We start from the raw sequence: 881,519 nt of genomic DNA on the forward strand, positions 1-881,519 counted from the left end.
TCTTCTTCTAAACAAACAAACAAACGAGCCGAGCCTTTTTTTTTTTTTTTTTTTTTTCGGGTAGAGGGCCGAACCTCCTACGAGGTCCCCGCGCAAATGGGGCGCGCGGGGTATGTGAGACTCAACGATCTGCATGGTGTTGTGAGCAGACCGCGGGCCCAAGGATTTTAGAGCCCACCCACTAAACGACTCCCCTGCACTCTTACACCCGACGTCCGATCCCCTCCGAGGTCAGAACCCGGATGAGGTAGGGGGGCTACCGCGGTCAACACTACAACCAGACGGCGCGGCTCACCCCAAGGACGCCCAGCCGACGGAGCCTTCGAGGCGAATCGAAGGCTCTGAAACGTCGGCCGTCTCGGTACGGCAGCCCGTCGGGCCGCCCAGACGGTGCCGCTGGTGTCCCGGAATACCCCGCTGGACCAGAACCAGCCTGCCGGGTCGGGACGCGATACACCGTCGACCGGTCGCTCTATTCACTCCACGGCAGCGCGCTAGAGTGCTGGTAGCGCGCCGCGCGGCCTCACCCCCTCAGGTCGCCCCTTGACCTTCACCGGGGGGAGACCGCCACCTACAGGGGCCGGGACGTACGGGCGTATTCCCGCCTCCGGCCCCCGGCTCGACGGCGACGGATCGGTGCGGAAAGGGAAGAGCTCTCCCTCTCTCGCTCCGCCGCCTCCTTCTGCGAGATGGTGGACTCGCAGAAGTCGAGCATCGCCTTCCAGGACGCATCGCTGCCGAGCATCGTAGCCACGACGCGCGACAGCGAGAGGTCCTCTCCAATGACCGCGACGAGGGCAGCGCGTTGCTCGTCGAATCCAGAGCAACGCGCCAGCGTGTGTTCCGCTGTGTCATCCTCGTCGCGGTCCGCGCAGTGATGGCACTGCGCCGTCGGTTCCCTTCCGGCTATCTTGTGCAAGTACCGGCCAAAACAACCATGGCCGGTCAACATTTGCGTCAGCCGGAAGGTGAGGCATCCGCGGTCGCGGCCCACCCAGTCCGCGAGGACCGGACGGACCGCCTCGACGGTACGGAGGCCGGCCGACGGGTCCGCCAAGCGGCGAGACCACGCCTCCAGCACGGACCGCCGAGATTGGAGCCTCCGCGCTCGAACTACTCCTTCGCCGGGGCGCCCTTCCCCCCTAGAGCGGAGGTCGCTACGCCACCGGTAATCGGCAGCGAGCGCCTCCGCCTCCAGGTCCCAGGGTGGCGCCCCGGCGAGCAAGCACGCCGCCTCGAAGGAGACGGTGCGGTATCCTCGGATCGCCCTGACCGCGATCGCGCGCTGCGGACGTCGCAGCGCCGCGACGTTCTCGCGGGTCAGGGCGTGGCACCATACGGGAGCACCGTATAGTGCCATCGACCGCACCACCCCCATGTAGAGGCGGCGCGCCACCTGATCGGGACCCCCGACGTTTGGAAGGAGCCGGCTCAGAGAGCCGGCTGTCGCCATCAGCCGAGGGCCCAATTTTTCGAAGTGAGCGCGGAAGCTCCACCGACCGTCCAGTTCGAGGCCGAGGTACCGAAGACCGGTCACCCCGACCCCGACGCGGACGCCTCCGATCACGAGGTGGGCACCCAGAGGCGGCGCTCGTCCCGGCCCGTGAAACAACAGGGCCTGGGTTTTGTCGAGCGCCACCTCGAGTCCCAGCCGTCGGATCCTTGTGACGACGTGTGCCACGCCTGCGCACGCCAGACGGGCAGACTCCCGGTAGTCCCTCCCCGGAGCCACGACCAACGTGTCGTCGGCGTAACATATTACGCTCAGCCCGGGGAGGGGACCCCGAATGACGCCCCGCAGGACCCAGTCGTAGCCGATGTTCCACAGCAGGGGGCCCAGGACAGACCCCTGCGGAACACCGCGCTCGACGGGGAAGCGGAACATCGCCCCACCGTGTCCGATGCACTGGATCGACCTGCCCTCGAGGTAGGAGCCGATCAGTCGGCGGAGGTATGCGGGGACGCCGTGATACTCCAGCGCCCCCGCGATCACCGACCAGGGCAGGGTGTTGAAGGCGTTCCTTACATCTAAGGATAACGCCATCGCCACCCCGCCCCGGGATACGGCTTCGTCGGAGAGGGCACGCACGCGCAGAATTGCGTCTATCGTCGAGCGGCCCTCTCTGAAGCCGTATTGTTCCGCCGAAAGATCGGGACCCGTCTCGGTCAGGTGCCGGACGATGCGGGCCGCGACGATCCTCTCGAGCATCTTGCCCGCTTCGTCCAGCAACACGATGGGGCGATAGCCCGCGGGTGAGTCCGCGGGGCGCCCGTCCTTCCGCAGAAGGACCAGTCTGCCCGTCTTCCATTTCGACGGGAACCGTCCCGACTCGAGGCACGCTTCGAAAAGCCCCCCGAGCCGGTCCCCTAGGGCCTCGAAGGCCAAGCTCCAGACCCGGCCGTGAACGCCGTCAGGGCCGGGGGCCGCGTCCTTCGCTCTCATTCTGGACACGGCCGCATGGATCTCCGCCCCCGTGATAGGGGGAGGGGGCTCCTCGGCAGCGGGAACGCTGGGGCGACGCGGAGGCGTGCCCCACGTGGCGTCCATCTGGGGGGGCTCAAAGTCCCCCCCTGCTGCCGGCGGGAAGAGTGCCGCAACAATTTCCCGCAGCTGCCGAGGCTGGAGCCGCTCGGTCACCGGGAGCGCCCACGGCTGCAGTTTCCTGCGAACCATCTTGTATGGGCGCCCCCAGGGATCTTCGTCGAGCGACTCCAGGAGAGTCTTCATGCTCTGCTTCTTGGCCTCGCCGATGGCCAGCTGCAGCGCCGTCTGCTTTTGACGACAGTCAGCGTGCAGCTGGGCCGCCGTCTCCGCGAACGCAGCGTCGCGACGACGGCGGCGGCGGTGGCGTGCGCTCCGGCGGCGCGCCCTCACGCACTCCTCGCGGAGTCTTGCGATCTCGGGCGACCACCAGAACGCACCCCCACGTGGTGCTCGGGGGCCGACCCGGGGCATGGCGGCATCACAAATGTTTGCCATGGTGCCCCGGAACCAGTCGACCTCCGCATCCACGTCCGCGAGAAACGGCAGCCTTTTTTTTTTTTTTTTTTTTTTTTCGGGTAGAGGGCCGAACCTCCTACGAGGTCCCCGCGCAAAAGGGGCGCGCGGGGTATGTGAGACTCAACGATCTGCATGGTGTTGTGAGCAGACCGCGGGCCCAAGGATTTTAGAGCCCACCCACTAAACGACTCCCCTGCACTCTTACACCCGACGTCCGATCCCCTCCGAGGTCAGAACCCGGATGAGGTAGGGGGGCTACCGCGGTCAACACTACAACCAGACGGCGCGGCTCACCCCAAGGACGCCCAGCCGACGGAGCCTTCGAGGCGAATCGAAGGCTCTGAAACGTCGGACGTCTCGGTACGGCAGCCCGTCGGGCCGCCCAGACGGTGCCGCTGGTGTCCCGGAATACCCCGCTGGACCAGAACCAGCCTGCCGGGTCGGGACGCGATACACCGTCGACCGGTCGCTCTATTCACTCCACGGCAGCGCGCTAGAGTGCTGGTAGCGCGCCGCGCGGCCTCACCCCCTCAGGTCGCCCCTTGACCTTCACCGGGGGGAGGCCGCCACCTACAGGGGCCGGGACGTACGGGCGTATTCCCGCCTCCGGCCCCCGGCTCGACGGCGACGGATCGGTGCGGAAAGGGAAGAGCTCTCCCTCTCTCGCTCCGCCGCCTCCTTCTGCGATATGGTGGACTCGCAGAAGTCGAGCATCGCCTTCCAGGACGCGTCGCTGCCGAGCATCGTAGCCACGACGCGCGGCAGCGAGAGGTCCTCTCCAATGACCGCGACGAGGGCGGCGCGTTGCTCGTCGAATCCAGAGCAACGCGCCAGCGTGTGTTCCGCTGTGTCTTCCTCGTCGCGGTCCGCGCAGTGGTGGCACTGCGCCGTCGGTTCCCTTCCGGCTATCTTAAAGAGGTACCGGCCAAAACACCCATGGCCGGTCAACATCTGCGTCAGCCGGAAGGTGAGGCATCCGCGGTCGCGGCCCACCCAGTCCGCGAGGACCGGACGGACCGCCTCGACGGTACGGAGGCCGGCCGACGGGTCCGCCAAGCGGCGAGACCACGCCTCCAGCACGGACCGCCGAGATTGGAGCCTCCGCGCTCGAACTACTCCTTCGCCGGGGCGCCTTTCCCCCCTAGAGCGGAGGTCGCTACGCCACCGGTAATCGGCAGCGAGCGCCTCCGCCTCCAGGTCCCAGGGTGGCGCCCCGGCGAGCAAGCACGCCGCCTCGAAGGAGACGGTGCGGTATCCTCGGATCGCCCTGACCGCGATCGCGCGCTGCGGACGTCGCAGCGCCGCGACGTTCTGGCGGGTCAGGGCGTGGCACCATACGGGCGCGCCGTATAGTGCCATCGACCGCACCACCCCCATGTAGAGGCGGCGCGCCACCTGATCGGGACCCCCGACGTTTGGAAGGAGCCGGCTCAAAGAGCCGGCCGTTGCCATCAGCCGAGGGCCCAACTTCTCAAAGTGAGCGCGGAAGTTCCACCGACCGTCCAGTTCGAGGCCGAGGTACCGAAGACCGGTCACCCCGACCCCGACGCGGACGCCTCCGATCACGAGGTGGGCACCCACAGGCGGCGCTCGTCCCGGCCCGTGAAAGAGCAGGGCCTGGGTTTTGTCGAGCGCCACCTCGAGCCCCAACCGTCGGATCCTGGTGACGACGTGTGCCACGCCTGCGCACGCCAGACGGGCAGACTCCCGGTAGTCCCTCCCCGGAGCTACGACCAACGTGTCGTCAGCGTAACAAATTACGCTGAGCCCGGGGAGGGGTCCCCGAATGACGCCCCGCAGGACCCAGTCGTAGCCGATGTTCCACAGCAGGGGGCCCAGGACGGACCCCTGCGGAACACCGCGCTCGACGGGGAAGCGGTACATCGCCCCACCGTGTCCGATGCACTGGATCGACCTGCCCTCGAGGTAAGAGCCGATCAGTCGGCGGAGGTATGCGGGGACGCCGTGATACTCCAGCGCCCCCGCGATCACCGACCAGGGCAGGGTGTTGAAGGCGTTCCTTACATCTAAGGATAACGCCATCGCCACCCCGCCCCGGGATACGGCTTCATCGGAGAGGGCCCGCACGCGCAGAATTGCGTCGATAGTCGAGCGGCCCTCTCTGAAGCCGTATTGCTCCGCCGAAAGATCGGGACCCGTCTCGGTCAGGTGCCGGACGATGCGGGCCGCGACGATTCTCTCGAGCATCTTGCCCGCTTCGTCCAGCAACACGATGGGGCGATAGCCCGCGGGTGAGTCCGCAGGGCGCCCGTCCTTCCGCAGAAGGACCAGTCTGCCCGTCTTCCATTTCGACGGGAACCGTCCCGACTCGAGGCACGCTTCGAAAAGCCCCCCGAGCCGGTCCCCTAGGGCCTCGAAGGCCAAGCTCCAGACCCGGCCGTGAACGCCGTCAGGGCCGGGGGCCGCGTCCTTCGCTCTCATTCTGGACACGGCCGCATGGATCTCCGCCCCCGTGATAGGGGGAGGGGGCTCCTCGGCAGCGGGAACGCTGGGGCGACGCGGAGGCGTGCCCCACGTGGCGTCCATCTGGGGAGGCTCAAAGTCCCCCCCCGCTGCCGGCGGGAAGAGTGCCGCAACAATTTCCCGCAGCTGCCGAGGCTGGAGCCGCTCGGTCACCGGGAGCGCCCACGGTTGCAGTTTCCTGCGAACCATCTTGTATGGGCGCCCCCAGGGATCTTCGTCGAGCGACTCCAGGAGAGTCTTCATGCTCTGCTTCTTGGCCTCGCCGATGGCCAGCTGCAGCGCCGTCTGCTTTTGACGACAGTCAGCGTGCAGCCGGGCCGCCGTCTCCGCGAACGTAGCGTCGCGACGACGGCGGCGGCAGTGGCGTGCGCTCCGGCGGCGCGCCCTCACGCACTCCTCACGGAGTCTCGCGATCTCGGGCGACCACCAGAACGCACCCCCACGTGGTGCTCGGGGGCCGACCCGGGGCATGGCGGCATCACAAATGTTTGCCATGGTGCCCCGGAACCAGTCGACCTCCGCATCCACGTCCGCGAGCCGCGCGGGTTTTGGCGCCCACGCAGCAACAGCGGCCGCCTCCATCAGCAACTCCTTGTTCATTCGTTTCAAGGCCCACCTGGGGAACGAACGGGGCGCACCTTGCGGGAGCTCCTCCTCACCGCGGGCGCCCGCGGCTGACGACGACGACAAGGAGGAGGCGGAGAGCTCGAATCGGACGTATCTGTGGTCCGAGAGCGTCTCCGCCCCCTCGAGTACGCGCCAGCCGCGGGTGCGGCGCACGGCGGACGGGGACGCGAACGTCACGTCCACGTGAGATTGCCCGTTCCACCGCACGCAAGTCGCGACCGTGCCTCTGTTTAGGAGACAGAGGCCGGTCGCGATCGCCCACTCCGAAAGGGCCTCGCCTCTCGCATCCGTGCGGGGGGAACCCCAAGCCGTGCACTTGGCATTGAAGTCCCCCGCGACGATGACAGGGCGGGACCCGAGGCGGTGTAAAAGCGCCTCGAGCCCGCCCAGAAACCGCTCGAACTCGGCGAGGCTCCTGTTCGGAGAGAAGTACGCCCCGATCACGACGGTCCCGTCGATCCTAGCCGCGACGTACCCGGGTCCCCTGGCCACCATTTCCAAGGGGGGTAACGCCGCGGACTGTCTCAACACAATGGCCACGGAGCCGTCGACGTCCCCCATCCAGCAGTCCTGGTCGGTGGGGACGAAGTACGGCTCCGCGGCGACAGCGACGTCGATTGACCACTCCGCCATGGTGTGGACGAGGAGATCCTGTGCCCTGGCGGAGTGGTTCAAATTACTTTGGAGGAAGCGATGGACGCAACCCATTACGGGGCTACATCCATCGCTCCCTCGTCTGTCCCGCCTTGCGGCTGCTCTGGTGCCGCGGCGGGAGCTGACTCACCGGCTGCTCTTTTTGCAGCCGGCTTCTTTTTCTTTCCGCCCCTCCTCGTTTTTGTAGAGGAGGGGGCGGATTTACACGCCGGGCCCCCGGCCCGGTGGTCGGCCTTCCTTTTGGCCGCGTCGCACAAGACGCAGTGCGGCGCGGCTGTGGTGCAGGAGGCTGCCTTGTGCCCCGGTTGGCCGCAGCGGAAACACAAGCCGCTGCGGTCCACGGTCGAGGGGCACTTGGCGAGACCGTGGCCGGTGCCGAAGCACCGAAGACAGCGCCACGGCCTGGCATCCTGCAGCTGCACGTGAGCCACTACCCAGCCCACGCGCAGCCTTCCTGGGCTGTCGGAAGGCCGCCCCTGTGGAGGGGTGGCCAGGAGGGTCGCCGTTGCAATCGGGCAACGCGCCCACGCCGTCCGGGTTCCGGAATATGTCACCCGGAGCTCTCCGACTTTGACGTCGGCGAGGGCGCAGTTGCCCTGCGACGCGATGGCCGCGGCGACCTCCTCCTTAGTTGCGCACTCGTCGAGGCCCGTGATTTTGACTTCTCCCATCTTCACGGGCCGCGCGATGCGCACCACCTCGGGGTCCGGCAGAATCTCCCTCAGCCGGGCCGCCAATTTTTCGGCCGCGGCGTTGGTGTTCGGGCCGGGGCACTCTATGAGACGGGCCCCGTTGGCCGTCTGCCGGACCTTGATGCCCCCCTCCACGCCGAGGGCGTCCACATTCACGCCGCCGCGCGCCTGGGTCATCACCTCGTGGTAGGTGATGCCCTTTTCTTTGCCGGCCGGCAGCAGCTCCACTACCACTGCAGCCGACCGCGGGGCGCGCGGCCTCCTTCGTCCATTTCGGCCCCTCGGCTCCGCTCGACCCTCTTGGCGGGGAGCGGTGGCCGCAGGGGCGGGCTTGGGACGCGGCGCAGGAGGCACCGCTACTTTCTTAGGCCCACGCCGCACTACCGTCGTCCAGGCCTCATCCATATTTGCTGGGGCCGGGGGCAGAGGGCGGGGCTGGGGAGTCGGTGCCGGTTTGGCGGCGTTGACGCCCCCCTTCTTTTTATTCCGGCTCCTGCCGGGCCCCACCTTCGCAGGCTGGGACGGGGCAGGAGCGGCCTTCTGGGTCTTGGGCTGGCCGGTGATAGGTGCCCTTGAGGGGGCGGGTTTTGGTGCCCCCGTATCCTTTGCCGATGATCCGGGTTTGGCCGGAGCAGCAGCTGAAGCGGCCGAACGTGCCGCTGGTGTCGCATCCTTTTTGGGACCGCCATATGTTTTTGCGGCCATTTTCTTTCGGGGTGCCGGTGTGGGGGCAGCGCCTTTCGCCTCGTGAGCGAGGGGCGGTCTCGCACGCTCCACCTTGGAGCTGCGTGCCTCCGAGATTAAGAGTTGCCGCCTCAGCTCTTCGGCCTCGCTTTCATCTTCCACTTCGGGCGGAGGGGGAACGGGGGCCGAGCTGCGCTGCTTCTCTACCAGGTCGTTGACCACCGTGCGCAGCTCTGCCATATCGACCTTGATTTGGCCGTTTTCAGCTCGCAGGTGGCCGTTCTCTTCGCTAACCTGCGCAAAGCGGGCGTGCATCAGGTCCAGCTCTCGCCGCAGGTCCGCGTTCTCCTTATCAGCCGTGCGCTCCACCACCTCCACCAATATCTCCTCCATCGAGGCGGCTGAGGATTTGAGGGCCCGTAGGTAATCACCCTTTAAGCCCGCGCTCGACTTCGTCGCCACCGCAGACACAAGTTTCTGGATAATGTTCAATCTACGGAGGGGGTCATAGGGACCCACCTCCGTCAGGGAGCGCTCCAGACGCTCGACCTCTCCTACCTCTGTCCCGTTCTTTGCCTTGCGGCAGGCGGCCCTAGACTGCGCCGAGGAGGCAGCGTCCAGTACGCGGGAAGAAATGTCACAATTGGTGGCAGGCGGCGCCGCAGCAGCCGCCGGCCCTTCCGCCATCGCCATATATTTGGCGCTGGCGGGCTCACCCTCCGAGGAGTCGGACGGAGCGGAGGACGCCGGCCGACGAGCCGACTTCCGCTTCCGCCGAGTCCGCTGCCGAACGCAATCGGCAAACAGCGCTGGCGTCTCCCGCCCACTAGACGCATCGCCCCTTGCGGAGCTCCGCGCCGAGTACAGCGAGATCAGGCTCTCGCAGCGCTCAAGGCGCACGGTGGGGACTCTGTCCCTTACGCGACCCGTGCTGTCGCCCCCTTCCTCGTGGCAGTGTTTGCCCCCCCCAGAAACGGTGGGGCAGCGTGCGGCCGATCGCTCGACCGCACGGAGGGATTCTCCCCCCGCGGAGCGGGAGGTACCCTCCTGGGGTAGTACATTTTTAACAGTTGCCATTGTATCCATGTTTCCTTTTTGATTAACCAGGGGTCGGTCCCCTGGGGTCTGGTTGGTACCCTTGGGACTGGACTCCCTCCAGCCATTCATCCCATCGCCGGGCACCAGAGCTTAGGATTGGGGCATTTTTTAAAGAGGTTTACGTCCTCGCGGCCCCGTGCCTCGCGGCAGCGGCCCCCGTCCCCCACGCGGTGAGGATTACGGGTTGGCCGGCGGCCCGCCGAGTGCAACGAGCAACACGGCAGACCACCGCCCGACGCTCAAAAGAGCAGCAACGACGAAGCCACGCCGGTATACCGGTACCCCCCTCTGGAGGGCGTGCCCCTGTAGCCGAAGCCGGGGACATGGCGACCAGCGGCCGGAAGATGCGTAAGCAACGCCGGCTCACTTCTCCATCGAAGGGCAGGCCAAAAGTGGCCCACCACCACCCATGGGTTACGTCCGAAACGGGTCGGACGTCACCCGAAAAACAAAAAGGAGGAAGAAGGGGGAAGAGAGAGGGAGCCCGAGCGTCTCCAGGAGGAACACCCTTCGGCGAGTGAAGGGCGTGGAGAGCCCGCAACTCCCCCTGCTGGTTTTGGTCCGCGTCATCCGATCTCTTTCGTTGCAAAGCCTAACTAGGCTATCCTACACCTACAGCTAACCTACCTCCCTAACACATAAGAATCCTTGCAACGAAAAAGATCGGACGATACCCCTGGGAGTGGGACTGTTCCCAGAGGATCCCGTTATCCGCCACCTACGGACGCGCCCGGTGGAAGTCCAGCAAAACTCCCCCACAGACGGAGCCCCCGGCCACGCAGAGTACGCGCCGGGGGGCCCGCCCAGGTCCCTCGGGGAGCCTAGCCTAGCCTAGCCGAGCCGAGCCGAGCCGAGCCGAGAAACGGCAGCCTAGCCTTTTTTTTTTTTTTTTTTTTTTTTTTTTCGGGTAGAGGGCCGAACCTCCTACGAGGTCCCCGCGCAAAAGGGGCGCGCGGGGTATGTGAGACTCAACGATCTGCATGGTGTTGTGAGCAGACCGCGGGCCCAAGGATTTTAGAGCCCACCCACTAAACGACTCCTCTGCACTCTTACACCCGACGTCCGATCCCCTCCGAGGTCAGAACCCGGATGAGGTAGGGGGGCTACCGCGGTCAACACTACAACCAGACGGCGCGGCTCACCCCAAGGACGCCCAGCCGACGGAGCCTTCGAGGCGAATCGAAGGCTCTGAAACGTCGGCCGTCTCGGTACAGCAGCCCGTCGGGCCGCCCAGACGGTGCCGCTGGTGTCCCGGAATACCCCGCTGGACCAGAACCAGCCTGCCGGGTCGGGACGCGATACACCGTCGACCGGTCGCTCTATTCACTCCACGGCAGCGCGCTAGAGTGCTGGTAGCGCGCCGCGCGGCCTCACCCCCTCAGGTCGCCCCTTGACCTTCACCGGGGGAGGCCGCCACCTACAGGGGCCGGGACGTACGGGCGTATTCCCGCCTCCGGCCCCCGGCTCGACGGCGACGGATCGGTGCGGAAAGGGAAGAGCTCTCCCTCTCTCGCTCCGCCGCCTCCTTCTGCGAGATGGTGGACTCGCAGAAGTCGAGCATCGCCTTCCAGGACGCGTCGCTGCCGAGCATCGTAGCCACGACGCGCGGCAGCGAGAGGTCCTCTCCTATGACCGCGACGAGGGCGGCGCGTTGCTCGTCAAATCCAGAGCAACGCGCCAATGTGTGTTCCGCTGTGTCTTCCTCGTCGCGGTCCGCGCAGTGGTGGCACTGCGCCGTCGGTTCCCTTCCGGCTATCTTGTGCAAGTACCGGCCGAAACAACCATGGCCGGTAAGCATCTGCGTTAGCCGGAAGGTGAGGCATCCGCGGTCGCGGCCCACCCAGTCCGCGAGAACCGGGCGGACCGCCTCGACGGTTCGGAGGCCGGCCGACGGATCCGCCAAGCGGCGAGACCACGCCTCCAGCACGGACCGCCGAGAGTGGAGCCTCCGCGCTCGAACTACACCTTCGCTGGGGCGCCCTTCCCCCCTAGAGCGGAGGTCGCTACGCCACCGGTAATCGGCAGCGAGCGCCTCCGCCTCCAGGTCCCAGGGTGGCGCCCCGGCGAGCAAGCACGCCGCCTCGAAGGAGACGGTGCGGTATCCTCGGATCGCCCTGACCGCGATCGCGCGCTGCGGACGTCGCAACGCGGCGACGTTCTGGCGGGTCAGGGCGTGGCACCATACGGGCGCGCCGTATAGTGCCATCGACCGCACCACCCCCATGTAGAGGCGGCGCGCCACCTGATCGGGACCCCCGACGTTTGGAAGCAGCCGGCTCAAAGAGCCGGCCGTCGCCATCAGTCGAGGGCCCAACTTCGCAAAGTGAGCGCGGAAGTTCCACCGACCATCCAGTTCAAGGCCGAGGTACCGAAGACCGGTCACCCCGACCCCGACGCGGACGCCTCCGATCACGAGGTGGGCACCCAGAGGCGGCGCTCGTCCCGGCCCGTGAAACAACAGGGCCTGGGTTTTGTCGAGCGCCACCTCGAGTCCCAGCCGTCGGATCCTTGTGACGACGTGTGCCACGCCTGCGCACGCCAGACGGGCAGACTCCCGGTAGTCCCTCCCCGGAGCCACGACCAACGTGTCGTCGGCGTAACATATTACGCTCAGCCCGGGGAGGGGACCCCGAATGACGCCCCGCAGGACCCAGTCGTAGCCGATGTTCCACAGCAGGGGGCCCAGGACAGACCCCTGCGGAACACCGCGCTCGACGGGGAAGCGGTACATCGCCCCACCGTGTCCGATGCACTGGATCGACCTGCCCTCGAGGTAGGAGCCGATCAGTCGGCGGAGGTATGCGGGGACGCCGTGATACTCCAGCGCCCCCGCGATCACCGACCAGGGCAGGGTGTTGAAGGCGTTCCTTACATCTAAGGATAACGCCATCGCCACCCCGCCCCGGGATACGGCTTCGTCGGAGAGGGCACGCACGCGCAGAATTGCGTCTATCGTCGAGCGGCCCTCTCTGAAGCCGTATTGTTCCGCCGAAAGATCGGGACCCGTCTCGGTCAGGTGCCGGACGATGCGGGCCGCGACGATCCTCTCGAGCATCTTGCCCGCTTCGTCCAGCAACACGATGGGGCGATAGCCCGCGGGTGAGTCCGCGGGGCGCCCGTCCTTCCGCAGAAGGACCAGTCTGCCCGTCTTCCATTTCGACGGGAACCGTCCCGACTCGAGGCACGCTTCGAAAAGCCCCCCGAGCCGGTCCCCTAGGGCCTCGAAGGCCAAGCTCCAGACCCGGCCGTGAACGCCGTCAGGGCCGGGGGCCGCGTCCTTCGCTCTCATTCTGGACACGGCCGCATGGATCTCCGCCCCCGTGATAGGGGGAGGGGGCTCCTCGGCAGCGGGAACGCTGGGGCGACGCGGAGGCGTGCCCCACGTGGCGTCCATCTGGGGGGGCTCAAAGTCCCCCCCTGCTGCCGGCGGGAAGAGTGCCGCAACAATTTCCCGCAGCTGCCGAGGCTGGAGCCGCTCGGTCACCGGGAGCGCCCACGGCTGCAGTTTCCTGCGAACCATCTTGTATGGGCGCCCCCAGGGATCTTCGTCGAGCGACTCCAGGAGAGTCTTCATGCTCTGCTTCTTGGCCTCGCCGATGGCCAGCTGCAGCGCCGTCTGCTTTTGACGACAGTCAGCGTGCAGCTGGGCCGCCGTCTCCGCGAACGCAGCGTCGCGACGACGGCGGCGGCGGTGGCGTGCGCTCCGGCGGCGCGCCCTCACGCACTCCTCGCGGAGTCTTGCGATCTCGGGCGACCACCAGAACGCACCCCCACGTGGTGCTCGGGGGCCGACCCGGGGCATGGCGGCATCACAAATGTTTGCCATGGTGCCCCGGAACCAGTCGACCTCCGCATCCACGTCCGCGAGTCGCGCGGGTTTTGGCGCCCACGCAGCAACAGCGGCCGCCTCCATCAGCAACTCCTTGTTCATCCGTTTCAAGGCCCACCTGGGGAACGAACGGGGCGCACCTTGCGGGAGCTCCTCCTCGCCGCGGGCGCCCACGGCTGACGACGACGACAAGGAGGAGGCGGAGAGCTCGAATCGGACGTATCTGTGGTCCGAGAGCGTCTCCGCCCCCTCGAGTACGCGCCAGCCGCGGGTGCGGCGCACGGCGGACGGGGACGCGAACGTCACGTCCACGTGAGATTCCCCGTTCCACCGCACGCAAGTCGCGACCGTGCCTCTGTTTAGGAGACAGAGGCCGGTCGCGATCGCCCACTCCGAAAGGGCCCCGCCTCGCGAATCCGTGCGGGGGGAACCCCAAGCCGTACACTTGGCATTGAGGTCCCCCGCGACGATGACAGGGCGGGACCCGAGGCGGTGTAAAAGCGCCTCGAGCCCGCCCAGAAACCGCTCGAACTCGGCGAGGCTCCTATTCGGAGAAAAGTACGCCCCGATCACGACGGTCCCGTCGATCCTAGCCGCGACGTACCCGGGTCCCCTGGCCACCATATCCAAGGGGGGTAACGCCGCGGACTGTCGTAATATAATGGCCACTGAGCCGTCGACGTCCCCGATCCAGCAGTCCTGGTCGGTGGGGACGAAATACGGCTCCGCGGCGACAGCAACATCGATTGACCACTCCACCATGGTGTGGACGAGGAGATCCTGTGCCCTGGCGGAGTGGTTCAAATTACATTGGAGGAAGCGATGGACGCAACCCATTACGGGGCTACGTCCATCGCTCCCTCGTCTGTCCCGCCCTGCGGCTCTTCTCGTGCCGCGGCGGGAGCTGACTCACCGGCTGCCCTTTTTGCAGCCGGCTTCTTTTTCTTTCCGCCCCTCCTCGTTTTTGTAGAGGAGGGGGCGGACTTGCACGCCGGGCCCCCGGCCCGGTGGTCGGCCTTCCTTTTAGCCGCGTCGCACAAGACACAGTGCGGCGCGGCTGCGGTGCAGGAGGCTGCCTTGTGCCCCGGTTGGCCGCAGCGGAAGCACAGGTCGCTGCGGTCCACTGTCGAGGGGCACTTGGCGAGGCCGTGGCCGGTGCCGAAGCACCGAAGACAACGCCACGGCCTGCTCTCCTGCAGTTGCACGTGGGCCACTACCCAGCCCACGCGCAGCCATCCTGGGCTGTCCGAAGGCCGACCCTGTGGAGGGGTGGCCAGGAGGTTCGCCGTTGCTACCGGGCAACGCGCCCACGCCGTCCGGGTTCCGGAGTACGTCGCCCGGAGCTCCCCGACTTTGACGTCGGCGAGGGCGCAGTTGCCCTGCGACGCGATGGCCGCGGCGACCTCCTCCTTCGTGGCGCACTCGTCGAGGCCCGTAATCTTCACCTCCGCCATTTTTACGGGCCGCGCGATGCGCACCACCTCGGGGTCCGGCAAGATTTCCCGCAGACGGACCGCCAGTTTTTCTGCCGCGGCGCTGGAATTCGCGCCGGGGCATTCTACCAGGCGGGCCCCGTTGGCCGTCTGCCGGACCTTCAGGCCACCCTCCACGCCGAGGGCGTCCACATTTACGCCGCCGCGCGCCTGAGTCATCACGTCGTGGTACGTGATGCCCCGTTCTTTGGCGGCCGGCAGCAGCTCCACGACTACTGCAGCCGACCGCGGGGCGCGCGGCCTCCTTCGTCCAGTTCGGCCCCTAGGCTCCGCTCGACCCTCTTGGCGGGGAGCGGCGGCCGTAGGGGCGGGCTTGGGGCGCGGCGCGACAGGCACCGCAACCTTTTTGGGCCCTCGCCGCACCACCGTCGTCCAGGCCTCGTCCATGTTGGCCGGGGCTGGGGGCAGTGGGCGGGGCTGGGGGGTCGGTGCCGGTTTGGCGGCGTTGGTCCGCCCCTTCTTTTTGATTCGGCTCCTGCCAGGCCCCGCCTTCGCAGGCTGGGACGGGGCAGGAGCGGACACCGGTTTTGATGCAGGGGCCGTGGGTGCCGGCGCCCCTGCAGCCGCGGGTTTAGGTGCAGCCGCAGCGGGAGCTCGCGCGGGTGTAGCCTTCTTCTTCCCGCTGTATGCTTTTACAGCGGGCTGCACACTCCTGCGGGGTGCCGGCACAGGCGTACTTCCGTTAGCCTCGTGAGCGAGGGGCGGTCTCGCGCGCTCCACCTTGGAGCTGCGCGCCTCCTGTATGAGGAGCTGCCGCCTCAACTCGTCCACCTCACTGAGGCCTTCCGCTTCGGGCGGAGGAGGGGCAGGGGCCGAGCTGCGTTGCCGCTCGATGAGGTCGGCAACCATGGTCCTCAACTCGGCCATGTCCACTCGCAGCTGCCCATTCTCCGCCCGAAGTTTGCCATTCTCGTTCGAGAGTTGCTCGAGGCGGGCGTGCTGCAGGGCCACTTCCTGCCGCAAGCCCGCCGTCTCCGTCGTTGTGGTGCGGTCTACCACTTCCCTCAGACGTTCTTCTAGGGTGGCCGCTCCGGATTTTAAGGCCCGCACGCAGTCACCCTTGAGTCCACCGCCGGATGTTGCCACGACTGCGGAAACCAATTTCCCAACCACCTCGAATGCTCGGAAGGGGTCAGAGGGACCCACCCCGGCCAGGCAGCGCTCCAAACGCGCGACCTCTCCGGTTTCCGCTTTTCCTCTTGCCTCACAGCAGGCGGCCCTGGACTGCGCCGAGGAGGCAGCAGCCAGTCCGCGAGAAGAGACTGCGTCACAATCTGTGGCGGGCGGCGCCGCAGCAGCCGCCGGCCCTTCCGCCAACGCCATATATTTGGCGCTGGCAGGCTCACCCTCGGACGAGTCAGACGGAGCGGAGGACGCCGGCCGTCGGGCCGACTTCCGCTTCCGCCGAGTCCGCTGTCGAGTGTCGGTGAACAGCGCCGGTGTCTCCCGCCCACTGGACGCGTCGCCCCTCGCGGAGCTCCGCGCCGAGTAGAGCGAGATAAGGCTCTCGCAGCGCTCGAGGCGCACGGTGGGGACCCTGTCCCTTACGCGACCCGTGCTGTCGCCCCCTTCTGCGTGACAGTGTGTGCCCCCCCCAGAAACGGTGGGGCAGCGTGCGGCCGATCGCTCGACCGCACGGAGGGATTCTCCCCCCGCGGAGCGGGAGGTACCCTCCTGGGGTATTACTTTTCTCACAGATGCCATTTCATGTTTTGTTTCCTTTTTTATTAACCAGGGGTCGGTCCCCTGGGGTCTGGTTGGTACCCTCGGGACTGGACTCCCTCCAGCCATTCATCCCATCGCCGGGCACCAGAGCTTAGGATTGGGGCATTTTTTAAAGAGGTTTACGTCCTCGCGGCCCCGTGCCTCGCGGCAGCGGCCCCCGTCCCCCACGCGGTGAGGATTACGGGTTGGCCGGCGGCCCGCCGAGTGCAACGAGCAACACGACAGACCACCGCCCGACGCTCATTAGAGCAACAACCACGAAGCCACGCCGGTATACCGGTACCCCCCTCTGGAGGGCGTGCCCCTGTAGCCGAAGCCGGGGACATGGCGACCAGCGGCCGGAAGATGCGTAAGCAACGCCGGCTCACTTCTCCATCAAAGGGCAGGCCAAAAGTGGCCCACCACCACCCGTGGGTTACGTCCGAAACGGGTCGGACGTGACCCGAAGAAAAAAGAAAAAGGGGGAAGAAAGGGGAAAAGAGAGGGAGCCCGAGCGTCTCCAGGAGGAGCTCCCTTCAGCGAGTGAAGGGCGTGGAGAGCCCGCAACTCCCCCTGCTGGTTTTGGTCCGCGTCATCCGATCTCTTTCGTTGCAAAGCCTAACTAGGCTACCCTACTCCTACACCTAGCCTACCTACCTAACACCTAGAAATCCTTGCAACGAAAAAGACCGGACGATACCCCTGGGAGTGGGACTGTTCCCAGAGGATCCCGTTATCCGCCACCTACGGACGCGCCCGGTGGAAGTCCAGCAAAACTCCCCCACAGACGGAGCCCCCGGCCACGCAGAGTACGCGCCGGGGGGCCCGCCCAGGTCCCTCGGGGAGCCTAGCCTAGCCTAGCCGAGCCGAGCCGAGCCGAGCCAAGCCGAGCCGAGCCGAGCCGAGCCGAGCCGAGCCGAGCCGAGCCGAGCCGAGCCGAGCCGAGCCGAGCCGAGCCGAGCCGAGCCGAGCCGAGCCGAGCCGAGCCAATTCAAACAAAAAAACCAACCAAACCAAACCAAACTAAACTAAACTAAACCAACCTAAACTAAACCAAAAAAAATTACATACACTACCAAGTATTTGACACACACCCACACACACCTACATAATATAACCCTTTGTTTATTGTCAGACTTTTCTTATTGCTTTAAGTCGTAGTCAAATTGAGAATAGGATAGTATTGTTTATCTTTATATTTATTTGTCTATAGGTGTAGACGAAATTTGTGACTATAGAAGTAATAGTCTTTGACAATAGAACCTTAATAATGTTCAAACTTATAATTTCAATTAATTATAGTTGAATTTCGACTACTGCAGGACCACTAGTTTCAATAATTTTTGTTAATTGTCATACTTTAAGCTCACATAACATCACTTTTAAGGGCCTGGCCACAGCTACTGGCGGTGCGTTTTGCGGTGCGTTGCGAGGGGCGGCGAGCGGTGTGACTTGCGGGGGTATGCCACAGCTAGACTAGTTGCGACGGCGGCGGCGGCAGAGGTGCACGTATTTAGAAAGCCCTATCAAATTTCCCTTTCAAAAGTGGCACGATATTACCTTGAAATAAGTGCGTTCTTAGCTGAAGATATTATTCAATTAAGAATAGGCACCCAGTTAGAAAAAGAGAGGACTTGGCGAATTTCACCCTATTTATTAGGTATTCTATTAGGAATATTAGGAATATAAGAACTATCCCGATAAATAGATTATTAATAGATTCAACCTTCAAATCTCAATTTACCATACGTGTTAATTGTTGATAAAGCCTATCCTCTTAAAAATTATTTGATGCGGCCATATCCACCGGGTAGTTTAAATGCGGAACAAATAATTTTCGACAAAATATTATCCCGGGCAAGTTTCACAATTCAGTACTCGTTTGGTATTCTAACTAATAAATTTCGTATTTTTACGAAAAGTGTAAAGGCAAACAAAAAGCACGCGATATTGATTATAAAGGTTTCGTGCCTTAAAAGAAAGAGATGGAGACAGAGATGCAGATTTTCAGCAGTTTGTTTCCCAGTTTGGAGACTCCAATATTCACAATAGCGTACGCAGATCAAGACGGAAAATCGAGCAACGGTTCAAGCATCTAGAAAACGAAATCAATTCAAATTTCAAATTTTATTTCAATAATCCTATCCAAGAGTATCTAGGAAACCATTAGTACCAGAAAATTGTTGTTTTATTTCGTCCCACATTTTTTTATAACATGCCTATATTTATGATGTGGATGTATTAACATCCATATTTCTGGTCTACTCAGTATTTCACTAATGAATTGTTCCACATCCATTATATTTTATTAGCTCAACGCGCGGTAAAAACAAAATGATTTGTTTCGGTCGCGCGATGCCTCAATGCGTCCACCGACACCGCCGCGCGCGCCGCTCTGAACTGTGGCCGCCTCCATATTGTCTAGTACATTTGTTTCACTCGCACATCGTGCAGCTCGTCGCCGCCAGATGTCACGCGCCTCTCACCGCGCCTCGCAACGCACCGCAAAACGCACCGCCAGTAGCTGTGGCATACTTCATAGGTTGTCTACCATTTGTTTTCGCCGCTCCCGCTTGCCGCACCTCACGACGCACCGCAATTCGCACCGCTCTCGGCTGTGGCCAAGGGGTAAGCAATCCATGAAATTCAGTTTAATTTTTGTATCTGAAGTAAAACTGTTGTATTCTTTGTACCAGGAGCACTGCTGCTTGAGATATAGCTTTTACACGTATCCAAGCACAGATGCAAATTATGATTGTGTTTCTTCTTCTAAACAAACAAACAAACAAACGAGCCAAGCCTAGCCGAGCCGAGCCGAGCCGAGCCGAGCCGAGCCGAGCCGAGCCGAGCCGAGCCGAGCCGAGCCGAGCCGAGCCGAGCCGAGCCGAGCCGAGCCGAGCCGAGCCGAGCCGAGCCGAGCCGAGCCGAGCCGAGCCGAGCCGAGCCGAGCCGAGCCGAGCCGAGCCGAGCCGAGCTGAGCCGAGCCGAGCCGAGCCGAGCCAAACCAACCAAAAAAACCAACCAACCTAAACTAAACTAAACTAAAGTAATGATAAATGAATGACTTATGTTATTTCAGACGACAAGTGTACATAAAATTATGAATTAAAAATAAATTAAATCAAAAAAAATATTACATACACTACCAAGTATTTGACACACACCCACACACACCTACATAATATAACCCTTTGTTTATTGTCAGACTTTTCTTATTGCTTTAAGTCGTAGTCAAATTGAGAATAGGATAGTATTGTTTATCTTTATATTTATTTGTCTATAGGTGTAGACGAAATTTGTGACTATAGAAGTAATAGTCTTTGACAATAGAACCTTAATAATGTTCAAACTTATAATTTCAATTAATTATAGTTGAATTTCGACTACTGCAGGACCACTAGTTTCAATAATTTTTGTTAATTGTCATACTTTAAGCTCACATAACATCACTTTTAAGCAATCCATGAAATTCAGTTTAATTTTTGTATCTGAAGTAAAACTGTTGTATTCTTTGTACCAGGAGCACTGCTGCTTGAGATATAGCTTTTACACGTATCCAAGCACAGATGCAAATTATGAGTGTGTTTCTTCTTCTAAACAAACAAACAAACGAGCCGAGCCTAGCCTAGCCTAGCCGAGCCGAGCCGAGCCGAGCCGAGCCGAGCCGAGCCGAGCCGAGCCGAGCCGAGCCGAGCCGAGCCGAGCCGAGCCGAGCCGAGCCGAGCCGAGCCGAGCCGAGCCGAGTCGAGCCGAGCCGAGCCGAGCCGAGCTGAGCCAAGCCGAGCCAAACCAACCAAAAAAACCAACCAAACCAAACTAAACTAAACTAAACCAACCTAAACTAAACTAAACTAAACTAAAGTAATGATAAATGAATGACTTATTTTATTTCAGACGACAAGTGTACATAAAATTATGAATTAATAATAAATAAAATCAAAAAAAAATACATACACTACCAAGTATTTGACACACACCCACACACACCTACATAATATAACCCTTTGTTTATAGTCAGACTTTTCTTATTGCTTTAAGTCGTAGTCAAATTGAGAATAGGATAGTATTGTTTATCTTTATATTTATTTGTCTATAGGTGTAGACGAAATTTGTGACTATAGAAGTAATAGTCTTTGACAATAGAACCTTAATAATGTTCAAACTTATAATTTCAATTAATTATAGTTGAATTTCGACTACTGCAGGACCACTAGTTTCAATAATTTTTGTTAATTGTCATACTTTAAGCTCACATAACAGCACTTTTAAGCAATCCATGAAATTCAGTTTAATTTTTGTATCTGAAGTAAAACTGTTGTATTCTTTGTACCAGGAGCACTGCTGCTTGAGATGTAGCTTTTACACGTATCCAAGCACAGATGCAAATTATGATTGTGTTTCTTCTTCTAAACAAACAAACAAACGAGCCGAGCCTAGCCTAGCCTAGCCGAGCCGAGCCAAGCCGAGCCGAGCCGAGCCTAGCCTAGCCGAGCCGAGCCGAGCCGAGCCGAGCCGAGCCGAGCCGAGCCGAGCCGAGCCGAGCCAAGTCGAGCCGAGCCGAGCCGAGCCGAGCCGAGCCGAACCGAACCGAGCCGAGCCGAGCCGAGCCGAGCCGAGCCGAGCCGAGCCGAGCCGAGCCGAGCCGAGCCGAGCCGAGCCGAGCCGAGCCGAGCCGAGCCGAGCCGAGCCGAGCCGAGCCGAGCCGAGCCAAACCAACCAAAAAAACCAACCAAACCAAACTAAACTAAACTAAACCAACCTAAACTAAACTAAACTAAAGTAATGATAAATGAATGACTTATTTTATTTCAGACGACAAGTGTACATAAAATTATGAATTAATAATAAATAAAATCAAAAAAAAATTACATACACTACCAAGTATTTGACACACACCCACACACACCTACATAATATAACCCTTTGTTTATTGTCAGACTTTTCTTATTGCTTTAAGTCGTAGTCAAATTGAGAATAGGATAGTATTGTTTACCTTTATATTTATTTGTCTATAGGTGTAGTCGAAATTTCTGACAATAGAAGTAATAGTCTTTGACAATAGAACCTTAATAATGTTCAAACTTATAATTTCAATTAATTATAGTTGAATTTCGACTACTGCAGGACCACTAGTTTCAATAATTTTTGTTAATTGTCATACTTTAAGCTCACATAACATCACTTTTAAGCAATCCATGAAATTCAGTTTAATTTTTGTATCTGAAGTAAAACTGTTGTATTCTTTGTACCAGGAGCACTGCCTCTTGAGATATAGGTTTTACACGTATCCAAGCACAGATGCAAATTATGATTGTGTTTCTTCTTCTAAACAAACAAACAAACGAGCCGAGCCGAGCCGAGCCGAGCCGAGCCGAGCCGAGCCGAGCTGAGCCGAGCCGAGCCAAACCAACCAAAAAAACCAACCAAACCAAACTAAACTAAACTAAACCAACCTAAACTAAACCAAACAAACCAAACCAAACCAAACCAAACCAAACCAAACTAAACTAAACTTAACTAAACCAACCTAAACTAAACTAAACTAAACGAATGATAAATGAATGATTTATTTTATTTCAAACGACAAGTGTACATAAAAATATGAATTAATAATAAATTAAATAAAAAAATTATTACATACACTACCATGTATTTGACACAGACCTACATAATATAACCCTTTGTTTATGGTCAAACTATTCTTATTATTTTAAGTCGTAGTCAAATTGAGAATAGGTTAATATTGTTTATCTTTATATTTATTTGTCTATAGGTGTAGTCGAAATTTCTGACAATAGAAGTAATAGTCTTTGACAATAGAACCTTAATAATGTTCAAACTTATAATTTCAATTAATTATAGTTGAATTTCGACTACTGCAGGACCACTAGTTTCAATAATTTTTGTTAATTGTCATACTTTAAGCTCACATAACATCACTTTTAAGCAATCCATGAAATTCAGTTTAATTTTTGTATCTGAAGTAAAACTGTTGTATTCTTTGTACCAGGAGCACTGCTGCTTGAGATATAGGTTTTACACGTATCCAAGCACAGATGCAAATTATGATTGTGTTTCTTCTTCTAAACAAACAAACAAACGAGCCGAGCCGAGCCGAACGGAGCCGAGCCGAGCCGAGCTGTGCCGAGCCGAGCCGAGCCGAGCCGAGCCAAACCAACCAAAAAAACCAACCAAACCAAACCAAACCAAACCAAACCAAACCAAACAAACCAACCAAACCAAACCAAACCAAACCAAACCAAACAAACCAAACCAAACTAAACTAAACTAAACTAAACTAAACTAAACCAAACCAACCTAAACTAAACTAAACTAAAGTAATGAGAAATGAATGACTTATTTTATTTCAAACGACAAGTGTACATAAAATTATGAATTAAAAATAAATTAAATAAAAAAAAAATTACATACACTACCAAGTATTTGACACACACCCACACACACCTACATAATATAACCCTTTGTTTATTGTCAGACTTTTCTTATTGCTTTAAGTCGTAGTCAAATTGAGAATAGGTTAATATTGTTTATCTTTATATTTATTTGTCTATAGGTGTAGTCAAAATTTGTGACTATAGAAGTAATAGTCTTTGACAATAGAACCTTAATAATGTTCAAACTTATAATTTCAATTAATTATAGTTGAATTTCGACTACTGCAGGACCACTAGTTTCAATAATTTTTGTTAATTGTCATACTTTAAGCTCACATAACAGCACTTTTAAGCAATCCATGAAATTCAGTTTAATTTTTGTATCTGAAGTAAAACTGTTGTATTCTTTGTACCAAGAGCACTGCTGCTTGAGATATAGCTTTTACACGTATCCAATCACAGATGCAAATTATGATTGTGTTTCTTCTTCTAAACAAACAAACAAACGAGCCTAGCCGAGCCGAGCCGAGCCGAGCCGAGCCGAGCCGAGCCGAGCCGAGCCGAGCCGAGCCGAGCCGAGCCGAGCCGAGCCAAATCAAACAAAAAAAAACAACCAAACCAAACTAAACTAAACTAAACCAACCTAAACTAAACCAAACAAACCAAACCAAACCAAACCAAACCAAACCAAACAAACCAAACCAAACCAAACCAAACCAAACTAAACTAAACTTAACTAAACCAACCTAAACTAAACTAAACTAAACGAATGATAAATGATTGATTTATTTTATTTCAAACGACAAGTGTACATAAAACTATGAATTAATAATAAATTTAATCAAAAAAAAATTACATACACTACCAAGTATTTGACACACACCCACACACACCTACATAATATAACCCTTTGTTTATTGTCAGACTTTTCTTATTGCTTTAAGTCGTAGTCAAATTGAGAATAGGATAGTATTGTTTATCTTTATATTTATTTGTCTATAGGTGTAGACGAAATTTGTGACTATAGAAGTAATAGTCTTTGACAATAGAACCTTAATAATGTTCAAACTTATAATTTCAATTAATTATAGTTGAATTTCGACTACTGCAGGACCACTAGTTTCAATAATTTTTGTTAATTGTCATACTTTAAGCTCACATAACAGCACTTTTAAGCAATCCATGAAATTCAGTTTAATTTTTGTATCTGAAGTAAAACTGTTGTATTCTTTGTACCAAGAGCACTGCTGCTTGAGATAAAGGTTTTATCACGTATCCAATCACAGATGCAAATTATGATTGTGTTTCTTCTTCTAAACAAACAAACAAACGAGCCTAGCCTAGCCTAGCCTAGCCTAGCCTAGCCTAGCCGAGCCGAGCCGAGCCGAGCCGAGCCGAGCCGAGCCGAGCCGAGCCGAGCCGAGCCGAGCCGAGCCGAGCCGAGCCGAGCCGAGCCGAGCCGAGCCGAGCCGAGCCGAGCTGAGCCGAGCCGAGCCAAATCAAACAAAAAAAAACAACCAAACCAAACTAAACTAAACTAAACCAACCTAAACTAAACCAAACAAACCAAACCAAACCAAACCAAACCAAACAAACCAAACCAAACCAAACTAAACTAAACTTAACTAAACCAACCTAAACTAAACTAAACTAAACGAATGATAAATGATTGATTTATTTTATTTCAAACGACAAGTGTACATAAAACTATGAATTAATAATAAATTTAATCAAAAAAAAATTACATACACTACCAAGTATTTGACACACACCCACACACACCTACATAATATAACCCTTTGTTTATTGTCAGACTTTTCTTATTGCTTTAAGTCGTAGTCAAATTGAGAATAGGATAGTATTGTTTATCTTTATATTTATTTGTCTATAGGTGTAGACGAAATTTGTGACTATAGAAGTAATAGTCTTTGACAATAGAACCTTAATAATGTTCAAACTTATAATTTCAATTAATTATAGTTGAATTTCGACTACTGCAGGACCACTAGTTTCAATAATTTTTGTTAATTGTCATACTTTAAGCTCACATAACAGCACTTTTAAGCAATCCATGAAATTCAGTTTAATTTTTGTATCTGAAGTAAAACTGTTGTATTCTTTGTACCAGGAGCACTGCTGCTTGAGATATGGCTTTTACACGTATCCAAGCACAGATGCAAATTATGATTGTGTTTCTTCTTCTAAACAAACAAACAAACAAACGAGCCAAGCCTAGCCGAGCCGAGCCGAGCCGAGCCGAGCCGAGCCGAGCCGAGCCGAGCCGAGCCGAGCCGAGCCGAGCCGAGCCGAGCCGAGCCGAGCCGAGCCGAGCCGAGCTGAGCCGAGCCGAGCCGAGCCAAACCAACCAAAAAAACCAACCAACCTAAACTAAACTAAAGTAATGATAAATGAATGACCCTAAACTAAACTAAAGTAATGATAAATGAATGACTTATGTTATTTCAGACGAAAAGTGTACATAAAATTATGAATTAAAAATAAATTAAATCAAAAAAAATATTACATACACTACCAAGTATTTGACACACACCCACACACACCTACATAATATAACCCTTTGTTTATTGTCAGACTTTTCTTATTGCTTTAAGTCGTAGTCAAATTGAGAATAGGATAGTATTGTTTATCTTTATATTTATTTGTCTATAGGTGTAGACGAAATTTGTGACTATAGAAGTAATATTCTTTGACAATAGAACCTTAATAATGTTCAAACTTATAATTTCAATTAATTATAGTTGAATTTCGACTACTGCAGGACCACTAGTTTCAATAATTTTTGTTAATTGTCATACTTTAAGCTCACATAACAGCACTTTTAAGCAATCCATGAAATTCAGTTTAATTTTTGTATCTGAAGTAAAACTGTTGTATTCTTTGTACCAAGAGCACTGCTGCTTGAGATAAAGGTTTTATCACGTATCCAATCACAGATGCAAATTATGATTGTGTTTCTTCTTCTAAACAAACAAACAAACGAGCCTAGCCTAGCCTAGCCCTAGCCGAGCCGAGCCGAGCCGAGCCGAGCCGAGCCGAGCCGAGCCGAGCCGAGCCGAGCCGAGCCGAGCCGAGCCGAGCCGAGCCGAGCCGAGCCGAGCCGAGCCGAGCCGAGCCGAGCCGAGCCGAGCCGAGCCGAGCCGAGCCGAGCCGAGCCGAGCCGAGCCGAGCCGAGCCGAGCCGAGCCGAGCCGAGCCGAGCCGAGCCGAGCCGAGCCGAGCCGAGCCGAGCCGAGCTGAGCCGAGCCGAGCCGAGCCGAGCCGAGCCAATTCAACCAAAAAAAACCAACCAAACCAAACTAAACTAAACTCAACCAAACTAAACCAAACCAAACCAAACCAAACTAAACTAAACTTAACGAGTCTGCCGTGGTCCTCCGCAGCGAACACGCGTGTCCCAAGTCGCTCCGCACGTGATTTACGTTCGAAAATCATTAAAAAATTCGGGAAAGTGGCAAAAGTGCATCGATTTTAATGTCCGATACGTCAAACGACGCGTAATAAAGAGTCGCATACGCCCTCAGTTTGAGTTTTTGGATTGCAGTGATTGCTGGACACTTTTCCGGAGGAAAACCTGAAAAACAAAATTTTAAAAAACTTTGACGTCGAACGCTGCGCGATTAGTCGCTGTGACCTAGTGTTTTTATTTTACCAGTTTGTGCGCCCTAGTGCATTCTACAAGACGGTACCTTTTTTGGATTTTTTCGGCCAAGGACGGCCGAGAAAAACGCAAAAAAAAACAAGAAACCACGTGGCACGTGGTCAGCGATCCAGGACACTGCGGCTATCTTCGATTATCTATTCTGATGGAAAACAACAAATAGAAGATTTAAACGTTTGCGGAGGGGAAAAAAGTTAAGTTTTCATAGAGTTATCGCCGATTAGAATTTTCTAAAACTTTAAATAAATATATCTCGAGAAAGCGATCGACGACACATAGTTTTTATTACTCATTTGAAAAGAACTAGAGTAGTTCAAGCTCTCTACAAAAATTCAGATTTTTCGATCTACAAAATACAGAGATATAGATATTTGAAAAATTCACCCCCGGCGTAACAACCCCCTGGAAGACTTTTTTAAGAAAATTAAATATAATTAAGTAGAGTAAGAAAGCCTTAATATTGTTAGTCTTTATTTAAAATTTTTTTGCCCTTTTTGGTATTTTTGTGCCTAATTTAAGAAATTATTTTTTGTTTTTTACAATTTAAAAATCGAGGAGTTCTTTACTGACTGTTTTGTGGAAAGAATCTTACTCTATGTAAAAATCCCTATCCATAGAGCCCAAACACGACGTATTTTGGCCTACATTTGACGATTTTAGGAAATTAGCGGCCATTTTGGCCGCCATTTTGGAAACCTAAAACAGGTTATAACTTTGTAACCCGTGGCCCGATTGAGACGGGGCTTTCGGTATATTATTGTACCTAATTATCTCTACCTATCTACATCCTTATATTGACTCATTTTGACTATTGAGTAGAGTTTAGGGTTACCGCACACTTTGTGACTGTTATCTACAACCAAGCCTCCGATTGACGCAGCTTCTGTTGGCAGCTGGCATTTCTGCCAATATTTTGAGACGGACTCTCGGTAGAGTCCCTATTGTGTTAAACTGAGTCATAACGTTAGCTCCAACTTGGATGCGGATTTTATATGTTAATAATAAGAAACTTAGTATTATGGTTTATTGACCAAGTTCGACTCTACATAGAGAATTTCTTTTATTGTGTTCTGTATATTCTCGTAACTTTCTCTACCAAAGCTCAGTCTGACGTGGTTTTCTACTAGCAGCTAGCACTCTGACACTAGACTGAGACGTCCTCTAGGTAGAGTCATTAACGATTTCTCTTTTTCACACTTACCTGAGTTAACGGTGAAGTAAATTCTAAACGTGCTGTTAAAACACCACCTGAAAAAGGGAAAGAACAAATCATCAGTACAATTAAGACAAATTATTTAAAACTTATACAAACCTTTTACAAATATTTTTAGATTTATTTTATACCACTCACTACATCTTATTCGTCGTCTCCTCAAAAACTAAAAAATGCAGCGAACACCTATCAGAACGCTCAACGTCACCGTAGATCTTGATCGAAGGTCCCCTTCCAAGACGCAAGGGGCTGGATCTTCAGAGACAGTAACCTCTGCAGAAAAAACAACATCGAAAGTTAGGCGAAGCATAGGAGAGTGGGAGACCGGAAAACCTGGAGTTGTCCCGGTATCCCAATCTCCTGAAGCAAGCGGAAAAGGGTTGAGCTCACCTAGAAAGAACACAGCGTCCACGACAGGCAAGCCAAAGCCAAAGGCGGGGCTCTCCTATGACTTAAAAGAGGGAGGTCAAAAAGGCTCATTGGAAGTCGTAGAGAGCTCACAGTCGGGGAGAGCCAAATATGCAGATAGGCTGGCGGAGGCAAAGGCGTGCGTCACGAAGGCAAAAATTAATCTTGGGAATGCTAGGAACCTCAAGACAGAAATAAAAACCGAGGTTACTATTGCGATCGACAGACTCTTCCAGCTTGTGAAGGAGGCTGAAGGTGTAAAAGGAAAAGGAAAGAAGGAAGTGATTAGAGAATCAGAGGAGGAGAAAGAAAAGGAGGACAGAGGAAGAAAGGAATCCATGCTATTGGATAAGATGGAAAAACATGCCCAACTCATAGAGGAAAACAATGAGAAAATGGAGAGACTAAAAGAAGTGATAGAAAGGAGCAAAGAGACTCAAGAGCGATTAACCTACGCTGGCGTTGCGGCGACGGCTGCTAAGAGACAGCCTTTGGAGCGGACGGCGCTGCACTCGGTAGTGGTTACCGCAAAGAATGAGACAGAAACTGGTGAAGAAGTGCTAAACAGAATAAGAAAAGTGATAAACGCAAAGGAAGGAGGAGTTGAAATAGAGAGGATAAGAAAGGCAAAAGACAGGAAGATCATAGTCGGATGTAAAACAGAGAAAGAAAGGGAAATAATAATGCAAAAGCTCAAGAGGGCAGAAGACCACCTGAACGTTCAAGAGGTCAAGAACAAGGACCCGCTGATAATTCTCAGGAACGTCTTCCAGTTTAATACTGATGAGGATATTCTTAATGCCCTGAGAAACCAGAACAAAAACATCCTTAAAGACCTTGGCGAGAAAGATCACAGAATGCAGATTCTCTACAAGAGGCGGACCAGAAACCCGCATACGCACCATATCGTTGTGAGGGTCTCTCCCAAAATCTGGCGGCGATTGATCGATGCAGAAACGGTGCAGATAGATCTCCAGAGGGTGAGGGCGGAGGATCAATCACCATTGGTCCAGTGCTCTCTCTGCCTGGGGTATGGACACGGCAAACGTTTCTGCAGCGAACAAATTGAGAAGTGCAGTCACTGTGGGGGACCTCACATGCGGACAGAGTGCGCGGACTGGCTCGCGGGCGAGAGCCCCTCCTGTTGTAATTGTGTGCACGCCAAAATGGAAAAAACTGACCATAGTGCTTTTAGCCAGGACTGCCCAGTCCGACGGAGGTGGGAGACACTAGCCCGGGCCACGGTGGCCTATTGCTAAAGTGGTCCAGGGCGTCCAATCTCCAGCTGGGCAAACATCGACGACAAGCACGAAGCAACTCCTAGTGGCCCAAGCAAACTTGCAGCGCAAGGCACTCGCTACCCATGAGATAATGTTTGAGGCAGCAGAAAAGAAGATAGCTCTCGCGCTGCTTCAGGAACCCTATGTGGGAGGGATTGGTAGAGTGAGGGACTACAAGGGGGTGAGGATTTTCCAGTGCACGAGCCCCGGTGACGCTGTCATCAAGTCAGCCATTGCTGTATTTGATGACGAAATTGATGTGATTCAGCGCCCGGACCTGACCACTGCGAATATTGTAGTGGTCAAACTGAGAACCAGGGCCTGGGAAATTGTAGTCGCCTCGTTCTACTTTGAACCTGACCAAGCAATCGAGCCGTATCTGGAGCAGCTAAAAGAGATCAAGCTAAAAGCAGGGAACAATAAAATTATAATAGGGGGGGACTCGAATGCAAAAAGCACTTGGTGGGGCAGCTTGAAGGTTGATAGTAGAGGTGAGGAGTTGGCGGGAGTGCTTGAAGAGATGGACATGCAGGTACTGAATGTGGGAGATACCCCTACATTTGACACAATACGGGGGAATAAGACATACTCCAGCTTTATCGACATCACGGCCTGCTCAGCGGATGCGCTGTCTCTGGTGGAAGACTGGAAGGTAGACGACAGCATGACGAGTTCAGACCACAACACGGTAATGTTTAAAGTGAGGCTATTAAAATCAAAGGGAACTAATATAAGTAGAACTACAAGAAGGTATAACAGCAAGAAAGCAAACTGGAGTCAATTTCATGAGAAACTGGCCCAGTTTCTAGCGGAAAATAACATAAATACAACAAATATTGAAAACATAGATGCTAAAGATAAATTAGAATACATAGTAGAAACATATATAAATATAATAACAAAAACATGCAATAGTACTATACCGAAAAAGAAAACAGAAAAAAAACTTACCCTGCCATGGATGTCGGATGAACTCGCCATGCTGAAGAAGGATGTCATCACCAGGAAACGCAGGATCCGATGCGCAGCGCCAGTCCGAAGATCAACGGTCGTGGAAGAGTACCTGAAAGCGAAAGAGAAGTATGAGTTGGAAGCAAAAAACGCACAAACATCAAGCTGGAAGGAGTTCTGTGGTAAACAGGATAGGGAGGGATTATGGGAATCTATTTATAGGGTCATAGGCAGGACAACAAAGAGGCACGAAGACCTGCCACTCGTCAGGGAGGGAGTATTGTTGGGGCCCAGGGAGTCTGCAGAACTACTGGCAGACACTTTTTATCCAGAAGATAAGAAGGGTGAAGATAATAAGGAACACAAGCGAATCAGGAAAGAAGCTGAAAAGGTAAATGGCTCGGGTGATGATAGTTATCATGACCCACCATTTACCCCCGAAGAGCTCAAATTCGCAGTGAGCACGTTCAACCCTAAGAAGGCTCCAGGAATCGATGGACTGACGTCGGATATCTGTAGGCAGGCAATAAGTACAAACCCTAGAGTTTTCCTGTCACTGGCAAATAAATGTCTGGAGCTCGGATATTTTCCGAAGATATGGAAGGAGGCAATCGTAGTGGTATTAAGGAAACCGGACAAAGAAAACTACACGGAAGCCAAGTCCTATCGACCAATAGGTTTGCTGCCTGTGATGGGGAAGATCTTAGAGAAAATGATGGTGAACCGGATCAAGTGGCATGTTCTTCCACGGATGAGTACTCGCCAGTATGGCTTTATGCCCCAAAGGAGCACTGAGGACTCTCTCTATGATCTGATACAATACATACGCGAAAAGCTGAAGCAGAAAAAACTCATCACCATGGTATCGTTAGACATAGAGGGAGCCTTTGATAGCGCTTGGTGGCCCGCGGTCAGAACCAGACTGGCAGAGGAAAGGTGCCCGATAAACATCAGAAGAGTGATGGACAGTTACCTCAGCGACCGATCGGTAAGAGTGCGTTACGCAGGTGAAGAGGTAACGAAGTCTACAACAAAAGGATGTGTGCAGGGCTCGATAGGAGGGCCAATCCTTTGGAACCTGCTACTTGATCCGCTTCTCAAGGAGTTGGAAAAAAGGGGCGACTATTGCCAAGCATTCGCGGATGATGTGGTCCTGGTTTTTGACGCGGACTCTGCACTGGAGATTCAAAGACAGGCGAATGCCGCCCTCGCCTATGTTCGGGATTGGGGAATCAGAAATAAGCTGACTTTCGCACCACACAAGACGTACGCAATGGTTCTTACGCGTAAGCTTAAGTACGATACCCCAGTCCTGAGCATGGGCGGGGTCGGCGTACGCATGTCAAAAGAAATCAAAGTGCTGGGGTTAATCATAGACAGCAAGCTGACATTCAACAGCCACGTAGCGAACATTTGTAAAAAGGCTTTGAATCTTTATAAGCAGCTGTCTAGGGCCGCCAAAATAACTTGGGGCTTACATCCAGACGTCATTAGGACGATCTACGTTGCTGTGGTTGAGCCAGTCATCATGTACGCCTCTAGTGCTTGGGCTTCGTCAGCTAACAAACTGGGAGTGCAAAAGCTGCTGAATGCGGTTCAAAGAGGATTTGCCCAAAAATTGTGCAAGTCCTACCGCACCACCTCCCTGAACTCGGCACTGGTGCTGGCAGGACTACTCCCCCTGGACCTCAGAATACATGAGGCAGCAGCCCTGTATGAGGCAAAGAGGGGAGTGGGCCAGCTGGCGACAGGAGACGGGGAGATGGAGCGCATGACCAAATTCGCAGATATTCCCCACCCAGCAAAACACATAGATCTGCAGTTCATATGCTTGGAGGACCGTGAACAGGTAGACACCCATAGTACGCAAACAGTACGCATATACACTGATGGCAACAAAATTGATGGCAAGGTCGGGGCCTCATTGTCTTTCTGGAGCAATGAGGTCGAGACCAAGTGCAAGAAATTGAAGCTGTCGTCGTGCTGTACGGTCTTCCAGGCGGAACTGTTAGCTATATGTAGGAGCACTAGGGAGATCATAAAGCACCCAAAAGACAGCTTCGGAATCTACAGTGACTCAAGGTCGTCACTAGAAGCCGTTACAAATAATCGCTCTCTCCATCCCTTAGTGGTCGAAATCCGTCGTAATCTAGAGGAGTGCAAGCGCAGGAATAAACGCGTTGCACTCTTCTGGATTAAAGCTCACGCGGGCCTAGAGGGGAATGAGAGAGCTGACCAGCTCGCAAAAGAGGCCGCTCTGAAGCTGAAGACCAAGCCAGATTATGACCTGTGCCCTGTCTCATGCGTCAGGCGACAGATCCGTTTGGGGTCGCTTGAGGTATGGAACAAAAGGTACAGTGATGGTGAAACCGCAGCAACTACAAAGCTTTTCTTCCCAGACGTGATAAAGGCCTACAGTATAGTCCGGCACGTAAAGCCAAGCGGTATTTTAACTCAGGTAATGACAGGGCACGGTGGGTTTTCCGCATATTTGAACCGCTTCAAGTGTAAGGAGAACCCATCGTGTATCTGCGAGCCGGAAAAACCGGAAACTGTAGAGCACATAATAATAGAATGTCCTGTCTTTGGTAGAGAAAGGTATGATACAGAAAATCTCATAGATTATGAAATTAAAGTAGAAAATATTTGTAAAATAGTAGAAAATAAGTACATTAGAGATAAGTTTTTAGAATTTTGTAAAAATGTGGCAAAGAAGGTGATAAATAGAAATAGATAAATAAGGTAAGTTAAGATATATATGGTGAACATATATGTTAGTAACTTAGTTTTAAAATAGATAAATAATAGGAAAATAAGTATTGTGAATATAGAAATAAGTATTAGAGATGTAAATAAAAGAAAACCTTTCCCAACTCCTGATATGGAGAAAAAGAGATAGAATGAAAGACGATGAATGAATGAATGAGGATGATAGTGAGTGTGAAAAGAAAACAGGGTGAATTGATATGAAAGGAGAAATGTAAAAACAGACTCCGACATGACGTCGGAGGTAAGACGAAAAAAAAAAAAAAAAAAAAAAAAAAAAAAACTTAACTAAACCAACCTAAACTAAACTAAACTAAACTAAACGAATGATAAATGAATGACTTATTTTACTTCAGACGACAAGTTTACATAAAATTATGAATTAATAATAAATTCAATATAAAAAAATTACATACACTACCATTTATTTGACACACACCTACATAATAATATAACCCTTTGTTTATGGTCAGACTTTTCTTATTGCTTTAAGTCGTAGTCAAATTGAGAATAGGATAGTATTGTTTATCTTTATATTTATTTGTCTATAGGTCTAGTCGAAATTTCTGACAATAGAAGTAATAGTCTTTGACAATAAAACCTTAATAATGTTCAAACTTATAATTTCAATTCATTGTAGTTGAATTTCGACTACTGCAGGACCACTAGTTTCAATATTTTTTGTTAATTGTCATACTTTAAGCTCACATAACAGCACTTTTAAGCAATCCATGAAATTCAGTTTAATTTTTGTATCTGAAGTAAAACTGTTGTATTCTTTGTACCAGGAGCACTGCTGCTTGAGATATAGCTTTTACACGTATCCAAGCACAGATGCAAATTATGATTGTGTTTCTTCTTCTAAACAAACAAACAAACGAGCCGAGCCTAGCCTAGCCTAGCCGAGCCGAGCCAAGCCGAGCCGAGCCGAGCCTAGCCTAGCCGAGCCGAGCCGAGCCGAGCCGAGCCGAGCCGAGCCGAGCCGAGCCGAGCCGAGCCGAGCCGAGCCGAGCCGAGCCGAGCCGAGCCGAGCCGAGCCGAGCCGAGCCGAGCCGAGCCGAGCCGAGCCGAGCCGAGCCGAGCCGAGCCGAGCTGAGCCGAGCCGAGCCAAACCAACCAAAAAAAACAAACTAAACTAAACTAAATCAACCTAAACTAAACCAAACAAACCAAACCAAACCAAACCAAACAAACCAAACCAAACTAAACTAAACTTAACTAAACCAACCTAAACTAAACTAAACTAAACGAATGATAAATGATTGATTTATTTTATTTCAAACGACAAGTGTACATAAAACTATGAATTAATAATAAATTAAATCAAAAAAAAATTACATACACTACCAAGTATTTGACACACACCCACACACACCTACATAATATAACCCTTTGTTTATTGTCAGACTTTTCTTATTTCTTTAAGTCGTAGTCAAATTGAGAATAGGATAGTATTGTTTATCTTTATATTTATTTGTCTATAGGTGTAGACGAAATTTGTGACTATAGAAGTAATAGTCTTTGACAATAAAACCTTAATAATGTTCAAACTTATAATTTCAATTCATTGTAGTTGAATTTCGACTACTGCAGGACCACTAGTTTCAATATTTTTTGTTAATTGTCATACTTTAAGCTCACATAACAGCACTTTTAAGCAATCCATGAAATTCAGTTTAATTTTTGTATCTGAAGTAAAACTGTTGTATTCTTTGTACCAGGAGCACTGCTGCTTGAGATATAGCTTTTACACGTATCCAAGCACAGATGCAAATTATGATTGTGTTTCTTCTTCTAAACAAACAAACAAACGAGCCGAGCCTAGCCTAGCCTAGCCGAGCCGAGCCAAGCCGAGCCGAGCCGAGCCTAGCCTAGCCGAGCCGAGCCGAGCCGAGCCGAGCCGAGCCGAGCCGAGCCGAGCCGAGCCGAGCCGAGCCGAGCCGAGCCGAGCCGAGCCGAGCCGAGCCGAGCCGAGCCGAGCCGAGCCGAGCCGAGCCGAGCCGAGCCGAGCCGAGCCGAGCCGAGCTGAGCCGAGCCGAGCCAAACCAACCAAAAAAAACAAACTAAACTAAACTAAATCAACCTAAACTAAACCAAACAAACCAAACCAAACCAAACAAACCAAACCAAACTAAACTAAACTTAACTAAACCAACCTAAACTAAACTAAACTAAACGAATGATAAATGATTGATTTATTTTATTTCAAACGACAAGTGTACATAAAACTATGAATTAATAATAAATTAAATCAAAAAAAAATTACATACACTACCAAGTATTTGACACACACCCACACACACCTACATAATATAACCCTTTGTTTATTGTCAGACTTTTCTTATTTCTTTAAGTCGTAGTCAAATTGAGAATAGGATAGTATTGTTTATCTTTATATTTATTTGTCTATAGGTGTAGACGAAATTTGTGACTATAGAAGTAATATTCTTTGACAATAGAACCTTAATAATGTTCAAACTTATAATTTCAATTAATTATAGTTGAATTTCGACTACTGCAGGACCACTAGTTTCAATAATTTTTGTTAATTGTCATACTTTAAGCTCACATAACAGCACTTTTAAGCAATCCATGAAATTCAGTTTAATTTTTGTATCTGAAGTAAAACTGTTGTATTCTTTGTACCAGGAGCACTGCTGCTTGAGATATAGCTTTTACACGTATCCAAGCACAGATGCAAATTATGATTGTGTTTCTTCTTCTAAACAAACAAACAAACGAGCCGAGCCTAGCCTAGCCTAGCCGAGCCGAGCCAAGCCGAGCCGAGCCGAGCCTAGCCTAGCCGAGCCGAGCCGAGCCGAGCCGAGCCGAGCCGAGCCGAGTCGAGCCGAGCCGAGCCGAGCCGAACCGAACCGAGCCGAGCCGAGCCGAGCCGAGCCGAGCCGAGCCGAGCCGAGCCGAGCCGAGCCGAGCCGAGCCGAGCCGAGCCGAGCCGAGCCGAGCCGAGCCGAGCTGAGCCGAGCCGAGCCAAACCAACCAAAAAAACCAACCAAACCAAACTAAACTAAACTAAACCAACCTAAACTAAACTAAACTAAACTAAAGTAATGATAAATGAATGACTTATTTTATTTCAGACGACAAGTGTACATAAAATTATGAATTAATAATAAATAAAATCAAAAAAAAATTACATACACTACCAAGTATTTGACACACACCCACACACACCTACATAATATAACCCTTTGTTTATTGTCAGACTTTTCTTATTGCTTTAAGTCGTAGTCAAATTGAGAATAGGATAGTATTGTTTACCTTTATATTTGTTTGTCTATAGGTGTAGACGAAATTTGTGACTATAGAAGTAATAGTCTTTGACAATAGAACCTTAATAATGTTCAAACTTATAATTTCAATTAATTATAGTTGAATTTCGACTACTGCAGGACCACTAGTTTCAATAATTTTTGTTAATTGTCATACTTTAAGCTCACATAACATCACTTTTAAGCAATCCATGAAATTCAGTTTAATTTTTGTATCTGAAGTAAAACTGTTGTATTCTTTGTACCAGGAGCACTGCCTCTTGAGATATAGGTTTTACACGTATCCAAGCACAGATGCAAATTATGATTGTGTTTCTTCTTCTAAACAAACAAACAAACGAGCCGAGCCGAGCCGAGCCGAGCCGAGCCGAGCCGAGCCGAGCCGAGCCGAGCCGAGCTGAGCCGAGCCGAGCCAAACCAACCAAAAAAACCAACCAAACCAAACTAAACTAAACCAACCTAAACTAAACCAAACAAACCAAACCAAACCAAACCAAACCAAACAAACCAAACCAAACCAAACTAAACTAAACTTTACTAAACCAACCTAAACTAAACTAAACTAAACGAATGATAAATGAATGATTTATTTTATTTCAAACGACAAGTGTACATAAAAATATGAATTAATAATAAATTAAATAAAAAAATTATTACATACACTACCATGTATTTGACACAGACCTACATAATATAACCCTTTGTTTATGGTCAAACTATTCTTATTATTTTAAGTCGTAGTCAAATTGAGAATAGGTTAATATTGTTTATCTTTATATTTAGTTGTCTATAGGTGTAGTCGAAATTTCTGACAATAGAAGTAATAGTCTTTGACAATAGAACCTTAATAATGTTCAAACTTATAATTTCAATTAATTATAGTTGAATTTCGACTACTGCAGGACCACTAGTTTCAATAATTTTTGTTAATTGTCATACTTTAAGCTCACATAACATCACTTTTAAGCAATCCATGAAATTCAGTTTAATTTTTGTATCTGAAGTAAAACTGTTGTATTCTTTGTACCAGGAGCACTGCTGCTTGAGATATAGGTTTTACACGTATCCAAGCACAGATGCAAATTATGATTGTGTTTCTTCTTCTAAACAAACAAACAAACGAGCCGAGCCGAGCCGAACGGAGCCGAGCCGAGCCGAGCTGTGCCGAGCCGAGCCGAGCCGAGCCGAGCCAAACCAACCAAAAAAACCAACCAAACCAAACCAAACCAAACCAAACCAAACAAACCAACCAAACCAAACCAAACCAAACCAAACAAACCAAACCAAACTAAACTAAACTAAACTAAACTAAACTAAACTAAACTAAACCAAACCAACCTAAACTAAACTAAACTAAAGTAATGAGAAATGAATGACTTATTTTATTTCAAACGACAAGTGTACATAAAATTATGAATTAAAAATAAATTAAATCAAAAAAAAATTACATACACTACCAAGTATTTGACACACACCCACACACACCTACATAATATAACCCTTTGTTTATTGTCAGACTTTTCTTATTGCTTTAAGTCGTAGTCAAATTGAGAATAGGTTAATATTGTTTATCTTTATATTTATTTGTCTATAGGTGTAGTCAAAATTTGTGACTATAGAAGTAATAGTCTTTGACAATAGAACCTTAATAATGTTCAAACTTATAATTTCAATTAATTATAGTTGAATTTCGACTACTGCAGGACCACTAGTTTCAATAATTTTTGTTAATTGTCATACTTTAAGCTCACATAACAGCACTTTTAAGCAATCCATGAAATTCAGTTTAATTTTTGTATCTGAAGTAAAACTGTTGTATTCTTTGTACCAGGAGCACTGCTGCTTGAGATATAGGTTTTACACGTATCCAAGCACAGATGCAAATTATGATTGTGTTTCTTCTTCTAAACATACAAACAAACGAGCCGAGCCTAGCCTAGCCTAGCCGAGCCGAGCCAAACGGAGCCGAGCCGAGCCGAGCCGAGCCGAGCCGAGCCGAGCCGAGCCAAACGGGGCCGAGCCGAGCCGAGCCGAGCCGAGCCGAGCCGAGCCGAGCCAAGCCGAGCCGAGCTGTGCCGAGCCGAGCCGAGCCGAGCCGAGCCGAGCCGAGCTGTGCCGAGCCGAGCCGAGCCGAGCCAAACCAACCAAAAAAACCAACCAAACCAAACCAAACCAAACAAACAAACAAACCAACCAAACCAAACCAAACAAACCAAACCAAACTAAACTAAACTAAACTAAACTAAACTAAACTAAACCAAACCAACCTAAACTAAACTAAAAATGAATGACTTATTTTATTTCAGACGACAAGTGTACATAAAATTATGAATTAAAAATAAATTAAATCAAAAAAAAATTACATACACTACCAAGTATTTGACACACACCCACACACACCTACATAATATAACCCTTTGTTTATTGTCAGACTTTTCTTATTGCTTTAAGTCGTAGTCAAATTGAGAATAGGTTAATATTGTTTATCTTTATATTTATTTGTCTATAGGTGTAGTCGAAATTTCTGACAATAGAAGTAATAGTCTTTGACAATAAAACCTTAATAATGTTCAAACTTATAATTTCAATTAATTGTAGTTGAATTTCGACTACTGCAGGACCACTAGTTTCAATAATTTTTGTTAATTGTCATACTTTAAGCTCACATAACAGCACTTTTAAGCAATCCATGAAATTCAGTTTAATTTTTGTATCTGAAGTAAAACTGTTGTATTCTTTGTACCAGGAGCACTGCTGCTTGAGATAAAGGTTTTATCACGTATCCAATCACAGATGCAAATTATGATTGTGTTTCTTCTTCTAAACAAACAAACAAACGAGCCTAGCCTAGCCTAGCCTAGCCTAGCCTAGCCGAGCCGAGCCGAGCCGAGCCGAGCCGAGCCGAGCCGAGCCGAGCCAAGCCGAGCCGAGCCAATTCAACCAAAAAAAACCAACCAAACCAAACTAAACTAAACTCAACCAAACTAAACCAAACCAAACCAAACTAAACTAAACTTAACTAAACCAACCTAAACTAAACTAAACGAATGATAAATGAATGACTTATTTTACTTCAGACGACAAGTTTACATAAAATTATGAATTAATAATAATTTAAATATAAAAAAATTACATACACTACCATGTATTTGACACACACCTACATAATATAACCCTTTGTTTATGGTCAGACTTTTCTTATTGCTTTAAGTCGTAGTCAAATTGAGAATAGGATAGTATTGTTTATCTTTATATTTATTTGTCTATAGGTGTAGTCGAAATTTCTGACAATAGAAGTAATAGTCTTTGACAATAAAACCTTAATAATGTTCAAACTTATAATTTCAATTAATTGTAGTTGAATTTCGACTACTGCAGGACCACTAGTTTCAATAATTTTTGTTAATTGTCATACTTTAAGCTCACATAACAGCACTTTTAAGCAATCCATGAAATTCAGTTTAATTTTTGTATCTGAAGTAAAACTGTTGTATTCTTTGTACCAGGAGCACTGCTGCTTGAGATATAGCTTTTTACGTACGTCAACGATACGTCAACATCTTGTCAAATTTGCTCCTCATTTAATTTGATATCTTCGAGTGTTGAGTAAAGTGCCGACTCTTAGTCATTGTGGTAATCAATAATTAGTGTATTTCCGTCATTTTGATGCTTCGATAAGGACGTTTGGGATATCGTAAATACATTTTCGACGCAAAAACATCTGGATTGCCGCATTAAACTACCTTCATTACATCTTCGACGCGACGGTCGGTTGAAATAACGACACAGGACCGTACTCGGCGTACTGTACTTCAGAGGTGAATTCAGCAATATTTTTATTTCATTAAATATATTTTTCTCTTCCGATCATCAAAATGGCAACCCTTATCCAATGTGCGGGATGCCTCGATAAAATAAAGGACACGCCGTTCTTGCGCTGTTCCCGTTGTGATGCCGTATTTCACCACTCCTGCTTGAATATTTCCTTGAAGGATTATGCTGCCATGACCAATGAAATCAAAGCTGTCTGGTTGTGCGTGTTATGTTGTAGCAGGGACCGAAAGGGGGGCGACAATTCTGACACACCAGTTCGAGTGGCGTCCACTCCGCAACACGATTATGTCACCCACCGTACCAAAACTCGCGTGGTCGACCATAGCTCTTCTTGTATGTCAGCTGAGGGGATCCGTGACATTATTCGAGAGGAGCTACAGAACTTGTTTAAGATGAGTTTCCTGCCCAAGCTAATGGAAGTTCAGAACGCTGTGTCAACCTTGGAATCTTCGCTATCATTCTTTAACGAAGAATTGGAAAGGATCAGATCTGTGCAGGGTGTTCAATCTGCAACAATGAAACAATTGGAGCGAGAATGTGAAGATCTCCGTGTGAACAATCGCGGTCTTATGGCCAAAGTTGCTTTTCTGGATCAACAGTCGCGGTCCTCCAATATCGAGATCCAGTGTGTTCCTGAGCACAAGCAGGAGAACTTAATGAACATCGTGCAACAGTTGGGAAGAACAATAAAGTGTGCTATCGGCGAGAATAGTATCCAACACTGTTCGAGAATGGCTAAATTAAACAGCACTAGTCCCCGTCCCCGGTCTATACTCGTAAGATTCAATAGCCAACGCCTTCGTGACGAGTTCCTGGCATGTACAACCAAGTTCAACAAAAGCAACCAGAATGACAAACTGAATACTAGTCACCTAGGTATCGGTGGAAATAAGAAATCCGCAATCTACGTTGCTGAGCACCTAAGTCCTGAAAATAAGGCACTTCATGCCGCAGCCCGCACCAAGGCAAAAGAACTGAACTACAGGTACGTGTGGGTGCGAGATGGACGCATCTACATGCGCAAAAATGACGAAAGTAAATATCTCTACGTTAAGAATATCGATTTGTTGAATAATTTGTCATAAGCTGGCTACACTTGCCATACCATTACTATAGGGCGCTCTTCATAATCTTAACGTGTATTACCAAAACGTTAGAGGCTTAAGAACAAAGACAGTTGAGTTTTTTGGGAATGTGGTCTGTTGTGGTTTCGATGTGGTAATATTGACGGAGACCTGGCTGAACAGTGGTATTATGGATAACGAACTCTTTGACGATCGCTATATACTGTACAGGAGAGATCGAGAAAGTCGGGGGTTCCACAGCACCAAGGAGGGAGGGGGCACGTTAATTGCAGTGTCTACGCGTTTCAGATCGTTTCGCTTGTTCGATCGCGAATCGGATTGTGAGGATCTCTGGGTCAAGCTTGAGTTGCGTGATACTAAGAACAGATTGAAATACTTATACATCTGCGCTGTTTACCTACCTCCACCTGCTCAATTTCATATACTAGAATGTTTCATTAATAACTCCAATCGTACATTGGATGATCACAGCGGCGAGGCCCTTATAGTGGGGGACTTTAATATGAGCGGCATAAATTGGATAAAAATGCATACGTCTAGCCTTTCATGTGAAACTACAAATAGTTTACTGTACAATGAGCTCATTGATTTCATGTCACTCAACAACTTGGGTCAGTACAATTCCTGCTTGAATTCTCGAGGTAAAATATTAGATCTTATACTAAGTACCATAACTATTTCAGAGCTTGAAGCGTGCCCAGATCCACTCTCGGTTATTGATCCTCTTCATCCTCCACTACAGTTCTGTGTTACTCTTGAGTGCTCTGAGTCCTTACTGCCAATATGCTCTTCTAAATTACACTTTTACAAAGCAGACTATAACAAAATTGTTAGTGACTTAAGTGCTATCCCATGGGAGGATGAATTGACGGCCTGTGCTACGGTTGATGATATGGTCGCAGTATTTTATTCCTACCTAAGAGTGTTAGTAAAGCGGCACGTTCCTAAATTTGTACCACGCAACAATCATAGCCCCATCTGGTTTTCAAGCATACTAATTAGAACGCTTAAAGAAAAACTTAAGTACAGGTCGAGATTTCGCAAATTCGGTAATCCCCGCGACGAATTAACCTTTGTGTTGCTCAGGAAACGCTGTTCTAAGTTATTACATCTAAATTATACCAGATACTTGGAGAATCTGGAGTCGTCTTTAGCATCTAACCCTAAGTTAATTTGGTCCTTTGTAAAGCATAAAAGAAGTGGAAAAATTACATTGCCCGGCGAAATGTCTCTTGACGACACTACAGCAACGAATGGATCTAGTATCTGTAATCTTTTTGCTGCCCATTTCTCCTCAGTCTATAATACGACCAGCATACACAGCTTTATTGAGTCTGTTGAGTCTTCAAATATGAATTTCTTGACATGCATTTCTGTCACCAAGTCTCAGATTTACAGGGTTTTAAAAAGACTTGATGTAAACAAGGGAGCGGGCTCAGATGGTTTACCGTCTATATTTGTTTCCAGGTGTGCTTACGCATTAAGCTCACCACTTTCAATTATTTTTAATAAATCTCTGAGCTCTGGTGTATTTCCTTTGGCTTGGAAACAATCACTGATTTTGCCGCTATTTAAGAGTGGAGACACCGGCATGGTGAAGAACTATAGGCCTATCTCCATTCTAACGGTTTTTGCTAAAGTTTTCGAAATGGTGTTGTATCCCGTTTTGTCTTGGCATTTTAGACAGATTTTTGCTACGGAGCAGCATGGGTTCATTAAGGCAAGATCCACAACTACGAACTTGATGTCCTTTGTCGAGGACTTGACTCAAGGTGTTGACCATGGAGATTCATTAGACACTATATACACAGATTTTAGTAAGGCCTTCGACAGAGTTAACCACAATTTACTGCTGTCGAAGCTGTCATCGTACGGGATTGCTGGTACACTTTTGCATTGGCTTCAATCATATTTAACGAACAGATCGTCCACGGTTGTTGCGGGGGGTCACTCGTCGATGTCCTTCCCAGTTTTGTCTGGGGTTCCCCAAGGCTCTCATTTGGGTCCTCTACTTTTTAATGCATTCATCAACGACATTGGCTCGTGTTTTCGTAGCACAAAGTTCTATATGTTCGCCGACGACTTAAAATTCTTCAGGAAAGTAAACTCATCTCTTGACTCTGAATTATTGCAGAGGGATTTGGACAGTTTGTTTGGCTGGTGCAGTGCGAATGGCATGAGTCTGAATATCAGTAAATGCTATGTAATTCGTTTTACTAGAAAAAGACGCTCATTTTCCCGAACGTATCATATTAATGGTGCACCACTATCTGAGGTAGACTCTATTAGGGATCTGGGTGTGACCATTGATAGTAAGCTGCAATTCAGCACACATATTCAGAATATTACCAGAAAGAGCTTTAAAACATTGGGATTTATATTTCGCAATTGCAAAGATTTCAAAAAACCAAACACTAAGATCACAATTTATAATGCTCTCGTACGCAGTACCTTGGAATATTGCTGCATTGTGTGGAATCCTTACTATGAAATATACAAGAAACGATTGGAAAGTGTCCAGAAACGGTTTTTATGGTACTTATCTTACAACTACAATCTGGGTAGGAAGTTACCCAGCTATGAAGATAGACTTTGCCACTTTAATTTAGACTCTCTTCTAAACCGGAGAAAACTAATGGGGGGTATATTTCTGTACAAACTAATTCATGGAATAACCGACACACCTAATCTATTAGCCCAGATAAAAATATCAGCCCCTAAGTACCAACCAAGAACGAAGAAATATAAACCGTTTATAAGAAAGCCCGCTCGTTCGAATTTAGGTGCTTACTCTCCCTTAAACAGAATCCTTTGGGACTACAATAATGTCCACGGTAGCGCGGTCTCCGTCAATGTTCCTTCGGAGTTGTCCGATTGCGCTGAACTTATTTTAAGTGAAATAGATGTTTTTTCAAATTGTCTCACTACTTACAGGAAAAATCTGTCGCGGATCATCTCCCAATTAAATTAATCTTAAGCAATGAATGAAATGTATCCAATTCTTAGCTGTATATTTTATTTTTATTTTTGATGTTAATGCAATGTCGATTGCACCTATAATTGAGGTGACATCTGCCATGAACTTTTGTCAATTTGTCAATGTTTTGTATTGATGATCACTTTGTTGGTGCAACTTATTAAATAAATAAATAAATAAATAAATAAATAAACTAAAGTAATGATAAATGAATGACTTATTTTATTTCAGACGACAAGTGTACATAAAATTATGAATTAATAATAAATAAAATCAAAAAAAAATTACATACACTACCAAGTATTTGACACACACCCACACACACCTACATAATATAACCCTTTGTTTATTGTCAGACTTTTCTTATTGCTTTAAGTCGTAGTCAAATTGAGAATAGGATAGTATTGTTTACCTTTATATTTGTTTGTCTATAGGTGTAGACGAAATTTGTGACTATAGAAGTAATAGTCTTTGACAATAGAACCTTAATAATGTTCAAACTTATAATTTCAATTAATTATAGTTGAATTTCGACTACTGCAGGACCACTAGTTTCAATAATTTTTGTTAATTGTCATACTTTAAGCTCACATAACATCACTTTTAAGCAATCCATGAAATTCAGTTTAATTTTTGTATCTGAAGTAAAACTGTTGTATTCTTTGTACCAGGAGCACTGCCTCTTGAGATATAGGTTTTACACGTATCCAAGCACAGATGCAAATTATGATTGTGTTTCTTCTTCTAAACAAACAAACAAACGAGCCGAGCCGAGCCGAGCCGAGCCGAGCCGAGCCGAGCCGAGCCGAGCCGAGCTGAGCCGAGCCGAGCCAAACCAACCAAAAAAACCAACCAAACCAAACTAAACTAAACCAACCTAAACTAAACCAAACAAACCAAACCAAACCAAACCAAACCAAACAAACCAAACCAAACTAAACTAAACTTTACTAAACCAACCTAAACTAAACTAAACTAAACGAATGATAAATGAATGATTTATTTTATTTCAAACGACAAGTGTACATAAAAATATGAATTAATAATAAATTAAATAAAAAAATTATTACATACACTACCATGTATTTGACACAGACCTACATAATATAACCCTTTGTTTATGGTCAAACTATTCTTATTATTTTAAGTCGTAGTCAAATTGAGAATAGGTTAATATTGTTTATCTTTATATTTATTTGTCTATAGGTGTAGTCGAAATTTCTGACAATAGAAGTAATAGTCTTTGACAATAGAACCTTAATAATGTTCAAACTTATAATTTCAATTAATTATAGTTGAATTTCGACTACTGCAGGACCACTAGTTTCAATAATTTTTGTTAATTGTCATACTTTAAGCTCACATAACATCACTTTTAAGCAATCCATGAAATTCAGTTTAATTTTTGTATCTGAAGTAAAACTGTTGTATTCTTTGTACCAGGAGCACTGCTGCTTGAGATATAGGTTTTACACGTATCCAAGCACAGATGCAAATTATGATTGTGTTTCTTCTTCTAAACAAACAAACAAACGAGCCGAGCCGAGCCGAACGGAGCCGAGCCGAGCCGAGCTGTGCCGAGCCGAGCCGAGCCGAGCCGAGCCAAACCAACCAAAAAAACCAACCAAACCAAACCAAACCAAACCAAACCAAACCAAACAAACCAACCAAACCAAACCAAACCAAACCAAACAAACCAAACCAAACTAAACTAAACTAAACTAAACTAAACTAAACCAAACCAACCTAAACTAAACTAAACTAAAGTAATGAGAAATGAATGACTTATTTTATTTCAAACGACAAGTGTACATAAAATTATGAATTAAAAATAAATTAAATCAAAAAAAAATTACATACACTACCAAGTATTTGACACACACCTACACACACCTACATAATATAACCCTTTGTTTATTGTCAGACTTTTCTTATTGCTTTAAGTCGTAGTCAAATTGAGAATAGGTTAATATTGTTTATCTTTATATTTATTTGTCTATAGGTGTAGTCAAAATTTGTGACTATAGAAGTAATAGTCTTTGACAATAGAACCTTAATAATGTTCAAACTTATAATTTCAATTAATTATAGTTGAATTTCGACTACTGCAGGACCACTAGTTTCAATAATTTTTGTTAATTGTCATACTTTAAGCTCACATAACAGCACTTTTAAGCAATCCATGAAATTCAGTTTAATTTTTGTATCTGAAGTAAAACTGTTGTATTCTTTGTACCAGGAGCACTGCTGCTTGAGATATAGGTTTTACACGTATCCAAGCACAGATGCAAATTATGATTGTGTTTCTTCTTCTAAACATACAAACAAACGAGCCGAGCCTAGCCTAGCCTAGCCGAGCCGAGCCAAACGGAGCCGAGCCGAGCCGAGCCGAGCCGAGCCGAGCCAAACGGGGCCGAGCCGAGCCGAGCCGAGCCGAGCCGAGCCAAGCCGAGCCGAGCCGAGCCGAGCCGAGCCGAGCCAAGCCGAGCCGAGCCGAGCCGAGCTGTGCCGAGCCGAGCCGAGCCGAGCCGAGCCGAGCCGAGCTGTGCCGAGCCGAGCCGAGCCGAGCCAAACCAACCAAAAAAACCAACCAAACCAAACCAAACCAAACCAAACCAAACAAACAAACAAACAAACAAACCAACCAAACCAAACCAAACAAACCAAACCAAACTAAACTAAACTAAACTAAACCAAACCAACCTAAACTAAACTAAAAATGAATGACTTATTTTATTTCAGACGACAAGTGTACATAAAATTATGAATTAAAAATAAATTAAATCAAAAAAAAATTACATACACTACCAAGTATTTGACCCACACCCACACACACCTACATAATATAACCCTTTGTTTATTGTCAGACTTTTCTTATTGCTTTAAGTCGTAGTCAAATTGAGAATAGGTTAATATTGTTTATCTTTATATTTATTTGTCTATAGGTGTAGTCAAAATTTGTGACTATAGAAGTAATAGTCTTTGACAATAGAACCTTAATAATGTTCAAACTTATAATTTCAATTAATTATAGTTGAATTTCGACTACTGCAGGACCACTAGTTTCAATAATTTTTGTTAATTGTCATACTTTAAGCTCACATAACAGCACTTTTAAGCAATCCATGAAATTCAGTTTAATTTTTGTATCTGAAGTAAAACTGTTGTATTCTTTGTACCAGGAGCACTGCTGCTTGAGATATAGGTTTTACACGTATCCAAGCACAGATGCAAATTATGATTGTGTTTCTTCTTCTAAACATACGAACAAACGAGCCGAGCCTAGCCTAGCCGAGCCGAGCCGAGCCGAGCCGAGCCGAGCCGAGCCGAGCCGAGCCGAGCCGAGCCGAGCCGAGCCGAGCCGAGCCGAGCCGAGCCGAGCCGAGCCGAGCCGAGCCGAGCCAAACCAACCAAAAAAACCAACCAAACCAAACCAAACCAAACAAACCAAACCAAACTAAACCAAACCAAACTAAACCAAACCAAACCAAACCAAACCAAACTAAACTTAATTTAACTAAACCAACCTAAACTAAACTAAACTAAACGAATGATAAATGTCATACTTTAAGCTCACATAACAGCACTTTTAAGCAATCCATGAAATTCAGTTTAATTTTTGTATCTGAAGTAAAACTGTTGTATTCTTTGTACCAGGAGCACTGCTGCTTGAGATATAGGTTTTACACGTATCCAAGCACAGATGCAAATTATGATTGTGTTTCTTCTTCTAAACATACAAACAAACGAGCCGAGCCTAGCCTAGCCGAGCCGAGCCGAGCCGAGCCGAGCCAAACGGGGCCGAGCCGAGCCGAGCCAAACGGGGCCGAGCCGAGCCGAGCCGAGCCGAGCCGAGCCGAGCCGAGCCGAGCCGAGCCGAGCCAAACCAACCAAACAAACCAACCAAACCAAACTAAACTAGATCAAATCAAATCAATTTATTTCAGATATGTCATTATTTCAGAATTCGGTGGTCCTGGGTCCGTCCGTCAGCGTGCCCCTTATGTTTCTAGCAGTGTACGGGATAGGCAGTGGCGACGACCCCCTGCCTATAGTGTGGAGGCTCGCGAGGGCTTGCTCCTTCCTGAGATATGGAATAGAGGGTTTGATGGCCTCAATTTACGGACCTCCGCGGGACGACCTTATATTCTCCAGCCATGTCGATATATGCGAGTATTTAATAAGAACGTTAGGTGGGTCTTTTGTTTTTTTTTTTTAAATTTAAAATTTTCTTATTTACGCTTGACTCTAATGATAAATGAATGATTTATTTTATTTCAAACGACAAGTGTACATAAAATTATGAATTAATAATAAATTAAATCAAAAAAAAATTACATACACTACCATGTATTTGACACACACCCACACACACCTACATAATATAACCCTTTGTTTATTGTCAGACTTTTCTTATTGCTTTAAGTGGTAGTGAAATTGAGAATAGGTTAATATTGTTTATCTTTATATTTATTTGTCTATAGGTGTAGTCGAAATTTGTGACTATAGAAGTAATAGTCTTTGACAATAGAACCTTAATAACTAACTAAGAAACTACGGCGGGACCACCCGTTTCAATAATTTTTGTTAATTGTCATACTTTAAGCTCACATAACATCACTTTGAATTTTTACTATTAATTTATACAAGAAGATCGCCAGCTGAGCGACCATGACGGAAACCGTACTGCCGGTCACTGATCAGCTGGCGATCCTCAAGATACTTAAGAAGTTGGATGTTTATGATTCGCTCCATTACCTTGGAAAGCAAGGAAGTTATCGTGATAGGTCTGTAATTCGAGGGGTCCGACCGGTCGCCCTTTGTGGGGATAGGGTGGACATGAGCAGTCTTCCATGAAGACGGAACCCTGTTGGTATTGTACGAGAGGCGATATAGACGCGTTAGCGCGGGTGTCAATTCAGGGGCGCATGTTTTTAGAACCACTGCGGGGATGCAATCCGGCCCACTCGACTTATGGACATCAAGAAGCCGAAGCTCCTGCCTGACCGCACGCTGTGTGATGCGAATCTCAGACAAGGAGCTGTCGCACCGGGAGATGTTGGGCGGCGTGGCTCCTCTGTCATCCAAAGTCGAGTATGAGGCAAAGAGTTTGACCAGAAGGTTAGCCTTCTCCTTCGCACTATGAGCTAGACTGTCATTGGACTTACGCAGTGGTGGAAGACTAGACCTGCAGAAGTTTTCTCTGCAGCCTTAGCCAGCGACCAGAAAGCTCGGCTCCCAGAGGGATAGCTATTCAGTCGCTCGCCAATTCTGGCAACGTGCTCCGACTTAAAGTAAAGTAAAGTAATCTGAAGTAAAGCTGTTGTATTCTTTGTACCAGGAGCACTGCTACTTGAGATAAAGGTTTTACACGTATCCAAGCACAGATGCAAATTATGATTGTGTTTCTACTTCTAAGTTAACAACAAACAAACAAACAAACAAACAACAGACAGACAAACAGACAGACAGACAGACAGACAGATAGACGGACGGACAGACGGATAGACAGCCGAGCCGAGCCGAGCCAAACCAAACCAAAATAAACTTATTTCAGAATTCGGTGTAGTGCAATAGGGAATGCTGTGTATAAGAGATGCGACATCTTCAACATTTATATTATATATATTTGAAATAATAGATAGAAAAATAAATATATATATTTTTTTAAAAACTTCTTTAACATATTGGACCTTTCTCGTTGCTGACGCTCGCGCTGGCCTGTAACAGGTATACTACGCGCATGCGTTCGAGAGCCACGCCACGCATTTACTCTCGCTCTGTCTCTTTCTAGTTTAACGCAACCTTATTGGAAGTCGCATTAGAAGTTTCACTTCAATAGATTTAGTAAGAATTTCGTATCATTTGAAAAAGTTTGGGAAGTTTAAGATATGTAGTATTAGTGGGGATTAGGAAAGACACGTCTGTCTCTTTACCGCATATTGTTAGCGCACTCGGACATTGACGTCATTATGGTATTCTGAATATTTTATATTTATTTCGCTTTAAGCGGCTGTGTTTAATAGCTATTAGTGTTTTATGAAGGAAGCAAAATATTACGCCGCAAATCGAAAGAAAAACTGTTTTCTTTCTTGTTGATCTTAGTCATTATATTAGGTTTTGTTTGGATAAGGTTAAATTTAAGACTGATGTTTTTATTATATTCACATAATATAATAACATATTGGAAGGTAAAACTAATATTGTGATTTGAGAATGTAATATAATAATAAATTGAGTGTGAAATTTTAGAAGCTTTTTTTCCTGTACTGATATTTTAAGTAGTAAATAATATTTTCCCGAAAAACATAGATATAATAGAAATGAATGGGCAAAGATATTAGTATGTACATACAATACAGAGTTTGACCTCTTTTTTCAATAAAAGTGACGGAATTCACGTTGTAATGTTTACGGGTTTGATATACCCCCTTAACACCAGATAAGCCGTGAGCTTGTTGGCCGGTCCAAGTAATAAATAGTTTCTACCGAACATATTTCTGTCTACTCTATTACTTTTCTTCTTTTTTCCTTTTTATTCCTTCTTCTTTACTCTCTATTGGGGATAGTACAGAATAAAATGCGATCAATAATAATAAAAACGTCTTTTATTTAGGTATGCAGTATTCGTTATCGCTTATTCAAATAAGATCACACAATTTTCTTATAAAAGAAACAAAAAAAAATTTGACTAGGAAGTCAATACGCCACTTAATGTAAAGAAATGTATTATCGAATAACACCAGACATAAAACTTTGATAAAAAAAATTTAATACAATAGTCAACTATAGTAGAATTATTTTGTCCGTGCAGTTTGGGTCATAAAACATAGCCCGGCTAGGGCGGTGAGCATGTTGCGCGGGCGCAACGCCATTATCGATAAAAACAAATGAGTCATCGAAAGCAGATACACGGCGGCGGGGTGGTATACGAAGGGTGGTGAGACATTGATAAGTTAAGAGTCATTTGTACTTACCTGCAAATTATAGTACATTATGTCGAAGAGAAATGTGTTTTTATGCATTCGTTTTCTGAATTTTTTTAGTAACACAATGGCTACTCCTTTGTTTTGTATCAAAACGGCAGAATTTATTCAAAATAATATTTAAACGTGTTGTTATCAACAATGTGTTAAAAATTTTCACTGAAATAAGAATAGATCCCGAAAAGTTACAAAGTGTTAATTTCTGCCGTTCTCGTTAACTTGCTGCGGCGATATGTGGTTTAAGTGTTCGATTAGTGATATTTTCTTTCATTTTTATCACTAACCCACAAAATGAAAAAACTAAATACGCTATCGATAACGCTTATCGACAAAACAATAATGCGCATCACTATGCCCGTCCATAAGGCTCGTGAGTGGAAGAGAGAGCGAAATATTAGCTTCACCGCTCCGATTTTTTATGATCCAAACTGCACGGACAAAATAATTCTACTATAATCATCTACATGATCTGTTCGTCTATAATTTCGATAAGTTATAATTTTACGATATTTTTTTTCCGGAAAACTTTAAATTGCATCATCCCCTAAAACACTTCTAAGATATGAATTATACAACTACTAAATTTACAAAATGTTAAATTCAACAGTTTAGTTTACTATTATATACTTAATATTTGCTAAGTGCGAGTCTAAGTGTGTTTTATGGAAAGATCCAGAGAGAATTTTAACTTCTTCAATTAGGCTGGGGCCGAAATTAACTCTTCTTTCCCATAGCTGTGATAGTCCTTGCTCAAACGTGGTTTGAAAGGAGTCACAGCGTGATAGTAGGATCTGGCATTGCCGATATGCGTTAACCTCGGTGACCGGTTACAAGATAAGCCCTGAACTCTTTTGCGTCTATAGGCAATGAAAGATAGAAACCGACAATTGTACCAGAGTTATTTTTTTTTTATGAAGCGCGCATTATAGTTAATAATATGCTAGAACACTACGATAAGCATTTGGCTTTGCCGGTGGCGTTGCTGATGTCCTTGAGCGATGGTGATCCCTCATCATCCGTATGCTCGTTTGCCCACAAGGGCAATAAATATTTAGAACTTGATCTTATATAATGTTCACCTAGAACAAGTCACGTACGTAAATCTCATTAGGCTTAATAAGATAAAAATTAAAATCTACCCACTTGTTTTATGAAGTGCACAAAACTCAGGATAAAGTTTAAAAGTTAAGTCCTTATTAACAACATAAAAAAGCAGTCTCTTATTTTAGTTCATTACAAAACAATTAAGAAGGAATGTATTAGCTTAAAAAAATAGTACCTTAGGTTTTCATTAGAAATTACATTCACTCCACAAAAGAGTTTAGTAAAATATCTGTATTACAAATAAATACGTGTATTTTATTAAGCAAATTGTGTAGTAAAAGGTGCGCTAATGCGCATTTTCGTAAAAGTAAGGCTACTTTTTGGCCTAAGATAATTTGAGGGACTGGCAAGATTCTAAATTGGAACTCAATTACATTATTTTTGTCTAGTTTGGGCATAAGATATTAGAAAAGATGAACAGATATTTTTGAAATGTTTGCAGTAATCTGAAGTAATAATAATATGTATATACTTGATACATGTTCACGAACAGAAAAAAAGCAGTTTCTAGTTTGAGTCTGATGTGGTGAAGAAATTTGAAAAACCAGGTAACTATTCTAATAACGTTTTTGATGTAAAAGCAACAATAAAACAAGAAATAAACATAAATATAAAAATAAAAATAAAAACTTAAGAACGTAAACATTTGTATAAAAATAAAATATTGCTACAAAATAACGAGTATTAAAATAATATCTATACATTACTAAAAGTATACACGAACTGAGATTTACATAACATTTTCCGCTAAAATCTAATTACGTTATAATTTTGTGATGCATCAGTTTGTACTCTAAGGTAAATGAGGATTCTAATGTCTACCACTGGTTTGTGTAAGCTAAGTACGTATATAAAGTAACACTCGTAGCTAAAGACGTTGCCTCGAACCCTTTTGGATTTACAAAAACGTAGAAATAATATTGTAGACAGTCGATACTTTTTGAAGTGAAACTTCTTTAGGTGCGTTGAGGGTAAAATTTAACTCGCGTTCAGAGTAAAATTTAACGGCTTGAGAGAAGAGATACAATTTAGGAAGAGCGAGAGTGAGAAAATAGACAGAGCGTCTCGCGAACCACTCGACCATGGAGAGAGGGAAAGGACAAAGCGAGCTAGGTCGTTTCTCTTATACACAACATTCGCTATTACTAGAGAAAATTGATTTAAGGATGAAAAATGAAGAAAACCACACATAGCGCTAAAGAAGTTTCACTTCTTTCACGCACGTTCGCCATTTTTTTTACAAACAGCGTTTTATTTTGTAAGAGGTATCCACGTCGCCTTCAAATTGCACAACCAAAATCAGCATCCAGTAATAATTTTTCTTATAGTGCAGTTTGAGTTTTTCAAATACATAATATATTTTAATATATTTCTATTTTCAGTATATTTCATCTCTGAGAACCACTCAATCTCACTACAGGATTTTAGTCAAAATTTCTAATTTGACAATTAATTGAGATTATTTTTAAAGTATCCTCGACGGAGACGAGGGTCGAGGAAATTTCGAGGTAACGCCTTAAGATGTAGTTTATAAACTGACATACACCATATGTATATTCGTAAGCTGTACCGAGTGCTTATATCATATTTATTGTAGCTTAATGTACTACTTACAGTTCAGCCACAAAAAATGGAAGATTTAGGAACAATACAAAATATTTGACAAATTTATTTGATTGAATGCGTCCGTCTTTTTTTTTTACTATATTTTTTAAAGGCGTCGGCCGTGAGGCGTCGTCCTAGGATAACACCACTCCTTTCTTCTGAGTGTCGTAAAGGCGACTCAAGGATCGACAGGAGGGTGGGAAAGCCGTTACCTAAATAATAAAATTGAGAAATTCGATATCACGTGTCGAGGTGTGTGACGACAGTATTCACATTGTGATACCCACGGGCTTCGGTAATAGCTTAACACCAGATGAGACTTGAGCTCGATCACATATCTACACAGTAAACAAAAAACTTTACGCTTGTTTTGTTTACACTACTAAAATTTTGCCAAAGACCAAAGTAAAAAATATTTACGTGCATTCTTTCTAACAATATTTGCAATAAGAGTCTTTAAAAAAGTCGAATGGATATCTCAAGCTTGCAAGCAGCGGCTTGGCTCTGCCCCTGGCATTGCTGACGTCCATGAGCGACGGTGACCACTTACCATCAGGTGGGCCGTATGCTCGTCTGCCTATAAAGGCAATAAAAAAAAAAACTAAACACTCGACAAACAACAAATAAGAGCTTTAGTTTGTTCTGAATTGATTAGTAAAAAGCACACGTAAAAACTTATTGTAAAATATGTATATAGAGCTACATAGGTACTATTACATTTATACATATTTGTATTTACATAAAATCCGCATTCCACTATCCCGGCACTTATCAATACTTAGGTTAATGGTAACAATAATTTCTCTAAGTGTCATCTAACGTATCGTCTTCTCGCATTAAAACGGTATAATCTCAAAACTTACTAATTTTACAGGAGAGTGTTTTAAAAGTTTAACATGTGATATTTTTAATGTTAATCATCTTTGCACATTGATACATTATCTGTCTTTTAAAGTAAGATAAATGATGTATTAATTTTGTTAATAGTAGTCTAAATATAGGTAAACTAATAAAAAAACTAAACGACGCTCTTTTGACAGTATTTATGAGAAAAATACTGGTGATACTAAATGATTCCGCATATTAACTTAATTTTGAATGTTTTTGGAAATTGTACACTGGTCGTCACGCAGTCCTTACGTGACCAGCAAAACTGTAAAAACGCCTTGAAAATGTTGAAAATTTACCAAAACTAAAACACGAGCTAAAACCGTAAAAGTGGTTCTCAATCACGTTTACGTCTTGTGAAAATTCTAGAACATCTTAAATTAGATTAGTTATTTCGATATGAAATTATTTTGTTTATAGTCAATAGAAATTTCTGAAGATTACATTCTAATGCAGACTAAAAATAGTTTTAAAATTTGTTTATCTCACAACTAAAATGGAATGTACAATTCTTAACGCTAAAAGTGTCTACTTAGTACGGTTTGTTCAAATCATAATTACTAGCAGTCTTTAACTGTCGCTTATGTTCAAGCCCCGTTCACGAATAGAATTGTAGCTATGTCATGCATCACATTACGATATTGTGATGTTATAAATGATTTATTCATATTTACTACCAGTTGAAAAAGAGCATATTATCATGAAATAAAAAATTCCATGAAAAATTAATTAATCGACACAAAAACCACGCTTGCGATTTCAATATGTTGTTGACTTTAAGAATGTTTTAAACTGATTTTGAATTCGAGACAAAAATATGTTTCACGTAATTATGATTCTCACAAACAAGAAATCAAAGGGCGCCTTCAAATTGTTTTAGATACGGCGCCTATTTATATTATACGATCTAAGAGCACCTATACAATAATTTTAAGTACGCGATATAAAAGTGTAAACACATAAATAGCAATTCATGTAGACAGTAGTTTTACAATAGAAATCCTTCCGTGAATTAATTGTTTTTAATATATATATTTGTTAATAATTACTTGTGGTACTACATCTCGATTAACCGGATTAATATGTTTTATAGATTTATTTTTTAATAGCCGAAATATTTAAAATTTCCCAACTATCACGTTAATGTTTTACGTTTTATTATTTCAAGATCACTAAGTACTTTTGTATGTGCTTAGACAATCATAGCTCTATCTTTTTTAAATATATTTATTGCTTATAACTCGATTTAACATTGTCCTATCTCATGTATTAACTGAAGCCTAAAACTAATTTGTAATAAATCATTCACGTCTATCCGAAAATCTGATTCCTAAATCTAATCTCCTACAAGTAACGTCATTCATTACACGTCAAATATAAAACCAATTAAATACTTGGATCAGTTGAGTTTAAAAGGTGAATTGCTGACTCGGTTTGTCTTCGTCGCATTGTTCTAGATGTAGATCAGTGCGTTCCGTGTCTAAGCACGCGTCCAGTTTCTCGTGTCTTATGAGTTGACCCTTCCGTGTCCAGAGCTGGGCGTCGTCCGAAGGGTCGCAGGGTGCTAATACTGCCGTGACACGATCCTCGTTGGACAAGGAGACGCAGAGACTGTGATGCCGGATGAGGCCGTTTTCGAAGAGCCACCCCTGATTGCCTCCCGTGTAATGGCAAGGATACATTCCTGTCGAACACAAATGAGGATTTTTTTAAATTTTTTATTGCTTAAATGGGTGGACGAGCTCACAGCCCATCTGGTCTTAAGTGGTTACTGGAGCCCATAGACGTCTACAACGTAAATGCGCCATCCACCTTGACATATAAGTTCTAAGCTGTCAGTATAGTTATAACGGCTGCCCCGCCCTTCAAACCGAAATGCACTACTGCTTCACGGCAGAAATAGACAGGGCGGTGGTACCTACCCGCGCGGACTCACCAGAGGTCCTCCCACCAGTAAAACACTCAGACTTTTGGCGACGGACCGTGAAGAGTGAGATGAGGACTGCTGACCTGGAGTGATGTCTAGGAGCAAGCGCAAGACAAGGTCAAGTGGAGACAACTTGTGAGGGCCCTATGTACCAGCGGGATACCCAAGGACTAAAACAACAACAACTGTTTGAACGTCGAATGTGACTAGTTGAATGTGAATCTCATTATTGCTTAGTATAAAGTTTATTGGAGTAAATTGGTCACCAGAGAGCATAGGCATTAACAAAGTAATTTCCGTCATTCACTTAGAGACATGAGTTCTAAGGTCTCAGTTTTAACAGTAAAACGGTTGCCCCACCCTTCAAACTGAAACACGTATTAACTTATTCATGGTAGAAACAGGCACGGTGGTGGTATCTACCTATGTGGGCCAACAAAACGCCCTACCACCAGTAATTACGCAAATAATTTTTTTTGCGGGTTCGATTTTTATTACACGATGTTATTATTCCTTCACCGTGGAAGTCATTCGTGGACATTAGTTAAGCACGTATTTCCTAAAAAAATTGGTGCCTGTTAGCGAGATTCGAACACCGGCACATCGCATTGCTCGATACGAATGCACCGTCTTATCCTTTAGGTCACGATTACGTCAAACGAATCTAAAATAATAGTTTTGAAAGTTGTTAGTAGAGTACATTACCTATTGTCCCGTCGACCAGATGTCCCATGGTGTCTAGGCATCTTATTCCTTGTTTTATAGGATGGGGTCCCCCTAATTGGGCTGGTATTTTGAGTTCAGGGTACACGTGTTGTAAGTACCAACGAAACGGCTTGCAGTGTAGTTTGTCGCGTAAAGTGACGCGCTCGGATATGCTACGACAATTGATTGAGATTATGAATATATAGGGTTTTATTTGGCAAGTTAAAAAATATTTAAATTTAAAAAAATAAAAGTGTTTTTTTTAAATCAATTTTTAAGTGTGAAACTTTTGAGTATTGTTTTAATAAAAGGGACAAGAACAATTCAAATAGTTTGCTCGACTTAGGGGTTCCATTTTCATTTTCTTGTTTATTCATTATAATCACAATGTTTACTATAGCAATGAGCCAAGGTACTTACAGTCTACCTAAGTTAAGCAATTGTCTGGGTTTATTTATTTATTTGCTTAGTAACAAAGTGATCATCAATACAAAACATTGACAAATTTACAATAAGCACCTGACAGATGTCACCTCAATTATAGATGAAATCGACAGTGCAATACTTGACAACATCTTGAAATTAGAAAAGTAAGAATAATTGAATAAAAATAAAATGAATAATTTTAATAAATATGAAATCCAGAATAATACTTTTTAACTAAGTAACAGTTCGAAAATAACACATCAGGTGCCATTGTGCTATTATGTACCTTGAGACATGAGGTCGAAGTCTCAATTGTATTGTATAACGGTTGTCCCACCCTTCAAACTAGTACGAATTACTGCTTCGCGATAGGAATCGGTAGGACTGTGAAGTCTACCCGTGCGGCCTTACAATATGCACTAGATTACACACTTTTATAAATGTTGTGTGTTTGATTCTCATTATACGATATTATACTTTTTTATTTATTGTTTAGATGGGTAGACGAGCTCACAGCGCACCTGTTGTTAAGTGGTTACCGGAGCCCATAGACATCTACAACGTAAATGCGCCACCCACCTTGAGATATAAGTTCCAAGATCTCAGTATAGTTACAACGGCTGCCCCACCCTTCAAAACGAAATGCATTACTGCTTTACGGCAGAAATAGGCGGGGTGCTGGTACCTACCCGTGCGGACTCACAAGAAGTCCTACTACCACTAAATCCTTCATTGTTGCAGGCATTCATGAACTTGCTTTTGCATAAAGTATTTACACAGCTACAGTAATCGTCGTATCGCACGATACGAGTAAAAATGGTACCTTATATTTTAGGAGACGTTGAGGGATTAAAGACTTACTCTCCAAAGTCGACTTGCTTCGCGAGTGGTTGAGATCTATAGTATAGTTCTTTGTAATCGTCCATCCAGACTTCGGCCGCCCTTCTGGTATTCCTCGCGAATACCGCCCCGGAGCCGCCGGGGAATGTATACGGATGGCGTTTCCTGAAGACATGACCCACACGGGAACAAGGCACGATTTCGAGGGAGCCTCCGCATTGCCAAACTCTGTAATGAAAATATAAAAAAACTTGAACGCGCTATTATTTGAGCGTAGACGTGCAGATGACAGTAGACTTGATATTATAAGCTTTTATCAGTGACATGAGTTTTAAAGTCTTAGTTTTTAAGTATAACAATTGCCCCATATCATTTTTGCTTTATTATAGAAATAGCTTCCCGACCATGCGGACCGAATGGAAACCAGTCGACGTCGCCCAAAATACGTAATTTCGGATCCCGATCCACTAACGGTGCTTTTAGGTACCTCAAGCACCGGTTATCGTTCTCGTCGAACCTATCGCTTCTGACGAAGGGCTCGACGAGTAAATGAACCCACAGAGCACAGCCCACTGAGTTTCTCGCCGGATTTTCTCAGTGGGTCGCGTTTCCGATCCGGTGGTAGATTCTGCGAAGCACGGCTCTTGCTAAGGTTCGTGTTAGCAACGTCGTCAGGTTTGAGCCTTGTGAGCTCACCTACTAATTCGGCGAATTTAGAATAACCCCTGGAGCTTACTAGAATAGGCAGGAAAAAAAACAGATATAGACCGGGTGATGTTACTTAATCGTGCGAGCTCAAAAGATGTTCTACCACCAGGAATTATGCAAATAATCATTTTTATGGGTTTGATTTTTATTACACCATTTTATTTCTTCACTGTGGAAGTGGTCGTGAACATATGTTAAGTACGTATTTCCTTAGAAAATGCGGTGCCTGCTCACAGGATTTGAACACATTTGAGCACATCCGCAACTCGTGATTCGAATGCATCAGGCGTTTTATCCTTTAGGCCACGATTACTTTGTCACTTACTAAGTTTTCGCGCAATCCCTATTTGGGACGGTTCTAGAAGGAATCTGTTTCTATCAATAACAAGATTACCTGAATGAAATTTCCAAGTTCTCTCCTCCCCACACGTCCATTTTCATATCGTATTTCCCGAGTTTGTTGAAGTAAAGTCGGTCCATGCTGAATAGTCCACCAGCTATCATAGGGGTCCTGATTACTTGAGTGGGATCAGTGAGACGGGCGCTACGTTCCGTATGCGATAAGTATTCCCACTGCAAGAAATTTCCATCATGTTAAACAATCAATCAGGTGACTATGAAGAAAAATAAAAAGTGGATTTTGAATTGAATAAAAAAAAAACATGTGTGCAATTCACATGTGGTAGAAGAAGAAGTGAAGACTTTCGTATATATTACATAGATTTATTCAGAATGTATTATGTACGAATCTTAGGTACGAAGCAGAGCACAAAGAGAGCCAAGAATATAAGAAACACTGCATAATGCTTCCTATCTCATTTTCTCTCACGTTAAATCTTATCAATTTATGTGTCTGTCTCTTTTTACTGTCGCTTTTTAGTTTCATCGACTTTCGAATTACAACGATGATGTTAAAGAAGTTTTTACTTAAAAAATTTAGAGACACTAAAAGGGCCAAATGTAGTCTAGCTCCTGTTAGAGGCTACTAGAGTCAATAGACAACACAATGCGAGTGTCGCCGCCATCTTAAGACACGAATTGGAAGTTCCTATTGGGACCTCACTCTCCAGATTGGAACGTAACTGTGATTTGCGGTAGATTATGGTAATCTTCCAACCTTGCTAAAAATACTTCTAAGCTCTAGGAAAATTTGGTAGATGTTGTTAATAAGGGCAAAACTCTTTTTCCCCTAGCGAAAGAGTACTTCTTTTAGGAGGCTATAGTAGCAATAGCTAAAAGTAGCCCGATCGTGTTTTCTGATCCATATTATCCGTGTACGATCCCCTGATAAAGCGTAATGAAGACGTTCGAAGTGAGATGGAAATTCGACTTTATTGGCTGAAGCAAATAGCCTTCTGATGATTGTAATCAAATTTACAAACACATTAACGACGCACACTGGAAATAGGCACAATAAACTTATTGTGTTTAGCTGGTATTAGTTCAGTGCATGCTTAGCTTTTCAAAATTATTTGTGGCTTTAATTCTGCTAATACGCTTGGGATCAAATATGTATCTAAATATACGATCAAATGCCAAAAGTATCTATAATTTACGACAATTCAGATTAGTATCTACAGCTCGTGAAAGAAAAATAAATTACATTTAAAACGGAAAAACAATTCCGTTGTTTCAAGCCCTCGATAAAGAAAAACAAATATGTAATACAAGGTTTACAAAATTTAGTACAAAAAAATGCGTGGCTGTTCGCCTTGATCACTGTTGTTAATTGTACGGATCTGTTGACAAATGGTTGCATAATCTCATCTTAAACCATAACGAATCGACTATAAATTATCATATTAATATTTACGATCCATTGAGGTTAATGTTCATCGTTGAATTACTGTATACGTCTTTGGATTCGACGTATTATTTCAGATTTACCATTCTAATCATATCTTTAAGGAGAATACAGGAGGACATGTTTAATAAATTGCGTCACTAACCGATTTAAAATTAATACTGCCATTATTATAAAAGTTTTATAGCCACTCTAGTTATTTTTAATATTGTTTCCAAGGAGGAGGCACTATAAGCCCACTCGTCATTGCAACATGAATCTATTGCGATTTCCCAGGGGTGTTAGAGGTTTAAGCCCATATCCAGGTAATAATAACATGCCTGTTTTCTTTGGAAATATTTTCTGCACCTCATGGAATGTGCTCTTCCAGAATTGAGAAATATTTGCTTATATACAGTGGGATGTCTAGAGCTCAGTTTGTATGTGCGCCTTCGCAATCTATATGCGACCCGCGCTGGGTGATTGTCGGGTTAGTCCTGTATCCTTTGTATGGCTTTGACATGATTTTCCGGTTGTCTTTCCCTAGATCAATTTACTTTCAGTAAATCGCCAGAAACACAAATGACCTACATCAAATATTTATCACAAAATGACTCCTACAGAAGAATCTGGTCAGATCGAATCCGGATTCAGGGATATTAAAGTCCAAGTCACCTACTTAATTACAATTTTGGATACAGTTGTAGGCTTAGATATGTTGCCATTTTGGAACGTCGCTTGAGCTTAAATTTGCTCATTCAAACATTAATGAAATCAATATAGCACCGCAAGTAAAAGTTATCTGGTTCACCTTGAAGACTAAGTTCCAGTCAAAACCGCCTCGCAGGTCCGCCGACGCTCCGATGTATTGGAAGGTGTCCATGCTGATCACGTCTATAACTGGACACACGACGCGGGTTGGGTCCTGGAATATGAAACCGGTATTTTAGACCTGGCACTTGGTAGTCTATTATATTTTAGTAATATCATTTGCTAAGCACAGTTTTAGATACCATATTCACACTTTCATATATTCAGTACGGAGTCGCACACTTATAAAATAAGTATTTTTAAGGAATTTAAATAAAGAAGTTTTTTCCATCGCACAGATTGTTGAAGAGATCACGTAGCCTACTTGCACGAAATGATACATACTGGCCATTAATAAACGTTTGTTTTAAAAAACATGTCTGTCATTAATATTCTATTGTATTGATTTTAATATGAACGTAATGTCTTATAAAATTATAATGGTTGAATGTAAATAAAACAACAATATTATCTTACAGACCATTTTAATTATTATCACAGATTGACGTGTAGTTCTTAATCAAAAAAGGTATATTCACAATAAAATGAGGCTTATAAATTTATTATTTATTATTATTATTAATTATTATTCTTATATAAAATAAACGTAATTTTTAGTTTTGATCACTTAATTCGTGTTTCGAATATACAGTATTTATTAAAAGATCGTTGCCTAATATCGTGTTGGAGCATAACGAATCGACAATAAATTATCATAATAATATTTACGATCCATCATGTTTGAAGATCAAAAGATATTAAATCCACGGTGGGTGCTTCTCTATGGCTTGTAATCGCTGGGTGTTGCGATATTTTATGTCCAGACGAGAACTGCTTTGGGCATGAACCTACAGATAACGTGCCGCTCACCTTAAAATGTATGGATAAAGTTTCAACTGGGCATCGTAGATAGGAATGATTGATTCCCGATTCGCAAAATGCCTTGTCACTTGTATTTAAAATTGGAATTTGGAGGTATTAGATAAAACGCCAGGAGGCTGGATACGAATAATTTTACTACCCACATAGCAGTATATTGAAGTACCAATGTATTCTGGATTTGATAGCCCGCAAATCTGACCTATGTGCTTTTTTTTTGCTTTTGATGGGTGGACGAGCTAACATCCCACCTGGTGTTAAGTGGTTATTGGAGCCCATAGACATCTATGACGTAAATGAGCCATCCACCTTGAGATATAAGTTCTAAGGTCTCAAGTATAGTTACAAGGCTGCCCCACCCTTCAAGCCGAAACGCATTACTGCTTCACGGCAGAAATAGGTAGGGTGGTGGTACCTACCCGTGCGGCCTCACAAGACGTCCTACTACTAGTGCGAGTGCAAGCTGTCCATACCAATTTGAATTAACGTTTACGCGATCAAGAAATTAAAAAACTCTCTTTTTTTCCCTACCTATGCTGATAGCCTTGAGAGGCTATTTCAGCTTCACCCTAACGTGTAGGTGAGCTCACGGGGCTCAAACCGGAGTGTTGCTAACACTGGCTCTAGCAAGAACAGTGCTTCACAGAATCTACCACCGGATCTGAAACGCGACTCACTGAGAAGATCCGGCGAGAAACTCAGTGGGCAGTGTCTGTGGGTTAATTCGCTCTGTTATATATTTTTAATGTACCTAAAAATGCAATGTAAGGTGCACGACATAATGCAGCATAGTTAGGTTGCCGATAGATCACGCAGTTCAATTCTAACCGCGCTCCCGGTGACACTTGCCCCAATTAATTCCAATTGTTAATTTCAAATGTTTTAATTATTAGAATTAAATAAAGTTATTTTTTTTAAAAGCTTTTCTAATAAATCCTCGTAACAGCTCGTCGAGCTCTTTGTCGCAAGCGACGGGTTCGACGAGGACGATGACCGGATTACTCTCACCAAGCATACAATACATACATACGTTTGTAGTTCCATTAAGATGTTTAAAACAACGTACGCAGCTCTACAAGGATTGCCTTCACTAGTAAAAGTTTTAAGTGGAACATTGCGGAAACCTTATCGCCGACCGAACGAAATGTCAAGGCCGTTTAAAGAACTCGCTATTCGTGACCTGAATATGAGACTTTCAATAAAGAGAAGTCATTCTCAGTGGGTCGCGTTTCCGATCCGGTGCTAGATTCTGCGAAGCACTGCTCTTGCTAAGGCCAGTGTTAGCAACACTCCGGTTTGAGCCCCGTGAGCTCACCTACATGTTAGGGCGAAGCTGAAATAGCCTTAGTCCGCGCGGGTAGGTACCAGCACCCTGCCTATTTCTGCCGTGAAGCAGTAATGCGTTTCGGCTTGAAGGGTGGGGCAGCCGTTGTGACTATACTTGAGACCATAGAACTTATATCTCAAGATGGGTGGCGCATTTACGTGGGCTCCAGTAACACATAACACCAGGTGGACTGTAAGCTCGTCCGTCCACCCATCTAAGCAATAAAAAAGCCTCTCAAAGCTATCAGCATAGGTAAGAAAAAAAAATTGTTTTGAATGTTTCAGTGCATTTCAGAAGTGCATTGAAAAGGTTTGTTTGTCAATCGACACATTACTTAATTACACCCATGTATAATCACTTGACAGGTTAACTGGGCGATTCATTAGCGAAGAGCTTAAGTCGGTGTAAAATTTAAAATTTTGGCACATCATGCCTTTTATGTCGCAAGCATCCATTAAAGATGGAATACAAATTTTTCCCTTAAGGCGCTGAAATAACGATTGTATGCAAATCCTTCATTGATAAGGTATGAGGACGACATTTTATATCAGAAGCTACTACTAAGAGTATATATATAGGTATATAATATATATATTTTTTACCCCTCAGAGCGTAATAATCCGCATGAGCCAAGTTGGGCGCGGAAAGTTAGTACTTGTATAAGTCTATTTTTAAGCTATTGCATAGATTTTATCACGGGCCTTAAGCGCGGCTTGAGAGCGGAATCGTGAAATTCCGTAACGAAAAAAACCTTCCACCCCTCACTACGCCTACTACATAGCTCGCATTCAACACATTCACACGTTGCGATTGTTTAGTGTTTAAAGTAAGAAGTCTAAACACCGATTTATGTACTATCAAAATATGTGATATAATTTCGTGGGTAACACAACGATAGCGCGATTCAGCTTTTGCGTCTAGCGCCATCTATCGGCGACAAACGGAGTTGTAAAATAGAAAATTATGTCACATTACAATGGGTTGGGCGTGCCATGTTCTATCGCTTAGTCGAAGAATTTTATTACTACTCCTACTACTCATTCAGTGATTGGAGTGGAATTAAAAATAAACTAGCTAAATCGTTGATTCTGGACGAATGAGAGTTAGAACTAGCATCCAAAGGCGTGTCTCTATCCCATGTAGCGCCCTCTAGTGAGTGCGCGGTCAAAATGGAATACTCACAATGTAGCAGATTCATCGAAAGTTAGCCCACTGGGTTTCTCGCCGGATGTTATTTTATTGTTGTTTTAATATTAAATTATTATTGTCGATTTATAATTGTATAACTTGATAAAAAATGCTATGCAATAGCTTTACCGCGGCAGTCTCCGAGTGCCACACGTCTTTTTTTTTATTGCTTAGATTGGTGGACGAGCTCACAGCCCACCTGGTTTTAAGTGATTACTGGAGCCCATAGACATCTACGACGTAAATGCGCCGCCCACCTTGAGATATAAGTTTTAAGGTCTCAAGTATAGTTCAACGGCTGTCCCGTCCCACCTTTCAAACCGAAACGCATTACTTATAGGCGCGGTGGTGGTACCTACGCGGGCGGATTCACAAGAGGTCCTACCACCAGTAAAAAGTCTATATTTTTGTGTTCTCTAATGAGTGGGAATTACCGCTGTTCTCATGATTATGCTATATAAATAAAACATGTTTTATTTTGATCGATTACAACATAATATGGTCAGTTAATTGCTTCATAATTAATCGTAAAAAGGCTTGTGAATTTCGATACCAGTCATTTTAGTCGAATGAAGGTCAGACGTGTAACTCATTACTGCTAGATTAGCTCGGGTTGGGTCGTGCCCAAAGAAATGATCGGATCATCTCCATGTTAACTTAATTTGTCGTCTATTACATACTGTAAGTAAAAGTGGTATGTTAGTAAATAAAAAACGTGTTGTAATTTTCTTGTTACCAATAAATAGATTATATGCTACGTAAGATTTTTAAACAATTCCAAGGTTCATTTAAATTTTAAAATCATCTATATATTAATTCGTGAAGCAAAAACGTTGTATCCCTTTTTACGAAAATTGCACGGACGGAGGAGAATGAAATTTCCCACACTTATAGAGATTATAGAGAAGAAGTGCACAATGCTAATATTTTTTTAAAATAATGCGTAAAAGATACATTAAATCAATAAAGAAAACATTATACACACTACATACCGTGTATTTGACGCACACACGCATGCATACTATTTATTGTCAAACTTTGGTTCTTGATGTCTGTTGTCAAATTGAGATTAAATATTGTTTGTCTTTGTTAATATTTTTTATAGTGTAGTCTTGGCGAAATTTGTTGTTATAGAAGTATAAAATACAATCATAATAGTGTACAAACTGACAATTCCAATTAATTATAGTCGAATTTCGACTACTGCGGGACCTCTAGTATTATTAAATCTATGAAAATGAATCGCAGAAAGACGAACTCAAATTCAACGGTTTAAATATAAACGATGTCAAAGGGAATTGAAAGCGATTTGCTATAAATTCCGCTCGAAGCAATTTCAAGCGTAATTTAACGTGTTTATTAGTTTGCGCCATCGTTTCGGACATTAGGGCCGTCTTATACTTAACGCTATAGCTACTTTATAGCTAGACTCGTGTACGTGCATTACCGAGGATTGTATAACGGACGCTGAATAATAATCCAAATGTTGCTGCTGATCGTTTCAAAAACAAAATGCGAGTAACAATTATATCGAACATAAATTTAAGGTGATTGTAAAGTGTAGCTTTAATTATAATTCAGTATTTAATTGTTAAATTATGATTGTGTTTTCTATGCAGCAAAGAGTGTATAAAGAGTTTATAAATATCTTTTCATTATTGCCTTATCATACTCTTCTGAAAGATGAAATTCTTCAATATGTTGAATTAGCAGATCACAAGATGATTTTGCTTCAACAACGAAGTACTGCTCTTGCTAGGGCAGATTTTAGCAGTCTAATGGGCTGACCGTGATATCACCTAGACGTTCGATGAAGCTAGCATAGCCCCACGAGATTACTAGCAATAGTTAAGCAAGTGGTTCTATTATAAGCTCTGGGATGATGTTCCTTGTATGGTGTTTCCTGAGTGACATATCTTCAAAATAGGTTTGGTTTCTCTGCCCCTGGCATTGCTCTATCATGAGCAAAGGTGATTTATCATCGCCCGGTGTGAAAAAAATACTATTAATTTTCTTTTTGTTTCAATAATACATGTACTTCACGTCTCTGATCATATTAAATTTAGAAATAATGTTTTAGATTAATTATTTTGAATTATCATACGTTTTAGTGCATATATAAACAATATGTGTAAGTAATATTTGTACGACCAGTCATTGAAACTGTAGCTGTTTTTGGCGATCAGAGAATATACTAGAAGGTAAGATCGGTGGAACGAACTATATGTTTTTGTTTGTATGATTAACAAAACTGAAATATAGCTTTTCTTTAGTATAGCGTTGATAGTGGTATACAAGGTCAATGACCTTGAACGTGTTCATATTTTTAGGTGGTAAAAATTTCATCTATACTAATATTATAAAGAGGAAAGATTTGTTTGTTTGTTTGTTTCGAATAGGCTCCGAAACTACTGGACCGATTTGAAAAATTCTTTTTCCATTAGAAGCCGACATTGTCCCTGATGAACATAGGCTACTTTTTAAAAAAAAAAAAATATTTTATTTTTTTGGTTTCATGTGTGTTTTAATGTTTCCGAAGCGAAGCGAGGGCGGGTCGCTGTATTAAATATACAATGGTTTTCTGTAGTACCTTAATTAAAAAACGGAATTATTTTAAGGATATTATTTTTGTATGTCCGCCTGTATTTCAACTCTATTAAGGCGCTGTGTACATATACATATCGTCTTTTTGCATTAAAAGTGTACAATTTCCAAAAATATTCGAAATTGAGTTAATATGCGGAATCATTTGGTATCACCAGTATTTTTCTCATAAATACTGTCAAAAGAGCGTAGTTACGTTTTAGTTTATTTTTAACCTAACAGCTCAAGAGCAGCTGCTTCGCGAATGAATCTACTACCGGATCGGAATCGCGACCCGCTGAGAAGATCCGGCGAGAAACTCAGCGAGCTGATTCATGGGTTAGGTTGCACGGCGAACTCTTTGTCGAGTTCGACGAGTACGGTTACCGGGGTCCCTAAGCCTGCTCCTAGTGTTAGAGCTAAAGGCGTCTAATGCAAAGGTTATTGGATCTGATGGATCCGTAAGGACGTGTCTAGGGCGTCGACGGTGAATGGCTCCTGCGTGATCAGGATTCGGGGAGTAGTCAACGGCAGCAACGATAAGGCGATTATCATGACGCATAGCCTTATCGAAGTACCGTTCCGACGCTGACTTCATGTATTTCTGGATAGATTCGAGGCCCAGGTCGTCGTGTAGGTCAACGCTCCTCACGAACCACGGAGCTCCGACGGCTAACCTGCAAAAGCGGGATTGTAGGGATTGGAGGGTGTCTATGTGTGTGCGGGCCGCGTGAGCGAACACCACACTCGCGTAAGTCATGACGGGCCTTATGCAAGTTTTGTAAAGTGTCACCTTGTTCCGAAGGGACATTTTACTCCGCTTACAGATCATGGGTTTAATTTACCTATGTCTTGACTACTACTTATATAACTTTATAATACATAATTTTACTACACAAATAATACATAATACATAATTTTATCTCACTTTAAAAGACAGATAATGTAACAGGCAAAAAATAAAAAATAAATGTTGCAAAGATTATTAATATTAAAAATATCACATGTTAATAAACCTTTAAAACGCTCTCCCGTAAAATTAGTAAGTTTTGAGATTAGACAGTTTTAATGCGAGAAGACGATATGTATGTACGAGTATATGAAATAAATAGTTTATCTTATAGACCGCATTATAATGTTGAAATGTATTAATGTACATAACTGAACCGCTTCGATTACGACGAAGAGTTCGACGAGCGAACTAATCCATAGACACAGCCCGCAGAGTTTCTCGCCGGATCTTCTCAGTAGGTCGCGATTCCGATCCGGTGGTAGATTTCGAATCACTGCTCTTGCTAGGGCTAGTGTTCGCAAATTCTTTCAGGTCGAGCCAGTGAACTCACCTACCCGTCCGGTCGTAGCTGGAATGGCCTCTTAGGCTGCTAGCGTATAGGTAGGATTAAAAAAAAACAACTATTACTGGTGGTAGGACATCTCGTGAGTCCAAATCAAATCAAATCAAATAAAAAAAAAATTCAACATAAATGAAAGTACATACTTGTTGAACGTACTACCGCCAATTCACAAAAACTAGCCTCCGTCTTGAGAAGAATTGGCAAGAAACTCAGCAGGCATGTCTTTTTTTTTTTAATATTGGATATTTTTTTAGATATTAGATAGTCCGCATGGGTAGGTACGCATGGGTAGGTACCGCCCTGCCTATTTCTGCCGTGAAGCAGTAATGCATTTCGGTTTGAAGGGTGGGGCAGCCGTTGTACTATACTGAGACATTAGATCTCATATTTCAAGATAAGTGGCGGCATTTACGTTGTAGATGTCTATGGGCTTCAGTAACCACTTAACATCAGGTGGGCCGTGAGCTCGTCCACATACCTATGCAATAAAAAATATATATAAATAGTATACCATTTAATAGTAATATACCTAATAATACTAATCAAATTGTATTACGAAATATAATATTCTGCTCGTTTATCATTTAGGTAAAATAAAAAGAATTTTCGATTTTATTTTTATTGCAAAATATTTTGGAATAGCTATTTTCGATAACTTGTGTGTGAAATCGAATACCGATTGGATCATCGTTGACATTGAACTGTTACATACTAGAATTAATGTCGCATCATATTAACATAGTCTAACAGGTTTTCCAGAGCGTCAGATTTTATTTCAGAATTATTATAATAATATTAGTTAAACGAACCATTGCTGTCTTTAGTGAGTAGAGATCTGCTTTTTTTTTTTAAAGTCGATTGAAAAATATACCGTTCGCATTGATAACTTCTGGAAAGTATTACAGAATTTTTTTATTGCTTAGATGGGTAGACGAGCTCACAGCCGATCTGGTGTTAAGTGGTTACTGGAGCCCATAGACATTAGACATGTGTAAGTAATGCGAGTGATATTACTCGGGTAATATTACTCTACGATGTAATGCAACATCACACATTACGCGAAGGAAACAAACATCACACTATCACCCAACATGTTTCTTTCTTTGTCGTGTAATACACGAACGGAACCGAGCGAGCGAGACAGACCGATCGACGCAAAATAAATGAGCAAGCGACACGGAATTATTCCTAGTGATTTTGAACCATATGTCCTGGCCGCTAGGTACATTTTTATACCTATGGTACGTCTGAATTTTAATATAGGTATTTGTGTTTATATTTTTCATGCGGCCAGCCGGTAGCTCCCCGCAAGTACTTACTTAATTTTTTATTCGCAACTTTTGTAAAATCGCTAGTCGCTCGTAATTGTTTAGTAATATTTCATATTAATTTTTGTGTTTGATTTGAATTACTTAAGCACTTGTTTGAAGATAGTTTTATTATTTGTTTTAATGCGTGTTTAATAAGTGAAAGAAATAACGGCGTCTAAATGAAAGTACAGTCCTCCTTGGATGCACTTTGAGGATATCGCGCCGAAACAATGCATCTACTGCTCTCGTATATTAACATTATTGTCGAGCTCAATTTGCAGTCTAAGTCGCCATATGAAATCCGTTCATCCCACAATAAATTATATTAAGTAAAAAATAAAATTATTATATTATTAAGTAAGTCAATCTGTCAAGTAATATAACAGTGTATTACAATTGTAATGACACACCCGAATCATTACCTAAGTGATGTGTTTATACACATCACTTAGGTAATGATTGATGAAAACATTACACATCACTCTTAACATTACTCGGTGCGTTCAATAGATACTGTGACGACGAATACATTGTATCTATACACCCGAATCATTACCTAAGTGATGTGTTTATACACATCACTTTGAACGCACCGAGTAATGTTAAGAGTGATGTGTAATGTTTTCGAGTAATATCACCTATCTGTAAAAGTGATGTCATATCACATTACATTGGGAAGTGATGTTTTGCGCAAGTCTAATAGACATCTACAATGTAAATGCGCCACCCACCTTGAGATATAAGTTCTAAGGTCTCAAGTATATTTACAACGGCTTCCCCACCCTTCAAACCGAAACGCATTTAGAACCTATGGCCTTAACTTATTTATTTCATCATTAGTGATGCTCTATCCTTAACATCGTTTTCCTTCACAAACTCTCGAAGCTCTCACTCCTATGGCATATTCTGGGGTAGGGCGCATTCTATTTCATTATCGGTAAATGTCGCCCAAAATCCATTATACAAACTTACATACGTTTTATTACTTCACATGTCTGGCTGGTGGGTCACAGCCCACTGAGTTTCTCGCCGGATCTTCTCAGTGGGTTGCGATTCCGATATAATGGTAATTGTGCAAAGCACTGCTCTCATACCCGATCCTGTAGACCGAATGGTAAACACGTCATTACGAATCCTCCTGATCCATTAACGGTGCTTTTAGGTATCACAAGCACCGGTAGCCGTCCTCGTCGAGCCCGTCGCTTGCGACGAAGGGCGCAACGAGTGAATTAGCCCACAGACACAGCCCACTGAATTTCTCGCCGGATCTTCTCAGTGGGTCGCGTTTCCGATCCGGTGCTAGATTTTGCGAAGGACTGCTCTTGTTAGGGCCATTGTTAGCAGCACTCCCGGTTTCACTCACGGGAACTCCCGGTTTCGCTCACCTACACGTCAAGGAGAAGCTGAAATAGCCTCTCAAGGCTATCAGCATAGGCAGGAAAAAAAGCACTGCTCTTGCTAGGGCCAGTGTTAGCACGCTCTCTCAGGTTGAGCTCCGTTAGTTCACCTACTAGACATAGCGTAGCTGCAATAGCCCTTAGGCTATCACCAAATAGGTAGAAAAAGAACAAACATTCGCAGCCTTTCAGACGCGAATATGGATGAATTAAAAACATCTGAGCGTATCTGAAGCTACTTCGTATTACGAAAGGAGATTGTAAAATGATGATCTTGTATAACGAACCGTATTGCATTATTTTTGTACTAAGGTTTTTTGTTACATTCATACATGCAATTTTACAATAACATACCGTTCTAATATCACCTATGACAAAACGGAGACTTTTATATTGTTAAAATAATGTTTATTAAATTAGAATAAAATACGTATGTTTATTAGCAATAAATGAGTTCGTTCTATTTTGATTAGAATCATTAATAGATTGAGATGAAACTTTATTGACACTTGAGTCAATGTCATAAGTCTAAAATATTAAGTGTATCATTTATGGTCATAAACATCATCCAAATAAAAAGGGTTTTTTTTTTGTTTTTTTTCATTGCTCAGATGTGTGGATGAGCTCACAGCCCACCTGGTGTTAAGGGGTTACTATCTACGTTATGCGCCACCCACTTACCCACCTTGAGATATAAGTTCTAAGGTCTCAGTATAGTTACGTACTACAAATAATGCAACAACAAATATACCATACAATAACATACACTAGTAAGGGGTCTAAAGTAGCCTTAAAATAATTGTTCATAAGCTGATCGCCCAGGATAAGCCTCTCATAACTACCCGTAAGTAAAAGTTGTTAAATGCCTTCATCAGAAAATGAGCAGCAGTGTTGTTTGAGATCTATACCAAAGTAATGTGATCGCATTTCCTGGTATTGTGAGCCTCAATGAAAACGTCCCGCTATTTTGTATATTTCTGCCGCGAAGCAATCGCGCATTGAAACGACTTAGTTGAGGCTTGTATGTATGTATATGTTACGGTAAATGTACACTCTTGGGAAATGTACACTTTTACCGGTAAATATGCAAACTTTTTTTATTATTTTTTTATTGCTTAGATGTGTGGACGAGCTCACAGCCCACCTGGTGTTAAGTGGTTACTGGAGCCCATAGACATCTACAACGTAAATGCGCCACACACCTTGAGATATAAGTTATAAGGTCTCACTATAGTTACATTTGCCAAAAAGTTAGGTATATGTGAACTGAATATAATGTATATGTACATTTCCCGGGAAATGTGTACTCTTACCTTCATGCTTTAAGAAAAGTTACAGTAAATACAAATAAATGAATAATGTTGTTGCAGTAAAAAAATATATATTTAAATAAACATAATACAAAAGGCTTTAATAACGAAAATTATTTTAATTAAAAAATGTAAATGACAAACAAAACATACTTTTCTTTGCATATTATATAATATGTTGCAGGTTAGGTTAGGTTGCAGTGGTGCGCATGCGCATGCGCACCTCATTAATAGCAATTGCGATTTCGTATTTTGTATACCATACTCACATTTACCAAAACGACATGGTCATTGTGAATTCAATGTACGTTTCCCTTCTTTGAAATTGTAAATGTTAGTTGAATGCACATTACCCAAACGAGGAGGCAAATGTGCACATTTACCGGAAAATGTGTACATTTGCCGCAATATCTACTTTTACCGTAACATATAATATATACTAAGGTGGACGGCGACATTGTACTGTGACCTCTGATGAACCCTTAATACGGTGAGCTAAGCTTTTAGTGCAATAAAAACTCTGTAAGAGTGTAACCTCGGTAGCCCGTAATTATCAGTTATCACGTGATCTGCAACACGACTGTCGGAGTACCTGTGTGCTTAGTGCGAGTTTTTTAAAGTTCTCGATAGCGTAAAAGTTAGCTCATATTTGTATGGATTTGGATCGTTTGCCTACGTTTGCCGCTAGGGGCGCTGTTTTAACTGCATACAAAATTGGGCTAACTTTTACGCTATCGAGAACGTTAAAAAACTCGCACTAAGCACACGAGAGCATAGAAGTTGTCTAAGTCGATGCCACCGAATGGCGTGTGCAATGCGACGTGAACGGACCCATAGTCCTTGCACAACGTGAAGCGTCTTCCGTTCACTTTGATTGAGCAATTTTTCTATAGTACAAGTCACAAGAATTGTGAAATTCGATTTTTTTCATTTACAATTAGAGCATGTAAAGTCTATAGATTTAGTCGGGCATCGGACCTACTGTATAGTTAGTAAGCAGTGTTTTATTGCTTACGTCCATGACGGTTCGTCTGTTGAGGCAATAAAAAAATAGAAAAAAAAATTGTTATTGAGTTATTATCAATAACAAATTTGAACATAGACATGAGTATGAATAGCCCCTTTGATTGCCTTACTTTACCGCCTTCCGTCTCGGGGTCTCAATTGTAGAAATGTTATTCTGGCACACATGATCACTTCGTCATACTTTAAGAAAATAGCATATTATACGAATCTATACTTCTATACTACTATTATAAAGAGGAAAGATTTGTTTGTTTGTTTGTTTCGAATAGGCTCCGAAACTACTGGACCGATTTGAAAAATTATTTTTCCATTAGAAGCCGACATTGTCCCTGATGAACATAGGCTACTTTTTTTTAAATTTTTTTTATTTTATTTTTTTGGTTTCATGTGTGTTTTAATGTTTCCGAAGCGAAGCGAGAGCGGGTCACTAGTAAAAAAATAAAGAAGGATGGCAACAGTCGTGTGACGCCCCTGACACGAGAATCAGTATTATGCTAATGGTGGTATCGCGTATTTGTGATGTCACACCTGAAACTACCATGGATTTCACATCGGTCACAGTTATGCTACGATAGCTTCCACGTATCCCGTCCGAGCGTAGCTGGAATAGTCTCTTAGGTGACTAGCGAATAGGTCGGAAAAATAATAATTACGTGCTAACAAAAAATACCGTTATTAGAAGCAACATTTTCGATAATCACTATGAAAATTCTGAACTATTTTAAAATCGGAAACTGAAAAAGTCATTGAGTGTCTGTCACCTTTAAATATTTTTCAGAGGCGAAGTGTGAATTTTTTAATTGAAAAAAAAACCGTTTTAATGTGTCAAATGAAAAGAAAAGAAAACCAGTACGTAAGTATTTCATGAATTTAAAACAAGAAGGTTGTGGTTTCGAGAATCGCTCGTCGCGCTTGTCTTGCACCAGCCCCCAATATGTAGTGCACTTCAAGTTGAGTCAAGTGGGGCTCGGGTTGCAATAATGCAAAGTATTTTTATTGCGATGCCGTAACAGTTTCCGGTCGAGCGATTCTGTAAGCAGCCTTGAAATAATGCGATTTCCTACTGACCGAACTGAATGAAGTAGACAAGTTGACACGTTTTTTCTAACATTAAACATATATATTTCGGATTTTATCAGCTGATGTATTCATTAATCTAAATTGAATTGATGAATTGCTGTTCATTAGACTCACTAAACTCGAGAACGGCTGGACCGATTTGGCTAATTTTGGTCTTGAATTATTTGTGGAAGTCCAGAGAAGGTTTAAAAGGTAAATAAATATGAAAATGCTCTCCCCCCTCCCGTCGGACGGATTCCTTTTGTTTGTTTTACACAAAAGTTTAGGTCTTTTATTTATCGATTGAGGCACTACGAAGTCTGCCGGGTCAGCTATAATTAATTAAATGTTTGTGATCGTTTTGCAAACTAATGAACCCTTCACATCTGTAGGTTAAAATAAACATATATTTTCGAACCATTGCCCATCGAGAGATTAATTTAATGGCGCCGAATGAGCGAAATGCTCACAGTCCAACTGTTTCTATTTTGTAAATATGTACAATCAAATTGCTTAGCGATTTGAAGAGTTGGACGCGTGTTTGATCAAACTAATTGAGCCTTTAATCGTGTCTTAAGATGTATGCGTTACATTCACATTCTATTTGCTTACGAACAGCTATCAATGCTTATAATCCTACAACTTAATGTAATCTTAAAAGCAATTAAAAATATGCTAAATTAGAATAGAGGTTTTCATGATGTGCTGTTATTATTATATTTTTATTTGAAATGGTTTAAGATATTTAATGACTTTTTTTGCACTGCCAAATACGATAATTGGAAAAGAGTTATTCCCGACTTATGTTACGATTGTTTCCCGAATTCTAAGACAGCAATCCGAATCGGTGATAAAGTCATGACGAATAAAAACGCGCCTGTAAAAAGTTATTTGAAAAAATATATATACATATTTACAATTGATTGTTGTCGTTCGAATTGATAAATCTCATTTTATTTTGAAAATTACCAGTTTTATTGTTGACATTTATTTTTATTCAAACGGATATTGTCAGTTAAGATCGCAAAAATAGTTCGAATAAATTTCACTTTCAACAATTATAATAATTAGATTTCGCATCGAATTGTTTTGCATCGAAATATGGCCATTAAGTAATATTCATTATTATGAAATGTTATTACATTATTTCAATCAAATTTAATATTATCTTTTTCGAAAGTATTTAGTATAGAAATCAAATCAAATCAAATCAAAAAACTTTTATTTAACATAAATGAAAGTACATACTTGTTGAACGTCAAAAGAACTACCGCCAATTCACAAGAATTAGCCTCCGTCCTGAGAAGAATTGGCAAGAAACTCAGCGGGCAAGTATTTTTTTTTTTTTTTTGAAATATTAGATAAAAAAAATTTAATATTAGATTTTTTTAAATATTCATTTTTACGATAAGTAATTATAACATAACAATTATTACAATATTGAAATGAAAAATAATGAATAATACGTTTATCCAACAACTTTAACAATAACGTTGAATATAGTTCTGAAGAATGCTTATTATATAATACTTACAATATAAATGCAATGAAATGATGGAAAGTCAGTCTTCAAATGAATGTTCTTACAAAAATTCTTTTTTGCTTTGGCTTTGGATTGTTTTATACTTTTCATAGAGTTTGAATCGATTTTTGAACTATCAAACTCGATGGGTGGTTAACTCTTGGGCCATGAAGTAAAATGTCATTACAACATGAATGCCGCCACCTAACCACCTTGAACGGTAAGGTCAAAGTCTTAATTATATAACCGCATTATTGCGGAGACAGGGACGATGGCGGTACCTACGTCTGCGTGGCATAATATCACGTATTTTTTTTTATTTTTTTTATTGCATTTTCGACGAGCTCACAGCCTGCCTGATGTTAAGTGGTTACCGGAGCCCATAGACATCTATAACATAAATGCCGCCACTCACCTTGAGATATGAGTTCTAAGGTCTCAGTATAGTTACAACGGCTGCGTCACCCTTCAAAACCGAAACGCATTACCGCTTCACGGCAGAAATAGACAGGGTGGTGGTACCTACCCATGCGGACTCACAAGAGGTCCTACCACCAGTAATGTATGTATTCATTTACAAATTGTATTATATCCATTTGTTGTTTCCAAAGGGCTCATAAAAAACCTAAGATCTAAAACTACCTTTATATATGTGAACAATCCGGATTAGATACAATCGCCAATTGGTCAAGGACGTTTATTTGTTGCTCAGACATTTCTAGTAGTGTTCTGAGGCCATGACATTATACACAGAGCGCGTCTGTCACCGTTCGACTGGTCTAGTACACTTGTGGAATCATATATCTTGAAGGTCGAGCTATTGACGCCTTGTTGGTCGAGTGATTAGTAGACTAATGGTCACGGTGTCCGGATTGGATTCTTAGCCAAAGTCAGTATCTCTAACTTCACAGGCTTCATGATAAAAGACGAGTCGGTCGGACGGTGAAGCCATGACCACTAAAACTGGAAAGTATTAGAAGGAACGGAAATATAATTAGGACAATAGAAACACGAGATTAAACCGTAAAAGTATTTTTAATTATGTTTACGATTCGATAGATCCGAAGGAAATACTATTTTGAACTTTTTGGATAAACGCCTAAACATAATTTTTTTGTTGCATACATAAGTGGACGAGCTCACGGCCCACCTGATGTTGACTGGTTACCGGAGTCCATAGACATCTACGAGGTAAATGCCGCCACCCACCTTGAGATATGAGTTCTAAGGTCTCAGTATAGTTACAACGGTTGCCCCACCCTTCGAACTGAAATGCTTTACTGCTTGACGGTAGAATTAGGTAAGGTGGTGGTACCTACCCGTGCGGACTCACAAGAGGCTCTATCACCAGTAAGTAAGATAGATTTCCATTTTACTGGTAGCCATCATACAACACAATATATTTGACAGATGCCTAAATCTCGCTTACGACAATTTGAAGATAAATTTGTAATTTAATGTTCCAAACAACATTTGGACCGTCGGTCTACCAAAGCAATATCACACATTCGGTAGATGATTTTCTCTTTGTCATCATTCCCGAACCCACCGAAATTGTTCTAAATTATGAAACGCCCTAAACTAGTAATTCTTCTTCTTTTTAGTCGTAGGGCTCTTGGGGGAGTGGCCGTGGTTATGTATGTCTTATTGCGGCTTTTGAGAGACTTCTCCATCTCTCTCTATTTATGGCGGTACGTGTACATTCAGTACAAATACATACATACAGTACATACAAACTAGTAATAAATAAATTCATACAGTATCTTATTATTATTATTATTATTATTAATATTATAGCCTTTATTCAGACAGTACTTCATTTACATATCTTAATTTTCTTTTTGGTAACAATTTTATTTTTATATACTCTATAATATATTTAAGTCTCTATCCTTAGTTATTTAGCATCGATAACTAAAATAAATAATATATTAAATACTAGTATCACATCTTCTAAACCCTGTCCCAAGTTATAGCGCTGAAATAAATGTGAACGTATTTATATTCTTAGCATTTCACCAGCGTTGTTATAATGCCATCAATCTATTGCGTAAAGTAGATTACCGGGTGTTTCACAACTTGGCATTTCGTGCGTTAACTTGTGGGAGCACGAAGCGCTATTTAATGTTCAAAATAATCGTTGTCGAATTTCTGACAGTGCTTAGATGTATTTTATGTTGATTACGATAAACGCTTAATTATACCATTAAACCGAACGTCATTTATTACGTGCAATCGTATTTAATACACCCGTTTCGTATGTTATGTGCGCTTCGGCTCAGTAGAGTGTCTTCATAAGAAAAAAAAACGGTTGTCTGTAAAGTCGGTTTACTGACGATAGTTGAACGTGACAAACATCGTAAGAAAATACTGATGGAATGGTTTCGTTTTTCAAAAGAAAATTTTAATTTTATTTGTTCGATAGATATTTTGTATGGACAATTGACACCACATTCACTTTTCACTGAACTTCATACTTGACGAAAACATGTAAATGTATTATTGTATAGCAGCTGTCCACGCGGATGTATCGCTCACTCAAGTAGGAGAGAGACAGATGTCGAACGCTGCCGAACGCGGAGGCCGATTGTGCCTCTTTGACGCTCGTTGCGCGCTCTCGTTTGCACTTCAAGCCTTAAATAGAACGCCTCAGAGCGAGGTAACGCCGCATGAGTCATGTTTTTCGTTTGTGCAGCCGGCTCCATAGAATTATAAGACGTTGTCACGTCAAAATACGGTCAGAAATCAATTTTTCAAATTTACCAATTTTCAAAATACGGCTGACGACACCTTCATTGTATGTCATTTTGACTTAAAATACACAACGCGCTAACCGTAAATAATAACGATTAACCACATTTGACATCACTCGTAGAGATTGATGTTTGGATGATTTGAAATATTAAATGTTAGAATTAAAATTATTTATAAATAGAAAAAATTTATACTTTCATGATAATTCGAGAGCTGTACGATAATCCGAAGGTTGTTACTAAAATTAAAAAATTTGAGAAACCGTATTCAGAATGATCTCAATGATAATTTACTTTAAATAAGACAAGGTAATTACGTTCTTTGATTTGAGCTTGCGTGCATTATTAAGATACAAAATTGTAATGTATCATGTTTTAAATTAATTCCTTTCGAAAAACAAAAGTGGATATTTCAATTTAGTCTCCGAATTTCAGGAATCAAAGATTGATTGTAAGGTGTCATCTGATAAATTTAATAAATATCCTTACACGAGTTCAGAACAGAATTCGTTTGACTTCAGACGATTCTCTGACGATTACATTTCGATTAGTACCTAAGTGGCCAAGGCAATAGCTTTGCGGGCATCTTCATATTTCTCAGATTGAATATTTGAGTATTCTACACCTGTAGATCCAATATAGATTTTGTTATTTGAAACGACAGTTGAATACTACTACTATGTTATCTAAGCACATAAAGCAATGTACTCCTTGTAAATTAGATATAACAATATCTATTACAATCGTGAAAATAAGTGGTGGACTTTTGTACGTAAATTCCTTCTTTTTTTTATTGCTGAGATGTGTGGACGAGCTCACAGCTCACCGGTTACTGGAGCCCATAAACATTTACAACGTAAATGCGCCATCCATCTTGAGATATAAGTTCTAAGGTCTCAATATAGTTACAACGGCTGCCCCACCCTTCAAGCCGAAACGCATTACTGCTTCACGGTAGAAATAGGCGGGGTGGTGGTACCTATCCGTGTGGACTCATATGAGATCTTACCACCAGTAATTACGCAAATTACAATTTTGCGGGTTTACTTTTTATTACACGATGTTACTCCTAAACCGTAGAAGTCAATCGTGAACATTTGTTAAGTACGTATTTCATTAGAAAAATTGGTACCCGCCTGTGAGATTCGAACTTTTTTTTTTTTTGTTTTTTTTTCCTACCTAAGCTGATAGCCCTAGCGGCTATGTCAGCGTAACCCTAACGTTAGTAGGTGAGCTCACGGGGCTCAAACCTGGTGACGTTGCTAACACGAACCCTAGCAAGAGCCGTGCTTCGCAGAATCTACCACCGGATCGGAAACGCGACCCACTGAGAAGATCCGGCGAGAAACTCAGTGGGCTGTGTCTGAGAGTAAAGATTCGAACGTCGGTGCATCGCTAGATACGAATGCACCGGACGTCTTATCCTTTAGGCCACGACGACTTCAAATTTGAAGAAGAAATACTTCTTTGGTGAATAATATTTGGAATTATGATTAACTATGATTTGATTAAAATCTGATGCTTAATCTGCTAATGTACAATTATAATCAATTATGTACTTAATTCTATAATTTCCGAAATTATTCATTTTAAAAAAACATACAATATTCAATAAAATTACATGTTATAAATTCGTGTACCAGTATGTATCCACTCTTATAAATGTTGTAAACAAGTTAAAACGACTTAATTCAACTCTCTAGTGTGGAACATAATAGATAATCAGTCGATTAGTCACCGATTGCGTTCATTGAATGACAGCTGTCGGTATATTACCGCCATCGATGATGATGGCGGTAATATGCAAAGTTATGACTTGATGTTTTGTAATTTAGGTGTAATTTTTCCTTTTTATAAGTCAATCGCGCATCAAATATATGAAAAAGATGAAAGTTGCGTAATTCGAGGACTTTCGTGATAAAATTTACATGTGAACAAAATCACTTTCACACAGATTTGAAAAAAAAAGAAACTTGAAAAAAAGTCAACTACGTTTTTTATTATTCTACGCACATCTATCGCTGGACATAGGCCTTCCCCAAGGTTCGCAATAATAATCGATCCAGCGCAGTCTGCATCCGGCGGATAACTCAGGTTGTTTCTCCATCTCGTGGAAGAGATTAATTAGGCAATTCATTCTCCATTAACTAAAATATGTGCTATAAAATTATTACTGCTTTTTTTAGGACAGTTAATGCATAACAACGACCAATTTTCTATGAGTAATACCTTGATATAAAGTGAAAGAAATGAAGATTCGTAGTGCATATTTCATAGCGCGTTTCCAATGTTCACCGCAAATGAAGGTAGGCCAAAACTTTTAACCGTCTTATGTGGAGCAAAACAAGAACTAACTGGATCGTTGTGATACTTATGGGGCACCAGACGGACTTCGGGACGAGCCTCTCTGTTCGGATATGATAAGTGGAGCAAAAAAAAAACCAAAAAAAAGAATAACTCTCTTTACTTACGTCTTTAATCCTTTGCAGCAAAGGTTCCAGCCAATGTACGTTGCATTCTACATGAGAGTCCAAGAAGGTGAGGACCGGAGCAGTTGCGGCGTCAGCTCCTCGAACCCTGGACCTCATCAGACCCTCTCGTTTTGTGTTGCGGATTACGCGGACCTTTCTTATCGATCGTAATGCTGCTCCGTCTTCCGCTGTGACAAAGAAATGTAGGTTTTTACCAAAGTAAGTAAGGAAGACGCAAGCAATGAAGACAGGAGATTTGGTTAATTTACTCCCAAGTTTAAGAACGAGGGCTTTACTCTAAGCCCGAAAGGGTCTCAACACAATAGTAACTGGTGGTAGGAAGTCTTGTGAGACCACACGGGTAGGTACCACCACCCTATTTCTGCCGTCACGCAGTAATGCCTTTCAGTTTGAAGGGTGGGGCAGCCGTTGTACTGTAAAAACTGCGTCACCTTAGAACTTTTGTCTCAAAGTGGGTGTTGGAATTTACGTTGTAGATGTCTATGGGCTCCGGTGACAACTTAACTTTAGGTAGGCCGTGAGCTCGTCCACCCGACTAAGCAATAAATAAAAAAATGTCACACCGCTATGGTTTTATGTACTGCTAAGAATGCCGATTCCATTTTGATTTTAAGTGAACTGTGAGTACCTACATATGTAATCCGAGTTATGTGTAATCAATTTTAATTGCCACTTATGTTGCCGGTATAGTTACTTAGGCAATTTGCTGTTGCACATTGAACAAAATTCACTCTTCTTAGTAGAATAATAGAGGTAGTCTTCTACGACGTTAGAGGATTTTACAAGATAAAGTCTGACTGATAATTTTATAAGATTTAGAGAAAGGCACCTTTACAAAAAATATTGGCATCGATGATTATCTCATGCTCTTCTTGTCTAGTTCACATCTATTAATCTAGTGGTGACGGTGAGCACTATAGAGAGATGTATGTCTATTGTGTGCTTGCATGGGTAGTTCCAGTTTGAAGAGTGGGGCAGTCATTATTCAGTACAATAGAGGTTTCCACTTCATGCTTAGACGTGGCCTCACTTTATCACTGATCTTTCGCTGTGAAGAAGTATTTTAGTTATTTCAATGCTGTAATAATTCGAGCTTACAGAATGCAGCGGCACACAGGGTACGTTAACTTAATCAAGTAAGTGATGAGTTTGCCAGCCGATCTATTGTAGAATTGACAGATCTACTGTAGAATTAACATCCTATGAATACATATCTCTATATAATAAAAGAAAGTCGTGTTAGTTACACTACTTATAACTCAGGAACGGCTGAACTGATTTGGCTGAAAATTGGTGAGGAGGTAGCTTAAAACCAGGAGAAGGATATTTTTTTTTTGGTCCGGAGGAAATCGCCGGACTTCCGCCCTTGTCTGGGGATACTGGGCGGGGTATGTCAGAGTCGAACTGACTAAAACCTCCTGTCGCTCAATAACCAACGTCCAAACCTCGCATGAGACAGAACTCATGACAAGGCAAAGGGGGAAAAGTGAAGCGTTTAGTGCGGAGCACATCTCTCCCATCACCCTCCCCCTCGGGACGCCGAACTGGCGGTCGTCGGCGCCACGACCACCAGCCCTCTCGGTCGGCAGACTGTCCGAAGCCCGCCTAGATGGCGCCGGTTAGAGTGGGTTACCCTACGGAATACCCCGCTGGGCCAGAACCAGCGTGGGTCGAGGATAGCCGGCCTTCCATCACCCGGATGCTCTTGCGTAAAACGCGTGCAGAGCAGCTTGCACGTCGTCTTCTTAGGCCCCCCTCGCCGGTCCCTAGACCGACATGTGAGGGGGACCCGAAACACTTAGAGGGCCAGGGCTTGGGCGAGATCCGCCTCCCTGGCCCCCGCTCGACAGCGGCGGGATTGTGCGTCTCTCACGCGCCCCGCTGCCTCCTTCTGCGAGATGGTGCACTCGCAGAAGTCGAGCATCGCCTTCCACGACTCGTCGTCGCCGAGCATCGATGCCACAACACTCGGCAACGACAAGTCGGTTTCTATTTTTGCGACGAGGACACGGCGCCACCCCTCCCATACGGGGCAGGCGACGAGCGTATGCTCTGCCGTGTCCAGGTCGCAACCACAATGGTGGCACTCTGCCGTCGGCTCGGCTGTGATCCGGTGCAGGAACTCACCGAAACAACCATGCCCAGTGAGCACCTGCGTGAGCCGGAAAGTGAGGTGTCCTCTGTCACGATTCACCCAATCCACAAGGACCGGGCGAATCGCCTCGACGGTCCTACGACCAGCCGAAGGATCAGCCAGCCGTCTGGACCATGACTCCAGCAGGAGAAGGATATAGGATACTTTTTATAACGTTCCCGTGGGACGCGACATAAAAGTGGTATAACAAAACGCAACTGATATGGAATAACAAAACGCAACTGACAGCTAAACGTAATTTAATCTATGGTTAATTATAGTAGAATTTTGAAGTTGACCGGTTGATGTGTTTGAAACAAACCGTGTGGCGGAACAAAGTTCGCCGGGTCCACTAGTATTGATTAAAAAAAAAACATTCCTCATTTATTCAGTCAAATGTATGTTGATAATGGAACAAGACAAACGACTTTCGGAATTTGCGTGCGCTGTTGCGAGTTAAATTATTCACATTTTACATCCTTACGAATCTTTCTCACGAGCTTTTAAACTCGAAAGCTAAAGTCGGCGCTCCGGTGAATTGTACTTGAATTGATTTTGCACGTTTCGGAGATTTAGTTTTAGGAAAATATCACCAATCGTTTCCCACAATCATTACTTACGGGAGGACAAAGTATTCTAGAAATAATTATCTGTATATTAATACGCGAAGAAAAAAAATGTACTCCTTTTTACGAAAATTGCGCGGACGGAGGAGTATGAAATTTCCCACACTTTAGAGAATATAGAGAAGGAGTGCAGAATGTTAATTTTTTTTTAAAATAATGCATAAAAGATACATTAAATCAATAAAGAAAACATTACACACACTATATACCATATATTTGACGCACACACGCATGCATACTATTTATTGTCCAACTTTTGTTCTTGACGTCTGTTGTCAAATTGAGATTAAATATTGTTTGTTTTTGTTAATATTTTTTATAGTGTAGTCTTGGCGAAATTTGTGATTATAGAAGTATAAAATACAATCATAATAGTGTACAAACTTACAATTCCAATTAATTATAGTCGAATTTCGACTACTGCGGGACCTCTAGTATGTATAAAGATTAATAACAAAAAAAGTAGTCATTAAAGATTAGAGATTAATACAAATTCACAGCTGACATTTTCTTAAGACAATAAATACTATGAAAATGTGAAGTGTGGAAAATTTCATACTCCTCCGTCCGCGCAATTTTCGTAAAAAGGGATACAAAGTTTTTGCTTCACGTATTAATATATAGATTCCGTATCTCTGGACACCGGAGCTAGAGAGTTTCAGGCCTTCCTCAAAACATACATATGATATTAGTGAGATAAAATGTCTGGGCAAATCTGATCTGAGATTCTTATGAAATGTTTTACAACTATGGACTCAGAACAGTTCTCATATAATACAATCACGAAATGAACAATAGACACTGTAAACAATTCATTTCACATCGCACAAAATTAGTTTTCGTTGTGAAATTTGTAACAATGTTTTTGTTTTTAGAGGTTCTGTTCGTAATTGCGATGTTAATTTTGATCATTGAACGCTGATGCTACCTAGAAGACACTATTTAATGACAAAAATAAAATTAAGTAGGCATTCTGTTTGTTGTAAAACGCCAGGCTAGTTTTTTTTTTTTTAATTGCTTAGATGGATGGACGGGATCGCGGCCCACCTGGCGTTCAGTGGTTACCGGAGCCCATAGATATCTACAACGTAAATGTTGCCACCCACCTCGAGACATAAGTTGTGACGTCCCAGGTTTTAACAGTACAACGGCTGATCCACCCTTCAAACCAAAACGCATTACTGTTTCACGGCAGAAATAGGCCGGGTGGTGGTACCTACCCATGCGGATTCACAAGACCTCCTACCACCAGTAGAGGGCAGTCCCGTAAGATGGTCGGCCCGAATTCGATCTTGTCTGGACATCAAGCTCCCTGATGCCCTCTACGAGGCCATGGATCGCCGGATAACAATTGTACATGAGAGAATGATGCAGCTGAGAAGTCATGACCCTCAGTAATGAGAGAGCGACATAAGGAGTAGGTAAAACGAATGGAAATTTTTTTTTTGCTAGATGTGTGGACGAGCTCGCAGCCCACCTGGTGTTAAGTGGTTACTGGAGCCCATAGACATTTACGACGTAAATGCGCCACCCACATCGAGATATAAGTTCTAAGGTCTCAAGTATAGTTACAACGGCTGCCCCACCCTTCAAACCGAAACGCATTACTGCTTCACGGCAGAAATAGGCAGGGTGGTGGCACCCACCCGCGCGAACTCACAAGAGGTCCTACCACCAGTAAAATAAAAACAAAGTTAGGGTGTTTTCAAACCTGCGATTGGTGAAAGAAACAATCTTAGTATCGTTTGATTTGATTTGCTTTGAATTTATTGTGTGTATAAAGATTTACAGATTTGTTTTAATTTCATACTTTTCTGTTACCAATTATGCTGTCTCATTGATTATGTGGTGCAGTATTTAGTGAATTCAGGGCTTTTGGTTTCGATTTCAACAGTTCAACAGCCTTTAGTGTGCACGAATAGATTTGATCCTATATAAATACTAGGGACCCGCCCTCGCTTCGCTTCGGAAACATTAAATGTTATTATTGATAGCTAAGTCCCGCGATGTTACACGCGGTTATTGTCGTACCGCGGGTGACGCCGCGGTGCGAAGCTAGTCTAAAAAAGTAGCCTGAGTTACTCCTTATACCTATCAGCTACCTATCAGTGAAAGTCTCGTCAAAATCGGTTCAGCCGTTCCAGAGATTAGCCGGAACAAACAGACAGACAAACAGACCGACAAAAATTGTAAAAAATGTTGTTTTCGTGTTTGTATCGTAAATATATTTATATACGTGTAGTAAAAAGCGGATATTTCAATATTACAAACAGACACTCCAATTTTATTTATATGTACAGATGTTTGTCAGTTCTGGGAAAAACCTGATTTGAGGCCAGATAAACGTGTGAGATATCTATCAAATTATTTATTTATAGATATATATTTTATTTTATTTTTTCAGTTACTTGTTTAATGTAGAACGAACAAATACTAATTCCCATTTTTTTTTAATAAATAATGCACACTTACGGTTATCACTGAAGTCGTCAACCAGTATAATTTCTTTGATGAGCCGTTCGGGACTTCTGTTCAGAACGCTGTAATGTGCATAAAACTCATTATCATGACGTCATATGTGGTCATAAGGTCAAAATCGTCGCTTAGCTAACAGTAGCGCGCTGGTCAAATTTGCTTATCATTAACTTTTCTTCTACATCGTTCTCTCACTACTGAGGAGTGCCGTTATTCCACTGTGTTCGATTATGGGCGGCATGGACCGCATGCTACAGACTACAACCAAGTGCTTCTCTTAGTAGACCTGACCATCTGGCTGGTGTTCTAATTTATCATTAACAAAAACAACTAAATATTTAATTAAGGATATGTATCTAATATTTATATGTGCGGATCTGGTCAGTTCAACGTGTCGGGTTTCTACCTCGTGATCTTCTTCCGTCTACTTTTCTAGTGTTCATAGGAGCAAATGGCGTAGAATGATCCAGAATAAACTCACACACGACCCTCAGTATTGAGGAAAACGAAGCGAGAAGAAGTGTGATGTCTCCATAAATAGCTAATAGGTATATCGTATCGATTACCTAGTGCGTTTATTTAGTTCCACGCAAATAAAATATTAAATAAAAAAACAAAATGTGTGCAATTCACACGTGGTAGAAGTGAAACCTTCCAAAATTAAAATACAATTATCCTAAACGTCTTAAGTATATGTAAAATTTTGTCATTAGTAAATAATTGTAAGGTAGCGCCCTCTGTGAATTGATATTTTAATTTCACGTATAATCCTAAATTAAAATTCACTACAAGAGCTTTCATACACACGTTAGTATTAAAAAATCTCACAGATGGCGCTGTATTAAATAGTATGTATATTTCTGTCTCATTCTTTGTATTTGTGTCTCTTACCTGTCGTTTTTTCCGTTGCATCCGGTTTGAAATCAAAGCAACGATTCTAAAGAAGTTTTCACTTCAATATGTAAATAAACAAAGTTTTCACAAAATCCAATTCTAATATTAATATCAGATAACACATAGCAAAGCTAGGTCGGAGTTAGCTAGTTAATACAATAATACATTAGAAACGATTACCGTAACTTCGTTCATTACTTATCGAGGTGTGAAAAGCCACTTGATTTAAGCGTCATTTCTATTAATACGCATTAATCTTTTTTTACTGGTGATAGGAGGACCTCTTGTGAGTCCGCGCGGTTAGGTACCACCGCCTTGGCTATTTCTGCCGTGAAGCAGTAATGTGTTTCGATTTGAAAGGTGAGGCAGCCGTTGTAACTATACTGAGATCTTAGAACTTATATCTCAAGGTGGGTGGCGCATTTACGTTGTAGATGTCTATGGGCTCTAGTGATCACTTAACACCAGGTGGGCTGTGAGCTCGTCCACCCATCTAAGCAACTGTAATTAAAGGTGCGTTTTATTTGGTATTAGCATGAACAGTTCGATGTTTTTAATTTTTACTTTAATTAAGATTACCACATCCAACTAACTGAAAAAGTTTTTTAAGATAATTTTTTCAAATTTTTTACTTTAATTGGCTCTCCTGTAAATTGCCAAAATGTCGCTTAAACCAAATAGCTTTTTGCCTCTTGTTTTAATAATAAACTTATTTATATTAACACATTTATTTACCTGACGATGGTTCTGAGTAATGTAGACCTTGCTTCGTTGTGGAAGGTGATAATGACGCTGGTCTCCGGAAGATCTTCATCGTATTTCTTGAGACGGCACCTACAAACAGAAAGCACATTATTATAAATTTTGTTATGATCGCTTTTAGAATATTAATTAATAGCGGCCCGCCCCGGCTTCGCTTGGGAAGTAGCGCTCGCGATGTAAAGAATTTTAGGTAATTTTTTTACACATTGGGTTACATTATTGAAGTTTCAGTAAGAATCCCTAATCTTTTTGAAAATATAATAAATATAGCCTATGTCACCCGGGGATAGCGTGGCTTTCCAACAGTGAAAGAATTTTTTAAATCGGTTCAGTAGTTTCGGAGCCTATTCAATACAAACAAACAAACAAATCTTTCCGCTTTATAATATTAGTATAGATTTCAATGAAATATTGTAAGATTAATTTATAGGTTTTCTAACTGCAAATTCAATTTTATAAATTTCAAACTCAATAACTTTAAGACATTTGATTGATATGTGTATCTTTTGCGTTTTCTCCTTTTTTCTTGTTTTTAGTTTTGTTAATTTTACAAGATTAATAAATAAAAATGTTGAGCTTGGAATAGAAATTGGTGTTTATTGATGATTTGATATTTACAAAATTGAATTTGACGTTTATAAAATTGAATTTGAAGTATATAAATTTAATATATATCTATATATAAAAATGAATTGCTGTTCGTTAGTCTCGCTAAAACTCGAGAACGGCTGAACCGATTTGGCTAATTTTGGTCTTGAATTATTTGTGAAGTCCAGAGAAGGTTTAAAAGGTGAAAAATTATGAAAGTGCTCGGAATTATATAAAAACAAACAATTTTGTTTTTCCTTTGATGTGTCCCCTGTCGGACGGATTCCTTTTGCTTTTTTTAAGTTTATTTTATACAAAAGTTTAGGTCTTTTATTTGTCGATTGAGGCACTACGAAGTCTGCCGGGTCGGCTAGTAACCTATATAAATATGACACGGTTCGCTTAAAATATATACACATGCTTGTCATCAATGTAATGATTTCCGTAATACATTCTCATGTTTTGGCCGGTGACAGGTCGTCTCGTGAGCCCGCACTAGTGGGTGCGACCATCCTACATATTTCTATCGTGAAGCAGTCGTTGTACTGTAAAAACTGTGAATTAGAACTCATGTCTTAATATAGGCGACGGCATTGTCGTGGTTAATTTTTATGGGCTCCGCTGACCACTTAACACCAGGTGGGACGTGATTTCGTCTACTCATATTAGAAATAAAAAAGAAAGTGAATTAGTTAATGTAGCCTCATTAATTCTTAAGAGATTTGCAAAGTTTCCAACTTGCAATGATGTGTCAGAGTGAGATCGGGGTCCAAGTTATAGTCGCTGTTCACATAAGAATAGATTACAATTTACAACGCGAATACCAATTGCATTAGGTTTGGTAGTTGAAAGAACCGTAATTACTTCGAGAGAGAAATATAATGTTTTATGTACCTGTACATACTTTATATAAGTACTTCGGACACGTGGCCCGACAAAATCCTGAGAACTTGGAAAAATTAATAGTTGTAGGTCACGTGGAAGGAAAGAGAAGTCGAGGAAGATTGCCAACCAGATGGATGTACATTATCAAGGAGGCCACAAACACCATCGTCCCGGGCGCCATTAAGCAAGCCGAATGCAGGCAACATTGGAGGAAGCTAGTGCAAGAACTGGACCAAGGTGGTCACGACCCTCAGTAATGAGGAAACGACAAAGAAGAAAAGAAGAAGACATACAGATTGACAATATGGTACATACTTGAAATTCGGTTTGTTGATAATCGCATCATAGAAGGAAACTCTGACCTTGGCTATTCTTAAAATATGTGTAATCATCCAATATTTACCTTAAAATATTTGTAATTATCCAAATGAGGTTCTTATGGACTGCCCATATCATAACATATCATTACAACATCGTCGGATCTAGTGTTAAAAGCAAAAAAAAAAACTATCTATATTTGTTTTGCAAATCTAACTCAACGTGGAATTTCTTGGCAAGAAACTGATCACAAAAGACAGCAAACTCTTTTTTGCATTTTCCACTGGTCATTCACACGTTTCAGAAAATAAATACATATTGCTTTTAAAACGACATCGAAGGTGAATGTATAATCGTAAAGATTAATGTTAGTACTAACGTTTGAGATAACAATTAAAGCTACATTCATGAAGCAATTTAGAAATCATTGTTTTGAAGTTACATACAAAAACCTTGAGTTTGGCAGAAGAGTAATTGGTTTAATAAAACATTAGAATGTTCGTTTTTGTTTTATTTATGTTTTAGGTGCAACTTTGTAGTTTTGACAAAAAACCGACGGCAAATCTGATGAGGAAGATTGATCTGCTGAGATTATTATTGGAGCTATAAATAACATGGCAGATCTCGTTCTAAATGAATGTTCCTTAGAGCCTGGAGTACCAATTTTTTTATCGTTCCCTCTTTTGCGTGGGAAGTCTCAATCCCTACTGCTCCTGTTGTTTTAGTTAGCTGATACCAGACAAATTAGTTTAACATTTTTAATTCTTTCTCTCTTTAATCTCTACTCTAGTCGCTAGCTTCTAGTACCTGGCTTTAGGCAGGATTCAGAGGAGCTGCAGGATTCAGAGGACTATCTATAAATAGAACTGTAGAGGTGGGATTTTTGGCGACTTCATGGTATTTTCAGGAAATGCTACAAGCAACTGCTCCTCATCATATGACCGCGGTCGAAGTAAGTATTCTAACGCTTGATCCAATTCAAACACCCACTAATTCCTTGAACGATCCTGATTTTATAATGTATTCTCTTCTATAATGAATTCTCTTAACGCCGATGCTAAACTAAAATCTGCTATATGCACTTTTGGAGATTCGACAGTTTGAATCATATCATGAATTGTTTAACCAAATTTTCATATATGAAAAAGAAAGATTTCCAAATAGATATTGGGTTGACGAAGCAAATTATTAATCCTACATTAAGCAAATGTACCGTCAGTAAATTTGCCCGTGGATCGAGCCAACATTACCTATGTAGTCATACGCGTAACTGTGTTATGAAATGTCACGTTTGTGTGGCGACCTCTGCATCTTGTTGACCTTACGCTGATAATGGAGGTCAGTTCACTGCCTTAAAAGTAGCTTTCATTATATTTTGGATCACTTTGGAAAAATAACCAAATATATTGGTAGTTATTAATATAGGTATATTTTAATATCTCACTACTACTAAGTTAAATATTTTATTAAATTTTCAATTTTTATTGCCTAGATGGGTGGACGAGCTCACTAGCTCACGGGTACATCTGGTTTTAAGTGGTTACCGGAGCCCATAGACATCTAAAACGTAAATGCCGCCACCCACCTCGAGACATGAGTCCTCCTCCTCCTTCAGTAGATCGCTCATTGCTGAGCATCGTAATGCGCCACATGTGACCTTTTTTGTAATTTGTAGCCACTTAGACACGTAGACATGAGTTTTAAGGTCTCTGTATTTAGAGTACAACGGTTGCTCTACCCTTCAAACCGAAACGCATTACTGCTTCACGGCAAAAATAGGCTACCCGTGCAGACTCACAAAACGTCCAACCACCAGTAAATTATAGTTATCCATTAAAGATTAAAGGATCTAATCCCTTTTCTAATTATACTAGCTAATATTTTTTCAAATAATACGTCCTTAAATTAATCATAAATGATAATACTTTACGAGTATTAACACTTCACAAAGAAATTCTCGACAAATGCTTCCTCAAATGCGGCGTCAGTTAAAACATTTAAAACTATTTAGGTCAATTTATGACATTAATTAGCACATGCAAGTGAGCAGCTACACTTAAGGAACATCAGTGTCAGAAAAGTCAATAGATATTATGAGGCTGCGGACTTGTTCTGAAGGTCAAATACCAGTATTCAAACTAAAGCTACAGTCTACAGTTTTACGAGTATTGATAACACGTCACCATGAGAACTATGTGAAATCGATCAAACATGAGTGAGAAAATATATAAGTAATAGACTTTGCCCGCGACTCAGTCCGCGTGGAATAGTTATATTACTTGGGCATAACGCTAAATTTTACCCCCCACTTCATTTACGTAGAAAGTGAAAATATTTTTGAATTATAGTATGTTAAGGGGCTATTTAACCCTCTATTTTGAAACATTCTCTATTGGTTCTCCACTTTTATTGGTCTTTTCCGTGACTATAGCCTTCCTCGATAAATGGGCTATCTAACACTGAAAGAATTTTCAAATCGGACTAGTAGTTTCTGAGATTAGCGCGTTCAAACATACAAGCAAACTCTTCAGCTTTATAATATTAGTATAGATAGTATAGTAGATAGTATAGATAGATCGATAGATAGTATAGTAGATAGTATAGATAGATAGTATAGATTAGTATAGATAACTTTTACCAAAATCCTATAGATCTATTTAACTGAGTTGGTGATGCTGTAGTTAGTGGCCCTGACTGTTGCACTCAGGGCTGTGGGTTCGATTCCCATATCGAGAAATCATTGTGTGACGAACAGGTTCATTTGATCTTTGTCTGGGTGCTTATTATCTATTCATGTATATATAAAAACATATATAAGCATGTTTATCAGTCTCTGATACCCATAAGACAGGGAATCTTAAATAGAGGCCGAATAACCGTGTCTGATTTGTACTAAATTATTATTATTGTCTATTCTCAATATACGAGAGGTTTGGATTATTTTTTTATATAACACAACACAAACATTTAAGTTTGAATGTTTTTATTGATGGTTTAGTTTGAAGGTTATTGTGATTCGTTTAATGGAAATGAGCTATTTTGCACCAGTTAGCGAGTGGAACTCAAAGCCCATTGAGACAAGATATGGTGGGCGAAAGGAATATCTAAGGCAGTCTTTCTCAAAGTGGGCGATAACGCCCCCTGGGGGGCGTTTGAAACCTAGAGGGGGGCGTTAAGGGGCCCAGGAAAAAATGGGGGGCGTTGATGTGGGTTAGGGGGGCGCTGTAAAATTTGTAATTTCATTTACTTTATAGTATTTTAAATTTTACTAAAATTAAAACTCACCTACTACACAATAACGAATAATTAGTTTATATTTCTACCCTGTATGATGTTATAAAAACTTAAAATAATTAACATAGATTTCGTAGGATAGCCCACACACCGTACGCAATCAAGTTGTAACAAGTTTCTGCGGAACATGATCAATGATGGTAAAAAAATTAGAGAAATTTTACCTTAATTACATTGCACCAGAAATTATTTTAAACATTAGAAAAAAAAACTACCATGCAGAGTATTAAAATATAACACATACGTAAACTAACACAAATTGAGGTTTTCTTTACTTTCTTTCTTGTTTTTAACATAAGGGCATTTTAAAGCATTTTCCTAGCATTTTATAAAAAATTACTGATGTAAGAATCATAATTTTTATATAAAATGGAAATGCGTATATAATTATTGTTCAAAAACTTGTCTTAGATTATTATTTACCCATTACCGTCCAATGTTAAATAGTATAGTATAGTATAGTAAGCCTAAACAGCTCACTTATTGTAAACATTGCTTACTATTTTATTTCCATATAATAATAGGTTGGGGAAAAAGTTTCTTCGCATTTTTTAAGAAAATTCACAACATTTTTTAGTATAGTTTATTCACATTTAACTAAAGTATGTCGGTACCATTTTGTTCGATAACTTTTTGCCATCTTGTAGGTAGGGACATGATCCCATTGCTATAGAAATTTTGGGGCTTCTGATCAAAATACCGCGACAATTGGTTTTGGCAGTCCTCTCGTGATGTTAACCTGACACTGCCTAAAGAATTCTGAAGAGACCGAAACAGGTAGAAATCTGAAGGTGCAAGGTCAGAACTATACGGCGGATGCATTAACACCTCCCAGCCAAGCTCTCTTAATTTTTGCTGAGTGGCTAAAGATGTGTGAGGTCTAGCGTTATCGTGATGAAAACCACACCCCTTCTGTTGATTAATTCCGGCCGCTTTCTCTCAACTTCTTGCTTTAATCTCATCAGTTGTTCGCAGTAGAGTTCAGAATTGATGGTCCTGCCTGGTGGTAACAGCTCATAATGTATAATGCCCTTCCAATCCCATCACACACACAGCATCACCTTGTTGCGAGTTAACCCGGGTTTCGCCAGAGTCTGTGAAGCCTGACCGGCCTTTGACCACAACCTTTCTCGTACGTTCTTGTCGTACGTGATATACTTTTCATCACCAGTTATCAGCTTCTTCAAAAATGGTTCGGTTTCATTACGTCGTAATAAAGAATCACAAATGAGTACACGGTTCATTAGGTTTCTTTCAGTGAGCTTTTTTGTGTACCTAGTTTTTTTCAAATGCGCTATAACTATTTTGTGGTCAATTCCCAGTTCTTCAGTTACGTTGTAACTACTGATATGCCGATCTTGCCCCACTTTTTCAAAAATGGCATCGATTTTATCCGTAATAAGGCGACCAGAGCGACGTGCATTCTTGACATTAAAATTTCCGGATTGAAAACGCTTAAACCAAATTTGTGCTACTCTCACAGACACACCACTAGGTCCATAAGCATCGCAAATTTTTTTCACGGCTTGCGTTGCATTTTTACCTTTTTTGTAGTAAAATTTTAAAATGTATCGAATATCTTCATTAGATTCACTCATCTTGACAGTACGAAAAATAAATAAAAATCACACATCTTCCTAATTTTAATTTGGAAATGTCTTCTTTCGAATTTAAACTTTTAATGATACCAAAACCAGCCAGATACAAATAGTATAGCCAAAGAGACTTTATTACAAGTTTATACATTTTTAAGCTATTGCATAGCTTTTATCGCGGGCCTTGAGTGCGGCGACCGAATCATGAAATTCCGTAACGAAAAAAACCTAACACCCCTCACTCCGCCTACCATGTAGCTCGCGTTCAACACATTCACACGTTGCGCTTGTGTAGTGTTTGTGAATAAGCGCGTGGCGTGATGTCACACTGCATGCGAATCATGAAAAGTCTGCCCATCTCTCTCTCGCGCGGTTTAGCTTATGTGTCTGAAGGGGACAGTTAAGGTTTTGCCTTTATTAAGGTTTAATATAGCGTGGTCTTGTTTTATTGTTTAATATTATTATTGTTTTAATATTAAATTATCATTGTCTAATTATAATGTCATAAGTTGATAAAAAATGCTATGCAATAGCTTTACCGCCGCAGTTCCCGAGTGCCACACGTTTTTTTTTTGTCAGGTGGAAGTCGCCGGACTTCTGCCCTTCACTGGGGATGGAGGGCGGGGCATGTCGGAATAGAACCGACTAAAACCTCCTGTCGCTCAACCACCAGCATCCAAACCTCGCATGAGACAGAGCTCATGAAAAGGCAAAGGGGGGAAAGTGAAGTGTTTAGTGCGGAGCACATCTCTCCCATCACCCTCCCCCTCGGGATGCCGGACTGGCGGTCGTCGGCGCCACGACCACCAGCCCTCTCGGTCGGCAGGCTGTCCGAAGCCCGCCTAGATAGCGCCGGTTAGAATGATCTATCCTACGGAATACCCCGCTGGGTCAGAACCAGGGTGGGTTGGGGGATAGCCGGCCTTCCATCACCCGGATGCTCATACGTAAAACGTATGCAGAGCAGTTTGCACGTCGTCTTCTTAGGCCCCCTTCACCGGTCCCCAGGCCGACATGTGAGGGAGACCCGAAACACTTAGAGGGCCAGGGCTTAGGCGAGATCCGCCTCCCTGGACCCCGCTCGACGGGGGCGGGCCTGTGCATCTCTTACGCGCCCCGCCACCTCCTTTTGCGAGATGGTGCACTCGCAGAAGTCGAGCATCGCCTTCCACGATTCGTCGTCACCGAGCATCGATGCCAGAACACTCGGCAACGACAAGTCGTTTCCTATTTTTGCGACGAGGACACGCCGCCACCCCTCCCATGCGGGGCAGGCAACGAGCGTATGCTCTGCCGTGTCCAAGTCGCAACCACGATGGTGGCACTCTGCCGTCGGCTCGACTCCGATCCGGTGTAGGAACTCACCGAAGCAACCATGCCCAGTGTGTACCTGCGTGAGCCGGAAAGTGAGGCGTCTTCTGTTACGATTTACCCAATTCACAAGAACCGGGCGAATCGCCTCGACGGTCCTACGACCAGCCGAAGGATCGGCCAGCCGCCTGGACCATGACTCCAGCACGGACCGCCGAGATTGGGCCCTCCGCGTTCTGACCACACTGGGGCTGGGACGCGCCACGCCCCGGGCACGAAGGTTAGCCCGCCACTGATAGTCAGCGGCGAGCGCCTCCGCCTCCACGACCCAAGGCGGCGTCCCAGCCAGTACACACGCCGCCTTGAAAGAGATGGTGCCATAAACACGGATGATCCTTACGGCGATGGTGTATTGCGGCCGTTGCAGCAACTTTGCTACCCCCACGGCCAGTGACTGGGCCCACACGGGCGCCTCGTATAAGTCCATTGACCGCACCACCCCCGTATAGAGACGGCGCGTCACCTGATCAGGCCCCCCCAAGTTTGGAAGAAGCCGGCTTAACGCGCCGGCCACCCCCAACAAACGAGGGACCAGGTTCTGAAAGTGAAGGGGCCTGTGGAATCTCCTCATTTTGCCGACGACATGCGCCACCCCAACGGTGGCAAGACGAGCAAACTCAGCAAACCCCCCCCCCCCCCCCCGGGACACGCACGAGGGAGCCTGTGCACGATCCCACCGTGTCCAGTACACGTGACCGATCTGTCCTCCAAGTAGGAAGCCACCAGTCGGTGAAGGTAGGGGGGCACTCCGTGTCTTACCAGGGGCATTTTTTTAAATAAAAGAACACTTATTGCGGCATAACTATAATAGTTAGACATATGCTGTCGCGACACTTTTTGTAAATAATAATGTTTTCTACAAAGCCGTAGTACATTATTTTATTCTATCATCAATAGTTTTCGTAGGTACGCGACGTAAAGAATATTTTAGGAAATTTTTTTTACACCTTGGGTTAAATTATTGGAGTTTTAGTAAGGATACCTAATTTTTTTCAAAAAAGATTATATCCTCTGTTACTCGGGAATAGTGAAGCTTCCAAACAGTGAAATAATTTTTCAAATCGGCTTAGTAGTTTCGGAGCCTATTGAATACAAACACTAAGCCCGGTAAACCAAAAAATCATCCGACGAGCTACCGCCCGATTAGCCTCCTCATGTCTCTAGGCAAACTGTATGAGCGTCTGATCTACAAACGCCTCAGAGACTTCGTCTCATCCAAGGGCATTCTCATCGATGAACAATTCGGATTCCGTACAAATCACTCATGCGTTCAACAGGTGCACCGCCTCACGGAGCACATTCTTGTGGGGCTTAATCGACCAAAACCGTTATACACGGGAGCTCTCTTCTTCGACGTCGCAAAAGCGTTCGACAAAGTCTGGCACAATGGTTTGATTTTCAAACTATTCAACATGGGCGTGCCGGATAGTCTCGTGCTCATCATACGGGACTTCTTGTCGAACCGCTCTTTTCGATATCGAGTCGAGGGAACCCGCTCCTCCCCACGACCTCTTACAGCTGGAGTCCCACAAGGCTCTGTCCTCTCACCCCTCCTATTTAGCTTATTCGTCAACGATATTCCCCGGTCGCCGCCGACCCATTTAGCTTCATTCGCCGACGACACGACTGTTTACTATTCTAGTAGAAATAAGTCCCTAATCGCGAAGAAGCTTCAGAGCGCAGCCCTAGCCCTAGGACAGTGGTTCCGAAAATGGCGCATAGACATCAACCCAGCGAAAAGTACTGCGGTGCTATTTCAGAGGGGAAGCTCCTCACGGATTTCCTCCCGGATTAGGAGGAGGAATCTCACACCCCCGATTACTCTCTTTAGACAACCCATACCCTGGGCCAGGAAGGTCAAGTACCTGAGCGTTACCCTGGATGCATCGATGACATTCCGCCCGCATATAAAATCAGTCCGTGACCGTGCCGCGTTTATTCTCGGTAGACTCTACCCCATGATCTGTAAGCGGAGTAAAATGTCCCTTCGGAACAAGGTGACACTTTACAAAACTTGCATAAGGCCCGTCATGACTTACGCGAGTGTGGTGTTCGCTCACGCGGCCCGCACACACATAGACACCCTCCAATCCCTACAATCCCGCTTTTGTAGGTTAGCTGTCGGGGCTCCGTGGTTCGTGAGGAACGTTGACCTACACGACGACCTGGGCCTCGAATCAATTCGGAAATACATGAAGTCAGCGTCGGAACGATACTTCGATAAGGCTATGCGTCATGATAATCGCCTTATCGTTGCCGCCGCTGACTACTCCCCGAATCCTGATAATGCAGGAGCCAGTCACCGTCGACGCCCTAGACACGTCCTTACGGATCCATCAGATCCAATAACCTTTGCATTAGATGCCTTCAGCTCTAATACTAGGAGCAGGCTTAGGGACCCCGGTAACCGTACTCGTCGAACTCGACAAAGAGGTCGACGTGCAACCTAACCCATGCATCAGCCCGCTGAGTTTCTCGCCGGATCTTCTCAGTGGGTCGCGATTCCGATCCGGTAGTAGATTCATTCGCGAAGCAGTTACTCTTGAGTTGTTAGGTCTCCTTCGGAGGCGCTCGGGTAGCTGTTAGCAAATCCCACCCCTCCTGGCTGAGCCTTTGCTCGCCCACCTGTCCTGGTGAAATTCATTATTACAAATAATAAAAACGCTGACTTAAGCGGCGGTTTTTATTTGAATCAGTTCTAAATTATAAACTAAAATTCTATGAAAAATTATCCATATTTATCTTTAATACGAAATGATATTAATTTATTTTTCGTAGTTTCCTTCCTTTCCTTGTGTCGATAATCCGAAGTGCTGAGGGTCGTGGCCTCCTCTAATAACTTTCTCCTGCATCATCTTGCGCCATTCCTGCCTGTCCTCGGCTGTGTGAATAGCAACGTGGACTGAGATATTGAGAGTGGAGCGTATTTGGTCCGACCAGCGCATTGGATTTCTGCCTCTGTGCCTTCTCCCGCATACCTTGCCTGTTACCAGCAGCTTTTCCAGATTGTCACCTCTCTTTCTGGCGATATGTCCAAAGATCTCGAAACTTCTCCGCGCACATGTAGTGCTGAGGCGCATTGGAATCTTAGGCTCGGTAAGAATGGATTCGTTGGTTCTGTGTTCTGTCCAACGAATCCCGAGCATTTTCCTCCAGCACCACATCTCAAACGCGTCGATGCGTTGGCGATCGGCTTTCTTGAGGGTCCAAGTCTCTGCGCCGTAGAGAAAAATGGAAAAGACGAGGGAGGTGACGAGCTGCTTTTTGGTATTCCTCGAGATGTTTCTGTTCGCCCAAACACGGTCAATTTGGGACATAGCTCTCTTTGCCATACTGATTCGCCTTCTGAGGTCCTTTTCAGAGGATCCATTACTAGCTATGACGGAGCCCAGATAATTGAAATCCTCTACGACTTCCAGGTTTAGATTATTCGTAGTTTAATAAGTTTGTAGGAATATACGACAAAGGGAAGATCTTCCACCGAGCGGGTGATATTTGCTCGGTAGACCGACGGTCCGAATGTTGTTGTTCGGAACTTGTATATATGCGCTTTATCTTGAAAATGTCGTAAGCGAGATTCAGGCATCTGTCAATTATCTTGCGTTGTGTGATGGCTACCGCCACAAATTATTATTGTTAGTAGTATTATTTAGTAATCGAAATATAAATTTTTAATTATCTTATGATGACAATCTTAAATTAATGAGAAAGATATTCATCAAAAATAGTTTCGTTCTAATAAATTAGCATAGTAATAGTACAGTGAACTAGCAATTTATTTTGGTGATTCTGAATTTAAACAAACATATTGATGAGAAGAATTCATTTTTACTTTGCAAATTGTAAATACACGCTCTGTAGCAATGTACGGACATATAATAATATGAAGAAACAATAATAGCATCTACAAATACATAATTATGTACTACGTGGTACTACATTTACTAAAATTAATACAAAATTTATTAATTAAATTAATGAAATTGTGGTTTTAAAGTGTTAGAGGCGTATAAAAAATGGGGGGCGCTGAAAAATAATTGATTTTCAAAGGGGGCGGTAAAAGAAATAAGTTTGATAATCACTGATCTAAGGTATCATCCGCTACTAGGACTCATTACGCAAATTTAGCACAAATTAAATATTTTACTTTGCTAACGTCATTGCGCAAAATCCGTAGGGAGATTTTGCTTTATTGGTCAACTAGCTATACCCATCCGCTTCGATGGGAATTTAAAATTAACATTATTATTTCTCACCCCCACAAAGATTCTCATCATTAAAGCCCCCGTAACTGGTGTAGGGATAACACACTCTTATAAATATTAGCCTATCCATTAAGTACATGTATGTTCTACATGTATACCAAGTTTCAAGTCAATGTGATGCATGGTCCAGTAGTTATAACGGAAAATCCGTAAAAACCACTGTAGATTTATATATTAGTATACATAGCACTAAAAATATTTACGTACATAGGATTTCTCGTGTCCGGTATAACTCGATTACTGGGCAGATTATCGGATGCGGCCTGATTGAATCTGTTCTTGATGTAGGGATCAGAGTCTTTCGATCCTCCGGCAACATAGCCCAGCTCATCGAAATAAGCTTTCCTAGTGCTCCCGGGTTCGTACGTTATCTCCGGCGATGCTGGACTACTTTCAGGTTCGTCCACGTCAGAGTGCTGTTTTATTAGTCTTAATGCTATGTTTTCTTCCTGTAACAAAGAAAATTTCCGGTGAGTAAATCTACTGGTGGTAGGACCTCTTGTGAGTCCGCATGGGTAGGTACCACCGCCCTGTATATTTCTGCCGTGAAGCAGTAATGCGTTTCGGCTTGAAGGGTGGGGTAGCCGTTATAACTATACTGAGACTTTAGAACTTATATCTCAAGGTGGTTATAGATGTCTGTGGGCTCCAGTAACCACCTAACAAGCAGGTGGACCATGACTGTGATCATCCATATAAGCAAAAAAGTAATCAAATTGTTTATTCCAGCGTAAAATGAAATTAAACTGAAGATTGTTTTAGAAATTCTTTAATAGAGCTTAAAATGATTTAATACGAAAGTACTGTAAAATTTAATATTCGTGTTACCACGCACCATATCTGGTAAGAACATAATGATTGCATTCTTTACTACTAAGCTGGATGGACAAGTATAGATATAGTAGCACATCCGGTCACTATTACTGATATGGATAATAATCAATAAAACCTTAATATTCCTGTTTGTCTCCCTAAATAAACAACACTCTATTTCTTCTAGTAATAAGTAATGGTAAAGGCTTGAAATGAGACGAACTTTTGAAATTAAAACGATTACTTAACATGTAAAATTAAACTGAGATTAATGAAGACACTCAACAAGTTATAAATTAATTATTAAAATTCGCAATAACATTAAAAATTCAATGTCGCCCAAAAATTAATAGTCGATCAATATTCGAAATTACAAAATTTCCATATACCTCTGAGCTCTGAAACCAGTTTTTTTTTTTGTTTACAACACGATATTTTAGTTTTATTCATGTTATAGTGTGATGATGATAGTGAGACGATATGTCAAGGTCAGAGAAACGGCCGGTGTGAAGATCGCGCGAGGTCTTTAACAAAACCACGTATGTTAAAATGTATTTGGCTTTGATTTTGGTATCAACGTGATTTTAACGCCTGCGTGTACCGAACAGAGATTGTTTGATCCATAGACAAAGCACACTGAGTTTCTTGCCGGATCTTTTCAGTGGGTCCCGATTCCGATCCGGTCGTAGATTCTGCGAAGCTCTTGCTAGGGCTAGTGTTAGCAAATTCTCTCAGGTTGAGCCCGTGAGCTCACCTACCCGTCGGCGTAGTTTGAATAGCTTCCTAACCTACCAGCAAATAGGAATAGGGATTTTATTTGTTTCTCCTTCTACCCCCAAATCCTCTAATGTCAGTTGAGGCGATAGAATCTGGTTGAAATATCGCGTTCACCAATAGACCACTATCTATCCGTCCTTCCGTAAGTTCGAAATAATTCGCCATATTCCCATTTCCGGTTAGGGTTTTGCATAACTCCTCACGGGCAATTTATCTTAGTCAAGTTACTCCTTTTCTTTGTTCTTGTTCTGTTGTTGTTATAGTTTAGTTATACGTTCTTTACTTTTTGTACGTGTTCCGTTCTACTAGGGTATTCAAGTTATGTTGTTTATAGGTTCCTTTGCTGCTTAAATTATTCTGGATGGACCGAAGTATATTGGCCTGTGTACTTACGTTAAAAAACGTAACTGATTTTTAATATATACGGATTAGCTTTCGGAAATGCCTACATCGGGCAAACCTTTGTATGATTAACAGGTTTGTTATTCCTTTGTCTGGGTGCTTATTATCTACATATATGTATATATTTAAGTGAATATAAGTATGTATATCAGCCTTTAGTACCCATAACACGGGGAATTTTAATTTAGGGTCAGACGACCATGCGTAATTTTTCCATATTATTTATTATATATATTTTTTTTATTTGATTTTTATATTCTAATATTTTTTTCAATGGAATTGCTATTTTAGAGAAATAGTTGATACACGAACATGAGATGTAATTGTAACGAAAAAATTATAATAGCATGTATATAATAAAAGGTGCCTGATAGTGTCCAATTGATAAATCATGCAAATTTTTCTCAAAAATCTCCTTTTCGTATTTTTGCAGGTGCTATTAATTGAATATCCTCTGGGCTTACAAAGTCCGATACACACAGTTCGCTAGTTTACCTAAAGGCTCAACTGATAAAAGAATAAAGAAAGAGAATTGTAGAATATATTAATGTGTTTTTATTGTTCAACAAGCCACTTATGCTCAATGTAGTCAAATCCCAAAGCATTCTCGACCCGAACGCCAGTCCGTCTTGGATGTCAGCCAGACATTATGAATGTATGAAGATATCTATTGTTTATTCACAAAGGAAATATCTGTACTATTACTATGAATAAGTGATATAATGTTAAGCTTGCTGTGAGAATATGCTTTGATGTATAATATAACTTTTGGATATGATGAAACTTGGTGTTGAATGGTACGGATTGGGTGGTGATTGAGGGGGCGGTTCGGTTCCCTGCCACTCCAACACCTCCCAAAAGGAAGGGAAAGGGGAAAAGGAAATACGGAAGTGATTTCTGGTACCAAAAAAAAACGTTACAAAGAGTTTTCGTGTAGGTTGCTTAGAATTGTACCGGCATCCACCAGTATATACTCATATCAAAAAAATAATTATGAATCTTATTTTGTATGTAATATTAATTCCGATTCATCAAAATTACAAATAGAAACAATACGATCTTACCACTACAATCCGAATTTAAATGATTTAGAAAAAAGTCATAGTAGGGCAAAAAAAAAATCCTGCCTATGCTGATAGCTTTGAGAGGGTATTTCAGCTTCGCCCTAACATGTAAGTGAGCTCACGGGGCTCAAACCGGATTATTGCTAATACTGGCTCTAGCAAGAGCAGTGCTTCGCAGAATCTACCACAGGATTTAAAAATGTGGAACCCTTCACAATTTTGCGTGTCATCCTTGCGCAGGGACCATGCTTATCTTCTCTGTATCGTTCCAATTTTAGTATATGTACTGCCGAAGCAAGTACATATGACAATCTATACTAATATATAAATCTACATTGGTTTTTACGGATGTTCCGTTATAGCTACTGAAGCATGGATCCGATTGACTTGAAACTTGGTATACATGTAGAAAATACATGTACTTAATGGATAGGCTAATACTTATATGAGTGTTGGACTCTCTACACCAGTTGCGGGGGCGTTAATGATGAGAATTTTGGGGGGGGGGGGGTGAGAAATAATAATGTTAATTTTAAATGCCCAGCGAAGCGGACGGGTACAGCTAGTAACATATATAAGTATGTATGTATCGCCTTCCGTACGAAATACCACGAATTAAATTATAACTATTCTAATGATACGCACATTTTTACCTAATACGACAGTGGTTCGTGATGGTTCGTTGATTCTACTTATAGCTTTGAGGAGTCCCTTACCATTTGTTTTTTTAGGTATTACACAAGAGAATAACGTTTTTTTTCTTGTTATCGAGTAATTTATTTTCTCTGGTTTTTTATCTGGCGTCCAGGAGTTTCCTTAATGAACATTTATTAAAAATGAAAAAAAAAAAATTATAATGAATTTCCTAACTTGTGCTAGTGGACTACAGCGTAGCTTGGGTCGTTTGCATTGTCCATTATAAGTGCTTTTTTGTTATTTATTATATTTATTATTATTATAAGCCTCGTCTTCGATGTTAATAGAGAACCTAGTTTGTAGTAGTGTAGTAGTATGTAGTAGCGATTCGTCCTGCGTTTATTTCTAATTATACATTAATAAAATGTAATTGTTTAGATGTAAAAGTATATTTTTAAAGCTAGCGGTAATACATTATCTAAAAAATTAGACATCCGTGAGCTCAATTTCAAATTTCCATACTATATCAACTGGTAAAGACGATCTCTGATGCTATTCTCTAAAATATCGTTTACAGTTTTTGAACAAGCGCTCATAATTTAATATTGAATTATTTTGTTAATATTTTTGGACATACGATGTAAAACGGAAACTATTTTTGTAACAATTTTTTCATTAAGCTACTATTTCAAAGTTGGATTCATGAAGACAATAATGACATACCCATAATATTTTATGCAAACATTTCTTAAGCACAGAAAGTAAAAAGAAAACAGTAGTAGTGGTTCTATACAGCGTGAAGACAATTGGGTGATGCTCTCTTTGATCTAATGTATGTTGAATTGGTGTTATTTCACTGCGCGGCAAAGCATGTGTGAATTAGTCTTAATTATTTACAATTTCGTTTCTATTCTGAATCCGAATGTTACTTTAAGCTTGACAATTTGGAAACAACTTTCCATTTTGTTATTTCATTTTTTTATTGGAATGGTAGGTGGGATGGGACGATATCACGGCCCACCCAGTGTTAAGCGAATATAGGAAGCCATAGACATCTAGAACGTAAATACTGCCCACCATGAGGCAAGAGTTATAAGCTATCAGTTTTATTAGTACAACTGCCCCACCCTTCAAACCGAAAGGCATTATTGCTTCACGGCAGAATAGGATGGATCACCAGTAATTACGCAAATTATTATTTTGCGGGTCGATGCCACATTAGCCTGCCCTTTTTGATGCTGATGCAGCTGATACTGATATTGTTGACCACCCTTGCTGGCTGATATTGATACTGATACTATTCATCAGTTTGTATATATTGGACGCCGTCAAGTTCTGCTTTCGGCTATCTACTTCCACCTCAAGATGGGTAGTGCGATTAATTATTGAACGTATACCGTAGCTTGGCCCTGAGCTGAGAAAAAAAAAACGTGTGGCACTCGGGGACTGCCGCGGTAAAGCATTAGCACTTTTTATCAACTTATGCAATTGTAATTAGACAATAATAATTTAATATTATAACAATAATAAAATAAGACCACGTAAAATTAACTGTTCCCTTCACACTCATAAGCTAGACCGCGCGAGAGAGAGATGGGCAGACTTTTTATGATGCGCATGCAACGCGACGTCACGCCGCACGCTTATTCACAAGCGCAACGTGTGAATGTGTTGAACGCGAGCTACATGGTAGGCGGAGTGGGGGTGTTAGGTTTTATTTTCGTTACGGAATTTCTTGATTGGGTCGCCAGGATAAAAGCTATGCAATAGCTTATAAACAGTGTCTTAATATAATTTTTATTGCATCGCTTATTTAAGCAAGATTTTTTTTTATGAATTACTGAATTCGAATGGGATACCGTTATCAGAATTGCTTGAAAAATATCTAATTGTTTATTATTAATGCTAAGAAAATCATAACTTATTTTGATCGAGCGTATTCTTGCGTGGGTAGCATCATTTTGCAAATATCCACGAATACAAATCATCTATAAATTTGGAACAAGCGAGATTTTTCTTACATTCTTTGAATTAAACATTAGTTTGGAATGCACTTTCTATAATTTTTTTGTTGTGCAACATTTATTTCTGTTTTTGATAACATAGATTTTCGGACTATTTGTATATTTGCTCATGATTTAAAAACTTCGTCGGTGATGTAATTTCTATTCATCCGTTCGATGTTTTTTTTTTTTTTTTTTTTTTTAATTTATTGCTAAGATTGATGAAAGAGCTCATCTACTACTTTGCGGGTTTGATTTTTGTGTACAATATTATTCCTTCGCCGTTGAAGTTAATCGTGCATATTTCAAAAAAACGTATTTCATTAAAAAAAATATACTTCATTGCAGGATTCGAACACCGGCACTGTTGCGTCGCTCGAGATTGAATGCACCGGGCGTCTTATCTTTAAGGCTACGATGATTCCAAAACTTTGTAAGTATTACCTGCATCTGTTTACATATTGAGGAATGAAAAGCTATTTGGTTTAAGCGACATTTCGTCTAATACGCGACATTTATCTTTGTAATTAAAGGTGCATTTTATTTGCGATCAGCATCAACAGTTCATAATGTTCATAACATAATGATGGGCAAAGTGGACGGAAAGAGACGTGCTGGGCGAAGAAAGAAGTCATGGCTCCGGAATATCCGGGAGTGGACCGGTATTGCCTCCGTCCAACAGCTGTTCTGGCTGGCTGCTGACAGAAATGAATACAGGAAGCTAACGGCCAACCTTCAGGATTGAAGAGGCACTGGAAGAAGAAGAAGAAGAAGAATCAACAGTTCGATGTTTTTAATTGAACTTCAATTAAGTGTACTCCATTTAAATAGCTGAAGAAGTTTTATTTTTGTAATGATATGTAGGTATTCTAAATTTTATTCCACATTTCCAAACTTTAACGGCTCTCCTGTAAAGTAGCAAAAGTGTCGCTTAAGGAAAATAACATTTAACTTCTCGATATAAGAAACCTAAAATTCATCTCTACATATAAATTGTAGTTGCTGTGTGTAGGGTCATTATTTCGAATACACCACGCCGATGCAGACCGGGTTTTAAATTCAATTAAGCATGGTAATACCGACCGAGCGTTACCAGGAACCTGTACTAACAAGTTTGTTGCATAGTGAAAGTCTTCTAAGCACCAATTAACTTGTACAAAATTGACGTTATCCTTAGCGTCATTACTTTGATGCGGACTTATAGAAATTAACGTAATTTCTAATCTATAAAATAAATTAGAGAAAAATTTGAGAAACGTTTTCTACTATGCTTGTCAAATTTTTTTTTTTTTGTTATTCCCATTTAGTCACTATTCTAGTTATCAAATATATACGTTATGAGTATATGACGACGTTTGATCGACTGGAATGAGTGTCCGGCCTACGTATCTCTGTGACGTACTCAAATTTTCAATGCGAAATCCACACTCATTATTTTTATTGAAATTAAAATTCGAATATCAAAATCGTTCGAACTGGTAATGAATTATACAAATATAATGTTTTGGGTAAATTTCAGAACAAATTTACGTACCTAGTCACTGTTTCTCAGTGTTCTCGAATTTATAGTCAACCACAACTCTTAAGCATAGTTATTTTAAAGTACACATTTGCATATCAAATTGTGACATATTTTTTTTCGCGGAAAATTCTAGAGCAATTCCAAATTCAAAATAAAATAGCCGGCGGCTGTCCAAAAAATAATGTTTTACAAAATTTAAAAAAGAAATTCAGGAGGGAACACACGTCTTCTATTCACGTTTTGGAACGCGCGTTACAGTTTAACTTTTCTGTTACACTATCCATACGTGCTAACTTTGTGTACATTACGTGATTCTGTGTCTTTATTGCAAAGCTTCGAGTGTTTCACTTTTTGGAGATAAGCCAAGTAGTACGTGGTTAACTTACATAAATAAAAATGAAGTGAAACGTTGAGCTGTTTGTAAAAAAAAACACGGCTAAGGCTAACGATTTTTAAGTGAACGATCAAAATTTATCTCTGGGTACTTCCGGTAATAGCGTGCTTGTATGAATTACTAAATGATCTTCTTTACCCTTACCGAATTATAATAACACTTCTGTTATGTTGTTTCAGTTACATTTCGTGTTAGTTGAGAAAATTGAAAAAGCGATTTATTTTTCCGTCATCTTTGCGAAAGAAACTGCAGCAAGTGATTCATTGAAATTCAACCTCGACATTTTAGATCGGCATGTATGTATGTGAAGCCAATACAAATTTTACTTTAACAAAGTGCCTTAATAAAATCTCAAAGCGCATTTTAAGATGAAAAGAAATTGTGAGTTTTTTTTTCTTTTCTAATTGGTTTTACGGCGTTAGTTAGATTCATCTGAAAGCTTATTGCGGTTGTTGTTGGCGTTATCGGATAATATTTTACCAAAGATAAGGTACGCGAAGGTAAGAATACGAAGATGCGTTGATAAGTAGCGTACGAGCCGTCTTATCAATTTGAATTCATTAATTTACAGCGATATTTGTTATAAAAAAAAACCAACCGTCACTAACGAAACAATAAAACGTATTTTTATCAAAAGAACACTAATTTCAAAATTCGAATCGAATTCATAAGTGTACAGTGTAGTGCAATTGAAAGTACAAGTATACGTACGTACAGTGCAGTGAATAAGCGTATAATGTCGTGCACCACGACGCGTGACCGACTCGCTAGGTTATCGTTCGCGTTTAACTTCCCATCAAGTGTGCGAGGGCGGAGATAATACATGGTCTCTGAGACGGCATTTATTTTCAATGGCAACCGCTTTGAACGCACTCGGAATCATTGCTCCAACTATTATACATTTATGTAACAGCGAAAAAAGATGTTGTTAAAACAACAGAGGCGTGTTAATGAGTTTCACACCGGATGTTTCTCGTCGGATCTTCTCAGTGGGTCGCGATTCCGATCCCATGGTAGATTCTGCGAAGCACTACGCTTGCTAGGGCTAATATTACTGGTGGTAGGACCTCTTGTGAGTCCGCACAGGTAGGTACCTCGCCTATTTCTGCCGTGAAGCAGTAATGCGTTTCGGTTTGAAGAGTGGGGCAGCCGTTGTAACTAAACTGAGACCATAGAACTAATATCTCAAGGTGGGTGCTGCATTTACGTTGTAGATGTTTATGGGCTCCATTAACTACTTAACACCAGGTGGGCTGTGAGCTCGTCCACCGACCTAAACAATATATTTTTTTTATCAAATTCTCTCAGGTTGAGCCCGTGAGCTCACCTACTCTTCCGCGCGTAGCTGTAATAGCCCCTTAGGATACCAGCGAATAGGTAGAGATAAAGCGTGTTAATATGTATCATTGTGTGAATACGTTGCTTAGCTTTTTTTTTTTTTTTTTATTGCCCTTGTAGGCAGACGAGCATACGGCCCACCTGATGGTGAGTGGTTACCGTCGCCCATGGACTTCAGCAATGCCAGGGGCAGAGCCAAGCCGCTGCCTACCGTTTAATACTCTCCACAAGCCTCGTTTGAAGAAGGACATGTCGTAGCGCTCGGGAAACACCGTGGAGGGGAGCTCATTCCATAGCTGCAAATGTCGTTAGGCAAATGAGTGTTATAAAAGAATATCGATATTACTTGTAAGAAATCGTGAGCTGGAACGAATAGTAAGCTGAAACGAAATATTTTTTTATTATTTTATTTATTATTTATACTTATTGTACACAAAAGAAAATACAATAAAAAACAGATTTAAAGAATTCTAAATACTATGTACAAAGGCGAGCTTAACTCATTCATGAGTTTTCTTCCAGCAAACCATTATCAGAGAGAAATACGATGTATAAGAGGGGAATAGTGTACAATATAAGAGCTATTAAAGCATGATTTTTAACTAAGCATTAAAAAAATAATCTAACATTAAATGAAAAATACATATAAATAAAAATACATAAAACAATAACTTAAATACGATTAAAGTGACAGGAAATGTTTCTTCATTTGACTCTTAAAAACTTCTAGAGAGGAACTAGCACGAATAGGTTGAGGGAGAGAATTCCATAATCGCACTGCTGAAATATTAATACAATTCTGCCTATTTGTAATGCGAAAACTTACTATGCTTATTTTTTTATTTGAAGGGCATTATTCGGTTGTCCGTGAGCCGCTATACAATACAAATGATTGCTTAAATCAGGTGGGCTGTGACTATCCGTGGCCATCTAGTTCAATATTAAAATGGATACAAAAAAAAGTACAGTTACTGATTTCTTAGCGCTACCAAAAAGGATTGAGGCGCCAACGCGTTCGTTTTTTAAAATCAGTTGACGTATGCGCCTGATCCGATCTACTGACCTACTAAAGCGACACAAAGCTACCTGACTATTGGTGAGTATTCGTTCACGTCACACTGTAGTGACCGAACGTTAGCAGGGACCGGATTCGGTGCGGTAACCTAGTGCCAAGGACGCAACTTTCACTATCACTGTAATTGGATTAGATCTCGGCAGCTCGCGTTCGTTACGCAATAATGAAATTAAAAAATTACGTACATAGCACACGTATAATCTTTTGGTTTGGTGGTTGGTAAAAAAAAAGACTGTATTATAAGCTGTAGTAGGTCTGACCGGCTCTATGAACTAACGTTCGCCTTTCTAGTTCACTATGACTTTATTATCGGGTACACTACTTTCGCACCAGATATGATATTATGTTTCTGTTGCTTCTTTTGTTTATTTTTTATTGCTTAGGTGCGTGGACGAGCCCACACCCCCTGGTGTTAAGTGGTTACTGAAGTCCATAGACATCCACAACATAAAAGCGCCACTCACCCCGAGACAAGTTCCAAGGTCTCAAGTATAGTTACAACGGCTGCCTCACCTTTCATACTGAAACGCATTACTGCTTCACGGCAGAAATAGGCAGGGTGGTGGTACCCACCCGCGCGGACTCACAAGAGGTCCTACCACCAGTGTTTTGAAGTTCGAACAACAGCTGACATTTGTTTGGACACATCAACTCTGCCCCTGGCATTGTATCGTCACGGCCAATTAGGTGTCAAAGTCAACATTAAATACTTTACGTAATCTAACGCTTCACTGTTAACTTAAGATATTATCCTAAGCTTTTAGGACTCTTGATTTAGTTTTTGTATTCATATATTTTACAGAGTGTGTCTTAGTTCAGTGTGCCTATTGCTTGGACATCTTCTAACCATTGATGTCTATCTGTAATCTTTAGCAACCCTCTTTCAGTTAGGACCGGCTGTGAGCTTTATCTGATCCTCCGTCTCATCTCTTGCCTTCTTCTGGTGCCTTTACCGTCTCTAGGGTAGCATTCAGTGATAATCATACTCCAAAATTTTTAGGTTCTTCGGAATATCATTCATGCCAACTTCATTTTAGTTGATCCACTTTTACAAGGTTTCTTCAATCTTTACAAGGTACAACTTAAAGTATTTGCCTATATTTAAATATCATTTGCATATTCAAAAGTTTTAGTAAAATACATATCTATGTATAAAATTTGAAAATGCTATGACAGTAGAATGGATTTTGGGAATTCTATTTGTATAAATATTAGTTAAGTAATCGTAGTCTCAACATAGGATTTTGCGTGTTCTAGGTACTAAACGAACATACAAGATAAAGGCGAATAATTCACGTGGTCTTTGTATGCCACGTGGTATACAAAATATCTTGAACAAAAATACTGCGTCCGTGTTCGTGCTTGCGTCCGGAAACCCTGACATAATAGACAAGGTCACCAGTTTAGATCAACAAGACGACAGACAGACAAACAAACGAAAAATAGAATTTTCAGCCATATAAATAAATTAGAGAGAGAGAGAGTTGTCGCGGTGTACAACAATTTACATACACAAATGTATGTATGTAAATTGTTGTGCAAATACATTATTATAGAAAATATATACATAAAATAAACAGATATATACCGTTTACATATAATATGAACTATATAGTTAACTGATTTATATAGCAATATACATAATTACATACAATACATACAAATATACTTACATACACATAATAAATCAACAGTATGGAAATTATAAATGACAATGATGCAAACTTACAACAATTTATATACAGTGTAAAAAACGATATTATTATTTCTTGAGTAACAATCCTGTACAGGATAAATTAAGCAAGCAATTTTTGTTATAGGCAAATTTTTTTCAAGAAAATCTATGTAGGCAGTTTATTTTATTGGACTCTTTTTTAATGAAATCAATCTAAGCGTAGTACAATTTGGAGACGAAGAAATTCATTAGGTTTAAAAAATAATAACATTGAATCTAACAAGAGTAACAAACACAGCGATTTTACAAACCATTCGACATGCTGTTACGAATCAATTTTGAACTGTTATTTTTCTCACGCTATCGATTACTTTGGGAAAATTGCTCAAATGATTCGTGCAAGGTCGAAATAAATTTTTGTTTTATGTTAAGCATATTTTTGAGGCGTTGTTTGGGTTTTGTTTCTTTTTACTGTTGTGAACATTAAACAAAATTCTAGAATAAATGGAAAATAAATTTATGATGGGTTACGTAACAAACAAACAAACAAAAACAGAGCTGCCTTGTTGGATGTTCTCGTATCGCGTCGGTCAAGTTTGACTTTTGACATGGCAACGTTAATACAGACAAATTGATGCCACGGCCGGATGAGCACTTAAAGCAGCATTCCGATTACCACTTTCGCGTTCTTGTACATCAAAATCAATAACTTCCAGGTAATCATTTAGAAAAAAAAAAAAATTTATCATCCAAGTAAAAGTACATAGGTAGTCCAAATTTTAGTCCAAGTTCGTCAATTGTGAAACATTTAATAATATTTTCTATTGTTGCTGATCATTATTGAGCATTGACGAGCCGTAAGTTAAGGTTTATTCGTGAAATCTGTAAAGTATCATAATACTGGAAATCGAAAATAAAAAAACATTTAAAGATTCTAAAATTATGAAACATTTATTATTATTTTGTACTGTTGCTGATCATTATTAAGCATTGACAAGTCGTAGACATGGTTGAGGTTTATTCGTGAAATCTGTAAAGTATCACAATGCTGGAACTCGAGACTAAAGCCATCTGTTACTCAGCTGTTTAGTGCAAAAATGATAAATGAACAAACAACTTTCGTATCTCTAATATTGTTGTTATGTAAGTGTGATTTCACCTTCAAAACAAAAAATAAAATAGTAGTCTAAAACGTGTCAAGCGAGCCGGCATCTTAAGTATTTCGAAAGTTAAACGTTATTTTTAAAATAATTTTGCATATAAATAGCGTTTTAATTATGATCGATCCATGCATGTACACTAATTGTTTTCACACACCCAAAAAAACATTTGTAGAGAGTGATCATGGAAAAAAGTGTGTGTTCCTACAAACATAGTCCAATGTATGCATCTATTTATTTATTTGGGTATTTTCTTTAACAATGCAACATACCTACTGTATCTTTCTTTATTATTTTTATTGCTTATATGAATGGACGAGCTCACAGCCCACCTAGTGTTAAATGATTACTGGAGCCCATAAACATCTATAACCTCAATGTACCACACACCTTGAGATATAAGTTCAAAAGTCTCAAGTATAGTTACAACGGCTGCCCCACCTACCCACGGCAGAAATAGGCGGGGTGGTGGTACCCGCCCGTGCGGTCACAAGACGTCCTACCAGTAATTACGCAAATGTATCATTCTTTATCTTTTCAGAATGACTGTAAATAAATCGGTTGTCTGAAAGAGATCGCTTTTGGCGATAAGACCGCCTATTTTACAACTATAAGTGTTTGTTGACTGTTTTTTTGTTAATGTTAATTGTGTTTTGGTGTCCAACAAAGTATATTCACTCTATCTCTGTATACATCAAAAATCATTTTTTAATCCAAAAATGTCCTTAGCTATATCGGGGCACGGTCGGAAGGCACAAACCATTCCCACCGGGTATAATATATTACCATAGCCACAATTGCATTGTCCAAATACTATACAAAAGTTGAACACATTGTTTTAGGCCGTATTAATTACTAAATGGTATAACTACTGGTGGTAGGATCTCTTGTGAGTCCGCACGGGTAGGTACCACCGCCTCGCCTATTTCTGCCGTGAAGCAGTAATGCGTTTCGGTTTGAAGGGTGGGGTAGCCGTTGTGACTATACTGAGACCTTAGAACTATATCTCAAGGTGTGTGGCGCATTTACGTGGTAGATGTCTATGGGCTCCAGTAACCACTTAACACCAGGTGGGCTGTGAGATCGTCCACACATCTAAGCAAAAAAAAAACTAACGTCAATGATGAAATTGGGATAAAAGCCACGTTATTTAAACGAGAATGCTTGGTGAAAAGAGCAGCCAAAGCCTTATTACTAACAACACAACCCACTGATAGGTATTAGGGATAATTCCTATGAGGGAATTCGGGATAAAAATTAGATTACAATAGAATTTATATTGAGAAATCGAATTCAAAATATAGATAGCTTTTCTTGGAAATAAAAAAGACGTAGTAACGTAGATACGAAATCGGAAAATAGCCTCAAGAGGTTAAGGATCCGTTTTCATTTAAGGCGTGGCGTTGAATTTTGTCTGATCTATAAATATACCCGAGATCCGATTTCAAAGGTCGTTAAATGTCGCGACTGAAGAGTATATCCTTTTCACTTTTTGTCGGACATTTTATAGCTGAAATATAACGTTAGAGGCGTACATACATATGTAAGTGGCAGTCGCGTGCTAGAAAATGCAGGGTGGGTAGGTCTCTCACGAGATGGACGAACCGACCGATCTGCTAAAGGTTGCGAGGATCGACTGGATGTGAGCTGCGTAGGACAAACATGGCGAACTCGAGGGAGGCCTATCCAGCAGTGGACTAATGACGATGATGACGATGATGATGGTATTAATATAAAGTGTAACGCAGGACATTTGATTTTTTATATATATCAAAGTAATTTGAAAACTGTCGATAAATTACACATTACAACCTCATTAATGTATGTCAGATGTAGAGTTAATACGGACGTTTGTCTTATGTATATCGGATAAGAGAATCGAATTCACGATCCTCGCCATGCCAACCATGCTAACCACGCTTTTTGCATACATGGATGAACGAGCTCATAGCGCACCTGGTGTTAAGTGTTTACCAGAGCCCATAGACATATTCAAGGCATATGCCGCCCCCCACCTTGAGGTATGAGTTTTAAGGTTTCAGTATAGTTACAACGGCTGGCCCGCCCTTCAAACCGAAACGCATTACTGTTACACGGCAGACATAGACGCAGGGTGGTAGTACCTATCCGTGCGGACTCACAAGAGGTCCTACCACCAGTATATAACTCCAAGGACGGCCGGCATGAGCCGTGGAGGTGAGAGCATCTTATCCTAGAATGGTCGAAAGCTAAAGCTTATATTGAGTTAATTATCGCAACTAAACCAACTATTATTAAAGTGGAACTCAATAAACAAGGCCTATCAATTATTTTTGTAGAGGCGTTAAACACGCACGCTATAAAAGTGTTTTTCCCAAGATATCTCTCAAAGCAGAGGTTTCTCTGCTAATGTTTCTGTACTTGTTTAGAAAGCGGCTTGTCCGTAGAAGTCACGACTTCCTTTGCTCGCGATATATTCAAGTACGTAGTTCGTGCTTTGGATTCGAAGGGTCGAAAACTTGTCGCTGCTGTCAGCTTTTCTTACAGGGTTTCTTTTGATCGTTGTAAATGAAATGGCTAAAAGACAATGACGTCATCAGATGAAAGTTTCATATACATTGCTTTCACATACATTGCTTGCTGTGTTTGGCTGCCACATTAAATCGAAACAGACATAAATTCATAAGGAAAATAAATATCTAATTTGAAATTTATATATTTTTTATTGCCCTTGTAGGCAGAGGAGCATACGGCCCACCTGATGGTGAGTGGTTACCGTCGCCCATGGACTTCAGCAATGCCAGGGTCAGAGCCAAGCCGCTGCCTACCGCTTAATACTCTCCACAAGCCTCTTTTAAAGAAGGACATGTCATAGCGCTCGGGAAACACCGTGGACGGGAGCTCATTCCATAGCCGAATGGTACGTGGCATATATTTTAATTACGATACTATTCTTTCCAAAAACATGTTCCACGTAGAAAACTTTGAAACTGGCCACAAGATTACGAGTAGAAGTCGGTATAATTGCATACTCGATATTTATATACCTGGCGTCTTAACGCGTAGGCAACGGACAACTTTTGCCAATTTTGCATACAAGTTATTCTAATGCACACTGAGATTTCTACCTTACACTCGGAATCACTCACGAAGCGGGCTCAGAGTTAATTTATTTATCAAGAATAGCAACGATTACATTTTCGCTTGTTCGCTAAACATAAAAGCTAAACATAAATACGTAATAAATTTATTAAGGTCGGTCAAATCTCACATTTTGATTTAACAATAGCAACTATCAAACTAAATAATGTCATCAAGAGTTTCAAGGATGTGAATCTTGAAAGAAGTTTTTTTTGGTACATCATGGCGAGTCTTCTTCTTTTTCTCCATCTTATCCCACTAGGTGAGGTCGGCACAGCTAATTTTTCTCTTCCATTCTCTTCTATTAGCCGTCATCTCAACACTCACTTCTCTCTCTCTCATATCATTCACACACTCCATCCATGTTTTCTTTGGTCGACCTCTTCCCTTTCCCCTTCGTCTACCTTGCACTACAATTTCCATACATCTCCTAGTCACATGCATCTTCTCTCTACGCATCACAATATGTCCATACCACGCGAGTCATGGCGAGTCGTCTGAACAATTGTTTGAGATGAACCCATCATCTTGTATTATTATCGCACCGTCTGCCAAGAGAACCACAGCGTTCATACACAGGGCGTTTTCCGATATCTTTGTACCACATACCGCCAACACGAGCGCTATAACATTTCATTCTTCAAACGAGGTTCGTGGCTTTGGCAATGAAATCCGTGAGCAACTGTGACACTCACCATAAGTTGGACCGTAACATCGTTGGCCTTAATCATCATCATCATCAACCTACAGCAGTACACTGCTGGACAAATGCCTGTCCAATTTTACTGGTGGTAGGTCCTCTTGTGAGTCCGCACGGGTAAGTACCACCGTCCTGCCTATTTCTGCCGTGAAGCAGTAATGCGTTTCGGTTTCAAGGGTGGGGCAAACTTTGCAACTTGAGACCTTAGAACTTATATCTCAAGGTGGGTGGCGCATTTACGTCGTAGATGTCTATGGGCTCCAGTAACAACCGTAAGCAATAAAAAAAAAAAAGTTTAAATACTGGTATTCGACCTTCAGAACAAGTCCGCAACCTCATAATATCTATTGACTTTTCTGACACTGATGCTCCTTAAGTGTAGCTGTTCACTTGCATGTGCTAATTAATCTCATAAATTGACCTAAATAGTTTTAAATGTTTTAACTGACGCCGCATTTGTGGAAGCATTTGTCGCGAATTTCTTGGTGAAGTCTTAATACTCGTAAAGTATCATCATATATCATCATATTTTTACTGGTGGTAGGACGTCTTGTGAGTCCGCGCGGGTGGGTACCACCACCCTGCCTATTTCTGCCGTGAAGCAGTAATGCGTTTCGGTTTGAAGGGTGGGGCAGCCGTTGTAACTTTACTTGAGACCTTAGAACTTATATCTCAAGGTGGGTGGCGCATTTACGTTGTGGATGTCTATGGGCTCCAGTAACCACTTAACACCAGGTGGGCTGTGAGCTCGTCCACCCATCTAAGCAATAAAAAAAAAAAAAAAAATGGTTAATTTAAGGACGTATTATTTGAAAATTTTTAACTAGTATATAGAAAAGGGATTGGATCCTATAATTGATTACTATAATTTACTGGTGGTAGGACGTCTTGTGAGTCCGTTTGTCGAGAATTTCTTGGTGAAGTCTTAATACTCGTACAGTATTATCATATGATCACGACACTGAGCACGATCCTTGTCTTCTCTCGTCCAGCTTTTGCCAGCTATCCTGCATAGATTGTCACTATCGATCGTTTGACAATAAAGGGAAAAATAAATTCCATCCTCATCATCATTCTTTCCTATTACCCTCTGCTGGGGTGTAGAGCTCGAATCAAATCCATTTACATCGGTCTTGGGCAGTCTGTTCTAGCTTCTCCCACGTCATGCCCAAGACACCTATCTCCTACTCCACCGAGCGACGCCAAGTTGTTCTGGGGTGGCCTCTCTTCTATATGCCAGACATTTTCCAGGTCAGTGCTCTCTTTGATAGGTGGGTATCGGGCTTCCTCAATATGTGACCAATCCAATGCCACTTCCGCGTACGGATCTCCTTCTCCATTGGTGTCTGCTTGGTGATCCTCCACAGCTCATTGTTAGTGATCTTCTTAGGCCAAAAGATTATCAAAATCTGACGCAGGCGCTTATTCACAAACACTTGATTTTTTTTTATCAAGTCCTTGTGAACAAACCAAGTTTAAATTGAATTCAAATGAAATTACGTATAATTATTAATTACACATAATAATAATAATAACTAGAGGTCCCGCAGTAGTTGAAATTCGACTATAATTAATTGGAATTGTTAGTTTGTACACTATTATGATTGTATTTTATATTTCTATAATCACAAATTTCGCCAAGACCACACTATAAAAAAATTAACAAAGACAAACAATATTTAATCTCAATTTGACAACAGACGTCAAGAACAAAAGTTTGACAATAAATAGTATGCATGCGAGTGTGCGTCAAATACACGGTATGTAGTCCGAGATGCCAGATGGTCTAATTTCTTAGAAGGACTCGCGCCCTCTCAAAGGTCTTACTACCGCTTAGCTCGTACTCTCAAATCGGATACGGTAGTAACTATGCCCCCTCTCGTAGGCCCCTCAGGCCGACTCGCGGCGTTCGATGATGACGAAAAAGCAGAGCTGCTGGCCGGTACATTGCAAGCCCAGTGCATGCCCAGCATTCAATCCGCGGACCCTGTTCATGTAGAATTAGTAGACAGTGAGGTAGAACGCAGAGCCTCCTTGCCACCCTTGGACGCGTTACTGCCCGTCACCTCAATGGAAGTTAAAGACCTGATCAAAGACCTACGTCCTCGCAAGGCTCCCGGTTCCGACGGTATATCTAACCGCGTTATTAAACTTTTACCCGTCCAACTCATCGTGATGTTGGCATCTATTTTCAATGCCGCTATGGCTAACTGTATCTTTCCCACGGTGTGGAAAGAAGCGGACGTTATCGGCATACACAAACCCGGTAAACCAAAAAATCATCCGACGAGTTACCGCCCGATTAGCCTCCTCATGTCTCTAGGCAAACTGTATGAGCGTCTGCTCTACAAACGCCTCAGAGACTTCGTCTCATCCAAGGGCATTCTCATCGATGAACAATTCGGATTCCGTTCAAATCACTCATGCGTACAACAGGTGCACCGCCTCACGGAGCACATTCTTGTGGGACTTAATCGACCAAAACCGTTATACACGGGAGCTCTCTTCTTCGACGTCGCAAAAGCGTTCGACAAAGTCTGGCACAACGGTTTGATTTTCAAACTATTCAACATGGGCGTGCCGGATAGTCTCGTGCTCATCATACGGGACTTCTTGTCGAACCGCTCTTTTCGATATCGAGTAGAGGGAACCCGCTCCTCCCCGCGACCACTCACGGCTGGAGTGCCGCAAGGCTCCGTTCTCTCACCGCTCCTATTTAGTTTATTTATTAATGATATTCCCCGGTCGCCGCCGACCCAGCTAGCCTTATTCGCTGACGACACAACCGTTTACTACTCAAGTAGAAACAAGTCCCTAATCGCGAGTAAACTCCAGAGCGCAGCGTTAGCCCTCGGACAGTGGTTCCGAAAATGGCGCATAGACATCAACCCGGCGAAAAGCACAGCAGTGTTATTTCAAAGGGGAAACTCACCGCTTATTTCCTCCCGCATTAGGAGGAGAAATATCACTCCCCCGATCACCCTCTTCGGCCAACCTATACCCTGGGTCAGGAAGGTTAAGTACCTGGGAGTCACCCTGGATGCATCCATGACATTCCGCCCACACATAAAAACAGTCCGCGACCGTGCCGCATTCATTCTCGGCAGACTCTATCCCATGATCTGTAAGCGGAGTAAAATGTCCCTTCGGAACAAGGTGACACTTTACAAAACTTGCATAAGGCCCATCATGACTTACGCGAGTGTGGTGTTCGCTCACGCGGCCCGCACACACATAGACACCCTCCAATCCCTACAATCCCGCTTTTGCAGGTTAGCCGTCGGGGCTCCGTGGTTCGTGAGGAACGTTGACCTACACGACGACCTGGGCCTTGAATCAATCCAGAAGTACATGAAGTCAGTGTCGGAACGGTACTTCGATAAGGCTATGCGTCATGATAATCGCCTTATCGTTGCCGCCGCTGACTACTCACCGAATCCTGATCATGCAGGAGCCAGTCACCGTCGACGCCCTAGACACGTCCTTACGGATCCATCAGATCCAATAACCTTTGCATTAGATGCCTTCAGCTCTAATACTAGGAGCAGGCTTAGGGACCCCAGTAACCGTACTCGTCGAACTCGACAAAGAGGTCGACGTGCAACCTAGCCCATGCATCAGCCCGCTGAGTTTCTCGCCGGATCTTCTCAGCGGGTCGCGATTCCGATCCGGTAGTAGATTCATTCGCGAAGCAATTGCTCTTGAGTTGTTAGGTCTCCTTCGGAGGCGCTCGGGCAGCTGTTAGCAAATCCCACCCCTCCTGGCTGAGCCTTTGCTCGCCCACCTGTCCTGGTGAAGCTGGAAAGGCCCTCGGGCCACCAGTAATCTCTCAATCATAAAAAAAAAAAAACACGGTATGTAGTGTGTGTAATGTTTTCTTTATTGATTTAATGTATCTGTTATGAATTATTTTAAAAGAATATTAGCATTGTGCACTTCTTCTCTATATTCTCTATAAGTTTGGAAAATTTCATACTCCTCCGTCCGCGCAATTTTCGTAAAAAGGGATACAAAGTTTTTGCTTCACGTATTAATATATAGATTGTAGATTGTAGTACATGTAACACGCGATCGTGTATCCTTAATTATTACGCTTCACTTTCATGTCGCCTGCAACTCCGCATCCGGAACGTGCGTGCAAGTTTTATCCGCGCCTACATTAATTTACTATGGAAATTTATTTGTTCTGTTCTACATATCGCTATCCATTCTTTATGTAATGCTGCATCCCACGCTTTTTTTACAATACAATCATTTTTCTTACACTATTTTTAATTCAAATTTATTAAAATTTATTTTCTATTTTTCAGTTGAATTTTCTATAAAAGCGTATTTTGTTAGTTTTTATTTAAACTATCATTAATTTTTAATTTTTAGTTGAATTTCAATTTTTTCAAATTTTTTTAATTTGTTTTTTTTTCAATATTTAAACGTCATCGGTCCTTAATAAGTATACCAAACTTCGAGTTAATCCGACGTTTTGAAAGGGGTAAAAATAATGTTCAAAGATTCCGTTACATACAAACATAGATACGTTTTTTTTTTTTTTTTTTTTTTTTTTTATGATTAAAATATTACTGGTGGCCCGGAGGCCTTTCCAGCTTCACCAGGACAGGTGGGCGAGCAAAGGCTCAGCCAGGAGAGGTGGGATTTGCTAACAACTGCCCGAGCGCCTCCGAAGGAGAAGCGCCTCCGAAGGAGAACATACATACGTCTGAAGCTAATAGAAGCGTATTAAAAAACTTCAGTTTGTCTTTGTCTAAACTAAAGTTTGTTGAAAAAACTGAATTATAGTATGATACGACATGGATCGGGTTATCAGCTCATAAACCAGTTCTGTTCGTTGTCCTAGGGATATTTTTAAGAGCTCATAGTGCAGCAGTCGCTTATAAGTAAGGTTTTTTTTTTCGTTCAGCCTAATCCTCAAATTTGCAGAAGCCAATTAGTGACGGTATTTATGCGATTGTCTCATTAGGGTCTGGAATTCCAATGAAATTCTTCCCGAAAACAGTGTGAGAAATAGCTGAAACTCCAACTGAAAGTAGCTTTGTAAATATATAGATAAATGTTTCCCAATAATAGTTGTCTCTGAAGCTGATTACCTCAAGCACGGGTCACCGTCCTCGCCGAACCCGTCGCTTGCGACAAGGGCTCGACGAGTAAATTAACCCATAGACACAGCCCACTGAGGTTCTCGCCGGATCTTCTGAGTAGGTCGCGTTTCCGATCCGATGGTAGATTCTGCGAAGCACTGCTCTTGCTAGGGCCAGTGTTAGCAACACTCCCGGTTTGAACCCCGTGAGCTCACCTACACGTCAAGGAGAAGTTGAAATAGTCTCTCAAGGCTATCAGCAAAGGTAGGATTTTTTATGACGTGACAACGTCTTATAATTCGATGGAGCACGCACGAAAAAACATGACTCATACGGCGTTACCTCGCTCTGAGGCGTTCCATCTAAGGCTTGAAGTGCAAGCGAGAGCGCGCAACGAGCGACAAAGAGGCACAATCTGCCTCCGCGTTCGGCAGCGTTTGACATAATAATATGTCTCTGTCCTACTTGAGTGAGCGATGCATCCGCATGGACAGCTGCTATACAATAATACATTTATATGTTTTCGTCCAATATTTATTTATTAATAATTTCCATTTACCTCCTTCTCTATATTCATACAAAATATCTATGAAACAAATAAAATTTAAATTTTCTTTTGAAAAATGAAACCATTGCATCAGTATTTTCTTATGACGTTGTCACGTTCAACCGATTTTTTTTATCTGAAACTGAACTCTAGCAAGTGGCGATGACCACAATTCAATGGTATTATAGCCGACGAATGCCATAAAATAAGCGATAATTAAACACACAGTTGGAATAATATTAGGTTTGCTTAACTGCGGGCTGGATTTAATTGGCTCGCCGCCATCAATCTCAACTTTCACTCTCATTGCTTTAGTATTAGTTTAATCGCTCGAAGGAATGCTCAAAACACGCATTTATGTAACGTAACGTTTTTAATATCATTTCTTCTGTGTGCTTAAGGTTTTGTTAGAGGGAGACGGAAAGAGTGATCCGTCCTTTACCATAAGACATTATTTAGAAATATTATACAAAGGGTTTTTGCACCCATAAATGTCACACTAATATAATAATATGTCCAACAATTCACATTGAAATGCAGGACCTCTCGCGGTAAAATGTTCAGGTAAAACATGTTCCTGTTATTTTATTTATTTTTATTTACTTCAGATATTACGTCCATATTACATTAAAAATAATACTTCACATAAAAAAAAACAACAATTTCAGATTAAAATTAAAACAAAACCATCTTAACCTATACGCTAGTTTGGATCCAGAGTGCTCAACATGCACATGAAGTCGTCGTGGCCTAAAGGATAAGACGTCTGGTGCATTCGTATCGAGCGATGCACCGGTGTTCGAATCCCGCTGGCGGGTACCAATTTTTCTAATGAAATACGTACTCAACAAATGTTCACGATTGACTTCCACGGTGAAGGAATAACATCGTGCAATAAAAATCAAACCTGCAAAATTATAATTTGCGTAATTACTGGTGGTAGGACCTCTTGTGAGTCCGCACGGGTAGGTACTACCGCCCCGCCTATTTCTGCCGTGAAGCAGTAATGCGTTTCGGTTTGAAGGGTGGGGCAGCCGTTGTGACTATACTGAGACCTTAGAACTATATCTCAAGGTGTGTGGCGCATTTACGTTGTAGATGTCTATGGGCTCCAGTAACCACTTAAAACCAGGTGGGCTGTGAGCTCGTGCACACATCTAAGCAATAAAAAAAAAAAAACTTGTCCAGTGTTACATTATTGGCCAATCCAGATCCATCCGTGAGACGAACAGCCGCAGGTAGCTGTATATGAGTAGGTATATACATATGAGAATATACATATATTTTTATCATCATAACATCGAATTAACGGCTCTACACAACTCTAAGACCGTATTACGTAATCATAACTATCAAAATACGAAACAAATAAATGGAACTTTAATTGCATCGGTGTTGCGAACAGCAATTAAGCTGTGTACGTAGTTTAGAAATATTACTCGGATTATGGGCGTTTCTTATGAAAACGTTGTTGTTAGTAAAAAAAGGTAGGGAAGTTAAGTAATGGATGATATGGAACGATGAAGTATGGATGGACTCATTATCATTTACCCTTCCGGGCGTAGCTGGTATAGGAGCTTAGGTTACCGGTGAAAAGGTAGGAAAAAGTAAAAAAGGACTCACTACACAGCAGACTCACTGCTTTGCATAGTTCGTAGAAATCACGACGCGAATGAACCACCATGAGGTCTTAGTCTCAATTGTCTCAATTGTAACAGGCTTACAAGACGATCTAGCACCAGTATTTGAAAAAAAACCCGGTCATCGTTCTCGTCGAACCCGTCGCTTGCGACGAAGGGCTCGACGAGTAAATTAACCCTCGGACACAGCCCACTGAGTTTCTCGCCGGATCTTCTCAGTGGGTCGCGTTTCCGATCCGGTGGTAAATTCTGCGAAGTACGGCTCTTCCTAGGGTTCTTGTTAGGTTCGTGTTCGTCATCAGGTTTGAGCTCACCTACTAGTTAAAGCAACACTGATATATCCTCTCAAGGCTATCAGCTTTGGTAGAAAAAAAAAAAAAAGAAAAAAACCCTGAATAACATTCGTAAAGGGTCTATTACCAAACCTATAATGTTTTATTTAGTTAGCTTATTACATCATAATAAGTTTATATGTGTGAGCCAGTAGTGTACAGCAAAGCGCGTGCCGGACACACTATTCGTTCCCTAAAGATTGTGGGTTTCGCGTCTCAGTTGACTTTTCATTCGCCTTACATCGCGTAAGCGACGCCTTCAGCTCTAACACTAGGAGCAGGCTTAGGGACCCCGGTAACCGTACTCGTCGAACTCGACAAAGAGGTCGACGTGCAACCTAACCCACGCATCAGCCCGCTGAGTTTCTCGCCGGATCTTCTCAGCGGGTCGCGATTTGTAGTATTCGTAGATTCATTCGCGAAGCAGCTGCTCTAGAGTTGTTAGGTCTCCTCGCTAGGCGCTCGGGCAGCTGTTAGCAAATCCCACCCCTCCTGGCTGAGCTTTTGGTCGCCTACCCGCCCTGGTGAAACTGGAATGGCCTCCGGGCTACCAGTAATCTTTCAATCATAAAAAAAGAAAAAAAACATTGCGTAAGCCGCATTCATTGCGTGAAATTCAAAAGAGTATTTTTTTTGTTTGTCATATCAAGTGTAAATAATATTAGTATAAAGTTTAGTAACAACCATAAGTGACATATGTAGCTAAAATGTTTCGTCGTGACCTACACTGCCACTAAGGCGAACCTCATTTTAGCCTAGACTGTATTAGGTAATACAGCGGCCTGGTGTAGTGAATTCAGATTCTGCAAGATAGTGTCATTTCGAAACAATAGTTCGAATACAATTTATATTACCACATAAGTTCTTAAATGGTGTTTGGAACGCATCTATAGTCCTGATTGCGTTTAATATTTTAAGCAATACAAATTTAGAATGTTAAACATTTGGTTGAATTTACTTGTTATAGACAATGTAACAAATACAATAGAAGCCCGTATTTTATTATATTAAATATTCTGTATATTTTGTATGTATTTTTTTCGACCTCTTTATATTACTGTTGCAAGCATTGGATGTACTTGATCTACTATAGTTTACAGAGCTTATAGCATGTATTTATCAAAGTTCATTAATATCTTAATAGTACTAAGCGGTAGTCAGTGGCTTGTCTTTACCCGTGGCTTTGCTAACGTCTAAAAGCAACGGTAGCCATTCACCATCAGGTAGACTGTGTTAATTATTAATAATAATAATAAAAATATATCCTAAAATCAAGATAACGACTATAGATTAATTTCTCGCGCAATTTTAGATAAAATCTTCTCTTATACAATATTGTAAGCGATAATGAAATATGCTCTAACACGTTCGGTCATTCGCGATATACTATAAATGTGTAGTTATGGATGCTAATAAAATAATAACTTTATAATCGGATTAAATTCGAGTTTTGATGTTAGCTTTAATCATTTTTGGAGCTTTAATGTCACTTCTTGTAGCAACAGACTTGTCTATTTTTATAAAAATACTAGCGGGCCCAATAGACGTTGTCTTATACACACGCCTTAAGTCCTAAAAATCCCAATTTTTACTATGAAGTATTATTATTTTTTTAAAGAAGAAATACAAATTCGGTATTAATTCAGTAGGCAGCGGCTTGGCTCTGCCCCTGGCATTGCTGAAGTCCATGGGCGACGGTAACCACTCACCATCAGGTGGGCCGTATGCCCGTCTGCCTACAAAGGCAATAAAAAAAAAAACACAAATTCATCAAAATCGGTCCAGCCATTTAGTCACTCACATACAAACCGACAGAAGAATTAAATATATTAAGATTCAACGTCCAAAATTAAAACTAGCCTAATATTCATAAACAAAAACCGAGGTAGCCTCATTATCTTTTTTTTTTTGTTACAAGTGATCTAATTCAGTCTATGGTTACATCGCGTTCGTGTTTACATAAGACAAGTAAAAGTGGCATCCGGGTTTGATTGACCCGCAGCTATTTATTTACTTGCCGCCCCACAACATGAATAAGGTTTAATGGATGCTGTAAGTGAGACGGAGATACAATTTAGCGGTAGGCAGCGGCTTGGCTCTGCCCCTGGCATTGCTGAAGTCCATGGGCAACGGTAACCACTCACCATCAAGTGGGCCGTGTGCTCGTCTGCCTACAAGGGCAATAAAATAAAATAAAAAAGTATTTTCGAAAATTTTCAATCGACCGAAGGCGTTATTAAACTATATAGCTATTTTTAAGCTTCATTTGGAAGCGAGACCCAAAGAGCTAATCTTCGCTTATAGTAAATGGCTATGAAAGGAATAAAGCGGCTTTTTGTTTGTTATGATTGTATTAAGAAAAAGAAAAAAAGGGCGCGTTGAGTATGGACATGACGTGATGAAACGAAATGACAATCAGATTGGTAAGAGAGTTTTAACTATTGGAAGGCTTTAGAAGAAGAGGTAGACTTAAGAAAAATGGATGGATTGCGTGAAAGACGATATGGGTAAGAGGGGGAGTGAGCCAAGAAATGGTATATGACAGAGGAGTATGGAAGGAGAAAACATGTTGCGCCGACCTCAGGTGACTGGGAGAATGACAGGAGAATGATGACTACATGTGTACAAAAAAAAAGAAAAAAGTTTTGTTTAATGTCTAAATGAAATAGCTTTAATTTTTTCACTTGCGCATAAATTGAAAAATTTCGTTCTAACAATATATTTTCTATTTTTATATTTTGGCGCACTTTCCGTGGACTACCGTGTCTAAAGTCATTGCTCTTCTCGCTGCGACCCTGTGATTCAGCGAAGTCTCAGCCAAATGACAGCAAACGACATTAGATAAAATCTAATATTTTACTCGTAAAGATAATACCCGTTTGGACGCAACTAAATATACTTGCGGCTTAAGATTATGTTGTTTGTTGCTTGGATGTGTGGACGAGCTCACACCTCGCCTGGTGTTAAGTGGTTACTGGAGCCCTTAGACATCTAAAACGTAAATGCACCCACTTTGAGATTCTTCGAGAGTTTTAAGGTCTCGGTATAGTTACAACGGCTGCCTCACTCTTCAAAGCGAAACGCATTACTGCTTCACGGTAGAAATAGGCGGGGTGGTGGTACCTACCCGTGCGGACTCACAAGAGGTACTACCACCAGATGCTTCGAAGATGCTATTTATTTTATTACATTCATGAGCGAACTCACGGTTCACCTGGGTATCAATGATTGCCGAAGCTATAGACACCACGACGTGAATATTGCCACTCATCTAGAAACCTAAAGTCTATATCGCATTATGGCAGTCGATCGTTGTGGCCAGTCTTGGGGGAGGCCCATGTCCAGTGGATGTCTATGGGCTGAAAGATAGATGGCTGTCTCTCCCTTTAAGCCTGAACTCGTGACTTCTTTGAGGCTTAAGTGGCCAGGATGGTAGTATCTACGCCCCCTACCACCAATTTTCGGATGTTCCTATCTATCTATACTAATATATAAATCTACAGTGGTTTTTACGGATGTTCCGTTATAACTACTGAACCGTGCATCCGATTGACTGGAAACTTGGTATCCATGTAGAAAATAAATGTACTTAATGGATAGGCTAACATTTATTTGAGTTTTGGATTTCCTACACCAGTTGCAGGGGCGTTAATGATGAGAATATTTGTGGGAGTGAGAAATAATAATGTTAATTTTAAATGCCCAGCGAAGCGGACGGGTACAGCTAGTATCCTATATTATCTCTAAAACAAAGCCATTTTCAGTCTATATCCTACATCATCAAGTCATACATTTAAACCTCAAATAGGAAACATTACGAGTACAAACAGCATTAGGTAACTGCGTACCGTCATAGAAGACGTAAAAACAAAAATAACTGTAACACGATATTTTTATGAGTTAAACACAATACAAGCAAATATTGCATAATCTGTTTTGCTTTGTTGCTCATTAGCTAACTAAATGTTCTAACAGTAGAAAGTATGGTTATCGTCAGCGTTGTGGAATTCGCCAATACTGGACGAGATAATAGCTCATCTAAGTTTCAAGTCTAATATCTACAAAGAAACTGAGGCTGTCGGAAAGACCAACGCGGTGGTCCCAATAATAAATCATTGTCTTCACATTGATTAATGATGGTAAAGGAGATGGTATTTCGTACTGTCGAAAAAGACTGATTACACCATCCTATTTTCGGTACACGGGATAGTTGTTTTTAGGTAGCACTTATCCGTGCTCAAAAACCCTTCCCATAGACACAGTCCACTGAGTTTCTCGCCGGATCTTCTCAGTGGGTCGCGTTGCCGATCCGGTGGTAGATTCTGCGAAGCACTGCTCTTGCTAGGTCAGTGTTAGCAATTCTCCGGTTTGAGCCCCGTGAGGTCACCTACAAACGTTAGGGTGAAACTGAAATTGCCTGTCAAGACTATCAGTATAGGTAGGAAAAAAAAACCCTACTATACCATTAATATCGATCGCAGTATGCTAGTATTATACTCGAAGAATGTTGCTATGCCTTCTCCGGTGACTCCCTAAGCTGGCATTTATGGCACCCACGGGAATAAGCGGGGTGGTGGTATTATAGGCACCGCAATTTCAAGGTGGGGCTACCTAAGGCATCTTCAACTTTCCCCGTCCACGCGTGTTACTTATTCAACTATACAAATGTAGAGCTTGAACGATTTTATGCAAGAAGTTATAAATAAAAAGTGTTACAACTATATTCTATAAAATTTTGAAACGTAACAAAGTGAATTATATTAAGATAATTGTGTTCTTTTACCTGAATCTTACGTTTATTTACGAATAAAACACTTGTTAATTATTTACGGTCTACTTTTGATAATATAAATTCGGATTTCATTTTGCATGCGATCTAATTTGCGTAGGTACCTGAAACAAAGAAGAAATAAGATTATAGACAGACACAAACAGACATAACAGTCGTATTATCTGCGCGGCGACTACTTCTATCTATCTATCTATCAGCCCACAGACGTCCACTGCTGGACTACCTACCCCAAGCCTAGCCAGAACGATTGGTCTGCTGCTTGTATCCAGTGGATCCCCGCGAGCCTCAATAGGTCGTCGATCAATCTTGTGGGAAACCTACCCACGTTACGTCTTCCGGAACGCGGTTGCCACTCGATAAGTTTAAGGCCCCAGCAGCCATCCGTTCCTCGAGCAATGTCCCTGCCCACTGCCACTTCAACATCTACTATTGGGTCGTCGCGTCTCCTTACCGGGGGACCCCTCGAGGAAACCCCTCTGCCCGGGCTAAATCTCCTTGTCTATTGAGGCAGGGGTGATGCACTGCGGGTTGGTATGTAGCAGGCTTGAATTAAAATGGGTAGGACTGTGTCTCTTCTTTGTTCTCTTTTCACTTTAACGTCGCAATCTTGACTACTTAATATAACGATAAGAATTATAATAACCAAAAACACAAAAACCAGAAAAACGAGTCGCCAACGTTAACAAGAATGGAATCAGTTCGGAAATGGCTTTTATGTAGACGGATGCTAAACTCATACCACAATTTGAACGATGACGTCAATGTTCACGACCGTTCCTAATTCATTCCTAAGTTCCTTTTGCAGGACCGAGATAGAGCATTCCCTATTTATTATTCAGAAATTAATGAGTTAATACCTTCAATATGGGACATTCTGTGGTATTAAATCCCGATCCCACATTTTTCTGTGTCATCAACATATATTTTTTAGATTAATCAATGTGTATGAATAATGAATATTTCAAATGCTTTTACCGTTTAATCTGGTAAAACTGTAAATTATTAGAATCGTCGCGAATAATATAACATAAAAGACAATATGAATCGTCTGTTTGTGGTTTGCGAAAAGAGAAGAAAATTCTATATAATTATATTATTTATATTATTAGTAGGTATGCACGACGCGTTTATACGTTTCATAAAATAGAAAGCGAGTTGAAAAATGTTCCTAACAGTGAAAGTCGGGAATTCAGTAGTGTTTTATTTTGCTACTTGAGATTTCAGCATGATCTCGTATCGGCCATACCTACTGAGCTGCAATACGAAGACAGGTACAAGTTTATCGACCCTTGAAAGTGCAACACTAAAATTTCCAATTGATTATAAATTATTTTAACTTACGTACTTTTTTTAGTACAATAAAGAGTACTCTCTCTCTCTCTCTCTCTCTCTCTCGCTCTCGCTCTCTCTCTCTCTTAGTATTTTTTTGCTGCGCTCAATGTAAAGCAAATAAATATTAGCTGAGCCGGATGGTCAGTGGTAACGAATGACGCGGATAAGCGTTCGTCAGTTACCGTCGCATTGGCTTCATTAGTATTTAATAATTTAATTACGCATTAATTGCTTGCTATCTCGACACCTTCGTGGTGTAGTGTTTCGTTTCTATACTGTCATATGAAGCTCAGCAATGCTATTGATCAGATTAATATTATTAATTGCTTTATTTATTACTCAAATTTTCGAGTTCGCAATTATGATATTTAATATTATGTATGTTATATATACACATATGTCTATGTAATATCACTATCACACTACACCTACCAAGGTTCATCTCTGCACCCCCTTCGAGAAGGCCTTCGACCGTGTCTGGCATGCGGGACTGATCTACAAGCTGTTGCAGAACACGGACCTCCAGCACGCCTATGTGCGACTGCTGGGGTCGTACCTGGAGGGAAGATCCTTCCTTGTCGCGGTCGAGGGCGCAAAGTCGTCGGTGCGCCCAGTCACGGCCGGAGTTCCCCAGGGAAGCGTCCTGGCACCAGTCCTCTACGCTCTCTACACCAACGACATTCCCACGCTTGAGGGCAACCTCCAAGCGTGGGAAGCCGACGTGAAGTTGGCGCTGTTTGCCGACGACAGCGCCTACTTCTCGTCCTCTAATTTCCCCTCTGCGGCCATTTCGAGGATGCAGAGGCTGTTGGACCTACTGCCCCAGTGGCTGGACCGATGGAGGGTCGCGGTCAACGTGGGGAAGACCGCGGCTATCCTCTTCGGTCCGGTCCGCACAAGAGCCGTCCCAGGACAGCTCAGTCTCCGTGGAGTCAATGTCGAGTTTAGGCCCAGTGTCCGATACCTGGGAGTCAATATCGACCGGAGTTTGAGGATGACCGCCCACGCCAAGTCGGCGTTGGCGGCCGCCCGCTATGCGAGGTTTCTCCTCCGGCCGGTGTTGGCCTCCAGGTTGCCGACCAGGACTAGACTCGGCATTTACAAGACGTATGTTCGTTCCCGTATCACGTACGCAGCTGCGGCCTGGTATCACCTCATCCCGCAGATCATGCGGGTGAAGTTACAGGCCCAGCAGAATCTGGCTCTTCGCACGATAGTCGGAGCAGGGCGTTACGTCAGAAATGACGTAATCGCCCGGGATCTAGATGTGGAGTCGCTCGAGGAGTTCATTCGGAGGCTAGCTCGTAATATGTACGAGCGGGCTGACGGTGGACCCCACGAGCATCTCCACAATATAGCTCCCTTGCACGCCAGACCACCTGATGGTCAGGCGCTACCAAGGGAGCTACTGGAACCCCCGGCTATGGTAAGATAGTCGGCTTAACCGGAGTGATATGGGAGTGCTCATAATGAGTGCCCCCATGGGACTGAGCTGTCCACACTCTTCATCTCCCCCCACACTGTTGGGGTGCCCCCCTATGGGGACCCATTTCTACCGCCCGTTTGGGTGGACCACTCCCCCTTAAGGGGAGTGATTTACGTCGGTCCCTCCCCGCGACGGTCTTCCCCTTCTGGGGAGCCCTTAGCGGGTGAGCGCTAAACTAGTCTCCCCCTCTGACTTGTAGAGGTGGGGCCGCGGCATGGGGCCGGTGGCGGGCCCCACGGTGCTGACTGTTGTCCCGCTTTGTATATATTGTAAATAGTAGTAGTTAAAAGTTAGTATAGTAGTTTAGTTTTAGTTACTTATAGTTAGTAGTTAGGAAAAAAAAAAAAAAAAAAAAAAAAAAAAAAAAAAAAAAAAAAAAAAAAAAAAAAAAAAAAAAAAAAAAAAAAATCAAGCAGAGGACAGCAGCAGGCGCCGGGGGTACTCCTCCGCGGGCATCAAGCCGTCGCTTAAGATCAAGCCCATCGTATTATGTTTATGTATATATTTTTGTCGATGTGGAGTGCGCCGAACGCGCATACGAACAGCCCCCCTAATCCCGTCTTGCAACATTTCACCCCTGCCCTGTGTGGCAGGGAGCTTCGTTCCGGGCAGTGGGGTTTGCCCCGAGGCCCGTTCCGTGCCCCCGAAAGGGGGTACGACGACCCTTCTTCTCTTCTCTCTGCACCCCCTAAGGTAGACTGTCAGAGAATGCCTATGGCCTGAAGTCCGCCTTTATACAGTATTTAAACATTTATGTTTGTACAAATAAGTGTCAAAATCGGCTGAACTAAATGACCCTAACATGTGAAAAACGTTAATAATAACAGAACCTGGGAGAGCGCACACTCCGTTTGTTCATGAATTATAAAACGGACGTCCGAATGAAAATATGTTAAGGATTGTTCACATTGCAACCTAACGATACGATATTTCAATTTAGTCTCACTACATAGTATAAAACAAAGTTTCTTTCTCTGTCCCTATATTCCTAAATCTTATGCTTAAATCTTTAAAACTACGCAACGGATTTTGATGCGTTTTTTTTTAATAGATAGTGATTGAAGAGAAACGTTTATATGTATAATAACATCCATTAAATAGTAGAGAAATCAATAATAAATTACAGTTTCCGAAGCGAAGCGAGGGCGGGTCGCTAGTGAATTACAAAACGGACATCCGAATGAAAATATGTTAAGGATTGTTCACATTGCAACCTAACGATACGATATTTCAGGTTATTCATATTCTTTGTCAAGTTACAGAGGTTTTATGTTCAAAAATTAACTGATACTACATAATAAATATCATTTTTAATACACAAATATGCTTGAATTTAGTTACGGAAGCCTATAGGTTGAAGAATCATATAGGGATATTGATGCATGAAATTTTATTCCGAGGATCCCGAATTATACCAGCATCTGGCCTATTTCTGCAGTGAAGCAGTAATGCGTTTCGATTTGAATTGTGGGGTAGCCGGTGTAGACTTAGAACTCATATCTCAAGGTGGGTGGCAGCATTAACGTGGCCCCGATGACCACACCAGATGAGCTGGGGGCTCGTCCACCCGTCTTGATAATAAAACAAAGGCTTAACACAATAAATAAAACTTCCAAACCGTATCAGATCCGTGACATATGAACGAACCACCGTTCAATATCTGCGCGTGCTGGACTCACCTTATGATTTATTCACGCGATTTACCCTTCCTCTTTAAAATGTAACTAGTACTCAAAAACAATTTTGTTGTTAAATTCTTAAACACATTAAACAAGGCTGTGTCTTTAGGTCAGAATTGCCTAAGGAAATCTGAGGTTTTTCTCAACTTTCCTGGATGTAGCCGGAGCTCCTACAATATTTAATTTTGTTCTTGAGTGATTGAGATTGTTCTTTTTTTATATGTCTTTAAGTAACCAGCAATGCAAAGCGTACAAAAGTTAGGGTTGGCGGTCGTCTTGAACAGAATATCAACGATGTGAACAGCGAGCGCTCGTGAGTACATTTACCTGGCGCGTCAGATTGTTTTTAATTGGATTGCATTACGTAATTTTAAACTCCCCAGATTTTGAAGGGGGTAGTCCCCTTAACTAACTATCACAATGTGTTCCAAAATTATATATAGCCCTCGTGTCATTGGAGATTTTTAATCGATTTATTCCTTTAGATTTTATTTAAAGAACACTCGAATATTTAAATGCAGCCTTTTCTTTCCATCCATTAGTCAACCAAGCGTAGCTTCCGAGCCCAATTTACCTACCTACTATTTAGGAACTAGAAAATCCCACCCACGTTTAGTTACACGATGTAAGTAAGAAGTCACGCACCAACTCTCCTATTTCTTTTATTTATTTTTTATTGCTTAGATGGGTGGACGAGTTCACAGCCCACCTGGTGTTAAGTGGTTACTGGAGCCCATAGACATCCACAACGTAAATGCGCCACCCACCTTGAGAATAAGTTCTAAGGTCTCAAGTATAGTTACAACGGCTGCCCCACCCTTCAAACCGAAACGCATTACTGTGCGGACTCACAAGAGGTACCAGTACCACTGTCCTATATCGAGAGTGGTATGACGGAAATCTTCCTGAAAGTGGCAAAAACAATCATGTAAATTTTCAACTGAATCAAACAAGCAATACTTTTTTTAATAAAAGATTATTGGTGTGTCGTGGAAAGTCCTCCCTTTCCGAAACAGGTGGGCGAGCAAAGGCTCAAACCATTAGGTGAAATAAAGCCAGGACACAGCAACAAGCAATCAACTTCATATTAACATTTCGATTAAGTAGAAGAATTATTTTGTTTCTAAAACACAAAGAAATCTTCCCACGGACTAGACAATTTATTAATTTCACTGAATGCAGCCAAGAAAGTGGAAGACGCTACGAACAGCGAAAGTGTGGTAAACAATAATCATTGTTACCGTGAATTACAGTTTCACTGGTTCGCTCCCCATGAAGTTATGGTTCTGTTATGTCTTATTGTCGACTAATTAATAGACCAAAGTTAAATGGCTACGGGTAGTGGCCACGGGATTTTGATGTAGCTTAATTAGGATTAGATAGGATAAGGACTTGATGATTGGTTTTTCCAACCAATTGGGCACAAATTGGAGTGTACCTAAACAGAGGGCTATAAGCTTTCTGGACGACTTTTAACCGACGAAGACTCTCAGTTATTGAGGATACAACTTAATCAGATGCTTATTGTTAAATTTGATCTTCAAGATATATATATTTATTTATTGCTTTGATGGTTGGACAAGCTCACAGCCCACCTGGTGTTAAGTGGTTACTGGACCCCTAGATATCTACAACGTAAATGCGCCACCCACCTCGAGATATAAGGTCTAAGGTCTCAGTATAGTTACAACGGCTACCCCACCCTTCGAACCGAAACACATTGATGCTTCACGGCGGAAATAGGCAGGGTGGTGGTACCTACCCGTGCGGACTCCCAAGAGGTCCTACCACCAGTGAAAATGAAGATGAAGATAAATAAAAAATTAATTATATGTGAGGTGGTAGTAGCCTTAGGCCATAGACGTAGTGAAGTGAGAGACAATTAGACTGATATCGACTTTTTTTTTCGTGAAGATTGGAAGAAAATTAATAAACATATTTTCAAACTTCAATAACAAAAACATTGCAATGCACTAATGCAACGCGTAGTCAAATCAGATATCGATTGACTAGCAAAAAGTATGACAATTCAAATGAATTTCCACGGGTACGACATTGAACGAAAGCATAATAATAAGTGGCTGGGAAAAATGTCGCAAAGTCGAGGGAATCGGGCCAAAGGCGAATCGAAACAAGACAAGAACAATGTGATAGAAAATGTTGCGCTATTGAAATAATGATCGTTTTTCCATTGTAATTACAATGGCATACCTATGCTGACAAAATCTGCTACCCACCTTAAGGTTTTAAGTTGGCCGTATACATTTTTGAGGTACCATACCGAAATGGCAAAAAATAGAACGCCTTAATTTATTTCCGCTATTCCATGTGTCGCAGCCAATTTACTTGGACTACACTGGATGTGTACACGAAAATTTTACCATATACCATCAATACGTACATCTTCTTGGATTTTTGCGAGTCATCGAGCCAATTAAAACAATTTTTATTGTTAAATCTCATTTATTTTATAGTCATCCGGCTCCAATTTAGGATTATATAGGCATATAAGTATGTTTATTATAGAATAATAAACATCCTTATATGTTATATAAGGATATAAGGGTGTTTATTATAGAATAATAAACATCCTTATATGCGTTTAAATGTATACATATGTAGATAATAAACAGTCAAATAAAGAGCAAGCAAACCTTTTCATCATACAATGTTCCCCCATGTGGGAATCGAACCCTCGACCCTCAGTGCGACAGTCAGAGCCGCTAACTACTAAAACTCCGACTCGTTCATAAATAAAGCGACAGTTTCTAAAAACGCTGGTCATCGGACCTAGTTTACTTAAAAAATTTGATATAAATAAGTGCTAACTGGCTGTGAGTGCCAGTGAGCTTTTTTTTTATAAGTGAAGGAATTCAGGTTACTTTTACTTTCCATTTACAGGCTGGCGTCTTGAGGCATGAGGCCTAAGTGTCAAACATTAAAACAGTTATATCAGTAAATGTTTTAAATACTGCGAATCGCGTTTGATAGTACGATGTTAATCCTAAATCGATAATACTTAGCATGTGTTATGTATTGGATGACAATTATGAATTCGCGAATAAATCTATGATTCGAATAAGAAAGAAATATGTTGCATCACTGTTCTATAAACTATATACTAGTCGATTTGTAAATAACTTCGTACGTAAAAGCGCGAACTAGCGAACACATTGTTCTATTTATTGCAGCACACACACCCGGCTTTGTCCATGTCATGTCATTCGTATGTGTTAATCCAGATTATAGTCTTTCTTTTTTACCAAATTTCATCCACAACCAATTTCCTCGCTTCGTTGTTGAAAGGTTAATGATCATGGGAACTATTGGACTACTGGGTTCTAGTCCGATTCTAAGTCAGATTCAGTTCCTTTGTAAATATTATTTAGGGGCATACGAATAAAATGTGATATTATTAATCTTTTTGTGTTTTGAAGTCCAGATTTTAGTGCAAAAACGTTTAAAATAATAATATGCAAAGTATAGAATCAAAAACGGAAGTAATCAAAGACATATCAAAAGAATTGGTGGTAGGACTTCATGTGAGTCCGCACGGGTAGGTACCACCGCCCTGCCTATTTCTGCCGTGAAGGAGTAAGTAATACGTTTCGGTTTGAAGGGTGGAGCAGCCGTTGAAACTACTTGAGACCTTAGAACTTATATCTCAAGGTGGGTGGCGCACTTACGTCGTAGATGTCTATGGGCTCCAGTAACCACTTAACACCTGGTGGGCTGTGAGCTCGTCCATCCATAAAAGCAATAAAGAAAAAAGAACAGGAAAAGAAAAAAGATAGGAACAGTAAAGTACCTACTTAGGGCAAAGCAAAAGGCAAAGGCAAAAAAGTAGGTACTACTTACGTTGCAAAGCTGCAAGATATAATCCAAGATATAAGGAGGAAGCAAGAAGGAAGTGAGGAGCTAGGAGGGCTAACGTAGGGAGACGGGCGGTCGTAAAACTCATTCCACATCCCTCTACAGCTTGATAAGGGGACATGCCGCACTGACTCCATTTAATGCGGGAAAAGGGCAAGAAGAGGAGTGGATCTAGTCGTATACTTCTTCTCTTGTATTTCCAGCACTAATGAAAAACAGTAGATCCTATCTTATGACTGTCGGATATTTAATACAAAAAGCCAAACATTCCTAAACAGTGAGTTCTTTGATCTCAAACGTTAGGATTATGATTTATAGGAGTCCTTTCATGAATATAAGGGATATTTATGAAATAACTGGTGTTATGTGATCAACAGAAAACATCTTTACGACATAAATTATAAGAATTAAGTGTATGTGTTCGACTTGTCAATTGTCAAGTTGATAGCTTTTCACTATTCAATGGTCTGATGGAAAAGCTCACCGGGTGAAGTGGCATCTTTGAATCTAAATTGAGATAAGGAAATTACTTTCCTATTCATCAAAACGAAATGCAAAATGACATGCGCGTTTAATTATGAGTCACAATAATTCAATTCTGTACTCAATCGCATGCCTGTTGTTTTTTTATTATTTTACTAGCTGACCAGGCAGACTTCGTAGTAACTCAATCAATAAATAAAAGACCTAAACTTTTGTATAAAATAAACTTAAAACAAACAAAAGGAATCCGTCCGACGGGGTACACATCAAAGGAAAAACAAAATTGTTATTTTTATTTAATTCCGAGCATTTTCATAATTATCTACCATTTAAACCTTCTCTGGACTTCCACAAATAATTCAAAACCAAAATTAGCCAAATTGGTCCAGCCGTTCTCGCTTAGCGAGACTAACGAATAGCAATTCATTTTTATATATTATATAAATAGATTTTATTTTATAGACGAGTGAAGGCCTGGAGTTCGGTTAGTCATCACAACGTGTTTGAAGCCAACCAGGATTGCTGATTGAAGGGTTTCTTTCAACCTGGAACGCATTACTGGTTCACGGTAGAAACAGGCAGGATGGTGCTACCTATCCTTACGAGGTCAGAAGACGTCCAATGCCACCATCAATTAGGCAAATTGTAATTTTTGGTGTTTGTAATGTTGCCTTGTTGTTCAGGGTAGGGTCAATGATAATAGATCTCGTGGACGAAGCCCCATGGGCTTTACTGATCAGGTGAAAGACCTTACTGAAACCCCACTTAACGAGTGTGTGCGCCGGGCCTCGGTTCGAAAACATCTGTCAAGGCTTTCATAAGCAAGAATTCCACATGACCACGACTACTCTGCCAAGAGCAACCGATTATGATGATGAATGTTGCCTGCGACATTCGAGCATCGCCATAGTCGCATCACTTGGTAAGAGTACACAGGGAATTTTATCCGTCAGGCCATGCCGACTCCATATGCCCTTAACGCTGCAGATCTTCGTGGTAACCTTACACCAGATTGGCTTTGCGTTTCGAAGCCAATAAAAAGAAGGTAGGTGTAGAAGATCAGTGTTACAAAATATGACAGCCAAGTAAGTATTCAGGTCGGAACTTTCTAAATAAATGGAGATCGAATTACGTAACTCGTAATGACGTTTTAATTACAAGTAATTCGGAATGTTCAATATAAATAACTAATTATCGGTAATTATTAATAGATGTTAAAGGTTGAATATAATCTAAAGCTGATTTTATTAGACTAATTAACCGGATCTCTGGAAAATAGGTGGAAAATTTTCGGAAAAATCATGTTTATGTTTTATATCTCACGATTATGTTCTGTTATTTTGTATATAAAACTGTTCAGTAGAAGGCACTAAAATTATCTCGCTGAGCCTTTGCTCTCCCACCTGCCCTGATGAAATTGGAAAGGCCTTCGGGCCACCACTAATCCTTCATTCATAAAAGAAAAACAAAAATATGTAAAATGATTAGCGGAATGACTTCCGTAAGCACATTTGAATGGCGAGCTCCCGCAGGGTCCGGCTTACGGATAATTAAGTAAACTTGCATTACTGTTGCAGCTAAAGTCGCCTTGATAAAAATTGGAAATATTTCAAATTGAAATAAAATAAATTATATGTGAAAGCACCGTGCACGATTTAAAAGAGTTTAATGTTTTTATTGCTTAGATGAGTGGACGAGCTCACAGCCCACCTGTTATTAAGTGGTTACTGGAGCCCATAGACATCTATAATTTAAATGCGCCACCCACCTTGAGATATAAGTTCTAAGGTCTCAAGTAGCTATTCATGAATACTATCACTATATAATTAGTTCGAATTATTGATGATATTAGATAATTATGTGTATTTTTGATAATACAGTAATATCGTTGCATCGAGCCGATCTGATGACGACCCTGAAGAAAAGGTAATTGAACCCTTGAAATTCCTCCTTAAATTATTTATTTTTATTTTATTTATTTATTTATACTTTATTCACAAAACAAAACTTGTACACAGGCGGACTTAATGCCATGGGCATTCTCTTCCAGTCGACCATAGGGTGGTGCAGAGATAATGCATGGTAGGTGTATTAACAAAAGAATAACAAACAACAACAACAAAACAAAAAAAGAACAAAATCAAAACAAAAATCATCCTTAAAATAACATCTCAGTATTATAGAATACACATAATGTTAAATATAGGTTATATAGATTACATATGAATTTGTATGCATAAATATTTAATATACCTATGTATAAAATAGAAAATACATACATACACATAATTACACACAATATAATATACATGTAAAGTAATAATATATAAATACACATGAAAATACATAATTTAGTATTATAGTTAAGAATGGCTAAAAGTAAAATTATAATAATAATAATTGAAAAATAAAATAAATTAGTTTAGAGATGATTCTTCCAGTTTTTTGTGGATGTATTCGCGAACTTTGAGCTTAAAAGTAAAACTGTTTGTAATTTCCTAAAGAGGCGGACAAACCGCGTTATCGTGTTAATGTATTATTAACACGTCCGTCCACCTTTGTTGTTTGAATGTTTTAAAGTACTGCAATCTGTAATTTATTTTTAAGATGCTTAAGTAAACAATAATTATTCTTAAATAACAGCCATTTCGAATCGTTGTTACGCTATTTAATCCGCTTCCGCTCTGCTGACTTCATCGATTCAGCTTAGAATAGAATCTGAACGAACGACACGATATATCGTAACGATTAAGTGAAAGTGAATTAAGCACATTGAAGTCGGTGTCATTAAATATCCGATATAATTGAAAATTATATTTGGAAGTATAATGTAAATTTAAAATTATCGCAGTTTGTAAAAAGAATGATACTTAATGTAATATGTTTGGATTAAGAAGATTTCATGTTTTGCACTGATGTGCGTTTTCTTTTCTTTCCGATTTGGTAGGCAGCAGCTTGGCTCTGCCTCTGGCATTGCTGAAGTCCATGGGTGACGGTAATCACTCACCATCAGGTGGGTTGTATGCTCGTCTGCCTAAAAGGGCAATAAAAGTACATAGGTCGAACCATGACATTAAAATGACAATTTGAAATATTTAACGTTTTAGTGTCTTAAAATTATCAGATTACCGAAATCGTAAAAGTGGATAGAATAAATTCAGCAAGTACAAAAAAGTATTTTATTTGAATTATGAATAAAAAAATATATTCGCGATTTTATGATACATATTGAAAGTGAAAGAATCGTGTGTATTAAACATTACTTAATCTAACTCCGTTATACGCTATGGAGCGACACAGTCGCCTAATATTATTGATTATATTCAAAGCGGACGGTTACGAGAGGAAATTTGCTTTTAATTACCACGCTCTGTTTCATGTCAGACAGATGGACGTTTAGTTTTACTTCAAGTTTTTTTCTTTTTATGTAATTATAAAAGATTTCATTTATTTTTTGTTGTGCTGATTGTTTTGTTTTGTTTGTTTACGGAATATTGGAAAAGTTTGTGTTCCGGGTGGAAGAATTCTTATTCTGCGTGGAATTAGAGAATTAAAAATGGAATTACGGTCGAATTTGCAGTGATTTTAATTTGAATATTTGTAATCACTAGCGTTTATAGTGACGCTCAGATCTGGGATAAGCCTTCTTTAAATTATATTTAAAGCTCTAAAAATTATGGCAGAATATTGAGCTATCGATACAATATGTAAATGAATTACTCTTACCCATACATTTATGGGATCATACTTTTGAAGCATAATTTTCTTTTTAGTTGGCAATTAGGGCTGATGAAGTTATTATCAATTTTGTAGTAAGCGACTATGGAAGCTCATGAACATAATTGCTGTTTTCAATGAATAAATATCAAGGTACACAAAATGGTGTTTTTTTCTATTTGTATTTGTTTAAATCAGCCTTTCCCAAAGTGGGCAATAACGCCCCCCTGTGGGCAATAACGCCCCCCTGTGGGCGCTGCAGGTCTAAAGGGGGGTGGTAAGAGACCCAGAAAAAAAATAGGGGCTTTGTGCAGAGGCTTGGGAAATGATTTGTAATTTCATCTAGGAAGACTCTCTCGCTATAGTGGTTTTTAAGTAGGTGAAAAAATGGGGGCGCTATAAAATAATTTATTCTCAAAGTGGGCAGTAGACAAATTAAGTTTGGGAGCCCCTGGTTTAAATTATAACCCATCTCGCGGTCATAGCTTCCCACAATACAGATGACGATCGTCATGATAGCCGCCGTCTCATTGCTGCTACTCCCAGAATCTCGATAATGCAGGAAGCAGTCAACGTCGACGCCCTAGACATGTCCTTCTGGACCCATCAAACCCGATAACCCTTGCATTGGACGCCTTCAGCTCTAACACTATAGGCTTAGGAACCCCGGTGACCGTACTCGTCGAACTCGACAAAGAGTTCGACGTGCAACCTAACCCATACATCAGCCCGCTGAGTTTCTCGCCGGATCTTCTCAGCGGGTCGCGATTTCGATCCGGTAGTCTCGTAGATACATTCGCGAAGCAACTGCTCTAGAGTTGTTAGGTCTCCATCGGAGGCGCTCGGGTGGCTGTTAGCAAATCCCACCTCTCCTAGCTGAGACTTTGCTCGCCCATCTGTCCTGGTGAAATTGGCAAGGCCTCAGGGCCACCAGTAATACTTCAAGCATAAAAAAAAACAAATGACGATGCTAACTCTAAAACAACATTGTTACATTTTTTTATTGCTTAGATTGGTGAACGGGCTCACAGCCCACTTGGTGTTAAGTGGTTACTGGAGCCCATAGACATCTACAACGTAAATGCGCCACCCACCTTGAGATATAAGTTCTAAGGTCTCAGTATAGTTACAATCGATATCGATTGCTTTGTGATAATAATAACAAAATAATCTGACATATAAATGTGCATATTAAATTAATTACAATGATAATTCCTTGATTGTTTCTTTTAAATATTAATAAATTGGAATTTCGACGTAATGTCTCAAGCGGCTTCACGTTGTGATATATATGAGCTCCGACTCGTTTATCAAACTAGGCAATAAAAAAGCAAAAAATCTGAATACGTCACTGTAAAAACCACGTTTATATTCAAGCATCGACGAGATTAGCGGACACGTGGATCTGAAAACACGTCATACGTGTGCATATGTAATATACATAAACAGAATTCTTTTCAATATTGTATACGGAAAGATAATAAATGTGTAAATTGCTACTAAAATAGATAAGGTGACTTAAGATTACTTTTGTATTATGTTTTTTTTACGCAAAATCAAGAATTTCACTAAAATTTAATTCCGTTGCACGTAATGTTTAGTGTCCTCGCCATAAATTGCGGATTATTTTTTTTTATTAAAACTACTTACTACATGCATTTTGTAGGTCCGACTTTCTTACTGAGTATTCTAGGTGGTGCAACTACATTCTGAATCGGTGATAAACTCATGACTATTGGCCGTTCATCTGTTTATTTCTGCCGTGAAGCAGTAATGCGTTTCGGTTTGAAGGGTGGGGTAGCCGTTGTAACTATACTGAGACCTTAGAACTTATATCTCAAGGTGGGTAGCGCATTTACGTTGTAGATGTCTATGGGCTCCAGTAACCACTAGCACCAGGTGGGCTGTGAGCTCGTCCATCCATCTAAGCAATAATAAAAAAGAAACAAAAAAATCGCCACTAAAGGTCTGCTTAAATTTTAAACATATTTTTTTTATATGATTTTCCTTTAGTCCTATGTTGTCAAATGTTCTCTGTCTGTTGTTACTTCTGCTCTTCTGCTCTCACTAGCCTAAAAGGCTCCAATGTGGCTAATAAGGCATAAGATAAGGCTCCAATTTGGCTAGCGCTTCCAAAGGTGAAGATATTTTGTCTGGAATACCGCAACGAATGTAATCCAATGAGTGACTCGGTGGTGCAGAGGTTAGCGCTCCTGACTGTTACGCCGGGGGTCGTGGATTCGATTCCCAGGTCGATAAACATTTATATGTCATTACTATCTATATATGTATATATAAGTATGTATGTCAATCTCTGGTACCCATAACACAGGGAATACTAATTTGAGGCCGGATGATCGTGGTTGATTTGTTCCCAGTTATTATTTATTGCATTGGCCGCAGGAATTTAGATTTCGGCTTGACCACGTAATACGGAAGACAATACAATCTTAAGTGAACGAACTTTAGCAGAGTAAGAGATTGTGTAGTTACTGAGTATTAGTTTACTTTTCATTCACATTATGAGAACATTATTTACGGGATTTTTTTAAGGATCACCAGAAGCTCCTGGTCCATCAGCGTCTAAGCCAAGTTCTTTATAAATCTATAAATTATGCACTGAAATTGAGCTTAAGCTGATATCTGCATTACGCAATTTAAGACTCTGTTATTATTAGAAATGGAGTTTATAGTCAAATGCGGTGCTAGCATTAGGTTAGTGGGCGCACGAGAAAACGTCGCCGGAATTTTAATTAGCGGAATAAATTTGTAAACAAGCAACGTTCTTTGATTACGCAGAAGGTTTTGTTGCCAAATACCTTGTGCAGATTTTGATTGGGAGACCGACTGTGTACTGATGTTGGAGTGGTGGTGGAGTCTATTGTGTACATGTAGTAGTTATGTACCAGGTAAATAGGACTTATACCTTAGCCCACTGAGATTCTCACTGGATCTTCTCAGTAGGTCCCGATCCCGATCTGATGGTAGATTCTGGGAAGCACTGATCTTGCTAGGGCTAGTGTTAGCAAATTCTTACAGGCTTAGCCTATGTGCTCACCTACCCATCCGTGAGAAACTGGAATAGCTCGTAAGACTACCGGCGAATAGGTGTTGGACCGTATCCGATATATTTTTTACTACAAAGTAGCGATGCGTCTCTGTTTCAACCGAAACAATTACCTAATCAGGGGATATCGTGTTTATTAAACAGGCTTAGTGAGGAATGCAGTGAATGTATTGTAGGCTTTTCTTAATATTGCACTGTTACTGAGGTATCATCATCATCATAATTATCCTGCCCTTCTCACAGTCACCTGGGGTCAGCGCAACATGTTTTGTCATTCCGTACTCCTCTATCATATACCATTTCTTCGTTCACTCTCCTTTTACCCATATCGTCTTTCACGCAATCCATCCATTTCTTCTTAGGTCTACCTCTTCCCCTATATCCTGCCATATTTATAGTTAACATTCTCTTACCAACCTCATTTTCATTTCGTCTCATCACATGTCCATACCATCCCAAACGCGCACTTCTCAGCTTCTTTGTCACAGGTGCCACTTTCAGACTTCCTCTAACATATTCATTCCGTATTCTATCCATTCTGGTTACTCCACATATCCATCGCAACATTTGCATCTCTGCTGCATGCAATCGCCTTTCATTCGCCACTTTACTGTTACTGAGGTCTGTTGACATCAAAACGTTGATACCATCAAACTTTCGTTTGACATGAGGTTTCACTCTCAATTATATTTAGTAAAGGTCTCCTAGCCATTTGACTGAACGCATTGCTTCGCGTAAGATATAGATGGGATTTCTGTACCTATCGACGTAGATTAGCTCTGACCGAGAATCGAATTGAGACCTCGTGAGAGCTGAGTCCTTAATAATGAGGAAAAGAAATTATAGTAGCAAACTACGCTTTTACATTTTCAAAATCCATCTGTGACGAAATTGGTTAAGTTCGCATTATAAGTAAGCAGCTTCATTCAGTTTTTGAAATAAATTTGCGGTCATTGGTCTTCTTTTTGTAGTGTTAAATGAATTTTTCAATACACTTTTATAGTTGCTTTAGATCAACTGTTCATTGCATCTTTTTGCTAGTAAGTTAGTTGCTAGTTTTTTATAGGTTTTTTAATGCTTCGACTGACGAACTCGACAACGAGGCTCACTTGATTATTGGTCACTGAAGCTAGGAAACTGCAAACCATATTAAGCCCTGACTTCAAACCGGAATATATCACCACTTCACAAATAGGTACAATCGTGGTTTCTATTCATTCTATTCATTCTCACATGCTGCTGTGTTTTTGAGCTATGAGCAATATTGAATACCTTATCCAGGGGTGGCTTAAGCGACATTTTTGCACTTTACAGGAGAGCCATTTAAATTAGTGGTGGTAGGACCTCTTGTCCTCCCACCAGTAATTTAAATCCCACAAAACGTTCAACTACTACCTGTTCATAGATTTAAGAAAACTGTCAAGGAACGTTTGTTCAACGAGGCATATTATAAAGTTAAGGATTTTTTACTAGATGGCACTACGTGGGAATGAGGCGCTCGCTCCTGGCCTTTTCATTTTTCATTATTATTATTATTTATTTGAATTGTATTTTTTTTTGACTTGTTTTTTCGTATACTGTAAATATGTTTTCTTGTTTAAAAAAAAAAAGAAAATAGTTGAGAAAATAGAAAAAAAAAAAAAAACCCGCTGAGTTTGTTTCGCCGGTTCTTCTCAGGACTGTGGCTTTTTTTGGAACCGGTGGTAGAGTTAACATTTTCTTTTACATTTTGACATTCAACAAGTGTGTTTTTGATGACATCCAAGTTGAAATAAATGATTTTGAATTTGAATTTGAATTTGTGAGTCCGCGCGGGTAGGTATCACCACCTCGCCTATTTCTGCCGTGAAGCAGTAATGCGTTTCGGGTTTGAAGGGTGGGGCAACCGTTGTAACTATACTGAGACCTTAGAACTTATCTCAAGGTGGGTGGCGCATACGTTTATAGATGTAGTTTGTAGATGTGTAACATTACGTTGTAGTTGTCTATGGCCTCCAGTAACCCCTAAACACCAGATGGGTTGTGAGCTCGTCCATCCATCTAAGCAATAAATAAAAAAAAGTTTAAAATTTGGAAAAAATATAACAAGCAAAAAATGCTTTTTCAGCAATATGAATGGGGCAAACTTAATTGAAGTTCAATTAAGGGCATCAAATTGTTGATACTAATACATACCAAATAAAACGGACCTTTAATTACAAAGATAAATGTCGCGTATTAAGCGAATGTCGCAATAACCTTTCATCCCTCGACATTAACTCTTTCAATTGCAGTAAAAACTCTTTATTCGCGGGGTATAGGTTCCGTAATTTTTGCCACGAATACAGGAACCGTGAATATGGAAAAGCCCATTTAAAAAGGATATTCGGGTGGATACCTACATATTAGAATCCTTTTTATCAATGCGTGTGTACCGATGTACCAATTGGATTCGCGAATAAAGAGATCTTTAGCCGCGAACATAGGAATTGGGTTGTGTTTTTTAATCCGCGAATAGTGAAAACTCTGGTCCGACCAAATAAGCACCACTCTGGATACCAACGTCTACGATGCCATACACACAGAACAGAGGGAGAGGGAAACATCATTCAGAAAAGGATAATGGGAGGAAATAGCCACGACCCTCAGACATGAGGAATGCGACTCAGGGAGTGGAGTGAAAACGCGAACGAAGGAAGCGCAAATAAGCGGCCTTTACTGTATAGCAACTTAAAGAAGAGGCACTTCGTATTAAACTTTAAAGTAATTCTTCTCTTCTCTATCAGTAACAGGCAGACTGTGAGCTCTATGTCCTTAATAAAAAAAAAAGACGTGTGGCACTCGGAGACTGCCGCTGTAAAGCTATTGCATAGCATTTTTTATCAACTTATGCAATTATAATTAGACAATAATAATTTAATACTAAAACAATAATAAAATAAGACCACGCTATATTTATAAACATTAACAAAAGCAAAACATTAACTGTCCCCTTCAAACTCATAAGCTAGACCGCGCGAGAGAGAGAGATGGGCAGACTTTTCATGATGCGAATGAAGTGCGACGTCACGCCGCGCGCTTATTCACAAACACTACGTAAGCGCAACGTATGAATGTGTTGAACGCGAGCTACATGGTAAGCGGAGTGGGTGGTGTTTGGCTTTATTTTCGTTACGGAATTTCTTGATTCGGTCACCGCGCTCAAAGCCCGCGATAAAAGCTATGCAATAGCTTAAAAACTTCCAAAGATCATTCAAGATACATTTACACATTACATTTAACTTGAAGGCACTGATGTTCGATGCCAAAAAAATTTGTGTGACCCAATTCATGGCCACAAACATCCTGCCTAAACCAATATGTCATTCTGGATTATTTACTGACGGCATTTTTAGACGTTCCGTGTTTCGAATTAATTTAATTGTGAGGTCGCTATCGGCATGCCTAATCAGAGTTTTACTAATGTAACCTATATTACTATTTTTTTTAAATATACTAGCTGACTCGGCAGACTTCGTAGTGCCTCAATCGATAAATAAAAGAGCTAAACTTCTGTATAAAATTAACTTAAAACAAACAAAAGTAATCCGGCCGACGGGGACACATCAATGGAAAAACAAAATTGTTTCTTTTTATATAATTCCGAGCATTTTCATATTTATTCCTTCATATTCATATTTATTCCTTTTAAACCTTCTCTGAACTTCCACGAATAATTCAAGACCAAAATTAGCCAAATCGGTCCAGCCGTTCTCGAGTTTTAGCGAGACTAACGAACAGCAATTCATTTTTATACCTATATAGAGAAGATAGATTTGTGATTTATAGCATACAGGACGTTTGATATGAAAATACGTTTATTCCAGCTGTGCATGAAGTCGCAACCAGTACGGAGATGAATATTTTCAACATGCATGATTTTAATTTTTCGAAGTCGTCGTGGCCTAAAGTATTTTTTTTATTGCCCTTGTAGGCAGACGAGCATACGGCCCACCTGATGGTGAGTGGGTACCGTCGCCCATGGGCCTCAGCAATGCTAGGGCCAGAGCCAGGCCGCTGCCTACCGCCTAATACTATCCACAAGCCTCGTTTAAAGATGGAATGTCATAGCGCTCGGGAAACGCCGTGGAGGGGAACTCATTCCATAGCCGGATGGTACGTGGCAAAAAATACCTCTGGAAACGCACTGTCGATGAACGCAGCGGTTCCAGATAATACGGATGAACCCTGCTCCGATGGCGTGAGGTGCGATGATAAAAAGGAGATGAGGGGATCATCTCAAATAATTCCTCAGAGCACTCCTCGTGGAACAAACGGTACAAAATATAGAGGGAACCGAAGACCCAGAGACCCGTAGACCCAGAGGTTCCAAAGGATCCGATCATTTTACTTTATTAGTATTATATTACTTATATCTTTATTCTTTGTGCCTTAATAGAGTAAAGATGAATACTAACCAATTTTTAAAACATAACATTTTTTTTAAGTTTAATTGTTAATATATACTTGACAAAATATATCTCAGGATATGACATATTACGATTACTAGTGGGCCCGCAGTAATCGAAATTCGACTGTAATTAATTGAAATTATAAGTTTGAACATTATTATGGTTCTATTGTCAAAGACTATTATACTTTTATAGTCACAGATTCACCAAGACTACACTATAGACAAATACTCGTAATATTAAAGATAAACAATATTAATCTATTCTCAATTTGACCATAGACTATTTGCAATAACAAAATTTTGACAATAAACAAAAGTATATTATTTATGTATGTGTGTCAAATACATGGTAGTATGTGTAATGTTTTTTATTGATTTAATGTATAATTAATGCATTTTTTTTTAAATATTAGCATGCTGCACTCCTTCTCTATATTTTCTGTAAGTGTGGGATATTTCATACTCCTCCGTCCACGCAATTTTCGTAAAAAGGGGTACAAAGTTTTTACTTCACGTTTTTTTTTTAAAGGGATTTTATGACCTGGTAACTGAGACCTTTAAGTCATGTCTTATTTTAATGTATATTCATATTTTTATGAAAAATGATATTATGGAGTGAAATGAAATGAAGATGATTAATTTGAGACATTAATCAACTGGGATGAAATAAATGAGATGATATGAGATGAAATATAATCTCAGTAAAATGGTGGTCATTTACTAAGATTTTTTCAGTGGACTTTTTGGAGGATCCCGAGAAGTTACGTCCAGCGGCTTTGTTGCATTTTCTCAGATTTGTGCACTTTCACAGATATTAAACAGTTAATAAAACACCGTTATTACACATTTAAACCCGAAGAAACACTAAATAGACAAAATAAAACAAATCACACAACTTCACTCCTCGCGTTCCCGCCAAAAAGTCCTTTACTTCACGTATTAATATAATATATTATAGATACGATGTGAATAATAATATTGTCTATGTTCAAATCTATGTTCAAATTAAATGATCGCCAAAGGTAACTTCAATTTTACGGTTGGGTAAGCAATGATAATGAAATGGATACATGCACTTTATATCGATTGCATCGTGATGGATCGGCGCATCGGCGCAGTTTTGGCAATAACGTGGATCCGGGTTCGATCGTCAGATGGTTGCGTCAGTTCAAGAATTTCATTTATTTTCATGTTAATTTTATTGTGCTGTGCGACCTTGGTTTCGCGAAAGTGGTATTTGCATTTTATTTTAATGTGCTATTGCATTGTTTTTGTTTTGCTGCTCGTTAATACTGTTGGAAGGTTTAAAATGCGATTGTTTTTATGCGACTTATGATCTTTTGAATCAGATAATGAGGGCATTACCTATCTTTGAAATTTTTCAAGCTAGCAACTGCGTAGGTATTATTACAAGATAGATATAACGAACTCTTATTTGAGAATCTATGTTTACGTACACAATGACAAAGGTTATGTTTTTTTTTATTGCTTAGATGTGTGGAAGAGCTCACAGCCCACCTGGTGTTAAGTGGTTACTGGAGCCCATAGACATCTACGACGTAAATGCGCCACCCACCTTGAGATATAAGTTCTAAGGTCTCAAGTATAGTTACAACGGCTGCCTCACCCTTCAAACCGAATCGCATTACTGCTTCAAAGCAGAAACATGCAGGATGGTGGTACCTACCCGCGCGGACTCAAAAGAGGTCCTACCATTTGAAAGTTCTATTTGAATAAAGATCATTTTTCCAAAACGTAATCTCGCCTGGTAAATGCTAAAAAGGAAACCTAATTACCTATAAAGTTACAAATAAAATATACTATATAGTATTTTCATATAATGACTAAAACCACACCCTGTGTGCGTATTAACATTAAATACCGATAAATGTCGTCAGAACGATTAAAAACTGTATAAAGCGCCTTTTAGTAACGACAAACTCAATTAGCTTTCTTCGTATAACGTAGCTACGCTACGTGCGTATCTTGCCACCTCTAAATACTGCTAGGACTACAGAAAACTAGATATCACCACAATATATTGGATCGAGGGTTGAAAGACTATTTTGTATTAAGCGATATACCGCTTCATACGCGACTTTGTTGTTTTTAAATAAAGGTGCATTTTATTTGGTATTAGTATCAACAATTCGATTTTTTTTAAATTGAGCTTCAATTAAGTGTACTTTATTTAACTAGCTGAAGAAGTTTTTTTGTTATCATAATCTATACTTATAAAAATGAATTGCTGTTCGTTAGTCTCGCTAAAACTCGAGAAAGGCTGGACCGATTTGGCTAATTTTGGTCTTGAATTATTTGTGGAAGTCAAGAGATGGTTTAAAACGTAGATAAATAAGAAAATGCTCGGAATTAAATAAAAATAACAATTTTGTTTTTCATTTGATGTGTCCCCCGGCGGACGGATTCCTTTTGTTTGTTTTAAGTTTATTTGATACAAAAGTTCAGGTCTTTTATTTATCGATTTAGGTACTACGAAGTCTGCCGGGTCAGCTAGTAATAATATAATTTCCAAATTTTAAACTTTAAATGGGTCTCCTGTAAAGTTGTAAAAATGCCGCGTAAACCAAATAGATTTTCACTCCTTGGTATATTCCTATGTTCCCGCGAGTTGTAGCCAAAATTAAAACTACATTTACATATTTTTAACCGACTTCAAAAAAAGAGAAGCTTCTCAATTCGACAGCATGTTTTTTTATGTTTGTTGTTACCTCATAACTTTTGACTGGGTGAATCGATTTTGATGATTCTTTTTTTATTAGAAAGCTGACGCTTCCCGTGTGATCCCATTTCAATTTAGACCAATACTGATAATGGTTTACATGAGAAAACCATATGAGTCTTAAATTTGCATTAAGTACGTGCGTGACAAATAGATGAGAACAACTCAATATCACGCCAACCGATTTCGATGATTATTGGTTTTTAGTGTATATTAATGTGTTCCGGAATATCTTTTTTTTCTATTTGAAGTCGGTTTCTGTAAAGCATGTCTGTTTACAATTATTTTATAACCGTACTTATTGTTTTCATTTTATTATTACTGATTATTATTACTATATCATTTTCGTGGTCACGGACGCTTAAGGCATTATTCGTGTGCACCTGAATAGCCAGCAGCGCAATATTTCCGTTGGAAAAGTCGGAAATAATACAACGACAACCAGTGACATTAACCATGAAAATACTTTTCGTTTTTACAAAAAAAAAAGGTATTTTTAGGACGATAAGAAAATACGAACACAAGTATTAGTTATACTGTGATGCATTTTAGTCGTTTGTTATCTAAATTTGGTTATAATAACGGTGAAATAACGTCGAGGAGTACAATTAGGTTGCTCAGGCCATGTGATGTGATAATTAAGATAACAGATTGTTATGTGAATTGTTCTCTGTTTCATGATAATATGACGTCGTTGTAACTGGCATAGGTGGGCCGAGCCGTAAATAGATTTATTAGAGATAACGGTGTAAATGACACAGTACAAAGAAAGACTTTTTAATAGGAGTAACTGGTGGTTAGGACCTCTTGTGAGTCCGCACGGGTGGTATCACCGCCCCGCCTATTTCTGCCGTGAAGCAGTAATGCGTTTCGGTTTGAAGGGTGGGGCAGCCGTTGTAACTATACTGAGATCTTAGAATTTATATCTCAAAGTGGGTGGCGCATTTACGTTGTAGATGTCCATGGGCTCCAGTAACCACTTAACACCAGGTGGGCTGTGAACTCGTCCACCCATCTAAGCAATAAAAAAAAACGGTGTGAAAAGTTTAAATTTTGATTTAATTTCACGGCGCCATATTGAATCCCAAGCCTTCTAATCATTATTCGACATTTGTTTTTAAAGTATTTTTTTCTTTCATCAGTATTTTTTATTCGAATCACGTTTTTAAAGTAATGTCGCAAAAAAACTCGTACAATCAACCCGAGTCACGGATGCTTAATCAATCCACACGAAATGGGGATATGTCGATTTAGAACTCATCTACATCTCTTTACCAACCCATAAGCATTTTGTTGTTTGCTTAACCTTATACTCTTATGGTTGACTTCTTTGATGTCATTTTCCTTCACAAAAGGACGCTCCTTGGTTCGGGGTTCATAAAGAGTCGCAAAATGAGTTAGATTATAGATTTAGAATAATGAATTATTCGGCTATTTATCATATTGCGAACTTAATTTCATCAAGCTGCTACTGCTATTTCCTCATCATCCATCCAAACCCAGTTTCATATCTTTCAGTCTAAAATCAAAAAAAAAAAAAAAAAATACTGGAGCCCATCTACAGTGTAAATGCGCCACCCACCTTGAGATATAAGTTCTAAGATCTCAAGTATAGTTACAACGGCTGCCCCACCCTTCAAACCGAGACGCATTACTGCTTCACGGCAGAAATAGGCAGAGTGGTGGTACCCACCTGCGGGGACTCACAAGAGGTCCTACCACCAGTAGAGGTCCTACTACCAGTGTATGTATACATTCTCCCTTGCTCTATTCGGGATTAGTGTGGGAGCAGACAGCATTTTAGGTATTTAGTTTTAAAGTTTTCTAGCACCCGCTTTTCCAGTCAACATAATACTTTAGACAATATCACGCAAGACGCGCTCTCGTTTCATTGTTTGCCACTAGTGTACTGAGGAGATAAGCAGTGTCTATTTGCCGGCGAATCTCGCAACTGTTTAAACATAACTTACCACGTATTTTGTACACTGGACTTCAGTAGAGTAACGCATTTTACACGGCTTCAATAATACCAGTTGATCAAATATTCACGACATAATTATAGAGCTTTCTAATGAAATACGTACTCAACAAATGTTGACGATTGACTTCCACGGTGAAGGAATAAAACGTCGTGTAATAAAAATCAAACCTGCAAAATTATAATTTGCGTAATTACTGGTGGCAGGACCTCTGTTGAGTCCGCACCATCACCCCGCCTATTTCTGCCGTGAAACAGTGATGCGTTTCGGTTTGAAGGGTGGGGCAGCCGTTGTAACTACACTGAGACTTTAGAACTCATATCTCAAGGTGGGTGGCGGCAATTACGTTGTAGATGTCTATGGGCTCCAGTAACCACTTAACACCAGCGGTATGCGGTAGATATTGCACATCCTTCTAAGCATCTTTGAGTTTATAAGTTTTTTCGTATCGAGTGATGTTACCATTTTGGGGACTTAAAATTCTTTGGCTAAAATTGTTTCTTTCAAATATAACACGTATCTAAAACGTGTTCAAGGATGTTTTTTCTTTGAAGCAATTATACCCGCTGTCTTATCCCCTAGGATGCAGACGCTTCTTGAACTCGACTTTGCTTTAGTAGAACAGTTGTATGGCAATGTTCGTTCTATCTTACTTACCCTTTAAAGAAATGTTTGAGTAGGTTTTTTTTTAGGATTGAAGGATTACTGTTGGCCCGGAGGTCTTTCCAGTTTCACCAGGACAAGTGCAAAGGCTCAGCCAGGTAGAGTGCGATTAGCTAACAGCTACCCGAGCGCGTCCGAAGGAGACCTAACAACTCAAGAGCAGCTGCTTCGCGAATGAGTCTAGTATCGGATCGGAATCGCGACCAGCTGCGAAGATCCAGCGAGAAACTCAGCGAGCTGATTCATGGCTTAGGTTGCACGTCGAACTCTTTGTCGAGTTCAACGACTACGGTTACCGGGGTCCCTAAGCCTGCTCCTAGTGTTAGAGCTGAAGGCGTCTAATGCATAGGTTATTGGATCTGATGGATCCGTAAGGACGTGTCTAGGGCGTCAACGGTGACTGGTTTCTGCGTGATCAGGATTCGGGGGTTTGAATAGGTACATTTGCCTGCATTATTAAGAGTTGAATGCTTAAAATAAAAAATAAAGCAAAATGCCCCAGTTGCGGATATTCGCGTGATATGATTATGAACAAAAAACTATGATTGACTTGAATATTAAATGTACTTCTGCGTATTTAAGGTCTATGACTGTTTATGAATGAATTGCATGCACAATCCTCGGGCGGTTCACCCCATATCGATCCGGCCTCCCTCTGAATAGCTGGGGTAAGCCGTCTCACTCTTATTAAGTGGTGCCGTCTCCTTCTAACTCCCATTAAATTATTACATTTGAAGTATACTTGGAAAATTTGTGTAGAGGAAATTTATCGGCGCGTATGAAAATGGTGTCTTTTAGGTTTCGATCAGAGTCTGGGTAGAAGGGAAGAGTTATTATGTTTGAGCAAGTACTTGTCGAACTGACCTCATTAAGGGATTTGTTATCCAAGCGACTGCAAACCTCAAATAGTGAAGATAGATTGCAAGCGATGAAAATTTTAAAGGAAAAAAGGGAATTCGCCAAATTTTCGTATATCATTAATAGCATTCATTAGAACAACATTAGTACTAAATAATACCTAAGTAAATTACATAATTATCAATTATTATTATTAGAGCTACTTTTCTTAATCGACAATTGCTAAAAAGGGTGACTCTGATTATTCTTTAGTTATAGTTCATTAAACTCTACGGAACAACCATAAATGGCAATAAGTGTAGCTCCTCCCTTTCTCCCTACGTTTGCCGCTAAGGGCGCTGTTCCAACTCCATTTAAATATTTGAGTTAACTTTTACGCGATTGAGAAGTTAAAAAACCCGCACTAAGCACACCGATGATATATCCTTAGCTTTTTTTACCCCACCTAATCGTTCATAGTCGTTGGGCTTATACCAAGTACACGCGGACCGGATACACTGACTCTAGCAAGAGGAGTAATTCGCAGAATCTATCACCAGAATCGCGACCCACTGAGAAGATCCGGCGAGAAACTTAGTGGGTTGTGTCTATGGGTTAGTTCGCGCGTCGACGACTTGGACGAGGACGGTGACTATTCTTAATCTTTTTTTTTTAATTGCTTATGTGGGTGGACGAGCTCACAGCTCATCAGGTGTTAAGCGGTTACCGAAGGTCGAAGTCGTCGTGGCCTAAAGGATAAGTCGTCCGGTGCATTCGTATGAAGCGATGCACCGGCGTTCGAATCCCGCAGGCGGGTACCAATTTTTCTAATGAAATACGCACTCAACAAATGTTCACGATTGACTTTCACGGTGAAGGAATAACATCGTGTAATAAAAATCAAACCCGCAAAATTATAATTTGCGTAATCACTGGTGGTAGGACCTCTTGGGAGTCCGCACGGGTAGGTACCACCACCCCGCTTATTTTTCCGCCGTGAAGCAGTAATGCGTTTCGGTTCGAAGGGTGGGGTAGCCGTTGTAACTATACTGAGACCTTAGAACTTATATCTCGAGGTGGATGGCGCATTTACGTTGTAGATGTCTATGGGCTCCAGTAACCACTTAACATCAGGTGGGCTGTGAGCTCGTCCATCCATCTAAGCAATAAATAAAAAAAAGCCCATAGACATCTACAACGTAAATGCCGCCATCTACTTTGAGATATGAGTTCTAAGGTCTCAGTATAGTTACAACGGCTGCTCCACCCTTCGAACCGAAAGGCATGCTTCACGACGAAATAGGTAGGGTGGTACCTACCCGTGCGGACTCACAAGAGGTTCTACCACCATAATATAATTTAATACGTTCTGGTTTGAAACGCGGGGCCATGATTATAAAATGTAATTGACCCTCGGACCAAAGTTTCAGATTAACGAAACACGCCAGAGATTACTTCCAGCTAGTGCTAAGGTATTTCTAATATATATTTAGTATACACACATTTTCCGTGGATTCATTAAACGTTCTAAGCTAGTCTGTATCTGCAAACGAAAACTCCTTGTACAAAATCACTGTTCAACAACTAGCAGCTATCGCAGTCAATAGACTTCAGAGAGTACACTATAGAGAAATATATACCTATAATATTAAATATATATTTTTTATTAAATTAATTAAACACTTTTTAGGGTTATCGGAATATATGCGATTCCTAAATACATAGCCGGCTATAAACCCTACAATTTGTGTATAGCCTAATCTATATATTAATACGTGAAGCGAAAACTTGGTACCCCTTTTTACGAAAATTGCGCGGACGGAGGAGTATGAAATGTGTCACACTTAAGTATAGAGAATATAGAGATCCTGCACTCCTGTGCAGAATGTGTTTTTTTTTAATTAAGCATAAAGAATACATTAAATCAATAAAAACACATTACACACACTATCATGTATTTGACACACACACACATGAATACTATTTGTTTATTGTCAAACTTTTCTTATTGCTTATAGTCTGTGGTCCAATTGAGAATAGATTAAATATTGTTTGTCTTTATTAATATTTGTCTAAAGTGTATGTAGTCTTGGCGAAATTTGTGATTATAGAAGCTTATTAGTCTTTGACAATAGAATCATAATTGTGTACAAACTTATAATTTTAATTAATTATTTGAACGAAGTTTTTTATGGGACGATGCGGAGGGGTACCCTAACCGGGAATAAACGTCCGTAACGTAAGATTTTTATTATTTATGTATAGTCTTAGTATGATAGCTATACAGTGTCTAATATATAGTCTACGTGATGACGGCTATTATTATTATTCATATAAATAGCTGTTTCTTTGTATATTATTATTATATATTGTTTATAAATCATTGTGAATAAAATAAAGTTGATAACTTTGTAAGGTAGCTTTTTTTGTTTGTTTTACCAATAAAAAAATTACAATAAAAATGTATACCCGAATAATTACTTTCTATATACCTCGAATAGAACTTAAAATTAATATTTTTATAATAAGGAACTTCGTTCCTATCCGGTGTCCCACGACACCATACATCTTTTTATTATAGTCGAATTTCGACTACCAGGGGACTATTAGTATTAATTATATCACGAGGTATAACCACAGCGAAGTCCATATTTAACCGCTTGCCCTCATAATATGGTTATGACCGTTTAAAAATCGCAAGTGAACGTGAGATTACGTGAATCCATCGCGCTTAGTAACGGCGATCGAACCCAAGCTTTGCGGTTAGGGCTGTCAGTTCCATTCCCATTGTTACACTTATATCGCGTTCATGCAGACACTATCGTTCTGCGGTTATGGTTTTAAATTTGATTTCGAGGAATTTATTTGGATATGGATTATGGATTTTAATAGAATTGTAATAAGTACTGTAGCTGTACTTTTGGACAATAAAAACAAAAAAAATCTCACACATAAGAGTTCGAAAGATTGGCATATCTCTTTCATTCCATCACGTCAAGGACGATTTAACGCCAGCATTTATGACGTCACGAAAAGCGACGATATAATTTGTTTTGAGATTACATCGAAGGGTAAATGGTAATTTACTGATGGTAGGGTTACGCAGTAGGGTAATTAAAAGCGCGCGCAGCAGTTTCAAGGGTGGGGGAGCCACAATACAAACAGTACAGTTGAGACTTCGATTTCATGTGACGAATGACTGGGCTGACCTTAACCACTCAAGTAGGCAGTGATGATGCCCATTTAGGTAATTTTCGTTTGGTCCAGATCAGCCTTTCCGAAAGTGGGCGATAACGCCCTCTTGTGGGCACTGCAAGCCTAAAGAGGAGCGGTAAGAGACCCAGAAAAAAATGGGGGCGTTGTGTAGAAGCTTGGGAGGCGATTGGTAATTTCATCTAGGACTCTTAGACACCGACTGAGCTCTCGCTCTAGTGGTTTTTAAATAGGTGAAAAAATGAGGGTGTTAAAAGTTATTTATTCTCAAAGTAGACCAAATAAGTCTGGGAGTCCCTGGTCTAGATAATCGGACTAGCTCACGAAGACTCGACATTGCACGAGGAGCGAGTAGAAACTAACCTTACAGCATAGATACTCTACCTAGCACAAATAAAATGTTAACTGGAAATAGATGATAGATAGCCGTTCGACTTCCCTGCTATTGTTTGATAGCTCAGTGTTTTGTAACAAATACGCCAGTAAGATGCGTACACGGCGCGGCGTCAGGGATCGTATCGTTAGCAATATTGATATATGAGATTCAATTACGCTTTCAGAGTTTTTTTATTGCCTCAATAAGTAAATGGGCTGGTGGAAATAATGGCGATCCGACGCTATATTGCAAAAGCGACAGTGGGGTTATTTGATTGGCTAAATTCTCTTCCACGTACCCCCAAACAACCAGATGCTCCGGCGATTTAATCACGCAAAAAAAAAATTAACAGTAAGCAGATACATGGAATAATTACTTTTTTATTATCAGTAGCAGCCCTATTCGTTTCTAAAATAATGACACAATAACAGGGTTAACAATGACATAAAAAAAAATCACGGAAGTGGCGTCAAGACACAATTGGCTTTTGCTTTTATTTGAAAAGGAGCGCGATATTAAAGCACGATGCTTCGAGTGGAACTTTAGTATTCGAAAATGAGGAAGAATATAATCAGACCTTTATTACGAAAAAAAAAATGGTTGGCTGTAAAGGCGTTTTACGGACGATAGGCTACGCTCAAGAAGAGGCGGAACGTGACACATTTTAAAATTTTGATTTTTATTTCTGTAGACGACGCATCATTTCATTTTCATTTTTAATACGCTTTTATTAGCTTCAGACGATATAATATATTATGTTTGTAACGGAATCTTTGAACATGATTTTGACCCTCTTTAAAACGTCGGATTAACTCGAAATTTGGTATACTTATTAAGGACCAATGACGATTCAATATTTAAAAAAAAATTGAAAAAATTTATATTCAACTAATAAATGAAAAATAAATAATATTTTGAAAAAACAAACAAAAAATTATTTTCTGTTTATTAGTTGGATTTTCTATAAAAGCGTATTTTGTTAGTTTTTTTTTAAACTATTATTTATTTAAGTCAAATCTTGGTACGCGATTCTCGAACGAATAAACACGAGGATAAAGTACTAAATTAATTTGTAATCACCTGACACGTTAAAAACACTATAATTATCGTATTTTTTTTTTAACCCGTCTCCGATATACACGTTGCGACGACATGACTGCTTCATTGGAGAAGTCGCTCGTAGACAGGTATTCGCAAAGAAAAACATGTATAGACAGTTAATCGTGATTATAGTTTATAGTTCAGTATACATGGAGATCTAACCCAGAGAGAGTTGACTTCAGGCAGGCGTTCGATCGTAAACTCAAGCCAAATTCATATGCAGCATGATAAGAGAACATATACATATGTTTTTTTCCTAACTATTCGCTAATAGTCTAATAGCCTAATAGCTATTCCAGCTTCTCTTCAAAGCCATCGTATGCGACGAAGGCCGCCGTGAAAGTTGACCCACACAACCCGCTGAGTTTCTCGTCGGATCTTCTCAATAGGTCGCAATTCCAATCCGGTGGTGGATTCAGCGAACCACTGCTCTTGCTAGTGTTAGCAAATTCGCTCAGGTTGAGCCCGTGAGCACATCGACCCGTCCGGGCCTAGCTGGAATCGCCTCTTAGGCTACCAGTCAATAGGTAGAGAAAAAAAAACCGCTTTTGTTAGGGCAGATGTTAGCAAATTCTCTCAGGTTGAGCCCGTGATCTCACCTACACGTTCGGTTAATCTAGCATAGCCGTCGAGCTTGCTAGCAATAGGTAAGGTAATCAATCGTCTTCTTCTATCTTCTATCTACATATATGAAAATGAATTGCTGTTCGTTAGTCTCGCTAAAACTCGAGAACGGCTGGACTGATTTGGCTAATTTCGGTCTTGAATTATTTGTGGAAGCCCAGAGAAGGATAGATAAATATGAATTAAATAAAAATAACATATTTGTTTTTCCTTTGATGTGTCCCCCGTCGGACGGATTCCATTTGTTTGTGTTATGCTTATTTTATACAAAAGCTGAGGTCTTTTATTTATCGATTGAGGGACTACGAAGTCTGCCGGGTCAGCTAGTATTAAATAAATATTTCACAGCAAAACGACAATTTGTTCTCAAAGCACCAGAAAACATTATTATTTAATCGATTTTACAATGATATTCACATTTTACTAAACCGTTGTAAAAACCCGTTAAATAATAGTGTTTATGTAACAATATAGATAACCGCGGAAGGTAAAAAAAAACATATCATAGAAAACATTATGTTTCTTAACGTAGCTACGTAACAATATGGCGAAATAAATAAAAAAAATTATTAATTAATCGGACCTTGACACGGCTCGATAGTTTATTCCAAATTCCAATTTATTTAATTAATATTAATGAAAGTAGGTTCAAGATTCGAATCACAAATACAAATTCTAATATATTGTATTTTTTTTTTAATTGTATGATATGTAAAATAATATCTGTATAAATAATTATATCCAATATAAAAACAAAAAAAAAAAATACACCGAAATAGCAAAATCGACCTAGCAATTAATTTCAATATTTTTTTGTTATTTTATGTTGATACTGATGAGGATATGTTATAAAATTATTGTATTATCATCGATCCTTGATACGTGCGTAAATCTTCTAGTTAATTGGACGTCTTGAAGTCAACAGAAGCAAAGTCAGTAGGTTCAAAGTTTATGTTACATAAAAACAAACAAATAAGTAAGTTCGTTTTATTTTTATTTTTATTGCTTAGGTGGGTGGACGAGCTTACATCCCATCTGGTGTTAAGTGGTTACTGGAGTCCATAGACATCTACAACGTAAATTATATCTCAAGGTGGGTCCTTGAGATATAATTTCTAAGGTCTTAAGTATAGTTCCAACTGCTGCCCCACCCTTCAAACCGAAACGCATTACCGCTTCACGGCAGAAATAGGCGGAGTGGTTGTACCTGCCCGCGCGGACTCACAAGAGGTCCTACCACCAGTAAACATCCGGGCTCCGATGACCGTTTAAAGCCAGATGAGACCAGAAAGCATCCGCCCAGCAACGAGATAAAAATACAGAGTGAAATGGGCAGGGAGCAACTGAATAACACAAGTTCCTGATAAAAATTACCGTCATCTGGTTTATTTTCCTGTTCGGGACAGTTGAAGTCAGATTTATCGATAAAAGTGCGTGTGTTTATGTGTTTTCATTATTCCCTTCATACTAATACTAGCTGTACCCGTCCGCTTCGCTTGGCATTTAAAATTTACATTATTATTTCGCACCCCCACAAAGATTCTCATCATTAACGCTCCCGCAACTGGTGTAGAGAGTTAGACTCATAAAAATATTAGCCTATCCATTAAGTACATGTATTTTCTACATGGATACCAAGTTTCAAGTCAATCGGATGCATGGTTCAGTAGTTATAACGGAACATCCGTAAAAACCACTGTAGATTTATATATTAGTATAGATATAGATGACGCTTCCTATTTAATAACATAATCTAATATATAAAATTCTCGTGTCGCGGTGTTTGTTGCCAAACTTCTCCGAAATGGCTCAACCGATTCTCATGAAATTTTGCGTGCACATCGGGTAGCTCTGAGAATCAGTCAAAATTTATTTTTCAGCTCAGCTAGTAATCTATGAACACAATGATTTAATAACTGGATCTTTACAGTGTGTCGCGATTTCCATCCAGTGGTAGATTCAGCGAAGAACTGCTCTAGCTAGAGCCAGTGTTAGCAAACTCTCTCAGGTTAAGCTTGTAAACTCATCTACCAATTAGTGCAAAGCTGGAGTATTCGCTTTTAGCCAATAGGTAGGGAAAACAAATAGAACAATTTGACAGCATTTCATGTGACTAGGAGATGTATGGAAATGGTAGTGCAAGGTAGAGGGGAAGAGATCGACCGAAGAAGACATGGATGGAGTGTGTGAACGATATGAAAGAGAGAGTGGTGAGTGTTGAGATGACGGCTGATAGAAGAGAATGGAAGAGAAAAATTAACTGTGCCGACCCCACCTAGTAGGATAAGGTGGAGAAAAAGAAGAAGAAGATAGCTAGATAACCAGTCGATCGCTCGATACCAAAACAAGCTTTATCGAGAGCTCCTAAATACATTTCTGGTAGGTATATTACACATGTAAAGGGGATGGCCCATTTTAGGCCCAAAGCGGACAATAGATTATAGAAAAAATACTTAGTGCATTAATTTTGTCATAAATAAATATGCATTTACTTTCTTGCAAATAGGCGCCACTATAGTTTACAATAAGTAGTTTAAAAAAAGTAACTCTATTGAAAAAACAAGGATTTTTATTTTTGCGGGAAAAATATTGCCAGCTTCAAAACCTTTTACGTATGAAGTAAATATTTTGAGTATATAAATAAAACATATAAATAAATCATTTTAAGTATTATCATTAATCAATCGATTTTAATGGATTTTATGCACATAAAATAACATCGAAGACATACCCATTGGACTTTAACTTGTAACTATACTTGAGACCTTAGAACTTATATCTCAAGGTGGGTGGCGCATTTACGTTGTAGATGTATGTGGGCTCGAGTAACCACTTAGCAACACCAGGATGGCTGTGAGCTCGTCCACCCATCTAAGCAATAAAAAAAACTTTACTAGTATTGTTATTTAAATATGTACAACAAAAATAAAAACATAAAAATAATGTGTACTCGTAAAAAAAAGATTAAGATATAAATCAATTATCGGTTATTTAAAAAAATAATCGATATATGAATTTCATGTAATTATTTTTCTTTATACTGACAACACTGAATTTAATCTGACTGACTGACACTTCGCTTGCTGCTTGTGGTGTTGTGCTTGCGTACAAAATGGATGTGTTTTGATTTTTCTTCGATTTATTTTACTTTTATCAATAACGTTTGATACTACGACTAAAAAACATTGTGTGAATTGTGGTTTTACCCTGACTGAGATTTAAAACCGTGTATATGCTCTCCTTTGCTATTTTTAGATGATACTAATTGTGCATGAAGATGAAGAAAATATAGATATTTAAAGAATTAAGTGTGTTTTTATACCCTATTGGATAAAAATACATTAGGAACATCTTAAACATTAAGAAAAGAAAAGTTCTTGAAGTATCTCACAATCCGACACTTATTTATATAGAAAATTAACCTCAAAACGAGTTTTTATTTTTATTATATTTTTTATAATAGTGGCGTCAATTTCAATATATTTTTTAGATATCCAATACATTTAAGAATTTGAATCAGTACATTTTTATAGTAATATTTGATGTCCATCTTGGGCCTAGCACACTATGGAGAATGGGCAATCCCCTTTCACAATAAAATTATCTAATTTGAATGTTTTCAATACAACGAATTCATTCAAGAATTCAGAATTCAAGAATTCACGTGACATTTAACTCAATAAAATTGTTGTTCTTTTTTTTTTGGTGTAGAATAAAGAATACTCTCTCTCTCTCTCTCTCTCTCTAAAAATCTACAAAAGAGTTCTGCAGTTTTATTTTATATATCCCCTACAAATAGTTATTTTTGAAAAGCGTATTACATACTTTTTACAAGAAACAAAATTGGACGCGCGATTGTTTTTATACGTATGTGAGTAAAACAATCGTTATCAGTAAAAGCGCGGACGCGTTGGTAGACCCGGGTCATGCGCTGTGTGCCCGATTGCACCGACATCGTCAACTAACAGCTGATTAATGTTAACCAAACGAAATATTAACAATCGATCAGCATTCAATTTACAATTTTAATGTACATAATTCTCAAGCTTAAAAAAACGGTATCCCTGATTTCGAGTTCACAGAGCGTTTTAAAATGTTAGTTGTGATGTCTTAAATTAAACTGCATATCTGCGACCATTTTAACGGTGAGATATCCATAATTTATCGAACAGTACACTCTAAGAGGTCGCGACTTAATAAAATAACAAGAAAATTAACTACACAGAAATATAAGGGATTTACACAAAATTGTAGCAACGTAATGTCAAGATATAGACAACAAATAACACCCAAATAAAAATCGTATTAATGTATAGAAGAAATAAACGTATGTAACATAAATTATATCTATTAATTTATATAATACGAAATACCTTTACTTGTGGCGTGTCAGGTTGCATGTAGTAAAATAAGAAAAACATCCAAACAGCTCCAACGAGCACCAATATCTTAATGTTGCGTCTCATTTTAGATTTATTTCTTTCTTAATTAAATAATTATATGAAAAAAAAAACGTCACTATTCCCGTAAACACGATCGCCGATCGAATGTTTGTCCGCGTTCGTAATGAATGTACCTAATTTAAATATGGCGGCGCGCGGCCGCGCTCCGGGCTGCGTTAGGCCGACTGAACTCGCGGAATCACAGAAACGATACGGAGCGAGCGAGTGGCCATGCGCGTATCGGTCGCAACACAGTATATACTACGGCATGCGGCAAAAATAGATACATCCGCGCTAATGTAAGCATTAAGATATAAACCTCTCACTTGAATTTTCTAAGGCAGTTCGCAATTCGAAGCTTCTGTTGCTAAATAGGTGTTTTTGGAACGAAGTTCCTTATGGGACGATGCGGAGGGGTACCCTAACCCGAAAAAACATCCGTAACGTAAGATTTATATTATTTATGTATAGTCTTAGTATGATGGCTATACAGTGTCTAATGTATAGTCTACGTGGTGACGGTTATTGTTATTCATATAAATAGCTGTTTCTTTGTATATTATTATTATATATTTTTTATAAATCACTGTGAATAAAATAAAGTTGATAACTTTGTAAAGTAGTTTTTATTATTTTTATCAATAAAAAATCACGATAAAAAATGTATACCCGAATAATTATTTATACTACCTCGTAATTATAATACCTCGGATAGAACTTAAAATTAATATTTTTATAATAAGGAACTTTGTTCATAACCGGTGTCCCACAACACCACATATCTTTTTTTTCGTCATTTCATGATGAAGCTAAAACTAAAATAAAGGTATCTGGAACATTCGTTGGAAGATTTCAACTTAAACTTATTAATGTTTGAGGGATTCAACGGCCAATTCGCGTTATTGAGTCAAGTTAAATATTTACACTTAAATCTAGCTATATCTACTGTAACATATTTTCACTATGCCAATAATGATGCCAGTTTTAGGTCTACAAATAAAGTCTATGGCTTAGCCCTTTTTAACAGCATTCTCTGTAGTCGTATCCTCAAATCTGGCAATTCTTATCAGGGCAATAAAATACATATTCTGACTAGTTACATGTTTTTATCAACTTCTTCTTCTTTCTGGTCGTTCCCTCAATGCGGAGGATCGTGACTGTATGTCAATCTTCTCCACTCGGTCCGTTTCTGCGCCATATGTACCGCTCCCCGTATCTGGCCTCCAGTCACCTCCTTGAGTTAGTCCACACTTCTAGCTGGCGCTCTTCTTCTAGCGCGCTTCCCCTCCATTTGTCCGAGAATTATGAGTTTCTCTAGGCTGTGCAATGAGGATCGCATTATGTGCCCAAAGAAACTTCGGATCCTTTCCTGGCACGTAGTCAGCAGGCGCTTGGTGACCTTCAGCTCTTCGAGGATATAGACATTGGTTCTCATAGCTGTCCAAGGAATGCGTAGCAGCTTTCTCCAGCAATACATTTCAAAGGCCTCGATCTTTTTGCATTCCTTTTTCCAGAGACGCCAAGTCTCACACAAAAAATGAATTGCTCGAACACATAAATTCTCGAATTAAATCCCCTTCACAACGTTTTCTGAGCTGAAAACAGACATAAAAATTTACATATTTCGTGGCCATTGCTCACATGGTACTACAAAATGTAACCACCTTACATTTACGGCACAGAACAGTTAAGCCTGTCTCTTGGAATAGTAGCTATGATCGCAGTATTACATTTAAGGTTTCGACCTCATACTGGAATCTCGTAATGTATTCCATCGCATTGGCATGTCTATTGCGCTTAAGCAACGTGAGCTAATCCGCTCAATGACGAAGGTAATCTGCCCAAAAAACTTCATCGAATTCACTCAAAAAAGAACTCCAAATTTAACGGCTACATCAAAATAAGGTCAATATAAAAAATGAAAGTTAAATAAAAAGCAAAATGCAAATTACATAAACCGAATGGATAAATAAAATGTACCTAATTAAATATGCGGATTATAAAACAGTTTGTGGTAATTACGAGACAATAAAATGATATTGGCATAACATTCGATTAGTAATCAGACGGTCTTATGTGCACTTGTGAATGCATAATTATTTCTCGTGTCAAAGGTCAGAAATGCTATCAGAATTATCCCATTGGTTACTGCAGTATAACAAACAATGGCAAATAATAATAATAAAAAACACCTAAATAAAACATATGCGTACTGAATTTGGTGTTTTATTTTTTTTGTATTTAAATACCTAGTTCTTATTTTTTTGTGTAATTAGTGTTTCTTACTTTTCATTTTGGTGGCGTAGAGGTTTGAAGCGGTTTTCGGGCCCATACATACCCGATCCTGCGGAACGAATGGTAAACGGTCGAGGTCGCCTTAAACACGTCATTACGGATCCTTCCGATCCATTAACGGCGCTTTTAGGTACCTCAAGCACCAGTCACCGTCCTCGCCGAACTCGCGACGAAGGGTTCGACGAGTAAATTAACCCATAGACACAGCCCACTGAGTTTCTCGCTGGATCTTGTCAGTGGCTCGCGTTTCCAATCCGGTGGTATATTCTGCGAAGAACTGCTCTTGCTAGGGACAGTGTTAGCAACACTCCCGGTTTGAGTCCCGTGAACTCACCTGCTAGCTCGGTGAATCTAGAATATCCTCTCGAGGCTACTAGAATACGTAGGAAAAAAGTCCCATCTTTTTTTCCGTGGCTATGCTGATAGCCTTGAGAGTGTATATCACCGTTAGCCTAGCGTATAAGTGAGCTCACGGGGTTCAAACCAGGAGGTGTCGCTAACACTGGCCCTAGCAAGAGCAGTGCTTCGCAGAATCTACCACCGCATTGTAAGCGCGACCCACTGAGAAGGTCCTGCGAGAAACTCTGTGGGTTAATTTACTCGCCGAGCCCTTCGTTCCCCAATACTAGAGAAGGCTACTAGTCCAGTCTCACATTGCTTCTCGCTAGAATTAGCACATGTACTTAGATATTTTCTTTGAAAAGTCAGTCGCAGAGGTCATCATTAATTTCATACAAAAATAAGAACTACGTACTCCAATAAAGTGCAGGGATGCCTCAAATAAAATGATAAATCGTCAAAATAAGTTTTACGACTCTATAAAGTTTTATGGAATTTTAATAATCTAAGCTGTTTCCACTTATGGCTGCCGCTTACCGGGCTCACCCTTGTAAGGAAATCTTCAACTGGGACATGGTGATGGAAAATCAGTTTGTCAGAGTTTTTGTTTGGAGCTGTTGCAAAAGCTCAAAAATAATGTGAATGCCGCTTTGAGATGTGACGCGCAAGTCCTATTTGTATTGTATTAATACAATTCTATCCTTTAGAGCAGAACACAGGCATGCCTTGTTATAGATACACGGATAAAATGAACTTATCTTCTTATGCGGGCTCTCAATATGCTATGAGTAGTAATTTAGAGGAAAATAACCAGAAGGATTTGAGACGGAGAAGGTATTTTGGTCAACTACTTAATAAACCATTATGGTTTCGTATAAAGAAATGTATAGAATAGCATTAATACTTAAGAAATCTATATTCGCCCACAAGCTTGTAAAATGCTCTACCATCTAATTATTAAGATTTTTATTGATTGTAACTCACATCACGTGACTTTTTTAAGCAGTTTTTTCCACTTTTTTTGTTTTCGCAAATCATTCTTGAAACGCATAGAGGATATTTGAATTAATTCAATTTTCAAATTCTAATAGGCCTTTGCTTAGATTAGTCAGAAGACTTTAAAATAATATTGCAGGATTATTGATAATTGATCATCATTAAAAATTATGATAGGTATTTAATTATCATTATATTTAAATAAACCATTAAATCATAATAATATCATTAAAATTATTGTTTGTGAAAATTTGTTGCTGAAATCTAGCGCCATCTATGGATCATTGAAGGGAAATTTTTTTAGAAGAAAACTATTTTGCGAATTAGTGTATCCATGTTATACTAGATGGCGTTAAAATAAATATTCAATGGTGAGCTTAGGCTCTTTATTATAATAATGTAGAGTTGTTTTCAATTTCGATGATCATGTATGTTTAATAAAACAATATTAAGGGTGTGTATTGGGAGAGGCCCAAGATCAGCAGTGGACGACCGTAGGCTGATGATGATGATGATGGAAATAAAACAATAATGTTTAAAAAAAACTCTACCAATAAATATGTCAAAAAAAATATTCCTGTACGTTTGTATACATATAGGTAGTGGATAAAAATATTAATAAGTTTATACACTAGGATTTTTAATTACAATGATAAGCTCACGGCCCAGCTGCAGTTAAGGGGTTACCGGAATATATATTGGCAATGAAATTACCACCACTTTGGGTTGAAGTCTCAATTGTATAGTATATAATGTCTGTTCTATCTTTCAAATCTGATCGAAGACTGTTTGGCGGTATTAAGTAGACAGGATAGTGAAAGTAACTACTTAACTAACACTAAAGTCATTAAAAACAGCTATAAAAATTTAATGTAGGCGGCGACCCCATTATTGCTGGCGCCCGTGAGAGACGGTAACCACTTACCATCAGGTGGGCCGTATGCTCGTTTGCCTATAAAGGAAATTAAAAAAAATACATAATTAAATTTGTTTATAGAAAATTTGGAAGATCTTCGAAATTTTTAAGACCTTCCATTAGTAAACACGGAAACCCACTGATTTTCTCGCCGGATCTTCTCAGTGGGTCGCCTTCCGATCCGTTGGTAGATTCTGCGAAGCGCGGCTCTTGCTAGGGTTAGTGTTTTTTTTTTATTGCCTTTGTAGGCAGACGAGCATATGGCCCACCTGATGGTAAGTGGTTACGGTCGTCCATGGACTTCAACAATGCCAGGAGTAGAGCCAAGCCGCTGCCTACTGCTTAATACTCTCCACAAGCCTCGTTTGAAGAAGGACATGTCAATTAGCACCGTCATCAGGTTTGAGCCCCGTGGGCTCAACTAGTTGTTAGGGTTACGCTGGAATGGTCTCTCAAGACCTTCAGTTTAGGTAGGAAAAAACAAAAAAAAAGCTAGTGATTTCAAGGCGGATATTCAATTTAATTTTCAAATAGCTTGTCACATTTACAAGGCAAAAACTGTCAAAATAGCAAAACTCGTTTGATGAGAGTTTTTTTCAAATAGTCGCTTTCAGACTACGCTATAATATAATAGCATATAGTACATAGCCCATAGCACAACAATATCGCGTATTATACATTGTTAACACGTTCACACTGTACTGTACTATATATTATTGGTTAAGTACAGGTTAAACTATATGGCAGTATAGTATAGCATAGTCTGAAAGCAGCTAACTCATGTTGCTCTAGTGTTATCAAAGAGTTCCCTATCCCGGTATCCCCGAGTCGGTCATTCCGGCAGAGTCCTCGCGTTGGCCGTAGGGAGCGCTCGTCCCTTATATCGAAGGAGCTTAAACGCGCGTTCGACTTTCGAACTTTTTTTTTTACAGAATAAGGATGTTTTAGTTTTCGAATTTATTTTTTTCGTTCGGAATTTTTTGTGTTTATTGTTTAAATTTCAAATTGTGTTCTTAATTATTTTTTTTTTGTTTTTTTTGTTTTTTTGTTTTTGTGTGTTATGTGTTCGTGTCGTTTCTGCCGGTTGGACGTAAAGTTTTAGGTGAGTAATAATAATATTAAATTTATTTTAATATTTTGTTTTATTAAAAATAGTATTAGTCTTATTCGTGTCCTAAATAATATTTATTAGTTTAAAATTTTTAGAAAAACAATGTACTTTATTATGCTATAAGCCAGCTATTTATTTGAATTGTGATTATGAAGTCATATTAAAATTTCACGTTGACTGAAATATATCTGAGACAGTGATAGTAATGTGAAACATGTAATACTTGGCTGTGCTTCAAGCATTGCTAATGATCATGAGCCATAGTAAACACTCATCATCAGGTGAGCCGTATGCTAGCTAGGTTACTTAGAAAGGCCATAACATAAAACCTATAATATTCTTAAGAATTTTGTGTAATTTCCCACATAAGATAAGTTTTAAAAATTTTTGCAAACTGAATTGCGCTAATGAAATTTTCAAACATCAATTTGAAGTCTTTTAAAGTTCTAGAAGAATCTAGAACTACAAATGCTTTGATTGTGGTAGCTTAAAGAAAAACAAACTGATCACGGCTCACCAAGCTTTAAGTGGTGAGCTACGAGCCCATTGACCTCAGCGTTCTTCGCGTAGAAACAGGCAAGGCGGTGGTATCAGATAGTAAGACAGATTTCTATCTAAAAATCATTTATACCGATGTTGCTAAGCTACGTGAGCATTCATGAACATTAAAACGTTCGAGGCCTAACCAAAAACCATGTGTATACGCATCATGCAGTTATACTGGTGGTAGGACCTCTTGTGAGTCCGCGCGGGTGGGTATCACTATTTCTGCCGTGAAGCAGTAATGCGTTTCGGTTTGAAGGGCGAGGCGGCCGTTGTAACTGAGACCTTAGAACTCATATCTCAAGCTGGGTGGCGGCGTTTACGTTGTAGATGTCTATGGGCTCCGGTAACCAATTAACACCAGGTGGGCTATAAGCTCGCCCACCTCTATGCAATAAATAAATAAAAGTTATACCACCGTTCGATTCTGGAGGAATATTATCTGATAATTATTGATGTCGTAGGAAAATCGTGGGTTATATAATAGTACTACAAATGTTCGTATTTATCTCACAAAACAATCCCACGGTTTATACATTATAATGAAATAAAAAAAAATGTTTTAATATAAATAAAATTGATTTAAACTAACAGTTCTTTATTTAAGCGGTTGTAAAGTTTTTTTTTGTTGTTTTATTAAAAAATAAACTCTACCGTACTGAATTTAGGGTTACAAACACATAAAATACATTACGTAACGTAAGCACACATTGTAGGTACGTTTCCTACAAATCTCCCAAGTCCACATAATGTAAGTACGAATTGACTTGTTACGAACATTTTTTAGATTACGAATCACGGACTTATAATTAACTAGCGACCCGCCCTCGCTTCGCTTCGGAAACATTAAAACACACATGAAACCAAAAAATAAAATAAAAAAAAGTAGCCTATGTTCATCAGGGACAATGTCGGCTTCTAATGGAAAAATAATTTTTCAAATCGGTCCAGTAGTTTCGGAGCCTATTCGAAACAAACAAACAAACAAATCTTTCCTCTTTATAATATTAGTATAGATTGTAAAGAAGATATTTGATGGAGTGTTTTTGTTCGTTAGTAGCGTGCTCCTCAGCCCGTTGTAATGTTAATAAAAGTTTTTTTTTTAATTTTATTGCTTATATGGGTGAACGAGCTCACGGCCCAACTGGTGTTAAGTGGTTACCGGAACCCATAGACATCTACAACGTAAATGCCGCCACCTACCTGGAGATATTAGTTCTAAGGTCTCAGTGTAGTTACAACGGCTGCCCCACCCTTCAAACCGTAACGCATTACTGTTTCACGGCATAAATAGGCAGGGTGGTGGTACCTACCCGTGCGGATTCACAAGATGTCCTACCACCAGTAATTTTTATATAAGCAAACCTTTGCAGGCACTTTCAAATCGCTATGACTTCACAGCGGAATCCAGTCTCGTCACTGGCAAGAATCGCCAAGAAATTCAGGGTTTTCTATTAATCAAATCAAGTATGTACCCGTGCGTAAACAGTTAATATATTTATCAAATAAACACGACTGAACTAGAACGCGGCTACATTATTGAGTACTGACCAAAGATTAGCTTAGTACTGTTCTCTGTGAACCACACCATAAAAACAGCTAGATTATATTTGACCACACAAGTACTAGAGAAACCGTTCCCAATCTCGAACTATATACGGAAAGTAGTGCCTTCACTGTGCCCCAGGTATGGCTGACGTCCATGGGCGACGGTAACCACTCACCATCAGGTGGGCCATACATTTACTATTTTTGTGTGTTGCCTTTGTAGGCAGACGAGCATACGACGCACCTGATGGTAAGTGGTTACCGTTGCTCATGGACGTCAGCAATGCCAGGGAGCACTGTCAAGTCCTACTATTGAACACTCTCCGCAAGCTTCGTTTGAAGAAGGGCATGACATAGCGCTCGGGAAATACCGTGGAGGGGAGCTCATTCCAAAGCCGGATAGTATGATATGGTATGTGGCAAATAAGATATTTGGAAACGCAATGTCGATAAACTTTTATACTATTTCAAGGATTAATCTTTTTACTCATACTATCTGCTATGAACTAAACTTTAATTATCATTATGAATTTTTTAAAAGTTTTTGCCTGTAAACAGCTGCTCTATTCTACGTCTAGTATTCCCGATATCCGTGATAATTCCCTTAAAGTAACATCCGAATTATTACCAATTGATCGATCATCAGTGTAATGGTAATTAATGGTTACTGGTAATTTTTAAACATTCGTCGTCAGTCAATCGTTTTATCGGAGTCAGTCCGTCAGATCAGCGGGTTAGGGTGTGTGCACATGACGTCGCTAGTGCAGGGGAGAGGGCAGTGCAAATTCAGAACCGCATTATTATTAGCACAACTCTGTTGGTTCACAGACGAAATTATTTTTACTAGTGGTCCCTGAGTAGTCGAAATTCGACCATAATTATTTGAAATTATAAGTTTGAACATTATTATGGCAACTTCTATAATCACAGATTTCGCCAAGACCACACTTTAGACAAATATTAATAAAGACAAACAACATCTAATCTCTTCTCAATTTGACCGCAGACTATAAGCAATAAGAAAAGTTTGAGAATAAACAAATAGTATGCACTATGCATGCGCGTGTGTGTCAATAACACGGTGGTGTAATGTTTTTTTTAATTGATTTAATGTATTTTTTTATGCACAATAAAAAATATTAACATTCTGCACTCCTTCTCTATAATATTCTCTATAAGTGTGGGAAATTTCATACTACTTCGTCGGCGCAATTTTCGTAAAAAGGGGTACAAAGTTTAATTGCTTCAAGTTTTATTAAATAGATGAGCGATGATAAGACAATATTTGATGATTGATGATAAGACAATATTTGAATATTATTTTACATTTTTTAATTTATTTTTAAATACCAATTTTGCATATTTAACGAGACGTCGTAAGATCAACGCGAACAAACAATGTATAATAAAAATTCTCGAAATCAGGACCGCGTTGCCCGATTTATCGCTTGACGAGTATGCAAAGATCAAATGTATCGTCTGAATAATAAAGTTCATATTGCATTGAAATGAAAATGAGCTCCAAAGACTGATTACCAGAATTATTATTCAGTATTTATTTACAGCCATTGAGACTATCGTAATGTTTCAAGATGGCGATCACATACATACATATCAGAGTCTCTATTGATTCCAGTCGTGAGCACGTCTACCCATATATACCTGTTAAAACTGTAGGATCGCATTACTTAGTCAAGAAGTACTGGTGGTAGGACGTCTTGTGAGTTTGCACGGGTCGATATCACCATCGTGCCTACTTCTTTTTTTTTATGATTGAAAGATTACTGGTGGCCCGGAAGCCTTTCCAGCTTCACCAGGACAGGTGGGCGAGCAAAGGCTCAGCCAGGAGGGGTGGGATTTGTTAACAACTGCCCGAGCGCCTCCGAAGGAGACCTAACAACTCAAGAATAATTGCTTCGCGAATGAATCTACTACCGGATCGGAATCGCGACCCACTGAGAAGATCCGGCGAGAAACTCAGCGGGATGATGCATGGGTTAGGCTGCACGTCGATCTCTTTGTCGAGTTCGACGAGTACGGTTACCGGGGTTCCTCAGCCTGCTCCTAGTGTTAGAGCTGAAGGTATCTAATGCAAGAGTTATTGGATCTGATGGATCCGTAAGGACGTGTCTAGGGCGACGACGGTGACTTGCTCCTGCGTGATCAGGATTCGGGGAGTAGTCAGCGGCGGCAACGATAAGGCGATTATCATGACGCATAGCCTTATCGAAGTAACGTTCCGACGCTGACTTCACGTGTTTGCGGATCGATTCGAGGCCCAGGTCGTCGTGTAGGTCGACGTTCCTCACGAACCACGGAGCCCCGACGGCTAACCTGCAAAAGCGGGATTGTAGGGATTGGAGGGTGTCTATGTGTGTGCGGGCCGCGTGAGCGAGCACCACACTCGCGTAAGTCATGACAGGCCTTATGCAAGTTTTGTAAAGTGTCACCTTGTTCCGAAGGGACATTTTACTCCGCTTACAGATCATGGGATAGAGTCTGCCGAGAATAAATGCGGCACGATCGCGGACTGTTTTTATATGCGGGCGGAATGTCATGGATGCATCCAGGGTGACTCCCAGGTAATTGACCTTCCTAGCTCAGGGTATAGGTTGGCCGAAGAGGGTGATCGGGGGGGTGATATTTCTCCTCTTAATGCGGGAGGAAATAAGCGGTGAGTTTCCCCTTTGAAATAACACTGCTGTGCTTTTCGCTGGGTTGATGTCTATGCGCCATTTTCGGAACCACTATCCGAGGGTTAACGCTGCACTCTGGAGTTTATTCGCGATTAGGGACTTGTTTCTACTTGAGTAGTAAACGGTTGTGTCGTCAGTGAATAAGGCTAGCTGGGTCGGCGGCGACCGGGGAATATCGTTAATAAATAAACTAAATAGGAGCGGAGAGAGAACGGAGCCTGGCGGGACTCCAGCCGTGAGTGGTCGCGGGGAGGAGCGGGTTCCCTCAACTTGATATCGAAAAGGTGCCTACTTCTGCCATGAAGCAGTAATGCGTTTCGGTTTGAGGGGTGGGGTAGCCGTTGTACTGTACTGAGACCTTAGAACTCATATTTCAAGGTAGATGGCGGCATTTACGTTGTAGATGATGTCTGTAGGCTCCGGTAACCACTTAACACCAGCTGGGCCGTGAGCTCGTCCATCCATCTTAACAATAAATAAAGAAAGAACAACCCTCACATATAAAATTCAAACTTCATACCATGACTGTGTGACTGAAATTCTATTTAGTAGGTATACAATATAAAAGTCGACGTGTACATGTACATATATATGGATGTATGACTCCAAACCGGTTGGATCGATTGTAATGAAACTTTCAGGAAATTTTCGAATTGGCCCAGCATGTGATCCTGTGCAGTTTGGTAGCAATCGGATCTAAGATAAATCACAGAGAGGCCAGCCGATTGAGACAGGTTGGATTGGCTATTTCTTAAGGTGGTGTTCAGTTTTATTTTAATTTCTCTGATACTTTAGCTCACAATAGCCATTGCCATAGCCACACGTCAAGTCATTCTATTCTCTTGGTGACAGCGGTTGCATGAGGTGGCCGTTCCCAAACCAAGTAACTCTACATTTTTTTTTGCTTGATGTGTGGACGGGCTCACAGCCCACTTGGTGTTAAGAGGTTACCGGAGCGCATAGAAATCTACAACGTAAATGCTGCCACCCACCTTGAGATATGAGTTCTAAGGTCTCAAGTATAGTTACAACGGCTGCCCCACCCTTCAAACCGAAACACATTACTGCTTCACGACACGGCACAAGAGGTCCTACCACCAGTAATTAGGCAAATTATAATTTTGCGGGTTTGATTTTTATTACACGACGCTATTTTTTCACCGTTGAAGTCAATCGGGAACATTTGTTAAGTACGTATTTGATCAGAAAAATTGGTACCCGCCTGCGGCATTCGAACATCGGTGCATCGCAAGATACGAATGCACCGGACGTGTTATCCTTTAGGCCACGACGACGACAATAATACAAGATAGTCAATAGTACAATTATATAATAATATAATTAGATATAAGACTATTAACCGTTATTATAATAACAAAATACCAATTTTTAAACGATTATAAATTTAAAATAAATTGTAGATCTTAAAATTAACCTATATGCATTATAAAAAAATTTCATCCGCCATTATACTATATAGTTTACGATTCACCGGAATCACGCAAATATAAATTGACCAATTCGGCTCATGTCTTGAACGTTAATTAGTCGAAACCCACTAAAGGACATCGTTAGATATAAATTTATGGGATTATAATTACGGTTCTTGGTATATTCGTGTGATATTCTTGACCCTGGCAGTAGCAAGGGTCATCGTCCAGACGATAAAACTTTAGTTGTCCATTGCCCATCAAGATTTCGGAAAAGAGTTTCCTGAAAAATGTTGATACCGTAAGAGTTAATTTTCTTGTAACTATACTTGAGACCTTCGAACTTATATCTCAAGGTGGGTGGCGCATTTACGTTGTAGATGTCTATGAGCTCCAGTAACCACTTAACACCAGGTGGGCTGTGAGCTCGTCCACCTATCTAAGCAATAAAAATAAAAAAACGAGAGTAGACAGATCGGTCTTAAGTCTCCCTGCGAGAATTAGAATAGAGCTAAAACTTGATTAAATTAAAAATCTTAGTTTTTTTACCTATTCGTTGGTGGCCTAAGCCGCTATTCCAGCAACATCCAGACGAGTAGGTGAGCTCACGGGCTTAACCTGAGGCAATTTGCTAACACCAGCCCTGGCAAGAGCCGTGCTTCGCTGAATCTTCCAACGGATCGGAATCGGGACCCACTGAGAAGGTCCGTCGAGAAACTCAGTGGGCTGAGTCTAAGGATTCGTTCATCGAACTCGTCGAGTTCGACGAGGACGCTGGCAAAATCGTAGTAAGATCCGCTTAAACAAAAGATATACTAGTGTCGCGGTAGCTACTATAGAAGTTATTTGACAATGTCTGAATTGCGCTAGCGTCATTTTCGATATAAGTTTGTATAAATACAAGTTCCGAATAGAAACATTCGGACCCTCGGTATATCGAGTAATTTCACCAGGTCGGTGAAAGATCTTCCCTTTATCGATACTTCCTAATGATTTGTCGGTACATTTAATTGTACTAGTGGTCCCCTAGTAGTCAAAATTCGACTATAATGAATTGAAATTATAACTTTAAACATTATTATGGTTCTATTGTCGAAGACTATACTTCTATTATAATCAAAGCGTTGCCAACACTACACTATAGACAAATAATAATACCTATTTAAAAAAAAGCGTGTAAAAAAACAATATTAATCTATTCTCAATTTGACCACAGACTTTAACAATAAACAAAAGAGTATATGCCTGCGTGTATCAAATTTAAGGTAGTGTGTGTAATGTTTTTTATTTATTGATTTAATGTATTTTCAGGCTTAATTATAAAAATATTAACATTCTGCGCTCCTTCTCTATATTCTCTATAAGTGTGGGAAATTTCATACTCCTCCGTTCGCCCAATTTTCGTAAAAAGGGGTACAAAGTTTTTGCTTCACGTATTAATATATAGATAACGATCTGCCTGCATTTAAATATTCATGTTAAACATAAACGTTGTACTTAACATCGAAGAATATACAGCTTTACTAAGAAAAAACGTGCAACGCGTACTGTAACGAATTAACTTAACAACCCTCTAAATCTATTTTTGTCAAACTTTCACTAAATTTTCACGGATAATCTAATAGTGCACCATGAAACGTGCTTGCTTTATATATTTAAGTGTATTCCAAAAATAAATGGTGATGCGTATATTTAAAAAGCATATACGCATATTATAATACCCAATTTATGCATATAGATTAGGCATTATAATAATCTTGGTCCTTTTTATCCATCTATTCCATCTATTCTATCTATTCTATCTATCTTCTATCTTTCGATAAAAAGTATTCAAAGAAGTTATCAAATTGGTCCAGCGGGTGATCTTGTAGAGCAGAAAGCAGTCATTCTGGGTAAGGCGATGACGTTTCTCACCCTGGAGCCCTAAGCATTGGCATCGTAGGCTTTTTTATACATATTCAGTAAGCAATATTTTCCGTAGGCACAAAAAACTGTATATCGTTTTGACTGCGGGATAATTTTGTACTATTGATTCATTACCACCAACGGCTATCGAATTATTGAAACTGTCACTTATGATTGCCTCACGCACAGAATATAATGCAGGTTGAACAACTGATACAACGGATACCGGGTAACTCCTATTAACCCTGGAAATCTATGACAGACAGTTTAGCAATATTTATCAAGATGTCGCCAAAATCTTGGTAAAGTTTGTTATTTGCTTCGTATTTCACCAGTATTTAATGTAACTAAAACAACTTTTAAGATTCAATATAGGTTGAATAGTCGTGGTATCTAAAACTTTATATAACTAGTCAGGTCATAAGTATTGTCACACAGTAAAAACTTTTCTTTTAGAATGCTGGCCACAAAAAAGTTTATTGAATTCGAATTTCGAATTGTTCATGAAAATAAAAATGTATAACTTTTAGAATTTTACTCATTTTCAAATATGGAGTGGACGCTTAAAGAAGACCGTGTTGCAGTTATTGCGTTACATCGTTGCGGTTACGCGCCAATTCAAATTTTTAACTTGAATATAACCAAAAGATTCGTTTATCGTACCATCAAACGATACAATGAAGACTGTAGTGTAGATGACAGGTCAAGAAGTGGTCGCCCTCGGTCTGTTAGGACTCCAGCAGTGATATAAGCTGTGAAAGCGCGAATTCAAAGAAATCCCAAACGTAAGCAGAAACTGTTGGCCCTTCAGATGGGGTTAAGCAGAACCACGGTGAAAAGGGTGTTAAATGAAGACTAAGGGCTTTGGGCATATCGAAGAAAAACAGGACATCGTTTGAATGCTCGTCTAATGGACCTGAGACTGAAGAGATGCCGCGCTTTGTTGAAGCGGTACGCGGGAAAAAAATATCGGGAATTTCTTTTTTCGGATGAAAAAATTTTTACCGTAGAAGAGAGCTACAACAAACAAAATGATAAGGTGTACGCACACAGTAGTGAAGAAGCGAGCAACCGTATTCCGCGTGTCCAACGAGGTCATTTCCCATCCTCGCTCATGGTATGGTTGGGAGTTTCTTATTGGGGCTAACAGAGGTACATTTTTGTGAGAAAGGTGTAAAAACGAATGCAGTTGTGTATCAAAATACAGTCCTGACGAACCTTGTGGAACCTGTTTCTCATACTATGTTCAATAACAGGCACTGGGTATTCCAACAAGATTCGGTGCCAGCTCATAGAGCGAAGAGCACACAAGACTGGCTGGCGGCGCGTGAAATCGACTTCATCCGGCACGAAGACTGGCCCTCCTCCAGTCCAGATTTGAATCCGTTAGATTACAAGATATGACAACACTTGGAGGAAAAGGCGTGCTCAAAGCCTCATCCCAATTTGGAGTCACTCAAGACATCCTTGATTAAGGCAGCCGCCGATATTGACATGGACCTCGTTCGTGCTGCGATAGACGACTGGCCGCGCAGATTGAAGGCCTGTATTCAAAATCACGGAGGTCATTTTGAATAAACTTTAGTGTCATATGAATCTATGTTTTGTTAAGTTCATTTTGGTATATGAATGGTTACATAATGAATAAACATGTTTCAATTATTTTACATTAAACATGTGACAGAATTTATGACCTGACTAGGTATATTGGAAACGTCTGAAGTAATGTTTATATTGTAACGATAAAAAATGGTGCGCGTGCAACTTGGTGCACGTGAAAGAAGTGAAACTTCTTTTGCGGTGTGTAGCATTGTGGTTTACTTCATTATTCATCCTTAAATGAAATTTAATTATGATAATAATAAATAAATGCTGTATAAGACAAACGTTCTAGCTTGCTTTGTCCTTTCCCGCTCTCTACGGTCGAGTGGTTCGCGAGACGCTCTGTTTATTTTCTCACTCTCGCTCTTCGTAAATTGTATCTTTTCTCTCTAGCCGTAACGAGTTTTTCGCGAGTTAAAATTTTCTCCCAACGCGCCTAAAGAAGTTTCACTTCAAAAAGAAACGTGAGATTAAAACCGTAAAAGTGTTATTGATTGGTAAACGTTAGTTCTGAATGCCGGTTGATTGGTTCATAGTGAGTTAGATTGGGATAATTCGTAATAAAATATCTAAAGTATTACATTTAATTGGCGTGACAATAGCGGAGTATGGCGTGTACCGCGCCATCACATCGGCTCCACGGCGCGGGTCTCACAATGGGAAACTATTGAAATCCCCGAACAATAGTTAGGCCGTGTTTACATACGTTTTGGCAAGCGCGACAGATTGCGCTCGGGACACAAAGCGTTTTTATCCTTGTGTACATAGCTTTTGAAATGCAAGAGTCTACTTTTTTTAAAAAGCATAGGTAGTCAGTTCAAATCTCTTTAGGTTTGTGTATTGATATATATTTTTATATGTATTATTTATGACACTCACCCATCACTAATACTTGAGTTTATATATTTTTTCGAAATGACTTGACCAATTTGATAAAGACTGTCCGACCAACCGCTAAAGACGGTAAATTCGTATTATTTAATACTAATTAAATGCGAGCACAACCGCGTGATAGCTTATGTGTATAAATACAATGAAAGAGGTCTGCCATTACGCGCATACCACGCAAAGCTACTGATAAGATTTCCAGATATATTTTTATGTAATTATCATAACTGTATCGTAATAATACGATTACTAACACGTTGAGTGCCGCGTAGGTCACCGGTGCCCTACGCGACTCACTGAAGTAATTATGTCGATTTCTGTTACTAAGCGCATCTGTATTACCTAACTTTGTCTTCTTTTGTTGATAAATGTATATAATATATCGTATTTTTTTATTTCTTGGATGGGTGGACGAACTCACAGCCCACCTGGTGTTAAGTGGATACTGGAGCCCATAGACATCTACAAAGTAAATGCGCCACCCACCTTGAGGTATAAGTTCTAAGGTCTTAATGAATAGAATAGAAAATTAATAAAGTCATCTACCAAGTATTGAGCGCGCGTTATTTCTTACAACTTTAACACGGCGCGCTGATGTAATTATGTCGATTTCTCTCCTCGAATATCTAGTAGACTCTGTGAAAGACGAATGTGAAGATACTGAGAATGAATCTATTTCTAAGAGACCTAAAATACTAAACTTTACTGGTGGTAGGACGTCTTGTAAGTCCGCACGGGTAAGTACCACCTTGCCTATTTCTGCCGTGAAGCAGTAATGCGTTTCGGTTTGAAGGGTGGGGCAGCCGTTGTAACTATACTGATATCTTAGAACTCTCTCTCTCTCAATTTGGGTGGCGGCATTTGCGTTGTAGATGTCTATGGGCTCCAGTAACCACTTAAAACCAGGTGGGCTGTGAGCTCGTCCACCCATGTAAGTAAAAAAAAAAAAAACATCGATGGAGTGTGTGAAAGACGATATGAGAGAGAGGGAAGTGAGTGTTGAGATGACGGCTGATAGAAGAGAACGGAAGAAAAAAAATAGCCGTACCGACCCCACTTAGTGGGATAAGGTGGAGAAAAAGAAGAAAAATCAGCTTACAGCGGTCGTTTGCATTACAACGCTGCTTAACGTTTATTGAACACGTGCGGGTGCTTGGACTTAAATACTGTTAACAGTATATATCGGGTTGTTCGGTATCGTATTTCTGTACAAGAAAATCGAATTAAAATTTTCATGTAAGGCCAATACAATGAGCACGCCCGTCAACAATCGACTTCACGCAGCTGTGAAGTGGGAACACTCAACGACCCTCTTGCCATCCCGTGTATATTAGATGCAAAGTTTGTTTTTACTAAGCAACAGCAAATGCAATAGACAATTAAAACCCTAAAAATCCAATTAGATTTTGGATTATTGTTCTTCCAAAGGCTTCATTTGTTTTATTATTACATATTATTGAATAACCATAGCACCCATTGAGTTTCTCGGCGGATCTTCTCAGTGGGCCGCGATTCTGATCATTGGTACGTTGGTCTGTCTTTGTCACTGGTCTTGCTAGAGTTAGTGTTAGCATGTTCTCTCCGGTTATGGTAGAGAAAAAAGCTAATAAAATAGGACTAAAGTATATCTATTTCATGATAAGCAATCGATCTTTTAGTTTGCGTGATAATATGTCAATCGATAGATTTTAGGTGCAGTTCCCGGGTCCATTTTTGTTCTCTCGTTTGAGCCTTAAACGTCCTTTTTGAAGGAATTTGTAAGGTCTGAAAAGATACATTAGCTATTGCTATATCCGTGATGTAGACCAAAGGCTCGTGCACTTAAGTGACATTAAAATCAGAGAAAAGTAATAAACTATAATCGGTTCACAACCAGAATTAAAAAATAAAGTTAGTGTCACACCTATCTATTTTAGAACTAAACATAACTAAGCATAAGGTCTAGTCTCGACTGCTTATATTCACTCTAAAATATCTTACTATCACCTATCTTACTACACAACCGGTTTTTTATTTTATATAAAATCCGGATACATTTTTACATCTTAAACTTTTTCCATTACACACATGTAAGCCGAACTTACAATCCCGTCAGTCAAAGCTCTAGCGTCTATAAAAGTATCGCGCCCCCTTTACAACAAACAAAAAGTTTAAATTGGATCGAGCTTATTGTAGTAAATACAAGTTTGAATTATTTATCGAAGCTTTTTTTATTGACGAAGGGATGATTTATTGAATTTCCAAGTCGTGTTTACATTCTTAGTAATTAATGAAAGGATGTACCTACATAAATCAAGTTACAAAAAAATATCTGATAGGCTTTAGACCAGTACCTCGGCTAACCTAACCGAAGCTATTAGTCACAGTGGAGTTTTTTTCTCCAGGCTTCCCAGGAGGAAAATCATTATAGGAACAACCAGTTGGCGGTGTGTCCCAACCCGGCAGGCAGGTGCTGATCCAACGGAATATCCCGGGATCCCAGCGGAACCGCATGGGTGGCCTGATGGAATGCTATATGAGATGGTCAACAGAACCTTAGATTCGCCTCGAAGGCACCACCAGCCTGACGTTCTTAGAGTGAGCCGTGCGTCTATTTACTGTGTTGACGGTGGTAAACCCCTTACCCCGCCAGAGTTCTTACCTCGGAGAGGGCGCTTCTGACGCTTGGACGAGAGTACAGGGGAGTTGTTTAGTGTGTAGGGCTCTAAATATCCTGGGGTCCACGGTTTGTTCTCAAAATCTGCTGATCGTCCAGTCCTACAAACCCCGTACGCCCTCTAAGCGTGGGGATTTCGTAGGAGGTTCGGTCCCGTGACTAAATAAATAATAGTTTAAAAAACTAACAAAATACGCTTTTATAGAAAATCAAACTAAAGAATAGAAAACAAATTTTAATAAATTTGATTTAAAAATAGTGTAAGAAAAAAATATTTTATTGTAAAAAAAGCGTGGGGGCTTTCCATTATCAAAATAACTCTTTTACTCATATCTGTTCATAAAATATTTATAACTACTGATACCATGATGCACCCCACGCTTTTTTAACAATAAAATCATTTTTTCTTACACTATTTTTATTTATTAAATTTTTTTTTTCAATTTTTTGTTGAATTTCTATTTTTTCAAATACATTTTTTTCCATATTTTTTTTTAAATATTGTATTGCCATCGGTCCTTAATAAGTATACCAAATTTCGAGTTAATTCGACGTTTTGAAGGGAGTCAAAATCATGTTCAAAGATTCCGTTACAAACATACAAACGTCTGAAGCTAATATAAAAGCGTATAAAAAAAAGGATATACTTTTATTGAAACGCAAAAAAAATAGGACATGGATCGAGCGTGCGTGAATTTTAAATGCCTCAATGTGTGACATTTTTGGGATTTGAATAGTTAACATCTTTAAACGCTAAATTCAGTTATTCTAAAAAAATGTTGAAATATGACTGTATGGTGCCGGCTTAGAATAGCGCCACCGTATCTCTTCCCGTGGGTAAAATGACTACAGGATTCACCAAGGAAGGGTCACTGGTTTTCTTTGTGTATTATACCAGTGCCTTAAAGCGCCAGCTGACGTTCACTGGTGGCAGGGAGGTGCTTTGTGTCAGATAAGTGCTCTGAGGAATTGTTCGAGATGATACCATCATCGCACCGCCCGCCATCGGTGTAGAGTTCATCCATACTACCTGGAGCCACTGCGGTCATCTACAGTGCGTTTCCAAAGGTCTTTCTTGCCACGTACCATCTGGCTATGGAATGAACTCCCCTCCACGGTGTTTCCCGAGCGCTATGATATATCCTTCTTCAAACGAGGCTGGTGGAGAGTATTAAGGGGTAAAAACCGGCTTGGCTCTGCCCCTGGCATTGCTGAAGTCTATGGGCGACGGTAACCACTCACCATCAGGTTGGCCATGTGCTTGTCTGCCCACAAAGGCAGCTATAAGTCTATGACGTCATGTGTTTAGGTGGACAGCTGCGTTCACGGTGCGTTGACTATAGCTTAAAGTGTAGCTCTGTGCTAACTGATGTGGTTTTCATGTATTTCCGATTTCGAGGTTTTTTTAACTATTGTAGCTATTTCTATTATCGTTTCGCAGTACGGGACCAAACGAGATAATCTAATCATCGCTTCAACAAAAGAGACAGCAGAAACTTTGTCCGTTGTTTAGACCGCTAGGGAGCCAATAACTTTTATTAAAATATCCAAATATCTATATATATATAAATGAATTACTGTTCGTTAGTCTCGCTAAAACTCGAGAATGGCTGGACCAATTTGACTAATTTTGGTCTTGAATTACTTGTGGAAGTCCAGAGAAGGTTTAAAAGGTAGATAAATATAAAAATGCTCGGAAATAAATAAAAATAATAATTGTGTTTTTCCTTTGATGTGTCCCCGTCGGACGAATTCCTTTTGTTTGTTTTAAGTTTATTTTATACAAAAGTTTAGGTCTTTTATTTATCGATTGAGGCACTACGAAGTCTGCCGGGTCAGCTAGTTTTTAATAAAATATCCATACAATACCAATATAAATTTTTTTCACAAGATCTAACTAGGTATTATTGTTAGGAAAACGGTTCGCAAGGAAAGGATCAGAGAGTACCCAGATACGTTACAGGAATTCCTTTGATGTTTCGCGCGACTTTGCTTGATTTACATAGAACCTTAGGTATCTACGTTGAAATGGCGAGGGAAGAGCCTTTATACGATATGTGGATTTTCTTCAGGGTGATTTCCTTCCAGTTCGCTACGAAATTAAATGGGATTATTGGGATTTACAATGGGGCTCCGAGTTGCTTTTCTGTTGCATTTTTACACTGTATACTGTAAGCATATCTGTGTATTTTCAAGCTATTGCATAGCTTTTATCGCGGGCTTTGAGCGCGGCGACCGAATCAAGAAATTCCGTAACGAAAATAAAACTTAACACCCCCCACTCCACCTACCATATAGCTTGCGGTCAACACATTCAACCGCAGTGCTTGTGTAGTGTTTGTGAACAAGCGCGCGGCGTGACAGCGCACTGCATGCGCATCATGAAAAGTCTGCCCATCTCTCTCTCGCGCGGTCTAGCTTATGAGTGTGATGGCAACAGTTAATGTTTTTCTTTTGTTATTTTTTATAAATATAGCGTGATCTTATTTTATTATTGTTTTAATATTAAATTATGATTGTCTAATTATAATTGCATAAGTTGATAAAAAATGTTATGCAATAGCTTTACCGCGGCAGTCCCCAAGTGCCACGCGTGTTATGTGGCTACAGGACCCCAAAAGCATTAATAACATAAATGCCGCCACTCATCTTGAAATATGAATTCTATGTTCTATAGTACAATGGCTGTGTGTTGGGTTGATCCAATCTGATGTATGATGCTCTGCAAGTCCGAATTCTCCAAATGACATATATTTGACAAAAGTGTGCTGGATTGACCCAATCTGATTTATGATTCTCTGCAAGTCCGAATCCTCCAAATGACATATATTTGACAAAAAAGATTACATTTCAACAAGCAAAACCATATTCACTATTGGTTGATTCGTTTTTACTTATTTCAACTCGTCAACTCTAGTAGCTTAGAGTGGTATGGGATCATCAATTACTATATATACATACATAATAACCTATGCCTTGATAATTTTTGAGAAGAGATAAAGCATTTTTTATCTTTGATGATTCTTACTCTTTAAAAATCAAAAGTAGATAACCGATACTTCTAACCCTATTATTACCTATTATCACTATAAACGATCACACTATATACACTATATCGTCTACTAATTTTTCGATCTTTCAATTACATACCATTAACAGATCATTAGTGGACTACATATTCGAATATCAGTAAAGCCAGGAACATCAGAGAATGGCCAAGACGTGGTGTGGCATCGTTATTATCATTATCGTATGCATCAGATTCCTTTGAAACCAGGGCTTGGAGAATACGTGCCATAGTCCTGAGAAACAACAATTCTAGCTCTCGGCTTCATACGATTCCAAATTCCAAAGCTACGAATATAAGTAAGATAAATTTTATAAAAACGGTTAGCATTCAAGCATACATACAGTCACGGCTTCAAGTATCTCGAAATTTAGTTATCTACAGCACAGAATAATTGGGAAAGGATTTAATAAATTAAATTGAAAATTCATTTGAGCCTTAAAAGGGTTCGGGGCTCAGATATCAATGTCGGACCGACCATTTTGTTTCAATCACAAAAACCTTTAGGGATTCCCTGGTGATATTGAACTTGAGTTGTCTAGATATATTACCTATTTGAATTACCTTTAGCGAATCGAAGGTTTCTAGGGTCTAATTGACTAAAAGACATGAATTAAGTATTTTTCTTTCATTAAGATTTTTTTTATTGCTTAAATGGGTGGACGAACTCACAGTCCATCTGGTTTAATGTGGTTACTGGAGCCCATAGACATCTACAACGTAAATGCGCCACCCACCTTGAGATATAAGTTCTAAGGTCTCAAGTATAGTTACAACGGCTATCCTACCCTTCAAACCGAAACGCATTACTGCTTGACGGCAGAATTAGACAGGGTGGTGGTATCTACGCGTGCGAACTCACAAGAGGTCCTGCCACCAGTAAAAAGAAATGAAAAGAATAACTACTGAAGGTATGGTACCGGAAAACGGAAGTCTTATAACGTAGAAGACTAAACTACACTGGTACTTCCTAAAGATATCGGTCTTATATCGTAGAGACAAATGTACTTGTGCAAGGTACCGAATCCAATGATTGGTGTCTCGATACAGTGGGATAATGCATCAGCCATCGGCAGCGGATCAATCGCCATGCAACACAATGTTTACATGAACCGACTATCAAGGTGCAAGAATAACATCTAAGTCAATGAACCGCAAGTAACTTTGTGGGAGCCGCTTGTTTGTTCATTGAAATTGTTTGTATCTTCTTCTCTGTGTTTATAAAAAACGTGGTTCGGATCCATGCGCGCATGTTTTGTCTTATATGTAGGCGTAGTTGGTTCGACAAATCCGTCTTTCATTAAGCTAATTAAAAATACACTTTTACTGATGGTAGGACCTGTTGTGAGTCCGCGCGGGTAGGTACCACCGCCCTGCCTATTTCTGCCGTGAAGCAGTAATGCGTTTCGGTCTGAAGGGTAGGGCAGCCGTTGTAACTATACTGAGATCTTAGTACTTATATCTCAAGGTGGGTGGCATATTTACGTTATAGATGTCTATAGGCTCCGGTAACCACTTCACACCAGGTGGGTTGTGAGCTCGTCCACCCATCTAAGCAATAAAAAAAAAACTTATAACATTACTTACTACTAGATATTATCGAAAAGATTTCAATAAAAAATGGGTATTATTTTTTATACTAACTAACAGGGACCAAATAACTAAACAAATGCTGTTTTAATGAAATTTGATTACGTAATTGACACTTTATTAGGATGAGCAAAAATGCTTTTTAAAAAAATATTGGAGGTAAGCCCGCAGTAGTCTATTAGTATATAAACGCCGAAAGATAAACCGTAATTATTATGGTTTTTCTTCCCTTTGTGAGTCCGACTTGCGTTTGAAATAGAAATCTGTTTTATGTTTACGTTCAACTGTATTTAAAAACAGAATGTTTAAACTAACTAGAAAGAAAAAAAAATACAAAGTTGAACTATGTCAAAACGATTTTTGATATAAAGTTTTCTGATATCCGGTTAGTGGCATTTTAGGTATCTTTGTAGGAAGTATCCATACTTCTATGTCCTAACATTAGTAAATTGAAATTTTAAATTCAGAATGCAAAAGTGCAAAAAAATTAATAAACCAACTATCCAAGTCCGAACCTCGCGTGAGACAGAACTCATGAAAAGGCAAAGGGGAGAAAGTGAAGTGTTTAGTGCGGAGCACATCTCTCCCATCACCCTGGCCCTCGGGACGCCGGACCGGCGGTCGTCGGCGTCACGATCTCCAGCCCTCTCGGTCGGCAGGCTATCCAAAGCCCGCCAAGATGGCACCGGTTAGAATGGGTTATCCCACGGAATATCTCGCTGAGTCAGAATCAGAGTGGGTCGAGAATAGCCGATCTTTCATCACCCGGATGCTCTTGCGTAAAACGCGTGCAGAGCAGCTTGCACGTCGTATCCTTAGGTCCCCCTCGCCGGTCCCCAGACCGACATGTAAGGGGGACCCGAAATATTTAGAGGGCTTGAGCGAGATCCGTCTTCCTAACCCCCGCTCGACAGTGGAGGGCTTGTACATTTCTCGCGCGCCCCGCCACCTCCTTCTGCGAGATAGTGCACTCGCAGAAGTCGAGCATCGCCTTCTAAGACTCCTTGCCGCCGACCATCGTTGCCACAACGACGGCAACGACAAGCGTTTCCTATTTTTGCGACGAGGTCACAGCGCCACCCCTCCCATACAGGACAGACGACAAGCATGTGCTCCGCCTTGTCCAAGTCACAACCACAATGGTGGCACGCTCATGAGATACAAGATGGAACGCCCGATAGCATCTGAATAAATTCATAACACAGGTCTGTTTGTCTATAAAAGTACCTAATATACAACCGTGGATATTTGAAATGCTCTCCTTGTTGATTTTTCGACAAACAAAAACGGCGGTACTTATGTATCGTAATGAAAATAATACAGAATAACAATATTCGTTTGTATTACTGCTAGTAGGATGTACTGTGAAAGCGCATGAGTGGTGAAAGTGCCATATTTCTGCATAATTTCTAGCGTAAAACGAACATTCGTTCTAGTTTCAAGGGCGAAACAGTGCTTATATTTAAAAAAAGTTTTTGAAGTCGTCGTGGCCTAAAGGATAAGACGCCCTGTGCATTCAGACGATACATCTGTGCCGGTGTTCGAATCCCGCAGGCTGGTACCATATTTTCCAATGAAATTCGTACTTAACAAATGTTTACGATAACTTCCACGGTGAAGGAATAACATCGTGTAATAATATAATAATAATAATAAAAAAGTAAAATAAATAATAAAGTAATAATAAAAAATAAAAAAAAATAAAAAAACCCGCTAAAATTGAGTAATTACCAGGACGTCTTGTGAGATGCCACTGATAGGTACCACCACCAGTAATGGGTTTCGGTTTGAATGGTGGCGTAGCCATTGTACTGCAAAAATTGACACCTAAGAGCTCATGTCTCATAGTGGGTGGCGGCATTTACTTTGTTGTTGTATATGAGCTCGTCCACTCATTCAAACAATATAAAAAGAAAGAAACTGAGTGATGACATTCAAGTTCCAATATCTATGGGCTCTGGCAGAAACTTAACAACCCGTTGGATCGTAAAATATTTCAAGCAACTTCTGCAATAAATATATTAATATTCGAATTTATTTTATTGTTAACGATATTGCACACCTCGTCTTTTGATATTGTCTATAATACGAAACGGTACTTAATATTAGAAGCCCTAACGCCCCAAGCGCGTGTTGTCCTAAGTATTAGAAAAGTCTGAAATTAAATAGAATTACATATAAATTTAACTTTTTAACATAGACGTAACAAATAAAATCTTTTAAATGAAATTCAAATAATCATAATTAAATATTGAAATAGCTCTCTGTACGCTTTCAAACTCATCGCTCTAAGCAAATAGAGGGGGATTTATTTGCAATAATGTACATACTCAAATACACAGGGAAACAGTATTACAAATTAAACGAGCCATCACCTATTCTTGGGCCTTTCGATATTAGTTTAAAATACAAACGCTCGACCCACTAGATGAAAATCTCTATCACATTTAAATTGTAGGATTCGGACGCGCAATTGCTTCGTTTCGTATAGGGGACTGGACGTGGTTATAAAACGCACTAACATGATTAATAAAGAAATAATAAATAAGTATCCTAAATTTTTTTTATTGCCTAGATGGGTAGACGAGCTCACAGCTCACCATGTGTCAAGTGGTTACTGGAGCCCATAGACATTTACGACGTAAATGCGCCATCCACCTTGAGATATAAGTTCTGAGGTCTCAAGTATAGTTATAACGGCTGCTTCACCCTTGAAACCGAAACGCATTACTGCTTCACGGCAGAAATAGGCAAGGTGGTGGTACCTACACGCGCACTCTCACAAGAGGTCCTAGCACCAGTAAAAATATTTTGTATAGAATGTGCGTATCTCCTGATCAGAGTGATGTTACATTGTTTAAGATACAGCTAGCGGGAATTAAAGAAAACAAACTTAGAAAATTATGAAAATTATAGCCCAGCAGTAAGTTTCGTCAGTTTTGTAAGTGCTCTTGCACCTTGTTTTTTATGAAGTCTGAAAACTGTGATGGAAAAGCGATAAAGCCTCGTCTAGTCTTTGCATACCCATCCCACAGTTGACGATATTTAAGCATCTGGAGCCAAAAGTTGGATAATGAGGATGCGAATGAAATAATACCCCAATATTTTTACAAAATAGTTACTTTTGATTTTAAATGTCTTCCAACAATTGTTTACTGCAAACGACAAAAGGCCAGAAAAATAAAAGGTAATTTTCCGGAGCCAAAATCTCATTCCCGCTTCGTGCTATCAACTAAATCGTCATTTACCTTTGCTATACAAACTTTATTTGACAATTTTTTAAACTAATGTTACAAATAGGCAACGAGAAAGCGTTTAGTGAGGATTATACGTTCGCTACGGCTACCTACGAGTATCTAGTTGCCTACGAATGCAACTTGTCCCCAAATTTATTTGTTTTTAATGATATGTGCGTCAAATATAACAAAACTGTCTGTCACAGTCAGTTTCTTGCTAATTTAGTTCTAAAAAGCTACGATAAAGTGATATTCGGTAGCTAAAAAAAATGTCGAGTGACTCAGTAATTCCTCCCGTAAACGGATGTTTGGACTCTCTTTGTATGCACGTTGGGAATTTCAACCAAAGTGCAACTATGTTCTGTTTCCTGTAAAGATTAGGTGTAGTGCAAAAACGTTTCGGTAATCTCAACGGTACTAGTTTAGAATACGCTTCATTTGCACCAGAAATAGATTGATATAGATTGATTGTTTACACTTTTTATCTTGGTGATGTTTCGAATACGCCACAATCGCGATCTGCCATCTCGTAAGCACGAAGTCAAAACTTAGGAAGATTTTATATTATTTGAGCGCCTAATAAAAGACGGAAGTGAAGAATTTATATTGAAATTCTTAATTTTTACTCATTTTCTTTCATTATTATTAATAATTCCTTTATTTATTTATTTCCTTATTCGTTTATTTCCATTTCAACTATATTATTAGGTACAGAGTTTTTTGACTGCAACATGAATGCGCTGTGGTCAAGGTGTATTATTACATCGTTACGTTGCACCATCAAACGCGTTGTTTTAAATACAGGATACATGAATATAATGAAATTGCTCTTAAAATAACAAAATTTAGTTACTAAGTTTCATTGAATATGCTATATTTTGTTTTCTGTTTAAATTTACTATTTTACTGGTAGTACAAAGACTGTGTGACATAAGGAAAAAGGTGACATTGTAAAAATTAGAAACCGCAGAAAAGTATTAAATTTACGTAATTATTGATTTTTTTTTATTGCTTAGATGGGTGGACGAGCTCACAGCCCACCTGGTGTTAAGTGGTTACTAGAGCCCATGGACATCTACAACGTAAATGCGCCACCCACCTTGAGATATAAGTTCTAAAGATCTCAGTATAGTTACAACAACTGCGGCACCCTTTAAACCGAAACGCATTACTGCTTCACGGCAGAAATAGGTAGGGCGGTGGTACCTACCCGCGCGGAATCACAAGAGGTCCTACCACCAATAAAAAGTACAGATACGTACAGCAGTCTCGTTAATTTCCACAACGAAACAATCATACAATCCAGTCAATGTCTAAATGACTATTTTTTTTTAATTAATAGAGCCGATGAATATAAAAATCGAAATAAAAAAAATATTTTCTGAGGGTTTACAGAGATCGATTAAAGATTCGAATCGCGACCGCAGTTGATAACGCCAGAATTTATTTCGATACAGAATTGTTTCACTGCTGAATGCTATACTGTGGTCAAGGTGTGTATGTAGCATCTTCGAACAGTCAGCCGTTGTTTCAAATACAGGAAACGCGCAGCACAAAGACCCGCCTTATCGCTTTTCGTCTTGTGCCTCCAAGCATTTTCGACATGTATGTGATTTGTAATCAGCAGTAAGCTCGGTACGGAAGTAATCAGCCCTCTGACTGCTGAGGTTGTTGGTTCGATTTTAACCTCGGACAAACATTCGCATGACGACACGACACGTTTTGTTTGTATTTTGGTATGTAAGTTTTATAACAAATGTTTTTATTTAGGCATACCACCTACTACTTAGCGCGGTAGGCAGCGGCTTGGCTCTGCCCCTGGCATTGCTGAAGTCCATGGGCGACGGTAACAGCTCACCATCAGGTGGGCCGTATGCTCGTCTGCCTACAAGGGCAATAAAAAAAAAACTTACTCTGGTTCCTACATTGCGGGGAATCCTAGTTTGGGTCCAGGCGACCCTGTGTGATTTATCCCAGGCTACCTATTTATTATTAACCTATCCATGTCAAGTGGCTAAAATTATTCGTAAGAGTAAAATGGCTCTAAATATCATCGTTTTAGATAAGTAAATATTTCGGGCTCTGATATTTTGGCCTTCGCCATAAACAAACAGCAATACGTGTCTTTGAGACGAGATGCAAGCCTTATTTGGTTAGACACAATAGATTTTCTACCTTGCCAGATATTTGTCCTTCGGCCAAATTGTTGTTCATTTCCTTTTACCAAAAACATTTTGATCGAATGAAAAGAAATTTATTTCAATTGAACTTTTAATTCCCATTAATAAATTTTTATTAATGGGAATTAAAATTAATAAAATTTAATTCCCAATAATAAATCCATTACATTTGATTTCATTCCAATTGATTAAAATCAATTTTTGATTTTAATCAATTGGAATGAAATCAAATGTAATGGATTGAAAAGAGTTGAGAGGTGAGTTGAAAATAATTTATTGACAGTTCAGCGGACTTTCTCAAAGAGCCTGAGAAGCCACGTCCAGCGACTTTGTTACAATTTCTCTCGTGTACTTTCACAGTTGCTTAATGGTTACCCAGTAACAATTATTACACGCTTAACCCGGAAGAGACACTAAATTAACAAATAAACAATTAAAAAAAATTAAACAAATTCAAACAACTACACAACTCATTGCCACAAAAAAGATCGCCTTAAAATTCTGATCGCCCATGTCAATGACTCGTTTATGATGTAGTAGTACTTACTGCCTTAGCTTTGATACTAATATGTATATCTTTTTTTTATTGCTTATATGGGTGGACGAGCTCACGGCCCACCTGATGTTAAGTGGTTACTAGAGCCCATAGACATCTACGACGTAAATGCGCTACTCACCTTGAGATATAAGTTCTAAGGTCTCAGTATAGTTACTACGGCTGCCCCACCCTTCAAACCGAAACGCATTATTGCTTCACGGCAGAAAGAGGCAGGGTGGTGTTACCTACCCGCGCGGACTCACAAGAGGTTCTACCCCCAGTAACGAGCTGTTGTAACTATACTGATATCTTAGAACTCATATCTCAAGGTGGGTGGCGGCATTTACGTTGTAGATGTCTGTGGGCTCCGGTAACCACTTAGCACCAGGTGGGCCGTGAGCTCGTCCACATAAGCAATAAAAAATAAATAAAAAAAGATTTCCATTTTTCAATAACGTTTTTCAATATATTCATTATTCAGTATTGGCCTTATTATCCGTCCTTTACCATTGTTCCCGTAACAAAGGAGACGCAAGATTGGATCCGAACTACCTACCGGCATTTCCGTTCAGTCGAAGATGAGAAATTTCCAAGTCAAGACTCCGCTTAAATGGCGTATTGAAATTTATAGACGAGTAACTTATTACGTTTCTTTTCCCTTTGAAGCCTTTGTTCGACTTATTTGATTGGACGGAGTCCTATGGATTTTCCATTGGAATCTAGATTAGTATTTCAGGTGTGGACAATACATTTTAATATACATAGTTCAATAAACAAAATTGGGTTCGTAGTAAATAAAAGATTTTTGATATCACCTTGATATGAAATCGTCGGTGCTTATGAGAAGATTATATGTACTAAAGGTTAGAAATAATAAAAATAAGGTTTTAAATTATGGTTTTTATTTTTTTATTTACATCAAAAGGCCTCGTGTCTCGGATAAAATAGTGCTTATTGTGAGCTCGCGCTGGTTAGCAGTCTCGCTTCTAAAACCTTATACCCCAAGGAGTCTGGAAAGCAGAGCTAAAAAAATATAGAAATATCTTCTTTCGTATTAACGTTGAGGACTCACTCCGGAAAATCCCGAGCTATCCAAATTAGCAGTGCCGCATATTGGTCTGCATTAACTTAAGTTTTCGTTGTAAATTGATGCTTTTTAATACGCTTTTATTAGCTTCTGACGTATGTATTTTAGTATGTAACGGAATCTTTGAACATGATTTTGACCCCCTTCAAAACGTCGGATTAACTCGAAATTTGGTATACTTATTAAGGACCGATGACAATTCAAATTTAATTTTTTTTATGAAAAATTGAAATTCAACTAAAAAATTAAAAATAAATAATATGTAGTTTAAAAAAATTTAAAAAATACGCTTCTATAGAAAATCCAACTAAAAAATAGAAAATAAATTTGAATTATAAAAAGTGTAAGAAAAAATGATTTTATTGTAAAAAAAGCGTGGGGTGCATCATGGTATCAGTAGTTATAAATATTATATGAACAGATATGAGTAGAAGGGTTATTTTGATAATATCCTGAAAAGCAACCCACGCTTTTTTACAATAAAATCATTTTTTCTTACACTATTTTTAATTCAAATTTATTAAAATTTATTTTCTATTTATTAGTTGGATTTTCTATAAATGCGTATTTTATGGTTAGTTTTTTAAACTATTATTTATTTAATGTTTAGATGGACGAGCTTACGGACCACCTGGTGTACAGTTGTTACCGGAGTCCATAGACATCGACAACGCAAATACCACTAACCTCCTTGTTGACACGAACCACACGAATTCTAAGTTGCTCATTGTTATAGTGTCGGTTACGAAACGCCTATCATCGTATTTGTCTCTTTCATTTCTATTTTGTGAGAACGAATCAAAAGATTTGCAAATATATTACACACGGCATTGCTTACATTAAATTTAGTCAGAAGTGACTGGATATAATGGAAGAAGAACACGACATAATCTTATACCATTTCAAACAAAAAACCAGCCAACCCGGATCCCTTATTAGTCATGAACTCGGGGATTCAGTACGTGATAGTGCATGATTTGAGGTTATTTCATAACGGATTCATGACTTAATGACTGATTTGAATAATTGGAGGGAGAACCAGTGGCTCTTTATTGTTCAGCAAATTGTTCAAAACTAACTCATTATCTCGTGAAAAAAACAATAACGTATCTAAAGATCGTCTGAATGTTATAAAAGCAAAAAATCCTTTGGTTCTAGCCTAATACCTGCCTTCAGCATCGTACCTACTGAATATGAAAAATGTAACTCGGTCACTCAGCCAGCCCTAGATGCGCCCGCAGATAAGATTTACGTTTAGGGTTGGCATCATTATCATTATAATTTTGCTATTGCCCTATTGCGGGCTTATTTTACAGCTTCTCGCGTAAATTCACTCAGATCAGTTGATGATATTGGAAATGGTCTTTAATATGTGCCAAAGTCGGATACGCGAATCTGAATACAGACAATTTGTTAATGACAAACAACCCAGAATCGAATGTCTGTAAATGTTGGTCGGACGATAAATAAGTTCACAAAGAAGCGTGTGAATGCATGTACTTCAAAATTAGAAGCTCACGTAAGCAATGTCACGATCCTTGACGGATAGATTCCTTTGAATGTAGAATACATGCCATAGTCCTGAGAAAAATCACTTTTAGCTCTCGGCTTCATACGATTCTAGATTCTTTTTTTTTATTTTATTGCTTAGATGGGTGGACGAGCTCATAGCCCACCTGGTGTTAAGTGGTTACTGGAGCCCATAGACATCCACAACGTAAATGCGCCACCCACCTTGAGGTATAAGTTCTAAGGTCTCAAGTATAGTTACAACGGCTACCCCACCCTTCAAACCGAAACGCATTACTGCTTCACGACAGAAATAGGCAAGGCGGTGGTACCGACCCGCGCGGACTCACAAGAGGTCCTACCACTAGTAATTACGCAAATTATAATTTTGCGGGTTTCATTTTTATTACACGATGTTATTCCTTCACCATGAAAATCAATCGTGAACATTTGTTGAGTACGTATTTCATTAGAAATATTGGTACCCGCCTGAGATTCGAACACCGGTGCATCGCTCAACACGAATGCACCCGACGTCTTATCTGTTAGGCCACGACGACTTCACTTCCAAAGATACGAAGGAATATCTAACAATATCAATATGAAAATGACTGGAAATAAATCACGCACGGTCGCCCGGTCCTAAATTAGGATTCCCTGTGTTATAGATACCAGAGACATACGTATATACGTTTAATTATTTAGATAATAAAACCCTGACAAAGGGCAAACCAAGCTCTTCATCACACACGAATGTTTGCCCGATGTGGGATTCGAACCCACGACCCTCAGCGCAACAGTCAGTGCGCGAATTACTGTGCTACCGAGTCATTCTAAGCACGTTATGTTGTTTAGGAACTTGGGTAATAATAACAGTTAATAATATTTATTATAAAATTAGTAACATAAAGCCCGTGAACTAATCAAGTCATCTAGTGAAAAAAAATTTATTATTATAATTTTATGGTAAATGTTTTATTAAAAATTGTGATTGGATCAACCCTAGCATTCATCTTTTCATATTTCCTCTGAATGCCGACAGCGCAACGTTTTCATTCAAATTGGCTTTTCCTCGAAAGAAAAAAGTATCTCGTTTCTCGGGAAAAAAATAATAATTAAAATTCCACACAAATCTCTTAAGGAGATTTTAGTGTTGTAGTATTTATAATTTAAATTCTGGTCTTTTGTTACAATTAAAGAATAAAATTGAGGTAAAGTAAGTGGACTTGGTCATTAGTCACAGTTGCGGTTGCGGTTCTATGCACGAGCCAAACCAAAATCTATATATGTTTCTTTAATTGAGTCATTTCCTGACTCGAATGTACTCTTTCGATATTACAATTCAAGAATTCAGTACTAAGCAGATAAACACACAGAAGAACCAATGTGAATTTCTATTTTTATGTTTCGTAAGTAGTAAGGCCAAGAACGAAAGTAGTCATTAAAGTAACCACATGTCAAAATTTAGGGCAGGTAATAATAAACTATTCTTGCTTAAAAGAAAGAAGGAAAAATATCTCTGCGAGATTTTTCTCGCGGGCGTTATTTCCGCAACAATCCTTCGAGGCACAGCATTGGTGCTTTGCGGATCGTCACAATGGCGCGAACGGTAGGTGCCTACTCTTTGACGAGTGGGCCCGGAGAGGCAGGGACGGATGAAGGTGACTTCCAAGGAATAGGATTCATCCGTAACGAATTGGAACGGTTAATGCGTTTCGATTTGAAGGGGGGGGGGGGCAGCCGTTGTACCTATTCTGAGACTCATATCTCAAGGTAAGTGGTGGCATTTACGTCGTAGATGGGCTCCAGTAACCACTTAACACCAGGTGGGCACGGCAGAAATAGGCAGGCCGGTGGTACCTACCCGTGCGGACTTACAAAACGTCCTACCACCAGTAAAAATAATCTAAAGCTAGCTAAGCTAAAAAATCTGTTTAAATAAATAAATGTCACTACTTGAAGTCGTCGTGGCCTAAAGAATAAGACGCCCGGTGCATTCGTGTTGAGCGATGCACCGCTGTTCGAAGGCGGGTACCAATTTTTCTAATGAAATACGTACTCAACAAATTTTCACGATTGACTTCCACAGTGAAGGAATAACATCGTGTAATGTATCTATGGGCTCCAGTAACTACTTAACACCAGGTGGGCTGTGAGCTCGTCCAACAATCTAAGCAATAAAAAAAAAAAAAAACTATTTCACAAGTCCGACCCTGTCTGCAGCACATTCGAATTCTGAAAAAAACCTCAGACAAATTTAGCCTCTATATAACAGAGCATGAGTATCACTATGCCGTGCAGCTACCCCATCATTTTGGTATTCACCCGGCACTCCACAATTACTAGTCGTGAGGAGATACGAAAATAGGCTTTTCGGGCTTTTGCGATATGAATTCATTAGCGAAAGATAGAGATTACGGGAATAACATTAATATTGATGTTACAAATACAAGCGTTGATTACGGGATTGTATTCAAACGTGTAAATTTGGTGAATTATACTCGTGTGAGATTAGCTTGCGTTATGTAGGTCGGAGCAGTGAGATTTGTATTTGATGACTGAAGAATTGTCGGGTCGCTTGCTGCTTCTGGAATCTGTAGACATCATAATCTGAATAGCATCATGCGCTCTGAAGGGCAAAATGGTGTTTTTTGATCGCATTGATAGTAGAAACATTCGGGATAGTGGTATCGGCGCGTTCGGACTTACAATATGCTGTACCGCTAAAATCTGATGGTATTTATTATAAGAATTTTGTTCCTTCGTCGTGAGTCTATATGGATAGTTTGGTGTTGAATGCGAACATTTATTTCTTTAGCCTCGTCAACAAAGTTTTTGTTTATTGCTTAGTTCAGTGGACGAGCTCACAGCCCACCTGGTGTTAAGTGGTTACTGGAGAACGTAAATGCCGCCACCCACCTAGAGATATGGGTTCTAAGGTCTCAGTATAGTAACGACGGCTGCCCCACCCTTCAAGCCGAAACGCATTACTGCTTCACGGCAGAAATAGGCAGGGTGGTGGTGCCTACCCGTGCGGACTCACAAGAGGTTTTACCACCAGTAGTTACGCAAATTATAATTTTGTGGGTTTGTTATTTTATTACACGATGTTATTCCTTGACAGTGGAAGTCAATCGTGAACATTACTTAAGTACGTATTTCATTAGAAAAATTGCAATATTATCCATCATACACTTTGTCCATGAAATGCTGATAATTGCCTTTGGTCAATTTATTTAAAAAAGATAATAAAGTGATTCTAAATTAAATTGCCGTTATTATCGAGATTAGTTAATATTTTTTTCTTCAGTACAAAATAAGTTCGAAAATTCAACAAAAATACAACATAACAAAACATAACTCATTCTTTGGAGTGTTTTAACATTGTGTATTCTTTTTTTTGCAGTTCCACTTCGAAGACAATTGTCACGATGAGTGTCGCCGGCGGGAAGGGGGGCCGGAGGATCCCCACTCCGATGCCCCCTCCGAAGGAGAGCGTTCACTACCCCAGGTAGGTATTTAAGGTTTATACTCATCTAATATTGGCCGCTAGATTTTAATTGGAATCATATGGTTTTTTTGTAAACAAAATCAATCCCGCAAAAGCGTCTCGTAAGTTCGCACGTGTAGGTACCACCACCCTGCCTATTTCTATTTAATAAACAACTGGGAACAATAATAGGATGTTGGGTATTCCCTGGACCGCACGCCGCACCAATGTATCCATCCTAGCTCAGTTGAAGATCCGGACTAGACTCTCCACCATTTGCATGCGAAGGATACTTGAATACTTTGGCCACATCGCAAGGAAAGACAGCAGCCCTGGATACCACAGTGCACGATGCTCTGCACTCAGCTGCAGATAGGAACAGATGGCGGTGCACTATAAAAAACAAACTGTTTCAAGGCCATGACCACGACCCTCAGTAATGAGGAAACCGATGCAAGGAGGAGGGAGCAATACACGCTCAGTCACCCGGCCCCAAATTAGGATTCCCTGTGTTGTGGGCACTATATACATATATGGGGAAACCACTGCACTATTTTCCCCAGAAAACCACATGAATAATTTATTTTAAAAAGAAGACCTAGGTGTCTTCTCGACTGTCTTGGGCTGGGTCGTTTGTCGGGCTAGAATGTTCTTGTAGGGTTTAGACGGTATCTGTTCTGTGAGACAGTTGTAGCTGCTTACGCTGTCCCAAGCACCTTTCTTATGGCGAATTTAAGATTTCACCTTAAGAAGCTAAGTTCTTAGGTTAAGAGTAGCAGGCACCGGAACCCGACATAGCCCGGTCGGACTACCCCATCGACCGGGTATCCGTAAATGTATTCTCTATTGTTTAAAAAAATCCCAAAAAGGTGCAAATGTACGCAATGATTTCAAATGAATGACGAATTTTTCGAAAAAACTCATTTGTGTCCAAAAAAATGTAACTCCGTCTCGAAATTAACTGAGGTACTTGCATTATTGCTATTGCTATTAGATTTCAGCGTACTGGTACCTCAAAACTTTTGGATAAAAGTCTTCGGCATAATCATATTTAGCCAATCAAATATCATTTTGAATCGGTAGAGCAGAACGAGAGATCCCGTTTAAAGCAATGCACTTTTTTGGGATTGGAATTCCTCACCCTCTTATTAATGGTAAGTAAGAAGCTTAGTGGTAAGTCCACTCACTAAGCACACCGTTTTAAAACTCACGCTTCTAATGTCAGTGCTGAGACAAATTTAAAACAGCAGAGGGAAGGCAGACCTATCGATGCTCATACTAAGCTTGCGTAGGTCAAACTCTATTTTCAACTAAACAAGGCGCCTTTATCTAACCCGACGGAATTAGATGGATGTCTATTTGCGTTCGTACACGCTGCTAATGTGTGCGTAGTAAACGTCCTTTGATTTACTATCTTAACTCGTTAAAGATGTGTTAACAGGAAAACGGCCATTCAAAATGTAGTTTTAGTAACCGATACTGTTATATTTTATTGTTAAATCTTTTCAGCGTTTATTTCCACTAATTAGTTCGGGCTTTTATATAAAAGTGGTTTTTAACAAAACTTCCTCATCGATTCTTGAAGCTTGGACTTTTTTATTGGACTGTCGGAAAAATATCGTGCTGTTTAAATATGAAAGTTGGGCGACGAAAATAAGGCATGAAAGAGGCATGCGACAGAGATGCAAATGTTGAGATGGATGTGTGGAGGGATAAGAATGGTCAAGATAAGTAATGAGTATATCAGAGGAAGTATGAAAGTAGCCCCAGTGATTGATGAATTAAAGAGCGGATGGTTAGCGTGGTATGAACATGTGATGCGTAGGCAGGAGATGCCCGTGACTAAGAGATGTATGGAAATGGTAGTGCAAATGGTAGAGGAAGAGGTCGATCGAAGAAGACATGGATGGAATGTGTGAATGACGATATGTAAGAAAGAGGAGTGAGTGTTGAGATGACGGCTGATAGAGGAGAATGGAATAGAAGAATTTGCCGTGCCAACCCCACCTAGTGGGATAAGGTGGAAACAAAGAAGATAGGGTCAAGAGAATTCAGAAAGTTCATAACAATTAAATAGGTAAATTTATAGAGAATTAGATGAATTCAATTAATAAAAAAAAAGTGTGTGTGTCCGCTCCGACGCACGACTGGAGTTTACTGGATATAAAAAATTAAACGAAACAATACGAGAAATAGTTCTATATTACGACAACACGATACACTACAGATTATTAACAAATTAACGATACACAAAACAAACGACTAACAAATATATGAAAATACAATAATGAGAGAAACGCGCGATCAGTACGAGGCTTTGTGGCGGACTGCCGGCGCAGCAGCCCGGCGTCACCTGCGATAACGCGGCCGCGCGTTGGCTCCTGATTGGCGCGCGCACGCATCACGCAATCAGGAGCCAATCAGGCGCATAACGCATTTCGTGTGACATGCTAGTACGATTTTGGTCCCCATAATTTTCATACCCCGGGCCTATATATGTAAATCGATTCTAAAGGAGTAAACTCCAATAAACTCCAAAAATCTATAAAATGGTATTGTGTTTGATGTGTTGAGTTCGTAAACATGAAAAAAAGAATGCCCCCGCTTTTCTCAAGACGTGTGGTCGAAGCGTCAATTTTAATTGGTCGTACCTCTCGTGGTAGATCGTGGTAGGACCTCTTGTGAGTCCGCACGGGTAAGTACCACCACCCTGCCTATTTCTGCCGTGAAGCAGTAATGCGTTTCGGTTTGAAGGGTAGGGCAGCCGTTGTAACTATACTTGAGACCTTAGAACTTATATTTCAAGGTGGGTGGCGCATTTACGTTGTAGATGTCTATGGGCTCCAGTAACCACTTGACATCAGGTGGGCTGTGAGCTCGTCCACCCATGTAAGCAATAAAAAAAAATATATTGTGTATTGGCTGACTCACCGTTCAAGTCGGTAGGTTCTTATGACAGCTTTGCGCTAGAAATCGTCAAATGGCAATCATCCTTGTAAGCTTTCAATATACCCTATGAGTTAACTAAATGTTTGAAAAATTCCATTAAATTTGACGGATAGTATAAGGATTAAAACCGAAAAGTTAAATTGTTAATAATTAATAGGATATTCACTTTCAGAGAACAAGTTTACTTTATCGTTCAAGTATTTAATGCTGTTTTAATGGAACAGTGAATATTGCATGGTAGTTAATTCATACGGTGAAATATTTACGCTGACAACATCCTGACCGTCAATGGTTTGACGCACAAATACCGTTCGGGTGCGGTCCAAGCGATGAACCGATGGCGATTTACTTACGTGAGTCGCTGCCAGGCTATTTATACGCCTTATAGATGTATCAATTAAAAATGTTGAAAGATTATTTTTATCATATTCCATAATACTAGATGCTAATTGTTACTCAAAATTATATGCAAATCCGCTATCGTAAGTTTAACGGGTTTTTTTCTTAACTCCGTTTTTTTCAACTATGCAAATTAAATAACAAGTGAAAAAAAAAACATAAAAACCATGACACACAGTTTGCACAAATGCAAATGTCGAATCACACTTAGACTTTTCTGAGAGCAATAACTGTAAACCCTTTAAAATATCGAAAATAATAATAAACGCACAATTATACCAAGCGTAAAACTATTTTTAGTTAAATTGGTAAAATAGAATTTAAATAATTTTACGGAAAATTTACTTTCATAAGGAACGCGTGACGCTTCGTTTCCTTCATTCTTTGTGCTAAATCAGGTTTTTTCATAATATTACATTTTTTGTTACAAAGATGAAAGTGTCATCCCTGCTGAATTTATTTATATCTTTGTGTTAGTACAGTTACAGAAATATTCTACTTATAACAATATTTTGTTAATATATGTTATATTGGAACTGTCACTAAAAACAAAAGTAGTCAGTGAGGATGACGACAAAGACGGAGTATATATAAGAAATTTTTATACTACATATTTATATCATATATTTTTAGAATACTTTCTTTTGGTAAATAAATACGAAGCTCTACGAAACCTTATCTGAATAAAAAGCGAGATTATATCCACAAAGGGTTTCAGTTGTATTTATTACTATAATACCCAATTTTTGTGAACGCTCACATCTCTCAACTCAGACCAAACAACAGGCACAGCACGTGGGCTTGTTTGAGTTTCGCTGTCATCGAAAATACCGGGCTCTGTATGAGGAGCATTATTTTTTATCAACACGACCGCCGCGCCGTGCACACATGTAATTTATTTTTAAACAGTTTTTAAAAGGGTAAGCTACCCTATTTAGTGTTTCTCACCATCTGCTGCGGAGAATCATGACAAGGCACATCGACTTTATTAATCAGAACAAATTTTATCTCTTTCAAACATATCTGAAACTGATCGTCAATAATAAGGACAGAACGTGTCTCTAATAGGTTCATCAAGCGACCTCTTGAGATTAAATTTCATTTAGTTTAAATTACTAAATGATTTGTTGTTGTATTTGACTTATTGTTTCGTTAATGTGTGTTTATTGATCAGCATATCGTGAGCCCACACGCGTAGGTACTATCAACCGACCTAGTTCTGCCGCAAAGTAGTCATTAATCCGACTATACCATATTGAAATTCCAGCCTTAGGTTTGAGACTGGATAGTAGTATTTACATTGATTATATGCTTTAGAAACCGCTTAGAAGTAGATTAACCGTGAGTTGTTCCATCCATTTAGGGAAAAAGGTGAAGAGTTGATGAAGAAGTGTTCTTGCTTAAATTAAGCTTTTAGCCATCTCAAATTTCTAGTATTCAATAGTTTTTACTGATCAAAGGTTCCAGCTTTATTATAAATGGAATTTCAATGTATAATGTATGAGATATGTGTGTATTGCTGCCAAACTCTTTCTTTCTTCTAGCTAGAGCTTTCAATATTTTGACTATTGCCATTAGACCAAACGAATTTCATTCTTTTATGTATTCTTTTACAAGTTAACGTTTTCCTGACGTTTGTAATTTTATAGGCAAAGACTATCATGGTAGCAAGCATGAGATAAAGCCTTCGAAAAGTGTCCGAATCGCAAATTTCTGCTAGGGTAGTGAACGGTCGAATGACTACTTGAACGGTCGAAGGTCACTTGAACATCTTATATAAGAACGGTCATTTATTATTCGTTCTGTTTCGTCTCTTTGTATGTCTGTCTTTTCAGAAGTCAAAAAATGTACTGCCTCGCTGCTGGTCACGTACGCCCTCGTTCCATTTATTTTTGAATTATTTTCAAATGTCTGTCTTAGTCTGTCTATGTCTAGTCATTATAGGTTTTATGTCTTGTCAATGAGGTTGCACGCCACGACATCCCCACCTCCAGTACCAGAAGGCTGGTACTCAAGATGAGGAGTGTACGTCCAACCTGCACAGTTTCGTCGCCGGTCTTGTGTAGAGTCCATGTCTGGTCCGAACTTTAGCAACGCGAACCATGTCGTCCTTACCAGGGAAGACCTGCTCGATCTTGCCAAGCGGCCACTGGTTGCGGGGTAGCTGGGAGTCAACAACAACTACGACGTCACCAATCGCCAGTGGTCTGTCAGAATCTCTGTACCATTTGTCTCGTCGTGTCAAAGTGGGCAAGTACTCCTTGACCCAGCGTTTCCAAATCAAGTCTGCAAGTCGTTGAGATTCTCTCCAAGTCCGTTTCAGTAAATCATGGTCCGTAAACATTCCGAAAGGATAGTCAATAAAGTCTGTTTTTGGTAGTAAAAAATCATTCGGAGTCAAGGGCAAGTCGTCGTCAAAATCAAGAGGTACGTATGTCAGTGGTCTTGAATTCACCATGAATTCAGCCTCAGCCAGGAGTGTCATTAAAGTCTGATCGTTAGGTGTTCTGGTCTTGAGCGTTACTCGCAAGCTTGTTTTGACGGATCTCACGAGCCGCTCCCAGCATCCACCCATATGAGGTGCGTCAGGGGCTATGAATCGCCACTCCAAGTGTCGGAGGCTACCGAAGGTGATGAGTTCGTCTTTGTCGATAGCTTGTACAGCTCGCTTCAGTTCACGGTCAGCCCCACGAAAGGTAGTCGCGTTGTCGCTGAAAATAATACTTGGACAGCCTCGTCTCGCTATCAGCCGTCTGAGGCTCATCAGCACGGAGCTGGTTGTCAAATCATGAACCAACTCCAGATGGATAGAGCGAACTGTCAGACATGTAAATAGTGCTACCCATCTTTTCTCGTGTCTACGTCCAACCTTCACTATGATTGGACCGAAATAATCTAACCCGGTGTAAGTGAAAGGTCGACTGACCTCCTTCAATCTAACATCTGGTAAATCAGCCATGAGTGGTGGCGAGGGCTTTGCACGACTGTTCTTGCAGAACTGACAGTCATTCCATGTCATCTTTACTGCATTACGTCCATTTATTATCCAGAATCGTCGTCTCACTTCATGCAGCACACGTTCGCGTCCATTATGTGCTGAGTCCACGTGATACTGCATAAGTTGTAATTTGACATATCTGTCTTTTGGATTCAAAATTATAGGGTGCCTGAAATCGTTATCACCATCTGCTCTGCAGATCCTCCCACGAACACGGAGGATGCCGTCCTTGTCTAAAAATGGTGTAAGCTGACGGAGCGGCGAATCTCGCTTCACTTGTCCGGTTTTCTTGACACTTTCTATATCGTCTGAGAACATTCGTCTTTGGCTTTCTCTGATCCAGATTAGCTCCGCTGCTTTAACTTCGTCGGCTGTCAACTCATATTTATATTTATAAATAATATAAATAATAATACATACGAGTGACCTACTGGTCTGACTCAAAGACCGTGTTAAGTTGGCTTAGGTCTGACAGTGGCCGTTTCAAGCCTTTCGTAGCCCATCGCGTCAGTGAGATTTCTGAGCTGACTGAGGTCAGTCACTGGAGGTGGGTACCTTCAGGACTGAATGCTGCAGATGACGCCACAAGGGAGACTGTTGCCGAGGACAACACACGATGGATGAATGGACCGTCATTTCTACGTGAGCCCAAAGAGACCTGGCCACAAGATGATTCTGTCATAAGTCTGGACCCTGACGACGTTGAGATTAAGGTTTGCACCATTACTTTAATGACTATAGAGCTACCCGATGACAGTCGATTTTCCCGATACTGGAGACTTATCAGGAGCACCGCTTGGTTTATGCGTGCAGTACACAACTGGATGCACAAGAGTAGCAAGCGACACGGTGAGTTGACAGCCGACGAAGTTAAAGCAGCGGAGCTAATCTGGATCAGAGAAAGCCAAAGACGAATGTTCTCAGACGATATAGAAAGTGTCAAGAAAACCGGACAAGTGAAGCGAGATTCGCCGCTCCGTCAGCTTACACCATTTTTAGACAAGGACGGCATCCTCCGTGTTCGTGGGAGGATCTGCAGAGCAGATGGTGATAACGATTTCAGGCACCCTATAATTTTGAATCCAAAAGACAGATATGTCAAATTACAACTTATGCAGTATCACGTGGACTCAGCACATAATGGACGCGAACGTGTGCTGCATGAAGTGAGACGACGATTCTGGATAATAAATGGACGTAATGCAGTAAAGATGACATGGAATGACTGTCAGTTCTGCAAGAACAGTCGTGCAAAGCCCTCGCCACCACTCATGGCTGATTTACCAGATGTTAGATTGAAGGAGGTCAGTCGACCTTTCACTTACACCGGGTTAGATTATTTACAGAACGTGCACTATTTACATTATATACATTTGATACATTTACTCCGCGAATATTAAAAGAAACTAGTCTAGAGTTCGGTTCGATGGTTGTCATGCCGGACGCGCCGCGGATGCGAAGGCTCGACGTCGGTCCAGTGATGCCAGCTCTCTCCAGAAGTGACGAGTTCACGAGTGTCACTGCTGCTCCCTCGTCTAAAAGTGCATAGGTTAGCACGTCACCTTTCACTCCGGATACTACAACTGGAACCACTTTTAAAAATACATGCCGCTCCGCACTGTTGAGAGTATTAACGGTCTTGTCCGTGTGGTTGACAGCATTATCAATCTTCATGATGCGTCGCACAGCGTGGAGCAAAGTGTGATGAACCCTCATACAGTCGCGAACAGCACACTTCGTCTTTTTTTCACAAGCCCTTAATTGATGTCGGCTGGACAAACATGAAAAACACAACTTCTTCTCAGTTACGAATTTCCAACGATCGTCTGTCGTCATCTGTATGAACCTCTCACAGCTTTGTATGTCATGCGCATCGCCGCAAAGAGTACAGGATAAATTCACTGCCGTTGGAGTCGTCGCCATCACTGCTGGTCTCCAAGGTCTAGGATCCGGTCTGGTCGGTGGTTTCACATCACTAGACGTCTTGGTGGTCAGAGGACTGATGAATGAAGCAGCGTTGGCCATTGTCATAAGCCACTCCGATATATGTGACAGCGTGACGGTCTTCACGCCTAAGCTCGCTGCATGTATCGCCCATTGATATCGTAACGTCGATGGCAGCTTACTCACAATTTCTCGTATTAACGTTGGATTCATTAAATGTCCTATTTCTTCGGTTGATTTCATAGTCGCCGTGACATTCTGCACAGCCGTCGCGAACTCTATTAGACGGTCTATGTCGTCGTGACGTATGTCACGTATTGCATGAATTTTATTCAATAAAATTTCGATGATATTTTCTGGTCGGCCGAAACGTAATTTTAATGTGCTGATAATGCGATCGAGATTGCTAGCGCTAACAAGAAGCGCGTACACTGCGTCACGTGCTCGTCCCTTCAAACATCGCGCGAGTCGGGCTATATTCTCGTCATCGCTATAGCCGCATAATTTTGTTGTCGATGTAAATTGACTATAAAAAAGAGACCATTCCTCGGGCTCACCAGAGAACGTAGGCAATTCTCGAGTACTTGACTGTCTTGCGAGGAGCTTAGTTACGCAGTTTGTTAGCTCATTCTCTTCTGAATTTTGCTGACAGCAAGCCGGTAATCTTACGTCATATGCGTTTGGTAATGTTTGAGAGTTACCTGGTGGATTACATGTCAGTTGCGGATCTTCTTCCTCTTCTAGGGCCTGACTTTCGATGGCTAGTTTTTCCTCCAGAAGCTGCAGGTGTAGTCGTGCGCGTTGTTCGGCAGCGTCCAACTTTAGTTGTATTAGTTTTTGTCGTCGAATCTGAGTCATTGCACTGGAGACGGAGGACCGGACAGACGGGGTCGGTGACGGTGCGCGACTGCTGTGGACGGACTGTCGGTCTCGCCCGGTCTGGTCAGCAGCGCCGGTCGTACCATTTGTCGAAGACGTCGCCATGTCGGTGTCTGTTCCTAGTCTCGTCTTCACCATAGGACTTGTCTTTTTGCTCGAAGGACCACTTGAACGGTCGAATGACTACTTGAACGGTCGAAGGTCACTTGAACATCTTATATAAGAACGGTCATTTATTATTCGTTCTGTTTCGTCTCTTTGTATGTCTGTCTTTTCAGAAGTCAAAAAATGTACTGCCTCGCTGCTGGTCACGTACGCCCTCGTTCCATTTATTTTTGAATTATTTTCAAATGTCTGTCTTAGTCTGTCTATGTCTAGTCATTATAGGTTTTATGTCTTGTCAATGAGGTTGCACGCCACGACAGGTAGCTACAAACATCCTACTTATTGTTGCCGAATTCTTAAATATCTTCTGGTTTCAGGGGTAGGATAGTTGCATCTCGGCCTAATGGAAGACGATATTTACTTATGTCCATTGACCACAGTTGGCTCTCAACAGCAGATAGGTCGTAAATTGGTTTCACAAAATTGTTTGAAATCTGTCATAGGTTTTATCTACAAATGGACTACAAATTATGACTTCAATCTTGATTATAAATTAGGAATTCACCTTTTTGAACTCCAGTAGTCCTCCATGTTTTATGGGCGATTTGTTTATTTATATCTGTAAAAAAATCTTCAAAATTTTGAGCATCAATCGCTGCGGCATCGTGCGCGCGGTAAGAATGTAGAACCATCTCATTATGTAGGAAAAACTACTTATAAAACATTTTATAGGGAGCGAAGACTTTGAATGGGGTTGAGTCTCTCGACAGGAAGGTATTGTCCAGGCATAGTCTGGATAACTGCGCTTCAATAGTTAATGCAAGATGACGAACATGAACTGAACAATTGTGGATATGGCATTTTTTTTTGCAATTAATGTTATGGTTTATACTTTATTCCACTCGTTGGTAGGAACGCCTCATCCACCATGTACATACGTTAGAATGATAACTGTGTGATACAAGCAGCAATTTTATTTTCTACCTAATCATTGATAGCCTGTTATTCCAAATACGCGTGGACAGGTAAGTAAGTTCACGGGGATCAACCTAAGAGAACTTGCTAAAACTAGCAATGCTTAGCTGAATTTATCACCGAGCCGAAATCGCGAAGCACTGAAAAGATCCGGCGAGAAATTTAATTGGCTGTGACCATGGGAAGTGCCCACAGCAACTGCACAGAACACCTAATGTTTAAATGTATAGAATATTAACTAGTGCACATAAAAAAATATATATTTTATAATAACACATTTTACATTAAAAACATTCTACAGTAGGCCCTTTTTTCCCCTACCTATGCTGATAGCCTTGAGAGGCTATTTCAGCTTCACCCTAACATGTAGGTGAGTTTACGGGGCTCAAACCGGAAGTGTTGCTAATACTGGCCCTACCAAGAGTAGTGCTTCGCAGAATTTACCACCGGATCGGAAACGCGACCCACTGAGAACATCCGGCGAGAAACTCAGCGGGTTGTGCTTATGGGAGTAGGCTCTATCGATTATCGTTAATGACTTTGTTTGTAGATCTGCTTGTTCAAATATGATCTTATATGGTATCATGAGATGTGAAGTACTGAAGTCTCCATTTTAATATTATCTGTTCCACTCATGTTGATTGTCAACACATGCTACCACCTGTTATAATAATACCATATCTTGTCTTAGCGAATCCGCATTTTCACCGTACAACAGAAGGCGGAGGACCCTCGAACGGGAACGGTCGGTGCATTAACCAGCTACAATGCAACCACTCTTCAATACTTACACCTCAACGATTCGCATTGAGTCACGTTTCCTGACATTTTGGTTATTCATTTGCCACTTTTGCAATATCCGACCGACATTTCGAATACGCTATAGTTTTCTTCGTGGAAAGTAGATTATCGAATACTATTTTAATATCTATGGCAGTACCTATACTAGGCCGTTGTAACTATACTAGAGACCTTAGAACTTATATCTCAAGGGGGGTGGCACATTTACGTTGTGGATGTCTATGGGCTCCAGTAACCACTTAACACCAGGTGGGCTGTGAGCTCGTCCACCCATCTAAGCAATAAAAAAAAAGGTGCGTGTACTTATGTACGCGCGCAAGAAGTTATACTTTATTTTTAGTAAATTTATTTCTTTTTTTTTTAAACTAAAACTTTAAACGCACTAAACTCTTCACTTTCCCCCCTTTGCCTTTTCATGAGTTCTGTCTCATGCGAGGTTTGTTTGTTGAGCGATAGGAGGTTTTAGTCGGTTCGAATTCCTCCTGACCTAAAAAAGAAGAAAAAATCCTTAGTTTATATAACATCTCTTATTTAATTTAAACCTTAATTCAAATGTACCTTATGGACACCTTTAGTTCTTTAGTTTAATACTTAAAAGAAAAGAAAAAACACATTATAACGCATTGAAATGTTACTGGCCACAACTAGCATGTAATCGGTCTTGTAAAACGATACTAGTTATTAAATGCATTCCTACAAGTGCAGTTCTCAATTACAAAGGTTTTGGGTCTGAGCATTCTCCCCTTTTATTTATTTAAAAATACGAAACGAAAGCGTCTCGTAACACTGACTTTATCTGTATTGTTTTTGACATGGTCTTATCGATTCGAGAACATTCTTGTACCGTAAATTATCTGTTCATTTGACAATCGAGAATCAAATTTACATGCATTGTCATCATCATCATAGTCAGTTACTCTTGGCGGTGCAGTCATGGTCATGTGGAATTCTTGTTTATTAAAGTCTTGACAGATGTTTTCCATAGTTTGCGAACTGAGGCTTGGCGCACGCACTCGTTAAGTGGGGTTTTAGTAAGGTATTTTACCTGATCAGTCCAGCTTCGTCCACGAGATATTTTACCATTGAACCTACCCCGAACAACAAGTTTCTCGATAGACTCTGCTAGCTATCGCGATACGTGTCCAAAATATCGAAGAATCCTGAATTGCACTGTTGACGACAACGTTTGAGTGATATTTAGTTCTTTTAGGATCGAAGCGTTGGTGCGATGCTCAGTCCAAGATATACGGAGCATCCTTCTCTAGCACCATGCATCGTCACAAGACCTAATATTCCTGCCAACATTTTGAATTGCAAGGCTCCAACTGGGTGGCCGCATTGATGTTTTGAAGACTACGGGATTCTGTAAACACCAAATGTGTAGTATTTGTGGACTAGAGGTTCGAATAACAAGCGTCATTATACGACGGAGATTACGATCTGGGTGGTGTGTACAGGCTTGGGTAGTGATTCTACGTGGACTACGTTCGGTAGCCAATATGACCATGTTCAAGAGACCACTATAGCATGCTCTAAGAACGAATGATAGATAGATACCCTTTGACCCAGCCATACAATGTTTCATTCATAACACATCTTTAAAACAAAAACAGCATTGAAGACTTACTAATTACGAGCATGTCTTATCTGTTGAGAATGTGTGGCGTTATTCTTAGAATGAATGTAGACAGAGATATGGGTGATATCATTTATCTTCAGATGCCGAGAATTCGTTGAATTCTGATGTTAAGAAACGGAGTTTGTTGTACTGGTTACTGGTTACTGGATGGCCAGATCAACTTACAGCCCACCTGGTGCTAAGTATGTCCCTATTGAATCATATTTGTCAAAGCGTGAATATCGCCATTCACCTTTTTTTTATTGCTTATGTGGGTGGACGAGCTTAGGGCCCACCTGGTGTTAAGCGGTTACTGGAGCCCATAGACATCTACAACGTACATGCCGCCACCTATCTTGAGATATAAGTTCTAAGTTGTCAGTATAGTTACAACGGCTGCACCACCCTTCAAACCGAAACGCATTACTGCTTCACGGCAGAAATAGGCGGGGTGGTGGTAACTACCCGTGCGAACTCACAAGAGGTCTCTACCACCAGTACCGAAACGCGACGGATGGTAAACTGAATTTAAATATACATTTGGTTGTGTATTTAATTTTTAATACACCTTAATTATGGCGGTCGTTCGTGATCAAGAGAAAGAAAAAATTTTTTTCGACTTTAAAAAAAGAGGACGTTATCAATTCAACTATCTTTTATGAGTGCTGCGTTTGATCTCTTTTCTAGGTGAACCGTTTTAAATTATTCTTTTTCATTTAAACGCTGATCTTAATAATATGGTCTCATTTGAATTATTTTTTTGTGATTAATTGTTTACTGTTGTCCCGGAGGCCTTTCCAGTTTCACAAGGACAGGTGGGCGAGCAAGGGCTCAGCCAGAAGGGGCGGGATTTGCTAACAGCTACCCGAGCGCCTCCAAGGGAGACCTAACAACTCAAGAGTAGCTGTTTCGAGAATGAATCTACTACCGGATCGGATTCGCGACCCGTTGAGAAGATCCAGCAAGAAACTCAACGGGCTGATGCTTAAGTTAGGTTGCACGTCGAACTCTTTGTCGAGTTCGACGAGTACGGTTACCGGGGTCTCTACTCCTAGTATTAGAGTGGAAATCGTCTAATACAAGGGTTATTGGATCTGATGGATTCGTAAAACGTGTCTAGGGCGACGACAGTAATTGAATCCTACCTGTAATCTGACCAGTAGATTTTGGGTTATCCTTAATAATACTATACATACTGGCATGAATGACATTTCATTTTGTTGAATTCTGTTTCCTTTTTTGTTCAATTTTGTTTTATGTTAGGATAGTTATGCTAACTATGCTATGCTAGGAAAAGTGTCTGTGTTTGTTTTTCAAAATGGTTTTATGCGAGGAGCTTTTCAGACAAAGACCACTTCATTACGAAATGTTTTCTCGAAACTTCACAAAGAAAATCGTAACTCACAAAAAAAAAAACAATAACACTGAAAACGACAAAGCAACAGCCAAAAAAGCTTCAACGCAAAAGCTGCAAGTCGTCGCACTTATGTTTTTGTTTACCAAGCCTTCCGAGCAAACGGGTTAATATTGCAGTACTTAAGCTTTCGGCCCTTTGATGACTGAATCGGGTTGCCTACTTGTGCCGATTCACTTACATCCGGCGACGTCCGTTTGATCTGCGAACGCGCTTAGGGTTGGCACAAACTATAATCCTTTTTTTTCTAACATTTATAACAAAATACCTTAAACGTATCATTCTCATCTCCACATCAGATTCGAAAGTTCTATCTTATGACTGTAAAATATGCAAAAAGTGGGATAATACAACTTTTTTTTTTTTTAAATACCTGATGGACCTGATGGATTTTGAGATCATACATCTTTGTCATATATATTGAAGAACGGAAGAAGCAAGGAAGGAAACAAAGGAAGTGGTAGGTTATTCATTTAGCCAGAAACTCCATTTGAATAAATATTATGTAAGATGATAGTTAATTGCTTTCGATGGCTGACACGTATACAGTGCAACAAGTTTTTGGTCCATCGCTCCATCAAGAGACCCCTTAAACCCACAGACACAGCCCGCTGACTTTCTCGCCGGATCTTCTCAGTTTGCGGTAGGCAGCGGCTTGGATCTGCCCCTTACATTGCTGAAGTCTATGGGCGACGGTAACCACTTACCGTCAGGTGGGCCGTGCGCTCGTCTAACTACAAGGGCAATAAAAAAAAAGTTGTTCGCGTTTCCAATCCGGTGGTAGATTCAACGAAGCACTGCTCTTGGTAGGGCCAGTGTTAGCAACACTCCCGGTTTGAGCCCCGTGAGCTCATCTACACGTCAAGGAGAAGCTACGTCGTCAGCTTTGAGCTTCGTGAGCTTACACACTTGTTAAGGTTACGCTGAAATAGTCTCTTAGGACCATCAGCTTAGGTAGGAATAAAAAACAAAAAATACCTCCTACCTGAGTGAGAGACCTGGTACTTCCCAATGGGAACTTTTAATGCGTTCTACCATTAACAAACCAGTTTGTTTCTCCTAAGATTACGCATCAATTATAAAATGGATTTCTATTAAATTTAAAATTTATTTTCGGGACATTTATCTTTGTAATTAAATGTCCGTTTTATTTGGTATTAGTATCAACGGTCGGCAGCGGCTTGACTCTGCTCCTGCCATTGCTGAAGTCCATGGGCGACGGTAACCACTCACCATCAGGTGGGCCGTATGCTCGTCTGCCTACAAGGGCAATAAAAAAATTTGATGCTTTAATTTTTTTTATTGCTTAGATGGGTGGACGAACTTCAAATAGCTGATGAAATTATTTGTCATGATATTTTTTCTATATTTTAAACTTTAAATGGCTCTTCAGTAAAGTTGTAAGAATGTCAGTTATACCAAATACCCTCTCATCTGTCAATATCTATATACATATATGAAGATTTTACATAATATATGCATAACATTAGGGTAGATGAAAATTGTTGGCAGCCCTATAAAGTTAAGAGCGAAGACACGTGCTGACCGACGATGTCCGTTAGGAAACAGGTGTAGGAATTCATGTGTCCTGCTGCTGTACTCACATCCTCACATGTGCACCGATTTACCATACAAAACTGCGCGATCGTCCGTACGTGCAATGATTCATTCGAATTACAAATACATTTCTACATGCGATAAATTTTTATTGCCGTGTATGGTGACGATCATACAACCCACCTGATGGTGAGCGGTTACCGTCACTCACGGACGTCAGCAATGGCAATGCCAGGGGCAGAGCCAAGTCGATGCCTACCGTTAAGTACTCTCCACGAGCCTCGTTTGAAAAGGGCATGTCATAGCGCTCGGGAAGCACCGTGAAGGGGAGCTCATTCCATAGCCGGATGGGACGTGGCAAAAAAGACCTCTGGAAACGCACTGTCGATGAACGCAGTGGCTCCAGGTAGTATAGATGAGCTCTGCTCTAGTGGCGGGCGGCGCGATGGTAAAAAGGAGATGATGGAATCCCCTAAAACAATTCCTCAGATTCAGGAAGCGTGTTTATAATTAAAATTCTGGTATAGTTTAATTCAACGAATGTTATTTGAATTATACAAGTGTTCGTCTAGTAATCAAAGTCGACCATGAACACTGTCAGACCAACATGCTTTTTATGTATAAATTTTTTTCCTGTGTCTTATTGTTAATTTCTTGTCAATAAAAAAATCTTTTTACAAAAACATGGGCGAAAATGGCGCTTAATCGCGTTGCCTTTTTGTAGATGTTTTACATCGCTTTTTTTATTGCTTTGATGGTTGCGAGTTCACAACCTCCCTGGTGATAAGTGGGCACCGGAGCCCATAGGTTTCAAGAATCTAAGTGCCGCCACCTATTTTTAAGAAATGGGCTCTAAGTTTTAGTTTTTACAGTTCAATGGTTGTCTTTCACCACCCTGCTATGCGAAACGTAACTGATTGACGGCAAAAATGGGCAGACAGACGCTTATAGTTTTCAGTCAGCCATTAAAGTTACTTAAATTTGAATTTCGAATATGGCGCCCAAAAAGCGCGCCAAAACAATCATCGACGGCCATAGCTATTTACGACCAGTGACGTAACTCTTAAGTTTCGTTAAAAGCAACAAGTATGTTTGTTTAATTTTAATTAACATAAATAATGGTAGAACAGACAAACGTAATGCTAAAAGAATTATACAACGGAAGTCCTTGTTAGTAAACGGCGATACATTCAAGTCTAATTCTCATTATTCTAAGCGCTTATCGCCGTATTTTTTTAGATATTCTCTTGGCAAAAAAGGTTGTTTAGAAGAGATTGCTCTTAGCGACAAGGCCGCTTATTCTACGAGTACAATTGATTCCTGTTTTTTATCTCCTGCCTAATCGTTATTGGCTTAGGCCTATTTATACTTCGCGCGGACCGGTAGGTAAGTTCAGGGGCTCAACCTGAAAGATTTGCTAACACTAGCCCTTGCAAGAGCAGTGCTTCGCTGAATCTACTGTCGGGCCGGAGTCGCGACCCACTGAGAAAATTCGGCGAGAAACTCAGTGGGCTCAAATCAATATTATTAATGTTTTGGTGTGCAATAACTTATACTTACTTACTCTCTCTCTCTCTCTCTCTCTCTCCCTTTCTCTGTCTCTATTGATAAAATGACTAGGCGTTTTTTTTTTCTTTTTCAAATCCTGTGACGTCACTAATCCGACTTTACCTCATCTCTTAAAAGAACACGTGTTAGAAATATGTAACTACTAAACTACGTAGTTTTTCATTGCGCGTCCCGCCCCGTTCTCTCGTTGCCTTTGACAAAAGCTTTTCAAGTGTTCGGCGCGTGTGGTCAGAACTTTATCGGTAGTCTGGACGCGGCGGTAATCGCGTGACAGAGTACGTGCCGCGACTACATTGCGGACGGCACAACCCTAAAATATGTTTAGGGTTGAACCGAAAAAATTCGCAGTCATTGAAACAATTACAAAAAAATTGGTTGTTTCTAAAGTCGGTTTACGGACAATAGTGTTACGTGATAACGTCAGTAGCAGTGTGCTTGTTCCGAGTTTTTTAACGTTCTCGATAGCGTAAAAGTTAGCTCGTATTTCGTGCGTGCAGCCGGTGTTCATCTATACTTCTATACTAATATTATAAAGCTACAGAGTTTGTTTGTTTGAACGCGCTAATCTCAGGAACTACTGGTCCGATTTGAAAAATTCTTTCAGTGTTAGATAGCCCATTTATTGAGGAAGGCTATATAACATCACGTTAAGACTAATACAAGCGGAGCACCAATAAAGAATGTTTTAAAATCGGGATTTTTTTCCCTTTTAAGAGCTTCCGCTGCGTGCGCTGCAGAAACGATTAAAGTTTCGCTAAAATAATGTATGACAGAATTGTTCCCCTTTAATAGATGTAAAAAAAAGTCCGTGACAGCATATGTAGCCATATATTAAGGTTGGCTTTATGCTAACTAAATTTGTTCTAAAATAAAGCATTCTTTGTGAACTATTCCACGCGGACAAAGTCGCGGGCAAAAGCTAGTCGATTTATAAGGCGTTATCACGTCAAAAAAAGAATGTGTCCAACTTAAGATGCTATTTCGAAGTTTATTATTTGTTTTTAGTTTTAGGCGACTATTCTTGTGGCAGCTCGGGTACGCTCGTCGAGAATCTTTTGTGTGTTGTATTTATTTATTGGTTTAAATATGACTGCCGTATACGAGACTCGTCATCTGGTATTAGGCTGTTACCGAAATCTCTCCTAAGCCTCTAAGTGAGTCGTCTATTATCAAAGGTGGCAATCTGTGCATTTGGACAAATTTTTTTTATTGATATGTCAATACAGATTGATTTGAATATAATCGTCTCGTTCAAAGAATACGGTTCAAAACCTGCATTAAATAAAGGTTAATAGTTAACCTGTTGTTTATCTAAGATGTCGTTCAGAAGAGTTTTGTGACTGCCAATGGAATACAAAGTCAATAATTCGTTTTTCTGATTTACTAATCATTGTACAAAAGTCAGATTGCCGGCTTTGATAATAGTCGACTCAAGTATAAAGTGAATTCTTGATCCAGTCGTAAAACTCTCTACCGATAAATCGTTAGCATTATAAATGGTACAAATATTTTAAATAAGTATACAAGATGACTTTAAATAGAATGATATAAAGAACTAACAAAAAATAAAACCGGTTGCGACTAAAATAAAATAATAATCATCATTAATGAAGTGGAAGTATTCCACATGTGTGTACTATTGAAGACGCTGGTCAGATCTCGATAAAATGGAACCAAGTGAGAAAAACCAGCTATCAAAATTAAATAAAGCATTATCAAAATCGGTTCATCTAAAAAAAGGTCACATTGAGAACTTTTTATGGAATCCGTTAAAAAATTAAAAATAAATCATCCGAAATACGCATACTAATTATTTTGTTCAACGTTCCATGGAATTCTAGAAAGCATTGACAACCCTGTACATTCATAACCGAATCACATTTAACTTTGCAACTCTGTGTTGAGCTCACAGTGGCTTACACGTGCAGGCCCTACAGAACCGCAAGTTCACCGATAGAGGTTGTTAAAAGCAAATAAAAAAAGGACTAGTGCGTAGCCGACAATGTATCGAGAGCATTACATTAGTATATATTAATACGTGAAGCAAAAACGTTGTACCCCGTTTTACAAAAATTGCGCAAACGGAGGTAAATGAAATTTCCCACACTTATAGAGAGTTCGACGAGTAAATTAACCCACAGACACAGCCCACTGAGTTTCTCGCCGGATCTTCTCAATGGGTCGCGTTTCCGATCCAGTGGTAAATTCTGTGAAGCACGGCTCTTGCTAGGGTTCGTGTCGGCAACATCGTCAAGTTTGAGCCCTGTGAGCTCACCTACTAGTTAAGGTTACTCTGATATGGTCTCTCTAGACCATCAGCTTAGGTAGGAAAACAATTAGAGAATATAGAGGAGTGTAGATGCTAATTTTTTTTAAATTGTGCATAAAAATACTTTAAATAGTTTAAATCAATAAAAAAACACATTACACACACTACCATGGATTTGATACACACACGCATATGTACCCTTTTGTTATTTGTCTCTTTTGTCTTTTGTCAAAGTCTGTGGTCAAATTGAGAATAGATTAATATTGTTTGTCCTCAATTTTATTATTTATTTATAGCGTAAGCCTTGGCGAAATTTGTTATATAAAGGTATAATATTATGATGGTTTTTGACAATATACCCTTAATAATGTTCAAACTTATGATTTTAATTATAGTCGAATTTCGACTACCGAGCAACAACTAGATTAAATTTAAATTAGTTTTCGACCATAGTATCGACCATACTTCGATACATATCAGCCTAATAATATCCACACATATATTTCAAATTTTATTTTATAATTGTGCTAATAGTCCGCTAATAACTTATTGCTGTGATATTATATCCATAGAAATCTAAGTAATATCACATCTTATAACTTATTTGAGATTAATATGTTATTAACACGCAAGCTACAACGCCCAAGGTCTAAATACTCTGGCCAAAAGTTTGCAAGTACGTACCTACACAGAAATGTGCACAAGCTTGATCTTATTATTTTCAAAGGCTTTATGCGGTAATTATTACTATGCTATGTATTAGTATTTGTGACTAGTGTATTTTGATACATTCCTTTCTGTTTGCAAGTATTAACATGTGTGAGTGGGTGCGAAGCATATGAAGATTTTTTTTATATTTTGGCTAAGCGCCATCTGTTGATAGCAGTAAGAACTATGCAATCCTTTGTTTGGTCGGGATTTTATCACTTCAACACAGTTTCTTTGGTTAGTAATAGGTGGCTCTGTACGATATTTTTATGATATTTTTGGAATTGATTCAAAGAATGGGGGTACTAATATTAATAATTATTTTATTCGTATTTGGTACATAAGGGTTGTTTTTTTTAATAATTATCTACAACTATAGCATGCCATTGCTTGAAAATATCAATTTCATTCAGTCTACACAAAACCAAAATGCTTAACTATGATTTAAAAAATTATGTATTTATTCCTAATAGAAATTTGTACTTCACGAACCTAAAATGTACATCAGAAAGCTTCACACATTAACGAGCTTTCCTCTACAAAACCAGAAAAGGAGCACAGACATGAATGAGGATAATAAGTTTATGGGATGTTTTTCTTTTTTTCTTTATTGGTCTTGTAGGCAGACGAGCTTACGGCCCACCTGATGGTGAGTGGTTACCGTCGCCCATGGATGTCAGTAATGCCTGAGGCAGAGCCAAGCTACTGCCTCCGTTAGCACTCTCTGCAAGCCTCGTTTGAAGAAGGACATGTCATAGCGCTCGGGAAACATTGTGGAGGGGAGCTCATTACAAAGCCGCATGGTACATGGCAAATAAGATCTCTGGAAGCGCACTGTGGATGAACGCAGTGGTTCTAGATTGTGTGGATGAGCTCAGACGTTGTGGCGGGCGGTGTTGTAATAAAAACGAGATGATGGGATCATCTCAAACAATTTAGGTATCAAAAACAATGCTGTAATGATATTTATTGGTGGTAGGACCTTTTGTGAGTCCGCACGGGTAGGTACCAACGACCACCCTGCTTATTTCTGGCGTGAAGCAATAATGCGTTTCAGTTTGAAGGGTGGGGCAGCCGTTGTAACTATACTTGAGACTTTAGAACTTATATCTCAAGGTGGGTGACGCATTTATGTTGTAGATGTCTATGGGCTCCAGTAACCACTTAACACCAGGTGGGCTGTGAGTTCGTCTATCCACCTAAGCAATAAAAACAAGTTATACTGACTTTTACTGCCGTTTTCTGCCGTACCATTCGATTTTAGAATTGGCCATTAAGCGCTATGACGTGGTTTTCTTCAAACGGTTTCAATTCCAACGACATCGTTCAGAACCAGGCTCTCACTCTATGTGTCACAACAGAGCCATATACATATATAACATATCTTATTATTAACAGTGCAAATGAGAACAAAACATTTCTCGTCACGACAATGCTAACGAGCAGTCGACGCAGTTAACTGATGGCGCACGGTCGGACAATACTTCCAAATTTAGCTCGTTCTCAAATGTCACTTCGAGAGTTATTATATTAAGATCATTACAAAGTATGTGGGCGCGATGTAGGAGGATAGAAAAAAATACGCACAATTTTCCGCCCTTTTTATTTTTTTCGAAAAATAGAGCGTTCGAAATTGAGATACGATAACCACTCTCCATCAGATGGGCCGCATGCTCGTCTGCTTATAAAGGCAAAAATAAATGTTCCGGTGATGTGCGCGAACAAACAGACAGAAACTTATTCAAAAAATCGCTGGTTTACCTTACTAGAGATGACCGAGCTTTGGTCGGTATTTTCTTTTTTTTTTTTGATAAATTGTGTTTTGTAGATATTATATTTAAATACGAATAACATATTGATATTATGTTGTATTTGCGTTTTTTTTTTCAATAAAAAAAAAGTTTATATTTAACTTGATTATCGATAAAGTTGATTATTGAAAACACGAATAAAACAACATTTTCTGAAAATATATTAAATCGTAGCTAGATCATTTTATCACCCCGAAATCCCCTGTATACTAAATTTTATGAAAATCGTTAGAGCGGTTTCCGAGATTCAGATTATAAATATACCTATATATTTATATACAAGAATTGCTCGTTTAAAGATATAAGATTAGTCGTGTTTAGTCAACTACATTCCGTTTTTATTATTTCAATGTTTTATTTTGTAAGGAGGAAGGATTACTCACAACACGTCCTACCAACAGAAAAGTATCTTATCAGCGGGTCGCGATTCCAAGCCTTCACAAAGCAACTGCCCTTAAGCTGTTAGGTCTCCTTCGGAGGCGCTCGAGCAGCTGTTAGCAAATCTCATCCCTCCTGGCTAAGCATTTGCTCGCCCACCTGTCCTGGTAAAACTGGAAAGGCCTCCGGGCCATCAGTAATCTTCCAATCATAAAAAAAGTTTCTACTTCAAACAGTTCTTATTGTCCCATGCGGGTGCTTAGAACTCTTACTGGTTGTAGGACCTCTTGGGAGTCCACACGGATAGGTACCACCACCCTACCTATTTCTGCCGTGAAGCAGTAATGCGTTTCGGTTCGAAGGGTGGGGTAGCCGTTGTAACTATACTGAGACCTTAGAACTTATATCTCAAGGTGGGTGGCGCATTTACGTTGTAGATGTCTATGGAATCTAGTAACCACTTAACATCAGGTGGGCTGTGAGCTCGTCCACCCATCTAAGCAATAAAAAAAAAAAAAGAAAATCCATCGAGTCGATAAGGATTGAAACATTTATCTTCTAATGTTTTCTCACGAATCAAAACACTACTTATCTACTGACGAAACATGATATTATCTAAAAATAAATGTCTAAGAATAGTTTACCCCAAAATCAGCCGAAGGAGACTGTCACCACCGGCAGCGATCTTTATAATCCTACAAGCGGCCCGCTCCGGCTCCGCTCGGTTCTTTAACAAAAATTTCAACGATATTTGACGTTGTTTTATTTTTTTAATCAAAAGAACACTTATTGCGGCATAACTATAATAGTTAGACTTATGCTGTCGCGACACTTTTTGTAAATAATAATGTATTCTACAAAGTCGTAGCATCGTTATTTTATTCTATCATCAATGGTTTTCGGAGGGCACGCGATGTAAAGAATATTTTAGGTAATTGTTATACACCTAGGGTTACATTATTGGAGTTTTTTTTTATTGCATAGATGGGTGGAAGACCTCACAGCCCACCTGGTGTTAAGTGGTTACTGGAGCCCATAGACATCCACAACGTAAATGCGCCACCCACCTTGAGCTTGTGTAGCTTCCAAACAGTGAAAGAATTTTTCAAATCGGCTCAGTAGTTTCGGAGCCTATTCAATACAAACAAACAAACAAACAAATCTTTCCTCTTTATAATATTAGTATAGACAAGGTCGGATCATAGGTGAAACTGATACAAAAACTGCGTTTTCCAACTCCGAAGCACAGTGTCATAACGCTTTCGTATGTTTTTTTCAAAGCGAGCTCAACTCAAACTGGTTTATTAAGATTCCCTTTGAAACGCGCCGTAATTGGAGCTTCAAGAATTTCATCTAGCTGAGTGCCGTAGTAAGTACGTTTCCTTGTAAAATTCCAGTGGAATTTACTGTGGAAACGTCCTCGGTCTATTGTTGTTTATTCCTGAATAATAAATGCGGTTGAGTGATTAGATTTTTAGGAGGTATAAGAAAATTTACTGAAAAATTTCAAAAGCACAATTGAATTGTAAATTTACTTGAATTGAAGTCTATATTAAACACTGGGTACTAAAAATGTATAGAGGTCAACGTTTTTTGGGACATACACATTTCACTTATTTCAAATCAAAAGATCTTAATAACAGGGAACAAATCTGTGGCTACCAAAATGGTGTTATGGCTACCAGAGACTTACATACATACTTATATACATTTAAATATCACTACATAGTATAAAACAAAGTCGCTTTCTCTGTCCCTATATCCCTATGTATGCTTAAATCTTTAAAACTACGCAACGGATTTTGATGCAGTTTTTTTTAATAGATATAGTGATTGAAGAGAAAGTTTTATATGTGTAATAACATCCATTAAATAGTGGAGAAATCAATAATACATTACAGTTTCCGAAGCGAAGCGAAGGCGGGTCGCTAGTACATAATAATATATAGATAATAAACACCTAGCCAAAGACCAAGCAAACCTGCTTATTGCATCACACGAATGTTTTCCCGATGTCGAAACCACGACCCTTGGCGCAACAGTCAGAGGCGCTATTACTGCACCACCGAGACAGTAAGTTATATAATTAAAAAGGACTTAGAATAATATACTTGTACTATCATTTAGGACGGTCGATATGGAAACAGTAGTTGCTTAAGGTGACCAGGGTAACATGTGATTGAAAGCCGAATAGCCGAAATTCCTTTAACTGAATAATATGATAGTTAAAAAAATCAGCACAAAATTAATCCTTTTGCCTTAATTTTTACGATGGCTTTCAATCATTCTGTGATTATTATCTGTACCTAGTCTTCCTAGCGGCCTGCCCTCGAAGAATACTAGAACAGTGATGCCTTACCATGAGAACTCTACAAGTACTCTAAACTACAGAATGGGAATAAAAAACGCAAAATTAAATACTAAAAGTAGTCCTAATTAAAATGCTCGAACAATGATTAAGCTGTAGCGATCTTTCCGGCTCGGAAATGTTGAATTTGGCAAAACAAGACAAAGATTACGCTAAAATTTGAAGTAATTCAATAATTTAGTTAGTAGACGCGCACATCCACCTTTATTTATCACAATATTTAGTTTCAATTTGAGCGCTGCAAGATATGACTTTAGAATTCTCTGTGGCTTATAATATCACGAATTCTGGAAACTTTTAATTCAGTTAACAGTCACTACTAGTGGTCCCGGAGTAGACGAAATTCAATATAATTAATTGTAATTATAAGTTTGTACATTATTAAGGTTCTACTGTCAAAGACTTATACTTCTTTATTCACAGATATCGCCAGGACCACACTATAAACAAATAATATTAAAGATAAACAATATTAACCGATTCTTAATTTGAAAGCAGACTTTAAGCAATAACAAAAGTTTGATTGTTGATTGAAGTTGACAATAAACATATGTATGTGTGTCAAATACATGGTAGTGTGTGTAATGTTTTTTTTATTGGTTTAATGTACTATTAATGCGTAATTTAAAAAAATCTTAGCATTCTACACTCCTTCTCTATATTCTCTATAAGTGTGGGAAATTTCATACTCCTCCATTCACGCAATTTTCGTAAAAAGGTGTACAAAGTTTTTCTTCACGTTTTAATATAAAGATTGATTGTGTTCTTAAATTTAGTGTAGCCGCAAGCTTTTAGATAGGTAACAAAAATGTAGCATCAACGAAGCAAAGGATGTTAGGCGGTTTGTGTCAAGGAATGTATGCATTTCGTGCGCAATATATCGCGAGGGTCAGAAAGAGATAGAATTTCACTAGGTTGTTATAAAAGGGTATCTATATATTAATACGTGAAGCAAAAACTTTGTATCCCTTTTTACGAAAATTGCGCGGACGGAGGAGTATGAAATTTTCCACACTTATAGAGAATATAGAGAAGAAGTGCACAATGCTAATATTTTTTTCAAATAATGCATAAAAGATACATTAAATCAATAAAGAAAACACTACACACACTATATACAATGTACTTGACGCACACACGCATGCGTACTATTTATTGTCAAACTTTTGTTCTTGACGTCTGTGGTCAAATTGAGAATAGATTAAATATTGTTTGTCTTTATATATATTTTTTTAAAGAGTAGCCTTGGCGAAATTTGTGATTATAAAAGTATAAAATACAATCATAATAGTGTACAAACTTACAATTCCAATTAATTATAGTCGAATTTCGACTACTGTGGGACCTCTAGTACATATATAAATAGAACGAGAGTAACATTTTACGAAAAGAGACGCAATGTCTCACAGTTTATCATCTGTGGCGCGCTTTGCCTGTGTTTTGACAGATGCTTGCCGAAAATTGTTATTCCTGCGCTCGGGATCCGACTGTTTGTTTATTTTAATACGGAACGACAATTAGTGGGTGATTAACGTATTCCGTGACGTAATAACTTAAGATAACAAACCGGGCTGGGGCTGCGAAGGACTTTCGGATTAACATTAAGATTTTTGATAGCAAATATTGTATTTTTGTAATATATAGTTTTATATCGTTTTTTTTTTTTTTTTCATAATGGAAGCGCATCAGTTAGGTATGTTTGAATGTACCGGAATCTTTTAACATCATTTACACTGACTCGAAGACGTCCAATTGACTTGAAAATTCGCACACGCATTAAGGACCGATGATGACATTCTAATATTTTTGGAACGAAGTTCCTTATGGGACGATGCGGGGGGTACCCTAACCGGGAAAAAACGTCCGTAACGTAAGATTTTTATTATTTATGTATAGTCTTAGTATGATGGCTATACAGTGTCTAATGTATAGTCTACGTGATGACGGTTATTATTATAATTCATATATATAACTGTTTCTTTGTATATTATTATAATATATTTTTTATAAATCATTGTGAATAAAATAAAGTTGATAACATTGTAAAGTAGTTTTTTTTATTTTTTTTTATCAATAAAAAAATAAAAAAATAAATGTATACCCGAATAATAATAATTATTTTCTTTATACCTCGAATAGAACTTAAAATTAATATTTTTATGATAAGGAACTTCATTCCTATCCAGTGTCCTACGATACCACACATATTTTTTTAACTTCGCTTCTTTGTCTTCAATAGTATCAACAGGATAAAAAGAAAGTTGTAGCTAATTCTTAGTAGGTTTGATATGTATTTCATCCTGTTTTTTAAGTATTCAAACTCATAAAATTCAGGAATTATTTCAGATAATCTTCTATCCACGATCGCACTTTAAAAACAATACTTTACTATATATATTTTTTGTCAACAAACACCGTTACTATAATCAAACAGCCCAAAGGTAATTTTGTATAATATTTAGTTAAGGAAACGTAATTGGCAAAGGTAACGCGTGAGAGGTCAGGCTACTGCGATGGCATATTAATGAGAAAGGGTACCGGTACCCTGAGGCAGCAGACGTCTGGACTTAAAGATGTTTTGGGGGGGGGGACGATATTATAGACATTTATACACTGAAGAATAGGGTTATTTTAAGGTTACGAGTTCGATATATATGAAGCAGAATGTCGGGCTCCTAAAGCAGGTTACGATACGTAGATTACGTATTGAGTCCGAGGAGTTGCAAAAGTTAATATAGATCTGTGGAGTTAGACGAATATGGTGAAGAATGATTAAGAGAAGATCTCAAAATAGCCTCCATCGTTGTTAAAATTAGAAGCTAGGGATGTGAGAATGTTGGACAAGGAAGGAATGTTGCTAAAAGGCTGATGAATTTACTTATGGATGATTTTGAGCATAATGACAGGATTTGACGGTTGATTAGCTCAATATTCAAATATCAAGGAACTCAGTGGCCAGTAGGAATACTGTTAAGTATACGAACGCCAGAAAAAGTATAATGAAAATAATAAAAGCAAGATTAAACCGTAAAATTAGTTTTATTTGGGTGATATCTAGTTTTCTGCAGTCCTAGCAATATTTGGAGGCGGTAAAATGCGGCCATGGCTTAGCGAGTTTGTCGTTAATAAGAAACGCAATATAATATTATAATCGCTATGACGTCATTTCTTATATCACGATTATTTATGCAACAACAGGTTTATTCCTGATTCCTTGGTCCTATATGAGAGGAAGATTGATTCATCGCAGCGAACTGAAGAAGATACTGTTCTTCTTCGTGTTCTTATCAGCCCACAGATGTCCACTGCTGGACTTAGGCCTCCCCCAAGCCTCGCCACAATAAAGGGTCCTGCGCTGCCTGATATTGTTTATCTAGTTTTATCTCTAACACGTACACATCAATACACAAAAGTTAGGAAGCTTCAGAAATTTTCGCATACTATTTCCTTACTATAAAACCTTCAAGTAAACAAACAGGAATTGAAAAGATTGTCAAACGAATTTCGTATTTATTACAATTCACGAAAACATAAAACTGCATTCGCCTTTATGAAACTCTGTATGATATTGAAACTAGTATGAATATGAATGTGTGTTTAGTTTTGTTTGGTTTGTTGCAAAAGTTGCAAGTTGCTATAAAATCGGGATGGCCGAAGTCAAATGTGACAATTTTTATTTTATTGGTTACAGAGGTAGATCTTGTAGATAAAAATATTATATGGAGGTGTATCCTTTTATTAAAATGTCTAAGAATAAAAATACTATTTTCTATCTAGTAAACATTGGGGTCAATTGAATAATATTAAATTGCAACGCAGTATTTGAACGTCAATCGGTCGATGTGAAATGGGAAAGAAATTTTTCTAGAGATGAGGTAACTTTTTGAAGTCCCACATTCTCATTAGTGGCGTGAAAATCTATGGTAATATCTGCATGAACAAAATCTTTTAAATTGCTATACCGTATTGATACAACAACTTCCCTACTATACCTAGTATTTTTATTCGGCTTTTGAAAATCATGTACATAATTTAAACTACTTTTTCTGTTATTTTCATTAAAACGACTCGGTCCGCCCTCCGCCCGAAAAGTGTGAAGTACATATTAAACTATACGTAAAATTTGTTTTAATTATGACATCTCTACTATTCTAATGACGGACCAAACAAAAAAAACGGGAAAATAAAATCGCTGAGTTTCTCGCCGGATCTTCTCAGTGGGTCGCCATTCCGATCCGGCGGTAGATTCTGCGAAGCACTACTTTAGCTTTTTAATTTTTTTATTGCTTAGATAGGTGGACGAGCTCACGGCCCAACTGGTGTTAAGTGGTTACGTAAATGCCACCACCTACCTCGAGTCATAAGGTGTCAGTTTTCTCAGTACAACGGCTGCTCCGCTCTTCAAACCGAAACGCATTATTGCTTCACGGTAAAAATAGACAGAGCGGTGGTACCTACCGATGTTTAGATGGCGTAGAGCACGACCTCAAAGTTATTAGTGTCAGGAACTGGAAAGAGAAAGTCCTGAACAGAGCGGTCTGGAGAGACATACTGGACCAGGTTAAGGCCCACCCTGGGCTGTAAGGCCTAAGATGATGATGATGATGGTAGTACCTACCCGTCCGGACTCACAAGAGGTCCTGCCACCAGTAAAAGAGCTAGAGCTAGTGTTAACAAACTCTTTCAGTTTGAGCCCGTGAGCTCACCTACCCGTCGCTGGAATAACCCTTTTAAGCTACCAGTGAATAGGTAGGGAAAAAATTAAGACCTAAGGATATCGGGTGACCTTCCCAAATCCAACGTATAGTTGTTTCGCGGCAGTAATGCTATACCGTATTAATGTATTTCTGTAGAATTCCGTTATCACTAAACTCCTCATGCAAAGTCAGATCCTGAACCCATCCGTTTACTTGAAAAACTTAAATTCCTTAAAGCTCACGCGTAATAAATAAGAGGAGCCGGTAAAGTTTCAGTCATTTGGCTCTTGAGGCCGCACGGAGTTATTCTATTTAAATTTTATGAATTCCATCTATATTTTATTCGTTGAGAAACAAACAGCATATGGGACGATAAAATTATGTGAAAAAAAGCGATAATAAAATTAATAGTTATTAGTTGAAAGGCAAGCGCTTTCATAGTTTTATCAATTTAGTAACTATGCTGAAACCTTAGAACTCATATCTCAAGGTGGGTAGCGGCATTTGCGTTGTAGATGTCTGTGGGCTCCAGTAACCATTTGACATCAAGTGGACTGTGAGCTCGTCTACCTATCTATGCAATAAAAAAATAAAAAAGAGAATTTATTTGTTATTGAAATATATTGAAGAAGTGGCAAATGACAGGATGCGAACAGAATAAGGCACGTCGGCACAATTTGTCGGCGCACGGACGTTCGGGCGCGGTCTCCGCAGGAAATGAGCGTATTTGTCTTACCTGGGTCGGGTATGGCCCGACTTCGAGCGGGAATAAACATGCGTTTTCCTGTAGATAGTTTTGGTACTTAAGCTGTTTTTCTTATGCGTTACCCCGCTGCTAACAAAAACAAATCAATGCAAGATTCAATTGTAAAAGTTTTACGTATTGTAAATAGTTGGGAAACAAATCACAAACTGTCATCCTGCCTCAAATTAGGATTCCCTGTTATGGGTACCAGAGACTGATCTACATACGTTTAAATATATCCATATATATATTTAATAAACACCCAGACTGCTGTGGCGTGCAACCTCTTTGACAGGATATAAGACCTACGACGACTAGATAGAGACTTGACAAGAATTCGAAAAGAAACAAAAGAAAGAAATGGAACGAGGGTGGACGTGACTAGCGGCATGCAGTACTTTTAATGCCTTCCTAAAAGATGGACACGAATCATATGACAACGAACGAATTGACCGTTCTATATTTATATATTTTTATTTATTTTTTTACTGGATCCTATAGACATCCACAGCGTAAATGCGCCACCCACCTTGAGATATAAGTTCTAAGGTCTCAAGTATAGTTACAACGGCTGCCCCACCCTTCAAACCGAAACGCTTTACCGCTTCACGCGCAGAAATAGGCAGGGCGGTGGTACCTACCCGGGCAGTCTCACAAGAGGTCCTACCACCAGTACCATATCTACATAAAATAGACGACAAGCGAACGAACCGACCGTTCACAGACAAAGGGCAAACAAACATGTTCGTCACATGAATGTTTGCCCGATGTGGGAATCGAACTCACAACCCTCGGCTCAACTAACTACTGCACCGTCAACTCAGACAAAATTGATGTATTTGTTTAAATAGTGTTTTTAATTTTCCTGATTAGTATGCGAGATATGAATTCTGATGTATATGATTGCTCTGTGATGATTAAGGTAACGTTTCATTGACTTTTATCATCTCATAGTTTCAAACTTTTCGCTATCTAGATTTCCTATTCAAATTAAAATCCATAGTAAGAGTTTTCTTGATCATGGCACAACTAAAACACTACATCGACTGCATTATTTAGCTATTTATTGAGTCAAAGGACAAAATGTTGCTTATCAAATAATATTCGTAAACCATACACAAAATTATAATTAAATTTGGGTGGGCAGCGGATTGACTGGCATTACCTATGCCCAAGAGCATCGGTAATTTCAAATAATCATTAAAATATACATTTTTTTATTCTTTATTAGAGCCATACACTATTAGGTTAAGTTAGCTAAAAAAATATTTTGAAATTCACAATTATTATTAAGCCACGCTCATAGTGGTACCGTACCTTTAGCCGAGAGCCACACATTCATAAATTCACTCAGCAACGTATATGAATGTTAATAATTAAAGGAACTATAGCCGGTGAATGTGGATCTCCATAAAATAATTCCGAATTCACTATCCACAGTAATATTCAGTTTATTAATTTGCATGGTTAAATATTTTGATTTATTTGTGAAAATGTGGGGACGAGCTCAAAGTCATCCTGACAATAACGGATTACCCGAGTCCAATATCAATATCTACTATGTGATATTACTTCAATTTAAGACAAAGAAAGTAATGTTTTATTTAATGTTTAAAAAAAGGAAACTCGTATGTGTGTAGTTCAACAATTTTTTTTATTGCTTACGTGTGTGGACTAGCTTACAGCTCACGTGGTGTTAAGTGATTACTGGAGCCCATAGACATCCACAACGTAAATGCCACCATACACCTTGAGATATAAGTTCTAAGGTCTCAGTATAGTTACAACGGCTGCTCCACCCTTCAAACCGAAACGCATTACTGCTTCGCGGCAGAAATAGGCGGGGCGGTGGTACCTACCCGTGTGGACTTACAAGAGAGGTCCTACCACCAGTAAATGTGTATTTTCGATTTTTAAAGTATGTCATTACAATAACTGTTCTTTCCTTACAGGTGTACACCTCAACTCGTGTGTCCTGACGCCTCGTATAAGTTGAGCCCACACGAAATGGAAGCTTTAAATGCGGTGAGGATATAAGTATTAAAATCTAGTCTAGATGTATTTGAAGAAAGAGACCTTAAAATATATGTTTACGAATAATTTCTACGAGGAAGGATTAACTGTAAAAATAACTTCAAAAAAAATGCGCATATTCTTGTTTTAGGGCGTATCATAAACTTTCTTTTTCTTTGTCTCCACTTTATCCCAGTAGGTGGGGTCAGCACAGCAATTTTTTTTTATTCCATTCTCTTCTATCAGCCGTCACCTCAACACTCACTCCTCTCTCTCTCATATCGTTATTCACACACTCCATACATGTCTTTTTCGGTCGAACTCTTCCCCGTCTATCTTGCACTACCATTTCCATACATCTCCTAATTACATCCATCTCCTCTCTACGCATCATATGTCCATACCACGCTAACCGATGTGGGATATGCATTATATTATTTTATATTAAAAAAGTTTTTAATCGCAGCTTTATTTCCGCGGACTAGTTAAATTTTATTTCGCGTTCGTCCGTGCTCAGCAATGAGATCAAAGGTGACCTTTATATAAACTCTTTGCCTGGGCTCAAACTATTTTCATATTGAATTCCGTTAAAATCCGGTCATGTATTCAGTTGTGAAAACTTAATTCGGATCATGAGATAAACAGTTACTTTCGTATGTACGTTATCACTACATAGTATAAAACAAAGTCGCTTTCTCTGTCCTTAAATCTGTCCATATGTATGCTTAAATCTTTAAAACTACGCAACGGATTTCGATGCGGTTTTTTTTAATAGATAGAGTGATTGAAAAGGAACGTTTATTTGTATAATAACATCCATTAAATAGTGGAGAAATCATTAATAAATTAAAGTTTCCGAAGCGAAGCGAAGCGAGGGCGGGTCGTTAGTATACTAATATAATAGTACGGATTGAAATTTCGATTTCCGTCCTTAGATTTCCGCCACGCCGCAGCCGGCTCTTTAATCGCCAGTACCTCCAAAAACTCGTCTTTTAATAACCATTTCCAATCCTTCTAAGCCAGTGTTTTGGTACGTATTTTACTAGCGCACGTTATAGGCACGTGTCGATTCAACGAGCAACTTCGGGTATTAAGGATTAAATCCCTCTCTGGGCTACAGACATCGTTAACACTGAGTTATAGAGTAGATAAAACGCATGTAAGGTTATCATAATTTACACATATTTATAAATCCACGTGCCTCGTTGATGGGAATAACGCTGATAGATTTGGTATAGACAGAATATATATATATGTTTTGAATTTAGATATGTTTGGGACTGGGAAAAGGATAAGTTTTAAGACTCACTCTGTAATTCGTTGATGCACTATTCAATTTTCTCACTGGCAAGAGTTATATGTGCTGATTGATCAATAAATCACAATTTTATCGTTTTTGCAACGGCACCATGTTTTTTTTTACACACTCTACGCGCCTTTTTCACACGCGTAGTTTTTCTTGTAGTGTCAATAGATGGCGTGGATAGGGGATTGAAGAAGGAATAAGAAAGAGGAAGTCCCAAAAATATATATTATACAGTATATGAGTCGACTATTATCAAAGCCGGCAATGTGACTTTTGGACAATTATTGGTAAATCAGAAAAACGAATTATTGACTTTGTATTCCATTGGCACTCACAAAACTCTTCTGAACGACATCTTAGATAAATAACAGGTTAAGTATTAACCTTTATTTAATGCAGGTTTTGAACCGTATTCTTTGAAGGAGACGATTATATTCAAATCAATCTGTATTGACATATCAATAACATTTTTTTGTTCAAATGCACAGATTGCCACCTTTGATAATAGACGACTCATATTGTCCATGAAAAATGTTGAAGAAAGTTTTCTTCAAACTAGCCAAGATTCGGAAGAGGACTGTTTGTGTGACATTTAAAATCTGAAGGCACCTAGAGGAATTAGAAATTGAAAACTAAACACACTATCACATAAACGAATTGATTTTTACATGATTTGGAGAGTATTAAGCGGTAGGCAGCGGCTTGGCTCTGCCCCTGGCATTGCTGAAGTCCATGGGCGACGGTAACCACTCACCATCAGGTGGGCCGTATGCCCGTCTGCCTACAAAGGCAATAAAAAAAAAATAAAAAAAAAAAAAGTGTGTGTGTCCGCTCCGACGCACGACTGGAGTTTACTGGATATAAAAAATTAAACGAAACAATACGAGAAATAGTTCTATATTACGACAACACGATACACTACAGATTATTAACAAATTAACGAGACACAAAACAAACGACTAACAAATATATGAAAATACAATAATGAGAGAAACGCGCGATCAGTACGAGGCTTTGTGGCGGACTGCCGGCGCAGCAGCCCGGCGTCACCTGCGATAACGCATTTCGTGTGACATGCGCAATCAGGCGCATAACGCATTTCGTGTGACATGCTAGTACGATTTTGGTCCCCATAATTTTCATACCCCGGGCCTATATATGTAAATCGATTCTAAAGGAGTAAACTCCAAAAAAACATTATTTATATCGTTTTGTGATTAATCAAGATTTAATATAATTGAGAAGATAAACACATTTTTGGAGTTTACTCCTTTAGAATCGATTTACATATATAGGCCCGGGGTATGAAAATTATGGGGACCAAAATCGTACTAGCATGTCACACGAAATGCGTTATGCGCATTTCGTGTGACATGCTAGTACATGCGCCGGCAGTCCGCCACAAAGCCTCGTACTGATCGCGCGTTTCTCTCATTATTGTATTTTCATATATTTGTTAGTCGTTTGTTTTGTGTCTCGTTAATTTGTTAATAATCTGTAGTGTATCGTGTTGTCGTAATATAGAACTATTTCTCGTATTGTTTCGTTTAATTTTTTATATCCAGTAAACTCCAGTCGTGCGTCGGAGCGGACACACACACTTTTTTTTCACTAGATTTGTAAGCCGATTACGACAAAATAGGCTGAGTTCATTTTAAAAGCTAACACATTTAATTTGCATTTGTATAAGTGAAACTTTATTTATTTCAAAAACCGTTGTCATAATAAATTAACATGACAAAACTAACGGACGGTTAGGTACCACGAATAATAAAATGAAAATAACAAATGAAAACTGATACTGTGATTAAAGATAAAAGTTGTTTTAATAATTGCTTATAACTTACCATTGCATAAACTGCTCTAGATTGGTTAAGCCCTAAGGCTAATCTTACAAACCTCCGAAGTATGCAGATATTACAACAATTTGAATATAGCTTGTTATCTTGAGATGGAAATGTCAATAGCATTTTGAAACATACATAATTATATGCGTTACGCCGTTAAGAGTAACGCCATCTTTCGTCGAATAGCAGTAACGAATATCAAGACAACTAGTAAAATCGAGAACGCTCGAGAAGTGCAACGCCATCTATTATAAAATAGCGGAAACACATATCGAAACTACTCGACTTGCCGGGAATGTTCTCGAAATTGTAGAAATGTCGTATCGACTATAAAAGCGTTGCAGAGATGACACGAAGCAGTTAGTAATCGGATCTACACGAAACGGAACAGCGAACGAATCACCTGAAGCGAAGCGGAAGAAGTGAATTACATATTGTAAAGCATTCTGTAAGTGCTCTAAGTGTTAAATACAGTTTTAAATTATACTTCGGTGGAAGTTTTATTTATCCCAAACCCCAGCGTGTAACAATACATATATGTATGCCAGTATGTAGACCAATGATAAACATCATTAGTTTACTCATAATGCTACTAAATTATGGCATCATAATGTAAAATACCAAAGTTTTCAACAAGTAACATTTACAGCCGACTTCCATCTAATGTTAACCACAGCATAATAAGTTTAACATAACGTGCAACATCCCCATGGCGCCAGCTACCCTCTTAAGCCCATTTGCTGAATCACCGTCCCTTAATAGAGTGTAAATTTGGTAGCCATTGATGGATCCTTGTGAGAGGAGCCTGTATATTGGTATGCGTACCGAATTTAAGTTGGGTTTCAGTTCTTTATTTGTTTGGTTGGCTCAGATAATGAACATACTTGGCGTGTTTTTTTGGTATTTAAAAAGATTTTTCTTTAAATGAGAACTTTGTTTTTCATGTAGAAGTCCTGGTTTGGATTAAGAATCTGGTGCTGAAAGAATCAGTCATTCTTGACTGGTTGCGATTCGTGGGGATATTTCTCGCTCTAGAGCCCTAAACGCAGGTGGCTTATATCGCAAACAAAGCCACTTATTTAGTTATTTATTTTATTTATACTTATTCCACTTTCCCCTCCCCTCACCATCACCACCACTAATACCACCATTCACCATCAGGTGAGCCGTATGCTCGTCTGCCTACAAAATTATATTTTTTTTTCTTCTTAATATTGTAAAATGAATCCGATTTTTAGTAACTAACTAGCTGACCCAGCAGACTTCGTAGTGCCTCAATCGATAAATAAAAGACTAAAACTTTTGTATAAAATAAACTTAAAACAAACAAAAGGAATCCGTCACATCAAAGGAAAAACAAAATTGTTATTATATTTTTGTTTAATTCCGAGCATTTTCATATTTATCTACCTTTTAAACCTTCTCTGGACTTCCACAAATAATTCAAGACTAAAATTAGCCAAATCGGTCCAGCCGTTTTCGAGTTTTAGCGAGACTAACGAACAGCAATTCATTTTTATATATAGATTATGGTCTCTCTATCTCTCTTTCTCTCTCTTACCAATACGAATCATGAGATATTTTGAGCACATGTCAAAATGAGAGCTCCATGGAGGAGCCTTATCGACCAGGGCCGGACAGAATATTTAGATAGAAGGAGGAGAGATCTAGGAGGTACAACTCCTCGTTGGCTGGACGTCATCACGAGAGCTGCTTGATATCCATTATCATCCGATTCTCTCCTAAGGTATTGAGGCAGTTGAACATCAGAGAGATGATCCGTTATGTGCCATATTAATGCAATCACGCGTCATGACTTTTAATTTAATTATTGACAGATTCTGATGAATTATTTTGAGATTGTTTTTAAATTCATTTGACACAAATAATTTAATAGAAAGTCATTTTAGTTTGCGTCAACTGAAAAACAGAGTTTTTTTTTTTAGTTTATTATAAAATATAAGTCTTAAGGTCTCAGTATAGTTACAACGGCTGCCCCGTCCTTCAAACCGAAACGCATTACTACTTCATGGCAGAAATAGGCAGGTTGGTGGTATCTACCCGTGCGGACTCACAAGAGGTCCTACAGTTAAAAGTGAGTTTGGAGTTTGTCTTAAATTGTTGTCTGTAATCCAGGCTAACATTCATCAGTGCTTCCTCGAGGAGGGAGCTCATAATCACACAATCAAAGACAATCGTTACCGACCGTAACGAATTATCTTTTATGAATTCTGTTACTTTAATAAAGCACCCAATTTATTATTAAATTAAGTTTATTATTAATAACAAAGCCAAACAAAAGATAGAAATTGTAAGACACTAGAGTCTCGACTAACGGGCCACGCGATTTCACGTTCATTGTATCCCAAAAACGTGGGCTCAATTATATTAAGCGGAATGCGCGGAGTATAATTCAGTTAAGTCGAAGTCTTTATGCAGGTAATGTGAGTGATTTAACAGAATGTTGATGGATGGACGATTCATTCGCACTCGGATGGCCTAAAAATTTTATTCGCCTCTACATTGATGCCTACTTTTTCACTTTGATCACAATACTATTTAGATTTATTGTAAGAGCATTTATAATAAAATAACAAATAATTTGGCTGTTGAAAACCTTATTAATTAAATAGTATTCAAATAAAATACAAATAATTAGTACAATATTTTAAAAACAAAAAAATAAAACTAGTGCCTTTGCTTACGAAATCCGCGTTTTGGACTCAAGAGAAACCTCCTCACACGCACCATTTCAAGAATTACTGTTTTAAGCACAAGCCCCGTAATTCAATTATTAGTGTAAATATTCTTAAAAATATTGATATTATAACTTATTTTATAATACCATGATTTAGGCTAGATTGCATAACAGTATACTATGACATTAGTTTGCTTCCTGTGTGCTTAGTGCGAGCTTTTTAACGTTCTCGATAGCGTAAAAGTTAACTCAAATTTGTATGGAGTTGGAACGTTTGCCTACATTTGCCGCTAGGGCCGCTATTCCAGCGGCATACAAATTTGAGTTATATGTGTATGTTTCACGATACTATTGAGATTTCAAATTCATGTCTCAAGAAATCTATATTCACGTTATTGTAATGTATTTTAAAGAGCTTCGTTACCAATTTGAGCATTTATTCAAAGTATTACGACTCTTGCGTTTTTTCTTTCATCTAATACTCTGTACGCTATGGTCCATATCGCCTCGATAGTGTGAAGTTTTTGTTCTGTAAATTGGAGTAGTTGTTATTTTGGCGTAACTGATACTTTGGAACTTATGTCTAACATCATCTGATGTAAAATGGATATCGGAATCCATAGGAATGACAACGTAAATATCGCTTTAGGAGGTTAACTATAAGACTCGATTATATAGTACAGCCGTGGTTGCTCCGTTCAAACTAGAATGCGTAATGCCTTGCGAAAGAAATAGGCAGAGTTGCGGTATCTATACGGGCTTACAAGACAACTTTTTACTGATGGTAGGACCTCTTGTGAGTCCGCGCGGGTGGGTACCACCACCCTGCACCCTGCACCCTGGTTTGAAGGGTGGGGCTGCCGTTGTAACTATACGTGAGACCTTAGAACTTATATCTTAAGGTGGGTGGCGCATTTACGTTGTGGGTGTCTATGGGCTCCAGTAACCCCTTAACACCAGGTGGGCTGTGAGCTCGTCTAACCATCTAAGCAATAAATAAAAAAACTTACCACCGATAAATTCATATAAAAAAATCCCACTCCAAAATTTTGTCTTTATTGCAACAAACACTAATAAACCGGCCGCATTTCACAGCTTTCTTAATATTTATACACGATTATTCAAATAAGGTAAAAATGATTTTTTTTTTCCCCTACTAATTGCCCCAACATTAAACAATTCATTACACCTCAGAACGCAAACTCAAATAGCATTAAGTTAAAGTTCCATTTACCTTTAAGAATGCGAGTCGGTAATGCGTTCCGAGGCAGTCTAAAAATCGAGGGGTGCATAATTTATCACAGGAGCGTTCATATCTAACGCTATTTTTATTACATCACACGTTCGTTGAAGAATGAATTTCAAATGGCGTCGGTAGCTTGTGCAGGGGGAATAAATCCTAGCTGTTTTGTGGAACTACAGATTTTAGGTTACGATTTATTCAAGGATCGAGTTGCGAGTGAGTTCGGTTTGGCTTGGTCATTACATTTCTGGAGAACTCTGTTTGGGTCCACCCAATAGTGTAAAACATCGAAAATACTGATATAACGTTGGATATTACTTGGTATTTAATTTTAGAAAAGTACTAATGATAATAGACATGAAACATGAAGTTATAGTGCAACGTCTATACGAAAGCCGGTATTTTTTTTATAACACATCTTGGTCGTACCTTTCGCCGATCGTACGAATCAATTTATGAGGTCTACCTACGGTTAGCACCGGTTCGAGCGGATGGGAGGCGCGTGCCGTCGTATCCAATGGGACCAAAAATTTTATGGGAAACGTGATTTTAACGACTACCCGACAAATTGTTCGACAAACCATTATTAGTTACGTTTGAATGTCGCAGTTGTATTCTGTGCAACTTTGAAAGAATTATTAAATGATTTTTTTAGCCGATCATCGCCTGGTTTATTCTTTTGCCTACCTAGTTGTCAATAACTTTGAGGGACTATTCTGGATTCGCCTTGAGTGGTGGGTCTAGCAAGAGTAGAGCTTCGCCGAATCTACCACCGGATCGGAAACGCGACCCAATGAGACGGTTCGGCGACTATCTCAGTGGGTTGTGTATCTGGCTGTTCATTATGATTAAGCTCATGACATTGCTTTTTACTGAATCTTATAGAATATAAACTAAACACCGGCACCCGTTGAGCATGAAGGTTCAATTTTATTGATGTAGCATCATTATAGCTCCTAGGATTTTTTAAAATGTTTTAGAGTTAAGTAGCATCTTCGATTAATTAAATCTACTTTTACGGTTTAATCTTGCGTTTTTTAATGTTTTCGTGGTCACAGGTGACTGACAGTCGTAGATTAGTTTTAATTATGTTTAAAATTAGCAAAAACCGAAGATAGCACTAAATTGTCAATTTAATTTTTAATTTTTTTGAGTTCGGAATAAGACCGTTAGCTTTACAGCTGAACTTCTGAAGTATTGACAAGTTGGAATCTGCACTCACATCTGGCTTCAATGTTGCGTTTCACGGGGATATAGGGAGTCATCGATTTTTGAAGTGTAAATTAATTATGGAAAAATCATAAAAAGAAGGCGATGTGCTGTGAAATTTGTTTTTATAATAGTTTTTTTTGCAGCTCAGTTAGTACAGATGTTGGCTTTCGTTGGTGGTTCGATTGACATGTTATTTTGAGGGTAAACTTTTTTTTAAGTACATATAAAAGGACAATTTGGATCTTCTTCAATTTACCCAGGATGTGGAGAATAAAGCTTTTTATTTTATTGTAATAATAACAATAAATCCTTTTATTTCCCATCACCTAAGTATTATATATATGTAAATATTCTTAAATATATATTATGATTTTTACATTCTGATGTACATATTTACAATTTTACACTTTTTACATTAGTTTTTTTTTCTTTATTGTTGTTTGTTTAATTAGTTTTTATCAAACTTTTTCTTCTATAGGAGCCCCTATTTGGGTATAGGTATCCTCTAGTTCAATCCTTGGCTCGTTCCATCCATTCTTTTCCAGCGGTGACTATGTATCATCACTCCATCGTTTCATAGGTCGTCCTTTGATTTTATTAATAAGTGAAAATCTATGGTCAACTGATTTTGCTAATAAAATATAGTTATCATAAATTACATAAAAGTACCTATAATGTTTTTATATTGTACATTGAATTAGATTTCGATTAATATATTAAAAATAACAACACAAAATTAACGTGTATTAAATGATACATAAGGTGGCTTTATTCGTATCTTTGTTTGAAATAGTAAATGTTTGTGTTTAATACCTGCATTGTTTACTATCGATTTCAAACTCTTTTATTGTTGTTAGAGCTTCAGAGAGCTTTTCTGGAGTAATTATAAAAAATAAGCTAAGTTCAGGTATATAGTAAGAGTTACAGTGTCACGTGCTTCGGATAAGCCTGTTACTTTTTTTTTTCCTACCTATGCTGATAGCCTTGAGAGGCTATTTCAGCTTCGTCCTAACGTTTGTGGGTGAGCTCACTGGACTCAAACCGGAGAGTTGCTAACACTGACCCTAGCAAGAGCAGTGCTTCGCAGAATCTACCACCGGATCGGAAACGCGACCCACTGAGAAGATCCGGCGAGAAACTAAGTGGGCAGACGGTTACAGTATGAAAACAAAAGATAATTAACCGAATTGTAAATTATAATAAAACGGAGTCTGAATGAAAAATTCGTCGAATTTTCAACACGTTAATGCATTTAAGCGGATGCAAGTTTGCGTCTCGTTTCGTTTTGTTTTGATGAACTTATTTGCATTTAAAATCTTCGGCTTTTTTATTTTTTTTTTATTTTTGTACGTAAGCCGTTTCTTTTTTTCCGTAGTGTCAATACCGCGAACGGTTTCGACTTAAGACTTTGAATTTTATTGTTGGTTACTACCACCTATACTTACATACTTTTACATGCACCAATTTTTTGTATTATTCCTTAGAGTATAACTGTCGAATCAATCTTTTAACTGCAATGGATCTACTGCTCATAGGAACAAGTACCACGACGGTACCAGCCCGTGCGGGTCGGATTAGATTATGCGCTATCAGCAGCATGAATAAATTTTCTATCTATAACATTGAAAACTGTCAGCTCAATATCATATCATAGTATCAATTTTTCAAGGTATTTCGTTAGGTAATATTTTTGTGTTCATAAACAGTGTTACGGTAATGGCACACATCACATAGTGGAAATCAATTAATGTGTCTTACAAGTGATTTATGTAGGGCAAAATATGGATTATTGCCACCATTCATCTTAATCCAGAAAATCAGAACATTCCTAATTAGGAATAGGAGTTTTTAAAAAAATTGATGTTTCAACCTCCTATTTAAAGAAACATACACTCATCTGCTTTTCTAAGTCAGTCAATAAACTCATCATAATGTACATGGTCGTTAGGGATTATCGTAGTTTTACTGGTGGTAGAACCTCTTGTGAGTCCGCACGGGTAGGTACATATAGGCATCATAATGTACATGGTCGTTAGGGATTATCGTAGTTTTACTGGTGGTAGAACCTCTTGTGAGTCCGCACGGGTAGGTACCATAACCTCGCCTGTTTATACCGTAAAACAGTAATGCGTTTCGGTTTGAAGGGCGGGACAGCCGTTGTACTGTAAAAACTGAGACCTTACAACTCATGTCTCAAGGTGGGTGGCGGCATTTACGTTGTAGATGTCTATGGGCTCCGATAATCACTTAACATCTAAGTAATAAATAAAAATACAATATCGAACACTCAGCTCTTTCGGACATACCATCATAGTCTGGAAAAGATTCTCAATCTTGGTCAGGTAGACCAAGTCAAGTAGATCAGGTTGGACGCTGTAAGGAGGACAGTTGGAGACAGCATCCAACAGCCGGTCCACTTCACAGCGAACCGATATTCATGGAAATATTTGCATACATGTGGTCACGATCCTCAGTAATGTCACTGACAATGTCCGAGAATCGAATCCTGATACTGTCACACTGTAACCGCGTTTATCGACCTCTAGATCAACAAGGCGATCAAAATGAAGCCCGTGTTCGCAAAATAACTATTTTTATTTTAGTTTTCCGCTCTGGGAATCGATGTTGAGACTCTTCGATAGGAAGCTTTCGGTCGTTGAGCGCCAAGCTGCATCATATAGAGTTCTCTTTGAGTCTTAATGACGAATGCGGTGTCGTCTCCCGCAGCACTTATTAGAGTATGTTGCGGATATAGCTTGACTGGATTCGACATGTAAATAATAATTGCGTTGTTGTCTTTCATTTAGAAGTTTGACCAAATTAGAATTTAACTAAAATATCTGTTGTTATTTTTTTTTTTTTATAAGTGGACGAAATCACTGTTCACGTAGTGCTAAGTAAAGCCTATAGACATCTACAACGTAAATTCCGACACTGACTTTGAGACAAAAGTTCTAAGGTCCCGCAGTTTTTACACTATAACAGCTTCAAGCCAAAACACATTATTTCTTCACGGCAGAAATAGATTGGGTGCCGGTACCTACCCGTGCGGACTTAAAATACATCCTACCACCAGTATATAGTACAAACAGAGATATCGACGCTGTTCGAAACATAGCAACCCTATTTTCCTCACCGCGGCGGAAGCGGGGGAGAGGCGTGATGTGACAGAACAAAAACGACGTGCATCGACGAAAAAGAACAATCATTGTCGGTCCCGTAAAATTGTACCAGCTTTCATCCGATTAATAAACCAGCTTTAAAATACAGTCCACTTTTAGTCGAATAAGCCTTGCACCCAACATCTCATCGCAACGGCGCCAACAGACGCCATATTAGGTAGGCAGCGGCTGGGCTCTGCCCCTGGCATTGCTGATGTCCATGGGCGACGGTAACCACTCACCATCGGCTAGACCACCCCGCAAACTCCAATTTAAGACTTCTTCGCTTTGCATAGCAGTAATAGACAACATAATGATGCCCGCTTCTGTCTGCTTACAAATACTCAGAAAATGCAACTGCCTGTTCCCCAGGTAAGCTATTAATCGTCTTTTGCGACATATGAGAGAAGAGTTGGGATCAATGGACCGCTAGTTGACGTTTTGTCGCAGATATAATGAAAATGATGGAGGTTTTTGCAACTATGAGTTGCTAGTTCTAGTCAAATTAGTCAGCTTCGTAGATTTATAGATATTTAAAACATATTAGTAACAAAATTTGTTTACAACAACTACCAAATACAATTACCGGAAAAGCACTTCTTCATACTCGTAATACAAAACTTATATTCTGTATATTACAAATAAATTTTAATAAATTTGAATTAAAAATAGTATAAGAAAGAATGTTTTTATTGTAAAAAAGCGTGGGGTGCTTTTCAGGGTATTATCAAAATAACCCTTCTACTCATATCTGTTCATAAAATATTTATAACTACTAATACCATGCACCCCACGCTTTTTTTTTACAATAAAATCATTTTTTCTTACACTATTTTTAATTAAAATTTTTAAAATTTATTTTCTATTTTTTAGTTGGATTTTCTATAAAAGCGTATTTTGTTAGTTTTTTTTAAACTATTATTCATTTTTCATTTCATAGTTGAATTTCAATTTTTTCAATTTTTTTTTCATATTGTCCATAATAAGTATACAAAATTTCGAGTTAATCCAACGTTTTGAAGGGGGTCAAAATCATGTTCAAAGATTCCGTTACAAACATACATACGTCTGAAGCTAATAAAAGCGTATTAAAAACGAAAAATGGTTTAAAAAAGTTTGACTGCAACGATGTTGCTCATTCAATTAGTTCTAATCCATTGACCGGTGTCACCTAGACAAATTCACCCTCAACGCATTGTAGCTTTGATCTCAAACGTCGTGTTTTGGTTTCCACTCGACGGTGGGGGAGTTCCATCGATGCCGGTTTCAATTTGAACCGCCCCGCGACCGGATTAATTCATAAACAGACGTTCGTATGCATATTCGATGTTGCAGTTATGTGTCTTCGGCGATCAGATAACATATGACATATGCGTATGATACGGATCGACTTCAGAGTTTCCTAATACGCAGTTTAAATTATAAATTGTACGAAAAAGCATGTGAGATATTTATTTACTGGTGGCAGGACCTCTTGTGAGCCCGCGCGGGTGGGTACCACCACCCTGCCTATTTCTGCCGTGAAGGAGTAATGCGTTTCGGTTCGAAGGGTGGGGTAGCCGTTGTAACTATACTGAGATCTTAGAACTTATATCTCGAGGTGGGTGCCGCATTTACGTTGTAGACGTCTATGGGCTCCAGTAACCACTTAACACCAGGTGGGCTGTGAGCTCGTCCACCCGTCTAAACAATAAAAAAAAAGTTTCGGTTCGTCAATGTTTGTTTCTTCTTTCATCCGCTTTATTGCGACTAGACGAAGTCAGCATCGTGAAAATTATACACAAAATTCACAAAAAAAGCTTCTAAAATAAACTCAACAGTATACACTGAAAGTAATCATAGAAATAGTAAAGCATTTTTGCAAACATAACGTACCTGAATGCGATTATGCAATAATGCACCATCGATAATTAATAAAATATTAAAAAATGCCTTTAACGTCTTTAGCAATAAAGTTTATCGTGTAAAGACTTAGTAAAGAATAGTTAAGCTTTAAGATACTACAGATAACTTATCTATATATCTATTAATACGTGAAGGAAAAACTTTGTACCCCTTTTTACGAAAATTGCGTGGACGGAGGAGAATGAAATTCCCCACACTTATAGAGAATATAGAGAAAGAGTGCAGAATGATTTTTTTTAATTATGCAAATAAATTTATTAAATCAATAAAAAAGAAACATTACACACACTACGATGTATTTGAGACACACACGCATACATACTCTTTGCTTGTGGTCAAACTCTTGTCTCTTTAAATATTCAATTCTTCAAAGAGATTTTATTTCATTGAAGAGTGAAATTATTTGATTTTCTCGTACTGTTAATATGCTACTTTCTATCATTCGTCTGTGGTCGGGACAAAACCAGTAACATTGCTCGTGGTGAGGCGTATTTGAAGACTGCCCTGGTAAAAAACACTTATGCCTATTTTTGGCGGGAATTATGCGTTACGATTTGAAAGGTGAAACAGGCTTTATGTAATCCAGTTGATGTTCGAGCTCATGTTTCAAGGTGGATGTGGTATTTTCGTTTTGATGTCTATAAGCTCCATTAATCAATCATCCAAAATTAGGCGGGCTATATCGTCGATTCACTATGTAAGCTACAAGGAAATGTATCCATAATCATTTTTGTTTTTCTCCTACCTATGCTGATAGACTTGAGAGGCTATTTCAGCTTCACCCTAACGTGTGTAGGTGAGCTCACGGGGCCCCTGTCCTGGTGAAGTTATTTCCTGTCCTGGTGAAGCTGGAAAGGCCTCCGGGCCACCAGTAATCTTTCAAACATAAAAAAAAAAAAGCTCACGGGGCTCAAACCGGAGTATTGCAAACACTGACCCTAGCCTCGCAGAATCTACCACCGGATCGGAAACGCGACCCACTGAGAAGATCCGGCGAGAAACTCAGTGGGCTGTGTCTATGGGTTAATTCACTCGTCGAGCCCTTCGTCGCAAGCGACGGGTTCGACGAGGACGGTGACCGGTGCTTGTGGTGCCTAAAAGCACCGTTAATGGATCAGGAACCATAATCATTTACCACTTCAAAATCATCAAACAAACCACAAGAACGCAATTGTTATGTGCTCACCTTAGCATCTTGAATGAAGACGGAAAAAAGAAACCCAAATAATTATAATTTGCGTAATTACTGGTTGAAGGGTAAGGCAGCCGTTGTAACTATACTAAGACCTTAGAGCTTATATCTCAAGGTGGGTGGCGCATTTACGTCGTATATGTCTATGGGCTCCAGTAAGCACTTTAACATCAGGTGGGCTGTCAGCTCGTGCATCGATCTCAGCAAGAAAATAATAATAAAAGAATGATTTTCAAGAGACTTTGAAATTGATACCAAATAAATTATTTATACATAGTACACTCTTTTATTAGTTGGCATAGTTTTGCTGAACTACATCCAACATACGGAGACATATTGTAGAGTGTCTCTCCCCCAAACCCGGTGAATCTGAACGTTTTTTATTTAATTTCGCATTCAATTTACGCCCTCGCCGGCGTTACCAGTGAATCCGTATAAAACATCGTTTAAGGAATGACTACCCTCGGTGACTATTTTGATTTGTGCATTATTTGTTATTTTGTCCAATAAAAAAAAATAAAAAAAATTATAATTGTTTCGGTATTAATGTTTTTGCTACCATTATTTTTTAATATTGCAATCTGCATTCCGTTTTGAAATAATAGCAATTATAATACAATACAATTAAAAAAATTAACCACGTATTTTTATGTTGGAATTTAAGCTAAATTTATTCCAATTTAAAAAGCGTTGTAACTATACTTGAGACCTTAGAACTTATATCTCAAGGTGGGTTTTTTTTTTTTTTTTCCACAGGAGAAAATCGCCGGATCCCCACCCGCACAGCAGGTGGGGTATGTGGGAGTCGAACCTCACTAAAAACTCCTGCCGCTCACAGCCGGCGCCCTACCCCGGACCGGGTGGGAACCCAGTCGGAGCTATTGAGACGGCGGGACAGGGTTTACGCAGTGCACATTACATGGGTGGCGCATTTACGTTCTAGATGTCTATGGGCTCCAGTAACCACTTAACACCAGGTGGGCTATGAGCTCGTCCAACCATCTAAGCAATAAATAAAAAAAAAGATAGGATATTTTAGTAGACAAGTTGAAAACTTATTAATAGTATAATATACCTATCGAAATTTCGCAAAAAGAAAAATTAATAATTCAATCTCGAAGTATGTTCTTGTAACATTGCGTGAATATCATAACGAGATGTCTGTTATTTTGACAGTCGTGTGAATATTTGAACAGCAGTGAATCAGGGTAGGCAGAAAGTAGCGGGAAGTAATGAATAATGATGATTCAAACTATTTTGAGATTGTAATTTCAAAATTTAGGTGTTTTCACGTAATTTTAAAGGTAAATTTGAGGCGTTTGTGATAATTGTGAGTGTTTATGTCTAGTTCTTCCCTGTCACATTTATTATATTATCTAAAGTTCTCGTCCATAGGTAAAATTTAATTTAACGGCTTAGTATTAAAAATTTCGAATAATAGTTTTCATGGTTTCTATTCGTACACTCTTGACAGAGTGGTCGTGGTCATGCATCAGTCGGATCCTGCGATACCGATGCTCTCGCGATGCGACGCCATGTGGCACGATGTTTCGCAGAGTGAGAGCAAACATTTATGTTGGAGTGAGTAACAGATTTTATGAGGTCGGTCCATCGTGTTGGAGATCATCCGCGAGATCTTTTGCCCTCGACTCGTTTTCATGGTGGGATGACTGAAATGTACCAATTGCAAAGAATTAACTAACAGTGTTTTGAGAAGATGACCTCACATTCCACATAGTGTTAGAATTAAAAACCCACACGTTTTTATAAGTTCACGTCCTTACGAACCCATCAGACCCAATAATTCTTGCATTAGACGTCTTCAGCTCTAAGGGCACTAGGAGCAGGCTTAGCGATCCCAGTAACCGTACTCGTCGAACTCGGCAAAGAGTTCCAGGTGCAACCTAGCGTTCTGGCGAAGCTGATCTTCCCAGCGGGTCGCGATTCCGATCCGGTAGTAGATTGATTCGCGAAGCAGCTGCTCTTGAGTTGTTAGGTCTCCTTCGGAGGCGCTCGGGCAGCTGTTAGCAAATGCCCCCCCTCCGAGCTGAGCCTTTGCTCGCCTACCTGTCCTGGTGAAACTGGAAAGGCCTCCGGGCCACTAGTAAGAAAAGCTTTTACAAGTTTCAATCATAAGAAAAGCTTTTACAAGTTTTTTTTTATTGCTTATATGAATGGACGAGCTCACAGCCCACCTGGTGTGAAGTGATTACTGGAGCCCATAGACGTCTACAACGTAAATGCGTCACTCACCTTGAGATATAAGTTCTAAGATCTCAGTATAATTACAACGGCTGCCCCACCCTTCAAACCGAAACGCATTACTGCTTCACGTCAGAAATAGGCAGGGTGGTGGTACCCACCCGCGCGGACTCACAAGAGGTCATACCACCAGTAATAAGTGTTTTGACTCTTCATATCAGTACACATTACTACTTTGCCAAGGCCATGGTCTCACACTGAGCCTCCTATTCATCAAGTAAAAACATTTCACATATTCTAAATTGAATTGCGTGAGCTGTTCATCAAAATATTCCAATTAAGTTGTTGCTCTAGACTTTTGATAGATTCTGTTTAAAAAAGGCTATTTTACGGTTTTCCATATGTTTCAAAAATTGACCACAGTTGTGATCTTCTGCTTAAAATTGACGAGTAGATCCAAAGAATACATACATACACATCGACAATGGTTAATTGCGACCTCAGGTGCGTTCGTATAGCAATAAGAGGCTGAGAATTACACACTAGATGCTCGGGAGCGCATGTGTCGATGGTAATGCTTGCCATTCATTGTGCGACTCTAGGAGATAAAATATGAGGGTAATTTCGTCGCGCGATTATTTACATAAAGTTTTTTTAAAAGAGTTTTTTATTGTCTTAACACTATTTATCTCATTAGGTATATTTTTATTTATTGCTTAGATGGGTGGATGAGCTTACAGCCCACCTGGTGTTAAGTGGTTACCGGAGCCCATAGACATCTACGACGTAAATGCCGCCACCCATCTTGAGATACGAGTTCTAAGGTCTCACAACGGCTGTCTCACCCTTCAAACCGAAACGCATTACTGCTTCACGGCAGAAATGGGCATGATAATTTTATTATCTATAGTAATTTCAGTCACATCTGCGACTCGTGAAACCCGAATTATATATTGAACATTTTAATATTAGAATTATAATATGTACTGTTTGTATTACCATCTATGATTTTATGTTGGTATTGCGATCATATTGAAAGGAAGCAGAATGATAGCCCCGATATGCTGTAAGTCACAACCAATGTTGAGGGAAAGAAGGGTTGAATTGCTGAAATACGTTCAGCAGTAGCCATTTTCCGATGGCGTACGAAAACAGCGTAGGTCACAACCCTCAGCAATTTAGAAATGATGCTAAAAGAAGAAACCAGTGGCGAGATTTAAAAAAAAAAGGATATTAAATTTGACAACAAGTTAGTTGAATTAGCGACGTATAGACTTGACCTGTTTCATTTTATTATTTTACTAGCGACCCGCCCTCGCTTCGCTACGGAAACTGTAATTTATTATTGATTTCTCCACTATTTAATGGATGTTATTATACATATAAATCTTCCTCTTCAATCACTCTATCTATTAAAAAAATCGCATCAAAATCCGTTGCGTAGTTTTAAAGATTTAAGAATACATAGGGATATAGGAGAGAAAGCGATTTTATTTTATACTATGTAGTGATAATTCTGAATTCTATAAATACTGACATTGCTTAAAAAAATGAATAAGAAAATAATAAAAAATGCCGCGGAAATAAAGGGATATCGTCGGTAAAATAGGATAATTTTATTTAATCTACGCCTTTTAGTCGTACCGTGCACAGCAACCTTTACAACAAGGGATTAAAATATTGCGACTCTGGGGAGGATCGGCAGCGTGGGGGATGTGATGATTATTATTATTATTTTCTCTTCCTAACGTTTCTCCTATTTGTGTTCTATTGCAATGCTTTGTTCTATTCATCTATCAATTATAGTCTAGTATTCTTATGTACATGCGACTATACTGAGACCTTAGAACTTATATCTCAAGGTGGGTGGCGGCATTTACGTTGTAGATGTCTATAGGCTCCGGTAACCACTTAACACCTGATCTGTGAGCTAAAACGAGGTTTGACGAGAGTACTCAATACTAGGTAGCGCTTGTCTGTGATTTTGGCATTGCTAACGTTTGAGTCTATTAGTAAGTATCTAAAGCAAGCGTCAGAACGCTACTTTAATAAAACTACGCGACACGATAACCCTCTTGCCCTGGCTGCCGCTAAATACAAATCCGACTCAGGCGACGGGGCAACGCAAAGCCCACGTCGCCCAAAACATTTATTTTCGGATCCTCCGGATTGGCAATACTCTCAGGTTGAAAAGGTGATCTAGACTTACCAGTCCATGTCAATCTGGAATAGCCCCTTAGGCTACCAACAATTAGGTTGCTAAAGCAAGACAATATATTTGAGATTTCGACCTCTGTTCGAGAATATTCCAGAACAGTGTTAAGTTGTTAATGAAGTCGGTTCAGTTTGAAAACAATATGGGTTTTGAGTTGCGTTCCGAATCTAATTAAAATACTGACCGTGTCTTCACTACTTGAAAATTAATAGTCGACCATGCCTTTGAATCGCCCCCGATAATTTTATCTAAAGCCCTAAAGTGTTCACTGACATTCGGCGATAATATTATTAAGAAAATACATTACAACGACACAAAATTTAACTTTGAATTTTTGTTTTTATCGCGACCAATCGATCAAGTCATTAAGATACCGATATGAGCTTTCGAGTACTTGTAAAGAGCGCTTGTTAAGCTTGTTAAGACCGCTTTTTTCGCGAACCGGTTACCCGATCCATTGCTTTCGAGTACACAAGATATTAATTACCACCAAAATATCAATCGTTTTATTTGGTGAGCTTTTATTGAGAGTTGCCATCAGATTCATAGGCGTAAAGGGAAATCTACCTTCAAATTGTATGATTGCAGATATAGTTAAGCGCCCTGATTGAGCTGTTTTTTTTTTATCTAAGATGTGAGCCTTGAGAGGCTATTTCAGCGTAACCTTAACTAGTAGGTGAGCTCGCGGGGCTCAAACCTGACGACGTTGCTAACACGAACCCTAGCAAGAGTCGTGCTTCGCAGAATCTACCACCGGTTTGGAAACATGACCCACTGAGAAGATCCGGCTAGAAACTCAGTGGGCTATGTCTGACGGTAAGAGCTGCTAATATGCTCTACCACTAATGCATTTTACTGGAGGTACAGTGTCTTCTAAGCCCGCACGGGTAGAGACCACCACCCTGCCTATTTCTGCCGCGGAACAATAACGGGTTTCAGTTTGTAAGGCGGGGCAGCCGTTGTACTGTTAAAAGTGAGGTCTTACAACTCATGTCTCAAGGTGGATAGCGGCATCTATGTTGTAGATGTCTATGGGCTCTGGTAACCACTTAACACCAGGTGGGCTGTGAGTTCGTCCACCCTTCTAAGCAATAAAAAAACTACTGTTAATTGGCATTGACGGTGAAGAAGTAGTAGTAAGCGATAGTAGATGGTATAGTTTAGTTGATAATTTATTATGACTAGAGGTCCCGCATTAGTCGAAATTCGACTATAATTAATTGGAATTGTAAGTTTGTACACTATTATGATTGTATTTTATACTTCTATAATCACAAATTTCGCCAAGACTACACTATAAAAAATATTAACAAAGACAAACAATATTTAATCTTAATTTGACAACAGACGTCAAGAACAAAAGTTTGACAATAAATAGTATGCATGCGTGTGTGCGTCAGATACATGGTATGTAGTGTGTGTAATGTTTTCTTTATTGATTTAAATTATCTTTTATGTATTATTTTTAAAAAATATTAGCATTGTGCACTTCTTCTCTATATTCTCTGTAAGTGTGGAAAATTTCATACTCCTCCGTCCGCGCAATTTTCATAAAAAGGGATACAAAGTTTTTGCTTCACGTATTATAATATATAGATGTATCGGGTTTAATGTATGCAAGTATATGGAATTTCATAAACACATACGTACGTTGGATACACTCCGTAAACACGGAGAAAATCCACAAACAGGCCAATTAAGTGGAAACGATTTAAATCGCGTCTTCACAAAGAGTAAATCACCCCGCAATCGTATATTCCGCATATAACGTAGGGTACTTATCACTGTTTCGAACCAGGAGGGCGTCACAAAAGAGACACGCGGCTTATTGACAAATTGGAAACATCGCAGACATTATCACGTTTGCTGCAATTAATTAGCCCTGACTCGCGGATTTATTTCGCTGCTTTCAATTTGGATTTTAATTGCCAACGGTGTCGGATGATAAGCTCGTCAGTCTCACCTGTGTGCTTAGTGCGAGTTTTTTAACATTCCCGATAGCGTAAAAGTTAACTCAAATCTGTATGGAGTTGGAACGTTTGCCTACGTTTGCCGCTAAGGGCGCTGTTTTAACTGCACACATATTTGAGTTAACTTTAACGCTATCGAGGACGTTAAAAAATTCATAATAAGCACCCCCATAGAAGATCACAGTCGCCTGGAGGACACAGGACACCATATCGCAAATCTTGTAACCGTAACTCGTCTTAAGCCTCGTTTTAAGAATGAATTATTTTAGCAGCCGGATTATAATGAAGGAAGGTTCCAGAGTTATATTGACATAAATTAGTAGGCAGTAGGAAATAGTGGAATACGTAATGAATTAATTAATAACCTTTTATTCAGATCCATATTACAATTGTATTATTAAAATACATAGAAAACGTAAATTTAATGAAAAACTTAACCTAATCTATAATGTATTTGAATTTTACTTATTTAGAGCCTACCAAAAAGTACTCTCCGCAAGCCTCGTTTGAAGAAGGACATGTCATAGCGCTCGGAAAACACCGTGGAGGGGAGTTCATTCCAAAGCCGGATGGTACGTGGTAAAAAAGATCTTTCGAAACGCACTGTCGATGAACGCAGCGGTTCCAGATAATATGGATGAACTCTGCTCCGATGGCGGGAGGTGCGATGATAAAAAGGAGATGAAGGAATCATCTCGAATAATTCCTCAGAGCATTCCCCATGGACCATACGGTATAAAAAACAGAGAGAACCGAAGTCCCTCCGTAGACCCAGAGGTTCCAAGCGATCCGCGAGAGCAGGACTATCGACCATCCGAACAGCCCGTTTCTGTATGGAGTCAAACGGAAGTAGCTGGTATTTGGGAGCCCCGGCCCAGAGGTGAGAGCAGTACTCCACGCGAGGTCGAAACTGCACTTTATAAAGCGCAAGTCTCTGTCCAGGCGTGAAATACCGCTTCGCTCTGTTGAGAGCTCCCAACATTTTAGAGGCTAATTTGGCTTTACCTTCCAAATGACTCCGAAACTGGACATCGCTCGAAATATCGACCTCCAGAATCCCGATACTCGCGGAAAGCTGCAGGGATACTCCTTGGAATTCCGGCGCCATGACATATATGTATGTCTTATATCGTAGTAGTAGATGACTTTAAAGTATTTTGACTTTGAAAATAATTTGTAAAGAGCACGACATTGTCGTAATTTATTTCCCTGTTTAAAAAAATATGACTATAACGAGATTAAACTGCAATGGGAGCTCCCCAGTGAAGTTTTTTGTTTGTGCGTGCGTTATCATGTCGCACCGACGGACTGGCGTTTGGACAGGTGCAATCGATTATGGCGGAAATAAAAAATACTGCTCAAATCCATTGACGTAAATAATACATCTATACTAAAATATAAATCTACAGTGGTTTTTACGGATGTTCCGTTATAACTACTGAACCGTGCATCAGATCGACTTTATACTTGGTATCCATCTAGAAAATACATGTACTTAATGGATAGACTAATATTTATATGAGTGTTGGACTCCCTAATAAGAACGACAATAAATAATATTAGCGAGCTAGTATTATTTTAAAACGCGCTCAATTTCAATCGATAGACACGTTTTGTGGTAATATTACCGGTAATGTCTTTATTTTTTGATTGAACGATTACTGGTGGCCCTGAGACCTTTCCAGTTTCACCAGGACAGGCGGGCGAGCAAATGCTCAGCCAGAAGGGACGCGATTTGCTAACAGCTGCCCGAGTGCCTCCAAAGGAGACCTAACAACTCAAGAGTAACTGCTTCGCGAATGAATCTACTGCCGGATCGGAATCGCGACCCGCTGAGAAAATCTGGCGAGAAACTCAGCGAGCTGATGCATGGATTAGGTTGCACGTCGACCTCTTTGTTGAGTTCGACGAGTACGGCTACCGGGTTTCCTAAGCCTGTCCTTAGTGTTAGAGCTAAGTGAATAATTGGAATGTATGAATATCAAACATAAAGTCCCTATTAAAAGTCATTTTTAATACAAACTCTTGTATACTGTATTTTTTTATTTATATAAGATATATTATATATATTATTATAAGATTCATGTCACTAGATGTAAATTAACGTCATTTCTATTTAAGTAGTGTATTTTCAAGGATTTTATAATCTTCGGGCCTTTTTCGTCATATTTTTTCAACTTTTACAGAAAAACAGTTGTGAGCAATTGGTACTAGAGTTATTTGCTTTTATATGATAGTTTACGTGACGCTTCATGGCACAGTGACGGCGAATGTATAAACAGCAGGTGCTACCGATTATGACTGTATTCGGGAGAAAAATATACATAAAATAACTGCAGCACTGGAGTTAATGTGGATATCTCTAAATATTTAAAATTTATCGGGTGAGAATTTAAAGTATAAAAAAAACGGACGATTGTTCGAGCATAGAAAATAATACCATAATTTTAAAAACTGTAGGATTTTTTTTAAATAAGAGCGTATCATGTGGACAGTGATGTGCCTATTCCGCCCCACGCTTAAGTTTTAGTTTCAGAAAAAATCAACTTTCGCTATATTTAATTAATCTTTTCGGCATCTGAAATAAATTACAAACCTTTCTACCAATACTTTTGTATTCCTACAAAAAAAAAAAACACGTGTGGCACTCGGAGACTGCCGCGGTAAAGCTATTGCATAGCATTTTTTATTTATTTATTTATTTATTTATTTATTTATTTATTTATACTTTATGCACAAAACAAAACTTGTACACAGGCGGACTTAATGCAATTATAATTAGACAATAATAATTTAATATTAAAACAATAATAAAAAAAACACGTGTGGCACTCGGAGACTGCCGCGGTAAAGCTATTGCGTAGCATTTTTTATCAACTTATGCAATTATAAATCGACAATAATAATTTAATATTAAAACAACAATAAAATAATACCACGCTATATTTATAAACATTAACAAAAGCAAAACATTAACTGTCCCCTTCACACTCATAACCTAGACCGCGCGAGGGAGAGATGGGCAGACTTTTCATGATAATATTATTATGCATGCGGCAGTGCGACTTCACGCCGCGCGCTTATTCACAAACACTACACAAGCGCAACATGTGAATATGTGTTAAGTTGTTATCGTTACGGAATTTCTTGATTCAGTCGCCGCGCTCAAATCCCGCGATAAAATCTATGCTCCTCCTCCTTGCGTCGGTTTCCTCATTACTGAGGGTCGTGGTCATGGCCTTGAAACAGATTGTTTTTTATAGTGCACCGCCATCTGTTCCTATCTGCAGCTGAGTGCAGAGCATCGTGCACTGTGGTATCCAGGGCTGCACGAATCTGGTCCGTCCAACGGAATATCCAAAATCTATGCAATAGCTTAAAAAGTCCTAATTGCAAGTCCTACGCAAAAATATCGACTTTCGGATTTAGTTTTTTATTTAATTTTTCGTAATCACACTGTAAAAAATATGACGATGTACAGTACTATTTTATTAACCGGTGAGACCAGTATCAGCAAAATTCCGACTTCAGGACGTAGAACATTTTATTCATAAATTGAAAAATAAAAACCATTATCTTACCCGACATATCCACACTAAGTACATTAATGAAAAACAAAAAACATGCTATATATAATATATAAACAACGTTATATTTTTATAACGGGCCGTTTCGTAGGGAAGCTTAAGCTTTTATTACCCTCATGTCAACCGTGAACCGATCACACGTGACACGTCCGACACGGAAGCCGGACGAGACACTGATGTACATCGGTAAGCCAGTATGGCGTTATGAATATCAAATTTACAAAATAAAACAATTTTATTCTTCAATACTTAGACGAGGTGGGTATTCGAAAAAAAAAAGAATAACAATTCAAACATGCTTTCGTATGAACAGATTGATGAGCCAAAATCGATTCCGCGTTCGCGTTATTGAATCGATTATAATTGATCAATTAATTTTGGTTTTATAACAGTCGTGGTCGCTTGCACGGGGTTCGATTTGATTTATACAGTTGGCGTCCACTAATCCTACATACAACATACAGGTATGCACCGTGAATCTTTTTCGGAATTTCGTGTTATAATTACGAATACAGTTTTTAGTAGCGCATGAACTGTAGAACGAACTGTAACAGAGTTAAAATGAATTTTATAAATACGACTTTGTTAACCGCACGTGTGACGGTTGAGAGATTAAATCTGCAATTGCCGCATGGAACAATTTTCATGCTGAAGTAACAACAACGATATAAAAATCTCGAATATCATATTAAAATGACGAACAAAATTAATAGCCTCATAGAGTATGTATATGTTTATAATTTGCTTATGTGAGGTGTGTTTGATAATCGGATCATAGTTTTAATTCTTAGGCAAAGGGAATTATAATGTTATTCATTAAACGCATCTCCAGGGAACGTGAGATTTCATTTCTTAAATTTCATTTCTTATCGCTTAATAAAAATTAAACTTGGTTTTTCGATCAGTAATTTACAAGTCTTCCAGCTTATACAAATAAGTTAACAAAAAGTTAAAGAAATAGAGTTATTGAACAAAAGTGATCGTTTCTGTGGGCGTTAAGCCTAATCTTTTTTTTTTGGCAATGAATCGAAACGTCCACCTGTCACGTGTCATCAGTTCTCGGAATCGTCGCGATTTCGACGGATTTAATTGTGTTTTTGAGCAAATGTAAAAAGATAAATAAGCGGTGATCATTGTTTAAGTTAATGACTAAATAAATCACTTTGATGTATTCTTAACCGTAAAAATAATAATCGGTTGGTAAGCCGTGAGCACTCATGAACACGTTTACGTTAGGTAGATATAGATTTGTGTGATCAAAGACAACTCTATTATCAGTTTTTAATTGACTGTCACTGCAATTGAAATTGGTACAGATCTTAATTATAAGTATTACATACATTGTTGAGCTAAAAGAGATTTAATTAAAATATTTGCATAACTAATCATGTTAATACAGTGCCATGTAAAATATGATAATTTAAGAAACACGAAAAAATAATTAATGTTTTTATCAATGTTAATATAACAAATTATAATGTAAATTTATATTTTTTTTAATGTCATTAATTTTATAACAATATGGTGTCTACAAAACAGATTGTCATTTAACTAGTGTATTACCGTCGCAACTGAATCAACTTTGATAGGGTCGGACGCCCTCGGCAGATATCCGTCAAAGTTCCCTTGGTCCGGTAATAAACACGGAATCGAATGTTGCCAGAGCGAAAAAAAAAACTATCGGAAACCTACAGTTGGCACTAGGCAATCGTTACTTTACAAATACTACCTACAATTGACACTACCGGTTCTCGACTCAAGGAGAAGTCAGGTTTTTATGTATGGATATCCTATGGCAATTTGATAAATAAATCAAAAAGGAACGGCTTCAATCACGCACTTCACGGCTAGTATTAGTATGTGTATAAAACATATATTTACAATAGTATCACGAAACAAATCCATGAATTAAAACAAATTACAGCATAGAATATTATGTAATATACTAGCGAGGGCCCGCGGTTATTGTTGTACCGCGGGTGACGCCGCGGGGCGAAGCTAGTCTAAAAAAAGTAGCCCAAGTTACTACTTATATCATCAGCTACCTACTAGTATAAGTCCCGTCAAAATCGGTTCAGCCGTTAGCCAGGGATTAGCCGGAACAAACAGATAGACAGACAGACAAAAATTGTAAAAAAAAATAGTTTGGTGTATGTACCGCATATATATTCATATGCATGTAGTAAAATGCGGTTATTTCAATATTACAAACAGACACTTCAATTTTATTTATATGTATAGATGTATAGATTAGTAGTCTACTGAATCCTTTTTCAAACAGTCCATCCAAAACTTTTTAGGGCGCTGCCTCCTCATATAAAAAATACGTATGCATTAAAGATCTAACTTGAAAAATTCCATCATTACATTTCTGTTATCTCGATCAATATTTTTCCTCTAGCAACCCTGACCGCATAACAATGAATACAAAATGTGACGTAGAATGGTCATCACAGCGCCAATTATTCCTATAATCCCCGTACCCTTGTTTAAAACCAATTAATATTCTATCGGAACCCCATCATTTGTCGGTGCTCGTTTCATATGAATGAGTACAACTTGTCCCTCTGTTGAGAGTCGGCAGACTGGCTGGCAGGGTATGCTTTTGTCTATATATTAAAAATATCCTTGGGCCCTCGGTCTGCTCCCGACCGTAGACCGTCAAGTCCAACATATCTCCCGTTAAAAGGTTCCCCCCTGCCCGAAAAAAGGTCCTTTGATCATTATAGACACCGTATTGGAGGAAGCTGGTGCAAAAACTGGACCAAGGTGGTCACGACCCTCAGTAATGAGGAAACGACAAAGAAGAAGAAGAAGAACTTGAAAACTGTCTACCTCAAACGCGGTGTTACTATGAAAAACACTCAGATATTTTTGAGTAAAATCAATTTTTTTTTTTTTTTTTTTTTTTTTTTATTAGGCTCACAATACACATCACAAGCTAAAGATACATAAAAAACGCAAATAAAAAGTAACAAAATCTGGCTTGCAACATAGGTTATGTGCGCACGACAAAACAAGACATATAGTGCTGAATTTGTATAACAATGTTCCTTACAATTATGAAAAAACAACACAATAACAAAAACTAATCTAACGAATAATGTAAGGAAAAAATTTTTATTCACAATATAATACATTAAACAATTACATTAACCTACCTATTAATAAAGTGGAGGATGCCCTTGAACATTTTTCTAAACGTAACTAACCTACAAGTAAAAATATCTAACTCAGGTGACGACCTTGCCAGTTCGTTATAGGTACGACACATTCGGGTAATGGGATACTACAATAATTGTATTGATAAAAAATTATCTGTCAAAAACTTTTTTTTTTTCTATCAGTTCACATTAAAGTGAACAATATTGACACCATTAATACTAACAGCTTTTTCTCTTGAATCTCACATTTATTTTACAAAGCAATCTAAAGGCAGATTGCATGATCATTAATTACCTTAATTAAATTACCTTATATTAAATTACCTATACTTAATTACCTTAAATAAATAAAATCGAATTACTCTAATTATTTTTAATTTATTCACAATTAAAGACGTCATATGTGGCTAATCTGTGTACATTATTACCACATTTTGAATACTCGATAGTTTTAGTTCGATATCGGGAAACCGACAAATCTAAACGAGTCACTAACACAGTAGCACGAAAGCAACGCGACTACGGCATCTTCAATCAAATGGACCACACGGTCTTCGACTTGATGAGCCAAAAAAAACTAGGCAGATGGTATCAAATTAAAATGAAAATAGATCAAAGACAATCAACTCTTAGATATTACATTAATATCACATGTGAATATACGGTATCAATATCCTTATCATATGGACGAAAGTGAACAAAGACGTATTGTTTAGTCCTCGGTAAACAGCAGACGAGTGCATTGTATACAGCTTGAAATCAATCTAACCGTTGAAGAATATCGCAACATCACTACATAGTATAAAACAAAGTCGCTTTCTCTGTCCCCATATATTCTTAAATCTTTAAATCTACGCAACGGATTTTGATGTGTTTTTTTTAATAGATAGATTGATTGAAGAGGAAGGTTTATTATGTATAATAACATCCATTAAATAGTGGAGAAATCAATAATAAATTACAGTTTCCGAAGCAAAGCGAGGGCGGGTCGCTAGTATCTATATATTAATACGTGAAGCAAAAACTTTGTATCCCTTTTTACGAAAATTGCGCGGACGGAGGAGTGTGATTTTGGGATTTTCCACACTTATAGAGAATATAGAGAAGAAGTGCACAATGCTAATATTTTTTTAAAATAATGCATAAAAGATATATTAAATCAATAAAGAAAACATTACACACACTACATACCATGTATGTGACGCACACACGCATGCATACTATTTATTGTCAAACTTTTGTTCTTGACGTCTGTTGTCAAATTGAGAAAACATTAAATATTGTTTGTCTTTGTTAAAATTTTATTATAGTGTGGTCTTGGCGAAATTTGTGATTATAGAAGAAAAAATACAATCATAATAGTGTACAAACTTACAATTCCAATTAATTATAGTCGAATTTCGACTACTGCGGGACCTCTAGTTATTATAATAGTCTGTACTATGCAATCCATACATCAGCCCGCTGAGTTTCTCGCCGGATCTTCTCAGCGGGTCGCGATTGCGATCCGGTAGTAGATTCATTCGCGAAGCAGAGCTGCCCTTGAGCTGTTAGGTCTTGTTCGGAGGCATTCGGGAAACTGTTAGCAAATCCCACCCCTCCTGGCTGAGCCTTTGCTCACCCACCTGTCCTAGTGAAACTGGAAAGGCCTCAGGGACACCAGTAATCTTTCAATCATAAAAAAAAGTTTCTACTTCAAACCGTTCTTATTGTCCCATGCGAGAGCTTAGAAGAAAATCCATCGAGTCGTTAAGGACGAAACATTTATCTTTTATAGCTTTCTTACGAATCAAAACACTACTTACCTATTGACGAAACATGATATTATCTAAAAAAAAGTGTCTAAGAATAGTTTACCCCAAACATAGGTCTCCGGGACAACAGTAATCCTACTATCGAAAAAAATATAATTATGGTATATGTAGTCCCTTGACGAACTCTGTGTCGTACTTTTAAGAGAGTTAATGTTGGCATCGCTTAATTTTTAGACCGTCGTTTCTTGTTTGCTTGTAAACCGAACCATAACGGCAAAGTTAAAACCGCTTTTGCGATTTAATTTTGCGTTTACTGTCTTAATTAAATTGTTTGAGAGTATTTTAATAAATGCTCACGAACCATCAGAATAAAAATGTATTAGTTTTAATTACATACATTTTTATTCAAACCAATTAATGCTTTTCACTAGCTTTTTATTGGCTGTTATCATTTTTTAAATCTTTGAATTAAATATTTTTTATCTCTTTATCCTTTTTTTGTTTCCAAGATAATTAAATACTATTTCCTATTTCCGATGTCTAATTAAATACTATTTCTTTCGGCACCATCCAACGCAAGCTTAGTTAGTCATTGGCAAACCGTTTTGAAATTTCCCATGAAACTCACGTGACATTAAAGTAAAATTCATGCACGTTTTATAAAAACTCGATAAACGCCTCGGATCGCATTTCCCGGTTTCGAGGGGTGAACCGAAGGAATGCTAACTCGATAATCCACCCCCGAACGCGGGACCCTGGGAGATTTATTCATCAATCTAGTGAACGTTCTAACTGGGCAAATTGAAAAATTATGTGTCTACTGCGTCTTTGCCCCTCTGCTATCGTGACGTGATTGTTAGTACAGTATAAAACTTTTGTATAGTGCAGTTTTGGAGGTTTTTATGTACAAGATTCCATTTAGACTCTTTTCTTGCCCTAAACACGTCATTTCCGATTCTCTCGATCCACTAACGGTGCTTTTAGGTATCTCAAGCATCGGCCATCGTTCTCGTCGAATATGTCGCTTGCGACGAAGGGTTCTGAGTTTTTCGTGGTAGATTCTTTTTTTTTTATGATTGAGTGATTACTGGTGGCCCGAAGGCCTTTCCACTTTCACCAGGACAGGTGGACAAGCAAAGGCTCAGCCAGGAGGGGTGGGATTTGCTAACAGCTGCCCGAGCGCCTCCAAAGGAGACCTAAAAACTCAAGGGCAATTGCTTCGCGAATGAATCTACTACCGGATCGGAATCGCGACCCGCTAAGAAGATCCGGCGAGAAACTCAGCGGGCTGATGCATGGGTTAGGTTGCACGTCGACCTCTTTGTCGAGTTCGACGAGTAAGGTTACTGGGGTCCCTAAGCCCGCTCCTAGTATTAGAGCTGAAGGCATCTAATGCAAAGGTTATTGGATCTGATGGATCCGTAAGGACGTGTCTAGGGCGTCGACGGTGACTGGCTCCTGCATGATCAGGATTCGGTGAGTAGTCAGCGGCGGCAACGATAAGGCGATTATCATGAATGTGGTAGATTCTACGAAGCACTGCTCTTGCTAGGGCTAGTGTTAGCAACGCCCCATGATTAGACTATATTCTTTATGTCATAGATGCGTGAACGAAGTCACTGCCCATTGGGTATCAAGTGGGTGTCATAAAGCACGATGTCAAAATTGTTTCTTAGAGCGCATAAATTCAAGTCCGTACAAGGAACATTCGCCACTCGAAGACAAAGTTCTCCTGCAGTCACCTTAAGCTATTATACATAGAGCTTTCGCAAACTGAAAATTCAAAGATCTTGGGGACAAAAGACGGACCTTGAGAAACACATATTCATCAAGCGTCTTCCAATACGTCGAAAAATACGTCTCAATAGCTTCTTCTCGATAAACAGTCCCTGCTCTCAGTTGAAAACAAGCAGTTGCTGTATAAAATTATTATTAAGCCCATTTGGAATCGCGGCATCCAATTGTAGGGTACCGCTCCTAATTATTTTATCGATTGATTGATAAGGTCATTGATAGTCAGGATGACAGTAAATGCGCTATAATATGACATTAATGAAAGAATTCCACGATCTTTTCGTAAGAAAAGTTAAAGACGAAGTAATCGCGTAGAACTAAAACCTAGCTTGAAAGATTAGAATCCCACACAAACAGCCGCAGTCGACCGTTTAAATTAGTCTAATGAGATTACATTACTTTTTTTTATTTTTTTATTGATTAGGTGGGTGGACGTGCTCACAGCCCACCTGGTGTTAAGTGGTTACTGAAGCCCATAGACATCTACAACGTAAATGCGCCACCCACCTTGAGATATAAGTTCTAAGGTCTCAGTATAGTTACAGTAAATGTATATTTGTTGCAGTAAAGTTTACAAAGATTATTCATCCATCCCTCGCCCCGGCTTCACTCGGCCCCCATTCTTCTGTTTAATTTGCGACACCGTTTAATTAATCCAAGTTTGTCTTGCTGATTGCTTTCACGTTAATTATAAGTGCGTGTGTTTCTGACGTTGATTTGTTCGTTGACAACTTTCCGATGTGCCCGGAGACAGCTGCGATTCCGTTTTAAACATTTCCACGGCGAAATTTCTAGAGTGTAACTCGGATTTAGAAGCATCGTAATAGTTGTATCTTGGCATTAAGAGTTAGCTTCTAAAGCGATCGAAACAGACGAAGCGCGGTGTATGCTTCGGTTATTTACTCTGCGTGTCTACTGAGTTTCTCGCCGGATCTTCGCAATTCCGATCCGGTGGTAGATTCTGCGAAGCACTGCTCTTGCTAAGGCTAGTGTTAGAAGTCGTCGTGGCCTAAAGGATAAGACGTCCGGTGCATTCGTATGTTGCGATGCACCGGTGTTCAAATCCCGCAGGCGGGTACCAATTTTTCTAATGAAATACGTACTAAACATAGTTCACGATTGACTTCCACGGTGAAGGAATAACATCGTGTAATAAAAATCAAACCCGCAAAAATTGTAATTTGCGTAATCACTGGTGGTAGGACCTCTTGGGAGTCCGCTCGGGTAGGTACCACCACTCCGCCTATTTCCGCCGTGAAGCAGTAATGCGTTTCGGTTCGAAGGGTGGGGGTAGTCGTTGTAACTATACTGAGACCTTAGAACTTATATCTCTAGGTGGGTGGCGCATTTACGTTGTAGATGTCTATGGGCTCCAGTAACCACTTAACACCAGGTGGGCTGTGAGCTCGTCCATCCATCAATACAATAAAAAAAAATAGCAAAGTCTCTCAGGTTGAGCCGGTGAGCCCTACCCGTCCGCGCGTAGCTGGAATAGGTCCTTAAGCTACCAACGACAAGGTAAGACAATATATCTTAAGCTGCGGACTTAATCTAATAAACTTGTATAGATACATATGCATAATTAAATTACCAAAAAATTACGGCTTAATGTGAGTCTGTATCTTTGTGAAAGTAACAACTGAGCAGCAAGTGGCCGTGAGTTCGTCCAACTTTTTTTTAGTTTTTATCACACGATGTTTTTCCCAAATCTTGGAGTTCGTTCGTGATCACGTGTTGAGTGCGTATTTTCATCGACTCATTTACCAGTCACTTTAATGCGAAGTAAAGTTTGTTAAAGCTATAACTTGTTCTTGCAATACACTAAAAAGGGAAATTGCAAAAAAATAATATCTTCAGAAAAAAAAGGTCGGCCACCGGGTTTTTGGTGCCGTATATAATTAATTATGTTGTATGTCGCTTGTAAATTAGCTAATACACAACAGTTGTCTCGATCTCCTAGGTAATTCTTTATTGGAACTGAATTTACTTAGTCCAAACGTGGTAGGTTTATGATCCGTATACACCGTTAAATTTCTGTCTTCAACTAAATCTCTAAAGTAAACAATTCCTGAATAAATTGCCAAAAGTTCCTTGTTACATTGAGTATTTCTTGCGTTTCTGATAATCATTTTGAAAAGTAACCCAAAAGTAAAAAAAGGTACTTCACTAAAAGAACAAATAGTAAACTTCAAACTTATATAGTACATCGTATATAATAGTGTCAGGGATAAGTTTACAGAAACCTAGAAACTTCGAAAACATTTTACCGAATATCGTTGAAGTGAATGTGCCGAAAGAACAGAAATGGAGCCGAAATCACACTATCAGGGCGATAATATTTTTTCTTATAACGCGAGAAATTACGTAGAACAAACATCGAGGGGATGAAAGTTTACTGAGAAACTTCTTTGTGGACACAGAGTATAGTTGGATTTATAGAATTAGATCTTCTAGATAGTTTTTTTCTTTGGGAATTGAATAAAGTTATCTCTAAAGTATTTCGGTTTATCTATTTGTTCGTTATTACGTTAACCAAACGTTAATAATGGCGTGATATACTCAGGGCTCGACGAGTAAATTAACTTTCAGACACAGCCCACTGAGTTTCTCGCCGGATCTTCTGAGTGGGTCGCGATTCCGATCCGGTGGTAGATTCTGCAAAGCACGACTCTTGCTAGGGTTCGTGTTAGCATCGTCGTCAGGTTTGAGCCCCGTCAGCTCACCTACTAGTTACGGTTACGCTGGAATAGCCGCTCCAGGCTACCAGCTTAGGTAGAAAAAAAAAAAGATTATTTTGAAAAAAAATATTGAATATCCCATATTGTCTTGTGACCTGTGCAAAATAATAAAATAACGAAGTGGAATTGTAATTTTACAAATATGATTTTATTTTGCTTCAGATATCAGACTAGCTTAGTTAGCCCAGCCCAGACTAGCTCAGCTTAGCCCATCTGCTCCTCTTAGCCCATCTAGCTGATCTAACTCATTTAGCTCATCTTATGTTCAACGATAGAAGTAAAGGCAGAAAAAATCAAAGGACAGGACCTTGTGGAAAACATTAGAGGAGGCCTATGTCGAGAAACAAGCTGTTTTCTAGCATTAAAAAATATATTATATATAATATTTAGATATAAGTATTGTACATTTTTTAACAGCAATAAAGGCTTATTATTATGTTCAACGATATAATACACGATCAAAAGTAGAAAAAAAAGAGGTGCAGACTCGCCGTAGACTCAAGGACAGTTATAAAGACATCGACAATGACATTACACATAAATGTACATTGGTATTTCTATCTAAGACGTTTCTGATTCTTATCATCGGCTAAACTGTGAGTTTTGTTTCTTAGAATAAATGAAACATTAACTCCTTTTTGAAGTTATACTTCTTTAGGCGCGTTATGAAAAATTTATGAGAGTGAAATTTTACGATGTGCGCGCACCGTGACACAAAATTAACAGAATGAAGTTGCCCACTAAATCGCTCATTACGACCGACGTAACTTGGCGAGTCTGAATATAGCCGCAGGTGAACTTTCGCGCATTTACACTCGTAAAAAAAAGTGTTACTAGCATTCATTTTTTAGTAATATAAATGACAAAATTATTATTTAATATAATTCATAATAAATATTATTAAATTATTAACGTTAAATATTTATTATTAATTATTTAATTTTCTATTGAAAAACGCTGTAGCGAGGTTACAAGGTGGAAAATGTACCAAAAGAATTACTTCGTGGAGTAGCCCAGTGGGAAAGAGACACGTAGGTAGACCTTAGACAAGATGGCAGGATGACATGACAAGGACAGCGGGCCCAAGCTGAATACATGTGGTCCAGAATAGGAAACATTGGTTTCCTTGAGGCGAGGTTCTTGTAAAGAAGTTTTACTGGTGGTAGGACCTCTTGTGAGTCCGCACGGGTAGGTACCACCGTTCGCTTATTTCTGCAGTGAAGCAGTAATGCGTTTCGGTTTGAAGGGTAGGGCAGCCGTTGTAACTATACTGAGACTTTAGAATTTATATCTTAAGGTGAGTGGCGGCATTTACGTTGTAGATTTCTAGGGGCTCTAGTAACCACTTAAAACCAGGTGGGCTGTGAGCTCGTCCACACATCTAAGCAATAAAAAAAAAGATATAGATATGGGTTGTATATACACATATGTATTATAAGAATTGTTATTATTGGTTGCAAGAAATGTAAAAAAAGGCTTTAATTAATTATAATTAAATAATGGAAAAACGAAGTTAAAGGTAAAAGACAAAATAACTGGTTTGTCTTCTCTGTTGAACGCAATCTTTGTATGTGAGACGTCTTGTGCAGAGCAAAAACTATGCTCCCTAATTGATTGACGACCAAAATTAGTTGGTTATGGGAGATGCAGCGGGAACTCTGATGGATTTATCACGAACTTTTCTACCCTTCGTTTAATTCTCACTAATGTTGCTTGTTGGATGGAGTAATTTTTTTGTTTTTGTTTCGGGCACAAGATAATATGTAAGCTATATCTTATACGTGTTTAAAAATTGCAATCTTTCCTAAGGCGTTTACATATCTATATATTAATATGTGAAGCAAAAACTTTGTATCCCTTTTTACGAAAATTGCGCGCGGACGGAGGAGTAGGAAATTTCCCACACTTATAGAGAATATAGAGAAGGAGTGCAGAATGTTAATATTTTCTTAAATTATGCATAAAAAACACATTAAATCAATAAAAAAAAAACATTACACATACTACTTTTGACACACACACACACGCATGCATTATATTTGTTTATTGTCAAACTTTTCTTATTTGTTTAAAGTCTGTGGTCAAATTGACAATAGATTAATATTGTTTGTTTTTATTAATATTTGTCTACAGTGTAGTCTTGGTGAAATCTGTGATTATATAGTAAAATAGTATTTGACAATAGAATCATACTAATGTAAAAATTTATAATTTCAATTAATTATAGTCGAATTTCGATTACCGAGCGACCACTAGTATTTATAGAGACCAGAATAGTATGAGTGCATGCTAACAACGAATCCTTGATGGTTATAATTACTTTTAAAGTTTAATCTCACCGCTATTATTGTCCTTATATTATATCCGATGTTTCAAATGCTTTACAATTATTGTGAGCAGTTCATGACCACGATAACTGTAAAGGCAGTTTTGATTGTGTCAACGACGTGTGAAAACCAACCAAAATCCTTGATAAATAAATTATCTATCCACACAAGCGAATAAGCGTGGAGACTCTTGAGCATTGCAACAATGACAACGCAGAAATTGATGCAATCAATCAAAAGAATGACGCTCAAACTGATGGCTCATGTATGATACATCATTATCTTGTTACCGCTCCGTAATTATTTATCATCTTACGAAAGTTTTAGAGGCTATGAGTCTATTGAGGTTTATTTAGTTGCATAAGCTATACTTAGCTTTATTTTAATATTTTTTTAACGTGGTTTAAATAAAACATTATGCAGAGTGCTCTTGTATATATTTTTAGATTTAACACTGTCGCAGCTTTGAACTCCTAGATAGGTGAGTTGATTGAAGTCGTATACCTTCAAATAGGAGACACGCTTGGAGACAAGTAAACGAGTACTGAACGCAGGGCTTTTAAATATATTTTAAAGGTAGAAACTGATCTGTCTAATTCTGACGTTAAAGTAAATGCTCTTAAAGATACACCTCACAGTAATGCAATTAAAACATTTGTAGTGGCGGTAGTCATCATAGTATACAAGATATTTGACAGATGCCTGAATTTCGCTAAGGACATTTTCAAGATAAGCTTGCATATAAATAAGTTCCAAGCAACAACATTCAGAACGCCGGTCTACTGAGCAATTTCAGACGAAAATCGAAAATCGCTTTGTCTTTATCCCCAACTATCTATACTAGAGGTCCCGCAGTAGTCGAAATTCAACTATAATTAATTGGAATTGTAAGTTTGTACACTATTAAATTTGTATTTTATACTTCTATAATCACAAATTTCACCAAGGCAAACAAAAATTTCGACAAACAATATTTAATATATTCTCAATTTGACCACAGACGTCAAGAACAAAAGTTTGACAATAAATAGTATGCATGCGTGTGCGCGTCAAATACATGGTGTGTAGTGTGTGTAATGTTTTCTTTATTGATTTAATGTATCTTTTCAGAATTATTTAAAAAAAAATTTGCATTGTGCACTTCTTCTCTATGTTCTCTATAAGTGTAGAAAATTTCATACTCCTCCGTCCGCGCAATTTTCGTAAAAAGGGATACAAAGTTTTTGCTTCACGTATTAATATATAGATTTCGGTGAGTGATATAACTGACGACGCTGCCTTTATTTGCATTCGAGTTATCTTCATCTACGTATTCAAAGAAATCATAAAGAATCTTAGTATCAACTGAACACTTAGGTCTAATTGAATCAAGTACACACGCAGTGCTATATTTCAAAATTTCATCTGATCTTTTTTTTATTGCTTAAATGGGTGGACGAGTTCACAGCCTGCCTGGTGTTAAGTGGTTACTGGAGTCCATAGACATCTACAACATACATGCATCACCCACCTTGAGATATAAGTTTTAAGGTCTCAGGTATAGTTACAACAGCTGCCCTACCCTTCAAACCGAAACGCATTACTGCTTCACGGCAGAAATAGGCAGGTTGGTGGTACCTACCCGTGCGGACTCACCAGCAGTAATTACGCTAATTATAATTTTGCGAGTTTTATTTTTATTACACGATGTTATTCCTTCACCGTGGAAGTCAATCGTGAACATTTGTTGAGTACATATTTTATTAGAAAAATTGGTACCCGCCTGGGATTCGAACACTGTTGCATCGCTCAACACGAATGCACCGGACGTCTTATACTTTAGGCCACGACTTAAATCGTCAACATAAAAAGAAAAAAAAACACACACACACACACGCACACACACAAATTCTCATTTTCGATTTAATACCGGCAATATCCAAAGTATACATATTCCTTTTCATAACCTATAAAATGAGCTGTAATAAGTAAGTGAGAATTTCTCGATTTTCGCATCAAGTGGCCCCATGGCATCGATGCGCGAAAAACCATTAAATAAATACGATGAGATTGCGGGAGCCTCTTATGGTTGTCGCGTGTCCCGTCGGTTGTAAAACGCCTCTCGAAGTATACGGGTTCTCAACTTGGCACAGAATAATCGCGGATAGGATAGTCCTTTGAGGAACTATTATCGTGCCGTCTTAAAACGTTTGAACAATTTATTAGATGTGACATGTGTGATAAAAAATGTGGACATAATTTTTGAAGTGAAACTTCCTTATCGGCGTTGGAAAAAAATTTACCGTCACATTTTTCGGTTACGCGTCACATTTTTCCGTTACGCGCCATCTTTTTTGTATTCATGTCTATGATAATAAAATCCTTTTGTTTAAACTTTATCTAATTTAACTTTTTTGTATTCATGTCTATGATAATAAAATCCTTTTGTTTAAACTTTATCTAATTTAACTTTATTTAACCAATTTCTAGAAAGTTGCATGTAGATCATTTTTCGAAAAATAAGGCCATAAAGAAGTTTCACTTCTTACGTGTGTACACTAGTACACGCACACATTTTTGAAGTGAAACTTCTTTATCGGCGTTGGAAAAAAATTTACCGTCACATTTTTCGGTTACGCGTCACATTTTTCCGTTACGCGCCATCTTTTTTGTATTCATGTCTATGATAATAAAATCCTTTTGTTTAAACTTTATCTAATTTAACTTTTTTGTATTCATGTCTATGATAATAAAATCCTTTTGTTTAAACTTTATCTAATTTAACTTTATTTAACCAATTTCTAGAAAGTTGCATGTAGATCATTTTTCGAAAAATAAGGCCATAAAGAAGTTTCACTTCTTACGTGTGTACACTAGTACACGCACACATTTTTTTTTATCATCATTCTAGTAAGACTGTGTTTTATTTAATAAAAAAACCTAGAATTTAGTATAGCCTAAATTACTTCGTGTCTGAAACGTTAGTGGCTCCCAACCGTGATTCCTATTAGCAAATTTTTAGAATAGATATTACCATACCTTACTATCTTCCAGATACAAAAGTGAGTCCTACTAGACTTCAAGACTTTTTGGAATGATTAACTGAATAATAAATAATAGTTTAAAAAAACTAACAAAATACGTGCGTGGGGTGCTTTTCAGGATATGTATCATTATCAAAATAACCCTTCCACTCATATCTGTTCATAAAATATTTATAACTACTGATACCATGCACCCCACGCTTTTTTTACAATAAAATCATTTTTTCTTACACTATTTTTAATTCAAATTTATTTTATATTTTTTAGTTGTTTTTTCTATAAAAGCGTATTTTGTTAGTTTTTTTTAACTATTATTTTTATGGCAACTTTTTTTAAATATTGAATTGTCAAAATTTCGAGTTAATCCGATGTTTTGAAGGGGGTCAAAATCATGTTCAAAGATTCCGTTACATACTAACATACATACGTCTGAAGCTAATAAAAGCAAATTAAAAAAACGGTTCTTTCTTTGTCCGGTCTTACGTATTTTCTTGCTCTCTACCAACGTGACCAACAGAAGCATTAATTTAATCATCGCCTTTTTCATTACACCATAAAACTTGGATCGTAAATGCCTTTTCACTGGATATAGATTTTTCATATTCGGGTTTTTTTTTGTGTCCGTGCTCGGTAATAAACGAAATCACTTAAAGAATGCATTCTTTAGAGAAGAAGAGGGACTTTCTTGGGTAAGACACACAGCTAAAAATATTATTGATAGCAATATTCATATTTTTCTGTAGATAATTAAAAACAAAAATTAGCGTTTTTTGTTGTTGTTGTGAATAGATATGTGAATGAGCTCACGGTTCACCTAGTGTTAAGTGGTTACCGGCGCTCATAGATCCACGGACTTCCACGGTGAAGAAATAAAAAAGTGTAATAAAAATGAAACCAACAAAAAAATATTTGCGTAATTACTGGTGATAGTCTTGTGCGTCCGCAAGGGTAGGGATCACCGCCCTGCCTATTTCTGCCGTAAAGCAGTAATGCGTTTTGGTTTGAAGGGTGGAGCAGCCGTTGCACTATAAAAACTGAGACTTAGCATTCATGTCTCAAGGAGGCGACATTTGCGTTGTCGATGTCTATGCGCTCTGGTAACCACTTAACTACAGGTGGGCTGTGAGCCCGTCCACCCATCGAAGCAATAAAACAATTAGGTCACATCTCACACCACACAGCTCGTGTTGAAGAAAATGTGATAGGTGCTGAGGAGCACGACCTATTTTTAAAACAAATTTACATTTTTATTAACATTGCGAACTATTTTAGCTGCATGTTCTTTTGCCAATCTAATCTATTTATTTTAATCCCGATTTATTGCTTTGTTCTTGTTTTAAATGTTGTTTATCCTTTACGTCCGTATGTAATTTGAGGGGTGAGAGAACAGGGTATGAAGGGAACTGAATCATGCTGCAACGCCAGGGGTCCCCGGTGTCTGTGATGTATTGGGCAATTGCGAAACGCGTTTGCAACCGCGATCGTCTTTAAAAAGACGTCTGTGATTAATTTAAATAAAATACTCAAAATGCTAATTAAACTAGTAGTCTTAGGGTTGTAACTAGGTAACAGTTGTCCCTCACAAGTTGTCTCCACTTCACCTCGTTTTGGGCTTGCTCCTTATCATCACTCCAGGTCAGCAGTTGGCAGCAGTTTGGCAGTCCTTATCTCTCTCCACGATGCGTCGCCAAGAGTGTGCAGGGCGACCAGGTTTTCTCTTACCACGCGACTGTCACTGAAAAGCGATGATGCTGCGTTGACTTGCTTGTCTTGTTGCTTTCAGCGTGTACTATCCAACGCCATTTCCGATGGGAAATGTCTTGCGCGATGTGGATTTGATTACATTCAGTCCAGAGGTCCTTACTAGAGATAGTAAAGTAAATAAACTCACTAAGTCAAGTTTTTTTTTTTTTTTTTTTTTTTTTTTTTTTTTTTTTTTTTTTATTGCTTAGATGAGTGGACGAGCTCACAGCCCACCTGGTGTTAAGTGGTCACTGGAGCCCATAGACATCTAACGTAAATGCGCCACCCACCTTGAGATATAAGTTCTAAGGTCTCAATTATAGTTACAACGGCTGGCCCACCCTTCAAGCCAAAACGCATTACTGCTTCACGGCAGAAATAGGCAGGGCGGTGGTACCTACCCGTGCGGACTCACAAGAGGTCCTACCACCAGTAATTACGCAAATTATAATTTTGCGGGTTTCATTTTTATTACACGATGTTATTCCTTCACCGTGGGAAGTAGTTTTTTTAATATTATTATAGTTAGGTCGTTCCATTTAAAAGTGGGGGATGTTGTCCATCAAAAGTTACAAGCTATTCAAAACCTTATAATTTGTAAAATACAAAAACTTAATTTTCATAAAGTCAATGTTCGGTTATAGAAATTATTTTAGATTAACATATTGAGGTCCTTAAGCTCTTTTTGACTGGGTGCGATCGAGTTTCGAACGTTATTATTTTAAGCCCGTTTCACAATAAGCCTCTTGAATCTCCCAGATTGTAGGGCAATACAAGATTAATACTTGCCATCTTTTGTGTTCATACGTCGCGAAGTATTGCTCGGTTCCAGTGTTGTCATTTTGAAAAATTACAGTCATTATTCTAGTTACTTAATGTGTGTTTTCATTTTGTTGTTTTAATATAGTTATATTTTGTGGATATTCAATGCGATTTGAGGCTTTGTTTTTAGGTTCAAAAAGTTTTTTTCAAGTTCATTGCTACCATGCAGAACTTAACTTGGGAAGCGTTCGTAAGTATGAAACCTCTCTGAGACTCTATGAGACTCTATTGTATTCGTATCGCGTGGGGTGACTGTAACGAGGCTTAAAAACTGGAACATTTATCAACATAATACTGAAATATATTCATGAATAGCTCCATCTATAATAAATTTTTTTCTTATATAGGTGGACGAGCTTAGTCATCTACAGCGTAAATGCCGCCACACACCTTTGAGATATGAGTTCTAAGGTCTCAAGAATAGTTACAACGGCTGCCCCACCCTTCAAGCCAAACCGCTTCACGGCAGAAATAGGCAGGGTGGTGGTACCTACCCGTGTGGACTCATAAGAGGTCCTACCACCAGTAATTGCGTAAATTATAATTTTGCCGGTTTGATTTTTATTACACGATGCTATTCCTTCACCGTGGAAGTCAATCGTGAACGTATTTCATTAGAAAAATTGGTACCCGCCTGGGATTTGAACACCGGTGCATCGATCAACACGAATGCACCGGACGTCTTATCCTTCAGGCCACGACGATTTCAAACAGGCAAATTTTTGAAACAGGCAAAATTAATACATTTAAGTTATTGCTGATGGCAGTAGTATCCCCAGCGCGTTTGGTTGCAGTGCTGAGTGTGGTCGCTCCTCGTACCACTCCTGGCTTCTATCCTGGGCATGGCGCAGACGCTCCGACGAAAAGTGAGGAGGATTACTTTTGGGAGTCACCTAAACCACCACTGTCCTTCGATCTTCTACCCCTCAGCGGAGGCTAGCTCCAATTTCTGACCAATCTCCTTCTATACACCATAGCAGGAAGAGCTCACGGCTCTCCGGTTGATTGCAAAAATCACTTTGTTCATTGACAATGCCAAAACTACCAGGTCTCAGCTTGAGACTCTTTTCAAGCCTCGTTTTGAAGAAGAATCTGTTACTATCGAACTATGACCTTATCCTAAAGAAGGATGATGCGTTAAAATTTTCTGAAAATGAATTTTGTTTTTTTATGTATTACCATCGATTTAACATTGTTAATGTCTCAGTTTACCTACACCATATGTGGAACTAAAAAAAGTAGCTTGCTTGTTTGTCAGTAAATTGTTGTATTGCCTTTGTAGGCATTCGAGCACACAGCCGACCTGATGGTTAGTGATCGTCGCTCATGGACATCAGCAACATCAGGGCACAAAAAAGCCGCTTTCAATTTACTTATAAATTGCGGTATCATGATATAATTAAACCTACTCGCGTACTAAAGGTAGTGTCGCATAAATTAAGATTGCATTAGCGAAGTTAAGTGCCTCCCCGTGAAACCGCGTTCTCGACCGAGTTACTTAACTCATTAACTTCACTTAATCCTGATTAAAGCCGATAAAATCACTTAACTCCACTCGATCGAACGCGTCGTAGCGATGTGTACATTATTTTTGGAGTGACGATTTATTGATTTTGTTTGTTTTTTAATTAAAATATTTTTTTAAATAATTATAATTAAAACTATTTTTACGATTTAATCTCGGGTTTTCTTATTTCCGACCTTTATGGAACGAAGTTCCTTATGGGACGATGCGGAGGGGTACCCTAACCGGGAAAAAATGTCCGTAACGTAAGATTTTTATTAGTAATGCACACAGTGTACGACTTAACTTTGTAATAGCGTACAAATTAGTAATGCACACAGTGTACGACTTAACTTTGTAATAACGTACAAAAAAAAACATATTTTTTTATCATTCATTGTCCACGATCTCAGAGCGTTCGTTTGCGCAATACACTAACTCTTATACAAACAACCGTGAATGAAGTGTACCACAATAAGTTCGCACGTTACCGAATGACCGTTTAATTTTCTTTATACCTCGAATAGAACTTAAAATTAATATTCTTATAATAAGGAGCTTCGTTCCTATCCAGTGTGTCCCACGACACCACACATCTTTTTCTATTTTTATTACTTAGACAGGTGGACGAGCTCACGTTCTATCTGATTTTAAGTGGTTAACGCAATTTTAACTTCCGTTGCCAAAATTTACCGTTATCCTACCATTGAAATCGATATTATTTATTCGGAGAATTTTCGTGGACACGAACCAAAACATGGTTTACACAACAACCCGCTAAATCGGATGCAATGTGTACATACATTTCTATCTTCAAACAAGTCGGAATCGAGCGTGATGTATGATGCAGCATCGTTGTTATGACGCGTGAAAATTTCGTAACGCGATTCTCTCGGCCGTCTGAATCAATCAATTTGTTGTGACTTACCCTTCCCGGGGCCCGTAGCCTGATTGGTTCGTAACGAAGTTGCGGTATGTTTTATATGAAAATAATATCCCTAGATTGTTTCGGTTATGTGTTCGGTGTGTATAATATATTTTTAATGCTTTTTATTAAGCTATTGCCTAGCTTTTATAGCGGGCTTTGAACGTGGCGATCGAATCGAGAAATTCCGTAACGAAAATAAAACCTGACACCCTCCACTCCATCTAGCTCGCGTTCAACACGCGTGAGTGTGAAGGGGGCAGTTAATGTTTTGCTTTTGTTAATGTTTATAAATATAGCGTGGTCATATTTTATTATTGTTTTAATATTAAATTATTATTGTCTAATTATAATTGCATAAGTTGTTAAAAAAAAAAAAAAATTCTATGCAATAGCTTTACCGCGGCAGTCCCCGAGTTCCACACGTGATTTTTTTTTTTTTTTTATAGTGGTGTTAAGACATAGATAACGAAACGTGAATCTCGATAACGACCTTCGAACATGAGGTTTAAGTCTCAACTCTATAGTATCACGGCTGTTCCAAGCCTTCCAAATGCTTCCAGCTAACTACTCTGTCGCAAAAATGGGGAGGTCGGTGGTAGTTCTCGTCTCATGAGCCCTTATAAGCTGGTCACCAGACAGCTCTGCGTTTCGGTTTAGGTAGGACTTACCTTAAATATTTATTTTTATATTTTTTTTATTGCTGGATGGGTGGACGAGCGCCCAGCCCACCTGGTGTTAAGTGGTTACTGGAGCCCATAGACATCTACGACGTAAATGCGCCACCCACCTTGAGATATAAGTTCTAAGGTCTCAAGTATAGTTACAACGGCTGCCCCGCCCCTCAAACTGAAACGCATTACTGCTTCACGGCAGAAATAGGCAGGGCAGTGGTACCTACCCGCGCGGACTCACAAGAGGTCCTACCACCAGTAATAAATAAATATTTATTATTATTATAAATATTTAATTTAAATATTTCATCATTCTCCTGACCTTCTCCCACCTGGGGTCGGCGCTGTTTTCTCCTTCCATATACCTCTAATATATATCATTTCTTCGTCAAATCTTACACATAACGTCTTTCACGCAATCCATCCATTTTTTCTTAGGTCTTCCTCTAAAACCTTCCACGTATGCATGTGGTGGGCGCCTAAGAATACTCCCAATCCAAATTTAGCTCATGGGCGTAAAAAGCGACTAAGAGCTAAAGCCAATACAACCTAGGCCCAAGGTCAACAAAAGCATTCCCAAGGAGGATCGACATCAGGCAGTCGGCCGGTCATAATTTTTTTTCCAAAATTTAGAGCAACATAATGACTTTCATTAAATAGTATAATTGAAACTTTGGCTTCCATGTTTGCGGATTTCAGTAGCAATAGTTTGATGAAAAAAAGCCCTAAGCATTTAATCATCGGCCCGTCTGAACTGTTTTAGTAAATATATTATATCAATTTGTGGTTTCATGGAACAGAGCGCAGCTCTGTGAACAATTTCTGCGATACACCGCGTTCTTGCTAAATTGGAGAGCTTTGGCGCAGCCTTATTAAAAAGAAAAAAAAGTTTAATTCCTTTGTCGGCGCGAAGTTTCAAAGAGCTTTTAAGATGGGTATTCCTTTGTAACTTAAAGGCTTAGGTTTGCTTTTTGGAAGTCATATAAAATTAAATTCTAAGTCTGATATGAATTGAAGCCGTTTTGAAGTCATCATCTTTCTCTAAAAACCTACCGAAATATCATTATGAGATTCGATCTTACCGGCACCCGATTTTTGTCTTTCTAAACAGAAGTTCTAACGGCTTACCTGATTGTAAGGTTTTACCGTGGGCCATGGATATCAGCTGTAACGGAGGCACAGCCAATGTTCCTTATTATAGGCTCGAGTTTCCACTTAATACCGGGTGGACTTTCGTCTCATTCATCAATTTATGCAAGAAATAAGGTAATATTTTTAATATTATAGTGGTCAATGTGGTGAAACCTTATTGTTGAAACCTTATTGTCATACCGATTTCAGACCGAAGCGCATTACTGCATCTGCTTCAATAGACGGGGTGGTGCTATCTATTTACCCGTGCAGACTCACAAGAGGTCCTACCACCAATAATTACTTTGAGAAAATCTAAAACATTGCTCGTAGAACGGATGGCTGTTGGGGCCAGAAAGTTCTTGAGTGGCGACCGCGTACCGGAAGACGTAGCGTGGGTAGGCCTCCCACAAGATGGACCAACGATCTATTGAGGTTCGCGGGGATCCGCTGGATGCAGGCAGCGCAGGACCGGTCTTTGTGGCGAGGCTTGGGGGAGGCCTATGTTTTTTTTTTTGTTGCTTAGATGGGTGGACACGCTCACAGCCCACCTGATGTTAAGTGGTTACTGGAGCCCATGGACATCTACGACGTAAATGCGCCACCCACCTTGTCCAGCAGTGGACGTCTGTGGGCTGATAAGAAGAAGAAGAGAAAAATATTTAAACATTTCTCGTAGTAATCCGGTACCTACTGTACGGTACTAACCAACATAATAAGATACATGATTTGCCTGTGTGCTACTCATAATATGTTACACGTTATATATTATTAGGTAGTTTAACTGTAAACCTGTAATCAACATTAAACATCATAATGACAAAGAACTTGCAACATATTATAAATCCGCGGAAAATTCACCGAGAGCGCATTGAATCGGTCCTTAACAACATTTAACCGGACATTTTACATAATCACCGTTTTGATTTATCGCCTGCAACGCTCACAGAATAATCGGAGAAATCTGAAGGCTCATTGTCTGACAGGGTTGTGCAGAAATATATTAATAACTAGCGACCCGCCCTTGCTTCGCTTCGGACTCATTATTATTATTAATTTTTTTAATATAACTAGCTGACCCGGCAGACTTCGTAGTGGCTCAATCGATAAATAAAAGACCTTAACATTTGTACGAAATAAACTTAAAACAAACAAAAGAAATCCGTCCGACGGGGGACACATCAAAGGAAAAATTAAATTGTTATTTTTATTTAATTCCGAGTATTCTCATATTTATCTAACCTTTTGAACCTTCTTTGGACTTCCACAAATAACTCAAGACCAAAATTAGCCAAATCGGTCCAGCCGTTCTCGAGTTTTAGCGAGACTAACGAACAGCAATTCATTTTTATATATATAGATTACTGAAACTTGATGCATGTGAAAAAATTCTAGTCAATACGACGTCTTGAAGTCCAATGTAAATGACATTCAATGATTCCATTACGAACATACCTACATTCCAAAGCCGCATGGTACGTTGCAAAAAAGATATCATAAGGATGAAGCAGTGATTCTGGGTAGTATCTATGAACTCTACTCCAGTGGCGGTCGGTGCGATAGTAAAATGAGATAACGGAATCATCTCAAGCAATTCCTCAGTGCACATGGGATACATATCAAACTAATAAAAATAGGCTAGTCTATTCGTAAATACGCTAAATTATTGTATTTAATATTTTTCATGTCTGACAACCCTGTTCTGATGAGGCCTATCACGCAATAGATGCATTAACATATCCCCCGTGCTTAGCGGGTGCATTCGTTCGACTCAAGATTCACGTCTCACTTAATTACGCCTCATTTCCTTTTAGAAATTATGTCAGAAATGAACGGCGCTTAAGTTAATTTTACAAAATCATAGGCAGTATCAGCATCGTTGATTCTACGTGCCTTATAAGCGAAATACGAACGCCCCTATGTCTTATCAAAAACGAAATTCATACATTCACATTTCACATTCAGTACAAACAAACTTTAAATCTCAAACATCCCATAAGGAATATCAACAGTTAGTTCTTTAGACTGGGCACGACGAATGTCGGTGTAAACATATGTAACTTAAAACTGCCAACGCAACAAGACCCATCTGCGGCTTAGATAACTCGTGCTGTGGAGCTCTTCGCGATGTGGCTACGAAGTACACGAACAAACAAATTCAAGACAAAGAGAAGCTTTGAAAACGCACGGTAATTGGCAAGCAGCTGTCTTTGATAGTGGTTCGGTAGTGAACTCGAATAGGATTAGCGATTTGTTCTATTTCTACGTAGTTAGTTTCCAATCGTTAATCTGTGTGTGTGTGTTTTTTTTTTATTGCTTAGATGGGTGGACGAGCTTACAGCCCACCTGCTGTTAAGTGGTTACTGGAGCCCATATACATCTACAATGTAAATGCGCCACCCACCTTGAGATATAAGTTCTGAGGTCTCAAGTATAGTTACATCGGCTGCCCCACCCTTCAAACCGAAACGCATCACTGCTTCACGGCAGAAATAGGCAGGGCGGTGGTACCTACCCGCGCGGACTCACAAGAGGTCCTACCACCAGTAATGTGTAAATAAAAACTACTTTTTGTGAGTTGCCGGTGATAGGGGATGTTTTATCATCAAATCACTTATCAAGTAGTCATTGGAGCTCATACATATCCCGTGAAAGCTGCCACTCATATTGAGACATGAAGTGGTCTCTATTGTTTGAAGACTGTGCTAGTGGTAGGAGGTCTTCACCTGGAAGCGATTTAAAGTCAATTGGTTTATGAATGGCCACCGCGATCGCTGTCAATAGGAGAATAGAATGACTTGACGTTCGGCCGCCATGACAGACGCAACTTCATTCGGTGTTACCCGCTCTTGATCAAAAATTTACCATTTAGTCGAATACAAGTCGTATGAAAAATATTTCAAAATAACAGAATTACTTTGCCAAAGATTATAAAAATATTAAAATAATGGTGTGACGCTGACATCATGAGCCGCAAGTAGATAATTTAATTAAAAAGCTTCCTAACCCGCTTTTCCATTTTAATTTTTATTAAAATTATTTTACATCTTAGGATGCAAATAGCTTAAATAGGTACCTACAATAAATTAAGATACATAACTAAAATCAATTTCAGCGTTTTAAAATGTCTTCATATTGCATCGTACATTTCCCCTCGATATTCCGTCTGCATCAAACAGTTGACCGCGAACAAACACCCCCCTTCCGCCTGCGAATGTCCACTGGTCGCTGTTTACAATAGGGATTATACGGAGCACTGCAAATATGCGAGAGTATCAGTTAGAACAAAGCTTGGTAAGTGTAAGAGATAAATTTACCAGGAATCTATGTAGTTATTGTCACGATTTCTAACAAATTCGTTGGTGAAATGCTTAGAGTATCCATACATTACTATTACTGGTGGTAAATTAGGCATGAAAGTTTTATTGAAAATTCGTCATTCAAGTCGTCGTGGCCTAAAGGATAAGACGTCCGATGCATTCGTGTTGAGCGATGCACCGGTGTTCGAATCTCAGGCGGGTACCAATTTTTTTAACGAAATACGTACTCAACAAATGTTCACGATTGACTTCCATAGTGAAGAAATAACATCGTGTAATAAAAATCAAACCCGCAAAATTATAATTTGCGTAATTACTGGTGGTAGGACCTCTTGTGAGTCCGCACGGGTAGATACCACCACCCTGCTTATTTTTGCCGTGAGGCAGTAATGCGTTTCGGTGGAGCAGCCGTTGTAACTATACTGAGACCTTAGAACTTATATCTCAAGGTGGGCGGCAGCATTTACGTTGTGGATGTCTATGGGCTCCGGTAACCACTTAGCACCAGGTGGGCTGTGAGCTAGTCCACCAACATAAGCAATAAAAAATATGGTTTTTAATTGGGTTTCGGGATAATGTTTTCTTTTAATCTTTTCTTGAGTTGATTGAACATGGGACGACAAGAATCATCTGTCCTCAATCCTTTGTCCTGTCAAGACTGCGTCTATAATTCATTAGCAAGTAGCTATAATCTTATCTATACTAATATATAAATCTATAGTGGTTTTTACGGATGTTCCGTTATAGCTACAGGACCATGCATCCGATTGACTTGAAACTTGGTATCCACGTAGAAAATACATGTACTTAATGGATAGGCTAACATTTATATGAGTTTGGGACTCCCTAATAAAAATGACAATAAATAATAATGTTAATTTTAAATGCCCAGCGAAGCGGGCGAGTGCGGCTAGTCATATATATAAATAAATAAATATTTACTAACAATCACGCCAAGTTAAATGGTCTCGTGCTAAGTTCGTAAGGAACTTGTGTTACAGGTACCAGGTAACGGAAATAAATGTAAGATTTTTATTATACACATACATAGGTATATTTAATATACATCCATAACCCTGGAAATACATTTTATATTTATCATAAAAATATCTTCCCTTGGTGGGTTTCGAACCCGCGACCCCCTTGTGTAGTGACCATGTCACTTACCACTACACCAGACGGCCGTTAATTATGTTAACAATACTAATAGTGAAATTTCTAAATACATCCACTACTTTGATTGTCCGCGACCACGTAAGACGGGCTTGTTTAAAAACTTGAAACGCATTCTAGTCATCTCAATTATCAACATACAAAAACGGTTCTCTGTGAGCATGGCTGCAATCTAAATCGTAGAGAAAAACACCTGGAGGCTGTCCTCAGTACCGGGAATCAAAGTAGATGCGGCACACAGATGCGCGAGATACATCCTTTGCTAGCTGTGAGCGGGCAGTTAGCATTCAGAAAGACGCCGCGGGCGAAGCCGCGATAATATCATCGTGTTGTGACAGTTGCTAACACACAGACGTTAAGAACGATTAATCTTTTAATTTCGTGATTTTAGATATAAAAGTATACCTCGAGGGACTTAGCTCACTGAGTTTCTCGCCAGATCTTCTCAGTGGGTCGCGGTGATAGATTCTGCGAAGCACTGCTCTTGCTAGGGACAGTGTTAGCATCGCTGCGGTTTGAGCCCCATGAGCTCACCTACTAGTTAAGTTTACGCTGAAATAGCCTCTCAAGGCTATCAGTTTAGGTAGGAAAAAAAAACGAGGAACTATTCCGACTCCACCTAACTGGTACGCGAGCTAATGGTGGTAGGTGATTCCGCACGGGTAGGTACCACCGCCCCGCCTATTTCTGCCGTGAAGCAGTAATGCGTTTCGGCTTGAAGGGTGGGGCAGCCGTTGTAACTATACTGAGACCTTAGAACTTATATCTCAAGGTGTGTGGCGCATTTACGTTGTAGATGTCTATGGGCTCCAGTAACCACTTAACAACAGGTGTGCTGTGAGCTCGTCCACTCACATAAGCAATAAAAAAGGTGCTCAGCCTGATCGGAATCGCGACGCAGTGAGAAGATCCAGTGGGAAATTCAGCAGATTTTGTCTGCGGGTTATGTTACACGCCGAAGTCTTTATCGCATTTGAAGAGAACGGTGCAAGGTGCTTGGTAATTCGGAATACATCGAGAGTGGATGGGGCAGATCCAAAATGACGTGCTTAGTGCGACCGTGGCTCTATGGTAAGTCGTCTGGGTCGGGTTCAAATGAGAAAGTGAGCAAATCAGGGGCTAGACGTTTTTTCTCAGCACTAAAATAACTAACAGCCCATCAACAGTAACATACTGATTATCCCTAACGTCTACTTAAGCCTTTTTCGATGTATGATAGAAATGCAGTCCCGCTAATATTGATGTAAAATTATTAAGGGTTCAAAAATTCTTTTTAACTGTATGAATAAAATTTATTGAAAAAATTTTTTTTTCTTGAATATTTGAATAAAAACTAAATATTTGATTAAATAAGCAAACATGTTTTTCAATATAATTATATTTTTTATATTATTATTATTCACAACTTGTACACGCTGTTGTTAGTTCTTCGCAGCGGTGTGTTAATATATCGTATCCATTCAGTCTCTCTCTCCACAAAGGTGAATTGGCAAGCACAAAATGTCTGTTACATTGTTACACAAAGTAAATGTATTTATTGTTGAAACGCTAATTTACTACACATTATTTTTATGTCGCTGTCACCAAAACAAGGTAATGATTATTCGGTGAATTAAAAAAATTAAAAATCAGTTTGAATTCCGATACATACTTTTTAGAAGACGACAGAAATTACCAGTTACGAATTGCGCGGTTGGATATGAAAGATTTAAATCGTCATGTAACATTTATTCGCATATCTCTTGATTCAAGCTTACAAACGTGACCTACATATAAATACAAACGTGTGTAAGCTAAAGTCCGATGCACTATTGACTGTCTAATTAAATGTACTAGAGGTCCCGCAGTAGTCGAAATTCGACTATAATTAATTGGAATTGTAAGTTTGTACACTATTATGATTGTATTGTATACTTCTATAATCACAAATTTCGCGAAGACTACACTATAAAAAATATCAACAAAGACAAACAATATTTAATCTATTCTCAATTTGACAACAGACGTCAAGAACAAAAGTTTGACAATAAATAGTAGGTATGCATGCGTGTGTGCGTCAAATCCATGGTATGTAGTGTGTGTAATGTTTTCTTTATTGATTTAATGTATCTTTTATGCATTATTTAAAAAAAATATTAGCATTGTGCACTTCTTCTCTATATTCTCTATAAGTGTGGAAAATTTCATACTCCTCCGTCCGCGCAATTTTCGTAAAAAGGGATACAAAGTTTTTGCTTCACGTATTAATATAGATTATAGATTACTATCTTGTATTAGTAGCTTTAAACGTCTTTTCTACGTCTCAACGTGTTTTGTGTTGATTTAAATTAGTAAGGGCAAGGTCAGGTTTTATTAGGTTTATTGTGATTTTTTTTTGCACAATATCCGATAAATCTAATCTTAATAAATCTTATCTGATCTTACGTATTACGATATGACCAGATGTGAATACAAAAGGATATCCGACCTTAATGTCATTTCAAAATTTGATTTGAAATTTTGTTCAAGTTCATGTTAATATTTTTCGTTAGGAATGTATCAAAAATTAAAAATAATGTATTTAGTTGTATTTAAAACTCGTCAACCGCCAATAAAAACTTTTTATTTTATTTTATTGCTTAGATGGGCGAACGAGCTCACAGCCCACCTGGTGTTAAGTGGTTACTGGAGCCCATAGACATCTACAACGTAAATGCGTCACCCACCTTGAGATATAAGTTCTATGATCTCAGTATAGTTACAACGGCTGCCCTACCCTTCAGACCGAAACGCATTACTGCTTCACGGCAGAAATAGGCGGGGCAGTGGTACCTACCCGCGCGGACTCACAAGAGGTCCTACCACCAGTAATTACGCAAATTATAATTTTGCGGGTTTGATTTTTATTACACGATGTTATTCCTTCACCGTGGAAGTCAATCGTGAACATTTGTCGAGTACGTATTTCATTAGAAAAATTGGTACCCGCCTGCGGGACTTAATAAACGAAGAATGATAGGGAACATTCTGATACCATACCACAGAACTTTATGTTCCAATCAAAACTGAGAGTCGTCAAGTCGTCTTCAGAACGAACTCAATAAAGTTTACGAGTGGAAATTTTAATGTTCGATTTATTGAGCTTAAAAGTTTTCGTATCAAAAAGGTTTCATATTTTGATCTTCGCACATCTGTCTTCGCGATTGATATGTCATGATCAATTCAAGGCTATTTATTTTTACTATATATTTTTACTGGTGGTACTACCTTTTGTGAGTCCGCACGGCTAGGTACCACCAGCAATGCAACGGTGTTCGAATCCCGCAGGCGGGTACCAATTTTTTCTAATGAAATACGTACTTAACAAATGTTCACGATTGACTTCCACGGTGAAGGAATAACATCGTGTAATAAAAATCAAAACCCGCAAAATTATAATTTGCTTAATTACTGTCCGCACAGGTAGGTACCACTACCCTGCCTATTTCTGCCGTGAAGCAGTAATGCGTTTCGGTTTGAAGGGTGGGGCAGCCGTTGTAACTATACTGAGACCTTAGAACTTATATCTCAAGGTAGGTGGCGCATTTACGTTGTAGATGTCTATGGGCTACAGTAACCACTTAACATCAGGTGGGCTGTGAGCTCATCCACCCATCTAAGCAATAAAAAAAAAGACTACTGGCTTCTTTGTTTAACAACGTCGAGTGGTTCGAACAACGGAAGGTGGTGACTTGGCTGTGCCCCTGGCATTCCTGATGTCCATGAGCGACGGTAACAACTCACCGTCAGGTGGGCCGTATGCTCGTCTGCCTATAAGAGCAATAAAAAACGTTTCCAGGTCTTATATTGGCTACGTGTTGATCAATAAGGAACAAACTTTATGTGAATTATAATTTTCGAAATACTCAATTGTATTGCACTGAATTAAACACTTGTGCTTAATACAATAAAATACAATGAATTCACATCAAAATAGACAACTACTTTTGTCATTTAATCTGACGTTTTTTATTGACATTATCAGTGGGACAACGAAAAGCTATAATATAGGTCTATGACGAAAACCATATTGTATTCGAAAAGTTGTTAATAATAATATAATGACATAAAAAGACGTGAGGCTACACCATAGTCATTGTTTAATAAATGATCACTTGTACACATTTAACGCCCTGTATATAATTTAATACAATGTAAAAAAAAAACTCACTAACCTGACTGTTACCTGACCTCAGATTTTTATTTTCATTTTCACTTAGAATCTAATATGTAATTCTGTAGAAATGTTCGCATCGTAGGAAATTCGTAGGCAGCGGCTTGGCTCTGCCGTTAGTATTGCTGACATCCATTAGCGACGGTAGCCACTCACCATCAGGTGGGCAGTTTGCTACTTTGCCTAAAACGGTTTTTTTTTTAAATAAGAAAATGCGAAATTAAATCGTAAATGTGTTCTAAATTGAGATCTTTTTTTTTTATTGCTTAGATGGGTGGACGAGATCACAGCCCACCTGGTGTTAAGTGGTTACTGGAGCCCATAGACATCTACGACGTAAATGCGCCACCCGCCTTGAGATATCAGTTCTAAGGTGGCTCTAGGCAGGGTGGTGGTATCTACCCGCGCGGACTCACAAGAGGTCCTACCACCAGTAAAATCAAAACTTAATCTTATCTAATAATATTATAACTCAATCTAATCAAAGCTTTAAACTTTAAACTTAATCTAATCAAAACTTAATTACCGTTTTACCCGCCTTGCCGAAATAATCGATATGCGTTTTTTAAATTTACTTTACAGGTGAAAGCGACAGCTCCGAAAATGGACCGCAACGGTTACTTCTTCTACGTGGCTTCGACCGCGAAAAAAAAGAAAATCAGCCTAATGCAACCGAAGCCGCCGCGAGTGGCCTTCATGGAGGATAAACGTCGGCCGGGCGCGGCAGAAAGGCTGGCATCCATCAGTGCGGCTGAGAACGTCGCCCCGTACGGTACAGGGGGCTCTATGACGCAACGGGGCCCTTCGCCGGCGCCACGCGCGCGTTTATACACGCAACTTGAAAGTTATCAACCGAAATATCATACGATACGTGACAGTGGCGTGAGGGATGAGTGCCGGAGGCGAAGGAAGGATAGGATTACTGGATACCCCCAGCCCGGAAACAGGTGAGTTATTAACTTACATTATTCATTTTTGTTTCCCGACGCGTTTTTCGCGGTAATTCACTAACGATTAGTGAATTTTTAGGACGCATATATTGCAATATGTTCAGTGAACAATGACAAGAATCCAAGAGATCTTTAGTTTTATTAAAGCCTAATATTTATAAGTAGTGTAATGAAGAATTATACACCAATTTAATGTGAAACATTTTATGTACAGAGCCGTGAATACTCGTAGTAACTTTATTTTAAAGTTATAAAATAATGATATTTATTGTATACTAGCTGACCCGGCAGACTTAGTAGTGCCTCAGTCGATAAATAAAAGACCTAAGCTTTTGTATAAAATAAACTTAAAACAAAACAAAAGGAACCCGTCCGACGGGGGACACATCAAAGGAAAAACAAAATTGTTATTTTTATTTAATTCCGAGCATTTTCATATTTATCTACCTTTTAAACCTTCTCTGGACTAACACAAATAATTCAGGACCAAAATTAGCCACATCGGTCCAGCCGTTCTCGAGTTTTGGTGAGACTAACGAACAGCAATTCATTTTTATATATTATATAGATTTGCAAATAAATATAGTGCGGAGTGCAAACATAATCATAAAAATTACCTAAAAACACAATTTAAAGATTTTATTTTTATCGTTAAATCATTTATAATATGCTACGAGTATTTTAAATTTATTTTTTAATATAACATAATATATTATAATTACCTAAAGAATAATTTAAAGTATAATTTTATTATTGTTTAAGCGACTTTGTTTACGGGTATCACGTTTAGAAAATGTTTCTTACTAACTTACACTTTAATGAAGTTACTAGTACGAACTGAACTTAAATTAACCTCTTAGATATCCATAAAATCTTCATTCACATATGCTTTCCATTATCTTGCCGTTATTTTAGGCAATTGAGATAAATCAATTAGAATAAAAACCTCATTAGCTGTTGAAAGGTGTGATAGCCCTAAATAATATTTACAAAGATCTTTTTCGTCTGTAAACAAAATTATATTCTGCTTTCTGATATATGATCACACAAATTTTCTCATTTTTTCATAATTTTTATGAATGAATTATTTAAATATTAAAACTCAACATCATTAAAATAATTAAAATTATATTCGTTATTTCTTTATCATTGAACGTAAAGTTATTTTCCCGCGAACATTCAGCTAAAATACGAAACGATCCAAAGTGACTGTATCAACGATCTGCTTCAAAACTTTATCTATTGTTTCAAAGGAGCTTTTTGTTCCACTAACACAAAACATTTCGAAAGCTTTTTGTATTATGTGGAATTTTTCGTCCGGATTTTCATAATGTTATCGTTAAATGAATAATATTATATCTATTTAGGTAAGAAAAATGAGCCATCGCGGGAAGGCTGGCAGATGTGAAGAAACATTGTTATAATTTTAAGGGATAGTTTACGACAGGAAATTCGTGTGGCATAATGAAAAATAAAATATTGATATTAGGAAACAGTCGCTTACGCATGGCGACGCGTCGCCACGACATGCGTCGCCACGCCAGCAATCGGTTTTACACGCGACGATCATAAAAAAAAGATGTGTGGTGTCGTGGGACACCGGATAGGAACAAAGTTCCTTATTATAAAAATATTAATTTTAAGTTCTATTTGAGGTATAAAGAAAATAAAACTGGAGGTTTCGCAACAACCAGCGGGCATTCGGTAACGTGCGAACTTATTGTGGTACACTTCATTCACGGTTGTTTGCATAAGAGTTAGTGTGTGCATTACTAATAAAAATCTTACGTTACGGACGTTTTTTCCCGGTTAGGGTACCCCTCCGCATCGTCCCATTAGGGAACTTCGTTCCAAAAACTTTTGTTAGGCTATGTACTGAGCCACGACGGGTAACATAATTCTGCCTATTAGCCTGTGCTACATATTTGATCCGATTAGGAGGGTAGGACGCTCGTACATCATACAATAGTTCGGCTTCATGTCCCATGATGGGCGCTACATTGACATTGTCGTGTCCATAGCCTACGCCATTCAATATTTGGAAGGCAGCGGCTTGGCTCTGCCCCTGGCATTGCTGACGTCCATGGGCGACGGTAATCACTCACCATTAGGTGGGCCAAATTTTCGTTTGCTTAAAAGGGCAAATAAATAAATAAAAATACCAGGTGGCAATAGGTTTGTTAATTATATATAGGTAACTAATATTTTTGTATGATAAATCCCTTTCTACACATTCGCATTTCGCAGTTCGCTTAACTTTTGTCTTACAATTACATTTTTGTTCTTTACTCCTTCATAAAACTCCTTCTGACATAGTAGAATACAAATAAATAAATAAACCTACAATAGTGTTTAAATGAAAGATTTTTTTTGAAAACATTTACTGTTAGTCTTATAATGAAGCACTAATGTGTATCGGTCTGAAGGGTGGGGTAGCCGTTGTAACTATACTGAGATCTTAGAACTTACATCTCAAGGTGGGTGGCGCATTTACGTTGTAGATGTCTATGGGCTCCAGTAACCACTTAACACCAGGTGGGCTGTGAGCTTGTCCACCCAACTAAGCAGTAAAAAAAAATAAAAAATATACTGTTCCAAAAGTTAAGTCAAATGCAAAAAAACAATCGATAGAAACCGAGTTTGAACATACAACGGTAACTAATTAGCGTACGAGAGCTAAAACTGCTGTCAGCTAATCAATACATTAGCAATATGCAAATGCAATTAACATTTAAACAATAGTCGGTCCTCTCGCAATGAAATAAGCCGGGATATAGTCGCCCGGATTTTCAGCACTTTATATGAATATTAATGTGATGAACTGAATCTATGATATGAAGAGTAACATTTCGATTGTACTAACTCCGTTACTACGACTTTTGAGTTGAAAGTTTATTCTTTATTATGATCCTATTTTTGTTCACGATTGAATTCCACGGTGAAGGAATAGCATCGTGTAATAAAAATCAAACCCGCAAAATTATAATTTGCGTAATTACTGGTGGTAGGATATCTTGTGAGTCCGCGCGGGTGGGTACCACCGCCTAGCCTATTTTCTGCCGTGAAGCAGTAATGCGTTTAGGTTTGACGGGTGGGTCAGTCGTTGTTACTATACTTGAGACCTTAGAACTTATATCTCAAGGTGGGTGGCGCATTTAGGTTGTAGATGTTTATGGGCTCCAGTGACAACTTAACACCAGGTGAGCTGTGAGCTCGTCCACCCATCTAAGCAATAAAAAAGAAATCTGTTTCTTATCCGAAGCAGTCTTGTATTCCAGAAGTGAAAAGGCTTATAGGTGCTTAAATCTGTTGCAATATTTGGAAATTCATCAATCATTTTCGTTATTAATAAAACTCGCATAATTATACACAATGACGTCAGCGTTTGAGAGCGCAGCACAAGTTTTTTGTCAGCACTAAATTTTCGGGAAAGAGACAGAGCATCACCTCCCTATTTCGAATTCTAACTGTTAAGTATTTTAAGGAATAAAATTTAAAATTCCATAACACATTATTGACGTGACAACGTCTTATAATTCGATGGAGCCGGCTGCACGCACGAAAAAACATGACTCATGCGGCGTTACCTCGCTCTGAGGCGTTCCATTTAAGGCTTGAAGTGCAAGCGTGAGCGCGCAACGAGCGACAAATAGGCACAATCGGCCTCCGCGTTCGGCAGCGTTCGACATCTGTCTCTTTCCTACTTGAGTGAGCGATGCATCCGCGTGGACAGCTGCTATACAATAATACATTTACATGTTTTCGTCAAGTATGAAATTCAGTGAAAAGTGAATGTGGAGTCAATTGTCCATACAAAATATCTTCAATCAATAAATATCAAAATTCTTATGACGTTGTCACGTTCAACTATCGTCAGTAAACCGACTTTACAGACAACCGAATTTTTTTTTATATAGTAAACTCACCTGTTAAAAATAATTCATAAATATATTAACGTTTTAATCTGGTGTTTTTGATCACATCTACGACTCGCAAAAATCGAAGAAAAAATACCCACCTGTTAAAATGTGATAAGCTTTAAGAAGATCGGATTCTCACTTTTCAAACTTCTCCGAACCAGTCGAGTCTAACAGGTGTTTGGTATAAAATATATTCAAAGAAACACGAGTTAACGAGCGCATTGTTTTAAAATTTTCTCTTTGTTTGTACGTCAAGTTAAGCTTATAAACTTTTTTAGATATTTTTTTTCTGGAATTTAATTTTGTAAATAGCTTAGAGGCTTTATAAAAGGCTCTGAAAATGTGTTTGTGTTTATTACATTACCGTCCCTGGGTTATGACTGCTACTTCCAATCCTTCGCTCATGATACTTGGTAAGCTAGTTTTACTCATGGTATTACCAAGTGGTTCTCAGGTATAAAACGGGATTAACATTCGCCTTGTGATGTGAGGTCGATATTCCAATTGCTTTTTACCATGGGCTTTCCCGTTTTCGAAAAGTGTGTTACGTAGTATATCGTGATTTAATATTGTCCGATTTTTTGGCATAAAGTTGAATGATTTTTTTTTTTATTGCTATGATGGGTGGACGAGCTCACGGCCCGCATGGTGTTTAGTGGTTACCGGAGCCCACAGACATCTACAACGTAAATACCGCCACCCAACCCACAACCCACCTTGAGATATGAGTTCTAAGGTCTGAGTATAGTACAACGGCTACCCCACCCTTCAAACCGAAAGACATTACTGCTTCACGGCAGAAATAGACAGGGCAGTGGTGCCTACCTGTGTGGACTCACAAGAGGTCCTACCACCAAAAAAATTATTTTTATGCGTCTTAAGACTTGACCTTTCATATTTTATTCACACTTTATTTTTAGTAATAGTACACCTCAACATACGCGTATCTACCGTAGGCTTTTCAGATTTTCAGTAAATAAAAACTTTTGGCTGCGAGAGATCGCTTTTAGCGATAAAACCGCCGATATTCAAATTATACTTATTTTCAATGTTAGTTATGTTTTTAGTGTGCAATCAAACACAACTGTACCAAATATATGATCGAATTAATAAATAACTTTGGAAAGCGCAGAGAACAAGTAGACAGACAGACGAACAAAGATAATTATTATTTATTTGTTCCTAAATAAGTAGAAGATAAATAATCTCAGCCAATTATAATCCGTGATATTCAAATGGAAAAGCCTTTAATGTCGTGAAACACACTTCCAAAATACGTGTAGTGGTAGGCCGACTCCCAAAACGGCCTAACTTAATCCTCTTAGCCATAGCCGAGCGCATCAATTATGCAAAATACAAGTTACATGGCCATCACACGAGTGAATGTACCATCATATTAATAGGCTGCTTTTATTGTGCCGTGATATTGTCGACAGATAATTTAATGCTTAATTTTATTAAACAAAAGGAGAGACAGATTCGCGCTATAAAAAAAAAAAACCGTTTAGTGGCTGAAGTAGGTTTTTTTAATGTGTAGACCCGTGAATGAGGTCATTACCCGCCTGGTAGAAAGTGGTTACAAGGGCCCGTAGATATCAGTAACGTAATTGCCGCCACCCACCTTGAAACATGAGTTCTAAGGTCTCTGTTTTTAGAGTACAATGGCTGTCCTACCCTTCAAACCGAAACGAATTACTGCTTCACGGCAGTAATGGGCAGGGTAGTGATACATATCCGTGCGGACTCACAAGACGTCCTACCATCAGTAATTACGCAATTTATAATTTTGCGTGTTTGATTTTTATTACACGATGTTATTCCTTGAAAATGGAAGATGTATGGAAATGGTAGTGCAAGATAGAGGGGGAAGAGGTCGGCCAGAGAAGACATGGATGGAGTGTGTGAATGACGATATGAGGGAGAGGAGTGAGTGTTGAGATGACGTCTGATAGAAGAGAATGGAAGAGAAAAATTAGCTGTGCCGACCCCACCTAGTGGGTTAAGGTGGAGAAAAAGAAGAAGATTCCTTTAAAATGGAAATCGTGAAAAATTGTTAGGTACGTATTTCGTTCGTTACGAGATCTCAATTTTTTGAGTTAGTGACGAAGAGATACCTGACGATAGATAAAACATTATTTTTCTTTCGCCTACCTATCTGCCAATAGCCTCTATTCTGACTTCTTCGTCACTGATGGCGAACTCAATGGGTTTAGTCTTAGAGAGTTTGCTAATAACTGCTCTAGCAAGAATAATGCTTAGCTGAACCAACCACCGCATCAGAATCGCGACCCGCTGAGAAGATCCAGCGAATACCTCAGTGGGTTATTTTAGTTTTAAATCTACTCCATGTCTTATTAGGGCAACTGGAAACGAGATGAATAATCAGGATAAAAGTATTGTAATATTAATGTATGCAGGCGTATCTGCTTGCCACGGACCCCAGCAATCCACAACCACAGCAGTTGCTATTTGTAAAATGATTGTGTAACGGATGTATATTTTGTTTGTGATGAGTAAAATAAACGTTTATCTATATATTAATATGTGAAGCAAAAACTTTGTATCCCTTTTTACGAAAATTGCGCGGACGGAGGAGTATGAAATTTCTCGCACTTATCGAGAATACAGAGAAGAAGTGCACAATGCTCATATTTTTTTTAATAATGCATAAAAGATACATTAAATCAATAAAGAAAACATTACACACACTACATACCATGTATTTGACGCACACACGCATGCATACTATTTATTGTCAAACTTTGGTTCTTGACGTCTGTGGTCAAATTGAGAATAGATTAAATATTGTTTGTCTTTATTAATATTTTTTTATAGAAGTATAAAATACAATCATAATAGTAAATGGAATTGTAAGTATGTACACTTACAATTCCAATTATAGTCGAATTTCGACTACTGCGGGACCTCTAGTTATTATTAAAACCATGGTAACCGACATAGCCCAAAGGATTGCGACACTGAAGTGGCAGTGGGCAGGACACATTGCTCGCGGAACGGATGGCCGTTGGGCCCAGAAGGATCTTGAGTGGCGACCGCGTACTGGAAGACGTAGCGTAGGTAAGCCTCCCACAAGGTGGGCCTACGACCTATTGAGGTTCACGGGGATCCGCTGGATGCAGGCAACGCAGGACCAGTCTTTGTGGTGAAGCTTGGGGGAGGCCAATGTCCAGCAGTGGACGTCCATTGGCTGATAGAATAGAATAGAATAGAATAGAAATTTTTAACGTATTAGATAATTTGTAGAATTTACTGTGTCAATCAACAAATTTCATCGAAGTTTACAAACACGCAAATCTCCGGGCAAAATTGTTTTAAAATAGACCAGTGTTAAAACTTCAACAAAAATAGAATGTATGGAATAGAAATCGGGTTCTGTTACGGCCGACAAAACGCCAGCTAGACGATTGTTTTGATTTGTTTTTTTTTTTTGATGGAAAAATCAGAAACTGAATTGGGTTAGAGTCGATTCAGGTTATTTATATACTATATTTTTTCAACTTAGATTTTCAAGTTACATTGCTTGTTCTTCGAAGTGTAGCTAAGCTAAAAAAAACTTAATTATATCTAATCTTACAGTTTAGATAACGAAGGTGAAAATGGGAGATCGTATTTATAGACCAATCAGGTTTAAAGGTTACATTTTTTTAATTTATCAACACATTGTGGATGTGATAAGTATCTACGTGCTAGTTACGTACATGTATCCTGAGTAAAATTGGGAGCTGTATACGGGACTTGACTAACAGGATATTTGCTGTAGGCCAGAGACTCAGTTTTTTTTATTGCTTAGACGAGTGGACGAGCTCACAGCCCACCTGGTGTTAAGTGGTTACTGGAGCTCACAGACATTTACAACGTAAATGCGCCACCAACCTTGAGATATAAGTTCTAAGGTCTCAGTATAGTTACAACGGCTGCCCCACGCCTCAAGTAGAAATAGGCGGGGTGGTGGTATCTACCCGTGCGGACTCACAAGAGGTCCTACCACCAGTATCCAGTTGCCAATCTTCATTTAATTACTAATACTGTAGATCACAGGGGATCGTGGCCAGTCGTAATAAAAGTAAGTAAATATCCCACTTACAAATATTATACTTCTCGTTAATCGGACACATCAGACGTGGTCCGAGCTGGTTGCTAATTAATTACAATCGGTCGGAAAGACTGACGTCTCCACACGGGAGGCCCGCGGTCACGAACGCTTTGAAAACCTGTTACTGAATACACGATGCCGTAAAAAGTGCAATAAAATCGAGTGCAAAGCTACTACACGTCGGTTTTTTTTTCCCGTTCATGTTTCGAAATGTTTTATTAACATTCTTCCAATAACCATGAAGGAGGAGGTTCCCGGTTCAAGGAGTATTTATTTCAGTTCTTTATCCGTTCGTTAATTAGTAAATAGTTATTATATGTAATCAATAATTATATACTCTATCTATATATTAATACGTGAAGCAAAAACTTTTTACCTTTTTACGAAAATTGTAAACAACAGACGGAGGAGTATGAAATTTCCCTCACGTATAGAGAATATAGAGAAGGAGTGCAGAACGGGTAGGTACCACCACCCCGCCTATTTCCGCCGTGAAGCAGTAATGCGTTTCGGTTCGAAGGGTGGGGTAGCCGTTGTAACTATACTGAGATCTTAGAACTTATATCTCGAGGTGGGTGGCGCATCTACGTGGTAGATGTCTATGGGCTCCAGTAACCACTTAACACCAAGTGGCCTGTGAGCTCGTCCATCCATCTAAGAAATAAATAATTTTTTTTTTTTTTTTTTAATTATAATTATAAAAATATATTACATCAATAAAAAAAAACATTACATACACTACGATGTATTTGACACACACACGCACGCATCTATTTGTTTATTGTCAAACTTTTCTTATTACTTATAGCCTGTGGTCAAATTGAGAATAGATTAATATTGTTTGTCTTTATTAGTATTAGTCTAGGTAGTTTTGTAAAAAATAATAAAAAAAATACCTTTTTTTTTCTGTTACAATCTAATTGTTGTGTCATCAACCAGGAAACTTGGAAAACGTACTCTTAAAATCAATGCTATAAATGAGATACCATAGAAATAGCATAATTAATTAGCTTTAATCAAAATGTTACAGGAAACTCATGTAAGCTGACTTAATTACTATGCTTAAAACATTACTTTTAACAATTAATTTTGTCAACACCGATTTGCAGTGAATTTTTTTTAAGGCCTTAAGAAGAAGAGAAAATTGTCGGGACTACCTTGAAAAGTGTTATAGAGCAGTTCAGTCTCCACAAATGTATTAAATTTCGACATTATCAGTTGATTTTTTTGAAACAAAGTTCCTTATGGGACGATGCGGAGGGGTACCCTAACCGGGAAAAAACGTCCGTAACGTAAGATTTTTTAAATACTCTGTTGTCTCATAAACCAATACGAAAAATGATATTTAGTTCCCTATTAGTACTCTTCGGTTATTTCTCCTCTATTTTCCATACTTCTTGTTAAATGCGGGTCAAGGTATTGGGAGCTTTATATGCAAGTCTTGGGAGGTGAGATCGATATACCCGGCGAGCTTTATATGTTAAATATCCTGCATATTTTAAATTGTTACGTCGTTTATGTTATGTATTAACATCAAGTATTGTTCAGAAATACCTTATTTCTTAGTGTACTTACTATTATAGTTTTATTTGGGTACTAGCGACCCGCCCTCGTTTCGCTTCGGAAACATTAAAACACACATGAAACCAAAAAATAAATAAAATTTTTTTTAAAAAAAGTAGCCTATGTTCATCAGGGACAATGTCGGCTTCTAATGGAAAAATAATTTTTCAAATCGGTCCAGTAGTTTCGGAGCCTATTCGAAACAAACAAACAAACAAATCTTTCCTCTTTATAATATTAGTATAGATATAGATTTTATAATAATATTATTATTTTCTAAAGTTATCGTTACCAAATTTCGATTTCATTAAAGACACCTAGAAACTTCGATAGATCTTTATAATCTCGACACACACAGTCAACCTGACCAACAACCATCAGCTTCTAATTTTTTTGGCTATTTAATCCAAAATAATAATAAAGTAACGCTTAAAAATTAGCCCGCTTTGTTATTGCATTCAAAAACGTATTTTGACTGGAAATTTCCAAAGGGAATTCGCTTTAGGAAAACTTTCATTCAAAAATCTTTTCTCGCATTCAATGCGAAGCAGAGTTCAGTATCAGATCATTAAGTCCTCGAAAACTCTCTCATTGTGAAGAGCCCCCACCGAAGTATCACAAAAGTATTCATTGTCAAGTATTCCTTTGAATCGAGGTCATTATGAGACGCTCGGATGTGACATGAAGATTATGAATAGCTGGGTAGTAAGTTTCGAAAATTATAGAGCGTCTACTTATCGGTTTTCATCGAAAAATCCAAACAATTTAGTTACAGTCCTTAATTAATATAATTTTACAAAGGCTTCCCTTCATTTCGAGTATATAAATATGCTCAGACACTACACCTTGAGAGAACGCCCTATTTCTATCCTCACTCGATCAGTAATGCCCGTGTTTGCGTGAGTATCTAAGCGTTTTTGCCACATGCCACACGTTTTTGATAAAAACTTTATGAAAGTCGTGAAGTCTAGTTTGACTGGTTTTGTAATAATATTCACATAAACCACGGACCCGAGAATTGTCTATAAATAAATATATTTAATCATACTTCGATAACGTTTGTTTTTATTTTTTTTAAATGTTAATGTTACGCCATCTATCGTCGAATAGCAGAAACAAATATCAAAGAACTGGTAAAATCGAGAACGCTCGAGAAGTACAACGCTATCTATTATCAAGTAGCGGAAACACATCGAAACTACTCGACTTGCCGGGAATGTTCTCGATGATTGCAGAGATGTCGTATCGACTATAAAAGCGTTACAGAGATGCCACGAAGGCAGTTAGTAATCGGATCTACTCGAAGCGAAACAGCGAACGGATCACCTGAAGCGAAGCGGAAGAAGCGAATTACGAATTGTAAAGTGCTCTGTAAGTGCTTTAAGTGTTAATTAGAGTTTTAATTTGTACTTCTGTGGAAGTTTTATTTATCCCGAACCACAGCGCGTAACAATATGTATATATATTCAGTGGAGGTCAGCGGATGAGGCTAATACATAGAGATAGATTAGCATCAACTATCGTGAAAATTAATAATAATAAAATAAATATACCAGTACATTTTCTACTATCGTAACATCACATAGGGATGAACTAGTCTTAGCAGATAATTTATCTATGTAGTCTCTCAATCTTGGGACCGGTACCAATTTCACTCTATAATTCTATATGTTGGCGATACGCCAGGGTTTTCACACGTAAGATCGATTTCTACAGAGGGATGAGGCGTTCGCTCCTGGCCTTTTCATTATTCATTATTATTATTATTTTGTAATTGTATTTTTTGACTTGTTTTTTCGTTTATAGCAAATATTGTTACTTATTTAAAAAAAAAAGAAAATATTTGAGAAAAAACAAAAAAAAAGCCCTTGTAACTTAATACTCAAAATATTAGTGAATTTGACATGACTCCCAAGTATGTAATTTATTTTATATAAATTACTTTCAACAAACATTGTCAACATCAAAACAGTATCCACTTAATAGTAAATATGGACCCCTTTTGAGTCCGCACGGGTAGGTACCACGACCCTGCCTATTTCTGCCGTGAAGCAGTAATACGTTTCGGTTTGAAGGGTGGGGCAGCCGTTGTAACTATACTGAGACCTTAGAACTCATATCTCAAGATGGGTGGCGGCATTTACCTTGTAGATGTCTATGGGCTCCAGTAACCACTTCACACCAGGAGGGCTGTGAGCTCGTCCACCCATCTAAGCAATAAAAAAAATTTCGTGTTAGTAATTTATATAGGTATATATAAAAATGAATTGCTGTTCGTTAGCTGGCTAAAACTCCAAAACGGCTAGACCGATTTGGCTAATTTTGGTCTTGAATTATTGGTGGAAGTCCAGAGAAGGTTTAAAAGGTGAATAAATATGAAAATGCTCGGAATTATGTAAAAACAAAAACAAAAATGTTTTTCCTTTGATGTGTCCCCAGTCGGACGGATTCGTTTTGTTTTATTTTATACAAAAGTTTAAGTCTTTTATCTATCGATTGAAGCACTACTAACGGCCGTTTTCAATAACCTATCTATCCCTAGTTTCGGTTACTAAAGATAGACAAATCTATTCTTTTGTCCTTACTTACGTTCCAATAACCTATCGACGAACAGCAGTTCCTATCGTATTTATCTATCCATCGTCGGGAGGACGGATAGCCTACTAAAGATAGAACGCTCATACAAATCGTGCTTACTTCCGTTTCAATATTAGTTTTAAGTAACTCTCCGGTAGGCGACGCTATCTCTAGTAAGGGCATTCGCATAACTGTCAAAATCGGCCGGTTACATGTTTATCTTTCGAAAGTAAATCGCTATAATTTAATAAATGTTTCTCTTTATAATGGCATATTGTAGAAGTGATGATAGTGATATGGAATTATTTCAAATGATAATGGATTGTGATGCAGATAGTGATAGTGAGGCCGATATCATATGGTTAGGAAAATAAAGACCGTCTGAATTACATAGCTAAGATCAATAATTACGAATTTGACTATAGATTTCCGAGCAAAGGTGTTGTGAATGAATTGACTAATTTAATGAGATCATATTTGAGTGTAACGTCAAAAAGGTAAGATAAATTTTAACCATAAAAGTACTCGTTATTACAACTTATATTTGTTTATAGCAATAACAAAATTATACCCAATTTTTGTTGTGTTACAAAATCACACTCAACAGGAATTTTATAATACTGCTGGATTCTCATGGTGCCTTAAATTACATTCATATACTAATACAATAACCTGGTAGGTTATTTACCTTCATTCTTATTATATACACACTGATACCTTTACATTTTATATTTGTGTTACAGATTCAAATATAGGAGAGGAATTTAGAAATAGAAAAAGAGTATTTTGAATGTGCAATTTGTGTGCAATGCATCATTGATGTTTCAAAATGTTGTTGCTTGGTGGCCTGGGTCTACTCATGATGCAACTATAATTAACCATTCCGATTGAAAAGGTATTTCTTATTTAGGTGTTTATATGAATTTATGATTATGTTAATATGACACTACTATAATAAATTATCTACATATCAAGAGAACATTGATAACAAGATGGACTTGGAAATTGCTATTTGCTTGCCGATAGAGGCTATCCCCACAACCCTATCTTTTAACATGATTAATTAACCCACATACTCAATCGGAACGATTTAAAATGAATCACATAATAAAACAAGAGATACTATAGAGAGGTAATCTTTTTTTTAGTTAAGAGTTTGTTATTATGTATTGTAAAATAAAGTAAGCGAATAATGTATAATTTTCAGATGCATTGGTGTTTGTAAAAGAAGACTCCCTGTATTATCATTGAAAAGTAGATTAAAACTAGAAGATATGCAAGCTGTTATTATAGCTGCCATGCTGCATAATATCGTCAGGAGTATGAATTTAGAAGAATTAGAATCAGAAATTTCAGTCGCAGATACATTACAGGAAAATAATATAATTGTTCGTAACAATTTTCCAGTACATCTGAAATACAACTACTTATAAATAATTGCTTCCAAAGATAATTTATAAAATAAACTCCAATGATAATTTGACTATTTTTTATTTTCCAAAATGATAATTACATAGTGGTTAGTACATGCAAGATATTTAATTTAGAATTTGTACATATACTTAAAAAACTATCTAACATAAAATTATTATTGTCTACTTAATTTATGAAATCCTTTTAAGTAATTTTTAATTTTTAATCTAGCATTATCTAAATCTAACTTAAGTTTTGCTACAACAATCTCCTTTTCTTCATTTTCTAAATCAAGCCTCTTTTTTGCTATTAGATATTCTGCTAATGCATTGCATTTCTTTTCTTCCATCTTATTTCCGCTTGGCTGTAAAAGTGTTAAAAATATATGTGACCTACAACAATGTGCATGCTTTATCCAAAATTTTATCTGCAATCCTTGCCACCTCCAGCCTGTAACAAAGAGCATAATTATTTCAAATACTATGTACGGCAACCTAAAGAAAAAATCATGTTTGTCAATGTGTTATTAGAGACAAACTATCAACTAATTATACAAACCTTACTAAGGTTGTTTCTTATGTTGCCGTAGCGTTTTTTAAGTTTTCCCATTTTTGTCGAATTAAAATCATTTACAAGGGTTTGCCAAGCCTGCTGCTTCAATTTATTGTTTGTGGCATTTGTTGCCTTATTATTGATGTGTTTTTTCGCCGCCACAAGCTCTGCTAGAATCATCGTCTCATCTTTTGTCATGGGTGCTGCCTTTCTTGACTGAAAAAGATATATTTTCTAAACTTGAACTCAAAGTCTTCAAAGTAAAATTATTATTATCAATGTAGTTCATAGATACTTACAGAATTCATTTTATTTCACTGTAGCTCTTTAATTATAAACACACTTAGAATTATAAACGAAAGTTTTAAAGCGTTTTGGAGGCAAGTCATCATCTAATATAGTAGGTAAACAAGAGAAAAACAAACAAAAGAAACTGATCACTGCTTATTGGCAAACGGACTGTCAAAACGTTTCGTTTCATAATTTCGACTAGGATAAAAATAGCAATACGTCCAATTTAAAAAAAACTACATATTTTTTTATTACTTTTTGTTATAAACAAATGTGTTTATGATAGTCTACGATATGCTGGTTAAATTATAGTTATAATTTAGAATAAAATAAAATAAGTCTTGATCCTGATGTTGTTTCGTATTTGTAGTAGAACGAAACGTATCAAGAGGTTCGGATAAATCGGAGGGAAGAAGCTATCTACTGTTGGTTAAAGAGAGATAGCACTTATCCGTGATTGTGAAACGCAAAATAAGGATAGATACGCTCGTGCTGATATTCGGCGATAGCTATCTATCCGTAAACTCAGATACGTTATTGAAAACGGCCGTAAGTCTACCGGGTCGGCTAGTAACAAATAAATATCATCATATTATAAACTAGCGACCCGCCCTCGCTTCGCTTCGGAAAAATTAAAACACACATGAAATCAAAAAAAGAAAAAATCAAAAAAAAAAATTAAAAAAGTAGCCTATGTTCATCAGGGACAATGTCGGCTTCTAATGGAAAAAGAATTTTTCAAATCGGTCCAGTAGTTTCGGAGCCTATTCGAAACAAACAAACAAACAAATCTTTCCTCTTTATAATATTAGTATAGATAATATTAGTATAGATTGTAAATCATGATTAATTATTGCCGATAATGACGGTTAGCGTCCATATACAAAATAATATGTACATTCGCATCTAATTACGTTCAGGTTTTGTTTTAGCAAACCCTGTTGTACGCTCGCCGTGGAATTTAATCGTGAATATGAATTACATAATAAAAGCATTTACGAGAAAACAGCTTAAGGATTCCTTCAATAATTCACTGGAATTACGGTAATTTACTTCATGTAAAGAGGCGTCGGCAATCATAAATAGCATGCAGTAATGCAATGCAATTTATGAAACCGCCCGCGGAGGTCAATATACGTCACGAATTGTGTACGTTCTGACACGATATATTTATTATTTAAAAAATAATGTATTTAGAGTAGTTTTCTGGAATTATTTGCGGCCGAATAAATATCGAGCGGAATGACAATCTCGAAAACACATTTCGCTTTATGACATCACTAGCTGTTACCCGCGACTTCGCCTGCGTGCTCAAGGAAAATGTCTCATATTTTTTAAAGATAATAAAACAACAACAAATTAAGGAGCGGACGGTTAGCGTGGTATGGACATGTGATGCGTAGAGAGAAGATGCATGTGACTAGGAGATGTATGGAAATGGTAGTGCAAGGTAGAGGGGGGGAAGAGGTCGACCGAAGAAGACATGGATGGAGTGTGTGAATGACGATCTGAGAGAGAGAGGAGTGAGTGTTGAGATGACGGCTGATAGAAGAGAATGTAAGAGAAAAAATAGCTGTGCCGCCCTCACCTAGTGGGATAAGGTGGAGAAAAAGAAGAAGAAGAAAACAATGTCCCGTAGGAATAAGAATATTTTTTTCGGTATCAAACGTGACCTGTGTCACTCTCCTGACCTAAAACTATAACTTAAAATAATTCAAGTCCATCCATTTGCTTGGTTTCAACGTGAAGGAAGAATAAACAAACACACAACAAACAAAAAAACACTTTCACACTTATGACATTAATATGGATTACTTTTTTGTTTGTTTGGAGGATACATGAACTATTTATCAAACTACCCGGGGTATATCTTTAAAGTGCTGCGTCTATATTAGGTTTCAAACCCTCTGGTTTGTACTAATCTTTCTAAGTAGCCGCACATTGAACAAAATCATTCACGAATGACTTCCACGACGAATGAACAGCATCAGATAATTCATTACGGATTCCCCCGATCCATTAATGGTGCTTTTAGGTACCACAAGCATCGGTCACCGTCCTCGTCGAGCCCGTTACTTGTCTCGACGAGCGAATTAACCCATAGACACAGCACACTGAGTTTCTCACCGGATCTTCTCAGTGGGTCGCGTTGCCGATCCGGTGGTAGATTCTGCGAAGCACTGCTCTTGCTAGAGTCAGTGTTAGCATCACTCCGGTTTGAGCCCCGTGAGCTTACCTACTAGTAGATAATAAAAGTCAAACTCGCCATTCGTAGGGTAGTTCCCTACTATCATACTCATTTCTCCAGTCCATAGGTACAGCCCACCGAGTTTCTCGCCAGATCTTCTCAGTAGATCGCTATTCCGATATGGTAGTAGATTTAGTGAAGCACTACTCTTGCTAGGGCCAGTATTAGTAAATTTTCTCATTTAGAGCACAGTACAGTTAGAGCTTAACTGGAATAGCACCTTAGACTACCCGCAATTATGTAGGAAAACTCATTTCTGTAGAAAAACCGTAACGCAGTTTCAGTTTTTCTGACATCTCCGAAAACCAAATGTACTTAACAAAGAACGGTAAGTGGCAGCTTGACTGTGCCATTGGCATTGCTGAGATACACGAGCGACAGTAGTCACTTACCCTCTCGTCTCCCTATTATGGTAATAGTAAATAAAACAAAGATATTGACCCCGATCGAGAATCGAAACAGTGGTACAGTAGTTTGGATCACTCAACGACCGAGGCGATCAACAATGACACATCACTTGTTAAGTTAGTATCGGTGTGAGCCAAGTCCCCCCAAACATTCAATTTAAACTTTTAATTAATTTAAATGCTTCGATTCAATGGTTGTGGTGATCTTTGATTAAAAACTTGATTTTTTGGTAGTAGATTCATTCGCTATGCAGCTGTGATTCAGTTGTCAGGTCTCTTTCGGAGACGATCGGCCGGCTGTTGAAGAGAAGCAATCTGTCTATCTTAGACCAACTGCAGATCAAGACTAGACTGTCCACACTCTGCCTTCGCCGCGCACTCGAGTACTTCGGTCATATTATTCGGAAAACACCGGATAGCTTAGAGAGACTATTCGTGACAGGGAAGATCGAGAGAAAGAGTCCGCGCGGGCGCAGTCCGACAAGATGGTTCGACCAAATCCGCACCACAATAGATATCCCATTCCACAACGCCCTTCATGCGGCCAATGACTGGAGGCGCTGGCGGGACATTACAATGAACAAAATCCTGTCGACATATAATGGTCACGACCCTCAGCAGTGAGAAAACGACACGAGGAGGACGGCCGGCTGTTAGCAAGCCCCTTCCCTCCCTGCTGAGCCGCCTTTGCTCGCCCATACATCCTAGTAAGACTGGAAAGGCATATGGGCCACCAGCAATCCTTTTTTTTTAAACTTGATTTTTCGAACTAAAGGATGATCCCACCACCTAAATGGCTATGGAACACGTGATCACTGCATCACCCACTTATACAATATTATAATTTAGTGTTGATAATCTGTGGCGTTCCTTTACTCTGGCTGGCCGGTTTGACTAGAGGCTGGCGTCGCGTCGCGCACGTCGAGCTGGTCGTCACCGGTAACAGTGCAGAAGTAACATCCTCGTTTCTCCTTAGCGGTCACTGCGTTGACTACTTTGGTGGTAAATAGCTCCGCTGCAGATTGTCCAGCATTCTTCATAGTAAAAAATAAAGTCTCTAGGTTACTCGCGACTCGCCGGTAGGTAGCGATATTATATATCATACGGTATTTATATATCATACGAAGTTTCGTAGTGGAATATGTGTTTCATAAGCCGCACTTTTCTGTAAAGTATGTTCATGGTTTTTCGTGAATCGCAGACCAAATGAGCACTTAAAATGCGTTTAATTACATTAGGCCTGTTGCATCGTTTTTTTTCGCAAAGAGTTTTTTTATTGCTTAGATGGACGGACAAGCTTACGCCTCACCTGGCGTTAAGAGTTTACCGGAGTTCATAGACATCAATAACATAAATGTCGCCGTCCAAATTTAGACATGATTTCTAAAACTCAGTTTTATAGTACTACAACGGCCGCCCTGCTCTTCAAACCGAAAAGCATTACTGTTTTAAGGCAGAAGTAGGCAGGGTGGTGGTAACTACCCGCGCGAGCTCACAAGACGCTTTCCCACCAGTAAAGCTACCACCTAAAACCTAGCGATAACACCTCTCTGCACGTGCTCACATCATGGCCCAAAATACGTTATATGACTAGGTTTCCCAGCTGAACTTCGCTTGCGTGAATTAAACTTTTTATCCCGTGACTGGATACCCCACTTGCGCGATAAAAGGTAACCTACATTCAGTTCTAGAGCTCAAACTATTTCAATACCGACTTTCGTCGAAATCTGTTCAGCCCTTTCATAGCTTATAGAGAACACTAGATGATGACCGAGCTTTGCTCGTTGTTTTTTTATAACGCCATCTTTTTGTTCTTCAAAGCAGTAAAAATAGTATTATTATTCGCCAATAGATGTCTGGAAGAGTCATAAAGTTGATTATCGATAAAGTTGATTATTGAAAACACGAATAAAACAATATTTTCTGAAAATAAATCGTAGCTAGATCGATTTATCGCCCCCGCAATCCCCTGTATACTAAATTTTATGAAAATCGTTGGAGCCGTTTCCCAGATTCAGATTATATATATATACAAGAATTGCTCGTTTAAAGGCATAAGATATTATGTACATACAAACACACTATTGACATCGCATCGACCTTTATACGTATATGTAAAGGCATTTATTTATTGTATAGTTTGTTGGACGAACTCACAGCCCACCTGGTGTTAAGTGGTTACCGGAGCCCACGGACATCTACAATGTCGCCGCCAGCCACATTGAGATATGATTTCTAAGGTCTCAGTATACTTATAGTTACAACGGCTGCCCCACCCTTCAAACCGAAACGCATTACTGCTTCACGGCAGAAATAGGCAGGGTGGTGGTACCTACCCGTACGGAATCACAAGAAGACCTATCACCAGTAATCTTGTTACTTGTTACTTATACTGTAAACTTGTTACTATAAAAAAATTGCAATATATTACTTATTCAATCGTGCACAAAATGACAGGTCACGAGAAAACGGCACAATTCCAGTCCCATCGATTTATTAACTTGATTATGATTTGACAGTCATTGTAATAAATTATTAAAGTCTTTTTATAAGGAATCACAATTTTTTTTAGTGATCGCCCGGAGACGTTCGCCTCCACCGGTAATTATGGAACATCGCAGAAAGGTAATTGCCTTTTAAGTAGCGAATTTAGGGTTCGGTAATTTAATATATTTTTTTTTTTTTATATAAATTTAATTTCTCATAATTTTCTTAAATGTCCTAAACAATTGTAAGAATGTCTTAGATGATTCGATGAGTTTACAAGTCATGTCCTTACGGATCCATCAGATCCAATAACCTTTGCATTAGACACTAGGAGCAGGCTTAGGGACCCCGGTAACCGTAGGTACTCGTCGAACTCGACAAAGAGTTCGACGTGCAACGCGTGCGACGTGCGACGTGGGTTAGCCATGAATCAGCTCGCTGAGTTTCTCGCGATTCCGATCCGGTAGTAGATTCATTCGCGAAGCAGCTGCTCTTGAGTTGTTAGGTCTCCTTAGGTGGCGCTCGGGCAGCTGTTAGCAAATCCCACCCCTCCTGGCTGAGCCTTTGTTCGCCCACCTGTCCTGGTGAAACTGGAAAGGCCTCCGGGCCAACAGTAATCCTTCAATCATACAAAAAAAGAGTTTACAAGAACAGAATGTTACTGTGAGTGCTTCCAATGGAAATATCTCTCTTTGCCGGGTAGACTGGTGATATAGGATTACTAAAAGTTACCCTTAACGTGGTTGAAATTGCCCATGGCTAATATTACAAACATTTTCATAGTGTCGAGCAATGTTTGAGACATTTAATTGACCGAAAAGGAAAAGCTAGGCGGTCCACGGTACAGAATTACAATCGATTTATCTCGAATTCATTTCAAAATAATTTAGGTCAACATGGATGTTGTATCACATATCATGTAAGTATGCATATCACACGACAAACTAAATAAAAGGCGTCAAAGTCGTGATGTAAAACTGACGAAAGAAGTGTAAAAAGGGCTTTCTTTATTTAAATAATTATCTTCCACTTACATACATAACGACGCTTGAAAGACAAACGTGACTAAGCGAGAATAACTGCTTTGTACATAAATGACAGGCAATATCCATATCCAATGCGCAAAAAAAATATATTTCTAGGTCTATGAAAATCATTTCAATCCTACAGCTAGATTCATTAAAATAGATTTTTTTTCAGGTGTTTCAACTTTAAATTAGTCTATTGTAAAGTTCACGCATTGTCGCTTAGTCACGTTTGTCTTTCAAGCGTCGATATGTATTTAAAGAGAATTGAAAAGACTCCAAGCGAATATCTCATTCTACCGAAGCATCATTTGGTAAGCCATTGTTAATCACATAATATGACTTCTTGTACAAACTTTCCGGGACTGAAGATTTTTTTTCTCCTAGATAATCGTTGGTAGCCTAAGGGGGCTATTCCAACTTTACCCGGACCGGTAGGTGAGCTCACGGGTTCAACCTGAGAGAATTGCTAACACTAGCTCCAGCAAGAGCAGTGCTTCGCTGAATCTACTAACGGATCGGAATCGCGACTCACTAAGAAGATCTGGCGAGAAACTCAGTGGGCTATGGGCTAATTCGCATGTCGAACGAGGAGACTGATGTCTTGAATCTATGAACAAGAAGTAATTGAATGCTCAGCGCGATCTTACTTAAAAGGGCACGCGTTTTAAGGCTCCGGAATTATTAAAGAAGTTGCAATCTGATTCTTAACCGATTCGACTTAAGTCGACTGAGAGGCAAAATATCGGGAACCCTCGTGGTTTCTATGGGTAAAATAATCGAGCTTACCAATCGTAGGGCGTGTTTTAAGCCTGCACTGGTAGTTACCACTGTCCTACACGATTCAGCCGCAAAGTTACGCGATCTGGTTTTGAATGTTTTTTTATTGCTTAGATGGGTGGACGAGCTCAACAGCCAACCTGTTGTTAAGCGGTTACTGGAGCCCATAGACATCTACAACGTAGATGCGCCGCCCACCTTTAGATGTATGTTCTAAGGTCTCAGTATGGTTACAACGGCTGCCCTATCCTTCAACCGAAACGCATTACTGTCTCACGGCAAAAATAGGAGTGGTGATGGTACCTACCCGTGCGGACTCACAAGAGGTCCTACCACCAGTAATACCAGTATTCCGACTCTTCTATTATTTCATGCTATTATATCTACTGGGAGTTTAATGCGACCTGGCACCTTTCTATTGCATAAAATTTATCTAAAGCAAGATAAAAACTAATACGTCTCCTAAGGGATGTCTGAAAAACATGCGTCATTATCTTCAAAGAGCAACCTTTCGTAATTTCGACCATTTCCAATGTTGAAGTTGCCTTGGTGTTCACATTATCTTCAGAACACCAAATAAGAGTTCATTGACCCCTAAACGTCATTTATTACGTCGACAATTGCATTGATTTCCGTTCACCGGGGCCGGTCCATAGTCTCGATGCTCCTCGATCGAACTAATATAGCTGGTATTGAATGGGCCGCGTTAATTAATTAGGCGGCCATTCACGTATCAGTGTCGGCTGGTCGAAGTCATAGTGCACCTGCTGCGGGCTAGTGATGTTTAGCGGTAATGTTGAATACGATTTTCGAAATATCGTGTTACAAAGATATAAAAAATTAATTGGAATTGTGGCCATTAGAATCATAAGATTGTACTGTTTTATTTCACAGACAAATACGTGTTTTTGAGTTTTGAGTTTTTAATTGCGTTGTAATATAGATAGACATGATCCGCTTGGATGTGGAATAGAATATCATGATTTTGATGACCCTTTATCAAATTTTGGAAGATGACTTAGTCTAGAAGCTGCTGTCTCGCCTATTTTGATACGAAGAAATTTATTTGAAGAGTAAGACAGCTGTTGGGATCCAAATAATGGCATTATATGTTTAACAAGATAAGCGTTATTCACATTGTCACGTGTATCAGCTCCGAATAGTTAAAAATATACTACATATTTCAAGTAATTGTTTTCGAATATAGTAGTTGTAACTCGTTAATTATTTAGACTACAAGATTATATTAGTATCGATGTTAATCGAATATAAAGAAAATTAATAGGTACCTCTCTAGAATTGCGGTGGACCATCATTATTGAGTTGTTTGCAGCTTGACTGACAGCCAGTTTCAAACTCTCGATTTAATATTGGCTTACACTATGTTTACCTACATTTGTATGTGCGTTAACTTGATTTAAATAGCTAATAAAATAAAGCAATTTATGCTATTTTATTACGTGATTTTGGGATGCTTAACGACGGAGGGAAGATCTTCCACCGAGCGGGTGATATTGCTCGGTAGACCGACGGTCCGAATGTTGTTATTCGGAACTTGTATATATGCGCTTTATCTTGAAAATGTCGTAAGCGAGATTCAGGCATCTGTCAATTATCTTGCGTTGTATGATGGCTACCCGCCACAGTGATCTATATATTAATACGTGAAGCAAAAACTTTGTATCCCTTTTTACGAAAATTGCGCGGACGGAGGAGTATGAAATTTTCCACACTTATAGAGAATATAGAGAAGAAGTGCACAATGCTAATTTTTTTTTTTAATTATGAATAAAATATACATTAAATCAATAAAGAAAACATTACACACACTACATACCATGTATTTGACGCACACACGCATGCATACTATTTATTGTCAAACTTTTGTTCTTGACGTCTGTTGTCAAATTGAGAATAGATTAAATATTGATTGTCTTTGTTAATATTTTATATAGTGTAGTCTTGGTGAAATTTGTGATTATAGAAGTATAAAATACAATCATAATAGTGTACAAACTTACAATTCCAATTAATTATAGTCGAATTTCGACTACTGCGAGACCTCTAGTACATATTAATACCTTAAACTAGAACCACATATTCTAAAGTAAGACCACAGCTAATCTATGAATAGTGAGTTGATTCTTGTTTATTCAGCTCGCGTCTGAGATTACACACAAGAGCAAGTTTTATTGGCAAACGCTGAGTTACCGAAGCTACTTATCAACTTGGACGCAGTGTAATTACTGCGCGGTGCGGAAACTGTTGAATTTAGATTTAGTTTTGAAAAAGTTTTAATAAATACACATGAGGTTCAAGAAGTTATCTTTTACTGGTGGTAGGACCTCTTGTGAGTCCGCGCGGGTAGGTACCATCACCCTGCCTATTTCTGCCGTGAAGCAGTAATGCGTTTCGGTTTGAAGGGTGGGGCAGCCGTTGTAACTATACTTGAGACCTTAGAACTTGTATCTCAAGGTGGGTGGCGCATTTACGTTGTGGATGTCTATGGGCTCCAGTAACCACTTAACACCAGGTGGGCTGTGAGCTCGTCCACCCATTTAAGCAATAAAAAAATAAAAATAAAACTATTCAGGAAATTTGCAATAGACGACTTAGAGGTGTAAGAAGAGTCCTTTAATTGTATTATTAAGATTTGTAGCAGTCATTTTCCAACACGATAAAGCGAAACGCGGAAAGGGGTGGGTGAGGAAAACCGAAGACTGGGATTACTGGTGTGGATTAGGAGAGGCCTATATCCAGCAGTGGACAACTTGATCTGATAGCAATGATAATAATAATGATGATTGCGAAACGTGACTCAGTTTTTTTTTTGCTTAGATGGGTGGATGAGCTCACAGCCCACCTGGTGTTAAGTGGTTCCTGTAGCCCATAGACATCTACAACGTAAATGCGCCACCCACCTTGAGATATAAGTTCTAAGGTCTCAGTATAGTTACAATGGCTGCCCCACCCTTCAAACCGAAACGCATTACGATGAACTATTAAGATGAACTATCGTCACAAAAACACTGTTATTTTCGAGTATTTTCGGATAAAGTTATGGGCATGCATATGCTACGTAATAAATTAAACAAAAGTTCAAATGCACTTTACTTACTGACGTCACGTACACTGTGACCATTTCAAAATCCACCCCGTGACACAGATACGCGGCTCCCATACATTTTTAATATGGTTAATACCTTTACGGTAATGCTTTCGTGTAATAAAGGTTTAATTCGGTGGGATATGACAACATATGTCGCCGCATGATTATAACTATCCTAGACTGTCTCCTACCTGCAATTTATCATATTATTAACTTCTCTCTTGACTCTGGAGAGTTTCCTTTCCTATGGCGCAGAGCTTATGTTCGTGCCCTACCTAAAATTCCTGACCCTTCTGTTCCTAATCACTTTCGCCCAATTTCAATCTTGCCCTTCCTATCCAAAGTGCTCGAGATCTGTGTCCATAAGCAGCTTTCTCGATTTATATTTAATAATTCCCTAATTAGCCCTTTTCAATCTGGGTTTAGACCAGGCCACAGCACCATTTCCGCGCTTCTGAAAGTGACAGGTGATATCAGGGTGGGCTTGGAAGAATCCAAAATCACTATACTAGTTTTGGTTGATTTCTCAAACGCGTTTAACACCGTTTGTCACGATATCCTTCTTTCCATCCTCTCTTATCTCAACGTCTCAAAAGGGGCGTTGGATTGGTTCTCTTCCTATCTTCAGGGACGTCAGCAATCTGTTCGTAATGACGAACTCTCATCAAACTGGTGTAATCTTGAATCTGGCGTCCCACAAGGCGGTGTCCTCTCTCCTCTCTTGTTTTCAATTTTTATAAATTTTCTCACCCCTGAGCTACGGTGTGCATTTCATCTTTACGCCGATGATCTACAACTGTACGCACAAACCGATGTTGATCACATATCGGATGCTATTACCAAACTAAACAATGATTTAAAATCAATCAGAAATTGGTCCGATAGGTTTGGTCTGGCGGTGAATCCTACCAAATGCCAGGCGTTAATTGTTGGTAGCCATCGAAATATGAGTAAGATCAGTAATTTTAAGCTGCCGCCTGTTGTTTTCAATAACATAATCATCCCCTTTAGCCGAAACGTGAAAAATCTTGGATTACACATTGACACTACACTTGGTTGGAGAGCGCAAATAACATCCATTAGTCAAAAAGTCATCAGGACCTTGCGATCTCTCTATCGGCTAAAAAATATGCTACCATCAAATGTAAAGGCCATGCTTGTGCAGACTTTAATTTTCCCTATGGTAGACTACGGTGATGTGTGCTACTATGACCTGAATGCAGATCTCCTCAACAAACTAGACCGCCTTCTCAATAATTGCATTCGATTCGTTTTCAATCTTAGAAAATATGACCATGTGTCCGCGCATCGAACTCGTCTGAAATGGTTACCGATCCGTCAGCGTAGAGAGGAGAGAGCGCTTACTACCTTGTTTTCTCTTTTGGACTCTGCCTCTTCACCCTCTTACTTAAAATCGCATTTTAAATACTTGAACGCAAGCCATGACAAAATTCTACGTTCTTCACATAATCGTCTCTTACAATGTCCTATCCATCGCTCAGATTTTTTACATTCTTCTTTCTTTGTACAGTCCATAATATTATGGAATTCGCTTCCCAAAGAAATCAGGATGATCAGCAATCGCTTTATTTTTAAACTCAAAGTTCGCGAACACATCCACAAAAAACTGAAAGAATCATCTCCAAACTAGTTTATTTCATTTTTCAATTATTATTATTATATTATATATATATATATATATATATATATATATATATATATATATATATATATATATATATATTACTTTTAGCCATTCTTAACTATAATACTAAATTGTGTATTTTCATGTGTATATTATTGTGTGTAATTATGTGTATGTATGTATTTTACTATTTTATACATAGGTATATTGAATTGTAGTAGGTATGTGTATTCTATAATACTGAGATATTATTTTAAGGAAGATTTTTGTTTTGAGTTTGTTCTTTTTTTTTGTTTTGTTGTTGTTGTTTGTTATTGTTTTGTCAATGCACCTACCATGCATTATCTCTGCACCACCCTATGGTCGACTGGAAGAGAATGCCCATGGCATTAAGTCCGCCTGTGTACAAGTTTTGTTTTGTGCATAAAGTATAAATAAATAAATAAATAAATAAAATAATTCAACTTGCAAAGTAATAAGGACGCTGATCTCAAAATTGAATTTCCCGCGATTATTCTGACTTTATCAGGTGATGAGTTTTTTCTGCCTGGAGCTTGCTGCGAACTAATCAAGCGCTCCAGTTTGTAAGTGGGAATATCGTACTACAGTACAATGAAGACTTCGACCTGATGTTCGAAGACGCCCCGATGCTTATGGTCTTGGTATCCACTTCAAACTGTGAGCGATCGCCCATAATTGGAACAAAAAAAATGTGTGGTGTCGTCGGACACCGGACGAACGACGAAGGAACGAAGTTCCTTATTACAAAAATATTAATTTTAAGTTCTATTCGAGGTATAGAGAAAATAAAACTGGAGGTTTCGCAACAGCCCACGGTCATTCGCTAACGTGCGAACTTATTGTGGTACACTTCATTCACAGCTGTTAGCATAAGAGTTAGTGTATTGCGCAAACAAACGCCCTAAGATCGTGGTCAATGAATGATAAAAAAATATGTTATGTTTTGTACGTTATTACAAACTGAAGTCGTACACTGTGTGCATTACTAATTTGTACGTTATTACAAAGTTAAGTCGTACACTGTGTGCATTAATAATAAAAATCTTACGTTACGGACGTTTTTTCCCGGTTAGGGTACCCCTCCGCATCGTCCCATAAGGAACTTCGTTCCAAAAACTTTGGTTGTATAGGATCTGATGATTGTCTAACAATAATTGAGCCAATATATGTTATGAATAATAAATTCGTTGGTATAGAAAATGGAAGAAGTTACTTAACCATCCCAATAACAGAACATAGGGTCTAACCTTTTTCTTAAGAAAAGTGCTTGAAACTGCAGTATCGCGCGTTCTTAATAGGGCTTTCTTGCCGCCCTAACTGGGACATAAAGTTATTTCTATAGTATAACTGCAAACCCGTTCTACGAAGGAGATAGCTTGACTGGTCCCGCCCGAAATAGGAAGGATGGTGGTCAATAATGTTCACGCCCTATCAATTTGTAAAAAGCGATCGCTAATGTGCTGAATTATAATTCGAAAGGATATAAGGATATTTGTTTTTTTTATTGCCTAGATGTGTGAACGAGCTCACAGCCCACCTGGTGTTAAGCGGTTACTGGAACCCATAGACATCTACAACGTAAATGCGCCACACACCTTGAGATATAAGTTCTAAGGTCTCAGTATAGTTACAACGGCTGCTCCACCCTTCAAACCGAAACGCATTACTGCTTCACGGCAGAAATAGGCGAAGCGGTGGTACCTACCCGTGTGGACTCACAAGAGGTCCTACCACCAGTAAATTGTCAAATATCTGCCCCATAATTCAAACCAAATTGATTGCATTGCGCCGAGATGTTGGAACTTAACTCATTATACTGCGCCGTATCATCATGATCATCATTACGCAAAATCTTAGGGTCTTTGGGTTTAATTTCATTTGCTCCAAGGACAAGTTGTTCGTAAACACGTGAATTATTTTTTATGCCCAAAAACATCAGAGGTACTAACGTTATACACACTTACGAGCATGTTAGGGTTGGGGTTTGAATTTTTTTTTTAATTGCTTGGATGGGTGGATGAGCTTACAGCCCACCTGGTGTTAAGTGGTTACTAGTTAAAACCCATAGACATCTACAACTTAAATGCGCCACCCACCTTCTGATATCAGTTCTAAGGTCTCAGTATAATTACAACGGCTGCCCCGTCCTTCAAACCGAAACGCATTACTGCTTAAGGGCAGAAATAGGCGGGGTGGTGGTATCTACCCGCGCGGACTCACAAGAGGTTACTACCACCAGTAATTGAATTATGCGATTAAATTGCTGAGGAATCTGTGTAGTGTTATGATGAAAACTAGCAAAGGGAAGACAGTAGCTGGAGATCAACGCTTTTGCGGAACTTTCAAAAATAGGCTGTAAAACTCAAATCAAACAAAATTATCTTGATCAACGACTTCATGATTGGCGAAACCGCGTGAATTTTTAATTTTAGGCTCGACACATCAACAATGCGAACGGATTCTTGGTCAGTGCTCTGTATAGCTCTATTTTAGTTATGCTTATGAATTGTAAAAAAATTGAAAAAGTAGTAAATCTTGTATGTTTTCATTCGAAAAAGAAAGCCCCGAATTTCATGCCAAATCTTCAAGGTGGAGAAAACTGACATTTCGAATTGTTTTCTAAGAGGCTTTCTAACAATAGCCCTAGCAGAAGCAGTGCTTCGCTGAATCTGTATCGATGGCAAGTCATAACGATGAAAAGCACCTCAACGCATACTTGAACATTATGTCATTGTCTATATTGCTATAGAAAGTTTGTACATAAACGCATAAGTAATCTGTACGTCCCTTTACTAAGCCAAGAACCGAGAACTCGCAAGGCTCACAGTTCGCAAACGAAACGGTATTACCAAGTTTTATTGGGAAACGACGAAATATCCTTACTTTACTACGTTGAATTAAAATGGGCTGGAAGTGTTCTGTTAAGAGTTACCAGTGTTTTGAAATTGTATTTATTTATTTCTTTTTATGACACTGTAGTGTGAACGGCCACAGCCCGACTGCTTTATGTGTCGTCATCCATCTAAAACATTAGGCCTAAGCTTTAGTTGTGTAATAATAATTTACTAGAGGTCCTGCAGTAGTCGAAATTCGACTATAATTAATTGGAATTGTAAGTTTGTACACTATTATGATTGTATTTTATACTTCTATAATCACAAATTTCGCCAAGACTACACTATAAAAAATATTAACAAAGACAAACAATGTTTAATCTATTCTCAATTTGACAACAGACGTCAAGAACAAAAGTTTGACAATAAATAGTATACATGCGTGTGTGCGTCAAATACATGGTATGTAGTGTGTGTAACGTTTTCTTTATTGACATAATGTATCTTTTATGCATTATTTTAAAAAAAAATATTAGCATTGTGCACTTCTTCTCTATATTCTCTATAAGTGTGGAAAATTTCATACTCCTTCGTCCGTGCAATTTTTGTAAAAAGGGATACAAAGTTTTTGCTTCACGTATTAATATATAGATATGTAATGCATATGTTATTAAAAAACTTGTACCTCTCTGCAGGATTTGAGCACAGCATAATCCCATCGAAACGTGCACCAGACATTTTAACCTTTAGGTCACGTAGACTTGTAAAACAAGAGGATTGTTATTTGTTTCTTGAAGATGGCTGTATTTGAATCTCTGCGTATCTATCTCTTTTGTTGTGTCTATTTTAACTATTCCAGGACACAAATCCTGTGACAGTTTTTTTTATAGCCTAAATGGGGGGACGAGCTCATGACCCCCCTAGCTTAGTGGTAACCGAAGCCCATAGACATTTATAACGTAAATGCCACCACCCACCTCTAGACATAAGTTCAAAGGTCTCACTTTTGACAATACAACGGCTGCCCCGCCCTTCAAACCGAAACGCATTACTGCTTCACGGCAGAAATTGGCATGGTGGTGGTACCTACCCGTGTGGACTCATAAGACGTCCTACCACCACTAAAAACTTATATATTCTCTTTTTAGAAATTAAGTCTTTTTTGTAGGACCTTATGTCTCAAAGTTTATAGGCTTCAGTGACTATTACTATAAATACCATTCTGGTCATTTAGTTGATACCTTGTCCATCTTAAGAAATAATTGCGAAATACAAATGAATCGTCAACTGTAACTAGTTTGCAATACTGCCGTGTCGGTTCCAGTACAGTTTGTATGTCAACGCGATTCGCACGTGTAACGTACTTAACCGTTTTATTTGCTTTTTGGGATCAAGTTTATAAAGTTAAATAAAATCGGTTTTAACTTCGGCAATAATCGTTTCGTTCAACTGTAAATAAAGTTGAGTTGTTGTTTGATTTTAATAACTTCTCCGACACGCGCCTCCGCTAGTATGTTTACTTGCTGGATTAATATATGAAGAGGTAGGTCGTTGTTTGTTATTATTATCTATGATAAAATTAATTTTTGTAACACGTTCATGTCTTTGAACGCGGTCTTTGAGCGCGGCGACCGAATCAAGAAATTCCGTAACGAAAATGAAACTTAACACCCGTCACTTCACCTACCATGTAGCTCGGGTTCAACACATTCACACCTTGCGCTTGTGTAGTGTTTATGAATAAGCGCGCGGCGTGACGTCACACTGGATGCGCATTATGAAAAGTCTGCCCATCTCTCTCTCGCGCGGTCTAGCTTATGAGTGTGAAGTAATTACTTGCTCTGACTGACCTATTCGCCAATGCAAATCCTAACTTTAAATTATGGTAGTTGATGCATTTTGTTCCAAAAATCCACCTAGGAGTGATTCTTCTATACTTACAAACATTTTTATAAAAATATATATTTTGTAATTAATGAACTATTGTATAAAAGTCCCTCAATTTCAAAGTAAGAAGCTTAAAATTAAATATACCTACTTCTGTTCATTAATAAATCTAAAGGAAAATCGGCGTCTTTCAAAATGGTCCCTTAACTACTCATTAAAGTTTTATTGAAAACTCGTCAAATGTTAGCGAAGAAGGATCTCTCTCTCTTTCTAGTTGTGCATCCCACATGGTAGTGGCTTCAGTTTTTAATACGCTTTTATTAGCTTCAGACGTATGTATGTTTGGAACGGAATCTTTTAACGTGATTTTGACCCCCTTCAAAACGTCCGATTAACTCAAAATTTGGTATACTTATTAAGGAACGATGACAATTCAACATTAAAAAAAATTTAAAAAAATTAAATTCAACTAATAAATGAAATATAAATAATAGTTTAAAAAAACTAACAAAATACGCTTTTATAGAAAATTCAACTAAAAAATAGAAAATAAATTTTAATAAATTTGAATTCAAAATAGTGTAAGAAAATATGATTTTATTGTAAAAAATGCATTCCCTTTAACCTGTTCATTAAGCTAAGAATCATATATGTAACTGTGAAGATACAATACGCAGATTTCTTAAATAAACTTAAAACGCGAAAGGTCCATAGCACCTCACTATTTTCTACCAGCGAGTAATAAAACTTATGAAAGACTCCCTCCACCGACTTAACGGGAAACTCACCGATAAATCAAGCAAAGGTCGAATATTCCCCATCCGGGTATTGGTCGAACCTTAGAAAGTGTATTTTCGTGATTTCTGCTTACCCTAAGAAAGGACCCTCGCGATTTATGTATGCGTAAAACAATATCTATTTTTACGAAAGCGAAAATCGGCCCTTCAATGATTTCGCTGAAATAATAACAACGGGGTTTCAGCCGATACAGCACTATGCGTGCCTATTGATCCTCATCGCGGGATTAAAAGTTGGACCTCAAAACCGTGTTTTTTTTTATTACTTGGATGAGTGGACGAGCTCACAGCCCACCTGGTATTAAGTGGTTACCGGAGCCCATAGACATCTACGACGTAAATGCGCCACCCACCTTGAGATATCAGTTCTAAGGTCTCAAGTATAGTTACAACGGCTGCCCCACCCTTCAAACCGAAACGCATTGCTGCTTCACGGCAGAAATAGACGGGATGGTGGTACCTACACGCGCGGCCTCACAAGAGGTCCTACCACCAGTAATTACGCAAATTATAATTTTGCGGATTTTATTTTTATTACACGATGTTATTCCTTCACCGTGGAAGTCAATCGAGAACATTTGTTGAGTACGTATTTCATTAGAAAAATTGGTACCCGCCTGAGATTCGAACACCGGTGCATCGCTCAACACACGAATGCATCGGACGTCTTATCCTTTAGGCCACGACGACCTTACTTTAAGGGCGATCAAGTAAGCTGGTATAATAGTGCCAGAGCATTGCTGTATATTCCTTCGGTGGCCTTCTACGACATCCATGAGAAGAGATAGTGTAGACCACAACGCCTATTCGAATATCTTCAGTAGAACGTATTTTAAGCCAAATAAATTTGACACAATTTAAACAGCCTTAAAATCGTTTGACTAACTAAAGGTTCGCTGCATTAGCTCGAAAAAACCGCTAAAGCTCAGTGTTGCCACTCGTGAAATGTGGAATTTTTTTTTGTCAAATATACATATAATTAAAGCTCACGAAATCGCTCTCCACAATCGGGCGAGGGGTGGCTGCATCCACATCAAAGCTCGTCGCCGTTAATGAAAGCTCTCGTGTGCCGCGTTCGGGTAAATTAAAAATATTTTCAAATCGCAAGATCGGGATAACATTGTTTTAAATATTAAAATAAAAAAAAAGTACAAAGGGTTTTTAGTATATGCCGTATGTAGTGAACGCAAAATTCACAAGTTGAAGTTTTGTTTTAATTTGAGCTGGGTTTTTTTTCAAATACTTTGTTTTATTGCTTAAATTGGTGGACAGCTCACCTGGTGTTAAGTGGTTACTGAAGCCCATAGACATCTACAACGTAAATGCGCCACCCACCTTGAGATATAAGTTCTAAGATCTCAGTATAGTTACAACGGCTGCCCCACCCTTCAAAAAGAAACACATTACTGCTTCACGGCAGAAATAGGCAGGGTGGTGGTACCCACCCGCGCGGACTTACGAGAGGTCCTACCACCAGTAAGAACTTCAGAACTTCATACTTTCAGAATATTGGTCAAAGAGATTGACTGTGTCAGTCTAGAGCAGCACTGCTAGCACCATCCAATATATTTCGGTGAGCATCATAAAATGCGACTAAAAGATTCACAAGAGAATAGTCTGAAGTGAACGTGATTGAATTGCGGCGCCCCTAAATGTATGTACCACTACCGAAGCAACCATTACCACTTCGAAAGGCATGACATATGTCACACAAGCAATCAAGGCTTCGACCTGTCCCACAATGGACTTCGTTTTGATAAATGAGCTCCCGTGATTAATTAATTCGATACATAAATCTATTACTACTATTTGATTATGTTCAGTACTATAATTGTTGTTATTAGATTTTATTGGCGATGGTAGAACGTTTTGTTGATCCGCCGCACGGGTAGGTACGACCATCCTGCCTATTTTTGCCACAAAACAGCAATGCGATGCGGTTTGTAAAGGCGAACAACTGTTTTACTATAGAACTGAGGCTTAGAACTCGTGTCTCGTTTTTAGATTGTTGACGTCTATCGGATCCAGTAACAAGTGGAAGATCTCAAAAATGTAACAGAAGAAGCTATAGATTATTTCACAAACTGTAAATTTAAATTATAACCACGCAGTGTAAACGAATGCCATACGATAAATAAATAAATAACCACTTAAAGGCAGCTGGATTTTAATTATGTATTCAATAAACAAACATAATAGCTTAAAAAAACTAAAAATCTACGCTTTTATAGAAAAAATAGTTGGATTTTCTATAAAAGCGTATTTTGTTAGTTTTTTTATTTATTTTTCATTTTTTAGTTGAATTTCAATTTTTTCAATTGTTTTTTTTTTAAATATAGAATTGTCATCGGTCCTCAATAAGTATACCAAATTTCGAGTTAATCCGACGTTTTGAAGGGGGTCAAAATCATGTCCAAAGATTCCGTTACAAATATACATACATACGTCTGAAGCTAATAAAACCGTATTAAAAACATAATTTGAATCACAGAAGATCCTCTGACCCTCAAAACGTTTGTTCTCAACTAAGCGCTTTCAAAATCTAACTGCCGAAGCGTACGCGACCAACCAAACCGCGCAGCGAGGAAAAAAACCGTGATCCAAAATTTAACGTTCAAAAGACAAGTCAATAACCACAAAAGTCGGCCCGGTGTAATTAACAGGCCGTGTCGGAGCCGGGCCGGGCTGAGTTTCGGCCCGCGACAGATGTTTGTGAGTTTTAGCGGGACTATAAATCTAGAAATCGCCCGAACTGCCGCCGTCGCCTATATTTTTTTTTTTCGTTCATAATTTACGCACATTTAGTTTACGACTCGTTCTGATTAATACGTCTGCGGCCCGTGATTGTTTTTACAATCGCCATTCGCGAGTTCAATTATCAAGCGCTATCAAGTTAGCGTGTTCGAATTTGCTTTATTGCTGAGTGCACTGCGGAACTGGTTGAAATTGCGCAGTGTCATATGGCGATGGAGAAAAAAGTGGTTTTAAACTCACGCAAGAGGAAAAGTTGGACGTAATATTGATCAATAAAGCGTTTGGTTATAATAGCGTTGGTTTAAAAAAGTCGTCGTGGCATAAAGGATCAAATTCCCGGTGTATTTGTATTAAGCGAACCAAATGCATTGCTAATGAAATACGTACTTAACAAATGTTCGCGATTGACTTCCACGGTGAAGGAATAGCATCGTGTAATAAAAATTAAACCCGCAAAATTATAATATGCGTAATTACTGGTGGTAGAACGTCTTGTGAGTCTGCACGGGTAGGTACCAGCAGTAATGCGTTTCTATTTGAAGGGTGAAGCATCATTGTAGTGCAAAAACTAAAACTTTAGAACTCATGGTTTGGTGGCGGCACTTACGTTGTAGATGTCTATGGGCTCCGATAACCACTTAAAACCATGTGGGTAGTGAGCTTGACCATCCAAATAAGTAATAAATAAATAAAACAGCACTACCCCATCTCTTCCGTGGATGTCAGACAAAACGACTAAGAGACTCACCAGTGAATGGGTAGCAGTCTTTCTGGGTATTGGGTTAGTGTACTTTGATCGCCAATCATCATTATCATCAGATACTATGTATTGTAAGCTCGCACGTGTAGGTTACACCGTCTCACCTATTTCCATTTAACACGTGACAATCGCCCGCTTACGCAATAAAGTAAATTAAAATAATAATTGAAGCCGTGTTAATCATGACCATACTGGTCACTACTAATCTTACTGGTGGTAGGACCTCTTGTGAGTCCGCGCGGGTGGGTACCACCACCCTGCCTATTTCTGCAGTGAAGCAGTAATGCGTTTCGGTTTGAAGGGTTGGGCAGCCGTTGTAACTATACTTGAGACCTTAGAACTTATATCTCAAGGTGGGTGGCGCATTTACGTTGTGGATGTCTATGGGCTCCAGTAACCACTTAACACCAGGTGGGCTGTGAGATCGTCCACCCATCTAAGCAATAAAAAATAAAAAAATAAAAATGACCCGGTTGAATATAAAAATGTTACAACTGAAATAATTTTAATTCAATCTCCATTATTTCTTCTCTAATCCTTTATAATTGTAATTCTTATAAATTTATTTCAACACATATGGAACACATATGGAACTGAAGTAATGTATAATCACGATTGTTTTTTTTTTGTAACCGTTATTATTTTGTACACGTGCGATTTATCTTGCTTGACGTTTGATTGAAATATGTTTCCAGTTCTTAAAGTAATTTAATGGAAATTAGGTTAAAACGATTATAATAATTGAACCGGGGCTTTAAAAAAAAACTCTAAAATAAAGTTTCTTGTTTAAAATTACCGATCTAATTCTCACTTAATACGATGGTGAAGTTGAAAAGTCAACTTTTTTTTTTCCTACCTAAGCTGATAGCCTTGAGAGGCTATTTCAGCGGAACCTTAACTAGTAGGTGAGCTTACGGGGCTCAAACCTGACGACGTTGCTAACACGAACTCTAGCAAGAGCCGTGCTTCGCAAAATCTACCATCGGATCGGAAACGCCACCAACTGTGAAAATCCGGCGAAAACTCAGTGGGCTGTGTCTGAGGGTTAATTTACTCGTAGAGCCCTTCGTCGCAAGCGACGGATTCGACGAGAACGGTGACCGGTGCTTGAGGTACCTAAAAGCACCGTTAGTGGATCGGGAGGATCCGAAATGACGTGTTTGAGGCGACGTCGACTGCTTTCCATTCTTTCCGCAGGATCGGGAATGTAGTTACTGGCGGCCACGATGAGAGGGTTCTCGTGTCTTGCCGCTTTATCGAAGTGGAGCTAAAAGTCCACTTTTGAGTTTGTTCTTTTTTTTTTGTTTTGTTGTTTCTTGTTATTCTTTTGTCAATGCACCTACCATGCATTATCTCTGCATCACCCTATGGTCGAGTGGAAGAGAATGCCCATGGCATTAAGTCCGCCTGTGTACAAGTTTTGTTTTGTGCATAAAGTATAAATAAATAAATAAATAAAAATAAATAAAAGTCAACGACGAACGCGCATTGCACATGAAATCGCGCAACGTTGGTACCGCAAGCTTATTCTCTCTCTGAGATGAGCATTAGAAAACAAACGGACTACCTAACTGTCACGGAACGTAACTTTTGTGATCTGAGTCTGGCAACACGGTCTTAAGAAAAAGAGACTTGTCAAAAATATGTGAAACGAACAGGTCGTAGCTTTTTAGTTTTACTTAAGTTAATATTGCAAATGTGCTAAATACACGGTCATACGGAAGAAAATGTCGTATCCATCGAAAAAAAGTATTTTCCCTCAAGATCCGTCACACTATCCTACAAGATTTTAACACTCACCGGGCTTGTGCAAACAATTCAGAATATCAGCGAACGTAAAGAATCAAAATGGGATGAGACTCCATTGCCTAGCCATACGAATATGTCGTGGTACGATACTTTCATGAGAGATTTCACAACGACACAACAAGGCCGTACAGTGAAATTTACTGGTCGTAAGACCTCTTGTAAGTCCGTAGGGGTAGGTACCACCACTCTGCCTATTTCTTCCTTGAAGGAGAAAAACCGGAACGCATTACTCCAGTCGTTGTACTGTTAAAACTGAGACCTTAGAAATCATATCTCAAGATGGGTGGCGGCATTTACGTTGTAGATTTCTATGGGCTCCCGTAACCACCTAAAATCAGGTGGGCCGTGATCTCATCAAACCATGTCTGCAATAAAAAAAAAAGACCGAATTTCTAAATACATAACAGAGTAGGAAATTCTTTGTTGTACACCGATATAAAAAGCACAAAAATTTTACACCAAATCTCTTATCGTTAAGAGGGATCTCTTCCGGACAACCATCAGGTGGACAAAAACTATCCAGGGAAAGAAATCGATCATTCACATGTAGTATAATTATAGGCCTGTCATGAAGCCTTAATATTAAAGTAACCCAAGGTCGTAATGTAGGAGTACATACATGAGACTATACATACATAATCCAGTCTGAGCGAATAAATTAATGAAATGAGTTAATTTAATGTTTACCTAGAACATATCAACGTGGTCCACTAGACGTGGCTGTGTCCGGATCCAGACGCGCCGCATATATTATTCTACTAGGGTAATTTGTCTGAGAACAATGAGAGAGAGATTTTACGCTAGAAGCTAAGGCCAGTCTCGAGTTTTGTCAAGATTCTATTTGTTGTTTGGTGCAAGTTATAAGAGAAGGGATAAACATTGTTTTCATTACTCATGTAGGTAGACGACCATTTTTTATTTTTTTTATTGCTTAGACTAGCTTACAGCCCACCTGGTGTTAAGTGGTTACTTGAGCCCATAGACATTTACAACGTAAATACGCCACCCACCTTGAAATATAAGTTCTAAGGTCTCAAGTATAGTTACAACGGCTTCCCCACCCTTCAAACCGAAACGCATTACTACTTCACGGCAGAAATAGGCAGGGTGGTGGTATCTTTCCGCGCGTACCCATAAGAGGTCCTACCACCAGTAATACCATTCGGCCCACCTGATAGTGAATGATTACTGTCGCCCATGGACGTTAGTAATGCCAGGTGTACAGCCAAACCGCTGCCTACCGAATATTTGAATTATATACACAAGCATTAAATACCCTGTAATTTCGGGATGTTACTGGAATTAAATAAATGCTGCCTACTTTATCACATTACTAATTGGTACTTTAGCATATTGGGTAATCTAGTTCACGATTCGCAAACTCGATTCTGACTTATTTCATTAATGACTCATGACTTAGTTTGGACAACTTGCAACATTGTCAGAAATTCTCGTATAAATTAGCTCTTATTAGTTTTCACTACGTCTAAATCTAGCGAAAACCGAAGAAAACATTATTTTAATTTAAAACATTATCTGATATCTGAAGGCGTTAAATAATTTTTACTGGTGGTAGGACCTCTTGTGAGTCCGCGCGGGTAGGTACCACCGCCCTGCCTATTTCTGCCGTGAAGCAGTAATGCGTTTCGGTTTGAAGGGTGGGGTAACTATACTGAGACCTTAGAACTTATATCTCAAGGTGGGTGGCGCATTTACGTTGTAGATGTCCATGGGCTCCAGTAACCACTTAACACCAGGTAGGCTGTGAGCTCGTCCACCCACCTAAGCAAGAATTTTTTTTTATCTAAAGGCGTTGAAGCACAATGTTTCGAAATAAAATAAATTTTCGTAAGATTCTAAAACACGGATCTGACAATAGATGGCAACACATGTACTATTGATGTAACATGTATTATATTTTTATCGAATTAATGCAAATAAATATCGATTTAAACATATACACGCTTTCAGTATTGTAAAGCATATAATTATTTAGTCTCTTAGTCTACTTTGTATCCAATAACAGTTGCACTTAAAGAGTAAAACTCCAGTGGCGTGTCAGAGCTGATACACAAAACGCTTTAACTTCCAACTTGTACCAATTACGTAGGGAAGAGCTTACACAGACGTGTAGCGATACCATCGGATCGCGTGCTATCGCCCCTAATCGCCCATTGTGTGATAGCGATCACTCCTCACAATAGGCTCCCTGGTTCCCGTGTGAGGCGGATCAGAACCGACTTTCCATTGACATCCGTCAAAGGTGACTGACGTAAATGTCAAATTAGAACGCTGTCTTATCGCGATCACTAGCCTCGATGGTAAGGTTCAAAATTGCATATCATATTATATAGCTTGAGGTGCAGCTTCGCTAAAGCTCTATTGAATCTATATATTACTACTTAAAACTTTGTATACCTTTTTACGAAAATTGCGCGGGCGAAGGAGTATGAAATTTTCCACACTTATAGAAGAAGTGCACAATGCTAATATTTTTTTTAAATAATGCATAAAAGATACATTAAATCAATAAAGAAAACATTATACACACTGCATACCATGTGTTTGACGCACACACGCATGCATACTATTTATTGTCAAACTTTTGTTCTTGACGTCTGTTGTCAAATTGAGAATAGATTAAATATTGTTTGTCTTTGTTAATATTTTTTATAGTGTAGTCTTGGCGAAATTTGTGATTATAGAAGTATAAAATACAATCATAATAGTGTACAATCTTACAATTCCAATTAATTATAGTCGAATTTCGACTACTGCGGGACCTCTAGTTAATATAAGTCTGCAAATAATAAGCGGTTAAATCTACAAAAAGCTTATGATATAATTAAAATTACTTTTACGCCTTAATAACGCATGACTAGGGTGCTGTTCGTCGATATTGGAATATTGTTAAAACCATCGTCTACTTTTTTGAAAACAAATAATGAAAAAAAAAAGACGATTTTAAGTGTAAAATAACCACGTTACGTCATCGATACTAATATATAAATCTAAAGTGGTTTTTAGGGATGTTCCGTTATAACTACTGAACCATGCATGCGATTGAATTGAAACTTGGTACCCATGTAGAAAATACATGTACTTAATGGATAGGCTGACATTTATATGAGTGTTGGATCCCTAATAATAATGACAATAAATAATAATGTTAATTTTAAATGCCCAGCGAAGCGAGCGAGTACGGCTAGTAAACAATAAAATTAAATTACCCTTATAGGAAAGTCAGTATACGGCTCACCGTATGATGAGTGGTTACCGTCGCTCACGGACATCACCCATGCCAGGGACAGAGCTAAGCCGTTGCCTACCTCGTGGGTTTTCCGGTACGACCCATCACCAATAAATACCAATTGGCGATCATAGAACGCTAGAGATACTATAGTTTTGGCGACATACGCAACGTCCACATGAAATACTTCTTTCTACCAGCGTATCTATTAAAATACCAAATAGCGCAAATTCAAATAGAGCTGTTTGGCGTAGTGCCGACCAGGTCGTATGCACAAAAACAATCAGAAATGCCTTAAAGATATCTTAATGCGAACATTCGCTCATTGATCGAATTTGACCCCAATCACTAACATTTTGTTTTGATTCCTTTTGTGTTGAATTTTCTCTCTTGTTTCTCAAAATTTTGGAATTGTGCCATTACATGTTTGTTTTTCTTCAATTAATCTGTTAGCAAGCTTATGATGTTAAGTAAATAAATACTGTGGAGTGTGCTTTTTTTTATTTATTTTTTTATCGCTTAGATGGGTGGACGAGCTCACAGCCCACCTGGTGTTAAGTGGTTACTGGAGCCCATAGACATCTACAACGTAAATACGCCACCCACCTTGAGATATAAGTTCTAAGGTCTCAGTATAGTTACCCCCACCCTTCAAACCGAAACGCGTTACTGTTTCACGGTAGAAATAGCCAGGGTGGTGGTACCTATCACAAGACGTTCGTACCACCAGTAATTACGGAAATTATAATTTTGCGGGCTTGATTTTTATTACACGATGTTATTCCTTCACCGTGGAGGTCAATCGAGATCATTTGCTAAGTACGTATTTCATTAGAAAAATTGGTACCTTTTACGTATCTTTTAGGCCACGATGTTCATTCCAAGTGATAAAATTTCTTTCCAAATTTTTGTACTTACCCTTATGTAGCTGTCAAATTCGGTCCAGTCAATACAAAGATTAAGATAAACAGCAGAACGAACAGAAAACAAACAATATTAAGAAATTGCGTCTCGGTTTTGTGACTAGAGTGAATACCGATATTAGTTATTGTCAAGACATGATGGGTGGTTCTCGAAAGTTTTCATCTTTGTCAAAAGTTGGATCCTTTATAAGTAGACAACAAACTTATTTTAGCAATTGAACTGTTCTGATGAAAATAAACTTTAATTTTATAGTTATAAGACACAGTTTTTATGTGTTATTCTAATCTGGAAACAGCTTGTGTTTTCCGAGGATTGTGAGTTACCCTTCTTCAAATTAGGTTTAAAATGAGTCTTCAACAGCAACGGCTGTGCTCATCACTCACTATGAGCGAAGGTGAACACTCACGAATGGATAGAAGATGGCAGTCGTTTTTTTTTTTTTTTAAATTATTTCAGCGCTAAGTTTGGAATACATTTTGTAAACTGTAGTCATAGTATTTTAGAATGTCAGGCTCTAAGAGAGCTTGCAACATTAATAGTTAAACAGAGTAGAGTGACGCCTCAGGGTGATACAACGATTAGCCACGTGTATAGAGCACGGCATAGGCTCTACTATACAGGGCGTACAAAAAAAAACCAACGCTACAAGAAAAATGAGTACATAGCTCCAACGCTAAGGGAAACTGAGTGAACTAAGCAGAAATAATAGGCGTTGTAGTTTATATTTAGTGAGCCTTTATTGTAACACAGAAATAGCTGTCATCCAGGTGTCCCGTGTTTCCTAAACATTCCTGAAATAATCTAAAACCGACATTAGTATAATTTACCGAAATACAAAACGTTAAATGACCTAAAAAAAAACAAAAAATCGAATGCATTTTTTTTGTGTCATAGAAATATCGTGTCTTCATTTTCGCAAACGATTTTAAGAGCATCCTGTATATAACGTGTCACGTTGGATTGCTGCAAGCTAGGATTTTCTTCTGTGTTACAGTACCAGCATTATACGTATGAGATCAGAACATGTACACTCAGACCTCAGACAAGACTTTTAGCAAAGAAACTGACTGAATCTAAAACAGAATCAGCTTAAAATTAAAATTACTTTTTTCGATTTAAGTGTCACAACACACAACTTTGTTGATTTCAATTCGACGCTTGAAAGGCAAACGTGACTAAGCGAGAATGCGTGAACTTTACAGTAGACTAATTGAAAGTTGAAATACCTGAAAAAAAATCTATTTTAACGAATCTAGCTGTAGGATTGAAATGATTTTAATAGACCTAGAAATATATATTTTTTGCGCATCGTATATAGTTATTGCCTATCATTTATATACAAAGCAGTTATTGTCGCTTAGTCACGTTTGCCTTTCAAGCGTCGAATTAATATTATTATGCACTCTAAAACGTAACCGAGAATTCAGTGCAAATCAATCATAGCGGTGAAAATTGAGAACAATTTAACACTAGGTAGTCCGTAAGTTTATTTCATTGTTATCACTCAATCATGCAAACGGGCCCGTCTTAAAACGTGACGTCACAACTGTGCAAATACACTTAAACTTATGTACTCCGTATTAGTATTTGAGCGAATTATCCGAGCTGTAGTGCGCCGTTGCATTGCTTACCGAAACTAAGCATCCAGATGCACTAGTTTATGTATAAACCAAGATTGACTTGCGACGAATACTTACGTAGAAATTCAGAGATCCGTACTCAAATGCCTATCAATTACTATGCTTATTTAGGTCTTGCTGGTAGGAATAAAATTCTAACATAAAAACAAAAAATGCCCAATCCATATTAGTGTTAGCAACGTCCTCAGGCTAAAGCCTCTTGAGCTCACCTACTTGCTCAGTTACGCTAGGATAACGCTCTAAGCGCGGCGGAAGTTCGAGCGCGGAAACTTCAATCTCGGCGTGCCGTGCTCGAGGCGTGGTCTCGCCGCCTGGCGGACCCCACCTACGGGCGACGGACTGTCGAGGCGATCCGCCCGGTCCTCTCGGACTGGGTGAATCGCGACCGAGGACGTCTCACCTTCCGAGCGACGCAGGTGCTCACGGGACACGGCTGTTTCGGTCGCTACCTGCACCTCGTCGCCCGGAGGGAGCCGACGCCGAAGTGCCACCACTGCAGTGGCTGCAACGAGGACACGGCGGAGCACACGCTCGCGTACTGCACCGCTTTCGCGGAGCAGCGCCGCGTCCTCGTTGCAAAAATAGGACCGGACTTGTCGCTTCCGACCGTCGTGGCTACGATGCTCGGCAGCGACGAGTCCTGGCAGGCGATGCTCGACTTCTGCGAGTCCACCATCTCGCAGAAGGAGGCGGCGGAACGGGAGAGGGAGAGCTCTTCTTCCCTCTCGGCGCCGTGCCGCCGCCGTCGAGCCGGGGTTCGGAGGAGGGCGTTTGTCCAGCTCCAGCCCCTATGAGGAGGCAGTCCCGGTGATGGTCACGGGGCGACCTAAGGGGGTTGAGGCTGCGCCGCACGCTACCGTCACTCTAGCGCGCTGGCACCAGGAGGACGGGACGGCGCGTCGGCGGCTGCGGACTGCGATGCGGTCCGCATTTTCGTCGTCGCTGTCGTCGCCGAACATACTGTTGAAGAGCAACCCGGTCGGCGGTGTATCGCGTTCCGACCCGGCAGGCTGGTTCTGGCCCAGCGGGGTATCCCGGAACACCAGCGGCACCGCCCGGGCGGCCTGGTAGGGCCGCCGTACCGCGGAGACCGACGTCGTTGGTCGTCGACTATCGCCTTGACGACCCGTCGGTCGGGCGTCCTCGGGGTGGCGCCGCGTGTCTGGTTGTAGTGTTGACCGCGGGAACCCCCCTACTCTGAACGGGTTCTGACCCCGGACGGAGATCGGACGTCGGGTGTAAGAGTGCAGGGGAGTCGTTTAGTGGGTGGGCCCTAAAATCCTTGGGCCCGCGATCTGCTCTCAACACCTGCAGATCGTTGAGTCTCACATACCCCGCGCGCCCCCTAGGCGCGGGGACCTCGTAGGAGGTTCGGCCCCCGGCCCGAAAAAAAAAAAAAAAAAAGGATAACGCTCTAAGGCTACCAGCTTAGGATATTTTTTTTCATACCTAGGCTGATGGCTTAGAGAGATCATATCAGCGTAACCTTAGCTAGTAGGTGAGATAACGGGGCTCAAACCTGACGATGTTGCTAACACGAACCCTAGCAAGAGCCGTGCTTCGCAGAATCTACCACCGGATCGGAAACGCGACCCGCTGAGAAGATCCGGAGAGAAACTCAGTGGGCTGTGTCGGTGTGCTAATTTACTCGCCGAGCCCTTCATCGCAAGCGACGGGTTCGACGAGAACGATGACTGATGCTTGGGGCACCTAAAAGCACCGTTAGTGGATCGGGAGGATCCGAAATTACGTGTTTTGGGTACATGTAGTTTTCAGCGGCCACAACGAGAGGATTCTCATGTCGTGCCGCCTTATTGAAGTGGCCAGTTTAGGTAAGAAAAAGTGCTGTAAGTATTAAGTGGCACAGGTATAAGCAAGCAAATATAAGATCTTTTTTTCTTTTAAAAAAAGTGTTAAATAGTTCTATTTTAATGAACCAAGGCCCAATGAATAATACAGGGACAAATAGAACTATGAATACTCATTAATGTATTAGAAAGAGATAAAGATATTATTACGAATTTTAAAATTGACAACAGAACCTCTTGTTCGCTTGTAATTTTATTCAAATTACGTTTCTTTATTCAATTAAGACTTCACTGCGGCTGCCGTGAATAGCAATTAGTAAGATTTCTTTCTTAGAAGAAAGCATTAATTCTAAGAACGTCGAATATTATGTCGTACGTTTTATGAACATTTTTGGCTTTTGACTGTTTGGGGCTTAGCTTCAACTTTACACATAAATAACTTTGGATTTATAAACAAAAAAAAAAGTACTAAGTGCTTTTTGTCGTTAAATTTGTCAACTTCGGTGGGTAGTTACGATTTAAAACATTTGAATCGTAGCAAGGCCTAAATTTATTCATTGCTGAAGACCGAATCACATGTAAGCTTTGTCTTAAGCTTGCACAAGCAATTTCCTTGCAAATTGGCATAGAAAATGTTTAAAACTGCTACTGCATTTTTGATTGCCTTTGTTGGCAGACTACCATACGGCCCACATGAAGGTGGGTAGTCATCGTCGTTCAAGCACGTTAGCAACGGCATGGGCACAGCCTAACCACTCCCTAATGCTAATGGGAAACTGATCCAATTATTTAGTAGTCATAAATCTAGCCTAGTAAATTACAACCTCGAGCTATGCTTTTCCTATTACCGAGCTCCGAATAACAACTGAAAAGGCGTGCCGCTAATATGTAGGTTCAGTCATACATTACAAATTAACATAACCCAAAAAATATGACAAAACTAAAGGCAGCTTAAATATTGCTAAGAAAAATTCAACTTCAACATTTATTATTTGTTTAATGATAATAATAAAAGTCTTTGATGATTACTGTATTCAATTGAAAAGAAAACAAGCGATGATTTTTTTTTTTGTTATCACTGACTCTAAATCAAACAAGCATTGGTCCCGGTCACCGTCCTCGTCGAACCCGTCGCTTGCGACGAAGGGCTCGACGAGCGAATTAACCCATAGACACAGCCCACTGAGTTTCTCGCCGGATTTTCTTAGTGAGTCGCGTTTCCGATCCGGTGGTAGATTCTGCGTAGCACTGATCTTGCTAGGGTCAGTGTTAGCAACTCTCCGATTTGAGACCCGTGAGCTTACCTATAAACGTTAGGGTGAAGCTATCAGCATAGGTAGGATAAAAAAAACCAAGCATTACTTCGATATCTACTGATATAAAATAAACAATCTAACATGCCCAAACGACACGACCTTGACAAAATAACCCTTCGAATTTATCAATATTGATTTACGTTTGAAACAACGAATCGCATCGCGTGCTCGTCGCAAGTCAATCGATGCTTTCAACGAGAACAAATTATTCACTCGATGTACTTATGGGAGCATGAGCTCATACAAATATCGGTTTGAGTATCTAAATATTCTACCGAATTACATTTGTATTGACTTAAGCCGTCGGTTGAGCACATGTTTGTGTGTTATGTGCTTAATGTTGTTGGGACTGAGAAAATGATAAACTTGCACTTTTGAATTTTCACACGATCGCGAAATTTGTGTATCGTTGTTGCAAATTTAAAACCTCCTATGTGACATTTTGGGCCAAAATGCGGTATTCATATATTATGAAAATTATTTCAAATACCTAAGTATACTCAGCACAAGCTCCCATGTGCATATCTCAATATTTCATTTTATTACACGTCAATCTTAAAAAATCCTAAGTGTCGGCTTGCATTTTATTGTAGAACAAAGTATTCTATGTGCTAAAGAAATATTTGCATTTTTTTTCAGGAGGTAGATTTATTGGATTTTCTCGAAAACAAAATTTATACACATGGGAGATTTCAAATTTGCAAAGACGAGCAAATTAGCAAATTCGAGATTTTGTCTTTTAGAGAAACTCCAAGCATGGCTCTTTTCATGGCTCACTGAGCGACCTTTAGTTGACAGACTTGCCGCACTGCGAGTGACCACGTCTCGGTTCCGTAAGTCATAACTGGCAGGAGGCACTTGTTAAAAACTTTAGTTTTCAGGCACTGTGTGGTGAGTGACGAAAAGTATCTACTTAGTTTGCCGAAAGCTTCCTAGTCCAGCTGGATCCTCGTACTAGCGTTCATCTCCGAATTGTTTTTACCAATCTGCAACGTCTGCCCGAAGTATAAATATTGTTGAAGAACTTTAAGCGGACAGCCTTTCACGATGACCTGACCTGGGCTTATTTAAACATCGAACATATCTTTAGTTTTACCAATCCCATTGAGTTTCTCGCCGGATCTTCTCAGTGGGTCGCGTTTCCGATCCGGTGGTAGATTCTGCGAAGCACTGCTCTTGCTAGGGTCAGTGTTAGCAACTCTCCGGTTTGAGCCCCGTGAGCTTACCTACAAACGTTAGGGTGAAGCTGAAATAGCTTCTCAAGGCTATCAGCATAGGTAGGGAAAAAAAAATAGTTTTATCCATGTTCACCCGAAGTCCAATTCACCCTCAAGAGTCGGTTAAGTAGTTCAACAGGATTAATATACTTGCCGCACAAAATACAGGGTGTATACCATCAGTTGTTACGCAAATTTTTAATTTAATTTCACTAATTTCATTTAAACGAAGTGTAAATTATTCATGAACATGTTTTATGTGCGTATTATCTTAAACAATAGTATCTGTCACGTCATTTGAGCACTGGTATATCTAGTTTCATTGCTCAATCCGCATACATAAGGCGTCTTATCTTCTAGGCGACGACAACTTGCTATAATACGCCACTTCGATAAGGCGGCACGACACGAGAACCCACTCATCGTGGCCGCCGGTGACTACATTTCCGATCCTGCAGACAGAATGGAAAGCAGTCGACGTCGCCCCAAACACGTCATCCTCCCGATCAACTAACGGTGCTTTTAGGTACCTCAAGCACTGGTCATCGTTCTCGTCGAACCCGTCGCTCGCGACGAAGGGCTCGACGAGTAAATTAACCCTCAGACACAGCCCACTGAGTTTCTCGCCGGATCTTCTCAGTGGGTCGCGTTTCCGATCCGGTGGTAGATTCTGCGAAGCACGGTTCTTGCTAGGGTTCATGTTAGCAACGTCGTCAGGTTTGAACCCCGTGACCTCACCTACTAATTAAGGTTACGCTGAAATAACCTCTATAGGCTCTCAGCTTTGGTAGGAATTAAAAAAAAGCTATAATATGTGAACGGGGTGTAGTTGTAACAACAACATATTTATTGCCTTATAAAGAACAACACAAAGAATTATCATTGTATTTTCCTCTATCCATAGAAACCTTGAACTCAATCTACCCAGTCACAACAAGAGCTATAATTATTTTCACGTAATTTTTACGCAAAGATACAATTTAATATGATGTTTGTAATACATTTTCGTATATTTGAATTTCTATCAATGTATTTGTGTAAGGACTCTGCGTCAGAATCAGATGGTTTGTAAGTTCCCTTGCCGGTCAATGTAATAAATAATTATAAATGAAAACTGAATGTCCTTTATATCTCGTATGTGTTTTCAGGTATAGCACAGTAGGAAACCCCAAGCTTAGGGCTTTTGTGTGTGCAAAGCTTATTTCAAACGAAAATCGCGCTTACGACAATACCCGTAACGGAGCTTCTGAATGATGTTACACTGTTCACCACATTACCGAGAGAAATATGTTTTAATTTTCCACAACGCGTCCGGCGTAGGGCAAATATTAGTTTTTATTAAGGTCCGCCTTCCTAGCTACACGAAATTAAACTATACGTTTCGGTGAAATAATGTTAGTAATAATAAAAGGAAATTCTAAGTCCGGTGTGTGCTGTGACTTAGGTATTATTATTTTGAAAGTTCGTGTACTTTGTAAGGAATTTGATGTAAACCGATGTAAGTATCAAATTTTTGATGTTAATTCATGATGTGGTTTTTAAGGCAGTGGGCTATGTGAAAAAACATTAAGGCACACACAGTGCGGGTATTGAAGAAATAAACTATATTGATGAGAAAGTTTTAGCACATAGCCACTTAATATTGAATGTTGTCACTAGGGATGTGACTTGAAGGGAAATTATCGACTACTAAATAATCGAGTTTTCTCTCTTTGAAATAAATCGATTTGTAAACAAAATCGATTAAATAATAATAATAATCGATTTTTGTGTTACTATTCGAAAAGTTACATTTTGGAACGTAAGAATGAAATTACCAAGGCGATATAACTCGAAGCTTATCGAAGCTTATCATCGTAGACGAGATTGACAAAGTCCCTGCTGAACTTGTGATAATTTGGCATTGCCAATTTTGTATTCTAAAATTCACTTACAATTTTATGAGAAGTGTATTAATTACAAAGTCCCTCCTATTTAGACAAACTATAATATGTATTTGCTATCTTTTGAAAGCTGTGCAGTATTCGAAATTTCGGATATTATAATATTTAAAGTACATAAGGCACATTCAACCATAAAATTAGTTTGAAACTAGTCTGCAACTAATAAAATTCTAGGGAAATAAAAAACTTAAAATTTATAATATAAATATGTTTACAAACAATACTATAATCAGAATATTAAAATCCTATTAATGTTTAAGCTCTTTAAAATAAAGAAAAAAACTAAATGCCATATTTTTTTTATTTTTTTTATTGCCCTTGTAGGCAGACGAGCATACGTCCCACCTGATGGTGAGTGGTTAGCGTCGCCCATGGACTTCAGCAATGCCAGGGGCAGAGCCAAGCCGCTGCCTACCGCTTAATACTCTCCACAAGCCTCGTTTGATGAAGGAATGATTGAATTTATGATTACTCCAAGAATCATCGGACGAAGGAATGCTGAGTTTTATTTTGTCCATACAAAGGCATTCCCCTGTTGCCTCCCTGAATAAATAGTACACTAGAACAAACACATTTATACCACACGATATTTATATATTGCCATCTCATTTGATCATCTGGTTGTTGCTTTAATTATGAAACTTCTAAAATTGTAATGGTTTCTAGTTTTTCTGGTTTTCAGAAACCAACATATTTTAACAATTTATACTAAATAAAAGCATAAAAACATAGCTAAAGCACTACAAGCCGTTGTAACTATACTGAGACCTTAGAACTTATATCTCAAGGTGGGTGGCGCATTTACGTTGTAGATGTCTATGGGCTCCAGTAACCACTTAACACCAGGTGGGCTGTGAGCTCGTCCACGAATCTAAGCAATAAAAAAAAACAATACTTTTTTAATAACAAAACCGGTTCAATTTTGAAGGTGAATCTGCAGTTTGACTGCAGTTTGACGAAACATCGATTGAGACTTTACTAAGATATTTCCAGTACTGGTAAAACTTGTAACTATATCTTTCTTACTCCCTTTCTTTCAATTTATTTAAACGAGAAGATGCAACGGCCAGCAATGGAGATGAGGAAACGTATTTTTCAACATGACTATGTCTCCTGTTAAGATCTATACAATGACTCGACAAATGTTGTGAATAGGATGTTTTAGCCCATAATTGTAGAACAGTATACGTTATACTAACATCTTCGCAGAAAGATAATGTCAGTTCTTCGAGTGCATCATTATCTATATTTCATGACCATTCTTGCTTACTATCCTTACAAGAAAAAACAAAGATTCCACTCACTGAACCAAAAGTTATCACTCATACACATCGGCAGTTCCAGCTCAAACTCAACCCAAAATTCGACATTGAGAACGTATCGTTACTTATTATAAATAGAAATGGTGGATAACTAACCGTCAGTCGAAACGTAAAGTTGGTAAACAATAAAACGATTTATTACAGACACACGCGACGAAAACATTAACAATTCAATTTTCTTTGTGACACACTTCGCTGCAGTTATTCCTTCGAGTTTTACAACGTTGGCGATTAAAGCCCTTTAATATGGCGCTTAAATACGATACTAAAATCTAACGAATTGCTTTATGAAAGATGTTTAGAGTTAACGAAAAAAAAACGACATTTTTTTATATATTTAATGTACTATTGAGTGTGTCAATTACATTTCTAATAAAGACGAAAATAACTAAATTTATTTATAAAAATATTTAGTACTACAAATGTTTAATTATTTCTTCATTTAGCCCTCTTTTTAGCACCATTTTTAGTTTGTTTTATTACTCTGTTTGATTGGTGTGAATGCAACCAACGTCAAACATATTCACTCATTATCAACCGATATTTATTAATTAATTGAAGTTTGTATGGACGAGATTGAAGTAGACTTCGGCACTATCAGAAGCACATATTTATCCATCAACCTCGTATTATTAACAAAAACTATCCGATTAGAATACGACACGACATTAGCTCGTGTCGTACATTATAAAGTAGATACGTACAATCAACTACTGCTTCGACTGACTAATAACTTTTTATTGTAAACGCCAAAAAAATAAAAGTTTTTAGTTTACAATCGCCGTGAATAACAAAAATGACACCTATTAATTACTTTGAAAATAAGGCAACATTCTAAATACTATCTTTAAAAATTGAAAACTCGGTTGCAGTTTGTTTGAAGCTAAAGTAATAAATTCGAATACCTGTGTCTAGAAGTTCTCATTCCTCCCCCTCCAGTCTTCAGTATGAATTAGTCAAATGCGGCTCAAGTTTACCTATGTGTAGCTGCGATACTACAAGTCTCAGAACTCGAAGGTAACTCGACTGAATAACAGCCTTGACAGTGTTTGCTGACAAATGTATTTCCATAATTTAAAATTTGTGAGTCGATGATGAGAAACGGTATCGTGGTTTAGTCTCGTGATTATTTAAATCAGATACTTCTGATGTAGTTTGGAATTGGTTTTGGAATTGTTTCCAATATTTTGGTCTGTTTCGGGCCATTTACGGTATCAAAGTGGAGACTGGACTTTTGAATGATCTGAACGCAACTATTTTTTTATTGCTTAGATAGATCGACGAGCTCACGGCCCCGTGGTGTTAAGTGGTTACCGGAGCCCATAGAGATTAATCACGTCAATGCTGCCACCCATCTTGAGTTATGATTTCTAAATCTCAGTTTTTACAGTAAAACGTCTGCCTCTTCAAACTGAAACGCATTATTGCTTCACCGTAGAAATAGGCAGAGTGCCCACCTGCACGGGCTCACTAGAATCCCTACCACCAGCACAAAATACCACACCACCAGTAGCAGTAACTAGAGCGGTCCTCCTCCTTGCGTCGATAATCCTTAATGCTGAGGGTGGTGTGGATAGCAACGTGGACTGAAGTATTGAGAGTGGAGCGTATCTGGTCCGACCAGTGCATTGGACTTGTGCCTCTGGGCCTTCTGTCACATAACTTGCCTGTTATCATCGACGTCACTTGATTTAGAGTCTGTATATTAAATGAGGTGGTAGCTGTCATAAAATATATGTATTCATGTTAGTTTGTGAAGTGTGCAGATATAGAAGTTCCGAACAACAACATTCTAACAACATGTCGGTCTACCAAGGTATCTCACGCGTCCATTGGAAGATCTTTTCAGTGTCGATACCTCGCTACTGAGGTATTACGATATTGCTTAGTTGGGTGGACGAGCTCACAGCCCACCTGGTATTATGTGGTTAATGCATGTAAATGCGGTTAGTGGTGGTAAATGCGCCACCCACCTTGAGATATAAGTTCTAAGGTCTCAAGTACAGTTACAACGGCTACCCGATCCTTCAAACCGAAGCGCATTACAGCTTCACGGCAGAAATAGGCAGGGTGGTGGTACCTACCCGCGCGGTCTCACAAGAGGTCATACCACCAGTAAAGTGTCTACAACACTGGTATCACAGTAAAGCTCATATTCGAAAATAAGTCGATTGAACAGAATGAAAATCAATTCAATTGTTTTTATGTATTCCTCTTACCCTTAGTAATGTTATTAATCTGTATTACGGCCGTTTTCAATAACCTATCTATCCCTAGTTTCGGTTACTAAAGATAGACAAATCTATATTTTTGTCCTTACTTACGTTCCAATAACCTATCGACGGGCAGCAGTTCCTATCGGATTTATCTATCCATCGTCGGGAGGACGGATAGCCTGCTAAAGATAGAACGCTCATACAAATCGTGCTTACTTCCGTTTCAATATGAGTTTTAAGTAACTCTCCGGTAGGCGGCGCTATCTCTAGTATGGGCATTCGCTTATCTGTCAAAATCGGCCGGTTACATGTTTATCTTTCAAAAGTAAATCGCTATAATTTAATAATTGTTTCTCTTCATATTGGCATATTGTAGCAGTGATGATAGTGATATGGAATTATTTCAAATGATAATGGATTGTGATGCAGATAGTGATAGTGAGGCCGATATCATATGGTTAGGAAAATAAAGATCGTCTGAATTACATGGCGAAGATCAATAATTACGAATTTGACTATAGATTTCTGAGCAAAGGTGTTGTGAATGAATTGATTAATTTAATGATTCATATTTGAGTGTAACGTCAAAAAGGTAAGATAAATTTTAACCATAAAAGTACTCGTTATTACAACTTATATTTGTTTATAGCAATAGCAAAATTATACCTAATTTTTGTTGTGTTACAAAATCACACTCAACAGGAATTCTATAATACTGCTGGATTCCCATGGTGCCCTAAATGACATTCATATACTAATACAATAACCTGGTAGGCTATTTACCTTCATTCTTATTACACACTGATACCTCTACATTTTATATTTGTGTTACAGATTCAAATATAGGAGAGGAATTTAGAAATAGAAAAAGAGTATTTTGAATGTGTAATTTGTGTGCAATGCATCATTGATGTTCCAAAATGTTGTTGCTTGATAGCCTGGGTCTACTCATGATACAACTATAATTACCCATTCCGATTGAAAAGGTATTTCTTATTTATATTACCTTATTTATATTATTATTATCATATATTATTATTATATTTTTATTTATTTATATTATATATTTAGGTGTTTATATGAATTTAATATGACACTATTATAATAAATTATCTACATATCAAGAGAACATTGATAACAAGGTGGACTTGGAAATTGCTATTTGCTTGCCGATAGAGGCTATCCCCACAACCCTATCTTTTAACATGATTAATTAACCCACATACTCAATCGGAACGATTTAAAATGAATCACATATTAAAACAAGAGATACTATAGAGAGGTAATCTTTTTTTAAGTTAAGAGTTTGTTATTCTGTATTGTAAAATAAAGTAAGCGAATAATGTATATTTTTCAGATGCATTGGTGTTTGTAAAAGAAGACTCCCTGTATTATCATTGAAAAGTAGATTAAAACTAGAAAATATGCAAGCTGTTATTATAGCTGCCATGCTGCATAATATCATCAGGAGTATGAATTTAGAAGAATTAGAATCAGAAATTTCAGTCGCAGATACATTACAGGAAAATAATATAATTGTTCGTAACAATTTTCCAGAATGTACATCTGAAATACAACTATTTATAAATAATTGCTTCCAAAGATAATTTATAAAATAAACTTCAATGATAATTTGACTATTTTTTATTTTCCAAAATGATAATTACATAGTGGTTAGTACATGCAAGATATTTAATTTAGAATTTGTACATATACTTAAAAAACTATCTAACATAAAATTATTATTGCCTACTTAATTTATGAAATCCTTTTAAGTAATTTTTATTTTTTTAATCTAGCATTATCTAAATCTAACTTAAGTTTTGCTACAACAATCTCCTTTTCTTCATTTTCCAAATCAAGCCTCTTTTTTGCTATTAGATATTCTGCTAATACATTGCATTTCTTTTCTTCCATCTTGTTTCCGCTTGGCTGTAAAAGTGTTAAAAATATATGTGACCTACAACAATGTGCATGCTTTATCCAAAATTTCATCTGCAATCCTTACCACCTCCAGCCTGTAACAAAGAGCATAATTATTTCAAATACTATGTACGTCAACCTAAAGAAAAAATCATGTTTGTCAATGTGTTATTAGAGACAAACTATCAAATAATTATTCTAACCTTACTAAGGTTGTTTCTTATGTTGCCGTAGCGTTTTTTAAGTTTTCCCATTTTAGTCGAAGCTGCGATGGAGTTCATGGGAAACGACGAATCGACGAATTAAAATCATTTACAAGGGTTGGCCAAGCCTGCTGCTTCAATTTATTGTTTGTGGCATTTGTTGCCTTATTATTGATGTGTTTTTTCACCGCCACAAGTTCTGCTAGAATCATCGTCTCATCTTTTGTCATGGGTGCTGCCTTTCTTGACTGAAAAAGATATATTTTCTAAACTTGAACTCAAAGTTTTCAAAGTAAAATTATTATTATCAATGTAGTTCATAGATACTTACAGAATTCATTTTATTTCACTGTAGCTCTTTAATTATAAACACACTTAGAATTATAAACGAAAGTTTTAAAGCGTTTTGGAGGTAAGTCATCATTGAATATAGTAGGTAAACAATAGAAAAACAAACAAAAGAAACTGATCACTGCTTATTGGCAAACGGACTGTCAAAACGTTTCGTTTCATAATTTCGACTAGGATAAAAATAGCAATACGTCCAATTTAAAAAAATCTACATATGTTTTTATTACTTTTTGTTATAAACAAATGTGTTTATGATAGTCTACAATATGCTGGTTAAATTATAGTTATAATTTAGAATAAAATAAAATAAGTCTTGATCCTGATGTTGTTTCGTATTTGTAGTAGAACGAAACGTATCAAGAGGCTCGGATAAATCGGAGGGAAGAAGCTATCTACTGTTGGTTAAAGAGAGATAGCACTTATCCGTGATTGTGAAACGCAAACTAAGGATAGATACGCTCTTGCTGATATTCGGAGATAGCTATCTATCCGAAAACTCAGATACGTTATTGAAAACGGCCGTTAGTCAAGCACGGCGCTCTAGTTTGTCGTAGCGCTATGCGACTTGCAGACTACGAGAAAGATGGATGTGACGAATTTGAATTGATGTGTATCTGCAATTCAAAATGGAGTATTTTATGGTTTGCTTTTGGAGCTCATTTAAATCGTCACGTAGCTCTGTCCATTAATTATTGAAATAATACTAAATTTTTGAAGTGTATAATATGTTTATAGTCTATTTGGTATTGACATGAGATTGAAAACACGACTTTTTTATTTTATTGATTAGATTAGGGTGGACGAGCTCACAGCAAACCTGATGTTAAGTGGTTACCGGAGCCCATAGACATCTACAACGTAAATGCGCCACCCACCTTGAGATATAAGTTCCAAGGTCTCAGTATAGTTACAACGGCTGCCCTGCCCTTCAAACCGAAACGCATTACTGCTTCACGGCAGAAATAGTCAGGGTGGTGGTGCCTACCCGCGCGTACTCACAAGAGGTCATTATCTAGTATACTATTATCCAATTACGCATGTCGGTGACGCGAACTACTAAAAAGTTCTAAATAACGCTAAAGAGTTTTCACTTTAATAAAGCTACTAATGTATTATACGTTTCTCGCAACTATTTATCCAAAATCATACGTATTATATTATTCAGAAATGGAAAACTTAATGAATAGTAAATGTCACAGATCGAACGGAGTTTTTCACTTTAACGTGAATGGAACTGTCTGGAAAATGAATAAATTACTTATCTCGGACGACAGACGACTCCTTTTATTATATTCCTAATTAAATACGCTTCTAGGGTCGACTTGGTTAGCCGGGGTGTCTATCATCTGTGTCTGGCTTTAACTCAATTATAGTGAGATGTTTTTTTTTATTGTCTGTGTGAATGAAGCCACAACAAAATAAAGAGCGGACGGTTGGCGTGGTATGGACATGTGATGCGTAGAGAGGAGAGGCATGTGACTAGGAGATGTATGGAAATGGTAGTGCAAGGTAGAGGGGAAAGAGGTCCACCGAAGAAGACATGGATGGAGTGTGTGAATAACGATATGAGAGAGAGAGGAATGAGTGTTGAGATGACGGCTGATAGAAGAGAATGGAAGAGAAAAAATAGTTGTGCTGACCCCACCTAGTGGTTTACTTATTTTACTTAAGTTTAACTTATTTTTTAAGTTAAGAAATACACACATAGCGCAGCGGTTTGGCTGTACTCATACCATTTCTTTTGTCCAGGAACAACAGTGACATTTACCATCAGGTGGGCCATAGATTCGTCTGCCTAAAAAGATAATAAAAAAAGTGTGTGTGTCCGCTCCGACGCACGACTGGAGTTTACTGGATATAAAAAATTAAACGAAACAATACGAGAAATAGTTCTATATTACGACAACACGATACACTACAGATTATTAACAAATTAACGAGACACAAAACAAACGACTAACAAATATATGAAAATACAATAATGAGAGAAACGCGCGATCAGTACGAGGCTTTGTGGCGGACTGCCGGCGCAGCAGCCCGGCGTCACCTGCGATAACGCGGCCGCGCGTTGGCTCCTGATTGGCGCGCGCACGCATCACGCAATCAGGAGCCAATCAGGCGCATAACGCATTTCGTGTGACATGCTAGTACGATTTTGATTGGCGCGCGCACGCATCACGCAATCAGGAGCCAATCAGGCGCATAACGCATTTCGTGTGACATGCTAGTACGATTTTGGTCCCCATAATTTTCATACCCCGGGCCTATATATGTAAATCGATTCTAAAGGAGTAAACTCCAAAAAAGATGTGTGGTGTCGTGGGACACCGGATAGGAACGAAGTTCCTTATTATAAAAATATTAATTTTAAGTTCTATTCGATGTATTAACGAAATAAAACTGGAGGTTTCGCAACAACCCACGGTCATTCGGTAACGTGCGAACTTATTGTGGTACACTTCATTCACGGTTGCTTGCATAAGAATTAGTGTATTGCGCAAACGGACACTCTGAGATCGTGGTCAATGAATGATAAAAAAATATGTTATTTTTTATACGTTATTACAAAGTTAAGTAGTACACTGTGTGCTTTATTAATTTGTACGTTATTACAAAGTTACGTCGTACACTGTGCGCATTACTAATAAAAATCTTACGTTACGGACGTTTTTTCCCGGTTAGGGTACCCCTCTGCATCGTCCCATAAGGAACTTCGTTCCAAAATCAAAACATGACGTACATAGAAGACTATTATAATATTAAGCAGCTTATGCCGATTATAAAGATCTTCAAACGAATTTTCACAAAAAATACCAACAAAAATGGATACTTAATTCTTTTATAGTATCATCGAAGAATTTTACATGGAGGGTTCCAATAACGCTGGCTAACTGGAGGGTAGGCGGCAAAGATAACTGCAGCCCTCTAGTTATGTAAATGTTGTTAAATATTTACGCAGGCCTGTTGTTGCCTACTGATAATTTAGTGCCGTCTCATGTTAAAACATGTTCTTGTTGAAATAGTTCAATGGTTTTGACAGCTATTTGTTAGTAGCTGTATAAATTGAAGCTCTACTGATCCCCGACAAGCATTTTTTTAAGCTTGTAGACTTTAAGCGGTAGGTATATATGTGAATAAACTAAAACCTTAATTTGAATCGTAAGCAGTTTTCATGTGGGAATAAAATGCGAAAAAAAATGTCTATATTTTTACAAAAAAAAAAAGTGATTAATAACAAAAATAAAACATTTTATCGTAAAAAAGCAAGGTGTAATTTGAGCTCTTTAAACCGTTATTTATTCTTAGTTAAATTTGTAGTTTACATGTAACAAACAGTACATGTAGTTATTACGTGTACATGTAGTTTACATGTTACATGGAACAGGTTTACCTGTGCTTTATATTGTTTTTTGTTATTTTGTTTCGGTTCTAAAAACGGTGTTAATAAAACTTGTGTTATGGAAAAATGAACCTAATCACATAAACACCTCAGTCTGAACGTCACCTTGAGACATTGGATTAATGTGTCAAATTGGATGCATGGTTTTCCACATCGCCGAAAAATCTGTCATGACCACAGCAGCCTGTCATACTGCCCATCTGCCCTACTTCAGAACAGAGGATCTTATGTTTTACTACGATCCACAAATCTTTTGTTATATCCCAATATTCGTGGCTTCATGGGCGGTACTCGTTTGCCCGCACGGAAATTAAAAAATCCTCCAATAACATATATCTAGATGATATACAGCATGACATTCAACAAAAGCTTTATCCCCCAAAGGGTTTTATATTTTGATAAGAAATTCTAAAAATAAATTTCCCTTCCGCCCAAACAGCGATTCTTGGGAAAAAAACTTCCCGAAATATAAATTTAATTGAGAAAACGATCTCTTAATTCTATTTCGGGAATTCAATTAATTTTTGCTCGGAGCATATTTGTTATTTATTTATTTGTGAAAACTCTCAAACGAAATTGTAAAGGGACAATTATCTAACTACTGTTAGGCCTTTGGGTGCCTTAAATAAATAATGTCGGTGCCTGAGGCCAACTCGAGTCGTATTCCATTTCTATTACCCTTACCACTGTCCACGTAAATGTTCTTTTTTTATTATTATTATATTTATTATTTTTATATAACGGCCGTCTGGTGTAGTGGTAAGTGACATCAGGTGGGCCGTATGCTCGTCTGTCTATACGGTAATAAAAAAAATAAAAAAAGCTTCTATCGCGGGTCTGGAGCGCTGCGACTAAATCAAGAAATTCCGTAACGAAAATAACCTGACACCCGCATTACGCCTACTATGTAGCTCGCGTTCAACACATTCACACGTTGCGCTTGTGTAGTGTTTGTGAATAAGCCCGCGGCGTGACGTCGCACTGCCGCATACACATCATGAAAAGTCTGCTCATCCCTCCCTCGCGCGGTCCAGGTTATGAGTATGTAGGGGACAGTTAATGTTTTGCTTTTGTTAATGTTTATAAATATAGCGTGGTCTAATTTTATTGTTGTTTTAATATTACATTATTATTGTCGATTTATAATTGCATAAGTTGATAAAAAATGCCATGCAATAGCTTTACCACGGCAGTCTCCGAGTGCCACACGTGTTTTTTTTATTGCTTAGATGTTTGGATGAGCTCACAGCCCACCTGGTGTTAAGTGGTTACCGGAACACGTAGACATCTACAACGTTAATGCGCCACCCACGTTATATAGATATAAGTTCTAAGTTCTCAGTATAGTTACAACGCCTGCCCCACCCTTCAAACCGAAACGCATTACTCCTTCACGGCAGAAATAGGCAGGGTGGTGGTACCTACCCGTGCGGACTCGGTCCTACCACCAGTAAATCATCCATGTCTTCTTCGGTCGACCTCTGCCCCCTCTACGTTATAACATTATTTTGTAAAAATTACTTACAAATCGGCATACATGTATGTTAATATGTATTATAATGTATTTAATGTGAAATACATTAATATTTATTATTATAATTTCTGAGAAAGCCATCGTATAGTTTTTGGATCGAGAATGGAACTAATAGTACATCTTCGGTTTATTTAGGCTCCTATCTAACTCGCATTTCTTTGTCAGCCTCTTTACCTTCGTGAATAAAATATCCGGGATATCTTCGGTGCCTCGCCCTTGCAATATTAAGGGCGTTCGTTGCCGGGTTATTGATAAAGAGAAGGTATAAGGGCCCGTTATCAGCTGTCGATTCACTTATTAATAGTTCAGGTTTGTAGGGCACGCTCTTTGGGTTGAAAATTTCATGATGCCGCACCGTTGTTTCGTTTGGAAATTGCGATTGCATTTTTATTTTTATTGAGATAAATTCGAACGTTAGAGGAGGAATATTAGAATACCAATACCGAATAAAAAAAAGATGTGTTGTGTCGTGGGACACCGGATAGGAACGAAGTTCCTTTTTATAAAAATATCAATTTTAAGTTCTATTCGAGGTATAAAGAAAATAAAACCGGAGGTTTCGCAACAACCCACGGTCATTCGATAACGTGCGAACTTATTGTGGTACACTTCATTCACGGTTTTTTGCATAAGAGTCAGTGTATTGCGCAAACGAACGCTCTGAGATCGTGGTCAATGAATGATAAAAAAACATGTTACTTTTTGTCCGTTATTACAAAGCTAAGTCGTACACTGTGTGCATTACTAATTTGTACGTTATTACAAAGTTAAGTCGTACAATGTGTCCATTACTAATAAAAATCTTACGTGACGGACGTTTTTACCGGTTAGGGTACCCCTCAGCATCGTTCTATAAGGAACTTCGTTCCAAAACCTAAAGTATTGGATCTGAATAGTATTTTAGACTAATAAATAGAGCCTTACGGGTAATGGATACGCCCGAACCACGAATATTGGATAGGTAATGAAGATTTTGATTGAAAAACACAAGCGAAAAAAAAGCAGTGAAAAGTTTCCGCAAATATTAAGTGATTTATAAGGCACTTTTTTTAAACATTTGCATCTGAAGATTAAAAAAACATATAAATAGCTCTTCACATTTTCGCCAAAAAGTCTCAAAGACTTCAACTTTAAGCGTAAACTAAAACCAAAATCTTCTAAAACACTTTCTACGCAACGCCAATATCAAAGAGTGTGTAAGGTTTAATACGTCAATTTGAGGCTTATAAAATATTTTACGGTATTGACCTATTTACTTTGTTAATGTTTGCCCACACCACCTGCCAGAAAGGAAACTAATTTTATTAATTTTAATCATAAAGGCTTGCGTGCGTACATACATTAACTCTCGTCCGATGAAGCATGGGACACGATAAATGTCCAAAAACGTGTCAGGTAAGAGTCGTGTGGTGGGGATATTCATTTTAGTGTTCTTTCTTACATTTTTTCTTTTCTTTTTGCATTTCGCATGAAGTTTTTTATTTTTATTGCTTATATTGGTGGACGAGCTCACAGCCCACCTGTTGTTCAGTGGTTATTGCAGCCCATAGACATCTACAACGTAAATGCGCCATCCACCTTGAGATATAAGTTCTAAGGTCTCATAGTTACAACGGCTGCCCCACCCTTCAAACCGAAACGCATTACTGCTTCACGGCAGAAATAGGCAGGGTGGTGTTACCTACCCGCGCGGACTAACAAGAGGTCCTTTACTACCTGTAAAAACTTTTCAATGTCATTTTATCGTTGAAGAAATCTCATCTACTGTCCGGATAATTGATAATAGGTAGTCCAGGATAACGAATCTGTGATAGGAAATTAAATATTAAAATAGAACTACACAGATGCAATGTCTGCCCTTTTTATCTACAAAGAGCATTATGGGAAAAATATGGAAAGAGATCTGAGGAGTTGAGTAAGTGTCATCTCAACTGAGTTCTCAACTTATATCTTAAAATAGGAATTTTAGTTGTGATATCTACGGCTTTCTATGACATAAATCATATGAAAAACAAACTGTTCCCATTTGTATTATAGACCTAAAAAAAATAGCTTGACCAACTGAGTTTAATGAAGATTACCGCAATTTTTTCGAGAATCGAATCATTTTCATTCCAACTGAGTTCTCAGCTTATGTCTTAAAATAGGAATTGTAGTTGTGATACCTGTGGCTTTTTATAATTTCAAACAAGTGGTGCATTTAATAAAATGGACTTTAAAAAACCGTTACTGTAATATGGACAAAAAAGTTAGCAACTACATTTTTTTTATTTTTTTACATAAATATTTAGTAACAATCACGCCACGTTAACTGGTCCCGTGATAAGTTCGTAAAGAACTTGTGTTACAGGTACCAGATAACGGATATAAATGTAAGATTTTTTATTATACACATACATATATTTAATAGATATCCATAACCCTGGAAAAGACATTTATATTTATCTTACAAATATCTTCCCTTGGCGGGATTCGAACCCGCGACCCCCTTGTGTAGTGACCATGTCACTTACCACTACACCGTTACATTTACTGAAGATTAATTCAAAACTTTTTCTCCATACGCTGAACCCTAAAAGCTCGCACAGGTAGCCGCAATATAAGTTATGACACCCTCCTTTTAAGGTATCATTAACCGTTGTACAAAGCGATAAGGATTTTTTTTTTGTAAATGACTCCACTTGTGAGTCCGGAACTGTATCATTGAAGGTTTTTGTATGCGCATAAAATGTTTCGAATGATATTTAGTGCTTAGGGAGGTGGCCTTCGTGTATTCCTATCGAGTAATGCTTAGGTATAATAATAAATCCGTGTAATAAAAATCAAACCCGCAAAAATTATTGCGTAATTACTGGTGGCAGGATCTCTTGTGAGTCCGCACGGGTAAGTACCACCACCTGCTATTTCTGCCGTGAAGCAGTAATGCGTTTGGGTTTGAAAGGTGGGGCAGCCGTTGTAACTATACAGAGACCTTGAAGCTGATATCTCAGGGTGGGTGGCGCATTTACGTTGTAGATGTCTATGGGTTCCAGTAACCACTAAACATCAGGTGGGCTGTGGGCTCGTCCACCCATGTAAGCAACAAAAATAAATGTATCTTCTTCTTTTGAGTCAGTCTCTTCATTGCTGAACGTCGTGTCTAATTCTCTCTTCTCTCTGTTATTGGCAGGTCAGTGAACGTCTTTACTAGATCAGATCAGCGGGTAGGTGAGCGTCCGCGTGATCTTCTCCCGTTAACTTGACCAAGGTATAGGTTTAGGTATAATATTATATTAATACTACTTAGGTGTACTAGTAATAAATAGAGGTTGAAGTCTTGTGAAATTGTCAAACTTTGGAGAGAGAGAGCGATCATAAAATATACTTTATTGCCAAACTAAAACGCAATTACACTAAAAACAGTCAACAGGCGGTCTTATCGCCAAAAGCAATTTCTTTCAGACAACTGTTTTATCAAAAGAAATTGTGAAAGGGTTATGTTGTGATGTATGTACTATTAAAAATATATGGAGTGTTATATTAAGACAGAGCAAACCATTAGGCGCTTAAAGAAAAGACATATGCAATATAAATATACATATGTGGCGGTAGCCATCAGAGAACACAAGATATTTGACAGATGCCTGAATCTCGCTTACGACATTTTCAAGATAAGCTTGATATATACAAGTTCTGAACAACAACATTCCGACCATCGCTGCATCGGTCTACCGAGTAATATCATCCGCTCGGTAGAAGATCTTACCTTTGTCGTATATATCTTTTTTTTTCTTTTTTTTTTATTGCCCTTGTAGGCAGACGAGCATACGGCCCACCTGATGGTGAGTGGTTACCGTCGCCCATGGACTTCAGCAATGCCAGGAGCAGAGCCAAGCCACTGCCTACCGCTTAATACTCTCCACAAGCCTCGTTTGAAGAAGGACATGTCATAGCGCTCGGGAAACACCGTGGAGGGGAGCTCATTCCATAGCCGGATGGTACGTGGCAAAAAAGATCTCTGGAAACGCACTGTGGATGACCGCAGTGGCTCCAGGTAGTATGGATGAACTCTACTCCGGTGGCGGGCGGTGCGATGGTAAAAACTAGATGCCAGTATCATCTCGAACAATTCCTCAGAGCACTCCCCATGGAACATACGGTACAGAATACAGAGGGAACCGAAATCCCTCCGCAGACCCAGAGGCTCCAAACGATCCGTGAGAATGGGATTATCGACAATCCGAACGGCCCTCCTCTGTATGGAGTCAAATGGAAGAAGCTGGTATTTGGGAGCCCCGGCCCAGAGATGGGAGCAGTACTCCACGCGAGGCCGGACTTGTGCTTTATAAAGCAAAAGTCTTCTACAACTGGTCACCCCGACGTGATTTTGAATTTCAATTTTCTTGTGCATGTTAGAGCAGACACTGGTAATACCAAAAAAGTGGATAAGGAAGAGGATAGACAGATTTGCTCTGCTCCTAACATCCTACCCTCTTTTCTACTTTTAATGGCTCTTCAGCTTACCCGTGATCACGGCGCTGACAACACGTCGAAATATCGGCAACGCATTAAATATTAAAATCAATATAATATAAATAATTTAATAATAATGTGTGTAATGCAAATAGATGACCGCAACAGTTTAAAATAATGCATAAATAGCATGATTTTTTTTAGCGGTAACAAGGTGGCCTAAGTTATGTAAATTGTTTTATTTAGTAAATTAGTAATTTTTCGGACATAAACGTGTGTTTTATTGACCTTTTAGCGTCCGCGATAAAGATATGAGAAAATGAAATAAAATCGCTGGACATGGCTGCGCCTAATCCTCCAAAAAGCCCACGGAAGTCTTAGTAGCTTCCCGCCATTGTTAATATGACGTTATTACACTTCATCTCATCTAGTTTCATTCCTTTTTGTTCCCATGTAACACAATACAAATTTCGTATAAATTAACTTCATATCATTGGTACCAGGAGCGCGGGGCGTCCTTCAACCAGGTGGACCGAAGACTTAGTGCGCACGGCGGGAAGTCGTTGGATGCGGAAGGCGGAGGACCGCATTCTGTGGGAGGTATTGGGGAAGGCCTATGTCCAGCAGTGGGCAGATAAAGGCTGATGATGATGATGATATCATTGTACATCATTTTAATTCAAAAAAGTATTTTTGCAAAACTTGTCAATTTTTTAAAACACGAAATGGGCATAATGGCATCGCAATGAACCAATTGCCGTACAGAAAAATAGAATAAGAAATAGCATACTTATAACGTAGGTCCTATTCTATATTTATAAATTTTCTTTTTTTTTCTTTCTTCTTTCCAGGTTAAGAATCAATTCACATTGAATTTTCTCCGACTCTGCGAGAGGGAAGTCGGAATTCCTCAGCCTTTTATTATTTTCTGCTCGTTCCTACAGTTTCTCGCTATTTTGAATTTACAGTGGCGTGGATCAATGGCGGGCAATATTACACGCTCCTAATTATACCGCCTTTTAAATTAAATGATTTACATTGGACCAAATTTGTTTATCGCGTGATTATCCATTTCGAGAGTACAATCCAGGTAACGAAACCTAAAGTGATTCATCACTCGACTGTCAACACTCCAAGATACATTGAATTAATCGCGATAACAAAAACAAAGATAGAAATATACTGGATTATTTACAAAAATTATAAATGGACTACGTTAATTAGTATTCACCCTCGTCGCGTGGTGTTTACGAAATAAATCATTAATGAGTTATTTTTTTTTTATTATTTAGGCACCAGTATTCACGTTGTAGGTGGTGACTTTATTAACCATTTAAAATTTAAAACAAAACGAATCGGGGATTGTCCGCCATCTTTGAATCGTTTTCAGATGAATTTGGTTGGGCCATTAAGCATTGGAGTTTTCTTTTATCTTACCTAAGATGATGGTCTTAAGAGACTATTTCAGCGTAGACTTAACAAGTAGGTGAGCTCACGGGGCTCAAACCTGACGTCGTTGCTAACACTAGCCCTAGCAAGAGCAGTGCTTCGCAGAATTTACCAGCGGATCGGAAACGCGACCCACTGAGAAAATCCGGCGAGAAACTCAGTGGGCTGTGTTTGTGGGTTAATTTACTCGCCGAGCCCTTCGTCGCAACCGACGGGTTCGACGAGAACGATGACCGGGGCATTTACAGGTGGTCGATACCTTTCATGCTTTAATGGCTGAGGGGTAATAATTACCAAGAAAGCAGTCATCTCGTCTGTCCATTTACACAAACGAATAAAAAAGTAATAATTTAATGGACTATAAAACAACGAACGTTTGAACGGGGCTTAATTTAATATTTTCATTGTCTTTGACATTTCAAAGGGAATTCGTAAATGCAGCAAAATAATTAGGTGCGCAGTGGGCTTACTAGACGTCCAATACTTGTTGATAGTTCGACGAGCGTGTTGGCTCACATATTGACCGACATAGGATACTTTGGATCATAAAATAATGGAAACGTAGCTATTTAAGTATCAAATCAAATCAAATCAAAAAAGTTTTATTCAACATAAATGAAAGTACATACTTGTTGAACGTCAAAAGAACTACCGCCAATTCACAAGAACTAGCCTCCGTCCTGAGAAGAATTGGCAAGAAACTCAGCGGGCATGTTTTTTTTTTTTTTTTTTTTAAATATTATATTTTTATTTTTATTTTAAATTTTTTTTTTTTTTAATATTCATATTACAATAAGTAATTATAACATGACAATTTTACAATATTGAAATTCCCGGAGCGAGCAACTCATTCCCACTTGACCGTAAGTAAGCTCGTTACATTGTCGAACCACTAAAATTCCAGGAATAAAGCCACGCAATCATTCCGGGCATCTAATAGATATTCGGAAATAATTTTCGCAATTTTGTAAAACTAAATAAAAAAATCGAAATTGTTTATTACTGCGTTATGAATATCATCAGAGTAGAGTGAAATGGACATGAGTTGAGCTTTCAGCTTTCCGTGTGTTTCTTGCCATGAAACCTCTTCAAATGCCAAAAAAGTTCCAAAATTACCTTTCTATATTTTTTATCACTTACAAAATATACTAACAGTCACCGTAGCTCAAAAGATAACGCGTCCGGTGCATTTGTATGGAGTGATCTTACTATACCGGTGTTCGAATCCCACAGGCCCTTACCAATTTTCGTAATGACTTACTAAACGTACTTAACTAATGTTCACGAACGGCTTCCACGATGAAGGAATTATAATTTGCCTAATTACTGGTGCTAGGGCGTTTTGTAAGCCCGCACGGGCAGATACCACCTTGCCTATTTCTGCAAGGAAGCAGTAATGCGTTTCGGTTTGAAAGGTGGGGCAGCTGTTGTACTGTAAAAACTGAGACTTATAACTCATATCTCAAGGTAGGTCCGGTATTAAAATTATTAATGTCTACGGGCCCTAGTGATCATTTAAAATCAGATAGGCCGTGAGCTTATCCACCTATTCTAGCAATAAAAACAAATTATAATTCAACGGAAAAAAACTTATAATACAATTTCATGGCTATTGTTGGCGGTCCTTTGCGTCAGTGATTAAGATCCGTGAGGGATGCATTAATAATGCAGTGACGCGACTCCGGCAGAGTTGGGGTGGATGTTGCCCGTGCCAATCACATTAAAATGAGACCTGCCTCATTCAGTTACCGTTGTTGTGCGAACGTTGCGCCCGTGTGTACGTATTATTAGTTCTTTAATACTTTAATTTTCTTAATGCATTACATAAGGCATTGAATGTCAAAGAAAATAACTTTGAGAAAAGTCCTAGCGCTCTCATCTTTTGTTGGCCCTTAGATTTGTTTGGACATTCCGTCAAAATTATGTTTTTGCGACAAAATTTAAAAATTAAACATCGATTTCATATTTAATGCTTATTACTGTCAAATTCTAAATAATTATGGAGTTTGGTAGTCACTTGTAATGCTTAGCACTTACAAAAGCAATAAAAAAGTCGTATTAACATTATTATTCGCGTTGACGAAACATGAGTTTATGTCAATTTCTTTTATCTAACGTGATTGATAAAAAATTGATGAAACCCGTCAGTTTGTATTTTATGGCGAATGTAATTATGTTCGTTTGGCTTAACATAGCTCACTCATTTTCTCGCCGGATCTGCTCAGTGGATCGCGTTTCCGATCCGGTGGTAGATTCTGCGAAGCACTGCTCTTAATAGGGCTAGTGTTATCAACGTCACCAGGTTAGAGCTCCGTGAGCTCACCAACTCATTCGGTGACGCTGGCATTGCCCTCTAAGGCTACCGGCTAACTAGGAAGGAAATATAAAAAAAAAATAGTTTAAAAAAACTAAAAAAAATACGCTTTTATAGAAAAACCAAAAAAAAAATATATAGTACATTTTAATAAATTTGAATTAAAAATAGTGTAAGAAAAAATGATTTTATTGTAAAAAAGGCGTGGGGTGCTTTTCAGGATATTATCGAAATAACCCTTCTACCCATATCTGTTCATAAAATAATTATAACTATTGGTACCATTGCGTTTCTCGCCGGATTTTCTCAGTGGGTCGCGTTTCCGATCCTGTGGTAGATTCGAAGCTTTTTTTTAATGATTAAGTAATTACTGGTGGCCCGGGTGGCCTTTCCAGTATCACCAGGACAGGCGGGCGAGCAAAGCTCAGTTAACAGCAAAGCTCTTGCTTGGGCAGATATTACCAATCTCTCTCAGTCTAAGACCTCGTAGCACCTCTATCATCCAGCATAAGTTGGAATAGCCCCTCAAAGCGACCAGCATACGTATCAATGACAATGTCTCCTGAATTCTAAGACCCAAGTTACCTATCTACTTTAATAAACAAAACTAAACGTATTTTGTTAATCCGCACGACTTCCAAAACACATTACCATTGTAATTCGAAGCACACTCGAAATGATCTCGTTATACGAATCATAGTCGTCGGTCGTGACGCGGCTTCACTTTGTACCTCGTTGACTTGACACGAGCCTCGCCGCGTGAATTCCAATCGAGCTTAGAATTCAGGTAGCGTTTTCACTCGGCGACAGACAACCGAATATCTCTACGTTTCGTTTTCGAGTTTATGTTGTTCCTTTGTGCCGTTTTTTCATAAATTGAAGTCGTCGTGGCCTAAAGGATAAGACGTCCGGTGCATTCGTGTTGAGCGCTGTACCGGTGTTCGAATCCCGCAAGCGGGTACCAATTTTTCCAATGAAATACGTACTCAACAAATGTTCACGATTGACTTTCACGATGAAGGAATGCCATCTATACTTGTATATAAGCGCGCGTTGTATTTCGTGAAATTGATTGATCAAACCAGGGGCGTGGTAATACGTCTTACTATCATCAGTGCAGTTGACGCTAACGGGTTACGGTTTGAAAAGTATAGTATTAATTATACCACCCTGCCTATTTCTGTCGTGAAGCAGTAATGCGTTTCGGTTTGAAGGGTGGGGCAGTCGTTATAACTATACTTGAGACCTTAGAACTTAAATATCAAAGTGGGTGGCGCATTTACGTTGTAGATGTCTATGGGCTCCAGTAACCACTTAACACCAGGTGGACTGTGAGGTCGTCCAACCAACTAAGCAATAATAAAAAAATTATTGTGAATTCGACCTCATATCTCAAAGTGAACGTATTTCCCTTGTGAAGTTATTAGTTCGAAGAAAGATCAACTGTGATGACTTACAGTGGAAGCTTAAAGTACGCACTGATTTGAACACGCCTCATTACAAGTTTAAGTGGATGGCGAGCTCAGTATGCTGGTTTAATACTCCAAGAACGCTACTGCTCATTCGCAGCTGAATCCCTTAGTCGCGTTTTACGACACGGAAGGACATTGAGCTAGACTAGGTCAACACGACACAGCCAAAATGACGTAAGCGTTCGGGTGACTCTTTTATTATTTCGTCCAGAGTGTAGTTTATTTTCTTCAAGAATTATGTTGTAATGAAAGTATAATGAGAACTAAATCCACTGGATTAGGTGGAATGCAAGTTTTGTGGCCTCAAAGACGGCGCTGAAATTTAACCATTATTAAAAACTATAATATATTAATACGTGAAGCAAAAGCTTTGTACCTGCCGTGCGGGTGGGAATCCGGCGATTTTCACCTGTGGAAAAAAAAAAACCCCTTTTTACGAAAATTGCGCGGACGGAGGAGCATGAGATTTCCAACACTTATAGAGAATATAGAGAATTTGCATGCATTGTGCATTGTGCACTCCTTCTAATATATTTTTAAAATAATGCATAAAAAATACATTAAACCAATAAATAAAACTTTACACACACTAACATGTGTTTGACACAACACGCGTATATACTGTTTTGTTTATTGTTAAAGTCTGTGGTCAAGTTGAGAATAGATTCGATATTGTTTGTCTTTATTAATATTTGTCTAAAGTGCAACCTTGGCGAAATCTGTGATTATAGAAGTATAAAAGTCTTTGACAATAGAACCATAATATAGTGTACAAACTTATAATTTCAATTAATTATAGTCGAATTTCGACTACCGGGGGACCACTAGTTTATTTAAATGTATCATGTGTGTTAGTTAACGCTAAATATATTTTATCACGTATTCTTAGGTCAGTTGTAAACTTTTCAGTACATGACATGTTGATGTTTGTAATATTAAGGAACATCACAAGTTTTTAATAATATTCCATTGAAAAACAGAAAATAAATCTGCTAACGCCATCTAGCGCTACAGAACGGAAAATAGAAAGTCCCTTCTCATTAAACATTTATGGGGATGTCAGGAAACATAATTTGACATCGTAACCACAGAGGGCGCTGATAAAAATATTTTTAAATGGGCGTGTATTTATGTATATTTTTTACCATTTCCAATTTTCTATATACTGACAATTAGAACGTTCAATATAAATATAATAACAAGATCAAAACATTTATATTTTACACTTCACATAAAGTTTGACATACATTAATCATTACTACTTTCAACAAATATTCAAAATTCTAACATTTTTCGAAGTCCCTTTGTGTTGAAAGATTCGAAATTAAGCAATTTCACAACTTCATCCACACCTTAATGAGGCAGATATTGATTTCCTTCAAAATTAAAATATCTTAGTGCTCAAATCCCGTACAGAGATTCCTAAATTCTAATTCTAAGGAAACACACACGTGGCTTATTAAATCTGAATAAGAACATTTATTGGATACTAGTGGTCCCGCAGTAGTCTAAAATTAATTGAAATTGGGAGCTTGTACATTATTATGATTTTATTTTCAAAGACTATTTCATAAATTACAAATTTCGCCAAGAGTAACTACACTATAGAAAAGTATTAATAAAGACAAACAATATTTAATCTATTCTCAATTTGACAACAGACGTCAAGAACAAAAGTTTAACAATAAATAGTATGCATTCGTGTGTGCGTCAAATACATTGTCATGGTAGTGTGTGTAATGTTTTTTTTGTTGATTTAATGTATTTTTTAGGCATAATTTAAAACAAATATTAGCATTGTGCACTCCTTCTCTATATTCTCTATAAGTCAGGGAAATTTCATACTCCTCCGTCAGCGCAATTTTCGTAAAAAGGGATACAAAGTTTTTCCTTCACGTATTCAAATATAGATACAGTTAGTACTCGCTGATAAGGTACTAAAGTAAAATATTATATTTGCGTCAGAAGTAGTTGCTTTTCGACCCCTCATTTATTATATAACCTTTTCTCTCTCTGACGCTGTGCAACTTCAATTTCACGATGGTCGATTGAGAAGCTATGACGTCAAAGCCTAGCAAAGTCACTTACGTTTTCGCTTTTGTAATCAAACCCGACCCGCTTTGCTTGCCACTCTTCGATTTCACTTGAATCCGATCGCTATCGCCACAGGATCACACGTTAGGCCAATCTTAAGATTTCCTGAAAATTATGTCGAAATTGATCTAAAAACTTGGAAATTTATAGAGACGATACATACCTACATCGAAATTACTTTTTTTATTGCTTAGGTGGGTGGACGAGATCACGGCCCACCTGATGTTAAGTGGTTACCGGAGCCAACGCAAATGCCGCCACCTACCTTGAAATATGAGTTCTAAGGTCTCAGTATAGTTACAACGGCTGCCCCGCCCTTCAAACCGAAACACATTACTGCTTCACGGCAGAAATATGCACATAGGTGGTGGTACATACCTGTGCAAGACAAGAGACAAGAGAGTTAGTCGTCGTGGCCTAAAGGATAAGACGTCCGGTGCATTCGTATGAAACGATGCACCGGTCGGCGTTCGAATCCCGCAGGCGGGTACCAATTTTTCTAATGAAATACGTACTTGACAAATGTTCACGATTGACTTCCACGGTGAAGGAATAACATCGTGCAATAAAAATCAAACCTGCAAAATTATAATTTGCGTAATCACTGGTCTTATCCTAGACTACCTATTATCAATTATCCGGAGAGTAGATTAGATTTCTTCGACGATAAAATGACATTGAAAAGTTTTTACAGGTGGTAAAGGACCTCTTGTGAGTCCGCACGGGTAGGTACCACCACCCCGCCTATTTCCGCCGTGAAGCAGTAATGCGTTTTGGTTCGAAAGGTGGGGTTGCCGTTGTAACTATACTGAGACCTTAGAACTTATATCTCGAGGTGGGTGGCGCATTTACGTTGTAGATTTCTATGGGCTCCAGTAACCACTTAACGTCAGGTGGGCTGTGAGCTCGTCCATCCATCTAAGTAATTTAAAAAAAAAGAGACAAGAGACAAGACGTCCTACCACCAGTAAATTATATCCAGCCTAGTGTGGGTACAGTATTGTGTCGCAAATACGTGCTCTGGATGCAATTAAACGTCAAAATTGACTTGAACAAACACACAAGTCGAGCTGTGAATGTTATTAAATTGGATCGCGACGAACTCTCGCGCGCTGTCAGAGTGCAGCGAATTAAACGCTTCGTAGGAATTTTCAATTATGATAAAACGTGTGATGAACTCACGCCCGTCGCTCCCCGAGTAGACCAGGGACCGAGGTACGAATCAAGGAATTCACAAAACTCTGCCCGATTTCAGGATTGTTTAGGCAAACAAATTTTGTTGTTCGTTATGTTTTCTTATTTGATCGCATTGGTATTGTCTTTTTTTAATACGCTTTTATTAGCTTCAGACGTATGTATGATTGTAACGGAATCTTTGAACATGATTTTGACCCCCTTCAAAACGTCGGATTAACTCGAAATTTGGTATAATTATTAAAGACCGATGACAATTTAATATTTAAAAAAATATTGAAAAAAATTATTGAAAAAATTCAACTAAAAAATTAAAAATAAATAATAGTTTAAAAAAACTAACAAAATATGCTTTAATAGAAAATCCAACTAAAAAATAGAAAATAAATTTTAATAAATTTGAATTAAAAATAGTGTAAGAAAAAATTATTTTATTGTAAAAAAGCGTGGGATGCTTTTCAGGATATTATCAAAATAACCCTTCTACTCATATCTGTTCATAAAATATTTATAACTACAGATACCATGCACCCCACGCTTTTGGATTGTCTATTAAAGCGTATTTTGTTAATTTTTTTAAACTATTGTTTATTAATAGATTAAGTTTTAAAAGCTCGTCTTATTAGTTCTAACTTAATATACATTCGATACCCATAGTGCTGTACAGAGCAAAGCTTTAACTTATTATTTAACTTATTAAGCTTTTTATAAATACAGATTATCAAACTTTGATACTATATTTGATTTAATCATTTTTTATAGCGTATTAAAATTACTATCATACTTTTTTTTACTCTTTTTTATTGCCTTTATAGGCAGACGAGCATACGGCCCACCTGATGGTGAGTGATTACCGTCGCCCATGGACTGCAGCTATGCCAGGGGCAGAGCCAAGCCGCTGCCTACCATTAAATTATGTCATACTACATCATGCATGTCATATCCCATATTTGTGGGTCCGCAGAAAATATTTGAAAACATTAACACTACAGAAAATTAAAGTCATATAAAATTTTATCTTTGATCTATTTCTAGCGTTATTTATTAGGTCAATTAATCTGATTTTATTTCGTACAATTACACATAGAAAACGAAAGTGAATTCAAGAATTTTATACAATTATAAAAATTGGAATTACCTCCTGCAAAACCCTGTTCTGGTGAAACTGGAAAGGCCTCTGGGCCACCAGTAATACGTTAATCATAAAATAAAAAAAATAGGAAATTGGAACAGCGTTTGTAGAACACATTATTATTTACAAAAAGTGTCGCGACAGCATATGTCTAACTATTGTAGTTATGCCGCAATAAGTGTTCTTTTAATTAAAAAAACAACGTCAAATATCGTTGAAATTTTTGTTAAAGATCCGAGCGGAGCCAGAGCCGGCCGCTAGTCTTTAATAATGTTATTTTTGGCCCATGGGCTTTAAATTACTTTATTTTTCTTCAAATTTGTCGAACATCATCGGAGATCGAACAGCTAGAAACCAAGTATTATCAGACGTAGATAATGTAAATGAAGTAAGGTATGCTTAAAATCAAAATTGTATCGTACTGCCTCTACATACCCTTGTCCTATGTTTAGCTCATGAATATGTCCTTAGAGAGCGATTTGCTACTCTAACTAAAATGTCAGCGTGCGTGGCCGTGTGTGTACGCCGAAAGCTCCCCTGTGCGTCATCTACGTATGTACGATGCTTCGAAGTTGCCGGTACACAATACAAGGTGCTGTTATTAGCGGAAGATGAAATATAGCGTGTTGATTTTCTGATAATTTTTATATAGATAGTTTATATATTATATAGGCGCAACACTGCTATTTACTAAACTGAAAATATCTTATAAGTCTAACGAACGTAACTAATTGTGTAAGACGGTATTCAAGAACGTTCTCCTTCTTTTTAAGGTGGAGACCTTATCCCACTAGTTGGGATCAGCACAGCTAATTTTTCTCTTCCGTTCTCTTCTATCAGCCGCCATCTGAACACTCACTCCTCCCTCTCTCAAATCGTCGTTCACACACTCCATCCATGTCTTCTTCGGTCGACCTCTTCCCCCTCTACCTAGCACTACCATTTCCATACATCTCCTAGTCACATGCATCTTCAATCAGGCACAAGAACGTTCATGAATGAATAAACTACCCACACTTTCTACTATAAATCCGTGTGACTATTGTCGCACAATACATTCCAGCTCGAGCAGCCGAACCGGGCGGAGCTTTCTGTTATTATTACCTATACTATTATTATTGAAGGTATTATTTTTATTATTATTATTATGAATATTTATTATTATGGAATTCATTCGAAAAGTGAGTCTTTATTACTGTCACGATAGAAGGCAATGGTAACAATGAAACAAGTCGCGTATATTTTAATCACCATATATTTTACGCTACTTATCTTTAAGTAATTTTTGCTCTTTGTCCGTCATTTTTCGTAGTTTACGGATCAGTTTTCCTCACGTTTTGGCGTCAAATCAACTTGCCTTTAGTTGTCTATTCAGCCACATGGGCTTGCTTGATGTTTCTCTTTTAAATTTAACCTTCAAATCGAAGGTGAGCGGACACTATCTTCTTTTCTGGATAGATTCAGTGCAACCACATTAGTTTCGGTATATTATTTATACGCCCGTACCAACACGGGGAGTAACTCACGGATCTTCTATTTATAGAAGAGTTTTTTAAATAAGCCAAACACGTTTCTGCGCTACCGCTTATCATTGAAAGCGCGACCTTACTATAGTTTCAAGTATCGTAATAATTATTCTTGAATAAGTTTGTTTTAATACAGTTCGCTATGTATGTAACTACACTAAATTATCTTATACTACATAGTCTAACGTTACACAAGTGTACACTCTGAAAGAGATGAATAATTAAAAAAATATAAACATATAAAGTTTTAAGGGTTGATTTATTACAATAAACATTTCGTAAATTTGAAAGATTAAAATAATACATAATAAAACAAAATCGCGAATTGAGAGTTACATGTGCAATTTCTTCAATAGTGGAACGCGGGCTCAACTTTAAGTATCGCTTATTATAAAAAAATATTATCGCGTCAAAGTGATGCTTCATAATACGTGTTTATTTAATTACTATAATAGAAACAAGTAATTTTTAACTTTTCTTATTACGTTATTATCAAGTACTAATTTAATTTAATAATAAATTCTATCTTAACTTACTTAACAGCTTCCTTGCATTAACTTACCTCAAAAGTTATCTCAAGTAATGGAATTTCACGGGTCGAGTGTTCTCTACACTAATTAAGCGCAAAAGGGTTACAAGTAGCTTTGACCACGGCCACCTACTTGCCGCAAGTATTACGAGTTACAAGAGCTAAACTACCATAGTAATATTGATTGCAGACTAAAGGTTGCCCACTGAGTTTCTCGCCGGATCTTCTCAGTGGGTCGAGTTTCCGATCCGGTGGTAGATTCTGCGAAGCACTGCTCTTGCTAGGGTCAGAGTTAGCAACACTCCGGTTTGAGCCCCGTGAGCTCACCTACACACGTTAGGGCGAAGCTGAAATAGCTTCTCAAGGCTATCAGCATAGGTAGAAAAAAAAAAAAGGTTCACCGCGATATTGCCTATTTTAAATTTGGAATTTAAAAAAATTGAATCACTGTAATATATTTTGCCGAAACCAGAGCTGCCTGCCTGTGTCTCTGGTCAGTAGTTTTTTTTCCTGCCTATTCGCTGGGAACCAAAGAGGCCATTCGCGCGAACGGATAAGCTACCTCATCAACCTGAGAGAATTTGCTAACATCAGCCCTAGCAAGAGCAGTGTTGTGCAGAATCTACCGGATGGGAAACGCGACTCACTAAGGAGATCCGGCGAAAAACTCAGCCTCCTACGCAACGATCAGAAATAGTAATCTATATATATAAAAATGAATTGCTGTTCATTAGTCTCGCTAAAACTCGAGAACGGTTGGACCAATTTGGCTAATTTTGGTCTTGAATTATTTGTGGAAGTCCAGAAAAGGTTTAAAAGGTAGATAAATATGAAAATTCTCGGAATTAAATAAAGTTTAGGTCTTTTATTTATCGATTGAGACACTACGAAGTCTGCCGGGACAGCTAGTTACTACTACAATAGTAGTTATTATTGTTGATCGAAGCTCCTAGGCTACCACCGAATAGGTAGATTGAAAAAAAATTGTCTGTAAAGACGGTTTACGGACGATAGTTTTACGTGATAACGTCAGTAGCAGAACTAATCGAACTGCTAGCTCTGACGTCACGCCAGAAGAGAGATAAATGTGTCACAAGCTAACACTTGAGCCGATTGTGCCTCTCTATCGCTTGTTCCGAGCTCTCGCTTGCACGTTTACGCTCAGGCGGAACGTGACACTATTTCACACATTTAAAATTAACATTATTATTTATTGTCATTATTATTAGGGAGTCCAACACTCATATAAATATTAGTCTATCCATTAAGTGCATGTATTTTCTACATGGATACCAAGTTTCAAGTCACCATAAAAACCACTGTAGATTTATATATTAGTATAGATATCACGACAAAAACTGATAAATAATATTTAAAACACACAGATAACAACACTCTCCGAGCGTTAATTTGACAGTATTCGTTGAAAATAGCTTTGACCGATTCAAGCACGTACGTATTTCAGAACAATATCACAGTGAATGCTGTCCGGCTTACTGGCGCTATTCATATTTTTAATTATATTGCACGTGTATTTTCACTAGACCCCCCGTCTAGACAGACAGTCAAATGTCGGAATTGTCAAGTCTAACATTTTTGATTATATAATATACTAGCCGTACTCGCCCGCTTCGCTGAGCATTTAAAATTAACATTATTATTTATTGTCATTATTATTAGGGAGTCCAAAACTCATATAAATATTAGCCTATCCATTAAGTACATGCATTTTCTACATGGATACCAAGTTTCAAGTCAGTCGGATGCATGGTTCAGTAGTTATTTTTTATTATTTTTTATTGCTTAGATGTGTGGACGAGCTCACAGCCCACCTGATGTTAAGTGGTTACTGGAGCCCATAGACATCTACAACGTAAATGCGCCACACACCTTGAGATATAGTTCTAAGGTCTCAGTATAGTCACAACGGCTGCCCCACCCTTCAAACCGAAACGCATTACTGCTTCACGGCAGAAATAGGCGGGGCGGTGGTACCTACCCGTGCGGACTCACAAGAGATCCTACCACCAGTAATTATGCAGATTATAATTTTGCGGGTTTCATTTTTATTACACGATGTTATTCCTTCAACGTGGAAGTCAATCGTGAACATTTGTTGAGTACGTATTTCATTAGAAAAATTGGTACCCGCCTGCGGGATTCGAACACCGGTGCATCGCTTCAACACGAATGCACCGGACGTCTTATCCGTTAGGCCACGACGACTTCAAAAACGGTTAAACGGTTAACGGTTAACGGTAAAACGGTCAAAGTTAAAACGGAACATCCGTAAAAACCACTGTAGATTTATATATTAGTATAGATTCCGGCAATTGTCTTCTAAGACTTACTCTCTTACACCAAATTAGCGACCGTAAAAACGTCTAATTCGTCCCACTACGATGAATAAGTATCCTTCCTGGTTGAGCCCATCTGTCCGGGTGAAAGGACAAAGAGCAATCATCGCTCTCCCCTTAAAAACATTGTATGTATCACATGACTTGCCTCTTGCATGGCGTCAATGATGAGGTCATAGTAGTAATGTATCTCAAAGCTGTTCATAAAACGATGAACCGATAATATAACTTTTTTACTGGTCGTAGGACCTCTTGTGAGTCCGGACGGGTAGATACCACTGCCTTGCCTATTTCTGCCGTGAAGCAGTAATGCGTTTCGGTTTGAAGGGTGGGGCAGCCGATGTAACTATACTGAGACCTTAGAACTTGTATCTCAGGGTGGGTGGTGCATTTACCACCAGTAACCATTTAACATCAGGTGGGCTGTGAGATCGTCCGCCCATCTAAGTAATAAAAAAATAAAATAACTTCCTCGTGACTTGAATTGAATGCAATTTACAGTTCACTCTCTTTCGTTCGAGTGAAATTAAGTTAAATTTTCCTATTTACATTCAAAAAGATTCTAAGCATTAAAACCTCATAAAAAATCCAATAAATGGAAAGTTTGGATGCGTCCAAAATTCATTAAATTGATTAATGCTCTTTTTCTACAAATACCCTTACCGCATGAATGCGAACGAAACTCGACTGCACAGATCTATTTATTTTTAGATTTTTAGTAGGGTTCTCCGTATGTATCATATTTGCCGTTTCGTCGGACGTTAGTAGAATAAGTTTATTTCTAGTGATACTTTTGATACTTCAGTTGACTGACGACACTTAACTTTTCTAATCTTTGAATATAAATTTAATTTGATATTTTACTGGCGGTAAGACCTCTTGAGAGTCCGCACAGGCAGGTACCACCACCTTGCCTATTTCTGTCGTGAAGCAGCAATGCTTTTCGGTTTGAAGGGTGCGGCAGCTGTTGTAACTATACTGAGAACTTAGAACTTATATCTCAAGGTCGGTGACGCATTTACGTTGTAGATGTCTATGGGCTCCTTTGACCACTTAACTCCAGGTGGGCTGTGAGCTCGTCCACACATCCAAGCAATAAAAAACAAATTAATAACCTATATAAAGTGATCAACGCTATCCATGGATATCTGCATTGCCACAATTATAACTACGCCTTATAGTTTACTACTTAACTCTAGACTTTTCTACTCCTTAGGCATCATTTGACTAAAAACAAATCGTATGGCTCAGGAAACATCGAAAACAGGAGTTAATTTCAAGGCTACAACCTAAGTAGAAGAGTAAAACTATGAGCACTGAGCTTACCTTAAGTGATACCATGGATAACTTCGATTGATTTTCTCAAGGCAGGACTTATGCTGTGATCAGTATTGTCTCCATTGTCTCCAAGGCATAAACTTATTTCCCTGTAATAGTCATCATCATTGTCATCATTCTCCTGCCCTTCTCCCAGTCACCTAGGGTCAGCGCAACATGTTTTTTCCTTCCTTACTCCTCTATCATATACTATATTTTCGCTCACTCCTCTCTTACACATATCGTATTTCACGCAATCCATGTATTTTTTCTTAAGTCTACCTCTTCCTTCTCTTTCCTTGTCCATAAATATAAAAAAACACATTTTTTTGCGGCAACCCTACATACGATACGCCTATTAGGGTGTCTTGATAGCTGTCTGTCGACTTCTTTCAACATCTATTTAAAAGCTACCATACATTTACATCAGCGACGTCCTATCAAATTATGTATTCGAATATGAACCTTAACCGCTTGTGATAAAGTACAATAAATCTGTGTTTTGAAATACCCTTACACTTTGCTACGTGCTATTTATGGTGGGTCATGTCCACTTTAAGAAGATCTATCTTCTTATCATGTTTCTTAACCTTTTTGGGATGATATTTTAAGAGTGTAATGAAAGTTGAACATTAAGCTCTACTGGGTTTACATACATATTATTTATACTAATAATATTGACTGGAATTCACGATAATTTTAAGTGATCAATGCAGTCAATGGACTTCTTCATGAATGCTTTCCTCGAGACTCAAGCTAAATACCCGTTACGCCCTTTGAAAATTACTTTCCATTAACGAACACACGTGATTTTAAGATAACAATCTAATAACTTTTCCCTTCATAACCTTCTGCTAAGTACCATTAAGAAAACCAATATTAGGATTTTCACCTTCTAGAAGAATCAATTAAGGACGCAGTTGCTATTTGAAAATTTCGTTTAATATTTAAATGATAAAAAGAAACCATCAATCAATTCAATATCAGGCCAGTTAAACGTTTTTTTTTTTATAAATGTACATTATATTTGTAAATGAATAAAAACTTTGCCTGAAATTTATTTAGACTTAATATAAAAGTGAATCGTATAGTTTTCCTGTGATGTTTATTCTGACCATATCATCAAATCGAATTTAATCATACCATAAATAAATTAGCATTAAGATTTTTTTCACAAATTTTACTAATTAAGTGATTCACCATTTGAATAAAATCAAATCTCACGGTTCGGCATGAAGTTCTAATATATAGCCATTTTTACGTTTTTTACAAACAACTCATTTATTACGAATTTATTTAAAGTGAAACTCATTCGAGTTGTGAACGAAAAGCAATGGTTCGATGAAATAAAATAAAAAAAGACTATGAATACTTTATTTGGGCGTTTTTTCGTGAAATATGGTATTAATATGATTTTTAGCGTTTTTTTTAGAGACTCTTTTTATTTTTTGTACATTTAGTTAGATCATGTGCGCGATAAAGCGACGAGTTATATGATGCGAAGCGAGACGATATCATTTTCGGCTCTACAGCCGAAAAGTATAAAACAAAATAAAAGTAAGTATCTCAAGTACCCTTCAAACCGAAACGCATTACTGCTTCAAATTATTCCCACGGACTGCGCGTTGCTGAAATTACTCATTGAATCATAATTAAAAGTTTTTGACCCGTTTCTACGTGGTTAAAATCGAATGAAATTTCAAGTTTATTTTCACAAACAAACTCTAGCGGTTATAAATATACCGTCGAAGGATTTACATTATAACATGTCTCGTATTAATCTGTACAAAAACAAAAAGACCAATCGTCTCTCCGTACGGCAGTAATGAAAAATCTATTTATAAATTTAACGCCGCAAGTGCTGTTTTGTTTAGTTCGTTTTTGAAATTATTAGTTTCTAGTGTATTATCGAAGATTAAGATGTTAGGATTATACATTGTTTCAGTAATGCGGTAGCTTTGGATCGGATTTGAAACTTTTTTCTCTTGTTCTAAATTAAATGTATTTATTGTCATTTTTGGTAAGTGTATAGCGTATATTTGTATTTGTTTGGGTATTTAATTTGTGTTTCAATGCACGTACCATCGTTTTCTCTGCATTACCTTTGATTGAGTCTTTGAGAATACGAACACATAGGGTGCAATAAATAAATGAGTATGTGCCTTCTCTTGATAGGGTTTTCGGCAGGTTTCTGGGCTGAATTCCTACTACACATGACAATGACTTAGTTCACGATAATTTGTTACCTCTTTTCAAATTAAAACTACACCGCGTTAAATTTATTTATCGTTTATATATCTAATCGTTTTGAGCGATAAGACAGCGTACTTTAGTGTTGGTTTGCTTTGCATTTTTACTTAGGGTAAATACCATAAGTAAAAATGCATTACGGTGCTTTATAGATGATTTCATCTATAAATCAATAATGATATGAGCATGATCGTGGTCAGAACGCTACCCAATAGTATAGTGAGCCAAGTAGCCGGAACCGTGGGAGCGATCACGCCACCAATAACGCTGTGGACACATTGAAAGCAATGCGTAGACGAGTGTGAAAAAAAACACAACGATCCCGGGAAAGTTTTATTTCGTTCGAGATGTCGAGTGCACTTCAGTACCGTTCCACCGACGGTTCACGGTTTTAAATCGGCAGCACAAAGTTCTGAAAGCCTGTGTGAAACCGGCCTTACTTTGTTTTGTTGAAATACTTAATATAAAGGAGAGTTTGGTGCGAAATTGTGATTACTAGAACGGCTCACGTCATTTCGGATCCTCCCGATCCACTAACGGTGCTTTTAGGTACTTCAAGCACCGGTCATCGTTCGGCCCTTCGTCGCAAGCGACGGGTTCGACGAGTAATTTAGCCTCAGACACAGCCCACTGAGTTTCTTGCCGGGTCTTCTCAGTGGGTCACGTTTCCGATCCGGTGGTAGATTCTGCGAAGCACGGCTCTTGCTAGGGTTCGTGTTAGCAACGTCGTCAGGTTTGAGCCCCGTGAGCTCACATACTAGTTAAGGTTACGCTCAAATAGCCTGTCATGGCTGTCAGCTTAGGTAGGAAAAAAAACAAAACGAGCCTTTATGGGTAGTAGGTTGCAAAACAGCATCAGCTTTAAACTACCCATTTCAGTTTAAAGATACAGTCGATATACAAATGAGACCTCGACCTCAAAGTGAGCGATGCCATTTAAGCTGTGACATGTGAAAGCTCCGGAACACTAAGCACTAGATAGACCGTGCACTGAAAATTAAAAGAAAACTTTTACTGGTGGTAGGATCTCTTGTGATTCCGCACGGGTGGGTACCACTGCCTTTCCTATTTCGGCCGTGAATCAGTAACGCGTTTCGGTTTTAAGGGTGAGGCAGCCGTTGTGACTAAACTGAGTCCTTAAAACTTATATCTCAAGGTGTGTGGCGCATTTACGTTGTAGATGTCTATGGGCACCAGTAACCACTTAACACCAGGTGGCCTGTGAGCTCGTCCATCCATCTAAGCAATAAATAAATAAAGCTTATGATATTAAACTATGCTACACTAGTGTAGACACGGGATATTCGCGTTAATCTCGCGGCGTCGGTGCCTGAGATTGTTCTAACACAATAGACGAAAACCTCTCACTGCTTTATCGAGATTTCTAACTTTTAAAAGAAAAGTTTTAAGCGATGTTTTCCACTTCTATTTTTATTTCATTCCCATTGTTCGTTTTTTTTTTATAGATTAGATGGGTGGACGAGCTCACAGCCCACCTGATGTTAAGTGGTTACTGGAGCCCATGGACATCTACAATGTAAATGCGCCAACCATCTTGAGATATAAGTTCTAAGATCTCAGTATAGTTATATGTCTTGTTAATATGTGTTATAACGTACGATTGTAATTGATAATTGTGAGCACACGGCCTAGTGCTCAGTGACTATCGGAGTCCATGGACATCACAACGTTAACTTCGACGGCGGTCTTGAAGCTTGAGGTCATAGTTTTGTTTTACTGCTTCTCAGCGGAAGTAGGTAAGATTGTGGAACCTACCTATGTGAGTTTACGATATGCCTTACCCAATACATCCAGTCTAGTACTAGAAAACTACTTTCGAACAGACAAAGTATAGCAGCATTATTCTTAAAATTTAACGCACAAAAAATCCGCATCAATATAACTTAAGGTTCGTCAAAACGTCATTTGTGATTCGAATCAAAATTGAAAGGGAAGTGAATCACCACCTTTCGACTGTCTTTAATATAGTCTACGACACTATTGTGACATACGGGAACTTAGTATAGCAAATTTGCTTGCCAACTTGTTTGTTGTGCTCGTAGCCCCGTGATATTTTACACTACGTTCAATAAAAAGTTAAAATGAATTCTCATGGATGTATTTTAGTAATTTTCTTACTTTTTTTTTTATTGGAATAGATTGGTGAGCGAGCCCTATAATCAAAGCTCATAGACATTACAGAATGAATGCCTCCAGCCGCCTTGATAGATGAAGGCGAATTTGCAATTTTATTTTAATAAAACGACTCTTATGCCAGGATGTGAGATTGCTTCGCTGCAAAAATAGACAAAATGTAGGTCGATAATCACACAGACAAACTTTGTTATTGCTGATTTATCTCATAGGTTCTGATCAGGTGATCTGATAGATTTGACTCTCAGTGTCCTTGTATTATATAACGTCATATATCGTAAAAAAAAATTAGCTTAAGATTCTTACAGATTAAAAAAAGTCTACATAAGTGCGTACCCAATAGTTGTTCCCGATAGTATTTCAGAATGAGGAAATATTATTTATATTCTGTTTATGTATTCTATTTTTATATCTATTCTATTATATTTTAAGAAGTATTGCATATAAATTTTATGTTACAAACATAAAATACTGTACTTTAGGTATGAAATGATAGCACTAGTTTTACTATTGATCACCAACTCATCTGTATCTTTCGCGCAGTATTTGTGCGTGTCGGTTTGAAGAATACAATAACCGTCATTACATTTTATTTAAGAACTAGCTGACACGGCAGACTTCGTAGTGCCTCAATCGATAAATAAAAGACCTAAGCTTTTGTATAAAATAAACTTTAAAAAACAAAAGGAATCCGTCCGACACATCAAAGGAATAACAAAATTGATATTTTTATTTAATTCCGAGCATTTTCATATTTATTTACCTTTTAAACCTTTTCTGGACTTCCACAAATATTTCAAGATCAAAATTAACCAAATCGGTCCAGCCGTTCTCGAGTTTTAGCGAGACTAACGAACAGCAATTCATTTTTATATATATATAGAGTTTAACCTCTAACTCGGAGTGGGTAATACGACACATGAGGTCCATGGGCTTCACACAATGTGTGTGCCTCTCGATAGTAAAATTTAAATACATTTAAAATATATAGTATTTAAAATAAAGTTCACAATTCCAAACTAATAAATTGGCAAAACCCAAACGCGAGGCATTATCGAATTATGTATAATCGAGACAATTCGTTATACATTCGAGTACAAATTAAAGCACGTTCTACGGAATTTTATAATTGAATCCGTCAACCCGGGGGCACTTGTGTGTCGTTCCACCCCGAGCTGACGATTTGCATATGAAAGCCATAACTCTGCGACATGGAAAATTTAATCTTTTACGATATTAAATGAGAGCGCCCTACGCACCGCTGACCTAATTAAAGGGATTACGCAAAAGTTTTAACTGTATCGTTTTTTTTTTCAGGTACGCTCGCCGTTTTTGTAGCACGTGTGTCCGGTTTTTTTTTTTTGTCAAAACTGGAAGGTGATTATATGAAAATTTTTGACTTTGGAATTGCACGGAAATGGAACAAATATCACATTGGCCTTTAGGATTAGAATTGGACACGTAGGTATTTGGTATGGTCTGTATTGAGTACTTAAGTAAGTAAGTTATTAATTCATTGTCCTCGTTCATACTAGATTTAAGTGTTGTCGATTTTTTTATGGAAAATCGCTAGCTACAGGGTGTGTTCTGAACTTTACTACACGAATTAGTACAACTTAGTACCTAAAATACCTTAGTACCTAAAGTATCTTAAAATGAAGTGAATTTAGTAATTTGGTAGGCAGCGGCTTGGTTTTGCCCCTGACGTTGCTGACGTCCATGAGCGACGGCGACCACTTACCATCAGGTGGGCCGTATGCTCGTCTGCCTACATAGGCAATAAAAAAAAACAATATATTGAGACGACAGACATTTAGAAATGTTTATTTATACATTTATAACACTAATGTACACCATCCCACATCCTCGAACTTTATAAGCTCGAGCTACAAATAGAAAGGCATTTTACTTAGAAACGCTAAGGAGCTTTCAACCATCTTCCTAAAGACGAAGAGCTTCCGAAGACATCCGATGTACCCTGTAACGCCATACATATATTATTTTGTGAATAGCACCGACCAAACTGTACCCAGCTTATTTGATATTCAACCTTACGGCTTAGGTCATAAAGGCGTTTTAAAAGTTGAACACTAAAAATTCTGCGGCCTTCAAACCAACGAGTGTCGGCGACGTGTCAGATGAAAAAATTTTAAGAATTTTCCACTTGCTTATTACCTAAACATTTTAAAATTGTTCTAGAAATACTTTAGTGTATGTCTATGCGTACAAAAACTACCAAAAAAAAGAAATCGGTCAACGAGCACTACTGCAACCGCACCGACACTTCTCTCGCAGCAACCTTACGCACAACACCTGTATATTGTCACGGCCGTTATTTCAAATATAATTTAGAAGGAAAAATAAAATATTCATTTCGTTTATACACCACTGCTTGCCTCCTTTTCCTCGCAACGGTGTATCCATATTTAAATACATTATTTTAAGGAGATTTAAATTAATGAAACTTTGCTTGCGAACTTGAACCATTACACTATAAGCATTGGAGCATTTTAAGGCGATATTGCTACCTCCTAAAGTAGTATTTTGTAAACTATATAGTATATAAATATATAACTATATCTTTAATTCTATAAAACGCGAAGTTTGCGATCGATTTTCAGAATTGTCTCTTGAATTATGTTTTTTTTAAATGTTCGAAACTATTCTAAAGCGAAGTTCAATATTTTAAATAAAAACTATCTTGCGACTAGGGTAATACGGGACATTAAATTATAGAAATTAACAAAGCATTGGTATTCATTTCTGAGAGCTCTGAAATGTTCTTACTACCAATCTGTACGATATTCGAATACTAGATAAGATATGAATTGTGATACCTAAGAATTTTATAAGTTTAATCTCGTATTTATTACTTAGCCTTAATAATTTTCAACACTTCGAAGTCACTCACGGACGACAGAGATATTATTCCTCGATTTTATTTTATTTAATTACGCTAATGATCGTGAAATTTATATATATTTTTTAAATTATTTATTGACTTTATGTTAAAGAAAATATTGAACTCTATATGAAACCGTAAATTAAATTTTGAATTATTTTTTATTATATTATTATTAAATTAAATTACATCTACGGCTATAGAAACCAAAATAATTAGAAAACTACATTATTATATAATTAAACAACACAAAAAAAAAAAACATGTAAAAAAAATATAATATATAAAAGCAAAATCGTATTCTCAATTCCGAAATCAACTTCAGACTTCAGGACTTCACGAACCAATTTAAAAAATAAACTGAACCGAAGATCCAATTTATCGGTACGGTACGACCGCAACAAAAGCCGTATCTTAGAGACCAAGGAACGAGTGCTCCTCGATATCGAATCCTATTACTAATGTGTGCCATTGTTTCTGAGTCGCTGAACCATAAGGAATGAAAAGATAAGATCCCCAAGCTTAAGTCCGCTAAAGAATAAGACGCGGCTCTCCGAGTCGTGGTTCTTAAGATATAAAAAAAAAGATGTGTTGTGTCGTAGGACACCGGATAGGCACGAAGTTCCTTATTATAAAAATATTAATTTAAAGTTCTACTCGAGGATTAAAGAAAATAAAACTGGAGGTTTCGCAACAACCCACGGTCATTCGGTAACGTGCGAACTTATTGTGGTACACTTCATTCACGGTTGTTTGCATAAGAGTTAGTGTATTGCGCAAACGAACCCTTTGAGATCGTGGGTGAATGAATGATAAAAAAATATGTTATTTTTTGTACGTTATTACAAAGTTAAGTCGTACACTGTGTGCATTACTAATAAAAATCTTACGTTACGGACGTTTTTTTCCGGTTAGGGTACCCCTCCGCATCGTCCTATAAGGAACTTCGTTCCAAAACTATACATACATATAATACAATGTGAATTAAATCTATTTTGTAAATAACAAATTGTTGTGTGTATAATTTTATCATCATTATCCTGCCCTTCTCCCAATCACCTGGGGTCGGCGCAATATGTTTTCTCCTTCCATACTCCTCTATCATATACTAATTTCTTCGCTCACTCCTCATTTACAGATATCGTCTTTCACGTAATGCATCCATTTTTCTTAGGCTTAGGTTAGTTCTTGGGTTCTTATACCTAAACTCTTAATTAGATCACTTTGGGAATCATCGTTGTAAATGGACTTAGGTGATTTGTGATGACAAAAACAAAATTTGCTGATATATCTATCCCACGTACGTATGCAAGATAATTATTTGCTTCAAGATATAGAAATCGGGTTAATTTGTTTCGTTTTCTGAGCGTAACTACGATAACCACAAACGTCGTGCCATTTTAATTTAAGATTTCTAAACACTAAAAATAAAAATATGATAAAACTAGCGACCCGCCCTCGCTTCGCTTCGGAAACATTAAAACACATATGAAACCAAAAAATAAAAAATAAAAAATAAATTACAAAAAGTAGCCTATGTTCATCAGGGACAATGTCGGCTTCTAATGGAAAAATAATTTTTCAAATCGGTCCAGTCGTTTCGGAGCCTATTCGAAACAAACAAACAAACAAATATTTCCTCTTTATAATATTATTACTAGCGACCCGCCCTCGCTTCGCTTCGGAAACATTAAAACACACATGAAACCAAAAAAATAAAATAAAAAAAATGAAAAAAAAGTAGCCTATGTTCATCAGGGACAATGTCGGCTTCTAATGGAAAAAGAATTTTTCAAATCGGTCCAGTAGTTTCGGAGCCTATTCGAAACAAACAAACAAACAAATCTTTCCTCTTTATAATATTAGTATAGAAGTATAATAGATAATATAAAATATATTATGACAAATTATCTAAATATAGCTATCCCAATTAAACTGCTCCATTCCAATTAATCAAATATTCTATGTCTATGAGAATCCAGTTTTACTGACTGCAATAGGCAGTCGAGTTTGCTGCTCACCTAACGTCTTGCGGTAATAAAGGACCATAAACACAACAAAATAATTCCCAAAGTAAGGTCCTTTTCCTCTTTAAGTCGAAAAGTATGACAGCTTCTCGGCTAAAATACTAAAGAGGACGTAGTATCTACTGCAAAGCTTTAAGTTACTAAAGATTTTCTAAAATCCGTCACAACAAAGGCCCTATCCAAGCTAAAGGTTCTCGAGACTAGCTATTATTACTAATGCTCGAAACCATTGTTTCTAAGTCGGCGATCCTAGAGTCTACCGAATAAAAATAGAAAGCTGATAAGCTTGCGAAGACTGCGAGCCTAGAGGACGTAATCAGGGTTATGGGAATCAAAATGAGACCATTAATCTTACAATTTAAAATCAATCACCAAATTTCTTAAGCGACCCACCCTATTATTATTATTATTTCATTTACTTCAGATATATATATCCACATTGCATGAAAAATAACATTTCACATACAAAACTAAAAAAAACAACAACAACAATTTCTGAATAAAAGTAAAACAAAACTTCCTTAACTTATAGGCTGGTTTGTATCCAGAGTGCACAACATGCACACTTGTCCAGTGTTGCACTATTGGGCAGTCCAGATTCATCCTTGAGCCGAACAGCCGCTAATGATATGAATATTTCCTTAACTCATATCTTAAGTGCTAACAAAACAAGCCCCTATAAGTGATTAGCACCGCCCTGCGAATTGTTGTCGCGATCCTGTGATACCAGTGTAGCTAATAATTTATATTCAAATCCAAAGCTATTGATCCTTAGGCTTAGAACAGCACCTATCTTCTGGTTATCCAGCATATAATAATTGGGGATTTTAGATTATTGGCTGCATTGTGAGCATACCCTGGAGAATGATACAATACTTTTTGTTTCTGCCAAGAAGCAATTACGGATTTTGGGTTGCAGCGTTGGACAGCCGTCTTACAATACGATAGACAATTCGACCCGTTGACTCAAGATGCATTGCGGTATCCAAGTTGCGATTTCCAATGGGCTCCGGTAACTACAATCTGTAAAATTATCTGCCCAGTTGCAAATAAAATTATAAAAAATGTTCCCAAATTTTAGATCTCTTGCCCCCCACTCTGTTACTTCTAAATACAGCTCTGTTTCAGTCTCTAAATGTAATATGGGTGAAATAAAGGGTATTGTTTCTTTGGCGTCGTTGATATTGCTTGCTAAAAATAGAAAAGATCGTTTATTTTACATTTATTTACTCTTAATGGTGAATCTTGAACACATTGATAAGTGAGACTATGATTTTAAGCTGACTTGATATTAAAAATCATTATTTTCAGTTGAACCAGCTAGCTGGATTTCAGGTTTTTTCAGTATCAAAAGGTAGAAATATAAAATGAACATCAAAATTATTATGAAGGACAACGTAACAGACATTGTAGTAAAAATTTTACATTTACCGTTCATCTTACTTTAAGGCATTGGCCGGAGCTAATTGACAGACTAAAAGTCATCATGCATCTATTGGCTTTATACCTTTTTAATTTTTATCTTAAAATCAGAATCTTGAAAATATCAACAAACTAGAATTTTTGTGCGTAGAGACAAAAATAGTACCAACGAATCCTCATTCGAACATAAACACTCTCTATCAGTATAAATTTGTATTAAAATGATAATATTTTTATTGTTTATTTCGTGAATGTAATCTCCTATACATTACATTAACTAGTACCAAGAGTTCTCGTTAGTAATCGAGATTGTCACGCGATAGTTCCGGAAATGAAGTAACAGTTGTCGTGAGTTCAACCAAAAGTATTCGGGACCGATTTCATTCGTAGAAACTTCTGTTCTGTTTTTCGTGTTGTTTTCTAAATTTGCACGAGCTGCAGATATGTTTAGTTTTGAAACGATCGTAACGGTCGTATTCAAAATGCAGAAATGAAATTTTGTAGAGTTTGTAGAGAGTTTTGTAGAGTTGTTTGGTGAGGGCTAAAACAAAATAATTCAATACCTTAAACATCCGTTACTACGAAAAGTATAAAGTGTTTGAAATACCGATAATAATCGTAAGCAACGACTTCACTATTGTCTTGTCATTGACGACGTCAATAAGTGACGACAAATACTCGCCATCAGATGAGCCTTTCCTGATGAGCAATTCGATAAGGCGTCCTGTGACTTCCTTCGCATGAACATGTCGCATGAACTAATTACAATTTAAAATCTTTGAGATTCTCACAAAAAATATATTGCTTTGTTTCACGCTTGCTTCGTGCACGATGGTAGGGGCCAGCTATCTTTTTATTTTAACCGGACTTTATTTATGCACCATTTCCGCTGTAAGGACTTTGACAAATGCCCGCAATTTTTGTTCCCTCCGCTCACCTTTAGACTGTCTATATTTATTCCTTTTCATGTTTACAAGCTGACTCTTTGGATGTTAATAAATTTGAACGGCGTTGTTTCTTTGGTAATCTAATGATTTTGTTTATTTCTTTAGACACCTAACAATAAAGAAATATCGTGAATTATCTAATACTGAACTCGAAAAATCTTTTGAGTGTTTAATTAATCACGCAAATTAATTGTAGTTGATTAACTTCGCGTCAAACCTCGTGTCAACCGACCTCACTTTTTAGCAGCCGAGGGAGCGTTAGTATCGTCTAGGTGGGCTTCGTGTGGTCCCAATAGTTGTGGTAATGATCTGGCGATGTTGGTCTCGGCCAAAAGATAACATTAACCTGCTTTTTGACGTTATATGCTATGAATAAGTATATCAGAGGAAGTGTGAAAGTAGCCTCGGTAATTAACAAATTAAAGAGCGGACGGTTAGCGTGGTATGGACATGTGATGCGTAGAGAGAAGATGGATGTGACTAGCAGATGTATGGAAATGGTGGTGCAAGGTAGAGGGGGAAGAGGTCGACCGAAGAAGACATGGATGGAGTGTATGAATGACGATATGAGAGAGAGAGGAGTGAGTGTTGAGATGACGGCTGATAGAAGAGAATGAGATAGACCCTACCTAGTGGGATGAGGTGAAGAAAATGAAGATACTCCGAGGCAAAGATGCGTTCCGGCATGTAAGCTAAGTAAAGGTACGCAGATGTAAAGGTTAATATTAAATTTTAAGTAAGTTTTAAGTTTAGTTAAGATGTAAATTACGTACATACACAATTTAAGTAATCTAACATGCAAATCACAATTTATCAGTGATTTTCTGCTTAAATCTGATGCAGAATTAACGAATTTCTCAACTTACTGTATTTATGGTAGACAGTGGCTTACTTTAGGCAGTGGCTTGGCTCTGCCCCTGACACTGCTGAAGTACATGGGCGACGGTGACCACTCACCTTCAGGTGGGTCGTATGCTTGTCTGCCTACAAGGGTAATAAAAAAACCTTCTGGATATTCGTGCTAACGCTATGAAACCATCTATGGGTAAACTTTGATACCGCTTAGCTAGGTGAATGAAATGATTGTTTATCTGGTGTTAAATGCTTACTAGAGCCCGTAGAAGTCACAGCGTGAATGCCATCAGATACATATCGACACTCCCAACGTATGTTATCGTAACCAACAAATTTACGAAAATGATATTTTTGGATTTTCAAATACTACTTTATAACATAGATTATTATTTCATCTAACCAAAAGAAACATTATTTACAATAGAACCAAAGATAATAAGAGTGCATGTTAAAATATGTTCATCTTTAGCGTAGTAATTTATCGTAAAATTCAAAAAAACAAATTTGGAAGTAATATTCCATTTCTAAAAATATGCCAATTTTGATTCTTAAATGAGCTGATTTGACTTCACTGTCATCAATAATCTGCTTGCATACCTTTGAATTGGGATACTGTAAATTTGATAAAATATAGTTGCGATATTATAAGTAGGAGGTGGTGTCGATATGTCGAGGAATTAACGAAATCTTAATTCTGTTTTATAATAATAATTTTGAAGTAGTCGTGGCCTAAAGGATAAGACGTCCGGCGCATTCGTATGAAGCGATGCACCGGTGTTCGAATCCCGCAGGCGGGGTACCAATTTTTCTAATGAAATACGTACTCAACAAATGTTCACAATTGACTTCCACGGTGAAGGAGTAGCATTGTGTAATAAAAATCAAACCCGCAAAATTATAAATTGCGTAATCACTGGTGGTAGGACCTCTTGGGAGTCCGCACGGGTAGGTACCACCACCCCGCCTATTTCCGCCGTGAAGCAGTAATGCGTTTCGGTTCGATGGGTGGGGTAGCCGTTGTAACTATACTGAGATGAGTACCTTAGAACTTATATCTCGAGGTGGGTGGCGCATTTACGTTGTAGATGTCTATGGGCTCCAGTAATCAGGTGGGCTGTGAGCTCGTCCACCCATCTAAGAAATAAAAAAAAAGTATAGTGGTGCGTGATTAAAATACGCCGTGCCACTAGTAATATCAATTTAATAAGTAAAATTAAATTCGTAGCTGTCCGTTTTTACATTGTCAATGACCAATTATTGTCATGAGAACTCATAAAAACGTCATCATAAACTCTAGCAAAACAATCGGCTTATTAAATACGTAATTCTTGTTACTCGCACAGTGCAGCGTGAAGCAGTACCTACAGAAATCAGATGTGTAAATTGACACAGTGCATAACAGACCAGCGGTTTTTCTTCTGTTTTTTTTCTTTTCTTAAAAAGCATAATATAACTTTTCTATTTTTACTTTAGAATTTTCAAAATATTTATTTTGGAAGCGAATGTGTTTTTCACGAAATTTAAACTACTTTTACTGTTTATTCTCGCTTTTTTAAGTTTCAAATTCTTTACAGTTTTCTTGGTAATCGTAAAAGTAATTATGTACCTATCGCGCTACCCGAAAAGAAAACTAAACTAACTCTGCTTTTGTCTTAAAAAATTAAAAATAAAAGAAAACGAAACGAGCCCATAGACATCTACAACGTAAATACGCCACCCACCTTGAGATATACGCTCTAAGGTCTCCAGTATAGTTACAACGGCTGCCCCGCCCTTCAAACCGAAACGCATAACTGCTTCACGGCAGAAATAGGCGGGGTGGTGTTACCTACCCACGCGGACTCACAAGAGGTCCTACCACCAGAACAGTAACATAATTTCACCTAAGCATTCACGAATACGAAAACTGAACTTACTGTTATTTTAATTTCACTGTGAACCCATAACAAAAGATTACATTGTCGCGGCACCACAAAAACTTTTACGATCTCATAAATCATACCCAATGAGTACTCAAAGAGAGAGACATTCAGAAATTTACTGCATTTTAATTTGAAACAGACGGTGGCCTGATGAAAAACGTTATGGGTATCGTTTTTTGGGTATTATAAAGTTGGAATGTTTGATTAGCGATTGGAATAGCATTGCGTAGTGGAAATCCATTATTTGAATACAGCTCAGAGCATAGTCATCTTTCTAGTTTACTTAAAGAAATATACAATTTGTATTTTGTATTTAACCGCTTCAAAATGACGATAGAGGTGTACGTTAAACCCGCGACAGTAGTTACAGCCATTATGCCTCCTTCTGCCGCAGCCCAAAAGTAGTTTCCGTGAGTAATACATCATATAATGATATAGAATAGTCTAAAAATTGTCGAACAATAATAAAATACTTAATTGCGCTTTTCTCTACAATCATAAGAAAATAACATTTAAGTTCTTTCCACAAGTTATTATATTACACAGTATTATTGAATTAAGTAAGACTGAACTCCTCTTTTTTCTCAATGACAGAGAGTTCAGTCAATCTGTTTAAGGAAAGCCTTTTTTTTTTTAAAACTACAATCTTTCATAGGTTTTATATAAAAAATATATAAAAAAGATTTTTCTTTATATACATATAATTAAATCGTCCGCGACCACGAACTGTAAAGTATTCTAAGCGAGGGAAATAATACAGATAATGATATTAAAACATAAAATTATATCGTAAAAGGAGTTATGATAGGGAAATGTATGATTACATCACTGGCTTATCATTATTAATTAACGCTGTAGATTCAAAGACCAGTCGTCTCATTCGGTCACCGGAATCCTCTTGTGATATCTTCTAGTTCAAGTGTAATTATTATGACTACATGCTTTTTTACTGAAGATAGAACCTCTTGTCAGTCCGCACGGGTGGTCCGTCCCGTCATGACTTACGCGAGTGTGGTGTTCGCTCACGCGGCCCGCACACACATAGACACCCTCCAATCTCTACAATCCCGCTTTTGCAGGTTAGCTGTCGGGGCTCCGTGGTTCGTGAGGAACGTTGACCTACACGACGACCTGGGCCTCGAATCAATTCGGAAATACATGAAGTCAGCGTCGGAACGATACTTCGATAAGGCTATGCGTCATGATAATCGCCTTATCGTTGCCGCCGCTGACTACTCCCCGAATCCTGATCATGCAGGAGCCAGTCACCGTCGACGCCCTAGACACGTCCTTACGGATCCATCAGATCCAATAACCTTTGCATTAGATGCCTTCAGCTCTAATACTAGGAGCAGGCTTAGGGACCCCGGTAACCGTATTCGTCGAACTCGACAAAGAGGTCGACGTGCAACCTAACCCATGCATCAGCCCGCTGAGTTTCTCGCCGGATCTTCTCAGCGGGTCGCGATTCCGATCCGGTAGTAGATTCATTCGCGAAACAATTGCTCTTGAGTTGTTAGGTCTCCTTCGGAGGCGCTCGGGCAGTTGTTAGCAAATCCCGCCCCTCTTGGCTGAGCCTTTGCTCGCCCACCTGTCCTGGTGGAACTGGTGGGTGGCGCATTTACGTTGTAGATGCCTATGGGCTCCAGTAACAACTTAACACCAGGTGGGCTGTGAGCTCGTCCATCCATCTAAGCAACAAAAAAAAGCCTCTCAAGGCTATCAGCTTAGGTAGGAAAAAAAGACCTCGATTATTGTACTAAGGGTAATTGGAAATCAGAATCTTTTTTTTTATTGTATTCAGGGTCTAATATACCGCAGGCTATTATTTATGTATTTCATGAGCACACCCGTTGAATTTCGTACTCGATGTATCGTCTATTTTAGAGTTTTCGAAAAACTTTTCGAAAGGAAAAATTACCGATTCATTTCGATGTAGTTAGTATTTTATTTTTCAAAGCTCGACTCCCATTAATGCTTCAGGCTTATTTGAATATTTATCGAGTTTTCCTGTTCCGTTTCTCGCCCTGTCCCTACATCCGACAACGTTTCAAAATGTATTAGGGTTAGCTCAATTTTACCAATACGCGAGTATGGATATTGAGCTGTAGGTCATAACAACAATCGGTTGCTAGTTTATGAACTGTTTCGGGTTGAACTGTTAAAAGAACGCATGGTTGCAGGATTGCTAGGGCGTATTAAAATGGTTCAATTTCCCTACAGCGTATTCTTAAAACACGAAATATCCATCTCATATCTTTAAATGTGCTAGTGTACCCACATCTACGCGCTTCTCATTGGTGAATCGTGATCATCAACTAGAGCAATTAAAGTAGAGTTATTTCATCGAAACAGCGAAATTCAATTTTAACAGCGGGAAAATTCGAAAATAAACGCCTAAGTTGATACAGTGCTGCAGTGCGGAGTTGACAGTCCATTACCCTCCCCTCGGCCAGACATACAAATAAAGATTTTTCCAGAACAATGTCGGTTAATTGAACGCTGCGTCAGGTATGGAATGTCATTTAAATTGAGCCTTTGTGAAATGTGTGAATACACGCTGGCCTCCCGTATTTTTTGGTGAATTTTTTTATAGTATTGCGTACGTTGCAGTTTTTATTGATTCAGATCATAAACTTTAACTGAACTAGTGGTCGCCCGGTAGTCGAAATTCGACTATAATTAACTTAAATTATGTATATATATAATATAATATGTATATATGTGTAAGAAATTAGTTAAGTTTGAATGTTGTTATGGTTCTATTGTCAAATACTTTTCTTCTATAATCACAAATTTCGTCAAGGCTACATACACTATAGACAAATAATATACAAATGCAAGCAATATTAATCCATTATCATTTGACCGCAGACTTATGACAATAACAAAAGTTTGACAATAAACAAAGAGTATATAACTAAAGAGTAGATAATATTAATTAAGTGATTTTGTATAGTAATTTATCTTTCGTAGTTTTAAAATTACTTGGCATTTAGAAGTAATTACAACAACATCTATCAATTGCAAGTATTTTGGGAACTTAACTTTTGTTCTAGAATTATCTTGATACAGATCCACGTCAGATCATCATGCTACCAACTAAGTTGTTATACGATAAGTAACCAAGAATAAATTTAATAAATTACATTAAGACCCAAGTGTTAGTCTGTGAATCGATATCAATAGCGAAACTTGCATAAACCCATCCAAACAGTCGTATAAGTTTGTCTCCAATTTGCACGGAGCCGTCAGGTCTAGCGCCCGGCTCGTTAGGTAATCAAATTTGTTTCCAGTAAGCTAACGAGACTTGGGACGACCGGTTCAAGCGACCATACACACTGTTTGCTTTCAGGGTCGAATTAGATTTTATGTATCACATCCTTCTCGTAGCCAGCAATGTACAACATTTTTGTTGTAAGAGACATCCAACTAACATATGAGTCGACTATTATCAAAGCCGGCAATCTGACTTTTGGACAATGATTGGTAAATCAGAAAAACGAATTATTGACTTTGTATTCCATTGGCAGTCACAAAACTCTTCGGAACGACATCTTAGATAAATAACAGGTTAACTATTAACCTTTATTTAATGCAGGTTTTGAACCGTATTCTTTGAAGGAGACGATTATATTCAAATCAATCTGTATTGACATATCAATAAAATTTTTTAGTCCTAATGCACAGATTGCCACCTTTGATAATAGACGACTCATATATCCTTTTTAGTCCTATCTTAATTGCTTTGTGAGTCACACTAAAACTATCATGGTACGCTAAGACTACATTTTAATACATCGTCATTTTCAATCTTCTTTGTAGAACTTATATCTAATAGGCTGAAGGGCGGGGCAGCCGTTGTAACTATACTGAGATCTTAGAGCTTATATCACAAGGTGGGTGACGCATTTGCGTTGTAGATGTATATGGGTTCCAGTAACCAGTTAACACCAGATGGGCTGTGAGCTCGTCCACCCGTCTTTGCAATAAATAAAAAAGAAAAAAAAAGTAATACAAATTATACCTAACTGTTGACCGATTTGTAATCTCTGCTTCCATCAGACAGGAAATAAAACAGAGACTGCAACAGCTTACATAATACCGTAATGCATTCTTTGTAATTCACTTTTTTTTAAATATTGGTAGGTACTCACTACAAAACAACCACTGTTACTACTCATTTTTCTCCCCTGACTTCGTTCTCCACCTCCTCTTACCCACTGTGCCCATTTTCTCCGCTTTCCCCGAGGGGCTTTATCCCGACTACAGTGATTGGTCAAACCATGTGAATTGCCACAGGGCAATCCAAAAATGGCATTAATTTTGACATAAGAAATATTATATAGTACTTGGTATAGTATTGTACTTGGATTTGGATTTGTCTTGGATAAGTGAATGAATTACTTCAAAACGTAAAGCTGAAAACTTCATTACCTAATATTTATACAAAAAATATTTCTCTATATCATCTCATCTTTACTTTCGCACCTAAAAGAAGCACCTAATTTCCCTAATCCTCTGACAAAATTAGTTTCCATCCAAAAATAAAAGTGTGAAAAAAGTCTATTCAAATCATATTAAGTTTTCAATTCAATATGAACCGGAACAGAACATAAACAGCTTTGTATTCAACACACATCCGTCGTCACGCGTGAAAATTAATAACAGACAAATTAACGGCAGGGAAAGAAACAAAACGAGAACACAAAAGTCAATGACACAATGACAAGCCATTGTCGACTACTTGTGCCTCATTAGGAATTAAAAAAAAAAACAATTAAAAAAAACACGTCAACTCAAGCTATGTTGCCACGTTTGAAAATTACAATCTTATTTTTAGGCAGTTAAAGATGTTTTTGAAATATTGTTGGGGTAAATAAAATTAATATTGTTAGTCATACACGTAGAGCACTGCAGGCTATTCCTTTATGAGCATTGTGAGCGGTTAGTCGCCGTGAATGGCATTGTTTAAATCACCTATGGCCCAAAGGAACCAGCTTTATTGTTCGAGATTGTGCGATAGGATGTATACTGAGGGTAATGGAGGAATATTCTGGATGTATTACTCAATTAATTTATAGAAGCAAATTAAATTAAATGTAGTCCAAAATGATTATTTTTCTCTTCGCCTAGAACGAACTCACGTTCCACCTTGAGACATGAGGTCGAAAAGAAGTCGAGTTGAACTGTATAATTGTCCCACTCTTCAAATAAGAATGCGAACAGAAGCAGAATAATCGTATTAAGTTACATTTTACACTTTTTTATATTAAAATACACCCCCTACCATCCTATTTAAGAATAAAAATATTTTGGAACGAAGTTCCGGGACAGTGCGGAGGGGTACGTACCCTAACCGGGAAAAAACGTCCGTAACGTAAGATTTTTATTAGTAATGCACACCGTGTACGAGTTAACTTTGTAATAACGTACAAAAAATATTTTTTTTTATCATTCATTGACCTAAGCATTGACCACGATCTCAGAGCGTTCGTTTGGGCAATACAGTAGCTCATATGCAAACAAACGTGAATAAAGTGTACCACAATAAGTTCGCACGTTACCAAATGACCGCGGGTTGTTGCGAAACCTCCAGTTTTATTTTCTTTATTCCTCGAATAGAACTTAATTAAAATTAATATTTTTCTGATAAGGAACTTCGTTCCTATCCGTTGTCCCACGACACCACACATTTTTTTTTATAATCCAAAAGCTACTCACGTGATGCCACTCAGAACCCGAGTAATTCGAATTCGAATATCAATCACGGAATAAATCCAAGCATCCCGTTTATATTTTAGCCGCGGTGCTCAGAAACGATCATAAATATCGGTGAGCGTTCTTTTTTTCTCTCTCTAAAATCTAATGTAGTGCGCCTTTGCGATCGTAAATCTCAGAATAAGGCGCCGGAACTAGAAGCGACGCGCATGTGTCGTATAATCGCATTTGATTACGTCTACCGAGGCAGTTTGAAATGTTTGAAATGTACATTGAATTTTAATTCCGAATCCCGATTAGAGAAATAGAAAAAAAAAACAATTTGAACGCATTCTTTGTGAATGTTACAATTATTAGTGAACGCATTTTTTACAGCCATAACTGATGTTTTTTTTTTATTTTTTATTTTTTATTTTTTTATTGCTTAGATGTGTGGACGAGCTCACAGCCCACCTGGTGTTAAGTGGTTACTGGAGCGCATATACATCTATAACGTAAATGAGCCACACACCTTGAGATATAGTTCTAAGGTCTCAGTATAGTCACAACGGCTGCCCCACCCTTCAAACCGAAACGCATTACTGCTTCACGGCAGAAACAGGTGGGGCGGTGGTACCTACCCGTGCGGACTCGCAAGAGGTCCTACCACCAGTAAAAAAGAATTTTTGAATGTGATCGCTTCATTTTTAAAACGTTATGCAACAACGCGTAGTAGGTGTGTATTCAATAAAATTGGTGGCTAATTGCGGGATTTAAGGACGGGAATAGTTGCATCACTTGCTATGCCTACACAAACGCTTCAAATAATGTTACCTAGTGCAAAAAAGACCCTAAAGTTAAGGTAGTTTTTTTTTTAAAGTGATGATAAACACATAAGCCGCTGTTGTCCAGGTTACTTCGGAAATAGATACCTCAACCTATACGTATCAGGTTCAAGAAACGCTGGTTGGATATGATAAAGGCAGACCTCAACCAAAAGAATGAGAAAAGAACTATAAATTGTTATTTAATCTGTGCCCGATTTCCATATCGATAAAAGATACGAGGATATTAAGCATAATGCCCAAACAGTAAAATTGAATATTTATGTACTGCTCTAAATTATATCGTAATTTCATGAAAGACATATGTACTTACCTATTTATGTACATAAATTTTTAGTAGGTCGCATGTATAATGAACGTCATTCGGAGGTTTCATGCTAATTGCGGGGGGCGAAGGGTCGCCATCCATTGATGGTGTGACGAGGTAATGGCTTTTAAGAAATGCAATAAATTATTCGCTGCCAGGTGACGCCCGGGCTCTGTGTAGCGTGGGCTATATTCTAGGATATAGCGATTAAATGGCCTGCTTTAGTTGTATTTTAGAAAACAGAAGTGGGATATCCAATTTACTGTATAAGTGAGATTTAGACCTCCCTTATCACAGTAGGTGGCGACATTCACGTTGTACATACGACAATTGCTACCGGTAATCACTTAGCACCATGTCCACGGAATGAATAAAAAAAATACGTTTTCATCGCATTAACTTTCGTTGTAGTAAAAAAAAACAGTTAAAATAATTAGGTATTGGAGGGCATTGTCATATATGTATTTAAGGTTTATCTTTAACGCTACTGTTCTCACAGATTACTGTGGCACAAGAATAATATCACTCCTCGATAAATCCCCATAGACACAGCCCACTAAGCTTCTCGCCGGATCTTCTGAATGAATGGCGATTCCGATCTGGTGGTAGATTCTACGAAGCACTACTCTTGCTAGGGCTAGTATTAGAAAATTCTCTCAGGTCGAGCTTGTGAACTCGCCTACCCGTCCGCGCGTTACTGGAATAGCCTCTTAGGCTATCAGCGGATAGGTAAAAAAGAAAGTTTAAAATCTCGACCGCTCATGACTCAGCCCAAATCCCAAAAGTCAGACGCACAGTGTGCTTGCTCTCTTATCTTTCTGGGAATTCGTCTTTAGTAAGTAATTTACAAAAAAAGATATCTGTTTCGTAGGGAGCCCCTGTTTGCTTTAATCATTGTGAGCGATGTGACGTCATGTCCGTTTTGAGTCAAGTTGAGACTGATCATTTTGTGGATATTATATTATTAAACTTCATTCTTACCTTTTCCTATTACACTGTAATCATGTAAAGAGTTTATTAATGAGTTTATTTTTCATGTGACCTTTTTTATTGGAGGTATTTGTATCCGATTTTATTAGAGCTTATTGAGATTTTAGTTTTTTTGTTGATGTATTAAATTTATTTTCAGAACTCATTTGGTGTCATAATTGTACAATTATGAATGCTGTGTTTCCTTGTAATTGAGATAATTAAATATGCTGAGAAAATTAATTGCTGCTTCGCGGTATAAATAAGCAGAGTGGTGGTACTTAACCCACTGAGTTTCTCGTCGGATCTTCTTAGTGAGTCGCGAAACCGATCCGGTGGTAGATGCTGCGAAGCATTGCTGTCACTAGGGCTAGTGTTAGCAAATTCTCTCAGGTTGAGTCCGTGAGCTCACTCGTCTAGCTGGAATAGCCTATTTTTTATTTATTTTTTATTTCCCTTGTAGACAGACGAGCTTACGGCCTGAGTGGTTACCGTCACCCATGGACTTCAGCAATGCCAGGAGCAGAGCCAAGCCACTGCCGACCGAACTCTTAGGCTACCAGTGAATAGGTAGGGAAAAATGTGGTACCTTGCCAGCAGAGTACTGAGATTAATGCTGAATTAATCTGAGTTTCGAATACAGACGCGTTAAACAGTATACACATATAATTTACCCTGGTTTCCTTACACCTACGGGACCGCATCAATCCCCATTAATAATTAAAGCGGACGCACTGCGTGTGTCACCTTCGCGGCAGATAATATTAGAGTTTGCGCTCACCTATCCCCCCCGGTACGTATACGAAAACAGATAGACAGCGAAAATTGTGTTTTTAGGTACCACAAGCACCGGTCACCGTCCTCATCGAACCCGTCGCTTGCGACGAAGGGCTCAACGAGCGAATTAACCCACAGACACAGCCCACTGAGTTTCTCGCCGGATCTTCTCAGTGGGTCGCGTTTCCGATCCGGTGGTAGATTCTGCGAAGCACTGCTCTTGCTAGGGCCAGTGTTAGCAAAACTTCCTACATGCTAGGGCGAAGCTGAAATAGCCTCTCAAAGCTATCAGTATAGGTAGGATAATAAAAATAAATAGCGAAAATGGAACCGTGTTTTAAATTGATCTGAGAATTGAAATTACTTTACGAAATTCATTTCGTAACATTCAGACGAGCACAAGTGTCAAGGTGGGAAACGCTCGTACTGTTTCACATATGGGCTTTGATAATGCCATAATGTTTATCTATGATTTTTATTACCTTGGAAGGTAGATGAGCACGTGGTGAACCTGATGAAGAGTAATTGCCGTCGCTCTAAGACCTCTACAATCCAGGAGCGGGATAAAGCAAGAGGAGTCTTCTGACTTAGTAGGCAGCAGCCTGACTCTGCCCTTGGCATTGCTGAGGTCCATGGGCGACGGTTATCACTCACCATCAAGTGGGCCGTATGCTCGTCTGCCTACAAGGGCAATAAAATAATAAATAGAAAAAATACCGCTTTGAAGACATGTGCATGGCGCTCAGGAAACGTAGAGAACTGCTATTCATTTCAGAGCTGCTTCGTGGTATAAACAAGCAGGCACTGCACGCAGTGGTTCTATCTAGTAGACATGGACTCTACATTATGCATTTCAAAAGTAGTTATTTGTTTAGTCTTGCTTATCCCAAGGCCCTTATCGATTCCATTACATCCCATTATATTATTGTTATTTTGCCATATGCACGGTGATCCTAACGACCTCTGTCACTGTGTTAATTACTTAAACTTCACAGGGTATTTCGCGTTTCTAGTCAGCTTTTTGTTTTCCTCGTCGACGGAGTTAATTGTCTGTGTGAAATAAGCTATTCTTTTACTAAACGTGTTATTTATTTATGGATTCCATTGTCTCGTTTAAAACATTTGTTTATTTTCATCAAGTGAATTATAAGAGACCACAGCTTTGCAAGTCTAGAAATGGCTCTAATAAGAGCCATTATCTTTTCTTCGAGTGAATGATAAGGAAACATGACTTTCCAAGTCTAGAAGCGGTTCCAATAAAGGCAAGGTCTAGTTATTTTGAGTAGTTAAATAAATAATTGACATTTTTTTATTTTTTTTATTGTTATTGGCTATAGTATCAATAATTAAATTAATTATATTGTACTCATCTACCCACTCATGTAAAGCTTTCCTTCTTTGAGAACGGTTAGCTGGTAGATAACTCAATTGTTGAGTTAAGCTCGCCATTATTTATATCTTATCGCAATTACTGTATTATATTAACAGTGTGTACAAATAAAGAATAAATAATAATTCTACTAAAACCCATGAATACTGTACCGTGGAACCCGGATTCTTCGCTGGGATTGACCTTTTTTTTTAAGAATAAGGTCAACGTTTGCTCGTACGCGATACGTAAGATAGGTTTACGTTAATAATATGTACTACATATAATTGAAACCTCTCCTGAAGTATCCAGAACAATTGTGTCCATTTTCATCACAATGCATGCAATGGGATGAATCGTAATCATCGCTTAAAGTACTCATACAAATATACGAATAATTAAGATTCAATGGTTTAAAAGAAATGAATTAAGTACAATGATTTTAGAGCTAAGTTAGGTTCATATTTAATTTCTTTTTTTGGTTCTATTTCGTACCTACTTCGCTTTTTCCAGCATTTTTAGATTTTGACACATTTTAGTCTTGTAGGTATGTTACTAACTAACTATAAGAGATACGCTAATCAGGAATATTAATGACTAAATACAAGAATTGTCCAGGTATTATTTGTGTAATTGTGTTACTAATTATTACAAGTTATTATGGCAATCTAAATATATTAAATAAATATATATCTATAAATTCATTACTTTTTCTAAATTGAGATCTCTAAACACAAAATAAAACCACTTAAATATTTTTTTTTATTTTATGATAAATCAACTCAGCAACGTGTAACCTCAAAAAAAGAGACCTTAGAGTATAACATTTAAAAAAAGCAATACGTCATCACCCTTCTGGGGACTTCGATTCGCCGAAATGGCCGGGACGCCTATTAAATGTCGATTTTTCTTTTCGACTTCTCTCGCCCTAGCAAGAGGGAGAGGCTTTTAAGCTCGACGGCCAGATTTCAAAGGTTTCATTTATAAATTTATCTATATTTTTTTTTAAATAAATTGTGAGTAGGCAGCGGCTTGGCTCTGCCCCTGGCATTGCTGAAGTCCATGGGCGACGGTAACCACTCACCATCAGGTGGGCCGTATGCTCGTCTGCCTACAAGGGCAATAAAAAAAAAAGAGTAATTTCCATGTTCTCTAAATAAGTATTAGCTATCGATCTTCTCTTGCGAACTAGGGTAGTTACTAGGTACTACTATACCAACTGTATTGTTAGTAAAATATTTTGTTGTATCGATACTCGAAATGTAATTTGGATAGATTTAAGCCGCTTTTCACAGGTGTTCGTGATTTCAAAGAGAGTTATTTTAAAAAATCGGCGGTTTTCAATATTTTAAATGCCAATATTTATCGTGTCATTACGTACAGTCTTTCACGGGTAGTCCAGCCGTGATCATAGCGCTTTTAATGTCACTGAATTATCAGAAACTGATGAAATCTAAATAGCGTGATAAGAATTCGTTAAATAATGACATTAATAATCTTGAAAATGAATGTAATAAATGCGAGGACAAACTGTCAAAGTAAAAATAATCATGTCTGCGATTCGCAGAATTCCAAGACTGCATACCAATTTTGGTATCTTATTACAGTTTATCACTAATATTTTAATATGGTATATAAAAAATGTGTGCGTGTACTAGTGTACACACGTAAGAAGTGAAACTTGTTTATGGCCTTATTTTTCGAAAAATGATCTACATGCAACTTTCTAGAAATTGGTTAAATAAAGTTAAATTAGATAAAGTTTAAACAAAAGGATTTTATTATCATAGACATGAATACAAAAAAGTTAAATTAGATAAAGTTTAAACAAAAGGATTTTATTATCATAGACATGAATACAAAACAGATGGCGCGTAACGGAAAAAAGTGACGCGTAACCGAAAAATGTGACGGTAAATTTTTTTCCAACGCCGATAAGGAAGTTTCACTTCAAAAAAGTCTAGGATGAACCCAGAGTAGCTGAAGCCAGGACGAGATGGTACAACATTGTGAGGACGAAACTCATGGATGAAGGTGGACACGATCCTTAGATATGAGGAGGAATCCTTAGATATGGAAATGAAGGAGGAGACAGATCAAAGACGAGCCCACTGAGGTTCTCGCCGGATCTTCTCAGTGGGTCGCGTTTCCGATCCGGTGGTAAATTCTGCGAAGCACTGCTCTTGCTAGGGCCAGTGTTAGCAACACTCTGGTTTGAGCCCCGTGAGCTCACCTACACGTTAGGGCGAAGCTGAAATAGCCTCACGAGGCTATAAGCATAGGTATATAAAAAAATCAAAGACGCAATATTTATTAAAAAAATATTTTGTGGTATATAAAAAAAATACAGATATAATCAGTATCTTTTTTCCCTTTTTTACATATTACTATATTCTATTTATCGTATCGTATTTACTTCGGATTTGGTGACTTGTATAATTAAAACACTTTAAATTGTGAAATTGGACATAATATAATGAGAATAATAAACGCAATAAACCTTAAATCGTTAATAGCAGTTTTAACTGCTGTGACTGTATTCCAGCTATAGGTCATTACGCGTTTCCGATCCGGTGGTAGATTCTGCGAAGCACGGCGCTTGTTAGGGTTTGTGTTAGCAACGTCGTCAGGTCTGAGCCCCGTGAGCTCACCTACTAGTTAAGGTTACGCTGATACAGTCTCTCTTGACCATCAGATTAGGTAGAAAAAAAAAGTCATTATTGCGTTGTAGCATCGGAAAGATTATGTCACGAAAAATCTTTTAAATACACTAAAACCACCACCATCCAACCGATGATGTCACAATGTTGATGACAAAGTCAATCGCGAACTTGAGGGTGATTCATTACATTTTTTGGTTAATAATTAGTGGATTTTGAAACCACGATGTCCGAATACGTACACCGGTTCGATTCCATGTAAGATTTGTAACTCTCGATGTGTTCCCAAAATCTATAATGAAAAAGATTTCCCAAGCCGAACAATTCAGTCTGACAAGTTTATTTCTTTTATGGCATTTGCTAGGACCGGCCGCAGCGTAAAAACGAATTTTAGTAAAAGTTAAAAAAAAGATATACACTTAAAAAGATATTATAATATTATTTCTTACTGAACTACAATATATCTAGAATATTCAGGAGTCACTAAAGTTTTTAAAGAAACGAGAGAATCAAACGAAATTGCATCGTAAACGTTAAGCGTTAAGAACAAATTTTCTAGAAGCACTTGTAGATCTTTAAGCGAGGACTGTGACGTCTCCAGGAAGTGGCACACAGGAAGGTACGGGAAGCACGTTGTCACAGGCTCTGGTGTAAACAACGAGAGATGACGGAATTCAAACTAAACTAATAACTATTTCTACACATCGACACTAATTTCACCTCAATTTTACTGGTGGTAGGACCTCTTGTGAGTCCGCATGGGTAGGTACCACCACCCTGCGTATTTCTGCCGTGAAGCAGTAATGCGTTTCGGTTTGAAGGGTGGGGCAGCCGTTGTAACTAAACTGGTGTTTAGTTACAACGGCTGCCCGGCCTGCGGTGGGTGGCGCATTTACGTTGTAGATGTCTATGGGCTCCAGTACCCACTTAACACTAGGTGGGCTGTGAGCTCGTCCACCCATCTAAGCAACAAAAAAAAACTGTTGGTCAGTGGTATCGTCCAAACGTTAGCCTAGTATCCTGTAGTATCTGCCGTGAAGCAGTCATGCAGTTTAATTTTGTGAGTGGAAAAGGCGATACTTGAGGTTTAGCCTCAAGATGGGTGGTGGCATACTTCAACATCATCATCATCATTCTGCTGCTCTTCTCCCGGTCACCTTTTTTTTTTTTTTTTTTTTTCGGGTAGAGGGCCGAACCTCCTACGAGGTCCCCGCACAAAAGGGGCGCGCGGGGTATGAGAGACTCTACGGTCTGCATGGTGTTGTGAGCAGACCGCGGGCCCAAGGATTTTAGGGCCCACCCACTAAACGACTCCCCTGCACTCTTACACCCGACGTCCGATCCCCTCCGAGATCAGAACCCGGATGAGGTAGGGGGGTTACCGCGGTCAACACTACAACCAGACGGCGCGGCTCACCCCAAGGACGCCCAGCCGACGGAGCCTTCGAGGCGAATCGAAGGCTCTGAAACGTCGGCCGTCTCGGTACGGCAGCCCGTCGGGCCACCCAGACGGTGCCGCTGGTGTCCCGGAATACCCCGCTGGACCAGAACCAGCCTGCCGGGTCGTTCTCCCGGTCGCCTGGGGTCGGCGCAACATGTTTTCTCCTTCCACACTCCTCTATCACACACCATTTCTTCGCTCATTCCCCTCTTACACATATCGTCTTTCACGAATTCTTTAACATGTTTGTTAATTATTGTAACCACTCAAACATTAGCGTAAGATTATCTATTTACAGTTACAAATGCATCCTTAAGTTGTTGTTATTTTAAATGACGCTAGAAAGCATTTATAGAAATGCTAATATAAATATGGCTAATATATTAGCATTATATTAGCATTTCTATAAATGCTAATTGCTAAAAGCATTTATAGAAATGCTAATATAAATTAATAATCAAATGTTACAAAAAGCGGGACTTCTTAAAATATCAAAGGAGAGTTGGAGCCATTTCAATGACACACAAATATTATGCCATATTTCTGCGCTCGTTCAAGATTCTAATACCTTTACCAACACCATTAAAATTACGAAGAAAATAATAACAACATCCAAGGTATTTTTTGTAATGTCTGTTATTATTTATTGATTTGCAGTGAGGTTTTTTGTTTTAATATTCCTATTCCTAGTATCAGCCCACATACGTCCACTGCTGGAGATAGATCTCCCACAAGGAGCGGTTCTGCGCTGCCTACATCGAATTGGTTTTTTTTAAGCAAGAAAGAAAGTAAGAAAGAAATCATTTATTCGCTAAGCATAGTGAAAATGAGTCATTACATAAGTTAAAAGCAGCGTGTATGCTTTGTCATTATTTGAAATGCGAATTTTAGTGCAGTGCAAGATATTATAATATTATATAATTTACCATTCAATTATCCATAGTACAACTAATAATTAAAAATTCCATTTATTTTCAATGTCGTCCCTAATAAAATCATTTATGTGATAATAATTTCCACTAATAAGATTATCTTTTAGTCAGCAACTATGTTGAAATCATGCACCCTAAGACGAATCTAACGAAATCTCATATGTTGCAATCCATTAAAAGATTTAGGCTATGGAGCTAATAGTACCTATAATATTAGCCCAAAAAATATTACTGCTATTAAAAGTCGGGTAAAATATCTACAAAACGCTATCCGCTCGGATCTTGTAGTATTTTTTTTCCAAAGAATAGAATATGTTGCCCTCTACTTTGGATTACCGACTGAATACAACGTAATTTATGTTTGACTTGTTAATGCCTTTTTTGTATTTAACGAGAATCAGGAAGCGGGGGCTTGTAGTTAATGTTTTATTAAGAGTAAACATTCCTTACTTTACGGCTCAGTATATGTATAGTTTATTACGTAGCACAAGAACATGAGAGCTCCCAAATTATTGAATGTTATTGATCGGATTAAAATACCGCTATACATTCCAAAACATATGAAACATTCAAACAAGGAAAGAGTCATGACAGAATCGGTGGTCCAATTTTTAGTGTTCCTAAATATTGCGCTGAGGGTTTGAATCCCACATCGGACCAACATTCGTCTGTGAAACGGGTTTGTATGCTCTTTATCTGGGATGTTTATGATCTATATGTATTTAAGTACACATATCAGTCTCTGTTATACCCATAGTTTTAGTGTTATACCCATAGGGGCTTGGAGGCCTTTCCAGTTTCACCAGGATGGGTGGACGAGCAAAGGCTCAGACAGGAGAGGTGGGATTTGCTAATAGCTGCACGGGTGAAGGAGACCTAACAACTTAAGAGTAGCTGCATCGCGAATGAATCTACTACCGGATCGGAATCGCGACCCGCTGAAAAGATTCGGCGAGAAACTCAGCGGGCTGATGCTTAGATTAGGTATACCTATAGTACGAGAATCCTAGTTTGGTGCTAGATGACCATATGTGAATCGTCCTTGGTTATTATTATTCTCAAATGCTTTAGTATAGCCTTACAATTCAACCTACGGCCGCTAAAAAGGCGGCGAAGGTTAAGGGTAGGTAATATTGTAATGACTTGTATCAGTGTAGGATCCTCTTTCTTAAAAACTTTAAAAATATATTGCACAATGATAAAAGATAAACCCGTATTTGTGTTAATAGAACTAAGGCGATGATGTCTTAACCTATTTCATCAATATTTAGGAAATTAAAACAGTATTCGAAGCAAACACAAAATTCTGAGAATTTCTTTGAAATTTTAATGTTCTTGGGACGGAAGACTAACAACCATTGAGCGATGAAGCCGTATTTACCAATACCCTAATTACTATCTATTGACTGCTTGTAAACGGGAATTCTTGAGACACACTGTCGTAATGAATGACCAACTTTACTTAGAATAAAAACACATTAATAACATTTTTTTAAGTCGTCGTGGCCTAACGGATAAGACGTCCGGTGCATTCGTGTTGAAGCGATGCACCGGTGTTCGAATCCCGCAGGCGGGTACCAATTTTTCTAATGAAATACGTACTCAACAGATGTTCACGATTGATTTCCACGGTGAAGGAATAACATCGTGTAATAAAAATGAAACCCGCAAAATTATAATTTGCGTAATTACTGGTGGTAAAACCTCTTGTGAGTCCGCACGGGTAGGTACCACCACCCTGCCTATTTCTGCCGTAAAGCAGTAATGCATTTCGGTTTGAAAGGCACCCGTTGGACTATTAAAACTTAGAACTCAGAAATTAGCTATAAAAATTATAATTTTTTAAAACTTGAGCTGGCCGCATGTACGGTCCCAGTGTTCCATTACTCCGAAATGTAATTGGGCCGTAGAAAATTGATCGTCCCAATGACATCGTTATACGGGCTCGCCTGTTGATACCTATAAGAGATCAGCGTTATCAATGTCAGTTGAATGAAGACTAACTGCATTCGACTTTTTTACGTATTTATATTGGGAATAGACTCTTGATGACCATGACGAGTTTCGTTAAAACTCATATTATCAACCTAAATTGATCTATTAAAATTAATTAGTACATTTAATCTAATTCAATACACATAAATTAGCTAGTTTTTATTTATTTATTGCATAGATGGGTGGACGAGCTCATAGCACAACTGGTATTAAGTTGTTACCGGAACCCATAGACATCCACAACGTAAATGCCGCCACCCACCTTGAGATATGAGTTCTAAGGTCTCAGTATAGTTACAACGGCTGCCCCACCTTTCAAACCGAAACGCATTACTGCTTCAGGGCAGAAATAGGCAATGTGGTGGTACCTACCCGTGCGGACTCATTAGAGCTCCTACCACCAGTTTGTTTCTTGATCGTAAGTAAAATTTTATCGTTTATTTCCGTGGTCACGGACGCTAAAATTTCTTATAAAGTATTCGGTAATAATGGAGTCCAGATAATATCGTAAGAATAGTTTTAATTATTTCTACGACTGTCAAGAACTAAAAAAAGTACTATTATTTGATTTACAAAAGTAGATATAAAAAAACATACTACCCACAGATTACAGCTGGGAGGGCCCAGTTTACTTAGTGCGAGATTTTTAACGTTGTCGATGGCGTAAAAGTTAACTCAAATGTTAGTTTGCCGCTAGGGACGCTGTTCCAACTGCATACAAATTTGAGTTAACTTTTACGCGATCGAGAACGTTAAAAAACTCGCACCAAGCACACAGTTCTATCTAAGCGGTGAACTTAGTCACGGTGGCGCTAACCGTACCGAATGAAATGCATATGTAATCCTACACTCGTGATCTCAGCGCTCCATCCTTTTTTTTTAAGAGATTTTATGACCTGGTAACTAAGACCTTTAAGTCATGTCTTATTTTACTTTATATTCTTAATTTTATGAAAAATGATAATATGGAGTGAAATGAAATGAAGATGATTAATTTGAGACATTAATCAACTGGGATGAAATTTAATGAAATGAGATGATATGGGATGAAATATAATCGCAGTAAAATGGTGGTTATTTACTGAGATTTTTTCAGTGGACTTTTTGGAGGAACCCGAGAAGTTACGTCCAGCAGCTTTGTTTCATTTTCCCACATTTGTGCACTTTCACAGATATTAAACAGTTAATAAACCACCGTTATTACACATTTAAACCTGAAGAAACACTAAATAGACAAAATAAAACAAATCACACAACCTCACTCCTTGCGTTCCCGCCAAAAAGTCCGCGCTCCATCCCTATCTCTATTCTAAATTTAAAATAGAAACACACTAACGCAACGCAATGTCATAATATATCAGATATAAAACATGTTAATGGCATTATGGCGTGGTCGAACACCGATTATGAAAGAAATAACAAAAAAATTAAAAATATATTCAAACAAAACGTAACAAGTTACGGTTTTTGTTAATTACTGTATTTGCATACGAAACCGACTTCACGATATGCGTTTCGATGATAAGCTTAATGGATTACTTCGTATTTAGATTTGGAGATAAAAATATTTAAAAATAAAGAGCTGTTGATTTTTCGGTCGTCTTTTCAATATTGACCTATAATGGTGTTGCTGTCGTCAAACCAAAAAGCGGCACTGAAAAGAGACAAACATAATATATATCAGTAGGTTTAAAGCCTGCGCAAAAATGAGATAGAATGTTTTTGAAGGTTTTTCTTCTACAGTTTCAATTGCATATGTGTTCTTTTACGGTCATAAAATTAAATGTCAACCACTATTATTTCCTACAAATTCGAACGCATGACTGCCTTGCGACAGAAATATGCATGACCCTCCAAGTTTATTCTAATAATATAAGCAAACTAGCTGTACTCGTCCACTTCGCTGGGCATTTAAAATTAACATTATTATTTATTGTCATTATTATTAGGGAGTCCAACACTCATATAAATATTAGCCTATCCATTAAATATGTGTATTTTCTACATGGATACCAAGTTTCAAGTCAATCGGATGCATGGTTCAGTAAGTATAACGGAACATCCGTAAAAACCACTGTAGATTTATATATTAGTTATTATGTATAGATAAACATTTTGTGAGCTGTAAAATGCTTTTGACATCAAACCCAAGTTAATATTGCTTTTAGCGTAAAGGCCGCTGGATACACGGAGAGGCGATGCAGCTATTATTCCATAACGACTTCCAGCGCTTTCACAATCTTATTTTTGTTGCACCATTTAACTACTTTCTTCAATACGTACGTGCTCCGAAGAATTGTTTGAGATGATCCCCTCATCTCTTTTTTATCATCGCACCTCCCGCCATCGGAGCAGAGTTCATCCATATTATATGGAATCGCTGCGTTCATCGACAGTGCGTTTCCAGAGGTCTTTTAGCCACGTACCATCCGGCTATGGAATGAGCTTCCCTCCACAGTGTTTCCCGAGCGCTATGACATGTCCTTCTTCAAACGAAGCTTGTGGAGAGTATTAAGCGGTAGGCAGCGGCTTGGCTCTGCTCTTGGCATTGCTGAAGTCCATGGGCGACGGTAACCACTCACCATCAGGTGGCCCGTATGCTCGCTGCCTACAAGGGCAATAAAAAAAATACGTACATGTCGTATCCGGGTCATGAAATAGCACAACGAGATACAAACGTAGCAAATGTATGCACAGTCTAGGTGGGGTTGGATATAATAGAAGTGGCAAGCGGATTGTGATTTGCCTCCTCTTATTCTATCATCGCTGAATCTACTATGGGATCGGAGCTGCAGCCAACTTAGAAGATCCGTCGAGAAACCCAGTGGGTTGTATTTATGGGCTAGGTTTGTGAGTTCTACGTGAATGGTGATCGGTCCAAGGAGTGCTTTTTTTTTCCTACCTATGCTGATAGCCTTGATAGGCTATTTCAGCTTCTCCTTGACGTGTAGGTGAGCTTACGGGGCTCAAACCGGGTGTGTTGCTAACACTGGCCTTAACAAGAGTGCTTCACAGAATATACCACCGGATCGGAAACGCGACCCACTGAGAAGATCTGGCGAGAAAATCTGTAGGCTCGTGGAGTGCCTGAAAGCACCGAGAGTGAATTGGGATCGGATCCGATAGGACGTGCTTAGGGCAATATTTAGAGTTGCTCTAGTTTTAGCGTTGATCTTTAAAAAAAAAACGGATATTTAAAAAAACTCCAAATCCTGGAACGAAACTGCTACATCATATTACATTAATAATTACAAAATAAAAGAACTTATTAAAAGAAGAAAAGCTTAAAAATCATACAATTAATATCAGTTTTTTAACGTTTAGACATATTATGTATAATCTCTGCAATCAAGTCAACGTAAATAGCGATTCTCTCTCTCTCTTACACATAATAAACTAACCAGAGTGAGGGTGATAGCAAATTTTGTTGGCCAACGAATAAAAGCTGATGAAACATTTATAGCTTCATGTTCGAACGTCGAATTTAATTAAAAAGTTACGGTTAATTCAATCCCAAGCATGACCATAAACGTTTTGACCATAAAAATATCGTGTAAAAATCTTAAAACCCTAACCAAAAGTAATAAAATATGACACAATAGCTTATTTTAAGGCCACAAACTCGGTCAGACCGAGCACCTGTTAATGATACATTTTATTAATCGTAAATTTTCCATCTCGTCACATAAAATCTACCGCCGATTACTAAATAAGGAAGGCGTAGTGTTTAGTGTGTTAATAGTGAAGCTTAAGAAAGCCCCTCAAAGTCTTATGGTTACTGTAATGATTACCGTACAGAAGAGAATTAATATTGTTTATTTATGTATTTTAAACATTGTAAGCTTACGTCCAATAATTTTCATGCCTTCTATGAAACTGACGGTTAAAAAAGTATCGGAAGTAAAAAACAGCATTATTTTAAAATGTACAAAAATATTGATGTGAAAAATCTCCTTCTCAAAAATATTTTGATATAAAATATCGTAATGTATGTATGTAATTCAATGTACTTATCCAATGGAAGTTTATACGTCATGTCTTTGAAGTTAAAAAGACAAAACAAAATGAAATCGTAAGCGACACACTTTTCTTTTTCAGATGTTCCTTTCATTATTCGCATAAAGCTCGTCTTTATAATGTTTGGGGACCTGTTAAGAGATTTAGTATCGTTTAAAAAAAACAACATATTTTGAGGTAAAACTCCGCGATAAAGACCTCAAAGCGAAATGGGTCGTTAAAGATTGCGATTAAACCTGGAAAGGTTAATGAAAGGAAAGATAGATGTCTTTATGAAAATATGCTTTTAAGAGTCCGCCGTAAAAATGTTAACGTTTTTGATGTGAGGCAGTTCTCGCTTTGTATCGCGATAAAATACTATTAAATACAAACTTCAGCACGAAGATGTAATGGTGTGAATTAGGAGGGACCTACGTCCAACAGTGGACCGCTTTGGGCTGATGATGATCATGATTTAGCGCAAAAATGGCTTAGATTCGAAAGAATGCACTTATTTGCCAGCTGTTTTGCCAAATTCTTGATTTCTTTTTTTCTCCCATAAATTTTCCACTAGTGTTAAGTGGACGATATAGGAAAATAAACGCGGCAGCTTATCCTGAGAAACGAGGAGATTCTTAGTAGGATTGTGATATGAGTATCCTAATATTCAGACGGGCAGAAATGATCTTGTGGCATTTATTATATTGAAGGATTGCGGACTAATGAAACGGGGAGCTAACACTAGAATATCACTGGAATGGATGAGCTAAGAGAACAAAGATGTATTAGCACAAGAGAGAGAGAGAACACCGGGTACTCGCATCCTCTGATGAAAATCTAAGCGGCTTATCATTAGTCAAACAAATCATTTTTGAATAATTACCTAAGATACCATAGATGTATGGAATAACTGGTATTCAGCCATTCGATCTAAGCACATGTTAGCATTGACGGTTTTAAGATGATTGGCAGTATTTACATGAGTAAAGACGATGGTAGAAATAAGACATAGAACATCAAATCATTTTTAATAGCATATGCCTTTACAAGTGCTACTACACTTTGCTATAGTTTTCGAATTCGGCTTCGAAAAAAACGATAATTAAATTCATTGTTTTTATTTTCAAATGCAATAATGTGTTGGAAATATTTTAAATCGGTACATAAAATCAAAATGACCAAAAAACAAAGTATGCAGTGTCAAAAGATAAGTTCATTTCAGTTGCTGTGTGGGACACAATTTGCAAGAAGCAGTTGATTTGTGATTGTTGTAAAAAGCTCTAAACTATATCACAACAATTAGGATTTCCATCGTTCCTCATATATTATAACCAGATCATGGTTCCTTGACAACCGTTAAAATATACAAACATAAGTAATCCCATTGTTTGACGCATTCGAGAATCCTTTTAAGACGGCTTCGGTTAAGACAGCCGTCACACATCAACGACTCTTTGTTGCTTGAACATGGCGCCGTTTGAACTCAAACAATAGCCAGTGTGTAAATGTAAATATTTCGCTGTTTTTAAGTACCGAACAAGGGAACAAAGGGCTTTGGAGTGTTGATGGATTTCTGCTGGAAAACGTGTCTTGAAAGGTGTGTTGACCTAATGAAGCTTTGGAGAGATATAAGACAAAGGGAAGATCTTCCACCGAGCGGGTGTTATTCTACAATTATTTTATCTATCTATACTATTAGCTTATCTTGAAAATGTCGTAAGCGAGATTCAGGCATCTTTTTTTATTTTTTTTTATTGCTTAGATGGGTGGACGAGCTCACAACCCACCTGGTGTTAAGTGGTCACTGGAGCCCATAGACATCCACAACGTAAATGCGCCACCCACCTTAAGACAATCGTGAACATTTGTTGAGTACGTATTTCATTACAAAAATTGGTACCCGCCTGAGATTCGAACACCGGTGCATCGCTCGACACGAATGGACTGGACGTCTTATCCGTTAGGCCACGACGACTTCTGTCAATTATCTTGCGTTGTATGATGGCTACCCGCCACAAAGCTAGCCATGCGAGTTAGATCCCTCGATCAGCTAGCTCTCCGCCTTATTCTGTCAACTTACATATTATTATGATGAATCGAAATACAATAATTCGATCGATTTAACTCTTTATGTATTGTGTATGTATGTGTATAAGATATATTTTACATATATATCACGTATTATTATAACTTTAATATAATAGGAATGTGATTTATCTATTGGAATTCTATTAACAAACTGTTTATTATGAATGTTTAACTCAATAATATAAATTGTCTAAATTATATTATGACAGGAAATAGCTTAGGAACGAAAGTTTGAAAAATATTTTAATAACTAACTTGATAACGTACCTTAATTAATTATTTCATTAAAGCACGTTTTATTAGTAATGTTCTGATAGATCTAAGGTTCGGTTCTTTAAGCTGTTAATACCGCGTTAATTAAGTTTATATATCTCCTTCCATGATTCTTGCCTATCTGACAAATGCATTAATGAGATTTAATATTTCATGAGGTATCTTGTATTTTTGCAATATTTTTTTGTGTAAGTACAACAAAGCACACCTTAACTTTCCAAATACCAATTGATATCGTTTCATTCGACTAAACGTAATTATTGTCCAATTTTGAAACGTTATTAAATCGGAAAACAATGTCGAAACGACCGGAAATCGAGATTTAATATCACCATCTATCCGAGACTGTTTCGCTCTCTGCTCTGCACTGACGCCCCTCGTCTTGTGACGCTCCACCGAAATTTATTTCCAAACATACACGCGTACTCATTGTTGAAGAATCCTTACAAACACTGCTAAAGGAATAACTTCGTATAACAAAAATCAAACCTCTGATATTGCGTAATGAATGGTGGGTAGGTTTTTCTTGATTGGAGCGGGTAGGCAATAACTATTCCTGCCGAAGCAGTCATGCGTTCCGGTTTGAAAAATATGAGAGCGATTGTACTTACAATATAAATGACACTGCAACCTCATGTCTCAACGCTGTGGACTCTGTGGACTTCACTGAATTTTAAGTACCAGGTGAGCCACAACCCCATACATCCAAACAGTATTTTTGTTTGATCTGTTTTATCGAATTTCAAAAATTGTGCTGCTAATTTATTTTATATATTTTAATAAAGTAAAAAAGTGATAGAATTTTAATGGGACCATGTGCAAAACACAAAATTCAAATAGAAAAAGTTCTGAGGTAACAACATAAAAAATACACGAATTTCAATTTATTTGGTTTTCATAGAACTTAAATCACAAAATATGTCAATTGGGGCAATGAAGATTAAAATGAAAACAAAAAAATACTCAATAACATAATATGGTGTGTAATCAGCTGTGGCACCAACACATAATATCTCGGCATCCTGTTTAATTTCAATTGAATGGGAGCAATCATCGTTTATGAACACTTGTCCAATGATAACTTGATTGTGTTGAATTAATTTAAATTTTATAAATCACTTTATTGAATTAACTTTATGAATTATAATTCAGATTTTAAAAGAAAGCGTAATACGATGAAAAAATAGAAAGAGTACAGCATCGGGTCCCGAGACGAACTCTGGAATTCAATATTGAATTTATGTCAGGTAATTTATGAATTAGTTCCCCGGTCTGTTGCAAAAAAAGTAAACTAAACCTAATTCACGTGAGAGAAGTCGTCGTGGCCTAAAGAATAAGACGTCTGGTGCATTCGTGTTGAGCGATGCACCGGTGTTCGAATCCCGCAGGCGGGTACCATTTTTTCTAATGAAATACGTACTCAACAAATGTTCATGATCGACTTCCACGGTGAAGGAATAGTATCGTGTAATAAAAATCAAACCCGCAAAATTATAATTTGCATAATTACTGGTGGTAAGACCTCTTGTGAGTCCGTATGGAGTCCTTACCACCACCCTGCCTATTTCTGCCGTGAAGCAGTAATGCTTTGCGGTTTGAAGGGTGGGGCAGCCGTTGTAACTATACTTGAGACCTTAGAACTTATATCTCAAGGTGGGTGGCGCATTTACGTTACAGATGCCTATGGGCTCCAGTACCCACTCAAAACCAGGTGGGCTGTGAGCTCGTCCACCCATCAAAGTAATAAAAATATTAAAAGGATGTTTGGAAAAACTTTATTTCTATTTATGCCGCACCAAAATATGAATGGATTAGAATCAAAAATGTTGTCCCTGAAATTGAATGAACGTATTACTTCAAAGCAAATGCAGCAGATATACAATGGTAATATAATTTGATGCCACATTTGAATTCGCCAAATAAGACTTCAAAGATTGCATTTGAATCGTTCTTTTAAATTATACCATTAAAACAGACTACGGAACTATATATGACTAAATAAAGTTAGGAATTTTATAGGAAAAATGTCTTATACTCGTGAAATACATTGGGACTGTCTCATTTGCATCGTAAAAGGTTTTAGTGTCCCTAAGATAAAAAAATGGCTTTTATTTTGAACGAATCTGAACTTGAAATAAATTGGTATATAAAATCACATGTATAATAATTTATAAACCGTTATGCTGACTTTGGCAGAGCAACGTACATATTTAAAGGATTTAAATCAGATTATTCTTAATTGAACGTGGCAAAAGACATATAGAAGTGGGCTGTGGATGAAGGCAACAGTAGCTATTGACTTACATACCAATCTCTAGGCCTAGGCTTCCCAACAACAGCTACTTTCATTTGAGTCTTTAAAGAATACGGCACTTTGGGTATTTTGGTCAATAATCGTAATCTCTCAGGACGCTTGGAACCAATGGCTTCATTGTATCTGGTCAGTGTGTTTCATGAATAGAGTCACAAAAATAATTTTAGATGATCCGTCATCTACTTTTAAGATTATACAATGTACTACCGGAGCAAGTTTTAAGCTTTGTTTTAAACTTTCACTGGTGTATTGCACACGCTATTATTTAATGGGATCTTACCACGATTTTCACATTTAATTTAGGGTAGACTAACTGTAGAATGTATAATTTATATGACTCGTGTTTAGTTTATTTAGTGAGTATGTGCAATGTCATCGGTAGTGAACTTTCAAAGACAATAGAATGTCTAATTATTTTCTGTAATGTTTGTATCATAAGCATATATGTAGACATTATAATCGTTCGTTGACAATTATAGTCAAGCGTGACGAAAAGACCAACAGTGTCTGGAGTGGTTTTTAACGGCGAGCAAATTAACCCACATACACAGCCCATTGAGTTTCTCGCCGGATCTTCTCAGTGGGTCGCGTTTCCGATCCGGTGGTAGATTCTGCGAAGCACTGCTCTTGCTAGGGTTAGTGTTGGCACCGTCGTCAGGTTTGAGCCCCGTGAGGTCACCTACTCGCTAGCCTAGTATAAGTATAAGGAAAAACACACACACACACACGCACGAAACAAAGGTAATATAATAAAGGCGGCCCCGAAAAGTAGCTGAAGTAATCAAATAGTTATAGAAGCATAAAGACACGTATGTAATAATATATCATTTAAGCCCTCTTGACTTCCAAATGGAATAAGCAGATCTAAGCATTTTAGTATGTAATTAAGATAAAAGATATTTGATAAGACGTACAAATCACAACGTGCGAAACCGTCTGAGCACTCCTTTCAGATGCAAATAGCTGTTTTAAATTTGCAATTTAGACCTCGATAGCATTAATAGTGTGTGGTCGAAGTTATGAATTTAAGGCGTTTTTAAACGGTTTTATTTAGCTCGACCTGTACGGAATTTGTTTTTTATTTATTTGGGTCAAAAATAGAAATTGAAATTTAAGCACCTTCCCGTTGTCAGATTGATTTGAAATTTGGTACACACATTTAAGTTAGATGACAATACAATATAATAAAATCAATGACATTATAAATCTAAGATGGCCGCCGATACAAAATGGCGGATTACATATTTTTCCTTAAACCCCTCAATATGGGTATCAAATGAAAGGGCTACACTAGTAAAACACGATGATTATGTCAAAATTTAAAATTCAAGATGGACGCCGTTCCAATATGGCGGACTAGGTACATATTTTTCCACAACCACCACAATATGGGTATCAAATAATAGGACTACACTAGCAGAATACTGTCATTATGTCAAAATTTCGTATTAGGTGTTACAAGCACTGAAGTAGGAAACCTATGGAAATGAAACGTCAACAAAAAATTCGTGCCACTGTGACGTCATCTGGCCACAAAACATGGCGGCTTTAGTGCTGCCCAGAAGATTTTAATGTTAGTAGGTTTTATCGATAAACGTTCTTGGCTTATTTTATTTTAAATATTGTTGAGTATGAATGTATTTGTAGAATTTATACTTTAATAGGAATTAAGTATATTGTTATGTGCAAAGATGATGTGATTTAGATATTATGTGAAATCTAAGACGAGTTCGTGCTTCAAATTTTCCAAGTAAACAATATGACGATTTTTAAAATTTGCTACACTGATTTTATAAAGTTGTCGTTTGCCGCAAAACATAAAGATATGGCATAGTACAGTGCCATCAGCCCATTTCTAGCATGCTGAATGTTATCGTATTTTGAGTACGTGTTTTTCTTAGACTATTACAATCTATTTTAATTGTTTTGCTGACTCTAAAGTCCGTAACAGACTACCGCAGTGCACCTCAAGGAAGGTGCACTGCACCATTTGAATCACTCTCACTTGAGAGTGATTCAAATTTTAAACTTATCAAGGGACCACCTGATAAAAAAAAAACACCTACAGAACATTTATTCGTTAATGAAATTACAAACGTCATTCCTTGTGACTTCCTCTCTAAAATCACTTAATTAATAAATATTTAACGAATTTACAATAGTGTTTTACTCACTGCGGAATAAAACTATTTTATTTAAATAGTTCCGAAGAGATTTTGTCGGTAGCCTTTTTCCCGAAATATCTAAACAGAATGTCTAAATATGTTTTGATGACATAATATTTTAAAGAGGTATTTATGATTAGTGTCATGATGAATAGATTCGACCGAAAAATGGTGTCCGATATTTCGGATTCAAATATATTATTAAGTGTATAATCCAAGTTTCGGATGAGGGCTCCATAATGAATTTAAATATATATAGATAATAGTTTTGGGGCATCGACCTTCTTGAGATCCTATAAAATATGTTTTAATTATTATTTTTGTACGTTTTAAGCATGATATAAAAATCGGTAAAAAAACTTTTAATTTAAACGGTTTTATTTTATGTGCACTGAAAACTACAAAATAAATAAATAGTTACTTACCTATCAACCTACGTAGGTTGTCATAACATGAACCATGTCAGCGGCCGAAAGGCAGTTCATGAAAGAACACTAACACCAGAGTTTGCTTGGTAGGTAAACTAAGCACACAATATAACAAGTAGGTATTTTGACCTTCTAGTTCAGAAATATTTTAGTACTAGGCAGAATAGCTTTTAGGCATATTAGACTAAAATAAAAACGTGGGGCCCATTATTATTTCTGTATTACTTTCCACTATACTAAGTGTGGATTGTATCGGCTTATTATAATCGTCATCATCATCATCCTAGCGGCTTATATTTATTATTTATATTTATATATTTTATATATTTCGGCCGCTGACATGGTTCATGTTATGACAACCTACGTAGGTTGATAGGTAAGTAACTATTTATTTATTTTGTAGTTTTCAGTGCACATAAAATAAAACCGTTTAAATTAAAAGTTTTTTTACCGATTTTTATATCATGCTTAAAACGTACAAAAATAATAATTAAAACATATTTTATAGGATCTCAAGAAGGTCGATGCCCCAAAACTATTATCTATATATATTTAAATTCATTATGGAGCCCTCATCCGAAACTTGGATTATACACTTAATAATATATTTGAATCCGAAATATCGGACACCATTTTTCGGTCGAATCTATTCATCATGACACTAATCATAAATACCTCTTTAAAATATTATGTCATCAAAACATATTTAGACATTCTGTTTAGATATTTCGGGAAAAAGGCTACCGACAAAATCTCTTCGGAACTATTTAAATAAAATAGTTTTATTCCGCAGTGAGTAAAACACTATTGTAAATTCGTTAAATATTTATTAATTAAGTGATTTTAGAGAGGAAGTCACAAGGAATGACGTTTGTAATTTCATTAACGAATAAATGTTCTGTAGGTGTTTTTTTTTTATCAGGTGGTCCCTTGATAAGTTTAAAATTTGAATCACTCTCAAGTGAGAGTGATTCAAATGGTGCAGTGCACCTTCCTTGAGGTGCACTGCGGTAGTCTGTTACGGACTTTAGAGTCAGCAAAACAATTAAAATAGATTGTAATAGTCTAAGAAAAACACGTACTCAAAATACGATAACATTCAGCATGCTAGAAATGGGCTGATGGCACTGTACTATGCCATATCTTTATGTTTTGCGGCAAACGACAACTTTATAAAATCAGTGTAGCAAATTTTAAAAATCGTCATATTGTTTACTTGGAAAATTTGAAGCACGAACTCGTCTTAGATTTCACATAATATCTAAATCACATCATCTTTGCACATAACAATATACTTAATTCCTATTAAAGTATAAATTCTACAAATACATTCATACTCAACAATATTTAAAATAAAATAAGCCAAGAACGTTTATCGATAAAACCTACTAACATTAAAATCTTCTGGGCAGCACTAAAGCCGCCATGTTTTGTGGCCAGATGACGTCACAGTGGCACGAATTTTTTGTTGACGTTTCATTTCCATAGGTTTCCTACTTCAGTGCTTGTAACACCTAATACGAAATTTTGACATAATGACAGTATTCTGCTAGTGTAGTCCTATTATTTGATACCCATATTGTGGTGGTTGTGGAAAAATATGTACCTAGTCCGCCATATTGGAACGGCGTCCATCTTGAATTTTAAATTTTGACATAATCATCGTGTTTTACTAGTGTAGCCCTTTCATTTGATACCCATATTGAGGGGTTTAAGGAAAAATATGTAATCCGCCATTTTGTATCGGCGGCCATCTTAGATTTATAATGTCATTGATTTTATTATATTGTATTGTCATCTAACTTAAATGTGTGTACCAAATTTCAAATCAATCTGACAACGGGAAGGTGCTTAAATTTCAATTTCTAATTTTGACCCAAATAAATAAAAAACAAATTCCGTACAGGTCGAGCTAAATAAAACCGTTTAAAAATCAGAAATTTTATATAAGCAATCATATTAAATCGATATGAAAGTCAATAAATAATGTACAACCCAAAACAGACGGCCGAACTGACGTGACAATGACATTTGGCGCGCAAAACATGGCGGATTTTCGGCCTCATTAGACGGAGACGGAGACATTTACGTATATTCATGTTTCATTTCATGTACGCACTGAAATACTGTTATATTGTTTTCTTGCGAGTTAAAGTGCTGAGTAAGAGTACGAAGTAAGTGTGTGCCTTCAAAATGGGTGCTATTTATATAAGCAATTGTACGTATAGAACAATATGTCGTGTCCCTACTATATAGGTCTATGGTTACAAGTTACAAAATGGCGTATTAGGTGGGGGCATGATTAGTCGTGTCGAGAACAGTTGCGTCCAAGATTGTGTGACGTTAGAGGGGCAGATAAAAAAAAAAAAGGTAATCAGATACCTCGTTAGTAAGCAGTAGCTATACCACCCAAGTTAAGGTAATAGGTTAAAACGTGCCGAGGACTGTATGGCATTAGGGTGGGTAAAAATGTAATGTCGTCAGCGCTTCCCCCTCAAGATTGGGCGCATCTTGTTGTATATTAGGCCTTGCCCCTTTGCTGGACTTCTGGCGGGGTCGACCGTCAAAATGCCCCTTAATCGTGGGAACAACATGGTAACAATAATTAAAAAAGCAAACAAAAATAAAAACGAAACTGCTACACAACGAAAAAAAAAGAAGGCTCGAAAAGGCAAAAGAAAAGTATAGAACGAAACGTGCAAAGGAGAGTGAAAATGAAACCCACAGTTGACTACAGAAACGAAGAGAACGGTTAGCAACAGAAACACCTGAGCAACATGATACCAGGTTAATAGCACAACGTGAGAGACAAAGGCAGCTGGTAGAGTCAGAAACACCTGAGCGTCATGAGTGCAGGCTAGCATCACAACGTGACAGACGAAGAGAGCTAATAGCGTCAGAAACACCCGAGCGTCTTTTTTTTTTTTTCCCTACCTAAGCTGATAGCCCTAGCGGCTATTTCAGCGTAGCCTTAACTTTAGTAGGTGAGCTCACGGGGCTCAAACCTGACGATGTTGCTAACACGAACCCTAGCAAGAGTCGTGCTTCGCAGAATCTACCACCGGATCGGAAACGCGACCCACTGAGAAGATCCGGCGAGAAACTCAGTGGGCTGTGTCTGAGAGTTAATTTACTCGTCGAGCCCTTCGTCGCAAGCGACGGGTTCGACGAGAACGGTGACCGGTGCTTGAAGTACCTAAAAGCACCGTTAGTGGATCAGGAGGATCCGAGATGACGTGTTTAGGGCGACGTCGACTGCTTTCCATTCTGTCCGCAGGATCGGGAATGTAGTTACCGGCGGCCACGATGAGAGGGTTCTCGTGTCGTGCCGCTTTATCGAAGTGGCGCATGGACGCCGACTGCAGATACTTACTGATGGACTCTAAGTCCAGGTCGTCATGGAGGTCGACGTTCCTGACGAACCACGGGGCTCCGACGGCTATCCTGCAAAAACGGGATTGAATAATTTGAAAGGATTTTAAGTGTATGCGGGCCGCGTGAGCGAACACTACACTTGCATAGGTCATGACGGGGCGTATGCAAGTTTTGTAGAGTGTCACCTTATTTCTAAGGGACATTTTACTTCGCCTACATATCATCGGGTAGAGACGTCCTAGAATGAAGGCGGCACGGTCGCGTACCGTCTTGATGTGGGGGCGGAATGTCATCCTACTGTCGAGGGTGACGCCTAAATATTTGACCTTCGGGGCCCACGGTATGGGCTGGTCGAACATCGTGATTGGGCGAACGGCGGGGGCGGGGTTATTGACGCGCCTAGTCGGGAGGGGGATGCTCAGCGTGGTGTTCGGAGGGCGACCCCTTTTGAAGAGCACCGCTGTGCTTTTCGTGGGGTTGATGTCGATGCGCCACTTCCGGAACCACTGTCCCATGGTGGTAGCCGCGGTCTGAAGTCGTCGATGAAGCAACGCCTTCTTCCTATACGAGTAGTAGATGGCGGTGTCATCGGCGAAGAGCGCCAGATGGGTCTCCGGAGACCGGGGTATATCATTGATATACAAACTGAATAGTAACGGGGAGAGGGCGGAGCCTTGCGGGACTCCGGCTGTGACGTGACGGGGCCGGGAACGCGTTCCCTCGACTCGATATCGGAACGAACGGTTCGACAAGTAGTCTCGTATGATGAGCACGAGTCTGTCTGGCACTCCCATGTTATACAGTTTGTATATCAAACCGCCCGAGCGTCATGAGTCCAGGCTAGCATCACAACGTGACAGACAAAGAGAGTTGTTAGCATCAGAAACATCTGAGCGTCATGAGTCTAGGCTAGCATCACAACGTGACAGACGAAGAGAGCTAATAGCGTCAGAAACACTTGAGCGTCATGAGTCCAGGCTAAGATTACAACGTAACAGACAAATAGAGCTATTAGCGTCAGAAACACCTGAGCAACATGAGGCCAGGTTAACAGGACGGCGTGAGAGACGAAAGGAGTTAGAAGCTTCAGAAACACCTGAGCAACGCCACGACAGGTTAAATAACCAACGTGAGCGTGCACAGCAACGCAGAGCTGAAAATCATGTACAAGCGTTCGAAAATGCCATTAACACATCGTGTATACACGTTTGTGACATTTGCACGAAGCATTGATATCCTAACCAAATTCATACTGTACGTTACAACACAGCTGTATTAGGATATCTACCTGCAGAACTGTCTTCAAAAACAACATTACTTTTATGTTCGCGCTGCCAAACACATGTGACCAGTAATAAAACAATAGCACCATCAAAGGCGTACTGGAATAATCTGGATCCAGGTTCAATACCAGATGAGATTCAAGCGCTGACGCAAGCAGAGCAGCGATTGCTGTGTAGAATCATCCCGCTTGTTAAAATCGTAAAATTTACTGAGCTATACGGGCAGTACGGTTTCCGCGGACAAGCAGTGTTGTTTGCCCAAGATATCTTTGAGGTCAGTGAAAGATTACCTAATATGCTTCCAAGATCTCCCAGCCAGGTGGGTATCGTTGTAGTTACAGAACGTTTGGAGAATTTGAACATCACAAGAGAGTTCACAATATCTCGCGAAAAATTCTACAGCGCTTTAAGATGGTTAACTAGAAATAACCCACTTTATAGAGATGTACGCATTGACGAAAATGTCCAGATTAGTGAACAAGACTTAATACGACTTAGTGTGCCAGATATACCTGAAAACGGTGAACCTGAAAGAATTGAAATTCCAAATGTATTCATTAGTATTAATGACGTTGCTAGAATTATTCGGGCTTCATGGCATCAAGGTGACCACAGCGTTTTCACTTCGGGATTTGCCGGCGTGCAATGTTACGGCATGCACGTTATTAACCCTAAAGCCATACAGTTTCCAGCAAAATTCAATTATGGTACGGCTGAAAGAAGGATGTTGCCCTTAGTTTTGTCATGGGCATCCACCGTCCATAAAATGCAGGGCAACACCGTCGACCATGTAGTAGTATATTTAGGCTCAAAATTGTTTGAGGAAGGACAAGCATACGTGGCTCTAAGTCGAGTCAAGTCTCTGGAAGGGCTATCTATGTATTGAGGAATTAGATTGTACTAAATTATCAGGTAAGAAACCATGTAATAATGATGCACTGAATGAATTAAATAGAATGAGGAATATTCGGTAGACAATTTCACTAAATACTAAAAACAAGAAAATAAAAATCGGTAAAAAAACTTTTAATTTAAACGGTTTTATTTTATGTGCACTGAAAACTACAAAATAAATAAATAGTTACTTACCTATCAACCTACGTAGGTCATCTCGGTCATTAATATCTCTGATGGTAGTGGTTGTCATAACATGAACCATGTCAGCGGCCGAAAGGCAGTTCATGAAAGAACACTAACACCAGGGTTTGCTTGGTAGGTAAACTAAGCACACACTATAACAAGTAGGTATTTTGACCTTCTAGTTCAGAAATATTTTAGTACTAGGCAGAATAGCTTTTAGGCATATTAGACTAAAATAAAAACGTGGGGCCCCTCTGAAATCATATCTATGGCAGAGCATATCTTATACTTTGGTAGATCATGAGCTCGGCGTTCGCTGGTGAAGCCGCCACGGCTGGTTATTGATGGTCAAAACCTCCAGTTACGATTATAGTAAGTCGATTCAGCGGACCCTGGACTCCGGAGCTATGAGGTTTTAGATGCGACCGGGATAAGCCGCTAGGATGATGATGATGACGATTATAATAAGCCGATACAATCCACACTTAGTATAGTGGAAAGTAATACAGAAATAATAATGGGCCCCACGTTTTTATTTTAGTCTAATATGCCTAAAAGCTATTCTGCCTAGTACTAAAATATTTCTGAACTAGAAGGTCAAAATACCTACTTGTTATATTGTGTGCTTAGTTTACCTACCAAGCAAACTCTGGTGTTAGTGTTCTTTCATGAACTGCCTTTCGGCCGCTGACATGGTTCATGTTATGACAACCACTACCATCAGAGATATTAATGACCGAGATGACCTACGTAGGTTGATAGGTAAGTAACTATTTACTTATTTTGTAGTTTTCAGTGCACATAAAATAAAACCGTTTAAATTAAAAGTTTTTTTACCGATTTTTATTATTTTTAAAGTTGATTGTTGTAGACAGAAGCTAGTTTGAATTGATTTTAAATTGGAATTCTGAATTAGAAATATAAGGGTTAATCATACCGTAGAAGGTAATTTTGATTTTACAAATAAAATATGGGTCGGATAGGTTGGATTGAAAATATTTAAATATGGTCACTAAGTTGGTTCAAAATAAAACTATTAAGAATTTATATTAAGATTTTTTTTTTCTTAACCAACCGCTTAAATGTTGTTAATGTATATGTACATTTTTGAATTAATTCAATTTTTATTTAATTTCAGTTTTGTAAATTTGCTTAATTATTATGGATCCGCATACCCCTCACCACTCTACCATTCCGCAACAGACAAAAATTAACTTATTCATAATTAAAAAGCTAATACTAAACTTACTATAGTAATGGACACAATTCATAAACCGTCATATAATCGAATGTCTTTCCTCGTATAACTTGTACCAAGTCGATCTGTTGGCAACGCGTTGAGACCTCTGACTTCAGACAATGAAGACGCAGCCATTGTTGTGTCCAGATAGGTTTTATGCCGCTAAATAAACCCCGCACTGGACGGTATCGATTAGAGGTAGTTAGCTGCTATCATCGACTGATGATCAGCTCAGATATTTCTTGGTTATGTGATGCCGGATCAATTTAGCACCATTACGTCCCGTTGTCAGATAGAATTTAAAATGATTAAGTCACGGACATTCGATTTTGCTCATAAAATTTCTAAGTAACTGCCTTAGCGCCGCTACCCAACCATGTTATCCTCTGATACCAAGAGACGGTATTCCTTGCCGTCGTGCGCTGTTTCCTGCCACTACGTAGATTGAAGCTTCAGTAAGCATTCCTACACCTGGTCTTCCCAACGGTATTTGGGACGCTCGACCAACTTTCGACCGTTTTCTTGTCTCAGTACACCCATTTTACCCCACAATCCGGTTTCACGTGTGGTGGCACGAGTAGGTACCACCACCCCACCTATTTCTGCCGTGAAGCAGTAATGCGTTTCGGTTTGAAGGGTGGGGCAGCCGTTGTAACTATACTGAGGCCTTAGAACTTATATCTCAAGGTGGGTGGCACATTTACGTTGTAGATGTCTATGGGCTCCAGTTACCACTTAACACCAGGTGGGCTGTGAGCTCATCCACACCTCTAAGCAACAAAAAAAAATCATTCTTCCCGTGGCTGTTTTTTCCTTTAATTTCGAAAAATTAAAATCTCCATTATTGTTTGTTAGAAAAAGGCAGATATGAAACCGACACTAATTAGAAAACTCTACAAAAAAAAATTCGTTCTTTGTCCTAACGTTTATACTAGGTTTTTCCGGTTAATTATTCAGAAAAACGAAAATAAAATACCTTTTTTTTTGTATAAAGTTTGCTTTTGTGATAGTTATAGTAATAATACTCATTTTTTTATAAATTTTAATTAATTTTAATACTTTAAAAAACCGCGCTATGAGAGTGGGGTGTTTACGTTAACACAGTGCCGCTAGATGGCACTCGAGTCATAAACAACGATCAGGTGTTTTGTACAAGCCCAGAAAAACTTATAATGTCACGAAAGTGTAAATACGATGCTGATGCATTTTGTTTCATATGTGGTCAATTTATTAAAGTTCAAAAGCAAACTGTTTCATGCCATCTATTTTTTTTCCGTCTAATTACGATCTAAAATATTGAAATTTTATGCTTTGCAATCAAAGTCAAATTTGATGTTGACCTGTGTTATCTTTTAACGTTTTTATAATACAATAAGATTCTGCTTGCCATAGCGGATATAATGTTGGTTTTATACTAACATTATGTTTTTAGCACTCGACTTATGATTGGCTCATTGCTGTCCATTTAATGCTACAGCTTAAAATATAAGCCTTCAAATAACTTTCTCACTAGTTCATACAACATCTTCTATTAGGATTCTGAAATTGTTTGTAACGTTGTATATACACTTCAGTTCCCTCGGTAATATCTATATTTACAACTATATTTCACTGTAATACTTAAGTTCAATCACTTAAGTCGGTAAGCAGATAGCGGCGAGAGGAAACAATACATTAACAAACCGAAAATAAATCTAACACATACGACATGTAACGTTTAGAAAACATTTATATACACAGGAAATGGAAGAAAAACTGAGCAATAAGGATAAACGGAGTTAGATAATTTCCACTCAAGCGTTCAATGTCCTCACTTAGGTCGGTGAGTAACGCCGCGGGGCGCGCTAACTGATGGGGACTTAGCAGGAATCTCTTAATTTATAGCCCAGGAGTAACGCATGGCAAAGATACAAGCTTTAAGCGGGAATATCATAAGCGAAAGCGGGAAAGCAAATTGTGATATAATTTTGAATTTTCAAAGGTACATTTCGTTATTAGTTTCTGATGACTTGTTTCGGCTAGATGTAAAACTTCAGAGGTAGGTAAGCTGTTAAATTGCATGGATGATTCAAAAAAAAAAACGGATGAATATATAAAAAACACCGTATGTTGTTAATATGGTGTTACTAAATAAGGGTAGTATTTTATTTACTGCTAGGAAGTTTAATTGAATTGAATGATGATGGTATAGATCAGACATGTAGTTTACATCAGAAATATGGTTATTAAAGAATCACTGAAAAAATTGCCAACGCTTCCTAAATTATTTTTAATTGCTTGGATTCAAATATACACAATAGCGCTCAAGGTATTGCTACGATTCTGCCATTTAAATTGTTTGTGTTTTCGTTATAGTACTAATAATTTTGTAATATTGATCGCCTACAAATTGGCTTGGCGTCTGTACACGTAGTAGTACATCAAATAGACCAGTTTAATAGTACATGTCGGCGTTAAGCCGGGGTTTTCACACATAAGTTCTTTTACAATGAAAATACAATAACATTCTATAAAACTTTAACATTACTTGTTTACAACGTAAAACTATGTCTTGTTTCTTACACAATTAGCCATTTTGTGATTGATGGTTATAGCAACTACAACTTCTTTTATACAAACAAATGTAATTACTGCGAAACAATTCACAAAATATGGCTTAATATTCACAATACATATTTTAGTGATTTTTACATGACTGACATTTAATTTATTTTAAATGAATTACTTTTAAGTAATATTAACTAACATTGTTATTATCCAGCCTAATAATAGATGGCGCCAACAACATCATTGCATAACAATTACAATACTTAATTATTACTGTTAATTATAATATAAATTATTATCAATATTTATGCTTCATTCATATTTAATTATTTATACAGTCATTTGTGTTTTTAAACAATAATATAAACATTAAACATATTCTGAACATTTTCACATCAAAACAGTGTCAGCTAATTATTAAATATGGTAGAATAAGAGTTTTGTTGCTAATAATTAATAAATATTAACATAGAATAAACTAAACTATATATTATTATGTTAATTATTGCCAATAGTGGCGTTTGCGCCCATATACACTTAGATGGCTAATCGAAACTGACCTCTATCACCAATCCTGTTCGAACCCCAGAAGGGAATCGTTACGTCTAAGGATTGGAGACTCACGTCGCAACTTGTACAGCGATATATCTATGATCTCCTGTAGTCGCACATCGTCATCATCACTGCCCTTCTCCCAGTCAGCTGGGGTCGGCGCAACATGTTTTCTCCTTCCACACTCTTCGATCATAAACGATTTCTTCGCTCACTCTCCTCTTACACATATTGTCTTTCATGCAATCCATTCATTTCTTCGTAGGTCTACCTCTTCCTCTATATCCTTCCACATTCATAGTTAACACTCTCTTACCAACCTCATTTTCATTTCGTCTCATCACATGTCCATACCATCCCAAACGCGCAATCCCAGCTTCTCTGTCATAGGTGCGACTTTCAGACTTCCTCTAAATCCTCCTCTAAGTCCTCCTGTAGTCGAACATAAAAATCGTTATTCATATCTTTTGTTCTTCCTTCCTTCCTAGTCGGATACCCTTAGCAGAGCAGTCGTGACATCTTTGAGTCTCGTCTCGTCCATGGGAGTCGCGCGTCGAGCGATGTTCCTCCATTGGAGGCGGCTCTTAGCCCTATTCCAAAATTCTTATTCATATCTTTTGTTCTTTCTTCCTTCCTAGTCGGATACTCTTAGCAGAGTAGTCGCGACATCGTTGAGTCTCGTCTCGTCCAACGTCGAGCTAAGTTCGTCCATTGGAGGCGGCTCTTAGCACTATTCCAAAATTCTTATTCATATCTTTTGTTCTTCTTTCCTTCCTAGTCGGATACTCTTAGCAGAGTAGTCGTGACATCGTTGAGTCTCGTCTCGTCCATGGCAGTCGCACGTCGAGCGATGTTCCTCGATTGGAGACGAATCTTAGCATTATTCCAAAATTCTTATTCATATCTTTTGTTCTTCCTTCCTTCGTAGTCGGATACTCTTGGTAGAGCAGTCGTGGCAGGGTTGAGTCTCGTCTCCCATGGCAGAAGCACGTCGAGCGATGTTCCTCCATTGGAGGCGACTGTTAGCATTCTTCAAAAATCGTTAAACATACTTTTTGTTCATATTTGTTTATATTAAAATTATCACTTGTACTTATATCGCTTCAGCTCGACGCTGTTTTCTGTTGTTTGAATCCAAATGCAACGTTATCTACAGACTCATAGTGGGTGAAATAATCTGATTTGTCCATTTGCCGGTCGCGGACTGTAACAAACGGCCCTAGGTTCGATTAACAGGATTGCTTTTTGTACTTATATTGTTAATATTGTTCTATTTAATTTGTCGAGTAATTTTACGTGATATTTCTTCGTCACTAACGAATATTAATAGTAGATTCTTTTGGAATGTATGTGTTTATTACTGTTATATATTTATTGTTGTTGTATTTTTGTGTTGTCGTTACATGTTGGCATATTTACGGTCTACATGATGGTAGGTGGTCAGCGCCGCTATTGGAAATCGGCAATGACCAGGGCATAGCAAAGGCGATGCTTGAAATTAATGCCTCTGAAAAGTAAATAATAAAATAGTAATATTTGTTTGACAAATACGTTTATGTATTCATTATCTCTTTAATACGACATGGTTTTAAACACGTAGCTGCGGATTGCGTGAAGCAGTCGCGCATTGGTTAGGGTGCGTCTAACGTAAAGCATAGTATGCGTTCCTATGGATTATATTATATGTCATATTGGGATACGGGGTTAAACTATAGATAGTTCCGTATAGGTCGCCCTTATGAAGCTATGGATAGCTTCATAAGAACGGCCGTTCAACCCTCAAAACTCTAAACTGTTTTACAGCAGAAACAACTGGTAGCTTTTAATACTCTGTGTTATTATAGCCTTTGACCTACACAGCAATATCGTCATATTGTAGTGTAGTGGTGTGACCAGTAATCAAATACCATTTTTCTTTGAATATCAAAAATGCGAAAGTATCTATATATTAATACGTAAAGCAAAAACTTTGTACCACTTTTTACGAAAATTGTGCGGACGGAGGAGTATGGAATTTTCCACACTTATAGAGAATGTCGAGAAGGAGTGCACAATGCTAATTTTTTTTTTAAATTATGCATAAAAAATACTTTAAATCAATAAAAAAACATTACACAGACTACAATGTATTTGACACATACGCATATATACTCTTTTATTTATTGTTGAAGTCTGTGGTCAAATTGAGATTAGATTAATATGGTTTGTCTTTAATATTATTTGTCTATAGTGTAGTTTTGGCGAAAACGGTGATTATAGAAGTATACTATTCATTGACAATAGAACCATAATAATGTTTAAACTTATAATTTCAATAATTTTAGTGGAATTTCGACTACTGCGAGACCACTAGTTAATATTAGTTAATACAAAAAAATTAGAGGTCATATACGATTTACACTATAAACTTTCAAACCCTTGCCCTGTGTGTGACCTTTTGTTCGATACTCACTAGTATCGCATCAAAACAATCCTCAAACCGTTTCCTTTATTATCTAATCTCGAAAGTACAATTAAACAGCATTTTATCGCGTCATCCCCGGGTGCTACACAAATCCGGTCGCATTTGTACCCGGGTTGGATTATCGGCCCGCCCCGGGCAAAAACGGTAGAGCCGTCCCAGCAGCCATCCCGACTGCCGTCCTCTGTTCAACCTAAATTATCAGTAATGATTCATGGTCACAGCTGACAAAGTGCGTAGACTTAGGTTTATTGTTTACAGTTTGAAACTTATGTTTTTGCTTACCTAAAATCCTTTTTACGTATAGTGTTTTTTTTTCTTCTTTTTTTTTTCTTACCTAAGCTGATGGTATTGAGAGACCATATCAGCGTAACCGGGCGTGTAGGTCAGCTCACAAGGCTCAAACCTGACGTTGTTGCTAACACGAACCCTCACAAGAGCCGTGCTTCGCCGAATCTACCACTGGATCGGAAACGCCACTGAGAAGATCCGGCGAGAAACTCAGTGGGCTGTGTCTGTGGGCTAATTCACTCGCCGAGCCCTTCGTCGCAAGTGATGGGTTCGACGAGAACCTTGACCGGATTTTAGAGTGGGCTTGTAGCTATTAGCGAATATAACAAGTGCATGGCCCTAATTATAACTTCGAATAAATTGTATAATTAGAAATATGAATTTTGGAACAATGTTCGAAACCGGAAAAAAACCTCAAAACAAAAGATCGCACGTTTATATTAACGAAATGAGAGAAAAAAAAGTTTTCTCAACTATTCCACCTAGTGCCTGGCTTATTTTACATATTTGTAAATGTACTTGTACTTTCTACAAATTTACATACAACAAGTTTCATGTTCAAACATAGTACATGGAAGGATAGGATATTTAATATAAATGTCTGTAATAAATGTTTTTAGGTAGCATAAAATACAACACAATCTGAAATCGGCTGATGTCTGGCATCAACGAATTAAAAAACGCGCGGGAACTGTCACCTGTCACATGACATTACTCGCATTTTTTTCTCGTTTGTATCGCAAAAGGCGACGGTATCCAAATTCAACCGCCACTTATTGGTGTTAGAGCTTGTTACAAGCTCACACGAGTAGATCATACTGGATTATTAAGCTGTTATCCATTCCGAATTGAAAGGTAGGATGGTACAATTGAGACAGTGACCTCATGTCTTTCATTCACGTTTCCGTTTCGGCTTTGACAACAGCCTTTTTCATCATATTAGACGAATCAACTTTTTTTTCTGTGGGATAAGAATGATTTTAAAAAAAATACAATCTCAAACAAGGAAAGTATTACAGAACACAATCAAATAAGCTCGAATGAAAACTTGTGATCGTTCGTATTACCCCTAAATAAAAGGTCCGATCTGTGACAAAGAAAAAAAAAGAGAGGAAAAAAAACTTCAAACAAACTGTAACTCGATACGTTAAATGAATTCTCGCCTCCGAAGAGTTAGGGCGGGCGGATCCTCTCAGTTAACAATGTTTTTTTACTGCTGCAGATAAATAAACGATCTCACAGCTAGCCTTGCGATAAGATGCTACTGAACCAGTCCCAAGACATCCTAATTGCCACTGTCTAACTTGAGGCTCCAATTACTCGTCCCACTCAAACATTATTAGCTTTTAATCAGTAAAACAAAAGTCCAATAAAAAATTAACCCAATCACTCACCACCCTGCCTCCTGCAATTGAAGGTCTTCAATCAATCTTTCCTCATGCTAAAACACAAAAACTCACCCCGACTAATAAAAACGACTCGTGCCCGCCAACCCTTAGAACTAACGCAATAAGAATCGACTGGGTCAATTGAATCAGAACTATCGGAAGGTACACTTGGCTTAAAACGTTCCGAGTTTCAAAAGAGAACTCAATATTGCATGGAGTCGTACAAGAGTAATAGCTGGCTTTGATTGTGTGTGCGTGTGTGTATTAGAGGCAAGTGTTTGAAAGTTTAATACGGCAAAAAAAAGCTGTTTTCTTCTTACAGGACCGTCTCCTATTGTAGGTTGACAACCATTAAGATTGATACAGCTTTCGACCCTGCCGTGAAACAGTTTTGTTTTTGTGTCAATGACATAGATTTTCGAGCCAGTGTAAATGACATCTACAGACCCTTAAACTGTGCCCGCATAGCATATCACATACCGTCATGAATCTTATATCTTTAAACGAGCAATTCTTGTATATTAATATATATGTATATAATCTAAATCACGGAAACGGCTCCAACGATTTTCATAAAATTTAATATACAGGGGATTTCGGGGGCGATAAATCGATCTAGCTACGATTTATTTTAGAAATGTTGTGTTTTATTCGTGTTTTCAATAATCAACTCTTCCCGACATTTATTGCCGAATAATAATACTATTTTTCTTAATTGAGGGCAACTAACCGCTTTAAAGACACAACAAGATGGCGTTATCATGTCATCATGTAGTACTATTTAACATAAAAAACAAAGCATTAAAATCTAGACATATAAAAAAGGTCTTCAGTTTTATCATTGTCTTTCGAAGAAACACTCTGCTGTTTTGACATCCGTGACAACGAAACTATAAGCTGAGTTCGAAAATGAACATTTTATCCTCACTATGAGCACCTAGAACCGCTGCGTTCATCCACAGTGCGTTTTCAGAGATCTTTTTTGCCACGTACCATCCGGCTTTGGAATGAGCTCCCCTCCACGGTGTTTCCCGAGCGCTATGACATGTCCTTCTTCAAACGAGGCTTGTGAAGAGTATTAAGCGGTAGGCAGCGGACTGGCTTTTCCCCTGGCATTGCTGAGAGTCCATGAGCGACGATAACCACTCACCATCCGGTGAGCCGTATGCTCGTCTGCCTATACGGCAATAATAAAAAGTAAACCTCACTATGAGTACACCATAAGAGGGATGAAGATTTGAATCAAGCTCATCATATAGCAGGGTGTATTTTGATATTAGGCCGCGAGGTTATTTGCACTTGAGATGTGGACAAAAGGCTACAGTCTCGTGCGTGGCTCGGAGAGGCCTCGGGCGTCGCATTTCACGCCGCCAGCCATTCAAACTTAGGTAAACTCGAGTGAAGATATACAGACAAATAGCAAAAAGCCTTACTTTTATTTAGAGTTCGAAGAGTTTTTAACATTAAACATACCATAACGGGTTAAATGACCCATTTGGAACCTGTGCATTCAAAATGCACGTATCATCTTTTTTTTCTTTTTTTTATTGCTTAGATGGGTGGACGAGCTCACAAACCACCTGGTGTTAAGTGGTTACTGGAGCCCATAGACATCCACAACGTAAATGCGCCACCCACCTTGAGATACAAGTTCTAAGGTTTCAAGTATAGTTACAACGGCTGCCCCACCTTTCAAACCGAAACGTATTACTGCTTCACGGCAGAAATAGGCAGGGTGGTGGTACCCACCCGCGCGGACTCACAAGAGGTCCTACCACCAGTAAATTATTGCTTTTGCATATTTGACTTCATGGCTTCTTCTTACTAATTAATCTACAGTTAACATACTATTTTGTTTTGTTTATTTTGAGTAAAATAATTGTCGTGTACCGTTATCTAGCTGCTATGGTAGAAACAGGTACCACCAGTAAGTGTTGGTATAAATAGTGTTAAGAACCGGTTGAAGAAAAATACTCTATTTTATTTTCAAAAACTCTATGGAAATTGTGATACGTATCTAGTGGTCGCCTTTAAGAATTCATCAATCTTAGAGGACATTGTGATATAAAGGATGCAGGTATGCACGGAGTGATGCAAAACTTCGAACCCCAAAAACAGGTACTGAAAATTCTAATGAATTACATTTATTCTTTTATACATTCTAGAGGTCCCGCAGTAGTCGAAATTCGACTATAATTAATTGGAATTGTAAGTTTCTACACTATTATGATTGTATTTTATACTTCTATAATCACAAATTTCGCCAAAGCTACACTATAAAAAAATATTAATAAAGACAAAAAATATTTAATCTATTCTCAATTTGACCACAGACGTCAGGAACAAAAGTTTGACAATAAATAGTATGCATGCGTGTGTGCGTCAAATACATGGTATGTAGTGTGTGTAGTGTTCTCTTTATTGATTAAATGTACCTTTCATGCATTATTTAAAAAAAATTAGCGTTGTGCACTTCTTCTCTATATTCTCTATAAGTGTGGAAAATTTCATACTCCTCCGTCCGCGCAATTTTCGTAAAAAGGGATACAAAGTTTTTGCTTCACGTATTAATATATAGATTGCATATATAAAATGTTTATAAGCTAAATTTTGTAAGTTCCGTAATCACAAGTCGTGGAACGTACTCGTATTGAAAACCTGCATTATTGTACCATATTGCCTATTTGAGCCGCGATCACAGCCTTACGTTCTGGTAAGTGAAAAAATCAACACAATAGATATTACTGGGAATTGAGAGTATTAGAAACACGGTAATATACCACCTGCTGTGAATTCGTATCGCTTCGCTGCTGCGACAAGATAAAAAGTGCCGTGGCATCTACCAATGTGAGTTCACAATCCAGGGCGGACAGTAAATAAAATAAAAGTAATTAAAAAATTGCAAGGTCCGTTATAATAATCAAGTAATCAACGAATTTGCTTCATGAACCTCTTACGCATAACATAAGCACTAATAAATAAATACTAAATTAAAACAAAATCGTAAAAGCGGTTTTAATCCTATCTGATCAAACGGTAAACCACGTTATATTAAAAATATAATCGAAGCGCCGCTTAAATCCATTCGATAGCTATGTTCAAAAGGTATGACCAGAAGTCACACATTCTGTCCTCATTTGGTATTCAGATATAGAGCGGCAGTAAAAGCCAGTGGGCCACTAAAGCACTTGAATCAATCGAGCTTGCCATCAATTTTTATGTTCCTGTCTATCTGTCGCTCACAGAGGCAATTTTATATTAAACTGAGTGCCAAAACACCGGGAACACAGCGCGTGCTACAGAGATGCACTTAGTACGCGCCACGGGGGGTTAAATTAAAAATATATATGTATACGTAACCTAGTATTTCTTCGGATTTTCGCGAACCGTAAACATAATTAAAGTCACTTTTACGGTTTAATATCGCGTTTTTATTGACGTTTTAAACACTTTACAGTTTTCGTGGTCACGGACGATTAAGATGCTATTCGTCGACATTCAATTTCGCTACATATAGAAATATTTACTAGACTTTTATGTTTCATTTCAATGAAATATAAAATTTGTTTTAATAATGTGTAAAATGTAATCATTTGTCCAATTTAGTACTTTCTTCTACCGACTAATTCTCGGATTATTTTCTTCTATTTTGAATTGTGTTAAAAGGGTTTTTAGCTTTCCTGTAAATATTGTCTATGAAATCTAAATTTTTATTAGCACACTTCTTAATCTTACTTAATAAAGTCTAAATAACTTTTAACTATGACATAATTTAAATAAGTAAAATAATTGTAAAGATAATCCACAACGAGAATTTCAATCTTCTATTAGAAAAATAGCAGTTGATATTTTGGAAAACCGGATATATTCTTACTGGTGGTAGGACCTCTTATGAGTCCACGCGGGTAGGTACCACCACCCTGCCTATTTCTGCCGTGAATCAGTGATGCGCTTAGGTTTGAAGGGTGGGGCAGCCGTATTATCTATACTTGAGACCTTAGAACTTATATCTCAAGGTGGGTGGCGCATTTACGTCGTAGATGTCTATGGGCTCCGGTGCACCATGTGCTGTGAGTTCGTCCACCCATAAAAGCAATAAAAATAAAAATTGATTACAATAAATACGTTAAAAAAACAATATTCTATTATCACTTTATTTGACACCCCGTTCTTATCTCTCAGTCCGTCGCTGGCTGAATACAGGAAGGTAATTTCAAATTACATCCGCTTCAGTTGCCACTACCCTCGCCAGAGTCCTGACACGAGATTTAGCTGCCATTATGACTCGTTGGAATTTTTCTCTTTGTCTCTCAGATGTACAGGCGAAAAGTGGACTCTGCCTTTTAGATGGATTAATGCTTTCCTTATGTAGCTTTCAGTATAATATTGTATTCATATTCGATATTATTTAAGTTTTAGCTAGCTTAACAATTTTTTATTATTTGGACATGCATACGGCCCACCTGATGGTGAGTGGTTACCGTCGCCCATGGACTTCAGCAATGCCAGGGGCAGAGCCAAGCCGCTGCCTACCTAACTAACAACTAACTACCTAACTAACTTTACTGGTGGTAGGACCTCTTGTGAGTCCGCACAGGTAGGTATCACCACCCTGCTTATTTCTGCCGTGATGCAATAATGCGTTTCGGCTTGAAGGGTGGGGCAGCCGTTGTAACTATACTGAGACCTTAGAACTTATCTCAAGGTGGATAGCGCATTTACGTTGTAGATGTATATGGGCTCCAGTAACCACTTAACACCAGGTGGCCTGTGAGCTCGTCCACCCATCTAAGCAATAAATAAAAAAAAAAATATATGTATAGATCAATTTCACTACTTTTACGGTTTTTATTGAATTTATTATATAAGTTCGAACATCTTCGAATACCTACATTTCAGTTTTTGTGATTAGACGACTCAGACGTCCATAAAGTTTATCTTAATTAATAATCTAAACATTATTACAAAACGTTTGAGTTTTAATTAATTTTAAAGGAGCTCGTTGCCCCGACAAATTAAAAATATGTTTTATGTAAATACTCTTTACCTACTTTATAAAATACAACTATTAAAAAAAGGTGACTTAACTGAACGCAGTTGTGGGCAGCAGCTTTTTTATGCCCTTAGCTTTGCTGGCTTACAAAGACAATTAAAAAAGAAAGAAACAATGACGATGGGTATCCAAATAAAAATGGGGGTTAGCAAAGCTTTCGAGCAGAAAAGCCTAGAATTAAGACAATAGAATTGAGTGATGTCAACCTTGGTTAGCGTCGCATCATCTCTTATCATGGTCGTAAAAACGACTAAGGAACTCAATGGAGAGTGCACAACAGCATTTTCTGAGTACTATAGCACTATATTTCAACATTCACTAGTGTTAGGGAGTAATGTAAACCCTCAGCACTAAATCCAATCGTTCTGCCTACTCCTTGCACTTCTCTCCTGAGCTAAGGGTCTACCTGGTGTTAATTAGTCACCACTGCCTATAGACATCGCAAGTGACATACTGAAACTCAAATTAAGACAAAATCTAAGTCTCAATGACATTGTATAACGGCTGTTTCACTCTTTAAATCAGAACGCATGACTGCTTCACGATTGAATAGTGGTACCTTTACCGTGCGGGCTTTTTGCTATGAATGACTTAGTAGATTTTATAGCACTCCCACGATTTAATGGAGTGGTGATATTTTTGACCACGACGCACGATAAATCGGTGGGACATTTCTGAGATCTAAGTAAACCGGTGCTGCAGTGAAGCATAGCTTGCACGTGGACAGATTAAATAAGAAAATAAAAAACAAATATTCAATGAAAAATCCGACCCCTCTACAAATATAAATATCAATGACGCATTCAAGTGAGTTGAATTTGTGTTTGTAATAATATTTACCTGCCAACTGACCCGTTTAATTCTTCCCTCGACCCTCAAAGACGTGATGGCAAGTACTACCAACTGCACAACGTTTCAACCTTCAAACTTATTGCCTTGATTCATACCACTGTGGTCTTTAAATGTTAAAGAGTAGAATTGAAAGTCGTGTAAATATCAGGAGTTGATTTTAAAAATGAGGGGTTGAATGAATATTATGATGCCTAAGTCATTCGATACTGTTTTAAAAGATTTATGATTGGAGTAGTGGTTGTAAAATTGGGATTATTACTAAGTTTTGATTGTTTAAAGAGTAAATTGTGATAAATATAAACTTAAAAAAAATCAATATTGTTTTTATTTTTTTTATTGCCTAGATGTGTGGACGAGCTCACAGCCCACCTGCTGTTAAGTGGTTACTGGAACCCATAGACATTTACAACGTAAATGCGCCACACACCTTGAGATATAAGTTCTAAGGTCTCAGTATAGTTACAACGGCTGCCCCACCCTTCAAGCCGAAACGCATTACTGCTTCACGACAGAAATAGGCGGGGCGGTGGTACCTACCCGTGCGGACTCACAAGAGGTCCTACCACCAGTATAAGTTTGTTTGTTCTAAAACATTTTTTTAAGTATATTCGTGTCGTGGAACAGAATAAGGATACATTAAATCTCTTAAATTCTTTTCTGTGGCGAAATAGGCATATGTTCCTATTTGAAGAGTGGGATTGACGTTGTTCAATACATTAATGAATTCAATCTCATGTATCGTGCTCAATCACCTATAAAAACAAAATTAATTGAAGCCGTGTAATCAATACTGCGGCTTCTAAAAAGTCTATAAGAGAAATTATCGTATCATAGATCACAAGCATAATGCAAAAAATAAGCGTATTCTCTTTCAATCGACCCATATCAACCGCGGCTCTCGTAAAGGCAACTAAGGGACTTCTTTCTTGTACCGTCTTATGCTAACGATAACATTCCCAAAGAGGGTCAACGTTAGGCAGCCGGCTGCTCGTAAAACTCATACTAAACCCTATCCTAACCCTAAGAGGGTAGGCCGCGACTAGAGACCAGATAATGAGGGATAAGGCCAAGAAAAAGTAGATGAAGAAGTAAATTAATTTTCAGGACCTCGTAACGCGGTTAATATTCACTACTAATAATTAAAAGAGAAACCCTTTGAAAACTTCAAAAAGTCTTAAATATACGTAAGTACAGGTTTCCTTTTAATTACACGGGAAACTGGTTTTGTCCGAATTCTTGGCGTTCCGTAGTAATTACGCGGAGGGACTTCGCGAAATCTCGGATCGAATTACACGGAACGGTTTTTTGCTAATTACAAAACAGTAATCGTTGACTTCCTCACCATTAATTTTTGTTTTTTTTTTCCTTCCTCCGTGAAACAAAATGCGTTTTGTTTGCAGGAGCCCTTTTCAACGGTAGCGTCTTCCGCAATGAGGTTCAATTTAAAATTACGGAAATTGTTTAAACCTATGTTTTTTTGTGAGCGGGCAATGTATCGCGTAGGTAGTTCACGATACTAAATTTTGCACTTCAATTGTGTTTCATTGCAAATTAGGTAAGAAACACTGTATGTAAGTAAGTACCACCTACATTTGATAGTTTTTTAGTACTGTAATGCTAGGAATAGGACCATAAGAACATTCCCAGCTCACTAAAATTAGGGACTTTTGTAAATTCAGCATTACAATGAATGCTTAAAAATAAATCAATATTTAAAAAAAATTCTGATAATTAATAAACAAACAGGTTTCACTATATTAAATGCGCGATTAAAATAAATCAATAATGAACCTGATGCCACATTTTCCGCGAAAACACGAAAATTTTCACCAAAACCAGCATCCGAAGTACTAGGCGCCCATAAAAACGTGGATGTTTCGTAGAGACACGAGATGCAATGCCTCCGTGAAACTGAAGTTCAGCAGTATCGCGCCGGCTGCAGAGGGCGGCGCACGTGTTTTGAAAGGGAATTTTATTCTCTTATTTCGTTTATACATTTATGTCGCGTGTGTAGTTGTGAACGACAATGTAAATTGAATATGTTTAGTGGTTTTAATGTGAATCTTTGGTGAGATTTAATACAAATTCGATAAATTGGTTTCTTCAAAAAAATTTTTTTAATTCGTTATTTTTATTAAGATTCTCTCTCTCTGGTTCGAAGAGTCTGTCTCGTATCGATGGGTGATTAAATTATAAATCATAGTAAAAAGTTAGAAATTTAAACTACAATATAGAATATACCCCAAAAAAAAAGTTTACATGTATATTATGTATATCTTATTATATTGTCATTTTATAATAATAAAAATGGTCGATAATTTCTCGAAAGCAATTATATTTATTTTCAATACAAACGTAAATTGACAAATATTAAAATCAGAAACAGTAACTGTACTAAATTCAACATTTTATCCATTAGTAACGATAAAATATTACCTTAACACATCGTTAATATGATTCAAGTATATCAATAATCGATTAGTGTTATGAAAATCACAATAAACTATAGGGTTGTCAAACCATTCGTTAATGTGTGTGACATATCTAATATTTTTATGTAATTACTAGCCGTACTCGGCCGCTTCGCTGGGCATTTAAAATTAACATTATTAGTTATTGTCATTATTATTAGGGAGTCCAACGCTCATATAAATATTAGCCTATCCATTAAGTACATGTATTTTCTACATGGATACCAAGTGTCAAGACCATCGGAGGCATGGTTCAGTAGTTATAAAGGAACATCCGTAAAAACCACTGTAGATTTATATATTAGTATAGATGAATCAAATGCACGAGTGACTTAAACTGTAACTTATGTCATAATAGTGTCATAATTGTTTTACCGTGACCAATTAGTTCACGGCCCACCTGGTGATAAATGGTCAACGGAGCCTATAAATTTCAAAACGTAAATGTCGCCACTCGCCTTGAGATAGAAGTCGATTCGGTTCGGTAAGCTATTTTGCGGGTTTCATTTTAATACGCAGTGCTATTTCTCGCTCGATGATTTAGCCCACAGACACAGCTCACTGAGTTTCTCGCCGGATCTTCTCAGTGGGTCGCGTTTCCGATCCGGTGGTAGATTCTGCGAAGCGCTTCTCTTGCTAGAGTTAGTGTTAGCAACGTCGCCAGGTTTGAGCCCCGTGAGCTCACCTACTTGTTAGGGTTACGCTGATATGATCTCTCAGACCATCAGCTTAGGTAGGAAAAAAAAGCTTGATACTATCGAGTAGTAGGCTGCCTACTAGGCACATACATACTTAAATTTTGATGAATTTAAATCTCAACATATTGGCATCATTCAATATGATTACAACAAATATCGCATACATTACGCCTACCCTTAAAGTGACGTTTTAAACAAGGGTTCATTGGGTCTTATTGCCAAATATAATGTCCGTATTGAATGTACATATATTATCTCGGGTTTTCCGATTTACTCTTAATAAAACTATTCTAAAATCCTTCTCGTAATACAACTTCGATATAATGTTGTCTCTAATCCTTTCGACGATTTCAAATGCCAACCAATTATTCATTATATTCTTAAACCTTCCTAAATTTCTTAATGTAAGAGTGTTATCCGATGCAATTGAAACTCAACCGTTATAAAATAGCTAGTAATAACTAATTGTGACGTTAATATTAAGTCTCCCGTGAGGCTGCCCATAAGATATAGTCACCGAATCAAACAAAAGCTTCAAGCGGAACATACGCTGAGCTAAGTAGTGCCAGTTTGCCTATAGAGTTGCGTAACAAAAACATAATTTAAAAACTAAACATCATTATGCAATTCACTTAACACGGCCGAACAGATCAAAGCGTTCCAACGAATGTCGACGAACGCTAAATTCACTTTAGTTCCATCAACGAAAACGTTTAATCAAACTAAAAAGGTTACGTAGTGCCTACGTAAAACAAACATTACGTAGAAACACGAATTACGTATCAATCATTTTAGTACGCGAGCCAGAGTAGCGTTTTGTAACATCACTCTTTAGTAGGATAATACTCTCACTCTTTAGTAGGATAATACCATCACTCTTTAGTAGGATAACACGGGCATGTATTCTTCATCAGGGTAATTGTAGTAATTAATTGAGTTCCCGTATTTAGTACCAACGATAGAAAAACGAACATGACCTAACTGTTATTACCTATTTGCCTAAAACCGCCTTGGAACATGAGGATGAGATTGCGTTGCAATTGCAATTGTGTTGATAGATAGATAGCAGTGAAACCCGTGAGGGTTTCCTACAGATCATATCACCAATACTCATGCTGGTAACCCAGGGTTTCGGAGTCAGCGATAAACAGTAGTAGCAGTAGTTCAAAGCCGGTCCCATATGTACTTCCCCAGCCAGACAAACAGATTAGTATCTTTAGAATAGTATCTTTATCCAGATTTATCGGACCTAGTTTTAATACGTTCACAGCCATGATGCCCTACGTGGCGCACTAAAGTAATTATGTCGATTTCTCTCTTCGACTTCTTACTAAGGCGCCGAAATATCTAATCGACTCTGGGAGAGACGAATCCGAAGATACTGACAATGAATCTATTTCCAAGAGACCTAAAAGACTAAAGCGTACATTAACAAACAAAAGAAGGCAACGTTAGGCAATCCAGGCGCTTAGTAACAGAAATTGACATAATTACTTTAGTGCGCCGCGTAGGTCACCGGTGACCTACGATTACATGGTAGTCAGTGTTTAACTCCATCTCGTTGCTAATACGCCCTAAGGAACAATAACAATAGTAAGGTACATCGAATCACAAACACGTTAAAAACAACAAAACAATATTGATAAAATTTTAATTAAAAACGAGATTTCGGATTTCCAATATCAAAAAAAATAAAAGAGTCAACACAACAACTTCTGTGCTACTGTAAAACGGTAGAACGGAAGTAAATATAGCTACGAGCTTTTCAACATGTTCCGGGTAACAAAGCAGAAACAACCGTACTAATTAATTATTATTCTCGCAGGCTAACTATGTAAATACTAGTAATAAACCGCTGCCTGTATATCAGAGTTCGTGATACACACGGTGGATTCGTTTGGTTAATGTTTCCAAAGTTATGTCTCAAGATCGGTGGCGGCACATAAGTTGTTGATGCTAATGGGCTCCGATAACATAACACCAAGTGAGCTGTGAGATTGTTGACATATCTAAGCAAAAAAAAACTTTTTTTTTATACTTTATTTTTAAATTGGTATTGTTAGCATAGTTATACTTCTATGAATGCGGTATTTTCTTGTAAGGGAGTGTACATGCTAAATATCATTTAGTAGTATCTTAAAGATACTTCTATTGTATTCCTTTGTTGGAAAACCTAAATAAATAAAGCGGTTTCAGGGCAACGTGCATACCGTGCCCTAATTAGATAGATTGTAATTAGTGCTCACAGCCTATCAACTGTGTATTACTATTCGCGATGTACAGTGATAGTCTGAGTTCGAGACTATCTTTTTACTGACTTGTACCGGTAATTTCAATGCAGTAGGTGTTAAGCAATGCCATTCGCAAAAATTTCATCAATCTATTTTGGTGCACGCGCGTTCTGTTTTTATATTTTATTTGATTTAGTTAAAACTTTGTAACTTTACTTTTGATAATTCAGTGTCACCAATGACGCGCCTATTGTTACAACCAATGCGTATATTGCAGATAAAATTTCGTCACAACAAACTGTAACTTATAAGAGACGATATAGTTTCACACATAAAAATTGCTAGTCAATCCATCGGGCCGTGAGTCTCGGAAGCAATAAACGCGATCGCCCGACAACATACACTAATGAAATTTATAATCCATAAACCGGGCCGCGCTCACGTTGTTTTATAAAGTGTAATAATCATAAAACCACCATCGGCCGCGCGCAAATTCGAACGAAGAGTAAAATTCCTTCGTACGTTACACGTTAATCGAAAATTGTGAATGCCTTGAGTGAGAAAATAAAAGTGAAAAGCCATTATTAATGAGTGACTTTTGTCGTAATCTGCATTTTGTCGGGCCTGGTCAAACCTGTTACTTTTTGGACATGTATTTTTCATAGAGCTTCAATATTTCTTAGAAGAATTTCGATTGTCAATCGATTTGGTACAATTATATCAAATTAAAGACAGTGAAATGTTTAAGAGATATCAAAAATACCATTTTTACATCGTTTTTCGAATGATTGTTCAAGAACAAAACCTTGCTCGCCCACAAATGACGTTATCACATCTTTTCTTCAGAAATAAGGTCAAAGTAAGCTTTGATTTTTTTTTTCGAGTGTCCTAGTGAAGTGAGTTTGAGAATAGCTTAGATTCATAATTTGGTACACTGAAAAATGACTTTTAATAAAAAAAAATGTTAACAAAAGCTTGGAAATTTTAGATTTCGGAAAATTCCGATCATCTGTCGGATCCGCTAGTATTGTATATAAGTAAGAGTTTTTTTAGCCTTTTGTCTCTCTATCACCAGGCATATAATTCGTAATCCATACAATGTTTATTTTTTTCATGCTAAGCATCCGTTGGGGGTTATAGATTTTATAACGTAAATATCATCACCAACCTTAAAACATGAGGCTAGATAAACCTTTATTAATATTATAAAAGCGATAGATCGTATGTTTGGACATTTAATACACAAACAGGAGAACCCGGATTTGGATAAAACACAGAAATATAACTTACAATCCGGACTAAGACCAAGCATTTTTTCGTTGTAAATCACAAGACCTAATCAACGCTGGGTATCTTTGCTGTAGTAAATAAGACAGTGTGTTCGGTGGTTCATGATATTAAGTACCAACACATACACAAAATGATTCGATAGCTTACAAACTAGATAAATGATACACAAAACTCTTTGTCCTGAGAAAATACAACGGGATACATTCTTTCTGAATCACGCAAAGTGTGTAACCTTAGTAGGATGTTTTTTTTTTTTTTTTAAGTTTTAAACCTATATAATATTATTATGATTATTCGTAATAAATCTCACCGAATATATCAAAATCATCCGTCGCGCTTACACGTGACGCGTGATCCGGGAAGGACTGACCTAATAAATGTGTGCGTAATTAGCCGGGACATCGGAGACAAATCTACGGTTACCTCATTATATCCGGGCCGGACCGGGTCTAATGACCGGCTTATCAACAGCGCGTTTGTTGTGTGTCAGTTCCTTAAATAGTATTTTTGTGGTCGAATATTTAATTTTAATTGTTCTACGAATGTAACGGCAAGTGCAGTGTGGGAAGACAATCGACCAGATTTTTCTTTTTATTGCTTTGATGGGTGGACGAGTTCACAGCCAACCTGGTGTTAAGTGGTTACTGGAGCCCGTAGACGTCTACAATATAAATGCGCCACCCACCTTGAGATATAAGTTCTAAGGTCTCAGTATAGTTACAACGGCTGCCCCGCCCTTCAAACCGAAACGCATTACTGCTTCATGGCAGAAATAAGCAGGGTGGCTGTACCTACCCGCGCGGACTCACAAGACTCACAAGACTTAATGAGAATGGCTGGGTCACGTTAGATACAGGTGGCAACGGATCGATTGGATCGATTGGATCGATTGGAAAGGCCTATTTTCAGCAGTGAACAGATATATGCTGAGATGATGATGATGATGATAACTTTGAAATTTTTATTCGAGCACACGAAGACAAATGAAAGAAGTCGCATTTTTTGTTTTAGGATTCTTCGTAATGTTGTCAAATCCGTGATACTAAATCGAAACGTTGTTAAAATACAGTCCGGGTCACGCTTCCGTGTAACTGCTCTATCATTCTGAACGAAGACTTAGTTTGCTAAGGGTCGCGTTTAATTAATTTTAAAGACGGACCATCCGACTGGCTCGTCTATCGATTCGCATTCGCGTTTCGACCCTTGGCCTATATAGAATTTAGTTTGATGATTAACCGAGTCAATGTTGAGTTACCAAAACGTGTGACAGTAATTTTTACTACGATGTATTTGTAAATGGTATCCTTAATCTACCAAAACATTCATTCATACGTATTAATATCGTATTGTCGTAAACTATTTTTTTTTATTGCTTAGATGGTTGGACGAGCTCACAGCCCGCCTGGTGTTAGTGGTTACTGGAGCCCATAGACATCTACAACGTAAATGCGCCACCCACCTTGAGATATAAGTTCTAAGGTCTCAGTATAGTTACAACGGCTGCCCCGCCCTTCAAACCGAAACGCATTACTGCTTCACGGCAGAAATAGGCAAGGCGGTGGTACCTGCCCGTGATGACTCACTAAAGGTCCTACCACCAGTAAATTTATTTAATATTGTTGTACAATTATTGTAGGTTTGAAAACATCTCAAACACTAAAACGATAAATTCTCTCATTTGTTATCGAGTGTTGATTGAATTACGGAAGTGAATGTGATAGTGCATTTGAACACTACTTCATCGAGACATAATGTGTGACGTCATAGATAGCTTATCTCTTCCATTTTTCGATGACCACCCAGACGTTTGTCTGTCATTTAAAATCAGAATAAGATAAAATATACTATCCATAATCACAAAGATAACATTGTAACTTCCATTACCACTGAGGTTTTTAATTTCGTATGAGTAACCAGTAACTCCAATGCATCAGTCATAATAATGCGTTTCCTGGTGTAGGTATTTTAATTTATGTCTCTATTTCTGTAATCATTTTTTTTTATTGCTTAGATGGGTAGACGAGCTCACAACCCGCCTGGTGTTAAGTGGTTACTGGAGCCCATAGATATCTACAACGTAAATCCGCCACACACCTTGAGATAAAAGATGCAAGGTCTCAGTATAGTTACAACGGCTGCCCCACCCTTCAAACCGAAACGCATTTGATTCTATTCTTCAGTAATGTTTAATTTTATAATCGTACCTGAACTCCTTTTTTTGTATTGTAATACGGACAAGAGAGAATACACTTTATTGGACACCAAAACACAATTTACATTTAAAAACATTCAACAAGTAGATACATTTGTACAATATGCGGTATTATCGCTAAAAGCGATCTCTTCCAGACAACCGTTTAATTTACAGAAATATACAGATAAGAAGAAAAAACACTTGGCTTAAAGGTGTCGTTAACAGGAGACACAATCTTAAAAAAAAAAAAAGTGTTGTAATAATTTTTCATATCAATAACGTAATGCCAATCTAATGTTGAGTAACAACAAGAATCTATTGTCTTAGTAATCTATTATAGCAAAGCAACGGTCGTCTGGTGTAGTGGTAAGTGACATGGTCACTACACAAGGGGGGTCGCGGGTTCGAATCCCGCCAAGGGAAGATATTTGTATGATAAATATAAATGTCTTTTCCAGGGTTATGGATGTATATTAAATATATGTACGTGTATAATAAAAATCTTACATTTATATCCGTTATCTGGTACCTGTAGCACAAGTTCTTTACGAACTTATCACGGGACCAGTTAACGTGGCGTGATTGTTAGTAAATATAAAAAAAATATAAAGCCACAAAATTATTCAAAATAATATCGCCTGAAGATCAAAACTGATTACATTAGACGCCATTTAATAATCACAGTCGTCTGCCTTCGACGCAGTAAAGCGCAAATGAGCCTATAAATTTTTAATGTCTTCACAAAACACTGTTCATTTAGTCCCTTTGTGAATGAGCTAGCGTAGCGGGTTACGCCGTAGCGTAGTTACGTAGCGATCTGTAGCAATATTGAAGTATAATAAATTTGATACTTTATGACGTTTTGGAGTTAATTGAGGTATTTCTCTTCAGAATTAATAAATGGACAGGCTTTGGTGTTCATTGAATATAGTTTCGAATCTAATTACTCGAGTTATGCGAATTTCAATTGTATCATCTTTGGCTTAATTGGTAAGAAGCCCGATATACTCTTAGTAAAATAACCGTCTTCATTGTTTTTTCAAAGAGCCATCACGGCTTCCATCAATAAGATATAACCTGTGTAGTAAAATGTATTTAGCATTTTCTTCGGTCATCATGAGTCGTAAATAAAATTAAAAGGACTTTTACTTTTTTTTCTGGAAAAAATTGTAGACTGTACCCACAATATCCAAATATCGACAAGTAAAACCTTACTCCTCCGTTACCACGAAAACCGTAATGCATTCGAAACATCAGAAATAATGAGTAATACAGAAATAATGATAATTAAGACGTGAGGTTAAACCGTAAAATTAGTTTTAATTGTAAAATGTATTTAATAGCAAAATCAAACCTGTAAATTTTGTAAATTTACATAATCTCTTTTCGGTATGATCGGTGAGTGCGTCAGCCGTAATATAACTTGATGGCTTAAAATACTAATTGTTTCGGGTTCAACGGCATTACTTGATAAATATTCGATGCATTTGAACTCAAATCTGAAAGGAGGTGTCGGCATTAACTCTGCGTACTCTTAATGATCTCTCGCACCAGTAACGAAGTTTTATTCATTAATCTATATATATAAAAAAATTGTGAGCCCACATAGGTTAGTTTCAACGCTCTTCTAATTATAATCGAGAAGCTAATACGTAATTTCTGAATAATAACAGTACAAAAACCTTGACCTTATATCTTCAGGGAGACTATGACATTTGTCTTTGAAGTTCGGTAATTCGTGCGTATCTACGGAAATAAAATAAATCTAAAAAAAAAAATTTGTGGTATCGTGGGACTCCGTATAGGAACGAAGTTCCTTATTATATATACATACATACATTACCATGATTTGTTTATTGATAAATAAAAAAAAACTACAAAGTTATCAACTTTATTTTATTTTCACAATGATTTATAAAAAATATATAATAATAATAATATACAAAGAAACAGCTATTTATATGAATAATAATAACTGTTATCACGTAGACTATACATTAGACACTGTACAGCCATCATACTAAGACATACTTTATACATATCTATCTATAAATAAGACTATCTATAGACTTTATACATAAATAATAAAAATCTTACGTTACGGATGCTTTTTTCCTGTTAGGGTACCGCATCGTCCCATAAGGAACTTCGTTCCAAAAAAAAATTTAAGGTACTTTCCTAAAACGTCGCGCAATAAACAGAGCGACATCATTTCCATGGACCGTATACAATTATAAACCTACGCAAAATAGCTTTATAAATTACGCAGCAGAGACTCCTAACGCTCGAATCGTTAAAGCTAAGTCGCGGAGCAGTAAAACCTTCGAAATTCCGCGTTTCATAGCTCAATACAAACTTTGTATGTACCTACCCGTTGAGTCGTGTAATAAATCAGTGAAACAATCGACGCTGTAACGATTCTCGCCGCTCGTTTTATAGCCCAACAAAACTGTTGCAGTGCATAGCTTTAATGATTATTGCTCTATATTTAAGAACTGGAATTAGATAATCGTCCCATTATCATTTATCACATCATCGACATGATTCTCATGTGAATTCATTTTGTAGTATGTTAAAGATTGTTTTCGTAAAATATGTTTAATAAAAAGGATAAGCACGTTACAATTATTAAATGAAATTAAAAATTATTTGTTCATTGCGTGTCGAATGAAAGACAAATAAATATCACACGCCGCACGATGTTCGCAGCCTTTTACTATAAAGAACAAGAACATACAAGATAAGCGTAAAATGAACGGTATAACCCAGAATAAAATAAAAACAGACTTATTAGTTCCTAATATGAAAAAATAAATAATCCATTTTCTAATTAAATGAAACCCATTCCATTAAAAATGGTAGAATTTATTATCTCATTTTGAAATTAATTGTACGGTATAGCAGTATTTAGTAATTTCTTAAAAATTAGTCACTGACATCGCCGAAGCTTACGAGCATGTGTAAGATTATGAAATCGAATATATGATTCTGGGTCTAAACCTTTGAGCATAAATGGATGCTTATTTTATAAAGCATTTAAAAATTATACATTGTATATTTTCCGTTATAGGATTTGATTTGATATCGCCATATCCATAAGTACATATAACTGAACACCAAAAATATTAGATCTTCATTGTTGAAACACATAATTTTAATATTATAATATACTCCTAAATTTTGTTATCGTGCCAATAACAATTTTTTATTTTAGTAGCACGTGTTTGTTTTACAATCAATCTCGGTTTTCTTACGTGATCCATAAATTACGGTAATACCCTAATCTCAACGCATTCAGTAAACTGTACGTAATATAAATCGTAATTAATTATGAATAATTGAATAACAGTACTATTAGAGTAATGACCTTTTTATGTGTTCAGAGATTTTCAAACTAGGATTAAGTAACAGTTATGTGGTTTCATTTACGAAATATTTACAATGTTTTATATTATTCGCGGTTTTCGTGGTGGCTGATGATACATAACTAGTACATGACTAACTATGATAAAATACATTAAAGGATATTTATAAGAAGAATAATATTATTATAGGTAATATTATAATAGTGATAGGTAGGTAGGTACTCTGCCTATTTCTGCTGTAAAGCAGTAATGCATTTCGTTCTGAAGGGTGGGGCAACCGTAGTACAATAAAATCGCGACTTAGAACTCATGTCGAAAGTCTGGTGGCGGTATTTATGTTGCTGATGTCTATGGGCTCCGGTAACCAGTTGACACCGGTGGGCCGTGTGCCGCTATCCATGTAAGCAATAAAACAATCCAAGAATAAATACACCACAAAGTATTTTTAAGGAATTAAAATAATTTTACAAATTTTCTTCTAGTTGTTTTAACATTGAATTGGAATAGGCTCAAGACGTATGTAAATAACCTTACTCAACTTCAGCTGTCTACCACATTGACATCAACTCTTGGAAACAGATAATGCTGCAAAACTTCCTTTAGTTTGTATTAACTTTCAAACGATTTCTATGATTCTTGAATAACTCAATAAGATATTCTGTTTTGACATTTTATTTGAATTGTTCCCTTTAGCTTTGATTCAAAATTATTATCGTTTTAGTAACAAGTCCAATAAAGACAAAGTTTCTATACGAAGTGTATTTGAGTTTCACCAAAGGTCTTTTGAACAATCATTAAATTCTAAGTATAATATTGATTCTCCAGAACATTGAGATTTCTCGAAGAATAGTTCGTTGAGTTTGATATGAAATCAATAGTGATACTAACTTTAAAACGGCTTCAAGATAAATGAGCAATGTGTAAAAATTATTTGTAACGTTGCACAAAATGGCGACTTTCAACAATCAAGAGACGCAGTCCAGTCCTGCGAAGGAGATTCCCAGGTGAGTTGGCATATAATTTTTTTCTTGCACCGGTAGCAAATTAGTGTCGTAATTACAAATGCATTAAATAAAAATTCACAGAAACAATATACTTAAAAGAGGTTCTTATGGTTTTATCTAATCTTCATACGAGAGGATCTCACATTTTATTTTCCTACTCGATGGACTCCAAAAGCTACTAAAAGCACTCTAAGTATGACCGTTGGATATCTTCTGAACTTAATTTAAAACTTATTTGAAATTCTCTCTCAAAATGTTTCCAATATCAACTATACAAAAGCTATCCCAAGACAATTGAGTACCTTCATTTTGTCAATAACAATAGCTAAAAGCAAGATATTCTCTATTCCTACGAAATGCAATATTAATTCTTCTAGCAGGCGAATAAAATATTTAAATTCATCTGCTACTCATGTCACGACAAAATAAGTTCCTGATTATAATTACATGCACATCACCTTCTGACTTTAGTGGAAGCGTGATTCTTTGTCACCAATATCATATTATCAACCTCATCATATCAATCATATTATTGTCACATTACGAAAAAGCAGTTTTATTTTTTATTTTTTATCAATACTAACATCTCGATATATGTACTAAGCAGCGTGTTTGCTAATTGAAGTTGATATTTTCTTCGAGTTTTAGCAATGAAACTACTTGGACAGTTTCATTGTGTGTAGATAATTTTGATTATATAATTTCCAAAGGAAAATATTGGAAAATGACCGTATTATTAAGTTTAAATACCTAGTTACTTAGGAAAACAAGTTAATTCCACAGGTCGTACGATAGGGCAATGAAAAAAAATTTCAATTCTATTAAAGAAATTGAAGACGAAAATCCAAAATCAAACAAACTGATAGACCTGAAAATTCTGTTACTAATTTCTAAGTGCAAGGAAACGCAAATCGCCATAAAGGTTTTATTTAAAAAAAAACTGTTAAAGTTATTTAACTCATAACATAACACTTCTTATCGTTATTGTTTAGCTCATGTCAATCGGAGTGTTATCTTGCGTTAGATGACACAAGCACTTCTTGTATTGATAAATCTGTAACTTTCTATTGACTACTTCCACTAATTTGTCAAGTGTCAATCTGTCAAGTGATTGTCTGTATTGTGTGAAGTGAAAAGATTGTGTGAAGTGATTGTAATCCTTGTCTATTATTTTAATGTTATTCTATATATTCAACAATATAGCACATTTACATCGCTTTGTAATTGTAAAATTACCCACGTTGTTACGTGTTACGGTGTTTTGTTACTATTGTGTTCTCTCTATTGTCAAATTTAGCGGGTAATGGGAAATAAAACAATTAGGTTACGGATTTGTTTGAACAAAAAAAAAATTGAGTCAGTCTGTTAGGCAGCGGCTTGGTTCTGCTCCCCTGGCATTGCTGAAGTCCATGGGCGACGGTAACCACTCACCATCAGGTGGGCCGTATGCTCGTTTGCCTACAAGGGCAACAAAAAAAGAATCGTTTGTGTATTTAATTTGTTATCATGGCAATAAAGACATGACGACTGTTGTTAATGATCAATTATAAATTTTCTGTTTGTCAATATCTTTAAAATATTCTTAAATCATTTGTGGTGAGAGGCTCCGTATAGAGTCCCAGTTGCTTTTTAATGTTGAAAATAAAATATTGTATGTAAAATATTGTATAACATTGTATGTCTTCTATAACATTTAATGTGTGAAATCCGAAACACCATAATAAACACTATTGATAGGTATTGTACCTGATCCTTACTGCGCAAGAGTGTAGGATTAAAATCACTGAATACATAAACTCTAATGAGATTATAGTAGTATTTTTTATCGGCAGTTTAAGATAATTTCTTTTTTTTAAGGAGATTTTATGACCTGGTAACTAAGACCTTTAGGTCAAGTCTTATTTTCATTTTAATGATAGCCTTTAGCTTTTTTATATGAAAAATGTTATTATGAAATGAAATGAAGTTGATTATTATGAAACATGGCATGAAATGAAATGAACACGAAATGAAATGAAATGAAATGAAATGAGATGAGATTATATGGAATGAAGTATAATCACAGTAAAATGGTGGTCATTATGAAATGAAATGAAGTTGATTATTATGAAACATGGCATGAAATGAAATGAACACGAAATGAAATGAAATGAGATGAGATTATATGGAATGAAGTATAATCACAGTAAAATGGTGGTCATTATGAAATGAAATGAAGTTGATTATTATGAAACATGGCATGAAATGAAATGAACACGAAATGAAATGAAATGAGATGAGATTATATGGAATGAAGTATAATCACAGTAAAATGGTGGTCATTTACTGAGCATTTTTCAGTGGACTTTTTGGAGGATCCCGAGAAGTTACGTCCAGCGGCTTTGTTTCATTTTCCCACATTTGTGCACTTTCATAGATACTAAACAGTTATTAAACTACCACTATTACACATTTAAGCCTGAAGAAAAACTAAATAGACAAAATAAAACTTTTTCAACTTCACTCCTCGCGTTCCCGCCAAAAAGTCCTCAAGGTAATTTTTTTAGAGATTTTATGACCTGGTAACTAAGACCTTTAAGTCATGTCTTATTTTAATTTATATTCTTATTTTTATGATAATATGAAGTGAAATGAGGTGAGTGAAATGATGATATGCGATGAAATATAATCTCAGTAAAATGGTCGTGATTTTCAAGGTAATTTGCAAAACTGCATATTGCCACAGACTATCTCTCTACCAACATGTCCGCATGTTTTCCAGATCACACATCATAAAAAGGTGCGTTCTTAAGCGCTACAGTAAATAAAATTATTATTTTTCAATTGCTACTTAATCCTAAAATGTTAAGTCACACTTCGAAATCACTGTGATCACACCAATATGCATCATATCAAACAACCGCTAACAAATGTTACCAGTTCACACTCCGACAGCGCTGTTCCAAACAAAAACTACTATTACATATTAAAAGAGCCGCTTCACGGAACCGATGCGTTAAATTCTGTACAAAAATAAACGCAACGATTGAAATACAAAACATACAGGGTCGAATAAATAATAAACTTCGGCTTTCGACGTGTGGACGGAATGTCTGTGATCTCTTCGTGCAGTCATTGTATTGATTTTTTACATCCGGTGAGACGAAAACGGATAAATCTCGCTATGATTATTTTAAAATTCTAATTAAAATTAATTTTACGGAAATAATATAATGGCAGTAAAAAACACGAAACCGTAAAAATGCATTTAATTATTTTTTTAGTTTAATGAAAAATTAAAAGTAAATGTGTGGATTTTTTTTATAAAAACAGACGGTAGTTACAAAAATATTCAAATATCGACTTAGCAGTGAAGAACCACGAATACTGTAAATTTTTCGAAACGACGGAAATATAATAATAAGAAAAAATGCGAGATTAAATCGTAAAAATGATTTTAATTATATCTACGATTATCGAGAGAAGAAGTTAATAATAATTTCAAAACTTTAATAAATTTTCTTCATTACTTATTTATAAGCTGTTGAATAGCTTCATTCGTAATACTTTAAGAGGCGACTGATAAGTGTTGCCTCTGTAGCATTTAATTTATGATTTTAGATTGGCAATAGAAATACAGATATTATAATTATAACTAGTGGTACCGCAGTAGTCGAAATTCTACTATAATTGATTGGAATTATAACTTTGAACATTATTATGGTTATATTGTCAAAGACTATTTATTATACATATTTCTATAATCACAGATTTCGCCAAATAGACAAATAATTTAAAGACAAACAATATTAATCTATTCTCAATCTGACCACAGACTTTTTTTATTGCTTAGGTGTGTGGACGATCTCACAGCCCACCTGGTGTTAAGTGGTTACTGGAGCCCATAGACATCTACAACGTAAATGCACCACACACCTTGAGATATAGTTCTAAGGTCTCAGTATAGTCACAACGGCTGTCCCACCCTTCAAATCGAAACGCATTACTGCTTCACGGCAGAAATAGGCGGGGCGGTGGTACCTACCCGTGCGGACTCACAAGAGGTCCTACCACCAGTAAGAGACTTTAAGCAATGACAGAACTTTGACAATAAACAAAAGAGCATTTATGCGAGTGTGTGTATCAAATACACGGTAGTGTGTGTAATGTTTTTTTATTTATTGATTTAATGTATTATTAATGCATAATTAAAAAAATAATTAGCATTATGCACTCCTTCTTTGTATTATCTATGAGTGTGGAAAATTTCAGACTACTCCGTCCGCGCAATTTACATAAAAAGGGGTACAAAGTTTTGGCTTCACGTATTAATTCACGTAAACTTCGCGATTTCGTCAGATTAAAAAACAGTAAATTATAAAATGAGATATACATAATAGAGTAAATTATGAAAAACGTAAAGTATAATATTCCTCCTCCGCTCCTGGCCTTTTCATTTTTCATTATTATTATATTTTTTTTAATTGTATATTTGACTTGTTTTTTCCTTTATTGTAAATATTTTTATTTATTTAAAAAATAAAGAAAATATTTGAGAAAAAAAAAAGCCCGCTGAGTTTGTTTCGCCGATTCTTCTCAGGACTGTGACTTTTTTGGAACCGGTGGTAGAGTTAACATTGTTATTTATATTATGTCATTCAATAAGTGTGTCATACTGACATCTTAAGTTTTCGATCAACAACTATTGATGATCGAAGTCTTAAGTTGAAATAAATGATTTTGAATTTGAATTTGAATTAGAAACTAAAATAAAGAATCAGAGATTGTGAAGCGGACGTGTGATTAAATCGTCGACTTCCATATCGTTTGATACTAAATATAGTTATTCCATCTCTAAAATGATTTCTTTTTTTATAACTCACGTCCCGAGCTCTTCTGTATCTAGAGGAATAAAGACTTAAAAGAGATTGGTATCAGCAGTAAGACACCAAAATCTACTATTATGTTGGTTTATATTTTGCGTGGTAATATACTGGGTGTCCCAAAAAATAGTGTCAAGCCGAAGTCCAGAGGTAGAGCATCACTAGGACTATTTGAATTACCCCTATGTATGTTCCGCGATTGTTGATAGTTTTTTAGATTATTTTTTTCTGTGATAAGTCACTTTTTAGTCACTGTAGCGCGAATAGTTAAGGTACATACCTGTTTTTTTTTCGTTATTAGTTGAATACTAGGCCTAGCTGATTCCGAAGTACTACATCCATAACACTTACGTAACCCGTTAAAAAAATTATTGAAACTAAAAAAGTTATTAAGCCTGTATTTTTTCTAAACTTTGAAACCCGCTTAAAAAATAGAGTTACATAAAGCCCGTCCAGCTCACGGCCCACCTGGTGTTAAGTGGTAACCGGAGCCCATAGACATCTGCAACGTAAATGCCGCCACCCACCTCGAAACATGAGTTGTAAGGTCTCAGTTATTACAGTACAACGGTTGCCCCAACCTTCAAGCCGAAACGCATCACGGCAGAGTTGTGGTACCTACCCGTGCGGAGTCACTATAAAGACGTCCTGCCACCAGTAAATGGCTTTAGTGTATAGTAGCATAAACTGTACTCTTGATATTCCAATTGTAAAAACAGCTAAATTGACGGAGAACTCATATTCGACCGATACAGGTACAAAAAATGCATGATTTTACACAGAAAATCGACGGTCCACTTTTGTTTTTTCGCCTCGAACCAATTCGGACTTCAATTGAAATTTTACATGCATTGTTGAATTTGAAAATGATATCCTCAGAAGGTATGGATTGATTTTGTATTTCGTATGTTTTGGATTTTGCATCTACGGTTTTGGAATGAAGAGTAATCCCATGTTTTTTTAACGAAAGAAAGAAATCATTTATTCATCAAGCATAGTGAAAATGAGTTATTACATAATTAAGTTAAAAGCAGCGTATATGCTTTGTCATTATTTGAGATGCGAATTTTAGTGCCGTGCAAGATATTATAATATTATACCAGTGGTCCCCCGGTTGTCGAAATTCGACTATAATTAATTGAAACTATAAGTTTGTACACTATTATGATTCTATCAAAGACTATTATCCTTCTATAATCAAAGATTCCATCAAGACTACATACGCTTTGGGAAAATAATAATAAAGACAAACAATATTTAATCTATTCTCAATTTGACCACAGACTATAATCAATAAGAAAGTGTGTGTGTCAAATACATGGTAGTGTGTGTTTAATTCTTTCATTATCGTTTACAAATTGTTCAATTACCGGTAACTATTGCCCTAAGGAAATAAATAATGAACTTGAGAATCAATCCATGATGTTTGAAAATATTATGAATATAATATTAGTCTTCGTCTTCCTAGCGTTCTCCCGGTCTGCTTTCCTAATTAAACTCCTCCACTTTGCCCGATCTTGAGCATCCTTTTGGGTAAGGTCCTTCATATCTGCCTTGACCACATCCAACCACCGTTTCTTAGGCCTACCGTGGGATCTTAGTCCTGGTACAGAAAGGTTGTGGCACTATTTCTGAGGTATCAATGATTTTATTTTACTACTAAGCATTAATATGCATAATCATCTTCATTGGACAGTTATTAAGCATAGTTATAGCCTTTTTTGTAATTTCATATTTTTATGAGCCACAGGGGCTAATCTTTTCTTATTGCAAATGATTAGCACTATTTAAGTACCACCTAGTGAGAACACGTACACTTTCCACCTCAAAGTTTGCTTATAAGCACGAAAAAAAAGCGTCGGTGTAAAATATTGAAATACTTAAGAATATAGTCACATAAAATCCTGAATTACTTTATAAAATAGGAAAATAAATATCGCTCAACGATAACGCAGCGGCTGCGCTACGGTACTCTGTATAACAAAACGTATTATGCGACCATTCCCTCGGGTACCCTGTCTGCTTGAACTTCCAACGGAAGATTGTCTTTTTCATATTGCTTCCTTTTAAATTATATCCAGAGCTCGAAGTAGTTATCATTTGGGATGTTTGAATTTTTCAAATAATGTTAGTTAAATTAGTTTTGTGGGTTATTCAATGCGACTCAAGCGGAGTCATTTCACTTCTCTTCTATCATATGTGTGTGTAAGTTGTTTATTGCACTAAAACATTAATCGATACGACATATCGGGTGTGATGTCTATATACCATAAACTAAACAAAAAAAAGCCTTATGTGTTTTTTCTTGAGTCTTGAAGTCACAAATTCTCGCGTGAGTGACGTGTCTTTCCACTGAGTCACCTTGTTCTATTGGCACTTATGGCAATGTCTTAGCAAAGATGGCTGCCCATCTGTAACAGTTGATTACAATGCATTAATTATGATATATGTAGACAATTCACAATTGTGTTGGTCTTTGAATGACTTGACCACGAAAAGTATAAAGTTCAAACGTCGTAAGATTATATAATAAATAATACAATAAAAAAGCGAAATTAAACCTTAAAGGCTGTTTTTATTAACGAAACGCGAAAACCGAATAAAATATCCAATTATTCACAATTATTATAAAACATTTTCAACTGTTAAGATTTTAACCCCCAAACTATGACTGAAAGATACCAACAAGATAAGTTTATAGATCCCAATGTGTCGATTTCATAGCAAATGTTCGCTTAATATTTAAAATCGTCTGCCCTATATAAGTATTATATAAATTTGAATAACCCTAAAATGTAACTATCAAAATATTAATTTAAAAACCGGTGTAGCATTGGACTACAGCAGTATTGCGGTCTGGATCGACTCAGTTATAAATTCTGCCCTCAATAATGCAATCTGGACGTGCCGCGCCCGCGTAGACCCGGATGCGAATACTAAATGCGGATATTGTGGTCCAGCGGACCGAACGAGACGGTCTAAACGAAAATATCCCTTCTTAGACGCTGCAAGGACAATGCTTTAATCACACGAAAGCAAACGCGTGGTACGATTCTTGAGTTTTATCGTTAGCGGCTGCTGGTTTTTAATGTGGAATCTATGATGTTGCCAGGTAACAGATTGTTTAATGTGGTGTGATTTTGATTTATTACAACATAGATTTTTGAAGTGAAACTTCTTTAGAATCGTTGTGATTACGGATATTCATGAAGTGATGGGAGTGATAAATGGCTTGAGAGGGGATTGTGCGGTGGGTTGGGATGATATACCAGCTGCTTTAATAAAGGCGGCTGGTCTCATTCTCGCTCCAGTGCTTTGTCATGTTTTCAACACTTGTATTGATTCCGGTATCTTTCCAACAGTTTTTAAAAAAGCATTAGTGCACCCCATACACAAGAATGGTGATAAGATGAATATTACAAATTACAGGCCCATATCAGTTTTATCAACCTTATCTAAGAATTTTGAGAAATTATTAAATAAGAGACTGCTAAATTACCTGAAAAAGTATAACATAATTGCCCAAAACCAATACGGTTTTAGATCTGGTAGAGGCACTGAAGACGCAGCACTGGAACTAACCTCCACTATATTAGAACACCTAAACAACAAAGCTAAAACGCTCGCCATTTTCCTCGATCTATCAAAGGCGTTTGACACTGTATCTGTACCTATATTGCTAAATAAACTGGAAGTCATTGGTATCAGGGGACACTCACTCAAAATATTTCAAAGCTATCTGTCTAACTGCTCACAAATAGTCACCATTGATAATACCACCAGTGAAGAAGCGTCTGTCACTTACGGTGTCCCACAAGGCAGTGTCCTTGGGCCTACCCTATTTCTTCTGTATATAAACGAGCTTTGCTTGTTAAAAATTAAAAATACAAATATCGTTACATACGCTGATGACACAGCTGTAGTTGTTCATGGTGATAACTGGATAGAGACGCGTTTATGTGCAGAGGAAGCGCTGGAGACAGTATCTGATTGGCTTAAAACTAACTTGTTGACCCTTAATATGGAAAAAACTAGATTTGTTACCTTCTCCCCGAGGAATGTATCGCAGCCACCGCTTTCCTTTTCCTTGACTGTTCATCAATGCCATTCAGAAACGAACACACATGATCTTTGTCCAAAAATTTCACGAACTAATGCTGTAAAATATCTTGGTCTAAAAATTGACGGCACCCTATCTTGGCAAGAGCATATAAATGATTTGGTTGGAAAAGTACGAAAGCTTATCTTTGTCTTTCGGAAGCTAAGAACATCAAGCGATCTCCACATACTGAAAATGGTTTATTATGCTTTGGCACACTCTGTCATAACCTATTGCATTGTCGTTTGGGGAGGCTGTAGGAAAGGATTATTACTTAGATTGGAAAGAGCACAGAGAGCCGTGCTTAAAGTAATATCTAAAAAACCAATAAGGTTTCCAACGGAGGAATTGTATGATATCTGCAAAGTGCCTCGAGTTAGACAATCTTTTATTAGGAGCACATTGTTACGTAAACATTTGGAACTCGTTTTTGACCCTAATATCTGTTCGCAAACTCGTCGTCAGGGCAGAGTGTGCAAAATCTATGTAGCAAATTATAATGTAGTCAGGTCTCACTATAGGTATTTAAGCTCTATTCTGTACAACAAGATAAATAAATTACTAAATATTTACCCACTTATTTCTAAAGAAGTTAAAATTATCATTGATAGATGGCTTTTCTCCCTTACATACGAAGATATAGAAGAATTACTGGAGTAGATTACACATTTTGGTAATGAGCAATTTATATATTAGGTATTAACACGCATCTACACATCGACGCTTGAAAGGCAATCCTGACTAAGCGACAAAAGTAGGTAAAATGAGTTATATACACCATTGGAATCGTCTGATTTTTCTGCGTCGTTTGGTATAGGTTTCATCACTCTGTGACATGTTTTATGTCGCTTAGATATGGTGTGATTTTCATAAAAATGCTGAGTTTTTTCCTACCAAACGACAAAAAAAAAGTTATTTTAGAGACATCCTGCAGTTAGGACATTTTAATAATATGGTATTAGTCACTTAGTCAGTTATTCATGTTTTTAAATTTTGATTTGTTTGTATTTATTTATTTTTACTTGTTAAGAAATTATTCTTTGAAACCACTTAGTAGATTGTACCTATACAAAGTAGTCGTAATTGGTACAGCTATACAATTTAACCTGAAACAAAATGGAATAATATTGAATCTTAGATAGTTTTACTTGTTTAACATAATATCCCTTTCCATCCGTAAATATTTTTACATGACAACATTTCTAATAACTACGTCGCCTAGATAATTTTACTTGATTGATTTCAATGCTTACTTTTGGCGCTTAGTTATGTTTATCCAAAAACAAAATATATTTTTTTGTCGCTAAGGAACTGCGCGATTAAATACGTCGCGTGGGGGGTATGCGCAACTAGTCGCGTACCACGTTTTGGCGGGCTGGTAAAATGTGACAATCGTAAGCTGGGCGTCGCTTAGTAAAGTCGTTTGTCATATTATTTTGCATTTTGTTCCCATGAGGGAGATGTGAACCACCAAATAAGACCAAAGAAACGACTATAGATTCCGTAAAAAGATTTATCAAAAGTTTACAGAGTCGTCGTGGCCTAAAGGATAAGGCGTCCGGTGCATTCGTATGTAGCGATGCAACGGTGTTCGGCGAGTAAATTAACCCACAGACACAGACCACTGAGTTTCTCGCCGGATCTTCTCAGTGGGTCGCGTTTCCGATCCGGTGGTACGTTCTGCGAAGCACTGCTCTTGCTAGGGCCAGTGTTAGCAGCATCGTCAGGTTTGAGTCCCGTGAGCTCACCTACTAGTTAAAGTTACGCTGATACATCTTGTGACTCTGCACGGGTAGGTACCATCACCCTACCTATTTCTGCCGTGAAGCAGTAATGGGTTTCGGTTTGAAGGGGCAGCCGTTGTAACTATACTGAAAACTTAAAACTCATATCTCAAGGTGGGTGGTGGCATTTACGTTGTAGATGTCTATGGGCTCCAGTAACTACTTAACACCAGCTAGGCTGTGAGCTCGTCCACCCTGAGCTGAGCACTAAAATAAAAAAATACCAGCGGTACCTTCGCATTACTATCGTCAAAATTCGAGCAAAGTTTACCTTTCTGAAGAAATTAGAAATATCTCCAACTTATACAAACTATACAAAAAACACAACACAATATTGTAAGCGAGAGAATTTTTCGTAAAATATTCTTAGATAATTTCAACATCGGATTTCATGTACTTAAAAAAGTCAAGTGTCTAAAGCGTCTTTCTTCACTACGAAAAAAATGAAAAATTTCGAAAAACAAAGAGAAAAGCAATAACATGAAACAGAAAAAGAAGAAAGCTATACCCGTTTTAGAGCCCACAAAAATATACACCGAGATGATCCGTCATCTCATATGCTAGTTTCGGAAAAGTACTCAACACGCCTTTTGCACAATCTTTGCTTTTGTATTATGCTCGTAGTAGGAAACTAGCCGTATATAATTTTTGTGTTTATGAAACGGAACTCGTAATGTTTTTTGTTACTACTGGGATGAGAGTAATGGCAAGCGTGGCGCAAATGAGATTGCAACTATTTTACATAAATATATTCAGTCCATTGATGCTAGAAGAAACGTTACGCGATTACTTCTCTATTGCGACTGTTGTCCAGGCCAAAACCGTAACCATACGGTATTAGCAATGTTGCATTCATCATTACAGGAGTGCAAATATATCGACATTATTCATATAAACTTTCTATTGACGAGACACACTTACATGTCGATACCATGCCATTGTAGAGAATCGATCAAAACATACCACTGTTTACGCATCATCACAATGTTTTACAATATTTTCAACAGCTAGGCAAGATTCATCGCCTTTTCAGGTGGAAAGACTGAGCTATGAAGATTTTTATAAATGGGATAGTATTAGTGATAAGTACTTCAAAGGCAACCAAACCGGGAAAATAAGCAAGATCCGTGTTATGACTTTCAAAAAATACAAGCAAAGCGTTAAATACAAAACATCTATGAATGCTTCTGCATCATCTTTTGATGTCGAAGTTCAGCCTAAAATCAAGTTATCACTGACATCTTGTTATAGGTCTCAGTTACCCATATCAAAAGCCAAATATGATGATTTGCTCAAATTTTGCACTGACAAAGTCATTCCTAATTGTCTTAAACAAGAGTTTCTGAGCATTCCACGTGCACGACATTGCACGATTGTGATTGATTAACAAAAAATAACAAGATCTCATGTCGCATATCTATCGTATGCCTTTGGAGACTGATTATATTAGGTACAATAGTGTTGTTAAGTTTGGTTATGTTCAATAGCAGAATACAATTTATTATTGTTTTTGTTGTTGATTTACTCTGAAAACTAGAGCTTTTATGAGTTTTAATAATTCTCTATTGTTTTTAAGACTGATGAGGCAATAACTAGATTCTGGTATTATATTGGAATACACTACAATGTGTTATGGTTTATTTATTTAATATTGGCAAAATATTGTATAAAATATAATAGTAATAGCGTGATTTTGTTACAAAAAAATATATCCCTATTGTCTCTTACAATAAATGTTTATTCATAAACGTCTCGCTCTTTTGGATTCGCTCTTTTGCATGATTTACCATAGTAATTTATTACATTTTAGTTCAATTCTTTACACTTTCTACATGCATAAAAAAATGGAATAGTATTTAGATACATTTACTCGATTTGTTGTGAACTATGGGATCACTTTAGTCCAATATACCCAAAACGAAACTGTAAGCTGTGCGAATTTGTCTAACTTTACATGTTACTGAAAATCTTTCAACGATAGCTCATATTGTTTTACATGTTACTCCAAATCTTTCAATGCTGACTTAGATAATTTTACTTGTGACCAGAAACCTTTTATATAAAATTCAGATAATTTTACCTGTTTATCAAATTATGGACATTATATATAAGCGACAATAACTGCTATATACACAAATGATAGGCAATAGCCTTTAAGTATATTCGATGCGCAAAAAAAAACTATTTCTAGGTCTGTTAAGATAATTTCAATCCTACAGTTAGATTCGTTAAAATAATTTTTTTTTCAGATATTTCAACTTTAAATTGCTCTACTGTAAAGTTCACGCAATGTCGCTTAGTCATGTTTGCCTTTCAAGCGTCGACATACACTCAGACATACACCCACACCCACACCCACACCCACACCCACACCCACACCCACACCCACACACACACACACACACACACACACACACACACACACACACACACACACACACACACACACACACACATACACACACACACACACACACATACACTAATTGTACTTCTAGATTTTGAAATAATATTGTATTGATTTGATAATTGTATTTAAAATTAATTATTATAATGTGTTTATGAAATATTTAAATTTATATGTTATTGTTCGTTGTGTGTAGGGGCTGGCGTTGTTATCTGCAACACAGTCTATGACTACAGCAGATAACATCGTTTCAATATTTGTTATTATGATTAAAATTGTATGTTTTTGTAATAAATAAATAAAATAAATAAATGATTGATTAAAAATGATTTCAAACTCGATGAAACGAAAACATAAGTCCATAGAGACACAAACACATAAATGTATAGGATTCAGCCGGCGAGAGAACGAGATAGAACACATTAGACGTTCTCGGTCTCCTCTTGACTCTTCGTAGCATCCTCACTATTGTCTTCTAAACATTGTCCATATGTATGCTTATTTATAAGATTCACTTCTACCGTGTGTGACTTGCACACACACAATTTTTTTTTTATGACCTTTGTTTAACTAGTTAAACAAGTGTCATTGATAACGCGTTTTCGTTACGTTACGATTTCTATTCGCCCCTTTTTTGGCCCGAGACCAAAATTAGTCAACCGTTACCGCAATCCACTTTATGGAGTTCCGTGCTACTAATAATATACAGATCAATTGCGTTTCAATCGCTTTTGAGTGGCAATCACTTGGCAGGAGAAGACCTGGTCGCTCTGTACATACGGTAGGTAGCGGTAGGCAGCGGCTTGAAACGGTAGGCAGCGGCTTGCAACGGTAGGCAGCGGCTTGGCGCTGCCCCTGGCATTGCTGAAGTCCATGGGCGACGGTAACCACTCACTATCAGGTGGGCCGTATGCTCGTCTACATACAAGGGCAACAAAAAAAAAGTTGGTGACGCACTGTGGAGAGTGAGATGATGACTGCCGACGTGATCTGCCGATGTCAAGGAGCAATCGCAAGACAGGGTCAAGTGGAGACACCTTGTGAGGATCCTATGTACCAGTGGGCTACCCTAGGCCTACAACAACAATAATATACAGAAATTTGACGCCTGCGGCTCCAACCACACCGCCGACGGCTAACTGCATCAAGCTACAATAGCTTAGTATATGGCTATTATTTTTTGGACCTGTTGGCGAACCTTACGAGGCCTACGAGATGCACGGGTACAGGTTGACCGAAGATGTTAAAGGGCCATGCACTAAACCACTCCCCTGCCCTCTCACCCGACGCGCCGTCCCCGCCTGACACTTTATTCTGCAAGATGGTGGACTCGCAGAAGTCAAACATCGTCTTCCATTTGAAGGCAGCCCTGGCAAAACTTTTTTTTATTTATTGCTTAGTTGAGTGGACAAGCTCACAGCCCACCTGGTGTTAAGTGGTTATTGGAGCCCATAGACATCTACGACGTAAATGTGCCACCCACCTTGAGATATCAGTTCTAAGGTCTCAGCATAGTTAGAACGGCTGCCCCGCCCTTCAATCCGAAACCCATTGCTGCACGGCAGAAATAGGCAGGGTGGTGGTACCTACCCGCGCGGACTCACAAAAGGTCCTACCACCAGTAATTACGCAACTTATAATTTTGCGGGTTTGATTTTTATTACACGATGTTATTCCTTCACCGTGGAAGTCAATCGTGAACATTTGAACGCTTGTATGCTTAAACGAACACGCTCTACGATTCTCACACATCCAAACCTTTAAACCACTCCACGCAATCAGCGGTTTCATAAAATTGACAAATTATATCATAGCCGGCACGCGGTGCCAATTTAATCAGATTTAAAACCAGGGTAATTAACAGATAATAGTCGAGCTTGGTCCGTTGTATGCCGCTAATAATACGAATGTTATTTATTGTGTCCGTATATATTTTCGTTATTATTGTTACGTGCTGGGGTTCGGGATAAATAAAATTTCACCAAAGTACAACTTAAAAACTGTATTCAACAATTAAAACACTTAAACACGTCACAAACACTTCAAAACACTCAACAAGCACTTTAAAACACTCAACAAACACTTTAAAACTTTCAATTCGCTTGTTCCGCTTCGCTTCAGGTGATCCGTTCGCTGTTTCGCTTCGAGTAGTTCCGATTACTGACTGACTGCGTGCCATCCCTACAACGCTTTTATGGTCGAGACGAAATCCCTAAAATCGACGAGAATATTCCACACATCTCTAGTAGTAGTTTCCGCTATCTGTCAATAGATGGCGTTGTACTTTTCGAGCGTACTAGGTGCTTCTAGATCCTTCGATATTCGTTCGACTATTCGGTGATCGATGGCGTTACTCTTACCGGCGTAACACTATGTTTATTACACACTCATCGGTCATAGGTACTCAGCACACACCCTCTTACGAATCTCTTAATAATTTAACCTACTTCTAAAAATACATATATTAAACTAGGTTGTACCGAATTTTCAAAGTTCGTACAAGCCCGAAATTTATTATTCCTTCATCTGGAATTCACAATAAAACTCTTCGATAAAAAATTCAAGAAGATAACACAAAAACACGTGTGTCCCGTAAGACGGGAAGGATTTTTCCTCAAAGTCCCGAAAATTTTCATATATTTGACACGCACGCCTCAAGTCGCGGACTGAATGAGAATTAGCTGGAAATTTCGCATGGAAAACGCTGAAGGGTTTACGTAGTCAACCTGCATTATGTCTGAATTTGACAGGGTACAGAACATCGGATTTCATTACAATATTCACAAGTTAACGCCGAATTTCAGACGGGTAAGCATGTGGCTTTTGAAATTCGCAAATCATAAGAATATATAAATTTATCACTCGCCTGTTTTTGCCTACTACTGTTATGCTGGTAGCCTCGAGAGACTATATCAGCTTCACCAAGCGTGTAGGTAAACTCCCGAAGGTCAACTTGGCCAATTTGCCTACACTAGCCCTAATAAGGGCAGTGATTCTCTCAATTTACCACCGGATCAGAATCGCGACCCATTGAGAAGATCCGGCGAGAAACTCAGTGGTCTATATTTTTGTCGCAAAGCAATAAAGACTTTTAACTTGAAGAATGAGACAGCCGATCGTTGTTTCATTAAGCTATCGCTGCCGAAATATAGTTGTGCAGGATCAAGATAGCCTTTTTTTTTTTCATTACACTTTCACCTCATGTATTAGGGTGTTAATGCTGAAGTTAAACAAATAATTTCACTCGATTCAGACCTGATGAAACATTACTACAAATGAAAAACTCTAAAAGTGCATTAAATCAAATAACATGAAAGTTTTCTCATCTGAAACTCGGATAGTGTTATTCATTGGACGATAATCGACTATAACTCACATCGTTGCACTTCGCTTTGTGCAACGCTGTTGCGAATCGGGGCTGGCCAACATTTTAAAACGCGGTATACTTTGCAGCATATAGTTATCTATATCCCATTGTTATTACTAAATTAATCTAATAACTAAATTCTCACTTCTATTATTATTATTTTTTATTGCTTAGATGTGTGAACGAGCTCACAGCCCACCTGGTTTTACTGGAGCCCATAGACATCTACAACGTAAATGCCGCTACCCACTTTGAGATATAAGTTCTAAGGTCTCAGTATACTCGTAGTTACAACGGCTGCCCCACCCTTCAAACCGAAACGCATTACTGCTACACGGCAGAAATAGGCGGGGTGGTGGTACCTAACCGTGCGGACGGTAATTACGCAAATTATGATTTTTCGAGTTTGGTTTTTAATACTAGATGCTATTCCTTAACCGTGGAAGTCAATCGCAACAATTTCTTAAGAACGTTTTTCATTAGAAAAATTGATACCCGCCAAATTTTTCTAGTTTAATGTCGAATATATTACATTAAAATTAGGTCTTATCTATAAAGGTGTAATGAAGAAATATTTACTCATACATGACCTTGTTTGAATTATAAAAACTATAATAAAAAATTTGATTTTATTTCTGGGTTAATCTTACTTTGGCCAACCACAAAATAGTTTCTGGGCGCATACTTGAAATATACAAAATTCTAGGATAACTTACATACAGCGCGTTCAATAAAAACAATCTAACAACCACAAATAGTTTTAAATTTTAATTACATTCCAAATACTGGTCGGTTTCGTAAAAACATTTTCAATTTTATTGAGCTTCAAATATTTCAGCGCCGTTGGAATAACTAAAATATTTAATTGAAAATTTTTAAAAACTAGGATCGTGTTAGCTATTTTAGTTTTGAATACAGACAGCTAAGACAATCTGAAACTGAAAATTTTACTTTTTTTTTTTATTGCTTAGCTGGATGGACGAGCTCACAGCCCACCTGGTGTTAAGTGGTTACTGGAGCCCATAGACATCTACTACGTAAATGCGCCACCCACCTCGAGATATAAGTTCTAAGATCTCAGTATAGTTACAACGGCTACCCCATCCTTCGAACCGAAACGCATTACTGCTTCACGGCGGAAATAGGCGGGGTGGTGGTACCTACCCGTGCGGACTCCCAAGAGTTCCTACCACCAGTGATTACGCAAATTATAATTTTGCGGGTTTGATTTTTATTACACGATGTTATTCCTTCACCGTAGAAGTCAATCGTGAACATTTATTGAGTACGTATTTCATTAGAAAAATTGGTACCCGCCTGCGGGATTCGAACACCGGTACATCGCTACATACGAATGCACCGGACGTCTTATCCTTTAGGCCACAACGACTTCAAACGACTTAATTTCGATACTCTAAAAATAGTGCACAAAAAATAAAAACATATACCTACATGAAGCGTTGACAATCCCTACAGCAGTCGGGTAATGTAGTGATCAATTTTAAAATTCAGATTTATATCCACACGAGCGGTTAGATTTATGCTGATGGGGTGTGGAGTTTTATGGCATAAGTCGGGGCATTTTCGTCATATAATGGAAGGCTGAATCACTTTAATGCGTTAATCGTTGGCTACGAAGATAATCTTGAATTATGTGTGAGAATTTTGGAGGAGCATCTAGAATATTCTCTCTGAGCTTTTCATTGTAAAGATAATTGAAATTTATCGTATACTAGCTGACCCGGCAGACTTCGTAGAGCCTCAATCGATAAATAAAAGACCTAAGCTTTTGTATAAAATAAACTTAAAACAAACAAAAGGGATCCGTCCGACGGGGGACACATCAAAGGAAAAACAAAATTATTATTTTTATTTGATTCCCAGTATTTTCATATTTATTTACCGTTTAAACCTTCTCTGGACTTCTACAAATAATTCAAGGCCAAAATTTGCCAAATCGGTCCAGCCGTTCTCGAGTTTTAGCGAGACTAACGAACAGGAATTCATTTTTATATATACCTATATATAGATTGAGTAGGTATGATGATCTCTTGAAAGAGAGTACGAATCTGCTGCATAGGGGCTGCACAGGACTGGTCATTACAGCGAACCTAGGGGACAGGTATATCCAGTCAGTGGGAGTCTGTGGAGTTGCTATGATGATGGTGCGAACACAAATTATACCAGTACTTAAAAATAATACTGTGAAACTAAAGCTTAATACAGAATTCAAACGAATTCTTAAATTTAGATTGGCTCATTTCCGTAAGTATGTTTACCTAATATTACTTTTCGATTCAGTATCTTATACGTTTTAACTGATGGTAGGACCTCTTGTGAGTCCGCGCGAGTAGGCTCCACCACCCTGCCTATTTCTGCCGTGAAGCAGTAATGCGTTTCGGCTTGAAGGGTGGGGCAGCCGTTGTAACTATACTCGAGACCTTAGAACTTATATCTCAAGGTGGTGGCGCATTTACGTTGTAGATGTCTATGGGCTCCAGTAACCACCTAACACCAGGTGGGCTGTGAGATCGTTTATCCATGTTAGCAATTAAAAAAAAAAGTTCGACTCGATGTTCTTTATTAGTTGAGTTATAGTTCTCTTTTTTACCTTTGACCAAACTCCAGATGGATTCAGTTTTTGCCGCATAGAATATGGATATTTGAAATTTTTTCTCTTGTGAAGTCTTCTTTGCATCCAAATTATTTTGGACGAACAAAACAATGGCATTCTCCTAAGGTTCGTTCCATGTTAGAATCGCCGAAGCATAGTTCTATTGTTTACGAAGAACGCATATAAACTGGTTGTGTATTTAGGCCATCACCGCTCATTCCGGTCACGTTCCATCATTTGTTCCGATCTGTTGCTTTGGAAAGAGCACCTGACTCCAAAATACGACATCCTTATCGCTCTTATTGTGACACCAACATGTGTGAGAAGTATAGATGTATGGCCATTAGTTTCGTTGAGGAATTTGTTTTTATATTGAATTTCCGTAGTAATAATGTTTGGTATGAATCCTCCGGGATGTCCTTTTGTGTGCGGTTTAGGGCTTTCTGCGAAATATATATCAAAGTGGAGATTTACTGATATCAACGAAGCGACGAAACCAATTGGATTTCGATGATACACGTCTCAAAATAACGAAAAATAATGTGTAAACTTGAGAATTGTTTTGGTGAGTTTCCACAAAATTATCAAAACTAGTGGTCCCACGGTAGACGAAATTCGACTGTAAGTAATTGAAATTATAAACTTGCACACTATTATGATTCTGTTATCAAAGACTGTTATACTTCTATTATCACAGATTTCACTAAGACTACAGTATAGACAAATGTGAATAAAGACAAACAATATTTACTTAATCTATCCTCAATTTGACCACAGACGATAATTAATAAGAAATGTTTGACAATAAACAAATAGTATGCATGAGTGTGTGTGTCAAATACATAGTAGTGTGTGTAATGTTTTTTTAATCATTTAATGTAGTTAAGCATAATTTAAAAAAAGATCAACATTCTGCACTCCTTCTCTATATTCTCTTTATGTGATGGAAATTTTATACTCCTCCGTCCGCGCAATTTTCATGAAAAGAGGTCCAAAGTTTTTGTTTCACATATTAATAATATAGATATCGCAACTCTTGTGAATACCATATTCATCATTTTAAGTAAATCGATGAAGTCCAAACCAAATTGGTGTACTACAGACAAATTTAAAATAACCACCCCCCTAGATTTACCATAAGAGCAAATACACATAGTACTCTTTATATTGAATTATTCGATATTGTCGTATATAGCTAATAACTGTTCTTTATTGTTTTTTTTTTTTTTGAATAAATTAATAATAAATACGATTTCTACGCGAGGATACATCTACTAGAACAAGCTTCAATTGAAAGATCAATATACATTCATATACGTATATCTGTATCAGATCTGTATGTAGCTTGTGATTCGGAATTAAAAAAATTATCTCCTTCTTCTTGTCGAAATATTATGTTGTGAAGTACTCAAGAATATGGAATCATCTTTATTCCTATAAATTTTGTAAAACTATGCTCGTCGCAAATAAATATAAGCGAAATCTGCCTTTGGTTTCCATTTCTGAAACACATTCTCGAAATTCGTGATCAGATGATATCGGTCTGAGGCAAACGTGATCCAATCTTGTAGCATGATTGATACATCACACTCCGCCGGCGGACAGACGCGCGACAGAAGCTATTTTTCACTTGCACGTTTTGGCCGGCTTTTCCACTTGACATGGAATTTGGTTGCATTTCTTTCCTTTTTTTACCGTCGAAAATAACAGAACGTGTTTATTTCGAAGTGATTGAGTAAAACATCGGATAGGTTAAATCGGATGCTCGAAAATAATCGATTTCCTCGCTTCTAAGTTAGTCTACATTTATCGTCTTCTCGCATTAAAACTGTATAATCTCAAAACTTACAAATTTTACAGGAGAGTGTTTTAAAGGTTTAACATGTCATTGTGATTTTTTAAATCTTATCTTATACCTTTAAACGAGCTATTCTTGTATATTTTAATATAATATAATCTGAATCTCGGAAACGGCTCCAACAATTTTCATAAAATTTAGTATACAGGGGATTTCAGGAGCGATAAATCGATCTAGCTACAATATATTTTCAGAAAATGTTGTTTTATTCGTGTTTTCAATAATCAACTTTATCGATAATCAACTTTATGACTCTTCCCGACATCTATTGGCAAATAATAATACTATTTTTCTTAATTGAGAGCAACTAACTGCTTTATAGACACAACAAGATGGCGTTATAAAAAAAAAACCATCATCTAGTTATATGAATTATCTTTGCAACATTCATTTTTTATTTTTTACCAGTTACATTATCTGTCTATGAAAGTAAGATAAAATTGTGAATTAATTTTGTTAAGAGTAGTCAAAACATAGGTAAACAGCTTAAAAAGAAAAACTAAAACTAAACTACGCTCTTTTGACAGTATTTATGAGAAAAATACTGGTGATACCAAATGATACCGTATATGAGCTCAATTTTGAATATTTTAGGAAATTATACACTTTTAATGCGAAAAGACGATATGTAATACTAAAATATGCATTGGAAGAACGAAGACAGACAATGAAATCAGCCGCGGAGCGCTCAAAAACAATCAACGAAATCTCTGCCAATTTGGGCAATGTGACATTTTGAAAATTGTTTTTTTTATTACACAACACACATTTTTTTTTATTGCTTAGATGGTTGGACGAGCTCATAGTCCACCTGGTGTTACTGGAGCCCATAGACATCTACAACGTAGAGGCGCCACCCACCTTGAGATACAAGTTCTAAAGTCTCAGTATAGTTACAACGGCTGCCCCACCTTTCAAACCGAAACGCATTACTGCTTCACGGCAGAAATAGGCGGGGTGGTGGTACCCATCCGTGCGGACTCATAAGAGGTCCTACCACCAGTAAAAACCATTTATTCGTAAACATTTGTGAAGTACGTATTTCATTAGAAAAATCAGTACCTGCCCGCGGGATTCTAAAATCGACACAGTCGGAGCACTCGATACGAATGCACTGGACGTCTTATCCTGTAGGCCAAGACGACTTCAATAGTGTTTGTTTTTCTGTACTTTTCTAGTTTGGTGTGAGCATTGCACCTTTAGAGCATTACCTTCGAACAAGTCGAGATAATGGGGATTAACAAGGAAATACCTGACTTCACTTTGCATATTACGTATCCACAACTAAAAGCCTATTTAGATACGAATCCTTCTGGGCTTCTCGGTTGGGAAGATCAGCTGACGATCTACCAAATATTGGAACAATATTGGGTATCCGATTTTAGATCAATTCATATATCGCTCTCATTTCACGTTCTAGCGATGTCTTAATACGAGCTGTGGTCACTTAATACTAAATAACTGTGATATTTCTGCTGATTCACTATTCATAAACAAGAAGGTATACATATTTTGTTAGAATATTGTTAGGCCATTGATTGACTGGATTGTCCAATTCACACAATATCGCTCATTAATAATTCATATCAGGTGCCTAAGCATTACATATGCATGCGGCCAAGACAAGGCACCGACTAAACAAACTTCTCAATGGCACAATATGACAAATACATTAGGTACTGATTAAGTTCAATCTTCGTGGTATTATGGAAACAGTGACAAACCACGTTCAGTGTTTTGATAGGTCGCAACTTACCAATAAGTAACTTCATTTCGTGTTTATATATAGTACTAGCTGTACCCATCCACGTCGCTGGGCATTTCAAATTAACATTATTATTTCTCACCCCCCCCCCCCCCCCTCGGTAGACAGCGGCTTGGCTCAGCCCCTGGCATTACTGAAGTCCATGGGCGACGATAACCACTCACCATCGGGTGGGTCGTATGCTCGTCTGCCTAGAAGGGCATGAAAAAAAAAACCACAAAGATTCTCATCATTAACGCCCCCGCAACTGGTGTAAGGACTCATATAAATATTAGCCTATCCATTAAGTACATGTATTTTCTACGTGGGTACCAAGTTTCAAATCAATCGGATGCACGGTTCGGTAGTTATAACGGAACATCCTTAAAAACCACGGTAGATTTATATATTAGTTTAGATTTTGCAAAGCCTAGATGGGAATCAACTCATGGCCTATCTGTATCGGTAATTGGGACCTATAGACTTAATGACGTGAATTGCACCGCCCTACCATTTCTGCCGCGTGCAGAGGGCGTGACAGCCGTACTGGTGGTAGGACCTCTTGTAAGTCCGCAAGGGTAGGTACCAGATATTCCGTGCCTGAACTAAGCATTTCGCGGAAGAGCTGTAGTTGAGGAATCAAGGAGCCACGAGTTGTCGACCACTAGATGATATCAAGCGTCAGTATACGAAGGAGCCTCCAAGTTCGGGGGACACGTCGTTATTAACATTCATGAACGACATCCAATACCGCGACGTCACGTACCGACCTAGGAAATGAGATTGATTAACAACGAACTTTGTATTCGATTTGAACGCGAACATGTTACATCATTCAAATTTTATTCGACAAATGGATTTTTTTTCTATCTTTTGTTGTCACTCCTATTCTAGTGACCTCGAGGGGTCATACTAGATTCACCGGACGAGTAGGTGAGCTCACGGGGCTCTAACCTGTGGACGTTGCTAACACAAGACCTAGCAAGAGCAGTGATTCGCAGAATCTACCACTGGATTGGAAACGCGACCCACTGAGAATTAAACTGTGTAGCCATCATACAACGCAAGATATTTGACAGATGCCTGAATCTCGCTTACGATATTTTCAAGACAAGCTTGCATATATGCAAGTTCCGAATAACAACATTCGGACCGTCGGTCTACCGAGCAATTACACCCGCTCGGTGGAAGTTCTTTCCTTTGCCGTATATCTCTACAAACTGCAAACTTTTTTGGTGGTAGGACCTCTTGTGAGTCCGCACGGGTAGGTACCACCACTCTGCCTATTTCTGCCGTAAAGCAGTAATGCGTTTCGGTTTGAAGCGTGGGGCAGCCGTTGTAACTATACTGAGGCCTTCGAATTCATATTTTAAGGTGGGTGGTGGCTTTTACGTTGTAGATGTCTATGGGCTCCGGTAACCACTTAACACCAGGTGGGCTGTGAGCTTGTCCACCCATCTATGCAATTACAAAAACAGAAAAAAACAATAAGTTGAATATAGTATGGTTTATACTATACTATTATTAGTAGTTATGAAGTTGCCATTTTACATTACTGGCAATTTGAAACGTTAATTATGTGAAGCTGTCAATAAATCTCAAATTGACATATGATTTTCAGTTTAGAATTAAATGATTTTCATTTTAAAAATTCAGTTACTTGTCTATTGATTATTGTTTTGTTTTCACTAAATTTGTGTCTTTTTCATTAATATGGGCACTATAAAAATACTAGTTAATTGCAGTATGCGAGTTCCATCGCGGTAACAATGTCGGACAAATACCCCACAGCATTAATGGCGTCTACGTAATAAAAAAAGGAAAGAAATAAGAAATATTTATAATAAAACGACTTTAGCTTTCTGTAAACTATACTGTATATCTAATATCTTGTTTTGATAGCTATGATAGAACAGAAAACAACCGTATTTATTTAAATCACGCTAACAACTTTTTCAAAACAAGCTTGCTCATATGCCAGTTACGAACAACAACATTCGAAGCGTTGGTCTATCGACTAAAATACCCGCTCCATGAAAGATCTGTCCTTCGTCGATCTCTGGCATATATTGCAATTGTCTACCTATATCAGTTCAGTTTTGATTTTTTATTTATTGGTTTGATGGGCTGTCAAGCTCACAGCTCACCTAGTGTTAAGTCGTTACTTGAGCCCATAGACATCTACAACGTAAATACGCCACCCACGTTGAGATATAAGTTCTAAGGTCTCCGTATAGTTAGTTACAACGGCTACTCCACCCTTCGAACGGAAACGCATTACTGCTTCACGGCAGAAATAGGCGGGGTGGTGGTACCTACCCGTGTGTTCTCACAAGAGGTCCTATCACCAGTAGAAAGTCCACCAGTTTCCTAGTCCCAACTCACTAGACAAATGACACGGTAAATTAAATAGAAGACTGATTTTTTTTATTTTTGTTATCACAGCTTAAATAAATGCCTGATGATTCCAAATAAAATACCATTATACGCATTACAAACAATACTTTCGATTTAAAAAAGTAACATTGCAATATTGGAATAAAATAATTTTGCAATTCAATAACATCGCTAATCACAAATATAAGTCGTTTTCACAAAATTCAGCAACAGGACTTCAATTAAATTCTACATTACCGAATGCAGTCGAATCTAGTCGCGTTTTTACCACGAAATTACGATCAAACGCTACAAGCGCCCAATGTTTGTACGTAACATGCCAACATCCTACTAACGAGCTTGTTACATTCCGATCATTCTATTGTATCCGGAGAGAGCTTTCGCCTGACTTGCCTAGTCAGATTGATCGTGTCAAAATTAATGTATGGTTTAAGCTAATAATAAAATAACGGTATCTATATCTATACTTTGAGAAGCGTGGCCTATTTAATTCATAATATACAAAAAAAAGATGTGTGGTGTCGTGGAACACCAGATTGGAACGAAGTTCTTTAATTATGTAATAAAAATATAAATTTTAAGTTTTATTCGAGGTATAAAGAAAATAAAACTGGAGGTTTCGCAACAACCCTTATTGTGTTGCATTTCATTCACGTTGGTTTGCATAAGAGTTAGTGTATTGCGCAAACGAACGCTCTGAGATCGTGGTCAATGAATGATAAAAAAATATGTTATTTTTTGTACGTTATTACAAAGTTAAATCGTACACTGTATGCATTACTAATTTGTACGTTATTACAGAGTTAAGTCGTACGCTGTGGACATTACTAATAAAAATCTTACGTTACGGACGTTTTTTTCCGATTAGGGTACCCCTCCGCATCGTCCCATAAGGAACTTCGTTCCAAAAATTATTTCACTTCGCACAGAATCACAATTTAGTTAGAACGTTCAAAGTGAATGAATCGTATTGCAATCAATGTTAATATTCTCGGTTTTGTTAGAAAATTCTCAGAAACTATTGTAGTTTGAAGTATCGTCGATTTAAAAAAAATGAAGTTACCTAATTAATTAGAGAAATAGTTTGAAAAAAAACGAGCAAACTACAGATGTCATAGAACACGAGTTAAGAATTCGGAAAGTAAAATGTATAATACCCGCAAAATTGTAATTCGCGTAATTACTGGTGGTAGGACCTCTTGTGAGTCCGCGCAGGTAGGTACCACCATCCTGCCTATTTCTGCCGTGAAGCAGTAATGCGTTTCGGTTTGAAGGGTGGGGGCAGCCGTTGTAGCTATACTTGAGAGTTGAGACCTTAGAACTTATATCTCAAGATGGGTGGCGCATTTACGTTGTAGATGTCTATGGACCACAGTAACCATATAAGCAATAAATAAATAAAAACTTAATGTTCTTTCTGAGAAATAGATTAATCTTTTCTTGTGTGTTTTTTTTACTCGTTTAACATTCGCATTCAATCAATCGTCTTGAGGCTGGTTCGTTAAAACGCGCCCGAGGCGAGGCTCCAAGTTCGACGTTTCTGGGCACTTTTTAACAAATTCCCAAAACTTTCACGACGAAAATGAATGTTGATTTCTTGCGGGTTCCCTTTTTATGAATTCCCCGTTTTGCGAAATAAGGTGGGAATCTAATAAGGATCGGGAAACGAGATCGCCCGATCTCGCTGCGTATTTTAAATATCGTTATTAAATTCTGTCCGCCCTCGTATTTAATGAGATTTTCGCGTTTAATTAATTAGTCGAATTAATCACGATTATTGTGGATGGGTTTATGAATAACTATTAACAAACAGAGCGATGCAGTCCTTGAAACTAAATATTGAAAATCAGAACACATTAGAGACAAACATGATTGTTCCTAACTTGAGGTCATACGGGGTAGAAATTGCACGCCACTTCAACTCTTTTTAATTCAATTACATAATTATTTTTTTTTCTTTTCTTAGAAAAACTAGGGTTCGATAATGATAGTCTAAAGCCCCCCAGATCAGTTGTGGTCGGTCTTAAGTCATTTGGGCTTTTGCTTTTTATTGTATATTTTAGTAAGATTCCATAAATAATTTAAATTCAAAATCGACTTTTCTTTTTTCAGGTACTTACATCGTTTTGTCTTATCAACGTGCTTAAAATGACTTCCCTTCAACGGTATGTGACTTTATTATTATATTTGATAAACATCCCTTAAGCCAACCAGATTTTTCAGGCTATACGGAGCAGGTGGAACTACGGGTCGACATACATTTTTGAATTTACATTCACCAGGAACTTATGGCGGAAAAGGCTTCGTCATTAATTATTCTAGAGTGATTATATACGGTGGCAAACCACATACGGATGTCTAGTTCTAAATGGAATTCCCTGTATATGGGAACCAGAGTAGTATGAGATGTATATAGACATTAAACACGCAGATAAACACGCAAAGCAAAGCGCCCTAAGTGGGAATAATCGAAAGCAAAATCTTCGGACCACCAGCCTTAACTACTGAACGATAAAGCCAGCCTGAAAAAAACAGGCTATTGTTTGTTTTGTCAAAATCTCTTGAAAATGTGTAAAGCTATACGTAGTGTGTAATGACGTGTACTTATAAATGTTAAGCTTCAGTGTAGGGGCTTCTTTATATTGTCCAATTTCCATTTTTTTTACTTTAAAATTTATTCAAACTGCATACGTCAAATTTAAGATTGTATTAATTTAATACTACTACGGGTATTGGAGTGACTCATTTTTAAAATGTTGAAAATGTTAAATATGTTCACCAAATATCTTCACAAAATGAATTATATTAGAATATTAAAAACTGATAAAGCTTATATCACTCACTTATTGGTTTCACGAGATCTTTTGAGGACTGTGGTATCTTTTTTGGAATCGTTAATAAACTTAGCACATCATGACATTCAACAACAGAACTGATATCTCATTATGACGTTTAAGTAGGAACATTTCGATTTAAATATGGCGTTCAGTGACTATTTTAGTCATGAATACATTTATTTTCTTTGCGATTCAATGCAAATAAAAAAAAGCGATCTACGGTTTGTCTTCGCTGTTCGGAGTCGTTGCTCGATTCTGAATGGATGTTATCAGCTGTCAAACGCAGCTGCGGTACCGGATTTAAAAAGAAAATTGCTCTTTTCCATAAATAAAAATGTAGATATGACCATAATTTTATTTGGCTTTCTGTTAGTTATTCAAATTGGCCTATGATGTGTTTATATTAGATGCATAACTAAGACGTTATCTGGTCTCCGTTTTTATACTCAAATTGTTTTTTATTTTTATTGCTTAGATGAATGGTTACTGGAGCCCATAGACATCTACTACGTAAATGCGCCATCCACCTTGAAATATAAGTTCTAAGATCTCAATATAGTTACAACGGCTGCCCCACCCTTCAAACCGAAACGCATTACTGCTTCGCGGCAGAAATAGGCAAGTTGGTGGTACCTACCCGCGCGGACTCCCAAGAGGTCCTACCATCAGTAATTACGCAAATTATAATTTTGCGGGTTTCGTTTTTATTACACGATGTTATTCCTTCACCGTGGAAGTCAATCGTGAACATTTGAACGTGTGTATTATGGTCGCTGGTACATTATGGGCATCGAAACATCCTTTAAATGGTTAGTTGCTATGTCGTGCTATGAAAGAGCAATAAATTATGGGAAATAAGTATCCACTCACAAAGTAAGCGTTCTGGTCGTAAACATATAAGTTGCTAATGCAGTTGATGAAAATATTTTTGTTCCCTACAAAACAGACCATAACTCAACTAGTCTGAACAAATTAAGACAACTTTAAGGCCATAATCCCGCATTCGTTATTAACGCAATTGGTTCACGAAGTATCACTATTAGAGGTGCAATATTAAAATCGTTTAATAATAATTGATATTCATCAAACGATCGAAATTCGATCATAATCAACAAAACTCGAGAAACTAAAAAGCGACACTAGAAAGAGACAAGTATATGTAAGATTTATCATACGAAAGAACGAGATGTAATTTTTCTTAGAGCTTTATTTTAACTCGTGTGAATAATAATATATAATCATATAATTGATAATATTTTTTTATATTATATGTATATATTTATGACATGTATATTATGTATCTATAAATATTATGTATGTTGCATATACACATATTATTATGTTTAAGTAATATCACCTTCACACTACACCTACTAAGGTTCATCTCTGCACTTCCCTAAGGTAGACTGTTAGAGAATGCCTATGGCACTAAGTCCGCCTTTATACTTTCTAGTATATGAAGTTATAAATAAATAAATATGCTTTTTCTGTTAATTTAGGACCAGTATCGGTCGCGTCTAGGACAATGAACATAGAGGTAGACTTCTTTCGAAGCGTCAATTAACCGTCTCCTCATAAATGCAGCACTGGTTGAGAAAATAGGCGTTTTTAAATAAAAACGTACTCTTCACGGCAAAGTGAATTTATGGGGCAGGGGAGTACAATGTCTCCAAAAACATCTTAAAGAGGGGAAAAGAGATGTATAGTTCACGGAAGTGACCCATTTAATGTTATAATTTCACTAATCTCTCGGGACGTACGGGGAAAACTTTTTTCCTGTTTATTATGTATTGGATATAGAAACAGAGCTACTCATGTAGAAAATTCGTAACAGTAGCTAAGCTAATATATCTACTTTTTATGATAGTCATACACACACACTTAAAACTCCTTTAAGGTTCAATTTATCATTGATTATATTTTATTATTATTTTTATTATTATATACTCTATATTAATCGAAGCGCTTAAGACCCAGCCGATGTTAAGATTTTATCGAAGTCCGTAGCGAACGCCTCAATCATATTGCATAACCAATATGTCTTCTATCCTTTTCTAATACTGCTACCACCACCACCCTGCCTATTTCTGCCGTGGAGCAGTAATGGGTTTCCGTTAGAAGGTTGGAGCATCCGTTGTAAAAATACTGAGACCTTAGAACTCATACCTCAAGGTGGGTGGTGGCATTTATGTTGTAGATGTCCATGGGCTCCAGTAACCGGTGGGCCGTGAGCTCGTCCACCCATCTAAGCAATAAAATAATAATAATACTGTCGAATCTAGTGCGCAAGGTTTATGTCGGCGTAAAGTATAGATGTCAAGAGAGAGGGGTGCGGCAGTAATTTGCATAATATAATCAGGACAGGAGCTGATGATTCGTTGCGACCCAGTTCAGGGTCCTGGACTATAAGTGACGAGCAAGTTAAATTATGCTAACCGAACGAGCGTCGTCTTGTTTGAGATCCTTTGATTGGAAATAATTTAATAAACGGGAACTTTGATCAAAACAACGAGCTAGCACGTAAAAATTGAATCTCTAAGACAGCTCTTGTGGTCTGTGGCGTGATATTAATAATAAATAATAAATAATAAAACATTTATTTCAGAAAAAATCCATAAAATAATAATAATACAATAGTCAGCACACAAACAGTTCAACAATACAAATAGAAAATGAACAATATACTAATTCAATTAATTAAATATACAAATATTAAATGGAACAGAAAACTTTTGTCGCTGGTACGAGATAGTGCCATAGATCATATTTAAAAATGAAAAGTCTAGTCTACTATTTAAACTGTAAAATCAAATCCGCAAAATTATAATTTACGTAATTACTGGTGGTAGGACCTCTTGTGAGTCCACGCGGGTTGAGGTCAGTCCACCCCCACCCTATCTATTTCTGAGGTGAAGCAGTAATGCGTTTCGTTGTAGATGTCTATGGGCTCTAGTAACCACTTAACACCAGGTGGGCTGTGAACTCGTCCAACCATTTAGGCAATGCAAAAAATAAATGAAAAAAGTAGTTTTAGCTAGGTTTTCGTTTCTTTTAATTGGCATTATTTTCACCATTTGGAATATTTTACAGTATTCCACTCGAAACTTGATGAGACGAGATGTCTGTGAATCTCGAAGACTGAAGAAAATTCTACAATGGAAAGCGAGATGCTTAATGTGTACATGGTTTTTTGATAAAAATAAAATAAAGACCATTTTAATGTCCACCAATTTGATTGGCGTATAGAAAAGTACTACAATAAATGATTAATTGCCAATTTAATTTCGCGGTGTTTTCTGATAGTGAAGGGCTATTTTGATAATATCCTGAAAAGCACACCACGCATTTTTACAACAAAAAAAAAAAATCTTACACTCTTTTCAATTCAAATTTATTAATATTTATTTCCTATTTTTTAGTTGGATTTACTATAAAAGCGCATTTTGTTAGTTTTTTTAAACTATTATTTATTTTTCATTTTTAGTTGAACTTCAATTTCTGTTTTTTTTTTTTTTTAAATATTGAATTGTCATCGGTCCTTAATAAGTACCAAATTTCGAGTTAATCCGACGTTTTGAAAGGGGTCATCATGTTCAAAGATTCCGTTACATACTTACATACAATACGTCTGAAACTAATAAAAGCGTATTAAAAAAAAGCGCATTGGATCTGACGCCTTAACAAAACCATCCCGACAGACTCATAATTTAAGAAGCAGTTTTCAGTTCGGATCGCATCCACACTCATTGCTCACTAAGTCTATATGCGTACTGTTATACGGAATTGAGAAAATATATTTAAAAAAAATATTTTATTGATGAAATAAACATATTATTATAAAGATTTACGACGACAATGACGGCAACCGTGCCGTGTGGAATTAGGAATAGTACTGACTGGATAGGGAGGGTATTGTTCTCTAATAAAGGATCTTAAGTGCTGATGCTATTCAGGAAAGGTGATGATGGAAGCAAAGCTAGGAACCAGAGGGTATCTTAACAGTACAGTACAATTACGATTTTAATTTACGGGTTATAATCTAATCTTATACCTTTAAACGAGCAATTCTTGTATATTAATATATATATAATAATATATATATAATCTGAATCTCGGAAACGGCTCCAAAGATTTTCATAAAATTTAGTATACAGGGGATTTCGGGGGCGATAAATCGATCTAGCTACGATTTTTTTTCTGAAATTGTTGTTTTATTCATGTTTTCAATGATCAACTCTTCCCGACATCTATTGGCGAATAATAATACTATTTTTCTTAATTGAGGGCAACTAACCGCTTTAAAGATACAACAAGATGGCGTTATCAAAAAAAAAACAGAGCAAAGCTCGGTCATCGTCTAGTAAATAATTATATAAGTGCCAAAAGGAGCTTATAAAGCTACGTGCATTAGCATTCAGCCGTTACGAGCACGAAAATCCTGGAATACCCCGACGGGCCATCGACCTCAACACTTTCGATTTCACGCGCCATAAAAAAGCACAACCGGAAGCGTTTACGCGATTTCCAAACGACGATAAACCGGATATAAAACTAATCCGGTTCTAACCGCCCTGTTTTGTATTCATGGCCTGATAGGAAGTTATCTCAGGTGCGCGTCTAAGAGGAGGGGAGCAAGGGGAGGTTTGTGCTGGTTGAGACTTTTCGAAAAATTCTTCAGTCGGTTTTTAAATTACTGCTTTTCTTTTCGTTTGGCCACGAAATCTGTGGATGTGGTTATCAAATATTATCTATATATATAAAAACGAATTGCTGTTCGTTAGTCTCGCTAAAACTCGAGAACGGCTGGACCGGTTTGGCTAATTTTGGTCTTGAATTATTTGTGAAGGTCCAAAGAAGGTTTAAAAGGTAGATAAATATAAAAATGCCCGTAATTAAATAAAAATAGCAATTTTGTTTTTCCTTTGATGTGTCCCCCGTCTGACGGATTCATTTTGTTTGTTTTTAAGTTTATTTTATACAAAAGCTTAGGTCTTTTACTTATCGATTGAGGCACTACGAAGTCTGCCGGATCAACTAGTATAGTATAAATATTCGAATACATTATATTATCGTTGCTGTATCGTTAAAACTGTATTTAACGGCCGTCTAGTGTAGTGGTAAGTGACATGGTCACTACACAAGGTGATCGCGGGTTCGAATCCCGCCAAGGAAAGATATTTGTAAGATAAATATAAATGTCTTTTCCAGGGTTATGGATGTATATTAAATATATGTATGTGTATAATAAAAATCTTACATTTATATCCGTTATCTGGTACCTGTAACACAAGTTCTTTACGAACTTATCACGGGACCAGTTAACGTGGCGTGACTGTTAGTAAATATTGATTATTTATTTCTTATTATTATTTCATTATAGGGTTTCAATCCGATTTATATATTTCAGTTTTATATCATCTATGATTCTACCGGAATGTAGGTTATAAGTAAAAATGATTTGGAACCATAAGAAACTTGATATTAGATATAAACACTGTTAATTATTAAATAATTTAATTCAATCAGCTGTATACATTTTATTCTATCAATTTCTTTCCCCGTTGTATTTTGTATGTATTTTTATATAAATCTCAAAGAAAAATTCATTCATATCAATTTAGATTTAGTTATACTACGTAACACGCTTATTGTCAAAATGTATCCTACCGCTAGTTTCACGAATATACTCGTACAATACAAAAGGAACGACGAAACAACTGGTGGTAGGACCTCTTGTGAGTCTGCACGGGTAGGTACCACCACCACCCTTCCTATTTCTGCCGTGAAGCAGTAAATGCGTTTCGGTTTGAAGGGCGGGGCAGCCGTTTTACTGTTAAAAGTGAGACCTTACGACTCGTGTCTTAAGGTTCGTGGCGGCATTTACATTGTAGATGTCCATGGGCTCCAGTAACCACTCAACACCAGGTGGGCTGTAAGCTCGTCCACCCATGTAAGCAATAAAAAAAATCTTTCTCCTTCAAGCTTTTGAAATAAGATTTCTTTGTTTTTTTAACGTCATATGTAAAATAATCAAAGAAGAAAACAATAAGTGGGTGTTTTGTGCATTTAATTAATAACCAAAATTGGGGTTTTTGGTTGAAAAAAAAATATTATGGTTTTAACAATATTTATTTGCAGCGTATTTAAGAGCCTCTCGACAATTCCTCATTCATTCTATCTCCAGTTGTGCTTTCCTGAAAAAGGTTTAATGTCTCCATCTCTCTGCAGCTTTCGTTATTAATCTTTGGAAGCGTCCCGACAATAAGGTACCGGCAGAGTTCTACTAAATAAGGACTCAGGGAAATTTCCAAATTAAATTTTTCTCTTGGCTCGTTCATTAGAACGGATTTTTGGGATTGTCCTTGTTGCTTCGGAATTTGATGATGTTTTTTTTTTGTATGTCTAAAAGGGTTATTGTTATTTCGATTATTTTTTTATTAGAAAAAAAAAAGCTGATTATCACCATTTCTGTAGCACACTTTTTTACGTGATTTTTAAAAAAGTTTTGGTTTAAATTTACCACAATTGTAGTAATTCGCGTGCCATTAAATAACTATACTGAAAGCATATATTCAAAATTCACATTCTATAATCAAGACCCACAAAGTAATTAATTGCATCATCGAGTTTTCGAAAATGGATTTTAACCTTATTTCTTTTGAAGTGAAACTTCTAATGCGACTTCCAATAAGGTTGTGTTAAATTTTTAACGCTACCATGGAATAGAAAGAGACAGAGCGAGAGTGAATGCGTGGCGCTCGAACGCACGCGCGTAGTATGCCTGTCACAGGCCAGCGCGAGCGTTAGCAACGAGATGACTGCCACGGTGAAGGAATAACATCGTGTAATAAAAATCAAACCCGCAAAAATTATAATTTGCGTAATCACTGGTGGTAGGATCTCTTGGGAGTCCGCACGGGTAGGCACCACCACCCCGCCTATTTCCGCCGTGAAGCAGGAATGCGTTTCGGTTCGAAGGGTGGGGTAGCTGTTGTAACTATACTGAGACCTTAGAACTTATATCTCGAGTCGGGTAGCGCATTTACGTTGTAGATGTCTATGGGCTCCAGTAAGCACTTAACACCAGGTGGGCTGTGAGCTCGTCCGTCCATCTAAGCAATAAAAAAAAAAGAGTAGCGTCCCATATTTTAATGAAGTATTAAAAAATATATATAATTATTTTTCTATCTATAATTTAAATATATATAATATGAATGTTGAAGATGTCGCATCTCTTATACACAGCATTCCCTATTACAAGAGCAATCTAATTTAAGTATGAAAAATGAAGAAAACCACGATACTACACATCGAAGAAGAAGTTGCACTTCATTCACGTGCACCAAGTTGAATGCGCACCGTTTTTTTTACGCCATTTACACGTGATGCCGGTGATATACCGCGAACCATAAAGTACCTATAAAAACTATAGAGAACTTCATCTCAAAAATATAATAATGACAAGGCTGTGAGCACGACGCATTAATCAAATTAACTACGACTAGAAAATTATACCCGACATTACACATGAACTAAATGGCAATACATTAAATGAAACAGTAAAGACGCGAAGCACAACTTTCGAACAATATACAAAGTAATAAATCGTAAATTTCAAAATTAGGGTTGTTAATTTTTGTTTCATTGTCGCAGCGAAACAGCCATGTGTGCGAGAGGCAATCCTGTTCGTTGGACTGTTAAAAATGAGTAAAATAAACAAACATATTTTTTAATGAACTGTATTTCAATTCTGTCAACGGAGACTAATCGGTTTGGCATATCTATATATTAATACGTGAAGCAAAAACTTTGTAACCCTTTTTTACCAAAATTACGCGGACGGAGGAGTATGTAATTTCCCACACTTATAGAGATTATAGAGAAGGAGTGCACAGTGTTAATATTTTTTTTCAATAATGCACAAAAATACATTAACCAATAAAGAAAACATTACACACGCTAAACATGTATTTGACACACACGCTCATATAGACTATTATATTTTGTTTATTGTTAAAGTCTGTGGTCAAGTTGAGAATAGATTAATATTGATTTTTTTAATATTACTTGTTTAAAGTGTAGCCTTAGCGAAATTTGTGATTAAAGAAGTTAAATTCTTTGGCAATAGAACCATAATAATGTTCAAATTTATAATTTAAATTAATAATTATAGTGGAATTTCGATTACCGGGCGATCACTAGTATATAGAAAAATACATTTTAAGAAGTAAATGTTACGGTACTAATTTATTTTTTTAATTCTAAAGATAATAAAAATGGAAAATTTTCATTGATAAAATTAAATTAAATTTAATATGACTGATGATATTGAATATTGAAATAAAAAAATTAACAGTAGTGCACCCACATAATGTCTAGAAGAGTTTTGCCAAAAATCGCCGTAACGCCAATATCTGTTTTATAATATTTAGAGGTTCAGAACAAAATTTGATCGTCAGTATGCGTTTTTCAATGTGCCTGTTGGATAGGTCTTTCCATATAAATAAAATGTTTAATTTGATGAAACTATACCTGCAATAATACTACTTCGAGAAGGCATTATGCATTGATTTTCAAAATTTAAAATTTCATTGGCTTAATAAAAAACAATGGATTCCACAAAAGTTTTTTTAAAATAAAAACAATACCTTCCCAGCCTTGCAGTACGCCAAGAAACCTTAGCACAAACCACATAACTGTCGCATAAGTAATGAAATAAAATAGTGTCTGCCATAATATTAATTACTCCATAACACGACACGGCGGAGGGGGAATTGGGTCGCCTCTAATGGGATGGGATTAACTTTGTTTGGTTAATATATTGGATGAGATTAGTGGGATGTGAAGGAATTGGATGGGAGTTATAAGTAATATTGATATTATTGGTTTCGTTCTTTGTTTTTGACGAAAAATATTAGGCCAAGGATCGAAAACAAAAACTCTAAGTATTTTTACTAGCTACGAGAACTGTTTTTTTTTTGTTGCTTAGATGGATGGATGAGCTCACAGCCTACCTGGTGTTAAGTGGTTACTGGAGCCTATAGACATCTACAACGTAAATGCGCCGCCCACCTTGAGATATTAGTTCATCATTGTATTGTTACAACGGCTGCCCCACCCTTTAAACCGAAACACATACAGCTTCACGGCAGAAATAGGCAGCCGTACGGACACAAGAGGTCCTACCACCAGTAATTACGCAAATTATAATTTTGCGAGTTTGATTTTTATTACACGATGTTATTCCTTCACCGTGGATGTCAATCGTGCACATTTGTTGAGTACGTATTACATTAGAAAAATTGGTACCCGCCTGAGATTCGAACACCGATGCGTCGCTCAACACGAATGCACCGGACGTGTTATCCTTTAGGCCACGACGACTTCAAACATTATTTATTTACGAAATTATTCTTTATCTGGTGTTAAGTTATTATTGTAGCTCATATAAATCACAATGTGAATATTGAAGTTCATATTGAGATATCGTACTATGGTATTGTATTGTCATGTCAACAACGGTCATGATTGCGCCTAACCGTAGAGTCCGGGATCAGACTTCGAACTACTATTTCTTTCTTTTTTATGATTGAAGGATTACTGGTGGCCCTGAAGCCTTTCTAGTTTCACTAAGACAGATGGGCGAGCAAAGGCTCAGCCAGGAGGAGTGGGATTTGCTAACAGCTGCCCGAACGCCTCCGAAGGAGACCTAACAACTCAAGAGCAGTTGCTTCGCGAATGAATCTACTACCGGATCGAAATCGCGACCCGCTGAGAAGATCCGGCGAGAAACTCAGCGGACTGATGTATGTGCTAAGTTGCACGTCGAACTCTTTGTCGAGTTGCATGAGTACGGTTACCGGGATCCCTAAGCCGGCTCCTAGTGTTAGAGCTGTCTCTACTATTTCTACTACTGTGCAAGGCAAACGAGTTGCCCCAGATTAAACCTAAGATTAAAGCTACGTTTGGATAGATTAACCTGGTAACATATTTTTTCATCAACATACACCTGACTATCGAAAGAACCAAAAAAAGGCCAACCTTAAAATAATAACTAACAAAGTGTTTCAATTGCAGTAAGCATAGCAGTCTTTTGACGGTAGGCAGCGGCTCGGCTCTGCCCCTGGCATTGTTGACGTCCATGGGCGACGGTTACCACTCACCATCAGCTGGGCCGTATGCTCGTCTACCAACAAGGGCAATAAAAAGAAGTAATGGACTAAATTAAAAATTGATTTATCTACTAAATTTCTCCATTTTACTTCAGAACTATTTTGCACGTGTGCTAAGAAAAAATCGTACATAGCACATATAAAATATATATATATGTGTGTGTGTGTGTGTGTGTGTGTGTGTGTGTGTGTGTGTGTGTATGTGTGTGTGTGTGTGTATATAAATGAAACTCTCTTGGCCCTTCATTACATTTAAATTTCCCGCCCATTAGCTTCGACTATAATAATAATATGGTGCCAATTAGAAATACTGCTCTCTGGCATTCTACATTCAAAAAGAAAACGAGCTTTCTTAAAAATAAAAATAAAATCAGATTTAAAAAACGATCACCTAATTATTGAAGCTATAGCTCTCAATGTTGTTTCTCTTTGCAGATTTGTATAAATAATATATATAATAATATGTAATAATCGTAATAATTATAAGTGTAGAAGTAAATTAATAAAACACTAATAAATTAAACCCACTTTTTGCAGAGCGACAATAGAGTAACCATACTAAGACCTTAGAACTTATATCTCAAGATGGGTGGTGCATTTACGTCATAGATGTCTATGGGCTCTAGTAACCGCATAACACCAGGTGAGCTGTAAGCTCGTCCATCCATCTAAGCAATAAAAAATAAATAAATAAAAACTACTTTTTTTTTGTTTGTTTCAATAAACAGCATAATAATATGTACGTGCATACGTGATCAGAATCATATCTGTGACCTTTGAGGTGCAGTGGAACGTCAACATAATATCTAAATATAGCCGTAGCTAAGAACAAAGCGTCCCCATATTTTTCCTCGAGTCACGCAACATTTCGTTGTCGCCGTATTTTGTCGTCGTCAGCGTAACTGTTAATGCACCGTAGGAGACGTGACGCGAGATGTAAATGATATATTTGATTTTTAAAAAAATTGCTTGTCTGTAAAGTCGTTTTACTGACGATAGTTGAACGTGACAACGTCATAAGAAAATACTGATGGAATGGTTTCATTTTTCAATTATCGCAATTATCGTTGCTATAAACACTTGACACCACATTCACTTTTCACTAAACTTCATACTTGACGAAAACATGTAAATGTATTATTGTATAGCAGCTGTCCACGCGGATGCATCGCTTACTCAAGTAGGAGAGAGACAGATGTCGAACGCTGCCGAACGCGGAGGCCGATTGTGCCTCTTTGTCGCTCGTTGCGCGCTCTCGCTTGCACTTCAAGCCTTAAACGGAACGCCTCAGAGCGAGGTAACGCCGCATGAGTCATGTTTTTTCGTGCATGCAGCCGGCTCCATCGAATTATAAGACGTTGTCACGTCAAAAAAACTATTCGAAATTGTAGTGTACTACCCGTACTTTTACCCGTACTTACCCGGCATTTAAAATTAGCATTATTATTTATTGTCATTATTATTGGGGAGTCCAACAATCATGTGAATATTAGCCTATCCATTAAGTACATGTATTTTCTACATGGATACCAAGTTTCAAGTCAATCGGATGCATGGTTCAGTAGTTATAACGAAACATCCGTAAAAACCACTGTAGATTTATATATTTAGTATAGATATTTAATTTTAATTTTAATGAGGACTGTATTATTATATGTAGATAGATGTGTTTTATGAAAAACATATTTTTATCATGTTTTCATTAAATTTCGGTATTGTAGAATAAAATACATAATAAATGACTCTTGTAAATTTGAAATACATTTGCATTAAAGCACCACCCTGCCTATTTCTGCCGGTTTGAAGGGCGGGGCAGCTGTTGTACTGCACTGTTAAAAGTGAGACATTACAACTCATGTCTCAAGGTGGGTGGCAGCATTTACGTTGTTGATGTCTATGGGCTTTGGCAACCACTTATCATCAGGAAGGCCGTGAGCTTGTCCATCTAAACAATAAAAAAGTACCTAATTTCCAGCTGTTTTCGCGTTATCTACAGCACTATCGTCCCAATTTTCGCTATATTTTGAAATCTAAAATTAATTAATTTTTTTCTCCTTCACCATATCCAAATTATCAGAGCAATCGTGAACAGACAAATCGAGATTTTAATTAACAATATTTTGCCATTAATGAGAATATATAAATGTATAATGGATTAAAAACAGGATGTGGTTCATTGTCTTGGGTTATGTATTTTTTAAAGTGCAGTTTTTCGAATTTATATATTTACACTAGCGGACTCGACAGACGTTGTCCTGTGAATGCATACACAAAAATTCGTTCAAGTCGATTCAGCCGCTTAGTTGCAGTATAGATAAATAACCTAGATACTGACTGCTGCGCCATGGGCCGTGCTGATTTGTGAATCAAATTCATCCAGAGCACCACCCAAACGCATACAAAAATATTCATTCAAATCGATCCAGCCGCTTAGGAGGAGCTCAGTGACTAACACATGCACAGAAGAAATATACATATAAGTATATAAAGATTTAAAGTCTAATCCAAATGCACGGTGACTTCCACGGTGAAGGAATAACATCGTGTAATAAAAACCAAACCCGCAAAATTATAATTTGCGTAATCACTGGTGGTAGGACCTCTTGGGAGTCCGCACGGGTAGGTATCACCACCCCGCCTATTTCCGCCGTGAAGCAGTAATGCGTTTCGGTTCGAAGGGTGGGGTAGCCGTTATAACTGTACTGAGACCTTAGAAGTTATATCTCGAGGTGGGTGGAGCATTTACGTTGTAGATGTCTATGGGCTCCAGTAACCACTTAACACCAGGTGGGCTGTGAGCTCGTCCATCCATCTAAGCAATAAAAAAAAACCCTGTATTTAATTTATGTCTCGGTCTAGTTCGACTATTCAAAAAAAAAAAAAAAACACATTCCAAGACAATGTAGAGATTCCATTAAAACATTTCACACACAGCCTACATCGAGTAAATGAACGAAACATTAAAACCTGCACACACTCTCAAACCCTCATTATAATAAACCCACGGAGTCCCACAGATAATGTTCACGGTGAAATTGGTGCCTCTGAAGCGAATATTTTATGCTTTCAAAAATAGTCACTTTAATGACTCCACGTGAAACAACGGGAGATGTGTGAGCACATGTTTGTTATTTATACCGAGCTGAATCGCTTCATTGCGTGTCGGCTTTGTTATTGATGGGATACGATGGATATAAGGCGGACGTGTTTAAGGACGCCATTTTTTTTTAATGTCTATGCAAACAGCTTATTATATTGAGGACTTTTTGGCGGGAACGCGAGGAGTGACGGTGTGTTATTTGTTTTATTTTGTCTATTTAGTGTTTTTTCAGGTTTAAATGTGTAATAACGGTGGCTTATTAACTGTTTAATATCTGTGAAAGTGCACAAATGTGGGAAAATGACACAAAGCCGCTGGACGTAACGCTCGGGATCCTCCAAAAAGTCCATTGAAAAAATCCCAGTAAATGACCACCATTTTACTGAGATTATATTTCATCCCATATCATCTCATTTCATTTAAATTCATCCCAGTTGATTGGTGTATCAAATTAGTCATCTCCATTTCGCTACATATTATTATTTTTCATGAGGATGGGAATGTAAGTTGAAATAAGACATGACTTAGAGGTCTTAGTTACCAGGTCATAAAATCCCTTAAAAATAATAATTTATGATATTGATGAAGTGGCCATGTCACTCTTGGGTGTTAACAGTTTTGACACAGCCGAATCGCCGCCTACTACAGAGTACTTTATGTAAACCTCGTTTGAAAAAGAACATAATATCATACCGCTCGGGAAATACCGTGGAGCTATTTATTTCCAAGGCCGAATGGAACTTGGAAAGAACTCCCTCAAAAATATCTCTCGGAACTGTGGATGAACGCCCCCGTCACAGTTAGTAGAACTTCGTTACCATCTGATCTTAAACAGGAGTCTATACCCTACATTAATTCTACTGTGCGTCTTAATATGAAGCTTGTGTGTTGAGTTTGTAAAGAGACGTGTGAAAATTCGTGTTTCACACTTCTTAGTTTTTATTTATTTATTGCTTAGATGGGTGGACGAGCTCACAGCCCACCTAGTGTTAAGTGGTTACTGGAGCCCATAGACATCTACAACGTAAATGCGCCACCCACCCTGAGATATAAGTTCTAAGGTCTCAAATATAGTTACAACGGCTGCCCCACCCTTCAAGCCGAAACGCATTACTGCTTCACGGCAGAAATAGGCAGGGTGGTGGTACGTACCCACGCAGACTCTCAAGAGGTCCTACCACCAGTTTTATTATTTAATAGTGCCATTCGATACCAGTACACCGAGCATCTTATTCTTATAAAGATTTCAGTAAAGCATACTTTCACTCGTAAAATATTAGGTTAGCGTATTTTCACGCTCCTTTATACAAACCACACGATCCGTTTTCGCTGAAACTTTGGTCGCCAGAATTACGCAAATCTATAAACTTTGAAAATAAATTATTAGGCAGCATTGTTCCTTCATTATGAAAGCCGTTATGGAGCACATATCAGATATATATAAACATTCAGATAGATTGATACTAGTCCCTGGAATCAAATAATTACGAGTACTCTAAGGCAAAAATGTTTCTTAGTAAACAACACTATAGCTAAACAAAAAAAATATATATTTATTTATTTATTGCTTGAATGGGTGGACGAGCTCATGGCTCGCTTGATATTAAATGGTTACCGGAGCCCATAGACATCTACAATGTAAATGCCGCCACCTACCTTGAGACATGAGTTGTAAGGTCTCACTTTTAACAGTACAACGGCTGCCCCGCCTTACAAATTGAAACGCATTGCTGCTTCACGGCAGAAATAGGCAGGGCGGTGGTACCTCACAAGACCACCAGTAAAGATAAATCTGTTTGTGAGTTTAATTGATACAGTTATTGTTGTGGGAGTTCACTTTTTTTTTTTTATTGCCATTGTAGGCAGACGAGCATACGGCCCACCTGATGGTGAGTGGTTACCGTTGCCCATGGACTTCAGCAATGCCAGGGGCAGAGCCAAGCCGCTGCCTACCGCTTAATACTCTCCACAAGCCTCGTTTGAAGAAGGACATGTCATAGCGCTCGGGAAACACCGTGGAGGGGAGGGAGCTCATTCCATAGCCGGATGGTACGTGGCAAAAAAGATCTCTGGAAACGCACTGTGGACCTATTAACGCATTTACCTATATATATAGATGAGTTAACCGAACTCATTCTGCTCCTAGTATTATGTAATGTAGAGATCACCAGATATCACAACGTGATCCACCACCATCCACCTTCAGGCATGACGTTAAAGTCTTGATTTTATTATATAACGGCTGTGCCATCGTATACAAATGGGAAAGATGACTGTTCCTTGGCAAAAATAGGCAAGACAGTGTAACCTACACTTGCGTCTTTGTAAAAGCCGAAAACAACGGTTACCCCACCCTTCCAAATACCCCCAAAAGCGTTTTGATTAGATGAACAGACGAAGAGGAATTCTATAGACTAATAAAACTCTCAGCGGTAGTCAAGATAGAATCGGTGCGACCAATAACATAAAAACGTTCCGCGTGGCTTAGATGACAGGGCGGAAGAAAACATTAACCATTAAAATAATTATTTAGGTACTGTTACATAATTGATTATTGAAATGCTATGTTTCAAATATGTCATTAGGTCGAATGTGCAGCGTGGGAACCATCATGAAATGCACAGTTTGGTCTTGTGCCTATCTTTATAAACATGTGAGGTGCTAGGGCGAAATCTAGTGGATTTTAACTTTAAAATCTTAATTTAAAAAAAAACCACTTGTGATATCGTAATCTCACTCGATTACTGACACTGACATTCTTCTTTTAATTTTTTAGATTTTCTTTTAAAATAAATCTAGTGTGCCAGTGTGAACTAACGAATCAAAGCCGATCTTCCCACATATAAAATCTCGTTTTACGTTTTTTTGTCCGTGATGAACTTCTGAACTAAAGTACTTATTTTAATGAAACTTCGCACACTGTGTCTAATTTGGTCCAAATTGAAACATAGGGTATAAATAAGTTCCATTAATACTATAATTGTTATGACAAAAATTATTCTTGTAAACAAACAATCGAAATAGTTAAAATTCTCTTTACGTATTTAATAATAACTTGATTGCATCAAAACAGCATCGGAAAATATTATATTTCACGCATAAAATAGCAAGCAATTTAACTGTCAATACGCACATGAAGTATGACGTCACAATACAAGTGGGCACACACAATACGGCAAAAACGTACGACTCAATTATGTGCGATCTTCCGTTACTAATGTGCACTGAAAGTAGAATGGTTGGGAGGGAAACTTTTTGAAAAACAACGCAGTTTATTGTATTGTTCTTATTGTTTTTACTTGTGTTTTAATCAGATAATTGTTTTTGATTTACATTGTAAATGATCGTATATTTTCGTTGATTTAAGAATTTTAATCAAAGTTACTCGTTTCGAAAAATGTGAGAAAGTAATCTATCCAATTAAGTCATTAAAATCAGCTGAAAATTGAGGACGTTTAAACAAAGCACTTAAAATTCCAGCGAAAATATTAATTGTAAGTATAATACATGGTGATTTTTTTAAGCCTTTAGCGAAGTATTTGCTAATTACTATCTTATACCTTTAAACGAGCAATTCTTGTATATTAATATATATATGTAATATACAGTCAAAACCGTTTACTGCGACATCGTTTAGAACAACATGCCGGTTATAACAACCTAGAACGAGGTCCCGGCTGAATGCTATATGACCGCCTTATTAAAAACATTGCTTTATACGACATTGCTTATAACGACATACCTCATAAAACGACCACATTTAACTAATATTTCGGAGAATTAGATCTGTTAGAACGACCGGCTAAGCTGTATTGTAAACAATTTGAATAGGTATCCACATTTGTCTTCAATGGCTATTAAAATCAGGAAAGATAACAATAGGTTTTAGTTTAGTGTAGGGTATTTTCTAATTCTTAGAAAAAAAACACGTGCACGCAGTACAGTCAAAGACCGCTTCTTCATGTCTCTTCAGTTATTTTATTACTTATCTATACACAAAACGCACCAAAACTTTTTGGAGTTATTCGTGAAACTTTCAAAATGTCGCAAAGAAAAAGAAAACTAATTAATATTGAAGAAAAATCGCGTATTTTGTAAACATATTTTTCCATTAATTCCCTATCGATTTGTTTGTACTTGCACGATACACATTAAACATTACCGGTTGTTACGACTATCGGTTTTTACGACTGAATATGAGCAGTCCCTTCGATGTCGTTATAACAGATTTTGACTGTAATCTGAATCTCGGAAACGGCTCCAACGATTTTCATAAAATTTAGTATACAGGGGATTTCGGGGGCGGTAAATCGATCTATCCACGATTTATTTTCAGAAAATGTTGTTTTGTTCCCGACATCTATTGGCGAATAATAATACTATTTTTCTTAATTGAGGGCAACTAACCGCTTTAAAGACACAACAAGATGATGGTATCACAAAAAAACCGAGCAAAGCTCGGTCATCATTTAGTACTACTAATACCGCTAACCGCAATTCAAGCAACGATACCAATCCCATTAATGTAAGGTACATAGTAAAACCATTAACAGATGTCCAGTCGAAGAGTTCGATGTCGAATTTCGCTTTCAAAATCCCGAATTTTCGGTACAACACTGCCACGAGATTCAAGTAAACATTTGTAGCGTTAGTAAACTCTTATCTGTGGCTCCACAAATACCGGTGGTCGTGCGTTGTCGCCGCGCGTCCTAATGGGAATGCAAATTCAGCGTTTATTGCGAACGTTTGTTTGCGATCGTGGAACATAGGCTTTACACGCTAAACGTGTCGCCTTGTTTAGCGTTAGCGGCGTGTCGTCCAATTCAATGTCGGACTGTGGCTTAGGAAATATGTGTGATGAATTTGATACGATTGTTTCGGTCAGTGTACTGTATTTTGTGTTGGATTTTTATTCCTACCTATTCTAGTAACTTTGCAGGGCTATACCAGATTCACAGAACGAAGAATTGAGCTCATGGGGCTCTAACCTGACGACGTTACTAATACTAGCCCTAGCAAGACCAGTGCCTTGTAGAATCTACCACCGGATTGGAAACGCGACCCACTGAGAAGATCCGGCGAGAAACAATGGGCTGTGTGGGTTAATATGTGTTGGGTCGCTGGCCAGCTTCAATAAAATTTGATGTAGAGACTTTTTATTACTCTTTATACACAACTAGCGACCCGCCCTCGCTTCGCTTCGGAAACTGTAATTTATTATTGATTTTTCCACTATTTAATGGTTATTATACATATAAACCTTCCTCTTCAACCACTGTATCTATTAAAAAAAACCGCATCAAAATCCGTTGCGTAGTTTTAAAGATTTAAGCATACATAGCGATATAGGGACAGAGAAAGCGACTTTGTTTTATACTATGTAGTGATACAACACACATGATAAGTACGACTAGAAACTTTGTAATACAACTAATGTTGCAACACGTTAATGTGTTGCCACACTATAAGCAATTATACATAAAAAGTTATGTTTATGATTGCTCTAAACTACGATAACTACTAATGACCATTTTGTTTGATGTGACATTTTTTTTATCGTGCAGCATTTTATTTGATTGCATTTATTTTATAGACCGCTTAGCGTAAAACGGTTATAAAAGCCCATAGGAATCACAATGTGAATGCCGCTATCCGCTTTATGACATTAAGTCTAAGTTTCAATGGCACGAGTTCTAAGTTCAGTATTGAAACGGCTGCCCCACCCATCAAACTGGAACGCATGGCTGCTTCGTTAAAGAAATACGCAGGATACTTACCCGTACTCATAATGCGCCAGTAAAACTAATTTTCAATGAAATGACGCTTCAAATAATTTTTGAAGCGCCCATGTAATAAATGGGTAAAACATCCGATGTCACGCGTGATGTTATAATTTGCGTAATTAGTGGTGGTAGGACCTCTTGTGAGACCGCGCGGGTAGGTACCACCACCCGGGCTATTTCTGCCGTGAAGTAATAATGCGTTTCGGTTTGAAGGGCGGGGCAGCCGTTGTAACTATACTTGAGACTTTAGAACTTATATCTCAAAGTGGGTGGCGCATTTACGTTGTAGATGTCTATGGGATACAGTAACCACTTAGGACCAGGTAGGCTGTGAGCTCGTCCACCCATATAAGCAATAAAAAAAGGTGATTTTGCCTAAATTGTAATCCTGAAAGCAGACCCACATTTCAATTAAATCCGTAGCTAATACATGTCCTCGATCGAAATAAAATAAAATAACTTATTAAAAACGAAACTTGTACAATTTATATTAACTGAGATCAAGATATTTAGGACCTGGGGGGATTGCACTTGTCTCGTGTGTGTGTGTGTATAACTGCCACCCAGAAATAAAAAAAACCCCAGCTTGGCACCTTCAATAATGATGCTTTTTTGTACTTAATCCACGGTCTCCATCGTGGCAACCAGATTCAATCATAATACCGGCTTTTAATCACGTCACGTGAACCTTACGATGTGCCTTCATCGTCATCATCATTTCAGCCTATCGCCGTCCACTGCTGAACATAGGCCTCTCCAATAGATTTCCAGTGCGACCGGTTCATTGCCACCTGCATCCAACGAGACCCAGCGCTTTTTACTAGGTCGTCGGTCCATCTAGTAGGTGGCCGTCCCACACTGCGCTTGCCAGTACGTGGTCGCCACTCCAGGATCTTTCTGCCCCATCGACCGTCCTCTCTTCGTGCTATGTGGCCGGCCCATTGCCCCTTCAGTTCACTAATTTTACGGGCTATGTCAGCAACCTTCGTTCTTCTACGGATCTCATTACGATGTGCCTTATTCCACAGAAATAATATCAAGATCTTCATTTATTTCTGTGCCTTATTCTATTGGTACCTTACCGTACCTTCGTACTATTGATCCTAGCACGCGGACAGTAAACATGTCGCGAAACCATCGGCGGCGGCTCGCACGCTACCAACAAACAGACAACGAATTAGCATTCCTATTAGTGCGACATGTCGCCCGCGGCACGCGACACATCCACAAGTACCAACTTTACTATGAAGTATACATTATATAGTTTACGTGAATCTCTAGGTACTAGAGGTCCCGCGGTAGTCGAAATTCGACTATAATTAACTGGAATTGTAAGTTTGTACACTATTATGATTGTATTTTATACTTCTATAATCACGAATTTCGCCAAGACTACACTATAAAAAATATTAACAAATGCAAACAACATTTAATCTATTCTCAATTTGGCAACAGACGTCAAGAACAAAAGTTTGACAATAAATAGTATGCATGCGTGTGTGCGTCAAGTACATGGTATGTAGTGTGTGTAATGTTTTCTTTATTGATTTAATGTACCTTTGATGCATTATTTTTAAAAAATATTAGCATTGTGCACTTCTTCTTTATATTCTCTATAAGTGTGGAAAATTTCATACTCCTCCGTCCGCGCAATTTTCGTAAAAAGGGATACAAAGTTTTTGCTTCACGTATTAATATATAGATAATAAAACAGTACAGTCAGATGTATTTGTAAATTGAAGAAAAGTAACGCTGCCAAAAAGGACACGTAATTAAAAAGTCTAATGTACACAGTATAAATATATGTTTATGTATGTATATGAATTTATATACAGATATATGTGTCAATTCTTTTGATATTTTGTACGTTGTTGTATGTTACGATATATATAAGTATTTTTTATTTATTTATTGCTTAAATGGGTGGACGAGATCACAACCCACCCGGTGTTAAGTGGTTACTGGAGCCCATAGTCATCTACAACGTAAATGCGCCACCCACCTTGAGATATAAGTTCTAAGGTCTCAAGTATAGTTACAACGGCTGCCCCACCCTTCAAACCCAAACGCATTACTGCTTCACGGCAGAACTAGGCAGGGTGGGGGTACCTACCCGCGCGGAATCACAAGAGAGAGGTCCTGCCACCAGTAATTACGCAAATTATAATTCTCTCTAAATATAATAAAACAGTACAGTCAGCTGTATCTGTAAATTGAAGAATAGTAACGCAGACAAAAAAAGGTAATGAAAGAAGAGTAATAATATAAGTACTAGATTTTTTCTTTTTTTGATAACGCCATTTTTTTGTGTCTTTAAAGCGGTTAGTTGCTCTCAATCAAGAAAAATAGTATTATTATTTGCCAATATCTGTTGGGTAAAGGTGATTATTGAAAACACGAATAAAACAACATTCTCTGAAAATAAATCGTAGCTAGATCGATTTATCGCCCCCGAAATCCCCTGTATACTAAATTTTATGAAAATCGTTGGAGCCGTTTCCGAGATTCAAATTATATATATTATACAAGAATTGCTCGTTTAAAGGTATAAGATAAGAAAAAGCGATTTTAGGGATTATTTTTTCTGTCTGTCCATTTCCTAAAACTACCAACTTGAAAAAACTAAACTTACAAGTTATAAAAACACATTTTTACGCTCGACAATTTCGGTATACTCAATCAACGGGGAAGATCTAAATTTAGGTATAAATCAATACCAGCTAACTCGCAGTCTAGACGATACGTTAAATAAACCGTTCTTCGTAACATACACTGCAGTGCAGTGCAGTTGGAGTGAACGCATGAATATTTCATTGTTTTATCTATTTTTGGAGAATCGCTCTAATGGGAATTTCTGTTTTTGGTTAGTTTTGGTCATAATTTTTTTTCTTTTTTTTTATTGCTTAGATAGGTGGACGAGCTCACAGCTCAACTGGTGTTTAGTGGTACTGGAGCTCATAGACATCTATAAATTAAATGCGCCACCCATCTTGAGATATAAGTTCTAAGATCTCAGTATAGTTACAACGGCTACTCCACCCTTCAAACCGAAACACATTATTGCTTCACAGCAGAAATAGGCGGGGTAGTGGTACTTACCCATGCGGATTCACAAGAAGTCCTACCACCAGTAAAGGCTAGGCTTCCAGAACTATTATAAGATCTATTTGAATATCAATTTGTTAAACATATAAGATAAATGTAGTTAGTGTAGTAGTAGTAACGGTACGCAGCAGTTTGGCTCTGCCCCTGGCATTGCTGAAGTCCATGGGCGACGGTAACCACTCACCATCAGGTGCATCGTATGCTCGTCAGCTTATAAGGGCATTAAACATTTTTTTTTTTCGTCGAAGGTAGATTGATGATCTTAGTGAATCATAATTGGTTACTTAGTGGCTATTTTAACTGTAGCGGTAGACCGTATTAGGACTACGATTATGAGGATATTTTTCCCCTATCTAAATTTGGTAGCCTAAGGGGCAATTCCAGAATGCACGGGGTTGAGTGACCTTTTTTTTTTTTTATTGCCCTTGTAGGCAGACTAGCATACGGCCCACCTGATGGTGAGTGGTTACCGTCGCCCATGGACTTCAGCAATGCCAGGGGCAGAGCCAAGCCGCTGCCTATCGCTTAATACTCTCCACAAGCCTCGTTTGAAAAAGGACATGTCATAGAGCTCGGGAAACACCGTGGAGGGGAGCTCATTCCATAGCCGGATGGTACGTGGCAAAAAAGATCTCTGGAAACGCACTGTGGATGACCGCAGTGGCTCCAGGTAGTATGGATGAACTCTACTCCGGTGGCGGGCGGTACGATGGTAAAAACGAGATGCCGGTATCATCTCGAACAATTCCTCAGAGCACTCCCCATGGAACATACGGTACAGAATACAGAGGGAACCGAAGTCCCTCCGCAGACCGAGAGGCTCCAAACGATCCGTGAGAATGGGATTATATCCTCATGGGGACCTCAAGGTTCAACCTGAGAGAATTTTCTAATAATAGCCCTAACAAGTGCAGCAGTGCCTCGCAGGATCTACCAGCGGATCGGAATCGCAGCCCACTCACGGACGCACAAGAGGTCCTACCACAAGTCACAAGAGTAATTTACGTCGTAAACTTACAAATATTCGGTCAATATATCGATTAGTGACTTTAATCACTGACCCCTCTCGATTTAGATTCGTTTTTTTGTTTTAGACTTTCTCTTTGGTTTCGTTAAAAATAACTAATTTATTTTTATAAGTTATATTTTTTATAACTAAAAATAACTAATTAAACCAATTTGTTTATATCGATACAACTAAAACGTCAATAGCTATTTAACAAAACAAAAAAATTGTAATGATTCACCGACACAAAATAAAATTGTACTAAGCTCTCTTGTATCAAAAATATTTAAATATGTATCCGAAAATAATGTCTGCATTTGTACGTGTCATAACATCGTACACTGCTTTTAATCACTGCCGCGTAAAAATGTTTTTACAGTTCATTCCATGCGTGTTACTCTGCGCTGCCGTGAACGGATTTTGTATCTACTTTCACACTATACTCTCGAATATTTTTTTTTATTGCTTACGTGACTGGATGTGCTCATAGCCCACCTGGTGTTAAGTAGTTACGGGAGCCCATAGACATCTACAACGTAAATGCGCCACCCACCTTAGGATATAAGTTCTAAGGTATCAAGTATCTCAACGGCTGCCCCACACTTCAAACCGAGACGTATTACTGATTCGCGGCAGAAACAGGCGGGGTGGTGGTACCTACCCGTGCGGGCTCACAAGAGGTCCTACCACCAGTAAAATGTTTCAGATTCTACATAATTTATTATAGATAGCGTTGGAAGCGATAAATTCAGTATTTACTGGTTAATGTTACATCAACTTGAATCCCACCGCTAAGCTTGAGACGTCAAGTCTCGAAGTCTCAATGCTCTAAGATAATGTCTGAATCGTTGATGTCTGTCGCTGCTGTCTGCGGTGTGACGAACCCTGCGGAATTACACTTTAAAAGTGCAAAGAACATCGAAATGCCAACCACATCAATACATGTAACCTCCATATGATTTATGACACAAAGAGGTTAATATGTTATACAGGTGACATGAATGTTAATTTGAATATTAAAACATCAGAAGAAGGAACTTAAGAAATATAAAAACATTTTTGAATTGTAAAATATAAAAAACATAAAAACTGGTGAAGCAATAGCTTTTAATGTTGTTTCTCTTTATAGAGCAACTCAGTTTGTGCTATAGTTGTACTAGGCTAAACTTTATTTTTATGTGAATAAAATAATACATTATATACAAAGTTTCGTCAGTCGAATAAATGACCCAGGAAGGAAAGTAGAATGGAGAAGCATATAAACAAACATTGTTTTATCTAATATATAAAATTCTCGTGTCACAATGTTCGTTCCCATACTCCTCCGAAACCGCTTGACCGATTCTCATGATTTTTTTTATGCATATTCAGTAAGCCTGAGAATCGGCTACTATTCATTTTTCATACCCCTAAGTGATTAGGGTTGTCCACCCCTAACAATTTTTTTTTTATTTGGACTTTTTTTTTGGTTATAATGAGGTATTATGTGGTTGAATGAGGTTTTGTTATTTTTATTATATATTCCCTCATCGTTCACAGCACTACATACCTCTTTCACTCATTTACCACATCCTTACACACTTACAATAAGTTAGTTGTTTTTTCTACACTAGAAATTCCCTAGAAATCTTATATATGGCAATACAATGTTTGCCGGGTCAGCTAGTTTTTATATATTACTAGCTGACCCGGCAAACGTTGTGTTGCCTTAAATAAGATTTCTAGGGAAATTCTACTGTAGAAAAAAAAACCTCATTTAACCACATAATACCTCATTATAAAAAAAAAACCAAAATATTAAAATAAAAAATGTTTGGGGCGGACAACCCTTTTCACTTAGGGGTATGAAAAATAGATAGTAGCCGATTCTCAGACCTACTGAACATACTATTGATACACAAATAAAACCAAAAAAACATGGCTGAAAAATGTATAGTACTGTATAGATCTCAAATATATTAAGTGTATATATAATCTATGATGTATAGTGAGTAAGTAAGACAGGAGACAGGAGACCGGCTTCGTCCTCATCCCTACTACGTGATGTTTGCTGGATGAGTGGTGACACTTGGCGGGGATAGCTGATCGATTGATAGTTGATCAGTAGTCGACCGGCGAGGGCGGGAGATCAAATTCAATTTAAAAAAATCATAATTAAAGGAACTTGAAATTATAAACTCTGAATAAGAATTTATCGTACTACAATTATAATATTTGATTGCCATGTTGCAACCTTATTGCGGATCTGTGCATAGAATAAAAAATATATTAATCGGGATGGAAAAATAGGGGTTGATCATATAAGAGTGAAAATCGAGAGTAATATGATTTTTTTTATTTTAAGTCATGACAAAACAAAATAAAAAACTTGCCAAAAAAATTAAAGTTTATAATTAACAAATAAAAAATAGGGGTTGATCATAGAGGGATGAAAAATTGAGAGTATCATCAGATTTTTTATTTTAATTCATGACAAAATAAAAATAAATATGAAAATATTGCCAAAAAAATTAAAGCTTATAATGAACAAATAAAAAATAGGGGTTGATCGTAGAGGGGTGAAAATTTCAGAGTAATATGATTTTTTTTATTCTACGTCATGACAAAATAAAAACAAAATTCTCGCAAAAAAAAATTAAGTTTTTAATTAGCAAATAAAAAATAAGGGTTAATCGTAGAGGGGTGAAAATTTAGGGTTGTATGTATTTTTGTATGCTGTATCATAAAAAAATAAAAACAAAAAAATTTGTCTAAAAAATAACAAATAAAATTTAGAGGTGGACCACCCTTAACATTTAGGGGGATGAAAAATAGATGTTGTTCGATTTTAAACCCTGACCGATATGCACGCTAAGATTCACGAAAATCGGTCTAGCCGTTTCGGAGGAGTATGGGAACGAACATTGTGACACAAGAATTTTATATATTAGATAAACTTAAAACAAACAAAAGGAATCCGTCCGACGGGGAACTCATCAAAGGAAAAACAAAATTGTTATTTTTATTTAATTCGGGGCATTTTCATATTTATCTACCTTTTAAACCTTCCCTGAACTTCCACAAAAAATTCAAGACCAAAATTAGCCAAATCGGTCCGGCCGTTCTCGAGTTTTAGTGAGACTAACGAACAGCAATTCATTTTTATATATATAGATATAGATAATAGATATACATAATGCATTGTAGTACAAGCTCGTCCTGTCGTTGTCGTCCCGATCCACTAACGGTGCTTCTAGGTACTTCAAGCACCGGTCACCGCTCTCGTCGAACCCGTCGCTTGCGACGAAGGGCTCGACGAGTAAATTAACTCTCAGACACAGCCCACTGAGTTTCTCGCCGGATCTTCTCAGTGGGTCGCGTTTCCGATCCGGTGGTAGATTCTGCGAAGCACGGCTCTTGCTAGGGTTCGTGTTAGCATCGTCGTCAGGTTTGAGCCCCGTGAGCTCACCTACTAGTTACGGTTACGCTGGAATAGCCGCTCTAGGCTACCAGCTAGGTAGGAAAAAAAAAAAAACCTGTCGTTGAAGTCTGCGTTAATACGGAACTTACTCCCGAATAAATTACGCAACTTAATTAGCTATTTTTTTGGTAAACGCAGAGCATTCGGAACGTTACAAACACAATGCTAATTGAAATAACGTGTTATTGTTTTCACATCACTAGGTGCTTTTGCCAATTACACGAATTACTCGTAGTTCGGATATTCCATTTGTATTCATGTATTTTCAAAATTGATTTCGTTGTATAACAAAAAATAATTTTGCATGGATTTTATTTTGGAAACACTATTGTGTGTTTTCCCTATCAATAAAATACAAAACAAAAAGGCATATACGTTGTATAATTATCGATTTCTTACCACATACACTAAAACGTGGATGCTATTTTCCACCCAATTTAAAATTATTATTTCTGATGAGTGGTCACCTTCGCACATCACTAATGCATGTCGCCAGACATACAGTCTGCCTGCCGCCGAGGACTCAAAGCTCTTTTGTCTCAAAAATAAAACAATAATAACACCGGGCACTTCTCAAATATTTTAACCGTACATCTCCGAACAAGACAGTCCAGAGAACTTTTGATTGGTTCCGAAGATTGCCTCAGCGATATACAATTTAAAGTTAGATAGAAAAGTTGCGTTATCGATTCGGAAGATGCAGTTTGTTTTGAATTTTAAATTCGCGGGTCGGTTGGAAATTTTTAAAATTTACTTTATGTAATGCTTTTAGTTCCAGTAATTATTTTTGAAGTGCAAATTTAAAAAACAAACCTGTTTTTTTTTTAGATTTTGTGTCATATCTATTTTGTGACTTTGAACCTTTGATCGTTACATTTCATTGCGTTGATAGTTGAAAATAGAAAATCTGTTGTGTTTGTTAAGCACCAATGTACCGTTAATACGATTCAAATAAAAAAAAATGATTGTATGGTTTTATGAAACCACGGTAAAAGTGAAACTTTTTTTTACATTATATACATTTAACTCTGACAAACATTTACATTAAACACTGACAAAAATTAATAAAATAGCATGGAGCACTTTATTCCTACTCCGCGGCCGACCGTCACGCGACATGCAACACACAGACGAAAAAGTTTGAGACGATGTAATAAAAAATTCACTTTAACTAAATATCACTTTATTACTTGCCTTTACTACTTTCCATTAGCCGACCTAACGATACAAAACACAGCATTAACAAAATCAGTCAGCATGACGAAAAACTACGAACTAGTTTTTTTTCCACAAAAAAATCACCCTATTCTTCTCGCGATCTCAAGAGAACCGCTCCGATATTCAAGATACTTACTTCCACTAAATCTAACCGAAAAACTCCGGCGACGAAAATATCATTATGTAAATGTTCCCGGGAAATAAATACGGCTTGCCACCGCATCGGCAGCGAGGCGAGGAAGACTAGTATTTTGCGCTACGAATTTATTTAAGCTCAAGGTGCCTTTGTATTGTCGAATAGACGAGCAAAATATTTCGCAGCCCGACTGACCGTAAGTGAGTATTGAGCCGCAGATGCAAGCATGACGGAAAATATTTATTGTACTCGGAAATCAAGTATTGCGCCCACGTAATGTATCATTGATTCGCAATAAAAGTTAAACTATTTGTTGTAATATTTTCATAATCATTTTATTTGGTTGCCGTATATTTGTTTGTAGAACTTTTAGAACGAATACTTCGATCGTATCGACAGGAGGAGGAAGAGGATATTTAAAATTAAATTATTTCATATTAATCTTAGCAGGGTTTGTGAAAGGTGTTTAATATTCGAGGTCTGGATATAGTGGTCGTATTTTACGTGTTTATCTATTTGCAGCACTTATAGAACACATGGCTATTTAATTTAACACATCAATTTATTATAATATGACGATTGTGTCACACTTTAAAACCGAATGCGTTACTGCTACACGACAATATAGATAGGCCGATGCGGGCTGACGTCCTATAACCTCACTGCGGTGTTTAAACACCGGCATGGTCACACTGCTCGATGGGGCTATACCAAGTGTACATGATACCACCTTTCCCGGGTGTAGAATCCTTAACATTTGTTAAAACTCCTTTCAATTCAGGTAGTGTAAAGGGAGCATTAAGGACGTCGGAGGTATAATTGCAATTATAGCCTGTGGAATTAGTCACCGATGTCATTGACATTATTGATAATATGTGTTCTCATGGGCTCTATGTAAAGAAGAAATCGGGCTATAAATTAGTTCTGGTTAAGGAACAAAGGGAGGAGCCAAATTATCCAAAAATTTATCAAACATAGTAGACGGTAAACTGGGGGTGAATTCTTGAAAGCCGATCTGAAACGTCAAATATTTTGCTAAACTAAATATTATGGTTTAACTTCAGGTGAGATGGCTTCACAGAAACTTTTCCATCCTTCCTATTTCTTTTAAGCAACGACGACTTTCAAATCAGTATATAATCAAACAATACGTTAATTAAGCTAAAAAATAAAAACTGTGCTAATGAATACGAATTATTAATACGTGTTTAATTTGTATACCAATCACTCCCTTCATTCTAAATCTCGAGCAGAAGTTAACAATTATAGTAAGACATTTTTGTCAGATAATAAACCCAATCTCTGCTTAAGCGGTCGGAGCGGCTTGTCTTGGGAGATGCTGACTAATTACATACACCCAAACGAATTTTGAACGCTATTCCTCCTATTATTGCTTTAAATTCCTATTAAATTTAAAATTTTGAATCGTGATCAACCAAAAGCCATGATTCGGTAGCTTTATCTCTATTTCCAGGAATGTATCGATCATATTCAACCCATTTTTTACTGGTGATAGGACCTCTTGTGAGTCCGCAAGGGTAGGTACCACCTCCCCGCCTATTTCTGCCGTGAAGCAGTAATGCGTTTCGGTTTGAAGGGTGGGGCAGCCGTTGTAACAATACTGAGAGATTAGAACTTATATCTCAAGGCGGGTGGCCCATTTACGCTGTAGATGTCTATGGGCTCTGGTAACCACTTAACACCAGGTGGGCTGTGAGCTCGTCCACCCATCTAAGCAATAAAAAAAAAACTCAATCAGTCGTCTGCTAGGCGACAGCATCGATCACATGTGTATGTTACATGTGTATGTTACATGTGTATGTTACATGTGCGTGTGTGGTAGCAAACAAATACTTTTCTTTGATAGTTGAAATACACTTCCAGATAATTTCGGCACTAAAGATCCCACTTTTGGCAATCTAGCGATTTTTTGTTTAGTGTTATCTGGTCATCGGATCATGTGAAACAATTACCGCGAATGCCACGGTGGTCTATACCATGCACTACCAATATACAGATTTACAATTTAGCAAGTTGGATGTGACAGCTTAGAAAAATTATCAAGCGGTAACCAATTCAAGCTAAAGTCTTAAGTATGATTATATGTTCTGTTCTTTTTTTTAATCGAGATATACTGTTCAATATACTTACATAATCGATATAATTGAGCGATTTAGGACATGGCTACGCCACTAAATAAATAATCGGCTACAAAACATAAATGGTTCTTTAACCCCAAGCCAGGTTTTCCCGTACTAAGAAAACTAGAAACTGAAATATGATAAATATAGTACAGACGGATTAAGCACACAGACACAGAGGGAACAAATCTGTTCATCGTAAAAACTATTTTTTGTTGTGATCCAAATTTTTATTTATTGCTTAGATGGTTGGACGAGCTCACAGCCCACCTGGTGTTCAGTGGTTACTAGAGCCCATAGACATCTACAACGTAAATGCACCACCCACCTTGAGATATAAGTTGTAAGGTCTCAATATAGTTACAACGGCTGCCCCACCCTTCAATCGGAAACGCATGAGAAAACAAACAAAAGTACATCTTGAGAGTATCAGAAACGAAGATCGCTATCGCATATATCGACGCGTAATTGTTCGGTAACATAAAACAGAGAGGCACAGTTAATCCGGGCGCAGTCAACGCCACAATCTGACAGAAGGCAGACCTCGAAGCGGCTCGCTCGTTCCTACCAATTGTAGCAAAACTCGAACGAGAAAAATAAATTGAGTACCTACATTTTTTGGAACGAAGTTCCTTATGGGACGATGCGGAGGGGTACGCTAACCGAGAAAAAACGTCCGTAACGTAAGATTTTTATTAGTAATGCACACAGTGTACGACTTAACTTTGTAATAACGTTCAAAAAACAACATTTTTTTATCATTCATTGCCACGATCTCAGAGCGTTCGTTTGCGCAATACACTAACTCTTTAAGCAAAGTGTACCACAGTAAGTTCGCACGCTACCGAATGACCGTGGGTGCGAAAACTCCAGTTTCATTTTCTTTATACCTCGAAGAATAAAATTAATATTTTTATAATAAGGAACTTCGTTCCTATCCGGTGTCCCACGACACCACACATCTTTTTTTTAAATATAATGGCCTGATAACGAGAAAATTGCTTGGCCAGCAAGAAGTGTTCTTAATTTGACTCTATTCACATGAAAATTTAAAGAAAAGCTTAAAGAGTGTGACGTCATAAAACGTCCTAAATCCGTAATTAGTTTATGTACGGCAAAAGTGATTTATTCTGAAAATTATGTTTTTTTTATTTTTATTATTTGTCGCTAAGGCGGATGGACAAATTCACGGAGTCCATGCACACCATCAACATAAATATCGTCAACCACCTTCGGCTCCTGAGTTCCTCAGTTCTATAGTACGGCTGCTCCATCCTTCAAACCGGAACGCGTTACTGCTTCACAGCAGAAATAGGCAGGATCGTTATACCTACCCAGCTGGGGTCACAAGGCGTCCTACCACCAGTAACTACGCTAATTTAAATTTTTATTACACGATGTTATTCCTTTACCGCCTAAATCATTAACGAAGATTTGTTAATATAATAACGTACATTTCATTACAAAAATTGGTACCTGCTCGCGGGATTCGAACACCGACACATCCGCATCGCTCGATTCGAATGCACCGGGCGTCTTATCATTTAGACCACGACCACTTCAAGGACTTCATTAACATTATATCATAAATTTACGGACAAATAGTAGTGAGTACTGTGAAATAAATGTACGCAACCCCATCCCTCGGATAGGGGTTGAGCAGGAATATGGTATTTCTCATTTCCTCGCGTCCCCGAATGCCTTCTGCATTTATTTTTATCCCGTATTTTTGGATTCGTTTGCCGTAACGCAATTTTTTTTTCACACTTATTTATTTGGGATTCTGAGCGCGCGTGAATTCAGAAAATGGATTATTTCGAAGTTTGTCGTTTCAAAGTCGGAAAGTTCTATTAAAATAATAACCAATAATTAAATATAAGGTGTTCTAAGCACATATTCTTTATAAATGTCTTCAATATTATATTTAGCTCATAGTTCCATGATTGATATATGTAGTTATTTTTGTTAATAATGCGTATACGATATTCAAACTGACTTTTTATTATGACATTTTATACTAGTATATTTGAGGTCGATTTAGCTTTACCTGATGATTCATTGCACCAGATAAAACGAGTTCACGACCATTGAATTAAATTAGGAGAACCCATAAACATGACAATCATGCTTGAGGCTAATCAAGCCCAGCAGTTTTGAGGCATGAGGTCAAACTCTCCGCTCTATTGTTGTTGTTGTTGAACCCACCAAGAACCGGGTAGGATGGCGACCTACCCATCTAAGCTCGCAACCCGTCCTACCAGTCAATAACCACAGAGAAAGCAACAATAAATACTCTTAACAACTTCCACAAAATGCAAATGTCGCCGACATATTTAGAAAACTATATTGCGTCGTTATTCATCATAACAAACGCTCGCGTTTAATACGTAGGCCATTATTCTTCTACGAAAATCACAATTTCGAATCACACACACGTGTTTCGCGCTGAAAATCTGCAGTAAATAAAAAAATTGGGGTTCGCAGCCCGGGCTCACTAGCAGTAAAACACGTGGGAGTCTACTTTACGGGGTACACGACCATCTGGGGGTTAAGATTACGGCATATTTCAGTAGTCGCCTTCCATTGAGATTATGGTAATATTTCAAGCGATAAAAGCTATGGTTTATGATTCGAAAACTAATTTACAAACAGGGATGTTGCTACATTATGTACTGTCCACTCCAATTTGAAGGAGTACGATAAAAACCTTAACCTTATCTATGGACTTTACAAAATAATGACGGTAATTATGTACATACCGGCAACAAGTTTGCGAAAACGTCTTTCATACAAAAAGTTTTTGGTGAGGTAATGCCGATTATAAATATAGGCCGTGAGCTCACCTACCCGTTCTCGCGTAACTAGAATAAACCCTTAGGCTATCAGCAAATCAGTAGGTAGACAGGGAAACAAAAAAATATCTAAAACTATAAATTTTGATTGAAATTACTCCCTTTTTTTATTGCTTAGTTGGGCTGGCGAGCTCCCAGCCCACCTGGTGTTAAATGGAGCCCATATACATCTACAACGTAAGTAGATGCCGCCACCCACCTTGAAATATGCGTTCTAAGGTCTCAGTATAATTACAACGGCTGCCCCACCCTTCAAACCGAAACGCATTACTGCCTCACGGCAGAAATAGGCAGGGTGGTGGTACCTACCCGTGCGGACTCACAAGAGGTCCTACCACCAATAAGTTTGATAAATTTGCATAAACGTGCATTTGATAAAAAAACAAAACAATATTATCTGTCGTCGTCCGCGTCACAAACCACTACGAATCTCAAGATTAGCCGGCTGCACAAGTAAGCAGTATATGAAAATACACTAAATAGTCATCTTATAAGATTTTACAAATTCTAAAAACTCCGTAAGAATAACCAAGCTAATTCCATATAATCTACCCATGATTTGGTTATAAAAGATCCTAATTTTAATACAGAAAAATGAGTAGTCCTTTTATAAGACATAGAATCTATCTCTTATCGTGAAGATGAAACCCAAATATACTGCCAGTCGTCAAGGTATAGTTAGTTATTTGTGTAAAGATAACCGTGAATCGGCACAATTAAATTTAATAGAGAAATTAACTATAATTAGCATAATATTCCAATTTTAACGAATATCACTTTAGTCGCCTGTGACCACGGTATCCATTTAATAATCAAATGAGAATAATAAACGTGAGATTCAACTGTAAATTTAGATTTAAAACTATCTAGAATTCGTGAATGTAGACTAAATCCTATAATATCTCTGCGGAAACAAACAAAAAAAGGTAGGTTCTGGCTCATCTTTTCATTAACTCGATCTCTGTGTAGTTTCTTTTTAGTTACAGCACACAATTAGCTAACAGCAAATTTACAGCATTATTCCATTCAAAAATTCTTAAATCGTACCACGAACAATCACAGAAAAGCTATACAGAAGCTATATTTCAATGGTTAACTTGCATTACGACAAACGTAAAGTTGAGAGGGAAAATATTGTACCCAATAAATTATCGCCGTGACGGTCGCAGAGGGTTAAAAGTTTATATGACGGCAAAGTTTATGCTTTTCGTTTAATTCATCCCGGGGAAATTAAAATAGGCTGACATTTAATCTGGAGCTTTATGTTTATTTAATGTTCTGTAAAAAAAAATGAATTTAAACCATGATATCTTCGACTTTGTTGGGACTTTTGAGCGGGTATATTCACAAAAACTGCTCAGTAACTTCGAAAGAAAATGACCTTCTTCTAAATTCTCATTGGACATGAGTATTATTTCTGCGATCTCATAATTCAACATCTTCATTATCATTGCACCTCATGATTCAACATCTTCATTATCATTACTGGTGGTAGGACCTCTTATGAGTCTGCGCGGTTAGGTAACACCACCCTGCCTATTTCTACTGTGAAGCAGCAATGTGTTTCGATTTGAAGGGTGGGTTAGCCGTTGTAACTATACTGAGACCTTAGAACTATATCTCATACTGGGTGGCGCATTTACGTTGTAGACGTCTATGGGCTCCAGTGACCAGTTAATGCCAGGTCGGCTGTGAGCTCGTTCACCCATCTAAGCAATTAAAAAAAAAACAAGTTTCAGGAACTGCTTTTCTCACGCCAGTATTACGAGAAATAGATCGCTTATTTTTTGATGCCCGATTTCTAAAAACAAAAAATGAATCGAGCCAAAGGCTTTAATAGAATGCTGACAACAATATACTTTACACTAATACGGACGATACAATCGGAACCCTTACAGAAAGTTTAACGTCAGAGAGACAATACAAACATCATGCGTGTACACCACTTAGGGAGAAATCTCTTCAGCCGTGATCACGGGACAGGGTATAAAGTAAATACTTGAAACCTTTTTTGTGGACTATATTTTGTGTGGTGCCAATTTGTAGGGTACGTACCTATTCAAAATTAAGAACTTTTCTCCTGAAACACACAATACTATGAGGTACATGAAGTATGGTCCTGTGTGTTTTTTACAGATAGGCAGACCTCAGAACACGGGTGGTTGAGATAAGTCTTGTACTTGTAAACAAAATGGAAGACTTTGATGAGTAATTGTTGGGAAATGAATTAGACATGACATATTTGAACTTGAAACTAGATTCTTGTTCTTCTTCCTAGCGTTTAGTACTAAGGTCCGGTTTTTTACTAGATTAGATTAGAATCGTAAAATATGTCTTATACCTTACACCATACACGTAAAGTTGAAAAAACCACGCGATTCGCGAACAAAAGGAGCAACGATCCCTCGCGGACGGTACGATCTCTAATGAAGAGTTTTGTACACAAAGGGCCGACCCAACTCTTTTATTAATACCACGTGTTATGGACTCGACGTACCCGACTCTGTCCATGATAATGTGGGGATTATCCCTGTGGATTACCTTGAAAAATGTACCTTGTCAGGACTTGATGTTTGACGTAAGAGAAAAGGAATTATTTGGTAACAGCCGCACTTGAATAGGCTTATTCGGGACGAAAATATAATGAGTGAAATGTTTTGAGTGGCCCAATTCTGTAAGTCTTTTTATATTAGACGAAACACGTCATATTAGGCTCTTTAAAATCAACAATTGCCAATTTTCATAGCACAGCCTAAAGATATATTAACAAGAGTTGCACCTAATTTAACATTACTGGCTCATGCTGCCAAAAAACTACAACTGTCTCGGCGCTTATTCTGTTTGATTGTGCACAGTATTTCAATTGTGATGCAATATATTATATGGAATAGTGATTGACTCGTGAAAGTGAAAATAGTGAATCTATAGAAACACTGAAAATAATTTAAATTTTGTCAAATACAATATTTACACTAATTCGATAGGTGAGCGACAATTTATTAAAATTGTCACTACTAAACGCATTTTTTCATTTTATATAACACTTGATATTCTTGTTCTTTTTTTCTTCCTTATTATATTTCAAATGTACCAATGGACTTGTAGCTCCAAAATTACTGACAAGCCAAGCTACCTCGAACACACTAACACACATCACGTTATTAACATTTTTTTAAAACTAAAACTAGAACATCCAAGCATATTATGAACGCTCTCAGACGACCAACCTTACTTAGGAAGTAATGAATGACCTGGAGTGATGTCAAGGAGCAGGCGCAAGATAGGGTAGTAAGATAGGATAAGTGGAGACAACCTGTGAGGGCCCTATGTACCAACGGGGTACCCTAGGACTACAACAACAACATAAATTGACTTCTTTCATATTTACGTCTACTATTTATTCACACAAGCTTATTATGGTGGGTAAAATCGACGAGCAAAGATCCCGTGATCTATCGCAAACCCAATAATACTCTTCACAAACCTGCCTTTGCTTGTGGCATCAAAGAAAACGAGAGCTTCTCGCCAGATCTTCTGAATAGGTCGCAATTCCCATGTGGTAGATTCAGCGAAGCACTGCTCCTGCAAGGGTTAATGTTAGCACTTCTCTATTCGAATAGGTAGGATTAAAAAAAAATACTGAGCCATTACTTGTGGTAGGACGTTTTGTGAGTCCGCACAGGTATGTACCACCACCCTGCCTATTTCTGCCGTGAAGCAGTAATTCGTTTCGGTTTGAAGGGTGGGGTAGCCGTTGTAACTATACTGAGACCTTAGAACATATATCTCAAGGTGGGTGGCGCATTTACGTTGTAGATGTCTAAGGGCTCCAGTAACCACTTAACACCAGGTGGGCTGTGAGCTCGTCGACCCGTCTCAGCAATAAAAAAAAATACACTAGTGTTCGTATTAGCAAAGCAAACACCCAAACAGAACTCGGCAAGATGCCACATAACAGAACTACAACAAATATAAACAAACTACATCGGTACGAACACGCGAACTGACGCATTCCAACACGCAACATCCGATGTTGGTCTTCTGAATGTGTATTTTATGAAAAATTGCGCGTTTCCGGTGAACGAACGTTATTTTAAAAACTTTTTTTATTTATTTGGGCGACATTACAAAGCGCTGGATCTGGCTCGCGGCATTACACTGACTATCATTGAAGCGAAATGTTTTATGGATTGTGATTTTAGGTCAAATAAATAAATAAATATGATGTACAAACTAAAAACTATACACTTAGACAGCATAACGATGTAAACAATAAATAATTGTGCTTTTTATTGATGATGTCGGTTCAAATTTTACGCCAAAGTGATAAAACTCTTGAATTTGTGATCGATCTTTGATACTTCTGTCCAAATTTATGGGATGTTTTGAAGTTGGTGAAAATTAGGTTGGAATTTTTCGATATACGGTATCCACTAGTCAAACAAGTAAAACAGCGTATTAAAATCAATAATATCCATTAGTACATTTTATGTATTTTATGGATGAACAAAGAAGGGATCTTAGAGAAAATTGTCATGTAATGAATGCGCTCTGCAATCTTTAAATCATGAACACATCGCTTGAGACTTTACAGAAAAATAAGTTTGAACAGAAGCAGAAACTTTTCGACAATTTTGAACTTCTTTAAAATTAAACCTCTGTTTTCTAGATCCACTTAAACTCTAGGAACACGAGCGAAGCCCTCGATAACTGCACTATCCGTGACCATACGAGGGGGAGCAAAGTTTAGTTCGGAACAGCTCGAAAAGCTGTCTGAAACGCTATTGGATAGTCCCGAAGCCTTTCTTTATATTTATTGCCATCATTTTACCAAACAATACAAGTTTCACCGACTTATAAATACAAACGAAACAAAAGTTCAAGGGACCTAAGTCGTTGGCGTAAAGATGATGTTTCAATGTTCTGTATTTTTTGAATGGTAACGTGAAAGTTTGTGTTCGCTTGGCAGCCTTCCACACAGTTGGATAGTAAAAAATTTCGTCTGCCTACAATAAAAGGTGTAAAAGTTGAAATGTTTCACTTGTAATAACTTTGTAATGTTTTCGTTCACGGATTATAGTGTGGTTTAGATTTTGCGATTGTGACGTTTTTTTTGGGGAATCTTATAATCGATTCGTTGTAAATATTGATGACGTCAAGGATCATCATAATGATGGCATATTAAGTGTTTTTTTTATGTCAAATTGGACGGATCTTCTCAGTGGGTGGCGATTCCGATCCGGTAGTAGATTCTGCGAAGTACAGCTCTGGCTGGGACTAGAAAGAAATCATTTTTTTTTTTTTTTTTGAAGAAAGAAATCATTTATTCGCCAAGCATAGTGAAAATGAGTTATTACATAAATTAAAAGCAGCGTGTATGCTTTGTCATTATTTGACATGCGAATTTTAGTGCAGTGCATAGTTACAATATTATATAATTTACCATTCATTCATCCATAATTCAACTAATAATTAAAAATCCATTTATTTTCAATGTCATCCCCAAGAAAATCATTCACGTGATAATAATTTTCACTAATAAGATTACCTTTTAGGTTTTTTTTAAAATTAAAATCATCTAAGTCTCTTAATTTCTTCGGTAGTTTATTAAATATCCTAACGCTCATACATAGTATACTATTATTCTTTAATGTAGTTTTGGTTTTTGGAAAACATAGCTTATCGTCGCGTCGATTTCTGTTTGCCACATTAGACATCTTAGTGAATCTATTGGGACAAGTTTTAACAAAAGATGCAACTTCGTATATATATAGACAAGGAAGGGTAAAAAGTTTATGCTTTGCAAAATATGGCTTGCAGCTGTCGGCTATTGCCAATCCAAACATAGACCTTAAACACCTTTTTTGTGCCTTAAAAACTTGATCTTTCTGCGTTGAGTTTCCCCAGAAAATTATTCCATATCTAAGACAGGATTCAACTACACCACGATATGCAGTTAGTAAGGCGTCTGTGTTTAAAATAGAGGATAATTTAAAGAGTGCATAGGCCGAGGAGCTGACACGTTTACACAGTCCGTCTGTATGAGATTTCCAATCTAATTTGTTGTCAATTTTTACACCGAGGAAATCTACATTTTCTGTTTCATATATATGATTGTTATTATTATAAATGGTCAAATTTATATATTTATTTCTTTGATAAAATTGCATAAATTTTGTTTTTTCTAAATTAATTATTAAATTATTTTTATCAAGCCAAGATATTATTGAATGAAGAGTACTATTAATATCGTGTTCATATAAAATGTCATTTCTACACCTAATAGTTATGGTGCTGTCGTCTGCAAAAAGGGTCATAGGGTGGTCAATTGAATTTGGAAAATCATTAATGTAAATTATAAATAAGAGAGGCCCAAGTACGCTTCCTTGCGGAACACCGTATGTGATCTTACGTTTGTTAGACTTAAATTTAAGTTCTGTTTTTTTTACAAAATCTATGTTACTAATTTCAGTGTATTGTATTCGATCTTTTAAATAAGACTCCAGTAAGTTTAATATATTTCCTCGCATCCCGCAGTATTCCAATTTACTTAACAGTATGTTAAAATCGACATGATCGAAAGCTTGATTCATATCGCAGAAAAGAGCAGTGATGTAGTTACCCTTGTCCATATCACATGTAATAACGTTCAAAAAGTCGAAAATTGCCATATTTATATTTTTATTTTGACGAAATCCTTTTTGGTTTTCAAGCAGAACGTTATATTTTTCAAGAAAATCATATATTTCTCTGTACAAAAACTTTTCAACTATCTTAGAGAAAACAGGTAGCAAAGCCACTGGTCTATAAAACTCCATTAGCTCTCTATTCTCTTTTTTAAAAAGTGGTTTCACGACAGCCGTTTTAAGTTTTGTGGGAAATATGCCTGTACTGATACATAGGTTAGTTATATAACAGATGTGGGGACTTATCAGTTCAGCCACTGATTTTATAACTTTTGTGCTTATTTCATCATAACCAACACTACTAGAATTTTTTAAATTTTTGATTATTATTTTAATATCTAATGGCGTACTAGGTGATATAAATATTGAGTTATTTAACTTTGGAACAAACTGTAACACATTATTTCCTAAATTCGTAGATGGTACTACTTTATCAACAAAATAATTGTTAAAATAGTTTGCTATGGCTTGTGGATTCGTCACAAGTTTGTTATTTACTTTAATCGTGCTGATAAAGTTTTTTGGCTTATAATTTTTAGACTGGTTTATTATTTGCCAAGTGGTTTTTGATTTATTAAAAGAGTTATTTATATTAAATGAATTTTGTGCTTTTTGTGTAAGTTTTATGATTTTCTTTAATCTTTTAGAGTATTGCTTTAGATATTTTTTATTTATTAAAGAAGGGTTATGCCTATACAACCAAACAAGTTTTCTTTTCTTTTTTACACATTGTTTTATACCACGTGATATCCACTTAGCCTTTTTGTGTAATCGAATAAATATTTGTTTTTCCGGAAAACAAAGGTCATAAAAGAGTTTGAAAATCTCAAGAAAATTATCATAGGCCTTATTTGGATCATCAGTACTATACATTTCAGTAAAAGAGTAGTTGATTAAGCAATCACGGAATTTTCCTAAATTTTCTTTACAGTAGTCTCTTCGTTTTATTTTCCAGCCGTTAATAATAGAAAATTGTTTAGTTGGAAACTTAATCAACTGTGCCGTGTGATCAGACATTGCGAATTCAATTATATCTGTAGTACATGAGGAAGTTGAATTATGAATGAAATTGTCAATACAAGTTAAACTACGAAGTCTAGTTGGTTGTCTTACTGCTAAGGTCATGTTAAAATTTAATAGCATACATTCAAAATTTATAGTATCGTTATTCAATTCCAAAATGTTAATATTGAAGTCACCGGCTATCAGAATACGCTTTTTTGATTTCTTTGTAATCATACAAATCAAACCTTCAAATTTATTAAAAAATACATGTATATTTTGTGGATTAGGTACTCGATATACACATATAATTATTGTATCACAATGTGTCAAGTATACCCCGCAACACTCAAAAAGGCCTGGTATTGACATCTCAGCTATGCCTGGCATATCTTTCCATTGGTGACAACTTTTTATAAGTATGCAAACTCCCCCTCGTTTAATATTATTTCTACTAAAACAAGAAGCTAAATTGTAATTAGGTAGAACAAGATGTTTTTCATATCCACTCATCATAAAGTGTTCCGTGATGCATAGTACGTCTACGGATACGTGTTTTTCATTCAGTTCATTTAGACACACTGAAAGAATATCGGTCTTGCTAAGAAGGCTCGCTATGTTTTGGTGCATGACGTATATGTGTCTGTTATAAAAAACTCTTTATTTTGGATTTCGCAACTATCTTCTAAAGTGCTGTCTGAGGTATTAGAAGAGTTAATATACATTACCAAAGAGCAAATATCTCTCAAAATAACTTTGAAGCCAAAATTATTAACGGAACCCATTTTCCTATAAAACATACGATAGTCATAACTTAAGTTTAAATTGGAATCCACCAAATATGCATATTCGTTAGCTAGGATGTCAATGTACAATAAATGATTAAATAATTCAATTCTTCTATTAAATACATTATAGAGATATCCAATTTTAAAAGTTGGTAAACATACAATAATATTAGTGTGTTGTATTGCCATTAATTTTACTCTTAAAAAAGAAATCAAAATAGAATAATCTTGCGTATATTTAAAATCATCATCCCCAACTTGAATTACACAGTAGTCATTTAACGTGTAGGAACTTAGTTTTGCCTCAATTCCATGAAGCAGTTGAATAACACCGCGAGATGGCATTAAGTAGTGAATTACGTTGTAGTATTTTTTATCAAATACATTTTCTGAGATAGAAGATACTTTGTTGGTTTTGTTGCTACTTATTATGCAAATATTGTGCTTTGACGAAACAATGCTATCATTATTTTGTACCGTGAATACACGAGTATGTGCACTGTGATTAGAGAGTTGCATTTGTTGAGAGGTGAGGGTGGGTGTGAAATTTTTTTCCTTGCGTAGTTGACCACTGCTGTTATTCACTTTAATTTGAGGGCAGTTGCTCTCGGTCTGCACTGAGCTGTTTTTAAATGTTTTTTCAGAAGACAAGTTAAAATCTGTCTGTGTTTCTTTGTTATTTGTAGCTGTTAAAATATTGGTTTGAGTTGTTTTACGTTTATGTTTACTTCTGAGTGTTACGTTTAGTTGCGATGTGGATTTTATAGGAGACTTCTTAGCTACCGGGCTCAATGATATTGTTTTTAACAGCTCATTTTTCTTCATAATTTCGTCATTAATACGTTTAAGTGTGGAATTTTCTTGTAATAACGCCTCTATTTCACAATTTGCACTGCTTAATTCTGTAGTAAGCCTTTGAATCTGGTCATTGGTTGTTAACGATTGATTTTCGTCATCAGAAAGTTCCGGCATACTTGAGCTTGTTAAATCTAATGTTCGATTCATAGTAGACGAATCATTTCTGTTAGTGTCTGAGTGAGTGGGGTTTCGTCGAAATGTGATGTTATCTAGGAAGTTCATTGTAACTCAGTATAAATCCGCAGTGAGATTCCCGTATCGAATTCACTTTAAACAAAATGTTGCACTTTGTTTGAATTTCACTTTGAAAACACTACTGCAGCATATTTACACAATGATAAAGCACAAATTGAAGAATTTAAGACACTCAACGTAATAAGATTATTTTAACTAAATAAATTTTGTAAGATGCCAACGTACAATGCCCATGCAAGAAAGTAAAAATACGTAGTTGTTAGTGTTAGCAAACTCTGTCAGGATGAGCCAGTGAACTCACCTATCGTCTGCGCGTAGCTGGAATAGTCCCCTAGGCTACCAGCGAATATGTAGGGAAAAGAGTAAAATAATAGTTACTGGTGGCAGGAACTCTTGTGAGTCCGCGCGGGTAGGCACCAACACCCTGCCTATTTCTGCCGTGAAGCAGTAATGCGTTTCGGTTTGAAGGGTGGGGCAGCCGCTGTGACTATACTGAGACCTTAGAACTTATATCTCAAGGTGGATGGCCCATTTACGTTGCAGATGTCTATGGACTCCAGTAACCACTTAACACCAGGTGGGCTGTGAGCTCGTCCACACATCGCACCAGAAAAAAAATAGAAGGAGTAACAAGATATTTTAGGAATAAGTATTTAAAAATATTTATGTTGATGTGTCGATCCCACTTCTCAAAGAGACTATGAAAGTTACCCAAACTCAAAATATCCATCTGAAAAGTCAAAATTGATTTGTTGTTTTTTCTACGAAAACGAGAAAGAATTCCTCTTGTTCTTAATAAATTTTTTGGACTCTAGACAGAAAACACAGGAGAAACAGGCTATTAACGGTTATATATAGAATCTACCTACTAATACATAGGATTTGTCTATTAATATTACACATACATAAATAAACACGCTGTAATATGAAACTATGTAATAGTTATAAGTCAACTCACATTCGAACTAATATTGAAATGTAATGTTAACTATAACCCATAAAATGGTATATTTTCGTGGACAAGCCCCGTGTTTTAGCGAAACTAGACATAATAAAACGAGTGAAGACGAAAATTTATAACTTTGAATTTACTACACGTTCTTATCGGCTGTTTTTTTTTTCTAATCTAAGCACTTGGAACACAGGGCACAATTTCGCCTTAATAAAGTGTGGCGCACACTGATTTTATCGCTCGTAAAATATGTTGTGTCCTCGCCTACATAGGCTGTATTTATAGGACGAGCTCTTAGAGAAAAAGTAATGATCTTTCATTAAATAAAACTAACAAGCCAGCGTCAACCGCTTTCATATAATTATAACTACAACAAATTTGAGTTAACTTTTACGCTATCGCGAACGTTAAAAACTCACACTAATCACACTGGACATGATGAAAAATTTTTTTTATTTATTGCTGAGATGTGTGGACGAGCTCACAGCCCACCTGGTGTTAAGTGGTTACTGGAGCCCATAGACATCTACAACGTAAATGCGCCACCCACCTTGAGATATAAGTTCTAAGGTCTCAGTATAGTTACAACGGCTACCCCGCCCTTTAAACCGAAACGCATTACTGCTTCACGGCAGAAATAGGCGGGGCGGGAAACTGTGAAATTCCAAATTAATACTTTCAAATGTATTGCAATGTAAATTATTTTTTTGCTACCTAAAAAGGTTAGTTCGCTGATGATCAGATGTTAAGCTGTCACCAATAAATATGATAACAAGAAAGCCTCTACTAACTCACTGACCCTAGCAAGAGCAGTGCTTCGCAGAATCTGCCTCCGGATCGAAAACGCGACCCATTAAGAAGATCCGGCGAGAAACTCAGTGGGCTGAAACGCGCGTGACAGCGATTCCACACAGTATACACGTCTCACATTTTGAGGTCGTCGTTGCGTAAAGGACAAGACGCCTGCCTGGCCTGGTACATTCGTATCTAGCGATGCGGCTGTGCCGGTGTTCGAATTCCGTAGACAGGCAGCGATTTTTTAAATACATATAATTGACAAATGCTCACGCAAGACTGCCACGGTGAAAGAAAAACATCATGTAATAAAATAAAAAAAACAAACACTCGCAAAGCAGATATATTTGAGCTGTTAGACCTTGGCGGTTAACAAACATCGACTGTTAAAACTAATCGTAGTAGAAACGAAAAACTCTGAGGTACATATTGTTACGCCGGTAAGAGTAACGCCATCTATCATTGAACAGAACGAATATCAAAAGACCTAGTAGCACCTAGAACGCTCGAGAAGTACAACGCCATCTATTGTCAGATAGCGGTAACTACTACTAGAGATGTGTGGAATATTTTCGATAATTCTAGGGATGTGGTATCGACTATAAAACCGTTGCAGGGATGGCACGCAGTTAGTGAGTAATCGGCAATACTCGAAGCGAAACAGCGAACGGATCACCTAAAGCGAAGTGAAAGAAGCGAATTGAGGATTTTAAAGTGTTTGCGAAGTGTTCAAGTGTTCTAAGTGTTGAATACAGTTTTTAGTTGTACTTTGGTGGAATTTCATTTATCCCGAATCCCAAAAGCTATGCTCGACTTCTGCGAGTGCACCATCTCGCAGAAGGAGGCGCCGGGGCGAGTGAGGCAAAGCCCTCCTCGCTACGCAAAAACCCTCCGCCGTCGAGCAGGGGGTTGGGACCGGGGTCATATCCGTGACCTGGCCCCCTCAGAGCTTGGTGTCCCACCCGTTTTGTGCGGGGAGGGACCCAGACGTGGGGCGGCGTGCTTTGCACACTGACTCGCAGTAGGAAGCCGGGCGATGGTAGACCGCGTTCCCCCGACCGCTCCGGGGGAAGGTGTAACACGGCGCCATCAAGGCGGGCTCTCGGCCCGCTGACTGAGGGAACCGGTGATCGTGTCGCCAGCGACCGCCGGTCCGGCGTCTGTGGGACGGTGGGATGGATGTAATGTGCTCTGCGTCAGCCCTGTCCCGCCGTCTCAATAGCCCCGACTGGGCTCCGGCCTGGTCCGAGGTAGGGCGCCGGTTGTGAGCGGCAGGAGTTTTTAGTGAGTTTAGTTTAGTTTTTAGTTCAACTCCCACATACCTGCGGCGCGGGTGAAGATCCAGCGATTTTCTCCTGTGGAAAAAAAAATCTCGAACCCCAGCGGCTAACAATATCATAAGAATACCTTTTTCAATCGAAATTATCACATTGCTACCGACGACAAATTTTAATCACCTTACGGCCCATTTGGATCGAAAGAACCCTTATCACACTCCAATGGCTCATCGCTGAAGATTATTGTCGAAGCTCAGTCGAAATACTAAATATCTCCCCAAAAATGGTACCCGATAAGATTTGACCTTAAATTCTGATCACGTTCGCATCTATCTGCTGGATAACAGTCTAAAGTTATAGAAGTTCTTTCGGTGTGCTATAAAAAATGAAAACACATTTCAAACTAAGACCGTGTCTATTTTAAAACTATATGAAAAAACAAGCCTTTAAAATAGATATAAAACTAATCACATATAAGTGGTATAGTGTTAATAACCTCTATATAATGCAGAGTAATAAATTAAAAAACGTCACAATAAAATTCTAAATTGTTTTATGAGGATTAATTTGTGAATGCATGTGACGGCACGCGATGTTTTTCGAACTAAGTATTGTAATTCTTGTCCGGCTATGGCTAAGCTAAAGAAGGGTTATAGATTTAGAAACGTTAGACTTTAAAAATACCTAGAATTATTTCCTGTATTGATGACCAGCTTTGATGCGATAGTTGTTAAAAACTCGTAACCTATAGACATAGCCCACTGAGTTTCTCGCCGGATCTTTTTAGTAGGTCGCGATTCGGATCGGGTGGTAGAGGTAGCACTGCTAGTAGTGTTTACAAAGTCTCTCAGGTTGGGCCAGTGAGCTTAGCAGTCTGTGTGTAAAAAACTCAGAAAAAAACTCAATAGATCGACTCAATAGAAGTCGTCGTGGCCTAAAGGATAAGACGTCCGGTGCATTCGTATGTAGCGATGCACCGGTGTTCGAATCCCGCAGGCGGGTACCAATTTTTCTAATGAAATACGCACTTAACAAATGTTCACGATTGACTTCCACGGTGAAGGAATAACATCGTGTAATAAAAATCAAACCCGCAAAATTATAATTTGCGTAATCACTGGTGGTAGGACCTCTTGGGAGTCCGCACGGGTAGGTACCACCACCCCGCCTATTTCCGCCGTGAAGCAGTAATGCGTTTCGGTTCGAAGGGTAGGGCAGCCGTTGTAACTATACTGAGACCTTAGAACTTATATCTCGAGGTGGGTGGCGCATTTACGTTGTAGATGTCTATGGGCTCCAGTAACCACTTAACACCAGGTGGGCTGTGAGCTCGTCCACCCATCTAAGCAATAAAAAAAAAAAATAAAGAAGATGCTATATTTTGTAAAGCAACATAGCTCGATTCGGATATAAGCTGACACACGGGGTCCATGGTCTCATGCCACACGGGGATCGGCTAACTTCTCTTTCGATCGATTTTTCAGATTATCTTTTCCCTAATTTAAGTATCTGTATATTAATACGTGAAGCAAAAACTTTGTACCCGTTTTTACGAAAATTGCGCAGACGGAGCATTATGAAATTTCCCACACTTAGAGAAAATATAGAGAAGAAGTGCAGAATATTCATTTCTTTTTTTAAATTATGGATAAAAAATACAATAAATCAATAAAAAAGCATTACACACTACCCTGTCTTTGACACACACACGCATGCATACTGTTTGTTTGTTGCCAAACTTTTCTTATTGCATAAAGTCTGTGGTCAAATTGAGAATTGATTAAATATTGTTTGTCTTCATTAATATTTGCCTAAAGTGTAGTCTTGGCGAAATCTGTGATTATAGAATTCGACAATAGAATCGTAATAATGTTCAAACTTATAATTTCAATTAATTATAGTTGAATTTCAACTACTGCGGGACCACTAGTTATTAGTTAATGCGTGACAACCCAACAAAAATATGCACAGCAAATTTTAATAATGCCATATGCTAAGTTTCAATTTATTTTTTCTTCTCTAGCCACTAGATATTGTGAGAAAATATTAAATTGAAAGTTATTTCCAAGTTCTTTTAGTGGCTGTCAATTCGCTTCACATTAAATTTACGGGTCATAATTCAATTGCAACAATAGAAAATAGCCCCGAAAAGATTCCTTCGACCCCCGCACGAAGATATGACGGCAAAAATAATAAATAGAAAACAGCAAAGACCGGGATTATTCATGGACGAAGGAGCATTCTATCAAATGTCAGGATGACCTTTCCTAGTTGTTTTCAACGTCGCCAGCGTCCCGTGAAATCAGATACGAGTTTACGTGTTTTCAAGAAACAGAAGCAAGGGGTTGATGTAGGTTCCAAATTGAATGAATTTGATATTATGTTTTGAGTATAATCGTTTTTTTTTCCACATCTAACTTTCCGAGGTTAAGATTTGTGACATATGCACATACGAAACAAGGTTTATTTTCTATAATTTTTTTTTTAAACTCTTTTACTTTCTTTTAAATTATATTCGATATAATGTCGAAATATTCGAAAGGATGTTAATGATAAAATAAAAATAGTATACGTGAGATTGAAACCTAAAAGTAATTTGATTGTCGCGTAAAACCGAAGAGAATTACTAAAATAGATATCTATATATGTAAAAATGAATTGCTGTTCGTTAGTCTCGCTAAAACTCGAGAACGGCCGGACCGATTTGGGTAATTTTGGTCTTGAATTACTCGTGGAAGTCCAGAGAAGGTTTAAAAGATATATTAAATATGAAAATGCTGGAAATTAAATAACAATAATAATTTTGTTTTTCCTTTGATGTGTCCCCCGTAGGTCGGATTCCTTGTGTTTGTTTTAAGTTTATTTTATACAAAAGTTTAAGTCTTTTATTTATCGATTGAGGCACTACGAAGTCTGCCAGGTTAGCTAGTTTACTAATAAATATTTCACGGCCTAATGTAATGCGTGGTTATCAGAAAGATCAAAACACATAACTCACTTAGAGACAAGAATTTGAAGCCTCAAATGTATTTTAACGTCGCCCCACCCTTTAAATACAAGCGTGTCATTGCCTCACGGCATAGATCTCTAGGATTCTAGAATAATACGAGGGAAAAAAGTGCGTGCGTACAAAGTACACATGTCAGAAGTGAAACTTTTTTGGCGAACTAATTTATAAGTCTTGCTTATATTTATACAAATCTAAAACTTTAGATTTCCGAGACTTAGAGGAAGGGAAAAAGGAAGATATGTTCCCGCCAAAAGTCTGTCAAATGTCAATCTCAAACCTCAGTGTTGACAGTCACATTATGTTTAGATTTCTAAATTGTAAATGACTAATATTTTGCCAATTGAATTGACTAATTTAATTTCATGCTATTTGATTAATGTTCCAAATTCTTTTCATTTCATTTAAATTCCTATTAACATTTTCCACAAAAAAAATATAAAATATTAGGCTGTATGGTATGATACATTTGCCTTTCCAGTTGGAAAAATACAATAACTACTACTACTGACATTTGACAAGTACTTAATTTCAATAGTAGTTTGATGTCACTTCCGTAGCATTCCTGCGTGTCGTTCTGTAAAAAGTTTACCCTTTCATGCGCATAGATTATACACTTAATATATTTGAGACTCATGCGCCTAAAGAAGTTTCACTTCAAAAGAAGACATTCACGTAAACGTTTCTATCAAATGAAACGTAACATACGGCTCCGTATACGAAGGGTCCAAGTGCTGTCAATTCTCAATCTCAAAGCAATGCGTCATTGCCCTAATACAACCTTATCTTTAAGTCAAATTTCATATGACCCTAAATCGGTAGGGACTTTTGTAGTGTCTATGGGTCTCGTGAAAATGGTAATCGGAAAGTTAGGGTTACTAATGCTTGCCGTTTGGTAAGTGAGAGTGCAGTTGCTCTCTTTATAAATTACTAAATCTGGTGTAAATGTAAAATTTTACAAAAAAAAGTATGTATAACCGATAATTTTAGTAACAATGAATTTTGTTAAAATATTAAAAAACTGTCTTTTGTTTTCAGTTACAATTTAATTTTTGGGGGTCTTTTTTAAATTCGCTGTTTCGCAAGCCGTAAACATTAATAAAACTAAATTTACGGAGTAAAGAGCGTCGCAAACATATGGTTAACATAATATATATTTGATAGTTCATACAAAATGTATAGGGAGCGATGTTGTATGTTAAGATAAAATATTATAATATCTTCGCTGTGTGTGACGCCCTTTAGGATGGTGGACAGAGACGCGCTCTTTACCAAAAGAATATACATCTAATTCCCTACAACATTTTTAGTACCGCGCTCAACGTGTCTAAGCCTAGATTTCCTGTTGGCCAAAATAAATGTCATGTATTCTTTTAATTAGTTTTTCCTTTTGACGTGACACGTCTTATTATTCGTGGAGCCGGCTGCACGCATGAAAAAACATGACTCATGCGGCGTTACCTCGCTCTGATGCGTTCCATTTAAGGCTTGAAATGCAAGCGAGAGCGCGCAACGAGCGACAAAGAGGCATAATCGGCCTCCGCGTTCGGCAGCGTTCGACATCTGACTCTCTCGTAATTGAGTGAGCGATGCATCCGCGTGGACAGCTGCTATACAATAATACATTTACATGTTTTCGTCAAGTATGAAGTTCAGTGAAAAGTGAATGTGGTGTCAATTGTTTATAGCAACGATTCACACTACACCTACCAAGCTTCATCTCTGCACTCCCCTAAGGTAGACTGTTAGAGAATGCCTATGGCATTAAGTCCGCCTTTATACTTTCTAGTATAAGAAGTTATAAATAAATAAATAAATAATTGCAATAATTGAAAAATGAAACCATTCCATCAGTATTTTCTTATGACGTTGTCACGTTCAACTATCGTCAGTAAACCGACTTTACAGACAACCGATTTTTTTTTTATAAATCGGTCGACTATTAACAGGGCAATCCCTCTTTTTGCCAAATCGGATTAATATAAACACAAATTCGAATACAATTAAGTTTGACCGTTAATTAAAATGCAGCTTAATCGTCCGTTCAACCCTAATCAAAACCCCATAACTAAAGCTTAGATATCTAAACAATCCCATAGAGGAATGTTAATAGCTCTTAAAGCATGGGGTCGGACACGCGACCGTCTCACGCTACACGTCGTTAACGTTTTCAATGGTAAATCTATATAAATAAGGAATAATATATTATCACTTTAAATATAATAGTCTGTTTTACAATGAAAAGTTAAGGCAAAAATTATCTCAGCATAGGACTGATAGGACTTATTTTTAGCCCGTACAAAGGGTTACGGCCCTTTCTACCTTGAAGTATGAGTTTTCATTACTTCCACTGCAATTAGACCTCACATCTCAAAGTGAGCGTCATAACTTTGTCACCATACAATCTTACTGGTGGTAAGACCTCTTGTAAGTCCACACGGGTAGGTACCACCGCCCCGCCTATTTCTGCCGTGAAGCAGTAATGCATTTCAGTTTGAAGGGTGGGGTAGCCGTTGTAACCATACAGAGATCTTAGAAATATGTATTTATTATACATATTTCGATGCTACATTTTTGTCAAAAGTATTATCTCAGCAATTTAATTTCCAAATAAAAAATGTTAATGAGATGTCGTAAATTGGAAACGTGATCGTAATAAAGGCATCTTGGTACGGTACACACGTCGCTCTGTAAATGAGAGATGTCATTTTTCCGATAGCTAAACTGAGAGAATTTTCAATTTTAAGCCTCTCCAGAGGCCGGGAGTAACGCCGATGGCATTAAAATAAAATACGGGCGGTGTCGTCAGTCGACACGTAAACGCCATCCATCACCCGACCGTGTGCAACCCCCTTTACGTGAAGTGCAGACGAGCTAAAAAAGAATGGTATAAAATTTTGATTAAAATAAAATTTTTAAACAGCCCATTTTGTCGGGCCAATACAGATAGTTCTTGTCATAAGATTCCCAAACGTATTTACTACATTGCTATTTATTGTACTAAAGTTTTAATAGTGACTTATTTTCATGAATATCGGTTCAAGCTAAAACTAAGCGAATAAAGATGAGCAAGATGCCTTGCAAAGTTTTCATAACCTATTTTCAATAAAATCATTTTGAAATAAAGCTTTGCTCAAGTCTTTCTCCGTAGAAATAATCACATTCCAATCAATTAGTTCATCTGCTACGCAGCCCAGACGAATAAAGATATAGGTGAGCAGTTTTTTTTAGAAGACAGTCGATTGCGCGACTTAATTTAGTAGAAATAGGTAGGGTGTACCTATTTATCCATATGGATACTACTAAAAATTTGTATACAAATTGTATTTATGATATTAGAAGCACATTAACTGCTAGACTAGTCTCCACGCCTTAATATTACCCACATTACTTTTGTACTAATAATTCACCACAAAATAAGGCGATTCCAAATTCTAAATATTTAATTTACCATATCAAAACTTGTGAAAATCGCATTTCCAGTTGTGATACCCCCAATCATACCTACTAAAAGTTTGATTTTATGGAGAAAACACAACACGTAAAAATTAGAAAATAACTAGGATGTAATTAGGTATCCAAAATTTTTAAATCTATACTTCTATACTAATAATATTATAAAGCTAAAGAGTTTGTTTGTTTGATTTGAAAAATTGTTTCATTGTCAGCTAACTCATTTATTGAGGAAGGCTATAAGGCTATATAACATCACGCTAAGACCAATAGGACCAAGCAGAGCACCAATAAAGTATGTTTCAAAGTCGGGTATTTTTCCTTTTTGAGAGCTTACGCTATATGTAGATATACGCCAAAGTGACTATTCCACGCGGTCGAAGTCGCGGGCAAAAGCTAGTTTTTTTATATATATTTTTTATTGCGTAGATTGGTGGAGGAGCTCACAGCCCACCTGATGTTAAATGGTTACTGGAGCCCATAAACATCTACAACGTAAAGGCGCCAACCAACTTGAGATATAAGTTCTATGGTCTCAGTATAGTTACAACGGCTGCCCCACCCTTCAAACCGAAACGCATTAAGGCTTCACGGCAGAAATAGGCGGGGTGGTGGTACCTACCCGTGCGGACTCACAAGAGGTCCTACCACCAGTAACTAGTTGCTAATAAATAAGTTCATACTAAAAACTGCCTCCGCAATTTCTTTCCCATCGCCCGTCTGCACGTCCGTATGCGTTGCGTGAACATTGATGCGAGGAGAATTTTTGAAAAATGTAAAAAGGTCACTGGAGGCGTCACGTACCGCTCATTTATTTCATGTTCGATTTCTTACTGTTTAGACATTTCCTCGGGAAACACTCGGCTGGAAAACAAATGATTTTTTTTCGCCTCGTCGTCAAATTGAAAACGGACCTGTGCATCATTTATTTTAATGCTACTGCTTGTATTAAGTCTACTCTTTTCGAAACACAATATTTCTTTCCGGCTAAAATAGGCGGGAGGCTGGAACTAGCCATGTAGGCGCGCAAATATTCTGAAAGATTGACCAGTTTGAGATTCTACACACACAGATATATCTCAAACTTCTGTGACATTCACTATTCGACGAACTGTTTTATTTTTATTTTTGGAATGAGTGATACTTGCAATCTCAATTCTTGAACGTCTAAAACGCAGACTTATATGAAAGACTAGAATACCACACTGTTGTCGTAGGGACAACAATCTTCGTAACTCTACAGTTAGTGAAAGCGCGGTACTGTGAATGGGAACTACAATTTGAGTTGCAAAATACGTGAAATATAACAACTCTAACTAGGCAGTTGTTGATTAAAAACAAGCGGAATACCGTCTTAAACAATTGTTTTTCATGCGCTCATTGACTTATAGTTAACCAACAATTTTAACAATTACTTTTCCATTCATTACCCAATTAGTCGAGTCTTTCGTCTTTGTATTTATCTGTCTCCACTTTGCACACTCATATAAACATTGTCTTTCATTACAGGTCATCATCAACCAAGTGCAGCAGTGGTGGTTCTCCTCATAGAGAAAGACGCAGGCGTGATGAAGATTCTTCCAATGGCTTTAGCGCAGCACTGCATCGCGCCGCACCACCACCTCCTCCCGGCTTGCTACGGAGGCTCGGAGTGAAGGAAACAACTGGAGTTGGAAAGGTAAGTCAGTCAATAGTATTTTTTTTATTGCCCTTGTAGGCAGACGAGCATACGGCCCACCTGATGATGAGTGGTTACCGTCACCCATGGACTTCAGCAATGCCAGGGGCAGAGCCAAGCCACTGCCTACCGCTTAATACTCTCCACAAGCCTCGTTTGAAGAAGGATATGTCATAGCGCTCGGAAAACACCGTGGAGGGGAGCTCATTCCATAGCCGGATGGAACGTGGCAAAAAAGATCTCTGGAAACGCACTGTGGACGACCGCAGTGGCTCCAGGTAGTATGGATGAACTCTACTCCGGTGGCGGGCGGTGCGATGGTAAAAACGAGATGCCGGTATCATCTGGAACAATTCCTTAGAGTACTCCCTAAAATAAAATATGCCTGAAAATTGGGTTATAAGAACTTCAATGAAAACGTTATTTAATAATTCCCGTGAACGATTTTATTGCTTTCTTTAAGATTTTATCGTATAATGATTATATCTTCACCATTGTTGGCCTTCTATATTAATTATCTGATTACCTATTCACTGATTAGTACATGTAAAATAACGTTTTTTTTTCCTACTTAAGCTGAGAGCCTTGAGAGGCTAGGTCAGCGTAACCTTAACTAGTAGGTGAGCTGACGAGGCTCAAACCTGAGTTATAACGGGCATTCCTATTGAAACTATCAAATTATATGTACACTGCGTACATAACATTTATGTATTGAATGGATGTATCTATTTTTGATTCCCACACCAATAGCTGAACCAATTTCGATTCACGTTTTCGGTATAAACTTCGATTAGTTTCGGCTATAATATTTTTTTATATACAATGAACTAGTTCCATCCATTATCAATTCAATATTCTATTGAAGTTTATAACTATGACACAGGCAATAATAACCAAAGAACAACAAAGGTGTTTTTATTTTCTTGTAATAAATATAGGCTTAACATTAAGTAGTACAACATAATAACAGGCATTCATTATGAAAAAATTGCGTTGCAAACTTAGGAAATACTGTGATCTCCCTAGACACTAGTTAAATTCTGTAATACGGGAATCTCATACAGTTGTCATAAATTTAAGTCTATAATAAACAAATAAAAGTTCAAAAAAGAATGACACTAAATACCAAGTAAGTAAACAATATATCCGACAAAATTTTAAATTAAAACAATCCGACAAAACAGTTCCCTACAAAAGCTATCTACAACTATCTAGAACTGCAGAATATTTTCAATAAACTTGAGACAGTGCCTCGTCAAGTGAAAGCTTAAAAATAAAGTGCGCGAACGTTAATGCGAATACTTAATGGCGTCTTGTCATGGTCCGAGTACTGAGCAGCGATTCAGCGATGCCAAACAATGAAGATTTACAGAAGGCTCACAACAAATATTTTAAATACGCTACACGCGACACTACAGGAGCGCGATTCGCTTATATAATACTTAACTAGCAGATGATTTTTTGTTGTTGATAAATTGTGTTTTTTTAGAAATTATATTTAAATACAAATTACATATTAATGAAATATGATATTTTTCGATCTTACCGATAGAATAAATAAAAATGAACTGGTCATTTAAAGAAATAATCATAATTATCGATAAAGTTGATTATTGAAAACACGAATAAAACAACATTTTCTGAAAATAAATCATAGCTAGATCGATTTATCGCCCCCGAAATCCCCTGTATACTAAATTTTATGAAAATCGTTAGATCCGTTTCAGATTATATATATTTATGTACAAGAATTGCTCGTTTAAAGATATAAGATATAGTATTTATATAGTATTTCAGTTGAATCCATTATTTGTATTAACAAACACACAGACCAGCACACGAACGTTAATATGCTATGTGCTAGTTAATAGATAGTTTTTTGAGAGACACTGAAAAACATAGTCACTTCGACCGCATTGAAACAACAGATACCAAATTGGAGCATATGATTGGCTTGCGACAGAAAAAAACAGTAGCAATCAAATATTACAATTTCGATGATGTAGGTGAGACTGTATACAGAACAGAACGTTGTTATATTCGTTTATTTGCAATACACATTATCATAATTGATCATACTTGGGTCCATCGCGAGACACTAAAAAGCAACCGCTATTGTTTAAAACTATTGTCCAGATATCTGAAGGTAATTGTAAATAATTTTTTACTCAAAACGGATCCGGTTCAAATGTCTTAAACGATAGCTTAAAGATTATTCTCGTAGCCACAATAAATGAAGGCATCAGCAGCTTACAGAGAAAAGGCAGAATTCTCATCAATGTGTTCTTGAGGGAAAACTTTTGATGATTATTGGGGAATAATCTCAATATTACTGATGATTTATAAACGATATTTTATGACACATGAGCTTCAAATACCTTCACCTACCTTCAAGCAAATGTTTATAATTGTTATTTAGTTATTGAATTGGAATTAATTTTAAAACGGTTTTCGCTTATATCAAAATTCAGCAAATTAGTTCTAGAAAATCTACAAGTTGTTTTTGAATTTTTATGTACCTTCTTTTGCCAACGTTTTTTGTGCGAAGGCGTGAAGCCGGACTTCGCTAATTGGTAGCGCGTCTAATGAGACAAGTGATGATATTTCGTTAATGAGCTGCCTTTAACGATGCGAACAGCTTTAAAGCGATTGCAGCTTTAAGCTCTCTTATTTTTCAAAAGTAAAGTCAATGAACTGGATAATTAAACATTATTTTTTCAGCACCTATAACGGAAGGATGTCGAAGAAGGTTTTACTTTAAATTTAAGTCTTATAGTCGATACTCATATTTCACATGTTTTTTGTTTGCCCCGAAAAAATATTTATTATTAAAACACATAGAAATTTCTAAACATTTCGCACACAGATACTATGGATTAACAAAAAAAACAAGTCATTTTGAATCCTCCCGATCCACTAACGTTGCTTTTAGGTACCTCAAACACCGGTCATCGTTCTCGTCGAACCCATCGCTTGCGACGAAGGGCGCCATCAGTAAACTAACCCTCAGACACAGACAGCCCACTGAGTTTCTCGCCGGATCTTCTCAGTGGGTCGCGTTTCTGATCCGATGGTAGATTTTGCGAAACACTGCTCTTGCTAGGATCAGTGCTAGCAACATCGCCAGGCTTGAAGCCCGTGAGCACACCTACTCTTTCGGTAACGCTGATATAGCCTCTCAAGGCTATCTGTTTAGGTAGGAAAAAAGACATAAATGATACCTTTTATCATTTTAAATTACATGACCTGAGCAGAACTAAGTATAAAACGGTAGTCTGTTCGCTAGTTCATAACTTTCTCTACCAACGGATCAACAAATCAACTGCTAGTTTACGAATCAACGTGTGAAACGAAAATCTAATCACTATCTCGAGAAAATGCAACATGTTTCATTTTTATGAATACCAAATCTAACGCAGGTCGAATCGTGACATACTTCTAGTCTCAAGGCTAAATAAATAAACCAAGAAACCAATTTGAAAAAAAACCCAATAAATATATGTATGTACAAGCGTGAAAAAGGCCTAATTAATTTAAAAATATATGTTGTACAATATTTACCTTTTTTGTATTCGTTCGCTTATCCTTTTTATAAGCGCTTTAAAATATTTAATGTTGTTTATTTAAACGTGCGGACAAGTTTATGACGTAGGGCCATCAACTATATGCTGGTAGGTTTTTAGGTAGCCATTTTAACTATTTATATGTACTAGTAGTCCCGTAGTAGGTATTCGAATTTCGACTATAATTAATTGAAATTATAAGTTTGAACATTATTATGCTTCTATTGTTAAAGACTAATAAGCTTCTATAATCACAAATTTCGCCAAGACTACACCATAGACAAATAATATTAAAGACGAACAGTTTAATCTATTCTCAATTTGACCACAGACTTTAAACAATAAACGAAAGAGTATACCTGGTGGTAGGACCTCTTATGAGTCCGCACGGGTAGGTACCGCCACCCCGCCTATTTCTGCCGTGAAACAGTAATGCGTTTCGGCTTGAAGGGTGGGGCAGCCGTTGTAACTATACTGAGACCTTAGAACTTATATCTCAAGGTGGGTGGCGCATTTATGTTGTAGATGTCTATGGGCTCCTGTAACCACTTAACACCAGGGGGGCTGTGAGCTCGTCCACCCAGCTAAGCAATAAAAAAAAATGTGTGTGTGTGTGTATCAAAAACATAGTAGTGTGTGTAATGTTTTTTTATTAATTGAATGTATTTTTTATATACTTTTTAAAAAAAATTAGCAATCTGCACACTTTCTCTACATTCTCTATACCTAAGCGTGGGAAATTTCATACTCCTCCGTCCGCGCAATTTTCAAAAAAAGGGGGTACAGAGTTTTTGCTTCACGTATTAATATATAGATTTACGTCTGGATTCGGCGGAACATCACTGAACTTCGCCAATAGCAAAAATTTTAAAGTGCCTACCTATAATGACAGTTTCATTTAAAAATATAAGAAAATTTATGTTTCGCTTAGAAATCTCTCGCTAGATTAGAAAAAAAAACGAACCACAATTACTCCGACAAACATTTCCCTGAACACGTACATCAAAAGGCGTTTTCAAATCTTAAACTGCTAATTCTAAAAACGCGTTTCAGGCTATTTACGAACTTTTAAAAAGTTTAACGTCCGATAAGCACTGTACAAAGCAATGCGAAAATTTAATTCCACGTACTACTAAGAGCCCGTTCACACATGGTCCCCGTTTTGCTGGTCCGTTTTGTCGGACACGTTTTGAAATGAAACTTCTTTAAGCGCATGAGGGTAAATTTTTTACAGAACGTCACGCAGGTATGCAACGGAAGTGACATCAAACTACTATTGAAATTAAGTACTTGTCAAATGTCAGTAGTAGTAGTTGTTGTATTTTTCCAACTGGAAAGGCAAATGTATCATGCCATACAGCATAATATTTTATATATTTTTTTGTGAAAAATTCTAATAGGAATTGAAATGAAATGAAAAGAATTTGGAACATTAATCAGATAGCATGAAATTAAATTAGTCAATTCAATTGGCAAAATATTAGTCATTTACAATTTAGAAATCTAAACATAATGTGACTGTCAACACTGAGGTTTGAGATTGACATTTGACAGACTTTTGGCGGGAACATATCTTCCTTTTTCCGTTCCTCTAAGTCTCGGAAATCTACAGTTTTAGATTTGTATAAATATAAGCAAGACTTATAAATTAGTTCGTCAAAAAAGTTTCACTTCTGACATGTGTACTTTGTACGCACGCACTTTTTTTTTCATCGATAGAACATGAAGTTGTATGCGCATACAACTTCATGCTTCACATATGGTACAGTATTCAGTGTTTAAAAACGGTCCGGTAAATTATGACATTCCGTTTTGTCATCGATGAACTGGATGAACGGAATACGTATCCGTCATGTTTCCGTGCAATTTTACCGGATAGAGACTGTGCGGGGGTGAGGGGGCCGTCGGGCGGTGCAGCTAGACAAACAAGTTTCATCCTGGTAGAACAGCGGCAGTATACTACGAATTTGCTTGTGAACATCGTATCCAGTAATGACGGATAGGTTGAACGTTATACGGTGCCAGTGTGCGAACAAAGCATAATTTTTTGTCGTATTCGCTAAAACGGGTACCGTATACACACACGGAGATTCAAATTCAAATTCAAAATCATTTATTTCAACTTAGATAACACATAAGTATAACACACTTGTTGAATGTCAAAATATAAATATACAATGTTAACTCTACCACCGGTTCCAAAAAAAAGCCACAGTCCTGAGAAGAGCCGGCGAAACAAACTCAGCGGGTTTTTTTTTTCTCAAATATTTTCTTTTTTTTTTTAAATAAGTAAGTGTGAACTGTGTGTAACTATGTGTGAACTTAGCCTAACTTGTCGGTCGACTCTAGAAGCGGCTCCGGCTAGAACGTGACCGGCGACCGGACCGCTAATGTCATAAGACAGACGGCTAACGAGACACGACCAGGGAATCGAAAACGGAGTCCGGTATACGCCAGACGCTTCTCAAATACCTAGTTCGATAAATCGATACGGATCGGTTTCGGGTTGCCTGATGACGTACCGTGTATACGAAGCCTTAATTAATATCAAGCAATCAAGCATTTACGTTTGCTATAATTTACGCGCTTTGAAATTCACACGACATGATTTGACAGCTGATTTTTAGCGTAAAACCGGTTTGAACTAGTTTTGAAGCGTCCGCGTCAGGTAGCCGACATTACCATAGAAACTGCAACCGATGCATTTAGCGACTTCTTAAGGTCTAGCCGATTGTTTTGTTATCGAGTTTTTATTATAATGCTTTTATTACAATACTCCTCGGGTTATACTCTTTTCTTATTAGTATTTCGAGACCGTTTCCTATTTTTACAGCTTAATATCGGGTTTATTGTTCTCATTTTATAAGTCCTCATTAGCTGAACATAAACAATTATTGAAATTTTGTTAAATAAATAGACTAAACATAAGAAATTAGGCAAACAGATTTTCTTTTCACTCTTGTGATTTTGATCGAGATATCAGATTAGGTGGTAAATAAGTTCTATTATCATTTATTCTTGATACATGTCCAAATATTCAAGTTATTCGGACTTCACAAAATCCGTGATAATTATGTTGGAAGACTCCATTACATGGATCGAACTCAATACAGTTGAAACTAGCAAAAGCACATTAAAGTTGCCACGTTTTCATTCTTGTCCACGTATCGGGAAAACCTAATACTAAAATAAACGAAATCAAATCAAATCAAATCAAATCAAATCGAAACAAACATTTTAATAAACACGCTTTTTTCTGCGTATCTAGCTACCAGTAGCCTCAAGGGAATATTCTGGCTTCACGTGGACGAACCCATGAGGCTCAGCCTGATAGAATTTGCTAACATCTATCTGCTTTAGCAAATGAATCTTACATATTAATACATGAAGCAAAAAAATTTGTACCCATTTATACGATAATTGCGCGGACAGAAGAGTTGAAATTTCTCACCTTTAAAATAAAATTTTTCACACTCCAACCAATATCCAACCAATACCAAAAAATTATACATTAATAATACATTAAATCATACATTACACACCTATCATGTATTTGACACACACCCATATGTACTCTTTGTTTATTGTCAAACTTTTGATATTGCATATAGTCTGTGGTCAAATTGAGAATAGGTTTATATTGACTTTTGGCGGGAACGCGAGGAGTGAAGTTGTGTGATTTGTTTTATTTTGTCTATTTAGTGTTTCTTCAGGTTTAAATGTGTAATAACGGTGGTTTATTAACTGTTTAATAACTGTGAAAGTGCACAAATGTGGGAAAATGAAACAAAGCCGCTGGACGCAACTTCTCGGGATCCTCCAAAAAGTCCACTGAAAAAATCTTAGTAAATGACCATCATTTTACTAAGATTATATTTCATACCATATCATCTCATTTCATTTAATTTCATCCCAGTTGATTAATGTCTCAAATTAATTATTTTCATTTCATTTCACTCCATATTATCATTTTTCATAAAAATAAGAATATAAATTAAAATAAGACATGACTTAAAGGTCTTAGTTACCAGGTCATAAAATCACTTTAAAAAAAATTGGTTTATATTGTTTATCTTTAATATTATTTGCCTATAGTGTAGTGTTGGCGCCATCTGTGATTATAGAAGTATAATAATCTTTGACAATAGAACCTTAATAATTTTTAAACTTATAATTTCAATTAATTATAGTCGAATTTCGACTACTCCGGGACCACTAGTATATGATAAATATGTATTCTCCTTCAAAGCACTCAGTCCGCGACTGATCTTTCGTTCATATTATTTATTTCAAAGAGCCACCCCTGATGGGTGAAATGACATCGCGACGATTAAAAGCTAAATACATATGTAAATATGAAAACTACAAACGAAATCGATCCTTACATCATTAATTAACTAAACGCAATAAGATTGGATTAGATTGCTTCATAAGCTCTTTTGAAAATTAAAACAACCATTTTTTTTCAAGCTAATGTCACAATACTGCCATCATGGAAATATTAAGTTTACATCAGTTCAGCCGACAATAATGCTCATCCATCTTGAGACACGAATTCATCTCCCCAATCAGTTTCAGAAATAGGCATTGTCGTGATACGTATGAAGACGATAACATATCACAAAAATAAAAAATTCGATAAATCTTCAAAAAGACACAAAGCCAGAATTCTTGTATCAACATAATTTTGTGAACACACATCGACCTACCTGATAAGAAAGTAAAATGTCTCCCAAAGAACAACATTAGCAATTCAACAAGCAAGAAGGCGAATAGGGCTCAGTAGAAAAAAACGACAGTGCAGTCGGAACTGGCTGTCTCGCATTCCATGATTTGATTTAGGAATCCTTTGACATACGTGCATTAAATAAATCATCTAATCTCTACGTATATATAAATAAATATTCGTGGTTCTTTTTTGTTTATTTGTTGGCAACCCATACTAAAACCGTGTACAACTACCGTCACCAACACAGGGACATTTTTTTTTATTGCTTATATGGGTGGACGAGCTCACAGCCCACCTGGTGTTAAGTGGTTACTGAAGCCCATAGATATCTACGACGTAAATGCGCCACCCACCTTGAGATTTCAGTTCTAAGGTCTCAAGTATAGTTACAACGGCTGCCCCACCTTTCAAACCGAAATGCATTTCTGCTTCACAGCAGAAAATAGGCTAGGTAGTGGTACCCACCCACGCGGGCTCACAAGAGGTCCTATCACCAGTAAAGGTCAATCTTTAAAAGATTATTAACGCTGCCTAAATAAAAAGAGTTTGGTTTATTCATCGTCGAATTGCGAAATGTTCTAGAACAGTGTGACGTCATTTATGCTATTGTATGACCATTCAGTTGTCTAAACTTTATTCTACTAGATAAAAGGACGCTGGAGTCATGGTCCAGACGGCTGGCCGATCCTTCGGCTGGTCGTAGGACTGTCGAGGCGATTCGCCCGGTTCTTGTGAACTGGGTGAATCGTGACAGAGGACGCCTCACTTTCCGGCTCACGCAGGTGCTCACTGGGCATGGTTGCTTCGGTGAGTTCCTGCACCGGATCGGAGCCGAGCCGACGGCAGAGTGCCACCATTGTGGTTGCGACTTGGACACGGCGGAGCACACGCTCGTCGCCTGCCCCGCATGGGAGGGGTGGCGCCGTGTCCTCGTCGCAAAAATAGGAAACGACTTGTCGTTGCCGAGTGTTGTGGCATCGATGCTCGGTGACGACGAGTCGTGGAAGGCGATGCTCGACTTCTGCGAGTGCACCATCTCGCAGAAGGAGGCGGCGGGGCGCGTGAGAGACGCACAGGCCCGCCGCCGTCGAGCGGGGGCCAGGGAGGCGGATATCGCCCAAGCCCTGGCCCTCTAAGTGTTTCGGGTCCCCTCACATGTCGGCCTGGGGACCGGCGAAGGGGGCCTAAGAAGACGACGTGCAAGCTGCTCTGCACGCGTTTTATGCATGAGCATCCGGGTGATGGAAGGCCGGCTATCCTCAACCCACGCTGGTTCTGACCCAGCGGGGTATTCCGTAGGATAGACCATTCTAACCGGCGCCATCTAGGCGGGCTTCGGATAGCCTGCCGACCGAGAGGGCTGGTGGTCGTGGCGCCGACGACCGCCAGTCCGGCGTCCCGAGGGGGAGGGTGATGGGAGAGATGTGCTCCGCACTAAACGCTTCACTTTCCCCCCTTTGCCTTTTCATGAGTTTTGTCTCATGCGAGGTTTGGACGTTGGTTGTTGAGAGACAGGAGGTTTTAGTCGGTTCGACTCCGACATGCCCCGCCCTCCATCCCCAGTGAAGGGCGGAAGTCCGGCGATTTCCTCCTGACAAAAAAATAGATAAAAGGACAATCTAGAAATATCCATAAACCTGATTGGTAGATATTACATTAATAATCAATAAACCGGCCAATGAACGTCAAGCAATATCGCATTACACGTCAAAACAATATTTCGCTTTATTAGGCAGTAATGTGATTGGGTCGGTCCCTCGTGGCGTTCGAAGATATCCATGTTTCCTTGTAAATACACTATTATGTACACTCTGTTTCAGCTTGTTAAGAATCAATCTTTTTTTCTATTATTAAAATAGATGTAGCATTGATAAGAACGGAACGTGGTATAAGAGTGTGGATCATACCCGATCCTGTAGACTGAATGGTAAACAGTCGACGTCGCCCAAAGCACGTTATTACGGATCCTCCCGATTCATTAACGGTGCTTTAAGGTATCACAAGCACCGGTCACCGTCCTCGTCGAACCCGTCGCTTGCGACGAAGGGCTCGACGAGCGAATCAACCCATAGACACAGCCCACTGAGTTTCTGGCCGGATCTTCACAGTAGGTCGCGTTTCCGATCCGGAAGTAGATTCTGCGAAGCACTGCTCTTGCTAGGGCCAGTCTTAGGAACACTCCGAGAGCTCACTTACACGTTAGCGCAAAGCTGAAATAGCCTCTCAAGGCTATCAGCGTAGGTAGGAAAAAAAGTGTAGAACGAAGTGTTAAAATGTGAGTGAGAGAAAACGATGAGAAAGGGAGAATGGACGAAAAAGAAGATGGCGAGGACGATTGCTTAAGCAATGCGTACAAAAGTTGTCAGTATTTTTTTTTATTATGCTCATATTGATAGAGAAGATTTTGGAAGAGCACAATAAAACTCAACAGTTCACCCATAAACACTAAATAGGCCATGAATTCGTCTTGTAGAACTTGAAGGCTGCTAAGCGAATTTAAATAACGCTTAATACCATTAGGGTTGGATTTGGAAAGGAATTTTCGTATTTGTTTGTGACATTAATCACTCAATAGGTGACTCGTATTCTCGTATGCCATCGAAGGGAATAAAAACAAAGTATGGTACAGCAAACAGCAGTACAAAACAGATAAATTGAAAACCAGTGCAATGATAATAAACAAAAAACAGATAAGTTTGAGTGCAACGACCCTAAACAATTACCGATACGATTTCTATATCCGAAAATCACTAAAAAAATATACACTAAAGAAACACGGCAGATAAAGAACGAATCGTTAAATTGATATGTTTCGTTCAACATCAAAGAGAATTGGGTCTGCGGTCCGCAACTTGCCCACTCTATAAATCATTCTTGCTAACAGACGCCAGGTGCAATTTATGAACTTTTCCCGATTTAATGTGGTTAGGCTATATTCAAAACTGAGGTATATTTGTTGAAATGCCTTGAAATACGCGATTTAAATCATAACAGAAAATAGACTCCACCAGTGTATATGTATAACGAAAATTATTATAATACCTTAAGTGAATTAAAAGTTTTTCACGAATTACAGATATAGGCTAATTAAATTTTGTTGTTTATAAACAGTTTGATTTAGCTGGATCTCCTAATTGTAACAATTTACGGAAACGCAAAAGTTCGCAATATGTCAAATTTATGCAAACTACGAATAAATATTCGTAGCATGCAAAACACTTATTGCTTAAAAAGAAATATATATTACTAAACGAAAAAAAAATTTAAAAAAAAATTGATGGTAGTACCAGCATTTACTGATAGTAGAGCGCATTGTAATATTGTCGATTAGATACCACATTTGTTCCTAATTTCTCCCACGAAGCACTTACGCGTTCAGTTTGAAGGGTAGAACAGTCTTCATAAAATCACAAAAAAATACACAATTCAGTCCTCATACCTTAAGGCGGGTGTGGTCACATGTACATATTGTTACGCCGGTAAGAGTAACGCCATCTATCGCCAAGTAGCCGAACGAATATCAAACGATCTAGTAGCACCTAGAACACACGAGAATTACAACGCCATCTATTGTCAGATAGCGGAAACAAAATACTCGAAATGTGTGGAATATTCTCGAAAATTTTAGGGATGTAGTACCGGCTATAAAAGCGTTGCAGAGATGGCACGCATTCAGCTAGTAATCGGAACTACTCGAAGCGAAACAGCGAACAGATCACCTGAAGCGAAGCGGAAGAAGTCAACAGAGAGTTTTAAAGTTTTCTAAGTGCTAATACAATGTTAACTTGTAATTCGGTAGAATTTTTTGTTTATTCAGAACCCCAGCGCGTAACAATATGTACCTATTTTCTTCGGTAACCACCTCGTACCAATGTACGCAATAAAAACGCAAACTCTCCTCACTTGTACCAAAATCTCATAAAAAGGGGTCCGATAATCAATAAGGACTTTAATCCCACGGGCTGCGGTGCTGCTGCCATCCGATCCGTCTGAATGCAGTGCAACCAATATAGTGACGTCGGTAGTGTACACTACAAAAGGCGAAATTAGTTTTGTGGCGGTAGCCATCACAGAACACAAGGTATTAGACAAATGCCTGAAACTCGCTTACGACATTTTCAAGATAAGCTTGCTTAAATACAAGCTCCGGACAACAACATTCGGTTTCCTGTGGTAGATTCTGCGAAGCACGGCTCTTGCTAGGGTTCGTTTCATCAACGTCGTCAGGTTTGAGCTCCGTAAGCTCACCTACTAGTTAAGGTTACGCTGAAATAGCCTGTCAAGGCTATCAGCTTAGGCAGGGAAAAAAAAAGAACAACATTCGGACCGTCAGTCTACCGAGCAATATCACCCCCTTTGTGGAAAATCTTTCCTTGGTCATATATATACCTACAAACTGGTGATCTCGACGTGGTAACTGCAGCCTTCACATTTCATCACGCATCAAGAACTTTGAGTACCACAGTTTCCGCAGTTTGTTTACTATGGATTTTATTATCTATTATTATGATGGGAGAATCGTGAACAGGCACGACTAGATACGAGTAACTTGCCTATTCGTACTTCTGATTTTCACTACCTATTCGCTGGTAGCCTAGGGGGTTATTCCAGCTACCCCAGGACGGGTAGGTAAAATGCAATTCTAACAAAAAAAGGCCGCATGAAAACGTAAAAGTAGCTTTATTTACAAACTTTTGGATAATAATACTTAACTGGTAAAAAATTACACATGGTCATCCGGCCCCAATTTATGATTCCCTGTGTTGTGGGCACCAGAGATTTATATACTTTGTTTAAATATGTACATATAAAGATAATAAATGCCAAGACAAAGAGCAAACAATCTGTTCATCACACAATGTTTGCCCGATGTGGGAATCGAACCCACGACCCTCGGCGCAAAAGTCAAGGCCACTACTGCACCACCGAGTCAGCTAGATGTAATTGTCAAGGTCTTAAAGTCTAACCGCACAAAATAAGATGAACAATACTGAGACTAACTGAACTAACTTAAAAATTACCTATTCAAAAACACATAAGCAACATAATACTCGGGCAGCAATCTAATTACCTGCACATAAGGCAAGCCACAAACTGCGAATCGAATTAAACAATTACCCAATTAAGACCCGCCACAAACGGTACACACGTGAACGCTATAATGAACAAATGCTCGCTTATAGCTTTGAACCCATATGAAGCTTACGTGCTCTGAGCTTCTCAAATTGGAGCTTTTTGAAAATGTTCAATCGGCGTACTATCGATTGTGTATGTTTTTAATGAGATGGGGAGTACTTTGGTGTTATAAAGTCTTTTATCCGGTTTATGGCTATAGAAAGCTTGGCGCAGATTAATGTTTTTTGCCGTAGTTTTTTTTTTTTTTTTTTGTTATATGGGCGGAGGAGCTCACAGCCCACCTGGTTAAGTGGTTACTGGAGCCCATAGACATTTATAACAGAAATGCGCCACCCACCTTGAGATATAAGTTCTAAGGTCTCAGTATAGTTACAACGGCTGCGCCACCCTTCAAACCGAAACGCATTACTGCTTCACGGCAGAAATAGGGGGGATGGTGTTACCTACCCGTGCGGACTCACAAGAGGACCTACCATCAGTAGTAGTAGTTCTGTAGACTTACTTTTGACAACTAATATTACGCCTTCACTAAATCCATAGATACCACATAAAAAATTTCCACACTCACATTGAAAGATGTACTCGAAGTCTGAATTTTAAACAACTACTGTCATCGAAGCTTTTTGCCGGTGAAAGCTCCGTCAAAATCGATCCTCTCCCCGTCCGGTCAATAAACAGCTAGTAAGAAAAAAATAATTTTAAAATTGTTTTTGTCACAGGCACCGCATATACAAATACTCTCATATTATTATCCATTTAGTAAAAAACTATTATTTCGGCATTATAAAAACATACTTCAATGTATCAATTTAAACATCTAAAATAAATGATGCTGTGCCAACCGCATTTTGATTATTTGATAGATATCAGAACAATTGCTATAAAGAGAATATTTTCATAATCTTGGACAGCAGAAGAGCATATCGCCTTTTGGCGAACGGTACCACGGCGTTGCCTACGGCTGAGGATTCTCGTCACTCCTCGTTTAAAGAATTGTGTATGGAAAGCTGATATTGTATATGCCTTTTATTGTTAATCCACTCAGTGATCTACTTCTTCTTCCTTGCTACAAGTTTGGCAGAGTGGTCATGGTCCTCATGTGCTTAGTGACCAGCTTTACACCTCAACGATATTCCCTTCTGTTGGCTACGTTTCGGATAGTTACGTTAGGGACAATTTGTAATGGCCCTATTCTGATCAACCCACTAGAGGGAACCAGCCGCTCGTCCTGATACCCTGAAAAGTGATCTCTTATTAGAGCTAATATTTTAGGCACGCGATTGAAAGGTCTGTCTTGACCAAAAAAGGTCACGATACGAGACTGCACGCGCAAGACAGCTCTATGCGAGTACGTACAATTTTATTTCGTAATAAGACCGCATAGTAGGCACTTCGATCACCAAAAGCACATAAAACGTAGCTAATAGAGTTCACTTAAGTTCGGAAACGGGGGGAGTCGGTTTTTATCAAATTATCTCCGTAGCTTGGATTCGCGCCAACAACGTGTACCGTCGCGCGCTTAACCGTTCTATCAGGTGGGCTCCGTAATATCCTTAGTGGTTTCGCGAGTTTGGATAACGCGCGGCTTTGCGTAGTTTCATCGGAATTTTTGTTCCTATGTAGTGTTTCTTTCTGTTTTTTCGTATCTAAATTTTTGTAATGATTTTGTTATAGTGATTTGGAAGCGGCCTTAGTCGAGATATGTCTGTCTGATGCTTCTAGGGTTTAACGCGATTACTGGGTTATGCGGTTTGAAAAACGCTATGCGCGACTGTCCGCTGAAGTGACAGTCAAAACTGCAACCTTCCCTCGACGCGCGAAGTAACTATTCCTATATTTCTATGGGTATGGGTATATTCAAATACGGGTTTTAGTGAGGCCTAATAGGGCTGCTGTAAAGAAGTCTAATATTGCCACGAAAAGACCTGATACACCCTTGCTGAAAATCCCTCATAAACGGTCCCACAGTTAACGCTCGCAAATATGTAATTTGTGCATATTATTGGTATTTTCACCGTCCTACTTACTACCTAGTACCAGAGCTGATATTACAAAACCATTCAGACGTCATCACATCTCACACGGGTGACGGGATCTTAGTTTAATTTATGGCAACACTATAAATGACGGATGTTCTGGCGCTTAGTCGCGGGCACCTCGACACGTTTTGCAGTGGTCGCCTCAATGGTCTAGTATTTATGACAATTATATCCCAGGCTAGTTCTGATCCCATTTGGAGCCAGGAACGTTGTTAAAGGCATTCAGGATCGGGATTACCCTTTATGGAACGTTAAGCATTAGGTTCAATATCAAATTTAAAATTAACAATGGGTCCAACTTGAATATTCCTCTTGAGGTGGGTCAGTATCATGTTTTTTTTCTACCTATGCTGTTTAACCTCGAGGGGTATACTAGCTTTACTGAGAGAGTAGGCGAGCTCATGGGGATCAGCCTGGCGAATTTGCTAACACTAGCTCTAGCAAGAGCAGATTTTGCAGAATCTACCATCAGAGCGAAACTACGACTAACCGAGAAAACTTATGAACGCAAAAGGCCAATAGCTTTGAATCACATTTAAAAATGAAACATTTCAAATTCAAATGCACATTCTGTTCAACATTGAAAGCATTGTTTGTCCCGACAGTACTGAGTTGCAGTCGACCAATTAACGTAAGTTATTACACGGCCCGTTTTAGCCGCTTTCGTTTTAAATGGAAATAAAGGCGACGATATATTGTTGCGCGCGACTGTACAATGTTTTAGTTTCCATTGTTATTATACCTAATTACTGTATTATCTTGTCACTTGATTATTTATTACCGATTTAATATCGTATTCTAAAAACTAGTGATCGCTCGATGGTCGAAATCTGACCATAATTAATTTAAATTATAAGTTTGAACATTATTAGAGTTCTATTGTCAAATAGTTTACTTCTCTATTCACAGATTTCGCGAAGACTACACTATAAACCAATAATAGTAAAGACTTACGAATTAATAATAAGGTAAAGACAAACAATATTAATCTATTCTCAATTAGACCACAGACTTTAAGCAATAAACAAAAGAGTATAAATGCCTGTGTGTGTCAAATATATGGTAATGTTATTTATTGATATAATGTATTGTTTAAGCATAATTAAAAAAATATTAGCATCCTGCACTTCTTCTCTATATTCTCTATAAGTGTGGGAAATTTCATACTCCTACGTCTGCGCAATTTTCGTAAAAAGAGTACAAAGTTTTTGCTTCACGTATTAATATAAAGATTCCTAATATTAATTTAATTTGTATTTACATGTTGGTCACTAGACCAGCTGTTGAGCTAGTACAGTAGGGTAAGTCCCGTGGTATTAGAGTTCAAGTCATCATCATCAACCACGGTTTCTGGCTTGAAGGAAAACACAGCCGTCTCGACAATGACAGTGCGCAATCATCCATCGCAAGCGGAGCCGACACCGCTTAGACTAGATTCTAAAAACACGCGAGTGAAATCGCGCACAAAAACCAGTCCTCTCGAATCGATTGCTCGAACAATGGCCGACCTCGGAGTCGTTTGTCACTCGGGTACATTTTGTTGTTTGTCTACATTTATTTTTACACGCCTTTAACGATTCAACATGCGTTGTTCTCGAATACTTTTTAATCGAATTGTTACAAAGGTCATGTTACAATATGATTGGTGTGAATACGAAATCAGTGTTTTAAGAAAGTAGTATAATACTTATGATATATGCATATATTGACTGACTTGGTGGTGCGGTAGTTAGCGGCCCTGACTGTTGCGCCCAGGGTCCTGGGTTCGATTCCCACGCCGGTCAAACATTCGTGTGATGAACAGGTTTGTTTGCTCTTTGTCTGGATGTTTATTATCTATTTATGTATATATATTTAAACTATATAAGTATGTATGTGAAAGGATTTGATTGGAGCCCTACACCCCAGCAGAAAAAGGTTGTAACAGAAGGTAATAGAAAAGAAAGAATAAGAAAATATAAATATGTATATCAGTCTTTAGTACCTATAACACAGGGAATCCTAATTCAAGGCCGGGACGATCGTGAGTGATATGTTTCCAGTTAGTTATTAGTCATTATCACTTGAGGATATTGGCTACCCTTTATCTGAATGTAGAAAGATACCAACCAGCAAGACAACCAGCATCAGAATTTGGTGTTCTCGATTAATGAATAGAAGAAATTATCTATCGCGAAACACCAGAGGATCACATCAAAGCAGTTTTTATTCAATCAAAGTGTTAAGTTAAAAATCAGTGCTAACCGAGAGATTGAGAAAAGTATTGTGGTTTATGAAAAATCTGTCAATATTACTGCATCACTACCACTTGATCGATGAATAGCTCATGGTTGGTGTTATTTTGCTACAGAACCAAATATACAATATAACACCGTGAACTCACTTTGAGGAATAAGGTATTGCAATTGTATTGAACTACTTAGTTGAGATTTACAGACTAAAAAATGTACTAATATTCTTACCAGCATAATAATGGTGAACCCTAACGTACCTATGTTCTGTTTACAGTTTTTTATTCAGTACTAGCTGACCCGGCAGACTTCGTAGTGCCTCAATCGATAAACAAAAGACCTAAACTTTTGTATAAAATAAAATTAAAACAAACAAAAGGAATCCGACGGACGGGGGACACAAACAAAAACAAAATTGTTATTTTTATTTAATTCCGAGCATTTTCAAATTTATCTACCTTTTAAACCTTCTCTGCACTTCCACGAATAATTCAAGATCAAAATTAGCCAAATCGGTCCAGCCGTTCTCGAGTTTTAGCGAGACTAACGAACAGCAATTCATTTTTATATATATACTAGAGGTCCCGCAGTAGTCGAAATTCGACTATAATTAATTGGAATTGTAAGTTTGTACACTATTAAGATTGTATTTTATACTTCTATAATCACAAATTTCGCCAAGACTACACTATAAAAAATATTAACAAATACAAACAATATTTAATCTATTCTCAATTTGACAACAGACGTCAAGAACAAAAGTTTGACAATATGCGTGTGTGCGTCAAATACACGGTATGTAGTGTGTGTAATGTTTTCTTTATTGATTTAATGTATCTTTTATGCATTACTTTAAAAAAATATTATCATTGTGCACTTCTTCTCTATATTCTCTATAAGTGTGGAAAATTTCATACTCCTCCGTCCACGCAATTTTCGTAAAAAGGGATACAAAGTTTTTGCTTCACGTATTAATATATAGATAGATTTCTATGTCTAATAATAATGGTCATTCATCCATTACCAAACCAAACGCGATCGAATCACAAACAAAACTATCTATAATCAAGACAATATTAACATTCACAAACTGTAGAATGTTAACAAAGGCATTTATTACCTGGATCTAAATTAATTTGCGGCGAGCCCGGAGGCCAGAACGGTTCGAAACGAAAATACACCACCCAATGAAACAATCCTATATATCCTGCTAATGTATATCGTATGTATGTGCAAACCTCACTAATGTTGTGGATTTTAGAATGTTGTTCATTTGATATTTCCACGTTGTATTTTAAGCTAGACGTTTCAATAGCGGTTTCTCTTGCGAGTTTCTTGTTTATTACCCTAGTCCTGGTGGTAGGTAGGACCTCTCGTGAGTCCGCACGGGTAGGTACCACCGCCCCGCCTATTTCTGTAGTGAAGCAGTAATGCGTTTCGGTTTGAAGGGTGGGGCAGGTGGTGGTAAATCAATAAACTATTTATAGATTGCTACATAAAATTACGAATGAAACTATTGACCTATTGATTATTGCAGGTATACTCGGTATTGCCCGAATCATGTTTGACCGGGCTTATCATGATAAAAGTGTATCTATATCTTAATCTAGGTTATATACTATCTATACGCGAAACGTTGTTTAAATCTTTTTTGCCATTTTTGCGTGATAGCATAACAAAGATACAAACAGTCAAACATAAAGTTGGTTTGGATTTTAATCATTACTAGAGGTCCCACAGTAGTCGAAATCCGACTATAATTAATTGGAATTGCAAGTTTGTACACTATTATCATTGTATTTTATACTTCTATAATCACAAATTTCGCCAAGGCTACACTATAAAAAAATATTAATAAAGACAAACAATATTTAATCGTTTTCTCAATTTGACCACAGACGTCAAGAACAAAAGTTTGACAATAAGTAGTATGCATGCGCGTGTGCGTCAAATACATGGTATGTAGTGTGTGTAATATTTTCTTTATTGATTTAATGTATCTTTTATGCATTATTTTAAAAAAATATTAGCATTATGCACTTCTTCTCTATATTCTCTATAAGTGTGTAAAATTTCATACTTCTCCGTCCGCGGAATTTTCGTAAAAAGGGATACAAGTTTTTGCTTCACGTAATAATATATAGATTAAACTTGTATATTGTATATATATGTATGTGTGTATATATATATGTATGTATACTGGTGGTAGGACCTCTTGGGAGTCCGCACGGGTAGGTACCACCACCCCGCCTATTTCCGCCGTGAAGCAGTAATGCGTTTCGGTTCGAAAGGTGGGGTAGCCGTTGTAACTATACTGAGATCTTTGAACTTATATCTCGAGGTGGGTGGCGCATTTACGTTGTAGATGTCTATGGGCTCCAGTAACCACTTAACACCAGGTGGGCTGTGAGCTCGTCCCTCCATCTAAGCAATAAAAAAAATAAAAAATATGTATATGTGATCTTGTATATATGTATATATACTTTTTTTGTATGAAACTTAATATAAATTTCGTATGTTTTTTGTATGTAACTTAATATAAATTTCATTGCACCTACCACTATTTACTCTGCACTACCTTTGGTTCACTGGTAGAGAATGCCTTAGGCATTAAGTCCGCCAATGTAAATTTTACATGAAGTGTAATAAATAAATAAATAAATATAGTTAGCTACCGACCTTTCTAACTATTCTATGTTGAGGTAATTCAATAAGTCCCTTATATTCAAATCGTAGAAATTCTTCCCCTATTTTCTACATCGGCTATGAGAAAACAATTTAAACTATACAATCTACATGTACAATACCATTGTTAGCGGTAATTCTGTGACTAGGTTAAACGAGCTCAAAGCATTTCTGGTGTTAAGTGACCAGTCACAGACATCACAGCATGGATGCTGTGTCGATAGAGGAATTATGTCGAAATCTCAATGGTCGTTTATTTTTTTTATTACCATTTCGAGGTATAGGTTAGCTGATTAAAGTAAATCAATTTTTTTTAATGAAAAAATCTTCTTTTCATGGATAAATCTTTAATTAACAATATTTTTAATCAAATATATTTGACATTTGCTTGTTTTAAATAGCGTCACAATTGGCTTTATTGAAACAGATACTTTAGCCCATATTTTTATTTACTCTGTGTACAACTCAAATGTCAGTTCTGTTATGATTCTCAATATAGCCTCAAAATACTTCTATTTTCATCGCAAAGTATGATCGTATTCATGACTTGACCACTTAGACTTTGACTACAAGATTATTTAAGAAATGTTTAAATAAGCTTCTGAAATTTGTCTATATTTTATTTTTAAAAATATATTTAAATCAAAACCTACTTTAATCAAACCTCATTTTATTGTTTTAATGTCTTGCCTATTCTTTGAACCGAAACGCGTGACCATAGAGATAGGTAGAACTAGTAATAATAAATTAAGTATTTTTTTGATCTGCTGATCCGGCGTTAAATGACATAGGCATCATAACGTCGCGACTACCTTGAGAAATGAGGTCAGAATCTCGATTGTTTTGTAGAATAGCTATCTAACCCTTCAGAACGCATGACTGCTTTACGGCTGGTCGCTGGTACCTACCCGCTCGGGCTTATTTATATGTGTCGTGCGTGAACATCAAACCATCCAATAATCACGGGACTATGAATACCCCACATCAGATTTACACATTCACCTTGGATACCCCGACACTACACATAAGGCTAGTTGATTATAGTAAATTATTTTTTCCAATATTCTTATAAATTTAATCCCCGTAACCTAACAATAAATACAGTCTGATTTATTTTACTACTAGTTTTACTGCTCCTATTTTATTTTGTAACAATATTAACGCATTAAATTCTAATTATCTTAAATTGAAAATCAAGACCGCGAAGTGATCGTATTCGCCAAAAATAACTTAAAAAACAAGGAAATCTCCGAACAATCCTTGGACCCGTAAAATCGTCAATCATGGGTCGTATTAAAAGCAAATTGTTCAGTTAGGGAATAAAGGAGCGGACAAGGTCACAAGCGAGCGCGGTTAATCAATTACCCCGCTTGTTTTCACTCCAATTATCACTCGCTCCGTCCATTTTACAGACGGGCTATGAGCTCAGCGATTGTAAATTCTATTTGCGATTCTATTTTGTTCTGTCTAATCTTGACTTTGGTGTAAGTATTAGTGCTCGTAAACTATCTGCAAAATATTTATACTTAAAAATAAAAAAAGAATAGTTCTTTGAAATTATTCTAACAGTTTTTTAGACAGCCAATACAGACAAAATACGTCTTCTCTGAAAATGATTCCCCCACCTCGCTTGACCTTTGACAAAAAAATATCCTTAAAAGATTTAAAATAAAAAAATCGCTCGTTTTATAGCCCGAGGCTTCGTTGGCGGCAATGTTCCGGATCAAAGACTCTTGATTGGACAGACCACACTGGCTTTTTTCAGTCAACAAACCAATTATTAATTCTCTCGCAAAACCATTTAATAAATTGTTTTCAAAGAATTCAGATTTTGGTGTCATTGTTCTCGTTATTTCAAAAATATATTTACTGATCATGACCGTCATAGCAGCATCATATGAGCCCACACGCGTAGGTGCTACCGCCTTACCTATTTTTGCAACGAAATAGCTGTAACATGTTTCATTTTGAAGGAACTTAGAACTTATGTCTTAAGTACCGAGCGGTAAACTATGTCGGTAAAATATGTCTCAGCTCCGCTAACCACTTAAATCCAGATGGGTCGTGAGTTCTTTCACCCGTATATGTAATACCAAATATATTGTTCAATATTTTTTTGTTTACGCATCTGCCTTGAGGGCTTATGCTGGCTTCAGCATGATCCTTGAGCGCGATCACGGGCCTCAACCTAACAGTTGAATACGCCACCGGATCGGCATCGCAACCCCTGAAAAGATCCAGCAAGAATGGGTCAATGGTCAAGTAAACTGGTCATTTCTTAAAATAGGCAGGATATATTAATCGTCCGAACCTGGGTCCACCATCTTGGATTTTTCGGGCGGCAAGAAATTCAGCTATTTAAAAACAACTTTGACTTGCTCTTTATAGGCGTCGACAAAGCGGAGATCTTTCGATATTGCTCGATCGACCGAGGGTTCTTCTTAGAGGGATCTTCTTATTCGGAGCTTGTAAGCAAGATTTCCTTGAAATGCAAATCTTAGCGGTGGTTCGAGTGTAATCACAAAGCAATAAAAGTTGAAAAATACGAATTACATGCTTACAGTTGATATAAATACGATTATTTCAGTAAATCCTTTGATATTTTGTTACTGCGAAATCACCATAAGATTTCTACTTCTGTTGCCTTATTATATGTAACTGTTCAATAAATAATCGGTATTAATAAAAAAATTTCTAAAAATTATTTATTTAGGGTGTTCACTAAATCGTGACAGTTACAGTACGTTACAGTACTTTTTATTTATTTATTGCCCTTGTAGGCAAACGAGCATACGGTCCACCTGATGGTGAGTGCTTACCGTCGCCCATGGACTTCAGCAATGCTAGGAGCAGAGCCAAGCCGCTGCCTACTGCTGCTTAATACTCTCCACAAGCCTCGTTTGAATAAGGACATGTCATATTTTTTTAATATATTTGCGTTTTATATCAAAAGTCACGAAATGAAATCTAATTACATGTAATACAAAGTTTTGTATAGGTTATAAACTACCATTACAATAAAATTACCTACGAAATGATACAAAAGTTGATACAATGACGCAATTTTATACCAACGCCCAACTGTTGATATCTTGACAATTAAAAACTGCTTCGCGCACGATAAAGAAAAGCTTTGTACTATAGGAAGGCTTAAGAAAAAACATATTTATTTCACCGCAATGACTATCATCGTAAAACCATTACCATAAGATTATTATTATGTTTGTATAACGTTTCAGACTACTTCACAATGGTAAAAAAAGTACGGTTATAAGCACGAGTACCTACCTTAAAGGCCTTTTGGAACTGTAGTACCGCCATATCACATCAAGAAATACCTAGGAAAGTACGGTTATGTCCTACAACATTGACTTACCAAATTGTCAAATGTCAAAGTCAAAATTGAACCCAAAAACGCAAAGAGACCAACCCCTACACATCGTTAAAACTAACGGCCGCAAATAAACGATATATAATTACACGAAACCGCTTCCTCGCAAAGCTTTTGTTATCAGGATCGCATTGTCCATACAAATCCGGGAATGATAAGGTTATTACTGCCACAAATATTTCGTGAAATTAATTAGTGACGGGTCACGGCGACCCGCACCGACCTACTGAAGGTTAAAGGGTGCGATGCAAGTGTGAAGCGATACGCGTATAAGGAACTGTAGACCAAACTGTAAATTACCACGTACTAGCGATAGAATTTAATAGATCCACAATGCAACGCTTTTGGTGGAAACCCGCTCTCACATTACCCATCAAGCTTCCTCTAGCATTTGTTGAAACAATATGTCGATAGCTCAGTTCTAAAAGGTAACAATTAAAAATATATGCCCATAGCATAGTATAGTACAAAGTATTTAAGCTACTACATAGTTATAACCTTCTTTTTTTTTAACAATCGTGAACTAATTCATAATGTTTTACAATCATAATAATAATCTTACAAATGGCTTCATTGCAAGTTAACACCCGCCACAATAAAGCTATACTGAGACTTGGAACTCATGTCTCAAGGTGGATAGCGGCATTTACGCTGTTAATATCTATGCGATCAGGTAACTATTTAACACTAGGTAGGTCATAAGTTCGTCGATCTATCTAAAAAATAAAAAACATTGGGATATTGGTATCATTAGATGGTTTGATCTATATCGCCACAGGCAAAGCGGAGGCGGATGAATATAAATCAGCGCAGTGTTATATCTGTTAGCATTAGTTGAAGCATTTCCCTGAGCCTACTCTACCTGGGTTCTGACTGGATCGGGCGTCGGATGAGTTATCACAAGGGGTGTCACATGGCGAATAAAGCCCTAAAAACATCCCTGAGCCCTGGGTCTACTGCCAACATCAAGTCCCACCCCGCGTGCCTCCTAGACGCGAACACAACGTATGAGGTTCGGTCACCTGTCCAAAAATAAAAATAAAATCTATCTGAGATTATTCGTCTATTAATCGCAACTCTCTAACTATTACACCACACCGAAATTCACTTAGTGGTTAATTTGCGCGCAGCTATGATATTTCTTTTTAAATCAATGCTGTGCCGATAAAGAAACCTTTTTAGCTCTTTACTGTTTTCACTCACGTAATATTGCGATAAGCAATTTTTCAAACAAAAACAAAAATACATAGTAAAATATTTAGTGTACACTAACTACTCTGGGGTTTTGTTTGTTCTTGTTTTGCCATTTTGAGAGTTCTGGCCATTATGATACGCATTTATATCCGCATAGTAGACGTATATGAGCTGATCACATATCGGTAAGCAACGGCTTGGTTCTGCCCCTGGCATTGCTTAGGTCTATGAGCGCGGGTAACCACTCACCATCAGGTGGACCGGATGCTCGTCAGCCTACACGGGTAATAAAAAAAGAACTCGCAAGAGAAACCGCTAGTGAAAGCTCTAGTTTAAAATAAAACGAAGAAATATCAAATGAACAACACTAAAATCCACAATATTAGTGAGATTCGCTTTTTGGACATATCTCTCGGTGAGGTAATGACTCTATAGAGCGCCTTGTCGTTCAAGGCAAAGTATAAGGCACCAGACTGCGTGGAAGATTATCCATGCGGTAGACCGACCAAGTCAAGTTGGCAGTTGGCGGTTTTTTGCATGAGTGCAGAAGGGGCGATTGCACGTGAGGCGCATAACATCTGCCCACAGCAATGATACTGAATGACGACCACGACCGCTCTGACAAGAGTGATACGACAGAGAAAGAAATCGTAGGCCTAGTATCGATATAAGAAGTTGTAAGATTTTATAAATTGTGTTGAAATGAGGGTTTATTCATCAGGGCTTCTTGCTGAATCTCATCAGCATCATCATCATTCTTTCCTATTACCTTCTGCTGGGGTGTAAGGCTCGATTCAAATTTTTCCATTTACATCAGTCTTGGGCAGTCTGTTCTAGCTCCTCCCACGTCATGCCCAAGACCCCTAGCTCCTCCTCCACCGAGCGACGCCAAGTTGTTCTGTGGCGGCCTCTCTTCCTTTTGCCAGACACTTTCCAGGTCAGTGCTCTCTTTGATAGGTGGGTATCGGACTTTCTCAAAATGTGACCAATCCAATGCCACCTCCGCGTGAGGATCTCCTCCTCCATTGGTGTCTGCTTAGTGATCCTCCACAGCTCTTTGTTAGTGATCTTCTCAGGCCAAAATATTTTCAAAATCTGACGCAGGCACTGATTCACACATAACATCACATATTCTTGCTGAAACTACTCAGTTAAAATCAGTTTGGAAACGGTAGTAGCCCTAATTTGAAGATCTCTAAACGCCACGAAGACGGTGAGATTTATAAATATATTCGACATTTAATTCCGAAGCTCCTTACCATGACCAAAGTGATGAAACACACCACAACAACCCATAAGCCATCAGACACCGCATTTATAACCCATTTACATTATTACGTAAAGTGGAGGGTGCATTTCCGTGACTGCCCCCTATTAATTCAATTAACCCTATAAATATCTTGAAGTCACCATTACGTATACAATAACCGTATATAATTTGATATATATTATGTTTTTTAACGCGAAAATATCGTAGCTTTACGCTATCTTAGTATGTGGAGGCACGCTCCGCTTGCCACAAAGGTGGTAGGGAAAGTGCCTTTTTAAGTTTTCTTGTGCTATGCGACTATTGCTCGAGTTAATTATCCTTAAAGGACTCCGTGTTGCTAACGGCCTACGAACCGTGAGCACCTGTGAACACGACCGCTGAAGCGTTAAAATCTTAAACACGTTCACAAAAGAAAAAGGAAGGGAAGCTTATTTCATTTTGTAATCGACCAATAAGTAAAGACACCTAAAGATTACCAAAAATATATAAAAAGTACCTATTTAAAAGTACGTATTTATTATATTAATACGCTCTTATTAGAAGCTAGAGACGTATGTATGTTACGGAATCTTTGAACATGATTTTTACCCCCTTCAAAACGTCGGATTAACTCGAAATTGGTATACTTATTAAGGACCGATGACAATTAAATAATAATAAAAATGACAAAAAAAAAATTACAAAATTGAAATACAAATAAAAAATATTAAAAATATATTTGAATTAAAAATAGTGGATTTTCTATAAAAGCGTATTTTGTTAGTTTTTTTAAACTATTATTTATTTTTAATTTCGAAACCGTCCTACGTAACCTCTTTTAATACACAAGGATCGGGTTGTTTCTGCTGATTTAATAGATATTTTTTGCATTCACGACACATCTGAAATAATAGATGGAACGTGAATATCGCCCCACATTACCCCACATTAAGACTTATGGCCAAAGTTCCGTTGTATAACATAATAGTATCCCACCGATCATACTGGCCAGCGCATGACAGCTTCGCGACAGAAATATTTGCCGGATTGTAAGACTGACACATCAGTAATAATATATTTTAGATTTTAATGACAAAAAATCTATACTAACATATAAATCTACAATGGTTTTTACGGATGTTCCGTTATAACTACTGAACCATGCATCCGATTGACTTGAAACTTGGTATCCATGTAGAAAATACATGTACTTAATAATGGATAGGCTATATTCATATGAGTGTTGGACTCCCTAATAATAATGACAATAAATAATAATGTTAATTTTAAATGTCCAATGAAGCGGCTAGTAGTGTTATAAACGTTGTTGGGATAGTAGCTGGACTATTGACTCACTCCAAAGCTTCTTGATAGACTTTTGAATTTTCACATTCTCTAGAGTTTTATGCGCACCATTGTTCTAGAACATTCGGAAAGATTCGCTTTAAGGATCGGTAGCGTGTTTTAGTTTTTACCGCTATTTTTCTATGCACTTGGACCGTGAACAAATAGCGCAGATAGTGGATTAAGGCAAGAATCAGGAAAAGGAAGTCCCAACAAATAGTTCCTGCCTCTAAATTATTACGTCTATTCCTGCTATTGCCTTTCGGGCAGATAAGATTTAGAGTTGTCTTTACCTAAAGGATAAGACTTCCGGTGCATTCGTATCAAACTATGCAGCTGTATTCGAATCCCGCCGGCAGGTGACAATTATTGTAATGAAATACATACTTAACAAATGTTCACGATTCACTTCCACGGTGAAGGAATAACATCGTATAATAAAAATGAAACCCGCAAAATTATAATTTTCGTAATTATTGGTGGTAGAACGTCTTGTGAGCCCGCACGAGTAGGTACCACCATTCTGCCTATTTCTACCGTGAGGCAGTGACGCGTTTCTGTTTGAAGGGAGAGGCATCCGTTGTACTGTTATAATTGATACCTTAGAACTCTTGTCTCAAGGTGGGTTCCGACATTTACGTTGTAATTACCTATGGGCTCCGGTAACCACTTAGCACCAGGTGGACCATGATCTCGTCCACCCACCTAAGCAATAACAAAAAGGAACGTTGCGTCTTCAAAACACACGCACACACATAATTAAATTTGCATGACCTCGATTCCTCTCCGCGAACCCTGCATCTCTAATACCAACGTTTTTCGTAGCTCCAACTCAGCACAGGCCGGGTATCGATCTCGCGACCCTGTCGTAATTGCCCGCCCTTTCTTATTATTGACATCAGTCGAGCAGAACCGCCCGCGGATGCCTTAGATGGAAATTATGGCTCTTATCTCAAGCGAACGTACGTATAACTGCTTACAGATATTTCTGGAACGTATTTTGGTTTTGTGATTTGTTATTTGTTCGTTATCCGGTCGTAAATAAAAACATATACGCTTTGAATAAAACAATGTAATTAGGTTCATAAAAACATGTGATCAACCTAATTTACAATATAAACAGAAGTATTTGCTTAGTCTTCACAATGACGCGCTAACAAAACATAAAAAACAGCCAGTATTATTTTAATCGTTAAAGAAGATAATGCATAGAATCGATCCCTCTATATTTATTTTTAATATATTTGATTAATTTCTAATTTTTGACTTTTTAGCGGAAACGCGAGGAGTGAAGTTGTGTGATTTGTTTTATTTTGTCTATTTACTGTTTCTTCAGGTTTAAATGTGTAATAATGGTGGTTTATTAACTGTTTAATATCTGTGAAAGTGCACAAATGTCAGAAAATGAAACAAAGCCACGGGACGTTACTACTCGGGATCCTCCAAAAAGTCCACTGAAAAAATCTCAGTAATTGACCACCATTTTACTGACATTATATTTCATCCCATATCATCTCATCTCATTTCATTTAATTTCATCCTAGTTGTTTAATGTCTCAAAGTAATTATCTTCATTTCATTTGACTCCACATTATCATTTTTCATAAAAATAAGAATATAAATTAAAATAAGACATGACTTAAAGGTCTTAGTTACCAAGTCATAAAATCCATTTAAAAAAAACATATCTAATTGAGAGAGAGAGAGACAGAGAGTACACTTTAGTATACACCTAAATACAATTTACTTTCAAAAACAATGAACAAGCAGATACATTTGTACAATATGCGGTCTTATCGCTAAAAACGATCTTTTCCAGACCAACCGCTAATTTACAGAAATTCTGGAAAAGATAAAGACATGGCAGGTATGTTGCAGTGCACTACTAAATTAAATTAATATTGAATATTATCTTGAGATATTAGTGGAACAAAGTTACATTATTTCATTAAAGTTTAAGTTAAGTTTCACCATAACCACAATAGAGACGATTGTTATTTCTCATTATAAAGCCCGCTATGTGTGGAAGTTTCCGACTACACACGTTTTCGTCCTTAAATTAATTTACGTTCAGTTAATAAAGCTCATTACAATTCACACCACCGAAACCAACTGTGAATTCTTAGAATGAGCATAACGTTAATCACAATAAAATAATTTTACTCGAAGTTAAAAGCGAATGAAGAATCTTCATAAATGCCGCGAGCACGGACCATTTACACCACGTGCCACGAGAATCGTCCGCGCAAGAATACAAAACAGCACATACAGAGTAGTTCGCAACATTTATTAGTTTCTAGAGGCAGCGAACTCCACCCCTTAGCTATCCTCCTGTGGCTGTACTGCCCCAGGCTTTATTAAAGTGCGGAACGATAAATTTGAATAAAGGATAGTTATGCAGTTTTCGTGTCCGCCATTGTATTAATTCGGATGTGTATGCAGCGGATTAAAAGGGTTTCTCGGTTTCGCTTCTGCGTTTCCATTGGGGTTTGAAGTCATGATATTCTTAATTTTGTTAATAGTTTTTATTATGATCTATTCAATTTTAATGCTAAAGATAAAAACACTAATAATTTCTAACATTTTTAACATATTTTTATTAGCTTAGTATGCAGATGTAATGGAAACTTTGAATGTCAATTTTACTGATTCAAACATCCGATTAACTTGAAAATTTACTCACGCATCAAGAACCGATACCAATACAATAATTTTATAACTTCGACTAACTTCCAATTTCCAAACCAGTATCAACACGATAAAAAAATAACAAGATTAATTGTTAATTAATAAGTGTGTTATTTTAATATTTAAGCAACCTATTATTTATTATTGACAACAGTAAGACGTCTAAAAATTCTATCTACTAAACAACAAATTATAAAATATATTGTCTTTTTTTTCTCTGGAATTATTTTTCGTTTCGATGCAACTTTGAAAAAACTTATTTGTACATTGTAAATGTATTTAGAAAGATTCTTAATTTCTATTTCAACGCCGACAAGACTACGATTGAACACAAGCTTCAACTGTCGACTGTGTAACAACGAACAGTAATGACAGTGCGTTCCTTAATCTTCGTAAAACTAACAATTACACAAGTTCAGCAGTTAACAGTGCGTCGATAAACCAAGTTTATGCTGTATCTTGCGAGAGCAATAAAAACTTGCGGAATTCGTCTGAAGTGCGACGCAAGTTACGTCATTAGGTCTCAACGGTCATCAGTCAACCATGCGTACGCCGATATCGGATGACATGTTACACAGAATGTGGAAAATAAAACTTTTAGTTCAATTGGAATAAACAAAAAGTCTGTCAAAGTTTTTGAAATACTTTTGTTTTACGTCACGAGAAAGCTGTAGGCGTCTAATGCAATAATTATTAGGTCTGATGGATCCGTAAGGACGTGTCTAGAGCGTGGACTGTGACTGGCTCTTACCTGACCTGGAGTTGGGGAGCGGTCAGCGGAGACAACAATGAAGCGATTATTATGACGTCTTATCGAAGTACCGTTCCGACGCTTACTTCATGTGCTTCCTGGTGGATTTGAAGCTTAGAAGCATCGTCAAGATCGACGTTCCTCGTGAGCCACGGCCTTGAATTATAGTACTTCCGTTGTGATGTCCATATTCACCAATAACTCAAAAAATAATATTTATTTTGTTTCCATATCACATACGCTATGGTTCGGTTTTTAATGGCGTGTACAGACTTTGGGCTGTCCTAGAAATTTTAATTTAATTGTTTCATTTAACTTTATACACAATAGTGCAGTGGCCGACTTAATGTCTGAGGAATTCACTACTAGTCAACCAATAGCGGTGTAAGAATCGTTATAGTAGATGCTTCGCTTTACTGCTATATAATACAGCGTCAAATTGCCTTTAAACATAGCCACCCGTTAAATTTAATTAACCCGTTTTTACAACCACCGAGAGAGAAGCAAAACTAATAATGAACCTTCGACCCGCGAGGTGTTGAACTTGCTTAATTTGTCTCGTAAAGGTAAAGAAGTGTTCCGGTAAAATCATCGCGCTTAGTCACGCGCCAGCACTCTCAACTCTTGGAGTGCATTCTCATCGGTTTCAATTTGACGTTCAGTGCTTTGCTAAACTTTTAATGATATGTTTTAACGTATTTTTTGTTAGTTTAAATGCTATTGTCGTTTATTTTCTGTTTGTTCGTTTGTTTGAACGATTCATTAATTTGACTGACTCGATGGTGCGGTAGTTATTGGCCCTGACTATTGAGGCGAGGGTCCTGGGTTCGATTCTCACATCGGGCAAACATTCGTGTGATGAATAGGCTTGTCTGCTCTTTGTTTGGATATTTATTATCTATATATGTATTTAAACATGTATATAAGTATGTATGTACATACATGTACATAAACACAGGGAATCCTAATTTGGAGCCGAATGACTGTGCGTTATCGGTTCTCAATTATTATTTATTAATATTTAATAAGTAAAAGTAATTTTAATAGGAACTACGATTTTTTAATAACCGAACTATTAACAATCGAAGCAATGTCCCTTTGAACCAATAACCGATACTTTATAGCAGTGTACGGTGAGCCGAGTCAAAGGCGCGCCTGGTATTAAATGCTTTAATAGAACATAAGCATTATGATGTAATTACCGCCGATGAGCTTGAAACATCAAGTGGAAGTTGACGAATACTTAATTACAAAAAAATCAGAATGATGACGCAAAAAATTCGTCTTGTTTTTCAATATAGGCCCTATTAACAATAAAGATAGAGATCAATTTGGGACAGAGAAATTATAACTTTGAGACGAAAAAAGTATAGAAAATAATGTTAATACTACGAGTGAAACAATAGAATGTAGCTGCAATACTCTTGCCTACTGATAGATAATAAGCCAGAATATTTTAGTAGAGTAAAAGCTCCTTATTCGGGCTTCCTTCGTTTGCGTGTTCACTGTTCGTAGATTAAAAAAATGCGACCCAATTTCTATATTCGCGGCTAAATATTTCTGTATCCCAGATCTAATCGGTACATACACGTTATTGATTTGAGAATACGAGCTAAGCGGCAGTAAGACCGTTGGGAGAGCGCGAGTCCTTCTAAGAAATTAGACCATTAAAGATTCCAATATGTAGGTATCCTTTGTAAGCGCGGTTTTCCATATTCATAGTTTATGTATTTGCGGCATATTTACTCAACTTATACCCCCCGAATAAAGAGTTTTTACTGTACCAGATTATCAAGTCTTAGAGATCGTATTTCGCAGTATAGTACACGTTGTGCTTTGTAGTATTATCTATCTATATATCTATCTATCTAAAAATCATAACAAACACTTCGCACCTTCTAGTACCATCATCCATAATGAACCCAGCCCACACCACTCAGCTACGAAGAATTTGAAATTTAATTTTTCTGAATAAAACGGCCGCTTTTTTGTCGACGTTGTGTCTTGAGACCGGCGATAAGGGCTTAACCCTTCGTTTTAATTTAAAAAGTTGTCTTATTTAACTGTTAATTTCTGGTGAGGATGTTTCTCCTTAGAATTCTATTAACATAAACAATATTTTTTTGTTGACTTTAAAATATGCATATTGTTATTTTTACGAAATTCTCTTGCTTATTCGTTTGGAGTTACGTCTCTCGATGGGTGAACGAGCTCCTTTTGTAGTTATTGGTAGCGTATACATATAATTTTTTTTTTTTTTTTTATGATTGAGATATTACTGTTGGCCCGGAGGCCTTTCCAGCTTCACCAGGACAGGTGGGCGAGCAAAGGCTCAGCCAAGAGGGGTGGGATTTGCTAACAACTGCCCGAGCGCCTCCGAAGGAGACCTAACAACTCAAGAGCAGTTGCTTCGCGAATGAATCTACTACCGGATCGGAATCGCGACCCACTGAGAAGATCCGGCGAGAAACTCAGCGGGCTGATGCATGGGTTAGGCTGCACGTCGACCTCTTTGTCAAGTTCGACAAGTACGGTTACCGGGGCTCCTCAGCCTGCTCCTAGTGTTAGAGCTGAAGGTATCTAATGCAAGAGTTATTGGATCTGATGGATCCGTAAGGACGTGTACATATAAATTACGGCAGCAAAGCCTCCATATTATTGTATAACGACAATCCCATTTTTCAAGTACCCTCAATTAACAATTTTTCTACATGTGCATAACCATTCACCAATACACACAGTTTTTTTTTATTGCCCTTGTAGACAGACGAGCATACGGTCCACCTGATGGTGAGTGGTTACTGTCGCCCATGGACTTCAGCAATACCAGGGGCAGAGCCAAGCCGCTGCCTACAAAGCTCCATGTTCCATGTGTAATCCAATTTGCCAAAGCAAGTGTAAAGTTCGCCTGAGTTTCTCGTGCTTAGTGATTTAAATTCTCAAGTTGGACCGTCTCGGGGACACATTCGCAGCATTAAAGTTCGTCCGACGAAAACTTTCAATCGGACGCTACTTTTAGAACTTTGCTAAAATTATTATTATTTTTAAATACTAGCAGCTTTAATAAGCCGATGCTGATGTTTTTGAGTATCGGTCGAGCCTGTTGAGAAAGCAGTTTAATTTGTTGTTGAAACAACATCTGAACTGTACCATGTTTGAAATGTTTGGAAATTTAAATTTTTTTAATCAGCATCACCATAGGAATACGGATTCGTTTTAATTCTGTAGAATTTTTATGGCACTGAGTCATAGTATCGTTTTCATTAGGTTTTTTTCTAGTCTATTTTAAAATTTAATTTTAATGTATGTCCTTCAGAATACTTTTCGTGGTCACTGGGGATAGTGATAAAAAAAAACAATTAAAATAATTAACGCGAGCCTAAACCCTAAAAATAACAATTCTAAAAGTAATATTGATGGACTTTTTGACGGGAACGCGAGGAGTGAAGTTGTGTGATTAGTTTTATTTTGTATATTTTAGTGTTTCTTCAGGTTTAAATGTGTAACGTAGGTTTATTAACTGTTTAGTATCTGTGAAAGTGCACAAATGTGGGAAAATAAAACTAAGCCGCTGGACGTAACTTCTCGAGATCCCCCAAAAAGTCCACTTAAAAACGTCTCCGTAAATTACCACCATTTTACTGAGATTATATTTCATCCCACAAAATCTCATCTCATTTGATTTCATTTTATGCCCTGCCATGTTTCATATTACACAACTTCATTTCATTTTACTTCATATTATCATTTTTCATAAAAAAGCGATAGTGCAGTTTTCATTAAAATTAAAATAAGACTTGACCTAAAGGTCTTAGTTACCAGTTCATAAAATCCCTTTAAAAAAAGTAATATTGATGATTTAATAGCATTCAATTATAATTTAACTGCTCGTAAATTATTGTAAATATGATTTGTTTTGTTTTTAGTTTTTGGTCTGATTGTCGACTGCGGATATTTAATGAAATACACTACACAATATAAACTAGGTAGTTAAACTATTTTCGAATATATTCTGTTCGCTGTTCAAACCATATACAATTTCGCACCTGATCCCCGCTTTTAAGTAGTCGCCTGTTAAATTAAGCTCCCAAAACGGCTACAACTGAAGACATTCAGAGCATTGTATTTCACATTGATTCATTATTATTGCACTACGCATTTTGCGTTGAGCCTATCTCGATAAGTTTGCTTGAGTTTTTTGGATAAAAAGCAGAACTTTCTTTCCCTTTGTCAGGATTGAAAGTTTTGTAAGGGTTTTTTTTTGTTTTCAAATTATGTTGGTTTCTTTTTTTGTAAAGGCTTATCATATTTTAGGGAAAACAAACATCAGAAAAACGCCAACCGCCTACCAATATCCATAATCGCATTTGGCCATTATGTGTTAAATGTCTTAAATCTAAGAATTATTTGATGTGAATTTCATTTGTAAAGATTTTAGCGTCTGACACTAAATGACACTGCAGAAAACCCCCACAAAGATTCTCATCATTAACGCCCCCGCAACTGGTGTAGGGAGTCCAACATTCATATAAATATTAGCCTATCCTTCAAGTAAATGTATTTTCTACATGGATACCAAGTTTCAAGTCAATCGGATGCATCGTTCAGTAGTTATAACGGTACATCCGTAAAAACCACTTTAGATTTATATATTAGTATAGATTGTTAAAAAAATAGAGAGTGCACAATGTAGAATCAGTGCAATAAATAAACAAGCATGCGCCATTTCCAAAGTTCCACTTTCATATCATTGTTTGTACTATAACAGGGAACCCCTTATGATAATTTTCACCTGAGCGAAGAGCCCAGGGGCTCCCCGTGGCGCCCCGCTCCGATTTATGTTCGTTCCGATATCAACTTGCTCGTAAGAATTTTGCGCGTTATTTTAAAACATAGATGTGTGTGAACTGGAATAGACACTTTGGTTTTTTTTAAATATACTATATATATATCGTTTTTTTTTTTATTATAGTCCATTTTGGCAGACTAGTATACGGCCCACCTGATGGTGAGTGGTTACCGTCGCTTATGGACGTCAGCAATGCCACGGGCAGAGCCAAAAGCCGTACACCGTTTTAGTTTTTCTTAACGATTACTTCAGAGGGCCTTATTTATTCTGTGCATGTAAAAAAATGATGTTACGAATAATTTTCAGCTGTAGCCTTATATGAATTTACAATTTCGAATTCTTAAAAATTGTGTTCAAAATAATAATGAACACTGAAAAGCTTGAAATATGAACAAGCCTTGTTCTCGGCGAATTAAAATTACTCAAATCCATTCTAGTACACTTAATCTCTATATCTCGTACCCCCTGTATAAGGGTGGGCCGAGTGTCGTTTACAATATTACGATGTTAACCACCGAAGGAGATTTGCATAATTCATTGATGGGGGACATATGCCCAGATTTAATATTGGCCTGAACTTTAATTGGACTTATGAACTGGCTGTAAGATTTACGATTCCCTGTGCCCGTTACGATTTACGTAAAAGTTGTTTTAAAATTTGTTTGGCATTTGTTTGTATGTACTAGAAGTTGGTTGGCATTTGTTTATAAATATTATGTATGTAGAATCAATAATTATTACGTACAAATAAAACAATAAATCCACACTCAACGTAGTGTAACTATATTCCTTCCTGTATTATTAGCACTGGATTCGAATCACGTATCATTGAATTGTAAAACAAAGGTAGTAAAACATAAACAAAGTTTAATATCCAACGAATACCTGGATAATAAAACTATGACACATTTACAGTATATAATAACAAATTATCTTACGTTTTTCATATTATTTCCTGCCCTTATTTATTCAAAAACAAAATACATTACTCTCCGTGGCATCACGACATTCGCAGCGAAAAAAACAAACAAAAAAAAAGGGCAAGACATTCTCGGTCGCGAACTGACAACTAGTTAACTCGCGTCACAGATGATCATCAAAAGTAATGCAATGCATTATTCATGCGCGGCGAACTCTTAATGCTGCCCTCCCATGGCGCCTAACACGTTGCCCATAAAACCAAGGCTTATAACAAGCTGTTCTGTTTATGTCTTGCGGGAATCGTTACGATGTCGCTTTGTTGCTTTGTTATTATTATTCTGTGTTTTCGCACATCGGCTTCTGATGTCGGATTGTGAAGAATAAATCTTTTTAAAACAACTTTTACAGTTTAATTATTATAATACTAGCGGCCCGCTCCGGCTCCGCTCGGGTTTTTAACAATAATTTCACCGATATTTGACGTTGTGTTATTTCTTCAAATAAAATAACACTTACTGCGGAATAACTATAATAGTTAGAAATATGCTGTCGCGACACTTTTCCTAAATAATAATGTGTTCTACAAAGTCGTAGTACATTATTTTATTCTATCATCAATCGTTTTCGCAGGGCACGCGATGTAAAGAATATTTTAGGTAATTTTTTTACACCAATCATATAAAAATGACAGATTCCAAATTCAAATGTAATATTTTGTTTATTTTTAATTGTAACAGTATTTATGGCCAGACTATATAAGTAGATATTAGTATAGATTATTTCAAACATTTCGATTACTTAGCAGTGTTTCTTCATGAACGACTTAAAGTGTTATTCGTCGACATTTGAATATTATACTAATAGATACCAACTTAATCATCGAAAAATAATATTCAAATTCCAATGGCAAGAAATAATTATAAGGACAATTAAAAACGCAAGATTAAACCGTAAAATTACTTTTAATTCATTTTACGATTCGCAAAAATCGAAGCATTTAAATCTTTAAATCTTTACTAAAGTTTTTTTTTTTTATAGACATTTAATCGGATACCAAGTTCAGTGTAAATAGTGTCGCTTATGCTTAAATTATTAATCGGGACAAAATAATTAATAAACACCACGTCTTTTAGAAGTATCACTCCAAGCACCGGTCACTGTTCTTGTCGAACACTTCGGTCACGAATTCGATGAAGAGTTCGTCGTGCAACCTGGGCCACCCACTGAGTTTCTCGGCGGGTCTTCTCATTGGGTCGGAGATTCAGCGAAGCACTGTTTCTGCTATAGCTAATGTTAGCAAGTTTTTTCAAGTTGAACGCGGCAGCTAACCACCCCTGTCGTGCGTAGTTGGAATAGTCCCTTAGGCTACCAAAGATTACATAGGGGGAAAATATTAGAAGTATCATGACTGTACATCCCGCAGATACTGACTGCATTTTCGGCATCTCTTATTATGAAACCTATATTTTACAAGACCTCAATGCATTTTATAGCTGTCAGATATAGTAGTAGAAGTAGTTTTATTTTTCCAACTGGAAAGACAAAGGCGTCATACCGTAGAGCCTAATATTTTATAGATATATAAAGGTATATATATTTTTATATGAAAAATGGTAATATGAAGTGAAATGAAATGAAGTTGATTAATACGAAACATGGTATGAAATGAAATGAAATGATATGGGATGAAATATAATCTCAGTAAAACGGTGGTCATTTACTGAGTCTTTTTCAGTGGACTTTTGGAGAATCTCGAGAAGTTACGTCCAGCGGCTTTGTTTTATTTTCCTACATTTGTGCACTTTCACAGATACTAAACAGTTAATAAACCGCCGTTATTACGCATTTAAACCTAAAGAAACTCTGTTGTCAGTTATAAATCGATAAATCCTTTTCTTCAATTTGTTTTTTAAGTTCATACGAAGTTATTTCCGCCCTAAGGGACAATACACGGACGGCTACCAACTTTTTCATAGGCAATACGCACAAAACCCATATTCACAGAAGCCTTCCATGATGATTCATCTTTTATATTTTTATCTACATCACGATTTCACGAATTCCTAGAATGGTTGGTGAAGAGACTTGCTGTAATACCACAGAGTTCAGTACCACCACCCTGTCTATTTCTGCGACGAATCATGAGACAGCGAATATATCACCACAATTGATATTTCGACCTGATATTTCTAGGACCCACATTCCGCTCTACGGTTTTCTGTTGTGAGATCCATGAGCGCCAGTAATCAATTCACACTATAGTGACCCTATGTGGCACACTGAAGTGATTATATCGATTTCTCTCTTCGACTTCTTATTAAGGCGCCGGAATATCTAGTAGACTCTGGGAAAGACGAATCCAAAGATACTGAGAATGAATCTGTTTCTAAGAGACCTAAAAGACTAAAACGTGCATTATCAAACAAAAGAAGGCAACGTTAGGCAATCCAGGTACGCTTAGTAACATAAATCGACATAATTACTTTAGTGCGCCGCGTAGGGCACCGGTGACCTACAAGGCAGTCAACGTGTTAAGTCCCTCCGAGTTTCTTTCGGTATTTATGCATAAGTTTGTTTTTTTTTAATATTGAAATTGACTATTACCTACAATAAACTCGTATCTATATATTAATACGTCAAGCAAAAACTTTGTACCCCTTTTTACTAAAATTGCGCGGACGGAGGAGTATGAAATTACCCACACTTATAAAGAATATAGAGATGGAGCGCAGAATGTAAATATTCTCTTAAATTATGCATAAAAAATACATTAAATCAATAAAGAAAACATTACCCACACTATTGTGTATTTGACACACACACACACATACTCTTTGTTTATTGTCAAACTTTTGTTATTGCTTATCTTTGACAATAGAACCAAAATAATGTTCAAACTTATAATGTAAATTAATTATAGTCGAATTTCGACTACTGCGGGTCCACTAGTATAAAATAATTCGTAATTTCAGATTTATTAACGAAAACCGGAAAAGAAATATTTTAAAATCCTTACGTTAATATAAAGGACGCAAATTACTTTCCGTTATATCCCGTTGTCATGCTTACCGCCAGAAAAAAAAATGTCCGCCTGACGTGTCTTATTAGCTTGGTGACAGAAAGATTCATTTTTCCTCTCCGCGTTGTTTGTCATTTTGAAACGTAAAATATATAACAAGGTGTAATGGAATTTTACACGGTCGCCATTAGCCGCAGAAGCATAGTTGGGGCTTTATGTTGGATAAATATTACTTTGAGTGTAAAGAGCCTTTGTCGTGTGGTTGCTAGAAGAAAAAAACATTCTTTGTATAAATACTTTTTTGTGTATTTTTATACAAAGAATGTTTTTTCGTAACGTCGTTGAAAAGTTTTTTTTTTTTTTTTTTTTGTTTGGGTGTTGCATTAATTTTTAATATGAATCTTATTCATTAATTAAAATTAATAAAATGCTCTTAAACTGAAATTAAATAATCCTGAAAATTTAATAAAGGCCTTTAGCGGTTTTATTTTCATTTTAAATAAAATTTAATTTTATTAGCTATAAAAACATATTTTATGGCGATGAATCTGTATGAATCAGAAAGAAGATAGGCCACGGAATACTTTGACGAATCTAGGTTCGTGTCAATCAGGAAATTGCACGACGCTTCACATGGGGTTACCAGGTTTTGGTACACAACTAATATTTAGTAGAAAATAATCCGCATAGTGATAATAGTGCGGAATGTTTGAAGTTTTATAGCTTAAAGATTTTGCACAAATTTTCAAAAATAATTGTTATAATTGATGAGACTCAGCATTAAACAAAATATTGAAATGTGATAATTTACCAGCATTTTACTATTTCGACCAAACATTACATTTAATGGAAAGTTAACGAATGGCAGATGAGACTTGCGCATGTCTTTACCAGATAAACAAGAAATTCTTAGAAAATATTAACTAAAAATTATGTGGTTGTAGAGCGGAATGCATCTGCTTAAAAACGTCTTTGATTTAAACAAAGAACGGGATGGCAGACACATATTCAAACGCAGTGTTATTAATCGCTTATGGCCCACCTGATGTTGAGTGATTAGCTGAGCCGATAGATATAAACAACGTAAATGCTGGCTCAAGGAGGGTACCTTGAGTCATCCTAAGTCTTAGTTTTATAGTAAAACGGCTTCCCCACCCTTGAAACCGGAACGGATTACTGTTACTAGCAAAAACGTGCGTACCCACTCAAGCAGGCTCACAATACGCGCTACCACCAGTAATTACGTAAATTATAATTTTTGCTTCTAGGCGGGAGACATTCTTCACTTTGTGGTACCTCAAAGGCTATTCAACAGAAAAATGACGCACAGTCTGTGGTCCGTGCAAATAAACAAAAAAAAAACTTTTAAAGCCGGTAACCCTAAAATACCTATTTGTCGCCGAAAAAAAAATGTTAGTTTATCGTTTACAAGCATAGGCTTAAACAGATTTATAGAAAACGTTGGCCCGATCCGTATTGATGCTGTTTACTTTTGCGTAAATCCTGAGTGAAATTCTCCGGGCAACATAAAATCGAATATTTTATGTGCTTTCTTAAATGAGAGGGTGACAAGTGCGCGACATTTTGGGGATGTCACTGGTAGATTATGGCTTTGAAGGTAGAATAGATATTTTTTTTATTGCATAGATAGGTGGCCGAGCTCACAGCCCACCTGGTGTTAAGGGGTAACCGGAGCCCATAGACATCTACAACGTAAAAGACAAATACTACAATACATAGTCAGGTCATAAATTCTGTCACATGTTTAATGTAAAATAATTGAAACAAGTTTATTCATTATGTAGCCATTCATATACCAAAATAAACTTAACAAAACATAGATTCTTATGACACTAAAGTTTATTCAAAATGACCTCCGTGATTTTGAATACAGGCCTTCAATCTGCGCGGCCAGTCGTCTATCGCAGCACGAACGAGGTCCATGTCAATATCGGCGGCTGCCTTAATCAAGGATGTCTTGAGTGACTCCAAATTGGGATGAGGCTTTGAGCACGCCTTTTCCTCCAAGTGTTGCCATATCTTGTAATCTAACGGATTCAAATCTGGACTGGAGGAGGGCCAGTCTTCGTGCCGGATGAAGTCGATTTCACGCGCCGCCAGCCAGTCTTGTGTGCTCTTCGCTCTATGAGCTGGCGCCGAATCTTGTTGGAATACCCAGTGCCTGTTATTGAACATGGTATGAGAAACAGGTTCCACAAGGTTCGTCAGGACTGTATTTTGATACACAACTGCATTCGTTTTTACACCTTTCTCACAAAAATGTACCTCTGTTAAGCCCCAATAAGAAACTCCCAACCATAGCATGAGCGAGGATGGAAAATGACCTCGTTGGACACGCGGAATACGGTTGCTCGCTTCTTCACTACTGTGTGAGTACACCTTATCATTTTGTTTGTTGTAGCTCTCTTCTACGGTAAAAATTTTTTCATCCGAAAAAAGAATTTCCCGATATTTTTTTCCCGCGTACCGCTTCAACAAAGCGCGGCATCTCTTCAGTCTCAGGTCCATTAGACGAGCATTCAAACGATGTTCTGTTTTTCTTCGATATGCCCGAAGCCCTAAGTCTTCATTTAACACCCTTTTCACCGTGGTTCTGCTTAACCCCATCTGAAGGGCCAACAGTTTCTGCTTACGTTTGGGATTTCTTTGAATTCGCGCCTTCACAGCTTTTATCACTGCTGGAGTCCTAAGAGACCGAGGGCGACCACTTCTTGACCTGTCATCTACACTAGAGTCTTCATTGTATCGTTTGATGGTACGATAAACGAATCTTTTGGTTATATTAAAATTTTTCAGTATGTTAAAAATTTGAATTGGCGCGTAACCGCAACGATGCAACGCAATAACTGCAACACGGTCTTCTTTAAGCGTCCACTCCATATTTAAAAATGAGTAAAATTCTAAATGTATACTATTTTTATTTTCATGAACAATTCGAAATTCGAGTTCAATAAACTTTTTTGTGGCCAGCATTCTAAAAGAAAAGTTTTTACTGTTTGACAATACTTATGACCTGACTAGGTATAAAACGGATGCCCCACCTTTCAAGCCGAAAGGCATTACTGCTTCACGACAGAAATAGGCAGGGTGGTGGTATCTACCCATGCGGACTCACAAGAGGTCCTGCCACCAGTAATTTAATTTCGACGTTTTTATACTGATAGTCCTTACGTGAAATAAAGCATAGCCCGGAAGTTTTGCTAGTTTGACAGCTAATTTCAAATATAAACATATTAGTACTCACGGTTCTGATTAGTGATTAGAAAATAGAGTAAAGCAGCCTCTATTTTCTAATCACCAATCAGAGGTCTGTGAGTCCGCACGGGTAGGGACCACCGCCCTGCCTATTTCTGCCGTGAAGCAGTAATGCGTTTCGGTTTGAAGGGTAGGGCAGCCGTTGTAACTATACTTGAGACCTTAGAACTTATATCTCAGGGTGGGTGGCGCATTTACGTTGTACATGTCTATGGGCTCCAGTAACCACTTAACACCAGGTGGGATGTGAGCTCGTCCACACATCTAAAAAAAAAACTTCTTAATTAAACTATTTATATTGCATAAAATATTCCCGGTAAGACAAACTACCAACTCTATATTACCTTCCTACAATAATTAATCCAAAATACATTAACACAAATTTTACTTGCAAAAAATTCCCATTGTTTCGACTCAGTTGTAACTCGAAGGCAGGTAGATATAAGACTACTGTAAAATTCAGGAAGGGGGAAGATTTGTGAGTTTACCGGCTCAATCATTACTTGCGGTTTCGCTGCGAGGGTTCGCGATAGACGCGATTCGCCGGTTACACCCAAAGTTTTAAAATCACAGTATGACTCTGAACTATTTGAGAATCGGTGCTCGGGAATTTTAATTTAGTGAGGTGACTAGAAGTTTGTGTTTTGGCGTTGCTATAGCGATTCGGTTTTTGCCGTGGTCTTAATATTTTCATTGTAATATATGGATAAAGTGAATCAAAGCGTCTTTAGCATCCACGTCATTAATGATCGGTATCTAGTTTGAATGTACTCATGATAAATGTAGCGGGTTTAGTTTAGTCTGTGTCGAGTCATCTATACTAATATTATAAAGAGGAAAGATTTGTTTGTTTGTTTGTTTCGAATAGGCTCCGAAACTACTGGACCGATTTGAAAAATTATTTTTCCATTAGAAGCCGACATTGTCCCTGATGAACATAGGCTACTTTTTTAATTTTTATTTTTTTATTTTTATTACTTTTTTTTAATTTAATTTTTTTGGTTTCATGTGCGTTTTAATGTTTCCGAAGCGAAGCGAGGGCGGGTCGCTAGTCATACAATAAACAGGTTACAAACTTTCGAGACTTTTTATCATTATCACCCTTCATAATACACCCGCTCTATTTTTTTAATTGCCGTTGTAGGTAGACGAGCATACGGCCCACCTGATGGAAAGTTGTCACCGTCGCTCATGGACGTCAACAATGTCAGGGGCAAAGCCAAGCCGCTGCCTATATATACTTAAGCACAGACTCAATAGTAAATACCACAGAATACTTTTTTAGTTTCGGAGTAAGATGTATAGGAATTTGAGTTTTTACGTAATTTTCCAGTTTGTGTTACTTGCTTTGGTAGCGAAGTAATTAGTTTTAAGATACACCTTATAAGTAGGCGTGTCCAGGGCGCGCCTGACTTTAGGTCCGGAGTCCATAGATATATCACATCGTGAATATCACCATCCATGTCGAGACATCCATCGACTATGATCGATCTTGAAGTCGTCATGGCCAATAAGAACCGGTGTACACATAAGGAGCGATGCGGTTATGGCGATGTTAAGATCTAACAGGTCAGATAGGTGCTAATTTTTCGAATGAAAGGCGTACCTTCTATCACTTTCCAATCAAGACAGACCTCAAGTCACAAGGTAGGTGATGGCATTCACGTCGAGATGTCTGTGGACTTCAATAACCACTTCAAAAGAGGTCCGCCATAAGCTCGTTCGACCGGCTACTCAAGAAAGATCTGACCATTAACTTCTTTTTTTTATTATTGCTTAAATGGGTGAACGAGCTCACAGCCCACCTGGTGTTAAGCGGTTACCGGAGCCCATGGACATCTACAACGTAAATGCCGCCACCCACCTTGAGATATCAGTTCTAAGGTCTCAGCATAGTATACGTATACAATAACTTCTAAACACATATGCTAGCATTCGCGGACATTTTGCAATATACCCTATTTTAAAGCAACACACTTTATACAATTTTTTTATTTATGACTATAGAAATGTATTTGACATTTTTTATACCGGATTAAGATAGCTAATTATATCGAATTCGTAACAAATTAATTAGCCAAAAAAAAACTCATGAAAAAACATCACGAATACATATTATCATATTTTATAAGTAACGGAATTCTTCCTCCCCTAAAACTCGAAATATGACAATGACGAAGTTTCCTCGACGAAAATATTTCAACACGATATTCCTTAGGAGTTATTACGCAAATCTCTTGACTTAACACACGCAGAGGGCGCCGGAGAGCACGCTTCATTATCCCAGTTCAATTTTACGCATCGGTGGCCGCGTGTCTACGCGATGACGCCTCTCACTTATTCGCTGTTTAAATTCTCGCTTTGGATCCCGATGAAATAGACGAAGAGACACGTGAACAGATACCTGATTACCGGTCATTATTATTAATAATAACATCTTTCTGTAAACAACACAAATGCTGTGAAATAAACTGCCCGAAGTTTGTCAGCGTTGTCAGTATTGTTTAATATTCTTTACTGGTGATAGGACGTCTTGTGAGTCCGCACGGGTAGGTACCACCGCCGAAGGGTTGGACAACCGCTCTACTGTACTGAGACCTTAGAACTTATATCCCAAGGTGGGTGACGGCATTTACGTTGTAGTTGTCTATAAAAGTAATAAATGTGAAATTGAATAGTAAAAGCGATTTAAATTTTATAATATCAACAGTTAAAAAGTTTTTTTTTTCTTACTTAAGCTAATAGCCTTGAGATGCTATTTCAGCGTAACCTTAACTAGTAGGGGAGCTCACGGGGCTCAAACCGGAGAGTTGCTAACACTGGCTCTAGCAAGAGCAGTGCATCACACAATCTACCACCGGATCGGAAACGCGATCCACTGAGAAGATCCGGCGAGAAACTCAGTGGGCTTTGTCTATGGGTTAATTCGCTCGTCGAGCCTTCCTCGCAAGCGACGGGTTCGACGAGGACGGTGACCGGTGCTTTTAGTAAATAAATTAAGCAAACAAAGCTTTGTTCTGGCTTCCAGCTTCTGCAGCACACCAACTCTGTGACACCATATTTCTTGATCACTGTTAAATTCACTCGGTTGATCACTGTTAAATAACGGATTTTGGCTCGATCAAGACACACCAGCTTAGGTTAACTTAGTATACTTTTAAATTGTAATTCTTTTAATTAAATTTAGTTTAAATAAACGTTGGTTTTTTTTGCAACCTCCGGCTGTAGCAACCGTAATTACCTTCCAAACAAATCGATCATAAATAATTACCTTATAGCTACTGTTCCGTGCTTAGTTAATTAATGATTGGCAAATTCCATTACACAATTAGCTTGTGTCTGATTTAGCGACGCCCGATTGATTCAATTATTCAAAGGCAATGTGCGGAATACATGATTTCAGTAGATCATCTTTAATGCTATAGTTAGGTATGTCTTCAACTAACTTGAATAGTAAATAGAATATTAATTTTTGAATTAACATTAAAATGAATATTGAATCTGCTATAGTTATTATTTTTAGGCCAGTAAAAGCATACACAGTGACGATCAATTTGATGTTAAGCATTGGCATTGTCTATATCCATGAGAAACGGTAACTGTTCGCCATAAGGTAAGCCTGTAAGGTTTGTCTATTAACCCTTTGAGGTCCAGATTCCACAAGTATTGGACATACAGCTTAATCTTACATTAGTCTTCGTATCGCAAAGGTTTAAAGTAACAAATAATGAAACCTATAAGCTGTTTTAGCACTTATTGGACACTAACGGTAGCGACCCGCTCTCGCTTCGCTTCGGAAACATTAAATTTTATTATTGATAGGCGAGTCCCGCCATGTTGCGCGCGGTACGATAATAACTGCGGGTGACGCCGCGGGGCGAAGCTAGTCTAAAAAAAGTAGCCTAAGTTACTCCTTATATTATCAACTACCTATTAGTGAAAGTCTCATCAAAATCGGTCCTGCCGTTCCAGAGATTAGCCGGAACAAATAGACAGACAGACAGAGCGACAAAAATCGTAAAAAATGTTATTTTGGTATATGTACCGTATATATTATTCATATGCATGTAGTAAAAAGTGGTTATTTCAATATTACAAACAGACACTATAATTTTATTTATATCTATAGATGGTCAATAACTGACTTTATATTATTGCCTACTACAAAAATCCTTATACTGTAATCTGCCTAATTTAGAACAGAAACATACAAACACTTTCCAAGTAGGTTAATAATAAGTGGATTATCTCAGAGGCGAGGTCAACTGATGAATTAAAGTTAATCTCATCCTGTGTACTGTAAATAGTAGGATTACCGTGATTAATACAATGGCGTAATCAAATAACCAGTGTTTACACTAACTATATCAATCAATGGCCGCGAAATTTTAAAAATAGCTTAAATTAACTGCTAGTCCAATAGCCTCAAGCTTCAAAATCGAGCTGTAGAGCTTGGTCTACTATACCTCAGAAGATCGTATTTTTTTATTGTTAAGAAGGAGCTCACGGCTTACCTGGTATTAAGTGGTCACCGAAGCCCATAGACATCTGCAAAGTAAATGCCGTCACTCACCTTGAGACATGAGTTCTAAATCTCAAATTTTTAGTACAACGGCTGCTTCACCTTTCAAACCGCATTACTGCTTCAAGACAGATACAGACAGGGTGGTGGTATCAACCCGTGCGGGCTCACAAAACGCCCTACTACCAGTAATTACGCAAATCATAATTTTTAGCGGTTTTATTTTTACTAGTGTTCCCCCCGAAGTTTGAACATTATTATGATCCTATTTTTACATTTCTTTATTCATTGTTCTTTAATCAGAGATTTCACCAAGACTACATACACTATAGACATATAATATTAAAGACAAACAATATTAATTTACTCTCAATTTGACCACAGACTTTAAGCAACAAAGAATAGAGTATATATGAGTGCGCTGTGTCAAATACATGGTAGTGTATATAATGTTTTTATTCATTGATATAAAGTATTTTTATGAATAAATTTAAAAATATATTAGCATTCTGCACTCCTTCTCTATATTCTCTATAAGTGCGGGAAATTTCATGCTCCTCCGTCCGCGTAATTTTCGTAAAAAGGAGTACAAAGTTTTTGCTTCTCGTATTAATATATAGATTACATAATGTTACTCCTTCATCGTGGTAGTCAATCGTGAACATTTGTGAAGTACGTATTTCATTAAAATAATTAGTAACTGCGTGCGGGATTTGAGACTTGAACATCGGCACGGTCGCATCGCTCGATACTGCAATGCACTTGATCAGCTGAAGATGAAAAGGTCTGCTGTCCATGACATACATCTGTTAATTGTGTATTTCTATTTTATATCTTTAATACTCTAGTAAAACGTTAACATTTCAGTAGACAAAATAACACTAAAAACTGTTTATCCTCGCGGTATTCATTCTGTAATATACTCAAAAATACGTCTACTAACTTTATTCTGAAAAAAAAAAGATAAAAAAATACGCGCCAAATTCCAGGCTCGGAGCTGTCAAAACGCTTTTAAATTTCAATTAGTGCTTGGATTTGCGATGGCGGCGCGTTCACAGACGACTGCCTCCGAGTGCGGACGGACCGACGGACTAAATCCTGTGAGCTTAGCGAGTGACGGACTAGCGCGTTATCTGTCGCTGTGACAGTGTTATGAGAACTTTGATTTGTTGTTCAAGGAAATTCAGTGGTTACGAGAATTAAAAAACCTTATTGCGGCATAACTATAATAAAATGACGCCATCATTACGGTCAATGTTTCTTACATTTTAGACAAAAGTCAGCGGAACCAAGATGTATCTCCTAACATTATTGCTAAATTCAAACAAGCAAAATTTGAATATGAAGTCTAAAATGGATGAATAAAATGAAGACTAAAGAGAATGGCACAAATAATCCTGTAGGGTTAAAGTGTACTGCCATTATTTTTATCACAACATGCTACTGTCCTTATATGTAAATTTTATATTATAATCCAAAGATTCTAAGGCTCAACCACCACCACCAGCTTAGCTCCTCAAAAATAAAAAATACCAGATCAAATAGGATAAAGAACGAGACGTTAAATATCATCTAATACGCTAAGCAACTCAACTATTTCACCAGAACCATAATAATATTGCCTTAAAGGAGTAATATCATAAGTTGAGTCGGGTACACATCGCGGATGTAATTAATTCCGAACTAATTACACGAATCGTGATCCACTGAAGTGTGTTAAGCGTGCCTCGTTTACTGTTTGCAATTCTAATAGAAGTTTTCCTCAGTAATTATAACACATTTAAAGTAACACTTGCTTTCATTCATGCTTTGATGACGTTATTAAAAGGACTATTTCAGATTGTTATCAGGTTTATACTGTTGGCGCTTATTAAAGAAATGAATAGAACTGTTTATTTGTTTATACTTAAAAATAGATCTTTTCGCAGCTTCACCTCTCGGGTCAGATTAAGTCCGGTAAATTAAAATTATCCAGAAACAAAAACGTCATCAAAAATCGGTTTAGTTTTACATTTTGAAAACGATGACGTAATTTAACATTATAAATTATTTTCATATAAATTAGTGTTCTAAATTTTAGCTAATGCTGCGTTATCCAAATAAAATCTTTGATAATCTACCTGTTTCTAACCTTTACAATAATAATTAGGAACACAACGGAAACTAAATCTGTCGAGCCTTACCCAGGTAATGATCCGTTAGACATGTGCAAATTGATTTTTATTTTTATAGACGTATGTAATTTATTTATGTAGGTAATTATACAAAATTAACAATTCTAATACTGTTGTATTTAAATACTGTCATCAACTTTCAAAGCATCATTGACCTAAACAGTGACGTGTCGGTGTAATCCAATCGAGTCATACGATAAGGTTTGAGTTCAAATGCAATTAGTAAGATTTTTCTTAGGAAATACGTGCCGAACGACTCATTTACAATGTTCATGATAAAGATATTAATTAAGCAGGTTCCAGTGCTCTGCCTATTTCTATGGTGAATTAGTTATCAATTCGAATGGTACAATATCATACGTAATAAGGGTAATATTGAGAATTGCTATAGTGGCCATTAGCGTTGAGCTATTCATAGGGCCTGTAGTAACGTAGTAACCAGGCCGGCCTTCACATAATAGACATAAAAATGATGTGTGGGGTCGTAGGACAACGGATAGGAACGAAGTTCCTTATTATAAAAATATTAATTTTAATTTCTATTCGAAGTATAAAGAAAATAAAACTGTAGGTTTCGCAACAACCCACGGTCATTCGGTAAAGTCGTACGCTGTGTGCTATACTAATAAAAATCTTACGTTACGGACATTTTTTCCCGGTTAGGGTACCCCTCCGCATCGTCCCTTAAGGAACTTCGTTCCAAAAATTCTCGAATCGAATCGAATGAATTCTTCCCGCGAAAACTGCTCACTCCTTACAAATGCCTCACCAATTATTAAATACTGGTACAAGTTACCTATCAAACTATACAAATAGCGGCCACTCATGTTCCAACTTAAAGTCGACGGTGACTATACTCGTAAAACGCAAGCGGTGTCGAACTTTCAAACTAATAAGACATAAATGTGATTAAATTTTAATTCAAATTTCTATAGAAACTATAGTTTAAAGTTCAGTGGTAGTTTACGACCTGGTTAAAATGACAATTAAGATTCAAACTTGCGGCTTAAGTCACTTCGCGAATTACTTAAGCGATACTATACTTCGACTACTATAAGTTCACGTGTCGTGTGTAAGCTTATGTATACACACAATTGTGATGTCAGCGGCTCATACAATATCACTCAAGTTTATTGACGGATTCGTAAAAGAGTTAAGGTAACGCGGTCTATTTGTTATGAACTAAAGAGGCATCCAGCAGAGTTCTGAAGATCTCGCCGTAAAATTTTAAAGAAATAAATAATAGTTTAAAAATACTAAAAAAATATGGTTTTATAGAAAATCCAACTAAAAAATAGAAAATAAATTTGAAATAAAAATAGTGTAAGAAAAAATTATTTCATTGTAAAAAAAAGCGTGGGGTGCATGGTATCATGGTATGGTGCGACGTTTTGAAGGGGGTCAAAATCATGTTCAAAGATTCCGTTACATACTAAGATACATACGTCTGAAGCTAATAAAAGCGTGTCCCATTCTCTGTTTCAAGACGCCTTATAGCAGATTACTTCTTCAGAACAAAGCTAACTGACAAATTTGAATATTTTCAGAACGTACCTTTGCAAATCAAAATCTTTGGAAAGCCCATTTTCCAGACGTGTTAAGTTTCCTTGCAACACACGTTAAGGAAACTATTTGACAGTGTTCGTTCATGTAGCAGGAACGGGTTGTTGCATTGTTAGGCGGTTGAGTTTACATTAAGACAGGGCCGTATTAGTAATAGAATAAAGTAAGCATAAACTAATTAGTTTATTTCATATTCATCTTACTGTTTACACCAGAAAATTTTAAATCATTTGAGAATCCTCTAGTGCGGCTTCTCTAAAATTAACTTCAGATGCGGATTTGTTCTCCCATTATTTAAAAAAATAGCACTTACTAACTAAATTACGTTCATTAATTAGTCTTTTGAACTTAAAATGTCAACTGCGACACAAAGGAGCAATTAATTACGTTATGTTTTTTTTTATTATCAGCTAATAAAATTGTGTCCTACAAGAAATCTAGAAAAACTGTAATTTTTATAGCTTCATTGAATGGTAATTTTTTGTCATTTCTTGGATCACCAAGTTTAGAATAGATAAACGAATTTTTTTTTTAAAATTACTTGATCGTTTCTCAGTCGATAATATGATAACGAGTATTTTTTTTAATTTATCCTTTTTTGACGTTTAACGTTTTAAAAATATATCATGAGTTTTGAGTCAGTAAATGAATCAATTATGCCGACCAAGTTACAACTTTGTAAGCCTCTTAAGCGCACACAAGTTTCTTTAGTGAATCCTTAAATAAATTATTTCTCAACTCAAGTCCGTACATGCCTTTTACAGCCAAAATAAAGTTTCTATTACCGAATTAAGCTTTGCTTGTCCAAATTCGGTACTGTGTCCGAAATAGCAGGTTGGCTTGAGTTGTTGTTTGGTCACGGATCGTTTATTCCATATTTAGTGAGAGCTAACACGTCCGCCGGCGGTTGGGCGCCGCAAAATTTATAATGTTACAAAATTTTCACAAACGCTTTTGTATGTGGTGTGTGAAAATCGATAATTTACATGGAGGCGTCCTGTCCTTTATAGGCGGGCTTATCCATTTTAAATTACAAGAATAAAGTAATTTTAATAATAGACTTTGATCTCTTACTTTGGATTTCGGCTAATTTTGGTTAATTCATATATCTTCTGTGTCAACTAGTGTATGGTTTGTTTCTTTCCTTATTTTAATTTTTGTTTGTCTAATATCTAATTAGTTAATCTTAAGATTCATTGCATATGTATATATCGCATATATTACCAGTGTACTGTTGTTTTGGTCTCTTTCCACCACCTCTGACTTCGGGTCTGGTTTTCACATCGTGAATTTCGACCACCTTAAAACATAAGATTTTTACTGATGGTAGGACCTCTTGTGAATCCGCACGGGTAGGTACCACCGCCCTGCCTATTTCTGTCGTGAAACAGTAATGCGTTTCGGTTTGAAGGGTGGGACGCCCGTAGTAATTATACTGAGACCTTAGAACTTATATCTCAAGGTGGGCGGTGCATTTACGTTGTAGATATCTATGGGCTCAAGTAACTACTTAGCACCAGGTGGGCTATGAGCTTGTCCACCTATCTAAACAATAAAAAAGATGTGTCGTGGGACACCGGATAGGAACGAAGTTCCTTATTATAATAATATTAATTTTAAGTTCTATTCGAATATAAAGAATATAATTATTCGGATGTACATTTTTTATTACGATTTTTTTATTGATAAAAAAAAAAGTACTTTACAAAGTTATCAACCTTATTTTATTCACAATGATTTTTAAAAAATATATAATAAAAATATGTTATTTTTCGTACGCTATTTATTACAAAATTAAGTCGTACACTGTGTGCATTACTAATAAAAATCTTACGTTACGGACGTTTTTTCCCGGTTAGGGTACCCCTCCGCATCGTACCATAAAGAACTTCGTTCCAAAAAAAAAAGATAGAAGTTAACTGCTATATAGAACGAATCTTCTACTCCTTCGGGCGGGAATAGACGATGAGAAAATGGAAATAGATGTTTAGACACTATTTTGTTCCTTGTTACAGGTAAAAGTGATGCTGCGGGTTGGAGCGTCAGGAGATGGTCCTTTCACGAGCGGCAACCAGACCTTCGCCATGGACAAGCGGAAGAAACAAGTCAGCCTATGCGAAGCAACGTCGGCCGCTTCGGCTCCTGAAGACAGAAAAGTCGGAGTGACAGCTCCTAAGATGTTCGCCTTCGACGCTATTTTCTCGCAAGACGATCCACAGGTACCTTTTTTTTTATTGCCCTTGTAGGCAGACGAGCGCACGGCCCACCTGATGGTGAGTGGTTACCGTCACCCATGGATTTCAACAATGCCAGGGGCAGAGCTAAGCCGCTGCCTACCGCTTAATACTCTCCACAAGCCTCGTTTGAAGAAGGACATGTCATAGCGCTCGGGAAACACCGTGGCAGATAGCTCATTCTATAGCCGAATGGTACGTGGCAAAAAAGACCTCTGGAAACGCACTTAATGATGAGAAATTAATACTTTATCTGAGTAGATATTGTAAGGAAAAAGAAGTTAATCATTTTGTCTGACTCGGTGTTGCAATAGTTACCCTCAGTGTAGCGCTGGAGGTTGTGAGTTCGATTGCCACGTCAGGCAAACATCTCTTCATGAACAGGTTTATTTGCTCTTTGTCTCTGTGTTTATAATCTATCTATGTATATATTTAAACGTATACAGGTCAATCTCTGGTACCCATCAGAAAGGAAATCCTAATTTGGGACCGAATGACCGTGCGTGATTCGTTCCCAGTTATTATTATTCTTATTTAACACTTAATGGCCCATAAACCAGAATTTTCTGTGAGGATGCCAGAATCCTACAAAAACAAGACAAGAATAAATTTGCCACAGAGGATAGTTAGGTTTGATGTTACATTATGTAAGTTAAAAATTACGTTTGTAATTTATAAATACGAATTTGTAAAGTTGAAGTGTCTGTTTGTAATGTAAAAATGTAATATTTTGCTCATATACACCATTTTCTGCTGCAAAAAACTAGTATTTTGATATGATATGATATGAATGGCATTTATAACAACAACAAAAACATTTGTTAATCTCAGTTTTTTTGTCGCTTTTTTTTTTACTGGGCGTTAACAGATAATTTGCTAATGCTATGAATATGAAGAGAAACTTAAGTTACTTTTATTTTATAAAGACAAAAAAGTTCCGCGCATGAAAAAATAAAAAAAAAATTTGGTCGAGTGAAACTAGTCGTAATGAAAATTTAAATTTATTCCGTTATCCAGCACGGTAGCCTGTCTTCATTTTCGGGAACTCCAACAGACCTTGTTTATGATATCTTTATACAACATCTCCAATACACTGCAGACCTGCATTCACGCTGCATAATGCATACGTAAGGCACATTGTACAATACAATACCGCATAACATTAATGTTGTGGGTTCGGCTGCCAAATGGCTGGAGCTTTACTGAGCTGCTTAATGTGCAACTATCTAGTTCATATACAGTATCTAACGCGGCTCAAGATTAAGGAGATATCTAAACAGGAACAGTCACGTTCAAGAAATGCCGTAATGCATTTCAAGCAATACATTCGTTCGCCTCGTTGGGGTCCATCATCTGTATTGAAGATATTTGTATTCGGATCTAGTGTCGTTCTCATCTTCTATTATATCCGGTTCAAGCAGGAGAATATACTGACTTGGTAAATTTGAAATGCTTGAAATGAAACAATATTTTAATTTTTTAAAGCAATCACAAGATGTAGACCTCACTGTGTATAAAGTATTCTAACAATAGGAATTTGTGTAGTATAGATACATAAATATGTAATCAGCCTCTACATACAGTAGAAATTGAAGAAGAAACCCTAAATTATGCCGTATGAATGTTTTTCACATCACTAACATTCTAATTAGTTCGAATTCAAAATATTTTTCTTCATAATTTAAATAAAAATAAACATTACATTTTAAGACACTTTAAGAATTTTAAATTGTATGCACTGCTAAAAAATAATATTTGGATTCGTGTCTAATATTGTTGGGTCTCCTCCTCCTTGCGTCGGTTTCCTCATTACTGAGGGTCGTGGTCATGGCCTTGAAACAGATTGTTTTTTATAGTGCACCGCCATCTGTTCCTATCTGCAGCTGAGTGCATCGTGCACTGTGGTATCCAGGGCTGCACGAATCTGGTCCGTCCAACGGGTCGGGTTCCTGCCTCTTGGTCGCTTGCCCTCGACTTTTCCAGTGACCATCAATTTCTCTAAGTTGTCACTGTCTTTCCTTGCGATGTGGCCAAAGTATTCAAGAATTGTTGAGTATAATTGGCGAAATGCCCGAAAACTTTCTGTTAACCAAAACTTTGGAACCTCATAGGCGTACTTGAATATAAATAATCTCTTGTACAATAAATACTGTAACGTCATGTTTGTTGCTTAACGCTGCATAGAGTCGTCCCAGAGGCGTCCTTCGGTAAATACAAGGGAATGCTCGGCTACTATTACATAAAACTTTCCTATTTAATAGTAGGTCTATATGAGAGGCGAATAGCGATTTTTTTATTACATACAATTTGAATTCTTCTTCTTCTTTTTCTCCACCTTATCCCACTAGGTGGGGTCGGCACAGCTAATTTTTCTCTTCCATTCTCTTCTATCAGCCGTCATCTCAACACTCACTCCTCTCTCTCTCATATCCCCATTCACACACTCCATCAACGTCTTCTTCGGTCGACCTATTCCCCCTCTATCTTGCACTACCATTTCCATACATCTCCTAGTCACATGCATCTTCTCTCTACGCATCTCATGTCCATACCACGCTAAGCGTTTGAATTCCTGGGTGATGCCGGAAATCGAACGAAATGGAAGATGATTTTACAAAGAGCCACGAAGGCCTTTCAAGAACGCGATTTTCAGCATTCGGCAGATTTGTGCAACAATATCGACTTACTTTCCGCTGTGGGTGGTAGGACGGTCAATAATACGCAATAATTGAGATATCGACTGATTTTTCGGACATGATTAATTTCTTTTTTTAAAGCCTTACGTAGATTTTGTACATTTTTCATAATTACCCTTTATTTGTAGAAATATAAAAAAATGTGAGCCGTCACGGAACGCCTGGCAGATGTGAAACATCGACATTATTTTGTAAAAGTAATATGCAGAAAAGAACAGATTGTGATAGGAATTAAATGTCATAATGATAAAATAAAATATTACGAAAAAATAATTTGTTTTCAAGTAAAACACAGGTTATGTGTACTGTAGTAAACAACACTGTATACACTACGGAGTATACACTATAGATATCCGAGCTCAGTGTAGCGAGAGAGATGGCTAACGCCGGATCGAGTGGGAGAGAATCGCACAGTCGATTGCGCATGGCGACGCGTCGCCACGGCATGCGTCGCCACGGCAGAAATCGGTTTTACGTGCGGCTATAGATGTTTCACATCAATAGTCAAACTATTCCTCCGTTGTTGATCCCATCATTTCTAAGGCATCATTTACTTCAGCCATCCAATGTTTGTCTTCTTTGGAACTAATCGACTTATTATTAAATCGCTTCAGCTTTTAGCTTGTATGAAACTAGAACAACGGCTGTCGCACTTTTCCGCTGGCGTAGTTTCATGCGCCGAAACGTCTCAACGCGGCGAGTATTCATGTTTAAATTGTTAAAATGCCTCTCTCTGTCTGTGCAACGTCGTTCATTTTACTTTAAATTTTACACATTTTTGAACAAGAGATCGTTCGGCGGTGCAGTTTTTCGAAATATTCCAACGAATATTACGTGGAAATTCCAGTTTAGCGTTACGTTTATGAGGTTCATGTATGCAATGTTTGTGATTCGCAGAATGTCTCATCTATCTATCTATCTATATATATAAAAATGAATTGCTGTTCGTTAGTCTCGCTAAAACTCGAGAACGGCTGGACCGATTTGGCTAATTTTGGTCTTGAATTGTGGAAGTCCAGAGAAGGCTTAAAAGGTAGATAAATATGAAAATGCTCGGAATTAAATAAAACAAACAATTTTGTTTTTCCTTTGATGTGTCCCCCTTCCGGGCGGATTCCTTTTGTTTGTTTTAAATTTATTTTATACAAAAATTTAGGTATTTTATTTATCGATTGAGGCACTACAAAATCTGCCGGGTCAGCTAGTTTTAAATAATAATATGATAAACTGGAAAACAAAACCTTTCTTTGTAAATTAACGCCACGTTGCCATGCGCTTGATCTTTAATATTTTATAATATTATATATTAGCTCAATTTTGGAAATGTGATGGAGGTTTTTAGTCGTCAAAAACAGTTCATTGCTAGCAGTGAACTATTCACATGTTTAATCGCTTCATTTAACCAATTTTTCTATTAACCGTATAAGTACTAATGGTAGATTACTTGTATGTCAAAATTAATACCATTTTCAAAAGTCGATTGAAAAATCGTGAAATCCTCAACATAATAATATGATTTAAAAAAAATTATTAAAGATTAAAACAGTAATTATTCTAGCCTAAAAAACAGAGCTGCTACGGGCCGTAAAGAATTTAATTATCCCAAAAAATATTCTATACGTCTTAAAGAAAATGACTAATTTTTCGCGTAAATTACTCATAGGTAACAAAAACATTCAACTCTATTAATAGCCTATCTCTAATTTAGCTAATCTGTGCCAAAATCGAAGTACTCCAGCGCCATCTAACCATAATTTACATTTCGCAAAGCATAATTTACAATAGGCCGTATTGTAGTGAGCATCACACAATCCCATTAATACAGTGTAATCCGCTTTATCTAGTGCCACGAAGCATTAATGTGCTGCAGCGCAATTTGAGCATATTCTCAACGTACTTTGACTTTGTTCTATGTTTCATGGTATTAAGGATTAAGGCCTGATGCATATTGTACATCTTTGCCTTTCTAAGACCATTCCAATTTTTCAAATCACATTCTTGATTTCTGCATTGAATCTCAGTCTGCTGTTGACTCGGAATAATCAAATGCTACACTAATCATAGTTTATTATATTGTAATTTTTTATGGCCCATGTATTGAAAAGTAGTAGTAGTAGTAGACGAAGACAAAAAGATCTGGCGATTCTTAGTATGAGCCCGCAATGGAATCAAACAGAACTCGCAGTTAAGATCAATTCCCCCCTGCGCTCCCTCGAGGTCATTGATTCCGAGCATCAATTTAAATATATTACAATGAGAGCAATAAAATATCAGTAATATATTTATATGTACTAGAGGTCCCGCAGTAGTCGAAATTCGACTATAATTAATTAGAATTATAAGTTTGTACACTATTATGATTGTATTTGATACTTCTATAATCACAAATTTCGCCAAGACTACACTAAAAAAATATAAACAAAGACAAACAATATTTAATCTATTCTCAATTTGACAACAGACGTCAAGAACAAAAGTTTGACGATAAATAGTATGCATGCGTGTGTGCGTCAAATACATGGTATGTAGTGTGTGTAATGTTTTCTTTATTGATTTAATGTATCTTTTATGCATTATTTTAAAAAAATATTAGCATTGTGCACTTCTTCTCTATATTATCTATAAGTGTGGAAAATTTCATACTCCTCCGTCCGCGCAATTTTCGTAAAAAGGGATACAAAGTTTTTGCTTCACGTATTAATATATAGATTTTTCAATGTAGTCGTGACAATTATTATGGCGTACATTACAATTTTTGTTTACGATATTATTGCAGCCACTGCACCCTTTAAAATAAACACATTTATTTGTTATTTTGTAGAATATTTTAACTATTAGTAATTTTTCATTGTCTATTATAATATTATGATTTTCTGACATTTACCGAAATCAAACAGACGATTTTTATATCATGACATTCGTTATAATTTCAATCGTATCGAATTCCTTTTTTGGAACGAAGTTCCTTAAGGGACGATGCGGACGGGTACCCTAACCTGGAAAACGTCCGTAACGTAAGATTTTTATTAGTAATGCACACAGTGTAAGACTTAACTTTGTAATAACGTACAAAAATTTTTTTTATATTTTTTATAAATCATTGTGAATAAAATAAAGTTGATAACTTTGTAAAGTAGTTTTTTTATCAATAAAAAATCATAATGCAAAATGTATACCCGAATAATTATTTTCTTTATACCTCGAATAGAACTTAAAATTAATATTGTTATAATAAGGAACTTCGTTCCTATCCGGTGTCCCACGACACCACACATCTTTTTTTTTTGAATAAATTTCCTAATAATTATTTAGGTAATATATGTATGAACCGTTTATAGTATTATACGGTTTTAGTTCAACTATAGGAATATCCGTATAATAATTTACCGTCCGGTCACCACGGACCGGGGTATTAAAGAGGCATTAGCCGCGTCAACCTGCGAGCACAGACAGACAACGTTATTACTATCTAATCTTGTGATGTCAAACTAGATTTGGTCTACGTCAGAGCTATTTATATTAAAACCCTGAAGCGATTTTTAATTATTAGTATGACACTGAATTTATACACAAGATGCAATATGAAGAAATTAATACCCGATCCTGTAGACCGAATGGTAAACAGTCGACGTCGCCCAAAACACGACATCATTACGGAACCTCCCGATCCATTAACGGTGCTTTTAGGTACCACAAGCACCGGTCACCGTCCTCGTCGAACCCGTCGCTTGCGACGAAGGGCTCGACGAGCGAATTAACCCATAGACACAGCCCACTGAGTTTCTCGCCGGATCTTCTCAGTGGGTCGCGTTTCCGATCCGGTGGTAGATTCTGCGAAGCACTGCTCTTGCTAGGGTCAGTGTTAGCATCACTCTGGTTTGAGCCCCGTGAGCTCACCTACCACTTAAGGTTACGCTGAGATAGCCTCTCAAGGCTATCAGCTTAGGCAAAAAAAGAAATTCGAAGTTGTAATTGTGTATGAATGAAATAATTCGCTTATTCCATTATTTGCTAGAACTATACTTATGTGAAAAAATCAGACCTCAAACGCTTGACAGCTTAATCTCTTAATTTTCTACAATCGCCTAATTTTCACGGTTTAAAAATAGAAAAAATCAAAAAAAAACCTACCTGAGCTGATGATAGCGTAGAGAGGCCATGTCAGCGTAAGCTAACAAGTAGGTGAGCTCTCGGGGCTCGAACCTGATGACGTTGCTAACACTAACCCTAGCAAGAGCAATTACCTCACAGAATCTACTACCGGATTTGAAACATGTCCCACTGAGAAGATCCGGCGAGAAACTCACTGGGCAGTGTCTTAGTGTTAAGCTACTTCCCGAGCCCTTCATCGCAAGCGACGGGATCGACAAGAACGATGACCGGTGCTTGAGATACCTAAAAGAACCGTTAGTGGATCGGGAGGATCCGAAATGACGTGTTTTGGGCGACGTTGACTGTTTACCACTCGGTCTACAGGATCGGGAATGTAGTTTCCGGCGAACACAATAAGAGGGTTCTCGTATCGTGCCGCTTTCGCGAAATGGCGTACTGATGCCGACTGTAAATACTTACTGCTTATCCACGTTTCTTACGTACCACAGTGCTCCGACGGCTATCCTGCAAATTATTAGTGTTAAGGGTTAAACGGTTTTTGTATTTTTAATACATAGTTGCTATGTTCTTCCCCTGGCATTTATTACATATTATATCCATGTGGAACAAAATAATTCAAAATCATCAAAAACGTAATCAAGCAATTAAGCTACTACTCTCTACACTGAAATTCGCTAAAGAAGTATTTTAAAAAAAACTCAAAATCGATTGAACTCCAAACTCTTTGAAAGCACTAAGGTAACCATAATTCCGTGAATAATTTACCTGAATCCTGGCACTTAGCCGTGTTTACTGTACAAAGGCGCTCGGCGTGTTTTCTTTCCTACCCTCGCAGATAATTAAAAGGACTTAAGTTGTAGAGCCCAGATTAGACTGCGGCAAGGGAAAACATGAGTTTGTTGCTTTTGTGGATTTTCTCAGGAAAACTGACTAGGTAATTTTGAATCGACGTTAATTTTTGAAGGGAGTAATTTTAGAATCAGTAGTTCGATTAAGTTTAAAAAAAAGTAAAATGTATAATAATAGCATCGTTCAAAGAAATTGTTACTTTTTTATAGCTCCATAGAGCTAAGGGTTATTTTCAAATAAATTTAAATTGATGGCATGCGAAGATTTTGAATAAATAGGGGGCTGTTTAACACACTAATCAAAAACATACTTAAAACTTCAAAACTTACTGCTAATATGGTCTAATTTTCTATTAAAAAAAAAGTGCGAAGTTTTTTTATGTCTACAGTTCGCGGCAATCGAAGAAAAGAATGATAGAAATGTACTTCTAATCGCCAAAAAATAGATGAGTAGTCTCGTAGAAGTAGGTACTAACGCTAAGTATCTCGTAATCTCTCGTATCTCTCATCTTTAAGTATGACGTTTTCCCGTCATACTTAAAGATCTCTTTACTTAAAGATCATCTTGAGCCGAAACGCAAAATATTACTTAAAATGTTGCCGAAAATTGTGGTCACATTATTTAGGGATACGCAGTTTATGGAGTGCGGAAATACTGAAATAATTGTTTTCGAGGAAAATTTTAATGATGCCCCGTTCGAACTCTAATTGAAAACGTTTAGATCCGGAGCAATAATGGAATCCCGATTGTTGAGATTTGTTCATTTATTTATAAATTCATCTTATCATTTATTTTCTGACAATATTATTATCGGTATCAATGGTTAAAGGAATAAGGTCTAATTTATTGAAATTCGAATATTAAAAGCCGCAAATGGTTCTAATGATCACTGTGATTATTTTTGAAGTGAAACTTCTTTAGAATCGTTGTGATTTCAAACTCGATGAAACGAAATGAAACGAAACGAAAAAATAAGTTTGCGGCGATTGGCTTGCCGAAGCGGCTTCGAGCGGCGCTGACAAATCACGAAGCGCTCCACACGGTCTCGCGTCCCCAACTAGTTCAGTGTGTTTTTGACGTCCGTGCACGCTGTCGTGGCTCTCGGAGCGCCCTGAGATACTTTTATTTCTATTTAGCTTGTTATCAACAGATGTCGCTGCACGTAAATTCAACAATTCCTGAATCACGGTGACGAGATGTTACACAGCTGACAGACGTTCTCGTATTTCTCTTGCTAAATCTTACTTACCTGGCGTAGGGATACCGTGATCATGCAGGCGGTTCCCCCAGGCTGCTCCATTGTACTGCGGAGTGGTTGACCCTTGCGATTATCTTTATTTTTTAAAAGTTTCACTTCTACCCTGTGTGACTTGGACACACACACATTTTTTTATTAAGATAATAATATAACAGCATTTATGACTGTAATAGGTTAATATTATCAACCAAAACAAAACACAACCAAAAATTGCCTATATCGTCTATTGAATCTGTAGTTCAGCTATTTTCTCAGATTTAGGCTTGACCTAGTGTTGATCGTATAAATAATTGGCACTATCCATATTTTCCAATTCTATTAATTGCAACCCTGATATTTTTACCGGTTGTAAGCGATATCTTAGGCATCACGGATAAGAAGCATCGCTTTACCTACGCGGGTCTGAAGCAGTGATGCATTTCAGATTGAAGAGTGGGACAACCATGATACGATTGAAATTATGACTACAAATATCAAGAACCCCGAAGGCATTTTTACTGGTGGTCTGGCGTCTTGTGAACTCGCCCAAGTAAGCACCGCACACGGCCCGTTTCTGCCGTAAAGCAGTAATGCGTTTCGGTTTGAAGGGGGGAGGGGGTCGTTGTAGCATAAAACCGAGATTTAAAACTCATTAACTTTCATTGGCTCCGATAACCAGTTTACCGTGAGCTTGTCCAACGATAGAACAAGAAAAAAGGCATTAACATTTCGTTCAAATTTGGTTTCAGTAACCTCAGACCGAAGTACAAAAACTTTATTTTTTTTATGGCCCTTGTAGGCAGACGAGCATACGGTCCACCTGATGGTGAGTGGTTAGCGTCGCCCATAGACTTCAGCAATGCCAGGGGCAGAGCCAAACCGTTGCCTACCGAAAATAATTCCCTCTATCTGATTGATACAATAGTGCAACCTATATGATACGATTTGTTTTTAATTTCCACCTTCTTTTATGACAGACGGAGATATGCTCGAGCGCCCTGACGGACGTGATTCACGCAGTCATCAACGGCACCGACGGATGCCTCTTTTGTTTCGGACACGCGGGGCTTGGTAAGTTACAACCTTAAATATATTCCCTTAGGTATCATTATTTTTTGTACCAGACCAGCGCTGGCCCTTGATATTAAAAGGGATATCGAAGGTTCACCCTGATGCGTCCAAACGAAGACTCTAAGGCATTGGAATAAGATAATCCCATTCACAAAACGATACGCAACGGTACATGTGAGTGTAATAGTTCAGTGAACTAGCGAACTCTGAACCTATTTATTTTCTTTAAAAAATCTCTACAAAGCTAATCTTAATAATATGGTAATTTGCTGCCTTTTCTATAGCTGAATTTGGACAGACTGGTTAATGACCCACCTTCCGTTCAATAGTTTTCGAAGCCAATACTCATTAAACGGAGAAAGTCACCTTCTTACATGAGGTTTAAGCCTCGCTTGCATGGCTCGTGGCTGCCCAATCATTCAAGGATAAATTAGCCATCCCGTATGCCTTGGGCTCCGCCACATAAGCGACCCTTACAGCAAGCTTTGACCTCAGACTTACAAACTAGTTATATGCGCCCATAGATCCATCGGGTTTTGCTATAACTATGTAAAATTTATGGCTAATTTGTCTTGAAACTACTACAAAGCCATTCATCATAATACGTTCAGGAGTTTTTGCGTAACAAACTTCCAGAGTAACAGTAGTAGTATTGTAGTAGCGCGATAGTGAGAATAGTAATCAGGTAGCAAGCTCAATGTTAATAACCTACAATCGATTAAATAACACAAATTTATGGATTTGTTCATCTAATTTAATTACTAGATGATGACTGAGCTTTGCTCGTTTTTTTTTTTTTGATACCGCCAACTTGCTGTATCTTTAAAGCGGATAGTATAGTATTATTATTCGCCAATAGATGTCGGGACGAGTTGATTATTGAAAACACAAATAAAACAACATTTTCTGAAAATAAATCGTAGATAGATCGATTTATCACCCCCGAAATCCCCTGTATACTAAATTTTATGAAAATCGTTGGAGCCGTTTCCGAGATTCAGATTATATATATATATGTCTATTAATATACAAGAATTACTCGTTTAAAGGTATAAGATATTATTTTTATTTGTAGACCGCATTTCCTTGAAAAACCGATACCTGTCTCATAATTTGAGCCCCAGTATCACTCGATACGTCTTCATCATTACTCATCTGAATACGAGTGGCTTCAACCTTGAAAATAATGTTCAAATCTTGAGCGTGTTCGAAGCTGCACTGTTCTAGCCACCAAATTGAAACGTTAAAATACGCTGTTTCTTTGATAAATATTTATCTTATTTCTGTTTGAGTATTCAAACATTCTGTAAAAGTTTTTGGCAGACACCATACACACTTATTTACAGAGAACGCGCGATTACTTTCAAGAAATCAGTCAATTTATTCAACGATAGTCTTTTTTTTATTGCTTAGATGGTTGGACGAGCTCACAGCCCACCTGGTGTTAAGTGGTTACTGGAGCCCATAGACATCTACAACGTAAATGCGCCACCCACCTTGAGATATAAGTTCTAAGGTCTCAGTATAGTTACAACGGCTGCCCTACTCTTCAAACCGAAACGCATTACTGCTTCACGGCAGAAATAGACAGGGCGGTGGTACCTACCCGCGAAGACTCACAAGAGGTCCTACCACCAGTAATTAAGCAAATTATAATTTTGCGGGTTTGATTTTTATTACACGATGTTATTCCTTCACCGTGGAGGTCAATCGTGAGAGCATTTGTTGATTACGTATTTCATTAGAAAAATTGGTACCCACCTGGGATTTGAACACCGGTGCATCGCTCAACACGAATGCACCGGACGTCTTATCCTTTAGGCCACGACGACTTCAAATTATTATTGGGTATTAAATACTAATTAGTTTTTAGTTTAAAGTTAGAAAGAACGTTTAAAATAAGAAGCACTGTTGATTAAAACCACGGTTAATTTAGTTGTGAGAGCCCCGGGAAGCTCGAGTCGACTTATAGACCAACGCAGGTTACTAGGGCTATCGATAACTAGACTTAAATCTGAATTATTGATTTTATTAAAACTTATATGCGACTTATACTGGGAACGCGAGGAGTGAAGTTGTGCGATTTGTTTTATTTTGTCTATTTAGTGTTTCTTCAGGTTTGAATGTGTAATAACGGTGGTTTAATAACTGTTTAGTATCTGTGAAAGTGCACAAATGTGGCAAAATGAAACAAAGCCACTGAACGTAACTTCTCGGGATCTTCCAAAAAGTTCATTGAAAAAGTCTCAGTAAATGACCACCATTTTACTGAGATTACACTTTATCCCATATCATCTCATCTCATTTCGTTTTCATTTCACTTCATGCCATGTTTCATAATAATCAACTTCATTTCATTTCATAATATCATTTTCATATAAAAAAGTTAGGTATCATTAAAATTAAAATAAGACGACCTAAAGGTATTAGTTACCAGGTCATAAAATCCCTTAAAAAAAATTATATGTCGGCCGATCATTGACAAATCTCCGCTCACAGATTGAGATAAGTCATTAAAAAAGAAGTTCGAAGAAACTTCTTTCATAATTAAAACTATTCATTGTATTATTAATTTTTTATTTTATTTTTTTATATTATTTTTTATAAATTTATATTAAATGGATATAACGATACTCCAGACAATGAAAGATTTAATTACGTTTTCTGTAATATAAATACGATAACAACATTCAAAGTCCTCAATTTCTCTATTTAAATTAATATTTTAAACAATATTATTGTGTTGAGTAAGACTGAATTATTTCTCTCCATTGAATTTCTTAGAGAGGTCTGTGAACTTGTCTAAGAAAAATCTTTTTAAAACCAAAGAGGTTTCTTTTTCCATGCATATTATGATACATTTATAATTATTATTTTACAATTACTTTAAATTTGCAGTTACAGTTTCGAATATTTTAGGGTTTACGGACCGCCTAAACGTGTATACATAATATATACAATGAATATGAAAATACACGAGTCTGAACAAAAAAAGTAATTTTAATCAATTTATTTTCCGTTTATTATTTCTGTAAGGACTGCCAGACTTCAGGTTGTTAGTTCTCTCTGTGTGAAAACAAATTTTGCAAATGCCAAGTTTTTTTTTACGTTTTTAAACACCTTAGTCGTCCGCGAGTTCTAAAGCTAAAATTAAAAAAAAACTCACGGGAAACCGTAGCTTACACCATGTTTTCGTTATTTGTTTGACAACCCTACACTTCATTCAAACGATTATAACTATGAACTCAATAGGAAGTTTGATAAAATTTTCAGATTCTCACGTTCCGAGCTCTCGGTCCTTCGTTTCTAACTTTACCCATTAGTGTACTTAAAGCATTACTTATGCAAATCCACAGACGTAACTAATGCTTTAGAACTCTGTGTATATTTTTAAAATTAAATTAAACTAACAATTCTCTACGGTTTTTTTCTTCTTCAAATTAACATACTTGCGCTTTTTTTTTCAATTTCATTTTTGTTCCCATGTATTTATGTGTCTATGATCCTAAAAATACAAGATTGCCTATCATAAATATAATATTTTTTATTTTATAAACTAGCTGACCCGGCAGACTTCGTAGTGCCTCAATCGATAAATAAAAGACCTAAGCTTTTGTATAAAATAAACTTAAGACAAACAAAAGGAATCCGTTCGGAAAATTGTTATTTTTATTTAATTCCGAGCATTTTCATGTTTATCTACCTTTTGAACCTTCTCTGGACTCCCACAAATAATTCAAGACCAAAATTAGCCAAATCGGTCCAGCCGTTCTCGAGTTTTAGCGAGACTAACGAACAGCAATTCATTTTTATATATAGAGATTATGTTTAAAGTAGAACTTAATAAGAACGATAAAACTTTACAAAACCTTAACAGTTTAAAATAAAATGTTTGAACTGTGTTAAGTCTAGATTAGGCTCAAAGACCTGCATTACAAATCTCTAAGATTTCTCATTCTTAGGTGACGCCTTTAATCATGAGCTGAATCACGAGCTTGAGTTGAGAGATCTTGGGGTTTATGCTAATATTATTAATGTTACAGACATTTGAGCAATCAAGCAAATTGGGCTATTAATTCTTATTACAATTTCTAATTATTTAAAACTCTACGAAGATAGAATATTATCTTGCTAATGAACGTGTCTATTGTTTTTGTTATTTTGGAAAACAGTATAGTGTACCTACTAAATAACGAACGTTTCAAAAGTAATCACCTTGCAGTCTACTTCCTGATCCTTTATTATCTCGTTGAACGTAATTTAATTAAGATCAAGCCTGTATTAGCGTTGATCTCGGAATAATTAAAACGAGGTTAAAATTATTCTACCTCAATAACGTCGGGAGCAGTAAGGTCTTGGGGTTGAGAACCGGCTTATATGGATCAAGTCACGAACGTTGACGCTTTTGTCCATATTAAATTCGAAAGCGTGTTTTAAATTGTTTTGAGGAATAATTATGAGGGGACGGTAGAGAGAGAGAGAATACACTTTTTTGGCACCAAAACACAATTGATATTAAGAAAAACAGCCAAAAAGCAGATACATTTGTACAATAGGCCTAAGATCTATTCCAGACAACCGTTTAATTTACAGAAATTCTGGAAAATATAAAAATATAGCAGGTATATTTCGGTGTACTATAGACAATACATTATTATTCACAACCCCGAATGGCAGGCGGCTTGACGCGTTAGTCGATGATCTCGCCTTCGATATCGTCGCTCCGCTAACCCCGACTCACTACCCGCTAAATATCGCGCATCGCCCGGATATACTCGACATAGCGTTATTAAAAAACGTAACTCTGCGCTTACACTCGATCGAAGTAGTTTCAGAGTTAGATTCAGACCACCGTCCCGTCGTTATGAAGCTCGGTCGCGCTCCCGATTCCGTTCCCGTCACGAGGACTGTGGTGGATTGGCACACGCTGGGCATCAGCCTGGCTGAATCTGATCCACCATCGCTCCCGTTTAACCCGGACTCTATCCCGTCTCCTCAGGATACCGCTGAAGCCATAGACATCTTAACGTCACACATCACCTCGACATTAGATAGGTCATCGAAACAAGTTGTAGCGGAGGACTTCCTTCACCGCTTCAAATTGTCCGACGATATTAGGGAACTCCTTAGAGCTAAGAACGCCTCGATACGCGCCTACGACAGGTATCCTACCGCGGAAAATCGTATTCGAATGCGTGCCCTACAACGCGACGTAAAGTCTCGCATCGCCGAAGTCCGAGATGCCAGATGGTCTGATTTCTTAGAAGGACTCGCGCCCTCCCAAAGGTCTTACTACCGCTTAGCTCGTACTCTCAAATCGGATACGGTAGTAACTATGCCCCCCCTCGTAGGCCCCTCAGGCCGACTCGCGGCGTTCGATGATGACGAAAAAGCAGAGCTGCTGGCCGATACATTGCAAACCCAGTGCACGCCCAGCACTCAATCCGTGGACCCTGTTCATGTAGAATTAGTAGACAGTGAGGTAGAACGCAGAGCCTCCTTGCCACCATCGGATGCGTTACCACCCGTCACCCCGATGGAAGTTAAAGACTTGATCAAAGACCTACGTCCCCGCAAGGCTCCCGGTTCCGACTGTATATCTAACCGCGTTATTAAACTTCTACCCGTCCAACTCATCGTGATGTTGGCATCTATTTTCAATGCCGCTATGGCGAACTGTATCTTTCCCGCGGTGTGGAAAGAAGCGGACGTTATCGGCATACATAAACCCGGTAAACCAAAAAATCATCCGACGAGCTACCGCCCGATTAGCCTCCTCATGTCTCTAGGCAAACTGTATGAGCGTCTGCTCTACAAACGCCTCAGAGACTTCGTCTCATCCAAGGGCATTCTTATCGATGAACAATTCGGATTCCGTACAAATCACTCATGCGTTCAACAGGTGCACCGCCTCACGGAGCACATTCTTGTGGGGCTTAATCGACCAAAACCGTTATACACGGGAGCTCTCTTCTTCGACGTCGCAAAAGCGTTCGACAAAGTCTGGCACAATGGTTTGATTTTCAAACTATTCAACATGGGCGTGCCGGATAGTCTCGTGCTCATCATACGGGACTTCTTGTCGAACCGCTCTTTTCGATATCGAGTCGAGGGAACCCGCTCCTCCCCACGACCTCTCACAGCTGGAGTCCCGCAAGGCTCTGTCCTCTCACCCCTCCTATTTAGCTTATTCGTCAACGATATTCCCCGGTCGCCGCCGACCCATTTAGCTTTATTCGCCGACGACACGACTGTTTACTATTCTAGTAGAAATAAGTCCCTAATCGCGAAGAAGCTTCAGAGCGCAGCCCTAGCCCTAGGACAGTGGTTCCGAAAATGGCGCATAGACATCAACCCAGCGAAAAGTACTGCGGTGCTATTTCAGAGGGGAAGCTCCACACGGATTTCCTCCCGGATTAGGAGGAGGAATCTCACACCCCCGATTACTCTCTTTAGACAACCCATACCCTGGGCCAGGAAGGTCAAGTACCTGGGCGTTACCCTGGATGCATCGATGACATTCCGCCCGCATATAAAATCAGTCCGTGACCGTGCCGCGTTTATTCTCGGTAGACTCTACCCCATGATCTGTAAGCGGAGTAAAATGTCCCTTCGGAACAAGGTGACACTTTACAAAACTTGCATAAGGCCCGTCATGACTTACGCGAGTGTGGTGTTCGCTCACGCGGCCCGCACACACATAGACACCCTCCAATCCCTACAATCCCGCTTTTGCAGGTTAGCCGTCGGAGCTCCGTGGTTCGTGAGGAACGTTGACCTACACGACGACCTGGGCCTCGAATCAATTCGGAAATACATGAAGTCAGCGTCGGAACGATACTTCGATAAGGCTATGCGTCATGATAATCGCCTTATCGTTGCCGCCGCTGACTACTCCCCGAATCCTGATCATGCAGGAGCCAGTCACCGTCGACGCCCTAGACACGTCCTTACGGATCCATCAGATCCAATAACCTTTGCATTAGATGCCTTCAGCTCTAATACTAGGGGCAGGCTTAGGGACCCCGGTAACCGTACTCGTCGAACTCGACAAAGAGGTCGACGTGCAACCTAACCCATGCATCAGCCCGCTGAGTTTCTCGCCGGATCTTCTCAGCGGGTCGCGATTCCGATCCGGTAGTAGATTCATTCGCGAAACAATTGCTCTTGAGTTGTTAGGTCTCCTTCGGAGGCGCTCGGGCAGTTGTTAGCAAATCCCACCCCTCTTGGCTGAGCCTTTGCTCGCCCACCTGTCCTGGTGAAACTGGAAAGGCCTTCGGGCCACCAGTAAACTTTCAATCATAAAAAAAAAAAAAAAAAAAAAAAAAACATTATTATTATAGAAAATATATACATACAATACACAGATATATACCGTTTACATAAAATATGAAATATATAACTAATTGATTTATATACCAATATACATATTTACATACACATAATAAATCAACAGTATGAAAATGATAATGATACAAACAAACAACACTGAACAAACAGCAGATGAATAGTGTTCCTCCTCCATTATTTTAAAGCAATTTAAAGTTGCAGAACTTCTCACTGCATCTGGTAGGTAGACGGTAGCTTTTTTCTATTTTTCATTTAACTAGACTCCGAGGAGTATGAGTGTTCTTTTTTATGATTGAGGAATTACTGGTGGCCCGGAGGCCTTTCCAGTTTCACAAGAAAATGTGGGCGAGCAAGGGCTCAGCCAAGAGTGGTGGGATTTGCTAACAGCTACCCGAGCGCCTCCCAGGGAGACCTAACAACTCAAGAGCATCTGCTTTGCGAATGAATCTACAACCGGATGGAAACCGCGACTCGCTGAGAAAATCAGGCGAGAAACTCAACGGGCTGATGCTTAGGTTAGGGGTATGAGTGCTCTGATAGCTCGAGACAAGCTCATTATTTTATCATCATGTTGAATATCACTGGAGCAGAATTAATATACTTTACGTTTCAAGATATCTGCTTTGCCACGTGCTATTCGGGTTAAAAATTACTTAACACCAGGTGGGCTGTGAGCTCGTCCACCAATATAAGAAGAAAAAAAAATGTACCACCAGAGTATTTTCCGAGCACTATTGCTCATGTACTACATATACTACCTGTTCTTTTTTGAAGAGGATTTCAGGAATGCATTTGGGTTTCTCAGCTGTAGTCAGTGGCTGACTGACCATACGCTCAATAATTACTTAAAGCTAATTATGATTTGAAATACGGCACTAACAAATCTTCATTGTTTTCCCTTGCTAATGTCAATGCTAATGACATTGGTGATATATGTGATTTAGCCTTGATTAACATAAAAAAAATCAAAAATTCCATGTTCCTTTGAAGTCGTCGTGGCCTAACGGATAAGACGTCCGGCTCATTCGTGTTGAGCGATGCACCGGTGTTCAAATCTCAGGCGGGTGCCAATTTTTCGAATGAAATACGTACTCAATAAATGTTCACGATTGACTTCCACGGTGAAAGAATAACATCGTGTAATAAAAATGAAACCCGCAAAATTATAATTTGCGTAATTACTGGTGGTAGGACCTCTTGTGAGTCCGCGCGGGTGGGTACCACCACCCTGCTTATTTCTGCCGTGAAACAGTAATGCGTTTCGGTTTGAAGGGTGGGGCAGCCGTTGTAAATATACTTGAGACCTTAGAACTTATATCGCAAGGTGGGTGGCGCATTTACGTTGTGGATGTCTATGGGCTCCAGTAACTACTTAACACCAGGTGGGCTGTGAGCTCGTCCACCCAACTAAGCAATAAATAAAAATAAAAAATGTTCATCATGACCATGCCTTCGATTTTATATTCAGTTTCAAAACTTCTTCAGCTGAACAATGAATCAGAACAGAACCGCTATAACGTATTAGTCTGCGAGCTAAATAATTCAGCTCGCCTTATCTCCCATCAAGATATAATTCCGCTTAATACCGGGACAGTTGCTAATTGATTTTCTATCTTGAACAAACTCGTTTACCCCCGGAAATAGCTTTCGATATTCGATGAGATATCTTGCTTATTTGATAAATACAGTCTTATAAGATACGAAGTGATAATTGTGTCTATTTATAAATTATAGTATTCCTATATAGTATAATAAGATTATTATAAATTATATTTTCGAGATTATATCCGATTGCAATTTTTTTAATTGAAAAGTGATCCGGCTATGGATGATAGATAAACATAATTATCTTATTCATACTAGTATCCTGAATGATAGGTCTAATCTGCATCTAACTGGTCTTGGAACTAGTTGGAACCTTAATCTATTCATCTAGTTATTACTCGCAACATCATCATTATCTAGGCAAAGGGAATCCCAATCGATTCGTTCTAGGAACTCCTTTAACTACAGACTTACGCATCATTATTCCACAGCCATATTTCAACTTATCTTCAGTTCTAAGTGAAATGGCCACGTCTCCTGGTTTCTAATAATTGACTCCCTGTCTCAGTCTCTGGGTTGGGTGACCATCCCAAGTCTTACTGCCAACCCTAACGGCGCATTGTGAGTTGACACAGATCGATCACCATCTTACCTATTACTGCTGTTACGGAGCAATATGTTTCAGTTTAAAATATGATACATGCTCTATATAACATTACTCCGTTTTTAACCTTATGTCCTTATGTCCTATTGTGGCTGGTGACATTTTTTAATTTATTCTTTTATTGGTTTATGATCGTTCAGTCCACGATGCCATCCGCGCAGCTGAGGATAGGCAAGGCTAGTACAGGGTAATCCAGGGGAAAGTCATTAAAGGAAGCCACGAACCTCAGCAAGGTGGAGCAGATCATCATTACTTTCATGGATATTATGATGACAAATAATGATTAATTCTAGTTGCCATGTCTAAAAACTACTCCTAATAATCTATATATTAATACGTGAAGCTATAACTTTGTATCCCTTTTTACGAAAATTGCACAGACGGAGGAGTATGAAATTTCCCACACTTATAAAGAATATAGAGAAGGAGTGCAGAATGCTAATATTTTTTTAAATTATAAATTAATAATACATTAAATCAATGAAAAAAAGCATTACACACACTACCATGTATTTGACACATACGCGCATGCATACTATTCGTTTATTGTCAAACTTTTTTCAAATTGAGAATTTAGATTAAATATTTTATTTATTATTCATATTTGTCTAAAGTGTAGTCTTGGTAAAATCTTTAATTATATAAATTTATACGTCTTCGACAATAGAATAATAATAGTGTACAAACTTATAATTTCAACTAATTACAGTCTAATTTCGTCTACCGGGAGACCACTAGTACATATAATGACGTAGCACAAAAAGCAATGTCACGTCTCGAATCGAAAACAATAAAAAAATGTGTATGGGCAAAATTATGGTCAACATTAAATTTAACTTAACCTTTTAATTCCCAGGTAAATCCTACACGATGCTGGGTCGGCCGGACTCGACACCGAATCTCGGCGCGATACCGTGCGCGATCACATGGCTGTTCCGAGGCATCGCAGAGCAGAGGCACAAGTGCGGCACAAGATTTTCCGTGCGAGTTTCGTGCGTGGAACTCTGCACAAATACAAATCAAATACGAGATCTGTTGGCGCCATATCAAAATGGTACTGGTTATTTCACTACTCATTCAATATAAGTAACAAACTTTTAATATCATTAAGCTTCTTAGTTTTTCATTACAATTAAATTCAATGGTATCACAAGAAATATCTAGTTTATCTAAGAATTCCTACATTCTTAGTAATTGTAGCAATAGTCAAGGAAATTACTATTCCCCTATTTGACACAATGAAGGAAAGCTTTGGTCATCAATAATATTTTTGTAATAAAACCTCAACCTACTTTCGAATAGCTTTATTTGCTTTTATCGTAGTATTTGTTTTAATTTAGGAACATCACATATAAGTTTTTTGTTTTTCGGTTTAGATACGGAGCAATCTCCAGGAGTCTACCTTCGAGACGATCCTCTTTTCGGTACCCACCTCCAGAACCAGTCAGAGCTTCGAGTTCACAGCGCAGAAAAGGCTGCATTTTATCTGGATGCGGCTCTAGCTACAAGGGGGATTAAAGAAGAGGGAAAAGATAGCCATTTGCTGTACACTCTACACGTTTACCAATACAGCGTTGGAGGGAAAGGAGCAGGTTATTATGAATTTAACACCATACATGCAACCAGTTTATGTGCAAATACAAGCTATGACCTTAGTAATGCAAATACGAAATACACTTCTAATAAAAGCACTCAGAAAAATTACTTTTACACGTAATGAACGAGCTTATTGAGGCTATTTACACATAATATCGAAAACAATCACATAATACTTTCTTCTAACAAATAATTTCTTTCACAGTGGCTGGGGGTCGAAGCCGTCTTCACCTCATTGACCTTGGAAACTCTGAACGTGGAAAAACGAACGGCGGCATTCCCCTTTCGGGATTAGGAAACATTCTGCTTGCTATTTTTAACGGTCAACGACATCTCCCTTATCGGGACCACAATCTAACTCACGTACTAAAAGAATGTTTAGGTTCTCTGACATGTCATACTGCCATGATAGTCCACGTGTCTCCTAACGTCCAAAACTACTCCGATACATTAACTACTCTACAATTAGCTTCAAGAATACACAGATTAAGGCGTAGAAAGCTCAAATACTCTTCGAATAACAATGCTGGTTCTGGTGGAAGCTCAGGCGAAGACGCTTCAAAACCGAGCAGCAGCGAACCTGATCCATCGAGTAGTGATTTATCAGCTGACACAGTAATATACGTGGGTCCTATGGACGATGCTACCGATGGTGAACATCCTCCTGTTTATATTCCTCATATTAACTCTGGAGACAACAGATGTATCCTTAGCAAAGCTTTAAGAGGCTCTGCAGCAGAGCAAAAGCATAAGTCTTCATTATCGAAGGTGGTTGAAGAGAAAAGTCCCATTCATAAATTACACTCGTCTCCTAAAGCATCTCCTTTGAAAACTATACAGCCCGGTCATACACCGAAACCATCTCCCGTTCATTCAGTTGCTTCAAAATCGACTCCTTTAAAAAAAGCTGCTCCAAAACAATACGTAGAAGACACTAAAAGTACTAGCGATGAACAGTGGATAGACGGGCCAAGGATATCGAAATCAAAATTGGTTGAGGCGAGACATATTATCAAGGAGACCCAAAATAAGAAACGTGAAACTTGGATTGATGGACCGATGCAAGAACCCAAACTCCCGCCACCATTTGACCCCTTAGCAATTCAACCCAATACGATACCCCTTCAAGTTGGAGTGCTAGGAGTTCACGGCAGTGAAAACATGGGTTATGGATATATGGATAGCCACAAAAAAAATATGATTCGAAAATGGGTCGAAAATCAAACATCACAAATCCACAAGTCCAGAAATAGCTCGCCAAGTCACAAGAATCATAAAGATAGCATTAAGACCGGAGATGAATCTGAAACTAACAGAATGGAAATAAAAGAAAGTGTCAGACGAGCTCATGTCGAAGAATCTACGATTAGAACCGGCTTGAAGGCTGGATCAAAAGGAAATATGATTGAAGAAGAAAATTTAGTATCATCGGAACAAAATGTAGTAGTGAAAAAATCTAACAGTAATAGTTCCAAAACAGGAAGAAATGATGTTGACGAAGACGATGATAGTGAAGAATTAGCAGAAATACCCCCAGCTTTGCCATTGATTCAGCCCAGCAGTCTGAATAGTCGAGAAGTGTCCATGGAGAGCTTAAATAGTAAATACAAGGAAAGATTAAGAATGGACGACGAAATGTTGTCTAATCACAGTAGAGAAATTGAGATTCACGGCATGAGTAGAGGCCATGAAGATGATGATGAAGATGAATTTTTAGAGATCATAGAAGTAGAAGAGCCTCTGGAGCCGGTTCCGATGCAGGACTGCTGCCTCCAAGTCACTGAGGAAGATATCGCTTTGTGTATGGGATTTGATAACACTTTACCCGGCGACCAAGACGATGATGATCACCCTCTCAGGATACTCAGTCAAGAGAATCTAACAGTTGCTTCAACATTTACGGACACTTTTTCCTTATACAGCGAAGTAGAAAGACAGATCAGAAAAGAAGCATATTTACGGCAAACCATGGAATTTTATACTGAAAACTTTACAAGCGATCAGCACCTCGGCGATCTGAATCCACATGAAAGTTTACATTCGTCGCGATCTAGAATAGACGACTACATAAACGATATTTACGAATCTCGACGAATGATAGAACACGATGAAATGATAAATACTAGAATCGCACCTCAATTCCAATCCATATCACTGTGTAATGTACGTGATACTGATGATTATCACGGCGATGGTTCTGTATATAGTGAACCAGCATATCGTCCTAGTGATAAGATTTGTGATAGTTGCAAACGAACCATGTCCAGGCCAGGGAGTGCTGTAGGTGGGGCTTATCACGAACCAGATGGATCTCACAACGACTGCTACGGGCCATTCGAAAGGTACAGAGGCAACGACATAACTGATGCAAGAATCGCATCTCTAAGACACCCAGATGGTGCATCCGACCCTAACTTGCGAGAAGAAAAACGAATACCCGGAAACGGGGCGTGTACTTTTAAAGAACTAAAATCTAATTTGCATTTGGAGGTGTCCCCTCCAGTTGTGACAACCGAACCTCGATCCGAGAAACATGAAAAGGGCGATAAATGCGTAGCCAGAATAGTTGCCGGATCGAAACCGGACGGATACGATAGCGGGCATGAATCAACTCCGAGAACCGGAAAACACAGTCCGGCCGCCACCTCGAGACGAGCCGAATCCGGCTACGACTCTGTTCCAAGAGACTCAGACGCGTCATCCTTGGACTCATACCCGACTAGACGAGCCGCAGTCGCACGGGCGCACGCTAAAAAACACACCACAGCGAAATACAAACAGCACAACGATCGTTCATTCTGCTCGTGGCTAAGGAATCCGTTCACGTGCAAATACGCTGACACCGATCCAGAAATCAGCGATTTTTAATTCCCTATTTACATAATATCAATAATCTGAATTAGTCATTACGTATCATTAAGCTACATTACCGAATTTAATCTGGAGACTGCTTTTGTACTCGTGTTTAATGTGGATAGCTTGGCGCTGTACTCATGAGGTTACCACTGTATTTTTCTATAACAATATCTGCTTCTGTGCTACAACGAGGAATTTTAATGGCTTCGTTCATTGTAAATATAGACGCAACGGATTTTAAACTCGTTGCTCTCCGAGTTCCGGCTCATTTTGTACTTTTATATACTCTCTTTTGATAATCTCAGTTTGAATTCAATTTTTACATTCGATTCTTAACTGTTTATAAGTTTTTTACATCTCATAGTCTTCCTCTGTCTTCCCTTTCGTTTATTCGCGAAATGAATACTTGAAGTTCTTAAGTATATCCTTAATAATATCTTTCCAATCTGTCTGCAAAGCTGTATTTTCTATCAAAATGAGCAACAAACACGATAGCTATTCGTCAATAATAAAAATGTATTCGTAACATCATAATTCGATCATTGAATGATTTTCATTGTAAGAATCAACGTTATCATTGTAGTGTAAAAATAAATGCTAAAATGATTTTCGTAACTCTTATTTTTACTGCATGCGTAGTAGTGAAGTTCCTTTATGTAATATTTAATGTTGATTTGTTACGAAAACCTGTAAAAAGACACTTGCAAGGGCCATAGCTTTACGGGGAACGTTGTAAAAGTAGTGAATTGACGTAATATCGCTTGTTACGTCAATGTTTTTGTTATAGTACTATTAATATTGAATATATGTATATCCTAAATTTTATTCTACTATGCGTTCGTATTAGTTTACAATAAACTGTTCGATTTCTTATTGGCGTGTTTTATTAATCTTCTCGCATACCAAAATCCTCATCCTTGTGGTTCCCTAACATTTCCACTCCCGTCCTATCAAGCATCAGTTACGAACAAAACGTGGCACAGGTTTAGTTCAGCGCACCGTATTCGTTATATTGTGAGGTTTGTTGTAAAATAATTAAATAAATAAAATGTATCATGTTGAAAGCTAGGCAATTATCTGATTGCCAAATAGCAGCACTGTTGGCGGGAGCAATGCAGCAGTGGGGACGTGACTTATTAGAAAAGGTGGTAGTCTGTAAAAACGAGACAGAAAGCAGTATATTCAGTAGTGAGCAGATATCTAAAGAATGTACAAGTGGATTTACAAATAAAGCAATATTAAGTGAACTATTGCAATCTGTGTATTTATTTACTGGCTTTGTGATGTGAAGACTAAACTAAAATGGCGATTAATGTAAATCCGTTTTTTATTGTTAAATCAAATCAAATCAAAAATTTTTATTCAACATAAATGAAAGTACATACTTGTTTAACGTCAAAAGAACTACCGCCAATTCACAAGAACTAGCCTCCGTCCTGATAAGAATTGGCAAGAAACTCAGCGGGCATGTCTCTTTTTTTTAAATATTAGATTATTTTTTTAATATTAGAATTTTTTTAAATATTCCTTTTTACATGAGTATAATACATGAGTATAACAATTATTACAATATTGAAATGCCCGGAGCGAGCAACTCATTCCCACTTTGTGCAATCTTCTAGATAATCATTGACTTTATAGTAAGCTTTATTGCACAGATGTTCTTTAATAGTTTTCTTAAACCTATGTATATGTAGGTTCTGAACATCTTGTGGGATTTTGTTGTACAGGCGCACAGACAAACACCCGAATGAATTTCGTATCTTATGTAACCTACTCCTCGGCGCAACAAGCTTGTGTTTGTTCCTAGTATTTCTATTATGTATGTCCGACATTTTAGGAAACTCCTCTTTTTTTTTTTTTATTGCTTAGATGAGTGTACGAGCTCACAGCCCACCTGGTGTTAAGTGGTTACTGGAGCCCATAGACATCTACAACGTAAATGCGCCACCCACCTTGAGATATAAGTTCTAAGGTCTCAATTATAGTTACAACGGCTGCCCCACCCTTCAAACCGAAACGCATTACTGTTTCACGGCAGAAATAGGCAGGGTGGTGGTACCTACCCGTGTGGACTCACAAGAGGTCCTACCACCAGTAATTACGCAAATTAGAATTTTGCGGGTTTGATTTTTATTACACGATGTTATTCCTTCACCGTGGAAATCAATCGTGAACATTTGTTGAGTACGTATTTCATTAGAAAAATTGGTACCCGCCTGCGGGATTCGAACACCGGTGCATCGCTCAACACGAATGCACCGGACGTCTTATCCGTTAGGCCACGACGACTTCATATAACTTCACTCCTCAATAATATATAATATTATTTACGATTTTTCGCATAATACTTACAGCTTTCGTAGTCAGAGACGATTGTGGTTATGCATATGTGCTTTAATGTTAATAAATTTCTTAAAGCAAGTCTCATACAGCAATATAGTGATAAATTATTGAGAATATTCCGACCGCTATTATTTCAATTAAAAACAAAACATAAAAAAAATAAACCGGCCGAATTAAAGAATGACTTTAGTATCTGAGTGTCACAAACAAGAAAAAGTATTCTTGATTAAATCGAACAAATTCAATAAGGGCACATGAAATGCACCCAAATAATTCCGTTCCATTTAATATCTTAGGCTCGTACCGTTCGCAGAGGCATAAGGAATTTAACAGAAACCATTTCGCGTCGCCCTAAGCAGCCCTTCGTTAATCGTTCAAGTCGTAATAACAGCAACGTCGAAATAGAAACGAATACAGAAGCCCAACGAAAACCCATGAATAAATAATACGTTACAGCCTCCTCTCTAGGGGTTGGAAATTTCAAAATCTTTCGGGAGACCAAAGTTTTTTTTACCCCCAACGCCAAGTTTTCCCGTTAAGGAGCCCCCTATTATCTTTCATTTCGCCAGTAATTTAACATTCCGAATACGCCTCGACAGAATCAAGCTATCAAATAAGGCGTTTACCCTCTTCTCTGGGGTGACAACTTTTTTACCCTGGAAATCTTCCAATAATTTGTTAAAGTGGCAGCCGGTTAGCCCATAACGCTTATCGTGTTTCTAAAAAGATTTTAGCGTTTTTACATTAGACGGGGATCGCGACATATTTTCAGAGGGTAGTCGTAAATTTCTGCGAGTACCCTCGCCACTTAAGTTATCGAACGAAAATATTATAAATTCCTTCGTTTACAGCAATTTAATTCGATTGGATATTGGATTCGTAATAGGAAACATCTATATTTGAAGTCGTCATGGCCTAAGCCCTAAAGGATAAGACGTCCGGTGCATTCGTATATGGCGATGCAACGGTGTTCGAATCCCGCAGCCGAGTACCAATTTTTCTAATGTAATATGTACTTAACAGTTGTTCACGATTGACTTCCACGGTGAAGGAATAACATCGTGTAATAAAAATCAAACCCGCAAAATTATAATTTGCGTAATTACTTGTGGTAAGACCTCTTGTGAGTCCGCATGGATAGGTACCACCGCCCCGCCTATTTCTGCCGTGAAGCAGTAATGCGTTTCGGTTTGAAGGGTGGGGCAGCCGTTGTAACTATACTGAGACCTTAGAACTTATATCTCAAGATGTGTGGCGCATTTACGTTGTAGATGTCTATGGGTTCCAGTAACCACTTAACACCAGGTGGGCTGTGAGCTCGTCCACACATCTAGGCAATAAAAAAAAAATTGTTATTTAGTTACAATATCTTTTTTTTATTTTACACAACTGCCACTTATGTTTAAGATACAGGAATCATTTTAACTCAAAATTCGTTGAAAATCATTTCAATTTCTGATGCACGTGTTTGTAGTTTGCGGTTAGATTAAATAATAACTTGGAGTGGAGATACAAAAGTACCGTCACAAGAAGGTATGTATACGATGTGCTAATGAAGGTATATTTTGTTATTGAATTTAGCTTTTAGGTGGGGTAGCCGTCGTAACTATACTGAGACCTTAGAACTTATATCTCGAGGTGGGTGGCGCATTTACGTTGTAGATGTGTATGGGCTCCTGTAACCACTTAACATCAGGTGGGCTGTGAGCTCGTCCATCCATCTAAGCAATAAAAAAAAATTGCTATTTGAAAAAAAAAACAAGCCTTTTATTAATAAATAGCTAATGATGATTAAGCAGTTTTGTATGTTTTATTCTGGCGTGTATTACTTTTATTTCATTATCTTTGACATTTCGTATACTTTACCGTTTTATTGGTCACCACGGACGGCTAAGATCTTGTTTGTCGACTTTTATAACGAAATTTAATTACTGTTCGATCGAACCGTAAAAATAGTTTTAATAAATTTTTAAGGTGTGTGGCGCATTTACGTTGTAGATGCCTATGGGCTCCAGTAACCACTTAACACTAGGTGGGCTGTGAGCTCGTCCACACATCTAAGCAATAAAATAAAAATTAAATAAATAATTGGCAACATCCGAAGAAAATACTTGATATAATTGATCAATTCCAGGAATTTATAACAATCATGATCTTCTAAAGCGACATAAAGTAAAATTTATGTTTTTTTCACAATTTCCATTGAGATTATTTAAAGTTTGACCTCGTAAAACTAACAATCACTTACCAATACGGGAACTCGTCTACAAAAAAAGCTATTTTGCAACTCATTTTAAAATCACTCAATTTCAATTTTATCGAATTAAATTTTATTCAATACGACAATTAAGGAATGCGCTATCACAAAATAATTAACAATCAATGCAATAATTTTTTGTAAAAAATTTTGAAGTCGTCGTGGCCTAAAGCATAAGACGTCCGGTGCATTCATGTTGAGTGATGCACCGGTGTTCGAATCCCAGGCGGGTACCAATTTTTCTAATGAAATACGTACTCAACAAATGCTCACGGATAACTTCCACAGTTTGGGTTTGAAAGGTGGGGTAGCCACCTATACTTGAGATCTTAGAACTTATATCTCAAAGTGGGTGGCGCATTTACGTTGTAAATGTCTATGCGCTCCAGTAACCACTTAACACCAGCTCGGCTGTGAGCTCCTTCAACTAGCTAAGCCATTAAAAAAAAATACGAACAAAAAACGTTGGCACTTTTCCGGCCAAATATAAAGGTTTTCCCCGCAATCTATTTGTCTATCCACAAGCACTCTAAAGGTGAGCATCAAATATATTCATTTTCCCTCGAACCAGCCCAACGCTTTGCACACTGTTTATACACAGACTACGGAGACCCATTGAAGGGACAGATTTAGTAACGACAAAGAAAACAGGAAAACGATTCTCTCATGACTCAGGACTGATATATCGATACAAGCCCACATCCACCTTACCTATCGTTCTGTTATTATTTTCCGCAGCGTAAAACTAGACAAAAACAACGTTTCGCGGTCCTTGTGTCTAAAGAATTAAGGTTCAAAGTTCATTTTCGGGATTGTTTTCGTGTTCTGATCACGTATGGGGCTCGTCTCCGCGGCACGTGTCCCGACTTTTGTTCTTAGTATTATTTTTATCCTCGTTTTGTTCATATTGGCCTGCGTATTATGTGACATAGTTTTCTGTATTAAATCTTTGTGGACGTAATGTTAAAGGAAAGATGACCACGTGGTTTGACATAAATTTCTCTAATGATACACAATAAACGTTGTTGAGAAACAATTTTTTTTTTATACATATGTATTTGCTTTCTACAGAAAATATATACAAGAGTTTAGTTTACTTATTTTTAATAACATTTTTTTTGCGTGCATATGTCAGTCATAAACTCGGGCTGTTACGAGATTTTTTGTCATCAAAGACGAATTAAATTCTTGTGTCGCAGAGTAAGATCCTTTTTGGGTCGTCCAACCATTGTATTAAATGAGTAGACAACAAACAAAGATGACTTTACCTCATTAGTGATGTTTTTCCAGCTAACCGTAGACAGCGCGACGAGTAATATCAAAGCTTGCTACATCAGAAATGTAAACAACGTTGATAAAAGATTTTTTTAGTTTTAAGCCTCACAGGCAATGGATATTTTATATGTAAAAAGAAGCAGATATGTTTCAAGCGCATGTCAAGTGAAGACTCGAAAACAGGCCAATTGGGACGTTTCGTCTTTAGTCGCGTCTAAACAAATGCAATAATAATATAACAAGTGCAATCGTTCTAATTATAGCTATCTTTTTTACTCACGCGCTTATCCCATCTTTTGTAATTTTCATTAATGCTACTTGTCAACATGTGTGTGCACTATATCGGTAGGTATGTAGATATATATGGCGCGATCAGATTCGAAGAGTCAGTTACTATGAAGATAACATATCTGTTGTATAAAAAATCATTGCTCACAGGCAGAAGACAATAAAGAGAACTCGTAAGATGTACTCTTCTCAGCTTTATAACTTAATCGATTTAGTATACGCTTACACTCGTGTGACGACTTAATACTTTTGTGGCTATTTTAATAAAGAAAGAAAGAAAAAAGAACTCGTTTATTCGCTAAGCATAGTGAAAATGAGTTATTACATAAGTTCAAAGCTGCGTGTATGCTTTGACATGCTAATTTTAGTGCAGTGTAAGTTATTATGATATTATATAATTTACCATTCATTCATCCATAATTCAACTAATAATTAAGAAATCCATTTATTTTCAATGTCGTCCCTAAGAAAATAATTTATGTGATAATAATTTTCACTAATAAGATTATCTTTTAGTTTATTCTTAAAATTAAAATCGTCTAGGTCTCTTAATTTCTTTGGTAGTTTATTAAATATCCTAAGGCTCATACCTAGTATACTATTAGTCTGTAATGTAGTTTAGATTATTTTAATTACTCGATAATACTGTGTGTTAATTTTTTTTTTCTATTGTTCAAAAGTCAATCGAAAGTCAAATTCAAATTCAAAATCATTTATTTCAACTTAGATGTCAGTATAACACACTTGTTGAATGTCAAAATATAAATAACAATCTACCACCGGTTCCAAAAAAAGCCACAGTCCTGAGAAGAACCGGCGAAACAAACTCAGCGGGATTTTTTTTTGTTTTTTCTCAAATATATATATATATTTTAATAAGTAACAATATTTGGAATAAACGAAAAAAACAAGTCAAAAAATAAACCAAGCTTAACATGAAATCCAGAGAGATCATCCAACAGCTGCGACGCCAAAGTTAAACCGACGATATTAGAAAAACTTCTCCGAAATACAAAAGCTATCAGGCCACAATTGGCCCGAGTAATGCGCTATGAAAGAAAATTGCGCAAAACCGGTTCGAGAAGTTTCGAAACGCAATTGTCATTACCCTTTCAATTGAAACGTAACACAAGGAGTACCGGTAATGACATTGTAGGAAGAAGTTCAACTGCGGAGAAGTTTTTAGGGTTGGTTTTTGAAGTTGACTTAAACTAGTTGGAATGTTTGTGGGATATAATTACGGGTATTAAAAACGGGTGTTAAATATTACTAGTGGTCCCCCAGTAGTCAAAATTCGACTATAATTGTCAATTCAAGTTATAAGTTTGAACATTATTATGGTTCTATTGTCAAAGACTTTACTTCTTAATCACAGATTTCGCCAAGACTACACTATAAACAAACAATATTATTCTCTTATCAATTTGACCAGAGACTTTAAAAATAACCAAAAGAGTATATACGTGTGTATCAAATACATGTTAGTGTGTTCAATGTATTTTTTATGCATAATTAAAATAAAATATTAACATTCTGCACTCCTTCTCTATATTATCTTTACTGATGTTTAAGTGTGAGAAATTTCATACTCCTCCGTCCGCGCAATTTTCGGAAAAAGGGTACAAGGTTTTTGCTTCACGTATTAATTTAAGGATTAACACAAGTGCCCTTCGTGGTAATAACAAACGAAAGACATGTTCTGTTTAAACTACAGCATTTGCTGAACCTTTACATAGGGCTGAACAATCTGTCTACATATCAGCCCACAGACATAGGCCTCCCCCAAGCCTGGCCACAATGCTTGCATCCAGCAGATCCCCGCGAAACTCAATAAGTTCAATATATGTTAAACAGTACTAACATATATCGAACTAACTATACAGTATTATATACTATATATACATACATACTATATTATATATTATACATTGTAACTTATCTGCGATCGTAAAGGAGCGGCCATCTAAATCCGTGATTGTCGTTACACAAATAGTATTTGTTCTTACATCTTTACTGACTTTAACCATGAACTCGAATTTTAATTTATCAATTTTTCATTGTAACTAGCTGTAGAAATGCTGTTTTATCATGTATTATTTTATTCACATAAAAATAAAGTTTACTAGAGTAAAACTATAGCACAAATTGAGTTGCTCTATAAAGAGAAACAACATTTAAAGCTATTGCTTCACCAGTTTTTATGTTTTTTTTTATATTTTACAATTCAAAAATGTTTTTATATTTCTTGTGTTCCTTCTTCTAATGTTTCAATATTCAAATTAACATTTATGTCACCTGTATACATCCTGTATTACATATTAACCTCTTTTTGTCATAAATCATATGGAGGTTACAAATATTAAATACTATATAAACTATACAGTAGTATATTGTTTATAACCATGAAATATTGAAAAATTGCATGGTTTGTTTATAACAGACTGACTTAAGTCCTCATCTAAAAAAAATCGGATCATCCCTTAGGAATTGGCTACAAAGACGATTCCCATCACCGTTTCTGTTTTCGTTTGGTTTGCAATAATGAAATCGTTTGTCTGGCAACCCTGTCCTAGTTTTGTTTTCGAGAAGAGGCCATCCGGCGCACGTCACGATGCTTTCGCACGTGCCTCGTTTACAAACGAACATCACATGCTGGCCTACGCCTTAGGCTCAGCTCGCTAAACGGTATCGCATTTCGTGTATGCATTTTCCGGTGGCTTAGAACTTTGAATATGGTTTTTTTTATTGCTTAGTCAGAGCTCATGACCCATCTGGTATTAGGTGGTTACCGGAGCCCATAGACATCTACAAAGTAAATGCCGCCACCCACCTTGAGACATAAGTGGACTCAATTTTGACAGTACGACGGTTGCCCCGCCCTTCAAACCGAAACGCATTATGCTTCACTGCTGAAATAGGCAGGCTAGTGATACCTACTCATGCGGACTCAGAAGACTTCCCACCAACAGTAATTACGCAAATTATAATTTTGAGTTATTCCTTCAACTTATAAGTCATTTGTAAAATATGTACGTGTTTCATTAGAAAGATTGGTACCTGCTTGCGGGATTCGAACACAGTGGAATCGCTCGATACGAATGCACCGGACGTCTTATCCTTTAGGCCAAGGCGACTTCAAATACTTTCAATTTGACAGAATACAAATAATTCTTATTATTTATTGTACCTACTAACTGAAGTCATCGAGAACAATCATGCCGTTAACTACAAAACTTTGGAGTTTTATCGAGTGTTTCTTTTGTTTTCAAATTCTCTAGGACTATTGGGGCTGCAACCCACATGTGCAATATACATATTTCAATTAGGTTGGAATAATGTCTATGTGAATTCTACCCGTTCTAGTATATTTTATTGATTTGCTAAAGGAATAGACAAGATGATGATATCAAAGACTCCGTGGGACAGTATGAGCCAGATGACGACATGTGATTGGCCGCTGATTCTTATTATTATTACGATTATATACGAATAGCTAACATCACCAGTACCTACACTAGTTTAATAGCATAAATCGTTATTATTAAATCTCCTAACAAACCAATCAGGATTATCTAGGAATCTCTCTCCGTTCCCGTGGTTAACGAATTCGCAAAATTTACATTCATTACCCATACCGTATCGCATGAAAGATGACGAATCAGAAAACGCTGAAAACAAATAATGTCGGATGTTTCGTTGATATCCGCGACAGGTCGCATTACGTAGCCGTCGCAAATCGAATCTGTCTTATTGAACTTGAGGCGATCAATCTGCATTATCCGACTCGAGCGGTGCCGCAATTCACAAGCTGAAGCGGGTGATACTGGATATGTATTAAGGATACATACAGATCTTTTATTTATTTTAGATAGCGATAATTTCGCTGTTATTATTGCGAAATACCGGACATCTCATGTCGTACGTTGTTAGTACCCATCAGAAACCTTCGTTTCTGCATCACTAGCAACTGTGAAGTTCTAACTCATTTGAAGAAACGAAGCTTGTGCGTGTAAATCCCTAAAACTATTATAGATTACATATTGTTATGCAATTATTTTAATGTTAGATAATACAACAATAAGACTAGAATAGATAATAAAACAGATTATACAAAGCCTTATCTAAGATGAAGAAAGTAAATCTTATAAGTTACCAAACTTAATAAATACCTATTAAGAAATTTATTCGGTTTTTGCGAGTTTTAGATATAATTAAATCTGCTTATAAAATTTAATCCCGGTTTTCATTATTTTCCTTATATTGTTTACGCTTTTTCAAATACTTTACAGTTTTAATCGTCACGGACGATATAAATAATATATTTATTCCTTCACCGATTTTATTTAATTCCAACTCAGTATAATGCTTCTTGCAATTAAACTACCAGTACACAAAGTGAAAAGGAAACACCCCGGAGCGAAATACTTGTTTTTTGTCACAAATGAATAGACTAAGATATACCTACTATAGTACCCAAGAGTAATGTGCACCCAAAGAGGTCTATAATCAACATTGAACAATTACGGATTAGAGTAATTACAAATTGCAATTTTATTAAAAATATTCGATGCCCAACTAACCGACATTTTACATTAAGGTACTTCTTTAATTTTTACCCAGTAATAAACATCACGATTTAACAAAAATGATCAATAAAACAAGGTGTGAAACGATATGAAAATTGCCGTATTAAATGTCACAAACATTATCTAATCAACCAATGCAATATACATCATCAGCCAGACTTCATTCATTGTCCTCTACACGTAAGCAAACGACGCGCATTCTGAAGGTTTGATGAGGCACCGGGTTATAAAACTTGCCACTCAAATGGCGGCCACGACCACTCCGCCAAGAATGTAGCTACGCGGAAGAAGAAGTCAGACTTCAATTATATTTCTCAATTCGTGTCAAAAGTACATATAATCAACCAACAGCTCTAGAATTGTACCACAACAAGAATCGTGTTGAAAGACGTCGCAAGCCGCAGCGATTTCTCAGGATTTCGTGAGCATGTCCCCAAGTCGAGGCGCACGCATTTTACAATGTTTACACTGCGGCTCTGGGACTTAAGGGGTTCTGAGACCTGACGAAATTCTGATAGAAACGTAGCGGTATGATTTGTTATAAAGCTTACCGAACATATACTATAGAAACAGAACTATAGATATGATCGACTTTCGATAAGAAGATTTTGTCTCACGATATTTATCTTTAAAATTACGTAACACGAAAATAACGTGCCTACGAAGGAACCGTTTGTCTCTATAAGATTCTCTAATAACAGTCTATTACTGTATAATTAAGACCTTAAACTCATGTCCAGGCCCTCGTAGCAATACTTTAACAATAGGAAGGCCCCCCTAACCGTGCTGTAACAATACTGATGGCCCTCGTAACAATACTGTAACAATACTGAAGGCCGCTGTAACAGCTCTAAATCCCCAAATCAAATAGGCAGCATCACCTTCTACAGTTAAAAAAAACATATAAAAAGCATGTAAAACCTTCAAGCAAGTCATGAGGTACTTTACTCATAGTTACAATAGTGATTGTGAACTTTATGGGTCGATATCATCGCCCAACCCATATCTACCACGAAGCAGTGAAGTGGTCAATTATTAGCTTTGAAAGATAAAATAATCGTTAGCAATATTCAATGTAATTGCTCCAATCTTTAAATTAGGCTAATGCAATTCACTATTCCCACAATATTTCTTAATAAAAAACGTTAGATTAACATTAACTGTGTTTTCTTATTACACTCTTAACTTAATGAACTCACGGCCCACCTAGTATTTAGTGATTACCGCAGCCAAGAGACATTTATACGAAAAGGTCACCACCCAAATTTAGACATGAGGACTAAGTCTGGATTGTACAGAATAGCGACTCTCACACCCTTCAAACTGGGACGCACGGCTGCTTCACAGCCTTGGTTAGGTACCAACTCAGAAGACCCGCGCGATCTCAGAAGACATTCTACCACCAGTAATGTGTAACGTCATGTCACCTCTAAATCTACAAAATATGTAGGATGTTTTCGCAATCGGAAACTCTATGTTACGGACTCAAATCAATATTGTTATTTTCTAAAAAAAAAGACGTGTGGCACTCGGGGACTGCCGCGGTAAAGCTATTGCAAAGCATTTTTTTATCAACTTATGCAATTACAATTAGACAATAACAATTTAATATTAAAACAATAATAAAAATAAGACCACGCTATATTTATAAACATTAACAAAAGCAAAACATTAACTGTCCCCTTCACACTCATAAGCTAGACCGCGTGAGAGAGAGATGGGCAGACTTTTCATGATGCTCATGCAGTGCGACGTCACGCCGCGCGCTTATTCACAAACACTATACCAGCGCAACGTGTGAATGTGTTGAACGCGAGCTACATAGTAAGCGTAATGGAGGTGTCGGGTTATTTTCGTTACGGAATTTCTTGATTCAATTGCCGCGCCCATGGCCCGCGATAGAAGCTATAGCTTAAAAACCTTGTCGAACGTGAAACGAACATTATCGCGCAGAAGATTAAATCCACGATGCTATTTTGCAATCGCATTATCATTATTATCGAACATTACTTATAAGAACGATTTCATTCAACAATACTCGTCTAATGACTACAGAGCGCTTTAACGAATAAGATTAAATTCACTGAGCAGTTTAAGCGTTTTACAAATAATACAAATCAATTATATTGCCTCGATAAATACGAATGATCCAATAAAATATTGATTTTAACGAAAAACACAATAACAGATAATGTTGTTCCGACCCCGTACTATCTGTGCGAATCTCGATATACGAGTTATTTTTTAAATTGAATTTGTTATTCAAACATTTTTATGTTTCTACCATTATTTTCTTAAGTATAATAAATAATTGCATTAGTAAATCATACCATTAACATTTTTGGCAAAAGATATAATGGAAAATGCTATAAATAAAAAATGTGTCGTGTCGTGGGACACCGGATAGGAACGAAGTTCCTTATTATAAAAATATTAATATTAAGTTCTATTCGAAGTATAAAGAAAATAAAACTGGCGGTTTCGCAACAACCCACGGTCATTCGGTAACGTGCGAACTTATTGTACACTTCATTTAATTGTTCATTGACGGTTGTTTGCATAGCAGTTAGTTTATTGCGCAAACGAACGCTTTGAGATCGTGGTCAATGAATGATAAAAAAATATGTAATTTTTTGTACGCTATTACAAAGTTAGGTCGTACACTGTGTGTATTACTAATTTGTACGTTATTACAAAGTTAAGTCGTACACTGTGTGCATTACTAATAAAAATCTTACGTTACGGACGTTTTTTCCCGGTTAGGGTACCCCTCCGCATAGTCTCATAAGGAACTTCGTTCCAAAAAGTATATTTCATTCCACGTCTGATGTCTCATTAAGGGTAGGTCAAATAAAATCAAATTATAAATACCATATAAACCTCTCCTGTTAGGTGAACTGTAAGTTTTGCTTGTTGGTACCACATCACAAAAAAGAATGATAGAAAAATAAAATTGCAGACGTTTCGGCGGGAACGCGAGGAATGAAGTTGTGTGATTTTTTTTATTTTTTTTGTCTATTTAGTGTTTCTTCAGGTTTAAATACGTAATAACGGTGGTTTATGATCTGTTAAAGTGCACAAATGTGGGAAAATGAAACAAACCCGCTGGACGTAGCTTATCGGGATCCTCCAAAAAGTCCACTGAAAAAATCTCAGTAAATGACCACCATTTTACTGAGATTATATTTCATCCCATATCATCTCATTTCATTTCATTTATTTCCATATTATAATTTTTCATAAAAATAAGAATATAAATTAAAATAAGACATGACTTAAAAATCTTAGTTACCAGGTCATAACATCCCGTAAAAAAACTAACAAACAACTGACTATCAATTAATATTAAGAACAGCCGTATTTTTCACCGGTGGTAAGATACAAAACACAGGTAATTCTTACTTACGACGCCACGTTTCTCGCTAATTCTCTGAAATACTTTGAGCCGGATAAATTGGTGACACTTGTCTTCAACGCACAACGCCTGACGCTCGGAATAGCACGGCTTAAATTTGTTGCTATTTAAATTTGAGTAGGCGCTTTGGTTTAAAGAAGCGTTGGATTAGTCGAGTTCTAGGGTAAAAATAACTTAATTTGAAATGTTTTTTTCTTCTTTTCTAAATTAAAATACCTAGCTTAATATTTTGTTAGTTCTACGAGATGTGGACATATGTTTACTGGTGGTAGGACCTCTTGTGAGTCCGCGCGGGAAGGTACCATCAACCTGCCTATTTCTGTCGTGAAGCAGTAATGCGTTTCGGTTTGAAGAGTGGGGCAGCCGTTGTAACTATACTTGAGACCTTAGAACTGATATCTCAAGGTGAATTACGTTGTAGATGTCTATGGGTTCCGGTAACCACTTAACACCAGGTGGGCTGTGAGCTCGTCCACCCATCTACGCAATAAAAAAACTTAGTTTGGTGAACGATCTCCCCAAATCATCTGCCAGTAAGTGGTCCCTGCTAAATTACATCCAGTAACAACATGTACCCTTCAAAACTCCGGTTGGTAGGCACAGCGACTCTTGAAACACCCGAAAGAATAAATTAGTTACTAATTCCCTAATTCGACAATCATAAAGTACATCTTGAAAAGGCCTTTTTACTGGTGGTAGGACCTCTTGAGAGTTCGCACGGGTGGGTACCACCACCCTGCCTATTTCTGCCGTGAAGCAGTAATACGTTTCGGTTTGAAGGGTGGAGCAGCCGTTGTAACTATACTTGAGACCTTAGAACTTATATCTCAAGGTGGGTGGCGCATTTACGTTGTAGATGCCTATGGGCTCCAGTAACCACTTAACACCAGGTGGGCTGTGAGCTCGTCCACCTATCTAAGCAATAAAAAAAATAAAAAAAACTTCCGTCAAATTCCGTCAAACTTGATCGACTGACTCAGTGGTGCAATAGTTAGCGGCTTTGACTGTGGAGTCGAGGATCGTGGGTTCGATTCCCGCTTCGAGAAAACATTCGTGTGATGCACGGATTTGTTTGCTCTTTGTCGGGGTGTTTATTACCTATATACTAGCTTTTGCCCGCGACTTCGTCCGCGTGGAATAGTTCACAAATAATTCTTTATTTTAGAACAAATTTGGTTAACATAAAAAACGTTATAGTGAGTCAACCTTAACATATAGACATATGCTGTAGTGGACTTCTTTTTAGATCTTTTAAAGGGGAACAATTCTGTCATACATTATTTTAGCGAAACTTTAACCGTTTCTACAGCGCACGCAGCGAAAGCTCTCAAAACCCAATTTTGAAACATTCTTTATAGGTGCTCCGCTTGTATTGGTCTTAGCCTGATGTTATATACCCTATAGCCTTTCTCAATAAATGGGCTATCTAACACTGAAGAATTTTCCAAATCGGAGCAGTAGTTCCTGAGGTTAGCGCATTCAAACAAACAAACTCTTCAGCTTTATAATATTAGTATAGATTTGTTCAACCATATATAACTATCTTTATCACTCTTTAGTACCCTAAACACAGGGAATCCTAATTTGGGGCCGGATGACAATGCTTTATTTGCTCCCAGTTCTTTATTCATTATTTGGTTATTTATTTAAACTTTAAATGCATATACAATGCTTTAGGATTCTAGGATACTTTAATACGGACATATTTAAACAACAAAGTTACGAGACGAATAGAGCACGGTTGTTACTCAAGCTATTATCATTTACTGTCTCTAGCTTATTGTTTCCAATAAAACGCTGGACGATCACCCATAAAGCTGGAATCGTTCGAGCTGTTAAATCATAATGGGCACAAACGGAAGATAAAATTAAGATCATTGTATTATATATTCTTTTTATTCCGATGCAATTGTGTCTTGTAGTATCTACTTAGTCTGGCCATAAATACTGTTACAAAATAAAACAAAAAAAATTTAAAGCAAATAACATTTATTACTTTTACAGTGTGTTAGTTTAATACATAAATATAAAACAATTTAAAGTATAAAAAGCTTATTCGAAGTGGTCTCCATTGGCTGCAATACAGTCCTTTAAACGTTGAGGCCAGTTATCAATAGAAAGAAGCACGCACTCTTTCCATGGAAAAATTTTTCACTGCCAATCGTACGGATTGTTTTAGGGATTCCAAATTATCATGGCATTTAGAGCAAGCCGTGCTCTCTAAAACTGACCATAAATCATAATCCAGCGGATTAAGATCGGGACTAGACGACGGCCAGTCTTCAGCTCTGATGAAGTCCGAAACGTTCGTTTCCAACCAAGACTGCGTAGACCGATCTTTATGAAGTGTCGACTAATTGGGAAGCTTCCTTAGAGCTTTGAGCATAAAATTCAAATGTAATATTTTGTTTATTTTTAATTGTAACAGTATTTATGGCCAGACTAAGTATATATTAATACGTGAAGCAAAAACATTGTAGCCCTTTTTACGAAAATCGCGCGCACCAATGGATTATGAAATTTCCCACACTTATAGAGAATATAGAGAAGTAGTTTTTAGTTAGTAGTATTTATACTGGTGGTAGGACCTCTTGTGAGTCCGCACGGGTAGGTACCACCACCCTGCCTATTTCTGCCGTGAAGCAGTAATGCGTTTCGGTTTGAAGGGTGGGGCAACCGTTGTAACTATACTGAGACCTTAGAACTTATATCTCAAGGTGTGTGGCGGCAATTACGTTGTAGATCTCTATGGGCTCCAATAACCACTTAACTGTAAGCTCGTTCACCCACCTAAGTAATAATTTTTTTTTTATCTTTAATTGAACGTTATTTTTGAAGCTCCCTTAGGGATAAGACCTCCGTTGTACTTATATTAAGCGACGCGACACGCGACCTTACCGATGACCTTACATCAACCTATCTCTCTAAGTCGTCTAAGTAAATGACTGTGTTCGCGTTCTCTACTTGGTTTGTGACCATTAAGCACAAGACGGTTCTTAGGCATGTCTGTCGCAAGCAGAACTCCCATGAATGATTATTTTTATCATATTTTTTATTTTTTATTGCTTAGATGGGTGGACGAGCTCACAGCCCACCTGATGTTAAGTGGTTACTGGCGCCCATAGACATCCACAACGTAAATGCGCCACCCACCTTGAGATATAAGTTCTAAGGTCTCAGTATAATTACCATATTATCATATTATATAATATACATCTCTGTTCTCGGAAAAGGGGGAGCGAAACCGAAAAACATAAGTTTCCGGGCGCTCGATTTAAAATTCAACGTACGTGTGTCTATAAAAAATGACAGTAGCCGATTCACAATAAAATATGTACGTTTCCGTTTATATTTATATATATACGAAATCCGAGTTTACGGTTTTTTGTAGTCGAGAATACGCACGGAGAAACGATAAAATTTATTGTCACCCGTACGACATCTGGTGCCTCCTGTGTGCTTCCGTCCAAGTTTATAAGACGCAGCGTTTTCCTGCTATCCTAAACCGAATGATGCGATCGAACCTTACATTTCGCGGTAGGCAGCGGCTTGGCTCTGCTCCTGGTATTGCTGAAGTCCATGGGCGACGGTAACCACTTACCATCAGGTGGGCCGTACGCTCGTCTGCCTACAAAGTTAATAAAAAAAATAAAAATAAAAAAAAAACCTTAACACGATTCACTTTAAAACTCATTTTTCAATAATCAGTTCATTGGTAGCCTTAATCTTGTTAAAATTCTTGATAAATACTGTTTAAAATTAACTTAATTGTTTATTCAACGACACACGTCATAGTAAAATATGTTTCATTCAGTCAGCTAAAATATAACATTAGGACCTTTAATCTATTATTCAGATGTGAAGCAATCTTTCTTCTCTGTGTGAAAAGTGGAATAGAAAGTATTACATTGAAATTTAATTCTTAATCCCTTATCTTAAGGTAGGTTGTGGAATTCAATCACTACGATCCAATAGCTTCAGTTAGTTCGTGTCATTAATTAAGCTGTGCCGACGCTTTCGCCACAATTCTAAACCACAAATATTTTTTTTACAAAATAATTCATTAAAAAAGATACAATTTTCTACAGTAAGTCACTCTACTAAATTCAAATCTAAAAAATACAAAATAACTCCACCGCTATCGCTTGTGACTTCTCGACCGGAAGGGGAAGACGAACGCAAACTGTTTCCCGTACCCACTCGACACGCTGAAGAATACAACCCTCGCATTGTGTGCGTGTAGCTTTTAAACTTTTTAAAAGCTGACTCACTTTTTTGTTTTTTACTTTTAACCGATTTTAAATAAAACTAGGCCGGCTTAGCACAGCACTACTCGATCTCTTCTCATCGTTCTCATAAAAGCGGCTAAGAGCTTTACCGAAAAAGGGTCATCATCAGAGATCTTCAAGCTTACCGGCGTACTATGATCACCGACTAATATTTACTTGTGGCACGGCATAATTGTATGTTGGTAGGGGTGGGTTCCGTCACCACCAACTTTGATGGTTGAAACAGAAAGATGTTTTTTTCATTTAAATTGCGTTAAAGATGATTAGAAGATCAGCTTATGATGCCTAAATGATGAGACGATAGGTGAAACTTAGTGGACTGTGTCTATGGGTTGTGTCTTTTGGTAGCCGGCGCCAAGTCGCTGCCCCTGGCATTGCTGAAGTCCATGGGCGATGGTAACCACTCACCATCAGGTGGGCCGTACGCTCGTCTGCCTACAAAGTTAATAAAAAAAATAAAAATAAAAATAAACCTTAAAACTATTCACTTTAAAACTCATTTTTCAATAATCAGTTCATTGGTAGCCTTAATCTTGTTAGAATCCGTGATACATACTGTTTAAAATTAACTTAATCGTTTATCCAACGACACACGTCATAGTAAAATATGTTTCATTCAGTCAGCTAAAATATAACATTAGGAACTTTAACCTATTATTCATATGTGAAGCAATATTTCTTCTCTGTGTGAATAGTAGAATAGAAAGTATTACATTGAAATTCAATTCTTAATTCCATGTCTTAAGGTAGGTTGTGGAATTCAATCACTACGATCCAATAGCTTCAGTTAGTTCGTGTCATTAATTAAGCTATACCGACACTACTGCCACAATTCCGACCCATAAATATTTTTTTTTACAAAATAGTTCAATAAAGAAGATACATTTTCTACAGTAAGTCACTCTGCTAAATTCAAATCTAAAAACTACAAAATAACTCCACCGCTACCGCTTGTGACTTCTCCACCGGAAGGGGAAGACGAACGCAAACTGTTTCCCGTACCCACTCGACACGCTGAAGAATACAACCCTCGCATTGTGTGCGTGTAGCTTTTAAACTTTTTAAAAGCTGACTCACTTTTTGTTTTTTACTTTTAACCGATTTTAAATAAAACTAGGCCGGCTTAGCACAGTACTACTCGATCTCTTCTCATCGTTCTCATAAAAGCGGCTAAGAGCTTTACCGAAAAAGGGTCATCATCAGAGATCTTCAAGCTTACCGGCGTACTATGATCACCGACTAATATTTACTTGTGGCACGGCATAATTGTATGTTGGTAGGGGTGGGTTCCGTCACCACCAACTTTGATGGTTGAAATAGAAAGATGTTTTTTTCATTTAAATTGCGTTAAAGATGATTAGAAGATCAGCTTATGATGCCTAAATGATGAGACGATAGGTGAAACTTAGTGGACTGTGTCTATGGGTTGTGTCTTTTGGTAGCCGGCGCCAAGCTGCTGCCCCTGGCGTTGCTGAAGTCCATGGGCGACGGTAACCACTCACCATCAGGTGGGCCGTATGCTCGTCTGCCTATAAGGGCAATAAAAATAAAAAAGAGTGCGTGTACTTATGTACGTGCGTAAGAAGTTATACTTTATTTTTATTAAATTTATTTCTTTTTTTTTTAAATATTAAATAATTAATAATTAGCGTTAATAAACGTAAAATATTTAACGTTAATAATTTAATAATATTTAATATGAATTATATTAAATAATAATTTTGTCATTTATATTACTAAAAAATGAATGCTAATAACACTTTTTTTACGAGTGTACATGCGCGAAAGTTCACCTGCGGCTATATTCAGACTCGCAAAGTTACGTCGGTCGTATTGTAATGAGCGATTTAGTGGGCAGCTTCATTTCTGTTAATTTTGTGTCACGGTGCACGCGCATCGTAATTCACTCTCATCAATTTTTCATAACGCGCCTAAAGAAGTACAACTTCAAAAAGGTTTATTAAGGACAGCGGTAGTAGCCCAACGAGCAAGGTCAAATTAATTGTAACGATAACAAGCATAGTCCAAAAACAAAAAAACACGCATACATAAATAATTGAATACAAAATAAAACATTATTTTTTATCATGCCGTTCAGGTAATTAAGTAATTATTGCGTTGTCATCGGTTCTTAGTACAAACGTAAATTTTCAAGTAAATCGGACGTTTTGAAGCTGATACAAATTACATTCAAAGATTCCGTTACAGAGATAAGATAGACTAACAAAAGCGTCTTTAATATTAGATTCATTGTGTATTTAATAATTAACTAAATAACTAGAAATGCTTAACTTTCACCATGGTTGCATCGAGAAAGCGAGAGAGTGCAGATATACAAAGCACCGTCAGCTCTTAGGGGTGGCATAAAGAAGATTTTTGTTCACTTTTAATTGCACCCCGGCGACCAGGGGACGGGCCGAAGTTAAAAAGTTAATTAGCTTTAATTTTAATTGTTTGGGGGAACGGTTATGTCTGATTCAGAACCAATTCTTAGTACATAAGAGTACGAAGTACATAAGAGAACCAATTTTATTTATCGAACTTGGGGCCAGACCTCGTACGATGTGTCTGCGCCTAGAGGACACGCGGGGTATGTGGGACTTGACGGTCTTGACTTGGTAGCATAGCGCGGACCCAAGGATTTTAGGACCCTAGTATATAAGAGCACTGACCTGGAAAAAGTCTGGGAAAAAGAAAAGAGAGGCTGAGAGGAGAGAGGCTAGAACAGACTTCAAATGGAAGAATTTGACCCACCCCCACACCCCATCAGAGGGTACTAAGAAATAAAAAACAGAACAAGAAGTACCTAAGAGAACCATGCCTGAAGCCGGTAGGCTTTTCAATAAATAAATAACCTAAGATAGCTTAGAAGTTTTAAGCAAAGCAAGGATAATGATCTATCGCAAAGCAAAAATAGCAAGCCATGATATTCTAGAATCTTCTCAGTGATGATATTGCATTCCGAATCTGTGCTCACGACTTCCAGTAAACGCCTGTAAAGGCCTTCACGAATACGAACATATATTGATTTTGATATAACAAAGATCAAACTAGGAACCAGTTATCAATCAAAAGAAAAGGTGGTCGGCGAAATGCCACATTCAGAGGTCATTAACTACGGTTGTGTACCAAACTGAAAATACCTACTTTCTGTTTGAGGACCCCTACGAGATACCACCGTCTTCCTATATCTGCGAACCTGTCATTTGTCCGGTCTGAACGTACAGGGCAGCTGTTATACAGTTCAATTGATAATTCGACCTAAAGTCCAGTGAACTGGTTTGCCTAACTATCATACATACTCACTTTACTTACTATGAAATCTTCGGTACTAATGAAAGCCCGACGTATTTTTGCATTTGGACATTTATGACAAAAAAAAAACGTACACTGTCGTGCATAAAAATATGTATTTAATTAAAAGTCTTCCCTTAAACACTTAAGAGGTCTTAACTGCTTTATCTATATAAGAAAAGTTCTGCATCATAATTATCTCGACTCAAAAGGGGCAGATCTGGAGGAGAATCGTCATAAAACTTCGCTCGTGAAAAACCTATAAAACAAAAATGCAATTCTTAAAGTATCAATTCATTTGTTTTTTCTTTAAACTAATTAGGATGCGAATCGCACTAGTCATCCGTAGACTGACTTAAAGGAATGTATCGTAAATATATACCTACCACAAGCTAATATGACATCAAAATCTTAATCGGTTTAAATTATCACGATTTTTTTTAAAAAATTACCCTAATTTTATCACGCACACATCAACACAACACATAGCTTATTGACAACACGACTAGAATGCTGTCACCTGTTTATGTACATTGATCGTCCATATATGTAGCTTAATTTACCCATAATTGTGTCTCATAGTGAATTGCATCACTGCTTCGTGGTAGAAATTTAGTAATTTCTTATTACTGGGAGCCATTACCAATAAGTAGTCAGTAAATGAAACAAATAATCATTTGTATCTCTTTTATCCTATCACGGTGCGTTTACAGAGATATTTAGTGTAAAGACGGACAGAAAATTACAAAACCATTCCGATAGCAAAGCAACTGTTACCAAACCCGTAACCAAAGTACGCACATCTTCAGGGGTTTTATCTTTAAAATTACCTCGTACGTGCTCTGAACGGGAATCGTCAGGCTATTATTTTAATAGTTTCTGCTTACCCCAATATAAAGGTAAGCAGCGGAATAATGGGGAAATTGATGGAGCTTCGGATGCGTTTCTATTGTAAATGTTCCGTGGTTACTTGGGAGGGAGGTACTGATTTCGTTTTGTGGGTTCGCGCAGTATTCTCTGGCTTTCAAAACGTATATTACATATAAACCATTTTTTTACTTTTCATAAAAGGTCGAAATGCATTGTATTTTTAACTAAATTGAACATTTAGTTCAACCATCAGCAATCAACAATCCCAATCCTATGAAAATCCTATGTATACCGCTGTTATAGGTACTAAAAACACTAAAAGACCAAGACTCTGAATGTTTAATATGCGTTTCTGCCTATTAGTTATTCTGACTATTACTACCACAAAGCTGCTGTAGGACAATGACCCAGTGGCTTCTTGTCTTGACTGGTAACTGTTCTTATCTATGGGCTCTGAAAACTTGACACCAGGACCACTGCGATCCCGCATATTCGTTCGTCTATATTGTTAATGAAGAAATAAACAATAGTGATAATATTTCGATTTTAAATAGTTTGCAATAATGTTGCTCTGTACGATAATCTACTCTAATAATATTAATATGACGGAAATCTAATCCCAGTTGTATTTTTATAAAGTGCGACGTCAAGTACGAGTATAGTGATTTTACTTTGAGAGATTGTGTTACTTTGTGATTTGAAGATGAGTGATAATCTTTGATCTTCAAAAAATGACGACGCTTGCAGCTGAAAGTAAGTATTGTACTTTTTGACGAAGCATGTTGATGATAATTTTATTTCTGTAATCTGACGAAGCATGTTGCGGATAATAACATATACTTTTAGGTTAGGAATATTGTGTTCTTTTTTTTATAATAAATAAATTAATTTGAATTGTATCTTCAAAATAAGATTTTGTTAGTAAGTTTTGACATAATTATATTTCTATAAATTCTGCGGTTCCTCATAATGATTGGATGGCGTTTGCCAAGAATTAATTTCTGTGTAAGGTACATTGTACCCTTGCTGGGAATATTTTCGTCTTCTTCTTCAGATGTAATAAGAACAGTCTCGACGCATCTCACGAAGTCCCGCCATCTCTGCCCACTCAAGGCCATCTTGCTACACCAATTTAGGGTTTTTTCCACTGCTGGAAAATAAAATAAAAATTAAGTATAGAACGATTCTAATGACGTAGATAGATACTCTAGAACGCGATTGTCGCTTTTAGTTCGTATATTCGTTTCATAACAGTCGATAGTGTGGGACACAATGACCCAGGGCGCTTTCGATAATATTATTAGGAGAATATTTGTGATTTTGCACAATTTGTCTTTCAGGGTTGATAAAACGTGAACCTTTTTTGGATGATTTCTTTGCTACGCTGCTATTTGGCTATCGGAACCCAAATATGCGAACATTACAATGCCAATGCCACCGCCCTCCTTGAAACTCTCCCGTTTTGCGGCAAAAATAGACAAAGGGAGCTACCAGTTACCTACCACCTATTTCTGAAGGTTTCGTAAAATGAAATTTTCCTCCTTCTCTATCTCAGTTCATCTGGAGTTAAGTATCTATTCATCTACTTTAAAACCTGATGATGGAATTTTTATTGCAGTTACTATTCCAGTGCAAGGTATATATATTTTTTGCAAATTCTCCAACTTTTGGTACCCGAACGACCGGCTCACAAAACTCCATCTATCTAACTATATGTCCATAATCGTTAATTTGAAATCTGCCATTGAATACTTAAAAAATATTGCCACAATAATATGATACTAAACAAGATGATTGTATGCTGAATAGCCTGGAAACCCTTAAGCCAAGCTCCGCTACAACCTTATTAAACCGTACTTGAGATAGCTACGTAACAACGCTCAGCTCGTTCCGAGATAGCGTACATTGCATCGTTTTCATAGCTATTTTATCTAAGATCTTTGTTAATGAAACAAGATAATTCTCTTTGTACTAGTGTTTTCCTGAAGATCGAAATTCGAACATAACCATTAATGCTTCAACATTTAGATTCATTTTATGTATTTCTACAAACTGTTTTTAGTATTGTTGAACTCAAATGCTTCTAAAAAAATCGATCAACAAACATATTAGATAGGCAGCGGCTTGGCTCTGCTCCTGGCATTGCTGAAGTCCATGGGCGACGATAACCACTTACCATCAGGTGGGCCGTATGCTTGTCTGCTTACAAGGACAATAAAAAAGAAAGATTAGAAAGTGATCCTATCTTGTTTCTTCTTTACCGATTTATACGTAGGTAGTTTAATTGAAATGTAACTTTAATTAAAATGCCTAATTTAGGGCAGTTAATTTACGAATTTTTTTGTTTTCGTAATCTCCTCTTTCTGTGGCTACTTTTGATTGCAATTTGCATTTATTATCATAAGTCGGCATACGACCTCACAAAATACCTGGTATAAAGTACTTAATGGATCCCATAAGCAGCACAATATAAATGTCACCACCCACCCTCATGCATAAGTTCAAGTCCTTAATTGTTTTTCATAGCGCTGGCGCATTCTTCAAACCACAATACATGATTGCTTCGTTTGCAGAAAGATCGACAGGGTCACCATGCAGCCTTACGGGGCCACTGAGCGGACCTAGGTTCCAACCCCTCTGCCTGGGCATTTGGGAAGACAGATATGGTGGAGCTCACCTGTGCTCATATTACATCACCAGTAACGATGGTCAGACAATACATGACCAACTTTCGCCGGATCTTCTCAGTGGGTCGCGATTCCGATCCGGTAGTAGATTCATTCGCGAAGCAGAGCTGCCCTTGAACTGTTAGGTCTCCTTCGGAGGTGCTCGGGCAGCTGTTAGCAAATACCACCCCTGCTTGCTGAGCCTTTGCTCACCCACTTGTCCTGGTGAAACTGGAAAGGCCTCCGGGCCATCAATAATCCTTCAATCATAAAAAAATAAAAACATAACCAATCTGATGTTAAATTTCGATGCTTAAAAACTTTCAGATGCAGAACAGTCCTGAAAGGTGCTCACGTTGTGTGCAACGTTGCTTATTTTTTTTAACGGCACACAAACTCACAAACCATCAAGCCAAATGATGACCGGAGACCAAAGACACCAGAATCTTGCACCACTACTCTTTCTTACGGACACGCTTGCATGTGAATCATTTTGGCTGTGTGGCTTCGGCCTAGAACAGTGAGCCATTGATGGCGGCATCCGCGACGTGATTCGTTTGGATTCCACGATGCGATTTTTACTGGTGGTAGAACCTCTTGTTAGTCCGCTTCTTCGATGTTAGGTATAATGATAATGAGTACAGGTCTGTACATTTTCTTTGCATTAATAATAGATACAAGCTCTTCGTTAATTCATTTATGTATGAGTGTTACGAATGAAATTAAGAATTTTAACGACGTTTCGGTAAGCAGGTTCAATGTCAATTAATGAAAACTAGAGGTCCCGCAGTAGTCGAAATTCTACTATAATTAATTGGAATTGTAAGTTTGTACACTATTATGATTGTATTTTATACTTCTATAATCATAAATTTCACAAGATTACACTATAAAAAATATTAATAAAGACAAACAATATTTAGTCTATTCTCAATTTGACCACAGACGTCAAGAACAAAAGTTTGACAATAAATAAATAGTATACATGAGTGTGTATGTCAAATACATGGTAGTGTGTGTAATGTTTTCTTTATTGATTTAATGTATCTTTTATGCATTATTTAAAAAAAATATTAGCATTGTGCACTTCTTCTCTATATTCTCTATAAGTGTGGAAAATTTCATACTCCTCCGTCCGCGCAATTTTAAAGGGAAGTAAAAAGGGATACAAAGTTTTTGCTTCACGTCTTAATATATAGATATATTCTTGTGGTTATTAACTGTTGACTTATTTTCCTTTGATATTTCATTTTGTTGTTGACATACCTGCACCGTATGCAATGATTTTTTTCAAAAGTAGTCCGAAATTGAATCACAACAAACTCTTTTGCAAAGAAATTATCTCAATAATTAATATTGTCCAGTTAAAGATACATTAGATTTAATTTAATTAGATAATAACTTACATATGTCTGCGTGTGTGTGTGTATGAGTGTATGTGCGTGCGTGCGTGCGTGCGTGTATGTGTGTGTGTGTGTTGTATATGTGTTGTATATATATATACATGTTTATATACAGACAAGGTATTTAGGTATCTCTTCAGTTGTTATAAATTTTTCGGTATGCACCTGTTTTGAATTGCAATCCAGATTGTTAAATTAAATATTTAAACTTATAATTTCTATGGTTGTAATTTGTTTTGTGCATCAATAAAGGGACAAAAAAATATTGTTTCAACTCCATCAAGAACAAATGACAACAAAAAAAAAATATATATATACGAAGAATCTCATAGAACTGTAGGCGATTGAGTACCATCCCTCGCCGATAATAGAGTCGGCCAAATGATTTGTCGGATCGATCCCTATTTTAGGAAATTGGATTTGTAGATCGTTCCCGATAACGCCGAGGCCGAAGGGGGAGCTCACGGCGAGCTTACAAGACCCCGTTATCACTGATTTGCGTATATCGACTTAGAGATTCGAGAAAAGTTACGGGTGTCCGTCTCAAAAGGCTTCTTCTGAGTCTCGTTGAAGTGTCGGGATTTATGGCGGCTGTTGCGTATGGATGGACGGTGTAGTCGGAATTCCTTGCTGTGCACGAGCTGAAGACCTGTACGAGGTTGCCAGAATCTTTTTTTTATTTTTTTTATTGCTTAGTTGGGTGGACATCTACAACGTAAATGCGCCACCCACCTGGAGATATAAGTTCTAAGGTCTCAGTACAGTTACAACGGCTACCCCACCCTTCAAACCGAAACGCATTACTGCTTCACGGTAGAAATAGGCGGGGTGGTGGTACCTACCCGGGCGGACTCATAAGAGGTCCTACCACCAGTATATAAATATTGACACAAAAATAAGTACTCCTTTGAGAATGATATATTCCAGATTTAATAATTTTTTTGTACTTTACCAGTATTAATGGCCTGGCTGTGTGATACTGCTATACTAGTGAAATGCAACGTATAAAATCGACTCTTGGTTGTTTTTTTTTTACCTATTCACTGGTAGCCTAAGGGGCTACTCCAGGGCTCAATCTGATAAAATTTTGTAGCACTAGCCCTAGCAAATCTACCACCGGATCGGAATGACCCATTTAGAAGTTCCGGCGAGAAACTCAGTGGGCTGTGTCTGTGGATGCGGGCTTAAAATACGCCCTAAAGGTAAAAGATTAGCGGATTTAACTTTTTTACTACACACGATGCTATTCCTTCATCGTGGAAATAATTTGTGAACATGCGCTATAAGTTGAATGAATGAATTGTATGTATTTCCTCGTTATTTTGAAAAATCTAATCTACAGGATTTCAGTTCACTAAGCTCATCTTTAGTACGACTCTTCTAGTTTTATTCAGCATATAACATCCTTAACAATCCTTAAACAATCCTTGATCACCTGTCATTAAGTTAAATAACTTAATGCACTATATGTGCTATCGTTCCTATTTGAGTCATTTCAATGGCCGATGCGTCCCCTACTTTTTAAATACGAACGCAACACGATCTTATAACAATCAAAAACTATTTCCTTTTTTCTATTTATTTCTGTAGCACTTTTCGCAAACAGAGATGCGTGTAGTATTTATCTAGCAATTGCATTACATTGTCTCGAGAATCACTAATTCAAGCTCACGGCAAATTAAATTTAAAAAAAAAACCGCGCATATTTTTTATGTCCTTAATCAACTTTTACAACAAATATAATTAAAGTATTTTCAGTGCCGGCTCTTGTTCGAGAGTCCGTTATAACATGGAAATTCTTAAGACCTTCACTTCTTCTTTTTTTTCCATCCTAAGCTGAGAGCCTTGGAAGGCTATTTCAGCGTAACCTTAACTAGTAGATACGGGACTCAAACTTGACGACGTTGCTAACATGAACCCTAGCAAGAGCCATGCTTCGCAGAATCTACCACCGGATCGGAAACGCGACCCACTGAGAAGATCCAGCGAGAAACCAGTGGGCTGTCTCTATGGGTTAATTTACTCGCTGAGCCCTTCGTCGTAAGCGACGGGTGCGATGAAAACGATGACCGGGGCTTGAGGTACCTAAAAGCACCATTAGTGCATCGGGAGGAACCGAAATGACGTGTCTTGGGCGACGTCGACTGCTTTCCATTCTGTCCGCAGGATCGGGAATGTAGTTACCGGCGGCCACGATGAGAGGGTTCTCGTGTCGTGCCGCTTTATCGAAGTGGAGACCCTCACAGTACGCAACCTTCGCTATTGGGGTGACGTGCGCATATGTCATGGCAGAAAACAAAAACAAACTCCATAGACGACGTGTTTCTTGACCGTAATATATATACACAAATGGTTCAACAAAACTACTCGTTCTTATTTACACGCCTCAATGTCCGAAAGTCGAAATAGTCGTAATGATCATCAGCCGAATATAACAGGACTCTAAAAATAAATAAATAAAGATAAAATTTCAATAGTAGGGTAGTTCATCGATTGGCGAACGTTGGACGAGTGAATAATCCACACCGCGACCGATGGTCGGCCGATGGTCAATTAGTCCCAAGCCGGATCAGGCTCGCGCTTACATCTACATAACATGTATAAGTATAATATAACTATAACACAACTGGGAACAAATCACGCAATTATCTGGCCCTAATTTAGGATACCCTGCGTTATGGGCACCAGAGAGTGATAAACATACTTTTACATGTCTAAATATATACATGTATATAATAGATAAGAAGCACTCAGACAAAGAGCAAACAAATCTGTTGATCACTCGAACGTTTGGCCGATATGAAAATCGAGCATACGGCTCTCGGCGCAACAGTCAGGGCCGCTAACTACTGCACCATCGCTTCTTTTTTTTCCGACCTATGCTGATAGCCTTGAGAGGCTAATAAAGCTTCGCCCTAACGTGTAAATGAGCTCACGGGGCTCAAGCCGGAAGTGTTGCTAGCACTAGCCCTAGCAAGAGCACTGATTCGCAGAATTTACTGCGCTATAGGAATCGTGACCAATGAGAAGATCAGACGAGAAACTCAGTGGGCTGTGTCTATGAGTTAATTTACTCGTCGAGCCCTTCGTCGCAAGTGACGGGTTCGGCGAGGACGGTGACAGGATCAGGTATGATCCAGCGCATCAGTCACCTAACTTAATATCAGTTAAACTTTTAAAACAAAATGCTTTACAATTTCCTCTGTTCGAAGCATGGAAACCTTAATCAAAGTCGAAACAGATATAGTATGCACGTTTTATTCATTTATTTATTGTAAACAAAAACCAATAAATATTAACTAATTAATTTTGTTCCAAAAAACTAAAGGCAGATAGATATATTTAACTAAAAATAACGAACACTAGATGTAAGATATAATATTAAAGATAAAGATATAATATTAAATTATTATAATTATAATATTAATTATAAGTTATAATATTAAAGTATAATATAAAATCAAATCAAACCTAAGAAAATGTGGAGGGACATTAACATAAAACAAAATTCTACATACTATGTAAATACAAATGGATAACATATATTGAAATTTATAAGGTGTAAGATACGCGTCACGTGAGCTCTTTGCTCTTTTATTCGTAGATTCCGTATTACAATAGTTTCTTAGACGCCTAATTCCAATAATCTCGACCAAATTTATATATTAATACGTGAAGCAAAAACTTTGCACCCCTTTTTACGAAAATTGCGCGGACGGAGAAGTATGAAATTTCTCACACTTATAGAGAATACAGAGAAGGAGTGCACAATGCTAATATTTTTTTTAAATAATGCATAAAAGATACTTTAAATCAATAAAGAAAACATTACACACACTACCATGTATTTGACACAACACATATATAAAAGTATACTCTTTGCTTACTGTCAATTGGGAAACTTTTGTTATTGTTTAAAGTCTGTGGTCGAATTGAAAATAGATTAATATTTTTTGTCTTTAATATTATTGATCTATAGTGTAGTTTTGGCGAATACTGTCATTATATTATCGAATTATAATAGTTTTTGACATTAGAACCATATTAATGCTTAAACTTATAATTTCATTTAATTATAGTCGAATTTCGACTATTGCGGGGCCACTAGTACATATAATACTACTAATACTACTATTTGAAGACGTCGTGGCCTAACGGATAAGACGTCCGGTGCATTCGTGTTGAGCGATGCACCGGTGTTCGAATCCCGCAGGCGGGTACCAATTTTTCTAATGAAATACGTACTCAACAAATGTTTACGATTGATTTCCACGGTGAAGGAATAACATCGTGTAATAAAAATCAAACCCGCAAAATTATAATTTGCGTAATTACTGGTGGTAGGACCTCTTGTGAGTCCGCGCGGGTGGGTACTACCACCCTGCCTATTTCTGCCGTGAAGCAGTAATGCGTTTCGGTTTGAAGGGTGGGGCAGCCGTTGTACTTGAGGCCTTAGAACTTGAATCTCAAGGTGGGTGGCGCATTTACGTCGTGGATGTCTATGGGCTCCAGTAACCACTTAACACCAGATGGGCTGTGAGCTCGTTCAACCATCCAAGCAATAAAAAAAAAAAAACAATACGCGTCACGTGAGCTCTTTGCTCTTATATTGGTAGATTCCGTATTACAATAGTTTCTTAGACGCCTAATTCCAATAATCTCGACCAAATACATATAATTGAACAAAAATCGAAAACTCTACTACAATCGTAAATTGAATACTAAGGGAAGAAGTACGTAAAAACGCTAACATTTTCAATGGCCCAGGCCGGGATGGTACTCAACACCCTCGTTTGCAAGGTCGGAACGTGCCGCCTGACGCACAAATTAGATTAGTTAGTGCACTGTCCGCTACAACCGTTCGTCTATAGACAACAAGCGAAAACCTATTTTTATATATACATATATATTTTAACGAACAATATATAATATATCTATATATTAATGCGTGAAGCAAAAACTTTGTATCCCTTTTTACGAAAATTGCGCGGACGGAGGAGTATGAAATTTTCCACACGTATAGAGAATATAGAGAAGAAGTGCATAATGCTAATATTTTTTGAAAATAATGCATAAAAGATACATTAAATCAATAAAGAAAACATTACACACACTACATACCATGTATTTGACGCACACACGCATGCATCTTATTTATTGTCAAACTTTTGTTCTTGACGTCTGTGGTCAAATTGAGAATAGATTAAATATTGTTTGTCTTTATTAATATTTTTTTATAGTGTAGCCTTGGTGAGATTTGTGATTATAGAAGTATAAAATACAATCATAATAGTGTACAAACTTACAATTCCAATTAATTATAGTCGAATTTCGAGTACTGCGGGACCTCTAGTATTTATTATTTATTCTATTGAATAGAACTAAAATTTCAAATTCGTATCTCAAGTGAAGTAAAGGCATGGCTATTATCTTATGAATGACGGCCAATAGTCATCGTGAACTCATTGCCACACCTAGTATGGACAAGAATATTATATCTTTGTGACAGAAATCGATAAAGCAGACTAAGGACACTGATTTTTCATAAAATTTTCTACTAAATTAAAACTCTTGGTTGAACCTGAGTCATCTTTTCAAAACTTCTACGTAGCAACAAAACAAAAGTTTCAACGGCATCTAAAACTACCTTGACTGGGAAATTTTAATCAACGCAGCTTTCAAAAGCTCGATATCTGACAGAGTATGAGACGAGGCTGATGAAAGCTCCGACGCAAATTAGTTTACGAACCGAACTTGAGGGTGCTTCGAGTTTTATATGAAACTTCCTAGTTTGGATGAGAAATTAATTTTCAGGACATATAGTTTAAGAGACTAAGAGAACAGAATAGGAGATACAGTATATTTGGTGATATCAGTTCAGAAAGGCGTGATGATTTTAATGCCAATAGTTTATGTATTTGGAAAAGCAACAGTACAAAACAGACATACAATATTTAAAGAAAAATAGCTAAAACAGTCACCAAACAAGTTTCTACCATCAAAATCACATATAAGTAGAAATTGAGCAAAAGAAATTTAGAAACTTAAGTTTACACACAAAAAAAAACAAAAGCAAAACAATACGCACATATGTACATCAACTTACACTTTAATACTGAATAATACTCATCGGATTAAATCACCTTATAAATGTTCCAAAATAGCATTTCTATATTCTACCAGAGACAAACAAAGTATGCCAACATTAGAGAACTTAGTAGCATACTACCTACAAGATCGATCATTTATCGAGCTATTTATCAGAAGCCGAGATTGAGCCTATTTCTTAGTCGCTCTAACTAAACAGCCTCTCAACCCATCATGGGTCTAGTGCGTTTGAGACATGAGGTCGATGTATTATATTGAAGGTCTGTCCTAAATACAAAACGAAATATTGAATGCTTCGACTTAAATAAGATTGTATGAACCGATGCAATTTCTTCAACGCCGATTTACCTAATTCGTGAGATATCTAACTGCGTAAATTGATTATTGAAGTAAAAATCTTATTTTCCAAATTGAATAATGGAATAACCTTATCAAATTAGTGTATTGTCATCGGTCCTCGATAACTCTACAAAGTTTGAATGAAATCTGGCCGTTTAAAGTAGGTCAAAATCGCGTCTAAAGGAGTCAGTTGCAAACATACATACAAGTGAAGCTAATATAAAGCGTGTAATAATATCTTAAAAAGCACCCCACGCTTTTTTTTAAATAAAATATATATTTTTTGCACTATTTTTCAATTTTTAATTTGTTAAAATTTAGTTTCTATTTTTTAGTTGAATTTTATATGAAGCGTGTTTTTTAGTTTTTTTAAACTATTATTTATTTTTCATTTTTTAGTTAAATTTTCTATAAAAGCGAATTTTTAAAACTATTAAGTACTTTAAAATCAATTCCTGCCTTATCGACTATAGATAAAAATTATATAAATTGGCAAAAAGTGACCACTGAAAGACAAATATTGTACTCGACTATTTTAATACGCCATTAGGAAAGTTACGTCATTGCTCACGTCATATTACGTCACATACGTACATAACTGACGTTTTAATGGAGTCCAAGGAATTTATTCAGGAGCTCTCCTCTTTACTGCGGCCAGTGCCTTCTTGACTTCACTCTTATATTCTTTTGGAACAGCGAATGCTGTAAAGTCGCAATGTACTTTTTTTATTAATTTGATTTTTGTATTCAGTCATTGTATTTTTTACTGGTGGTAGGACCACTTGTGAGTCCGCACGGGTAGATATCACCACCCCGCCTATTTCTGCCGTGGAGCAGTAATGCGTTTGGGCTTGAAGGTTGGGGCAGCCGTTGTAAAAATACTTGAGACCTTAGAACTTATATCTCAAGGTGGGTGGTGCATTTACGTTGTAGATGTCTATGGGCTCCAGTAACCACTTAACACCAGGTTGGCTGAGAGCTCGTCCAGCCATCTAAGCAAAAAAAAATTAAAAAAAAAATCCGTCATTATGGAACTGGTGTCTTATCTTAGTCTGTGATCTGCCCTATTGACCAATAGTCTGATTCAGTTGAAACTTTGGGCTGTTGCTATAAGCACCCCAATGACGATTTTTGCCATGGCATCGTCAACAGAGAGCACCGACTTATTTCAACAAATGGCTTTTTTTCCTATATTTAGCCACAGTAGCTCAACAGGCATTACATACTAAGAAATTATAAATTATAAACAGCAAGTATACCTACTCGTAATAGATAAGTCTATTAGTTATGTCATACGGCTATTTGAATACTAATAAAAATGTATCGACAATGACGTGTGCATTATAATTCTAATTTAGAAATATCGTTAAGCTTATAGCTACTGTACTCGAATCTAAAAATAAAACTAAATCTTACTAAATGAATCGTGACTCAAAATAAACTTTAATTTTAATTTTCTTGTCCTCGTCATCTGGATCTTATTTATGATGTAATATAGACTGAGTTAAGATCATCAAATCAAGAACGATATTAGTGAGAATATCAAAAATTTAATAAGGATACACTATTTTGACTTGCCCCTTACATATTTATTTAAAAAAAAAAACAAGAAAATAAAACCACTCCATGCATTTCCTTGTTACAAAGAATGCATACTTTCCACATAGAGCTTTCTGATAAAGTTGAAACGTGGCTTGAGTAGGGTTCAAGGGGCTCCGTCTATTGGCGTCTACCTGACAAATGTAACAGGATTTTTTATCTTTTAACTTCTATATCTAAATGTACCATACCTTTTTACCTACGTACACTGGTAAAGTGGTCAATGATTTGTACTTTATATTAGAAGGTGGCTAATAAGTACATTGTTATTTTTTTTAAAATTAGATTACACGAAACAAATATCCTTTCTGAAACATAACCAAAAACATTCATACGTCTACTGCTTTCAAAACACCCCTTGTGAGCCCGCATGGGTAGGCGCCACCACTCTGCCTATTTCTGCGAAGTTAAGTTACAACAAGATTGTTATCAGCATTGTTTTCAAACTATAAAGCATTTTATTTTAATTTTTTATTAGTTAGATGGGTTGACGAACTCACGACTCTGATGTTAAGTGGTCACTGGAGTCCATAGACATCAACACCATAAAGGCCGCCATGAGGTCTAAATCTCAGTTTTTACACTACAACGGATTCAACCATCCAAACCGAAACGCATTACTGTTTCATTGTAAAAAGAGACAGGGTGGTGGTACCTACCCGTGCGGACTCATACGAGGTTCTATTACCAGCAAATATAAGGCACAAATCAATTATTTAAAATTTTATATAACTAAGTATACATAAGTCTTAAGAATACAGGAAGCATTTATGAGTTAAAATGTAAGGATCACAAAAAAAACATAATTATGATCAAGCATTACAGTTATGTAAGTAAATTATGTAACCTCGTAAAATTCGCAAAAGTTGACAATGATAAAGATACATTTATTAATTCTAAGGTAGTGATCTAAATAAACAAATTATAATAATAAAACTATGACTACTATCTATCGATTTTATTAGCTATTTATTTTAACTATACACTTTCATAATTGATATTTTGATATTAAAACATTTTTAAGAGATATCCTGTAACATTAACAGTCGTGGTTAATTTAATAATCAAATATATTATAACTATTATTATTATTAGGAAAACCGCTATTTTAAAAGCTCAAACAGAAGTGCACTTTCAAACACTGACCACTTATAGCTACAGTAAATCGATTCCAATCGTTTAAATGAAAATCTTTTTAGGAATAGGTTCGAACAGACTGTCTCGCTCCGGGCTCAGCGTTTGATTTAGATAACGTACCCCCTTATAGCTAAGATCGTGGTCCGCCCTCCGCGGGGCTTATTCGAGTCAGCATTCTAAGAATGGGACCACGTTCAGAATTGAATTGTTCGATTTAAATAAAAACGAATCGAATACTTCACAATACGAAAGCGGATAATGTTTTTCTGTTAGTCGACGCGTTTTTTGTTTTGCGTGAAAGATGATTATATCTACATATGATAGGGACGTGATAGGGAGAGAGAGAGAGAGAGAGAGAGAGAGAGAGAGAGAATACACTTTATTGCACACCAAAACACAATTTACATTCAAAAAACAGTCAAAAAGCAGATACAATAGGCGGTCTTATCGCTAAAAGCGATATCTTCCAGATAACCGTTTAATTTACAGAAATTCTGGAAAATATAAAAATACAGCAGGTATGTTGCAGTGTACTATAGACAATACATTATTATAGAAAATATATACATACAATAAACAGATGTATACCGTTTACATATAATATGAATTAAATAGCTAACTGATTTATATACCAATATACATACTTTCATACAATACATACTTACATACTCATAATAAATCAACAGTATGGAAATGATAAATGATAATGATGCAAACAAACAGCACTAAGTAGATAAGTAGTGTTCCTTCACCATTCTTTTAAAACAGTTTAAAGTTGGAGCACTTCTCACTGCATCCGGCAGAGCATTCCATTATCGTACCGCCTGGACGGTGAATGAATTATCAAAGAATGATGATGAATGATAGATAGATAGTTATAACGAAATCCGTCACAAACATCAGATATTATGAATAAATTTCGGTATCAGATATCATGTGTTCTACCGTATTCTTTTATTCAGAAACAAATATCTTCCATGAAATGCAAGCAACGAAATACGTTGTTTTAGAAGATAGATTACATCAAAAAAAAATCTTCGAAAATGCTCACAGCAGAAGTGGGAATTAAAAATGGCTGTAACCTGACAAAAAAAATGCGGTGTGCGGCCGATTTGAGTTCTGAAATTTTATATTTATAATTTTTTATTTAATTTTTGCATCAACATTATTGACACTTTTTTATGTTTTATTTTTACGTAATTCTGTCCGAAAGCATGCAAAGAGCGCCAAAATAGCTGCTGTAAGAACAATTTATATTCAATAAACCTACACAAAAGCTACGTAATAACTCTCACAGACTATATATACTTTTCGACTTTCTTTTTTCCACTGATCAAAACATTCCATTCCATACTGTAAAACATGTTTTTTTTATTTGTAGATGCACAAAACAAATTACAATCTTTATCTTAAGTACATATTAGCTAAATCGTACAAGTAGTATCTAGATCTAATCTGGATTGCAATCTAAATAGTATGTGCACTGAGCAAAACCATATTAATGTGCATAGCTTTGGTTATTGAAAACACAATTGAAATTACAAATATTGATAACTAGCCATTGTTAAATAGGACATCCTTCACACATTTGACAAATCCCCTGAGTCTAGTTTCAAAGATATCAAGGTTACCGTGACGTTTAGCCAAATCATTATTATTAAAAAAAGCGGTTTTAAAACAATATTAAATACTTAAAAAAAGAAAATAATATCCAAACACGACAGATGGAATCTTACTTACCCTTGAGGGCGCTAGGAACACGAAATGTCGGCGCATCGTAACTATACTCGGAAAGGCCCTTAAAACTCCGTGTGAGGCACCAGATGTGACCTGCCCTCAAGGGCTTGCAACCTTTTATGTACCTCAAAAGTAAAAGGTGGATCCTTTTGAGGTAAATTATATACGGACATCCTCTAATGGTAACAAAAATTGAACAAACATTCGGTAAATCTGTGAAACCATTCTTTTTTAGAGTTACAATTATTAAAAAAATAACAACCTAGCACAAAAGTCATAGGCGCAAATTTTCTAAATTAGAGGAGTGTTGTGAGTCCACACGGGTAGCTTACACCCGTGCTGCGTGTTTTTACCGCGAAGCAGTAATATCTACTGGCTTAATTTTCCTTCTTTTTCTCTCCCTACCTACTCGCTGGTAGCTTAAGAGGCTATTCCAGCTACGCCCGGAATGGTAGGTGAGCTCACGGGCTCAACCTGAGAGAATTTGCTAACACTAGCCCTAGCAAGAGCAGTGCTTCACAGAATTTAAAATTGAAAAAAGGAAAAAACAGTGAAAAAAACACAATCATTCATCATAAACTTTTTGTTTACTCACAAATTCGAAGCTGACCGGTACACAGATATTTATTTGTATCCAAAAAAAGAGGGAATCTTAAATCAACACTCAAGTTCTCGGAGAGCGTATCACACACTGAGGCACTTAAACCGCGTAATGGTAAACGAAATCCAAGACGCAACGTTGCACGCGACACAGTGGATGTAGCCGGCGACACTTTGCTATGTCGCTGTCTGTATTAAACAAATGGACAAGTTCTGTAATTCCTAACAGAAAACCTAAAAGATTTTAACTACTTTTACGGATTAATCCCACCTTTTTAGGCATTACACGTCACAAAAGTCTTTGACCACTGAAACAGTAAACATTCGAACCGTCAAGTTAACTATAACATAATAAAAAAAGGCTAGAGAACACCAAAGAAAAAGTAAGAAAACTAGTAATCAAAAATTGCATTGCATCAAAAATTGAAAGGACAATGCCCATTTTCTATGGGCGTTTGGGCCCCTAAAAAAAGTTGTTCTGTCATGATCGTTTTAACTTAATTTGATAGACAAAGAAATATCGTTTCATATTCAGAAAACGATTTTTATATTCTCACCCAGGTTTAAGAGAAATCTGTTTTTTTCTGCAGCTAAAATGAAGTTGTTAATTGTTTTCTTCGAAATCAATAATCGCTCTCATAATTATTTACAGTATTAAATAAGTTAATTGTGGTTAATGTTCCTATAAATAAGCCCTTACGTACATTTTATTATTATTATATCCTCATAATAATAATAAAATGAAATGAAAATCTGGAAGCCGGCAACGATATTGTTGTTGTTGTTTTTAAATTCACCAATAAGCAGGCAAAGAGCGTAAGCCTATAAAGCCTAGTCTGTCTGTAGTAGAAAGTTATATATTTTTTATGTCAATAAAAAGCCGGTGTATCTCTTTTTATTGCTTTTTGGGAGTTTTGACGTCAACTCGACGAATACCACATTGACTGAGCATGAGTTTACGCAGACCTTTTATACACAATATTACAAATACAAACAATACAAATTACACAATAAACTATTAAAAAAACATTATAATAAAAACTCAAGTGACGCTTCACTCGGGTTGCTGCCAAAACTCTGATCATATATAATAAGAATAGAGTAATGGTAGGCCACGGAGCGATGATATACGCCTAACCCTAGGACCATACTGGACCAGAGTTGCAGAGGACCGAGCCCAATGGAGAGAGCTGGAGGAGGCCTATGCCACGAGGCACGCCGAACTCCGAGATATACTATAAGAAATAAAATGTAAAAAAAAAAAAAAAATAACACAAAAATGTTAAATTTCATGGTTGTAGTTCGGAAACAAAGGGCTTTATTATTATTATTATTATTAATGGTAGGCCATTGATATTTTTACTAATGGAATCATTAATATCTAAAAATATTGAATAATTCATGGTTTTAAGTAATAATTATTATTACAATACATAAATATTGAATTGAACAAAAATAAACTAAGAAGCCTGTGAATTATAAGCATTAGCTATTTTTTTTTATTTGTTGTTCAAATCACAAACAACTCTTTCGTTTGACAGCATATAGGTTTGCTATAAGACTGTATGGGCTAAGCCCTTTGCCTATTGACGAATTTAAAAACTATGGCATGGATAGTTTTGGGATGTTATCAAATAAGTAATTAATTTTTTTGGAAAACAATGCCAGGTTGAAAGAAATGTTGATACATAAACTAAACAACGTGAAAATATAAGGCATAGTTTTTCAAGTACAAATAGTTTTGACATAAAGTTGGCCCACTTTTGGGCATTGTCCTTTGCGCACACAATATTTTTAAACTGTAGGTTACCGTTGACAAACAGAAAAAAGGAATCCATAAAATTTTATCCTATAAGTCAGTTGGTATATATTCTCATCTGTCTTTAATGACAGACTTTTTACTGGTAGTAGGACCTCTTGTGAGTCCGCCCAGGTAGGTACCACCGCCCTGCCTATTTCTACCGTGAAGCAGTAATGCGTTTCGGTTTGAAGGATGGGGCAGAAGGAAGGTGGGTGGCGCATTTACGTTCTAGATGTCTATGGGCTCCAGTAACCACTTAACACCAGGTGTGCTGTGAGCTCGTCCACCCATCTAAGCAATAAAAAATTTAAAAGCCGTTCTTGTCAAGTACTAATTTGACTGTACAAGTCAAATTCCGTTTGTAGGTATGCTGTATCAAAGTAACTATGCAAAATTCAGGGCTAAAGCATTTTTTTTTAATTTATTCGCAAGTTTCCATTTTAACTAAATCTGACGATGAACTTCAACTTGCATTGTAAGCTTATTATTATAAAAAATGTCCAAATATGTATCTCATTTGTAAACGTGTATACACTGACATAAAACCGGTTAAAAAAATCGCAAAATTGCGCTTCCAGCTTCATCCGTGTTGGGTTATTTTCAGGAGTAATCTATGTGCAAACTATAACGCAACATCGGTGTCAGATAAGCGTCACTCCAGATGCACATTACAATGTTGACATTGCGCTGAGTGCGTTCTGTGATTCGGGAGACTCAAGGAAGAAGCTGAAGTGTTATTGAAAAAAAAAAGCACAAATAAACATAGGGTAAATAACATATTTATTGACCCTAAATGATTACAAGACAATAGATTAAATGACTCTCAGACACAGCCCACTGAGTTTCTCGCCGGATCTTCCCCGGAGCCCCGTGAGCTCACCTACTAAAGTTAGGGTTACGCTGACATAGCCGCTAGGGCTACCAGCTTAGGTAGGAAAAAAAAAAAAAAAAAAAAAACATTAAGTGAAATGTATTTTAGGGCAAATGCATTGAACATGTCTGGCTGCATTTGTATTTTTCTTTCCTTTCCTATTGGAAAAGTAAGACTTTTCCAACCCTTATTGTTTTTCCTCGAGAAAACGCCGCGGTGTGTGGCTCCCGAAATATGAAACATCAAGAACTTATTAAAGCATTCATATTAAACTTAGTTAAACACAATGAATTTTGTTATTCATATTAACTTTTGTCTAATAGTTTATTACTGTTTCGGGAATGGTTCTCAGACGTAATTCATTTGGAAATAAAAGAAAACTGCGCATCCGCCATTAGCATGATCAAAAATCTAAACCACCATATCAGTCGACTATTATCAAAGGCGGCAATCTGACTTTTGGACAATGATTGGTAAATCAGAAAAACGAATTATTGACTTTGTATTCCATTGGCAGTCACAAAACTCTTCGGAACGACATCTTAGATAAATAACAGGTTAACTATTAACCTTTATTTAATGCAGGTTTTGAACCGTATTCTTTGAAGGAGACGATTATATTCAAATCAATCTGTATTGACATATCAATAATTTTTTTTTTGTCCAAATGCACAGATTGCCACCTTTGATAATAGACGACTCATATACAGGTACATTAAATGATAAACGAAGCTTCACTTTGATACAATTAAGATATTCATATCATTCGAAAACATAACCCCTGAAGTATGGCTTTGGGGAAATTCACGGCGGCGAAGCCTTATCTTCAATATTAAAGATTTCATTAAATCATTCCGGGAGGGCAATAAAACAGTTTGATACCGCATTTGTGTCGCTGCCGTCTCGTGTGACTAGCTTAATGATGTGAGCGTTTTGACCCTAAGCGTGTGGTCGGAGATGTGAGCGTGAGCGATTATTATAAGCGGCAGGCAGCGGCTTGGCTCTGCCCCTGGCATTGCTGAAGTCCATGGGCGACGGTAACCACTCACCAGCAGGTGGGCCGTATGCTCGTCTGTCTACAAGGGCAATAAAAAAATAATAATAATAAGTAACTTTCAATTAGATAGTTTTGTTTTTTCGATTCTACAGTTGAACACATTTTTGTCCCTAACTAGTGAAAAGTCAAAAACAGAATTCCACCTAGAAACTCACTTACCACATAACTGTTTGACATGTTATTCCTATTTGGTGAGATTTGTAACCCACTGAAATTCTGGCTTGATCTTCTCGGTGGGTCGCGATTCCGGTCCGGTTGTAGATTCTATGAAGCACTGCTCTTGCTAGTGCCAGTGTTAGCACATTCTTTCTGGTTAAGCCCCGTGAGCTCACTTACCAGTCAGAGTGTAACTGGAATAGCCCTTTAGGCTACCAGTGAGAAATTTCTTATCCTTTCATCTTATCAGTTTTCATGTTGCCACAGAGACCTATGTTAAAGTAAGATCTGTTAGTACATGAAGGCATTCTATATCATGTTCCAAGTGTTTCTCCGAGCTTTTTCTAGAATTCATAAAGCCTATCTTTGTGCTCAGATAAAAATGATGAAAATTTTCATTCCGCCTCAGGAGTTCCTAACTTGAGACAACCAATCAAATATTTACAACTTGGGATTGACCAACTCGATTTACGTCTTTCGTCGACCACTTCCTGATTCGGTTCACCTTATTTCGCTGCGAATAAGAACTATTTTCCTATATTCGTTTCGTTTCGTAGATCAAAAATGAACAAGGTTTGCTACGAAAACGATGCTCACATTTCGAGTGGGCAGTTCTGTGTAGACGTATAAGTTTGCTTTAGATTTATGTACAGTGGATGTTAATGCATATAATTTAGTTCTTGTGTATAGAGTAGGCACATTTGATAATTGCACACCCTATCAAGGATTACGCTACCATTTTTATCAACAGCGTATTTCCCCATATACCGTCTGGCTCTAATGAAGTACCCTCCACGAGATTTGTCGAACTCTATGGTATATCCTTTACCAAACGTAGTCGGAAAAAGTTACTTAGCCATAGACAGCTTCACACGACCTTACAGTTCTGAAAGTCTACGTACGATACTAACACGATAAAAATCAATCGCAATTCGAACTCTCTTATATCATTGTTACGCCGGTAAGAGTGACGCCATCTATCGCCGAATAACCGAACGAATATCTAAGGATCTAGTGGCATCTATAACGCTCGAGAAGTACAACGCCATCTATTGTCAGATAGCAGAAACACACAATACTCGATTTTTGTGGAATATTCTCGATAATTCTAGGGATGTCGTATCGACTATAAAATCGTTGCAGAGATGGCACGCAGTCAGTCAGTAATCTGAACTACTCGAAGCGAACGGATCACCTGAAGCGAAGGGGAAGAAGCGAATTGAGAGTTTTAACGTGTTCTGTGTGTGTTCTAAGTGATAAATACAGTTTTAAGTTGTACTTTGGTGGAACATTTATTTATACCGAACCCCAGCGCGTAACATTATTGTACCATGGTTCACTTGTGGACTAACAAAAATAATGATAACCTCTTAAGTATAGAATTTGTATGTAATACTTAGAAGTAACATCCTAATCTTAGCTGAGAAGGCCTACTTGTCTGTTATTATTCTTTGTTTATTTTATTTTCTTTTCATTCATGGGTCATTATATTATTATCTGATAAATTAATGAATTATTATTATTATTCTGTACAAAGTTTTAACTCTCGAATTTTTATGAATTTCGGTAAATACTGAAAACCACGGGCCTAAGCTAAGTGGAGTAGGTAACATTTTCAGTTTTAATTTCGTCTGATGTTTCGTCCTGCAAAAGCTTCCGAACAATCAGGCACGTTTTTAAAATTATTATTATTATGTCCTCTCACCTCACAGTCGTTTTTAATTTTATACCGGTTTTCTATATATTGGAAAATGGAAAAGTCTGGAGGAGGCCTTCACCCACACATAAGAGGGGTTCTTGCATGCCTGCACGCTAAATTAATATAACCTTTTTTATATCTTTTATGTTGATCCGACTAATATTATACACATTATATTAAGAAATCTATCATAATTAGTATCTATTATTGTTAATGTATTATCAACAATTTTTATAAATATTGAAATGTCACTTTTTTATTAAAATGCAATAAATAAAAGGCTTTTTATTTTATTTTATTATTTTATTTTTATATATTATTAAAATTAGTACATTAATTTTAAAAGGAAAATTGAACCGAGATTACAAGTCAGGCAACGTTTTATTATTTAATATTGAAAGTAAGGCAGCTCTCGGGACGCGGGTCGTATAACCCTGAGACATCAGCACTACCCATCAGCTAGTGGCGACCTCATTAATACTCGATCTACATATCATGCATAATTCGTGAAATCACGACCCTGACGAGGGACCCAGCCCGTGACAGGGGTTACGCCTTAAAACCGAAATCCCTGTTTATTTGTCAATCTTTATTATGATTGATTACCTTTGAGGTTCATCAAGAAGACATTTATTTTTAAACTAGCAGACCCGATAGACGTTGTCCTGCAAAAAAATCATTCAAGTCGATCCAGCCGTTTAGTTGAAAAATAAATAAATAACCTAGATACCATTGCAGCGCAATCTGCCTGCCTGCTCTAAACGCCATGATAATTTGGAGTCCCTAAAACAATCCGTACGATTGACAGTGAAAAAGATTCGCATGGAAAGAGCGCATGCTTCTATTGATAACTGGCCTCAACGTTTAAAGGACTGTATTGCAGCCAATGAAGACCACTTCGAATAAGCTTTTTATACTTTAAATTGTTTTATATTTATGTATTAAACTAACACACTGTAAAAGTAATAAATGTTATTTACAATAGATTTTTTTTTTCCTTTGTCTCAGTATTTATGGCCAGACTAAGTATAAATTAGTTATACCTAGTCTTGCCATAAATACTGTTACAATTAAAAATAGCAAGTTCACCTACATGTTAGGGCGAAGCTGAAATAGCCTCTCAAGGCTATCAGCATAAGTAGGAAAAAAAAAGTAGTGCGCGAATCGATATACATATCACACATTCACCTCCGGCACAGTGAGAATAATTCCCGAGACCAATTACGCCAGAAATATTATAAGCATCCGAAATACAAATAGTTGCGGATACTTTTCAATTTTCATATGAACGGTGGCAGGCGTTCGGCAAAGGGAAATTAACTCTCAATACCTATACGGCGGAACCTATATTCGTCCCGCTCACGCAGCGAACGAATTAAGCGTACCTAAAAAGGGACGGAATTAATAAAATTCCCCGAGACGGAGAAAATGGTAGGATTGGAGAGTAATTGAAAATACCTTTGCATTGAGCGGGTTGAGGTTACCCAAGATACAGATCGTTCGTGTACAAGTCTTTTGTGCGGATTTAATCAGATTCAATCGACATTTCGAATTTCTTAATTGGATTTTACGCGTATTGAGAATTTAAAAATTAATTCATGTTTCTTGTGGGAACTTCAGACAAATGTCACAAACTCAAAATACGTTAACCTCAAAACGTTGTTTTCTGTTGTAGGTAAGGAAATAAAAATAAAAATATAGCTATAGTATTCTTCTTTTTTTTTATTGCTTAGATAGGTGGACGAGCTCACAGCCCACCTGGTGTTAAGTGGTTACTGGAGCCCATAGACATCCACAACGTAAATGCGCCACCCACCTTGAGATATAAGTTCTAAGGTCTCAGTATAGTTACAACGGCTACCCCACCCTTCAAACCGAAACGCATTACTGCTTCACGGCAGAAATAGGCGGGGTGGTGGTACCTACCCGTGCGGATTCACAAGAGGTCCTACCACCAGTGAAAACATTTTTAACACTATCCCACTAGGTGGGGTCGGCACAGCAAATTTTTCTCTTCCATTCTCTTCTATCAGCCGTCATTTCAACACTCACTCCTCTCTCTCATATCGTCATTCACACATTCCATCCGTGTCTTCTTCGGTCGACCTCTTCCCCCTCTACCTTGGACTACTATTTCCACACGTCCACAGATATAAGTTCTAAGGTCTCACTATAGTTACAACGGCTGCCCCACCCTTCAAACTGAAACGCATTACTGCTTCACGGCAGAAATAGGCAGGGTGGTGGTACCTACCCGTGCGGACTGACCAGAGGTCCTACCACCAGTAAATAAAATAATCTTGTTCATTCTTGTCAGTATTAGTATTATCAGTGCTAATTAGATTACCATCTTACCATCTTTGTGAAAGATATTTAATATAAGTGATTATTTTTCTAAAACAAACTCTAAAGTTAATACTTTTAACATTAGCTATACCTACCAACATCAGTGTACTTAGTGCGAGTTTTTTAACGTTTTCGATAGTGTAAAAGCTCAAATTTGTATGCAGTTGGAACAGCGCCCCTAGCGGCAAACGTAGGTAAATGTTTCAACTCCATACAAAGTTGAGTTAACTTAAACATTAAAAAACTCGAACTAAGCACACAATAGAATTTCCGTAAATCGGTCCAACCCTTTCGGAAACTAACCAAAATAGATTGATAAACAAATATGATTTTTTGGAACGAAGTTCCTTATGAGACGATGCGGAGGGGTACCCTAACCGGGAAAAAACGTCCGTAACGTAAGATTTTTATTAGTAATGGACACAGTGTACGACTTAACTTTGTAATAACGTACAAAAAATAACATATTTTTTTATCATTCATTGACCACGATCTCAGAGCGTTCGTTTGCGCAATACACTAACTCTTATGCAAACAACCGTGTGTAAGCAAATGAAGTGTACAATAAGTGCGCACGCTACCGAATGACCGTGGCTTGTTGCGAAACCTCCAGTTTTATTTTCTTTATACCTCGAATAGAACTTAAAATTAATATTTTTATAATAAGGAACCACGTTCCTATCCGGTGTCCCACGACACCACACATCTTTTTTTTTAAACTCATTTATACTCTCCAATGCGTTTAGTAAAAAAGCTATTATCTTACATTAGCCGACACATCAATTTTATTGTATCGACAGGCATCAGAACAATTCATTAACGAAGAGAAATGCTACAGTTTGTGCGGCAGGCAGGTTATGCCTCTAGGGTCCATCGCTAATTATTACCGAGCCCCGTCCCAAGCTAAGGGCTCCGCTGGGAAAGGGATTATACTTCGTATTAATTAACGCCAAAAGTATCTTTGACGTGACTATACTCGCTCAGTTGTACGGGAAGTGACCCGAATTTAGCCAACGTCAAATTCTTAGAAGGTTCTTATGGGTTCTAATTCTCGAAACGCCCTAAAATCATTGAAGTCTTCTCCCGGCTGTTTTGGTTCTGAAGTCGTCGTGGACTATAGGATAAGAAGCTTGTTGTACTCATGTCGAGCAATGCGATTATGTCAGCGTTCGAAACCCGCAGTTACGAAAGCATGAAGGATCAAGGTGGGTGACGGCATCCGCAATCTCAGTGGTATTGCTGACGTCCTTGAGCGAAACCACTCACCATCAGGTGGGCCGTAGGTTCGTCTGCATTTAATGGCATTGAAAAGAATCGAACTATAGTTTTAAGGGGGTAAACGCTTTACGAAAAAATCAAAGGCTTAACTTTGGCGAACAGTAAACGTCTCTGACCGGACTGGTTTCTAATCTTAAAAAAATGAAAAACATTCCGACAAAGTCTTCTTCGTCGCTTCCTCATTACTGTGGGTCGTGATCACCTTGGTCTAATTTTTGCGCCAGCTTCCTCCAATGTTGCCTGCATTCGGCCTGCTTAATGGCGCCCGGGACGCTGGTGTTTGTGGCCTCCTTGACAATGTCCGTCCACCTGGTTGGCGATCTTCCTCGACTCCTCTTTCCTTCCACGTGACCCACAACTATTAGTTTTTCCAAGTTGTCAGGATTTCGTCGGGCCACGTGTCCGAAGTACTTGTACTCCGACAAAGTAAGCTTTCCTAAATTTATTCACATACCAGACAGTCGTTCCGTTACTTTAAGTACTTAAAACATGTGAACTCGCAGCAAGATCTGTTCGAGACGTTGCGAGTACTTGCGAGGAGCTGTGAGCCCTTCACGTTCCGAGGGTACTTGGGTAATTAATCGACTCCTGTGCTGACTGGATTGCCGGGGAATGAAGATTTGTCAACATTACTTGTAATTAAAATGTTTGTTACGTCTGTCATATAAACACCAATACGCTATAGGATTAAATAATACGCTAGGTATATGATTAAATAATATTTGGTACGTCTGTCATGTAAACACCAGTACGCTATAGGATTAAATAATTTATTTATTTATTTATTTGGGAAACAAACAGTACAATACAAAACATACAATATTTAAAAAATATAGCTAAAACAATAACCAAATATGTTTCCACAATCAAAATCACATATAAGTAGATAGTGAACAAGAAGAGAAATTTAGAAATTTAAATTACAAAAAAAAAAACAAAAGCAACACAATACGCACATATCATTTTATACATTAACTCACACTATAAAACTACAACACTTATCGGGCCAAATCACCCTATAAACACTCCAAAATAGCTTTTCTATATGCTACAAGTGACAAGCAAAAGATATCAGCATTAGAGAACTTAGCATCATACAACCTACAAGATCTACGGACAAAAGAGTTAGAAGCATATTTCGTTCGAGCCGTGGACATGTGGAAGGTCTGTTTAGAACGCGCGGAAATACGACTACATTTAAATGAAATTTTGGAAAGTAGATAGCTAGAATCAATCTCGTTATTTATTATTTTATATAAAAACATTTGATCCCTCAGTAGCCTGCGATCGACTAGAGAGACAAATTCTGTCGGTTCTGGAGAGTTAAAGCGACGACAATGGTATAAAAGATGCTTAAAAAACTTTTTTTGGACTCTTTCTAGTCGCTGAATATAAATATTATATTGGGGGTTCCATGTGACGGAGCCATATTCCAATATAGACCGTACAAAACTGTTGTACAACAGAATCAAAGTAGATGGTCTTTTAAAGTCTTTACCAACTCTAAGTATGAAGCCTAACATTCGAAAAGCCTTATTTACTATTTCATTAACATGAAAATCAAAAATCAAACTGGAATCCAAATAAATACCCAAATCACGAACAACTGTGGTGCGTACCAAAGTTTGACCATTAATAGAATAGTCATACAAGATATTCGATCTTCCACGTGAGAATGTTATAATAGTACACTTATTAGTATTCACTGTGAGTAAGTTATTTTGACAGTAAACAAATAAGTTGTTCAAATCATCCTGTAATTCCAAACAGTCGTTTAAGGACTTTATAACTTTATATACTTTTTTGTCATCAGCGTACATAATGAATTTGGATTTCCTGAAAACATTCGAAACGTCATTGACATATATATTAAATAACATAGGACCGAGATGAGAGCCCTGAGGAACTCCCGAGGGAACAGGTGCAAATGATGAACAAAAACCATTGAAAGTCACAGCCTGACTGCGATCTCTAACATAAGACTCAAGCCATCGCAGCAAATCACCGTGGACCCCAAGTCCATGCAATTTCTCAATCAAGATGTCAAAATTTATTCGATCGAACGCTTTGGAATAATCCGTGTACACCACATCAACCTGATGACCATCCTCCATGGAGCTCAATACATAATCCAAAAACTCACAGAGGTTTGTCTCAGTAGATCTATGGCTTATAAAACCATGCTGTTGCTCTATAATATGAGGCCTAATCAATGGAAATAAAAAATCATAAACTATACGTTCAAACATCTTAGGGATGGCACAAATTTTAGAAATTGGTCTGTAGTTAGCTATGTTATGTTTATCACCGCTCTTAAAGACTGGCACCACGAACGACCGCTTCCAAATACGGGGCATAACACCAGTTGATAATGAGTGATTAAAAAGAAGATGCAAAGGGTAACACAGCTGAGCGTAACATTGTCGCAAAAAAACAGGCGGAATACCATCCGGACCAGCACCCTTGGAAATATCAAGATTTTTTAAATATTGCTTGACTTTACCCACCGAAATAAAAAATGAAGAAATATCTACACAGTTAAGGTCGTAAGAAGCAGGGGTATAACTTAACGATGATGCTGACTGTGTATTGTTAGTTAAAAAGGCAGAACCAAAATGAACATTAAATAAATTACATATTTCAGAACCATCAGATGAGCACCTATCATTTAAGAACAATTCGTTAGGAAAATCCCCAGCACTCCTCTTGGATTTAACAAATCTCCAAAATTGCTTACTGCACTTCAAGATATCATCCTCACACTTTGTTATGTGTGCATTGTAACAGCAAATTTTTAAGGCTTTTTGTCTTTCACGAAGAACAGAAAAACTTGAATAGTACGCTAGGTATATGATTAAATAATATTTGTTACGTCTGTTATTTAAGTCCAGTATGCTATAGGATTAAAAAATACGCTAGGTGTATGATTAAATATCGTTACGTCTGTCATGTAAACACCAGTATGCTATAGCATTAAAAAGGGTTAGAGAGGAATCTAATTTGTAGGCAGTGGTTTAGCTGTGCTCCTAAAGAAACGCTACACTTCCACGAACGCTCACTCACTCACCATCGGCTAGGCCGTATGCTGGTCTGCCTATTAGGGCAATAAAAAACCCAATTATGAGTTCGAACCCATGTCACGTGGTAGGCTGTGGAGTACATTGTGAAGTAGTGTGCTCTCAGCGCTTAATGCCGGGTAGATATACTCACTCAACTATACTAACTCAGTAGGAAATCAAATGTAAAATCTAATATTCTTGATATTGATATTAATCTATATATTTATGTATATGTATTTATTTAAGTACGAGTATTTGTATCTATAAATATTATGTATGTTATATACACACATATGCTTAAGTAATATCACCTTCACACTACACCTACCAAGTTTCAGCTCTACACTCCCCAAAGGTAGACTGTTAGAGAATGCCTATGGCATTAAGTCCGCCTTTATACTTTCTAGTATAAGAAGTTATAAATAAATAAATAAATATTACGAAGGTACTAATAAACGTGGACTAGGACATGTAGTTCGAATGGAGGAGGAGGTGGCAGACCCAAACTCCGATGGTTGGATGGCGTAGAGCACGGCCTCAAAGTTATCGGTGTCAGGAACTGGAAGGAGAAAGCCCTAAACAGAGCAGTCTGGAGAGACATACTGGACCAGGCTAAGGCCCACCCTGAGCTGTAAGGCCTAAGATGATGATAAATAAACGAGGACTGATTATCCGAGTGGTCGATGATCAGACAGAGGTGGATAACTGTTGGCTTCAACCGCTGCGTCACTCAACTGTCTATCGAAGTCAGTGTGCTTAGTGCGAGTTTTTTAACGTTCTCGATAGCGTAAAAGTTAGCTCAGATTTGTATGGAATTCGAACGTTTGCCTACGTTTACCTACGTTTCAATTGCATACAAACTTTAACTTTTACGTTATCGAGAACGTTAAAAAACTCGCACTAAGCACACAGTTATCCGAGAGTGCAAAGCTTCGTTATAAAAGCATGATGTATTATAAAGTAATATCTATATCTATACTAATATTATAAAGAGGAAAGATTTGTTTGTTTGTTTGTATTGAATAGGCTCCCAAACTACTGAACCGATTTAAAAAAATCTTTCACTGTTGGAAAGCTACGCTATCCCCGGGTGACATAGGCTATATTTATTATATTTAAAAAAAAAATAGGGATCCTCACTGAAACTCCAAAAATTTAACCCAATGTGTAAAAAAAATACCTAAAATTCTTTACATCGCGTGCCCTACTTCCCAAGCGGAGCCGGGGCGGGCCGCTAGTTCTACAATAAGTATAAAGCCATGACTGGCGTACTCTAAGCTTAGTGTTAGAAACTATGCTATTAAAATGTCCTTTAAAAAAATTGTTATTCCTGCCCTACACTATTACCTTTAGTTCTAAAATCTACGCCCACGTTTTAGTACGGGGCACATAATTGCCTCAATAAACAAGATGAAATACAGTTTCTTAGCGTAACTTCGTCGGGGCCATCGGCATTATCATTACGACTGGCCCTAAAGGAGGGCCCAGAGAATGTAAAACAGACTGACCGCCAATAAAACTTTATGTTACTGCTGCTAAGGGCTTTTTCAATTAACTTCGCTTTAGTATTTTAATCCTGCTATTTGAATACGGCGTCTTACGTGCAATGAGGGCTCTTCAGACTGTAGTAGATCCATAAAATATATAAGCCTCGTATATATATGCTCGTTCTTTTTGCTTCGGAGACATCACAGTGAAGATTACTTGGTAATATTGTATTGACTAATAATAAATTGGATTTATTATTTATTGCTTAGAAGGTTGGACGAGCTCATAGCCCATCTGGTGTTGAGTGGTTACCGGAAAAAGAAGAAGAAAGGTCGGCGTACCCCCTTTCGGGGGCACGGAACGAAGCTCCTTGTCACACAGGGCAGGGGTGATGTGGGTGCAGGACGAGAATAAGGGGGGAGTGCTGTCCGCAGCGTGCACGGCTGCACAACATCGACTAAAAATATATACTTATATATAGTACGATGGGCTTGGTTGTTGGGCGGAGTAATGCCCGTGGAGTAGTCACCCCGGCTCCGGCTGCTGTCTTCTACTTCGGTTTTTTTCTTTTTTTTTCCCTTAACTACTAACTACAAGCTAACTACAACTAACTAAAACTAACTATATACAATATGTACAGAAGCCGGGACAACAGTCAGCAATTGATCCGGGGCCCGCCACCGGCCCCATGCCACGGCACAACCTCTAGAAACCAGAGGGGGGGCCGCGGCACTAGTTAGGCGCTCACCCGCTCAGGGCTCCCCAGAGGGGGAAGAACGTCGCGGGAAGGGACCGACGTTATAACACTCCCCAGAAGGGGGAGTGGTCCACCCCCGGGGTTGGTAGAAAGGGTCCCCAAAGGGGAGCACCCCAACAGTGTGGGGGGAAATTTAGAGTCCCCGGAGTCCCTGGTGTTAAGTAATTATCTACAACGTAAATGCCGCCACACAACTTGAGATATAGGTTTTAAGGTCTCAGTATAGTTACAACGGCTGACCCATTCTTCAAACGAAACGCATTACTGCTTCACGGCAGAAAATAGACCGAGTGGTGATTGATACCTACCCGTGCGGACTCACAAGAGGTCCTACAACCAGTAATTGCGCAAGTTATAATTTTGCGGGTTTGATTTTTATTACACGATGTTATTCCTTCACCGTGGAAGACAATCGTGAACATTTGTTAAGCACGTATATCTATAGAAAAATTGGTACCCGCTTGCGAGATTCTAGTAGGTACCGGTGCAACGCTAGATACGAATGCACCGAATACTTATATATCCTTCCTACGTCTTCGACGATTTGTTGTTTATATGCAAATAGCGCCACCTATTGATCATCGTTTGACGCATACAATTTAAATTAGAGAAATAAAATAATAGTACCTTTAATAGCCGCTAGATGGCAGTTAATTATTTCAAAGGTAACACCAAATTTTGAACGACACACCCACGAACTGAATTTGGTCATGAAGTTTTATACTACACTACACATTACAAGATACAGGCTGCTCATCAACATGTCTCTTTCGGAACAGTTAAAAGTTCTGACTAGCAGTGGACATTAACAGAATATATAAGCCGGGGACTCCCAAACTATATTGGGCAAGAGACCCCTATTCCAAAATTAATTAATACACAATATACCCTCCCAGATAGACCACCAAGGCCGAACTACTTCAAAGATCTCTTGTTTTGTACTATTGACACAAAATATTTACCAATTTAAAAACTTTGCGGTTGGTTAAGTGAAGTAACTTGACATAAGTTTTCCATCAAATTTAACATAGAGATATGGATGCAAAAGAAATAGACATTAAATTCAGTAAATCAAAGTAAAAGTACAAAAATGATGCTAGCTCCTAAAATATTAGACATTCTTATGGCAAACATATTACAAGTAGACGTAACACAACTTATACAGTAGGTATATTGAGAGGTTCAAACAGGAACTTGTGTTTATAATTGATTAATAGGTGTCGAATTCTAGGCCTGGTCGACCACCAAAGTCAGTGTTGGATTACGTCGATTCCTGAAAACCTAAAGCGACTAAACCATAAGATTCACTATGGACGCATCTTACTCTCAATGTGACAAATCACTGAAAAACCAGATATAACTGTATATAATAAGTAAAGTCGCCCAAAACACGTCATTTCGGATCTTCCCGATCCACTAACGGTGCTTTTAGGTACCTCAAGCATCGGTCTTCGTTCTCGTCGAATCCATTGCTTGCGACGAAGGGCTCGACGAGTAAATTAACCCACAGATACAGCCCGCTGAGTTTCTCGCCGGATCTTCTCAGTGGGTCACGTTTCCAATCCGGTGGTAGATTCTGCGAAGCACAGCTCTTGCTAGGATTCGTGTTAACAACGTCGTCAAGTTTGTGCCCCGTGAGCTCACCTACTAGTTAAGGTTACGCTGAAATAGCCTCTCAAGGCTGTCAGCTTAGGTAGGAAGAAAAAAAAAATGGCACGAGACGTCATCTTCAGGTATTGCCTGCAGCAGTCTACTGTGAACAGCGATCTAGAAAACACGTTAACAAAATAATAATTTCGCTAGATATGTAGTTTTCCTGTAAACAAATCAAAGAATACACAATCCATCGTTAAATTAACTCGGCCGGATATCATTGTAATGTCATTCTTCTTACGTCCTGGCAAAGTTTAAAATCGATACAACAATGAATAGTTCAAGATGTGTATCCAGTATTTATTTACATAAACCACACATTCGGGCCCCAAGCGAAAGATTCTCATCTATGTCATTGCGTATTGGAAATATGTAGACATGAGACAAGAACGAAATTTGGATGTGACCCGTTTTTTTTTCCTACTTAAGCTGATAGCCTTGAGAGGCTATATCAGCGTAACCTTAACTAGTAGGTGAGCCCACGGGGCTCAAACCGGAGTATTGCTAACACTGACCCTAGCAAGAGCAGTGCTTCGCAGAATCTGCCACCGGATCGGAAACGCGACCCACTGAGAAGATCCGGCGAGAAACTCAGTGGGCTGTGTCTATGGGTGTGACCCGTAGAAAAACCGTGTGCTTAAAGCGAGTTTTTAACGATCTCGATAGCGTAAAAGTTAACTGAAGTATGGAGTTGGAACAGCGCCCCTAGCGACAAACGTAAGTAGGTTTCAGCAACCCCTTAACAGCAGGTGCGCTGTGAGCTCGTACGTATTATCATCGATCAATTAGTATGAATATAATGTTGGTGAACTGTAAAAGTGAACTGAGAATTAAAATACTTGAGTCGGATTCAGAATAAGAATTCAAATTCATCCACCCATTCATTCAGACATAAAAATAACCAGTAAAAATTAAAATTTAAAGCCCTATTCTATCTAGAAATGCTATTAATATTAATAACTATGTCCGTATTTAACAATTACATTGTGTAGTGCAACGTAGATTTTTATGCAAATGAAAATTAGACGTGCTTTTAAATCTCCAGTCTGGGTATTTGTTCTCACAGAAATCTAAATTTTCTTTTTCTTCATAATCAAAGGGAATAAAGCCATTTTTTTAGTCCTTAGATGGGTGGATGAGCTCACAGCCCACCTGGTTTTAAGCGGTTACTGGAGCCCATAAACATCTACAACGTCAATGCGCCACCCATCTTGAGATATAATTTCTAAGGTCTCAGTATAGTTACAACGGCTGCCCCACCCTTCAAACCGAAACGCATTACTGCTTCACGGCATAAATAGGCAGGGTGGTGGTACCTACCCGTGCGGACTAACAAGAGGTCCTACCACCATTTCCATATTTCCCGTTTAGTTCCAATTAAGGGTTGAGCAAAGGAGTGAATTTTAACAGCATAGTTGATTTATATGTGGTTACAAACTATTATTTTGTCCTATGCTGATATCCTTGAAAGACTATATCAGCTTCTCCTTGACGTTTAGTTGAGCTCACGGGGCTCCAACCGGGAGTGTTGCTAACACTGGCCCTAGCAACAGCAGTGCTTCGCAGAATCTACCACCGGATCGGAAACGCGACCCACTGAGAAGATCCGGCGAGAAACTCAGTGGGCTGTGTCTATGGATTAACTCACACTGCCTCATACGAAACAAATTTTTGTTTACATACACATCAGCGGTCGTGCGAAGAAGGCACCTACCTACTATACCAAAAATATTACCTACTATTTTACGACCAGTGTGCTTAGTTCGAGTTTTTTAACTTTATGATCGCGTAAAAGTTAACTCGAATTTGTATGGAGTCGAAACAACGCCCCTAGCGGAAAACGTAAGCACGCGCGAATGGGCAGACAAAAAATTGATATTACATTTTCATAAATTATACAAATATCCATTCCCGGACTCACGGACTGTTCTGCTCGCGTTAAACCGCCAATCAACTACACGTGTACTTCACTTCACGAGCGAGCTACTAAATTATTGATAGCAAAAAAAAAACGTATTTTTCCTTTACGTACCCGGTACGTTTTGTTTATACGGGCGCGCCGGCATCGCGAAATTGATGAACTTCAGTCCTAAACAAACAAACAAAAGCGAGATGTGGATGGATGAAACGGATGAAACGCTCATTCTGTTGTGTGTTGCCAGCTCGATAAAAAAGTTTTTCCTATTAAGATTTTTGTCATGACAAGGCGACGGTTATACTAACAGATTTCGTTTTTGTTGTCGTTATTTTTGTTATCAATTACCCTAGCAGGACGAGAAGGCGCTTCAAGGCAAGTCAGGCAAAAATAAAAATACGTACATACATAGTGTAGAAAAACGTCACAATACGAACACAATAGGGCTTTTATTAAACATAAGGCAACGGCGTTTTGGTAGATTTCACGCGGAGAATTAAATAAAACTTGTGTATAGGGGTACTTGTGGTAGGACCTCCCGAAGACCTTAACTATACCACATAACCAGTTGGCAGGGGCCTTATCTTTTCTATTGCGCGGCTTTAATTTGCTAAAGTTTTTTCCTCGATTTCAGTTATTGAGGAATATTTTGACATTGCTCTGGCAACCCAACGAATAAACGGAACTTCACCTGACCCAGTACATGGAGTTAGCGTTCGAAAGGCTTTGTATTTTCACTGTTTGCTCAACGAATACTTTTATATACGAACAATTCGAATATAAATACTTTTACGGTAAGTTTTTGGTACATTGTTATGAGTGTTTGTTGCTCTAGATCAGGGACTCACAAACTTATTTTGTCTACTGCCCACTTTGAGAATAAATTATTTTTTAGCGCCCCCTTTTTTTAATCTACTTAAAAATAACTATACCTCATTCGGTGTCTAAGAGTCCTCCTTGATGAAATCACAAATCGCCTCCCAAGCCTCTACACAGAACGCCCCTTTTTTTTTTTCTGGGCTGTCTTGCCGCCCCCCTTTAAGCCTGAAGCGCCAAACAAGGGGGCGTTATCGCCCACTTTGGGAAAGACTGCTCTAGACGTATAGACTCGCGGCCAACCTCATTCTAAATGATTTCCGAATCCTACAAACATCACACTATTAATTTCACTTACCTGATTTTGTGAGGTGGAAATCTTCGACGGCTACCACCACAATCCTTGAAAATGGGCAAGTAGGTGATACTTTCAAGCGAAAGCTCACGGAAGACCGTAAGCGTACTAGCGTACAGAGATATTGTGCTTTTTTTATTTCTATGAAACAAGTTCTCATGCTAGAGCGTCAGCTATTTTTTTTTTTGCTTAGATGGGTGGACGACCTCACAGCCCACCTGGTGTTAAGTGTTTGCTGGAGCCCATAGACATCTGCAACGTAAATGCTCCACCCACCTTGAGATATAAGTTCTAAGGTCTCAAGTATAGTTATAACGGCTGCCCCATCCTTCAAACCGAAACGCATTACTGCTTCACGGCAGAAATAGGCAGGGCGGTGGTCCCTACCTGTGCGGACTCACAAGAGGTCCTACCACCAGTAAAAAGCTAAACATACTATAAAGAATACAACGTTGCCGTAAATTTAACTTAATTATCTGGGCATTAAAACTAAGCAGTGGTTATTATCAGGAAACAAAACGTTATCAACCTGACCTTGGGCGGTGTCACACGAAAATGATGTTACGATGAGGCAATCGAACTCTTATCGTAATCGGGGTTCGTTGACCTTGGGCCGGGGGATAAATATAAGGAAAGAACTGACTATGGACGTTATTGTGTGAATATATTTTTAACTTCACATCGCAAAGTTTACGACATAAAACTGTAAAACTACTTCGAATGACATTTCTGTGTAAAATAATCATTTTGACGAATATTGCCAATCTATACTAATATATAAATCTACAGGGTTTTTACGGATGTTCCGTTGTAACTACTGAACCATGCATCCGATTGACTTGAAACTTGGTATCCATGTAGAAAATACATGTAGTTAATGGATAGGCTAATATTTATATGAGTGTTGGACTCCCTACACCAGTTGCGGGGGTGTTAATGAGAGAATCTTTGTGGAGGTGAGAAATAATAATGTTAATTTTAAATGCCCAGCGAAACGGAGGGGTACAGCTGGCCACATATAAGATCCAAGTATCAAGTGGTTTTTATTTATTTAAGTGGATCTGTAAACGTGCTCACGGTAAACTAGACGTTATAGTGATTACCAGAGACAGCTGCTCGATTGGAGAAATAAACTAAAATTGTCAGTTTTATTGAAATGCTTCCTACCCACACTTTACCCACTACCCACACTAACTAGACATAACATAATAATGCCTGTACAAATAAAACAAAAGAGCCATAAAGTCTTGGGCTTAATTCGAACATCTTAAGAGTAGATAAAACATAGCACAGCCAGCGAACTTTACAATAATCTCAGCCCGAAGAAAATGATTATTTAGATTTCAATCCCTACACACAAAAAAACGGAAACTAAAAATCCTGTCCCGACCAAACCGCAGTTTATGCACACAATAACGACATCTCCCATCGGAATGGATGAAATCACCCAATTTACATGCGAAATTTACTACGCCGCAGGTTTTAAAAATTCATGAGAAAAAATAACGGAAGTAAACAAAACAAAATATTTTTTTTTCGGCGGCACGCGGCAGCCACTCGCTTAGCGTAACTCGCGGCAATTCCGGAATAATGACAAATAAAATGAATGCATGATTTTAATCTGGACCGCTCCGACGGCGCGTCGTAAACTGTTTACGGGCGACCACTTTATGTCGGCGTCGAGGCAAAAGCGGCAGCGGAAACAACCCTTTATAACCTCAAACATTCAACCAACACTCGCTGTCTAACTTGTGATGACGTCGAAGTTCGAGTGTTGAAATTACACATACCAAGCATCGTATTTCAGGGTAATTGTCTGCTCACCTGCTCAACAGTAAAGCCTTCGTCAAACAGAACGCGTAATTAGCGCGCGTCAGAGCGCTAAACTGACGCCGCGCTATGACGCCGAGATGTGTTGTAATACTATGGTAACATACCGTCAAACAGAGCCCCAGCGCTATAAGTACGCAGCGCACTGTCGCGGCGTTAGGACGCTTTGACGTCAGGCGTTGTAGTTTTTTACAAATATTATTTTAGCGTCCGAGTTAATGTGTATTAAAATACCAGATAATGCCCGAAAAAATGATATAAATAGTTAGAAAATACCCATGCTTATACAATGCCACATCTGAATCACTCGATTTCTTAATACTTTTAAATTTTCACACTGCTATCGAAAGGTACTATGATTTGGCGAATGCGTTGCGTCAAGGAGCATTAGACTCATCTAGTCAATTTGAAGAGCGCGACGTTAAGTACGCGGCGCTAAGTACGCGTTCTGTTTGACGAAGGCTTAAGTTCTACTATAGTGTCTTAATATGTTCGTTCATAAGCCTTTTTTGTCTCTTTCAAATGTGTATGTACCTTTTACGACTTCATGGCGGGAAAGCGAGGGTTGAAGTTGCGAGAATTGGTTTATTTTCCTAATTTAATGTTTCTTCAGATTTAAATAGGTATGTAATAACACTAGTTTATTTAGTGTTTAGTATCAGCTGGGTGTAACTTCTTGGGATCTTCCAAAAAGTCCATTGAAAATAACCACAACTTTAATAAGACTTCTTCGTTTAATTTAATTTCAATTGACTAATCTAAATCCTATAAAACGGAATATACAAAAGACTAGGCCGTATGGTTTCATATCTGCCCCTCTCCAATGGAAAAAAAGAAACTAACACTACATAATTTGGGCAGGAGGAAATCGCTGGACTTCCGCCCTCCACTGGGGATAAAGGGCGGAGCATGTCAGAGTCGAACTGACTAAAACCTCCTGTCGCTCAACAACCAACGTCCAAACCTCGCATGAGACAGAACTCATGAAGAGGCAAAGGGGGGAAAGTGAAGCGTTTAGTGCGGAGCACATCATTCTCTCCCATCACCCTCCCCCTCGGGACGTCAGAAGACTGGCGGTCGTCGGCGCCACGACCACCAGCCCTCTCGGTCGACAGACTGTCCGAAGCCCGCCTAGATGGCGCCGGTTAGAGTGGGTTACCCTACGGAATACTCCGCTGGGCCAGAACCAGCGTCGGTCGAGGATAGCCGGCCTTCCATCACCCGGATGCTCTTGCGTAAAACGCGTGCAGAGCAGCTTGCACGTCGTCTTCTTAGGCCCCCCTCGCCGGTCCCCAGACCGACATGTGAGGGGGGACCCGAAACACTTAGAGGGCCAGGGCTTGGGCGAGATCCGCCTCCCTGGCCCCCGCTCGACGGCGGCGGGATTGTGCGTCTCTCACGCGCCCCGCCACCTCCTTCTGCAAGATGGTGCACTCGCAGAAGTCGAGCATCGCCTTCCACGACTCGTCGTCGCCGAGCATCGATGCCACAACACTCGGCAACGACAAGTCGTTTCCTACTTTTGCGACGAGGACACGGCGCCACCCCTCCCATGCGGGGCAGGCGACGAGCGTATGCTCTGCCGTGTCCAAGTCGCAATCACAATGGTGGCACTCTGCCGTCGGCTCGGCTCTGATCCGGTGCAGGAACTCACCGAAGCAACCATGCCCAGTGAGCACCTGCGTGAGCCGGAAAGTGAGGCGTCCTCTGTCACGATTCACCCAATCCACAAGGACCGGGCGAATCGCCTCGACGGTCCTACGACCAGCCAAAGGATCAGCCAGCCGTCTGGACCATGACTCCAGCACGGACCGCCGAGATTGGGCCCTCCGCGCTTTGTCCACACTGTGGCTGGGACGCGCCACGCCCCGGGCGCGAAGGTCAGCCCGCCACTTATAGTCAGCGGCGAGCGCCTCCGCTTCCAGAGCCCAAGGCGGCGTCCCAGCCAGTACACACGCCGCCTCAAAGGAGATGGTGCGATAACCACGGATGACCCTGACCGCGATGGTGCGTTGCGGCCGTTGCAGCAGCTTCGCCACCCCCGCGGCCAGGGACTGGCCCCACACAGGCGCCCCGTATAGGGCCATTGATCGCACCACCCCCGTATAGAGACGGCGCGTCACCCGGTCAGGCCCCCCGACGTTGGGCAGAAGCCGGCTTAACGCACCGGCCACCCCCAACAAACGAGGGACCAGGTGCTGAAAGTGAGCACGGAAGGTCCAACGACTGTCCAGAATGAGGCCGAGGTACTTCAACTGCACCCCGACCCCAATCCGGACGCCTCCAACCACGATATGGGCATCGACAGGTGGCACTCTCCGGGGCCTGTGGAACCACATGGCCTCGGATTTACTGAGCGCCACGTCGAGGCCCAATCTCCTGATTTTGCCGACGACATGCGCCACCCCAGCGGTAGCAAGACGGGCAGACTCAGCAAAACTCCCCCCCCGGGCCACGACCAACGTGTCGTCTGCGTAACAGATTACGCTTAGGCCCGGGAGGAGGGCACCCCTCAGTACCCAGTCATACCCGATATTCCACAAAAGGGGGCCGAGCACCGACCCCTGTGGAACACCGCGCACGACCGGGAACCGGTGCACGATCCCACCGTGTCCGGTACACGTGACCGATCTGTCCTCCAAGTAGGAACCCACCAGCCGGCGAAGGTAGGGGGGCACTCCGTGTCGTTCCAGCGCCCCCCTATGACGGACCAGGGCAGGGTGTTAAACGCATTGGCGATGTCGAGAGACACCGCCAAAGCCACCCCACCCCTTGAGACGGCCTCCTCCGAGAGGGCCCGCACGCGAAGGATCGCGTCTACCGTTGAGCGGCCCTCTCGGAAGCCATACTGCTCCGCCGACAGATCGGGTCCCACCCTGACCAGATGCTGGATGATGCGGGCCGCCAGAATGCGTTCCAGCAGCTTGCCCACCTCATCCAGCAACACGATGGGAACCACTACTTTACTTACCTATTATTGTCATGAGATAGTCAAGAACAGTCCAATATTAGACGTGACGCATTATAGAAAATAAATAACATTATTTCTGTAAAACTTGAGGTTTTTTTTTTATTGCGTATATGGGTAGACGAGCTCACAGCCCACCTGGTGTTAAGTGGTTACTGAAGCCCATAGACATCCACAACGTAAATGCACCACCCACCTTGAGATATAAGTTCTAAGGTCTCAAGTATAGTTACAACGGCTGCCCCACCCTTCAAACCGAAACGCATTACTGCTTTACGGCGGAAATAGGCGGGGTGGTGGCACCTACCCGTGCGGACTCACAAGAGGTCCTACCACCAGTGATTACGCAAATTATAATTTTGCGGGTTTGGTTTTTATTACACGATGTTATTCCTTCACCGTGAAAGTCAATCGTAAACATTTGTTAAGTACGTATTTCATTAGAAAAATTGGTACCCGCCTGCGGGATTCGAACACCGGTGCATCGCTACATACGAATGCACCGGACGTCTTATCCTTTAGGCCACGATGACTTATTGCTTTATTATACTACGCAATCCCACATAGTGTCTAAATCACCATGCCTATTAGCTACTAATATCACTACAGCAACAGTTTCTCAATCACTACTTGGATTTTTAGTCATGTCCAGATACCTCAACACTGTTGCTAGCGCTATGATCTCATGTTTTTTTTTTTTTTTTTATTGATCGGATAGGTGGACGAGCTCACAGCCCACCTGGTGTTAAGTGGTTACTGGAGCCCATAGACATCTACAGCGTAAATGCGCCACCCACCTTTGAGATATCAGTTCTAAGGTCTCAAGTATAGTTACAACGGCTGCCCCACCCTTCAAACCGAAACGAATTACTGCTTCACGGCAGAAATAGGCAGGGTGGCGGTACCCACCCGCGCGGACTCACAAGAGGTCCTACCACCAGAACACAAGAGGTCCTACCACCAGTCACAAGAGGTCCTACCACCAGACCTTAAAGACTACGTTTAGGATTTCAAAGTAGACAAACATATTTAACCTCTTTCTATTTTGTTTTATTTTTGCTAATTGTGCTCAATATCTTTTCCATCGTTTATTTAATCGTCGATCGTGACCTCTCTTGAGTGTCCCTGGAAAGTATCTCTTTTTTCCTTCTTCATTTTTTCTTTTTTTTAATGTCTAAAGTTTGCAACTTTATTACCTAATACATGTTTGTTGCCAGTCATACCGCACCGAAATACACGTAAACTGTACTTATACTTTCGTAATAAAACTTTCATCTATACATCATTTCATCGGTTCATTTTCAGACCCCGAAAACGTGGCCGAGCAACTGAAAATAACTTACAGAGCTTTATGAATGAATGATGAATGAATGAATGATTTATTTTATTTCAGACAACAATAAGTCCATATGTGTACATAGTATCATTGAAACATACTTAAAATTAACAAAGACAATCAAAAAAAAAGAAACATTTATTAAAAGTATCAGTTGAATACATTTCAAAAATTCCATTCCATTGATACCTACTTCGAAACAACCATTATTATTATTATTATTGTTTAATCCGCAAGTGAACCATGGTACAATGGTTCAAGTACCGACAGTCATAACGGTCTGTTAATGCCTTCAGGATGCTGTTAGGGCTGACCCGGACCCGGCCAATCAGGGATGTGCACCTTTTCCGCATGGTCGTAAAGAAACAGTCGACTCGTGCCTCGGCGAACATTCCCGACGCGCTACAGAACCGAGGCAGACTAATACTACAGACTAATTTTAGTCTCACAATCAAATTTTTAGTCGCCTGAAATTTGGTAACATGTTTTACAAATCGCCATCTCTCGTGCCTTGGGCCTAAGGGAAGCGAACGCGACAATACTGCGCAACAACTGCGCAGTAACACAGCCTAACCCTTTGTTAATGTGAATCCCGTTTTACGATCCGCGGCCGCTTCTGGGAATGTTATCGTTGATTACGCCGCATATCTCCAACAGATGACTGATACGCTGTAAAAATATGAAGTTTAAATTGTTTCATTAGCATTTTTTTTGTGTTTGATATATTGTTTCTTACTCTTCCTTCCTTCTATTGACCTCGAGGGGTCATACTAGATTCAGTGAGCGAGTAGGTGAGCTTACGGGGGTCTAACATGACGTTTGCTAACATTAGCTCTAGCAAGAGCAGTGTTTCACAGAATCTACCACCCGCTCGGAAACACGACGCGAAACTCAGTGGGCTGTGTCTGAGGGTTTCTGATTAGCGTCGATTGCTTCAAGGTATGAAACGTTCACGCTAAAGTTTCCAATCCGATGGTAGATTCTGCGAAGCACTGCTCTTGCTAGGGCCAGTGCTAGCAACACTCCGGTTTGAGCTCCGTGGGCTCACCTTACAGGCTATGGCGAAGCTGATATAGCCTCTCAAGGCTATCAGCATAGGTAGGAAAAAAAAACACGCCAAAGTAAAGAATGAGTACATATTATGTTGATATTGAAATTTCGGCTTAGAATAGCTCCACCATTGTATCTTTTAGTGGGTGTCGAAAAGGATTCCCCGCAGAGTTTGTGGCATCGCTCTCTGAGTTTTATTAGTCATACTGATGGTGGTAGGACGTAATATGTGACCACATGTATAAGTACAAGTTTTGAGGGGTGGGACAACCGTTGTGCTATACAATTGAGACATTGACGGCATGTGTCAAGAGTGGCAGAAATCATGTTTTAATGAAATTGTTGGTCGCGGGATAGTCATGGTTTCAGCAAAAAAGCGTGGGGTGCTTTTCAGGATATTATCAAAATAACCCTTCTACTCATTCCTGTTCATAAAATATTTATAACTACTGACACCGTGCACACACTTTTTTTACAATAAAATAATTTATTCTTATACTATTTTTAATTCAAATTTATTAAAATTTATATTCAATTTTTTAGTTAGATTTTCTATAAAAGCGTATTTTGTTGGTTTCTTAAACTATTATTTATTTTTCATTTTTTAGTTGAATTTCAAAATTTTTTTTATTGTTGGATTTTTATCGGTCTTTAATAAGTATACCAAATTTCGAGTTAATCTGACGTTTTCATGGGGGTCAAAATCATTTAGAACAGATTCCGTTACAAACATACATACGTCTGAAGCTAATAAAAGCGTATTAAAAATGCGGTATCGCATCGCTGTCTACCCGTAACTCGCGCCGTGCCCTATTAAATCCTTTACGCGATTTGTTTTATAGTCGTCGCGTTGCGGGCGGCCTGCTCCAGAATGTGGATGACTAGGACCGCTTGCGCAATAATCAGCTTGGGCGGTATTTTCGTTGTTTCCAGGAGACGTTTGAGTATTCTGGGAAATTGAGCTTTCGCTGCGTGACGCGAAAGCTCTCCAATAATGAACTAAAAGCTCGTTGAATTAAAAAATAATAATAATAATAACCGTTTTTTACTCTTTGTTTTGAATAGGTATACATTTAAACTTTTCATACATTACTTTTTTTCCTACCTATCCTAGTAACCTCGAGGGGTTATAATAGATTTTTTTTTTCCTACCTAAGCTCATAGCCTTAGAGGCTATTTCAGCGTAATCGTGGTTAGTAGGTGAGCTCACGGGACTCAAACCTGATGACGTTGCTAACACGAACCCTAGCAAGAGCAGTGCTTCGCTGAGTCTACCCCGGATCGGACACGCGACCTGCTGAGAAAATCCGGCGAGAAACTCAATGGTTTGTGTCTGTGGGCTAATTTACTCGGCGAACCCTTCGTCGCAAGTGACGGGTTCGACGAGAACGGTGACCTTGAGGTACCTAAACGCATCGATAGTGGATCGGGAGGATCCGAACTGACGTGTTTAAGTACATGGGTGATTGATAGAACTGGGTATTTTTGAAAACTCCGACATTTGTACTTTAGTTTATGAGCTGTATGTTTGCCTTTCGTGTCAAACCAAATTAAGTAAAAGTTTAAGAAATAACAAGTTGACTTTGAATGTAAATAATAGGTTGGGGAAAAAGTTTTTTCGCATTATCTCTTTGGCTTATACTATTTGTATCTGGCTGGTTTTGGTATCATTAAAAGTTTAAGATAAGATAATTCCAAATTCAATTTACTACAAAAAAGGAAAAATGCAACGCAAGCCGCGAAAAAAAATTGCGATGTTTATGGACCTAGTGCAGTGTCTGTGAGAGTAGCACAAATTTGGTTTAAGCGTTTTCAATTCGGAAATTTTTATGTCAAAGATGCACGTCGCTCTGGTCGCCCTACTACGGATAAAATGGATGCCATTTTTAAAAAAGTGGAGCAAGATCGGAATATCAGTAGTTACGACGTAGCTGAAGAACTGGGAATTGACCACAAAACAGTTTTGGTGCATTTGAAAAAACTGGGTACACAAAAAAGTTCGATATTTGTGTACCTCACGAGTACACTGAAAGAAACTTAAGAGAAAGAACCGTGTACTCATTTGTTATTCTTTATAACGACGTAATGAAACCGAACCATTTTTGAAGAAACTTATAACTTGTGATGAAAAGTGGATCACGTAGAACTTGCGAAAAAAGTCGTGGTCAAAGGCCGGTCATGCTTCACAGACTGTGGCGAAACACGGGTTAATTCACAACAAGGTGATGATGCTGTGTGTGTGGTGGGATTGGCATTATTCATTATGAGCTGCCACCACCAGGCAGGACCATCGATTCTGAAATCTACTGCGAACAACTGATGAGAATAAAGCAAGAAGCTGAGAGAAAGCGGCCGGAATTAATCAACAGAAGGGGTGTGGTTTTTTAACATGATAATGCTAGACCTCACACATCTTTAGCCACTCAGCAAAAATTAAGAGAGCTTGGCTGGGAGGTGTTAACACGTTTGCTGCGGCAAGTAAAATCTTAAACCTTTGTCTGGTGCGGCGGCGGGCCAAATTGTGCCCCCAATGATTTTTCCGCCAGTGCGTGGTAGGTCTTTTTCGACACGTCAGCACAAGGTTAGATTAAATTGCTATAACTTTGCGAAAACATAATGTAGGTGAACAGTTTTTGGACTGTTGGAAAAACCTTGAACCCAACTTCTTTAGATTTGATTCGCCCCGGGATCTGCCGAACAGAAAATGAGAAATAAACCAGGGAAAGTGGCGGGTCGATATCGACCAGAACCGCACTAGAAAATATTTTTAGTAGTGATGGGAAAGACAAAAATAAGGGGATATCGAAAATAAAACAGAATTAAAGTAAAGAAATAAAAATTGTTTATTTAATTATTTATTAATGGCTGTCTTTAAAACATTTCGCACAAAGATTTTGCTTGCACATTCTGCAGTATGTTTTAATTTTTTTTACTTTCCTTTTCACCTCGGAACTCTTCATGGTTTCCCGCAGTTTTTCATTTTCTTGAAGGAAAATATCTTCTGACTGCTGTCACTATCACTATCTGCACCGCAAATCAATTTATTTTCCAAAATATTTATCTTTCTTTTGTTGCCTGACATCGTGCCTTTAATTTTAAGGAATAAAAAAAACGTGACGTACGTCAGTTCCGATAGCTTGCCCAACACTAACTGGCGAGGCGGGCGCTCTGTGCGGTATCGGGCCGCCAACAGCCTGTTGGGACGGCGGGCCACAATAGGCCTCCTCCCGCACCGAGTCGATATTTTTTACCGTCAGTGCGTGATAGGCCGATAAAGGCCTGCCGTGATGTTTTTATAGGGAACACCTATACTTTTGACCACAATCTCAAATATATATTTGTCTTTGTCGTATCTTTACAAACACCTGAGATAATCGTTCCGCACCAGCGAGAGGGACATAGTTTTCTTCGTCCGCACCAGGTGAAATTCCGCGGCAGGCTGATTTGGGCCTGTTCCGCAGTGAACGTGTTAATGCATCCGCCGTATAGTCCTGACCTTGCACCTTCAGATTTCCACCTGTTTCGGTCTCTTCAGAATTCTTTAGGCAGTGTCAGGTTAACATCACGAGAGGACTGTCAAAACCAATTGTCGCGGTATTTTGATCAGAAGCCCCAAAATTTCTATAGCAATGGGATCATGGTGATCATGATCACCCTACCTTTAGATGGTAAAAAGTTATCGAACAAAATGGTACCTACATACTTTAGTTAAATGTAAATAAACTATATTAAAAAAAGGGTGCGTGTACTTATATGTACGCGCGTAAGAAGTTATACTTTATTTTTATATATTTTTTTTTAACTCTAATTAAATTGAAAAAAAATCGGTTAAACAACATCCTCAAACACGCATATTGGACATCTCTTTTCTTGACATCGTATAAATTCGGTAATTCTCGGTACGGTTCGGAAAGTTCACCTGCGGCTATATTCAGACTCGCCAAGTTACGTCGGTCGTATTGTAATGAGCGATTTAGTGGACAACTTCATTCTGTTAATTTTGTGTCACGGTGCGCGCGCATCGTAAAATTTCACTCTCATCAATTTTTCATAACGCGCCTAAAGAAGTATAACTTCAAAAGTGTTGTGAATTTATTACATAAATAATATCTATTTTGGTTAAAATTTCTTTAGCGCGGAAAACAAAACAGATACTTGTGATTGCCTTAGTAAATAAGGAATGTTATTTCGTTCAAATTCGTTTCCATAATATGATATTTAGTATCCTGTTGCATTCGGGTAGGTGCGTGTCTACGATCTTGTGCTCGTATTAGAAGATTGGCATCAATAACTTAAGACATATTTCTACATACTAGAGGTCCCGCAGTAGTCGAAATTCTCATTCCGATAGAGGCACCCGTCACGTGCGGACGTGCTCATCGTCCACTCGATCGCCCGGTCTTTGTTCGCCCGGCTTTTGTTAGCCCGGCCATTGTTCGCGCGGCCTGTGTTTGTGGTACATCTGCCGACTAAGTGCTCTTTCTGGAAGTTTTTATTTGTTTTGTTTCCTTTTGTTGTTTCTGTGTTCGTGGTACATCTGCCGACAAAGTGGTTTCCTGCAAGTATTTATTTGTTTTGTTTCTTTTCGTAATTTCTGTTTTGTTGTGCTTTTTCTTTGTCCTGTAGTAATCGCGCCGCATTGCCACCTGTGTTCAATAGAACCGCTCAGGTCCGAGAAGTTGGGGCCTCGCCGCAAGGCGAGTGTTTTCAAGACCCGGGGCCGCCCCACCTGGGTACTCAGCGATCATGGACGCTGTATTCGCGGAATTCCTCCGACTTCGCCACCCACAGCTCGCCTCGGAGTTTTTGGCCTTCAAGGCCAATCACACTGCGAGCCCTCTCGAGGACTCCGCCGCGCTCGCTGCTCCTGCGTCGCCTGTACCTGCGTGCAGAGCTTCTGCATTGAGCACCGCAGCCTCTGTCGTGCCTGCCGCTCCCGTGTCGCCTATACTGGCGAGAAAAACTGCTGCGTCGTCCGCCGTGACCATCGTTTCAGCTGAGCGATCATCCGCGGCCTCCGTCGCGCCCTCTAAAACACCTACACTTGCTCGTAGGTCGCCTGCACCCGCCTCCTCGTGCTCCGACTCTGACTCGGACATGGAGGTCGACCTCGCCCCCGCCTCATCGACGGATGGATTCACCCTGGTACAGAAGGGTAAGAAGCGTGCCGCGGAGTCTCGAGCTCCCGCGGCCGCTAAAATTAGCAAAGCCGTGAACGCGTCGCGCCCCCGCCCTCAGACTCCCGTTGCGCCCCCAGCCCGTGCCACTCCGTCGCCGCGTCCGGTGGCACAAAATAAAACCGAGACCCCTCCCCCGGTTATCCTTCAGGAGAAGGCAGCTTGGGATCGAGTTTGCCTGGCCCTTAAGGCCAAAAATATAAATTTCACGAATGCCCGTAACCTCGCGAACGGCATTCAAATTAAGGTTCAAACACCCGACGACCATAGGGCCCTCTCTTCTTACCTCCGTAAGGAGCGTATAAGTTTCCATACGTATACGCTCCAGGAGGAGCGCGAACTCCGCGTTGTAATACGCGGAATCCCTAAAGAGTTAGATGTAGAGCTCGTAAAAGCCGACCTGTTAGAACAAGGCCTACCAGTGAATTCTGTGCACCGTATGCACACCGGTCGCGGTAGGGAGCCATATAATATGGTTCTAGTCGCTCTCCAGCCTACCCCCGAGGGTAAGAAAATCTTTAACACACAGACCGTCTGTAGGCTCTCTGGTATCGCTGTCGAAGCCCCCCATAAAAAAGGCACTCCTAGCCAGTGCCATAACTGTCAATTGTACGGGCACTCTTCCCGTAACTGTCACGCGCGCCCCCGATGTGTTAAGTGTTTGGGCGATCACGCCACAGCCCTCTGCGCTCGCGACCAAAAAACCGCGACGGAACCGCCTAGCTGCGTCCTGTGTCGAACACAGGGTCACCCCGCGAATTACCGTGGTTGCCCCCGAGCCCCTAAAATAAATCGCCGCGTCGCCCGCCAAAACCGCCTCCGAGCTTCCGGCCCAGACATCAAAGCCTCGGCACCCTCTGCGTCGCAGGCTAAGCCAGCGTTCGTTCCGGCGGCGGTGCCCAGTGTCTCGGCCTGGGCAAAACCGCTGCCGTACACGAACACGGCTACAACTCCCTCCTCCGCGATTCGTCCCGCCCCCGCGACTCGTCCCTCTCCCGCGACTTGCCCTCCGACCGCGTCCGACAATCTCGCTTTAGCGATCGACTTCTTTCAGTCGATCAACTTTGAGCGCGTTAACGCTTTGGGCGACGCCATTCGCGCTGCCTCCACTGCACAACACTTTATCGCCGTTGTGCAGGAATACGCCGACGTATACGCGTCATTAAATACGTACGTCCTCCCCTCACTCCGCCGGTAATCAATGGCGTATATAAGTAGAATAAAGCCCCTATCCGTAACGATAGGATTTTTTAACGCTTACGGTCTCGCAAATCAACGTGATCAGGTTTCTGACTTTTTGCGTGACCACCAAATTGATATCTTTTTAGTGCAGGAGACCCTACTTAAGCCCGCGCGCCGTGACCCTAAAATCGCGAACTATAACATGGTCAGGAACGACAGGCTCTCTGCCCGTGGTGGTGGTACCGTCACTTACTATAGAAGAGCCCTGCATTGCGTCCCGCTCGATCCTCCCGCGCTCGCTAATATCGAAGCATCAGTGTGCCGAATCTCACTGACGGGACACGCGCCGATCGTTATCGCGTCCGTTTATCTTCCACCGGATAAGATCGTTCTAAGCAGTGATATCGAGGCGCTGCTCGGTATGGGGAGCTCTGTCATTCTGGCGGGCGACCTAAATTGTAAACACATCAGGTGGAACTCACACACCACAACCCCGAATGGCAGGCGGCTTGACGCGTTAGTCGATGATCTCGCCTTCGATATCGTCGCTCCGCTAACCCCGACTCACTACCCGCTAAATATCGCGCATCGCCCGGATATACTCGACATAGCGTTATTAAAAAACGTAACTCTGCGCTTACACTCGATCGAAGTAGTTTCAGAGTTAGATTCAGACCACCGTCCCGTCGTTATGAAGCTCGGTCGCGCTCCCGATTCCGTTCCCGTCACGAGGACTGTCGTGGATTGGCACACGCTGGGCATCAGCCTGGCTGAATCTGATCCACCATCGCTCCCGTTTAACCCGGACTCTATCCCGTCTCCTCAGGATACCGCTGAAGCCATAGACATCTTAACGTCACACATCACCTCGACATTAGATAGGTCATCGAAACAAGTTGTAGCGGAGGACTTCCTTCACCGCTTCAAATTGTCCGACGATATTAGGGAACTCCTTAGAGCTAAGAACGCCTCGATACGCGCCTACGACAGGTATCCTACCGCGGAAAATCGTATTCGAATGCGTGCCCTACAACGCGACGTAAAGTCTCGCATCGCCGAAGTCCGAGATGCCAGATGGTCTGATTTCTTAGAAGGACTCGCGCCCTCCCAAAGGTCTTACTACCGCTTAGCTCGTACTCTCAAATCGGATACGGTAGTAACTATGCCCCCCCTCGTAGGCCCCTCAGGCCGACTCGCGGCGTTCAATGATGACGAAAAAGCAGAGCTGCTGGCCGATACATTGCAAACCCAGTGCACGCCCAGCACTCAATCCGTGGACCCTGTTCATGTAGAATTAGTAGACAGTGAGGTAGAACGCAGAGCCTCCTTGCCACCCTCTGATGCGTTACCACCCGTCACCCCGATGGAAGTTAAAGACTTGATCAAAGACCTACGTCCTCGCAAGGCTCCCGGTTCCGACGGTATATCCAACCGCGTTATTAAACTTCTACCCGTCCAACTCATCGTGATGTTGGCATCTATTTTCAATGCCGCTATGGCGAACTGTATCTTTCCCGCGGTGTGGAAAGAAGCGGACGTTATCGGCATACATAAACCCGGTAAACCAAAAAATCATCCGACGAGCTACCGCCCGATTAGCCTCCTCATGTCTCTAGGCAAACTGTATGAGCGTCTGCTCTACAAACGCCTCAGAGACTTCGTCTCATCCAAGGGCATTCTTATCGATGAACAATTCGGATTCCGTACAAATCACTCATGCGTTCAACAGGTGCACCGCCTCACGGAGCACATTCTTGTGGGGCTTAATCGACCAAAACCGTTATACACGGGAGCTCTCTTCTTCGACGTCGCAAAAGCGTTCGACAAAGTCTGGCACAATGGTTTGATTTTCAAACTATTCAACATGGGCGTGCCGGATAGTCTCGTGCTCATCATACGGGACTTCTTGTCGAACCGCTCTTTTCGATATCGAGTCGAGGGAACCCGCTCCTCCCCACGACCTCTCACAGCTGGAGTCCCGCAAGGCTCTGTCCTCTCACCCCTCCTATTTAGCTTATTCGTCAACGATATTCCCCGGTCGCCGCCGACCCATTTAGCTTTATTCGCCGACGACACGACTGTTTACTATTCTAGTAGAAATAAGTCCCTAATCGCGAAGAAGCTTCAGAGCGCAGCCCTAGCCCTAGGACAGTGGTTCCGAAAATGGCGCATAGACATCAACCCAGCGAAAAGTACTGCGGTGCTATTTCAGAGGGGAAGCTCCACACGGATTTCCTCCCGGATTAGGAGGAGGAATCTCACACCCCCGATTACTCTCTTTAGACAACCCATACCCTGGGCCAGGAAGGTCAAGTACCTGGGCGTTACCCTGGATGCATCGATGACATTCCGCCCGCATATAAAATCAGTCCGTGACCGTGCCGCGTTTATTCTCGGTAGACTCTACCCCATGATCTGTAAGCGGAGTAAAATGTCCCTTCGGAACAAGGTGACACTTTACAAAACTTGCATAAGGCCCGTCATGACTTACGCGAGTGTGGTGTTCGCTCACGCGGCCCGCACACACATAGACACCCTCCAATCCCTACAATCCCGCTTTTGCAGGTTAGCTGTCGGGGCTCCGTGGTTCGTGAGGAACGTTGACCTACACGACGACCTGGGCCTCGAATCAATTCGGAAATACATGAAGTCAGCGTCGGAACGATACTTCGATAAGGCTATGCGTCATGATAATCGCCTTATCGTTGCCGCCGCTGACTACTCCCCGAATCCTGATCATGCAGGAGCCAGTCACCGTCGACGCCCTAGACACGTCCTTACGGATCCATCAGATCCAATAACCTTTGCATTAGATGCCTTCAGCTCTAATACTAGGGGCAGGCTTAGGGACCCCGGTAACCGTACTCGTCGAACTCGACAAAGAGGTCGACGTGCAACCTAACCCATGCATCAGCCCGCTGAGTTTCTCGCCGGATCTTCTCAGCGGGTCGCGATTCCGATCCGGTAGTAGATTCATTCGCGAAACAATTGCTCTTGAGTTGTTAGGTCTCCTTCGGAGGCGCTCGGGCAGTTGTTAGCAAATCCCACCCCTCTTGGCTGAGCCTTTGCTCGCCCACCTGTCCTGGTGAAACTGGAAAGGCCTTCGGGCCACCAGTAAACTTTCAATCATAAAAAAAAAAAAAAGTCGAAATTCGACTATAATTAATTTGAATTGTAAGTTTGTACACTATTATGATTGTATTTTATACTTCTATAATCACGAATTTCGCCAAGACTACACTATAAAAAATATTAACAAAGACAAAAAATATTTAATCTCAATTTAACAACAGACGTCAAGAACAAAAGTTTGACAATAAATAGTATGCATGCGTGTGTGCGTCAAATACATGGTCTGTAGTGTGTGTAATATTTTCTTTATTGATTTAATGTATCTTTTATGCATTATTTTAAAAAAATATTAGCATTGTGCACTTCTTCTCTATATTCTCTATAAGTGTGGAAAATTTCATGCTCCTCCGTCCGCGGAATTTTCGTAAAAAGGGATACAAAGTTTTTGCTTCACGTATTAATATATAGATTTTCACTTATAATCCATATAATAAAAAAATAATTCGTTTTTATTTTGTACACTATTTAAAACGTGTTTTATAAGATATTTTACGGGGTACAAAAATAATTTCTGCATTCCTCTGTACCACAATGAAATTATAGCAAACCGCACGCTCAATTCTTCGCAGACGCAATAAATAAGGCTCCCCGTACACTAACGACAAAAATATCAAGAACGAAAAGCGTATTGCTGAATCGTCCGCTCCGAGCCGGATGTCAGGAAATCACTCGCCGTCGACCGGAAACGGCGCGGAGACGCCGCGGTACCGCCGTCATCCAATTAATCTCTTGATGGCGGAAATATGAAAGTGAATTTTTTTCGGGTTTATTGTTTTCCAGTAAATACGGTCTGAGTCATTACGTTTATCGTGAAACTTTGAAAGAATTTTTTATGATTTGTTATATCAACTAAATAAATTACTTTTAGTGTTTTTATCCTTTTATAATTTTATTAGCGACCCGCCCTCGCTTCGCTTAGGGAACGTTAATTTATTATTGATACTAATATTTCTATAATCTAACTATTTAATGCATGTTATTATGCATATAAACCTTCCTCTTCAATCACTCTATCTATTAAAAAAAATCGCATCAAAATCCGTTGCGTAGTTTTAAAGATTTAAGTATACATAGGGATATAGGGACAGAGAAAGCGACTTTGTTTTATACTATGTAGTGATTCTCACGATCGTAATATAGTGATTTAAGTATAGATTCTGAGCTAGTACTTAAGCTATTCTGAAAAGATATGTGACTGATTTTAAACATCATTTTCACTTTATTAGCATAGATGGCCTCACGGTCCGTCTGATGTTAAGTGATTACCAAAGACCACGAACACCCCCACCTCCTCCATTCCTTTCAGACCGGAGAGTGTCGTTTTGCGACAGAAATGGGCAGTACCAATCATAGTCATAGTAGCTATTGAGTAGCTAGTTTTAGTACTACGATAAATAATAATTAGGAAATGTTTTTCTTCCAATTCTACAAGATAAAATATCAGTCAGTCAATGTTTGCTTACGTTTGCCGCTAGAGGCGCTGTTCTGACTGCGTACAAATTTGAGTTAACTTTTACGCTATCGAGAACGTTAAAAAACTCGCACTAAACCGACTGAGCAGGCAAAGTACCGTCTCAAAAGCTCTACGACTTTGAGAGGAACGGAATGGACTGGAATGTGTTCATGCTAGAATGACGATCACCAACCAATAACATTAGTCACGATGGATACGTCTAAGAAGAGGACACAATATTATAGAAGCACTCACACTTATTACTATTTGGTAGGACCTCTTGTGAGTTCGCACGGGTAGGTACCACCGCCCTGTCTATTTCTGCCGTGAAGCAGTAATGCGTTTCGGTTTGAAGGGTGAGACAGCCGTTGTAACTGTACTGAGATCTTAGAACTTATATCTCAAGGTAGATGCCGCATTTACGTTGCAGATGTCTATAGGGCTCCAGTAACCGCTTAAACCAGGTGGGCTGTGAGCTCGTCTAACCAGCTAACAAATAAAATAAAAAACAACAAACAAAAAAACCCCCCTCTGTTTTCCGCTGTGCAGTGTCCAAAACAGATATAACCTTAATGATTCCCAGCCTGTGATAATAACAGCATTATTAGAAGAAGATACCTCCCGTTGGCACTTCAAGGAACATCTCTGGTAGACTGGCAGGGTATGAGACCACCGTGGTGCTACTTCAACAAACATTTCTTGATCAGAGCGAAGCGTGTCCCGAATTCACTAGCACATAGCTAATTAATAACATAACTCAACGTAACATTTATTGCGATACGTAATTCGGTAACGCAATAAGGGTAGAACAGACATGATGAAGAGTTCCAAGGGTGACCAAATAATCTACTTTGTCCTGTACGTGACCGTGTGCCAAATACAATTAATATTACTAAGGGAATGTCCCTTGTGATATTGCGTGTGAATTATGGACTAGCGGTTGACCTAAAACTGTTGTGATCACAGAGTATTTTTAGGTTTTCACAATTGAAGATTATGTGACCGCACAAAATGGGTGAGCTGCGATAACCACTTAACAAAAGTTAGGCCGCGTGCTCGTTCAAGCGTGTATGTGGTTAAGAAAGGACATGGCCACCAGAAGCAAGTCGTCACGTATAGCTCACGATGGTTTAAATACAGCAACATTTAGAGTCCAAGCCTTAACATTTCGGGGCGTGAACATATGTTTAATATACTAACAAATAAATAAACATTCGTTTCAAATTCGTTTGGTGTTGGTGGTAGGGTGTATCCTGAATCCGCCCAGGCGGATACCACCCTGCCTCTTTCTGCCGCAAAGAAATCATGAGCTCTCAAGAAATCATGAGCGTCAAGGATGTAACAGCCGTTGTAAAACACAACTGAGATTTCCACCTATCTCTCAAATAGTAGTAAATGAACAAATTACATAATACATAGTAACTAAATATTTGTTGTCTATTAACAACTGACGACACCAGATTGATTGTTCGTTCAGGCGACAAATTAAAAAAAAAAAGATGTGTGGTGTCGTGGGACACCGGATAGGAACGAAGTTCTTTATTATAACAATATTAATTTAAAGTTCTATTCGAGGTATAAAGAAAATAATACTGAAGGTTTCGCAACAACTCACGGACATTCGGTAACGTGCAAACTTATTGTGGTACACTTCATTCACGGTTGTTTGTATAAGAGTTAGTGTATTGCGCAAACGAACGCTCTGAGATCGTGGTCAATGAATGATAAAAAAATATGTCATTTTTTGTACGTTATTACAAAGTTAAGTCGTACACTGTGTGCATTACTAATTTGTACGTTATTACAAAGTTAAGTCGTACACTGTGTGCATTACTAATAAAAATCTTACGTTACGGACGTTTTTGCCCGCTTAGGGTACCCCTCCACATCGTCTCATAAGGAACTTCGTTCCAAAAACAACCTAGAATTTCCACGGTACTACAGATACAATTACAAGAGCGCTAAAAAGTTTCTACAGATACGCATTTACAATATCACGCCATCATGGAGTGAGCGTGATTGACTCCCTGAACGCCATATTAATGCGCTACCTAATATCGCTGTGGTTCAAATAAAATGTTCACCGGCTCCTGTCAAGTTTAGTTCGTGTTCAGACGATCTGAGCCGGTATCAAGAGAAAGCATTAATTTCTACGTGAATTACCACTACTATTTGTTTGATTATTTCTTTTATATATATTTTTTTTAGTTATAATATTTTCTTGTGGAGGTTATTGGCAGATGATTCGCAGTCCACCTAGAGGTTATTGAAATCCTTCGATAGAGCAATGTGAATATCGTTGTATGTTTAACTTTAAACATCGAGGTGAAAAAGGCTATTTGCTTAAAGCGACATTTCGCACAATACGCGATATTTATCTTTGTAATTAAAGGTGCGCTTTTTTCGGTACTAGTATCAACAGTTGGATGTTTTTAATTGAACTTCAATTAAGTTTACTCCATTAAAAAAGCTATAGAAGTTTTTTTGTTATAATATTATTTCTAAATTTTAAACTTTAAATGGCTTTAAACTTTACAGGAGTGTAAAGTTTCAAAAACGTCGCCGTGAAGAAAAAAACCGTGAACGCACTCACACTTACGATACAAAAAACTACTGTAAGTTTCTTACCAAATCTGCTCTTAATTATTTATATTACAATCATAAAAAATAAGGCAAAAGTAGGTTTTCATTATCGTTTTAAGGCAGGGCTGTTACGCCATTGAGACATCGACCTCATCAGGCGGGGTGGAGTCGTTTATGATACCCATAAACTCTCTCCATAAGCTCGCTAAAATCGTCATGACCAAAGAATAAAAGTTCGGTGTGCTTATGTCACGCGATACGACTGTGCTGATGTTCAAATCTCACAGAGGTTTCTTAGGAATTCATTCCGGTGTACTTATGTCACGCGATACGACTGTGCTGATGTTCAAATCTCACAGAGGTTTCTTAGGAATTCATTGTTAACAATGGTCAAAAACGGATGAATGAATTATGTAATGTAAGTAAATATTTATTGTCTATTAACACAATCTGATAACAACTCATTCATTTCCCTACCTATGCTGATAGCCTTGAGAGGCTGTTTCAGCTTCGCTCTAACATGTAGGTGAGCTTACGGAGCTCAAACCGGAGTGTTGCTTACACTGGCCCTAGCAAGAGCCGTGCTTCGCAGAATCTACCATCGGATCGGAAACGCGACCCACTGAGAATATCCGGCGAGAAACTCAGTGGGCTGTGTCTGTGGGTTAATTCACTCGTCGAGCCCTTCGTCACAAGCGACGGGTTCGACGAGGACGGTGACTGGTGCTTGTGGTACCTAAAAGCACCGTTAATGGATCGGGAGGATCCGTAATGACGTGATAACAACAATTTGTTGACACGTGTTGATGGAAAAATAATTCAGAGCGGGGAACGAGTCGAGTTACATTCGTAAACAAAGAGTAGTGAATTTCATCTCGCCCGTGGAACATTTTTCATCATTTACTCTCGCAATAAGCGGTTTAGTTTTTAATGTTCCCTCAGACGGACAATATATTTAGTTTCAGAGTTTATTGGACACTCGACTTATGAACGTTTTAATTGAAAGAAAAACTGAACTTAGTTGCAAAAGTTCAATTGAATTATGTTTACTAAGTAAGGGATGTAGAACAAACCGTCTTTACAAGAGAACCCACGATGCTTCTCACAGTGCATCTCTCATGACGTTTTATGGTTAATCTACACTAATATATATAGGTAATATAAATATACAGTGATTTTTACGGATGATCCGTATTAACTACTGAACCATGCATCCGATTGACTTGAAAATTAGTATCCATTTAGAAAATACATGTACTTAATGGATAGGCTAATATTTATATGAGTGTTGGACTCCCTAATAATAATGACAATAAATAATAATATTAATTTTAAATGCCCAGCGAAGCGGGCGAGTACGGCTAATAATAAATAATAATAAATAACTAGGAACAAATCACGTACGATCATCCGACATCAATTTAAGATTCCCTGCGTTATCGGTACCAGAGACTGACATAGATACTTATAAATTATGTTTTTTTTTTAAATAATTCACTACATAGTATAAAACAAAGTCGCTTTCTCTGTCCCTATATCTGTCCCTACGTATGCTTAAATCTTTAAAACTACGCAACGGATTTTGATGCTGTTTTTTTTTAATAGATAGAGCGATTGAAGAGGAAGGTTTATGTGTATAATAACATCCATTAAATAGTGGTGAAATCAATAATAAATTACAGTTTCCGAAGCGAAGCGAGGGCGGGTCGGTAATATTTAATATAATAATAATTTGAGATATCAATACAATTTAGATATCAACCCCAGTCTCAAATCGATGGAGAAATATACGTTGGGACATCCTTGGGCTTTGGTAAGAGCTTCAGACAACCCTGTTTAAGTTTATTTACCTAACAAACGTACTTTTTAATTATTATAGTTTTATCCAGTGATCGAAATTCGAACTTTTTCACATCACGTTATGTCGTCTCAACATTTAAAATATTTATTAAAATGTAATTGGGCCAAATGAGGCAGTAGTATTCTAGGCTACCGCACATACAAAATAAACATCCTCATAATCATAAGCCCCTGGTCTACTGCTGGAGAGTGTCTCAATTTGCGCTCGGTACTCAGGTCTCTTCATCAATTTTCTGAGAAAGAGTTTTCGCAAATTGTCACTGCTTCTGGTCAAGTGACCCTCTGCGCTTACAATCGACCATCTTCAATCAAAGACCCATATTACGGCATTAACAAAACATAAAAATGTTATTGATTAGGAGAAGCTCAACCTTAATTTGGTGTTTTATTTATTTATTGCCCTAGTACGCAGATGAGCGTAAGGCCCACCTAATAGTGAGTGGTTACCATCACCCATGGATATCAGCAATGCCAGGGGCAGCGCCAAACCACTGCCTACCACAAAGACGTTTGAAAATACAAAGTCAATTTAAAATCACGGAAGTATTGCACCAGGTTTTTTGTATCAGATAGGTAGGTGGCTTGCTAAAAAAAACGCAGAGTGGGTGGATCTCCCACGAGGTACCTCACCCTTATCCAGCTAAAGGTTGCGGGAATCTGCTAGCTGCGGGCTACGGAGGAGCAGTCATTATGGTGAACCTTGTCGGAGTTCCGTGGATGTCTGTGGGCTGAAAATGATGATGAAACGGTCTGGCTAACGGAACGATGGTAACTAGCGCTACCTACCTTGCAACAGGTGATGGGAGTTAGATCGTACCAAAGACCCAACCTTCAGACCAGAAGCTCGCAAAGACTTCGTGCTAGAAAGAGATAGCTGCAGTACCCATAACATCTCAATTATTTTAAAGGAGGATTCAAATACTCCTGTAAACTCTATTTATGTCAGTCTTCATTTCTCGCTACACTTAAAAAGAGCGCGATAAATATCTCTCGTATGACAGTATTCACGTGATATTTATAAAAAGATTCGTTTTTATTTCGGATAAGTTTATTTGTGATCATTCGTAAGAGCATGCAACGCATCAAATAGTCGTCTTGCGAGCCACAGTATATTCATAAAGCAGTGGTCTAACCACATAGCTCATATAATCTTTACGAAATGCTTCTTTTAATAGGTGTGTGTACGGCACACTTCGCTGTGACTATTTGCTATATGTGTAGATTTCGCCCTTTAATTTTAACTAGATGATGATTGATAAGGCCATCTTGTTGTGTCTTTAAAGCGGTTAGTTGCCCTCAATTCAGAAAAATACTATTATTATTCGCCAATAGATGTCGGGAAGAGTTGATTATTGAAAACACGAATAAAACAACATTTTCTGAAAATAAATCGTAGCTAGATCGATTTATCGCCCCCGAAATCCCCTGTATACTAAATTTTATGAAAATCGTTGGAGCCGTTTCCGAGATTCAAATTATATATATATACAAGAATTTGCTCGTTTAAAGGTATAAGATTACAGCTACCTGTCATACGTTGATGTGTTCAGCCAAATAAATTGTTTAAAAAAAAAAAATTATGTAGATTTTTTTGTTTTAGATGGATGGACGAGTTCACAGACCACCTGGTTTTAAGTGGTTACTGGAACCCATAGAAATGCACAACATAAATGCGCCACCCACCTTGAGATATAAGTTCTAAAGTCTCAGTATAGTCACAACGGCTGCCCCACCCTTTAAACCGAAACGCATTACTGCTTCACGGCAGAAATAGGCAGGACTCACAAGAGGTCCTACCACCAGTAACTTTTTTTTTTGTATTAAATAAGTATTACGTAAGTATTTTTTGTGTCTAATTTTTATCTATAGAACGTGTTATGAAAACTCCCTCTTGTGAGTCCGCGTGGGTAGGTACCACCGCCCTGCCTATTTCTGCCGTGAAGCAGTAATGCGTCTCGGTTTTAAGGGTAGGGCAATCGTTGTAACTATACTGAGATCTTAGAACTTATATCTCAAGATGGGTGGCGCATTTTCGTTATAAATGTCTATGCGCTCCAGTAACCACTTAACACCAGGTGAGCTGCGAGCTCGTCCTCTCATCTAAGCAATAAAAGGAAAAAGATAAAAAAGAAGTATTTTTAGATTCCAACCTGACTAACGAGGATGTTTTTATTCAACATTTCAATTATTTAAACTATGTATGCAAACCAATTTTAAGAACGTTTTTATGTTGACACGACCAGGCACGTTGCCAGGGAAAAGATGCATTCCCGACTCCCGAGCACTCCGCGAACTGTTATATTGTATCAAATTAGTTTTCGAGTTATTTCTGTACGGAATCAAAAACGGTCGGGTCAACGTACACTATGTGTGTTCGTTTTAATATTAAAAACACGAAAATCGCTCGCAATGAGGAAAATCTAATTATTTGTAAGCTCTCAAACATGTCTATTGAACAAAACAACTTGATTTTATTTCGGTATTGTTTTAATATTTGTATGTTATAAATGACTAAGGAAAATGTAGTTAATCCTGTTGCAATGTGCGTGGAATTGGCCTCCTGTAATCTTAAAACTTCTTAAAAAATCGCTTGTCTTTAAAGTCGGTTTACTGACGATAGTTGAACGTGACAACGTCATAAGAAAATACTGATGGAATGGTTTCATTTTTCAATTATCGCAATTATCGTTGCTATAAACAATTGACACCACATAAACTTTTTGAACTTCATACTTGACGAAAACATGTAAATGTATTGGATGCATCGCTCACTCAAGTAGGAAAGAGACAGATGTCGAATGCTGTCGAACGCGAAGGATTGTGCCTCTTTGTCGCTCGTTGCCCGCTCTCGCTTGCACTTCAAGCCTTAAATGGAACGCAGGTAACGCCGCATGACTCGTTTTTTCGTGCGTGCAGCCGGCTCCATCGAATTATAAGACGTTGTCACATCAAAAAACTTAAAAACAGAGGGCCACAGAAGTCGCGGCAGGCCCAAACTCCGATGGTCAGATGGCGTAGAGCACGACCTCAAAGTTATCCGTGACTGGAAGGAGAAAGTCCTGAACAGAGTAGTCTGGAGAGACATACTGGACCAGGCTAAGGCCCACCCTGGGCTATAAGGCCTAAGATGATGATGAATCTCAAAACTTCCAAGCTACTTATCATATTATTTTGGCAATAAGCTATAATTTAATACATACAACCTTTCTGTGAACCAAATACTAATGAAATATGAAGGTTCACAACCGTTTGATTTGAATCATCTTATTTTTATTTGAAGTGTGAGAAAATATTTGAGATGTTCCATTAATATATGAATTTAACCGTGGCTTAAGCATCGTCGCTGTCAAACCAAAATCTGCTATGTGCAAAAACTCTATTTTGAATCAACGAGTAAAAACATTTTCGTATAAAAATTTACATGAAAGTAAACTTTTAAGTTAAGAACTATATCAAATGAAAGCTATAGATAAATATTAAAGCTATAGACACATAACTGTTTTTTTTTTATACGGTAGATAGGGCTGTGAACTACACGAAAAGGTCAAAAAGTAAAAATCTCAAAAAGCGCACATAGCAGATTTTGGTTTGACAACGACGATATTTCATTTCTAATTAGAACCACTCAACGTATGCGAACGAACTGCGAATTCCAATTTCATTAAGAACAAAGATATCAAAATGGAGCATACAAAAAATTCCATACAATAATGTTTTTAAATATGTAAAGTTAGATTATTCTAATTTAATGAATTAGTCGAATTGTATCTGAGCAAGCAAGCGAGTGACGAACTATGCATGATAGCTGACAAGAGCTGGATGAGAGAAGTCGAGGATTGTGCTCAGTGGCGTGAATTGGAGAAACCTATGTCCAGCTGATTATAAAAGCAATCGAATAACAATCCGTTTATTTATTTGTTGTAGAACGAGTACTAAAATATTCGGAAACGTCATGTAGATTTACGACGAAAGGAAGGATCTTCCACCGAGCGGGTGTAATTGCTCGGTAGACCAAGACGGCCCGGATGTTCGTAGCTTGTATATAATATGCAAGCTTATCTTGAAAATTTCGTAAGCGAGATTCAGGCACCTATCAAATATCTTGCGTTGTATGATGACAAGAATCTAATACCGGTCACCGTCCTCGTCGAACCCGTCGCTTGCGACGAAGGGCGCGACGAGTGAATTAAACCATAGACACAGCCCACTGAGTTTCTCGCCGGATCTTCTTAGTCGATCGCGTTTCCGACCCGGTGATAGATTCTGCGAAGCATTAGGTACTCTTGCTAAGGCAACACCCCCGGGTAGAGCCCCGTGAGCTCACCGTACACGTCAAGGAGAAGCTGAAATAGCCTCCCAAGGCTATCAGCATAGGTAAAAAAAAAGGAAGATTCATATCGATAACTTGAGGCCCGCAATCGAAAGCAAAAAAAATCTACCCGTAAATGAATGTAATCTACGTTCTGTTATTAAGGGCATCAATATGAGGACGAACAAACAAACTACACAAACTTGGCATAGATAACGCTCTTGTGACATTGTTTATATTCGGGATACGGTTTGGATTTGGGTTAAAAATGTAAAATAGTTCGTGCTTGATAGTTGGTATAAAGATTTTTTCAAATCTTTTAAATAGCTTCTCTATGACTGAGCAATATTTTAGATCTCACGCCTTGTATCTAAAAATGTTGTATGTAACTAAAAAGACGAAGACCATTAAGTTATGAGCATTTCACGGAAAGAATATCCTAGATTTTTAAACCATTTAACTACATGCAACAACATCTAAATACGTTCTTGTCGTAAGAAATCGCAGACTCCAGACAGGGCGCAAACTGGAGCCGATCTTTCTTGTCTCCTTAATGGATCGTAGCTCATGTTCGGGCACCAGCAAATACTCTCAACAAAGTTAATCCTCTGTACAGACAGAATCACAGAGACGCACGTGCCACTGCCCAAACTCTGAATACCACAACCTTCAGCGCTGTCAGAAGTTGAAACCTAGTCAACGTTTTTTTTTTTTTTCTTCGCGCCGGGGGCCATACCTCCTACGATGTCCCCGCGCTTAGGGGGTATGTAAGACTCAACGATCTGCAGGTGTTGAGAGCAGATCGCGGGCCCAAGGATTTTAGGGCCATAGTCTCAGCTGCCCCATCTCTGAATGCATTACACCTGCTTCAAGGCAATAGAGAGGGTAGTCGTGATCAGCGTGACCTGTGTCGACTTAAGCCATCTTACTACCAGTACTCAGAGTACAATTATGTTTCAAAACAGGATACAGATACAGAACGGATCATATTATGGTAGCAGGAGGTGGCAGCTCATGAAAGCCGAGGTCACACAGCCATAGTTTCTTTAGTAAATACTGGTTTTGTGAGCCCGCACGGGCTGGTACCACCACTGTGCTTATTTCTGCCATGAAGCAGTTGAGTGTTCTGGACAGCCGATGTAGAGCTGAGACTTAGAACTAATGTCGCAAGGTGGGTGATAGCATTTACGTTCTCGATGTCAATGTACTTCGGTAAACAATCAACACCAGGCATTCAGGTAGGCAACATTGAAGCAAGCATTCAAGCAGGCAACATTCAGGGCAGTGGGCACATTCTCCCATCGAAATATAGGCCTCGAATACACATGCTGCCAGAAAAGCATGCTTGCTTGCAGCTAGGTAGCATGCGTATTCCAGGCTTTAGGGTCGCGTGCGTAATAATAAAAACTGTAGCATTAAGATACTGCAAGATCTTTTGGCCATATACGAACGTATATTGCTCACGATTATCAGTTTTTAACATTTCATTTTTACATTCATGATTTAACTCCGGAACTCACATTTGATAACTAAGATTAAACAAACAGGCTCCATTTAATTGCTTTTCGAACTAAATTCTAATAACTTTATACTATTAGTTCCTACTCAGAGTGTAATTACCATTTAATGGGCGTTATTAACGAAAACCCTCGAGTTCCAAATAAACAATTAACAAATGAAAATAACAGTAGAGCGTCTTAAAATATTATGTCCATATTATTATTCTAGTTTCGTATTTACGATTCCTGCTCCAGTTTTGGTCAGAGAGTCGAGTCATGTGGACGTGCGCTGGTTTGCTCGCGTTGGCCACGTGCGCCGTCGCGATTACCCGGGACCAGTTCTACCCTTATGGGCCGGAGTTGGACCAGAGGTTGCCCAGGGGATCGGAAGTCCCATCGCCGGAAGTCACTCTGAACGTCCCTATCGTATTCTACGATGAAACCTACGAGACAGTTTTTGTGAGTTTTTTTTTTTTTTCATTGTTCATTCTGATTAACAATTCGTTATTAATGGGTTTTGATGAATTAATTGTAGCGTTGTCTTACCGAAATTTTTGAGTAACCTTTTTTTTATTGTTAAACATGTAAAGGGATCTTACTAAAAACACAGTCATTAAATGTACGAATTCGTATAATTATTATAGTTTCACAATAAGCAAAAATGAATTCAATTATTAAATAATTATACATAAATTTCATTACTTTAGCTATTATAATAAATTAAAACGTTTTTATTTATTGATTAACATTAAAATTTAAATAAACTATCAAAATTATTGATTAATATCATTTTGGAATATACTATCAAAGGACTTAGTAAAACTTTTTACAAAAAGTTTTTTGAATGTTGTTTTACTCAACTATATTAAGAGTCATTTCTATTTATGGAGACTAGAAATCGAGACTAGCACTGAAGAAGTTCTTTATTCGATCATACACCTCATAATCATCTGCTAGTGACGTAAATGGAACCCCCCATGGAACCCCCATGTCATTAACAATGTAAATATAACTGGTACAGTACAGTGAGGCCACACCACACAAATAGAAATTTCTGCAGCAATTCTCTCGGTGCTTTTAAGCTCTCCAAGCACCGGTCACCGTCCTCGTCGAACTCGGTAATTATGACGAAGAGCTCGACGAGCGAACTAACCCATAGACAAAACCCACTGTGTTTCTCTCCGGGTGTTCTCAGTGGGTCGCGATTCCGATCCGGTGGTAGATTCAGCGAAGCACTGCTCTTGCTAGGCCCAGTGTTAGCAAATTTTTTTTATTGCTTAGATGGGCGAGCTCACAGCCCACCTGGTGTTAAATAGTTACTGGAGCACATAGACACCTACAACGTAAACGCGCCACCCACCTTGAGATATAAGTTCTAAGGTCTCAAGTATAGTTACAATCAAATCAAATAGGTAGTATGCAAATTACAATTATGGCTCTTAATGTACAGTCATTTATTTAGGTTGCCTGGAAGAGATAAATCAAAGTGAAAGTGATTAATTAATATTAAAATTTTTTTTATCTAATATTAAAAAAAAAAAAAAAGACAATATGCCCGCTGAGTTTCTTGCCAGTTCTTCTCAGGAGGGAGGCTAGTTTTTGTGAATTGACGGTAGTTCTTTTTGACGTTCAACAAGTATGTACTTTCAGTTATGTAGAATAATTTTTTTTTGATTTGATTTGATTTGGTTTGATAAGCTGTTAATTCTTGGACTTAAAATTATTTGAAGTGGATTCATTATTTAAGTATTAGAAAACGTTGCCGATTTTAATCATGCAACTTCTCAAATGTGAGGCACGCGTAATATCACTGACCATATTTGAACTTATCCTCATTTAGTCCACTACTCTATTCGATTTTTTTTTTAAATATATAGCGTATTAGTTACGTTTACTATATCATATATTATAATATCATATAATTCTTAACTAGGTCCGTTGACCCCGTCAATAATTATCGCTTTGTTCATTACCATTAACTGATTACAATGTAAAGATCTTTACGAACAACACGTTTTGCTAATTATTTGACAAATAACGTCCGGACGTTTGAATTAAGATTGTTTTTTTGTTGAACAGTTTTACTGGTGGTGGGATCTCTTGTGAGTCCGCGCGGGTAGGTATCACCACCCTGCCTATTTTCTGCCGTGAAGCAGTAATGCGTTTCGGTTTGGAGGGTGGGGCAGCCGCTATAACTATACTTAAAACCTTAAAACTTAAATCTCAAGATGGGTGGTGGCATTTACGTTGTATATGTCTATGGGCTCCAGTAACCACTTAACACCAGGTGGGCTGTGAGCCCGTCCACCCAACTAAGCAATAAAAAAGAGATGGTTTTTTATTACTTAAACGATGTAGCTCCTCTTTTATTATTATTTATCTTTCCTTTATTTCTGTCGCATGACTGCACCAACACATACGAATGTACATCACGCCTTTTTACAACTAAAAATATTAGGTACCTATAGCTAAATATTCAGAAAAAAATGTGTTTGTGTTAGAAATTAGATGAAGATCTTACAACTTGCGAAGGATCGCACCATCGAGAAAGTAATGGTATCTATTACCTGACCCTGAAAATAAAATAAAAGACAATATTAACAACTAAAACTGTCTTCAAAAAATTAAAATAATAGCATCACAATGTCTCAAACAGTTAATGAAAGTATCAACTTTAAAATAGAAAGATTACATCAAAATCGGTTCGCGTAAAAAAAAGTTCTAATGTAGCGCACAAAAAAAAGTCGAAATGAATAACTATCTCCTAATTTTTTTAAACTCGGTTAATGTAATGGTAATGTTTAAATATAAAAGATGTCAATTAACTTAAAACGACATCACTCTAGATCTGTAAAAAAGATTATAATCTATATATTAATACGTGAAGCAAAAACTTTGTATCCCTTTTTACGAAAATTGCGCGGACGGAGGAGTATGAAATTTTCCACACTTATAGAGAATATAGAGAAGAAGTGCATAATGCTATTTTTTTTTTAATAATGCATAAAATATACATTAATTCAATAAAGAAAACATTACACACACTACAGACCATGTATTTGACGCACACATGCATGCATACTATTTATTGTCAAACTTTTGTTCTTGACGTCTGTTGTCAAATTGAGAATAGAAAATGGTTTGTCTTTGTTAATATTTTATATAGTGTTGTCTTGGCGAAATTTGTGATTACAGAAGTATAAAATACAATCATAATATTGTACAAACTTACAATTCCAATTAATTATAGTCGAATTTCGACTACTGCGGGACCTCTAGTAATATTTAAAATCACCTATCAAAATCTTGTAGTCTTGTTACACATTCAACAGTGATTAAAACGCAGGATGCTTATGTTTCGTTAATCGATGTGTTTTATTAGCGCTTTAGCTAACCTCTCCCACTCTTTGCTTTGGCTTTATCTGTATTCGATGTGTCCCGCGATTTCATTCGCATTTAATTTGCAATTGCAACCTGATTATTTTGGTGAAACAAACGTTGATTTAGTTACTCCTTAAAACCTGAGCTATCGAGCAGTGAAAGTCCCTTCAAAATCGGTTCAGGCGTTTCAAAGATCAGCCGGAACAAACAAATAGACAATATTATTTTGAGGTCGTCGTGGCCTAAAGGATAAGACGTCCGGTGCATTTGTATGTAGGGATGCACCGGTGTTCGAATCCCGCAGGCGGATACCAATTTTTCTAATGAAATATGTACGTGCTTAACACTTCCACGGTGAAGGAATAATATCGTGTAACTAATAAACATCAAGCCCGCAAAATTATAATTTGCGTAATCACTGGTGGTAGGACCTCTTGGAAGTCCGCGCGGGTAGGTACCACCACCCCGCCTATTTCCGCCGTGAAACAGTAATGCGTTTCGGTTCGAAGGGTGGGGTAGCCGCTGTAACTGTACTGAGACCTTAGAACTTATATCTCGAGGTGGGTGGCGCATTTACGTTGTAACGTAAGCATTTAGCAAAAAGCTGTTATTTACAAACGAATACGTGTTTTATTTTGATCCCAAATAATGGCGCACGTACAGAATCTTCACGATTGGCGCGCAAACTTCGCAATTTACATTTCTTTAAATCAGATAAGCACATAATATTTTATTATCACGTAAGATACACTGGCAAAAGCAAAATTGATTATTTGAACACTAATTTAAATAGCATGGGTAAATACAAGTTCAAAAATTCCTTATCTTTTTCGGGAAATAAAAAAAAAATAAATGACAGTGTGGAAAAAATGTCAGTAACAAAACAATATCTGCGAAATGTTATCAGTTAGGGCATGCATGTTGCATATTAGTACGAACTGATACGCGGGTGCATATCGACCACGAGGTTCATTGACCGCTCTGTATTTGTTATTTAAATCCTATTTTAATGAGAGCTCATTCGAATTGTATATTCGTGATTGAATATATTGTTTTTGTCGGGATTTCGCGAGTCCGTAACAGATTCCAAAAAGATCACGAGAAAAAAGATTGTAATTAAAGTAACTTCTAATTTAAACTTAAAGGATTAATGTGGGTGCAAAATATGTTATTTTTTAATACTGTACGGTTTCTGAAGTCCTTGGACACACTCACTTACTAGTTAACTTAGCTCTTACGGGTATTATAAGTCCGCACGGGTAAGCACCGCAATCATGACTATTTTTGCAACAAAGCTGCTGTTATACTCTACATTTGAGACATCGACCTCATGTCTCAAGATGAGGGACTGCTTTCACGACCCACCCGGTTATTATTGGGCCCCAGTAACATCAAAACACTTTTGGCACTCAATTGCAAATAATTATCCGATGTTAAACATGGTTGACAATAACTACGATTTGAACGATTTTAGGAATGTTATCGTGTTTTAGACGTGTGTCAGAGACCTTTAGAAACAATACCTAATCGCTCTAAAGGTTTATCAAACGTGGGGTCAAACTTTTATATAACGCAACCGAGACAAGAAGCGCTAACAAAATAAGCAATTTATGAACAAATTCGTTATCTCGTGCTATGACCTTCATATCTATGAAGATAATAATAGACAAATTTAAATTAAAACATTGTATTTTTTGCAAATTTAGAATTCTGATAGCGATAAATTCGATTGACTAATTATTGAATTTATAATGAAATTCCATAATACGATAACGTAAGTAAAATATTGTAAAGCAAAACAATTCCTCATTTACAACCACTGGATGATACAATAGGGTTAAGTCTTCTTTGTTGGAACAGTCCGAGATTTGTGAATTTGGGGCCGGCACATAAAATTGATAACGGTATCCCTCTCTCCGGGATTCCGGGTCTCCGATTTGAAATAAATTATTACATAAAAAACATTTTCTTACAAGTCAACGGTCAGCCAACCACACTAACGTATGCAAGGCGGTTTGTGGATAAAAAATTTTATGATTAATAACATATTATATTATGATATTGGCTATACGAGCTGTCTTGGCATCGTACAGAAGATACAAATAGACCCCATCTTATCGAAACGTGCAACACCGATGCCCATAAATATTGTTTTGATCGCTTAAATTACCTCATAGACACAGCCCACTGAGTTTCTCGCCGGATCTTCTCAGTGGGTCGCGTTTCCAATCCGGTGGGAGATTCTGCGAAGTACTGCTCTTGCTAGGGCCAGTGTTAGCAACACTCCGGTTTGAGCCCCGTGAGCTCACCTACTAGCAACGGGTTTGACGAGAACGATGACCAGTGCTTGAGATATCTAAAAGCACCGTTAGTGGATCGGGAGGAAAGAGGCTCACCTACTATCTCGGTGAATCTAGAATAACCGCTCGAGGTTAGGTACTAGTTACCAGAGTAGGTAGGAAAAATGCATCCGATGGGCCCAATGAATCTAAGTCACAATGTTTCATACCTCATTATGGCAGTTTGATTGAAATAATCTTAACTTACAGGTGAACAACCACGGCGTGCTAACGTTCCGCGCCGATCTCCCTCAATTTATCAACACGGAATTCCCACTGCCATACCCAGCAATAGCGGCGTTCTACTCCAACGTCGACACCACCGACGAAGGAGCAATCTACTACAGAGAGACCAACGAATCTCACATCCTATCAAAGGCTGAAGAAAGCGTGCAGAACAACTTTCACGATTACTATGACTTCCGACCAACGAGTGTCTTCATAACAACTTGGCTGGACGTCACTTACACAAGCACTTTACACGACAGAAAGAACAGTTACCAAGTCGCTGTGATCAGTAATGGAACGGAAAGTTTTGTTGAGCTACTATATCCGGAGAGAGAGATCCAGTGGATTCAGAAAGAGACGGATGCACTGTCGCTGCCGGACGCTAAAGCCCAAGCTGGTTTCGTGGCGGAGGACGGCCGCGTCTTCACCCTTCGTGGCTCGGGCAGTCATCAAATCAGAAATATTATATCGTAAGTAAATTTTAATGATACGTGCAAATGCGTGCTCTTACAGCGAAGGGTGTGTAAGAGCAGGCATCGATAAAATTCCTGTTAAATCTAAAAAAAATCTTTAGGTACTACTATATTTACCATGTGTTTGTTCAACATAAGCTGTCTGTTTGACCAAAGTAGTGAATAGAAGGCGTATTTATCGCGTGAAAATGGAATAAGAAATAGCGCTGAAAGGAAATACAAGACGGATTTTGATAAAACTAAAAATATTCGGTTTTTCGAGAATCGCTCTAGTCGGTACCAACTGTTTGTTTTATCCACGAAGCAGCTAACTTATTTATTACTTATAACTTAACATGTACCATATAATTACCTTGGACATTATAGTTTTTAGTTTAATGAATTTACTTTACTGTAATTGTTTTGGCAACTCGATGCCGGTTACGTGGACCCGACAAAGTAGGTAGTAATTGAGTGTAAAATTACTGCTGACGCTTGAGCATTACAATTTTTTCTCGTACTTTCCAGATGGACAAACACACACGAGCCTGGAAAATACGTCTTCCGTGTTGGCACTATACCTCGCGACTCAAACATCGCTGTTCCTGATGAATACAATGAGACCGAAATTGAAATTGCGGAAGAGTCCAAAACGTGCGCCCAGAGCGGTCCCAGCGTATGCCACATGCAAGCGAGATGCGTAGACTACCAGGCCGGCATCTGCTGTCAATGCAGCGAAGGATTCTACGGGAACGGAAAATCATGCATTAAAAACGACGTACCTCTGAGAGTACACGGAAAACTGAATGGAGTTCTGAATGACGTGCACCTAAATGATGTGGATATCCAGTCTTACGTTGTAGTTGCTGACGGGAGAGCTTACACGGCACTGTCTCTTACTCCACCAGTCCTCGGAAGCAGTTTGCAGTTGCTAAACATCATGGGCAGCGTAGTTGGCTGGCTGTTTGCGAAGCCATCTTCCACGGCCAAAAACGGATACCAATTAACAGGCTCGCTTTTCAACCACAGCGTTGACATTTGGTTCCCGAAAACCGGTGACAGGGTTACCGTAAACCAAGAATACTTAGGTCACGATGTTTTCGACCAAATAACTTTAGACGCTGATGTACGTGGCTCTGTGCCGGTTATTTTATCCGGAATCAAACTAGACATTGGAGACTTTGAAGAGCAATATACCATTGTCGAACCGGGACTTATTCGTTCCGATTCTAGTCGAACGTTCACAAATAAGATCACAGGAGAAACGTACGAACAAAGAGTGTCCCAGACCATCACCTATAGGGCGTGTCGATACGCGCCTCCCTCAGCCGATGACACAATTCCATCCACTCTTAAAGTCACCAAAAACTATTTAGGTTATGAAACGAAGAACAATATAGTAAGATACGGAACGAGCAACAAGATTGTACCGCTAGGCCAAGAAGATCCCTGTATCGAAGGTCGTAACACTTGCGGTTCGTACAGCACGTGTGTCGTCCAAGGTGATTCCTTTAGCTGCGTTTGTAATAAAGGATTTAACAAGATTTATGTTGACGATGTGCTGACCTGTGTCGACATTGATGAATGCGCAGCCGGAACACATAACTGCGATCCAAACGCTGACTGCAACAACGGGGAAGGAGACTTTCAATGTCGATGCAAAACTGGATTCATTGGCAACGGAATCGAATGTTCACCGTTGTCTATATCTCGATGCCAAAGTCTGAGTTGCGATGTGAACGCGGACTGTTTAGAGAACAATGGAGAAGAACCGATATGCGTGTGCAGACCCGGTTACACTGGTAACGGGCAACAGTGCTATGAAGTCGATGAGCGCGGATGTTACGAAGGCTCCGGCTGCACTGAAAGACCTCCAGAGACAACCACGGCGCCTAACTACGAATCGGAATATAACGAAACATTCGTGTTGCCTAACTGCGACTATTACGGCTGCACGTGCCCCCAAGGCTACTACAGTTTCAAAGATGAGAGAAACAACGATCTGTGTCGTGTTGATACAGGCGACGTGCCGACCCCTATCACCGATAACAATGACACTTCAAGTAAGTTTTTTTTATAGGATGATAAGTTTTTTTTAACAAAGATATTATTATGTGTTAGGTTAGGAATATATATTTGTTCATTATTTCAAGTCTACTTATGCTACGTATGTATAAAAATAATGATATTATCTTATTCTAGTCAGGTGCGATAGCGACAGTGACTGCCCACCAAACGCTGCTTGTATAGCGGACCCACATCAATACTCAACGGATGCTGAGAGCGATCAGTTCCTCGGACACTGCGTTTGCCCTGAAGGCTACGTGGGCGATGGATACGAATGCATCGAGCAAACCGGAACCAGCTGCAATTGTGCAGCCAACGCTCATTGTACGGAAACGCCAACTGCGGAACTTCTATGCGTCTGCAATACCGGTTACCACGGAGACGGCTACGTCTGCCGTCCGAATTTCAGTTGTACAAACAACTCGGACTGTGAATACAACGCTGAATGCCGTCCCGATACTGCCACAAACGAATACACTTGTCAGTGCATCGAAGGATTTAAAAAGGACCAAAATGAAGCTTGCATCCCTGACGGTCAATTGTGTAATGGCGCGCTGTGTGCTGAGCACGCCTCGTGCTTGTACGATGCCACCATTGAAATCAGTTACTGCCATTGCGACGAGGGCTTTAACGGCGAAGGCATATCCCAATGCGTCCAGACCCCACTCTCGTGTGACCTAGTCAACGACTGCAGTCCGTACGCGAGCTGCGTGCCAGCTGATAATACTTACCAGTGCGTGTGCCAAGAGGGCTATCTGGGCGACGGCTACAACTGCAGTCAGGAAATCAACTGCAGAACTGATCCTTACATGTGCAGTCCTCACGCTTCGTGCATAAAGAACATTGAAGGTTACGAATGTGAATGCAATAATGCATACGAGGGTAACGGCACTTTCTGCGTTGCGAAACCTCAGCCGCCGGGTAACTTTTTAGTGACAAGTGATGGAACTTCAATCTACCGCGTCCCGTTCAAGTATTCACCGAGGGAGTTTGCAACTCCGATTAACAGCGGCATTTCCCAAGTGGCAGTTTCCGTGAGCGTCGATTGTTTCTCTGGAAAAATCTACTGGGGCGATGTTGTCAGCAATAACATCAAACGAGCTGGATACGACGGATCAGAATTTGAACAATTCCTGAACACTGGTAAATTTCATTACATTAATACATTTGAACGACAAAATGAAGTAATGAAATGGCATATTTAACAGATACTTATAATTGTTTTCAGGCATCATATCTCCGGAAGGTTTGGCAATAGACTGGTCGGCTAGAAACATATTTTGGACAGATTCTAAGAAGCTCACTATTGAAGTTGCCAATTTAGACACAAAAGTTAGAAAAGTCTTGTTCTCGGTACAGAACATTTCTAATCCGAGGGGCATCGCCGTACATCCTCAAAGAGGGTAAGTATCTAAAATTTAAAAATCTAGAAACTTTTTTTTATTGCCTAGATGGGTGGACGAGCTCACAGCCCACCTGGTGTTAAGTGGTTACTGAAGCCCATAGACATCTACGACGTAAATGCGCCACCCACCTTGAGATATAAGTTCGCATTACTGCTTCACGGCAGAAATAGGCAAGGTGGCGGCGGTACCCACCCGCGCGGACTCACAAGAGGTCCTACCACCAGTAAAAATTTGAATTTAAATTTATTTCTATGCAGACCCTACCTTACGGAAATTCATTATATGCTGAAAGTAACATATTCTAATACGTTGGTAATTCGTAAATACAGGGAGATCGCCGGGGGTCAACTGACTTTTAATGGTTTTATTGCGTGCATTATTAAATACATAATTTTCAGGTAGCCTTAGGCTTTTAAAAAACATTTTTTTTATTGGCCTAGTAGGCAGACGAGCATACGGCCTACCGGAACGTGTGTGGTTACCGTCGCCCATGGACTTCAGCAATGCCAAGGGCAGAGCCAAGCCGCTACTTACCTTAAAAACATTTAGAATACCAATTGTAAACTATTTTTTAAAGGAAAATCTTCTGGACTGACTGGAATCGAAGCAATCCTAAGATCGAGTGGGCGAACATGGACGGCACGGAAAGATCAGTCCTCCTCGGTAGCCCAGATGTGAAGCTTCCAAACTCTGTGGCCATCGACTGGTCGAGAGATCGAGTTTGCTTCGCGGACGCGGGCCTCCAGGTCATTAAGTGCATTGACCTACACAGTCGGCAAATCGAGACTATTGCGGAGAACTGCAGGTACCCCTTCGGCCTCGCCATCAACGGAGACAAATTGTACTGGAGCGATTGGAGAACGTGAGTCGAAAGCTATATTTTTCTAATTAATTTTTTTTTGCACATAAAAAGATATAAATTTACGGTTTATAGAGCGGGATTGCATTTTTTTTTAAAGTACCAATAAAATTACGTCTTGAATTACGAATATTGTTACAAATATCTATTAATACAAAGGATTCAATTGAAGAAATGAGTGGATGAAGGGGATGATACAATTTGTAAATTTTGAGAAAACGGGCAACAAGCTTTTGTTATTTGTACCTAATTTTTCTTCGTACATAACTCCTTAATCACATGCAATTTCTAAATATAGCCTTTAAACTTTTAATATCTAATATGGTTTATAGGCACATAACACCTTCATTCAATGTAAAAATCTTAAAAATTGTACTTAACCCCTTCATCCACTCATGTCTTCAATTATCAGTCTTACTTTGCAGTAACGTATAGTTTAGTTACCTAAGCACCGTTAAGGTTAACCTAAAGCCATTTGAATTAATTTTCAGATTGAAAATCGAAATCATAGACACAATAACCCAGGCGAGAGGGCAAATAGACATTCCAAGATCGACGATACGGTTATACGGTGTTGCCAACGCGCCGAGCGAGTGTCCCGGGGCTGCCAACGTTTGCTCGCAGAGAAACGGTAACTGCAACGCCGGACAGCTGTGCCTACCCAATGGAAGTGGGGGAAGGAGTTGTCTGAACGGTGACGCCAACTATTTACCTTAGCTGATAAAGAATAATTGTCAGCTTAAATTTTAGATATACTATGCGATTCAAAACACTAAGTTGTTTTCACTATGAATTAATGTAAACTTAAAAATCACCAAACAAGCGAGTTTCGGATAACCCTCAGCAATGTAATCCACGTTGATTGACCATTATTCAAAATTAACTACTGCTTTTCGATTTCTAAGCTACAAATCAAATTCGAAACACTGCTTATAGAATACATTTACGTTCGATTTTTTAATCGGTATAGTATTAATATTCAAGTTTAGCTGTAACAAATGGACAGACTTAAATAATTTGAAAATTACGTTTTTTTACCACGTCACTACGAAAACATTTAACCTTTTTTAAAAGGTTTAATATTTGAGACGCATAGTAATTAAAAAGTTGTCATACAAACTTTACAACTTTTAAGAATTGTAGTTTCTAATGTTAATTAAGTGCTTTATAAAGTAAATTGACTTTATCAGCGAGACAATAATTATTTTTTAGGTACTTAATGAAATATGGCGCTAAAAATTAACCTGTTTTAGATTATTTTTAATATAAAAAAAAATACGACCCATAATTAAATGTGTTGCAAACATGCAAATTTATTAACAGAAATATACATTGCACAATTAAAATTAAAACTAATCATTGTTAATACGAATATACATTATCGTTTAAGACATGTAATCGAATTATTAACCAAAATTTTTATCTTATTAGTAAAACAGTTGTACATTTTTAATAAGGCAACACCGACTATGATAATGCAAACTTGAAATAAAATTTTATTTATCTAGTTTTACTTTATACCAAAAAGCTTAAACCAAAGTTATTTTAAAATATATAGCACGCCATAATATTTGTAATTTATTAAATAATAAACGATTACAATAATTTATTTTCACAATTTCTTTCCACATTGCAACACCTTGCTACTTCGGAATTTCATACTCCTTAAAACTGCAGTATAATATTATGCTGAATATATTTATTTATGGATAAAACAGAAATATTATTTTCTTATCCTTAACTCATCAAAAATGTAACGAAATTTTTTCATTCTTTTATTAAGGTAAGTGTTCACTGCCTAAGATTTGCGATTTGCTGTTATATAGCCATACTCTGTCTATATCTGTTCACCAGTCATTCTGAGCAACGGATGGGACAGGCGTCATAGTACATTTAGGACTTCAACCTAATCTCTTAATTTATGCAGCCCTGTGTCTATTGTTAGTAGATCTACCAATAAACCTAAAATTTGGAACCTATTTGATTCTCTTGTGATTGTTAAAAAAAGTTATTATTTATATGAAAACCCAATCCAAAATTCAATAAATAATGAATTTAAGTAAATATATATATAAAAGGAGGAATACATCACATTCGTGATACATGGTCAGCGATAACTGAAAACAAATTTACTACAACACATAATGGAATCATATAGTTTATTATAGAAAATTTAATTACAAACTAATAAAAACAAAGTCACCTCATTTTATTATTAGGAAGCGATTAATAATAACAGATACAAGTTGGGAGTATTTTTTAATTAAATAATATTACTTTTACTATGTAGATTTTAAGCTTAAGACCAAAGATCCTCAGTGCGTCCGAACTTAAACACGAGAGATCCAGCGAAAATGAAGGCATTTTGCATGAACAAACCCACTCCAGGCCAGGCGTGTTTGGAGGAACCTAAAAATTAACACAATGATAATAACCACATACCTGCCATTCAAGTCACTATAATTTCAAAATAAAAATACAGTCAAAATCTGTTATAACGACATCGAAGGGACTGCTCATATTCAGTCGTAAAAACCGATAGTCGTAACAACCGGTGATGTTTAATGTGTATCGTGCAAGTACAAACAAATCGATAGGGAATTATTGGAAAAATATATTTACATAATACGCGATTTTTCTTCAATATTAATTTGTTTTCTTTTTCTTTGCGAGATTTTGAAAGTTTCACGAATAACTCCACAAAGTTTTGGTGCGTCTTGTGTATAGATAAGTAACAAACTAACTGAAGAGATATGAAGTGGGCTTTGACTACCGCATGCACGTGTTTTGTTTCTAAGAATTAGAAAAGACCCTACACTAAACTAAATCCTATTGTTTTCTTTCCTGATTTTAAAAGCCATTGAAGACAAATGTGGATACCTATTCAAATTGTTTACAATACAGCTTAGCCGGTCGTTCTAACAGATCTAATTCTCCAAAATATTAGTTAAATGTGGTCGTTTTATGAGGTATGTCGTTATTACCAATGTCGTAGAAAGCAATATTTTTAATAAGGTGGTCATATGGCATTCAGCCGGGACCTTTGTTCTTGGTTATTATAACCGGCATGTTGTATTAAACGATGTCGCAGTAAACGGTTTTGACTGTATTGTTATCTTAGAATTGTACTACTTCATCGCGTCCTCTATGTAAAGGTGACTAAATATTCAATAAGCAATGGGCAGTATATGCATGTGGCAATAGTCATGTTTTACTGGTGGTTTAGGACCTCTTGTGAGTCCGCGCGGGTAGGTACCACCGCCCTGCCTGTTTCTGCCGTGAAGCAGTAATGCGTTTTGGTCTGAAGGGTAGGGCAGCCGTTGTAACTACACTGAGATCTTAGAACTTATATCTCAAGGTAGGTGGCGCATTTATGTTGTAGATGTCTATGGGCTCCGGTAACCACTCAACACCAGGTGGGCTGTGAGCTCGTCCACCCATCTAAGCAATAATAAAAAATTATAAAAATGGCTATCTCAGACACTTGCATTGTGATATTTAGATGTTCGAGTAACCATATAAGGTGAACTGTAAAATTGTGCATAAGGTTGCATCGATATATTTATAGAAAACTTACTAGCATTAACATAGTTCGCAAAGAGTATCCAGCAGGCAGCAATGAGGGACGCAAAACCAACAACGAATCCAAGGAAGAGCCAAAGTCTGGCACCACGCGGTCCCATGCAACCACCTGTGTATGTTTCTCCACGAACCTGAAATAGTTATGGTGGCTTTCTCAGAAACTGTTTCATTCATATTTACATCCATATATAGATTTTGGCCTTAGATTTTTTTATTGTTGAGATATTAATGATGACCCGCTGCAATGATGCGGCGAGAAACTCAGCTGGCTGATGCAAGGGTTACGTTGCACGTCAAACTCTTTGCCGAGTTTTGACGAGTACGGAACTAAAGGTGTCTAATGCAAGGATTATTGGATCTGATGGATCCATAAGGACGTGAGACCATAGATAATAATATGTAATGTACAGATGTCTCATTGACAGATCACAGCAATATTTTTAGATCAAATACTAAAATAATGTCAAAAAGATATTGTGTGTCTCTGTCTGTTGTGCACACTGAAAGTTACAAGGGCCATTATTAGTATATAGAGTGGTGTGATGACCTGAACATTCCTAAAATGATTGTCACCTTATCAGGTTTCGTGGAATTCATTTAGAGAAGAAGTAGCTGGCCTTCCATGAATGTTTTATAGATCTTTTTCAGGCCTATTTTTTTTTTTAATCTAATGATAAAACCTAAAGTAATCTTAAGTCAATAACCTAAATAATAATAGTAATAATAGCAGAGGACAAGTAGCAAAGGCTCCAAACTAACATTCCCTGTCTTTGGGACCCATAGACATAACCATATACATGCTTTTATATCACATAATATTTTTTTACAATGAGACAAGAACGAACAATATTGTATATTATGAAACAAATGTTTGCTCAATGAATTAATCAAACCTGCAACCTTCAACACTGCATTCAGGGACACTAATCACTAAATAATAATAATAGGATGACATAATAATAATAGGACAACACTTAATATTAAGATTTAGGTATTTAATTCACCAATACAAGCAATTATCTTATACGCTGATTAAACATTGGTTTACCTGTGCATTTGACACCGAATTGACCATTATCATTGACAGGGTGGCCATCACTCCACATACATGAGCTGCATTAGGCAGATCCCCTGGGTATACAGAAGCCGCATCAATTATAAACCACCATCCTGCGAAAAACTGAAACAAAAATAGTTAATAACATTATGCTCCATCTAAGAACAACATTGTTTAGCAAGATGAAGTCTGCAATATTTCAAAATATCCCTAAATAAATACTGTTGATGGACCATTGCATACCTGACATTAGCATTTTACCTATTCATGTTACTTATGCTTATCCCACTTTCCAAGTTCAATAGTAGAATGTCTCTTTTAGTGGAATTCAAATTTTTTTTTTTTTTTTTTGCTCCGTGCATCCGTGCAGTACAGACGTGTTAGCGATCTTTCCAAAAACATTCATTTCACTGACAAACCATTTTAAACTCAAGCAACATATGCTGTTGATTACAATTTACCGTGAAGTGCAGTGCGAGAAAAATAAAATTTATTTAACTTCTTTTAAAACCACTACTATTACAATTTCGACCATAACAGTTTAAGCAGTGACTACAAATTCGCCTGACCTCTTCGTGCACCTTACAACAAAGTCACTAATTGAGCCACGGATCTACAATGACCGTACTACGCTCACCGAATGGAGGCGGCGTGTCTCAAACGTATGGAGAATCTCAACCAAACCCATCGGTAACTCCCGATTTTGATACTCCAAAAATTACATTTAGAAACAAACGAAGGTCATCTAATAGCAACGATTGTGTCATGAAAGAAATCTTAGATGTGAAGAAACAGATGGCAGAAATGATGTCTTTTACGGCGTCAAGTAGTGTTGCCCAAACTGAGAATATAAACAAGTTGTACCAAGATGTCAGTGCTATGAAAGGGCAAGTTGATAAAATATGTAACAATATTGAATCCATCATCATCGAACAGGAAAAATTGAAGGTGGATGTGTCAAACGTGATGACGTCTACCAGTATATTGGGAAATAAAATTATTGAACTTCTTGAAAAAGAAGTGGAAGGACTTAAGTTTAAATCGTTGCATACACAAGAATCTGCGTCCATGAATCGCGTGAACTATAACAAGATGATTGCCGAATGTCAAGAACGTAGTCAGCGAGCAAAAAATATAATCGTATGCGGTATCATAGAAGCCACCTCTGAAAATGCTATGGAAAGATTGGAATATGACAGAAAAGAAATAATAAAACTTACTAAAATGGCCTCAAGTAAGTGTCCTGAACCTGAAAACATACACCGTCTAGGAAAATATCAACATGACAAAATCCGCCCCATTAAAGCTATTTTTAAATCAGAGGACACTGTTAAAGTTATACTTAGAAACCGAAATAACATGGCAGCTGCTAACGTCAAGATATACAGTGATCAAACTCCATATCAGAGAGAAACCTTACAAATCCTGAAACAAGAACTTGAAAATCGAATTTCGAATGGCGAAACTAATATTTCTATTAAATATGTAAAAGGAGAACCAGCAATAGTAGAATCCTTACCAAAAAACTCTGCGCCGGCAACAAACAATCTAGCACCAGAATAGGAATCTTACAAATTGAGAACATATCATACCAGATTACAAACGACTACTCACAAATTGAAACGTTCTACCCATCTCTCAACTTTCTCTACGCCAATGTACGCAGCATTGTTAAGCTGGGAAAGTTTGATGAGCTCAAGTGCGTCCTGAAGTCTATCGATAAGGGTGTACACATTGTTCTCACAAGTTAAAAAATACCTTACAATAAACCTAAGAAAACTATTGTAAACATACTACATAATATTATTTGTTAATCTTAATTCTACATACTTACACAAAACTCAATCATGCAATACACATAAAATCATACAATGTATCAAAACAAATAATAAACAAATAATAATTAAACCATGAAATGAAAAAACAACGAAACTAACAACCTGCAAATATTTTACCAATGCCACATCCATGCGAACTAGCTCCTTGTGGCGTCAATATCTACCCGCCACCGAGCGGCCGGCGGCTGGTCGAGGCGATCGTTGTACTTACCTTGCTTCTGTGGTAATCTACCCTCTTTATACATTTTAAGAAAATAATAATCTTTATAGTTTTTGTTAAATATATTGTCATAGCACCGCATGTTGTTACCATAAATTATTGTCATGTACTGCACGATCTAAATTAATTATAACTATTTTATTGTTCTCATTTAAGTGAATTTATGTAATTCTTTTGAGAATAAAAAATATCTTTAACCCGAAAAGTTGTTTGTTTGTAGGGACCAGTAACTTCCAGATACCAATTGGATGGTGATGTAGCCAAGGCCTACCCAAAAATGCTTTGATTAAAACGCTTTAATTAACTGTTTTTGTATTCTAAAAGTGATTTCTTCAACAATCTGATATTTAAAAAAAATTAAGTCTAGTAAAAACCAATAATGGCAATTTAGATATGATTCTGTCCATAGATTTCTCCAAAAAAATTGATTAATTGTATATTTATTGTACCGATTTGCTATGTATAAATTCCAGGCAGACCAGAGGTCAATAGAAGAAAACATTTTTTTGTTCTAGAGATCAGAATCTAACGTATTTAGAATTATTGTTATCTATTTTATATGACATTAGAATTTCAGACAACAGTCATGTTATCAGCGAAGCCTTATGAGAGATACAAGTAAATTACGTGAAAAAAGCAAAGTATTTACAGAAATCACATGGCATTATTATAAATCAGGTATTCCATACGTTTAAAAAACAAAACTACCTACGTGCATTTACCAAATATTTTGTTGTTGAATTATATTGAGAGTATACAATGACAAAATAATAATGAATCATCTAACTTACCAGCAGTCCCGCTAATATTGATGCCATAATGTTTCGTTTCTCACCGCTTTCGAACCAAACACAGCTCGGCATGCTTATGTTTTCGAAACAACTCATGGTGATTAATATTATATTTAAACGAAGGTACTAAAAGTCTTTATTAGATCTATTTTGAAATGCTCTAGATGTAATTTTAATCCTTTCTGTAGCTTTGTAAATAGTTTTATCAAATTAACAAATAAAAGTGCTTGACAGCGTTAATGTCATGTAAAGTTGAAGCTCTATTTTTCCAACTGGAAAGGTAACGGTATATTAAGATTCATACCATACAGCCTAATGTTTAATTTTTTATTTTATGAAAAATCTTAATACAAAGTGAAATGAAATTGAGTTGTTTAATTTGAAACATTAATCAATTGGCATGAAATTAAATAAAATGAAATGCAATAAGATGATATGAGATGAAACGGTGTGAATGAAATGAGGTAGGAATTATCTCAGTAAAATGGTGATTTCGGTAGACTTTTTAGTGGTTCTCGAGAAACTACGCCCAGTGGCTTTGTTTCATTTACTCACATTTGGACACTTTCACAGATACTAAACAGTCAATAAACCACCGCTATTACATAATTAATCCTGAAAAAACACTAAATAGACAAAATAAAACAATTCACACAACTTCGCTTCTCGCGCTCCCAACAAAAAGTCTGTCATGTAAATGTCACATATTATTTTGATTAACCAAGTTAGGACGGCAAATAAAATTTAACGAATACACCCCAAGCTATTTGAAATTGCCTATTGTAATGAGACATTCAAACCAATTTTCCCATAAGAAAAGCTTACTGCAACGAACACTAACAAAATTGACTCAAAAGACTATTATTATAATTCTTATATATATTATTATCAGGTTCTATATTAATTTAAAAACTTAATAATTACATAATATTTTTCAAAAAAGGTATTTTAGATACAATTTTTAAAAAACGTTATATAAAAATCACGGAATAGATAAATAAGGTTGGAATGGTAATGTAGGCGGGGCAAGCGTGCCACAGTTATGATTGTACAAACATAACTCGACCGATTCTTTCATTCACCGCGTTTAGTGCGCTTCGGACTACTTTGGCGAACAGATCTCCGCTTTATAGTGCCGTGTTGTGCAATTATAACTTGTAAAACAAAAAGTCAGACCTCAAGTATAGAGCGAGGAGGTATATCTTTCGATCGGTAAGTCGAAATTACCATTTAATTACAATATTATTTGTCTAAAACATAAAAATATACTGAGCATTATGAAATTCCAAACATTAACAATATTATTGCAGCAAGTTATAAATAGCATACATTGCGCGATGTGTATTCGCCCAATGAACGCAATGACCAAGTCAGCTTCCAATGTACTACATGCATTGCGTTCTCTACACTTCAATCTTTGAAATTTCGGCCTTTGCCCTGATTGGCCGTGGTGCACGGCGCTAGTTTGTCGATAGTGAGGTGACCATGTGGTGAAATAAAATCATCGACAGAATTCTCGACTATACATATTTACATTTGACATGGATAATTTTTGCATTATTTTATATTTAATTAATGATACCTAGTATATTCTTAGTGAGACGTATTTTGAGTAAAATAAATATGTATTATTATTATTGAATTATTATCACTGAATTAATATGAAGGTATAATATAAAGGGACATGTAGATCTCTCATTTACGGATATTTACTATATTGTCTAAGACGTATTAAAATCTAAGTAAAATGCTATTTGACTTATGCAGTAAATTAAAAATTTTAGGTTTCCTAAAGAACCTAACGCCATGGAACAATGGATTGACGTGACAGGTAGAGGAAACTGGAGACAAAGACGAGTACTATTTGCTCAAAACATTTTATTGAAAATGATTTTACCATAAAAAAAATCAGAATACACTTAGTTTTGAAAAATTCATTCGCAATTAATAGCAAGCGCCAACTGCTTAACAAATACGTTTTATTCCAGGGACAGTGACTATTTGTAATTAATAAAAGTAAAATAGTTTTCTTTTTCAATATTTATTTCATGTTTCATTTTCTCCATTCATTCATCAGATAATTTATCGATAAAGAATATCGATTTTATCAAGCACTAGCGTGTATGAACATTTTTATTGCCTTTTGCGTGTGTTAGTGTGTATGCCTACGGGAGTTTTGTGCTAGTTTGTGAACGAATATCTGCCCTGAGATTTATGTGTGGGTGTTTTTGTTGTGTGCGAAGTACTTGTAATCACAGTATGTGTATGTGTAGAAATTAAAATAGTGGGGATGAAGCGGCGACACTGGTTCTAATACAAAATTAGAGCAAAGGCCTTTCCAACCTTATTTATCTATTCCGTGATAAAAATAGATTGCCGCGGTGTCTACGACACTAGCAATCAGTAGCTAGGACTTCAGTGAGGAACCTCCTCACGATACGCACAGTATCAAGGATAGCTGCCCTCTGTATCAGGTCCCTAACCCAGCTGGATAACGAAAGTTTCTTAAGGTGTTGATCGAAACTTTTCGCTATCAAACCGTGTACCGACACAACTATTGGAACAATGATGGTTGAATCAACATGCCAGATGGCGGTAGTCTCGTGGGCAGAGTCTAAATATTTTATTAATATGTCCTTATTATCATTATTATTATTATTGAATTAAACTATATAAGATGAAGTAGAATAAATTTCTAGGTACGTTAGAAATACGAAGATGCTTAGCTGTTTTTTGTCATCTAAAAATTCTGCGTTTATGTATTGTAATAATTTTATATTGTCTCACTTTCTCATTTTTTTGTAATACGCAACCTAATGTCAAAGGAAATAATATTATAATAACAATAATTTATTTGTGTAGAATACAGGTACAAGTATGGTCTTAGTATAAAATATATTCAACCCCAGTACATTCTGCCTCTTGGCATACAAAATTGAAAGAGAAACTTACAGCTAACTTAAACTAGGCATTAAGATAAATTTAAGAATGAGATTTAATTTAAAAAAGTGATGACGTGCTACCAAAACTTAGCTCTCGTTATCCACAGACTAACTGAATTACAAATAGTAACTAATGTAACTTTCAAAAAACTAAAAAGCTATGATGACCTATGTGGAACCTCGCATGAGATCAAAGAACGTCAATCGCAATGTCCTGTCCTTTCATTCCCTTCCCTTCTGATGGCAATTTACAACCTATATTTAGATATCACACGCGCAGCTTCGCCCACGTCGTCAAGATAAGTATAAATTAATTTGTCAAAATGTGTCACGTAATTTTTTTAAAGATAGTAATACTGTTTCCCGTGAGAACGAAATGTTGTTTCGGTATAAGAGGTAGCCCATGTCTTGATTCCGACCTCAAAGTATCACTTTTCAATCATTAATCCATTGTTTCGTTTCGGCGTGAAGGAAGGATATACAAACAGACAAATGCATCATCACATCTGGAACGAAGTTCCTGATCGCGCGTTGTGAAAGGGGGCTAGACGGAAAAAATTCTTACGAAAAGTTGTCACGACACTTTTTAGATCCGTCATTCTGACCAATCAACGTGTAGGCGCTTATCGCGTGACATTGCTCGTATCCGATTGGTCCGCGTAATGAGTACAGTTTCTCGAGATAGCGTTTCAACAATAGTAATTTAGTTCATAGTATTGTTTTTTTCTTCTTCATAATGCCGTAATTTATTATTATAACTTAAAAAAAAAAATACAATTCCTTCACTAATTAATCGAAAGGAACTTCGTTCCATCCGGGTGTCCCTTGACACCTCTGAAGTTTTTTATAATATTAAAGACGAATAAATAATTATCGCCGAGTTGACAAAATTTGCTCATAATCACCAAGAACTCACCGAGCAATACCCACTCATTGTCACGAAGACATTTAGTTCTTTTTTTAGGAAAAAAGAAATCATTTTATCTACATACATACAATTGTACATACATACAACTTTTTTACATACAATTTTACTTACCTATGACATTTTCCCTTTTGTTTTGACATAGTCATTTTTTTATGTAGACAGAAAAAAACCTGTATCAAAAAAAATTATTAATAACACTAGAGCTCATCAGTATTTTCAAAACAAAAAAATCTATTCTCAAATGGAAGGAAGAGTATTATCCTTCTAAACTATCGAACTAGGCTTACGTATGAACTATCGTTCTAAGGTTTTGTCATTCTCGATTTTAAAGCACTGTTTAATCATTCTTAATTTTTAGACAAATATTTACAAAAAATTGTTTTACTCATATTTAATTTTATCACATTGCACGCACCCAATACTTTACAGTTACTAGGAATTAGGTTCAGCAGAGATACGCGCGGCTTCCATATTTAATTAAACTGAAATAAATAAAATATTGTTGAATTAAATAAGTTAAATATTGTTGTAATCTTTCAGGTTCATTATTATTTCGAGAATAACTTTGAAGTCGTCGTGGCCTAAAGGATAGACGTCCGGTGCATTCGTACCCACCGATGCAACGGTGTTTGAATCCCGCAGGCGGGTACCAATTTTTCTAATGGAATACATATTTAACAAATGTTCCCGATTTACTTCCACGGTGAAGGAATAACATCGTGTAATAAAAATCAAAGCCGCAAAATTATAATTTGCGTAATTACTGGTGGTTGAGTCCGCACGGGTAGGTACCACCACCCTGCCTATTTCTACTGTGAAGCAATAATGCGTTTCAGTGTGAGTGGAGGGACAGCCGTTGTAACTATACTCAGACCTTACAACATATATCTCAATGTGGGTAGCGCATTTACGTTGTAGATGTCTATGGGCTCCTGTAACCACATAACACCAGGTGGGCTGTGAGCTCATCCAACCATCTAAGCAATAAATCATTAAAATAAAAAAAGACCATTATATATCCTGCAAACACTCAACTATCTCTTAAGTAAGGGAGAGCGCAGCTTAAATAATTTAAAACACTTTTTACCCTTGCGAGCCCTACCAACACATTATGACAGTCCGTAACCTTAGAAAAAATCCAATTATAATAACTCTATAAATTTATCAATGATTACATATTGAATCAATACAAAATTCTTCAACTTTACTATTGATCAACGCGATAACGCAAATAGTTATCTCAAGAATAAGAAACCTATGCTTATTTCTGTATTTCTTTCCTAATTCAATTACAAAATTCTACGAGCTATCGAGTTATTGTGAAAATATAATGTTTAATCAGGGTTTCCTTACATAACATCACACAATCAAGATAGAAGATAAAAATCATTACTATAAATGATTTGCATAGACCCTTTTTCATTCAGTTTGTGAATACTACCTATATACAGTCTTACTAATATTTATTTGAAATTGATATCAGTGTGCATTAACATTGTGAGCGATGACTTTTAAATTAAAGCTGTTAATACTTATCGTAACTCTATTGCGGGTAAGAATTTAACTTTATTATTTAGCTGTGTACCGATGCAAAACTATATCGTTTCCCAGTTGTTCAATATTTTTTTTGTCACGTATGTGTATCTTCCTGTTTCAGATAAATTTAGCACAGTCTATTGGCAATGGTTTAAGCACCGGAGATGTGGCCATCAGCAATGGTGATACAACTGGTTTTTTGTTAAATTCAAATCAAATTGGTGGAAATGTACCTACGATTAATAACATGGACAACCAGGGACTCGGCAGCGGACTTCTATCATTTCAGAACAACGCTCCGGAACCATTGACCGATCCAAATAATATTAGCAATTTGAATAGATCTTCTAGAGGAACGCTTTTCGGTGGAATCGGCAACCAATTTCCATTTCAGTCCAGTTTCATGAACAGTCCGGCAAATCAAATTTCTAACAGTCTATCAGGCTTCAAAGGATTCCCTAACAGCTTTGGTACTGGTACGGCGGTATCAGGATTCTCGAATTGCTTAAGTAACGGCCTGACTAATAGAGCAGCTATTGATGGAAACGTCAGATCAGTGAGAGGTGCGGGCATCGATAATTTGATTAATCAAGCAGGATTAATCGGAAATCCATTTGCAGGAACTGCTGGAACTTTTGGAAATACTGTAACGAATCCAGCTTTTTTAACGAACCCATTACCGTCTACTCCCACTGGTAATTCGAATATTATACTTAACAATCCCGGGTTCTCGACGAATTCATTAGACTTGTCGAATCAGAATGCTTTTAATGGAATAGCGAATAGTGTAACAGCCGCGTCTTTAAACAACATGATAAACCCGGTAAACAGCTTAACGGTTGGTCCACTAACAAATTCCAACTCAGTAAGCAACGCTTTCGCTGGAACAAACTTACCTAATTATAGCAACCTTGACTTAGCTAATCATAAGAAGACGCTAGCTACTTTGACTGGCCTAAATCCGTCTAACCTGGGTACCGTTTCAAAATTAGCTGTAACTAGTAGCACAGCTCTATCGCCGACTGGACTGTCGATATTAGCTGAGAACTTAATGATGGATGGCAGTGTTTCGGTAACTGGAAAGATGCCGTTCGTTGGAACCGTGAATGTTGAGGGTACCATACCTGACAACGGCATTGGCACTGTCTTGTACGAGTGTGGCACCGGTAATGTTGGCATAATTAGCGATGACCGCGGTCTGATCGGGCAAAATAACGTTGGCGCGGGCAGACCATTCAACAATGGTGTCGGTGGCAATCTACTCGGCTTCAATAACAGAGGATTTGCGAGAAATAATTAATTTATGTTTTAGTTTAAGTATTTATTTGAATAAATTGTTTGTTTTGCGCAATACCTCTTTTGTCTGTCAACGAACTGGCGAAAATAATGAAAATACCGTTTTTTATTATGCAGAATTTTATTAAAAATACCAATAAGTGTACATTAATAAGTCACAAGAACATGAAAACACACACGTGCTCATGAAGTATATAGTATAATAATATCTAATTTAATGTGTAAATAGTAAATGCTGTATAAGTATTACAATTTAGTAATAATATGTGACGATAGAAATACGTTAAAATATATACGTAGTAAAACGATTTAAAAATATTTGATATGAGTATTAATCTTATTTATATCTTCTCGTGAAGATATTCCAAAAATGTTTCCACACTTATAAACGCACTTATTGCTTATGTCAGGTTTCTTAACAATAATTGTTTAAAACTATAAAGTGTAAGAAGCAATCACGAATCGAAATAACTTTTGTCGAAATATATACATTGTCGAGATCTTGTACAAATATAGCATTTTCTCTGGAGCAACGTAAAATTTATGAAATGAATAATATCTCGAGACTGAATTGTTATCAACTTAAATAATTTGTGACAAAAAATCCGATCGTAACTCTGTTTTGGACGTATGTATTTTTTATTGAAAAATTTTACCATTTATACTTAAAACATTTTACTGTTTTAATCTCTCGTTCGTTTTATTTTTTATTTTCGTTTCATTAATTGATGGAACAAAATTGTATTCATCTTATTATCATGTCAACATCGTTTTCAAATGTAGAATAAACAGTAATTAAATTGTACAAAATAAACGCTAGGTTCTCAAACCCTTTGTCATATAACTAACCACAATGACAGGAATTTGAAATTTTGCGGATACCCGCTGACATGACATATTAATATGTCAACAGTGTAGATGATTTATTTTTTACTGTAGAAATGCATGTGCACTGAAAGATTTAAAAAGACTTGGCTTAAAAAATACAATATATGCTATAAAGTACACAATTATACAACGCGAATACACGTTTTGATCACGATTAATTTACAAACTTTTAAATCTTTAATTTAATATATTTTATAAACTTAATTATTATTATAATGTCATGTAATCTCAAAATACTCTTATTATTATGCAAATAATGGCAGTAACTGGTGTATTTTAATGCTCTACGGAAATAGAACATCTCGGGGAAATGGTATTTTTTTTAATTATTTTATACACAAAATAAAACTAAATTATGATAATATTTGTTAACTGAATAAAAAAAATCCTATTTTAACATTATACATTTTGTTTTCATTTTCTAACATTATTATTTCGCTTATATTTTTTTAAGCTGGCAAAGTAAGTGCTTACTTTTTATTTCAAATTGTATTTTCGCCCAAAAAATCTTGTTGTTAAAAAACACCATTTTTTCATGTAACAAAATAAAGCAAAGGAATTCCTCTTTATTTTGGTTATTCGAAAAAAGTTGCGATGAGTTTTAGGATAGTATTGTCTGTCTTTGTTATTTATTATTCATAAGGCTGGCAGCACATCCTCTTCGCGTTGTCTATGAACTCTAACCATAGCAAAGTCCTTGATTCTGATAGCACCACTCCGGCTCAAGCGATTCAGCTTGAATTCCCATTCTTACCAAACGTTCTCTGTTGAAAAAATTAAATAAACAAAATGTATTAAATAGATATATTTCGTTTCTTATACATTAGTGGAGGCACGAGTTCGCGGTATATCTAGTTACACGTTAATCGGTTACGCAAGTCAGATAATACAACTGTATATACAGTCGTCTTACCATCAGAGATAAGTCGCCTGTTATGCCAATTGTATATATATATATATATTTTTATTGCCCTTGTAGGCAGACGAGCATACGGCCCACCACGATGGTGAGTGGTTACCGTCACCTATGAACTTCAGCAATGCTAGGGGCAGAGCCAAGCCGCTGCCTACCGCTTAATACTCTCCACAAGCCTCGTTTGAAGAAGGACATGTCATAGCGCTCGGGAAACACCGTGGAGGGTAGCACATTCCAAAGCCAGATAGTATATGGCAGAAATTGAAGTAAAAAAAGTAGAATAATTTATATGGGGTAGAAAAGGATATAAGGGATACAATAAGGCTTAAAGGGTTTAATAAGGTACAATGCAATTGAGATCCAGGCCTAATGTTTCGCGTGTCTGTCACTACAATCCAATCAGTTGACCTTAATTCAAAGATGCTTTATCCTGAGACAAACACACAGATTGAATTTTCAATCAGGCCAGGACTTATTGGGACAGTAACAAATAAGGAGGTAAGGAGGTATATTTTTAATTTTTAATAATAATTATTATATTACATTGTGTATTAATTGTATGTATATTTACGGATATATGTATGTACCTATGTTTATGTATGTATGTATGTGTGTATGTATGTGTATATGTAAGTGTACATATATAACTAGTCAGGTCATAAATATTGTCACACAGTAAAAACTTTTCTTTTAGAATGCTGGAAACAAAAAAGTTTATTGAATTCGAATTTCGAATTGTTCATGAAAATAAAAATGTATACTTTTAGAATTTTACTCATTTTTAAATATGGAGTGGACGCTTAAAGAAGGCCATGTTGCAGTTATTGCGTTGCATCGTTGCGGTTACGCGCCAATTCAATTTTTTAACATACTGAAAAATTTGAATATAACCAAAAGATTCGTTTATCGTACCATCAAACGATACAATGAAGACTCTAGTGTAGATGACAGGTCAAGAAGTGGTCGCCCTCGGTCTGTTAGGACTCCAGCAGTGATAAAAGCTGTGAAGGCGCGAATTCAAAGAAATCCCAAACGTAAGCAGAAACTGTTGGCCCTTCAGATGGGGTTAAGCAGAACCACGGTGAAAAGGGTTTTAAATGAAGACTTAGGGCTTCGGGCATATCGAAGAAAAACAGGACATCGTTTGAATGCTCGTCTAATGGACCTGAGACTGAAGAGATGCCGCGCTTTGTTGAAGCGGTACGCGGGAAAAAAATATCGGGAAATTCTTTTTTCGGATGAAAAAAATTTTACCGTAGAAGAGAGCTACAACAAACAAAATGATAAGGTGTACGCACACAGTAGTGAAGAAGCGAGCAACCGTATTCCGCGTGTCCAACGAGGTCATTTTCCATCCTCGCTCATGGTATGGTTGAGAGTTTCTTATTGGGGCTTAACAGAGGTACATTTTTGTGAGAAAGGTGTAAAAACGAATGCAGTTGTGTATCAAAATACAGTCCTGGCGAACGTTGTGGAACCTGTTTCTCATACCATGTTCAATAACAGGCACTGGGTATTCCAACAAGATTCGGCGCCAGCTCATAGAGCGAAGAGCACACAAGACTGGCTGGCGGCGCGTGAAATCGACTTCATCCGGCACGAAGACTGGCCCTCCTCCAGTCCAGATTTGAATCCGTTAGATTACAAGATATGGCAACACTTGGAGGAAAAGGCGTGCTCAAAGCCTCATCCCAATTTGGAGTCACTCAAGACATCCTTGATTAAGGCAGCCGCCGATATTGACACGGACCTCGTTCGTGCTGCCATAGACGACTGGCCGCGCAGATTGAAGGTCTGTATTCAAAATCACGGAGGTCATTTTGAATAAACTTTAGTGTCATAAGAATCTATGTTTTGTTAAGTTCATTTTGGTATATGAATGGTTACATAATGAATAAACTTGTTTCAATTATTTTACATTAAACATGTGACAGAATTTATGACCTGACTAGGTATATTTCACTAGATTGGTACACCGCGCGTAATTCATGATGATGACAAATGATTCTTGTCCACCTGATGGTTGTCTGAAAGAGATCGCTCTTAGCGATAAGACCGCCAATTGTACTTTTTTGTATTTAATGTATCGCAATGTGTATTTGTTTTTTGGTGTACAATAAAGAATACTCTCTCTCTCTCTCTCTCTCTCTCTCTACCAGTAGGTGCGGATATTTGGCCCATTAACATCCCTTAATAAATAGGCTTGAGTGGGCAGATCCTTACCTGACATGGAGCATCCGGTGCTCGGCGTCCTGCCACGCGGTGGAAGGTTCGGCCCACATGCGCTCGGCGAAGGCAGCCGCTCTGGGCCACAGTCGGCCGTCCAGCGTGGCAGGGTCCGACTGCTCGGACCACAGCGCTACTTCACCACCTTGCCAATTATAGAACAAACAAATGAAATAAGTTCCGATAGCTCCGAGCGATTTTTTTAGAACGAATTTCCTTATGGGACGATGCGGAGGGATACCCTAACCGGGAAAAAACGTCCGTAACGTAAGATTTTTAATAGTACCGCACACAGTGTACGAATTAACTTTGTAATAACGTACAAAAAATAATATATTTTTATTATATATTATATTTTTTATAAATCATTGTGGATAAAATGAAGTTGATAACTTTGTAAAGTAGTTTTTTATTTTATTTTTATCAATAAAAAAATCATAATAAAAAATGTATACCCGAATAATGATTTCTTTATACCTCGAATAGAACTTAAAATTAATATTTTTATAATAAGGAACTTCCGGTGTCCCACGACATTGCACATCTTTTTTTTATTGCCTAGATGGGTGGACGAGCTCACAGCCCACCTGGTGTTAAGTGGTTACTGGAACTCATAGACATCTACGACGTAAATGCGCCACCCACCTTAAGATATAAGTTCTAAGGTCTCAAGTATAGTTACAACGGCTGCCCCATCATTCAAACCGAAACACATTACTGCTACACGGCAGAAATTGGCAGGGCGGTGGTACTTACCCGCGCGGACTCACAAGAGGTCCTACCACCAGTAAAGCTGCTAAAGTTGCTAAAAGACTTTCTGCAACTTTACGAAACATACGGGAAAGATCATGTCATTGTACACGCTGGTAGGACGTATTGTAAGCACGACAGGTAGGTACCACTGACCCGTCAATTTCCGCCACTGAGCTATCATGGGTTCCAGTTGCATGACAGCCAGGACACTATACAATTGAAGTCAGATTTCATGTCTCAAGGGCCGTGGGGTTGACCTTGTGGTGTTTGTTGCGCTGATGAGGAGTATCAATTGGTTCACACACGCAGTAAACACATCAATACTATTTACAAATAAATTGATAAAATCGTAACTATGTATCTTTCTTAGAATACTTTTTTATATTTCTCTGTGATTCATATATCCTATTCCATTAGTCTACCATTAACTGCAATCATAAAACGGAATGACCGCAAAGATAATTAAAGTAAATAAAAATCTTACGTTACGGACGGTTTTTTCCCGGTTAGGGTATCCCTCCGCAACGTCTCATAAGGAACTTGGTTCCAAAAAAAAACCGGACCGGATCGAGATTCTCCATTACAAAAACCGATTAAAAATTATGGGTTTCAAAAATATTTACCTAAGATCTGATCTCGGTACGAGAGCGCCATCACCGCTGGACTGTTACCGTACACTTTCTGCCACCCGATGTACGGTGAACACCAATTATTACCTGAAAATATATATATTCTACATACAGCACTAAAATTTAACATCAAATATCCTCATTCAGCCGGACATCATGTGACGTCATAGATTTTTTTTAATTTTTTTTATTGCCTAGATGGGATCATTAGTAAAATGAAACTGTTATTCTACCTTAATTAATAGATACTGTTTTGATGTGAAAATATTCAGAATATGTTTAATGTTTATTTTATTGTTTAAAAACAGAAATTACTGTCAAAATAATTAAATATTAATAATGCATAACTATTAATATAATATTTATTATTATTTTTATTGGTTAGATGGTTGGACGAGCTCACAGCCCATCTGGTGTTAAGCGGGTACCGGAGCCCACAGACATCTACAACGTAAATGCCCACCCACCTTGAGACATAAGTTCTAAGGTCTCAGTATAGTTGCAACGCCTGCCCCACCCTTCAAACCGAATTACTGCTTCACGGCAGAAATAGGTAGGGTGGTGGTACCTACCCGTGCGGATTCACAAGAGGTCCTACCAGCAGTAAAACACCCGACGATTCGTCGACGACGAACAAACATTCCCGGCGCGCTACAGAACCGAGGCAGCCCCAACTACGCCCTGAACGCATTGTTCCGCAATAAATTAGTTATTTTAATTTTGAAAAATAAAATATACAAACCATAAGCTTAGGTAAAGTTCCAGTATTGGGGCGGATTTTTTTATGGTGCCCAGGAGTCGCATTAAGTTTAAATCCGGCCCTGGTCGTATGGGACGCGTAAAGCGCTGTACTGCTTTTGAGTATAGATTAAAGAGCTTACCAGACCCAACCCATGCCCCGAATCCACAGTCAAAGTATAGAGCGTCATAATTTGACATGATCAGGCGATATCCTTTCTGGAGTAAACCTTGAATTTGTGGGTCGGCTCCAGTGGTCCAGACCTGAAGTGAAAAGTATTCGAATTATAGACTCTCCTCCTTCAGTCGATTGCTCATTGCTGAGCATCGTGATGCGCCCACCTGTGACCTTCTTTTGGAATTTAGAGCCACTGACTATATATATGAGGCCGTCAGCGCAATAGTGGCCTGACCCACAATCATGCTTATATGTATAGGTATATTTCAATTTATTTACAATATATTCAATTATGATGCAAAACCGGCCTATCCATAGTTTCACCCATAGATAGCAGATGGCTTTGTAAACATTATTTTTGCGCGTATTGTTTTTTTTAATTCAAATTCATGAAAACTTAAACCTCACTGCTTCATAATAACTATGATAAGCTTAGGCCGCTTTTGCGCTGACGGCCTCATATACGAAGTTGCATCTTTTGTTAAAACTTGTCCCAATAGATTCACCAAGATGTCTAATGTGGTAAATAGAAATCGACGCGACGATAAACTATGTTTTCCAAAATCCAAAACCACATTAAAGATTTATAGTATACTAGGTATGAGCGTTAGGATATTTAATAAACTACCAAAGAAATCAAGAGACCTAGACGATTTTCATTTTATGAAAAATCTAAAAGATAATTTTATTAGTGAAAATGATTATCACATAAATGATTTTCTTAGGGACGATATTGAAAATAATTGGATTTTTTTATTATTATTTGAATTATGGATGAATGAATGTTAAATTATACAATATCTTGCACTGCACTCAAATTCGCATGTCAAATAATGACAAAGCATACACGCTGCTTTTAACTTAATAACTCATTTTCAATATGCTTTCTTTCTTTCTTCAGCATGATTGGCGCTGTTCCAATATCATAAAACTTCCACTTCCTTAGAGTAGCGCTAACGTGGTGATGTCCATGAGCATCAACACATAAGTATCTTACCTGTATGATGTATTCGTCTTTGTCCAAGAATTTCTCTACGTGAGTGTAGTCGGTCAATGTGCTGGTCCATAGAATCAGAGGCAGTCGTTTACCGAAGGCCTGAAATAATTAGAATATAAAAGAACAATTAAATCTGTGGAGTAGATGTAGATAGTGGTTTTTTTTTGAAGTTATACTTCTTTAGGCGCGTTATTAAAAATTGATGAGAGTGAAATTTTACAATGCGCGCGATTTACCGTCAGAAATGAAGTTGCCCACTATTTCGCTCATTACAATATGACCGACGTAACTTGGCGAGTCTGAATATAGCCGCAGGTGAACTTTCGCGCATTTACACTCGTAAAAAAAAGTGTTATTAGCATTCATTTTTTAGTAATATAAATGACAAAATTATTATTTAATATAATTCACACTAAATATTATTAAATTATTAACGTTAAATATTTATTATTAATTATTCAATATTTAAAAAAAAAATTAAAATTATAAAAATAAAGTATAACTTCTTACGCGCGTACATAAGTACACGCACCCTTTTGTTCGATTGCGACTGGTCACATCTGCTACAGAAAAAAACGCACACAACAAACACACACACAAAATCAGTTAGCGACTAGGGATATGTATACTGTGGTGTCACAAAGCGCTATTTGTGCGTCCTTGTACTGAACAATTACCCGATAGACTTCGAACCTAATTACTGGACACCATTTTCAACTAGAGGAGCATTTTTTCATGAAATGATAGAAAAAAAACTGGCCACATTGCTTTTTTTTTCTTCAGCAATATATCTGGTAAATTAGCAACGCTGCACTTAAAATCTGTCGTGACATGTGAACACAAGTATCAAATTTATTATTTGACACATAAATCCATAATTTATTTGGTAAAGTACTTTAATAGTTCAGTGATCGGCCGGACAGTAGTTTACTGGTGGTATTGACCTCTTGTGAGTCCGGGTAGGTACCACCACCCTACCTATTTCGGCAGTGAAGCAGTAATGCGTTTCAGTTTGAAGGGTGGGGCAGCCGTTGTAACTATACTTGAGACCTTAGAACTAATATCTCAAGGTGGGTGGCGCATTTACGTTGTAGATGTCTATAGCTCCAGTTACCACTTAACACCAGGTGGGCCGTGAGCTCGTCCACACATCTAAAAAATAAAAATAAAAAACAGTATCTCAATGCATTGTCTCTCGTGAATAAGATACAAAAAATTTTGAAAATTAATTTTATTAACAACTTAAATGGAAGTACCTTATACGCTCTGTCTTGAGCGTTCTTCTGGAAGTAGTTCCAAAGCTTCAGGAAACTGCTCTTGTCCAAATTCCATCGGTTCTGAATCATAAAGTTCTGGATCTCCTCTGAGGAGTTCCAACAGCGTTCGCTGACCTCGTCTCCTCCCATGTGGAACATGTCGGTGCTCTCAAACGCCTCTGTCGTTGATAGGAAAAAGTCAAAACAAAATTACAATAAGCTATACTATTAAGCTCTTTCGTAAAATGAAGTTCGTACCAAACATGTCTGCAAGTTGGTATAATAGAAATATTTACTATATGTACCCAACTTAAAGTGGATGGTTTGTTGCGATCAGGATCCAAAAAGACGCGGTTACCGAGGAATCTTTTGTTACAATCGCTGTCTTCTTAAACCTTTCCCGAACATACAGAAAACGGGATTCTAAAATAATAAAGTCTTTTCTTGCCAAATTATTTTCTTCGAACACCCATTAATAAGGGAGTAAACAAGATTATGTGTATGTAGGGTCAAAACGCAATCCGCGCTATCTCTTAAACTCAGGGACGTATCCGTATACGTCCATCCATACCGCTGGAATTCAACAGATCGTCCATCCTGCTCTGATAGTTCACGTTTGAGCGGGATAAATAAACAAGCCGAGAGAAGACAGTTCAAAAACTGTTATACGACAAAATAACCGAGATCTTACAATAGCAAAATTTCCTACGCCGGAAGCCTATTAGATCCATCGTACACATCCAATAGCTTCATCGGTACCTCCATTATCATCATCATCATCATCACTCACCAGCCATTTCAACGTAAATATCTTCCAAGTAGTCGTAAAGTTCCTCTTTAGTCGGGTTCAGTTGACCACAAGGCGGCTCCACGCAGAATTTCGTCCACGGCTCCGCCTAGTTCAAATAACAATCCCGGTCACATAAAGATGGTTCGTTAAAATTTCTTTCTCGAAGCTTGTATTAGCATGAGTGTGGGAAAATGGTTCTTACTGGTGATAGAACCTCTTGTGAGTCCAAACGGGTGGGTACCACCACCCTGCCTATAACTACCGTGAAGCAGTAATGCGTTTCGGTTTGGAGGGTGGGGCAGCCGTTGTAACTAAACTAAGACTTTAGAAGTCATATCTCAAGGTAGGTGGCGGCGTTAACGTTGTAGATGTCTATTGGCTCCGGTAACCACTTTACAACAGGTGGGCCATGAGCTCGTCCAACCATATAAGCAATAAAAAAAATATATTCTCGGGCATTGAAACCGATTTGAACCTCTGGAGTGGCATTTATATTCAAATTCGTGTAGAACCAGGTCGATTACTTACATCCGCTTGAGTTTTCAAGATTATAACGAACGTGAAACTTATTTTTTGATTTCGAAACCCTTCATTAAAAAATCTAAGAAGATAAAAATAGAAATTTCTTCACAATTCGCCTCGACAATTCTTTCACTGTATTATGGAGCCTTTTATTACCCTCATATCTTAAATATGCCTTTAGCTATAACCACAATTTTCAGATCAACCTGGTCATTTTGTAAGCTTACCTTAAAGCACACGGTGAGTCCGGTGTCCTGCCATCCCTCTCCCACATGAGCGGGCGCATCAAATTCCGGTAAAACACGAACTCCCCTCTCTAGGCCATATTCGACAACTTCACGAATATCTTGCTTTGTATACACCTATCGATAAATGTTCAATTTAGTTACCTCCATTTTTGAGATTGGTAAAAACGATTATTAACAATCCCACTATTAACTAGGTACACCAAAGACGATTTCGAACACTTCCGACAGCAGTCATATATCCACACACTAACAAATTACTTTTCTTTGTTTAAAGCAGTGTTTCTCAAACTTTTTTTATCGTAACACACTTTAAAAAAAAATCACAATTTGAAAGGAAAGAGGTAAGTTTAAAATCGTTTACATCAATATATAATAATGCGGTAAGTAAAATAGTTTATGATAAATTGTAAAATAAGATGGTATGAACTATAAAAATAACTGTACATTTATCAAGGAATTAATTACAAATTGATAATAATACTTTTAATGAGAAGTATAAACATATCTAAAATTTAACGGCAATCGTACCATGCATCCATTTGACTTGAAACTTGGTATCAATGTAGAAAATACATGTACTTAGGTTAATATTTATATGAGTGTTGGACTCCCTACACCAGTTGCGGGGGCGTTAAGGATGAGAATCTTTGTGGGAGTGAAAAATATTTTTTTTTCCCTACCTATGTTGATAGCCTTGAGAGGCTATTTAAGCTTCGCCCTAACGTTTGTAGGTGAGCTCGCGGGGCTCAACCGGAGAGTTGCTAACACTGACCCTAGCAAGAGCAGTGCTTCGCAGAATCTACCACCGGATCGGAAACGCGACCCACTGAGAAGATCCGCCGAGAAACTCAGTGGGCAAATAATAATGTTAATTTTAAGTGCCCAGCGAAGCGGACGGCTACAGCTAGTACGATTATGAATTGAACGTAGTGAAATAAACAATTCGCGTACCTTGGTGGGACTGTATGCCCCGAGCTTACTCAAGTTCGGTCTTTTCTGTAAGACCAACGGGAAACTCTGGCTGTCCGTAATGTGCCAGTGGAATGTGTTCAATTTCACTGCGGCCATTGCGTCTGAAAATTACATATGTATGTAGGTATATTGAATTTATGCAAATGGCCGGTTATAATTTTCGGGAGGCTTAGACGACAACGGGAAGATCTTCCACCGAGCGGGTCATATTTGCTCGGTAGACCGACGGTCCGAATGTTGTTGTTCGGAACTTGTATATATGCAAGCTTGTCTTGAAAATGTCGTAAGCGAGATTCAGGCATCTGTTAAATATCTTGCGTTGTATGATAGCTACCGCCACAATGATCATACTTCATGTGGCGTTATCACCATTTCAGCTAATGTAGGGTGAGCAAATAGACCATGTGATGGGTTTTTTTATTGCTAAAATAGGTAGGACGGCCCACCAGGTGTTAAGTGGTCACTAGAGCACATAGACATAAATCACCTCAATGCCGCCGCCCATCTTGAGACATGAGTTCTAAGATCTCAGTTTTTACAGTACAACAGCTGCCCCACCCTTCAAATTTAAATGCATTACTGCTTCACAGCAGAATTAGGTAGAGTGGTGGTACCTATCCCTGTGAGCTCACGTATAAGTAATTACACAGATTATAATTTTTGCGGGTTTGATTTGTTACACAATATTATTCCTTAACCATGGCAAAATCGTGAACATTAAAACATCACATTTACAATTCGAATTGTTCATATGGATATAGATATGAATATAATTTTGAGAAATTTATAAATGATTGGAAACCACTTTTAATCTATGGTTAGGAATACCCACCTATAGTTCTTTTGATTGAATCTATGGAGTAGAAGTTCCTCGCGGTGTCCAGCAAAATACCTCGGTAAGGATAGACAGGCCTGTCCTTAATTGTGACGTCACGGACAATCTGAAACACAATTTAATGGATTGTTTACGTCAAAGTCCAAAGATACATTTTAAGTCTAAAATAGGCACGCTCAGAATTACGTTAAAAATCTCTTTGGAGGGTAGTTGTTGTAGTAAATGACAATAGGTTCTGACGTCACTGCCATTGAAGTGCGGACGTGCAAGAGAGATAGCGAAATGTTTCGACTATCACCAATTTCATTTTAGGATTTCATTGGCGTTTTGCATTCTTGTCTTTTACCCGTGTGGACAAAATTATATACACAAATATACACAACGAAACGAAAGCGCGCCATCTAGTGGATGTGAGCGGCAACTACTCGTGAAACATCGGCTCACTTCGGGTGGAGTGCTTCGGCAGAGTCGAGATGTCATCGCTCGAGTGGAATCGAGACACATTCGATCATAGATTATACACTTAATATATTCATTCGATGCCTGACTTGAGAAGAGTAAAGACGTCTTGGAACTGTCATCGTTTTGTGCTGCGCAAGCTCGTTGCACGATTACCCACCGTGCGCCCACGATGACAAGAAATAATACAGTAATCGGTCCATTCTGCGACATACATATCTATTTGCTTTTTTTTTAATCTGATCCGTTTTAATGTCGTTTTTTCGTGTCATCGACTTTCAAATCATAAAGTCGCCAAAGGTAATAACTACCGTCACATAACGCCCGTTCGTCATTCGGTGAGTTGTTAACTCATAGATAATACACTTAAATTAGTTATAGATAAGCAACTCGAGCACTCAACAAAAATGTTTACGGGCATCAACCAGTAGATGGCTACGCTTCAATTAGTTTCTCATTGCTGCTGTAGATGGCAGTAACATATTACTTGTCCTATATTTTATGTTTAATGAAGGATTTTGTAAATTTTCATGAACTACAAATTGATAAAATTTCATCAATCTGTCTATAACAAATAAATACTTGTATGATTTATTGTTTCTTTTTTATATTCTATAAATTTTAGGGGCATTCGCTACAAGATGTCGCTAGTTTCCATACAAACAAATATTTGTCTTAATGTATCGCCGTTTTAGAGCCCTGTGTAAACTCACCAACAGATTATTCCTGATGTCGTCGTACACTATTAGCTGAGAGAGCGTCTCCAGACCGTGACGGACCCCGAAGAACGAGTTTCCACGTATGGTAGCGTTCACTTTGTCGCTCGACGTTGATGAAATGTAGAGCACGTAGCTCTCATCCATGTCCAGGGAGAATTCTGTGCCAACGTAAGTGTTTTATACACCTATAATAAGGTTTCATTAAGCCAAATCCTACAGTCACGTGGTAACAGACGCAAGGCACCCGTGGCCGCGTGTCACAGTTATCTATCACATTTGTTTCAATTATTTTACATATCGAGGGATGAAATTTTTGGGGCTATTTTTCTCTTACCTACGCCGAAAGTTCGGTTTTCGTCCCGCTGTACAGGGAAGAAAGTGTAACTTTTCCTCCCTGGGTACTGACAAGTGCGCATGCGCCTTAGTGTCTACGTCTGCTCTCACGCACCTAAAATTCTCCGCCATTGTTGTGCTCGGGTAATTTGCAATATTGTGTTTAGTGTAAACGTGAAATAAACAAAAAGCAATAAAATTTAATAGTGAAGTATTAAACAAAGATGAGTTCATCAAATATTTCTTATTCAATTAGTAGTAGTTTATTTAAAAATAAAAAAAACAGTTTTTTTTTTATGAGTGGGCGGGCTCTCCTTCGACTCGAGTAACAATTTTACACGCGGGAGGAAATGTACAACTTCTCTCCCTTGGTGCACAATGTACTATTAATATATGGGGTGGTGGTACCTACCCGTGCGTACTCACAAGATGTCCTACCACCAGTAATATATATAGTAAGAAAAAACGTAGTGTATGGCGTAAAAAAATAATCCAGTAGGTATACGGTACAAAGACCACACTCCAGAAATTCAACAAAAACAATTCAAAGCATATAAAAGAATAGTGAATAATTATTGGTTTCTCGAAACCGCCTTACCTCGGATATAAGGATTGTCATTGACTAAATAAACTGTGACTGATTTTCCTGCAGCCTTCGCCGAGAAGCCTTTTGGCACGGAACTGGAAACCAGTGTCTTAAATCTCTGTCAACAAAGTTTTATATTGAGTAAGTATATTTGACGTATGTATATTTATAAGTCGTTTATTTTATATATAATTGATTACATAAGTGTTTTTATTTCTTTATTACATATGAGTCGACTATTATCAAATCCGGCAATCTGATTTTGGACAATGATTGGTAAATCAGAAAAACGAATTATTGACTTTGTATTCCATTGGCAGTCACAAAACTCTTCGGAACGACATCTTAGATAAATAACAGGTTAACTATTAACCTTTATTTAATGCAGGTTTTGAACCGTATTCTTTGAAGGAGACGATTATATTCAAATCAATCTGTATTGACATATCAATAAAAAAAAATTGTCCAAATGCACAGATTGCCACCTTTGATAATAGACGACTCATATATGGATGAAGCAGCTCACGGTTTATCTGGTGGTGAGTGGTTATCGCAGACCATTGACGTCACCCACCTTGAGACATGACAACATCGAATTCTCATTCTCAACAAAAGGTTGTCCGTTTGTTTTTTTTTTTATTGCTTATATGCTGCTGATATATATTTCTGACACGACTGAGACCTTCACCAGTATGTGAATTATATTCTCGCTCGCAGTCAATTAAAAAAAACTATATCTAGGTCTTTTTAATCGTTTTCTGTTACAACTTTTATTAGAGAGAAAGTCTAGTTTATTGCGCACCAATACTCGATCAACAGGCGGGTGCAATTTAAGCAATATCGGCGATCTTATCGCTAAAATCTCTTCCAGACTATCGTTTTCATCTAGAGAAAATCTGAAAATAACACGGCAGGTTCATTGTTGCAGCGTACCATTCTCAAAACTATACAGAGTGATCTATCAAAATAGAGCAAACCCTTAAGCACATCGTTATATTTTTACTAGCTGAGTTCCGCGATTTTACCCGCGGTTATTGTCGTACCGCGGGTGACACCGCGGGGCGAAGTTAGTCTAAAAAAAGTTACTCATTATATCATCAGCTACCTGTCAGTGAAAGTCCCGTCAAAATCGGTCCAGTCATTCCAGAGATTAGCCGAAACAAACAGATAGACAGACAAAAATTGTAAAAAATCTTATTTTGGTGTATGTACCGTATATATTATATTCATATGTATGTAGTAAAAAGCGGTTACTTTAATATTACAAACAGACATTCCTATTTTATTTATATGTATAGATGTAATGTTTACGACACATTTGATACATATATATAGAAAGAGAGTAAACAAAATCTTTAAGGCACTTACGTCGGCAGCCGCTGTGAGGAGGTCGTCGCTCTTTCCCTGCTTGGTGATCTGAATGTCGATGGTGTTCATATTAATCTTGGAGAGGAAGTTACCCAGATTTGTCTCGATCGTTGGTTTCGGCCAGAGGAGACCTGTGAAGATATACATATACGAAATAACTGTCAACTGTCTATACGTCATTGAAAATTACAACCTATCTTGAGACGAAAGATCGACATCCATTAAAGTTTATAATAGTTCTCCCAAACGTTTGAACTCATCATGGCCTAAAAGATAAGACGTCCGGTGCACTCGAGTCAAATCCTGCTGATCTTGTGTATTAAGGTGGATGGTACATTGTAATGCCCGAACTCATGCATCAGCCCACTGAGTTTCTCGCCGGATCTCCTCAGCGGGTCGCGATTCCGATCCGGTTGTAGATTCATTCGCGAACCAGCTGTTTTTGAGTTATTAGGTCTCTGTCGGAGGCGCTCGGACAGCTGTTAGCAAACCTAACCCCACCTGGCTGAGTCTTTGCTCGCCCACCTGTCATGGTGAGACTAGAAAGGCCTCTGGGCCACCAGTATTCCTTCAATCATAAAAAAAACATTATAATACCTTTGGGATCCGGTAACCATTTAACAATAGGTGGGTTCGTTTACCCGACGATGTAAAATAAAGTAACCCTCAAAGTAGGAAGCGTGAGTACTGGGTGGAATAGTCCAACACGGGTCCACAATAAGTCCTAATTAAAATGATTACGGAAATTTATAAACTTTTCTTATTTTATTTTTAATTTAAAAATCCATTCCAGAGCGGTAGGTACTACAAAATAATGGCTGGATGCGAACACGCCAGGTATCTTTTCACAAACGCCATTATTAATTAACTAATTGGATGAGCAAGCTCATGAGCCACTTCGTTGTAAGTATTGAGCACAAAGTAACAAGTATTGTTGAAAAAAAAAAAACAAAAAAAAGGGAATCGTCCTGTGGGACTTGAACACTGGCATAGTCGCATCGCTTGATACACAAAACGTCTTATCCTTTAGACCACGACGACCCCGTATATTTATTTCAAAACGAATCGACCGACTTTTATTACGTCACGTAAAAGTCGTACAGACAAGTAACAGTACTGACCAATAGAAATTTTAAATCGACAGAATACATTTCAACTCCTTTGAAACAAAGATTTGAAAGTCATCAAGAACTTTCAAAATCCATTCACATTCGTCGTGGATTCGCCTATTAATAACTTTTTTTATGAATTTGACTGCCATATTCAAAATAAATTGGGGCCGGTAGGTATTTCAAAGATAACAATTACATACAAGACTTGTTTAATGGACAATGCAAACTATAGTGTCTCGGTCAATGCACCAATGGCATTGTTGATTTAGTATTATATCTTTGCTTTCGCATGTTAGTTTTAATTATGTAAAGCAAGCTGTATAGTATTCGAAACTTTCAAAATAAACGCGATATTAAACCGCAAATATAGTTTTAATCACTTAATTTATTTAATACAAAAACTAACGGACATTATGTACAGATAAATAAATTTTAATTTTTAATTTTAATTTGTGTAGCATTCGAGTTAATGTATGTATATTTAAATAAATAGCTATTTTGAGAGCACTAAATAAATTAAAACCGATTTATTATAACTTTAGCTCTTTCAATTATTAGCAAAATGTTCAATGGATCGATTTAGAAATTATTTTCGTCTCAGTTAATAGCTGAATTTACTGAAATTCCATTGAAAAGTTCAAATCGTATTGTAATAAGAATATTATTTTTTTGTTTTATCAATAATTGGAGATTGAAATGTGTTTCAAATTTGTTTAAGAACAAAAAACCTCTACCACGAAACTTCGACCTTTTAATATTTTCAGAGGTAAATAACATAATGCACCATTAACTCCCTCGCATTTATTAAGATCCCCATTTTGAATACCAACATTTATTTTATTCGGTAAACCGCTTATGAACCCAAAAAAAATATGCGAAGACTTTGTTTAAAACCTTTACGGGCATAAAATTTATTTTCGATCCGAAACACCGACCCGTAATTTTTCAACTTTATCACATAAAAAACAAGCTTGTTTTTTTAAGATTCTCTTGAAAACTTTAGTGACTTTTCGGTTCAATGACTCGAAAACGTAGGTCAGTCAACAACTATAGATTTTTACTGAATACAATTAATTCGCATACTATTATGCCGAGTTTACATTACGAAATTAGTGTCATGCATGTTGAGCTCAGTTTCACGAAAGTAGTTTCGATATATGCGAAAGTAATTTCGTTAAAAAATTAGTGTCGCGAAATCAACAGTATCGCAGTAACCATGGCGCCTTCAGCATCAAAGCTATAATTTGCTATATTCAATGTAGCTAAAGAAATGCTTATATACCAATAAACTTAAAAAAATACTATCAAGAAAAAGAAAAAAAGTTGGTAGATTCGAGGATGGTCAACAAGAAGGCACTTAGGTGCAATGAAGTTAGTCTCTGAATTAGCAGATGAAGATCCTGAGAGTTATAAAAACTATTTTCGAATGAGTGAAGATAATTTTGATTTTTTACTATAGGTGTTTCGGGACTCTTGTCATTGATATTCATTAATAAGATCTATATTTTTTTCTGTACTCCATCATTGGTTTGCCATTTTCAACGCTTGAAGCGCGTCCGAACTAACAATACACACGTCCGCACAGCGCAGGCCCTTTCGCGACATTAGTTTCACGTCGCGTCTACACTATGAAATTAGTTGCATGACACTAATTTCACCAAAAAATCGCGCAGGGCACGAAACTAATTTACATGCATGAAATTAATGCATGCATTACGAAAGTATTAAATTACACGTGAAACTGTTGGTAAAACTAATGTCACGAAATTAATTTCACGCCACTAATTTCGTAATGTAAATTCGGCTTTAATAATTTAAATTCCGTTTGAAATGTGATTGGATTGCCTGACACGAAACATGTTACGTGTTTTCATCTCTCATTAAATTCACATAATTTATCGATACGGTCAAGAACCTTACTGGTTCATTACCTACCTGTTCCATAAAATATGCAGATAAACGAAAAAGAGACCAGGTAAATATAGCGTGTCAGGTTAAGGCACCGCCGACCAGTGTTGCCAGTACACGATAAGACGATATAGGCTGCGAAACTATACATATAAATAAAATTGGAGTGTCTGTTTGTAATATTGAAATAACCGCTTTTTACTACATGCACATGAATATATACACCAAAATAATTTTTTTTACAATTTTTGTCTGTCTATATGTTTGTTCCGGCTAATCTCTGGAACGGTTGGACCAATTTTGACGAGACTTTCACTGATAGGTAGCTGATGATATAAGGAGTAACTTAAGCTAATTTTTTAGACTAACTTCAACAATAATAACACAATAAACGCGAGTAACATCGTGGGACTCAGCTATCAATAATAAAATTTAATGTTTCCGAAGTGAAGCGAGGGCCGATCGCTAGTTACAAATAAAAACTGCATGCGAGCATGATCTAGGTAATCTCACCGTTGGAAGATCTGGTAAATAGTTCTAGTAAAATACGTAAAAGCAACCCCGCCTCCTTAGAGCTGCCGATTTACTACTTTACTACTTTCACATCATCATTTTGATTTTCGTGTACGGTGGTAGAGCGAATTATTAGCCCATACAATTTGGTGTCAACGATTCGCTTACTTCTGCAGGAAAATGATTGTTATTTTTTTGTTGCTTAAATAGCTAAATCAGCTCACGGCCCGTCTTTTGTTAAGTGGCTATCGGAACCTAAAGACATCGACAAATTCTTTTTTTTTCCCTTATCTATGCTGATAGCCTTGAGAGGCTATTTCAGCTTCGCTTTGACGTGTAGGTGAGCTCACGGGACTCAAACCGGGAGTGTTGCTAACACTGGCCCTAGCAGTAGAGCCCAAGAGTAGTGCTTCGCAGAATCTACCACCGGATCGGAAACGCAACCCACTGAGGAGATCCGACGAGAAACGCAGTAGGCTGTGTCTATGGGTTAATTCACTCGTCGGACACTTCGTCGCAAGCGCCGGGTTCGACGAGGACGGTGACCGGTGCTTGAGGTACCTAAAAGCACCATTAATGGATTGGGAGGACTGCTTATCATTCGGTCCACAGGATCGTGTATGATATAGACGGGCGAATTAACCTTGTGTTCAGTGATTTCCGAAGCATATAGATGTGACTAGGTGAATGTGGTGAATAATTGAGAATAGATTAATATTATTTGTCTATAGTCTTGGCGACATCTGTGATTATAGATGTATAGTAAATAGTCTTTGACAATAGAACCACAATAATGTTCAAACTTATAATTTCAATTAATTAAAGTCGAATTTCGACTACTACGGGACCACTAGTTAATAAAAAACCACTAAACCCCGTAACTACAAATTTTCTACAAATTAAATAATAATATTATAATAATTGAATTAAAAAAGCGCATTCACATTCAGTGAAAGTACATTTGATTTTCCATACCATAGTTCACGGCTGATACTGTAAACTAGTTTTCAATTCATACGCTTTCAATTTGGTACAGATACATAAGGTTATATGTGCTTTCACTCAAACAACAATTATCAACTTTACGTCTATACGAGGAAAAGGTTTTATCTTATTTCTAAACAGTGTAACAAGTTTGCTCACGTAACTATTTGATAATGTAAACTATAATCAAACTTAAAGGTATCTACATAAATACGTGAAGCAAAAACTTCGTATCCCTTGTAAATGGCGCGGACGAAGGAGTATGAAATTTCCCACACTTAAAGAGAATATAGAGAAGGAGTGCAGAATGTTAATATATTTCTTTAATTAAGGAAAAAACACATTAAATCAATAAATAAAAATATTACACACACTACCGGCTACCATGTATTTGACACACCCACGCAACATAGGTATCTACTATTTGTTTAATGTCAAACTTTTCCTCTTGTTTATCTGTATTAGTCTGTGGTCAAATTGAGAATAGAATAAATATTGTTTGTCTTTATTAATATTTGTCTAAAGTGTAGTCTTGGCAAAATCTGTGATTATAGAAGTATAATAAATGGTCTTTGACAATAGAATCATAGTAGTGTACAAACTTATAATTTCAATTAATTATAGTCGAGTTTCAACTACCGGGGGACCACTACCTAGTCGTTATAATCTATCGTTATTTGTGAATTTTCATTTTGCTACCACAACTTACATATTTAGAATACGCTGTAAGTAGGGTAGTATTAAGTCGTGCGAGTTAACATCACGCTCCATCATCACGTTACAAAAAAAATCGATAAGTCTTAACGATTTAGTATGGCTTCGCGACCTAGCCTGTTAACAGACAAAACGAAATTGTGTATTTAATCATATGTAGTTTAAAAACTAACAAAATATGCTCAAATAGCAAACGTAATTAACGATTAATGTTATCTCTTTTATCATTCTGATACTAGTCGGGGTATTGGAACAGGCGACGGGGCAACGCTAAGCCGCCTTCCCCCAAAACATGTCTTGCCGGATCCCCTCTCAATGCTTTTAGGCACTTCAAGCAACGGTTATCGTCCTCGTCAAACTCGTCGATTATGACGAAGAGTTCGACATGCCAATTGACCTATAGATATAGCCCACTGAGTTCCACGCCGAATCTTCTAAGTCGCGATTCTGATCAGGTGGTAGATTCTGCGAAACACTGCTCAAACTGGCTCAAACACTCTCAGGTTGAGCCTATAAACTCAGCCACCAGCCCGTGAATAACTGGAATAGCCCCTTAGGCTACTAGTGATTAGGGAAAAAATTAGAGCAGAGTTATAAAATTATTGTTTTGACCCACTGAGTTTCTCGCCGGATCTTCTCAGTGGGTGGCGTTTCCGATCCGGTGGTAGTTTCTGCGAAGGCTCTTGCCAGGGTTCGTGTTAGCAACATCGTCAGAAGCCTACCTACTAGCCCGGTGACGCTAACATGGTCTCTCTACAGCTCTACACCATCAGCTTAGGTAGGTTTAAAAAAAAAAGAATTGTCATCGGGGCATAAATGCATATGCAAATTTTCAAGTTAATCGAACGTTTTTCACTTGTAAGTCATGTCAAAAAAATTGTATTTGCAATATACATTTTAACAATTTTGGTTTTAGAAATATATATCATTTCACAAAAAAAAAAAACAGAAATACGGTAGCCAAAGATATTAATTATCTTAACTGTTTTGACTTGGTCTTTTAATTATTATAGACTATTATATTCTTGATTAAATTTTATTAAGAAGAAAATCTATACAAATCATTTCAGTATAAACTCCCTGAATAATTACACTAGAGCAAATATACATAGGATGTAGCATTCCAAACTTCGAGGATACTAAAATTCGACCATTAAATTGCCCGGGGCTTTAACAAAGGTTGCTTCCAATATATTTGTCCGCAGATCGAGTAGAGACAGAGAGAGAATACACTTTATAGTACACCAAAACAAAAAGTATTGTAAAGTGATTAAGGCCCGATTTACAGTAGTAGCATCAAACACATACAGCAGTAGCTATATCAGTCTTATTTTCTTACCTTTCTATAAATTAAGTTTTTTTTATTTATTGCTTAGGTTGGTGGACGAGCTCACAGCCCACTTGGTGTTAAGTAGTTACTGGAGCGCATAGATATCTACAACGTAAATGCCGCCACTCACCTTGAGATGTAAGTTCTAAGGTCTCAGATAGTTCCAACGTGTGTCCCACCCTTCAAGCCGAAACGCATTACTGCTTCACGGTACTCACTAGAGGACTCACTAGAGGTCCTATCACTAGTAATACTACTGTTAGGTACCCATCAGACTATATGACTACCTAATAACATGAAATTTTGCATACGCAATTTTTTTGCATACGAAATTTTGCAGGTCTGATGACAATCCAATATTTTTTTAACTTCGCTCTAATATCTTGACCAATATCAACGGGATAAAAAATAATTCAGAGATTAACAATTAGTTTGGTGTTTTTTTTTATTTTTATGCTACCTAAATTATTTACTTGGGGGATGATTTTCAGACAAAGTAAGAAAGTTCTAAGAAGTCTGGGGAAGGACGATGCCTATGGTAAAATGTCATATTATCGCTTAGTATTGTATCAGTTAGTAGTACACATTACGGCAGAAATAGGCGAGGTGGTGCTACCTAGAACGGCGGTGCATTACGCCTGTTTCATCTATCACCTATCTCCGTACTCACCGTAATCGTCACAGAACATCTTGCATGCTTCCAGACTGAGGACAGGCTCTTTATTCTCCGGCTCGTTCCTGATCTTCGTGCATCTATTGTTTTCGCACGTCCATCTCCACAATGAGTGCTCTTCGGCTGCCGTCGGACTATAAGGGAAAAAAGATTGTGTAAAATCTAGGAAGTTATTATTGTGATCGGCCTCTGGGTCGTTTTCAAATTTGAGACCAAAAGCGAGTTATTTGATTTAATCCTCATAACCTTAATGTTACCGTAATTATAAGTACAGTAAATTTGATGTCATTTGTTGTCCTATAACTATATATTCGTTAACACTGTTAAATTACGAGCTATACATTAATAAATAATAGTTTAAAAAAAACAAAAAAACACGTTTTATATAAAATTGAACTAAAAAATAGAATTTTAATAAATTTAAATTGAAAATAGTGTAAAAAAATATATTTTATTGTAAAAAAAGCGTGGGGTGCATGGTGTTATTAGTTATGAATATTTTTCTGACAGATACGAGTAGAAGATTTTTATTTCAATAATATCTTAAAAAGCACTTAAATCGTTACTTTTTTGGCCGCAAAATTGAAAAGGACCCTACTAATAAATTCACCTTAACAAGACATCATTGCCACTGTCAATCGTAGACCCATACTGTTACATTACTAACATGATACCATCAAGCACTGAATGTAGTTAATGTTAAGTGACCACAGCGAACACACAAACGCTATATAAAACTAAATATTATGACGAAATATCCTGCCAGTACTGGTCAAACGCTGTTTCGCAATCTAAGTCACTTCTAGAGCATTCTAAAGTCCGCTATTTCATACTAGTTACCTATTTATACCACACTAGCTGACCCAGCAGACTTCGTAGTACCTCAATCGATAAATAAAAGACCTAAACTTTTGTATAAAATAAACATAAAACAAACAAAAAGAATCCGTCCGACGGGGGACACATCAAAGGAAAAACAAAATTGTTATTTTTATTTAATTCCGTGTATTTTCATATTTATCTACCTTTTAAACTTTCTCTGGACTTCCAAAAATAATTCAAGACCAAAATTAGCCAAATCGGTCCAGCCGTTCTCGAGTTTTAGCGAGACTAACGAACAGCAATTTATTTTTATATACTTGGTCTGGCCATAAATACTGTTACAATTAAAAATAAACAAAATATTACATTTGAATTTGGAATCTGTCATTTTTATATGATTGCTCATTGAGTTTTCTCATTTTGGCGCCAATACATTGTACAATATTTTGCGATATTAAAATGGAATGGGTGACAAAGAGAACCGAATCGCTGTGATTGCATTACACAAAGTAGGTATGGAGCCAAATGCAATTTTTAAAACTCTCCATACGCTTGGTATTAGTAAAATGTTTGTGTACCGGGCTATTAATAGGTGCAATGATCCGTGTGGCCGTGCGCAAAATGTGCGCGAAGGACACTGCACCCGGCCCGGACGGCGTCCATGGCCGGGTTTGGGCCTTGGCTCTTGGTACCCTAGGGGACCGACTCTTGAGGCTTTACAACTCTTGCCTCGAGTCGGGACGGTTTCCTTCATCGTGGAGGACGGGCAGACTCGTGCTGTTGAGAAAGGAGGGGCGCCCGGCGGATACTGCCGCCGGGTACCGTCCCATCGTGTTGCTGGATGAGGTGGGCAAGCTGCTGGAACGTATTCTGGCGGCCCGCATCATCCAGCATCTGGTCGGGGTGGGACCCGATCTGTCGGCGGAACAGTATGGCTTCCGAGAGGGCCGCTCAACGGTGGACGCGATCCTTCGCGTGCGGGCCCTCTCGGAGGAGGCCATCTCCAGGGGCGGGGTGGCTTTGGCGGTGTCACTCGATATCGCCAATGCATTTAACACCCTGCCCTGGTCCGTGATAGGGGCGGCGCTAGAAAGACACGGAGTGCCCCCCTACCTTCGCCGGCTGGTGGGTTCCTACTTGGAAGACAGATCGGTCACATGTACCGGACACGGTGGGATCGTGCACCGGTTCCCGGCCGTGCGCGGTGTTCCACAGGGGTCGGTGCTCGGCCCTCTTTTGTGGAATATCGGGTATGACTGGGTGCTGAGGGGTGCCCTCCTCCCGGGCCTGAGCGTAATCTGTTACGCAGACGACACGTTGGTCGTGGCCCGGGGAGGGAGTTTTGCTGAGTCTGCCCGTCTTGCCACCGCTGGGGTGGCGCATGTCGTCGGCAAAATCAGGAGATTGGGCCTCGACGTGGCGCTCAGTAAATCCGAGGCCATGTGGTTTCACAGGCCCCGGAGAGTGCCACCTGTCGATGCCCATATCGTGGTTGGAGGCGTCCGGATTGGGGTCGGGGTGCAGCTGAAGTATCTCGGCCTCATTCTGGACAGTCGTTGGACCTTCCGTGCTCACTTTCAGAACCTGGTCCCTCGTTTGTTGGGGGCGGCCGGCGCGTTAAGCCGGCTTCTGCCCAACATCGGGGGGCCTGACCAGGTGACGCGCCGTCTCTATACAGGAGTGGTGCGATCAATGGCCCTATACGGGGCGCCCGTGTGGGGCCAGTCCCTGGCCGTGGGGGTGGCGAAGCTGCTGCAAAAGCCGCAACGCACCATCGCTGTCAGGGTCATTCGTGGTTATCGCACCATCTCCTTCGAGGCGGCGTGTGTACTGGCTGGGACGCCGCCTTGGGTTCTGGAAGCGGAGGCGCTCGCCGCTGACTATCAGTGGCGGGCTGACCTTCGTGCCCGGGGCGTGGCGCGTCCCAGCCCCGGTGTGGTCAGAGCGCGGAGGGCCCAATCTCGGCGGTCCGTGCTGGAATCATGGTCCAGGCGGCTGGCCGATCCTTCGGCTGGTCGTAGGACCGTCGAGGCGATTCGCCCAGTCCTTGTGGATTGGGTGAATCGTGACAGAGGACGCCTCACTTTCCGGCTCACGCAGGTTCTCACTGGGCATGGTTGCTTCGGTGAGTTCCTGCACCGGATCAGAGCCGAGCCGACGGCAGAGTGCCACCATTGTGATTGCGACTTGGACACGGCAGAGCATACGCTCGTCGCCTGCCCCGCATGGGAGGGGTGGCGCCGTGTCCTCGTCGCAAAAATAGGAAACGACTTGTCGTTGCCGAGTGTTGTGGCATCGATGCTCGGCGACGACGAGTCGTGGAAGGCGATGCTCGACTTCTGCGAGTGCACCATCTCGCAGAAGGAGGCGGCGGGGCGCGTTAGAGACGCGCAAGCCCGCCGCCGTCGAGCGGGGGCCAGGGAGGCGGATTTCGGCCAAGCCCTGGCCCTCTAAGTGTTTCGGGTCCCCCTCATATGTCGGTCTGGGGACCGGCGAGGGGGACCTAAGAAGACGTCGTGCAAGCTGCTCTGCACGCGTTTTACGCAAGAGCATCCGGGTGATGGAAGGCCGGCTATCCTCGACCCACGCTGGTTCTGACCTAGCGGGGTATTCCGTAGGATAGCTCACTCTAACCGGCGCCATCTAGGCGGGCTCCGGATAGCCTGCCGACCGAGAGGGCTGGTGGTCGTGGCGCCGACGACCGTCAGTCCGGCGTCCCGAGGGGGAGGGTGATGGGCGAGATGTGCTCCGCACTAAACACTTCACTTTCCCCCCTTTGCCTTTTCATGAGTTCTGTCTCATGTGAGGTTTGGACGTTGGTTGTTGAGCGACAGGAGGTTTTAGTCGGTTCGACTCCGACATGCTCCGCCCGCCGTCCCCAGTGGAGGGCGGAAGTCCGGCGATTTCCTCCTGACCAAAAAAAAAGGTGCAATGAGACCTCCTCTGTTTGTCACAGAAAAAGATCTGGCCGTCCACGTAGTGTTCGTACGAAAAGGGTGGTCAAAGCAGTAAGGGAAAGAATTCGAAGAAATCCTGTCCGAAAGCAAAAGATTTTATCTCGGCAGATGAAGATAGCACCTACAACCATGTCGCGTATTTTAAAAGATGACTTAGGACTTGCAGCCTATAAGAGACGTACTGGTAATTTCTTAACTGATAATTAATTAAAAATCGAAACAACTACTGAAGCGGTACGCAAAGGGAGGTCATAGAAAAATTTTGTTTACAGATGAGATTTTTTTTACAATTTAGCAACATTTTAACAAACAGAATGACCGTATTTATGCTCTAAGCTCTAAGGAAGCTTCCCAATTAGTCGACAGAGTGCAACGTGGGCACTATCCGAATTCAGTGATGGTTTGGTGGGGTATTAGCTATGAAGGAGTGACTGAGCCATACTTTTGTGAAAAAGGTATCAAAACATCGGCACAAGTGTATCTAGATACCATTCTTGAGAAGGTAGTGAAGCCCCTTAACAACACCATGTTCAATAATCAAGAATGGTCCTTCCAGCAAGACTCGGCGCCAGGTCACAAAGCTCGGTCTACGCAGTCTTGGTTGGAAACGAACGTTTCGGACTTCATCAGAGCTGAAGACTGTCCATCGTCTAGTCCCGATCTTCTTAATCCGCTGGATTATGATTTATGGTCAGTTTTAGAGAGTACGGCTTGCTCTAAACGCCATGATAATTTGGAGTCCCTAAAACAATCCGTACGATTGGCAGTGAAAAAATTTTCCATGGAAAGAGTGCGTGCTTCTCTGTATTGCAGCCGATGGAGACCACTTCGAATAAGCTTTTTATACTTTAAATTGTTTTATATTTATGTATTAAACTAACACACTGTAAAAGTAATAAATGTTATTTGCAATAGAATTTTTTTTTCCTTTGTCTCAGTATTTATGGCAAGACTAGGTATATAGATAGAAGATAGAAGAAGAAGATTAACGGAAATTATAACGGCTTTTATCGGTCCATATCGCTCTTCAATACGTATTTCGTTTTGTTAAAATTTGTAAATCATTCAAGGATTAGTCGTGTTGTATGAGTATCAATCATTATCCTAGCCTATAGCTGCCCATTGCTAAACATAGGCCTCTCAAATCCATCTCCAGTGCGACCGGTCCTTCACTACCTGCATCCAGACAAGTATGAATACCGCAGTACAAATGGGAACACCAAAGATGCGGCGCATTGCCATTTGCCACTATTGATATATCTAGATCAGATAAGGTAAAGAACGCTTCTTCATGATACTTAGAGGGTACTGCACAAAAAATGGAAAAAAAACCAAATTAGACTACTCGTAGAATTAGAATAATGACATTTGAAAGTTGCACCTGTGAAATTGTTTAAAAAAGCTTTGGCATATATAAATGAGGGATTACAAAGTTGTTACGAACTGTATGTTAGTTTTGGAAAGTACTAAATAGGAACGCTTAAAATGAACCGCAATATGGATGAACGCAGTGGTTCTTGGTAGCACGGATAACCGCGCTGATAGTTTTCACAAATGAATGTCAATGGATTTTGTTTGTATTGCTTATGCGGTTAAATAAGCTCACGGCCCACCTGATATTAAATGGTTATCGAAGCCTATAGACATCAACAACGTATGCCGCTACCTATCTCGAAAGATGAATTCTAAGTTTTATAGTACACAGCTGCCGGACCCTTCAAGTCGAAACGCATTAATGCGTCGCGGTAGAACCAGACAAGGTGTTTTTTTTTTTTTTTTTTTCCACAGGTGAAAATCGCCGGATCCCCACCCGCACAGCAGGTGGGGTATGTGGGAGTCGAACCTCACTAAAAACTCCTGCCGCTCACAGCCGGCGCCCTACCCCGGACCGGGTGGGAACCCAGTCGGAGCTATTGAGACGGCGGGACAGGGTTTACGCAGTGCACATTACATCCATCCCGCCGTCCCCCAGACGCCGGACCGGCGGCCGCCAGTAACACGACCGCCGGTTCCCTCGGTCGACGGGCCAAGAGCCCGATTGATAGCGCCGCGCTACACCTTCCCCCGGGGCGGTCGGGGGAACGCGACCTACCACGCCGCCCCACGCCTAGGTTGCTCCCCGCACAAAGCGGGTGGAGCTCGAAGCCCTTAGGGGGCCGGGTCACGGACGGGACCCCGGTCCCGACCCCCTGCTCGGCGGCGGCGGGTTTCTGCGTAGTGAGGAGAGCTTTGCCTCACTCGCCCCGCCGCCTCCTTCTGCGAGATGGTGCACTCGCAGAAGTCGACCATAGCCTTCCAAGACTCGTCGCCGCCAAGCATCGACGCCACGACGCCAGGCAGCGACAAGTCTGGTCCTATCTTTGCGACAAGGACACGGCGCTGCACCTCCCATGCGGGGCAGACAGCGAGCGTATGCTCCGCCGTGTCCAGGTCGTGTCCACAATGGTGGCACCTCGTTGTCGGCTCAGCTCCTATCCGGTGCAGGTACTTTCCGAAGCATCCGTGCCCAGTCAGCACCTGCACCAGACGGAAGGTGAGGCGTCCTCGGCCACGATTCACCCAGTCATAAAAGACTGGGTAAACCGCCTCGACGGTCCGTAGACCCCACGTGGGGTTGGCCAACCGCCTCGACCACGATTCGAGCACGGACCGCCGAGAATGGGCCTTCCGCGCCCGCAGCTCACTTTTGGAGGGACGCGCCACGCCCAGAGCACGAAGCTCACTGCGCCACCGATAGTCGGCAGCGAGCGACTCCGCCTCCAGCTCCCATGGCGGCGTCCCCGCCAACACACACGCCGCCTCGAATGAGACGGTGCGATATCCACGGATGACCCTGATAGCAACGGTGCGCTGCGGCCGGCGCAGGAACCGAGCCATAGTAGCCCGATTGCGCGGCTCAGCCCATACAGGCGCACCGTACAGGGCCATCGATCGCACCACCCCAGCGTAGAGGCGGCGTAAGACAAGGTGTTGGTACATACTCGTTGCGCGCGCACAGAACACCGTACCACCAGTAAAATAAATGGTAGGTATAAGTTAAACATAGGTAGTGTGGAAGTAGTTTTAACTTTTTTTCCTACCTAACCAGGTAACCGAGAGCATTACCATATAGGATAGCCAGCGTAACAGAATGAGTAGGTGAGCTCACGGGGTTCTAGCCTGCGGACGTTGCAAACACTAGAAAGAGCAGTGTTTCGCAAAACAGTATTACGTTTCGGTTTCAAGGATGGGGTAGCCGTTGTAACTATACTGAGACTTTAGAACTTATATCACAAGGTGGGTGGCGCATTTAAGTTGTAGATGTCTATGGGCTCCAGTAACCACTTAACACCAGGTGGGCTTTGAACTTGTCCAACTATCTAAGCAATAAAAATAAAAACTACCACTGGATCGGAAACGCGACCCACTGAGAAGATCCGGCGAGAAACACCGTGAGCTGTGCTTATGGATTAATTTACTCGCCGAGCCCTTCGTCGCAATCGACGAGTACGGTGACCGGTGCTTGAGGCACCGATAGTGAATCGGGAAGATCTAAAATTACGTATTTTGAGTGACGTCGACTGTTTACCATGTTTTACCAAGTGAGCATTGCTAGATGAATTGAAGCGACACTCAAAAGGGCAGAACGTAGCCTGGCTTTCACTAGCGTACAATTTTATATGGTATAAACTGTATTTATTACGCACAAGTACAAATCGAATTCAATCAATACACGGACTACTTTAAATTCTGAATGTATTTTTTTAACAGAAGTGAACGGTTTAGTATCAATCAATATTGTATATAAGCGCAAGGTTATTTGTTCATATCTAGTAATAACAGTTTAAATACGAGTGTTTTACAAAATTTTACTTTAAACAGTATAGTATCAGAGGTAATGTATATCAAACTGTCATAAAGCATTAAGTTCGTCCGTGTATCTACCTATTTTTGTGTGCAATAAAGCGACAAATTGTGGTGCATGAATCTAAATGTCAGGTTATCAAAACAACAGAAGTAATATTGCATGTAATAGAAATGGAGTCCATATAATTTTTTTTTTTTTTTTTAACAATCACGCCACTTTAACTGATCCCGTGATAAGTTCGTAAAGAACTTGTATTACAGGTACCAGATAACGGATATAAATGTAAGATTTTTATTATACACATACATATATTTAATATACATCCATAACCCTGGAAAAGACATTTATATTTATCATACAAATATCTTCCCTTGGCGAGATTCGAACCCGCGACCCCCTTGTGTAGTGACCATGTCACTTACCACTACACCAGACGGCCGTTAAAATTAATGATTTGTTGTGAATATAATGTGTATCAAATATCAGAATGTACTTATTACAACAGAGAGAGTTTAGCATCGCCATATATGTTTTGCAAAATATGAAGTCTTCGGCCACGAGGTTATGGGGGCGTTAGTGGATCGCGGTCAGTCAAAAAGGTATGCAACTCATGGAGTTACTCGTGGCTCTCACAAATTCATTTCCACTATTCCAGTGTTTTCCCAATGTTTTTCTCCCCCACTTTTGGCGCCAAAAATAGAAATTACAATTATTTTTTTTTAAATATTAATCGGCGTCAACTAATTAAGTCAAAGTCATAAAAAAAATTGTATAGTCATCGGTTCTTGATGCATATGCAAATATTCAAGTTCATAATCTAAAATTTTCTAGAAAATTACATTCAGAAGTTTCCTTAAATACAAACAAACCATGCTACTAACAGCGTGTCAACAAAATTTTATAAAAATACTCACATCCCGCATCCTATAATTATGAAGACGGTGTAAATACAAATTGCTTGAAGCCACATCTTTTACCTGTTAACAAAAAAAAACACATTTGAAAATCAAGTTCTGCTAAGTCCATTTCATTTATTTTTCCTACCTGTGCTGATAGCTTTGAGAGTTTATTTCAGCTTTATCCTAGCGTGTATATGAGCTCTCGAGACTCAAAGCGGAATTGTTGCTAACACTGGCCCTAGCAAGAGCAGTGAAGTCGTCGTGGCCTAAAGGTTAAGGTGCATTCGTGTTGAGCGATGCACCGGTGTTCGAATCCCAGGCGGGTACCAATTTTTCTTATGAAATATGTCCTTAACCAATGTTCGCGATTGACTTCCACGATGAAGGAATAGCATCGTAATTACTGGTTGTAGGAACTTTTGTGAGTCCGCACGGGTCGGTACCACCACACTGCCTATTTCTCCCGTGAAGCAGTAATGCGTTTCGATGTGAAGGGCGGGGCAGCCGTTGTAACTATATTGAGACCTTAGAACTTATACCTCAAGGTGGGTGGCGCATTTACGTTGTAGATGTCTATGGGCTCCAGTAACCATTTAAATCCAGGTGGGCTGTGACCTCGTCCACCTATCTAAGCAATAAAAAAATAACAAAAAAAATCTACCACCCGATCGGAAACGCGACCCACTGAGAAGATCCGGCGAGAAACTCAGTGGTCATTTACCAAGTTACTCTTGATTTTCTCCAGTATTGACTGTAATCATCCACCACTGCTCTTTGCATTTTTAACTAATAATTTATTGTAACTAATAACATTCATTAGTCATGATTCTAATAACTTAAAAAAGAGCCAATAAACGTTATTAAATATTATATTAATGCTTCAAAGCAGATACGGTTACGTCTCGGGCCTCAGTGTTATCTTTCCACACGATGCACCAAAATTAGCTTAGTTTAATATTAATAACATTTACAATGCTGCTAAATGCTCTGTTTTATAAATCTATTATGTAGTATTAGGTCTGAATATATAACAGTACATCTAAACAAGTTTGCGAACAATCAATATGCAAATATCATTATGTCATTCAACTTGAACGCGAACTGGTTTTAGGAAGAACATTTAAGTTCAAAAGACGAATCCTTTTTATTATATTTTATGCGGTAAGATTGTGTGTGTGTGTGTCACAGATGGAGACAGTGTGCTTAGTGTGAGTTTTTTAACGTTCTCGATGGCGTAAAAGTTAACTCATGTATGCAGTTGGAACTCTTCGATTACGACGAAGAGTTTGACGAGCGAACTAACCCATAGGCACGGACTACAGAGTTTCTCGCCGTATCTTCTCAGTGGGTCGCGATTCCAAGCCGGTGGTAGATTCTGCGAAGCATTGCTCTTGCTAGAGCTAGTCCTAGGATATTCAAGTTGAACCCGTGAACTCACGTACTCACGTACCCGTCCAAGCGTAGCAGGAATAGCCCCTTAGGCTACCAGAAAATAGGTGAGGTAAAAAAAAGACAAAACTAATTCACGAAAAAGTATTCTCTTGTTATTATTCAATAAAGGAACAAGAAAATGTCAAATGTATGAAGGATATCCTATTTAACAATGGCTAGTTATCAATATTTGTAATTTCAATTGTATTTTCAATAGCCAAAGCTATGCACATTAATATGGTTTTGCTGAGTGCACATACTATTTAGATTGCAATCCAGATTAGATCTAGGTACTACTTGTACGATTTAGCTAATATGTACTGTAATGATTGTAATTTGTTTTGTGCATCAATAAATAAAAAAAATAAAAAATATATAAAATACCATGTTTGTTATTAAATGTGTTATTAATCACAATCTATACTTTTCGTTTCCGAAGCTTCAACCTACTTTTAAGGATATCAACTACATCATATTACCATTATTGAATCTAATTAAAATAAATACTGTTTTATTCATGTATGCTCTAATTGTTTTGTTTATTGTTTATAGACGTGGTTGTCATACAATCGTGACAGTATTATAACACGGAAGTTGACTATTTACTATTTAGTCAACCTAAGTTCAGAAATAAACTCTCCAAGAGACAGGCGGTGCCTAGTGTGGAGAGTTTTTAGCAAGCTGTTATGTGTAAACGTTTTCAAGGTTAATAAATACATTATTAATAAATAAATAAAAAATAGGCTATAAAACATTTAAATATGTATTATAATAGTATGTATTGTAAGTATATTGGTATATAAATCAATTAGTTATACATTTCATATTATATGTAAACGGTATATATCTGTTTATTGTATGTATATATTTTCTATAACAATGTTATTGTCTATAGTACACCACAACATGCCTGATATATTTTATATTTTCCAGAATTTCTGTAAATTAAACGGTTGTCTGGAAGAGATCGCTTTTAGCGATAAAATAGATGAACGCGCCTAACGCGCGACTTCTATGCTATTATCACCGGAAACAAAGTGGTTTTTTTTTTATTGCTTAGATGGGAAGACGAGCTCACAGCCCACCTGGTGTTAAGTGGTTACTGGAGCCCATAGACATCTACAACGTAAATGCGCCACCCATCTTGAGATATAAGTTCTAAGGTCTCAAGTATGGTTACAAAGTCCAGTATAGTTTTTTTTTGATAATTTATTTAAAAAGACGATCATGTGAAATAAATAAACCTATTGAACAAGTTGTGTTCTTCACACGATTTCACCGCGATTGAATCCTTTAATGGAAATCTGCTCAAACCTGCGTCCCTGGTCAATCTTAATGGCCACGCAATCAATTAAATTATCACTTAAGATACCTACATAAAATTTTGGTTTTTTATTGCTTGGACGGGTGGACGAGCTCACAGCCCACCTGGTGTTAAGTGGTTACTAGAGCCCCTAGACATCCGCAACGTAAATGCGCCACCCACCTTGAGATATAAGTTCTAAGGTCTCAAGTATAGTTACATATTATTTATTTTTATTTGGCATAAGATGCTTCGAATTTTAATAAATAAGAATTGCATTTCAGAATGTAATATTTTGATTAGAACAAGCCTTACAAATAGGGCCCGTCATTGCCCGCCAAAATAAGTATGATTTTTTTTGGGCCGACGGTTGAAAAAAATTACAAGTCTTTCTTTAATCATTGAGGGTACACAATCGATGGAGACTATGAGCTATCTTCGATAATTCATTATTTCCAAATATCTGACATCGAGTGCTTAATAAAGCTTTAAATAAATCGAGTTGCCGCCGGATAATTATAATTTATCAGAAAAAAACGATCTGATTTTATTATTATTTATTCGAATAATTATAGAGTTGAATACACTACAATGCATTTACATATTAATATATTTTTACATATACACTACATTATTGTTCAATTAAAAGTTTTATATATACCCGTGGCCTAAATATTATTAACTACATTATCAGGATTCATTCGATTCGCATTGTCGTTAATATTGTGGCAGTGTACCACACCTATGTCAAAACGCAAATTCTTAAATGAACCCGAATATCTATCGTAACCCTACGGACAAACTTCCTACGTTCAAAGAGTAATGTTGCTACTTTCGCCGATACACTTTGTAACTTTAAGCTTTGCATGAGTGTGCACGCGCGCGCGCCATAGTTTAAATTTAGGACTAATTCATGAAATTTTAGAAAGAAAACCCGATATTATTATTAGTAGCCGTCCACTGTCTCTTTGTTTTATATTTTAGTTTCATTGATACAGATTATATGTCATCATTATCATTATCTTACTTTATTTAAGGTAGCGTTCGCATGACCACCAGTGGGATGTTTTAATCTGAGAATGCGACCTCATGGGTCACCGAATGCTAACCGTAACTGAAATGCTCAGAAAGTTAACTTCAATTGCATTAATAGAAGATACTGAAGCTACAGACGAATTATAGGAAAGTAGCAGGTAGTAGCAGTAATAACCACGCAGACTTTTTTATTGTCCTTGTAGGCAGACGAACATACGGCCCACTTGATGGTGAGCGATTACCGCTGCCCATGGACTTCAGCAATGCCAGGGGCAGAGCCAACCCGCTGCCTGCGTGAAAATTGTAGATATTTTAAAATTGTTGCCCTCAAAAATCAAAGTCTTGAAACATACATTGCTATGTATGTACATATATTGTTTATAGATTATATGAATGATTTTACCCTGTTTTATAACACAAGGTTCGCGAGGCAATGTAACCGCGCTACCATCAGTACTAGCATTCTAGTTATAAATACGACCTAATGTGTCCAGATGAATACCGGTGTACTGTCGTGAACGCCTATTGGATCCATCTCCGGATATAAAAAATATTTTAAAATCTTTGAAAGACAGTATTAGTTAAGAATAAAATAAAATAAAATTGGAAAAACGAAGAGCAATAGACGATAAAATTCAAATGACAATCTAGATAAGATTAAGAAGAGATTATCTGTAGAACAAAAAATATGTCAAAACTTTTTGAATTTGGAAAGAAAATTAAATATGTATTAACAAACAAAAAAATCGTTTTTTTTTTAAACAAGAAAAAAATGCTTTGTAAAGTTTCACGTATACAACACAATGTTAAATTATTTATTTATTACGCACAATGAAGTGTTTGAAATTACTCACAGGAGCCTTAAACGCGTCCGTGCCGAGCTGCGAAGGCCGATACAGTGTCGGCCCGATACGAACCAACCATACAGGACAGAATTAATGCTATTTGCCAACAACGAGAGAAACTTGTTTTTGTCAACCACAAACCATACTAACAGCACACCTACTGAGCTAAAAAAAAAAAAATTTAACAAAAGTCTGCGCATATTGAATCTTAAACGCCAGATTGGGCGTTTTGAATCAAACTTTCTGCGAATGTTATTAAAGGATTAACGGGAAACACGCTACAACTGATAATGCGGAAATATTAAAGCACATTTTAAAATTACGTACTTATTGTACAACTCTAATAACGTTTAATATTCTTTAATAACATTTCACAGATTTAATAACAATTGTACCAGCCTGATTTAGCTATAACCGTTTATTGCAGCGCTTTTTTTGTATCCAATCTCCTTTGTAGTGATGAAAACAATAATTATTTTCGTATTGACTGTAACAGCGCAATAATGTACCTGTATGCAGGATTTAAGTCGTTCACCCCTTCCTCTAAATAACGAAAAAAAAAAGAAACAAAGTTTTCTTAACATTAGTACGAGTCTGAGCTTCATTTTTACGAGCTGCAGAGCCAAAATCGAACAATAACTTAATTCTTTTTTTTTTCATTAACAAAAAGGTCATTTACTCTTATTTTGAATTAAAAGGAAAAAGGGCAAAACTGCTAGGTACTAAAGTTTTGCGGGTGCGATTCAGACACTGGTCTGATGTCAAGCGGAAAGTTAATGGAATGTCAAGAAGGTATATGATAATTAATATATCATTAATCGGTACAAACGACAGCGCAATAGTTGACAACATCTTGAAATTAAAAATAACTAGAATTTAAAACTAATACAATGAAAAATTTAAGTATTTTTTTCATACCTAATCGTTGGTAGCCTAAGGGGCTATTTCAACTTACGCAACTTTTTTTACTGATGGTAGGACCTCTTGTGAGTCCGCACGGGTAGGTACCACCACCCCGCCTACCACCACCACGACGAATGATTACAACTCTTGATTGTGGGAGTACCGGATACATTAACTAATCAGTAAAGAGGTTACTTAGATTATATAAGTATCATCACTGTGTACCTACAGCGAATGAACCAAAAAGCTGGTTGTGGTCTAGTTTTAAATAATGAAATTTAATTTTAATGAAATAATGAAAGTTTGACGACTTTATATCATACATTATACGTTTTTTAAGTATTTTAAATTAATAAGATAAAGGTGAAATTCATCAAGCTTTCTTGTAGTTGGATTGTTAGTACGAAATTCACAAAAAAAAATCGTAGCTGCCTACGGGATTTGAATACAGACACAGTGGCAGCACTGAATACGCGCACACTAGGCGTCTAGACCACGACGATCTCAACACGGATTTCCTCCCGGATTAGGAGGAGAAATCTCACACCCCCGATCACCCTCTTCGGCCAACTCATACCCTGGGCCAGGAAGGTCAAGTACCTGGGTGTCACCTTGGATGCATCCATGACATACCGCCCACATTTAAAATCAGTCCGCGACCGTGCCGCGTTTATTCTCGGCAGACTCTACCCCATGATTTGTAAGCGGAGTAAAATGTCCCTTCGGAACAAGGTGACACTTTGCAAAACTTGCATAAGGAAAGAACTTTACCCAAGTGTTTTTTATAAATATCATAACTGCACGAAACCTAGCAATGAACTTTTCATTAATTATATTAGCAGCCTTATCTTCATTACCTATAATATATTATTATATCAAATATCGCCTCTTTGATTAAGAATTCCAAATTAAAGGGGAATGCCCATTTTAGGCCCAAAGCGGACAATAGATTAGAGAAAAAATACTTAGTGCATTAATTTTGTCATAAATAAATATGCATTTACTTTCTTCCAAATAAGCGCCACTACAGTTTACAATAAGTAGTTTAAAAAAAGTAACTCTATTGAAAAAACAAGATTTTAATTTTTGCGGGGAAAATATTGCCAGCATCAAAACCTTTTACGTATTAATAAACATTTTAAGTATATAAAAAAACATATAAATAAATCATTTTAAGTATTATCATTAATCAATCGATTTTAATCGATTATAAGCACTTATATAACATCAAAGACATACCCATTGGACTTTAACTTGTTACTATACTTGAAACCTTAGAATTTATATCTCAAGGTGGGTGGCGCATTTACGTTGTAGATGTTTCTGGGCTCCAGTAACCACTTAACACCAGGGTGGCTGTGAGATCGTCCACCCACCTAAGTAATAAAAAAAAAAAAAGTGTGTGTGTCCGCTCCGACGCACGACTGGAGTTTACTGGATATAAAAAATTAAACGAAACAATACGAGAAATAGTTCTATATTACGACAACACGATACACTACAGATTATTAACAAATTAACGAGACACAAAACAAACGACTAACAAATATATGAAAATACAATAATGAGAGAAACGCGCGATCAGTACGAGGCTTTGTGGCGGACTGCCGGCGCAGCAGCCCGGCGTCACCTGCGATAGCGCATTTCGTGTGACATGCGCAATCAGGCGCATAACGCATTTCGTGTGACATGCTAGTACGATTTTGGTCCCCATAATTTTCATACCCCGGGCCTATATATGTAAATCGATTCTAAAGGAGTAAACTCCAAAAAAGTGTGTGTGTCCGCTCCGACGCACGACTGGAGTTTACTGGATATAAAAAATTAAACGAAACAATACGAGAAATAGTTCTATATTACGACAACACGATACACTACAGATTATTAACAAATTAACGAGACACAAAACAAACGACTAACAAATATATGAAAATACAATAATGAGAGAAACGCGCGATCAGTACGAGGCTTTGTGGCGGACTGCCGGCGCAGCAGCCCGGCGTCACCTGCGATAACGCATTTCGTGTGACATGCGCAATCAGGCGCATAACGCATTTCGTGTGACATGCTAGTACGATTTTGGTCCCCATAATTTTCATACCCCGGGCCTATATATGTAAATCGATTCTAAAGGAGTAAACTCCAAATATTACTTGTATTGTTATTTAAATATGTACAACTAAAACAAAAACATAAAAAATAAAAAATAATGTGTACTCGTAAAAAAAATATTAAGAAATAAATCAATTATCGGTTATTTAAAAAAATGATCGATATATGAATTTCATGTAATTATTTTTCTTTATACTGACAACACTGATTTTAATCCGACCAAATCTGACTGACTGACACTTCGCTTGCTGCTTGTATATAGTGTATAATCTATGCTACTTGTGCTTGCGTTCAAAATGGATGTGTTTTGATTTTTCTTCGATTTATTTTGCTTTTATCAATAACGTTTCATACTACGACTGAAAAACATCGTGTGAATTGTGGTTTTAACCTGACCGAGATTTAAAACCGTGTATATGCTCTCCTATGCTATTTTTAGATGATTTACTAATTGTGTATGAAGATGAAGAAAATATAGATATTTAAAGAAGTATGTGTGATTTTTATACCCTAATAACTACAATTGGATAAAAATATATTAGGAACATCTTAAACATTCGAAAAAGAAAAGTTCTTAAAGTATAGTAATCGGCAAACTTCTTGAGCAAATGACCTTGACTGCGCAGAACCGAATTTTAGATCACTTTGGTGGTGAGGGTGAGGCGCGACGGCAGGGGAAATCGTATCGAGCGCGTTATTGGTAGATCAGTCGAGCCTTGCGTCCCGCACCGCGCCCTCATTCCGCTTGCTCCCAAAAGTACGCTTGCGTACAGTGGAAAGTCTATCGTTATTAATCGTTAAGTTATTTGTTATAATTGCTTGTGGACTTTGTTGCCATTGCTATTTGTTGAGTGTTTGTTGATTTTTTATAAAACATACACTATGCCGTGACAAACTGGTGTAGTACTTAAAAGAAAGGGTAGAAAATTTGTGTACGATGTATATTGCTTCATTATAAAACAGGGGAAGAATGATATGGAAAAATTAAAACAGACTTCGGAAGCAACAAAAACATCAGCGAGTACTGTTAGGTGCATTATTAACGAAGCTAAAGGCTCTGGCTTGCTCGCCGTGTTTCGGACTCCGGGTAAGAAAAGATCAGGGAAGAAGAAAGTTACCGGAATGGATAGTTTCGTTCAATCTGTAATAAAAAGATGTAATCATAATAACTACATAACAAGCAGCGAAACTCCGTACCGTAGAAAGGCTTCGAAAAATTTAAAGAAGATATAAATTGTAATGGCTCGGAATGAAGCTTAGGACGAATTATGAAAGAGCTAGGCTTCAGATGGAAGAAAAGAACAGAAAATAATCGGAAGCTGGTAAATGAAAAAAGTAACATTCGATTACTACGAATCGAATATCTTCAAAAAATAATTAATTATAGACAAAAAAGAAGACCGAATCGACCGAGTTGTAAACTACGCCGATGAGCCCTATGTCGACTCATCACGATGGTAGCGACTCGGGTGATGAAAACAGTGATGATGATGATGGTCAAGAAGAAAAAAAAATTGCAAATACCAGCTTCGCTTCAACTGAACCAAGACCTGGCAACAGCTCTAGTTTTGACTTAATAGAAGGAATATCTATTTTACCCCAAGATTAAATTATTACAATTATTAACCTATATGTTTTGTTGATGTTCTAATAAATATATAAATAAATACATATGTTGATTTTAATAATTTAATAGCATTATGACGCAGAATAAGTAATGTTTTTGCACGTGAGTGTACCATGCGCAAACTTACCCCCACTACGTCAATAAATGCTCAAGAAGTTTGCCGGTTATTATATTTATATAGAAAATTAACCTCAAAACGAGTTTTTATTTTTAATTTTTTATAATAGTGGCGTCAATTTCAATATATTTTTTAGATATCTAATACATTTAAGAATTTGAATCAGTCCATTTTTATAGTAATATTTGATGTCCACCTTGGGCCTAGCACACTATGGAGAGTGGGCATTCCCCTTTATAAATTCATTTAGCTGGTACATTTCAGTTTTGAAAACCGTCATTCATTTATTTTTTCCTCGTTATTTTTTCTTTGGCGTCGCTTATTACCGCACAATGGAAAACATGAAATATCGGTTTTTTTATTTTTATTTTTTTTATTGCCTGGATGTGTGGACGAGCTCGCAGCCCACCTGGTTTTAAGTGATTACTGGAACCCATAGACATCTACAACGTAAATGCGCCACACACCTTGAGATATAAGTTCTAAGGTCTCAGTATAGTTACAACGGCTGGCCCACCCTTCAAACCGAAACGCATTACTGCTTCACGGCAGAAATAGGCGGGGCGGTGGTACCCACCCGTGCGGACTCACAAGAGGTCCTACCAGCAGTAAGATATTTACGAGTACGAGTTCTACCGTGGCACCAGTGCTGAAGAAACAGCTCGAAGGATTAATGATGTGTACGGCGCTGACGTCGCAAAAGAGACCACGGTACGTTTTTGGTTTCACCGTTTTCGTTCTGGAAATTTCGACCTTCAGAACCAACTCCGGCCAGAGACCAAGGTGGAAAATGAAAAATTAAAGTCTATTGTGGAAGCGGACCCATCACAATGCCCTTCAGAGATAGCTGCATGCTTCGGTGTAAGTGATGAAACTGTATTTAATCCACCTGAAGCAAATCGGGAAAGTAAAAAAAATTGAACGATGGGTAAACACCTCATGAATTGAGTGAAGTTGCAAACACGCGTCGACTGCTGTGTTACTTTGCTCAACCGACACAATAATGAAAGGATCTTAACTCGAATCATTACTTGTGATGAAAAGTGGATACTGTACGATAATCGGAAGCGCTCGTCGCAATGGCTGAACCCTGGAGACCCAGCCAAATCCTGCCCTAAACGAAAAATTGACTCATAAAAAGTTACTTGTAAGTATTTGGTGGACTAGGGCCAGTGTCGTTCACTACAGCATTCTAAAATCTGGCCAAACGATTACGGCAGATATCTATTGTCAGCAAATGCAAACCATGAAGGAAGAACTAGCTGCTAAGCAACCGAGATTGGTCAATCGCTCTAGGCCACTGCTGCTTCACGACAACGCAAGACCACACACTGCACAACAAACAACCACTAAGTTAGATGAGCTACAATTGAAATGTCTGCGACATCCACCGTAATCCCCGGATCTTGCTCCAACTGATTACCATTTTGTTCCGGAATTTGGACAACTTCTTACAAGGAAAAAAATTCAACTCCGATGCGGCAGTTTAAACTGCCTTTAAATAATTTATTGATTCGCGCCCCCATGGTTTTTTTAGTAAATGGATCAATGAACCACTTACGAGATGGCAAAAGCGCATAGATAACAACGGTGCATACTTTGATTAATTAAAACAATTTTACAAAAAAAAATTGATTTTATATCCCTCCCGTACAAAACGCCAATTTCATATCTCATATCTCTTAGTCATCTTTAATGAAATAAAATAATAAGGATATCTGAACCTTTACATTGGAGCATTTTCGCGTTATTCACTATTTTTTAGAGCTGAAAAGCTCGACCCAAACATAACCTAAGAATGTTTCCCATCTCAAGGAAAGTGGGTACATATTGTCGTTTATAAAAATCGGCACAGTCGTTAGTATTATACTTCAGTCTCATTTGTAAAAGATTTAACATACGTAACTGAAGACAAGACAATACTTCTTCTAGGTATGAATCAAGGGAATATAGTACCATTAGTTAATAAGCTAAGAACAATTTACATATCATTCAAGTAAACACTTTTTGGACACTCAAGTGTTCTATTTTAATATTAATATTATTTAAACTATAACGTTAAGTCGTTGACCAAACAAGAAATCTAAAATTTTATGTTGAACTCCGCTATTGAAGCCAATGATATTTAATATGTATGTATAAAAGATCATTAATTGAAGCCAAAATTTTTGGAAAACGTACAATTTTGACAGCACGTAAGGTTCCTTTGACTTGCAAAAGTTTGAAATACGTCTGTGGCGTTTTATTATGCGTAAGCCGGAACGCACGAGATGTGGGAAAAAGAATATAGTCTGTGACAATACCTTTTTACCGCCAAAATATGAAAAACAAAAATAATTTATAATGTGATAATAACCAATTTAATGTAATTACTTTATGCCGCTACAACAATAAAATTTATATTGTTCCAACTGTGGTGTTAATTACATAAAACACAACCAGGCGAAATAAAGAAGGGACTCTATATGAACTCCCTCATTGGTGACCCCGACGTGCTCGATCGTTACAAATAAAGATCGAGTAGAAACCATATACACTTGGCGCAGCATCCAGACAAGGTCGAGTACAAACTATATACACCTGGCACAGCATTCAGGCAAGATCGTCTACAAACCATATACACTTGGCGCAGCATCGCCGCGCACAGCAGAGTGATCAAGTACAAGCGGTTAAACACCTGGTGCGGCATTCCACAACATGGAACTTATCTTCTTTTTTTTGTGTTTTCTGATTAACTCAGTGAAGTGTTTTATATATTTTTATTTTTTTTTATTTTAATCTTAATACTTCTTCATATTCTCCGCCTATACTGTAACTTTAATTTTGTTACATAATTGCATATATAACAGCTTTGTCTTTGTCGACATAAAAAAAACAAGAAAAACAAAATTTTAATTTAATTTAAAGGTTCCTTTTGTAACAATAGTTAATCATATTTTGTTAACGGGCCTTCATTGCTCCGCCAATTCATTGTATAACATTGTAGTTAATAATAATATTAAGGTATTATTGTACGATTAGTAGTAAGGAAATATTTGTTTTTACGAGGCAAAATAAGTACAGTTTTAGGTTTTATCTACATGAATGCTTTAGAGTAAATAGTCACGAAATGTAAGTCGGTGCTAACATCACATCTGTATTTAACTAATTTATATTTTCTTGTTTACTATAATTTTATTTCATTGTTTTACTGTGTCTCTTATAGTCAGTATTTTGCCATCTTTTACCATTATCATTAATTTTCAATTTCCTCTTTACTTATTATTATTATTATTATTTTTTAAGTTGTTACATTGTATAAATGCTTATTTTTAATTTTTTTACAATTGTAAACGTAGTGTTCAATAATGGAGGCAAACGAACAATTAGTAAGAGAAGAAAATACACTGTTACTACAACAAAATGCCATCCTAAAGGCTGAGTTACAAAAACTTAAAATGCAAGGCATTGATAAAACGGACCCACCCCCCACAGACCCATTATTTCCTCAACCTACCTCAGTATGCAGAGTAGCCATAAAACTTCCTCCCTTCTGGCCTGATCGGCCTGCAATTTGGTTTGCTCAGGTAGAGGCACAATTCTCGATTTCAGGCATCTCCGCTGACCTGACTAAATTTAACTACGTGATTGCTCAGTTAGATACCCGAGTTATTGGGGAGGTAGAAGACATTATTCTCCAACCACCACCAGAGGACAAATATGGTCGCCTCAAATCCGAGTTGATCCGTAGGTTGTCCACGTCTGAGGAGCAACGTGTCAGGCAACTTGTCAGTGATGTTGAGTTGGGTGACCGCCGTCCTTCGCAGTTTTTACGTCATCTTAGATCATTGGCAGGAAACACCCTCACTGATGAAAATTTGCTTCGCCAGCTATGGATGCGTCGCCTCCCACAACATCTCCAAGCAATTTTGGCCGCCCAATCAGAACTCTCGCTGGACAAAGTCGCTGAGCTAGCGGACAAAATTTTGGAAGTTTCGCCTGGTATGGTCGCACCTCATTCATCTGCTGTTTTCTCAGCAAGCACGTCTGCCGTCTCACCCCCTTCGTTAGAAGATATCACACGGCGTCTGGATGAGGTCACGCGTCAGCTTGCTGTGCTTACTGCAGAGCGCGGTAGAAATAGGACCCGGGATTTCTCAAACCAGCGACGACGCTCACAAACGCCTGGTAAGCTTCAAATGTGCTTTTACCATAGGAAATTTAATACTAAAGCTGTTAAGTGTATTCAACCATGTACCTGGACGCCGCCGCCACCTTCGGAAAACGACAAAAGCAGTCAATGATGGCGACGTCTGACTGCTTAAAGGAGAGTCGCCGATTATTTGTCACCGAAAGTGCAACCAAGCGCCGTTTTTTAATAGACACAGGCTCTGACCTCTCCTGTTACCCATACCAGTGGTTAGCAAATAAGCCGGCACGTTCAAACTATACGTTAGCGGCTGCCAATGGTAGTGAGATACGCACTTTTGGTCACATAGAAATGGCGCTTAATTTGGGGCTACGCCGCACATTTCAATGGCGATTTATTATCGCTGACGTCAACACCGCCATCATCGACTCCGATTTTCTGGCGCACTATCGGTTGTTGCCAGATTGTGCCAGCAAGAGACTCGTCGATAGCATTACCGGGTTGTCATGCGTTGCGGCCGTCGCTGTTTTAGACCAGACCAGCGTCAAAGTTGTCTGCGCTCCGTCATCCCAATTTAGTGCACTTCTTGCGGAATTTCCGTCCATTACGAAGCCACCAGGACTTATTCGTGAGCCGAAGCATAACACAGTTCATTATATTTTAACCACTGAGGGCGCCCCAGTCTCTTGTCGTCCTAGACGTCTGGCACCTCAAAAACTTCAAGAGGCCAAAAAGGTTTTTGATGATATGGTACAGTGCGGGACAGCCAGACCTTCGAAAAGTTCGTGGTCTTCTCCACTTCATATGGTCCCTAAGCGCGACGGCACCTGGCGACCCTGCGGCGATTATCGTGCGTTGAATTCACGTACCATACCTGACAGGTACCCAGTTCGCCATATCGGTGACGTTGGCCATAACATATCTGGGTGTAGTATATTTAGTACCATCGACCTCGTTAAGGCATATCAGCAAATTCCTGTTGCGCCTGAGGATATCTGTAAAACCGCCATCATAACACCCTTCGGACTCTACGAATTTAATTACATGACTTTTGGTCTGCGCAACGCAGGCCAAACGTTTCAAAGATTTATAGACGAAGTTGTCCAAGGTCTCGATTTTTGCTCAGCTACATAATCTTAGCCATCCTGGTACTAGATCAACCATTCGATTGATCTCAGACCGTTTCGTGTGGCCTGGCATTGCCAAAGATTGCCGTTATTGGTGCCAAACCTGCGTTGCTTGCCAGCGAAGTAAGGTGACGCGGCATATAAAATCTCCACTTGGACACTTCTCCAGTCCTACGTCTCGACTGAAGCATGTCCATATTGACATCATAGGCCCTCTTCCATCTTGTTCTGACTTCCAATACTGCCTGACTGCTGTGGATCGCTACACTCGATGGCCCGAAGTTTGGCCTATGCACGGAATAACAGCAGAAGAAGTGGCGAGCACCTTTGTAGCCGGTTGGATTGCTCGATTCGGAGTACCTGCTGTCATCACTACCGACCAGGGACGACAGTTCGAGTCGGACCTTTTCAGACGCCTTACTAATTTATGTGGTACTAAACGTATACGCACTACTAGTTACCACCCTTGTGCCAATGGGCTCGTGGAGCGCATGCATAGACAATTAAAGGCCTCTCTGATGTGTTATGATGATTCGTGGTTGAATGCATTACCTTTGGTCTTATTAGGAATGCGTTCGGCTTTTAAAGAAGATCTACAAGCAACAGTAGCGGAATTGCTTTACGGAGAAACATTAACGCTTCCAGGGGAACTGTTAGTACCTCCCGGTCCTTCTGGCTTCGAGGACCCGACGGATTTTGTCGTAAAGTTAAGACAGCGTATGTCTAAATTGCGTCCCACTCCATGTTCCTCACACACTAAACCATCACCTTTCATATTTAAAAATCTTTCCACCGCCTCTCATGTAATGCTCAGGGAGGATTCGGTTAGACGTTCAATGCAACCACCTTACTCTGGTCCTCATAGAGTTATATCTAGAGCCGAGGACGGAAAAACGTGGTCGATTGATGTAAAAGGGAAACAGGTGACGGTCAGTGTCGACAGAATTAAGCCAGCTTTCGTCGAGCATTCTTTAGTAGATCTCGTTCCAGCACCAGCACCGCGGGTTTCTGTGCCTCAACCAGCGCAACCGGATGCTACTAATGTCCCTTCATGTCCACTCGTGCCTTCGGCACCTCTAACTGCTACTCCTACGCATACACCTCAATATACCACCCGATCAGGTCGCAGAGTCCACTTCTCCAAACCTTTCGACCTATGATATTTTTTTCTCTTTTTCTGCGGATTCTCCTTCTCCGTAGGGGGGTGGTGTGGCGTTTTATTATGCGTAAGCCGGAACGCACGAGATGTGGGAAAAAGAATATAGTCTGTGACAATACCTTTTTACCGCCAAAATATGAAAAACAAAAATAATTTATAATGTGATAATAACCAATTTAATGTAATTACTTTATGCCGCTACAACAATAAAATTTATATTGTTCCAACTGTGGTGTTAATTACATAAAACACAACCAGGCGAAATAAAGAAGGGACTCTATATGAACTCCCTCACGTCATTTGTCAAAGATGGTCATATGTCACATGTCAAATTGCTCAAACCGGATTTTAAAGAAACAGGATTTGGAAGTGGAAAATAGACTACATTACAACAGCAATTAAACAAAATACTAATACAATTGATACGTACTTTTAGTGATTGTGTTTAAAAGACGAAAATATGGACCCGGCGCTCTTACGGGAACGGGAAGCGTTTAAAAAGAAGGCACTTGCGACCCCGAGGTCTGTTACATTATTTTTAACTAAACTATTCGCTAGTCCACAACAATGATTGGAGACATACTGGCATCCATCGCACACTTTCTCTGTCACTCACGTAGCCCATACAATTACTATCAATTCACTTCCTTGTGGCAATATTCATTACTGAGTCATTATATAAAGTTATGAATGGAAATATGTGTTTCGAAATACTAAATGAGTAGAAATGTGAACAAATCACTTGTGCAGAGAAAAGTAGAAGATTTAAATGTTAATAAGATATAATATCTTTCCTAATTTAATAGCAGCCAATATTCTAGATAAATATGATCAAGGCACAGGCCCTATTTTTTTAAAGATTATATTGACTGGCATGCCCTAGGTAAATTAGAATACAATGGAAAATGTTTCATTTAATTTAAAGTAATGAATTTTTTCAAAGAATCTGATCAAGCTGACAGCCCACATTATGTTAAGTGATTACCTGAGCCCCTAGATATAATGTGAATGTCACCAATTGTTTTGAAACATGATTTTTATCTAAAATGCTACTTCATCTTATAATCCATTTATGAAAACGTGTTAGAAATGTTTTGCCGTGGAAAAAATTATACAGGTCTATGGTATTTGAATACCAGCATAGTCACACTTGATAAAAGTACACTTTACATGAGCTATAGTTCAACCCATCGAAAGGTTACTGTCAAATTAGAACGAAACAAAATTAATAAAGTATTATTCTTTTCTCTTCAGCATTGAAAAAAAGAAAAGGGATGACTCTGAATTCAAAGATGACAGCAAAAAGAAATCGAAATCATCCAGCTCAGTCAGCTCCGGACCAAAGCTTGATGCTAGTAAGTAAGTAAAGGCTAGGGCAACATAATTAATAATTTAAAATATTCTGTTATCAAAATAACTATTGAATTTACATAGTTACTGTGTTCCGCATAAACAAATATGTGCATCATTTACTAATGCTATTTTCATTAATAAACTAGAAATCACATTTAGTTTTATCTTTTGACTAGGTCAAATTACTATATCAGCAATATCTATTCATGACATCAGTACCATTGCTTCCCATAATTTATTATGCTTTATAGGTAATTTTAATCGCCAATTCTATTAAATAATACTAATAAACTTTTTATAGCAATATCAACTTTTGAATAAAAAAAATTAGAAAAAGCCTTTGGAAAAAAAATTATGAAAAATAAAAAACACAGGATTTATTTGGAATTCGAAAATTTATATTATGATAGCCTTGATACAGGCTATATGTAGCGAGCTTTTTATTGTTAAAAAAATAATTTATCATTTAGTGTATTTGCTAAAATCTTATAAAATATATAAAAAAGAATTGATCATATTTAGTGCTACAATGGATAAAATATTGAGATAGAGCATATAGATACCAGTTCTTTCTCTGTTTGACAACTCTCCCTTTTATTTAATTTAGTAGCTATTAAAGAGCTTTTGTGTTATCAGAAAACAGTTCTAGATTTTTTTTTATATCACTAAGTAACGAAACAAAAGGGAAAATTTAATACTAAATTGAATCTAAACCTTGAGGTGTCAATGATTATGGTCGAATTTAGATCAATAAGCAAACACTAATAATATTATTTTTTGTTATATTATAATTATTGGTTAAATCTGTGATTGATCATCATCCTTTTCAGTTACAAGACTATGACTGGCAGCTCGTCCTATCGCTTTGGTGTGCTAGCGCGTATTGTACGGCATATGAGAGCAAGGCATCAAGATGGAGATGACCATCCACTGTCTTTAGATGAGATTTTAGATGAGACAAATCAATTGGATGTCGGAAATAAAATAAAACAGGTATCTTTTAATAAGTATTGAAATAATAAATAAATTACCTCAATAATAATTACAACAACACACACATTTTCTTATAGCTGATGATAAATGCAATTTTTATTTTATTACTAAGTCTAATGTGCTCACGAACCACCTGGTGTTAAGCAGTTACTGGAGTATATAGACATGAGTTCTAAATCTCACTTTTATATTGCTTATGCTTCAGTAAAGAAATAGGCAGTGTGGTTATATCTACCCCTGCATGCTCACAAGACACCCTATTAACACTAACTGTATCTACATAATGTATAAAAATAATCATGAGTAATTACTTTAGGAAAATGATGGCATTAATTACAGTATTATTATACCCCAGCACACAAGTACCACAACACCCAAATTGATTAAAATGCTTTTTATAAATAATATTCTATTTTAATTGATTTCTCTTTTATAACCTGCTGTAAACATTTTCAAGTGGCTACAAACAGAAGCCCTACAGAGCAATCCTAAAATCGAATGCTCTCCGGATGGAAAGTTTAACTTCAAACCGGTTTATAAAATAAAAGATAAAAAATCTTTACTGAGGTACGTATAATATTTTCATTATTTACATAATTCAAATGTAGTAACTAGAAAACGATTTAAAGATCATCACCTGACAAAAATCATATAAATAAAAAGTACTTGTTCAATTTGCATTTCATTTATTGTAGGCAGCGGTTTGGCTCTGCCCCTGGCATTGCTGAAGTCCATGGGCGACGGTAACTACTCACCATCAGGTGGGCCGTATGCCCGTCTGCCCACAAAGGCAATAAAAAAAAAATTGTCTTACTCTTATACACTTTTATTTTAAGCGTGTTGTGTATGTTTGTTTATATGTAATAAATAGAATCTATGAAAGTCATTTTGCCCCCGACTTCAAAATGTCCAATCAACTTAAAAATTTACAAACTCATCAGGACCAACCTCTCTAATATCGATGACCAGTATCAACAATAATTTAATTTTATAGGTTACTTAAGCAACAAGACCTCAAAGGCTTGGGAGGTATATTATTGGAAGATGTTCAAGAGTCGCTGCCTCACTGCGAGAGAGCACTGAAACATTTGGCACAAGAGATTTTGTATATAACAAGGCACACTGATAAAAAGAAAATATTATTCTACAATGATAAGACTGCTACATTAGACGTAAGTAGACGTTGTGGTCTAATTATTTGTAGGGAGCACACTGTGAGCCCGCATAATATATACTATCTCATATTCATAAAATATATTAGAGATTGTTCAGATATAGTATTATCTATGAGCTCCTGCCATTTTCTTGGTTTTAAGCCAAAAATTAATTTTAAGTTCAAAAGATAGATAGAAAGATTGTGAAGTCGTTGTGGCCTTAAGGATAAGACGTCCGGTGCATTCGTATGTAGCGATCGATGCACCGGTGTTGGAATCCCGCAGGCGGGTACCAATTTTTCTAATGAAATACGTACTCAACAAATGTTCACGATTGACTTCCACGGTGAAGGAATAACATCGTGTAATAAAAATCAAACCCGAAAAATTATAATTTGCGTAATTACTGGTGGTAGGACCTCTTGTGAGTCCGCACGGGTAGGTACCACCGCCCCGCCTATTTCTGCCCGTGAAGCAGTAATGCGTTTCGGTTCGAAGGGTGGGGTAGCCGTTGTAACTATACTGAGATCTTAGAACTTATATCTCGAGGTGGGTGGCGCATTTACGTTGTAGATGTCTATGGGCTCCAGTAACCACTTAACACCAGGTGGGCTGTGAGCTCGTCCACTCAATAAAATCAAACCATTAATCTCTTGCAAAATTCAGGTAGATGACGAATTCGTGAAATTATGGCGTGCAACAGCGGTGGACGCGATGGACGACGCGAAGATCGAGGAGTACCTCGAGAAGCAAGGGATCAAATCCATGCAGGATCACGGGCCAAAGAAGATGCTTGCTCCCAAACGGAAGAAGGCCAAGCAGAAGCGTAGACAGTTCAAGAAACCAAGAGACAATGAACATTTGGCCCACGTACTGGAGACGTACGAGGATAACACGCTGACTCAGCAAGGAGTTTCCATTAAATAAACTGTGATTAATTTGTATATTTTCTCATTAGTTGTAAGGCAAACGATGGTGATTAAAAAAAAAGTGGAATATTTGAGTTTTTAAGATTTTCCTTTATGCAAATACCTTAGCTCTTGTCACAAACGAAAATTTAATTAACAATAGACAATAAAATTGAAAACATACATTTCTTTCAGCGAACTCTCCAATTCCAATTTTAAATTCAAAACGGATTGACGACAAGCTTCCCACGCAAAACTGACTCAAATATTTATAAATGTAACACTTTTGTACGTGATTATCACTAGTGGACGGTCTGACGGATGAGCTCTCATCTGATGTTAATTGGTCGCAGGAGCCCATAGACATCAACAACGTAAATTCCGCAGCCCATCTTGAGATATGGGTTCCAAGTCTTAGTTTTTACAGTACACCAGCTGTCCCACCCTTCAATGCAGGATGACAAGACACCCTACTAGGTTTCTAGATTTTTATTTTTTTTCAGGGCGCGAAGACACTACTGGTGGTAGGGCCCCTTGTGAGTCCGCACGAGTAGGTACCACCAGCTTGCTTATTTCTTGAAACAGTAACGCATTTCGGTTTGAAGGGTGGCGCATCCGTTGTACTGTAAAAACAGATTTAGACCACATATGTCGAGGTGGCGGCGTTTACACTTTTGATGTCTATGGGCTCCGGTAACCACTTAACACCAGGTTCACTGTGAGCTCGTCCAACCAGCTATGCATTAAACAAAGTTTCCTTTGCTAATTCATAGGTTGCAGTATCTTAATCCTTGTCATGGCACACGTCGCGACCTTATCACTCATTTAGAATCTGTATTATCAGCGCTTATGAAGCAGAGGCGTGGGAGAGACAATCTAGAGACTATATCTTGACATGAAGCGTATAAATTAGATTTACTTTAAAGATGCTCATATGGACTCTTGGGTTTTATCATCGTTGAATATTATTTGTTCTTGGGATCCCGACCACCATTAACAATACTATTATGAAACCCATCCTAAATTGAACCTTAAAGCCAATAACCATAAAGCTGAGATCTTCGATATCTGAAGTCTCTAATGTTGGACCATTATTATGGTACACAATTATAGGTAAGACACGTTACAGAGATGAGATTCCCTCCATCTGGTATCGCTGTCGCGAATGAAAATTACACTCTGTTTTGACCTCTGCGTTTTATTGAGGGTGGTCATAAAAAATGCAAGTTTTAGTTACATCTATACCTGTAAATAAAATTGGAGTGTTTGTTTATAATATTGAAATAACCGCTTTTTACTACATGCATATATAAATATATATACGGTACGTACAACAACATTTTTTACAATTTTTGTCTCTCTGTCTGTCTGTTTGTTCCGGATAATCTCTGGAACGGCTGGACCGATTTTGGCGGGACTTTCATTAATAGGTAGCTGATGATATAAGGAGTAACTTAGACTACTTTTTTAGACTAGCTTTGCCCCGCGGCGTCACCCGCGTTACGACAATAACCGCGTGTAACATCGCGGGACTCAGCTAGTTAACAATACAAAAAAAAAGCCAGTATTAAGAAAAGAATGAAGCAGATTTATTTTAAGTTATCCATTGGCTTATTCTTTGTTTGGTGCCGTCGTAATTGCACTTCCGTTTGAGCAGCTTTCAAAGTTGTAAAAGTTCCGCCGCGTTGTATCTTCTTAATGATTTTCTTGTCATGAAACGGATGATTGTGTAAACCGGTTCTGTGAGAATAAATGAATTCATTGCAAATTTTCTATTGCACGCTTTTTATATATAACTAGCTGACTCGGCAGACTTCGTAGTGCCTCAATCGATAAATAAAAGACCTACCTAACCTTTTGTATAAAATAAACTTAAAACAAACAAAAGGAATCCGTCCGACGAGGGACACATCAAAGGGAAAACAAAAATTGTTATTTTTATTTAATTCCGAGCATTTTCATATTTATCTACCTTTTAAACTTTCTCTGGCCTTCCACAAATAATTCAAGACCAAAATTAGCCAAATCGGTCCAGCCGTTCTCGAGTTTTAGCGAGACAAACGAACACCAATTCATTTTTAAATACATATATAGATTTTAATGATGATGATGATGATTGTGAAAGAATTTCTAAGAGTAATGAAGAAACTAGGGCAGGGTGAGCAATATCTATCAGGTTAATATTAAATATTATTTTATTATAACAAATTAAACTAATATTAAAAGTACAGCTCATGGTTGCATGTTTCTGACTAAGTTGAGGTGTAATAATATGTCTATGAAATCCATTCTCAACACCAGGTAGCTTGTAAGATCGTTAGCGAATAAAGTAAAAGTACCTTCTGACAACCCTAGAACTGTTGGTGAGTACTGAGGCACGACAGCGTGGTTCCTTCCCCGAACCGTCGACGCATTTCCAACTTCGATTACCAGATTTGCGGCTATAGTATTTCATGTTGTAAACATATCTATTCAGTACCAGTTGTAAGTTACCGTGGTTCGACAGACTATACTGAAGTGTTGGCTCCTTTGTTCCTTGAACGAAAAAAAAATATATATTGAAGAAAATTTAAATTCCTACACCGTCCATATTAACTTCTGATTAAATCGGTTATAGGAAACCAGCCTAAGTGGCTTTCCCCTTATTATCGTCGTTAATCCCGCTGCGATCTTGGCAACACAGGTTAGTTACAATCTTACTCCCCCGTAAGACATATATATATATATATATTATAAGTCGTCGTGGCCTAAAGGATAAGACGTCCGGTGCATTCGTGTTGAAGCGATGCACCGGTGTTCGAATTCGAGGCGGGTACCAATTTTTCTAATGAAATACGTACTCAACTAATGTTCACGATTGGCTTCCACGGTGAAGGAATAACATCGTGTAATAAAAATCAAACCCGCAAAATTATAATTTGCGTTAGAAGAAATTACTAGTGGTAGGACCTCTTGTGAGTCCGCGCGGGTAGGTACCACCAACCTACCTATTTCTGCCGTGAAACAGTAATGCGTTTCGGCTTGAAGGGTGGGGCAGCCGTTGTAACTATACTGAAACCTTAGAACTTATATCTCAAGGTGGGTGGCGCATTTTCCGTTGTAGATGTCTATTGGCTCCAGTTACCACTTAACACCAGGTGGGCTGTGAGCTCGTCCACCCATCTAAGCAATAAAAAAAAACATCCATCCATTCTTGAAGCCGGAATTAATCTTTTACCTTTTTTTTTTACCTTGATGCAAAATTACTACTGATAGTGGTGCAAAGTTCGCACGGTTGGGTAAGGCCATCCTATCTATTTCTGCACCCATGCAGAGATACATTCAGCTCTAAAGACAGAATGTGATCTAAATTTCAACTTTATAATTTCCCCGTTGGACAAGTGACTGCATCGTGACAGAAATAACAGTCTGGATGCTGGTGTAACTATCTATACAAGACAAACTAGGCACAATAAACTGCTTGCTCTGGTTCCCGTTTATAATTCAAATGACAACCCTCATGCTTCACTAAATAGATGGAAATATGAAACCAACCACTTTGTTAAAAAACTATTACTAACAACAAAACAAAAATAATTAATTTTATTCATTAATAATTCTATATAATATTTTACCATCATTAGCTTCTGGTTCATGCATTCCCTCATCAGTATTAATCAACATATCATCCATAGATTCTGTGCCTGTAGATTCTTTTACTCTGTTAAAATACAAGATAATATTATTATTATACTTCTAATTAGATTGACTATAATTACTCATCTGTTGAGTTTGCAATTGTACTGGCAAAATACCTGTTACAAAACCTTTTAAGCCAGAATGCAGGATAGAATAGATAGAATGATGATACCTATCTGTGTTAGTTCACAATATTCCCCACCACTTTTTGGCTTTGTAGGTAGACGAGCAAATAACCTAACTGAAGGTAAAAAGGTCACTTTCGATAGCAAAGTATCAAATATGGTATTGTAATTTTTTATTGAAACAAAAAATAACAATGTTTTTTTCTTCTTTTTCTTTTTCCTTTTCCTGCCTATGCTGATAGCCTTGAGAGGCTATTTCAGCTTCACCCTAACGTGTGTAGGTGAGCTCACGGGGCTCAAATCGGAGTGATGCTAACACTGACCCTGGGCAGAGCAGTGCTTAGCAGAATCTACCACCGGATCGGAAACGCGACCCACTGAGAAGATCCGGCGAGAAACTCAGTGGGCTGTGTCTATGGGTTAATTCGCACGTCGAGCCCTTCGTCGTAAGCGACGGGTTCGACGAAGGCAGTGACCGGTGCCTGTGGTGCCTAAAAGCACCGTTAATGGAATAACAATGTAATAACTTTCAATTGTATGAGACCTATAGGTGAATTTATAAGGAGCGACACTTAAACCTTAAAGGTTTTAGGGCAATGTTCGAAACTTTAAACTTGTTTGCGATTATAATTAAAAATTCAATTAAAATGTAATTATAATATTAAGTCAGGTGATAAAGAAGGCAATAAATATAATAGGGTAATTTGGAAAGTTTACTTGATGGTTCGTCATCCTTTATGATAGCAGCAGGCAATGTTTTGACATGGTATTTGCAATTTGACTTAGATACTTTATTAAACAGTTAGCAACATAAGCTAGGTACTATGTTTCACTCACATATTTAATCCACAAAACAAAATAAAGCATTGGAAATGAGATAATTATAAAATAGATAGAAATATATACAGAACATACATACACATTCAGGTTTTCACTGACTTCATTATTGTATTCGTTCATATTGATTTGGTCTCCTTTTACTGTATCTTCATTTACAGGCTAATGTAGGAAGAATAGTCAAGTAAATAAGTAATCAATCGTTATATAAATAACCTAAGGTTTTTTATAATCCATTTAATTATTCAGGTTCAACACCCACTGTGAAGCAGTTACTGGAACACATAGACAATGAGAATATAATTGAAATCTCTATTCCATTGGAATAATCACTATCCTGATCTTCAAACCGATTATACAATTGCTTCACGGTACTGTTACCATTAATAAACAATTCAAACATATTTGTACATTACAGGAGATGTAATTATGTAGTTTAAGAATACCATCCTCTACTTTATCTATACTAATATTATAAAGAGGAAAGATTTGTTTGTTTGTTTGTTTCGAATAGGCTCCGAAACTACTGGACCGATTTGAAAAATTCTTTTTCCATTAGAAGCCGACATTGTCCCTGATGAACATAGGCTACTTTTTTTTATTTATTTTTTATTTTTTATTTTTGGTTTCATGTGTATTTTAATGTTTCCGAAGCGAAGCGAGGGCTGGTCGCTAGTAGAGAATATTTACAAACCATATCGTCCAAGCCTCTGATGCAGAGTGCTCTCCCAGCTGTCATGAATGACTTAAAGTTCTCCTTGCTGACTATCACCTCTCCAGTGTAAATATACTGTAAGATTGCTTGTAAAACCTCATATGATATATCCTGTGTAGTTCAAGTTTTCATTTCAGTCTTTATTTGCCTTTTACCTTTATTTTATGAAGTGAGATCTCAGTTACTGATATGTTTTTTTTTATTGCTAGTATGGGTGGACGGGCTCACAGCCCACCTGGTGTTAAGTAGCCACTAGAGCCCATAGATATCTACAAAGTAAATGCGCCACCCACCTTGAGATATAAGTTCCAAGGTCTCAGTATAGTTTCAGTGGCTACCCCACCCTTCAAAACGAAACTCATTACTTCTTCACTGCAGAAATAGGCAGGGTAGTGGTACCTAACCATGCGGACTCACAAAAGGTCCTACCACCAGTAATTATGCAAATTATAATTTTGCAGGTTTGCTTTTTATTACACGATTTGATCCCTTCAGCATGGAAGTCAATCATAAACATTTGTTAAGTACGTATTTCATTAGAAAATTGGTACCCGCCTGGGGGATTCAAATACGTCTTATCTTTTAAGCCACGATGACTTCAAATCTTTAGTAAGTCTATTGATTTTGTTTGATTATTTATTGATCAAAGGCTGTAAAAATTACAAAAGCCCGTCACTGCATTAATAGGTGTTTAATAATAATAACTAATGTTCTATTGGAACAGGTTAGTTCCAGGCAGACATTTGGCAATGGGTGCCTAGGTGGTGGAAATATTGTTATTATGATTTTTTTAAAGGAATAAAACATCAATCAACATTATACCTTACATTAAGGAATATAACTGGGTGTGGACAATCTACAGAGGCTATAAGGGTCTTGATGTATGGACTAACGAGGCATAGCACCATGCGATGTACTTTCACCAAATGTCCATCAGCTGCAAGGGTCATATCCACAAACTCGCCACGCTGAAAACAATATTATTTGTATAAAAACTTATACGCTTAATATCAAATTAATGAAAAGCATGGAAATTATTTAAAACTTATAACTTCAGTGCGGTTTTCCGCTTGAAGTTCAAATAAACAAACTTTTTTGTTTATAAACAAACCTGCTGGAGTGTGGTCAATCCGTTGCATATACTACTTCGATACGATTCCCACGACACAGCTAGGTGTGGACATTCCATGTTTATCAGTTAGCAGTAACTTACAATATTTAAATGTTGAAATAGAAATTAATTTCCCTTTTTTAAATAATGTTGGAGGTAGGTAGGTACGGTACAGTGTTGACAATTAAAACGAAATTGTAATTGACATTAATGACGTTTTCTTTCTTTGAAAAGCAAAAGAAACATAGCCCATAAGTACAATAACATTTTTTGTTCTTAAAACAAAAACTATTTGTTTTTTTATTAATAGATTTTTTATTTAATTTTTACCTAACCTGATAGCCTTGAGAGGCTATTTCAGCGTAACCTTAGCTAGTAGGTGAGCTCACGGGGCTCAAACCAGAGTGATGCTAACACTGACCCCCTTTTTTAAATAATGTTGGAGGTAGGTAGGTACGGTCAATGAAGTAGGAAACCTAGGTACGGTACAGTGTTGACAATTAAAACTAAATTGTAATTGACATTAATGACGTTTTCTTTCTTTGAAAAGCAAAAGAAACATAGCCCATAAGTACAATAACATTTTTTGTTCTTAAAACAAAAACTATTTATTTTTTTATTAATAGATTTTTTATTTAATTTTTACCTAACCTGATAGCCTTGAGAGGATATTTCAGCGTAACCTTAGCTAGTAGGTGAGCTCACGGGGCTCAAACCAGAGTGATGCTAACACTGACCATAGCAAGAGCAGTGCTTCACAGAATCTACCACCGGATCGGGAACGCGACCCATTGAGAAGATCCGGCGAGAAACTCAGTGGGCTGTGTCTATGAGCTAATTCGCTCGTCGAGCCCTTCGTCGCAAGCGACGGGTTCGACGAGGACAGTGACCGGTGCTTGTGGTACCTAAACGCACCGTTAATGGATCGGGAGGATCCGTAATGACGTGTTTTGGGCGACGTCGACTGTTTACCATTCGGTCTACAGGATCGGGTGTATAGTTTCCAGCGGCCACGAAAAGAGGGTTCTCATGTCGTGCCGCCTTCTCAAAGTCAAAATAGAATGAAATAGAGTGTAATCAAGTGATACTTATGCTTAGTAAGTTCTACCAAGTCAACAGAGTAAGTTGGTGATCAGTGGTATACCACTTTATGGTATAGCTTATTGGTATACCACTTAGTGGTATACCAATAAACTATATACTGTTTATTGGTATACCACTTAGTGGTATACCAATTTATAAATTGAGATTGTGGCTTAAGCCATATTTTACATAAATCAAATAAGATAATCCCGCGAAAATAATTACACAGAAACTAATGAAAGAATTCAGTCTCGGTAACATCACTGCTCCAAAATGAAAGCCTAAAGTCAGAAACTGCTATAAATAGTGTTCTATGGTGTGGAAACGTGGACATAGCAGATACTATGAGATTTACCTGCAGTTATCGATACCAGTTTCCAAGTCCGGGTAAATTAAGGTATCAGTACGAAAATCAGATTTTAAAATATTTGAAAGGAATTTGATAGTTGTGAGCTAGTTTAATTCACTCGACCGTGATGGAGTGGTTTTAATTTCGTAAGCATAATTGATTTCCTGTATTTTCAAATGAGGTCTATTCCAGCTCTGTACATTAGGCTAGTACGTTGCGACCCGTACCAGGGGCTACGTACTACGTTTTATGCTTTTAAAGCATTTCTAATAAATCATGTACTACATAATTATTATTATGTCCACTCCCATACGTCCATCTTTTAAAGGATAATGAAAAGATGACCAAAATTAAATTATGTGGGTTTTTAAATAAATTATCTAGACAGTCAATAGTAACAGCATTTAATCTAAAATTTATTTAGCTTCCGAATCATCTTGACTTCCGGCGCCAGAGCGTCCTCGTTCTTCTACCATCATTTTACCCATATCTTCAGCTTGTTGTATGCCAGAGAACACTGTGCCGTTTTGCACTTTCCTTAGAATCTTAGCGTCGTGGAACGAATGATTGTGAGCCGATATCCTGCAATTAATAAAATATATGGTAAGATTTATATAATAAATTTGGTTTTACAGCACCAGATGGGTTGGGGAAAATGCGGTTTCAATAGAAATCAATAAATGTGATTATCTATTATTTCCTTTGTCTCAACTACATTGATACAGATCAGTATCTGCGAATATTAAATATTGTTTTTAGTCTTCCAAAATTCTCTAAGGTACCACGAAAATATAATACAAAATGGTTAGGCAACTTTTTCAATGTGTAAACCCCAGTTTTGGTTTAATATTTTATTATAGTTAATTATTATTTATTAAACTGACTATGGGATATTCTGGAAAATGAATAAAAGTAAAGAAAATAATCTTGCAAACTAATAAAGAAACCATTCAATTAATAAAATTTTTACATAAACATATGAGTTATATAGGAGCAATTATATATGAAATTTATTTTTATTATAAAAAGGTTGCCTTAACCTTTAGAGCGCGAACCGTCGGTAGATCGACTCTTATAATGCGTATGTATAAAGTGAGGAGCGTCGGAATACCGACTATTGCAGTTTGATTATATTTCGATCTGTACATACGGACGTGTCTTAGCGGCCTTAGCGCGCGCACGTATTACATTTTAATCGGTTATTAACATTTATAAATAACCTTTTAAAATTATTTAGCTGTGAATTTCGAATTTATTTTTGTAATTGTTTTTTTACGTAAAGTTTTTTCTAAGGTGCATTGTTTTAAAAATCCTTTAGCAATTTTTTGCAAAATATGTGTTTTTTGCAAAGTAAGCTCGGCACTAAAAGAGTTAATATGTCTGATAACTAAAAAAGTTAATAATCAGGAGAAATAAATACGCGACTTGATCCCAGTTTGCTAAAGTCACATTAGTGAAAATTGTAACAAATTCTGTTGAATCATTTAGTAGAACCAAGCATAGAACTAAAAAGAGGCAGACAGTAATGTTATTTCATACTATTTATGTCGTAATTATTTTCAACTTTCGCCTGACTAAATCGTTAAGCACAAACCCCTTGGTACGTATTAAAAAAAAACTATCTTACCTTTGTACAATAACATTATTTTTGGTAACAACAGCAGCTTGACATTTAGTTCTCTTCGAATGATTATCGATACATTGCCACCTCCGATGTCCTGAATTTCGTCCCGTATACACCAAGTAATATAGATAACGATTTAAAACCATTTGTAAGTTGCCCTGGTTTGATACTGAATACTGCATGCTCGGTGGTTGATCTGCAATAATTTTATTAAAAGGTGATTATTTTAAAATCTACCTGTTATTTAATGGTGGCAGAGTGTTGTCAGCTCGCACCTCAGAGTACCACAGTCCAACACATTTCTGACCAGTACGGGCCCAGGTTTCAAAAGACACCCATTATGGAGATATAGAAAGCATTTTTTTTTTCAATCGAATAGTTTTGATAAATAAAATAATAACTGGCAAGCACTCAACAAAGGGTGCTATCAATGAAATAGATTTCAGAAATCCTTGATCAAAACATATTAAATATTGTTGTTTACAATGCCATCAGAAATAATGCATCTTTCGTATACCGTTGTACCGATGGTCACTTTGAACAATATGCATGTTTTTATGATATATTTAAACAAATATACTGTGTGCATAATACCTACTATACTCACACTCAAAATAATGTATAGATATGAGTACAAGTGAAATTTCTAAAGATCCTAGTAACATTTTTACACTTGTTATAGAGTATAAATAAAAAGCATGTAATTTTTTTTCAAAAATAACATTAGGTACTCATTCATTTCTTGTTTATTTAGAAAAAACGCAATGACTAAATTACATTTAATTCATGGCCTTTGATCTAACCTTTTTTGTTTGTACTTTCTTTTGCCTTTGCAGTCTTAGAATATTTCGTTTTACTGTAATCTTGATCCAGCACGTCGTCATAATTCGATGCATCCATATCATCGTCAAGGGAGCTCTCGTTAACGAATACTCTGGAAATTCTAAAAAAAACAATACAAAAAACGATTTGAATTTTTGTGTTGCCAGAGTTAGGAGTAAAATAATGGACAGCACATGTTGATCGTATGCAATCTTTAGCTTTGCATTATCTGCATTTAAAACATTGATGTATGAACTCTCTTATGTAGGGGGGATAAGTTGACCATGTATGCATCTAGCTGTAAAATACAACTCTGCTTACTAAAATTGATAGCACAGCAAGTGGTGTGATATAAATGCAGCATACCATTTTGTCCGATTGTCGCGAGCTTTAGACATAATTATAGGTAAAGTAAGACCCTGCTTAACGCTTTTTTGTTTAGCTAACAGTTATATATCACTTTTTATTTCATTAAAAGTCACATATCCACACATGCTCAAAATCCTCTACCTGCGCCTCTTAATCAATAACATTGTAATTGGTTGGTAATATGAGTAGATGACACGTATTCAAGTGCTAATCTGCCAGTGTAAACAATTAAGAAACTTACTCTGGTGCTGAAGATTCTTTTTTCGGTGAATTACTGGACTCGGTTTTCTCTCTATTTTCTTTTGCTGCTGTGCTAGAATTTGATACAGAGTTTTGAATCTGAACAACCGAACGAGCATTCAGCATGGGTAATGTATGATCAATATTCTGAAAAAATCATATTTATATCTTTTAATTGTTTTAAATTATAATATCAATAGCAATGATTTGAAACTGAAGCAATTCTAAACACTAGTTATCTAAATTTAACTATAATCACCGACCCTTGAGATCTTTTGTTTTGGTACTGACATAGGAGAAACCTGAGGAATACTTCAAATCTTTGAAGTTCTATGGCATAAGTTCATATAGACCTTACTATGCATTTGTAATGAGTTGTTTATTTTTCTTGCAAGCGGTAACTATTGCTTATTAACACTTACTGGTGGTAGAACCTCATGTGAGTCCGCACGGGTAGGTACCACCACCCTGCCTATTTCTGCCGTGAAGCAGTAATGCGTTTCGGCTTGAAGGGTGGGGCAGCCGTTGTAACTATACTGAGATCTTACAACTAATATCTCAAGATGGATGGCGTATTTACGTTGTAAATGTCTATGGGCTCCAGTAACCACTTAACAAGGGCAATAAAAAAAAAAAAAAAATAACACCAGGTGGGCTGTGAGCTCGTACACCCATCTAAGCAATAAAAAAAAACTAGTAAAAGCTTGGGTCAATTTACATAAATTTGACTTCTCTCATCTGACTTTCTACATAAAATTAAATTAACCCTTTACAGTTACACTCAAATTTCAATAATTTTTCATTTTTTGTTGTATACATCATCTCCTGACAGTTTTATTCAAATAAGACTAAGCTCAATTGGTTGGTTATTTTTTAAATAAGTTTGGTTTGTATATATGGTCAGCAGCAGGATTGGATGGGTAAGATTTATAACACAATGAACACTTGATTCCAAGTTAATAAAATTAAACTAGACGGCGTTGGTTGTTTTATTCAATGCATAATATATACCAACCTGGCCCAAATCTAGCTGTTTTTTACTGGTTATGTATCAGTCCAAACATGGATAAATCCAGTATTTCACTACACATGTTTCTCATCTTAATATTATAGTTTAAAATTAATGATTATATACTAATAACCCTGCCATAGGTAATCTGGTTTTCTAATCATAATTTTAATGTCAGTCAATTCTCAACATGTATTTCAATGTTCTGAAGTAACAAAACACTATCAAGTAGAGTCATTTCTATGTAACTACTTTAGTTACCAGATGGTTTAATTTGTATTTATACATTTTTTTAATAATTATCCATACTTTTTTACAACCCCCTGTAGATATTAACCTAAAATGTATTCATTTTATTACATACCATATCAACGATTCCTCTAATGTGAAGTGCTTTCCCAGCTACAATAAAAGCATTCAGTTCTTCATTAGGAACTTGAACTACTCCGGTATAAGCATAATCTAATATCGAGGATAATGTTTTATATGATACTTGCTGAAAATAATACAGGAATTTTTGATTAACACTCATGAAAAGTTTTGTTTAATTAAAATAATTAAAACAATCCTACTTAATACAATCACAAATAAATTACACTATTTTATTAAATGACTACCTGACCCATGAAATAAACTTATTTTTATATATATATAGATGAATATGATAGCACTATGTTAAGAATTAAGATTTTGTTGCACACTTGGTTGAATATTCATGTGTGATGCTTAATTGAATTAGTAATTCTGTGAATTGTTTGTGAATTGTGTATTGTGTATTGTTTGTGAATTGTGTATTGAGATTTCTAACTCATATCTTTAGTCTGGAATTCTGGGAGTCTAGGAGAACCTTTTGTTTTGTGATCTTTCTCCAATAACCACTATGTATGAGACATAATCTGCTAATCTGATAGAATTTAAATACTAAGCTCTTACATTGAGAAATATGACTGGATGTTGACAATCTGCAGAGGCAATCAACTGCTTGATGTAAGGACTTATGAGAGACATCACCATGCGATGCACTCGCACCATATGCCCATCTGCAGCCAATGTCATGTCCACAAATTCACCGCGCTGAGAATGTGATTATAAATCGTAAGCGTTTTGTATTGAAGCAAATAAATTCTACAATTGAGGTCTATTCCTTTTGCTTCATGACAAATTTTACTTTAATGAATGTGGTACAATTTATTTGAAGAGAATTTTTTAATAAAGACTTTCAAATTAATACGAAATGTGTACTTTAATAGGTAGCTTCATGAATTTTTTTTATACATGTAATGTTTACGTGATTCTCTTTAAAAATAATATGTAAGAAGAACTGGGAAAAAAATTACAAATGAGAAAATGGATTTATTAAACGCAATAATTTCTTAACATCAATTTTAGCTTACTTGTTGAAGTGTACTAAGACCGCGGCATATACTATTTTGGTATGCATCCCAGGACACCGATAAAGATGGTTGAGCCATATTAATGTTGATAAAATGTCTTCTTCAATTTATAAAATAACTATTTTGCATGTTATTTAAAGGTAAATATAACGGTATTTGCAAGATACACATATACGAATTTATATTAATTAGATAAATAATTAACAATTGTAGTTTAATCACAACTCAATCATAATAAATCTTTTTTTTTTTAAGAGATTTTATGACCTGGTAACTGAGACCTTTAAGTCATGTCTTATTTTACTTTATATTCTTAATTTTATGAAAAATGATAATATGGAGTGAAATGAAATGAAGATGATTAATTTGAAACATTAATCAACTGGGATGAAATTTAATGAAATGAGATGATATGGGATGAAATATAATCGCAGTAAAATGGTGGTCATTTACTGAGATTTTTTCAGTGGACTTTTTGGAGGAACCCGAGAAGTTACGTCCAGCAGCTTTGTTTCATTTTCCCACATTTGTGCACTTTCACAGATATTAAACAGTTAATAAACCACCGTTATTACACATTTAAACCTGAAGAAACACTAAATAGACAAAATAAAACAAATCACACAACTTCACTCCTCGCGTTCCCGCCAAAAAGTCCTCATAATAAATCAGTTAACTGACTAGACATAGATTATACACTTAATTGTGACATAATATTTGTGACAAGATATTTTATCTATGGACAGTAGTAGTTCCATTTTTTCAACTGTAAAGTCAAAGCATCACACCATACAACCTAATCTTTTATAAAATTATGTTGTTTTATGAAAAATGTTAAGGAGCGAAATGCCATGAACTTGATTGATTTGAGATATTACTCAAATGGGATGAAATTAAATGAAACGAGATGTTAAGAGATATAGCCTCAATAAAATGGTGGTTATTTACAGAGACTTTGAACGCAACCCACTGAGAAGATCTGGCCAAAAACTCAGTGGGCTGTGTCTGTGGGTAAATTTAGTTGCCGAACCGTTCGTCGCAAGTTCGGTTCGTTCCTAAGCTACGGGTTCGACGAGAACGATGATCGATACTTGAGGCAAAAAGCATCATTATTGGATCGGGTGGATCCGAAATTACGTGTTTCGGGCAACGTCGACTGTTTACCATTCGGTCCGCAGGATCGGGAATATAGTTTCCGGTGCGGCGGCGGCCACGTTGAGGGGATTCTCGTGTCGTACCGCTTTTTCGAAATGGCACACTGATGCCGACTATAAATACTTACTGATGGAATCTAGGTCTATATTGTCGTGGAGGTCCACTTTTCATATAAACCATGGGGCTCCGGCGATTATCCTGCAAAAACATATTATTTGGAGGGGTTTCAAGCTTATGCAGGCCGCGTCAGTGAACACTACACTTGCATAGGTCATGACTCATGACCGGACGTATACAAATTTGTAGAGTATCACCTTATTTCTAAGGGACAATTTACTTCGCTTGCAAATCATCGGATAGTGGCGTCCTAGTATGAATGCGGCTCGGTCGCGTACTGACTTAATGTGGGGGCGGAATGTTATCCCTCTGTCGAGAGTGACGCCTAGATATTTGACCTTCGGGGCCCATGGTATGGGTTGGTCGAGCATAGTGATGGGGCGAATGGCGGAGGTGTTTACGCGCCTATTCGGGAGTGAAAGTGTTCCACGTGCTATTTGGAGGGCGGCCCCTTTTGAAGAGCACTGCTGTGCTTTTCGTGGTGTTGATATCGATGCGCCACTTTCGGAACCACTGTCCCATGGTGGTTGCTGCAGTCTGGAGTCACCGATGCAATAACGAGTTCTTCGTGCACGAGTAGTACATAGTCGTGTCATCGGCGAAGAGCGTTAGATTTTTTATACTTTATTTTTCATGGACAAGCTACTGACTTCTTCTTTTTTTGAAACTTGACTATCGACTTTTTGCAATGCTACTGATCCTAGTCTTATTAAATATTTAAACAACTAAACTTTAATTGAAAAATGAAATAGAGTGAAAAGAAATAAAGCTCATTTACAGGATAGGATGCTAATGAATAAATTGAAATAGAATAAATTGAGATGACATGATGATGATGATGATTAAATTTAAATAGCATTTCAATAAAACGATTACAATTTACTAACACTTAATTTTTTGAAAGAAGCGGAAAAGCCACTTTATTCGATTTTTATTAATTCTCCACCCATTGCACTTTTACTGATTAAGTTCCATTTATAATCAATTGCACGATATGCTATTATACATCACGCAGATCTAATAATTTACTGTTATTGCTTTTCTTTAAATAAGCAAACTTGTGGTTGTAGTGCTCTTTGTTTAAACGACATCTTCTCCTCTCATCTTTGATGAACATTGCAGTGCAATGCGAAGTAAAAATAATAAGTAGAATATAAGTACCTACATTTAATAGTATTTAGGTAATATTATTTTCGTCATCTTCATAGATATTATACTTGTCTTCTTTGAAAAATCGGGCTGGTGCGATTACAGTTTAATTAAGTTATCTCAATTATTACGTGTATAATCTATGGTATATATTATATCTGTGGAAGTACTTTTTGGCGGGAACGCGAGGAGTGAAGTTGTGTGATTTGTTACACATATATTTTGTCTTTTTAGTGTTTCTTCAAGTTTAAATGTGTATTAACGGTGGTTTATTAACTGTTTAGCATCTGTGAAAGTGCACAAATGCGGGAAAATGAAACAAAGCCGCTGAACGTAACTTCTCGGGATCCTCCAAAAAGTCCACTGAAAAAGTCTCAGTAAATGACCACGATTTTACTGAGATTATACTTCATCCCATATCATCTCATTTCATTTCATTTTTCATTTTTCATATAAAAAAGTTATCATTAAAATTAGACTTGACCTAAAGGTCTTAGTTACCAGGTCATAAAATCCCTTAAAAAAAATTTTAAAAGTCTGTGGAAGTACATACCTACATCGTTGGTTGTACACAATTAATTATTTATAAAAAAATAAAAATAGAAAAAGTGATTGGTGAAGTAATAAATTGAAAACACAATGGCACAATCTCAGTTCTCACTAACGTGGGAAAGCCATAAAAGAAATATGTGTACCGGATTAAGTAGCCTACAGCAGGTACTTAATATAAAATTAAATTGTTCTTGTTTTTGATTTATATACCTACCTACTTTTCAATTCAAATCAGTTGTTTCTAGTTACAATTAATTCAATGTTATGAAATCTAACACATTGACTAAATTATCATCATTTCTAACGACCTAGAAGACCCTACAATAAAATGTTACTTGGCTTAATTTGGTTACCATAAGATTTGATTGCCACTTCTGTTTATCTCATCATACTATCAGTTCTATTGTCCGTACATAACATTAAAGAATATTCTGATAATATAGTGCATCAAGCGATCAACATTTCAAACTAGACTCGACCTGCAGCAATGAAGAGACCGACTCAGAAGAAGAAATAATGCCAATACAAAACAATGTCAGAATTTTTGATCTCAAAAAAATATTCCGTGTCCTAGTAACAGATTCAGGAACAAGATATAATCCTCAATAGAGGGTAGAATTCAAAATTACAAGTTGTTATTAGTATTAGAAGTCAAAATTACTTAATATAATAATTTATTTATTAAATTCTTATGAAATAAACTTTTTGACACTTTACCACTATTAAAAATCTTTTGTTCTAGAATTGCTAAAAATATTTCAGCTTAAATTAAAATTTAATACATAATGGCAAATTAGTGAACCAAAAGCAAATGTTTAAAACAGTGACACCTCAACTAAACTTTGATTTCATGAGTCCTGAATGTATAAAAATGAATTAAATGGAGAAAATAATAATTTTATTTAGTATAAGTGAGTCTGTACTTAAACCAAAAGGTGATTAAAACTCACATAGACATTATAATTATATTATAGATTATTATAATTACTCACAGTTAACTGTCTAAAGGCAACTGAAAATTGTAAACTATTACTGAAAATAAAACCTAACAAATTTATTTGATATGATCAATTCAACAAATTTAAATCCATCCTTCATTTATGAAAAAAACATATCTGAACTGGCGACGGTCTTCTAGTAGCTGTGATGAGTACCTGAACCCGAATTGAATTATATTACAATTATTGGAGAGTTGTCAGCGCAAAAAATTTTGTAATATAAAACAACCCACAAAATTATAATTTGCATAATTACTGGTGGTAGGACCTCCTGTGAGTCCGAGCAGGTAGGTACCACCACCCTGCCTATTGCTGCCTTGAAGCAGTAATGCGTTTCGGATTGAAGGGTGGGGCAGCTGTTGTAACTATACTTGAGACCTTAGAACTTGTATCTCAAGGTGGGTGGCGCATTTACGTTGTAGATGTCTATGGGCTCCAGTAACCACTTAAGACTAGGTGGGCTGTGAGCTCATCCACCCAACTGAGCAATAAAAAAAAACTATGCTACTATATAACTATATACATAACTATAACTGAAAACAGTTGACTTGACATTCATTCTTAATGCTTATTTCAGAACAATGAATTTGTCGACATGACACTAGCAGCCGAAGGTCATTTTGTGAAAGTGCACCAAGTCATAATCGCTCTGTCTAGTCCATATTTCAAGGATCTCCTGGCTTCAGCACCGTGTCAACATCCAGTTGTGTTTCTCAATGTGAGTATGTTCTCATTACTGTTGTTGTTGTCCTTTCGGAGAACGCTCCTTTACGGTCATGTGTTTTCATAGTGAAGTGAACAGAAAGGTCATTCATACTAACCGAATTAAAACTTACAGAAAGTATCATACACAACTTTAAGCTTGATACTGGAGTACATATACACCGGAGAAGTGTACATCAACGTTGAGAACCTATTGGAGCTGATTGAGGCAGCGAAAGAATTGAAGATAAAAGGACTTGAAGACATGGTAGTGTATTTATGTTTATCCAAACAAAATGTCTGTAGAAATCGAATCATTTGAAAACTTTTTTCCCTATATACTCTTTGAAGGAATGTTTATTCAATTAGTTTACAGTGGTCATGTTAACATGTAGCACATTTCTTATTGACAAGGTTTCATTAATATAGATTGACAAGGCTCCTTGTTCATGTGTTCATCGGGCTTGTGATAATCTGGGAATGGATTATACCACAATTGTCTGACCTATGTGGTAACTGTTCATGAGGATAAAGATTAAATTTCCTTGTAATTGCTTTATAAATATAGCTCGTTTTATATTTCATTAGCTGTTACCCACAGCTGGTCAAGAAAAAGTTATTTTTTAAGTATATTTACTTTTTCTAATTGTATCCTGTGGGAATGAGACATTTTTTTTGAGATTAAAAGTAGCTTATGTCGCTCTCCTAACATAAAATTATCGCTTTAAAAAAGGTATTTAATATTAATGTGTTGCTGCATTTCAATGTGAAAGAAGAATAAACAAACAAACACACATTGACATTTATATTATTAGTATAATAATATATTGTATAGATAACATGCAGTTGCTTGCTTAGTAGCACATAATTCTAATCACTTTCTGAAATCAAATTTCGAATCAATTAGATTTTTTTTTATTGTTCAAGAATTCTAATTATGAAAAAGTTGGTTTCAGAAATTACCCGAAATTACATCTGTTCAAGAGCCTGATGTTGAGGACGAGATGAGCACACAAGAACATGATTACAATGATGAAAATTCACAAATTGAGGCTTTAGAAGAGGGTACATGTTACTTAGAGATATCAAATTTGACCATGGATGAAAAACCTTATATAATAGATGATGACAGGTAAATTATATGAATACTTGGCTGAGTGGCGCTGGCTAGCATCACCCATCTTCACATGGGTGTTGTCAAAGATTATTAAAGAAATTGCCGGACATCGGGTAGTGGCATTCTCTGAGAATTATACTAATGTACTGGTATGTGGTAGGAAATATTGTTAGCTCGCCAAATAGGTACCACCGTAACACTAGGTATGCTGTTAAATCAATCATCCAAATAAACCATTAAAAAAGTATGTAATGCTAAAGTGACTATGTAATTAAAAAATGATGATAAATTAGTTTTTTTTGTACTGCTTAGATGGTTGGATGAGCTCACAGCCCACCTGGTGTTAAGTGGTTACTGGAGCCCATAGACATTTACAACGTAAATGCGCCACCCACCTTGAGATATAAGTTGTAAGGTCTCAGTATAGTTACAACGGCTGCCCCACCCTTCAAGCCGAAACGCATTACTGCTTCACGGCAGAAATAGGCGCGGTGGTGGTACCTACCCGCGCGGACTCACATGAGGTCCTACCACCAGTAAAGTTTTGAAAACTTGTGTGATAATAATAATAATATTTATTCAAGCCTCTTAAAATACAAAGATGTACAAGAAATCTTAACACTAGTATAATAATATACATGGCTTTCTTATGAGGTATACAATAACAATATTCCCTGACTTTTCTGCTAGGAAAACCTGTGTTACAAAAGTCAGTGGTTCAGTGCTAGGTCACCAGGTAAAGTAAGTTAACCAGGAAGAACGATCTGTAAGAATATAGTACGTACGCGTGAGTGTGTGTGTTTGTGGGTGTTTGTGTGTGTGTTGTGTATGTGTGTATGTATAACAGATTTGTGTGTATAATAGATTTTTAGTTTGTTAGTTTTGCAATGATGTTAGAGAAACAATACAGAATTTTAGGAGTTGGTAATCACACATCAAGAGATTGAATTTCAATTATATAGGAGAACATTAGTTACTGCTAACTTTCAAACCATAACAGATTGACTGCATTGTTCTACAAAAATACCCCAAATCGGCCATACATGATAGTAATCTGACTCCCTATACTTATTAGAAAAGACATTACTGGTGGTAGCACCTCTTGAGAGTCCGCGCGGGTAGGTACCACCTCCCTGCTTATTTCTGCCGTGAAGCAGTAATGCGTTTCGGTTTGAAGGGTGGGGCAGCCGTTGTAACTATACTGAGACCTTAGAACTTATATCTCAGGGTGGGTGGTGCATTTGCGTTGCGGATGTCTATGGGCTCCAGTAACCCCTTAACACCAGGTGGGCTGTGAGCTCGTCCACTCATCTAAGCCATAAAAAAAAAGACAGTAACAGTATTCAAAATATCTAAACTTAATAAAATTATTTTCCAGTTATTCAGTGGTAGAATGCAAAGAACAGCTATTACAACATGTAACGGATCACACGTACGAAGAGACGATTAAACAGGATCAAAACGCTGATGATACAAACGAAAATGAAACTTTACCTAATTCGGATAAAAATATCACTACTCTATTTAGTAACAATGCAAAAGGTGTGTATGCTCTAAATAGTTCAATAGAGAAAATTTTCAAACATCTCAATAATTCTTAATATTTTTAAAGGAATAAAGTTGCTAAGGCGGCTTTCGATAGACGTTGACTGATAGAAATCGTCACATAACGAGAAAGCCCCTGGCTCTTGTCTTCAGAAATTTTATCTTTAAATAATAAAGTGTAAAGACTAAACTTAACTGCTCTTTTTACTGTAAACTTATATTTATAAAGATGGTTCTCATAAAAATGATGTTGAAGATAGAATGTGAAAAATTTGATGCAAATCTTACTTTATTTACTGTGTGATGGGTCTAGTACCCCAAGGGGGACCCGACTGTCCCCCTATGTCCCCCCTAAGCCCTCCAAAAAGGGAACCTTCATCTAGTTGTGTACAGTGGCTGTTAATTGGGATAAAGCAGGTTTATAGGCTTCTTAATAATCGGAATATATTGGAGATTTTTTACCAGCTTTCAAGGCATTATGGTTCACCAGAACATTAATTTTCAGTGTCTTTTCTGGACCACAACGCTAGGGGTAAAGCCCAGCTTCTGCCTACCGATGATAAATGTTCAAATCTCGTTTAAAATAATATATGTCTCTCACTCGAGAAGAATTTATTGGTGTAAGAGAGATGATGGATCATAGACAATTCCTCAGAGCACTCGCAATGCGTTATGCAGTAAACAAACCACAAAGACTATCATAGTGTGTACTTTCCAATTATGACCCCATTAATTTGGAGATCACAAAATCTGTGGGTACAAAAATTTGTATCTATGGTTGGCGCATTTACGTTGTAGACGTCTATGGGCTCCAGTAACCACTTAACACCAGGTGGGCTGTGAGCTCGTCCACCCATCTAAGTCATAAAAAAAAAGAACATGTAAACTAAATTTCTTTTCTATTTCCAGCTTCCGTGATACAATACACAGTGTCCAATCAAGGCTCATTACAGATGATATTAAACAGATACATATATTATTTGAAGCACACAAACAAGAATAAGTCGCAACAGTGGCGGTGCATAGACTATTTGAACAGCAAGAAATGTCCAGCTTATGTCGTTAGCAAAGACGGTGTCATTATATTAAGGTGAGAGACATTAGATTAGTTTTTAACCATTTTTGGCCAGAAGCTATAAAAATTGATCAGCGTTAAACTAATGGTGAAAACACTATTTTCTTATCAAAGTACTTAGTATGTGTAAAGTATCAATGTATTGATACCCTTCATGGCTTCAGGAACAAAGAAACAATGGGTGTTTATTTCACGTAAAGTATGGTGGTAGTGAATCGTGTAGCCCTTAACAAATAGGTACCACTCCACTATTTCTGCAGTGAAGCATAATTCGTTCCAGTCTGAATGGTGGAGTACGAGGGCGGCACTGAAAATTTCGGGAATTAACGAAGTGACACAACATTACTATTTAAAAATGTATTTATTGCTTTTCGAAGTATTCTCCGCGAAATTTGACACATTTTTCCCTACGATGGAACCAATCATTGAAGCAACCATTCCATTCGGAAGTTGGGGTCTCCAAAATGGCCGTTTTGTAGGCGTCCACAGCTTCTTCAGGTGATGAAAATCTCTGTCCACGCAATTTATTCTTTATTTTAGGGAAAGTATAGAAATCATTAGGGCTTAGGTCGGGGCTGTACGGCGGATGGTCTAATAATTCTATGTTTTCTTGCTCTAATCTTTGTATTTGACTCATGCCAATGTCTAAAGTTGCCTGAATTTCGCGATATGTCGGGGACCTTGACGGGGATCATCACTGAGCTTGACACGTCCACGTTGAAACTCAGCAAACCAGCGATAAATTGTGGTTTTGGATGGGGCTTCATCACCAAATGCAGAAATCATCCGGTCAACACACTGTTTTTGTGTTAAACCACTTCGAAAGTCATAATAAATCATCGCTCTTGAATTTTCTCGAGTCAATTCCATTTTCTCAACGACTAAACAAGTTTGACAAAACCTCGTGACAAGACCGAGAATCTTTTTTTAAATAAATAAATGGTATTCGATTTTTAAAACCAAGGAGTTTTCAATTAAAAAGATTTTAATATGATAGGAACAGTAGAAATATTCCATTCCCGATACTTTTAGTGCAGCCTAGTAGTTGTTGTCCTATCGAACTAAGACTTAAAACTCATGTTTCAACGGGTGGTGGCAATTACTACATCATCCATGTAAGGACTGAAAAAAACCATGTAGTATTTTGTACTATAATAGGATTTTATCCTCGAATTCCTAACGATCAAGAAATATAAAGTACTTTATTTTCTTCGATTTCGGCTATTAATAGACTAATTATTAAAGCCACTTTTACGGTTTTACCTTGAGTTTATGATTTTTTTCCTTTTTCATTATAATATTATTTCCGAAATTTTGAATACTTCAGTTATCGTGGTCACAGACGACTAAGACTTTGTTTGACAACATTTAATAACATTTATAAAAAATTTAATTGAATATGCAATTTCGAAAAGGGCACGTCTCTGAAAAAAATGTTCAGGAAATGAAAAAAAACTGATTATTTTCTAAAGCATAAAATATTAATTTTTGAGATTTAGTTTACTGTTAATTAGCAATTGAAAATTACTGAAATTATTATAAAATGGGTGTAGGTAAGCCTCAAAACTACATTTGTATATGAAAAAAACGTATTTGACAAAATATGCGACATGTGCCCTTTTCGAAATTGCATATTCAATTATTATCAACAGGATTTCAGCTCACACACACGCCTTCCACGACAAAAGGATTTTAAAGAAAGTTCGGTCGGGTGTTGTGTTCTCGGCGCTCGACGAAGCAGAGGAACGCGGTTTTGATATAAAGAAAAATAAAAGCTATGATGGAAACAGCGAATAAACATATATATTTTAACATGTGTTTTATTTCATTGAAGTGGATGTGCTAGGCTTTGCTCCTGGCATTCCTGATTTCCATGGCGAAATTGGTCGCATGATTAAATACAGTAGAAGCTCTTTATTCGCGGGGTATATGTTCCATAAATATGGCGCAAATTCAGGAGCCATGAATATGGGTAAGCGCGTTTACAGAGGATATTCGGTTCGTTTCGGAATCCTTTTTCTAAATCTAATTTTTATAATATGGACCGATGTACCGATTAGATCCGCGAATAAAGAAATCTTTAGCCGCGAATAAGAATTGGGTCGCACTTTTATAATCCGCGAATAGTGAAAATGCGAATGAAGGAAGCGCGTATAAGGAGCTTTTACTGTCAACCAAAATTTTCCTTCTTCGAAGGTAAAGAACATCAGATGATTACTAAGATTTTCATTGTTTACGTAAATGGTAATAATACAAATTCATAACATCCAGCGCCCCTATCGGTCAGGTGGCGGAACTTAGATCGATACTCGGAAGTAGCTCGGATGTGACGTCATCTCCTCGTTTGTGAGCTCGATGGAGTTTGAACTGTTAATACGTAATGTAATAAATAATTTCCTATCGTCATGTGTCGTTATCACTATTCATAATTATTAAGTCTGATAATTGCTCTAGAGTTTATTCAACTGTTTATCTTCCGATATTTTTTTAAAGTACCTCTACTCTTAAAAGCTTTCCCATAGTCTGTCATCACGTGATTCGGGTATCTGGACAAATCCTATTAATATACTTTTTAATGGACGAATGGTCCAGATTGAATTTACAGTAAGTACGCGTTAGTTCAGCTATCACAAATTTAGACAACGCATCTTTCATTACGATCATGTACTGGTTGGTGCCCTTTAGATGTCCTACAGAAGGGGAACATGTTATCTATTTGTACCATGCGCATAGTATCAGATGGTTTAGAGATCGGATATATACTGTCTTTTTTACGATGATTTAGATCCACGTGACCAATGTAGTCATAGTGCATGTATACAATTTTCCATTTAGCCCAAGGGACCGCGAGTCTGTTTCAGTTACTTTTATCTTTAACATCAGCGCGACTTGGTCCGCGTGGAATATAGTTCACAAATAATGCTTTATTTTAGAACAAATTTCTTTAGCATAAAAAACGTTATAGTGAGCCAACCTTAACATATAGACATATGCTGTCGCGGACATTTTTTTTTAGATCTTTTAAAGGGAAACAATTCTGTCACATTATTTTAGCGAAATTTTAACAGTTTCTACAGCGCACGCACCGGAAGCTCTCAAAAGGGAAAATAACCCGATTTTGAAACATTCTTTATTGGTGCTCCGCTTGTATTGGTCTTAGCGCGATGCAGTGATGGTCTTAGCGGTCTTAGCGTTATATAGCCTATATCTTCCTCAACAAATGGGTTATTTAACACTGAATGAATTTTTCAAATCGGACCAGCAGTTCTCGAGACTAGCGCGTTCAAACAAACAAACTCTTCAGCTTTATAATGTTAGTATAGATTTCTTTATAATCGAACTAAGCTTTTCGTCCTGACATTGCACAGTACAGAATCAATCGGTAACTTTAAGACGATTCACGTTCATCATGTCAACAGGATGCCTATTAAGCGCATCTATAAATGTTCCATACGTTCACCAGGTCTATACTCAACACTTAATGTCATAATCTTCTTTCAAAACTCACCATCGCGCAATGCGTGGTATAATGTCGCGTTTGGTAAGCGTAGCACAAACCACAGTACAATCAGTTTCTACTATATCATGTTTACCTACTTCATAAACACAGAACCTACGAAGCGATTGTACGACCGCCAGGTTTTGAGCTCTTAGCTATGATACACACTCTCTTCCTTCCTAGTAACCCGGCTAAAGTACATAACAGGCCGCAGTGAGTTGTCAGTTTGTTTTAGTAATAGTATACCAGAAACTCCTAAGCTACATGCATCGGTTCATATTTTTGTAAGAAGCATAGGATTATACAGAGCTAGCATAGGTTTGGAACATAAAACTGTTTTTCAGTTGTTCGAAATTCGCGTTATGTTCATGGCCCCACACCCATGATTTATCTTTTTTTTTTTTCTTAACTCAGTTAATGGACGCGCAATCACGGCAAAACTGGGAATAAACTTTCTAAAGTAACATAACCAATAAACTATCGCACACTGAGCATTATTTGGCACAGGAAACTGCGAAACGGCCGTCAATTTTTGTTGCACCCGGCTGTATACCGTCTGAAGATATTTCATGACCTAAATAAGTGACTTGTTTCTCCAAGAATGAGCATTTACTCATATTTAATTTTAAGTCTCCACCATAAAATTTCCCAAGTACTTTCTCAATAATTATTGAACCTGATTTTATACCAACTGAGGGTAGAGGTAAATCGTTTAAAATTGCTAGTATCTCGATTTGACCTACATTTATTTTTACCCATTTCTTTTCTACCCTCAGGCTCAATTATTTTATTTATTAAACTCATTTAACTACCCCACCTAGTGGAATAAGGTGGAGAAAAGAAGAAACGCATGAATACAGATGGCGCATTTGCTAAAACAAAAGGAATTCTAGTGTACTCGAAATAATGACCTTGCGGCGTAATGAAAACAGTTGTGTCTGGCACAATGCTTAATTTATGGTAGCCCTGGGCTAAATCTAAACTCGTGAAGTACTGTTCGGTGGATACTTTTATATTTTACCATAGCGTTTAACGCACGATAGTCAACGCATAGCCCACTGAGTTTCTCGCCGGATCTTCTCAGTGGGTCGCGTTTCCGATCCGGTGGTAGATTCTGCGAAGCACGGCTCTTGCTAGGGTTCGTGTTAGCAACATCATCAGGTTTGAGCGCCGTGAGCTCACCTACAAAAGTTAGGGTTACGCTGACATAGCCTCTCAAGGCTCTCAGCTTAGGTAGGAAAAAAAAAAAAAAAAAAAAAATCAACGCATAGCCTACTGTCGCCGTTCTGTTTCTTAATAAGACCACTGGTGAAGCATGACTAGCTTCAGATTATTTTTTAATGCCAGCATCTAAAAGTTAATTAGCTTTAGATTTAACTATCGTTTGTTCGTTATGAGAAAGTAAAGGTGGCGATACACGGGCTGATCACTAGTAAGCTTAATTTGCATTTGGACTAAATTGGCAATGCCTAAATCATGTGTATTCGCAGCAAAGCAATGCTTATACTGTATTTTTTAAATCTGAATGACCCTTATTATTTAATGGCTCCTTTTAAATTTTTTTTATTTCTACCCTCAAATCTCGAAATATTTGTAATGGCATGGTTAGGGCAAGTAGAAATGCAACACACCTGGCTGTTTGGCTGTGGCTTCTCGCAGCTGTTGGCCCTCGGCAGGATCTCGCCCGGCGGCCACATGATGGTCTCCGAGCCCACGTCGATGTAGCTGTCTTCGCCGCGCAGCAGCGTCGCAGGCAGGGAGAAGGAAGCTCGTAGCCGTGAATCTCATGAAGCGCCGTGAAGCTCGTAGTGCCGCAGTGGAGTAACCACGTTGCTACTCTTCGAGTTTCCCTCCACGTAAACCAGAATGATGGAAGGACAGGGCGTCAGGCGCTCTTGGTCCGACGACGTCGAAGTCCCTTTGATTTGATTGTTCCAGGTTCTTCATCCTGTAGCTCAAATATCGCCTTGTGGACCTCCTTCTGAAGCAATTTTTCAACACCTTCCTCGCCAGTGGAATAGGAGCTTTATCTTCTTAAAACTTGTCAGACCGAGAGATCTGAGCGTGTATATGACGTTGTTTCATTTCTTTATGCCACTTCTGATTGTTGCAAATGATGTGACAATAAAAACCAGCAGCGTAACGACAAGTTCTTTTATTTGTGCGAGAATACAAAAAAGCAGGTAGAAATGGCTGGCACGCCTTGTTTTATTAACACTATCCCCCCTTCGTTGGCTTTGGCTGGCGGCGGCGGCGGTGGCGGTGGCGGAAGGGGGCGTGTTAACATGGCTTGGCGGCTTGGCTGGCGGCAGGGCATGACAGCTGACGTCCCGTCCGTTACAATAGATATAAAATTCCATTCCAAATTCTACCCTACAAACTAGAATACAGGTCTGCTTCGCATTGTTGTAGAACGTAACGAAAATCGATTTACCTCTTTCAATGTCGTTCTATACTGTGGTAGGTTACAAATTGATGTCAGCTCCCGGTCCTAAACACGTAATTTTTGTCTAAAAATAGACTAAACAATTCTGGCGCGCAGTTTGGCTTGCAATTCTTCAAGTAATTTTTTTTATGCTTAATTAAAAACTGAATAGATTGATGCGTTGCGTCAGGATCTCTACACGTCCTTACGGATCCATCAGATTTAATAACTGTTAGATTATACGCCTTCAGCTAACAATAGGAGCAGGCTTATGGACCTAACCTACTCGTAACCCTACTCGTCGAACCCGGCAGTGAGCTCGATGTGCAACCTAACCCATGCATCAGCCCGCTGAGTTTCTCGCCGGATCTTCTCACCGGGTCGCGATTCCGATTCCGTAGAAGATTCATTCGCGAAGTAACTACTCTTAAGTTGTTAGGTCTCCTTTGGAGGCGTTTGTGTCGCTGTTGGCAGATCCCACTCCTCCTGTCTGAGCCCGTGGTCGCCCAACTGTACCTACTAGTGAAACTGGCCTTCGAGACACTATGTTGCACCGACCGCAGGTGACCGGGAAAAAGACAGGAGAATGAGAATGTTGATTAATTGATTTGATTGAATCGACGTTTCTTGCAGCTACGAAATATCATATTTTGTCAATTAATAAATGTACACTGATAAATCAATATTCAAAAAATTTTTTTTGCATCGACGTCATCTATGCAAAAAATATGGCGCCTTTGTCCCATCTGACCTTATCTCTTATATAAGCATCACAGCGCTTTTGTGTTTTTTATTATTATTTTTTATTTGTACAATTGTTGAAAATATTTTCACAAAGGTATGCAATGAGAAACAGACTGACTTTATATGTTTCATATTGTCATATCCATATGACTATAAGCAACGGCAATACTAGTACTATCTCAGTGCCGTTGAATCTCTACAGCGGACAGTCGCTAAGTGTCCGACGCGTGTGAGCCATGAAGATTTTCATATTATTCTTAATTGTAACTTCAGTGGAAAGTTACAAAATTCTCTGTCTGTTTCCTTACCCTGGAAAAAGTCATTACATGGTATTCGAACCAATTCTGGACGAGCTTATCAACCGTGGACATCACCTGACAGTTGTTTCCTTCTTTCCGGCTACGATTCCACTACCGAACCGTCGTGACGTTAGCTTGCAGCATTTAGCTCCGCCTAACGTCGAAGTGCTTGATCTAAAAGAGATTTATTTAAAAACCCAAAAGTATTTCGGCTTAGAGAATTACTTCGGACATATGTCTATAGTTACTTCTTTAGCTAAATCGAACCTTCTTATTTGCGAGAGAATAATCAATTCGGATGTATTCGAGGAGTTTCTGGCGGGAAAAGGCGAATACGATCTAATTTTGATAGAACATTTTAACAGTGACTGCTTGCTAAGTTTGGTTCATATCTATAATGTCCCTTCTATAGGTTTGATCTCGAGTAGTATGATGCCATGGACCATGGCAAGGGCTGGAGCGCCAGACAATCCCGCCTATATACCTGGCATGACTTCCGTTCACAGAAAAAATGACGTTCTTCGAAAGATTGATAAATACGTTTACCTTACATTTTTATAATACGTGGTTTGAGTATGCGATTTGGCGCGAAGAACAGAAAATTATTGAAAAGAAATTGAAAAGGAAACTACCTAGGCTGAGTGATTTGGGTAAAAATTCCAGTGCTGTATTGGTAAACACTCATTTTTCTATAAATGGTATTAGGGAACTTACGCCTTCTTTAATAGAAATTGGCGGTATCCACCTACATAACAGGACTATCAGAGAACTCAACGAGGTAATAATGTAATTTAAGTCTAAAACTTAAGATAATGATCTAAGTACTTTAATAGCACCTTTAGAATTGATGTGGCCCGACTAAAAATTTTAAGAAAATGAGTTTTATGCTTCGAACGACTTGTAAATAGTTATATACGTATTCTATCAGCCTAGTTAGTCTCTTTTAGTCCAGAAAAGGACAAAAGTACTATTAAAGTAGTAAAACCGAAAAGCTAAAAAATAACAATTCTAAAATTACATTTTTGGTGTAGAAAAAATTAGAATTTTGGATTAAGCCACTGCAATTCTAAAGATGCGATGTCTGTACGTATATATCAGGTACCTATGGCTTGTTTATTTTTCTAATCGGAGGGGAAAAAAGACTCAAATAAGTGTTATTTTTAAGTGCAATCATGATACTCTTTCCATTTGCGTTATGGTTACAAGAGTATGGAAGGAGAAAACATGTTGTGGCGACCTTAGGTGACTGGGAGGAGGGCAGGAGAATGATGATAATGATAATGATGATGATGAGTTGCCAATACCTTTAGTAACAGATGATGCAAGTAGGTACGATTCACTTTGCGAATACGGCACGGCACTGTTTATTCTAAAGTTATTTGTTTAATAGCAGAATTTACGTTGACAAAATTTGGTTGGTTGTCGCTTTTGCACACTATTAGAACCTAAGTACCTAGTATACTTACTATACTTATCTACATACGGGCCAATAGGAGCTAACTTAAATGTGAATTTAAGATAAACAGCTACTTTATTTAAACATGAACATTTCAGCCCCTGCGTACTTTAGTTGAGAATGCAGAAGAAGGCTTCATAATATTCAGTTTCGGCTCATTAGTGAAGGGATCTTCGTTACCGCGAAAGCAAATGAAAGCCATAATCAACGCTTTTGCTCGTTTACCACAAACAATATTTTGGAAATGGGAGGACGATATCTCAGACGCGATAAAAATACCAAAGAACGTTAAATTTGAAAAATGGTTGCCGCAATACGATTTGTTGAGTAAGTTTTTATTTTATTTTTTCAATTTGCTCAGTAGTTTTTGTACTGATTTTTTTCCCCTACCTATGCTGGTAGCCTTAAGAGGCTATTTCAGCTTCTCCCTAGCGTGTAGGTGAGCTCACGAGGCTCGAACCGGAAGTGTTGCTAACACTGACCCTAGCAAAAGCAGTACTACGCGCGAATCTACCATCGGATCGGAAACGCGACCCAATGAGAAGATCCGGCGAGAAACTCAGTGGGCTATTATTTGTAAACATATCACTGAACTCGCGTTCGATACGAACTTGCCACACAAGTGATTCATTCATATGTATAAACATTCCGGTCCTAGATATTTTCCCCGTCTATAACATTGAAATAGATAACGCAACAAAAAATACACACATATTCTATTGTTTCATATTGCTTTCTATTAAAAATACAAATCACTCAAAGATCCAGCGCCGTGACTTGAAAGAAGACGATACTCATAGCGAGAGTTGCATCTATCTTAAAAATATATTATTTATAGCGACCATCCCAACTGTCAAATACCATATAGTCTAGTCGACAAGTTAAAAATGGTGTTAATTCGACATACTACTGCTAAAATTATGTGGTTTAGCTCATTCGATTCGGAATAATGTCTAGACCATTGTGCTAAAAAATTGAATTAGCACATAAAAAATTCCAAAAGTTATTAACAATTAAACACCTTAAAAAAATAGCGTTTCGTTTATGGCTTATTGTCCGTAAACTATAAACATTTTCGAAATTTGAAAAAAAGATCCTTAAAGAGGAGGAAATTTAGTAAAAAAAAAGTTCCAACTCCCGGAACTGTAGCTCCATTATTTATAATTTTAATTTAACGCTGAAAATAGCCCGCCGCGCGCCATTGTTAGGTTGCGCGCAAGGCCTCGAAAGCGAGTACGTCACTTAAAAAATTTTTTTTCAAGTACTTAAAGTTAATTGAAAAATCTAAAAAAATTATTGCATAATCTAAACACTTTAGAAAATTTATTCCCGTTGGAATTTTTTATAAAAACATATTTTTCAATATTCTAGACGATTGTTAATTAAGAAAAAAATTTCCAATTTCCATCATCCTTCTAAACTAAAAAAAATGTTTAAATAATTACCTTAAAATTATTTCGCTTCGTGGACCTCTTCTTATAAATATATTAAACAAGATTGCGTCGTCTAAGTTATGAAATTGTTAATATTTTGTTAATAATATTTTTTTTAAGTTAACAAAAAAGAAAAAGAACAATTATGTTGTAAATAATTTTTTTTTCTTTCTTTATTATTATATTTTCGTTTTTATTATATATTTTATTATATAGTATATATTTTATTAAAAGATGTCTTTTATTGACATAAAAACGAAAATATAATAGTAAATAAAGAAAAAAAAATTCTTTACAACATAATTGTGCTTTTTCTTTTTTGTTAACTTAAAAAAATTATTATTAACAAAATATTAACAATTTCATAACTTAGACGACGCAATCTTGTTTAATATATTTATAAGAAGAGGTCCACGAAGCGAAATAATTTTAAGGTAATTATTTAAACATTTTTTTTAGTTTAGAAGGATGATGGAAATTTGAATTTTTTTTCTTAATTAACAATCGTCTAGAATATTGAAAAATATGTTTTTATAAAAAATTCCAACGGGAATAAATTTTCTAAAGTGTTTAGATTATGCAATAATTTTTTTAGATTTTTCAATAAACTTTAAATACTTGAAAAAAAATTTTTTAAGTGACGTACTCGCTTTCGAGGCCGTGCGCGCAACCTAACAATGGCGCGCGGCGGGCTATTTTCAGCGTTAAATTAAAATTATAAATAATGGAGCTACAGTTCCGGGAGTTGGAACTTTTTTTTACTAAATTTCCTCCTCTTTAAGGATCTTTTTTTCAAATTTCGAAAATGTTTATAGTTTACGGACAATAAGCCATAAACGAAACGCTATTTTTTGAAGGTGTTTAATTGTTAATAACTTTTGGAATTTTTTATGTGCTAATTCAATTTTTTAGCACAATGGTCTAGACATTATTCCGAATCGAATGAGCTAAACCACATAATTTTAGCAGTAGTATGTCGAATTAACACCATTTTTAACTTGTCGACTAGACTAATAGGCCGGTGCCAATTTTTCTAATAAACTACTTAGGTACCTACCTACTTAACGCTTATTGATTTTAAAAAATCAATAAAATCAATACGGGAAAAATTGTAATTAGCATATTAATGGTACAATTGAGACATATTAGAAGTCTCAAAGTTGCACGCGGCATTTACAATGTGAAGCTTATGGAATTCTGCAATTACTTAACACCAGTGTGCTTAGTGCAAGTTTTTAACTCTCAGACACAGCCCACTGAGTTTCTCGCCGGATCTTCTCAGTGGGTTGCGTTTCCGATCCGGTGGTAGATTCTGCGAAGCACGGCTCTTGCTAGGGTTCGTGTTAGCAACGTCATCAGGTTTGAGCCCCGTGAGCTCACCTACTAGCCACGGTTACGCGTAAATAGCCCCTAAGGCTATCTATCAGCTTAGGTAGGAAAAAGAAAAAGAAAAAAAAGCAAGTTTTTTTAACGTTCTCGATAGAGTAAAAGTTACTTATTGCCTACGTTTGCCGCTAGGGGCGCTGTTCCAACTGCATACAAAATTGGCTTAACTTTTACGCTATCCAGAATGTTAAGAAACTCGCACTAAGCACACAGGTCGTACGTGCATCTAAGGTCAGTCTGGTTCAGATATCTAAGCGATAAAAAAATATATGTATCTTTTCAGACCAGCAAAATTGCTTGGCATTTATCACACACGGCGGTCTACTTAGCTTGACGGAGGCAGTCGCGTCAAGCGTGCCGACTCTCATTATTCCTATACTCGGAGATCAGTTCGGGAACGCGGCCCATGCTCAGAAAGCTGGCGTCGCCGAGGTTCTAAGTCTTACGGAAATTGAAGAAGACGTGTTCTATAATAAACTCTTATCAGTTTTGTCTAAGGAGTGAGTATATTATTTTCTTTTGTGAGAATAATGAACATGCGACAGCATGCGCTATATGCGTAATAAATCGCGTCGACCCAGACCGCATACTGCTGGCGCATGGCGCTTGAAACATAAAAATGGAGTCAACGGACTCAAATCGAAATACACGATTGGTTAATTGTGGAGCTGCCTAGTTCAGTGACCGAAAACCTGCGGCTCGCGAGCCGTATGTAGGTCTGACCCCACAGGTACGGCTCTTCCGCGAAATGTTTCTTACTGGAATACTACAATAATGTCCTGCATTTTCGAAACGCAAGACTATAAAAAAAGGCTCTTTGAATCAATTTCAATTGTGTATTAGCTATTTGGCTCTTTTGAATTACAAGGTTGCCGACTTTTTTGTTGCCATTCTGATGGTGAATGGTCACCGTCGGTATATGCCGTCAGACAAGTCGCAGAGAACTCTCCGCAAGCCTCGTTTGGGGAAAGACATTTTATACTTACCACCTTCCCTGACATTGGTTAACACAGCTTATGTTTCAGGAAACGTCAGAAAGCTAAATTACTAACAAGTCTTTGGCGGGATCGTCCTCAACCGGCAATGGAAACGGCCCTATTCAACATAGAACTCGTAGCGCGACATAAAGGACTGGATATGTCGTCTGGTTCGCGGTGGTTGTCGCCTATCCAGTACTTGCTATTAGATATTATAGCTTTTATAGTGTTCGTTTTATTCATATCAACATTTACTTTTGTTTTTATTTTAAAAACTTTTATTTCTGTGGTACAAATATATTACCGTAACAAAGAAAAATCAAGTTAAAATTTAGTGTTATTAAATCGAAACCATTGGAAAATCGATTCAATATTACTATAATAACTGATTTCGTTACCAAAATCCTAATATATATCGGATTTTTTATACTGACAATTCAAACCGTCATAAAAAAAAAACAATTTGTTAAAAAGAAGCCTTTAATATTCCTTCAACAATAGTAAAATTGTATAATAATATAAATCGTTTACAATTAGTTTTCATAATAATTATAAATTGAGCAATTACTTAATGAAGTTACCATTTAATTATTACACGTTTCTGTTTTCCCTTATTTAAATAACAATTATTTATAAATATTATTTAACTACGCCATCTTGTTACTACAGAATGCTGCCAGTCTCCTTTTTATAATAAGTACCTTTATTTAGGCATCTTTAGTGAATAAATTTTCTTATATAATGGTGTACATGCTTAGGCACTTATGTGTTCCGTATTTTAGGCGATTATATCTTATGATTATAAATTCAGACCTATATTTCCGTAATTTATTGTTACCCACCTGTTTTGGGAATTCGTTAATAGCCATGAGCACTGCTAAGCTAATGCTCATAGCTGGAGAGCTTAAGAGGAATCAGCAAAGAGTTCCAGTACAAAACTACTACTAAAATTATTTAAAAAAAGTGGAATGTAAGTATGAAAACAAATGGCAATACGCAATTTTATGGGCAACATTGAATTATAAGTAAAATGCCAATTTTGTTCCATTGAATTAGTCAAGAATTATCAATTATAATATTCTAAATGTCCATATTTTAAAATAAAATTTTTGTACTTCATAATCAGAACACAGTTGTGTAAATTAAAAAAAGAAAACAATTCAAGCCAGTTTATATTTTACAAAGGTTGGCAACGCGAACGCTGCTCTATGAACTTCGCTGTTGTAGTAACGCAAATTCATAGCTTCCTCTTCGTCTCTAGTAAACGTCAATTGAGGTTCATTAAATTTGATGTCTTTGGTCAGAGAACCTATCACAAATCCGATCTGACCGGAAGGATACGTAGGCACGGACGTGTAACAATAAGCGGCCGCCGGAAACTGATTCTTGCAGAAATTCAACGTATTCGTTACGAGCTCTATATCATTCCAGATTGTTCCGGCTTGCGAACAAACTATGCCGTCAGGTTTCAAAGCGCTCTTCATCAGAGAGAAGTAGTTCTTTTGAAATAAATTTACGGCCGGTCCGACTGGGTCGCTACTGTCCGTGATAATGACGTCAAACTCTTGTCTATGGTTCTTCATAAATTCAAAACCGTCACCCACATGAAGAGTTAACTTAGGACTATCGAAACCGACCGCCATGAACGGGAGGTACCTTTTTGATAACTCAATTACGCGGTCATCAATTTCAACCTGAAATTAAAAATATATTCATCTTATATTAGTACTGTCTAAAACAGGGACACCTATTTCAATGATAAAATTACGGTTTTTTTTTCATGCTTCTACGGCAACAATGTGCGATATTGCGGAGTCAGACTATTGTGGATAAATTAATTACCTAATTAAAACATTTATCCCACTGTCGCCATGTCGTTAGCCTTGAATAAGCTGAGGAATAAAATAAAATATTCTATCCAAGCTCCGATAACACGTTATGAAAGGTTTGAGAGATGTCACTGATAAATTGTTCGATGTACTTTGATAACCTTTCTTTACAAATTAACACCAACTTATAATCTGGCCCTTTATTATACTTTAATCGACTTTACGAGTCCGAGCGATTGGGTGACATTGTCAATGTCGTATCGCACAAAAAAAATTTCCATAAACAAAAGATAAATTTTATCATTAAGTTTAAATGTTTATGCAATGAGTTCAGTTACAATTATTTTGTAAATGGGTGTTTTGTCTATTTGTGTTAATATTAAAATATATTGATATATAACTAATTAGATATATGTAATGAACAATAACTATCTATCCAACCAAACTTCTTATGACTTATCAAACGACTCATTAAACCTTTAATTATATTTATTTAAATATATTTGACTTTGCAATGAACAAGTCTTATCTAACCTTCACTTGTATTGATAGGTCTTTGTCTCAAATATATTAATTAATTTGAATATATGTATAAATCCGATATTGTTATGAACTAATGAACGATTTTTAATAAAAGCAACATAGTGGCTTCATTTAAATCAGGTTTTTTTCCCAAAAATCCTGACGCATTTCTTCATTTAAATCTTTTTTTCTTTTTCTAAGAGTCCTGACGCATTTCTATATTTCACTTCACTTCAATTTATTTAGAGGCGTGATTGTAATGAAAACGGCAAGCTTCTAGAAAAACTGAATTTCAATAATTTTTTATTTATTTATTTTTTATTGCTTTCGATAGGCAGACGAGCTTACGGCTCATCTGATGGGAAATTATAACCGTCGCCCATTGACATCCAAACTACATCAGTGACTCAGATGCGCTGCCTATCCTGGCCTGGATGGGCAGCCTTATGTATGTTACACCGGCTATCCTGTCCTTCAGACCGGAACACAGTATTACTGTTTTGCGGCAGAAATAGACAGGACGGTGGTATCAACCCGGGCGGGCTTCTACACCCGTTAAAAACTGGTGGTATGGTTCTGTGATGTTCTGTTATAACATGAAGTATAATTATTATTTAAATAGTATGCATTTTGATGTTGGATAAATAAATACGAGCGTTTTGAAACCAAGCCAATGGACCATACTTTACGACGTAATTAAAATATTTTGAATGTATGGGCTACTCCTCCTACTTCAAGATTCTCAAGCTATTACTAGTCTTTTTTATTATTCTTCTGTATTATCCTTACATTGTTATCAAAGACAAGGTTTAAATATGAAGAAAAATATAAAACTAGTACTTAAACCTTTACTGATAAGTTAATAAACTTTGGTTATTTAGCAAACCTTTTGGATAAGCTATTTTTATACCTTAAATTTTTGTCTCTCCTAAAACATACCTTCAGTAGTAGTACCCTTCAGTGACAGACACTGATAGCATTTATCATTAGATTGCATGGGAGTCAGTTTGAAATTTAGAATTACTGTAAGTAACTTGAATATCTTTTGTGATAAATTCCTGCCATCAACGTTAATGAAATAACTCTTTCTATTTACCAGAACAATGTGTTTCACTTGAGGATGTTTGGCGACTTCCCTTGCGACACCTCCATCACCTCCACCGACTATGAGTACATTTTCTGGATTTTTGTGGCAGCATAAAGGCAAAAATGATATCATTTCCTAAAAAAAATATTTCTTTATAGACTATACAATTAAATTTTTTGTATGATTGTGTTGTTACAGAAACCTAGTTTGTCTTACCTGATAAGAAAACTCATCTTTCTGAGTGCATTGTATGATTCCGTCCAAGACAAGAACCTTCCCCAAACTGGTTGTATCAAAAACTTGGATATTCTGGTATTTTGATTTTTCTGTGTGCAGTACTTCTTTGACTTCGAATGAGAAAGTACCCCCAGGCCACATATCGCATGATTCCGTAAACCAGTTGGTTTTTAGTTTGTCCATCTTTTTCTTGCTAGAACATATTAATCAATAAATTCCTTGTCAATGATTACTTCAAAATATTATTCAATCTTCCCTGTTCCTACTGAGTGGTGATAGCAGTATATATAAATTATGTATTTTTTTAATGTTTCTGCTGTCTACATAACCTATTGAATACAGCCTAACAGTCGATACTCCTCTTCGAATATCTGACTACCTTCCTACACTACCTGGCCTGTGTTCTTATGCTACTTGTCCATCTGTTGACCTACCAATATGTTGGCATATAGTCTATTGGTACTAGTTACCATACAGGACAGTGACTCACAAATACTTTATATTTGACCTACTTATCTTTATAACCAGCAATCCTGACATCTGTGAGAAAAAACTGAGAGGCACCTTTAGAGTATAAGTTATTTGTGTAAGTAAAGTCTGGAGAATGCAAATAATGGTATAACAAAGAAAAACAATTATGTTGTGTTTCACACATCAGGTTACCAAGTTCCTTTCCTGAGGTGAACGGTGAGTTGTGATCTGAGTTGGGTGGCTATGTTTCGGGAGGGCTCTTGCTCACATTACAAAATACGCTCAACTGAAATGTAGTTCATAGACATAACCACCTAAATTCTTAGTATGTTGCTTGGATACTCCTCAAAATTTAAGTATTATGGTATGACAGACCCGTTTTATAGGTTTGAACCACATTCACCAGTCTCCTATTGATATATGACCTGCCATGCTATGCTGTATATAGAATTGCACAATAAATTGTACACTGATAATTGTGCACAATGTAAAGACAAAAGTTAAACTGAACTGCTTGAAGACATTAGCACAATTAATGCAAAAGCTATCTGACTTGTACTCTAGAAATTACAAGTTTGATTTTGTGGAGAGTGCTAATTTAAACTTCTATTTGCCTCTCAAAATGAAAGTCATCATTGAACATTTGAAATATGGGAGTGCTTTTAACTTCACTTTCACAGTTTAATTATCTGTATTTTCTACCATGCGTTCCATAAGTGGTTTGAGAATTAAACTGATAGTGTTTTTGCTATTGCAATTTAAATATGTAGCATTTACTTTAGCTACATTCTTATGAAATGTAATTTTGGAGCACATTACAAATTGTAACTTACCTTTAATAATTAGTACCAAGTCGGCAATTGAAGTCTAAAATTAAACAGGTTCTGACACTAAGTTTCGGTCTTTACAATCTCACGTTCAAATAATGTATTCCTTGCTCGAAATATAAAAACTCGTTTCGCCCTTCTTACGAACTCAACATTACTGAACTCACATTTCACAATCACGATATATATGTCCAAAGATATGATTCGATACATATGACAAACCGAGACCCTAGATAACGACCTATTGGTAGATAAATATATTTTTTGTGGTTAATTCCCTTATCTCTAACTGATAAGAATTAAATATAAAACTTTACTGTTGACAATTGACATTGGACACATATTATTATGTATATCGACAATTATGTACGGATATAGCTTTTGACACAAGTTGACACAGCAGGATTGATTCAATAACCACAATTGAGAGAAGGATTAATTAGGTACCTGTATATTAATCAAGAAAATATATAGGCAATAAACTCTTAAATTCTCAGACCACTATGTACATAACATTTATTTTTACGGTGTATTTGTGGTGTTTGTACTGTAATATTCAATAGTTGCGAAAATAAATAAATTTAAATGTACTGGGATTTTCAATAATTATTAATCGGAAACAAATCACACACGGCCCACTGGACCAATTTATTTAATTGCTGCTGTGCTGTATGTACTCCGACAATATTTCTTGTCAATATATCTTTTTCTTGTAAATTATACTGAACTTTCAATAAGTCACTTCGAACGACACGACATTGTGACCTCCACCACACACCTTGAGACGTGAGGTCGAAGTTTACGTTGTATTTTAAAACGACATCCTCAAACGTATTTTGTTACGTTCTTACGGATCCATCAGATCCAATAACCTTTGCATTAGACGTCTGCAGCTCTAACACTAGGAGCAGGCTTAGGGACCCCGGTAACCGTACTCATAGAACTCGACGTGCAACCTAACCCATGCATCAACCGCTGAGTTTCTCGCCGGATTTTCGCGATTCCGCGATTCCGATTCGGCAGTAGATTCATTCGCGAAGCAGTTGCTCTGAGTTGTTAGGTCTCCTCGGAGGCGCTCGGGCAGTTGTTAGCAAATCTCACCCCTCCTGGCCGACCCTTTGCTCGCCCACCTGTCCTGGTGAAACTGGAAAGGCCTCAGGGCTACTAGTAATCCTTCAATCACAAAAAAACAATTTTGTTATTTGCTTTAAACGGGTTACTGGTTAAAATGGACAGGATGGTGGGTACATAAAGTACCAAGTGATACTAACTGATACAATACTAAGCGATAATATGAAATTTTACCACAAGCATCGACCTTCCCCAGACTTCTTAGAACTTTCTTACTTTGTCTGAAAATCATCCCCCAAGTAAATAATTTAGGTAGCTTATAAATAAAAAAAAACACCAAAGTAATTGTTAATCTCTGAACTATTTTTTATCCCGTTGATATTGGTCAAGATATTAGAGCGAAGTTAAAAAAATATTGGATTGTCATCAGACCTGCAAAATTTCGTATGCAAAAAAATTGCGTATGCAAAATTTCATGTTATTGGGTAGTCATATAGTCTGATGGGTACCTAACAGTAGTATTACTAGTGATAGGACCTCTAGTGAGTCCTCTAGTGAGTACCGTGAAGCAGTAATGCATTTCGGTTTGAAGGGTGGGGCAGCCGTTGTAACTATACTGAGACCTTAGAACTTATATTTCAAGGCGGGTGGCGCATTTACGTTGTAGATGTCTATGGGCACCGGTAACCACTTAACACCAGGTGAGCTGTAAGCTCGTTCACCTATCTAAGCAATAAAAAAATAAAATAAAAAAGGGCTTGAAATCGCTGAAAACGACGTTCAAAGATTCCGTTACACACAAACAAACCTATGTACACCAAGCTAATAAAATCGTGATAACAAAGACTTCACTTGCCATTTTAAAGTATACTTATGTAAATATTTGTGCGCGTTAATTAAATTCCGAAGTTATCATGTTTCGTGATGCAGATCTTTCGTGAAAACTCAGTTACCTAACAACCCAGATAACAACTTGGTAAATTGATCTCTGCTTTGGAGTGCTTGGATTTGAACGCTGACATCGTCGCATCTTTTGATGCGATATTATAATCTATGTGCATCCAAAGAATAAGGAAAAACGTTGCGTCTTATCTTTCAGAGCACGACAACATAAACTGTTATCGTGACCCAAAACTAAAGGACAATGAACAAAAGTGATCTAAATGCTCACACCACTAACAAAACAACACAAATTGAATGGCGAGCTGTGTGCGTCAGTACTATTTAGCAAAAATATTTTATATTACAATTTGATTCATCAAGAATTCATTTTTGGTTAAAGATAAAATCCGTTGATTATTTCTTTCTCTATAATAATATGTTCAATATAATTTTATGTTTTCAATATACTTTTATTAAGTTTTACCTTCAAATTGGATTTTCTTAACGGCCGAATCGAGCAACCGTCTATTTCAATCAACTCAATTCTCATTTCTCAAAAAAACTATTGTAATACCTACTCCTCCTTGTATTGCGTCGCTTTCCTCAACTGCATCATTCTCTCATGCACAATTTTCCACCATCTGCTGCGGTCCTTGGCTTCGTGGAGGGCATCGTGGAACTTGATGTTCAGTTCAGTTTACTTAAGAGACAAAATCGAATTCGGTCCGACCATCTCGTGGGACTGCGTCCTCGAGGACGTTTGCCTTCTAGCTGGCTCGTCACCATTAATACCTACCTACTACTAATACCTACATACTAGTACCTCGTAACTTCTACCAAGGCACGACAAAATTCCACTAAAAAGTTATAACGATTAAATGAAAAATAAATTTTCGAACGCTGCGCCCACATGCTGTTTAATGACAATTTGTGTCGGTGCGATACAAATCCATAATTAGGCTTCCAGCAGTGGGTTTGGAAAACATAGGCAGAAACCGGTAATATTTACAGTTATTTATTTTATTATTAATTTACAATATTTTACTATTATAAACAGCTTTGGTGGGGCGTCTAAAATAGCCTACCATGGAGGCGTAGTAGGTATTGTTTATTGAATAAAATAAAACGAGGAGCGCCGAAGATAGTTTAATATTAAAAAGATTTGGTGGTGCAATCAAATATCAGGCACTGCAAAAATGTTCATGGGCGCGTTCCACTAAGCGTTCACAACGATCACGCTCACGACCGCAATTTTTCCCGTTCCACTTGTTTGTGAGCGTTATCAAATCAAATCAAAAAAATTTAATTTTTTAAACTTTTTTTTTTATTATTTATTTTTACAATGAGTTACTGTCGTAAACTCAAGTGAAATGGATTATTAAAGAGCGTTTTGAGCGTGGAGGTAAATAATACAAACGGCGAGTTAATAAAAAGATTTAAGAGGTTAAGCTATAATCTGTAATAAAAATTGATTTATATTGAAAAAAAATATAATTTAATTTTTTATATTTATTATTAGTGGTGTATTTAATTACATAGTCTGGTCATAAATACTGTTACAATTAAAAATAAACAATATATTACATTTGAATTTGGAATCTGTCATTTTTATATGATTGCTCATTGAGTTTTCTCATTTTGGCGCCAATACATTGTACAATATTTTGCGGTACTAAAATGGAGTGGGGTGATAAAGAGAACCGAATCGCTGTGATTGCATTACACAAAGTAGGTATGGAGCCAAATGCAATTTTTAAAACTCTCCATACGCTTGATATTAGTAAAATGTTTGTGGAGCGGACTATTAATAGGTGCAATGACACCTCCTCTGTTTGTGACAGAAAAAGATCTGGCCGTCCACGTAGTGTTCGTACGAAAAAGGTGGTCAAAGCAGTAAGGGAAAGAATACGAAGAAATCCTGTCCGAAAGCAAAAGATTTTATCTCGGGAGATGAAGATAGCACCTAGAACCATGTCGCGTATTTTAAAAGATGACTTAGGACTTGCAGCCTATAAGAGACGTACTGGTCATTTATTAACTGATAATTTAAAAGAGAATAGGGTGGTAAAATCGAAACAACGACTGAGGCGGTACGCAAAGGGAGGACAGGAAATTTTTGTTTACAGATGAGAATTTTTTTACAATTAAGCAACATTTTAACAAACAAAATGACCGTATTTATGCTCAAAGCTCTAAGGAAGCTTCCCAATTAGTCGACAGAGTGCAACGTGGGCACTATCCGACTTCAGTGATGGTTTGGTGGGGTATTAGCTATGAAGGAGTGACTGAGCAATACTTTTGTGAAAAAGTTATCAAAACATCGGCACAAGTGTATCATGATACCATTCTTGAGGAGGTAGTGAAGCCCCTTAACAACACCATGTTCAATAATCAAGAATGGTCCTTCCAGCAAGACTCGGCGTCAGGTCATAAAGCTCGGTCTACGCAGTCTTGTTTGGAAACGAATGTTTCGGACTTCATCAAAGCTGAAGACTGGCCGTCGTCTAGTCCCGATCTTAATCCGCTGGATTACGATTTATGGTCAGTTTTAGAGAGTATGGCTTGCTCTAAACGCCATGATAATTTAGAGTCCCTAAAACAATCCGTACGATTGGCAGTGAAAATTTTTCCCATGGAAAGAGTGCGTGCTTCTATTGTTAACTGGCCTCAACGTTTAAAGGACTGTATTGCAGCCAATGGAGACCACTTCGAATAAGCTTTTTATACTTTAAATTGTTTTATATTTATCTATTAAATTAACACACTGTAAAAGTAATAAATGTTATTTGCCATAGAATTTTTTTTGTTTTCCTTTGTAACAGTATTTATGGCCAGACTAAGTAATTGGAAAAATTTGTACCTGCCGACGGGATTCGAGCACCGATGCACAGCTAATACATACGAAATAATACGAATGCACCGGACATCTTATCCTTTAGGCCACGAGAGAGAGAGAGGAGCGAGTGTTGAGATAACGGCTGATAGAAGAGAATGAAATAGAAAAATTCACTATGCTGACCCCTCTTAGTGGGATAAGGCGGAGACAAAGAAGAAGATTTCGCTCCATATTATTTTTCATAAAAAAATATTACACAAAAGATTAGGCTGTATGGTACTATACTTTTGCCTTTCTAGTTGGATAAATAGAACAAAAATTGACAGACTGTAAATACAAACAATAAACAAAAACACAACTTAAAATTTCAAATATTTAGGTATCAAAACAAAAGTTGTGTTTTGAGTGTTAGAATTGATGTTAAATTTGTTGTACAACGTCCTTTTTTTTTAAATATATATTGAACGCAATACAAAGCCAAATGCAGACAAAACGGAAATGTCTTCCGTGACTTATACAGATTTCATAGAAGCAGCGAAAAATTTTATTGAAATCTCAAATAGATGTTGTGATGGTTGGAAATTTATTGAACACGATAAAGATAAATGCTATTTACGTAAAGAAACATTTTTGAATTATAAAAACGGTGATTATGAACGTTTATTGAAAGCTGATTATGTAATATTTTACAAGGAGAGTTATTGTGTTCCATCCTTTAGTTTTAATGTTTGGAACTCGGCTGGCATGTTGTTGTCATTGGATGATATAAGGACGATGTCTTTGATAAGGTGAATTATTGAATTTAATAGTATAAAATAATTAGAACATTTTAACCATTACAATTAAGATCACTTTTATTCATCAGTTTAGAAAGTATGTTATTGCAATTTGATATCAACTTTTTGCTATATGGCATTCTACCCAGTAATAAGTGAATACGAGAATTCATTGACATTGTAATGTAGACTTTTGGACAATTATTGGTAAATCAGAAAAACGAATTATTGACTTTGTATTCCATTGGCAGTCACAAAACTCTTCTGAACGACATCTTAGATAAATAACAGGTTAAGTATTAACCTTTATTTAATACAGGTTTTGAACCGTATAATTTAAGGGAAACGATTATATTCAAATCAATCTGTATTGACATATCTATAACTTTTTTTTGTCCAAATGCACAGATTGCCACCTTTGATAATAGACGACTCATTTATACTAAACACAGAATAAGAACAAAAAACAGCAAAAAAGCTTTAATTTACTTTAGACACTTAGATTGTATTTTGAAGAATCTGGACATTGGTATCTTGGGTTCTGAAATAACAAAAAATGACCTGGATACTTAAAATTTTATCAAAAATAGAACTTGTGCTAAAAATGTGGCAACCGAGGGAAAACGTGGATGTTATAACAGATGTATTTATTCATTAAGTTAATCTGAATCTATAAAAAAATCTGGAGCGAATTAATTAAATCTAATTTTATTAAAATCAATTTACTCTGCTGTCTCAAGATATAACAGCTATGGAATGAACTTCCCTACATAGTATTTCCTGAGTACTAACATGTCCTCCTTTTAGAAGTTGCAGAACAGATTTAGCAGCAGATACCGATGTAACTGCTCTACCAAGAACATTCATTTCATTCATTTTCAAATATTTTGTAAAACATATTGTACAATATGGGTTTTCTACTATAGAAAACACTATGAGGAAGATCTTCCATCAGGCAGCTCTTATTGCATCATAGTCTTATTTAGTAATAAACCTCTATCTTTCTCTTCAATCGGTCCCTCATTGCTAAGGATCGTGACTGTATTTGATTCCGTCAACTAGCTGTCTCCATCGATCCCGCTCTATAGCTTGGTGGAGTGCATCACTGACAGGGGTTTTTAGTTCCTCCGCTATGTGGTTCGACCATCGCTTGGGACTATGTCTTATTAAAAATCTCTATATTATTAAGCTACATTTGAATCCACAGTTTCCTTGTTTTTATTACAGCATAAACAAAAAAGACTTTTACTCAGTGGTCACACAACAAGAGCATCCAATATTCCAAAGACCGTACTTCATCATTCATCCGTGTCACACCGAATCAGTACTGGCTGCTTTTAAAGACAAATCAAAAAATATAATTGTGACATTTCTAGGCTTGGTTTGTCCTTTGCTTAATATTAATTTACCTCTTGAATATGGAATGTGAAAACTCGATACAATGAAATAATAGTGCAGTTTCGTTATATTTAAAAAAAAATTACTACTTGTACATACATAGTTATTCAAATGTTAAAAAACATGGTTGAAAAGTATACATTTTGAACATTTTTTCATGTTACATAATGTGTTAACATTTTATGCATTATTAACTAGTTTTACCAACCATACTTTTAAAATCAGTGGTTAAACTGTTTTATTTTACTTGCTACTGTTCATCAAATATCACATGGAGGGAAGAAAGGCTATTCGGTTTAACGAACATTTCGCTTAATATGCTACATTTATCTTTGTAATTACAGGTTTGTTTTATTTCGTACTAGCAGGCCCAGCCACATGTTGCTGTGGCTAAGGTTTTTGTTTCTAAAGAACACGTGGCCGGCTATGCTAATACCAAAAATTATTAAAGTAAGAACAATTGGATTTCACTGTATTACGTTTATTAAGAAATAAATTTCACTTAAACTTTAGCCTAAGCAACTCGTGGAGTATAAGCCATTAAATTGTAGCTTATGTGAAACGTTGGTTACGCTGGTGTTTTGAACACAGCGCCATCTATGAGATATTAATGTCAGACAGTATTACAGTTGTTTGTAAAAACACTAAAAATCGGTTTAAGGCGCCATCTGCTTTAGACTTATGAAACTTACAATTAATAATAATAAGTAATTAATAAACATTGCGACCATTAATCGAAATAAAAACCGTCCTATGGCCTAAGTTGGAACAAAACACATTTTAAAAAAATAATCGGTTCAGTAGTTTAGGTGTCCATAGTGGACAAACAACGTGACACGTAATTTATATATATTAAAATTAGTATCAACAATTCCATGTTTTTAATTGAAATTCAATTAAATTTTATAGTTGAAGAAGTTTTTTTCCAAATTCTAAATGGCTCTCCTGTGAAGTTGCAAAAATGTTGCTTATGCAAAAACAGCCTTTCACCCCTCAACATAACACTGTTTGTTTCTTATCCAATTTAGAAATATATTTCCGATCTTCCAATAGCTTAAAAGAATGATGACGCTGTATCACAGACTACTGCGATTGTTGCCTAATGCTAAGCACTGTAATATTAAATAATGTAAATTTTAAAACATAAAAATCAAAATAAAAAAACAAAATGTGTGCAATTCACACGTGGTAGAAGTGAAACCTTCCAAAATTAAAATACAATTATCCTAAACGTCTTAAGTATATGTAAAATTTTGTCATTAGTAAATAATTGTAAGGTAGCGCCCTCTGTGAATCGATATTTTAATTTCACGTATAATCCTAAATTAAAATTCACTAGAAGAGCTTTCATACACACGTTAGTATTAAAAAATCTCACAGATGGCGCTGTATTAAATAGTATGTATATTTCTGTCTCATTCTTTGCTGGCTTCATCCTACACATTTTTGTATTTGTGTCTCTTACCTGTCGTTTTTTCCGTTGCATCCGGTTTGAAATCACAACGATTCTAAAGAAGTTTTCACTTCAAAACTTCATTTGCGGCTTAATCTCGCGTTTTATATTATTATTTCCGAAATTTCGAATACTTTACAGTTATCGTGGTCACGAATGACCTAGTCTAGCAAAACTTAAAAAAAAAAATGTTTTAGACTTTAAATAGCATAGTACTCAAATGTCGACGTGTAACTCCTTAGTCGTTCTTAGAAGTAGTTTTAATTATGTTTACGACTTGTTAAACCCGAAGGAAATACTAAATAAAAATCAGTTTAAATGTGTACATTTTATTTTTTACATATTGCGAACAAAATTTATTTGGTTTTAAGTTCCTTGTACCCTCGTACCTTGTACAATATTTTTTAAATAAAAGGCGTGCTTATGTAACCTTCAATAAATTATTAACAGACCATCTGTTTCTTTTATTAAATTCACAAAGTTACATACCAATCTTTAAACATTCATCGCCAAACTTAGGAGTATAGTAACCGGCAAACATCTTGAGCAAATGACCTTGACTGCGCAGAACCGAATTTTAGATCTCTTTGGTGGTGAGGGTGAGGCGCGACGGCAGGGGAAATCGTATCGAGCGCTTTATTGGTAGATCAGTCGAACCTTGCGTCCCGCACCGCGCCCTCATTCCGCTTGCTCCCAAAAGTACGCTTGCGTACAGTGGAAAGTTATTATATTATTAAAGTCTATCGTTATTAATCGTTAAGTTATTTGTTATAATTACTTGTGGACTTTGTTGCCATTGCTATTTGTTGAGTGTTTGTTGATTTTTTATAAAACATACACTATGCCGCGACAAACCGGTGTAGTATTCAAAAGAAAGGGTAGAAAAATTGTGTACGACGTATATTGCTTCATTATAAAACAGGGGAAGAATGATATGGAAAAATTAAAACAGACTTCGGAAGTAACAAAACCATCAGTGAGGATCGTTAGGTGCATTATTAAGGAAGCTAAAGGCTCTGGCTTGCTCGCTGTGTTGCGGACTCCGGGTAAGAAAAGATCAGGGAAGAAGAAAGTTACGGGAATGGATAGTTTCGTTCAATCTGTAATAAAAAGATGTAATCATAATAACTACATAACAAGCAGCGAAACTCCGTACCGTAGAAAGGCTTCGAAAATTTTAAAGAAGATATAAATTTTAATGGCTCGGAATGAAGCTTACGACGTATTATGAAAGAGCTAGGCTTTAGATGGAAAAAAAGAACAGAAAATAATCGGAAGCTGGTAATTGAAAAAAGTAACATTCGATTACTACGAATCGAATATCTTCAAAAAATAATTAATTATAGACAAAAAAGAAGACCGAATCGACCGAGTTGTAAACTACACCGATGAGCCCTATGTCGACTAATCACGATGATAGCGACTCGGGTGATGAAAACAGTGATGATGATGATGGTCAAGATCATGATAACGAAAAAAAATAATACAAATACCAGCTTCGCTTCAACTGAACCAAGACCTGGCTCTAGTTTTGACTTAATAGAAGGAATATCTATGTATTTTACCCCAAGATTAAATTATTACAATTATTAACCTACATTTTTTGTTGATGTTCTAATAAATATATAAAAAAATACATATGTTGATTTTAATAATTTAATTGCATTATGACGCAGAGTAAATAATGTTTTTGCACGTGAGTGTACCATGCGCAAACTTACCCCCACTACGTCAACAAATGCTCAAGAAGTTTGCCGGCTATTATACATACTTATAAAAAAGAAATCTTGTAACAGTCGTCGATACTCCGGTCATCGTTCTCGGCGAACCCGTTGCTTGCGACGAAGGGCTCGACGAGTAAATTAACTTTCAGACACAGCCCACTGAGTTTCTCGCCGGATCTTCTCAGTGGGTCGCGTTTCCGATCCGGTGGTAGATTTCTACGAAGCACTGCTCTTGCTAGGGCCAGTGTTAGCAACGTCCGTAGGTTAGAGCCCCGTGAGCTCACCTACTTCTTAGATTACGCTGGCATAGGTTTCCTGAGAAGACTGTTGAAAACCCTCCTAACAAATAAACGTATTTAACATGACTAGAATGTTCCTACAATATTCAAATTCCAATTTGGAACGTTCTTATCAAAGCGGTATTATATCACAATCTATTTACTGGTATGCTTAATGCCCGTACGGGTAGCTTCGAAAATATTTTCTATTTTGCCGCAATCCGCAGTTATACATTCCTGTTTAAATGTTAGGTTAATAGTAATAATAATATTCTATAATTAATAATATTTGAAATAAATATAGTTGAATAATAATAATTTAATTGCCCACGTCAAGAACAACAGATCTTAAAAAATAATCATGTATGGGTAAAGAGGTTGAGGCAGAGTGAGGCACACGTACCCGGTCGGCGGTGTATCGCGTTCCGACCCGGCAGGCTGGTTCTGGCCCAGCGGGGTATCCCGGAACACCAGCGGCACCGCCCGGGCGGCCTGGTAGGGCCGCCGTACCGCGGAGACCGACGTCGTTGGTCGTCGACTATCGCCTCGACGACCCGTCGGTCGGGCGTCCTCGGGGTGGCGCCGCGTGTCTGGTTGTAGTGTTGACCGCGGGAACCCCCCTACTCTGAACGGGTTCTGACCCCGGACGGAGATCGGACGTCGGGTGTAAGAGTGCAGGGGAGTCGTTTAGTGGGTGGGCCCTAAAATCCTTGGGCCCGCGATCTGCTCTCAACACCTGCAGATCGTTGAGTCTCACATACCCCGCGCGCCCCCTAGGCGCGGGGACCTCGTAGGAGGTTCGGCCCCCGGCCCGAAAAAAAAAAAAAAAAAAAGAGTGAGGCACACGTGCCTAATAAAAATATATCCTTAATTAAATTAGTTCGAAAGTTCTGTATTCAAGTCATCCGCTAAGGCTTTACTGGCAGTCTTTTAAGTCTGCACGGGTAGTTACCGTTACTCTGCCTAATTCTGTCCTGTAGCAGTAATGCGTTCCAGTTTCAAGGGCGGGGCAGCCGTTGTAATGTAAAACAGAGTTTGAACTCAGGTCTCAAGTTGGGCGGCGGCATTTACTTAATTGATGTCTATGGGTTTCGGTAACCATTTAACACCAGATAGGTCGTTCACCAACAACAATTTAAGCAAAAAAATATAATTGTACCCCCTGAGTTCGCAATCACTAGATTGTCCTTGTAACGTTGTAATGATAAAATACGTTATTACGTTGTAAAATATAAATGTTGAAATAAAAATTAAACATTCTCATTTCTTTACGATTATTATATAATTTCATACGATTGCAGATAAATAGCTTGCATTTTACAGTCGTGTAATTTTATGTATTTGAGAATATTTAATGCATACGATCAATACGCTACGATTCTAATTTGTTTGTTTTTACAGCATTTTTGTAAAATGAAACGTGTCTTTATAGATTTAGGGTTAGGTTTTGTTCGAATTACTTTTTGTTTGAATGGATACATAATAATATATGGTCCTCGATCGGGGGATCTCTGGGTCCTGTCCTGGTGAAACTAGAAAGGCCTCAGGGCCACCAGTAATCCTGGTAATAATAAAAAAAAGAATCTCTGGGAACCTACACCACTATGTGTTTGTTAAGCCGTAGCATGAATAACTTGAAGTATAAATTAAATATTATGACTGGTATTCATTGTTAAAAATGTTTTTTTTATTAAAATAATTGTTTTTCATCGGAATAAATTGTGTGTGAATAATTGTGTTTCATTTATTACTGGTGGTAGGATCTCTTGTGAGTCCGCGCGGGTAGGTACCACCGCCCTGCCTATTTCGGCCGTGAAGCAGTAATGCGTTTCGGTTGGAAGGGTGGAGGAGCCGTTGTAACTATACTGAGATCTTAGAACTTATATCTCAATGTGGGTGGCGCATTTACGTTGTAGATGTCCATGGGCTCCAGTAACCACTTAACACCAGGTGGGCTGTGAGCTCGTCCACCCACCTGAGCAATAAAAAAAAAAAAGATGTTTATTAACATCCCCCTTCTATGGGGATATTCCAATTACGGGCTAACGGGGCATAAAATAAGGAGGTATCATCTAAGGCGCGTTCTTGACGGCCTTTTTTCCCGCTAAAAACCGACACTCGGCTTACGGAAGACCTTTTTATCCGGCTTATTGATACGACGAAACAAGGTCTAGGCTCAACGTCACCTCATATCATACAATTTTATTGATATCGTATTGAACATCGATAAGATACGTTAGTTTCGTCTGATTGTTGTAAAGCTTTCGCATCGAATAGTTGGACTAGACCGAACGTGGTGCCAGAATTTTTAAATAAAAACATGCCGTGATTAATTCATAAAATGATTTATAGTGTTGATGTTTTATGCAACTGGCGTTCGAGACTTGTTGAGTGTTTGCGTTCCCTGTGCCTTCTGATATGCTGTTGTTGTGTGAGTGTCTATTTTAATTAATTTAGTCATAATATAGGTATTTAAAATGAATTATATCGCTATCAATAGCTCATAAATCTTAAGGAATTACTGACATTCGAACTGAAAGTCGTTCAAGACAAAATCTTTTGTTTATTTTTAGGCAAAATTCCTATCACATACAATTTATATATTGAACAATAAAGTAATGAAATGTGGATCTTTAATTATGTTATTTTGATGTATCCTATATAAAAACAAGTTACGTTCCTATATTTCATGGACGCGCTCTATCGATTTAAAATCCTAATCTAATGTTTATAAAACTTAATGTTGCATGAACATTACATGACTTAGGACGTGCACATCTGAATTGTGTTTTGTGTTCATCATTGATTTATAATCAAATTTTGTCCTTAAATTCATTAAAAATGTAAAAAATTAAAAAATGTACGTATTTCGCAAAAGTACATATATGCATATCCAAACAGACGATGTTATAAGTTCGCATGCTAGTTCCGTCGACGTCTATATTGTATCGATTAAGGTATCACTTTAATAGTATAATTACACCGTAGCTTCAGTATGCGCTTTCGTTTTCATTGACTCATAGAAACTGTTATCAACAGACTGGCCAATCCGTATACTAACATCGCGAAACCACAAAGCGTTCTAATTAGATAAGTACAATATAAATACATATTCATATATTATAGGTATGTCTAGAATAGAGAATATTGGTTTTTTATTTCGTGTTCGTCTCAAGTTTAAATAGTTATCTATGTTTTATGATTAATGACATGCATTTTACAAACATTTTCTATTACAAATTGCGCTATGCACGCAACTTTTATAAAGTACCTATGTACTGAATTTCTATGGTCATTGCACTTGAATTAAAAAAAAAAACAAAAGATGGTGTTCGTAACTAGAGCTTTAATTTTATAGTATCGGAATGACCGAACTCCTGGTATAGTTGATACATATAAATGAGCAACAGTTCCTATTTACCATTGGTGTCTGAAATATATTTATTTTAGCATAAAAAATATGCTTCTTTTAACGATCCTGGGTGTCACTTAATAAATTTGTCTTCTATCAGACTTGTGCTTGGAACCAAATCTTAATTTAAAATTAAATTTTATTAAAACAGTCCGCACTTATTCATAAATAAATATATGATAGAATTCTTTTAGAACTGTAAATAATAAAACAAATAATCTTTGCCTGAGACAGACTGAAAGTATTAATTTGCACTCGGCATATGCATTTCTTCTCACGGCTTTCATACGTTGACACTGAAGCGATGCTGACATTGACAAAGAGTCCGTTAGTACCTTATCAGCAGCCGCGATGGATCATAATTATAAAGATATATAATTTTTTCAATTTAACGGCCAAATTTTGTATTGTCTACAGATGAAGGTAGGAACGCTTGCTTCATTCAACTGTAGGGACCGTTTAATAACCGTTAATATTTAAAAATGTGAACGTGCCACATGTCCAGACTTTTTATCGTTTTCAAAACTTTTTCTTTCTGTAAGTTTTTTTAAAAAACCTAAATGTGGCAGTTTGTGAGTAAATAATATCTTACCGAGCAAGAATGTTTTACGAAGGCTCTACGCATTACACACTTCGAGGAAAAATGAAATTTTATCAAAATCCTGCAGTGTAGTGCCGATAAAGAACTTTTTTTTATACGACAAACACAATTTTGTTGTTATTACGATTGTATCTTTATAATCAGAATTACAATCGCTATTTAATTTAAGATACATGTTTCGTTTAACTAAGCATTTAGATAAGGACCATTTGGTCGCGATTTCCCTTTTTTAAATAATATTTTTATCTACCATCGCGAGTGCGTCGTCGAAATTGCTAAAAGAGGAGAATCGGTAGGCAGCAGCTTGGCTCTGCCCCTGGCATTGCTGAAGTCCATGGGCGACGGTAACCACTCACCATCAGGTTGGCTGTATGCTCGTCTGCCTAAAAGGGCAATAAAAAAAAAAAGAAAAAAAATTGTATGACCTGATGTTCCTGTAGACTTTTTTCTACATCATATCTATGGCACCCTACCCTTTTCCGTTTATCTGTTTCTAGTACACCTAATATTGTTACTAACAGATAGATCGCAGTACCCATCAAACTGTCTATCCAACCAATTCGCGACCCTAATTATTTGTTTTCGATTGTTGGCATGGTCTAGAGAACTATACATCATCATCATCATCAGCCTTTATCTGCCCACTGCTGGACATAGGCCTTCCCCAATGCCTTCCACAAATGCGGTCCTCCACCTATACACGCCAGATATATTAAACTATGAAAGTATTAAGCTGGTATTCAAGATTCGCTCCAGTTGTCCAATATTTACTATTTATTCAACTTTCGCGATGTTGGAATAAAAATATCGTTTGGGTAAAAGTCAAATCCGCAAATATTTATATTTGGAATTTAATCTTCTATTGAAAAATAGATGCAAACTTCCAAGTTAGTATTCACGTTGTAATATCTATGATCTCTGACCTTAACTGGTGGACCATGACCTCCTGTACCCTTCAAACTAACAACAAAAGCTATAGACAGCTTGAATCTTGCTATATTATACAACTATTTTTATACGGAGCTTTGATTACCACAGGCCCATTGTTGCTTTGTGATAATTGAGCGTGGACTGCATTTATTGTTTTGAGATATTTATTGTACTTTTGTTGAATTAATGCGTTGCTCTTAGCGGCTAGATTTGAAAGAGAATTGGTGTCACGGCGGATGTCGCACGCTGACATTTTTACGTTTAGAAACTGAACATCCATCTCTGAGTCAAAATTACGGACTTGTTGGTATTAATTTATTGAATAGGACATCGATTGCACCGATTTTAAACATTAATCACATATCGATTTATTAATGGTATAAATAATAGAAAAAAGAATAACCTTGTAGTCACACTTTCTACTTCGCACAATAACAATAAAATTGCGTCAATAAAATAACATTGTTAGACAATCCTTCGGCTAGATTAAAGTAATATAAATCCAGTCCGAGCATAACTGGAATAGACCTTTAGACTATTAGCGATTAAGTAAGGAAATTAATAATTGTATTGTGTATTGGGAGGACGTTTCTCACTCTGGAGTCCTAACCACTGTTAGCTTGTGCCGTAGACACCGTCACCAGCAGCAATCTATTGTTATATAGTGTTGTAAAAAAAATCTACTTTTACAGAAAAAAATGTTGTATAATTTCACAATACGTCTTTACGGATCCATCAGAGTCAATAACTCTTGCATTAGACACTTCAGCTTTAACACTAGGAGCTTGCTTAGGGACCCCGGTAACCGTACCGTGCGGTTCTTCTCAGCGGGTCACAATTCCGATCCGGCAGTAGATTCATTCGCGAAGCAGTTGCACTCGAGTTGTTTAGGTATCCTTTGGAGGCGTCCGGACAGCTGCTAGCAAATCCCAACCCTCCTGGCTGAGCCTTTACTCGCCCACTGGTCCTGGTGAAACGGAAAAGGCCTCCGGGCAACCAGTAATCTACAAATATATACTTTTTTAATTTTTTTTATTGCCCTTGTAGGTAGACAATTATGCGGCCCAACTGATGGTGAGTGGTTACCGTCGCCCATGGACTTCAGCAATGCCAGGGGCAGAGCCAAGCCACTGCCTGTCATTGAGTTCTTTCCACAAGCCTCGTTTGAAGAAGGACAAGTCATAGCGCTCGGGAAACACCGTGGAGGAGAGCTCAATCCAAAGCCGGATGGTACGTGGCAAAAAAGTTCTCTGGGAACTCACTGTGGATGAACGCAGTGGCTCCAGGTAGTATGGATGAACTCTACTCCGATGGCGGGCGATGTTTTAGTAAAATTGAGATGATGGAATTATCTCAAACAATTTCTCAGAGAAGTCTCCATGGAACATACGGTGCAAAATACAGAAGCGAAGTCCCTCCGCAGACCCAGAGGTTCCAAACGATTCGTGAGAACGAATTATCGACAACCCGAACGGCCCTCTTCTGTATAGAGTCAAATGGAAGTAGGTAGCTGGTATTTGGGAGCCCTAGCCTAGTGGTGGGAACAGTACTCCACGCGATGCCGGTCTTGTCTATACTAATATTATAAAGAGGAAAGATTTGTTTTTGTTTGTATTGAATAGGCTCCGAAACTAAGGAACCGATTTGAAAAATTATTTCACTGTTTGGAAGCTACACTATCCCAGTGACATAGGCGATAATCTTTTTTGAAAAAAATTTGGGATCCTTACTAAAACTCCAATAATGTAACCCAAGGTGTAAAAAAATTACCAATTTTTTTTGCTAAGGATCCGCGCGAAGCCGGAGCGGGCTGCTAGTGCTTTATAAAGCAAATATAATCTAGCAAATATAAATATAATCTCATCAGACATAGTTAGCTCCGTTAAATGCATTAAAGGTATAGCTTGTAAACTTGTATTTGTTAAAGGGGAACAAAGTTTCGGCCGCGCCGGAGACTCGCCAAGTCGAGGTCGGCGTGGTCGACGAAGCAGACAAGAAGAAGCACAACAAAATCAAAACCTCAAAATACACTTTACTCATGTTCCTGCCGAAAAACCTCTCTGAACAGTTTCGAAGAGTTGTCAACTTTTACTTTCTCATCGTCACAGTTATTGCCGTTGTTATAGGTAAGTGGACATTACGTATGCTTTATGAAGGAAATTATCCATAAAATTCTCAACGAAGTTATAATATTTTTATGCAAAGTAACTGCTTAATTAAAAGGTGCAAATGTATATTATTATATTCCTAAGGTTGAAAACACGTCATTTTTGATCCCCCCGATCTACTAACGGTGCTTTTAGGTACCTCAAGTACTGGTCATCGTTCTCGTCGAACCCGTCGCTTGCGACGAAGGGCCCGACTTATAGTAATCAGTTAAAAGTTAAGTAATCAGTTCTTTTACACACATTACCGGCAGCGCAGTCGGTATTGTATAGAATGCCTAGGCAAAGTATAAAATGAAAAATATTTCATACAGGTATTCTATAGATTACCTAGGTATTGTATAGAATATCGTATTATATACATAGATTGCCGATAACATATTCATACATCCAACCTACATTAAACTTAAAAAATCTTTTATCGTGTTTTGTTTGGACAATACGGGTGATAATGCTTTTCGATTTTAAAACTTGCCGACTTAATTTTATCAGTTTTTTTTTCGATGTCTTACTTACTTTACGTAAGTGGTTTAGCGATTTCCGGGAACGCGTACATATACTGACAAAGTCTTAAAGAGTTACCGTTTTAATTTATTAAATACACCGGCAATGCAAACACATGCTTGTTTTTGATGCCGTTCAAGATGCCTAGAGAAATTGCCCAAAACACGTCATTACGGATCCTCCCGATCCATTAACGGTGCTTTTAGGTACCACAAGCACCGGTCACCGTCCTCGTCGAACCCGTCGCTTGCCACGAAGGGGCGAATTAATCCATACACAGCCCACTGAGTTTCTCGCCGGATCTTCTCAGTGGGTCCCGTTTCCGATCCGGTACATTCTGCGAAGCACGGCTTGCTAGGGCCAGTGTTAGCACCACTCCGGTTTGAGCCCCGTGAGCTCACCTATACGTTAGGGTGAAGCTGATATAGCCTCTCAAGGCTATCAACATAGGTAGGGAAAAAAAAGAGAATTCGTCAATATTTTTACGAATTAAATTACTTGAAATTTTCATAATCTCCAATAGAGCTTCGATAGCGCTTTCCTTATATGTATTTACCCTAAAAGATAAATATGACGACTATCTGTTTAATCAACACTTAGAACAAACAATAAAAAATCTAGAAATCATAGATCCATTTGACTTGCTACCGTAAAATAATTTATGCGCTCTCCACTAGTCACACGATAAGGTATTGAGAAACGTTTAAATAGTCTATGTGAGAATTGCTACTTCATAGCCATATCTTTACTTGAGACTTTAAATTGGTGCGAAGGCGTATTATAGTAAGTTTGCAAGGGTGGGTGAATGCTGCTGCAAAGTAGCAGCTGCTTATGATCTTATCTACTTGAAACAATAGAAAATTTTATTACTAAATCCTTATTTAGGAAATTGTCGATTCTCAATACTAACATCTTGGAACTAAAATATCTGGCGTTAGTTTTCTCATTCATATTTAAAATGTACTTCAAGGTGAAGCTAGCGAAGTTCTCTTTCGAAATTAGTTAATATAATTTGTTTTCGCATCGTTTATATTGGCTTTCTCATCGTTCTGTTTAGGCAAGAGTTAAAATATCGTTTTACTTTCAAACATGAGTTTCGCTACAAAAGCACGAATAATAAATGTAGGTATAATAAATTATGTATTCAGATCGATCAACCTCCAACGTAAGCACATGGCGCTTTTTCTAGAAAAACATATTGAGTTTCGTGCACAACTGTAAAAGTAGATCCATAGTGAAATAATCTATATTCTAAATTAATTCGAAACTATGGACGCGGATGTCTCAAACTGATGGACCGTATGCTCTTCAGCATCCGAAAACTTAGCAGAAAAACTCGGTTGACGTGATAAGTTGATTTTGTGGCGTAAATTTTGCAAAAAGAAACAAATAATAAAGCGGGTTATTACTGTATGTATTGAGTCAAGTCCACGCGCGAAAACACGCGACAAGTGGAGTAATTGTTAGTCAAATCGGCAAACACATAAGTGCTGAATTACGATACTCAACAGCCACAGCAATGCGGCATAAGCGGATCTTATGCGATAATTAAAATCGGTTGTCTGTAAAGTCGGTTTACTGACGATAGTTGAACGTGACAACGTCATAAGAAAATACTGATGGAATGGTTTAATTTTTCAATTATCGCAATTATCGTTGCTATAAACAATTGACACCACATTTCCTTTTCACTGAACATGTACGCCTCAGAGCGAAATAACGCCGCATGAGTCATGTTTTTTCGTGCGTGCCTCCGGCTCCATCGAATTATAAGACGTTGTCACGTCAAAAACGCTTAAGATAAAACGGCTAAGTCCTGAAGGTCAAATTTTGAAGCAAAAAAAGATACTTGATGAGCGTTTGCTGGTGTTATCCACTGTGGCTTTTTCAGGTCAAACGAAAACTCACCATCGGATTGATCTAAAATCGCTTATCAATGACGGCAAAAAAAAATACAGTACTGCAAGTTTTCTGTATATTTTGCCAACAACTAGAAATGGTAACAAAATAAATTCACAACAGCCGCGCATGGCCACTTGCTTCACGCTACTGCTCCTTTGGTTTAAGTTACGACATACGGTCACCAAGTTCAAACCTGAAAATACCCCATTAACCATCCTACCCTACAGACCTTGGATTATTGTTTTTCAAAATTTGCACACCTTCATGCAAAGAAGAAAATTGCTGAGCAGTCAAAATCGCTTTGGAAGAACTAATCAATTCTCGCTCTCATTTTTTTTAACAGAGAGCAATGAATAAATTTTAATTGTGATAGTTTTTTTATTGCTTAGATGGGTGGACGAGCTCACAGCCCACCTGTTGTTAAGTGGTTACTGGAGCCTATAGACATTTACGACGTAAATGTGCCACCCACCTTGAGATATCAGTTCTAAGGTCTCAGTATAGTTACAACGGCTGCCCCGCCCTTCAAACCGAAACGCATTACTGCTTCACGGCAGAAATAGGCAGGGTGGTGGTACCTACCCGCGCGGACTCAAAAGAAGTCCTACCACCATAGTGGTAGATAAAGTGGAATTACGCTAACAGATATGTATCAAAAGTTTTAGTTCAATATATGTTTATCGTTAATTCTATACGTCAGCACTTAATACTGCGTGATCACGAATAAACAATAAAATGTTTGACGAATTTATCTATAGGAAACGTTGATATGTTTTATCGTCGTAAATTCTTTTATAGCACCTGATGTCTTTCGCACAACGCCGAGTCGCGTTCGTTTCAATGTTCTTATCATATCTACTTTTGTAAGTGTGTACCTATAAATGATGAGTAGACAGTCTCATTCGTCCAACGGTATTCGGACATCACTTAATTCAGAGTGATCTTTTAAACAAGTTTCGAATATGATATCTTGGTAGGAGTCCATTTGGACCGTCGGTAGACATCGGCAACCTATAATCAAATTTTGTTTTAGAACCTCTGGGTCTGCGGAGGGACTTCGGTTCCCTCTGTATTTTGTACCGTATGTTCCATGGGGAGTGCTCTGAGGAATTATTCGAGATGATACCGGCATCTCGTTTTTACCACCGAACCGCCCGCCACCGGAGTAGAGTTCATCCATACTACCTGGAGCCACTGCGGTCATCCACAGTGCGCTTCCAGAGATCTTTTTTGCCACGCACCATCCGGCTATGGAATGAGCTCCCCTCCACGGTGTTTCCCGAGCGCTATGACATGTCCTTCTTCAAACGAGGCTTATGGAGAGTATTAAGCGGTAGGCAGCGGCTTGGCTCTGCCCCTGGCATTGCTGAAGTCCATGAGCGACGGTAACCACTCACCATCAGGTGGGCCGTATGCTCGTCTGTCTACAAGGGCAATAAAAAAAAAATGTACTGTAGACTCATCTGTTTTATTTTACCTAAGCCGATGGTCTTGAGAGACCATTTCGGCGTAACCCTAACAAGTAGGTGAGCTCACGGGACTCAACCCTGATGAAGTCGTCGTGGCCTAAGGGATAAGACGTCGGGTGCATTCGTGTTGAGCGATGCACCGGTGTTCGAATCCCAGGCGGGTACCAATTTTTGTAATGAATTACGTACTCAACAAACGTTCACGATTGAAGGAACTGAAGAATTGAAGGAGGATTGAAGGAATTGATGAAGGAACAACATCGTGTAATAAAAATGAAACCCGCAAAATTATAATTTGCGTAATTACTGGTGGTAGGACCTCTTGTGAGTCCGCGCGGGTAGGTACCACCGCCCTGCCTATTTCTGCCGTGAAGAAGTAATGCGTTTCGGTTTAAAGGGTGAGACAGCCGTTGCAACTGTACTGAGATCTTAGAACTTATATCTCAAGATGGGCTGCGCATTTACGTTGTAGATGTCTATGGGCTCCAGTAACCACTTAACATCAGGTGGGCTGTGAGCTAGTCCACCCAACTGAGCAAAAAATTAAAAAAAGTCGTTGCTAACACTGGCCCTAGCAAGAGCAGCGCTTCGCAGCATCTACCACCGGATCGGAAACGCGACCCACTGAGAAGATCCGGCGAGAAACTCAGTGGGCTGTGTGTGGGTTAATTTACTCGCCGAGCCCTTCGTCGGAAGCGACGGGTTCGACGAGAAAAATGACCGGGGGCTAAGGACGATATTATTCTATAGAACTGAAAATATATAAGTCGATTTCTGTGCGCAATAGTCCGGCCCATCTAAGATACATATTACCAGTTTTAGTCGCCGCCTATGGAGTTACTAAAAATGTCAGATGGGATGAAAAAGAAACATCAAATGTACTGCCAATGTTTTTATTGTCAAGCGAATGGAATACATTCCTTCACGACATCCATGACGGAAATCTTGAAATCCAATTTCTTTGTCATATCCATATCTCTCATGTGACTTTGGAGACTCAGTAAAAATAATGTGTCATCATCATTTAAATCCACGGTGTTTTCTTGTTTGCTATGGCCAGTGGACTGAGCAGATCGCTCAGCTAGCGGCAACTCTTCTGTGTCATCATCTTCTCCCTCTATCTTCACTTGAATGTAAGCCGTTTCGAATTCAGTGGGTTCAGGATTAGGCTCTGTACTGCCGTTGCTAAAATCATTGATGTCATTATAAGGCTTAAACATTTTAAGGTTAAAACAAATTGTAATTTTGAATTTAATTACATATTTATATGTGAAAATTTTCGCAATCATAAATTTAAAAGGGATGAAAGGGATCCATATGAAATATATAATTGGTGTATGGAAGATGTATAAAAGTGCTCATGAGATAAGTCTGTCCGTTGAATTTTGCTTTCACACAGCCGAGCCAGTATCTTTTGAAAAACGTGCAGTGAAAAAATCTAGAGTTAGGAATCCTAACATGATACTGGTATACGAATGGATATATTTACATAATATAATAGACAAAATTATACCCCGAGTGTAATAGTAAATATTGCTTGTGATAATGAATTACGAATAATGTTATTCGATGCAACATGTCTTCTAATTTAACGTCTTATTATTTCTAAACGTAAGCAGAAAAAAAAGTGTGTGTGTGTGTGTGTGTGTGCAAGTCACACACGGTAGAAGTGAAACTTATAAATAAGATATAGATATACTGACTAGGAGCATACCTATGGACAATGTTTAGTAGACGATAGTGAGGATGCTACGAAGAGTCGCACAAAGAGGAGACCGAGAACGTCTAATGTGTTCTATCTCATTCTCTCACCGGCTGAATCCTATACATTTATGTGTTTGTGTCTCTATGGACTTATTTTTTCGTTTCATCGAGTTTGAAATCACAACGATTCTAAAGAAGTTTTATTTCAACAATTAAAAAGAAATGTCAATTAAAGAACTACTTACCAACTTACAGTCTCAAATTTAGTTTTACATTTCATTATGATCGGCAACAAGAATGATAAGTGTTCGGCGTACACGTATTTTCTGTCTTGCTTTCCTCCCAAATTAGGACTGTATCTTTTCAATACTACGTCTCGGTAATACAATCTTAAATTCTTCCATTTCTTCCTCAATAGCGCACCTGCAAAATAACGATAATGACCTTAGTTAGCTTCAAATAGTGCAGTACGATTCTTCTAACGGCTGACGCTGGTAGAATAGTATACGGGTCAGTCAAGGCGCATCGTAAATAAAGCTTTGATGTGTCTTCCGAATATTATCTAAGACATGTGTTAGGTGATAATAAAGTCTGGTGGAAATTTGCTGTGGCTATCAACCGTGGCACTCCATGGCATGGCAACCTGGTTACTTTTGACACATGGGATGCGCATATCATGATCCTGTTTTTTTAATTCTTCTCATTGCTTAGATGGGTGGACGAGCTACCTGGCCTAATTCGATTACCTACTGTGGTTTGGTGGTTACCTACTGGTTTTAAGTGGTCAGTTGAGCCCATAGACCTCCACCGTTCGTGTGGTGAGGCTTGAGGGAGGCCTATGTCCAGCACTGGACGTCTGATAGAATAGAATAGCATAATTGAACGTGTCCAATAATTCATTTCGTTTGAAATAAGGACATAGAAATAAAAAGGCAAGGTTTGAGAATGACTTTTTCACCTATAAGGTATATTAAAAACCTAGCAAACGAATTTAGCACCTACACTGTAGGAATATCGCAGAGCGCCCTTCATAAAAGTAAAAATAATAGTTTGCTTCATTTTCAATGCATCTACGAAAAAAGGTCTAAGCATCTTCAACCTATTATTACGAATTGTCTCAAAATACGTTTTGATTGCAACACTGAGTGCAAAATAATGGTATAATAATAATTTATAAATAGGCTTTTTGGATAATTTATAAGTTTTTAACTTCAACTTCAATTTTATAAACTTCAAGTTCTTGAACTCAAAATTCAAAGACTTAAAGACATTTAATTGACATGTATTCTTTGCGTTTGCTTCGTTTTTAATTTATTTTTATTTTAACAGAATAATAAAAATTATTCTCGCCTTGGAATAGAAACTGAATTTGATATTAAAAACCATATATTACTGTTTAGCGAAGAAACATTGAAGTAGGATTTGTTGATAATATAATAATAATTATCGTTGATAATAATCTTGATGAGATCGTCGTGGCCTAAAGGATAAGACGCCTGGTGTATTCTTATCAAATGATGTGGCTATGACGGTGTACAAATTTCGCAGGGAGGTACATTTCTCTAAAGAAATACGTACTTAACATAAGCTCAGGACTGGCTTCCACGTTTAAAGAATAGCATTGTGTAACAAAAATTAAAATCGCAAATTTATTTCCGTAACCACTATCGGTAAGACGCCCCCGCAAGGGAAACTACCACCGCTCTAGTTTTGCCGTGAAGTCATGCGTTATAGTTTGGAGAGTGGAACAGAGGTAATTTTTTTTCCCTACTTATGCTGATAGCCTTGAGAGGCCTTTTGAGCTTCACCCTAACATGTAGGTGAGCTCACGGGGCTCAAACCGGAAGTGTTGCTAACACTGATCCTAGCAAGAGCAGTGTTTCGCAGAATCTACCACCGGATCGGAAACGCGACCCACTGAGAAGATCCGGCGAGAAACTCAATGGGCTGTGTCCATGGGTTAATTCACTCGTCAAGCCCTTCGTCGCAAGCGACGGGTTCGACGAGGACGGTGACCGGTGCTTGTGTTACCTAAAAGCACCGTTAATGGGTCGGGAGGATCCGTAATGACGTGTTTTGGGTGACGTCGACTGTTTACCATTCGGTCTACAAGACCGGGTATGTAATTTCCAGCGGCCACGACAAGAGGGTTCTCATGTCGTGCCGCCTTCTCAAAGTGGCGCAATGATGCCGACTGTAGATACTTACTGACTGAGTCAAGCTCCAGGTCATCATGGAGATCCAGGTTCCTTAGGAACCATGGTGCTCCGACGACTATCCTGCAAAATCAGAATTGAATAACCTGAAAGGGTTTCAAGTTAGTGCGGGCCGCGTGAGTATTAGCTCTACTGAAGAAAAACGCCAGAATAAAATTAGGGATCGATAAAAAATTCTCATATCCAGCCATGATGAAGTGTTCCGAAATACACAATATTTCCACATTTACACCTTTGTCTTGTAATTCTTCTAGGCATATGGTTAATGGTTCCGATTTGTTTAATATCTCTGCTATATTTAAAATATTTATCAATTAATTATTCCAGATTAATTTAAAAATCTTTTTCGATGAGATTTAAGTAAATAACTTAGCTTGTTGATATTAATAAGGAAAGATATAACAGATCATATGTACTCTTCTGTTTGAAAATCGATTTTCTTTTTTTTTATTGAGTAGGTAACTATTACTCGGCTTTGGAATCAACTTTTTTTTTAAACAAAGGAGAACTTGTAATACAGAAATGTATCTGACTAAATCTTGAGGTGACTATGGTCAAATTTAGACCACTGGGCGAACACTAGTTATTAAATTAAGATAAGTTGTTGAGCGCCAAAAATAAGACGTTTCATCGAGGTGGTGCCTTGAAAACAGCATAGGAAATGACGATAGACTTTTATAGAATGAGATGAGTACAATGTTACTAAACTAAAATCCGGAACAAATAAAACAATTAAATAAAACATATTTATTAATCAATAAAAATACTATCGGTACTATCAGCTACAGTCCTTAATTAAATTCAGTATTGAAATTTTAAAATGTAGTTTCTGCTCTCGCGTCATTTCCTTCATGTAGCCTCGGAGACTCAGGAGGAATAACGTATCATCGTCTTTACTGTTGAGACTCCTTCTATTTGAATTTCCAGTTGCCATTTTGAAGTTTCCAGAGGGACTCCCCGCTTTAAATTCAAACTCAGGCTCGAACGCTTCTTCCAAATATTCGCTATTAAAATCAACGCTGTCTTGAAAATGGTCTTTTATACTTTCGCTGAAAAGAATGGTTCCGTAAAACAAACAACAAAGATATTTATTGTAAAATTATTTTACGTCGACAATTCGACTATCAGTCATTTATATAATCATAACGATATGTATGGTTTTTTTTCCTACCTAAGCTGATAGCGTTGAGAGGCTATATCAGCGTCGCCTTAACTAGTAGGTGAGCTCACGGGGCTCAAACCTGATGACGTTGCGAACACGAACCCTAGCAAGAGTCGTGCTTCGCAGAATCTATAATCGGATCGGAAACGCGACCCACTGAGAAGATCCGGCGAGAAACTCAGTGGGCTGTGTCTGCGGGTTAATTTACTCGTCGAGCCCTTCGTCGCAAGCGACGGGTTCGACGAGGACGATGACCGGGATATGTATGGAAGTTCAAATCACGGACCATAATTAATTTGTTGCTGTTAGGGATCAAAGCAATGCATCTAGATTATGCGCAGAGGCGAGGGTATAAAGTGACTGGTGACACCTGCCTCATTTATTGTGCGTGAAAATTTACGTTTTGATCTATTCATAGGGTTACTTCATCTCAATCAAATTTCTATATCCTGAGACCCATATGAGACCCGAACGCCGATAAACCTCAACCGTGAGGTCGTTACCCCGCTTATGTCAGAAAAATCATACGTCAGTAATTACTTTTCAATACTTATGTGATATTTTAGTATACATTTTTACGACTTGCTCTAGATGACGGCGGCACACCTGATCTAACTGCTTATTGCTGGGTGTTGAATATTTATATTCGTTTGTTGGGTCGGGTAAAGTTCATGCTGTGTATAGTTACCGAAGTCCATAGACAACGCGATTTCACTATTTATCTTAAAATATTAAAGTCGAAATTTCATATTTTTGGTAAAACGTTTGTACTTTGTTTCAACTTGGGAGTTACGATAATTTTTATCTCAATATACAATCACAATATTTTTTAATAGAATTAATTATTTAATAAACAGCAAAGGGTTATTACTAGCTGTTCTAACAAATGGCAGTGAAACCTAGCTTATCGACATCATGATTCACGGCGTAAGTACGTGTATATAGGTGGTAAATAAGCACTGTATTGAAAGTCTGAACTTTTGTTAAATTATACAATTTGTAAAATACATGTTTAAATAAAGATTGTAATCTATGAATCATTGTGGGTGGCGCTCCAAGGAAGTTTTTTGTTTCTGTTACTAGTAACATTGCACGCTAGATGACGCATGAATTTAAAAAAAAAACCATGTTTTTTAAACTGTCGTACACATACGAAGCGTGTCCGGGTTTATTAGTATTATTTAATTATGTACCTTTATTATATGCAATACTATCCATTATTTTTTTGAGAACTTAATGAGTGTTAAACTCTTACCAATTTATGGTCTCGAATACAGATTTATTTCTCAAGAAAATTCGCTCCATGAATTCCAATTCTGCAGCGTATATGTACCTCCTACTATTCCTACCAAGGGCTTGACTTTTCATAACGTCTTTACGATACGAATCCCTTACGTTATTCCATTTCTTTTTGAGTTCCATATCTGCAAATAATTCATTTATTCGTATTTATGACAAAAACACTAAGTTTTAGCGTTGAATAAATATATATTTTTCTGATCTTTTTTAAGACTCGATAAAATATATATATACAATATACTTAAATGTATCATTTCATAGCCGCTTCTGCTATGGACTCTGTTTAAGCTCCGTTCGTATAGACTTTCATAGCGATCTCTGAGAAAATCGTAGGCGGAAGTTTATCCCAAAGCAGAGTGGTACGTGACCTAATTTATAATCTCTAGAAACACGCTGTGCTGATATGTATCATGTATCATCATACACTAGCCATTCACCCAAAAGAAAAGTATTTATAGTTTATCACTATGATTAAGACTAATATTTCTTACAAGACTATGATAACCAACTAAATACTAGTATGTATATACTCTTTAAAAACCATTTGTGTCTTAATTCCTATTTAATGTAATAAAAAACATGCATAGTATTATAATTATATTAGTATATTATTTTAATATTATGTAATACTTTAATATGTACATATATGACATATAAGGAGGCCAATTAGAAAATGAGTCCTAATTTAAACAATTTTTTTAACAGATATCAGTTAATTTCTTGGTTTTACATAATGCTATGTACATATTTTTGTAGAATAAATTTAACATCAAGGTTCAACATGTACAATGTACAATTTAGGAAATAAAGCATACTTTCATTCAAATACTTTATTTCAATATAAAAATAATTATATTTCAAACATAACAATATTTTTATATTAAAAAAAAAACAACATAATTATATACTCGAACTATCTTTCAGTAATTTGAGCATTGCAGTCTTAAAGTTTAGTTTTTGTCTCTGTGTCATTTCCTTCATATGACTCCGAAAACTCAGTAAGAACATTGTATCCTCGTCTGTCTCAAGCTTCGGTTCAATTATTTTTATCACAGGATATAATGATGTATCTTCGGATAATTCTGTTGTTGTATCATCAATTGGTATACATTTTTGTTCTACAGGTTCTGTGTGGTCTTCCTCGTCTGTCTCGGTACTAACTTCTGCTGTCCCACTAAAATGAAAAATGTAAAGGTTTTATATCTTGGCTTTGATCTAAGCATGTACCTAGTTCTATTTATCATAATTGTTAAGTTGCAGACACAAAGTACTGTTTGTTTAGTTCACTTTATGGGCACTTAAAAATAAAGAACATGAATTTATTTTTGCAGTAGTGTGTAAAAATTGTACATTTTAAAATACTGCAAAAAATATTTGTATATAAGTTGAACTTAATAGAGATAATTATTTATTAAGATACATTGAAACTCAGACAAAAAATGTACTGTAATTTCTTGTGCACTGTCATCCCTGCTAAACAGTTAATAAGCCACCATTATTACACTTTTAATCCTGACGAAACAATTTATCAACAAAATAAAACAAAAACAAACCATTTCAATTTCAGCTGTTTCAAAAAGTCTAAATTTTTTAAAATTCATATTACAGTGTTGCTAGACTATGATTCTAGCAGCAAAAAAAAACTTACCAGTCGACTGTTTCGAATTCTGTTTTGTTCTTCAGTATGATTGGTTCCAGAAAAGATAATGCGTCAGCATGGTAATACTTTTTAACTTTTTTTGCTTTCGGCCCCAATAAATGTCTTTTTATAACGTCCTTTTGGTAGTTCCCTCTGACATTATTCCATTTCTTTTTACATTCTAAGCCTGGAAAATTGTTGTTTTTTAATATATTTATTTCATAAACATAAGATTTTATTTTGAACTGATTACATTTTCTATAGATACTTACTTAGTACTTAGTTTAATTTTAAGACTTTTAATGATTTTAATAAGATATGTTCTATAATCTTCAACAATCACTTAGGTTTGACTTAACAATTAAGAATAAACTCACTTTTCTTCTCACGATACTTCATGAACCTACTTAAGTACCTAATTCCAATGTAAAACGTAACTCTAAAATAACTGTCAAATGTCAAAACGTCAAACGCTTGAACTCAAAACAATATCAACATTTTAGGTGTAGCCGTATGTAATATCCAATAATTACGTAAACAATTTGAAATGAAGTAAATCTGAGATGCATTTAAGGTCTTAATTTTGGTATTAGTTAATTAAAATACTAAAAAAACATTTTCAAAGTTGATTTTAAGGCATACTCAGCTGTTCTATTTAACAAACAATTATCACGCAGTGTTATTAAAACACAATAATGCACGCTTGTGCAAATGGCAAATCTCACAAAAAACAATAATATAAATTTGAGAATAAGTTTGTGTATATCGCTACAGAATTTGTAATAATAAACTCACAAGCGCGCTTCCTTTCCATTGGACTCGCTTTATCCCAATTCTCACACATTTCTTTACATATCTCCTTCCAAGCTTGCTCTTTATTATATGGATTGTGGTAATCTTCATGATCCACGTTCCAGATGCATTGATGTTGTTTCACGAGTGAAATTAACAGTTCAATGTCACACATATCGCGATAAAAAAAACGTAATGCGCACCGTCCCGCTAGCTGTATGGTACTAAATTGTGAAGGTTGACGCACATTGAACGGCCCGATCCGACCGAAACGCCCCGCCCCGGTTTGTTGATACACTTGACAAATGAGTGAATAACCTAATGTAAAATTATCTTCTGATATGTACAACGAATTACGCAAGCAAAAACTAATAGTCATATTAACTGTTTTTATCTATCTATAGTTATTAATTAAAATCATTATCAACTGATACCACTCTAAATAAACAAATATATCATTATAAAATTTGCAATATCTTGACAACCAATTTAATATATTAAGTACAAGAAGTCGTCATGACGATGACGCTATTTTTAGGATGGAGCTAAGTATTACTTGTAGCCCAAAACTTTCCCGGCTTCATCATCTTGGGACAGAGAGAGAGAGAACAGTCACAGCCAGGAGGTTTGTAGGGAAGAGGTTTGCTAAAAACTGCGTGAGTGAAAGGGAATTTCCGTCGTGATTTAATCTAACACCGGATCGGAATCGCGTGTCTATTAAAACCACAGGTACTGACGCTATGGGCTAAGAGTGCCGCATAAGAATCTGTAAATGGACGGGCTTTCGATACAGTACTTAGAACTTCCTGTAGATCTATATTCCTCATGTACTGCCACGGTGTTCTGACGGCTAATCTTAGAAAGCAGGATTCTTTGGAAGGAGCTTACGCCAGTTATTATGAAGATATTCCGGTTGCATAACATAGGATAGAGATTTTATCTACGTGAGGACGGAAGGACTACACATCATCATCACCCAGAATTACTTACACGTAGGCCGAAGAGGGTCATTTTGAAGACGGTGGCGGGGAGGGAAATCAAATACAGTATATCCAATAGCTATATCATGTACGACATTTTTGTATACTCAACAGAATTAGCCATTATAAAGACATTTTGTAAAGTTTTTTTTTGCCATATGCCGTTATTAACGATATGTCTTTAAAAGCTTGTACATGTGGAAAAGTGACTGCATACAGAAACATCTTGTTATTTTTTGCGCACCGCAAGCTTGTACCGCAGCGTTGACGTTGTGAAAGCATCCTTTTTAAATATTGTTTTGACTCTGTGGAATTTTTAATAGTATTTTTAGTAGAGAGAAAAAAAACAAAAAGCGTGAACATACTATGGTTTCATCTGGTAAAACTCGAAAGGCCTTTGGCCACAATATATCATTATAATTATCTCTCAAACATAAAAAAAACTATAGTTTCGCAGCTTCGTTACTGACACAAAGCGTCGTCAAAGGCGTGGCATTGTGCCGTCCATCCATGCACCATCCGTGCACCATCATCGTTCTATCGCGTCCTGGCATCTTTGTGATGTTATTTTGATACAAATTACGAATAATGTCTTATAAAACAAGTAAAACTATTTTGTCTGACTATTCGAAGTCTTCGTAACCTAAATGATAAAACCTCCGAAGTGTATCGAGTTATTTTCTCCCTACCTATTCGCTGGTAGCTTAAAAGAACTATTCCAGATTAGTGAGAAAATTTGCTGACACTGGCCTTATCTATAGTACTGCTTCGAAAGGATCTACCACCGGATCGGAATCTCGACCCACTGAGAAGATCCGGCGAGAAACTCAGTGGCGTAACCGAATTACGTGAAGCACTCATGCGTTTCAGTTTGTAAGGTGGGACAACCATTATGCCTACAACAGCAACAGCATTGAAATTGTGATGTTTTTGTTATGATGATTTAAATAATGGATTCCGGTAACCGAACACCAGGTGGGTCGAGAACAGTAACTAACTAACCCAGCGGAAGCGATAAGGAACCTAAACGTTTCAAATGGTATGACTGTACCGGTAAATAAATCTCTTTCAGCCGGTATTTTTTTAAAATAAATACATTCCTGATAAACTTTAAAATAAAAGGCGCAAAATTTATAGCTTGCATAAAAACCGGTGGCAGGCAGTATTATAAATCAACACGGGTAGGCATCACACACCCTGGGTCTTATTTTTCGAAAGAGCGGGACAGGCAACAAAAAAAAAGAAAGTAATAAAAGAAATAAATAGGTAAATAAATAAATAAAGAGTTTGTATGTATGCTACAGGATTCTATGAACAAATTCATAAACACAACCTACTTTTACCACTAAGTTTCTCGCCGGATCTTCTTAGTGTGTCGCGATTACGATTCGGTGGTAGATTCTGCAAAGGACTCTTCTTGCTAGGGGCGCTAGGGTAATCAAACTTTCTCAGCTCGAGCCCGTTAGCTCACCTATCCGTCCGATCTTGTTGGAGTAACCCCTTAGGCTAACAACGATTGGGTAAACTAAACGATGAAAGGTCATTTCCGTTTGTCGTAGGCCCTCATTTTTTTTTCGCTAACTTCGTGCTCATGATAAGGCTCCTCTTTTCAATACTTTAAAAAAGGAATATTATCTAGTTAATTGAACTTTAACAAAAGTTTGAGCATGTATAGAATTTAAGAGAAAAACGTAACTTAATATTGTTTTTAATGATACAGAAATAAATTGACAATCATAAAATTCACATCGTATCAGGTTGTTAGTTTGATTATAACACTTAAATTTTACGATAGCTATAAATTTAATAATAAATATTTTGATAGTGATAGGTAAACAAAATAGTATGAAACAAGAGTTCTTATATTAATATTATTTATCAGTAAAATTTAACATTTTTCTTTAAAAGTTAAGTTCAGCTATTCAATGCCAATTTAATTATTATAAGACCGGTAAAAATTGATACACTTATAATAATTACTACTTATTGTACATAAGTAACAAAAAACCGTCTACATTTAATAAATTAATTGCGAATTACAAAAATAATATATGGCTCCATACCTGTTTTGTGAAAGCTATCATAACAATTTCGATCTTCATGTCACTCACAATAATATTGGCCCGAAAGTGAGAAAACATAATGTAGGCACCTATGACTACATTCAAATAGGAATAATATGTTCCAAATTCAAATGTTTTTATTGTAACAGTATCTATGGCCAGACTATCTTTAATGATCTTTAATGATATGTTTTGTTCACAGATAGTCCTGTATCGCCTTTCACAAGCATCGCTCCGTTATCATTCATGGTGTTCGTAACAGCTGTCAAGCAAGGCTACGAAGACTGGCTCAGGCACAAGACTGATAATAAAGTCAACAATCAGATTGGTAAGTTAATTTATTTATTTAGATTAAAATCACGTGTAGACCTCACCCTAGCGCCGCACACTGTTATTTATATTAAAAAAGCGACTTTTTTAGTTTTTGGTTTGAATTACGTTTTAGATCCACGTGTAGAATACCCAAGTATTTTTGTATTTCTACTAATTTATTAATATTTTAGGAGCTGGATGAGAGAAACCGAGGATCGTGCTTAGTGGCGTATAATTAGAGGCCTATGTCCAGCAATAGACTGCTATAGCCTGATGATTAATATTTTCAATTCTAAGTCCCAAATCTTATCACCCTTGAAAAATTAGCTAACCTTGGCTACTAGATCTTAGTGATTTTTGTGTAAATTCAACACTGGGGCAAGTCAATGTCGAAGGAGATTGAGGAGCCATGATCATCATCCAAACAGACCGTAGGAACAAAGAACTATTTGGTGCATGTTGTTATTTAAGACTTGAAAAATACCTTATGTTGAAAAACGCTGTTCTTATATTAAATAAGAACTCTTATAATAAATAAGAAGAAGTGTTTTTTAACATAAGGTATAGGCATATAAATGCAGTGAGTTCATCTGTTGATCTACGCTAATAAAAATGTAAGTGAAGACTAAAAATAGCGTATCGACTGCAAATATTTTACATTTGGCCACCAAATGTTTCTCCTCAGCTTTCGATTTTCGTAGTCACTGCTGGCGTCATATCGGATTTCAATATCATACCTCTGGTTTTTCGGATATTGATTAGAGTTTAGCTTACCAGAAAGAATATGTCAAGAGATAAACCATTCTGCAGTCGAGTTTTTTTTCGGTCACATATTTATCTTGCTACTGGTACAGTATCTTAAAACGATAAAATACTATCAGTGATACAGTTAGCAAGGCCTTGTGTGATTTTGTCTTGTTGTTTGCAAAATATTCTAGTTACATAGACCTTGTTGTTACGGAACAATCACACTGCATATTAATTCGATAGAATTTGGAGGGCTAAAAATCGCGACTATGTCATAAATTTAGGAATTTGGGACGATGGTACTTAAAATCGTGTAATTTTAAAACACCTGTATATAATAAGTAGGCTTTCTATTTTATTAAATGACATTTTAGATTCTGATAAAAACTGGTTGCATTGTCTCTATTTGTTTTCGTCGAAGTACCAGAATGTCTTCCAGACCTGAAAGAAACATTAAATTTATTTACATTTTATTGCGGAACCAAATATCCGAACGTGCGATACCGCCCCCGCAGCCGCCTTACCCCCCGCTGAGACAGAACTCTCTGAGCCGGGAAACATGCGCCCTCGGCGTGCGCGAATACGCCGTCAAAACATTGTTAATCTTATTTTGTCTATACTTTTCTCAACTCCTTTTGTTTTATTTTAGTTAATATTGTATCGCTTTCAGCTTTCTAGTAAATTAGCTTTCTTAGTTAACTTAATTTAGTAGTACTTAGCTTAGTTTAGTTTAGCTTAATTAGTAAAAATTTGCTTTCTATTAAAATCTTATTCAAATCAGTTTTAACAATATTTTCCGTGTCCTCTTCGTAAAAAGGCCGCAACACCGAACCCTCAGAAATCCAAAAAAAACTCACAAAAGACCTGCTCGGACTTGAAGTGTTAAAATTTGCTTTATTTTTCACTTGTTAAAATTCAAACTAAAATTATTATCATTTTAGCTAGCTTCTCGCTGTCCGAAAATTTCTGACTAGTTATAATTTTGAATGTAAATAAATGGAATATACCTACGTAAAATTCTTGATTAACAGTTGAAATAGTCTACAAAGGCGTGATCAAAGAAGTGAAAAATTCCACGATAGCCCCTGGAACCTTGGTTCGTGTAAAACGAGGAAGGGAAGTACCAGCCGACCTCGTGCTCCTCTGTTCCGCCGGAGAGAAGGGAAAATGTTATATCACCACTGCGAATCTGGACGGGGAGACCAATTTGAAAACACTAAGGGTGCCCCCACCTTTAGTCGGGTATACGCCGGGTACGTGAACCTAATAACGCCTTTTTTGATTAAAATTGTTTGTCTTTATATGTTACTTAAATTATAGTCATAGATAAAAATAAATCGAGAGCTGAAAGGCTATTTTGTTTAAGCGACATTTCGTTTAATACGCGACATTTATCTTTGGAATTAAAGATGCGTTTTATTTGGTACTAGCGACCCGCCCTCGCTTCGCTTCGGAAACTGTAATTTATTATTGATTTCTCCACTATTCAATGGATGTTATTATACATATAAACCTTCCTCTTCAATCACTCTGTCTATTAAAAAAAACCGCATCAAAATCCGTTGCGTAGTTTTAAAGATTTAAGCATACATAGGGATATAGGGACAGAGAAAGCGACTTTGTTTTATACTATGTAGTGATTAGCATCAAAAGTTCGATGTTTTTAGTTGAACCTCAATTAAGTTTACTCCGTTCAAATAGTTGAAGAAGTTTTTTGTTATATTATTTTTTCCAAATTTTAAACTTTAAATGGCTCTCCTGTAAAGTTGCAAAAATTTCGCTTAAACCAAGTAGCTTTTCACGGCTCGAAATGTACCTTTAAGCTGTTGAGTTAACTTTTACGCTGTCGAGAACGTTAAAATGCTCGCATTAAGCCCACTGGTTTGAGGCGTAAGGCAACCTTTATACAACCGAAGACCAAATTGCGATTTCTGTCAGTCTGACAGCGATAAAATTTACTTTATTATTACATTTTTATACTCTATTTCTTAAAGATTTTTAAGTTGTTAATTTAAAAAAAAACGATTCAAAAATAAAAAAGAAAAATACAAGAAAATATTAAAATTTGTAAATACATCTCTGTGATTCATACATACACTCATAAGTCCACTCACACGTATGAAATATAAAATGAAATATTGTGAAACAAATGGATGAATTTAATTTTATTGTTGCTTGTATAAATTTTTCAACGAAAAGCAGGACTCCGTTTTTCGATTTATTTCTTATATTTAAAGTCCAGATATATTTGATATGACCGTCTCCTTCTTTATGATATTTAAATATTATAATTATGTAGTTGTGAACTATTTAATTTATAGTGTTGAACGAAATTAATTTTGTCTTTGTCAATAAATGTTTGTTTACGTTTTGTGGTGTTTTGCTTTCATTTGTTTGTCTGCGTCATGTTATCTGTGTCTTATCATTTACGTATTAAAATCTAAAATGATTCAGCTAATTTTTTTAGCAAGGTTTGTCCATTGCCAGATTACGTTTTGATATTAGCTACTCGACTTATAAAAATCGAGAAACGAGTCAAAGTTCTAATTAAATGATGACTATCCAAACCCGAGCGCAGGAATGCTCCTCGTTAGAATCGGCAGATTGGTGGTTTTTTTTATTTTTTATTGCTTAGATGGGTGGACGATCTCACAGCCCACCTGGTGTTAAGTGGTTACTGGAGCCCTTAGACATATTCTACGTAAGTGCTCCACCCATCTTGGGATATAAGTTCTAAGGTCTCAGTATAGCTACAACAGCTGCCCCACTCTTCAAACCAAAACGCAATACTGCTTAACGGCAGAAATAGGCTGAGTGGTGGTACTTACCCGTGCGGATTCACTAGAGGTCCTACCACCAGTAAAAAACCATATCATGGTACCATAAATATACTAAATGAAACCAAATAAAATGCCAACAGACATTTTGCCACAAAACATGCGTATCGAGATACCGAACCCGGTGGCCGACTTGTATACCTTTTATGGACGCCTCGAGATCCCGGGGCTAGACAGCCTGGTGCTGTCCACCGATAACCTCATGCTTAGAGGATCCAGAGTCAAAAATACGGAGTGGGCCATAGGTTGTGCTATTTACACAGGTGAGTCGCAATTCATCTCCACAAAAACCATGTTAAGAAGAAGAGTTATTTGTACAAAAATATATTGGCATATATTGCCAATATATGGCACATATTGGGAGCATGTTTCTTAACCCTCAGACACAGCCCACTGAGTTTCTCGCCAGATCTTCTCAGTGGTTCGCGTTTCCGATCCGGCGGTAGACTGCGAAGCACGGCTCTTGCTAGGGTTCGTGTTAGCAACGTCGTCAGGTTTGAGCCCGGTGAGCTCACCTACTAGTTAAGGTTACGCTGAAATAGCCTCTCAAGGCTTCTCTCAGCTTAGGTAGGAAAAAAGGAAAAAAAGCATATTTCGTTTTGCATGATTTTGACAGCCAAATCGGAGATTCTATTTTACGTCGTTCTATTGGGAACCTATATATCTTCAGTGTATGTATATAAGAGGAATGGTGTGCTCGTATTCCTCAACTTAAGAAAACAATCCATTACCACTTATTGACCGCCAATCGTGAGATCCCACTGGTGGTAGGACCTCTTGGGAGTCCGCACGGGTAGGTACCACCACCCCGCCTATTTCCGCCGTGAAGCAGTAATGCGTTTCGGTTCGAAGGGTGGGGTAGCCGTTGTAACTATACTGAGATTTTAGAACTTATATCTCGAGGTGAGTGGCGCATTTACGTTGTAGATGTCTATGGGCTCCAGTAACCACTTAACAACAGGTGGGCTGTGAGCTCGTCCATTCATATAAGCAATAAAAAAAAAAAAAAAAAAAGATCCGGTGGTTTTGGCGGCGACGACTGATAGTTCGGCGTCCCCTAAGAGAGACATGGAATGCGCTCCAAGCCAGACACGTAGCTTTGTTCCCTTCTACCTCTAATACGTGATTTGGACACGGGTTCACCGGCAAAGGATTTTAATCCGTTCTACACCATTATTCCTGAATTCTGCCCTCAAAACGTAGGTATTCAAAAGTCCTCATGATGCCCTCTTGACCAAAAATTAAAACACATACTCATTATCTGTACTAGTAAAGTAGCAAAATACATCAAAATATGAATTTAAATTTACCTACCTTTTCAGGGGAAGAAAGTAAACTGGCTCTCAATTCGAAATACACAGGGAACAAGTTCTCATCGTGCGAACTGGCCGTCAACGGGTTCCTGCTCTTCTTTATTTTGGTATTACTCATCGAGATGGTCGTGTCTTTGATCGCCAAGCTTGTCATAGAGCACAGGAACCCCGAGAAGGACCTGTACCTCGGTCCGGGCACCACGTTCCCGCCGCACGTCTCCGACCTACTTCAGGATCTTTTCTCGTTTCTGCTGCTATATTATTATATCATACCGATGTCTCTGTACGTGACCATCGAGCTTTATAAATTTATAGGTGAGCTTCTGTGGACAGTTCGACAGTTCTTAGTAATTATTTAGTATCTATTTCTATTTCCTATTATAGCCTAGCACTGAACTTATTTCGCCAATTCATAGCGAAACTTTGTTAAGGACGTTTGACACAAAGCATCCGAGCTTTAGACTAAATTATAAATCCAACCATCAACATATACGATATATCGACACTTGAAAGGCAAACGTGACTAAGCGGCAATGCGTGAACTTTACAGTAGACTAATTTAAAGTTGAAATTAATTTAAAATATTCATAAGGAATACCTGAAAAAAATTCTATATTAACGAATCTAGCTGTAGGATTTTAATGATTTTAATAGACATAGAAATATTTTTGCAATCGAATATGGTTATTGCCTATCATTTATGTACAAAGCAGTTATTGTCGCTTAGTCACGTTTGCCTTTCAAGCGTCGATATGTATGTGGATGTGGACGAAAAAAAACTGCGTGGGTAACTTAATTAACACGTTAAAACGGTCAGGTATGCCATATATCATAAACAAAAAAATGAGTTGTTAAACTTCACTGAGAAAAGTCTACGGTAAAGGAAATCTATAGATTAGTATAGATTGACTAGGACTATTCATGAGAATATGAACTACAATAATTACGTCATAAATTAGTTTATTATTTTAATGGATTTATCATCAAACTGATAATGCTGAATATTAACAGTAGTCATACTATGCTTCATACAAATAACAATTTAGACAGTTTCTAAAGTAATCAAATAAAACCATCGTCAAAAGGTAATTTAATATGTACATCCTTGACTCCAAAATTTACCTGAACGATTCTCAGGAGCACTATTTATCGGATGGGACGAAGACTTTCGCTGCGAGGACACAGGAAGACCGGCGATGGCCAACACATCGGACCTCAACGAAGAGCTAGGTCAGGTCGAGGTTTTGTTCTCAGACAAAACTGGCACCTTAACGAAAAACCTCATGGTGTTCAAGACATGTTCAATCAAAGGCAACGTTTACGAAGAGAGGAGTAACCAGCTGTACAACGTGGAAAGGTTTGAAGAGCCCGTCGATGTGCTTCAGGTCAGAGATTTCAAACTACACTCACTTTTCTGTTTTTTAGGTTTGTCCAAGGATCTTGGGAACCTCTAAGTTATCCCACTGTCTTATTTTGGTGTGCCTTGGAAATTGTTTGAGATTATTTTTACTGGTGGTAAGACCTCTTGTGAATCCGCACGGGTAGCTATCACTACCCCGCCTATTTCTGCCGTGAAGCAGTAATGCGTTTCGGTTTGAAGGGTGGGGCAGTCGTTGTAACTATACTGAAGCCTTAGAGCGTATATCTCAAGGTGGGTGGCGCATTTACGTTCTAGATGTCTATGGGCTCCAGTATCCACTTAACACCAGGTGGGCTGTGAGCTCGTCCACAAACCTAGGCAATAAAAAAAATAAAAAATTACTACGTACAGTAGCTCTGAAACGAATATCCCTCCAGTGATGTTTCCTGAGTGCTGTGAGATGTCCTTGGTTAAACGACATTGAAAAACAGTAATAAGCGGTAGGCAAGGCAGTGGCTCAGCTATCCTCTTGATGTTGCTGATGTTCATGAACATCGGTGAACACTCGGGTGGGTGGTGTGCTAGTCTACATTCAAAAAAAATTTTTTTTATTGCAGACGAGCATACTCCCCACTGATGGTGAGTGGTTACCATCGCCCAGCAATGCCAGGGCCAGAGCGAAGCCGCTACCTACCGTTTAGTACTATAAGCCAAGACACTGCCTACCGTTAAGTACTATAAGCTAAGCCACTGCCTACCGTTAAGTACTATAAGCCAAGCCACTGCCTATCGTTAAGTACTATAAGCCAAGCCACTGCCCATCATTACTCTAAGAGGGAATTGTTTGTTACTTACTACACAAACACTAAATACTACAATACGGTACTTCAATGTGATTTTTCAACGAAATTTGATTTGATGGTAGCCATCATTTAACCGTCACAAATAACCTTATATTTCAGACAGACATCAAATTTTTCTTCAAAATCCTCGCCCTGTGTCATTCGGTTCAAGTTTCCAGTGAAGACATGAAGAAGCTTAGCGCACGACTGTCTGGCGGAGGAGATACTCAACTGATGAACTTCTTTCGAAGGAAAAAACAAAATAAAAATCCCAACAACGGCGTACTGGACAATGTCAGTTGGGACTCGGCCTTGAAAGAAGCTGGCAGTAAAATGGACTACCAAGGCAGCAGCCCCGATGAGAAAGCATTGGTGGAGGCCGCCGATAGAGTGGGAGTCACGTTTTTGGGCGAAGAGGGCAATAATCTCGTATTGAAAGTGGGTGAGAACACGGAAATGTATGAAAGATTGCAACTCATCGAATTCACTTCGGAGAGGAAGAGGATGTCAGTTATTCTTCGTGATAAAGACGGAAAGGTGAGTTCGCTGTTAAATGCATTAGCAATGTAACTTAATTATCGACTACTGTATTTTTCTTTGTTCAACTAAATGTGTCATTCGAAAATCGTCCTTTTTTCCGTTGACGAGTGAACGAGTTCATGGACCATCGGCTTTAAGTAGTCACCGGAGCCCATACAAATCACAACGTGACCGCCGCCATCCACCTTTAAGCTTGAGGCACAAGTCAATTGTAAAATATTGATCCGAACTCACAAGTCTTGTACTTTAAAGTAATTATTATTATATTTGGACTATGATTGTTATTATCTTGACATTTAAATTAATAATCAAACACGACTTCCGCCTCCCATTATAAAAGATAAGTATATTAATCTAGTAATCATTTCAGATATGGTTATTTTGCAAGGGAGCCGAAAGCTCTGTGTTTCCACTGTGCAAAGACTCGGCTCTGGTGGAGGAGGTGAACAGGGACATCAATGCGTTCGCAGTGAAGGGACTGCGGACATTAGCTATTGCTTACAGAGAGATTTCTGACGAGGAATACACTAGAGTCTCCGAAAGTGAGTACTCACTGTCTTATTTACATGATTTTCTTGGTCTGAGATTTCAAATACAACGTACTGAGTTATTTTGATTATGAACGAGTAACATTAATTTTTTTTAATGAAAATAAAATAGATGATATCTTTTACCCTACAACTTTTCATCCGGTATTTTTTTAAATTTTTTTATCGTTTATTTATTGATAACCTGGTGTAAAGTGGTTACCGGAGACTATAATATCAACAACGTAAATGCCGTCACGCACCTCAAGACATTCGTTCTAAGGTCTCAGTGTAGTTACAACGGCTGCCCCACCCTTCAAACCGAAACGCATTACTGCTTTACGGCAGAAATAGGCAGGGCGGTGGTACCTACCCGTCCGGACTCACATGAGGTCCTACCACCAGTAATTACGCAAATTACAATTTTGCGGGTTTGATGTTTATTAGTTACACGATATTATTCCTTCACCACGGAAGTCAATCGTGATCATGATTGTGTTAAATATATATTTCATTAGAAAAATCTCTCATTGTGGTAATCAATGTTTCTTTCGATACAAAACAATTAAGGATTCGAAAGTATGATGCTTAATTCATCATCTCTAAGAAACGTATCCTTCTCCAGGCATAAAGCATGTAGACGGAAAGAGCGCGGAGGCTCTGCAGCAACTCACCCAGCAGTACCGGGTTTTAGAACAACAACTGATATTAGTCGGCGCCACTGGAGTCGAGGACTGTCTGCAGGACGACGTGGCCGACACGCTCGCCTCCTTACGAAGAGCTGGCATCAAAACCTGGGTGCTCACTGGGGATAAGGTTAGTGAGTTCTCTAGGCGGGCTTATCACTAATGTCATAATACCGGTCACCGTCCTCGCCGAACTTGTCGCTTGCGACGAAGAGCTCGACGAGCGAATTAATCCATAGACACAGCCCACTGAGTTCCGATCCGATGGTAGACTCTGCATACACTCTGCTCTGGTAAGCACTGCTCTTGCTAGAGCTAGGCTCCCGGTTTGAGCCTCGTGTGCTCACCTACACGTTAGGGTGAAGCTGAAGTAGCCTCTCAAGGCTATCAAAAGGTAGGTTAAGTGGTTACTGGAGCCCATAGACATCTACAACGTTAATGCCGCCACCCACCTTGAGATATAAGTTCTAAGGTCTGAGTATAATTGTAACGGCTGCCCCACCCTTCAAACTGAAACGCATTACTGCTTCACGGCAGAATAAGGCAGGGTGTTGGTACCTACCCGTGCGGACTCATGCGAGGTTCTACCAGCAGTTTGTTTGTGTGTAGGTGGAAACAGCGCTCAACGTGGCCCAGTCGTGCGCGCACATATCGGAGACGGACCGGCGCATGTTCCTGGTCGGGGTGGAGTCGGCCGGCGCGCTGCTCGCCCACCTGGACGAGTGCCGCCGGATCGTCGCCGAGCCCGGCTACCGGGACCTCACGCTGGTGCTGGACGGGACCAGCATGACGCAGCTGCTGGACGCCGGCGCCGCGCAGGCCTTCGTCGATATATCGCTGCAGTGCAACGCCGTGCTGTGCTGCCGACTGTCGCCCATACAGAAGGCTAAGGTCGGTATACATGTACACACAAGGTATTTAGGCTTTTTTTTTTATCGCTTAGATGTGTGGACGAGCTCACAGCCCACCTGGTGTTAAGTGGTTACTGGAACCCAAAGACATCCACAACGTAAATGTACCACCCACCTTGAGATATAAGTTCTAAGGTCTCAAGTATAGTTACAACGGCTGCCCCACCCTTCAAAGCGAAACGCATTACTGCTTCACGGCAGAAATAGGTGGAGTGGTAGTACCTACCCGCGCGGACTCACAAGAGGTCCTACCACCAGTACCAATGTCGATATACATGTATTTATGTTACGGTAAAAGTAGATATTTCGGCAAACGTACACATTTTCCGGTAAATGTACACATTTTCCGGTAAATGTACCTACACATTTTCCGGTAAATGTGCACATTTGCATCCTCGTTTGGGTAATGTGCATTTAGGGGGTCGATTGCTTCCCGCTTCCGTAGGTTTAACCCGCGATTCCTTACAAGTGACCCCTGGGTGGTGCTAAACGGGAGCCGAAAACATAATCGGTGGTAGGACTAGTCCGACTGGCTGGCGACCACCCTCCAACTTGAGTCCGCCGCCAAATAGCCTAGCTGTGTTCCGGTGTGTGGGTTGGAGAGCCAGTTTTATTCCTTTCCTTTCCTCTTCCTTGTTGGGGGTGAATCTTGATGACACCTGGAACATGCGGATCAGACGTGCGCGCGAGCTTGCGGGACGTGATTGTTTGACAGGGGTATAGGGAGACCCAGTGAAACGGTGTTCGCCGCCGCCCGCCGGTCAGTAGGGGACCTGAACCCGGGTGTCACTACTAAACTCCGCCCCGGGAAGCTGTCCCGCCAACCGGTGTAAAATCCTGTCGTGCGGTCGTCGTGCCGGAGTCGGAGACCGGAGTGGATCCCGGCGATCGTACGCAGGGTGGACTGGGGGCCCTTCCATGCCCTGCGTCGGACTCTCACGGAACCCGTGATCGACCGCACACTATGTTCCGCGCTTTATTCAGGTGTTGTCATGTTTTCACTCCGAACATCCTACCTCACCTTATCCCACTCTCCAAAAAACAAAATGAAAATAAGAAAAAGAAAAAGGGCTATATCGGCGATCCCCTATTCCACATTTAATGTGGATTTCAGCAATGTCAGGGGCCTACATAGCAACCTTGACGCCGTACACCACCACCTTGAGACGGCGCAGCCTGCCCTACTGTTTCTGACGGAGACACAGATATCTGCTCCGGATGATACCTCTTACCTTGAATACCCCGGCTACGTATTGGAGCACAACTTCCTGCGTAAAGCCGGGGTGTGTGTATTCGTCCGGGCTGATGTTTGTTGTCGCCGTCTACGAGGCCTCGAACAACGGGACCTGTCCCTCTTGTGGCTGCGCGTAGATCACGGGGGTTGTACCCGAGTCTACGCGTGCCTGTACAGGTCCCACAGCAGTGATGCAGGTGCAGCTCTGATAGAGCATGTGCAAGAGGGGACTAACCGCGTGCTTGAGCAGTACCCATCTGCGGAGGTGGTGGTTCTTGGAGACTTTAACGCTCACCACCAAGAGTGGTTGGGGTCCAGAACCACTGACCTCCCGGGTCGGACTGCCTACGATTTCGCCTTGGCCTACGGCTTCTCCCAGCTGGTGACACAGCCCACCCGTGTCCCAGATATCGAGGAGCACGAGCCTTCTCTGTTGGACCTTCTGCTGACCACGGATCCGGCCGGATACAGTGTGGTGGTCGACGCTCCGCTTGGATCGTCCGATCACTGCCTTATCCGTGCTGCCGTACCACTCTCTCGTCCTGGTCGTCGAACGACGACCGGGTATCGAAGAGTTTGGCGGTATATGTCAGCAGATTGGGATGGATTGCGTGAATTTTACGCATCCTACCCATGGGGGCGGTTCTGCTTTTCCTCTGCTGATCCTGACGTCTGTGCGGACCGTCTTAAAGACGTGGTGCTCCAGGGGATGGAATTGTTTGTTCCCTCTTCTGAAGTGCCCGTTGGGGGTCGCAGCAGACCCTGGTATAACAATGCCAGCAGGGATGCTGCACACCTCAAGCGGTCCGCATACGTGGCATGGGATGATGCCAGGAGGCGTCGGGATCCTAACATCTCAGAGGAAAGGCGGAAATATAACGCCGCCTCCAGGTCCTACAAGAAGGTAATTGCCAAGGCGAAGTCGGAGCACGTTGCTAGAGTTGGCGAGCGACTAAAAAGCTATCCCTCTGGGAGCCGTGCTTTTTGGTCGCTCGCCAAAGCTGCAGAAGGAAACTTTTGCAGGTCTAGTCTCCCACCACTGCGCAAGTCCGATGACACTCTGGCCCACAGCGCGAAAGAGAAGGCTGACCTTCTGGTCAAACTCTTCGCCTCGAACTCGACTGTGGACGACGGGGGTGCCACACCACCGAACATCCCCCGGTGTGATAGCTCCCTGCCGGATATCTGCTTCACACAGTGTGCAGTCAGGCGGGAGCTCCGACTCCTGGACGTCCATAAGTCGAGTGGGCCAGACGGCATCCCCGCAGTGGTTCTGAAAAAGTGCGCCCCTGAGCTGACGCCTGCGCTAACGCGTTTGTATCGCCTCTCTTATAGCACTAACAGGGTTCCGTCTTCATGGAAGACCGCCCACGTCCACCCTATCCCCAAGAAGGGTGACCGGTCGGACCCATCGAGCTATAGGCCTATCGCGATAACTTCCTTGCTTTCCAAGGTGATGGAGCGAATAATAAACACACAACTCCTGAAGTATCTTGAAGATCGCCAGCTGATCAGTGACCGACAGTACGGTTTCCGTCACGGTCGTTCAGCTGGCGATCTTCTTGTATACCTTACTGACAGGTGGGCTGAAGCCTTGGAGAGCAAGGGCGAGGCTCTTGCTGTGAGCCTTGATATCGCGAAGGCCTTCGACAGGGTCTGGCATAAGGCGCTTCTGTCGAAGCTACCATCTTACGGAATCCCCGAGGGTCTCTGCAAGTGGATCGCTAGCTTTCTGGATGGGCGGAGCATCACGGTCGTTGTAGACGGTGATTGTTCTGATACCATGACCATTAATGCTGGCGTTCCACAAGGTTCGGTGCTCTCCCCCACGCTTTTCATCCTGTATATCAATGACATGCTGTCTATTGATGGCATGCATTGCTATGCGGATGACAGCACGGGGGATGCGCGATATATCGGCCATCAGAGTCTTTCTCGGAGCGTGGTGCAAGAGAGACGATCAAAACTTGTGTCTGAAGTGGAGAACTCTCTGGGGCGAGTCTCCGAGTGGGGTGAATCGAACTTAGTTCAATTCAACCCGTTGAAGACACAAGTTTGCGCGTTCACTGCGAAGAAGGACCCCTTTGTCATGGCGCCGCAATTCCAAGGAGTATCCCTGCAACCTTCCGCGAGCATCGGGATACTTGGGGTCGACATTTCGAGTGATGTCCAATTTCGGAGTCATTTGGAAGGCAAAGCCAAGTTGGCGTCCAAAATGCTGGGAGTCCTCAACAGAGCGAAGCGGTATTTCACGCCTGGACAAAGACTTTTGCTTTATAAAGCACAAGTCCGGCCTCGCGTGGAGTACTGTTCCCATCTCTGGGCCGGGGCTCCCAAATACCAGCTTCTTCCATTTGACTCCATACAGAGGAGGGCCGTTCGAATCGTCGATAATCCCAATCTCGCGAATCGTTTGGAACCTTTGGGTCTGCGGAGGGACTTCGGTTCCCTCTGTATTTTGTACCGAATGTTCCATGGGGAGTGCTCTGAGGAATTGTTCGAGATGATACCGGCATCTCGTTTTTACCATCGCACCGCCCGCCACCGGAGTAGAGTTCATCCATACTACCTGGAGCCACTGCGGTCATCGACAGTGCGTTTCCAGAGGTCTTTTCTGCCACGTACCATCCGGCTATGGAATGAGCTCCCCTCCACGGTGTTTCCCGAGCGCTATGACATGTCCTTCTTCAAACGAGGCTTGTGGAGAGTATTAAGCGGTAGGCAGCGGCTTGGCTCTGCCCCTGGCATTGCTGAAGTCCATGGGCGACGGTAACCACTCACCATCAGGTGGGCCGTATGCTCGTCTGCCTACAAGGGCAATAAAAAAAAAAAAAAAAAAATTCAACTAACATTTACCATTTCAAAGAACGGAAATGTACATTGCATTCACAATGACCATGTCGTTTTGGTAAATGTGAGCAGGGCATACAAAATACGAAATCGCAAGTGCTAGTAATGTGGTGCGCATGCGCTTGCGCACACAACTACAGCCTAACTTAACCTAACCTACCATATTATATTATATAATATGTAAAGAGATATTTTGTTCGTGAAATATTTTTTAATTTTTTAACAAAAAAATGTAAATGGCATTTTTTTATTAAAATAATTTTCGTTATTAAAGCCTTTTGTATTATGTTTATTTAAATAAATATTTTTTATTGCAACAACATTATAAATTTATTTGTATTCCAACTTTTCTTAAAACATGACCGTAGGAGTATACATTTACCAAAAGTGAAGGCAAGAGTACACATTTGCCGGGAAATGTACATAATATACCTACACTATATTCAGTTCACATATATCTAACTTTTTGGCAAATGTGCATATTTGCGGGTAAAAGTGTACATTTTCCAAGAGTGTACATTTACCGTAACATATATACACACAAGGTATTTAGGCATCTATTCAGTTGTTAATTTTTTTCTGTATGCACCTGTTTAGAATTGCAATCCAGATTGTTATTTATGTTAAATATTAAAAACTTATAATTTCTATGGTTGTAATTTGTTTTGTGCATCAATATAAATAAATAAAAATAAAAAGATAAATTTTGTAAGTTACGCAAATCATAATTTACGCTCTCAATTCATTAGCGAATAAAAAACATGCGAAAATTTTATTACATGAATTTCTGAACACTCTTAACGTTATCCTACTATAGTGGTCATATTGATCTATCACAATATTCATTTTGCTACCTTCGATATCTTATGATATATTTTTGATACACGATTGTCCTATGCACACAATGCGACGCGATACAATGGTGATTCAATTAAAAAGTGGATGATTACAGTAGACCACCAACGTTCATCAGATGTTCAAATTTCAGATAGTGAGACTTATAAAGAGCAGTCCGCAGCATCCGATCACGGCCGCTATAGGCGACGGCGCTAATGACATCTCTATGATACAAGAGGCGCACGTCGGCTTCGGTATATTCGGAAGAGAGGGTCATCAGGCCGCGAGGTAACAGCAAACTTACAGTGACTGTTAAAACAGCTATGGCTTCACATGTTTCGTACATATTTATTTATAGTCGTCAGCTTATGTACACGGGATTAAACGGATTGAATCGTAGATATATAACATAAGATTGGCTGGGTGGCCTAAAGGATAAGACGCCCGGGGCATTCGTATCGAGTAATGTCGACTGTGCCGGGGTTCGAATCCCGCCGAATTTTCTTGATTAAATACGTACTTAACAAATGTAGAGAAATGACTTCCTCGGTGAAGGAATAACATCGCGTGATAAATATGAAGCCCGAAAAAAATTAAATTTGTATAATCCCTATACTAATACATTGTGACATAGATTTCAAGTCTCAAGACGACATGCACGTTATGATGTCCATGGACCCTAGTGACCACTGAACACCAGATCAGCGTCAGCTAGTTCATACGTTGTAGCAATAATAATGAAATAAAATAAAAACTGACACACTTATCTTTGTTATATCGAACGAATTTTTTGGAAATTTTAAATAATAACCACATTTGTGTTATCGATATGTTTCTGCCGAGACCGAGTTATGTATAAGTGAAAATTAGATAATGACCGAGCTTTGATCGGTTTTTTTTTTGAGAAATTGTGTTTTTTAGAAATTATGTTTAAATAAGAATTCCATATTGATAAAATGATGAAATATGAATATTATTTTTCAATCTTACTGACAGAATAATAAAAAAATATGAACTGGTTACCTATTTAAAAAAAAAAAACCAAATTATCGATAAAGTTGATTATTGAAAACATGAATAAAACTACATTTTCTGAAAATATAACGTAGCTATATAGCTCGATTTATCGCCCTCGAAATCTCCTGTATACTAAATTTTATGAAAATCGTTGGAGCCGTTTCCGAGATTCAGATTATATATATATACTAGCTGACTCGGCAGACTTCGTAGTGCCTCAATCGATAAACAAAAGACCTAAACTTTTGTATAAAATACACTTAAAATAAACAAAAGGAATCCGTCCGACGGGAGACACATCAAAGGAAAAACAAAATGGTTATTTTTATTTAATTCCGAACATTTTCATATTTATTTAACCTTTTAAACCTTCTCTGGACCTCCACAAATAATTCAAGACCAAAATTAGCCAAATCGGTCCAGCCGTTCTCGAGTTTTAGCGAGACTAATGAACAGCAATTCATTTATATATATATATATATATTATATAAGAATTGCTCGTTGAAAGCTGATATAAGATAAATAAAAAATCTACAATCGAAGATTTTGGTTCGTTCACAGATCCGCAGATTTCGCCATAACAAAATTTTCAATGATAAAAAAGTTTTTACTCGTGTTGGGACATTGGTACTATCAGCGGCTGGCGACGCTCATACACTACTTCTTCTACAAAAATCTAGTCTTAGGTAATATAATGGTAAGTGCTATCTTTTGGATTAAATTGTAGTGGTAAAACATTAAATTAAATAATTACATTATATGGAATGTTGTCGTTGTTATTAAGTTCATCGTGATGATATATTAACTCGAGAACTCGCAGAAAGTACAACATAAATGTAATATGGATAAGTGGCCTTGTTGTGTAAAATAAACAAAATTCACTTATTTAGGAATCCCTGATTACTTGATTTGAACAATAAATAAAAGAAGAAACAATAGTTAAAAGATTACATTATTAGATGGGATTAGCAAAAAAGTTTGATGGATTGACCTTGGGTAGGTTAATCAAGTTGCCTGTTCTATATGCTGCTTGATGGGGCTGCCAGGGCCGGATTTGATTTAATTAAATTAAAATAACACAGTTCAAATGTTATTTGTAATATTAACACATTATGAACCTATGGTATTATAAAATAAAAGTTATTTTTTTATTTAACTTAAAAACCACTTTAAGAATATATTCGATGCTTGCTATTGAATTTTTAAACAATCAATGATTTCTTTTTCTTGCTTAATTAGGTGCTTAGGTGCTCATAGCCCACTTGGTGCTAAGTGGTTACTGGAGCCCATAGACATCTACAACGTAAATGCCGCCACCCACCTTGAGATATAAGTTCTAAGGTCTCAGTATAGTTACAACGGCTGCCCCACCCTTCAAACCGAAACGCTTTACTGCTTCACGGCAGAAACAGGCAACGCAATGAGATGACGCTTTAGCTCTGTGTGCTTTGTGCGAGTTTCTTAACGTTCTCGATAGCGTTAAAGTTAACCCAATTTTGTATGCAGTTGGAACAGCGCCCCTAGCGGCAAACGTACGCAAACGATCCCATTCCATACAAATATGAGCTAACGCGAGCTTTACGCTATCGAGCACGTTAAAAAACTCGCACTAAGCACACTGACGTTGGGTAGTAAATACTTTACGTTCACGTTACGTTTTTTTCGGTTACAGTTCGCGTTTCAAATCCAAACGGCCTTTTCGACACAATCGGTATACGACTCGATGTACCTGACGCTGTTCAACCTGCTGTTCACGTCGCTGCCCTGCCTCATCCTGTCGGTGACGGAGCAGCGCTGGCCGGCCGACATGCTGCTCAAGTTAGTGCGTCTTTATAGGAACGACATTGGCTGTGGTTCATGGTTAATAGCATTAACGAGTAGAGAACATCCCGATTCTGTGGACAGAATGGAAAACAGATCCACTAACGGTGATTTTAGGCACTACAAGCACCGGTCATCGTTCTAGTCGAACCCGTCGCTTGCGACGAAGGGCTCGGCGAGTAAATTAGCCCTTAGACACAGGCCACTGAGTTTCTCGCCGGACCTTCTCAGTGGGTTGCGTTTCCGATTCGGTGGTAGATTCTGCGGAGCACTGCTCTTGCTAGGGCCAGTGTTAGCAACACTCCGGTTGAGCCCCGTGAGCTCATCTACTTATTAAGGTTACACTGAAATAACCTCTCAAGACAAGATTTTAAGAAATAAGTGTGTATGCGATCTCTGGCGAATCTCTACCACACTAAAAATGTGTGATCTAATGAGTGAGAGGCCCGCTGCACTTGTGTCGAGTAATATAGAAATCAAAACCTGCGAACTTCTATTTCTCCAAATATAACTCTCTAACACGTGTTCACAAACGACTTCCACGATTATGGAATACTCATAAATGAATAAAAATTAAAATGGCTATTTTGTACGTGATAATCGTGAGTGCATGGTAGTGCTTTGTAAGTCCGCATGGGCCTGTGCGTGAAGGTTATTGAGATTAAAACGCTGTGGGAGTAGACGACGAAAGGAAAGATCTTCCACTCTTCCACCGAGCGGTTGATATTGCTCGGTAGACCGACGGTCCGAATGTTGTTGTTCGGAACTTGTATACTCGTATATATGCAAGATTATCTTAAAAAGGTCGCAAGCGAGATTCAGACACCTGTCAAATATCTTGTTTACTCTGATGACTACCGTCACAACGCTATACTTGTCATTTCCGGTTGGGGAGTCCAGTTGTTTCAGGGGTATTTAAGGCCTAGGGACTTATGTTAGGTAAGGACTGGATTCGAAAAGCAAGAGACCGAAATAATGGAACGCATAGAACCTAGACTTAGCTTTGGGTGAACAAAGGCTGAAGAAGAGAGAGATGGGCTGGTACTACAACGCAGTCTATTCCCGCCAAACAGTCATGCGTTCTGTTTTTATACAGTGGGACAGACATTGCGCTATACTCGCACAATTAAGACTTCTATATCTCAAGATGGGTGGCGGCTTTCACGTTGGCATATGTGAGGACTCCGGCATTTGCTTGATAATAATAGCACAATAAAAAGTTGTGGAATAACACGGGTTCTTATATTTAAAACTACTTTTTAAGTTTTGTTACTGTCATTATACTATTACTTTTTTTCCCTACCTATGCTGATAGCCTTGAGAGGCTATTTCAGCTTCTCCTTGACGTGTGGGTGAGCTCACGGAGCTCAAACCGGGAGTGTTGTACTGGCCCTAGCAAGAGCAGTGCTTCGCAGAATCTACCACCGGATCGGAAACGCGACCCACTGAGAAGATCCGGCGCCAAACTCAGTGGGTTGTGTCTATGGGCTAATTCACTCGTCGACGAGGACGGTGACCGGTACTTGTGGTACCTAAAATCGGGATCGGGAGGATCTGTAATGACGAATTTAAGGCGGAGTCGACTGTTTACCATTCGGTCTACAGGATCGGGTATATATTATTACTAACGTTTCGAATACCTTACAGTTTCCGTGGGCTCGGAAGTCACGGAAACCTATGGAAGTACAACAGGCTCTTAAAATGTATTCCTAACTAAGCTTTCGTTTAAAACCCCCGACATTCGAGCCGGCTAATATGCAACGTTTTGTTTCAGAAACCCGACACTGTACAGAAGCATCACGAAGAACAAGCTGATGACGTGGTCTAACTTCGGGGTGTGGTGCCTCTCGGCCGTGTACCACTCTGTTGTCATTTACATGTTCACGTATCTGATATTCGTCGTGCCCGTCATTAATCTCGACGGGAACACTGTCGACTTGTGGTGAGCTATTGATCAGATTCTAGTGCGACACAGGAATAGATCCGGAGCGTGGCGTAACAAAATAAAGGTTGCCTAAATTATCCCACTCTTGGCCTAATGGGTCCGTGCGCGCCTCTCATACGGGATATCATAAATACCAAACTTTCTTCTGTATTATATTAGTTTTGTTAAAAATTTACATGATTCAAGCTCCGGGTATAATTTTAAGAAGGAATCTAGTTTTAGAATTGGTTATGAGCTTTACGTGGCATAAAGATTTGACTGGTAGGTACCACCACCCTGCCTATTTCTGCCGTGAAGCAGTAATGCGTTTCGGTTCGAAGGGTGGGGCAGCCGTTGTACTGTTAAAACTGAGACCTTGTAACTCATGTTTGAGGGTAGGTAGCGGCATTTACTTTATAGATGTCTATGGGCTCTGGTAACTACTTAACATGAGCCGTCTACCCAACTAAACAATAAAAACAAAAGTGATTTTAGGCAGTTATCAAAATCTCTATCATATAGATATGTTTCTAAGACGTGTGGTCGTCAGGTCGTACGGCGCTGCGCTATTCCACCTCACGATGGTCACCGTGAGTCTCAAGCTGTGGCTGCAGGCGCGCTACCACACGCTCGTGTTCGTCGCCTCCACCCTGCTCTCCTTATTCAGCTACCTCGTCTTCAACACGATCTACTCGCTCGTCTATCTGTAAGTTGTTGTTGTTAACTGTGTGCTTAGTGCGAGTTTTTTAACGTTCTCGATAGCGTAAAAGTTAAATCAAATTTGTATAGAGTTGGAACGTTTGCCTACATTTTCCGCTAGGGGCGCTGTTCCAACTGCATACAAATTTAAATTACTTTTGAAGAGAAAATCTTGAGAACTTTAAAATCTTGAGAGAGAGAAGAGAGAATCATACATTTTGAGAATCTTGAGAACGTTAAAAAACTCGCAGTAATCACACTGTACTATGCTGTATCTATACGTTAGTTAAGAACGCAAAATTTATGTTTTCGCTCCAGCACAGAAGCTATTTACCCGGTTAAGCTAATACATTTCAGTTTGAGACTTTTTCCTACCTATTCTGATAGCCTGGAGAGGCTATATTAACGTTGCTCTAGCGTATAGGTGAGCTCTCGGGGCTCAAATCGGAGGTGTTGCTAACACTGGCCCTAGCAAGAGCAGTGCTTCGCAGAATCTACCACCGGATCGGAAACGCGACCCACTGAGAAGATCCGCCGAGAAACTCAATGGGCTGTGTCTATGGATTAATTTACTGTTATTTAATGTAATTTACTGTTAAATGACGGTGACCGGTTTTGAGACGGAAAAGGCCTGACCGTACTGTGTTTAAGTTTTATTTGTGCTCTTCATTCTAGCTAAAAATCTATTAACTTTATAGCAGGTAACGCGTTGACATTATACGATTTTACTGCAATGTTTGTACTTTACTGCGACCAATAAAAAGTAATTTAAAGTTTAAGCTTTGAGCAAGTCCATCGTCGATACAGGTATATAGCTCCTACAATTACTGTAAATAATCGTTTGAAGAAATATGTACATAAAAGCAAGACCATTATGTTGATTTTTCAATACAGATTAAAAAACTAATCCAATAAATATTTTTACAGACAAATCGACGGTGACGTGCTAGGGACGTACATTCGTTTACTAACATCTCCTGCGTTCGCATTTCTAAACTTGGTGGTTGTGATCGCGACGCTAGTGCCGGACTACTGCGTGCGGCTCGCGTCGGACCGCGGGGGCCGCCCCCGCCACGCGCCCCCCACCCGCGCGCCTCCCGCCGGCCTCTCCACCAGGCTCTAGCGCCACCGCCGCGCCACCGAGTGCGGCCCTGCATTCAACGTGACTCAAATCAGTGTGACCAGTGTTACAAACTATTTCAAAACAGTTTCAAAAAAACGCTTTTGAGGAGCCTTAAAGGAACAAGCGAGGATAATTTTTGTGATAAAGTTACTATTAATTTAAATATAATGTAAGCAGCACATTAAATTCATTATTTTACCACCTAGAAACTTTTGTGCGAGGTAGCAAGTTGTGATGGCCAAATCGAAAGATAATAATGAATAAAGGTTGTGAATAGTATTTGTGTTAAGAAACTAAAGTTAAAGTAGATCAATTTATGTAATTTAAGGTTATGTATAAGTAAGTGCATATAGAATACCTAATAAATATACCTAGTCTAATATCATACCTGACCAATACCCATTTGGCAAATTTTATTCTTTAGCACACCGAAATTCAGCCTAATGTCAAGGTTTTTGTAGTTGTCACAGATAGACGGGCAACCATACTGTTTTTAAAATTGGGGAACAGCATAAGGATAATTTTCCAACAAACAGCTGTTTTTTCTTTAAGCAGATTTACGGAACTTATAAATACCTATAAACATTTCGTAACCGCAGTCAAATTTTTTGCCCAATTTCTTATATTCAATGAAGCTAAATACCAGTATGCCAGGGAATTCGGAATTGAATTCACGAACATTTAGTGTAGGTATAAAGGTACAAAGCGTCTAGTTTATAAATACAATGATATTAATGACAAGATTATCATTTTTGCACTCGTTAGGTACCTAACATTTTGAATTATTAATAAATGATTATCCAGTACATGATGTACAACTATATATAAGCTCGCAGTTGAGCTTGGTGTTCGCAGCCACTTTGAGAAGGCGGCACGACTTAAGAACCCTCTTGTCGTGGCCGCTGGAAACTACATACCCGACCCTGTAAACCGAATGGTAAACCATCGACGTCGCCCTAAGCACGTCATTACGGATCCTCCTGATCCATTAACGGTGCTTTTAGGCACCACAAGCACCGGTCACCGTCCTCGTCGAACCCGTCGCTTGCGACGAAGGGCTTGACGAGTGAATTAACCCATAGACACAACCCACTGAGTTTCTCGCCGGATCTTCTCAGTGGGTCGCGTTTCCGATCCGGTGGTAGATTCTGCGAAGCACTGCTCTTGCTAGGGTCAGTGTTAGCAACTCTCCGGTTTGAGCCTCGTGAACTCACCTACAAACGTTAGAGTGAAGCTGAAATAGCCTCTCAAGGCTATCAGCATTAGTAGGAGAAAAAAAAAATTGTGTTCGGCGTCGAAGCGTCGATCTCCACAACGATCTAAACCAGGGGCTCCCAAACTTATTCTGTCTACTGCCCACTTTGAGAATAAATTATTTTATATCGCCCCTATTTTTTCACGTACTTAAAAACCACTATAGCCAGAGCTCTCGGTGTCTAAGAGTCCTCCTAGATAAAATTACAAATCGTCTCCCATATATATAAATCCCATATATGTATAGAGGCACACCGCCCCCACTTTTTTCTGGGTCTCTTACAGCCCCCCTTTAGGCCTGCAGCGCCCACAAGGGGGCGTTATCGCCCACTTTGGGAAAGGCTGATCTAAACCTCGAATCCATCAAGAAACACCAAAAAGAACAACGTTGTAGTAAATGAAATGAATATAAAAAACATAGCTTAATCTACTTTTTTCTCCTACCTATTCGCTGGTAGCGTAAGAGGCTATTCCAGCTACGCCCGGAATGGTAGGTGAGCTCACGGACTCGATCTGAGAGAATTTGCTAACACTAGCTCTAGTAAGACCAGTGCTTCGCAGAATCTACCACCGGATCGAAATCGTGACCCACTGAGAAGATCCGACGAGAAACAGTGGGCTTTTATCTAGTGCAGTGGAAGAATACGTCCACTATATAAGAAATACATGTTGAAATGATCTTAAAAGTGACAAAAACTATTTTTGAACACTTAATTGAACATTCATTGTCAAAGGCTTTTACTTCGATCCGTCTGCGTTCGGATTAATCCGATTCTGATTTACGACTCCTGTTTTGTTTAATTAGGCTTGTTCATAATATTTCGCAGGATATGTAGGTACTAACTTGTTAATTTTCTCGTTTATAATTGACATTGCCAAGCTTATTGCATTTCAATGGATAAATACAAACCATCTTCGACTATCGAAGATATTAAAACAAAAATAGGAAGCAGTAAAAAAATTCTAATTTTAATTGATTTAGCGCTCTATTATAAAATCAGAAATTTCCCTAAACCTCATTTTAGAGTGACATGATTTTAAGCACGTTCTTAACGCACAGAGAAAATAAAATAAGTGTATTATTGAAATAATATGTTTATTTGTTTAAATTGCGTGTTTCTCAAGGAAATATTTTTCCTTGAAGGATCTACAAGTTGCGTCATGCACGCTTATATAATAATTTTTTATTAAATAAAATATCACGTTAGGCGATGTCTTCACCTAAATCAATATCTAGACTTTTACCTAATATTATAGTAAAACTGATAAGAGCGGTGCTTAGAAAAATATTCTGGTGTTGAAACATATGGGGCTTAGATTAATAAGATGATCATAAAAAAAGAAGGTGAAATTGTTCTTTGTTTCATACATTTCGATAGTTCTGATGATAGTTGTAAGCCGCGCCAATAAAGAAACGAACAGAAAACGGCGTCTATGTACCTGCACTGACTAACAGATGGTAGGGTCAACAAATAAATAGAAAGATAGAAAGAAAAAGTTGTTTATTGTAAAAAAATATAAAAAACAAATAAGAATGTACTTTACTTTACTTTGGTGCCCTAACAAAAACAACAAAATATAAAATAACAACGAAATAACGAACAAATACAACAAATAACAACAGAATTTGAGAGAAAACAGAGCGCGTCGAGACAGTGTGAGAACAAAGTCAGAACTTAGGTTATTTAGAATCTTACTTTAAGGTCAGAACTGATATTTTTTTGCATGCAGTACGCGCCGTGTGCGACTAAAGGTAGAAATAGTTTGGAGTGAGAGCGCATGATCGCCGCTGCCATTAGATTTGTTTCTTTATTGGCGCGGCTTGAAGGTACTGTCGATTGTGTTTAAATTTTTACAGTAATTTATTTAAAGAACTAAGACTATTAATGATTATTAATGTGTGTGCATTGAACCAAACGAACAAGGTATTTTTTTTTGTAAAAAGTGTTTGTTATTCGGTAAGAAAGTTTATGATAGTTTTAAAATAGGTACTTTATAAAAATATGCGGCACGACATTACATACAACTACATTAATATTAAATTTTATTCACTGTTTGTAATCTGGTTTCATTTATTCAGAGTTGATTAGGGTACCGTTTTTTTTATTGGACAACGACAAAAGCGTGTCGAAGCCGGCACTCCCTAATACCGTTTCGCCTGTCAGCAATGTAACCTCAACCTTTTTTTTTTGGTATCGTACACCCTGCACCATGGATACAGCCGCCTGTGGTCAAAGGGCATTTTTATGCTAAACGAAATGTAGAAATGTTGTGCTTATCATAGTAGGCTTAATCTCTTGATTTATTTATTTATTTATTTATCACCCTCTTTCGCTCGATCACGTTCGGCTTTGGAACAATATCTGGGAGTCCTGACTTTTTGTCGTCACATAAAATGTGTTCGTCACCGCGCCGCACTTATTCTCGCAGACTTTACCCCATAATCTGCAAGTGGAGTAAACTGTCCATTCGTAATAAAGTGACCCTTTAAAAAATGTACGTCATAGTGACATGTTACTGGTGGTAGGACCTTTTGTGAGTCCGCACGGGTAGGTACCACCACCCTGTCTATTTCTGCCGTGAAGCAGTATTGCGTTTCGGTTTGAAGGGTGGGGCAGCCGTTGTAACTATACTTGAGACCTTAGGACTTATATCTCAAGGTGGGTGGCACATTTACGTTGTAGATGTCTATGGGCTCCAGTAACCACTTAACACCAGGTGGGCTGTGAGCTCGTCCACCCATCTAAACAATAAAAAAAAACTTAGGCGAACTGACGTTCGCCAACGAAGCGTCGTATTTTCTGAAGAGCGTCGATCTTCGCGACGATCTAAGCCTCTAAACCAGAAAACGCCTGAAATCAGCACCACAGATTCCGCCGTCCTAAAAAAATTAAGAATAAATTCCTATTCAAAACTATTTAAGTTATTTAGTTACATTTAAATTTCACTGACCCTTGGTAGTACTATGAGCCCACATGAAGTACTTACCACCATTCACTGCCACTTTACAATAAGCAACCGGAAACCAATAACTAAACAATATTAAAAGTAATAAAATAAAGTCAACAAAAAATATCTTTGTGAAAAGTCAATTATTATTCAATTGAGAATTACAATAGTCTCAGCTGTACGGGTTTGGTCACCTTTGTCAGACTAATGGACGAATTAAATAAAAAAAGAAGTACACAAATGTCAAAAATAGGTACAGTACAATTTTAGGTTACTTCTACCTATGTTTTTAAATATGAATCAAATTTGTACTTATTGAAATCAAATAGTGATATGAAATTTCTCCATCATGGCATTAATGAAAGCCAAAACAATCCCGAAAGATGCAGTAACGTTGGACGAGTTAGAAGCCACCAATTATGCATGGGATATTGTTAACAATTGGAACAATAAATTAGATATGTGAGTATCTTAAAATCCCGAAATATTTACATTTCTTATTATAATAAAAACATAATAACGCGATTCAAAATGCATTGGTCTGAAAGTTTGCTGTATATATATATAATTATGAAATTTAAAAAACGCTTTATTTCAAGACAGCCAGTTAAAACTAAAGTTTTTTAACAGTTTCATTCTTCCTTTAGATGGGCACTTCGTTATGGCCCCGTCATACTTGGAGCCTGTAGTGCAATAGGAGGTGTAATAATTAACAGACAGTATAGAATGAAACTAAAAATAGGCCACTATGGATATTTATCATCAGTTATCCCCATATCTGTAATGCCCGGAATGCTAACAGTAATTTATCATAGGCAAGTGAGTATAGAAAATTGTACCAAAAATCTGTTCTGATATGTACCTAAATCACAGAACTAAAAGTTGTTAAATAAATAGGTAATGAATAAGTTTATTCTTCAACTATACCTCTTAATAAGTTTATTACTATGTCAAAACAAATTAACAATAATGCACTCAAATAAGCTAACTACTACCATTGTTAAAATACTAGAAAGCTAAATTAAGTAATTTTTCCAGATAATATCAACTGATTTGTTACTTTTGAAAAATGAAGGATGTCCAATATGTTATGAGATGCGTGCTTCAGCCTTACAAATAGGCTTAGGTGTAATTTATCCAATGATCTTAGGACCTACATCTGCTATGATGGTAAGTTAACACTAGATTTATAATTTTTAGCACAATTGAGGCCTATAAAATCAAAGGCAGCCAAATCCAAGTCTGTCAAATATTCAGGTAAACTACAAAAATCAGCCCTAAACACGTCATTACGGATCCTCCCGATCCATCGAAGTACTGCTCCTGCTAGGGCAAATGTTAGCAACACTTCCGGTTTGAGAAGCTGAAATAACTTTGTTCGGATATACAATATTCTTTATTTTAAAGCAGATTTATAAAGAATGAGAATATTACTAATAATCTGAATTTTAAATGATAAAACTTCATTTATTAGTACTTAGTACTGAGTAAAAATAAATTTTTTGAACTGAATTTGTTAGAGATTTAGCTGCATTTGTTATAACATGAAAACACTAAAGCGTGTCCAACTAACTAAACAAGATAGCACCATTGTTAATAATCCATTTTACGACATTATGGCGTTTAGCTGCCTTTGATTTTATAGGCCTCAATTAACATAACAATAACAGAAGATGTAGGTAGCTAAAACTACTTTTATATCAGATTTGTCTGACGGTGACAATGAGAAGTGTAAACTGAAATGACAGAAATAAAAGAATAACTTTAAAAAATTCAACATTAAACCCTACTGTACTATGTACTTTTAACTTAACCCTATTATACTTTTAATTATGCCCACAACTTGTGAAAACTGATGAAAATAATATAGTAAGAATAGATGTACCACCCTTCATACCGAAACATATAACTGCTTCACAGCGGTGAGAAGAGCACCAATAAAGAAACGAATTTAAATTGGTGGCAGTGGTCATGTGCTCTCATTATAAACTATTGCGGTTTTTAGTCGCACACGGGGCATGCAAAAAATCTCACAGTTTTAAAATAAGGCGTTTATGAATTTAACATTCTCATTCATTCATATTTGTAATTTTTTTTTAAACATATTATTTTATTATACTTCAAGAATTTATTATCGAAAAATATTACAATTCAAATACAAATTCCCATTGTCAGTCAAAAAGACTGCGCCCAGTCGTGCCAGATGCAAACGTACCCACCAGGCGCGTTATCGCACTGGATAGTAATGGATAGCTTCTGCACCAGGAACGGCCCAGAGCGGGGGCAAAACCTCTCGCCTTCAGGCTTACGTCGACAAAAAAACTTTTCGCTTCTGCGCCCCTACAACCAGACGTGTCAAAAGCCAACGGCACAAAAATATATTTATCGATAAGGGACGCGTATTTTTTCCTTTTTTTTCGGGCGGCAAGCTCGGCAGCCGCGCCGGTCGTTATAGTTGTGCGACTTAGATGACTGGCAGCAAAAGTGTTTGCGCAAGTTGCATCCCAGATGAGACCACTTCCCCCTCTGCCAGGGCACCAAAGTAAAGTACATTCTCATTTGTTTTTTTATATTTTTTTACAATAAACAACTTTTTCTTTTTTTCTTTCTATCTTTCTTTTTATTTGTTGACACTACCATCTGTCAGTGCAAGTACATAGACGCCATTTTCGATTCGTTTCTTTATTGGCGCGGCTTATACCAAGTTTTCACACACTTTGTGCAAATGTAATGGAAACAGGGACTAATTTGACTATTTTAAGTTCATAAAACCTTAATTGTAGGATTACCTTGAAATCAATTTCTTGAATTAGCTGATCATAAAATATTATTACCTTATTTATTTGCAGTTTGCTAATCGATACTCAACATACAGGGTCCCAGATTTGTTTGAAGGTCCCAGAGTAATTTTTAAATTTCTAAGTAAAATAACAAAACCTTTTATGGGAACAATTGCAACAATAGCAGTTCTGCAATTTGTCACTTCTAATGTAATAACTTACTTTGAAATGAAGAATAATTTTACAATTAGAAAGAAAATTTCGGCAATAGAAAAAAAAATTATGGCTGAGCAAGGTTTGGACTTTTAGTTTAAAGTTATATAATTTTTTTTTGTTATCTATAGTTTTATGTTAGATTAAACGTTGAAGTTAGTGTTTTGTGTATTATTTACCTTATTCATAAAGCCTCTGTCTCCCAACCGAATATCTAGTACTCACTACAACTAACCAAATTGGACAACCGTGTCCTTAGTTCGGGTTTTTTAAAGTTAGTTTAAGTACAACTAACAGCACCTCTCGCAGCAAACGTTCCAACTCCTTACAAATTTGAGTTAACTTTTACGATGGAGAACGTTAAAAAACTCGCACTAAGCACACTGCTTGGCCGCTTGGCGACAGAAGATTGCTATATCAATTATGTTTATTATATGAAGTCTTGTGAGCCCACAGGTAAATACTACCACTCTGTCTATTACAACCATGAAACAATAATGCATTTCAGTTCCAAGAGTATGACAGCTGCTATATAGTTGCGACTCAGTCCTCATGTTTCTAGGTGGATTTTGGCATTCACGCTGTGATGTCTATAGGCTCTGGTAACTACTAACACCAGGTGGACCATGAGCTCATATGGATCCACAATATGATTTAACAAATAAAACACTTGAGATTTTTAACCTATATTATTTAATTTTTTATGAATTACAAAAAATGGACAATAAACTGCACACATTTTATCAAGGAAATAAAGATTTTCCTTGTGGTCTTTGAACACATTCAAAATTGTCCCCTGACCCTTATATTTTAAGAATTTCAAAATAACAAAATAAATTACTTTTAATAAAATACAGATTCGTTTTATGTGGACTAATCTGGATATCAAATTTTATTAAAAGAAATTGATAGGTATTGATATTATGTACTTAAATTATTATTATTGTTACCCATTTGATTCGCATTTGCCGTTTCCTATCACTAACTCTTCTCCCAATTAATTACCTCTTCTGAGTAGATGAGAGATTTTAAAAACACAAAAAATATAATTAGAATTTTATTTGAATTGCAATGTTCAGATTTTCTTTATTTGCTCTGTCAAATAGTTGTGGCAAACATGAAGCATGTGAGTAACCTTTTTATAGCCCTGCCACAATTAAGAAAGCTAGAAAACTAGCTAGTTTTATTTTCATGAATTTGCCAGTATTGTGCCGAAACACTCCTATTGAATGAAAGTTATAATGATTAATTACTTTTTGTATGCAAGTTAATTGTAAGCAACACTCATGTTACTTCGACTATCATTGTTATTATAACAACAGACCCAATTTAAAACCATTGAAATAATTTGAACAGTGGTTACTGCAAATTTAAATTTTTCCTGGGGCCAACGAACTATTTTTTAGGGTTGATCGATATTCATCGATGTTTTGGTTTCGATAACATCGACACATCGATTTTATGAGAATAAAATATCGAATTATCGAAACGTCCATATATCTTTTAGGGCCATCTAATAGTGGATGTACTTTCTAGCTAGCGAGTCCCTAGTTAGTACAACTATTTTAAACTAGATGACACTGATTGACGTAATCGAAGTAAGCCGTACTACATAAATGTGTGTAACATTAAGAAAATGTAAATTGTGAAGTGTGATGTCGGAGACAAGTCCAATAATTAAACATCGATCATCCCTATTATTTTTAACTAACCAAGTTCGTCATTCGTAAAAAGTTAATTCTTTCATATAACTCCTAGCCTATCTATCAAAACAACAATACTTACTATATTTTTAAGATAAAGCCGAAAAAAGTATTTGTTAAAGCCTCGTTTGTGAATATATTAGAAGAATAGATAGTTCCAATTTTATGATTGGAGGATAGAGTAGATCCGAAAGAGAGAATAGTGATTGAAAAAGTAATCAAATGACATTGGCATTTCATCAGGATGTCATTGCCGAAAATAGTATCATCAATGAAATAGTCGTGAACAATTATTTTTATTTTATCCATACAATTCACACGTGACTCTTTACGTTCACTTTTTTTCTTGGAGTTTACATTTCAATTTAATTAAAAAAAAAGACGCGTTGTTTAATATGTTTGTTCATGATTAAGTAACAATACCAGTTTCTTCTGCAGTTCTATTAGTTCTACCCTCCATATTCACATTCCAAACCAATACAGCCGATAATATTTTTTTTATTTGACAGAAAAAAAATTGTTAGCATTCATCAGAATGTAACAGTTATGTAAAATTTCAGGATTCTCTTAAAAACATAGTATGAAGATACACAAGAAAACAATCATATAAACAAACGTAACAGACGTAAATGCTAATATGCGATTACAATTAATCTCGATATTTGAATTTCTCACTTTTCCCGCTTATAAAAATATTTTGATGTCATTTATGGGTAAGTGTGGCCGTAATAAAAATAAAAATAGATATAATTTAATTTAACCGTAAATACTGAACTTAAAAGATTTTTACTCCAAATATTGTCTATTTATTGTATGTTTGTGTATTTTAGTGCAGTGTTTATATTTTATGGTACCGAACTTTTCTCATTTAAAAGTACAGTACTTGCAGACGAATTTGTCAAAACTTGAACTTCGGACCGGTAACTAACGATCAATTGCTCAGAACGAACCGTATTGGTATAAGGGGGCAGCAATGTAACGTAAAAATCGATACAAGATACACTAATCAATATTTTTTTAACCCTATGACTGCCATGTGGGTTCAATCCCGATTCTGCAGGATAGCCGTCGGAGCACCATGGTTCCTGAGGAACGTGGATCTCCACGATGACCTGGAGCTCGACCCCGTCAGTAAGTATCTACAGTCGGCATCGCTGCGCCACTTCGCGAAGACGGCACGACATGAGAACCCTCTTGTCGTGGCCGCTGGAAACTACATACCCGATCCTGTAGATCGAATGGTAAACCGTCGACGTCGCCGAAAGCACGTCATCACGGATCCTCCTGATCCATTAACGTTGCTTTTAGATTAGAATAGAAATAAATTTTAATAAAACTGAATTAAAAATAGTGTAAGAAAAAATTATTTTATTGTAAAAGAAAGCGTGGGGTGCATGGTATCAGTAGTTATAAATATTTTATGAACAGACGTGAGTAGAAGGGTTAGTTTGATAATATCCTGAAAAGCTATCCACACTTTTTTTTACAATAAAATAATTTTTTCTTACACTATTTTTAATTCAAATTTATTAAAATTTACTTTCTATTTTTTAGTTGGATTGTATATAAAAGCGTATTTGTTAATTTTTTTAAACTATTATTTATTAATGGGTGTTTTAGTATTTTGAGTCTCTTAGAAAAATATTCATACTTAGTATTCGGATTCGTCTTTCCCAGTCTACTAGATATTCCGGTGCCTTAGTAACAGATATCGACATCATTACTTCAGTGCGCAACTAAAGGCACCGATGACCCACATGGCAATCAAAGGGTTAAATGCTAATTAATTATTAAGGTAGGTTTGTACCCTACAGACTACTCGATGGTGAGTGCCACACATGCTCATGGACATCAGCACTGCTATTGTTATTTATATATATGTTAACTATTATTTGTTAGTGTTTTTTTTTATTGCTTCAATGGGTGGACGAGCTCACAGCCCACTTAGTGTTAAGTGGTTACTGGAGCCCATAGACATCTACGACGTAAATGTGCCACCCACCTTGAGATATAAGTTCTAGTCTCAAGTATAGTTATAACGGCTGCCCCATCCTTCAAACCGAAACGCATTACTGCCTCACGGCAGAAATAGGCAGGGTGGTGGTACCTACCCGCGCGGACTCACAACAGGTCCTACCACCAGTAAAAAGTGTATTAGCATTTCGAGTCTCTTAGAAATATATTCATACTTAGTATTCGGATTCGTCTTTCCAAAAGTCTACTAGATATTCCGGTGCCTTAGTAACAGAAATCGACAACATTACTTCAGTGCGCAACTTAGAGCACCGATGACCCACATGGCAATCAAAGGTTTAAGTACTAATTCATTATTATGGTGTGGGGGAATACAAACTACTCGATGGTGAGTGCCACAGGTGCTCATGGACGTCAGCACTGCCATGAGCACAGCTGAGCACTCCCTACCGCTTAGGAATATATTCAAAATTTCGTTCGAAAGAGAAATGCCGTTGCTAATAGTTCATTGCAGAACCGGATGGTACGTGGCAAAAATTATCTCTAAAAACGAACTGTATACGTGTGCAGCATATCCGAGCAATTTGAATGAACTTTGCTCCGTCGTCAAGCGGTGCGGAAGTAAGATGGACATCGTGAAATTATCTCGAAACGATTTCTCAGAGCACTCGTTTCGTTGGCAGCGTTGTGTGCTTACAGCGCCCCTAGCGGCAAACGTAAGTAAACATTCCGAGTTCATACAAATTTTATTTAACTTTTACGCTATCGAGAACGTTAAAAAGCTCGCACTAAGCACACCGAAGTCCGGAGCGTCTACGTTCGATGCCGTCAAGTTAGTCTGCAGGTACTATAGTGATGTACTGAGCATGTTTCGATACTATATAACTTTTCATAGAATTTAAATCAATTTTTGCATCTTTGTAGAAGTTTACGTTACATATTGTCTTTAATTAATCGATTTAGTGTACAGCTATTAAACTTCTATGCATTATTCGTGTTAAATAAAAAAAAATACAAAAAAAATGCTTGTAAATATACTAGCTTTTTTTTTATAAATTTTGCTTTGGTCCTTGGTACTTTCCGAGTATTTGATCAACTTTACAGAAATTATTGACACATCAATGAAAAAAACTATGCTAAAAACCAACACTTCACAATCAAATATTATAATAGACGTACCCTGTTTGAAAACGATTTTAGATAAAAACATAGCTTACATAATTACGCACTTCCGTGATGTAGTTAATGACAAATTTGTAATAATATACTTTTAATAGGCACACATACAGTATTAAAACATCAAAATATGTTATCGATAACAAACCTCGTGCGCCATTTAACGATCGATCGCTTCAACTAACATCGATAGCTCGCCACCTAACCCTACCTTACAACGAATGATTAGTTATCTCATAATTTCTCATTACTGATATTTTCTTTCAATTATATATTTCTCGATACGGGGTTACCCCTTTATTCAATGGAGAGCTTAACCACGACTATTAGTTACTATCTAATAATTTCATGTAAGTACAATGACTTGAAATTAATGAGTCGTTTTTAAGAGATCTTTTATGTATGCAAACGAATATAATTCCACAATTAATAGATTGAAGTAAGTGTTTAATTATACAAAGTATAATTGACTTAATTATAAAAACATCTGTTTTTAACAAGTCAATCTAATGAAATATTAGATTTCTTCATTTTAAATCTGATTTTTTTCAACCACTTCTTGCATTTTAAGCATCTATATTATTATTACACATAATTATCTAACTATTAAGATCCGTTTACAATGGAAGAGTGCATCTCACAGAGCTCGGAAGCTGTGACCTCACTAACCAATATTTATACTAACAAAACTTACATTAATTGTAATTACTACAACAACCATAGCAGTTCAAAAGTCATATTTTTATCAGTGTCCCACCGAAAACTATCGACAGCATTTTATAGAAACACAAATTATCTCAATTACTCTATTCTCTGATTTATTCTGCAACTCTAGGATCTTCAGCAAGATAAAAACTTCCACGGGAGACAGGTCAATGTACCAGTTAATGCTAGCAAAACTGTGACTGACCAGGAAGGAGACAGGCCGATAGATTCAATTGTCGAACACTGATGGATCCACAAGCAACATTAGATGTAGAGTTGCCAGCGTTGAGAGCTCCGTAGTAAGGGCTCTCGAATGGCGGGCGTTAGCAACGCCGGTTCACATAATCAGTGTATGAGGCGGAAACCTCCTCAGACTGATATCGAGTTAGTTTGATGCTGCGTCGCAAATCTGCTGTTATTGCAGCTTTGTAACCTCCCTTCCTTAGTAAAGAATCTATTGTTTGTATTTGGTCCCAACCTGTGAAAAATAACAATATTATTGTATACATTAAGCCATAGTTTTTTTTGGAGATAGTAGCTAAATAAAATATCATCATAAATTTCCATTCTACCCTAATCCTGAGATACACAATTTCTATTTCTAATGTTTTCTGACCTGGTTAACTGTTCAGTGACTGTAGATTAATCTAATCTCATAATGTCTGTTTAATTTAAAACAGCTATGAATGCACATATAGTTTAAATTCATAAAACTATCTTTTTAATGAATGTGTGCATTTCCAGTTATCTAACATGCTTAACTTACAAATTGATTTGTACATCATTCTTGGTGAGTTCAGTGTTGCTATAGATGTTCGTCAACAGGTTGATTGATTACTATTAGGATCAAAATCGACAGCTTAAACAATAAATTTACATTGAAATTTAGATCAACCAGTTATACAAACTGCCAAGTACTTTGAGACAGATTGTGTTGAAAGCAAACAAACGTAATATGAACACGTTGTTTATTTAAGCTCACATGGCCTCGGTGACCCTAAGTTATATCAAGATATTAACAACAATGGGAAAGATGCATGTTCACAAATAGCTTTAAGATTTCAAGTGTTTTCTTGTCTGACAATAAATAAAAAAACAAACCTTGCTCAGTAGCAACTTGAGGTAAGTATGTAGCCGTACGTTTGCTTCCACGTTCACTGACAAATTCTATGCGGATGCCATGCTTGCCCAGTTTCCAATCAAGGTAATGTTCAGCTTCTTCAAAATGCTGCAGGATTGACACCGAGACAGAGAGCCGCGGAACTTCCTCTCTTGTTATAGGAGAAAATCGAGAGTCTCTCAGAGCACTTGTAATAGCATATTCACGCAGGCCTGAAATAGTATACGATTTGGTGTATTATAACAAAAAAAAATTGGATCGGAGTATTTGAATATTGTTACTGTAAAACACAAACTTAAGTCTGTTTACATAACTAATATATAAGTGGTTTTAATAATGTAAAGTCAGAAACAAAAGCCTTTAGTGATGATAACCTCGATGTGCAGGTCATAGGGTGTAGCTGCATGAGGCAGAGAACCCACATTGCAATTAACTTGTTGAGGTTCCAATTCACATTAAGTGTGAAATTATGATTGTTATAGTGTGGGAGAGTGTAGACAATGTTCATGTTGGGCTTTCTGTATAATGTGTGATGGTATAATGGTAAGTAATGAGAAAAAAAACAATAGCCATAAAGTTAGAACTAAACTTTTTTTAAGATTATTAATGACATTCCTATATTGTGTAATTATTATATAGTTGTATGAATTATAATTTAAATTACATTTTCAATTTTAACTCTTAATACCATGAGAATGTGTCAGGGATACAAAAAAATATCTTATTAACTACATTATAAATTTTAAGTGATAAAATTATTGTTTATTTATTTAATTTTTATATACTTTTAACACATTCTCACAGGTAAAATCTGCTACCTGAATGTAAGTGCATAGCGTTGAAGGTCCCAATGCATCCCCTTAGACGGTGCTCTTTCCCGATCTTCCAAGTCACAAATAAAGGACTGTCAAATGAACAAAGAAAAATAAGTTTACATGAATACAGTTGTAACAGTACTAATTTACTAAATTACTAATGGGTTTTCACAAAAATGGACATTTAAAAACCTTAATAATTTTAATGATCTTATGTCTGCAACTCAGACAAAAGAACTGTGAATCTCTATGGAATTTTGCATTTTATTTTGTTCATTTTAAGGTTGAATATGGCGCCATTGTGGAATATGCTATCTGTTCCATTATAAAGTGTGGGTGGAAAATGAGATATTATCTGTAAACCAATAAAAAAAGATATTAATTGAAGTCAAATTATGTAGGTAAACGGACTAAAATGAGAGTCAGGTGGATTTTGTTATTACAGCGCTTTAACAACTTTCAGTCAGCTGAATGACCTCATTCAAGACAAAAGAATGAAACGTTGCCTCATAGAGTTTGATTTAAGCAGCCTACGAACTAAATAGAAAACTTACTAGGCCTCGTTTGTGAATTTGGGCGTCTGCGGTGGTTCCATACTGTGTAACTGGCAGTATAAAACATCAAAACAAAAATAACACATATCGAGTATCGCTACAGAATCGTGGTAACCATTCAAAGGTCGATCAACATTGTTACTATAAGAATGATTTAGTTTTTGTTTTTTAGTTCCACAGCATACAGACGACATCGTAGATAAATGCTAGGATAATTTGCTAAATAAACTATTTTTATCACAAATTCCCGTGAAACTAGCTATTCTAAAGTAAAGAACAGGGGGGTGCAACTCCCATACAAAGGAAAAGAACATTCAACTAGCGTCATCTTTAGGAACCGGCGAGGTCATTTTTGAAACGTTTTGGCCTTAATGAACTAATAAACTCACTAGATGGCAGATACGAGTTCTGACCATGGAGTTAATAAGTCTCTATGGTTCTGACTCAATAAAAAAGGTTAGCGTACTTTGAAGCAGTGCTTCCACTTTTAGGGAATTCTCCCTTTTTTAGGGAAAAATAGCTGATATTTTGGATGATAAAGACAATTTAAAAAATACCAGGATTTAGGATATTTCGGGGTAAAAAGCAAAGCCTATACTAGTAACTGTTGTGAATTTTAAAATAAACGATAATTAAAGTAAAACAATGGACATTTTATTTTATGGAGAGAGTATGACATTAAGTCGAGTTGACAAGTAAAAGAATAAAACAGAGTTGTGTATAAAAACTATAAAGAAGGTTTGATTCAACAGTAACGCTCTAGTAAAGTAAATCATAGATTAAGCCACTGCTTTTTTCTTAGGGATTCCCCAGAATCCCAATAAGTATAATCCGCCGAACTTTTATTTACCTATTTTCGTTGATGTCACCAGAACTTACTTGTATTGTAATATACAGGTACTTCATGTACCATGAAAGATTATCATGGTAATTTCATTTACGAAAACCTTGTAATTGTCATTTCACTTTTGCTAGCAGTTCCTTCTTCAAAGACTGAGGTGGAAAGATTATTCAGTGTTCTCAAATGTAAAAACTGACAAAAGAAACAGGCTTTCTAATGAAACCCTGAACGGCTTGCTTCATAGAAAGTTCCCAACTTTGCCAGCAAACAATTGCTCAATTTTAGAACCGAACAGTGTTAGGTTGTGTGCAGCAAAAGAATATAAAAGCAATGCGTCGACTTCCTTGAAAATTCTAATCCTATAGATCTATGATCTTCTGGGGGCGTTTATATTATATATACCTACATTAAATAATATGCTGTGGTTTATTTTCTGTATTTTATTTATGCTTTCTATATAAAGGATTTATGAAAGTTGTCTAGGAAATTTTAGGGAAAATTCAAAAGAAACTAGGGTAAAATGTGTTAAAAAAAACGTAAGTGGAAACACTGCTTTGAAGTTTTCAAAATTCCAGGGCCGTAAAACAATCTTAAAAAAAAAAAAAAGTTTTCAAAATGTCGTAACGATTTAATTTTTTAAATCGTTTTTTTTTTGTCTTGGTGTGAGTTATTTTACGTTGTAGTATTAATTTAGAGCATCTTTTAGCTTTATGAGAATATTAGACGATTAGACATTGAGAAACTCCGTTTTGAATTCTCTTTAGACATAACTTGGCTCCAATACTTTTTTCTTCGTTAGCGTTTCGTAAGCCTGTGTAACTATTTTCATTTCTTACAGAAAGTTTATTATTAAAAATCAGCATGCCTCGAAGAACGAAAATGAAATGCTATTTCGGATGCCTTGATAACGGTGAGCTTACACTATTTTCCCGGTATATTATTTGCTAACAGAATTATTATTCATAATATAATTAAATGAATTAGCACCAACTAATCCTTCCTATTTCTGCTGCCTAGCTATCATATATGTTAAGTTTGATCAAAACAGTCGGTATTAAGTCTCGTACTATCACACACACACCTCAGATAATAAAATTGTCTCGAATGGGTGGAAGTATTTATGTTTTGCAACTCAGCGTATTATATGCTTATTGTCAAGTGGGCCCGAACTAGTTTTTTGGAATGATCAATCAGTCATGCTTTCCTGTTTAAATAAAATACAGCACAATTGATCTCACATCCAAAGTTAGATGATGGCATTCACGTTTTGTTTCCTGGTGTTTGATAACCAAGTTACACCAAGTGGCCTGTGACCACGTTCATCCTTCTACCCAATATAAAATAATGTTTTTATTTTTGTAGACAAAGGTTTGATAATGACAAAATTTTATGGAAAAATTATAAGGAGCACTAAAATGTCTGAAACATGAAAAGATTGATGCACTATATTTGAACCAGAACGTGTTATGTAATATATTAATTTGTAAGTATGATTACATTAACACTAAATTTTTCATGGTCGTATTTTTTCAACATTTGTTACATACTTAAGATACTTTATTTCTCCGTTTCAGAAGAGAAACTGATTCAGCAAGGAACGTGAACTCTCAAGGGATCTTAATTTTTTTTAAATATATTTATAATTTTTAAATTAATAATTGAAATAGTTCTTAAGAACTAAATTGTTTGTTTTAAAATAGGTTGTTTAGTTCTTATAGTTATAATACGTCTTATAGTTACGTTTGAATAGTTGTAATTAGTAAGTTTGTAAATTCTACGAGAAGATGATTTTAATTAATGATCAAAAGTCAACGGTCTTCAAAAGCATTATTTGCAATTATTTAGATTAACTGTGGAATATATTTGCTAAGTTGTGTTTTCTGTATGAGCAGATATAAATGAAAATGCCCAAACATGATTATGTTTCTTACATTTTCATTATGTGAAATCAATATGCTTGTGACTGAGTATATTAATAATTTATTAAAACTTCAGTGATAGACAGCAACACTTATGGCACTGCTGAAGTTTATAAGCACTGGTGACCACTTATCATGAGCCGGGTTGCGTGCTCGTCTGCTGTTGAGTGCAATAAAAATTTTCGAAACCCTTTCTATTATTTAGATGTAATATTAATGTACATTTAATTTGGATTAAAAGATAAATTTACATTTTATGTTTGCATGTGTATGTTTATAATTCATTTGCATGTAACGAACATCAGTTTCTTTTGTGACAAAATGCAAACTAATGGTTTGTAATTAATGTAATTAACTTTAAGATGATTTTCTTTCAATCTGCTGTTTGTTTCATCTAGTATTACCAAAGCTAAAGCATCAGAAACGTCAGAATAGAAATAATTTAGATAGGGAATAAAAGTATAACTAATGTAATCATGTCTAAAATTACTATAAGCGTCATTAAGTACAAACTATCAATATTTAAGAGTACTTTAAATCATCATTACATTTTTTAAACATTTTTTGTTTTTTTTTTGTTTTTCAAATCATGTAACAAAACGTTTGTGCAGAACAAAATGTCACATGTTATGAACATGATTGTGGGTTAATCGTTTCTTAAATTTCTAAATATTTATAAGAATGCTAAGATTAATTTAGTATTCACTTTAGTGTGTGTATTATCTCTACAATGCTAGTTTAAATGACAATTATTGTATGACGAAGCATAGGTAGTGTTTATAGATGTAATATTTTCACACAAGGTCATGATCTGTCATGATCAACTTTAAGCAAGAACTGCTATCGTTAAGAAACAAATTTATTAAATTTAATTCAAATTGTCTACTATGTTTGTAATGGAAAGCTGACATGTTTATATTTCGCACAAATGACTTAATTGACATTGAATGATTTGATTATCTAGACTTAATTAACTTTTAGATAACTTTCGATTTAATGTGTACGCTAGTAGGATTAATCTAGAGGAGTTATTGTTATTCGAAATTTTATACAATTGTACGTTCATACAATCTTTTAACCGAAAATTGTTTGTAATATAGGGAAATTAAATAGCTTACAGAGAATTACAGCTTTTTATTTAAAAAAACTGTTTTCTCTCTGTATGAAAAGATCTTATCGATTAGAATGCTGAACACAATCAAACATTCCTTAATATCTCATAAGTACTACCGGGAATTTCAGCGATTCTAAACGATAAGATTTTTTCATAAAGAGAGATTAAAAATATTAAAATTACTAAAAAAGCCACCTGGTGGGGGGTAGGGAGACTAATAATCGACCGTAGCGACGCCTGCTGGACCGGGCTTTAACTAAAGCAAAAATAAAAATGAGAGTTGCGCATCTATCTCGAATATATTAAGTGTATAATCTATGGTAAAGAAACTAAACACTCTCTCACTCCCACAGATTTTTTTTTATATTTTATGACATGGTAACAGAGACCTTTAGGTCATATCTTATTTGGAAAATGTTCATTTTTTAAGGGATTTTATGACCTGGTAACTGAGACCTTTATGTCAAGTCTTATTTTAATTTATATTCTTATTTTTATGAAAAATGATAATATGGTGTGAAATGAAATGTAATGAAGATGATTAATTTAAGACATTAATCAACTGAGATGAAATTAAATGAAATGAAATGGGATGGGATGAAATATAATCTCAGTAAAATGGTGGTCATTTACTGAGATTTTTTCAGTGGACTTTTTGGAGGATCCCGAGAAATGACGTCCAGTGCTTTGTTTCATTTTCCCACATTTGTGCACTTTCACAGATATTAAACAGTTTATAAACCACCGTTATTACACATTTAAACCTGAAAGTATATTTCATACGAGAAATTTTAAAGCAGAGTATTGATTTGAAACAAAATATTATAGCATGCGTAACTGAAACCGACTAAAAAAAGTTTTTTATTGCTCAAATAAGTGAAAGATCTCATTTCGGACGACCCATCTGGTGTTAGAGCGCTTACCAGAGCCCATAGACATCAACAACGTAAAGCCGGTACCCGTCATAATGCCGGCCACTCACATGCGGGCAAATATTCGTACATTGTGCGAATGTTTGCGCGCATGTGAAGGGCCGTCAAACATTCATTCGCAAACTTAGCAGCTGTGCAAATGGGTTCGCATACTCAATTTGCGAACCCGTTTGCGCTTCCTCCTACACTTGTTTACGAATGTTTCACGAATTTCTCCTCCTTTTTAATTCGTCAATAGAACATTGAAGAGAAAAAGAGTTTTGAATTCTTTCCCAGACATCATTAACAGCCATGCTGTTTTTATGGGATTTCTTTTGATGAAGATACGCTACACAGTA

The 881,519-nt window shown here is 38.2% G+C and overlaps 17 protein-coding genes, 3 long non-coding RNA genes and 2 other non-coding genes across 38 annotated transcripts; 11 read left to right on the forward strand and 11 right to left on the reverse strand.

Annotated features, from left to right (window-relative positions):
- Window positions 1-50,733: 50,733 nt before the first annotated feature.
- LOC101738869 (polypeptide N-acetylgalactosaminyltransferase 2) lies at window positions 50,734-167,074 on the reverse strand. The gene is made up of 10 exons (XM_038014451.2): window positions 166,392-167,074; window positions 101,541-101,782; window positions 88,991-89,089; window positions 87,359-87,426; window positions 82,106-82,293; window positions 61,927-62,040; window positions 59,727-59,905; window positions 58,646-58,852; window positions 57,359-57,531; window positions 50,734-56,410 (listed from the first exon to the last, which is right to left on the reverse strand). Exons 1-10 carry the CDS (start codon window positions 166,482-166,484, stop codon window positions 56,136-56,138), a joined length of 1,638 nt encoding a protein of 545 aa, XP_037870379.1. The 5' UTR covers window positions 166,485-167,074; the 3' UTR covers window positions 50,734-56,135.
- Window positions 104,585-104,691, reverse strand: LOC119629333 (U6 spliceosomal RNA). Its single transcript, XR_005245351.1, has one exon. It is a non-coding gene; the product is annotated as a U6 spliceosomal RNA (small nuclear RNA).
- On the reverse strand, window positions 130,602-130,685 carry Mir2723 (microRNA mir-2723). Its single transcript, NR_107284.1, has one exon. It is a non-coding gene; the product is annotated as a microRNA mir-2723 (primary transcript).
- Window positions 167,075-171,843: 4,769 nt separating the features above from the next.
- On the forward strand, window positions 171,844-606,081 carry LOC101744455 (kinesin-like protein CG14535). Of its 4 annotated transcripts, XM_012689123.4 has the most exons (10): window positions 171,844-172,108; window positions 201,999-202,103; window positions 234,219-234,291; window positions 289,684-290,048; window positions 527,505-527,673; window positions 581,013-581,216; window positions 591,104-591,197; window positions 601,613-601,810; window positions 602,133-602,348; window positions 602,558-606,081. In XM_012689123.4, the coding sequence occupies exons 2-10, from the start codon at window positions 202,024-202,026 to the stop codon at window positions 605,218-605,220; spliced, it is 4,062 nt and encodes a 1,353-aa protein (XP_012544577.1). In that variant the 5' UTR covers window positions 171,844-172,108; window positions 201,999-202,023; the 3' UTR covers window positions 605,221-606,081. The 4 variants fall into 4 exon arrangements, with proteins under 4 accessions (XP_012544577.1, XP_037870549.1, XP_062527563.1 ...); XM_038014621.2 differs by lacking the exons at window positions 171,844-172,108; window positions 201,999-202,103; window positions 234,219-234,291; window positions 289,684-290,048 and adding exons at window positions 434,714-434,855; window positions 445,862-446,040; XM_062671579.1 differs by lacking the exons at window positions 171,844-172,108; window positions 201,999-202,103; window positions 234,219-234,291; window positions 289,684-290,048 and adding an exon at window positions 445,861-446,040.
- On the reverse strand, window positions 303,700-345,685 carry LOC119629294 (uncharacterized). 2 transcript variants are annotated; one of them, XR_009974543.1, is made up of 2 exons: window positions 344,807-345,685; window positions 303,700-304,088 (listed from the first exon to the last, which is right to left on the reverse strand). It is a non-coding gene; the product is annotated as an uncharacterized LOC119629294 (long non-coding RNA). The 2 variants fall into 2 exon arrangements; XR_009974542.1 differs by lacking the exon at window positions 303,700-304,088 and adding an exon at window positions 344,309-344,698.
- Window positions 606,082-691,279: 85,198 nt separating the features above from the next.
- Ldlr (low density lipoprotein receptor) lies at window positions 691,280-703,388 on the forward strand. Of its 2 annotated transcripts, XM_012689105.4 has the most exons (7): window positions 691,280-691,506; window positions 696,978-697,465; window positions 697,976-699,510; window positions 699,650-700,657; window positions 700,743-700,917; window positions 701,498-701,782; window positions 702,271-703,388. In XM_012689105.4, the coding sequence occupies exons 1-7, from the start codon at window positions 691,324-691,326 to the stop codon at window positions 702,494-702,496; spliced, it is 3,900 nt and encodes a 1,299-aa protein (XP_012544559.3). In that variant the 5' UTR covers window positions 691,280-691,323; the 3' UTR covers window positions 702,497-703,388.
- A 533-nt stretch (window positions 703,389-703,921) lies between these two features.
- LOC101743072 (transmembrane protein 50A) lies at window positions 703,922-709,972 on the reverse strand. Its single transcript, XM_004924676.4, has 4 exons — window positions 709,268-709,972; window positions 706,410-706,541; window positions 705,357-705,492; window positions 703,922-704,188 (listed from the first exon to the last, which is right to left on the reverse strand). Exons 1-4 carry the CDS (start codon window positions 709,361-709,363, stop codon window positions 704,079-704,081), a joined length of 474 nt encoding a protein of 157 aa, XP_004924733.1. The 5' UTR covers window positions 709,364-709,972; the 3' UTR covers window positions 703,922-704,078.
- A 2,415-nt stretch (window positions 709,973-712,387) lies between these two features.
- LOC101742779 (uncharacterized) lies at window positions 712,388-716,024 on the forward strand. Of its 2 annotated transcripts, none has more exons than XM_004924674.5 (2): window positions 712,388-714,689; window positions 714,795-716,024. In XM_004924674.5, the coding sequence occupies exons 1-2, from the start codon at window positions 714,642-714,644 to the stop codon at window positions 715,971-715,973; spliced, it is 1,227 nt and encodes a 408-aa protein (XP_004924731.3). In that variant the 5' UTR covers window positions 712,388-714,641; the 3' UTR covers window positions 715,974-716,024. The 2 variants fall into 2 exon arrangements, with proteins under 2 accessions (XP_004924731.3, XP_062527572.1); XM_062671588.1 differs by having other exon boundaries at window positions 712,467-712,512.
- A 47-nt stretch (window positions 716,025-716,071) lies between these two features.
- LOC693032 (chitooligosaccharidolytic beta-N-acetylglucosaminidase) lies at window positions 716,072-769,781 on the reverse strand. 3 transcript variants are annotated; one of them, XM_038014419.2, is made up of 16 exons: window positions 769,678-769,781; window positions 747,157-747,219; window positions 738,614-738,750; window positions 731,383-731,513; window positions 730,027-730,132; window positions 729,090-729,253; window positions 727,915-728,023; window positions 727,062-727,183; window positions 726,090-726,224; window positions 725,341-725,446; window positions 724,551-724,729; window positions 723,295-723,393; window positions 722,263-722,383; window positions 721,376-721,468; window positions 719,997-720,144; window positions 716,072-717,621 (listed from the first exon to the last, which is right to left on the reverse strand). In XM_038014419.2, the coding sequence occupies exons 2-16, from the start codon at window positions 747,210-747,212 to the stop codon at window positions 717,537-717,539; spliced, it is 1,791 nt and encodes a 596-aa protein (XP_037870347.2). In that variant the 5' UTR covers window positions 747,213-747,219; window positions 769,678-769,781; the 3' UTR covers window positions 716,072-717,536.
- Window positions 749,148-751,656, forward strand: LOC134199884 (uncharacterized). The gene is made up of 3 exons (XR_009974552.1): window positions 749,148-749,277; window positions 750,913-751,068; window positions 751,405-751,656. It is a non-coding gene; the product is annotated as an uncharacterized LOC134199884 (long non-coding RNA).
- LOC101742930 (general transcription factor IIE subunit 2) lies at window positions 763,247-767,428 on the forward strand. Its single transcript, XM_004924675.5, has 6 exons — window positions 763,247-763,452; window positions 764,185-764,289; window positions 765,114-765,276; window positions 765,734-765,843; window positions 766,271-766,448; window positions 767,097-767,428. The coding sequence occupies exons 1-6, from the start codon at window positions 763,391-763,393 to the stop codon at window positions 767,355-767,357; spliced, it is 879 nt and encodes a 292-aa protein (XP_004924732.1). The 5' UTR covers window positions 763,247-763,390; the 3' UTR covers window positions 767,358-767,428.
- Window positions 768,906-774,200, reverse strand: LOC101742635 (longitudinals lacking protein-like). Of its 2 annotated transcripts, none has more exons than XM_062671590.1 (6): window positions 773,805-774,200; window positions 773,521-773,661; window positions 772,673-772,804; window positions 772,061-772,140; window positions 770,953-771,038; window positions 768,906-769,078 (listed from the first exon to the last, which is right to left on the reverse strand). In XM_062671590.1, the coding sequence occupies exons 1-6, from the start codon at window positions 773,880-773,882 to the stop codon at window positions 768,999-769,001; spliced, it is 597 nt and encodes a 198-aa protein (XP_062527574.1). In that variant the 5' UTR covers window positions 773,883-774,200; the 3' UTR covers window positions 768,906-768,998. The 2 variants fall into 2 exon arrangements, with proteins under 2 accessions (XP_062527574.1, XP_062527573.1); XM_062671589.1 differs by having other exon boundaries at window positions 769,041-769,873; window positions 773,805-774,189.
- A 1,423-nt stretch (window positions 774,201-775,623) lies between these two features.
- Window positions 775,624-781,362, reverse strand: LOC101742489 (protein abrupt). Its single transcript, XM_004924672.5, has 7 exons — window positions 780,695-781,362; window positions 780,234-780,374; window positions 779,665-779,796; window positions 778,293-778,438; window positions 777,664-777,803; window positions 776,864-777,056; window positions 775,624-775,818 (listed from the first exon to the last, which is right to left on the reverse strand). The coding sequence occupies exons 1-7, from the start codon at window positions 780,770-780,772 to the stop codon at window positions 775,653-775,655; spliced, it is 996 nt and encodes a 331-aa protein (XP_004924729.1). The 5' UTR covers window positions 780,773-781,362; the 3' UTR covers window positions 775,624-775,652.
- Window positions 781,363-783,299: 1,937 nt separating this feature from the next.
- On the forward strand, window positions 783,300-790,916 carry LOC101742337 (uncharacterized). Of its 2 annotated transcripts, XM_021347000.3 has the most exons (8): window positions 783,300-783,832; window positions 784,410-784,602; window positions 785,243-785,383; window positions 785,504-785,635; window positions 786,324-786,499; window positions 787,863-788,026; window positions 788,939-789,119; window positions 790,757-790,916. In XM_021347000.3, the coding sequence occupies exons 3-8, from the start codon at window positions 785,261-785,263 to the stop codon at window positions 790,899-790,901; spliced, it is 921 nt and encodes a 306-aa protein (XP_021202675.1). In that variant the 5' UTR covers window positions 783,300-783,832; window positions 784,410-784,602; window positions 785,243-785,260; the 3' UTR covers window positions 790,902-790,916. The 2 variants fall into 2 exon arrangements, with proteins under 2 accessions (XP_021202675.1, XP_004924728.1); XM_004924671.3 differs by lacking the exon at window positions 784,410-784,602.
- An 825-nt stretch (window positions 790,917-791,741) lies between these two features.
- LOC100862822 (UDP-glucosyltransferase 2) lies at window positions 791,742-802,482 on the forward strand. Its single transcript, XM_038014500.2, is given in 5 exon segments — window positions 791,742-796,578; window positions 796,580-796,849; window positions 797,626-797,854; window positions 800,630-800,846; window positions 801,372-802,482. Coding segments are annotated over 5 exon segments (1,566 nt in total). The 5' UTR covers window positions 791,742-796,008; the 3' UTR covers window positions 801,652-802,482.
- On the reverse strand, window positions 801,786-806,881 carry LOC101742094 (spermidine synthase). Of its 2 annotated transcripts, none has more exons than XM_004924670.5 (4): window positions 806,303-806,881; window positions 804,978-805,187; window positions 804,771-804,896; window positions 801,786-803,017 (listed from the first exon to the last, which is right to left on the reverse strand). In XM_004924670.5, exons 2-4 carry the CDS (start codon window positions 805,179-805,181, stop codon window positions 802,484-802,486), a joined length of 864 nt encoding a protein of 287 aa, XP_004924727.1. In that variant the 5' UTR covers window positions 805,182-805,187; window positions 806,303-806,881; the 3' UTR covers window positions 801,786-802,483. The 2 variants fall into 2 exon arrangements, with proteins under 2 accessions (XP_004924727.1, XP_004924726.1); XM_004924669.5 differs by having other exon boundaries at window positions 804,978-805,191.
- Window positions 806,882-811,397: 4,516 nt separating this feature from the next.
- On the forward strand, window positions 811,398-815,166 carry LOC101741949 (ubiquitin-like-conjugating enzyme ATG10). Its single transcript, XM_004924668.5, has 2 exons — window positions 811,398-811,873; window positions 813,089-815,166. Exons 1-2 carry the CDS (start codon window positions 811,584-811,586, stop codon window positions 813,288-813,290), a joined length of 492 nt encoding a protein of 163 aa, XP_004924725.1. The 5' UTR covers window positions 811,398-811,583; the 3' UTR covers window positions 813,291-815,166.
- A 3,787-nt stretch (window positions 815,167-818,953) lies between these two features.
- LOC101744168 (phospholipid-transporting ATPase IF) lies at window positions 818,954-864,442 on the forward strand. Of its 2 annotated transcripts, XM_021346997.3 has the most exons (17): window positions 818,954-819,145; window positions 823,585-823,783; window positions 839,755-839,880; window positions 841,643-841,864; window positions 843,532-843,711; window positions 844,771-845,076; window positions 845,899-846,146; window positions 847,084-847,500; window positions 847,874-848,045; window positions 848,656-848,846; window positions 849,326-849,607; window positions 854,700-854,836; window positions 856,127-856,262; window positions 857,238-857,383; window positions 859,161-859,328; window positions 859,861-860,016; window positions 860,937-864,442. In XM_021346997.3, the coding sequence occupies exons 1-17, from the start codon at window positions 819,056-819,058 to the stop codon at window positions 861,130-861,132; spliced, it is 3,372 nt and encodes a 1,123-aa protein (XP_021202672.3). In that variant the 5' UTR covers window positions 818,954-819,055; the 3' UTR covers window positions 861,133-864,442. The 2 variants fall into 2 exon arrangements, with proteins under 2 accessions (XP_021202672.3, XP_021202673.2); XM_021346998.3 differs by lacking the exons at window positions 818,954-819,145; window positions 823,585-823,783 and adding an exon at window positions 836,170-836,291.
- On the reverse strand, window positions 828,577-838,883 carry LOC101741620 (uncharacterized). Of its 4 annotated transcripts, XM_012689122.4 has the most exons (4): window positions 838,827-838,883; window positions 836,513-837,794; window positions 829,647-829,824; window positions 828,577-828,882 (listed from the first exon to the last, which is right to left on the reverse strand). In XM_012689122.4, exons 2-4 carry the CDS (start codon window positions 836,886-836,888, stop codon window positions 828,597-828,599), a joined length of 840 nt encoding a protein of 279 aa, XP_012544576.2. In that variant the 5' UTR covers window positions 836,889-837,794; window positions 838,827-838,883; the 3' UTR covers window positions 828,577-828,596. The 4 variants fall into 4 exon arrangements, 3 of the variants coding, with proteins under 3 accessions (XP_012544576.2, XP_004924723.2, XP_004924722.2); XM_004924666.5 differs by lacking the exons at window positions 828,577-828,882; window positions 829,647-829,824; window positions 838,827-838,883 and adding exons at window positions 832,350-832,666; window positions 834,035-834,203 and having other exon boundaries at window positions 836,513-837,610; XR_009974547.1 differs by lacking the exons at window positions 828,577-828,882; window positions 829,647-829,824; window positions 836,513-837,794; window positions 838,827-838,883 and adding exons at window positions 834,894-835,252; window positions 835,727-835,904; window positions 835,990-836,130.
- A 1,116-nt stretch (window positions 864,443-865,558) lies between the features above and the next one.
- Window positions 865,559-868,488, forward strand: LOC101741382 (uncharacterized). The gene is made up of 4 exons (XM_004924663.5): window positions 865,559-865,797; window positions 865,983-866,154; window positions 866,374-866,505; window positions 868,185-868,488. The coding sequence occupies exons 1-4, from the start codon at window positions 865,685-865,687 to the stop codon at window positions 868,422-868,424; spliced, it is 657 nt and encodes a 218-aa protein (XP_004924720.1). The 5' UTR covers window positions 865,559-865,684; the 3' UTR covers window positions 868,425-868,488.
- A 516-nt stretch (window positions 868,489-869,004) lies between these two features.
- Window positions 869,005-876,783, reverse strand: LOC101741147 (uncharacterized protein CG5902). The gene is made up of 4 exons (XM_004924661.4): window positions 876,376-876,783; window positions 875,825-875,910; window positions 874,988-875,218; window positions 869,005-874,364 (listed from the first exon to the last, which is right to left on the reverse strand). Exons 1-4 carry the CDS (start codon window positions 876,567-876,569, stop codon window positions 874,210-874,212), a joined length of 666 nt encoding a protein of 221 aa, XP_004924718.1. The 5' UTR covers window positions 876,570-876,783; the 3' UTR covers window positions 869,005-874,209.
- A 144-nt stretch (window positions 876,784-876,927) lies between these two features.
- On the forward strand, window positions 876,928-880,259 carry LOC134199882 (uncharacterized). Of its 2 annotated transcripts, XR_009974549.1 has the most exons (4): window positions 876,928-877,878; window positions 878,055-878,126; window positions 878,579-878,699; window positions 878,791-880,259. It is a non-coding gene; the product is annotated as an uncharacterized LOC134199882 (long non-coding RNA). The 2 variants fall into 2 exon arrangements; XR_009974548.1 differs by having other exon boundaries at window positions 876,928-878,126.
- The last annotated feature ends 1,260 nt before the right edge of the window (window positions 880,260-881,519 follow it).

This window comes from Bombyx mori, chromosome 12 (genome assembly GCF_030269925.1).
Source record: "Bombyx mori chromosome 12, ASM3026992v2".
Lineage (NCBI taxonomy): Eukaryota > Metazoa > Arthropoda > Insecta > Lepidoptera > Bombycidae > Bombyx > Bombyx mori.

Bases quoted from the DNA above. Each gene is read 5' to 3' on its own strand.
- LOC101738869 (XM_038014451.2), bottom strand. From the start codon at position 166,484: ATGAGACGCAACATTAAGATATTGGTGCTCGTTGGAGCTGTTTGGATG. The intron at 101,783-166,391 runs GTATTTCGTATT...TCTTTGTTACAG, and splicing joins CTGACACGCCACAAGTAAAG to GAAGAAAACATAGCATTAAG. The intron at 57,532-58,645 runs GTAAGTCTTTAA...CAATTGTCGTAG, and splicing joins AAGCAAGTCGACTTTGGAGA to CATATCCGAGCGCGTCACTT.
- LOC101744455 (XM_012689123.4), top strand. From the start codon at position 202,024: ATGAGTGTCGCCGGCGGGAAGGGGGGCCGGAGGATCCCCACTCCGATG. The intron at 527,674-581,012 runs GTAAGTCAGTCA...TCCTTGTTACAG, and splicing joins AAACAACTGGAGTTGGAAAG to GTAAAAGTGATGCTGCGGGT. The intron at 602,349-602,557 runs GTTATTATGAAT...TTTCTTTCACAG, and splicing joins CGTTGGAGGGAAAGGAGCAG to TGGCTGGGGGTCGAAGCCGT.
- Ldlr (XM_012689105.4), top strand. From the start codon at position 691,324: ATGTGGACGTGCGCTGGTTTGCTCGCGTTGGCCACGTGCGCCGTCGCG. The intron at 697,466-697,975 runs GTAAGTAAATTT...CGTACTTTCCAG, and splicing joins CAAATCAGAAATATTATATC to ATGGACAAACACACACGAGC. The intron at 700,918-701,497 runs GTAAGTATCTAA...TATTTTTTAAAG, and splicing joins GCCGTACATCCTCAAAGAGG to GAAAATCTTCTGGACTGACT.
- LOC101743072 (XM_004924676.4), bottom strand. From the start codon at position 709,363: ATGAGTTGTTTCGAAAACATAAGCATGCCGAGCTGTGTTTGGTTCGAA. The intron at 706,542-709,267 runs GTAAGTTAGATG...TTTTTGTTTCAG, and splicing joins CAATATTAGCGGGACTGCTG to TTTTTCGCAGGATGGTGGTT. The intron at 704,189-705,356 runs GTAAGTTTTCTA...GTTAATTTTTAG, and splicing joins TGCGAACTATGTTAATGCTA to GTTCCTCCAAACACGCCTGG.
- LOC101742779 (XM_004924674.5), top strand. From the start codon at position 714,642: ATGACTTTTAAATTAAAGCTGTTAATACTTATCGTAACTCTATTGCGG. The intron at 714,690-714,794 runs GTAAGAATTTAA...TTCCTGTTTCAG, and splicing joins TTATCGTAACTCTATTGCGG to ATAAATTTAGCACAGTCTAT.
- LOC693032 (XM_038014419.2), bottom strand. From the start codon at position 747,212: ATGTGGCTTCAAGCAATTTGTATTTACACCGTCTTCATAATTATAGGA. The intron at 731,514-738,613 runs GTGAGTACGGAG...ATATCTTCACAG, and splicing joins GATGTTCTGTGACGATTACG to GTCTCCTCTGGCCGAAACCA. The intron at 727,184-727,914 runs GTGGGTATTCCT...TGTAATTTTCAG, and splicing joins TTCAATCAAAAGAACTATAG to ACGCAATGGCCGCAGTGAAA.
- LOC101742930 (XM_004924675.5), top strand. From the start codon at position 763,391: ATGGACCCGGCGCTCTTACGGGAACGGGAAGCGTTTAAAAAGAAGGCA. The intron at 765,277-765,733 runs GTATCTTTTAAT...AACATTTTCAAG, and splicing joins TCGGAAATAAAATAAAACAG to TGGCTACAAACAGAAGCCCT. The intron at 766,449-767,096 runs GTAAGTAGACGT...TGCAAAATTCAG, and splicing joins ATAAGACTGCTACATTAGAC to GTAGATGACGAATTCGTGAA.
- LOC101742635 (XM_062671589.1), bottom strand. From the start codon at position 773,882: ATGGAATGTCCACACCTAGCTGTGTCGTGGGAATCGTATCGAAGTAGT. The intron at 772,141-772,672 runs GTTTGTAAATAT...TTCCTACATTAG, and splicing joins TCAGAGGCTTGGACGATATG to CCTGTAAATGAAGATACAGT. The intron at 771,039-772,060 runs GTATGTATGTTC...GTATTTTAACAG, and splicing joins GTCAGTGAAAACCTGAATGT to AGTAAAAGAATCTACAGGCA.
- LOC101742489 (XM_004924672.5), bottom strand. From the start codon at position 780,772: ATGGCTCAACCATCTTTATCGGTGTCCTGGGATGCATACCAAAATAGT. The intron at 779,797-780,233 runs GTAAGAGCTTAG...TATTATTTTCAG, and splicing joins ATCCAGTCATATTTCTCAAT to CAAGTATCATATAAAACATT. The intron at 777,057-777,663 runs GTTAGATCAAAG...AAATTATTGCAG, and splicing joins AGAAAGTACAAACAAAAAAG to ATCAACCACCGAGCATGCAG.
- LOC101742337 (XM_004924671.3), top strand. From the start codon at position 783,755: ATGGCACAATCTCAGTTCTCACTAACGTGGGAAAGCCATAAAAGAAAT. The intron at 786,500-787,862 runs GTAAATTATATG...ATTATTTTCCAG, and splicing joins TATATAATAGATGATGACAG to TTATTCAGTGGTAGAATGCA. The intron at 788,027-788,938 runs GTGTGTATGCTC...TTCTATTTCCAG, and splicing joins ATTTAGTAACAATGCAAAAG to CTTCCGTGATACAATACACA.
- LOC101742094 (XM_004924670.5), bottom strand. From the start codon at position 805,181: ATGGACAAACTAAAAACCAACTGGTTTACGGAATCATGCGATATGTGG. The intron at 804,897-804,977 runs GTAAGACAAACT...TATTTTTTTTAG, and splicing joins AAGATGAGTTTTCTTATCAG to GAAATGATATCATTTTTGCC. The intron at 803,018-804,770 runs GTAAATAGAAAG...TTTTAATTTCAG, and splicing joins AAGTGAAACACATTGTTCTG to GTTGAAATTGATGACCGCGT.
- LOC101741949 (XM_004924668.5), top strand. From the start codon at position 811,584: ATGTCTTCCGTGACTTATACAGATTTCATAGAAGCAGCGAAAAATTTT. The intron at 811,874-813,088 runs GTGAATTATTGA...TTTTTATTACAG, and splicing joins AGGACGATGTCTTTGATAAG to CATAAACAAAAAAGACTTTT.
- LOC101744168 (XM_021346997.3), top strand. From the start codon at position 819,056: ATGATTTATAGTGTTGATGTTTTATGCAACTGGCGTTCGAGACTTGTT. The intron at 848,046-848,655 runs GTGAGTACTCAC...ATCCTTCTCCAG, and splicing joins ATACACTAGAGTCTCCGAAA to GCATAAAGCATGTAGACGGA. The intron at 854,837-856,126 runs GTAACAGCAAAC...GTTCGTTCACAG, and splicing joins GAGGGTCATCAGGCCGCGAG to ATCCGCAGATTTCGCCATAA.
- LOC101741620 (XM_012689122.4), bottom strand. From the start codon at position 836,888: ATGACTATTAGTTTTTGCTTGCGTAATTCGTTGTACATATCAGAAGAT. The intron at 829,825-836,512 runs GTGAGTTTATTA...GTTATTTTGCAG, and splicing joins AATGGAAAGGAAGCGCGCTT to GTGCGCTATTGAGGAAGAAA. The intron at 828,883-829,646 runs GTAAGTAGTTCT...CAATGATTTTAG, and splicing joins AAATTTGAGACTGTAAGTTG to CAACGGCAGTACAGAGCCTA.
- LOC101741382 (XM_004924663.5), top strand. From the start codon at position 865,685: ATGGCATTAATGAAAGCCAAAACAATCCCGAAAGATGCAGTAACGTTG. The intron at 865,798-865,982 runs GTGAGTATCTTA...TTCTTCCTTTAG, and splicing joins TGGAACAATAAATTAGATAT to ATGGGCACTTCGTTATGGCC. The intron at 866,506-868,184 runs GTAAGTTAACAC...ATTTATTTGCAG, and splicing joins GACCTACATCTGCTATGATG to TTTGCTAATCGATACTCAAC.
- LOC101741147 (XM_004924661.4), bottom strand. From the start codon at position 876,569: ATGTCGTCTGTATGCTGTGGAACTAAAAAACAAAAACTAAATCATTCT. The intron at 875,911-876,375 runs GTAAGTTTTCTA...TTCATTTGACAG, and splicing joins AAATTCACAAACGAGGCCTA to TCCTTTATTTGTGACTTGGA. The intron at 874,365-874,987 runs GTTTGTTTTTTT...TATTTTTCACAG, and splicing joins TCAAGTTGCTACTGAGCAAG to GTTGGGACCAAATACAAACA.